Source organism: Musca domestica, unplaced genomic scaffold (genome assembly GCF_030504385.1).
Source record: "Musca domestica strain aabys unplaced genomic scaffold, Musca_domestica.polishedcontigs.V.1.1 8, whole genome shotgun sequence".
NCBI lineage: Eukaryota > Metazoa > Arthropoda > Insecta > Diptera > Muscidae > Musca > Musca domestica.
The window spans coordinates 7153440-8236071 of NW_026712409.1; the positions used below are offsets into that span (position 1 = coordinate 7153440).

The 1082632-nt window shown below is 36.2% G+C and overlaps 28 protein-coding genes and 1 long non-coding RNA gene across 52 annotated transcripts; 19 read left to right on the plus strand and 10 right to left on the minus strand.

Moving 5' to 3' along the window:
* Positions 1 to 2163: 2163 nt before the first annotated feature.
* LOC101891915 (multidrug resistance protein 2) lies at positions 2164 to 9614 on the plus strand. The gene is made up of 9 exons (XM_005178951.4): positions 2164 to 2538; positions 2621 to 2730; positions 2813 to 2963; positions 4813 to 4996; positions 5706 to 6184; positions 6307 to 6443; positions 8816 to 9005; positions 9090 to 9246; positions 9424 to 9614. The coding sequence occupies exons 1-9, from the start codon at positions 2289 to 2291 to the stop codon at positions 9479 to 9481; spliced, it is 1716 nt and encodes a 571-aa protein (XP_005179008.1). The 5' UTR covers positions 2164 to 2288; the 3' UTR covers positions 9482 to 9614.
* Positions 9615 to 15559: 5945 nt separating this feature from the next.
* Positions 15560 to 30697, plus strand: LOC101892211 (uncharacterized). 2 transcript variants are annotated; one of them, XM_059130824.1, is made up of 9 exons: positions 15560 to 15663; positions 18587 to 19337; positions 26099 to 26208; positions 26310 to 26460; positions 28912 to 29095; positions 29164 to 29887; positions 29950 to 30139; positions 30332 to 30488; positions 30552 to 30697. In XM_059130824.1, exons 2-9 carry the CDS (start codon positions 19214 to 19216, stop codon positions 30607 to 30609), a joined length of 1698 nt encoding a protein of 565 aa, XP_058986807.1. In that variant the 5' UTR covers positions 15560 to 15663; positions 18587 to 19213; the 3' UTR covers positions 30610 to 30697. The 2 variants fall into 2 exon arrangements, with proteins under 2 accessions (XP_058986807.1, XP_005179010.1); XM_005178953.4 differs by having other exon boundaries at positions 15613 to 15738.
* A 1837-nt stretch (positions 30698 to 32534) lies between these two features.
* Positions 32535 to 37619, minus strand: LOC101892378 (proton-coupled folate transporter). Of its 2 annotated transcripts, XM_020035209.2 has the most exons (10): positions 37455 to 37619; positions 36814 to 37189; positions 36628 to 36740; positions 34252 to 34402; positions 34005 to 34188; positions 33652 to 33838; positions 33318 to 33590; positions 33069 to 33258; positions 32853 to 33009; positions 32535 to 32793 (listed from the first exon to the last, which is right to left on the minus strand). In XM_020035209.2, the coding sequence occupies exons 2-10, from the start codon at positions 37064 to 37066 to the stop codon at positions 32730 to 32732; spliced, it is 1572 nt and encodes a 523-aa protein (XP_019890768.1). In that variant the 5' UTR covers positions 37067 to 37189; positions 37455 to 37619; the 3' UTR covers positions 32535 to 32729. The 2 variants fall into 2 exon arrangements, with proteins under 2 accessions (XP_019890768.1, XP_058986808.1); XM_059130825.1 differs by having other exon boundaries at positions 36814 to 37618.
* Positions 37620 to 39362: 1743 nt separating this feature from the next.
* On the plus strand, positions 39363 to 44108 carry LOC101892836 (lysM and putative peptidoglycan-binding domain-containing protein 3). The gene is made up of 3 exons (XM_005178957.4): positions 39363 to 39604; positions 39666 to 40270; positions 43280 to 44108. The coding sequence occupies exons 1-3, from the start codon at positions 39591 to 39593 to the stop codon at positions 43555 to 43557; spliced, it is 897 nt and encodes a 298-aa protein (XP_005179014.1). The 5' UTR covers positions 39363 to 39590; the 3' UTR covers positions 43558 to 44108.
* LOC101892659 (26S proteasome regulatory subunit 7) lies at positions 41401 to 42964 on the plus strand. The gene has a single exon (XM_005178956.4). The coding sequence runs from the start codon at positions 41500 to 41502 to the stop codon at positions 42799 to 42801; it is 1302 nt and encodes a 433-aa protein (XP_005179013.1). The 5' UTR covers positions 41401 to 41499; the 3' UTR covers positions 42802 to 42964.
* Positions 44109 to 47134: 3026 nt separating the features above from the next.
* LOC101896744 (mucin-17) lies at positions 47135 to 85929 on the minus strand. Its single transcript, XM_020035212.2, has 7 exons — positions 65855 to 85929; positions 61078 to 61300; positions 58824 to 58917; positions 50703 to 51227; positions 50495 to 50641; positions 50294 to 50424; positions 47135 to 48190 (listed from the first exon to the last, which is right to left on the minus strand). The coding sequence occupies exons 1-7, from the start codon at positions 85587 to 85589 to the stop codon at positions 47995 to 47997; spliced, it is 21051 nt and encodes a 7016-aa protein (XP_019890771.2). The 5' UTR covers positions 85590 to 85929; the 3' UTR covers positions 47135 to 47994.
* LOC131806565 (metabotropic glutamate receptor-like protein P) lies at positions 85861 to 100656 on the minus strand. The gene is made up of 6 exons (XM_059130797.1): positions 100566 to 100656; positions 96251 to 96624; positions 90544 to 90762; positions 87429 to 87561; positions 85994 to 86557; positions 85861 to 85898 (listed from the first exon to the last, which is right to left on the minus strand). The coding sequence occupies exons 1-6, from the start codon at positions 100654 to 100656 to the stop codon at positions 85861 to 85863; spliced, it is 1419 nt and encodes a 472-aa protein (XP_058986780.1).
* Positions 100657 to 211302: 110646 nt separating this feature from the next.
* LOC131806566 (uncharacterized) lies at positions 211303 to 213297 on the plus strand. Its single transcript, XM_059130798.1, has one exon. It carries the CDS (start codon positions 211303 to 211305, stop codon positions 213295 to 213297), a length of 1995 nt encoding a protein of 664 aa, XP_058986781.1.
* Positions 213298 to 298873: 85576 nt separating this feature from the next.
* LOC101893006 (heme transporter FLVCR2) lies at positions 298874 to 445638 on the plus strand. Of its 4 annotated transcripts, none has more exons than XM_059130838.1 (12): positions 298874 to 298937; positions 299613 to 299747; positions 364781 to 365631; positions 372693 to 372804; positions 379192 to 379294; positions 379447 to 379575; positions 379872 to 379967; positions 435713 to 435854; positions 435937 to 436133; positions 439329 to 439453; positions 444714 to 444824; positions 444919 to 445638. In XM_059130838.1, exons 3-12 carry the CDS (start codon positions 365502 to 365504, stop codon positions 445199 to 445201), a joined length of 1428 nt encoding a protein of 475 aa, XP_058986821.1. In that variant the 5' UTR covers positions 298874 to 298937; positions 299613 to 299747; positions 364781 to 365501; the 3' UTR covers positions 445202 to 445638. The 4 variants fall into 4 exon arrangements, with proteins under 4 accessions (XP_058986821.1, XP_005179015.1, XP_005179017.1 ...); XM_005178958.4 differs by having other exon boundaries at positions 298899 to 299053; XM_005178960.4 differs by having other exon boundaries at positions 298903 to 299151.
* Positions 445639 to 457872: 12234 nt separating this feature from the next.
* LOC101893632 (anillin) lies at positions 457873 to 467351 on the minus strand. Its single transcript, XM_005178963.4, has 10 exons — positions 467116 to 467351; positions 466595 to 467011; positions 465142 to 466285; positions 464372 to 464779; positions 462799 to 463030; positions 462257 to 462368; positions 462000 to 462188; positions 461669 to 461932; positions 459609 to 459936; positions 457873 to 459543 (listed from the first exon to the last, which is right to left on the minus strand). The coding sequence occupies exons 1-10, from the start codon at positions 467131 to 467133 to the stop codon at positions 458525 to 458527; spliced, it is 4131 nt and encodes a 1376-aa protein (XP_005179020.1). The 5' UTR covers positions 467134 to 467351; the 3' UTR covers positions 457873 to 458524.
* A 1312-nt stretch (positions 467352 to 468663) lies between these two features.
* LOC101893795 (uncharacterized) lies at positions 468664 to 499962 on the plus strand. The gene is made up of 3 exons (XM_005178964.4): positions 468664 to 468939; positions 469006 to 469851; positions 499824 to 499962. Exons 1-2 carry the CDS (start codon positions 468839 to 468841, stop codon positions 469811 to 469813), a joined length of 909 nt encoding a protein of 302 aa, XP_005179021.1. The 5' UTR covers positions 468664 to 468838; the 3' UTR covers positions 469814 to 469851; positions 499824 to 499962.
* A 446-nt stretch (positions 499963 to 500408) lies between these two features.
* LOC101893969 (uncharacterized) lies at positions 500409 to 517644 on the plus strand. The gene is made up of 3 exons (XM_005178965.4): positions 500409 to 500545; positions 510862 to 511332; positions 513455 to 517644. The coding sequence occupies exons 1-3, from the start codon at positions 500488 to 500490 to the stop codon at positions 515305 to 515307; spliced, it is 2382 nt and encodes a 793-aa protein (XP_005179022.1). The 5' UTR covers positions 500409 to 500487; the 3' UTR covers positions 515308 to 517644.
* Positions 517645 to 517846: 202 nt separating this feature from the next.
* Positions 517847 to 562608, minus strand: LOC101894143 (intermembrane lipid transfer protein Vps13). The gene is made up of 25 exons (XM_059130901.1): positions 562203 to 562608; positions 537253 to 537537; positions 536835 to 537191; positions 535393 to 535614; positions 534685 to 535333; positions 533357 to 534616; positions 531164 to 533295; positions 530957 to 531102; positions 530523 to 530895; positions 529517 to 530463; positions 529293 to 529448; positions 528744 to 529229; positions 528553 to 528680; positions 528131 to 528422; positions 527926 to 528063; positions 527727 to 527867; positions 522719 to 522990; positions 522431 to 522651; positions 522221 to 522372; positions 521336 to 522160; positions 521178 to 521278; positions 519192 to 519330; positions 518839 to 519122; positions 518634 to 518772; positions 517847 to 518574 (listed from the first exon to the last, which is right to left on the minus strand). The coding sequence occupies exons 1-25, from the start codon at positions 562300 to 562302 to the stop codon at positions 518371 to 518373; spliced, it is 10149 nt and encodes a 3382-aa protein (XP_058986884.1). The 5' UTR covers positions 562303 to 562608; the 3' UTR covers positions 517847 to 518370.
* Positions 562609 to 564857: 2249 nt separating this feature from the next.
* LOC101894536 (LDLR chaperone boca) lies at positions 564858 to 565684 on the plus strand. Its single transcript, XM_005178969.3, has 2 exons — positions 564858 to 565088; positions 565157 to 565684. Exons 1-2 carry the CDS (start codon positions 564945 to 564947, stop codon positions 565547 to 565549), a joined length of 537 nt encoding a protein of 178 aa, XP_005179026.1. The 5' UTR covers positions 564858 to 564944; the 3' UTR covers positions 565550 to 565684.
* Positions 565685 to 565771: 87 nt separating this feature from the next.
* LOC101894695 (ribulose-phosphate 3-epimerase) lies at positions 565772 to 568518 on the plus strand. Its single transcript, XM_005178970.4, has 3 exons — positions 565772 to 566441; positions 566503 to 566651; positions 568362 to 568518. Exons 1-2 carry the CDS (start codon positions 565878 to 565880, stop codon positions 566605 to 566607), a joined length of 669 nt encoding a protein of 222 aa, XP_005179027.1. The 5' UTR covers positions 565772 to 565877; the 3' UTR covers positions 566608 to 566651; positions 568362 to 568518.
* Positions 568519 to 579084: 10566 nt separating this feature from the next.
* Positions 579085 to 764844, minus strand: LOC101894853 (uncharacterized). Of its 3 annotated transcripts, XM_059131014.1 has the most exons (15): positions 764414 to 764844; positions 715410 to 715457; positions 667576 to 667626; positions 607210 to 607329; positions 606422 to 606836; positions 589851 to 591798; positions 585857 to 586026; positions 585466 to 585789; positions 584886 to 585384; positions 584494 to 584820; positions 584245 to 584428; positions 582195 to 582354; positions 581998 to 582124; positions 581737 to 581882; positions 579086 to 580681 (listed from the first exon to the last, which is right to left on the minus strand). In XM_059131014.1, the coding sequence occupies exons 4-15, from the start codon at positions 607311 to 607313 to the stop codon at positions 580349 to 580351; spliced, it is 4737 nt and encodes a 1578-aa protein (XP_058986997.1). In that variant the 5' UTR covers positions 607314 to 607329; positions 667576 to 667626; positions 715410 to 715457; positions 764414 to 764844; the 3' UTR covers positions 579086 to 580348. The 3 variants fall into 3 exon arrangements, with proteins under 3 accessions (XP_058986998.1, XP_058986997.1, XP_058986996.1); XM_059131015.1 differs by lacking the exons at positions 715410 to 715457; positions 764414 to 764844 and adding an exon at positions 709557 to 712865 and having other exon boundaries at positions 579085 to 580681; positions 585469 to 585789; XM_059131013.1 differs by lacking the exons at positions 715410 to 715457; positions 764414 to 764844 and adding an exon at positions 709557 to 712864.
* Positions 753187 to 754800, minus strand: LOC101895020 (adenylyltransferase and sulfurtransferase MOCS3). The gene has a single exon (XM_005178972.4). The coding sequence runs from the start codon at positions 754634 to 754636 to the stop codon at positions 753275 to 753277; it is 1362 nt and encodes a 453-aa protein (XP_005179029.1). The 5' UTR covers positions 754637 to 754800; the 3' UTR covers positions 753187 to 753274.
* Positions 754919 to 755681, plus strand: LOC109614090 (uncharacterized). The gene is made up of 2 exons (XR_002195361.2): positions 754919 to 755342; positions 755398 to 755681. It is a non-coding gene; the product is annotated as an uncharacterized LOC109614090 (long non-coding RNA).
* Positions 758020 to 761370, plus strand: LOC101895186 (mitotic spindle assembly checkpoint protein MAD1). The gene is made up of 7 exons (XM_005178973.4): positions 758020 to 758236; positions 758299 to 758456; positions 758518 to 758865; positions 758921 to 759115; positions 759440 to 760402; positions 760457 to 760710; positions 760798 to 761370. Exons 1-7 carry the CDS (start codon positions 758113 to 758115, stop codon positions 761003 to 761005), a joined length of 2250 nt encoding a protein of 749 aa, XP_005179030.1. The 5' UTR covers positions 758020 to 758112; the 3' UTR covers positions 761006 to 761370.
* Positions 764845 to 767818: 2974 nt separating the features above from the next.
* Positions 767819 to 770022, minus strand: LOC101895358 (conserved oligomeric Golgi complex subunit 6). Its single transcript, XM_005178974.4, has 3 exons — positions 769827 to 770022; positions 769136 to 769767; positions 767819 to 769076 (listed from the first exon to the last, which is right to left on the minus strand). Exons 1-3 carry the CDS (start codon positions 769920 to 769922, stop codon positions 767918 to 767920), a joined length of 1887 nt encoding a protein of 628 aa, XP_005179031.2. The 5' UTR covers positions 769923 to 770022; the 3' UTR covers positions 767819 to 767917.
* Positions 770023 to 770569: 547 nt separating this feature from the next.
* Positions 770570 to 771793, plus strand: LOC101896916 (SAP30-binding protein). Its single transcript, XM_005178983.4, has 3 exons — positions 770570 to 770762; positions 770828 to 771531; positions 771593 to 771793. Exons 1-3 carry the CDS (start codon positions 770661 to 770663, stop codon positions 771720 to 771722), a joined length of 936 nt encoding a protein of 311 aa, XP_005179040.1. The 5' UTR covers positions 770570 to 770660; the 3' UTR covers positions 771723 to 771793.
* A 1069-nt stretch (positions 771794 to 772862) lies between these two features.
* On the plus strand, positions 772863 to 974184 carry LOC101900440 (serine/threonine-protein kinase N). 12 transcript variants are annotated; one of them, XM_059130989.1, is made up of 14 exons: positions 772863 to 773136; positions 776986 to 777283; positions 899955 to 900258; positions 912316 to 912869; positions 941907 to 943193; positions 946271 to 946522; positions 946934 to 947203; positions 964264 to 964713; positions 968042 to 968680; positions 968751 to 968940; positions 969305 to 969486; positions 969554 to 969661; positions 972040 to 972180; positions 972258 to 974184. In XM_059130989.1, exons 2-14 carry the CDS (start codon positions 777263 to 777265, stop codon positions 972399 to 972401), a joined length of 4542 nt encoding a protein of 1513 aa, XP_058986972.1. In that variant the 5' UTR covers positions 772863 to 773136; positions 776986 to 777262; the 3' UTR covers positions 972402 to 974184. The 12 variants fall into 12 exon arrangements, with proteins under 12 accessions (XP_058986972.1, XP_058986974.1, XP_058986969.1 ...); XM_059130991.1 differs by having other exon boundaries at positions 772863 to 773085; XM_059130986.1 differs by lacking the exons at positions 772863 to 773136; positions 776986 to 777283 and adding exons at positions 825021 to 825306; positions 848892 to 849269.
* LOC105262075 (uncharacterized) lies at positions 930687 to 938837 on the plus strand. Of its 2 annotated transcripts, none has more exons than XM_020038177.2 (4): positions 930687 to 931878; positions 933564 to 933908; positions 934795 to 935058; positions 936895 to 938837. In XM_020038177.2, the coding sequence occupies exons 1-4, from the start codon at positions 931471 to 931473 to the stop codon at positions 938632 to 938634; spliced, it is 2757 nt and encodes a 918-aa protein (XP_019893736.1). In that variant the 5' UTR covers positions 930687 to 931470; the 3' UTR covers positions 938635 to 938837. The 2 variants fall into 2 exon arrangements, with proteins under 2 accessions (XP_019893736.1, XP_019893735.1); XM_020038176.2 differs by having other exon boundaries at positions 930688 to 931878; positions 933531 to 933908.
* An 11941-nt stretch (positions 974185 to 986125) lies between the features above and the next one.
* LOC101900276 (uncharacterized) lies at positions 986126 to 989719 on the plus strand. 2 transcript variants are annotated; one of them, XM_020038171.2, is made up of 3 exons: positions 986126 to 986403; positions 988985 to 989206; positions 989315 to 989719. In XM_020038171.2, the coding sequence occupies exons 1-3, from the start codon at positions 986274 to 986276 to the stop codon at positions 989401 to 989403; spliced, it is 441 nt and encodes a 146-aa protein (XP_019893730.1). In that variant the 5' UTR covers positions 986126 to 986273; the 3' UTR covers positions 989404 to 989719. The 2 variants fall into 2 exon arrangements, with proteins under 2 accessions (XP_019893730.1, XP_005187510.1); XM_005187453.4 differs by having other exon boundaries at positions 986127 to 986403; positions 989318 to 989719.
* Positions 989720 to 992300: 2581 nt separating this feature from the next.
* Positions 992301 to 1054794, minus strand: LOC101900102 (leucine-rich repeat neuronal protein 1). Its single transcript, XM_005187452.4, has 7 exons — positions 1053758 to 1054794; positions 1001741 to 1002229; positions 1001203 to 1001684; positions 996004 to 996724; positions 995791 to 995937; positions 995641 to 995726; positions 992301 to 993471 (listed from the first exon to the last, which is right to left on the minus strand). Exons 2-7 carry the CDS (start codon positions 1002176 to 1002178, stop codon positions 992865 to 992867), a joined length of 2481 nt encoding a protein of 826 aa, XP_005187509.1. The 5' UTR covers positions 1002179 to 1002229; positions 1053758 to 1054794; the 3' UTR covers positions 992301 to 992864.
* On the plus strand, positions 1005489 to 1010042 carry LOC101900617 (lysozyme). The gene is made up of 4 exons (XM_005187455.3): positions 1005489 to 1005899; positions 1005981 to 1006069; positions 1009018 to 1009081; positions 1009460 to 1010042. Exons 1-4 carry the CDS (start codon positions 1005740 to 1005742, stop codon positions 1009591 to 1009593), a joined length of 447 nt encoding a protein of 148 aa, XP_005187512.3. The 5' UTR covers positions 1005489 to 1005739; the 3' UTR covers positions 1009594 to 1010042.
* Positions 1016930 to 1024709, plus strand: LOC101899548 (lysozyme c-1). Of its 4 annotated transcripts, none has more exons than XM_011295843.3 (4): positions 1016930 to 1017041; positions 1021043 to 1021245; positions 1024221 to 1024394; positions 1024460 to 1024709. In XM_011295843.3, the coding sequence occupies exons 2-4, from the start codon at positions 1021080 to 1021082 to the stop codon at positions 1024651 to 1024653; spliced, it is 534 nt and encodes a 177-aa protein (XP_011294145.1). In that variant the 5' UTR covers positions 1016930 to 1017041; positions 1021043 to 1021079; the 3' UTR covers positions 1024654 to 1024709. The 4 variants fall into 4 exon arrangements, with proteins under 4 accessions (XP_011294145.1, XP_005187505.1, XP_058986864.1 ...); XM_005187448.4 differs by lacking the exon at positions 1016930 to 1017041 and adding an exon at positions 1017050 to 1017204; XM_059130881.1 differs by lacking the exon at positions 1016930 to 1017041 and adding an exon at positions 1017350 to 1017471.
* Positions 1033093 to 1035764, plus strand: LOC101899931 (lysozyme-like). The gene is made up of 3 exons (XM_005187451.4): positions 1033093 to 1033380; positions 1035099 to 1035275; positions 1035509 to 1035764. The coding sequence occupies exons 1-3, from the start codon at positions 1033215 to 1033217 to the stop codon at positions 1035655 to 1035657; spliced, it is 492 nt and encodes a 163-aa protein (XP_005187508.1). The 5' UTR covers positions 1033093 to 1033214; the 3' UTR covers positions 1035658 to 1035764.
* A 23850-nt stretch (positions 1054795 to 1078644) lies between the features above and the next one.
* Positions 1078645 to 1080572, minus strand: LOC101896906 (DNA methyltransferase 1-associated protein 1). Its single transcript, XM_005174760.4, has 5 exons — positions 1080389 to 1080572; positions 1079938 to 1080333; positions 1079268 to 1079878; positions 1079050 to 1079204; positions 1078645 to 1078984 (listed from the first exon to the last, which is right to left on the minus strand). The coding sequence occupies exons 1-5, from the start codon at positions 1080487 to 1080489 to the stop codon at positions 1078892 to 1078894; spliced, it is 1356 nt and encodes a 451-aa protein (XP_005174817.2). The 5' UTR covers positions 1080490 to 1080572; the 3' UTR covers positions 1078645 to 1078891.
* Between the last annotated feature and the right edge of the window lie 2060 nt (positions 1080573 to 1082632).

The following is a 1082632-nucleotide window of genomic DNA, read 5'->3' on the forward strand; positions in this document are numbered from 1 at the left end:
TGGAAATCCCTCTAGATTTCGAAACGAAGTAGTTTGATAAAATTATACTCAAAAGTATATTATGTCTGCAGGACTTTTGTTATTGAAAATGGGTCATATAGGTCTATGTTTTGGATAGCCCCCATAAAATGATACCTCTAATTTTCGGTATTTTGATGATTTAAGCGACATTATCCACCGGAAAAGTTCCAAATTTGGTATTTCAAATTCATAATGGATACTACAGCTTATGACAGAAAATTGTCCGTGTTAGTCCACGCCTTCGTATAGCCACCATATAACGGCTCCTCCCGATATTCGGTATTTTGATGAATTTTAGCGTCTTCAATAGAATAGAATAGAAATAGAATTATTTCAAATTTGGTATTTGAGTTCGTAATGGATACTACAGAAAATTGATTGTGCATGTTCACTTTTTGGTATATCCCCCATATAATGGTACCTCCCTATGTTCGGTGTTTTGATGATTTTAGCTTCATTATCACCGATTTTTTTTTTTAAATTTCGTAAAAATTGAATATTATAATGGCTTATGGCAAAAGTTACATATGCATGTCCACGGCGTCGTATAGACCCTAATATAACGGCTACATTCGGAATTTTTAAGATTGAACAGCATTTTTAACGGATTTAATTTTTTTTAAATTACCAAATTTCTTTCCAAGTGGTGGAGAGTATTACAGCTTTTTTACATGTTCTTAGTTTTTTTAAACATCCAAACAATCAATTTTAATGAATCGAGAGAGAAAAATGGAGAATTTGAAAATTTTTGCCGGACAAAAATTTTTAAACGTTTTTGCAATGGCCACAAAGCAGCTGTTTTTAATCAGCTGATAATTCTTACTTACAGTAACTCAACCTTAACTCGCTCTCATTTACTGGACTTGTGGGTTAAAAAAAAAAAATAATCATTTTTTTGATAAATCAGGCATTCCGTCATTTTAGACTAGGCGAGTTTTATTGCTAATTTAGTTTCGTTTTCGTTTCCTTACCTCTTGCATTTATACAAGGCTATTTCATTACAGAAATTTTATTTTTTATCATTGCTTTTACTGTCATTTTTATTTTTATTAAAAAAAAAAACTAACAAAAACACAGAAGGAACTGACAGAAATTAACAGGTTTGCCACATCTGCTTGACTGCTTTTTTCTCTCAGACAGAAGTTGCTGGGCAATTCCCGAATTTCCTAAAGGTGATGATACAAAAGGCGCTTGGCATCATGGCTTGGCATATTAATGTTAAATTATAAGGGAAAACGAGGCAAACGACGGTATATGTCATTAATATGTCAATAAACATGCCAAGCTGCTTATGTATTTTCGGGTCCAAATCACGGTTTAAGGTCTGATCTGTTTTAGCCCTATGTGTAGTTATGACATTGTTTCCAATAGGTTTAAATTTATAAATTTATATCTTAAATATATATCGAAATTTCCCTTCCGATTTACCTTAACCAGCCTAAAATATTAGTTCGACTTCCATTACTATGGCATTTTTCGTACCCGGACACCTGTTGTACGCATGGCGTAGAATATAACATGGTCGGTCGGGGCGACTTTTATCCTATTCTTACTTGTATTTTTATATTAATATTTTTAGATATCTATTGTGCCGCCCAACATTTTATTAAGCCGACAAAACAATAATCTATTGAAGAGTTTATTTGCAAATAACAAAAGTAATTTACGTATAATATTGCCTTGTTTTCGATCGAACAAAACAATTGTCCGAATGGTGTTTGATACGCCTTGCTGCAAGGGTTGTTTGAGGCTAATTATTTTTACAATGGTAATCAAGTCATTGAGTTCGTTCTGCATATCAGACAGTTTGTGGGATAGTAGGCATATGACATCTGCCTGAATAATACATATACATGTGCACATGAATGTGTGTACTTCCTACGCAATTTTTCGGAAGTTATGCCATCATTTTGGACCATTAGTGTTTGCCGACAAGTGTTTGAAGATACTCGAATTTTGTAAGGATATTGAAAAATTAAAAAAAAAAATTCCCATAAAATCTCCCGACTACCAGCATTGACATCCCCGTTACAAATATTCGCCCTGTGACTCAATCCCCAAGTAGAACCAACTGATTAAAAAGTGTATTAAAGAAATAATAATAAAAAAATAAACAAAAATCCAAATACAAAGTGAATACACATGTATGTAGATATATATACATATGTATAAAGCCTATATTTGGATTGTGTGTTGTTTGGTTTTTGAGCGGCTTGCGGTGATCTAGGAACATATTGAGAGTGTTAGTTATTCGCTGACCACAAATCATGAATGACCGCAAGCAACTTAAAATGGATAATTTTGAGGATGATCGCAGTGCTCTGATTGAAGAGAGCCGCACAAAAACCAGTAGCCATGATTTAAGGTTGGACGCAACAACTTCTTCAAACGCAAATCACAACGCCAATGAAGAAGACACAACGTCGTCTATGATGGGACTGTCACTGTGGCAAAAATCTCGTTACTATTTGGTAGAGCCGACGGTTTTAATTTTGGTTTTTGCCTATAATTTATCGGGTAGGTGCAAATGAAAATTGTTTTGAAAATTGTTGCCTAAAATTGAAAAATAAATTAGTTTGGCTATAATTTGTCGTTTTAGCAACCGTTTGGAAAAACCAAATAATTCTTCAAACATGTACGACGATATTCCATCACAATGCAACGGATTGTAAAAAATTGTCAACAAAAAACGCCAGCGATTATATTAAGGTAATGCCTTGAAGTGTTGTTTAATAATTTTATGGGACTTTCAATTTCAATTTTTTTCATTTATTTCGACGTTTCTTATCAGTCAATCGAAACGGAAGTTCAATCGTATACGGTGGTCTTCTTTATGACAAACTCCCTGATACAAAGTATTGTACCTGCTCTTTGTGGCACTTTTGTTGGAGCTTGGTCGGATCGCTTTGGACGCAAACCTCTGCTGAGAGCTTCATTTACGGGTATGTATGCACAAATACGATAACATTTGAATTGAACACACATACGAACTTCATAAGAAACATGGAAAAATGCTATTCATTTATTGAAGACTAAATAAAAAACAAGCTAAGCGTATCCATAATATGGAAGAAAATTATGTCGCATGCAAGTCACTGACGAGCTTTTGGTGAAACAAAAAATTAATATCATCTGCTTAAGGAAAACATTTAAACAATAATACATATAAACATAAAAATATATAAAAAAAACAAAAATAGTACGAAATGGCGCCCAATATCTCCTCACATCTCACATTATAAACACCTCTGGAGTTCAATTTATATTCCAGGAAAATAAGAAATGAGAATTTTTAAAATGTATACTTTTATATTGTGTACAAGCGTACAAAAGCATTTTGGTGAGAATTTTCTACAAAAAAGTTATTCGTGATGGAATTCTAGCCTGAAGATGTGATTTCTTTATATTTGGCTGGAAAACCACAAGTGGCTATCGTTAGGAACTCCACCATTTAAAAGTGAACAAATCTTTTGTGTCTCGTCCCATCACTCATTACCGTTATACTGGTTACGTAGTCCATCAGCAGAAATGATTCGAAAAGTAAAGAAGCGACTTGATCGAAACCCCCATCGCAGTGGCTGAAAAATGGCTTGTGACCTGAACATATCGCAATATTCCGTTCGGCAAATATTGAAAATGAGCTCGGGGTAAAGCCATTAAAATTCCAAAAAGTGCAAGAACCGCACCGCAACAGAAAGAAAATAGACACAAAGAGCTAAAAAGTTGCTTCGATTGGCCGAAAGTGGTAAACTGCCGAATTTGGTTTTCCCGATGAGAAAACATTCGTTGTTCAGCAGTTTGTAAACAAAATGATCGTGTTAACTTGCCAAAGAGGTCAGCTTAAAGTGTGCACTTCGGTTGGCCAGCAGAATCCAAGCGTAGGCCATGGTGATGGTGTGGGCCGTCATAACATCCGATGGTCGCTCCCCTCTCGTATTTATCGACGGTGGCATAAGAATAAATGCCGAATATTATCGCGAAAATATTCTGGAGGGTGCATTGAAGCCTTGGGCACACAAACGTTGTGGCCGCAAACTTTTGACATTCCAACAGGACTCAGCACCATCGCACTCAGCACGTACCTACCAAGAATGGTTTCAAACAAAATGAGGTTCCTCGCTTCATTTCCAGCGCACAATGGCTACCAAAATCACCGGATACCAATCCGTTGGACTATTGTTTCTGGAGTATTTTGGAAAGCAAGGGTGGCACAAAAAAATACCAAAGTGTCGATCACCTCAAGCAAGCGCTTCGCCGGGAATGGGCCAAAATACCGCAGAGCAACATTCGGGCAGCGTGTGACAGTTTCAATGGCCGTTTGAAGGCCATAATTTGAACGAATCTACACTTATTCTGAAATTTGATGTTATTTCCGACATTTTTTTTGTTTTCAGTCAGTAAAATTTATATGATATTTTTTTTTAAAAAGTGAAGACAATAATATTACAAGAGTTCAAAATGGCACCCAATAACTTTTTATTTCTTAACATTAATAAAAACCTATGTGGCTCAATTTATGTTCTACAAAAATAAATAACAATTTTTACAAAGTCTCTTGCGTTCAAATGAAAAAAATATATATTTCTCAGTTCCTTTTATTAAGTTTTGATATCCGTAACATATGACATGGTCGGTAGTGTATCGTTTCAAAAATTATTTTAATGTAAATGTTGCTAAAATGTTGTGGTTCTCAAAAAAATATATAATAATAACAATAATAATAATAATAATTAATCCATTGTTCATGTCTTATCTATTGCGAATCACATTTACTTTTCTATTTATTTTTAGGTTACTTTCTGTTCTATGCCTTAACCTGTCTTATCAGTCATTTATCGGATTTATACGAAGTTGATCCATGGTTTTATATCCTGCCTTCAATACCGCTATCTTTATTGGGAGATGGCGTTACATATTCAGTAGCTACCTATTGCTACATATCGGATGTTTCTTCACCCAAAGAGAGACCGTATAGGTAAATATTGAAACAAACAACGTACATTTAAAATCTGACAATATAAATTCCTGGACATAACGACTGACGGTAGGGGTAGTTTATGATGCAGAAGTAAGAAATATGCAAGAAAATTGGTGAGGGCAAAATTATAGTTGTGAGAAAAAATTAATATAATAATACAATAACATATTTTAAACTGGCCATAACTCCTTGAATATTGACATTTCGGGGTTTTTAGCATGTTTTTTCATTCAGTTTTTTAGAGAAGAAAAATATCATATTTTTAAATGGCCATAACTCCTTAAACATTGACATTTCGGGGTTTTTAGCATGATCTAGAGGAAAAATAGCATATTTTAAAATGACCATAACTCCTTCAATATTGACATTTTTAAAGAGGCAAAAAGCATATTTTAAAATGGCCATAACTTCTTAAATATTGACTTTTCGGAGTTTTTAGCATATTTTTTCATTCAGTTTTTTAAAGAGGAAAATGGCCATAACTCCTTAAATATTGACATTTTGAGGTTTTTTTTATTGACATTGCAGGGGTTTAGCATGTTTTTTCATTAAAATGGGAAAATAGCATAAAAGGAAAAATAGCATATTTTAAAATGGCCATAACTCCTTAAATTTTGACATTTCTGGGTTTTTTGCATGTTTTTTTTCGTTCAGTTTTTAAAGAAATTATATTTTTTGAAACTTCTGTTTTTTCTTTATTTTCTAGAATGAACTTATACGAAGCAGTCATTTACATTGGCCTTATGATGGGTTCATTTACATCGGGTTACATTTACAACGCATACGAATCATCAACACTGATATTTTTCATATCATCAATGTGTATTCTGGCGGCAACCTTAGTTGTTATATTTATAATACCTGAAAGCTTGAATATACGCCAAACATCGCCAGCAGATGTGGTCCATGAATTTGAAAATCCTCAAACCTCGACAAACATTATCAACACCACAGACAACAATACGGAAGTTGTGGATGACAAAAAGGACACAACACTTCACGCAGAAGAAGAACAACCAAAAGTAGAGGAAAATAACCAACGTTCCACAAATCGTCTGCGAAAATTATTCGATATTGATCACCTCAAGGCAATGTATTCAACCTGTTTCAAGTTGAGAGATTTTGAAACACGTTCGGTCATCTTGCTGATTGTGGCATGTTTATTGACGTGTGCCTTTGTCGTGGGTAAGTGAGTGCGAGCCACCGCTTGATTGAACTGTGTAATTGACATTCGAAATTATGTTAATTTTCTGTGATTTGTGTTTTTTCTTTTCGTTTCGTTTTTTTCGTTACAAAATTATCATCAGAGGGATCGACGACCGTATTTTATTTATTTGTGCGTGAGAAATTCCAGTGGACCGTTAAAGATTTTACCACATACGAAACGATAAGTATTCTGATACCGATATTGGGTAATATTTTCGGTGTGTGGCTGCTAAGGAGGGTAAGTGTTAAACGTTACATGAATACTAATTGAATTCTTGGTAAGTGGCATAAGTGGACACATCATTGAGAGAGTAGATTTTTTCCCTTTGCCTTTTAATGGTACAATGAGTAGAAAGGCCATGTGTAAAATTTCGCTCGGAGAGAACATATTTACTTTAATTAAATGCTAGTCTCATGCAAAAAAAAAAAAAACTCATTACAAATCGGTTTAGTAACTCATTATTTTAAAAGGATCATAGCACAATATATAAGCAGTTATTCCTTGGCAACAGGTAAAACGACAGATGAGCAGTTATTTAATAGCCTGAGAATTACAACTTATTTATTGACTAATTTGGAGCCAAGGACTAAATATTTACTTCGTGTAACATGACCTTGTTAAAATAATGAGCTCCATTCCGGTAATCCGGTTCGTGATGAGCAAACAAACGATTTTTTCCACTGGCATTCATTCTCACTCAATTTTGAGTATTTGGACTCCCACTCTCCTTTTTTCAAACGGGAGTAACTCTGAGCGCTCCCAAGTAAAAAAGCAGTAAGTTCGGCCGGGCCGAACTTTGAATAAACTCCACCAAATGGAACGAATTTGGAAATTTCAAAAAAAAAAAAAAAAAAAAAAATCCGATAGCAATTATGTTAAATTCTTAAGAATGCAGAATGTTGAGAGATACCTTTATATTGGGGTTTATATGGAAACGTGGATGTGCAAAGGCATTTTTTTGTTTGTTATAGCCATTCAAATTCAAATGAATAATGTCAAAATACCGAATAAAGGGAGGTGCTGTCATATAGGGGCTATACGAAGACATAGACCCGCATACGCAATTTTCCGTCATAACTTGTACTTCCCATTACGGTCTTCAAATACGAAATTTGGAACAATTCCGGTGAATAATGTCTCTAAAATCATCAAAATACCGAATATGGGGAGATACCGATATATGGGGCTATACGAATACGGGGACTTTCATAGGCAATTTTCTGTCACAGATTGTAGTACCTATTAGGAACTTCAAATACGAAATTAAAAACCACTCGGGTGAATAACGACGCAAATATCAAAAAAACCGAATATCGGGAGGTATCGTTATATGGTGGCTATACAAAGACCTGCACCTGCACAGGCAATTTTCTCTCACAGGCTGTAGTACCTATTAGGAACTAAATGTGAAGCAATTCTGGTTAATAATGTTGCTAAAATCATCAAAATACCAAATATCGTGAGGTACCTCTATATGGGGGCTATACGAAGACGTGGACCAGCATACGCAATTTTCCGTCATAAACTGTACTACCCATTAGGAATTTCAAATACGAAATTTGAAACAATTCTGGTGAATAATGTCGCTAATATCATCAAAATACCGAATATCGTGTGGTATCGTTATATGGGGGCTATACGTAGACATGAACCTGCACAGGCAATTTTCTGTCACATATTGTAGTACCAATTAGGAACTCTAAATACGAAATTTGAAATAATTCCGGTGAATTATGTCGCTAATATCAACAAAATACCGAAAATAGGGAGGTACCTATATATGGGGCTATACGAAAACCTAGACCTGCACGGGCAATTTTCTGTCACAGATTGTAGTACCCATTACGAAGTTCAACCACGAAATTTGAAACAACTTCGGTGAATAATGTAGCTAAAATAACGAAAAAACAAATATAGGGAGGTACCGATATATGGGGGCTATGTAAAGACCTGAACCTCTCACAGGCTGTAGTACTCATAAAGAACTTCAAATACAAAATTTGAAACAATTCTGGTGAATAATGTAGCTAAAATCGTCAAAATACGGAATATATGGAAATACAGTGATATGGGGGCTATACGTTACGTGGACCTATATAGTTTATTTTCAATACCAAACACCATACATACCAAACACACATTTGAGTGAAATTTTATCAACCTACCTAGTAAATTTTTTTCGAAAGAAAGAGTGATTTCCACAGACGGACGGACATCCCTAAATCGGCATAGAATTTTATGCTGATCAAGAATAAATAGTTTGTGGGGTCTAAAATTTATATTTCGAGGTGTTACAAACGGAATGACAAACTTAATATACCCTCCATACTACGGTGAGGGTATAAAAAGTGTGGGATCTAAACTTCATGATAAACTCCTACTCTTCGACCACATCCGCTCACGATTATGTTTGACTCGCGAGTAAAAACGAGCACATCTAGGCTCTGGTTTTTTGGCGCTACATGGCGCTATAGATTCTTGCATATAAGGGAACAAACCTAACACATTTATTTACGCTAGTGTTTGTGAACGTGACAAATTCAATGAAAAAGAGGCGAATTTTTTAATTCTAAACGATGGAGAATGCAATATTTTTTTTTCCCTTCCAGGTCTTCAAAATGAAAATCCTCACAGTGGCCATTTACGCTTTGCTCTCACAAACGTTTAGCAGTTTAATGAAAGGCTTTGCTGCCGTTAATTGGCAATTGTATTTAGCCATTGCATTGGGCGTTCTCAAGTCTGTTGTCAATCCAATGCTGAGAACGGTCTTGACAAATCTCCTGCCTGCCAATGAATTGGGTAAGTTACTTGTAAGTGCAATATACTTTTGATATTTTTATTTATTTTTTTTTAATTTTATTGTTTCGTTTCGAATCGTTTTAGGAAAAATCTTTTCATTTATTAGTGCCATTCAAGCCTTTTTGCCATTTGTGGCATCACCATTGTATACTGTGATCTATCGTTCAACACTTGTCACATTTCCGGGACTGTTTAATATTATCAATGCAAATCTATTTATGATGGCCATTGGTTTTATATTGTAAGTAAATATTTAAATGATTAATGATCAAGACTATTTTTAAAAGTTAAAAAAAAACTGAACTTTATTTCTGTGACGACAAGTCCAATCTATCAATTTATTTTAATTTTAATCATTAACTAACTATTCTAATTAATTTTAATTGACTTTTGACTTTTTTAAACTATTTCATTGCAGAGTAATTTTACGTAAACAGCAAAAATATCCCGAACATTATACAGCGATTTTAAACTGATCTGATTCGTGCCTTGCTCCAGAGAGGAAATTTTTGTCCAAAAATGCCATTTGTTTGAAATTGAAATACATTTATTTAATTTGTAATAAAAGTAATTAATAAAAAAAACAAGGTAATTTTATATACATTCAATAAAAATAAACAATAAAAAACAACTATTAACTTAATTCAATTAACCATTAAATTGTCAGCACTTTTTTATGTACTCTAAATTAAATTTCTTCAATATCGGGTGGGTATAATGCCAGTGCATCTCCATTGGTATTCTATGGCTTGCATTAGCCTTTAAACCAAAATACGCCAGCCCTCAGATATCAGCGTACTTCTATTAGAATATAGTCGGTACTCCAAGTCTATATTCTAACATAATGTGAGGGCTGGCGTATTTGGTTTTAAATGGCTGATTCCGATGTGGCACAATTGCCATATGCCATCATATACATGTTCTAGAGAGAGAGAGAGGGAGAGAGAGAGTGGTCAATCAATGTATTAAAGATAGTTTCTGAGTCAGTAGGTTACATAATTTGCAGCAGAGGAACCATCCCCGCCTCGACAATCCAGAATAGATACTAAGATGCTGAAGTTTGCCTTAATTCCGGTCGAAAGTTGAGAACCTGATTCAAACATTGCAGAGTAAACTAGTAGGCACCATTTAGCATAATTGTCAGCCCACGCCGTCTTAATAAGAACCAAAGGTGCTATCTGTTTTCGCATGCCAGTTTAACTGTACCAAGGACATAAAACTATAAAGATTGGACAGAGTGCATATGACCATTTCTGTTTTCTACCAGTTAGCAGATGGCAGACGACATAATAAAAATGCATGAGAAGAAATATGTTATTCAGAAATCGCTAAAAAATGGGGTAAAAACGCAAATCATGAAAAATTACTTATGTGGGCTCAAAAATATATTCCAGAGCATTTCCGCGAACATTTAATCAATAAAACCACCGAAACCCTATAAAAACATCAGGTCTGTTAAATTGATATGGTGACATAACATATTTTCCCACCACCAATCTTATCTATTTAATGAAATTAACAATGAAATGTCCCATTTTATTATATTATATGTCTTTGACTGTACTCATCATTATGTTGGGCGCCATTTTTTATATCTTCAGTCAAATGGCTACAAACGGTATATACGATTTGATGCGGCAAAAACATGTCTCATCGAAACACGGGGTAAGGCTGTTGGTCTCTATGGAATATTTGGAGTCGATCTAGGGGTGTTCGTCCCTCCGTCTGATGTCATCGATAACTTTCGACAGGAGTATCAGATTTGGAACAAACTTGATACATCGTAATATTATTATCAAACCTGAATCGAATTCGGAGGTATGCCATTTTGGTCCACTCCACTCCTACCTACTTTAAAATGTTCACAGAAAATAACTTACTCTTCAGAACAAGAATATGTTCTTTAAACTTTTCAGAACCTAATATTTATATAAGTGCTAGGTCAGGTGCTACACGTTATCGCTTCACTGAAATAAGTATCCAGTTGCCTTAGCATTATGCACACGTCAATATTTTTATCAGCACAAGATCTGGTGGAGAAATGAGACATAGCGGATAGCTCTTTTAGAAGATTTGGTAGATGACAATCCTTAAAGTATAAAATTGTCTATAGAGGTTTTTCGTTTTGGTATGACCCCCATATATCGGTCTCAAACACTTTATGGTTTTTTGAAACACCATTATATAGCGGATAACTCCTTCAGGTAGCGGATTATTCCTTCAGGTACCAGCCCCAAAAAAACATAAATTATATCTAGTGTGAGTATGGAATTTATTGGACCATTCCTTCTCGTATTTAGCGCACAAAGGGTCAACTCTCATAGTATGCGAAACAAGTCAGCGAAATTTAGTGTTTCTCAGTATTTCAACCATAGATCAAATGGTAATATGAGATATGTGGGTCCACTCTGGGGGACCAGAACGCCACAAAAACTCAACATTTTCCAAAAAAATATATACACAAATCTCATATAAAGTGGAGGTCATAGTCGATTTAGTCCAAACTTGGTACGTCGCAATATTTATATCAGAATTGTAGATGGACATAGGCAGAAAGTATAAATCTGTCGACAAAACCGACCGATATTTTTGTACCCTCCCCCATTCTACATTAGCTTTATTATCCGTTTTGTAACTCTCCGAAATACTCAAAATACAAAGTATATATATTCTGGATCAGCGATGTCTATCTGTCAGTTTTAAACAAGCTATCTTTCGAACGAAGTGAGGTAGAAGGCTAAAATTTTGCACACATGTGTATTTTTCAGTCGACAGGTTCACGTTTTCGTATAGCCCCCATATAACGGTACCCCCTGATATTCGGTATTTTGATGATTTTAGCGACATTGTTCACCGGAATTGTTTCAAATTTTGTTATGATAGTTCGTAATGGGTACCACTGACTGTGACAGAAAATTGCCTATGCAAGCCCAGGTCTTCGTATAGCCCCCATATCTCCTTATATTCGGTATTTTGCTGATTTTAGCGACATTATTCACCGGAATTGTTTCATATTTCGTATTCACCTGAATTGTTAAAATTTCCTATTTGCACTTCGTAATGGTTACTACAGCCTGTAAATGGAAATTGTAGGTCCACGTCTTCGTATAGACCACAAAATAACGGTAACTCCCTATATACGGTATTGTTAAGATTTTAACAGAATTTATAATGATTTATTTATTTATTTTTAAATTTCCATATTGTTTTTCCAAATGGTGGAGGGTATTCAAAGTTCGAACTTACTGCCTATTCACTTGATACTTGTTTAACTTGGCACTAATTCCTGTCAGTCTAAACAAAAATAAGACGAATTCAATACCATAGCCTTGAAACGGGAGAAAAACGAAAGGTCCACCCTGACGCTATTCAAAAGAGAGTTGTAGCCAGTTTTTGTTTTAATTTTCTCATAATCAGAATTGGGCCCCTCGAATACAGCTATTTTCTTTTTCCAAATTGAAACGTCTCTACTACTAGTCATTTATCGAGACACCACTGTTGTACGTATCGCATTTGAGGAAAAACTCCCCCAAACAAAAGCTGCGATTTTATATCAATTTTATTATTTTGTTTTCAATAAAGGAATTTTTTCCGCATTGTCACCTGATTTAAATTGAAAAAAATATAAACAAATTATAACAGCAGTAATTTGTTAGGAAAAGTGTTGCGTTCTCAGTCGAATAAAATTGCAAAAAAAAATGCAATTTAAACTAGTTTTAATTATTTACTTAATTACCTACATATTCGTTCATTATTATGTCATACTTGCTCAATGTAAATACGTATCTATGCTTCTTTGAAAATGCCTAGATTTGAGGTGGATAAACGGAGATGGTACAAATATTATTTTAAATAATAAACATTTTATTGTAATATATGGTGGGAAATGGCTTAGAATTGCCATTCCTTAATACTACAAAATTCTGGAAGAAAATTTTTCTCACTCAAAGTATGTTTACATACTAAATCTGCCATCGGGTTAACTATGATAATTGTCCAATCACAAATAATTGTTGGTCTGTTCCAGAATGCAAAAGTTTTTACAACGATAACCGATTTTCCTTTTATGATATCGAAGAAAAGTGCCAAAATAGTGAGATAAAAAATCTGCAACAAAGTCAAACGTCATAAATTTTACTTTTTTTTAAATTTCATTGAATGAAAGCAAAAAATGTCGGAAATAGTATCAAATTTTAGAATAAGTTTAGATTTGTTCAAATTGGTCACCCTTGGCACGAATTATGGCCTTCAAACGGCCAATGAAACCGTCACACGCTACCCGAATGTTGCTCTGCGGTATTTTGGCCCATTCCCGGCGAAACGCTTGTTTAAGGTGATCGACACTTTGGTATTTTTTAGTGCCAACCTTGTTTTCCAAAATTCTCGAGACACAATAATCCAACGGATTGGTATCCGGAGATTTTGGTGGCCATTGTACGCTATAAATGAAGCGAGGAACCTCATTGGAATGTCCAAGGTCTGCGTCCAAAATGTTTGCGTGCCCGAGGCTTTAATACACCCTCCAGAATATTTTCGCGATTATATTCGGCGTTTATTCTGATGCCATGGTCGGAGAGCGACCATCACCAGTTATGGCGGCCCACTCCATCACCATGGCCGGCGCTTGAGTTCTGGTGGCCAACCGAAGTTGCACATTTTCAGCTGACCTCTTTGGCAAGTAAACCCGATCATTTTGTTTGTTTACCATCTGCTGGGCAACGATGTTTTCTAATCGGAGAAAACCAAATTCGACAGTTCACCACTTTCGGCCAAGCGAAGCAAATCTTTAGCTCTTTTGAGTCTATTTTTTTCTGGTGTGGTGTAAGTTCTTGCACTATTTGGAATTTCAATGGTTTTACCCCGAGCTCATTTTTCAATATTTACCGAATGGAATATTGCGATATGTTCAGCTCACGAGCCATTTTTCGGCAACTGCGACGCCGGTTTCGATTAAGTCGCTTCTTTACTTTTTGAACCATGTCTGCTGATATTGCTGTTTTCTTTCGTTCACTTCCTTGACGTCGGGCTACGCTACCAGTATTACGGTAACGAGCGATGGTACGAGACACAATACATTTATTCACATTTAAATGCTGGAGTCCTCTAACGATAGCCACTTGTGTTTTCCAGCCAAATATAAAGAAATCACACTATCACGCTAAAATTTCATCGCGAATAACTTGTTCTTTCTCACCAAAATGCTTTTTTACGCTTATAAACAACAGTGGCTTAGAAATGCCAACAGTCGGAAGTTGGTTGCAGTTTTTTCATCACAACCTGTTTAAATCTTCCTAGAAGAACACGAGTAGATGCATCAAGGCCTAGGAACATTGATATGTCAAAAATTCTAAAATGTTGTTTTTTTCGTTCAGGTATAAGTATATTTGTATATGTTATCTTATGGGACGCTAATCGTTTTCGTTATTAAACAATATTTCCAAATTTGAATAATTTTTCATTCAAAATTTCAAATCCAAAATTATTAAAAGTCATTTTGATTGGCCATTTAAATGGTAGAAGAATATAGGTAGTCGCATCGATACAGCTGCTGGGACAATGAACTGTCAAACTGATTTTGGAATTGAAAATGTTGAATGAAAAATTATTGAAATTTGTAAAAGTTCTTGAAAAATGCATATCACAACAACCTCCAAATGGCGTCGTGTAGGAAAACATATACAAATCTACTTAATTTTGAAGAAACATTTAAAAAAATTGACATATCAATGTTCCCAAGTGTTGATGCATCTACCTATATTATTCTACCATGGGCCATTTATCTGGGTTAACCCCAGTACACATTCTATATATGTAAACGTACTTTCAGTTCCCTAGAAAATATGTCTTTATTTGAATTCATATTAATTTCCCCTGTAACCTTAAAACTCAGTCTAACTCGTGAGGAATATCCCCATGTAGTATTAACTTAATATTCAAGTTCCGTATTTAATTGTAAACACCTTAAAAAATTAATATGCCAGCTGTTTTTTTTTTTTTTTTCAATAATAGTATCTTCGAACAAGAATTTTATTGCCGCAGAATCGTGTATGGCAAGGTCACGATATATATTTTTTTCTTGTTATTTAATATTTGGACTCTCCATAAAAAATGACTGCTTTCCGGGATCGAAATCCCTTTCTCACAAAGTTGCTAAATTTAGCAAATGCCTTTTTACACGTGACGCATAACACCTCATACATACATACATACATACATACATATTTAAGACCAAACCCTCATTTGCATATCAAAATGCCCCAGAGACGCTGCGTGACTTATTTGCCAACCAAGTTAATAAACAATTATCATAAAAAAGGCCACCCAGCGAAACAGCAGCGTCATTGTTTGTTGTGTACAAAACGAAATCTTCGATCCGAAATAGAAAAATCAATGTGTGAAATACGATTTATGTGTTTTTCTTCTTATGTACTTTAGGCATTCGGACCTGGTTTTTGTAGTTCCCCAAAACCGAATTGCCAATAAGCCGGCTTTGATAACAAACAAACAAACCACGATTTGATGACAAGAAAAAATAAAAACTTGTGAATTTTTCAAATAAAGATATTTACAGAGTATCTTTACTTGACTTTGAGACGGGTTTAAGGCAACAAGCTGAACGCGTGTTCGGCAGTTAGTTTGTTGGAAGAAAAAAGTCTATGTAAATCTTGTTTGTGTGTGTTTGGATTGCTTTTTTGTGTGAAAAAATAAATATGTTTTGAAAACTTTCTAATTGGTACAGAAATATGAAAAAAAATAATTTTTTCGAAACAAATAATATAATCAATTAAATCCATTACCACAAGATTGGCGTTGAAAATTACACTGTGCTACAAAAATTGAGTAAAAAATCGAAAAAAGAACACAATGGTCTTCCGATGGTTTGAAGTGGCGGAAGGCTGTCAAATGAATTTCTGGTGAAACATATTAACTATATTAAAGGTTTTAAAAATCTGAATTTGATTTCAATCTGAGATACTAGCAGCACTACTAGCACTTCTGCAAATGGTTGGATGTCACGAAAGGCTGCCTAATGAATTTCTGAATTAGACGATCCCGTAGAGAACACAAATATATCAACTATATTTAAGGTGTCAAAGATCTGCAGTCAATTACAATCCGAGATACTAGCGGACACTACTAACACTAAAATCTCAAATCGTCCCAAAGACTGGGATTATAAAAAGTTTAATGATGACATTTGCTGAGATGGACATCTGGCAAGAGTAGTTCTCTCTTGGATCCCAGCCATATATGTCTTCGGGGCTGGGAAAATTTACGAACTCGAACCACATTTGGATCTTTTTCTAAAAGAATACAAATTAAATAGCATTAGTTGGTTTTGCGGACAGATGTATACCCCCAGCCTATTCTCTTTTTGTGAAGTAAAATATTTTTTTGAAAATGTCGACTTTTTGTGGGGTTGGTACCAGAAGGAGTGAGTCGATATTGCCCAGCTCCGAACTCGAGCTAAGTTTGATAAAAATATTCCGATGTACCAACTTTGGACCAAATCGGATACTCCCTTCGAGAGTTATCGTATGCACCAGTCAGCCAGACAGACGGGCGGACGGACATCCCTAGACCGACACCAAATTTCGTGAAACGGATTTGGTCCAAAGAGACCTAGGGTCTAAAACCGTTATTTCGATAAGGCACTTTTTGGCCATATCAAATGATATGAACACTCTCTAGCCATATGGTTGAGTGAATAAAATCTCGAGAAGAAATCAGTCACAACGTCACAGGATTTTCACAGTTCGAACGGGCTAACTATAAACATAGTGGAAGCTAAGTAAAATGTCAAAACTCTCCTGCAATGGTTATGTCGTAATTGGAGAAAGGAAAATTTGGAGGAGTGGTTGAACACGTCCTCCATGGAAGAGTCTTCTCCCAACCACTGGAAGTCTTACAGAAATTCGAAGGCTAATTTCACACCTGGTATACATTTTCAGCATTGTGGTATCAACAAGTATAAAGAAGGACTTTGAACAGAGTTATTTAAATGCAGTACCAAAATAAATAGGTATTGGTGTTTTTGGCGTCCAACAGTGGCCGTCATGTAATGGTAAAACTCAATGTTCAAATCTATAATATCATCTTCCTATGTCTACAAATATTCGTGTATACTTTTGAAACATCTGTAGGTGTTATGGGAAAAAATCTGTCCTGAAAAAAAAATTACACAGACACTATAGGTATAAAACAAACCTTATACTTTAGTAATGAGGATTATATAATCCCAACTCTTTGCCCATTTTAAACATCCTTCGTACGTCTCAACTATCTGTGGCGCCCAAATGTAAGCCTCGTGTAGTTTGAAGTAGAGCTTGTGCAATGTATTTCAGGAGCAGTATGTTCTATCCGGAAGTTACTTTTTAGTATCATTTAGTGAATTTATCCAAGTATTGTTTTTGGCGCCCAATAGCGACTCTCCTCCAAAATGCTATTTAATCACAATTCTATATCCATTTTAAACATCCCTCATACGTGTTGTGAACATCCTGTGGCGCCAAAATGTAAGCCTCGAGTAGTTTCATTAAATTTGAAGTAGAACTTGTTCAATGTCCATCAGGACCAGTATGCTCCATCGGGGAGTTACTTTTTAATAGCATTTAGTGAATACATCCAAATATTGTTTTTGGCGCCCAAGAGTGACTCTCCCTCCAAAATGCTATTTAATCCAAACTCTATGTCCATTTTAAACATCCTTCATATGTGTTTTGAATATCCTGTGGCGCCCAAATGCAAGCTTTGTGTAGTTTCATTAAATTTGAAGTAGATCTTGCACAATGTCAATCAGGACCAGTTCTATCGGGAAGTTACTTTTTTAAAGCATTTAGTGAATCTATCCAAATATTGTTTTTGGCGCCCAAGAGTGACTTTCCCCCAAAATGATATTTAATCCAAATCTATGTCAATTTTGAAAATCCCTCATACGCTATTAGAACTTGCTGTGGTGCCCAAATGCAAGCCTCGTGTAGTTTCATAAAATTTTAAGTAGAACTTGTTTAAGGTCCATCAGGACATGTATGATACATCGGGAAGTTACTTTTTAATATAATTTTGTTAATCTATCGAAATATTGTTTTGGCGCCCAAGAGTGACTCTTCCGCAAAATGCTATTTAATTGCAACTCGATATCCATTTTAAACATACTTCTTTCGTGTTTGGAACATCTTGTAGCGCCCAAATGTAAACCTCTTGCAATTTCATTTAATTTGAAGAAGAACTTGTTCAATGTCCATCAGGATGTATGTAACTTTCTAATAGCATTTATTGAATCTATGTAAATATTGCTTTTGGCGCCCAAGGTTGACTCTCCCGCAAAATGCTATTTAATCCCAAATCGATGTTAATTTCTTACATCCTTCGGTCGTGTCATCTAAGTATTACCTGTGGCGCCCAAAAGTAGGCCTTGTGCATGTTTTTTTACTCTCTCTCAAGTTTTATGTAGCACAGTGTAAGTTTTTCTCTATCTCCCACTCAATATAATCAATTTAAAATAAAAGAAAAAAATCACCAAACGGTAATAATAATAATAATATTTTGTTGTTATGTCAACGAAATTCTATAAATCACAGATTCATCTTCATTCCAACGGAATTCATGCATACATACATATGCATATATTGCAAAACAAAAACTTACACCGAAATCCCATTTAAATGCACGATTCAACAACATTGGCCCACTACTATTTCAACTCTAGCTCAGAGTCAACGGCAACTGGGAACCCAGTGGTACAAAATATTTATACATGCGATCATTTATAATTATTGATAACTACAAAGAAGCGCAAAAAATGATACAAAATTAACAAAAAAAAAAAAAAAAAGACGGTGACAACAACAACATAACGTTGGAAGCAGACAACAGAATCGTGTGTGGATTTAAAGTAGAAGGGAGTTAACCGCTACCTCACAACCCAACCGATCAACAGTTTAAGCGTGGACTCTCACCGGATAACTTGTCAAGACGAAAGTTTGGCCTGAAATGAAATTATAAAAATACGTATTTTGCAATTCGAAAAAAAAAAAAACAAAATTAAAAAAAAATATATATATATATTGTGACAATGTTTTAATAAAAACGAATTAATTGCTTTAGACAAAAAAGCCTTAAGAAAAAATAAAAAAGCAAAACAAAAGAAAAGTGTAATCACCTGTAACAAATAACAACAAAACTGTATATAAAAATATTCCATCAAAATGGTCGAATCATCCATTACATCGACATTGTCTCGTCTCAAACAATTGGATTGGCAGAAATGTTTCTACATGTTTCACGTGGAGCCGATTGTTTTCCTGTTGGTCTTCTCCCACAGTCTGTCAGGTAAGATTATCTATTTTAAGTATTACGTTTCAGTATTGCATTTTGGGAAAAAACCAAAAATCTCAAAATACGTTGTAGACGGTATCATTTATTTAGGTAGTTTTAAGAATTGAAAATTTTGAATATTCATGAAATGAGATTTTGTTATTAAAGCTAGAAAATGCTTTTGGAGAAAAAAGGGGAAGGTAATTTAAATTGTTTATTAATAAAAATATTTCAGGGATCTACATTCCTCGGTTTGGTCGATTAATGTATCTACACGTGTTGATGGGTATCTTAGAAGTTGCTGTATGATGCCGAATCATAAAGGCCCGATAAAAATTGGGCTAACTGATTCCGTCCTATAAAGTAACTCAATTTTGAGGAGCATTCTTAACTTTTTTAATTTTATATTTTGATATTTTCCATCCATATTTACGAAGCTATATTCCAGCAATCCATTCAAAGTTACTCAAAATTACTTCAAGTTCGAGGAGTTTATAGTTTTGTTTTTGATATTTTTCTATCCATATTTAGAAAGCAACAAACCGCAAATTAAATCGAGCAGTTGAGTGGACTGGTTTTAATAATATATGTGATCTTAGTAATTTATTATATAGTTATTGGATTAAATGATATTAGTAAAACCAGTAATAAAGTAGCTCAAGCCAGACCACACAGTGTACAAAGTGAGATGAAAAAAAACTTCAACAAACTTCAGACTGCTGTTATTTCTAAGCCACTCGTCCGACAGCTGTTAAAATCATTCCAGTGACAGTTTATTATATTTTTTAGAAGCGTACAAAAGCATTTTGATGAGATTTTTCCCGGAAAAAAGGTTGTCGTGATGGAATTCAAGCGTGATAGTATGATTTCTTTATATTTGACTGGAAAACCACAAGTGGCTATCGCTAGAGCACTCCAGCATTTAATTGTGAATAAATCTTTTGTGTCTCGTACTATCGCTCGTTACTGTGATAATGGTAGCGTAGCCCGACGTCAAGGAAGTGGACGGAATAGCATATAACAGCAACATCAGCAGAGATGGTTCGAAAAGTGAAGAAGCGTCTTGATCGAAACTCGCGTCGCAGTGGCCGAATAATGGCTCGTGAGCTGAACATATCGCAATATTTCATTCGGCAAATATTGAAAAATGATCTCGGAGTAAAACCATTGAAATTCCAAAAAGTGCAAGAACTAAAACCACAACCGAAAAAAATAGACTCAAAAGAGCTAAAGAGTTGCTTCGCTTGGCCGAAAGTGGTGAACTGCCAAATTTGGTTTTCTCCGATGAGACAACATTCGTTGTCCAGCAGTTTGTTAAAAAAAAAAAATAATCTTGTGTACTTGTCAAATAGGTCAGCTGAAAATGTGCACCTTCGGTTGTCCACCAGAACTCAAGCGCCGGCCATGGTGATGGTGTCTGCCGCCTTAACAGCCGATGATCGCTCTTCGCTCATATTAATCGACCGTGGCAGCACAATAAATGCCGAATATTATCGGGAAAATATTCTGGAGGGCGTATTAAATCCTTGGGCACGCAAACATTTTGGCCGCAGACCTTGGACATTCTAACAGAACTCAGCACCATCGCCCTCACCAAGCGCCACCCAAGAATGGTTACAAAATGAAGTTCCTCGCTTCATCTCCAGAACACAATGGCCACCAAAATCTCTGGATATCAATCCGTTGTGTCTGGAGTATTTTGGAAAGCAAGGTTGGCATTAAAAAATACCAAAGTGTCGATCACCTCAGGCTAGCGCTTCACCGGGAATGGGACAAAATACCACAGAGCAAACTCGGGCAGCGTGTGATGGTTTCACTGGCCGTTTGAGGGCCATAATTCATGCCAATGGTGACCAATTATAACAAATCTAAACTTATTCTAAAATTTGATGCTATTACCGACATTTTTTGCTTTCATTCAAAAAAAAATTTAAAAAAATCGAAAAAATTATGGCGCTTTACTCTGTTGCAGTTTTTTTTATCCCACCCTGTACATAGAAATACTGCAACGGTATAACAAAAACTAAAAGAGTGCTCAACAAGAGTAGAATCTGTTCGATTTTGAACGAAATGTGATCCCATTCAAAAATGAGAAAAATATGCTCATTCGTATTCGGTAGAGATCGAAATATTGAGTTTGCTCTATTTTTTTCTGCTCCCAGTAGCCACACTCTCGAATTCGAGTGAGTTTCGTTCTTTGTACAAATTCAATCAATTTTTTTCAATTTTTCGGAGGTCTATGCATTGGCAATAAACACCTTTATAGTCTTAATTAATACCGTCTATATCAGGGCCAAAATGTTTTCGTTTTGTTCCCTTTTTTGCCCTCCACCATTCTATGGAGGGTATATTAACTTTGTCATTCCGTTTGTAACTCCTCGAAATATTTATGTCAGACCCAACAAAGTATATATATTCTTGATAAGCGTAAAAATCGTCCATCCTTCGAACGAAATGATTTAGAACGCTAAAATGTGTGTTTTTTTCCAAGTTTTCGTATAGCCCCATATAACAGTGCCTCTCAATATTCGGTATTTTGATGATTTTGATGACATTATCGACCGGAATTGTTTCAAATTTCGTATTTAAGGATCTTAATGGTTACTACAGTCTATGATAAATATTGTGTATGCAGATCTACCTACGTTTTAGTACAGCCACCACATAAAGGTACTTTCCGATATTCGATATCCGATCGGGGTTTTATCATTACACTGCATATTTTTCTTTTCCTGAATTTTAGTTAAAAAATACGCAAGACGAAATTGAAATTAATTTCGTGAAATAAATCTTCATTTCAGTTCTTCAATATAAAATAAACGATTTGCGTTCTATTTTTATTTGAATAAATTTTGCTGTTATTGCCATATTACAAATACGAAATAGACTGAAAGATAAATGGAAGATGATCTGACCTTTTGCTTATCGGACAGTTCGTATTTTAATGAGATTTGTAATAACGAAAAACGGTGTATTCAAGATTGTTCAAGTCTACATTGTTTATAATTGTTTCCTGGATTCGGATCTATAGATACAAAAATATACCTAATATTTTAATAAACAACTTCTTGAAGATTAAAATATCAAAAGAAAAACTTGAAAAATGTGTCGCAATCGTGAAATCGGACATCGGTATCGTGAAATGATAATGAGTTTTTTCTTGCCTATGACTGAAGAAATGAAAAAAAAAAGACGGCACCACAAGTCATACAGCCAGAGCCAATTCTATTGTGCCAGCAGTCATTTCCCTGTCGTGTTATTCACGACCAGGATTGGGCAACTAAACATTAAGTTTTATTGATTTTATGTATTTAATTTTTTTACCTATTTGAAAATAGCTATTACTTTGACTTACAGAGCTAAGAAATTGGACATCAAAGAAGCAAACGGGATAGGGAAAACGGTGAGACACATCCCCTCTAATTTTTGATATTCTACTATGTTGTGATGTCAGAATATGGTCAATAATTTTCATGAACGCTAAATTTTTAAGTAAAAATTAATCGCGAGTAAATTTTGCAAAAAGTTTCGAACAACATTCAGTAAAAACTAGCAAGAAAACAGCTGTTTCGCAAAATACATTCCTTAAGGATACAGTAAGATTTGCGAACTCTCTGTAATTCAAATTGCTCTTTTTACTTGTTCTCATTTACTGGACTTTTGGGTTTTCGAACAACACTTTTTTTTAGAAAATTGGGTAACGCCGAAGGTTCTTTTATACTTGAAATTGCTTGAAATTGCTTTTTAATTTTTATACCCTACACCACAAGGTGGTCAGGGTATCGTCTTTCTGCTTTTGTTTGTAACTGGCAAAAGGAAAAGGACCCAAAGTTCCTTTCGATCATATGCATGATTTATTGCCCGATCCAGATGAAATGTTGCACAAATCATTTTTGATCCAAGGACAAATCCTATCAAAATTTGAGATAATCGGTCAAAATTTAGATATAGGTAAGATGAAAAAACAAAGTCAAAAGCCATATTTTTTACATTTTTTTACGATGTTATTGAATGAAAGCAAATGTCGGAAATAGCATTAACTTTTAGAATAATTTGTAGATTTGTTCGAATTGGTCACCTTTGGCACGAATTATGGTCTTCAAACGGCCAATAAAACCGTCATACGCTGCCCGAATGTTGCTCTGCGATATTTTGGCCCATTTCGCGGCGAAGCGCTTGCTTGAGAAGATCGACAACCTTGCTTTCCAAAATACTCCACTCACAATAGTCCAAGGGATTGGTATCCGGAGATTTTGTAACCATTGTGCGCTGGAAATGAAGCGAGGAACCTCATTTTGTAACCATTCTTGGGTGGCGCGTGCTGAGTGCGATGGTGCTAAGTTCTGTTGGAATGTTCAAGGTCTGCGGCCAAAATGTTTGCGTGCAAAGTCTTTAATACGCCCCCCAGAATATTTTCCCGATAATATTCGGTATTTATTCTGATGCCACGTCGATTAATACGAGCGGAGAGCGACCATCGGCTGTAATGGCGGCCCACACCATCACCACGGCCGGCGATTGAGTTCTGGTGGCCAAATAGGGTGCACATTTTCAGCTGACCTCTTTGGCAAGTAATCACGATAATTTTGTTTGTTTACAAACTGTTGGACAACGAATGTTTTCTCATCGGAGAAAACCAAATTCGGCAGTTCACCACTTTCGGCCAAGCGAGTCTATTTTATTTATGTTGCGATGTAAGTTCTTGCTCTTTTTGGCATTTCAATGGCTTTACCCCGAGCTCATTCTTCAATATTTGCCGAAAGGAATATTGGGATATGTTCAGCTCACGAGCCATTTTTCGGCCACTGTGAAGAGGGTTTCGATCAAGTCGCTTCCTTACGTTTCGAACCATTTCCGCCGATGTTGCGGTTTTCTTCCGTCCACTTCCTTGACGTCAGGCTACGCTACCAGTATGACGGTAACGAGCGATGGTAAGAGACAAAAAATTTATTCACATTTAAATGCTGGAGTCCTCCAAAGAAAGTCACTTTTGGTTTTCCAGCCAAATATAAATAAATCACACTATCTTGCTTGAATTCCATACCGAATAACTTTTTTTCTGGAAAATTCTCACCAAAATGCTTTTGTACACTTGTAAACAATATAATGTGCTGGCACTGGAATAATTTTAACAGCTTTCGGACGAGTGGCTTAGAAATGACAGCAGTCTGAAGATGGTTGCATTTTTTAAACTCACCCTGTATATATACTTTGTAGTGTCTATCATGAATATTTCGAGGATTTACAAACGAAATGACAAATCTAATATACCCTTTATGGAATAGTGGAGGATATAAAAACTGGGTAATACTGAATTCTCTTTTTATTGGTAAACATAAAATTGTTCACTGTTTTTTTAATTGTATTCACACGTCAGTTTATTTTTTCGGGAGCATTCCTTATTCAAATTGTGACATTCGCTAGTTAAAATCTTACTTCCCCCTATAGCCATGGCATTTTAAAAAATATTTTTAGCCAAAAACTAACCATACTAAATTTTATTTAATTCGGTTCGGATTTATATAATTCCTTTCAACATATTTGTTTACACATGGGAGCTTAACTTCAATGGAATTTCGCCGAAAATCAAATATTTATTTGAATTTGTTACGTTTGATACATCGTATCATCTACCCTCGCGACTATCTTGCCTCCCTCCTTCGCCACATTAAACTACAATTTGTATGGTGAATTTTGAAATGTAAATCACACTACAATTGGGAATTTTTTTCTATTAATATAGCATTCATTCATTCACACATACATGTTAATATTCTCTTTAAAATAATGATTTGAAGTGTAACACGTACGGTAAATTAAAATTTGTTTGCTTAAATTTCACTTAAGTTTTTACAACGTCATCAGAGATAATATCAAGTTGACCTACTAAATTGGATAACAAAACTAGTTGTGCACCGCGATAAGTATATGAGATGTGAAAACTTAAGAATCTTATCTAAAAGCTAAATGAAGTTTAGCCTTATTTACTCCGAAAGTGGTTTCATAAAACGTTTTATTTGGATTGTCAATTCTTTTGATTGTACGTCAAAATAAAAGACGGATCTTGGTAAAAAGGGGTAATTTAGGTGTCAGCAGGTTTCAGCAAATTTAATTTATTTCAGGATTTTAATAATCCGAATAGAATGCAACCAAGAAAAGTCATTACTGTTAGTTATACAAAAAAAACTGCTGGTGGATTAGAAGCAACAATCATTCGGAATCATTTAAATTCGCTTTTATTGTTCTTCTCCAATAATATTTCCCTTTACATTGTTGTTTAATTTGAACAATTCAATTAACATTTAAGAAGCCATCTCAATTTATTAAGCATTTAATTTGCCTGTAAAGTTCAAACGACCAGAAGCTATTTTTTAATTTATTTTATTTTCATTTTGAATATTCCACACTTTTCAAACAAATGCTTGTAATTATTTCGAGTGATTTATATCACAATTAAAGTTATCATACACATGTATCATAATATTTATATCACATTACATTCCGTGAGCATTCTCTTTTTTTGCACAATCTCACATCAGCGTTGTGTAAGAAACGAAAGCAGACATTAGGGTGAAATGGGACCGGTATTCAATTAACTTTTGTTCTGTGAAGTGCACTTTTACAAAACACATGTTGAAATGCCCATCTGGCTAAAATACCATTTCATCTTAATGTCAAATAAAATCTTAAGGTATAAAGATAATAATTTGTTATTAAGTTTTTTATTTATTTCTAATCTTGATCTCATATTCTCTCTTTAAAAAAAACAACAACAGGTACCATTATGCGAAATGAAATTATTTATCAGGCTTGTACAGCTGTATTCGAATACAACGATACCGATTGTCAACAGCTGGGCACAAAAAATGTTACCGACTATTTACAGGTAAATACAACTACAACAATGACAGCAACATTTGAACATCTGTAATTACATGAATTAGCAGCCCCTATTAATAAACATTTTTTTGTTTATTTTCATTTTAGGAAATTGAAACGGAGGTCCAACCGTACGTGGCAAATTTGTTTATGATCCGAACACTGTTGGAGAGTATTGTACCGGCATTTTGCGGTGTCTTCATTGGCTCATGGTCAGATCATTATGGTCGTAAACCATTGTTGTTAATATCAATGATCGGTAGGTTTACTGTTGCCAAGTGGAGGGAGATTTTTTTTGCTCAGTTTTATACCCTCACCCATGTGGCTAGAGAGGGTACATATCATTTGATATGGCCAAAACGTGCCTCATCGAAAATCGGTTTTAAACCCTAAATCGGTTTGGACCAAATCCGTTTCAGGACATTTGGAGTAGATATAGCGATGTCCGTCCGTCCGTCTGTCTGCCATTTTATATGGCCAAAACTTGCCTCATAGAAAAAAGGTTTTAAACCCTAGGTCTCTTTGGACCAAATCCGTTTCAGAACATTTGGAGTCGATTTAGCTATGCCCGTCCGTTATTCTGGCTGGCGGTACGCACGATAACTCTCGAAGGCGGTATCCGATTTAATCCAAACTTGGTACATCGCAATATTATTGTCAAACATAGATCGAGTTCGGAGATGGGGAATATCGGTTCGGAGATGTCAATATTTTCAAAGAAAATAATTTACTGCACGAAAATAGAAAGGATAATCCGATTTTGCTCCAACTTTGGGCAAAAACGGACAATATCGGTAAACTCCATCCAGTACCTCCCCCACAAAGGTTCAAAATTTTGAATAATTATAACTCTTATAAAATGTGATGTAGGTGTCCCATTGTCTTCAAATTACACACATCGCAATATTCTTATTAACCCAAGGTCGGGTGTGAAGATGGGATATATCGGTCCATCCCTTCTGGTACCTCCTCCACAAAGGGTCAAAATTTTGAATATTCATGAAGCTTATAAACTTGGTACATTTCGATATTTCCATCAACACAAGATCTGTTATAAATATGGTGGAGATCGGACCATTTCTTCTGGTACCTCCACCACAAAGGGTCAAAGTTTTGAATAACACAAACGATCATAATATCCGAAATAAGCATTCGGTTCTCTTCAAAATACAAACATCACAATATTTTTACTAACCCAAGGTCTGGTGTGAAGATGGGATATATCGGTCCACTCCTTCTGATACCTCAACCCCCTCCAAAAAAAAGGTCTACATTTTGAATATTTATGAAGCTTATAAAACACAATTTTAACATCCGATTTCATTCAGACTTGGAATATCTCAATATCAACACAAGATCTATTATAAATATGGTAGAGATCGGACTATTACTTCAGGTACCTCCCCCACAATGGCTCAAAGTTTTGAATAAAAAAAAACTTTCATAAAATCCGAAATAAGCATCCGGTTCTCTTCAAAACACACACATTACAACATTTTTATTAATTCAAGGACTGGTGTGGAGATGGGATATATCGGTCCATTCTTTCAGGTACCTTCCCCACAAAGGGTCGAAATTTTGAGTAACCATGAATCTCATAAAACGGGAAATTAGCATCCGATCCCATTCAGACTTGATACATCTCAATATTTCCATCAACACAAGATCTGTTATAAATGTGGTAAAGATCGGACCTTTTCTTCTGGTACCGCCCCCACATATGGTTCAAGATTTTGAAAAACAAAACGCTCAAAGAAAGCTAAATAAGCATCCAACTCTCTTCAAAATTCACACAAACTTTTTTTCTTACACAAGATCTATTGTGAATATGATATGCATCTGTGAACCCCTTCTTGTACCTCACCCACAAAGAGTCATAATTTTCAATACTTTTATCTGTCATAACTTGTGAAAAAAGTCGTCAATTTTTTACAACTTGCTCTATCTAAATATGTCTCCCAACCGGAAACCTGAGATGAATATGAAATTTATCGGAATTTGTGATTTCCCATAAAATTGGATATAAATGTTCGATTTCCTTCAAATTTTACACGTACCGATATTTTTATCTGTATTAGATGAAGTATGAAAATGGTCCGCTATATCTTTACCGCACTCATATTTCCCTATTTTCCAAAAATTTGCACATATCTCATTTAGAGTATAGAAAGTCGTCGATATAGTCGATATTTATATCAGTCTTAGTTCAGATACGAATTGGTCAATATTGCCCAACTGCTTCGGAACCTACCCCATAAAGGGTCAACAGTTTGAATAATCATAACTCAAGGCTGGGGGCATACATCTGTCGGCAAACGTTTTAACTTGTTATATTGAGCTAAAGTACCCGTGTCGGCCTTATCCTAAACAAGTCTCCCAATAGATAAAACTCTTATTTAAAATTGGTTTTGATATTTCATTAGGGCTTAAATTTAGCTCAGTATCAGTAGAATTGAGAAGGGGGAACAAAAAAGGGAAAAATGGGGTCGAGTTCACCTGATCTAATTAATATTTTCAGAACTTGATTATGAGGAACAATTATAATTTGGAAATTGAAAAATAAAACCGCGATGATGTTTCCGAATTTATTTATTATCAGTTGTCTCAGTGTTTTTTTTTTTTCGATTTATGATTCACTTTAATAATAACCCACTATTTAAATATTTCAATATTATGTAAATAAAGAATAATCAAAAAATTCCCTTTACAGGATTTTCGGGCACCTACATTATTGCGGCCATTATACGTGAGCTGTCTCTACACTATATCGTCAATCCATGGTATTATGTCTTGGCTGTTGTACCCCACTCCATACTGGGTGGTAATTGTGTATTTTCTGTGGCCGCTTTCTGTTACATATCCGATGTTACCGATACCAAGACAAGACCCTATAGGTAATAGTTCTCAATAATTAGTTGTTAACAACAAAAACATTTATTATTCCCTCTCATTTTTTTTTCAGAATGATAATACTGGAAGCATTTCTATCAATTGGTCTAATGGTGGGTTCCCTGCTCTCCAGTCACATTTACGAGGCTACAAATGCAACATTTACATTCTCCATATCTGCCATACTGATGTGTCTAACCACAGCGTATATTGCAATTTATGTACCTGAAAGTTTAAATAGTGAGGCTATTAAATCTAAACCTGCATCAGAAGATGTCACAAAAGATGTGGCGGTCAAATGTAATGAAATGCCCATGAATTGCAGTATCATAACTGAAAGCTTGGGCAAAACAGAAACAAAATCACCGGAGAAGCCGGCTAAAATTGAGGATACTTTCCATGATGTTGATTTAAATGGCAATGATGAGAAGCAGGACAAATCCAAGGAAAATGAAGAAAATAACAAAAATGATTTGAATAAAAAGATAAGCAAAGAAGAGGAGCAACAAAATGATTACAATAAAGCCAAGTCGGCGGGTCTCTTCAGTTACATTCACATCAAGGAGATGTGGACAACGTGTTTCAGGGAACGACCATTTTATGATCGTTGTATCATCTTGTTGGTAACCGGTGCCATGTTTTTGGCAATCTTCGTTTTAGATGGTGCCATGACAGTATTTTATTTGTTTGTTCGGGAGAAATTCCAATGGACCGTCAGAGATTTTACCTACTATGAGACAATAAGTCATGTGACATCAATGTTTGGTGCCTTGGTGGGATTTTTAATTTTAAGAAAGGTAATAAAAAGGAATACTAATTGATTTTTTTTATAAAATAATTCGGTATTGTGTTGTTTCAGGTTTTCCGGATGTCTGTTGTAACATTGGCTCTCTTGGCATTTCTGAGTGATACTTTCCGCAGTGTCATACAAGGTATGGCATATGCTCCTTGGCATTTATATTTGGCTATTGCAGCGGGTTCCTTGAAAGCGGTCGGAGGCCCCATGTGTCGTACAATTGTTTCGAATATTGTTCCCGCCACAGATTTGGGTAAGCAGAAAATAGAGATGCATTGGCGCAAAGTGAAAAATTTTGCTCGAATGTTTCATTCATACGAAAATTTAAAATTATAAATTGATTTATATTCAAAAACAAAGTGACTTTCGATCTTATACTACTTTTGCGTCAACACCTAAAATCCGCACCCAGTATTGTTTCCTAATTTTTATATTTTCTTCATAGGTAAAATATTCTCTATCAAGAACATCCTTCAGTCCCTGGCTCCCTTCGTTGCTGCTCCCCTGTATACTGTGATCTATAAGGCTTCGTTAACCACATTCCCTGGTCTGTTTAATGTTGTCAGTGCGGCTTTATACTTTATAGCATTTATATTTATATTGTAAGTGTATGATTCTCAAACATTTTAAGGTGAATAAATTATATATATTTTCATTTTTTTCAGAGTGGTTTTCCGTTTTAAGGTTACCTATAAGGATCACTATGGCAAAATGTTAAAATAAATGCAGTTTGTAAATAATGAATTTGTTGTAAATATTATTGTAATATTTATTTTATATCAGTTGTTATAATTTTAATGTATATATAATATAGACAATATAATAAATATTGGGCTTTTTATTGCTTAGAGATATTCCCTTCAGATTAGGGTGGTACAATTATAAAAGGAATCTACAGGCTGAGATGAAAAAACTGCAATCAATTTCAGACTGCTGTCATTTTTAGGCAACTCGTCCGACAGCTGTTAAAATTATTCCAGTAACAGCTCATTATATTGCTCACAAGCGTACAAAAGCATTTTGGTGCCAATTTTCTAGAAAAAAAAGTTATGGAATTCAAGCGTGATAGTGTGATTTCTTTATATTTGGCTGGAAAATCACAAGTGGCTATCGTTGAAGCACTCCAGCATTTAAATGTTAATAAATCTTTTACCGTGATACTGGTAGCGTAGCCCGACGTCAAGGAAGTCAACGGAAGAAAACAGCAACATCAGCAGAAATGGTTCGAAAAGTAAAGAAGCGACTTGATCGAAACGCGTGTCGCAGTGGCCGAAAAATGGCTCGTGAGCTGAACATATCGCAATATTCCATTCGCCAAATATTGAAAAATGAGCTCGGGGTAAAGGCATTTAAATTCCAAAAAGCGGCAGAAAGAAAATAGACTCAAAAGAGTTGCTTCGCTTGGCCGAAAGTGATGAACAGCCGAATTTGATTTTCTCTGATGAGAAAACACAAACAAAATGATCGTGTTTACTTGCCAAAGTCGTCATCTGAAAATGTGCACCTTCGGTTGGCCATCAGAACTCAAGCGCCGGAGTGCCATGGTGATGGTGTGGGCCGCCATAACAGCCTATGGTCGCTCTCCGGTCATATTAGTCGACCGAGACATCAGAATAAATGCCAAATATAAAGCCTTGAACACGCAAACATTTTGGCCGTAGAACTTGAAAATCCCAACAGGACTCAGCACGCGCCACCCAAGAATGCTTACAAAATGAGGTTCCTCGCTTCATTTCCAGCGCACAAGGGCCACAAAAATCTCTGGATACCAATCCGTTGGACTATTGTATCTGGAGTATTTTGGAAAGCAAGGTTGGCAATAAAAAAAACCAAAGTGTCGATCACCTCAAGCAAGCGCTTCGGCGGGAATGGGCCAAAATAGCGCAGAGCAACATTCGGGCAGCGTTTGACGGTTTTATTGGCCCTGTGAAGGTCATAAATCGTGCCAAAGGTGACCAATTCGAATAAATCTAAACTTATTCTAAAATTTGATGCTATTTCAGACATTTTTTGCTTTCATTCAATAAAATTAAACAAAATGTAAAAATGATGGCGTTTGACTTTGTTGCTGTTTTTTTATCTCAACCTGTATACCGAAAAAATAATCGATTTTTGATATTTGTAACATGTTACAACAATTACAAATTTTTCCTTATGATATTGAAAAGACAAAACAGCAAAACAAATAAATTCTTGTAGGTTCTGGAACAAATCTAAGCGTTGCTGACATTCGTAGAGTAGGTTAAAATATTACCCCGAAATTACCCCGAAGCTTAATCAAATCGTAGACTTCTCTCTAGTTGCATTGTAGTTATGGTTATTTAAAAAAGATTTCAGGGTCCACAATTTTACATAAATTGAATACTGCAATTAATGTACTTAAATTGGTTTTATTTTTCCCAATTTTGAAAATAATTACACATTTTATGTGTATATTAACATTAAATGTACATTACACATATTGCTATTTTATATAAATCAATATATTTACTTAAAATATTCGGAAGACTCAAATGTTATGATCACATACGAGACAAATTTGTGTGTTTTGATTTTTTATTACAAAAGCATAACATTGTAATAATATATTAACTATTAAAACCTCCGAAAAATTGTACATAAATAATTATAAAATTGAATTGTATGCATACATGGATATGTAAGAGGTATTTCATAACATTTGGTTTATATACAGAAAAAAACACAAAAAGGTACTAATTATAATAAAATGTCTCCGCCTTGTCCTTTTTTAAATACAAACTTTTGCTAACTATAATTAAAAAAATGTTCCTTTTTTTTCGTGAGATATATAAAAATAAAAGAAAATGTTAGGTACTTCTTCCTTAGCTACTTATAGCCTGATAGGTAGCTGTGTGACCCAAGGATTTTTGTATGCCAAATATGATTCTAAAGAAAAAAAAAACAAAAATTAAATTATGCATAAAAAACGATATCAAAAGACTTACGATATGAATGTGAAGCATAACAAATACAAGCCGGCACTTATAAAGTTGAACAACCCTGGATGATAAGCCAAAGTGGCATTATACACAATTGTGTAAAGGGGAGCGGCAATGAGGGGCGACAATGATTCCAAAGAAGTGGTTAAAGCAAAAATTTTACCTAAAAGAAAAAAATATTAATAATCTTTTTAAAAATTGGTTGAAATATGCAATACTTACCAACTTCTGTGGCTGGGGCAACATGTGAAAGTATGGCCCTAGACATTGGTCCCATAATGCCACGCATAAAACCCAAGGTGAGGCCAACATACAATTCCCACCAATAAATGGCAGTGGCTCGTACAGTACTTTCCAGAACACAACTTGCAATGGCAATCATGTTCATTGAAGTTATCGAAAACTTCAATAGCTGTAATAAGAAATAAGTTTCAATTAATATCTATTTTGGAGGAAAATAAGCTAACTTACTCTTCTCAATACAAACATGCCCACAACACTACCAATTATTTGCACAACAATACGAGCAGCATTGAACATACTGAAATCCTTAAGAGTCCATTCAAATTGCTTTCGCACAAACAGATAGGTTACATTCGAGTCGCCTTCCATTGTAAAGATGGCTATTGTTAATGCCATCATTGTTAACCAAATAATGGAACGATCGTAGTTTGGTCTTCTTTTCAGGCAAGTTCGAACCAAATCTTTAACCAAATCGAAGCGGAAGAATTCTCTTATTTTGGACTGCAATCGGGGAGTTATAAAATTATGATGTATATTGATGATTATATATGTAGTTACTTACTCCCGAGTGTATTTGATCTGGCCGCAGACTTTCAATTACAAATATAACAACATAAATCAAAGCCAATAACATTAGACCCGAGGATATGGCAAATACAGTTACTGTATTTGTGGCAGCATATAAATAACCACTAACAACATTACCGATCATCATGCCCGTGCACAGAGAGGCTTCATTCAATACCATTCTACAATAGAAAAATAAAGTTAAAATCATATACCCATAAATGATCTGTTCCAGAACTGCAAGAATGCATAAAAATTTACTACGATAACCGATTTTCCCTAACTAATAGATTCTTGCAGGTTCTGTAACAAAGCTTATTTTCTCAATAATAATTTATCACCACTCACCGCAAAGCTCTTGCTTTTTCCTTTGCCACATCCGATATATAACAATAAATTCCAGTAATTAAGGCACATGTTCCACCACTGAGAACTGAGGGTACTGAACTTAACAGAAATATCCATGGACTAACAACAGTTTTGGTGGCAATGAAACTTAAGAATGTTAATATAATGGAACCGGTAAGATAACCTAATTTGGAAAGAGATATGCATATTTATATAAGTCATATATTTTTATAATATTTTTTCATACCTGTAAAAGTAGTTAAAACAATTGGTCGCCGACCAAACTTGTCCGACCAGGGACCAATAAATAAACTGACAATGGCTGGTATTATACTTTCCAGTAATGAACGAGCCATTAATATTCTTGCAACATATGGTTGAACTTGGGTTTCTATGAGCTTTAAAGAAATAAAAAAATTATAATTAATATATAATATATTTTGAGTCATCATTATTGTTTTGTATTAATTAACAATTAGCGTTAGATAACAAGTGGAGAAGATAAACAAATCAATATTGCAGTTTTTGTTTAAATAGTTGACTGATAAAATTTGCTCAACTCTGGGTGATTCACACATTCAAAATTTCCCATAAGTATACGCCATTATATATTTAGCATAAAAAGTAAAAAAACATAAGTATCACATTGAACCTAACACAATTGTGAAGATAATTGATACATTGAAATTGTTTACAATTTAATTGCTGACATTGTCACAAAAGTGTGTTATAAAGCTAAGCTCTTCATTCCTATTGCATATATTTAAAAAAAAGAGATAAGCATGTAGAACTAACTGTGATAACAACAGTAGTAAATATGAATATTAGAAAACATCAACTGAATCAAGTGTACGCCCCAGATTTTCCATGCGTACTTTATGTGTAAATAAAGACTAAAGAATGCAACTTTAAACAATGGAAACAATAATAGAATCAATTAATGCATATTTTATTGCACTACTAAAGAAAGAAAGAACAAAGAAATCTAATTAATTATAGCTAAAGAAAAAATAGTAAAAAGAACGAAGAGCCAATAGGAAATGCTAATAAAGATCACAGTGTTTCATAGCCATAGGTTCATTCGAAATGTTTTCTGAAATAAATTACAGACATGTATGACTCTACTTGAAACATTTCCATACAACACTCAGTGAATGTAGCGCCATAAAACATCATCAATTGATTTTTTTCTCGTTGTTTTTATTTTATGTTTATTTTAATTTGACTTCACAACTTTAACAAAAAAACGATTTGAATTTTAAAAACAAAGTAATTTTAAACTAATTTAGCGCTATGTTTAATCGCCATGAAAATAAAAAACACGTTTGGAATGACTTCGAAAATTGGTCACATTTTACTTTTTGCAAATAAAAACTATGCAGCCAAATTTCAGTTAAATGTAAAAAATTGGATGGTAATTTTCCTCAAAATTCAATTCCATTTTTAGTAGACGGCCCTACATAATGCGTGGTATATGGTTTGTTTTGGCAATATGGCGATTTGCCAACATTTTATTAAAAACAACTATTACACAGGCCAAATGTCTAAATAATTACAATATTCCTTGCATAAAAATGCGTTACCTTCTGTGCCTAGGGTATATAATCGGTAGCTATAGCCTGATTTACTTGAGAATAATGGAGTGTCCAAAGTGCTGACTCCGCCATTGTCTCAGTTCATTGAGACGCAGGGCACACCTAGAAGCGTGTTTCTCTACAAATAAACCTAACCGTTTCAAATTGAGTTGGGTGTCTTGTTCGGATTGGGGTGTGCTCCTAAACGCGCCTGTAATTAGTAGCCATTCAGCTCTTTGGGCTTTATCAAAGCTTATACTGAAGGTGGTTTTCCCTATGGAGTGCCACCAAACAAGCCCTTCATAGGTTAGTATTGGTCGGACGACTGACTAATATAACTATTTGATTATGTGCGGCTTAAGTCCCAGTTGTTTCTTATGGAGTTTTTGCAGGAATAAATTGCAATTAAGCCCTTCTTCGCTCGCTCCTCGATGTTCCTTGCCAGCTTAGTTTCTGGTCTAGGATGGTACTGAGATATTTGGCATCCGAAGAAAGGCTTAGCATAACACCATCAAGTATTTGTAGCGAAAAGTCTGGGATTTTCCGCTTTCTTGTAAAGAGTACGAGCTCAGTTTTTTATGGGTTCACGCGTGCCCATCTGGAGAGTTTAACTAGATCTCCCTGCATAAGATTGCTTTAGCATAAAGAATAATATATGTCAACCGAAATGTTTTTACTATAGACATTAGAAATCCATATCGCCAAAAATTTTTGGGTGAACCTGTGGCCCTTTTCCTTGAATATTTCTTTAAAATGCAGAGGATGAAACGTTCAGTACCGGCTAGCAGCATTTAAGATAACAAATTCCACTGAGTTTTATTTTCCTGTTGCTAACACGCTTGTTTCTTTTTTGGGAGAGCACATTTTTGTTTGTAACTTACGAGAATTGCATAATGAAGATAAAATAAGTCGCAGCTATACTTCTTATCTTTAAAATGCGGTTGCACTCGGTAATGGTACGATAACCCCCCTTAAATTATTAAAACTTAATATATGTATAAAAATACAATAATTTCAAATTCCAAAATATGTTGTTAGATGTAACTTACTTTGACCTCTTCTGTTTCGCGTTCAACGCCCAACAGTGGTGCACATTGGGTCTCATTGTACTCAAAAACGTAAATGCAGGTTTGATACAGCAATTGATTTTGATAGACAGTACCTAAATTGTAAATTAAAAAATTGTTGTAGTTGTAATGAAATAAAACAATCTTTAACAAGTATTCTTATCTCACCAGATAAATACATTGCTAGAAATACTAAAAATACTGCTGGTTCCAATATAAAAAATCGATGCTTTATCACCTGTTGACCCTCAACAGAAGGCAGTGTTGAATCGGAATTACTGGAGGAGTGACTATCATCATGACCATTTGGTGTTGTCTGTGGAGTTTCGGTTGTAGTAGATGTCGCATCTATGTTCTGGGCAACTCCATTCTCAAAATCTTCATCATTGGGATCGTATAGCCTTTCTTCGTCGTTGTGCATTTTGTGGGATAATAGATGACACCGCTCTTTTGTTTCTAATACACTTGCACTGGCATTTGTTTTATCATTGAACAAAGAACTTGTTTTGTTAATAATAATTTACGTGTTTTCGTAATTCGTCATCTGTGAATGTGTAAAACTTTAATTGTGAACATGCAATTGAAGCATACAAAAGTATTGTAATTAAAACAGAGCCTCAATTATTTTAAGTTTTGTTAAATTCAGTTTCCATAAAACAATAAAATTTAACAAAATTTGGTTGGATTTGGTTCACGATGACTTGTTTAAAATTGAGGGACGACGATCTTCTTCTATGGACGAAGAGTTAGAAAACAATAACTTTCTCCTCTTTGAAATTAGGCGCTCATAACTATTAAAAACAAATTACACTTATTTGTTATTAACACTTTAATTTTAGCATATTATTGAATCACTGCGCACTACTTCAACTGTTGTGACCGTTGTGCATGTCTCGTTCAGCTTGTTCAGATGTGATTGTGATGTGAGTTGGTTGGTGTGGAAATTATTTTTTGTTAATTTTTTATAAACAAAATGAAGGGAAGCTAAGGTGTGTGTGTGTTTTGTTGACAAAGCAAACGTCACAAACAAATTAAATAGGTCGTCCGATTAGCCCAGCTGATTTCACCCATTCTGTCAAAATACATTTGTTTATATTGGGAATTCGCCGAAAAAATGACAAGCTGCCATTATCTGTCTGGTTATTTTCCTGAAGTAACTGTCTAGTAGTTTCTTTCTGAGAGTTTTTTTCTCTTTTATTCTCAGCTCATTTATGAATAACGATGGAATAAAAAGAAATGAAGTACACACAAATTTAAAATAAGCCGTAAGACTATACAATTAGGCTTTTGATTACTAAAATAATTATGTTTTAAATGTGCATCGGATTAAATGTGCATAACAAATGATTGCAAGAAGAAATTTTCCCAGGAAGAATTTGCAAGCACTCAGTGAATGAATTCCTCTCTCGAGTGAGTAATTCTCTTTTGCAGAACTTTTGTGTTAAAAGTAACAGTTGTTAAAAATGGGTAACCAGACACGCCTAATTCTATTTTGACTGCTTGACTGCAAATGCGATTTTTTCTGTTTGGCCAACCTGCTTTTAATAGCAAGTGGGGAATATCGAACATACAATGTAAAGTATCTTTCTGAATTTGGAGGAAAGCACAGACGATTTGGTCCAAGGTAGCCGCGATATTGCTGGAAGAATTGGACATATACAGAATGTCTATCGCAAATTAGTGAAACTATTTTCAATTATAGTCCATTTAGGCCAACGAGTACTTCTCGAAGTACACCTTCCAGTATCGAAATGCTATATTCCCGTGTTAGTAAAAATCCTAATAGTATCCTCCACTCATTACATAACCCACTAAGCTGCAGTTCTAAAGAATATGTAACGACATTACTGTCCGAGTCAGTAACTTTTAATGAATAAATTGGATTGCACACGTACGTTCCTGTTCAGTCATCCCTTCAATAATAGTGCGCAAATGTTCCTTAACATCATCGCCAAATCCCACGAGAGTTGGTTTCGTTTGCCAACTTAGAACACTTTCGGTACTGGGGAGAGCAAATTTAAACTTATCTATCATGTATTCATAATTTTCTTTTGATAGAAGTTGAAGGTGTTGTACTACATTTAATGCTGATGACGCGAGCAAATGCATTACTGGCTTTACTTGCCTCCTTCCCTGGGAAAATTCCACTTGCTAGGAGAAACTCAACAATGCAGTACAGCTTTTATACCATGATAGAAGAATTTAGGTAGATGCATCAACGTTTGGGAACATTGATATGTCAAAATTGTTAAAATGTTGTTTCAAAGAGGCAACACCATTGTTTCACACATCAAAACAACACGAAATTCAATCAAATGTGTGATTTCAATGAAAATATAAAAAAATAAAAATATATATGAAACGGAATTTCAAAAAATTAATATCAAGTACATTAATCTTATCTTAAATCTTAACTCAAATGAACTTTTCGAAAAGTGAAGTTGTTCAAAGAGATTGTACCATGGATTGTACACAAAGTTGTATCGTTTGTGGCCGAAGCATACAACTTGACAACCCTCCAGGTTGTACCAACGGTTGTATCGTGTGTGGCTTGCATTATACATTCACAAAAAATTGACAGCAAACGTATTCTTCTGTCAAGGCAAAAATATTTATTTTCGCCTCAAGCATTAATTTTGACATTTCATCTAGTAAAATAACAGCTGTTTTTAGATTAATTCGCTCGAAGGAAGAGCTTATAATTGGGCCATGAATACGTCATTACTCAGGAGTTGGTGTTTTTTTTTAGTTTACTCTGCAAACCACGTATAATTATCACAAAAATACAAAATAGGAAGTTGTAAAAATCAAGAATTGACCCACAATTAGAAGATTCTAAGTGATATCATATAAAAAGCAAACACAGAGAGACAAAAGTTGGTCAACCGACACGATCAGAAAGAGCAAGCAACAAGTAAACGTAGCTTGATTTCACTCCAAGTACAATGCGAAGAAATGCGTAAGTTAAACGTCTGTGTGTAAGGAAACAATCACAAATTAAATGAATTCCAATTTTTCAGACGGTCAATTAATCATGAATACGATGAGTATCACAGCTCGCCAACACTGCTATTCACCGAGCCCCCAGCGGCAGCTGCGGAAGATTTTCTAATGGAAAGACTGTCAACGCGCCAAAATACACAACATCGCTTCGAAAACACCATAGAGGCCAAAGTGGAGCCAGGCGACACACTACAAGCCATAGCTTTACGATTTCACTGTACGGTGGCAGATATCAAGAGGCTGAATAAAATCGATAAGGACAATGAGATTCATGCTCGCAAAGTAGTGAAGATACCAGTGACAGTGCACAATGTGTTATTGGACAATCTACCCATAGTTCATAAAAGTGGCAATAGTAGTCCTAAATTGAATCAAAAATCTAGTGGTAATGATAGCCGTGATAGCGATAGTGGTCTGAGCAGTATTGTACGCAATCCATTGGATGATGCACAGGCTATGTTGAGCGAGAAATTAATGGTGGCCTCGGTAAATTCTTCGAGCCGAGATGGGCCATCGACTAGTAGGGGTTTTACCGGAAGAGATGAGCATGTCAACAACATCATTATGAATTCGAAACTGAAAACAGCGACGACGGGTGCAATGAATATTTACACAGATGAAGGTAAGTGATGTATACCACATTTTGTCAATACGTACATCAATTCGAATGTACATGATAATTTATTGGATTGAGTGTGTTTTGTGTAAGTGTGGTGTTAAATAAGAATACAATTTTGGAGTTGGTGTATATATTTATACGAATTGGTACACATGCACCAACGGCTATAAAGAAGTAAATACATGATAATTAGCTTTCAAAAACATCAGCTATTATCAACTATGATTCAGTTTATCGCCATTAATCATCTGATTGAAACCAAAGAACTCAAAGAACTAATAGATATACTTGATTGCAAAAACAAAACGATAAGACACCGCATATGAGGAATACAAGGCATACCAACAATGGCTAAAATTTGGCTTAAAAATGTTAAAAGTTTTGCAAGTTTTTTTGCACGTTTTTGATCCAAAGAGGAAACGAATTCGTAAAGATATGGTTTTAAAAGAAAAAATACATTTAAACAGCTTTTCCTTCAAATGCTTTTTCCATTCACTTCAGCTGTAACGGTTATAAGCATTAATATTTGTTTAAGTTAGTTTAAATTGCCCAATAGTTTAAAATTTTTGGTATCTTTTGATTGCTTTTGGATATCTAATTTTTTGTAATATTAATTTCGTTGCATGCCAACCCGACTGTCTCGTTATGTTACGATTTATCTCCGCCTCCAAATATCTGCAATAAAGGAAATTTAAAACTTTTTCACATTAACCCAACTTTTAGAATCTGTAGTAGGATTTTGTAGTAGAAAAATTTCGTTAATTACCGAAATTATAATACCATTACCACTTTGTTATACAATGCATTTATTATACCTTCGTTTTCATAAAAATTGGATTTATAGCCTTTTTATCATTTGATTATTTAAAAGATTAAATTAAGAATACATTAGTAAATGAGGAACGTATCTGCATGAACATCTACGAAAAAGGCGTCAATTTAATTTATGACAGATAATAACGGTAAGTATAGCGACCACTCTTTTCATTGTCATTCTCTTTACAAAGAAAAAATCTTTCTCTGAAACACCCTGTTGTGTGAACAACGATGTTGGCTATCATTTCCCGTTACGTGTCAAACAAGAAGAAGCATTTTGACAATCAGTCAAGCACTAAAGAAATTGCCAATTTGTATAGTCATTCTTCTAAAGCTTCTAAAGCCGAAATAAGCAAAATACATTTTGTTTAATCATTTTTTATTGAAAAACTTTAACGAAATTAAATTGTAAAACCATGCCTGACTACTTGGGAGACGATCAACGCAAAGTTAAACACGAAGAAAAGGAAGAGAAAGAAATAAAATCTCTGGATGAAGGCGATATTGAATTGTTGAAAACCTATGGACAAAGCCAATATCACAAAGCCATCAAAATCATCGAAGAAGACATACAGAAGGCTGTAAAGCAAGTCAATGAGTTGACGGGAATAAAGGAAAGCGACACAGGTTTGGCACCGCCAGCCCTATGGGATTTGGCTGCCGATAAGCAAATTCTCCAAAATGAACAACCCCTTCAAGTTGCCAGATGTACCAAGATTATCAATGCCGATTCGGATGATCCCAAATATATTATCAATGTTAAGCAGTTTGCCAAGTTTGTCGTAGATTTAGCCGATTCAGTAGCTCCAACTGACATTGAAGAGGGTATGCGTGTCGGTGTCGATCGTAATAAGTATCAAATCCACATCCCTTTACCACCTAAAATTGATCCCACTGTCACCATGATGCAGGTTGAAGATAAACCCGATGTCACATACAGTGATGTGGGTGGTTGCAAGGAACAGATTGAAAAGTTACGTGAAGTGGTAGAGACACCTTTATTGCATCCCGAAAAATTTGTTAATTTGGGTATTGAACCACCAAAGGGTGTGTTGTTGTTCGGCCCTCCTGGTACAGGTAAAACTCTGTGTGCCCGAGCTGTGGCCAATCGCACAGATGCCTGCTTTATTCGTGTCATTGGTTCAGAATTGGTACAAAAATATGTGGGTGAAGGTGCTCGTATGGTTCGTGAACTCTTCGAAATGGCCCGTTCCAAGAAAGCCTGTCTTATTTTCTTCGACGAAATTGATGCCATTGGTGGTGCACGTTTTGATGATGGTGCTGGTGGTGACAATGAGGTACAACGTACTATGTTGGAACTTATCAATCAGTTGGATGGTTTCGATCCCAGAGGTAACATCAAAGTTTTGATGGCCACCAACAGACCAGACACCTTGGATCCTGCCCTCATGCGTCCAGGTCGCTTGGATCGTAAAGTTGAATTTGGTTTACCCGATTTGGAGGGTCGTTCTCACATCTTTAAGATTCATGCCCGTTCTATGTCCGTTGAGCGTGACATACGTTTCGAATTGTTGGCCCGTCTATGTCCCAATTCCACCGGTGCTGAAATTCGCTCGGTTTGCACAGAAGCTGGTATGTTTGCCATACGTGCTCGTCGTAAGGTTGCTACCGAGAAAGACTTTTTGGAGGCTGTCAATAAGGTCATCAAGAGCTATGCCAAGTTTAGTGCAACACCTCGTTACATGACCTACAATTAAACTATCGCTATAACCTGGAGAGAAATTATTCTGTCTTTATTTTCAACATAAAATTTAGTTTTAATCACATAAAGAGCAACCACATGGAAAACGAATTGCGCTCGGAAATATTTATGTAAGAAGTATTCAATAAAAATTTCCTAATAAAATATAAAAAACATGAGATGATCTTTTGTGTTCTCTTGGATTGGAATTGATTTTATTGAAGTTGGAACGCCAATTGGAGGTAAATAAGATGTGCTGGCGGAAATATTGATATAATTTGCAAAACCGAAAGTGGGATGGAATGTTCCAAATATTGTCAAAATAACAAAAAGCCTCGATTAAACTTAAGATATTAAAATGGATTTGGTCTTTCTGAATTGTGACAATTTGGTTCGCTGGGTAGCTTTAAGAATTAAAATGTAATGTATTATTCATCAAATCTTAATGTGTCTTAAACTTATTTTTATATATTATTTTTTCAATATTTTTTTAGAATTGGCTGCCACAGATATAAATGATGCCTCGGCCCCTCTAATCACAGACATTTTGGATGATTCCACAAATGTGCCTCAAATACATCGAATCAAAGGCCCCTCATTGCGTGCCATTGATTGGTCGGGCTCAGACTGTGATATGTCGTGGATATGTTTATTTGTTGTGATCTTGGCTTTGTGTTTTGTCATACCCCTCGTTTATGTAGTCTATATTGCCGAACATGCCCATCACAATATTACGGGATCATCCACAACTGTCGCCTCAGCACATCATTGACATATTTTGTAAGCATATTTTTTTACAAAACACAGTACTCAGTACATAATTATGACCATACATGTCGTCTTGGTACAAAAATTGTATCACGATGAGTTTTAAATACTATCATTTTATCATTCCTCGCGAACTAAAAAAATACAGGACACTAAACACGTGTTTTGGGATACAGGATTTTCTTTAAGAAATACATAAATAAATTTAAAATAAAATAAAATTCAAAGGAAAATATGTCAGCTCTTCTCAAAGTGAAGACATTTTAGAACGATTTTAACTACCTTTTGTATACAAAGCAAAAAAAAAAATATTGTTTTTAAACAACAACATCAAGATTTTTAAGTAAATTTTAATTTTATTTGATAATAATAAATATTAATTTATTTAAAATAATAGAAACTACTCGAAACATTTAATTCTAGTTTCTAATTCTATGGCATTCTATAGGTTTTAAAATAAGAACTAAGAAATAAACTTCCAAAATAAATGTTTTCAAAACATAAATCATAAGAATTATGGCAAATAAACGAAGCTGTATTTTTATACACTATAAATTAAGTGTGTTAAAAATTTTTATTATTATGAATTTATTCATTTTATTTTACATTGTTCAATATTATTTTAATTGTTAATTTTTTGTGTTTTCTTTTTTTATGATTATTTTTAAGAATTTAATTCAATATAATATCAAGACTCATCGTTTAAATATTTTAATTACCGCATCAAATAACTCAATTTCAACATTCATTCATGGTGATTTCAAGAACAAGAACAATCAAGAAAATAAAGAACATATTTTTGCGAATATTCAAGATTTCCCAAAAGCATCAGGTAAGTTGTAACTCCTTATACATTTGATTTACGAATTGGATCTGTAAAGACATTTGTATTATCTACTTGATATGAACTTCATTGTCATTATATATAACACATAAAATTGACAAATAATCGATCTTCATTATCTTGACTTTAAAAATCACATTAAATATTTCAAATTATTTGATGGGTGATCAAAAAATTGTTTTTAGTTGAGAAAAGCGTGTTCAGAAATTTTGCTAAAGAATACTTTTAGGACTTGTTTTATTTGAGTATTAACCATCAGCGTTGTGATATTTTCATGTATATTTATAGCATAGTTTTAGGAGAAAAAAAAATATATATATCTTGGCACTTACCGTAGTTGAAAGAAATTGAACAACTCCTGACAACAAACGCAACTAGCATCCTTAGTTCATAGGTTTTCAGAGTTTTATTTATTGCGTGGAAATCAAAATCGGCATATGTTTGAGCCCATCCGCTATGCTAGAAGAAATACACTATCCAATCCCACGGCAGCGGGTTCTACGATGCCGGATTGAACCGAAACAAAAATATCCCTGTTACGACCAGCGGCTGTCCCCTCAGTGTATACATTTGATGTTCGTGTTTTTTATGTTCCTGCTTTGGGAGAGGGATATCCGAATTATTTTTGAGGAGAGTGTCACAGTTTGCCAGACTTATCTCTTAACCACATGGTCTGCGGAGATGAGAATACAGTTGAATGTGCAGGTCGAGGGAACTTTCTTAAAATTCAACAGCATGTTCAAGTGGTCCGCGCAAGCCACAACTATCTATAATTAAATGAAAATTAGGAACAAGGTCCTCTAGACGTTAGCCGACAACACTTGGGGTGCGGACAATGAGATTTTGTTGACCTCTTGTAACGCGATTTTGGTCGGTATGTGGCCATTTTCCAGACCTGCCAAAAATCTGCTCTGAGAAATGCAATCTACATGCATTGAGTGCAGTACCCTATTGGATGCTATCGTTGGAGCAAGCAATAAGGCATGCCAGAAAAGGTCTGCACGATCTAGGTTGGGAGGTCCAACACTATAAGAGGGTCTCTGAATCAAGAAGTCTATCAGGCAGATCTGAGTAGCATTTATACTGACATCAGATGCATCACAGATGCAATCAAAAACCATAAAATGAATGTTGTCCCCGGAGTCCACCTCCCCTATATTGCAGCTAAAGAACTAGAAAATTCGGGGTAGTTTTGGCGCAATTGCGTTTAGGATGGTGCGTCGTTTACCCGGCGTGTGATACAGTCTCACACAATTCATTGCATCTCTTTAATTTCCCTGCCAAACGCACCTAACTCACTCCAGAAGATCTTTGGTTATAGACCGCAAGAACGTAATTAACAGAAATCAGAAATAATTTTATCAAGTCATTATACCCTCAGACATATGGCTAGAGAGGGTATATATCATTTGCGTGCCTAGTCGAAATAACGGTTTTAGACCCAAGGTCTCTTTGGGGTAAATGAATCCGTCTGTCTGTCTAGCTGTTGCGCACAATAACTCTCAAAGAGAGTACCCGATTTGGGCCAAACTTGGTACATCGTAATATATCGGTACACTCCTTTTGGTACCTCCCCCACAAAAGGTCGAAATTTTAAAAAAATTATTTTTGCGCAGATAGGTAAGCGATAATCCGATCTTGCAAATCATAATATTTGTATCAGTTCTAGATCAGGTGCAAAAATGGATAACATCGGTTCACCCCATCAAGTACCTCCCTCGCCCCAATAGGGTTCAAATTTTGAATATCCATGATGCTCATTAAACGCGAAATGAACATCCGATTCCATTTAAACTTTTTACATCTGAATATTTCTATCAACACAGGATCTGTTATAAAGACGGTAGACATTGGACCATTTCTTCTGGTACCTCCTCCACAAAGGGTCAAAGTTTTGAATAACCAAAACTTTAATAAAATCCAAAATAATCATTATGCTCTCTTTATATTTCACACATCCCATTATCTCTAGTAAGACGAGATATGTTTTAGTACCTCTCCCACAAAGGGTCAACAGTTTGAATATCCATGACGCTCATAAAACGCGAAATTAACATCCGATTCCATAAAGACTTGGTACATCTCAATATTTCCATCAACGCAAGATCTGTTATAAAGATGATAGAGATCGGATCATTTCTTGTGGTACCTCCCCAACATTGGGTTTAGGATTTTGAAAAACAAATCGTTCAAAGAATGCGAAATAATCATCCAACCCTCTTCAAATCATATATCTGCGAACGTCTTCAGATATTTCGCCCACAAAGGTCACAATTTTCAATACAAGCGAAACAAATTCTTTAAACTTGCAACAACTTTATCTCAATATTTTTCTTCGCATTAAATTGTATAAAAATGTTCGATTTTCTTGTAATTTTCCCATATCAATATTTGTATCTGTATTTCAACAACAATTTCTAAAAAATATTACATATCTCATATAAAGTGAAGAAAGTAGTCATTAGTCCAAACCTGGCACCTCGCAATATTTATATCATATTTATTTAGGTCCTATACGAAATAGATCCTGGACGAAATGGCCCATTCTTTTGGAACCCACTCCATAGAGGGCCAACAGTAATAGAAGTCAAAATATTTTTAAATAATCGAACATCGGCTATGGGTATACATCTGTCGGAAAACCGACTGACACATTTTAACTTTTTTAATAATCAACTCCTCTTCTTTTGCTTACCAACTTTGCCAATTAAGTAAAAAAGAAAACATTTTATTTGCATTTTAACTTTTTTTCTTTTAGTTTATTTTGGTTATATCTTTGACTTTTACTTAGGTATTGTTGTTCATGAAAGCGTTATTAGTTTTTAATTGCTTTATTTTCGATATTATCGATTATTATGTTTTTGAAACCTTTTTTTATAATTGTATATATGGGTAGCTTCTACTAGATATACATATGTAATGTAATGAAAAATTATTACATAAATAAGACAACAAAAAAAACAATAATATGAAAAAGTTCGATGAGGAAAAATAATGATTTAATGATAAAGAGGAGGAAGAGGAAAGAATGTTAATGGCATTACAAGATAGCTAGCATGTATAGATAGAACTCTTTCATTTGGACTTACACAACTAAATAGATATTTGTTTTAACAAAACTATTTAATAATACCATAAATACTTATTTATAAATTAACAAAACGTTTAACTTTCTTCTGGTTGTTATTTTTTCCTCTGGAAACTTACAACTTATGTATGCGGGCTGAGGGGGGAGCGTTTTTGATGTATGAATAATGTGTGACAACGAACAACCTATTTCTCCTTTTTTTTCTTTAAAATAAGAATAATTGATTTAAATAAGTTTTTTTTTCTATAACAAACAAATATGGGTTAAATTTGTTTAATATAAATTACAAAATCAAAAAAAAAAAAAAATATGTGTATAAAAAATAATTAAAGCGTACAATGGCACCTTTTTTCGAAACTCATTCTCTCTAGTTTAGTTTCCCTTCACCTTTCGAATTGTTAATTAGTATTTTCTTTAAAAATGAAAATAGTATCCAATTCTGTAGAATTTCTTAACCTCTTAATTATGATTTTTGTTGTTTTTTTTTTAAATTTCCTTTCCAAAAATATTTACTTAAACTTTAAATTCTCAAAGAAAGCAATATTACTTTTAAGGACGCCTTGTCGCACTGGAGATGGTGTGGTGGTGGGGGTCGTCGTTGTCGTTGACGCTGTGTCGGCTGTGGTGGGAGTATTTGCAGGTGTGGTTGTTGTTGATTTTTGATCTTTGGCATCATCTGGTGTTTTTCCAGCCGATGATGGATCGCTGTAATGGAAGAAAATTAATAAAATTATAATGGAACTTTAGGGGTTTCATTTGAGTACACATAGTTGACAGGTCCGCACTAAAGATACCCCATTGTTGTAGGCGATTGTATTGTTTAATTTATATATGTAGGATACACATGAAAGAAACTAGCAGCTTGGATGAAGGCTTGGAGATGAAAAAGAAGAGCAAGAACTAAGCAAGATTGAGCAACTTATTGCCAGTGCCTCATATCTGAACTTCACTCAACTAGATATCCCGATATCAGACAGGGGCGCCTGGACCCAAAACGATTCTTCTCTAAATTGTATAGATGTCCATACCAATGGTGGAACGAGGGGTCTTCTGTGAAAGCCTGAATATCTGAAACTCCTTCAAACTTAACAACAACTGAATCGTATTGCTTCGGAATTCTTCGCTATCAAAAAAGCCATAGATCTGTCGGCAAACAGAAACAGTGAACTGAACGTAAGGTGACGTACACAGTCACCCTGTGTGTGTGTCCTGAATTGACCTCACCTGGGCGCCGGTTTGAGCGTTCCCTGCAGCTTAATGGATTGATTCATCTTTCTGAGATCATTCCCAAAGCCAAATGGAACGCTCTCCTGGCTGATCCTCAGAATTCTGGACTTTTCAAGGAGGATGGACAGCGGTTCACTCTGTCTTTGTATGTTCTCACATACAACGTCTCGTTAAGTTAACAGGGTCAAGTACCCACCAGCATTTGTATACATGTCCGTGGTCGTTTCCTAGGTCGGTGCCTCCAATGAGACAGTTGAAATTGGGTCAGAGTTTGGTTTTGTTGTTGTCGTTCTTTGTTTGTTTTTCTCCATAAAAAATGTTGGACTGTGGAGGTGACGATGTCCACCATGACATAGCCTCCTTATCATGGTAAGGACTTGGCAACTAAGCCTGTTACTCGTCGAGGCGCCCAGGTATCGACGAGGCAACCGTTCGAATACAGTCGCTACCCTGACTTCAAACCTTGGAACGCCAATGGGCGCGATTTACGTAATACACCAGTGTTAGGGTGGACCAGTCTGGAAAATTAGGAGGCGCCGGTAGCTTCGAGACTAGGAATCACTGGTACTCGGGTATTTAGTCCGAGACTCCCCCCGGAAACTTTTTTAAAATTCTCAGCTACCCGATATATCTGTGAACGCATCCGGTAGCTTTCAGTTATGCTTCCGCGAACGGCCGGACAAAAACATTGCTCTGGGAGTTGTTAAAATGAAAGGAAAGTGGGGTGGCGACGACACCGATTACTGAAGGCCCTAGATTGGGAGGATGGAAACGGTCGAGAATTTACTCTGCCACTGTCCAACTCTCTTTGGATTATGAGAGAGCAAATTATGTACAATCTGTTTTCATTCTCCGACACAGAACCAACAGTCATTCATTAGTTTGCCAGAAGACTGAAGTGACTAAAGACAATACGATAACTTCTTCGTGGATAAGAGAGCTGCCGCCTAGCGCCTTGAGGACCTTGTTTCTACTTTTCATTTTGTAGTAGATAGCTGTGGTTTCCGCGGACGACTGGAACTTGCTGTCGAATGTGATCCCTAGGATTTGGGGTAGTTTGTCGTCGGAATCAAATTTCCCTCGACCTGCACATTCAGCTGTGTTCTTATCTCCGCAGACCATGTGGTAAATATGGGGCCGTTAATTTAGTGGCAGATATTTTCATATTCCTCGCGTAGTAGGAAGTAGGCGACAAGTTCTTTGCTACTGGCGACAATAGCGAAGTTGGCCTGTATGATTCGCCTTTGCTTGTCAGGCTCAAGGAAGGATTTCGGACGATGTAAGTGGCTAGCTTCAGATTAAGAACTTTTGTCAGGTACTAAATTCCAAGCTTATCCAGTTGTTAGTTTTTTTTCGTGGGATTCCCTGTTTCGAAAAGGATATTAAAATTCTATTTAACAGTCCCTCTCAATAACAGTCCCAGATTTGTCACGTTTAAATTTAAACTTCTGAAAATTTTTAGTTCAATACTCTGCCAAATTCTAGACCTATTTCTCTTTTAGACATTAGTACGCCCAATTAACTTTTTGTTAATTCCAGTCCTACAACACGTTTTTAAATTTAAAAAAAATCAAGGCTTACGTTTCCAGAGACGATAAATCAGATGCTATTGTGGCATCTTCCTCGGATTTGTCTACATCGGCTTTGGGACTTTCAATGGGTTTTACAACAGATTTGGTAGGTGTTTTCAATTGTCCTGGTATGGTTTTGGCCTAAAAATACAAAACCAAGGAAAAAATATTAACATTTAAGTCAATAATAATTTGTAACCCCCTTCTTTACCTTTCTTGGCCATATTCTTTCCGCTGAATGCTGTGACAATGACGATGTCATTAGGAAGGCTCTGGCCAAGGCTTTTACCGAAGGCAGGGCATGGACTACTTCCTTTTCGATGACGGGTTTCTCTGGCACCTGACTACATGACGGTTGCTACAAGGAAATTAAATTTGTTATTAATTGTCACATTTTTGTTTTCCAGAAATGCTATTACCTCCTCATCAACATCCTGTGACAAAACCTGACTTGGATTCAATAATTTCCGTTTGGGTTGTAAAAATTTAAAAGCTGGCGGTGTAGAACCTCTGGTGGGTGTGTTGCCCGTACTTAGGGGTGTTGTACTTTCTTGTCGGCTGATATTTAGCATCGTTGGTCGTTCTTTGGCTGGCGCATCACTTGTCGTCTCCTCCTTCTTCGTAGCTCCACTGATGGCAGGAGTTTCTTCCTTAGCTCCATCTCGACTGAGTGTCGTTGTTTCCTGTTTCTTAAAATTATATATTTTTATTGTATCTGAATCATCGCTGGTAGTTGCGCCTCCGGCTCCGGCTACCGATTGCAATGATTGTTGTGACATGGTATCAAGGGATGATGACGATGTTGTAGTATCCTCCACCACCACTGCCTGGGCCGGTATGGCTTTGTATACATCTGAAACTGCCTGTGGTTGTGTGGTACATATTGTAGCTTCGGGCACCGTCAAGGTTGCTGCGGATTGTTGTTCAGATTTGCTTGGTTTAACCTAGAAAATGTGGTAGATATATTTTCGAATGTGTGTTGTGTTTTTGTTTGTTGATGAAGGAAAAAAAAAAGGAAGAGCATAAAAACCAAATAGAATATAAATTTGTTAGTTAATAAAGAAAAGAGAGTAGGATATGTATGCAGACAGATGAACAGAATAGGATAAAATGAAGGACATAACTAAATTTTTCGCTCTATATATATGTAAATAAAACCGCTTATAACTTCCTCTTCTAAATTACTATATAATTCTACTTAAAAAACATATCATTCACCGTTTATGATAATTCAAGCTTCTACCTTTTAATGAAGCTTTACATGATCAAATACCTAGTTATAAATAATGCGTGGATTCATACAAATCTATTTTCGAATTTGATACTGTATAGTCCTCCAAATAATTTATAAAGGGTTATTTTTATGAAATGTAGTATTCAAGTAAATATTAATTTTAGATTTGTAAATTTGTGTAATGAACCTCAAAAACGTTTCAATGCGAGATCGATTGCTTTAAGATGTCCAAGTCTTTAAATGTAGGCAAAAGACTAAAATTTCCATGACCTAGCTTTGGATGTCCTTAAACTTGGTAACCTTTTGCGGAAGTAAAATATTTTCATTATTTTCTTGGTGTGTGTGTGTGTGTGCAAGTCAGAATGTCCGCTTCATTTGAGGCTGGAAATTCAGTTAAACCAGGAAGTACTTGGATGTTGGTAGAATTTTCGGTATTGTTTAACCACTGCCGTCAAGGACATTTACTAAGATTTGGACTCATTATTTTCCTCGTAGGGAACATCAATCTCTTTCCAAAAAAAAAAAATAAATAAATAAATAAATAAACAAAGGCCACAAACAAGGTAGCGAGAACGTGACGGGCTGTGATGGCCAAAACATCAGGAGCGTTACATCACTGAGACCTATAGGACTACATGAGGTCTACGACAATAAACGATAAGACTTTTGCCATTTTAAACGTAGCAACGGTGGTCGATCCGGAGAGGCGAGCCGTTTATTTGGAACATCAGTTTGCCTAGCATGCCAAGTGACAAGAGTGGATGGAATAGTGCAATGTTTTATTACATTTCTTTTTTACAGATGAGAAATTCCATCACAATTTCCGGTGGCTGATGTTGCTAACATCATTCGTGGCATTCAGCCTGTTAAAGTAGTCCGGGTATGTATCAGGCTAGTAAAAACATTGTTCTCAAATAATAAGGAGACCTGTTAAAACCTGTGGATAATTTACGTAAGGTCTTACCCTTGCGTCAGCAAAATATTTGCTTAGGATTTCTAAAAAAAGCCACTCTAATCACCATCTGGGGGATAAGCAACCTTCGCCCAGGCAAGTAAGAAAAGACCTTCTGATTTACAAAGAAAAGTTCGGAGATATAAGACAGATATTCTAGATCAATAGGCCTGTTAAGTAGAACTGACTAGTATACTCTGATGTGATCATAGAAACAATGGAACAGTAAAAAGTGAATACGATTCTCGGAGGTCATCCGCCACACAACGCAGAACGAGATGAACGAGAACTGCTTCGAAAAATCAGTTTAGTTTGCAGCCGCTCCATTTCGTTTAACGCCCATCTTGATAAGAGAGATCATGTTCAAGAGAACAGATGTTCACTGCATATCTTTAGCCAGCCAATTCTACTCCGCAAAACTCAGCATCGCTATGAACTCAGCATAACACCTCATTAATTTTCTACCCAAAACTACTACACAAACCACAGCATTGCTATGGACTCTGCCTAAACAGGTCGCCCCCCTTTTTTCAACTTAGAACATAGACAACTGTTAATAAAAATGGCGAATCGTCTGTCACTCTTGGGACATGAATGAAAATTCTGAGGTACTTAAATAAATCAACAATTTCGCAATATTTGTCAGATCAAAATCTATTCCATAATAAAATTTAGGTGTTGATCTGAATAATGCCAGGCTGTTGGTGGCTCCTTACTTATTAAAGGCTTTTTATGTGAACAGTCAGTTTGAGGATAAATTTCAAATTTTGATTGTCAATTATATTTTCGTATGTGAAAACCTAGAGTCTCTCTCCATGCCGTAAATTCGATCAAGGCGTTCCCCTACTCTCCTGGCTTTCCCGAATTGAGTGGAGATAAGGCAATGAAGTTCTTTTAATGCGATAGGCAGTTATATGCCGCGAAAAGGAGCAGCATTGGGAATTTTTTTGAACTCCGCACAAAAACAGGTTGTCGTCTCTTCACCCCAAACGACTATTTAAATGATTCATGCTACTAGGATGCTTTCGTGAGAGTAATCCAAAAGATTACTGGATGATTGGAGCTTCTCAGCCCAAGCAGGTCAAGAAGAATCATTCACCATTCCCGATTTTTAATCCATGGTAAAAGTGGCGAATAATGAGAAATAAATGAGAACAACTTGTTCCATCTAATTTTGAATAATTCTGACAGGAAGTAGGCTTAGATTTAGGGCTGTATTTCAGTGGCTTTACGAACCTGCTGTACCTGCTAATTGTACCATGGGTCTAAGTAGTACTCATATTATGACCCCAAGACATAAATCATTTCATCATACAAAGTATAAACACGTATTGATGATGCCTCTTGTTATTGCTCAAAAGCTGCTCCCAGATTAGGATGAGACTACTCCAATATTAATCGAGGAATAGAATTATAAATGCCTAGAGTTTATTAGTTATACCCTCAGCCATATGGCTAGAGAGGGTATGTATCAGGGGAAAAATGTCGAATATCAATGAAGCTCATAAAACACGAAATGAATATTCGATTCCATTCAGATTTGGTATATCTCAATATTTCCATCAACACAAGATCTGTTATAAAGATGGTAGAGATTGGAACATTTTTTCTGGTACCTCCCCCACAATGGGTCGAAGTTTTGAATAACCAAAATGATAATAAAATCTGAAATAAACATTCGGTTCTCTTCGAATTACACACATCACAATATTTTTATTAACCCACGGTCTGGTGTGTTACCTATATCTGTTACCTTACGCATATTTCCACCTTTTCCAAAAATTTACACATATCTCATATAATGTATAGGAAGTAGTCGATACAGTCCAAATCTGGCACGTTGATATATTTTTTATCAATATTAGGTCAGATACGAATTGGTCAATATTGTCTAACTGCTTCGAAACCTCAAGGCTTGGGGGTATACATCTGTCGGCAAAACCGACTGATACTATTTTTTTATTTTGCACAGACACAACGACACGCCATATGTGGATAAATTATGACCATTATAAATGATTTTGGTTAAACATCCAGAAAAAGACTGAATTAGTTAGTACACAAATCTTCAATATTATACGTTACTGTCATGTAGTCCTTTGAGTTTATTCCACTGTTCTTCCAATACTTCATTTTTATAATTTGGTCTTGTAAATTTTTGTAACCAAATTGTTTCAATTAAATATTAGAAGGTAGGACCGGTTTATATATGTCGAAAAAAATCAAAATTTTTGAATTTCTGAATTTTGAATTTTCTTCTGGTACATATAATCAGGCCCCAACAGTCGAATAAAGTTTTGAGAATATTAAAATTGTTAACAAATACCCAATAACAAGAACAAACTAATATGTTATACTATATACAACAAACAAACCATGCACAAAATTGAAATTGGTTAGAGTATTAATTACGAAAGAGTTATTTTACTTAAGACTTATCGAGAGTATATGGGTTAATTTACAACAATAACACTATACAATTACACTCCAAAGTTTATACTGGTTAATTTACAACAACAACACTACAGTACTATTAATATTTTTTATATGGCAACATATTAAACTTATACATACATACTACAAATTACAACAAATAGCAGCATACACAGTATTAACATAAACAATTGGAATTTATCTTCAATTGAAACAAATGTTGTTAGTAAAATTTTGTTATAATAGAAATGTAGACAGCCAGCCAGCCAAGCTAACCCAATAAAGTTAACAATATATCACACAATATATAAAACAAATGGGTTATTAACAGTTTGATTAAAAACCATTGCACACAACATTGAGGTTATGTTTATTCACTCTCTTCCAGAAGCTGCAAGAATCTACTAGTTTTGCAAGTTTTTTCGATATCATAAAGGAAAAATCGTTTATCTTAGTATCAACATTGCATTCTTGCTGGTTCTGGAAAAGAGTAGTTGTTTATTCTTGTACTTACCAATTAGTTAACATTTATTTTTAATTTAGTCAGGTTTTTTGTTTTGTTTTTAGTTTTGTCAATAGCTTTTGTTTTTGAAAAAAGAAAAATTTTACTAAAACATTTGTTTCTGTTTTTGTTTGTTTTTTTTTTCTTCTTTAAAAGAATTGTTCTGGTTTATTTCATAATTGTTTTGGATAAAGGGGATAATTCAAAGCAAATTATTTATCAAATTCAAAATAAACAATGTTAAAAAAAGTTAGATTACAAAAATATATTAATAATAAGTAATTTTTAACTAATAACGAATTTCTGCATTATAAATAATTAATTGGGTGCATTCAAATTCAATAACAAATGTTTATATTTTTTTAAGGCTTAAAACTAAAAATAATTATTGTTACTATAACTAAATAATTATTAACTAAATATTTTTCTTCATCAATTTGTAAGCAGTTTTTTAAATTGCCAATTTTTTATTATTTCAAAATTAATTTCGTTAAATATTTTTTTTTTTTTTTGATAAGTTCATTTAAGTCATATTTTGGGTTGTTTGGTTGCTTGGTTAGTTGGGGTGTGTGAGGGGGGGGGGGGGGGGAGAATTTGTTTTTCAAACAAAAAAAGCAAACATTATGCTGGAAAATTTATATCATGGCACTATCAAAAAGAGTTTCAAACAAAATTGGCTAAGGATTTATATTTTCTGTAAAGGTGGTGGGGGAGAGGGATATAATATTTTGTTTAAATGTTCAATTTTATTGAAAAAATTACCCTACACGAATATACAATTAACCTATTTTATTTATATGTAAGTTCTGTTAATGTATTCTCTCTAAACGTTGTGTAGCGTGACTAGTAACTAGTTGAATTCTAAGGGCCTGTCTCTGGATGTCAAATTGAAAAATCAATCAAAACTAAGTAATTCAAAATAAAAAGAAATGGTCATATATGCCTGCCTTCGTCTGTGCCATTTGTGTTCGAGGATCAAAAGGAAGGTAACCGATATAGCCCATTTTCGAACTAGATTTCAGTTTAGAATGTGAAACCTATTCGGAGACAATATTCAATCTCTAAATGCCGTAAAACGGAATACACCTGAAAAATGTATATCGGCTGTAAAATATTTAGTTTTGGAACATTGTTGAAAGGGACTATAAAGTTCACTCACGGCTTTTGTGCCATGGGTATCCCTCCGAAATGCAAAATTGTAAGATTTGCTTTAAAATCTCATCATTTGTGTTCGAGCATCAAAAGGGAGGTAACCGATATAGTCCATTTTCGAACTAGATTTCAGTTTAGAATGGGAAACCTATTCGGAGACAATCTTCAACCTTTAAATGTCCTAAAACGGAATATACCTGAAATATGTATATCGGCTGTAAATCCATGGGCATCCCTCCGAAATGAAAAATTGTAAAATTTCCTTTAAAATCTCATTATTTGTCGTTCGGACAACCCCGAAATGGGTTCGAATGCATTTTTAGCTTTGTCGGTGGCTTAGGGTATATAAAAGGACAATATTTTTATAACCCTATAAAGTTCAAGTTTTGATCTTTCCCAATGGACAACATTATTTCTCGGTTCGACAACCTCGAAATAGTTTCGAAATGTAATTCTGGCTTCGTCGGTGGCTTAGGGCGTATAAAAGAACTATATTTGTATGATCCCATAAAGTTCACGCTTTGACCTTTCTCATTGGACACTATTATTTGCCGGTTCGACAACCTCGAAATGGTGTCGAAATGCATTTTTTTCGGTGGCTTGGGTTATCTGAAAGCATTATATTTTTTGATTTTTTTTTTTTTCAATTTCTCCTTGGACATCCTGAGCCAGGTTTTAAAATTTATTAAGGCTTTGCCTATAGTGGAATATCAAATCGAATCAAGTTTTCCTCAAATTATTTATTCCTAAAACTAGAACCAGTAACCTATTCTCTACTTTATTCTACAACCTTAAATTAAAGGGTATTTTGACTTAATCCTTTCCTAAATCTTATAAACCTTGCGGTGGACATTATTGTCTGCTTTTTTAATAATTTTTTACTCAACGCTAGACCAAAACTAAAGCTAAACCCCTAGGGGAAAGGTTATAATACCTATGCCAAATAAAATAATAATTTAAATATTTCTATTTCAGCAACACACGGTGGCACAATCAGGACGGAGATTCCAAAGAACGAAGAATATCAATTATGTACTAAAAACGAAATATTAAAATGTTTTACATGGAAGTAGATGGAGTCCCATTCGAGGCAATGGAGGTCCAGTGAAGGTAATTGCATGGAATTATATTTCTCATTATTCATTACCCTCGTAAGCCCATTCCTGCTTTTTCAAATGCATTACATCTCCTATTTCAGAGTTTCACAAATTTGATGTATACTTTTAGGCACATTATTTTAGTTTGGATATTTTAACTCGTAAATGCCTTCATCTGTTTTGTTTCTTCCAAATTCCTTTGAAAACTTCTCGCATGTCCTTGAATTGATTTTAGTATCCTTAAATATTACATCAATGTATCCATTTTTGTTGTTGCCATTCCTTTTAAAATATAAAACCATCATCGACAATTTTCAATTTACCCTCATCCCTAGCCTTTTCACTAAAACCATTGAGGCAACTATCTACCCCCGAATCACCACCTTGATCATCACCTTGTTGCCGTGTAAATTCCTCATCTCGACGACGATCATTATAATCCTCCACCTGATTCTTTTTCGGCTTAGCTATAGATAATTTGAGGCCACCCTCACCGTTAAAGAATTCTTGCTGTTGCTTTTCAAACAAGGGATTCATAACGAAATCTTTGGTTGTTGCCGAAACGGCACGAAAACTGTTACGTTTCAAATCTTTGTGCAGTAATTGTTTTTCAAATTGGGTCAGAACATTTGAGTCCGGTTGCTGGCTACGTGAACGACTGCTAACAACACTACCACATCTACTGCTATTGCCACTGAATACACTTAACATACTGAGCGTTCTACGTTTGGTGGTGGCATTAAGGGCTGAACTACTTTTCCATGAACGTTGTGATATCAAATCCAACTGGGGATCATCAACACCCTCGTCGTCATCATCATCGTCGCCAATATTGTAATAATCTTCTGGATTGTTATACCTGTAATTTCTATTGGAATATCGATGATGATGTTGACGAAGATATTGATCATCATTGCTAGGATAATTTGAGGCCGATGTTGCTGGCCTGCTACCTATGGACAATCTTTGATATGGCATTGTTGGTGTGGGTGATGTTAGACTATGATTCAAATATTTAAGGGAACTAGCACGACGCACTGGAGTCGATAGCGTCCAATGGCAATCGTTAGTGTTCGTTTTACGTTTGCTGTTACTGTTACTATTTGTATGATTCTCAAATGTATTCTTGTTCATGTTGTTGCTTGGGTTGTGATTGTTTGGCTTGTTTACCTCTGTTACATCCTTGTTGGTCATGTCACGCACCGGTGATGATACTTGTGATGATTTTGCAGAGCCATCATTGATGTAATAATCACGACTGTATCTGTAAGTAGAATGAGAAAAAGGGTAATTCAGTTATTTTGGGTTTTGTTAGGAACGAAGTGTGAAGGGGACTAGGTTCCGAAATCGATTATTAAGAATAATATTACAAGGGTTGAAATTAAAAACTTTTAATATTGAAAGAAAAAGATCGAAAAATGTTAATAAAAATATAGGTCTCTAACGGAAATGTTGTGGACCCCCAGTCATACGTTTTCAGAGGTTATTTTTGGATTAATGAACTCCTGTAAGAATTTTCAATCCCTTCAATAAAATCAGTTTTTAAAAGGTCCAAATCCCAAACCTTCAATAAAATTGGCCAAGATTTTAAAGGCGTCGCAAAAAGTTGAGTCTCCCTATCTTTCTTTTTCAATAAAAATATCAGCTTAGATTAAGCTCGTCTCAAAAATGGACAATTTATTTAATTTTTTTATTTCCGATTGAAGTTCCTAAGTGAAATTGAGTTGCGCTATAAGGGAGATTTGGTGTGTCACCTATTTTAGATTCCATTTGTTTTGATTTGGCGTTCAATTTGGAATCTGAGGTGTCAATCAGACGTTCAACGTCTTTTCGAATCGAAGAAACATGAAAATTCGGGGTTCCAGTCCATCAGCTTAGCCCAGTTTGGAATAACTGTGTGATTAGGAACTGTGCTATTAGGAATGAGATTCGAGGAAAGACACAAAAGAAATTTTCAAGACGTAATTGAATCACAGAGCCTCTAGTTACCACTCTGTCAAATAGTTCAAAGAGCACATATCCAATGGGGAGCAGTTACTCGAAGTTGTTTAAGGATTCTTGTATTTAAGAAGGCAATTGAAATGATAGAAGAACTTTGTTAAAGCATAACAGGACCAGTGACTGTTGGGTCCCAGGACATAGCAACATAATGGGAAATGAAATGGCTCACGACATAGCAAGAGGTAATCTACTGGTTGATGAGACTGTCAAAACATTGGTAAGCCTGTTGCTTCAAAACGACGAGAAGCTGACAGAAGTTGGTACTTGGAAACCATCTGGCCGGCAGTCTCGATAATAGAAAGAATTGACTGGCCTGCAATATCATATATCTGATATAGCACATCTGACATCTAACATCTATCTATACTCTGTGAAGAAAGAAAGATCTTCGTAGAATCACTTTCTGAGTCGATTTATACATGCCAGTCCGCCTATGTATTCTTGTGAACAAATTGCAGGTCGCATTTATTATCCAATTGAGATGAAATTTTCAAAACAATTTTTGCTCGACCCAATAACGAACCCTATTGATATTGCTGATAATCGGATCATTTTAGACCCATAGTTACTCTTGAGGATCATCATAGAATCACTTTTTGAGTCGATATATAGCTCCCATATATCTTCAACCGATTTCGTGCAATTTATGCACCAAATGGCGAAATGATACTGAGTTTGGTGTTGGGTAACGAAATAAGGCTGGAATCCCGAAATTTGTTATTTAGGTAGAGATATGCAGGTGGTTTTGGAAATGCGTCCTATATTTGTACAAAAATATTAAATGATACTAAATTTGGTATTGGTTGAAGGAATAAGGCTGGAATCCCGAAATTTGTTATTTAGGTCTGTGTTGGTATCTGGGGTTGAGATATGAAGGTGGTTTTGGAATTGCGTCCTTTATTTGTACAAAAATATTAAATTATGCTAAATTTGGTATTGGGTGAAGGAATAAGGCTGGAATCCCAAAATATGTTATTTAGGTCTGTGTTGGTATCTGGGGTTGAGATATGAAGGTGGTTTTTGGAAATGCGTCCTATTTTTGTACAAAAACTAATAAATGATACTAAATTTGATATTTGGTAAAGGAATATGGCTGGAATCCCGAAATTTGTTATTTAGGTCTCTGTTGGTATCTGCGGTTGAGATATGCAGGTGGTTTTGGAAAAGCGTCCCATATTTGTACAAAAAATACTAAATGATACTAAATTTGTATTGCGTGAAGTAATAAGGCTGGAATCCGGAAATCTTTTATTTAGGTTATTTGGTGTCTGTGGTTAAGATATGGAGGTGGTTTTGGAAATGGGACCAATATTTGTACATGTTCCCACTTCTACTGAAAATTTAGTCATTAGTTTTTTCACAATCTTTAGTCATTTCAAATGGTCCATGTGATTTTCAACTTCCTACCCCCCTCACAGCTTACCTTCTATATTCATTTTCCCGTTGATTGGCTTCATCAGCTTCCACTTTTTCTTTGGTTAACATCTCTAAAGGACTTAGATCGGTTGATGCATTTATATTGGGCAAGTCAATGAAACGTTCCTGACTGCCACTTATGCGACGTTTGAGGGCTTCCGGCGCATATGGATTATTGGGCATTTCCACAGCATTATACCATTTCTTGTATTCACGTTCTGCTATAGAACCTGGAATAGAAAAAGGAAAAAAACAGATTCTTGAATGAAAATGTATGGGAGAGGGTGAAACAGACTATCCAAACTCCTGGAACTAACATTTAATTAGCCTAAAAAGAAAACCCCTCTAAAAAGCTGAAATAAAAAGAAATACAATGAGTTATTAAGTTAAGACATGGTTACAAGGAGCTATTTGACAGCGGAAAATATTTGTTGAAGAAGACAAAAGCTTCCTGGGTTGTCATTCCAAAAAGCCCTTATAACCATGTTTTGTTGTTTTAACTATTACACACACAAGGAAAACGCACAAACAACAGACACATGAATTTTTACATAGAACAACACAAACACAACAATGATGAGAAGAAGGAGCCAACATCCAACAAATACAACAACAACGAGGCGATTTGAAGTTATCGAGCGCTATAACACCACACCGAGTTTATGAAAATGGCCTTTGTTTTTTTTGGTTTTGGTTGATGTTGAGGATTCAGTTTATGATTGAATTAGTAGTAGTAGTGGTAATACCTGGCAGGAATTTTCTCAGTGTGGTTATTTGATCATTTTCATCATCGTCATCGTCCAGGGATTTATTTAAATCCTGAGCCATCTTTTCGTTAGAAGATCCATTTGAATTGCTTGGTTTTGTTATTTGGGTTAGTTGGTGTGTTAATTGTTCTTCGGGGTTAATAATATCAGAGTTGTTGTTAATGGTGATGGGGGTACTTAAGTGAGTGGGCGTGGCAGTATTGCCTGTTGGTGGCATACTGCCAGTATTAGTAGTATTCGTTTGGGATGCGAGTTTATTGTCGTCGTCGTCGTTATCATTATTGGTGATGGTTTCATTGGCTGTGATATTAGTAGAGTTTATATTAGTAGTGGTGTTGGTGGTGGTAGTTAAATCTATGGTTCTAGTAGTAGTAGTAGTATCTCTATTGCTTTCTTGTTCTATAGTATTTGTCTCCTCTAACTTATCAACTATGGTATCCCCTGCCTGATTTCTCTTTTCCTCATTCTCATCTGTACTCAATGTTAGATCTTCCATATCCTCTGTGCTGGTCACTAGACTTTTACCACAATCTTCTTCATCATCATCATCATCTGTCTGACTCGTGGTATTATTAATGCTTAATTGATCTGAGAAAAGAATTGCATTAATAAAATTATAGGAAATTTTAAAATTATTCGACACAGTTACAATGAACGTATCACTACTACAATCCTCATCATAGTCATTGCATGACAATGATGGCATTTGATGGAGAGATTTTGCTCTATCTACTATTGCAGGTGCAAGAGGAGGTGTTGCAGGTGTTTGTGGTTGTGGTATTGGTATTGGTGGTGGTGAAGTTGCAATAGAACGATAACACTTAGAAGTGGAACATATATCAGAAGTAGTGGTAGTAGAAGTAGTAGAGGAAGCACTAGTAGGAACTACATTCGTTTGTGGGGTACATTCATTTGTGTTTTTGGTTTTGGGTGTTTGAAATACCTCATGGTCTTTGGATAGGGGAGTCGCAGTGTGATACTCCTCCTCATTATCCTCCCTACTTGAATGATATGAATCGATGGTACTTAGAAATCTATGCATGAGTAGGGTGCAACGTCGTCGACTTTCTAGGGCGGCCACAAGATGTTTGTCCTGTATGTGTTTGTGGCAAATTGTGGCCAAGGACTTGGTGTTACATTTTTGTTGCTGTATTGGTATTGGTGGAGGCGGTGATGTTGGCGGTGTAATTGTTGTTTGATAACCATCTTCTAAACTCGGAGTGGTGTATTCCATTCCGTATTGTCGTTGTAATTTCAGAATTTTCATCTTTGTTCGTTGATTTTCGTTGGGGTATAGTGGTTCGTTAGGTGGTATTGTTTCGTTTTCAGTTTCGCTTTCGGATACAGATTCGCTATCCGTAGATTGTCGTGTTTGCAAGGGGGAATCTATTTCTTCTATAGACATACTTGGGGACTTTTCGTTTGGGGGGACCTTTTGAAGTTTGGAACAGATTTGAGAAGCTTTGTATTCTTCGTTTTCTTCAAGCTTGGAACATGTCTGAAAAGCTTCGTATTCTTCATTTTCTTCAATAGATTGTAGAGTTGAACCGGCTGGTGACTTTAAGGGAATTTTAGTGGTATTCGATTTTGCATCAGAATATTTGTTTGATGACCCGTTGGTTTCCATGGCAGGTTGTGTTTGGATTGTTTCGTCTTTAGGGGAAATGTTGGGTTCAATGTATTCTGGCTCTATTAAAGAGCTGTCAGTTTTTTCGCACTCCATATTTTCAGTCTTTGCTTTAATAATATTGTCTGTTATCATTTCAGGTTTTCCTTCATTTGTTTCAATAGGTGATTTTGCTTGCGACTCTAAAATTGATGCTAAAGTCTGTATTATTTCACAATCCGGATGCTTGGCCCCAGTAGAGTCTGATTGTGGCATTTTCAATTTTTCTTCAATGGAAAGCTGGCGTTGCAAAACCGATTTTGAAGTCTCAATTTTTTCTGGTATTGTCTCTTTTGTATCTGAATTTGAATTCTCTTTTAACTCTACTTTTTCTTTTTTATTTTCAGATTCAGGTTCAACCTTGAACTCCATGGAGCTTAAGATTTGAGTTGATTGATGGGAAACCCCACACATCTTTCTCTGCCAAGATTTCAGATCAGATTCAGTTTGAATACCCTCTTCCTCCTCGGGTTTTGAGTTGCTCATATATTTTTCATCAAGTGCACACCTTGAGGCCTCTGGCGGTACCGACAAGTCAACGGTAAGAACAAAGATTTCTTTAAAACGTTTGTGTGAGTCTGAACTTTCACTTCTTTTCATATCCATAGATAAATCATCTGAAGACATTTCCGATGATGGCATATCCTTTGCCCCGCGAATATTTTCATTTACCGTGGCCACCGATGCATTCGAACATGTTGACAACGATATGGCATCACATCGTGTGAGGATTTGTAGTTTTCTGCCATCTCCTTGCTGTGGCAAATTTGGTAAGTACTCATCTGATTCGGAAGAGGTGCTGGAATCTTGACTCATTTCAGAATCGAATGAATTTAATGAAATTTCTTCCAAGGAGATATTTTCGTTAAGATTTGCTCGAGATTTTGTAATTTTCGATTTGTGAATAATTTTCTCTATTTCGGGTGGATTTATTTCGGATTCAGTTATCTGTAGTTTGCAAGTTTTAATTGGCAGATCGGAATGAGTTCTACCCTCACCAGAGGCAATAACCTTTACAAGTTCATTGGGTATGTCGGAGATGTTTTTTGGGGGATTTTCCTCACTTAGCAAGTTAGTGAGATTTTCTTTTGTCAAGCCAGGCTGGATTGTTAAATGAAAGTCTTCCTCATTGGTTATAGCCAAAGAGCCAGGGGTGTTCTTACTCTGTATATTTGCCGAAATGTTCTGAATATCAATCTCTGAGCTTTTGTTACATTTCTCTTTTCTAGATCCTTCTAAGACATTTTTCGAAGTACATGCATATTCCGAGGCAAGAGACTCAATTATTTGGTTGGCAGATATGTCATATTCAATGGAAGTTGTTTTGGGTTCCAAATTTATTGAATATTTAATACCTTCCTTGGTGGGAATTTGTGAGGGTGGCTCAACATTTAATTTCATTTCGTCTTCTGAAAAAACTCTTAAGCTTTTCTCAAAGATCTTTTTATGTTCGGAGGTCTTCTCCTTTTCGTATTTGTTGTTGGGAGATATTTCAATGCTTGTTTGTGCGACACATGTGGGAGTTTGAATGGGGGTTAATTCGATGGTACCTTCTGAGATCGGTTCTTCCATAGCCGTGGCATCAGATTGCCCAATGTCTTCTTCAATATTCATACTTTTCTCTTCTATTCTTGGCTCTTCGGTTTCTAATTTGGTCTCCAAGGACCCCTTCTTGTCTTCTGCTTTCTTTTGACTTGATGCAGCAGGTGGCCTCACAGAAGTGCTTGAACTTTTCGATTTATATGCCGGCATCATGGGCATGCCAGTCATTAGCAATAGAGATATACGTGAGCTTACACTGGGTGGTGTCCGCATTGTCATCATAAGTGGCCCGTCTAGTGGCATGAACTCTTCGCACACAGAGTCATTTGTGGTACCTGTAGATTCTAAAGAAGAAATTTGAACCTCCAACGATTCTGATATATTTTCTGTACTTGGCAAGAGATCTTTTGAATCAACACAAAATGGTGGGATATCTATTGGTTCTGAAGGCTGGCTTGTCAAGTTGGTGGGGGTTACAGGAGTATCAGACTCCTCATTCTCATTAGGCCTTTGTTTGGGTGTTTCTTTGGGAATTATTTCAACTGGAATTTCGATACGATTTTGGTTTGAGGTTTCGTGGGAACAAAATTGTTCTACTAAGTCTAAGGTAGATTTGTTAGGTTGGGTTATTTCAGTAATGGGAAATTCATTTAAAAACATGTCCATGGAATCCTGCTCGGCATTCAGATCAATTGAAAATGTTTCCAAAAATTTTTGTTGTATTTGTTGTTGATTTGGCATTGGTTCTGAAACTTCTATTCTAGATGAGATTTCTGATTGATTAATTGGACTTTTAACTTGTGTGATACCTGGCGGGAAGTCAGTTGGATCATCTTTCGACGCAACATTGTCTAGAGCTGTGGAAGTCGCAGAGGAATCTGTAGCAAGAGTTTCGATTGTAGTTTCGAATTTTTCTTCGATATTTGAAACATCTAAACTTTGAATAGGAGAACGAAGTTCGGTCTTTGGATAAACTTTCTCTGGGCATAGGTTTGCGACGGGATCTTCTGCCACAATATTCTTGGAAGCTTCAATGTTAGAAGATGTCTCTGCTGATGCTTTAGTAATCGGCGAAATGGAAATATCTTGGTTTTTGGTAGAATCTAAGCTAACATTACTTGCTTTAATTTCATCGACAGAATTCTTAACGGCCTCTTTTTCATCACTTGGATCCTTATGTTCTGGACTCTCAATTTTCAAAGCGTTTGTGGTATCTTTAATTTTGGCAAGTTCCTCAATTTCTTGTTTTTCGACCGGTTCTAATGATACTTTTCCAACTGTATCTTTCGCTAGATCAGTTTGTGAAATATTCGGAGGTTTTTCTGGAGAAGGTTTCTGCGAAGAAACCGCTGTCGGCGATAGTTCCAGAGTAGCTTCTTCAGTACTGATACTTTCTTTTTTTGAGGTTACTAGAATTGAAATATTATTTTTTGAAGAATCTGATTCGGACGTAGGGATATCGACAGTAGTAATCGCAGGTTCCACTTCGGATACGATCGTGGTAGAGACTTTCTCACTTGATGGGAATTGTGCTTTTCCACCCATTTCTTGATCCATTTCAATTAACATATCAACAGTACGTTTCTCAGGCGGAGAAATCACAGATTCCGTAACGATTGCCGTTGGTTGTTCCATAGTGGATTCGTCGACTTTGGCGATATTTTTTTCAGAAGCTATAGGAATCGTAAGTTCTTTTTCTGAAAGATCAGTTTCGGAATTTGTAGCATGGGCAGTAGGATTCATATCATCATCTTTCGTCGTCTCAACAGAAGCTGATGAGATTGAAATTTCCTCTGCCGCAGATATTGGCATTTCAGCAGGGGGAGGTAGGACAGATTCTGAAACAATTGCTGGTGAAACTTCTTCTGTTGAAGCATTAGCTTCCGATTTACTAATATCCACAATAGGTTTCTCAGGTTCCGAATTAGTTATTGTAGAATGCTCTTTAGTTGGTTCATTTTCCTCGGCAGATGGAGTGGAAATCTCTTGTTCTCTGATCAAATCTAAAGGAGTTTCTTTTTCAACGTTAGATGTTGAGGAAGATTCTTCCTTTGGAGGTATCACAGATTCCGGAACGATTAAAGGAGATTCTTGTGTAGATGGCTCATCAACATTTGTAGTTATTTCTTCAGAAGGCGAGGGAAGGGAACCCTCTACTTTTTTCGAAGAATCAGCTTCAGGTTTATGAACATCTGCAACAGCATTCTCAGTTGGCTGGATGACAGATTCTGAATCGTTTGAGGACTCTTCTTCCGGAGCTTCATTGCTCTTTGGAACTGCTTCCACGGAAATTTCCTGCTTTTCTGAAGCTTCAAGAGCAATTGAATCAGGTACATTCTCAGCCTTCGATTCCAATTTTGCAACATTGGAAGTAAGACTCTCAACATTGGAAGTAAGACTTGACTCATCTTTTACTGCCGAAATCTCTCCAGTTTTTATTTCAAGAAGCTTTGTGATTCCTTCTTTTTCGACGCCCGATGGAAGCTCTTGTTTTTCGGAAGTTACTGGAGTAGATTCACTCGGAGCAACTGCGTTCTCAACAATTGTTGTCTTTTCAATTTCAGATGAAGGAATACCAACTGTGGAGTTCTCACTGGGTGAATTTTCTGACCCTTCTGCAACGGTTGAGGATTGTGAACTTGTTGCCTCATTTGTCGTTACGTTTTCTTTATCCGGAGAAGGTGAACCCCCTTGTTTTTCTAGGGAATCCCCATCAGGGCTTGGAGTTTCAACAGTGGATTCATTAGGTGGCGGAAGATTTTCTGTTGTTTGATCTTCAGTTTTTGGGACCTCTTCAGCAATTTTTGCAGGGAAACACTCCCCGGTTATTCCCGAAGAATCTTTATCAGGTTCTGCAACGTTTTGACTCTCCCCATGCTTTTTAAAGACATTTACCTCTACTTCTTCCATTTCACTAGTCTCAATTTTCTTTAGAGCCTCAACTAATTCCTCAGCGGAAATATCTTCCTTGGAGGCTCCCAAAGCGGCTGCCAATTCATCAGCCAAAGATACAGTGCGAGGTAATTCACCTGATGACATATCGCAAGGATCTGCAACATCTATTTTCAGCTCATCAATAGGATCTTCTGTTTCTAGAGCTTCTGCTTCACTTACTGCTGGAATTGGTTCTACCGAAATAGGTTCCGCCACATCTGCATTGATTTCAATTGATTCTAATTTCGACAATGAAATGTGTTCGCCTGATTGAGATGCACAAGCAATTACTGATGCAGTAGCATTATCTACTTTTGAATCTTGTAATGATTTGGAATCTTCTGTTGGGATATCCGCAAGCGGACATACTTCTGATTCAGGAGTTTGTTTATTTTCTATGGCATTGGGTGCTTCCCAAGTAGCTGGATTTGAATCTTTCTGCTCCACGGGAACAGTTTCAATATTAGCCGAGGAAGTCGTTATTACATCCGATACTCCTGGTCCAGAAGATTCCTTTCCGATTGTGATGGTGGTTTCTTTTTCAATTTGTGGCACATCAGTTGATTCTTGTGTGGGCACTGCTTCGGCAGACATGGCGGAACATACTTCTAGTTCGGAAGATTTGGTTTCAATGGAAGTTTTACTTGATTCGTTTGGAACCTCTGTAATAGATTCAGGAATGACCTTTTCAGAAGATTTTATGGTGTCTGTAGCACCAGCACTTGGATGAGGGGCAATATCTATAGACTTTTCGCCTAAAGTTTGATTTTTATCAGCTCCAGAATTCTCAGAGCCAATTTGTGTTGTGACAGATGATTGAACTGATTTTAGTATTGTGGTAATGGATGTTTCATTCGTAGTTGCTGGTGCAACTAAAGGTGCTTCATCCGAAAGCGCTGTTGTTGGTTTAGGAACTAAATTTTCTGGCACTGAAGAATTTGTTGGAATATTTTCCCCAGAAGACGAATCCAAAGTACTTTGACTTTCACTTGGCAATGGGGTTTCCTCAGTTAATGTTAGAGAAGATTCTACACCTTTTGCTGGTAGATCTGCAGGTATTGAAGCAAAATCTGTCTGTTTATCAACTTGTGATGTACTGGAAGGTATCTCTGTTGAAACTGAACCACATTCTGCAGCTGGTGGTTGGGATACGTTTTCAGTGTTAATAGTTTTTTCCTGATGTATGGATGGACTCTCTTGAGCAACAGAAGACACTTCAGAACCTAAAATAGGAGTTGATTTATCCAAAATTAGTTCTCCGGATTTTTTCGCTGTTTGTTCTTCTTCTAATTGAATTTCATGTTCCAAACCAGACGATTCTCCAGTAGTTTCCTTATCAGATTCAGATTTTTTACTTTCATCCGATACTTTCTCAGCATTAATTATAACTACATTTGAGATTTCCTGGACATCGTCAGAAGATTTAGTAGAGTTACATTGCTCTTGATTTGTGACTGATTTTTCTTGGAGAATTTCAGATTTTTCCGAATTTTCAGTTGAAGTTCCTTTGCCAAAAGCTGATTGCACCTTACCTTCGTCTTCTGATTTTTCTGGTATCACATTTTCTGTTAATTTATTCGGAGCTTCATGAATGGTAACAGGAGACTCGCTAGCGTTGCATTCCTCTTGTACCATAACTGATACTTCTTGAGGATCTGGGGAATCCCCAGACATTTCAGAAACCACGGTATCTGGTTTTGCAGTTTCCGTGATATTAGCTTCTTGTGGAACCTGAACTGAACTCTCTTCTGGCACAGCTGAACTTTCAGAAATTTTTGAATCCGAAGGAAGTTCAGAATTCTGTGAACCTGAAACTTCCGCTTGCTCTACCTGCAAAGAGCCTTCATTTTGAGTGGATTCCACAGTAGCTTTGGCTTCTGTTTTGATTTTTGCAGCCAAAACTTCTTGTACTGCAACATCTGAAGTTTGTAGTTCCGTTGCTGACGCTGTGGATGCTATATTATCCGATTCCTTAGCTTCAGAACCATTTATTGTTTGAGCTTCCGTTTTAGTAGGTTCGGATTTTAAAGCTTCTGGTGTTTGAGCTTCTAATTTTGGAGGTTCTTTCGCTTCTACATCTTTAGGTTCTAATGGTTTAACTTCCGCAGCTGGAGTTTCTGATGACACCATATCTGTTTCATTAGCTTTCAAAACATCTACTACTGAAGTCTCAGCTGAAGGAACTTCTGAACTTTGTGTTTTTGATACTGGAAATTCGGCAGCCGTTGGATCCTCCGATGCGACAACTTCCGCAGCTGGGGCTTCTGACGACACATTATCTGACTCGTTACCCTTTGAAATGTCTGATGTAGCAGTCTCTGTTAAAGCAATTTCTGAACTTTGTGTTTCTGGTACTTGACATTCTGTTGCCCCACCCTTTGTTACTGCAGTATCTGAATATTGAACTATTGGCGCTGCATCCTGCGTTGCTTCAACTTTCCCTGTTAAGGTATCTAATGCTGCATTTTCAGATTCTATAGATGTCGAAGCAATTGTTACTGAAGTTCCTATTACTGCAGCTACATCAGCTTGAACTTCTGGTACTTGAGCACCTAGTGCTGAGGATTCAGATGCAGTTGCTTTCGAATCATTTGCATTAGGTGGTGGAGCTTCTAATACTGCATCATCTGTCTCTTTAGCTTGCGAAGCTTTAGGTGGTAATTCCGATTCTGGAACTTCTGATGATTGAGCTTCGGTTGTCGGAGCTTCCGATATTAGTCTATCTGATTCCGCTGTTACTGCTTCCGATACTACGTTATCAATTTCTTTAGCTCGCGAAGCATCTGCTTCCAAAGCTTCCATTTGAGCATCAGGTCTTGGAACTTCCGACGCTTCAGCATCAGAAGATTTAGGTTCTGCAATTTCTGAATTTTGAGCTTCTGATATTGAAACTTGAGCGTCCGATCCCACAATATCTGATTCTTTAGCTTCCAAAGATGGTAATACCTTTACTACAGAATCTATGGGAACTTCTGACTCTAGAGCTTCTGTGGCTGAAACTTCAGATGTTTGCGTTTCCGGCTCTGGAATTTCCGGTTGTTGAGCTTCCTTTGTTGCAGTCTCCGGCGAAATATTATCTGATTCTTTAGCTTCGGAAAAGTGTGTTGCAGAAGCTTCAATTTCAGATGCGTCTGTTCTTTGAGCTTCTGCTACTACAGCATCCGCTAATAGAGATTCAGATACAGAAGCTATTGGGTCTTGGGATTTCGCTGGTGGAACTTCTGATACATTATCCACTTCTTTAGCTTCCGCAAGGTTTGCAGCTGGGGCTCCTGCAGTAAGAGCTTCTGAAGCTTGAGATCCTTCCACTGGAACTTGTGCCGCTACATTATCGGTGGTATTTGTTTTTAATTCATCCGACTCTGATGTAGGATGTTCTGAAGCAGAAGGTTCTGCAATAGAAGTTTTGAGTACCGGAATTGGAGCATCCACTGTTGGAGATTCTGTTGCTGCCTTATCTGATTGGTCAGCCTCTAAAGCTTTCGTTGCTGGAACCTCTTTTTCACAAACTATTGGGACTTGAGTATCTGGTACTGGAACTTGTGATGCTGGAGATTTATCTATAGAATCTTCTAAATCTTGAGGTTCTGGCATTAAAACTTCTGATGGCTGAGGTTCTGGGGCAACATGATTTGGAGCTTCTGAGCCAACATTATCTTGAGCTTCCAAAGATTTTGTTCCTGGTACTTGTGTTTCCGGAGGAACAGATTCCTGATTTTCTGTCACTGATGATTGAGTTACTACTTCTGGAGCTTCTGAGGTCAGATGATCGGATTCTTTAGCTTTCAAAGCATTTGTTTCTGGTACTTCTGTCACAAGATGTCCAACCGCTTGAGTGTCCGATACTGGAGCTTCTGGCGGCTGAGTTTCGGATATTGAATTTTTTGATGCTTCAGTTTCCACTGCGGGATTTTCTGTTGCAGGTACTGCTGGGTTTTGAGCTTCTGGTGCTTCAACTTCCGACGCTACAACTTCTGGCGCTAACGATTTCGCAACAGAAACTTCTGAATCTTGGCTTTCTACTACTTGACTTTCGGCTGTTTTAGATTTTGTTTCTGAAATGTCTATTGGCAAAGCCTTTAATGTTCCAGCTTCTGGTGTTGCTTCAGCTTCTGGTGTTGCTTCAGCTTCTGGTTTTAGATCTTCTGCCGCTGCTGCTTCTGATGCCGAAGATTCAGCTGAAGCTTCCGATGGTACTTCTTGAACTTCCAAAGTGTCTTTTGGTAAAGATTTTGATGTGCCAATTTCCGATGCTGAAGATTCAGATACAGTAATATCGGACTCTTGAGATTGTGTTGCTGGAATTTCTGGTCCTGGAGCTTCATTTGTTGCAACGTTTGCCACAATATTACCTAATACTTTAGTTTCCTGAACTTGTGTGGTTGAAGCTTCGGACGTAGGAACTTCTGAGACTTGAGTTTCTGTTGCAACTATTTCTTGAGCTTCTGTCATAGGAACTTTTGAATCATCAATTTCTGCAACTGAAGCTGGAACATCTTCAACTGAGGAACCTTCTGCTGCTACAATATCAGTTACTGGAGTCTCCGATACTGCAACTTCTGATATTGGTTTTGATTGTGGCGTTTCCGGTGAAGGATGTTCTGATTCTGAACTTGTCGCTGCTTGAACTTCTTTAACCGAAGCTTCTAAGGCAACGTTATCAGATTTGTTATCTTCTGAAACATTTGTAGATTGAGTTTCCGAGCCAGTCTGAGCTTTTGGCACTGGAACTCCTAAGGTTTCAGCTTCCTGTGCTGGGGATTCAGAATCTTTAACCTCTGTTATCTGAAATTCTGATGTAGGAGCTTCTGAAGCACCCAATGCCGAAGGCTCTGATTTTGGACTTGGATCTACCTGAGCTTCTTTGTTCAAAGCTTCTAACACAGCGTTGTCAGATTTGTTATCTTCTGAAATTTCCGTAGCTTGAATTTCTGATCCAGTCTGAGTTTCTGGCACTGGAACTCTTAATGCTTCAGCTTCATGTGCTGGGGTTTCAGAATCTTTAACTTCTGTTATCCGAACTTCTGATGCAGGAGCTTCTGATGCATCCAATGCTGTAGGCTGTGATTCTGGACTTGGATCCACCTGAGCTTCTTTTTCCGAAGCTTCTAACGAAGCGTTATCAGAGTTATTATCTACTGAAACTTCCGTAGCTTGAGTTTCTGGCACTGGAACTTCTAAGGTTTTAGCTTCCTGTGCTGTGGATTCAGAATCTTTGACTTCTGTTATCTCAACTATTGAGGCAGGAGCTTCTGAAGCATCAGGTGCAGGAGGTTTTGATTCGGAACTTGTCACTACTTGATCTTCCGTAGCTTGAGTTTCCGATCCTGTTCGTGCTTCTGGCTCTGGAACTCCTGATGCCCTTAATTCCTGTGCTGGGGATTCAGAATCTTTAACTTCTGTTATCTGAGTTTCTGGAACTTCAGATTCTTGCAATGGAGCTTTTGATTCTTCAGGTTTTGGGGACGGTGATTCATTTGCGGCTTCAGATTCTGTAGATAGAACTTGAACTATTTCTTTTGAAGAGGCAGGTGTTGTATCATTGGAATCCGGCTTTTCTTTTTGTGAGGTTGTATCAGGATTGCTACTTTTCACATTTTCTGTATCCATTGGTTCCCCTGCCGAGAGCTTAGAGAACTCTGAAAAATCTTCCTTTGAAGAAGATTCTAACTCACATTTAGCAACTGAAGGAAGGGTTTCATTGACACTTGTCGATGTTTCAGTTTTTAACATTTGTTCCTGAAGGTGTTCTTCAGGTGGATTATTGACATTATTTTCTAGAGGTGTGGGTGTTTCTTCTACGGGGCAAGTTTCTGTTATTACTTCTTGAGGTGTTACAGAGAGATTTGGAAGTGTAGGGTCTACAATTTCTTTCGACTCCACAACGTTTGTTTGAGGTTCAGAATTTGGGATGTTGTTATCTGGATATTGAACTACTTGGGAGATTTCTTCCGTTAGATTATTGGTAATTTGCTGAGGGCTAATGCTGGGAACAGTCTCCACTATTGGAGCGGAATTTGTTGTTGATATTTCAGATATTTCACAAGGTTTTGATTCGGTGGCACTGGATGCAGTTTCTTTTTCGATTGCATCGGAGGAAACTGCGAGAGGTTGAGAGTTGTCATTGGAATTTTCTACTTGGCTGGTGGAAGTTTGACTTTCAGAGGGGGCAATGTCATCTGTAGTTTTGGCTGAGGAGACTATTTGATTTGCCTCATCTGCGCTACATTCTGTGGTTGGTTGTGTACTACCAGGGGCATCAGTGGCTTCGGATGTGGATGTTGGTTGGGAAACATCTGTCTCAGAAGTTACAGTGGTATCTTCGAGGGTTGTAGAAGGGGGAGGAGGTGATTCACCTGATTTGATATCGGAAGGTTCAGCAATTTTTACTACCACAATTTCGAGACCTTCTGGAACTTCTGCTGATGTAGTTTCAGCGGTAAGTGCGGTATGAGGAGAACTTTCTTCTGGAGCAGAATCTGATTTTTTTGCTTCACTTGATTCCACTTTTGAGCACTCTACAGCTTCTTTTGGACACGTGGACGTTTCAGAATCTACTTGAGTTTCTAATTGAGGTGCAGTCATTTCTGGCAACGCTTCTAACACTGAAACTTGTGATGTTGGAACTTCAGATTCTGGAGCTGAAATTTCTGATGCTTGACACTCTGCTGTCTCCGTTTCTGGAGCAATTGATGCAGGTTCTTCAGATTTAGCAGATTCTGTCGTTTCTATTTCATGTTTTGGAACATCTGGTGTTGAAATTGATTCCTGTACTGAAACTACTGATTCCGCAGCTTCTGAAATTTGTGGCTCTTTTGGCAAATCCACTGTTGTTTCTTCAGTCGCTGCCGTTTCAGACGCTTGAGCATCTAATGACGGAGCTTTGGCCCCTAAAGCTATAGATTCAGATTCTGAAATATCTGGTTTTGTCGCCGATTCTTCTGATAGAATATTTGATATTGAATCTTCAGGCACTGAAACTTCGGTAGCTGGTGGTGGGGTTTCAGTAGCCGGTGCTTCAGAGACTGCCGATTCTGGTGGAGAAAAGTTTGCTGATGTAGGTGATTCTTGCTCCGGATCACTTGATGTTGGAGCTTGTGATGCTGTAGCTTCAGTCGTTGGAACATCTGATATTGGTTCTCCTGTCGGCGGGACTTCTAATGCCGTAGCATTCGATTCTTGAGTTCCAGACTCCAAAGTAACCTGTGCCGACGTTTTTGATTCTATCTTATTAGATTCCTGATTTTGTGAAGCCAAAATTTCCGATTTTGTAATTTCAGCTGCTGGTGTTTCTGGCGTAGAATCTATCGATGCTGGTGCTTCTTCGATTTCTGGAGCTTTGGGTTCCTGGACCGAAATTGTATATGCTTTAACTTCTGATGCCTCATTTATTGAAGCCTGGACCTGCGGTTCTGTAGTCTCAGTTCCAGGAGATTCTGACGGCAAATCGGTAGATGCTGGTACTTCATTTATAGGAGCTTCCGACGAGCAACTCTCTAATGTTGGAGCTTGTGGTGTTGTCGCTTTTGCTGCACCTTGAGTTTCTGCTGCAGAATCTGTTGTTTGAACTTCTGGTGCTTCAGACCCTAAGGGTTTCTTGTCCGAAGTTTCAGATACTTTAACTTCCAATGTCACATTGTCTGAATTTGGAACCTGCGGTTCTGTAATTTCAGATCCTGGTGATTCTGATGTTAAATTTGTTGATGCTGGTGCTTCAGTTACTGGAGCTTCCGACGAGCAACTCTCTAATGTTGGAGCTTGTGGGGATGTCGTTTCGGCATCTTGAGATTCTAATTTTGGTTCCGCAGACTCATTTGTTGCTGAGGCTTCTGATTCTTCTAAAACGGCTGGTTTTGATTCTGGAGCTTCAGGTGTTGGGACATCTGGCATTGTTGAAATATCCGGAGTCGGAACAATTGATTCTGAGACTTCTGACATTGGAGCTTTTGCTACTTCAGAAACGGAAGCTACTGAAAGGGACGCTTCACATACTTCAGTATTTCGCACAGAGCCTAGAACTTCTTCAATTACTGGAGCTTCCGACGCGCAGCTCTCTACATCTTCAGTCGGTTCTGGATTTTCCGTTTCTGGGATTGGTAACATAGATGGTTCAGCATTCTTTAGTATGGCTTCTGATTCCTCTGTAGCTGAAGGTTTTAATTCTGTAGCTTCCGGTGCTGCGGTTTCTGTTGCTTGTACTTCCGGCGTTGCTGAAATATCTGCCACTGGTGCTTTTGAATCTTTTACTTCAGAAACAGGAACATCTAAAGATGATGCTTCATCTGCTGTAGATTTTTCTACAGAGTCTAAAACTTCTGATTTGTCTGCAGCTGATGCAGAATCTTTTGATTCTTGAACTTCGGATTCTGCATTTGTCTGATCATCCAGTTGTGGCGATTCTACTGATGCTTTCAATTCTGGAGCGTCGGGCTCCATATTTGTCTGTGCTGAAACATTTGACATTTCCAAAGCCTGATCTTCAGAAGATGGGGCTTCTAATGTCGGAGATTCTGCTGATGATTGCGATACTGGAACTGATTGTTGGTTTGAAATTTCTGATAATTTTTCATTTTCAGTATCTAATACTAAAGATTTTGATGCAGATTCTGTTGCTAAATCTTTCGATTCTGTCTCTTCCGATTTAGGGGCTTCTGGAGATGGCACATTGATTGTAGCTGTTTCAGATGTTCGGATTTCTGTCATTGATGCTTCTTGTTCCGAGCATTTTGACAAGGAAGCTTCTAAATCTGAAGCAGAACCTTTCGATCCAGGAGCTTCTGGTTCAGAAGGTTCTATTGATGGAGCATCTGTTGCAGTAGCTTCTAAATCCACACCAGATACTTTCGATTCTGCATTTTCTAATGTGGGAACTTCTGATTCAGGCGCTTCTGTTGTTGGAGCAACTGAAGGTAGGGGTTCTGTTATTGGAACCTCAGGCACTGAACTCGTTGATTCCAAGGGCTCAGAGGTTGAAACTTCTGGAGCTGCAATTTCTGTTTCTGGAACTTTTGAATCAGGATCTTCTGTTGATGGAGATTCCGACACTTCAGTTAAAGTTTCTACAGGCGCTTTATCGGTTATTGGAACTTCCAATGATGAACCTTCTGCTACTGGATCACCTGATTTTGCAACTTGTGACATTGATTCTCCTTCCGAGACTACAGATTCGGACGCTGAAATTTCCGGTTTCAAAACTTCTTCAATTTTTGTAGCATTCGTATCCGGAGCATCTGAAATTGGCACTTCAGACCCTTCAGTTTCCGCTGCTGAAGCTTCTAATTTCAAATCATCTGAAAGTTGAACTTCTGACACTGGAACATCTGTTGCAGATTCTTTTGTGTCATTTCCAGTTGATGTTTGATTTTCAGAAACTCCTGCTTCCTTTGAGGTTCCCTCCGCATTTTCTTCATTACAATTTTCTTTTGCAATCCCTGAAGGTTCAGCTGCTATCGCTTCCATCTGCTTTACCTCAGGTTGTGGCTCAGGAACTTTAGAAGAAGATTCTTCAATATTCGTGTCTATAGGGGTTTCTACTTTCACTTCATCTCCCGATGTCTCTGAAGGGAGTGGCGTGACCACTTCACATGAGCGAGACGATTTTTGTTCATCTACAACAGGTACCTCTGCTAGGTTGTCCGCTGAGGATCTTACAATTTTATCTTCTAAGGATGGTTCTTCTATTTTTGCCTCCTCAGCCGACGTGTCATGTTTTTCCACTTCGGAAGTATCAATGGCGGAATCAGTAGCTTGAGTTACCTCTTCTGGTGAGGCTTGATTTTCAGCAACCGGAAGTTCCACGATATCGTTATTATTAATTTCTCCTGGGGGATTTATAACATCTTCTCCACCATCATCTGCTGTCTCCGGAACGGCTTCTTGAGGTTCCACATTACCTAAGCTTATATTAGCAATTTCTGCACTTAGCTCGGATTCTACATTTAAAGATTCAGAAACTATATTGTTCTCGGATGAAACTTGTGTTAGGTCAACATTTGATTTCTTATTACCGGGCGATTCCAGTGGTGTTTGATAATCTGTTTGTGGTTCTGAAGGTGGTGTTCGGAACGCATCGGAATCAGAATCCATGGAGGGTGATTTACATATTTGAAGAGAATCTGGCGTTATCACCTCCTGCGGTACCTCTAATGTAGGTAGAGCGGGCGAGTTCGGTGTTGTTTCTTCTGAAACCGGGGTTGAGATCGTATCTAATGTTGTGGGAACTTTTGCAACTCCTTCGTCAGCTTTTGCTGCGGCAGTTGACTCCGACGGGGTACTTAGCTCAGGTTCCCCATTTGGGGTTGTTTCAGTGTTGGAAACTATATCTGGTGTTGGATTTTCATCTGCCTCTACTCCCGATATCGAATTTGAAGCTTGTTCTGTTGATACTATTTCAACATTGGAAGTTGGCGAGCCTTCGAGGATAGTAGGATTTACTTCTTCAGTTTCCTTGGAATCTGCAATAGAAGTTGCATCTTCTGAAGGTTTTGATTCGACCACTGTTTCATCTGAGACTTCTGTCGTAGGTGTTGATTCGGATGCTGGGGTTTCCTCGACCGCTTTCTCCGATTTTGCTTCCGAATTCTGGTCGGCTATTGTTCGGATTTCTCCTTGTGCCTTTTCAGGCTCAACGGCTGGTGATTGCGATACCGACTCAGTTTTAGTTTTCTCAGGTTTCTGTTCTGAAGTTTCCTCGACAGACTTTTCCACAGAGGTTGGTTCTATTTCAACAGATTTTGTTTCCGGCCCCTCTTCTGATTCTTTTTGGAGTTTCTCTTGTTCCGCGACTAATTCTTTGGTATCTTTTTCTATCACTTGTGTGCTAACAGTTTGTGCTGCTGGAGTGGGAGTAGTTTCTGCCACACTTGGATTTTCCACCGTTAGTTCTTCAGTTTTTTCTCCCGGAGCTCCTTCTGGTAAAGGTTCTGCTACAAAAGCTTCCGATGCTGGAGCTTCCGATATTGACTGTTTTAATGTTACTACTTCGGTTTCCGGAATATTTTGCAATACTGGTGTTTTTACTTCTAGAGATTCTACCACCGGAGTGGTAGCTGGAGCATCAGTAGTTGGAACCAATTCTTGTGCTGTGTCGTCTAAGATTAGAGGTTTGCCGAGCTCTGACACAGAATCTTGTATCTCCGACGTTGGTCCTTGTGATGTTGCATTTTCAGCTTCTAATACTTGAAGCGTTGACGTTTCGGGTTCTGATTTAGGCACTTCAGGTGCTGCGGCTTCCGGTGCCGAAGCTTCTGACACTACCACTGCTGCTGTTAATTCTGGACTATTATATATCGCTGATTTTGGTATTGGAACTTCAGGTGCCAAAGCTGATTCCTGTTCTGGAGCATCAGAGATTGGAGGTTCTGTTACTGAAACTTTCTCAGATAATTCTGAAGCCAGAGGATCTGTGTCCTTTGCTAATGTTGACACTTCAACAGAATCTTCCTTTGGCTCTGATGTTCCACAAATAGACAACGACGTGGGTGAACTTTTCTCGCTAATTTCCTGAGATTTAGGTTCAGCACCAACATTTTCTACAATTGGAGTGGGCCTCACTTCGATCGCTTTCTCATGAATGGGTGGAGTAGCTGACTCTTCACTTGGAGTTGGATTAACGTCGGGAACAACCTTTTCAGTTACTGCTGTTGTTTCCAAGGGAACGCTTTCAGTAGAAGTTGGACCTGCAATTTCATCTGAAGTGGGTTCCTTCGAACTGCCTTCTGCTGTCACTTGAATTTTCTCACATGACACTTCCGTTGATGGCACAAGCTCTTTTGAAGTCTCCACTTTTTCAGCGGTGATTTCTTCGGCTGGCTGTTTAGAAGGAGATTGCTCAACTAGAGTGGATTCCGACTCAGTTGGAATTTCCTGAGCGGATTCTTTAGGATCTGCCACTGAAGCTTTCTCGACTGTTTCCCTAGTTACTTCTGTTGAAGATGGATCGGTAGGGTTCTCGGTTTCAGACTGCACCACATCAGCTGTTGATTCCTTTACTGATGTTGGAGTGTCTTCAGCTACTGCTCCGGTAGTTGATTCTGTAATCATTATTTTTGATTCAGAAGCTGGAATGGAATCGGGTTCTGTTGAAGTGTTCTCCATTGTCTCTTGAGACGTTGAAGTCAATTCTGAAGTTATAGTTTCGGAAGAAATATTGATTTCTTGAATTACTTTAGTAGGTGGTACTGCATCGGAAGCTGTCACATTTGTTTTTATTTTAATGTCCTCTGGTGTAAGAGGGTCTGCGATCTTTGATTCTGTAGTAGGCTCCATAGGAGTTTTTATTATTTCTTCGGCTGGTTCCTCCGAAATTGATTCGGCTGATGGTTGTGTTTCAGGGTTTTCACCCACAACAGCTTCAACAGCTGTTTTTTCAATGGTTTCCTTAGAAGCAGTCGTTGATTCAGTCGCTGTTTCTGCTGATGCAGGTTGAACATCATTTTCAGTTATCTCAGAAATGGTTGAAGAGGCTTGTTGGCCCGGTGTTTCAATTACATCTTGGGATTGATTTGTTTCCACTTCCGAAGTTTCCTTCTTCTCTTCAATTGCAGTGTCTTCTGCATTTTCCACATTTTGACTGATTGCTTGAAGTTCCTCCCCACTAGGAATGTTTGCAATGGAATCCTCCTTTGATGTTGTCACATTGTCTTTTACATCCGCTTCTGTTCCAGTAGGAGTTTTGTTCTCCTCCGAAGGCTGATCTTCGGTATTTGTAGATTTATCAAGAGAAGCTTGCGCTGAAAGTGGTTGCGAAACTTTTTTGGATGGTGATAAAGCTGATGCGTCTTCGGAATCTTTCATATAATCTGCCTCGGTTTGAGATGCGACAGAATTCTCTGGGCTTATATCGTCTTTAGACTCCATATTTTTCGAATCAACTTCCGATGGATCATTTGATTGATCCGTTTTAGTATCGGCTTGCGGAAGATTATCTTGGACATTTTCGCTTGTAATTTCACGTTTAGGTTTAGTTTCTTCTTGTGTAGCTTCAGTTTCATCGGCTTTTGATTGTACAGCTGGTATTCCAGAATCTGCGGGTATAATCGGCTTCAATGCCTCTTCCTGCTTTTTTGGTGCTTCCGCTACAGAATTTGAAGCCTCGTCAGGTGCCGGGTTATCAATGGACTTTTCCTCTGAAACAGTGCTAGCGATAGCTGCTGTGGAAACTTTTTGTGGTGAAGAAATGTCTTCCTCGTCTTTGGAAGCTTCAGTCTTTTCTTTATCAGCGGATTCTTGTGGATTCTCAGATTCCTTAGTAACTTCAGAGCTAGATTCCAAATTAATGGAAGTTTCTTTAGTTGCTGTAGCTTCTACATTTGATGTGTCTTCAGACACCGGTAATGTGGAATCTGATTCAGTTGCTGGTTCAGTTTCACAGGTGGAATCTTCAGTTTTGACATTATGTTCGTCGGATATTCCCGATTGTTCTGGGCCTTTAGACGATTCCACTTCAGAAACTCTTACATCTTCCACAATTTTTTCAGCGGATTTCGATTCGCTTTCAGAGCCTTCGGCCACTAAATCATTTGGCTTTTCGTCAGTTTTAGATTCAGATACTTTAGGCTCTGCTGAGACATCCAAACTTTCCACAATTTCAGATACTTTTGTATTTGTTTCCACATTCAATTCGCACACTTTTTCTTCGGTTTTAGATATTTGTGAATCCTCCGCTATCGTACCGGATTCTTCGCTTACTTTCGGAGACTCCGTTACTTGTTCTGACACCTCTTCAGTAGCATGTTTTGGAGGTTCCCCTTCTGCCGTAGGTAATATATTATCTATAATTCCAACTTCAGGAACATTTTCCTTCTCCGCAGATTCCAAAGGTGTTTCATCAATTGTCGGGTTCAATTTTTGGGTTTCAACATCAGCTGAGCCAGCTTGTTGATCTTTAGTTTCAGGCTCTGTGATTTGCATTGGTTTGTCATCCAGAATCTGGGAACTATCACCTGCGACTTCCTTTGAAGATTCGTCTGTTTTCATTGAAACCTCTCCCGTTGTTTCTTTTTCAGTTACACATGGAGCTGCAGCTGACAGTTCGACTGACTCTATAGATTGAGTTTCAGTCTTGGCAATATCCGCTGTTGTAGCATCCTGTGACCCTCCCGTTATTTCTTTTCCAGCTTCACATGGAGCAGGATCTTCGACCTCTTCTTTTTTGGGTTCAATTTCGGTTGACACTGACTCTGCAGTTTGATGTTCAGTTTCAGTCTGGACAATGTCTGTTGTAGCTTCTTGTGGCCCCGCCACATCTGTTGATACTTCAGCCTCTGGTTTAGGAGTAAAATCTTCTGATTCTACTTGAACTGCGGGTTCTGTTGTTACTTCTTCCGAAGATTTAACAGCATCATCTGCAGCAGCTTCCTCCACTGCAGCTTTAATAGGTTCAACCTCTGCTGCATTTGAAGTTTCTTCTGATTTCTTTTCGGGTTCTACATTGCTTTCTTTTACCTCTGTCTTTTCGTCTTCAAGTGCAGCGGACGCAGTTTGAGGCTTAATTTCAGCAGTTGGAGCTTCCTCAGCTGCATGAACTTTTTCTACACCTGATGATGTAACAGATTCTGCTAAAACCTTTCCCTCCACAGCACCTATTTCAAGTACTCCATCTGCGGTTGCACTTTCTGTGGACTCATTTAGTGGGTCTGATTCTCCTTGAGACACTTTTTCGTCTGTGGCTTCCGGCGAAGACACTACATTTTCAGCTGCAGTTTGAGGTTCAACCTCAGCTGCGACCCCATCTACTTTTTCTACCGAAACTTCTTGAGGTTCACATTTAGTTGCAGATGCATTTACTTCTTTTTCTTTAGCGGGTTCCTCTTCTTCGTGCGATGCTCCTTCTGTGCTTTCTGTTTGAGATTCAGTTTTAGTAGTTTCGGATTCTCCAGTTGGAGGTATTGTATCCTTCAATTCTTTGTCAGATTCAGCTACGGGTAAATTTTCTGCTACGGGACTTTGGGTTTCCATTTCGGATGATATAGCTTCTTCATTTGTTTTATTTACATCAGTCGAAGATGATTCCACTGTAGTTGGGGGTCTTTCGTGATCGCCATCTTCAACATCTATCTCAGATTCTTTCTGCTCTTGTTGAGGTTTCGCAGTGGCTTGAGTTACTGCTTCTGTGGTGTCTTTTTGAGTTTGGATTTCTTCTGAAGGTTTCGATTCTACAATGTATACTTCTTTTTCCGCTACAGTTTCAGATTCAACACCAGTTTCTGCTATCGATTCCTCTGCTGCCGTTTGGGATTCTTCTTTAACTTCGCTTTCTTGTTTAGATTCGCTTTCTTCTTTAACTTCGTCTCCTTTAGCTTCGCTTTCTTCTTTTGCTATTTCAGCTTGGGCTTCAGTAGTCAAAACTTCTTCTGCATTTGCTTTTTGAGAGTCTGAGTTCGTTTTTTCTACCTCAGCAGATTCTGAAGATTGCACCAGGCTGTGAGATTCAGCTTCAGCTGATTTTTGAGATTCAACTTCATTTTTGGATACGTCCTTTACATTTTGAGACTCAACCTCATTTTGTTTGCTGTCCATTTGAGATTCCACTTCAGTCACAGCAACATGTTCCACGGCAGATTTTTGAGATTCTTCTTTCTCCTCAGAATCCTTATCTGCAGTCGGTTTCTGAGGTTCGATCTCGCTTGAGAATTCAGATTCAGCTTCGGTCTTAGTTGCATCCGAAACAGTATCAGGTTCGACTTTAGAAACGGATACTTTTTCCTCAACGCCAGTATCCGAAACGTTTTCTTCAGTGGTCTTTTGGGTTTCCGTTTCGTCTCTTGCCTTTTCTTCTATACCGGCGATTTGAGGTTCTAGTTCAGCTGGTTTTTCAGTTTCAGTTTGGGTCGTTGTCGACACTTCTTTTGGCCTTAGCGGTTCAGCAACTTCTGTTAATGATTTTTCTTCTACAACTGCAGTCTCGACCTCGGTCTTCACAGGGTCTTTTTCGATCACAACCTCAGCTGAAACTTCCTCAATTTTTTGAGGATCGTTTTCCTCTTGGGTAGGTATTTCACTCTCTTCAGCTACCTCCATTTTCGAAGGTTCATTAGCTGTCTTAACTTCATTTTCCTTGCTATCTTTTTCCGAAGGTTTAGGAACTTCTGATTCAGGAGTTACTATTTCCGATTCAGGTGATATTGTAGCTGCTACTTCGATTGTTTCTTCATTTTTATTTTCACACACCACAATCTCAACCTTATTTTCTTTTTTCTTTGTTGTCAACGGCATAGTTTGAATGTGGAACTCAATGGTGGGTAGATCTGAGAAGGTTTCCACATCTGCATCCTGTAATTTTTCTGTGGATGCCAATGCCTCACTGGGATTTGGATTTTCTTCCACTTTTTCAGAACTCTCGGAAGTTTCAGATGCCAATTTGGCTAATGTTTCCAAAGTTGGAACATTTGAGGACAAAGTGTCATCAGCTTTTACCGGGGGATTCAGTTCAGCTCCCTTATCTTCTGGTTTGCCAATTTCTTCCAAACGTTTACTTTCCTTTTCAGATGATTTTGCTTCTGAATCTACATTATCCTTAGGAGAAACGACGACACTCTCTGTGGCTTGTCCTTCAGATGGCACAGAAGTATTAATCGGAGGCTGTACTGTCTTCTCATCAATTTTACTCTCTTCCTTTTCGGATCTCTCTACATTTGCAATTTGTTCTGCGACGGGTTCTTCTTTCTCAGATTTTGCAACACTTTCGGATTTATCTTCTTGTGAACTTTGTTGCTCCGACGATACTTCAACTTTAATAACAGCAGAAGGTTCAGTTGCATCTTGAACCGTTGTGGAAAATTCCTTAGTTTCAAGCTGTGCTTCTGATACCTCTTTAGTTTCTATATCAGTTTTTCCCTGTTCCATTTCTTTTGTTTCCAAGGTACTTTCCGTAGCTTCTTCTACCTGTTCCTTTGTTTTTGTGTCCGAAATACCTTCCTTTGTATCTTGGGATTCGGTTGCATTATCAGGTTCTGCGGAGGTCTTGACTGGTTCTACTTCCTTATTTTCCACAATGGTTTCAGAGGATGCTTCTTCCGGCCCTGCTGATTTTGTTTCAGAATCATCCACAAGTTTTTCATGTTCTTGAGAATCGGATACAGTAGCAGTTTCAGTTCCAGGTTCGTTTTGTTCTTCCTCTGCTGATACCACAACACTTTCCACTTTTTCTGTAACAACTTTAGGCACCTCCTCCTCGGTTTTCAATGTATTTTCCGTTGACTCATCCCCGGAAATCGATCCACCAGCAATATCTTCAATTTTCTCCGACAAATCGGAAGTTTCATCAATCGTTTCCAATATTACCACCTTATCTCCACTTTGTTCAGCCAATTGTTTTTGACCATCCTCCTCTTCCTTCTTCTGTAACTCTTCGGGAGTTGGGAAATTTTTCAAATCAAATTCCGTCATTTCTTCCGGTATCACACCCAAACTATGTGGGTACATTTCATGAGATCGTGCCTTGATTTCGGCCAATGCCAAATTTTTCAATTCATTCATTGTAATTAATTCGGCGGCGGTTAAGGCGGCCGGTTCATCTGCAGCTGGGACAGCCAACATTGGGCCCAAGGCCATGGCTGCTAGAATTTCAACCACCGAAGGTGTACGTTCTTCTTCTGGTGGTTCTACCATCTCTACCGTGCTAAAACCGGTACAACCTTCTGTATCAGAAATATCTTCACCTGTTCGAAAAATGGCGTAAAATGACGAGGGTCGAAACGAAAAGAGACGAAATTGTCAGCCCAAAACTCATGCATAGATTTCATATTTTTTTTTGGGAAGGATGTTCTTTTCAAAGCGGAAAAAGGGGAAAGCAATATTTTACCTTACAAAAAAAAAAACGAAAACTCAGGACAAATCTAACAACAATGGAGCAGAAACGTGGTTGAGACTAGCACTTCATCTATAAAAAGTTGGGAGCATTTGAATCCAATGATGTGGCTTATGGGTTTGGTGATTGGTAAAAAAAATTATAAGAATAGGTATAACTAAAGCTAGGGGAACTTGGAAATGAGTTTAAAAAATTTGCCACCTACCTGCCAAGGGATTGCTGCTGCTGTGATCCCCAAAGCCCAAGGGTGGATTTAGAACCTCCAAATTCTTTTGATCTTCCTGGTTATTGTTGTCGCTATTATTGTTGTTATTGTTTTGCTGGCTGACATTTGTGTTTATGGCTTCATTTTTACTGGGAACATCAACATCAACATTGCGTGTCTCGGCATAGGCCTCCTCCTGATCCAAATGTAAGGTATTCGATATCATACTGCTGCGTTCAATCAATTCATCCAAAACCATTTTACTATTTTGTCCCCCGATCAGATGTTTGTTAAACAAACGATTATTGACCGGATCCATGTTGGCACGTAACAAATCCATGGACGAATCATCGGTATCGGAACCCAGTTCCGATAGATCACTTATTTCATCGGCCGTCTTATCGCCGATTTGGGCACGCACATCTTCTTTGGGATCAGGTACCAACATGCCGACGCTTGATGTTGAAATCGAACCACCGGCCAAAGAAGGTTTCTTCTTTTTGAACAGCCAATTGTTCTCCCAGGCACTGTCGCCCACAGCGCTTGAAGTCACCGACATATAATCTGAGAAGGGGGTTAAATGAAATAAAAAGAAAAAATACATATTTGGGTGATGAAGAAGCGGAAAAAGTTTACAAAAAAGGTGAGGGTAAACTTAAATAAAAAGGAAATTTTGGGATATTGGGTAGTACCAAACAATAGGTCAAAAGAAAAAAACCGAGGTATTAAGATAACAAATATTGAGGAGATTAATAGATCATACATAGAAACTCTGGAGATCTCCCGTGGACATGGTAGAATTAAGAAGGTAATTTCATTTCAATTAAAGATATAAAACTCTGCATATTTGTAATTTTTCCTTTCCAATATTGAACGGATAGAAAACAGCTTCCGATCTCTGTTTTTTGTATATATATATATATATACTTTTCGACAATAAGACGTTTTGAAATGTATATTTTTGAAATAAGTTTAAACATAGAATTGCAGGAGGTAGCCTTCTTAATTCGACCATGTCCGGGGAAAAACCGGAGATAGAAGAAGAAATATTCTAGATATAATAGACGAAGGAGTTCCAAAAAATATTTCTTTGAGATTTAGGTCTGGGTTTTTTCCCTTATTAAAATCCGATATTTCGCAATGGGTTACATTGTATATTTATATATTTTATATAGAGCATAACTTTTTAGACCAATCGACTTTTAAAAGGACTTCTATGGATAGAATTCCCATAGGTTTTATTAAAATATAAGACCTAGAGGTCTTCTTCAGACAAGGGTAAAATGATAAGATATCTCTAAATAGTGAATAAAATTTAGAAGCAAACAGGTTAAAATGAAATAAAAAAACTCATTTTCCGGTCATGGGGTTTGTAATAGGCTCCACAAATATAGAATCAAAATTGCAGGTTTATTTTATATTGAATAATACTCACCATATTCCATTTCCGATTCCGTTGCCACAACAGATAGATCTGGTAATGGTACCATATGAGTTGCCAAATAATCACTCATTACAGATTCACGGCCAGCATTCAACAACAATTCCGAAGATTTTTCTTCATTGGTCTGAAATAAAGAGAAGGATTTAATTAGTCAAAATTCTCAATGAGAAGTTATGGGTTATCATACAAATAGGTAAAGGCCCGTTTGCACGTTATGTTAAAGTCATATGTAATATAATGTGATATTTTACATTTTTATGGCATACTTTGAGGAGTTTGACAATTTTAATCTTTAAAATAACGTTATACGATATAAAAATTACTATAAATACACTTTTTTCTGTAATTGTAGTATAACTATATAAAAATTTCCACTATACTGTGTAGCGTTTCTGTTTAGATTAAAATTTCTGGAGAGCGACTAGAAGTAGTAGTAATTCTTAAGGTTTCCACGCAATACTATAAAGAATTTCCTTTCAGATAAGAAATTTTGTGAAGTTCCTTAAAGTATGTTATAAAAATGCTTAGCATAAATGTAGAAAATTGAGAATTACATATGGCTCTAACATTATGTCTATATTAGCCATTAGTTCTAAAAACTGTTTAAAATCCGTAGAATTTCTTTTAATAGTGAAGTTATGGGGTATTGTGATGGAAATGATTTCTACTCGTTTTGCTATAGATCAATTTATTATCTCTGAAATTTGACCAATCCTTTTACTTAAATTGTAATTGAATTTCTTAAATATAGTTTAATAAGAGCGTTCTAAAATATAACCTCCTCCGCCTCCGATCCATAAATCGAATCTGCTTCCATCACATACCTGTATATGAGATTTTTCTATTAGTTTTTCTCGACGAGGGATCTGTGACCAAAAAATTAGGAAATACCATCTATTCTGTCTTATAAGAGGCTACTTTTCCGTTTCACAATTCTCTAAGACCAATACTCGACTTAAGTTATTGTGTTTATCGGAGATAAAAGTCCTTGCTCAATTTAGTGCAGGCATTATCCAAATAAATACATGATTCTCCAAATCGTGTAGTCCTTTGGTGTATACATGGTTGACGTTTAAAGTAAGGTCGACTGTTAATTTGATGTTTTCTTTTTTATTGTCCAATTTTATGAAGAACCATCTATCTTTCATGATAAATGAGGCTCGATTTACATAGCGCCCTGGTAGATGTTTCTGGCAATTAAAATTATTAAGTTTTCTCTAAAAGGTTAGATCTTTAATATTTCAAGACCTTAGTGGATGATTTAAAGGTTTCGTGCAACTTTTTGATTGTGCAATTTTAAGTCCAATTTTAAGTGTTCAACTTTTTGAAGTGCCATCTATCTTTCATGTAAATGAGGGCCCAATTTCATACCCTATTTGGTAGATGTCTTTGCTTATTAAAATTATTCTGCTTTCTCCAAAAAGGTCAAATCTTCAGTATTATAAGCCTTTAGTTGATGATTTAAAGATTCCGTGTAACATGGATATGATTTTGCCTTGTTTTATAGTCCAATATTGTGAAGCGCCATCTATCTTTCATGATAAACTGGGTCACAATTACATTGTTCAATGGTAGATGTCTTTGTTAATTAAGAACTATGTTACTGATTTAAAGATGTCGTATTAATTGTATTCCATTTTTGATTTCGATTTTATAATGTCTCCCAAATATAACACTATTATTCTCCGAATCGGTTTTAGTTATTTCTGTTTGCATACATATAAAATCCAATCCCATTTAATATATAAAGCGGAAATTATTCTAATTCTCTTGAGCATTCTCGATTTTAGGAGAGCTTGCTTTTTGCTTTTTCACAAAAATAAATGCCTGAAAAGGCAGTCATTGTAGCTACCAGCAAATATTCGAAAGCTAACAGATTATTTTTGAAAAGCAGTGATATCTAATAATAATATTAACTTAATCCAATTGGGATGGATTGGGCGCCATCTATATTATCCTGGAAGTTATGTTGTGGAGAAGTGGTAGTTAATTAGGTGCTGAAATTTCTCTAAGGCTGGCGCCTCTTAATGTCCATAGTACTGGGTTTTGGGATGGTGTAGTGTGAAGTATTTCTTTTAGATCAGATGCCAGTGAACGAAGTTATTATCCAAAATTTTGAGCTAATTTCCTTAAATTGGGTCTAGGAATGGTTGCTGTCTTAGATAATCCTTGTTATGAAATTTTCTCGTATTGATGGAGTTTTGACTTAAGCATTTTGGAAGCCAATTTTTTCAGATCCTATGCCATTGAATCCTGTTATTATCCGAAATTTTGAGCTAATTTCCTTCCATTGGTTGTAGGAATGGTTGCTGTCTTAAATAATCCTAGTTATGAAATTTTCTGGTATAGATGGAGTTTCGAAGATTTGATTTAAGCATTTTGAAAGCCGAATTTTTCAGATCCTATGCCATTGAACCCAGTTATTATCCAAACTTTTGAGCTAATTTCCTTCCTTTGGGTCTAGCAATGGTTGCTGTCTTAGATCACGCTAGTTATGACATTTTCTCGTATAGATGGAGTTTTGAAGATTTGATCTAAGCATTTTAGAAGCTGAATTGTTCAGATCCTATGCCAGTGAACCCAGTAATTATCCAAAATTTTGAGCTAATTTTCTTCCATTGGGTCTAGGAACGGTTGCTGTCTTAGATCATCCTAGTTATGAAATTTTCTCGTATAGATGGAGTTTTGAAGATTTGATCTAAGCATTTTAGAAGCCGAATTGTTCAGATCCTATGCCAATGAACCCAATAATTATCCAAATTTTTGAGCTAATTTTCTTCCATTGGGTCTAGGAACGGTTGCTGTCTTAGATCATCCTAGTTATGAAATTTTCTCGTATAGATGGAGCTTTGAAGATTTGATTTAAGCATTTTGGAAGCCGAATTGTTGTTCCCAGACTTTTGTGGCATTGTTTGATTTGACCAGAGTGGCTTAGAATAAATTATACCACCATTTCTATAATCAGGTTTTAGGCATAGTTTCGCATTCCTCATTCAAGACTAACCTCTGCTTCTTATCCGCTTCATTTTAAGACCTCGAAAACGCTCCTCCTTCCGAATTCCTGAAAACAACATTAAATCATTTTTAACAGTAAAAAAACACTTACCGTAACATTAGGTTCCGTATCCGTGTAGCTTAAATCACTTCGTGGCTCCACCGAACTACCCGAAGTTATCGATTGATTTTCCATGTTATAGTTTTGATCCATATCGCCAGCACCCTCAACGATACCGCCTACATCTTCGGCGCCATCAGCCATTACGCGTGTCAAATTAGGTGAACTTTCGGTCATGTTGCGATTGTTATTCGATTGCTTGTCGACAATCTACAAAAAAAGTGGGGAAAAAAGAAGAGAAGAAAAACAAACGAAACGAAAATCAATTTACGACCTTGACTTTGAAAAGTAGACCGGGTCCAGACAACCAATTGCACCCGCACACACACACACACACACTGCTTAACGACTTATTGTGCGCTAAGCTGATTGCAAGCAAAAGTGCGATGGTGATGATGAAGGCACGGTGGTTGTTTTTGAGCCAGGTCAGGGAACTTAACGAAACATTAGGAGCTAAGTTTCGTTAGGTTTTGTTGTACAACAATTGCAAAGTAAAAGAAAGACCCGACAACAATAAAAAATTGTGCGTAAGCGTCAAACTGTCGCCCAAGCTATTGATTTTTGTTGTGGTTTCTTTAAGCGGCTGTCATCGATAGGGATTCCTTGGTTGTTGCATTGTCCAGTTTTAGAGGTTCTTGGTTATTTACCAAGAAGAAGAAGGTCCACACAATGTCGAAGATGGCTCATAATGATTTTTTTAACACAAAATATGAATTTCATATGCATTTCAAATCCATTAATTATGATTTTTTTAAAATTTCCGAATTTGTGGTGATTTAAATATTTTGATTTTTTTTAGAATCCAATTTTGAAATTTACATTTTGATTAGCCTCTTGATCCATTACTTGAGTTTGGAATAACACTTTGATTTATTTTCACTAAATTCAACTTTGCAACATGTAATCCTTTTTTTTCGTTGGGTTTAAAACTTCGTAATCCTTGTCTGGGTTGGTTAAATCTCCGTTTACTGGAGCGGGAATTTTCACCCAGCTAATAAGAAGCCTTATCCAATTAGCTGGTGTAATTTATTTCACTATTTTTTTCCTATGATTCGCGAAATTTATTTTCAAAACAACGACGTCTTTACGCTTTAGTAGCTGTTGGACAACTGGACAAAATGCGTTTTCTATTTTGCATTCTATGGGATTTTCAAAGGGGTAAAACTCAATTCCATGTCCGGTAGGAAACCCCAAAAGTGCTCAATGAAAAACCTAACGAAATGCATGCAACCCTTACGAAACCATGTTTCTCGTGGTGGAAACCCCGAAAGACAACAAACAAACCGACGCCAAGAGGCTTTTTCCAAATATCACTTTGTTCAGGCCTTCTTTTGCGTGTGTGACCACCATCACCACCACCCCGGCCAGACATGGCGTCAAAACGCCACACATTTTCCAGCTCAAAGTGATGCCGGTTGTACAGCGACATGTTTGAAATCAACAGGTTTTGTTTAAATTCTCAATGCAATGCAGGACAGGTCAAAAAAAAAAAAAAAAAAAAACCCAAACTAAAAATAGAACTTGTTTGTGGGGGGATAGACGGTGGAAACCAATATAATACATAGTTCAGACTACAATCGTAAACCTTAGAAATACAAAATTGTTGTATTATGAAACAGGCAATTATAATTTTTTTCTTTGATGTGTGAGAGGTTTCGATAATAAAATTATTAGGGCCTCATAAGTGTTATGAAATATTCGTGAGTCAGATTTTCAAAAAAAAAAAAAAAAAAGAAAGGAAAGGTAAAATGCGGAATAATAGATTAAAGCAGTTATACTTCCTTTGGAATAAACACTTCCGTTTTTCACGCTCTGCTCAAAGTTAGGGGAGAGAATTGGGCTACAACGAAATCTTTCTTCCAGGCGAAAATCCAAACAATCGCAGAGGTTCTGAACTGGTTTAGTATTCTAGATTCTATTACCTGCGGGGAAGAAATTTCTTAGAACATTTGATTTGCCACTGCTCAGCTTTTACGAACTTTAGGAAATAATTTTTAGGAATAGACAACATTTGGGGATTGGTTATAAATATGGGACCCACACATAGAATAAACATTCTTGAGGAAGGGTGAATGGTTAAAATCTTGAATAGTAGATTAACTAAATTATACTTCTTTTGGAATAAACAATTCAGCTTTTTCACGGTTTCAAGTACTAATCAAAGTTAGCTAAGAGAATGGGCTACCCCTCTTTATAGCAGATCTGAAGTCCAAAATATATTCTCCAGGCGGATATCCAAGCAATCACCGAGGCTATGAACTGGTTTAATATTCTAGGCTCTAGTACCTGAGGGGAAGAAAATCCCTAGAACATTTGCTTTGCCACTGCCCAGCTTTTACGAACTTTAGGAAATAGTTTTTAGGAATAGGCAACATTTGGGGGTCGGTAATAAATATGGAATTCCTCACCCCTGGGACCCCACATAGAATAAACATTCTTGAGGAATGAGGAGTGGTTAAAATGTTGAATAGTAGATTAACTAAATTATACTTCCTTTGGAGTAAACAATTCAGCGTTTTCAATTCAACGTTTTCAGTGTTTTCCATGTTAGGGGAGAGAACGGGGCTACATCTCTTTATAGAAGATCTGAAGACCGAAATCTATTCCCGAGGCGGAAATCCAAACAATCACAGAGGCTTTGAACTGGTTTAATACTCTATGCTCTAGCACCTGTGGGAAAGAAAGATCTTAGAACCCTTTCTTTGCCACTGTCCAGCTTTTAAAAACTTCGGAAAATAGTTCTTAGGGAGAAGTAACCTTCCAGGTCTGGGCATGTCAGGGGAATATATATTATTTGGGGGTTCGTTAAAAATAAAATATTCTTGATCTGCATAAAATTCTAAGTCGATTTAGCTGCCTGTTCAAATCAAGAGGAAGGAGGAAAAGTAAAAATGCTGAAGACTAGCTTAACGGAGTTATACTTATTTCGGAGTGAATAATTTAGCTTTTTTCACTGACGGCTCAAAGTTAGGGGAGAGAATGAGGCTACCCCTCTTGGTAGGAGATTTGAGGACCGAAATTTCTATACTCCAGGCGAAAATCCAAGCAATCACATTAGAACATTTTCAGGGTTTACAAATTCAAGGCAACAGTTCTTAGGAAGAGATGACCTTTGAGGTCTGGGAACGTCAGGGGAATAGAAAATATTTGGGGTTCGTTGAAAATATGGAATGTCCTCATCCCTGGAACCCCACAGAGAATAAAAATGTTTAATCTACATAAAATTCTAAGTCGATTTAGCTGTCTTTTCAAATCAAGAGGAAGGAGGAAAAGTGAAAATACTGAAGACTAGCTTAACGGAGTTATACTTCTTTTGGAGTAAAGAATTCAGCTTTTTTTCACGGCTTCACGAATTGCCCCAAAATTAGGGCAGATAATGAAGTATGAGAAGGAGGTGGGAGACGGAAATCAATACAATCACAGAGGCCCTGAACCTCTTGGTAGGAGATTTGAAGACAGAAATCTCTCTTATCCAGGTGGAAATTTAAACAGTCACAGAGGCTCTGAACTGGTTTGATATTTTACGCTCTAGTACCTGCGGGGAAGAAAAACCTTAGAACCATATCTTTGCCACAAACTTTTGGAAATTGTCCTTAGGGAGAGATACCCTTCAGATCTAGCCACATAAGGGAAATAAACAAAATTTGGGGTCTCGTTAAATATATACAATTCATCATCTCTGAGATCTATATAGAATAAAGAATCTTGATCGCCATAAAATTCTAACTCGATTTAGCTGTCTTTTCAAATTAAGAGGAAGAAAATATTGAATGGTAGATCAACTGAATAATACTTCTTTGGAGTAAACAAATCAGTTTTTTTGACAGTTTCACGGCCGGTTCAAAGTTAGAGGAGAGAAAACCTGGAGACTGAAATCTCCCATCCACAGGCGAAATCCAGACAATTACAGATGCTTTGAACTTGTTTAGTATTCTAGCCTTTAGGAGTTGCGAGGGGGGGGTGGTGTGTCAGACCGAAATCTCCCATCTACAGGCGAAAATCCAGACAATTACAGATGCTTTGAACTTGTTTAGCATTCTAGCCTTTAATATTTGCGGGGAAGAAAAACCTTAGAACATTTTCCGGGCTTACAAAGTCAAGGAAACAGTTCTTAGGGAGAGGTACCCTTTCAGATCTGGGTACGTCAGGGAAATAGATAATATTTCGGGGTTTATTAAAAATATGGAATTTCTCATGCCTGAGACCCACAAAAATATTCTTGATCCGCATAAAATTCTAAGTCGATTTAGCTGTCTGTTCAAATCAACAGGAAGGATGAAAACTGAAAATGCTGAATACTAGCTTAACGGAGTTATACTTCTTTTGGAGTAAAGAATTCTTTTTACGGCTTCACGTACGGATCAAAGTTAGGGGAGAGAATGAGGCTACCCCTCTTGGTAGGAAATTTGAAGACCTAAATCTATCTTTTCCAGACGGAAATCAAAGCAATCACAGAGACTCTGAACAGGTTTATAAAACCTAAGAACAAATTCAAGGAAACAGTTCTTAGGGAGAGGTATCCTTCCAGGTCCGGCTACGTCAGGGAAATAGATAATATTTTGGGGTTTATTAAAAATATGGAATTCCTCATGCCTGAGACCCCACAAAAATATTCTTGATCCGCATAAAATTCGAAGTCAATTTAGCTCTCTGTTCAAATCAAGAATGCCAAACTATTTTAAATAGTTCTTGAAATTTCTTGAAGAAAAAATTGGCATCTAGAGGTACCCGATTTTTTAAGTCAAAATTTTAAAATCACCATCGCCAGGTCATAAAAAAGATTTTTATGCTAGGGCCATCGAATTAGGTTACGTTTGAATGAAATCCATGGTTAGTCCTTATTGTCTTATTTAACAGATTAATGAAAACGTCCCTTATACTTACATATAGATGGCGCTAAAATAACAACTTCTTTTGACATTTAGAGGTAACCGATTTCAAATGTTTTGCAAGCCAAATATTTAAAATTATCATAATTTAGGCCATGATAAGGTGCATTAGATTAGGACCATCGAATTAGGGTTTGTTTGAGTAAAATCCGCGTTTAGTCCTCATTCCCTTAATTAACAAGTTAATGAAAAAGTTCCTTATACGGACATATAGATGGCGTTAATAGTAATACATTCTTATTCTTATGACGATGGAAATAACGGTTTTAATACCAAAACGCGCGAATAGTCGTATTTAAATCTGAATTAGGTCTGGAGCGAAAATTGACAATATTGGCCCACTCCCCTATTCCGTCAAAACATTGAATAATTAAACCCCCTATAAAAGTGCGAAATAATTTTAATTTCTCCTTATATTAGATTTAGGTGTAACATGTTAGTCCAGTCCTTCTGGTCCTCCCCTTTAAATGGTCGACATTTTTAAGAATATATTCAAAAAATGTGTTTTTTATTTAAATTCTTGTGGAGTATCTCCCATAAAAGTTCAACATTTTCAAAACAATCGTCTACCTTATATGAAGCGAAGATTATCTGATCGTAAGATTTGTATGGAGTCAGTTGTGAAAATGGACAATATAGGTAAGTCCATTTCTTCTCGAATCTTTTCAATATTTTCTTAACCATGGAAATTTTTAGGCAGCCTCTTTAATGAGAAATTTTTAGCCAAATATCATGCGGTTTCGGAGGACCGCTATTTCGATGAAACTATTTCTTAAATATCAAATATTCCCCAAACTTCATTAACCTACCTTATTCAGCACAGCTGTTGCCAACAGATCCTGATAGATCGTCGGCTCAAAATAATGTTCTGTACGATGGCGACGAAGACCCACACCATTGGTCAAATTCATATCGGCCATTTTGCTGGGACGATCCAGAGCAATCTCAGAGACAGCATATGTTTTCGATAGCGGAGGCATATCAATAGTTTCCGATATGATTTTTTGTATCATATTGCGCAATCGGGCCTCCGACAAATCGGTAAAATCTGGCCCCGGTGTGGATTCACGTGATCCCAAACCATCGCCATGTGATATTGAGCCATTCGTATAGATGTGTGGATGATTGTGGGGGTGGTGATTGTGCTGGACATGACCATTGGTTTTGGGTGGCGCAGGCAAATCTGAAAACAAAGCGAAGAGAAGCAAAAAACAAAAGTTAATAACACAAATAATTAATGGATTGGTTAAACGAAGTGTAAACATTCCGTTTTTAGGTTAGGTTTACTTGGTAAAAAACGAAGCGAAAAAACGAAACGAAATAAAAAATGCAATAATATACGTTAATGACATGCAAATTAAATAATCTGATAATTATGCAGTGTGTGAGTTGCAATGTACGGTCCAACACTAATGGCATATTAAAGTTTTGTGGGTCTGTTTGTTAGATCAATACGAGGGAGGAGAGATAAGTAATGGGAATATTGAAAACAAGATAATACGGACAATATTACTATTTTTTGGGTATATTTTGTTTGGAATGTAAGATTTTACCGGATGTTGAGCATATAAGAGCTCAAGTGGAGAAAATCCGAGCCGGAAAACTACTAGGCTGTTAAACATGCATAGGAAAAATAGTATAGACCCCTGTGAGGCAACATAGACCTCTGGAAGGTATTTCATTCATAGAAATTCTTCAAAAGGGTTTCTTTGTTTAATGGATAAAATAACTGCAGAAGAACCTCCGTGTTAAAAAAGATCTCCGGAGAGACTTCTATGTAGAAAACCATACGAAGGCCTAATTAGAAGAACCTCCAGAAGGGTCTTCATGATGAGAAATCTTTGACAAGGTGTAATTTTTATAGGAGACCTTTAGAAGGTTTTCCTACAAAGAGGCTCTGAGGGTTTTATTTTAGATCACCAAAAGTTCTTCCTAGCAGTGAAAAATTTAAGTAGTATTTCAATTTTAGGTTTTATCGGATATTGAAAAATAAAATATTTTAAAAGAGGTCTTCTAGAAAAAAAACCGTGTAACTACTAGACTGTTAAAAAGTCATAGGAGTTATAGTATAGACTTCTATGTGGCAGTATAGACCTTTCTTTGTATTTTATGGGTAAAATAGCTGCAGAAGGACCTACATGTAAAAAAGACCTCCAAAGTGTCTTCTATGTAGAAAAATCATTAAGAAGAGCTTATATTATAGGAGCATAAAATCCTTTGGCGGAAGACCTTCAGAAGAGTCTCTGAGAGTTTTTTAGGTGAGAAGACCTCAAATAAGATCTAAATTTTAGGCTTCATAGGATTTTGAGGGTGGATTTTGTTTATAGGCAGTCAAAATAAGATAAGACCTCGTAGAGTAGAGAACTAAAGTAAATAAGACCTCCGAAGAGTCTTCTATGTAGAAAAATCATTAGGAAGGGCTGATATTTTAGGAGCATAAAAGTCCTTGTCGGAAGACCTCCAGAAGGCTCCCTGAGAGTTTTTAGCAGATAAGACCTCAAATAAGATATAAATTTTAGGTTACACAGTATATGGAGGGGCTTTTAGACCTCGAAAAGATAGAGTTTTTATAAAAGACTTACAAAATCGATTTCAGTGTAGGGCCTCGTCGAGTAGATAATTATAGTAGTGTCCTAATTTTATAGGATCTAAACAAGATTTATATGCATAGAATACCCTCAGAATATTACAAACGTGCAAAAGATCTCAAGAAGACCTTCTAATTAAGGTCACCTATATAAAGTTATTTCTTTAGAGAACACCGTCTGACGGGTTTCTTTATGTAGAGGACTTCCAGAAGGACTTGAGTGTGGAATGATTCAAGAAGGTCTTTCAGTTATAGAAGAGCTCGTAGAGTAGAGAACTAGAGTAGGGTCTTAATTTCGGAGGACCTAAACAAGAATTTCTATGCATAGAAGGCCATAGAAGGCCAGAAGGAAAAGATCTCAAGAAGGCCTTCTAATCAAGATGACCTGTAGAAAGTTATTTCTGTAGAGAAGGCCTCCTGATGGCGATCTTTATGTACAGGACTTCCAGAAGGACCTGAGTGTGGGAAAGACACAAAATGGTATTTTAGTTAGAGAATATGGTCATTAGACCTTTGCGTAGAGGACTTTCTGAAGGATTTGAGTGCGGAAAAAACTTAAGAAGGTATTTTAGCTAAGGAAGAGAAGTTAGAGAAGATGGTCATTAGTTATGAAGACCTTTGCGTAGAGGACTTTCAGAAGGATTTGAGTGGGAAAAAAACTTAAGAAGATATTTTAGCTATATATTTGTAGAGGATTTTGGAATATAAATATGACTTTAGAGGGAGACGTCATGGATGCTATTAAATAAGTCCTTCAGAAGAGCTTCCATGTACGGAAGACCTCAAGAAGCATTTCAATTTGGGAGGTTTCCATATAAACAAGTAGCCAATCCTGTAAAAGGGGTCTAATACGTAGAGAACAAATTCAAGAGGAATTCTAGGCACAAAAATCCTTCAAACGGGTGTCTACATACCGAAGGTTTTTAAATAGTCTCAAAATATTCTTCGGACCTTCAAGAGTTCTTCCACGTATAGAAGACTTTGAAAAGGTCTTCTGAATGTAGGAGACCTTGAATAGGCCTTCTAAATGTAGACGGTCTTCAAAGGCTTTTTTGGTGCAGAATACTCCTATGCGTATGGAACGTTTGTCTTATGCGTACAGGAGACCTTCGAGAAGCTTATACGTGTACCAAGCCTTTAAAATGTCTACTTTTTATAGAAAAGCGTCAAGAGGTCTTCTAGGCGTATAAGACTATGAAAGGGTTTCAAGAAGTAGTTAGCTTTTCTAGTTTCTAAGAGTAGAAGATAATGTTTTCAGGAGTAGAAGGATTTCAAAAGTTTTTCTCGTGCAGTAAAGCCATAAAAGGCATCCTGGGTGTAGAATACCTTCAACAGGTCTTTGAGGTGTAGAAGGCTCTTCAAAGGCCTAGATTTGGGAGAGCTTCAAAAGATCATCTACAAATAGAAGTCCTTTAAAATGTCTTTGAGGCAAACTTAAAAAATCTTTTAGGGGTAGAAGACCCTTAAGGGAACTTTTAGGTTTGGAGGATCATTATAAAGACTTGCCCATAGAATACCTTTCTTAAGAGGTCTTCCAGTTGGCCTTTAAAAGGTCTTTTAGGCTTAGAAGACCATGAAAGGATCTTCTAAGTGTAGGAGAAGACCTAGAAAGGATTTTTAGGTTTTTTAGTTTGGACCAGGTTTTTATGGACCATAAGTTTTTATTTGGACCAGGATCCATGAAAAAAAATGAGGGTACATACATTTTTCCATTAGGTTTGCAGTACCTCGATATAAAACTACTTCCTCAGTTAATTTTAGAACCATGTAGATCCAATTCCGATAACATAATTCGTATTAAAAATTCACCGTTAGCCTTTGTACTTTGAAGGTCTAGATTAAAATTTGCCCCAGATGCCGTAAAAAAAGGTGGCGCCCAACCGAAAATTTTTCAAATTATTTTTTTTTTTTTAATTTGACCATTAATTTTGGTTTGGTCCAGGATGCAATACCGTGAAATATATTTTTCGAAGACCTCATAAGAATTATGATCAAATTATAGATATACTGAAAAGTTGGCCTTCAAAAGGTCTTGTAGGCATAGAAGACCATTAAAGGATTTTCTAGGTATAGAAGAAGATCTAGAAAGGATTTTTTGATAAGATAAGAGATTTCCAAAATGTCTTCTAGATAAAGAATATCTTCCGAAAATGCTCTTTAACACTGAAGGCCTTCCATTTAAACCTCCAACAACTTCAAAAGTTTTTAGTGGTAAAAAAAAAGTTTTTCTAAATTTTCCAGACTTCGAATGGGCTTCTATTTCGTAGTAGACTGGTTATGCGTTGCTAGATTTATATAACATATCGTTCTATATTCCCTTATCATAACACCCTCGTATCAGCCATCCCTTCATTCATTCATTCATAGATTTAACATAAATTTTTTGCCACCACATTAATATATTTGTTATTTTCAAAAGTTCGACAGACAGTTCGTCGTCGTCCACGACATCATCAATGGCTTGCGAAGTCACAACACAAATAAATAACGAAAAAAAATAATAAATGAGAAAAATACAAGTTAAATACTGAATTTACCTAAATTTACTTTCAAGACATGGACTACAAACAATGCTAATGCTACCACAATTCCAAATATGCCCGTTACCAGGCCAAACATAAAGTCCATGATGGACTGACTGACTGACTGACTGACTGGTCACAACACCTGCTGGTCGGAGTGGTGATGGTGCATAAAAGTGGCAAAAGTAGTTTCAGCAGCAAAATCAGTGGCAGCAACAGTAATGTTGACGCCACCACCATGCAATGATGACGCCACCACCATGCAATTCGTTGTTTTATTTAATTTTTGTTTAAAGGAATTTTGTTTAATTTCTAATTTTCATGTTTTGCTTTGGTACACAATATGGCAAGTTTTGGGTTTTTTGGTATCTTATTTGGTGCTGGAAAAATATTTAAAATATTTCATGTCGATTATTTTCATTCATGGAAACAATCTCCATATTTCATGTTCACAACTTAAGGAAGCTATTTTATTTTTTTTTGTTATTTTTGGACGCATGCATTTTCACGTGTTTTCAAACATTTTTTTTTTATTTTTTTGGGAAATTGTTTATTGTTTTATCTTGATTGTTGTCTTGTGGAATTGTTGCATAAAACGGAGTTTTTTTCTATTTTTGGCCATAATTATGATTTCAAGTTTGTTTGTTTTTTTTTTTTTTTTTTTTTTTTTGTGGAATGGTGGGGCGTTGTACGAATATTGTTGTATTTTGACTTTCTTTGCTTTTTTTCACTTTTTTTTTCAATTTTTCATTAACTCATTTTACAAACACTTAATTTACATTAACCGTAATGACGTTCACCACTCTAACATTTGTGAGCGGATTTTTTCTCCTTAGACGTTTGGGTGTTGGGGTTGCATTACGCGTTTGTTTCAATGACGTCAATTCGATTTAGTTGCTAATTTCTTTATTGATTTTTATTAAAAAAACCGGGAACAGGTTTTTCTCTAATGACAGCCCGTCCATATTTCATGAAATATTTAATTATATATTTCTTTGCATTATTTGATTTAGAGTTCATAAATTTTGCAGCAATTTATTATTAAAATGAATTGCAATCACATTTTAAAATTAAATAGGAAATTTGAAATAAGTATAAAGGTAGAATCGGAAACAGGGTTTCTTAATAAAAAATATAAATTCGAAATTGGCTGCCGTCCAAAATTGATTTGATTTAATAAGGTCTTCTTTATAGTTGTTTGGCTGCGAGAGGGCAGCATGAAGCTCTCCAAAAAAAAAAAAAAAATAAATAAATAAAAAATAAAAAATTTCAGAGGATATTGAAAAAATATAAAAAAATATGTTATAAGGGGGAATGATCGTATAACAGTATTTCTATGTTATTGAAAATTCGCAGGATACGTGTAAAGACCTCTGGGTAGGTATAAATTCTGAAAAAGAGGTTCTTTGTTAAGAAAGCTTCCAAAAGGGAAGGATGCTAAAGTGTCAACTTCAAGAACAGCTTCAATGGGCTTCAGAATATCTTTTTCCCATAGAAGCCCTCTAGAATCTCTTCTGCGAAAGACCTTCAGATGGTCTTTGATGTGGAAAAGACTCCAAAAAAGTTTTTTTTCTGTGAAAAAGACCTCATGAAGGGCAATAAAAAAGAACATAATATTTGAAATCGGTAACAAAAAACTATTACTCCAGTTAATTTTAGAAATGGATCGAATTTCAAATTTAATTCGTATTAGCATTACCCTGTTTACCTTTGTACTTTGGAAACAAATGGAAAATTTTATTGAATATTGAAAAATATAAAATATTTTTTAAACTATTTTGTAGACAATCTGCGGGAGATGTGGTACAGTCCTTAACTTGGGGTGATTTAAAATGTTTTCCAAAAGGGGATTCTTTTGCGTAGAAGGCTTCCAAAAGAGAAAATCTTTACCTCAAGAACGTCCCCAATGTAAGAGAATATTCAAGTTCCTAAGAATAGAAGGGCTTCAGAAGATATTCTTCGCATAAAAGCTCTTTAGAATCTCTTCCATGGAAGATTTTCAGATGTTCTTTGATGTGTAAAAGGCTTAGAGAGAGTTTTTTATTTACGTGGAGGAGGGCAATTTAAAATAAAAGAATATTAGAAATCAGTAAGGAGGACTTCAAACTATTACTTCAGTTAATTTTAGAACTGAATTCAATTTCGAATATATAATTCGAATTAGAAATACCCCGGTTACCTTTGTTCTATGGAGGTCTTCGAATAAATAGAGCTATAAATTAAGATTTGCCTTAAAACAAGGTGGCGCCCAACCAAAAATTTTTAAAATGAAAAGGTTTTCCAATAAGAGAATCTTGGAGTTCTTGAGAATATGAGGGATTCAGAAGATATTCTTTATATGGAAGCCCTTTTGGACCTCTTCTATCACATGAAGGACAATTTAAATCAGCTAAAGCTATACAAATATTACTCCAGTTAATATTCGAACTGAATCCATGGATGTCACCAAATAAATGGAGCTATAGATTAAAATTTGTCCCATTGCCGCATAACTTTTCTTGTGGCGCCCAATCGATTTTTTCTTTTAAATAAAAAAAGTTTTTTTTTTCAATATGATTTTTTACCACTAATTTTTATCTGGTGCATGATCCAGAATAATATAGGGGGTACATAAATTTTGCCATTGGGGTATTGCAACCTCGAAATATTCGTCGAAGACCCCATATGTCTCAGATCAAAATTTTAAAAGAGTAAAAAGGCCATTAAACTATAACTCTAGTTAATTTTAGAACTGGACTCAATTTCAAATGTATCATTACTATAAGAAATAGCTCATTAACCTGTGTACTTTGAAAGTCTCCAGAGCGAAAAATTAAAATTTGCCCCAAAACCGTAAAAAAGGTGGCGCTCTACCGAAAATTTTTAAATTAGTTTTTTTTTTTTTTGATAAAATTGCTGACAATAAGAACCCAAAGGATTTATTATCAAATTTTAGATATGTTGAAAAGCGCCAGTCTATTTTATGTAGTTTAGAAATTTGACATAAAAGTAGCCTCCATTCAGCCAAGACATCAAACCAAATCTCCTGCAATTTGTAATTTCGATATCTCAATAGTTAAAATCACTACTCGCGGAAAAAGTCCATTGCGTAGGGGAGCTATGGCCTGGTGACACCTGATTTCAATAAGTCGAAAGCATAAGTTTCATTTCCCTACAAAGAGAATCGATTCTTGTTCTCAGGACATATAAACCTCCCTGCGAGAACTATTTACTATTGGTACACTATTCGGTATAACACCATATTTAGGGTTAAAATGTAAATTAATGACTTCAGCCACAATTCCTTAAATCATTGGCTGGAATTTGTCTTTTTGGATCTTTGTTATATTTGCCAATGGATCTATTGGCCTTAAAGGTGGCCCGGACCGTTGGGAGGAAACCTTCCTAACCTGACGATTTTCTCTACAACTCTCCTTGGATCCTACATTCCCACAGCTCGTAGGCAGCTTTTCCAAGTAATTTCTCTACAACTCTCTCTTTGGATTCTCTCTCAGTCTGTGTTGCTTTTAGAGATTTCCTGGAAGAATCGGTGATTCCAGCCAACTCGGAACATTGCGACATTGTTTGCATATTGAAACTTCTTTGCTAGCTACAGAGGTGTAATCTTTCATATCGGGTTGACAACTCAAACATATTTAAAAGTAATCCTTCTAGTTTTTATTTATTTCTCTATTTCTTGCATCACGTTTTGTATTAAGCATTTGTTCCTGTTGAGCAGAATCAATCTTAATGGATGAAAATTTTTCAATATAAGTCCAGGTTCTCACATAGCAAAAGTGGCTCTAATTGCGACGTTTCGAACAAATCAAATATTCTTATAAGAATTATAGATTTTTAAAAAAAAATGTTGAACATTTATATTTATGTCACCAAAAGAGAGAGGCCCATCTTGCTCTAGACAGGCAGACATGGATTGAAAGACTCCAAATATCCTAACATAGATTTCGTTCAATCATATGCACCCGCAGAGTTCTCAACAAAGAGTGATTATCGTCCGAACTCAAATTTTCTCGTTTTTACTCGTGAGTGAAACTTGCTCACGACTAGGAGTTCTCGAAGAGTGCGAATTTTACCCCCCACTCAAAATCGAGCAAAACATTTTGTTTTGAGTAAAAAACTCTTATTCGAGTAACATCTATACCCTACACCACAAGGGTATTATGTTTTTGTGCATTTATTTGTAACATGGAGAAGGAAGACCATAGTTACTTTTGAGTATTTTCATAGAATCACTTTCTGAGTCGATTTATGCATTCCAGTCCATCTCTCTGTCCATGTATTTCTGTGAACAAAATGCAGGTCACATTTATTATCCGAATGAGATGAAAATTTACAAACAATATTTATTTGATCCACGGACGAACCCAATTGAAATTAATGAGAATCGGTTCAAATTTAGATATAGCTTCCATATATATATATATCTTCAACCGATTTCGGGTTAATTGTCCATTAAATGTCCAATATCTGTCGAAATGACTTGAATTTTGACACATCCGACCAAATTAAATCCAGAAGCTAGTACATCAAATTTGCTGAAAATCGGTTCAAATAAAGCTTAGCTACCATATATGTTTTATCCGATATGGTGTTGAAATCCCTCACATTCGTAAAATACACTCCACAAGAATGATATTTTGTACCAGATATCAGATAAAGCCCAGCAATACCTTTTTCAATTTTTAGCGAGATCGGTACACTTTATATGACGAGTCCCCTCATTCATTTCAAAATCAGTCTATTAAAAATAAGCCTTTAAATAACTTGCTACTTAAAAAAATATTAGGTCGTCGACTGAATGTGGCATTGCATGCAATTCAAGACACCAATTCAATTTGAAAATCCGCACAAGCAAACGCTCTTATCTCACATGAGATTTGCCAGCAAACAACTGGTTGCACTTGATGCGTTAACTGTCTTCTTGATTTTATTTCTCCAAAGAAAAAAAATATAACATTCATTTTTGGGCCTTATTATGTTAATTGGCCACATAATAGCGGCTGGTTTTCTTTTGACAAGAAAACGTTCGATCAAAAGAAAATTTCAAATTTGACCATTCAGGAAAGTTGCCTGTGTGTGTGACAATGACATTGGTGAGGTAGAGAAGAGGAGGGGAGGTGACCACATCATAACTGGACGGCTTTTCATTCATTGCACTCATATATGGCAGAAGATGTAACCATAAAATATTTATGTGGTTATGTCTTTGGTTTCCATCAAAAGCAGCGCAGTGGCCGCCACGATTACAAAAATACCCAATAATGCGGTTCAAATGAAAATGAAAGTATTTATGTCAAATACCGTTGACATTTGGGCGGAGATAGCCACATAATAATAATAAGACAATTCAGAAATACCCTCCACACAAATGAAGTGTTTTGAATGGATGTCATGGTATTTTTACTTTACAATTGAATATTAAAGTTTGGAGTTTGTTTTCTTTTTCATAAAATTTTTCTTGTCTGATTTAAAACTCTAAATGAAGCAATCATTTTTGATTTTCGATTTCCGTTCAACTCAGTGGAGTTATACCGGGTGAGATAAAAAAAAAAACTGCAACAAAGTCAAACGCCATAATTTTTACATTTTTTTTTAAATTTTATTGAATGAAAGCAAAAAATGTCGGAAATAGCTCAAATGTTACAATAAGTTTAGATTTGTTCGAATTGGTCACATTTGGCACGAATTATGCCCTTGCTCTGCGCTCTGCTCTACGGTATTTTGGCCCATACCCGGCGAAGCGCTTGCTTGAGGTGATCGACACTTTGGTATTTTTTCCAAAATACTCCAGACACAATTGTCCAACGGATTGGTATGCGGAGATTTTGGTGGCCATTGGTCGCTGGAAATGAAGCGAAGAAACTCATTTTGTAACCATTCTTTGGTGGCGCGTGCGGAGTGCGATGGTGTTGAGTCCTGTTGGAATGTCCAAGATCTGCGGGCAATTTGTTTGCGTGCCCAAGGCTTTAATCAGAGATGGGCATAATGCACTGTATTTTTAGTGCACTAATAATTTCACTATCACTGTTCATTTAGTGGTAGTGCATTTTTTAATTCCACTACCACTAAAGGGTTAGTGGTAGTGAAAAATAAATTGCACTACCACTAACCCTTTAGTGATATTTAAAAAAAAATTGCACTACCACTAAATTTTAGTGGTAGTGAAATTTCAATAAAAAATTTAGTGGTATTTAAAAAAACTTGCACTAAATTAGTGGTATTTCATAAAAAATAGCACTAAATTAGTGCTATTTAGAAAAGTAATCAAATTTTATGAATATGTACTATATATTCTGGATTGTTGTTGCCTACTCACTTCGATAAACTTCATTATAGCTGGTATAATACTTATATACATAGTGCTTTTTTTGGCTTCGCTAAAATTTAGTGGTAGTGCAAATTTTTTTTGAAAAATCACTAAATTTAGTGGTAGTGCTATTAAAATTTCACTACCACTAAAATTTAGTGGTAGTGCAATTTTTTTTTTAAATATCACTAAAGGGTTAGTGGTAGTGCAATTTATTTTTCACTACCACTAACCCTTTAGTGGTAGTGGAATTAAAAATTGCACTACCACTAATTATTTAATTCTTAGTGCACTAAAAATTTAGTGCAATATGCCCAACCCTGGCTTTAATACACCCTCCAGAATATTTTCGCGACAATATTCGGCATTTATTCTCATATTTTTCAATTTTAAATGGATTTCCAATTACCACCCAATCATTGTTGGAGAACACAAGGTAGTCTAGATTTTCCTCTCTCTCTCTCCCTTTCTTATTCAGTTACTTAGATGTTTGCATTAATCCAACATCGTCTCAAGCTATTGAATAAATATGTAAGTGTATGTACATAAATTTCAGTTTCATTCATAAAAAAGAATTATGTGCATTTTATTAAAACGGCAACTGAAAAAATGTAGGTAGCACTGTTTCAAATACTCAGCGCGCTCTAATGGCAAATAAAACTAAAAAAAAAAACGACACAAAACCCAAATCCAAACAGCTGTAGTTTTATAGGGGTCATTGAATTTTATGGCATTGCATGTTTTGTTGATTAACACTTTTTGACGTTTTTCTTTCGTTTTTTTTTTTATCAACTATTTGATCGCATTGCAATTAAATGCCATAATAAATTGTTAACAGCGCAAGTGCGATTGTTAATAACAAAATACTTTGTTTTGTAACCGAGAAATATTTTGCCAATAGCAAAAGTAGGAACAATTAAATGGATCGAGTAACAAAGATCCGTTGAGATTTGGAAGGGATTTTTTATATTGAAGACATACTGGGAGCTTTGGTCCCATAGATTGTTCTGTCTAAAAACAAAACAAAACTCATAAATTTTTCGTATTAAAAGGTTTTTCAATAATATAATTGACCATTATTTTTTGCCGTAAAACAAAATGGCGCCCAACCGAAAAATTTTCAAATTAAAAGGCTTTTTTCGATTGTTTTTTGTTTGGTCCAGGATCCGGGATAAAATATAGGTTATATACATTTTGCCATTGTCTTAGCAATATGTCGAAATATTCGAAAAAAATGCCTTAAAACAATGTGGCGCCAAACCGAAAAATTTTCAAATTAAAAGTTTTTTTTTTGAACACGATTTTGATCAATTATTTTTTGTTTGGTCCAGGTTTCGGGATAAAATAGAGGGTATATAAATTTTGCCATTGCGTTTGTAGTTCCTCGAAATATTCTAAAATATTGCTGTAAAACAAAGTGGCGCCCAACCGATTTTTTTCCAAATTGAAAGGTTTTTTCAATAACATTTTCGTCAGTGATTTTTGTTTTGTTTAGGATCCAGGATAAAATAGGGGATATATAAATTTTGCCATTGCGTTTGCAATATCTCGAAATGTTCGAAAAAAATGCTTAAAACAATGTGGCGCCCAATCGATTTTTTTTTTTTGAAAATGAAAAGGTCGTAATGAAGTCTTCCGGTTCTATTCTCTAAAAAAAACACTTTAAAGTTTTTCTATAGAATACCTAGCGAGTCTCATCTTTGTTAGATACTACTTCCTGAGGGTCTTTTTGGTGTAGACAATCTTCTGAAGATCTTATATGTATAGAGGTGCATCTGATGGTCTTGTATTTAAAGAAGACCTTCTGAGGATTTTAGCCTTTCTGACAGTATTTAATATATGGAAGGGAGTCTATGTATAGAATAGCCCCCCAGTGCCTTTTACATAAAGAAACTCTGTAAATTGTCATATTCTACGAATAGGGTCTCTCTTGAGGGTCTTGTATATATGGCAAACCTTATGAAGGTCTTCCATATTTTCTAGATCTTCCGAGGGTTTTCTATGTGTAAAAGATATCCTAGCGGTGTTCTCGATATAGGAATATCCTGAGTCTTCGGTGTTCCGAAACCGTCATGAGGGTGTTCTGTCCACATAAACCCTATTGCTGGTTTTCTGGTAAAAAAATTCCTTTAGAATCCCCCCAAGAGTCGTCTATGGTTGGAAGACTCTACGGATCTTCTATGTTTGGTAATCCCTTACGGATCGTTGAGAAGCCTTCTGTGTGCAAAATACATCTTGAGGGTCTTATATGCATAGAAGACCTCCTGAGAGGTTTCTGAGACCTTATAACTTAAAAAAAATCTGCTCAGGGCTTTCTATGTGCAGAAAATTTTGAAATAGTAGAAGACTTCCTGAAGATCTTTTGTGGATATGAAACTTCCTGAGTGTTTTTGAAGAGAAGACCTCCGAGTGTCCTCCGTGAAGACATGATCTTCTGAGGGTCCCCTTTGAAGGGAACACATTCTGATGGTCTACATTGTTGTGGGAGGCCTTGTAGACGTCCTCCCAAGGACCTTCTATGTCATTCTGTTGGTAGAACGGCTCATGAAGTTATCCTATATGGTCAAGTACTTTTAAGGTCCTCGGGATGGTCTTCCGTGAATAGGCTTCTTTTTGAGGGCATAGAAATGTCCTCATCTGTGCATAGAAGGCCCGATGACGGTGTCCATTGTAAGAAGGCTTCCGAAATTCTCCTATGTACCTTCTACTGGTTTCCGAAATTCAACGAGCTCGCTCCATTTTTCAATGGCTCTCGAATAAGAGCAAGGCGGCTGTGCTCGTTTCGAATGGGAGTAAAATTAGTTCAAAATCCCGGAAGTATGAAAAAACGAACATGCTCTATTTTCGATGTCACTCCAATAAGATCGTTTTCGAAAGGGAATGGAATTCTTCTCTCACCAAAAAATTTTTTAGTTTTTGTCATACTGTTGTGGATTTGGTACGAATGTGTATTTTCTCCACCCATAGCTGCAAACGAAACAAAACCAAAGAACTTGAAGTGCATAGGCTCCAATCTTGCCAAGAAGGTATATGATAGTGATGTTGTTTTTTGAATAATAAATCCATCGGACCCTTGCTACGGCTGGCTTTTGTACATGACCTAAACCCTCAGCCCCCAGCAATCAGCAAAACAATGTATTTTATACACTTAATTTCACTCTTAGGGTAAATTCTCACTCTATTTCGAGCAATCCCACTCCCATATGAATTTTTGAAATAGAAGTAAAAAGCGAGCGCTGCCACGTGAAATGAGTGAGAAGAGTGGAGAGTAATATTCAGATCAAACTCGAGAAACTCTGAGTAAAAACTTGTGAGTAAAAACGAGCAAAACTGAGAAATTCTCAAGAGATTTAATATAATTTACTTATTTAGTAATTTTCAAACAAAAACCTAATCAAAATTAGCCCAAATCTTTCTTAGAGGAAAAATCGTGGAAAATCGTCCTCAGATGTGAGTTTGTTTATGTTTTATCATGACAGAGAATAAGAGGCGCTAGCGGTCACGAATGTAGAATGGTAGAGAGGACCTCCTATGAAATTTTATCTATATACATAGAAGAATCCTTAGGTTTCTGCCAGGGATCTTCTAGATGACCTCGTTACGGACCACTTTGTATGAAATACACGCTTTACTTCCTAACTTCCTTTTAAATAAATATTTTCGGAGGAGGCGAAGGAATAATAATTTAATTATGTTCCTCCCTTTGATATTAAAAAGCTTTAATGATCTGTCGTTCTGTACATTGTACTTTAATCGTATGCGATGATAAACTGCCCTATCATCGCTAAAATGCTAATATTCCAAGCTTTAGCTCTCAATTTAGACTTTGCTCCACGCTAATAAGGCAATTACAATTGAAACCTGTTTTTTGTTGGGGGAATTTTGTAAGGGCTTGTTAATGTCTCTGTCCGATTATTTGAACTTTTCAAATGTTTAAAAAACAAATTATTATTTCCACACTAATTGTTTTAAATCAAGTGTAAATTTATTATATAAAGCAAAACTATTAAAAATCGTTAAAAAGAATATGATTTATTGAGCTAAAGTTTCTATTTCAAATCTTCGGCAAGTGTTCCGCAATGTGATTGAATGTCAGTCTCAGCTCATCATCATCATCATGGTTGACATCTTCCATCTCCCATGGCATGAAATTTGAAATTTAGATTTTTTTGTTTTAGAATTTCCGCGCCTTGAGCGATCCCCCTCTGTCATTCATTCATTCATTCAATACCAATATTTATGGCTTCTATTCGCTTCGTTTTTTTGTTTTATGAAATGGTTATGAATTTTTGTAGTGAAACCAGATTCCCAAATGGAATTAGCATAACTTTGCAATTATTTTCAAATGATAAATTGTTGCTGTTTTGAAACAACAATGGCGGTGGAGTGGGGTGGAGTGGAGGAAAGGAGGGGAGTATTATCTAGAATCACCACTAAGCCATGTTGACATCATTGTTCTGTTTTGTTTTTAAATACAGATTAATTAACAATGGCCTTTATGTTTTTTTTATGCTCAAAAACATTCGAAAATAATTGAATGAATTTTGAGTTTAGAAATTTTTCACAATGGCGCCCAATGTTGTAAATGGCAAACACAAAAATTTTAAAACTAAACAAATAAAAAACAGCGATTAGTTTGTCTGGCCAAAATTTTTATGTTCGTAAAAAACGTTAAAATCGTGGCGAGCTCGTTGAAAAGTAACTTGTACGTCCCATGCTAATACCTACGTCATGGAATGTCATGTCAATTACCACAAAATCCCTTAAAAAAATCGACTAATATATATGAGCGTATAAGGACAACTGAAAATTGTAGATCCATAAAACAATGGGATTCCAAAACGTAAACCTACGTTTGACCTATAAATATGATCAAACCTGGAACACAGACCGAACTTTTTGCATGAGATTAGGTCAAGGTCTCGGCAAACTTTAACTAAATCAGGTTCCCATTCATTCTAATTTTAGAAATGATGCACCTCATTCCCTCTTACTTTTACTTCTGTTTCGCATTTTTCATTCAACCTGTTTCAAGAAGAAGCATGTTTCATCAAACATGTCTGCCTCTTTGTAGACATTTAGAACTTGTTTGAAATAATTCCAGTTCAGCTTCATTAGAGAACTAATTTGTTGTCATTATGAATAATTTCAAAGTCTAAAAGGCAGGAGGCACACTTTCTTAAGTGAGCTGATAATTTTGTTATGGATACAGTGGGGCATAAATAGAAGATACACTGATAAAATACACAGTAGGCCAATTGTGTTAGGTCAATCGAATTTAAATTTCTGAAGACCATAGCAAAATGAACAAAAAAAAAAAAAAAAAAAAAAAAACATGGGCCTATCGATACTGAACCTCTATCTAGGGTTTTTATACGCCATATGGCTAGAGAGGGATATATATTATTTGATACGGCCAAAACGTGCCTCACCGAAATAACGGATCTAGCGATGTCCGTCCGTCTGTCTGTCTGGCTGGCGCGCACGTTAACTCTCGAAGGTAGTATCCGATTTGATCCAAACTTGCCACATCGTAATATTATTATCAAACTTAGATCGAGTTGGGAGATGAACAACATCAGTCCATTCCTTCTGGTACCTCCCCCACAAAAGTTCGAAATTTTAAAAAAAAGTATTTTACTGCCCAGAAAGAGAAAGGATAATCCGGTTCTGCTACAACTTTGTAAATCTTAATATTTGCATAAGTGCTAGGACATGTGCGAAAATGGACAATATCGGCCCATTTCATCAAGTAACTCCCCCACAAAGGGTTCGGATTTTTTAACAATTATAATTCTTATAAAAAGATGATGTACCTTTCCGATTTTTTTCAAATTACACACATGACAATATTTTTATCAACCCATGGTCTGGTGCGAAGATAGAATATATCGGTCCACTCCTTCTGATACCTCCCCCACAAAGGGTCAAATTTTTTAATATCCATGAAGCTCATAAAACGCGAAATTAACATCCGATTCCATTCAGACATGGTGCATCTCAATATTTCCATCAACACAAGTTCTGTTATGAACATAGAAGAGATCGGACCATTCCTTCTGGTACCTCCCCCACAAAGGGCCAAGGTGTTGAATAACCAAAACGATCTAAAAATCCGAAATAAGCATCCGGTTCTCTTCATATTACACATATCTCAATATTTTTATCAACCCAATGTCTGGTGTGAAGATGGGATATATCTGCCCACTCCTTGTGGTACCTCCCCCACAAAAGGTCAACATTTTGAATATCCATAAGGCTCATAAAACGCGAAATTAATATCCAATTCCATTCAGACTTGGTACATCTCAATATTTCCATCAAAAGAAGTTCTGTTATAAAAATAATAGCAATCGGACCATTTCTTCTGGTACCTCCCCCACATAGGGAGGAATAAATCGGAATTTTTGATTTTGCATAAAATTGGATATAAACGTTCGATTTTCTTTCAAATTTTCCACAAACCAATATTTTTATCTTTATTAGATGATTTATGAAAATGGAATACTTCAGTCCGCTATATCTGGTATCGCACGCATATTTCCACATTTTCCAAAAATTTGCAGATATCTCATAAAAAGTATAGGAAGTAGTCGATATGGTCCAAATCTGGCACGTTCTAATATTTATATCAGTCTTAAGTCAGAAACGAATTGATCAATATTGGCCAACTGCTTCGGAACCTCCCCCATAAAGGCTCAAAAGTTTGAATAATCATAACTCAAGGCTGGGGATAAACTTTTGTCGGAAAACCCGACGGATACTATTTTACTTTTTATTTTATCAATAATATTTAACGTGGAAGATGACTCAACGAGTTCATTCTGCTATGACCTTAAATAGTTGAGACTCAAAATCGTCTGTTCGTCATCGATTTTCGATAAAAGATTTTTAATGAAGGGACTTCATTGCATGAAAATTTTTGCATAGAATTCTGTATTTTAAAATACAGCACTTCTCTGATACGTTTTCCTATGTGTCAAACCTGTTGTTCTTATGAAAATATTTCTGATTATTAATTAACAAAAAAAAAAAAAAAAACTACTACTGCTAAAACAAATTGTTTACGGTGTATCTTCTTCATTAACACTTCATAATTTTTGTAGTTGTTTTTTTTGTTCTCTTTTTTTTGGACAAACTTATTAACCTTTTTTGGGGGCATTTTTGTTTTAGAAGTGATTAGTTGTTGTTATCATTTTCGTGTTTTATTTTTCTCTCTCCAAATTTAGTTTTCACCTATGGCTGCTAAATACAGCAGCAACAACAACAACTATATACTGAAGTTGTTTTTGTATTCAAATATTTGCTTTAGCATTTAACATTTTGACAAAAACTAAAATTGAGGTCAAGGTTAATTATGAGGAATGTATTTCCTTTAGTATCGGTGCTAATATCAACACCCCTATACACCTACAGATATAAATTATAGAAATAGTATTATAATACGAGTAGTATTTTAAATAGCAATGGAATATAGGAAATAATTGCAAAAAAAAAGCTAGACAGAAGAATTATCATTTTCAGGTTAACTTCTCTGGACTTTGGGATTTTAGGGTTGTTTTAATATGGTCAAAGTATTTTATATACACATTTTTACACTTATACAAAGTACAAAAACCGATTTATTGGACAATGATATTAGCTCGGAAACAAAATTCTGAAATGGTTTGCTGTTCTCCATACAAGTTTTTCCCTTATATATATTTATATGTGTATTTCGATTTCAAGTAGGCAGACATTTTTCTTTATACTATAACAATACAGCACAGTTTCAAAATATTTTAGTTTTGAAGGATTTAATGTTTCTTTTTGAAGGATTTAATATTTCTACTTTAATATAATTCGTATTGAAAATGAGTGACATTCCATGCTATGGAACGAAATATCGGTGCGTAACATATGTTCACGTTTTGATGCCATACAATTTGTTGAAAGAATATTTGATTTACGAATAGGAAGGACCTTCACGAAAATACTCAATATTCATATTTTGAAACATTAATCCTTATGACTAACCAAAAATATCCAAAAAAATTTTTTTGACAAATGCAAGAGCTTGACTTATATGACATTTTTGTTCACAAAAATTGAAGAGAAGAATGTTGGCATATGTTTCGTTTCAAGAGGACGTGGCACTCAACTGAATCCACGAAACATATTCAAATAAAAAATATATATATATTCGTTAAAATAAAAAAGAGTTGAATAACTAAAAATATCAATAGAATATACTTTTTAGGGTCTCCGACGAAATTAGACATGTAATATACCCTCTATTGTATGGTGGAGGGTATACAAATTATTTTGCGGCCTATACATAAACTGTGCCAAACAATGCCGACAAGTCATAATTTGGGAATGCTACCCTCATTTTAGGTATTTTGCAAGTCCCAGCCACAGTTTAGTTCTTAAATCTATTTGTCCCTCAAAGTCCTTGAAATATCCCAAAATTATGGCCCGTAGAAGATTCAAGGTAATACGACATTAATATAATTACTTAAAATCTTATTATTACAGTTCCGGCAGTCTTAATATCGTATTTAGTTCTTAAACGATTCACGATTACATCTCTTCTTTAAGAGTAAAGCCTTAAGGACATAGTATAAACTTCCGCACAAAATTAAGTAGGTTAATATAATTTTACTAAGATGGGTCCCTCTTGTTTAGTATAGCCCCATATAGTTTTACCAGCATTTTTAAGTTTTTTTTTTTGGGTGTTTTAGTCACAATTTTCAAACCGATTTGGCAGTATGTGTTTCTAGTATGTAGGAAATATCCTTGCATAAAACTGTCCATATGGGTCCTAGTTTTGGTAAAATCCCCTAAAATCTCCTGATATTCGGTATTTTTACGTTTCAGCCACATTTTTCACCGGAATTGTTCCAAATGTGGCAGTTAGTGATAGGAATTACCTCCTATGACAGAAAATTCCCAATACAGATACACATCTTCGTATATCCGCCATATAACGGTACATCTCAACATTCAGTATTTTGATAATTTTAGCTATAGTTTTCAACGAAAAATTTATGTTTGCAGTTTGTAACAGAAACCTCCTTCTCTTGGTTATAGAGGTTTACTTACATCTGATGTTCGATTTTCTTCTAAGTGGTTGAGAGATTTACAAGCCAGAAACAGTCGAACTTAGCTACTTTTTTCATACCCTCCATCTTGAAAGGGAGGGTATATTTACTTTGTCATTCCGTTTGCAAAATCCCTAAATATTCGTCGTAGACCCCATAAAGTATATATATTCATGATGAGCATAAAATTTTGAATCGATTTAAGTATATCCGTCCCCTGTCTATCTGTCTGTTGAAATCACGATACAGCTCACATTATTTGACGTAGAGCTTCGAAATTTGGCAAAACAATTTGTATTGTGTCTAGGATGGTTGGTATTGAAAATGAGATATATCAGAACACGTTTTGATATATCCGCCATATAACGGTATCTCCCAATTTTTAGTATTTTGATGATTTTTGCCACATTTTTTTCACGGATTTGTATAAAAATTGGTATCTGTTGGTTATAATTGGTCCTAGTTTGTGTGGCGAAATATTGTATGTATGGGTCCACGCTTTGGTATAGTCCCATATAATGGTACCTCCCGATATTCGGTATTCTGATGGTTCTTGTCACATTTTTTCCCACGAATATGTCTAAAAATTGATATTTGTAGGTCATAATGGGCTCTCGCTACGGGGACGAAACATTATATGTATAGGTCCACGTTTGGGTATAGCTCCCATATAACGGTACCTCCCGATATTCGGTATTTTGATGATTTTTGCCACATTTTTTCACCGATTTGTCTATAAATTGGTATTTGTAGGTCATAATGGGCTCAAGCTCCAGTGGAAAAACCAGGTATGTATAGGTCCACGTTTTTGCAGCATTATCCAAACGGTCCTACTGTAGTTTAATGTGGAACACTTTTGAATTCAGATATTTTTATAAAAAATGTTTTTCTTTACCCAATGGTGGAGGGTGTTAAAAATTCGGCCCGGCGAACTTAATATTTTTTATAAATATATAATAGAATATATAAATATATATAATATTGTATATATTATATATATATATTTTTACTTTTTGAGCCCTTAGCTAATCGTACCAATCGATTTAAAACGTATTTAATTTTTTTTTTAATTTTTCTCATAGTAGGGGGTATAAAAAGATCGATTTGACCGAATTAAACATCATTTTATTTTTTTCGCCTCTATTTACGATTATCCAAAGCATGGCGTATGCGATGAACGCCAGTTATTATTACGTCAAAATCAACCTCTTTTCACATACCAAACTATTAAAAAGAAATATTTGTTAAAATGCCACACACAATTTTCAACAATTCTCTGGCCAACCCGCACCCCCTTCCAACACACGGAATGCATGTACTCCACAAGACAACAAAGTAAATAGCTGGTAGTGCTGCATCTTTCTTAGCCACTGCATGATTTAGTGGAGCTGATTTTTGTTTTTGTTTTGCTGTTTGTTTGCCTTGTTGTAGATCGTGTTAGTGCCGGCTAAATGTAAAGGTCAAGTTTAGTTTGTATTTTTTCCTTCTTCAATAATTATAAAATTATTATTTAAATTTCAAACACAAGTTAATTATTTTGTTTTTTTTTGTGGATTTTTTCATCAAGTTAATATTTATATTTCTCTTTTTCTATTTAATTTTATTTATTTTTGTTTTTTTTTTTTTTTTAATTTGTATGCATATTCTTGAAATTGTTTTGAATATATTTTGAATAAGACGGAAGTTTTAAGCGTTGTGTGTTTTCATTGCTGTTTGTTTGACTTGTCACTTCTATTTTTGTTGGCTGCAAATTTTTTGTTGACTTCGTGGCGGGCGGCATTAATTTAATTCATGACTTGCATGTGTGTGTGTGTGTGCGTCTGTGTGATTATTTTTTCGGGGGCATTTTTGCAGATTAATTTTTTTTTTTCTGAGAACTTCTTGATTTTTCACGCTTATCAGTTGTGCTATTATGTTTTAGACACTTGTTTTATTGTGGCACACACTCATTGCTGTTCCGCAGCACAACACAACACAACAAAGCTAAACAAAACCCCCCAAAAAGTGGCACACAGAACAGCGACACACAAGAAAATATCTTCAAAGAGATAACAATATTTACGCACTGATATCACCCGTCGCAGAAATTGGCCAAGAAAGGCAGTATCAATTATTGTTGTTGTTCAATTTCTTTGCCAACAAAACTTTTTCCCTTTTTTCGAATTATTTTTTAGAAATTTTTTATTTCTTAAATTTTTTTTTTTTTATTACAATTTTTTTAATTAAAATTTTAGGCTTTGGAATTTTTATCTCTCTCTGGGGTTTTTTTTTTGATTATTTTTTATTATAAAAAATATTTTGTTTTTATTTTTCTTAAAATTGATAATAATTTATAATTTTGTTGTTATTTTGTTATCTCCACATTGGCGCGCGTTTCAAGACTGATTTTTGTGTTGCTAAAAATTCAATTTCAATGTCTAACGTCGTCCGTCGGATGTATGTGGATGGAGAGAGGTGGTGATGATGGTGCTGGTGTTGTGGGGCTCCAACTTTGTTGAGTTTGCCAGAGAGGTTTGCTGTGCAGGTATTTTACCAATGAATGAATGAATTGAGTGAGCAACAAGTGCGTTCTCCTCATGTGTGTGTGTATGAGTTATTGATAGCAAACGAACAAACGAACGACTATTAACAACATTGGGTTGTCTGTCATCGATGGCTTGCTCCCCACCATACCACTCTCCCAAGCAATGTTTTTTTTTTTTGTTTTGTTAACAACAACGGTTTTGTTAATAAATGTTGTTATTAATTTTTCGTTGTCGTTGTTATTCTCTTGGGTTTTTGTTTTATTTTTGAAATGATAATATTTGACAATTTGACCCTCTGGTATTATGTCTCTCTCTAGACATAGCTGTCTCTCTCTCTCTCTCTCTTTTTGCTAATATTCTCAACAGTTTATTATCATTTTCAATTTACCGGTACAATAGAATTTTACAGGGATTGTTTTTTTTTTCTTTGTAGAGAGTGAGAGGAGATGGGAGGTGGATTGCTTCACTTATATTCTGAAGTGTAAACATTGTTGGCCGCAATGAATCAATATTTATAATGTAGCTCATGGCTATTATCTCATATCGGTATAAAATGAGGTGGGATTGAAAATATTTATCATCTAGTGATATATGATATACATATATATGGAGTATTAAGGCATGCTAAATGTAGGGGACTTTTACAACTTCCTTATTTCTTTTGGATCAGGATTTTTCATGAGAGTTTGAGTTTAAAGAGAGTTGAATGCCAAGACATTTTGGCTTTGGAAACATTCTTGGTCCAAAGATAATTATTTTTATTATATTTTTAAAATTTATTAAAAAAAAATACATTTCATAAAAAATTAATAGACCAAGGGCCTCGTGTCCTTGTTGAATATAAAGTTTTCAGGAAAAATTACAGTTATTTAATTTATATCTTCAAGAGGCGAGCGTTCTCCATAATTCTCAGACGAACTTTGTATACCCTCCACCCTTTGGAAGAAAATTAAAAAATTTCAAAAAAAAAAAAAAAAAAAAAATCCGTCGGAAACCATGCTCAAATGAAAACGTTATATGGGGGCTATACGATATCTTGGACCGATATAGCCCAACTTCGAACTTGACCTGTCAGCAGACAAAAGACAGATCTGTGCAAAATTTTAGCTTTCTATCTTAATTTGTTTTGTCTGTAGCGTGATTACAACTGGGTCTAAATTTATTATTTCGATGAGTTACAAACGGAATTACGAACTTAATATACCCTCCATACTATGTATGGTGGAGGGTATAAAAATTGGTATGGACAAAACGACATTTATATTCAATTTCATGCGAAATCATAGATTCCATATTCATGTCATTTTACTGGTTGAGATACTGACTTGTTTCGCATGCTATGACAAATAAAAGTATTGAAAATTGTGACCATTTGTTGGTGCGGTACAAGAAGGGGTTCGCAGATATATATCACCCTCATAACAGGACTTAGCAAAAATGCAAAAATGTATTTGTGAAATTTGAAGGGAGTTGGATTCTCATTTCGCTTTCTTTGAGCGTTTTGTTTTTCAAATCTTGAACCCTATGTGGGGGAGGTACCAGAAGAAATGGTCCGATCTCTGACGTCTTTATAACATATCTTGTGTTGATGAAACTATTGAGATTTACCAAGTCTGAATGGAATTTCGCGTTTTATGAGCTTCAAGGATATTCAAAATTTTGACTCTTTATGTGGGAGGTACCAGAAGGAGTGGGCCGTAATGTACAATCTTCACAGCAGATCTTTTGTTATTAGAAATAATGGTGTGTGTGAAGTATGAAGAGATCCGGATGGTCATTTTGGATTTTACGATCGTTTTGGTTATTCAAAACGTTGACCCTTTATGGGGGAGGTACCAGAAGGAATGGCCCGATATCTACCATCTTTATATCAGATCTTGTGTTGATCGAAATATTGAGATGTGCCAAGTCTGAATGGAATCGGACGTTAATTTCGCGTTTGATGAGCTTCAGTGTTATTCAAAATGTTGACCCTTTGTGGGGGAGGTACCAGAAGGTTATATTCCATCTTCACACTAGACCTTTGGTTGATAAAAAATATTGTGATGTCTGTAATTTCCAGACAATCGGACTCTTACTTCACATCTTATAAATTTTGACCCTTTGTGGGGGAGGTACTTGATGACGTGGACCGATATTTTCCTTTTTCTCATCCGACCTAGCACTGATTAAAATATTAGGATTTGCAAAGTTGGAGCGAAATCGGATTATCCCTTCTCTTTCTGTGCAGTAAAATATTTTCTTTGAAACTTTCAACCTTTTTTGTAGGGTAGGTACCAGAAGGGGTGGGCTGACATTGTCCATCTCGGAACTCAATCTAAGTTTTGATAATAATATTACGATGTAACATGTTTGGTCCAAATAGGATACTCCCTTCGAGATTTATCGTGCGCACTAGCCAGCTAGACAGACAGACGGATGGACATCTTTAGATCAACTCCATATGTCATGAAACGGATTTGGCCCAAAGAGACATTGGGTCTAAAATCGTTTTTTTTTTCCATGAGGCACGTTGTGGAAGTATCATAGCCATATGGCTGGGGGTATAACATGAAAACAAGAAAAACATTTTCCGGCCAAAATATTACAAAAGAACTGTTAAAACTTCACTCTTCTGCAAATACTTTTACAGATTTTTGAGAAACCAGACAAATCTTTTATTGACACCAGGGTCACGCAAAAGCAGGCTTGCGTTCCTTCAATGAGCATAATTATCTCCACTCTCAAAATCCCAACTAAAGAGAACAAAAAAATCAAGAGAGAAAATTACTGTCCGGCCTTGTTTTAAACCCTATCTCTTATGGTGGAAATCTGTTTTGGAGACAATTGAACTCAATCTTGATAGTTTGTCAAATTGTTTATTTGGCTGGGGAGCATGAAAACTCTCGGAGGGAGTATCCTATTTAGTACCAGGTTTGAATCCTAATATTTTTTATTATCAAACTTAAGTCGAGTTTGCAGATGGGTTCACCCATTATGATCCCCCTTCCTCACAAACGATGAAAAATATAAATTTTATTGCTGTGTAACTCTTTTGCTAATCTTTCCTAACTCAAAACGCAATCGTCAAACAAATTTTGAAGTCTCAATTGAAATATGTTTTTTTATTATTATTTTTCTATTTGCTTTAAAATCGAAATTAATTAAAAAATGTATTGTTTCGAAATCTATTTATAAAATATAATGCAGGTGATCCACTTGAGTCTATGATAAGGAGTTCTTATCGCATTGCTATATATATACATATATGTATATATAATTTTATGATAGCAAAATCTTTACCGAAGAATAGTTGTATTATCGGTAATGGACATGTTTGAAGTGCAAATGACCTCAAGAAAGCGGATTTAAGAATAATGAATAGTATAAATGGGTTTCTATTTTGTTGTAAACAAGAATATGTACTTAACATTGGAAAATTATCAAAATACCAAAAATCGGGATGAACCGTTACATGGGGCGTTATAGGAAAACGGTGACCGATCGAAGTGAATCGAAGTCAAAAATAAAACATTTATTTATTTTCATAACTTTCGTATTGACATGTGAGTGTTCTTCGATCGCGTCTGCAGAGCATTTTGGGTCCATTTGAACTTATATTATCGTATCTTCCTTAAATATGGCAACACCATTATGTTTTCTTTTGTAGTAATTGTTATATAACAGATCTTCGAAAATGCATATAGTACTACCCTGAAATTGGAGCATAACTGAGGAGTTCAGCAGAGTTCAGGGTTCAGGGAGCAAATTCTGGCATTCGATATCGAAAAAATGTCGATCGAATGTGGATTTGAATATGTACATGTTAGAGGGACTTATTTGAAAATAAATGACTAAATATAAAATATTAGAGTTAGACCAAGATTATTATATCCAAAATTAGATTTTTATCAATCAGAAATGCGATTAAATAAATTTATTCTAATTCGAAAATATTGAATTCGAGAATTTCACCCTGAACTATACATATAAACAATTTCAAAATATTTAGATAAGCGGAAGCATATTGTTATTAACTATTATTTCATATATTTATTATAACACGATTAATTACGTTTATTATTTTTTGTTCAGTTTTCAGTTCAATATTATCATCAAAAAGATTCCACAGGTAATATTGGATTAAGAAACACTGTCTAATTCCTATCAAATTACTGAACGGTTAAAAGGTCATGCAGTACTTTATAAATTATTAGCAGATACCACTACAACAATACAACTAGCAGCAGTTAGAACAACAAAAACAAGTTAATATATATCTCAACAATAAATGGCATCAACCAAACAAATCTTGGGAGGAGTAGGATCGGGTAAGTTCCATATTCATTCATATTAGCAAAATTACATTGAACTATTATTTCGAAGATATTACTTGGTTCATTTACAATACAACACGCAACAATAATGCAATTATGGGGGTTAGCATTGTTAGAGGAGGGGGGAATATATTGATGATAATTTGCATCATCATCATCTTCAAAACTCAACTCACCGCCTTTATTGTTGGCACGGAAAATTAAGCCATTTTCCAGATTTTTTAAAATATTACTCAGTCTGGAGTGGTATTTATGAAATAATAACAAATCTACGTGTGTAAATAAAATTAAACCCCACCACGGTAGTGTCAATGTGTGAGTGCGCATAAAAACAGGGGAAAAGAGGAGAAAAAACGTTTATAAAATAAATTAATTTTTAACGGTATTATTTTGATTATATTCAAAAATAAGGCAAAAAATTGTATAAAGCTTTGGGTTATTATCACATCAGTGATGCCTGAAAGTATGCTTTGATTTTTATGGAATGTTAACATAACACACAACAGAGAAGACATACACTTACTGTGTGTAAGGAGAAACATAACAGAGCATGTTATGTATTCTCATAACAGAGAGTGCCATGTATTCTCTGTTACTGAATAGCTTTTTAAATAAAGGGGAATGTTAAAGTATTTATTTCATCACTAGATGACGCTATCTCTGTGTATGTTATATTAACATTATTCAGAAGGTTGTTCTTTATTTGGCTTTAATATTTGATGATGCTTTTTTGCTACTTACAATTTTCACTTCTGGACAACTGATTAACCGCAATTGTATCCAAATTACCGCCCAACATTTTGGCAACCAGCTCTTCAACATATTCACGTATCTTAAGCTTTTGTTCGGGCGTTATAACAGCTGATGTGGCACCAATTTGACTAACACTTTCAAAGTCTAAAATTGAAATTATATTTTTTGATTTAGTATTTTAGAATTTTATTTTGAAATCCCTTTACTTACGCATTGAACCATCATTCCGCTCGGTGATGGGTATAAATATTTCACTTCTTGCCCTCATGGGATAGACCAGTTTCTGTTGATTAAACGATTGCTGATCGGCAACCCATGACGAGGTTTGAGCCATTGAATGTTTCGATGATTGACATAGTTCGCACTCCCATTGGGCGGTTTTGGGCAGCCAGTCGGCACATTTGATACTCCGGCAAATGTGTTTCTGGCAGATGTAGCATTTAACAAAACTGTGAAAAAACAACAAAGAAAATTATGAAATAGGAGATATTTAATATAGATTTTGCTCTATTCCAGAACTGATAGAACTTTTAACTACGATAACCGATTTTTTTTCTTTTGATATCGAAAAAAATTGCAAAAGTTTTAGATTCTGATAGGTTCTGGAACAGAGCATTTGTGAGTCATAATATGATTATATAGATTCTCTTGGTATATGTAATCATGTTTGTATGTAGAACTATACAGGGTGATATGAAAAAACTGCAACCAACTACAGACTGCTGTCATTTGAAAGCCACTCGTCCGACAGCTGTTAAAATTATTCCAGTGACAGCTCAAAAAAAGTTATTCGTGATGAAATTCAAGCGTGATTGTGTGATTTCATTGTACTTGTCTGGATGGTTCGAAAAGTAAAGAAGCGACTTGATCGAAACCCGCGTTGCATTGGCCGAAAAATGGCTCGTGAGCTGAACATGTCGCAATATTCCATTCGCCAAATATTGAAAAATGAGCTCAGGGTAAAACCATTGAAATTCCAAAAAGTACAAGAACTTACACCGCAACAGGAAGAAAATAGACTCAAAAGAGCTAAAGAGTTGCTTCGCTTGGCCGAAAGTGGTGAACTGCCGAATTTGGTTTTCTCCGATGAGAAAACATTCGTTGTCTAGGAGTTTGTGAACAAAGAAAATGATCATGTTTACTTGCCAAAGCGGTCACCAGATTTCAAGCGCCGGCCATGGTGATGGTGTGGGCCGCCATAACAGCCGCCGGTTGCTCTCCGCTCGTATTAATCGACCGTGGCATCAGAATACCAATCCGTTCCACTATTGGGTCTGGAGTATTTTGGAAAGCAAGGTTGGCACTAAAAAATACCAAAGTGTCGATCACCTTGAGGAAGCGCTTCGCTTCCAAAATACCGCAGAGCAACATTCGGGCTGCGTGTTACGGTTTCATTGACCGTTTGAAGGCCATAACTCGTGCCAAAGGTGACCAATACGAAGAAATCTAAACTTATTCTAAAATTTGATGCGATTTTCGACATTTTTTGTTTTCATTCAATAAAATTTCATTAAATAAAAAAAAGTAAAAATTATGGAGTTTGACTTTCTACGAACAATTTCCATTTCCGTTTCAAATAACTTCGAATCAATTTATTTCGGCCCAAGCTATGACGACTATTTTTTAGAGAATATTTTGTCGAATTTATTTTTATCTGAAATGAATAATTTTGCATTTCCTTCGATTGGGAGCAGTCAACCCATGAAGTCAATGGATCTGCATCAATCTACGTATTTAAATATTTGGATTCATATCATATATCATGCATCCAGACATAATATATCCACGTCAATGAATTTATTTAATTTAAAATAAACAATTAAACAAAATATTATATTTCATATAAATGACATGATTTCATTGGGGCAGTGTCTTATCGGTCATTAAATTTCTCGAAATTGGTTCGATGACCCATATTCAAAAAATTATGTATAATCATTTATTTAAATTTTCATTCATAAAATATGAAACGAAGATAAATAGAGGAATTCAGAATTCCAGGATAAATGTCTGAATTTTTCGATTTTTGAAATGTTGAGCCATCGAAATAGTTCTTTTCACGAGGTAAGAATTGTGTCGTTCCGAAATGAACTAGTTCCAATGAACTACTCCGAGAAAGGAACTATTGAAACGAGTAGAGCTACATGGAACAACTGAGCTGAAAAAACTACTGAAACAAAAGGAACTAGAGGAAGGAGCCAGTTCCTTTTGAAGAAGGAGCATTTTTTGAGCATTGATTTTTATTAAATTCGATCCATTTAATTTTTATTTAGGAATGGTTCCCCTCAACCGTTTTAATTTCTTAAAAACAAACGTTGTTTTTATAAAAACAACAATAATGGGATTTTGCCTGACGATTTTGCAACAACAAAATATGAAATTTAGAAAAAAATTAAACGAAATCTTTATTTCAATTGGTAGCTCGGTCCATATAATTTAATGTTTGAAGATCGTTTAATACAAATGCTGATAACGACTACACCTCAAATGGTCCACTCATTAGCATACTCTTTCCAAACTTCCAGTCGGTATCTCCACGAATAAATGCGTCAATATGGTTCTCCACTGCGTCAACTAAAGCGGGTTTGTCTGTAAAGACATGACCTTTAACATAACCCCAAAAAAATAGTCTAAAAGTGTTAAATTGCTTCATTGAGGGGCCTTCTGACCGATACTGGACGTGAAATAAAATATTCACCGAATCGCCTCCCAATGAGTCAATTGTTACTCGTGCCGTATGGCATGTGGCACCGTCTTGTTGAAACCGCATGCCATGCAAGTAAAGCTCTTTCATTTCCGGCCCAAAAAGTTCTATATCATCTCACGGCAGCGCTCACCAATTCTCAGTCACATTACGATTCGCAGCATCTTAGAAGAAGTATGGTCCAATGATGCCACCAGGCCAAAAATTGCATCAAACTGCGACTTTCTGGATGCATTGGTAGCTTCGGCAATTCTTTTGGCTAGTATTTATTCCAAAATGGACAATTCTACTATTTACATATCCTTTGATCAAAAAATGAGCTGACCATAAAATGGAAGAAGAATCCCATAATTTTTCTTAACAGAGCACGGATTTTGATACAAAAAAAATCAATTCAATTTGCAATCGTTGTTCCTTTCTAAGACGATTCATGGTTAAATTGTAGACCAAACTAAAGATGTTTGACAGTGAAACAAAATACAAATCATGCGCGATTTGTTTAAACCAGTGTTGCCAAAAAGACAAAAAATCACTCTTTTTTAAAAAAAGGCATACAATTTTTGAAGACCTACCGGAAATTTCTATTGTTTAAAAATCGAAGTCAAATCGCAAAGTTGTAATCGATTACAAAATCATGGATTTTTGGTACACTTTTCATAGGAGTCCAAAAGTAGGCAACGAGTCTGATATTTTACTCTATCCTTTAAAAACCATAAAATCGTTTCTTTCAATTTTTTTATAAAATTGCGTGTCAACAACTTTAAAATCATAATCGATTTTAGTTGCCTATATTATGAAAAGTAAAAGTCGATTTTGAGCAATAGTTCATTGGAAAAATTAATAGGCCGATAACTCGACTTGTTTTTGAAAGTAAAATCGTACATCCCTTGCGAAGATATGCTTGAGGCATTCAATAATAAACGTTACTTACGTTTTAGCATCCTCTGGATCAATGTCTGCACAGCAGACATTGCATAAAAATTCCGCCCCATCGAGAGCCTTCTTTTTTCTATCAGAGATTTTACTGAAAATAAAAGAAATAAGAAATACAAATTAGATTTGATAACTGAGAAAAAAACAACTGAGAACTGATAAAAATAACTGAGAAAAAATTTTTTCGATTTGCTTCAAAGAGAAGACGACATAAATTTGATATTTTCGGCAGTAAAGGGATACGTAAGTCTTTCGATAAATCGATTTTCGGCATTGAAAAATCTAAAATTGTATAATTGAACTTATTTTAGTGGAAAAATGGTAAAGTTGACTTTTCGAAATCGATTTTAAATTTTAAGTTAATCTCAAAAAAAAAAAAAAAAAATAATAATAATAATTTTAATAACCTCCAACATTTTTAAGTGACTTGAAAATTAAAAAAATCGGCAGAAAAATACCTCTCAAATGAAACAACGTATATGGGGCTATATGAAGACGTGTTCCTTCATAAGTAATTTTCTGTCATAGGCTGTAGTAACTATTACGAACTTAAAATACAAAATTTGAATCAATTCTGTTAAACAAACATCGCTACAATCATCAATATTCCGAATACATAGAGGTACTGTTATATGGGGGCTATATGAAAATGTGGACCTACATAACAAAATTATAACTCTATCTCAATTCGTTCCAAAGATAACGTGATTACAACAGACGGTGGTAGACAATCGACTACGCTGATCAAGAATATATATACTTTGTTGGGTCGGATATGAGTATTTTGAGGAGTCACAAACGGAATACTAAAGTTAATATTATTTGAGTGTTTCGAGGCATTTGTTTTTGTTTCGTTTGCAGCTATGGGTTGAGAAAATACCTTCACTTGGAAAAAAAAGAGTACTCGACAAGAATACATAATCGATTTCGAGACTATTTTACTCCAAATTTGTAAACGAGCGAAACATACTCGCTTTTATTCGTGTAGCATTAAAAAATAGAGCATACTCGATTTATATTTTTTATTTGAAGGAATGCTCTCGTTAAAATTCTCGAATTTAAGCAAGTATTTCGAAAACTTTTTTTGCTATTTGCAGGAATACACTTGGTTGACAAAATACGTTTACTTAGAAAAAATGAACTAAAAGAATACTGGAGAAGAGTAGATAATCGACTTCGAGACTATTTTACTCCAACTCGAAAGTGAGCCAAACATACTCTCTCTTAAAAACGAATAACGATATGAATCTAAAATTGTGCACAGATTAGTCTTCTGTCTGCAGGCAGGTCAAGTTCGAAGATGGACTATATCGGTCCACGATATCCATACTAGAAGTTCTTTCTAAGCCCTTTACCCCCTGGACGAGAATTGTCTGTATAAGTCCACGATATCGTATATCCCATATAACGGTACTTCCCGGTATTTTCATGATTTTATCCACATTTTTAAATGAAATTGTCTAAAAACCCACACAAGGGGTTTCTTCTGAGTACTATCGTATATCCCCACGATATTCGGTATTTTAATGATTTTAGCCACACTTTTCAATGAAATTGTCTGAAAATCCACACAAGAAGTTACTTCTGAGTACTTTACCCGCTGGAAGAGAATTGTCTATATAGGTCCACCATATCGTATAACCCCCATGTAACGGTACCCCCGATATTTGGTATTTCCATGATTTTTGACCTGAATTGTTTCAAATTCCGTATTTATAGTTAGGAGTTCGCACTGAGTACCACAACCACGTTTTCGTGTAGCCCACATATAACGGTACCTTCTTTTATCCGGTATTACATTTGCAACATAATTCACTTTAATTTTTTCAAATTTGAATTTCGTATTTGAAGTTCGAAATCGATACTACAGCCTATGACAAAAAAAAAATACTTATGGAGGTCCACGTCTTCGTATATCCCCCATGTATCGGTTTTCAATTAAGTGGTATTTTTCGACGGGTTTTTTCGAATTATTCAAGATCCTCCGACCTTGAAGGAGTACTTTGGTTGAAATTCTCTAATTCAAGCGAGTATTTCGAAACTTGTTTTTTTTTCTATTCAAAGGTCTAAACTCGATCATTTCGGAGATTTGTATAAAACAAACTTAAAAACCTCCCCATGGACTTCAAACAATTTTACAACAAAACATCTTTGCAAAGAAGCTAGTCAAACGTGCTCTCATGTTTCGGATATTAATAGACCAATAAAATTTCAGTTTTTCTTCTTCCAAAGAAAAAACTTGAAATGAAATTGAAAGTTAAATGGAATTAATTTACATCACAAATTTGAGAATTTGAGACGTCGTTTGGACACGTTTAAAGTTCTACGACTGACTAATACCGAATTGCGAATTTTTTTCTTTGTTTCCAATTCAGAATGTTTGGAATTCTAAAATCATAGCAAAAACAAAAAAAGAACAAAACAAAATTAGGAAATACCACAACGAACACAATGACCGACCATATGGTGGCGATGATACTGGTGGTGGAGGTGACCGGTCAAAGAGCATAGCCAACAGCATAAATCATCATAGCTAAGCAGTGTTGAAGCGTAGAAAGCCTGAGACGCCTCTTTGTACAAAATTGAAAAAAATGTTAATGAACTCTGGCAAGGTTAATTTTTCTTTTGGGGGTACAAAAAAAAAAAACAAAAAAAAAACCCACAAAGCTAATGACTAACTAAAGCAACAATTAAAATCCAATTGATTAAATTTAAATGCAATGACTAAGGTGTCAAATGTTTTTTTTTTTTCATTTTAAATATGCCAATGAACTAATTTAGAACGAAATTTAAGCTGGTATTGAAATTTAAGTAGCTATTCTCTTTTTATCGAAGTGTGAGTAATCATCCAGAATTCTAGTTTTATGGTTTAATTCGAATGCTAATTTCATCAGAAAGCGAATTAGTGCTAATAAGTTGAAAGAAAATTTTAATTTTAGCATCACCTTTATTTCGGCGATTATGCAGTTGCTGCAAAAAATTGAAAAACTTGTTTTTTTCAAAAGAAAGTGCCAGACAGTTTCGATTTAGCCAAACAAAAAAGTTGTCATTGTTGTTTAGAAACAAAGACCAATTAGAACTAGAAATCGAAAACTACTGGTTTGATTGAGATTTTTTTTGTTCGATTAGTTGGCTATCCAAATTCGTCGACGATGAAATCAACAAAAAGAGTGGGGCTATATTTTTTTGGCGCCGATGTTTGTTTTTAAGTCCAATGAGCAAAAAATACTACTTTAATACCCTCCACCATTCATGGTATGGAGAGTATATTAAGTTCATCATTCCGTTTGAAATTTCTGAGTAGGTCCACGATATCGTATAGCCCTTATACAGCGGAGGGCACCCCCCGACATTCGGTATTTTGATAATTTTAGTCACTTTTTTTCAATGGCATTGTCTGAAATTCTACACAAGGAGTTCATTCTGTGTATTTTACCCCCTGAAAGAGAATTATCTATATAGGTCCACGATATCGTATAGCCCCCGTACAATGATGACAGCCCCCCACGACATTGGTTATTTTGATGATTTTAGCCACATTTTTTAATGGAAGTGTCTCCTCACAAGGAGTTCCGCCTAAGTACTCTACCCCCTGGAATTGTTTCAAATTTAGTATTTGAAATTCGTAATGGATACTACAGCCTATGACAGAAAATTATCTGTGCTGGACCACGTCTTCGTATAGCCCCCATATAATGGTACCTCCCAATATTCGGTATTTTGATGATTTAAGCGTCATTATTCACCGGAGTAGTTTCAAATTACGTATCTAGAGTTCGTAATGGGAACTACAGTCTGTGACAGAAAATTTTCTATGCATGTTCAGGTCTTTGTATAGCCCCCATATAGCGATACCTCCCTATGTTCGGAATTTTGACGATTTTAGGTACAATACTCACTGAAATTGTGGATGCTACAGACTGTGACACAAGATTGTCTATACAGGTCTAGGTCTTCGAACAGCTCCGATATAAAGGTACCTCCCTATATAGTACCTCAAGTTTCGAATTTGAATATGGTAATGGCTTATAACAAACAATGCCAATGTAGGTCCACATCCATCTATATTCGGAATTTTTAAGATTTTAACAGAATTTTTAACGGATTTTATTTTTTTAAAATTTTCAAATGGTGAAGGGTATTCAAAGTTCTGCCCGAAATAAGTGCTGGCAGATATCCATATTGTTGAACGGAACTAGTTCACCCAAGCGAAATTAAAAATAATTCTCTTTAAAATAAATTTAAATATCCACGGCTATTGAACATTGGATTATGGTTTTTATACCCTCAGCCATATGGGTAGTTATACCCTCATCCACATGACTAGAGAGGGTAAATATCATTGGATACGTGACTCATAGAAATAACGGTTTTAAAACGTAGGTCTCTTTGGACCAAATCCGTTTCAGGACATTTGGATTCAATCTAGCGATGTCCGTCCGTCCGTCTGTCTGTCTAGCTGGTGCGCACGATAACTCTCGTAGGGAGTATCCGATTTGAACCAAACTTGGTACATCGTAATATTATTATCAAACTTAGATCGATTTCGGAGATGGGCAATATCGGCCCACTCCTTCTGGTACCTCCTCCACAAAATGCCAATATTTCAAAGAAAATAATTTACTGCACAGAAAAGAAACAATAATCCGATTTTGCTCCAACTTTGCATACCCTAATATTTGCATCAGTGCTAGGTCATGTGCGAAAATGTATAATATCGGCCCACTCCATCCTGTACCTTCCCCACAAAGGTTTAACATTTTGAATAATTTTAACTCTTGTAAAAAATGATGTTAGAGTCCGATTGTTTTCAAATTACACCCACACTATATTTTTATTAACACAAGCACGGACGTGAAGACGGGATATATCGGACCACTCCCTCTCGTACCTCCCCCACAAAAGAGCCAACATTTTCAATATCCATGAAGTTCATAAAAAGCGAAATTAACATCAGATTCCATTCAGACTTAGCATATCTCAATATTTCCACCAACACAAAATCTGTTATAGAGATGGTAGAGATCGGACCATTTCTTCTGGTGCCTCTCCCTCAAAGGGTCAAAGTTTAGAATAACCAAAACGATAAAAAAATCCGAAATAAGCATTCCGTTCTCTTCATATTTCACACATCCCATTATTTATACTAGCACAAGATCTGCTGCGAAGATGGGATATATCGGTCCACTCCATCAAGTACCTCCCCCACAAAGGGTCAACATTTTGAATAATCATAACTCTCATAAAATGTGATGTCAGAGCCCGATTGTTTTCAAATTACAACCATCGCTATATTTTTATTAAACCAAGGTCGGTTGTGAGAATGGAATATATCGGTCCACTCCTTCCGGCATCACCCCCACAAAGGGTAAAAATGTGGATTTCCATGAAGCTCATACAACGTAAAATCAATATACGATTCCATTCTTGACTTGGTACATCTCAATATTTCCATCAACACAAGATTTGTTATATAGATGATAGAGATCGGACCATTTCTTCTGGTACCTTCCCCACATAGGGTTCAAGAATTGGAAAAACAAAACGCCCAAAGGAAAACGAATAAGCTTTCAACTCTTTTCATATTTCTCAAATTTTTTGCTAATACAAGATCTGTTTTGAAGATGATATATATCTGTGAACCCCTTCTGGTACCACAACCTCAAAGGGTCACAATTTCTAATACTTATACCTGTCATAACTTGCGAAACATGTCGTCGATTCTATGCAACTTACTATATCTAAATATTTCTCTCAACCAGGAATCTGACATGAATATGCGATTTATCGATATTTATGATTTTGCTTAAAATTGGATATAAATGTTCGATTTCCCTTAAACTTTGCACATACCAATATTTTTATCTGTATTAGATGACGTATGAATATGGAAAATTTCGATCCGTTCTCACAAATATTTCCACATTTTCTAACAATTTGCACATATCTCATTTAAGCTATAGAAAGTCGAAATCTGGCACGTCCTAATATTTATATCATACTTAGATCAGATACGAATTGGTCAATAACTGTTTCGGAGCCTCCCCCATAAAGGGTCCACAGTTTGAATAATCATAACTCAAGGTTGGGGGTATACATTTGTCGGAAAAACCGACTGATACTATTTTACTTGTTGTATATAACATTTACCTGCACTTTCTTTGAGGCGAAACTAATATCATATTGATGTTAATCATGAAGGCTAGTATGTAGTAGAAATGTGACATGTAGATGGCGCCTGAGAAATCAACATAACATAACATGGGACTGAAATATGTCTGTCCACAAAGTTTTACGTAAGAATACTTGGTGCGAAGTTGCGAGAAATCAGAAAGAGATTTCTACAGCCACCTACTTCTATTCCAATAATAATTTTTGTAGAACAATTTTTGCATATAAGACCTATTTTTAGACTTTTCGAGTCGAAAAGAATTGATGTTAAACCAGAAAGCCTGTATTGTCTTCGTTAAAATTGAACATTGAAATTTAGAGACATGTGATATGTATATGGAGCTTGAACAATTGTTATAACATTATATGAATCTGAGATATGTCTGTCTACGAAGAAGAGTGTACTTAGTGCGAAGTTGTGAGAGATAATTTTAAAAGGGTCATTCATTGTGATATACAACGAGCGCCATCTACATTTCATTTTTATTATAGTTTTTGTTGAGGTATTTTAATATTTAAGTCATATATGAACAATTTTCGAAGGAAGAAGGATATTATATTCAGATTTATATAGAAGGCCAGAATTATCTTCGGTATGATTGGACAATATTGAAATTTATGAATATGAGACATGTAGATGGCGCTTGAACAATCGATAGTACAATCTGAGGCTTTTGCATTTATTTATGGAAAAGCTGTTCTAGGTTTTAAGGAGGGCAATGCGACTAAACCCTCCTTAATACCGTGCATATTAGTGTGGTCGATACCCCTAAGTTGGACGTATTCACACTGATCTGGACACCATATAGCATTTCATACTCTTCATTTTATTAATACTCTCCGAATTGTCTCTTGCCACCTATTCGCCATATTCTCTTTTGGAACTCGATTGACTTGATTCACCCCAAATTCTTCTCAAAAGTGCATTCATAAATCATTTTTATTATCTTTCATTATTTTATTTGATCCACCCCCCGCTTCAACTGGCCTTGAACCCATGTAGCTAAAGATTTATTATCCATGTAATTAAATAGTTTCAAACTCTGGTTAAATTAGTCATTCATTACCGTCGAACAGAGCTAGGCTGTCTTGTCGCAATTTGTAGATGTCATTCATTGGAAAAGTGTGACCACCAACACCAATGGCCAGTGACGCCCGCATTAAACCAAAAATGGCAAAAAAAAAACCCTTCACCAAACATTTTCCAGCAGCACCAGCTAAAGACCGCAACCGAAAAGTAACCAACATCTGTCGAATGGCAAAAAAAAAAACACAATGTTCGCATAATAGCCCCCCCCCCAAATGAACCGAAAAAAAACTGCTGCCAAATTCCACTCTGGAAAACCAGCTGCTCAGCATAAAAAAGTTTTGCTTGCGTGTCGGAGCAGTTAGTTTTTTGTTTCTCCTCCGAACGCGCTTACTCGCCGCCCATTCTCTTTACATGAAAACTTGAAACTTTTCCTACTTGACCACTTTACACTAATGTCGGTAATGTATGTATGATGTTGTGGTAGGATTGTGCGGATTGGGGAGGCGATGGGATCGGTGCTGTGGCAGATTAGTTGAATGGAGTGTTTTTTGTTTACGTTTTCGGTCGTTTCTTTTTCTTTTTTTATTTCTTTAATGCAGTGATTATGACACATACCCGTTTTTTTCGCTTTTTTGGAAAAATGCGGAAGTTTTTCGCATGACAGAGCACTGTGATTTGAAATGTAAACATAACGAAACCTAACGTAACAAACTCACATACATGTCGACGTACATTTTGAATGTTGTATTTTAGGGTTTGAATTTTTAGCACCTTTGCGGTAAAGAATTTAGATGTTTTTGAGCAAATGTTGTGTTTGATCAATCCATAAGGAAGAGAATTTCATTTTTGTTTTGAAAAATGAGATGAAATTTCGGGGACCAGTTTGTGCTATAAAATATTTGGTTCTAAAGAAGTGTGGGATGGATTACAAAAGAACTCAAAAGGCCTTAATCTAGAAGACCGTGGAGCACAAGGTTTTATAGAGATTGTATAGAAAAGACCTGGAAGGCTTATAGAGACCACCAGGTCTTCTAAAAGACAAAGGGGTCTTACAAAAATTGAGTTCTTTAGGAAACCCCGGGGTCTTATAGACCACCAGGAGGTCTTCTAGAGATCATGAGGTCTTATGGAAGACCCCGAGGTCTTATAGAAGACCAAGAGGTCTTCTAGAGACCACGAGGTCTTATGGAAGACCCCGAGGTTTTATAGAAGACCACGAGGTCCTATAAATCACGAGATCTTATAAAGAATCACGAAGTATTTAAGAAGACCAATAGGTCTTATAGAACCTTTAAAAGACCACGAGGTCTTGTAGAAGACCACGAGGTGTTATAGAAGACAACGAGGTCTTATAGAACCTTTAGAAGACCACGAGGTGTTATAGAAGATAACGAGGTCTTATAGAAGACCACCAGGTCTTATAGAAGAGCACGAGGTATTATAGGAGAACACGAAGTCTTATAGAAGGCCAAGAGGTCTTGTAGAAGTCCACGTGGTCTTACAGTAAACCACGAAGTCATATGGAGTCCCTGAGGTCTTTTAGAAGATCACAAGGTCTTTTAAAAGACCACAAGGTCTCATAGAAGACCACCAGGTCTTATAGAAGAGCACGAGGTATTATAGGAGAACACGAAGTCTTATAGAAGGCCAAGAGGTCTTGTAGAAGTCCACGTGGTCTTACAGTAAACCACGAAGTCATATGGAGTCCCTGAGGTCTTTTAGAAGGCCACAAGGTCTCATAGAAGACACAGTAGTCTTATAGAGACCACTTTAGGTTTTATAGGAGACCCCGAGGTCTTATATAAGACCCTGAGGTCTTATAGTTTTTTAGAAATAGCCAGGAGGTCTGAGGGACCACGAGATCTTATAGAGGACCCCGAGTTCTTATAGAAGACCTTGTGGTCTATAGAAGACCACGAAGTCTTATGAAAGACCACTAGGTCTATAGAAGACCCTGACCCTGTGGTCTATAGAAGACTACGAAGTCATATGGAAGACCACTAGTTCTTATTGAGACCACAAGGTGGTATAGAAGACCACGAGGTTTTATAGAAGACCACGAGGTTTTATAGAAGACCACGAAGTCTTATAGAAAACCTCGAAGCCATAAACATACCAAGAGGTCTTTTAGAACACCGCCAAGACTTTTGGAGATCACGAGGTCTTACAGAAGACTACGAGATATTGTAGATATTGTTTTATAGAAGACCACGAGCTTTAAAAAAGACCCCGAGATCTTATTCAAGACCAGAAGCTTTTAGAAAAAGACAAGATAATTGCGAGACATTAAGATTTTCCACATGTTTTCATGCGCCGATCTGTAGATTCTGCAGACTGGCGATCTTCTAAAGCCAGAAGGTCTTCTAGAAACGGAATACATTTTACAGTTTTTCTATAGATCAGAGACCTTTTCAAAAAGAAAAAGACCTTCTACAGGTGCTCTAAGCGCCAGATGGCAATCTACAAGTCTTCTAGAAGTTCTTCTTCTTATACAAATTTTGTAGATATATAAAACCTTATTTTGGTTATCTAGATATGGAGGTCCTTGCATATGCCCAGAATACCTCATACCGGTCTTCTAGAGGTAAAATCCCTTCTTCAGGATTTCTAGATTTAGAAGACATTCACACATCCGCTAGAATTGAAAGATCTTCTGCAGGTCTTTTATAATTTGAAGATCTTCTTTTTTTTTGAGATTGGAGTCCTCCATCCGGAGATATAATACCTTCTTTTGGTTATCTAGATATAGAGGTCCTTGTATATGCCCAGAATACCTCATACCGGTCTTCTAGAGGTAAAAAGCCCTCCTTCAAGACTTCTAGATTTAGAAGAACATGCCACGTCTGCTAGAAATGGAAGATCTTCTGCAGGTCTTTTATAATTTGAACCACAATATTTTTTGAGATTGGAGTCCTCCATCCGGTCTTCTAGAGTTAACAATTTTTTCTACAGGTCATCAAGAAATAGAAGACATTATACGGGGCTCCTAGAGAAAGAAGTCAGTTTATAGGACTTCAGGTCATAAAAGACTTTCTACAAGTCTGCAAAAGATATTAGACCTTCTTTATGTCTTCTAGAGTTAAAAGACCTTCTAAGATTCTTCACATAGAAGTCCTTTTACAGGGTTTTCTGGAGAAAAAAGACTTTCTTCAGGTTTTTAAGACAAAATACTTTGCACAAGTCTGTTACAGATAACGATTTCCTAAAGTGACCACCTACTACAGGTCTTCTAGAGATTGAAGATATAGATATACTGGAGATATGTAGAGGCTCTTCTACAGGCCTTATAAAGATAATAATACCTTATACAAGTCTTCTAGAGGTGGAAGACCTCCTTTCGGGTTTCTAGATTGAGAAGACCATGACACGTCTGTTAGAAATGGAAAATCTTCTGCAGGTCTTGTAGGGATGAAATACATCCTCCAGGACTTCTAGAGTTATAAACGTTTTATACGGGTCTTCAGGAAATAGAAGATGTTTTTCGGGTCTTCGGGACAAAGAAGACCTTCATATCTTCTTGATTTAGAAGACCTTCTAAATTCTTGACATAAAAGTCTTTTTACAGGGTTTCTGGAAGCGACTTTCTGTTCAGAATACTTTCCCAAAAAGTCTATTAGAAATTTTCTAACCCCAGACAAAGTCTTACAAGTATAGGACAAGTCGGAGTCAAAATATTTACACCTGGTGGATTTAACCCTGTTGTTATGATATCAGCTGTCTGAGAATCTACAGGTCTTCTAGATATTGGTGATGTAGGTATGCTAGAGATAGGTGACCTTCTATAGGTCTTCTGGGGATAGAAGACCTACAGATCTTCTATAAATTGAAGTCCTGCATCAATTTTATAAACAGAAGACCAATACAATTTGTTTGTGGGTAGTTGAACTTCTACAGATCACTTTTTTTCCAAAAATCTTTGACTTTTCCTTAAAAGAAACTTAACCACTTTTACTTTTTTTCTAAATTTTGCATTTTTACAAGTTTATGAACCTCTCTGATTAATTCAGTTCATTGAATAATTTCAAATGCCATTAATGTTTGCACAAAATAAATAAATAAAACATTGCACTTTTAAGTAATGATATGCGAAATGAAAATAAATTTGTATTTCGAAATGTTTGGGAAGAATACTAATTGATTCAAATAATTTTTTTTTGAAAATGTTTTTTTTTTTTGATTAAATTTTATTTTTAAATTTGGAAGCCCCTTTTAGAGATTTTTTTTAATTAAAACAAATAGAAAATATTTTTTTTCGAGAATATTAATTAATTCAAATATTTTTTTAAATGTTTTTTTTTTTAATTAAATTTTATTTTTAATTTTGGCACCTCTTGTTGAGAATTTTTTTAATTAAAATATAGAGAAAAATATTTTTTTTTCGAATTTTTTAATTTAATTTTTATTTCAAATATATTTTTACAATTTATTGTCTTTCGTTTTTTTTTTTTCTTAACAATTTAAAAATTTCGTTTTTTTTTTTTGTTTTACAAAAATATATCACAAATTTGAAAGGAGATTTTTCGGAATTTTTATTTTTTTTTGCTTAAATTCTAATTTTTCTTTTTTTTTTCTTAAATTCTAATTAGTTGCTATAGTAATTAGCTGTTGATAATAGTAGGAGATACAGATACACGCTTAAACTAGATTTCTATCTTAACTTTAGCATAAATTTTAGAGTCTTGATTTTGATCAGTCAGACAGTCTATCAGTTTGTTGAACTTCAAAACACTTTAATGATCGGCATAGAGCTAAAACAATTAAAAACTAAATTTAGGTATATATGTATGGGTGTGTGTGGAAATATATGCGAATTAAAGTGCAAAGTACAATTTTGGCAAAGATTGTTAAAAAAATTTAAGAGAAAACAGGGTAAAAGATATTTTCAAAAAAAAAAAAAAAATTAAAAAAAAAATAAAAGAAAATATCTAGAAATATTTGAAAAAAACATAAATTTAGCAGAAAAGTGGGGAGAGGCATATTTTTTCAAAAAAAAAAAAATAGAATTATTAAAAAATTATAAATTTAAGAGAAAACTGAAGAGAGGCATATTTTTTCAAAAAAAAAAAAAAAAACAAATTAAATAGAAAATAAATAAAAAATAAAAGAAAATATCTAGAGATATTAAAAAAACATACATTTAGGGGAAAACTGGGGAGAGGCATATTTAAAAAAAATAAAATTATTAAAAAGTTATAAATTTAAGAAAAAACTGGGAAGAGGCATTTATTTAAAAAAAAAAAAAAAAACAAATTAAAAAACGTTTAGTTCGACCGGGCCAAACTTTTAATACCCTCCACCTTAGGGTAAAGGACACATTAGAGCCCATTATGACCCACATACACCAATTTTTAGACATATTCATGGGAAAATGTGCCAAAAATCATCAAAATACCGAATATCGGGAAATACGGCTATATGGGGCTATACAAAAACGTGGACCTATACATACAATGTTTCGCCGAAAGAGCTAGAACCCATTAAGACTAACAAATACCAATTTTCAGGCAAATCCGTGAAAAATGTGGCAAAAATCGTCAAAATGCCGAATATCGGGAGGTACCGTTATATGGGGACTATACCAAAACGTGGACCTATACATGCAATGTTTCGCCAAAGGAGCTAGAACCCATTATGACCTACAGCTACCAATTTTCAGAGAAATCCGTGACAAAATGTGTCAAAAATCATCAAAATACCGAAAATCGGGAGGTACGGTTATATGGGGGCTATACCAAATCGTAGACCCATACATGCAATGTTTCGCCACATGAACTAAGACCCATTATGACCTACAGCTACCAATTTTCAGAGAAATTCGTGACAAAATGTGTCAAAAATCATCAAAACATCGAATATCGGGAGGTACGGTTATATGGGGGCTATACAAAAACGTGCACTATAATTACAATGATTCGCCACACGAACTGGGACCCATTATGACCTACAGCTACCAATTTTCAGAGAAATTCGAGAAAAATGTGTCAAAAATCATCAAATTACCGAATATCGGGAGGTACCGTTATATGGGGATTATACCAAAACGTGGACCGATATATCTCATATTCAATACCAACCATCCTAGACACAATACAAATTGTTAGGCTAAATTTTGGCGCTCTACGTCAAATAATGTGGGCTGTATCGTGATTTCAACAGACAGACGGACAGGCAGACGAATAGACAGACAGAAGGACAGACAGACAGAAGGACAGACAGACGGACATCGTTAAATCGACTTAGAATTTTATGCTGATTATGAATATATATACTTTATGGGGTCTACGACGAATATTTAAGGATGTTACAAACGGAATGACAAAGTTAATATACCATCCTTTTCAAGGTGGAGGATATAATGAAAATTTTTAATAGGTTTTAAAGGCCGATGCAAATTGGACTTTAGTGTATCTTTTGCCCATAATCATCAGGCCTAAGAAAAGCAAACTTCCACCTTCGAAAAATTTTTAAGGAAGACCCAAGGTGGAGGGTATAAAAAATAAGGATTATTAAAAAAATACAAATTTAAGGGAAAAGTGGAAAGAGACATATTTTTTTTTTTCAAAAAAAAAAAAAAAAAAAAAATATTTATTTTCTATAATTCCTTTTTTTAGTAATCTTTTTTTTTCAAAAATTATTTTTTTTAATTATATTTTCCCAATGACTTCATATTTTTAAGTAAGGGCAAAACATCCAACTCAATGACTATGTGCAAGAATGCCCAAATATTATTTATAAAAAAATATATATTTAAATTGCGTTATAATTATTATTGTTGTTATTATTGCCAGCATAAAGAAGAGAGGTCATTGTAATGAAATTATTTTTATTTGTTTGTTTGTTTATTTTTTATTTCGGCATCGCCAAATTCGGTGTTGTTTGGCAATTGCTTTTACCATTGATGTTGTTGTTTTTTTTTTCATCCTATCGGTTTCTTCTTGATTTATTTCACTTGACAGTCCGACGACCGATGGACAGACAGACAGCCATTTGAGAAAGGCTTTTGTTTTCAGTCGAACATCGTTTGCATATAAAACGCCTAATTAAATCTATTGCTTGCCGGTCCCTAGCCAATCGCATGTGTTTTTTACATTTGCATACCCAATAAAGATACATAGGGTGATATAAACTCGATAGCAATAAACAATACATGTTAGGTGGCTGTGAGTGTGTCTGTGCGAAATAAGTAGGTCTATTAACTTTTTTAATTGCCAATGAAGCAATAAAAACTGAAACGTGCGAGCCAGATTTGAGTGCTTTATTACAAATGTTGGATATAGGGTAGGGCTTGACATTACCGAATTTATGTCGGTGAGACTTTTATAATCCCCAATTTTTATCCGCCCTTATCTTGGATCCAGGGTGGGAAATCAAAACCACAAACCAAATAAAAAATGAGCTTTTTACGGGAATTGCCTAAGGTGATGGTACTTAATACGAACTTCAAATGCCGAATTTCAAGAAATTCCTTCGAAAAATGTGACAAAAATCATCCAAATCTCAAATATAGTGAGGAACCATTATATGGTGGCTATATAAAAATGAGGACCTACATCGACATTTTTATATTCAATTATGAACTTCAAATGCAAAATTTTAAACAAGTCGGTTGAAAACATGTCGCTCAGTAGGGGGTTCTCTTACTCAATTTTAGAGTTACCGGCAAAAATATTGCACCCATTTTTCAAATGCTTACAATTTAGGTAGTTAACGAAATTTGTCGGTTAGTTAGCGACGACATCAGAGTAGTCGCTAAGGTCTACCGATATATACTGTCTGACTTAATTTTCTGTGTTACTGACTTAATTTTCTGAGTTACCCACAAAAATGGGTACAATTCAAATGCTTATAATTTCGGCAATTAACTAAATTTGCCGGTAAGTTTGCGACGAAATCAAAATAGCCGCTAAGTCCTATCCATAGATACCAATGTTGTTGCTGTTATTTTTTTATATCAAAATTTTGCGTTTAAAAATTACTGATTTTTGTCGGAAACTTAAAAAAAGAGGTAGAGAATTCCACTTCCGGTCATCAACATAACGATAATCGGGAGCTATCATTATATGGAAGCTAAGTGAAAAACTGGGCCGAAACACCAATCCAAACAAAGGCAATGAGTACTGCCCTCGCAATTTGTTCGGAGAGAATAAAGATCCATTAATGGAAGCTATATGAAAAACAAAGACAATAAGTGCTGCCCTCGCAATTTGTTCGGAGAGAGTAAAGATATATATATAGAGAGAGACCTAAAATGAATTTTCCGAGTAGTTACAAACAAAATGATGACATTAATATACCCTCCTATGGATGAAAAGCACAACGTAGTAGGTACTTTCAACCCGTAGGATTTGAGGACCTTTTATATATATTTAATTTTATCTTAAGATTGCGGAATGGTGGATATAAGACCCTGGATACGACTTCAAGCCATAGAAGATCACCTACACGTTCTCTGTTCAAAAGCCGTTCTACAAATTACGGTCCACGATATTGTATAGCCCCCATATAACGGTACCTCCCTACATTCGGCATTTTGATGAATTCAGCTATATTATTTACCGTATTTTTTTTTTTTTTCATATTTGAATATTCTAATGGTTTACGACAAAAGTTGCCTATGTAGGTCCACGTCTTTGTATAGAACCCAATTTAACGGCTGCATTCCGTATTTTTAATACTTTAACAGAATTTTTAACGGATTTTATATATATTTTTTTAAAGTTTCCAAATTCTTTCCAAATGCTGGAGGGCATTCAAAGTTCCGAGCCGGCCGAACTTATTGGTTTTTTACTTGTTCTAAAAACAAAATGTATCGGAATTTAATTTATTATGGCGAATATTCAAAACCAATAAAAAAAATGCAAATTTTTAATAGGATTTTAAAGGCCGGTGCAATTTGGTGCTTCAGTGTATCGTTTGGCCATAATATTTCAGGCCTAATTAGAATAAACTTTCACCTTCGAAAAATTTTTGAGGAAACTCTTAACCTGTTTCCTCTGCTTTCGATAGTGGCTTAATAATTTTGCAACTATTTTATTTATGCATGGCTATAGCCAGATGTTGTGTTGCTGATCTGCTGGAATATATTAATGTAGCATCCATGACCATTTTCTACTGTTACCAACTGAGCGAACATTATTAATTTCATTTCAATTTCTCTTAAACTTCCCAGTTTTCCATTTCGCTGTTAGTTTTTATAAAACATTTTAAATTATTTCTTCAAATAATTGATTTAAATAATTACTTTATTATTATTTTTTTTTTTTTGCAAAATTGCCCCGCGCGCTCCTTTTCATTCAAATTTTTTTCGTTATTTGTTTATAATATAAACTGGCGTGAGAAGGTTTCTGTCATGACGAATTGAATAGAAATACGCGAAAATTTCTCTACAAAAAAAACTAGTTTTCTAATTAAGGTGTTGATGATAAAAAAAAAAACAAAAAAAAAAATAAATAAAAAAACAGACAAAATAAAAAAAGTTAATTTACAATTTCTTCTGCACTTTAAAGAAGAAGAAGAATTGACGATTGTTTTGAACACATCATTTCGATAATTCATTTGTCTGTCGCATTGTTTCTATTGTTCACTGCACATTTTTATGGTGAAGACATGGGAAAAAATTCCATAACTTAAAAAGACACATCACGGTATTTTTTTTTTCACACACACACATACATACATACTCATACATATATAGATGTCCATTAAAATTATTATACTTTAAAAATAATTAAAACTAAATAGTTATTAATTACACTATATACAAGAATAATCTACAACGAAACTTGTCACAAGGGGACAGTACGGAGCTGGAGGAGATTAAATCCCTTCCATGGAAAGGAGATACCTCTCTCTTTTCTAGGTCTCTCATACGAAAACTTTCACAAAAAATCCTCATTTTCTAATTTTCACTTTCTTTTCGGCAAAAATACCCATTTCTCAATTTCAATTCTCAATTAAAGAACCGAAACAATCCATTTGCAGCCGAAGAATGGCCGGGATAAAATCGCCTTCTTCTGCCACTCCTTAAACTCCGAGAACTTTCAGCATCATCCAGATCACCATCTTCGTAAAAGCGACGTCTTCTCTCCTCAAGCAGACGTTGTTGTTGTCGTTGCATGCGATAAATCAGACGATCGTAATTGTTCGTTAAGTGCTCATAGTAGATATTGTCATCTTCCGTTTCATCGGAACCCGTGTAGTCGGTATCTTGTTCGACGAAATTATTTGAACGTAAAAACAGGGAATTTGTCATGTTCCAGACAATCACCTCCACGGAGCACACCATGAACAGGAGACTCAGCAACAAGGCCGGGGTATGATCCCACAGCTCAAGTTTTTCCCAACCACCGATTAGGGATGGCGTTATAATCATTTTGAACGACAAACGGTACGTTACGTTACGGTACGGTACTCGTTGTGAACGATACGAAACGGAATTGGAACGAGAGTTTGGTAATTGATTTTTAACCGTTATTTTGTGGCGAGCGTTAAATGTGGCCTTAATTGCGGCGAGTTGTAAATAATTTCACACCGTTGTTGTTTTTTTTTCTCTTTTTCTTTTTCTTTCGTTTTTGTTTTTGGCTTCTTTAAAACACGCTTTTCATATTTTTTGATTTTTCGACTTCTTTTTTATGTTTTCAAAATTGTTTCAATTTTTTTCTTTTCTTTTTTATTTCTTTCTTTCAATTAATTCGCTCATTCTTGGTTTGATGCTTTTCCGAAACTCAAAAACAGACACAACTTTCTCGACCGACTGTTACTTTTGTATTGATGAAATGTTTTCAAAACAACGCTCGCCACTCACTCACTAACTTAGTCAGCGTCAGCGTTTGCGTCCGCACTCTCTCTCTGAATATGGCAATGTTTTGTTGTCTGATACGCTGTTACGCTTGCCAAATAGCTGTGCTGCGGTTGGCTGTTGTTGTTTCAATGATCTGACCAGCTGACCAGTGTTGCGTCAACTTTCGGTTTTTTAGTAACCGGTTTTGTGAAAAATATTTTTTACCCTACACCACATAGTGGTAAGGGTATTATGTTATTGTGCATTTGCTTGTAATATGGGGGAAGGAAGCGACATAGACACATGGTTACTTTTGAGGATCGTCATAGAATCACTCTCTGAGTCCATTTATGCAGGTCAATCCGTCTGTCCATGTATTCTTGTGAACAAAATGCAGGTCACATTTATTATCCGATTAACATGAAATTTTCCAAACAACATTTGTTTCGGCCCAAAGACGAACTCTATTAAAATTGGTGAGAATTGGTTCAAATTTAGATATAGCTCCCATATATATCTTCAACCGATTTCGGGTTAATTGTGCACCAATATTTGTCCAAATGACCAGAATTTTGGCAAATTCAACCGAATTCAGTCTAGAAGCAAGTACATCAAATTCGGAAAAAAAATCGGTTCAGATATAGCTATAACTCCCATATATATGTTTCATCCGATTTGGGGTTTTAAGTCCCGCACATGCGTAATATGCACTTGACAAGAATGATATTTGGTACCATAAAACTTATGGAGCTCAAAAATGCCTCTGTCAAATCTTATCGAGATCGGATCAGATTAGAATATAGCTCCCACATATATCTGTTTCCGATATCAGGTTTATTGTACTCCAAATGGTTAATAGCAGCCTAAATGTAGTGATGAATTGTGGCACACCCGACCGAATTCAGTCTAGAAGTAAGTACATAAAATTTGGTAAAAATCTATTCAGAAATGGCTTTAGCTGTCATATATATGTTTCATCCGATTTGGGGTTTTAAGTCCCTCACATGCGGAAAAAGCACTCCACTCGAATGACATTTTGTACCAGTTATCAGATACAGATCCCAATCAAGTGTTTACAATTTTATCAAAATCGGTTCAGATTTAGATGTAGCTCTTTATTTAAATCTTTATGCGATTTCAGGTTTTTGGCGCACCAAATAGCTAATATCAGCCCAATCATATAGTCGGCACGCCCGACTTTTGACCTTTCCTTACTTTTTTTGTAACAAGTTAAATAGTATCAGCCGGTTTTGCTGACAGATTTATACCACCAGCCTTGAGTTATGATTATTCTAACTTTTAACCCTCTATGAGGGGAGAGGTTTTCCGAGCAGTTGGACAATATTGTGTAATTCTTATCTGATCTCAGTCAGATATAAACACCATATGTGGACTATATCGTCTACTTCCTATAATTTATATGAGATATATGCAAATTTTTGGAAAATGTGGAAATATGTGTGAGGTACCAGATATAGCTGATATATTCATATCAGATTTCTGGCTAAGGGAAATATTTAGATGTAGCAAATTGTATAGAATCGCTGACTTCTTTACCAAGTTATGACAGATATACGTATTGGAAATTGTGACCCTTCGTGGGTGAGGTACCCATCTTCCCATCCTCACAAACAGATCTTGCGTTAGCAAAAATATTTGGATGTGTAAAATTTGAAGAAATTTGGATGCTTAATTAGCGTTTTATGAGCGTTTTGTTTTTCAAAAATTTGAACCCTTTGTGAAGGAGGTACCAGAAGGAGCGGACCAATATATGCCATCTTTACAACAGATCTTGTAGATCAAGCGGATGCTTATTTTGGTTATTCAATACGTTGACCCTTTGTGGGGAAGGTACCAGAAAGAATTGTCCGAATTTAAAGACAATCGGACTCTTACATCATATTTTATAAGAGTTATAATTATTCAAAATGTTGACCCTTTGTGGGGGAGGAGTGGACTGATATTTTCCATTTTTATGAGTCTGACCTTATGCAAATATTAGAATTTGCAAAGTTGAAGCAAAATCAGATTATCCTTTCCCTTTTTGTGCAATAAAATATTTTTATGATAATTGCCAACTTTTGTGGATAATTTCTTTTCTTGTGGAAATTTAATCTTCGAATTCGATCTAAGTTTGATAATAATATTACGATGTACCAAGTTTGGACCAAATCGGATACTTATTTATTTATTTAGATTTATCATGCGCACCAGCCAGACTGACAGAAGGTCGATAATGTGCCTTCGGTCCCTAGAAGACCTACTATAAGGCTTTTTATAAATATAATACCTTTCAGTGAACTTCTATTAGCAAAATTTAGATCTTCTATGGAATAAATATTTCCCACAGGGCTTCACACACAAAAAGGTCTTCCAATTGGCAAAAAAAAAAATCCTGCAGATATGACACCTGATTATGTTGCCGAATCTGAAGAACACACACAATAGTGTAGCTCGGATTGAAAAATATAAATTAAATCCACAATTAAACAAGTAAAAAATGCAGTAAGTTCGGACTTTGAATATCCTCCACAATTTGGAAGAAATTTGGAAATTTTAGAAAAAGCCAGTAATAGAGCGGTAAGTTCGGCCAGCCGAACTTGAAATACCCTCCACCATTTGGAACGAATTTAGCAATTTTCAAAAAAATAAAATCCTTAAAAAATTCCTTAAAAAATATATTATTAAAATGCGAAACTGGGAAAAAATACCGAATATCGGGAGGTACTGTTATATGGGGCTATACGAAGACATGGACCTGCACAGACGAGTTTCTGTCATAGGCTGTAGTATCTATCCAATACCAAATTTAAAACAACTACTGTTAATAATGTAGCTAAAATCAGAAAAATACCGAAAATAAGGAGGTACCATTATATGGGGGCTATACCAGCACGTGGATCTACATGGCCCATTTTCAATACCAAAAGTCCTGCAGATCAAATACACATCCGAATAAAATTTTATCAATCTACTTCAATTCGTTCGGAAGCTAGAGTGATTTATACAGATGGAGATGTCCGTGGTGTCAATCCACATCCGTGATTGAGTGGACTTATATAATCCCTCCTATAAAAAACTGACTTGCACGTGTATATGTATATGGGACCGTTGACTTATTACATTCGATTAACATTTTAAATTCAACATCACTACCGCTCGTACACTACAACACTCACTACATCTATTACTAACTTCGTTTTTCCATTATTGTTGTTTTTTTTTGTTTTGAGTTTGGAATCCAGTTTTAGTTTTGCATATCAGAGTTCATTATTTATACCGACAACTTGTAGATTTACATGGATATGCAAAAAACACAACAAAAAATAAATAAAATAAAACAAAACAAAAAAATAAAATAAATAAATAAATATTTAAACATGTACAAATATTTAAATATGGTAATGTAAATAATCCCCACCAATCTCTAGAGGTGATGTGTGATTTGGCAAAGTAAACATTGTAAGTTGTAGCGGAGATTGCCGTTTTAAAGCTACCGAAGACGAGAGTAGGCGCCGGGCCTTTTTTTTTTTTTTTTTTTTTTTTTTTTTTTGTTCGAGAAACTCGATTACAGTTTTCTTTTAGAATTGAAACACATCAAATGATTTATCGATACCGGTAAAACTATCAACAATTTCTTGTTGGTTCTCTAATCTATTTTGTTGTTAGATAAAAATAAAATCCGGTTTGATTGCCAATAATTACGTCACAAAGTTCTTTTTACGATTTTTTTGCGTTATTTGCTCTCATTGAGTTATTCAAGAACCACTACTCCACTTAAAAGTCGCATTGAAATGAGGAACAAATTGTTTTAGTTGTTTCAGGTTTTAATTTTTGCGACCTAAACACAACAAAAACTCAATTTTGATTGTCAAGGTATAAATATTTGGAATTCTTGAAACTGGTAATGAAAATTGTAGGTTTTGCGGGGTAATTATTGAATTTTTATATTGTGATTAGAAAACTAATAATGAAGTTGACATTTGATATATTTTTTTAAATATGTTTTAATTTTTCTTTAGTTTGTTACTCAAGGTCACATTGGCCTGTCCCATTTAGTTGTTGAGCAGTGGAAAGTAGTTTATTATAATATGCATATAATTCTCGTTTAATTGGTGATTGGTGTCCCACATATGGCGAGTAGTGCACAAAGAGAACAAGTATTTTATTTTTGGGATAGCAACCGAAATGCCACCATTTGAAAGTTTGAAATTAATGAAATATATAAACTAGTATTTTAAAGATTATAGTTTTCTAGTTTTAGAATTTCATATATTTTTGAAATACAAATTTCCAGCAAATTTTCAAAAAGTCGAAGGAGGTATCTTCTACTTCTATCATTTCAACTTTTTTTATTTGTCCATTTTCGATAGTTATTTTTTGTTTCCGAGTTGCAATTGATGTTTCCCAAATTGAAAATTGATTCAAATACTTTTTATACCCTCAGCCATATGGCTAGAGAGGTTATACATCATTTGATGCGATCCGATTCTCTTCAAATTTCACACATCCCATTAATTCTGCGAAGATGGGATATATCGGACCACTCCTTCGGATACCTCCCCCACCAAGGGTAAAAATTTCGAATATTCAAGAAGCTGATAAAACGCAAAATTAACATCCGATTCCATTCAGACTTGGCAAATCTCAATATTTTTATCAACACAAGATCTGTTACAAAGATGGGAGAGATCGGACCATTCCTTCTAGTATCTCACCCGTCAAGGATCAAAGTTTTGAATAACCAAAACGATAATAAAATCCGAAATAAGCATCCGGGTCTATTCATATTTCACACGTCCCGTTATTTCTTTTAGCAGAAGATCTGCTGTGAAGATGGGATATATTGAACCACTCCTTCTGATACCTCCCCCACAAAGAGTCAAAATTTTGAATATCCGTGAAGCTCATAAGACGTGAAATTAACATCCGATTCCATTCAGACTTGGCAAATCTCAATATTTCTAACAACACAAGATCTGTTATAAAGATGGTAGAGATAGGACTCTCCAGGACTCTAGGCAGCTCTCCCACAAAGGATCGAAGTTTTGAATAACCAAAACGATCATAAAATCCGATATAAGTATCCGATTCTCTTCAAATTTCACACATACATTTATATCTACTCACACAAGATCTGCTGTGAAGATGGGGTATATCGGACAACTTCTTCTGATACCTCCCCCACAAAGGGTTCAAAATTTTGAATTTCCAAGAAACTGATAAAATGCAAAATTAACATCCGAGTCCATTCAACTACGATTCGGACAATTTTGGCCAACAACTTCGGAACCTCCCCCATAAAAAAGTCAACAGCTAAAATAATCATAACTCAAGGCTGGGGGTATACAGGGTGAGATGAAAAAAAACTGCAACCAACTTCAGGTTGCTGTCATTTCTAAGCCACTCGTCCGACACTTTACTTGCCAAAGAGATCAGCTGAAAATGTGAACCTTCGGTTGGCCACCAGAACTCTAGCGCCGGCCATAGTGATGGTGTGGACCGCCATAACAGCCGCTCGTATTAATCGATCGTGGCATCGGAATAAATGCCGAATATCGCGAAAATATTCTGGAGGGTGTATTAAAGCCTCCGCTCGTATTAATCGACCGTGGCATCAGAATAAATGCCGAATACAAGAATGGTTACAAAATGAGAGTCCTCGCTTGATTTCCAGCGCACAATGGCCACCAAAATCTCCGGATACCAGTCCGTTGGACTATTGTGTCTGGAGTATTTTGGAAAGCAAGGTTGGCACTAAAAATACCAAAGTGTCGATCACCTCAAGCAAGCGCTTCGCAGGGATTGGGCCAAAATAACGCAGAGCAACATTCGGGCAGCGTGTGACGGTTTCATTGGCCGTTTGAAGGCCATAATTCGTGCCAAAGGTGACCAATTCGAATAAATCTAAACTTATTCTACAATTTGATGCTATTTCCGACATTTTTGCTTTCATTCAATAAAATTAAAAAAAAAAAAATGTAAAAATTATGGCATTTAACTTTGTTGCAGTTTTTTTTTATCTCACCCTGTACATCTGTCGGCAATGCCGACTGATACTACCGACTAATTTGTTGTTTGCCAATTTTCAATATTTATTTTTTAATTTCACAGTGCAATTGATGTTTCCTAAATTGAAAATTGTTTCAAATACTTTTTTTTTCTAAAAATACAACATTTATATGCAAACTATTTAATGTTGCGAGGACAACGATTATCATTGACATATCAGAGTGGAAATAAAATACAAATGTTTATGGCCTGAATTAATTAACAAGCCTAATTAATTTTTTTCCAATGATGATTTAATTCATTTGATATTAATTACGGTAATAAAATATATTTCTTGTAATATATAATTGTTATTGTTTTTGTATCATAAAAAAGTATAAGACAACTCGATAAGGCACAAAACACATACCGATTTGTAAGTCGCATACACTCTTCCCAGTTGGTATTTACAAAAAAATTCCATTCTTCGACATACCTTTCGAAAATTAGCATTTTTATCCAAAACACATCTATTTGTTTTGAAGAAAATAAAAATATATCCACAATAGATACGACTCTTTCACAAACAACACGTAAATGGACTTTTCCAGAAATCAAAACAACCGAATCATATATTTTTTGTTTTGTTAAAATATGTTTTATTTATTTTATTTGTTTTTTCGTTACACCTTCGTCACAGGTGGAGTGAAATTCGAATTTTGTTGTGTTTTGTTTTCGGGGGATTTTGCCGGTATGTACATTGACCTCTGCTATGGCCAGCTTCCGCAGTGGGTATCTTAAGCCAATTAAGAACACACACACGGCTTAGCTTTATTTGTTAATTACGAGACAAATTGCTGCTGGTCATCAATGGTTGTTGATTTGGCGCCCAATTAAAAGCATGTGTGTGTAAAAGAGGTGTAAATTTCTGAAATATTTTCGGTTTGTTAGTTTACAAAATTGTTGGACAATGAATCTGTTTATATTTTCTAGAGAGAAATGATCATTTATGCAGAAGGTGCTTTGAAGCTTTTTGCTTAAAAAAACATTTTTAAAATTATTTGAAAATTTTTATTATAAAATTTTATGGATTCTTAAGTTTGAAATATTCTTCCATTGGCTTAATTTTATATTTATTACCTTCTATTATAGAGAAATTTTTTAATTTTTTTTTTAAATAAAAAATTTCGTCGAAAAAAATCTGTATTTGAACAGAACGCAGGAATAAGGCACAAGTTTCATTCATACCAAAGAAAAGAGCTTTTATTGGTGTCCTTTCAAAATAAAAACTTTTAAATTTTTTGTATTGAGTGAAGATTTTTCTTGTCGAGAGTACGCCAATTCAAGTTTTCTATGAATGCAAGAGCTTTTACAGGTGAGAAAATAGCTTTAAGAAGCATTCCATGGAGCTCAACAATTTTTAGGTGTTCTGCAAATAGAATGTTTTGGAGAAAATATGTTTTCTGTCGAAAGTAAGCCAATGTAGGTTTTTTACACATAGAAGAGCTTTTTGCGGCTACAAGGGAGAAAATTGCTTTAATAGGGATTCCATAGATAAAAAACTTTTGTGGATAGAATCCCTGCTTGATGCTACTATGGAAAAAAGTGCTCCTGACAATAAATAGACTTAAAAATAGAAAATAGCTGTAAGAAGTTTTCCATGGAGAGGAAACGTTAAGCTTTCTAACGATAGAAGAATTTTTTAAGGAAGAGCTTTTACAAACTTTCCTTATATAAAAAAGACCATTTGCGGATAAACCTCTTTTACTTCTATAGAGGAAGAAGCCTATATATACCTGAAATGGGGAAAAACTCCCAAATCTTCTAGTGACCTTTAACAGTTCTTCTTAGAAGACAAGAGCTTTTAAAAGGTATGAAGATAACATTTTTGTTGACATATCTATCTATGGAAAGGAGTTCTTGCTTGTTGGTAAAACCTCTTTTCAAATATTCAAGTGGAAGAGCTTTTTATGGAGAACATAGCTTTAAGAGCAAAATAGCTTTTCCTTGTGAAGATATGACTTTTTAGATAAGAGTTATTTTGAAATACTTCTCTTTTTGGAAATAAGAGCTTTTTACCGAAAGAGCTTTTCCGATAGAACCCTTTACAGGTCTACTATAAAATAAGAGCTTATGCATGTCTTCCATGGAAATATTGCCTTTTAAAACTTTTCTAGATACCTTTCACAGTTTATCAATTGAGAGAAGAGCTTTTGCGAACAGATGAGCTTTTTGATTGTATTAAGAGGACATATTTTGCCGATCTTCAATTAAAAGATGATCATTCTTGTTGAGAATACCACTTTTAAAAACTACGTACAGAAAAGCATCTTCAGGAGAAAAAAGCTTCAGGAAAAATTAGATAACAGAAGTCCCATATGGAGAAAAGGCCTTCTAAAGTCTTCTGTAAGAGGGCTATTTTTTTAACAAGGAGATCGTACATACATTTAGACCCATTTATATTTTATGAAGAAAATAGCCTTAAGAGCAAAAACGAAGAAGACTTTTTAAGCCTTTTTAGATAGGATGCCTTGCGAAAACCTTCTTTGGAAAGGAGAGCTCCTTACAGAAGAAGAAAAGAGCTTTTACATGTCTTCTATGTGAGAATGCTGATCTTCTATTTATAGATGATTATTTATGTTGAGAGCTTTTTCAAGTTCTCTAAGCAGAAAAAAGGTTTAGGAGAAAATAGCTTTCAGAAGTGCCATATGAAGAGAAAAGTTTTTAAGCCTTTTTTGGAGCGAAGAGCTTTCAAATGCATTCAATAATTAGAAGAAGCTTTGACAGAACTTTTGTAGATATAACACTTTTGTAGGGCTACGAAGGGGGAAAATGTTCACATAGGTCTTATAAGGATTAAAAATACATTCCCAAATACTCTGTTGACTTTTCACAGGTCTTCCATTGAAATAAAAGCTTTTATGAACATAAGAGCTTTTACAATGTTTCAAGAGAACATCTTCCCCAGTCCTTCTATGGAAACATTGTCTTTCTTGCCAAAAATATCTCTTCAATTGATATCAAAGCTTATACAGCTTCTTAACAGAGCAAAAGGCTTTAAAAGAGAGGGAGGTTTCCCAGGAAGAGAATAATTTTTAGTAATGAACGGCCTTTTGGAGAAAAAAATTGAATCGATAAAGCTTTTAAAAAACTTTTTACAGTTCATCTATGGAGAAAAGCGTTTTTATAGGCCTTCTTTTGGAGAACGCCTCTCTCAAATCTGCTACAAACCTATCAAAGGTATTCTAAGTAGAGAAGCGATTTTATGGCCGGAAGACTTTTAATTGGTCAGAACACCTTTACCAGGTTTTCTTTCGAAATATACTTTTAACAGGTCTTCCATAGTGAGAGTACCTTATTCACGTGTTCTTTGGAGAGATGAACTTTAGCAGGGGTTTCACGGTGAGAAAAAAATCAATATAATCCCTTTTTTAAAGAGAAGGACAATTTCATATTTTCTATGGAGAGGGAAATCTTTTCCACATCTTCTATAGAGAGAAAACCTATACAAGTCTCCTATGGATAGAAGAGAGAAGATTTTGTATACGCCTTTTAGGCGACCTGTAGAGGTCTTCGATGAATATAATCACTTTTGCATGTCTTCTATAAAGCGCAATTTAAAGAAGGAAATAGCGTTTATCCTTGTTCTAAGGAGAGAAGTCCTTATCCATGTCATTTGAATGCATTCCATGGATAGAAGGTATTTTAAGGTCTCCTAAGAAACTATATAATTAATTAATCTAATAATTAATTAGTCTACAGAAGACTAATTCAACATTTTTTTATGGAGAGAGAATTTTTTTCCAAGCCTTCTATCGAGGGAGAAAATCTACACATGTCTTCTATGGATAGACATTTTTTTACATGTCATGTGTGGAGAGAAGATTTTGTATAAGCATTTTTAAAGAGTGGATCCTGTAGAGGTCTTCAATTAATAGAATAACTTTTTCATATTTCTAAGAAAAGAGAAGAGCGTGAGAAGTCCTTATACGGCTATTTACATGTCTTTCATTGATATGAATGATGAACGACCTGTATAGGTCTTCTGTGTTGGATAGACCCTTCACAGCCTTTTACAGATCGTCTGTGTAGAGAAGATTTTTAGTTATTTTATTGATAGTCGATCGCTTAAGGTTTTTATAGATGGTCGGTTTTTATAAGTATTCCATGTAAGAAAACCCTACTATATGTATTCTTGGGATAGAAAATCTCTTCAAGGTTTTGTAGGTAATATAGACTTTTATTGAAGGAAGACCTATTCCAGATATTTTATAAGGAAGAGAGACATGGAAGGTCTTCTATGAAGATAATACTTATTTCAACCATTTTTCAAGCTCTCATTGGAGAGAAGTTCTGTAATAGTGCTATAGATAGGAGACACCTTATCGGTCTGCTATGGATATAAGACCTTTTTAATGGCTTCTATGTGCGGATTTGATTTAATATGTCTTTAAAAGTCATTCGTAATGACTTCTATGAGCGGAATTGGTTTAAGAGGTCTTTAGTGGACATAATTTCGTTTATAACTCTTTCAGAATATAACGCCCTTCCTTGGCCTCTTGTGGGAGGTTCCACTGTATATTAATTTTAACTATCAATTTATATTATAGCTATAAAATGCCATTCCTGTTCAATTTGCGATTTTTATAATTATCACATTAATTACCCTTCGAAAAAAAACTATCGATTTTTTTATAGTTGCTGTATTTAATTCTTTCAAAATTCCCCAGAACCTGAATAATTGTCGTTGTTAGTTTCTGCATATAATTATACATTAATTTATTGTGTTCACATTAGCTATGCATGTGGTAATTATGATAAAACCTGACTTTCTTCTCATTAAATTCTTGACAATTGACATTTTGGCATTTAAACCCTCCCCCCTCCACGGCAAATAAATGGCGCAATATCTTAAAAGAGACGTCGTGATTTGTTCTTTAGCATTTAATTTTTGAACAGCTTTCTGTTCTATTCTTTAAAATACCTGATTTGGCCTTGATCTACAATGCACTTTCGATTTGGAAATCATTTGCTTTTGATTAACACACTAAATTGGATAATCTGCTATTCTGGTGTGGGTTAAGCAGGGTTTGGAAATTATCAAATAGTTTGAAGGTAAAATATATTACGTTGTTGCTTGAAGTGGGCGAATTGGATAAAAGTGGATGCAAATAATAATCAGTTAAATGTCAATTTTCAGGATTTTTTAAGATCCAGGGATTTTTGGACTGTAAAAGGTACATTTATGACCAAAGGAGCAATTCTGGGCTTAACTCCAGTTTAGTAAAAATTCTTAAATTTTTTTTTGAAATTATTTTCAGTGGTAGGTATTTTTACCCTGACTTCGGAAATTTATTTATTTTTTTGGGGGCGGACCCAGGACCCCAGATTTTTGAACCGAAAGTTCGTGTTCAAGACCTGAGTTACACCCGGATTATAAAGACACCAATATAAATAATATAGGTACGAAAGCTTATGAAAATACCTATCCAACAAGTGGTAATATGGTGGGGTTATTTAAAGCGATTCAGATGTTATGGTCGAATCATCGATTTTTAGGCCCCCAAACCCCCAAAAAGTCAAAAAAGGGTCCATTATGGGGGTCAACAAAATTGATGTGTGTTGTCATTTCTAAGCCACTCGTCCGACAGCTATTAAAATCATTCTAGTGACAGCTCATTCTATTGTTTACAACCATACAAAAGCATTTTGGTGAGAATTTCCCCGAAGGAACGTTATTCGTGATGGAATTTAAGCGTTATGGTGTGATTTCTTTATATGTGGCTGGAAACCGACAAGTGGCTATCGTTAGAGCACTCCAGCATTTAAATGTGAATAAATCTTTTGTGTCTCGTACCATCGCTCGTTACCGTGATACTGGTAGCGTAGCCCGACGTCGAGGAAGTTGACGGAAGAAACCAGCAACATCAGCAGAAATGATGCGAAAAGCAAAGATGCGACTTGATCGAAACCCCCGTCGCAGTGGCCGAAAAATGGCTCGTGAGCTGAACATATCGCAATATTCCATTCGGCAAATATTGAAAAATGAGCTCGGGGTAAAGCCATTGAAATTCAAAAAAGTGCAAGAACTTACACCGCAACAGAAAGAAAATAGACCCAAACGGGCTAAAGAGTTGCTTCGGCTTGGCCAAAAGTGGTGTACTGCCGAATTTGGTTTTCTCCGATGAGAAAACATTCGTTGTCCAGCAGTTTGTAGACAAACAAATTGATCGTGTTTACTTGCCAAAGAGGTCTGATGGAAATGAGCACCTTCGGTGGGCCACCACAACTCAAACGACAGCCATGATGATGGTGTGGGCCGCCATAACAGCCAATGGTCGCTCTCCGCTCGTATTAATCGACCATGGCATCAGAATCAATGCCGAATATTATTGCGAAAATATTCTGGAGGGTATATTAAGGCCTTGGCCACGCAAATATTTTGGCCTCAGACCTTGGACATTTCCATAGGACTCCGTTGGACTATTGTGCCCGGAGTATTTTGGAAAGCAAGATTGGCACTAAAAAATACCAAAGCGTCGATCACCTCAAGCAAGCGCTTCGCCGCGAGTGAGCCAAAATACCGCAGAGCAACATTCGGGCAGCGTGTGATGGTTTTATTGGCCGTTTGAAGGCCATAGTTCGTGCCGAAGGTGACCAATTCGAACAAATCTAAACTTATTCTGAAAATTTGATGCTATTTCCGACATTTTTTGCTTTCATTCAAAATGCAACATTCATTGGCCGTTTGAAGGCCAACATTCGTGCCAAAGGTGACCAATTCGAACAATTCTTAAGATATTCTAAAATTTGATGATATTCCCGACATTTTTTGCTTTCATCCAATGACCACCAAAATCTCCGGATGCCAATCCGTTGGACTATTGTGTCTGGAATATTTTGGAAAGCAAGGTTGGCACTAAAAAATACCAAAATGTCGATCACCTTAAGCAAACGCTTCGCCGCGAATGGGCCAAAATACCGCAGCGTGTGATGGTTTCATTGGCCGTTTGAAGACCATAATTCGTGTCAAAGGTGACCAATTCGAACAAATCTAAAGTTATTCTAAAAGTTGATGCTACAGGGTTGCCCATATTCGACGGACCCATCTGGCAACGCCATAACTTTTGACAGAGATGTCACATCGCTTAATGACATACCGCGTTTGAAGCGTCAGTCCAAGCAGACTTTTACCATGAACCAATACACGCGCTCTGAAATGGTTGAAATTTACATTCAACAGAAGAAGTCAATTGTGAAAACTCAACGTGCTTTTAAAACATTAAAAAATGTGAGAAGTGCGCCTTCTACGAAGGCGTTTATACGAAAAACTTTCGATTGGTAAGGCTCTTTCTAATCCGAAGAGGCCATATAAAAGTCGACCAAGGCGATCGGCCGAGAATATCGCTGCCGTACGAGCCAGTGTTGAGAGGTCCCCAAGAACATTCCAAAAACGCCGTTCTCAGCAGTTGGGCATGGCTCGGTCCACTTTACAACGGATTATTCGCATTGATTTGCATTTGTTCCCGTACAAAATTCAATTGACGCAAAGAATGTTGCCTGCGGACAAGCCTCGTCGATTGGAATGGGCCCATGGGTCCGTCGAATATGGGCAACCCTATATTTCCGACATTTTCATTAAAATTTTAAAAAAATGTAAACATTATGTCGTTTGATTTTGTTGCAGTTTTTTCTCACCCAAAATTCTACAATTTGTGCAAATACTTTTTCTGGGTCCAGAGATATTCTCTTCTGGATATTTTCAACCGGCTGGAAAAAAAAATTGATTCAATTTCTCTTTGGATGTCGGTGTTTGATTTATTTGCACTTGCCAGTTTCACGTTGTCTACCACAATTTCAAATTCCAGAATTGAAGAACTTACCTGAAAAAAAAAAAAAAACAAAAAAAAACAAAAGAATACAATTAAATATAAATTGGGATTATAAGACAATGTTATTAAACATCTACATTTATTTTTTTATTGCTGAGATTGTTTTCTTTTTTTGGAGAATTTTTTTCGGACAATATAAAGTGTATAATTCATTAATAAATACTTAACGAAATAGCCACTTATAAAAGTCTTAGAGATTTAACTTTCATTACCAAACCGGTTGGTCTTCTTTGCAACACACCCCCTTGCAATGATTAGTAATTCAAAATCTTCCGTAGATTCTTAGGTCTACTCTGGAGCAATTTTATCACCTCTAAATAAATACCCATGCAATACGAAACTCGTCGTAAAAATCACAAGACTAAATTTAATATTCAATTGCCATTGTTTTCAGAATGTTAGTTGAACAATTTATTGATTCCACAATTCTAAAAAAACAACAACAGCAACAACACGAGAATATGATTTTATTGCATTTAAAATTTCCAACTGCTAAACTGTGATGCCACCTTTCTGTTCTCATCAGATTGTTCCCTTTCCCTTCTGCTCTTATCTGCCACAATCGAAATTACCTCTACGTGCTGAGAACGAGGTTTAGGTTTTAAGATTTCAAATTGCCACAGATTAGAATACAATAAAAACTGTTTAGATCTAATAAAGATTTAACTGTAGAAAGCATGAAGCGGAGAAGAAGACACAAATCTACAGCTTGTATTGTGATTCAATTTAATAGCGTGCTGATTTCGCGGATAACTCATTGCTATGCGAATTGTGGAGGAGAATAATTTAATTTGTTGTAGTACAACAACTATACGTTGATATCCTCAAGTCAATCAAAGAACATTTTATGGGACACTGTGAGAAATTTAGTCGGTCGCCTACGAAACCGATCTGGCCACCATGGCAATTTGGCCACTTCTTGGTCTGTGAAGACAATCTGGCCACACAGCTTTTCTATGAAAACAATCTGGCCACAAGCTCATCTATGAAGACAATCTGGCCACACAGCTCGTCTATGAAGGCGATCTGGGCCACCAGCTCGTCCATGAAGTCGATCTGGGCCACCAGCTCGTCCATGAAGTCGATCTGGGCTACCAGCTCGTCCATGAAGTCGATCTGGGCCACCAGCTCGTCCATGAAGGCGATCTGGGCCACCAGCTCGTCCATGAAGGCGATCTGGGCCACCAGTTCGTCCATGAAGGCGATCTGGGCCACCAGTTCGTCCATGAAGGCGATCTGGGCCACCAGCTCGTCTATGAAGGCGATCTGGGCCACCAGCTTGTCTATGAAGACAATCTGACCACCCGCCGATCTATGAAGACAATCTGGCCACACTGCTCGTCTATAAAGACAATCTGTCGACCATTTTGTCTATGAAAACAAACTGGCCACCAGTTCGTCGATGAAGACAATCTGACCACCAGTTGGTCTATAAAGACAATTTGGCCACCAGCTGCTCCAGGTCGACAATCTGGCAACCAGTTGGTCTATTAAAACAATCTGGCCACCAGCTCGTCTATGAAGACAATCTGGCCCACCAGCTCGTCTATGAAGACAATCTGGCCCACCAGCTCGTCTATGAAGACAATCTGGCCACACAGCTCGTCTATGAAGGCGATCTGGGCCACCAGCTCGTCCATGAAGTCGATCTGGGCCACCAGCTCGTCCATGAAGTCGATCTGGGCTACCAGCTCGTCCATGAAGTCGATCTGGGCCACCAGCTCGTCCATGAAGGCGATCTGGGCCACCAGCTCGTCCATGAAGGCGATCTGGGCCACCAGTTCGTCCATGAAGGCGATCTGGGCCACCAGTTCGTCCATGAAGGCGATCTGGGCCACCAGCTCGTCTATGAAGGCGATCTGGGCCACCAGCTTGTCTATGAAGACAATCTGACCACCCGCCGATCTATGAAGACAATCTGGCCACACTGCTCGTCTATAAAGACAATCTGTCGACCATTTTGTCTATGAAAACAAACTGGCCACCAGTTCGTCGATGAAGACAATCTGACCACCAGTTGGTCTATAAAGACAATTTGGCCACCAGCTGCTCCAGGTCGACAATCTGGCAACCAGTTGGTCTATTAAAACAATCTGGCCACCAGCTCGTCTATGAAGACAATCTGGCCCACCAGCTCGTCTATGAAGACAATCTGGCCCACCAGCTCGTCTATGAAGACAATCTGGCCCACCAGCTCGTCTATGAAGACAATCTGGCCCACCAGCTCGTCTATGAAGACAATCTGGCCCACCAGCTCGTCTATGAAGACAATCTGGCCCACCAGCTCGTCTATGAAGACAATCTGGCCCACCAGCTCGTCTATGAAGACAATCTGGCCCACCAGCTCGTCTATGAAGACAATCTGGCCCACCAGCTCGTCTATGAAGACAATCTGGCCCACCAGCTCGTCTATGAAGACAATCTGGCCCACCAGCTCGTCTATGAAGACAATCTGGCCCACCAGCTCGTCTATGAAGACAATCTGGCCACCAGCTCGTCTATGAAGACAATCTGGCCCACCAGCTCGTCTATGAAGACAATCTGGCCCACCAGCTCGTCTATGAAGACAATCTGGCCCACCAGCTCGTCTATGAAGACAATCTGGCCCACCAGCTCGTCTATGAAGACAATCTGGCCCACCAGCTCGTCTATGAAGACAATCTGGCCCACCAGCTCGTCTATGAAGACAATCTGGCCCACCAGCTCGTCTATGAAGACAATCTGGCCCACCAGCTCGTCTATGAAGACAATCTGGCCCACCAGCTCGTCTATGAAGACAATCTGGCCCACCAGCTCGTCTATGAAAACAATCTGGCCACCAGCTCGTCTATGAAGACAATCTGGCCCACCAGCTCGTCTATGAAGACAATCTGGCCCACCAGCTCGTCTATGAAGACAATCTGGCCACACAGCTCGTCTATGAAGGCGATCTGGGCCACCAGCTCGTCCATGAAGTCGATCTGGGCCACCAGCTCGTCCATGAAGTCGATCTGGGCTACCAGCTCGTCCATGAAGTCGATCTGGGCCACCAGCTCGTCCATGAAGGCGATCTGGGCCACCAGCTCGTCCATGAAGGCGATCTGGGCCACCAGTTCGTCCATGAAGGCGATCTGGGCCACCAGTTCGTCCATGAAGGCGATCTGGGCCACCAGCTCGTCTATGAAGGCGATCTGGGCCACCAGCTTGTCTATGAAGACAATCTGACCACCCGCCGATCTATGAAGACAATCTGGCCACACTGCTCGTCTATAAAGACAATCTGTCGACCATTTTGTCTATGAAAACAAACTGGCCACCAGTTCGTCGATGAAGACAATCTGACCACCAGTTGGTCTATAAAGACAATTTGGCCACCAGCTGCTCCAGGTCGACAATCTGGCAACCAGTTGGTCTATTAAAACAATCTGGCCCACCAGCTCGTCTATGAAGACAATTTGGCCCACCAGCTCGTCTATGAAGACAATCTGGCCCACCAGCTCGTCTATGAAGACAATCTGGCCCACCAGCTCGTCTATGAAGACAATCTGGCCCACCAGCTCGTCTATGAAGACAATCTGGCCCACCAGCTCGTCTATGAAGACAATCTGGCCCACCAGCTCGTCTATGAAGACAATCTGGCCCACCAGCTCGTCTATGAAGACAATCTGGCCCACCAGCTCGTCTATGAAGACAATCTGGCCCACCAGCTCGTCTATGAAGACAATCTGGCCCACCAGCTCGTCTATGAAGACAATCTGGCCCACCAGCTCGTCTATGAAGACAATCTGGCCCACCAGCTCGTCTATGAAGACAATCTGGCCCACCAGCTCGTCTATGAAGACAATCTGGCCCACCAGCTCGTCTATGAAGACAATCTGGCCCACCAGCTCGTCTATGAAGACAATCTGGGCCACCAGCTCGTCTATGAAGACAATCTGGGCCACCAGCTCGCCTATGAAGACAATATGGCGCACCAGCTCGTCTGTGAAGACCTTTGGCCCACCAGCTCGTCTATGAAGACAATCTGGCCCACCAGCTCGTCTATGAAGACAATCTGGGCCACCAGCTCGTCTATGAAGACAATCTGGGCCACCAGCTCGTCTATGAAGACAATCTGGGCCACCAGCTCGTCTATGAAGACAATCTGGGCCACCAGCTCGTCTATGAAGACAATCTGGGCCACCAGCTCGTCTATGAAGACAATCTGGGCCACCAGCTCGTCTATGAAGACAATCTGGGCCACCAGCTCGTCTATGAAGACAATCGGGCCCACCAGCTCGTCTATGAAGCCAATCGGGCCCACCAGCTCGACTATGAAGACATTCGGGCCCACCAGCTCGTCTATTGAGACTCCCCGAGCTTCAGCTCGTCTATTGAGACTCCCCGAGCTTCAGCTCGTCTATTGAGACTCCCCGAGATTCAGCTCGTCTATTGAGACTCCCCGAGCTTCAGCTCGTCTATTGAGACTCCCCGAGCTTCAGCTCGTCTATTGAGACTCCCCGAGCTTCAGCTCGTCTATTGAGACTCCCCGAGATTCAGCTCGTCTAGTGAGACTCCCCGAGCTTCAGCTCGTCTATTGAGACTCCCCGAGCTTCAGCTCGTCTATTGAGACTCCCCGAGCTTCAGCTCGTCTATTGAGACTCCCCGAGCTTCAGCTCGTCTATTGAGACTCCCCGAGCTTCAGCTCGTCTATTGAGACTCCCCGAGCTTCAGCTCGTCTATAGAGACTCCCCGAGCTTCAGCTCGTTTCTCCCCGAGCTTCAGCTCGTCTATATCGACACCCTGAGTGTCAGCTCATCTATAACGACTCCCTGAGCTTCAGCTCGTCTATAACGACTCCCTGAGCGATTTTTCACAGTGTATTTTTTTTTCTTAATTAGATTTTCATCTTAACGCCATTCGGCACGTTTTTATCTCTATCTCCCTTCATTGTTGTGTTTAATTGAAGGCAATAACCTTAGTGTTATAAAAATCCAAATGATATAGCTTCTCGCCAACTATTTACAGGTTGTTTTCTCCAAACGTTTCCATTTTAATATTCAAAAACGCTAGCTCTCAGCTACAACTTTCTTCCGTAGTTTGATTGAAAATGCCAACAGTGATTCAGCATTTCAATAAAAATCAAAATGTCAATATCAACTTTTTTCGTTTCATTGATGCCGTTGTTGTTGCCTTTCTACTGACACCCAACTTAGAATGTTATTAACCGGTTTTTTCTGCCAGTCATTCTGTAAAATGTATAAATTTCCATATTATTTCAAAGTCAAAATATGCTACACCTAATTTCTAATTTTTTTTGAGCTACGTTTGGCGCATTTTTATGCGATTTTGCCGATCTGCTTGTGCGTGTTTTTAGGTAGACAGAGGTGCGCCGTCGCCACCGCCTTGTGTGTCGTAAACAACATATGTTGGCCTAAATTCAAAAAATCGATCCATATCGCTCGTTTTCTGTCCGTCCGTCTATCGTATAATGGGTTAATTAATTGTTTTCTACAGTTCGCTGGAGACAATGCAAATGACAGCAACGCGTCATAAAATTTTGCCCATTTCTATTCTGTTCGCAAACGCATAACACAGTGTTTTGACAGTGTTGTTGCTTTTTGCAGAATATTCTGGATTAATATACATATCATGCCTGAGATGGGAAAGAAAGTGTAAAATGGTGTTTTTTTTTTGTTTTGATTGAAGCAAACCTTTATGGTCATTTGGTATTTTTCCCCAAATGAGTCATTGAAAAGAATAATAAATATTTTTTAAAGAATTTAGAAACCTTAGGAGCAAAAATCGCCTGAAATCAGACCTCCAAAAAACACTATCCCGAAGCACTCCTGAGAGTAGAAAAATCATAATTAGCAGAGCTCAATTTTTTCGTTTTTTTCTGGAATAATATAAAATTATATATCTCAAAATATATTAGGTCCCGTTTTTATTTGGTACTTTCAGCCTTTAACTCGAAAAAAGTCAGGAGAAAAATTCAATAAAAAAATTGGGAAATATTTAGATAGTTAGTTAATGAACATTGATGTAAATATTTTTTTGATATTCAATGGAAATAGAGATTCCTTCTCTGTGGAGACTTATAGTGAAATTTTATCTAGAACACTTCCTCCTTTCACACGTTCCTCAAAAAATGAAGTATAAAGGAAGATTTCGACTCGGATTGGAAATGTGTTAAATTACCAGTAAAAGAAGCAAACACATAATTTTCACTTTTTGTAGACACATTTCGAATGCAATTTCCATAATAACTATTGTACCTAGATGTGTGGTTTATTCTAAGATTTATGGTGTAATTTTGTGTAGAATATTTCTTCTTCTGACACCTCCCACGTAAAACGTGATTTTAAGTTACTTTCAGTAGCCAAGTCGAAAAAAGTCCGAGCAAAACATAATCAAAAGAATTAGGGAATATTTTAGATTTTTTTGGGAACATTGACGCAAATATTTTTTTGATACACAATGAAAATAGAGAATTTTTCTCTTTGGTGACTTATAGTGAAATTTTATCTTGAATATTTCTTCCTTTGAAACTTTCCTCAACAAATCAAGTGAAAAGCTAGATTTTAACTTGGATTGAAAACGTGTCAAATTACCAAGTAAAAAATGCAAACCCCATTATTTTCACTTTTAGAACACACATTTCGAATGTAATTTTCATAACAAATATTGTTCCTAGATATATGGTTTATTTTGGGATTTAAAGTGAAATTTTGTGTAGAATATTTCTTCCTCTGACACCTCCCACCTAAAACGAAATTTTATGTTACTTTCAGCCTTTAACTCGAAAAAAGTCAGGAGAAAAAATCTACAAAATAATAAGGTATATTGTTGGGATTTTTTTGGGAATATTGACGCAAATATTTTTGTGAGATACCATGAAAATGGAGATTTCCTCCCTTTGGTGACTTATAGTGAAATGTTGTCTACAATATTTCTTCCTTTGTCGTTTTCCCCAAAAAATGAAGTAAAATTGGGATATTGACTCGGATTGAAAACCTGTCAAATTACCCATAATTTTCACTTTTAGTATAGAATTTTCGAATGTAATTTCCATAAAAACTATTATACTGAGATATATGGTTTATTCTGAGATTAATAGTGAAAATTTGTGTATAATATTCCTTCTTTTAACAACTTTGACCTAAAACGAAATTTTGTGTTACTTTCTGGCGACAACTCGAAAAAAGTTCAAAGAAAAAATGTATCAAAACAATTAGGAAATATTTTCGGTTTTTTTTTGGGAACATTGATGCAAATTTATTTTTCATATACCATGAAAATAGAGAATTCCTTTCTTCAGTAACATATAGTAAAATTTGATAAAGAATATTTTTTCCCTTGACATTTTGCCCAAAAAATGAAGTATAAAGGGAGATTTCGACTCAGATTGAAAAAGTGTTAATCTACCAGCAAAAAAGAGCAAACCCACAGATTGTACCGTTAGTACATATATTTCGAATGTAATTTCCATAAAAACTATTGTTCCTAGATATATGATTTATTCTGAGATTCATAGTGAAATTATGCGTAGAATATTTCTTCTTTTATTATCTTCCCCCTAAAACGAAATTTTATGTTACTTTCAGCCTTTAACTAAGAAAAAGTCAGGAGAAAAATTCAACAAAAATTTAAGGTATATTTTTGGGTTTTTTTTGGGGGGCATTGATGCAAACATTTTTGTGATGAAAATAGAGGTTTCCTCTCTTTGATGACCTATAGTGAAATTTTATCTTGAATATTTCTTCCTTTGAAACTTTCCTCAAAAAATCAAGTGAAAAGCTAGATTTTAACTTGGATTGAAAACGTGCAAATTACCAAGTAAAAAATGCAAACCCCATTATTTTCACTTTTAGTACACACATTTCGAATGTAATTTTCATAACAAATATTGTACCTAGATATATGGTTTATTTTGAGATTTATAGTGAAATTTTGTGTAGAATATTTCTTCTTTTGATAGCTTCCAACTAAAATGAGATTTTATGTTACTTTCAGACTTTAATTCGAAAAAAGTCAGAAGAAACAATTCAACAAAAAATTAGGGTATATTGTTGGGGTTTCGGGAACATTTGATGCAAATATTTTTGTGAATACCATTAAAATAGAGATTTCCTCTCTTTGGTGACTTATAGTGACATTTTATCTAGAACACTTCTTCCTTTTACACATTCCCCAAAAAATCAAATATTAGGGGAGATTTCGACTCGTATTGGAAATGTGTCAAATTACCAAGTAAAAAAATGCAAACCCCATTATTTTCACTTTAAGTACAGAAATTTCGAATGTAATTTCCATAAAAACTATTATACCTAGATGTATTCTTTATTCTGAGATTTGGGGTGAAATTGTGTGTAGAATATTTCTTCATTTGATAGCTTCTACCAAAAATGAGATTTTATGTAACTTCCAGGTGTCAACTCGAAAAAAGTCCGAAGAAAAAATTTATCAAAACAATTAGGAAATATTTTCGGTTTTTTTGGGAACATTGATGCAAATTTCCTTTCTTCGGTAGAAGAGATTAATGGTGAAAATATGTGTAAAATATTTGTTCTTTTCGAAATTTCATGTTACTTTCGAAATTTTATGATATATTCAGGTTTCAACTGTCAAAACAGATCGAGGAAAAACTGATCAAAAGAATTAGTAAATATATATATTTTATTTGGAACATTGATGCCCATATTTTTCTGATATACAGTGAAAATACAGCTTTCGTTTCTTTGGTGGCATGTGGTGAAATTTTGTGTAGAATATTTCATCTTTTGATACCTCCTACCTAAAATGAAGTTTAATGTTACTTTCATGTGTCAACTCGAAAAAAGCCCGAGGGGAAATTGATCAAAATAATTATAGAAAATGTTTGAGTTTTTTTTTTGGGAACATTGATGCAAATGTTTTTTTGATATTCAATGGAAATAGAGTTTTCCTTTCTGTGGTGACTTGTGGTAAAATTTGATGAAGAAAATTTGTGTCTTTGACGTCATGCTTCTAAAACGCTGCTTTGTTGAAGATTTTTGCACAAATTCACACAAAGTACGACTATACTCCATAAATGTATTTATTTAATGTTTATGTATTCCTGGCGTTTAGGTAAGATTTAGGCTTTTGTCGTCCTCTACGACCTATAGTAGAATTTTGCGGTGAATAATTTTGTAGAATCTTTTTACTTGCTACGACCACGATTAAAGGGAGTTTTTAATCATATTTTCAGAAATGGATCAAAAAGACCTGGCTGAATTTGGGGTCAAAATAGATTACCAACATATTCCACGTATTTTTATCTGCAATATTGCCGAAGAAACTATATACCTAAAATGCATGGACTCCGAGGAATTTTATATTTGAAAATTTCCGAAAGTGTGAATGAGGGTGTTTTTAACCATATTTTAAAAAATGGACCAAAACGACCCCTTTGTGGGATCATTTTAGGGTTAAAATAGTCGACCAAAAAATTCAACTAATTTTTATTTGCAGTATTGCCAATGGCACTATATACCTACAATGTACGGATTCCGAGGAATCTTTATTCGAAATTTTCCAAAAGTATGAAAGAGGGGGGATTCCCCCCACCCTCTATTTAGATTACCTTTAAAAAACATTTTGACAACAGCGGCTCGCGTGTCTTCTTTGTTTAGCTCTACATTCATAATCTGCTGTATTTTTCCCATAATTTTTAAAAAACTTGAAATTTGTCGCACAGTGTTGTTAATATATTTATTTATATTTCTTATTCCGTTATTTATCAACTTTTATTAATTTATTATGGACTTTTTTATTTATTTGTTTTTGTGTATATTTTCCTATTTTTTATTCATTCTCTCATTTATTTGTTTATTTATTTAATTGTTAATTTATTTAGTTATTTATTTAATTATTTATTTAATTATTTATTTCAATTGAACCAAGCCCATACACATATTGCTATGGGTTTGCCAAGTATAAGCTTAGCTTTGGTTGGCAACGCACTCTCTTCTCTGTCATCCTAAAAGTATGCAATGCCACAACATATATACATTAGTAATAGCAGAGCATTGAACCACCTTAGATAGTTGGTGTTACTTAAGTGTTGACGGACAGTTTGCAAGCAAAGATGTTGACGATGTTGAGAAGATATTTCAATGAGATAAACATTTTAAAGACAGCGTGTTTCATTGGCCCTTTGAAGGCCATAATTCATGCCAAAGGTGGCCAATTCGAACAAATCTAAACTTATTCTAAAATTTGATGGTATTTACGACATTTTTTGCTTTCATTGAATAAAATTAAAAAAAAAATGTGAAAATTATGGCGCTTGACTTTGTTTCAGTTTTTATACCCTCCACCATACTTTGAAGGGTATATTGCCAGACTGTCTGTCTGTCCGCCTGTCTGTCTGTTGTAATCACGCTCATCTTTCGAACGAATTGAGATAGAAGGCTAACATTTTGCACACACTTTTATTTTGCCAGTAGTCAGGTTAAGTTCGTAAATAGGCCACGTAGGTCGACGTTTTTATATAGCCCTCATATAGCGGTACCTTCCGATATTTGGTATTTTGATGACTTAAGCCTCATTATTCACCGGTATTGTTTCAAATTTGGTATTTAAAGTTCGTAATGGTTACTACAGCCTATGGTAGAAAATTGTCTGTGCAGGTCCACGTCTTCATATAACCTCCATATAACGGTACCTCCCGATATTCGGTATTTTGATAATTTTAGCGACATTATTCACCGGAATTATTTCAAATTTGGTATTTGAAGTTTTTAATGGCTACTACAGATTATGGCAGAATTTTGTCTGTGCAGGTCCACGACTTTATGTAGCCCCCCATATAACGGTACCTTCCGATATTTGGTATTTTGATGATTTTAGAGTCATTATTCCCCAGAGTAGTTTCAAATTACGTATTTAGATTTCGTAATGGGAACTACAGTCTGTGACAGAAAATTGTTAATGCAGGTGGAGGTCTTCATATAGGCCCCATATAACGGTACCTCCAGATATTTGGTATTTTGATGATTTTAGCAACATTATTCACCGGAATTGTTTCAAATTTGGTATTTGAAGTTCTTAATGGGAACTACAGTCTGTGACAGAAAATTGTCAATGCAGATGGAGGTCTTCATATAGGCCCCACATACCAGTACCTCCCTATATTCGGTATTTTGATAATTTTAGCGACATTATTCACCGGAGTAGTTTGAAATTACGTATCTAGAGTTCGGAATGGGAACTAAAGTCTGTGACAGAAAATTGTCAATGCAGGTTCATATTGGCCCCATATATCAGTACCTCCCTATAATCGGTATTTTGACGATTTTAGGTGGAATACTCACTGAAATTGTTTGAGATGTCGTATTTGAAGTTCGTAATGGATGCTACAGCCTGTGACAAAAAATTGTCTATGCAGGTCCAGGTCTTCGCATAGCTCCGATATAACGGTACCTCCCGATATTTGGTATTTTGATGATTTTAGCGACATACTTCACCGGAATTGTTTCAAATTCCGTATTTAGAGTTCGTAATGGGATTTACAGTGTGTGACAGAAAACTGTCAATGCAGATGGAGGTCTTCATATAGGCCCCACATACCAGTACCTCCCTATATTCGGTATTTTGATAATTTTAGCGACATTATTCACCGGAATTGTTTCAAATTTGGTATTTAAAGTTCGTAATGGATGCTACAGCCTGTGTCAGAAAATTGTCTATGCAGGTCCAGGTCTTCGTATAGCTCCGATATAACGGTGTATACGGTATTTTGATGATTTTAGCTACATTATTCTCCGCTTATTTCAAGTTTCGAATTTGAATATGGTAATGTCTTATGACAAACAAAGTCTATGTAGGTCCGCGTCGTATCGATCGAAATATAACGGCTTTATTCGGTATTTTAAAGATTTTAACAAAATTTTTAACGGATTTTATTTTTTGAAAATTTCCAAATGGTTGAGGGTATTCAACCGGCCGAACTTAATGCTTTTAAACTTGTTTTTATTTCACCCTGTATATTTAAATAATCGAACATTGGCTGGGGGTATACATCTGTCGCCAACACTGACTGATACTTTTTAACGTGTTTTTTTTTTTTTTTTTTTTTTTTTTTTTAAGGGGGTTCAATGGCTCAATCTTACTTCCCCCACCATTGATGATATATCCTTATCGTTCTCATTTATTTATTTAATTTTGAAATATGGGGCCTAGTATAATTTTTTTCGTTACAAACATTTGTGTCGAAGTCAATCTATTCCTCCCCAGATGCTGATAGAGGGCGTAAAAGACCCTAGAATTTCTCTATCGATAAAGCCAAGACATTTATAAGGTATTTTCGCAATCAAAACCCCCAAACGAAAATGCATCTATTTATGTTTGCCATGTAATTTTGCGAAATTTATTGTATACCCCCAAAGAAAATCCGAGTAAAACATTGTTTGCAAAAAATTAGATTACGAAGATAAAAAGCAATTTATTAAAGCACTGCTTTAATTACTAAGCGTTGTTTTACTCTCGTAGCTTAATAAACTTATAACGACGAGACAATCATCAACTTGACAACTTAATAGAGCCGCTGACAGTCGAAACTTTCATCGCTGATGGAGCAAACCATAATTAAGGAAACAAAAATCCCAGCAATCGATGAAGTAAATCTCCCATCAATGGCAAAGCAATTACAAATTGTTGCAAAAAATATGCAGCAACTCTCAAAAAAAAAAGATGATGATGAGGGGATATTCCATAACCCAAAATATCCTCAATTAAACTGGCGGTCATTTTCCACTTATAGCTTTGGAAATATTAGAAAGTGTGTGTGCCAAATATTATTCCATCAAAAAAGTAAAATGAAGACATTTTCTTTGAACGAAGATGAGGAGGATTAATTAGAGACTGTTTTATTTCCTACTCCGAAGTGTGGTAAAAAAAAAAAAAACACAAAAAAAAACGCTAATGGAAATGATGACTTTGCTCCACAAAGTGGCGGGCTTTAATGACATTTTCATTATGGGTGAAAGATGGAAGAAGAAAACAACAACAACAACGACAACATACAAAATAAAGCCCAGCTTAACAGCAAACAACAAAATTATGAAACAAATATCTCAATTAAGTTCACTACTCTTTGCAGTGATTTTTGGTTTTGGTCAACAGGTGTTTACAGCGAGAGAGATCGAAAGAGAGAGGGAGAGAGAGAGCCCACTCACCCCCATCCATGACTCCAGTCATTGACCATGAAAACATAGAAATAAAAAACAAAACGATCTTCTCATAAAAAAGCAACGGGGGTCATCATCATCGTCATCAACCCGCACTCAGAGCTCGTTGGGTGTGCGGCACGTTTTGTTTCTAACTTTTTTTTGTTTTTTTGGTTCCAACTGATTCTCATTTCCCAAAATAAAAATCCAAAAACAAACAAAAGGTTTTAATTTTGTTTTTCATAGTTCGTTGAAAAACCATTAAAATATCAGCATCAGCAACATTTGTGAATATGGAAATGTTGTTGTTGTTGTTGTGGTTTTTCTATTTTATTCACAATCGGGCTGACTGACTGACATTTTGCTGAAGGTCGCTGAATGCTGGTCATTATGTTGCCTACCATATAAGCCATAGGGCGGATGAGCTTGGAATTGATTTGTCCACCTGGAGCAGAATTTCTGATTTCAATACATCAGGTGGATAAAAACGAGGCTGGAAATCTATTAGACCTGTGGAGAATATTCTAGGAAACTGAACAATTTTCTACAAAGACCCCCCAACCGGTTTTCCGTGGATAGAAAAGCTTAAACCAAGAACTAGAACTCAATTTACATGTCTTCTATGGATAGAAGGTCCTTATCAGGTATTTTATGGCTAGAAGACCTTTAACAGCTCTTCTATGAATAGAAGACCCTCAGAAATTGTTCTATGGCTAAAATTCCTCAAAAAGATCTTCTATGGATAGAATACCTTCAATAGGTATTACATGGAGAGAATACTTTTAACAGGTCTTCTGTAAAGAGAATATCCTGAAGAGCTTTTCTGTGAAGAGACGACTTCGAACAGGTCTTTTATGGATAGCAGACCCTGAACAGGTCTCCTGTGTATAAAGGACCCTGAAAAGTTCTTCTAGAAGAAACTCAACAGGCTTTCAAATAAGTCTTCTATGGATAGACAATAATGAAAAGGTCTTCTTTGGATAAAAGGCCTCAAATAGGTCTTCTATGGATAGAAGATCCTCAACGGGTTTTTATGCGTACAAGACCCTCAAACAGGTCGTATATGGATATAAGACCTTCAACAGACTCTGAACAAGTCTTCTGTGGAGAGAAGACCCTCAACAGATCATTTACGGATAAAAGATCTCCAACAGGATTTTTGGGGAGAGAAGACCATCAACAGATCATTTACGGATAGAATACACCCAATAGGGGCTCTATGAATAAAAAAACCCTAAACAGCTCATCTCTGGATAGAGGACAGGTTTTCTATAGATAGAAGAACCTAAACAGGTCGTGTATGAATAGAGGACCCTTTCCAGACTTATATGAAAAAAAGGTATCAAATAGGTCTTCTATAGAGAGAAGACCCCGGAAAGGTCATAATTCCCTCAACATTCCTTCAAAGGCCCCGAAAGGTTCATCTATAGATAGAATTCCCTCAACAGGTCTTAAAGGTCTCAAATAGGTCTTCTATGGATAGAAGACACCGAATAGGCCTTTTAGGGATAGCAGACCCTCAACAGGTCTTCTATGGATAATAGACCTTCAATAGGTCGTCTATGGATAACAGATCGTATATGGATAGAGGATCTCATATAGGTCTTCTATGGATAAAAGACCTCAAATAGGTCTTCTATAGGTAGAAAACCTCGAAAGGTCTTCCATGGAATGGAAGACTCTAAACTGGTCCTATATGGATAGAAGACCCTCAACAGGTTTCTAAGATCCTCAAATAGTTCTTCTATGGGTAGAAGATAGTTCTATGAATACAAGAAAGTTCTTCTATGGATATAAGAGCCTGCGGAGGTTTTCTGTCGATAGAGAACCCTGAACAGGTCTTTTATGGATAGAGGATTCTGAGTAGACCTTTTGTTGAAATCAGACCCCGAACATGTCTTCTGTAGATAAAGGACCTTGAACGGGTTTTCTATGGATAGAATACCCTGAAGAGGTCTTATTGGGGTAGAAGACCCTCAACAGGTCTTTTATGAATAGAAGACTTTCAACAAGTATTCTATGGTTAGAAGATCTTTAACAAGTCTTCTATGCAGAGAAGACCCTTAACAAGTCTTCTGTAGGGAGAAGAACTTCAGCAGCTCTTCTATGTATAGAAGGCCTTCAACATGTTTTCCATGGATGGGAGATCTTCCAGGGCTTCTATGGATAGAAGACCTTTAATAAATATTTTATGAATAAAAGACCCTGAACAGGTCTTCTATGAAGAGAAGACTCTTTTCAGGTCTTCTATTGTGAGAAAACCCTCAACAGATCTTCCATGGGTAGAAGGTCCTATACAGGTCTTCTATGGAGAGAATGCCTTCAACAGCTTTTCTATGGATATAAGACGCTTCTTCCCATCTTCTATGAATCTTCTTCAAATAGGCCTTCTATAGACATTCAACAGGGTTTCTACGCAAAAAAAAAAACCCAATAAGTCTTCTGTAGAAAAACGAACTTAAACAGGTCTTCTTCAATAGGTCTTTTATGAGATAAATACTTAACAGGGTTTGTGGGTTAAAGACCCAGATCTTCTGTGGAAGAATAACTTCAACTTTTATCCATAGAAGTCCTGCTTTGGCTCATAAGAGACCTGTTGAGGATCTTTAGCCCATAAACAGGTCTTATGCGGGTTAAAAACCTTCGGTAAGTCTTCATTGGATAGAAAACTTTTAATAATTCTGTTGTCGATAAAAGACCCTCGACATGCCTTTTGTGGGTTAAAAAGCCTGGAAAGGTCTTCTGTGGAGAGAAGCCCCTCAATAGATCATTCATTGATCTGACAGTATTGAACAGATATTTTATGGATGAAACGCAATCAGCAGGCCTTTTACGAGATTGGAGACCCTCAACTGGGTCTTTTATGGATAAAAGACCATCAATAGACCTTTTATTGGTTTAAGACAGTCAATAGACCCTCAACAGCTGTTCTTTCGGTTAAAAACTATCAACTCGGGTTGTATGGGTTAAATATCCTTTGATCTTTGGATAAATACCCCTAACTTGGACCTCCTATGGATGGAAAAACTTCTAAAGGGGTTCACAAAAATATGTTTTTTTTTTTTTTTGTAGAAAAGAGGTTTCTAGAAGCTACTGACTTCTTTTTTACCAATTTTTAATTGGACCCACTGTCATTTTTCTTGCGATTTTTTCACATGTCAATCATACAGCGCTCTCATATTTTTGAGAAAATTTTATTATTTTTCAAAAAAGTTGTTTAAATTCCTTTCACTGATATTTTTTAATTGATTTTAGATAAACAAAAGACTTAAAATATGCACTTTTCCTTTCACTGGCTACATTTTGAATTTGGGACGCCCCTCTTTTTTCCTTCCATTCCGTGGCCACTTTCAACAGAGAAGCGGCGAGAAAAAATGGAAAACATGTGAAAATGGCTGTCCATAAAAATTTGCAACGTTTCACAAAAATTAATTAACACAAATGATATTCGTTGTTCATAGCTATTGGCCAGGTCTCCATTGCGGTTGTTGTTGTTGGAAGGAAATGCTTTATTAAAAAACAACACCAATAGACTAAACTTTAACACTCCGAAAAAACACAATCACCCAGACAGGTGTTTAATGCGAAAAAATAGGTTTTTTTTCGAACAAAATATTGCATTTTCATGGAAAATTACTTAACAAACAGCAAAGCTTTGGAAAAACTCAGACACACACACTCACATGCACATATGCTTGTTCGCAAAACAATTTCAAAACCTACCGGATGGTGGCATAAAACTCAATGATGGTCGTCATTGCAACATCACTTGTTGGCTGGCGGAGCTCTCTGGTATAAATCACATACAAATTGGTTCGATTTTTAATATTATTTTGAGTTTTGTTTGTTGTTATTGTTTTAAATTTAGAATTCTTTTTTTCAACTTCTTTTTCCGATATCGAAAGAATTTAAACACAAAATTCTGACCGCCAGCTCTCAATTCGTTACGCATAGCAATTCAACTGAAAGTCAAATACAAATTTTCACTCTGCAGGTGAAATGGAGGAATTCCGTGCCTCCGCTGCCGGTGCATGGTGAGGAGTTTAGTTCTATTAAAACAACAACAAATAAGCATTGACTTGGCAGAGGGCATTCGTTCGAATGTGTGTGCCTTGGCTTTTCAGCGCTCATGAGGGTGCGCGCATGCGCAGCTGTCGATTCATCATCCATCATTTGATCGATTCTTTGGTCGGAACTAACAACCGTACAAACATACACACATATGTGGACAGGCACATACATGTGTTTGTGTGTGTGTGTGAGTTGTTAATGCGCCATGCCCGCTTATTGCTATTTCCAGCAGGAAATTACAATAAATATAAACAGCTATGCCACCAAGCGGGTTAAAAACATAATACGACGGGTGGAAATGCAAACAAGCTTACCTCCAAATTTAAAATTTTGAAATAATAGATTGTAACTGATATAGAAGACCAGTGGAAGATCTTCTGCTGAATAAGTCGAATGACCTATTAAAATGTAATGTAAACAAACTACATTCTACATTACCAGTAGGCTTAAAATAATGGGTTTAGAACTTAATTTCCTGATTACCAAGTAATGGGTAACGTCGGCACAGGTTGTAGACTTCCGAATAGATGGTTGTGAGTTCGAAACTCGTCGTCGGCAAACTGATAAAAAATATTAAAAATCATATCATTAGCACCTAGTATAGTGTATTTAACTATAAATTAAGTGTCCGTAGGTCCTCACCAGCTTAATGGCTTTTATAGCTAGAAGGCCATCTAGAGGTATCATACAGCTAGATAACATTTCACAGGTCATTCACATCTGAACACATTTAAAAAGTTGAGCATCCACAAGTCACTGCAGTTCGGGAAAGCTTTTACAGGTCCTCTACAACTTGAAAACCTTCTAGAAATCTTCTGTAGCTAGAAGACCATTAACGGGTCCCTTAACATGTATTCAACATTTGAAAGTCTTTCCGTAATTCGTCTACAGCTAAAAGCCGTTCCACAGGCCTTTTATAGCTAGGAGGCCATCTAGAGGTATCATACAGCTAGATAACATTTCACAGGTCATTCACATCTGAACACCTTCAACAATTCGAGCTTCCACAAGCTGCTGCAGTTAGGAAAAGCTTTTACAGGTCCTTTACAACTTGAAAACCTTTCACAGGTATTCTACTGCTGCCAGATGATCCCTAGTTTTTTTAAGGCCAGAAGATATTCCGAAAGCCCCTAACAGCTACCTAGAAAAACTTACATTACCAAATAATGAATTTCCTAATCAATTTTTATTGGGAATCTCATTATTTGAATATGAAAGTTTTCCAGGAAAGCTGTTGGGGACTTTCGGAATATCGTCTAACCATAAAATAACTATGGACCATCTTGTAGCTATAGAAGTCCTATGAGAGATTTTATAGTTGTAAATGACCTGTGAAAGGTTTACCTAACTGCAACGACTTGTGAAAGCTCAACTCATTATTTGATAATGGGTTTTTTTCCTGGGTAGCTGATAGGAATATGTTCTAATTATGGATCGTCTTGTAGCTGTAGAAAACCTGTAAAAGTTTTTCAAGGTTTAGAGGACCTGTAAAAGCTTTTCCTTAGTGCAACGGCTTGTGGAAGCTCGACTCATTATTTGGTAATGAGAGTTTTTCCTGGGCAACTGTTAAGGTCTTTCGGAATATATTCTAATCATAAAAGTCCTATGGACCGTCTTGTAGGAGAAAAGTCCTGTGAGAGATTTTCAATATGTAGAGGATCTTTAAAAGCTTTCCAAACTGCAGCGGCTTGTGAAAGCTCGACTCATATTTGGTAATGGGAGTTTTTCCTGGGTAGCTGTTAGGGACTATCGGAATATCTTCTAACCATAAACCAACTATGGATCGTCTTGAAGCTGTAGAAGACCTGTAAAAGTTTTTCAAGGTGTAGAGGACCTGTAAAATATTTTCCTAACTGGCTTCCGGAATATGTTCGAATAATAAAAGAACTATGGATCGTCTTGTAGCTGTAGAAGATCTGCAAAAGTTTTTCAACGTGTAGAGGACCTCGAAAAGCTTTTCCTAACTGCAGCAGCTTGTGGAAGCTCGACTTGTTAAAGGTGTTCCGATACGAAGGACCTGTGAAATGTTATCTTGCTGTAGGATACCTCTAGAAGGCCTCCTAGCTACAAAATACATGTAGAAGGTTACGAAGGACTTCTGTTAAAATCTTACAAATACCGAATGTAGCTGTTATATTAGGGTCTATACGACGACGTGGACCTGCATAGGCAACTTTTTTTATAAGCCATTACAATATTCAAGTGCGAAACTTGAAAATCATCAAAATACCGAATGTAGATAGGTACCATTATATGTGGGCTATACCAAAACGTGGACCTGCACAGACAATTTTCTGTCGTAGGCTGTAGTATCCATTGCGAACTTCAAATACCAAATTTGACGAATCATCAAGGCTTTCAAAAGTTGAACACATGTTAAGGATCCTCTTATAGGTATTCTAGCTACAGATGATTTCTGAAAGGTTTTCTAGTTATGGAAGATCTGTAATTTATCTGACAAGTATAGAAAAGCTGTAAAATACCTTCTAACTTTTGAAGAAGGTATTCTATATGCCAAAGATTTCAGGAGATTTTTCCAGCAGCAGACCTGTGGAAGGTATTGTCGCTGTAGAAGACACCTGGAGGGTCTTTTAGATGTAGAAAGGGTGGGAAATGCCTTATAGGTCTAATAAATATCTTCTAGCTATAGAAAAATATATTATAATTTGCAATAGAAGAATATATTGTATCCCTAGAAATGTTCAGGGATCGGTGAACCTGTGGTAGGGCTCTTAGGTGCAGAAGACCTTAGAAGTTATTGCAGCAGCAGACCTTTATAATCTATCCTGTGAAAGATATTCTACATACCAAAGATTTCAGGAGATTTTTCCAGCAGAGGTAGCTGTAGAAGTCCTCTACAAAATCTTTTAGATGGAGGAGAGCTGGGGAAAGCCTTCTAGGTCTAATAAATATCTCTAGCTATAGAAAAATATATTATAATTTGGAATAGAAGAATATATTGTATCGCTAGAAGTTTTCAGGGATCGCTGAACCTGTGGTAGGACTCCTAGGTGCAGAAGACCTTAGTAGTTATTGCAGCAGCAGACTTTTACAAGGTATCATGTGGGAGTTACTCTATCTGTGAAAGATTTCAAGAGGGCTCTGCAAACCTGTGGAAGGTATTCTAGCTGTAGAATATCCCGGCAAGGCCTTTTTTAATTTGGAAGAGCTGGTGAAGGACCCTGCAATTTCTTCTATAGAAATTTATACAGGGTGAGATATAAAACTGCAACAAAGTCAAGCGCCATAATTCTTACATTTTTTTAATTTTTTTTTTAAATGAAAGCAAAAAATGTCGGAAATAGCATCAAATTTTAGAAAAAGGTTAGATTTGTTCGAATTGTTCAACTTTGGTACGAATTATGGCCTTCAAACGGCCAATGAAACCGTCACACGCTGTCCGAATGTTGATCTGCGGTATTTTGGCGAAGCGCTTGCTTGAGATGATCGAAACATTGGTGCCAACCTCTTTCCAAAATACTCCAGACACAATAGTCCAACAGATTGGTATCCGTAGATTTTGGTGGCCGTTGTGCGCTGGAAATGGAGCGAGGAACCTCATTTTGTAACCATTCTTGGGAGGCGCGTGCTGAGTCTTGGGATGTCCAAGCTCTGCGCACAAGGCTTTAATACACCCTCCAAAATATTTTCACGATAATATTCGGCAATTTCTGATGCCATAGTCGATTAATACGATTAATACGAACGGCCAACACCATCACCATGGCCAGTGCTTGAGTTCTGGTGGCTGGTAGTTGTAACAGACTTGTTCAAGGCCTTTAACTACGTTCCAGCGGCATATGTCTAGTAGAAAATCTCATGGAAACCCTATAAAATATCTTCTACCAATAGAATATATGTCAAAGTTTTTTTTTTTACCAATTGTGACTTAAGTCATTTTGGCTTTCCCATCCACCCAACCCCAGTTCTACGGCAATAATTTAAAATTGAACTTAAATTGTTGATTGGTATTTGTATTCTAATTGGTATTTTGTTTGGCCTAATCACATGGGCCAAAAATAACTGGTATCTACCACCACAACAACAACATGCTATCACCTCGACCCATTGATGTGTGAGAGTGTGCGTGTGTGTATGTCCATGTGTGTTTTCGGTTTGGGAGGGAAAGTGCCAATAGAAAATAAATTTCATTCATGCCTAAATTTGGTAAATAACATTTGTTCCGTGGGTAATGTTTTAAGGTTTAGAATTTAATGCATGTTTAAATTAATAAGCGTTTAACACAAATTGAAGGAAAAATTTATGGGAGAGAAAGAGGCAATTTTTAATGCCAAAGAGAGTAACTGTTAGTGTGGGCAATAAGAAGGGGTTTATCTATTGAGGGGGGGTGTGACTTTGCCTTTGTGTTCATAAAAACTTAAGCTTAAAGACAATTTGTTAATCACAATGGGTATTAAAAATTCATTACGGCTAATGGTTTGGGTCTTTGCTGGCCAAATGCAAGACTGATAATTGATAACGACTGTTAGAAAATTTCAAAAAATGGAAATATGAATATGAGTGGTAATGTTATCGGCAATTTTACTGGCAGGCTTCAAATCGAAAAAATTCCGAAGAAAATTAATAAAAAAAAATAGAGAATATTTTTGTTTTGATGTAAATATTTTTATACCCTCCACCATAGTATGGAGGGTATATTAAGTTTGTCATTCCGCTTGTAAAACATCGAAATATACATTTTAGACCCCACAAAGTATATATATTCTTGATCGGCACAAAATTCTAAGTCGACCTAGCTTCTGAACGAAATGAAGTAGATTGATAAAATTTGACTCAAATGTATATTATGTCTGCAGGACTTTTGGTGTTGAAAATGGTAGGTCTATCTAGGTCCACTTTTTGGTATAGGCCCCATATAATGGTACCTCCCTATTTTCGGTATTTTGGTGATTTTAGCGACATTATTCGCGGGAATTGTTTCAAATTTGGTATTTGAAGTTTGCAAAGGATACTACAGCCTATGACAGAAAATTGTCTGTGCAGGTCCAAGTCTTCGTATAGCCCCCAGATAATGGTACCATGTTCGATATTTTGATGATTTTAGCCACATTATTCACTGGAAATGTTTCAAACATCGTATTTAAAGTTCGTAATGGATATTACAGCTTATGACAGAAAATTGTCTGAGGAGATCCAGGTCTTCGTATACCCCCTATATAACACCAATTCCCGGTATTCGGCATTTTTATGATTTTAGCGACATTATTCACCTGAATTGTTTCAAATTTGATGTTTGAAGTTCGTAATGGATGCTACAGCCTAAGACAGAAAATTGGCTTTTGAGGTCCACGTCTTCATATAGCCCCGATATAACTGTACCTCCCGATATTCGGTATTTTGATGATTTAAGCGACATTATTCACCGGAAATATTTCAAATTTGGCATTTGAAGTTCGTAATGGATACTGCAGCCTATGACAGGAAGTTGTCTGTGCAGATCCACGTTTTGGTACCATATAATGGTACTTCCCTATTTTCGGGTTTTGGTGATTTAAGCGACATTATTAACCGAAAATGTTTCATATTTGGCATTTGATGTTCGTAATGCATACTACAGCCTAAGACGGAAAATTGTCCGTGCAGGTCTACGTCTTCGTATAGCCCCGATATAACCGTACCCCCCGATATTCGGTATTTTGATGATTCTAGCGACATTATTCACCTGAATTGTTTCAAATTTTGTATTTGAAGTTCGTAATGGATACTACAGCTTATGGTAGAAAATTGTCTGTGCAGGTCTAAGTCTTCGTATAGTCCTCATATATCGGTACCTCCCTATATTCGGTATTTTGATGACTTTAGCAACATTTTTCACCGGAAATGTTTCAAATTTGGTATTTGAAGTTCGTAATGGATACTACAGCCTGTGACAGAAAATTGCCCATGCAGGTCAACTTCTTAGTATAGCCCGTATATAACGGTACCTCCCTATTTTCGGTAATTTGGTGATTTAAGCGACATTATTCACTGAAATTATTTCAAATTTGGTATTTGAAGTTCGTAATGGATACTACAGCCTAAGACAAAAAGTTGTCTGTGAAGGTCCACGTCTTCTTATAGCTCCCATATAACGGTACCTCCCGATATTCGGTATTTTTATGGTTTTAGCGACATTTGGTATTTATTTGGTATTTTACACCGAATTTTTTTCAAGTTTCACATTTGCCTATGCAGGTCCACGTCGTCGTATAGACCCTAATATAAGGGCTGCATTCGGTATTTTTAAGATTTTAACAGAATTTTTAACGGATTTATTTTTTTTTTTTTTTTGATAATTCTTTCTAAATGGTTGGAGGGTATTCAAAGTTCGGCCAGGCCGAACTTACAGCTTTTTTACTCGTTTTGATATCCAATGGACACAGAGATTTATTTTCTTTTGTGACTTATAGCGAAATTTGCTGAATAATACTTTTGTCTTTGGCGCCATCATGAAAGTGTGCACCTTCGTTGGCCACCAGAACTCAAGCGCCGGCCATGGTGATGGTGTGGGCTGCCATTACAGCGGATGATAGCTCCCCGCTCATATTAATTGACCATGGTGACTTCAGAATTAATGCCGAATATTATCGCAAAAATATTCTGGAGGGTGTATTAAAGCCATGGGCACGCAAACATTTTGGCCGCAGATCTTGGACATTCCAACAGGATTCAGCACCAGCACCATCGCACTCAGCACGCGCCACCCAAGAATGCTCATAAAATGAGGTTCCTCGGTTCATTTCCAGCACGCAATGGCCACCAAAATCCCCGGATACCAATCCGTTGGACTATTGCGCTTGGAGTATTTTGGAAAGCAAGGTTGGCACTAAAAAATACCAAAGCGTTGATCACCTCAAGCAAGCGCTTCCCCGGAAATGGGCCAAAATACCGCAGAGCAACATTCGGGCAGCGTGTGACGGTTTCCATGGCCGTTTGAAGGCCATAATTCGTGCCAAAGGCCATAATTCGTGCCAAAGGTGACCAATTCGAACAAATCTAAACTTATTCTAAAATTTGAACCTATTTCCGACAGTCTTTGCTTTCATTCAAAAAAATAAAATAAATAAATAAAATTAAAAAAGTAAAAATTATGGAGTTTATCTTTGTTGTAGTTTTTTTTTTATCTCACCCTGTATACCCGAAAAGCATGAGTTCCGAGGAATCTTAATCCGAAATTTTAAAAAATTGTGTAAAAGGAAGAACTTATCCCCTCTATTTGGGTAACGTTGCGATGTAATCTTTCGAAACGCCTATACATGTGTCTTCTTCTTTAGCTCTACTTTCATAATCTGCTGGATTTTTCCCTCAATTATTGAAAAAAATAAATTTTACAAACAGTGTTATTTGCAAAAAAATCAGCCGATATCAGTGCTAAATTTTTGGGCAAGATCGAACATGGTTTGAAGAATAAATATCTTGCCTTTTTCTCGGTAAAAAAGGTAAATATTTATGTCTCCCTCCCCCCTTAACTTCCTCTATTCCACATCTAATACCAATTAATGTACATTTAATTGTTAACACCATTAAGACCATGTCATATTCAAACAGAAATTAAATTTGTTTTCTTATCTCCCCCAAATCCATGGGAAATCAAAAAAAAAAAAAAAAACTTCCAAAGAAAGGAAATGTAGACTTACAACCGGAAATCCACAATCAAAACGAGGCAAGACAACCAGCCAGCCAGCCAGCCAATAACAATAAATTGTCACTTATTTAGCCACTATTTCATATCTAACACCAAATGGAACAACAAAACAGAAAAACCAAAAAAGTAACAAAACAACCAAAGACCTCCAAAAATAGCTGCTGTCTGTTTTTGACATGTGTTTCGAGGGCCTCTTTCTTCCTGTCTTAACCTTTTTTTTGGGTTGAAATGCACTGCAAACTGCATTTGCAGTTAGTCAATCAGCGATGAATTATCATTTCTTTTTGTTTCCCCTGCATTCATTCATTTTGTGTGTCTGTCTCTCTGTCAGACTGCCTACTAAACTGCCTGCCTAATGAACAAACCGGCATTTTGCCAATAAAAATATTGGCAAATATGGTCACCAATTGCCGGTCGTTTGCTTGGGGTGTTTGTTGACATGGGTCGTGTCGTTTTTGGTGGGGGTGTTGAAGTGTTTCAAATTTCCAGACACGTCTTGGCAACGTTTGTTGTTTTTTTTTGTTGTTTATAAATCACGGAAGGAAGCCAAATACAGATACGGTGGTATTTATTTGTCCACCCACCCAAAAATGGTGAGGGGACATAGGTGTTATACATACCCCATAGAAAATCAATAAGTCAAAGAACTTTGGGTTTTTGATTTAACGCTGTTTTTAAAGATAGGTCTAATGGTCTTCAATAAAATAAAAGGGTCTTATGTGAAATCGAATCTTTAAATATGAGACCAGGTAGAAGAAGAAATGGTTCGATCTCGACCATCTTTATAACAGATCTTGGTTTGATTGAAATATTGAGATGTGCACAGTCTGAATAGAATCGGATGTCAATTTCACGTTTTATGAGCCACATGAATATTCAAAATGTTGACCCTTTGTGGGGCAGGTACCACAAGGAGTGGACGGATATATCCCATTATCACAGCAAATCTTGCGATAGTAGAAATATTGGGATGTGTGAAATATGAAGAGAACCGGAAGCTTATTTCGGATTTTATGATCGTTTTTGTTATTCAAAACTTTGACCCTTTGTGTGGGAGGTACCAGAAGGAGTGGATCGATATTGCCCATCTACATTTGGAACGTATTTGGCAATTTTCAAAAAAAAAAAAAATAATAATAATAATAATAGTAAATAAATAACATCCGTTAAATATGTTTTAAAAAAGTTAAAAATACGAATGCAGCCGTAATATTATGGTCTATACGACGACGTGGACCTGTATTGGCAACTTTTGTCATAAGACATTACAATATTTAAATGCGAAACTTGAAAAAACTCAGTGAATAATGTAGCTAAAATCATACCGAATATAAGGAGGAACTATTGTATGGGGGCTACATCAAAAAGGTGGACCTGCACAGGCAGGCTGTAATATCCATTACGAACTTGAAATAACAAATTTAAAACAATTCCGATGAATAATGTCGCTTAAATCACCAAAATACCGGATTTGTGGAGGCATATGGGTTCTATACGAAGGCATGAACCTGCATTGAAAATTTTCTGTCACAGGCTATAGCAACTATTAGGAACTTCAAATACGAAATATTAAACAATTTCGGTGAATAATGTCGCTTAAATCACCAAAATACCGAAAATAGGCAAAATAGGGGTTATACGAAGGCGTGGACCTGCAGAGACAATTTTCTATCATAGGCTGTACTATCCATTACGAATTTCAAATACCAAATTTGAACATCTCCGGTGAACAATGTCGCTTAAATCACCAAAATACCGAATATCGGCCCCCGTTATATGGGGGCTATATGAAAACGTGGACCTACATAGCCCATCTACGAAATTAACCTGTCTACTGGAAAAAAACATGTGTGCAAAATTTAAGCCTCCTATCTCAATTCGTTCGATAGATAGCGTGATTACGATAGACAGACGGACATCGCGGACTTTGTGGTGTCTGATATGAGTATTTCGAGGAGTTACAAACGGAATGACATAGTTAATATACCCTCCATAGTATGGTGGAGGGTATAATAATGGGAAATCACTCAAGCTTCCGAACGAATTGAAGTAGATTGATAAAATTTTTCTCTAATGTATGTTATGTCTGCAGGACTTTTGGTATTGAAAATGGGCCCTGTAGGTCCACGTTTTGGTATAGCCCCCATATAACGGTACCCCCCGATATTCGGTATTTTGATGATTTTAGCAACATTATTTACCGGAATTTTTTCAAAATTGGTATTTGAAGTTCGTAATGGATCGCATAGGACAGAAAAAGGACCATGTAGATCCACGACATCGTAGAGCACCCATATAACGGTACCTCCCGATATTCGGTTTTTTATTGATTTTATGGACATTTTTTCACCAGAATTGTTTCAAATTTGGTATTTGAAGTTCGCAATGGATACTACAGCCTATGCAAGAAAATTATCTGTTTCAAATTTGGTATTTGAAGTTCGCAATGGATACTACAGCCTATGACAGAAAATTGTCTGTGCAGGTCCACGTCTTTGTATAGCCCCCATATAACGGTACCTCCCAATATTCGGTAATTAGATGATTTTAGCGGCATTATGTACCGGAATTATTTCAAAGTGTGCATTTGAAGTTCGTAATGGATACTACAGCCTATGACAGAAAATTGTCTGCGCAGGTCCACGTCTTCGTATAGCCCCCCATATAACGGTACCTCCCCATTTTCGGTATTTTGATGATTAGAGCGAATTTATTCGCCGGAATTGTTTCAAATTTGGTATTTAAGGTTCGTAATGGATACTACAGCCTAAGACAGAAAATTGTCTGTTCCCAGATCCACCTCTTCGTAAAGCCCCCCACATAACGGTACCTCCCGATATTCGGTATTTTGATTTTATCGACATTATAACCGATTTTTTTTTAAGTTTCGCATTTGAATATTGTAATGGCTCATGACAAATGTTACCTACGCAGGTTCATGTCGTCGTATAGACCCTAATATAATAGCTACGGTATTCGGTATTTTTTAAATTTTAACAGAATTTTTAACGGATTTTGTTTTGTTTTTGAGAATTGCCAAATTCGTTCCAAATGGTGGAGGGTATTCAAAGTTCGGCCCGGCCGAACTTACAGCTTTTTTATTAGGTGTATACTTTTGTAGAGTTATTAAAAAATGCATTTCTTCTTCCCCTCTCTCTCTCCCACCTCTTCCCAGTTATGTCTTCAAGGAAGAGTTTAACAACTTTTTGCCTGCAAAACATAAACAACCATGCAATTCATGTGTGGCGGAAGTCTTCAATTTGTCTTCAAATGGCAAATATTGACACTTGGTTGGTTGAGGTTTTTTTTTTTTTGCTTTTGGTTTTCTATTGTTGTTTTTGTTGTTTTTGTTGTTGCTGTTGTGGTTGTTGCATTACACCGTCATTATAATGTTATTTACGTTTATGCCAATGATGGGCTGGCTTGGCTTGGCTGTCTGCATGGGGGTAGCCAGGTTGTTATTCCATTGATGATGGCTTTGGCGACAGTCTATCGCCATTTCGCTGGATAAGACGCGCGCTTTATTTTATTTTGTTGGGTCTTTCTGGTGGCATAATTAATTGTGGCAAAAAAAAGAGGAGGAGAAAGAAAGAAAGAAATGAAATAAAGACATTCTGTGCAAATGACACTTTTAAGAGGTGCTGGCTGGCTGACTGACTGGCTGCGACATGCAAAGTTTAGCTAAAAACCTAACACGGGTTTCGATTAAAAGCCGTCATTAACGCCATGTACGCAATGCTTTACCGGCCATTATGGCTGTCCATCTATCAGCTCACGGAGATTTTGCTTTGAGGTCTTTCTTTCTTTCTGTTTTTAAATTGTTTTAATTATTTCTACTTGTTTTTGCGTACTGCCTGACTGCCTGCCTGCCGGCCTGTAAAAGAAAAACGTCGCCAGCATTTAAATGGAGACATTAGGTAATATGAGTCGATCCATTCATACGCTTGATTTTTTTAAATAAAAAAAGAGTTTGCCTCCAGTTTTTATTAGCCAAACCACTAATGGCCGAGTTATGCTTGATTTTTTTATGGGCTTTCAAGTGTTTTTTTTTTTTTCTGTTTCAAATGTTGCTTTTCCTGTCGGACTACCATTCCCATAAATGGGGAGTCTTTTGTTTATGTAATATTTTTTGTAATTTTTTTATTCCATGATTTGATGAAAGTACGAGAGAGAGCTGCGAAAGTTGGTCAGATGTGTGAGGCAATATTTGCATTGAAATTTAATAAAATTCACTTGTTGTGCCTTCAGTCATATGGCTAAAGAGGGCACGTTTTGGCCGTATCGTCGAAATAACAGGTTTAGACCCTAGGTGTCTTTGGACCAAATCTGTTTCAAGATATTTGAAGTCATGTGCCAGTTTGTCGGACGATAGTTCTCAAAGGGAGTATCCTATTTGGTCCAAACTTGGACTTACGATGCATATTATTATCGAACTTAGATCGAGTTCGGGCAATTGCGGTCCTCTCTTTCTAGTACCACAAAAACAAAAAAAAAAAAAAAAAAAAAAAAAACAAGTAAAAAGATAGCTAAGTTCGACCGGGTCGAACTTTTAATACCCTACACCATTTTGAAAAAACTAGAAAATTTTCAAAAAAAAAAAAAAAAAAGAATCCTCTCAAATGAAACCCCTTATTTGGGGGCAATACGAAGACGTGCTCCTTCATAAGAAATTTTTCGGTAAAGGCTGTAGTACCCATTACGAACTTCAATTACGAAATTTGAAACAATTCTGGTGAATAATACCGCTAAAATCATCAAAATACCTAATACAGGGAGGTATCGCTATATGAGGGCTATAAGAAGGCGGGGATCTGCATATGCGATTTTTTGTATAGGTTGTAAGACCTATTGCGAAATTAAAATACAAAATTTGAGACAATTCTTGTAAAAAAAAAAAAAAATGTCGCTAAAATTATCAGAATATTAAATATTGGGAGGTGCTTTTATATGGAGGAACTTAAACTGCGTACCGGCAAAATACACATGTGTGCAAAATTTAAGCCTTCTATCTCAATTCGTTCTAAAAATAGTGTGATTAGAACAGGCGCGTCTTATCCAGACAGACAGATACATAGACAGACGGACATAGCTAAATCGACTTATATACTTTGTAGGGTCAGACATGAGTATTTCGAGGAGTCACAAACGGATGTATGCCCTCCCATAATATTGTGGAGGGTATAAAAAAATACTTTACTGCACAGAAAAAGAGAGCATAATCCGATGCTTGGCAGTTGGGAAAATGGGCAATATCGGTCCACTCCATCAAGTACCTCCACCACAAAGGATCAACATTTTGAATAATTAAAGCTCTTATAAAATGTCCTGGAAGGGTACGATTGTCTTCGAATTACACACGTCACAATATTTTTATTAACCCAAGGTTTGGTCTGAAGATGGAATATATCGGTCTGGTACCTCCCCAACAAAGGATCAAAATTTTAAATATCCATGAACGCGAAATTAACATCTTATTCTACTCTGACTTGGAACATCTTAAAATTTCTATCAGCACAAGATCTGTTATAAAGATGGTAGAGATCGGACCATTTCTTCTGGTACCTCCCCCACAAAAGGTCAAAGTTGTAAACAACCAAAACGATTATGAAATCCGAAAAAGGCATCCACTTCTCTTCATATTTCACACATCCCATTATTTCTACTAACAAAAGATCTGCTCTAAAGATGGAAAATATCGGTCCACTCCTCCTGATAACCCCCCCCCCCCCCCAAAAGGGTCAACATTTTGAATACACATGAAGCTCATAAAACGTGAAATTAGCATCCAATTGCATTCAGACTTGGTATATCTCAATATTTCCATCAACACAAAATATGTTATAAAGATGGTAGAGATCGTACCATGTCTTCCGGTACCTCCCCCCATAGGGTTTAGGGTTCTGAAATTAAAACGCTCAATGAAATCGAAATAAGCATCCACCTATCTTCAAATTGCACACATACAAACCTTTTTTTCTAACACAAGATCTGTGATGACATACATCTTCGAACACCTTCAGGTACCTCACCCACAAAGGTTCACAGTATCCTCCTGAGGACTTCTATTTAAAGATCTTATTGCTGTCTCTCTTTTCCACATAAAAAAAACCACATGAAGAATTCTTCACAAAAAATCTTATACCGATCTTCAGTTCATGGAAAATCTTCTCGGAGGTCTTTCACCCAGAGAAGCTCTTTCAAGGTCTTTGATACATTGGAATTTATATAAAAAATCATGCAGTCTCTAATTATTATTTTTTGTTTGTTTTTTTTTTTTTTTTTCTTGAGAATTCCAATCTAATTTTAGCTTTTTGTTCTAAAATTTAACACGTTTGTTTATTTTCCTATGACAGCCTAAGATAAGTAAAAATATTGTCTAATCTTTTGCGTCATTTCCAAATATTCCTACTATCTGATTGTATGTCATATAACATATTAGATAAAATATGTTGTGAGAATAAATAATAATATTAGTTTTTTAATATTTAACCTTCTATTGGCAATAGAGCTTAATTATGTTTTATGGCCTACGACAGGGTCCATATTTGTACAACATTTGTCGGCAGTCCGCATACCCAGCAAATGGGTTTATCAATTACGTTTTGCAACTAATAACCACTTACAACACATCCTATCTCTTTATTTGAAACTGGGCATGTCATAGGAAGTAAGTTCTTACCAAACTGCCATGAAGAGACAATAGATTCGACCGAAAAAATTAGAAAAAATTAAAAAAATTATTTTTCGTTATATTTTATAACACTTCATTTGTTTGTTTTCCCGAGGGAGGATTTGAACTTGCGATCATCTAAATTTATTTGGCCACACCAAAATGTACGCAGCTACTGTTACAATACCGTATAGCATTTCATATTTTTGTTTTTTTTTTTTTTTTCTGGGACGAAAATTTGAAACAACTAGATCTAAGCCAGTTATTTTAAATTTTCGTCCCAGAAAAAAACGTGTTCACTCTGTGTCGCCATTATTAATTACTTGGTAAGTAGTAGGTAAGGGTAGTGAAATAACTGACTGACTCAGGACCAAAGCCCAGAGCAAAGCCCAAATTTGGAATAAGTGTCACTGATGGCAGGATAGATGTACAATGGGTTTTTGGAAATTCGAATTTTATGTTTACGAAATGTTCTAAAATGGCACTAAACTTCTATAATAGTACCATTTGGTACTATGTAAACTGATTTGGTACTATGAACTGAGGAACAAGGCCCAGACGAAAAGTCTGAACCCAAAATCTTAAATCGTTCTATTTCTGTATTTTTTCGAAATTCGTACCAAAAGTTTACGAAAATTACTAAAATGTACAAAAAATTCAATACTTTGTATTGGACAAACGGAAATAGCTAGAATTCTGAAATTTGGAATGAGAGTCAGTGATGGAGTGCAGGGTAAGCGTACCAATAGGTTTTTGGAAATTTGAACTTTTAGGTTACGAAATGTTCTAAAATGGTACTAAACTTCTATAAGTGTACCATTTGGTACTATGTAAAATGATAGAGGTTTGAAGTTTGACAGGAGAATCAAGTTTGGAAAGTAAGTTTGCTATATGAAAGTGGTTTTGGAAATGCGTACTAAGTGTGCGAACTGTACTAAATAGTATTAAATTTGGAACAGTTTGGTTGGTTTGGGGTGAACGGATGCAGCTGAAATTTTGTATTGGTGGTAGATTTGTAAAAAAATGTGGTTTTGGAAATATGTATTACAGCAAGTGCACGAAAAGTACTAAATAGTACTATATTTGGTACCATTTGGTATTGGGTAAACAGAATGTGTTTGAAATCTGATTTTTTATTAGGGTCGCTGTTCATATGTAGCCTGAACATATGAAAGTGGTTTCGGAAATTTGTACGATAATTGTACGAAAAGTACCAAATGGTACTTAATTTGGTATTGGCTGAGGAGATAAGGCTGAAATCCTAAATTTTGATGTTGGGGCCTCTTTTGGTATCTAGGATTGAAATATTGAGGTGTTTTTGATAATTGTACGAAAAGTACTAAATAGTACTATATTTGGTATTGGGTGGAGGAACAGACCTGAAACCCTAAATTTTGATATTTAGGTCTCTGTTTGAATCTGAGATTGAGATATGGTGGTGATTTTGGAATTGTGTTCTAAAAACTGTACGAAAAGTACCAAATAGTACAAAATTTGGTATTGCGTGAGGAAATAGAACTGATATTGAGGTCTCTGTTTGTATCTGGGATTGAAGTATGTAGGTGTTTTTGGAAATGTGTTCTATAAATTCTACGAAAAGTACTAAATTTGGCTTTGGGTGAAGAAATAAACTGGCATTTTGATATTAAGGTATCTGAAATTTATATATGGCGGTGTTTTTAGAAATGTGTCTATAATTGTTCGAAAATTACTAAATAGATCTAAATTTGGTATTGGGTGCAGATATAGGTCTGGAATCCTCAAATTTGATATTGGGGTCTCTGTTGGTATCTGGAATTGAGATATGGTGATGGTTTTGGAAACGTGTACTGATATTGTTCGAAAAGTACTAAGTGGTACTAAATTGGGCATTGAAGGGTGAAGGAATCGAGCTGATTTCCTGAAATTTGATATGGATATCACTGTCGGTGTCTGTGGCTGTCAAACTAAAAAAAAATTAATTTTGAGTATTAACATCATTTGTAACGAATTTGCAAACTTTCTCAAAAAAAAAAAGAATCGAATTCGTTAAAAATTCTGTTAAATTCTTAAAAATGCCGATTAGAGGAAGTTACCGTTATTTTGGGATCTATACGAAGACGAGGCACTGTAGTACCCGTTACGAACTGCAAATACGAAATTTGAAACAATTCCGGTGAACAATGTCGTCAAAAATCATCAAAATACCGAATATAGGGAGGCACCGTTATATGAGGGCTATACGAAGGCCTTGACCTGCAATTTTCTGTCACAGTAACATTTTATCAACCTACTTCAATTCGTTCAGAAGCTAAATTATTTCCACAGACGGACATCGCTAAATCGACATAGAATGTTATACTGATCTAGTGTATATTCACTTTGTGTCTAAAATGTCTAACAAACGAAATGCAAACTTAATATGCCCTCCATACTATGATGGAGGTTGTAAAAAGGGCTAACACGAACTACTTTTGTAATGAATCTGAAATGTTAGGATGGATTTCTCGCGGGACGGGTCTTTTGATGCCAAAAATCTGTGATCTCAAAATCGATTTTTAATCCAGACATTTGCCGGCTTCGACTTTGACTTTGATAAAGTCAACTCACGTATTCCTCATCGAATTTTCAATCTATTAACTTTATCCAATTAGTTTAAAATCGTTCGATTTTTCGTTTTCGATTTTTGCCTTCCTAACTTCGACTTTGCAAAGTGGTTTTTGATTTTGGATTTTTTCGACTGATATACACACATATTATTAATATTTTTTCAAGTTTATTTTCCAGAGCACAGATTTACTTATTTTCACTCTGGAGGGAAACTTGCTCGCGAGCAGAATTGCTCGACGAGTGGAAGTATCTTACGGAGCCTACTCTTCACTCTTGTAGAGAACAATACACATACATAGAAATACATCTATGATACAAATCGAGAGAGTGCTCGACAAGGGCAGAGTCTGCTCGATTTTAAATGAATTTCGCTCCCACACAAAAACGAGAAAAGAATGCTCTCTCCTTTTCGAGCGACATCGAAAAACTGAGTTTGCTTGATTTATTCTGCTCGCAGTAGTGCACTCCTCTCTCTCAAATTCGAGTGAATTTCACTATTTTTACAAATTCGAGTGAGATTTTTTGGAGGTCTGGTATTTTCCCATGTCATAATTTATTTTCTCACTGCATCCTCGTAACTAAGCAATTTTCTGCAAAACCAGCGAAAAAAAATACAAAAAAATAATAACACATTTTAAGTTATCCAATTAATTGTAACACATATGGACGTGTGTACATGTGTGTAACTGGTAGTGTGTTGTAACATATGTATTTGTTATAGTTTTCAAGCTTGTTTGGCTGTCGGTCCGTGCGTCCGTCCATCTGTGCGTCGCTTTGCCTGCTTACCTCAAATAGTTTTTCGTTGTTTGCGTTATGAGTAGGACACCGCCAATGATGCCGACAACGGCGGTTATGCCGGCCACCAGATTGTTGCAGCGGATCGGTGGAAATTCCACAATATGCATTTGATTACGCATTTCGTTGGTGTAGTTGTAGTATCTTTTTTTCTCTTGTTGTTGTTGTAGTTATGCTGTAATAATTTCTTAATTTGGTGTGAGGTTTTTCTTCTATTGCTTCACTTCACTTTTTTGCACTTTTTCTTTCACTTGTCGTGGTTTTGCAAAATATTTGTTTTCTATTTTTTCTTTCTTTTTTTATTTTCTAACTTAAAACTGTTACACTTATTATTTGCTATAACTATTCAACTTTGTTGTTTATTTTTGCTATGTGGAGAGAGAAAAAAAACGTATTTTTTTATTTATTTGTCAATCACATGTTTCGCTTTTTTCTCCATTCAAAGATGTTATTGACAATTGCTTGCTTTATTTATTTTTTTTCTCCATTGTGTTAATTATTTTACAATATCATTTTAGCCACGATCCGCTGGCCCCGTGTGTTTTCCACTCCCTTTTAAATTTTTTTTCTGAAATATTTCTCTTGACGAAAACCCGTCAACGCCTCCAACTTGATCGTAAGCGGTTATCTCAGTATCTGGTTTAAAATTTGTTTTCCCTTCGTTTAACTTCTTTAGTACTTTTTTTTTGTTTTTGGATTTTGGAATTTTCGCTGAAGGTTGCCCTGACTCGGTTAAATGGGCGTTCGGACTGGTAGTGGTTATCTGGGCTTTGCATCAGCGTTCAAAAAATTTTGCTGTTTGGCATACATACTTAGCCGAGATAATAATCACATATAATTTGCCGTTTTGTTATCGTTGTTATGTTTTATTTATTTTGATAAGTCTTAACACGGGTGGTGGTGTAATGGGGTGGATCGACAAAAAATAAGATAGAAATTCATGCGATACCTAGACTCTTTCCAAAAAGGAGGATACTTGAAAATATTGGAATTCTGAATCCTTGATATTTAAGCCTCAGCCTTCATAACTTAAATTATTGAATTTTATTCCGACTTGTTCCGAGGGTCAGTCTTGGTGCGCAGGCATAGGATAAGGTAGGGTTTTTGAAAATTCGTACTAAATGGTTATGAAAAGAACTAAACACCGAATACATTGTATTGGACAAAAGAAATGAGCTAGAATTTAGAATTAGAGTCACTAATGGTATGCAGGATAGATGTACCAAAAGGTTTTTGGAAATTAGAACTTAAAGAGCTAAAAACTTGACATTTGGTGTGAGAATTCAGACTAGAAAATACTAATTTTTCGAAAAGTACTAAATTTTGTATCGGGTAAAGGGATAGGGCTGGAGTCCTCAAATTTGATATTAAGGTCTCTGTTGATATCTGGAATTGAGATATGGAGGTGGTTTCAGAAATAGGTACCATACATGGTGAGACAAAAAAAAAACTGCAACCAACTTCTGACTGCTGTCATTTCTAAGCCACTCCAACAGCTGTTAAAATTATTCCAGTGACAGCTCATTTTATTTTTTATAAGGGACGTCAATGAAGTGGACGGAAGAAAACAGCAACATCAGCAGAAGTGGTTCGAAATGTAAAGAAGCGACTGGATCGAATCCCGTGTCGCAGTGGCCGAAAAATGGCTCGTGAGCTGAACATATCGCAATATTTCATTCGGCAAATATTGAAAAATGAGGTAAAGCCATTGAAATTCCAAAAAGTGCAAGAAATTACACCGCAACAGAAAGAAAATAGACTCAAAAGTGCTAAAGAGGTGCTTCGCTTGGCCGAAAATGAACTGCCGAATTTGGTTTTCTCCAATCAGAAAACATTCGTTGTCCAGCAGTTTGTAAACAATCAAAATTCGCCGGTAATGGGCCAAAATACCGCAGAGCAACATTTGGGCAGCGTGTGACGGTTTCATTGGTCGTTTAAAGGACATAATTCGTGCCAAAGGTGACCAATTCGAACAAATCTGAACCCATTCTAAAATTTGATGCTATTTCCGACATTTTTGGTATCATTCAATAAAATTAAAAAAAAAATGTTAAAATTATGGCGTTTGACTTTGTTGCAGTTTTTCTATCTCACCCTGTAATTGTTCGAAAGGTACTAAGTGGTTCAAAACTGGGTATTGGGTGAAGGGATAGAGCTGAAATCCCAAAATTTGATATCAGACTCTCTGTTGGTATCTGGGATTGAAATACGGCGATTCTTTTAGAAAAGTGTTTTATAATCGTACGGAAAGTACTGAATCGTCTGAAATTACTGATGGTGTGCTGGATAGATAAACCAAAGGGTTTTTGGAAATTCGAACTTTGAGGTTACGAAAAGTTCTAAAATGGTATTAAACTTCTAAAATTGTACCTTTTGGCATTATGCGAACCGATAGAGCTAAAAATTTGAAATTTTGTATGAAAATCAAGTTTCGAAAGTAAGTTTGATATGTGAAGGTGGTTTTGGAAAGTGTGCGAACTGTACTAAATGGTACTAAATTTGGTACAGTTTGCTTAAGGGTGAACGGATGAAGATGGAATTTTGCATTTGTGTCCCTGTTGATAGTAGGTTTTTGATAAATATGTGCTTTTGGAACTGTGTACAATAATTGTTCGAAAAGTACTAAATAGTACTATGTTTGGTACAATTTGGTATTGGATTAAAATATAGTTTTAATCTGAAATTTTCTATAATGGTGGCTGTTCATTTGTAGCCTTAACAAAAGGAGGAGGTTTCAGAAATGTGCACTGTAATTGTACGAAAAGTACTAGATGGCACTAAATTTTGGGACAGTTTGAATTAGGGTGAACAGAGGATGAATTTTGAAAATTTGCATTTAGGTCCCTATCGATAGTAGGTTTTTGATAAATATGTGATTTTGGAAATGTGTACAATAATTGCACGAAAAGTACTAAATAGTACCATGTTAGGTACAATTTGGTATTGGGTGAACAGATGGTGCTCGAAATCTGAAATGTTGTTATTGGATCGCTGTCTATGTGTGGTCTTGACAAATGAAGGTGGTTTCGGAAATGTGTACTTTATTTGTACGAAAAGTAATAAAGGGTACTAAATTTTGTTTTCGATTAAGGAACTGGGTTTGAATCCTAAAAATTGATATTGAGGTCTCTGGGGGTATTTGGCATTGAGATATGCTGGTGGTTTTGGAAATGTGTACTATAACTGTTCGAAAAGTACTAAGTAGTACTAAATTGGGTATTGGGTGAGCGGATAGAGCTAAAGTCCGAAAATTTGATATTGAATTCCATGTTGGTATTTGGAACTGTGATATGGAGGCGGATTTGGAAATGTGTACTATAATTGTGCAAAAATACCGAATGTTACCATATTTGGTGCTGGGTATCAGGGATTGAGATATGGCGCTGTTTTTTGGAAATTTGTTATATAATTGTACAAAAAATACTATATTCGGCGAAGGATTGGAGCTAAAATCCTGATATTTGATATGGATGTCACTGTCAGTGTCTGTGGTTGACAGAAGAAGCTGGTTTTCGATTTTCCTACTATAATTGTACTAAATGGAGCTGAAATCCTGAAATTTCATATATAGATTACAGCGCTTGAGATTTGGCGATAGTTTGGAAATGTGTTCTATATTTGTACAAAAAGTACTGATTGGTACTGGGTGAAGGGGTAGGTCTGGAATCCTCGAATTTGATAGTGAGGTTTCTGTTGGTATCTGGATTTAAGATATGGGGATGATTTTCGAAAATATGTACTATAATTGTACGAAAGGTACTAAATCCTGAACTTTGATATTTCGGTGTCTGTGGTTGCGGGTTTTACCATTTAGCACAATTTTAAAAGAGTTGAAATCCTCACATTTCATTTCATGGAGACGTTAAAGTAGTTGTGGATGGAAAAATTGGATGTGGGTCCATTGTGCAACAGTTTTACTGCTATCGTCCTCGGTAAGCTTAAAAATGAAAGATTTTGAAGACTTTTTTTTTGTACAAAAAGTAAATATTTTACTACTATTTTCTCCGAAAAACGAAAAATGTGAATTATATATGTGCAATTTGGGTTCTAAAAAGACCTAACACGAACTGTTGGAACTCATCTAAAATTTTAAGGTGGACTTTTCGATGACGAAGTAGCGACCACTTGCTAGTATACCACATAGAAAAGGACCGCAATATTCAGAGATATGTTGATGATATAGTCTGTAACAGTGGCTGAGCGTATGTTGTTCCCGAAAGATCGCAATTTCAAACCATCCCCCAACAGACAAAAAAAAGAAGATCGCATGCTCAAACCCTCAAACAGCCAAAAAAAAGACGAAAAAATTAAGAATGGTAAAATTCAAAACAAATGCATTCCCATGACTTGCCCATGGTAAAATAAGGGTTTAGTATACAGTTCAGTAAGTAGTTACAGCTGCCAAAATTTACTTAAAAAACTCATAAGATTTTTGGTCGTCTTTGGTGGATTTTGAATATTTTGTTGTTGTTTCGTTTATTTTTTTCCTCCTCCCTATTAAATATTTTCTCACAATTTGTTTAAACTAATTAATGGTTCATAGTTTTAAATTTTGGGTAATTTTGACATCAAATCGGACTAGCAGAAAACACGTGCACTGTTTAACGTCTATTAAGATTTGGAATATGATTTATGTGTGATACTTATTCAGGTATTTATATTAGGTTGGCACGAAATAGTAAATCACAGTTGGTAGAGAGATCGGGAGAGAGGAGGGAGATTAAGAGAAAATAAGAGAAGAAAAAGGTCATTAGAACTCCATAGAAAAATAACATTGGGTATTGTTTTGAAAAGGGCTTTTTGGGTTCAAATGGGGGTCTCTTTTAAGATTCTCCTATGCGAAAAAGACTATTAGATCTCCCTAAAGTGTAAACTAATATCTCTCTTTGCCACATGGTGATACCAGACCTCCGAAATACTCGATCGAATTTAAGTAGAGAGCGAAACTTCCTCGAATCCGTACAGGCAGCCCTCTGGGAGTAGAAAACAAAGTAAGAAAACTCTGTTTTTCGATTTTAGTCGATAAGAGCGAACATGCTTTGCTTGTTTTCGAGTGAGAGTAAAATTAGCTCAAAATCGAGTTGATTTTACTCATTCGATTTTATACTAAGAGTAAAATCTTACTCTATTTTAAGCATTCGGACTCCCAATCTTATTTTTCAATCAGGAATAGCTCGTGAGGGCTCCCAGAAAAAAAAAAACAAACAAAAGAACAGGGAGTAATCTTCGCATAAACTCGCACTCTCTGAGTTCTTCCGCTGCCGAAAAAAATTTCACTGGCGAGAAATCTGAGCTCTGCTGCTAAGTGTAAATTATATTCAAAAATTTGCTAATATTTAAAAACGTGGCTATTTTTTTGCTTGACTTTCCAGGGATTTAAACTTTTCTGTGCAATGTTCTTGCTGTCATCCGATTGTGGGCATATTTAGGGTTTAAACCTAGTTTTTATACTCCCCCCCCCCCCCCTAAAAAAAAATAAATAAAACTATTTGTCATTCCGTTTGTAACTCCTCGAAATACTCATGTCAGACCCAACAAAGTATATATTTTCTTGATCAGCGTAAAATTATAAGCCGATTTAGAGTTATCTGTCTGTTCACACTATCTTTCGAACGAGTTGAAATAGAAAGTTTATATTTCGCACACGTGTATATTTTGCCAGTAGGTAGCTTGGGTCGGTCCACGTTTTCATATATCCCCAATATAACGCTACCTCCCGATATTGGGTATTTTAATGATTTTTAGCGACATTTTAGACCGGCATTTTTAAAAAATTTCGTATTTGAAGATATGATTAGGTGCTACAACGTATGATAAAAATGGCATATGCAGGCTCACGTCTTCGTATAGCCCCCATACAACGGTACCTTCCGACATTCGGTATTTTTATGATTTTAGCTCTAATTTATACCGGATTTGCTTGAAATTTCGTCTTTAAAGGTTGCACTAGGTACTACAACCTATAACAACCATATAAAGGTACCTCGTGGTATTTATATGACAGAAAGAAAAAATTGCGAATGCAGGACCACGTCTTCGTATAGCCCCCTTATAATGATACTTCCCAATATTCGGTATTTTTATGGTATTAGAGACATTATAGAACGGAATTGAGTCAAATAGTGAATTTAAAGTTCGTAATGTGTACTACAGCCTCTGACAAAAAAATTGCGTATGCAGGTCTTCGCATACCCCACATATAACGGTACCTCCCTTTTTTCGATATTTTGACGATATTACAGACATTATTCAAGGGAATTGCTTTAAATTTCGCATTTTCGGTTCTAATGCGTACTGCAGCCTATAACAAAAATTGCGTAAGCAGATCCTCGTTTCCGTATAGCCTCCATGTAACGGTTTTCATTTAAACGGTATTTAAACGGTATTTTTCGACCATTTTTTTAAGTTTTTCCAGTTCCTTCCAAATGGTGCAGGGTATAAAAAGTTCGCCCCGGTCGAACTAAAGTGCGTTTTTACTTGTCAATGTATGGAATCGTTTTCTTGAGCATATCCCCCTTTCAAATACCATTACAAAGGTTTTGATCTATCAAATCTGTAAATGGTATATATTGGCTTTTTGACTACATTCTCACCGAAGGTTATGTTTATTTTGGGCCGTTTGATGACATTTTATAGCCGTACGTATAGGATTTATATTTGCGCTAATAAAGATTAATTTGATTAGAAAAGTAGAAAATTATTGAGTTCGATTCTATTTAGTGGAGGAGTAGGAACAATATGTATGCAGGCGATAAGAGGAAATCTAACCTTAAAGAATATAATTTCTATTATTTTTCCGTTTATCGCTATTCCATACAATCTTAACCGAATAAAAATATTGTTTTGATTTATTGCAAATAAGTTCGGATAGGTTAACATGAGAGTGAACTATCGAAATTAGTCAAAAATGCTAAAATAAACTTTGCACATTTTTAAATTTAAAACTTCACCCCTATTGTGCCTCAGAATAAAAGTTAAATTCCCAATTGGCCACCTAGATATAAAACTTCATTTAAAATTTGGTTTTATACAAAAATAACTAAGGAAATTCCTAATTTTTGACTGGATAGAAACCACAAAACCCCGCAAGCTTATTTAAATGCCTCTATATATTTCACAATATTTAGCATTTTTCTCTTGCCCAGTGTAATATTCATTAAAGAGATTTTCAGTCTTGTGTATGGGAAGCTATTTCTTTCAAACACCCTCTGACTCAAATTCCTCCCACCCTTGTTAACAAAACAAATAAGGTGTTAATTATTTTTTAATATTTCACAAAAAAAGCAAAGCTTTGTTATTTGTTTTTATTGTCTGTCACTTGTTATCTGTCACATTTTTGCTCATTATTTCTTCAGCTGATATTGAATGGACAGTGGCGAAAATAATTCGAAAACAAATCTTTGAAAATATTTTCAACAATAGCCAACCGCCATAATCATAGTTTCAGTTCGAAATTATCCACCAACAAAAAATTTCAATCAGCAAAGCAAACGACAAAAGCCGCCCAAAGATAATTGATGGGAATTGATTGATTGCAAGTAATTGGCCGAAAAACAGCAACAACAAACAAACAAAAAACCTCAAAGCATAGGCAATAATAACCAAGACGCCGATAAATGCAAGGTGTTGGCGCTTATGTGGCCGGTCACAAAGTGTGAAAATTACAAAAGAAGAAAAAGAAGAAGACGGGAAATATTTTTTTGGGAAATGAAAATAAAGAAGACCTTTGAAATTGGCTTTCGCAAAGGATTGCATAACTTGTGTGTATATTTCAGACATCGGATGTGGCTAATTAATAGCACATAAATTTCGAAAAATTCCCATTCAAACAAATTTGACATTGTTTATTGTTTGTTTTAGGGCCTGTTTTTCAAAGACGTTCCTTTCCAAACCATGTTAATTTTTTTGTTATTTTTATAATAAGCTATAAAAACTGAAATATATTAGGCGAATTTCGCTACATTCAGAATTTTCAAGGACACACTCGAGGTGGAGAAAATATCTACCCAATTGTGATGTGCCACAAAAAGTATACTTCTTGATAGCATTTTTGAAAGGGCAGAATACCTTCTGAGGTTATCGATAAAAAATTGACCTTCCATAGGTATTTTATGTATGGAAAACCTAACTTAAGGGGTTTCTTCACAGAAATCATGCCGAAAATCCATGTAAAAACTATTCTGTAAACATTTTTTTAATTCCATCCATAAATTGGTTTTCATAACCCGTAACCCGGCGCTTATACAGGTAGACTCAATTTTTTAATTTTTTTAAAGCTTTACATAGAACATCTACTATGCATAGTGGGCTCTCTGAAGACCTTGTATGAATAATAGATCTGCCGAAAACAATGTCAATATCTTATATAAATGAGGCCCTCCGTAAGATTTTCTATTAGCAGGAAGAAGCCGACAAAATGTGTCTTCGGGATAAAAGACCCCCGATGCTATTTTGAAAATGAGAATCCTTATAAAGACCTGTTATAGATTCAAAACCTTCTCAATTTCTTGAAAAACAGACTTCCTGGAAGGCTGCTTTAGATATAAGGCCTGCTGAAGGGTCTTCTTTAGGAAAAGAACGAGATGAGAACTGTTCTACAGTCGAAAGACCTCTTAAAGCTCCCCTATAACTAAGAGGCACCCTGAAGCCCATGTATAGGTAGGATTCCTCCTAAAGCTTTTCAATACATATAAAATCCCCTAAAGCTCTGTGATAGATAGAAAACCTCTTGAAGCTCTACTATAGACAGAAACCCTCCTGCACATTTCCATAAATATAAGAGTTCCTGAAATTCTCTTATTTATAAAAGACCTACTCAAGCTATTTTGTAGACTGCTTCTAAGTCCTCCTGAAGCTCTTTTATATATAGAAGGCCTCCTAAAGCTCTTCTGTAGATAGAAGACCCTCGGAAGCTATTCTGCAGATTGAAGATATCCTGAAGTTTTTTTATTTCGTTTGCTATGCTGAGTGGGAGAAGCCCTCCTAAAATTAGAACAGTTCGTAAACTTTTTCTATAGATAGACATCCTATAAAGACCACTTACACCTCTTCCCTGGAAGTTCTTTTTACATAGACGACATCCTAATGCACTTCTATTGATAGAAGAACATCGAAAGCTTTTTCATAGATGGGAGACGCCATGAAGGTTTTCTAAGACCATAGACACCTGCAGTTCTTCTATATATATATATTTATATATATATATATATATATATATATATATATATATATATATATATATATATATATATATATATATATATATATATATATATATATACATATATATATCTTCTATATATATATATATATGGATAGAAGACCTCCAGCAGCTCTTCTATGGATACAATACCTCCAGCAGCTCTTCTATGGATAGAAGACCTCCAGCAGCTCTTCTATAGATAGAAGACCTTCTGCCGCTCTTCTGTGGATAGACCCTTCCTAAAGACCTTCTACGTTCTTCTATTGACAGAATACCTACGAAAGCACTTTTATTGGAGATATTCAATGGAAAGAAAAAAAGACGACCCCCTAGAACTCGCCTTTAATTGAAGGTCACAGAAGCTCTGTTTTCAAAATAGGCCTTATAAATCTCTTTTATAATTTAAAAACTCTCAAAGAACCTCTAAATGATTGTCTTCATTTGGAGACGTCCTGGAGCTCTTCTATGGCCAGAAAGCATCCTCAAAATAAGATCTCATCGTGAAAGTATCATGTAGCTTCGGAAGCTTTTCTCTATGTAGAAAATATTGAAGAAAAAAGGTGAAACTTTTCTATAGATAGGAGCCTCCACAATTTCTTCTATGCATAATAGACCCCATTAAGGTCTTTTAAAGAACGAGGGTTTCCTGAGACGTTTTTATAGAAATAACAAAATAGAAAAGAAATAGAAAGGAAACTTTTTCTTTAGATCGAAGTTTTCTTGAATGTCGGCAAATACCTTTGTTCTACCCTTAAAGGTCTGGAATAGAAAAGAGATCTTTTGAGGGCCTTTTTAGATAAAACAAATTCTAAAGGTCCCATATATAGAAGACCACCTATATGAAAAAATTTTTTGATAGAAGATCTGCTAAAGGCCTTTTAAAAATTGTAGCCTTCGATAAAAGAAATAGTATTTTCTTAGGAAGACCAATAGAAATCGAGCTGTAGGTGTACATGGAGTACATTCTATTGATAATAATGGGTATATAAGGCCTCCAGCAAAATGTTTATTCATGGGAAACCTTTAGTGTGTGGAAGAACTCCCTAGACTTTCTTGCTTCTTTAGAAATTCTTCCTTATCAAGAAGACGATCTGATGTTCTTGTGTATTAAAATGGCTTTTGAAATTTGGAACCTCCTCGAGAAGGTCTTCATCCATCCTATTGTTCATATTTTTTCTCTATGTCAACGGTACTGTTTTATATGCTTTGTATTAAATCTGCAATTGCCACAAGACATTAGAGAACAAAATAAAATATATGGTTATCTAATTATTGAGTGCCTTGTTTGTCGCAGTCGCTGTTCATGAGGAAAAACATGCGTTTTAATATGGCTTTTTTCTGTTACAGACTGTGTAAACAAGCCGGCATTACATACACAATTTATGGGTCTTAAAATTATGAACATTTGTGATTGAATATTGGAAGGATTAGATTCGGTTAGGGATGTATGTGGCACAGGGTTCAGCCCCACCCAAAATTACAACATTTCTGTTTTTTTTTTGCATAAAAAAATTAATTTTGTGCTCGTTGGGCTTCCAAAGATTTAGAAATATATTTCTGTGTACGTCCCTAGTTCCGGTATATGGAAACTAGTCACAACTTTTTATAGAATTTTCTGTCTAATTTTTAGCCGAAATACCGTACAAGAGATTATCTGATTACAAAAATATAGCTGACTTTTCGACAATCAAAGGACAAAAGTTATTGGAGATATACAGGGAGAGATGAAAAAAAATGCAACCAACTTCAGACTGCTGTCATTACTAAGCCACTCGTCCGACAGCTGTTAAAATTATTCCAGTGACAGCTCATTATATTGTTTACAAGCGTACAAAAGCATTTTGGTGAGAATTTTCAGAAAAAATTGTTATTCGTGATGGAATTCAAGCGTGATAGTGTGATTTCTTTTTATTTGGCTGGAAAACCACAAGTGGCTATCGTTAGAGCACTCCAACATTTAAATGTGAATAAATCTTTTGTGTCTCGTAACAACACTCATTACCGTGATACTGGCAGCGTAGCCCGACGTCAAGGAAGTGGGTGGAAGAAAACAGCAACATCAGCAGAAATGTTTCGAAAAGTAAAGAAGCGACTTGATCGAAACCCGCTTCGCAGTCGCCGAAAAATGGCTCGTGAGCTGAACATATCGCAATGTTCCATTCGGCAAATATTGAAAAATTAGCTCGGACTAAAGCCATTGAAATTGCAAAAGGTGCAAGAACTTACACCGCAACAGAAAGACACCGCAATAGACTCAAATGAGCTAAAGAGTTGCTTCGCTTGGCCGAAAGTGGTGAACTGTCGAAATTGGTTTTCTCCGCTCCGATGAGAAAACATTCGTTGTCCAGCAGTTTGTTAACAAACAAAATGATCGTGTTTACTTGCCAAAGAGGTCAGCTGAAAATGTGCACCTTCGGTTGACCACCAGAACTCAAGCGCCGGCCTTGGTGATGTTGTGGCCGCCAAAGCAGCCGATGTTCGCTCTCCGCTCGTATTAATTGACCGTGGCATCAGAATAAATGCCGAATATTATGGCGAAAATATTCTGGAGGGTGTATTAAAGCCTTGGGCAGGCAAACATTTTGGCCGCAGACCTTGGACATTCCAACAGGACTCAGCACCAGCACCATCGCACTCAGCACGCCCCACCCAAAAATGATTACAAAATGAGGTTCCTCGCTTCATTTCCAGCGCACAATGGCCACTAAAATCTCCGGATACCAATCCGTTGGACTATTGTGTCTGAAGTATTTTGGCAAGGCAAGGTTGGCACTAAAAAATAACAAAATGTCGATCACCTCAAGCAAGCGCTTCGCCGGGAATGGGCCAAAATACCGCAGAGCAACCTTTGGGCAGCGTGTGTCTGTTTCATTGGCCGTTTGAAGGCCATAATTCGAAGAAATCTAAATTTATCCCAAAATTTGATGCTATACGGCGAACGCAACCATCGACTTATTGAAATCAAAAGTTGGCGATAAGTTGATTTCGAGAAGTGGACCTGTCAATTGGCCTCCAAGGTCGTGCGATTTGACACCTCTCAATTATTTCCTATGGGGCTACGTGAAGTCACTGGTTTATTCTGATAAACCAGCAACAATTGACGCCTTGGAGGCCAGTATTGTTCGTGTTATTCGTGACATACGGCCAGCAGTGCTCGAAAAAGTGGCCAAAAATTGGATGTCCAGAATGGACTTCGTCAAGAACAGCCGCTGTGCCCATATTCCCGAAATTATTTTCAAATGGTAACGTGACGTATTGACCTTTCGAATGAACAAATTTTGATTAAAATTTAATTTTTTGTGTTATTTTTTACAATTTTAAGTTCTATCGGGCTTAAAAAAACACCCTTTAGTAACAAAGCTCTATTTCACTTTTTTCTTGGAATCACCCCAAAATATTTCAATTAACACAACTTTTTTCTGAGCGCTAATTTCTTTGCCCTGCGTTTTTTTTTGCTACGCACTAGTTTTTTTTCTTAATTTATTCGCCTTGAGATTAGTACGCTCATTTTCAGTTCCCTTAGCTATGATATAATATCTAAATAATCTTTGGAGCGAGTATGTAGATTGAATTGAATGAACGTGATTTTGTTGTTAGACAGATAGAATTCAAGATTTCAATACCCGTTGTCACAGTTTCGTATCGTCGCGATCTACGAGAGACGTAATGTTACGTCAACTGATATTTCGCGTTGCAGACTAAACTTCTAAAAGCATTAACCTCGGCGTTGTACCTTTTTCAACTTTTTAGTAGTTCAACTTTAATGGGTGTCGGTTGGTTGGTTGGTTTGTTTGAGTCCATATTCCTCTCGTCATTTATTTTTTTTTTCTGATATTTTTCATTTTGTGATAAGCGTCTGTGCGTCGCTGTCTGCTGTCGTTAATATCGCTGCTGCTGCCATTGGCTCTCTCAGCTCATTTATTAACAAATTTGATAAACAAACAAAAATGCAAAATTAACACGGACACGCACACACATATGCACTGCTATAAAATCGTCCAGATAAGTGTGAAGTTCTTGCAACGAAATGACACTTAGCTTTTGCGATACGAAGCTTTTTTTGTTCTGCTTAAGGGTTCCAAACTTAATTAAATGTTTTTTTTTTCTTCTACGGTTACACAGTCTTTTTTTATTCTTCTTATTGTTATTAAATTATTTAATTTAAAAAATAATTCAGCAATTTTTTTTTTTTTTGGGAATTTTAAGGGATATAATTTTTTTTTGCTTGAGATTTTTTTCGAATTTTTTTTTCACACGACTTAAAAAAAAAACAAAAAAAAATCTGTGCGTTTCGTGTTCAGTACTAATACGGAACTAAACAATTGAGGGATATTGTTGGATTCTCCATGTTCCGGTATTGCATGTTTTAGCAGATTTTTTTTCGTTCATTTCTTTTGTTGTTTTTTGCTGCCAAACCCTTGCAACCACAAATCAGGGAAAGAGACAGAGAGAAAGAAAAACAGATTTACATTTAAAAGACAAGACATCCATTTAACATGAAATATTAGACATTAATGCTATACAACAAATGGCAAAGTGGCATAGCCGCATTTGCCGATTGTGAAGAGGCCACGCAAGGTTTCCTTAGAATATTTCAGAGGTTGGGGGAAAAGGGGTTAGCTGGAAACACCCCTGCCTTAGAATATGTAAAAATGGGACTTAATTGGAATAAATCGAACTTTTTGTGCCCTACAGCAGAAGGAAATATGTTTCTAGTTGAGGTGTACACAAAAATGCAGGATTTCGGTCCTCTATTGCGATTCTTAAGATACAGATTAAATACTTTTCTTACAAACTAAATAGATACTTTGTTTCTCCCAAGAACAGAAATCCCCCTCTCTTAGTATTCTACAGATAGCATACCGTCTAGTGGTCTTCTACAATTGGAAGATTTTCCATTGGAGTTTTATAAACAAAGGATATTCTGTAGGTCTTTAAAGCACAGAAGCCTCTATGAGAGTTCTTCTTAAGATGGTAGATATTTTAAGGTTCTTTTGGAAATTAAAGGCCTTTTATGAGTCTTCTACAGCCTTTCTACACATAGAAGGGTTTTTGCAGAGCTTCTTCAGTTGAAAAGTCTTTTGTAAGTCTTCCACACAGAGAATCTTTTTAAAAAGACGCAGTCTTCTGGCCTTCTATGGAACAAACTATTCGGCTGGTCTTCTAGAGATAATAGACATTTTGTTTCCTTCCTTCAAGACCCCCCATAGGCCGTTCAGAGGTTAAAGGTCTTCTGTGGGAGTTTTACAGATAGAGCACATCCAGGAGGAGAGGTTTTCTTGTAGACCTTCTCCTTATCTTCTATAGGCAGAAAACCTAAAAGATCCTCTGAGGTCTTCTACAGAAAGAAACTGTTTTTCTCTATGTCTTCTTAGGTTACACAATATTTCCTTCCCATACGCCTCCATAGAGAACATAGAGGACCGTGTGTAATTTTTCTAAATATTAAAGACCTTCTATAGGGCGGGATAATAAAACAGTAACAAAGTCAAGCGTCATAATTTTCTTCTGTGGGCGTTTTTTTTTGTCCGGGACCTCCAGGAGGAGATGTTTACATCTATCCTTATTCTTGTCCTCTATAGGCGGAAGACTTTGAAGATCCTCTGAGGTCTTCTACAGAAAAAAGCTTTGGTTCTCTGTGTTTTCTTAGGTTACACAACATAGAAGACCTTCTGTGAATTTTCTAAAGATTAAAAACCTTTTATAGGTGTTATACACACAAACCCCTCTCAGATTCTTCTACAGACCTTTACAGGACTTTTAAAGATCCATTTAGAAAAATACGATTTTTTTGTATTCCACAATTTAAAGATCTCATTTGAGTATTTAAAACGTGGAAGGTGTTCTACAAAAAGAAAATCTTCTATGGATTTTAAGAGTTCAATGGGTATTCCAAGGATGGAACTTCTTTTGCAGGTCTTCTAGCAAAAGAAGACTTTTTTAGGGTTGTTTGTAGAAAAACTATTATCTTGGCAATGAAGAAGGCCTTTGGAGAATCTTTTGCAGAAAGATAAACTATTATTGGTTTTCGCAGTTTAAAGACCCTTAAATAACCTTCTGCAGGCCGAGGACTTTCTTTTGGTCTTCTAAAGAAATATGAAATTCTGTTCGTATTTTCAAGAAGTCTGTTAAATCACTCAAATGATTTTTTAATATTATTTAAATTTGATTTGTTGCTCAAAGAGCATTTTTGAAAACATAACATTATTTAAATTAATTATTTTCAGTACTTAATATTTTAACGCTACAAGAGCCACCTTAATGTCATTTTTTCTGTTTTCCCTTTTCTATTATTTACTTTGAATTCGCCCTAAAGAGAATCCATCATAACTAGCATTGTTATTGTAAATATGGATGAGCAGTCAGACGATCAAGTGATAGGCAGAGAACGCACATACGTACAAACATACATACATACGTTGAGTGCATCATATCTGTTTATGTTATTGCTCTGCCTCTGCTGATCGCTCTGCTGCTATTCAATGCAAAAAATATTGTCCCGCTATTCCTTTGGTTGTTAAACCAGAATAGAAAAGAAATAAAACATTCTTATTTGAAACAATTGAAGAGTGAAGAAGTGTTTTAATTTGGTGACGGGCTAGAGGCAAACAAAAAAGTAAAAAATAACCCAACACAGTGGTTGAGTAAAAATTGCAAATTAATTTTGGAGAAAATTGCATAAAAATTAAGCTAAAAGTGGAACAAAAGGAAGGCGAGAATTTTTGGCGTGTCTCAACAGAGAAACAACATATTTGGACAAATTGCTCTTCCAGGAGAAAGAACTACGCTTGCTCAGGGAATTCTACTTGCTGTTGGATAACCGTGGTCAGATTAAAGGTGGAGAGGTGTATTAAAACACTTTTGTCGTAAGTGGCCCTATAGACAACACAATTGCCCAGAGTAAGTCAATTTACATACTCAAGTCGAACCCTTGAGTTAGGAGTGTGTTTAATTACATATGAAACATATTCCGGGGTTGTCAAAATAGGCAATCCTCAAACATTGGCGACCGTGACAGGACACTTGTGTCTTTTTAACCTACAATTTTTGCTCCATTTTACCCAAGTGCATTTGGATTTTGTTTGCCCGCCTTTTTACTGTCAGCCATTACTCCGTCATTTTGCGAAAGAATCGAAGCCATTTTTATAAGCGATAAGGAATATTGCTGAATTGAAAATTTAGAGTGAGACAGCATTCTCGCCTACTTTTCATCTAATTTTTTGGTGCCATTTTTAAAACAATTGTTGCTCAAGTGGCTGAACTTGAAAATTAGACTGAGACGGCATTCTCATATACCGGCTTCTCTTTCTTGCGCAACATAATCCTATCATCGGTAAACAACGGAAAACATTTTTACACAAATTTATAATAAATTATAATTCCAAATGACTGATGAACAAGTCCAGGGTTCCCAAAGGGACACAACCCTTGAGGAATTGAAACAACAACGTGGCTCGTCAAAGGGGAGTATGACCCGAATTAAAAATATAATTGAATCCAACACTTCATTGTCTCATACAGAACTTGAGTGTCGGTTGGGAATTGTAGAATCCCACTACAAGCAAGCTTCTTACTACCAAAGTCAGATAGAAAGATTGTCCCCCAGAGATAATGGAAGAGCCGAAATTGAGGAACTGTATGTTTCAATTAAAACTAAAATTCTTACTCAAATTGGGCAAGGTAGACGTCCTAGTATAGCTGATCAATCTTTTGTGTTGCCTCATGTCCCATCTAATAGATTACCCAGCTTAAAATTACCCAAGTTTGATGGGAAATATCTGGAATATAAGAACTTTATAAATACGTTTAACAATTTGGTCCACAATGACCCAAATATTTCTACTTCGGAAAAATTCAACCACTTACTCTCGTGTCTTAGTGGGGAAGCGCTTGCAACCATAAAGGCATTCCAAGTCACTGATGAAAATTACTCTAGTGCCCTTAAAAGATTGAAGGAACGGCACGATAATGACACACTAATCTTTCTTGAAAATGTGACATCAATGTTTGAACTTCCGAAGTCCAATAAACCTGTTCCAAAGCAATTGAGAAATATTGTGGATACAATTTCTGCTCTCTATAGCTCTTTGAAATCCCTTGGCTCCTTTGAACAAATTTGTGATGCCTTCATAATTCATCTCGCAATGAGCAAGGTTGATTCTGAAACCAAACAACGATGGGATGAATACATCGAATACTCTAAATTACCCTCTTGGACTGAATGTTGCTCCATGTTGGACAAGCGTTGTCAGCAATTGGACGCACAGTGCCGACGGTCTTCAAAACAGCATAACCCTACCATAACAACAAATTACTCACATAGTAATAATCAAAAACAACATTCATTCGTAACAAAAAATGTGGCTCAAGATTTTGTGTGCAGTCATTGCTCCAAATCGGGTCATATGATATCAACTTGTCAGCGGTTTATCGTTCTTACTCCTAATCAACGAATTGAACAAGCTAAGCAACAAAAACTTTGCCTCAACTGTTTATCAAAAGGGCATGGTTACATACAATGCCCCTCAAAATATTCATGTAGATTTTGTAAACAACGTCATCACTCGCTTCTTCATAAGCAATTAGAACCAACCTGTCCCCAGAAAGAAGAAGAACCGTCATCATCATCTGCTGCTACACATAGCACCTTTCAAAACAAACCCAGTCCCCAAGTGAGTGCTGTTATTCTTGCTACTGCATTAGTATTGGTTCGTGACTCAGAGGGAAAATATCAACTGGGCCGTGCTCTGCTTGACTCTTGCTCTCAAGTTAACTTCATAAGTGAGACATTATGCAAATCTCTTAATCTCAAGAAATGCACAAATTCAACAGATGTCTCTGGAGTTGGCTCTTCGAAGTTGAGAGTTACTCATAAAACACAAACGACAATAAGATCTCGTCTTAATAACTTCAATATGTCATTAGAGTTCCTGGTTTCTCGCAATATAACTGGTTATCATCCTGATGAGAATCTTTCCGTTAATGATTTCAATTTGCCCTCCAACATAGAGCTAGCTGATCCAGAATTTCATCGTCGACGAGGAATCGATATTTTACTCGGAGCAGAATCATTCTTTTCGCTCTTATCCGTTGGTCAAATTAAACTTGGAGAAAATTTGCCCACTTTACAAAAAACTCTCTTGGGATGGATTGTCTCTGGAAAGTATACAAGTCAAACGGCAATATCATCACAAAGGTCTACTTACTCCATTGTACAACACAAAGATATTTTCCAAGAGATAAATAAAAATATTGAAATGCTATGGAAAATTGACGTCGTTGAAAGCAAATGCCAAAATATGTCCCGAGAACAAAAAGTATGTGAAGACCATTTTGTGAAAAATGTATCAGTTCAATTGGATGGACGCTTAATGGTGAGATTACCCTTTAAAGGTGATCCAAATTTGCTTGGCGATTCACGAGACATTGCCCTGCGTCGTTTCTTTTCCATAGAGAGAAAATTGAACAAAAACCCTGAATTAAAAGAGGATTACTCACAATTTCTAAAAGAATATGAGGAATTGGGCCATATGTCTCAGGTGGACGACACTAATATTTCAGTTCCCAACTATTACATACCACATCACTGTGTTCTTCGCCCCAGCAGTGTGTCGACCAAGTTGCGTGTTGTTTTCGACGCATCATGTCGAACCTCTTCACAAACATCCCTGAATGAAATTATGATGGTGGGTCCAACAATCCAGAACAATTTATTAATTACTCTGCTTCGTTTCAGGTGTCATCGTTACGAAATGACAGCTGATATCGTCAAAATGTATCGTCAGGTTTTGGTTCACCCTGAGGATAGACAACTTCAGCTTATACTGTGGAGAGATGACTTCACCAAACCGATAAAAACATTTGCCCTCAACACCGTTACATACGGGACAGCTTCGGCACCATATCTCGCAATTCGAAGCCTACATTATGCCGCAGAACGTTTTCCCAACCCATACGAAGTAGGAAAAGGCATAATCATGAATGATTTTTATGTCGACGATATGGTTACTGGAGCGGATGACCTTGTATCTTTAAAACGCATTAAGAACGAAGTCACCGAAATTTTATCTTACTCGAAATTTTCATCTCGAAATGGCATAGCAATTACCCAGGTTATGTCTCAAGTGAAGATGAAGTAAAAGAAATGAAGCTAAATGATGACGTCACAAGTACTTTGGGTATGACATGGCACTCAGATAATGACACATTCCATTTTGAGTTTCGCCCATCCAAAACGTATGCACATAATACGAAAAGAAACATTCTTTCCCTGACGTCGACGCTCTTTGACCCAATGGGTTTAATAAGCCCTCTCATCATCAGGTCAAAAATATTGCTCCAACATCTTTGGATCATAAAATGTGATTGGGATGAATCAGTTCCTCAAGAAATTGAATCAGCGTGGGAATCCATCATGGCTGATTACAATAATTTGTCTCAAGTAAAGATTCCTCGATACATTCGACTGCCAAATTCAACTAACATAGAGGTCCATGGATTTGGAGATGCTTCAATAAAGGCATATGGTTGCTGTTTATATCTTCGATGTGAAGATTCTTTGGGAAACATATCAGTAAATTTAATAGCATCAAAGTCAAGAGTTGCACCTTTGAAAACGAGAACATTGCCTCGATTAGAGTTGTGTGCTGCTCATTTACTCGCAACCTTCTGGAGCCAATTAAAGCAATATTTTAACTTCCCGATTTCTCAAATCTACTTCTGGTCGGATTCTCAGATTACTCTTCATTGGATTAATTCCCACTCTTCAACCTTGTCTACTTTTGTGGGTAACAGAGTAGCTGAGATTCAAGAAACTTGCCCTGATGTCCTATGGCAATATGTTCCTACTGAACTCAATCCCGCTGATTTAGTATCCAGAGGTTGTTCTGTTTCCGATATACTGGTTTCGCCTTGGTTCGTAGGCCCTTCCTTCCTTATGGGTCCATCTTTCAATTGGCCAAATTATTCTGGCCCAAGTCTAAGCGAAGCGGACATGCATATTGAAAGACGAAAAATTACATTGGTAACAAAAAAGGAGGACTTACCCTATATCCTAAAAGCAGTCCATAAATTCAGTAACTATTTAAAATGTCTCAGAATATTCTCATATATATTTCGAATTCGTTCAAGGAAATCGCTCCACTTGCCCTCTATATCTCCAGATGAGTTGACACATTCTCTCCATAGGATAGTCTGGTGCATTCAACAACATTATTTTTCGGAGGAATTCCTTGAAATATCAAAGCATGGATTTGTCTCTGGTCGGCTGTCATCATTGGCTCCATTTATAGAAGATGTCTCTGGAGTGCAATTAATAAGAGTTGGAGGCCGATTATTAAATGCCGAGCTTACACCAGAGATGAAGTTTCCTTTGCTCCTGCCCAAAACCGATCCCTTCGTAAAAATCATGGTGATCTACATTCATCGCTCTAATTACCATGCTGGTCCACGAGCCTTAGTATCTTTGGTTCAGCAGCAATTTTGGATTGTCAATTGTCGGTCTTTGGCCCGAAAGGTGGTTTATCAGTGCATACATTGCACAAGATACAAACCGAAATTACTCACTCAGGTAATGGGCAACTTACCCAAGGATCGAGTTACCGGTTTCCGCCCATTTGATGTTGTTGGAGTTGATTTTGCTGGTCCCATACCAACGTATCTCAGGATTCGAGGGAAAGCTCCATCAAAATCCTACATTGCTGTCTTCGTTTGTTTCGCATCAAAGGCAGTACACCTAGAAGCGGTATCCGACTTGTCCAGCGAGGCCTTCATAGCAGCATTAAAACGGTTTACTGGCCGCAGAGGTGTACCGTCAAGAATTTATTGCGATAACGCTACCAATTTTGTTGGAGCAGAGAGGAAATTGAGTGATTTTCATAAATTTTTCCACCTCGACAAAAATAAGGAAGCAATTGCTCATTATTCATCTGCGAAGTTCATAGAATTTTCCTTCATTCCTCCCAGAGCTCCTCATTTTGGTGGACTATGGGAAGCTGCTGTGAAATCAGCTAAAGGCCACTTGCTCAGAACGCTCCCTAGTGCTCGTCTTACATTTGAAGAGCTATGCACAGCCCTTGTTGAAATAGAGGCAATTTTAAATTCCCGTCCTATCTGCCAGATATCCACAGATCCCAACGACTTAGAAGCGCTTACTCCAGGGCATTTACTCATTGGTTGCCCGTTGCAGTGTATTCCAGAGAAGATAAAATATGACTCTGACATTTCTCATCTACAACAGTGGCAACGAATCTCAGCCATAAAGTCTCATTTCTGGAGCAGGTGGCACACAGAATACTTGGCTCAGTTACAAAATCGTTATCGCTGGAAAAACCCACAACAAAATCTTCAAGTCAACGATATGGTGCTCATACACGAAGACAATGTTCCCCCCATGAAATGGGCCATCGGTCGTGTTACCAAACTTATTCCAGGAGCAGACGGTTTTGTTCGAGTGGCAGAAGTCAAGACATCACAAACTACATTAAAGCGTCCCGTGGCAAACTTAGCCGTACTTCCTAAAGAATAAAGTTTGATTGAAACCAGGGTTTCAATGGGGCCCGGGATGTTAAATCACTCAAATGATTTTTTAATATTATTTAAATTTGATTTGTTGCTCAAAGAGCATTTTTGAAAACATAACATTATTTAAATTAATTATTTTCAGTACTTAATATTTTAACGCTACAAGAGCCACCTTAATGTCATTTTTTCTGTTTTCCCTTTTCTATTATTTACTTTGAATTCGCCCTAAAGAGAATCCATCATAACTAGCATTGTTATTGTAAATATGGATGAGCAGTCAGACGATCAAGTGATAGGCAGAGAACGCACATACGTACAAACATACATACATACGTTGAGTGCATCATATCTGTTTATGTTATTGCTCTGCCTCTGCTGATCGCTCTGCTGCTATTCAATGCAAAAAATATTGTCCCGCTATTCCTTTGGTTGTTAAACCAGAATAGAAAAGAAATAAAACATTCTTATTTGAAACAATTGAAGAGTGAAGAAGTGTTTTAATTTGGTGACGGGCTAGAGGCAAACAAAAAAGTAAAAAATAACCCAACACAGTGGTTGAGTAAAAATTGCAAATTAATTTTGGAGAAAATTGCATAAAAATTAAGCTAAAAGTGGAACAAAAGGAAGGCGAGAATTTTTGGCGTGTCTCAACAGAGAAACAACATATTTGGACAAATTGCTCTTCCAGGAGAAAGAACTACGCTTGCTCAGGGAATTCTACTTGCTGTTGGATAACCGTGGTCAGATTAAAGGTGGAGAGGTGTATTAAAACACTTTTGTCGTAAGTGGCCCTATAGACAACACAATTGCCCAGAGTAAGTCAATTTACATACTCAAGTCGAACCCTTGAGTTAGGAGTGTGTTTAATTACATATGAAACATATTCCGGGGTTGTCAAAATAGGCAATCCTCAAACAAAGTCTTTTTATAGGTCTTCTACAAATGCACAACTTTAAAGGTATTCTAAAGACAGGATATCTCCAGCAGGTCTTCTAAAGTTAGAAGACTTTCAATAGATCCTCCTCTGGAAGGAGGACCCTCTATGATTCTCCTTTAAGTAGATGACCTTATATTGGTAGGTATTTTAAATTTTATAGACCATCTAGGGGCTTCAGACCTTTCTTCAATATTTCTTCTACAAACAGGCCCACCATAGGCCTTCCACCTTCTTTTGGTCTTTCGAAGTCTTTTTATAGACCTTCTGCAACTTTGAAGGTCTTATAAAGATATCTCCTGCAGGTCTTCTAAAACTAGATGACTTTCAATAGATCCTCCTCTGGAAGGAGCACTTTATATGAATCTCTTTTAAGTAGAGAACCTTATATTGGTAGGTCTATTAAAATTCATAGGCCTTCTATAGGTTTCCCACACGTAGAAGATCTTCAATATTTCTTCTACAAACAGAAAGCCTTCCAAGAAGGTCCACCATAGGCCTTCCACCTTTCTTTGGTCTTTCGAAGGGTAACGATTTTATATAGGTTTTCCGTAGGTCCTAAGTCCCTCACATTCGTAATATGCACTCAACAAGAATTATATCTGGGACCAGAAATCTTATGGAGCTCAAAAGTACTCCTTCCCAATTTTATCGAGATCGGATCAGATTTGGATATAGCTCCCATATATATCTTTATCCGATTTCGGGTTTTTTTGTGCACCAAATGGCTAATGTCAGCCCAAATGGACTGAATTTTGGCACTTCCGATGGAATTCATCCTAGAAACAATTACTTCAAATTTGGTGAAAATCGGTTCAGATACAGCTAAAGCTCCCTTATACTATATGTTTTATACGATTTGATGTTAAAGTCCCTCACATGCGTAATATGCACTCCACAATTATAATATTTGGAACAAGATATTAGATATAGCTCAGAAATAGAGTTTCAAATGTTGTCAAGATCGGTTCAGATTTGGATATAGCTCCAATATATATCTTTATCCGATTTCGGGTTTTTTGAGCATCAACTGGCTAATATCAGATCAATTGAACTGAATTTAGGCAATTTCGACTGAAATCATCCCAGAAACAAGTACTTTCAAATTTGGTGAAAATCGGTTCAGATATAGCTATAGCTCCCATATACTATATGTTTTATCCGATTTGGTGTTAAAATCCCTCACATGCGTAATATGCACTCCACAACAATATTCTTTGGCACCAGGTATAAGATACAAATAAGAGTTTTAAATTTTGTCAAGATCGGTTCAGATTTGGATATAGCTCCCATATATAACTTTATCCGATTTCGGTTTTTTTTTGAGCACCAAGTGGCTAATATAAGCCCAAATGGACTGAATTTTGGTACTGCCGACGGAGTGCAGACTAAAAGCAAATGCTTAAAATTTTGGTGAAAACCGGTTCAGATACAATAATAGCTCTTATATTTACATACAGGGTTGCCCATATTCGACGGACCCATCTGGCAACGCCATAACTTTTGACAGAGATGTCACATCGCTTAATGACATGCCGCGTTTGAAGCGTCAGTCCAAGCAGATTTTTACCATGAACCAATACACGCCACGCGAGCGCTCTGAAATAGTTGAAATTTACATTCAACAGAAGAAGTCAATTGTGAAAAAAAAAAAATGTGAGAAGTGCGCCTTCTAAGAACACCATTAAGCGCTTATACGAAAAATTTTCGACTGGTAAGGCTCTTTCTAATCCGAAGAGGCCATATGAAAGTCGACCAAGGCGATCGGCCGAGAATATCGCTGCCGTACGAGCCAGTGTTAAGAGGTCCCCAAGAACATCCCAAAAACGCCGTTCTCAGCAGTTGGGCATGGCTCGGTCCACTTTACAATGGATTCACATTGATTTGCATTTGTTCCCGTACAAAATTCAATTGACGCAAAGAATGTTGCCTGCGGACAAGCCTCGTCGATTGGAATGGGCCCAAAGGGACCAAAGGTCCGTCGAATATGGGCAACCCTGTATGTTTTTTCCGATATGGTATTAAAGTCCCTCTCATTTGTAATAGGCACTCGACAACATTGATATTTGATACCGGGCATCATATATTCCTGGAAAATACCTCTGTCAAATTTTATTGAGATCGGTTCATATTTTTATATAACTTCGATATACATCTCCATCCGATTTTATGGTTATTGCTCACCATGTATGTAATATTAGCCCAAATTGAATAGATTTGGTGAAACTCGGTCCGGTATATCTACTTCTCCAATACATTTTTTTAAATATAATCCTTATCGAAGTCATATACTGTACTATACAGCAATCTAAATTCTACTCTTACGGGAGTTGGCCCCACCCGAAATTTTGACCTTTCCTTACTGGTATATTTATTTGAAAGGTTTGAGAGTCAATTTAGGGCCTTTCACCTAAACAGTTTTAGGTAACCCTAACTACTTAAAAATCTACCTGAAACCCATATTCCTGCTGCTTGGTAATAATTTATGGCATAACCCCTTATTTTCATCCCACTGGTAATGCAGAAAGTAGTTCGTTTACATTATCTATTAATGGATTATTTGGTTCACATAGCTCCCCAGCTTTTACTGCGATAATATCCGTAAAATCCAATATACCACCACTCCTTGAGCAGGGTGCCCACAAATCCAACAAAGGTGAAACGCTGTTTGATGAATGGCATGTAAATGACAACAGCAAAAAATCGCATGAATGACCCATTATTATAATTTTCTGGCTCTCCTTCTATCTCTTCCTTTCGATGTATTTCAATCTGTTTGTTCGCCATTATTGTCATTGTCTCCTCTTTTTTTTGCGAAATGATTTGTTTGTTGTGAAGAAGAATTCTTTGTGTTTTTTTCCCCAAATGGAAAACAAAAAGAAGAAAATGCAAAGAAAAACAATAGCAATGCGATTAGCTGCTAGTCAAATGTCAGGAGTGTAAATAATCCGAATACATAACGAAGACCAAGACGACAACGACGACAACGAAAACAATTGAAATGTGATACCATTTTGTCCGGTCAATAATAGCCAATTTCATAAAAAAATATGTCTTCTTCTACTACTTTTCTTCCAGGTCTGTCAGGTACTTGCTCTGTCACTTGTCGGGTGCGTTTCTGTGTCTTCGTCAATTCCAACTGCTCTTATTTACGTGCAGAAAGAAAGTTTTATGGCCAGAAAGGCAACCAGTAAATGTCTGTCTGTCTGTGTAGACAAGTGGATCATGTCAATGAGCGTTGCATACAAATTGACGAACCTACCTCCCTCCCTCCCCAGGCCATTGGAAGTGTTATGCGGAATAATAAATACCATGCCACAGCTGAAATGAAAGAACTTAGAAAGGTAATGATCGCTTTTGAGGTTACAGCCATTATGCCATAATCATAGGAATTTACATACGTAGCACCACATACATATGGAAATTGTTCTCTTCAATTTATATTCAAAACATTGAGAATTTTTAGAAATTTTTGAGCCAAAATTTTCTATTTGAAATTAAGCTACAAATTTGGAGGGTGGGAAATTTAGATTCCACATGCAGCGAATTCTTAAAAATTTCTAAATTTTTTAGAATTAGACAAAGTTTTTCAATAACAAAACTGAATTGAACTATTGTACCTAGGCATATGGTTTATTCTGAGATTTATGGTGAAATTGTGTGTAGAACATTTCTTCTTTTAACACCTTTAGCCAAAAACTTAGTTTTATGTGAGTAGCAGGCTTCAACTCAAAAAAACTTCGAAGAAAAATGCATCCAAAAAAATTTTGAGATTATTTCCTTTTTTTCGGATCATTGATCCAAATATTTTCTCGAGATCTAATGGAAATAGGGTTTTCTTTTCTTAGGCGACTTATAGTGAAATTTGATGAGGAAAATGTTCGTCTTTGACGTCATCCTTCTAAAATAATGCTTTGTTGGAGATCTTTGCACAAAATAACTTAAAGTACGGATTTAACCCTAAAACGTCTTTTTTTAATATATATGAATTGCTGACAGGGTTGCCCATATTCGACGGACCTTTGGTCCCTTTGGGCCCATTCCAATCGACGAGGCTTGTCCGCAGGCAACATTCTTTGCGTCAATTGAATTTTGTACGGGAACAAATGCAAATCAATGCGAATAATCCGTTTTAAAGTGGACCGAGCCATGCCCAACTGCTGAGAACGGCGTTTTTGGGATGTTCTTGGGGACCTCTCAACACTGGCTTGTACGGCAGCGATATTCTCGGCCGATTGCCTTGGTCGACTTTTATATGGCCTCTTCGGATTAGAAAGAGCCTTACCAATCGAAAGTTTTTCGTATAAACGCTTAATGGTGTTCTTAGAAGGCGCACTTCTCACATTTTTTAATGTTTTAAAAGCACGTTGAGTTTTCACAATTGACTTCTTCTGTTGAATGTAAATTTCAACTACTTCGCGTGGCGTGTATTGGTTCATGGTAAAAATCTGCTTGGACTAACGCTTCAAATGCGGTATGTCATTAACCGATATGACATCTCTGTCAAAAGTTATGGTGTTGCCAGATGAGTCCGTCGAATATGGGCAACCCTGTATGAATTGCTGATGTTAAGGTCAGATTTAGACATTTAATGTTTTCTAGGAATTTTTACAGATTTTTATGACAAATAATTTTGTAGAATATTTCAAAAGGAGCCGACCACGTTTAAAGGGAGTTTTTAACCATAAATTAAAGACAGGACTAAAAAGACACCTTTGTTGACTGGTTTGAGGTTTAACATTTCTGACCAAAATAATCCTCGTATTTTTATCTGCAATATTGTCGAACATACAATATACCTATTATGCCCGGATTCCAAGGGATCATAAAGTGAAAATTTCCGAAAGTGTGGAAGAGGGGGGAACTTGCACCCTTCATTTAGGTTACATGTCGATGTAAACTTTCAGAATGCCGAGACACGTGTCTTCGTTTTTAGCTCTACTTTTATTATCAACTTGTATTTTTATATAAAATATATTCGGAAGACACTATACAGGGTGAGATGAAAAAACTGCAACCAACTTCAGAAAACTTCAGACTGCTGTCATTTCTAAGCCACTCGTCCGACAGCTGTTAAAATTATTCCAATGACAGCTCATTATATTTTTTACAAGCGTACAAAAGCATTTTGTTGAGAATTTTCCAGGAAAAAAGTTATTCGTTATGGAATTCAAGCGTGATAGTGTGATTTCTTTACATTTGGCTGGAAAATAACAAGGGGCTATCGTTAGAGCACTCCAGCATTTAAATGTGAATAAATCTTTTGTGTCTCGTACCGTGATCGCTCGTTACCGTGATACTGATAGCGTAGCCCGACCTCAAGGAAGTGCAGGTAAGAAAACAGCAACATCAGCAGAAATGGTTCAAAAAGTAAAGAAGCGACTTGATCGAAACCCGCGTCCCAGTGGCCGAAAAATGGCTAGTGAACTGAACATAACGCAATATTTCATTCGGCAAATATTGAAAAATGAGCTTCGGGTAAAGCCATTGAAATTCCAAAAAGTCCAAGAACTTACACCGCAACAGAAAGACCCCGCAATGGACTCAAAAGAGCTAAAGAGTTGCTTCGCTTAGCCGAAAGTGGTGAACTGCCGAATTTGGTTTTATCCGCTCCGATGAGAAAACATTCGTTGTCCACCAGTTTGTGAACAAACCAAATGTTCGTTTCTACTTGCCAAAGAGATCAGCCGAAAATGTGCACCTTGGGTTGACCACCTGAAGGGTGTATTAAAGCCTTGGGCCCGCAAACATTTTGGCCGCAGACCTTGGACATTTCAACAGGACTCAGCACCATCGCACTCAGCACGCGCCACTCAAGTATGGTTACAAAATGAGGTTCCTCGCTTCATTTCCAGCGCACAATGGCCACCCAAAATCTCCGGATACCAATCCGTTGACTATTGTGTCTGGATGTATTTTGGAAATCAAGGTTGGCACTAAAAAATACCAAAGAGTCGATCACCTCAAGCATGCGCTTCGCCGGGAATGGACCAAAATACCGCAGAGCAACCTTCGGGCAGCGTGTGACGGATTCATTGGCCGTTTGAAGGTCATAATTCATGCCACAGGTGACCAATTCGAACAAATCTAAATGTATTCTAAAATTTGATGCTATTTCCGACATTTTTGCTTTCATTCAATAAAATTTAAAAAAAAAAATGTAAAAATTATGGCGTTTGACTCTGTTGCAGTTTTTTTCCCACCCTGTATACCTTATATGCACGCATTCCAAAGTATCTTAATTTGAAAATTCTCGAAAGTGTGCCGATGCAATAAAAAAGGCCGATACGCGGGTCTTATTTTTAGGCTTTATTTTCAAAATCCTTTGAGGATTTTTTCATGGCTACAGATAAGGCCAAAAGCTGACTCATCAAACTAAGAGGTTTGTATTCCAAATCTCTTAAGCAAAATCCGTTTCAGAACTTTTGAAGTCAATCTAGACCTATAGGATTGTCTAGACGACTGTTTGACATAATTACTCTTGAATTGAGTATCCGTTTGGTCCAAACTTGGCATATGGCTTATTATTGTAGATATTTCATGGAGTTTGAAGACGGGTCATAGCTACCATTCCTTCTGGACTTTTCCCACAAAAATCCAAAGTTTTAAAAAATAAAAACCGGGACACAGGAGGGGGTGTGTACACCGAGGCCCAGCCTGCCTCCGAAATGGTTACTTTTGTTGTTATTTTGGTCAGGTGAAGGGAAATTTAATAATTTCTTTAACAATTGCGGCACACCCGAAATTGTTTCGAAAGGGTTTCCGGCGTACGTCCCTGTCACGGAATATCAAATTTGTTAGAAATTTTGCGTGTCGTATTCATTTGTGTTAGACTTAGATACGAAATTTAGTATCTACCAAAACTTTTAATTTGATCGAAATAATTCCCCAATTTCCACCTAGCTACTCACATTGTTATATTTGTTGGCCTTTTTCGGGGAAGGTGCCAGTCCACTTCTCCTGGTATCACAAAAAGAACAAAATTTCGTATAGAAAAAATTCTGAAAAATTTGGAATTATTTTTCGACTTTCTTATATTTAGATATTTCTATCAATACAGTGAAATATCGGTCCAATCCTTCTGGTACCTCATTCAATATAGATCAAAACTTGCCACATTGTAGTATTTGCAACAACATCAGGTAGGAGCGAAAATTGTCAATATGGGACCACTGAACCCCATGTGGGGGAAGTACCAGAAGAACTGGTCCGATCTCTACCATCTTTATAACAGACCTTGTGTTGATGCAAATATTGAGACGTGTCAAGTCGGAATGGAATCGAATGGTAATTTAACGTTTTGTAAGCTTCGTGGATATTAAACCCGGTTTTGATACCAGAAAGAGGGGACCGATATATCCCATCTTCACATCAGATCTTGTGTTAGTAGAAATAATAGAATGTATGAAATATGAAGAGAACCTGTATGCTTATTTTGGATTTTATGATCGTTTTGGTTATTCAAAATATTGACCCTTTGTGTGGGAGGTGCCAGCAGAAATGGTCCGATCTCTACCATCTAGATAACAGATCTTGTTTTGATAGAAATATTGAGATGTGTCAATGAATAGAATCGGATGATAATTTCGCATTTTATAATCTTCATGAATATTCAAAATTTTGACCCTTTGTGGGGGAGCTACCAGAAGGAGTGGACCGATGTATCCCATCTTCACAACACATCTTGTGTTAGTAGAAATAATGGGATGTGTGAAATATGAAGATAACCGGATGCTTATTTTGCATTTTATGATCGTTTTGGTTATCCAAAATGTTGACCCTTTTTGGAGGAGGTACCAGAAGAAATGGTTCGATCTCTACCATCTTTGTAACAGATCCTGTTTTGATAGAAATATTGAGATGTGTTAAATTTTAATGGAACTGGTTGCTAATTTTAGGTTTTATGAGCTTTGTGGATATTCAAAATTTTGACCCTTTGTGGGGGAGGTATTCGATGGAGTGGGCCGATATTTTCCATCTTCACACCAAATCTTGTGTTAATAAATATATTGTGATGTGTGTAATTTGAAGATAATCGGCAAATTTTCAAATTCTGACCCTTTGTGGGGGAGGTACTTGATGAAGGGGACCGATATTGTCCATTTTCGCACCTGACCTAGAGCTGATGCAAATATTAGAATTTGCAAAGCAGGAGCAAAATCGGATTATCCTTTCTCTTTCTGTGCAGTAAAATATTTTCTTTGAAAATTTTGATATTTTGTGTGGGAGGTACTAGAAGGAGTGGACCAATACTGCAGATCTCCGAACTCGATCTAAGTTTGATAATAATATTACGATGTATCAAGTTTGGATCAAATCAAATACACCCTTCGAGAGTTATTGTTAGCACCAGCCACACAGACGGACGGACGGACCCCTCCCTAGATCGACTCCAAATGGGTCTAAAACTGTAATTGACCTATGAAATGCAAGTTTTAACCTATGAAATGCTACATACCCTCTTTGTCCAAATAATTGAGGGTATAAATATGGCAGAAAAAAAGTAGCCATTTCGGCGAATGCAGTCCCTAAGTGTCCCCACCATGCGAACCTTCCTAATGCAAGCTAATAACTTGGAGTTTGCTTTTATGACACATAGTCCCTTGACATTGTCAGAATCTTATTTTCTAAACATTTCCCTTGAATCATTATCTTAGTCATCCCTTGTTTCTAAAAATCAGACACAATTTCCTCCATCTCTATGTTATCTCAACGATTTCTTGCTAATCTTATCGGAAATGATGAAATATCTCGCAGCAAGGTCAATAATAATCTCAGCAACAGCATCATTAGTTACAAAACCAAAGCATGTGGTAGGTACACCACATCAACTGGAACAAAAAAGAGTCATTCGAAAGGATGTAATTAAAAAAACGCCAGAGTTAGTTGGCGGTCACGAAACTTTCAAAGTTCATTTATCCAAAAAAAAAAAAAAAATGAAACTGAACTTAAAACTAAAGTATTTTGAACGGTTGTGACTCCAAGACTTGTAATTAATACTGAACAACCAAACCAAGAAAAAACACAGACTTAATTACTAGTCTTTTTCTTTAAGGCTTCGCCAAAAAAAAAAAAACAGTCAAAACTATTGCAACAATTCAGGCATGAAATTTGCAAAATTTGTCGTAACATTCGTGTTGGAGGAAAAATCTTATGGATTTTTGTCTCTGCATAAAATTCATATGAATGCCAGGCTGTTACGATTTTGCAATGCAAAATTTGACATTAATTTTTATGTTTGGAAATTATAATTGAGAAATTAAAAAAAAAAAAGAAAAAAATCCGCAACTAAAACGCATCATTGAATGGGAAAATATGTGTGTTTATGATATGTTGTTATGTTTCGCAAAAATATAAAAATGACATTGTCATCGTCATTGTCGTGTGACTGACAAAATGTTGCCGCATTAGATATTGCCTTGGCAGATTGAAATTTTCCAACAGAATTTTCCATAGAATTCGACCAAAACGGAATTAGACAGACACATAGCTTGATATTTACCTCTGAAAATAGTTATCAATGGACAAAGTCCCTAGGGCCTAACCTCAGAGATATGTGATAGAGAGACCTCGGTGATACGTGATAACAAAAGTTACTCCAATATTTTTCTGCAGGAATTCTGGACTTGTTGGGGTTGGGTTGGGGAAGAAATTAAAAACTTTTTTGTTCTCTTTCGAAAATGGTATACATATCATACAGGGTGAGATAAAAAAACTGCAACAAAGTCAAACGCCATATTTTTTACATTTTTTTTTAATTTTATTGAATGAAAGTCAAAAAATATCGGAAATAGCATAAAATTTTAAAATAACTTTAGATTTGCTCGAATTGGTCACCTTTGGCACGAATTAAACAAACAACATTAACTAAACAAAAACCAATCAGAATTGTTTGCGACCCGCACAGTCGGCTGTCTATTTGTCTGTCGCTCTTTGGTTCTGGGAACAGCGAACATGTGTGACAAAATCGATGTTGCTGTCCGCCTATAAAGGAGCCTTTATAGGCTCCGTCAAATGAGTCTTTATAGGCTCCTTCGAAGGAGTCTTTATAGGCCAACGAAACCATCACACGCTGCCCGAATGTTGTTCTGCGGTATTTTGGGCCATTCTCGGCGAAGCGCTAGCTTGAGGTGATCGACACTTTGGTATCTTTTAGTGCCAAAGATTGGTATCCGGAGGTTTTGGTGGCCATTGTAACCATCATTTTGTAACCATTCTTGGGTGGCGCGCGCTCAGTACGATGGTGCTGAGTCCTTTCGGAATGTCCAAGGTCTGCGGCCCAAGGCTTTAATACATCCTCCAGAATATTTTCGCAATAATATTCGGCATTTATTCTGATGCCACGGTTGATTAATACGAACGGAGAGCGACCATCGGCTGTTATGGCAGCCCACACCATCACCATGGCCGGCGCTTGAGTTCTGGTGGCCAAATTTGAGAATAACTTTAGATTTGTTCGAATTGGTCACCTTTGGCACGAATTATGGCCTACAAACGGCCAATAAAGCAGCGAAGCGCTTCCTTGAGGTGATCGACACTTTGGTAATTTTTAGTGCCAAAGATTGGTATCCGGAGGTTTTGGTGGCCATTGTAACCATCATTTTGTAACCATTCTTGGGTGGCGCGCGCTCAGTACGATGGTGCTGAGTCCTTTCGGAATGTCCAAGGTCTGCGGCAAAAATGTTTGCGTGCCCAAGGCTTTAATACACCCTCCGGAATATTTTCGTAATAATATTCGGCATATATTCTGTTATGTTATGGCGGCCCACACCATCACCATGGCCGGTATAAGAGAGAGCCTCTAGATCAACAGGCCTACCAAGCGGGACTGAAAAGTATTCACTATAATGCGGTCTCAGAAGCCATTGAAGGATATAGAGTGAATACTGTGCTAGGAGACCACCCCCCCTCCCGTCGCACCAGAAAAACGAGAGCTGTTCCGACAAACCCGATTAGTTTTGGCTCAATTACGATCCCGATGCTGCAGCCGTCTAAATCCCTACTGCGCCCGAATTAACAGCGATGTGCAGAACATCTGCCCAGTTCGTGGCACAGGCCCACATGACACGCTGCACCTATTTCACTGTCCAGCCAAGTCTACTCACCTAACTTCAGTCTCATTATGGATACAACCAATCATCATTTTTGAGACTGGACTTAGAGGCAGAACCAGATTGAATGGAGTCAGAAAATGGAAACCGAACGAACACAGATGTATGAGCTGCTACAACAACAACAACCATGGCCGGCGCTTGAGTTCTAGTGGCCAACCGAAGGTGCACATTTTCAGCTGATCTCTTTGGCAAGTAAACACGATCTTTACGAGTTTTCAAGCTGCTGAACAACGCATGTTTTCTCATCGGAGCGGAGAAAACCAAATTTGGCAGTTCACCACTTTCGGCCAAGCGAAGCAACTCCTTAGCCCTTTTGAGTCTATTTTCCTTCTGTTGCTGTGTAAGTTCTTGAACATTTTGGAATTTCAATGGCATTACCCCGAGTTCATTTTCAATATTTTCCTAATGAAATATTGCGATATGTTCAGCTCACAAGCCATTTTTCGGCCACTGCGACGCGGGTTTCGATCAAGTCGCTTCTTTACTTTTCGAACCATTTCTGCTGATGTTGCTTTTTACTACCTCCCACTTCCTTGACGTCAGGTTACACTACCAGTGTCACTGTAACTTAAATGCTGGAGTGCTCTAACGATAGCCACTTGTCGGTTTCCAGCCAACTATAAAGTAATCACGTTTGAATTCCACCACGAATAACTTTTTTTCTGGAAAATTCTCACCAAAATGCTTTTGTACCCTTGTAAACAATATAATCAGCTGTCACTGGAATAATTTTGACAGCTGTCGGACGAGTGGCTTAGAAATGACAACAGTCTGAAGTTGGTTGCAGTTTTTTGCACCTAACCCTGTACTTTGATATACATTAGGAACTTGAAGCAGTCCTTAGAGTCCAAACAGAAACCCCCACCAACATTGATCTCTGTTATTCAAACCTATCAAATTTTCAACCCAAAATTCCCAAATTGGCATACCTATTAACATTGTTGCATGCCTGCCTGCCAGCCAGACAGTCAGCCTGCTTGCATCTTATAGATGATATAGAAGTACGCTTTTGTTGTTGTTATTTTTGGCATGACATGGCTATGACCCAACCTAGCTGCTGCTGCTGCCATACATATCTGTTTTGGGTGACGCAGATTGCCAACGATAATGATGATGACAGTGAGTCGGAGTTTCGTTTTTCTTTGTTGATCGTTACATTTATTGTATTCTGATGCGATTATTTTTTTCTTCGTTACTTTGATTTGTTGTCGGTCTCTTTTGGTGTTGTTGTTATCCAAAATATAGTCATTGTTTTGTGGGTTACATTGCCTGAACTCAAGCTCAGGTTTTCCCCCATCCCCTAACCACCATAGGCTGCAAATGAAATGCCAAAAGGTAGACAGTTGTAAAGTAAACTAAGGCTTGGCTGCTGTCATGCCATAGCATGGCATCGTTTACATGCATATTTATGTGTGCCTCTCCCCCACCAACCCCGCCAGATGGCATGTGAGTTTTGTCTGGCGGATTTTTTTTCCCAAATTAGATCAGATTTTTAAAGGCGGTGGCGCATGATTGGTAACTTTGATGGCAGGCAGGGTGACTACTAAGATATACATGGAAGTAGGAAATTGCAGCTCATTAAGTTTGGGATTTTTTGAATTTCAAATTTAGATTGATTCATTGAAAATGTGCGAAAAAAGAGGCGACAGAACCGGATGGATGTGAAAAGTAGGAAAAAAAAACTTAAAAAAATCTAACTGACCTGAGAGTCGCCGTAGAGAAAGGAAAGAATCAGATGATTTTACTATTGGATATATGTCCCCAGTCCATGACTATTGAGTGCCATAACGGAGGTGCCATAATAGCAGAGAGGAGGTGTCAATAGTATTGAACAAAAATGACCCTAAGTCCATAGCCATTGACCCTAAGTCAATAGCCATTGACCCTATGTCAATAGTATTGATTCTAGCTCACTAGCATTGACGCTAGGTTAATAGCATTGACCCTATGTCAATAGCATTGACCCTAGGTCAGTAGTCATTGACCCTAGGTCAATACCATTGACTCTAGGTCAAAAGCATTTACTCTAGATCAATAGCACTGTCTCTAGGTCAATAGTCAATGACCCTAGGTCAATAGTTATTGACCCTAGGTCAATAGTCATTGACCCTAGGTCTTTAGTATTGATCCTATGTCAATAGTCATTGACCCTATGTCAGTAGACATTGACCCTAGTTCAATAGTATTGACCCTAGTTCAATAGTATTGACCCTAGGTCAATAGTCATTGACCCTAGGTCAATAGTCAGTGACCCTAGGTCAATAGTCACTGACCCTAGGTCAATAGTCATTGATCCTAGGTCAATAGTCATTGGCCCTATGTCAATAGTCATTAACTCTAAGTCAATAGTCATTAACCCTAAGTCAATAGTCATTGACCCTAGATCAATAGTCATTGACCCTAGGTCAATAGTCATTGACCCTAAGTCAATAGTCATTGACCCTAGGTCAATAGTCATTAACCCTAAGTCAATAGTCATTAACCCTAAGTCAATAGTCATTGACCCTAAGCCAATAGTCATTGACCCAAGGTAAATAGTCATTGACCATAGGTCAATAGTCATTGACCCTAGGTCAATAGTCATTGACCCTATATCAATAGTCATTGACCCTATGTCAAAAGTAATGACACTAGGCCAATAGTATTGACCCTAGGTCAATAGTATTGACCCTAGGTCAATTGTATTGACTCTAGGTCAATAGTCATTGACCCTAGGTCAATAGTAATGACACTAGGTCAATAGTCATTGACCCTAGGTCAATAGTCAGTGACCCTAAGTCAATAGTCATTGACCCTAGGTCAATAGTCATTGACCCTAGGTCAGTAGTCATTGACCCTAGGTCAATAGTCATTGACCCTAGGTCAATAGTCATTGACCCTAGGTCTATGGTCATTGACCCTATGTCAATAGTCATTGACCCTATGTCAATAGTCATTGACCCTATGTCAATAGTATTAACCCTAGGTCAATAGTCATTGACCCTAGGTCAATAGTCATTGACCCTATGTCAATAGTAATGACACTAGGTCATTAGTATTGACCCTAGGTCAATAGCCATTGACCCTAGATCAATTGTATTGACCCCAGGTCAATAGCCAATGACCCTAGATCAATAGTCATTGACCCTAGGTCAATAGTCATTGACCGTAGGTCAATAGTCATTGACCCTAGATGAATAGTATTGACCCTAGATCAATAGTATTGACCCTAGGTCAATACTCACTGACCCTAGGTCAATACTCACTGACCCTAGGTCAATACTCATTGACCCTATGTCAATAGTACTGACCCCAGGTCAATAGTATTGACCCTAGGTCAATAGAATTGACTCTAGGCCAATAGAATTGAACCTAGGTCAATAGTCATTGACCCTAGGTCAATAGTCATTGACGCAAGGTCAATAGTCATTGACCCTAGGTCAATAGTCATTGACCCTAGGTCAATAGTCATTGACCCTAGGTCAATAGTCATTGACCCTAGGTTAATAGTCATTGACCACGAATTTTGGACTAAATTTTTATGATAATCGAATAGATTTTGAAGATTCTGTAAGTCAATTTTTCGATATTAAAATTCAAAAAAACTTACCTCAAACGACTCCTCAAACTGGAGAAATGTTCACGCTCCCTCTCCAGTGCCAGCAGTATGCGCTGATACTGTTGTATGCGTTTGTGTAGCTGCATATCACCGGTGTCGATGAGCACCCCAGCTATGCCGCTGTCAAAACTGCAATCGAGCAGAGTGGGACTGCAGCTGCTACTCTTGCCACTGTCCGAATTGCGTGAAGTATCCTGAAGATCCTTGGCAGAGGACAGGGTTGAGATACCGGTGGTGGTATCGGTGATGGTTGGTGATGATGATGCCGCCGTTTCCTCAGAGGTTTGGCTACCCTCCTCGGGCGTTGCAATTTGTGTCACTATCAAGGGGGGTAGTTTGTTGTTGTTGCTGCTACTGCTGTTGGTGTTTTTTAATACTGATGACAGTTTCTTAGTGGTAATGGGTGTGGCGGAGGAGGACTTGATGGTTTTTAGGCTTAGATTTGGTAGAGACATTTTTTGAGTTTTTTTTTTACTATTATTTCTATTCAAATTTTTAAATTCACTTAAAGGCACATTTTTTTGAAATACTTTTTTTTCAATCACTTGTGGAAGACCTTTGAATTATTTAATCACTTTTTGATTTGTTTTTTATTATTTCTCAATTTTACAAAACCCGTAAACAGCTCCGGCTGCCTTCTTCTTTGAGTTTAGTGTGTCCGCTTTGTTATTTGATTTTGTTTATTTTTTTTTCGTTCACTCCCTTGCCGTTGTTTTTTTTTTCGCCTAAACTAAAATGCGGCGAATTTTGATAATTTTCTTCTTCATGCTAATTATTTAAGGAAGGTTTTGTTGTTGTCGTTGCTCTGGTCTCATTTGTTTGTATTTGATTTGCCGTTTATCTGCTATTTTATCGCGTTCAACAATGGCAACAACACAAATAACAAAATATTTTTATTTATTTTTTGATGACGAATTTTTTTTTGGAGAAGCAGTAGTACTGAGCCTCTTCAATTGGACCGGTCTCGGCTATCTCTGTGCTCCAGTGCGCCAATGAAATCCGACTGAAATTGAAATGCAAAGAAAATCTGGAAATTAATAAAAATGTGACTGACTGGCTGAGTTAATTGTTTAGCTATTTTTCGGTCTGATTTAATTGCATTGTTTAAATTTCTTTGAGGGAAAAAAATAATAATAACAACAACAACAGTATCGATAACAAAATATAAACAAATGTCACGTTTTAAATTGAAATTGTTTTGAAATTGAAAAAAAAAAAAAAAACAAAAAATCATTCGAAATTGTGCCTTTGTTTACTTAACTCCACGGAAGTTTCCGTGAAAATGAAAATGAATGAAATCTGGTGTCTTCTTCAAATCTTAAAACAAAAATGTCTCCAGCCATGGCATTTTATGGCATTTTCCAGTCTGGAGACATCAATAAATTATGCGGAGACATCCGAACACGGGAGACATCAATGAATTGTGGGGTGATGTCTGCCTCTTTACACCGATAAATTATTCAATGGCCTGTGACAGAACACACACGGGCATTTTCGGAGTTGAATTCACTGCTCACCTCTTTCTAAGGGAGTTCCACAGTTTGGATATTGAAAATAATTCTATTATTAGAAGTAATGACGCCGGAAAATTTTTTCATGTGAAGGTCATAAAACATTTGGAATGGCATGGCATCTGCACTGCCTCATCGGAAGGGGAGTAGATTTTGAATTTTAATTCTGTTTTCAGAAAATATTGGTCGAAATATTAACAAGTTAAAAAGCAGTAAGTTCGGCCGGGCCAAACTTTGAATACTCTCCACCATTTGGAACGAATTTGGAAATTTTCAAAAAATAAAGTCCCTAAAAAATTCTGTTAAAATTTTAAAAATACCGAATATAGCCGTTATATTTGGCTCTTTACGTCGTGGACCTACATAGACATTGTTTGTCATAAGCCATTACCATATTCAAATTCGAAACTTGAAATAAAGGGTGAATAATGACGCTAAAATCGTCAAAATACCGAATTTTGGGAGGTACCGCTGTATGGGGGCTATACGAAGACGTGGACCTGCACAGACAATTTTCTGTCTCAGGCTGTAGTATCCATTTCGAATCTCAAATACCAAATTTGAAACAATTCCGGTTAAATAATGTCGCTAAAATAATCAAAATACCGAATATAGGGAGATACCGTTATATGGGGGCTATACGAAGACGTGGACCTGCACCGACAAATTTTTTCCTTATGCTATAGTATTCATTACGAACTTCAAATACCAAATTTAAAACAATTCCGGTGAATAATGTCGCAAAAATCATCACAATACCGAATATCGGGAGGTACTTATATATGGGGGCTATATGAAAACGTGAACCTACATGGCCCATTTACGAACTTAAACTGCCTACTGGAAAAATAAACACGTGTGCAAAATTTTAGTCATCTATAGCGTGATTAGTCAAAGATAGCGTGATTATAACAGACAGACGGACAGACAGACGCACAGACAGACAGACGGACATGGCTAAATCGACTTAGAATTTTACGCCGATCAAGAATATATATACTTTGGTGGGTCTGACATGAGTATTTCGAGGAGTTACAATCGGAATGACAAAGTTAATATACCCTCCATAGTATGGTGGAGGGTATAAAAAAACGTTGGAGACTTCCTGGTCATACAAAAGTTTCTGCAAAATCTGGGTCTTAGGATTACAAAAAAGATTCTGTAAAATCGTATGGCCCTAGACACATAGAACTTTTTAGGTCTCTAAATGCCTAACTTTCTATTGAAGGTGTAGGTCGTGGAGGCCTAGTAAAGGAGTCTTTTATAGGAGAGTTCTATAAAAATGTCAAAGGCCCTCATTTTATTTTTTTTTTTTTTTTTGTAAAAAAAAATTCTGCAAAACCTTAAAGCAACTATAAAACAGTTTCTAACAAATCTAAGGCCCCTACATAAGCATCCGAGGATTATAAAATTCAACATACATTTTTATACCCTCCACGATGGTATAAAGGGTATATTAAGTTTTTCATTCCGCTTATAACACCTCGAAATATACATTTTGGACCCCACAAAGTGTATATATAGTCTTGATCAGGGTAAAATTCTAAGACGATTTAGCAATGTCCCTCCATCTGAACGTCCTCCTGTTGTAATCACGCTAGCGTCAAACCAATGTAGATATGAAGCTAAAATTTGGCAGCAATCAGTATTTTGCCTGCAGGCAGGTCAACTTCGAAGATGGGCTATATCGGTCCACGATATCGTATAGCCCCCATATAACGATACCTCCCGATATTGGGTATTTTAATGATTTTAGCCACATTTTCAATGGAATTGTTTGAAATTCTACACAAGGAGTTCCCGGTAAGTACTTTACCCATGAAAGAGAATTGTCTATAGAGGTTCACGTTATTGTATAGCCCCCCATACAATGGTGCCCCCACCTAATTTTCGGTATTTTGATGATATTAGCCATATTTTACAATGGAATAGTCCGAAAATCCACACAAGGAGTTCCCTCTGAGGTTTTTATCCCTTCAAAGAAAATTTTCTATATACAGGGTGATATAAAAAACTGCAACAAAGTAAAACGCCATAATTTTTACATTTTTTTTTTTAATTTTATTGAATGAAAGCAAAAAATGTCGGAAATATCATCACATTTTAGAATAAGTTTTGATTTGTTCGAATTGGCCACCTTTGGCACGAGTTATGTCCTTCAAACGGCAAATGAAACCGTCACACGCTGCACGAATGTTGCTCTGCGGTATTTTGGCCTATTCCCGGCGAAGCGCTTGCTTGAGGTAATCACCGCTTTGGTATTTTTTAGTGCCAACCTTGCCTTCCAAAATACTCCAACCACAATAGTCCAATGGATTGGTATCCGGAGATTTTGGTGGCCATTTTTCGCTGGAAATGAAGCGAGGAACCTCATTTTGTAACCATTCTACGGGTGGCGCATGCTGAGTGCAATGGTGCTGAGTCCCGTTGGAATGTCCAAGGTCTGCGGCCAAAATGTTTGCGTGCCCAAGACTTTAATACACCCTCTAGAATATTTTCGCGATAATATTCGGCATTTAATCCAATTAATACGAGCGTAGAGCGACCATCAGCTGTTATGTCGACCCACACAATCGCCATGACCGGCGTTTAAATTCTGCTGGCCAACCGAAGGTGCACATTTTCAGCTGACCTCTTTGGCAAGTAGACACACGATCACAATAGTCCAACGGATTGGTATCAGCAGATTTTGTTGGCCATTGTGCGCTGGAAAAGAGGCGAGGAACCTCATTTTGTAACCATTCTTGGGTGGCACGTGCTGGGTGCGATGGTGATGAGTCCTGTTTGAATGTCCAAGGTCTGCTGCCAAAATATTTGCATGCCCTAGGCTTTAATACACCCTCCAGATTATTTTCGCGATAATATTCGGAATTTATTCTGATGCCACGGTCGATTAATACGAGCGGAGAGCGACTATCGGTTGTTATGGCGGCCCACAACATCACCATGGCCGGCGCTTGAGTTCTGGTGGCCAACCGAAGGTGCACATTTTGAGCTGACCTCTTTGGCAAGTAGACACGATCATTTTGTTTGTTTACAAACTGCTGGACAACGAATGTTTTCTCATCGGAGACGGAGAAATCCAAATTCGGCAGTTCACCACTTTCGGCCAAGCGAAGCAACTCTTTAGCTTTTTTGAGTCTATTTTTTTTCTGTTGCGGTCGTGTAAGTTCTTGCACTTTTTGGAAATTCAATGGCTTTACCCCGAGCTCATTTTTCAGTATTTGCCGAATGGAATATTACGATATGTTCATTCGGCCATTTTTCGGCCACTGCGAAACGGCGGGTATCTGTCAAGTCGCTTCTTAACTTTTCGAACAATTTCTGCTGATGTTGCTGTTTTCTTCCGTCCACTTCCTTGACATCAGGCTATGCAACGAGAATCACGCTAACGAGCGATCTCGGTACGAGACACAAACGATAGCCACTTGTGGTTTTCCAGCCAAATATAAAGAAATCACACTATCACGCTCGAATTGCATCACGAATAACTTTTTTTCTGGAAAATTCTCAAAAAAAAATGCTTTTGTACGCTTGTCAACAAAATAATGGGCTGTCACTGGAATAATTTTTACAGCTGTCGGACAAGTGGCTTAGAAATGACAGCAGCCTGAAGTCGGTTGCAGTTTTTTCATCTCACCCCGTATATATATATAAGAATTTCTGTCGTTTAGGTAAGATTTAGACATTCAATGTCTTCTGGGACCTATATTAGAATTTTGTGTCGAGTAATTTTGTAGAATATATTGACTTGCTATGATCCCGATTTTTGGCCATATTTAATTAAGGAAAATAACCAAAGAGACCCTTTTGTCCCTTCGCTTGAGGGTAACATTTTTGATCAAAATATTTCTTGTATTTTTATCTGCAATATACCTAAAATACTCGGATTCCAAGAAATCTGGAGGGTGTATTAAAGCTTTCGACCAACATATTTCTTGTATTTTTATCCGCAATATACCTAAAATACACAGATTCCAAGAAATCTTAATCTGAAAATTTGCAAAAAAAATGTGGAATAGACGGGAGATTGTCACCCTCTATCTATGTTACTTGACAATGTAAACTTTCAAAACCTCCATACACTTGTCTTCTATTCTTAAGTCTACTTTCATAATTTACTGAATTTTTCCCGTAATTATTTTTATGCAATTTCCCCCAATGTTCTGCCACTGGATGCCCGAAAAGGTGTTATCTACAGTATTTTCGAGATGACTACTCTCATCCATTCACAAGTATTCTTATCACATTGGTGACATTGTATGGCTCCTATTTACCTTTCCGAGGCGTCATTGTTTTTCTTTTGGGTGTTTCTTTTCTATTTTTTTGATGAACTGCTTCTGTTGTCATCCGTTTTATCGTTTTGTATTTTCGCAAATGTATTGTTTTTGGTTTATTTTTTCTTTTTAAAATAATTTCATTTATCATCCAAAAATTCGAAAATAAACTTCATTCATAAATTTATTTGTAATGAAGCGTAGAACAGAATAGAAAGGGAGTGGTGTTTTTTTGTGACTGCCGGCAAATTGAAGTGACAGCAAGACATTTGTCATGTTTGGGAGAGAGAGAGAGTTGTTTTTTTGGGAGTCAAAATTACACATATTATCGTGTATACATGTGTGTAGGCATATGGGATGGGCCTTGCCCTATGGCAATGGGTGGTGGTACCATGTCGGCTTTTTTAGTTATTATGTTGGGGAAATTTTTACGATCAAAGGTGATCATAAAAATATCTTCAAATTGGAATTTATGGAGAAATTGAAGGGAATTTTAAAGGTTTGTTTCAACATTTTCTTCTTCTTACTTGGCCCTTTGAACTCATGGCAGATTTTAAAATAAATTGGTAGATTTAAAATAAAAATCACACATTTTCATACCCTACACCACGTTGTGTGTGTGAATAAATCTTTTGTGTCTCGTACCATCGCTCGTTACCGTGATACTGGTGGCGTAGCGTAGCCCGACACCCAGGAAGGAGACAGAAGAAAACAGCAACATAAGCAGAAATGGTTCGAAAAGTTAAGAAGTGATCGAAACCCGCGTCGCAATGGCCGAAAAACTTTAAAAATTGAGTTCGGGGTAAAGTCATTGAAATTCCAAAAAGTGCAAGAACTTACACCGCAACAGTAAGAAAATAGACTGAAAAGAGCTAAAGAGTTGCTTCGCCTGGCCGAAAGAGGTGAACTGCCGAATTTCGTTTTTTCCGCTCTGATGAAAAAACATTCGTTGTCCAGCAGTTTGTAAACAAACAAAATTATCGTATTTACTTGCCAAAGAGGTCAGCTGAAAATGTGCACTCTTGGTTGGACACCAGAACTCAAGTGCCGGCCATAGTGATGGTGTGGGTCGCCATAACAGCCGATGGTCGCTCTCCGCTCGTATTAATCGACCATGGCATCAGAAAATGTGCCGAAAATATTCTGGAGGATGTATTAAAGCCTTGGGCCGCAGACCTTGGACATTCCAACAGGACTCAGCACCAGCGCCACCCAAGAATGATTACGAAATTATGTTCCTCGCTTCATTTCCAGCGCACAATGGTCCCCAAAATTACCGGATACCAATCCGTTGGACTATTATGTCTGGAGTATTTTGGAAAGCAAGGTTGGCACTAAAAAATACTAAAGTGTCGATCACCTTAAGCAAGGCTTCGGCGGGAATGGGCCAAAATACCGCAGAGCAACATTCGGGAAGCATGTGACGTTTTCATTGGCCGTTTGAAGGCCATAGTTCACCTATTCGAACAAATCTAAACTTATTCTTAAATTTGATGCTATCTCCGATATTTTTTGCTTTCATTAAAAAAATGTAAAAATTATGGCGTTTGACTTTGTTGCTGTTTTTTTATCTCACCCTGTATATTTTCAAGCGATTTCGGGTTAATTATGCATCAAATGCCCAATATCAGTCCAAATGACCTGAATTTTGGCATATCCGACGATGATATTTGATACCGGGCATCAGATAGTGCTCGGAAATACCTCTGGCAAATGTTATCAAGATCGTTTCAGATTCGGATATAGCTCCCATATATATCTTCAACCGATTTCGGGTTAATTGTTCACCAAATGGCCAGTATCAGTCTAAATGACCTGATATTTGGCACTTCCGGCGGAATTAGTCCGAAAAGTAAGTGTTTCGAATTTTGGTGAAAATCGGTTCAAATATAGCTATAGCTCCCATATATATGTTTCATCCGATTTGGTGTTTAAGACCCTCACATTGATACCAGACGTCAGATACAGCCCAGAAATACTTCTGCCAAATTTTGTCGAGATCGGTTCAGTTTTGGATATAGCTTCCATATATATCTTCAACCGATTTCGGGTTAATTTTTCATCAAATGGCTAATATTGGGCCAAATGGAGTGAATTTTTCAAGAATGTTTATAGTTGGTATTTGTCTCGAGCTGGAGGTGCACTGAGTCTCCATATACGAGCTGGAGGGCCCAGTGAGTCTCCATAGACGAGCTGGAGGGCCCAGTTAATCCCCAAATGACTAATATTAGGCCAAATGGAGTGAATTTTTCAAGAATGTTTATAGTTGGTATTTGAATCGAGCTGGAGGTGCACTGAGTCTCCATAGACTAGCTGGAGGGCCCAGTGGGTCTCCATAGACTAGCTGGAGGGCCCAGTGGGTCTCCATAGACTAGCTGGAGGGCCCAGTGGGTCTCCATAGACTAGCTGGAGGGCCCAGTTAGTCTCCATAGACCAGCTGGAGGGCCCAGTTAGTCTCCATAGACCAGCTGGAGGGCCCAGTGAGTCTCCATAGACCAGCTGGAGGGCCCAGTGAGTCTCCATAGACCAGCTGGAGGGCCCAGTGAGTCTCCATAGACGAGCTGGAGGGCCCAGTGGGTCTCCATAGACGAGCTGGAGGGCCCAGTGAGTCTCCATAGACGAGCTGGAGAACCAGTGAGTCTCCATAAATGAGATGGAGAACCAGTGAGTCTCCATAAATAAGCTGGAAGGCCAGTGAGTCTCCATAAATGAGCTGGAAGGCCAGTCAGTTTCCATAGACGAGCTGGAGGGCCCAGAGCTCCCAGGAGCTCAACTATATACGCATGGTGCTGAAGAGCATCATATAGTCGGCCCTGCCCGACTTTTGGCCTTTTCTTACTTTTCTTCTAATATTGAAAATCTCAATTTCCAACCCTCTCTTCCTTGTCTAACCATTTTTTGGGCCGAACATAGCCTATCTTTAATTTTGTTTTTTTTTTGTTTTTGCATTTTCCTCACAATTTGTTTACAAGAAATATTTAAAATTCATAGGAAATGATTATTGTATGATAATTATGTAATTATTTGCATTTATTGCCAAAATTCATTGTCTATGAATAATCGACATAAATATACGGCAAATAACTGCCATAAAAATAAGCATGATTATACGTGTTGTTTTCCAACTTTATGGTGTGGCAAAAAATGCAAAAAAACTGAAAACTACAAAACAATTAAATGTGCATGCCGTTTCATGTGATATGGAGGAAAAATGCTCTGCTGCATTTTTGAAATTCATTCATTATTATTATTTCATTTCTATACTCCGACAACAGTCACATTCACTTCCACACATACACCGGCTGGAATACATGGCTGCCAAGACAAAATGCTTCCCATTCATTGCCGTCGCCAACGCCACTGTGACCGTTCATTGTCGATTGAGGAATAAATCATTGTTTAAATTGAAATTAACAAATTATATTAAAAGACAAATACATTAATCGTGTGATACCTCAACAAACATTTTTAAGATTATAAAAAAGCTCCTCCTCCCCATGCTTAGTTAATTTTTGAATTAAAATCAAACAAACAAAAAAGAGACTATCATCACCACCTGTAAAACTGTCGAATAATAAATTATTGCTTTTAATGAACAACTTGTTTACTTATTTTTTTTTTAAACTGACAGTAGAACTTCACGATCCCTTGCACACACACATTCACACTCACAGTTTTTTAACAAACACTTCACCTGCCATTAAAAAAATAACTCCCCGGTAATTGATCAGTTCTACCAAATTAATTATCTTTTTAAATTAAAAATAACTATGACAAGATTAATGATTGCTCATCAAGTGAAGGGAAAAATATTCAAGAATGAAGGAATTTTTAAAGTCCTCTTCCGTATTGAGAATAAAAAAGTAAAAAAGCGCCTAAGTTCTAAGTTAGACGACCTTTTAATACCCTCCACCATTTGGAGGAACTTTAAAATTTAAAAAAGATTCGTAGAAAAAATTCCTCTCAAAATTAAACGCTATATATGTATGGGGGCTATACGAAGACCTGGTCATTCATAAGTAATTTTTTGTTATAGGCTGTAGTACCGAATCCGAACTTCAACTATGAAATTTAAAACAATTCCAGTGAATGACGTCACTAATAACATCAAAATACCGAATATCGGAAGGTATCGTTATACAATATTCAAATGCGAAACTTCAAAAAAATCGGTGAATAATGTAGCTAAAATCATCAAAATGCCGAATATAGAGAAGTACCATTATATGGGGGACCTGCACAGACAATTTTCTGTTATGGGCTGTAGTATACTTTAAGAACCTCAAATACCAAGGTTGAAACAATTCCGGAGAATAATGGTCGCTTAAATCGCCAAATTACCGAAAATACGGTGGTACCATTATATGAGGACTATACGAAGACGTGGACCTGCACAGAAAATTTTCTGTCTTAGGCTGTAATATCCATTACGAATTTCAGATACCAAATTTGAAACAATTCCGGTTAATAATGTCTCTAAAATCATCAAAATACCGAATATCGGGAGGTACTGTTATATGTGGGCTATACGAATACGTGGACCTGCTCAGACAATTTTTTGTCTTAGGCTGTTGTATTCATTACGAACTTCAAATACCAAATTTGAAACAATTTCGGTGCATAATGTTGCCAAAATCAACAAAATACCGAATATCGGGAGGTACCAGTATATGGGGGCTATACCAAAAGACCTACACTGCCCATTTTCAATACCAAAAGTCCTGCAGACATGTTATATATGAAAGTAAAATTTTTCAACCTACCTCCACAGACGGACGGACATCGGTAAATTGGCATAGAATTTTATGCCGATCAAGAATATATATATACTTTGTGGGGACTAAAATGTATATTTCGAGGTGTTACAAATGGAATGACAAACTTAACTCCACACTATTGTGGAGGGTATAAAAGAAAACAAATAAAATAGTATCAGTCGATTTTGCCGACAGATGCATACTCCCATTCTGAGTTACGATTATTCAAAGTGTTGACCTTTTATGGAAGGGGTTCCGAAGTAATGCGCCAATATTGACCAATTCGTATATGACCTAAGACTGATATAAATATTACATAGTATCAGATTTGGAATATATCGACTACTTCTTATGCTATATATAATATATATTTTTATGACAGATAAAAATGTTGAAAATTGTGACCTTTTGCGGCTGCGGTAGTAGAAGGGCTCGCAGATATATATCATCTTAACAATAGATCTTTACAAAAATATTTGTCTGTGTGAAATTTGAAGAGAGTTGGATGCTTATTTCGGTTTTTATTATCGTTTTGGTTGTTCAAAACTTTGACCCTTTCGGGGGGAGGTACCAGAAGGAATGGTCCGATCTCTACCATCTTTATAACAGATCTTGCCTTGGTGGAAATATTGAGATGTACCAAGTCTTGAATGGAATCGGATGTTAACTTCGCGTTTTATGAGCTTCATAGATTTTCAAAATTTTGACCTTTTGTGTGGGAGGTACCAGAACAAGTCGACCGGTATATCCCATCTTCACAGCAGATCTATTTATAAATATATTGGGATGTGTGAAATTTTATGACAATCGGATTCTTACATCACATTTTATAAGAGCTATAATTATTCAAAATTTTGATCATTTGAGGGGGAGGTACTTCATGGGCTGGACCGATATTATCCATTTTTGCACCTGATCCAGAACTGGCGGAAATATTAGGATTTGCAAAGTTGGAGCAAAATCGTATTATCGTTTTTCTTTCTGAACAGAAAATATTTATTTGTTTTGAAAATTTCGACCTTAAGTGGGGAGGTACCAGAAGGAGTGGACCGATATATCCCGTCTTCACACCAGACCTTGGATTAATAAAAATTTTGGGAAATTTGAAGACAATCGGACACTTATATCACATTTTATAAGAGTTATAATTATTCAAAATTTTGACCCTTTGTGGGGGCGGTACTTGATGGAGTGGACCGATATTGTTCATTTTCCCATCTGACATAGCACTTATGCAAATATTAGAATTTGCCGAGTTGGAGCAAAATTGGATCACCCTTTCTATTTCTGTGCAGCAAATTATTTATTTATTTATTTTTTTGAAAATATTGACTTTTTGCGGTTGAGGTGCCAGAAGGAGTGGATCGTTATTGCCCATCTCTGAACTCGATCTAAGTTCGACAATAATATTACGATGTACCAAATTTGGATCAAATCGGATATTCCCTTCGACAGTTATCGTACACACCAGCAAGCCAGTCAGACAGAAGGACGGGCGGACAGCGCTAAATCGACTCCAAATGTCCTGAAACGGATTTGGTCCAAAAAGACCAGCCTACATTATTTGATGTAGAGCGTCAAAATTTTAGATGAACAATTTGTATTGTGTCTAGGATGGTTGGTATTGAAAACGAGATATATCGGTCCACGCTTTGGTATAGCCCCCGTATAATGGTGCTTCCCGATATTCGGTATTTTGATGATTTTTGCCAATTTTTTTCAGGAATTTGTCTAAAAATTGATATTTATGTGTCCTAATGGGTTCTAGCTCCGGTGGCGAAATATTCTATGTATACACGTTTCGGTGTAGCCCCCATATAACGGTACCTCCCGATTTGTGGTGTTTTGATGATTTTTGCCATATTTTTTCACGGATTTGTCTAAAAATTGGTATATATTGTTGTTCTGGCTCCGTTGGCGAAACATTGTATCTATAGGTCCGCGTTTTGTTCCTTGTTCCTATTTGAATATAATATATTTTCCAATGACCCGCCCGTATTTCTCTGTATTTCATATATCTCAAATTTATTTCTAAACAGTAGCTTCATGTTGACCTCATTAGCAATGTCGGCTCAAAGTTGAAATACATATTTTACTACCTGGGGAAACGTTTGACGCCCTAGAAGGCCACCGATTATGGAGGTCATACCTTATATAAACATTTTACGACAGCAATGACAATGGCACACGACATATAAAGCTATCTTTTTAAGTTTCAAAACAAATCTATAAAACTTTTTTTTAATAGTTTTTGAAAACATAACTAGTTACATCATTAAAAACCAATTAATACAAAAGCTGCAAAAAACAGAACAAGGTACGAAATAATTCATAATTAAAAAAAAAAATCCCCCCATCCCAAGTTACACACTTGACTAATCCGATGGCCACCTTAAGGAATTATTTATTATTGAAAATCACACCAAAGTCCATTGAATTCCAATGGATTTTTAATTATATTTATGTCAAAGTATCCCCTCAGGGGGGCCTTAAAACAAACCAACAGATTTGAGGAGTGTGTGTGTTTAAGACCGGCCGATCAGTTAAGCGTTAAAATTGTTTTTCTAAAATCTTTTTTGTGTTTTTTCTTCTGAAATTTAATAGCGTTTGTGTCATGTGAGAAGTATTTGGTGTCGATCGCACAATACTCCTCCTCAAACAAAACTGGCAAATCTTCACCGGCAAAGTCGGGCGGGCGAGGTGGAGTCATTTGGCATAACATCTTTAAACATTCATTCATTCAGCATTTTAGTTCCTCATATTTTTTGTCGTTTTTTTTGCCCAAAGGGGAACATTGCTTTTTCCACCTTTCTTCTGCTTCTCCATACCTCAGCTGGGTGTAATCCGAAGCTTGTAAGGCGTTGTTTTCTTTCTTGGCTGTGACGATGGTGGAGACGCTGTAACTCAAGCAAGTGTAACGACCAACTGACTGACTGACTCGCTCGCTGGCACCGGGTCTAAGCCGCAGATTTTCTGCCTGGTGTACATGAGCCGAAGGGGAAGAAGTTGTGGAAAAAAACCTGACGAAGCATTAAATAAGTCATAAATGTTGTTTTAACTACAGCCAAACATGCCGGCGCAAATGGACAGACGAAAATATAAAAAGACAATAATTTACAATTTATTTTTCACCAAATGCCTGTTTTATTTTCTAATATTTTATGGTTGTTATTGCATTTTATTTATGAAAAAAAAAAAATTTGGGTAGAGTTTTGAGGTTGTTGTAGAAATGAGCTGGAGAAATTTTATGGAAAATTTTGGACTTTTTTTAATAAACTCAGCCATGTGGCTAGAGAGGGTATATAACATTTGATACTGCCAAAACGTGTCTCATCGAAATAACGGTTTTAAACCCTAGGTCTCTTTGGACCAAATCCGTTTCAGGTCATTTGGATTCGATCTAGCGATGTCCGTCCATCCGTCTGTCTGGCTGGCTGGTGCGCACGGTAACTCTAGGTATATAAACTTGGTAAAACTTGGTATATCGTAATATTATTACCAGACATAAATTGAGTTTGGAGATGGGCAATACCGGTCCACTCCTTCTGGTACCTCCCACACAAAAGTTCGATATTTTCAAAAGAAATATTTAAGAGAAAGGATAATCCGATTTTTCTCCAAATTTGCCAATCCAAATTTTGGAATCAGTGCTAGGTCAGGTGCGAAAATGGACAATAGCGGTCCACTCCATCAAGTACCTCCCCCACAAAAAGTCAACACGTTGAATACACACACATCACAATATTTTTATTAACCCAAGGTCTGGTGTGAAGTCGGGATATAACTGCCCACTACTTCTCGCACCTCCCCCACAAAAGAGACAACATTTCCAATATCCATGAAGCTCATAAAACGCGTAATTAACATCCGATTCCATTCCAGACTTGGTACATCTCAATATTTCCATCAACACAAGATCTGTTATAAAGATGATAGAGATCGAACCATTTCTTGTGGTACCTCTCGTACAAAGGCTCAAAGTTTTGAAAAACAAAAATGATCATAAAATTCTCTTCATATTTTACGCATCCCCTTATTTCTACTAACACAAGTTCTGCTGTCAAGATGGGATATATCGGTCCACTCCTTCTGGTACCTCTCCCACTAAGGGTCAAAATATTGAAAAAGCATGAAGCTCATAATAACCATGAAATTATCATCCGATTCCATTCAGATTTGGTGCATCTCAATATTTCCATCAACACAAGTTCTGTTCAAGATTTTGAAAAACAAAATGCTCAAAGAAGGCGAAATAAGCATCCAACCCTTTTTAAACTTCACACATGTAGACATCTTTGCTAACAGAAAATCTGTTCTGACGATGATATATATCTGTGAACCCCTTCTGGTACCTTACCCACAAAGGGTCACAATTTTCATTACCTTTATCCGTCATAACTTGCGAAACAGACAGCGATTCTTTGCAAGCCCCTATATCCCAATATTTCTCTCAGTCAGAAACCTGGAATGAATATGGAATTTGGATATAACTGTTCGATTTTCTTGTAATTTTGCCCATACCAATATTTTAATCTGTATTAGATGAAGTATGAAAATTGAATCTGGAATCTGGTACTTCACGCATATTCTAACATTTTTTAAAAATTACCAAATATCTCATATAAAGTGAAGAAAGTAGTCGATATAGTCCAAACCTGGCCCGTCGCAATATTTATATTATATTTTTTAGATCCGATACCAAATGGACCATATTGGCCTATTCTTTCGGGACCTACTCCATAAGGGTCAACAATTTGAATAATCAGAAAATGCGGTAAGCGGTATTATTCGACGGATTTTTTTTATTTTTTAAAGTTCCTTCCAAATGGTGGAATTTATCAAAAGATCAGCCCGTCCGAACATAGCTGCTTTTTTACTTGTTATCACTAGAGGAGTACCCGCTGTCGATTTAGAGTAGAGAGTGAATCTCGCTCACACGCTTTCCAAAGCGATGACATATTCATCCATACATACAACCACATGAATATTCTCTATTTCTGATACACATTCATTATACCCTACACCACATAGTGGTAAGGGTATTATGTCTTTGTGCATTTGTTTGTAACATGGAGAAGGAAACGAGATAGACCCATAGTTACTTTTGAGAACCTTCATAGAATCACTTTCTGAGTCGATTTATGCATGTCAGTCCGTCTGTCCGTCCGTCCGTCTGTCCATGTATTCTTGTGAACAAAATGCAGGTCGCATTTATTATCCGATTGAGATGAAATTTTCCAAACAACATTTTTTTGGCCCAAGGACGAACCCTATTGAAATTGGTGTGAATCGGATCAAATTTAGATATAGCTCCCATATATATCTTCATCCGATTTCGGGTTAAATGTACACCAAATATCCACTATCAGTCCAAATTACCTGAATTTTGGCACACCCAACCGAGTTCGGCCTAGAAGCAAGTATATCAAATTTGGAGAAAATCGGTTCAGATATAGCTATAGCTCCCATATATATCTTTCATCCGATTTGGTGTTTAAGCCTCTCACATTCGTAATATGCACTCCACAACCGTGATATTTGGTACCAGGTATTAGATGGAGCACAGAAATAGCTGTTTTAAATTTTATCGAAATAGGTTCAGATTTGGATATAGCTCCCATATATATCTTCATCCGATTTCGGGTTAATTGACCACCAAATGACCAATATCAGCCCAAATGGCCCGAATTTTGGCACATGTGACCGAGATTAGCCTTAAAGCAAATACAACAAATTTGGAGAAAATCGGTTCAGAAACAGCTATAGCTCCCATATATATCTTTCATCCGATTTGGTGTTTAAGCATCTCACATTCGTAATATGCACTCCACAAGAATGATATTTGGTACCAGATATAAGATACAACCCAGAAACAGCTGTTTGTAATTTTATCGAAATCGGTTCAGATTTGGATATAGCTCCCATATATATCTTCATCCGATTTCGGGTTAATTGTGCACCAAATGGCCGATATAAGTCCAAATGGACTGAATTTTAGTTCATCGGACCAAATTCAGCCTAGAAGCAAGTATATCAAATTTAGTGAAAATCGGTTCAGATATAGCAACCATATATATGTTTCATCCGATTTAGAGTTTTAGTCCCATACATTCGTAATATTCACTCCACAACCGTGATATTTGGTACCAGGTATTAGATGGAGCACAGGAATAGCATTTTAAATTTTATCGAAATCGGTTCAGATTTGGATATAGCTCTCATATATATCTTCATCCGATTTCGGGTTAAATGTGCACTAAATGGTCAATATCAGCCCAAATCACCAGTCTAGAAGCTAATACGTAAAATTTGGAGAAACCCGGTTCAGAGATAGCTATAGTTCGTAAAATGCACGATAGAATTAGATAGATTTTGATTTTGTACCAAATATCTCATAGAGCTCTGAAATGGCCTGTATAAACCTTTTTACGAGAGCTCTACTAAATATGCATAGTGGTGTAGGGTATCATATAGTCGGCCCCGCCCGACTTTTGAGCTTTCCTTACTGGTTTTTATCTGGCCTCGTCATAACCTTTTTGAATTTTGTAAGGAAGGAAGGAAGGTTTCAATAAATATTGTATGGCTCCGTTAATATCTCTATGGTCCATACCTGCCCAAATTAAGGATTTCCATAGCCTAATTACAAATATTTCCCATGTCCACAAAATACCTGATTAAACAACTGTATGCATTACCGGAAATAGTAATAAAATTTCTCTAAAATGTCTTTAATCCACTTGCAATCTTATCTTTATGATGATAATGATGATGATTATGACAACAAAACTCCGCTTATCGTATTGATCTTGTGTCGTTTAAGGTAATAATGTTGTTTTGTTCAATTTGCCCAGCTGATCAAAGCAACGAAATCTCCGCTCAATTCAGCCACGGCTAAGAAGTACAAAAATGGTCATTGGTATGTGAGTGTGTGTAAGGCTTTTGAACCCCCCAAATAATTGGTGATTTATTAACTGACCGAAAAAATCTCCAACAAACAACTTCTATCCAAGAAAAAATAACTTTCTAACAAATATGGTCTTGTAGGTTAAATCAAAACAAGATTCCACGCAACTTATCTTGCAATTCGCATCTTGGCAAATACACACATATGTCTGCTGGACCACAGGCCACATAAGCACAGAGAAGGGGACTGGGGAGGTGGTAAGAAATCAAATCTTAAAGTACGCAAAAAAGACAATACCATAAAATTTGTGGTCTTTTGGTTGAGGGAAAAAAAAGACAATAAAAATTCTTAACAACCTCAAATGTTTGCGATATTTGTTTTTGGAGGTTTTCGCTTTTCGGTTTTTGGCTACAAAAAATGAAAGAGAAATTTGATCATCTCCATAAGAATCTTAAAAGCCAACACTCTCTTTTGTTTTCTTCTTAGAAATCGAAAATTGTGTTGCGGTGACCTTAGGGCAAAATTATAAATTTCATATCGGTTTTTTGATCGAAAGATAGATTTTGCATTTGTTACTAATTTCTATAGAGACTAGGTGTTAATTTGTTTAAACAAAAGAGAGCGAGCGAATTGTGTAAGTCGTTAAAATGCAAAACAGTTTTAACGGTAAATCAAATATTAATGATGCAAAATTTTATAGATTCGGACAATAGATATGAAGTGGTCATTTATATGTCATTAGCAATAGTAGATTGAGTGGATCAATGATTTACGTCATACAATATCAAGTCAAACCTGGTGGATTTTACTCCTGCAACTCATAATCTCAAGAAATACAGAAATACTGTGTTGGGATGATTTGTTACGCAGTTATTGTTCTGAAATTTTCATTCAAAAAGATCACAATATTTGTTTGAATTTTCTTACCTTGGGATAATTTGATCATTTCGAGTACGATATTCGATTTTCTGCACTTAAAGTAACAAAAATATTTTCTTATCCTTTCTAAAGTCCATTCGTCCTGAGAGAGTGAAAAAACTGCAACCAACTTTAGACTGCTGTCATTTCTAAGCCACACGTCCGGCAGCTGTTAAAATAATTCCAGTGACAGCTCATTATATTGTTTACAAGAGTACCAAAGGTATTTTGGTGAGAATTTTCCAGGAAAAAAGTTATTCGTGATGAAATTCAAGCGTGATAGTGGGATTTCTTTATTTTTGGCTGGAAAACCACAAGTGGCTATCATTAGAGCACTCCAGCATTTAAATGTGAATAAATCTTTTGTGTCTCGTACCATCGCTCGTTACCGTGATACTAGTAGCGTAGCCCGACGTCAAGGAAGTGGACGGAAGAAAATAGCAACATCAGCAGAAATGGTTCGAAATATAAAGAAGCGATCGAAAACCGCATCGCAGTGGCCGAAAAATGGCTCGTGAGCTGAAGATATCGCAATATTCCATTCGGCAAATATTGAAAAAAGGGGCTCGGGGTAAAGCCATTGAAATTATAAAAAGTGCAAGAACTTACATCGCAACAGAAAGAAAATAGACTCAAAAGAGCTAAAGAGTTGCTTCGTTTGGCCAAAAGTGGTGAACTGCCGAATTCGTTTTTCTTCGATGGGAAAACATTCGTTGCCCAGCAGTTTATAAACAGAAAAATTTATCGTGTTTACTTTCCAAAGAGGTCAGCTGAAAATGTGCGCTTTCGGTAGGCCACCAGAACTCAAGCGCCGGCCATGGTGATGGTGTGGGCCGCCATAACAGCTGATGGTCGCTCTCCACTCGTATTAATCGACCGTGTTATCAGAATAAATTCCGAATATTTTCGCGAAAATATTCTGGAGGGTGTATTAAAGCCTTGGGCATTCAAAAATTTTGGCCGCAGACCTTGGACATTCCAACAGGACTTAGCACCATCGCACTCAGCACGCGCCTCTCAAGAATGGTTACAAAATGAGATTCCTCGCTTCATTTCCAGCGCACAATGGCCACCAAAATCTCCGGATACCAATCCGTTGGACTATTGTGTCTGAAGTATTTTGGAGAGCAAGGTTGGCACTAAAAAATACCAAAGTGTCGATCGATCACCTCAAGCAAGCGCTTCGCCGGGAATGGGCCGAAATACCGCAGAGCAACATTCGGGCAGCGTGTGAGGGTTTCATTGGCCGTTTGAAGGCCATAATTCGTGCCAAAAATTACCAATTTGAACAAATCTAAATTTATTCTAAAATTTAATGCTATTTCCGACTTTTTTGCTGCTTTCATTCAATAAAATTTAAAAAAAAATGTAAAAATTATGGGGTTTGACTTTGTTGCAGTTTTTATATCTCACCCTCTATAAAATCTTCACAAGAAATCTTGTGATAGCAAAAATGTTTGTGTGTGTGAAATTTGAAGGGAGTTTCCCTTTGAGCGTTTTGTTTTTCAAAATCTTGAACCATTTGTGGGGGATGTACCAGAAGAAATGGTCCGATCTCTACCATTTTTATAACAGATATTGTGTTCATAGAAATATTGAAATGTGCCAAGTTTGAATGGAGTGGAATTCTATTTTCGCGTTTTATGAGGGGAAGTACGAGAAGGAGTAGACCGATATATCCCATCATCATAGCATTTCTTGAGATAGTAGAAATGATGGGATATGTGAAATATAAAAAGAACCGGATGCTTATTTCGGATTTTATAATCGCTTTGGTTATTAAAAATTTCGACCCTTTGTAGGGGGAATACCAGAAGAAATGGTCCGATCTCTACCATCTTTATAACAGATCTTGTGTTGATGAAAATATTGAGATGCACCAAATCTGAAGGGAATCGGATGACAATTTCGTGTTTTATGGGCTTCATGGATATTGCAAGCTTTACCCTTCGTGGTAGAGGTACCTGAAGTAGTGGACCAATATATCCCATTTTCATATCAGATATTGTGTTAGTGGAAATAATGGCATGTATTAAATATGAAGAGAACCGGTTGCTTATTTCGGATTTTATAATCGTTTTGGTTACTCAAAACTTTGACCCTTTATTGGGGAAGTACGAGAATGAATGGTCTGATCTCTACCATCTTTATCACAGATCTTGTGTTAATGAGAATAATAACATGTGCCAAGTGTGAATAGAATCTGATGTTAATTTCGCGTTTAATGAGCTTTATGGATATTCAAAATGTTGGACCCATTGTGGAGGAGGTACCAGAAGGAGTAGACCTTGGGTTAATAAAAATTTTTGGATATGTGAAATTTGAAAACGATCGGACTCTTACATCACATTTTATAAGTGTTCTAATTATTCAAAATGTTGACCCTTTGTGGGGAAAATACCTAATGGAGTGAACCGATATTGTCCATTTTCTCACTAGGCGTAGCATTGATGCAAATACTGGGATTTGCAAAGTTGGAGCATAAACGGATTATCCTTTCTTTTTCTGTGTAGTAAAATTGTTTTTTTAAAAAGTTGAAAATTTGTGTTAGAGGTGCCAAAAGGTTGTCCAATGTTGCTTATCTCCGAAGACGATCTATGTTTTGTAATAATATTACGATGTACCACGTTTGGTCCAAATCGTATACTCCCCTCGAGAGTTATCGTGCGCACCATCCAGCCAGACCAACGGATGGTCGGACAGACATTGCTAGATCGACTCCATATTTCCTTCAACTGAAAAATTTGGTCCGAAGAGACCTAGGGTCTAAAACCTTGATTCCGATGAGACACATTTTGGCCGTATCAAATGGTGTATACCCTCTCTAGCCATATGGCTGAGGGTATAATTATAAATCTATCATCTCTTTATGGCCATGTACATGTGTAGCTAATTTCATGCCCTCAATGAGATTTTCATTCTTTCTATTTTTTTTTTTCTTCTTATACCTCTTTCTAGGTTACTTAACAAAATGATTTTGCAAAATCTTTGAATACCGGTTAAGTTAAAATTATCATCAGAAAGTCTGGAATTTAATCAAACCTCATCGTCATTATCATCATTGCAACATCATTGCCGCTGGTCATAAGAATTCTTCTTTAATTAAGGGACAACTTTTTTGGTCATAATCATTCCAGTTTTGTGAGTAAATCCCAAGTTAACTTGTCTTTTAACGATCATCTTGATTCCAGGTTGATTTCCACGGAAAATATCTCAATATCGTGGCACATTTTTTTGTTTTTTTGTTCAAATGACCGAATTTGGTATGTGAGCGCCATAAAAGTTATTCATCACGAATTCAAGTGGCGGTCGTCTTAAAAGAACTTGTTTTCGTTTGGCTTAATTGTTCATATTTAAGGTTAATTACTCAGAAAACATATTTTCGTTCGCTTCGTCGTTTGTTCTTCTTCCAAATAGTTCTTAATAATTCAAATGCTGTAAAAACGAGAGCAGCTTTTGAATATGGGTTAAATGTTTTGTATTTTGAAATCTTTAGAGACTAATGAAGAGAGAGGGGGAGAGGGAGGTAATGGAATTGAGAGAATTTTTTCAAATATCGAATCCAAGGAAGAAATTCACACAAATTTTCGAAAAATTTTTGTTGAAATATTCCACGCCTTAATGGATTAATTTAAGAAGTCAGAACATTTTTCTGATATAAACGTCATAAAATCTCATCTTCTAAAAATGTTTTTTTTTTTTAATTCAAATATTTGTTAAAATAACTTCATTCTAAATTACCTTTCTAATGCAATTGAAACTGATTTCGAAATTCAAAAAGCAAACCTCCAAATGAACTTGACACGGTTTACACATTAAAATGAACTCATGATCTGTTGTTATTTTTTACAGCCATAGAAAAATGTGCATTTGTTGCAGTCCAAGTAATTAAACATTCAAATTAAGTAATAAATTTTATTTTTTTTTTTGTTTAATTACCGGACGAGCTATATTCCTGCAACGAGGCAGGTTTTAAATCAAAACGAAACAGCCTCATAAAATGGGCAAAAATATAATGGAGACAATTCTATAAAACAGAGGAGATCAAGGTCGGATGATAATACAGAATCTATAGAGCGGACGAAAAAAGCGGACAAGGTGATTGAATTAAAGTAGAGCGGGTTAAAAATCTATTAGAAGACTTATCTATACATAACCGCTAACAGACCATATATTCAAGGAGAACTTCTATTAGCTCATCTATCCACGCAGGACTTCTAAGAGATGATCTGACCATAAAGGACCTCTCAGAGGTCATCTAACCAAAAGAAAACCTATTAGAGGTCATCTTAGATCTCTTAGAAGTCGGAGGACCTTTTAGAGGCCCTCCATAGATGAGAGGTCATCTATCCATAAAGGACCTTTTAAAGGTCATCTATACAAAGAGGACCTCTTAGAGATCACTTATCAATAGAGGACCTTTTAGAGGTCATCCATACATAGAGGACCTCTCAGAGGTCTCTTATTCATAGAGGACCTCTCAGAAATCTCTTATTCATAGAGGACCTCTTAGAGGTCATATATGCACAGAGGACCTTTCACAGGTCATCTATAAGTAGAGAACCTCTTAGAGGTCATCTATCCATAGAGGACTTCTTAGAGGTAATCTATTCATAGAGGATCTCTTAGATGTCATCTATCCATAGAGGACGTCTTAGAGGTCATCTATCCATAGAGGACCTCTCGGATGTCATCTATCCATAGAGGACCTCTCGGAGGTCATCTATCCATAGAGGACCTCTCGGAGTTCATCTATCCATAGAGAACCTCTCGGAGGTCATCTATCCATAGAGGACCTCTCGGAGGTCAACTATCCATAGAGGACCTCTTAGAGGTCATCTACCCATAGAGGACCTCTTAGAGGTCTCATATCCATAGTGGACCTCTTAGATATCATCTATCATCTATTTATAGTGGACCTCTTAGAGGTCATCTATCCTTAGAGGACCTCATAGAGGTCATCTATTCATAGAGGACCTCTCAGAGGTCAACTATCCATAGAGGACCTCTTAGAGGTCATCTATCCTTAGAGGACCTCTTAGAGTTAATCTATCCATAGAGGACCTCTCTTAAGTCATCTGTCTATAGAGAACCTCTCTGAGGTCATCTATCTATAGAGGAACATCTATCCATAGAGGACCTCTTAAGGTCATCTATCCATAGAGGACCTCTTAAGGTCATCTATCCATAGAGGACCTCATAGAGGTCATGTATCCAAAGAGGACCTCCTAGAGATCATCTACCTATAGATTACCTATTAGGTCATATAGATATTCCTTATCTCAGAGGTCATATAGATTATCTTAGAGGTCATCTATTAATAGAGGACATCTTAGAAGTCATATACTCATAGAGAATGGTATCGCTATTCTTCAATGGCGTTAATATTTCCCCCATTAGCGTGGCTTACATGGCCAAGTCATTAGCTTTCATTGGCTTCGAATGATATCTGTTGTAGTTAAGGCTAAATAAGGCAATGGGCTTGGGGTGAAACAAATCATTTCAGATTAATGTTTTTTTTTTTTGCCTTACAACCCCATTTAACCACCCAAAATACAATTGCAAATTATTGGTGGCAAGCCTGGCCTCTTGATCTCCGAAATCGAACTAGACAACAACAACAAAGAAAAACATGACAACGACGTGACACAACATTTTCACGATTTTCCGATTTGCAGAGGCCTGAGAGAAAATCTAATTTTGAAGGTAATTGATTGAAATCAAATCAAGGCATATTTTGTTTTTACCTCCCCCACCCTCCTGACTCTACTTCATATCTCCGCGTCTTGTTTCATATTCGGCCCTGTGTAATTGCCAACGAGTCGCTCTAATCCATAATTCAAACTCCGCAATTGCCATAATCACCAAATAATAAATTATGGATAAATTGTAAAATTTTCACACAATTGTCACGACCTGCTGGGTGTTCAGCTGTCAGGCAGGCAGTCAGTCTGTCACTCAAGCCGGCCCAGGGCTTGTAATTTAGCAATGGCAGTGTTGATGATTTCGAAAACAAAAAAAAAAAACAGAAAAACAAAAAATGTTGCTGACTAACCTAACGACAGCTATACAACAACAGTCAGCCGCCATTAAAAAAAACTGCAACTCGAAACAAAACTAGAGATCATAATCTTGTCATAATTTCAATATTTACAGATTCCATACAACAAAATACTGACTAACAGAAATTATTGTGAATCGGGGATTAGAAACCAGTGGGGTAGTTGGAAAAAATAGAGGGTGAATGAAACGAACAAAGAGACATTTATTAGAAAATGTCCAAATGCGATCCTCAATATAAAATTAGGCTTTATCGACTTATTTTGATATCCACAAATGAGGATAACTTATTCACAAATATTATTACATACAACAATTTATAACAGCAGAGAGGAAGTCCAAAGAAAGTTCTCGAAATAGAAGTTAACATGTAAGAGCAAGTTCCAAGATGATTTTGCGTTCTTAGACCAATGAGTGCCTCAATATTTTGCAATATGTAACAGAGCTTTGTATTTTTTTAGAGATATGTTTAGAGTGCTTCTACAATCGCAAAAAGGGTTCAAAAATTTTTCCTAAAAAAGTTTGAAATTTGACTTTTTTTTAGGAATTCGTACTAAAATGGTAGTTAAATGTACTGAATTTATAAGTACTGTTAAAACAAACAAAGTGTATAGATATTTGTACGAAATAGGCACCAAAAAGTACTAAATCATAAAAATATTGAAAATGTATTTTTAAAGATAAATTTTCTAATGTCACATTGGAAACAATGTGTGAGATTAGGGGAAAAGTTTTGAAAATTCGTGCAAAAACAGAAAATTTGCCATATAGAAGAGGCCGAGCGTCAGAGCTCCCACGTTTCTGTACAGTGGTGCTAGATTTAGAATTTAGTAGTTCTGTAGCCAGTTTTGCCCGACCAAGTTGAAATCTTATAAGACATTTGATTAAAACAAGTTAAAAAGTTTCAGTCATTTTTTTTCGACAAATAAAAGAGTAGTGAAATAACTGACTGACCGATAATCAACACCCAGACGAAACGACTGAAGCTAGAATCTTGAAATTTTGCACGGGGGTCAGTCTTGGTGCGTAGGCGTGTGATAGGCCTGGGTTTTTGGAAATTCGTACTAAAAGGTTAGGAAAAATACTAAAATGTACTCAACATTTAATTCTTTGTTTTGGACAAACGGAATAATCTAGAATTTGTAATGAGTCATGATGGAGAGCAGGATAAATGTACCAAAGATTTTATGAAAATTCGAATTGTAAGGTTTCGAAAAGTTCTAAAATAGTACTTTGTCTTAAACAATACCATTTGGTATTATGTGAACGAATAGAGCTAAAAAATTGAAATATGGTATGTGGGAACTGTACTAAATGGTACTTTTTTGTACAGTCTGATATTAGATAAACAGATTGTGCTTGAAATCTCAAATATGGTATAAGGATCGCTGTTCATGTGTAGTATTAAGGGGGTTTCAGAAATGTGTTCTATAATTGTAAAAATAGTATTGAATGCTACTTTATTAGGTATTGGGTGAAGGAATAGGCCACAAATTTTGAAATTTGATATTTAGATTACTATTTTGAACCAAATGGCACAAAATTTGGTGTTGGGTGAAGGGGTATCGCTGGAATTCTCAAATTTGATATTGAGACCTCTGTTGGTATCTGAAATTGAGATTTGTACGTGATTTCGGAAATGTGTACTATAATTGTACGAAAAGTACTTCACATATGTGTTTTGTCTGATTTTATATTTAAAGTCATACCCTGCACCTTATAGCACTAATAGTAAGACCTTTCCAGCTCTAGAACAAATAACAGCTGTCTTGAGCCGTTTGTAAGAATTTAAAAAAAACATCATTTTCTGTTTATTTGTTGACTTTTAGTGATCAAAGGAAAACTTCTTATTTCGGATGACATGTCCTAGCAAAAATAATGGGTTAGTAAGTTGATTTGTAAGTAGTTGCGATTGGCAAAATTTGGGTTTGGAAGGATTCCCACTACAGTTACTGCGGAAATAAAATAATATTTCTAAGTTTTATACACTCCGCCATGGAGAGCATGTTAACTTTGTCATTCCGTTTGTAACTCCTCGAAATACTAATTTCAGACCCAACAAAGTATATATGCATATTCTTGATCAGCATAAAATTCTAAGTCGATTTAGCGATATCCGTCTATCTATGATGTGGGTGAAGTGATAGGGCTGGAATCCTCAAGTTTGATATTGGAATTGAGATGTGGAGGTGATTTTGGAAATGTGTGCCATAACTGTACGAAAAGTACTAAATCGTACTAAATTTGGTAATTGGTGAAGGAATAGGGTTTAAATTCTGCCTGTTGTAATCACGCTATCTTTGGAACGTATTAAGATAGATGGCTTAAGTTTTGCAAATATGTGTATTTTGTGGGTAGGTTAAGTTCGTAAAAGGGCCATGTCGGCCCATGTTTTAATATAGCCACCATTTTAGCGGAATTATTCACCATTATCGTGTTAAATTTCGTATTTGAAGTTCGTAATGGGTATTAAAGCTTAAGACAGAAAATTACTTATCCAGGTCCACGTCTTTGTCTTAGCCCCCATATAACGATATCTCCCGATATTCGGTATTTTGATGTTTTTAGCGGCATTACTCACCGGAATTGTTTTAAATTTCGTATTTGAAGTTCGGAATCGGTTTTGACAAAATTACTATGACAAAAAAGTACTTATGGAGGAACACGTCTTCATGTAGCCCCCATATAAAGGGTTTTATTTGAGTGGTATTTTTCTACGGATTTTTTTTTCGTCCAGTTCGTCCATGCTGAATTTAGCTCCTTTTGTACTTGTTTACTTTCTGTTCCACAATCCTTCTCCATTATATTCACTGATGTCTTCTCCTTCTATCACACTTCCCTTGTTCCTTAGAGCTCATTAAATAACGATAATCCCCATAAATTTCATATTTTCTTAAAATTTTTTTCCTAATTTCAAATAAAACTTCTGCCGAAACCAATCGCCAATATGACCCCAAAGAATGAAAGGGGGAATTAGTTACGTCTCTGCATATCAATCGGCAACCAAACAGTGATTGATGATAATTTTCATGGAAATAAAGAATTCATCGACATGGAAACCCCCAACACTTTGCCTGGGTTAACTATCTAGCCAGCGATCCAACCTCCGCTCGGTGACTGAGTGACTGACTGACAGATAGAAACACCAGATTATAAATTTTAAAACAATTGGAGTTATTCACCTGTAAATGGGTCAATAATATTGGCGTTCCACGCAAAAGATAACAGCAAGCGTAGAGCTTTCTGCTTGGTTGGAATGCTTGCTTGCTTGCTCGTCCGCCACCAGCAGTTTATTCTCAAGATAAGCATTTAGAAAATGATGACTCTATTAGCATTTGCCAGTCGAAGGGAGAGAACAATGAATAGCAAAAAAAAAAAACATATTCCTGGGAAAAAAAACATGCCAAGGAATTTTGGTAATTTATCTTGGATTTTCCCATCGCCCATCTTCCATCTCCGGAGGAGGAGCTCAATGGGAAATTAATTAATCTTAATCACGTTACTTGAATGTTACGGGTTTTTTATGTAGCTTTTGGTTCTCTCCCAAGAAAATCAATTAGGGGTTAGTTGCTTTAATGTGTAGTTCGTTCAAGGACATGGTATTGTAGTTATCCTTTGTTAAAGAGCTGGTTCCACCTTTACATTTCCTTTATGAGTTTTGCATGTGAGCTAAGCTTTGTGTGTGTGAGTGTGTTCTCTGTTCTACAACACCAAATTGAAAATGCAAACTTCAGCTCCTGAGAAAAGCAATAACATTTGTATCCCAATTCACTTACTACTGACTACTGCGACAACGACACGGCGTTAAGGTTACACGCTCACCTCATCGCAGTCTTCAGCAGCCATCCAGAACAAACAGAACAGCCAAACAATAAAAATGATTAGTCGTTGCATTTTTGTGGCAAACGCCACTAAATTACGCGGAACCTTGAAGTCTGTGCCACACGACAGGAGCAGGATCTCTCCTTGCTGCTCTGGCAAATGCCGCTTGCATATGTTGCTCCCAGTGCCTCGTTACCTCGTTTCGGCAGTCATGCAGAGAAATTAGCCAACAACAACGAAAAACACAAGCCAGTCAGCAGGGAGAGACAGACAGATATTCATTCGCCTGCTTCTCTATTTTTTTGCGTTTGCATTTTATTCAAGGATAACTTGGTAATGGGATCCTTAGCAAATTTGCTGCCGCACAGATGCAATCGATGGGGAAAATTTAAATTGTAATTTAAGTGAAAACACACACACAGACAACATTTGACTAAGAAAACGTGAGGGAGGAGAGCTTACACAATGAGTCATTTAATTATGGAGGACTTATGGAAGGGAAAAATGTTTGGTAGTTTTTCTCTTTCAAGGAGGACAGTTAAAAATAAATTTGTAGATTTCTGCTGAAAAAAAAAAAAACTAAAAAATAAGGAAATTTTATGGCTGAATTCAGATGACCTGAAACAGTCTTAAATTACACTGGGCAACATAAAAATTAATTGCACGAAAATCTAGCAAATTTGGAAAGTTGTGCTAAAAATAGAATACACGTGTATCGGCGTTTTGAATGCCTACATTGGCAAGTAACTCAAAACGATGGGACAAGTTTCCAAGTTTTTTTATGATTTTTGGAATATTTCGGATTTAGTTTTTTTGGAATCCTTGAATTTTAGATTTATAGTGTCTTTGACAATATTGCAGAGAACAGATAACGAAAAATATTTTGGTAGAAAATGTTAACCCTCAAGCGAGTCATCAAAGGGGTATTTTTAGTTCCTCTTTCAAAATATTGCTAAAAAAATCCCTTTAAACACGGGGGTCGTGGAAAGTCAGAATAATCTACAAATTTATTATGGAGAGGCTGAGGCTAGAGAGGTTATGTATCATTCGATGCGGACAAAACGTGCCTCATCGAAATATCGGCTTTAGATCCTAGGTCTCTTTGAACCAATTGAAAAAAATTATTATCAAACATATATCGAGTTCGGTGATGGGCAATATCGGTCCACTCCTTCTAGTACCTCTACAAAAAAAGGTCAAAATATTTAAAAAAAAAGTTAAAATGTATCAGTCGGGTTTGCTGACAACTGCCTATCCTACAGAAGGAGTGGACCAATATATATCCCATCTTCACAGCAGATCTTATGCTAGTATAAATAATAGGATGTGTAAAATATGAAGAGAGCTGGATGCTTATTTCGGATTTTATGATCGTTTTGGTTATTCCAAACTTTAACCCTTTGTAGGGGAGGTATCAGAAGTAATCATCCGATCTCTATCATCATTTATAACATATCTTGTGTTGATGGAAATAATGAGCTGTGCCAAGTCTGAATGGAATCACCTTTTAATTTCACGTTTTGTGAGCTTCATGGTTATTCAAAATTTTGACTTGTGGGAGTGGAACGATCTATCCCATCTTCACATCAGATCTTGTGTTAGTAAAAATATTGAGATGTGTGAAATATGGAGGGAGCCCCATGCTTATTTCGGATTTTATAATCGTTTTGGTTATTCCAAACTTCGACCCCATGTGGGGGAGTTACCAGAAGTAATTTCGGATGTGCAATTTGGGATGTGCAAAGTTTGCACAAAATCGAATGGTCCTTCCTCTATCTATGAGGCTAATTATTTTCTTTGAAAATCTTGCCCTTCTGAGGGCTAGGTACCAGAAGGAGTGGGCCGATATTGCCCATTTCTGAACTTTTGGTCGTAGCAAATGATATATACCCTCTGTAGCCACATGACTGAGGTTATGAGGAAATGTTATGACTTAATTCAGATGGCCTAAGCCGATCATCAGTTACACTGTACAACACAATAATTAATTACAGAATAAATCAAGCGGATTTGGAGAGTAGAGATACAAATATATAACACTTATATCGGCATTTTGATAGTCTACATCACAAAGTAACTTTTAGAGAGGGGTCAAGGTCCCCACTTTTCCTTTTTGTATACCCTCCACCATAGTATGGGGGTATATTAAGTTTGTCATTCCGTTTGTAATACCTCGAAACATACATTTTAGAACCCACAAAGTTATATGGAGGATATACGAAGACGTGGACCTGCACAGACAATTTTCTGTCATAGGCTGTAGTATTCATTATGAACTTCAAATACCAACTTTGAAACATTTTCGGTGAATAATATCGCTTGAATCGCCAAAATACCGAAAAAATGGAAGTGCCATTATATGGGCCTATACCAAAACGTGGACCAACATGTCTCATTTTCAATACCAAAAGTCCTGCAGACATAATATACATTTGAGTAAAATTTTATCAACCTACTTCATTTCGTTCGGAAGCTAGAGTGATTTGCACAGACGGATGGACATCGTTAAATCGACTTAGAATTTTATGCTGATTATGAATATACATACTTTATGGGGTCTACGACGAATATTTAGAGGTGTTACAAACGGAATGACAAAGTTAATATACCCTCCTTTCCAAGGTGGAGGGTATAATAAACCGGTGAGTGGGTCCCTCAGTATCAATAGAAAAGGAATATAAATTCATGCAATGTTTGCCTTGGTTGTAAAAGAAATTGGTAAAAACTAACAACTTCTCCTTTTGAGAACTGTTGCGCTAAATGTACCCTTCTCGTTATGACTTCTGTATCCACGGGATTTGCTTTTTTGTTTTTTTTTTCATGCCAACCCTCTGCATCAACCCTTCTTGTTACTATAGTAACTTATGAAGTATGCACCTGTGCAAATGATCGTGTGAAACACATACACACACACACACAAAATAAAAGGTTATGCCCTTGACTTCCAAACAAACAAGCATGAGTCAATACTTAAGAAAAAAGTTTATTACGTGACAGCCTAGCGGCGACGTTTTCCCTTCAGAATATTGTATTCTGGTCGTTTAAAACATTTCTTATACCTTTAACGGCCCGCTTTAAAACCCACCCCACATTTATACGTCTATAGAATATGTTCTGCAACTGTCAATATTCCTCTCTATAGCTAACATTGGCTGGTCATTGTCGTGCATTTACTTGACTTTATTGCACGTACTTGAGAAATAATTCTCAGTTACATCGCCAAAGTAGTCGAATGGCGAATCCAATGAAGTTTGTGCTAAGTAGACTCAAAATTCTCAGTAACTTCACTTTATATGTGATAATTTTTGGAAAATATTGAAATGTGCGTGAGGTACAAGATACCTGATAAGATATCTTATTTTACCTTATACTGATAAAAAATATATTGGGATGTGCAAAATTAAAAAACAAATCGAACCTTCCTTTTCGATTCTATACGAATAATTGCTAATCAAAGTTTTAGCCATTTGTGAAGGGGGTGCCAGAAGGAGTGGCGCGATAAATTTCATATTCGCATCAAATCTTTCGTTGAGAGAAATATTTAGAAATACCAGAATTGAAAACAATCGCTGACATGTTTTGCAAGTAATGAGAGACATAAATACTTGAAAATTGCGACTTTTTGTGGAGGAGGTACCAGAAGGGATAGACCGATATGTACCCTATTCACACCAGATCTTGTGTTAATTTGAATATTTGAATGTGTTTGAAATTTGAGGAGAGAATCCGATGCTTATTTCGTATTCTATAATCGTTTTTGTTATTCAAACTTTTGATCCTTTTGTGGAGGAGGTATCAAAAGAAGTGAACCAGTATCTTCCATCTTCACAATAGATCTTGTGGTATCGGAAATATTGGAATGTTGAAGTTTAGAAAGAATTGAATACTTATTACGCAATTTAAGAGCATTTTGGTTATGCAAAATTTTAACCTTTTAGTGTGGGAGGTACCAGAAGGGGTAAACTGATATATCCCATCTTCACCCAGATCTTGTGTCCTTTCTTATTCTATGAGGTAAATTGTTTTCTGTGAAATGTTGACCTTTTATAGAGGAGGTACAGGAAGAATATTGCCTATATCCGAACTCGATTTTACAATGTGCCAAGTTTGGAATAAAATCGGACATTTTCGAGAGTTATGCAGACAGACGGACGGACAAGCACCCTAGATCGAAGTCCTGAACCGGATTTGTTCTAAAGAGGCTGGGATTTAAAACCGTTATTTTGATAAGGCACGTTTTGACTGTATCGGGGGCCATATGGTATAAAAACTGGGCTGTTATTCGAGTAATTAAAAATTTAGGTTTTTAAATATACGCCTTCTGACAATTATTCAAAAACATCCTTAAAAAATTTACGCCTTCCCGGAAGTACTTGAAAATATTTTTAAAAAATCTACATCTTGCTGGAAATTTTTAGAAATGTTCGTAAAGTATGTATGCCTTGCTAGAGTCATTTGAGTCTACGAATTTTGTATATCACCATATTTGTATTAAACTAAGATCAGGAGCGAAAATAGCCACTACCTCACGTATAGAGAGCCAACATTTTGAGTCATCAGCCAGTGTTTAGGTGTAACCAGCCGTTTCCAATAAAATCACAAATGTTGGGTAGTTTAACTACTCACAAAAAAATATATATTTAAGGTGGGTCTGTTTTAATCTCTATTCAACGGCATCTCCAGATTTTCGTTATTTTGAAGATTTGGTCCCAATTTCCAACCAAATTTCTGAAATGTAGAATTTCGTGTTCTGAGTCCTTACAAAAATAATCGATATAGATCCACTATTGGTATGGCCTCCATACAATATTCCCTCCCGATTTCCGATTAATTTTGTTTCAAATTTCTTATCAAATCATCTGAAATTTTATATTTTGACACTCAGAACCTAAAACTTCAAAGCAATCGAACTCCCCGAAGATATAACGAAAGAATCGACCTAGATGACTTAAACATCTATGGATTAAAAATGGGTATGTGAGGGTATAAATCCCTCTATTCTTTATTTTTATGATTGTCAAGTTTTGGTATTTGAAGTTCTTTGTTTATACCAAACTTTCAGAAGGTGGATAGGTCCATTTCGTATTAGTTTTTAATTCACACTACATGGGACCATGCTTTGCTAAAGCTCTCTCTCGATATTCCTTATTTTTGTAATTTTAGAAATATTTTTCAACCGAATTGATAAAATTTGATTTTTTTGGACTTCCTATGACAGAAATTTGGCTAAACAGAACTACGTTTTGGTATGAGGCTCATGTAACGGAAACTCCAGATATTTGGTAATTTAATGACTTCAGCTACATTTTTCAATATATCAGTTTGGTATTTTAAGTTCGCAATAGATATTGTCCCCTCTGATAGTAAATTTGCCTCATCAGTTATAGACATTTTTTTCATAAGAGTTACTTTCCAAATGGTCGAGGGTACTCACAAATCGACCTTTCCGAACATATTTGTTTTTTACTAGTTTCTCAGAATAAAAATTCCAGTTCAAATTCTTACCTTTTTTCCTCACAAAAAATGCGCCTGCTGTGGCCAGTGTAGATTATCCAAAAACTCTCCAATATTGCAGTGATGACAACAAAGTTCTTGCTGTCAACAAAAAACACAAAACGTAACGTCTTTCTCAAATTATCCCGAAATAGAAAACTTTACAGAAACTCGTTCTTACGAATTTATAATTATTATTGTTGTTTTTTATTATTATTTTCTTCTTGTTAATGAAATGAAATAAAAAAACAGTTGGTAATTTATTTATGGTACATTTAAACTTTATTATTTAAATTCTTGCTGTTGTTGTTGTTTTAATTTTCTTAATGACCAACTAAAAAAGTTGTTCTTTTTTCTGGTTTTTTATTTTCTTTTTTTCTTTGAATCAAAGAAGACACAACACTCACAGAGAGACACACGTGACAACAATGGAACACTTTTCTACTTTTTTTGGGGGGACAAAACACCGACAAATAATTTAATTTAATGCTGCCACCTCCTTAACGAGATGTGGGACTGACTGACTGGCTAACTGGCTGTCTGTCAGACGATATTAATGTTACCGCTGACAACCTTAACACATCGCACGCTCCACTGACCCAGTAGGAATTTAGTTTGTTTTTGTAATTTTTATTTTCACTGAACAGGTTTCCCGCTTAGGCTTTGGAAAATTTCGAATTAAAAAAATAAAACACCACGAACGCACAACAACACCTTTGATAAGTGACGAAAAACAGAGACAAAGACACAATAAAACAAAATTAAAATTCACTCGTGTTTTAATTCTCACGTTTCATTTACATGGCGTAATTTCTCAATGAAACAAAAAAAAAATAACTGAAGCACTCTCTGAGATCCCTCTCACTCCTCTTCTCCCGTTTTATTTTGGCATAGAGCAATTCTTAATCCACTCTTTTTTTTAAATTAGGTTGGGAAATATTTTTTGGTAGGCTTTTTCTCTCTCACACCCAGAGAACATTAAGGGCACATTTGTTGTTGTTGATATTTTCTTGTTATTGTTGTAGTAAAATTTGAGGCCTAAACACACGATAATTTAATTCAAATGTGCTCTGTTTTGTTTGTTTAAAATTTCCGCTTCAACGGTTTTTTGCCTCTTTTTTTCTAATTTTGTTGCTGTAATCACAAAGTCTGACGTCCGATGTTGTTATGTTTTGCAGATGGTGATAGACAATAACAACAAAGCATATCCTCGTAACAATAACAACAATACTGGTTATCTTGCTCTTAGTCAGCCACTCAAGAGGCAACAGCTGGGCTTTTGTTGTCTCCCCTTTTTCTCTCAAATGTGGCCGTGAGGTCGTAGAGCAAGAATTGCGCCTTTTTTCCTTTTTTTTTGCCTTAAGTTGTCATCCAGAGTCACAGCGTCCTTCCCTTCTTCCCCCTGCTTCACAGATTTCCTTGTTTTTATTTCACAAATTGTGTTTTACTTTTCTTATCACTATTTTTTGTTTTTTTTTTAATTTTTTGTATTTTTTTCTTTTCCTTATTCCTTTATTTCTTTGTTTCCTTTGCTAAAACATGCCAGGCCATTACATTACATGTTGTAAATTGTACAATTGTACTTCCATAGCAAACGCATTCGTACATGTTTTGTGGTTGGACATGCAAACAACACCTCTTTTTGTTTTTTTTTTTGTCACTTTTTTATTTTTTTGGATTTTATTCCTATTTTAGCTAAGCCCCTAAGCCGTGTGTTTTATTCGTTTAATTTCTTTCTCGCACGTTTCAAATTCACTGACGGACGTTACGGTTTCGATTGCGCGCCGTTGGCTCGGTTTGCTTCTTCGTTCGTTTGGTTCGTTCGTCCATTCATTCATGCACTCATTTACTCCGCTGTAGAGACTTTGATTGCGACGAAGGTAGGAACGCGAATGAATGTCGAAACAAATGTTGGTTGTTTGTCGGCCTGGCTGCCTATCAGCCTGACTCTGTTGCTTCTCTGTTTGGTCTCGGGGTCTCTTTGTTGTGTCCGTTGGGGGTTTTGGGTATTGTTTTTGGTTTTTTGAGACAAGCTTTGTTGCTCTGCTGTTGGGCTATTGTTGTTGTTGTCGTTGTGGCTGTTTGTTTTTAGGCAAAACGACAACAGCAAACAGATGGATGGACGGATAGATGGATGTCAGGTCTTAAATCAAAATTGACAGTGGCTCAAAGGTGGAAATAAATGTTGTGAAAGGAAATCACAATTGCTGTTTAAAACGGAATCTCATATCCCAGTCATAAAACCTATTAAGAGTTCTGATGATTGAATTTTAACAAAAGCGGCGTTTTGAAAACCTGATACCTCAAACCATGAGAAAAACTTCAATTAATTAATCAAAAAACTACAACCAACTTCAGCCTGCTGTCATTTCGGCTTATGTTGAGTTTAGGGGCCATGCTTGGATTGACCTGAAATTTTTACCACGTGTAGATCTTTTTAACCTAATTACGGCAATCTAATTTTTTGTGGGGTATATATTCGGTTACCCGGTTATTTGACCCGGATACAAAATCCGGGTTTTATCCTGTTGTATAAAACCGGAAACAAATGTGTATCATATGAAAGCTTACGGAAATACCTTTCTAAAAAGTGGTTATATGACGGGACGGTTCCGGTTCCAAAAGTTATAAAGTTTAGAGAACCTATGGATCGCGTAGCCGGTGTTGGACATACCCCCAGAGGAGAAAATCTCACGCCCCGGGCAAAAATAACGAATCGGATGAACAATATATATGGGAGCTATAGCTATATCTGAACCGATTTCCGTGTTTAATTTGGGCTAATATTACACATTTGCTGCACAATGAAAGCAAATCGGACTAAGATATATATGGGAGCTATATCTAAATTTTGACCGATTATCTCCAATTTTAATAGGGTTCATCCTTGGACCAAACCAATACTGAAAAATAAGCTCGAGGTAAAGCCATTGAAATACCAAAAAATGCAAGACCTTGCACCGCAACGGAAGGAAAATAGGCTTAAAATAGCTAAAGAGTTGCTTCGCTTGGCCGAAAGTGGTGAACTGCCGAATTGGGTTTTCTCCGATGAAAAAACATTCGTTGTCCAGCAGTTCCCCAGCAGTGTAAACCAACAAAATGATCGTGTTTGCTTGCCGAAGATGTCAGCTGAAAATGTGCACCTTCGGGCTCCGGCCATGGTGTGGTGTGATGTGGTCCGCCATAACTGCCAATGGTCGCTCTCCGCTCGTATTAATCGACCGTGGCATCGAAATAAATGCCGAATATCATCGCGAAAATATTCTGGAGGGTGTATTAAAGCCTTGGGCACGCAAACATTTTGACCGCAGACCATGGACATTCCAACAGGACTCAGCAGCATCGCATTCAGCACGCGCCACCCAAGAATGATTACAAAATAAGGTTCCACGCATCATTTCCAGCGCACAAAGGCCACCAAAATTTCCCGAAACCAATCCGTTGGCACTAAAAAAAACCAAAATTTGGATCACAAGCACTTCGCCGGGAATACCCTAAAATACCGCAGAACAACATTCCGGCAGCGTGTGACGGTTTCATTGGACGTTTGAAGGCCATAATTCGTGCCAAAGGTGACCAATTCGAGAAAATCTACTTATTCTAAAATTTGATGCTATTTCCGACGTTTTGCTTTCATTCAATAAATTTTGAAAAAAAAAATGTAAAAATTATGGCGTTTGACTTTTTTGCTGTATTTTTTTATCTCACCCTGTATGTTTCTCTCTAGAACCTATTTTTGGAGACCACATCTAAAGCTTGCCGCTCATGCACAAAAAAAAAATTCCCTTATAAGCGCACTCTAGAGTTCAATTTTATTTTCAAAAATACAAGGACAGACGGACGGAAATGCATAAACCGAATCAGAATGTGATTCTATGCAGATCATCAAAAGGAATTATGTGTATAAAGAATACCTCTAGAGGCATAATCTTGCATTTTATTCTCGCCTAAAAGACTCCATGTCGAATTTAATTATAAACAAATAATATCCTCCACCATTTGGATGAAACTTGAAAAATTTCAAAAAAATTCTGTCGAAAAATACCGCTTAAATGAAAATCGTGATAGGGGGCTATACGAGGACGCGGTCCTGTATGAGTAATTTGCGCCATAGGCTGTATTAACGGTTCCGTACTTTAAAAATTGTAAAAGAATTCCGGTCAATAATGTCGCAAAAATCATGAAAACACCGAATATCGGGAGGGGCAATGTTATATGGGACTATACCATATCGTGGACCTATATAGGCATTTTTTTTTTTTTTTTTTTTTTTTGGGGGGGGGAGGTAAAGTACTCAGAAAAAACTTCTTGGGTATAATATCAGACAATTCCATTGAAATGTGTGGCTAAAATCATCAAAATACCGAATGTTCGGGGGTGCCGTTATGTGGAAGCTATACGATATCGTTAACCGATATAGCCCATCTTTGAACTTGACCTGCCTGCAGACACAAGACAGATTTGTGCAAAATTTTGGCTTTCTATCTTAATGACTAACTTAATATATCCTTCATACTATGTATGGTGGAGGGTATAAAAAAACATTCAGAGCTATAAAGGTACACTAGAGATTCTGGGCGAGTTCACTTTTTAATGACCGAGTGTGTCTCGATTTTTCGTAAAAGTCTCCATCTAGATTTTATCTATTCGTATAACTTCTTTTGGGGCTTGACCACAAGAATTTAGTTCTTTCACAAAAATTAAAGCTTGATTTTTTAACATTTTCTTGAGTTCTGCATTAAAAAGAACTCTCTCTAGGGTTTCCTCACTATGTCTTTACACACCGCATCAACAATTCCTCTATCAATGCTCATTTATAAAAACTGCCCTAGACCTCGTCCAGAACGATATTTATATTATTTTAAAATAGATTTTTCAATTTAATTATAATTTTCCATGTCCTTTTTTCACTTAATACTTCTAAAATATTTCTTTTTGGTAATTTTTCGTTTCCTTAATCATATTTTTCCACATGAAAATAAAAAAGTCTGATTCTCACATCTACGCTATTTTTTTTTTTTTTCATTTATTTAACACTTTCAGAATTTTGAGCCACTGTTCACTTATGGTCTCTTCCCAGTTGTTGCTGTTTGGTTATTGTCGCTGCTACTGTCAAATACCTACCACTGTTGTTGTTAGCAACATAACAAAGTCTAATAACAATAAAAACAACAAAACACATTGGCAGTAACATAAATGAGCATTCAGAGACAAACCTTCCAATTGGAAGTTGGGGAGAGTATCACCACCACCACGATGAGAGTTCAACAACTGACTCCAGTTTCGTTTGTTGTGATCCAGCCATCCAACAAAACAATCAAACAAAACCCCATCGGTAACAATAACAACAACGACAAAATGTAAAACACACGCAAATAATGGGGAGTAATTCTCCAACAGCCAAACAAACAGAATGACGTCTCTCTTATAATCGTTGGATGGACAGATGACGGCCGGACAGCTGTTTGTTTTGTTTCGTGCACTGACTGTGGAGATACTGTCAGCTGATATTTTGAGGAGTTTCTGTTTTTTTTTTGTTCTTTTTTTTGGAAAATAATAATATTTGTTCTTATTGAAAGATTGTTGGAGGGGTTTTTACCGTTATGGGGAATTGGTTCTAAATGTATTTTTTAATACATTCTGTAATGAGACTAAGAGAGTATATAGAACAAAAAGAATGATCACACAGACGAAGTAAAGAGAGAGTCTCAATAGAAATGTTTATATACGAACACTAGGGGGATTGATTATGAACTATCTGCAGAGGTAGTACTTGGAGGTAGCTCCAAAGAGGGAGTCTCCTTATGTCTGAGAGAAATCCGTAAAGGTGAACTCCAGAGAGAGCTTTTATAAGCGTGCTTCAGGCAGTTGTTGAATACGAACTCTAGAGGGAGCATTTGTAGGAAAGCTCATGATGGACATTTTATAGATTCGTTCTTGAGGAAGACTTTTAAGACGATCTCTAAAAGGAGCTACAGAAGACGTCTCTACAACCTCTAACGGAGTATATATAGTTGAAATCTGGAGGCAGTCTTTACAGACGAACTTTAAAGCGAGCTTACATTCAGGAACCCTATGATGAGTATTTAAAGACGACATCAAGAGGGGGTCTTTAGAAATTCGAGATGCAGTTTTCCGGAATCCGAGAGGTAACATTATTGAAGAGCTCTAGACAAGTTTTTAGCCGCCTATTGACGAGTTTTATAATGAGCTTTTATAGGAAAATTCTGGAAGTACTGTTTATATACATGTGCTGAAGAGAGCTTTCATTATTTAAACGTAGTCTGAATAGGAATACTTACTCCCCAGAAATTCTTTATAGATGAAATATAGAAGGGGTCTATATACCCGAGATTTACAGGGAGAAGTTACAGACGAACACTGGAGATTTTACAGACGGCCTCCAGAATGAAACTTGAATAATTCTAGAAAAGTGTTTTATGTTCCATCTCTAGAAAGTCTTTAGAGATTTGATCGGTAAAAATTGAACTTTAGAGGGCGCGTATGAGGGAGTTTTTATGCATGAGCGGTAGACTTAAGATGTAGTCTTTAGAAATAGATTTCAGAGAGAAACATACGGGGACATAAAAAACTGCAACAAAGTCAAACTCCATAATTTTTACATTTTTTTTTCAAATTTTATTGAATGATAGCAAAAATATCGGAAATAGCATCAAATTTTAGAATAAGTTTAGATTTGTTCGAATTGGTCACCTTTGGCACGAATGATGGCCTTCAAACGGCCAATGAAACCGTCACACGCTGCCCGAAGGTTGCTCTGCGGTACTTTGACCCATTCTCGACGAAGCGCTTGCTTGAGGTGATCGACACTTTGGTATTTTTGAGTGTCAACCTTTCTTTCCCAAATACTCCAGACACAATAGTCCAACGGATTGGTATCCGGAGATTTTGGTGGCCATTGTGCGCTGAAAATGAAGCGAGGAACTTCATTTTGTAACCAAAATGTGTGTTGAGTGCGATGGTGCTGAGTCCTGTTAGAATGTCCAAGGTATGCGGCCAAAATGTTTGCGTGCCCAAGGCTTTAATACGCCCTCCAGAATATTTTCGTGATAATATTCGGCATCTGTTCTGATGCCACGGTCGATTAATACGAGCGGAGAGCGACCATCATCTGTTATGGCGACCCACACCATCATCATGGCCAGCGCATGAGTTCTGGTGGCCAACCGAACGTGCACATTTTGTTTGTTTGAATATTTACAACTCTTATTAAATATGATGTAAAAAGCGGATTGTCTTAAATTACACACATCAAAATATTTTTATTAACCCAAAGTCTGGTGTGAATATGGAAGGATTAAAGCTTTTTTTTAAATCCAAAATAAACATCAAATTCTCTTCATATTTCAAACTTCTCATTATTACTACTAACACAGGATCTGTTGTTTGTTTACAAACTACTGGACAGCAAATGTTTTCTCATCGGAGCGGAGAAACCCAAATTCGGCAGTTCACCACTTTCGGCCGAGCGAAGCAACTCTTTAGCTCTTTTGAGTCTATTTTCTTTCTGTTGCGGTGCGGCTTTACTCCGAGCCCATTTTTCAATATTTGTTCAGCTCACGAGACATTTTTCGGCCACTGCGACGCGTGGTTCGATCAAGTCGCTTCTTTATTTTTCGAACCATTTCTGCTGATGTTGCTGGTTTCTTCCGCCCAATTCCTTGACGTCGGGCTACGCTACCAGTATCACGGTAACGAGTAATGGTACGAGACGCAAAAGATTTATTCACATTTAAATGCTGGAGTGCTCTAACGATAGCCACTTGTGGTTTTCCAGCCAAATATAAAGAAATCACATTATAACGCTTGAATTCCATCACGAGTATTCTTTTTCTGGGAAATTCTCACCAAATTGCTTCTGTACGCTTGTAAGCAATATAATGAGCTGTCACTGGAATAATTTTAAGAGCTGTCGGACGAATGGCTTAGAAATGACAGCAGTCTGAAATTGGTTGTAGTTTTTTCATATCACCCTTGATACAAAGTATTTTGAACACTCGAACTCAAGAGGGAGCTTTGAAAGCGAAATCTAGGTGGTGTTCTCTATGAAAAGTCTCAAAAGGTCTTTTATAAGATAGATCTAGAGGCACCCTTAATTCTGCACTGCTATAACCATGTGTGTGGCAATCCTCCTTTAATGCTTGCACAAATAAGTACAATTTGTGCAAGTTTTTTTTCCATTTATTTACTTTTGGCTTTCCCTTTGCGCGTTTTTCACATATTTAACTATTGTAACTTGGGACTAACAGGGAACGACTTTGGAGTACCACCACCAGAGAAGCAAAAACAAATATAAAATTTTTAAACAAAAAACAAACAGTTAATTTGGCTGTGAAATTTTCTCACTTTTGTTGCAACTTGGTCGTCGTCGTCGTCGTCATTGTGTTCGGTCGTCGTGGTGGTCGTAAACTATTGCATTACGAATTTTGCAATTTGAATCGAGTCATGCTGGCGGGCAGGCAGTCGTAGTCAAAGTTGAACACATGAACATGTTGTAAGTGGCTATGCAACTCATAAGTCTATGAGACCTCATGTCCGCCCTCTCGTCTGCCTCTTCATTCGTTTGTTTGTCTTCAGACATAGTCTTAATTATGTCTTGGGCTTAACTTTGTTCGAGTTTTAATGGATAACAGCCAACTGGCAATACAACAACAGCAGCAACAACAAATTTCCAAACAAACAATGAATGAAACATAAAATGCTCCCAGGCTGTGGTGGGTGGTTGGCTTGATGAGGTATGCCTGCATATGCGAATATCATGTTATTGTTGTAAATGTTTTGCATTTTGCTCGCCTGATTCCAGCTAAACAGTTATCCATGTTTTCCCAGCTTTTAAGCAATTTGTTTAAACATTTGTTGTTGTTGTTGTTGCTGGCCCCTCCAATTCCTCCATAATCGACATATTTATGGCTGGCATAGGAAAAACTCATAAATTTCCCAAAAAAATATAATTAAATGCCGCTATTACGGCAAGGTTAGGGAATGTGAATGTCTGTCTATGTGAGTAAGAGTATGACATTGTTAGATTAGTAGTCCCGCTCATGACTGACTCCAGCAACGACGAGTGATGTGTCGGTCAATAACTTGAAGTCTGAATTGAATACCTCACCTAACGTACGAACATGCAGCAAACAGTCAATCGGTCAGTTTGTGACTGGCCAGACATGCTGGACAAATGACCACCAGCACTGAGCTTTAGCATGCCACATACAAAGTGCATGGTGCACTTTAGACACTGCTGAGTATTTGAATATGGAACGGAGATACTAAGTCAAAGAAGAAGACGACGTAAAATCGGGAAACGAAAAAAACAAGTACCTTTTGACGAAAAGAACCGAAAGATTGGAATATCAAATTTGGAAACTGATGAATAATGAAAGAGGTTACAGAATAGCTTTTCGAGCTAACAGAATTTGATTTTTTAAACGAGTACGGACGAACTCTGGAAGCTTTAATTACCGTAGATGCGGAAGAGAGAGAACCCATTAAACCACAGGATCACTTAGGAGAAAAAATGTAACAACTTTTTACATTGTACGAAAACCGGAGCGAACGCTTTTAAAAAATATCGTGTTAAAGAAGGTTAAGCAACAGAAACTTATGCTGATGTCGAAAATGTTGTTACGGAAGGCAACTATTATAGCCCCTTTCAGGTTGACACTTTTGGGGGTGGTAGGGTTATTGGTGGGGTCACCTGCAGCTCCTACATCGATAGTGTCCCGCCTGTAGGACTGTATTTTCGACACCAACTGGAGCGTGACCTCACACGAGTCTCGGGAGAGTTTTATCTACGTCTTTGTGGGTGGTAGGGTTATTGGTGGAGTCACCCGTAGCTCCTACATCGATGGTGTCCCGCCTGTAGGACGGTATCTACGGCACTAGCTGGAGCGTGACCTTACATGAGTCTCGGCAGAGTTTTATCTACGTTTTTGTGGATCGTCTCAACTCTCATTTATGGGGAGAATGACAGCGATACCAAGTTCCTCATCAGATAGAAGTGAGTCGTTGCCAAAACCACTCTCCTGGATTAGTCTCAATGTTTTGGTTTTCCCTATAAGGGGAGTTCGCGTCGTCCAGACCAAGGATCATGGGCACTCAGCACTATTTGCGTGCGAGACCCCCCTCCTGGAAAACGCAGAGCTGTTCGCAACTACTTATTTAATTCGCATGTACCCAATACATTTTGTGCTTCCACGAATGGCCGAAGAAGCATTATGTTTTCGCCAGATTCTCATGCACTAAAGTAGTATCCATGGCTAGCATGGCAGTTAGAGACGGACTTGATGTATTTCAACATCATTTTGCAGATGGCTTGAGAAGGGTGGAAATTTGTAGTTACAGTCGTACCAGCAATACCCATTGAATTTTTACTTCTAATCAAACCGATAGTTTTCGAAAATCATAAGCACATTCCGAACCAGGGAAAATGTTCTCAACAAAAAAACTTTACCTTCTTTCAACATCCAATGAAGAACGTCCAAATGGGATAATTTTAACATCGAATACTGCCGACTGCTCAATGATGAGGATGAGACTGAAACGATTACCAACAACAGCTGATAGGGTCCAACAACAGCTGGACTGTTTCGACAACAGTTGATCAGGTCCAACAAAAGATTATGAGCTCCAACTACAGCAGATCAGGTACGACAAGAGATAATGTGATAACCCTTTCGTCGAATACTTCAGGCTCTGCGATGATGAGGATGAGACTGAAACGATTAAAGACAATAGCTGATCAGGTCCAACAACAGCTGATCAGGTCCAATAACAGATGTTCAGGTTTGAGAAGAGCAGATTCGACAAGAGCTGATCAGGTTCGAAAAGAGATAAGGTGAAAACTCTTTCGTCGAATACTTCAGGCTTCGCGTTATGAGGATGAGACTAAAACGATTGCAGACAGCAGCTGATAGGGTCCAACGACAGCTGATAGGGTACGACAATAGCAGATAATGTCCAACAACAGCTGATTAGGTTCGACAAGAGTTGATAAGGCGCAACAACAGCTGACCAGGTTCGAAAAGAGCTGATAATGTGCGACTATAGCTGAACTAACAACAACTTATGAAGCTAAAAGGCAATAAGTCCAACAACAGTTGATCAGGTCCAAAAACAGCAGATCAGGCCCGACAAAGCTGATCAGGTGCAACAACAGGTGATAAGATGCGACCATAGCTGATCTACCAAAAAACTGATGAACAGCGCAGTCAGTTGCAATAGTTAGTCCAACAACAGCTGATAAGGTCTAAAAGCAGATGATCAGGTTTGGGAAGAGCAGATTCGACAAGAGCTGATCAGGTTCAAAAAGAGAATACTTCAGGCTCTGCGATAATGAGGATAGGGTCCAACAACAGCTGATAGCGTACGACAATAGCTGACCATGTCCAACAACAGCTGATTAGGTTCGACAAGAGCTGATCAAGTGCAAAAACAGCTGGCCAGGTACGACAAGAGCTGATCAAGTGTGGCCATAGTTGATCTAACAACAACTTATCAACAGAGCGATGATGAAGATCATACTGCAAAGATTAAAGACAAGAGATAATCTAGAGCTGATCCAACAACTACTGATCAACAACGCAACGAATCAATCAGAGACAACAGCTAATCAGATGCAATTGATTTGATCCAACAACAAGTATTCAGTTTCAATAGTTAGCCAGCTGACCTGCAGATCAGTATTTTTTCTCTGATTAATTTAAAATTAAATCCCGGCCTTGTACTCCCTTTTCTCTTCTCTTACAGAGACAAATCTCTCCCCTCCCCATTTGGCTTAAAAATAACGTTCAGAGCTGCCAAGTTTCCTTCCCTGCTTCTAACTCCCCTCTGATTATTATACCCTCCTCAATTTTATGGAAGGTATATTAACTTTGTCATTCCGTTTGTAACTCCTCGAAATATTCATAATAGACCCTACAAAGTATATATTCTGGATCAGAGCATACAATTTTAAGACGATCTAGTGTTGCTCGTCTGTCTATCTGTCTGTCCGTCTGTTGTATTCACGCAATCCAACATCCTATGGTAAAAAATAGGTCTACGTCTTCGTATATCCCCCATATAACGGTACCTCCCAATATTCGGTATTTTGGTGATTTTAGCGTCATTATTAACCGGAATTGTTTAAAAGTTGGCATTTGAAGTTCACAACAGGTACTACAGCCTAAGACAGAAAATCGTCTGTGCAGGTCCACTTTTTCGTATAGCCCCCATATAACGGTACCTCCCTATATTCGGTATTTTGGTGATTTTAGCGACTACAGTCTGTGACAAAAAAATTCGGTATACAGGTCCACGTCTTCTTGTAGCCCCCTCCCGATATTCAATATTTTAATGATTTTAGCGACATCGTTCACTGGAACTGCTTAAAATTTAATATTTGAAGTTAATAATGGGTACTACAACCTATGAAAAAAAAATTCGTAAGCAGGTCCACGCCTTCGTATAGCCCCCATATGACGTTTCCTCCCGATATTCGATATTTTAATGATTTTAACGACATCGATAACTGGAACTGTTTCAAATTTCTTATTTGAAGTTCGTAATGGGTACTACAGCCTATGACGAAAAATTCGGTATGCAGGTCCATATCTTCGTATAGTCCCCATATAACGGCTTTGCATTTAAGTGGAAGTTTTCGGGTTTTTTTTTGAAATTTTTCTATTTCTTTCGAAATTTTTCTATTTCTTTTTTACTTGTTTTTTTTTTTTTTTTTTTGTTTGAAAATTTGTAAGCTCCTTCTAAATGGTATTAAAAGTTCGGCCCGTTTTTTTGCCTTTTTTCATTCCTATACCTATCCAAATTACCACCACTGTTTGACAATTTAACGGCAATGCATATTTATGAATGACTCTTGTTTTACACTCCGCTTGGTATTTCCACAGCTATCCCGCAAAATATTACATGCACCTGACAAATCGTTGAAGACGAGTTGGGGGTCTTTTGTTATCCCCTCTGAGTTGATATTTTTTTTTTTTTATATATTTCATTGCTACTGTTGTTGCTTGGTTTTCGTTAATTTTTTGATTGGAAACGACTTTTACTACGACGTAGTGGTCCATTAGGCTTCCTCACTTTCAAAGACAAATTTCTTTGTTTTGGGGAGAGCAATGGCTGATTTGTTGTTGGCACTTCTTCTTCTTCTGCTGTCATTCATACGAACCCAATGTTTACCCATCTGTTGTTGGCCATATCTAGATATGGACACCAAACAACCATGGCAAGGCATCTCTTGGCAAATGTGCAGTAGCAAACAATTACAACAAACAAACCCAACAAACAACAACACGACACGAAAACAGAAGAGAAGAGTTAAAATACAATTTTTGTAGCATCATTTATTATTTTTATTATTTGTGGACAAGGGAGTGGAAGAGTGTGGCCCAAAAAAAGAAAAAAGAAATGAAACGTCCAAGTCACCAAAGTCACAAAATATCTGTGATTTATGTAGTGCTGCTAATAACGGTGTAAATTGGTAATAGATATTGACCATATTGACCCAAGGCAGTCATAAAAGATAGTTAGCAGACATTGAGGATGAGTTGCATGAGGATGGATGGATAGATGGATGGATGGCTGAATATGAGGATGATGACACTGATGGAATTTCTTCTTCTTGTTGTCCAAGCCAAACAATGGAGCATGGCTATTTTTATAATGGCCTTGTGTCGTCTTCGTTGCAGTTTTTTTTTTTTTTTTCGGTGGCAACTTTCATGATGTCCTTTGGTGATATTGCCATTTTGTTAATGTGACATCCCTTGTCGACAATTATGGATTTATTGTCTTGGCGAACAGCATACCATGTGGCCATACTTGGCCATGTTTGAGGTAATTATCTTCGTTTGCCTTGATTATAATTTCATTTCTCACACATTTTTTTTTCGATTTCTTGCCAAAAAAAAAAAAAATCATGGCAAAAGACGGGCACCTTGCCATTGCTGGAGTCTTCTTTGCCGGTTGAAACGTCATAATGCGATTACTCCCCAACACATTGGGGTTTTTTGTGGGTTTCTACCCCTCTTCTTACTCTTCTCTCTCTCTGTCTGACGATCATCATCCTGCCATGCCATGTTCGCCATAAAGACATGTTGTATATGAGTGACGACCGTCATCGGTCTTATCACCTCGACTGCCAGCCAACCAGCCAATCCAGGTTGTTGACTTTTGCTATCATTTGTTAAATATTTTGTTCGGCCCGAGAGGCAGCAACCGAAACATCAACAGACACAACAAATTAATTTCAGATGATTCGTTATTAATGATTTTTCGGTTAGCGTTGGTGTTCTTGTTGTTGTTATTGTTGTCGTATGTGAGCTACGCTAACAAGCCAAGGCATTGTGGGTTATTTTTAAAACGAATTCAACACAGAATTCTCTTGAGGAGGAAGAAGATTTTGGTCAATCGTTGGTTCAGAATTGTGCCAATCACATAGAGGACAACGACGCAAATGTGAAATGACATTTCGTAATTAAAAGAATGCACAACGCATTGGATGATAATGAGAAAAATCAACCTAAAGTTGGCACATGAAGCATGTATGGGAAGCTTTGTAGATTTAAAGCTTGAGGTAACAATATAGAAGAGGATATAGTGGACAAAAATCTGGCATCAGTAGGAAATAATTTTTGACCACAACACCATTCGCCTGCACTGCTCCATACTTGATTCTGTTCTAAAATACATCAATCTGTCCTAATTTTTTTTTCCAAAATGACAGGAAAATCTGAAGAGATTGTAAAATATGAGGGACCCTTATCAGAGCATTAAATGTTTAAATCGGGAGGTAACGAAATTAGGCGGCAAAGTTACGCCAATTTTTATATTTTTCAAAATATTCGAGTTACGATTCCACGGAATCCATGGTAAGTATATAGTGACTTCGGCAATATTAATGGGAAAAAATCCAGGTAATTTTTTTCAAAACAAATTAGCCCTCGTGCAACTCATTAAAGTTTACCCCTGTAATTTTCTTCAAAACGTTTAAAAATCATATTTAGAAAAATTCTAAGAATTTTCACAAAATTTTGCTATGGGTCTCAGAATGCATCAAAACTCCCTCAAGACTTACCTTAAATCGAGAAATCGGTTTAAAATAGCACTTCATCGGAGTAAATGCAAAACAGTTCCTCAATACATCATTTAACGTAAATGTCTTTAAAGGGCAAAATATTCTACGTAAAATTTCACCATAAGTCGCCAAAGAAATGAAATCCATATTATATATCCACAAAATATCTGTTTCCATTTTGATAAAAAACCCTTAATTTTTTTTAAATGTGTTACATTTTTTCATTAGTGAAAGTGATATGAAACTAAACAAACAATTTTGTAGAATATTTTAATCTGATACTATAACATCCTAATACGGTTTTCAATGTTTTTGAAGAAAAAAGCCTAAGGACCCCTTCAATGACTCGATTAAGGGTTAATATTTAAAAAAATGTTCCCTGGATTTTTGGCTGAACTTTTAATACCCTCCACCATTTGGAAGGAACTTGAAAAATTTCAAAACAAAAAAAAAAAAAAAAAAAACGAAAACTACCCCTACTACTTGCCATAGGCAGTAGTATCCATTACGAAATTTAAATACGAATGTTGTTACAATTCCGGTGAATAATATCTCAAAAAAAAAAAAAAGAAAAAAAAAATGAAAATACCCAGTATTGGGAGGTACCGATATATGGGGGCTATACGAAGACGTGGACTTGCATACAAAAATTTTTGTCATAGGCTGTAGTACCCATTACGAACTTCAAATATGAAATTTGAAATAATTCGGTAAATAATGTCGCTTAAATCATGAAAGTACCGAATATCGGGAAGTACCGTTTTATGAGGGCTATACGAAAACGTGGACCGACATGGCCCATTTACGAACATAATTTGCCTATTTGCAAACTATGCATGTATGCAAAATTTTAGCCTTCTTTCTCGATTTGTTCGAAAGATAGCGTGATTACAAGAGGCAGACAGACATCGCTAAATCGTCTAATTTTACGCTAATGCAGAATATATATACTTTGTAGGGTCTATTATGAATATTTCGAGGAGTTACAAACGGAATGACAAAGCTAATATACCCTCCATAGAATGGTGGAGAGTATATTGAGTCCCCTTCTGATTTCCATAGTTCTTTCCTCTGATTCGTTAGCGAAGACTCTCAAGAGCTCATCTACCAAGGATACCTTTATAGCTCAATCAGTCTCTCGGCATATTTCTCTATTCTCTCTATTATTGTCTCTCTATTATTGTCTCAAAGACTCCATCTGCATCTCACTCACACTATACATCCAACACATATACTTCCTCTAAAGTTCATATATAGAGGCCGTTAGTAAAACATTTCTCCTTAAGGTAATTAAAAAAATCCCTACTTTTCTTTAAACGCTCTACAGCTTGCCGTTTTTTTTCTTTATACCTCAAATTTCCTCCTTAAAGACTCTAAAACTCGGTTAAAAATGCTACTTCCTCTACATGTTGGTTATGCGAACTTCCCTTATAGTGTGTCTACCGCTAATTAGAGACTTCATTAAGAGCTTATATACCAAGTCGTCCTCAAAACCTCATCACTAACAAATGTCATCTATAATGATTTTCTCAAAATAGTTTAAAACAATTCTCTAGGCCTTTTTCTTCTCAACGTCTCATCAAGACATCAGTCGTGGTGTATATTAAAATTCTGCCGGAGCTCATATTCAAGTCACTCTCTCATAGGTCCATTGTTTTGTCTGTTCTATTCTAGTCCCTCTAGTGCTCGGTTATGGAGACTCCCTCTAGAGACTCTATATGAAAACCTTGCCCATAAAACTATCCGCTGAGCAAGTTTATAATGACTTCATATAGAACTTGTGCATAGACAAATGAAAATATAGACAACGAAATGCTCTCACCGTTTATCTTCGAAAAAAATCGAATCAGCAGATGTCGTCTATATCGTTTCAGGGGTTTGTGTGGGAATTTTGAAGTCACTCAATTCAAAAATGTTAAAAATAACAAAAACAGTAGGATATTTGTCAGTTGCAAATTATTCCATAATAAAAGAAATGTGAAAAGTACGTAATGACATCGAAAAATATGGGAATATTCCAGTGAAATTCTTGAAAAACGATAAAATGTGTTTTCGAAGTCGAGTGGCTTGAACGCGTAAATCAGCATGTTGACTATGCAAAACATGATGAGAGACACCTGGATAAAAAGACAAAACTAGCTTTTCGTTGTCTATATCTTCATTTGTCTATGACTTGTGTATAGAGTCTTAATATAAAGCTCTCTCTGGAACTCGTGTACTGAGGCTCCCTCTCTAGGTCGTTTATAGAGGCAACTTCAAAAGTTTGCCCATAACGCCCTCCCTAAGTACGCTTCCAGAACTTTCAATACTGACTTCTCTTTAGAGTACTAGGTTAAATTTTTCCACCTTAACTTGCCAACATTTGCTCTCAATTAGTCGTGCTTTCAATAGACTCCCTCTGGATTTCATTTTTAAATTTCCCTCTAGAATCATTACGAAACCTCTATTTAATTTTTTCTGCAGAAACCTCTTTCTGTCGAGCTTTTTATCGACCCAACAAGCAAAAGAGTTCTAAAGGGAGAATTTTTAACGATTATAAAGGTAATCTTTGAAATGAAGTCCAGAGGGAGGCTATTTAAAAATGCCTATGTGAGAGCCTTTACCGCCGAGCGAGACTCTACTTTAATTTCGGCATTACACTCCATTTTTAAATTGTTAATAAATACTCCTTCATTGGCTTGTATATAAAACATTCTCTAGCTCGAGCTCGTTCATAACAGACATCCTTTTGAGTTTCCTTTTGAGTTGAGTATAATAGTCTCTTTCTAATTCGCTGAAGGAAAATGTGTTATAAAAAGTCTATAAATACTTGGAACTTTTTCTCCATCAACATCTCCATGAGGACTCCCCCTACATTTCGTTTATGAAAACTACATCGGCTGTGAAATCGCTACTTTTTTGGAACTCCACTTTCAGAACTGGTCCTAGTGGTCTCCAAAGGCGTGCTCTTCCTCTTGAAAACAAATCCTTCACCGGCTTACCTCTATGAGGTAATACATTTCATTTATGAACTGGTCTAAACATATTTTCCTATGATCAATATATAATATAGTCCTTAGAAGAGATTTGAAAATCAACATTTGTCTCCCCAAAACCCCAAAAATAGTATATTTAGAATCTAAACTCTAAATCTAAACTATTTCTAGAGTACTTCTATTTAGACTCGAAATAGGGTTTCCAGTAAAAGCAGTCCCATCTACAGCTCATCAAAAAGAATCTTTATCTCCGTCTAGATTTTATCTATAAATACTCCTTCGTATTGGAAAAAGTCCTCTTGAGGTCATCTTAAAAACTCTCTCCTGAAATCGCTCATTAATTATCCCTCCAGTCTTTCTGTAGAAATTTTTTAGAGCTCATATAGACTTCATCTTCAAGGAATCCCTCTACATTTCATTAATAAAAACGCCATCGCCATTAAAAATGCCGTCTTGAACTCTCAAAAAAACAAAATCTTCCAAATCTGGTATTTAAGAAAGATTTGAAAATCATGATTCCTTCCCCAAATCGACTATAAAATATTCCCCCAAACCTTAAAAATAGTGTTTTTAGAACTCGTGTATAGAGACTGACCCTCTATTGGACTCTAGAGCACTTCTGTTCACAATCGCCTCGGGCTGCCATCAAAAACAACTCCATCTGCAGCTCATCTGTATCTATTATGGCTCACTCTACATATCATTTGACATATACCATATTTTCTAAAAACACTATTTTTATAAGTCGTCTACAGAAAATTTCTCTTAAAGTGGAATATTAAAACTTGCTTTTAGAGTCTCCTTAAAGCGACTCTATCTACAGCTCACCTAAAAGGACTCCCTCTATATTTCATCTCAAAATTTTCTATCTCCAGATTCACCCCCTTAAAACTACATTTTTTAAGACTCTCTTTCATCCATAAAAAACTAATGTTCCTCACGTAGCGATCTTGTCCCCTCCTTTAATTGTCACTAATTCTCACTGAATCAAAACTTCTCAAAACCCTACCCCAACAAAAACAAAACTTAACAACAATTTAACAAACTTTACATAGGTAAAACAATCAATACAACATGTAAAACAAAAGAGAACAACAACAACATAAGTGGAGTCCCATAATACCCCACAATTCATAGGCTTATCGGAGGTCTACCCCAACTCCCCACAACATTTGTTTACATGGCACACACACATGGGTACACAGGCAGGCAGCACTTAACTGACGCCGAAACTTCAGAGCCATGTTTTGCAAGCGTTAACAAAATGTAAACAAATAACTGTTGGTTAGACAATTGGTGGCGGAATGACTGAGTGGTTAACTGGCTGGTTGGCTGGCTGACTAGCCGTCTATGTGGAGAACGGTCACATCAGTGAGTCCACAGTTAGGTAAAGTTGTTATTTAGGTTGTTACATGACTTGGAGTACTTTGAGATCGTTGCGTGCCCGTGTGTGTGTGTGAAGTAGAGGTTTTTAAGTATGTGTGGCGTCACAAATGGAGAATATAATGTCAGCAATGAAATTAGGCAAGAGTTTTGAACAACTGCTTACAGTTATCAGTTATTTTAAGGTTTATCCCTTTTTTGCATATTAAAAAAGTTATATGGTAATGGAGATTTTTCTACGGCTGATATAAACATAACCATAATATAAACATAACCATACATACATCCATGTGTACATATACAGGGTGAGATGGAAAAACTGCAACCAACTTCACACTGCTGTCATTTCTAAGCCACTTGTCCGACAGCTGTTAAAATTATTCCAGTGACAGCTCATTATATGGTCTACAAGCGTACATAAGCATTTTGGTGAGAATTATCCGGAATAAAAGTTATTGGTAATGGAATTCAAACGTGATAGCGTGATTTCTTTATTTTTGGCTGGAAAACCACAAGTGGCTATCGTTAGAGCACTCCAGCATTTAAATGTGAATAAATCTTTTGTGTCTCGTACCATCGCTCGTTACCGCGTTACTGGTAGAGTAGCCCGACGTCAAGGAAGTGAACGGAAGAAAACAACAACATCAGCAGAAATTGTTCGAAAAGTAAAGAAACGACTTGATCGAAACCCGCGACGCAGTGGCCGAAAAATGGCTCGTGAGCTGAACATATCGCAATATTCCATTCGGCAAATATTGAAAAATGAGCTCGGGGTAAAGCCATTGAAATTCCAAAAAAGGCAAGAACTTACACCGCAGCAGAAAGAAAATAGACTCAAAAGAGCTAAAGAGTTGCTTCGCTTGGGCGAAAGTGATGAACTGCCGAATTTGGTTTTCTCCGATGAGAAAACATTCGTTGTCCAGCAGTTTGTAAACAAACAAAATTATCGTGTTTACTCGTCAAAGAGGTCAGCTGAAAATATGCACCTTCGGTTGACCACTAGAACTCAAGAGCCGGCTATGGTGATGGTGTGAGCCGCCATAACAACCGATGGTCGCTCTTCCCACATATTAATCGACCGTGGCATCAAAATAAATGCCGAATATTGTCACGAAAATATTCTGGAGGGTGTATTAAAGCCTTGGGCTCGCAAATATTTTGGCCATAGACCTTCGACATTCCAACAGGACTCAGCACCTGTTGCCGGTTATGGCGATGGTGTGGGCCGCCATAAAAGAAAATATTCTGGAGGGTGTATTAAAGGCTTGGGCACGCAAACATTTTGGCCGCAGATCCTGGACGTTCCAACAGGACTCAGCATCATTGCACTCAGCACACGCCACCCAGGAATGGTTACAAAATAGGGTTACGCGCTTCATTTCCAGCGCACCTTCATTTCCATGGCCACCAAAATCCCCGGATACCAATCCGTTGGACTATTGTGTCCGTTGTATTTGGGGAAAGCAAGGCACTAAAAAATACCAAAGTGTCGATCACCTCAAGCAAACGCTTCGCCGGGAATGGGCCAAAATACCGCAGAGCAACATTCGGGCAGAGTGTGACGGTTCCATTGGCCACTTGAAGGCCATAATTCGTGTCAAAGATGACAAATTCGAACAAATCTAAATGTAAACCGGGACCAATTAAAAGACGCAAAGTCTTTTCCGTTTGAGCGTTTGTAAGACACTAAATTTATTTATTAAAAATATTACTTAAGAAGTAGTTGTGATAATATGACTTAACCTAAATTATAATTAAGTGTAAATAAGAGAGAGAGATAGATACCAACCGTACACATGCATATGCACCATGCCACCATAAACCCTTGGGGGAGGTCACATGTGGCAAGCAAACATGCTGCACTTGCTTATCAGTCTGAGTAAAGATTACATCCCATAATCTAACTCCACCATAACACTTGCAGCAATTGAAAATTCTGTATTATTTATTTCTAACTCGAAGGTCTGCTCACCACATGTTCTTATTTAATGTGGACTGTATTAAGAAGATCCCAGTTTAACAAATCCCTCTCATCTACACTAGGTAGCCCCGCTATTCTTTTATTATAAAAACATGTTCACTTATCCGTGAACACTAAACTTGTTCTAAAATTTAATGCTATTTCCGACATTTTTTTGCTTTTATTCAATAAAGTTCAAAAAAAAAAATATATAAAAACTATGACGTTTGACTATGTTGCAGTTTTTTTTCATCTCACCCTGTATATGTATCCATTATTCTGCAAAAAAACTCCATTCGTAGAAAATGTAATGTCCAGAGTCAAACTTGTATCTGGCACATTATTTGACGTTTGTTAACCGGCTCATTCGTTTGGTTTGATTCTCGACAATTGGCCAAACTTTGTTCTGTTGTTTATTTTTTCTCTTTGATTTTTTGTTTTTTTGTTCTTTTTCTGAGAAATTATTGCGCTTTTGAACTTTTAACTCATAAATCATGATAATTGCAAATAATTTGTCGTTTTCGGTTTTTGTCTTCTTTCACATGGCAATGCCGCAGAGTTTACATTTTTTGTTCTGGTTTTGTTGTTGACGCTGGTGGTTTTGTTTTCAAACAATCCGGCTGGCTTTTTGCCCGTCATTTAAAAATGCTCGACTAATTGGTGTTCAGCAGAGAACAAAATACAGAGTTTGGATTTTTTTTTTTTTGAAAAAAGAAATATTTTTTAATAATAGTTTAAAGGTTGAAATGTGAGTAACAAGAACCATAGCATTATCTAGAATAAAAAAATATTACTAAAATTTCTACTTTGATTTTTCATGCCACATGCTTTCATTCATATGAAATTCTTTCACGTTCAACAAACTTTCATAATCGCCAGAAATAAGACAACAACAACGAGATTTTATGAAAAGCAAAGAAAAATCGAAATCTCATCATAGAGGCTTACCAAAGAAGAAAAGAGGCTTAAACACACACACACTCACACAAATAATGTAAACAAATACAAATCAATAGCTTGTCAGTCACAAAATGAGTTGTAATCCCGCAATGCCATAGTCGATGTTGAAAAATAGAAAAACAAAAACTGCAAATAAATTCCCATATCCAACACCCATACACCCTTAGCCAGATTTTTAGTTCATCAACTTATCTCAGGAGAAAAATTGTGGTTACTTGGTGATTGATATGTATATGTGTCAACGAGCAAACCTGTCAATTCCCAAAGAAATTATGCAATCCATGGATGCATCATTAATGGCTTTCGATTAGGGTTAGGAGACTCAGGCAATCAGCGAAAACTGGAAAGATTCAAAATCAGTGATCAACATTCGTCGATTTCTCACTCATCAATATTCGTCGATCGGAATTAATAATCAATGATCGGAAATCAATAATCATTGATCGGCGATCAGAGTCATTGAGTAATAGCCAATAGTCATTGATCACTAATCAGGAGTCAGTGATCAAAAATCATTGATCGGGGATAAACAGTAATCGATGATCAAAAGCCATTCATTCAGTCAACAGTCAGTGATAAGAAGTCACTGATCAGTGATTAAAACTCATTGATCAGAGATCAATAGTAATTGATCAGTGATCAAAGATCACTGAGCAAGATCACTGATCGTGAGTCATTGCTCAATCATCATTGATCGGTGGTCAATAATCATTGATCGGTGGTCAAGAGTCATTGATGAGAGACCAACAGTAATTGATCAGTGATCAATAGTCATTGCTCAGTGATCAATAGTCATTGATCAGTGATCAATAATCATTGATCAGTGATCAATAATCATTGATTAGAGATCAATAGTCATTGATTAGAGATCAATAGTCATTGATTAGAGATCAATAGTCATTGATCAGTGATCAATAGTCATTGATCGGAGATCAAAATTCGTTGATCAGTGATCAATAGTCATTGATCAGAGATCAAAATTCATTGATCAGTGATCAATAGTCATTGGTCGGCGATCAATAGTCATTGATCAGTGATCAATAGCCATTGATCAGTGATCAATAGTCATTGATCAGTGAGTAATAGTCATTGATCAGTGATCAATAGCCATTGATCAGTGATCAATAGTCATTGATCAGTGAGTAATAGTCATAGATCAGTGATCAATAGTCATAGATCAGTGATCATTAGTCATTAATCAGTGATCAATGGTCATTTATCAGTGATCATTAGTCATTGATCAGTGATCAATAGTCATTTATCAGTGATCAATAGTCATTGATCAGAGAACAAAATTCATTGATCAGTGATCAATAGTCTTTGATCAGTGATCAATAGTCATTGATCAGTGATCAATAGTCATTTATCAGTGATCAATAGTCATTGATCAGAGAACAAAATTCATTGATCAGTGATCAATAGTCTTTGATCAGTGATCATTAGTCATTGATCAGTGATCAATAGTCATTGACCAGTGATCAATAATCATTGATCGGTGATCAATAGTCATTGACCAGTGATCAATAGTCATTGATCGGTGATCAGTAGTCATTGATCAGTGATCAATAGTCATTGATCCGTGATCAATAGTCATTGATCTGTGATCAATAGTCATTGATCGGTGATCAATAGTCATTGACCAGTGATCAATAGTCATTGATCGGCGATCAATAGTCATTGACCAGTGATCAATAGTCATTGATCGGTGATCAATAGTCATTGATCAGTGATCTATTGTCATAGATCAATGATCATTGATCAATAGTCATTGGTCAGTGATCAATAATCATTGGTCAGTGATCAATAATCATTGGTCAGTGATCAATAATCATTGATCAGTAATCAATAATCATTGATCAGTAACCAATATTCATTGATCATCAGTGGCCAATAGTCATTGATCAAAAATTACAGATCGGTGACCACTGATCACCGATCGGTGATCAAGTTATTGGGCGGTGATAAAACTTCATTGAGCAGTGATCAAAGGCCATTGATCGCCGATGATCCACGAATTTTTCTCACCGAACAATGATAGATGGCTGATCAAAGTCATTGATCGATGATAAATAGTCTTTGTCATGAGTCATTGGACACTGATCATCGGTTATCAGGCAATGGAATTTATTGTATTTTAATACCTATCACTTAATTTTGCAGAACAAAATATTTGAAATCCGCATTTTATTCCTAAATTGGATAAACCTCTTCTTTCTTTTCATCTCACACCTCTTCAACAAAACTCAACCAACAAATAGAAGGAAATGGAAATAGAAAGAGTTTGTTTTTTATGCAAATGTTCAGTCGTCGTGTTAACACCCAAAATAGTTTTCTTTCACTCATCATAACTCATTTTTCCAAGTTTGTGGTGTTGCCATAATCATGGCATGAATTACGCGACGGCACCCACAAACCAAAAACAAAAAAAAACACCAACCTCTCCACACCAGACCAGACGTCATTCATTCCAAGAGCTCAAACCACCAAACAATGATTCCCATAACATGGTAATGGGCAGTCATTCCGCAAACGCTGCCGCTTCACGCATACTACAGTTTGGCTTAGGAGCTTGGAGGTACGTGATTTTGTTGCAATCGGTCAAAGAGGCAAACAAACATTCAAATGTTTCTGCTTTTGACACAGGAACAGTTTCCGAATGCAGTGTGGCTGAGAAATAAGCTGAGAGTTATTCGTAAGACAAAGTCTTGTTATTTTGCAATGCCTGCTCGCTTACAAATTGAGTTAGTTGTTGGCCGTGTTTATTGTTGTTGGTCTAACATTGGTGTCTTTAAAAGAACTTGACCATTTGTAACAACTCAATTTTTCTTATGGCCAATTAGTTGCCATGGAAAGGGGGAAAATTATTATTATTTTTATTCTTAAATTACAGGTATGAATAACTGAAACTGATTACAGGTTTGCCGTGCACTCAATTTGCAAGTCAGTTGAGAATTGGTTCCAAATTCCAAGGGTGTAATTTTAATTCAAAATATTTTTAAGTAGAGCGAATATTGGTTTAGTGCAAAAAAAAAAATAATTAAAAAAATATTTTCTTTCTAGTTGTTTGTTTTTAGGAAAAAATTTTGTATTAAATGAAATATTTGAAATATATTAAAAATTAATAAAAAAATTATATATTGATGCTAAAATTCTCGTGAATACTCCTAGCTGTTTCATCAACTTAGTTAGACTCTAAGGAAGAACATTTCCATACCTCTCTATCAATACTACTTCTGTGCTCTTGCCATAAATGGATGTTTTAATCATATCCACACACGATATCTGTATGAGTCGATTTGTGTAGAAAGCGCTTAGATTCATAGTTTCCTCAGTTGGTTTAAGTCATCAGAGTAAAAAAGTAAAGCATATTTTAGGGGTTAGAAAAAATATAACTACGATTTCTTCACACAAATCATACAACAGATCTTGAATGCTTTAACAACCGGAAATAAAAAAGCAAGTAACGTTGAGTGTGTGTGTGCTTCACTGTTTCTTCGCTGTGTTTTGGACAATAGTCAAGTTATCAACTATTTTAGAGGTAATTGGTTTAGGAATTGACTAAATATAAATACAACAAAAGAAGTAAATCAGTATCTGTCGGTTTTGCCGGCAGATGTATGAGTTATGATTATTCAAATTATTCAAACTGTTGACCCTTTATAGGAAAGGTTCCGAAGCAGTTGGCCAATATTGATCAATTCGTATCTGACCTAAGACAAAATATTACAACGTGACAGATTTGGACTATATCGTCTACTTCCTATACTTTATTTGAGATATGTGCAAATTTTTAGTAAATGTGGAAATATGCTTGAGATAACAGATATAGCGGACTGAGATATTCCATTTTCATACTTCATCTAATACAGATAAAAATATTGGTGTGTGCAAAATGTGAAGGAAATTGAAAATTTATATCCAATTTTTGCGAAATCATAAATTCCGATAAATTACATATTCATATCAGATTCCTGGTTAAGAGAAATATTAAGATATAGCAAGTTGTAATGAATCGACGAATTGTTTCACAATTTATGGCAGATATAAGTATTGGAAATTATTATAATTAGTGGGTGAGGTACCAGAAGGGGTTGGCAGATGAATATTATCTTGTGTTTGCAGAAATGTTTAGATGTGTGAAATTTGAAGAGAGTTGGATGCCTCTTTCGCTTTCTTTCAGGGTCTTGTTTTATGACGGTAAAGGAGAAACCGATATATCGCATCTCCACACCAGGCCTTGGGTCAATAAAAAAATTTTGTGATGTGTGTAATTTGAAGAAAATCAGATGCTTATTTCGGATTTTATGGTCGTTTTAGTTATTCAAAATTTTGAGCCTTTGTGCGGGAGGTATTAGAAAGAATGGACCGATATATCCCATCTTCACACCAGACCTTGTGTTAATAAAAATATTGTGATGTGTATAATTTGAAGAGAACCGGATGCTCATTTCGGATTTTATGATCGTTTTTGTTATTCAAAATTTTGAGCCTTTGTGGGGGAGGTACCAGAAGGAGTGGACCGATATATTCCATCTTTACACCAGACCTTGGGTTAAAACAAGTATTGTAAAGTGTGTAATTTGAAGAGAGCCGGATGCTTATTTCGGATTTTATGATCGTTTTTGATATTCAAAACTTCGACCCTATGTGGGTGAGGTACCAAAAGGAATGGGCCGATCTCTACTATATTTATAAAAGATCTTGTGTTTATGGAAGTATTGAGGTGTGGTAAGTCTGAATGGAATCGGATGTTAATTTCGTGAGATTCATAAATATTCATAAATTTGACCCTTTGTGTGGGAGGCACCAGAAGAAGTGGACCGATATATTCCATCTTCACATCAGACCTTGGCTTAATAAAAATATTGTGATGTGTGTAGTTTGAAGACAATCAGACTCTTACATCATTTTTTATAAGAGTTACATTTTTTTCTAATTTTGATCCGATATTGTCCATTTTCGCACCTCACCTAGCACTGATGCAAATATTAGGATTTTCAAAGTTGGAGCAAAATCGGATAATCTTTTCTCTTTCTGTGCATGAAATTATTTTCTTGAAAATATTGAAATTTTGTGAAGGACGTACCAGAAGGAGTGAACCAATATTGCTCATCTCCGAACTCGATCTATAATATTACGATGCCAAGTTTGGATCAAATGGGATACTCTCTTCGAGAGTTATCGTGCGCTCCAGCCAGCCAGATAGACGGACGGATGGACATTCCTAGATCGACTCCAAATGTCCTGAAACGGATTTGGTCCAAAGAGACCTAGGATCCAAATGATATATACCCTCTGTAGCCATATGGCTAAGGATATAAAAACTGAATTTAAAACGATACTAACATCCAAGAATTGTCAATGTTTAAGGAGTTGTGAAAAACAATGCTAAAACCCCCGAAATGTCAATATTTAAGGAGTTATGGTTTATTCAAAATGTGCTATTTTTCGCCCTTAAAAACGAAATTGGAAATCATACTAAGTGTGATGTATAATTCCGAGTGGTATATCACCCTCATCTTCTGTGTTATTCTATGGGTATACGAACTGACTTAGCCTTACATTTTAAAATAATTTTGAAATTTCGAAGACAAATATGTTAATATTTAATTTTGCGTATGAGAAATGCGTAATATATTTCATAATGTTGATCATACGCGTTAGCTAGTAAGCAAGAACCTAAAAGCATTTCAAAACTGAAATTTTTGAATATTGATTTCTTAAACTAAAAAAAAACGTTTTTGGGCAATTTACTAACAGACTCTTAAATAAAAAAGTTTTTATTGATTTTATTCCTTTCGAATATTATAACTAATTTATCAAAAAAATTTAATATTTTCTTTTTAAATTGTAACGATACATTTTCATCTGTTTTCAAACAAACTAACGCATTCCAATCTGGCAGCTCTTAACACAAAATCTCTTTATCTCTCTTCCTTTCTTTTGCAGTTCACAAATGAGTGAGGGTAAATATTTACCACAAAATGCCGGCCGGTATTTTGGCATTTCTCTTAAATTGGTAAGTCTATTATTAAAACCCAAGTTGTATCTTTATTTTATATATATTTTTTATTTAGAAATAGTAAACAATTTAATTATTTACTTAATTTATTCATATAAATTATTGTTTTTTAAACAACAATTTAATTACCAGCTTTGTTTGTACTTGCGCACATAACATTTACATTTATTTTCCTCTTTCTCTCTCTCACATATTTACCACCTGATTTTACTCTCATTCAAATGTGTTATGTCTCTCTCGCATAACAGCAAGTGGTTTCTCTCTGTAGATTTTGTTGTTAATTCACATGTGTGCTTAAACGTTTTGAAGCCTAAAGCCCACTAACACCACCATCCACTCACTCGCAAATGAGATTCCAAAGGATAACAAAAATAATAAAGAAAACAATATAAACAGCGGGTGGGCGGATGAGTGAGTGTGTGTGCTTGTTTGTTTGGGGTGGTGGTGTTAATCTCACCACTCTTGTGCCACAGTCGTCGTCGTTGTCGTCGCACTGCAATGTTTATAAAAGTCGTTGGATGCTGCTACTGCTATCGTTGTTGTGCTTGTGTTGTCAGTGGTTCTTGGTGTTGCTGTTGAAATGAAAGAGATGCTGTTTTGTTGGTAAGTGGTTCATTACACAGGCCTACATTTTTTGCATAAAGAGAAGAATAATCAATTTGATATGAAAAACCTATGATTATAAATTAAAACGATTATATCTTTGGCTAGCAAAGGAATTTTTTGGTTGTGTCTTTTAAAATAAATAGAAAAATTTAAAATAAAAAAGAAGATACGTGTAATTTTAAAAAGTAACCAAAATAAGGAGGTAAGTTCTCTCCTCTTCCACACTTTTAAAAATTTTCCGATTAAGATTTCTCGGAATCCGTACATTTTAGGTATATAGTGCCGTCGGCAATATTGCAGATAAAAATACGGGAATATTTATACTTACTAAAATATGCTTAAAAACTCACTTCAAATCGGATCGTAGCAAGTTAAAATATTCTACATAATTATTTGTCATAAAATTCTACCTGTATGCAATTGAGACAATTTTTTGGGAACTAAACCCCGTTTAAGTGCAAAGTTAATATTCGTTTTAGAGATTCACATCTTTCTGATAGAATTTTTGTGGGAAAGATACCAGAAGGAGTAAACTGGCATTGCCAGTAATGGGAGGAAGTGAGCCTATATTATCTATATTATCTCTTTAAAAAAAATTTGGATGCACAAAGTTTGCACCACAAAGTTTGGATATAGAAAACTCCTCAGTATCCTAACAGCATTTTTAAGAATCTATGCATAATATTTTTCTATAAAGCAACTTCCTAAAAGCTGAGGATTAAATTTGTTCCTTTTGAAAAATAGCATCAGAAGCTGAGGCCTGAACTTCTTCCATAGCAAAAATACCCTCAGAAGAAGGGTTTCCTTAGTTTTTTAGCCTAGTGCACAAATTTCTATTTAAAAGTTGAGGCGCATTTTTTTTTTGTGAAAAAAAGCCTCAGATGCTGCTGCCCATATTTTTTTCTATGGAAAAAAAAAAAAAGAATCCGGAATGTTGGGGCCTGAATTTTTGTCTTTAGACACAATAGCGGTGCCCTCAGAAGCAGGGTCCCGAGGTTTTTTCTTTAGGCTCGAGCCCAAATTTCTTTTCAGAAATTAAAAAGCGTTTTTTTAAGCTTCAGAATCTGGGGTCCAATTTTTTTCTATTGAAAAAACTATCCTCCGTACTGTTATGGGTAGAATTTTTGCCTATAGAAAAAATAGCCTCAGAAGTTGAAGACCGATTAATTTTTAAAAATATATCCTGCGGGGGCCCGAATTTCTCCTATAGAAAAAATAGCCCCATAAGCATAGCCCGAAATTTTTTCTTAAGGCTCGAGTCCGAATTCCTTTTCAGAGTTTGAGGAGCTTTTTTTCTAGATAGGAAACAAAAATAGCCTTTGAATCTGAGGAATAGTCTCAGAAATGCATTTCCTTAATTTTTTTCTTTAGACTCGGGTCCGAATTTCTTTTCTGAAATTGAGAAGCGGTTTTTTTTTAATGGCTCAGAATCTGAGGTAAATTTTTTTTAATTGAAAAAAAAAAACTATCTTCCGGACTGTTAAGGCTCGAATTTTTATCTATAGAAAAGAAAGCCTCAGAAGCTGAAGACCGTTTTTTTCTATAAAAAAAACTGATCTCAGAACTGCTCGAATTTTTCCTTTTGAAAAAAATTGCCCCAGAAGAAGGTGCCGGTAGTTTTTCTTTAGGCTTGGGCCCGAATTTCTTTTCAGAAGTTAAAAACTCAAAAATAGCCCCAGAAGATGAGGTGCGAATAGCCTCAGAAATATGTTTTTTTTTTAGTTTTTTTTTCTTTTCAAAACATTAGGCGCTATTTTTCTTTTTGTAAAAAAAAACCCTCAGAAGCTAAAGTCAATTTTTTTTGGAAAATGCAGACTAAATTTTTTTTCTATAAAAAAAAACCTTCTGGACTGCTTAAGACCGAATTTTTGTCTGTAGAAAAAATTTCTTCAGAAGCTGAAGAAAGCAGGTGCCCGTACTTTTTTCTTTAGGTTAGGTCCCAAATTTATTTTCAGATGTTATATTGAAAACAAAAATGGCCTCAGAAGCGATTTTTTTTTCTATAAAATAAACTCCTCAGGACGGCTATATGGAAAAAACTAGCCTCCGAACTGCTGAGAGTTATAGTGCACATCAGCCGAACAGATACACATTTGGGCCTTATCAAAAGATGTGGCTAAACGACTTAGGGTTCTAAAATAGAAAAACTATTCGGAATCAGAGCCGAGTTTTTAATGACTTTGACTCCATCCAAAATTGCTCGATTCAAACCCTTAGACCTCGACTTCGCAACCTTGGTCCCAACGGCAGCAAATTAAATGGTTGAGGATTAAAAAATAAAATTCCAAAAATATGTGCAAAAATATGTATTTTCCGGAAGTTGACATATTCCAAATATACCTTTGCCTAGGATCCCTAAAGGAGACTTTTAAAAATTCACTACAAATTTTGAAATCCTGTACGCCTGTGTTTTTCGAGACAAATGTTGATGCTGTGACTGCTGCAGCAGATGAAATCCTCACTACACTTGTGTGTGTGGCAGGTACACTTTTACACACCCTCCTTCAACACCACTACCACCAACCAATCTTTTTCCGAATGCGGAGCAGCAAAACTAAAGATGGCGCCAAATCTAATGTTACGAGTTATGCACTGTTGGAATTGAATACAACGGCAACAAACCAAACCAATACAATAACAAAAAAAAGCAAAAGCAAAAACGAAACAACACAACACAACATAAGCAGAAACAGAAGAAGCAGTACAGCAGAGGCAGCAGCCGAAAGGATAAAATAGTTATGGCACCGCTGGCAAAAGCTCAGTTATTATTGAACTGTCGTCGGCAACGGAACATCTTCCTTGAGAAGAAGAAGAAGAATGAAGTAGCATTGGCTGATATAAAAATCAAGTGTAAATGTAAGAATGAATTTCAATCCAGTGCTGGAATACAAAAACAAGTGCTGACATTTTAACATTATTTCAAATCTAATTGAAGAACTCAATTAGATTTGAGTGGCAAGAAGAAAAGATGGAAAAATGAAAAAAAGTGAAGTGCCCAACGTTTTCCCGCGCCACGTCAGAAATGCGTGCATTTAAATGTTTCAATGATTAAATGAAAACGTTTTAGTTTTCCATAAATGAAAAATTGCACCGTATAACTGGATTTTAACAAGCTCGGATACAAAACGCGGGTGTTTGTGCGTGTGTGCTTCCGTGTGTGTGTGTTTTGTGTCGGACACATTAATTCACCTTAAGTGCCGCAATTATTTAATTTAATGCGATTTACAAGCCGTTTAGTTTAAATCAAAGCTCATCTCCATTCATCCATCCATCCAAACATCAGCTGAGCCATTATTACCGCCAGCACCGTTTACCGTTACTTTTGTGTCAGTGGTGATAATCATGGGTCGCACATAAACACGTCACAGCCCCACATCGTCACTTCATTCAAAACAAACCACATGCATCACAGCAGATGGACAGACTCATTTCGGTCAGACAGTCAGTCGGTCGGCCGTTCTCAGTAGTCAATGAAACCCCCAAATCATATGGCAAGCCAGCTCTAGCATTTTATACCCTACACCACACGGTGGTCAGGGTATTATGTCTTTGTGCATTTGTTTTTAACAGGCAAAAGGAAACAAGATAGACCCATAGTTCCTTTTGATGATCTGCAGAGAATCACATTCTGAGTCGATTTATGCATGTCCGTCCGTCTGTCCATGTATTTTTGTAAACAAAGTAAAGTTCGCATTTATTGCCCGATCCAGATGAAATTTTGCACAAATAATTTGTTTGACCCAAGGACGAACCCTAATGAAATTGGAGATAATCGGTTAAAATTTAGATGTAGCTCCCATATATATCTTCGTCCGATTAGCCTTTTATTGTGCACCAAACGTGTAATATCAGCCCGAATTGTGTGGAATTTTGCATATACACCCAAATTAGGCCTGAAAATATGTATGCCAAATTTGATCGAAATCGGTTCAGATATAGCTATAGATCCCATATATGTTGTTCATCCGATTTGTAATTTTTATGCTTCGCAGCCGTAATATGCACTCTGTAACAATAATAATTGCAGAAATATGCCAAATACAGCTCAGAAATACATTTGCTAAATTTTATGGAGATCGGTTCAGATTTGGATATAGCTCCCATATATATATAACTTCGTCCGATTTACCTTTTATTGCGCACCAAACGTCTAATATTTGCCCAGATGGGATGGAATTTGGCATTTACGATCGAATTGAGTCTAGAAGCTAATATGTCAAATTTGGTAAAGATCGGTTCAGATATAGCTATAGCTCCCATATATATTGTTCATCCGATTTGTTATTTTTGTCCTCCGCAGCCGTAATATGCTCTCTGTAACAACAATATTTGGGGAAATATATCAAATACAGCTCAGAAATATCTTTGCCAAATTTTATGGAGATCGGTTCCGATTTGGATATAGCTCCCATATATATCTTTATCCGATTTCAAAATAATTGTGCACCAAATGAGCAATACAAGTCCGAATTTAAAAGATACAAATGCTTCGGCAGATTTAGTCCTTTAGTCTTTAAATTAGCGGAGCTGTACTAAATTAGCAAAGTGGTGTAGGGTATCATAAAGTCGGCCCCGCCCGACTTTAAGTTTTTCTTTACTGGTTTTGTTCTCCAATTGTCCGCTTGTTATGGGTCTCAGTGTAAACGAATTAATCCGTGAGTGAGTGGGTGGGTGTGATATTCAAAGCGAACTCCCATCATAGTCATATCTGAACAGATTTCATGTCAGTGTGCAAAACCACTGGCGGCTCAGTCGAGAATTTCTGTTTTTTTTATTTTTTGCAAATGCGTGCCGCCTCTCCAAACATTTTGTCTGGTGTGTATTTTCAAACAGCTGTTTCAGTGTTGTGTAAACAGTCAGTGGGTCAACACATCCGTATGCGGTCGTTCGCTCGTCTAACCATTCAAAACGAAAAGCCTCAAAGTCAAAATATTTGTCATTGTCGTCAGATTCGAATTCAAAACGGCAGAACGTGTTTAAGTGGCTAAAAAGTATTTTGGCTTTTACAAGTTTTTTGTTCTTTACAACTCATACCACGACTAACAACAACAACAGTGCTCTGTGGCTCACACATTCATACAAGTTTTACGTAATTTTAATTCATACCACCACCACCAACAACAAAATAAATCTCGTGATAATAACACAAAATAAAAATCCATAAATTGATTTTTGTTTTCTCCTACTCTGTCTGTCTACCTCTCTTTTGGTTTCGGTTTAACGTTAGGGCTTCCTTTTGGAAAATTCTGCACGTGTGGAATTTTCTTTCATTTTTTATTTATTTTGGACTCACATTTTCTCTTTTGTTTTTAACATCGATTCTATTTTTTTTGTTTTGCAAATAATAATAAAAAACAATAATTTATAGACGTCTATATATGCCTTTAAATAATAATAACCGTGATTTATTTACCGTTAACGTGTTTGATTGCAATTTTCGGTGTTCTCCGCTCTCTCTCTCGACAAACAATTTTTTTGTGACTTTAATTTTTATATTTTTTTTTCGTTTTTTTTTCTCTCTCTTCTCCTTCTTAAATTTCCCAACTCCAGTAAAGTGACTTTATTTACAAAGTGAGACAAAGTACTCGCCGTAAACAGCTGTAGCAGACAAAAGCGGTGCTTTTAGTTTTTGGCATCATCCACATCGCCAGACCAGAGGTTTTTGAACTCCTGCCGGAACAGTGGGTAAGTTGTGAATGAAAATAAAATAAATTACCTACATTAAAAAAAAAAAACAAGTAAGCAAAGGCTAAAGTCATCCCGGGTCGACCATGTGATACAACACTACAATATATTGGAAGCCCCCGTCCAATGTCCAAATCCATTTTTTGAAATAATGTCATAGAGTCAAGCCCACAAATTGAAAAATTAACAAAAATATTCTCTTTTTTAATGGCATATTTTAACACGATTTTCTTAGATTTTATTCTTCTTCGGCTAGTTACCATTCCAAATTGATCAGAAATCTGAAAATAATTCCAGCGGTTCCTGATTCATAAGCCGAATAACTAAGATATATTTTTCTCACATCTATATTGCACCCTTTTTTTGCTATGTACCCCATATCTTTGGTATCAGCATCACAGTAAAGGCCTAAAGTGACCTCTTCGTGTGTTTCTGGTTTTGCCAGGATTAAAGATATTCGGGGTTAATTGAAGATTTTCGTATTTTTTACATAAACTTGTGGTCTATTTTACCCGCTAAATATTATCCGATAACCAACCGCCCTAAGCCCTAGCACCGTGCTAAAATCCTTGTTGATTGGTCTATAATTGCGGCCTGTAGAGCAACTGCAAAATCAGGTAATGTTTTACTATTTTTGGGCCATTTCAACCCATAAATACAATAGGCTTCTATTCTGACCCTAACCCATCCTACATTTTCAATTTCGGGAGAATCCGGCCATAATTGCGACCTGTAGAGTGATTACAAATTAACATGGACAGACGGACATACATAGCTAGATTGAGTCAGCTCGGCGAGATAGGAAGATCCATATACTTTCCTATGTGGGAAACGAATTTTTTTGAGGTGTTACATAATTTTTGGCCCAATCGATCTTACAACACATAGTGCTGTAGGGTATAAATTGATATAAATGTAGTATTTTTTCTTTGAGGCAGAAATTTTTGAGAATTACTTCTCTTAAATCAGTGACAATGGAAATTTGAAATCACACAATTTCTGAAAAATTCAACTTTTGATCAAGAGTTAGAGTTTACAAGTAACTAACCAAAAGCTGACTCCACATCGATCCTATTTTTGCAAATAAAGTATTTCGGGATCAAAGGTCCGCCTAAAATGAAATTTTATATTGATTTTTCGGCATCAACTAGAACAAAGTCCGAGTAAAATTAATCTAAAAAATTAGGAAATATTTTCCAGTTTTTTACCCTACACCACACTGTGGTCAAGGTATTATGTATTTTTGCAGTTGTTTATACCAGAGAGAAGGAAGCGCGTTAGACACATAGTTCGTCTTGATGATATGCAAAGAATCAAATTCTGAGTCGATTTATGCATTTCCATCCAACTGTCAGTCCGCTCGTCTGTCCGTCCGTTGGTCCATGTCCGGTCAAAATGTACATATATATCTTCGTCCGATTTGCCTTTAAATGTCTACCAAAATTGTAATATTTGTAGAAATAGGTTGGAATTTAGCACATGCGACCAAATGGAACATAAAAACAAGTATATCAAATTAGATAGAAATCGGTTCAAATATATCTTATATATATGTTTCATCCGAATTGGTGTTGAAACCTCTCACATTCACCGAATTTAGCCTGAGGGTGAGATAAAAAAACTGCAACAAAGTCAAACGCTTTAATTTTAACCTTTTTTTTTAAATTTTTTTTGAATGAAAGCAAAAATTGTCGGAAATAGCATCAAATTCTAGAATAAGTTTAGATTTGTTCGAATTGGTCACCTTTGTACGAATTTTGGCCTATTATGGCCAATGAAACCGTCACACGCTGCCCGAATGTTGCTCTGCGGTATTTTGACCCAATCCAGGCGAACCTCATTTTGTAACCATTCTTGGGTGGCACGTGCTGAGTGCGATGGTGCTGAGTCCTGTTGGAATGTCCAAGGTCTGCGGTCAAAATGTTTGTTTGCCCTTCCAGAATATTTTTTGAAATAGTATTCGGCATTTATTCTGATGCCGTCGATTAATACGAGCGGAGAGCGACTATCGGCTGTTATGGCGGCTCACACCACCACCATGGCCGGCGCTTGAGTTGTGGTGGCCAACCGAAGGTGTACATTTTCAGCAAACCTTTTTAGCAAATAAACACGATCATTTTATTTGTTTACAAACTCCTGGACAATGAATGTTTTCTCATCGGAGATAACCAAATTCGGCAGTTCGCCACTTTCGGCCAAGTTCTTGCACTTTTGGAATTTCAATGGCTTCACTCCGAGCTCATTTTTCAATATTTGCGAAATGGAATATTCTGATATGTTCAACCCATGAGCCAGTTTTCGGCCACTGCCACGCGGGTTTCGATCAAGTCGCTTCTTTACTTTTCGAACCATTTCTGCTAACGTTGCTGTTTTCTTGCGTCCACTTCGCTGACGTCGGGCTACGCTACGATATATGCCATCTTCACAGCATTTATGTGTTAGTAGAAATAATGGGATGTGTGAAATATGAAGAGAACCGGACGCTTATTACGAATTCGGATTTTATGATGGTTTTAATTATTCAAAATGTTGACCCTTTGTGTTGATGGAAATATTGCGATGTGTCAACCCCGAATGGAACCGGGTGTTAATTCCGCGTTTTATGAGCTTTCGTATATATTCAAAATTTTCACACATTGTGGGGATGTATCAGAGAGATCGGACCGATATATCGCATCTTCACAGCAGATCTTGTGTTAATAGAAATAATTGGATGTGTGAAATATGAAGAGAAGCGGATACTTACTTCGGATTTTATAATAGTTTTAGTTATTCAAAACTTTGACCCTTTGTGGGGGAGGTACCAGAAGCAATGGGCTGATGCCTACCATCATTCTAACATATCTTGTTTTGATGCAACTATTGAGATGTATCAAGTCCGAATGGAATCGGATGTTAATTCCGCGTTTTACGAGCTTTCGTGTATATCCAATATGTTCACCCTTTGTGGGGAGGCACCAGAGGGAAGGGACCGATATATCTCATCTTCACAGCAGATCTTGTGTGATTTTTTATTTTGTGAGAGTCATAATTATTCAAAATTTTGACTCGTTTTGTGGGAGGTGCCAGATGGCGTGGTCCGATATACTCCATCTTCACAGCTGGTTTTGTGTTAGCACTAATGAGGTATTGGGATGTGCTTTGATAATAATGGGATGTACATTTCGGATTTTATGATCGTTTTGGTTTTTTTTTAAATTGACCCATTGTGAGGGAGGTTTAAGAAATTGTGGGTCGATATATTCCATCTTCGCACCAGGTATTGGGTTAATAAAAAATATTGTGATGTGTGAAATTTGAAGACAATCGGCCTCTTACATCACATCTTATACGGTTTCAAATTATTAAAAATGTTTACGCTTTGTGGGAGAGGTACTTGATGGAGTGGACCGATATTGTTCATTTTCGCATCTGACCTGGCACTGATTCAAATATTAGGATTTACAAAGTTGGGGTAAAATCGGATTATCGTTTCCTTTTTGTGCAGAAAATATATAATTTTTTTTGAAAATTTCAACATTTTGTGGAGGATGTACCTGAAGGAGTGGACCGATATATTCCATTTTAACACCAGACCTTGGGTTAAATATTGAGATGTGTGAAATTTGAAGACAATCGGACTCCTACATCACATCTTATAAGGTTTAAAATTATTCAAAGTGTTTACGCTTTGTGGGAGAGGTACTTGATGGAGTACACCGATATTGTCCATTTTCACAACCTGACCTAGCACTAATGTAAATATGAGGATTTGCAAAGTTAGAGCAAAATCGGATTATCCTTTCTGTTTCTGTGCAGAAAATATATTTTTTTAAAAATTTAGACCTTTTGTGGGCGAGGTACCAGAAGGAGTGAACCGATATTGCAGATCTCCGAAATCGATCTGAGTTTGGTAGTAGTATTACTTTGTACAAGTTTGGATCAAATGGGATACTCCTTTCGATAGCTATCATGCGCAAAAACTTGCCGGACAGACAGACAGACGGACGAACATCTCTAGATCGACTCCAAATGTCCTGAAATGGATTTGGTCCATAGAGACCTATGGTCCAAAAACTGTTATTTCGATGAGGACAGTTTTGGCCGTATCAAGTGATATATACCCTCTCTAGCCATATGGCTGAGAGTATAAATATGGGCAAACATTGGAAGTACTTTCGAGGGCGTACATTTAATAACATAAAAAATACCAGAATAATATAAAAAAAATAAAAATTTTGTTGAAAACTAAGCCAGAGCCCGCATTTTTCGATCTTTCCACATGATAAGATTTTTATATCTTCGACTTCAAGGATACACAAAAAATTCTTTTCAACTCTCATGTAAAAGTTCCGATCGAGTTTTTGATATTTTCGATGGTTTTAGGCACGTTCTTCTTCATCTGTAAAGCTCATAACCTCAAAAACGGCCTTCGACTTAATAAAGCTAAATTTTAAATGAAAATTAAATCATTGATTATTTTTTAAGACTTTCTGATTTCTTTAAATATTTAAAATATTTTATTTTTCATTAGATTTTTCATTAATTTGATCCTTTACACCCACTGTTCTAAAATATTCCAATGAAAAAAAGAATTTGGCTTTAAGCCATAAACATAAACTAAAAGTTGAACGATTTGGGAAATGAGAATTAAAGGGAGACAAGAAAACAACTGGTGAACTACAGTTGGTGAAAACATGAAAACACATGACTGACTGACTGACTGACAGACTGATTCTATTTTTATAACAAAAACCCACCATTCACTCACCATTCCCCAACGATAATTCCACCATTTCATTTTCATTTACCGCCAAAAAGCAACTAACAATAGCAACACCAACAACGACGACGACAACGACGAACAATCAAATCATAACCTCCATGTCCGCCATGACAACTGGCTGGCACACACTGGTGTCTGCCATTTGACTCACTTTAATCCAACCAAAAGTAGGTTTTTTTTGTTCTGCCTCCCACTTTTTTTTCATCCTTCCGACAATTGTTTTATTCTTCAACACCCTGCCCCCTCCTATCTTCTCCCCCTCATCCACTCGGTTAATAAATGCCATGTGTTAACAGTTGGCAAGCATGGTGTATAGTTTTTTAGCTACCTTCGTAGCTCAACTGAGCGCCTGTTATGCGAATACCTACTTCCTTCTAACGGCTACTAGAAAACATTTCCGTTTCCGTTGTTTCGCTCTCTCAACTACTTGGGCTGGTAGGATTTTCTCTTTGTTATGGGTCTTAGAGTTGCTGGCACTTTTTGTTCATGGTTTCTCTTTTTTCTTTGCTTAGTTGTTGGCAGGTCCTGGCCCCAGGTGAGGATGCCAGTCTTGCTTTAATGCATATTAATAAAAGGAAAAAAATATAAGTTTCAACATCTAAACGAAATAAGAAGAATGAAAATATAAGAAAAAAATCGACAGAGCAAAACAAACAGGCAGAAAAAAACACCAGGTCAAGCAAATGTCAATGACTTAAATTGTTTGACAGGAAAATTTGTCTAATTCTTCTCGGCAGACTTCAATTATTTCTGTTTTTTTCCAGGAGGCAGAAAAAGAGGCCGAGGAAATTGTCCTTAATTTATTCAATGAGAATTCTACACAAAGTGGTCCAGCCACTTGGTCAACAATGACGTTCTTGTTATTGTGTTTGTTTGCCTTTGTGTGTGTGTGTGTATTAGTGCATGTGTGTCTTTGTGAGCAATTATTGATTTTCTTTTAATTTTTTTTATTGACCTACCGAGATGTTTGCATAGAATAGTGTGTAAACATTGTTATAGGCATTTCAAAGGAGAACAAAAGGATGTAGCTTTGGGAGGGAGGGGATGAAGGCAGAAGAAACGAATGGAATTTTTTAACTCAATATAAGTTTTAAATAAATAAGAAATGTTAGATTTTGTTGCTGCATATAAAGAATAAAATATGAACTTCAGATGACCATTGGCTCCAAAGGCTAAGGTGGGATTTCTCAATTAGTCGAGTTCCTTTGAAAGTCATTGTAAACTATCAAAGCAAGGGTATAATAAGACCGGGGGGCAAAATGCAATTTTTTTATAATTACAGGGAAAACCCAGTATAATCTAAAAACCAGTAAAGAAAGTTTCAATGTCAGGCGGGTTGGGAACTAATATATAAGAGGAATATCCTCCTCTGAATTAATTTCCATAATTTTGACAAATCTGAACCGAGCTCGATCAAATATGGCAAAGGTATTTCTGAGCTGTATTTGATATATTTCCCCGGATATCGTTAGTACGGAGTGCATATTGCGGCAGTGCAGGACAAATTCAAGAAAATGGATGGCCAATATATATGGGAGCTATAGCTATACCTGAACCAAAAATTTGGCAAATAGTCCATCTGTCTGTCTGGCTGGCTGGTGCGCACGATAACTCTCGAATGAGTATCCGATTCGGTCTACTCCTTCTGGTACCTCCCCAACAAACGGTTGAAACTTTCAAAAAACATTTTTTTGCACAAGAAGAGAAATGATAATTTTTTTTGCTCCAACTTTGCAAATCCTAATATTTACGTCTGTGCTAGGTAAGGTGCGAAAATGGGCAGGTCCACTCCATCAAGTACCTCCCCCACAAAGGCACAACATTTTGAATAATTATCACTTATATAAAATGTGATGTAAGAGTCTAATTATCTTCACATTGCACACATCACAATATCTTTATTAACCCAATTTCAGGTGTTAATGTGGAATATATCGGTCCGCTCCTTGTGGTACCACTCCCACAAAAGGTCGAAATTTTCAAAAAAATATTTTTTTCACAGAAAGAGAAACGATAATCCGATTTTGCTCCAACTTTTCAAATCCTAATATTTGCGTCAGTGCTAGATCAGGTGGAAAATGGACAATATCGGTCCACTCCATCAAGTGCCTCCTCAAAAAAGGTAAACAGTTTTAATAAATATAACTCTTAAGAATTGTGACATAAGAATCCTATTGTCTTAATATTTAACACATTCCAATATTTTTATAAACCCACGATCTGGTGTTAAGATGGAATATATCGGTCGACTCCTCCTGGTACCTCCTCCACGAAGGGTCAAAAATTTGAATATCCATGGAGCTCATAAAAAGCGAAATTAAAATCCGATTCCATTCAGACTTGGCAAATCCGTGTTTTCTATCAACACAAGATATATTATAAAGATGATAGAGATCGGATCATTCCTTCTGGTACCTCCCCCACAAAAATTCAAAGTTTTGAATAACCAAAACGATTATGAAATACGAAAAACACATCATCACACATCCCATTATTTATATTAGCACAACATCTGCTGTGAAAATGGGATATATCGGTTCATTCCCTCCCCCATTCCCTCCCCCAGGATCAAAATTATGAATAACCATGGAGCTCATAAAACGATTCTATTCAGACTTGGTACATCAATGCTAGATCTGTTGTAGAGATGGTAGGGATCGGAACTTTTTCTTCTGAGGGATATGTATTGGACCCTAAGAAAAAAGTTGAAAAGACATTTTTCTAATCAGGGAAAACGCCCACTTAAACCAGTCGTAACCACTTACAAATCAACCCATTATTTTTGCAGACCCAAATATCAACATAAAATTCTAAAACGATGTAGCGATGTTCGCCAGTCTGTCTCTCTGTTGTAATGACGCTATCTTTCGAACGAGTTAAGATTGAAGGCTAACATTTTGCACACATGTGTATTTTGTCAATAGGCAGGTTAAGTTCAAAAATGGGTCATGTTGGTACACCTTTTTGTATAGGCTCCATATAACGGTACCTCTAAACATTCGGTATTTTGATGATTTTAGCGACATTATGTACCGGCAATGGGTACTACAACCTATGACAAAAATGTACTTATACAGGTCCACGTCTTCGTATAGCCCCTATATAACGTTATCTACCAGTATTCGGTATTTTTATACTTTTAGCGACATTATTCTCAACGGAATTGTTTTTAATTTCGCAATGGGTACTACAGCCTATGACATAATAAAATGTGTATGCAGGTTCTCGTTTTCGTATAGACCCCATTTTACGGTTTTAATATAAACGGTATTTTTCGATGAAATTTTATTATATTTTGCAAGTTCCTTCCAAACGATGGAGGGTATTAAAAGTTCCAACGGGCCGAACTTAGCTGATTTTTTATACCCTCCACCAAAAAAGGTATGGAGGGTATATTAAGTTCGTCATTCCGTTTGTAACTCATCGAAATAATCATTTTAGACCCAACAAAGTATATATATTCTTGATCAGCGTAAAATTCTAAGACGATTTAGCCCTGTCCGTCCGTCTGTCGGTCTGTTGTAATCACGCTACAGTCTAAACGAATTAAGATAGGAAGCTAAAAATTTGCACAGATCTCTCTTTTGTCTGCAGCCAGGTCAAGTTCGAAGATGGGCTATATCGGTCCACGATATCGTATAGCCCCCATATAACGGTATCCCCGATATTCGGTATTTTGATGATTTTAGCCACATTTTTCAATGGAATTGTCTGAAAATCCACACAAGTAGTTCCTTGTGGGTACTTTATACCTCGGCAGAGAATTATCTATATAGGTCCACAATATCGTATAGCCCCCCTATAACGGTACCCCCACGGTATTCGGTATTTTGATGATTTTAGCCACATTTTTCAATGAAAATGTCTGAAATTCCACAAAAGGAGTCCCTTTTGGACATTTTACCCCTTCAAAAAGAATTGTCTATATAGGTCTACGATATCGTATATCCCCCATATAACTGTACCCCCCGATATTCGGTATTTTGATGATGATAGCCACATTTTTCAATGGAATTGTCTTAAAATCCAAACAAGTAGTTCCTTGTGAGTACTTTACCTCCTGAGAGAGAATTGTCTATACAGGTCCACTATATCTTATATCCCCCATATAACGGTACCCCCGATATTCGGTATTTAGATGATTTTACCCACATTTTTCATCGGAATTGTCACAAGGGGTTCTTTGTGAGTACTTTACACGCAGACATAGATTTGTATTTATAGGTCCACAATATCGTATATCCCCACATATCGGCACCTTCTTATATTAGATATTTTAAAGATTTTAAAAGAATTTTTAAAGGATTTTATTTTTATTGAAAATTTTCTAATTCGTTCCAAATGGTGGAGGGTATTCAAAGTTCGGCCCGGCCGAACTTACTGCTTTTTTACTTGTTTTTTTTTAATCCACTGACTTTTTCCGTTTTTTGTCCACTACTGGTATTGAACTGACAATCTTCTGGTTTTGTAGTTAAACACACTATCCACAGTGCGACGGTTAAGAACGTTAAGAATTGTTTAAAGTCTTACATCTGCATCAACAACTCTTCGTATTTTGTATTTTTCGAACACGCGGCTGTGGTGTCGAAAGCGCACACTGTATGCCGAAATTACTCATTACTTGGGAATGAGAGTGAAGAAAAAAATAAGATCTTTTAGTTTTTTTTTTTTTAAGAATATTTTCAATTAACTGGGTAATTTATTTTATGCAGCCCTCTAGTTTTTCCTGCCTTCCTGACGATATCCTCTACTCTAAATATCCTAAAACTCATTTCTTCCAAAGAGCCATTGTCTAAAATCATTATTTGCCGCATCAATTGAAATATACCCTCTCCAGGCCTAAGTGTGAGATATCAAAAATGCCGTTCTATGTGCCAACTTATAAAATTCCTGATTTTCTATATTTTAAAAGAAAGTAGATAGATTGTTTAAATCATTCGATATCTGCTACCCATTTTTTTACGGTTACATGTAAGTGTTCGTTGATGATTAATATCTAATAATGTTTGGCAAATCACATTCACGCCATAAAAAGAAACAACAACTTTTTTGAATCTTCTTTTGGAGAGCAAAAATAATTTCCAAAAAAAAAAAAAAAAAATATTTGACGTTTGATATGGGCTATGATTGCCACATTTGCATTTATTGTTAATAGGGCTATGTAATTTAGCCACATTTGGTTTTGTAAAAATTTCCGAATGAAGATATGAAAAAGGCCAAAGGCAATTTATTGTGTGATGATCTGACACAAAACAAACAGCAAAGATAGGAAAAAAATATGATATGGGTAAATTAAATAATATTTATTTAGAAACAAAATATGAAGATAATTATGTTGTCGAATAATACAAAATTATATTAAGAATGTATGTGGAATGGAAAATGTCGATGGTCAGATCTAAAGAAAACGGGTTCCCATTAACTATAAATAAGTGTACAGGGTGAGATAAAAAACTGCAACAAAGTCAAAAGCCATAATTTTTATTTTTTTTTTTAATTTCAATGAATGAAAGAGAAAAATGTCGGAAATAGCATCAAATTTGAGAATAAGTTTAGATTTGTTCGAATTGGTCACCTCTGGCACAATAATGGCCCTCAAACGGCCAATGAATACTTTTGTCTTTGGTGAAATCCTTCAAATGTGATCCTTTGTAGGAGAATTGAGCCTAAATTCACATAATCCCTGTCATTAGCTATACAGGGTGAGATAAAAAACTACAACAAAGTCAAACGCCATAATTTTTATTATTTTTTTCTTTTAAATTTTATAAAAGCAAAAAAATGTAGGACATAGATTTGTTCGAATTGGCCACCCTTGGCACGAATTATGGCCTTCAAACAGCCAATGAAACCGTCACACGCTGCCCGAATGTTGCTCTGCGGTATTTTGGCCCATTCCCGGCGAAGCGCTTGCTTGAGCTAATCGACACTTTTGTATTTTTTAGTGTCAACCTTGCTTTCCGACCGTGGCATCAGAATAAATGCCGATTATTATAGCGAAATTATTCTGGAGGGTGTATTAAAGCCTTGGGCACGCAAACATTTTGGCCGCAGACCTTGGACATTCCAACAGGACTCAGCACCAGCACCATCGCACTCAGCACACGCCACCCAAGAATGGTTACAAAATGAGGTTCCTCAGCACATGCCACCCAAGAATGGTTACAACATGAGGTTCCTCGCTTCATATCCAGCACACAATGGCCACCAAAATTTCCGTATACCAATCGGTATCGGTATAACGGATTGGTATCCGAAGATTTTGGTGGCCATTGTGTGCTGAATATGAAGCGAGGAACCTCATTTTGTAACCATTCTTGGGTGGCGTGTGCTGAGTGCGATGAGTCCTGTTGGAATGTCCAAGGTTTGCGGCCAAAATATTTGAGTGCCCAAGGCTTTTATACACCCTCCAGAATAATTTCGCGATAATATTCGGCATTTATTCTGACGCCACGGTCGATTAATACAAACGGAGAGCGACCATGGGCTGTTATGGCCACCCACAACATCACCACGGCCGGCGCTTGAGGTTTGGTGGCCACCCGAAGGTGCACATTTTCAGCTGACCTCTTTGGCAAGTAAACACGATCATTTTGTTTGTTTACAAACTGCTGGACAACGAATGTTTTTTTCATCGGAAAAAACCAAATTCGGCAGTTCACCACTTTCAGTCAAGCGAAGCAACTCCTTAGCTCCTTTGAGCCTATTTTCTTTCTGTTGCGGTGTAAGTTCTTGCACTCTTTGAAATTTCAATGGCTTCACCCCGAGCTCATTTTTCAATATTCGCCGAATGGAATATTGCGATATGTTCAGCTCACGAGCCATTTTTCAGCCACTGCGACGCGGGTTTCGATCAATTGGCTTCTTTACTTTTCGAACCATTTCTGCTGATGTTGCTGTTTTCTTCCCTGCACTTCCTTGACGTCGGGCTACGCTACCAGTATCACGGTAACGAGCGATGGTACGGGACACAAAAGATTTATTCACATTGAAATGCTGGAGTGCTCTTACGATAGCCACTTGTGGTTTTCCAACCAAATATAAAGAAATCACACTATCTCCCTTGAATTCCATCGCGAATAACTTTTGTTCTGGAAAATTCTCACCAAAATGCTTTTGTACGCCTGTAAACAATATAATCAACTGTCACTGGTATAATTTTAACAGCTGTCGGACGAGTGGCTTAGAAATGACAGCAGTCTGAAGTTGGTTGTAATTTTTTCATTGTACCCTGTATGGCTAGCATCCAGGTGAATAGAGGAGAATGTTTGAATTTTTAAATTGTTTATATATTTTCTTACGGAACATGGCATAGCCGAACACCCCACATGTTTTCCCCTTAAGTATTTTCCACGTAGCTTAAAATGTATACCCCTCCAAAAGTTTTTCCCCTCCAATCAATTAAATTAACTACCATAGTTTAACTACCACATTACGCCAACTCTTAATGTTGCTCACGTTTTAATTCTGTTAGCCAAACAACACAGAGAACAAACAAAACACAAACTTTTTATCACCATTTCTCTTTTGGGCAACACTGTTTTTTTGGGAATTCTATCAGCGATAAGAATTCCATTCTTTCCTCTCTTCTTTTTGTAGATTATTGACGATTTTTTTTGGTTACTGCTTTGGGAACCTAGACGTGGGAGATAAACTCTTTATCAGTTTTTTTTTTTTCATCATCTTCTGGCTGTTTTTCGGGTATTTTTTGCAAAACTAATGCGAGAAATGTGAGTGCGGAAGAATGTTTAGAGATTTTTATTCGCAAAATGCGAAAATAATCTAATGTTTAGAAGTTGAAAGAGTGTGTATGTTGATTGCGAATGAGTGTGCAATATATTGCGGAACAGTGAACGGTGAACGAATTTATGGTTATTTTTATACCCTCCACCATAGTATGAATGGTATATTAAGTTTGCCATTCCGTTTGTAACACCTCGAAATATACATTTTAGACCCCACAAAGGGTATATATTCTTGATCAGCTTAAAATTCCTGATCAGCTTAAAATTCGATATCCATCCGACTGTGGAAATCACTCTAGCTTTCGAACGAAATGAAGAAGGTTGGTAAAATTTTACTCAAATGTGTATTATGTCTGCAGGATTTTTGGTATTGAAAATGGGTCATGTAGGTCCACGTTTTGGTATAGCCCCAATATAATTTTCGGTATTTTGATGATTTCAGCGACATTATTTACCGAAATTGTTTCAAATTTGGTATTTGAAGTTCGTAATGGATACTACAGCCTATGACGGAAAATTGTCTGAGCAGGTCCAAGTCTTCGTATAGCCCCCATATAACGATACCTCCCGATATTCGGTATTTTGATGATTTTAGCGACATTATTCACCAGAATTATTTCAAATTTGGTATTTGAAGTTCGTAATGGATACTACAGCCTAAGACAGAAAATTGTCTGTGCAGATCAACGTCTTCGTATAGCACTCATATAACGGTACCTTCCCGATATTCGGTATTTTGATGATGTTAGCTACATTATTCATAATTTTGTTTTCAAGTTTCGCATTGGAATAGACCCTAACGTAAGGGCTGCATTCGGTATTTTTAAGATTTTAACAAAATTTTTAACAGATTTTATTTTTTTGCAAATTGCCAACTTCGTTGGAAATGGTGGAGGGTATTCAAAGTTCGGCCGGGACAACTTTATTACTTGCTTCAAATAATTTATGTTGCTGTTCAAAGGTACGCGAATATGGGTTCGGTTTATCGGAATCCTATCACAGACCATGTGACGCCTTACTCAGACGTTATCTGCTAATATTATCAACTACAGCAAATGGGAAATATTTAAAGTCCAAACGAGTGGAAATAAGTCAATCGAAAAATATAGCTACGACAGGGGTTATGTGAATTTATGCTCGATTCTCCTGCAAAACATCATATTAGAAGGCTATCATCAAAGACAAAAGTATTCCGCATTAAATTCCACCATTAGTCACCAATATTAGGAAATCTCTATTTCCACTAAAGGTGAGAAAAAAAGTCAAACGCCATAATTTTTTCATTTTTTTTTTAAATTTTATTGATTGAAAGGAAAAAATGTCGGAAATAGTATCAAATTTTAGAATAAGTTTAGATTTGTTCGAATTGGTCACCTTTGGCACGAATTATGGCCTTCAAACGGCCAATGAAACCGTCACACACTGCCCGAATGTTGCTCTGCGGTATTTTAGTCCATTCCCGGCGAAGCGCTTGCTTGAGGTGATCGACACTTTGGTATTTTTAGTGCCAACCTTGTTTTCCAAAATACTCCAGACGCAATAGTCCAACGGATTGGTATCCGAAAATTTTGGTGGCCATTGAGCGCTAGAAATAAAGCGAGGAACATCATTTTGTAACTATTCTTGGGTGGCGCGTGTTGAGTGCGATGGTCGATGCATGGAATGTGAAAGGTTTGCGGCAAAAATGTTTGCGTGCCCAAGGCTTTAATACACCCTCCAGAATATTTTCGCTATAATATTCGGCATTTATTCTGATGCCACTGTTGATTAATACGAGCGGAGAGCAACCATTGGATGTTATGGCGGCCTACTTCATCACCATGGCCGGCTTGAGGCTTGAGTTCCGGTGGCCAACCGAAGGTGCACATTTTTAGCTGAGTGCAATGGTGCTGAGTCCTGTTGAAATGTCCAAGGTCTGCGGCCAAAATGTTTGCGTGCCCAAGGCTTTTAAAACACCCTCCAGAATATTTTTGCGATAATATTCGGCATTTATTCTGACGCGATTGAGGTCGAGCGGAGAGCGACCATCAGCTGTTATGGCGGCCCACACCATCACCATGGCAGGCGCTTGAGTTCTGGTGGCCAACCGAAGGTGTACACTTTTAGCTGAGTGCAATGGTGCTGAGTCCTGATGGAGTGTCCAAGTTCTGAGGCCAAAATGTTTGCGTGCCCAAGACTTTAATACACCCTCTAGAATATTTTCGCGATAATTTTTATTCTGATGCCACGGTCGATTTATACAAGCAGAGAGCGACCATAGGCTGTTATGGCGGCCAACACCATCACCATGGCCGGCGCTTCAGTTCTGGTGTCCAACCGAAGGTGCACATTTTCAGCTGACCACATTTTATTTGTTTACAAACCGCTGGACAATGAATGTTTTCTCATCGGGGAAAATCAAATTCGGCAGTTCACCACTTTCGGCCAAGCGAAGCAACTCTTTAGCTCTTTTGAGTCTATTTTCTTTATGTTGCGGTGTAAATTCTTGCACTTTTTAGAATTTCAATGGCTTTACCCCGAGCTCATTTTTCAGTATTTGCGAATGAAATATTGCGATATGTTCAGCTCACCAGCCATTTTTCGTCCACTGCGACGCGAATTTCGATCAAGTCGCTTCTTTACTTTTCGAACCATTTCTGCTGATGTAGCTTTTTTCTTCCGTCCACTTCCTTGGCGTCGGCCTACGCTACTAGTATCACACGGTAACGAGCGATGGTACGAGACACAAAAGATTTATTCACATTTAAATGCTGAAGTGCTCTAGCGATAGCCACTTGTGGTTTTGCAGCCAAATATAAAGGAATCACACTATTCCGCTTGAATTCCATTACGAATAACTTTTATTCTGGAAAATTATCACCAAAATGCTTTTGTACGCTTGTAAACAATATAATGAGCTGTCACTGGAATAATTTTAACAGCTGTCGGACGAGTGGCTTATAAATGACGGCAGTCTGAAGTTGGTTGCAGTTTTTTCATCTCACTTTGTAGTACACATTTCCAAAACCACCACCGGATGCCAACAGAGACCACAATATCTGATTTCGGCATTTCAGCCCTATCCCTTCTCCCAATACCGAATTTAGTAACATTTGGTATTTTTCGTAAAATTTGAGAACGAAATAAAACCACCTTCATATCTTCATTTGCAAAAACACCACCATATCTCGACCTCAGATACCAACGGTGACCAAGGCAATCCGTCGTACATACTCTATATATTTTTTTTTGACAAATTTATACAAATATTTTCTTGATATAATATTTGTATAAATTTGTAAAAAAAAATATAGAGTATGTAATGATGTTATTATAACGACGGATTGCCTTGGCCATAAAAACGCAACATTTTAACATTCCCCTTTCAATTACTTGTCTTTTATAAATATCCTCTTTTGAGAAAGTCACATCCATTTAATTTCCAATTCAAATGTGCAATATTACTCACTCAATTACCTGCCGATAATCCTCAGCTGCGGGCTATATCAGTCTCAAGTAAATAAATTTAGCACATCGACAATACTAAACGTTTTGTATGAATTAAAAATATTTAAAACGTCACTTTTGTTCTCTTGCAAAGGCATTTGTGGGAATATTTAAAAATGCAGGTATTTACAAATACATGTAAATATTACTGTGCCGCACAAAAAATTTTTACAGGAAAACATTTTGTAGATTACACTGTGCTACAAAATTTAATTTTTTGAGTAATTAATTTTTTTCAATAATTACGGGGAAAATCCAGCAGTTATAAAAGTAGAGTTATAACGAGAAGACACGTGTATCGGCGTTTTGAAAGTTTACATCGCAAAGTTACCTAAATAGAGGGGGCATGTTCTCCCCTCTTTTTCTGAAATGTTCAGATTAAGATTCCTTGAAAATCTAACGTTTAAGCATAAAAATGTCTTCTGCAATTTTGCAGATATCAATACGAGGATTATATTGGTCGACAATTTTAAACCTCGAGTGAGTCTCCAAGTCCTTTTTTTCAAAATAGGCTTAAAAACTCCCTTTAAACGGGGTCATAGCAAGCTAAAGTATCCTACAAAATTATTTATCATAAAATTCTACTATAGGTCCCAGAAGACATCCAAAGTCCAGATCTTACCGCAACATCAGAAATTGATAAATAAACATCAGGAATTAATTAAAAAAAACACATTTTAGGGTTAAGACCGTACTTTATGTGAGTTTATGCAAAATTCTCCCACAAAGCATAATTTTAGAATGATGACGCCAAAGACAAAAATATTCTTCATCGAATTTCACTATAAGTCACCAAAGGAAAGAAATCTCAATTTCCATTAAAAATCGAGAAAACCATTGCATCAATGTTACCAAAACAAACGCGAAAATATTTAATAATTTTTTTTAATCAATTTTTTTTGCACGGACCTTTTTCGAGTTGACGCATGTAACTAACATAAAATTTCGTTTTAGGCAAAAAGTGTCAAAAAAAGAAATATTCTACACAAAATTTCACTATAAATCTTGGAATAAATCCTATATCCAGGTCTTATAGTTTTTAAGAAAATTACATTCTAAATTTAGGTTACAAAAGTGAAAATTATGTATTAATGTTTTTACAGCTAATTTAACACGTTTCGATTCTAAATCAAAATTCAGCATAAAATTCCATTTTTTGCTTAAACTGTCAAAGAAAGAAATATTGTAGATCAAATTTCGTTGTGAGTCTCTTAACGAAAGAAATTTGTATATTCAATATGTACGACAAAAAATAGAATATCAATTTTGGTTTACAAAAAAAAAACTTTATAGTTTTCAACAAATTTAGTACTTCTTGTGAATTTGCTTCAATTTTTTTTTAAATTTTAATTTTAGAAAATCCTAAAAAAATTCATAAGGCACAAAAAATAAGAACTTTCCATTATATATCAAGAAAATATTAGCATTAATGTGGCCACAAAACTGGAAAATATTACCTCAACTTTTTTATCAATTTTCCCTGGGCTTTGTATACCCTCATCCATATGGCTAGAGAGGGTATATATCATTTGATACGGCCAAAACGTGCCTCACCGAAAAAAAAAACGTTTTAGACCAAATCGGTTTCAAGACATTTGGAGTCGATCTAGCGATGTCCGTCCGCCTATCTGACTGGTGCACATAATAACTATCGTAGGGAGTATCCGATTTGGTCCAAACTTAAAAACATTGAATATTTTCGTTAAACTTAGATCGAGTTCGGAGATGGGCAATATCGGTCCACTCCTTCTGTTACATCCCCCACAAAAGGTTGACATTTTCCAAAAAATAAAAAAATATTTTACTGCACAGAAAGGGAAAGAATACTCCGTTTTTACTCCAACTTTGTAAATCCTAATATTTCAATCAGTTCTAGATCAGGGGGGAAAATGGACAATGTCGGTCCACTCCATCAAGTACCTCCCCCACAAAAGGGTGAAATTTTTGAATAATTATAGCTCTTATAAAATGTGATGTAACAGTCCGATTATCTTCAAATCACATATATCACAATATTATTATTAACCCAAGGTCTAGTGTAAAGATGGAATATATCGGTCAACTCCTTCTGGTAACTCCCCCACAAAGGGTCAACATTTTGAATATCTCTGAAGCTCATAAAACGCGAAATCAACATACGATTCCATTCAGACTTGGCACATCTCAATATTTCTATCAACAGAAGATCTGTAGTAAAGATACCATCTTTCGGATCAGAGATCGGACCCTTTTTTTGCTACTTCCCCCACAAAGGGTCAACGTTTCGAGTGACCAAAACTATCATAATATCCGCAATAAGCATCCGGTTTTCTTCATATTTCACACATCCCATTATTCCAATTAAGACAAGATCTGCTGTTAAGATGGGACATATCGGTCCACTCCTCCCAACAATGGGTCAAAATTTTGAATATCTCTGAAGCTCATAAGATGCGAAATTAACATACGATTCCATTCGGACCTGGCAAATCCTAATATTTCTATCTACACAAGATCTGTTATTAAGATGATACTAATCGGGCCCTTTCTTTTATTACCTCCCCCACAAAGGATAATAGTTTCGAATAACCAAAACGATCATAAAGGCCGAAGTAAGCTTCCGGTTCTCTTCAAATTTCACACATGCCAATATTTTCACTAACACAAGATCTGATATAAAAATGGGATGGGAACTATATCTGCCGTTTGATTCCAATGTGAAATATTACTTGCTTATAAATCAAAAACCTATATTTTATGCTCCCATGCTCTAGGGAAAGCCTCAAAAAACTTCTAGATATAAAGAAGACCCCAAAGAGATTCTAGATTTTTACAAGACCTCTAGGTCTTCTAGGTCCATACAAGATATCGAAGGTCTAAATCGATCGCCAAAGACCTTCAAAGTCTGTTAAATTTCATATAGCTCTCCTAAGTCTATAAATGGCCTCAAATGTCTTCTAGGTTCAAATAAGACCTCAAAGATATTTTAGTTTCTTTGGCTTTATAGAAGATATCCAAGGTCTGATAGGTCCATAGAAAAGTATTAAAGCACTATAGATTAAAAAAAAATTGGTCCAGGACCAAAAGGTCGTTTAGGTCTAAAGAAGACGTTCATAGAGAACCTCTTAGAACTTCTAGGCTTACATAATACCTCAGAAGGCTTCTAAATCTGTAGGAGACTTGAAAAATCTGTTGAGGCTATAGAAAACTATAAAGTTCTTTCAGGTCTACAAAAGAGATTTTAAGGTCTTCTATGTCTACAGTATTCAGTAAGGACTTCTAGGTTTAAGAAGACTTCAGAGTCCCAGATGTCTTAAAGGCCTGTATGAAGGTAGGTATAAAGAAGACCCCAAAGGTTTTCTAGATTTTAACAAGACCTCTAGGTCTTTTAGGTCCATACAAAATATCGAAGGTCTAAATCGACCGCCAAATACCTTCGAAGTCTTTTAAATTTCATATATCTCTTCTAAGTCTATAAATGACCTCAAATGTCTTCTATGTCTAAATAAGACCTCAAGGATCTTTTAGTTTCTTTGACTTTACAGATGATAACAAAGGTCTGATGGGCCTATAGGTAACAACCATTTTATCAAACTGATTCCAATATTAAATTTTATTTCGTCATAAGTCAAAACACAAACATCCAATGCTTGCATCCATACATCACTTAACATGTGTTGCAAATTGTTGCTCTGCATTTCCTTATCGCCTTCTCTCTCTCCTCTCTCTTGTTATTGCAGCATAATCCATTCGCCACAACAACATTTTCATAATTCATGGGAAATTTTCAAAAATTGTATTCTCCAAAGCAATTTAATTTATGAAAATCCCCAAGGCACTTTGATATTCAAGAAAAATTAAAAATTTTTACCACAAAATATAAAACATTTTAAAAGTTGCATGCAACCCCAAAGAACAACCTCAACCGTAGGCTGAGGATAAGAAGTGTTTGTTTTGGTGCAAGTGTGTGTATGTGTGCATGTGTGTGGGTGTTTACAATATTTATAAAAGGATTAAAAGTTTATAAAAATGTTTAGAGGTCCAACAAAATGCATTTGATATTAGCAGGCTGTTTTGCCAAAAATCCACACACACACAAACTTGGGATAATTTTAAATTAGTACCCTGGCCAGAACAAATGCAGGTGGCAAAGCATATTTCTTGCAAAATTTTGGAATTAGAGAGTGCGTGTGTGTGAGTAATTGTGTCCATGAGAATACAATTAATAATGGCTAAATTAATTATTATCACATTTAAAAGGCTTTTGATGCATGGGCTATGTATATCGATGTGGTTGTAGAAGGGGGAAAGTAGGGGAAACACTTTGAAATTTTGAATTATCAACAAACAATGTTGAAGTTTATTAAATTCATTAATTTTATAATTTGATTATTTGAAATTGATTTTTCTGGTTTCCTCCATGCAAAGCAAATTGACAGAGTGTTGCTGAATGTTTGCCGACTAAAAGAAGTTGAAGAAAGAAAGCCATAACAGCAAATAATTGCCCCCTGGCTACAATTATTCATTTACATTTGCATTCATATTTTGAAATGGAGTGATGAAGGAAGTAAGGGGCACGCTGGAACATTGGCGTAACATGGTTGTTTGTCATAGCTGTGTTTTCCTCTCTTAATTCTGTAATTCATTCGGAGTATGTAAAATAAAAGGGTGGATCGCAAAAAAATGTGCTTTCAATTTACGTAGAAGGTTTTCCGCATATGTTGGAGACCCCCAAGGGTTTCAACGAATTCAAAGTACCTCTTATGTCTTTTATCTACATATATGTGCTCTAACTTATCTCTAGCTACATCCAATGTCTGAGCTTTCTACTGATAGAAACTATTGCTTGAATTGAAACTCTTCTTTCGACGGTCGACCTCCTAAAAGTCTTCTATTGACGAAAGACTCCTAAACTGTTTCCATAGATGGAAAACCTCAAAGTCTAAATGAGGTTTCAAAAGCAATAAAACTCTATAGATGACATTAACGCTCTTCCAGGACCAAACGGTCTTTTAGGTCCAAAAAAGATCTCAAATGTGGAAGGGGTATGTGGAATCGAGATCTTGAGGTTTTGTAGGTTTAAGGAAATCACAGAGATCTTTTACATTTATAGAATACCTAAAAGGCATTCTGGCTTAGATAACATGTCAATGTTTCTAGAAAATTTTTATAAAGGCTATAAAAGTCTGTAAAGATATTTTTTGGTCCACATGAGACTTTTAAGGTTTTCTAGGTCCGCAGTAACCTCCAAAGGACTCCTAGGTTTACAGAACTTATAAAAGACCTCCAACATCTTCTATAGAAGACCTTAAAGGACTTCTAGGTCTCTAAAAGACCTCAGAGGTATTCTAGATCTAAAGAACTCCTGCAGAAGACTTCAGAAATCTTCTTCTCGAAAGCCTCAATGATCTACTAGATTTTTAGAAGACTCCAAAGGTTTCTAAGTCTACATAGGTTCAAAGGTCTCAAAAATCTTCTAGGTTTATAGAAGGCCTCAAAGTCCACAAAGGACTTATTGGCCTATAAATGCCCTATAAGTCTTTTAGGTATTTTGTAGAACTGAAAGGTATTTTAGATCTATAGAAGGCCTCGCATAACTTCTAGGTCTTTAGAAGACCTCTGAGATATTCTAAATCTAAAAAACTACCCAAAGGTCTTTTAGGTCTGCAGAAGACCTCAGAAATCCTTAGGGTCTATAGAAAATATTTTATGTTCTAAAGCACCTCATATGTCTTTTAAGTAAGAGACTTCTAGGTCTTCTATGTTCATACAAGATATCGAAGGTCTAAATCGACCTCAAAATGTCTTCGAAGTCTGTTAAATTCCATAAAGGTCTTCTAAGGCTATAAAGGACTTCAAATATATTCTGAGTCCAAATAAGATCTTAAAAGTCTTTTAGGTTTTTGGGTTTGTAGAAGACCTCAAAAGTCTGAAAAGCTTATAAAAGTCCTCAAAGGTGTACTAGGCCGATAAATACCTTAAACATTTTCCAGATTTATAAGACCTGAAAGGTCTCTAGAAGACCTCAAAAATATTCTAGAATTAAATAAGACCTTTAAATTCCTTAATGGTCTTCTAAGCCTACAGTAAATCCCAACGAAGTTCTGTTTTTACAGAAAACTTCAGAAAATCTCTATGGTCGTTCGGTTCCAAAAAATAACTCAAAGGTCTTATACATCTAAGGAAGAGATCTTCCAGGTCTATAACTCATAGCTAGATTTTACAGGCTCTAAAAAGACCTCAAAGTCCTTCTAGACCTCACAAGATATTGAAGCTCTATGGAGACTTTAAAAGATCTTCGAAGCCTATTGAGGACCTAATGGGTCTTTTAGGCCTATAGAAGACATCGAAGACCTACTAGGCCTTTAGAAGTCCTCAAAGGTCTATAATGACTTTAACTGCATTAAAAGTCTTCCAGGTCTAAAAGACTGAAAGGTCTTTTAGATCAAATAAGATCTCAGAGGACTTCTGGGACTCTAAAAGACATCAAAGGACTCCTAAATCAAAGAAATCCTCAAAGACCTCCTATTTTTCTACGAGGCCACAGAGCCTTATAAAAGACTAAAAAGGCCTTCAGATGACCCCGAAGGTCTCTAAAAGCCATCAAAGGTCTCCTAAATCGAAAGAAATCCTCAAAGTCTCTAGAAGACCACAGAGACTTATAAATATACTAAAAAGGCCTTCAGATGACCCGAAAGGTCTTTAAAAGCCATTATAGGTCCCTAAATCGAAAAAAAAAAATTCTTCAAGACCTCCAAAGTCTCTAAAAAGAGTAAAAACGCCTTCAGAAGACCCCAAAGGTCCCTAAAAGCCATCAAAGGTCTCCTAAGTCGAAATAAATCCTCAAAGGCTTGCTATGTCCCTAGAAGACCACAGAGACTTATAAAACGACTAAAAAACCTTCAGATGATACCAAAAGTCTCTAAAAGCCATCAAAGTTCTCCTAAATCGAAAGAAATAATAAAGGCCTGCTTTGTCTCTAAAAGACTTTCTACGCTTATGAAAAGTCTAAAAAGTCTTACAGGGCTTCAGAAGAACCCGAAGGTCTTCTGGGTCTATTAAAGATCTCAAAGTTCATTATCCTCTATTGAATACCTCAAAAGCCTTCTAAAAAGGCTTACGCTTATAAAAAGTCAAAAGAGTCTTACAGGGCTTCAGAAGAACCCAAAGGTTTTCTGGGTCTATTATAGATCTCAAAGTTAATCCTCGTCTATTTTAAAATCCCTTTTTATCTAAGGAAAATCTCAAAAGTCCTTCAGGTCTATTGAAGGCCCAAAAAGTCTTCTAGATCTATTAAAGACCTCAAAGGCCTCCTAGGTGTCTAAAGAAAATTCAAGGTATTTACAGTCGCAGAGCTTTCTATGCCTTTAAAAAGCCTGCAAAGTCTTAAAGGTCTTTAGAAGACCCCAAAGTTCTTCTGTTTCTATTGAAAAACTCAAAAGCCGCCTTAAGTTTTGAGAATCAACTGAAAAAAATAAAAATATTTTTTATCTACAGAAGACCTCAAAGGTTTGCTAGATTTTTAAAATACCCAAAAGTTATTTCTTTAAAATCTTTAATAGACCCCAAAGTTCTTATTTTTCTATTGAAAACCTCAATTGACTTCTTAGATTTTCAGCATCAACTGAAGAAAATAAAAGCAGATTTTATCTAAATAATAGCTAAACATTTTCCTAGATTTTTTAAAAGACCCAAAAATCACTCTGGCTCCATGGAAGACCCGAATGGTCTTCTGGGATTACATTTCAACTCAAAGTTCTCCATTTGTATTAAGGATCTTAGAGGTTAGGTATGATTCTTCCGAGAAAATCCAAATAGCCTTCTAGGACTATATTTCACCTCAAAGTTCTCCCTTTGTATTAAGGATCTCAGAGATTAGGTTTGACACTTTTATCAGCTTATAAAGTCACGAAGGACTTCTATGGGCATAGCAAATCTGAATCGCCTTCCATTTGTGCAGAAGACATTAAAGGTCTTCTATTAGAAGACTTCTCTCCTTGTAGAAGACTCGATTTTTTTCCTTTACACAAAAAACCCGCAAACCCGACCCACTTCAATATTTTTGCAGTGAACCACTTGCAAACAAACATTCATTGACAACAGCAAATCATGCCGTGCCGTACTACCATCAGCAATTCATCAATACCTCAATGCCGTTACACCATTTCCGTTTCCGTTTTGAGATTTTAATTGATTTTGATTTAAAAAAAAAACAAAAAAAAAAGAAAAAAAACACAGAGAGGAAAAACTCTCACAGGCAAGTTGTACTTTTGCTGATATCGATAAAAATTTATACAATTTTATTACAAGTCAATACCATGGGGGAGGGGAACAAAAACGAAAAAGGGAATAAAAAGAGAACAACAACGATGAACACATGCAAGAAACACCAAGTGGACAGAAAAGTTTCCCCGCTTTCCAATTCAATGCAATTCGCTCACATTTTTTTCTTTCCTTTTTTATTTTTTGTTTTGAAAACTGTAGCAAGGAATGAAATTCGCAAAAGTTTTTTTTTTCAACCTTTTTTCATTTTTCTTTTTTATTTGAAAAAATTTTTTATTTCATTGTTTCAAATGCATTTGGATTCTGGAAAGAGAGAAAAAAAACTTCTACCAGACAATTACTTTGTCCATTCAGCCAAGTTGGTATTGCCAATGGGGAGGGCAATGTGAGAATGTGTTGTTACGCCGTTAGTTGTTGCCCTGTTGTTTTTGTTGTCTGTGTGGTATTTTCCTGTAATTGTGCATTTCCTTTTCAAAATGATAAATTATTTTAGAATTTGCCACTGCCACCTCAAAGCTGCAGCCAAAGAACAGAAAAAAAACAACAGCCAGCGAGAGATAATAATTGACATATAGCAATTTAATGATAATTGAAATGCGATTTTATTTATTTCAATCAATTTATTTTTTTAAAATTATCCAGATCGAATTTTGGTCCATTATCTGTATCATTTTTTATTCAAGAATAAATAACCAACAAATACAGGGTGAGATAAAAAAACTGCAACAAAGTCAAAGGCCATAATTTTTACATTTTTTTTAAATGAAAGCAAAAATGTCGGAAATAGCAAAAAATTTTAGAATAAATTTAGATTTCTTCGAATTGGTCACGTTTGGTACGAGTTATGGCCTTCATACGGCCAATGAAGCCGTCACACGCTGCCCTAATGTTGCTCTGCGTTATTTTGGCCCATTCCCGGCGAAGCGGTTGCTTGAGGTGGTCGACACGTTGGTATTTTTTAGTGCCACCCTTTGCTTTGATCCGGATATTTTGGTGGCCATTGGTATCCGGATATTTTGGTGGCCATAGTGCGCTGGAATGTTGGAATGTCCAAGGTCTGCGGCCAAAATGTTTACGTGCCCAAGGCCAGGGCACCCTCCAGAATATTTTTGCGATTTTATTCGGCATTTATTCTGATGTCACGATCATTTAATACGAGCGGAGAGCGACCATCGGCTGTTATGGCGGCCCACGCCATCATCTTGGCCGGCGCATGAGTTCTGGTGGCCAACCGAAGATGCACATTTTCAGCTGAGTGCGATGGTGCTGAGTCCTGTTGGAATGTCCAAGGTCTGCGGCCAAAATGTTAGCATACCCAAGGCTTTAATACATCCTCCAGAATGTTTTCGCGATAATATTCAACATTTATTCTGATGTTACGGTCGATTAATGCGAGCGGAGAGGGACCATCGGCTGTTATGGCGGCCCACACCATCATCATGACCGGCGCTTGAGTTCTGGTGGCCAACCGAAGATGCACATTTTCAGCTGAGTGCGATGGTGCTGAGTACTGTTGGAATGTCCAAGGTCTGCGGCCAAAATGTTAGCATACCCAAGGTTTTTATACACCTTCCAGAATATTTTCGCTATAATATTCGGCATTTATTCTGATGTCACGGTCGATTAATATAAGCGGAGAGCGACCATCGGCTGCTACGGCAGCCCACAACATCACCATGGTCAGCGCTTGAGTTCTGGTGGCCAACCGAAGGTTCATATTTTTAGCTGAGTGCGTGGTGCTGAGTCCTGTTGAAATGTCCAAGGTCTGCGGCCAAAATGTTTGCGTGCCCAAGGCTTTTATACACCCTCCAGAATATTTTCGCCACAATATTCGTCATTTATTCTGATGCCACAGTCGATTAATACGAGCGGAGAGCGACGAACGGCTGTTATGGCGACCCACACCATCACAATGACCGGTGCTTGAGTTCTGGTGACCAACCGAAGCTGCACATTTTCAGCTGAGTGCAATGGTGCTGAGTCCTGTTGTAATGTCAACGGTCTGCGGTCAAACTGTTTGAGTGCTCAAGGCTTTAATAAACCCTCCAGAATATTTTCGGGATAATATTCGGCATTTATTCTGATGCCACGGTAGATTAATACGAGCGGAGAGCGACCATAGGCTGTTATGACGGCCCACACCATCACCATGGCTGGCGCTTGAGTTCTGGTGGCCAAACGAAGGTGCACATTTTCAGCTGACCTCTTTGGCAGGTAAACACGATCATTTTGTTTGTTTACAAATTGTTGGACAACGAATGTTTTCTCATCGGAGAAAACCAAATTCGGCAGTTCACCACTTTCGGCCAAGCGAAGCAACCCTAAAGCTCTTTTGAGTCTATTTTCTTTCTGATGCGATGTAAGTTCTTGCACTTTTTGGAATTTCAATAGTCTTACCCCGGGCTCGTTTTTCAATATTTGCCGAATGGAATATTGCGATATATTCTGCTCACGAGCCATTTTTCGGCCACTGCGAGGCGGGTTTCGAACAAGTCGTTTCTTTACTTTTCGAACCATTTCTGCTGATGTTGCTGTTTTCTTCCTCCACTTCCTTGACGTCAGGCTACGCTACCAATACCAATACAAATGATTAATTCACATTTAAATTCTGGAGTGCTCTAACGATAGCCACTTGCGGTTTTCCAGCCAAATATAAAGAAATCACACTATTACGCTTGAATTCCATCACGAATAACTCTTTTTCTGGAAAATTCTCACCATAATGCTTTTGTACTCGCTTGTAAACAATATAATGAGCTGTCACTGGAATAGTTTTAACAGCTGTCGGACGAGTGGCTTAGAAATGACAGCCGTCTGAAATTGGCTGCAGTTTTTTCATCTCACCCTGTAGTTGGCTAGACCAGCCACAATGAATGAATTAATTGAAATATATGCTTGCCTCTGTATTAACCATAATCATTTCCAAATGGATTGTTAATTGTATTGTTCTTCAAAGAATAATTAAATTAAATAACAACAATTAAATATGATAATTTTAATAGTAGAAAAAAAAACAAACTACCATTCATTTAAGTGTTGGTTTTGGCGGCATAATTTATTTATTTATTTGTTTTAACTCATGAAATAAAAACAATCTGACACTCTCTCTCTTCGTCGCTCTCGCGCTCTCACTCAATGCTTTTTGTTTGCGGCTCATTAAACGAGTGGCCAAACATTGGCCTTATACCAAATATAATTAATGTAATTTTTGTTTTTAATTAATTTCAAACATAAATAAATTTTTGCAGTCCTATGAATATTTATTCGCATGCCGATAATGAACAATAACAAAAAAGCGATAAAGAAAAACCATTGTATGATTGAAAAACATGAGAATTATTTAACACTTGTCCATTATTAAAGAGTTTACATTGGGAAATTTGTAATTTCGGTTTAATGGGGAAAATTGGTATAACTGAATTTAGTTTTGAGTTACATTACAAATATTATAGGGCATCACTAATCACTTCTCTTTGACTTGAAAATATTACATTTATATTTTCAACAATGATAAACTCTCCGATTTCAAAACCTTTGTTAATATATCGTCAGCTACACAAACAAAACTATCGTTCTGAAGTACCCTCTCATTTCGAAACCAAAATCTTAAATTTGGACTTTTTTTGGTAAATAATTACATGCTCGGCGGTCACATTTTAAAATGTCCCACTTCTTCACTATTTTCCTTCTGATATGGAAACTATTTTCATTTTATAATTCACACAGATTTAAGTGTACAATTATAATTAGAACATGCCAACACTATTGCGTCTAGGCGTGACTTATTTTGACTATGTCAATATTTGAACAACTGCTTATTTCTAAATAGGGTAAATGGTTATTAACATAAAAATAAAGCAAGTTAAGGAAGTCATAAATAAATCGGAATCTATAAAATACATATTTAGGCTTCCTTAATACTGATATTACCCCAAAGCTTCCAAAGCTTTTCCTTCTCATAAACGACCATTCAAAGGTATTACTCCGAAGATCGTATATATTTTTAACATAGCTTTAGAATACGGAAAGCTTCAGAAAGATACTGAATGTATTTTCCCACAGAAGAGCTTCAGAAGATATTCTATCCACAGACGAGCTTTATAAAATTCTTTATATGTATAGAAGAGCTTTGTATGGTTTTTTTGAATATAAAAGAGCTTCACATGGTCTATAGAAGAGCTTCCATATTTAAATTATTTATAGAGGAACCTCCAAGTGTGTCCTGTTTATAGAAGTGCTTCCTATTATTCATAGAAGAGCTTTCGAATGCCTTCTGTTCATTGAAGAGATATTGATGATTCACAGAAGAGCCTCTTAAGCTCCAAAGAAAAGCTTATGACGTTTATAGTCTAGAAAAGATTCCAACAGTTATGTCTCGGTAGGAGATATTAAGAAGGTCATGACAGCATTTTCATGAAAGATCTACGAAATGCCTCCTGTCCATCGAAGAACTCTTCTTCTTTTATAGAAGATTTTATACGGTATTTTGAATATGGAAAGGCTTCAGAAGGTCTCATGCCTATAGAAAAATATCTTCTGCGCACACAGGCTTTAAGAAATCTTACTTCCCTAGAAAAGCTTGCTAATGCCTTCATGTTTTTTTTTTTTCTACAACGTAGAACTTCAGAAACACGTCAATCAAAAAACAACTTCAAAATGTTTTCTCTCCATTGAAGGAGGAGCTTCCAAAAGTAATATCTTCATAGAAGATATTTCGATTGGCACGAGAAATTTTTTCCATAGAAGAGTAACTAAAACAACATTATTAGGCATTCTGCATTATTAGGCATCTTTATACGATTTTCTGAATGTATAGAGCTTTATAAGGCTGCTCTCTATAAAAAATCCAAAGTGCTTTTGAAGGCCTTCTATTACAAAACCTTCAAGGGTATTCTATCTATAAGGAGCTGTTTACAAAAGAGCATCGAAAGGTTTTCGGTTCATTGAACAACTTAAATGTTGGGAAACTTATAAACCACTTGGCCTACAGCAGATTCCATGGCTTTAATGCACTTTTCAAAGACCTTCTGCATATAAGAAATCTTTTACAGGCCATCTAACTGTGAAATTTTTAAATATATTATATATATAATCTTCATAGACCCACTTTCTACTATTATGTTTATGCCCTCAGCCATATGGGTATATATTATTTGATACGACCAAAACGGGCCTTATAGAAATAACGGTGTTAGACCAAATCCGCTTCAGGAAATTTGGAATCGATCAAGCGATGTCCGTCCATCTCTCTGTCTCGCTGGTGCGCACGATAACTCTCGAAGGGAATACTCGATTGCTACATCGCAATATTTCAATAATAATTTTCAAAAAAAAAAATTTCCAGTACATAAAGTAAAAGCATAACCCGATTTTTCTCGAAATTTGCAATTCCTAATATATTTGCATCAGTGCAAGGTCAGGTGCGAAAATGGACAATATCGGTCCACTCCATCAAGTACCTCCCCCACGAAGTTTGAAAATTTTGAATAATTACAACTCTTATGCAATGTGATATACGTGTCCGATTGTCTTCAAATTGCACACATCACAATATTTTTATCGGGTCGGGTGTGAATATGGTATATGTCGGTCCACTCTTTCTGCTACCTCCCCCAGCTCTTAAAATGCGAAATTAACATCTGTTTCCATTCAGACTCGGCACATCCCAATATTTCCATCAACAGAAGATCTGTTATGAAGATGGTAGAGATCGGACCATTCCTTCTTGTACCTCCCCCACAAAGGGTCAAAGTTTTGATAAACCAAAACAATCCGAAATAAGCATCCGGTTCTCTTCATGTTTCACACATCGCTTTATTTCTATTAAAACAATATCTGCTGTGAAGATGGGATATATCGGTCCACTTCTTCTGGTACATCCTCGACAAAGGCTCAACATTTTGAATAACCACGAAGCTCATAAAACGCTAAGGGAACATCCGATTCCATTCAGACTAGGCCTATCTCTCAATATTTCTATTAACACAAGATCCGTTATAAATATGCTACAGATCGGACCAAAACGATCGTAAAATCCGAATAAGCATACCAATATTTTTATTTTTATTAGATGAAATATGAAAATTGAATACTTCGGTTCGATATATATGGTACCTCAGACATATTTCCACATTTTCCAAAACTTTGCACATATCTCATATAAAGTGTAGGAAGTAGTCGATATAGTCAAACGTTGTAATATTTTTTATCATTCTTATGTCAGATACGAATTAGTCAATATTGCTTCAGAACCTCCCCTATAAAGGGAATATACATCTGTCGACAAAACCGACTGATACTTGTTTATTTATATTTTAACCTTTTTTTTTGATTTTTTTTGATTTTTTTTTTTTTTTGTGACGGTAGACTTTTAAAAATTCTTCTATTTATAGAAGACCTCTAAATATATACTTTCTTACTTACTTTTCCTTGTTTAGAAAACCTTCAATACGTATTCTGTATGTATAATACCTTAAAATCTTCCTTGTGTAGAAAATACCTTAAAAATGTAAAAATCCTTGCAATGTTCTGCTGTTTGCAGAAGATTCCCAAAATGTCTATAAAAATACATTTTAAATACTTCTTTCAATAGAAGAGACCTGCAGATTCTCTAAATTTTCCGTCTTTCGATCTTCTGTTTATAGAACAACTTAAAATATATTCTATCTACAGAAGACTTTTCAGAGGAATTCTGCTTAGTGAAGATCTTAAATATCTTTATACGTCCTTCTAAAATACCTTCTGTTTATAGAACGCCATTAGAAGGTATAGGGTCTAAATATGACATTAAAAGGTTTCCGTCCGTAGAAAATCTTCCAAAAGCCTTCTGCATATAGAAGACGTTTCAGAAGTTTGAAGTCAACAGAAAACCTTTAAAAAGGCTTCTCTTCTAAAAAGACCTTATGTGTGCGGAATGCCACCAAAAAGGTCTTCAGCCTTTATTTTACTATTATTTTATTTTTATTTATTTATTTTATTTTTTTTTTATTTATTTAATTTTTTTTTTTTTTTTTTTTTTTTTTTTTTTTTTTTGTAAAATGTACCCTCTCTAATATTTAATGTAAATAATTGTACATTTAATTAATAATGCATCACTTATTAACAGCTTGAGTTTAAGTTTACAGAAAACAACAGCAACAATGACAACAAAATTACTAAAGCATTTCCATAATCAGTCATTCGTGTAAAATAAGAAACGAAACAAAAAAAAAAAAAACGAACAATTATTTGATGATAAAGTGCTGCCCCCAGACACCAGGGAAACCCCCTTTGATTTTCTACCCCACTTCCCCACTTCGAACGACAATCGACAACAAAGAACAATTAAAATGCTAATGAGCTGAACGAAAAGAAATGTTTTGCGGTTAAAGAAAATCCCGGCACAGGTCAATGTAAAATTTAACTAAACAAAAAGAAATAAAAATATAAATACAAAACGTTTAGCAGAATGGGATACCAAATAAAATTGGTTTTTTATTTCTAAAATTGAAAAACAATTGCCACAAGAGTGACATGGCAAATTGAGCAAATAGTTGAACAAAATTGAGAAACTTAAATCAAAAAAATGTATTCTTTTTTTTTTTTTTTGACCCTTAGAAATCGAAAATGGATGAAAAACCGAATGCCGGAATGGAGTTCTTCCTTTTCAAAAAATTGTAAATAAACACAACTCCAAGCCATATGTAGTGGCCATCTATCGTTGTCCACTTTCACTTTGTTTTTGTTTAAGAGGATTTCCGTCTCAACTTTAATTACATGGCTGTGTAAAAGTTCCGGCATATTTGTGTGTCTTCCAGCCAAAACAATGGTGTGTCTCTATTTCTCTAACTCTCTCTTCCTCTTTGTTTGATACCAACCAGCCACAAAAGGATTAAATCTCTGTTTTTTTTTTCTCTGCAGCAGATAAATAATTTAATTGAAAATCCCTCGGCTCCCACCCAGACACAGACATGGCAGACAGGAAGACTTTGAGTCTGTGAACATTTTCCAATGCATGCATATGTCTCGAGGTGTATTTGAGTGGGTATGTACATATGTACTCCCTCCACTAACCAGGAAATGTTAAAGGTGATCTGCATTTGTTTTATTTTCTTTTTGTTGCTGTTGTTGCTTTCCTTCACAACGTTGAATGGTAATGCGAGCATAAACAAATATTGGTTACACATCGCCGCTTTCTGATGGACAACTTCAATTATAATATTGAAACTTTTGGACGCAAATGGAAAAAGGGAGAGAGGGGGAGGACGAGAGGTAGTAATGTATAAAGGAACATTACTGTGGAAAAATATTTATATGGTAATCAAATCTGAATAAATAATTTTTAAAGAAAAAAGAATATTGACTTTCCACTAGCAGAATATCTTGTAATTTTTTTAGAGAAATATGTAAAGGTATTCCACAGATCATTTACAGACAGAAGACTTCACGAAGACCTTCAATAGACAGAAAGGGGTTTGAGAAACTTTTCAAAAAAACACAGACTGGTCTGTGTCTGGTCTTCTACAGACAGTGGCTTTATAAATCCCCCAAAAACAGATGACCTCTATTAGATATGAAGGCCCTACAGACCTTTTAGAGGGGTTCAATACACGGAAGACATTTTAATAACCTTCTATGAACAGCAGACCTTTGGAAGACCTCCTATAGGTTTTCTTCTCGAATGTAGTCTTTAGGGGAAAGTCCCTAATAAATATATGAAATATATGTAAAGGTATTCCACAGGTTATAATCTACAGACAAAAGACTTCGTAAAGGGCTTCAATGACCAAAAAAAGGGTTTGAGAATCTTCCCAGGACAGAAAAAATTTCCAAACGACTTCTTCAGACAGAACTCAGGCTTTCTATAGACGCACGCCTTTTCCAAATCCTTGATAGAAATAAGACCTTATCAGGGTCTATAAAAAAGAGAAGACCCTTTACAGGGCTCCAATAGAGAAAAATCCTTTTATAGGTGTACTATAGACAGAATACATTTGCAACCTTTTTCAATAGAGAGAATACATTCTGCAGGTTTTTTATTGGCATAAGATCTTTAGCTGATATTTTATGGAAATACCTAAATTGACAGGATTTCTGCGTAGAGAATATCTTTTTTTGCAGGTATTAAATATCGGGAAGGCTTTTTACAGGTTTTTAAACAGGGTAAACATCTTTTTCAGGTCTTTTACAGGGACTATAACCTTTCAAAACCCATAGAGAGAATGCCTTTTACGAAAGACCTTGTCGCAGTTCTCTACAGAACGAAGTCCTTTTAGAGATAATCTATAGACAAAAGACCTTCTACAGCTGAACTTTTATAGGTCATCCACAGAGAGAAGCCCTTTTCAGGTCCTATGCGGAGGGGGGAACTTTCCACAAGTCTTCTATTGAAAAGTGACATTTACAATCTTTCTACAGAGGGAAGAACTTTAATATGTCTTCTACAGACAAAAGACTTTTTACAGGGTTTTTTTAAAGGGTAAAGATATTTTTCAGGTCTTCTGCAGGAACAATACCTTTTTTAGTTTTCTATAGAGAGGATGCCGTTTACAGAAGATCTTCTCATGGTTTTCAAGAGAAAAAAGACCTTTTACAGATCTTCCGTAGAAAAAACACATTTTGTACGTCTCCAACAGAGAGCAGAACTTTTAAATATATTTTGTAGAAAATACCTTTGCAAGGTCTTCTGCAGAGAGAAGGCTTTTTACAGCTTCTCTAAAGAGGAAGGCGTATAATTGATATTCTACAGAGAAAAGACTTTTTACAGGTGTCCTATGGTGTCCAGGATTTCTACAGAGAGAAGATTCTATAGAAAATTATTTTCTATAGAAAATTTTCTTACACAGGTCTTCTACGGAGAAAATACCTTTTACAAGTCTTTAGCAATCTCTCTACAGAGCAAAGACATCTAATTGATACTCTACGGGAAAAAAGACTTTTTACAGGTGTCCTATAGAAAAACCTTTCTAGGTTTTCTAAAGCGAGAAGGTGTATTATAGGTCTTCTATAGAAAAAGAACTGGCACAGGCCGTCTACAGAGGAAAGACATTTTACAGGTTTTCTGTAGAAAAAAGATAGTTTGCATGTCTTCTTCAGAGAGTTGACCTTTAACAGAAGGCCTTCCTACAGAGAAAAGACTATTAACTGATACTCTACAGTGAAAACACTTTTTAGGTGTCCTATAGAAAAAACGTTTCCCAGATTTTCGACAGAAAGAAGACCTATTTTAGGTCTTCTATACAACAAATTCTTACAAAGGTCTTCTACAGAGAGTAGACCTCTTACAGATTATCTATACAAAAACACCTCTTACAGATCTCTTAAAGAATACCTTTTCAAGGCCTTCTACAGAAAGAAGACTTTTAACAAGTTATCTACAGTAGAAAGACCTTTGATTAATGGTCTAAAGACTTTGACAGGTGTCCTATAGGGAAAAAAACCTTTTCCAGGTTTTCTACATTAAGATCTTCTATAGAAAAAGATCTTACACAGGTCTTCTTCAAAGGAAAAAGTTATTCCATGTTTTTATAGAAAGACCTTTCCTACAGAGAAAAGGCATTTAATGATCTTTTACAAGTGTCCTATGAAAACGTTTTTTAGGTTTTTTACAGAGAGAAAACCTATTATAGGCCTACTTTTGCATGCCTTCTACTTTTTACAGGGTTTTGTATAGAAAAATACCCTTTCAAGGTCTTCTGCAGAAAGAAGACTTTTTACATGTTCTCTACAGAGAAAAGGCTTTTAATTGAGACTTTACAGAGAAAGGTGTCCTTTAGAAGACCTATTTTTAACAGTTCTTGGAAGGTCTTCTTCAATTAAAAGGCAATTAAAAGGCTCTCCTTCTGCGGAGTAAAGAACTTTGATAGATCGTCTAAAGAAAAAAGTCTTCTATAGTAAAAAACGTGTTTTAGTTTTGGTCTTCAATACAAAAAGACCGTTTGCATTGACCTTTGACTCTCTAGATAGAAAATACTTTTTACAGGTTTCCTGTAGAAAAGACCATCTACAGAGAGAAAAACTTTTAACAGGTCTTCTACAAAACAAACTTTTGAAGGTCTTCTTCAAGGAGAACGATTTTTACAGGTATTCTGATGAGAGAAGGACTTCAATAGATCGTCTAAAGAGAGGACCTTCACGTATTATATAGTAAAAACACATGTTCTGGCCTTCTATAGAAAAATAACTTTTACATGCCTTCTATAAGAAAATATCTTCTACAGGGAACCTTTTTTTGGTATCTTAAATACTGAAAAATATTTTCAAGTCTTCTATAGGTAGAATAAATTTTTCAGGTCCTCTATAAACAGACGATTAAGTAAAGATCTCCAATACAAAGATGGCGATTCACAAATTCTCTATTGACTGAATACTTTGCACTAGACTCCTTAGACAGAAAACCATTTTTAAATCTCCTATGTACAGGAAACCTTTTAATGTCCTTTTATAGCCTAAAGACTTTGTATCGGGTTCCATTATACAGAGAACCTTGGACTTGTCTTCTGTGGACAGGTGAAAGTTAAAAGGGTTCTATGGACAGAATAGCTCTTACAGGTATCCAACAATCGAAAGACTTTTTCAAGCTTAAAAAGTCTTATGTCCATAGAACCGTCTCTCTTTGGAAGACCTGCCAAAAATTGAAATTGTCATTGAAGGCATTTAACGGGTCTTTATACCTAATAAAGGTCTTCTGTCTTTGGAAATTTGTAAAACTGCTCTCTAAAGAAAATCTAGAAAAATGTAGGCAGTTACTTAGTTTAGATTTTCTCTGGACAGCGGTTTTATAAATTTCCCAAAGACATAAGACCTCAATTAGATATGAAGATCTTTTAAATGTCTTCACTAAGCACATTTTTAAATTTTTATTGGCAGTTGTCCTATAGGGGGCGGTTCTATAGACAGAAGAATTTTTTGAGGGGTTCCATATACAGAAGACATTTTACAGGCCTTCTTTGAAGGCAGGCCTTTGGAAGTCCTGCTATGGACAGGAAGCCATTAAATGGTTTTTTTAAAGGTTTTCTTCTTGAAAATAGTCCTCTGGGAACAAGTCCTTAATGTAGTGAAAATACCTCTATGTACGGAATAATATTTGGATGATTTTTTAAAAACTCTGGGTATATTGAATAGCTTTCTTCTACAACTGGGAATATTAAACGATTTTTTCATTTCAAATTTTAATTTAAAATATTTCAATCTTAAGTATTATCCTTTTTTTTTAAATATTTCATTTGAAGTACTCTCCAAAATTTAATAAAATCTCAATATCACATTTCACCAAAACATATTTTGAATATTAACTCTTCACATTACAGAATAGTCACGCTCTTCACATTTCATTAGCTGTATGGCTACCCCTCCTCTCTCAACATTACTCTCCACCTCATTTAGGTAAATAGCTCTCACATGAACGCCTTCATAATGAGCGCTTCTAGTGTGATAATTATCATAATTAATAATTCCATGTAACAGCATTTGTTCTCACACGCATACAAACACACTCAATCACACACGCTCACGTCCACACCCACCCCTTCATCATTTGATCACTGCAATTGTTGTAATGACAGGCTTCCGTGGAAATTAATCCATTCACTTCAAGTCCGAGCAAATTTGATTTCGTGGGCTGCAAATATTTAAATGAATAAAAATGCATTGTTCCACACTTGCTTGTCCGAAAAAATTGGGAGAGAGATAGAGAGAGAGAAGCGGGACCGAAACTAAAACATTATGAATTGATTAGACGTGATTTGGTGCGGCAGTGGCAGATTTGTCGGGTGTTTTACATTTTTTTTCATATTTCAGCTTAAGTGAAATTTTGATTGACGAGTTGGAAAAATGTTCCAAGGGTTAAGTGAAAATGGCGAATATATGTCGGGAGACTCATGCAAATGACATGATGATTGTTTTTTGTTCCCACCCATCTTTTTTCTCTATTGGATGGGATGGTTTATTTTATGACAGCTGTGCGCTGATTTGGGGTTTTATTTTATCAATTTGGACTAAATATTTTTACCAGATATTGCAATTTTGGATAGCAATAGCGATGATGATGATGATGACTAAATTACACATATGTACATATGAGTATGTATGCGGTTTGTCTATGTTGAGAGCTCGCTAATGCTTAGGTGAGAAGTGATTGTAAAGGGCAATATTAAATCCAGGAAGTAATTTGTCGCACATGTTTAGAAAAATAGTCAGTAATTGGGAGGCTAAAAAATGCAAGGGAGATAGTCGTATGGTCTTTTAAGTCCCCAATCCTTTTGCGGAATTACAGCTGACAGCAGTTCCAACTTGAAAGTCTGCGCGGAAAATAAATTGAAATGCATATCAAAACCAATTCGAGTGAAAAATGAAGGATGCTAAACCTTTCCATATAAAATGTACAAAAAATCTCCCATTTCGTTGGGCCTCGAACCCAATGGATCAGTAGATTAAAAGATATCTCTTTTTTAGAGGGCAGATAGGGGAAGATAGCCCTTAATCTGCTTCCTAAAGGAAAATATAATTCATGTAGCCAAGAAAATAATCTTATACCCAAAAATGATTTTTAGAATGGTCATATAGTCTAAAGACCCTCAAAATGCATTACAGATTTTTCAAAGGCCATTTATCTAATACGGTCTGGTAAAAAGTTCTAAAAACAAGTTTTCTCAAGGTGAACGATCTACATAATGCCTCCCATAGATTAAAATCCTTCTGTGGACAGAAGGTGTTGTATCTACCGCATAAATGTTTTTAGTGTAACTAAGCCTTTGGAATATGTTCTACATATGTAGATCTTTGATTTTTCATCTGAAGCAGTCCTTTGAAGAACATCTACGATCGGATTACTTTTTAAATCTTCCATTCCCTCACGACTTTTTAATGATTTCTCATCCAGAGCTCAAATTTGTTAGCTTTTAATCGTCAGTGAAAAATACTCGCGAGCGGAAATGCTCGAAGTCTACGAGTTTTACATGAAGTCTACTCTCAACTCTTAAGTTGTTTGTAGGAGTGTTCGCTATTTACTGTTGTTTGAAAATATCAGTGAATGACAAAATGTTAAGAATAAAGTAAAAATTTACTCTAAGAGTAAAATCGAGTCGAAAATATTTTGGCCGATTTATGCGTTTGTGTGTGTGTGAGCAATAGCGAACTGTTTTGATGTTGCTGTGAATAGGAAAGGAGGAAATCGTGTATTTTTTTAATTTATTCTCATTTCGTTTCAGCTGTGAGCAGAGAAAACACACACACTTACAGATAATTCAACGATATTACAAAACTAAGAGAGTACTTGTCAAGAGTAGAATCTGTTCCATTTCAAGCGGTTTATACTCTGACTCCTAAACGAGCAAAGCCTACTCGCTCTAATTTGAGTGACATAAAATTTAGAGTATGCTCGATTTATTTTTTGCTCACAGGAGCACTTTTGCTCGAAGAGCGAATCGGTGCTCTGCTTCTTTTTAAAAATTCTTCTTTACAAGAAAAACGAAAAAAGAAAAAAAATACATTAAGTTGGTCCTCTTATAGAATTCCGTCTACCTACTCATGACTTTCTGACCTTTTCAAGGTAAGGTCTTTGGAAAACAGAAGAACATTTGTAGAGAGACTAGATCTTGTGATATTTTATTTATACATAATATTTGGAATGGCTACATGGTAATATATATCATTTTATAGGGCCAAAAGTGCCTAGACGAAATAACGGTTTTAGACCTAGGTCTCTTTGGACCAAATCCGTTTCAGGACATTTGGAGTCGATCTAGCGATGTCCGTCCATACGTCTATCTAACTGTCTGGCTTGCGCACACGATAACTCTCGAAGGAAGTATCCGATTTGATCCAAACTTGGTACATCGTAATATTTTTGTCAAACTTAGATCGAGTTCGGAAATGGGCAATATCGGTCCAGTCCTTCTGGTACCTCTCCCACGAAGGATCGAAATTTTCAAAAAATATATTTTCTGCACAGAAAGAGAACGGATAATCCGATTTTGCTCCAACTTTTCGAATCCTAATATTTGTGTCAGTTCTAGGTCAGGTGCGAAAATGGGCAATATCGGTCAACTCCATCAAGTACCTCCCCCACAAAGGGTTAAATTTTTGAAAAATGACAATACTCATAAAATGTGATGTAAGAGTCCGATTGTCTTCAAATTTCACACATCCCAATATTTTTATTAAGCCAAGGTCTGGTGCCGAGATGGAATACATCGGTCCACTCCTTCTGGTACCTCTACCACAAAGGGTCAAATTTTCAAAAACAAATATTTTACTGCACAGAAAAGAGAATAATCCGATTTTTCTCCAATTTTGCAAATCCTAATATTTGCGTCGGTGCTAGGTCAGGTGCGAAAATGGAAAGTATCGTTCCACTCCATCAAGTACCTCCCCCACAAAGGGTCAACATTTTCAATATTTACAACTCTTATAAAATGTTATATATACCCCAATATTTTTATGAACCCAAGTTCTGGTGTAAGGATGAAATACATCGGTTCACTCCTTCTGGTGCCTCCCTCACAAAAAGTCGAAATTTTCGAAAAAAAAAATATTTTTTTGCACAGAAAGAGTAGCAATAACGTAAAATGTGAAGTAAGAATCCGATTATCTTAAAATTTCACACATCCCAATATTTTTAGAAACCTAAGATTTGGTGTTAAGACGGAATACATCGGTCTACTCCTTCTGTTACCTCCCCCACAAAAGTTCGAAATTTTGAATAACCTTCAAACTCATAAAAAGGCAAAATTAACATCCAATTCCATTTAGACTTGGCACATCTGAATATTTCTATCAACACCGGATCTGTTATAAAAACGGTAGAGATCGGACCATTCCTTCTGGTACCTCCCCCACAAAGGGTCAAATTTTTGAATAACTATAAATTTTATAAAATGTGATGCAAGTATCCGATTATCTTCAAATTACACACATCACAATATTTTTGATAACCCAAGGCCTGGTGTGAAAATTGAATATATCGGTCAACGCATTCTTACACCTACCTACAAAGGTCAAAATTTTGTATATCCATGAAGGTCATAAGACGCGAAATTATTATCCGATTCCGTTCAAACTTGGTACATCTCAATATTTCAATCAACACAAGATCTGCTGTAAAGATGATAGAGATCGCAAAATTTCTTCTGGTACCTCCCCCACAAAGGGTCAAAGTTTTGAATAACCAAAACTTTCGAAATAAGTCGGCGATTCTTTTCAACTGGCTATATCTAAATAGTTCTCTAAACAAGAAATCTGATAAGAATATGTAATTTATCGGAATTTATGATTTCGCAAAAAATTGGATATAAATGTTCAATTTTCTTTAAATTTGGCACGTACCAATATTTTTATCTTTATTAGATGAAGTATGAAAATGGAACACTTCGGACCTCTATATCTGTTACCTCACGCATATTTCCACATTTTCCAAAAATTTGCACATATCTCATATAAAGTATAGGAAGAAGTCCATATAGTCCAAATCTGACACGTTGTAATATTTATATCACTCTTAGGTCAGATGCGAATTGGTCGATATTGTCCAACTGCTTCGGAACTTCGGATAAAGTGTCAACAGTTTACATAATCATAACGCAAGACGCGGTGTATACATTTGTAGGCAAAACTGACTGATACTCCTTTACTTGTTTTTTACCCCAAGTCAATTTCTTCATATGTGTCGAATATCTTATATTTAAATTTTGTTTTAATGTAGTTAATAAAACTGTGAGATAGCTAAACTACACACTGGGTCACTTCGAAAATTGATTTTATAACGGTAAATATAGAGAAAATCGGAATTTCTTGGATTTTCAAATTTAAACCTGGATAACTTATATTCTGAACAAAGGATTTCTATTATTTTTTTCTTTGAAAGGGTCGAGTGTTACCTTTCCATCGATTGACAAATAGCAAAGTTGCAGTGGTTAAAGTGTGAATAAAATTCATCAACAACGTGCTCTACACTGCAAAGCTGATACCGAACAGTGGTATTATTTATTCTTTCTATAAAGAAAAATTGATAAGCTTTCAATTACGGCATTAAAATCGGTAGAGAAAAAGAAGAGTTATATTTTTTTAATAGAAATCCGTTGTTAAAAATAAAAGTTATGCAGGTTTAAAATTTAAAATCCAAAAAATCGGATTTTCTCTATATTTACCGTTATAAAATCAATTTTTGAAGTGACCAGAGGCACATTCGTCATCTGTGGGCACACGCAAACCAGAATTGGAACATTAGAAAAAATGTGTATTTTTTTATTTATTTATTTATTATTATTATTATTATTATTATTATTATTATTATTATTATTATTATTATTATTATTATTATTATTATTATTATTATTATTATTTTTTTTTTTTTTTTTTTTTTTTTGTTTTGAAAATTTGTAGCACATTGTAATTTTGCAATAACTAGTCAGCCAACACTAGTCAGTGGCTAACAAAAAAAAAATTACCACAACGCGATTAATGAACTCAAGCAACCCACCAGCCAAGTTCTGAGAGAGCTTAACCAAGTTATTGGCAATCGACTTACGATTTCATTCCATATCCACTTGACCGCAATTTTTCAACCTGTCAATACAACAATGTTAAATAAATGTCATGGCATTGGTAAGGGCTTTCCCATTTTGACATATTTGTGGATAACGGCATTAAGTTTAGAGATAAAAATTAAAAATTACATTAAATAATTTCATTTCAAGAGCTTAAGAGGCCCTGGGAAAATTTTATCTTTCATACCTCCCTTCCTCCCTCTCTCATTACACATGTATATCAACTCGTGGGCAAACAAAAATTTATTGTATTACCTTTATCGCATATTAACTATCAAAACCTGATGATTGTGACAATATGGAGTGAAAAATTGGAGGGTAACATCTGTTCGATAGTTCGTTTGTCTGATTAAATGAATGCCGATAAAATCTAGGTTTCTTATCTCCCAGTGGACATTGAGTGCCCGTGTCCCATGAAAGAGCCCTTCCATACACATACAGGGTTAGATAAAAAAAACTGCAATCAACTTCAGACTGCTGTCATTTCTAAGCCACTCATCCGACATCTGTTAAAATTATTTCAGTGGTAGCTCTTATATTGTTTACAAGCGTACAACAGCATTTTGGTGAGGATTTTCCAGAAAAAAAAAACTTATTCGTGATGGAATTCAAGCGTGATAGTGTGATTTCTTTATATTTGGCTGGAAACCGACAAGTGGCTATCGTTAGAGCACTCCAGCATTTAAATGTAAATAAATCTTTTGTGTCTCGTACCATCGCTCCATACCGTGATACTGGTAGCTTAGCCCGACGTCAAGGAAGTGGATGGAAGAAAACAGCAACATCAGCAGAAATGATTCGAAAAGTAAAGAAGCGATTTGATTGCAACCCGCGTCGCAGTGGCCGATAAATGGCTCTTGAGCTGAACATTGTGCAATATTCCATTCGGCAAATATTGAAAAATGAGTTCGGGGTAAAGTCATTGAAATTCCAAAAAGCGCAAGAACTTACACCGCAAGAGAAAGAAAATAGTTTCAAAAGAGCTAAAGAGTTGCTGCTTAGCTTGGCCGAAAGTGGTGAACTGCCGAATTTGGTTTTCTCCCTCTCCGTTAAGAAAACATTCGTTGTCCAGCAGTTTGTAAACAATCAAAATGATCGTCGTTACTTGTGCACCTTCGGTGGGCCACCAGAACTCAGGCGCCGGCCATGGTGATGATGTGGGCCGCCATATTAATCGACCGTGGCATCAGAATAAATGCCGAATATTATCGCGAAAACATTCTGAAGGGTGTATTAAAGCCTTGGGCCCGCAAACATTTGCCCCCAGACCTTGGACGTTCCAACTGGACTCAGCACGCGTCAACCAAGAATGGTTACAAAATGAGGTTCCTCCACCAAAATCTCCGGATACCAATCCGTTGGACTATTGTGTCTGGAGTATTTTGAAAAGCAAGGTTGGCACTAAAAAATGCCAAAGTGTCGATCACCTCAAGCATCAGAATAAATGCCGAATATTATCCCGAAAATATTCTGGAGGGTGTATTAAAGCCTTGGGCACACAAACATTTGGCCCCAGACCTTGGACATTCCAATAGGACTCAGCACGCGTAATACAGGAATGGTTACAAAAGGAGGTTTCTCCACCAAAATCTCCCACCACAATTTTCGGATACAAATCCATTAGCCTATTGTGCCTGCAGTATTTTGGAAAGCAAGGTTGGCACTAAAAAATACCAAAGTGTCGATCACCTTAAGCAAGCGCTTCGCCGGGAATGGGCCAAAATACCGCAGAGCAACATTCGGGCATCGTGTGAGGGTTTCATTAGCCGTTTGAAGGCCATAATTCGTGCTAAAGGTGACCAATTCGAACAAATCTAAACTTATTCTAAAATTGGCTGCTATTTCCGACATTTTTTGCTTTCATTCAATAAAATTGAAAAAAAAAAATGTTAAAATTAGGACGTTTGACTTTGTTGCAGTTTTTTTGTCTCACCTTGTACATACATAAATTTTCGTTAATGATGTAACGTTTTTCAATTACATATGATCTTCTCAGTCCAAGTCAAGTTTGTTTGATGTTCACTGGGGAATTGTTGTTGGCATTCTTTGTTTAAGAGGTTGTATGATTGAGATAAATATACAGATCAGTTGCCATTTAACACTGTATTATCAACTAATTATAGATTTCATCTAATAATACACACCTTTTCCGATATCATATCAAAAACAAAATTGTACTAATAATAAATATCTGGTGATACTTTCTACCTTAGGCTTATCGCTGGGAAACCGCTATCAGCTTCTCTAATATTATCGCCAATCATTCATGGTAGAGGTCAGTTAAGAACAATTTAGCATTTTTTTTTGTTTTTTGTACAAAAACTATGAACTCAATTGAACTTGCAAAAAAAGTCCCTCTCCAATACCGGATTTTTTTTCAGGAAATTCATTTGGTGTTTAAAATACGAATTTTTTTTTCTAAAGCATATTGTGGTCAATTTTAATATAATTAAATAAAATACAAAGGCTGCTTTGGTCAGGGCGGCATTCTCTTCGTGGAACGCATATCAAAATTCTCTTTACTTCCAGTCATTGTTTTTGCATTGAACTGCATTGTTTTTGCAGAGACTGATAATCGCTTTCTTTAAAGTTTTGTTTTATTTTGGACACCCTACCCTGTATTATTGAGTAAGTTCGATTTTTCTATTGGCTGAGAGACAGTAATTATTATTAATTTTTTTCTTTGTTTATTATTTAATTTTTAACTTGATATGAATTGAGATTTATAAAAAAGGTCCGCAATATTAACTTATATTTATAAATGACAATAAAATTACGAATTAATCAATTCCATTTGGAATTTGTCAAACACCACACAAAATCTTTTCGGAACGTGAATTTGAGGTGTTCACTTTGAAATAGTAGCTATTCCGAAATATATAAATTAACCTGCTACTTCATCAGCGAAAAATCCACCCTAAAATTTTAGATTCGTTTTTTGTCTCAAAATGCATAATTTGTTCAGTTTGGCAAAATTTCTTAATCAAAACTTCATATATTGTACTAAATTTTCAGATTTTTAAAAATTTTATATGTTTTTCGAAATATTCGAATATAGGAAAAAACCAAAAATCTTTAATTTTGAAGTCTGCCGAAGAGGATATTGGTAAAACCAATGCAGAATGGACCCACATCCAATTATTCTGGCCAAAAGTATTCCGACCTCTCCCTATGTAAACCCTAGAAACCAAGAGACCTTAATATCAAATTTCAAAATTTCACCTTTATCCCTTCCCACCGACGTTGATGTCAATATAAAATTTCAGAATTTCAGCCAATACCAAATTTAGTAAAATTTAGTAGGCATATCCAAAACAATCAACATTTTTAAATGGTACACACCAACAGTGATCCGAAATTATTACCATTTAGTACTTCTCGAACAATTATAGTATGAATTTGCAAAACCACCACTAGACCTCAACACGAGCTATCAACACAGACTTCAATATCAAATTTCGAAATTCCAGCTCTTTCCACTCACTCAATGCCAAATTTAGTACCACTTAGTACTTTTCGTAAAATTTTTGTACTCATTTGTAAAACCGTTCCATATCTCTATCCCAGACACCAACAGTTATCGTAATATAAAATTTTGCGGTTTCAGCTTTATGCCTTCACCCAATGCTAAATTTACTACCATTTAGTACTTTTTGTACAATTATAGTGTAAGTTTCCAAAACCACTTTCGTATCTCAATATCAGGAACCAACAGAGACCTCAATATGAAATTTTAGAATTTTAACTCTATCTACCTTCACTCAATACGAAATATAGTACCATTCAGTACTTTTCTAAAAATTATAGTAGTCTTTTCCAAAATCACCTCCATATCTTAACCACTAACACCAATACTGAAATCATTATCAAATTTCAGGATTATCAAATTTTTTATACATTTATACTACATATGTCCAAAACCCATACCAAATTTTAGATTCAAAGTTAATAGTACTAAACAAGTACGCATATCTAAAACCACCGTTTACACTCAACCGCAGACCTCAACAGTGACGTCCGTATGAAATTTCAGAATTTCAGCTCTATTCATCCACCTAATACTCAGTTTAGTAACACTAAATAATTTTCAGGCAATTACAGTAGACATTTCCACAACTACCTCCATATTTTAACAACAGCAACAGAGACCTCAATATCAAACTTGAGTATTTCAGCCCTATCCCTTCACCCAAAATTCAGAATTTTACCTCTGTCCCTTTAACCAAGACCAAAATTAATACCATTTTGTACTTTTCGTACATTTCCAAAACTAGCTTCATATATCCAGGCTACACATGAAAAGCGACACTAATACCAAATTTCACATTTTAATTACTATCTGTTCACCCAACACCAAATTGTACCTAATATTGTACTATTTAGTACTTTTCCAAAACCACCTTTTTACCACAAACATACCTTATAAAATGGGACCCCCATATTAAATATTAAAATTCCAGCTTAATCCGTTCACCTTAAACCAAACTATTCCAAATTTAATAAATGGTACTAACTGGTACAGTTCCAGACTAAGTACACATTTCCCAAACCATCTTCATATATCAAACGTTCTTTTCAACCTTGATTTGCATACCAAATTTCAAGAGTTGAGTTCTCTCCGTTCACATTCTGGTGGCCAACCGAAGGTGCACATTTTCGGCTGACCTCTTTGCTGACCTCATTTTGTTTGTTTACAAACTGCTGGACGACGAATGTTTTCTCATCAGAGAAAACCAAATTCGGCGGTTCTGCACTTTCGGCCAAGCGACGCAACTCTTTAGCTCTTTGGAGTCTATTTTCTTTCTGTTGCGGTCTAAGTTCTTGCATTTTTTTGGAATTTCAATGGCTTTACCCCGAGCTCATTTTTCAATGTTTGCCGAATGAAATATGGCGATATGTTCAGCTCACGAGCCATTTTTCGGCCACTGCGACGGGTTTCGTTCAAGTCGCTTTTTTACTTTTCGAACCATTTCTGCTGATGTTGCTATTTTCTTCCGTACACTTCCTTGACGTCGGGCTACGCTACCAATATCAAGGTAACGAGCGATGGTAAGAGACCCAAAAGATTTATTCACATTTAAATACTGGAGTGCTCCAACGATAGCCACTTGTGGTTTTCCAGCCAAATATAAAGAAATCACCCTATCACGCTTGAATTCCATCACGAATAACTTTTTTTCTGGAAAAATTCTCACCAAAATGCTTTTGTACACTTGTGAAATACTGAAGTCCTTCAACATGAGACGAAAATGTGGTCAACTCATTCCAAAAGTAAAATCGGAACTACGATATTTCAAGTTCTTATAAGAATCACCAAAAAGTTGTCCTGCTTCATATTCAGTTATCTCATGATTGTTAAAGAGTAAAAATATGAAAGTAGGAATCACAAATTCCGAAACTTAACTCTTACTTACTTAGCTGGTTCGATACAGAACATTTGTTCCATAAGACGAGTTTAGAAAAGATTTCCAGGTGCGTCGGTCTGTGCGCATTTTTTCCAATTTGAAAGACCATGTTTCGATATATTGTCTTCGACTTGATCTTTCCATTTAATTCTTGGCCTTCGCCTTCTGCGTGAACCATCAGTAAGCTCGCTTTTATATGCCTTATGAGCTGGGGCATCCCCATCCATTCGCACTACATGGCCTAGCCACAGTAGTCGCTGCAGCTCAATACGTCTGACTATGTCGATATCCGTGTATAGATGGTATAGCTCGTGGTTCATTCGACGTCAATGCAGATCGGCCCGTAGATCTTTCGGAGAATTTTTCTCTCAAACGCTCCAAGCGCTGCCTCATCCGCTTGCGCAAATACCCATGCTTCAGATCCATACGACAGCACGGGTAGTATCAGTGCCTTGTAGAGTGTGAGTTTGTTCTGGCGAGATGTGGCCTTGTTTCCGAACTACTTACATAGTCCATAGTAGCATCTGCTGGCCAAACACTATCCTTCTCCGAATCTCAAAACTGATGTCATTTGTTTTGTTTATGGCGATACAGAGGTAGATAAAATCACTGACTACCTCAAAGCTGTAGTTTTCAAATTCCACAGTTGGTCCGAGTCTACTGGACGTCTTGGACGCGTTGATACCATCAGCTTGGTCTTCTCGCCATTTACTGCCAGACCCATTTTGGCAGACTCCTTCTCAATTTGTTCAAAGGTGGCTGTTACCGCTCTCAATGTTCGACCCATTATTCTGTCGAAACTTAACACTGAACTATAACAGAGAGGATATAAAGTATAGTTCTGCCAAATAACTCAATTTTACCCAAAACATCTAAACTTTAATTGTAGGGCACTACTCGAGTCGACCACGCCTCCCCTTATTTGCTTCACACCATACCGCTGTTATTCGCTTTTTTTTTTTTTTTTTTTTTGTTTTTATTCTGGTATTCCGGTCTGCCGTTGGGAAAATCATTCAATGTTGTGTTGACTGGTTCTCAGTAACGTGCCAGACGTCTAACTTAAAATATGGACGTACAATAATAAACAATAAAACAATATTTTAACTTTTTGTTAACGATTTTTAATTACACCAACAAAACGCGAGTTAATCAGCCGTCAGTCGTTGCGGGCGAAAATCAGGCAATAACAAAACGGCGAATCGAATGAGCGAATAAATTACAATATTTTTGGTGGTGATTTTTTCAAATTAAATAAAATACATTTTATTAACAAATCGAATGTGAGTCAACTTAAAAAAAAAAAAAAAAAAACAATAAAACAAAGTAAATTTAAAATCGAATATCAAACAAATCATAAAAAGCCCCCCCATATCAAAACGTGGAGAAGTGAAAAAACTCTCAACGCTTATCTCTGGCATTTGCCAATACTTTGTTGCATTTTTCAGTTTTTTTTGTTTTTATTTCAAGATTTACAAAAACAAAACAGCCAACCACAACATGTTTGACTTACACTTCAACGTTTAGTCATTCAGTGGGTCATAAAATCTCATTACTTGGCGAGACAGCCATCTGGAGTAGCGTCGATTTTAATCTGAGATTTGATAATTTCGAAAATGCTTTAAATTGAATATTTGCCGCATTCTGACTGACTAGATTTGTGCGTAAAGTCGGAACTGTAACATGTTAAACCGCTGCTGCTTAAATTTGTATTCGTTTTGTGTTTGTTTTTCGTAACATTTGCCCCCTACCTTCTGTGTCACACTCAACAACATTTTGATAAGACCACCTGTTTGAACAAATCTAATGCGAGTGTTGTCTGGCAAATTTTTTTGATGGACTGATAAACATTCTGCTGACAAGAAAAAAGGTGTGTGCGTTTTTTGCCTAATCTCAAATAAAGAGAGTGAAGAATAAAAATAAATTAAGGCTAGTAGCTGTTTTGAAAGAAGAAATAATCATCATTTTGTTTGAAATAAAAAAGTGAGAGCAATTTAATCTATGTTAATGCTTGAGACTGCGGGAAGAAAGTGATAAACATGATTACACTGGGCAACACAAAAATACACAATTTCAGGAAACAAGTAAAAAAGATTAAGTTCGGCCGAACTTTTAATACCCTTCACCTTAGGGTCATGGGAAACATTGGAACCAATTATGACCCACAAATACCAATTCTATGACATATTCGAGGGAAAATGTCATCATCAAAATACCGAATATCGGGAAGCATGGGGCTATACAAAAACGTGGACCTATACAAACAATGTTGCGCCACACGAACTAGAACTCATTATGGCCTACAAATACCAATTCTCAGACAAATCCGTGAAAAAATGTGGTAAAAATAATTAAAATACCAAATATCGGGAGGTACTGTTATATGGGGGCAATACCAAAACGTAGACCTATACGTGCAATGCTTCTCCACCGGAGCTAGAACCCATTACGACCAACAAATACCAATTCTTAGACAAATCCATGAAAAAAATGTGGAAAAATCATCAAAATCCCGAATATCGGGAGGTACCGTTATATGGGGTCGCCAAAGAAATGAAATCTCTATTTCCATTATATATAAAAAAAACATTTCCATCAATGTTGTTAAAAACGATTTCTACTATGGGCCTCAGAAGACATGCAAAGTCGAAATCTTACCTAACTGCCATGAATTTATAAATATTCAAAACTCATTATAGGGTTAATGCCGAACTTCATGTTAGTTTATGCAAAAGACTCCTACAAAGCTCCATTTTAGAAGGATGACGTCAAAGACCAAAATATTCTTCAACAAATTTCATTATAAGTCACCAAAGAAAAGAGGGGAGAATTTATTGGATTGCTTACGTTTTAGATATATGGGGTATCCGGCAATGTTAATAATAACAATGCGAGGATTATTTTGATTTAAAAATGTAATACTCATGTAAGCCCCCAAAGGGCCCTTTTTCCAAAATATGGTTAAAAACTCGTTTTAAACAGTATAATAGAAAGTCAAAATATTCTACAAAATTATTTGCCATAAAATTCTACTATAGGTCCCAAAATATTTGCATCAATGTTGCCGAAAACGCCAAAAAATTAACCCTCATTATATCCTCAGACATGTGGCTAGATAGGGTATATAAGGTGAGATAAAAAAATCTGCAACAAAGTCAAACGACATTTTTTTTAAATTTTATTGAATGAACGCAAAAATGTCGGAAATAGCATCAAATTTTAGAATAAGTTTAGATTTGTTCGAATTGGTCACCTTTGGCACGAATCATGGCCTTCAAACGGCCAATGACACCGTCACACGCTACCCGAATGTTGCTCTGAGGTATTTTGACCATTCCCGGCGAATCGCTTGCTTGAGGTGAGCTTTCCAAAATTCTCCAGACACAATAGTCCAACGGATTGGTATTCGGAGATTTTGGTGACCATTTCGCGCTGGAAACGAAGCGAGGAACCTCGTTTTGTAACCATTCTTGGGTGGCGCGTGCTGAGTGCAATGGTGTTGAGTTCTGTTGGAATGTCCAAGGTCTGCGGCCAAAATGTGCCCAAGGCTTTAATACACCCTTCAGAATATTTTCGCGATAATATTCGGCATTTATACTGATGCCACGGTCGATTAATACGAGCGGAGAGCGGCCATCGGCCCACACCATCACCATAGCCGGCGATTGAGTTCTGGTGGCGAACCGAAGGTGCAGATTTTAAGCTGACCTCTTTAGCAAGTAAACACGATAATTTTGTTTGCTGGACAACGAACTAACTGCTGAACAACGAATGTTTTATCATCGGAGAAAACCAAATTCGGCAGTTCACCACTTTCGGCCAAGCGAAGCAACTCTTTAACTCTTTTGAGTCTATTTTTTTCTGTCGCGGTGTAAGTTCTTGCACTTTTTGGAATGGACTTTCAATGGCTTTACCCCGAGCTCATTTTTCAATATTTGCCGAATGGAATATTGCGATATTTTCAGCTCACAAGCCATTTTACGGACAATGCGACGCTGGTAGATCAAGTCGCTTCTTTACTTTTCGAACCATTTCTTCCGTCCACTCCCTTGATGTTGGGCTACGTTACCAGTATCAGTATCACGGTAACGAGCGATGGTAAGCTGTCATTGGAATAATTTTAACAGCTGTCGGACTAGTGGTTTAGAAATGACAGCAGTCTGAAGTTAATTGCAGTTTTTTTATCTCACCCTGTATTTATATCATATTTATTTAGGTCCGATAAAAAGTGGACAATATTGGACCATTCCTTAGGCATCTACTCCATAGAGTGTCAACAATTTGAATAATCATAACAGAAATCAAAATATTTATATAATCGAACATTGGCTGAGATTACATCTGACAATACTGACTGGTACTTTATAACTTGTTATGTTATAAAATTCAATCATTTTCAATCGTTGTTCGTTTGTGAGACGATTCACGGTTAAATTATAGACCAACCCGAAGATGTTTGACAGTGATACAAAACATAAAAACCGGCGTGAGCGTTTTTGCCAGGGTTGCCGGTAATATTATATCTAAATAATCATCCTTTATTTCTGAAAGATCATTTGGCGTTGTTTTTTTATTAGAACTTCCATCAATAAAACTGATTTCTTTAGATAAAGGATCTTCCACAGCTTTTCTAAAGTTAGTAGAAGTTTTGGAGATCATCAGTGGATAGAAGGTCTTTATGAAGACATCTAAATATAGATGATTTTTTGAAGAGATTTTATAAGAAATATTATTATACAGAAGGCCTATTACAAGATTTCCTGGAATATAAGGCTTTATACTGTCATAGTATCTATAATTTCAATATCCCAAATATTCCTCAGTGTAAACAAAATACACGCAAAGATTTGCATTATTTGTTGATTACCTTTTGTGGGTTTTTACGCAAGTCGACCCTTTAGGGTATAGAATGGTAATTAACATCCATCATTGAAACCGATTTCTATAGATAAAAGCATCTTCCATAACTCTTCCCTAGTTAGGAGAAGTTGTGGAGATTATCTGTTGATAAAAGGTCTTTGAGAAATATTTTAAATACCTTTTGCTAGAACACTATAGGTCCATTTTTAGCAGAATACCTATTAGAAGTTCTCTTTGAATCTATATCCTAACGCAGGTAAATTGTCTCCAACTTTAATGTCCCTATGCAAACATTGCACAGTGTAAGTAAAACTCACAAAAATATGTTTACATTATTTTGTTGATATGTTATATGCATGTGTGTATGATTATTACAACGTTGAGAATATGTCTCGCTCTCACTCTCTCACACTCTCCAGAGCATTAATATAAATATACGAATGCTTAATATTTTCATATCCACATATCTAGCCACATTCATATGTTTCTACATATGTAAATTCATATTACTACTACATCATATGTATGTTTATCAAACAAAATAGTGTATTTGTAAACAACACACCACTTGCTCCAGTTATTCTCGGCTTGGCTCGGCTCTTTGCCACTCACTCAGTCACTCAGTGTCTCACTGTTATTCCCCAGTGACCTTTTCGAGCTATGAATTTCAATAGGGTCGGTAATGTCTTCATTATAATAAAGCTACAAACGTGCGAAGACGTTTCATATTACTCACGGAGAGAAAGAGAGAGAAGGCGAGGGCGGAGAGTACGTGAGAGAGAAGTCAGTGGGTTTTTGAAGAAATCAATGGCAATGTTATGATTTGTGGTTTCATTTATTTTATTCCGTAGGTCAAATGGATAGAGAGAGGGGGTGGGGAGAATGGAAGGAGGCATAATATGTGATTCAATTATATGAGTAGTTTAGTCAATGAGAGGAGAGGCGAGGCGAGGGAGGGTGGAACAAATATCATAAATTAAACTTGACTTAGATTTGGCTAAACATAATTATGTTTAAATGCCTGCCATTGAGCAACCACAGTTTAACTACTAAATATATGACAATTAAATCAAATCTAATGCAGAAGATATGTAGTGGCCATATGATATGTTCGTTTGTCCGTTCATATGTCCGTTTTTATGTCAATAATCCCAGATGAAATTGAAAACGGCAAAAAATTGAAAATATTTATTATTTAAAGATTTTGAACTAAATGTGTCGTCCACTTAATTAAATGTCATATTAGTTTAAATCAACCATAAATAAATAATTTGCTGTGAAATGTGATAATGCCTCGGGCCATGGCTGAATGCATCCATAAACCAATGGATAAACTTTTAATTTTAGTTATTCAAATAAAGTGCAAAGCAATTATGGAAAAAATATGAAATACATATGTAGGTGACATGTGAGTTGGAGCAGTATTCAATACGTTGTATCATAAAGTGTCGAGGGGGCGGTGTGAAAATATAAAAAAGAAGATTTCTCTGAACCACAAAAAAACTATAGGAAGAATTTTTTCGTAGATTACACTGTGCAACAATTTTTTTTCAATTTTAACAGTGAAGTGAAAATAGAGCCAAAAATAAAAAATACGCGTATGGGCGTTTTGGAAGTTTAGCTCAAAAAGTGATCTAAATATAGGGGATAGGTTCCCTCCTCTATCACATTTTTGAATTATTATACCTCCACCATTCTATGGAGGGTATATTAACATTGTCATTTCGTTTGTAACTCCTCGAAATATTCATAATAGACCCCACAAAGTATATATATTTTGGATTAGCGTAAAATTCTAAGACGATCTAGAGATGCCCGTCCGTCTGTCTTTTGTAATCACGCTATCTTTCGAACGAATTGAGATAGAAGGCTAAAATTTTGCATACATCCATAGTTTACCAGTAGGCAGGTTAAGTTCGTAAATGGACCATGTCGGTCCACGTTTTCGTATAACCCCCATATAACAATACCTCCCGATAGTCGGCATTTTGATGATTTTAGCGACATTATTTACCGGAATTATTTCGAATTTTGTATTTGAAGTTCGTAGGTAAGTTTGATAGGTACTACAGCCTATGACAAAAATTTTCGTATGCAGGTCCACGCCTTGGTATAGCCCCCATATAACGGTACCTTCCGATATTCGGTATTTTCATGATTTTAGCAAATTATTTGCCGGAATTATTTCGAATTTCGTATTAGAAGTTCGTAATGGTTACTACAGCCTATGACAAAAATTTTTGTATGCAGGTCTACGTCTTCGTATAGCCCTCTTACAACGGTACCTCCCGATAGTCGGTATTTTGATTATTTCCGCAATTTTTTCACCTGATTCGTTTCAAAGTTCGTTCTGGAAAATCGTAATGGGTACTACAACCTATGGCAAAAAATTTCGTATGCAGGTCCACGTCTTCGTATAGCCACCATATGACGATATTCGGTATTTTGATGATTTCAGCAACTTTATTCACCGGAATCGTTTCAAATTTCGTACTGGAAGATTCTAATGGGTACTACAACCTATGAAAAAAATTTCGTATGCAGGTCCACATCTTCGTTTAGCCCCCATATAACGGTACCTCTAGATATTCAGTATTTTCATGATTTTAGCAACATTATTTACTGGAATTATTTCGAATTTCGTATTTGAAGTTCGTAATGGTTACTACAGTCTATGACAAAAATATTTGTATGCAGGTCTACGTCTTCGTATAACCCCCATATAACGGTTTTCATTTAAGTGGTAGTTTTCGGAATTTTTGGAAACTTTTCAAGTTCCTTCGAAATGCCGGCCAAACTTAGCTGCTTTTTTACTTGTTTTTTTAGTTATATTGAGGTATTCGCTAATATTGCAGATAGCAATACGAGAAATATCTTGGTAGAAAATTGTAACCTTAGGCGAATCACTAATGGAGACTTTTTGGTCATTATACCCTCAGTCATATGATACGGCCAAAACGTGCCTCATCGAAATAACAGTTTTAGACCCTAGGTCTCTTTGGACCAAATCCGTTTCAAGGCATTTGGAATTCGCTTGTCTGTCTGGCTGGCTGGCTGACTGGTACGCACGATAACTCTCGAAGGGAGTATCCGATTTGATCCAAACTTGATACATCGTAATATTATTATCAAACTTAGATCGACTTCGGAAATGAGCAATATCGGTCCACTCCTTCTGGTACCTCCACCACAAAAGGTCGAAATTTTCAAAAAATATATTTTCTGCACAGAAAGAGAAAGGATTATCCGATTTTGCTCCAACTTTACAAATCCAAATATTTGTGTCTTAGCTAGGTCAGGTGCGAAAATGGATAATATTGGTCCACTCTATCAAGTACCTCCCCCACAAAGGGTGAAAATTTTGAATAACAAAGACGACCTTAAAATCCGAAATAGGCATCCGATTCTCTTCAAATTTCACTCACGCCATTATTTTACTAATAAAAGATAATGGGATATATCGGCGCACCCCTTCTGGTACTTCCCCCACAAAGGGTTCAAAAATAAAAAAAATAGCGAAACAACTATCCAACTTTTTTTCAAATCTCACATCTAAACCTTTTTGCTACCGCAAAATCTGTTGATATTTTCTCTTCTCCTTTTGGTACCTCACCCAAAAGGGTCACAATCTCTAATTTCGCCCACAAAGGGTCACAATTTTCTATATCTGCCATAACTTGCCAAACGATCGGCGATCCTATACAAGTTGCTATATCTTAATATTTCTCTTAAGCCAAAATCTGATATGAGTATGTAATTTAACGGATTATGTAATTTCGTATAAAATTGGATATAAATATTTGATTTCCTTAAAATTTTTGCACGTACGAATATTTTTATCTGTATTAGATGAAGTGGAATATTTCGGTTATATCTGGTACCTTACGCATATTTCCACATTTTCCAAAAATTTGCACATATTTCATATAAAGTATAGGAAGTAGATGTAGTCCAAATATGGTACGTTGTAATATTCGTATCAGTCTAAGGTCCGATACGAAATGGACAATATTGGCTAACTGCTTCGGAACCTCCCCCATAAGGGGTCAAAGTTAGAATAAGTATGACTCAAGGCTGGGGGTAAACATCTGTCGGCAAAACCGACTGATTCTATTTTACTCATTTTTCGGAACTTTGATGCAATGAATTTCCTTCATATATAATGGAAAGAGAAATTTCTTTCCTTTGATGACTTATAGTAAAATTTGATAAAGACTATTTTTGCCTTAATGTCTTCCCTCTAAAATTATATTTTTGGGGGGATTTTTGCATAAACTAACATAAAGTACGACGTTAATCCTAAAATGTGTGGTCAATACTTATGAATTTTTGGGATCCATAATAGATTTTAATGGCAAATAATTTTGTAGAATATTTATGCTCCCTCCGAACCCGTTTAAAGGTAGATTTTAACCATATTTGAAAAAAGTGTCTCGTTTTATGATTATTATTTTCAAACATAATAATCCTCGTGTTGTTATCAGTAATATTGCAAAATACACTATATACCAAAAATGCAAGGATTCCAAGAAATCTTGGTAAGAAATTTTCAAAAAAAATGTGGAAGAGGGTAGAACTTGTCCCCTCTATTTAGGTTACTCCGAGATGTAAACGTTCAAAACGCGGATGGACGTGTTTTCTATTGCTGCATTTTTACTATTTCTGTTATTATTGAAAAATTTAATATGTCGTACAGTGTATTAAAAAGGAAGTGTGGGTCCATATGTATAGGTTTAATAATGTCTCCTCTTCAAACAATGGTCCATTGTTTGTTTGCTTAGGTCTATTTCAATTTTTTGCGGTCACTTTTCAATATCCGTCAAGTATGTACACAAATGGGAAACATTCACTTCCATCGAAGATATAATAGAATCTCACAAAATATCTTTTCATTTCTTTATGACCCTTACCATTCCTGGTGTCACAATTTCGCTTTTCTCTCTTGATATTTCTCCCCATTTCATTATGCTCCTGCCCATGTGTTCCGTTTGTAATCACGTTAAGTCCTCTTTAATTTATTATTGTACACACGAACATGACATTTTTAATAAAAATAAGATCATGTGGCAGATTTTTTTTTTATTTTGCTACACATAAATTGTTATTAACTATAACGAATTGTACAAATGGCAGCCAACATAGCCAAGCAGCTGCTTTCCAAAGTAACGTTTATATCTATTGAATGGTTGCAGAGTAAAATAAGTTAATTTAAAGGTTTTAGTTCCTGAATGAATTTTTTGCTAAGATTTTATATGCGCTTTATAAATATTGGATAGTTTCTATATTTCATCTGTAGTTAGATGAGCTCTTAAATACTTCTGTTGCTGAAAGTTGCTCTGAAATAAATCATAGGATCTTTAGGTCTTCAATAAATAATAGTAAATTTGGGTCCGTAACCCTGCCCACAGGTCACCTGTAATCATAAAATATACTCCGCGATGGGTTGTTGTACCTTCTATAGGGGTTTTATATTTAAAATTCGTATAAATAACATACAAACTTAGTGCCTTTACCTGACCGTGATTTAGAATTCGAATTCAGAATTTTTCATCTACTAAAACATCGCTTTCAAAATTTTAGGTCAAATTACCTGCAGGTATGGGCGCTCATTTACTCAAGGAGTGGCATAACTCATAGAATGCGTGTTTTGGGTCAGCAACTTATCTCTATAAAATTTGCATATATCCGTTGAACTCAAGGAGTTACAACCTTTTATACCCTCTGTCATATTACGGGTTTTGTGTGCAGCATTGCTGCTCAATTGATTAGACTAGGCATTGCCGTTATGTTTTGTCTCTGTAATTCATGTGAATGTCTAAATGCTTTGCATATCCGATCCTCACTGAAGTAGGGGTTACAGCCAGTCGAACTCTTTGGATCAAATCCGTTTTAGGGCATTTGGAGTTGATCTAGGGGTATTCGTCTGTCCGTCTAGCTAGTGCACATGATAACTCTCGAAGTGAATATCCGATTTTGTGCAAGATTGGTGCATCATAATAATAATATCAAACTAAGATCGAAGGACAATAACGCTCCACTCCTTCTGATACCTTCTCCACAAAGGGTCAAAATTTACACAGAAAATAATTTTCCGCATAGAAGAAGAAAGAATCATCCAATTTTCTTCAAATTTAACAAATTCCAATATTTGTATCAGTTCGAGGTCAGTTGTGATAATGGACAGTATCAAACCATTCCATCAAGTACCGCCCCACAAAGGGCCAATATTTTGAATAATTATAATTTTTATAAAATACGTAATAAGCATCAGATTCTTTTCAAATTTCACACATCCCAATATTTTTATTAACACAAGATCTGGTGTGACGATGGAATATGTAAGACTACTCCTTCTTGTACCTCCCTCACAACGGGCCAAAAATTTGAAATAATTATATCTGTCATAAAATGCTAAATAAGCATCCGCTTCTCTTTAAATTTCACACATCCCAATATTTCTCCCCCCCCCCCCCAAAAAAAAAAAGGGTCAAAATTTTGAATATCCATGAAGCTCATAAAACACGGAATTAACATCCGATTCCATTCCGACTTGGCACATCTCAATATTTCTATCAACACAAGATCTGTTATAAAGATGGTAGGGATCGAACCATTCCTTGTGGTACCTCACCCACAAAGGGTCGACATTTTGAATAACGAGCATAAAATCCGCAAATCCCATTATTTCTACTAACACAAGATCCGCTGTGAAGATGATATATATCGGTCCACTCCTTCTGGTACCTCCCTCACAAAGGGTCAACATTTTGAATGTCAATGAAGATCATAGAATGCAAAATAAGCATCCGAATATCCTAAACTTTCGCACATCTCAGTATTTCTATTAACACTAACTCTGTTGGGAATATGTTAGATATCGGTCCACTCCTTCTAGTACCTCCCCCACAAAGGGTCAACATTTTGAATAACCATGAAGCTCATAAAACGCGAAACGTGCATCCGATTATTTTAAAACTCAGCACATCCCAATATTGTTATTAACAAAATATTAGGTGTGAAGATGGAATATGTCACACCAATACTTCTGGTACCTTTCCCACAACCAGTCGAACTGATTTCCTTTAAATTTCACACACAACAATATTTCTACTAACGCAAAATCTGGTGTGAAGGTGGAATATATCGGTCGGCTCTTTCTGAAACCTCTCCACAAAAGGTCAACATTTTGAGTAATAAAACCCTCATAAAAGGCGAAATCAGCACCCGATTCATTCTAAACTTAACTTCTTCAAATATTTATACTAACACAAGATCTGCTGAGAATATGATTGTTATGGGCCAACCCCTTCGGTAGCTCCCTCAGAAAGGGTCATAATTTTCAATATTTATATCTCTCATAGCTTGCGAAATAAGTCAGAGATTCTTTTCAAGCGTGGGACATCTTAATATTTCTCTTAACCAGAGATCTGCTATGAAGATGCAATTTATTGGCCTACTCCTTCTGGTACCTCGCCCACAAAATTCTCATAAAAATGTTGCATTTTCTCTGAATTTTTCAATTTCTAATATTTTATTAGTATTAGATGAAGTTGGATACTTCGGTCCACTATTTCAACATTTTTCAAAAATTTTCGTATATCCCATATAAAGTGAAGGAAGTAGTCGATATATATTCAATACTTTTATCGGTCATAACTTACGAATCAAGTCGACGATTCTTGACAACTTGCTAAATCTAAATATTTATCTTAACCAGGCACCTGAGATGAATATGGAATTTATGTAAATTTATGATTTCGCATAAAATTGGATACAAATATTCGATTTCCTTTAAATTTTGCACATACCAATATTTTTATATTTATTAGATGAAGTATGAAAATGGAAAATGGAATACTTCGGTCCGCTATATCTATTACACGCGCATATTTCTACATTTTTCAAAAATTTGCACATGTCATATAAAGTACAGGAAGTAGTCGATATAGTCTAAATCTGGCACGTTGTAATATTTATATCGGTCATAGGTCAGATTCGAATTGGCCAACTGCTTCTGAGCATAACTAAAGGCTAATTTTTACTAATTTTCGTGTATAAGAACGATTTCTAATAAAGAGTTGCCAAATGTTAATTGTATTCGATTTTTGTACGCTCTGGAACAGAAGTGTTTTCATATGTCTTCTGCCCGTAAAATACATTTTTAATAGGTCTTCAACAAATAGATTAAATTGTATTTAATTTGTGATTTTCTGCAATTTTAGAGATATTTCCTCTCTACCTTATATCTCTTTTTTTCTCTATTCCATGTACTCCCTTCCTGGTTAATCTTTGAATATCCATGATCTCTGCGAACTTTGCCTTGAAATCAATCACAATCCAGACAGGCTAATTAATGTATTCGTATATCTCAATTTAACCTTTTTTATGGATTTTTCCATTTCATGTTCAACTTGTCATTCGTTTGACAACTCAATCAAACTGACGTCATCAAATCTCAGTTTCTTTCAGGTCATTATATCAATAATCACTTGGGTGATTATTTCTTGAGATCTTGTTAACGGCTTGCTAACTTAAATACTTCGTACAAAACAAATGAGAATATTCCCAAGGGTTATTCGATTGTCAATCCCATAAATCAAAATTAGCCATTTCCTTAACTGATTAGAAACTCAGAGTTACCACAATTAAAAAAACAGAAGCAATTATACTCCTCGCCTGACTGTGGATATTGCAAAAAAAAATAATAAAAATAATTGATTTACATATGATAAATAAAACGTAAAGTTAGCAGACAGTGGGACTTTATTATAAGGAACAATTTTGAGTTGCAAATTTTGTATACAATTTTTACAGAGCTCATTTATTGTCTTATGAAGTGAAACTTTGGTAAAAACAATTTTATTCAAATAAATTATTTTCCATTTCATATTTTCATAGAAAAACAATCCAGCCGATTTCTTTCCGATTAAAATATTAACAAGTCAAATAGTATCAGTCGATTTTTTTTTTTTTTTCGAACGTTCCCACGCCTCACATTCCCACCCCTGCCGACCGAGGGGGCGACCTCCCTTTTCTTTCGCGTACACATCATGATCCGCATCATAATGGGAATTCAGTAGGAAATTGAAAACCAGCTACAGTATCTAATTCATCAGCTAGTTTGTCAAATAATAAAACATGTATGTTAATTGTTTAAAAATAAAATTATTCTAGATTTAATAACTTCTAAACTCATACAAAAATCTACATTACAATACACAGAATTAAAGTCAACACACATTTTATTAAGAGGTTCGCCCATTGAATAATTCGTGCGGTGAAAATCAGTATATATATTTGATATTTTGAACATAAAATTTCACTATTTAATATAGATGTTTTTAACCAAGTTTCGGAGAAAACCAATACATTATAATTGAAACCAATGCTATCAGTATATAAACTGGTTAATTTTGTATTAAGCCCCCTCACATTCTGATAGCAAATAGAAAATGAGTCATTTAGTTTTTTGGCGCCGAATCTGGTCTAAGAGGCAAATGCGCTAAATTATCGGATCTCTCCACAAATTCTTTAATAAATGCCCTAGCAGGCCAAAATTCTTTTAAAATCAACTGTACAAAAAAACTTTCAGGCACAACGATTTTGAAGGAAGATCTACTTTCAGAAAATGCAGATCGGAGCTTATAGCATCTCAAAAAGTAATCTCCCTCAATTTTTGATTTTATATAATACAGATATATACCACCAGCCCTGAGTTATAATTATTCTAACTATTGGCCTTTATGGTGGAGGTTCCGCAGCAGTTGGCCAATATTAATATTGTCAAATTCCTATCTGACCTAAGACTAATAAAAATATTACAACGTGCCAGATTTGGGCTATATCGACTACTTCCTATGCTTATATAAATAAGATATGTGCGAATTTTTAAAAAATGTGGAAATATGCCTGTCGTACCCGATATAGCGGACCGAAACATTTCCCTTCATCTAATACAGTAAAACAAGTTAAAAAGTATCAGTCGGTTCTGCCGACAGATGTATACCCCCAGCCTTGAATTATGGCTATTTAAACTCTTGACCCTTTAAGGAGAAGGTTCCCAAGCGGTCGACTAATTCGTATCTGACCTAAATTTGATGTAAATATTACAAAGAGCCATATTTGGACTATATCGTCTACTTTCCATACTTTATATGGGATATGTGCAAACATTTTTGAAAAATGTCGAAATAGTCGTGAGGTACCAGATATAGCGAACTGACGTATTCCACATTCATACTTCATCTAATACAGATAAAAATATTGGTACGCGCAAAATTTGAAGGAAATCGAACATTTATATCCAAATTAATGCGCAATGATAAATTCCGATTAATTCCATACCCATTTCAGGTTTCTGGTTAAAAAACAATATTGGGATATATCAAGTTGTATAGAATCGCCGACTTGTTTCGCAAGTTATGACAGATATAATATGTGAAATTGTGACCCCTTGTAGGTGAGGTACCAGAAGGGGTTGGCAGATATCTATCATCTTCACAACAGATGTTGTGTTAGCAAAAATGTTAGGATGTGTGAAATTTGAAGAGAGTTGGATGCTTATTTCGCTTTCTTTGAGCGTTTTGCTTTTCAAAATTTTGACCCTTTGTGGAGGAGGTACCAGAAGGAGTGGGCCGATATATCCAATACTCATACCAGACCTTGGATTAGTAAAAATATTGTGATGTGTGTAATTTAAAGAGAACCGGATACTTATTTCGGATTTTATGATCGTTTTGGTTATTCAAAATTTTGACCCTTTGTGGGGGAGGTACCAGAAGGAATGGTTCGATCTCTACCATGCTTAAAACAGATCTTGTGTTGATGGAAATATTAAGATGTGACAAGTTTGAAGGGCATCGGATATTTATTTCGTGTTTTTTTTTGTGAGCTCTGTGTATATTCAAAATTTTGACCCTTTTTGGGGGAGATACCCGAAGGAATCGACCGATATATCTCATTTTCTAAGCAGACCCTTTGTTTATAATAATATTTTGATCCGTGTAATTTGGACACAATCGGAATCTCACATCATATTTTATAAGAGTTAAAACTATTAAAAATTTAAACCCTCGATTTGTTCTTCATTTTCGCACCTGACTTAGCCCTGATGCAAATACTAGGGTTTGCAAAGTTGGAAACAAAATTAGATTATCTTTTCTGTTTCTCCGCAGCCATTTTTTTTTTTTTTTTTGAAAATATTTAATTTTTTTGGGGGAGGTACCAGAAGGTGTGGACCGATCTTGCCCATCTCTGAAATCGATCTAAGTTTGATAATAATATTGCGATGCACCAAGTTAGGACCAAATCAGATGCTCCCTTCGAAAGTTATCATTCGCACCAGCCAGACAGACGGATAGACGTACGGACATCGCTAGATCGACTCCAAATGTCCTGAAACGGATTTGGTCCAAAGAGATTTCGATAGTGCACAGTTTGCCCATATCAAATGATATATACCCTCTCTAACCATATGATTGAGGGTATAGAAATCTACTACATATATACAGATCAGAGATGGGAACCTGTTTTCAAAGAAGGTAAATTTTTCAAGGTCTGCAGCCAAAATGTTTGCGTGTCCAATGCTTTAATATATCCTCCAGAATATTTTCGCGATAATATTCGTCATTTATTCTGATGCCACGGTCGATTAATAAGAGCGGAGAGCGACCATTGGCTGTTATGGCGGCCCACACCATCACCATGGCCGGCGCTTGAGTTCTGGTGGCCAACCGAAGGTGTACATTTTAAGCTGACCTTTTTGGCAAGTAAACACGATAATTTTGTTTGTTTACAAACTGCTGGACAAGGAATGTTTTCTCATTGGAGATCGCTGAAAACCAAATTCGGCAGTTCACCACTTCCGGCCAAGCGAAACAACTCTTTAGCTCTTTTGAGTCTATTTTCTTTCTGCTGCGGTGTAAGTTCTTGCACTTTTTTAAAATTTCAATGGCTTTACCCCGAGCTCATTTTTTAATATTTACCGAATGGAATATTGCGATATGTTCAGCTCACTAGTCATTTTTCGGCCACTGCGACGCGGGTTTCGATCAAGTCGCTTCTTTACTTTTCGAACCATTTCCGCTGATGTTGCTGCTTTCTTCTGTCCAATTTCTTGACATCCGGCTACTCTACCAGTATCACATTCACGGTAACGAGCGATGGTACGAGACCCAAAAGATTTATTCACATTTAAATGCTGGAGTGCTCTAACGATAGCCACTGGTTTTCCAGGCAAATATTAAGAAATCGGACTATTACGCTTGAATTCCATCACCAATAATTTTTTTTCTGGGAAGTTCTCACCAAAATACTCTTGTACGCTTGTAAACAATATCATGATCTGTCACTGTAATAATTTTAACAGCTGTCGGACGAGTGGTTTAGAAATGACAGCAGTCTGAAGTTGGTTGCAGTTTTTTCATCCCCCCTGTATTATTATTTGAAATGACTTTATCTTGATTTAATTGTACCTAGCTGAGACCCAGAAATTGTTACTTTCTATAAATGCAGATTCTGACGGAATTTATCCATGTTTTTATATATAATAATTCAGTTCAGGGAAATACAATCCTTCAATATCAGGGCCTCAATTTTTGTTCTATAAAAATATGAAAGAAATTTTCGCTGAAGCAAAGAGATATGAAATTGAAATTTTTAAAAAGTTAATATTTTTCCATTTCATGTCTTGATAGAACAGAAATCCAGATAATTAGAAATCCAACAAAACTTAAAATTAATAAAAATTTATCGCTCCCATGAAAGTCGTAATATCCAAGATTGACTGTACAAACAAATGCTTTTCAGTAACAGTGCATTTTTTATTACACAGACCTTTCCCTTCTTCTCTTCTCCTCTCTCTCCCCCCTTCTCTTTCTCCATATGTAATATGAAAATAATTATAATAGTTAATGAAAGAAAAAACAACGATATATAAATTTATTCAATAGATTTCCGGTCTTTTCTTTTTTGTTTTTTTTTTCACTTTCAGATCCACTTATGCTACGCTAGGATAGAAAAGAGAAAACACGAACCCCATCAGTATTAACTTGGCCAGTGATTGTGACAGATGTGCAGCAGCATCCAATATTTGTAATGATTACTTGAAATATTTGCATACAACAATAACAGCAATAACATACAACAACTCGCCAGGGGAGAAAACATCTACAGGACCCACAAGGTGTACCGCCGACGTCAATTAATAATACAGCTGCCCAGGTGAAAACCTCCAATCCCCAGACACACACACATTCTTCAAACGCACATCAGCGACAGCAGCATTCATTCTTCACTACGGCCAGTTGTTGGAGGCCAAGTTCAGCTGCAGCAACTATCCAACTGCCACAGAGAAGCTCAAATAACATTCGCAACGAATGAAATCTTTTTTAAAGAATCCTGGCACAGAGAAAAACACATCCAATTCCATTTTCATGTGGTAACAGTTCTGTTGGCTGGTCCATTACCTGAAGGCGCGCTCACCTACCCACACACAACCATACAAGTGTGAGTTACACCTCTCACATACATTCCTTGGAAGTTGCAGTAAAATAATAATAGCCAAAGTGAAAGGAAATTAAGAAAACAGCGTTTCCCGTCAGCATCATCAGAGACGACGACCGGGACGGGCCAAGCAGCCTTCAAGCCAGCCATCCAGTCAACCCACCCATCCATCCATCAGCCAATAGTCTTGGCGACTTGGCTCCATCATAATGGATTTGAAAACCTCAAGTATAAGTGAAATATCTGATCCATATATACCCTCAAGCAAATCAACGGATCTAATAAAGCCAAAGGATGCACTGGAGAAGGAAGCATCGTCCACAGCACCGAATAATGAAGGTAATAATGGATGATAAGAAGAAGAAAGCTTATGTATAAAGAGAGAAATATGAGTAAATCATGGGAATGATAGGGGCAGGTGGGGAGAGAAATACCAGTTGTACCATATTCTAATTGCCACCTTCATAGGAAAAGGTGAAAGAGTGTAGGAATGAGAAGGAAGGGTAAGGGAGGGGGGTTTCTTAGCATTTTCTGCCTTTACTCCAATGAATAATTTTTTTTAGAGAAAAATCTACATTTTATCCTTTGATAACAAGACCCATGGGGGAGGCTTAAGCATCTGAAAGTCTCACAGTGGAGTTTTTGCAAAACTTTGGCCAAGGAAGCGTCTTAAGGAAGTATCTTTTGGAAGGACTTGAGCTGTAATTACTACGACTTAATTGACTGTAAGGATTGTTTTAATTTTGCATTTTTAAATAGGATACAGCTCTGAAGAGGCTTTGAGTAGGTTCAATTAAGAGTCTTCGAAGGAAGCCATTTCATCGGAAGGGTATTCTAGCCCGGAAGAAATCAAAATAAAAGAGCTCAGGCTCAAATCGATTGGAAAATTTGTCCAAAATCCTGGCAATAACTAAAATCAGGAGGACATTCTTATACAAGGACCCATATTGAAAAATTTTTGCTAGAAGCGTTTCTACATAAGGGCTCAAAAAAAAACAAAATTTTTGGAGAAATTAAATACGACTATACCCCAAAAAATATCGGAAATCGGGATTTTTTCTTATGTGGGGACTATACAAAACTTGGACCGACATGGCTCATTTTTTTAGGCAATGATTCTTAAGGCTCAAAAAAAAACAAAATTTTGGAGAAATTAAATACGACTGTACCCCAAAAAATATCGGAAATCGGAATTTTCCCTTATATAGGGACTATAAAAAAATTGGACCGACATGGCAATGATTCTTAAGTGATTTCTTAAAGTAAACCAAAGTTCTCCATAAGTTTTTAAAGCATTATGTTATTAAATGTTAGGGCCTCTATGACCAAGGCTATATAAAAGCCTTCAAGAGGCTTAGGCCAAACCCAAACCTTTTGGGACAAACGTTTGAAGACTTTTAAATAGCCTTGACCATAGAGACCCAAACCAGAAAATCTTCTGAGGTTTTGATCTAAAAACCAAGTACTATCAAATCGACCTGAAATTTTACACAATCCAAAAAGTAAAATTATAAAAAAAAAATTTAAAAATTATCGGACAGGTTTACCGACAGATGTATATCCTCAGCCAATGATCGTTTATTTTTTAGTCAATGATTCTTGAATGATTTCTAGAAGTAAACTAAAGTTCTCCACAAGTGCTTAAAGCTTTATGTTATTAAAAGTTGGAGCATCTTTGGTCAGGGCTATATAAGAGCCTTCAAAAGGCTTGGGCCAAAGAGACCCCAACATTTAATAACAAACCGTTTGGGCCAAACCTTTTGAAGGCTTTTATATAGCCTTGACCAAAAATGTTCCAACTTTTAATAACATAAGGCTTTAAAAACTTGTGGAGAACTTTAGTTTACTTCTACAAAATCATTCAAGAATCATTGACTAAAAAATGAACGATCATTGGCTGAGGATATACATTTTTGGCGCGTGCTGAGTCCTGTTGGAATGTCCAAGGTCTGCGGCCAAAATGTTTGTGTGTGTCCAAGGGTTCAATACACCCTCCAGAATATTTTCGCGATAATATTTGGCATTTATTCTGATGCCACGCTCGATTAATACGAGCAGAGAGCGACCATCGGCTGTTACGGCGACCTACACCATCACCATGACCGGCGCTTGAGTTCTGGTGTCTGGTGGCCAACCGAAGGTGCACATTTTCAGATGACCTTTTCGGCAAGTAAACGCGATCATTTTGTTTGCTGGACAACGAACAAACTGCTGGACAACGAATGTTTTCTCATCGGAGAAACCAAAATTCGGCAGTTCATCATTTTCGGCCAAAAGAAGCAAGTCTTTAGCTCTTTTGAGTCTATTTTCTCTCAGTTGCGGTGTAAGTTCTTGCACTTTTTGGAATTTCAATGGCTTTACCCCGAGCTCATTTTTCAATATTTGCCGAATGCCAGCTCACGAGCCACTGTGACGCGGGTTTCGATCAACTCGCTTCTTTACTTTTCGAACTATTTCTGCTGATGTTGCTGTTTTCTTCCGTCCACTTCCTTGACGTCGGCCTACGCTACCAGTTTCACGAGCTAGGTAACGAGCGATGGTACGAGACACGAGAAATCACACTATCCCGCTTTAATTCCATCACGAATAACTTTTTTTTCTGGAAAATTCTCACCAAAATCCTTTTGTGCGCTTGTAAACAATATAATGAGCTGTCACTGGAATAATTTTAACAGCTGTCGGACGAGTGGCTTAGAAATGACTTCAGTCTGAAGTTGGTTGCAGTTTTTTCATATCACCTTGTATTTTAGGTATACAGGGTGATAGCCGGATCCCAAAGAATTTTTATCAAAAATTTCAAAATTTTTGGAAAAGGGAGAACTTCTCCTCGCTATTTAGTTTTCTCTGCGATATAAAATTTCAAAACGCTGATACATGTGTCTTCTATTTTTTAGCTCTTATTTGATAATCTGCTGGGGGTTTCCTGTAAATATTGAAAAAATGAATTTTGTCGCACAGTGTAATTACATATTAGAATATTCTTCCCATTGACATTTTAATCCGTATCTCCTGTTTATCTAAAAAATAAAAATCTCCCCTATTTATCTTCTTTGCTCTTGATATTTGCCTAATTTTACATTTCCCAACCACTGTTCTCTCACTCCACCCCTTGAGAAGTGTTATTTTTCCATTTCATAACATTTTCCCTTTTCTGCCGCCGATGTGTTGGTTTCGCTCAATTTGTCCCATTCACCCAGGCCGAGTGTTTTTATGTTTGAACAAAACTTGACCTGAGCAAAGACGGCCAGAAACAAAAACAAAACAAAAAAAGGCAACAAAACGCTCATCACCATCGTTCATGGTGATGATGTCGCAGTCGTTGTCATCAGTGTAGCAGCAGCTATTATCTGGTTGTACCTCAACGCCATGGCATCTTTTGTTCCTTTCGTTTTTTTTTTTTTCTTTCTTTCTTTCTTTACTTTCGGTTTTCCGAGGAAATCAAAAAGCACTTGACCTTACCTTTTTGTGCGAGATGTAATCTTTCTTTTTCCCCATGCAAGCCTAGCAGAGTGAGCCAACTAGCAAGACAACAACACAAACAGCCATAGAAACAAATACAAGCAACTGTGATGTACAACGTCACCTTCACCATGGGCAAAGGTGGTGGTGTGGCAATCTTTTTATGACTGCTGCATACTTTTAGGCTACTACAAAATAAACATTGTGCCAAAAATAGCATCATAACCATATGGTTAGTAGTTGTGGTGCAGTTCTGTAAGAAAAAACAATGATAAAAAACAAAATATTTAGAAAACGAAAAATACGAAAACATTTATAAATTATTGACAATTTTTAAATTTTTTAATTTTTAATTTTTTTTTAAATTTTTAAAATTTTAAAATTTATTGTTTTTATAGAAATTAAATGAACCATTGTTTATTGAAATATTTGTCAAAACGTTAAAAGATTTATCGAGCCCAAAACGAGGTGGATATTTCTCATATTTCAATACAGGTTTGCAGTATATATCAGACTTTAATAAAGGCTACGAAGCTCAAGGACATTTTTAGTCTCAACAGTGAGTTTTTAAGGACTTTCTTTGCTATAACTGTGGAGTATATTTCAATGACTTTCAGATCCGTAAATGTGGAATTTATTAAAACTACGATTTCAAGGACTTTTAAATCATATTCTATGTTTTTTAATGTTTTTCAACACCTCCATTTGTCAAAAAAAAAATTAAAAAAAACCTAGAATATGATTTGAAAGTCCTTGAAAACGTAATTTTAACAAATTCCACGAGGAATTCTAAACCTATTTTCCAGGACTTCATTTACCATGAGTGGGGATTTTTTTAAAACATTTTTCAGGACTTTCTTAGTCTTAAAAGTGAATTTTTAAGGACTTCCTTGATCACAAATGATTTGTTTAAAAAATCTTTTGGATTGTCTTTTAAGGACATTACAACTGGAATTTTTCAAAAATATTTTTTCAAGGACTTCCCTAGAATTTTTAAAGAATATTATTTTTTCAAGAATATCCTTTGCTCCAAATATTTTTTTCAAGGACTTCTTTTGCCATAAATGTGTTTTTTTTTTGTATTTTTCCAAGGACTACCTTAGACTTAAAGAAACGTGGATTTTTACAATTTTTTCAAGAAATTTCAAGAAATTTCTTTGGCCATAAATGAGATTTTTTAAAATATACTATTTATTCAGGAACATCCTTAGCCAGGAATATTTTTTTTCAATTTTTTTTCACGGACTTATTTCCAAGAAACGTGAATTTTAAACATTTGTTCAAGATCTTTGAGGGCTATAAACTTGTATGTTTTTAAGAACTTCCTTGGGCATAAATAAGATTTTTTTAAAAAAGTACTATTTACTCAAGAACATCTTTAGGCAAGAACATTTTTTTTTAATATTGTTTCAAAAAACTTCCTTTGCCATAAATTTGGATTTTCCGATATTTTCCCAAGGACAAGGATTTTTTCAATTATTTTTCAAGAATTTCCGTTATCATTAACATGGATTTTTTAAAATATCTTTCTAGGACATTCAGAGCTATAAATTTGTATTTTTTCAAGAACTTCCTTAGCCATAAATAAGATTTTTTTTTGCAAAAAATATTTTTTAAAAAACATTCCCAGCCATCAATATTTGTCCAACGACTTCCTTTGCTATAAATGTGGATTTTTAAGAAAATATCTTTCTAGGACATTCAGAGCTATAAATTTGTATTTTTTCAAGAACTTCCTTAGCCATAAAAAAGAAATTTTTTTGCAAAAAAATATTGTTTAAAGAACATTCCCAGCCATGAATATTTTTTTCAACTACTTCCTTTCCTATAAATGTGGATTTTTAAGAAAATATCTTTCAAAGACCTACATTAGCCTTAAAATTAATAAATCAAAATCAAAAAAATAAATCTTTTAGATTTTAATTTTTTAAAATATATTTTAAGGATATTTCTTCAAGGACTTCCTTGTCATAATGAGACTTTTTTTAAATATATTTTTTCTATTTTCAAGAGCCTCCTGCGCCATGATTTTTTAAAGGATTTCCTTTGCCGTAAATGTGGATTTTTTTAATGTTTTTTTCTAAGGACAGCCTTAGACTTAAAAGATATTTAGTTTTCAAAGACTTCCTTTCCCGTGGATTTTTTTATTTTTTAAAAGAAATATCTAGGATTTTTCTAATATTTTCATAGACATTTTAGCCTTTTTTTTTTGGATTTTATATAAATAAAATTTTTCACGAAATCTCCTGTTCTTTTTTTTGGATATTTTAATTAACTTTTATAGAAATCATTTTTTTTAAATACTATTCAAAGTCTTTAAAAAAAACAATGTTTTTTCATACCCCCAGCCATATGGCCACAGAGGGTATATAACATTTGATACGTCCAAAACGTACCTCATAAAAATAACGGTTTTCGAGCCTAAGTTTCTTTGTGCCAAATCCGTTTGATAATATTTGGGGTGTCGATCAAGGGGTGCTGGTCCGCCCGTCCATCTGGTCGGTGCGCATAACTCTCGAATGGAGTATTCGATATGGTCCAAACTTGGCACATTGTAATCACATTTGACCCAGAAATGGGTCAAAATGTTGAATAATTATGACTCTCATAAAATACGAAATAAAAATTCGATTCTGTTCAAATTTCACACTTCGCAATATTTTTGCAAAAAAAAAAAAACTATTTTTAAATAATCGTAGATTTTTTAAATATTTTTTTTTTTTTTTTTTGAAAATATATACGATTTTTCAATGATAAATATTTCCAATGACTTTTTTTAAAACAAATCTAGGATTTTCAAGGAATTTTATTTTAATTTGAAATTAAATTTTAAAATTTAACAAAAATATTTTAAAATATAAATTTTTTATAATTTTTTTTTTTAACTTTTTAAATAATAAATAAATAATAAAGTCTAAAAGACTATTTTAAAATAAGATATCTTTTAGTCGCTTTTCTACATTTTTCACCTTCCACATAGTTATATAATAAAATGCTCACTAGTCATGCTACTCCAAAAAAATATAACAAAAAACTGCAATTTTATTCAAAATCACTTTCTCACTTTTTCCCTCTAACCAGCAATAAAATAAGTATTTTAACTTAGAAAACTTTGGCTGAACTTTCCTTCACCTAAAAAAAAAAGAAAAACTATTTCCCAAACCAGTTGACCCGTGATTAAATGTTCTCTTCCTAGAATTTAATCACTTGTTAAACAGCTGTTCAGCCAAAACTAATCATTGTTAAATCAATTTTCACAAATTAGAAGCCATTTATCCGCATCTTTTGCTAAAATTAATTTTTCTTTTCAAAATTTTTTCCTACTTTCATATCCATCGGATTCTGTGTGTGGTTAATATTAAAAAACGCTGATGCTGAGAAGGATAAGGAAAAAACGGCTTTCATAGTTCCTCGTAGATGCCTGGTTAGCCATAACTTTTAGTTGGCTTTTGTGTTATTTTACATTAGTTTTGCTTTTTTTTGGTAAAAAAGTGCAATTACTTGACTATCTGCTGGAGCAATGCTTCTCTGGTGGTGGTGGAGGCAATGCTTCAATGAAAATTTTCTGTTCCTCTTGTATTTCAAGAACAGAGAGGCAGTTAGACAGAAAGACTCTGGCGGCATCCAGCAGCCATAAAAGTTTCCCCCGTTTATTTTAAGGCAAAACCAAAGAGGAAATAGGCGAATTGTGAGCCATTCTTTGGCTAAACATGTGGTGAGGACGAATGGTGGGGGTAGGGGGTATTTGCTCGCGTATGTGTGTGTGTGTGCGAGTTTGGAATAACAAAGTTTTCTGCTTATTGTTCTTCACAAAATTATATAAAAATTTGTTCTTTTAATTTTTATTACCAACAAACCATGAATAAACTTTATTTCTTGCCTTGTTTGGTTTTTCATCTCTTCTCCTCTCTCTCTTCCTCTCTCACTCTCTCTCTTTGCAGAATTCAAAGTGTACAAACGCCGCTGGGCCGTTTTAATATTGTTTGCATTTTACTCAGCCTCAAATTCCATGCAATGGATCCAATACAGTATTATCAACAATATTGTCAGTCGGTAAGTTCCAGCATTTCAATGTTTTATTTTCATTTCATTTCTTTTCTCTGGGTTTGGGTTTGCTGTTGAAACGGCTGTTATCTAACCGCATTTAAAAGTCTAAGCGTGTAAAAATAAACAACACCTGTTTGGGAACCAAAAAAAAAAGGTATTCATGAGTTCCTTGAAGTGTTTTTTTTACTTGGATATTTTAAAACTGATGCCGGAACATGACCCCTAATAAATTACATAAACACCATGAGTCGTTTGGTAAACAATCCAGACATAATAACGACTTGGCCTTAACGCAGTCTGTCATTGAGCTTAAAAGTGAAAGTTTGAGTGATTGTTGAAAATGGCTTTTATACTTTAAGGATCTCTCTCGCTCTCTTGTTCTCATGAATGTCAACAATGTTAATGAGGCGTAGGAAGTTAATTATGTGGCTGTTGTATTGAGATGCACATTGGTTTTATAGGTAAAAAAAGATCAAGAGTTTTGAAAAATAATAATTTTATAAAGAATTTTAGAAAAATATATTTTAATATTTTATATTTAGACTACCAGATTCATAGTCGTGAATTTTTCGAAGATTGATTCTAGAGTTATCAGAGTTCAATCATTGATATATTAAGAAGATTTTTTCCAGAAGCCACGAGATCTAAAATTTTGAAATTTTTAAAAATATTTTTTAAGGACTAAAATCTAAAAGGCAAAATTTTAAATGTTTTTTTAAGGATTATCAGAGCTGCAGTCTAGGACTTTCAGAAGCATAGACGTGAATTTTTTAGATTTTTTTAGACTTCCAGGTATTGGCTCGCATTTTTAAAAATAATTTTTGAGATTTTAAAGTGAAAATGCGTTTTTATTTTTGGAATATTTATGAGGACTCTTAGAGGTATAGGCTTGGATTTGTAAGACGAAATTATCTTGAACTTTGTTTTAAATATTTTTTTAAGGAGTATCAGAGGGAAAATCCTTAATTTTATTACTTAAATTTTTTAATGATATTTTCAACAATTCTGATTTTTTTTTTCAAGAAATATAAGGCTTATAACCATCAATTTCCGATTTGGATTTTTTTAATCAGGGATTTATTTTAAAAAAATATCATAGGTTTTTGAAATTTATTTGAAAATGTTAAAAAATTCACGACGATTGGTCGATTATATGTACGAAAAAATTCCAAAAAAAATTCTCATAGACTTGAATTTTTTGAAAGAGTTGTTTTTAGGACTATCAGAGCCATATGGTAGATTTTTAAATATTTTTTTCATTTACGCTTAAAACTCAATTCAAAATCATCGTTAGTCATTTGGCGCCCAACGTATTGGAGAAACATGAATAACAGATAATATTCCTAAAAAATAAATAAATGTTAAATTTCAGGGTTCTTACCTATTTTTATAGGTTTCCGTGTAAAACTTATGATTAAGAAAATTATTTTTTTCTCAGGACTTGGGTATGATTTAAATTTTTTTCAGAACCTATTTTACAAACAAACTTTAGGCAGATTGTTTTTAAAACTATCAAGCCCATAATCTAATATTTTTAAAAGTTTTTTTTTCGAGGACTAAATATTTGTTAAAGGACTGATTTTGATGTTTAAAAAAAATTAAGGACTCAATGGTGTTAACCTAATTCTTGAATACTGTTTTCAATGAATGTCCAAGCTATTTTTAATCATAGTTTTTTTAAGAAAGATTTCTTGCAAGGCTATCACAGCATTAATCATGGATTTGTTTGAAAGATTTTAGTAAAGCTTTTGAGCTGCAAGCGTAAATTTTTGGAGGAATTTTTTCAGGACTCTGAAGCATATAGGCGTGGATTATTAGGAAAAAAATTTACCAGGACTCTCAAGGTTAAAGGAGGGGATTTTTAATTAAAATGGAGTATGGGCGTGGATTTTAAGAAGATTTTTCCAAGAACTTCCTGGTATACAGGCGTGACATTTTTGAAGATTTATTCAAGGACTTTCGAGGATACAGGCATGGACCTTTAAAACAGATTTTTTTATTTTCATGTTTATAGACGTGGATTTTTTAAAACATTTTTTATGAAATTCCTATTTTTTTAAAACGGATTCTCAAGGGTATAGGCATGGGTTTCCAAGTGTTTGAGGTGGATATTTATAAAGAAATTTTCAAGGACTCTTAGAGGTATAGACGCGCATTTTTAAAATAATTTTTCAGGGATCTTCAAGAGAAAAACTGTGGATTTTAGGATACATTTTTCAATGTCTCTCAAGGTCAAAGACGTGATTGTGAAGAAGAATTTTTTGAGGACTCTCAATAGCAAAGTCACGAATATTTAAGAATGATTTTTGAGTGTTCTGAAGTATATAGAGATGGATAATATATTAAAGCGCTTTGAAGGACTTCCAAGTGTATGGGCGTGGATTTTTAATAAAAATGTTTCACAGACTTTCAATTTTAAGAATTTCCAAGGCTATAGGCTTGGGTTTTTAAAAATAATTCGTTAAGAACTTCCAAGGGTTTAGGAGTGGATATTAAGGAAGATTTTTTAAGGACTCTGAAGGGTCCTTAGATTAGAAGATTCTAGGGTATAGGCGTGGATTTTAAAAATTATTCTTCAAGGACTTTCAAGGGTATAGGGTGGATATTTAAGAAGAAATTTTCAAGGACTCTGAAGGGTGTTTTTTTAAGACTTCTAGTGGTATAGGCGTGAATTTTAAAAATTGTTCTTCAAGGACTTTCAAGGGTATTTAAGAAGAAATTTTCAAGGACTCTTATGGGTATAGGTATGCATTATTAAAAAGACTCTTTCATTGATTTCAATGGAAAAGGCGTGTATTTTAAGAAGAAGTTTTCGAGGACCCTCAAACGTATAGTCACGAATATTAACAATAATTATTGGGACTCTCAATTATATAGGCCTGGGTTTTGAAAAAGAATTCTTCGCAGACTTCCAATGTTATAGGTGTGGGTATTTGAGAAGAATTTTTTCAAGAACTGATATAGTATAGGAGTGGATTTTAGGAAGATTTTTTAAGGTCTTCCAGGTATTGGCTCGCATTTTTTAAAAGATTTTTTAGAGATTTTAAAGTGAAAATACGTGCATTTTTTTGGAATATTTATGAGGACTCTTAGAGGTATAGGCTTGGATTTGTAAGACAAATTTTTCTTGGACTTCTTTTAAATAATTTTTTTTCAAGCACTATCAGAGGGAAAATCCTTAATTTTATTACTTAAACATTTTTTACGATATTTTCAACAATTCTCAGATTTTTTTCAAGAAATATAAGGCTTATAACCTTCAATTACAGATTTGGATTTTTTAAGCATAGATTTATTTTAAAGAGATAGGAATAATAGGCATTCAAATTACAAAAAAAAAAAAAAACAAATATAGGTTTTTGAAATTTATTTGAAAATCTTAAAAAATTCACCACGATTGGTCGATTATATGTACGAAAAAATTCCAAAAAAATCTCCGATTATTTTTTTGAGATTTTTTGAATTTTTTTTTTCCTACATACAATCGACCAATCGTCGTGAACTTATTTTTTAAGATTTTTAAATTGATTTCAAATCTATGGTATTGTTTTTTTTTTGTCATTTATTTTAAGGTCTTTCACACCACTGTGTTGTAAAAAAAGTCCATAATTGATATTAAAATACTTCCAATGTCATTGCAAAGAAAAACCAACAACCTTCCCTCTCCAAACTCCCACACTCACAAATCCTCCTTTAAGAAGCTTTCTCCTCCACTTTTCATTGTCAATTTGAAATGAAAGACATTAATTATTTCCTTGGTATTTATCCGCGATAGTCATTTCGTATTTGACTTTCATTTTCGAATTTTTGTTTTTGTTCTCACCTGAGTACCGATGCTGCTGATAAATATTTACGCTGAGAATTTTCTCATTAAGGATGTTATTAAAATAATTAACAATTATTTGGGAATAACAAGGTGGGAGTTTTTTTTCGGCAACATTTTGTGGCAGTGATTGTGTCGGAATGCCGATGATGGATTCCAGTTTTCATTTGTGTGTGTGGTTTCCTTGTGGTGGTGTTGTTATTATTCGGTTGTTGGATTTCGGAGAATATTTGATACTCCATGTCTGTCTGTGTGGCAGTTTGTCAATACGTCTGTCTGTCAGTCTCTCGGTTTGTATCAGCATTTCAATAACACCATCATTACGTTAATGAAAAATAAATACACCACCAGCAGCACCACCTGATGTTGAAACTGACGGTGATAAAGATGCTGACGACAATGTCGAAAATGAATCGGATAATACTTATTAAGAATAATAATGTCTCCGAGCATTGCCAGGCGAAAGTGCGGCGGAGTCTGGGAGTCTTTGTGGAAAAGACAATGATGATGTGATTAATATTGACTTGATGAGTTATAACTTGGGCAGAATCAAGCCATTTAATTTACTTAGAATAAAAATATCGGAATATGAAATATTTTTGGAGGATTTATTTTTAAGCATTTTCAGTAAAATACAGGGTGAGATAAAAAAATGCAAAAAAGTCAAAAGCCATAACTTTTACATTTTTTTTAAATTTTGTTGAGCAAAAAATGTCGGAAATAGCATCAAATTTTAGAATAAGTTTAGATTTGTTCGAATTGATCAAAGGACCCTTTATAGGCTCCATCAAAGGAGCCTTTATAGGCTTCGTCAAAGAAGCATTTATATCAAAATTGTTTGCGACCCGCACAGCCGGGTGTCTATTTGTCTGTCGCTCTTTGGCTCTGGGAACAGCGAACATGTGTGACAAAATCAATGTTGCTGTCTGTCTATAAAGGAGCCTTTATAGGCTCCTTCAAATGAGTCTTTATAGGCTCCGTCAAAGGAGCCTTTATAGGCTCCGTCAAAGGAGCCTTTATAGGCTCCGTCAAAGGAGCCTTTATAGGCTCCGTCAAAGGAGCCTTTATAGGCTCCGTCGAAGGAGCCTTTATAGGCTCCGTCGAAGGAGCCTTTATAGGCTCCGTCAAAGCAGCCTTTATAGGCTCCGTCAAAGGAGCCTTTATAGGCTCCGTCTAAGGAGCCTTTATAGGCTCCGTCAAAGGAGCCTTTATAGGCTCCGTCAAAGGAGCCTTTATAGGCTCCGTCAAACGATCCTTTATAGGGTCCGTCAAAGGAGCCTTTATAGGCTTCGTCAAAGGAGCCTTTATAGGCTCCGTCGAAGGAGTTTTTATAGGCTCCGTCAAATGATATAGGCCAACGAAACCATCCACGCTGCCCGAATGTTGCTCTGCGGTATTTTGACCCATTCCGGCGAAGCGTTTGTTTGAGGTGATCGACCCTTTGGTATTTTTTAGTGCTTTCCAAAATACTCCAGACACAATAGTCCAACGGATTGGTATCCGGAGATTTTGGTGGCCAGTGTGCGCTGGAAATGAAGCGAGGAACCTCATTTTGTAACCATTTTTGGGTGGCGAGTGCAGAGTGAGATGGTGCTGAGTCCTGCTGGAATGTCCAAGGTCTGCGGCCAAAATGTTTGCGTGCCAAAGGCTTTAATACACCCTCCAGAATATTTTCGCGATAATATTCGGCATTTATTCTGATGCCATGGTCGATTAACACGAGCGGAAAACGAGCATCGGCTGTTATGGCGGCCCACACCATCACCATGGCCGGCGCTTGAGTTCTGGTGGCCAACCGAAGGTGCACATTTTCAGCTGACCTCTTTGGTAGGTGTTTGTTTACAAACTGCTGGACAACGAATGTTTCCTCATCGGAGAAAACCAAATTCGGCAGTTCATCACTTTCAGCCAAGCGAAGCAACCCTTTAGCCCTTTTGAGTCTTTTTTATGTCCGTTGCGATGTAAGTCCTTGCAATTTTTGGAATTTCAATGGCTTTACCCCGAGCTCATTTTTCAATATTTGCCGAATGGAGTTTTGCGATATTTTCAGCTCGATCAAGTCGCTTCTTTACTTTTCGAACTATTTCTGCTGATGCTGCTGCTTTCTTCCGTCCACTTCCTTGAGGTCGGGCTATGCTACCAGTATCACGGACGAGCGATGTTCCGAGACACAAAAGATTTATTCACATTTAAATGGTGGAGTGCTCTAACGATAGCCATTTGTGGTTTTCCAGCCAAATATAAAGAAGTCGCTCTATCACGCTTGAGTTCCATCACAAATAACTTTTGTTCCGGAAAATTCTCACCAAAATGCTTTTGTACACTTGTAAACAATATAATGAGCTGTCACTGGAATAATTTTAACAGCTGTCGGACAAGTGGCTTTGAAATGACAGCAGTCTGAAGTTGGCTGCAGTTTTTGCATCTCACCCATCAATTTTTTCAATTTTTATTCTTTTGTATTTTTTATTTAAATTTTTAGAACAGATTCCGTGGTTATTTCACTGTGGCAACATAATTACGCCATTATTGTTGATTTTAAAATTTTTGTTTTTTTTTTATTTTTCCAGATACTATGGCGTCAGCGACAAATGGATCGATTGGACATCCATGATATACATGATATTATATATACCACTGATATTTCCCGGCAGTTGGTTTTTAGATAAAATGGTAAGTTAGCCTCGCATCCACGTTAATTTTTAATAAATATTTCAAAAATTTTCATTTAAATTCCCCAAAAATGTGTGATTTAAAATTGATTTCTCTATCTCTCTCTCTCTCACACACACACCCTCTCATTCGACATTCTTTTGCAATTTCAGGGATTACGTATCACAGCACTGGTGGGGGCATTTGGCACCTGCATAGGTGCCTGGGTAAAAGTGTTTTCGGTTAAACCGGATTTATTTATGGTTGGCTTTGCTGGTCAAAGCATAGTGGCGTTATCCCAGGTGAGTTGACTATCATTCATAGCCAAGTTCCATCTATTGCCGGCGGCACATGAATTTCAATTTTTCAAAAAATCAACATGAAAACCTCATTTAAGTCAAGTGGCAGGTTCACTCTCGACAACCGATTTGAAAAACACTTTTCAATTCTATGTCAAATGACAACCATTATTTGCCGTTTGTCAAACGAATGGAATTAATTCCTTTGCCATTGTCCTCCACTCGCAATTGTCTGGCGATGTGATGACGTGATATTTTATAACCCGCCCTACATCCCTTCTATTTCTCATCTACCGTAGGTGTGCATTCTGTCGTTACCTGCCCGTTTAGCTGCCGTTTGGTTTGGTCCCGATCAGGTCTCTTCGGCCTGCAGTGTTGGTGTTTTTGGTAATCAGGTGAGTTTTCCCCCAAAATTTAACAACAACAACAAAGAATTTTTTATTCTCTCGAAAATACGCCACCCACAGAGCCAAACAATTATTCCTTATTTTATTTGTATGTGTTTGAGTGTGGATAAGTAAATACTGGCTGACAACGATTCGTACTATTAATTGAAAATTTAACTTGAAATTGAAAGTGAAAAACCACAAGACTACCCAAGAGGATATAGTTGAAAGAAGGAGGATGTGATAGGACGGAATAACCTTTCACACATATTCTATGAATTGAGGACCCATAAAGGGTTATTTTATAAACAGAGGAGCTTCTTTAACACTTTTGAAGATATAACTCGTTTTTATAGGTATTCTAAAGACAAAGGACCTTATACAGGACCTTATTCCAATGAAAAAATAGCTCATATGGGAATATGGGTGTTTTATAAACAGAAAATATTTTATGGATCCTTAATATTGCAAAATTGTATTGACTTTTTGTAATTCGTTATGGGGTAGAAGACTCGTTAAATGTCTTCTGTGGACTTATGACCTGCCCGAGTCGTCTATAAATAGAAGGTCTTCTTTCAGAATCTTGGAATTTCTAAAAATTGGTATTTTTCACAATATTAGAGAGTTGCAGTTGGCTTCTTTTGAGATTTTTGATTTTTTCTAGTGATTTTAGTCCCATAATCTTTAAGTTTGTAAGGCATTTTTTTAAAAGTAAAATCACATATAGAAATGTGATTTTTTATAGAGTTTGAATTTTTTTTTAATATTTTTTTTTAAGTATTTAAGGATTTTTGACTACTGTGGCTTGTTTTTTATTTATTTTTTTTTAAATTTTTATGTCCTCTAACATACTATCAAGGGTATATTAAATGTTTAGCAATGTCTTCCTACCTTTGGGAAGACGAAATTGTAGCACATATTTATGTGTATTTTGTCAGTAGGCAGATTATGTTCATAAATGGGTCATGTTGGTCCACGTTTTCGTATGGACCGGTATCTCCCAATATTTTTTTTATTTTAGTCATCTTTTCCAACCAAATTGTGTCAAATTCGGTACTTAGGGGTTCGTAATGAATTCCTCCTACTGTGACTGAACATTTTTATAACCTCCATATGCCGATACCTACCGATATTCGGTACTCCGATGATTTTAGAAACATTTTTCAGCGGAATCGTTAAAAATTCGGTATGTAAAGTTTGTAATGGTTTCTGTTTTCTGTGGCAAAACCTATTTCTGCTGGGATAGGACTATGATTTCCTGGGTATTTTGGTGATTTTAGCCACATTTTTTCGAACATATTTTTTTCAAATTTGATATTCAAAACATCGACAATAGCAGGAAATCATCACCATCGACTTTTCGTCTCATCTCCAAATGTATGATCCTAATACCTGCCGTAAAATCTTGGATTTTCAAGGACTTCGTGTCCTGCATGGATTGCAGAAAAATTTTCAAGGATTTGCCGACTGATTAATTTTTAATATTTCCATGATCGTCGGGTTGTTTTCTAAACTTCTGTACCAAGAATCATGGATATCTTCAAAAAATGTCAAGAAAATCCCGTTTATTTAATCAATGATTTTTTTAAATATTTTTAAGCGTCCCCTGTCTATTTAATTAAAGGATTTTTAATACATATTTCAAATTTCTTCAATTGTTGATTTTTATACCCTCCACCATAGTATGGAGGGTATATTAAGTTTGTCATTCCGTTTATAACACCTCGAAATATAAATTTTAGACCCCACAAATATATTCTTGACCAGAATAAAGTTATATGTAGTCTGCGGAAATCTCTCTAGCTTCCGAACTAAATGAAATAGGTTGATAAATGTATATTATGTTTGCAGGACTGAAGATGGGCCACGTAAATCCACGTTTTGGTATAGCCCCCATATAATGGTACCTCCCTACTTTCAGTATTATGATGATTTTAGCGACATTATTTGCCGGAATTGTTTCAACTTTAGTATTTAAAGTTCGTAATGGATTCTACAGCCTAAGACAGAAAATTGTCTATGCAGGTCAACGTTTTCGTATAGCGCCCATATAACGGTACCTTCCGATATTCGGTATTTTGATGATTTTAGCTACATTATTCACTGTTTTTTTTTTTTGTTTCGCATCTGAATATTGTAATGGCTTATGACAAAAGTTGCCTATGCAGGTCCACGTCGTCATATAGACAATAATATAACTGCTACATTCGGTATTTTTGTAAAATTTTAACAGAATTTGTAAGGGATTTTATTTTTTTGGAAATTGCCAAATTCGTTCCAAATGCTGTAGGATATTCAAATTTCGGCACGGCCGAACTTACAGCTTTTTTAGATGTTTTTAAATATTTTTCTCCCGACTAAATAAACCGCGAAATTTTAAAATATTTCTAATTCGTGGATTAATTTATTGGTAAGGACAAATCGTGAATTTTTGACGATTATTTTAAACAGATATTTCGCGAGGGCCTTCTAGACAAAAATCGTGCATATTTCAAGAATATTTTTAAGGTTTTTTAAGGTTTTCCTGGTTTTCCTATTTTCAAGATTTCGTAACCCAAAATAATATATTTTCAAAAACTTTCGGGCAGAAAAACGTAGATCTTTTAAAAAGTTTTTCTGAGCGGACCTCCTTTCCAAAAAAACGTGTTTTTAAAAACATGTTTTCAGGAACTTCCTGGCTATAAATCGTGGAAGACAAAACAGAAATTTTGTCACAAACATCTGGACGAAAATCGGGGTTTTTAACAACCTATTCCCAATGACTTCTTACCAACATTTTTTACCAAAAATTTAAACGAACTATTATTTGATTTAACAGCTTCATATCTTTGATATTTATAGATGAAATAATTCTTAGAGGTAGTTAGGAGAAAGAAGTCTTCTTAAGGACTTCTAATTATAATGAAGGGTTTTTAAATAGCTGATCTGCAATAGCCCATCTTTAAATACAAGACCTTCTATAGGTTTTTTGCCTTCTATATATTGTTTTCCAAATCCATTTCCGTTGTCAGTGATCAATTTTAATGTTAACTTAATCGTATTAACTTATTTGCATATGTTCTAAATACAAACTTCTTGAACTTGCTTACAATTGACTACTTTAACCGAACCAATAAAACCCATTGCAGACACCCTACTTGTTATCACAGCATCTGGTGGGTGTATTGCCCAAAACTAACAACATGTTTAACTATTACTTTATGACAAGTTCATTAGATGGCATCCTCAACCATTTACTAAATTTAGTCGCATCAACAGTAACATATTCGGCATGATGACGATACTTATACTGTATGCGACTTGTAATTGAAACCTCACAATAGTTGTGATTTCATGTTGTTGCTGTCGTTTGGGGAACTCTGCGGGGCATCCTGCCCCCAATACCTAGTTCCACAAATATCGCTTAAATATCTCATCCATAACGCAACATGACTCCCCAACAAAAATGGAATCTGCAGCAATATGAGCAGTGGTAACGGTACCTCACACACAGATTTTTCCTTGCATTTGATATATATGTGCGTGTGTGTGTTTGTGTTTGACTTGATTTTGACAGTTCAACTTGAATGCCATGCTGATGTTTTGACAGAATGGTTAGTTGTTTGGCTGATGGGTGGGCGAACTTGATATCAGTAAGGTTTCGAGGTTATTGTTCATTAAAAATCTGACAATTAAAATTGATATTTTTTAAAAATATTGAAGATATGAAGGCAGATGACCGGTAGAAGTATAATATGCCCTGCAATCATATAAAGGGCTTGATTTCAGATTTCTATCCGCGGAAGACTTGTGGAAAACGTTTGTGTATCAAAATAGACATTTGAAGAGACTTTAATCTAATATGAGTCATAGAAGACCTTTATAAGGACTTCTACCCATAAAGAGTATCCAAAAAAATTTCTAGCTGCTGGAGACCTATCTTTGGAAAACCACGCAAATATTCCCTGTGTCTTTGACACCGGTCAAAGGTCGTTATTCCAAAAAAAAAAAAAAGAATTCAAACTTTTCAAAATTCACTATTTGTTCAGTTTGACAAACATTTCTAATGTAATTTTTATACCCTACAACACTATGTGTTGGGGGTATTATAAGTTTGATTGGGCCAGAATTTATGTAACACCTCGAAATATTGGTTTCCCATATAGGAAAGTATATATGGATCTTCCTAGTCGATCTAGCTATATATGTCCGTCCGTCCGTCTGTCCGTCTGTCCGTCTGTCCATGTTAATTTGTAATCACTCTACAGGTCGCAATTATGGCCCGATCTTCACGAAATTTAGAATGGAGGTGGGGTTAGGGTCAGAATAGAAGCCTATTTCTTTTGGAGATTATCGCCAAATGTTTAGGTGTTGAAATGGACCAAATACTGAAAAAATGTCGGATTTTGCAGTAGCTATACAGGTCGCAATTATAGACCGATCGACGCGGAATTTCGCATGTAGCTAGAGTTTAGGGCGGGGAAGAAGCCTACCAAATTGGGTGGTCATCGGATAATATTTAGCGGGTAAAATAGACCATATCTTTTTTGTTCAAAAAATTCAAAATTTTTCATTAAACCGCGAGTATTTTAAATCCCGGTGAAATCACAAAGCCATGATAAGGTTACTTCTGATCTTTACATTGATGTTAAGATCCAACAAATAAGATATATAGCAAAATATGTGCGATATATATGTCTATCAAAGAAGATATGTTTGAAAGATTTCATATATGTCGAGAACGGCTGAACTGATTTCGACAGTTCTCATTAATTCAGAATGGCCTCTTGGCAGGAAAGAAAAAACGTCTAAAAAATCGCATAAAAATATCTCTCTAAAGATGAAAATATTGATTTTGTAAAATTTTCTCATATCTTTTTCAATTTTGTCATATTTTTGGCATATTTTCATTTTGAATTAAACATTTGGTAATATTTCTACAGCTAACAAAACTAAGTAGTTGGGATATCAGGATATCATATACAGATCGCATTTATGGCCCGATCCTTACGAAATTTTGCATGGGGATAAGATGAGGGTCAGAATAGAAGCCTACTCTTTTTGGAGATGATCGCCATATATTTAGGGGGTTGAAATGGACCAAAAACTGCAAAATTGTCATCATCGCCCGGTCCTCACGGGCGATAATTACGACCGGGGTTACCGGGCATTGCAAAAGCCAAGCAGTTTTGGACGGCCATCCAAAAATATTCAATGTGTGAAGGAGTTTGCCAACTTTTGTAGACAAAATACGAAAATGTCCATTCTAGTGACTTTTTGGAGAATTCACAAATACAGGAAAGACGCACTTCTGACTATTTCATTAACGCTGATTTCGTTGAAGAATATAGTCAAATGTCTGTATCTCATATAGATGCATTTCAGTCAAAAACCAATAATAAATGTTAATCTTTTGCCACTTCTACCAATAAATTGGAAATGAGCAAATTTGTTAAAGTTGCTATTATTCGAAAATTAGAGAACGAAACCTGATGGTTTTCTTTTATTATTTGTCATAATATCTTGTGGAATTCTTTCGAGTATCTCGCCTATATAAACTGTATCGTTTATTATAGTGTTGTAGGGTATTCAACGGTCGGCCCGCTCGACTGTAGCCTTTGCTAACTTGTTATTAGTCAAAATGTTCAGACTTTACGTTTTTTACGTTATTTTCTTTTTCGGAAATAATGGACCCACATCCAATATTTCTGTGCAAAATTATTTCAACGTCTCCCTATGTAAACCCCAAAAACCAACACTGCCCTCAATATCAAATTTAAAAATGTCAGCTTTATCCCTTTACCCAATATCATCTTTAGTAACATTTAGTACCCATATCCTTAACAATGTACATCTCTCCATCCTAGACACCAATGGTGATCCAAAGCTAGTATAATTTATTAATTTCGAACAATTATAGTGCGCATTTTCAAAACCACTACTAGATACCAACAAAGACCTCAATATCAAACTTCGGAATTCTAGCTCTATACATTTACACAATACCAAATTTGGCAACATTTAGTACATTTCGTATAATTTTGGCGCTCATTTGCAAAACCGTTTCATATCTCAATCCTAGACACCAACCGTGACATCTATATCAAATTTGTGGATTCCAGCTCTATCCCTTAACTCAATACCAAATTTAGTACCACTTAGTACTTTTCGAACAATTATAGTATCAAATTTCAAGATTTCAGCTCTATTACTTCACCCGATACCAAATTTAGTACTATTTTGCACTTTTCGTACAGTTATACTACACATTTCCGAAACCGACTCCATATCTCAATTCCGGATACAAACAGAGACCTCAATATCAAATTAGAGGATTCCAGCCCTATCCCTTCACCCAATACCAAATATAGTACCATTCAATACTTTTCGTACAATTATAGTACTCATTTCCAAAATCACCTCCATGTATCGAGGCTAAACATGAACAACGTCCATAATACCAAATTTCAGATTTCAAACACTATCTCTGCACCAAATACCAAATTGTACCAAATATAGTACTATTTAGTACTTTTCTTGCACTTGCAGTACACATTTCCAAAATTACCTCCTTTTTACAATCCTACCGCCAACAGTAATTCTAATACAAAATTTCAAAATTCCAGCTTTATCCGTTCACCTTTAAACAAACTCTTCCGAATTCCGTACCATTTGGTACAGTTCGCACACTTAGTTCACATTTCGAAAACCACCTTCATATATCAAACTTACATTCCAACCAGAATTCTCATACCAAATTTCAAGTTTTTAGCTTTGTCCATTCAAACAATACCAAATGGTACCATTCTATAGTACCATTTTACAGCTTTTCGTAACTTTGGACTTCGAATTTGTTCCCAAAACCCTTTGATACATCTATCCTGCACTCCATCAGCGACTTTCGTTCCAAATTTCTGGATTATAGCTCTATCTGTCTGCATAATACCAAATGAAATCATTTTAAAAGTTTAGTACCATTTTAGAACTTTTCGTAAACTTAAAGTTCCAATTTCCAAAAACCCTTTAGTACACCTATCCTACACACCATCAGTGACTCTCATTCCAAATTTCAGCTCATTCTTGCTTTTTCCGTTTGCCCAAGACAAAGTATTTATTTGTTAGTACGTTTTAGTACTTATTGTAACCTTTTTGTACGAATTTTCAAAACCCCAGCCTTATCATGTACCTAAGTAACAAGACTGACCCTTGTACAAAATTTTTAGATTCCAGCTTCAGCCGTTCGTCAGGGCGTTAATTCTTGGTCAGCCAATCTGTCAGTTATTTCACTACTCTTTTATATAGAGTTTATAACTTTTGATTTCAGAATAACGAAATTTCATACGATATATTTTTTTGCAATTCCTTTAATATTTGAAAGTCCCTTTATTTTCAAATATAAATATTTGATTTGCCAAATTGTGATCCTTATAATTTTTTTATGATAATTTTGTATCCTTTTTTCCTTCGATGGTCATTGTCTATTCCGAGTAGATAATGAATTTTTGCTGTTGAATGCCTTTATCAATAATTCATGCCAGGAAATTTTGCACTTATTAGGACCTGCATTGTTTTTCATAGAATTGCAAAGGAATGAAGGAAGAAGGATAAACGATAAGGATAACACAGCTGTTAACAATCGTCAACAGCCTCAACTGGAAAGGGCTGGCAGATGCAATGGCGGCAACTCTTGAAATAATGACCTCTTTATGGGTCATTACTTATGCTAGGTGGAGAAGTTTAGTTGTTGGCTTAGGGAATGCAATGGAGAAATATTGAATTTTTTAATCTGAGATTTAAAAGAAATTGGGAATTTTTTCGGAAGTGCATAGATACATTTGTTGAAATTGAATTTTCAATATTTTTCATTTGAACAAAAAAATCAAGTTTTTATTCAACAATTTTTTATTTATTTATTTCCTTTTTATTTTATTTATTTAATTATTATTTTTTTTTTTTTTTTTTGAAAATATTCAAATTTTCATTCAGTTGGATGCGAGGATAAATTTTAAAAAAGCAATTCAAAATTTATAAATTTTTAAAAAGGAATTTAAGGGGTTAATTTCTCCTTTTTGGCAACACAAGACTCCTGTACTAGACTCTAACAATTTTTTTTTGAGATACCGACAAATATCGGTAATATTAAAACGAAAAATTATGAATGAAAAGTCTAAATTTTTGAGTTGACAACACTGTTGCCATCTGTAGGACTATATACAGGGTGAGATTAAAAAAAAACTGCAACAAAGTCAAACGCCATCATTTTTACATATTTTTTTTAAATTATTATTGAATGAAAGCTAAAAAGTTTAGATTTGTTCGAATTGGTCACCCTTGGCACGAATTATGGCCTTCACACGGCCACTGAAACCGCCGTCACACGCTGCCCGAACGTTGTTGTTCTGCGGTATTTTGGCCCATTCCCGCCGAAGCGCTTGCCTGAGGTGATCGATACTTTGGTATTTTTTAGTGCCAACCTTGCTTTCCAAAATACTCCAGACACAACAGTCCAATGGATTGGTATCCGGAGATTTTGGCGGCCATTGTGCGCGGGAAATGAAGAGAGGAACCTCATCTTGTAACCATTCTTCAGGGGGCGCATGCTGAGTGCGTTGGTGCTGATGCTGAGTCCTGTTGGAATGTCCAAAGTCTGCGGCCAAAATGTTTGCGTGCCCAAGGCTTTAATACACCCTCCAGAATATTTTCGATAATATTCGGCATTTATTCTGATGCCACGGACGATTAATATGAGCGGAGATCGACCATCGGCTGTTATGGCGGCCCACACCATCACCATGATCGGCGCTTGAGTTCTGGTGGCCAACAAAAGGTGCACATTTTCAGCTGATCTCTTTAGCAAGTAAACACGATCATTTTGTTTGTTTACAAACTGCTGGACTATGAATGTTTTCTCATCGGAGAAACGCAAATTCGGCAGTTCACCACTTTCGGCCAAGCGAAGCAACTCTTTAGCTCTTTTGAGTCTATTTTCTCTCAGTTGCGGTGTAAGTTCTTGCCTTTTTTGGAATTTCAATGACTTTAGCCCGAGCTCATTTTTCAATATTTGCCGAACGGAATATTGCGATATGTTCAGCTCACGACCCAAGTCGCTTGTTTACTTTTCGAACCATTTCTGCTGATATTGCTGTTTTCTTCCGTCCTCTTCCTTGACGCTACGTTCTACGTAAGTTCTTGCCGATCTCATTTTTCAATATTTGCCGAATGGAATATTGCGATGTGTTCAGCATATGAGCCATTTTTCGGCCACTGCGACGCGGGTTTCTATCAAGTCGCCCTTATTACTTTTCGAACCATTTCTGCTGATGTTGCTGTTTTCTTCCGTCCACTTCCTTGATGTCGAGCTACGCTACCAGTATCACGGTAACGAGCGATGGTACGAGACACTAAAGATTTATTCACATTTAAATGCTGGCTGGTTTTCCAGCCAAATATAAAGAAATCACCCTATCACGCTTGAATTCCATCACGAATAATTTTTTTTCTGGAAAATTCTCACCAAAATGCTTTTGTACGCTTGTAAACAATATAATGAGCTGTCACTGGAGTAATTTTAACGGCTGTCGGACTAGTGGCTTAGAAATGACAGCAGTCTGAAGTAGGATGCAGTTTTTTTTCATCTCATCCTGTAAATATTTTTTATTTTTTTTTATTGTTTTTTTTTTTTTTTTTTTGGTTGTTAATTTCCCGAAAAAGATCGTTAATAACTGAAATAATAACCGTTTTAATTTTACCACTTTTTGGCAACTCAAAAAATCTGTCAGAGAATCCCATTACTAGAGTCTGTATTCCCAAAAATGTGAAAATACCCCAAAATTCCCTCTTAAAAATCTATAAATTTTGAATTTATTTTTAAATATTCTCCCTTGCATCCATTGTCCATTGAAAAAATAGTTTAACACTTTCCAATGCCAAAGAAACCAAACCCACCTCCTTCCCTCAAAACCCCTTTTCTTTTTAACACAACAAACCCAAATCAGACACAAATGATGTGGAAATAGTTTTCGCCGTTCGCTTTGCGGCCGTTATATTTCCCAAAAGACAAAAAAGAGGGAAAACTGAAACTAAAAGGACAAAGTGCCACGATTTTATGGCCAAAAGACGTGAGCGTTTACATTATTAATTCATATTGTCCTCTTTGGGGTATAAAATCATGGCTCTCTCCTTTGTCCCCATTTTGTATTACTTTTTGCTATTTTTTTCTTTTGTTTACAAAGCAAGGGAATGCTTTCAAAGATACCTCTCTGGGATTTTACCGAAAATTGTAATCATATTTAAAATGTTTAACATTTTTCCAAAATGGGGAGAGGGGAAGGGAATGGGATTTTTTTTTTGTAATTGAGGTTATCTCCATACATTTTTTGCCTCGTGTCACATAATCGAAAGTATTTTCTTTTCTATTAAATATTACTGATCTCGCATTATGGCAACATCATCCTGAAAGCAAAACCAACCGAAAAAAGAGAAATGGCTTGGAAAGATACGTGTCCCACACACGTTCATGTGTGTGTGTTTTGTGGTAGTTAAACCACAATTTCCATGAAAATAATGATGCTGCTGATAAAGTGTCATGTCGTGTACGTGTGTGTGTGTTTGAATGCATGGTGAACACATATAACAATTGGTTTACTCAATTGGAAATTTACAATGCAGTAATGTGTCATTTTAAGGGAAAGGCTAAAGAGAAAAGAGAGAGAGGGGGGAAATAGAAAAGACCAATGAGATGCCCTTCTATAGAAAAACTGAGACATGAAAAATGTTATCTATTTAACGAAGTACCCGACAAATAAATAAGGGGGCCAAAATCGCGCCTCTTCAACATTTTTTGACATTTTCGCATCAAAATTTTGGAATCCATTCATTGTAGGCATATAGTGTATTCGGCAATATTGCAGAGAAATATACGAGGATTATTCTGCTAGAAAATATGTAACCCTCAATCGAGCCCAAAAAGGCGGACTTTTTGTAATTTTTGTTGGAAATATGGTCGGAAAACCCCTTCAAACGGGATCGAATCAAGACAAAATAGTCTACAAAATTTTTTGTTATAAAATTCTTCTCAATACCTCAATCCCAGATACCAACAGAGACTTAGTTTAGGTTAGGTTGAAAAGAGGGGCGAAGCAATTTACCGCATGACTTGAACTTAAGCCGCATGCTTGAACTTAAGCCAGTATAGACCTGTTGAGACTTAATATCTAATTTGAGAATTCAATCGCTGCCCCTTCAAACGATACCCAATTTAGTACCACTTAGTACTTTTCGAACAATTATAGTACACATTTCCAAAATTATCTCGATATCTTAAACACAGACACCAACGAATTTCAGGATTTCAGCAATATTCCTTCACCCAATACCAAATTTAGTAGTTTTCGTACAATTATAGCACACATTTTCAAAACCACTTCCATATCTCAATTACAGATACCAACAGAGATGTCAATATCAAATTTTAGGGTTCCAGCACTATCCCTTAATTTAAAGAAAAAACAGGGTAAAATGAAAAAACTGCAACCAAGTTCAGACCGCAGTCGCTTCTAAGACACTTGTCCGACAGCTGTTAAAATTATTCTAGTGACAGCTCATTATATTGTTTACAAGCGTAGAAAAGCATTTTGGTAAGAATTTTCCAGAAAAAAAGTTATTCGTGATGGAATTCAAGCGTGATAGTGTGATTTTTTTATATTTGGCCGGAAACCCACAAGTGGCTATCGTTAGAGCACTCCAGCATTTAAATGTGAATAAATCTGTTGTGTCTCATACCATCGCTCGTTTCCGGGATACTGGTAGTGGTAGCATAGTCCGCCGTCAAGGAAGTGGACGGAAGAAAACAGCATCATCAGCAGAAATGGTTCGAAAAGTAAAGAAGCGACTTGATCGAAACCCGCGTCGCAGTGGCCGGAAAATGGCTAGTGAGCTGAACATATCGCAATAATCTATTCGGCAAATATTGAAAAATGAGCAAGCCATTAATATTCCAAAAAGTTCAAGAACTTACACCGCAAAAGAAAGGAAATAGACTCAAAAGAGCTAAAGAGTTGCTTTGCGTGGCCGAAAGTGATGAACTGCCGAATTTGGTTTTCTCCGATGAGAAAATTTTCGTTGTAAACAAACAAAATGATCGTGTTTACTTGCCAAAGAGGTCAGCTGAAAATGTGCATCTTCGGTTGGCCACTAGAACTCATGCCTCAAGCCGGCCATGGTGATGGTGTGGGCCGTCATAACAGCCGATGGTCGCTCTTCGCTCATATTAATCGACCGTGGCATCAGAATAAATGCCGAATATTATCGCGAAAATATTCTGGAGCCTTGGGCACGCAAACATTTTGGCCGCAGACCTTGGACATTCCAACAGGATTCAGCAGCATCGCTCTCAGCACGTGCCGCCCAAGAATGGCTACAAAATGAGACTCCTCGCTTCATTTCCACCAAAATCTTCGGATACCAATCCGTTGGACTATCGTGTCTGGAGTATTTTGGAAAGCGAGGTCGGGACTAAAAAATACCGAAGTGTCTATCACCTTAAGCAAGCGCTTCGCCGGTAATGGGCCAAAATATCGCAGAGGAACATTCGGGCAGCGTGTGACGGTTTAATTGGCCGTTTGAAGGCCATAATTCGTGCCAAAGGTAACCAATTCTAACAAATCTAAACTTATTCTAAAATTTTATGCTATTTCCGACATTTTCTGCTTTCATTCAATAAAATTTAAAAAAAATCTCACCCTGTGTGGAACACACTATATACCTATAACGCACGGATTCCGAGTAATCTTAATCCGAAAATTTAAAAAAAAATGGAAATAGGGGATACTTCCACCCTCCATTAAGATAACTTGGCAAAGTCATATTTCAAAATGCCAATACACATGTCTTCTATTTTTAGCTCTACTTGCATAATCTGCGGAATTTTCCCCGTCATTATTATTATAATCAAAACAAAGTGAATGAGAATTATACCCCGTTGAACCTTCGTAAAACGTGAATCCCCTGTAAGGACTGTTGGTAACAATGTTGTTGGGTTGTTGCCGATACTTTTTTTTTTCTTATCTTGTTTGGTGTTGCTGATCGTAGTTGACCCATATCTATAGAACACCAGAATATTCTTTAAAATGCCTGTGATATACCTCCTATCTTCTATCTCTATCTCGTTACTTCCATTGAATATCACTCCCTTTTTTTCGAAACCCATTGCCATCAGCAAGGATTTTTCTCCTTGCTTTACATTTTCAATTTATCCCACATAGTCCGTGATATGATCCGTTTACCCAGCTATCTACACACACTCGCATGTATATTTGTCTATTTTTGTAAGGACATTCCAAATGTCTTACTATTTTTCCTCCCATTCGTCTGCACACAAAATACTTTGACTGAATGGCAGACTGGTAGATGGGTGTGTAACCCAAGCAATTGCATGCCAACATTTACATATTCCGCCCACATGCAATCCGATATTCCGTTTCTTCACATACAACAGCCAGCCATCTTTTACCGGGAACCGACTGAGAATTTCTTCGGTTATGTTGTGATAGATCCTCCATTTAAGTAAGTAAAGCGCATAAAAATGGAAATTAAAAAACGACAGCAACAACGAGAATAAATTTCCTAACAATTTTCCTCGTATCACCAGCATCGATGGCATGGATGACAAATGAACGAAAACCTCCTCATCTGGCGGCATTGCATTCCCTCAGATCTCATGTGTGTGTGCCAACATGTGACTACCTGACTGACTGACTTGCAAACAGGTGAGATTTAAAATTCCACCTGAATAGAGATTACCGGAATTTTGTTAAGTTTGAGAGTTCCTTTTTTTTTGAAAAAGAAAATCTTATTTTTCTCTCTCTTAAACGCCTGAGATACCAACAAACACATCTATTAGATACATTTGTATCTTCATCACGCACCATTTGTTGAGCCACAGACAGTTTTGGCTTTGATACCGCTTTCTTCTTCTTCTTCTTTCATCTCATTAAAAACCCACTTCAATATTATGAAAGCGAATTGGAAAATATTTTCAATAATATTTTTGCGCCATAATTTATCTGTTGGATATCCAGAAATGTGTATTTGTTTTGCGGAACTTTGTTGGCATTTATTTGCCTTTGAATGCACAGAAGGTGAAGAGTTCTTAAAGCTATGCAGAAATTATAAGATTTTATGAGAATAAAATAATTATTGGTGAGAAAGAGATGAAGCTATGAAAAGAGAGAGGCGAAAGGAGAGGAGTTTAAGAAATTTGAAAAATTACACAGAGCAACATAAAAAATAAGTGCAGGAAAAACCCAGCAGATTATGACAGTAGAGCTAAAAAAAGGAAACACGTATATCGGCGTTTTGAAAGTTTACATCACAAAGTTACCTAAATAGAGGGGACAAGTTACCACCGCTTCCACATTTTTGGACAATTTTTTAATTAAGATGCCTCGGAATACCTTAATTTAAGGTATACCGTGTCTTCGGTAACATTGTAGATAAAAATACGAGAAATATTTTGGTCGAAAAATGTAACCATAGAGGGGCCAACAAAGGAGGATTTTAAGTCCCTTTTCAAAAATATGGTTAAAGTCAAAATATTTTACAAAATTATCCGCCGTAAAATTCTAAAATAGGTTCTAGAATACGTCAAAAGTAAAAATTTTAGCTGAACGCCTGAAATACATATATAACAGATTTAGGGTTAGGGGCAAGTTCCCCCCTCGTCCACACTTTTGAAAATTTTCCGATTAAGATGCCTCGGATTCCGTGCCTTTTAGGCATATAGTATCTTCGGCAAAATTGCAGGTGGAAATACGAGGAATATTTTGATAGAAAAATATAAACCTCATGCAAAACAACAAAGCGGGCTTTTAGGTCCATTTTCAAAAATATGGTTAAAAACTCCCTTTAAACGGGATCATATCAAGTCAAAATATTCAACAAAATTATCCGCCATAAAATTCTAAAATAGGTCCTAGAATACGTCAAAAGTATAAATTTTAGCTAAACGCCTAAAATGCATATATATGCATTGATTGACAGATTTAGGGCTAGGGGCAAGTTTCCCCCTCCTCACACTTTTGGACATTTTTGGATTAAGATTTCTCGGAATCCCCTCATTTTAGGTATATATCGTCTTCAGCAATGTTGCAGATAAAAACATGAGGATTGGTTGAACAATTATACCCTTATGCGAGTCAACAAAGGGTACTTGTTGGTGCTTTTTTAAAAATATGGTAAAAAACTCGTCTTAAACGGAATCGTAGCACGAAAAAATTTTCTACAAAATTATTTTCCATAAAATTCTACTATAGGCCCTAGATGACGTGAAACGTCTAGAAATTACCTATACGTCAAAAATCCATAAATATTAAAGATTCGTGTTAGGGTTAAAGCAGCACAAGCCCACATGTGCATAAACCTCCAACAATGCATTACTTTGGAGAGATGACGAAAAAGTCAAAAATATTTTTAATCAAATTTCACTATAAGTCACCAAAGAAAAGAAATCTCTAGGTATGCCAGAAATATAATTACATCAATGTTCCCAAAAAACCTCAAAAATACGGGTGAGATAAAAAAACTGCAACAAAGTCAAAGGCCATGATTTTAACACTTTTTTTTTAAATTTTATTGAATAAAAACAACAATTGTCGGAAATAGCATCAAATTTTAGAATAAGTTTAGATTTGTTCGAATTGGTCACCTTTGGCACGAATTATGGCCTTCAAACGGCCAATGAAATCGTCACACGCTGCCCAAATGTTGCTCTGCGGTATTTTGGCCCATTTCCGGCGAAGCGCTTGCTTGAGGTGATCGACACTTTGGTATTTTTTAGTGCAAACCCTGTTTTCCAAAATACTCCAGAAACAATAGTCCAACGGTTTGGTATCCGGAGATTTTGGTGGCTATTGTGCGCTGGAAGTGAAGCGAGGAACTTCATTTTGTAACCATTCTTGGGTGGCGCGTGCTGAGTGCAATGGTGCTGAGTCCTGTTGGAATGTCCAAGGTCTGCGGCCAAAATATTCACCCTCCAGAATATTTTCGCGATAATATTCGGGATTTACTCTGAGGCCACGGTCGATTAATACTAGCGAAGAGCGACCATCGGCTGTTATGGCGGCCCACACCATCACCATGAACGGCGCTTGAGTTCTGGTGGCCAACCGAAGGTGCACGTTTTCAGCTGAGCTCTTTGGCAAGTAAACACGATCATTTTGTTTGCAGGACATCGAACAAACTGGCAGTTCACCACTTTCGGCCAAGTGAAGCAACTGTTTAGCTCTTTTGAGTCTATTTTCTTTCTGTTGCGGTGTAAGTTCTTGCACTTTTTGGAATGGAATTTCAATGGCTTTACCCCGAGCTCGTTTTTCAATATTTGCCGAATGGAATATTGCAATATGTTTAGCTCACGAGCAATTTTTTGGCTACTGCGACGCGGGTTTCGATCAAGTCGCTTCTTGGCTTTTCGAACCATCTCTGCTGATGTTGCTGTTATCTTCCGTCCTTGACCTCTGGCTACGCTACCAGTATCACGGTAACGAGCGATGGTATGAGACACAAAAGATTTATTCACATTTAAATGCTGGAGTGCTCTAAACATAGCCACTTGTGGTTCTCCAACCAAATATAAAGAAATCACACTTGAATTCCAGTGGTTTAGAAATGACAGCAGTCTGAAGTTGGTTGCAGTTTTTTCATCTCACCCTGTAGTTTTTCTATAAATTGGGGACGATTTACAGTGATAGGAATCCCATCAACCGATTGTTGAATTTGTATGTGGAAATGTACTCAGAATTGCCATTCGCACATTACAAGACGCATTTCAAAATTTGTTCCCAATTGTTACTCAAAATGTTAATAATAGCCTAAATATTAAAAAAAAAAAACTAGAACTTAAATTGCCATTGATTGAAGCAGCTAACCTAAACAAACAGACTCACACATTCTCACCCCAAACACACACACGACCCTTCATTTGCCAAACAAAAAGGACTCGGTAAAAGGACTTTTCTATCCAGTTGATTAAGCTAAGCCATTGAATTTTTTTTTTTTATTTCAAGTAATTTTGGCATTTGATGTTCTCTCCCCCTCCAACCTCCCTCCCTACCACTCACTTTCAAATGCCAACAATCAACATCATTACATTGACCATAAAATCAGCTTACATGATTATTGTTTTTTTGGCCCCTATTCTCAAATTGGTTGGTATTCAGTTTGGACAAAAGAAATGCTTCGCCTGTAAGTACCGAAAACGTAATGCAAGAAAAAAAAAAGAAAAAGAGCGCAGAGAAAGAACAAAAAAGGGTTAAGAGAAAAATAAAAAAAGGACATAAAAAAGAGTGGAGGCAAGACAGACACAGATTGTAATTTTATGCTTCAATCAACACTATTGCCGGTTTTTGGTTTCATTTGGCTGGACTTGACTTGGCTTGGGGTGTAGGTGGCGTATTATTTATGGAAATCAATCAGCTTTGTTTTCTTGCTGTTCTTTTTTTTTGTTTGGCATTTGTTTTCTTGAACAATTCAATGAGCTGCAAGGGTGCCTCTATGTATATATCCTCAGATAATCAGTATTCATAAAGAATTGAATACAAAAAAGGATTTGAAATTATGATAATGTTGGGTATTCGCATTTCCATTCAGGGATAACTGTCATAATGGTCGGTAATACATGTTTGCAGTGATTTATGCCTTTCAAGAATTACTGGAATTAAATGTGGAGATGCAAAAAAAAAATAAGTAAAAAAGCTGTAAGTTCGGCCAGGTCGAACTTTGAATACCCTCCACCATTTGCAACAAATTTGGCAATTTTTCAAAAAAATAAAATCCGTTAAAAATTCTGTAAAAATCTAAAAAACACCAAATGTAGCCGTCGTATTAGAGTCTAAACGACGACGTGTACCTGCATAGGCATCTTTTGTCATAAGCCATTACCGTATTCAAATGCAAAACTTAGAAAAAAATTGGTACATAATATGGGGGCTCTACCAAAATGTGGACCTGCACAGACAATTTCTGCCTTAGGCTGCAGTATCCATTACAAACTTCAAATAACAAATTTGAAACAATTCCGGTGAATAATGTCGCTAAAATCATCAAAATATCAAATATGGGGAGGTACCGTTTTTTGGGGGCTATACGAAGACGTGAACCTGCACAGACAATTTTCTGTAATAGGCTGTAGTATTCATTTTGAATTTCAAATACCAACTTTGAAACAATTTCGGTGAATGATGCGCTAAAATCATCAAAAAATCGAATATCGGGAGGTGCCGTTATATGGCGGCTATACCGAAACATGGACCTACATGGCGCATTTTCAATACCAAAAGTCCTGCAGAGTAAAATTTTATCAATCTACTTCTTTCGTTCGGAAGCTAGAGGGATTTCCACAGGCGGACGGATGGACGGATAGACGGACGGACATCGCTAAATCGACATAGAATTTTATGCTGATCAAGAATATATATATACTTTGTGGGATCTAAAATTTGGATTTCGAGGTGTTACAAACAGAATGACAAACTTAATATACCCTCTATACTATGGTGGAGGGTATAAAAAGAGTGGGTGCCAAATATGAAATGGTAAGAATGTATCCAATTGAAAAACTTCTTGGTTATCTGCCAGTCCGGCATTCTTGAGATTTTGTTTTGTTAAGGAAATTCTGGGAAATCTATTTTCGCTACTCAAAGACAGCCCAAGGCATATGGAAGCATAAAATAAAAGTTTTACAAAACAGCGCCAAATGGCACTACATTGGAGACATTTTTTATTCTCCTCAACCCCTTTTTACTCTCCCCTCATACTCTCTTCCATTTCCTTGAAAAGCGAGAATTAAGTTACATCTGTTACAGGTAATCGCCCATCCCCCCACCAATTTTCATTTCGTCACACTTCATCTATTTGAGATCAAATTGCCCGGCAATAAAACACCCAACGAGCCAACGAGATTTTTCACATTTCTGTTTACATTGTCAACTGGCCACAAAAATCGTGTAAAGTCATTAGTCACAGCTGGCGAGATATTCGATGCTGGCCACTATGGCCTCCTTTTGATCTCCGCTTGATTGCAATCCAAAAAAACAATAAAAGAGTCGAAAACAAATCGAATCGAATTGAAAATAGATTGAAGAATAACTAACAAATAAATTGCCGGGAAAATGAATGAAATTTATCATCCGTGTGACGTATGATTGACGGGGAATGCAATTGCATATTAACACCTCTGATGTAACAAGCGCATAGGTATGTGTAAAGCAAGATGTAAGAGAAGCATATGTTCGTACATATGCATTTTCAGGTTCATAAAGTGTGAACTTTTTAATAAGAACTTAATTTTTTAGAAAAAATATTTAAGGATGGCTGTGGAATTTTAAAAGGACCATCAAAGAAATAATAATAATAATGATGATTCAGCTTCTTAAAAGTATGTAAGTAAGTGTTGAAATTACTTGCCTCACCCTCAATTTTCACTGATGATCCAATTTAAGGGAGGAACACAACAGTTATCATTTTTTCATATCAGTTACATATGCTTTTTCAACAAAATTTATTGTTATGGTTTTGGACTAATTCAGATATTGCAGACCAATTCTTTTTACATTTTTTAAAAGTATAAAAAAATATGTAATATTTTTGTCTTCAACTTTAAGAAGGTTTTCCAAAGAAAAAATTTTTTTTTCTGGATTAATACAGATTTTGTATTTTACTGATTTATGGAAAAATAAAACAAGTAAAAAGTATCAGTCGGTTTTGCCGACACATGTATACCCTCAGCCAATGTTCGATTATTTGAAAATATTTTGACCTCTATTATGATTATTCAAATTGTTGACCCTCTATGGAGTAGGTTCCTAAGAAATGCTCCAACATCGTCCATTTCGTATCGGACCTAAATAAATATAATATAAATGTTACGACGTGCCAGGTTTGGAGGGTATTGGCTGACCCTTTGTGGTTGAAATACCGGATGGGGTTCGTCGATATATATCATCTTTACAACAGACCTTGTCTTAGCAAAAATATTTGTGTGTGTGAAATTTGAAGAGAGTTGAATGCTTACTTCGCTTTTTTTAAAACCGTTATTTCCATTAGGTTCGTTTTGGCAGTGTCAAGTGTAACTAAATGCTAAGGGTATATAAAAGGCTATCCCAAAAATGTTTATTCACACTATCCCAGATTTTGAAAGTAGAGCTATAAAAAAGACCCATTGGCGTATTGGCATTCTGTAAGTTTACATTTCAAAGTAGCCTAAATATACGGGAAAAGATCCCCCTCTTCCACACTTTTGGAAACAAGATTCCTCGGGATCCGTGCATTTTAGGTATAAAGAGTCTTCGGCAATGTTGCAGATAAAATTACGTTTTTGATACTTACAGTCGAAGCATTTCTATTGTCCAAACTGAATACCAACCAATTTGAGAATAGGGGCCAGAAAAACAATAATCATGTAAGCTGATTTTATGGTCAATGTAATGATGTTGATTGTTGGTATTTGAAAAAGAGAGGTAGTGAGGGAGCAGGAGGAGGAGGGGAGGACATCAAATGCCAAAATTACTTGAAATAAAAAAAAAGTTCCAATGGCTTAGCTTAATCAACTGGATAGAAAAGTCCTTTTCTGTCTTGGCATATCATTTTGCAGAGTCCTTTTTTATTGGCAAATTAAGGGTCGTGTGTGTGGGTTGAAAATGTATGTGTCTGTGTGTTAAGGTTAGTGGGTTTCAATCAATGGCAATTCAAGCCATATCGTTTTTTTTCTTTTTTTTTTTTTGTAAATTTAGGCTGCTATTAACATTTTGGGTAACAATTGGGAAATTTTTTGAAATGCGTTTTGTAATGTGTGAATGGCAATTCTGAGTAAATTGCCATATTCAAATCCAACAATGGGTTGATGGGATTCCTATCACTGTAAATCGTCCCCTATTTCTAGAAGAACTACAGGGTGAGATGAATAAACTGCAACCAACTTCAGACTGCTGTCATTTCTAAGCCACTCCGACAGATATTCCGGTGACAGATCATTATATTGTTTACAAGCGTACAAAAGCATTTTGGTTAGAATTTTCCAGAAAAAAAGTTATTCGGGATGAAATTCAAGCGCGATAGTGTGATTTCTTTATATTCGGCTGGAAAACCATAAATGGCTATCGTTAGAGCACTCCAGCATATAAATGTGAATAAAACTTTTGTGTCTCGTACCATCGCTCGTTAGGAAGTGGACGGAAGAAAACAGCAAAATCATCAGAAATGGTTCGAAAAGTAAGGAAGCGACTTGATCGAAACCCACGTCGCAGTGCCCGAAAAATGGCTCGTGAACTGAACATATTGCAATATTCCATTCGGAAAATATTGAAAAATGAGCTCGGGGTTAAGCCATTGAAATTCCAAAAAGTGCAAGAACTTACACCGCAACTGAGAGAAATTAGGCTCAAAATAGCTAAAGAGTTGCTTCGCTTGGACGAAAGTGGTGAACTGCCGAATAGAGTTTTCTCTGCCTCCGGTGAGAAAACATTCGTTGTCCAGCAGTTTGTTCGTTGTCCAGCAAAAAAAAATGATCGTTTTTACTTCACAAAAAGATCAGCTGAAAATGTCCACCTTCGGTCGGCCACCAGAACTAAAGCCATGGTGATGGTGTGGGCCGCCATAACAGCCGATGATCGCTCTCCGCTCTTATTAATCGACCGTGGCAGCAGAATAAATGCCGGATATTATCGCGAAAATATTCTGGAGGGTGTATTAAAGCCTTGGACACCCAAACATTTTGGCCTCAGACCTTGGACATTCCAACAGGACTCAGCATCGGCACCATCGCACTCAGCACGCGCCACCCAAGAAAGGTTACAAAATGATGTTCCTCGCTTCATTTCCAGCGCACAATAGCCACCAAAATCTCCGGATACCAATCCGTCGGACTATTGTATTTTGAATTTTCCTCCCTCTTCTATGGATAGAAGAGATTTTGTGAAGAGAAGAGCATGTATTCTATGGAGTTTTGGTAGGTTCCATTATCGGAAGACCTTCTGCAGATAGAAACCACATTCTGCTCTTCGAAAAACGGAAGGCATCTCCGCATCTATAGTCGAAGTTCTCTTGCAGGTCTTATATTTCCCGAAATTCCCATACAGAATTCTATTGTCTTTAAGCCGTTTTAAGGTCTTCTTCAGTAAGCAGAGATTTTACCGATTTCCTATATATGAAAGGCTTTTTCGGTCTTCCTTATATAAAATACTGCTAGATTTTCAAAAGATATAATAATTGATACAAACAGGTATTCCACACATCTACCTCTTATTGCTCTTCCATAGATACAAGATTTCTTCAGCAGGTAAGATCAGGTAATAATCTTTCTTTAGAAGAGCTACTAGTCTTTTATAGCTAGGAAAGCCATAAAAGCATTTTGCATATAAGAGACCAGTCAAAACCCTCCTTAGAGAAGAAGACCTTAAACATTAATTAAAACCATAGAATATCTCTGTGTGGGTTTTTTCCGTCAATTTAAGACCGCTAAGGGAACTTCGCTAAGGTAAAATACCTATTTTAGGTCTCCGAGCAATATAATACTTCCTCTCATTCTTCTGAAAAATAATATACCTCGAAAGATCAACCCAAAGAGACCTATCATAAAATGTATTCTTTAGAAACGAGGCTTCTCCGAGGATTTATTCAAACCCTTACTACATATTTTTGAACCTTTGGATGTTCGTACAGGTTCCCTCAAAGAATAATAACATTTAAATAGTGTCCGCAAGTCTCAAACCCTCAAAACCCTCCTTGGAGAAGAAGACCTTAAAAATTAATAAAAACCCTACAATATCTCTGTGTGGGATTTTTCCGGCAATTTAAGACCACTAAGGGAACTTCGTTAAGGTAAAAGAACCGAGGATTTTTTCAAATACATGATATATATTTTTGAACCTTCGGATGTTCGTACAGATTCCCTCAAAGAATAATAAAATTTAAATAGTTTCCAAAGAATAATAAAATTTAAATAGTTTCCGCAAGTGTCATCTACATTTTTATTAACTTGAATAACCCTTCACTGTCCGCCCATTTAAAATATTTCTCAATGGTAATTCATTTTTATTGACTCTATTATCAATGCAGATAAAGTTTTTCTATGCAAGTTTTTTTGTAAGAATATAACACCTACTTTTCCTCCCCTCCCAGTCTCCCCTTTCCCCCTTCCCTAATACTCTCGAAAACCAACAAGAATTTATGAAAAACTTGCATAGAATGAATACCTGTTGAGAATCATCTTCAAACCACAAGTGGTTTCTGTTTTACATAATTCATTGAGGTGGGTTTTTTTTTTTTGGTCGGAAAATCTCCTACTTATTCTCCGTTCGGCATTATCCTTCTCACTTGGGCCAAAGGAATGGAGAATACAAAAAACCACAATCAGCAAAATGCAATTTTACTCAATTTCTCTCATAGTTACGGACTTTTGTGGGTTTCTAAAAATAGAAGTGAGAGAGAAAACCTGGTCGGAACAAAAAAAAATCAAAAAGAAAATAGGACAAAATGTTACCTTAATGAGAAAAGTTATTCCTGTGTGTTGTTTGGCTTTCAGTTTTTTTTTTTTTTGCTCTCTCTCTCCCTCCCTCTCACACTCACTTAGCCATAATGTGTGTGTGGAAGGAAGTAGCTATAATTAAATATGTGTGCATATGTGTAAGTGCATTTTGTTGTTGTTTCTGTTAAAAGCTAAATGTTACCAAGTTAGTGTTAAGTTTTTCCTCGTTTGTAAAGGTAAAAGTATTTGAGTTGTTATTCATTGGAATAGTTTCTCTCTGGCGTATCATCCATATGCCTGCCGAAATTCCAACACTGTGTTTTGAAGTTTTAGTTTGAGTGTGTTCGTAACATGTATTCACTTACGTTAAGGTTACACGTGTGTGTGTGTGTGTGCGTGAGAGCAGAGTCAATGTGTTGTAATAACTTTTGCAAATTAAGTGATAATTTTTATCATTTACCAACATTCTGTGTAGACGTCTAGTTTGCCAAGATATGTTGTTGAAAGGAACTCAGGAGAAAAATTACAGGTAGGTGTCTAATAATACGGAAGGCATGGAAATTTTCTATTTATTCGTGGGATTGATAGAGAAGACATTTTTCTTTTTTTTTTTTTTTTGGAAGAGGATTTCTTAAATTAAAACGAGAAAATTGAAATATTAAAAAGACCTTTCAAAGACAATGGCATTTTTCGAAATATAAACACAACATCTGTTCTACTGTTCAATTCAACTTGTTAACTATTATTTTTTTCTGATTCTTTTTGATACCCTCAGCCATATGGCTATATATTATTTGATTCGTGCCTGCCAAATGGTTTTACACCCTAGGTCTCTTTGCACCAAATCTGTTTCAGGACATTTGCAGTCGATCTAGCGATGCCCGTCCGTCTGTCTGTCTGCCTGGTGCGCACCATAACTCTCGAAGGGAGTATCCGATTTGCTTCAAACTTTGTACATCGTAATATTATTGTCAAACTTAAATCAAGTTCGAAGGTGGACAATATCGGTCCACTCCTTCTGGTACCTCCCCCACAAAATGTCAACATTTTTAAAGAAAATATTTTTCTGCACAGCAAGAGAAAGGACAATCCGATTTTGCTACAACTTTGCAAATCCTAATATTTGCATCAATGCTGGTCAGGTGCGAAAATGGGCAATATCGGTCCACTTCATCAAGTACCTCCCCCACAAAGGTTCAAAATTTTGAATAATTATAACTCCTATAAAATGTGATGTAAGTGTCCGATTGTCTTCAAATTACACATATCACAATATTTTTATGAAACCAAGGTCTGGTGTGAAGATGGGATATATCGATCCACTCCTTGGGGTACCTCTCCCACAAAGGGTCAACATTTTGAATATTCATGTATCTCATAAAACGCGAAATTAACATCCGATTCCATTCAGACTTGGCACATCTCAATATTTCTATTTGCAGAAGATCTCTTGAAAAGATGGAAAAGATCGGACCATTCCTTCTGGTACCTCCCCACAAAGGCTCAAAGTTTTGAATAACCAAAACAGTCATAAAATTCTTCATTAAATTCATTAAATTATCTTCATATTACACACGTCCAATTATTTCCACTAATTCAAGGCCTGATCTGTAGATGGGATATATCAGTCCACTCCTTCTGGCACCTCTCCCTCAAAGGATCAAAATTTTGAATATTCATGAAGCTCATTAAACGCGAAATTCCGATTCCAGTCAGACTTGGCACACCTCAATATTTCTATCAACAGAAGATCTGTTATAAAGGACGTAGAGATCGGATCATTCCTTCTGGTACCTCCCCCGTAAAGGGTCAAAATTGTGAATCACCAAAACGATCATAAAATCCGAAATAATCATCGGGTTCTCTTCATATTATACACGTCCCATTATTTCCATTAACTCAAGGTTTGGTCTGAAGATGGAATATATCGGTCCACCCCTTCTGGTACCTCCCCCACAAAGGGTCAAAATGTTGAATATTCATGAAACTCATAAAACGTCAGAATAAAATTCGATTGCATTCAGACTTGACACATCTCAATATTTCTATCAGCACAAGATCTGTTATAAAGATGGTAGAGTTCGGACTATTTCTTCTGATACCTGGCCCACAAAGGGTCAAAGTTGTGAATAACCAAAACAGTCATAAAATTCGAAATAGTCATCTAGTTCTCTTCATATTACGCACGTCCCATTATTTCCACTAACTCAAGTTCTGGTCGGAAGATGGGGTATATTGGTCCACTCCTTCTGGTACTTCCGCCACAAAGGGTCAAAATTTTGAATATTCATAAAACTCATTAAACACGGAATTAACATCCGATTTCATTCAGACTTGCCACATCTCAATATTTTTATCAACAGAAGATCTGTTATAAAGATGGTAGACCTCGGACCATTCCTTCTGGTACCTCCCCAACAAAGGGTCAAATTTTTGAATAACCAAAACGGTCATAAAATGCGAAATAAGCCTCCGATTCTCTTCATATTTCGCACATCCTATTATTTCCACTAAATCAAGGTCTGGTGTGAAGTTGCTGTAGATCGGTCCACTCCTTCTGGTACCTCCCTCACAAAGTGTAAAAATTTTGAATATGAATGAAGATCATAAAATTTTAAATTAACATCCGATTCCATTCAGACTTGGCACATCTCAATATTTCTACCAGCACAAGATCTGTTATAAAGATGGTAGAGATTGCAACATTCTTTCTGTTACCTGGCCCACAAAGGGTCAAAGTTGTGAATAACCAAAACGAACACAAAATCCGAAATAAGCATCCGGCTCTCTTTCTATTTCACACATTATTTCTACTTACACAATATCTGCTGTAAAGATGGGACCATATGGGACCACTCCTTCAGGTACCTCCCCCACAAATGGTCAAAATGTTGAGTATTCCTGAGGTCGTAAAACCCGAAATTATCATCCGAGACCATTCAATATTTCCATCGACACAAGATCTGTTATAAAGATGGTAGAAATCGGACCATTTCTTCTGGTACCTGGCCCACAAAGTGTCAAAGTTGTGAATAACCAAAACCAGCATAAAATGCTAAATAAGTATCCAGTTCTATTTCATAAGCATCCAAATCTCTTCGAATTTCAAACACACAAACATTTTTGCTAACACAAGATCTATTGTGAAGATGATATATATCTGCCAACCCCATTCTGGTATCTCACCCACAAAGGGTCACAATTTTCAATACATATATCTGTCATAGCTTGCAAAACAAATCAGCGATTCTTTGCAACTGGCTATATCAAAATATTTCTCTTAACCAGAAATCTGATATGAATATATATTTTGTCGAAGTTTATGACTCCGCATAAAATTGGATATAAATGTTCAATTTCCTTCAAATTTTTTACACACCAAAATTTTCGTCTGTATTAAATAGAAATAGAAATACTTCGGTCCACTATATCTGTTACCGCAAGCATATTTGCAATATAGGAAGTAGTCTTTATTGTCCAAATCTGGCACATTGTAACAGATACGAATTGGTCAATATATGGAATATTGGAATATTGCTCGGAACCTACCTACAAACAGTTTGAATAATCATAATTCAGGGCTGTGTGTATACATCTGTGGGAAAAACTGACTGTTACTATTTTACTTATTCGAAATGTAAACACTATAACTGTTCTACTACTCATTTATATAGAACTCCTGAACAATTCCTGACCAACTACTCATTTTTTTCCAATTCTTTTTCAACCTCTCATTTATGTACCTAGTACATGTGGTCGTATACTTACCATCGCTAGGTATACGCCCCAGTGACCATAAATATAAATTTGAATTTTTTGCCGCATTTTTCGAGCTATAACTGTAAGAAATTCCATTAAACAAGTTATTTCACTTGTTTGCTCTTCCAAACCCAAAGCAAATGTATCACTTTTTCCCCAAAAAAAAAAAAAAAAAAAAAAAAACAGAGAAACTTTCAAATAATTTTTTTTCGTGCAAAAATGCCATTTCAAGTCACTCATCTGTGCGACACAAACAGGCAGTTATATTTTATTTTTAATGTTTGCTTATATGTTGTTCTTCGTAAACTTTTGCATTTAGATAAAAGAAAAGCAAAAACAAAAACAAAAACAAAAACATAATATCGTCTGCCCTGGATAATCAGTCATTCTAATAAGAACTTAACATAAATAAGATTGTGTTCGGATTTTAAATCGCTTGAAAAAATGTGAATATGGATGATGAGCTTTTACGGTAATTTTGAAAATTTTGTTTATCCAGAAAAGGAAACACTAGATAGATGTTTCATAGAAAGATCCTCAGAAAACCATCAGCAGGAATTCTTAAAAAAATTTGCAACGCTACTAAAATCCAAGGAAAATATGGCTGTTGTTGTGCAAAAAAAAGAGAGTACGTACAAGTAAAAAAACAGCTAAACTCAGCAGGCCCGAACCTTTAAAACCCTCCACCACTTTGAAGAAACTTAAAAAATGACCAAAAAATGTGCGTCAAAAATACAGCTCAAAGGAAGACCGTTATATGGGAGCTATCGAAGATGTGTTTCTGCATAAGTAATTGACTGTAGTATGTATACCAACATTAAATTCGAAATTTGAAAAAATTCCGGTGAAAAATGTCGCTAATATCATAAAAATATCATAAAAAAAGGGAGGTGCCGTTATATGTGCCATATGAGGACGCTGACCTACATAGACAATTTTCCCTCATAGATTGTAGTATCCAGTATAAGCTTTAAATACAAAATTTGAAGCAATACCGGTGGATAATATCCCTAAAAATACAGAATATCGGGAGATATCATTATATGGGGGCTATACGAAGACGTAGACCTGCATGCGCAATTTTTGGTCATAGACTGTGTAGATCCTCCATAAACAGAAGTCATTTCAAAAGTTATTTCTTAAATAGGAGGCTTTACACGGGCTCAGGCCTATCAAATATCATCAAAAGACATCAGTTTTTTTGACGGTGTTCCCAGAGATGGAGTGTCTTTAACATATAAAACCCTTTAAATGTGTCTTCGCAAGCAAAATTCCGGCTTTGGTACATCTGAAAAAAAATAGTAGAAATTATTAAGGACCTCTGTTTATAAACATTGCTAGTGAAACACGGCAACGCAGTATTTGCATTACTGATAGATCGAAGTTATTTGGGCTGCTATTGGCTTACAAATAAACTCGTGGTATGCAATCGTATCAGACATATTCGGGTTGTTATTTGCTCGAGAGCATTCGAGTTGTTGTCGAGATGGAGTGTGGATGGTCGGAAATGGTATGCCCAAAATGTCGACATACTGGTAATTAGCAGCTCGAAAGTATTCGGGTTGTTGTCGACATTATAGATTGCTATCGGGCTATAATTTCTTTCTTCTCTCGGTTGGGAAGTATCCGATTTGTTGTCGGGATAGAGCTCTCTGGTGTGTGAGGACAGAGCACAAGGCGCAGTATCGATGACTAGGATAAATAGTACGAGTCACGGAGATTTCAGACGAGTCATTCTTCTCTTTCATTCGTACTCTTTCGGTATTCGAGGACTTCTCTCAGCAAAACTACAACAAACATTGGTGTGGTACCCAGAAGTGTATGAGAATTAGTTCTTCAATAAATGCATTTTGACTTATCGCTTGAATATCCATGTTTCATGCTGAGGCCAATTTTAGGAACAATTTTTAAATTAACTTTTAACTTTGCACACATGTTTATTTTTTTCAGTACGCAGGTTAAGTTCGTAAATGGCCCACGCACGTCGACGTTTTCATATAGCCCCCATATAACAGTACGCCCGATATTCGGTATTTTGATTTTTTTTATGATTTTAGCGACATTATTCACTGGAATTGTTTCAAATTTGGTATTTGAAGATCGAAATGGATACTACAGCCTAAGACAGAAAACTGTCTGTGCATGTCAACGTCTTCATATAGCCCCCATATAACGTATAGCCCACTATATTCGGTATTTTGATGATTTTATTTGAAGATCGTAATGGGAACTACAGTCTGTGACAGAAAATTGTCTAAGCAGGTCCCATATATCAGTACCTCCGTTTGTTTGAGATGTCTTATTTGCAGTTCGTAATGGATGCTACAGCCTATGACAGAAAGTTATCTTCGCACAGCTCCGGTATAACGGCACCTCCCTATATACGATATTTTGATGATTTTAGCTACATTATTTACCGTTTATTTCATATTTCGAATTTGAATGAGGTCCATATTGTATAGGCCTCAATATATCGGCTATATTCGGTATTTTTAAAATTTTAACAGCATTTTTTAAGGATTTTATTTTTGGAAAATTTCCAAATTCGTTCCAAAGTTCGGCCCGGCCGAACTTACTGCTATTTAACTTGTTTTGTTAATAAAATATCTTGTGTAAAGATGAGATATATCGGCATACAACTTCTGGTACCTCCCCCAAAAACGGTCAACATTTTGAATAATTATAACGTTAATAAAATTTGAACTAAGAGTCCGATTACCTTCAAATTTCGCACATTTCAATATTTTCACTAACACAAGATCTGGTATGAGGAACGGATTGAACGGACCACTTCTTCTAGTACTTCCCCAACAAAGGGTCAACATTTGGAATAACCATTAAGCACATAAAACGCGAAATGGACATCCGATTACCCATTACTTTTACCAACACAAGATGTATTGTGAAGATGGACAATATCGGACTACTTCTTCTGGTACCTCCCGCACAACGGGTCAACATTTTTAATAATTATAACTCTCATAAATCGCGAACTTTTCGAAATATTATCAAATATCTCATATAAAGTAAAGCAAGTAGTCGATAAAAAATCCAAATGTAATCCGCTTAAATATTTTTATCAGACTTATGTCAGATACGAAATGGAAAATATTGGCCTACTCCTTTGGAACCCCTCCTAGGAAGGGTCAGCTGTTAGAATTATTACAACGCAAGTTAAAATATATTTAAATAACCGAATAATGCAGCTGTCGGCAATACCGACAGATTCCATTTCATTACATTTTGGGAGAAAAAATAACTTTTCCACGGCAAATGTGCCAAAAATGTCTGAAAATTACTGATTTAGTAGGATGTCCCGACTATGCCTCCTGCTTGCCTCCTATTCCTGAAAATATATTTTGAAAAGGATTTAGGGCAAAAAAATTGGTTTTCCAAGCTAAATGCACAAAAATGTTCAGAAAAGTACCAATTAGGTAGCGTCCTCATACTGGACCTTACGTGCGTCCATTTTCCTAATAATGTTATGGAAAGAATTCTTATTCACCTCATGAGACTTTTTTCTCTTGTAAGATAAAAATATTTGTAAATAAAATACAAAATGTAAACATAATTTAAGTCCTAGGGCCTCTTTTTTCAACTTTTGAAGTACAGTCTTTGTTCCGCAAGTAAACCCCTCTAATAATATACAATCTAATAAATGACAATTTTTCTATTTTCAATCGCATTCGCTTTGCAACGCTTTGTTACCACACTTACTTATCATCATTTCGCATTCATTGTTTTCGGGATTATCCTTATTAAGGGAAATGAGATTGGCTGTTTCCAAATCATTGTGTCAACACACGTCGATGTTAGCGTCAACATCGTCATCATCAGCGTCATCATCACGGGGATTAATGTTTAATCTCAGCCACCATAAGTATGTGTATCGTCCTCATCACGATTTTGTGTTTTTTTTTTTTTTTTTTTCTATTCATTTTCCTCCTCACTTTACATGTTCGCATAAACTGTCACCAGAGAGATCTATGTCGTGATGTCGTCACTTTATGTTTCCCCTTGGAAATGATTCTCCTATAATACGTATGTATTTTAACTTTAAAGGTTAAATAGGAGGATCCATGGTGAGGAGAGGGGGGGAAATTCCATAAGAAAACCACACAATAAGATTATCCTTGTCACGTGCAGACATGGAAAAAAGAAAAGAAAACAATCCTGAGGAAAATAAAACTATTCACAAAACTAACAGACACACATAAGGACAGACAAGAAAATCTTATAGTTAGCATTGGCAAGAATAATATGTCGGAATCATCATCTATTGTATTTACAATTATTCATGTTTTTTTGCAGGCCAATGAGCAATGGGGTGGAGTGATGATACGCAATTGACTCCAAATGAATAATTTTTAAAAGAAAAATGAAAAATCATTGACTTATCCGAGATCTTTGAATCTTGAAGAGAAATACTTGTATATACCAAGTTGTAAAGAATCGCGGACTTTTTTTCACAAATTATGGCAGATAAAAGTATTGAAATTTGTGATCCTTTGTGGGAGAGGTACCAGAAGCGGTTCGCAGATATATATCATCTTCCCCACAGACCTTGTGTTAGCAAAAATATTTGTATGTGTGACACTTGAAGAGAGTTGGATACTTATTTCGCTTTCTTTAAGCGTCTTGTTTTTCAAAATCGTTAAACCTATGTGGGGACGGTACCATGAAATGGTCCGATCTCTACCATCTTTATAACAGATGTTGTGTTGATGGAAATATTGAGATGTGCCAAGTCTGAATGGAGTCGGATTTTAATTTCGCGTTTTATGAGCTTCGATGGATATTCAAAATTTTGACCCTTTGTTTGGGAGGTGCCAGAAGATCTATATATTACTTCTTCACAGTAAATCTTGTGTTCGCAGAAATAATGGGATGTGTTATATATGAAAAGAACCCGATGCGTTTTTCGGATTTTGTGGGGGTTGTACCAAAAGGAATGGTCCGATCTCTATCACCTTTATAACAGCTCATTTGTTGATAGAAATATTGAGATGTGCCAAGTCTGAATGGAATCAGATATTAATTTCGGGTTTTATGAGCTTCATGAATATTCAAAATTTTGGATCTTTGTGAAAATTTTGGACCAGAAGGAGTGGACCGATATATTCCATCTTCACAGCAGATCTTGTATGAGTAGAAATAATGGGATGTGTGAAATATTAAGAGAATCGGATGCTTATTTCAGATTTTATAATCATTTTGGTTAGTCAAAACTTTGACCCTTTGTGGGGGAAGTACCAGAAGAAATGTTCCGATCTCTATCATATTTTTAATAGATCTTTCGTTGATCGAAATATTGAGATGTGCCAAGTCTGAATGGAATCGGATGTTAATTACGCGTTTTATGAGCTTCGATGTATATTCAAAATTTTGACCCTTTGTGGATGAGGTACCAGAAGGAGAGGACCAACGTATTTCATCTGTACCAGACCTTGGGTTAATAAACATAAACCCCTTGTGGGGAAGGTACCTGATGGAGTGGACCGATATTGTCCATTTTCGCACCTGACCTAGCACTGATGCAAATATTAGGATTTGCAAAGTTGGAGCAAAATTGGATTATTGCTTCTCTTTCTGTGCAAAAAATATTTTCTATGACAATATTGACGTTTTGTGTGGGAGGTACCAGAAGGAGTGGACCGATATTGCCCATCTCCGAACTTGATCTAAGTTTGACAATAATATAACGATGTACCAAATTTGGATCAAATCGGATACTCCCTTCGAGAGTTATCGTGCGCACAAGCCAGCCAGAGAGATAGACAGACAGACGGACGGGCGGACATCGCTAGTTCGACTCAAAATGTCCTTAAACGGATTTGGCCCAAGAAGACCTAAGGTCTCCTTTCGATGAGGCACGTTTTGGCCGTATTAAATGATATATAACCTCTCTAGCCACATGGCTGAGGATATGAAAAGGAATGAGTCAGGAAAGACAAAACGGTAGCCCCCCGAAATTTTTCGGTACTTCCCAACATTCGTTATTCTGATAATTTTAGCGACATTTTTCAGGGGAATCGTTTAATATTCGGTACGTAGACTTTGTAATCGGTTCTATTTTCTGTGGCAGAAGACTTTTGGAGTAGGCTCATTTGGCCTTATACCACTCATAAAGCAGTACCTATGAATATTTAGCCTTATTTTTTTTATTTTATTTATTTATTTATTTTTTTTTTTTTTTGAAACTCCCAATAGATAGCAACCACTATAGCTGGAAACCGGTACCATAGACTTTAATACATTTTTAAGACCTCTTAAGTACATCCCCATTGGCTAAAAAAGTCGAATAATAGATGCTGTTATTTATATCTTATAAAATCTAATACCTTCCCTCAAAAATCCCAAAAGAAGACGCTATTTGCAATAGAATAAAAATTGGGTTTTTACAAACATAACAAATTTGTCCCTGTAAATTTGGACTTTTAATATAAATATACGAAACTGTAATCATGATATTTAAAATCGGACAAGTTAGTGCTACGTATTATGCCATAAGAGTTTCTTGAACTAAGGCTATGGAATCACATATGCCCATTATATTTCGATACAATGATTTTTAAATGGACCCTTTTGTAAGGAAATAAACTTCTTTATATTCCTTTCAATAGGTTTTCATTTTACCCTCCTCAATATTCAATAAATCTTACATTTTTATTTTAAGGTTCTCTTCTAGTTCACTCTCATTCAATGTTTCTTAACCACCATTATTGTTATTCTATGTTGCACATCACAGTGCATATGTGTGTGTGTGTGGATTGGCATTGCAAGTCTTACATTTTTACACTTAAACGTTTTATGTAAACAAACAAATCTCTTAACCAGCTGAGAGAAAACGGAGAAGAGATATTTATGACTAAGCACAAGAAGAAGAAGAGTAATTACACCAACACAAACAAGCAAATCATAAATATATTTTGTGCACGACAAAAAAAAACAAATACTCCGAGTCAGTAACACCAGTCAACATTGGTATTCATTGCAAATCTTTAAATGTATGGCACAATGTGTGTGTAGGTATATGTGTGTGTACTTTCATGGTAACAACTGCTGTTACCCTAAGAAGTTGAGTTATGTTGTTTAGAAAGGGATTGCTGCATCAACACACATATATGAGAGCATGTTTGTTTATGCCACCCATCTATGCTCATGATATAATGCATCTCTCTATTGTCCACCTCCTCTCCTCTCATTCATACTCCGTTTTTTTTTTTTGCTCTCAAGAGCCATATAAATAAATAATTTCATAGTTGTGAATGGCTTGGCTCCACATGCCATACGGTGACAAAACAATGACATCCAGGACAATAGAATTCCATACAGATGTCAAATGTTGACGATTATTCGTCTCTCTTGGCATATATGTATAATTTCAAACACACACACACACACTGATATACATACATTTGTATGCTCTTTCTTTTTTGTGTAACTTTGCACACAATGTGTAGAAGCCATTGTTTTATGCCATTCGCCATGGTTGAGTTATTCGAAGGTATTTTCATTTCCTCAAAAGACTTGCAACATTTGTGATGGAGTTTTGAAAAACTTTTTTTTTGCTGGAAAGAGGAAATGAATTGCTTATTTTTAATATTTTTATGGAAAAGGATTAAGTGAACTTTATCTGCAGATTTATCTGTCTTTTATATATTTATATAAAATTGAAGTGAAATAATTGAAGTGAATCATCGCCCAGAAAAACGGCTGAAGGTAGAATCTTGAAATTTCGCCCGAGGGTAGGTCTTGGTGCGTAGTCTGGATTTTTGGAAATTTGTACTTAATGGTTACAAAAAGTACTAAAATGTACTAAAAATTGAAACATTTGTATTGAACAAACGGAATGAGTTAAAATTCTGAAATTCGCAATGAGAGTCACTGATGGTGTAACGGATAGATGTAACAAAGGGTTTTTGAAAATTCGAACTTTAAAGTTACGAAGAATTCGAAACTGGTACTAAATTTGTAAAATTGTACCATTTGGTATTATGTGAACCGATGGAGCTGAAAACTTGAAATTTGAATCAAAGTTAGAAAATAAGTTAGATATATGAAGATGGTTTTGGAAATGTGTACAAATTTGCGAACAGTACTAAATGGTACTAAATTTGAAACAATTTGGTTTAGAGTAAATGGATTAAGCTAGAATTGTAGTGGATTCTCTGTTGGTGGAATATGTACTCCAAGTGCACGAAAAGCACTAAATAGTCCGATTTTGTTACAATTTGGTATTGGGTGAACTGAAGTGCTTGAAATCTGAAATTTAGTATTAGGGTTGCTGTTCATGTGTAGCCTGAACATATGGAGGTGGTTTAGGAACTATGTCCCATTTTTTTTGCGTAAAGTGTCAAATGGTCCTATATTTGGTATTGGGTGAAGTGAAAGGGATGGAATTCTCAAATTTGATATTGAGGTCTTTGTTGGTATCTGAAATTGAGATATTGGGGTGGTTTTAGAAATTTACACTATAATTATACGAAATGTACTAAATAGTACTAAATTTGGTATTCGGTGAACAAATAGTGTTTTAAATCTATCCATGTGTATCCTGGACATATGGAGGTTATTTCAGAAATGTGTACTATAATTGTGCGAAAAGTACTAAATGGTATTATATTTGCTATGAGGTGAAGCGATAGAGATAAAATTCTGAAATTTGATATTTAGTTTACTGATGGTATCTGTGTTTGAGATTTGGCGATTGTTAGGGAATGTGTCCCATATTTGTATGAAAAGTACTAAATGGTACTAAATTTGGTATTTGGTGAAGGAATATGGCTGGAATCCTCAAATTTGATATAGAGGTCACTATTGGTGTATGTGTTTAAGATATGGGTGAGGTTTTGGAAATATGTACTATAATTTTGGAAAAGTACTAAATAGTACTATATTTGGACATGTTTTCCGAATGGTGTACTATACATAATTGTGGGAAAAGTACTGAATGGTACTATATTTGGTATTTTGTGAAGGGATAAAGATAAATTTCTAAAATTTGATATGGATATCACTGGTGATGTCTGCGGTTGAGAGAAGGAGCTAGTTTGGAAATGTGTCCCAAATTTGTACGAAAAGTACAAAATGGAACTGAAGGGATAAGGCTGGAATTTTCAAACTTGATGTAAAAGTCACTGGAAGTGAGATATTGACATAGTATTGACATAGTATTGTACTATTGGAATATGTACTAAATAGTACTAAATTTGGTATTAGGTGTAGGAATAGGGTTGAAATCCTCAAATTTGATATTGAGGTCTTTGTTGATATCAGGAAATGAGATATAGAGTCGGTTTTGGAAATGTGTTCTATAATTGTACGAAAAATGATAAATGGTCCTAAAATTGGTATTGGAGGAAGGAAAGGAGCTGGAATCCTCAAATTTGATATTGAGGACTCTGTTGATATTTGGTATTGAAAAATGGGCGAGGTTTTGCAAACGTGTACGAAAAGTACTAAATAGTACAAAATTTGGTATTGGATGAAGAAATAGAGCTGAAATTCTCAAATTTCATATTGAGCTCTATGTTGGTCTGTAGGTGTCCGTGGTTGAGAAAAGGAGTTGGTTTGGAGTATGTCCAATATTTGTACGAAAGGTACTAGATGGTACAAAATTTGGTATTGTGTGAAGGGAAAGGCCTGATTTGATATTCAGCTCTCTGTTGGTATCTGGAAATGAAATATGAAGGTGGTTTTGGAAGTGTGTACTAAATGGTCCTATTTTTGGTATTAGGCGAAGCGATAGAAATATAATTCTGATATTTAATATTTAGATGTGTTTGAGATTTGGATTTGATTTGGAAATGCGTTTTATATTTGTACGAAAAGTACTGAAAGGAACTAAACTTTGTATTGGTTGAAGGAATAGCGCTGAAATCCTCAAATTTGATATTGAGTTCTCTGTTGATAACTGGTATTGAGATATGGAGAAGGTTTTGGAAACATGTACGAAAAGTACTAAATAGTACTAAATTTGGTAATGGGGGAAATTAAAGAGCTAAAATCCTGAAAATTGATATTAAGGTATCTCTTGAAGTTGAGATATGGAGTCTTTTTTGAAAATTCAAACTATAATTATGTACTAAATGTTACAAAATTTAGTATTGGGTGCAGGGATAGATCTGAAATTCTGAAATTTGATATTGAGGTCACTGCTGGTTTCTACGTTTTACATATGAAAACGTTAAAATCGTTTTGCCCAGAAAAATTTGATATGGGTCCATTGTGCAATGGTTCTACTGATATCCTCCTCGGTAAACTTTAAAATGAAAGATTTTGAAGAGTTGTTGGTGTAAAAGGTAGATATTTTTCTGTTTTTCTTTTCGAAAAAGGAAAAACTTGAACAATCTATAAAATCTCGAAGTTCTGAAAATTTAGTACGATTTATGAAGTTTTGATCGCAAAATTGTGTCAAACTGAAAAAAATGTGAATTTTGAGTACTGAACACGAACTGTTAGAACGAATCTAAAAAAGTGGACTTTTTGCTAATGAAGTAGCCGACACTTTCCAGTTGTTTTATAAAATATGTGCAACTATTGAAACGGTGTCATGATCGGCTTGTCCTCCTATCTATAGGAGACCTTAAAAAGTTCTTATGAAAAATGGTAACTTATATTTCGCTTTTTTGCCTTTCAATTTTCCATTCAATTTCCTTAAATGCCCCTTTCATTGCCTTTCCCCTTTCATTGCCTTGATCGATTGACTTCATCAATTAAGCCACCCGTACGATTGCTGGCTTGGGTTAGTAGTAGATTGAGCTGAATATAAATGAAGTTTCAGTGACAACGTCTTTTTGTGCAGTTGCAATTGGCCATAGAATCAGGGTAATTGCTGGATGATATTGTTAGGTTTACAGGAGAAGAAAATTGAATTTTAAGTCATTACGAAAATCTACGGGAGATTTACAAGGCATGACTCGGTTTAAGAGGAGGAGAATATTAATTTTTGAAAAGTATATTACTAAACGAACCTATTCGGTAGTTGGCCTTAATTTGACTATAACTTTTTCAGAGCTTTGTTGTGACTGGCAACTAGAGCCCTTTCAATCCATCCAATTCGTACACCAGTTCCTAAACGTATGAGTGATTTCATATATTTTATATCACTCATACGCACAGTTTTCATACAAACGACCTGAGTCCACGGAGCTAAATGAGGGACTAGTTCGTTCGATCTAGTGGCAGCTCCAGTAGTATAACTGATTTTTCTGTCCTAAAATTTCTCATTTTTAGATTCATTGTTACAAACCTCTTGAGAAAATCCAAACTACCTCCATAGAGGAACTTCATCTCTTAACAAATATTGCAGACATAAAATAAAAAAAGCTATTGGCTTAGTTCTGCTTGCCAAAAGCTCAGATCTCAACAAAAAAACAGCACCGAATACAGGACAGCACGTTTAAGTGTTTGTTAGTCATTAGACAAAGTATATAAAAGCCAAATGCTCCGCTCCGCCGTCGAAAGGTGTAGCATTTAAATTTGAAAAAAAAAAACGAAAAAAACTCAGAATTAGCCTTAACACGATTCGTGACTTAAATGAGTTGTTTAACAATTGGCTATTAGTAAAGTAAACTCTTACAAATGGGGGCTAAGTAGTTGCGTGTTTGACCGGGTAACTATGGCTATGACATATTTTGGAAAACATACACAGGGCCTCAGATTGGAAAACTAATTTGAAATACAAGTATTGGTGGTAACACGCAATGAAGGGAATTTAGTAAATTGGGGATCTAAATAACCTATTAAATAAGTCAATAAGTGGCGGAAGTAAAATTGTGGTCCATCAATCACTTTTCTGTCGATGGGAACACTATTAAGCACTTCTGTATGCACTATATACAGGGTAAGATAAAAAAAACTGCAACAAAGTCAAACGCCATAATTTTTACATTTTTTTTTAAATTTTATTGAATGAAAGCAAAAATGTCGGAAATAACATCAAATTTTAGAATAAGTTTAGATTTGTTCGAATTGGTCACCTTTGGCACAAATTATGGCCTTCAAAAGGCCAATGAAACCGTCACACGCTGCCCCAATGTTGCTCTGCGGTATTTTGGTCCCTTCCCGGATAAGCGCTTGCTTGAGGTGATCGGTATCTTTGGTATTTTTTACTGCCAATCTTGCTTTCCCAAATACTCCAGACACAATAGTCCAACGGATTGGTATCCGGAGATTTTGATGGTCATTGTGCTCTGGAAATGAAGCGAGGAACCTCATTTTGTAAATATTCTAGGGTGACGATGGTGCTGAGTCCTTTTGGAATCTCCAAGGTCTGCGGCCATCTCTGGCGGAGAGCGACCATCGGCTGTTATGGCGGCCCACACCTTAACCATAGCCGGTGCTTGAGTTCTGGTAGCCATCCGAAGGTGTACATCTTCAGCTGACCCCTTTGACAAGAAAACACGATCATTTTGTTTGCTTACAAACTGTTCGACAACGAATGTTTTCTCATCGGAGAAAACCATATTCGGCAGTTCACCAAGCGAAGCAACTCTTTAGTTCTTTTGAGTCTATTTTCTTTCTGTTGCGGTGTAAGTTCTTGCACTTTTTGGGCTTTCAATGACTTTACCCCGAGCCCTTTTTTTCAATATTTTACGAATGGAATATTACGATATGTTCAGCTCACGAGACATTTTTCGGCCACTGCGATGCGGGTATCGATCAAGTCGGTTCTTTATTTTCGAACCATTTCTGCTTATGTTGCTGTTTTTTTCCGTCCACTTCCTTGACGTCGGGCTACACTACCAGTATCGCGGTAACGGTAACGAGCGATGGTACGAGACACAAAAGATTTATTCACATTTAAGTGCAGGAGTGCTCCAACGATAGCCACTTGTGGTTTTCCAGCCAAATATAAGAAAACACACTATCACGCTTGAATTCCATCACGAATAACTTTTTTTCTGGAAAACTCTCACCAAAATGCTTTTGTATGCTTGTAACCAATATAATGAGCTGTCACTAGAATAATTCTGACAACTGTCGGACGAGTGGCTAAGAAATTACAGCAGTCTGAAGTTTGTTGCAGTTTTTTCATTTCACCCTGTATATATATATATTAATTTATAACTAACTGCACCGCGTTTGTTTTTAGCTTAAAAATTGAATTATGCGCCTAAAAGTATGCTCTAGAAATGTGATGTAAAAACATACATATTAACATATGACACTAACATTGTGTGTAAAAAATGTTTTTTTTTTAACAAAAAATAAACCGAAATACATAAATTCTCTTAGAAAGCATCTTGCATTAACAATTACAACCTTTGTTTGTGTTTCCGATGACCATCATATATCAAATTTTGCTGATTTATTAGCGCTTTCTTCGGATTCAATGTCCGGTTTATCCGGTTTAATTCGATTATAATGGCGCATCATTGTCATTGTCGTGGCATTCATTGCAAAAGTGTGTGGCACAAAGTAATGCATTTCAATGGCTTAGATTTCAATTTAGATGGGACACACATTCACACAGACCCTGCACACACAGACACACACACACCTGCTTGACATTGCTCAGACAGTAATGTTCGCTACAAAGTTGCAAAATTGCATTGCTTTGGATGTCTGTGGATGATGTAGCCTAGCCAGTCAGTCATGCATAAACACACCTACACACATATGGCTACATGCATGATAACTGCCAGTTGTGACACACAAATGCATTGCATGCGAGACATTTGCAGGAACAAAAACGACCAGGCAACCCAAGCAGAGATGTTGGATTCGCAATGTTGCCTCTACCACGTTGTGTGTGACATCACAACTTTCAAGTGTTGTTCTTTGACTTTTTACAAGAATGTGTGTTAGTATGTTGTGTGTCCAAGTATGTGTGTGTATGCATGAGTCTGGGTATTCAAATAAGTGTTTGTGGCACAACGATTTCTTCAGCGTTGAGTTGTATTAACACTGATGCCCTTATGTGACCTTGTGTGTTTTTCAATGTTTTTTCGGGTGGTTGTTGGAATCCTTTCTTTTTTTTTTGAGCTTTTCACAAGATATTCACATTTGCACACATTCTGTGTTAGGAAGAGAGGAATCAGCACAACAATGACCGGGGTACATTCACAAAATCCCCCCTCTCTCTCTTTATCTCTTTTGGTCTTTGTTATTACAAATTTTTCTATTAATAAAATGCAATGCATTGAACAAAACAAAAACGAAAAGAACAAAATCGTAAATCTTTGCTACTTTGTGTGTTACCATTTGCATTACATCTAAGCCAGCAGACTGGGAGAGAGGACGGACATTCGTTTTGTTCTCTTCTTTTTTCGATATGTAAATGTCGAGCGGGTTTTTAATATCAAAGTCAACATTAACACATCAATTTATTGTAGCATCTGTGAGCTGCATACATCCCCTCTCTAATTTGTTGAGAGAATGTTGGGGAAAAAAGCTGTGCCAAATGTCACACACACTCACCATGGGATTTATAATGCACACACACTCACACACATTTACACTCGCTAAACCACTCTTGTCTCTTTATTGGTATTTCCTTTCTACTTGACCTTGCTGTCGCAGATGTTTCTCAACATTCGTTTCTTTTTTTTCGACGTTGTCAACATTTGTGTTTGTAGGTTTGTGTGGGTGTGTTTGCTGTATAAATATTTCCGTTAACCTTCAAATTTGCCACCATGTCAGGATAATGACTAGACAAATAATTTACTTTTCCTAATAGAATTGTTGTCAGAAAATGTTTGTAACAATTATTGTCGAATAAAATGGGACGGGGAAATTATCGATGCAGCAAGGATTAGAACAGTATTCGGCCATAATATTAAGATGAAGCCATAATAAGGATATATTTTGGCTGTGAAGATTGAAAAATCATGGAGGAATATAGGAAGAATATTTTAAGTCATGATTTGGGGCATGAGAATTGGGACCAAGAAAATATAAGCTGATGTTTACAGCATGAATTAAAAAAGAAAAAAAAACCGAAAATGCATAATAAAACCAGTAAAGAAAGTCTTAAAGTCGGACGGGACCGATTTTATGATACCCTACACCACTTTGCTAATTTAGTACAGCTCCACATAACAATTAAAAGTTTTAATGGGAGAATCATACACGCTATGATTATAATTATAATTTAAAGTTCAAAGGACTAAATATGCCGAAGCATTTGTATCTTTTAAATTCGGACTTGTATTGCCCATTTGGTGCAAAATTAATTTGAAATCAGATAAAGATATATATGGGAGCTATATCTAAATCGGAACCGAGCTCGATAAAATTTGGCAAAGATATTTGTGAGCTGTATTTGATATATTTCCCTGAATATCGTTGTTACGGAGTGCATATTACGGCTGTGGGTAACAAATACAAAAAATCGGATGAACAATATATATGGGAGCTATAGCTATATTTGAACCGATCTTCACCAAATTTGACATACTAGCTTCTAGACTTAATTCGATCGTAAGTGCCAAATTCCATCCGATTTGGAAAAATATTAGACGTTTGGTGCACAATATAAAGTAAATCGGACGAAGTTATATATGGGAGCCATATCCAAATCTGAACCGATCTCAATAAAATTTGGCAAAGATTTTTCTGAGCTGTATTTGATTTATTTCCCGGAATATCGTTGTTACGGAGTGCATATTACGGTTGTGGGTAACAAATATAACAAATCGGATGAACAATATATATGGGAGCTATAGCTATATCTGAACCGATCTTCACTAAATTTGAAATACTAACTTCTAGACTCAATTCGGTCGTAAGTGCCAAATTCCATCCGATTTGGACAAATATTAGACGTTTAGTGCACAATAAAAGGTAAATCGGACGAAGTTATATATAGGAGCTATATCCAAATCTGAACCGATCTCGATAAAATTTAGCAAATGTATTTCTGAGCTGTATTTTATATATTTCCCCAAATATTGTTGTTGCAGAGTGCATATTACGGCTGTGGAGGACAAAAATAACTCATCGGATGAATAATATATATGGGAGCTATAGCTATATCTGAACCGATTTCGATCAAATTTGGCATACTTATTTTCAGGTCTGATCGTACGTGCAAAATTCCATACTATTCGGACTGATATTACACGTTTGGTGCACAATAAAAGGCAAATCGGACGAAGATATATATGGGAGCTATAACTAAATGTTGACCAATTATCTCTAATAGGTTTGATTTGTGCAAAATTTCATCTGGATAGGGCAATAAATGCGAACTGTACTTTGTTTACATTAATACATGGACAGACAGATGGACGGACGGACATGCATAAATCGACTTAGAACGTGATTCTATGCAGATCATCAAATGGAACTATGGGTCTATCTCGTTTCCTTTTGGCTGTTACAAACAAATGCAAAAATACATAATAATAGGGTATAACAAAACAATATACCATGAACTTAAATTATGTAATTTGTTCAGATTTATCAGATCCGTTAATTTTTTGCCTGGCTACTTCCTATGTAACCCATTAAAATCGAATTTTCAATTAATCCTCAAGTGACAAGAAATAAAAACTCATCGAAAAAACACATACGTAGACAAATATGGGGAAACTTAAAAAACTTAAAATCTAAAGCATACTTTCAGGAGCTTACTTATTTGGATTGTAGATGGTATGCCAACACTTTTTCGTTATATTTCTGATCTATTTTGGCAGAAAATACTAATTATGATAATCAACGATTGTATGTCATAGAAAGGGCTTATTTATTTGGTAATTCCATTTTAACTAATAAAATCAGGCGATAGAAAATTATGGTGCCTTAGAAAATTTTTTGTGCTAAGAATAGAAATTAAAAAAGCATCTGAGTTCGGCCGGGCCGAACTTTTAATAGGAACTTAAAAATTTAAAAAAACGTGGACCTGCATACGAAATTTTTTGTCATAGGCTGTAGTACAAATTACGAATTTCAAATACGAAATTTGAAACATATCCAGTGAATAATGTCGGCAAAATCAAGAAAATACCGAATATCGGCAGGTACCGTTACATGGACGTGGACCTGCATTCGAAAATTGTTGTCATAGGCCATTACTTCCTACTTCAAGTAGGAAATTTGAAATAATTCCGGCAAATAATGTCGCTAAAATCGTAAAATACAGAATATCGGTTGGTACCGTTATATGGGGGCTATACGAAAAAGTGGAGCGGCATTGCCCATTTACGAACTTGACCTGCTGAAAAAATTTGCATGTATTAAAAATCGTAGCCTTCTATCTCGATTTGTTCGAAAGAAAGCGGATACAGAGTATATATACTTTGTAGAGAAAATCATGAATATTTCGAGGGGTTACAAACGGAATGACAAAGCTAATATGCCCTTCATAGAATGGTGGAGGGTATGAAAACATGATACTTGAAGGTGTGTTAATTCCCAAATTATACAATTTTTCTTTGGATTGTTTGAAGTCATTGAACAATATACACATGACATATGAAATGTAGATGGCGTTCAGGACATCAAAGACATCAATATCGCTATTAGTTTTGTCTAAGTAGACATTTTCGTCGATACGAATACGAATAATCAACAGCTATGGTCGAACGTAATCGAACCTAGAAATAACGAATTCCTTAAAATACGGAATTGCATAAGTAGGTAGGAAATGGCGAAGCAGAATAAATGCGACTGAAATTACCATATTACACTTTCAGAGCTGCCAAGTTTAAGTGTTGGTTAAGTGTAGATACAAACCCCCAATGCTTTCAGCATTAGTGATGCATATTTTTAGGTGTTACATTTTTTAAACAATATTTTTGAAGACTGCCAATAATATTAGCTAGGATTATTTGTGACATTTTTGCAAAGACTACACAGGCTATTGGAGTGAGTTTCCTAAGAATATTTTTGTCAACGACTATGAAGGATATTAACATGGATTTTTAGCAAAATATTTTGAAGGACTATAAATGATATTAAATGATTATATTACGAATAACACTTTTTCTAGGAAAGTCGTGAAAAATATAGAATCCACTAAAATTCACGATTATACGCCTGAAAAATATTCTGTAGAAACTTCGAGTTAAAAACCTTGAAAGTCTTTAAAACCTTTTTCTTCAAAAATTCCACGATTATATACTTGAAAGTACATTAAAAATATTTTTTGGAAATTTTGCTAATGAGTTTTTGGGAAAAAAAATGCTACACAAATCTCAAGTGTAGTCTTGAATGTCCTTCATAAATCTTTCTAAAAAAATATTTATTAAAAATTCCACAAAAAAATAACAATCTAAAATTCCTAAAAAATCCATTTTTGTGAAGACTTTGAAAAAATTATTTTTGTTTTTAAGAAATCCACGTTTTTGGAAACCGTAAAAAAATATTTAAAAATCTAATTTTTAGAGTCTTTCAAAATACGTTTCCTTAAAAAATCCACGTTTTTGGAGTCCGTGAAACCAAAAAAAAAAAAACAAACAAAGACATAAAACCATAAAATTAGGACAAAATTTATAACCGTTTAATTTTTCTATCAGGCAATAGATGGCCGGTCACAGGACAAAAATGTATTCGAAATATATTATTCCGGAATTACCAAAAAAGGTGGAAAACTGCTAAGAAAAGCTTCAGAAATGATAGATATGAGCTCAAAAACCTATTCCTGAGAATCTCCTTGTACATTGAATCGATAAAAATAAGCGAAACTTTTATACAAACGTCATGTCTTTTATATTACAACATAATGCTGTGTCGTGATATGGTGACATAACATATTTTCGTACTACCAACGTAATCTACCGAATCAAATAAAAATGTATGTCTGATCTTATTTGATTATATGTCTGTGAAGAAACGCAATGGGTTTGTGTCTTTACTGCGAAATTGATATCGGATGTCTGTCCAAACTTTGGCAGCACTGATGGTTTCACTGTCACATTTGGCAGCACTGCCCTTCTGCTTCGCCATTTTCTACCTACTTTTATGAATGTTGGTATTTGTCGCATAAAAATTGTGGTAAAAAGTCCACAATTTTAGATAAGGATGAGATAATATTTTGCGGGTGAATTGGATCACAAAAGTCTGACGTGTTTTTCTCACAAAATTTCAACGTCTATGTATGAACATATGTAGATTTTTGGTAAGCCGATTTAATATACACAAACATTGATTCCTCTTACGATTTTTTGTCTTATTTTGCAACGTTTCATTAATATCCAAAAACAATCGAACGTTGGACTTTTGACTATAATGTCTTTAACAGTAACTGGTTCAATTTTTATAATGTATAAATTGAACTAAATCGAAAATTATGAATATATTTTTGGCAAAAGTTGCAAATTGATTATAAAACACTGTTATGTACTACTAAGACTTTAAGTTTGGATTAGATAATGAATTTTTAAGATTACACAAGGTATTGCAATAAATAAGTAGTTGGGAAATGGTGAAGCAGAGCAAAAGCGTTTAAAAGTATCATATAACTCATTCAGTGCTGCCAAGATTCAGTATTGGTTGAGTGCACCTATCTACTTTAAGCGATTCAGTGAAGTATATTCTTAGGCATTACATTTTAAATAATATTTTTATGGACTATCAAGCTGTGATTATTTAAGAAAAATTTCAAAGTGTACACAGGATATCAGTGTAAGTTTCCTAAGAATATTTTTTTCAAGGACTATAAAGAATATATGTATTTCTTTAAGGATTATATAGGATGTAAGCGAAGATTTTTAAAATAACCATTTTTCAAGAAAAATACTTGAAACTATTCTGTAAAAAATCCACGAATATGGCCCTGAAAATAAAGCATTGTGGTTTTTAGGAAAAATTCCATAAAAAACCACAAGTGTAGCCTAGAATGTCCTTCAAAAATATTGTATATAAAATTAAAGATTTGCAGCCAAGGAAGGCCCGGAAATGCATATTTATTAAAAATTCCTCAAGTGTAGTTCAGAACGCCATTCAGGAATATCAAAACGATCAAAACCTAAGTTTGTGGAGCTCTTGAATAAATGTTCTATAATAAAAACCATGTTTATTAGATCCATTTTTTTAATGAATCCAAGTTTATGCGGTCCTTAAAACAACATTATTTTGGCCTATCAAAAAGAACTTTAAATAATGCACACTTATTTGCTCCTTGAAAAATATTCTTAAAAACTCCTCCTATATCCCTTGAAAAATATTTTTTAGAAAATAACTTTTAATAAAATAAGGAGTTTCCAACATTTTAGGTTAACCCAACAATTTTTTTCCAACGCAACGCCACCTATTGGCAACAAAACTCATCATAATTAAATCACTACTGCATTACTCAAATTTTAAATTCGAAGTATTCTCATACTTAACTCCATCTGTAATTTATGTTTCATTATCAAGATTAACACAACTGAGAAAAACAAGTAAATTTACATGGGTTCGTGTCTACGCTTATAGACAAATATCGGCTACATGCCTACACATTACTAACATTGAAAATTTGCAACTCTTAAAGTATAATATGACACTTTTAATGACTATTGCTCAGCTCCGCCATTTACTACCTACTGCATATGGTATTGGTTTTTTTGATATAAGATATGACGTCCATTTCACCCGTAAAATATTATTGCATCCTTATCAAAAATTGTGGACTTTTATCCTGCCCTAAAGACTAACCTCTTGGAAAAGTCAATCGTCAATAATCCTGACTTTATGTATCTCATAGCGACATATGAAAATATCTTTATCAGCTCAAAAGTTACAGAATTTTGACCTGCAAAATCAATTCTGAAATACTGTTTTTAATTTTACTCATCGGCAAATACAGCTTAAAAATTTGTTACAACTACTTTGTTTTCTTAGGAATTTAAAAGCTATCCTGAATTTTTCATATCACTCATGAAACCCAAACCTCAACAACAATTAAATATGCCTTATTTTTCCCCAGTAAATACTTACAATACCTATCGATGTTATACAACAACTTATTCAAATTTTGTCAACATCCTCAAATTGTTACATAAGTAGCATCCATCCCATTCCATTCGATTCCATCCCTCTCTGCCATCAACCGAATATGTGGCATATGAGCAGTGTTTACTTTTGTTTTTGCACAATAGGCGTGTAAGCAGTATTTGCCAAAGAGCCTTGAGCGGGAAAACTTTGGCGTTTAGGTATTATTGTTGTTTTTGCACTACAGGATGTTGTTGTGTGTCAGTGGAGGATGCCAAAACAGGATAAGTGCTGAGGGAAAATGGGAAATGAGGTTGTATAAGTGGCAGGCATAAGTGCTTGTCGACAATTATTATTTTGTAATCAGCGGTATTTTTCCTGCGGAATATTCGCCTGCTTGGCATAAATTTAAGAAATTCGTCAAGATGTTATTTTATTTTACAGCCAGGCAATAAGTAATAAACAAAACTCTTGAGGAATTGAGGAAAGGATCAATTGAGGCATTATTTTATAGGTGGTTTGTGATGATGAAATGAAAATGCGTTTTGTAAATATTTGTTATGCCATTGACACATTTTATGTCACAATTCTCAAAGTTAGGTCAGAGTATTCATTTATCTTCTTTTCAATGATTGTCACAATATTTATCGGCAATTTTGCCCTTTCTTTGCTGAGTTATGATTGATGACTGTTTCCTATTGGCCATTAATCAAAACAACCTTGAGTCCTATTCTTATTTCCAGAGATATACTAGGAACTGTATTAAATTAATGATATACAGGGTGAGATAAAAAAAAACTGCCACAAAGTCAAACGCCATAATTTTTACATTTTTTTAAAAATTTTTTGAATGAAAGCAAAAATGTCGGAAATAACATCAAATTTTAGAATAAGTTTAGATTTGTCCGAATTGGTCAGCTTTGGCACGAATTATGGCCTTCAAACGGCCAATGAGACCGTCACACGAATGTTGCTCTGCGGTATTTTGGCCCATTTCCGGCGAAGCGCTTGCTTGAGGTGATCGACACTTTGGTATTTTTTAGTGCCAACCTTGCTTTCCAAAATACTCCAGACACAATTGTCCAGCGGATTGGAGATTTTGGATCCGGAGATTTTGGTGGCCATTGAGCGCTGGAAATGAAGCGAGGTACCTCATTTTGTAACCATTCTTGGGTGGCGCGTGCTGAGTGCGATGGTGCTGAGTCCTGTTGGAATGTCAAAGGTCAGCGGGCAAAATATTTGCCTGCCCAAGGCTTTAATACACCCTCCAGAATATTTTCACGATAATATTCGGTATTTATTCTGATGCCACAATCGATTAATACGAGCAGAGAGCTACCATCGGCTGTTATGGCGGCCCACACCACCACCATGGCCAGCGATTAAGTTCTAGTGGCCAAATTTTAGAATAACTTTAGATTTGTTCGAATTGGTCACCTTTGGCACGAATTATGGCCATCAAACGGCCAAAGAAACTGCGAAGGGGTTGCTTGAGGTGATCGACACTTTGGTATTTTTTAGTGCCAACCTTGCTTTCCAAAATACTCCAGACACAATAGTCCAACGGTTTGGTATCCGGAGATGTTGGTGGCCATTGTGCGCTGGAAATTAAGCGAGGAACCTCATTTTGTAACCATTCTTGGGTGGCGCGTGCTGAGTGCAATGGTCGATGGATGGAATGTCCAAGGTCTGCGGCCAAAATGTTCGCATGCCCAAGGCTTTAATACACCCTTCAGAATATTTTCGCGATAATATTCGGCATTTATTCTGATGCCACGGACGATTAATACAAGCGGAGAGCGACCATGGGCTGTTATGGCGGCCCACACCATGGCCGGCGTTTGACTTTTGGTGGCCAACCGAAGGTGCACATTTTCAGCTGACCTCTTTGGCAAGTAAACACGATCATTTTGTTTGCTGGATACCGAACAAACTGCTGGACAACGAATGTTTTCTCATCAGAGAAAACCAAATTCGTCTGTTCACCACTTTTGGCCAAGCGAAGCAACTCTTTAGCTCTTTTGAGTCTATTTTCTTCCTGTTGCGGTGTAAGTTCTTCCACTTTTTGGAATTTCAATGGCTTTACCCCGAGCTCATTTTTCAATATTTGCCGAATGGAATATTGCGATATGTTCAGCTCACGAGCCATTTTTCGGCAACTGCGACGCAGGTTTCGATCAAGAAGCTTCTTTACTTTTCAAACCATTTCTGCTGATGTTGCTGTTTTCTTCCGTCCACTTCCTTGACGTCGGGCTACGCTACCAGTATCACGGTAACGAGCGATGGTACGAGTCACAAAATATTTATTCAAATTAAAATGTTGGAGTACCCTAAGGATAGCCACTTGTGGTTTTCCGGCCAAATATAAAGAAATGATACTATCACGCTTGAATTCCATCGCGAATAACTTTTTGTCTGAAAAATTCTCACCAAAATGCTTTTGTACGCTTGTAAACAATATAATGAGCTATCACTGGAATAATTTTAACAGCTGTCGGACGAGTGGCTTAGAAATGATAGCAGTCTGAAGTTGGTTGCAGTTTTTTTCATCTCACCCTGTATCCTATTAATATGACAATTGTGAGTTAATTAAGGCCCACATAGAAGATAATGACCTTGTCTAAAATTTCTTATGCCACAGAAACTTATGTTTGTGTTTGAAATTTAAATAAATTGAGCGACTCCACCGAACAAACATTCAAGTATGTGCTGCCTGCCTCCTTTCCACATGTCGTCGTATAGAACAATTCAAGGTTTTATTCCAACATTTGCCTACCACCCTTCATCGTCTACTCCTCCTCCTCCTCATACATTTTGTCATCCATTGGAGAAAGACAATTTCTAATTAACTCAAACACTTAAAACAATGGCGGATAATTTATGTTTATTCCCATTTATGTTCATTACATGTGTGTGGACGTGCTCAGCGAGTCTCGGTGCCGTTATTATTCCCTGCACAGGATATTTGTTGTCATTAGTCTGTTCATTGGCATTTTGTTTTGTTCGCCGTTCTTTTTTTTTTTTTTTTTGTGTTAAGTCTCTAAATGTCGTTTAAAAAACTGTGAAAAATATAGAATAGAACAATTTCAGATCCTCCCACGAACACACACAACATTTGTTGGCATTTAATCCTGCAGAATATTAACGAAAATGTGGGAGAAGGATTTTTTTCGGAATCAGTTTTAAGCCATTCAAATCATCAACAAACAAAAGTGCCACCCATTGAGATAAACGTACATATGTTTGTAGTTATGTACATACATGGCGGGACATATATGCCTAGATATGTGGAGAAAAAAATTATTCATGGAAGTGGGTAAAAGATTACTCCATGGCAATGGATACAAGATTAAGACAAGAATGAAAAAATTGTATCCAGATAAGTGGCTAGAAGATTTGCCCGCGATGGTGGATAAGGGATTGATCGGCCTAAGTGGAAAAAAAATTAAAAAAATCCCAAAATTTAGAGATGAAAAAATATTCGAAAAACCCCCAACTCTTCAGATTGTCCAAAAACTTCCTTTTCCGGCCAGTGTCCATTTTGACCGGTTTAACTATTTATATTTGCTAGCCTGTCGAACTACTCACCTAAACTGTCTGAGGAAAACACAACCTCTCCTAGTTCTCTTCTTGCCGATATTATAGACGATATAAATTCCCTGGAGAGGATTATTTTAGCTCGTCAAAAAACGGTTGCTCGTCTGTGAGAGACTCTCCCTCCGATAGATCCACTATGAGAAACTCTCCCTGTGACAGCTCGATTATGAAAGAGACTCCCTGTGGCAGATCGGCTGTAAGAGCCTCTCCCTGTGACATCTCTACTATGAGAGACTTTCCTTGTGACAGCTCCACTATGAGAAACTCTCACTGTGAATGCTCGACTATGAGAGACTCGACTATGACAGACTCTCCCTATGACAGCTCGACTATGAGAGACTCTCCCTATGACAGCTCGACTATGAGTGACTCTCCCTATGACAGCTCGACTATGAGTGACTCTCCTCGCAACAGCTTGACTATAAGGTACTCTCCCTGTGACAGCTCGACTATAAAAAACTCCCACTCGTTTTCCAAGGCTTCTGCATCTCTCCTGCCTTGTCTTAACTTTTAAGGCTCTCATAGCCTCGTTTGTAAGGACTACCTTTGTCTTGACTACAGATACGACCATCAGCTCGTCTCTGAAAGACGACCATCAACTCGTCTCTGAAAGACGACCATCAGCTCATATCTAAAAGACGACAGCTCGTCTCTAGAAGACTCCCTGGCCACCAGCTCGTCTCTATAAAGACTCCCTGGCCACCAGCTCGTCTCTATAAAGACTCCCTGGCCACCAGCTCGTCTCTATAAAGACTCCCTGGCCACCAGCTCGTCTCTATAAAGACTCCCTGGCCACCAGCTCGTCTCTATAAAGACTCCCTGGCCACCAGCTCGTCTCTATAAAGACTCCCTGGCCACCAGCTCGTCTCTATAAAGACTCCCTGGCCACCAGCTCGTCTCTATAAAGACTCCCTGGCCACCAGCTCGTCTCTATAAAGACTCCCTGGCCTCCAACTCGTCGATATAAAGTCTCCCTGGCCTGCAACTCGTCTATTTAAAGACTCCCTGGCCTCCAGCTCGTCTATTTAAAGACTCCCTGGCCTCCAGCTCGTCTATTTAAAGACTCCCTGGCCTCCAGCTCGTCTATTTAAAGACTCCCTGGCCTCCAGCTCGTCTATAAGGACTCCCTGGCCACCAGCTCGTCTGTAAAGACTCCCTGGCCTTCAGCTCGCCTATAAAGACTCCCTGGCCTTCAGCTCGCCTATAAAGACTCCCTGGCCTCCAGCTCGTCTATAAGGACTCCCTGGCCTCCAGCTCGTCTATAAGGACTCCCTGGCCTCCAGCTCGTCTATAAGGACTCCCTGGCCTCCAGCTCGTCTATAAAGACTCCCTGGCCTCCAGCTCGTCTATAAAGACTCCCTGGGCACCAGCTCGTCTATAAAGACTCCCTGGCCTTCAGCTGGTATTTAAAGACTTGCTGGCCACCAGTTCGTCTTTAAAGACTCCCCGGGCCACCAGCTCGTCTATAAAGATTTTCTGGCCACCATCTCGTCTATAAAGATCTGTAAAATCACTTTATTTTTTAAAACTTCCTCATATGCAGGGTCTCCCCCTTTGGTTCGTTTTTCATTTTTTTCCGAATCTTAACTCCCCAAAAATCTTTATAAATTTTTCAAATGAAAATTGCCCTCTGCTTGTGGTGCTAATAAATAAATTTATAGGTTCCTTATCTCGTCAGGGCAGCAAATGATGCTGCCTCTGGCCTGCATTACTTCTAAGAATTTCCCATAGAAAAAAAGTAGTTTTTGTTCACTTTCACCGCATCACAGGCAACTGACCACCAGTACATCAGTGTCAAATGGAATCCTTTGGCCAGTTTACTATTTTCTTTTTATCAGTTTCTTTTTTTCTTCTTTGCCACCAACTTAGCTCATTTTTTACGAGAGTATTTCCAGTCGGACTAGCACTTTGGGCCATTATTCTTTATGAACTGTGACTATCGGGAAATGTGTCACTCATGTGCCCCCAACAATTTGCCAAACTATAAAACTGTCATTTTTTACAATGCACTATGGGTAAAAAGCATGATTTTTTGGCATAAAGTCATTTTTTTTTGGTTTCATATTTTGAAATTTAACTGATTTCCTAAATGTAGATACCCATATTAGAAAAAAAAATGTTTAATATCAATACAGGTGGCAACCCTTTTTTGCTGGCGAGCTTTTAAAGTCAGCTGTTTGAAAGTCACTTTGTTTTGGTACAACTGGCGGTAAAGATCAGCTAAGTTCAAGTGCTTCTGATTTGACAAAATTGAAAAAAAATAAAATGTGTAATTATGGAAAACGTTAGTGCAGGTATGTAAAATTAAGACGAGGTGCCCTTTTTGTCATAATTGTCTGTTGTTGTAATACTGTGAAATGTTTCGTTTATGTATAGCTTTATATAAAATCTATAAATTGTAGTTGTGTTCCGTGGAGTGTAACTTGTGAATGGCAAAGCATTGCAAAAAGGTATAAATGCCAAGTTATTAACAAAAGTGTGTTAATTAATGAGTAACTAGCCTTTTTTGTTCTATTTTGTGCCAACACGTGTTTTGCAGATAAACACGTGTTTGCCCACGCAGCGCTTATTGAAATTTGGAGCAGCAACAATCGCTCAGAAGATGCACTAGTAAAATATGTGGTACAGAATATCAACAATATCACTTTAAATGAAGACCAAATGCGTTTGATATCAAAACAAGTTAAAAATTTTGTAAATTATATAAAAAAGCATTTGCCAAAGTGTAACCGTAAACTAGAGCGATTTAAAACTAAACATTCAAAATGGTTTAGCAAAAGTATAATTATAGTAATGAATGAGCAATATGTTTCCCCATATATGTTTCATCTTGGGAGAATAAAAAATGTATACAAAACAAATTTCACTTCAATAGCTTCATAAACAAAAAATCGGCTATATAGCAGCTATATGAAATAGTGCCCCAAATCATATGAAAATTGGTAGGTCATCTTGGGGGCATAAAAAATGAATACAAACCAAATTTCAATTCAATAGCTTCATAAACAAAAAAGTTGGGTCAAATCGGCCAGATCGGCTATATAGCAGCTATATGAAATAGTGCCCCAAATCATATGAAAATTCGTAGGGCATCTTGGGGGGCGTAAAAAATGAATACAAACCAAATTTCAATTCAATAGCTTCATAAACAAAAAAGTTGGGTGAAATCGGCCAGATCGGCTATATAGCAGCTATATGAAGTAGTGCCCCAAATCATATGAAAATTGGTAGGTCATCTTGGGGGCATAAAAAATGAATACAAACCAAATTTCAATTCAATAGCTTTATAAACAAAAAAAATTGAGTGAAATCGGCCAGATCGGCTATATAGCAGCTATATGAAATAGTGCCCCAAATCATATGAAAATTCGTAAGTCATCTTTGGGGTATAAAAAATTAATACAAACCAAATTTCACTTCAATAGCTTCATAAACAAAAAAGTTGGGTCAAATCGGCCAGATCGGCTATATAGCAGCTATATGAAATAGTGCCCCAAATCATATGAAAATTGGTAGGTCATCTTGGAAGCATAAAAAATGCATACAAACCAAATTTCAATTCCATAGCTTTGAAATTAGAGTTTATGCCAAAATAAACGTAAAAAAACCCATAGTGCAATGGCTCAATGAACATTAGAGCGAGAACATGTTCGCAAAAAAAAAAAAGAAATGGATAACAGGACAAAAAGTAAAAGTACGAAACACGGAAGTCTGTAACAGCACTGGGTGGAATGCGTTTTAAGGGAGATGGAGGAGAGGGGGTGGGGAACTATAACGCATTTTGTAGCGTAAAAGGGAGGAGGGAAAAAATAGCATGCCATGAAACTGCAGCCAAGCCATAAAACAGTCAACAGTTTTTAATCCACACTCACATCACTGGTTTTGAGTGGGAGAGTAGGAGAAAGAGCCAGCAGCCTTTGGCATTTTGTTTGTTGTTATTTTTGGTGCCAAAATTATGGCTTTTATGGCCACATTTATCCAAAACGAAGGACAATTTTTAATTATTCCCTATTTGTATTTTCTCTTTGTATCTCTCCAGCTGGGCGTTGCTTTGGGTTTTGTGCTGCCTCCTATGCTGGTGGCAAACAATGAAGATCAAGATATGGTTGGTCACGATTTGCAATGGATGTTCAATTATGTGGCTGGCGTAACAACCGTTCTGGCCATTTTAATGGTGCTGTGTAAGTGTGGATGTGGAAATTTCCAACCAAATGTTTAAACATTGTCTAACCACCAAATTGTTTTTATTTGTGTTTTTTGCAGTTTTCCAAGATAAACCACCCACCCCGCCCTCAGCTGCCCAAAAGGTGGCCTTGCCTGGCTCTATTGAAGCACAAAATCAAGTCTCCTTTAAGACTTCGTTAAAGAATTTAATGCTGAACCGCAACTATATTCTGCTGCTCATCTCATATGGCATGAATGTGGGAGTGTTCTATGCCATATCAACGCTATTGAATCCGGTGAGTTTCTTCGGTTTTATACCCTCCACCATGGTATGGAGGATATATTAAGTTTGTCATTCCGTTTGTAACTCCTCGAAATATACATTTTAGACCCCCACAAAATATATATATTCTTGATCAGCATAAAATTCTATGTCGATTTAGCGATGTCCGTCCGCCTGTCCGTCTATCCGTCTTTGGAATCACTCTAGCTTCCGAACAAAATGACGTAGGTTGATAAAATTTTACTCAAATGTGTATTATGTCTGCAGGACTTTTGGTATTGAAAATGGGTCATGTAGGTCCACGTCTTCGTATAGCCCCCATATAACAGTACCTCCCGATATTCGCTATTTTGGTGATTTAAGCGACATTATTTACCGGAATTGTTTCAAATTTGGTATTTGAAGTTCGTAATGGATACTACCTCCTACGACAGAAAATGAGCCATGCAGGTTCACGTCTTCGTATAGCCCCCATATAACGGTACCTCCCGATATTCGGTATTCTGATGATTTTAGCGACATTATTTGCCGAAATTGTTTCAAATTTCCCATTTGAAATTCGTAATGGATACTACCGCCTATGACAGAAAATTGTCCTGGCCTTCAGCTCGCCTATAAAAAGTCTCACTGGCCTTCAGCCCGTCTATATATAGACTCCCTGGCTTTCAGCTCTTCTATATAAAGACTCCCTGGGCACCAGCTCGTCTATATAAAGACTCCCCGGGCCACAAGCTGGTCTATAAAGACTCCCTGGCCTTCAGCTCGTCTATATAAAGAATCCCTGGCCTTCAACTCGTCTATAAAGACTCCCTGGCCTTCAGTTCGTCTATATAAAGACTTCAACTGAGTCTATAAAGTCTAACCGGCCTTCAGCTCTTCTAAAAAAAACTCACTGGCCCCTCAGATCGTCTATAAAGACTCCCTGGCTTTCAGCTCGTCTATAAAGACTCCCTGGCCCCCAGCTCGTCTATAAAGACTCCCTGGCCCCCAGCTCGTCTAAATAAAGACTCCCTGGCCACCAGCTGGTCTATAAAGACTCCCTGGCCACCAGCTGGTCTATAAAGATTCCCTGGCCACCAGCTGGTCTATAAAGACTTCCTGGCCACCAGCTCGTCTATAAAGACTCCCTGGCCTTCAGCTCGTCTATAAAGACTCCCTGAACTTCAGGTCGTCTATATAAAGACTACCTGGCCACCAGCTGGTCTATAGAGACTCCCTGGCTACCAGCTGGTCTTTAAAGACTTCCTGGCCACCAGCTCGTCTATAAAGACTCCCTGGCATTCAGCTCTTCTATATAAAGACTTCAACTGAGTCTATAAAATCTACCTGGCCTTCAGCTCTTCTAAAAAAACTCCCCGGCCCCTCAGATCGTCTATAAAGACTCCCTGGCCTTCAGCTCGTCTATAAAGACTCCCTGGCCCCCAGCTCGTCTAAATAAAGACTCCCTGGCCACCAGCTGGTCTATAAAGACTCCCTGGCCACCAGCTGGTCTATAAAGATTCCCTGGCCACCAGCTGGTCTATAAAGACTTCCTGGCCACCAGCTCGTCTATAAAGACTCCCTGGCCTTCAGCTCGTCTATAAAGACTCCCTGGCTTTCAGCTCTTCTATATAAAGACTCCCTGGGCACCAGCTCGTCTATATAAAGACTCCCCGGGCCACAAGCTGGTCTATAAAGACTCCCTGGCCTTCAGCTCGTCTATATAAAGAATCCCTGGCCTTCAACTCGTCTATAAAGACTCCCTGGCCTTCAGTTCGTCTATATAAAGACTTCAACTGAGTCTATAAAGTCTAACCGGCCTTCAGCTCTTCTAAAAAAAACTCACTGGCCCCTCAGATCGTCTATAAAGACTCCCTGGCTTTCAGCTCGTCTATAAAGACTCCCTGGCCCCCAGCTCGTCTAAATAAAGACTCCCTGGCCACCAGCTGGTCTATAAAGACTCCCTGGCCACCAGCTGGTCTATAAAGATTCCCTGGCCACCAGCTGGTCTATAAAGACTTCCTGGCCACCAGCTCGTCTATAAAGACTCCCTGGCCTTCAGCTCGTCTATAAAGACTCCCTGAACTTCAGGTCGTCTATATAAAGACTACCTGGCCACCAGCTGGTCTATAGAGACTCCCTGGCTACCAGCTGGTCTTTAAAGACTTCCTGGCCACCAGCTCGTCTATAAAGACTCCCTGGCATTCAGCTCTTCTATATAAAGACTTCAACTGAGTCTATAAAATCTACCTGGCCTTCAGCTCTTCTAAAAAAACTCCCCGGCCCCTCAGATCGTCTATAAAGACTCCCTGGCCTTCAGCTCGTCTATAAAGACTCCATGGCCTTCAGCTCGTCTATAAAGACTCCCTAGCCTTCAACTCGTCTATATAAAGACTCCCTTGGCACCAGTTCGTCTACATAAAGACTCCCTTGGCACCAGTTCGTCTATATAAAGACTCCCCGGGCCACAAGCTGGTCTATAAAGTCTCCCTGGTCGTCTATAAAAGTCTCCCTGACCGCCAGCTCGTCTATATAAAGACTCCCTGGCCTTCAGCTCGTCTGTAAAGAGACGTCCTGACCCGCAGAGACTCCCTGGCCACCAGCTCGTCTATAAAGATCTGTAAAATCTCGTTATTTTTTAAAACTTCCTCTTAGGCAGGGTCTTCCTGTTGTTTCATTTTTAAAAGTTTCCATCGTTAAAACGTCAAAATACTCCCTCTGTTTTAAACTCCGCATTTGAAGTTCGCAATGGATGCTACAGCCTATGCCAGAAAATTGTCTGTGCAGGTCAACGTTTTATAACCCCCATAGTACCTCCCTATATTCGGTATTTCGATGATTTTAGGTACATTATAAACAGGTTTTTTTCAAGTTTCGCATTTGAATATTGTAATAACTTGTAACAAAAGTTGCCTATGCAGGTCCACGTCGTATAGTACCTAATATACGACTACATTCGGTATTTTTAGAATTTTAACAGAATTTTCCATGGATTTTATTTTTTTAAAATTGCCTAATCTGTACCAAATGGGGGAGTGTATTCAAAGTTCGGCCCGGCCGAACTTACAGCTTTTTTACTTGTTTTTTTTTTTTTTTGGAATCTCAAGGACAAATCCTAAGGTTTACTTGAAGAATAACACTTTTTCTTGAACAAACTTCTTACTGATGACCACATTTTCTTTTCTATGTTTTACCTCTATTTTGGTGTTGCTGTTGTTGTTGGCTGTAGGTGGTGCTCAAATATTATCCCGGCCATGAAGTGGATACTGGCCGCATTGGCCTGGCCATTGTCTTATCCGGCATGTTGGGTTCAGTTGTTTCGGGCATTGTTTTGGATAAATCTCATAAATTCAAGTAAGTACTAAAATGTTTTTAATGTTCTTTGGGTTTTTTTTGGGGAAAGGAAGGAAATCGAAAAGAAAATGCAAACCTCTAAAAAGGAATAATATTCATGTTTCTAGCCACAATAAATAACCATTAAATGTTGGAGAGGTTGCTTCCCGCCATGTTGTAATGTTTACACCCACTGATCTGACATTAAATGATATATTTAAATAACCTGGACGTATAATTTATTTTGTTTATTTTTCACTCATAATATTAATCATACGCTCCACAAACCCATCCTAAGAATAATAAATTGTGGGAAATAGTTTTTCTAAACCGTTTTTTTTTTTCATATTTTTTTTAAATGTCCTCCGCCATTGGCAATGAATTTCCTGACAGAAAAAAATGGAAAGAAAATAAAAATAATTCCCATTAATAATACAAATCAAATGCTGCAACAGCATTTTTGCACCGACCATCCAACCGACCTGTCATCGACCAGATGCTAACCATGTTTATTGCAATAACCCGTCTGTTTGCATTATAACATCGAAGAAGAAGAGAAAAAAAATTGAATTATTGTTTATTATTTTATGGACAATATTTTTTTTTTACATTGCAATAGGTTATGGTGTTGCCTGCGAGGGTGGTTGCATAAAGGATGGGTGTAATTGTTTTCAACATCAATAATATTATTCCTCCTTAAAATTATAGGCTTCAGGATTGAACCTTCTTAAGGTCGTGTTGCGGACTTCTAGCCAAGATCAGGAGTGGTATTTCTATAAAAACTATGTCGACTCATATATGTCCAACAGATGGCCTTTAGAAGTTAATGAAGTTATGAGGGGGAAAAGAAAAAAACTTATTTGGAAGGTCTTCAATATTTGATAGAAGGTCTTCAATATTTCTATAGACATTGGCCCACCGTAGATAAACACGGTTTATACAAAAATGCCTGGCTCTCTGTGACACGTCTGTAAATGAAAAATCTTTTTCCGACTTGTATATTAAGAAAATAGCATATTTTTGACGTCTTTAAGGCTTCAGAGATAGTGTCCTTTTTCATAGAAGACTTTTAAGCTTTAACAAATACATGACAAAATCGTATTTGTCTTCAGCAAACGTTGCTCATACCAAGGAACCTTTTGAGAAATTCTTCGGTCCATAGAAGGCTACTGCAACGCCTTTTATCATTTTAAGATATTTGGAGGTGTCATATCCAGAGACAGCCTTCAGAAGGCTTTTTAAATACAGACTGGCCATAAAAAGTTTGTTTCCTTAGTCTATCTATAATGACTCCCTGCTTCCTTGTTCCGTAAGATCCACCTTTAAAAGTATCGGCTATGTGAGACATCTTGTCTAATCTCTTCTATGAATGATTCGCTACTTCCTCCTTTCAAAAACTCCTTGCTTTAATTTCTAACTAAACTATGAAAAATGGGCTTCTGCAGATCTTCAACTCTTTTCTGAGAGAAGGCCTTTAGAAGAGCTTCAGCTCGTCACCGAAAGAAGACCTCCAGCACTGCTTCAGAACGACGACCTCCAGCAGAGCTTCAGTTGTACACTGAAAGACGTCTTCCATCAGAGCTTTAGCTAGTCTCTGCAAGAGGACCTTTAGCAGAGCTTCAGTTCGTCCCTGAATGCTGGCCTTCAAGAGATCTTCAGCACGTCTCTGAAAGACTTCCTTCATTAGAGCTTCAGCTCGTCTCAGGAAGACTTCCTTCAGCAGAGCTGCAGCTCGTCCCTGCTCGTCAGCAAAGCTTTAGGTTGTCTTTAAGAGACGGCCTTCAGTAGAGTTTCAGCTCGTCTCTGAAAGACGGCCTTCAGTTGAGCTTCAGCTCTTCTCTGAGAGACGGCCTTCAGTTGAGCTTCAGCTCTTCTCTGAGAGACGGCCTTCAACAGAGCTTCAGCTCGTCTCTGAGAGACGGCCTTCAACAGAGCTTCAGCTCGTCTCTGAGAGACGGCCTTCAGCAGAGCTTCAGCTCGTCTCTGAGAGATGGCCTTCGGCGGAGCTTCAGCTCGTCTCTGAGAGACGGCCTTCAGCAGAACTTCAGCTCGTCTCTGAGAGGCGGCCTTCAGCAGAGCTTCAGCTCGTCTCTGAAAGACGGCCTTCAGTTGAGCTTCAGCTCTTCTCTGAGAGACGGCCTTCAGTTGAGCTTCAGCTCTTCTCTGAGAGACGGCCTTCACCAGAGCTTCAGCTCGTCTCTGAGAGATGGCCTTCGGCAGAGCTTCAGCTCGTCTCTGAGAGACGGCCTTCAGCAGAACTTCAGCTCGTCTCTGAGAGGCGGCCTTCAGCAGAGCTTCAGCTCGTCTCTGAGAGACAGCCTTCAACAGAGCATCAGATCGTTACTGAAAGACGGTTTTCAGTAGAGCTTAAGCTCATCTCTGAAAGACAGTATTCAGCCGAGCTTTAACTCGTGTTTGAAAGGCGATCTTCAGCAGAGCTTCAACTTGTCTCTGTTAGACGGCCTTAAGTCGAGCTTCACCTCTTATCGAAAAGAAAAACGACCTTCAGCCGGCTTTAGTTTCGTCTATGAATGGGACGACTTTCTGTCTATCTGCTCGTCTATGAATGAGACTGTCTTCAGCCAAACGGACTTCAGCTCGCCTATCAAAGAAATGTCCTTCAGCTCCTCCTTAACTCGTCTATAAGCACTCCCTACAGCCTTACATAAGTTTTTATAAAAGCATTTATTTAACTCGCAAATAAGTTTTCTCTGCAGTCTTGTAGCTCGTCTACAAACAATGTCTTCAGTCTCGCTTCAACTCGGCAGATTCTTAAAGGACGCCTTCAGTTCGTCTATGGTGGGATTTCTTCGGCCCCTATTTAGTACGGCAATAAAGACTTCCTTCAGCCCCTTTAAGCTTGAACACTCCCTTCATTCCTTCTTCAATTCAGGACTTGGCTACAGGGGTTCTTCACCTCGTATATGAGCGGTCTTCTTCAGATTGACTTAGGCTCGTATATAAGCACTCCCATAAACCCCACTCCACTTCGTCTACCCCACAATACTCGTCTAAAAGTGGCTCTCACTTGATAAGTTACCGAGTTTGGCCTTCAGGTTCTTGGGAGTATCAGTGATCGAACTACATATTTAATGGTATATATTTTCATAGCCCGATTACATTTGTTTACCGTTAATTTAGTGGATGTTATTTTAATAAACTTCGCATAGAAGGCAGAAGGATTTACAGAATGGGAACTTAAAATACTTGGTCGAGTTGAAAATTCGACATTTATTAGTCCGTTTTCTAGTAATCTCCTAAAATAGTTTTTTGATTTTAACCACTTTATGAGGAGGCCGACCAAATCGATTTCAAATATTTATCCTAAAAATATTTCCTTAAAATCGTCTCAATAGACTTCCTTTTACTCGTCTCAAAAGACTCCCTTCACCTCGTCTATAAAAACTAAAAAGACTCGCTTCAACTTGTCTATGAATACTCATCCAAAAAACTCCCTTCAACTCGCCTAAATAGACTTCCTTCACCTCGTCTAAAAATAATCTATAAAAACTACTTTCAACTCGACTAATTAACTCATCTCAATTCGCCTAAAAAGACTCGCTTCAACTTGTCTATGAATACTCATCCAAAAAACTTCCTCCAACCCGTCCCATCAGCTTGTAAAAAAGATTTCCCTAGAACTCGTCTAAAAAACTTTCTTTAACCCATCTAAAGAGACTTACTTCATCCAGCACCTCAACCTCTCTCTTCAACTTGTCTATAAATACTCTCCTCTTCTCGTATATAAACACTTTTAAACTCGTCTATAAACTTCATTTAACTCGCCTAAAGAAACTCCCTTCAAATCGTCTAAAGAGGCTCTGCGCAACTCTATGAATAATTCCTTTAAATGCCCTTAAAATGCTACTTCCAACTCGTCTGAAAAGACTCCCTTCAACTCGTCCAAAGTCTCCCGTTCGAAAGCCTCTTAAAAGACTCTCTTCAACTCGTCTAAAGGCACTTCTTTCTACTCATCAAAAAACACCACCTTCGAGTTGCCTAGGAAGATTTTCTTAAATTCGTCTAAATTGACTTCCTTTTACTCATCTAAAAAGGCTCGTCTAAAAAATCATCCAAAAGACGACTTGCATTGATTCGTCTAAAAAAATTCATCCAGCCCGTCTATTAGCATTCCTTTTGGTTAATCTATTAAAATTCCCTTCGACTCGTCCATAAAGGCTCCCTTCGACTCGTCCATGAAGATTCAATTTAACTCATCTTAAAATACTCTCATAAACTTGTCGAAAAAGAGACTTCCTTAAACTCGCATAAAAAAACTCAATTCAACCCTCGCAAAAAAAATCCCTTCATTCCAGCAATAAAGGCACTTCAGCTCGTCTTTAAATACTCTCCTCAATTCGTCTATAAAGACTTTTTTTTAACTCGTCTATAAATGTTTCCTTCGCCTCCTCTGTAAAAGACTCCCTTCAACTTGTCTCTGAATAATTCATCATCCAAAAATTCTCTTCAAATCGCCTAAAAATATTCCCATCAACTTGTCTAAAAAAATCTCTAACCCAATTAAAAAGACTCATTCCGACTTCAGCGTGGCTATAAATGTTATCCACAACTCGCCTAAAAATACTCTCCTCAACTCATATATAAATAATTTCTTAACAAAGACTTCATTTAACTCTAAAAAATACCCCCTACCTTCCCTAAAATGCTTCTGTTAGTGATCTTCTAAAGATTCCCTTCGGCTCCTCAGACTCCTATCGGATCCATAAATTTCTCTCGTCGAAGAGTCCCCCTTCATTCTTTATGAAAAGAGTCTCCCTTTTTTGTTTCTCTTCTAAAATGTTATCTATTCCCGAAAGTATAGAATGCAATGATAATTTAATTTGATAATCAACTATAAAATATGACTGGCCAAAAAGTAAAAGCTTTCAAAAAATTAAATTTCTGTTGTTAATTAAGAACCAAAAATGTGGAACAGATATGGCCAGACAGACAGACAGGCTAGGATAACTGAAAATTGTATTCTTTTTCAAAATTCGAGTCTAATGCGAAACATATTTTGTACCATGCCTCGGGCATTGGCCGTTACATTGTTGAAGCTTTAAAAGGGAACTTTAACTAAAAACTCGACCAGACTTTTGTGGTCTAGCCATGCTCTGTTTGAGTGTTGATGTTGCTGGCTTGGTGTATTTGTGGAATCATGCAATATTTTCTTTGTGATACCATCTCTCTGTGTGTATTTGTGTTTGATAATATTATTGTTGTTGCGATTTTTCCTGGTAATGGTATTTCTAACAAATTTTCCGTTTTTCTTTCTTTGCAGGGAAACTACACTGGCTGTGTATGCCTTTTCCATGGTGGGAATGTGGGTGTTTGCCTTTACTTTAGATACCGGAAGTATTGCTGTCGTTTATGTTACGGCATCCTTGTTGGGGTAAGTATCATCATCCTAGTCAGCTGGAGCAGACACGGAAATCCAAGTGTCCAGACGGTTGTTATATTTTATGTTTCTCTTTTTTTCTCCTCAGCTTCTTTATGACTGGCTATTTGCCGGTTGGCTTTGAATTCGGTGCTGAGCTGACCTATCCCGAACCGGAAGGCACATCATCGGGCCTCTTGAATGCTGCCTCTCAAGTCTTTGGCATTATCTTTACATCGTTGTATTCATGGCTGTTGGGTGACTATGGCGATATTACGGCCAATGTCACCATGGCGGTGATGTTGATAGGCGGCACCATCATAACAGCGCTGATCGGTTCCGATTTGCGACGTCAAAACGCTCAGGCGTCGGGCAATACAGGAAATCCATAGGATCGTATAGATTTTGTTTAAGTAACACAAATTTTGTTCTTCCTTTTGGGAGCGTCCATGCGACGACCGCCAACAAAAAAAAAGGAACAACTAAAACAAAGGCAAAAAATTTCATTTCGACGATTGTGTGAAGCTGCGCTGCTGCTAATTGGCATGGGAAATTAAGGGTAATTTTTTCAAAAAAAAAAAAAAAGCCGGAACTGGGAATGCATTGAAATTTTTTACTTATTGTGTTACTTAAACAAAATCGTAAATTCGTTAATTATTTATATGTAATGTGACTACAAAAAACAAAAACAAATTTATGTTATTTTTTCTTCAAAATGTAGTTCGATTTGTATTTTATTTTACATTCCTATGTTGTTGTTTTTAATTTAATGTTAATTTGTATATATGTGTAAAGAAATTATATAAGTTTTAAAAACAATTTGATTTGATTTTTTTTTTTTTTTTGTTTTATTTATTTATCTAATTTTTTTATTTTTTTTTTAAATTTTATTATTTATTTATTTTTTTTTTGTGATTTAAATTTTTTTTATTTATAGGTAAACACAAACTACACCAAATTCATAAAAAAATTTCTAACTAGGACATATTAAATGGTAGCAAAATGTTCCCCTTAAGAGTCTTATGTAAAGTGGCTTTTTCTGAACTATAGAAAAACTTCCAAGATGGATTTTTCTAATCTCTAAATATTTTCTTTCATCGAATTTTTTGTTCATGAATTTGGTGTAGTTTAGGATCTAAAGCTTCGATCACACATATAGTGCACATATTGCACGCTTGAACTTTAACACTTGCACAATATTTTGAATCCATAAGGGGATTGTTTTCTTAAAATTCCATCTTATATCGCCTTTAAAGTCTCATTTATTGAAGTGTGTTCTTATTCACGTTCAACTTTAGCTTCAGCTCATCTACAAGGTCCTACTTGAATACGGTTTTGAAAACTATCTCTATCTCCTTCATATCATATACTATGTGTTGGGGGTATTATATGTTTGTTATTATTACATTTGAATGTCGGAAAGAGCTTATATCGGGCCAATAACTTTGGCTCTCACTTGACAGGTTCTCAAATGTGAAGTCTGGGTCATATATATCCTGAGTACACGTTAGCTAAGTGGACGATATTTTTAAAAATCATCGAATAGGAGAAGGAAGAAGCACCTATATGATGATAGCTACTTTGTTGAGTTCAAAAGTCTGCCTTTAGTAGTCGTTTTTTATACACTCAGCCATATGGCAGTGGGTATATATCATTTGATACGACCAAAACGTGCCTCATCAAAATAACGGACATTTAGAGCCGATCTAGCGATGTCCGTCCGACTATCTGTTCAATTATCGAAAGGAGTATCCGAATTGGTCCAAACTTGGTACATCGTAATATTCGATCGAGATCGAGTTCGGAGATAGGCAATATCGGTCAACTCCTTCTGGTACCTCCCCCACAAAATGTCAACAATTTCAAAGAAAATATTTGACTGCGCAGAAAGAGTAAAGATGATCCAACTTTCCAAATCCTGTCCACGAAAATGGACAATATCGTTCACTCCATCAAGTACCTCCCCCACGGAGGGTCAAAATGTAAAATAATCATAACTCTAATAAAATGTGGAATAAACATCCGATTGTCTTTAAATTACACACATGCCAATATATCTATTAATCCAAGATCTGACGTGAAGATGGAATATATCGATCCACTCCTTCTGGTACCTCTCCCACAATAGGTCAAAATTGTGAATATCTATGAAGCTCATAAAACGCGAAATTAACATCCGATTCCTTTCAAACTTGCCACATTTCAATATTTCTTTCAACATATGATATGCTATTACCTGTGGCACCTCCCCCACAAAGAGTCAAAGTTCTGAATAACCAAAACGATTATAAAATCCGAAATAAGAATACGGTTCTATTGGTTCGGTTGGAGCGAATTGAGATAGGAGGTTAAAATTATGTGAATTTTGCCAGTAGGCAGATTAAGTTCGTAAATTGGCAATGTCGGTCCACGTTTGCACATAGCCCCCATATAACGATACCATCCGATATTCGATATTTTTATGATTTTAGCGACATTATTCACCATAATTGTTTCAAATTTCGTATTTGATGTTCGTAATGGGTACTATAGCCCATGAATGAAAATCGCCTTTCAGGTTCACGTTTTCGTATAGCCACCATATTACGACACCTCCCGATATTTGGTATTTTTATGATTTTAGCGATATTATTCACCGGTTTTTCAAATGTCGTAGTTGAAATGTATAATGAGTACTGCAACCTGTTACAGAAAATAGTTTATGCAGGTCCTCGTCTTCGTATAGCCCCCATATAACGATACCTCCCGATATTAGGTATTTTTATGATTTTAGCGACATTATTCACCGGAATTGCGTCAAATTTCGTAGTTGAAGTTCGTAATGGGTTCTACAGCCTATGAATGAAAATCGCCTACACAGGCCCACGTCTTCCTATAGCCTCCATGTAACGACACCTCCCGATTTTCGGTATTTTTATGATATTAGTGACATTTATCACCGGAATTGCGTCACATTTCGTAGTTGAAGTTCGTAATGAATTCTACAGCCTATGAATGAAAATCGCCTAGGCTGGCCCACGTCTTCGTATAGGCCCCATATAACAATACCTTCCGATATTAGGTATTTTGATGATTTCAAATCAAATGTCGTATTTTGAAATATGGGATCGGTTCGGACCGTTTTCGTATAGCCCAATATAAAGGGTTTAATTTAAGAAGTAATTTTCTAGGGATGTTATTGTTTTTTTTTTTTGTTTTTTTTTTTTTTTTTTTTTTTTTTTTTGAAATTCTTCAAGTTCTTTTAAAATGGTGAAGGTTATTAAAAGATCGTTGTTGTTTTCCAGGATAAAACCAAGAACATGTAATTTTTTTCCATTCCCAATACCTCTCTTATAGCAAAAGAGACCTTTCGCAATTAAACTTTCCCAATGTAATTTGGGCAAATGAAAAAGAAATGGAATTCTTACCATTACAACAGAAATCTAATGAATTACAGAAAACAAGTGATTTGAATTTAAAAAAAAAATTTCGATAACTTTCCGCTTGGAAAATCAAACCCTCAAACAAAAATTATTGACACCTGTTGGACCATATTTTCTAAATGGTCATTTCAACATCAAACTTTTACAAATTGTTTTTTTTTTAAATAACTGTTTCAATACTGCAAAAGTTGAGTTCCAAAAAAATACCTCCCAAAAAATGGATTCAAAATATTCACAAAGTTCAGTGCACCATAGCTAAACCTCTTAAAAATTATGAAAAAATTAAAAAATATATATATTTATAAAATTTTACAAAAATATCAATTTCATCTATTTGTTTCCTCAAGGATTTCAAATCTTTGGCAAAACAAAACGAGGAGAAATATTGATAATAAAACAGCTTTAATTATCTATTAATTTAGTTCATTCTCTTTAGTTAGTCAATGAAAATGGTTGTAAAAAAACACAAAATGTTTTGTAAATATGAGTTTCTATTAGATTGATTTCACTTTATATAATTCTGTATTGAGAAAAGTTTCAAAGGCACCACCAAACAATGCAAATTAAAAAAAATGCACTTGATTTCCTAAACCAAGTAGCGGCACAAGTTTACACAGCAACAACAACAACAGCAATGAAAACAACAAAAAGAAATATCATTGTTTTTATAAAGTTTTTTTAGAGACATTTTTTTGTATGCAACACTTGCACACAGAGCCACACTCACACTAACACACCCACCCACTCTCACTAAACATCTGCAAATCCCTGTGTTGCCAAATGAGAAAAAATACAAAAATTTAGGTTTACACACTGCCAAATGAAGATACAAGAAAAAGAAAAAACAACAAAAGAAAACAGCTACAACAAACACTAGAACATTTTAAAGGCACAACAGTTGTATAGGGAAATTGTCATCAACACATTGTCACTGTGAGTGTATGATGCTTTTATTCCTGGAAATTAGGGGAAGCAGAAACAAAATTACAAAAAAAATAAATATATTCTAAGAAGAAAACAAACTTGTTTTTATTATTGTTAAAAATGAAAAAAACTATAAATTAAATATTAAATTAAAGAAAAAAAATCTGAAACCTAAAGGTCACATACCCCCTTTCCTTACTCCTCTCCTAACTATGGAAACATGAAGGACTATTCTATCTAACTTTATAAGGGGATGTAACACAAAATATCCTTTGAAGGTTTAAAACTTATCTCCAAATCTCTAGAGAAAAAACTATAAACTTTTAGGTAAACAAAAGAAGAAGAATAACAACAACAACAAATGAAATGTGATGTATCGACAGTTTTGTGACAATTATATAAGTATAGAAAGTAACAAGAATAAAAGAAAAAAAAGAAACAGACAAAAAATGTTAACATTCCACAGAAATGAAAGGAAACAAAAAAAAACAATTATAGCTTAAAAAATATTATAAATAAGCCATTAATAATAATGCTATATTAATAAAAAAAACAACAACTATAACATACAGTAGGAAAATATACATACATATATAAATTAAAAAAAAACACATATAAATATTTAATTCATAAATATACATATATATAAAAATGTATTTGATTTTCAGCAGAAAAGTAAGAGGTGAGGGTTTTTAATTTTGAATTTTTTATATAAAAAAATTAAAACTTTGTTAACTGTTCCCAAAAACTAGGGGAGAAACTTCTACTCATCGAGTTTTCAAAATGAGAGTGAGTATAAAATTCAAATCAAATAATTTTAATAGCAATACACAGAGAAGGTCTTGGGCTGTAGGTTTGATGAAAATAATCGACAATGAATTTCGAAACTACTTGAGGTGGCTTAAGGGTCAAAATTGACAAAAAAATTAACAAAATGCTAAAAATTCCAACTAATTTTAGGGGTTATAGAACTAAATTTACGATGACGATGTTTTAAAATCAAATAATTTTAAGACCAGACATAACCGAGAATAAGTTTTGAAACAATTGGAGATGGCTTAAGGGTCGAAAAAAAATTGAGCAAAGAATTCCAACAATTTTTAGGGGTTATAGAACAAAACTTACAATTTTCTAGAAGTCGATTTTAACCATTGAGGATGTTTTCTCTTAATTAATTTCATTCCAAAACCAATTCCATCGCAAATCTCTGGTCATAAACTTCAGTTCAACTTAAAAACTTCTCATATATTTATACGACATTTTATAGATTTTATAAAACTAAAGGGCCTTCTGCAAACCTTCTATAGTTCGTTTATAGAAAGAAGCCATTTCAGAGATGTTTTACATAAATCGTCAATAAATGGAAGACATTCTACAGGTGAAATATGGGTAAAATACCTTCCAGAACTTTGCATTGCATAGGAGATTTTATAAAGATTTTCTAACGTAAGGACACCTACTAAGATATCCTCTAGACCAGTTTTTGGTTGAAATACGTTCATTTTTTTTTTTTTTTGGATGAATGTATTTTATCCAAAAACTGGTCTTCCGTAAGTAGAAGAATTTTTGCAAGTTCCATATAGAAAAAAGAGACCTTTGCAGAGGACTTATTTCAGATCATCCATAAATAAAACTTCTTCGAGTAAAATACTTTCAAGCGGTGATTTGATAATCTCAGACATATGCCTAGAGTGGCCAAAACATCGAGGCCTCATCGAAATAACGGTTTTAGACCCTACGTCTCTTTGGACCAATTCCGTTTCAGGATATTTGGAGTCAATCTGGAGATGTCCGTCTGTCCGTGTATCTATCAGCGGGTGCGCACGTTAACTCTCGAAGGGAGTATCCGAATTGGTCCAAACTTGGTACATCGTAATATTATTAACAAACTTAGTTCGAGTTTGGAGATGAGCAATATCTGTCCACTCCTTCTGGTACATCCCCCACAAAAGGTCGAAATTTAAAAAAAATATTTTACTGCCCAGAGAGAGAAAGGATAATCCGATTTTGCTCCAACTTTGCAAATCCTAATATTTGCATCAGTGCTAGGTCAGGTGAGAAAGTTGACATATCTGTCCTCTCCATCAAGCACATCCCCCACAAAGGGTCAACATTTGGAATAATTATAACTGTTATAAAATGTTATGTAAAAGACCGATTGTCTTCTAATTCCACACATATTTTTATTAACCCAAGGACTGGTGTGAAGATGAAATATATCGGTCCACTCCTTATAGTATTTTCCCACAAAGGGTCAATATTTTGAATATTTTTGAAGGACAATATTGGCCCATTCGAATATAGGAAGACCCTTGCAGTTCTTCCACAGATAGATATTTTTAAGATATTTTAAAATTCTTCCATTGATAGAGCCCCTTTTCCAAATGTTATTTTTATCGGTAGAACATTTGTTATACATGTCTTCTATAGGGCTCTTAAGAGGCATACTGATATTCTTTAAGGATACACAGATGTGGCGGCAAACGTGGGTCCGTATTTGGCGTATTATGGGGTACACAAAAATATGGCGCCCAACGTGGGGCTTGTTTTCACGAACCTGAAATTGATAGCCTCATGCTCTGCAGACGGAGTTTACTAATATGGCTGAATATTATCATAAAAAGTTGGCACATTAGAGGGTACCCAACAAAATGGCGCCCAACGCCTGGAGATTGATAGTCTCATGTCCTACAAGATGGAACTGATTATTATCATATGGCTGAATATTATGCTCAATAATTGACGCATTATGGGGTAAGAAACAATATGGCGCCCAACGTGAGCCCGATCCATACATTGACAATTTCATGCTCTACAAACCGGTCTGAATATCATCATATGCCTGAATTATCTCCTAAATAATTGATAAGGGGGTTCAAAACAGTGTGGCGCCCAACGTGGACACATTGGCACATTATGGGGTACACGACAGTATGCCAATCAACGTGGGACCGTTCTCACGATCCAGAGTTTGAGAGTCTAATGCTCTACAGACAAACCTGAATATTATCATATGAATGAATATTCTCCTAAATAATTGGTACATTATTTGCCCCGATTCATAATTCATATATTGACAGTCTCATGCTCTACAGACGAAGCCAAATAATCTGTCTCAATATTATCATAAATAGTTGGGCCCTTACATAAGATAATGACGCCCAACGTGGAGCCATTCCCACAAACCAGATATTAGGAATCTCAAGCTCTTTTCACGTTTCGCTCTTTCGTACCTCTGATATGGCGCCCAACGTTGAACTCGTTCCCACGAATGTGATACTGGGAGTCTTAGACAGAGCTGAATATGTTCATAAATAGTTGGCGCGTAGGTACAACAGTATGGCGCCCAATGTCTTGCCCGTTCCCACAATCATTTATCGGATTGGCTGGCTGTTGAAACTATTCCTTCTATCCAGACTTTTTCGCCGATTCAAAGGGCTCAGTTTTATTTCTAACTCAGCTATAGATGCCTACGACTATTTACGTAGTATTATTTTTTCAGATAAATATAAGTATAAATTTCATAAAATCTGATCTACACCTCTTTATGGAAATCAAATACGAAAGTTTAGGGAGTTTTTTTTTAAATGTAAACGCATTGATATTGAATGAAAAATATAAACCATATCAATTTAGTATAGCATAGAACAGGCATACATATATACAACAAAAACACACATGTATAACACATACACATACATATTTAAAAGGAAAATATATATACACTTACTATATATGTAACTAAAAAATGAAAAACGCAAGAAATTGCCAAATTTTTAAAGGAGATATCTCACAAAAAAGAAAAACATTGCTTAAATCCTAGATGGATATAAAAATCTCCAGACCCTCCCCCTCCTATACCACATTTTACATGCAAACATGAATACCTACCTTAAAAGAAAAGCAATTACATTTCAAATTACAAAGCAACACATGACAATAAAAAACGCCGAAACACAGAAATTAAAACAAGGTTTATTGTTTTGCATAAAACAAGGAAACGACAACAACAACACCAAAACGAACCTCATTACAACAAGCCAGCCACGGTACATTTAACAATTCCCACACCAGCCTAAATCGAAATTACAAAAAAAAACAACTTAAAACATGCAAATTATACCCGAACACACACACACGTATTTTACCCACACAAAGGATTGTTACTTAATTTGTTTAAAAAAAGTGCAAATTCTTTAAAAATGGCAAAATAAATGAGTTCATATCAAACAAAAAACACCATAAAACATTCAGTGGCTTTATATAATGAAATATGTTAATACCATTAAAATAACCCCACTATGATCCTATTCTATGTGGACACCGAGACACATGTCCACACAGACACTTGAAAAAAAAAACACAAAATCTATTCAAAAACTGTTAATGCTTTAAATGTGTGCTTGCCGAAAAATCAACATAAACAATTAAAAAAAGAAATAAACAAAACAATGGATATAAAAGAATTTTGCTCAAGAATAAATAACAAATGAAAAAAAAATGTTGTTAAAAAAAAAACCAAAATTTATATATGGATATATATTAAAAAAAAGGAACAAGAAAACACATCCATAATGTTCAATATTTCAAGTTGTTAATACTAAATGTCTATGTATTATAACTATTAATATACTATACAAGAAAAAAATAAACAATGAAAAATTAAAAGAACAGAAAAAAAATAATTATTTTGTTTTATTTTATTTCTCACACACAAAAAGCAAATTTTAGGCAATGAAAGTCAAATTTTAAATCTCTTTTTTATATTCCGCATAACAAACTGTAGAATTGTTCTTAAAAATAAAAAGGAATCTGCAATTCAGGCTAGACCGACATATTCTGTTTTTATATCACATCCTAGAAACAATGCACAGATTTAAAAGCTCTATATTAACCCAATCATAGTGGACACATTTGCTTGCAATTTTTATACCGTCCGCCATATGGCTACAGATGGTATATATCAAGCGATACGACCAAAAAGTGCCTCATGGTAATAACGATTTTGGACCCCAGGTCCCCTTAGACTAAATCCATCTCTGCACACATGGAGTCTAGAAAATGGACAATATCAGTACTTCCAATATGGCGCCCAACGTGGGACTCGTTCCCACGAATGTGATATTGGGAGAATCTTATATTACAGACGGATCTGAATATTATCATTAATAGTTGGCTATTTTGGCGTACACAACAGTATGGCGCCCAACATGGTACCCGTTCCCACTATCCAGAGATAGACTATCAATCTCGTGCCGTACAGACGCAGCTGAATATTATCATATGGCTGAATGTTATCATAGATAGTTGGAGCACTGTGGGATACACAACAATATGGCGCCCAATGCGGGATTTATTCCCACAAACGTGAGGTTGAATATTATCATAAATAGTTGGCGTATTGTATATTGCGCCCAACGTGGTGACCGTTTCCCCGATTCTGAGATTGATAATATTTACCTACGTGGTATAGTATCATATATAGTACATGCATTATGGGGTACACAACAATATGGCGCCCAACGTGAACGAATGTGAGATTGATTGAGAGTCTCATACTCTTTATACTGAGCTGAATATTATAAATAGTCGGCACATTGTGGCGTACACAACAGTATGGCGCTCAACGTGGTGTGCGTTTCCACTTTCCTGAAATTGACAGTCTCTTGCCCTACAGACAGAGCTGAACACCATCATATGGCACGTATTATTATAGTACGTGCATTATAGGGTACTCAACAGTGTGGCACCCAACGTAGGGTTATGATCCTCTGAGCTGCACTTTATCATATGTCTTAATATCATATATCATATTATAAATCAAATCTCTGAATATTATCATAAATAGTTGGCGCAATATGGGATATACAACAAAATGGCGCCCAACATGAACGAACCTGAGATTGAGAGTATCACACTCTACACACGGAGCTGAATCTTACCATAAATAGTTGGCGCATCGTATACCACGATGCGTATGCGTAGTATGGCGTCCAACGTGATGCCTGTTGAACATTATTATATGTCTGGATATTATCATAAATAGTTGTCGCATTATGGTATACACAACAGTATGGCGCCCAACGTGATGCCTGTTCCCACGATCGGGGGATTGACAGTCTCATACTCTACAGACATAGCTAAACATCATCATATGGCTGATTATTATCATAAATAGTGGGCGTATTATGGGGTACACAACAATATGGCACCCAACGTAGGGCTCGTTCTCACGAACGTGGGATTGACAGTCTCATACTCTACAGACAGAGCTGAACATCACCATATGTGAATGTTATATGAATGTTATCATAAATAGTAGGCGCATTATGGGGTACACAACACTGCGGCGCCCAACATAGGGCCACGATCATGAGATTGAGTCTCTTGTTCTCAGACGGAGCTGAATTATCATGTGACTGAATATTATGTTGGCGCATTGTTAGGTCTCTTCGGACGAAATCCGTTTCAAGACATTTGGAGTCGATCTAGGGGAGGGAGAAGGGAGTTTGCGATTTGGTCAAAACTTGGTAGATGATAATATTCTTATCGAACATAGATTGAGTTCAAATTTTGTGCAAACTTTGCAAATCCTAATATTTTTATCAGTGCTAAGTCATGTGGGACAATGGAAAATATCGGTCCACTCCTTTAAGTACCATTCCCATAAAGGGTCAAAATTTTGAATATTTAGAACTCTTATAAAATGTAAAATAAATGTCCGATTGTCTTCAAATTTCGCATATCTCAATATTTCTGTTAACAAAATATTAGGTGTGAACCTTATGGTACCTCCTCCACATGGTACGCCCTTCTTTTGATAGCTCCTCCAAAATGGGTCAACATTTTAGACCCCACAAAAATTTTATGCCAATTTAGCCTTGTTCGTCTGTAAAAATCACTCTAGCTTCCGAACGAATTGAAGTAGGTTGTTAAAATTTTACTCAAATGTATATTATGTCTGCAGAACTTTTGTTATTGTCAATGGGCCAAGTAGGTCCACGTTTTGGTTTAGTCCCACATATTGGTACCTCCCTATTTTCGGTATTTTGGCGATTTAAGCGACATTATTCATCGGAAATGTTTCAAATTTGGTATTTTAAGTTCGTAACGGATACTACAGCCTACGACAGAAAATTGTCTGTGCAGGTCCACGCCTTCGTATAGCCCCCATATAACGACTCCTCCGGATATTCGGTATTTTGATGATTTTAGCGACATTATTCACCGGGATTGTTTCAAATTTGGTATTTGAAGTTCGTAATGGATACTACAGCCGTTGACAGAAAATTGTCTGTGCAGGTCCACGTTTTGGTATATCCCCCATATAATAGTACCTCCGCCCTATATTCGGTATTTTGATGATTTTAGCGACATTATTCACCGGGATTGTTTCAAATTTGGTATTTGAAGTTCGTAATGGATACTACAGCCGTTGACAGAAAATTGTCTGTGCAGGTCCACGTTTTGGTATATCCCCCATATAATAGTACCTCCGCCCTATATTCGGTGTTTTAATGATGTTAGCGACATTATTCACCGGAATTGTTTCAAATTTGATATTTGAAGTTCCAAAGGGATAGTAAAGCCTAAGATAGAAAATTTACTGTGCAGGTCCACGTCTTCGTATAGCTCCCATATAACAGTACCTCCCTATATTCGGTATTTTGATGATTTTAGCGACATTACCAGGAATTGTTTCAAATTTGGTATTTGAAGTTCGTAATAAATACTACAGTCGTTGACAGAAAATTGTCTGTGCAGGTCCACGTCTTCGTATAGCCCCCATATTACGGTACCTCCCAATATTCGGTATTTTGATGATTTTATCGTTGTTCCACGGAATTGTTTAAAATTAGGTATTTAGAATTCATAATGGGATCTTCTTCCAGGTCTTCAGTACCTCCATATATTCGATATTTTGACGAGTTTATGTACAATACCCACCGAAAAAGTTTGAGATGTCGTATTTCAAGTTCGTAATGGATGCTACAGCCTGTGATAGAAAATTGTCTATGCTGGACCCGGTCTTCGCACAGCTCCGATATAATGATACCTCCCTATATACGACATTTTGATGATTTTTTTAAGTTTTCGAATTGGAATATGGTAATGGCTTATGGAAAACAATGCCACGTCGTATAGACTCCAATAAAACGGCTATATTCGGTATTTTTAAAATTTTAACAGAATTTTTCAAGGATTTTATTTTTTTGAAAATTTCGAAACTCGTTCCAAATGGTGGAGGGTATTCAAAGTTCGGCCCGGCCGGAATTACTGCTTTTTAACTTGTTATATTTATATCAGACTTAGGTCAGATGGCAAATGGACAATATTGACCCACCCCCTCGGAACCTTTCCCAGATAGGGTCAACAGTTTGAATAATCCTGACGCAAGTTAAAATATATTTCAATAAGAGGACAATAGGCAAATTGGGTTAATCCACACTCAAAGCATGATTTTACTGAAAATACCTAGGTCTGAAAGTGGTGCTTCCGTAGGAATAGTGCGAACTCCATCGTGGTTTCATAAAATGGACAGACGCTCAGACATAGCTATATATACTTTTTGGAGCATCGGACAACAATTTCGAGGTGTTGCAAACAGAATGATAAATTTATACATTCTCCATTTTTATGATGAAGGGAATAAAACATAAACATTTCACATTCATTTCCAATCATTAGGAAAATATTTTTCTGCAAAGAATTCCAAATTTTGAGTTTTTTTACATAAGTACATAAATATTTTATTGTATTTACTTTTTTTAAAAATATAATGCGCATGTATCTGGATAATACAAAAAAGAGATACGACTTAGCTAATTATGTTATACAAATATTAAACAATGCATAGAAATTTTATGAATTACCATACCATTGAATTGCATTAAATTTACGACTATAAAATATATAAACTGGGCTTCTTGATAAAACGAATGCGTCAAAAAATACCGGTGAGGTTATGTTATTAACGCTGGTTTTTTTTTATTCTGTCCCTCATTTTTGAGGTTACGATACTATAAATGGTTAATTTCTGAAACCAATTTTGGCAAGCAAAACAAAAATAAAACACAATACACATAAACTTATAAATAAGCTCAATTTATGTATGTACTGAGATGTGATACGACAAATTTATGATATTTAGAATATCATGGCAAAAATAAGTTGTGAAACGATGCCGTTTCGAATACTTGTTCCATAAAAAATAATATTATTAATACTAAACATATAAACAACATGTAGTTTGTGTTGAGAAACAACGATAACTTGGTTACAAATAGAACGAACTCATGTTAACATTGACAAGGTTTGTGACATTGCGTTATGATGTGGAGACAACTGGTATGCATGGATTTTTATGATTTACTGTGGGGGACCCCATGCTCTTAACAGTGTCAGGGCTTTATTGAAATAGGCACACCACTCCTCACGTTCTTCCTTGGTATCGGCCGACAACAAATATCTCACTGTGGTTGTACGACCATTTGGCACAATCACCAAAGACTCTTGATCTGTGTCTCGTGCCGGCCTTTGACACTCCAGCAACATGGTGTTGAGGCGAGCACAAATATCCCGCGGCGCTGTATTGACTTTTTGCGATGAACATGTATACAAATCAATTGAGCCCATGGGAGCCTTTTTCTTTTCATCATCAGGATATTTCCAATAATTCAACATGGTACCATTCAAATGACACCAGCGCCGGTGCCAAGCACCAAAACCGGAAATATCTTCAAACATGGTGAGGAAACCTTTATATTCCACGGATACTGAAAGCTCACAGTTGACCTTCATGTGAACCACACCCTCCAGCGGACTTACACCCAAGACTTGTGTCAATGTCCACGAGGTCCTTTGTATCTCTCGCAATGAGAATATCGCAAAACCGTATTGTACCAAGGCAGGAGTACGTACTGCATGGGGACCAGCTGGACTCTGGACTGGTGGCATAACCAAACGATTATCGGATCCTTTCTTTTTGGGTGTTTTTGCTCCAGATTTTTTATTCAAATTTATGTGGTATTTTACTTCATGCGGTAGAACTTCACGCTGGGCAGTCATACCATAAATTTCCAGGGTTACTCTAAAATCAGCATAGACATTATTCAATTGCAAGACGTCGGGGAATTTAACGGCCAAAAGCCCGGGTAACGTGGGCACTGTCTTGGTGGCCAGAACATGTTCATTGTATTTGAGCAAGCAGACAAGATGATGGCCAGATATGGTATCAGCTGCCAGTTTGCGTATGTAATCTTGTCTCAGGGGAATAGTGATTTCTTTGACTGTGAGACGGCCCTTTTCACGAGGTGCTCCCAAGGGGCGTAAAGTCTTTTCAACACGCAAACGTTGTACCTCATCCAAACAAGCCTGGCGACGATGGGCTGGAAAAATATGGAAGTGGGAAGTTAATAAAAATTAGATTTTAAATATTTAATTGGTTACTCACTTGCCACCAAGAGATGTCGTTCACCTTCCACTGATTCTGTGGATCCGGAGAACTCAATTGTGGCTGCACACAAATTCAAAGCCTGGCTTGTCTGCGCGATAACCTGCTGCTGTTTACAAACTTCTTCCAAAAGTTTCTTGATTTTTTCCTGCACCAAATGAGAGTCATCTTGCTCGGCCTCAGATTGACTTTCTTCATCACTTTCTTCGGTCGGTTCATGTACAAAATGCACTTGTTCTCCAACACCTTTAGTTTCTAGCTTTTCCATGGCGGAACGCAAAACTTGTTGTTCGCGGCATATTTTTCGTATCGGTGTTGAATTAGCACTCTGTAAAAGAAAAGGAGAATATGTTGGGTTGTTAAAAAGACTAGTTTGGAGTGGTTGAAAGGTGAAGTTATTTTGGGAAGCCAAGACGCAAACCATTAATTAAGTAAAGGTGGGAACAGTGTTGGATAAACTGAATGGTGAAATTACAACAAAACTATTCACAAAAGTGATGAGAACAGTGTTGTAAGAATGTGTGGTGAACCTAGCAATGTACTGGTCGTTTGGAGGTGAGGGTGAATTGTTTTTTGAATCGTTAATATTTTGTGGCGAATATTATGTTAGAGTGGCTATGTTCGAGGCACATGAAACATTTTTACAACAATTTTACAGCGAGATTTGAAAATATTACCACAAAGGACTGGAACAGAAAGAAAATAGGGTCAGAAGACCTAAAGAGTTGCTTCGCTTGGCCGAAAGTGTTGAATGCCGAGAGGTCGGCTGAAAATGTACATCTTCGGTTGGCCACCAGAACTCAAGCGCCGGCCATGGTGATGGTGTGAACCGTCATAACAGCGCTCTCCGCTCGTATTAATCGACCGTGGCATCAGAATAAATGCCGAATATTATCGCGAAAATATTCTGGAGGGTGTATTAAAGCCTTGGGCACGCAAAAAATTTGGCCGCAGACCTGGGACATTCCAACAGGACTAAGCACCATCGCACTCAGCACGCGCCACCCTAGAATGGTTACAAAATGGGGTTCCTCGCTTCATTTCCAGCGCACAATGGCCACCAAAATCTCCGGATTTTGGAAAACAAGGTTGGCACTAAAAAATACCAAAGTGTCGATTACCTCAAGCAATCGCTTCGCCGGAAATGGTCCAAAATACCGCAGAGCAATATTCGGGCAGCGTGTGACATGTTTTAATTGGCCGTTTGAAGCCCATAATTCGTGCCAAAGGCGATCAATTCAAAAATTCTAAAATTGAATGCTATTTCCGACATTTTTTGCTTTCATTCAATAAAATTAAAAAATGTAAAAATTTTGGCTTTTAACTTGGTTGCAGATTTTTATCTCACCCTATATGGGAGCTATATCTACGAAATTTCATCTGGATCGGACAATAAATGTGACCTGTACTTTGTTTACAAAAATACATGAACAGAAGAATGGACGGACGGACATGCATGAATCGACTCAGAATGTGATTCTATGGAGATCATCAACAGAATCTATGGGTCTATCTCGTCTCATTTTGCCTGTTACAAACAAATGCACAAAGACATAATATCCTGAACACCTTGTGGTGTAGGGTATAAAAACGATTGATAAGTGTTAACACACCCCCTCAAAGTCACTAATTTGTATCCATATATCCGATCAATTCCAATAAAATGAAAATTCAACTTGGGGAATATAAATGTGCTTAGATTAATTCCTTCGATCGTTTTGTCCTGTCAATTTGCAATTCAGGATCTGAGTTAACATTAATCTGGGTGTTAGTACAGCGCCCGTAAAAAAAGAATTGTTACTCATGGCACTTTTATTCCAAACTAAGGATTTCAGGCACAGAATGCACTTGACCGGATCACATTCTGGTAAAAATTAATTGTCTTTTACAAATCGTTTTAAATTTAATTTTTGCCTAGTCTGTTAAGGCGGAGATCATTTTTTTTTTTTTTTGGTAGATTTTCCAAATTCTAAATATTCCACCAAAAGGGGAGGTTTGTGTCTTTACCTTCAACCTGAAGAAATTCTTGGGAACTGTCTGACAAAAATTCGAAAACTTACATTTGCACTTTGTTGGCGACGATAAAAGCTGACCGTATGCACCAGTGTTACAACATTTTCATTTTCCTTATTTATGCTTAATTCCGATTTCACTGGATGCATATAGGATGCACCACCATCAGGGCCTCCATTGTCATTTTCCACATTCATGGCATTATGTTGGTCATCAGAATGCTCCTCATGTATTGTTTGATATGTACCCTGTCTGTTGGGTGTATTTGCCTTGCGGAAACTAAAACTGTTTGAGGCAGTTGTTCCTTTGCTCTAAAAAAAAATCAAATATAAATTAAAATCATATTTCAATTTAATTTAAAAAATCCATGAAACTTACCCCTCTTGACAGGCGGCTATTATTTTCATCATCTTCTTCGTCTTGTGTTATATCATCATCACCATCTTCATTATCTTCCAAGGCTTCATCCAAATAATCATCCATACCCATTGATGCTGCCGAGGAATTTAACGATGAATCACGGGTATTATCTTCAAAGTATTCATCCTTATCGGCATATCTAACTTCCTGTAAGATAAAAACACACACACAAGGATGAGCATAACAATAAGGGTTGTTTCCATTTAATTACTTACCTTGACATGGGTCGTTTGTTTATCATTCTTTTGCACAACTTGCATTATTTCACGTCCTAAACTACCATTGCAAATACCAACACTGCTATCTTCATTTTCAGTTTCCATATAACTAATGGGGTGCCAAACGGTAGGGAGAGATAACATAAAAAGCCATTGCAGTTTGGATTAATGGGAAATGGGGGGAAACAAAAAAAACAAATAAAAACCAATCAATTAAAAACAAAAATTCACACAAAAAAAAAATCAATTCAATTTGACGACCACAAAAAATGGACAATATAACAAACATTTATTTCAAAATGGTTTATAAATATTTAAAGCTATCAATAAATAGTTTAAATAAATATGTATGTGTGCATAAATAAATAAATAAATAACTGTTGTACTTATAAACTAATTTGGTAAATTGGTGAGCAAAAGCCTATATTCTTTGTATTCATAACATAATCAAATACTTGCGCGCATTTTGTTACGTTTTTGTCACTGACTAATCGAGACATAAACAGAATAATAAAAATGAATAGAATTTTTCTTCGCACCTGTCTTCGTTGTCTTCATCGTGACGAGCAGCGGCGTCTTGGCCACGCAATGGTTCCAGCGAGGCCCTCATTTCATCGGCCGTGCTGAGAGCCGAGGCCGTAGCAGCAGTACAATAATTATTTTCATTATCCGAAAGAGATTCGTTGGACTCAAGATCAGATAAGGCGGGATATAGACGATTTGTGCGTACCCGTTTGCTGTCTTCTCCCACGCCATCAATAGCATCACCGGCTGAAAGAGAAGAAAATGTAATTGTATGTGTGAAAGTTAAAGGGAGTTGGATGTTTATTTCGCTTTCTTCTAGCCTTTATTTTTTTAAACATTGAACCCTATGTGGGTGAGTTGTTATCAAAATAAATGGTCAGATCTCTGCAATTTTTATGACAAATCTTGTGTTGATGGAAATATTGAGATATGCCAACACTGAATGTAATCGAAAGTTAATTTCTTATGTTATGAGCTTCATTGATATTCAAAATTTTAAGCCTTTGTGGCGGATGTACCAGAAGGAGTGGATCGATATATCCCATCTTCACACCAGACTTTGGGCTAATAAAAATATTGTGATGTGTGTGATTTGATGTCAATCGGACTCTTACATCACATTTTATAAGAGTTATAATTATTCAAAATTTCAACCCTTTGTGGGGGAGGTACCAGAAGGAATGGTCCGATCTCTACCATCTTTATAACAGATATTGTCTTGATAGAAATATTGAGGTGTGCCAAATCTGAATGGAATCGGACATTATTTTAGATTTTTAAAAGTTTCAAGGATAGACAAATTTTTGAAACTTTGTGGGGGATGTACCAGAAGTAGTGGACCGATATATTAAATCTTCACACCAGACCTTGGTTTACTTGAAATAAAGGGATGTGCTAGATATTAAGAGAACCAGATGCTTATTTCGGATATTATAATCGTTTTGGTTACTCAAAACTTTGATCCTTTGTGGGGGAGGTACCAGAAGGAATGGTCCGATCTCCACAATCTTTATAACAGATATTGTGCTCATAGAAATATTGAGAAGGGCAAGTCTGAATGGAATCGGTTGTTAATTTCGCGTTTTATAAGTTTCATAGATATTCAAAATTTTGACCCCTTGTGGAGGTTGTACCAGAAGGAGTGGACCGATATTGCCAATCTCCCAACACGATCTAATTTTGATAATAATATTACGATGTTCAAAGTTTTGATTAAATCGGATACTCCCTTCGAGAGTTATCGTTCACACCAGCCAACCAGACAGACGGACGGACTGACATCGCTAGATCAACTCCAAATGTAGTGAAATAGATTTGGTTCAAAGAGACCTAGGGTCTAAAAACATTATTTCACACATTTGAGGCACTTTTTGGGCCTATTAAATGATATATAACCTCTGTAGCCATAGAGCTGAGCGTATAATTATAAAAGATTGGACCAAGAGTTACAAAATAAAATCTTAAACATCATTATCGGTTGCTGGGGTTTCTTGGAGTTTGAGAAGTCATTACCTTCAATTAATTTTCTTTTAATGTCAATAAAGTATTGCAAATCTTTCATTTTAAAATTTAGGATTTTCAACTTACGTGATCTTCTTTTCGTGGTTTGCTGATTGCCACCCGTTGGCATTGGAGGTGGTGGTGGCGGAGCATGTGGCCTGGATGATGATGATGTGATTAGGGAAGCTGCAGCTGCCTTAACTTGGGCCTGACGAGCCAATTCCTTGAGTTCCTGATCCTTTGACGATGTCTGTTGTTGCTGCTGCTGTTGTTGTGAGAAAATTTCCTTTTGTTTATTGAAACGATTGGCTAGCAATTGCATTTCTTCTTCACGTTGTTTACGTATGTCTTCTTTAATCTTATTCTCCGATTGAGTAGAGCCAAAAATGGCAGCTACTTTGTCACGTAATTTACTTTCAGGTTTAGTTTTCACTAAGACGGGAGGATTAGTTGTTGCTGCTGTTGTACTACTTGCAGCTGTCGCGGAGGTTGTAACTAAATGAAGAGTGAGGTAAAGATTATGATTAGTGTGTGTGCATTTCAGGTAAGAAATTCTAAGAAACGTCAATAAAATCGCGGATTAGTGTCTTTAGCTTAAATCCCAGAATTGTTTCAAAAATCCTTAAGTTTTACAACATTTCCAGAAAATTTGAGAATGTTTTGTTTTCGCGTTTTCAACAATTTCTAGGAAATATTCCTTTATGAGTAGGTATTTAGGCATGGATTTACAACTTATTTTTACAAAAAGCCTGGATGGTTGATTTCCCTCCCTTCCCTTACAATAACTTTAGACAATATAACATCCTACTCTAGATAATTTAAAACATATTTGAATTTCGTTTAAAAAAAGTACTTACCTTTGGAATGTTGTTCCTCCTTTTTATTGTGGGAATCCTGTAAAATTTTACTAATGGGAGGTGCCATACCAAAAGCAGCCTTTGGCACCAAGGCTTCTCCCTTATTCTTTTCGAAAAGTTTCATACGCTCTTTGAGCGACAACTCAGTGGGATCTTTTTGAGGTTTCTGTTGTTGTTGCTGCTGATTGGCCTGGGCCTCGAAAATTGCTGCTCTTCCCGACACTAAGCCCGCCTTAACGGTGGGCACTTTTTTCTCTGCAACTGGAGGTTTATTTTCTGCCTTATTGCTGGTCAGAGCATTAAATTTAGTTGTGTCCAATTTTCCCACATTACGTCGTTCTTCGGTTGCCTTTGGAACAGCAGTGCTTTGTAGTTCCTCGTCCATCATCATTTCTTCATCTTGTTTAAAATCATACGATACCTTGACGGTCGATGACTCACGTCTCTGGAAACCTTGGGCCTCTAATGAATTCAAAACCTTAGGATCCCATTTCAGTTGTTTGGTTTTCTGTTCCTTATCTTTGGGAGATTTTGGAGCAAGATTTTTGGGAGATTTGGGGGCAGGGTTTTTAGGTGATTTTGGTGCTGGCTGGGCTTTGGGAGATTTTGGTGCCTGCAGAGCCTTGGGAGATTTTGGTGGCTGTTGGGCCTTTGGAGACTTGGGCGCCTGGTCTTTGGGTGGTTGTGGTGCTTGTCCTTTAACATGATGACCCTCTGGCCTCAAGCGGCCTCTACTTGGCAAATCGGGTTTTGGTGGTGGTACTTTTGTCACCTCTGTTGTGGGAGTCACTACATGATGTGAGGTGTCATCTTCCCATTGATTGATGGTGCTGGCCAAGGCAGCCAATTTGCCAAATCGTTGCTTGGGTTTGTGCAATTGATTGTTCATATCGATTTCGTCTTTATTGTCGGCATGGAAATTGGCCTCGGTACGATGTATGGGAGATGATAAATCATCCTTGTCAGAATATAGAGCACCGAGGCGTTGCAGGCGATTACGTGAGGTATCACGAATTTTAACAGCTGGCTCATTGACGACTGTCCTTTGGGTGCCTTCGGAAGTTCCAATGTTGCCCAACTTCGCCATATGTTTGCTGTAATCTTCATCGTCGGTTATTTCTTGTTCCTCTACTTGGACTTGGACCTGAAAGAATATGAAAAAAAAAATAGTTTTACAGAACGTTTTTACAAAAATTTCCCTAAAAACCCTCATTGGGGGATAGAAGTTTGACAAAAAGCTTTGGAAATTTGAAAATGGTTATTTTGGAATTTTCTTAGGAATAGAACTCAAAATTAATAATGGAACTGACAGATATCATATCCCAATAACATCAACATATTTAAGAAGTTTACGGAACGGAATCGTTGATCAATTCCTCAGACGTTGTTTTCTGCATTTTTCTTTGCATTTCGTTTTTCATAACCTCAAGTCTAGCTTCATCACTTTACTTACCTCAACATTTTTGTCGGTCATAATGTTAATTTCTATGCCCAAATCCATATTTTCTTTATCGACAGCAGAAAATTGTCTCAAAACCTTACGTGGCGATACATTTGAAGATTTATTTTGGGAATTTGATGCCATTGTTTCCACAGATTTCTCCACGACATGCAATTTATTTACAGTGCCTTCACCACCACTAGCAGTCGACGACGATGTGTTTGCTGAAGAATGCAAGGGCAGCTGTTGTTTTTGTTGCGAAGCCAACGCCATTGTTGTTGTACAAGCGGCGCCGACGCCGCTGCCTGTACTAATTGTTGAAGCCATTGACGAAGACGAGGTGTTTGCATCACCACAAGGAAATTTACTGGCATCTGTGCTGCAAATGCCCAAGGCACGGCTGCGTTGTTCTGCCTTTTCAAGCATGCGCTGTGGGAAAATGGAAAAGCATACAATTATTTATATCCTTCCAAATATTCCTATCACAAATTATTCCGTGGAATCTTAGTATGAAATCCTCTGCTTCTTCTTACCTGCGTAAAAGGATCCATTTTTCATTTGTTTGCTTTGATTATTTTCTTGAAAATATTCACTTTGTCAAGTTTGTTTTCACTTTTACTATATCCTTTTTTTTAATTTGTAACTAAATTGAAGTTCTGGAATTCTTTGAATCCGTCAGAATAATAATTTTCACAATTTCAGATGCCTTATTCTCCAGGAGATCCTTTTTCCTTTGTAGATTTGTAGACAATGACAATTGGTCAAGCGCCAGCGACTAGTAAACAGTTGAAGAAAATTTCAAAATGTTGTTGTGCAAGAAAGCCGCTTGGGCGCCTTTGATATTTGTGTTTATTTGCCGCTTGGTGTCTACATGCAGGGTTGTATTTCGTTGACTACTTCATATGATATGTTGTACAACTGAAAAACAATGAGGGGAAAGCTATCATTTCATAGTGATAAGCAAACTTTATATTTCTCCGTATTGTTCACCCATTAAGAAGTGTCAGGAGACGCATTGAATAATTGATTTATTTGCCGTTGGGTAGCTTCACGTTGGATTGTATTTGGTTTTCTCTTTCATAAGATATGCTGTACAATTTGACAAACGTTAAGCAAGAGCTATCATTTCATTGTGATTGGTAACTTTTTACCGCAATGTATCAAATACAGCTCAGAAATATCTTTGCCAAATTTTATCAAGATCGGTTCAGATTTGGATATAGCTCCCTTATATATCAAATGGGCAATACAAGTCCGAATTTAAAAGATACAAATGCTTCGACATATTTAGTCTTTTCAACTTTAAATTTTAATTATAATCATATAATCATGTATGATTGAATTCTCCCTACAAACTTTTAATTGCTATGTGGAGCTCTAACAAATTAGCAAAGTGGTGTAGGGTATCATAAATTATTTGACATTTCGTATTCAGAGACATTAAATCAATACCAAATATCCCCAATATCTAGTTGGTGGAATTTGTGGTCCAAGGTCCAATTGGACCTACCAATACCACTAATTGAAGTGGAAGTGTAATACTAAGAAAGTATATTAAGTTAAGTGTTAACAAAAGAAATATATTCAATACAGTGCATTATCTTCATCTGAGTTAATGTATAATCCGTATTGAATCCGTGCCGTGTATACCCGGATCTGCAAGCACAGAAACTTCACCGATTCCCCGTATTCCCAAACTCTTATTTTTTGTGTACTAAGAGACTTTTGTGGGTTTGTTCTACTACCTTTGACACCTTGATACAAATCGATTTGTAAATGTGTTAAATCTATATTTTCCAAAATTAAAATTTTATTAGGTTCTTATATAAATTATCGCTTGTTTTGTTTTTCCATTTTAGATTGTTCCATTATGTCTAGATTTCGACAATGCTGCATCCCTGGGTGCGAGAACTCTCTCATTAGATTAAATTTTGCCCCCAGGAAATAATTTTCAAGCATCCACTCCCTGGACACTGTGTGGATTCAGAATTAATAACCAACATACATGCTTCTTCTTTTTCTAGACGTTCCCAACATACGTACTTGTTTGACGTTTGCTTTGTCAACAAAACAAAACAAACACACACCAACCAATTCACATCACAATCACATCTGAACGAGCTGAACGAGACATGCACATATAAGGTGATGTTTTGGAGGAAAATGTGCAACTTTATATCTTAAATCAATGAATTGTAGAAAATCCGGGAAAATATTTGCATTCAATAGAAAACATTTACAGCTTTTGACATCACGATGGAGGAGCAGCGCGAAAGTAAAGCAAGCCTGTTTTGGAATTGCTCGACAGCTCTAAAGCCAGAAACCCATGTTCATAAACTATTGAAATCCTATTATATGTAAGAATTTAAAGTACTTCTACCTAATTCTAAGTGTTAATTTTTATTAAATCCTTTTCCAAATAGGAATATGTGCCGTAAACTTGTTAGAAACACCATACAAATACCAAAGGAAAAGTTTGCCAGCACGCAAATGTGTTCCCACTGCGGCCTGTTTTGGAGCGAAAGTGAATTTCGCATGAAACTGAAGTCTCAGCATGTAACAGTGAAAGGAAAGACAAAACGGCTTATTGAGAAGCTGCAAAAGTCAAAGGAACCCGACCAAAAGGATTTACTTACCGGGAAACAAAGAAAACGCGCCAAATGGTTGCAGAAGAGAGCTACCCAACATATAGAAATTAAATGTGATCAATGTCAACATAAATCCATTGTCAAATTGGATAAACCCAAAAAGAAAGCAAAGAAAGTGGACGATGTTGCAGATGTCCAACAAGAAGCCATTGCCTTGGATGAAAATGGGCCAAAATCCAAGCCAAAGAAGAAAAAGAAAAACAAAGATAAGGTGGCTGGCTTGAAAATACCTCTAGACAAACAACAAGAAAAGCCATTGCAACAACAAAATACCAATAAACCAAAAACACCCCAAAAGGAAAAACCACCAACAATGACATCGCCATGTCCAGCACCGACTGCACAAACTCCAAAGGTAGCCCAACAGCTGACACAAACGAATAAAACAAAGAAAAAGAAGAAACCCTCAAATGCAACCACCACCCCGAAGGCCAGTAATAACAACAGCAACAAAGTCCAGAAAGTTGTATCAAAAACACAGCAACAGAATTCCCTACTGCAATTGGCTGCATTGCTCAAAAATAATTCCTCTAACTCGGGCAAAAATTCAACACAAAATAGATTGGAAGCACTGCTGAAATAAGTTCGTTCTTCGTCCATTATTTGTTCACTTGGAAAAGGGTAAGTTCTTTTGTAGTGAAATCTATGTGTTAATGTTGTAGTTACTCAAATGATATGATGATACCTATAATAGATATTATGCATGTTTATATTTCCATGTATATATTATGTTCTGAAATGTTTGCTTGGAAATTTGAAGTTCAAGGAAATTTCTAATAGTAAATTTAAATACCATTTGATAAATCACATTCGAATCGTCGTCCAAGAACACTTCATTTATAAAAATCTTGGTCCTTTACCCATACAAAACATTATTCATTATTTGCTAACATAGTTAAAAAGGCATGTATGCGTATCAATACAGTGTAACTCGTAGAATCTCTAAATCTTCAAAATGGTACTTCTGTAAAAAAATCAAAGGAATTTTAAAATGTTCTACCTTTTTGGCCTTTTAATTTCATTTTTTTGTGTTTTCTCGGATTTCATCGCATTCAGGTGCATTCCCATCTCGGCAGTTCATGTGGTAGGGAGTGTGGCCGATATTTTTATATTTCTTTCCTTGGCAGAGATCGGTAAGTTCTGTGAGATAGAATAAATCGTATGCTGTCAATGATGGGATAGCATGATCTTTAAATAATCCGCAGATATTATAATTTCAATACCGTCTGAAGGCAGTGGAATTTCGGAAAGCTACACCTTTGAGAACTCTCTGTTTCACACAATGGCGTTTGCAATTTTTGTTTCGGAATTCGGAGTACGATTATCGTCGACACAAAACGTTGACTTATATTAGTCCTCTCGACATCTTAAACAGTGTGGCAAAGCTGGCCGTACCAATACCTTTTGATTAGTCTGGAGACACCAACACTGTTGTATGGCACGGTCTGTTTTGACTTAACCAAAATGTTGACGAATGTTCTTTAAATTACTCTGGTCTTGTGTGAATCATAATAGTCGGATATTTTCCCCATTCTTGCCCCGAAAAAGGAATTAATAAATGAAAACCTGTGAAAAAGACAGAAGTATAAAGATGCGACAAGACGGAGTCAAAATATTTTTACCAGGTGTATTCACTTCTGTTATTGGGATATTATAAAAACATGGCTGCTAATGTAAGGGATTTTAACCGCTAAGGCAAATGCAACTATGGAATGAAATTTGAAGCCAAATGTTTGTTTTATTCACACTTTTATTTGTCTTCTGGTTCCATAACTGTATTTATACCCTACGCCACATAGTGGTAAGGGTATTATGTCTTTGTGCATCTGTTTGTTACTTTTGAGGATATTCATAGAATCACTTTCTAAATCGATTTATGAATGTCACTCCGTCGGTCCATGTATTCTTGTGAACAAAATGTCAATCGCATTTATTATCGGATTGAGATGAAATTTTGCAAACATTATTTGTTTGGCCCAAGGACGAACCCAATAGCTCCCATATATACCCAATAGCTCCCATATATAAATATAGCTCCCATATATACCTTCAACCAATTTCGGGTTAATTGTGCACTAAATGGCCAGTATAAGTCCAAATGACCTGAATTCGGGCACATCCGACTGAATTCAGACTAGAAGCAAGTAAATCAATTTCAGGTTCAGATATAGCTATAGCTCCCATATATAGGTTTCATCCGATTTGGTGTTTAAGTCCCCCACATTCGTAATATGCACTCCACAAGAACGAATTTTGGTACCAGATATCATATAGAGCTCGGAAATACCATTGCTAAATGTTATCGAGATCGGCTAAAATTTGGATATAGGTTCCATATATGTATATCTTCAACCGATTTCGGGTTAGTTGTGCACCTAATGACCAAAATCAGTCCAAATGACCTGAATTTTAGTACATCCGACCGAATTCAGTCTAGAAGCAAGTACATCAAATTTGGTGAATATCGGTTCAGATATAGCTATAGATCCCATATGTTTTATCCGATTTGGTGTTTAAGTCCCTCACATTCGTAATGTACACCCCACAAGAATGATATTTGATACCAGATATCAGATACAGTCCAGAAATAGCTTAGCCAAATTTTATCGAGATCGGCTAAGATTTGGTTATAGCTCTCATATATATTTTTCACCGATTTCCGGTTAATTGAGCACAAAATTGCTAATATTTGTCCAAATGACCTGAATTTTGGCACGACCTACCGAATCCAGTTTAGATGTAAGTTCTTCAAATTTGGTGAAAATTGGTTCAGTTACAGCTATAGCTCCCATATATATGTTTCATCCGCTTTGGTGTTTAAGTCCCTCACATTCGTAATATGCATTCGACAGCAATGATATTTGGTACCCGATATCTTATAGTGCTCGGAAATATCTTTGCCAAATTTTATCTGGAACGGATATAGCTCCCATATACATATATCCTTAATCTGATGTCAGATTTTTTTGCAAATAATGGCTAATATCAGCTCAAATGGAGTTAATCTAGGAATGTACGTTTCCATTTTGGTGAACTCGGCTCCGTTATATATTTTTTTAATATAATCTTTCTCGAAATGATATAATGCAGTCTATAGCAATGTTATTTGGTATAAAAGATTAAAATGTCTCTGTCAAATTAAGTGAAAATCGATTCAGAATTGAATATGCTTCCTCAATACTAGTTCCGTCTGAAACCAAATTATAACTGCTCTAAATCCGAATGATCTACTTCAAATAACTTTTTTTTTTGTTAAATAAGCATAGTGTTGTAGGGTATCATATAGTCGGCCCTGTCCAACTTTTGACTTTTCCTTACTGGTTTTACTATTAACATACCCTTGTTAAGAGCTGTTCTACAAACCATTTTCTCAGAATCATTTATATCAAACCTTTACTATTTTATGTCTTTGCCAGTGAGCTTAATTTTAAGGTTGTAATGAAATATGCCATTAAGTTCGAAGCCCTCAACTAATTTTTAAACCATTAATTATTATCAGAATTATTTCTTAAAGTCCCAAAGTAGTATATGCCATCAATGAAGACTTTGAAGGTTTTCTAGAAAGAAGTCCATGGTCAAACAAATAAAACTGATCCAAGAAGTCCTTGTAAAAATGAGAAGAGGAAGGTAAATGTAGTTGTTCTGGTATTCAATTTGCAACTGCATTATCCCAATTTCATTTGACGACACTCCAAATAAGCTTAATGAGCCTTTTCTATGGAATTAAGGAGCGTTCCAAGTAAAACTACATTTATTCTGATCTCAGACATTACCCTTCAATAAAGTTAGGGACATTTTTTTTCTAATTTTCCGACTTTTCTTTGAATTTTTAAAGATATTTCATTAAATAACCTCTAGTAAATTACATTGCCCATAGATGATTCTATTGTCAGATAGTTCCAAAGGTAATGTTTTTTTGATATTCAATCTGCAGATTTTAAAAATAACATTTTCTATTTGACCCTTTTACCGAATACATATTTCAATTCATTATTAATGAAAAATTTTAATATACTTCTTCATATCTAGAATCCTCACAGATCAATTAAGCTATTCAAGCTATTAAAAATACAGTTATAATCGCTTATTCCTCTGGAGAGTTATCCTTCATTTATGGCTATAATAAAACCTATGATCAAGAAAATCAAAAACAACAACAAAAACACTGAGTGGTGATGATGTTGCTTTTAAGCGGCTATTTGTTATTTTGTGTCGGCAAATGTTCATTGGACCATATGTTTTTTTTATTGTACCTATTTCTCTTTTTGCAACACACAATACAGTGCCCATCTTTAGATGCCATTAAAGAAACCAGTTTCAATGAAATCGCATCTACAGTCATTTTTTTTGTGATTCTGTGGCACGCACATGCATTTTATATGCTTCACCATCCCCAGAGAATGTGCGTGCGTGTGTTAAGGAGGTTTGGACTTTCCTTCCTCTATGGGAAAACAACATCCCAAAGAAAGACTTGGTGGAAACCGAACAACCAGCCAACTTTAATTATAAACGTGTTCACTTTAGAGGACAAAGTCAAGGCTATATGGCAATGTACATGTCCATGCATTTTCCACATGAAGAAACATTCGCTGCTTCGGTCTATCTGTCGTCCTGCATATGTGTGCGGTGTCTAATGGCCAACAAGATTTCAATGTGGAGTACAATTTTTTTTTTTGCTCGTGTTGAAGTCACAAAAGGAAATACAACAGCGAAGAAAAAAAATACAAAACAAGTTGCAAATCTATGGCTAATGTTGTTTGCTTCATTTATTTTTCGCTTCATTGACCATTGGCTATGGTCTTGGATTTTGTTTGAAGGGGTCCCAAAAGACGACCATGTTATTATTATTTGCAGCTGTACCACTTTCGTTGTAGGAAGAAGATATTCTTGTTAGTTGTTTTCTGTCTTTATTCTGCTTCTTCTCCGCTTGGGTCAAGTTTCAAATTTCAAGTAACGATTTTGTTGTTCTTTGATTTCAGCCAATTTTTACGCATTTCTTTGTTGGTTGTTTTTTTTTTTTGCAGAGTGGCCAACATATTGCCTATAGACTGAATGATGTGTGTGTATGTGTATGATTAACTTAATTTTTTTGTTTTGTATTTCAGAGTCGTTTCCAGGGATGTGAAGTAATGTTGTTTTGGAACTGTAGCAAAAGTTTTGAATTTAATTCGAGTTAAGCGATAGTATTCTAGGTCGAAACTGATATAATTTGAGGATCGTTGCTAATATAACCACTTTTAGGGATTTTAGGTTTGTAGTTTGGATAAGGTTCAGTGTAGGCCCATTATTTGAAATTTCACACATATTACGATATTTCTGTAAATCGTTTTTTTTTTGTTGGAGCACCTCATACTGCTGTGTTCGTTCTGACTCCTCTCAATCGGGTTCTGAGTCTGTCCAGTCTCAAAAAGGTTGAAACCTGTACGGGTTGGGTCCAAAACGGCACTGGATTTAGGTAAGTAGGTTTGGCTGGGCAGCGAAATAGGTGCAGCGTGTCATGTGGACCTGTGTCATAATCTGGACAAATGTTCTGCACATCGCTGTCAATCCAGGCCCAATAGGTATCGAAGCCGCTGCACCATCCGGATCTTAACTGAGCCAAAACTACTCGGGTTTGTCGAGCAGCTCTCGCTCTTCAGCTGCGATGGGAGGTCTCCTAGTATAGTATGCACTCTATATCCTTTCATGACTTCAGTCCAGCTTGATAGGCCTGTTAATCTAGAGGCTCTGTCTTATATCTCATTAAATCTCTCTCTAGATCATAAAGGTTTTTCTTTACTTACCCGGCGGAGGTTGCCTATCCACCAGATGGTGATTCGGATGGCTCTGTCTGTAACACCCAAGCACGTATTGCATTGACAGCATTTTATTGTGTCGTAGCGCTAAGACCTTCGCCTCCTCAGGTAGGTGGTCGACAGGTGTCATGAGGAGGCACCCTGCACCCTAAGGTTGACATTCTGGCAGGTCTGAATATGTTGCCACTGCGTAGCACTAAAGTTGGCGGACCCCACCGGAGCCATATAGTTTTGTGTCTTGAGATAACCACATTTTCCAACCGAAATGGCCCAAATGTCATGTTCTGGAAGGTAAACGATTAAAGATATTCTTATGTTGTTGGTATTTTGGGAAGTAATTAAATATTGTTAAAGATTTTGGCATATCTTTCATGTTTTTTTTTCAGTTCCTTAGCCACAATTGTCAGTCGATTTTGGTTATTTTTTTCTCTTCGCTACGGCTTTGTTCCACTTGAAAAGTAAAGAAAATATCGTCTATAGTCGTCCCTGATTTACACAGCAATATAACTTATTTCTATCAAATGCTAGTAGTGTCTGTACCATTCGAATTCGTCGACACCTTCTGTGTCAATCAGAATACAATTATTGTAAACAACCTCTGCAACAGTTGTTGTCGGCTTTTTGGTAGGACACACTGTCGCAGTAGACTAAAGCTGCATTTTCGATTTTTGTTTTTCTCTTTGGTTTGCAACAGCCCACATCTGCAAAACGCCTTAACAAAGATCGACAGATATCAACCTACCTAAAAGACTTCAAACCAAAAAACACATTTTCGAAAGGAAAAGTATGCTTTTAAAAGATCACATCACTGCAAATTTCAACAGCTACTGGATTTTATGTTTCAACTCGAAATAAAACTCATTGCCTGTCTACGGCATACAATGTTTAATTCTCCCAAAAATTGTGTGCCTTATTTTTTTTCGCTTGTTGGTTTTGTGCTACTTAATCTGATAGTAGGCTCCCTTTATTGTTTTGGACCGTTTGCCGTCATTGTCTTCGATTCTTTGCGCATTTTGTCCTTTTTTGTTTTCGACTCAATACCCCTTATTATATTAAGAGGGCCTCTATTATGTTATGGAAATGACTGTTGACTTGTGTGTGTTTACGTCTCTTGTTGTTGCCGTTTCTTGCTGTTCGGTGTCACTACAACACCATAAGTCGTCAACAAGAATAATACGCGTATTCTCAGTCGGATCATTATTTATTCAAAATTGTGCCTTATTGTATTTCGTGTAAAGCCGGCGGCCCGTATGCCGATGACGACGACGTCGGCTGTCTACATAAAGTGTCATTTTATATGTAACCACATCCATCCATCCATTCATCTATCTTCCATACGTATCTTTGTGTGCATTTACGTACTTACATTTATGAGTAATATGGGTCCTAAGAGCTTTTGATGATGACGATGAGCTGCAGAACAATATTTTATTGTACTTGTGTTTTGAATGTATGAACTATAATGAAAACCGCAAAAATATTTTATTGAGTCGTGATAGATGTCTAATTGTCAGAGTCGTGGCAGCTTGTTTTTTTTTTAAATGAAAGTGATATCCCTCTCATATAGTATGTAAACATTTAATCAATTGTTAATCAAACGTTACAAAAATTCCGATCTATAACAAATGTGCCATATATATCCAATAGCAATCTACATAAAAAGGAGAAAGTGGATAGGGCACACTCCGACTATGCTGTCAAGCCATAGATAGTAATCCTCAAGAATGCAAAAACAGAACTCTTCTAAAATAATCATTATGTATGAAGAAGTTAGAATCCATTGGAGAATCGTGGAGCGAAATATAAACAATAGCAAATGTCAGATAAACCTTGGAGGTGTTTGTAGAGACCCTATGAGTTGAGCGGAAAAGAAGAATGATTTATCCCTGTTGAGAAAATATGTGCTTCAAATGGAGATACATTTCTGGATCGAAAATCACCGAGGAAATTAAAGGATCGGTTGAGAGCCTTTTTGGCATATACTTCGCTCGAAGACCGGTGGACCCTTGTGTTCATCCAAAGTTAAAGAGCAGATCGGTAATTGTATAGGGTAGTTATAATTTTTATGCATTTGTTTGTAACATGGAGAAGGAAGCGAGATAGAAGATAGAATAGTTACTTTAGAAGATAGAATCCCATTCTGGTCGCATCAGGTCAGGTCGCATTTATTATCCGATTGAGATGAAATTTTTACGAATAATATTTGTTTGGCCCAAGGACGAACCCTATTGAAATTGGTGATAATCGGATCAGATTTAGATATAGCTCCCATATATCTTTAATTGACTTCAGGTTAATGGCCAATATAAGTCCAAATGACCTGAATTTTGGCACATCCAACCGAATTTATTCTAGAAGCAAGTACATCGAATTTGGTGAAAATCGGTTCAGATATAGCTATAGCTTCCATATATATGTTTCATCCAATTTGGAGTGTAAGTCCCTTACATTCGAAATATGTATTCGACAACAGTGATATTTGGTACTAGATATCAGATACAGCCCAGAAATTCTTCTGCCGAATGTAATTAAGATCGTTTCAGATTTATAGCTCCCATATATATCTTCAACCGATTTCGGGTTAATTGTGCACCAAATGGTCAATATAAGTCCAAATGACCTGAGTTTTGGCACATCCGACCGAATTCAGTGTTGAAGCAAGTACATCGAATTTGGTAAAAATCGGTTCAGATATAGCTATAACTCCCATATATAGGTTTCATCCGATTTGTTGTTTAAGTTCCTCACATTCGTAATATTCATTCGACAACAATGATATTTGGTACCAGATATCTTATAGAGCTCGGAAATACTTCTGCCAAATTGTATCAAGATCGGTTCAGATTTGGATAAAGCTTCCTTATATATCTTCAACCGATTTCGTGTTAATTGTGCAAATAATGGCTAATATCAGTCTAAATGACCCAAATTTTGGCACATCCGACCGAATTCAGTCTAGAAGCATGTACATCGAATTTGGTGAAAATCGGATCAGATATAGCAATATCTCCAATATATAGGTTTCATCCGATTTGGTGTTTAAGTTCCCCACATTCGTAATAAGCGAGTTCTCAGTGGGTATTTTAACTTTTCGCCAAAAAATATGCAATATAGATATAGCCCCAATATAAGGGACACAATTGGGACATTGAGGATAGCCGATTTGGCCACAAGTTATGTTTTCAAATGGCGGAGGGTATAAAAGGTTCGACCTAGTCGAAATAAAATTCGATTTTACTTATTTTTGTTTAATGCAAGTTGTCTCTTCGTCATGGAGTCACCCATATATATCAGTAGCCCAGTTGAGGAACGCCACTGTGTTTTTATTTTCTTTTATTACATACATTTTTTTTACATTATTCGTCGTTTATCGTCGTCGTCGTCATTGTGCATAAAATGACAAACAAGCAGTGGAAATGCCCCTCTATACGATGGCGGTGACGACAACGACGACAAACGGACGGATGAGAGTACATTAGTCGACTTACACCACAATACAAAGATAATCGACAAGCACGCCAACAGACAGACCGACTGACTGAAAAACGAATGATTCTACAACGTGTACTCCAGTGGCAAGATCCATTCGTACATTATTTCCTCTCCACTGCATGGGGCCACTTGTAGCGAAAGTGTGTGTGTGCATATACGAGAATGTATGGGTTCGAGCCTTTTTTGATTCCACCAAACACTGTGGTCGTCATGTTGTTGTTGCCGCTGCTACTGCCATCGGATGTTGTTGTTGCTGGTTTCGGCATGCGGTACGATTTTTGCTAGCTTTAGTCTCATCGCAAACGTTGGCGTAAACGCACGAAAACAAAACTCTCAATAAGAAGTAAAAACGGACTGGAGTTCTTACAAAACAAAAGAGTAAAAGTATAAATTTTAGTAAAAAAAATAATAAACTCTTGTGTCGTGATATATTAACAAATACAGGTTTAAAACCAAGACTTCGTTCTCTCCCCACCAAAGAAATAGAAGTTAGCCACCGCCACCACCAAACAACAATTAAAAAACAAAACGAAGTGCTATGATTCATGCGCTTGCGCGTGCCGCTTAAACAAAATGCAAGAAAAAAATAAAACAATAACAACAAAAAAATAATAACAATGGCCAATAAATAAAAACAATGCCGATTATTGTGAATTTCATTAAACAAAAGGAAATAGGCATACGAGAAGGGGAAAAAAGAGAAAAACGTGAGCAGTGCAAAAAAGCAAAAATTGATTTTTAATTGGAAATAAAAATAAAATATTGAAAAAAATCAACAATTTTGTAAATTAAAAGATCATTTGTGGCCTAAGGAAAAATAGCAGATTGTTGGAACTACTTAAGAATAAGGTTTGTAAACAATTAATGGGAAGTAATGTATAATTGCATCACTCTTCTAATCCGGGAAAAGAACTAAAAAATAACATTAATTTTGAAAATGCAAAAACCACAAAAAGCGGACAAATTACAATATTAAATTCACATGTTATGTGCTTCACCACCATGGCCTGAACATAAGACTATTTTGAACACGGTGTAATTTGGGAAAAGTTTGTGGGATATTTTTCCCAAATTACACCAAAATTTTAAAAGTGAAATTATTTTCTACAGAGAATTTAAGGTATTTAATGACAAAGTAATACCTGCATGTTTTGGATATTCCAGATTATTTTTAAGTATTTTTTTAGTTTCAATAATTAAACTCGAAATTAAAAATTTTTTTAAAGAAGGAAAATAATTTAGGACTCTGACATTAAACGTCATATGTTATTGACACTGGAATTCCCAATATTTTTTTCAATTAAAGGCTAGTTATACCCTCAGCCACATGGTAAGGTATATATCATTTCATATGGCCAAAACTTGCCTCACCGAAGTAACTGCTTTAGACTCTAAGTATCTTTGAACCAAATCCGTTTCAGGACATTTGGAGTCGATCCGTCTGGCTGGTGCGCACGACAACTCTCGAAGGGAGTATCCGATTTGATCCAAACTTGGAACATCGTAATATTATTGTCAAACTTAGATCGAGTTCGGAGATGGGCAATATCGGTCCACTCCTTCTGGTACCTCCCCCACAAAATTTCAACATTTGCAAAGAAAATAATTTACTGCACAGAAAGAGGACGGATAATCCGATTTTACTCCAACTTTGCAAATCCTAATATTTGCATTAGTACTAGGTCAGGTGCGAAAATGGGCAATATCGGTCCACTTCATCAGGTACCTCCTCCACAAAGGGTTAAAATTTTGAATAATTACAACTTTCATAAAATGTTATGTGAGAGTCCGGATTGTCTTCAAATTACACACATCACAATATTTTTATTAACTCAATGTCTGGTGTAAGGATGGAATACATCGGTCCACTCCATCCAGAACCTCCCCCACAAAGGGTCAACATTTCAAAAAAACTATAACTCTTATAAAATGGTGTCAGATTGTCTGCAAATTACATAAATCAAAATATCGTTAATAACTCAAGTTCTGGTGTGAAGATGATATCGGTCCACTGCTTCTGGTACCTCCACTGAGGGTCCATACGGGAATATCCATGAAGCTAAAAAAACGCGAAATTAACATTCGATTCCAATCAGACATGATATATCCCAATATTTCCCTCAACACAATATCTGTTATAAAGATGGTACAGATCACACCATTCCTTCTGGTACCTTCCCCACAAAGGCTTGAAGTTTTGAATGACCCAAAATTATCATAAAATCCGAAATATTAACCCAAGTTCTGGTGTGAAGATGGGATATATCGGTCCACTCCTTCTGGTACCTCCCCACTGAGGGTCAAAATTTTGAATATCTATGAAGCTAAAAAACGCGAAATTAACATTCGATTCCATTTAGACTTGATACATCTCAATATTTCAGTCAACACAATATCTGTTATAAAGACGGTACAGATCGCACCATTCCTTCTGGTACCTCCCCCACAAAGGGTCAAAGTTTTGATTAACCAAAACCATCATAAAATCCGAAATAAGTATCCAGTTCTCTTCATATTTCCCATATCCTATTATTTCTACCAGAAAAAGTTCAGCTGTGAAGATGGCATATATCGGTCCACTCATTCTGGCATCTCCCCCACAAAGGGTCAAAGTTTTGAATAACCAAAACCATCATAAAATCCGAAATAAGCATCCGGTTCTCTTCATATTTCACACATCACAATATTTTTATTAACCCAAGATCTGGTGTAAAGATGGGATTTATCGGTTTACTCCTTCCGGTACCTCTCCCACTGAGGGTAAAATTTTTGAATATCCTTGAAGCTAATATAACGCGAAATTAACATTCGATTCCATTCAGACTTAGTACATTTCAATCTTTCCGTCAACACAAGATCTGTGAGAAAGTTGGTAGAGATCGGACCATTTCTTCTGGTACCTCCCCCACAAAGGGTCAAAGTTTTGAATAACAAAAACGATCATAAAATCCGAAATAAGCATACGGTTATCTTCATATTTCACACATCACAATATTTTTATTAATCCAAGGTCTGGTGTGAAGATGGAATATATCGGTCCACTCCTTCTGGTACCTCCCCGACAAAGCGTCAACATTTTGAATATCCATGAAGCTTATAAAACGCGAAATTATCATCCGATTCCATTCAGACTTGGTACATTTCAATATTTCTATCAACATAAGATCTTTTATAGAGATCGGACCATTTCTTCTGGTACGTCCCCATATAGAGCTCAAGATTTCGAAAAACAAAATGCTCAAAGAAAGCAAAATAAGCATCCAACTCTCTTCAAAATTCACACATCCGAGTATTTTTGCTAATGATATATATCTGTCAACCCCTCCTGTACCTTACCCACAAAGGATCACAATTTCCAATACTTATATCTGTCATAGCTTACGAAACAAGTCGGCTATTCATTACAACTCGCTATATCTTTATATTTCTCTTAAACAGAAATCTGATATAGATATGTAATTTATTAGAATTTATGATTTCGCATAAAATTGGACATGTTTGATTTCCTTCATCTTTTGGACATACCAATATTTTTATCTGTATTAGATGAAGTATGAAAATGGAATACTTCGGTCCGCTATATCTGTTACCTCACGCATATTTCTACATTTTCCAAAAATTTGCACAAAACTCATATAAAGTATAGGAAGATGTCGATATAGTCCAAATCTGGCACGTTGTAATATATATTAGGTCAGATACGAATTGGTAAATATTGGCCAACTGCTTCGGAACCTCCCCCATAAAGGGTCAACAGTTTAAATAATCATAACTCGAGGCTGGGGGTCTGGGGATCTGTCGCCAAAACCGACTGATACTATTTTACTTTTTTTAGTACACTTAAGGAATAAATAGTACCTCCTAAAAAATTTTTAGCCATATCGGTAAAACCGTTCTCGAGTTATGCAGGGTGAGGAAAAAACTGCAATAAAGTCAAACGCCATAATTTTTTTAAAATTTTATTGAATGAAAGCAAAAAATGTCGGAAATAGCATCAAATTTTAGAATAAGTTTAGATTTGTTCGAATTGGTTACCTTTGGCACGAATTATGGCCTTCAAACGCCCAATGAAACCGTCACACGCTGCCCGAATGTTGCTTCCCGGTATTTTGACCCATTTCCGGCGAAGCGCTTGCTTGAGGTGATCGACACTTTGGTACTTTTTTAGTGCCAACCTTGCTTTCCAAAATACTCCAGACACAATAGTTTAATGGATTGGTATTGGAGATTTTGGTGGCCATAGCGCGCTGGAAATGAAGCGAGGAACCTCATTTACCCCGAGCTCATTTTTCAATATTTGCAAAATGGAATATTGCGATACGTTCAGCTCACGAGTCATTTTTCGGCCACTGCGACGCGAGTTTCGATCAAGTCGCTTCTTTACTTTTCAAAACATTTCTGCTGATGTTGCTGTTTTCTTCCGTTCACTTCCTTGACGTCGGGCTACGCTACCAGTACCATTATCACGGTAACGTGCGATGGTACGGGACACAAAAGATTTATTCACATTTAAATGCTTGTCGGTTTCCAGCCAAATATAAAAAAATCAAAGTTGGTTGCAGGTTTTTCATCTCACCCTGTAAATTCTGTAACTAACACGGCTTCCTTTTATATATAGATTTTGAAATCGAATAAGGATTTTTTCAAGAACATTTTTTCAAGATTCTAGCTATAGCCGTTCCATCTGGGTGTTGATTCTTGGCCAGTCAGTCTCTTTTATATATAAATGGGGTTCTAAGCCACATTTCCACCATCTATATATGTGAGAATTTATTCCAGATTTTTTTTAGAGAAGATCAATGTGTCAATATTAATGTAGGGTATCTGCAATTCCACGACATTTACAATTCATGGAAAAACTTACCATTCAATATTTTACGTCCGATGAGTTTCTTTTATTACAAAAAAATTATTCTAAAAATGGACACATTTGCACTTGGCCATGGTAATGGTTTGCCGATGGTGGTAGTTGTTTGGCGTTGTTGTTGTTGCCTTGTGACCAACAGCGAATATGAAATATTACAGGAAATGCAATTGGCCCTGTGCAATGCTAAACTTCTGGATACTTTATATTAGCTTGTGGTTAGTTGGATGGATGGCCCAAGCCCATATTACAAAAAAAAAAAAAAAACAAAAAAAAAAAAAAAAAAAATATATATAACGAGTGAAAACACAACCGGAAGTATAAAGTTGTAATTTTTTGTCTTTAATGTTGTGTCTTTTTTTAATTTCTCTTCCCATAAAGAAGTACATGTGCTACTGCTAAGCTAAGAAAAAAACACCAATCTGTCTATTGCAGTGCCATAATTATTTGGCCTTAGGTAAGCTACATTCATTCTTCCCGCCACATTTCAGGTGAAGTTGTCGTCTTCAAATCAAGCCTAGCAAATGGCCAAGAGAAGAGGAAAACAACAACAGCAACAAGAATGTCAAGCGGAGTTAACGCCAGAAGTAGAAGAAGAAATATTGTTGTGCAGAATGAATGTCATCCATCGTAAGTCTTTCAAGTTGTCTTGGCTTCCATGGGCTGGTTGGATAGTTGGCTGGTCTGGCCTGGCTTGGAAAGTGTGTCAAATACAGTTTCTTCTTCCGCGAGTAGTTAGTCACTAGATAGTTGTCTTATTCAAATCATACGTACAATGATACTTTTTTTTGCTTCCATTCTCCCCTCTCTCTCTCTCTTCTGTTTAGGTGTTAATGAACTGCTAAAACTTATCCGCAACGCAGCTTTAGTTCCAAGCAAAAAATACGTTGTTTGGAAAATGTAAAATAACGTCATATTGCGGTTTATTTGGTATTCGTAACGAGTTGTTTTGTTTTATCTATCTCCCCACACTTCTTCCAACTTGCAATTACTGGGCAACCAAAGCTCCCCCCTAACATAGGAGAACGAATTGCTCCACTCTTTCTCACAAAGAATTAACGCTTAAACCTGAAATTTTTAATTTTGTTCTAACCATTTTTATTACTGCTGGTCCACAGAATATCAATGCCAAAAGATGAATTGGCGACCGACCGACCCACCAACCGACTGATGACTTCATTGCCAATGTTTTGTTGTTATTGTTGGTTGATCTCATTGTTCCAGTTTTATTTCTGAACTCTAAATGACCAAAAATAGCTCAAATCGTGCAATGTTCTGCGGTTTAATTTCATTTGTAATTGTTGGAATTTTTATTAAGCTGCTATTCATCCCAAAAAGCTCAACTATCCAGCTGTTTAAGCTATTATTTGATTTTTTTTCACATAAATTATTCAATTCATGTTTTAATCTTTAATGGCTATTAGACGAGATTAAATGGTTTAATATTTAAAAAAAATGTTTTCAAGAGATTTTACGCTTAGATTTTTAATTGAACAAGGCAGAGGTTTTTATACCCTGCACCATGCTATGGAGGGTATATTAACTTTGTCATTCGGTTTGAAACTCCTCGAGATACTCATGTCAGACCCAACAAAGTACATATGTTCTTGATCAGCGTAAAATTCTGCATTATTTAGCGATGTCCCTCTGTCTGTTTTCATCACGCTATCTTTCGAACGAATTGAGATAGAATGCTAAAATTTTGCACACATGTGTATTTTGTCAGGGGTCATCGTTATCCTATAGACCCCCATATAACGATACCTCCCTATATTCGGTATTTTTATTTTTTTAGCCACACTTTTTTTACCGGAATTGTTTCAAATTTCGTATTTAAGGTTCATAATGGGTACTACAGCCTATGAAAAAATCACATATGCAGGTCAACGTCTTCGTATAGCCCCAAATATAACGATACCTCCCTATATTCGGTATTTTTATTTTTTTAGCCACACTTTTTTTACCGGAATTGTTTCAAATTTCGTATTTAAAGTTCGTAATAAGTACTTCAACCCATGGTACAATGATATCAAGGTAGGGCTATGATACCATATGATTTTAATTTTTTTATTGTCTTTGCTTAATATGTCATATTTATTGGTTTATGTATGTGTTTTCTTTTCAAAAACAAAAAAATTGTTCAGAAAAGATTCAAATTCGGGTGTTCAAAATGTTTATTTCAACGTATGCATCGACCAAATCTAAAGTTTTTGTAGCGAAATAATCCTTTAGAGATATATAGTACATGATTTTGAAAAGAAGTGTTGACCTTTCATTCAGTTATCGCGGTTTTCAATTATTTATTCAATATAAATGCAACAAGTTGTTTGATTTTTTATTGTTTTGATACTAATTCTGACATTACAAGCCAAACAGGTAGACCTCTATACTTGCAATTTTTTCAAAGTTGGCCTACCTTCTCTACAACCTATAAAGAAAATCGCATATGTAGGTCCACCTCTTCCTATAGACCCCCATATAATGATACCTACCTATATTCGGTATTTTGATGATTTTAGCTACACTTTTTTACTGGAATTGTTTCAAATTTCGTAGTTTAAGTTCGTAATGGATACTACAGCATATGACAGAAAATTACTTGTGCTGGTTCACGTCTTCGTATAGCCCCCATATAACGATGCCTCCCTATACAGGATGATATAAAAAAACTGCAAAAAAGTCAAACACCATAATTTTTACATTTTTTAAATTTTATTGAATGAAAACAAAAAATGTCGGAAATAACATCAAATTTTAGAATAAATTGAGATTTGTTCGAATTGGTCACCTTTGGCACGAATTATGGCCTTCAAACGGCCAATGAAACCGTCACACGCTGCCCGAATGTTGCTCTGCGGTATTTTGGCCCATTCCCGGCGAAGCGTTTGCTTGAGGTGATTGATACTTTGGTATTTTTTAGTGCCAACCTTGCTTTCCAAAATACTCCAGACACAATAGTCCAACGGATTGGTATTCGGGGATTTTGGAGGCCATTGTGCGCTGGAAATGAAGCGAGGAACCTCATTTTGTAACTACCATTCTTGGGTGGCGCGTGCTGAGTGCGATGGTGCTGAGTCCTGTCGGAATGTCCAAGGTCTGCGGCCAAAACGTTTGCATGCCCAAGGCTTTAATACACCCTTCAAAATATTTTGCGCGATAATATTCGGCATTTATTCTGATGCCAAATCGATTAAACGAGCGGAGAGCGACCATCAGCCGTTATGGCGGTCCACACCATCACCATGGCCGGCGCTTGAGTTCTGGTGGCCAACCGAAGGTGCACATTCTCAGCTGACTACTTGGGCAAGTAAACGAGATAATTTTGTTTGTTTACAAACTGCTGGACTACGAATGTTTTCTCATCGGAGAAAACCAAATTCGGCAGTTCACCACTTTCGGCCAAGCGAAGCAACTCTTTAGCTCTTTTGAGTCTATTTTCTTTCCGTTGCGGTGTAAATTCTTGCACTTTTTGGAATTTCAATGGCTTTACCCTGAGCTCATTTTTCAATATTTGACAAATGGAATATTGCGATATGTTCAGCTGACAAGCCATTTTTTCTGCCACAGCGACGCGGGTTTCGATCGAGTAGCTTCTTTATTTTTTCGAACCATTTCTGCTGATGTTGCTGTTTTCTTCCGTCCACTTCATTGATGTCAGGCTACTCTACCAGTACCAGTATCACTGTAACGAGCGATGGTACGAGACACAAAAGATTTATTGACATTTAAATGCTGGAGAGCTCTAACGATTACCACTTGTGGTTTTCTAGCCAAATATAAAGAAATCGCAATATCACGCCAGAATTCCATCACGAATAATTTTTTTTCTGGAAAATTCAAACCAAAATGCTTTGGTACGCTTGTAAACAATGTAATGAGCTGTCACTAGAATAATTCTAACAGATGTCGGACAAGTGGCTTAAAAATTACAGCAGTCTGAAGTTGGTTAAAGTTTTTCATCTCACCCTGTATACAAAGACGTGGACCTGCATAAACATCTTTTGTCATAGGTCATTAGAATATTCAAAGGCGAAACTTGAAAAGATCGGTGAATAATGAACCTGAAACCTGAACCTGCATATACAATTTTCTGTCGCAGGCTGTAGTATCTATTAGGAACTTTATATACGAAATATTAAATTCTGTGAATATTGTTCCTAAAATCGTCAAAATAACTAATACAGGGAGGTACTGATATATGGGGCCTATACGAAGACCTGGACCTACATAGACGATTTTCTGCAATAGACTGTAGTTCCCATTACGAACTCTAATTACGAAATTTGAAACAACTCCGGTGAATAATGTCGCTAAAATAATCAAAATTCTGAATATTGGGAGGTACCGTTTTGTGGGGGCTATACGAAGACGTGGGCCTGCATACACAATTTTTTCTTAAAGGCTGTAGTACAAATTCTAAATACCAAATTTAAAGCAACTCCAGTGAATAATATCCCTAAAATCACCAAAATATCGAATATCGGGGGTTAAAGTACTCACAGGGGATGAAAGTACGCACAAAGAATTCCATGTGTAGAATTTCAGACAATCCCATTTAAAAATGTGGCTAAAATCATCTAAATACCGAATATCGGGAGGTACAGTTATATGGGGGATATACGATATCGTCGACCTATGCAGACAATTCTCTTCCAGGGGGTAATGTACTCATAAGGAACTCCTTTTGTGGATTTTAAGATAATTCCATTGGAAAATGTAGATAAAATCATCAAAATACCCAATATGACGGGGGACACCATTGTATGGGGGCTATACGATATCGTGCACCGATATAGCCCATTTTCGAACTTGACCTGCATGTAGACAAAAGACAGATCGGTGCAAAATTTTAGCTTCCTATCTTTATTCGTTTTAACTCTAGCATGATTACAACAGACGGACGGACAGGGCTAAATCGTCTTAGATTTTTAAGCTGTTCAAGACTATTTATACTTTTTTTGGGTCTAAAATTATTATTTCGATGAGTTACAAACGGAATAACGAACTTAATATACCCTCCATACTATGTATAGTGGAGGGTGTAAAAACGAATCACCCGGTGTATCGAATGGGGTGAACATCTAAATTTTTCGAGTTCTAATTATTGTTGCGTACTCATACATTTATGGGTTTGGCCATTCGACTTTTTGATCAACGTCCTTCTAAGATTAACAAAAAAAAAAACATTTAAATTTCTCGACATTTTCTTAAATGTTGAAATATTATTCAAGTAATAAATTGCATGGCCCAACCTCAGCTAGGGTGTGGTACCATTTAGTAGTTGCTCAACTAAAGAACCCTAAGTTTCAAATATGTTTGAAACTTCACGCTCAGCATCACAAACTGCAATTTTATGACCGTATCCGAAGTCAAATTTTATTACCCCAATTGGTATTTTCTTCTGTTATATGTTTAACTTATATAATCTCTCATGTATATTATCAGATTTTATAACACCCTTTAAGAAGCGATTAGAAATCTTTATGATTATTATCCAAAATTAGCTTTCGATTTCATGGCTAAACTCCTTGCATCATAAAATTCCATTCCTTTTCACCTGATCTCTTCATCTTCTTCTGATGGTGTTGATTTTATGTCCGAGATAAACCCGGCTCGCCTGCTAGCCAACATAATTATGTGCTTTACTCAAAGCGCTTTGTGCAATACACCAATACCAATAAAGCCATTAACACATTTTGTGGATATCATCATGTGGAGTAGCAAAAAACGAATCGCATGGCATCGCCATGTCCAAAATTCTTGAGCCAAGGAACGAATCAAGTAGTAACGCCCAAGGAATCATTTACCCGCAAGCCTTTGTAATTTATGGCAATAACACGCAACAAGTTTAGGAATTTTGTAAACCTGCATTTAACTAAAAGAACCTGATGCGCGCATCAGCAGGTTTGTGAGTGTGTGGGAATATTGGGCGTTAATTAAAAATCGAATCACAGGTACGCAGACATAAGCGAGTAAATAAAAAAAAAACTACGTTTGTCCTTGTGGAGCTAATTTTTCATAGCAGAAGATGTTGGAAATCAATGAGACCAGGCTTAAGGGGCTATACCAATGCCAAACTTGAAATAGAAATATAAGGAGTTGAATTGATACCTTTTTGGGAGAAGTCAAACCGATCCAAATAAAATTGATTAAGATATGAACGTTTATGGATAAGACTCGCTTATGGAACAGAAAATTTAAGCGCTTTTCTTCGAAATGAAATTTCTGCAGTCGACTACCAAGATGTCCCGAACTCTAATGGTCCGATCTTCTTGGAGTATTACAGGCTTATCTTATAAAATACAAATCTTATGTAAGATATTTCAAGACATTCGAACTCTTTCTTGACATTTTTTTAAGAGCTATAATTATTCAAAATGTTGACTCTTTGTGTGGGAGGTACTAGAAGGAGTGGTCCGACATTTTCCGTCTTCCCACCTGGTCTTGTGTTCATAGAAAATTTTGAAAAGAATCGGATTCTCATCTAGCCTTTTATGAGCTTCATGGTTTTTTAAAATGTTGACCCCTTTGTGTGGAGAGGTTTCAGATCGAGTGAATCGACATCTGCCATCTTCGCAATAGGTCTTGTGCTGCTAGTTGAAATATTGGGATGTGCGAAATTTTAAGAGAATCGGATAATTATTTCACATTTTATAAGAGTTGAGAGTTGCGAAATTTTAAGAGAATTGGATAATTATTCCGCATTTTATAAGAGTTACAAGTATTCAAAGTTTTGACCCAGAAGGTGTAGACCGATATATCCCATCTTCTCAGCAGATTTTGTGTTAGTAAAATTAAAGGCATGTGTGAAATATGAAAAGAGTCGGATACCTTTTTCGGATTTCATAATCGTTTTGGTTATTCAAATGTTTCACTCTTTGTGGGGGAGGCTCCAGAAGAAATGGTCCGATCTGTACCATCTTTATAACAGATTTTGTATTGATGGAAACATTGAGATCTACCAAGTCTGAGTGGAAATTTTCGCAATTTCGCGTTTTATGAGCTTCATGAATATTCAAAATTTTGACCTTTTGTGGGGGAGGTACCAGAAGGAGTTGACCGATATATTATATCTTCATGCCATACCTTGGGTTAATAAAAAAATTGTGATGTGCGTAATTTGAAGAGACCCGAATGCTTATTTTAGATTTTATGATCGTCAAAAATTTGACTCTTTGTGGGAGAGGTACCAGAAAGAATTTACTGATCTCTAACATCTTTAAAACAGATCTTGGGTTTATGGAAATATTGCGATGTGCCAAGTCTGAGAGGAATCGGATGGATGTTTATTTCATGTTTTATGAGCTTCATGCATATTCAAAATGTAGTACCTTTGTGGGGGAGGCACCAGAAGGATTGGACCGATATATTCCATATTCACACCAGATCTTGGGCTAGTAAAAAATTTGCGATGTGTGTAATTTGAAGACAATCCGATCACATTTATAAGAATTTTAATTATTCAAAATTTTGACTCTTTGTGGGGGAGGAACTTGATGGAGTGGACCACCGATATCGTCCATTTTTGCACCTGACCTAGCACTGATGCAAATATTAGGATTCGCAAAGTAGGAGAAAAATCGAATTATCCTTTCTCTGCATTAAAATATTTTTTTGAAAATGTTTGTGGGGAGGTACCAGAAGGGTTGGACCCATTTCCGAACTCGATCTAACTTTGACAGGAAAATTACGATGTACCAAGTTTGGACCAAATCGAATACTCCCCTCGAGAGTTATCGTGCGCACCAGCCTAGTCAGACAGACGGACGGACAGACATTGCTAGATCGACTCAAAATGCCCTGAAATGGATTTTGTCCAAAGAGACCTAGGATGTAAAACCGTTATTTCGATAAGGTACGTTTTGGCCGTATCAAATGATATATACCCTCTGAAGCCATATATAGCTGAGTGTATAATTAAACGGTATTCATTTAGTAGAAGTCGAGTTTCCGAGGATATTAGAAATTTTCAAGTAGTATCCGCTTTTGTTGGTAGATGTGGCTAAAACCTTTTACGTTTGAAACTTTCGTAACGCTATACCGTCATAATCTGAACCGACCTTCGAATTTTACTCAGCGAGAACACCAATTGCCCGACCCTGTTGAAAATTCGAGTTGAAGCGTTAAAAATACCGAACATCAGGAGTTATCACCGGCGTTGCCAGGAAGAGACCCACTAATTGCACTTTTCCAAAACGCAGAATATTACTCATTTAAAATACAATTCTCCGGTTTTTACAGGCTGTAGTACCTATTAGGAACTTCAAATACGAAATTTTAAACAATTTTGGTGAATATTGTACCTAAAATCGTCAATATGCCGAGCATAGGAAGGTAATGATACATGGGGCCTATATGAAGATCTATACCTGCATAGACAATTTTGTGTCATAGGCTGTAGTTTCCATTACGAACTCTAAATACGAAATTTGAAAAAAGTCCGGCGAATTATGTAGCTAAAATCATGAAAATACCTAATATAGGGAGGTACCGTTATATCGGGGTTATGCGAAGACCTGGACCTGCATAGACAATTTTTTGTCATAAACTGCAGTACCCATTATGAATTTTAAATACGAAATTTGAAATAATTCCGGTAAATAATGTTGCTAAAATCATCAAAATACCGAATATTGGGAGGTACCGTTATATGGAGGTTATACGAAGACGAGGGCCTCTATACGCAATTTTTTGTCATAAACTGCAGTACCCATTACGAATTTTAAATACGAAATTTGAAAGAACTCCGGTGAATAGTGTCCCTAAAATCTCTAAAACATGGAATATCGAGGAGTGCCGTTGTATGTGGGATAAACAATATCGTGGACCTATATAGACATTTCTCTTCCAGGGTGTAAAGTACTCAGAAGGAACTCCTTTTGTGGATTTTAAGATATTTTAATTGAACATTTTGGCTACAATCATCAACATAACAAATATGGGGGGTGGGGGAGGGTGAATATTGTACCTATAGTCGTCAATATGCCGAGTATAGGAAGGTAATGATACATGGGGCGAAGATCTAGACCTGCATAGACAATTTTCCGTCATAGGCTGTAGTTTCCATTACGAACTCTAAATACGAAATTTGAAAAAAATTTGGTGAATAATGTAGCTAAAATCATCAAAATACCGCTTATAGGGAGGTACCGTTATATCGGGGCTATGCGAAGACCTGGACCTGCATAGACAATTTTTTGTCATAAACTGCAGTACCCATTATGAATTTTAAATACGAAATTTAAAACAACTCCGGTGAATAGTGTACCTAAAATCGTTAAAATACCGAATATAAGGATATATAAGGATGTAATGATACATGGAGCCTATACGAAGACCTGGACCTGCATAGACAATTTTCTGTCATAGGTTGTAGTTCCCATTACGAACTCTAAAAAGCGAAATTTAAAACACTCCGGTGAATAGTGTCCCTAAAATCTCCAAAATATCAAATATCGGGGAGTGCCGTTGTATGTGGGATATACGATATCGTGGACCCCTCTTCCAGGGGGTAAGGTATTCAGATGGAACACCTTTTGTAGATTTTCAAATAATTTCGTTCAAAATTTTGGCTACAATCATCAAAATACAAAATAAGGGGGGGGGGGGTTATTTGGAGGCTATACGATATCGTTGACCGATATAGCCCATCTTCGAACTTGACCTACCTCCAGACAAAAGATTGATCTGTGCAAAATTTTAGCTTCCTATCTTTATTCATTTTTACTGTAGCGTGATTAAAACGGACAGACGAACAGCTCGTCTTATAATTTTACGCTGATCAAGAATTATGTCTAAAATTATTATTTCGATGAGTTACAAACGGAATGACGAACTTAATATACCCTCCATACTCTGGAGGGTATAAAAATATCTGACCATTGTAATACTACTATCGCCGCAACCACATATTGGCCAAGCAGATATTAGCCATAAAACGACGTTTATTGTTGTTTGGAAATGGAAAATGAGTGGAAACAATGCCAAAAGGAAATGCAATTCAACGGCCAACAATAAAGACATAAATTTAATAATCCAAACAACAAAACCAAAAAACAAAAACAACAAAACGATGCAACAAACAATAAATGCATCATCCAAATGAAGTCATGCAACATGCAGTGGGCGCTTGCCGCCAGCTCACTCGCTCACCACCAACAGCAGCAAAGAACATTCACCGAAAAAAAAGTTAAAAAAATAAAAACAAAACTCCAACATTGCCCCCATGGATATTGGATCCCATAATGACGATGATGATGACAATGAACCTGAACAGCAAACCGAACATCGAATTGTATTGTTTGTGATTCCAACAATATTTAGTGTTTCAAATACGAACCTGAGTACTACAAAAAAAAAAAAAAACCAAAAAAATAAATGGAAAACCACAAGCCAAGTACATTTTATGAGGTGGCGTTTAACATTGCCTGGTTGTAGAATGAGGTACAACAGCATGGGCTGGAGGAGAGGAGAGGAGCTGCAACGTCAGCTGAAGGAAAAGGTGGTATGATAGAGGAACGACCGACCACCACCATTACCACACTCCAATGAACTACTAAAATGTTAACCAACAACATTTCATGTGTTGTTGTTGTTTATTTTGGTTAGTGATCGTGTATGTTGTGCCACTAGCAACTACCAGCCTGCCAGCCAGCCAGGAGGACAGATAGACAGACCGAGAATACACAAAACTCACTAGTGGGGTGTTCAATATTATTATTACAACACAATGCCTTTTAAAATGCAATAAAACACAACGAACAACAACCAACAACAATAACATGAAATCAAATTTAACAGAGAACACCAGATCATCTCCACCACCACCCGCAATGTTTTCAAGCAAAACATTCATGTTTTCTCGACACACAAGCACATATGCACACGCACATTTACATGCAATCTTCAATAGGAATTTTACACTAGCTTGTTAAGGATATTGGAATTTGTGGATGATTTCTGAAGAATTTTGAAAAGGTTCCCAAAACGGACTATAGAAATTTCCGAAAAAAAATCGGTATAAATGGGACATGTGTTACTTCCTTTGCGGTTTTAAGAAAGAAATATTTGAGTATAAAAAGGGACATAAAGTGTAACTTTAAGTTCGGAAGGGATGAACTTTATGTACCCTCCAACATTTAAAATAAATTCGACAATTTTCAAAAAAAGACCCCTTAAATATTCTGTTAATAATTTAAAAATACCGAATGTCGTTAGAGTCTATACGACGGCTTGGACCTGCCACAGCGAATTAAAAAAAATCGGTGAAAAATGTGGCTAAAATTATCAACTTACTGAATATAGGGAGGATCAGTTAAATGGGGACTATACGAAGACGTGGTCCTACACAGACAATTTTTTGTCTTAGGCTGTAGTATCCATTTCGAACTCCAAATACCAAATTTTGAAACAATTCCGGCGAATAATGCCGTTAAAATCATCAAAATACCGAATATTGGGATGTACCGTTATATACGAAGATGTGGATCTGCACAGACAATTTTCTGTTAATACACTGTGCGATAAAAAAAATGCAACAAAGTCAAATGCCATATTTTTTAATTTTTTTTAAATTTTATTGAATGAAAGCAAAAATGTCGGAAATAGCATCAAATTTTAGAATAAGTTTAGATTGGTTCGAATTGGTCACCTTTGGCGCGAATTATGGCTTTCACCAATGGCCAACGGCCAATGAAACCATCACACGCTGTCCGAATGTTGCCCTGTGGTATTTTGACCTATTCCGGCGAAGCGCTTGCTTGAGGTGATCGACACTTTGGTATTTTTTAGTGCCAACCTTGCTTTCCAAAATACTCCAGACACAATATTCCAAAGGATTGGTATCCGGAGATTTTGTGGCCATTGTGAGCTGGAAGTGAAGCGAGGAACCTCATTTTGTAACCATTCTTGGGTGGCGCGTGCTGAGTGCGATGGAGGTGAGTCCTGTTGAAATGTCAAAGGTCTGCGGCCAAAATGTTTGCGTGCCCCAGGCTTTACGCACCCTTCAGAATATTTTCGTGATAATATTCGGCATTTATTCTGATGCCTTGGTCGATTAATACGAGCGGAGAGTGGCCATCGGCTGTTATGGTGGCCCACACCATCAACATGGCCGGCGCTTGATTTCTGGTGGCCATTTTTCGGCCACTGCGACGCGGGCTTCGTTCAATTCGCTTCTTTTCGAGCCATTTCTGTTGATGTTGCTGTTTTCTTCCGTCCTGTAGCTGTAGTTTCCATTACGAACTTCAAAATCCAGATTTGAAACAATGCCGTGAATAATGTCGCTTAAATCACCAAAATACCGAAAATAGGAAGGTACCATTTTCACACCTGACCTAGCACTGATGCAAATATTGGGATATGCAAAGTTGGAGCAAAATCGGATTATCCTTTCTCTTACTGTGCAATAAATTATTATTTTTGAAAATTTCGACATTTTGTGGGGGAGGTACCAGAGGGCATCGGTCCACTCCCCGATCTCCGAACTCGATCTAAGTTTGATTATAATATTACGATGTACCAAATTTGGACCAAATCGAATACTCCGTTCGAGAGTTATCTTGCCAGCCAGACGGACAGACATCGCTAGGTCGACTCCAAATGTCCTGAAACGGATTTGGTCCAAAAAGACCTAGGGTCTCAAAAAAGTTATTTCGATGAGGCACGTTTTGGTCGTATCAAGTAATATATATCCTCTCTATCCATATGACTGAGGGTTTAAAAATGCTACAGATAATTGTGGAAACATTCACTGTACATATGACGCTAACCTCATGTGTAATCTAGCCTTCATATAACTATTTTAAACCAAGACGTCCAGAGCCCGCTTTCCATGGCCAATCCGGTTTGCTTAGACCAAGAAACAAGCATAGAAAGGGTGTGTTTTCATGTCTTTCTGAATTTTTTCCGTAATTTATTTTTGTTAATCGGTCACTCCCAGACTGTAACATAAATCTCAGAATCGACAGACTTGGGTTATTTACCTCCGTAAACCATTTGCTGGAAGAAAAAACAAAAACCACATAATTTGAAAAGTATTTTCTTCAACGGCAGACAACAAATTAGTTAAAGCCAAATAGTTTGCCCTCTTTGACTCAGTCTTAATTAAAAACAATTGAAATAATATTCGTCTGTGTTCCAACTCTTGACGTGGAGCATAGCACGTCGGAGACAAGTATTTAATAAGAACTGAACTAATAGAAAACATACAATGCGGACTTACAATTCTCATATAGTCGTTAATGTTCTGGCTTTCCTTAGACCGAGACGGAGCTCTGATGATGATGATGACAATGACTCACTCGACCAAGACGTGGTGCTCGAATAATGACTTCATGGTTTTTGTTTTTGGGGAGGATTGGTTGTCTGACTTGCCTAGCGCAGCAATGCTTAAAGATTTAAATACCACAACGAGCAATTAAATCAATTATTTGCTGCCATAATTTTATAGTTTGTCTTTTTGGGTTTTGCTCTCTGATGTATATGATTATGTAGTACGGTATTCCAAGAATTCGAAAAAAGGATGGAAGCAATGTTATTTGGCGTATGGAAATGTAATTAATGGTTGGAAATTTTATGGTGCTAATGAAGAAGTGCTCAAATATTAAAATATACTATAACAGGGTGCACCGGCCAGGAAGGATCATCAATCGTGCATTTTTAAGAATCTTTTAAAGGACCATCGAAACCATAATTGTAGATTTCTTAAATAATATTTTAAAGGTCCTTCAAATTCATAAACGTTGATGTTTTATAAAGTTTTTGGAGGACCATCATAGCCATTGTCTTTGATTTTTTTTAAGAATTTTTTGAAAAACCATCTGAGCCAAAATAATGGATTTTTAATAGACCATCAGGGATACAATCCTGGATTTTTCAAAGAATTTTGGGCATCAGAGTTATAATCGTGAATTTTATAAAGATTTTTTTTTTGAAGGTCTATCAGAGCTATAATCCTGAATTTTTTAACGAACTATCATTTTTTAAGAAAGGATCGTCAGATCCTAAACCGTGAATTTTTAAACAAAGTTTAAAAGTAAAATTGATAGGGCGATCGGAGCCTTAAACGTGGATTTCAAAAAAATGTTTTGAGGGATCGTGAGAGCCTTAAACGTGGATTTTTAAAGATTTTTTTGGAAGGATAATCGTGTGTTTTTAAAGGATTCTTTGCAAGGATCTACAGAGCCTTAAACGTGGATTTTTAAAGATTTTTTGGAAGGATATTCGTGTGTTTTTAAAGTATTCTTTGAAAGGATCATTAGAGCCTTAAACGTGGAGTTTTAAAGATTTTTTGGAAGCATTTTCAGAGCCTTAAACGTGGATTTTTTAAAGATTTTTTTGGAAGCATTTTCAGAGCCTTAAACGTGGATTTTTTAAAGATTTTTTGGAAGCATTTTCAGAGTCTTAAACGTGGATTTTTTAAAGATTTTTTTTGGAAGCATTTTCAGAGCCTTAAACGTGGATTTTTTAAAGATTTCTTTGGAAGCATTTTCAGAGCCTTAAACGCGGATTTTTTAAAGATTTTTTTGGAAGCATTTTCAGAGCCTTAAACGTGGATTTTTTGGAAGCATTGTCAGAGCCTTAAACGTGGATTTAAAAAAAAACTTGGATTTTCAAAGATTTTTTTTTTTTTGAAAGGATTGTCGGAGCCTTAAACTTCGATTTTCAACGATTTTTTTGGAAGGATTGTCAGAGTCATAATCGTGGATTGTTTGAAGAATTTTTCGGAAGGATCGTTAGAGCCTTAAACTAGGATTTTTAATTTTTTTGTAAATTTTTTAAATAATTTTTTAAGGACTATCGGGGCCATAATCGCGCATTTTTTAAATATTATTTTTTAAGGACTATCGGAGCTATAATCGTGTATGTTTTAAATAATTTTTGAAAGACTATCGAAGCCATAATCGTGTATGTTTTAAATAATTTTTGAAGGACTATCGGAGTCATAATCGTGCAAATCCTGGATTTTTAAATATTATTTTGAATGACTATCGGAGCCATAATCGTGCATGTTTTAAAGAATTTTTAAAAATGATCGTCAAAGTCCAAATCGTGGATTTTTTAAATAATTTTTTGAAGGACTATTGGAGAAATAATCGCGCATTTTTAAAATATTTCTTAAGGACTATCGGAGCTATAATCGTAAATTTTTTAAAGAATTTTTTAAGGACTATCGGAGCTATAATCGTGATTTTTTTAAATAATGTTTGAAGGGCTATCAGAGCCATAATCGTTGATTTTTTAAATAAATTTTTAAAGGACTATCGGATCCATAATCGTGGATTTTTTAAATAATTTTTGAAGGACTATCGGAGTTATAATCGTGGATTTTTTAAATAATTTTTGAAGGACTATCGGAGTTATAATCGTGCATTTTTTAATTAATTTTTCGTAACAAATATCTTAGCCATAATCGTGGATTTTTTAAATAATTTTTGAAGGACTACCGGAGCCATAATCGTGTATTTTTTAAATAATTTTTTGAAAGGGCTATTGGAGCCATAATCGTGGATTTTTTAAATAATTTTTCGGAAGGACTATCGGAGCCATAATCGTGTATTTTTTAAATAATTTTTTTGAAAGGGCTATTGGAGCCATAATCGTGGATTTTTTAAATATTTTTTAAAGGACTATCGGAGCCATAATCGTGGATATTTTAAATAAATTTTTGAAAGACTATCGGAGCCATAATCATGAATTTTTTAAATAATTTTTTTGAAGGACTATCGGAGCCATAATCGTGCATTTTTTAAATATTTTTTCGGAACAAATATCGGAACCATAATCGTGGATTTTTTAAATAATTTTTTAAGGACTACCGGAGCCATAATCGTGTATGTTTAAAGAATTTTTGGAACGGATCATAAAAGTCCAAATAGTAGATTTTTAAACAAAAATGTTGAAGGATTATCAGAGTCCAAATCGTGGATTTTTAACAAAAATTTTGAAGGAAATCTAGAATTTTGTGAGGGCCATCATAATCTTTGATTTTTTAAAGAATCGTGTTTTTTGTGGATTTTTTTGAAGGACCATCAGAGCCGTAATTCTAGATTTTCAAGGTATTGTTTGAAAGGTTCATCAGAATCATAATCGTATATTTTTCAGAATTTTTTGAAGGACCATCTTACTTCTGGATTTTTTTTAAAACATTTTCCAAGGCTTTTCAATAGGTCTCCTATCCAAAAGCGACCTTCGATTGGTCTCTACATTAAAACTTTTCCATACGTCGTTTTTATTGCTATTGTTTAGAGCAACTCTAATTAATTTATTTTATTTTATTGATTACCTCTTCCATTTCGGGCTATTCCACAATTAACACAATATCCTAAAAAAGTCTAAACATTTTTAGAATCCCCCTTTTTAATCTTTCTCCCAATTCTAAATATACTAAACGAAAAAAACGCATTTCCAAATGACATCACTCCATCTCTTTCTCGTTACAGATTCCAGATTGCCATTGAAGTGATGACATCCCACAAATAAACGCTGTAGGAGGCCACAGAGAAATGAAGGCAGTCGCAGCAGTAGCATCATAAACACAACGCCTATCAATGAGACAACATCTCTAATCTACAAATCCGAAGTACAATATATTAAGCGTATTTTTTCCATTTAAGAAAAAAATAAATAAATATTTGTGATAAAAAAAAATAAATGGAATAAAAATAAAATACACACAAAATAAAAAAAAATAAATTGAAATTTCTTTAAAATTGCAAATCAAAATATTTACTTGGCAAATTATATAAATGTGTGAAAATAATATTCATATTCAAAAAATTAAAAAAAAAGAAATTCCACTCTCAACGGTTTCCATGATTTCATATATGGCTGCTGCTACTACCACCAACAGCCCAAAATATTGATCATCAACATCATCTTTCTCTGTTAACAACTCAGTGCTAATTGTGTCAATAAGTGTCATGCATTGAAATCGACAACAAATTTAAATATATATACACATATGTTTGTATGTATATAGCATACTACAAAAAATAACAGAAACGAATTGAAAACAATCCATTCGAAGCTCCAGTTATTAAATATAATAATCATCAACAACAAAAACAACAGCAGCAGCAACAACAACAGCGACCGCCAACAAAAATGGATTTGGATATTATACAATCTACCAAAGAAGGCGAAATCACCCAGTTTCTTTGTGGTAAGTGTACAGTGTATAGCTGCTACTTGAAGTGATTTCAATATTGGATTATTCCCTCACACGCACACACACAGACACCCACATTCTTGAATGTATGTAAACATACATAATTTTAGGGGGCAACATGTTGGTCTTTCAGACGTTTTAGTTTTTAAACAAACTATTTTTATAAACCGCCCCATTAGCACCTCGTTTTAATCCATTTAATTCACACCATTAAAACTACTCAAATAAACATTACAAAAAAGAAAAGATTCAATGTTTATAGTTAAAATAAATATTTAAATAAATTACAAATCTGCATGGTTATTAACCCTTGAATTTGAAAAAAAAATCACAGAAGGTCATCACTTATATTTAGTTCTAAATAACATGACCGGAAATTATTGTTCAAATTAAGATTACATATCGAGTTTAAAAATGAATTATAAATTTATTGATTTCAATTTTTCAAGTCTGAGAGAAAAAATGAAAACACTACAGTCGTAAATTTTTAAAAATTGTTAAGGGTGATTGGAACGTTATTTTTTTGTTGGGTACCTGAGAGGATTTTCAGATTTTCAATCGTGGATTTCTTAAGAAGTTTTTGAAGGATGGTTAGAGAAATATAGGTGGATTTTTTAAAGAACCTTTTGGAAAAATCATCAGAGCTTTAAGAGCTTTAATCGTGGATTTTATATAGAGTTTTTTGAAGGACTATCAGAGTTATAGTCGTGGGTTTTTTGAAGTATTATCAGAGCTATAATCGTAGACTTTTTGAAGGAGTATTAGAGCCATAGTCATGGATTTTTTGAATAATTTTTTTTAAAGAATCTTCAGAGCCTAAATCGTGAATTTTTAAACAAAATTTTGAAAGACCAACAAAACCGTAATCGTCGATTTAAATAAAAATGAAGGAGCCGTCAGAGCCGTAAACGTGGATTTAAAAAAAAGTTTAATGGGATCGTCAGACCCTTAAATGAGGATTTTTTTGGAAAAATTTTCAGAGGCATTATCGTAAATTTTTTAAAGAATTCTTTAGAAGGATCGTCAGAGCCTTAAACGTGGGTTTTTAAAGATTTTTTTGTAAGAATTGTCGGAGCCTAAAACATGAAGTTTTTAAAGAATTTTTTGAAATGATTGTGAGAGCGTTAATCGTGGATTTTTAAAGAATTTCTTGTAAGAATCGTCAGAGCCTTTAACGTGGGTTTTTAAAGAATTTTTTTGAAAGGATTGTCGGAGCCTTTAAAGAACTTGGACTTTTTAAAGAATTTTTTGGAAGGATTGTGAGATTCTTAATCGTGGATTTTTAAAGATTTTTTTTTTTTTGGATGGATCATCGGAGCAATAATCGTAGATTTCTTGAGAATTTTTTGAAAGACCGTCAGAACCAGAATCGTGGATTTTTAAAAGAATTTTTTGAAACACCGCCAGAGCCATAATCGTGGATGTTTTATAATTTCTGGAAGGATCTTCAAAGCCTTAATCGTGGATGTCATAATCGTGGATGTTGTAAATAATTTTTGGAAGTATCATCAGAGCCATAATCGTGGACTTTTTAAAGAATTTATCGTGGACTTTTATAAGCATTTTTGAAGTATCAACAGAGCCATAATCGTGGGTAGTTTAAAGAATTTTTTTTAGAGGATCTTCAAAGCCATAATCCATTTGGAAGGATCTTCAAAGATTTTTTGGAAGGATTTTCAGAGACATAATCGTGGATTTTTAGAAGATTTTTTTGAAAGACCGTCAAGGCCATTATCGCGAATTTTTAAGACATGTTTGTAAGGATCATAAAGGTCATAATCGTGGAGTTTGTAAAGATTATTGGAAGGATCATCAGAGCCTTCATCGAGGATTTTTAAAGGATAATCAGAAGCATTTTGTGTAGGACCATTAGAGCTATAATCCGGATTTTTTAAGGATTTTTTTCGGAAGGATCATCGGAGCAATAATCCTAGATTTTTTGAGAATTTTTAGAAGGATAATCAGAGCCACAATCGTAAATTGTTTAAATAATTTTTTGAAAGACCGTCAGAATCAAAGAATTTTTGAAAGTCCGTCAAAGCCATAACCTTGCTTGTTTTTAAAGACATTTTTAAAGGAGAATTTTAGGGCTCATCAGAAACATATTCATGGATTTTGTTTAAGATTTATTTTTTGGGTGAAGAACCATCAGTGTTATATTTATAGATTTTTATGATCTCCATCATAGTATGGATGGCATATTAGGTTTGTCATTCCGTTTGTAACACCTCGAGGTATATACTTTTAACCCCACAAAGTATATATATTCTTGATCAGCATAAAATTCTATGACGGCTTAGCGATGCCCGTCCGTCTGTTTGAAATGAAAAAAGTTGATTAAATTTTACTCAGATGTATTTTAGGTCTGTAGAACATTTGGTATTGAAAATGGGTCTACGATTTGGGAGTATGTGTTCCCAGTAAGTAGGAAACATCAATGTAGAGAAGTATGTAAGTCCAGGTTTTGGTATAGGCCTATATAACTGTACCTCCAGATATATAAAATTTTTTGATTATTAGTGGCAGTTTTCACCGAAATTGTAAAAAGTTTGGTATTTAGAGGTCGTAATAGGTACTAAAATCTATGACAGAAAATGTTTCTGTACAGGTCTACCAATTAGCCTTATATAAACGTTAAACCTAATATTCGGAGTTTTTACCAGATTTTTTTTACATTTTGTTCCTTCCAAATGGAGGAGGGTATTATACTTACATTTGACTTGTTAAGATTTTTTTATATAAAAACTTTGTTGGAATCTTCATATGTCTTCATATATAAGTAATTTTACCGACTACTTCAGATTTTTTATTTATTGAAGATTTTGGACATATTTTTCTAACAATTTATCAATAGTTTAAATATTTCCCCTTACATTCTTAATATAAAAAATTTTCTATAATTATTTATTTCATTAGATGGGCATTTATATAATTTTTAAAGAATTCCTTCATCACATCTTTCCATTGCGAAAAAAACAAGAGAATCCAATTTGTCGGCTTTCTTCTTAAACACAAGAATCTGGTCATTTCTTAATAATAATTCACAGTCCAATTATGGTGAGTGAGTGGACATTTGGCCACAAAGCAAACCAAAACAAGCCCTACAACTATGGCTGGAGTAGTAGTGTTGTGGTTTATGATGATGGCGACGAACGACGACGATGATGATCACTTTTGATAATTACATGTTTCGGTTTATTATTCGACTACATGTATCACATCATTAACTTGGCTAGCTAGGAAAAAAAAAGCGGGTAGCTACTAAGTAAGTAAGCGGGCGACGAGTAAGCGACTTAGTGGGAAACAAAGAAATAGTTAAAAAGAAAACTTAAAAAGAATGAGGAAGACAACGACCACCATCCACCGCCAGCCATCATCATCATCATCAGCGCCAACATCATCGCGTTATGGTTTACTGAGTTTTATAGCGGTTTAAGTTGCTTTTAATTTGTTGCCACTCTATGTCGTTTCAAGTCAAACGTTTTTTTCTCTTCTTTCAAATGAATCTCCACTTTAGAAAAGTCTAAGTCTGTCCCTTGCCCTGCCCGCGTGTGGACATTGTCATTAGGAGGGTATTCCTCTAACACAATAAATGTTTGCCAAGCATTGCTTTTTTTTTGTTTTGGTAAAAGCGGCAGTTCTTTAATTGTTGCTGAGGTTCCTAAAGCCAGACTTTCTTGGAGGGGATTTGTTGTTGTTGCTGTTGTTTAAAAAGAAATCATCACTTCATTTTGAACTTTGCCATGATGTTGGTGGCCCCCCCAATCTAAAGAAAGAAATTTATGTTGGTTTTAATTTTTGCAGCCACTTAAAAGCGATGTACTAGACAATTTAATGTGGGGGGTTATAAAAGATAGTGGTGTAATCGTGGTAACATGAAAGAGGTGGGCACAAATTCGAAATTTTAAGAAAACATGGCGAGGCCTATTAATTTGAGAACTTGAGACGCCCAACTAAATATCATCCAACAAACAGCCCTAAGAAGTTAAACCCACATGGCTTGGGTCAGTTTAAAAAAATTGATATTTTTTAGTTTTAAATTTTGTAATTCGTTCCAACAGTTTGTGTTAGGCCTCTATAGCTCTCTTTTCTTTATAGAAAAGAATAACAAGAAATTGTTTTTCTTTTACCCAAAATGTCTTCAAAATCTTTCATTTTGAAGTTTACCGAGGAAGATATTATCAAAACCATTGAACAATTAACCCACATCCAATTTTCTTTCCAAAACTATTTCAAGGCCTCCATATCAAAAGCCTAAAAACCGTGAAATTTCAGGATTTCAGATCTGTAATTTCCTTCATTCCCAAATTTAGTACAATTAGAGTACGCATATCCACAATAATCTCCATATCTCCACCTCAGGGACCAACCGTGACCTAAATATCAAATTTCAGGATTCCAGCCCTATCGCTGTACCTCGTATCACATTTAGTACCATTTGGGACTTTTCGTACAAATATAAGACGCATTTCCAAACCCACATCAAACCCCAAACTCAGGTACCTCAAACATTTAAATATAAAATTTCAGGATTTCAACTCTATTCCTTCACCCAATACCATTCCCAAATTTAGTACTGTTTAATACAAGTATAGTACGCATATCCAAAAGAATCTCCACCTCAGATATCAACAAAGACTTCAACATCAAATTTCGGGATTCTAGACCTATCCCTTCACCCAATATCACATTTAGTACTTTTCGTACAAATACAGAACGCATTTCCACACCACCATCAAACCTCAAATTGAGATACCATCAGTAATCTAAATATCAAATTTCAGGATTTCACCTCTATTACATCACCTAATACCAATTATAGTACCATTCAGTACTTTTCGTACAATTATAGTACGACTTTTCGAAACCCCCTCCAAATCCCTAACACACACATTCATTAATCTAAATATCAATTTTAAGAATTTTGTCTCTATTCCTTCACTCAATACCAAGTACCATTCAGTACTTTTCGTACAATTATCGTACGAATTTCCGAAACCCCTCCAAATTTCTTAACACAAACACAATCAGTAATCTAAATATCAATTTTTAGAATTTTATCTCTATCCCAAATTTGGCCCTTCACCCAATACTAAATTTAGTACCACTCAGTACTTTTCGTATAATTATAGTACATATTTCCGAAGCAACGTCCATATGTCGGGGCTACACATGAACAGCGACCCTATTAACAATTTTAAGATATCAAGCACTGTCTATTCACCCAATAACAAATTGTATAATTTAGTACTTTTCGTACACTAGTAGTAGATATTTCTAAAACGACCTCTAAAAAAATTCAAAATGTAAACCCCCCCCATTTTAACAACTACACTTAAACCCAACCTGCACTTCTATAGTCATCCCAATTCCAAATTTCAGCATTCCAGCTCTATCGGTTCACCCAAATCGAAAACGTACCAAATTTAGTACCATTAAGTACATATAAGTATGAGTTTCCAAAACCTCTAATCCCAAAGTAATCAGGATTCTAACGCTGTCGGTTCTCCCAAAACTTAAATTGTACCAAATTTAGTACTATACATATAAGAATGCAATAGTAACCTTATTTCGAAATTTCTGCATATCAACTCTTTCGGTACACCAAAATCGAAGTTTTACGAAATTTAGTACCATTTAGAACTTTTCGGGGACATAAGTACAAATTTCCGCAACCGCCTCCATATCTCAATCCTACTCTCCGCCAGAAATATTAATTTCAAATTTCAGTACACACTTGCAGAACTAACTCCTCAACCTTGATTCCCATTCCAAATTTCAAACTCTAACGGTTCACATACTGGTTGGTACTGTTTTAGTACGAATTTACAAAAACCCAACCTTATTTTACACCTTCGGACGAAGAGGTATCCTCACCCAAAAATTCCAGTTTTTAGCTTCAGCCGTTTCGTCTGGGCGTTGATGAATGGATACTACAGCATATAACAGAAAATTGTCTGTGCAGGTCCACGTCTTCGTATTGCCCCCATATTCGGTATTTTGATGATTTTAGCGACATTATTCACCGGAATTGTTTAAAATTTTGTACTTGAAGTTCGTAATGGATACTGGAGCCTATGACAGAAAATTGTCTGTACATGTCCACGTCTTCGTATAACCCCCATACAACGGCATCTCCCGATATTCGGTATTTTGATGATTTTAGCGACATTATTTACCGAAATTATTTCAAATTTGGTATTTGAACTTCGTAATGAATTTTACAGCCTGTGGCAGAAAATTGTCTATGCAGGTCCACGTCTTCGTATAGCCCCCATATAACGGTACGTCCCCATTTTCGGTATTTTGATGATTTGATTTATTCACCGGAATTGTTTCAAATTTTGGTACTTGAAGTTCGTAATGGATACTGGCGCTTATAACAGAAAATTGTCTGTGCAGGTCCACGTCTTCGTATAGCCCCCATATAACGGCACCTCCCGATATTTGGTAATTTGATGATTTAAGCGACATTATTCACCGGAATTAAATTTTGGTATTTGATTTTCGTAATGAATACTACAGCCTAAGGCAGAAAATTGTCTGTGCAGGTTCACGTCTTCGTATAGCCCTCATGTAACGGTAGCTCCCGATATTCGGTATTTGGATGATTTTAACGACATTATTTACCGGAACTCTTTAAAATTTGATATTTGAAGTTCGTAATGGATACTACAGGCTAAGATAGAAAATTGTCTGTGCAGGTGCACGTCTTCGTATAGCCCCCATATAACGGCACCTCCCCATATTCGGTATTCTGATGATTTTAGCGACATTATTCACCGAATTTGTTTTTCAAGTTTCGCATTTGAATATTGTAGTGGCTTATGGCAAAAGTTGCCTGTAGGTCCATGTCATCGTATAGACTCTAATATAATTGCTACATTCAGTTTTTTTTTAAGATTTTAACAGAATTTTTTAACGATTTTTTTCTTGAAAATTGCCAAATTCGTTCCATATGGTGGAGGGTATTCATAGTTCGGGCCGGACGAACTTACAACTTTTTTACTTGATGACATCTAAAAGTTTATTACATTGTCCCATTTCTTGTTCACTTATTTTATCCAAATTAAAACCAATACTGCAAACATTTTATAGACCTCGCAAAAAAACTTTCCGTTTCCGGCTTTCTCACACCTTTCTAACGCCTTGCTCCATTACGTTTAGTAGCCATCACCTTTTTTAATAACATTTTTATGGTGGGGATATGTGTTAAAAAAAAGAAAAAGGTAATTTCTCAAAGCCCTTCGTCACCGCATAGCTGTCATCTATCAGCACCACAAAACTATTGTAAAACTGACGCAGCTACACTATCTTCCAGCTATCTTCTTTCTTATTCCACAATCGATTCAGCGGAAGAAGAAGAAATTAAAATGTGGCAAAGAAATTGCCACATATTTCTCTTCACAAAAAAAAAGATAGGCAGTCAGTCATTATGTCAGTTCGCCAGCCTGTCACTCCGACTAACAACAATACTTGTTAAAAATTGCAAAACTTTCCCGGTTCGCATTTATGTAAATTTTGTTATTTTCCATTCAGATGGTTAGATAAATGATGGTGGTTTTAATTTTAATTAAGTGTAATGGTGGAAGGAGTGATGACACGATGATGAAGATGGACGAAGACAGTGTCTATAATAACAAATGTGGCATTGGCGACCAAGTGCTACACACATATGTATGCATGTATTCCCCATGGAGGAGAGATGAGCTCATCCAATGTTGAAACAGTTCCCAGTCAACAGACAAAGTATTCTCATGGCACTGAACCACTGAGACAGTTTTTTTTATTCATTATTTACGACATTTTATTTGTAAAACGAATTTTAATTGTTACAAAACAAAAAAAAAAGTAACAGAAACTGAAGAACATTTTTGGTTTTAATTAATTAAAGTCTGCTGTTGAAAATGTGGGAATAAAAAACTTTTGTTTTAAGGTTATGTCTGGGTCACACAGTTAGACAATGTAAGTTGGTATGCCGACAGATATATTTTCTCAAAACATGACAATTTACATATGTATATATATGGACCATATGCGACCCAAAGGTATGGTTTGTCCTTGCTTATATTGCGATGGGCAAAGACTAAATCCTGAAAGTTTTTAATATATGTTTCTCAATTTTTGAACTTGGAGACACTTAAAGGATTGGGCAGATATATTCCATCACCCTAGATATGATAAATAAGAGCTTTAAAAATCTGCGAAGTTTGAAAAAAATTAAGCAATAATTTTATATTTTGTAAGTGCTATAGTTATCCAAAATATTTGGAGAGGTACGAGAAGGAGGGAGTCTTTGATAACAGAAACAGTGTCGAATTTCAAACCCCCCTTGTGGACCCTTTGTGGGATTGATTCTTATTTATTTTTTTTGTAAGAAATTTTTAAGTGCTATATTCTCTCTAAATCTGTTGGTGACCGAAATATTTGATCGTGCAAAGTTCGAAAGAAATCGGGGAGCGCTTTGCGTATTTCACGAGAGCAATGATTATTTAATTTTTTTATCCTTGATGGAAAAAGTACCAGAAGGATAATTCAGAATAATGTCCCTCTTTGGTAAAGATACCAGAAGATATTGTAACCCGATCTAAGGCTGATATAAATATTACGAAATTTGGTTGAAGTTTCAGAAAAAGGAGACCGATATGGCCCTTATCTTCGAACTCGATATAACCTGAGTTTGAACTAAATCCGATACTCCCTTCAAGGTTTATCATGCGTATCAGCCAAGTCGCGATGTAGAATATCTGACCTCAGAGAGAGTTGCTGACCACAGAGGGCCCTTTAGTAGAGTAGCTACCCTAAGGAACCCATGCTGTTCAGTATCTGGCGGTAGAGTAGCTGGCCTCAGAGGCCACTGTTGTAGAGTAGCTGGCCGCAGAGGTCGCTGCTGTAGAGTAGCTGGCCTCAGAGGCCACTGCTGTAGAGTAGCTGGTCTCATAGGAGTTGCTTACCACAGAGGGCACTTTAATAGAGTACCTGCCCTAAGGAACCCATGCTGTTCAGTATCTGGCAGTAGAGTAGCTGGCATCAGGGGCCACTTCTGTAGAGAAGCTGGCCTCAGAGGCCACCGCTGAAGAGTAGCTGGCCTCAGATGCCCCTACTGTAGAGTAGCTGGCCTCAGAGGCCCCTACTGTAGAGTAGCTGGCCTCAGAGGCCCCTACTGTAGAGTAGCTGGCCTCAGAGGCCCCTACTGTAGAGTAGCAGGCCTCAGAGGCCCCTACTGTAGAGTAGCTGGCGTCAGAGGCCCCTACTGTAGAGTAGCTGGCGTCAGAGGCCCCTACTGTAGAGTGGCTGGCCTCAGAGGACACTGCTGAAGAGTAGCTGTCTATTTTGTTATGCCAATAAGGCATATTAAATGGCTGAGTGTAAAAAAGGTGAATCCAAAATATGTTTTTATGGGTCAATATTTTGTACAGCCAAGGATTTGGAAACAAATCCCCGTATTATTCAGAAATTTTGAGGTCGATTTAAATTTTCTATTCGAGCCCTACGTCGGGCGCCATTTGTTACACGATCTTGTATGCTGTCTCTGGGACAAGTTATAAACCGTCAACCACTTAGTTCAAAGCGGAAACACGAAATTTTAAACCCCTCACAGATTAAAAAAAACCAACAACAAAGATTGGTCTTTCAAAAGTTCTCTAATTTCCTCTGTAAATAATTTCGTAAAGTAGTAGCACCCTGATATTAAAAGTCGCATGCTCTACTGTCTGAACTAGCTGACCGGGCCATATTTAGCGGCACCTAACAGGCTCGTTTAACGGATGGCACCCAACGTGGGGATCGAGGAGAAAATTGTCAGCAGAGCCCTATGAAAGGGCAGGCAAATTTGAGAGTAACTCCATCAGTAATCTCTTGTATAAATCTGTGCTAGTTTTTAGTGTTTTTGTGTTAGTATTCTTGCAAATTCCGTGTTTCATCAATGAGCTAAGTGAGGCTAAGAATCTGATTCAGAGCCAGCAAAGCAAGCTGAAACGTCCCACTTAAAGTCGTCTTCAGGAACTTTTTTTTCCATGTTTAATATCAAAGTTGTTATAAAGGCTCGGTTACACCTTCGTTAGACTCGTATGTAAAGTGACTTATATATTATTTTTTTAAAGCATATTTTATGGAGCTACCAAGAATTTTAAAACTTTAAAGTAACGCTATACTAAAGTTGCTGGAACACCACTAAAACCTCCAATATATAAATTAAATTGCTGCAGATAATTGTGAAAAAGGTCATTCACAGTATAGTCTAGCCTTAAAATTTTAACTATTAAATATATTTACTTATTTATACATTTTTTGTTTTTCCGCTTTTTCAGATGTTCGTGATTACTTCCGAGCCTCGTTGGCCACATCGGAATATGAAAACACCTCGAATATGTTTTTTGTAACCGAGTCGGATTCAACGGAACAGTTGCTGCAACGTTGCGAGCAATTATTAAATCGTTTGACCAATAATAAATGCCAAAATCAACAGCAACAACAGCCACAACAACATCTTATTACATATACCATACCAAAACCTGTGCCACCGCCATCGTCGTCTACAACACCGACTACGACGGTGACTAATGGTCTACAAAATCAGTGGCAATCCGGTAAAGATAAAATCAAATTGCAGCAGCAGCAACAACAACAGCAACCAAACTCAATGTCGAATAATAGCGGCTGTGCTGCTGCAACACCACAACCTGATCTACAACAATCTGCACCAACACATCTCCACCACCAGCGACAACAGCAGGATGATGTCTCATATCTGGACATGTCGGCTGCCAACAATAAGACAAGTAAGAGTTTCATTCTTTGTTCCGTTTGGGTGTGACTTTAATTTAGTTGTTGTTTTTTTGCTTCTTCTTGATAATCAAGTCCTACGAGTTTGAAAGAAAAAAAAATGAAATTAATCGAAAACCTGATTATGAGCATTCATAGTTGTAAGTCAGAAAAAAATGAAGAATTATTGGACAAGACTATAACGGGTGGACTGGAAGATTTTTTAGCCTACAAGGGCATACTTCAAACTCAAAATACACCACTCACATTTCTTGAGTGAAATTAAAAATTTCCTCACATAAGGATCGAAATAGGTCGTGTCGGTCCACTTTTTGATAAAGTCCTTAAAGTCCTATAATAGTAAATACCAATTTAACAATACCCTCAGCCAAATGGTTAGAGAGGTTATATACCATTTGATACGGCCAAAACGTACCTCAACGAAATAATGGTTTTACATCATAGGTCTCTTTGGACAAAATCCAAAGGACATTTGGAGTCGGTCAATCGATATCCGTCTGTCCATCTGTCTGCCTGGCTGGCGCGCACGGCAACTCTTGAAGGAGGTATCTGATTTGGTCCATACTAAGTACATCGTAATATTATTGTCAAACTCAAGTTCGGAGATGGGCAATATCGGTCCACTCCTTCTGGTACCTCCCCCACAAAATGTCAACCATTTGAAAGAAAATAATTTACTGCATAGAAAGAGAAAGGATTATACGATTTTGCTCTAAATTTGCGAATTCTAAAATTGCGGTTCACTCCTTCAAGTACCTCCCCCAAAAGGGTCAACAATTTTAATAACTTTAATTTCTATAAAATGTGATGTAAGTATCCGATTGTCTTCATATTACACAAATCACAATATTTTTCTTAACCCAAGGTCTGAAGTGAAAATGGAAAATATTTGTCCACTCCTTCTAGTTCCTCCCCCACAAAGGGTCAAAATTTTGAATATTCGTGGGACTCATAAAACCCGAAATTAACATCCGATTCCATTCAGACTTGGCACATCTGAATATTTCTATCAACACAAAATCTGTTATAAAGAATGGTGAGATCTGACCATACCTACTGGTACCTCCCCCACTAAGGGTTAAAATTTTAAATAACCAAAGCGATCATAAAATCCGATATAAGCATCCAATCCTCTTCATATTTCACTCATCCCATTATTTTTACTACCACAAGATCTGGTGTGAAATTGAGACATATTGGCCCACTCCTTCTGGTACCTCCCCCACAAAGGGTCAATATTTTGAATATCCATGAAGCTCATAAAACGCGAAATTACCATCCGATTCCATTCAGACTTGGTATATCTCAATAGTTCCATCAACGCAAAATGTGTTATAAAGATGGTAGAGATCGGACCATTTGTTCTGGTACCTCCCCCACATACGGTTCAAGAAACAAAACGCTCAAAGAAAGCAAGATAAGCATCCAATACCTCAGAAGTCAAAATATACGTCATCCTTCTAAAATAATGCTTTGTAGGAGAATTTTGCATAAACGTCTTTAACCCTAAAATGTGTTTTTAATCTATAGATGCATTTCTGGCGTTTAGGTAAGATTTAGACTTCTGGGACCTATAGTAGAATGTTATGACCAATAAATTTGTAGAATATTTTGAATTACTACAAATATTTTTAAGGGGAATTTTCAGACCTGTATAATTATAAGGACCGAAAAGACCCCTTTTTTGACTCAATTGAGGGTTAAAATTGCTTACCAAAATATTCCTCTTATTGTTATCTATTATATTGCCAAAGACTCCATACGTCTAAAATGCAAGGTTTCTAAGGAATCTTAATCCGAAAATTTCCAAAAGAGCGGAAGAGGGGGGAAATTATCACCTCTATTTGGGATATTTTGCGATATAAAAGTTTCAAGACCCCGTTACAGTTGTCGTCTTTTTTGGCTTTACTTTGATTATCTGCTAAATTTTTCCAGTAATTATTAAAAAAAATGATTTTTGTCGCACAGTGTTAACTACAAATTACAGATCCCACATTGACGTCAAACCATGAAAAACTTGATAATATTTATTCAAAACACTCTGTATTCGTCTTCTTCTTCTTCTTGAGAAAATAACAATAACAACCGCATATCTTCTTTCTTTATTTTTTCCTACAGAATCCTCACCCTCTCCACGGGAATCCAGCAACGACTTGAACAGTTCCGCAGACAGTGATAAAACTTTTCGTTGCTCCACCATGATTGTAAAACAAAACAAAAGTTTTCTGCATCGCCTGCACGACACCATGACAACGACAACCGATGAAGAAGCCGAAACCGATAGTGTCGATGGCCAGCTGGATGATGATGAATTCGAAGATGATCCACAAATTTATGACATCTGTCAGGTGACTACCCAGGGTTCGGATGGCGAGGAGGATAATTTGGAGGAGACGCAAAAAGCCATAACCCCGGAAACACATTTTTCTTTGCCACATTTAGACTGTCCATACATGGATTTGCCGGCCGGCCACCTGGCCATACACAAATCCACAAAGTACGGACAACTGCAGAGGATAGAGAAACGTTTGTTTTTCGATCAAAGCAAAAAATGCTACTGTGGCATACTCAACGATTGGTTGCTCTGCTATGCCGATGGACCCACATCGAATAAACCCAGCATAACGCTGTATTTGAAAATGCCCGGCATTGAAATTGAACATTTCGGCGAGGGTAAACGTCGTGATGTATGCTTTCAAATCTCCACACCGGATCCAACCAAACGTTTCGTTTTCCAAGCCATCAATGAAATCGATGCCAAAGAATGGATACATGCCATAGAGGCAGCCATACGCAGTGATATTGGAACGGTGATTGGCAATAACAGTGTGGCCAGGACATCATCATCGGGACGCAAACTGCCAACACCGCCGGTAATGAAGAAAATGACATTTCTAAGTACCTTCCAAAAAGCGGCGGAACTGAAACAACATCAACAGCACTCCCAGTCTAATGTCATGAATACAAGTCAAACGGCCAGCGACTGCATATATGAGGAACCATCTCCCGTCTACAATGTCCATCAAAAGCAAGCAAATGGCTCCACTTTGCCCGACTTACCACAAAAACAAAACAGTCCCTCAGCATTGGCTGAACGTTTCGAATACGATGTGCCCAAATGTCCACCACAACCCCTAAAGGGTCAGGGTCATAATGATGAAATGCAACTGATAAATCCCTATGACAATGAACCGGAAAGCCCCATACAAACTCCGCCAAAATCATCACCTCCTCCCCAGGTAATGGGTAATTTTATAACACCGCCAAAAATCAATTTAAAAATGGAAGAAAAACTAACGTTCCAAGCCAAGGTTAAGGATGTCCATAGTAAATTATCTAGTCAGTTATCGAATGGCCCGGCCAAGAAACCCCTTAAGAAAACCTATTCGTCGGGTTCCTCCCAACTCAATGATGGTGAGTCGTTGATAATGAGTACCTCACCCCCAACAGGCAACTCATCACCGGTTGCAGCCGATTTGAAGAAACAAAAGAAATCCTCCACACCCCAAAACAGTCCACAAAAATCCACGGAAAAAACATCGGCCACTAAAAATTGGTTTTTAAATCGCCTCAACAAGACCACATCCTCGACGCGTAGCAACAGTTCCTCGATTTCCACAAATTGCTCCAGTGCTCCATCCAAATGCAAACAAAGTGAAAAGGAAAATCTATTGAATTCATCGGAAAATGGTGATGCCTATGATAACAGCGATTCGAATTTGAGTAGCAATCCCGCTTCGCCAATTCTCAAATCATCTGGTGCTGCCAGTAGTCCAACACCCATTGCTGCCAATGGCAAGGGTAAAGTGAATATGCTTATCAATCAATTGGAAGCCAGTGGTCATTTGGCAAGTATGTTTAGTGTGGATGCGGTGGCCTCGTTTAGTTCGTTTTGCGATAATGATTGTAATAACTATGAACCGATAATGACGGTATCATCACCGCCCAGTAGTTTCTTGAAAAAGGTTTAGCCGATAGCTGTAAGGGCGAGACAACTGGAGATAAATAACAATTGCACAGCCTTGGACGGAAAAGTTTGAGAAATTGATCAAGATTTTGGTTTGGAAAGCACAAAAGGCTTTGGAATCTAAAAGAAAACGTTTCCCGTGAGAACTTTTAAAGTTTATTTTGAGTTTTCCACTTGGATTTAATTTCATATTAAAAAAAATCCCAAAATTTTATTTAAAAATAATTGGAATTTTATCTCTCACAACCAATGGAAATTTATGTTATTTGTCAGGGCTGTGTTAGTGATTCAATAGTAGCTTTAAAAATCCTTAACCTATGCGTAAACAAAATTTACAATATTCTGAAGAAAACCCATAAAGCCTAAAAATGATAAAAACAAGTCACTCTAATTTTAGGCCATGTTTATGTCAGTCGAAAGGAAACCACAATTTTATCTCAATTTTTAAAATTTTTGATTTTTTATTTAAATATCAAAAAATTGCGGATCACGTAAGAAAAACATCAAATCTAGGTGTTTTTTAAAAAAAATTGAATTTTTTATATTTGAATAAAAATTATACATTTGAAAACATACATAGAGAAGCTTTGTTCCAGAACTGTAAGAATTTAAAAGCCTTCACTAAGATAACCAATTGTTATACCCTCATCCATATAGCTAGAGAGGTTATACAGGTTGAGATAAAAAAAACTGTAACAAAGTCAAACGCCATATTTTTTACATTTTTTTTTTAATTTTATTGAATGAAAACAAAAAATGTCGGAAATAGCATTAAATTTTAGAATACGTTTAGATTTGTTCGAATTGGTCACCTTTGGCACGAATTATGGCCTTTAAACGGCCAATGAAACCGTTACACGCTGCCCGAATGTTGCTCTGCGGCATTTTGGCCCATTCCAGGCGAAGCGCATGCTTGAGGTGATCGACACTTTGGTAGTTTTTAGTGCCAACCAAACGGCCAATGAAACCGTCGCACGCTGCCCGAATGTTGCTCTGCGGTATTTTGGCCCATTCCCGGCGAAGCACTTGCTTGAGATGATCGACACTTTAGTATTTTTTAGTGTCAACCTTGCTTTCCAAAATACTCCAGACACAATAGTCCAACGAATTGGTATCCGGAGATTTTGGTGACCATTGTGCGCTGGAAATAAAGCGATGAACCTCATTTGGTAACCATTCTTGGGTGCGCGTTCCGAGTGCGATGGTGCTGAGTCCTGTTGGAATGTCCCAGGTCTTTGGCCAAAATGTCTGCGTGCCCAAGGCTTTAATACGCCCTCCAGAATATTTTCGCGATAATATTCGGCATTTATTCTGATGCCACGGTCGATTAATACAAGCGGAGAGCTACCATCGGCTGTTATAACGGCCCACACAATCACCATGGCCTGCGCTTGAGTTCTGGTGTCTGGTGGCCAACCGAAGGTACACATTTTCAGCTGATCTCTTTGGCAAGTAAACACGATCATTTTGTTTGCTGGGCAACGAACAAACTGCTGGACACTTCCTTTTCGGGCTACGCTACCACCATCTCGGTAACGAGCGATGGCTGGACGACGTATTTTTCTCATCGGAGAAAAACGAATTCAGCAGTTCGCCACTTTCGGCCAAGCGAAGCAACTCTTTAGCTCTTTTGAGTCTATTTTCTTTCTGTTGTGGTGTTCTTGCACTTTTTGGAATTTCAATAGCTTTACCCCCAGCTCATTTTTCAATATTTGCCGAAAGGAATATTGCGATATGTTCAACTCACGAGCCATTTTTCGGCCACTGCGACGCGGGTTTCGACCAAGTCGCCTCCTTTACTTTTCGAACCATTTCTGCTGATGTTGCTGTTTTCTTCCGTCCACTTCCTTGTAAACAATATAATGAGCTGTCACTGGAATAATTTTAACAGGTGTCGGACGTGTGGCTTAGAAGTGACAGCAGTCTGAAGTTGGTTGCAGTTTTCCATCTTACCCTGTGTTGTTCTACTCTATCTGTAGCCCTCCTATAGAGGGTCAACATTTTGTATAATAATAAAACACGTCAAAATATATTTGAATAAGTGGATAAAGGCTGAGGATATCAATTTGTCGGCAAAACCGACTGATACTCTTTAACTTATTCTCTTAATGATATTGAAAAAATTGCAAAACTAGTATATTCTTGCAGGTTCTGGAACAGAGCAAGAATTGATGTTTTTCTATCGCATACCTTTTCTTTTCGATATACATAAACAGGTCCTTACATCGATATTAAATATAAAAACAAATGTTTCGGAATTGTGTTTAAGATACTTTCAACATTTATATATTTATTTATTCATTTGCTTCGTCGATTTTTGGTTTCTATTCGTTTGTTACTTTTGCTGCTTTTTTTCTTGTAATAAATATCTCAACTGTGTAAAATTGTTTATAAAATGTTGTTTCTTTTGCATACTTTTGCTTTGTGTTTATTTTTTTTAGAAAAATATAATCGAAAATCAAAAAACAACAATTCAAATATTTTTTTCGCTGCATAAACGTATCATTTTTGTAGCAACTTTCATTTTTAATAAAAAAAATCTGTTCTCTATAATTATTATTAATATTATTAAAAATTATTGTTTAGATGTATGTGTTTTAGTTTATAGTTTTATGTTCGTATAAGTTTAAGCCTGTATCTGTGTGTTATTGTGGTAAGTGTGTTATGCAACAATAACAACAATGTAAAACATTTAGAAAAAGTAGTTATATAAATGAGCGTAAAAAAGCTTAATGCAAATTAAAAAAAAAAAAAAACAAAAATAAAAGAAATTTGTGAAAACAAAAAACAAGAGTGGATTTCATTTCAATATTTTTTGCGGATTTTTATATAAAAAAAATTATTAGTAACTTCATTCAGTATACGATAATGCAGGGGATCGTAAGTAAAGTGGAAAATAATAAAACTGAATATAGGGGGGAAATGTAGCTTATATTAGGATTAGTGGTTCGTGTAAAAAAAAAATACATAGAACATCAAGTCTAATGAATGTTTTAAGGTAAGTCCTTCGAAATTCAGTTGGTTGGTTGTTTGTGTGCGCTGCAGGCGGCATATGCATTCGTCCTCTCTACGAAACCACACGATGAGATTCAATTGCTTCAAGCAGTTTTTCGCGACGTTTTGGTGATGACATTAATATCAGCTTATGTTGTTGTTCGCCGGAACTAAATAGGCCCAAAACCTTTTTGCCTTCTTTTTTCAATAAAATTTCAATGCCACGATCTGTGTTGGTGACATTTTGGATTTCCGACCATAAATATGTCCATTGAACCTTCAAAAAGAGATATGTTAAAAATGGAATCGCATCTAAAAAAACATGTTTATACTTACACCCCATGTACCAAACATATCATTGCGTGTGGCATAAATAATACGATGATTGGAGACCACCACGAATTCCTGTTTCGCCACAATCTCTTCGCAGTGAACAAAGCTATCAGTACTGGCATATTTGCCCTTTTCAATTTCCCTACAAAAGACAACAAGAAAATCCAACATTAATGGAGGTTTCCTTCGATTTCTTTGCCAGACTTACTTCAACAATTGATTGCCCTTGGCCTCATCCAAACAATATGATCTCAGCAGTTTATCCTCATGGAACAGACGTGGTGGCCGTAAACGTGTCGTCTCATCCTGTACTTCGGTGGCCCGTTTCACGGAATCAAAGGTGCCATGCGCAAAGTCGACAATACCGGCTGTGGGACGTGTAACCAGACCAATTGTACCCTTACCCAAGCCTTTGAAGAAGCCTTCAACACCTTCTTCTTTGGCTCCGGTAATTGGTTTTGTAACACAGCCAGTAACGCCATCAACAAAGCCCTGGAAGTTTAAGAAAATTGTATTTTATTAGTCTCTTCTTGGGGAGAATCAAAATGTTGTTTTACTTACCATAACTAAACCTTTGCCACTGCGTGCCATGCCTTCCTGGAAAGTCTTGGGTTTAGCATTCATTGCCTGGCGTCGTTTCTTTTGGTATTCATCGTCAAAGGTAAGGGCAGCCAGGCCTTTACCCATGGCGCCAGTTATTCTGTAAAAGTAAGGGGGAAATAGGCATGAAAATAAATACAGAGATGTAGGAGGAAATAATCCAGCCCATATGGATCGACCTTAATTTCATAACTTCCATAAAGCTTTAAAGGTATGAGATGGAAACCATTTACTATATCTAAAATCCTTTTTATACCCTAAACCACATGTGTTAAGGGTATTATGTCTTTGTTCATTTGTTTGTAACATGGAGAAGGAAGCAAGATAGATCCATAGTTACTTTTGAGGATCTTGATAGAATCACTTTCTGAGTCCATTTATGCATGTCAGTTTGTCTGTCCGCCCGTCTCTCCCTATACTCTTGTGGACAAAATGCAGGTCGCAGGTCGATTTCGATGAAATTTTTCAAAAAATGTTTACTTGGCCCAAGGACGAACCCTGTTGAAAATGGAGATTTTGATATAGCTCCCATATATCACAACCTATTTCGTGTTAATTCTGCACCAAATGGCCAATATCTGTCCTGAATTTCGGCACATTCGACCGAATTTGGTCTAGAAGCAAGTTCATGCGATATAGTGTTTAAGTCCCTCACATTCGTTATATGCATTCGACAGCAATGATATTTGGTACCAGAAATTTAAAAGAGCTCGGAAATACTTCAGCCAAATTTTATCAAGATCGGTTTAGAATTTGTTATAGCTCCCATTATATCTTCAACCGATTTTGGGTTAATTGCGCACCAAATGACCTGATTTTTGGCACATCCGACTGAATTTAGTCCAGAAGCAAGTATATCAAATTTGGAGAAAATCGGTTAAGATATAGCTATAGCTCCGATGTATATCCTTCATCCTATTTTGTGTTTAAGTCCCTCACATTCGTAATATGCCTTCGACAACAATGATATTGGGTACCAGATATCTTATAGATCTCGGAAATACCTTTGCCAATTTTTTTCGAGATCGGCTAAGATTTGGATATAGCTCCCATATATATCCTTAATCTGATTTAATATAAGCCTAAATGGAGTGAATTTCGGAATGAATTTCGTACGTTTCCATTTTGTGGAACTCGGCTCCGATATATATTTTATTAATTTAATCCTTCTCGACGTGATATCATGCACTCTATAGCAATGTTCTTTGGTATAAAAGATTAAAATGTCTCCGTCAAATTTAGTAAAAATCGATTCAGAATTGGATATGCCTTCCATATATATTAGTTCTCTCTGAAACCAAACTATAACTGTTCTAAAGCCAAATGTTGATAGGCGGTATGATCTACTTCAAATAAATTATTTTGGTTACGGGAGCTCTACTAAATATGCATAGTGGTGTAGGGTATCATATAGTCAACCCGCCCACCTTTTGATTTTTCCTCACTGGATTATAATTACTTATGAGTTTTAAGCAGAGAAATATTTTTTCATCATCAAATACTACTAGATCCCCACGCGATAACACAAATCGAATTGAATCGGTTTCCATCATGTAAGGTATCTTTTCCAATATGGTCTCTTCGAGTTGTAAATAAGTACTCACTTTGATACTGCACCAGCAGCACCGCCCACAGTATGACCAAACAATGAGCGTACACCCAAAACCAAACCATAGGCGGTATGATCTACTTCAAATAAATTATTTTGGTTACGGGAGCTCTACTAAATATGCATAGTGGCGTAGGGTATCATATAGTCAACCCGCCCACCTTTTGATTTTTCCTCACTGGATTATAATTACTTATGAGTTTTAAGCAGAGAAATATTTTTTCATCATCAAATACTACTAGATCCCCACGCGATAACACAAATCGAATTGAATCGGTTTCCATCATGTAAGGTATCTTTTCCAATATGGTCTCTTCGAGTTGTAAATAAGTACTCACTTTGATACTGCACCAGCAGCACCGCCCACAGTATGACCAAACAATGAGCGTACACCCAAAACCAAACCTTCGGCAAATTCTCCTGGACCTTGAATGGCTCCCTTTGAAATAAAGCAAAATTTTATAAAAGTTAAATACAATTAGAAACAAAAACCTACCTGGAATGGTTCATAGAACAAATCTTCAACACCCTTCTTAATGCCGACGACCAAACCATATGGATTACCCAAAACATCCAAACCCAATACCAAAACATAAATCTGTTTCAAGGCTTGACCCGTATAATGTGATACGATTTCCGATTTCAGTTGGTCTTGGGTAAAGAATTGATACTCGCGCTCAAAGAAAGCCAAACGAATGACAACATCATTGACATCGGTGAGAGTGACACCAACACCTTGCAGCAGATTCGATAGGAAACCCGGCAAGGCAGATGTATCAACACCCGCCATAGAGAAACTAACATGGACTTTCATGGGACCCAAATGTAAATTATCATAGAAATTCTTTTGTTGTTGCTGCGAATGGATTTGTACCAAATCAGATAATGGCTTTTCAATCGATTCCACATCATCCTTGAAGAGTTTCGCCTCACGTTCATCATCAACACTGGCCGAAAATAGTTCAGCAATAGCCATAAGAAAGACCAAGTCAACTTTGAAGTGGAACTCTTGCATAAGTACGCGGGCATATTTGTACTGTTTAACGGTGGAGTGGGGTACAACCCTCTCAACAATACTGACTTCCACAAAAGGTTTGAATTGTATTGATTTGGCCAGTGTCTTAGGCGGAGGTATGGGTGCCAATACCACGGGGAATATACAATCGGTTAGTTGATTGTCCAGCTGTATGCGATTGATTTTGGCATGCACCTGCGACTGGAAGGGCGATGAGTCTAGGCCAATCCAAACGCCGGGTTGGAAGTAACGTTTAATCTCGCGTAGAGTGTTATTCTTCAGCATGGTGTTGTTTTCGAAATCAATCTGAAAATGACAAAAATTATGTTATTTTTACATAAGACCATTTTTTTTTTTCAAACATACCTCATATTTTCCATCCAAAGAATAGCTCTTTTTGGAGTTCCTTACTTTGTCCAATAAATATTCCTGATACATGGCTTCCAGGCGTTCTGTTTCATGTAAACTAAATTGCTTGTAGCGTTTCTTGGCATGTTTCCGAGTTTCCCACACAATGCCTAAAGAGTGGTTGACATTAGTTTGATGAGAAATACCATTAAAATAGAATATACCAACCTGAGCTCGTAATTCCTAGATATAGGATATCAACACCTGTTTCATTGTTCACCAACGACAAGCCAATACCATGTATTTTGATTTCAATGGATTGGGTAATGCTTGTTAGAGCATTTGTGGTCTCCGATTTCTTGGCAATGGCTTCGTATTCGGTGAACAACAAAACACGTTGTAGACCATTCAAAAACGATACCCAGTAGGGAGCGCTGTCACCTTCCAAGCTAAAAGGAATTGGAAACCGTTCATTATCTTCAAAGAAAGAAGTAATTTATGATTTATAATCCTTACGTGATTTTGCCAAAACCATCACGCCTCAAGTCATTTTCAACATTGTTTTCACCACAAACTAAAGCCTTTTCACCTGCTGGATTACACCAGGTATAGAGGACCTTTTGCTGAGGCTGCAACACCATTTTGTTGCCCACACCCTTTTCATAGTAATAAACTGGATAGCGAGTATGATTGATTAATAAACCTGGGGCATCTCCTGGATTATATTCTGTGAATGTTATATAGACGCCACCCTCAGTGGTTTGGACATCAACATTTACACCGCCATTCTGTGGAAATTTTGAAAAGTTAGAAGTACACGAAAAACATTTACAGGGTGAGATAAAAAAAACTACAACCAACTTCAGACTGCTGTCATTTCTCAGTAACTCGTCCGACAGCTGTTAAAATTATTCCAGTGACAGCTCATTATATTGTTTACAAGCGTACAAAAGCATTTTAGTGAGTATTTTCCAGAAAAAAAAAGTTATTCATGATGGAATTCAAGCGTGATAGTGTGATTCCTTTATATTTGGCTGGAAAACCACAAGTGGCTACTCCAGCATTTTAATGTGAATAAATCTTTTGTTTCTCGTACCATCGCTCGTTACCGTGGCACTGAAAGCGTAGGACGTCAAGGAAGTGGATGGAAGAAAACAGCAACAACAGCAGAAATGGTTTGAAATGTAGAAAAGCGACTTGATCGAAACCCGCGTCGCAGTGGCCGGAAAATGGCTCGTGAGCTGAACATATCGCAATATTCCATTCGGCAAATATTGGCGAGCTCGGGGTAAAGCCATTGAAATTGTAAAAATGCAAGAAAATTGACTCAAAAGAGCTAAAGAGTTGCTTCGCTTGGCCGAAAGTGGTGAACTGCCGAATTTGGTTGTATCCCATTAGAAAACATTCGTTTTCCAGCAGTTTGTAAACAAACAAAATGATCGTGGTTACTTGCCAAAGAGGTTAACTGAAAATGTGCAACTTCGGTTGGCCAGGAGAACTCAAGCGCAGGCCATGGTGATGGTGTGGGCCGCCATAACAGCCGATGGTCGCTCTCCGCTCGTATTAATCGACCGTGACATCAGAATAAATGCCGAATATTATCGCGAAAATATTCTGGAGGGTGTATTAGAGCTTTGGGCACACAAACATTTTGGCAGCAGTCCTTGAACACGTACCACCCAAGAATGGTGGTTACAAAATGAGGTTCCTTGCTTCATTTCCTGCACACAAAGGTCACCTAAATCTCCTGATTCCAATCCGTTGGACTATTGTGTCTGGAGTATTTTGAAAAGCAAAGTGGGCACTAAAAAATACCAAAGCGCTTCGCCGGGAATGGGCCAAAATACCACAGAGCAACATTCAGGCAGCGTGTGACGGTTTCATTGGCCTTTTGAAGGCCATAATTCGTGTCAAAGGTGACCAATTAGAAAAAATCTAAACTTATTCTTAAATTTGATCCTATTTCCGACATTTTTTGCTTTCATTCAATAAAATTTAAAAAAAATTTAAAATTATGACGTTTGACTTTGTTGCAGTTTTTCTATCTCACTGTTGGGGCAACCCACATTAACAATATGGCATCTCATGTTGCAACATCCTATACGGCAACGCCCATATAATAGGACGCCGTGCTACCGCCATTTTAGCTTGCTCAGTCTTGTTTTGTCTGTCACTCGAGTCTGACTCACTACATTGTAACTTCTTCATTCCTTTCAAATTAGTAGCTGTGAACGCTCATCATCCAATAAATCTTTACACCTTTAGTATTAACAAACATTGGCTTTTATTTCAAACTATAAAAGCACAACAAAAGTGGCGACGAGGATAGTGGAAATTGATCAATAATTGCACACACAACAATCCGCAAAAATGTCTCAAGACATAATTCTACAATTGTTAACAGAGCAACAAAAAGCAATGTCGCAACAAACGCAACTGCTAAAGCATATGGCTGATCTTCTTCAAGCACAAGGAGCACCAAATTCACCACACTCACCACAAACATCAAATTCATCCAAAGCAGCACTAATGGAATCACTAGCACAGTCAATGACAGCATTCGTATACGAGCCAGAGAGCGGTCTGATATTTCAAGCGTGGTACAACAGGTTTGTGCATGTTTTCGAAAAAGAAGCAAGCTCACTCGAAGAACATGACAAAGTGGCCTTGTTATGGAGAAAAATGTCGAACCAAGTACATGAAAGATTTGCCAACTACGTATTACCAGCAAAACCTGAAGACATGACTCTAAAGGATACAGTAGAGAAACTCAAGAAACTCTTTGGTAAAACAGAAACACAAGTCTCACAAAGATACAAATGCCTTCAGCTAGCAAAAGGCGACAGCGAAGATTTCAGAGAATACGCAAGCAGAGTAAACCTACAATGCGAACTATTCAAAATGAAAGAACTGAAAATCGACCAATTCAAATGTCTCATTTTCGTCTTAGGACTCAAGTCAGCAAAGGACAACGACATAAGACTTCGCTTACTAAAGGTACTGGATGATGAAAACACTACAATGAACCTAGATCAACTAGTAGACGAAACACAACGAATTCTAGATCTCAAATCGGACAACATTCTCATTGAACATCAATCAAAAATCGTCTGTTCACTCAACAAGCACGCAAAAGACTTTAAGAAGCACAAAACACCCAATTCACCCTGTTGGTATTGCGGAGACCTTCACTACGTCAAATTTTGTCCTTTCCAGAAACATAAATGCACAACATGCAATCAAGTGGGTCATAAAAATAACTTTTGCAACATCGCTAAGACTGGTAAGAATTTCAAATCATCGTCTGAAAACAACCAGAACGAATTCAAGAAATACAGCAATTCAAGGAAATCATCCAAAACTAAGGCAGTTTTCAAAACACACAACATTAATTTCCGCGACTTAAGGAAATACACAACTGTCCTAATTAACAACAATCCTGTAAAACTTCAAATTGATACTGCATCAGACATATCAATTGTATCTATCAACACATGGAAAGCTATAGGTAAGCCTGAAGCCTACGAAACTTTTGACAACGCTAGCGACGCAAACGCAAACTCAATCAAGCTCCTAGCAGAATTTCAATGTGACGTCACAATCGACAAAACATCAAAAACATTAAAATGTTATATAACAGATATAGAAAAACTCAATATCATGGGAATCGATTGGATTCAAGCATTCAATCTATGGCAGAAACCAATAACCTCATGGTGTCATCAAATAAACTTCGTTGATGAAATAGCAGAATTGAAAACGAATTATCAATCAGTTTTTGATAACAGTACCCCATGTCTGTGCAAAACAAAAGTCAACAATCACGAAAAACCAGCAGATGACTTTATAGTGGCTTCAATATCATTCGAAGAAGACATACGTAACGAGATAAATGAAATTATGTCAGTTCTCCCAGTATCATTTAAAATGATCGTCGATGCAACAACTAAAGACACGGATTTACAAATGGTCCTCAAATACATTCAAACAGAATGGCCAGAAAGCAAGAAAAATATTAACCCATCAATTATTCAATTTTTCAACCGCAAGGAAAATCTTTCAACCTTCGATGGTTGTATTCTCTTCAATAATCGTATAGTAATCCCTAAATCATATCAGAGACAAATCTTACAACAACTTCACAGAGGACACTTATCAGCAGAACGCAGCAAAGCCATCGCCAGAAGTTATGTTTATTGGCCAAACATCGACAAACAAATTGAAGACTTTGTTCGGAAATGCAAAAATTGTCAACATGCGGCAAAAAGTCCAGTAAAAACAAATCTTTGCCCATGGCCATTAACTTCACACCCTCTTGAAAGGATACATATAGACTATGCTGGTCCAGAAAAAGGTAAATATTATCTTCTTATCATCGACTCGTATTCAAAATACCCTGTTATATACGAGACAACAACGACAACCACATATGCAACATTAAAAATGTTAAACGAATATTGTGCACTCTTCGGAAATCCTGAACAATTGGTCTCGGACAACGGAACACAGTTCTGTTCAGAACAATTTGAGAAGTGGTGCAGCAAAAAAGGCATTAAACACACAAGGACTGTTCGTTTTCATCCAAGTTCAAATGGACAAGCCGAGCGTTTCGTTGATACACTTAAACGTGCATTAAAAAAACTAGAAGGGGAAGAAACGCCTACGGAATCTCTCCAAACCTTCCTAGAAGTCTACAGATCCACACCAAATCCAAATGCACCAGAAGGTAAGTCTCCAGCAGAATCCTTCATCGGAAGAAAAATGAGAACGGTCTTCGACGTTCTAAGGAAGCAACAATCGCCTGAGTATAACGTCAATCAGAAAATGGAACAGCAGTACAATACCAAACACGGTACCAAAAACAGAGAGTTTAGCAACGGAGAATTGGTCTATGCCAGAAACTTCAAAGGAAACAAAAGTTACTGGACAACAGGCGAAATAGTCGAGCGTAAAGGGAAAGTCATTTACAACACTCTAATCGACGTTGGGGACAGGAAAATTCTAGTACGAGCTCATACTGATCAACTTCGACATAGAGAATCGGTAGAGTCAAGCAGACAAGAACGACAAAAACTACCATTGGACGTACTACTTGAAGAATTCGAAATCGCTTTGCCTAACCATCAAGAACATTTTGCAACTCCAACAGGTTCACCAAACTGGACACCTCAAAGAATAACAAGTCGCAGACAACCAGTCGATCCTATTTCAAGATCACCTTCTCATCTTAAGGAGGGAGATGTTGGGGCAACCCACATTAACAATATGGCATCTCATGTTGCAACATCCTATACGGCAACGCCCATATAATAGGACGCCGTGCTACCGCCATTTTAGCTTGCTCAGTCTTGTTTTGTCTGTCACTCGAGTCTGACTCACTACATTGTAACTTCTTCATTCCTTTCAAATTAGTAGCTGTGAACGCTCATCATCCAATAAATCTTTACACCTTTAGTATTAACAAACATTGGCTTTTATTTCAAACTATAAAAGCACAACACTCACCCTCTATATAATTTCTCACCTTGTGTGTATTTAATTGCAGCAAATTGTTACATGGTTCTGAGTACTTAAATGGTACCGTACGTTGGCCATCGACCTTGACAACCAACATGTGATCTGAGTCGTTGCGAGGCCACAAGGGGAAGCAGCTATTGGGTTCAAGCTATACAATTGAAAAATGTTAAAGAGGCATATCAAAATATAACTTGGGAATAACTTACCTTATTCCAGGGATCTGCGGGACGTGAATTTTCCTGGACTTCAATAACATAACTACATTTATTCATAATTGTATAATAGGGTATAAAGGTGATTTGTTTGGTCAGGGAATTTTGAGTTAAGTGATTATGAACACCAATCTGGAAAGGAAAAACAAAATTTAAAAAATTCATGGATGGATTTGAAATATCAAAGGCTTTTACTCACCTGGTATGTTTGATCATTAGTCTTACAGCCGATGGAGCCAACAGAACCAGCCACATCAAGTGGTATCTTATTACTCCATTCACCATTGTCCACACGGATGGTACATGTTTTCTTATCAAACAAATATTTATCACGCATCGAAAACAGAATTGGTCCAGTATATTCGGGTGGATGATATAGAACTTCAACATTTTCACTGTCCGTTTTATAGCTCAGCATTTGGCCAGTTTTATTGATGAGCCAGAATGGTGAGAAGAGGGTTATCAATAAACTTCCATAGCGGTCTTCAAATCTGCCAAAAACAAAGCAAAGCAATTTAATATTAGAAACCATTGCATTTTGGAAGTACAGTCGAGCAGGATGTCCAGAATTCTTTGTTAACTCCTTCCATGCCCGACTAAAAATTAGAATAAGAATCTTACTTAACACACAAATCCATGCTCATTTTTACATCCGAATCATATGAACTAAAACGCCAATTGACAACACCGATTTGGTTTTCACAAATTTCCGTGGTACAAGACCAATCACGTTCTAAATACTGAATCATCTGTGGTGATAGAACCATAAATTAATATTTTCCACATCGTGGTATTTCCAACGCCCTACTTACCCTTACAACCAAATAACTCTTGGACACCTTACTACGTCCAGCCAATGTTACTGTGGGCAAATGTAAAACACTACCAGCCTCAATATCTTTCTCACCATAGTCCAGCAGGTCCTCTTTGACAAATGTATCAACTTGTGATTGAGATTTGGTTTTATCTGTTTCCGATCCGGATGAAATTGATTCCTCAGTTTGTACCGCCTCATTGGCAGAGTTTGCCTGGCGTACCGAACAACCGGCCACCGAAACTGTAACATTAATGGGCAATGAATTGCGCAAATAAACTGGAGGTCTCAAGTGCAAGGTATAGAAAGCACTAAGCAATTTAAATTTATTCGTATGCTCATGATAGATTTCGGTTTTCTCTCGGCTCACATTGATGAAGAAGGGTTCAAAAGTTTCAATTGGATCACATTGTAGATGACGCATGTAGTTCATGTCTGTGGGGAAGTCATCCCATTTTATGCCTTGTACCGAAACATGATAGTCCTTTGGTTGGGGAGTATTTATTTAAATTAAAAAGATATGTTATTTGAATCAAACAAAACCTACCTCTATTCCAAAGAACAGACATTTATTTTCAGAATATATGGCATGTAAGGGTACATGGTAGATGCTACCCGGCTCTACTACTCCCACCTGAATCATTTCCCCATTCTTGGCCAATTTACGGAATATTTTCACCGGTGTGGTAAAGTGATTGTTAACCTAATATGCCAAGTAGAAAATATAATTAGATAAATAATATTAAAATAAATTATTTGAATTCAACTCACATTCAAAACACTGTGTATATTTATGACCGTAACACCAAATTCCATTTTCACTTCGGACACAATACCCCAAGGATCCTGATTTGTGTCACGATACAATGGGAAGTAACGCTTGTCTGACTTGCAGACAGGCAAAACCAATTGTTTATTTATACTTCCTATTGTGGCATAAATATTCTGCTCATAAGCATCCGGTCCTTCGGGTACCGATTTCGATTGTAAATATGCCTTGCATCCCGGTGATATGGTACAATGTTGCACAGTGTCTGGCACAACTTCTTTGCCCTGTTCACTTTGGAATACCAACGATTTGTTGCCACTCACACTACCGTGTGGCATGTGGCATTCGTGCAGAGTAAAAGCACCGCGAGTAAAGGATAAATTCAAATCAAAGCCGGTGTCATTGATTACCACATGACCAGCCTCAACATCGGGTTTAATTAAACCACTTGGATCCATAGCTTTACTGAAGGCCTCTCCCAATTGTGTAACAATATCCAGGAAGGTTTTACTAACCGTCATCTCTAGATTTTCTTCAGAATGTATTTTAATGGAGGTTTTCGATTCCTCTTTGTCTTCCTCAATTTCTGAGACGGTTTTCTCAATTTCCAAATTGAAATTCAATTCCCACGGCGATGTAACACGTTCGCCGTCTTTCTTTATACGTTCGTTTCTTTCAATTACAGGTTCCCAATCGGCCAATGCCTGATTGTAGTAATTCATTGTCAAACTAAGGCGACCACTGGCACTTAGATTTGAACTCCAGTTATTGGCCATTGCCTCCAATGTGGTATCAATGGATAACAAGGGTGTCGTAAAGCAGCCAGTACCCGACTCCAATATCAAGGCGAAGTTTTCAACTTCAATAATACAGCATTCACGTTTGGTAGAGGTGACGGCTTGTGGTGATGCTTGTGGCTCCAAAACAAAGACAGCATCTTCAGCTTGGTCTGCAGAGGAAATAGGATTAAAACTCTTCCAAAAAATTTCAAAGTCACTCCTCACTTACCTGGTTTCAAGAACCAGAAATCATTATCTTTGAATTTCTTTGGTGTCCAAATATCGCTGTAGTTAGCCTGTTCCAAATTTTTACTTTCATCAGCACTATTGGAGGTAATGGATTTCATGGCCTTGTTGAAAAGTTCCAAGGCGGCTGGAGATATATTGATGAAAATAGCACTGGTTTTTAAGCTCACATTCATGCCCTCTTCACCGGGTGGCGTTGAGCTATGCAAATTTATGTAGCAAGGATGTAAAATATAATGTTGGGTCGATTGGCGTTTTTCCGGAGCAAAGGAGCACATGTACATCTTCAGATTATCAATTTTACCATCGATTTTCTCGGTTTTGCCCACTACACGATAATTGATGTTGGTAGCCATCTAAAAACACAAAAGGATTATAGATCTGATACTTCGAGGTAACATATTTATGTTGCCATACATTAAAGACAATGGCACTTGTGTTCATATCACTCAAGGTTTCCACCAGAATTATATCGGGTTCCTCAATTATCAAAGTCAAATTCATTTTTTTCACATCCTTATCTTCTTCGGCAACCTCAACCTGAGTATTTTGGCGAACAGCAGCTATGGAAGGAAATAAAATTTTTAGTCAAATATAAACTTCTAAACTCGAATCAATGCTTACCTGCTGCACTTGCCATGGTTTTAATCTGACCCGGCTGTTGCTGTTGTGGCGCAATAGCCATGGCTTGTTCTTCTTCCTCTTTCACCTCAGGCTTCTCTTCACTTTCTGGTACCTTAATGAACTCTGTCAATTTCAACATGAAATCTACACACAAAATCAAATCAAAACTGGAAATGCGCACTTTCGCCATGGTGTCATTTTGTTTGATCACCGCGGTGACATCCAACATGTATTGGCTGTCACGTGTTGACCTATTGTCCACTTGATTTGATGGGGAACCTAAATGCTCCTCCAGTTCTACATCAAACCAATCCTTACGACAGAGATACTTTTTAATTTCACTGGTGTTACTCGGACGGGTATCTTCCAGCTGCATATTACACAAAACGATGTTTGTGGTCAGGGTTTCGTCCATAAGTTTGGTACCCTTTAGGGAAATAACGTAAAGGCCAAATCGAGCCAGACCCTCATTGACATCGGTCATTAGATTAATGACCACGCCATCCAATTGGAAATTGAATTTAAATTGTTCGCAAACACGTTCTTGTTCAATGCTTTTGAGGCGCATTTTCTCCTTGAATTGGTCCACAGCCTTCTTTGCTGGACTGTCGACAGGGGTTTTGGGTATAGATGATGTGGGACTTTTAGGTGGTGCCGCAAGAGGTGTAGGCGGCGGAGCTGCAGCGGCAACATTGGGGAATTCGTTTGCCCCCTCACTCATATTTCGATTTAATATCGACATTATTAGCCCATAATCATCCGTGAACAGATTCAATTCAATTGATCGCAAACGTCCAGAAATATCAATTTCAGGTTGTTTTTTGTACCAAGAGAACGACAGGTTACGTTTGACCACCAAAGTAAAGCTTGTTGGATCCAAAATATTTAATTTTGATTTGAAACCAAAATTGGAGTCCACAACATCCAGCGGTGCATTTAAGTCCGAGGAATGGCTCTGATATTGTTGAGTTTCCTCCAAAATATTTACACGTACCAAACGCATATCCTTGAGTACCAGTTTAATTTCATCCAGAACAGCGGGTCCTTTCTCATTATCCGGAGTACTAATGTCAGTAATGACATTGCTCAAAATCAACTGACCCAAATCGAGTACAATGGCATCCAAACTCTTTGAGTCTATGGGCACAATAATAACTGGGGCCTTGACTTTAACATTCAGTTTCATGCGTGTGGCCTTCTCATAGACAGCTACAGCATTTTGTTTGGCAGCATCCGCAGCAGCGGCACTGGCATTTGCAATCGCTTGCTGGGCAGCTTGGAAATTGTTCATGAAACTAAGCACAGAGGTAACAAACCAATTGACGAATACAATTTTCATACAACCAATCTCAACATTGATTTTCATGTCATCCGAATTGTAATTGCTGGTCTCATCCAGATTATACTGGACCACATCACATCTCAAGGCATCTTTACCCACAATAGACAAAATATTGGAATGTATATTTGCCGGATTCATATCACGTATGAGAATGTCCTTCAGACCCAACTGGATTTCCGTATAGGATGTCTTGAGAACAACACCTGCATACAAATGATTTACTTTCAAAGTAGCCAATGAACGTTTGCGACATGTCAACTCAAGGCCAACCTGTTCCAGATTGGCTTCAATTTTCATTTTAATGCTCTCGACAACATTTTGTTTTGTGCTGCGACGAGATTTACGGGCCACTGTTGCGGTAGGTGAGGGCGTAGTTCCGGTCAAATTCGAAAACTCATTTTCCTCCGCAATACGTGTCAGTTTGAATATAACGCCCTCATCAGCGGCAGCTGATGCAACACGATCCTTTGGCTTAAGTTGGGGTTGGGGCTTGGCCACAGAGCTCATAATTTTGTCCACTTTACGTTGTAATTGATCCGCAATTTCCATTATATGCAAAATATTCTCTTGATGCAGTATAACATTCAGGGTGGCAAAATTGATCTTCGCCAATTGTTCAATGGATTTGTATTTGGTTATAAAATCGGGTGTTGTCTTATCCACCGAGGTAAAGGAAACATTTAACAAGGCCTTGCCATCCTGGGTAAAGCCTGGAGTTTCGATTACCACAAGTTCTTGATCCTGTTTCGCTTGATTTTGCTCATAAGACATTAAACTTATGGCACCAAGTCTAAAAACAAACAATTAAATTAATTGTGGTTTGGCATATTTTAAAACTCTAAAATACTCACTTGGCTTGGGCTACTAATTCAAAGGTACGTTGAGCCACCGATACTTCCAATTGGAGGACCTGGAAAGCCAGCAATTTATGGGAGTCTGGCACAGAGACACTTGCTGTGCTTTGGGAGTCCAAAAATTCTATATCTGCCTCAGAATCCTGCGACTGTGGCGACGGTGTATTAAATTCCAACGAGGAACCATCGCTTAAGGGCGATACTAAATCAACGGCCGAAGTCCTTATCAGCGTTACACTGAATTCTTTCAAAGCAAAACTCAACTCCAAACTAGTGTATTGAACCACATCAACATCTGTTGCCAGATTGGTGGAGGCCAAGGCCTTACGTCTGACATCCTGATTTAGGAATTGTGGTATAGAACGCATAATCGAGGCACTGCTTAAAGCCTTAACCATATTGGTTTTAGGTGGTTCCACAGGCTGATCTTTTTCCGGCAAGGGTATACTCAGTCCCACAGTCAATGCCTCGAACACACGATCTTCGGATAGATTCAATTTAATGGAAGGCAACAAGATACCAATTTTGGTTTTGGGCAATCGGGGATCATCATCCACCACACATATCTCACAGTCCACAATCACAGAGGTGGGTCGCAGCAGGTGCATGTCAGTGTCCAACATTTTATTCATAACCAATTCCCAATTTTCATGGGGTTTTACGACCATAACCTGTATATTTTCAATGGAGACCTTGTAGCGATCATAGGCCTTATCCATAACCATTTGTAGAATTTCATCCTGTTCCTTGCCGCTGTGATATAAAGAGGTAACGTCCTTTGATGTATCTTTGCGTGGTGCCGAGGAAACACGAAGTTCGCCCAGGCCTACTACGACCAAAGACTGCTTGCCGGCTTCGTATTTTCCGCCTTGTGGCAATATCAATATATTTGGCATGAGTCGAATGTCCAATTGCACAATGGCATGACTCTCAATCATGTACTGCATGCCGGTGGCGGAACGTTCTTTGAAATTGGATATTTTCAATGTGGCCGCCCCTTCCAATTCTGAGAGATTCACTGACTGTTTGGGTACAAAAACTTTCATTAGCTTCAAAATTGTCTCGGCATCGTAGACTATTTGCAGCGGACGTGCCGTCACTTGGACACGTTGATCACATTCTTTGTCCAGCGGATTTGTTTCAAAGAATATATCCAAGAGATTATTTTCATGGGATATTTTCGATTTGATAATTGTGGGAGCAATATTGTCCTTTTCAAAGCCGGTCAATATCAATTCGTTCATGCCCACCGAGACACTGAAATAAACCAAAAAATGGTGTTGATTTTGAAATGGAATGCTTTGAAATATTTTTGTTAACCTTACCTTATGGCATTTGCACCTGGCCTTTGCTTAACCGTGCATGTGGTGGTATTCAGTTTTAATAACATTATTGTCTGCAGCGAGTGATAATCCACAGCCCCTGGACCCTCGGAATCATCGTATAGGCCAATTTCAAAGGCACCCAAAGTAAATTTCATGTGGACCGCTTCATAATGTTCCGGCAGCTGGAGCGGTGCCATATTGTCCTCATAACCAATGGCCTTGTGGAGCTTTTTCTTCTCCTCTGGGGTCATGGCAGCCTGAATACTCGACACCAAATCCACTTGTTCATCGTCATCATTCTTTTTACCACCACCAAACCAACCACCGAACCAGCCGGCTTTTTTGGTGTTCTCCTTCTTGGTTTCCTCACTTTGACGCACACGATCCACCTCCAGTTGGATGCGTTTTCGTATCAACATTAAATTGAAGAGATCCAGCTTCTGTTCGGCCAAAGCACAGGTCTCTTCCAGAGTTGCTGAGGGCTTTTTGGTTAGGCAACGTTCCTTGTGCGACTCGGCATAGGTGCGACACAGTTGACGATGTTCCTTGATGTGCTCCCAGGTGTAGGAACGATTCTTTTTCTTGATTTGTTCCTCGAGAACGGCAGTAATGGCAAATTTCCACCAAGTCTTGGCATTGCCTTTGTAAGCTAAAACACGGAATCAATCAATTGAAACATTAGAATTGGTATTTGTATTTAAGACTTACGTGTATTGAAGGGCCTGTATTTGCGATAGGGAACACCCAAAGAAAAGTGATTCATATCATCCAATAAGCCCATTATAAGCTGAAACTGGGTTGAGGTAAGACCAATATTCAGTTTTTCCATTTGCAAAGACAAATCGGTTTTTGGTATACTAAAGGGTGGTTCATCACGATTGGGGTCGGAGTTCAGCAACAGTTTGGCCACAGAGGATATGGGACCCAATACTGAAAAAGAGAATTATAAATTAGTAAAACTTCTGTTGTTATACCCTCCACCTTGAAAAGGAGGGTGTATTAACTTTGTCATTCCGTTTGTAATGTCCCTAAATATTCGCCGTAGACAACATAAAGTATATATATTCATAATCAGCATAAAATTCTATATCGATTTAACAAGATCCGTCTGTCTGTCTTTTGAAATTAGGATTATTTGACATAGAGCTTCAAAATTTGACAGAAAAATTTGTATTGTGTCTAGGATGGTTGGTATTGAAAATGAGATACATCGGTTCACGTTTTAACAGTACCTCCCAATATTCGATTTCATTATGATTTTTGCCTCATTTTTTCACGGATTTGTCTAAAAATTTGTATTTTTAATTCACAATGGGTTCTAGCTCGGGTGGCGGAACATAGTGTATATATAGGTCCAAGTTTTGGTATAGCCCCCATATAACGGTATCTCCCGATATTCGGTTTTTTTATGAGTTTCGCCACATTTCTTCACGGATTTGTCCAAAAATTGGTATTTGTAGTTCTCAATGGGTTCTAGCTCCGGCGGCAGAACATTGTATGTATAAGTCCATGTTTTCGTATAGCGCCATATAAAGGGTACCTCTCAAATATTCAGTATTTTGATGATTTTCACCAACATTTTTCCACAGATTTGTCTAAAAATTCGTATTTATAGTTCGCAATGGGTTCTAGCTCCGGGGGCGGAACATAGTATATATAGGTCCAGGTTTTGATATAGCCCTCATACAACAGTACCTCCCACATTTCTTCATGGATTTGTCTAAAAATTAGTATTTGTAGGTCATAGTGGATTCTAGTTCCGGTGGCAGAACATTGAATATTTAGGTCTACATGTTCCTATAGGGCACATGTAACGATACCCACCGATATTCGGTATTTTAATAATCCAAATAACATTTACCCACGAAATTGTTTCAAATTTGGTATTTAAGAAGATTTGGTAGATGACAATCCTTGAAGTATAAAATGAACAATCGAGGTTCCCGTTTTGGTATGGCCCCCATATAACGGCCTCACCCACTTTATCTAAACGGTCGTACTGGTATTTGTAGTTTAAAGTGGAACACGTTTGAATTCAGATATTTTATATATTTTTTTTTTACCCAAAGTTGGAGGGTATTAAAAGTTCGTCCCGGCCGCATTTAATGTTTTTTTTTTTTTACTTGTTTTCAAATGCCATTATAACTTACCGAATGAATAGCCCTTTGGAACATTTGATTTATTCGCTATGTGATTTCTAAATAGCTGCACAATTTCATGACCCGGCCTTGTGCTATAGGTATCGGCATTACAATTCATGTAGACTGACAAACAGTCCAGACTAGCCAACTTGAAGACATGGCGAATAACACCATCCACAAAGCATTTCTGCCAATTCTCATCGGTGGTAAATATTTCGAAATCGTGTAGAGTAACACCAAAAGCATAAGGGCTTTCGGGTTTTGTATTGTCCTCATACCTTATGTGGACATTGGCAATTTTAACCTGAATATTATTGATGGTGCGGGCCACTAATTTTTCCACATAACCAGGATCGGCTTTGTTATCTGCAAGTTGAAGATTTGGAAATAAGTATCTCTTTAGTGAAATGTATGTTTTTTTACTTACCCTTCTCCAATTCCTGTTGGTGGGCCTCATCCAAAGCCTTTAGGGCCGCCTGTTTGCTTTCGAGCTGACTCTTCAGCTCCTTTTCTTCGTTGTAAGGTACACTTTGTTTGGGTGCCACCAATAGAAATAAATCTTCGATTTGGGCAACAACGGGTTGGCTGTATATCGACTTCCATGGTATTTTCAAAACAAATTTTCCCAAGTGTCCATATACCAGCTGTACTGGCAGATCTAAATCGTCTAAGGCATTTTCTCGTATTTTTAAATTGTTTAGAACAATATCACCTGGAAATGGAAACAAAATAGGAAATATTTAATTTATGTTTAATTTAAGAAATAAATTTCAAAAATAATGTGAAGTAGTTAACATGACATGAAAGATGACAAATTCCGGTTCACGTATTAAGGTTTCATTCCATAATTTAGTTTGCTTCTAAAACACACATTTTTTTCACATTCATCCCATTTTAAAATAAATTGAATTAGAATTCCAAAGTTTCATGCAAACGTTGTGATGATGATGATACCCAAAAAACAAAACCCTAAACCGCTTTAAAAAAGACACCCAGGGTCGTGTGTTTCATTTATTCATTATTTTTTTTAACACACAGCAATAAATCTCACCATTAGATGGAAGATGGCAGACATGGAAGTAAACTTGTCTAAAATATTTTCACCTCTTTTGTATTCTTTAACTTAAAATTGTGTGCGCGACATGTGTGTGTGTGTTTCTGCTTTGAACTGCCTTTTCAGATGACCCTGAACTCTTTTACTACCAAAACTATATTCTGCTGCTTTTAGTTTGCGGAAATACATTACATTTACATGTGAATAGGTGTGCGTGATTTGGAGTATTCAGTTTTTAAACTTAGATATTTTATTACAAAACATTACTGAAACACACTCAAAATATTATAATATAAGTAAGTACATGTGTAGATGATGTATTATTCTAGTTTTGCAAGTTTGTCAAATGTTTGCGTCATTTTCGTTACTTTATCGAAAACCTCCACATAGTCTTAGTTGAAGATGGATTTTTATAAAATGGGAAAAATAACGCTTTTCGAGAAAAAGGATTTTTTGGACTTAAAAAGAAAGGAAGCCTTTACAGATGAGCCATAAAGAGTCCCATTCTGGCTGAAGGTATTCAGGTTATGAAAAACGAACATTGATTAATGGAACGTTGAGAGTTGAACGAATTAGAACCTTTTAAACCAGGGAAAGATAATCATTAAGAGCCTAGCTGATAAGCCAATTATAGTTGTTATACGTAAAGCCTAAAGAAATCTTTTATAGAACAGCTGAAGAGAGTCAATTTAAACGAACTGAAAAGAGGTTTTAGGTACGAGTTGTGAATTAGATTTGAAGGCTAACTAAAGGAAGACTGACGGGAAAATTTACTGCGAGCTAATGAACGAGAATAACGAAACCTTTGAGAACAGCTGAAGGAGGTCTTCATAGGCAAGCTAAAGAAAATCTATAATAAGAAGCATAAAAAACCAGTAAAGGAAGTCTTAAAGTCTGGCGGGCCGACTTTATGATACCCTACACCACTTTGCTAATTTAGTATAGCTCCACATAACAATTAAAAGTTTTTATGGGAGAATTGAATCATACACGCTGGGATTATAATTATAATTTAAAGTTCAAAGGACTAAATATGCCGAAACATTTGTATCTTTTAAATTCGGACTTGTATTACCCATTTGGTGCACAATTTATTTGAAATCGGATAAAGATATAAATGGGAGCTATATCGAAATCTGAACCGATCTCGATAAAATTTGGCAGAGATATTTCTGAGCTGTATTTGATATATTTCTGTGAATATCGTTGTTACGGAGTGCATATTACGGCTGTGGGTAAAAAATATAACAAATCGGATGAACAGTATATATGGGAGCTATAGCTATATCTGAACCGATCTTCACCAAATTTGACATACTAGCTTCTAGACTCAGTTCGGTTATAAGTGCCGAATTCCATCTCATTTGGACGAATATTAGACGTTTGGTGCCCAATAAAAAGGTAAATCGGACGAAGTTATATATGGGAGGTATATCCAAATCTGAACCGATCTCGATAAAGTTTAGCAAATGTATTTCAGAGCTGTATTTTATATATTTCCCCAAATATTGTTGTTACAGAGTGCATATTACGGCTGCGGAAGACAAAAATAACAAATCGGATGTACAATATATATGGAAGCTATAGCTATATCTGAACCGATATCGATCAAATATGGCATACTCATTTGAAGGCCTAATTTGGTTGTATGTGCAAAATTACATACTATTCGGGCGGATATTACAAGTTTGGTGCACAATAAAAGGCATATCGGACGAAGATATATATGGAAGCTATATCTAATTTTTTGCCGATTATCTCCAATTTCAATAGAGTTCGTCCTTGGGTCAAACAATTGATTTGTGCAAAATTTCATCTGGATCGGGCAGACAGACGGACAGACGCACGGACGGACATGCATAAATCGACTCAGAATCTTTATCAATTCTCTGAGTCTTTTTTTATACGAACTAAAATAAGCCTTTAAAGGACGAAAGGAGTAAAAATTTATTGACTGGGTATAAAAGACCCATATAGAGCCTTTTAAGCGGAACACAAATTTGTCCGCTCTTTTGCCCGCGGTTGTGCAACTTTCCCCTTTCAAAATTATTTATTTTGAATTTAGCCGAGTAGGATATTAGTAGAACCATCCCAAAATCACATAAATATATTAACCACAGACACCAACAGTCACATCTATAGTAAATTTCAGAATTTCAGGTCTATTCCTTTACTACATTTCGTACAAATATAACACGCATTTCCAAACCGCGGCCAAATCTCAAACACAGGTCTCTCAATATTAAATTTTAGAAATTTATCTTTACTCTTATCAATACCAAATATAGTACCATTCAGAACTTTTCGTACAATTATCGTACACATTTCCGAAACCATGTACATAGGTCCAGGGAACAACGACCCCAATAAAAAATTTCAGCTTCATCCATTCACCCTAAACCAAACTGTTCTAAATTTAGTACTGTTCGCACTCTTAGTACACATTTCCAAAGCCATCTTTATATGTCAATGTCAAGTTTGTAGCTCTATCCGCTCATATAACACTAAATAGTACCATCTTAGAAGTTTAGTAAAGTTTTGAAATATTTCGTAACCCTAAATTCCGTAAATTCATTCCAAATTCTTGCTCATTCCGTTTGTCCAATACAAAGTTTTAAATTTTTAGTACATTTTAGTACAAATTTCCTATCATTTTAGTGAAAATTTCCAAACACCCAGCCTTATCACATGCCAACGCACCAAGACTGACCCTCGTGCAAAATTTCAAGATTCTACCAGCTTCGTTCGTTTCGTCTAGAATTTATCTATTCCCCCATAGAATGCCTCATATGCAATTATTTTTTGTTTTCAAAGTGTATGGTCAATATATTTTTAATTAAATAAATTAAAATAAGAAATATTAACTCAAAAACAACGTCGGAACTTCGGTTCGTTGAATACCTATCATTGGGATGAAGTAATAGATAGCGTTTCATTGCACCAGATAGCTGTATGACACCCGCGAAAAAAATGCAGCTTAATAATAACTTTCAATTTAAAGGTTGGAGAACATTTTTATAAATTAAATTAAATCATTTATAAATTAAATTAGAATAGATAGAAAAATAGAAATAGATTTGAAAAATAAAATTTATATTTTACACATTAAAGATTTTTTTCTGGGTTCGTCGCTATCAAAAAAACCTTAATCATTTTAGTACTTCGATTTATAGGCCTCTTTAAAAATCAATATATCGCCCCTCAATTAAATTAAAATGCTCTCATAACTTAATAATGTACAACATGTGTACACATTTATCGAAATCTAAACGAACTTCCTTTTTTGTTAGCTCGAATATCAACAAGTAGCCGGGGCAATAAACGTTGTGATAATTTGTACCTGCCCCCAAGGTGTGCTAACTTTTTTATTGTTTTTAATCAATTATTGTATTTGTATTACCCATGCCCGCTTAGTTCGATAATAAATAACACTTGTCTGCGACGAGGAATCCATTGATATTTGTCCATAGTTTATCACTTCCCCAAATATGTGACCGCGAGCCTTCTTATTACTCATTAAATTTTTATCATAAGGCGGGTGAATGTTTTTGTTCGAACACGAGTAACGATTGTAAGAAATTAATTGTTTGTGGTGTTGGTGTGGGGAGAGTTCATAAATTATTATTAGAACCACCACAATTACTGTGGGGAAGCACACATCAGTTTAGAATTGAATTATATTGTAATGCTTTGAATGAGTTTTCTAAAAATACATATGTATGTATTTATTTAGAATTCTCGACATGCACATAATGTGATCAATGACGCGGAATTTTTAGAAGAATATTTTATCAAGGATTATTTTGTTGGAATTTTCTAAAATAATTTTTTAAGGACCAAACCTTTACTTCGTGGCGGTCACTTTCCTGGACCTTCAGGTTTTCTATGTAGAATATCTGGACCCTCATATCATTTTTTAGAGCAGACCTCTGAAAAATTCGCTCGAATTCGAGTGTTCACTCTCGCTCTAAATCGAGTGGGAGCACTCCCGGGTGTAGTCTACAGTGTTTTATACCCTACACCACATAGTGGTAAGAGTATTATGTCTTTGTGCATTTGTTTGTTACAGGGAAAAGGAAGCGGGATGGACCCATAGTTACTTTTGAGGATCTTCATAGAATCCTTTCTAAGTCGATTTATGCATGTCAGTCCGCCCGTCCATGTATTCTTGTGAACAAAATATAAAAGCCCGAAGCCCGAAATTTTGGTACATCCGACCGAATTCAGTCTAGAAGCAAGTACATCGAAATTGGAGAAAATCGGTTCATACATAGCTATAGCTCCCATATATAGGTTTCATCCGATTTGGCGTTTAAGTCCCTCACATTCGAAATACGCACCCACAAGAATGATTTGCTCGTTTTCACTCCCGAGTGAAAACGAGCAAATCACTGAGCCGAAGAATCCATGGGTTTTCGTGTCGTCTTCTCTGATTTAACTGCATTTCGCGTTTTGAAACAAAAAAAAAAAAAACTTCTACAACCCAAGTATAGACTCCTTGAACCTTTAGCTAGTCTACGAGACTCATCGGGTATTTATCTCGCCTATTAAGACCTCCTGACATTTCAGCTCTTTTACATTGATTTCTCGGCCTTTTAGATCTCTTATCCCATTAGCTTGTCAGATCGTCTTTATAGACTCCTTAGTACTTAAGATCGTCAGTGTAGACTTTATGATCATTCATCTAATCAGTTGTATTCCTAAATCTGCATTTACCATAAATATTTTTATTTTAATTCTGTTATTCTTCTAAATAGAGTATTTAACTTTAGAAATTTTATGAAATTAATATCTAAAAATAGGACCCCATGGAGTATTTATAGGCTAGCTGGAGGGAGTCTACAAATGAGATTGGTTGTTGTCGCAGTCCATACTGCTGTGTTCGTTCTGAATCTCCTCAATCGGGTTCTGCCTCTAAGCAATGCAACCTGTACATGTGCGTGAAGATAAAAACGTTTTTAATTTTCGAACACTTTCAGTTGTATAACAGTGTATAACAGTTCAAAAACGTTTTTGTATATGAGCGGAAAATAAAAACGATTTTCTAGGTTATAATAAAAACGTTTTTCAACATGTTAGACTTTTAATCTAAGTCATTTGTTTGATATACGAAAAACGATTTTTATTATCCCCTAGTAAATAAAATACTAATACAGAAATAAACACATGAAATGAAAATACATAATTTAAATTGTCAATGTGTAAGAATTATGATTATAAACATTTTTGCATTACATTTATTGCAAAAAAGAATTTGTTGAGAAAATCGTTCCGAATATGAATTGACCTAAACATTTCATTGTAGAAATTTTAAGAAAAAAATTTATCATCGAAAAATACGATTTTAAAGGACGAAATATGTTTTGGCCTATATCTCAGGATCAAAAAAGGATACGCGTATATGGAAGGTATCGTTAGAAAGGTGATTCCTTCTACTTTCCGAATATGTATTGATCTAAGCATTTCATTGCAGAAATTTTGAGAAAAAATTTATCATCGAAAAATACGATTTTAAAGGACAAAATATGTTTTGGCCTATATCTCAGGATCAAAAAAGGATACGCGTATATGGAAGGTATCGTTAGAAAGGTGATTCCTTCTACTTTCCGAATATGTGCTGATCTAAGCATTTCATTGTAGAAATTTTGAGAAAAAAATTTATCATCGAAAAATACGATTTTAAAGGACAAAATCTGTTTTGGCCTATATCTCAGGATCAAAAAAAGATACGCGTATATGGAAGGTATCGTTAGAAAGGTGATTCCTTCTACTTTCCGAATATGTGCTGATCTAAGCATTTCATTGTAGAAATTTTAAGAAAAAAATTTATCATCGAAAAATACGATTTTAAAGGACAAAATATGTTTTGGCCTATATCTCAGGATCAAAAAAGGATACGCGTATATGGAAGGTATCGTTAGAAAGGTGATTCCTTCCACTTTCCGAATATGTGCTGATCTAAGCATTTCATTGTAGAAATTTTAAGAAAAAAATTTATCATCGAAAAATACGATTTTAAAGGACAAAATATGTTTTGGCCTATATCTCAGGATCAAGAAAGGATACGCGTATATGGAAAGTATCGTTAGAAAGGTGATTCCTTCTACTTTCCGAATATGTGCTGATCTAAGCATTTCATTGTAGAAATTTTAAGAAAAAAATTTATCATCGAAAAATACGATTTTAAAGGACAAAATATGTTTTGGCCTATATCTCAGGATCAAAAAAGGATACGCGTATATGGAAGGTATCGTTAGAAAGGTGATTCCTTCTACTTTCCGAATATGTATTGATCTAAGCATTTCATTGTAGAAATTTTGAGAAAAAAAATGTTAAGAAAAAAACCGTCACTTTTATACGAAGAATCGTAAATTTTTGGACTTTTTCGTCTTGGGAAAATTTTCAAAACAGTTCCCAAATAATGACACCATATTGTGTTGGTTTCATTTTCGAAATGAAACAAGTATATATGAAAGTTTTTGGTAATATAAAAAAATAAAGCTTACTACAATTTTATAACAGCGTCCATGTCGGGATTTGAACCCACGACACAGTAAATGTCAACAGAACTACTTAGCCGACTCGACCACAGCTTCGATGTGGACGGGTGGTATACTGTTGTTAATACTACTGAACGTAGGATAATACGTAGATCTCTTTTTGCTGTTGTCAACTTTGAAAATCAACACAAAATCGGTTACGTTAATCTCATTGATTTAACCCCTTAGACAGAGTGTTACAGGTCAACGTATGTAGGCATGTTTAAGAAACTACATATTCGCAACTATTTTGGTATTTATACTAACAATTGTACTTTTATTTTTAATTTGTATATATTTAAATTCTATAAATTATCCTATAAATTTATTGATTTATGTTAATATTTGTATAATTCCGTATTTATTTATTTTTATTCCGTATTTGTGAATTAAATTTTTTGTACTGATAATTATGTTTATATTTCATTTAATTATTATATACATTTTACTGGTAATTTTATTTTATTTAAATATTTTTATTTATTTTTATCATTACAGTTTTACGCTTGCATATCTATATTTTTACGTTAATTTATATTCGTGTTTTCATATTTTTATTTACGGTTTTATGTACAGTTATAATATTTTTTATATTTTTGTACTTATATTTATATTTTCATTTTATTTATTTTTATACTTAAACTAATACCTTTTTACATTTTTAGTTATTTTGTTGTTAAATTTAATAATTTTTTGTATTGTAATACCAACACTAGGTTATTTTACACATGCTGGTATCACTTCATATTTTTTATCCATTTGCATTTATGCGGCAAGTTCTATCTAAAAAGCAAAAATGCAAAGAATGTGTGAACCGTTACTTTTCGCACGCACCATTGTTGTTGTGTGTGTTTCAAGTTGATCGTTTGGCAACAACCCTTGTTTATGTTTCCACGAAAAAAATGTTTATGCTACTTTTACAATTCTGGTTTACCGTCGCTGCGAGCAAGTGATAGCTCAAGTGGTAGAGCGGTTATGTTTTCTTGTCCTGTGTCGCGGGTTCGAGCCCCAGTCAAGGTTTAGTTTTTTTTAAATATAGTTTTTTTTAATATATTTTTTATTAAAAAAATATTTTTCAAAGCAAGTACAGAATACAACTACTGTAGTACTCTTATATGTATGTATGTAAGGTCTATTATTGAAGTTTATATGTTGGTTGTATGTACTTATATGTATGACGTTTGAACGGTATGCAAGTTATTTGTAACTGTTACAGTAACCTTATGTTGTATAACTTATTCTGCAAAACATTTTCGTTTATAAAAAAAAAAATAAAAAAAATTATATTTTAAAAAAAGATGAGTAAACACACCATGACCGGGGCTCGAACCCGCGACACAGTTCCCGAAAAGTAACCGCTCTACCACTTGAGCTATCACTAGCTCGCAGCGATGGTGAACCAGAATTGTAAAAGTAGCATAAACACTTTTTTCGTGGAAACATAAACAAGGGTTGCTGTCAAACGATCAACTTGAAACACACACAACAACAATGGTGCGTGCGAAAAGTAACGGTTCACACATTCTTTGCATTTTTGCTTTTTAGATAGAACATGCCGCATAAATGCAAATGGATAAAAAATATGAAGTGATACCAGCATGTGTAAAATAACCTAGTGTTGGTATTACAATACAAAAAATTATTAAATTTAACAACAAAATAACTAAAAATGTAAAAAGGTATTAGTTTAAGTATAAAAATAAATAAAATGAAAATATAAATATAAGTACAAAAATATAAAAAATATTATAACTGTACATAAAACCGTAAATAAAAATATGAAAACACGAATATAAATTAACGTAAAAATATAGATATGCAAGCGTAAAACTGTAATGATAAAAATAAATAAAAATATTTAAATAAAATAAAATTACCAGTAAAAATGTATATAATAATTAAATGAAATATAAACATAATTATCAGTACAAAAAATTTAATTCACAAATACGGAATAAAAATAAATAAATACGGAATTATACAAATATTAACATAAATCAATAAATTTATAGGATAATTTATAGAATTTAAATATATACAAATTAAAAATAAAAGTACAATTGTTAGTATAAATACCAAAATAGTTGCGAATATGTAGTTTCTTAAACATGCCTACATACGTTGACCTGTAACACTCTGTCTAAGGGGTTAAATCAATGTGATTAACGTAACCGATTTTGTGTTGATTTTCAAAGTTGACAACAGCAAAAAGAGATCTACGTATTATCCTACGTTCAGTAGTATTAACAACAGTATACCACCCGTCCACATCGAAGCTGTGGTCGAGTCGGCTAAGTAGTTCTGTTGACATTTACTGTGTCGTGGGTTCAAATCCCGACATGGACGCTGTTATAAAATTGTAGTAAGCTTTATTTTTTTATATTACCAAAAACTTTCATATATACTTGTTTCATTTCGAAAATGAAACCAACACAATATGGTGTCATTATTTGGGAACTGTTTTGAAAATTTTCCCAAGACGAAAAAGTCCAAAAATTTACGATTCTTCGTATAAAAGTGACGGTTTTTTTCTTAACATTTTTTTTCTCAAAATTTCTACAATGAAATGCTTAGATCAATACATATTCGGAAAGTAGAAGGAATCACCTTTCTAACGATACCTTCCATATACGCGTATCCTTTTTTGATCCTGAGATATAGGCCAAAACATATTTTGTCCTTTAAAATCGTATTTTTCGATGATAAATTTTTTTCTTAAAATTTCTACAATGAAATGCTTAGATCAGCACATATTCGGAAAGTAGAAGGAATCACCTTTCTAACGATACTTTCCATATACGCGTATCCTTTCTTGATCCTGAGATATAGGCCAAAACATATTTTGTCCTTTAAAATCGTATTTTTCGATGATAAATTTTTTTCTTAAAATTTCTACAACGAAATGCTTAGATCAGCACATATTCGGAAAGTAGAAGGAATCACCTTTCTAACGATACCTTCCATATACGCGTATCCTTTTTTGATCCTGAGATATAGGCCAAAACATATTTTGTCCTTTAAAATCGTATTTTTCGATGATAAATTTTTTTCTTGAAATTTCTACAATGAAATGCTTAGATCAATACATATTCGGAAAGTAGAAGGAATCACCTTTCTAACGATACCTTCCATATACGCGTATCCTTTTTTGATCCTGAGATATAGGCCAAAACATATTTTGTCCTTTAAAATCGTATTTTTCGATGATAAATTTTTTTCTTAAAATTTCTACAATGAAATGCTTAGATCAGCACATATTCGGAAAGTAGAAGGAATCACCTTTCTAGCGATACTTTCCATATACGCGTATCCTTTTTTGATCCTGAGATATAGGCCTAAACATATTTTGTCCTTTAAAATCGTATTTTTCGATGATAAATTTTTTTCTTAAAATTTCTACAATGAAATGCTTAGATCAGCACATATTCGGAAAGTAGAAGGAATCACCTTTCTAACGATACCTTCCATATACGCGTATCCTTTTTTGATCCTGAGATATAGGCCAAAACATATTTTGTCCTTTAAAATCGTATTTTTCGATGATAAATTTTTTTCTTAAAATTTCTACAATGAAATGCTTAGATCAGCACATATTCGGAAAGTAGAAGGAATCACCTTTCTAACGATACCTTCCATATACGCGTATCCTTTTTTGATCCTGAGATATAGGCCAAAACATATTTTGTCCTTTAAAATCGTATTTTTCGATGATAAATTTTTTTCTTAAAATTTCTACAATGAAATGCTTAGATCAGCACATATTCGGAAAGTAGAAGGAATCACCTTTCTAACGATACTTTCCATATACGCGTATCCTTTCTTGATCCTGAGATATAGGCCAAAACATATTTTGTCCTTTAAAATCGTATTTTTCGATGATAAATTTCTGCAATCTATTCTAAAATAATACTATATTTATTGTATTATAAACAACACTGACAAATTAACTGATTAAGTATGAAGCGATTCCCTAAATTTTCCTAACGATAAAATTCATTTAATTATAACTTCAATAGTCCCTCAAAATCATTGAATTTTCTGGTTGGTGACACGGAGCTAAAGAAGTAAAACATCATACCACAAAATCACTTTACACACTGATATCCATTTTAATCAAAATAAATCTATTTTATTTTCCAATTCTGATTTAATGTCGCTATATTTTAAAAGTATTCACATCTAATTCAGTTTTGTAAAACAAAACTTCACATCGCAGAATAGAATAAATAACTTACTTCCTAAATCAAAAAAAATCATAATAATGTGTAACCCTACCTTTATTAATATAGGCCAAAACATATTTTGTCCTTTAAAATCGTATTTTTCGATGATAAATTTTTTTCTTAAAATTTCTACAATGAAATGCTTAGATCAGCACATATTCGGAAAGTAGAAGGAATCACCTTTCTAACGATACCTTCCATATACGCGTATCCTTTTTTGATCCTGAGATATAGGCCAAAACATATTTTGTCCTTTAAAATCGTATTTTTCGATGATAAATTTTTTTCTTAAAATTTCTACAATGAAATGCTTAGATCAGCACATATTCGGAAAGTAGAAGGAATCACCTTTCTAACGATACCTTCCATATACGCGTATCCTTTTTTGATCCTGAGATATAGGCCAAAACATATTTTGTCCTTTAAAATCGTATTTTTCGATGATAAATTTTTTTCTCAAAATTTCTGCAATGAAATGTTTAGGTCAATACATATTCGGAAAGTAGAAGGAATCACCTTTCTAACGATACCTTCCATATACGCGTATCCTTTTTTGATCCTGAGATATAGGCCAAAACATATTTTGTCCTTTAAAATCGTATTTTTCGATGATAAATTTTTTTCTCAAAATTTCTGCAATGAAATGTTTAGGTCAATACATATTCGGAAAGTAGAAGGAATCACCTTTCTAACGATACCTTCCATATGCGCGTATCCTTTTTTGATCCTGAGATATAGGCCAAAACATATTTTGTCCTTTAAAATCGTATTTTTCGATGATAAATTTTTTTCTTAAAATTTCTACAATGAAATGCTTAGATCAGCACATATTCGGAAAGTAGAAGGAATCACCTTTCTAACGATACCTTCCATATACGCGTATCCTTTTTTGATCCTGAGATATAGGCCAAAACATATTTCGTCCTTTAAAATCGTATTTTTCGATGATAAATTTTTTTCTTAAAATTTCTACAATGAAATGTTTAGGTCAATTCATATTCGGAACGATTTTCTCAACAAATTCTTTTTTGCAATAAATGTAATGCAAAAATGTTTATAATCATAATTCTTACACATTGACAATTTAAATTATGTATTTTCCCAACATACCAAAAATACAATACAGCTTGAGAACAATATTATAAAAGTATAATTTTTCAACAATGCTTGAGAAACACTTATGTTCCACAAACATTTCTCAAACCTGTCCCTTGCTGACAAATTAGTTTCGATTTTTTGTGAAAATTGTCAGCAAGAAATTATTTTCTTTGGCAAAAAACAAAATCACGCGAATTTAGGACCCATTTCTGGACCGAACCCTTAAGGTATGGATGAATAATAAATCCGGGAATCTTTCACATAAATTATTCCAATCCCATTTCAGATTGGAATCATCAAAAAAGTTGAAGGAATTCAATACATGTGTAGTCTTAGTGGAAGAGATGCAGAAGTTCAAATAAGGGAGAAGAAAGCGTCTGGGTATCAATGCAACATGAGGCAGTGACTACTGGGATGTCCATCAAGAAAAAAAATGTGAAAAATGATTAAAAACAAGTAAGCAAAGGCTACAGTCGAGCGGGGCCGACCGTTGAATACCCTACAACACTATAATAAACGATACAGTTTATATAGGCGAGATACTCGAAAGAATTCCACAAGATATTGTGACAAATAATAAAAGAAAACCATCAGGTTCCGTTCTCTAATTTTCGAATGCTAGCAACTTAAACTAATTTGCTCATTTCCAATTTTTTGGTAGATGTTGCACGTAAATGGTCTTCCTAGATCTGGAACCAATATTTCCCAAAGACCTATAATCTCTTAGAAGTGGAAAAAGATTAACATTTATTATTTGTTTTTGACTGAATCGCATCTATATGAGATACAGACACTTTACTATATTCTTCAACGAAATCAGCGTTAACGAAATAGTCAGAAGTGCGTCTTTCCTGTATTTGTGAATTCTCCAAAAAGTCACTGGAATGGACATTTTCGTATTTTGTCTACAAAAGTTGGCAAACTATTTCACACATTGAATATTTTTGGATGGCCATCCAAAACTTCTTGGCTTTTGTAATGTCCGGTAACCCCCATTCAAATGTGCGTGAGGATCGGGCGATAATTACGACCTGCAGACAATTTTGCAGTTTTTGGTCCATTTCAACCCCTAAATATATGGCGATCATCTCCAAAAAGAGTAGGCTTCTATTCTGACCCTCATCTGATCCCCATGCAAAATTTCGTAAGGATCGGGCCATAAATGCGATCTGTATATGATATCCTGATATCCTCACTACTTAGTTTTGTTAGCTGTAGAAATATTACCAAAAATATGACAAAATTGAAAAAATATGAGAAAATTTTAAAAAATCAATATTTTCATCTTTAGAGAGATATTTTTATGAGATTTTTTTAGACGTTTTTTCTTTCCTGCCAAGAGGCCATTCTGAATTAATGAGAACTGTCGAAATCAGTTCAGCCGTTCTCGACATATAAGAGATTTTTCAAGCATATCTTCTTTGATAAACATATATATCGCACATATTTTGCTATATATCCGATTTGTTGGATGTTAACATCAATGTAAAGATCAGAAGTAACCTTGTCATGGCTTTGTGATTTCGCCGGGATTTAAAATATTCGCGGTTTAATGAAAAATTTTGAATTTTTTCAACACAAAAGATTTGGTCTATTTTACCCGCTAAATATTATCCGATGACCACCCAAATTGGAAGGCTTCTTCCCCGCCATAAACTCTAGCTACATGCGAAATTCCGCGTCGATTGGTCTATAATTGCGACCTGTATAGCTACTGCAAAATCCGAAATTTTTTCAGTATTTGGTCCATTTCAACCCCTAAACATTTGATGATCATCTCCAAAAGAAATAGGGTTCTATTCTGACCCCAGTCCCACCTCCATTCTAAATTTCGTGAAGATCGGGCCATAATTGCGACCTGTAGAGTGATTACAAATTAACATGGACAGACGGACAGACGGACAGACGGACAGACGGACGGACGGACATACATAGCTAGATCGACTCAGCTCGGCGAGCTAGGAAGATCCATATATACTTTCCTATGTGGGAAACCAATATTTCGAGGTGTTACATAATTTTTGGGCCAATCAAACTTATAATACCCTCAACACATAGTGTTGTAGGGTATAATTAAAAAAAAAAATAATATTATATACTATTACAAAAATAAGCTTATTATAATATTATTTTTGTAAGCTTATTCTACAATTTCAAGTATAAGCTTATAAATAAGGGTTCCGTTTCGATTATTCTACACTTTTTACACAAACATTTTTCAATGTTTTCTCAAGATTTTCTCAAGCTTAAGGTTTATGTTCATAAGCTTATTGTAATATTATTCTCAAGTCATTTTGGTATGTTGGGTTCATTTCATGTGTTTATTTCTGTATTAGTATTTTATTTACTAGGGGATAATAAAAATCGTTTTTCGTATATCAAACAAATGACTTAGATTAAAAGTCTAACATGTTGAAAAACGTTTTTATTATAACCTAGAAAATCGTTTTTATTTTCCGCTCATATACAAAAACGTTTTTGAACTGTTATACACTGTTATACAACTGAAAGTGTTCGAAAATTAAAAACGTTTTTATCTTCACGCACATAACCTGTACCTAAGTCCAAAAACGATGCAACTTGTGCGGGTTGAGTCCACAACAAGACTGGAGTTAGGTAAAAAGGTTTGGCTGGACAGAGAAATAGGTGCAGCGTGTCATGTGGATCCGTGCCACAAGCACATCGTTGTCAATCAGGGCCCAATAAGAATTGAGTGGCTGTACCATCCGGATCTTAACTGAGCCAAAACTACTCGGGTTTGTCGGGGCAGCTTTCGCTCTTCAGCTGCAATGGGAGGGGATGTACTCCTAGTACAGTATTCACTCTATATCTTTCTATGACTTCTGATACCGCGATAGAGTGAATACTATTTAGTCCCGCTTAATATGCCTAGAGACTCTCCCTTATACCTCTCTCTCTAGATCAGGACGGTCTTTCCTTACGTGCCTGGGCGGGGGTTGCCTATCCACCAGATGGTGATTTGGATGACTCGGTCTGTAACACCCAAGCAGATATTGTGTTACCAGCATTTTATTTTGCTGTCGCACCGTAAAGACTTTCGTCTCCTCATATAGTTGGTCGACAGGTGTCATGAGGAGGCCCCCTTTCGCGGTTCTAAGGGCTGCATTAAGGCAGTACTGAATATTTTTCGACTGCGTAGCACTAACGTTGGCGGACCACACCGGAGCCGCATAGTTTACCACAGACCGGCCTATCGCGTTGTACGAAGTCAACAAGGTTTTACTTATCAGTTCCCCAGTGTTGCTTGGTCCTACTTCTGATCTTACCGCAGATAGCTGTGGTATGCGCGGACGACTTGAAGAAGCTATCGAATTTGGAACCTAAGACCCTGGGGTTGTTGGTGGTTAGAAATGCAACACCGTCGATCTGTACATTAAAATATAGCTTCATCTCCGCAGTTCATGTGGTGGAAAGTGTGGCCGTCGATTTAGTGGCGGATATCTTAATATTCCCTGCAGTGAAAATGGTGGTTAGATCAGCAAATACTAAAAAGGAGATTGGTGGCGGTGGACTTCGAAATGAAGGGAATCTTGATGGACCGAGCTGGATGGAGTCTTTATAGACCAGGGGCCGGGACAACCAATACGAAGTCTTTATAGACAATCTGGAGGTAGTCTGTATACGAGTATATTTATAGGCGAACCGAACCCTACTACCTTAGACAACAAAGAAATAAAATATCCAACCAATTGTATATATTTTTTGCTTGTTTTTTTTATAAATTTATACTTTTGGCTGCCATGTTTAATTGAAAAAATTCTCATGGTTTGCAAAACTTTTCAAACATGTAAGCATCCAATCACATTACTCATGACTTCATACATTATATATGTAAGATCCGATCCATTCGAAATAAAAATATCTCAAATAAAAATTTATTATGCAGCATTAAATTTTATTTATTTAATAGTTTGTGAATTGACCACAAAGCAAAAGAATGATTCCATCTGGGAAAATATGGAAAAAATAAACAAAACATTCGAATTGTTTAAAAAATAAAAATGGATAAAGTGGCATGGCGTCGGAACGAAACAAAACGATTTTCAATTGAATTTCTATTTTCCACAAAGAATAAAAACATTTATTCCTGAAATGTTCGATTTCCCTTGATGGTATATTTAAATATATATATAGAAACACCATGTCAGCATAAAAAAACAACTACCAGTCACAATAAAATATGGAAATTACTTTTAGAGAAATATGTATATCGTATTTCTGTGAGGAAAAAAAATACTACGCAGGAAAAGCTAGAAGAAAATCTACATTGGCTACCACCAGTGATGCGCGGAGCCGACAATGAAACCTACAAAGTGTTGGGAAACTGCAGTCAGTCAATCCACCCCAACAACAACTAGTACAAGTTAACAACAACAACATCAACGTCATTAAGAGTTTTCACTTAAAAATAACATGACCTCATACCGTGCATGCACGCAGTGCCACTTTCGAATGAAAGGCCAAAGCAAATGCAGGAGAAGGAAACAATTCAAAGAATCAAAGAAGAGCAACAAGTGGTGGTAAATAGCAAGCAATCTTGGTGACGGTGATGGGGGCCTTTACAGTTGGTGGCATTTCAATTGTGTGTCGATGCCTCAGACGTATATTTGTCATTTTTTTGTTTGTAGTTAGTATTTGCTTATTGGGTAGAGAATTTCACGTGTTACTCTCAAGGAAAAACATCTAACAGAGATGTATACTCTTTGGATATGAGTCATAAGGATGGGGAGTCAAAAGTTTTTACAGACGACAGACTATGAAAGGTCTAAAAAAATTAATAAATTGTTTTTATTGATCAATCTAAATGTGGGGCCCTAAAAACCAGTGGAAGGACTGAAAGAGACTTTCTATATCCAGGCTAACGATTAAGTCTTTGTAAACGACCTGAAGACATTGATGTATTATGGACGAGCTAAAGGCAAGTAATCAAATCCGTTAAGTCGAGAATTCACGAGATGACTCCCTTCATCTCGTTTGCGAGACTTGTATCGAGTCCAGGTTGCTCATGTCGAAATTAATCATCATTCGAAGATCCGCTTCCTTATCCGTCCGCGTTTAAGATGATGCTATGCATCCAGCCATTGGATCGAATGGCTCAGTTTCATGCAGTGTGACTACGGAAATGAAATGACGGCAATTTTCGCATTTTAATCATGCACGGATATATACATAAAAGTGTGAATATTTTGCGTGAAGGTGATCGCTTTTTTTAAATCTTCTTCTTTATTGATGCAACTATACCCGATATAGATAGATACGTGGGCTGCTGGTGTACCTCCTTTCGGCGGTCTGGTCATATACACAGACAGTTACAAGATGGAACAAGTAAAAAACATTAAGTTCGTCCGGGCCGAACCAAAACGGCAACCTATATATGCAATTTTATGCTTCAAGGATTGTCATCTACCGAGTCTTCTTAAATACTGCATTGGAAACAATTTCGTGGATAAATGTGACTAGGATAATCAAAATATCGGATATCGGTGGGTATCGTTATATGTGCGCTTTAGGAAAACGTGGACCTACTATATATAGAAAGTCTCGCCACCGAAGCTAGAACCCATTATGGACTACAATTACCAATTTTTAGACAAATTCGTGGAAAAATGTGGCAAAAATTATTAAAATACCATATATCGGGAGGTACCGTTATATGACGGCTATACCAAAGCGGGACCTATATATACAATGTTTCGCCATCGGAGCTAGAATCCATTATGACATACTAATACCAATCTTTAAACAAATCCGTGAGAAAATGTGGCAAAAATCATCAAAATACCGATTATCGGAAGGTACCGTTATATGGGAGCTATACAAAAACGTGGATGTATACATACAATGTTTTGCCACTGGAGCTAGAACTCATTATGACCCACAAATACAAATTTTTAGATAAATTTGTGGGAAAATTTGGCAAAAATCATAAAAACAGCGAATATCAGGAGGTATCGTTATATGGCGGCTATACCAAAACGTGGACCGATATATCTCATTTTCAGTACCAACCATCCTAGATGCAATACAAATTTTTCTGCGAAATTTTGAAGCTCTACGTCAAACAATGTTGGCTGTATCGTGATTTCAACAGACAGACGGACGGACAGGCAGACGGAAGACGTTAAATCGAAATAGAATTTTATGCTGATCATGAATATATATACTTATGTTTAGGGATATTACAAACGGAATGACAAAATTAATATACCCTCCTTTTCAAGGTGAAGGGTATAAAAATGGCTGATGGTGCTGGCGTATTCAATGTCAAAATACAATCACTAAACGTTCATAAAAGCTTAATAAATACTGCAGCCTTTTTAAGGCTGATATCATTACAAGTAAGAAGGCAGCCGAAATGGTAGTGGTCCCCAGTTGATTGATCTACCGATTAAGGAAACTGTCAATTTACCTATTAGCTATTATGTTAGCCGATTCAAAAAGGCTCTCATTTAACAAGCTGGCGGAAAACGGCGTCTGGTAACCGGTTGCAAGGTAAGCACAATTAGTAGGTCTCATCTAAGAATGATGGTAGGTATATTGATTGGGCACTACAGTATCAGATATCTAACCTCTAGATGGGATAAGGGTAGTCCCGACTACTGCCGACTATGTGAGGAAGAAGAAGAGGTAGAGAGGATTAAACATCTACTATGCAGTTGTCTAACGCTGTCAAGCAAAAAAATAGGTTGTTTGGTAAATGGGAAATACAAACTCCAAGGATTTTCTCAGACATAGATCCCATTATCATCCATACGTTCGCTAAAAGCATATCATGGCTAGGCACGCATTCGTAAAACTAGATATGTCTATCTCTTCTTTCTTTCCCAATTCAAATTTTTCCTATAATACTTTTTAGGATGAACACAATGGCCAATGGTCTTCGAGTAGCTGCGCATTATGAAACCTAACCTCGTTCTCCGAGTTCTCGTAAGAAAGTTGAAGATTTGAAAAAAGTCCATAGAATACCAAAATCGACTCTTTTTCTAAAACCCATACCAAAGATTCTTTTTAGAGACATTAGTCGTGTGTCGATGTTGTTTTCTGCAATAATTTTTGAGTGAATCTGCTGCCACTTCAATTTGTCTCCACATGTTCCCTGATTCAGCTGCACGGCTGGTATGCATGCAAGGATGCACAACAATTCTTATTGAAAAATTGTTATTTGTTGTTGTTCTTGTGACTTCATTAAAGAAAGCTCTTCTGTTGATGGCAAATGTAAATACATCCTCAATTGAAATGATATGGCAAAGAATGCCAGTAAGTACTTTATCAGTAAGCATTTCAAGTATGAACTTCGATGGGTGCCTTATTAAAGTAATGAGGGTATTCACTACGTGATATTGTGCAAGTAGCATGAATTCAATATTTCATCCGAAACACAATTTAGAAAATAAAACTTTTTTATGAGTGAAAATAAATAATTGAAAAGATAAATATCTTTTTCGTTTTATACATCATTTATCCCAGATAGAGAGGCGGGCAAGGAAGGTGGAATTTAGGGTTGGAGGTTTAATAGGTGCCGACCTAAAAAATATTGAATGGTCGCATTAACATAAACCTAGAAATTTACACAATTATTCCTGTTAAACGATTTTGCCGACAGATGTATATCCCCAGCCTTGAGTTATGATTATTCACACGTTTGACCCTTTATTGGGGAGATTCCGAAGCAGTTGGACAATATTGACCAATTCGTACCTGAGCTAAGAATAATAAAAATATTACAATGTGACAGATTTAGAATATATCTACTACTTCCTATTTTTATATAAGATATGTGGAAATATGCGTGAGGTAACAAATATAGCGGCCAAGAAAAATATTCAGATATAGCAAGTTGTTAAGAATCGCTGACTTGTTTCGCAAGTTATGACAGATATAAGTCTTGGAAATTGTGACCCTTTGTGGATGGGGTACCAAAAGGGGTTGGCAAATATATATCATCTTCACAACAGATCCTGCGTTAACAAAAATATTTGAAGAGAGTTGGATGCTTATTTCGCTTTCTTTGAGGTTATGATTTTTCAAAATCTTGGTGGGGGAAGTACCAGAAGGAGTGGACCGATATATCTTCGTCCAGACCTTGGGTTAATAAAAATATTGTGATGTATGTAATTTGAAGACAATCGGATACTTACATCACATTTTCTAAGAGTTATAATTATTCAAAATGTTGACCATTTGTGGGGGAGGTACTTGATGGAGTGGACCGATATTGTCCATTTTCGCACTGATGTAAACATTAGGATTAGGATAGGAAAGTAGGAGCATAATCGGATTATCCTTTCCCGTTCTGTGCAAAAAATATTTTTTGAAAATTTCGACCTTTTGTGGGGGAGGTACCAGAAGGGGCGGACCGATACATTTAATTTTCACACCATGGCTTGGATTAATAAAATTATTGGGATGTGTGAAATTTGAAGGCAATCGGACACATACATCACATTTTATAAGAGTTATAATTATTCAAAATTTTGAGCCGTTGAGGGGAAGGTACTTAATGGAGTAGATCGATACTGTCCATTTTCGCACCTAACCTAGCACTAATGCAAATATTAGGATTCGCAAAGCGTTAGCAAAATCGAATTATCCTTTCTCCTTCTGTGCAATAAATTATTTTTTTAAAATGAGAGTTATCGTGCGCATCCGCCAGCCAGGCAGACAGACGGTCGGTCAACTCCAAATGTCCTAAAACGGATTTGGAGACCTACGGTCTAAAACCCTTATTTCGATGAGGCACGTTTTGTCGTATCATATGATATATACTCTCTCTAGCCACAAGGCTTAGGGTATAAAAGGGTGTCAACATTTCAGGTTGGTTCTCGCACCCATTAAAACTTTAAAGCATATCGCTGTCTATTTTTGGCTTTTTTAAAACATTGCGTGACAAACTCCACATCTTATAAAAATATTCTCATAATAATATTGAAAATACAGGTCCAAAACCAATTCCAAAGAATCACACATTTTTATTGAATAATTTCATAATCGCTTGCCCTTTTGGCATTCATTCATTGATAATTAATTTAGAATGAATGCAATTTTAAAACAGGTATTATTGCCTGCGCCTTTTCAACAAACAGTTAATTAAGATTGTTGTATACAAATATATGACTGGCCAATAAATAACGAAGAAGCAACTGGCTGTTATATCCAATTGGTTAATTGAATGATTGCCATGCTACTGGCAGCTATTCTTAACTCATTAGCTTTCGCATGCAATGACTCAATTTCACATCTACACAAGGTTTTTTTTTTGTTCATATTGCCGTTGTTGTTGTTTTTATTTATTGTTTTTCTTTTTTTATTTTACTTATTGCAAAAAATGTGATTTTGCTTTCTTCGGAATGTAAACAAGTGATTCGTTATCAACTTAAACAAATTTGTATATGTTCTCCTTCACATTGTACATAGCATAGTTGGTTGATAAAAACGTTGCCCATTTGCCCGATTTAAAGGGTATAACGCCAATGCGTATGGAGGTATTTAGGTTTATTCGCACTTAAAAGTTATTTAAAGCTCCGTGAGGATGGCGAAGGTGATAAAAAATAGTGATCACATGTCCATCTAATTTTTACAAATTGATGAGAGAGGATATCGAATATATCAAGTAATTAAATCGAGATTCATTTTTTGAACGCAAGAAACCCCTTTGCTAATCACGTGAACTCGTTAAGCTTTGTTGGGTGCCAGGACAAATCAATATAGTAGGGAATGAAATGGTTTGAAGAATTAGCTCGAGGTGTTTCCGATTGAAGAGATTATCAATCCACCCATAAGCTATTATTGCAGCAGATTCTAAAAGGCTCTCATCGAAGCAGCTGGCAAAAGATGTAATCTGGAAACCGGTTGCAAGTTATCTAGGGTCATCTGCCGTCCAACTCTAGACGAAAAACTTGCTTCCTTCTAACAATAAATAGGCTTGATCTAAGAATAGTGCTGGGCATTTCGACTGGTCTCTGCAGTATCAGATTTTTGTCCTCAAAAAGGGAAAACGGCGGTCCTGACTACTATAGGCTGTATGAGGAAGAAAAAGAGGTAGAGATGATTGAACATATACAATTCAGATGTCTTCTCAGATGTAGATTCCATCATCGTCCAGATGATTGTCAACAAGTTAAATAGAATCAGTCGATATTGCCGCCAACTGCATACCCTCAGCCAAAGTTCGGCTGGGTGAGATAAAAAAAATTGCAACAAAGTCAAACGCCATAATTTTTACATTTTTTTTTAATTCTTTTAAATGAAAGTAAAAATGGTCGGAAATAGCATCAAATTTTAGAATAAGTTTAGATTTGGTCGAATTGGTCACCGTTGGCACGGTTTATGGCCTTCAAAAGGCCAGTGAAACCGTCACACGCTGCCCGAATGTTGCTCTGCGGTATTTTAGACCATTTCCGGCGAAGCACTGGCTTGAGGTGATCGACACTTTGGTATTTTTCAGTGCCATCCTTGCTTTCCAAAATACTCTCCAGACACAATAGTCCAACGGTTTGGTATCCGGAGATTTTGGTGGCCATTGTGCGCTGGAAATGAAGCGAGGAACCTCATTTTGTAACCATTCTTTAGTGGCGCGTGCTAAGTGCTTAGTCATGTTGGAATGTTCAAGGTCTGAGGCCAAAATGTTTGCGTTCCCAAGGCTTTAATACACCCTCCAGAATATTTTCGCGATAATATTCGGCATTTATTCTGATGCCACGATCGATTCATACGAGCGGAGAGCGACCATCGGCTCTTATGGCGGCCAACACCATCACCATGGTCGACGCTTGAGTTCTGGTGGCCAGTCAAAGGTGCACATTTTCAGCTGACCTCTTTGGCAAGTAAACACGATCATTTTGTTTGTTAACAAACTGCTGGACAACGAATATTTTCTCATCGGAGAAAAACAAATTCGGCAGTTCCACTTTCGGCCAAGCGAAGCAACTCTTTAGCCCTTTGAGTCTGTTATCCTTCTGTTGCGGTGTAAGTTCTTGCACTTTTTGGAATTTCAATGGCTTTACCCCAAGCTCATTTTTCAATATTTACCGAATAGAATATTGCGATATGTTCAGCTCACGAGCCATTTTTCGGCCACTGCGACGCGGTTTTTGATCAAGTCGCTTCTTTACTTTTCGAACCATTTCTGCGGATGTTGGTGTTTTCTTCCGTCCACTTCCTTGACGTCGGGCTACGCTACCCAGTATCACGGTAACGAGCGATGGTACGAGACACAAAAGATTTATTCACATTTAAATGCTGGAGTTCTCTAACGATAGCCACTTGTGGTTTTCCAGCCAAATATAAAGAAATCACACTACCACGCTTGAATTCCATCACGAATAACTTTTTTTTTCTGGAAAATTCTCACCAAAATGCTTTTGTACGCTAGAAAACAATATCAACAGCTGTCGGGCGAGTGGCTTAGAAATAACAGCATTATGAAGTTGGTTGCAGTTTTTTCATCTCACCCTGTATACCCCCTGTAGCCACATGCCTGTGGGTATTAGAACATATCATAGCTAGACATGATATGAAAATTTTGGAGTTTGTTTTTGTTTTGGACGTACGAGAAAGAATATACCTATACGGGTCATTTTTGAACTCGATCTACGTTTTACGATATTCTGATAGTTCTACTGCGCATCAGTCGGCAATACCGACAGATGAACATGGTTAGATGCTCTAAAAAGGATTACACCCAAATAGGTATGAGATCTAACTCCGTAATTATGATGAGACACATTTGGGCTGCAGGATATCTATTAGATCTATGTGGCCATAAGGTTTTCTATATTATAGTCAGCATTCCCAGACTTTAATATGGCAAAATCCTTTTAAAGACACGCGAAAAAATGGTTACTTTTTCCCAGTCACGTTCCATATGTTTGAAATAAGCACAACCATCTTCATTCACCCTACCCTACCCTAATTTGTTTTAGAACGCATTCACACTTTTGTTTTGTTTTGCTTCTTCTCAATTTTTTTGCACGTTTATGCGAAAACGAACAAACAAGAAAACAAAATTCAACAAAAAATCCTCTGTAAAAACAAAACAAATCATGAAATATTGTAAATGTATTGTACTATACGGCGCTAAGGCCCCAAGGCATACACTGACTGATACCAGATGACGTAGACCGACTAACCTAGAGACATCAACCAACAGTGGGTGGTGGCTCTGTCTCCCCGAACCATAAATCATTAGCAACACGAAATTTGTGTAGAAACAATGTCAAATTGGGGGGGGGGGGGGGGGGGGAATAATAAAAGTAAATAGCCAAGCTATGAAGCCAAAAGTGGAGGAAGACACACAATTAATTGAGTTATAAGAATATATGTGTATACACGTCCAAGAGGTCAATTAATAATAAACATGAAAATGACAAAAATAGTATTTTATGTGGCTATGACAGCCACATTGTTGTTAATAAATAGAAAACAAAAAATATGGTTAACTTACCACCCCATACGCTGATTTTGAGTTGATTGCCATCAAGATTCTCCACATAGTTGAAGAGGTACTTGTTGAGGTAATGGGCTACCACCGATTCCAAAACCATGATGACGCCGCCTTTCGCTCAGGGCGGGGATGTAAATTATTTTGTTATTTGTTTCGTCGCAATAAGACGGCGACTGATAAGTAAATACGTTTACAATTGCAAGGTCTACATATGGAGGACACACGGTTTCTGGCACTTTTTGTCTCCTTAAGAACACTCTTGCCCCGCTCTCTGCTCCTCCACACTCACACACAGTAGTTTACTTTGTTGGTTTCTAAAGAAACTCAAATTGTTATTGATTTTTTTTTTGCAGATAACTTGGCCTTCACTGAACTTCAATTCGTATCGATTATTTGCGCTTTTTTCCTAAGGAACATCAAAAAAAATGATGAAATAAAACAATAAAATCACTTAAATGGAAAAACTAAACAATGGCTGGCCACACAAAAAACGATATATTTATTTATATTTTACGACAGCTTGGAGTTTTCAATAAAAGATTTGTTGCCACAGAGGTCCCCAAACCAACTGGGGTTTATGGTAGACGACGTTACGCGTTGTGTACATCATTAATTATGCATAATTTGTTGGTAACACCAAAAAAAATTGATTAAAACAACAGTAAAAATTAACAAAATATGGAAAACAAAAGCTAAAAAACGGCACAACACACGCACGTATTTCCATTTCTATTCGAAAATCATCAAATAGATTTGTATTATATTTTTACGATGACATCATCAGAAATTTGTTTTCGTTTCAATCACTCTACTCTTTTTTTTTTGGGAGGAACGCATAGCACAACGACGACGTCAGAGTGTTGTGGCTCTTCCCGCACTAGACAAATTCACAAATTGTTTCACGTTTAAGTTGTAATTTCCATAATATTATTCAGAAATATGTTCAAACCGGAATAAAATATGGGTTAGTTCTTCCGACGAGATCGATATTAATATATATTTTGGGACACTCCGCTACCTACAACCAATCGAATCCAATAAGAAAAAAATACTAAATGAAAATGTGAAGGAATGTCAAATTCCAATGCTGCAAAAACATGAGAAATGTCAAAATTTTGTTTATTTGTGTTTATATTTTTATGGTGAATTCAATCACAATAATACTTGTTGACATTTCAAAAGGTGACTATTGTGACTTTTCAATCAAAATGCTAAAGTGAACTGTTAAGCCTCAACAAACGCGCAAATTTGGCGCAAAAATAAAAAGGATTGTTAAACAAAACCAACGAATTTAAAAAACGTCTAATTCAGAGCTTGACTTGACATGGAAAATAATGAATTAACAGTCTTTATAACTAAATTAATGACAACAAATTGTTACATGGCATTATAATTTTTAATAATATTGACAAAAAGTAGACATAATTTTTGGTAATTTTTACAAACCCATTTTACCATCAGTTGCGTTTTTCAAAAATCTTCAACCTCATGTGGGGGAGGTACCAAAAACAATGGTCCCATCTGTAACATCTTTATAACAGATCTTGTGTTGATAGAAATATTGAGATTCCCGTTTTATTAGCTTCATGGATTCTCGAAATGCTGACCCTTTGTGGAGGAGGTACCAAAAGAAGTGGACCGATATCTCCCATTTTCACACCAGAGCTTGGGTTAATAAAATTATTGTGATGTGAGTAATTTGCAGAGAACCTCATTCTTATTTCAGATTTTATGATCGGTTTGGTTATTCAAAATTTTGACCCTTTGTGGGGGAGGTACCAGAAGGAATGACTCGATCTCTACCATCTTTATAAGAGATCTTATGTTTATAGAAATACTGAGATGACCCAAGTCTGAATGGAATCGGATGTTAATTTCGTGTTTCATGAACTTCATGGATATTAAAGAATTTGAACCTTTGTGGTGGAGGTCCAGAAGGAGGGACGATGTATCCCAATTTCACACCAGACCTTGGGTTAATAAAAATATTGCGATGTGTGTAATTTGAAGACAATCGGATACCTACATCACATTTTATAAGAGTTATAGTAATTCAAAATGTGAACCGTTGTGGGAAGTACTTGATGGATACTTGATTTCTTTGCAAATGTTTTCTTTTTGTTGGGGAGGTACCAGAAAGAGTGGACGGATATTGCCCATCTCCGAACTCGATCCAATTTTGACAATAATGTAACGATGTACCAAGTTTTGATAAAATCAGGTACTCCCTTCGAAGGTTATCGTGAGCAGCAGCCACACATACATCGCTAGATCGACTCCAAATGTCATAAAACGGATTTGGTCCAAAAAGACGTTGAGTCTAAAAGCGTTATTTCGATGAGGCACATTTTGGCCGTCTCAAATGATATATACCCTCTCTAGCCATATGGCTGAGGGTATAATAATTCATACAGCTGAATGATTAACGCCGTAAAAATTCCATGATTGGATAAAAGGTAATCTCTATTTAAATACGAAAGAATAACAAGCTTTTTATGTATTTGCAGCCTTAAGAAGGTAACCTCGTGCAATAACATAACAAAAAATGGAATAGAACTTTAGCGTTACGCGTCCGTCGCAGTACGTCGTACACTAATTTTACAATTATATTGGGCATACATGATTTATTGTGAATGATTGGTTGCGATTATTATGAATGACTAGTGTGACGTGTTGTTTATATGCATTAGAACTTTCCAACTGCAAAATAACAAAAAATAATTAAACAAAAACTTTACAACTATGAAGTTTTATTACCTAGTGATATTAATGGCGCTTTTGCCATTGGCGATGGCCAAGAAATCTAAGGAGAAACCTGACTGGGCTAAGAAGGATATACGTGATTTTACAGATGCCGATATGGAGCGGCTTCTAGATCAATGGGAGGTAAGTTCCAATACCAACTCCGCAAAAGGAAAGTAGAACTCAATATGTTCAATATGCTAATTTTACAGGAAGATGAAGAACCATTGGAACCCGATGAGTTACCTGAACATTTGCGACCACAACCACAGTTGGACCTATCCAAATTGAACACAGCCAATCCTGAGGAATTGTTGAAAGTCTCGAAAAAGGGCCGGACCCTTATGACTTTTGTCTCCGTCGATGGCAATCCGACACGCGAAGAAGCTGAGACCTTAACAAAATTATGGCAAACCAGTCTGTGGAATAATCACATACAAGCCGAACGATACATGGTCGATGATGATAGAGCCATATTCCTGTTTAAAGATGGTTCACAGGCCTGGGAGGCAAAGGACTATTTGGTGCAACAGGAACGTTGTAAGGGCGTGACAATTGAAAATAAAGAATATCCCGGAGAGTACTCCAAGAAAGACGAATTATAGAGGGGATAAGCAGCTAAGAAATACCTCAAGACATTTGTAAATTTTTTTCCAATCTCATGCATTTTTCGCCAATAGTATTTAGTTATTTTGTAAAAAAGAAAGTAGTATTTTATGTGAATAAAACATATGAACAAATTTTTTTTGGTAGAATAATAAAGTTCTTGTTATTATGCGGGTCGGGTGTTATCAATCTATTGTGAATGATTGTGATTTATTCACGCTGAATGTTGTTAATTCATTGTTTTATTATTGCACGTGTTGCTACCATTCACTTGTCTCGTTATCACGTTTTCATTTGACTAGTCTTCCTTCGCCCACAAGTTGAACCATGCCTGTTCAAGCTAAAATTGGTCCATCCATCCTAAATGCCGATCTCGCCGACTTGGCTGCCCAGTCTCAACGTCTACTGGACAATGGTGCGGACTATTTACATTTGGATGTTATGGATGGTCATTTTGTTCCGAATTTGACTTTCGGTCATTCCGTGGTCAAGTGTTTGCGCAACAAAATTAAAGATGCCTTCTTCGAAACCCATATGATGGTGTCGAAACCCCAACAATGGATTGAGCCAATGGCCGATGCTGGTGTCAATCTTTATACATTCCATGTTGAACCAGTACAAGATGATATCGAATCAGTTTGCCGTAAAATCCAAGAAGCTGGTATGAAAGTGGGTTTGGCCATTAAACCTGGTACAGGAGTCGAGGCTATATCGAAATATTTGGATTTGGCTGATGTGGCCTTGGTGATGACAGTGGAGCCTGGTTTTGGTGGTCAGGCCTTTATGGCCGACATGATGCCTAAGGTGGAATGGCTAAGGCAGAATTATCCCAATTTGGATATTGAAGTTGATGGTGGCGTTGGACCCAAGACCATTGACTGTTGTGCCAAGGTACGACATTTTTTTATGGAAAGTTGATTTCGACTATTGATTGTTGTTGTTTTAATTTTAGGCTGGTGCAAACATGATTGTCTCGGGCACAGCTGTTATACAAGCCCCAGACCAGAAAGAAGTTATAACTCTGCTCAAATCGACAGTACAAAGTTATAATAAGTGATATCTTTCATTTAAGAGACATTAACACATTCTATAGAATCTTTGGTAAGTTGAAAGTAAAGGAGAATACGTGGAAGCATTGATAATGGGTCCAAAGTTCAAGAAACTGTAGCATGAGTCTTGATTTAGAAATTACTAACTCGAAGGCCAACTTTAAGAATTAAAGATTTTATATTAATAGTTATGGCTTAGCCAGCCGTAAGTTATTGATCAGATAAGAATTATTTTAGTTAGAGAACCTGATTGAGGTACATTTGGAGTAGAGTTTTTATGACAACAGAAAGATTTTCGTTTTAAATTACCAATTGATTAAGGCGATTATGAGGTTATATTTTAGACTACAAAAATGAAATGAAAACGACAAAATGTGTAAATTTTTGATGAGAGGCAGAATATGGTCTTATTGAGAGAAAAACGTTTTAATATTAATAATATTCATTTTTAGATTGATAAATAAGACTTATATGATTAAATTTATAAGTAATTAAGGAGAAGAGAGTCCTCTGCGGCAACCAATAAGAATTGTATTTCTTTATGAGCGAGAAAAGTTGCTGTAGCGACAAAATAATATGAGAATAGATAAAAGCCTTTATAGAATGTGAGTTTTCATAGATTTGAAAATAGTCTGTATAGAGGGAGGAGGGAAATATTAACAGACCTGTAAAGGAAATTAATAGTTGCTTGGAAAAAAGCATAGAGGGCTGGAAGGTAGTCTTTATAGAGGACTGTTAATGAGCCTTTTTAATCGGAGTCTTTATAAGCAGCTGGAAGAATTTTGGTAAATTACTGGAAAAGTCTTTGTGGAGATTCTTTGTAGAACTGGAAGGAGATAAGATTTCTTGGAAAAAAATTTCCGACTAAAGTTTAATGTTAACAAGTAAAAAAGTTGTAATTTCGGCCGGGTGGAACTTTGAATATCCACCGTTTTGAACGAATTTGGCAATTTAAACAATAATAAAATCCGTTAAAAATTCAAATATTCAAATAATTTTCTGCCATACGCTGCAATATCCACTACGAACTTCAAATACAAAATTTGAAACAATTCCGGTGAATAATGTCGCTAAAATCGTCAAAATACCGAGTATAGGGAGGTGCCGTCATATGGGGGCTATACGAAGACGTGGACCTACATGGCCCATTTTCAATACCACAAGTCCTGCAGACATAATACATATTTGGGTAAAATTTTATCAACCTACTTCATTTCGTTCGGAAGCTAGAGTGATTTCCACAGACGGACGGACGGACGGAAATCGAATGACATTCTGAGTCGATTTGTGCATGATCATCCGCGTGTCCAGGTATTTCAAGGACGAACCCAATTGAAATTGGTGATAATCGACCTAAATTTAGATATAGCTTTCCAATTTATATTTTATTGTGCACCAAATGGTTAATATCAGGCCAAATAAGGTGGATTTTGGCACTTGCGACCGAATGCTGCCTCGAAGAAAGTACTTCAAATTTGATGATAATTCTCAAATATATATTTTTCATCCGATTTGGTCGCTTACATTCGAAATATACCCTCCACGACAGTGATATTTGGTATCGCATAACAGATACAGTCAAGAAATGCCTCTTTCGGATTGGATGGATTCTTGAAAATTCAAACGAATTTACATTTGGTGAAACTTGGGATATATGGGAATATCGATAGCTTCTCGAAGTCATATCATACACTCTATCATTTTTAAATTAACTTTAGCCAGATTTTTATTAATTTTGTATTTTTTTATTTTTTTTTTTCAGATATAATGGTACTTCACAGTTATTCACATTGTTGTGGCATTTATTTTTATACAGCTGACATTAATTGGTTTCCTATAGATTTTTAATAAAAAAAACACTTAAAATTAAGAAACAAAAATCTGTTAATAAATATAACAAATGTTAAAAACAGGAAAAAGTTTTTATGATATTAAATATACTGGAATATAAATGGGTGAGTAAAATTCTTGGTATTCTTTAAATGGATGAGGAGCTATGCTATGAAGCAGAAGAATTGACGCAAAATTGATAATAATTAGAAAATAAGGGGAAGTATATATTATAATATGTGAATAATATACAAGTATCAACGATGTATAATAATAATGTATAAAAATATAAATTATAATATAGTAGATGTAAAAATACCTGAAAATGTGTGCTTGAAAGATAGCAAAGGGCACTGAAATGGGCGTTTGAAATCATGAGTTTATTTTCCTTTTTTGGGTTAATTTTGAACTTACCTTTTAATTGTAACCACTATAAAAATAAGAAGAAAACTCGGTTTGCTCATTTTTTTTTGTTTTTATCCTTTGTTTATTCATTTTTCTTTTGCTCAACATTTATGTATATGATATTTATTTTATTTGATATATATTTTTTGGTTTGTTTGTTTGACTGTGTATACTTCCTTTTTTTGTTGTTATTAGCATTAAATACATATATGTATGTAATGTTTGCATGTTTGTATAGCATTTCAATTGAAGTTTGTTCTTTAGTGTGTGTGTGTATATAATATACCTTTTATTATGTTTTTTTTTTTTTTTGTATAAATTAAATATGATGATATTTGTTGCACTCTGTTTTCGAAAAGAAAAAATGGGTGTAAATAAAAAAATAGCAAACAAAATGTTATTTTTTGGAAAATTATTGTCATTTCATTAGAGTAGAGTCCATTTTAATACGCTCTGAAAAGTGTATTATGTATTCCAGTGTGATTTTTATAAAAAATTGAAGATAACATGTTTTGAGAATCGAAGAATGTGCTGCAGTTTCAACAAGTGCTGTATCTAATCAACTCAAGAGTAATTAAAATTGTAGCATATCTATTTGTTTTTTTGTAAATATGTTTGCATGTATTTTTCTCATATTTTTCTAAAATTTAGTTCAGCTGTTTTGTAGTCATTATTGTTTTTGAATAATCTGCATTTTTTCATTAGGCTTTTGTTTGGGGTTAATATAAATCTTTGCCTTGTTGGATTTTGTTTTTTCTCTTTGTATTTAAACATTTAGTTTCCTAGTTTGTGTTTTTTTTTTTGGTATAAATAGTTTTCGTATTTCAACATTTACTACGGTTTTTTGTTTGTTGTTTTAATTTCTCTTTAACAAAAGATGTTGATTTTTGTATAAAAAATATCATATTATGTTTTGTGGAAATTAAGACATTTTAGTGCATCATTCTTTCTTTTTATTAATTAAAAAAGATTTGAATTGAAATTAAAATATATATTTTTTGATAATTTTTGTAGAAATTGCCTTAAAATAACTAAAAATTCCTGATGACCATATTATATCAAATCTAAACCAATTTGAACGTGAAATGAAATTTATTTTTAACATTTTTCTTCTCTTTAAGATTTCAGAATTTTGAATAAGTAATAATGGATATAACTTACAAGAAAAATTTGAGGAAGTGATCCTGTATCGATTAACTAAGGAGAAATAGAGGATTCAGATTCAACATATGATTATCTATGAAAATGAGAAAACGAAAAGTAGACAAACTTTTGCTGCCAAGTGTGCTGAATGGTGTGCCACTGAAACTATCTTCGAATCTCATTGTCCTCTATGCATGTCGGAACGCCATAGGAAAGAGCTGTGGTACTTGGATTACGTGTCGTATATTGGATGTACATCACAGTGCCATGAGATCGAGTCCAGGTCGATCATGTATACATAGACGTTGCCAATAGGGGAGAAGGCACCAGTGCTGGCGTATTCCGTCAAAATTTAATCATTAACAAGAAATGGAACATTTATATCCAAATTAAAACGAAATCATAAATTTCAGATTTCAGGTTAAGAGAAATATTTAGATATAGCAAGTTGTAAAGAATCGCCGACTTGTTTCCTAATTTATGACAGATATATGTATAGAAAATTGTGATCCTTTGTGGATGAGGTAGCAGAAGGGATTTGCAGGTATAAATCATCTTCACAACAGATTTTGCGTTAGCAAATGTATTTGCATGTGTGAAATTTGAAGAGAATTGGAGGCTTATTTCGCATTTTTGAGCGTTTTGTATCTTAAACTCTGTATGGGTGAGGTACCAGAAAGAATGGTTCGTTGATGGAAATATTGAGATGTACCAAGTCTGAATGGAATCGGATGTTAATTTTGCGTTTTATGAGCTTCTCTCAAACTCAAAATGTTGACCCTCTATGGGGGAGGTACCACAAGGAGTGGACCGATATATCCCATTTGCACATCAGACCTTGGATTAATAAAAATATCATGATGTGTGTACTTTAGGGAGAACCATATGATTATTTCGAATTTTATAATCGTTTTGGTTATTCAAAACTTTGACCCTTTGTGGGGGAGGTACCAGAAGGAATGTTTCTATCTCTTCTATCTTTATAACAGATCTTGTGTTGCTGGAAATAAAGAGATGTACCTAGTCCGAATGAAATCGAATGTTAATTTCGTATTTTATGAGCTTCATGAATATTCAAAATTTTTACTCTTTGTGGGGGAGGTACCACAAGGAGTGGACCGATAAATTCCATCTTCACACCAGACCTTGGGTTAATAAAAATATTGTGATATGTGTAATTTGAAGACAATTTGACTTTTACATCATATGCCATAAGAGTTATAATTATTCAAAAATTTGACCCTTTCTGGGTAAGGTACTTGATGGAGTGGACCGATATTGTCCATTTTCGCACCTGACCTAGCACTTTGCGTCAGCGTTAGGATATGAAAAGTTGGGGCAAAATCTGATTATCCTTTCCCCTTTTGTGCAGTAATTTTTTTTTTTTTTTTTTGAAAAAAAATTGACGTTTTGTAGGGTAGGTACCAGAAGGAGTAGACCGATATTGCCCATCTACGAATTCGATCTAAGTTTGACAATAATATTACGATGTACCAAGTTTGGATCAAGTCGGATACTATCTTTGAGAGTTATCGTGTGCACCAGCCAGACAGACGGACGGACGGACATCACTAGATCGACTCAAAATGTCCTGAAACGGATTTGGTCCAAAGAGACCTAGGGTCTAAAACCGTTATTTCGATGAAAGAGGTTTTGGCCGTATCAAATGATATATACCCTCTGTAGCCATATGGCTGAGGGTATTAAAATTAATGACAATTGCAGCGAGTTTTAGGCAGAAATTCTCGCAATCAAGAAGGCAGTCAGGACCAGTGACTATATATGACGATAGGCAGGCGGCATCAAAGCCATAAAATGGAGAGCCAATCTTGACTACTAATAAGCCCTTCCTGAAATATGTGAAATACTAACATAATAGAAAACTAAGAACATAGCATTTAGATTTGGTATAAATATGGACAATATATTAAAATAAATTAAATAAAATATGTATTTTTAAAATTTTATTATAATTTTTCACCCTCTTGAAAATGTATATTCATTTAATCCAAACTTATTTACTTATTGTCTGTGTATAAATAAATTAATAACTCTCTCTCCATCTTCGGTTTTTCTTTTTGGTTTGTAATTTTCCTAATAAATTTTATTTCTTTTATTATTCAATAGTTTGGTTTTTGTCTTTGTATATGTCACATATAAAACAGCAACTATTTTCTAAATATACATTTAAGTTGTTTTCATTTTTTGTTTTAGTTTTAGGTTTTCTTATTTCACGAGTTTACGTTTACATACTTGTTGTTGTTATGTAGCTGTGTGTGTTTTGTTTATATTTTTATTTAATTATCCTTAGGAGTTAGGAGTACGTGTAGCAGAACCATGTGCGTTTTCAGTTACCATTAAGTTTTAGTTAATTTCTCTGTTTTGTATATGTGTATGTACTTTGCGATATTAACGTATGTATTTATGTAGTTATTTGCCTTGTTTATTTAGTTTTGCTTATGTTTTGCTGCTGGTGGTGGTTGTAATGAACCCTTTTAACATAGAATTGACTTGGTTTTTTCACTTTTATTTGAATATGTAGCATTTTTGTTGTTTTTGTTTTTTCTTGGTAAAAATGGAAGGGTTTATCGGTGTATATAATTAGTAAGTTATGCCCATGGAGTTTAAAATAAGTAATCTAAAATCTCATTAATAGAAAACAGATTAATATTTGAAATGTAATCAGAAAATGGAACAAAAAACTGTGGGATATAACTAAACAAATATTTTTAAATAGAAAACAATTTTTTTTATAGTTAAATAAATTCTTTGGAACTTTCGATCTCTCAGTATAAAATATACCTTTTGCTGAGGCTTCAAATTTTAAACATATAAAGATCGAACAGTCTTTTGATGTTGCAAAATAGTCAAGCTTATTGTTATTGGTGGAGAAAGATGGTAATGTTTACCAGGGGTGAGGCAGGAAATACCATAAACGCTGTTTGTATAAAAACAACAAAAATGGGAGGAAGCCTGACTATTTTGCAACAACAATGTTAAAATATAACAAGTAAAAAAGCTGTAATTTCGAACCGAACTTTGGCCTTCACCATTTAGAATGAATTTGGCAATTTTCAAAAAAATAAGATCCGTTAAAAATTCTGTTAAAATCTTAAAAAATACCGAATGTAGCCACTATATTAGGGTAGGTACCATGGGGCTATACCAAAACGTGGATCTACACAGACAATTTTCTGTCTTAGGCTGTAGTAACCATTACGAATTTTAGGTACGAAATTTGAAACTACTGCGGTGAATAATGTCGCTAAAATCATCAAAATACCGAATACCGGGAGGTGCTGTCTTATGGGGGCTATACGAAGACGTGGACTTGCGCAGATATTTTTCTTCTTAGTCTGTAGTATCCATAACGAACTTCAAATACCAAGTTTGGAACGATTCCGCTGAAAAATGTTGCTTAAATCACCAAAATATCGAAAATAGGAAGATACCATTTTATGGCTGCTATACGAAAGCGAGGACCGGCACCGACAATTTTTTGTCTTGGGCTGTAGCATTCATTACCAACTTCAAATACCAAGTTTGAATTCCGGTGAATAATGTCGCTTAAATCACTAAAATACCGAAAGTAGGGACGTACCACTATATGGAGGCAATACGAAGACGTTAATATGCACAGACAATTTTCTATTGTAGGCTATTTATATCCATTATGAACTTTAAATACCAAATTTGAAATAAATCCGGTCAATAATGTCGCTAAAATTATCAATATCGGGAGGTGCCGTTATATGGGGGATATACCAAACCGTGGACCTACATGACCCAGTAAGAGACAGTAACATGAAGCTGATCTGCTGCGGGAACTCTTAACACGAAATCAAATCAACATTCATGTTTTTGGTTAAGTCAGTCAGGTCATTTTCACTTCGGAAGAAGCCATATGAACTTCAGTGATCTTTAGTGAGACTCAAAGTCTCTCTTGCCTAACCTGCTCTTTTAAATTAGTTAGGAAGTGCACAGAAGGTAGGTCAACAAAGACCCACATAACCGGGTCGTTCTGAGAAGCTGTATTTCGTGTTGGTAGGAAAGTTCGAGAAGAACTATTCCCACCGATTCAGAAGGAAACTAAAAAAGTTTCTTTCTTTGGGAGAAACAGAGAGTCCCAAGAATCTGATCTGCTGTGAGAACTGCTAACACGAAATTGACTCAACATTCATGTTTTTGCTTAAGTCCGTCAGGCCATTTTCACTTCGGAAGAAGCTAGCTTAGTCACTCACTGAAGTCCATCAGTGAGACTCGAAGTCTCAAAGGAGAGCTTGCCTAATCTGTCCTTTTAAATTAGTTAGAAAGTGTACAAAAAGTAAGGTGACAAAGAGCCACATAACCGGATCGTTCTGAGAAGCTTCGTGTTGGTAGAAAAGTTCGAGAAGAACTATTCCCACCAATTCAGAAGGAATCTAATCAAGATTCTTACATTGAAAGCAACAGAGAGTCCCAAGAAGCTGATCTGCTGCGGGAACTCCTAACACCAAATCAACTCAACATTCATGTTTTTGGTTAAGTCAGCGAGGTCATTTTTACAATAATAGCTGTGACGAAGTTGAACTACCCTGAATTAGATTTTTTTAATCCAAACCCAGACTACATTCAGAGGATTGATAGAAACTTCGCTTTGAATGGCTTGGATGCTTATAAAGTCCTATATTTGATCATGCATTAAAAAAGTTATTCTGTCATCTTTAATTTGTTTTTTTTACGTCTCCCTTTTGATCGTATAATGGGACTGCCTTCGGCAGTTCCATAAATTCCAAAAGTTACCTTTCGCTGTTTTAGAAGAAAAAAAAACCTAAAAATATTCGTTAAAAGTTATATATTAAAAAAAACATACATTAAAAATTAGATCCACTCTGGGCATAACCTAAATTATTGTTAGATGTTTGGTGGAAATATATTTTTTTTTTTTTGAAATTATAAATATTATTATTAATAGAACATAAAGTTTTATTTTCAAATGAAAATATTAAAAAAATGGGGAACACTAAAGCTGTTTGATTTCTATATTTTCTTTTCTTTTTTTTGTTTCAAATAACAAATCACATGCGTAGCTTTTATCTCGTTTAAGCGTTTTAACTAAAAATGTATTTTTATTTGGGATACTTTTCAACTACAGTAGCTACGGTTGGAGTGGTTTTTATTTTCGGGGATTACTCTGGCATCATTTTATTCATCACACGCACATACAAAATAATAATAATGATAATATATGATTGTACATAACACATTTTTTTATTTATTTCTTTTCCAAAGGGGGGTAGTATTTCAACTTTAAATTTCTTTTGGTTTTTAGAAATTACCTAATTTTTCTTTAAATACTAGCAATTTTTTATTTTATTTCTTCCTTTGTATATATAATTGTGTAAAGCGAACACCTACTAGTTTTGTTTTTTTTTAATTCAGTTTCGTATTAAGTTTTTTGCTTTTTTTGCATTTAATATTTATTGTCGCCTAGTAAATAGGGGGTGTTTTTTGTTATCAGTATATATATATAATACCTATAAATATATGTATATATAATATGTATATATATGTATAATATATATGATTATGTTATGTGTATATAGTTTCATTTTTTTAGTTTAAGTTTTAATTATTGTTTTTTTATTTCAGTTTAAGTTTTGAGTTTTTTATATCATTATGTTTTTTATATATTATAATATTATATATGTAAATATAAATTCATGTATACAACACTTCATTTTCGAAATTATAAAGCTACAATAGTTTTTTTGAGTTGAATACGACGAGACCAACAACAGCGATATTATAGGGATGAACAGTTCACCCATGGTAGAAGAATATAGGTAGACGCATCGACACAGCTGCTGGGACAATGAACTTTAAAACCCAATTTTGGAATTGAAAATGTTGAATGAAAAACTATTTCAAAAACTAGAAAAAAATTGAAAAACGCGTATTATAATAACCTCCGAATGAAGTCGTATAAGAAAAAAATATAAAAATCTGCTTAGATTTGAAAAGACATTTACAATTTTTTGACATATCAATGTTGCCAAGCGTTGATGCATCTACCTGTATTCTTCTACCATAAGATCACCCCTATCCTATAAGTATTGTTGTTTTGTGCATGATTAGCGAAATATGTGAACGTAAATAGAACATAAATGCCAAGAAATGGAAATTAACTAAATGACAATTTCAATAAGGAATGTTGATGTTTTTAACTACGATAGGTGGTATCCTTTTGTGGCAATACATTTGAAGAAGGGATATAAGTTTTTTTTTGTAATAGAAAAAATGTACAAAATTAGGACAATTTTAATTTTTTGGTTTTCTCAAGAATGTTGGAGGCTTCTCCCCATGTATTGCCACATGGAATTTATAGGCCTTTATGAAAGTTTTATTCTAAATCTAGATTTGGTTTTGTATAAGCTCAGCTCACATAGTTTTAATAGCAATCTAAACACGTTTTTTGTATTTATCCTAATTAGTGATGTTATGCGTGATGTTTTGGCAAAAAAAAATACTTAAAAACTTGACAGCTGTTGTCGAGGTCTTTTATAAACTAGAAATCGCCAAAATTTAGGATATATAACAATAAATTTAACAAAGGAATAATGAAAAACCCGTAAAGAAAGACTAAAAGTCGGGCAGGGCCGACTAAATGCAAAATAAAATGATGTTTAAAGTAAACTTAAAAAAAAAAAAAAAACAGATCGATTTAAGAACGATTTGTAATATAATGTAGAATGTATCATCAAAATGATGTCTTAAAAATTAGTACCATTTTTCTTTGTTCATAATTTTTTTTAAACATATAATAGTTTCACTACATTCTTTTTTTTTTCTTTTTTAATTATAACAGAGCGTTTTTGTTTAATGTTAAGTGATGTATGTATGTAGATAGATGTATACAAATCACTCATCTTATTTTTGTTTTCTTTATTGATTTTGTGTGTTAATTGTTTATTTAAAGCTGAAACCCACGCATTTTTATTGTTTTCTTATTGTATTCTTTAATCATAATTTTTATATGTAAAACATATTATGTAATTACTATTAATCATTATAATCATTTTGTTTTTTAATATTTTAATATTTAATTAATTTCTTTTTTATTTCAGGTGTCATGTTTAAATTGGCTACCAGCGGTTTTATAACTTTTCACAATTTTGATTTAAAAACTCAAGTTATAATTCTTTTATTTTTCAATGTTACTATTAAATTTTGCAACATTTTAAGCCTATCGAATGAAAACAATAGAGGATCCCAAAATGTCCTAACAATAACAAAAATGTTGTTGTTTTTTTTATTGTTGACCTGTTTTATATGAATTCTTAATAACTTTATTTTGGCTTGAGGTCTATTGAAACATTAGTGTTTTATTTATATAATTTTGATTTTAATCAGTCGAAATACTGGAAAAGAAAAATAAAAATTATGTAAATAAAACACTGATGTTTCAATTGACCTGAAGCCAAAAAAGAATGTTATTAAGAATTCAATAACAGAAAATGTGTTCTTCAAAGAAAGAAACTGAGATAAAAAATTAAACAGGTATTTGGGCTTCAAAAAACCACAGTCCTAGTAATCTAAGAAAGTTTCTCGAATTTCATGAACCATTAAAAACAGTAAATTTGACGCATTATTTCAGACCTCCGGAACAACAATTTCCAATAGGAAAACATTTATAAAAAACGTCAAGTAAGTCCACATTTTTTTATGGTCTACAATTAAATACTCTTATCTAAGATTTTTTTGATAATCTCAGATTGGATGGGTAAATCGTATGCTGCAGTGAATTTCATAATCAAATCAATATATTAGTTTAGGACAAGATGGTTAGACCTTGTTCAAGAAAAACAATAGTCTTTCTAGGGGGACGATTATAAAAAATCTGTGGAGTTTCTTATACAAAATCAGCAGATTTTTTCGGGAGTGTGTAGACCTTGTAAAAACCAATCGTAATATATATTTTGAGAAAACTTATTTTATTGAAAACAAGTTAAAAAGTAGCAGTCGTTTTTGCCGACTGATGCATACCCTTAGCCAGTTGTAAAGAATCGCTGACTTGTTTCGCAAGTTATGACAGATAAAATTATTGGAAATTGTGGCCCTTTGTGGGTGAGGTACCAGAAGGGGTTTGGCAGATGTATATCATCTTCACAACATATCTCTTAAGATGGAACAAAGTAAATTATTTTCTTCGAAAAATGTTGATATTTTGTGGGGGAAGTATCAGAGGGAGTGCTCATCTCCGAATTCGATCTAAGTTTGACGATAACATTACGATGTACCAAGTTTGGAGCAAATCGGATACTCCCTTCAAAAGTTATCATGCACACCAGCCAGCTAGAAACGGCTGAAACGGATTTGGTCCAAAGAGACCCAGGGTTTTTAACCATTATTTCCATGAGGTACGTTTTGGCCGCATCAAATGATGTATACCCTCTCTAGCCATGTGACTGAGGGTATAATCTTTTATAATATTTTGAAAATGAACATTCCTATAAAATATTCCAATAACGACGGTTTGTAAACTAAACAAATTTAAGTAAGGTCCATCGTGGATTATCAATTACAGAACAGGTTCCTCTGAATAAACTAAAATACCAAAAAAGTCCCAAAGATCTTTTCATGAAATGTATAAATAGTTATTCTTAATCAGTTAATTGCAGCAGTTCTTTAAGAGAAGAGAGAGGAATTAACCTTACGCAGCTAAGAGGGAACTTCTTTGCAATTAATGGTTGCCTACGGGAAAAAACAAAAAAAAAAAAAAAAAAAATACAAAATGGCCAGAAACTACCATAAAATTGTCTATTTTTGGGCGTTACCCTTACAACTTCGGTGTCCAAAGGTTGGAATGTAAATATTTCTCAATTTGAGTAATAAGTCGATTTTTCAAAACTTATAATTATTTATACCAGGCGAAAACCTGAACTTGCCGACCTGAAATTGTTTTTTCTCCATGACCCTAAAAATGTTACAAAATATAATAATTGCTATAAAAAATATATATAAAAAATATTTTAAAATGTTCTAAACATATACATAACACTTTCTTTCAATCAAATTCTGTGGGAATTATGCATATTCAATTTAACCTTATATTACCAATTTTGTTCTAAGTTATAAAACCGTGTCTCCAATTTAAACAAGCCTCTGTATAAATATTGTCTAATTTCCTTAAATTTAATTCCATTTGTGGTTAATTTACCTGACAAATTATACAAAAAAGGATATTCCTGTCAAAAAAGTAAAGCAATAACATTGACATTTATTTTTGCAGTTTTGTTATTTTAATAATTTGTATTACTACTTTTAATTCTATTATATATTTATATATTTATGTTACCATGTATGGTATATTTTTTGGTAATATATTTAGGGAACTTGTCCTTACACCTTTTTAGCTAATATGTTTTATTTTATAGACATTATTAAACAATTATTTCTTTTCTTTCTTTGAGTTAATTTTCCATATTGTCATCAAGTTTTATCTTTTTTTTTTAATATTTAATATTATTCATATATATTATTGTCTTATTTTTTCACAATTTCATCTATGCATGTAAATAGTATTGTCATATAGTTCCTTATATTTTATTACATTCTTTTTCACATCATTTTTTATTTTTATAATATATATTTTAGAGCTTATCTTAGAGACTTTTGTTTCGTTACTTCTTTTTTTTTAACTTATAAAAATAGTATTCATATGTATTTATTGTCTAGCACATTTTGAGTGTATGTGTGTATATGTCGTCATAATAAATATTGAGTATATGTATATTATATCTAAATTTAATAAGCTTTTATTGTAGGATAGCACATTTATCATATTTAGTAGTTGGCTTATTTTTTTTTTCTTTCTTTTTGTCATCTTAACATTTTTTCTTAGAACTCTTTGGAGTCTATGCTCTATAACATAAATCATTTCATATATATTTTTGGTTTTATTTTAAACTATAATTTCGTATATAATACATTTATTGTCTTCTTACTTCGTTAGTATTATTTTTTCATATTACAAAATTGTTTGTTTTTTTTTTTATATATATATGTCTGCAAAGGATATGCTGTGTTTTAGGTTTGTAGTGTGAATATGCCAAGTGTGTTTTTTTTTTGTTTTATTTTTAAATAATTTAATAGTTCTTCAGGAATTTAGTTTCGTAAAAAATTGACCCAAAATATGTTTGTTTTGTTTGTTGTAAAAAAATTGACAATATCGTGTTTCTCTTGCGGTTTCTATATAATTATTGAAAAAAACAAAATATTTTTCTATTTATTTCCATTAACCAGTAGCAAAAATATATTAGTTTTTAATATTTTTAATTTTTAGTTATTTTTTTAAGTATTTGTTGCCTTCACTTCTCGGATTTTAACCCCTTATCCCCATTGACTTCTCTCTTGACTATCATAATAATCAATATCCATGGGACTGCGATGCACCTTGGGTGTTTGTCGACTTTTCAGCGACACCGTTGCCAAATTCGACAAAATATCTGGACCACCAGGATGTGCATCATATTTTGAAAAGGGTTCATCACGTGAATATTTCAATATCTGTTCATTTATCCAGGGTACGTATTTTATGACATTTGCATAGACTCCGGGTAATTTGGGATGGGCACACATAATGCCCCACGACACAATGCCACCAACAAACCAACGATCCTTTTCACCGGGATATGGACAGAGCAGGGGACCACCAGAATCGCCCTTAAAATAAATAAAAATATAATAACAATAAAAAAATTAATAACAAAATAATCAAATATAGATATTATATTATTAAAAATAAATAATATGTAAAAATAAATAATATAATATATTAAGTTTGTCATTCCGTTTGTAACACCTCGTAACATACATTTTAGACTAGACAGTGTATATATATTCTTTATCCGTCCGTCTGTGGAAATCACTCTAGCTTCCGGACGAAATGAAGTAGGTTGATAAAATTGTACTCAAATGTATATTATATCTGCAGGACTTTTGGTATTGAAAATGGATCATGTAGGTCCACGTTTTGGTATAGCCCCCATATAATGTTACCTCCGTATTTTCGGTATTTTGGCGATTTTAACGACATTTTTCACCGGAAATGTTTCAAATTTAGTATTTGAAGTTCGTAATAGATACTACAACCTAGGACAGAAAAATGTATGTGCAGGTCCACGTCTTCGTATAGCCCTCATATAACGGTACCTCCTGATATTCGGAATTTTGATAATTTTAGCGACATTATTCACCGGAATTGTTTCAAATTTGGCATTTGAACTTCGTAATGAATCTTACAGCCTATAAAAGAAAATTGTCCGTGCTGGTCCACGTCCTCGTATAGACCTCACATAACGGTACTCCCCGATATTCGATATTTTAATGATTTAAGTGACATTATTCACCGGAATTGTTTCAAATTTGGTGTTTGAAGTTCGTAATAGATACTACAGTCTATGATAGAAAATTGTCTATGCTGGTCCACGTCTCCGTATTGACCTCATATAGCGGTACATCCCGATATTCGGAACTTTGATGATTTTAGCGACATTATTAACCGGAATTGTTTTAAATTTGGCACTTGAAGTTCTTTATGGATACTACAGCTTAGGACAAAAAATTGTCTGTGCATGTCAACGTCTTCGTATAGCCCCAAATATCAGTACCTCCCGATATTCGGTATTTTGATAATTTTAGCGATATAAATTAGTATATTTGGTATATTTGGTAGGAGGAGGTACTTTAACCACAAATGGTTGTCATTTACAGCTTACCTGACATGCATCCTTGCCACCCTCCTCATAGCCAGCACAAATCATGCCATCGGACACAGTTAAATTATCCAGCCATTCGTCACACTGGGTTCTACGGATAATGGGAACTTGGACTTCATTGACAATGGGTTCATATGTTGCAGAAGCTGAAATAAATAAATAATAAATTATACAAATATATTCAGGACCCACAGCTCAATTAAATTAAAAGGGTTTTGAACGATTGAAAAAATTTGGAAATTTTCTCGGAAAAATACTTACGATCTTTATCACGTCTCTTGCCCCAACCAATAACCGTGCACATTGAGTCGGGTTTCAATTGCTTCATATTGGGCGGAGGTAAACAAACTGGCAGTAGATGCTCGTGAAAAGATACACGTTTGGCAAGCTAGAAAGTGTTTGAGAACAGAACAAGGATTAACTTCCCTGATGGATATCGTAATATATTTGTCATTTACCTGGAACAATGCAATATCGTTGTCATGTGTTATCGCTGTATTATATAGGGGATGGGGTATAACTGTCTTCACTTTAACCTCTTGACTCGAATAGGTATAGGAATTGCGTCGTGTAACTCCCAGCTGTATTGTCCAATCTTCCAGGTCGATAACCGTGTGACTGAAAAGAGAAGTAAAGGGGGAAATTTTGTTATATCTTTAGTATAGTGTCCATGTACATATGTAATTGCCAAAATTGATTTTTGAGGTTATGATCGACCAGAGAATGAAAATAAACCCCAATTTTTTATGCTCCATATGACCGAGGTCTAGGCGATCATAATGTCTAAATAAATTAACAAAAAAGTAAACCCCTGATAAATAGATTTTGGGCTCTAGACAGATAACTATCTATCGAGTACCTTTGGAAGACCTTTCCACTTATCGAAGACATTATGGAAGTCGCAATATATTTTAAAGACATTATTTTCTAAAAGTTTTCTACAGATTGAAGACCTTAAATAGATCTTTTGTAGATAGAAGTAATTCTATATAAAATAACCTTCGGGGAGCATAACTGATTGATGGACGCGTTCAGGGGGGAGAGTCTCGTCTTAAAACCCCCAGGTTCAGTGATCCTTATACTAACGAGACGATGTTTCGGCGCCCCTAAAATTGCCAAACCTCTGTGCTGGTCCCCACGTAAAGAGAATCCCCTAATTCTGTTATGCGACCACGAGCCCATCATTGTTGCAGATTGACAGTCAGGGTACCGACTGCATTCTTACGGAGGTTTGTTGATACCTGCGTGCCTCAACGAATATCAGTTTTAGCTACCGAGTCCTTGCCATGGTATGAAGACCATGTCATGGTAGAGATCAGTCCCTTCACGACGACAAAGAAAAATTTGTTAAATCAAGACCACAATACTCTGACAGTGGACCTAATAAACGATAGTGTAGTCAGACAGCAATTCGCAATCCGACAAATTTTTGCAGATATGGGACCGTTAAGGATGAAAGTCTTTATTGATGAAATGGAAGTGCCACTGAGCTCTCCCGACACCAAGAACGTCAAATCTAAGGAAACGAGGTATAAAAAAGTACATTGGCGAGTAGTAAACTACTGTAGTCGATATGCCGATGGGGATACCCCCAGCTCACCGAAAAGGAGCTGCAGCTTATCACGACTAACCTGAAGCTTGTTAAGAAGTTTTAGAGAACGTATGCTAGCAACACTATGAGAGTTTTCGATAAGGCTCATTTAAATCCTTTCCTAAACACATTCCGCAGGTCTTCATCAGTAGAGTTTTTAGATAATATTTTGTCTTTAAAAGGAATTTGGAATCTCTCTCAGAAGTTAAGAATATTTTGCTACTGATTTCCAACTTTGGAAATATGTCTTTGGTAGACATTAACGAGGTTTTCAAACTATAAGCATTCTAAAATAATGCGTTTCTAGAGGCTTTATTTTTGAAATACCTTTAGAACGACTCGATTTATAAAAAGCCTTTGGAATCGTTGAAATCCCCTCGGGAGGTCTTTTAAACATTCAACCAATGCAGATATTCTATATATAACATTTAAGAAAGTTTTCTATTTATAGTTTGCCATTCTTCCATGAACGCGCAGTAGCCTTTAAAAGGTCTACGGAAGACCGCGTTAGTCTATATTCCGAAGATTTTCTGTTTACATTAACCTTTTAATATTAAGATACCAACCTTGATTAGGCAGGAATAATTCGAATCATATATCATAAACACTTTTCAATCCATTGCCCAAAATTGATTTATTCAAAACTTTTGATAAGAACTCCTTCGAACTTTCTTGTCAATATAATGAGAATCCGTTAGGTCCTACAGAACCTAACTTTTTAGGAAATTTTCTATATATACTTAGCCATTCTAAAGAGCCTTTTATTTATGGAAACTATTCTGAAGAGAGAATATTTATATTCTGGACGTATTAATATTTGATGCCAATATTATTTAGGCAGTACAAATTTGAATCAGATAATCGATAAAAACTTTATAAAATTGTCCCCCCTTTGCTAAATTCCCCTTTCAACTTACTTGCCAATACAATGGGAAGCTGTTAGAACCCACTGATCGGATATCAGCACCCCAGCACAATAGAATATTTTCTCGGGACCACCCAAAATGGCTGCCAGAAAAGGCCAGGAACCAGGATGAGCTTTAGCACCACCAATTATGCGTCGTGACAGCTTACGCCTTGTTCTCTTAACTTTGCCGCATTCTGAAAGACATTCATATTTTTATTATTTTTTCTTTTTTTTCGCAAAAACTCATTGCAGCCCTTACCGAAGTTAGAACAGGTCAACTCAGCAATGGGATAATCTTCGGAACGTGTACAGTTCGAAAACTCCTTAATTAAATTGGATTTCTTTTTGGCGTACATTTTCCAAATGTCTGTAGAGACATTTACCGAGGTCAGCAGTGGACGATGGGTTTTTTGGGTAATGACACTGGTGGCATTCACTGCACTATAGCCCAGCATGGAACAAACGGCCGAGGGTGAGACAGCACGATCCCAATTCTTGACACAGGCCGGGGTCCATTCTTTGCTGTTCATGCGGTAGACCTCTAGGACACCTTTGCCCAAATCACCATTGCGTTCACTGAGGCGGACTGAAATGGTAACAAAAACAAATCAGGTCTAAAAATACCAATAAATCTCCGCATGAAATACTCACTGCAATTCTTTTCATCCTGCCCATAGGGACAGTCCATGACCCCATTGCATATATGATCCAAGGTTATACACTTCCCATTGCCACAAAACACCTCATCTTTGTCACACACTTTGCAGTTCTTCTCATCCGCATGGTCCATGCAATCCAAGTTGCCATCGCACACATACTCCTTGGGCAGACAACGGGTGTTGTCACACTTAAAGCCATCACACTTGGGATTCGCCGAGGCCAACATGACATTTTGCACCTCCTGATAGCCCACACATTCCTCGGGACTTTCGAAATCTTTGAACAGCTTACAGTTCAGGTACTCCGGCAGACTTAGGCCAAACACATCAAAGAAGAAACCACAGCGACGCATTGTTTCCGTGCACAACGACTGACAGGGTGGCACAGTGGCACCCGAAGCACCACATTTCGGTACAAATAAGGTACATAAAAACAACGACACCAGCTCATAGCAACGCACATCCACTAAGGCCTCATAGGCATCCATATCCTAGAATAAGAGAAGTGACGCGACCGGAAAAAGAAGACAAAATCATCAAAATTCTAGATTCGAACAGATGACAACAATTACCACTTGAGTTTCCAGCTGGCCGAAATGGCCAATGTAATTGGGGAACACGGTAAAATTATAGGGTATTTGGGGGCCTTGACAAAATTTCACAATAATCGGTAGACATGTGCCGGGAGCGGGATTTTTACTCTGGGGATCCTCCACATGTACGGTATTGATGATGGTCTTGTTCACAAACTTAATGGTGGGATAGGCCTTGAAATATGCCGCCAAACCTCCAGCAATGGCCAATAGAGCCAAGGCATTTATCAAAATTTGAAATAGGCGGAATTTCAAGCGACCATTGGTTATGTAGGGATTTGAACTCTTACGGCGATTTATGATCTGTGGGGATGGGAAAAAAAAAAAGATTAGAAATTTAGAAATGAGAAAGTCTCAGTATTTCACAAACCTGATGTGGCAAGGACATTGTATTCGGAGCACCATTTTGAAAACGTACTATGGTCTGTAGACTGGCAGGTGTGGAAACACATTTCGTAATCGGTGACATGGGTACATTGTTCTCCATTTCATCGATGGTTTCATTTTGGAATTTCTGCTTAATATTAATGGGTGTAGGTACTGAAAATATGGAGTAAAAAAAGGAAAATGTTTAAATCGTTAGAAATCGTATATTTGGCCTGGAACTGTATTCCCCAGTTCGGCAAGAAATTGCTTATCCAAATGGGGAGTTCAAAAAACAATATCTCTGTATATATTCCTCCACAAAAACCTACATATAGATGGCGTTCCTTACTTCTATGTTAGTGAAGTTTAAAGTTAACGATACATAAACTGCTTTGAATTATGGCGTGGCATAATAATTGATAGGTTATAAAGGTATGTCGGAGTAGTACTCAAATCCTGCCATTGTTTTCCTTTATAATTTTAACATTAATCTGTCATTCTATGATGCCAAGTAGCGTATGTATTGTAATCTTGAATAATCTATATCCCACTTCTAATTGTATTTTTGTGTGTTGCATACCATTAGGCGCTAAAGGATAGATATATGACACTAAAAGATTCAAATTTTACTATGACCCTAAATTCTTAAGAAACAATCCGGGAATAGGGACCCAAAAATCCTACAAGAAAAAAAAATCCACAATAGGGATCAACTTATATTGTAAGGAATGCCCGAATATATCTACTAATTTTGACAAAACCCCTACTAAACTCTACTAATTATAGGAAAAAAATCTAACGCCGACATGTCAATATTAAGGGAGTTATGGCCATTTTAATGTTTTCATTAATTCATGCCTAAAAAAGTGATCACAAATAATAGCTAAAAAACCGAAATGTCATTATTTACGGAGTTATGGCCATTGAAAAGTTTTCATTAATTCATGCCTAAAAAAGTGATCACAAATAATAGCTAAAAACGCCGAAATGTCATTATTTACGGAGTTATGGCCATTTTAAAATTTTCATTAATTCATGCCTTGAATCTACGAATAGGGAAAATTTAATCCTGCAAATAAAGGATTTAATAATTTAGGGAATTCCAATAATAGGGACCTAATGATAGCGACCAAATTCATAAATAATGATCGTAGAAAAAATTCAAGAATAGAGAACTAAAAACCCTAGAAGTTTCCTCGAATAGGGATATTCAGTCTGGATAATCCGAATAAAAAAGAAGTAAAAATCTACAAAAGAAACTTATTTTTGACATATCTAAGAATGGGGAAAATTCAGGTTCAATGGAAAAAATTGAAAAAAAAAACAGGTGAGGGAGAGATGAAAAAACTGCAACCAACTTCAGACTGCTGTCATTTCTAAGCCACTCATCCGATATCAGTTAAAATTATTCCAGTGACAGCTCATTATATTGTTTACAAGCGCACAAAAGCATTTTGGTGTGCATTTTCCAGAAAAAAAGTTATTCGTGATGGAATTCAAGCGTGATAGTGTGATTTCTTTATATTTGGCTGGAAAACCCAAAGTGGCTATCGTTAGAGCACTCCAGCATTTAAATGTGAATAAATCTTTTGGTGTCTCGTACCATCGCTCGTTACCGTGATGCTGGTAGCATAGCCCGACGTCAAGGAAGTGGACGGAATAAAAAAGAGACACATTAGCAGAAATGGTTCGAAAAGTAAAGAAGCGACTTGATCGAAACCCGCGTCGCAGTGGCCGAAAAATGGCTCATGAGCTGAAAATATCGCAATATTCCATTCGACAAATATTGAAAAATGAGCTCGGGGTAAAGCCATTGAAATTCTAAAAAGTGCAAGAACTTACACCGCAACAGAAAGAAAATAGACTCAAAAGAGCTAAAGAGTTGTTTCGCTTGGCCGAAAGTGGTGAACTGCCGAATTTGGTTTTCTCCGATGAGAAAACATTCGATGTCCAGCAGTTTGTAAACAAAGAAACTGATCCTGTTTACTTGCCAAAGAGGTCAGCTGAAAATGGGCACCCTCGATTGGCCACCAGAACTCAAGCGCCGGCCATGGTGATGGTGAGGGCCGCCATAACAGCTGATGCCGCTCTCCGCTCGTATTAATCGACCGTGGCATCAGAATAAATGTTGAATATTATTGCGAAAATATTCTTGAGGGTGTATTAAAGCCTTTGGCACGCAAACATTTTGGCCGCAGACCTTGGAGACCATTTGGCCGCAGACCAAGAGGACTCGGCACCATTGCACTCAGCACGCGCCACCACAAATATGGTGGTTACAAAATGAGGTTCCTCGCTTCATTTCCAGCGCACAATTGCCACCAAAATCTCCAGATACTAATCCTTTGGACTATTGTGTCTGGAGTATTTTGGAAAGCAAGGTTGGCACTAAAAAATACCAAAGTGTCGATCACCTTAAGCAAGCGCTTCGCCGGGAATGGGCCAAAATACTGCGGAGCAACAATCGGGCAGCGTGTGACGGCGGTTTCATTGGCCGTTTAAAGGCCATAATTCGTGCCAAAGGAAGGCAAGGTTGGCACTAAAAAATACCAAAGTGTTGATCACCTCCAGCAAGCGCTTCACCGGGAATAGGCCAAAATACCGCAGAGCAACATTCGGGCAGCGTGTGACGGTTTCATTGGCCGTTAAAGGCCATAATTCGTTGCCAAAGATGACCAATTCGAGCAAATCTAAACTTATTCTAACATTTGATGCTATTTCCGACATTTTTTGTTTTCATTCAATAAAATTAAAAAAAAAGTAAAAATTATGGCTGCAGTTTTTTTTATCTCACCCTGAATATGCACCCTCACCTTAATACTCCTGGAAAAAATATATTTGTTAAAAATCCTTGAATCAGAACCAAACACTTCTCGAAACATATTCTTCCAGATCCCAAAAAAAGGATCTAATTCTCCTCAAAAAAAATATTCTTAAAGATCCACCAAAAGGATCCTCGATTTGTAAAAAAAAACAACGAACAAATCTCTATAACTCCTGAAAAATATTCTAAAAATATTATCCTCAAAAAAATATTCTTAAAGATCTTTTGGTGGACCTCAAAAAAATGTTTGTAAAAAAAAAACACAAACAAATCTCTATAACTCCATGAAAAATATTCTAAAAAAAATTTATGAAATCTTGTTTTTATACCTCTTCAAAAATATTCGTCAAAATCCACAGATTGAAGCCTAATACTTCCCGAAAAATACATTCGTAAGAAAATACTTAAATGAGGACAAAAGTCCCAAAATGTGGAATGAATGAAATCTACTCTTAAAATTTCCAAAAGGCTCAAACACGTCTCGAAAAAATACTCTTTAAAAATCACAAATCCACTTATCGAAAAAAACCCTTGAAGATCGATGAATAGAGACCCCTTTAATATCTAAAGATAGAAACCAGATACCTCTCGAATAAACACACTGACAAATCAATGAATAGGAACCCACTTCACCTGGAAAAATAAACGTCTTGGGACGTAATTCTTAAAAAATATAGCTAAGGGAAATGTGGGCTTATAATCCAAAAAATATTACTGAACTGGGGCCAATAATCCTAAAAAAATCCACAAACCAAATAATTCTTAAAAAAAATATTTTCTAAAAAAATTCTAACAATCCTAGAAAATACTCCAAGAAAGAATATTCCAGAGAAATCCAATCATAGTAACCCTATGTCCCAGATAAAATCTGCTAATGGGAACCTAAAATTCCGAAAAAATTATGTAAACAAATGTAGGGAAAATCCTCATAAAAAGCTATGGATAATCCTTGAATATTTTCATTAACAGATATTTTTGAAAAATCCAGGAATAGAGCCTAATAATCCGGACAAAATATTGCCTTACAAATACCCGAACATATCTCATGACGATCCTGGAAAAAAATATTCTTAAACCAATTGCACGAATTTATCCCAAATTATTTTTCCAAAAAATTTAAATCGATCGAGAGGAGTATAGCAAAAAATATTCCTCTCTTTCTCGGAAAACTTACCATTGCACAACCTTTTCACCGACAGCGATGGCAGCAGTGGCGCTTCCATGATTTTCGTATTATAACCAGGGCTGGAAGTTTGACTGAAGCTATCACTGGATATATTGGAGTCTTGGCGGAAATTGAATTTGTGGCGTGGCGGTACAACGGGACCATTGCTGCCGAAACGTGATGTCGTCATCATGCCAAAGGCATCACTGCTATCCTGATGACGGAGGGCCGCTGCCGCCCCACCACTCTTATTGATGCGCGATGCATTCTGCAGCAGTGGGGCATCCATTAGATTTTTCGAATTATAACCCGGACTGGAGGTTACCGAGAAGCTATCGCTGGACAAATTCGAATCCTGGCGTTGATGCAGTTTTGGGTACTGGATGGGAGGTGGACGTTTGCTGCGATTCAATTGGTTACGTATGTTCATGGGTGGTTGTTGCTGGTGTTGTTGTTGTTTCATTGGGGCCGAGGAATCGTGCATTTCAAAGTTTTGTACTCTGGCTGGTGGTATGGGTGGACGTTTCTGTTGTTGAGCTGTATTGTGTTGCGGCGGTTGTGACTGCAGTTGCTGTTGGGTTGCAGGAGGTGCCAAGGGTGAGTTGCCTGAACCAGAGGCCGAAATAGACATCGACGAGCCCGTTGAAATACTGGAACCTGCCGATGCTGTGGACGATGTTGAGGTTGAATTGGGCACCGTGGAGCCACCCTTGTTGCTGGAGTCGATACTATTGTTAAGCGATTGCTGGGACTGACTTTGGTTGCCCAGCTTTTGCTGCCCACCACTCTGCTGCTGCTGTTGCTTGGCAGGTGACACCGATTGTGATTGTGGCATCTGGCCAGTTTTACGCTGAGCACGTACCGGTACTATGGGCAACTTATTGTTGCTGTTGTGGCTCATCTGCTGGATATTGTTGTTGTTTGCTGCCATATTCGCTGCTGCTGTGGCTGTGACTGTTGTCTGTTGGCCATAGGTGACGGCATTCATTTCATTGTTATTCAAATTTAGCATCACCTCGTTTAAATTCATCGAACGTTCCATTTTAAATGACTCCTTGGCCAGCGGTGAATCAGCGGAGGTTTTCTCCGTTAGACAACTGTCGAGCGATGACTGAGTATCAACACTGGAGAAGCGACTACGAAAATCAGCTGTGGTCGAGGTGGATGCCAGACGTTCGCTGTGCGAACCATAGCCAGACGATGAGGTAATGCTCGAGTCGACGGTGCTGCTGGACGAGCGATTAGAACGTTTGAGTGCCGTGCAAACGTCTCCGGTCAGGGCTGCCAGGGTTTTGGCAGCCAAGGTGCCGTTGAATAGTTTACTCGAGGAGTTATGTGATAGCTTGACGGGCGTGGAGTTCAATGACTCTTCGAACACTGAATTCTCCAGACTCATGCGGTCATCGTCGGATAGACCACCGGTGTCGTAACCTGTAACACTGCCACCATCCGAGTATGCGGAGCGTGCATTCAAGTCAACAAACAGATGGCCGCCAGACGTATTTGTCAACGGATTATTGGCTTCGATGTTTGTATTGGCATAATAACCTGCAGCCGATCCACCACCTGTCGCCCGTCCCGTGGAGGGCAAATTTTGCAATGGAATTTGGGGATAGACGAATGCAGTGCCACTAGTTGTGGTTTGCTGTTTGCCCTGTTTGTTGGGTGTCTGGTTGAGGGATGCAGCCGATGAGGGTGGTGTGGGTTCACCACAGGAATCGACTCCACCGTTCGATGAAGCAATGCTGCCACAGCTATTCACCGAATTCCAGGTAAATTTTGAGTGGAATGTTCGTTTGGGTATGGGAGGGGGTGTAGCTGTAGAATTTGATGCTGACGAGGTCTGCTGCTGAAGTTGGGGTTGTGTTTGTTGTTTGTGTTGTTGTTGTCTGTTATTTAGGCTGGGTACAAAATCGGAATTTTGTCTGCTCTTGACTGGCGTAGCTGTTGTATTCACCTGGATTTTCGTAAAACACAAATATCGTCAAGAGGTGGAGAAAAGGGGGAGAAAGAGAGAATGCATAAATATTATTATTTACACAAGAATATAATGCGAATAGTAGTGACATAACAACAACAGCAAAGAAATATTTTGAGTGTAATCATGCTTACAGTGCAGGCAATTTGTATAGGTACAGCATGCTTATATATAAGTAGATATTTAAATATAAAGGTTGAAATCAAAATAAATTATGAGTACAATTTTTTATGAGGAACTGCATAATTTATCGTAATATATAAAATAATTTTCACGAAAAAATAATTTATTAAGAAATTATAATAAATTAAAAATAATTGTCATGAAAAAAGGTAATCGATAATTGGATTAGTAAAAAATATTTTATAATACATTCGATTTTTGTAGAATGAACATATGAAAAATGAAACTTTTCTAGTTACAACCAATACTCAACCGGGAAGCTTAAAGTAGTAGGTGAATGACTCCAAAAGAGAGGGGAGGTAACAGCTGGTAAAAAAAAAAATTAAAGCATACCCTGAGGCGTTGTATGTGTATTTAAAGGCATTAATTTACGAAATGGTACAAAAAGTAGCAAAATGTACAAAGAAGCAAGTTAAAAAGTATCTGTCGGTTTTGCCGACAGATGTATACCCTCACATGTATAGCCTCAGACAAAATTACAAGAAAATCGAACATTTATATCCAATTTTATGCGAAATCATAAATTCCATATTCATCTCAGGTTTTTGGTTGAGGGAAATATTTAGATATGGCAAGTTGTTAAGCATCGCTAACTTGTTTCGCAAGTTATGACAGATAAAAGTATTGAAAATTGTGACCCTGTTAATTTCGTTTTTTTATGACTTTAATGGATATTCAAAATTTTGAGCCTTTGTGGGAGAGGTACCAGAAGGAGAGGGCCGATATATTCCATCTTCATAGCAGATCTTGTGTTAGTAGAAATAATGGGATGTGTGAAATATGAAGAGAAACGAATGCTTATTTCGGATTTTATGATCGTTTTGGTTATTCAAAACTTTGAACCTTTGTGGCGGAGGTACCAGAAGGAATGATCTGATCTCAACTAACCTTATAACATGTCTTGTGTTGATAGGAATATTGATATGTACCAAGTCTAGAATGAATTCGGATGTTAATTTCACTTTTAAGGAGCTTCATGGATATTCAAAAGTTTGATCCTTTGTGGGAGAGGTACCGCAAGGAGTGGACTGATATATTCCATCTTCACAGCAGATCTTGTGTTAGTAGAAATAATGGGATGTGTGAAATATGAAGAGAACCGAATGCTTATTTCGGATTTTATGATCGTTTTGGTTATTCAAAACTTTGACCCTTTGTGGGGGAGGTACCAGAAGGAATGATCCGATCTCCACCAACTTTCTAACACATTTTCAGATGTGTCAAGTCTGAATGAAATCGGGTGGTAATTTCGCTTTTTATGAGCTTCATGGATATTCAAAATTTTGACTCTTTGTGGGGAAAATACCAGAAGGAGTGGACCGATATATCCTATAATTTTACCAGACTTTGGGTTAATAAAAATATTGTGATTTGTGTAATTTGAAGACAATCGGGTTGTTACATCACAATTTAAGAGAGTTATAATTATTAAAAATTTTGGCTCTTTGATCGATATTGTTCATTTTCGCACCTGACCTAGCTCTGATGTGAACAGTAGGATTTGCAAAGTTGGAGCAAAATTTGATTATTCTTTCTCTTTCTGCGCTGTAAAATATTTTTTTTAAAACTTCGACATTTAGTGGGGGAGGTACCAGAAAGAGTGAACCGACATTGCCCATCTCCTAACTCGTTCTAAGTTTGATACTTGTATTACGATGCACCAAGTTTGAATCGAATCAGATACTGTCTTCTAGAGTTTATGTGTAGCCTGGACACATGGAGGTGGTTTCGGAAATTTGTTCTATATTTGTACGAAAAGTACCCAATGGTACTAAATTAGGTTTTGGTTGAAGGGATAGAGAAAAAAATCCGAAATTTGATATTTGGATTACTGATGGTATCTGCGTTTGATATATGGAGGCGGTTTTGGAAATGTGTACTATAATTGTACGAAAAGTATTGTATTTGGTACAATTTTTTATTAGGTAAACCTACATATAGCGCTTAAAATCTGTACATTGGTATTATGGTCGCTTTTCATGTGTAGCCTGGACATATGGAGGCGGTTTTGGGATAGAGATAAAATTCTGAAATGTTGTATTTAGATTACTGATGGTGTCTGTGTTTTAGATTTGGAGTCGGTTTTGGTAATTTAATTGTACAAAAAGCACAAAATAATACAATTTGGTATTGGGTGAATATATAGAGCTTGAAATCTGAAATTTGGCTTTAGGATCGCCTGAACATATGGAGGTGGTTTCAGAAAAGTGCACTATAATTGTACGAAAAGTACTAAATGATAATACATTTGGTTTGAATTGAAGGGATAGAGATAAAATTATAAAATATGATTTTAGATTACCAAAGGTATTTTTGTTTGAAATTTGGCGGTGGTTTGGAAACGTGTCATATATTTGTACGAAAAGTACTAAATGGTACTACATTTGATATTTTGTAATATAATTTGATATTGGGGTATCTGTTGGTATCTGTGATTGAGATATAAAGGTGGTTTTGGAAACTGGTTCTATGATTGTACGAAAAGTACTGAAAGGTACTAAATTTGGTATTAGGTAAAGGGATAGAGAAAAAATTCTGAAATTTGATATTTTGATTACTGATGGTATCTGTGTTTGAGATATGAAGGTGGTTTTAAAAATGTGTACCAAAAGTGCATGAAAAGCATTAAATAGTACTGTATTTGGTACTTTTTTGGTATTGGGTGAACATATAGTACTTGAAATCTGAGATTTTTTATTATCGACGGAAACATGAACTATAATTTTACGAAAAGTACCAAATGTGACTAAGGGATAGAGAAAGAATCTGAAATTTGATATTTAGATTACTTATGGTATCTGCGTTTGAGATTTGGCGGTGGTTTGGAAATTCGTCCTATATTTGTATGAAATATACTAAATGGTACTAAAGGGTTCTGTTGGTATAGCGAATTGAGATATGGACGCGATTTTGGAATTGTTTCCTATATTTGTACGAAAAGTACTAAATGGTACAAAATTTGCCATTGGATAAAGGGATAGAGCTGCAATCCTGAAATTTAATGTGGATACCACTCTTGGTGTTCGTGGTTAAGATATTAAGGTGGTTTTTGGAAATGTGTTCTATAAATGTTCGAAAAGTACTCCGTGGTACTAAATGGGGTATTCTGTAAAGGGATGGAGCTGGAATCCTGAAATTTGATATGGATGTTACTGTTGGTGTCTCTGGTTGAGAGAAGGCGGGTATGAGTATGATAATTGTATTAAATGGTACTAAATATGGTAATGGGGGAAACTAAGAAGCTAAAATCTGAAACTTGATATTAAGATCAGATGTCACTGTTGGTGTCGGTTGTTAAGGTTTTGGAAATGTATGCTATAAATGTTCGAAAAGTACTAACTGGTACTAAATTGGGTATTGGATAAATGGATAGACCTGGAATCCTGAAATTTGAAATGGGCATCACTGTCACACTTTTCGATATACTTACTATAATTGCACTAAATGACACTAAATTTGGTAATGGGGGAAAATTAAGGAGCTGAAATCCTGAAATTTAATATTAAGGTCACTGTTAGTATCTGAGGTTGAAATATAGAGCTGGTTTTGGATGGGCGTACTATGATTGTATAAGGTACTAAATTTGGTAATGGGGGAAATTACAGATCTGGAATCCTAAAATTTGATATGGATGTCACTGATAGTATCCAGGATGGTACTAAATTTACCGTTGAGTGAATGGAAAGAGCTTGAATCCTGAATTTTGAGGTTAAAATTGAGGTTACTGTTGGTTTCTAGCATTAAGATATGGTGGTGGCCAATTTTTATTATTGAAATACGTTGGTCCATTAAATAGGTCCATTTCGTGATGGTTTTATTTATATTCTCCTCGGTAAACTTCAAAATAAACAATTTTGAATATTTTTGTGGATCAGAACGTAATCAGTTTTTTTTTGATTAGGCTTTTCGATAAAGAAAAAAAATTAACAGGAATAAATTGTTATCGAACTGGAGCAGCTGAAAAATTAAATAGATGTATGAAGTTTTATTGGGAATTTTGTCCAAGTCATTATTTCTTGGAAAATTGTGCATTTTTAGTACTAAAATGAACTGGTGATGAAATCTTAAATTTTTCGTCAAAGATATAGTGGGAACTTGATAGTCCTTTTATATGAATATAGAGATATTTATATATAATATACTAAAGAGTATTTTCCTTTTTTGGTTTAAAAAATGTGGAGAACGCCAGCAAGTATGCTGTAAAAGTACTAAAAAAATAAAGGTGGAGAAAGTCAGTATTCATATAATTCTAATGCGATGTGTAAACTGGCTTTTAGGAATTACGTAGTTATTTCACCCGAGCCCATTTTTTCCATGATGGAAGGTCTAAAATGCTATTGTTCTCAATAATATTTTCGTAACATCCTATTATATTGATAAGAAATGTCTGGTCACTTCAGTGTTGTGACCTTGCGTTCCTATTTCAATTTCGTACAGTTTATGAAAAAAAAAATGAAACAACACCCAAAACATGAAATATGAAAGAGCAGAGAGAGAAATTCCATTACATTCTGCTGACTAAGTTCCAACAAAATATTATTATTTACGTTGCACAGAAGCTATTTGCAGTGGCTGTGCTGGGCTAGGCTGGCTAGGCGAAGCACTTTGGCAATGGCTGCCTGGATTAAAGGCTGCAAACTTGGTGACTTGTCTCAAAATTAAATATGAATGTTATCACAAGGTTTAGGATTTGTGTAATGTCAGCAAATAAAACGAAAAAAATACCCAGCAAACAATTTTAGAAGAAAGGTTTTGGAAAAAATTGAAGTATTTTTTTCCAGGTGTTAATGATAAAATATTAAAGTATTAATTATTTTTTCACATTTTTATGAGAGTTCGAATTTTTGAAATTAATTTCAAAATTTATCAATACTGAATTTTTATGTAAAAAGAAAAAAATCAATCAAAACTTCGTCTTAATTATTAGAAAGTACCTAGAGCTCATATTATTCAAATCTTTGCTATCTGTATCATTTTGGGAAATAAATGGACAATTTGGAATTAATTTTACCATATTTTTTAATTTGATTCAGACGAACTTCCCTGACATCACCCTGAATTCAAATACCAATGGACCATAAAAATGTCCTTTAAAATTAAATTAAACCTCCAAAACAACTTTTGCCTTAAATCTACCACCAATTTCGAGGTAGTGTCCAAAATTTCCCAAGAAATCATTACTTGGTACAGCCTTTTCTGTATGTGTGAGTGTCTGTGCGATTAAATGATTAATGACTTCTATCCCCCCTCCCTGCCATCCCCACCCAATTTATGGAGGAAGAAAAACAATTTCACTCTCATTCAACTGATTTGATGACATTCTTTTGAAAATCGATTTGTTGTTGTCGTCGTCGTCCATCCCTCCATCGTTGTTGAGCAGTGATTTCGATTTGTTGATTTGTTATTAACGACGCGAATTCTTTTTGTCGTTGCTGTCGTTGTTGTTATTGCTGCTGTCAACATGTATTGCTCTTTCTCTCTTTCATTGTTTATTTAGAACTTTAATGCCATGCAACGATGTTGGCTTTCGAGTGGGGGATTTAACGCAAGCGAGCAAGTGGAGAGGGTAGAGAAATGGTCAAATAGACAAAGGATTAGTACGGGTGCGTCCACAACCGGACATAACTGATTTAAGTTTTTTTTTGAAAAAAAAAAAAAAAAACAACAACAACAAAATGAGAAACAAACAGCTGGCATAAATAATTGCTAATAATCCTTTTGGCAAAGTAACATTTGATGACAATGACGTTGATGGTGGAGAAGTAGCTGGAGAATCATGATTATGATATTTCTGTTGTTGTTATTGTTTTTTTCCTGCAGGATAACAAAGTAAACAACATCTGTTGTAGTTTACGAATTAAATGGACGCATAACGTCAAGAATGATTGTGAAACGCATTGCGAATTGTTATATAAATCGATGGAAGGAACTCAAAAAGTTATTATAAGCTGTTGTTGTTGTTGTTGTTGCTACTGCTGTGGATGATTGGATGTTATGTGGGAGCTGAAATAATTGCAAAGCTATACTGAAATTATGTCAATAATTGTTGAATAGTTGGTGGAGGCATTCGGGAGAAATGTTGGAGGGACGTTGTAGAGAAAATGTCAAATCATATATTTCCTTTGGAAGAAGAAGAGAATGGAAAAACTATTTTTCTACAGATTAGCTATAAATCTGCTTTTATGTTTTGGAAAAGTGGGTTTAAAAGAGGTCTTCTTCCCTAGGAGACTTGAAGAAGGTATTCATATAGGAAAGATATATCAAAAGTCTTTTATTTGTAGAAAAACTTATAAAGATATGTAGAGCGTCTGCTAGCTAGTGGAAGGTTTTCTACGTATAGAAGACCTGTGGAAAGTATTCTGTTTAAAAAAAGCCTTTGGAACTTTTTTTATCTATTGAAGACCAGTGAAAGATAGCCAAGTAAAGACCTTTGGAATATTTTCGATTTCTATCTATAGAAGGTCTGTGGATAGTCTTTTACATTATGGAAGACCTGTGAAAGGCATTACATCTGTAGAACTCCTGTGGAAGGTATTTAATATTAAGAAGATCTGTTGAAGCTATTCTATGGAAGACTTGTGAAAGGTATTCAATCTGAGGAAGATCTGTGGAAGACACTCAATGTATAGAAGATCTGTGGAAGGCCTTCTATGTATATAGAAGAACTGTGGAAGCTATTGGAACTATAGGGGAACTGTGGAAGTTCTTCTAGACATGGAAGACCTGTGGCAGGCATTAAATTTATATAAGATCTGAGGAAGATTTTCAATCTATAAAAGACCTTTGGAAGATATTCAAGCTGTAGAAGACCTCTGGAAAGTATTCAATCTGTAGAAGACATGTGGAAGGACTTCTACATATAGATAGCATGTGAAAGGCATTGAAACTATAGAAGACCTGTGAAGGGTCTTCCATCTACAGGGTGAGATAAAAAACTGCAACCAACTTCAGACTGCTGTCATTTCTAAGCTACTGCAACATCAGCAGTAATGGTTCGAAAAGTAAAGAAGAGACTTGATCGAAACTTGCGTCGTAGTGGCTGAAAAATGGCTCGTGAGCTGCTATGTTCCATTCGGCAAATTTTGAATAATGAGCTCGGGGCAAAGCCATTGAAATTCCAATAAGTGCATGAACTTACACCTCAACAGAAAAAATAGACTCAAAAGAGCTAAAGAGTTGCTTCGATTGGCAGAAAGTGGTGAACTGCCGAATTTGGTTTTCTCCGATGAGAAAACATTCGTTGTCCAGCAGTCTGTTCGTTGTCCAGCAAACAAAATGATCGCGTCTACATGCCAAAGAAGTCAGCTGGAAATGTGCACATTCGGTTGGCCACCAGAACTCAAGCGCCGGCTATGGTGATGGCGTTGGCGCCATAATCGACCGTGGCATCAGAATAAATCCCGAATATTATCACGAAAATGTTCTGGAGGGTGTATTAAAGCCTTAGGCACGCAAGCATTTTGGCCGCAGACATTGGACATTCAGCACCATCGCACTCAGCACGAGCCACCCAAGAATGGTGGAAGGTCATGATTCGTGCAAAGTTGACCAATTCAAACAAATCAGAACATATTCTAAAATTTGATGCTATTTTCCAAATTTTTTGTTTTCATTCAACAAAATTAAAAAAAAAAAAATATAAAAATTATGGCGTTTGACTTTGTGCAGTTTTTTATCTCACCCTGTATAGAAGATGTATGGAAGAGCTGTGGAATGTATTTAATCTATAGTAGACTTGTGAAAGGTATTCAATATATGAAAGATCTGTGGAAGGTATTCAATTTATAGAAGACCTGTGGAAGGTATTCGTGGTATAGAAGGCGTGTGGAAGATCTTCTATGCACAGAAGATGTGGGGAAGGTTTTCTATTTATAAAAGACCTGTGGAAGGCATTTTATTTATAGAAGACCTGTTAAAGGTATTTAATCTATAGAAGATCCACGCAAGGTCTTTAATCTAAAGAAGACTTTTAGCAGACCTGTGAAAGGTAATCTATCCATAGAAGACTTGTGGAAGATGTTCTTAGAAGACCCGTGGAAGGTATTCTGTCATAGGCTAAAGTATCCATTACGAACTTCAAATACCAAATTTGAAACTATTCAGGTCAATAATGTCGCTAATATCATCAAAATATCGAATATCGGGATGTACCGTTATATGAGGGCTATACGAAGACGTGGACTTGCACATTGGCTGGACTGTCATAGGCTGTAGTATCCATTTCGAACTTCAAATACTAAATTTGAAACAATTCCTGTGAATAATGTCGCTTAAATCACCAAAATACCGTAAATAGGGAGGTACCATTCATTATATGGACTATACCAAAACGTGGACCTGCATGGCTCATTTTCAATACCAAAAGTCCTGCAGACATAATATACGTTTCAGTAAAATTTTATCAACCTACTTCATTTCTTTCGGGAGCTAGAGTGATTTCCCCGGCGACGGAAGATTTGTGAAAGATGTTTATGTTGAGAAGACCTACGGAAGGTTTTTTATCTTCACATAACCTAAGGAAGGCATCGGTCTATATTCTGTAGAGGTCTATGGAATTGGCTGAATTTATAGAAGACAGAAGAGCTGTGAATTCTAAAGAAATACTGTGGAAGATCTTCTATTTGAAGGAAATTTATAAAAGGCCTTTCCTTTATGGCAGATCTATCTCTTTGTCTCTAAATGTTAAATGTCCTTGGCGAGAATAAGACCTGCCATAATTCTTTTTCTAAGAAAATCCATTTTTCAATCTTTCACACATCTTTATTTATTACGCATTTTTCTTTAAATTCATTAATTTGTAATACCCGTTGGCGGGGTGAAGGGAGACATCGTTTTTTTTTCTTTTTTTCTGTTGCATTAAGTCGTTGTCATTACATTTGCTGTCTTCCATTGCGAGGCGGCAGCAGCAATCATTCGTTGACGTTCAAAAAGGATAATGCAAAAAGTAAATAAACGAAGAAGAATCTGGTCAATTTCATAAGGATTACCATTGTTGGCGGGGATGTATCAACATTGAACTCGTCATGTTGCCATCTGGCTTGGGAATGAACTGGGTGCGAGCGGAGCGAATGATGATGGGTGATTACTTTCAGCTCAGGCTGAATGAATGAATGATTGAAGAAAAATAATTAAAAAATAATAAAAAAATGAACAACGAATTGTAAAACAAAAGCGAAAGCCAATGGAAATAAATGCGTTGTGGCAATGACCATTGGTTTGGTTGGGCGCCATCCGTCAATGTCGAGAATTAATAAAATTAAAAAAGGATGAAATTCTTGTGGGCAGAAATTGTGAACTTTCTTTAAAAAAAAGAGAATGAAGGAGATTGAGTTTTTTTGCCATGGAATATGAAATATAAACACAAGATTTTGCAGAGAGCAGAGAGAAAGGGATTAAACAGCCCGGAGGGAATATGTTGGTGTATTAAATTTTTCGAAAATTGTCATAATTTTATGTATTTGTTATAACCCCAGAGGAAAACAAAATGAACATTGTTTTTAGAACGAGTTGTGTTTTGTTGTTTTTATGCCTTTTAATTGTGTGTTTATAAATCAGAGAAAACAAGAGCATGAGACAGAGAGAGAGAGAGAGAGAGAGAGAGAAAAGTGCCATGCAACAGTATTTATTTCTTTTTATACCCTACACCACATTGTGGTAAGGGTATGATGTCTTTGTGCATTTGTTTGTAACATGGTGAAGGAAGCGGGATAGACTCATAGTTTTTTGAGGATCTTCACAGAATCACTTTCTGAGTCCGTCTGTCAATGTATTCTTGTGAAAAAATGCAGGTCGCATTTATTATCCGACCGAGACAAAATTTCCCAAACAATTGGACGAACTTTGTTGAAACTGGTGAGAATCGGTTCAAATTTATGTATGGCTCCCATATATATCTTCAACTGATTTCGGGTTAATTGTGCGTCAAATTACCAATATCTGTCTAAATGACCTAAATTTTGTCACATCCGACCGAATTCAGTCTAGAATAAAGTACATCAAATTTTGAGAAAATCGGTTCCGATTTGGTGTTTAAGTGCCTCACATGTACTCCCCAGAAGAATGATATTTACTACCAGATATCAGATACAGTCCAGAACTACCTATGCCAAATTTCATCAATATCGGCTAAGATTTGGATATAGCTCTAATAAATATCTTCAACCGATTCCGGATTATTTGTGCACCAAATGGCCATTATCAGTCCAAATGACCTGAATTTTGGTACATCCAACCGAGTTGAGTCTAGAAGCATTTACATCAAATTTCGTGAAAATTGGTTCAGATATAGCTTTAGCTACCATATATGTGTTTCATTCCGATTCGGTGTTTAAGTCCCTCACATTCGTAATGTGCACTCCACAGGAATCATATATCATGGTACCATATATCAGATACATCCCAGAAATACCTCTGCCAAATTTTATAAATATCGGTTCAGATTTAGATATAGCTCATATATCTTTAACATACTTCGGGCTAATTGTGCACCAATTGGCCATTATCAGTCCAAATGACCAGAATTGTGGCACATCCGACCGAATTCAGTCTAGAAGCAAGTACATCAAATTTGGTGAAAATCGGTTCAGATACAGCTTTAGCTACCATATATATTTCATTCCTATTTGGTGTTTAAGTCCCTCTCATTCGTAATGTGCACTCCACAAGAATCATATATAATGGTACCATATATCAGATACATCCCAGAAATACATCTGCCAATTTTTATCGATATCGGATAAGATTTGGATATAGCTCTAATAAATATCTTTAACCGATTTCGGGTTAATTATGCACCAAATGGCCAATATGAGTCCAAATGACCTGAATTTTGGCACAGTCTCGAAGCAAGTATAAGAAATTTGGTGAAAATCGGTTTAAATATAGCTATAGCTCTCATATACATGTTTCATCCGATTTGGTATTTAAGTCCCTCACATTCGTAATGTGCACTCCACAAGAATGATATTTGGTACCAGATTTCAGATACAGCCCAGAAATAACTTTGCCAAATTTTATCGATATCGGCTAAGATTTGGATATAGCTCCCACATATATCCTTAATCCGATTTCAGGTTTATTGTACAAATAATAAGCTTAACCAGAGTGAATTTTAGGACGTACGCTTCCATTTGGCGGAACTCGGGTACGATACATATTTTTATTCCCTGAGCCATATGGCTAGTTATACCCTCAGTAATATGGCTACAGAGGGTACATATCATTAGATACGGCCAAAACTTGACTCATCGAAATAACGGTTTTAGACCCTAGGTCTCTTTGGACCAAATCCGTTTTAGGACATATGGAGTTAATATAGCTGTTGCGCACGATAACTTTCGAAAGGAGTATCCGATTTAATCCAAACTTGGTACATCGTAATATTATTGTCTAACTTAGATCGAGTTCGGAAATGGGCAGCATCAGTCCATTCCTTCTGGTACCTCCCCCACAAAATGTCAACATTTTCAAAGAAAATAATTAACTGCACAGAAAGAGAAAGGATAATCCGATTTTGCTCGAACTTTGCAAATCCTCATATTTTTATCAGTGCTAGGTCATGTGCGAAAATGGACAATATCGGTCCACTCCATCAGGGACCTCCCCCACAAAGTGTCAAAATTTTGAATAATTAAAGCTCTTATAAAATGTGATGTAAGAGTCCGATAGTCTTCAAATTCCACACATCCCAATAATTTTATTAGCCCAAGGTCTGGTGCGAGAACGGAATGTATCGGTCCACTCCTTCTGGTATCTCCCCCACAAAAGGTCGAAATTTTCAAAAAATTATTATTTGCACAAAAAGATAAACCATAATCCGATTTTGCTCGAACTTTGCAAATCCTCATATTTTCATCAATGCTAGGTCATGTGCGAAAATGGGCAATATCGGTCCACTCCATCTAGTACCTCCCCCACAAAGGGTCAAAATTTTGAATAATCACAACTCTTATAAAATGTGATGAAAGAGACCGATTGTCTTCAAATTTCACACATCCCAATATTTTTATTAACACAAGGTCTGGTGTTAAGAGGCAATACATCGGTCCACTTCTTTTGGTACCTCCCCCACAAAAGGTCAAAATTTTCAAAAAAATATATATATATAAAATTTATTTTTTGCACAGAAAGAGAAACGATTGGCCGATTTTGTTCTGTCTTTGCAAATCTTAATATTTGCGTCAGTGCTAGCTCGGGTGCGAAAATGGACAGTATCGGTCCTCTCTATCCAGTACATCTCACAAAAAGAGTCAACATTTTGAATAATTATAACTCTTATAAAATGTGATCTAATCGTCTTCAAATTACGCACATCAAAATATTTGTATTTACCCAAGGTCTGGTGTGAAGATGGAATATATCGGTCCACTACTTCTGGTACCTCCCCCACAGAGGGTCTGTATTTTGAATATCCATGAAGCTGATAAAACACGAAATTAACATCCGATACTATTGAGACTTGACACATTTCACTACTTCCATTCTCTTCAAATTACACACATCACAATTTTTTTAACCCAAGGTTTAGTGTGATGATGGGATATTTCGGTCCACTTCTTCTGTTACCTCCCCCACAAAGGGTCTGAATTTTGAATATTCATGAAGCTCATAAAACACGACATTTACATCCGATTCTATTGAGACTTGGCACATTTCACTACTTCCATCAAGAGAAGATCTGTTATAAAGATGGTAAAGATCGGACCATTCCTTCGGGTACCTGCCCCACAAAGGGGTCAAAGTTTTAAATAACAAAAACGATCATAAAATCCGAAATAAGCATCCGGTTCTCTTCAAATTACACACATCACAATTTTTTACTAACCCAAGGTCTGGTGTGAAGATGGGATATATCGGTCCATTGAAATTCCAAAAAGTGCAAGAACTTACACCGCAACAGAAAGAAAATAGACTCAAAAGAGCTAAAGAGTTGCTTCGCTTGGCCGAAGGTAGAGAACTGCCGAATTTGGTTTTCTCTGATGAGAAAACATTCATTGTCCAGCAGTTTGTAAACAAACAAAATGATCGTGTTTACTTGCCAAAGAGGTCAGCTGAAAATGTGAACCTTCGGTTGGCCACCAGACCTCAAGCGCCGGCCATGGTGATGGTGTGGGCCGCCATTATAGCCGATGGTCGCTCTCCGCTCGTATTAATCGACCGTGGCATCAGCATAAATGCCGAATATTATCGCGAAAATATTCTGGAGGGTGTATTAAAGCCTTGTGCACGCAAACATTTTGGCCGCAGAACTTGGACATTCCAAGAGGACTCAGCACCCGCCACCCAAGAATTGTTACAAAATGAGGTTCCTTGTTTCATTTCCAGCGCACAATGGCCCCAAAATCTCATGATACCAATCTGTTGGACTATTGTGTCTGGAGTATTTTGGAAAGCAAGGTTGGCACTAAAAAATACCAAAGTGTCGATCACCTCAAGCAAGCGCTTCGTCGGGAATGGGCCAAAATATCGCAGGGCCATAATACGTGATAAGGTGACCAATTCAAACAAATTTAAACTTATTCTAAAATTTGATGCTATTTCCGACATTATTTGCTTTCATTCAATAAAATTTAAAAAAAAGTAAAAATTATGGCGTTTGACTTTGTGGCAGTTTTTTTTATCCCACCCTCAATTCGATTTCAGGTTTATTGTGAAAATAATGGCTAATAAAAGCCCAAATGGAGTGAATTTCAGGACGTACGTTACCGTTTAGCGAAACTCGGCTCCGATACATATTTTTTAATATAATACTTCTCGAAGTGATATCATGCACTCTATAGTTAGTGAAAATCGATTCAGAATTGGATATGCCTCCCATATATTTTAGTTCCCTCTGAAACCAAACAATAACTTCTCTAAAGCCAAATGTTGATAGGTGGTATGATCTACTTCCAAATAAATTATTTTGTTACGGGAATTCTACTAAATATGCATAGTGGTGTAGGGTATCATATAGTCGGCCCTGCTCGACTTTTGACTTTTTCTTATTGGTTCTTTCTGAGCAATCCCCAGAGATTTGGGATAATAATGTTGTTATTCAGATTGTATATGTTTAAATGAGAATGAGAGGATAAGTGAGAAATAGAGAGAGAGACTTTGTGTTGTCTGCACGATAATGTTTTAAGTGTTCTGATCCCCAGTGTATCGCATGCAATGTATCTCCGACATGTTGGCAATTGTATCATTTATGTGAAATTATAATACGAAACTCTCCGAGGATGGGTATTGTGAGAAATCAAGAAAGCAAAAGGAAAGAATAACAAACAAAAAAACCAACAACAAAACGGTATATATGTTAATAGGATTTTAAGTTAAGTGTCAGAATGCAAAAGCACACACACACACACACACAGAGACAAACAACTTAACACTTTAAGCCTTTCGTATCGACTTTTGTATCCTCTTTCAATACCAAACTTGCCTTTTGTTGCAAATGATGAGAAGGATGCTGCAGCTGTTGTTGTTGTGGTGGCGCCTGTAGCTGTTGTTGTTTCCCTGCCCCCGGCAGCGGTGATGTGGAGGCCGGAAGTCCGGGTGAGTGTTTAATATTCTGTGCCATGACTGTTTTATTGCAACCAAATGGCGATGCTGCATTTAAGCCAACATTCATGGATGACATTAAACTTTTCACACTGTCCATATCGTTGACGGCGGACGAGTCGGGTTGCTTGTCGCCACCAGCCTCCAGCATGGGATAGTAGTGGGAGGAGTGTCGTCGCACAACTACATTTGCATTGACCGGCAATAGAGCCACTGAGTTACACTGTTCCTGTTGTTTGTCATAGAAATCCAAGAGGGAGCTGTGCGGCAAGGCCAAACTGGAGGCACGTTCCGAACTGATGGTCGATTTTGTTGTCCACATCGTCGTCGTTTTTATTATTAAGTTAGTAAGTGATTAAAACAATAACAAAAGTTAGACACAAAATGAATACCAGAAACAAAAAGAACCAGACACAGAGAGGGAGAGAGAGAGGGAGAGAGGGAGGAAGAGAATAACAACACAATTTGTTAGATGATTGAGAGCTTAACTTTTGCTCGTTTACCGCTTAGTTAGTTGGTGCAATATGTTGCTGTGATTAATTATGGCCAAGTGCGTGTTCGTTAATCGTTGCGATTGGTGGTCAATCGTTGGAACAACTCTGACAACTGACTCGCTTACAAAACTAATCAATCAATTGTCGAACTATTATAGTGTGGAGCGTAACTTACCGCTGTTTTTGTTTATCGCCCAGAAACTGTTGATGATGCTGTTCGTTAACGCTTAAACGCTGTTTGTCCATTGCTAGCGTTGCCATATTATTGTAAATCGTCATTGAAAATCGAACTTAACTGGAATGAGATGTAGAAGGAGGAGGGGTGATGGGTTAGTAATTTGTTATTAAAGGATACAAGGAATCCAGAATAAATTAATTTAACGGAACTAACGTTCTATGGGACTTTAATAAACTTCGAATAGAAAATATGTAGACATCAAGATTTCGGTAACTTTTATTCGAGATATGTTAAAGTACTCTGGTAGATAATTTTTCATGTCTTGTAAGGGTCTGTAGGATATATTCAACTTTGCCTTAATAAGACTTGTTGTTTTGTATGGAAAGTTTTTTTTTTGTGAAGAAGACCTCCAGAAATCGGATATTTATAGAAAATCTCTACAAAGTGTTTATAGAAAACTTAGGGAAGATAATCTATGTATAAGATACCTGTAAAAGATGTTCTATGTATTGGAGACTTATGGGAGGCTATATATGTATAAAAGACCTCTTGAGCCCTTCTGTATGTGCAAAATATTTGGGAGGTCTCCAGCCATTACAAGTCCTTCGGTCTGTTTTAGACTTGTAAAGGGTCTTCTCTTATAAAAGGGCAAGTAAATGAGCCTTTAAAAGTCTTCTTTTTCGGAAACCCGGTTTTCCGAACTCTTATCAATCAAAGAGATGGGGTAGGCCTTTGGTTTATGTAAAACTTGTGGAAGGTCATCTATAGAAGTCATGGGAAAATACATCTATCAATAGAAGAGCAGTGGGAGGAATTATGTTTTTGAACCCCTGTCAAATGTCGTCTATTCCAAACAGAACTGTGAAAGGCCTTCTAAACACAGAGGCCTGTGGAAGAACTTCTATCCGCAGACGACCTGTAAATCGTCGTCTATCCATAGAAGGACTGTGGTGGGTCTTTTGTCCACAGAAAATCTGTGAAAGTTCTTCTATCCATAGAAGATTTTTAGAAGACGTGTAGAAACGTTTCTATTTACAGAAGACCTGTGGAAAGTACTCTATTCACAGAAGACCCGGGCAGGGTATTTTATCCATAGAAGACCTGTGGAAGGTCCAATATCAAAAGAAGAAATGCGCAAGCTCTTTTATTCAAATAAGACCTGTTGAAGGTCTATGGAGGGTCTTCAAACCACTAAAAGCCTGTGGAAGGTCTTTTATCTGCACATGACCACAGAAGACATGGTCTTCTATCTACAGATGACCGATGGAAGATATTCCATCCCATGAAGACCTAAAGACCTTTTATTGAAGAATCCACAGAAGACCTGTTGAAGGTCTTCCATCCATAGGAGGCCTGTGGGGGGTCTTGTGGAAGGTCTTCTATTAATAGAAGACCTGTGGGAGAACCTCCATCCACAGACGAGCTGTGCAAGCTCTTCCAGATGTAGAAGACCTTTAGAAGGTCACAACAAAAAGTTTCACAAAAAACATGTGGAAGATCTTCTATCTATAGAAAATCTCTGGAAGGTCTTTAATCTATCTACAGCAGATCTGTACACAGAAGACCTGTGGAACGTGTTCCATCCACAGATGACCTGTGAAATGTCTGCTATCAATAGACTTCTTAAAGGTAGACCCAAAAGGGTAATCCTCCGGGTCAAGGAAGATTCTCCTAGCCCATAACCTTCGGCTCATAGGGGAAATTCCCTGGACCATGGGCGGATTTCCGGCCTGTGGAAGATATTTTATTCCACAAAAGATTTGTTTATCAAGGTTGTGTGTAAAAGGCATGGGGAAGTTATACGGGCTATAGAAAACTTCATTCCTTAGATGGAACATCTGTGATAGGTCTCCTGCTTTCAGAAGCCCCGTAAAATATCTACATTCTGTACCAGACATGTGGAAAGACTTCTGTTTGTGAGAGATCGGAAAAATCGTGGTAATATTGATGTGAACTGGAAAATAGTTTTCAATTGAATTGACCCTTTCGAATTAGTCCTTTGTGGCGAAGGAGCCGATCAGCCTCATACTCACACTAGAGTTAGTATTGGTGGTGGTAAGCATCGAATTAGTTCGCGTTTCATGAAAGAAAATAATTATTTAAGATTTAGACCGTGTGTGGGAAAGGTACCAGAAGCAGTGGAACGATATACCTCATATCCACATCATATCTTGGGTTGGTAGAAATATTGAGATATACGAAGTTTGAAGATAATCGCTAACTTGATTCGCATGTTTTGAATTGACCACTAAAGTGTTTTTCCTTTACTGAATGAACCTGCTCTTCTATACGGACCTGCTCTTCTAAACGGACCTGCTCTTCTAAACGGACCTGCTCTTCTATACGGACCTTCTCTACTACACGGACCTTCTCTACTACACGGACCTTCTCTACTACACGGACCTCCTCTTCTGTACGGACCTCCTCGTCTATACGAACCCCCCGTCTATACGGACCTCCTCATCTATACGGACCTCCTCATCTATACGGACCTCCTCGTCTATACGGACCTCCTCATCTATACGGACCTCCTCCTCTTTTATACTGACCTCGAGCGAGGCTCCTCCTCTTCTATAGGAGATGGACCGATATTGCCCATATCTGAACTCCAAATCGACTCCAAATGGGGCCGCATCAAGTGATATATACCCTAAAGGTATAAAAAAATCAAAAGTCTTTACCTAGAGGTAAAAGTCTTTAACCTAAATTTCCTAACAACCACTCGACCGAATTTTGTAAAGTATTGCCAGAACGATGCAGCTCCCCGAAGTCTTTTTATATTAAATTTTGGCCGGGGAACTTAGCCTCTGAAAATAAAGTAAGCTTGATAGCGCCTAACGTTTGTAGAAAAAATGACAAGATTTACACCTAGTCAAAATTGTATGTGTCCTCTAGATAGCCTATCAAAAACTCCATGAATTTGTTCTGAATTTTGAATTTCCACTGTTTATGACAACCTTAATAAATGCAAATTCGAAATATCTGAGTATGTCATAAATCACTATTAGCCACAGAAGTTTTGAGATTACTCCGCCTTGTGGTGTGCTCTTTGGGACAAAAGTTCCATTGTACCAAGATGGAGACAACATCATGCTTTGTATGAGTTTTGTACATAGGTTTTCATATAGACTGCGGATCTTCTTTATTGATCTTTCTTTTAAATAAGAGATAATCCTGAATAATTGTGGATCCTGAAAATATTGCACCTATGTTTGGCTTAACCCTGTTTCTTTTCACAATGTTAAAAAATAAGAACCCACTCCCCTCGATAAACATATGCATGTTTGTTGATATGTAAACCAATTATGATATGTGGTAAAATTTAATTAGAAAACAATTTCTGTTTACCTAGCCATCCACCACTGAATATTGATTTCGTCAATTAAATATTTGCAGGCCATGCATTCCCGAACTAATTTGTTTATTTATTTACAACAAAGCGTAGGTACATCAGTAAATATTACAAATATTTCCCAAAGGCATTTAATCAGAAGTGATATTAAATTATTGAATTTACTTTTTAAAGTAGACATACTCTAACTTCCTCTCATTTTTATCTCCCTCCCCTTGTCTGTGGAAAAACCTCCCACATTAAATGTTTACATTTCTAAACATTTCAAATCCACAGCTAATTTGCCATGGTGACAAGCGAGCAAATATTTACACGTGTATAATTATCATTATAATAAATACACATTATGTTTACTTTGTAATTTTATATTGTTTGTGTTTGTTTGTTGCAGATTTACAGATTTTGTTTGAATAGGGGGATTTGGGAGTGGTATGATCAAACTGGCCGTGGGTATATTACATATGCACAGAGAATGTTTAGTTCACTGGGATACAAGGTTATTATCTGAGAGGGCGAGAACATCCAAGGGAGAGATTAGGAAAGTAAAATTATATGGTATCTCCAATTCGAAAGACATTTGTAATTCATTTCGAAATTATCAACCAAATTTTTCAAATTAAATGAAAATTAATTAATTAATTAATTAAAATAAATTTTCAAAAAAATAATAATAAATAAATAAAAAAATAAAATCCTTTAAAAATTCTATTACAATCTTAAATATACAGAATATAGCCGTTATACTGGGGTCTATACGAAGACGTGGACCTGCATAGGCAACTTTTGTCATAAGCCATTACAATATTCAAGCATGAAACTTAAAAAAATCTGGCGAATAATGTAGCTAAAATCATCAAAATACTGAATATAGGAACGAACCGTTATATCGGGGCTATACGAAGACCTGGACCCGCACTGACAATTTTCTGTCACAGGCTGTAGTACCTATTAGTAACTTAATGGACCTATACAGACATTTCTCTTCCAGGGAGTAAAATGCTTAGAAAGAACTTCTAGTATGGATTTTTAGACAATGTCATTGAAAATGTAGCTAGAATCATCAAAATACCGGCAGATATCGTTATATGGGGAATATACGATATCGTGGACCTATATATCTTCCAGGTGGTAAAGTACTCAGAAGGAATTCCTTTTGTAGATTTGCAGAGAATTTCATTCAAAAATTTGGCTACAATCATCAAAATACGTATAGCGGGAGTAACTTATATATGGGGGTTATACGTTATCGTGGACCTTTATAGCCCATATTCGATCTCGACCTGCCTGCAGACGAAAGACTGATTTGTGCAAAATTTTAGTTTCCTATCTTTATTCGTTTTGACTCTAATATTTTTTTTTGGATATAAATATACAACGGTGGCGCCCAATTGACAATATCAGCCGATTTCATGTTTTTTATACCTTCAACCATATGGCCAGAGAGGGTATATATCATTTGATACGGTCAAAAGGTGCCTAGTCGAAATAACGGCTTTAGACTCTAGGTGTCTTTGGACCAAATCCGTTTCAGGACATTTGGAGTCGATCTAGCGATGTTCGTACGTCTGTCTGTTTGGCAGGATTTGCGCACGATAACTCTCGAAAGTGAGTATCCGATTTGGTCCAAACTTGGTACATCGTAATATTATTATCAAACTTAGATCGAGTTTGGAGATGGCCAATATTGGACCACTCCTTCTGGTACCTCTCCCCAAAAAAGGTCAACATTTTCACAGAAAATTATTTTCCTTATAGAAGAAGAAAGGATAATCAGATTTTACTCAAACTATGCAAATCAAAATATTTTCACCCGTGTGAAAATGGACAATATCGGTTCTCTAAGATATGGATAGAAGACCTAAAGCTCTTCTATAAATAGAAGACCTAAAGCTCTTCTATGGATAAAAGACCTAAAGCTCTTCTTTGGATAGAAGACCTAAAGCTTTTCTATGGATAGAAGACCTAAAGCTCTTCTATAGATAGAAGACCTAAAGCTCGTCTATACATATGAGACCTTCTAAAGCTCTATTCTATGGATAGAAGACCTAAAGCTCCATCGGTTCACTACAACATGTGTTAAATAACTTGTAAAGGTCTTCTATAGGCATAAGACCTTCTAAAGTTCTTGTATAGATAGAAAAACTTCTAAATATCTTCTATATATAGAAGACCTAAAGCTCTTCTATGGACAGAAGACCCAAAGCTCTATCGGTTCACTCCAACATGTACCTCCCACACAAAAGGTCGAAATTATCTTCGATTTTTGCACATCACAGTATTTCTATTAAAAGAAGATCTTTTGTGAAGATGGAATATGTCAGTCCACACCTTCTGGTACCTCCCCCACAAAGGACCCACAAGATTGCATAATTATATCTCTAATAACTTGCGAAATAAGCATCCGATTATCTTCAAATTTCACACATCACAATATTTCTATTAACACATAATCTGGTGTGAAGATGCGGTATTTCAGACCACTCCTTCTGGTACCTCCTCCGTAACGGGTCAAAATTTTGATTAACTTTGAAGCTGATAAAACGCGAAATGAGCATCCGATTATCATCAAACCTAGTACATCGCAATATTTCTACTAACACAAGACCTGGTGTGAAGATGGAATATATCGGTACACTCCTTCTGATACCTTCCCCACAAAGGGTCAAAACGCTTAAAAACGCGTAGAAAGCATCCGATTCCCTTCAAATTTCAGTGTAACGGCGGTAATCCTTCCAGTCATTTTTGCCTACACAAATTACAAAAATACTCATTGCAGGTGAATCGTTATCACAACAACATATCAGTATCCGCTCATCAACAACACGTACTTGAAGGATCCTGTGGGAGTTCCTAAACATACTTTGTGAGTCCTTTTATCATCCTTGTAGTGCTTCAGTACTTATTAAGGTTTCTTGCACCCGTATCCTAGATCCTTGCAGTGCTTAAGTTCTTATTAAGGTATCTTGCAACCGTATCCTTGAATATCCTGTAGCGTTTCAGTACTCATTAAGGTCTATTGAAACCGTATCCGTGATCCTTGTAGTCTGCTTGAATACTTATTAAGGTCTCTTGCAACCGTATCCTTGAATATCTCGTAGTTTGTGAGTATTTATTAAGATCTCTTGCAACTGTATCCCTGAATATCCTGTAGTGCGTGAGTACTTATTAAGGTCTCCTGCAACCGTATCCTTGACTATACTGTAGTACTACAGTACTTGTTAAGGTCTCTCGCAACCGTATCCTAGATCCTTGTAGTGCTTGAGTTCTTATTAAGGTATCTTGCAACCGTATCCTAGAATATCCTGTAATTCGTGAGTACTTATTAAGGTCTCTTGCAATCGTATCCTTGAATATCCTGTAGTGCTTGAATACTCATTAATGTCTCTTGCGACCGTACCTTTACATATCCTGTAGTGCTTGAGTACTTATTAAGGTCTGCTGCTACCGTATCCTCGAATATCCTGTAGTGCTTGAGTACTCATTAAGGTCTCTTGCAACAGTATCCTTGAATATCCTGTAGTGCGTGAGTACTTATTAAGGTCTCCTGCAACCGTATCCTTGACTATACTGTAGTACTACAGTACTTGTTAAGGTCTCTCGCAACCGTATCCTAGATCCTTGTAGTGCTTGAGTTTTTATTAAGGTATCTTGCAACCGTATCCTTGAATATCCTGCAATGCTTAAGTACTCATTAAGGTCTCTTGCAACCGTATCCTAGATCCTTGTAGTCTGTTTGAGTACTTATTAAGGTCTCTTGCAACCGTATCCTTGAATATCATGTAGTTCGTGAGTATTGATTAAGGTCTCTCGCAACTGTATCCGTATTTCAGACCACTTGTAGCTCTTGAGTACTTATTAAGGTCTTTTGCACCCGTATCCTAGATCCTTGTAGGGCTTGAGTAGTTATTAAGGTGTCTTGCAACCGTACCCTTGATTATCCTGTACTGTTTCAGTACTTATTAAGGTCTCCTGCAACTGTATCCTAGATCCTTGTAGTCTGTTTGAGTACTTATTAAGGTCTCTCGCAACCGTATCCTCGAATATCCTGTAGTGCTTCAATACTTGTTAAGGTCTCTTGCAACCGTATGCAAGATCCTTGTAGTGCTTGAGTAGTTATTAAGGTCTCTTCCAACCGTATTCTTGAATATCCTGTAGTACTTGAGTACTCATTGAGGTCTCTTTCAACCGTATCCTTGAATATCCTGCAGTGCTTGAATACTTATTAAGGTCTCTTGCAACCGTTTCCTTGAATATCCTGTAGTGCTTCAGTACTTGTTAGGGTCTCTCGCAACCGTATCCTAGATCCTTGTAGCTCTAGAGTACGTATTAAGTTTTCTTGCACCCGTATCCTAGATCCTTGTGCTTGAGTTCTTATTAAGGTCTGTTTTGCTACCGTATCCTTGAATATCCTGTAGAGCTTGAGTACTTATTAAGGTCTCTCGCAACCGTATCCTAGAATATCCTGCAGTGTGCGTGTACTTATTAAGGTCTCTCGCAACCGTATCCTAGAACCTTGTAGTGCTTCAGTACTTGTTAAGGTCTCTTGCAACCGTATCCTTGAATATCCTGTAGTGCTTCAGTACTTGTTAAGGTCTCTCGCAACCGTATCCTAGGTCCTTGTAGTCTATTTGAGTACTTATTAAGATCTCTTGCAACCGTATCCTTGAATATCCTGGAGCCTGCTTGAGTACTTATCCAGGTCTCTCGCTCTGAATCCATCCCATCATCCTGAGCACCCAAATCCTATGTCCTTGTCCCGTTTCTCGGATAATTTATAACGCAAGTCAAAATATAATTAAATAAACGAACAGTGGCTTAGGGTATTCATCTGTCGGCAAAATCGATTGATACTTTTTTAATTGTTTTTTTTTTACACATTTTAAACAATTCGAATATAATTCGGCAGTGAGTTATGTTGGACAGTTGGGAAAACAAAGAAGGTACCTCCTAATAGTTCTCCATCAAATGGTTTTCACAGAGGAAGCGAAAACAATTCTCAATTCCCATTACCTAATTAACAATAGTTCCATTGTTCACTTTTCCGTAAAAGTGCTCTCAAACATTGAATGCCATGTTTGTGTGAAGCCCTGTGGGTGTGTGTGCGTGTGTTTGCAAATATGTTAGTGTTAGACATTTTAGCTAGAATTGATTTTTCTGTTTATTTCTTTTGTTTCGGCATGAATGGCAGACGTCTAACACTGAAATGCATGGAAACAACTTCTAAATGCCGCCACAATGCCGCAATACAAAGGAATTTACATGTGTGTGTGTGTGGGGGGGGGGAGCTAGGGAGAATATGGTGATGGTTCGGAATAAACAAGGTAAATGGTACCAGTCACAACCAGGCCTCCCAACTGCTGCTGGCCGAGTGGCTGAATGGATATTTTAAAACTTCAAACAATGAGGAAACAAGCAGGCGACCAGTCAGCCAGCCACCCAGACGTTGAGCAAACAAAAAACGTCTCAATTTGGTCGTCTATTTTGTCCATTATTAAAGGCCATGACAATGATTATCAGCCATTCATTCATGTATGTATGTGTGTACGAAAGAATATTACACAGATATATTACGAGCCATCTCTCCCCTCACACACACACATGTATACCCCAAAATACCCTGTCGGCCGGTCAATCGTTCGGTCACATACATTTTGTAACATGATATGAAAACGGTTTTACAAAATGTCTCTTTTGTGACACAAACAATGGTAATTGTCGTAGTACATCAATGTGCATCTGTATGGGTGAGTGCGTGTGTGTGTGTGATTGTCTGTAATACCATAAAAGTTATAAACTGTTTGCTCAGGCCACATTATTAAGCAGGGCCACTGACTGGCTAGCCATTCGGCCAAATTGACATGAATTTATTGATACATTTGTGTGTCTGGTTTGAGGGAGGTAGGGAAGGGGTACAGAGTTTGGGTCAGTCGAGCCAATATCTCGGTGTCATCATAAAGGCTGTTGTAACGTCCAAACAATGTCCATGTTTATGGGTGTTAATTATTACTGCTGTCCCTTAACTCATCTCGGCGGTATTCATTAGCTGTGACACGATTTGTAATGTGACAGTTACATGTGTAACGGAGAATGGAAGAATGGAATGGAAGCGCGACAGACATGGTAATGTTAAAATTTCAAAAAGAAAAAAAGTACGGAATTATTAAAGAGTTAAAGTAAATTTAAAAAAAAGTACGGAATTTAAGAATTAAATATAGCCTTAACTTTCTTAATTTCTTTAACTAAGTAGAGAGCTTTCAAAGTTCTATATGCTGAAGCGCTTTTAATGCTATTTTATATGGAAGTCATTTTAAAGCTTTTATAGAGAAAGACGACCTTCTTAAGCTCTTTTATCGACAATAGATCCCTTTAAGCTTTCCTATAAAGCGGAGAACTTCTCAACATTTTGGCTTAAAGCTCTTCCATCGACAATAGATCCCTTTAAGCTTTCCTATAAAGAGGATACCTTCTCAACATTTTTATAGGAAAAAACCTTGTGATGTTTTTTTATAGATATATGAGCTTCTAATGTTCTTTGTTGGTATAAAAGCTTCTAAAACTTGTAACAGGCAGAAGAGCTTCATAAGCTCCTCTATAAATAGAAGACGATTTTAGACTCTTCAATAAATAGGAGACATTCAAAAGCTTTTCAATAGATAAAAGACCTTTAAAAGCTCATCTCATGCTCTTCTATGGATAGGAGATCTTCTGAAGCTCTTCTATAGATAGAGGACCTAAAGTTCTTCTATAGATAGAGGACCTAAAGCTCTTCTATAGATAGAAGACCTAAAGCTCTTCTACAGATAGAAGACCTAAAGCTCTTCTATGGATAGAAGACCTAAAGCTCTTCTATGGATAGAAGACCTAAAGCTCTTCTATGGATAGAAGACCTAAAGCTCTTCTATGGATAGAAGACCTAAAGCTCTTCTATGGATAGAAGACCTAAAGCTCTTCTATGGATAGAAGACCTAAAGCTCTTCTATGGATAAAAGACCTAAAGCTCTTCTTTGGATAGAAGACCTAAAGCCCTTCTATAGATAGACGACCTTAAGCTCTTCTATGGATAGAAGACCTAAAGCCCTTCTATAGATAGACGACCTAAAGCTCTTCCTTGGATGGAATACCTAAAGGTTTTCTATGGATAGAAGACCTAAAGCTCTTTAATGGATAGGAGACCTAAAGCTCTTCAATGGATAGAAGACCTAAGGCTCTTCTATGGATAGAAGACCTTCCGAAGCTCTTCTTTATATATAAGACCTTCTAAAGCTCTTCAATGAATAGAAGACCTCAAGCTCTTCAATGAATAGAAGACCTCAAGCTCTTCAATGGAAAGAAACCTAAAGCTTTTCTATAGATAGAAGATCTAAAGCTCTTTAATGGATAGAAGACCTAAAGCTTTTCTATGGATAGAAGACCTTAAGCTCTTCTATAGATAGAAGACTTTTTGAAGCTTTTCTATAGATAGAAGACCCTCTATAGATAGAAGACCTTCTGAAGACCTTCTGAAGACCTTCTATAGATAGAAGACCTTCTGAAGCTCTTCTATGGATAGAAGACCTTCTAAAGCTCTTCTATGGATAGAAGACCTTCTGAAGCTTTTCTATGGATAGAAGACCTTCTGAAGCTCTTCTATGGATAGAAGACCTTCTGAAGCTCTTCTATGGATAGAAGACCTAAAGCTCTTCTATGGATAGAAGACCTAAAGCTCTTCTATGGATAGAAGACCCAAAGCTCTTCTATGGGTGGAAGACCTAAAGCTCTTCTATAGATAGAATAGCTAAAGCTCTTTCACACATAGAAGACCTTCTGAAGCTCTTCTATAGATAGAGGACCTTCTAAAGCTCTTCCATAGATAGAAGATCCTCTAAAGCTCTTGTGTAGATAGAAGACCTTGTAAAGCTCCTTTATACTTAGAAGACCTTATAAATCTCTTCTATAGATATAATGCTTTCTCAAAGTCTTCTATGGATAGATATGAACAGACGATCTTCTATAGGTCCTACAGGAATAGAAGGTCTTATAAAGGTTTTTTAAGGATTTTCTAGGAAATCAAAATATTTTTAGTCTTTTTATTTATAAGGTAGAACTTCTGCAGCTCTTTTTTTGGATAAAATGTTTTCTAAAGCACGTCATTCTGAAGCTTTCCTAAAACATTTAAAAGCTATTTTGATTGAACTTTTATTTATAAAGCTTTTCTTTGAGAAAAGTACCTTCAGTTGTACCTCTGTGGACAGAAGGCCATTGGAAGCTCTTCATTGGATAGGAGATACTCCCTAACTATTGTATATATTAAAAGTCTTCTGAAGCTCTTCCATGTGCGTCGTAAATCTTATGCCACTTAGAAACTTTTCTTCATTAAAAAATAAAAATTAAATTGAGAAAGAAAATGACTACATCTTTCAAAATGAGAGTGATTAGCAAGAGAGCAGGACAAACTTCACTTCAAACATTTTTCACTTAATTTCCATGTAGATGCCTCGCTATAGTGGTTATATACAAAATGAATGTCTGTATATATGCATGTTTGTTTGTATGTATGTATGAGTGATTGCTCTCCAGTGTTGCTTCCTCTAACTGATATTCCACTTTATGAACATTTATCCCATTTGGGTATTTGTCTTTGAGGAAAACACTTTTTCCTTTCAAGTTAGGCAAAAAAAAAACAACAACTGCCACTTTAAGAACAATGGCAAGTGACAAGGACAACGACAACAACAACAACAATACAAATATGAACATGAAAGTACACTCGTATCGCCATTATACTCATCTCCTCGTCCGTTTTGTCAGAGCTCTCGTTCTGTCTGTCTGTTCGTTCGTCTGTCTGTCTGTCGTTTGGTTGGTCCTATAGCCTCTACTATGCTTTGTTCGTCGTTTTGTTCTTCTAAACTAGAAACTACTTAATGTCACATCTTTCAAGTGAACAAAACATTCTCTACAATTTACTGATTGTCTTCTGCTCAATGTGTATGCAGCACAACGACGACGGATGCGTGTCCCAGCTTTTGTTTTTCACTGTGTGTGTGTGTGCGTGTGTTTGTGTCTGTATTTGTATCTGCATGTTTGAGTTGTGCACAACAAACAGGAACTCTGTAGTTCCATCCAGCCTTAAGTAATGGCATAAAACAAGACAACAACAGTTGAACTAAAGACATGATTTACATTGAAGAGGACTTAGCAGTGCCACACATGTCTGTAGTTGTGTCACACATGCATGTGTCTGTATGTGTGTATGTGTGTGAATATTTAAATCATCCATCTAACTGGGGTATTTTGTGGTTAAAATCGGTTAGGAAATATGGAATTTTAAACAGGAAAAAAAGAGAACGTAGTTCGTAGAATAGAAATCCTTCAAAAAATATTCTTTAGGAATCTAAGAATCCTGTGAGACTCTGATGTTCTCATAAAAATATCTTGAAAACATTTGTCTTTATTTCGATAAAAATATTATTTTGAAATAATGCATATAAAAGCTTTTCTATAGAGAGAAGACTTTTAAAAGTCTTTCCGAGGCTCTTCTAGAGAGATAGAGAGAGAGGAAGAGAGAGAGAGAGAGCAGTTCATCTGAAGGTCTTCTGTTTGAAGGCGACCCTTAAAGTTATTGTATTTATAGACGACATTAAGAAGACGTTCTACTTTTAAAAGAATGCTTTCTGAAGCTGATTTATGGATAGAAGATCTTCCTAAGGATTTTTCGAATAAAAATTTACAGGATATCGACCACAGTTAGAAGATCTTCTACATTAAAAAGCCCTTCTGTATGGAGATGATAGATGCTATTGTTAGAAGAAATCTTGGAGATCTTCTCTAGAGTAGTGACCTTCAGAAAGCACTCTGGAGCTTGTCTACAAAACTCACGTACAGCTAGAACCCTCCCGAAGCTCTTTTGTGGATACAAGAGCTTTTGAAGTTCATCGATATATAGAACATATTCTGAAGATATTTAGAAATTAAATATTGTAGGTAAAAAGTTCTGGAACAAATATTCTTTAAACATCCGCTATTGCAGTCCTTGTGTCCTAAAAAAATACAAAAATTCCACAATTTCAGGCCTAGAGGTCCACAAATATTTTTATAAATGGACGATTTTTGATATCTCAAAACTGTTGATAAAATATTGGTAAAAATCTGATGTTGTGGGTCTAGAGGCTCTGTAACCCCTTTTCTTTAAATTATACTATTGTAGATTTCAAAGTCCAAGAGTTGTTTAAAAATCCTCTATTGATGGTCTATAAATCAAACAATTTACCCCTCCAGGTGCTAAAAAATAGTATTTAAACATCCGCATGTGTTCATGTCCAAGGAAAATAGTTTTTAAAAAATGCAAATTGGGACTTGAGGTTCGGAAAAAATTGCTCTCAAAATTGACGTCTTTGACACTTGAGGTCCCGAAAAAAGACTTTAAAAATCCATGATTGAGATAATGAGTGCCGGAATTTTTTGCAAAAACAGTCTCTTAAATTCAACTTTTGTGGCACTTAAGGTCCTGGAAAAATAGTCTCTAAAATACACGTATTTGCGAGGTCCTGAGATCTTGGAAAAATAGTCTCTAAAGCAAAAATAGTCTTTAAAGATCCACGTTTTTGGGACTTAACATCCTGGAAAAATAGTATCTAAAATCCACATTTGTGCGATTTGAGATCCCTGAAAAAATCCACTTTTGTGTGATTCTACTTTTGTGGGTCCTGCAAAAATAGTCTTTAACGATCCACGTTTGTGGGACTTGAGATCCTGGAAAAATGGATCCACTTTTGTGCGACTTGAGGTTCTGCTAAAATAAAAGATTCACGTGTGTGGGACGTGAGGTCTTGGAAAATAGTCTCTAAAATCTATGTTCGCGCGACTTGAGATCCTGGAAAAATGTATCCACTTTTGTGCGAATTGAGGTCCCGGAAAAATAGTCTCTAAAATCCACAATTGCACGAGATCCTGGAGAAAGGGTCTTTAAAAATCCGTTTTTGTAGAATTCGAGGTCCTGGAAAATAGTCGATAAAAATACACGTTTGTGCGACTTGAGGACTTGGAACAATAGACTTTGAAATCGACGAGGCGAAAAAAATGTTTAAGAAATAGTAAATGTCCACGTTTTGTAAGCCTTGAGGTTCATGAATCCTTTAAAAAACAAAGATTTTTGGATTTGAGTTCCCGAAAAAATATTCTCTAAATACCTACAATTAATTGACTTGAGGTCTTGGAAAATGTATTCTTTAAACTCTATATTTTAAGGTCTTGGAAATTAGTGTTAAAAATTTATGATAGTTGTGCTAGAAGTCCTGGAATATATTCTTTAGGAATCCACTATTGAGGGCATGGAGTCCAGAAAAAGTAATCTTCAAAATCCAAATTTTCAGGACATGAGGTCCTTTGAAAATCCATTTTTGGAAAAAAACATGATTGTAAGTCCAGGAAAAAAATCTAAAGATATTGGGAGATACATATTTTTTTAAACCACAAATTTAAGTCCTTACGTCTTAGAAAAACGTATATCTAAAATAACCGAACTTAAGTCCTTAGAAATTCCGTGATAATATTTTAAAAATATCCACAAACATGTATCTTGTCCTAAAAAATGAACTCCATCAACATTGTTGAGAAGTTAGGCCCAGAGGTCCTGAAAAAATCTTTAAATCCGCCATTTTATATCAAGAAGTCCTGGAAAAATACTCTTAAAAAATCCATAGACTGTTAATTTGGAAGTTGCGAAAATAAAAAAAAATCCCACTATTACTGGCCTAGAAGTTCTAGGAAAATATTATTTGCAAATCGACATTTCTAGTCCTGAAATCATGAAAACTTACTCCTTAAATATCTACGATTTTATGTGGAGATATCCTAGAAAAATACCCCTTAAAAACCTTACTAAAAATTTCGATGTACAGGAAACCCCCATGATTGACTAATAGTCCTAAAAAATATTCTTTGGAAATCGTAGTTCTAAAAATCATAGAAATGTCTCCTTAATAATCTACGATTGTAGATTCCTAAGTCCTGAAAGGTATATTTGATAAAATTCTAAATGTTCTTCAAAACCTAAGTTTGAAGTCTTGCAGGTCTTGGAAAAAATCACTTTTAAAGTCCTCGATTGCAGTGATGCAGGTATTGGATAATAGTCCCTAAAAAGTCCTTCAAAAATCCACGATTACAGTTTTGCAAAAAATACTCCTTGGACTCAGAAGTCCTCGAAAAAATATTTTTTTCATATTCTGGATTTTAAATCCCCGAAGTCCTGAAAATAATAGATCTAGAGGTCCTCAAAAATGGAAAAATAGTTTTTAAAAATCCACGTTTGTGGGACATTAGGTTCTTGAAAAACTAGTCTTTAAAAACTCACGCTTATAGGCCTTGAGGACCTGAAAAAATTGTCTTTAAAACCCCACGTTTATAGGCCTTAAGATTCTTGGAAAAGTTTCATAAAATTCTAAATGGTCTTCAAAATCCAAGTTTGAAGTCTTTAAAAGTCCTCGATTGGATAATAGTCCTTTAAAAGTCCTTCAAAAATCCACGATTACAGTCCTGCAAAAAATACTCCTTGGACTCAGAAGTCCTGGAAAATATATATTTATATCCTGGATCGTAAATCCTCGAAGTCCTGAAAATAATTGATCTAGGAAAAACCTTAAAAATTCTCCTGAAAAGTCCTTTAAAATCCACGTTTAATGTCCTGCCGGTCCTTGAACGAAAAATTGTTTACATTTTTTTAACATTAGTGTGTCCTGCAGATCCTGGAAAATTATTCCTCTTAAAAACACAAGCAAGCAGGTCTTGGAAAAAATCACTTTTAAAGTCCTCGATTGCAGTGCTGTGGGTATTGGATAATATTCGTTCAGTCCTTTTAAAAATTACGTGTTGCAGTTCTTCTAAAAATACTCCTTGGAAAAATATTCATTAATATCCTAGTCCTGAAATTAAATAGATCTAGAGGTCCTTAAATATTCTCCTTAGAAAAATCCTTTAAAATCCACGTTTGATGTCCTGCAGGTCATTGAATGAAAAAAATGTTTATAATTTTTTTAACATTTTTGTGTCCGGAAGATCCTGAAAAATATTCCACTTAAATCCACTATTTTGTTTAAGAAACCCATGAAAAATATATCCTATAAAAATCTTTCACTGTAGCTCTTAATGTCCTAGAAAAATTATCTTTTAATCCTGCAGGTCCTTAAACGGAAAATTGTTTATAATCCTTTATTTGTGTGTCCAGCAGATCCTGGGAAAATATTACACTTAAATCCACAAAAAACCGATGAAAAAAATATCCTATAAAAGTCCTTCATAGTAGCTCCTATTGTCCTGAAAAAAATACATCCTTTAATATATTCTAAATTTTCTTAAAAAAAGTCAGAATTATCTGAAAGTTTTAATTTCGCAAAACTTTGACCAAAAATAACCTCTTAAAATACTCTTTCTTCCTTTATCGTAGAGAATAAATAATTAATTCCTTTGTCCCCTCACAAAAATCCGACTTACATAAAAGATAATTTTTCGCTCAATAACTCCATTGTTTCGACGATGCCTCTCCTCTCAGAAAAATTCAATTTTCGCCAGAAAACTTATTGAAAAACTAACTATCTGCAATTGAAAATGTCTCGATTTCGAATTTGTTCAGTGTCGAAGAAAATTTCCTTTGCTTAGAATTCCATAGAAGTTTACAAAATACTCGTACGTTCGATTGTATCCTTGACCGCAGAACAATTTCTGGCATTGGCTTTCGGTGCTCGATGCTCGGGCAGTAGTCAATTTTCCCCCACCCCAAATAGTTTGAATGTAAATTGAAATTGAATTGAATTCCCAGAAAATAATCTGGCATAATTGAAAAGTGTAAATGATTCGAATGTGTTCCGGTGGTGGTGATGATGATGATGATACTGGAGATGATTGAATAGAGTTGTTCATGCTCATGTCAATGATGCTGCTGATGAGGAGACGATGATGGCTCCCTTTGGTCAAGTGATGACATTTCATCATTTGATTTCCTCGGAATGCCGTTGTGTGTGTGTGGGTATTTTGGTATTTGATTGTATAAACATTTTTACCACATGCCAACTCACACACACACATATACACATATGGTCATCAGTTTATGCATTGGTATTGGTGTTTGTACTTCTAATCAACCTCGAGGCCATTCATTTGTGAATGTTAAGAGGAAAATGATTTTCCTGCTCTTATGAAGACTATTTCCATTTTAAGGATACCAGGACACACAGACACACACTCACACACACACATTCTTACATTATTTCTACTCTATTCGTAGATTTGGATCTCTTCTCCAGCGGAAATTAATGGAAAATCTTTTGAAAATAATCACAACCATTATCGTTGGGCTATACTCTCTTCCATTTGGACGGACAGTGGTTTTGGTCCTTTAGCATCTTTGCCATTCGATTTTTGCTGTTGGCATTCAATTTCAATGATTGGCTATCGGTTTGGGTCACAACAACAAAAGAAAAGGCCAACCAGAAAAAAAAAAACAATTCTCAACAACAATAAGAACTACAACAGTAAGAGCATCTAATAATGCATTGACTTACTCGGTCGAATATTTTCGGTACATTTTTTTTGTGGTCATTTCTTGTAATTGGAAAATCGAAACGGAAAAAAGAACAACATCCTGACGGCACATTTAGTTTCCTTGAAGCCAAAACCATGGTAATTTGCACAAAATATGAGAAAATGTTGATTTTTTCCCCAAAGGTCACACTTTTTGTGGTATAAACGAAATATATTAATGGAGTAAACTGATTTAAAATATGTTAACATTATCCTTTCAATTAGGGATATATATATATATATTTTTTATTTCACAATAAAAAATAATAAAAACGACAAATAGAAGAAACAAATAGAAACTCTAATAATTTACCCATGTTTCATATATCTTCCTAAGAGTACAATTTTTGGCCTATGACTCTGCGACTACAATTGTAGAATTTTTGGAGAATGTTTTCAAGGTTATCCCATCCTACAATGATAGAATTGGCCTCTATGCCCACAATCGTGGGCTATTATAGAAAATGTTGTTAGGATCTCAAGGCTATGTTTGTGGATTTGTAAAGATTATATTTTTCAAAGATCCCTTCGCCTACATTCCTATTCCTAAAAAAAAATCAATACCTCGAGAGGATTTTAATGAATTTTATTTTCCAGAAATTCCGACTACAATAGTGGAATTAAAATAAAAAATATTTTCTATGGGATTTAAAGAGCTCTATTTTATCCATAACCGTGAATTTTAAGGATTACTTTTTCCAAAGCCTAAAAAAACCTAAGATTTTCAGTCTTATAATTAAGTATTGTTAAGGATTTCTTTCAGGACTTTAAAACATAGAACCTTAAAACATTTTAAAAAATATTTTTTCCAGTACCTCTAGGTCCACAATCGTAGATTTTTAAAGGTTATTTTTTCCAAATCCTCTGACCTACAATTCTAGATTATGGTCTAAATCAGGAATTTTTAAGGAATATTTTCCGAATCTCTAGGCCTACAAAAATATATTTTTTTTTTCCAGGACCTCAAGGTCTGCATTCGTGGATATTTCAAGATTTTTTTAGGACATCAAGGTCCACAATTATGGAAAATCATAGATTTTTAAAAATTATACTTCCAGGACCTCCTGCTCCAGCTATACGAAGACTTGGACCTGCACAGACAATTTTCTGTCCTAGACTGTAGTATCCATTACGAACTCCAAATACAAAATTTACAACAATTCCGGTGAATAATGTCGATAAAATCATCAAAATACCGTTATATGGGGGCTACACGAAGACCTAGACCTGCATAGACAATTTTCTGTCACAGACTGTAGTTCCCATTACGAACTCTAAATACATAATTTGAAAGTACTCCGGTAAATAGTGACCCTAAAATCGTGAAAATACCGAATATCGGGGGGTACTGATATATGGGGGCTATACGAAGACGTTCACCTGCACAGACAATTTTCTGTCTTAGGCTCTAGCATCCATAACGAACTTCAAATGCCAAATTTGAAACAATTCCGGTGAATATTGTCGTTAAAACCATCAAAATACCGAATATCGGGAGGTACTGTTATATGGGGGCTATACGAAGACCTAGACCTGCATAGACAATTTTCTCTCACAGACTGTAGTTCCCATTACGAACTCTAAATACGTAATTTGGAACTACTCCGGTAAATAGTGACCCAAAAATCGTTAAAATACCGAATATCGGAAGGTACCGTTATATGGGAGCTATGTGAAGACGTGAACCTGCACAGAAAATTTTCTGTCATAGGCTGTAGTATCCATTACGTACTCTAAATACCAAATTTGAAACAATTCCGGTGAATAATGTCACTAAAATCGTTAAAATACCGAACATCGGGAGCTATACGAAGACGTGGACCTGCGCAGACAATTTTCTGTCTTAGGCTGTAGCATCCGTTACGTACATCAAATACCAAATTTGAAACTATTCCGGGGAATAATGTCACTAAAATCATCAAAATACCGAATTTTGGGAGGTAACGTTATATGGGAGCCATACCAAAATGTGGACCTACATGACCCATTTTCAAAACCAAAAGTCCTGCAGACCTAAAATACATTTGAGTAAAATTTTATCAGTCTACTTCAATTCATTCGGAAGCTAGAGTGATTTCCGCAGACGGATAGAGGGACGGACATTGCTAACACGACATAGAATTTTATGCTGATCAGGAATATCTATACTTTGTAGGGTCTAAGATGAATATTTCGAGTTGCTACAAACGGAATGACAAACTTAATATACCCTCCATACTATGGTGGAGGGTATAGAAGGGGTTTTACTTTTCGCCATTTTTTTTTTGAAATTTGTTATACTCTTTTTTCGGAATTTTCTTCTAATTACCTAATTCTGCCGTCCAAAAACCTGTTGACAAATGTTATTTTAATTTTTTTCCAGAATTCTGTCTGGACAGCCGACCAAATTTGCAATTTGTTTGCATTTGTAATTGATTTCCAGGCAATGGGACAATGATGCTGTGTGACCCAGGTCGGGCATTACTTTCCGTGAACAAAGTAAACAAGAAAAAATAACTAAAAATATTTGAAATTCCTTTTTGCACTGGATCTCCATTTATTTACACACACACACACATCTGCAAGAAGAAAATAATGTAAATAACAAAATGTGACAACTGCAACGAAAGCTTGTTTAGCGGAAAAAAAAATGTTGAGTCCTAATTCCTGAAATCAAGTGATATTTTCAGGATTTTCAACATTCCCCAAGACCAGTGATTCTTGTCATTCAAAAAATTTATTTCAGAGCGAGAAAAAATGGAAAAAGCATGGAATTGCAAGAAATGCCAACCATGGCCACCAAACAAAGTCCACTCCAGCAATAAATAGCGAATAGTTATTTTTTTCTTCCTTCCTTCCATTTGCCATTCCCATTTTTCATTCATTTTTCATCTATGGCCCATTCTGGCATTCGTTTTTCAATACCAAGAAGTGCGGAAGATAACACGCCATGCAAATTCTATTGGACTAGAAAATGTCAGTTCTGTTCAGTTCAATTCTCCACTCCTTGACGAGGGGGGGGAGGGGGTTATTCAAATGCCAGGAATTCCAGAGCAGGACTGGCATACAATTCCTTAAGCCAAGGCATTTGCACAAACACAGATTCTCTTCTCTCTCTCTCTTTGTCTCGTTCCCCAATATTTCATCTTTTCAGGCATTTTGTGGCCTGGATTAGTTTTTGTTGTTGTTGCTGTTGTTTTTTTTTTCTTCGTATTGTTGTGTTTGTGCAAAGGTTAAATAATCAACAATCAGTGGAACTTCATAAAGATTCCTAGTTCCACATTTACTCATGCTAAGAGGGGGAGGGGGTGTGCTAGGAGCGAGAAGCGAGAAGCGACCATGAACTGTCCAACTGCCCGGCTAAGTAGCTGGATTGTGGAAAAAGTAAATCTAATGAAAATTCCTGCTAAATCAAATATAAATGAAATGTAACTGGAATTGGCATTGGGTTTTGTGTTGGGAAATATTCTCCTGTCCCAGGGGAATGTTCAAAGAGAGCGAGAGAAAGAGTGTGGGAGAGGGGAAGAGTGCTGAGCATTAAAATGAAAATATTATTTCTTCGACTTTTTCAGTTGTTTGCCAAGGTTCAGGTTTGCATATTAAGGATGCTACCGATGATGACGATGATGATGAAGAGCAAACCACAATAAAAGCAACAACAACAACCAACAACCAACAACCAACTTCAACACAAAACGGAATAAATATTTGTTTGCAAATTATTGTTACAAAGAAAACCTGACACTCTCCCATGTTTCGTCGACGACTTCAAATTGTTGTTGTTCTGTTGTACCCAAATCAATTCAATGAATTAATTTTGTGGTCTAACCAAGAAAAGGAACAGAACAGGCAAGAATTTCCTTTTTTCTGAAAACGAAAGAATAAACAATTTTGATTTACCCTTTTGGAAGTTTTCTTTGAGGAGGGCAGGGGTTGGTGGGCGATTTTTTTGGACAGGTGAATAAAACAAAACGAGAAGGATTTCCGGAGGAAAGTGTTAAAGACATGGAAAGTGGCATGCCATGGGCATTATGTGTCACTTAATAATGAGGAAAGCTAATTAGCTGCTTAAGAAAATATTTTATTTTGGAAAAAAGTTTCCGGTCCTTAGGCCATGAAGAATTCATTTTTTAATAATTATAATAATTTTTTGAAGAATATTTTTCTAGGACCTTAAGGCCACATATTCGCAATTTTTTTAATTCTTTTAAGAAGCTCCAAATCGAGAGTCAGGGTTTTCGAAGAATATTTCCTCAAGGACTCTTGAAGTGGATTTTTTTGTATAACAAGGAATCTAGGATTTTTGCAGGATATATTAAAAAAATATTTTCTAGGACATTTGATCCCACAAACGTTGATTTTTAAGTGAAATTTTTATAAAACTTTTAAAAATAAATATCGTACATTTGGACTGAAATAGTGGATTCGTTGGATTTGAATTATAATCAAGAATTTTTGAAGAATATTTTTTCCAGGACCTCTTTTAGGCCAATAGGTTTGGATTTTTAAAAATAATTTTTGCAGGACCTATCGTCTTCCATATTTTTCCAAGACATCTAAGGCAACAATCGTGGATTTTTGAGAACGTTTTCCGAGGACTTCTTGTGCACTGTCAAAGGAGGGCTTATTTTTGAGACTATTTTTCCAGGATCTCCAATCTAAATTTGAGGATTTTCCAAGAATTTTTTTGGCAGGACCTCTAGATCTTTAAATAACAATTTTTAAAAAAATATTTTTTTTTTCCAAATCTTGTACGGTAAGAAGTTTTGAATTCTGAGACTAATTTTGTTCAGGACCTCTAGATCTTCAATTGAGGATTTTTTAACCTCTAGGCCTACAATTTTTAAATAAAGTTATTTTTTCAGGATTTTTTTGAGGAATTTTTTCCAGGATCTCAAGGCCAGCTATCGTGGATTTTTTAAAGAATATGTTCCAGGACCTTACAACCTGCAGACATAACATTTTTAAATAATACTCTCTCCAAGACCTTTGGATATACAAGCTTGGATTTTTAAGATTTTTTTGCAGGACCTTAAGGTTAAAAATTTCTTCCAGGATGCCAAAGCCAATAATCGTGGATTTTCAAAGAATATTTTCCAGGACTTCTAATCTTAAATTGTGCATTTTCAAAGAACGGCTTATTTTTGAAACTATATTTCCGGGACCTCAAATGATTTTCAAAAGACGACAAGAAACGTGGATTTCTGAGCCTAATTTTAGTAGGAACTCTAGATCTTAAATTGAGGATTTTTAGAGAATTATTTAATCAGGATCTTTTAAAAGATACTTTTTCGCAACCTATAATACAAGAAGCATCGATTTTTGGAACTATTTTTTTTTACCAGGATTAAGAATTTTTAAGATAATGTTTTCTTGAAACTTCTTTGCCAAGAAACGTGGATTTTTTAAACTATTTTTTCCGGACCTCTAATCTAATTTTAATTTTTCTAGAGCTTTTAAATCTTAAATTAAGGATTTGTTACGCGACCTACAAGCCAAGAAACATGAATTTTTGAGACTATTTTTGCCAGGATTAAGGATTTTTTAAAAGAATAGTTTTTCTGGAAATTCTTGGCCAAGAAACGTGGATTTTTGAGACTATTTCCCCAGGACCTCTAATCTCAAAATTAAGGATTTTCAATGAATATTATTTTAGAGCCTCTAAATCTTTAAATAAAGATTTTCAAAATAATATTTTTTTAATTTTACCAGGAACTTTAAATCTTAAGTTAGGAATATGTGGGGAAATTTTTATCGAAGTTATCGGGATCTTAAATTGAGGATTTTAAAAATAATATTTTTTCGGGATCTATAAGCCAAGAAGATTTTTGAGACTATTTTTACCTTTAAAACCTTCGATCTGAAGGATTTTAAAAAGAATATTTTTTCAATGACTTCTGGACAAACAATCGCGTATTTTAAGAGTTTTTTTTTTTCTCAGGGATTTACAAACGTGGATATTGAAATTACATGTTTCCTGAATCTTTAGGCCCACAATGTTTAAATAAAGTACCTTCAGAAACACCTCCAAAGCCACCACGCGCCACCCAAGAATGGTTACAAAATGAGGTTTCTCGCTTCATCTTCGGATACCAATCCGTTGGACTATTGTGTCTGGAGTATTTTGGAAAGCAAGGTTTGGCACTAAAAATGTGTCGATCTCCTCAAGCAAGCGCTTCGCAGAAAATGGCCCAAAATACCGCAGATCAACATTCGGGCATCGAGTGACGGTTTCATTAGCCGTTTGAAGGCCATTATTCGTGCCAAAGGTGACCAATTCGAACAAATCTAAACGTATTCCGAAATTTGATGCTATTTCCGTCATTTTTTGTTTCATTCAAAAAAATTAGAAAAAAAAAAAATAAATAAATAAAATAATAAATAAAAATTATGGCGTTTGACTTTGTTGCAGTTTTTTTATCTCACCCTGTATTTCAGGATCTCCAGGCCTACAATAATAGAATTCTGAGCCTACAAACCTACAAATTTAGACTTTTATATCAAATTTTTTGCAGGACCTATAGGCATTCAATATAAATTTTGAGGAATATATTTGTTCAGGGACCTAACATCGTAAACCTTTCAAAAATATTTTCCAGGGCCTCAAGGCCAACAAGCCTTGTCTTTCAGAGAATATATTTCCAGGATCTATGGAACTACAAACGGGTTTTTAAGGTATATTTCCTCGAAGACTTTAAGTATATCACCCACTGTTTTTTAAAACAATGTATTATTCAGAACCTCTAGACCCGTATTAGTGGATTTTTATTGAATATTTCATCCAGGATATTTGAATATTAGGTCATTATCTAAAAAATTCTTCCGGGAAATGGGACAGACTTTATAACTATATTATGGGATGCCATACCTATTACCTCATGACCTTATATTCCTGTTCAAACATGCACTCCTTGCCATAATCACCCTTCCCTGTAATCCTGACACTTCATTCCACATAATTCGATTGTCGCTTATTATCCACAAATTATTATCCTTTTCAGGATAAATCAACCGAATGAGCTCAATTATGTGGGAATCACCATCAAATTATACATTTCCTTGTAAAAAGCTGTGAGCATCTTTGTCATCAAGTCACTTCAGTTCGAATTCCATTCAATTCGAATTCCAAGAAAATAAATAATACCTGGAAATGCGAAGCAGAACTAGTCAAAGGGCAATTCAGATGTCATTACAAGTGATGCTAAATAGGATGTGGACGATAAGGATGACCCAATCAAAGTTGATTTGGCGTTCATGTCACACGACACCTTCACTTTCGCTTTCCACTTCCCTTCGCTTCGGGGTCCAGTTCATTGAATTTGAGTTTTTTCCCTCTTTTTCTCGCATTTTTTTCAATATTTATTTGGGTTTCTTCTCACGTGTCATTTGCGGTGCGAGTTTTATTAATTACACCGAAAGACCTCAAGGATCAACGTAACGGTGGGTAAGGGTCAGACACCTTTTCAGCAACAACAAAATTTATTGGAAATTGGACTCAAAACGTAATACAGAGAAATAACAATAAAATTGTTTATTTATTTTTCTATTGATTTCCAAAATATAGGAGGGAGGAAAGAGAGTGAGAGCGAGTGGGTGGGAAAGTAAAAGCCGCTGGCCTGAGATTAGTGTGTTTTTATTCCAAAGTGGAAAATGGCAGAATCGAAAGCCAGACACAATTTTGTGCATCAATTGAATTCTAATGAGTTCGGGATTTGGGTAAAAAATGCAACAACAAAACATTTCAATTTCAATCAAATTTTTATGATTTTCAAGTGGTGTTGTTGCGGCTGTTGTTGTTCATAAACACCCAATATCATAGCAAAATAAAATATTTAAATCTGATTACAATTCTTTTTTTTACTATTGTTGTTCCGTCTGTCTGCCGGTCTGCCTGTCTATCTCTCTGTCTAACAACCAATGTAATCGGATTCATTGTAACAACCACAAAGCATAGATTTTTGCACAGAGTTCAATGAAACCTGAAATTTGTTTTTGAAAAACTGAAATAAAAAATTTTGGGGAAATACATATATATTTACTATGTTTATATGTATGTATGCATATGTTATAATAGTGAGATATATATTTAGGTTAAGGTTGTATACTAAATTGGAGCTCATATCCATAAATATAAATCCTAGATTTTTATACCCTCCACCAGAGTATGGAGGGTATATCAAGTTTGTCATTCCGTTTGTAACACCTCGAAATACACATTTTAGACCCCACAAAGTCGATTTAACGATGTCCGTCCGTCTGTCCGTCTGTGGAAATCACTCTAGCTTCCGAACGAATTGAAGTAGATTAATAAAATTTTACTCCAATGTATGTTATGTCTGCAAGACTTTTGGTATTGAAAATGGGCCAAGTAGGTCCACGTCTTCGTATAGCCCCCATATAACGGCACCTCCCGATATTGGGTGTTTTGATGATTTTATAGACATTATTTACCGGAACTATTTTAAATTTAGTATTTAAAGTTCGTAATGAATACTACAGCCTATAACAGAAAATTGTCTGTGTAGGTCCGCATTTTCGTATAGCTCCCATATAACGGTACCCCCCATAATTCGGTATTTTGATAATTTTAGCGGCATTATTCACCGGAATTGTTTCGCATTTGGTATTTGAAGTTCGTAATGAATACTACAGCTTATAACAGAAAATTGCCTCTGTAGGTTCACGTCTTTGTATGGCCCCCATATAACGGTACCTCCCGATATTTGGTATTTTCATGATTTCAGCGACCTTATTTACCGGAATTATTTCAAATTTCGTATTTTAAGTTCGTAATGGGTACGGCAGCCTATGACAAAAAAATTCGTATGCAGGTCCACGTCTTCGTATAGCCCCCATATTACGATACCTCCCAATACTCGGTATTTTGATGATTTTAGCGATATTATTCGCCGGAGTAGTTTCAAATTACGTATGAAGAGTTCGTAGTGGGAACTATAGTCTGTGACACAAAATTGTCTATGCAGGTTCGGCACTTCGTATAGGCCCCATATATCAGTATCTCCCTATATTCGGCATTTTGATAATATTAGGTACATTATTTACCGTTTATTTCACGTTTCGAATTTGAATATAGTAATGGCTTATTACAAACAATGCTTATGTGGGTCCACGTCGTATAGATCCTAATATACGGCTACTTTCGGTATTTTTAAGATTTTAACAGAATTTTTAAAATTGCCAAATTTGTACCGAATGGTGGAGGGTATTCAAAGTTCGGTACGGCCGAACTTACAGCTTTTTTTACTTGTTTAAATTTGAAGTTCACCATGATTTGAAATGGTTTTGCAATGCCTTCCAAGATTAAAATCGGTCCGTAACGTACGTAGAAATACACTTCATACCCCGTTGAGAGTTCTCAACTAGTAAACAATTATATCTTCCTTCTCAAATGTACAAATTATGTCAGAGATTTAACAGGAGGCGTCCCAGACCCATTGGGCTACAACCTGCGAATGTTCCTGAAGTAGGCCAGATTTTATAAATATTGAAGGCGTAGTTCCATTGTCGTCTAGGATATGCCAATTTAGATCCCTAGGTAGAGTTGTAGCAGTCCAGTTCCGTCGTCTCCGGTCGCTTGTATTTAGTTTATAGTTCAGTACACCAGTTCCTAAGAGTATGCGTGATTTAATAAATTTCATATATTTCATATTACTCATACGGGAAATTTTCATACAAACGATCGGAGTCTGCGGAATAAGATAAGGAACTAGTTCGTTCCATCTATAAAGACTCTTTGCTTCATCTTTGAGTTTATAAAGACAGCAACTTATCTTAAGAAGGTTCCTTTCTTCAGATCTGAAGGAGCTACTTTTAAATATGCCATTCTTTCTAAATCCTCGCCTAAAGATACTACCATTTCAATCTCCTGTATTTTAACGCTGAATGGAAGCCAATTAGCATCCCTTATTTAAACTTTTAGTCTATCTTTCCTCAAATAATTTTATGGAGATTCTCTTATTTATCTTGTGTTTAAAAAAAGACTCCCTCGATCACTTTTCCATTTTATAGAAGACCTTTGGTTCAACAATATTGCCTTTCCAAGCGAGAACTTTTCCTTCAGTCCCTCGTCTAAAAACCCTCTGATTCAGCTTTTGGTCCAATCATACTACACGTCCAGCTTCTGTTTAGAAAATTTCATTCTCCAGCTTTTTGTTTATGAAAACTTCGTTTTATATAAGTCTTCCAAAAACTCTTCCGCAGCGGAGAATCATTAATTATCCACTTTTTGAGCTTTTATCTCATTTTTTTTTCATGTAGTGCTAGTGTAGACTAGGAAATTAGTGACTTTAATTTCCTAGTCTTTGGCTTACTCTATAGAGACTTACTGCAACAATATTTGAATGTCTTCATATTGATCCCACTTTCCTTCATCATCTACATCTTCACTTTTATAAAAATACTTTTTGCTTTAGCCTCTGTCTGTAAAGAATTTCTTAGGAATCGTTCTTCAGCTTCTCCTCTGCTTCAGCTTTAATATGTAAAAAATTTCCTTCTTTCGAACGAAGTCTACCTTCATCTGCTCTTTCTCAATTAATGCGTTCCTCTTTATTTCCTCGCATACGGAAACTTCCATCCTCATATCTTTTCCTTGAAGGAAACTCTTCTTCAACTACTCCTCATCTTAAGGACTTAATTCTCACTCTCTCTCTCTAAAATATTTTTGGGATGACTCTTATTTTCATCTTCTCTTTTCTAAGATATTCTTTGTTTAATATTTTGCTCCAAAGAGACTGCCTTGTCAAGGGAGTGTTTTTTAAGTGTCTTGTCGATCAATAACCTCTGATTTAGCTTTTGTCTCGTACCTTCTTCATCTACTCCTCAGGAGGCTCCCTTCTTTGTTTTGATGTCTTTAGTTGGCTACACATAAAAAATCTTCAGCTTCTTCTTAACAGTTATGCCCTTTTTTAGCTCTTGTATTGTATTGGCTAAAGAGAAACCTCTTCTTAAAGTCTCCATTCTTAGTCTGTGAAACTTGTTCCTACACTACTGTGATGTCGAGTCACTCTTTCATCTCTAGTTTTATATCATACTCTTCCCTTTTAATCAAAAATTTTTGGTACATAAAAACTGTTTTTTAGGTCTTTTTTCATCTCGTCTATGAAGACTCCTTACTTTGGCTTGTGGTCCACAAGAGCTACCATCTTCCGTTTCACCCCTGAAAAAATTACCTAAACTTCTATGAAAAATATCATCTATAGCTTTTCCTAAATAAAAATAATTTTCTTTCTTGATCTCTTGTATTTATTCGTTAAAGAGACTTTCCTCTTCAGCTTTTCCTTCAAAAGGGTCTAGAGTACATAGGAATTGACTCTCACCGCCAATATGTTGGGGGCGGTTCTCTTCTTAATCTTCTCTTTTATTAAGATTTTATTAAGATTCCGATAGTTGTCATTACTTCTATGATGACTTCCTTATTGTGTCTCTCGTCCAGTAAGACTTCTTCAACCGCTTGTCTATTAATAACAAATACTTTAAATACTCGACTAAAACATGTATTGCTTTGCTCCTTGTCTATAAGGGACCCTTACTGCATTTTAAAGATGAACAGTATTTTTATAGCCGATCCCAGTTTTTAGCTTCTCGTAAATAAACATTTTCTTTTTCAGCCAACTTAACTTAACCAACTCCCTATTTCCTCTATGTATTCCCTATTTTGGGGTATCGTAGACTCCATCCGGTAACTCCTCTTCTATAGACTTTCTTTTTTCGTTTATAAATAAAGATATTTTAATTTTTCCTAGCAAAATTCTCTTTCGGGCTGGGTAGACCCCATTTTATTTATCTGTCTAGCAAGAGTCCCTTTTTGGCTCCTTGAGTAAAATTCTATTACCAGTGGCCAAAAAATAATGACAGCAACATATCAGTTACTTAAGCAAACGAGTTAAATACTTAAACGTTTGTAAGGAAAAATTAATTACTCTTCGACTACCAGGTAATGAGTAATATAGACACAAAAAGTATTTACTCTATTCGATAATTGTAATTTTTACCTGGAATTGGTTGCGGTTGGCGAGCCCTTATTTATATTTCTGTAGAATTAATATTTAAAATTAAAAATAAAAATAAAAAAAAAACTATAAAGCAAATATTTCATATAAATACCCATACACACATATGCGTACAACCCAACCTCTTTCACCCTCCCCGACAACAAACATATGCTTTACTTGCTGTTTTCCAACATAATCCACAACATAATACCGTTTTCCCGGAATGGCTGGGTTGGTTCTCTTCATAAAAAAAAATTGAAAAAAACAAACAAACACACACACACACACCCACCCACCCATACACACATATTCGTACTACCATCACCTCAGTGTCTGTGATGAGGATAATAATGACCATCACCACCATTTCTTGCCAACCCAATGATTATCATTGCATTCCATTACCCCCTAAATGGAAACAAAAACGATTCCCATTATTACGAATTTCCATATATGGCCGGATGAGATTTTCCACCGAGATTTTCTTCCCATTGTTCGCCGTTTGTTATTTACGGCAACGACAAACAATTTTAATTAAAATAAAACACCAACCTCTCATAGCTAAAGACATCGAATTATGTGGTCGTTATGATTTAGATAATGCAACAGCCTTTGTTCGAAGATTTTCACTTTTCCATATTGTCCGAGGAAAATTTATGATGATGTGTTTGCTGGTTTCTTCCATTGGACAGGCAGGCCATTAATTTTTGCAATAAATTTTAAATTTATGAAAAAAAATTGTCTAATATTTATTTTTTAATAGAAAGGACATTTTTCCAAATGGAAAGGACATTTGGAAAATGTCGGAAGATGGGGAAGGGAAGTTTGATAGAAAAATCTATATGAGGAGGGTTCAGAGAACTTTTTCTCTCTTTTTATGGATAAGTTAAGTAAGGTTTCGTCTTTAATCGGTGAGTTTAGTGGGGCCACATTAGATATCTCAAATAGACGCCAATAAAGACGTCCTATACATTTCCTGAATAGAGTCTTTATCGACGTCCTAAAGATAGTCTCCGTAGACGATCTGATGAGAGTGTCCAAAGACGATCGGAGAGGGGTCTCCATAGAACATCAAAAAAAAAAGTCTTCATAGACTAGCTGAAGGAAGTCTCTCTACGCGTACTGATGGAAGTATCTGTAGACGAGCTGAAAAGAGTTCCTAAAGGAAGTTTTCACAGAAGATCTAAGAGAAGGTTTCATAAAATATTTAAGGAAATCTCCATAGACGAAGACAAGGGGTCTTTTATAGACGAGCTGCAGGGAGTCTTTATAGACGAGCTGCAGGGAGTCTTTATAGACGAGCTGCAGGGAGTCTTTATAGACGAGCTGCAGGTAGTCTTTATAGACGAGCTGCAGGGAGTCTTCATAGACGAGCTGCAGGGAGTCTCAAGAGAAAAGTCGAAAAGTGAGTTTCTTTAGACAAGTCGAAGCGAGTTTCTTTAGGCGAGTCGAAGATAGTCTCCGAAGACTAGTCGGAGGAAGTCTCATAAGAGGAGTCGAAAGGAGTCCCTGAAACGAGTCGAAGGGAGTCCCCTTAGAGAAGTCGAAGAGAGTCTCCTTAGACCACCCGAACTACGTCTTTACAGATAGGATGAAGTTCGTCTTTGAAGAGAACCTGAAGGGCGACCAAAAGGACGTCTCTATAGACGGCCAGAAGGTCTCTATAGACGCCCAAGAGGAAGTCTCTATAGAAGGCCAGACCCAAGTCTCTATAGAAGGCCAGAAGGACGTTTCTATAGACGGTCAGAAGGACCTTCAGGGAGAGCTCAAGTTCGTCTCTATAGACGGCCAGAAGGACGCCTTTACAGACGGCTAGAAAGGCGTCTCTATAGACGACCAGATGGACGTCTCCATAGACGTCCAGAAGGACGTCTTTATAGACACCAAAAGAACGCCTCTATAGGCGTGCATAAGTATGTCTCTATAGACGGCCAGAAGGATGTCTCAATAGACGGTCTGAAGGACGTCTTTACAAATGACCAGAAAGGGAGTCTCTATAAAATACTTGAAGGGTGTCTCTATAGACTCAAAGTGGGTCTCGAGATTCTTTATAGACAAGCTGAAAAGGAGTCTTCATAGAAGAGCTGAGGAAGGGCGTTTCTACATATGACCCAAGCGATACCTCTATAAAACACTGGAGGCCTCTCTAACGAGACCCTTTTCCCACTTCTCGTTTAGGCAAATAGATGCTGGGTTAGTAAAGAATAAAATACCCAGTAGAAAAGGGTAATTAATACAAGAGGATACACGTTTTGGAATACAGCATCTGTAGATTCCAGTTATAACTTCAAATAGTTTTAGGAGTTTAAATGGCGCCCAATTGAATTTTTTTTTAAGTTCAAAGAATACGTTTCTTGTTGCTTAGTATTAAAAATACCCCCAACTGCCATATTTTAAGCATCTCTTTATTTATTTTAAATAATATTCAAAAGTATAAAAAATATTTTTCATTAGCTACCCCTGTCACGACGACAGCTCAGCAATTTTTTCTTCGATTATATTTTTATTGGAAAACTGTCCGCCTATCTTTTGAGGCATAAAATTGCTTATTTTTCGTTCTAATTTTCGTGGCTAATACCTTCAAAATTACTTGGTGTTGTTGTCCTGCTGCATTGGTGGAATTCTGTTAATCTTTTGAAACAAAAATAAGAAAAAAACGAAGGGCAGTTTGAAAGAAAAATTAAGAATTTCATTTCATTGGTATCACATTTGTTATTTTTTTCTCGTTTCGTTCGTTTGTTCGTTTGTTCTTTTTTGACACGTATTTGTTTTTTGCTTATTTTCCCCCTTCCTCTCGGAATTGCTTCCTTCCTACCACCCCCCACCCACCATTAATGCCATGTGGACTAACACATATTTTATTGTTCTAGGCCGTAAATGTGTGTCGTTGGCATGGCCTGGCATTTGATGAAGTTGTGGGGAAAATGTGCGTTCGTGCGTGCCGGACCATTTCCAGGCTTTCGACAACGACGAACCATTATTTTTACATGTTTTGTCACTTGCTAATGCCATCATGATTAACTGTCCTTAGGAGAATAGTAAACACAATTTATTTATTTCTTTTTTGCTTTCAATTCAGTCAGTCAGTCGTTCAGTCAGTCATCCATCTATACATCTGTCCATGCAGGGTCTACTACATTACCCAGCTCAGGATGTTATGTTGGTTTTTTTTTTTTTTTTTGATTGAAAATAATGTCCACCTCTCATTTCCAAAAAACATGGCTGTTGTTTTTAATTTTCCTATGGAGTCTGTGGTAAATTCGCGAGATTGATTGGATGTCAGGAAAATTTTAAAGCAATTTTATAGACTACGTATGTGAGTCGATCCTTGTGGATATTTCTTTCTTGAAAAGTTGAAGCTTTGATAGCGTGACGGAGAAGAAGCTTCTAGTCGAGAGGAGAAGAGAGAGTATCTAAAGAAGAGCCGGAGGGAGCCTCTAAAGATGATCCAGAGAGAGTCTATATAGAAGAGGCAGAGAGAGGGTATTTATAGAAGAGCAAGATAGAGTCTCTATAGACGGGAGTTTCTATAGAAGGGCCAGAAGGATTCTTTATAGATGAGACGGAGATAGATGGAGGTAGTCTCTATAGACGAGCTGGAGGTAGTCTCTATAGACGAGCTGGAGGTAGTCTCTATAGACGAGCTGGAGGGAGTCTCTATAGACGAGCTGGAGGGAGTCTCTATAGACGAGCTGGAGGGAGTCTCTATAGAAGAGCTGGAGGCAGTCTCTATAGACGAGCTGGAGGCAGTCTCTATAGACGAGCTGGAGGCAGTCTCTATAGACGAGCTGGAGGCAGTCTCTATAGACGAGCTGGAGGCAGTCTCTATAGACGAGCTGGAGGCAGTCTCTGTAGACGAGCTGGAGGGAGTCTCTATAGACGAGCTGGAGGGAGTCTCTATAGACGAGCTGGAGGGAGTCTCTATAGACGAGCTGGAGGGAGTCTCTATAGACGAGCTGGAGGGAGTCTCTATAGATGAGCTGGAGGGAGTCTCTATAGATGAGCTGGAGGGAGTCTCTATAGACGAGCTGGAGGGAGTCTCTATAGATGAGCTGGAGGGAGTCTCTATAGACGAGCCGGAGGGAGTCTCTATAGACGAGCCGGAGGGAGTCTCTATAGACGAGCCGGAGGGAGTCTCTATAGACGAGCTGGAGGGAGTCTCTATAGATGAGCTGGAGGGAGTCTCTATAGATGAGCTGGAGGGAGTCTCTATAGACGAGCTGGAGGGAGTCTCTATAGACGAGCTGGAGGGAGTCTCTATAGACGAGCTGGAGGGAGTCTCTATAGACGAGCTGGAGGGAGTCTCTATAGACGAGCTGGAGGGAGTCTCTATAGATGAGCCGGAGGGAGTCTCTATAGATGAGCCGGAGGGAGTCTCTATAGACGAGCTGGAGGCAGTCTCTATAGACGAGCTGGAGGCAGTCTCTATAGACGAGCTGGAGGCAGTCTCTATAGACGAGCTGGAGGCAGTCTCTATAGACGAGCTGGAGGCAGTCTCTATAGACGAGCTGGAGGCAGTCTCTATAGACGAGCTGGAGGGAGTCTCTATAGACGAGCTGGAGGGAGTCTCTATAGACGAGCTGGATGGAGTCTCTATAGACGAGCTGGAGGGAGTCTCTATAGACGAGCTGGAGGGAGTCTCTATAGACGAGCTGGAGGGAGTCTCTATAGACGAACTCTGAAGGGAGTCTCTATAGACGAGCTCTGAAGGGAGTCTCTATAGACAAGCTCTGAAGGGAGTCTCCATAGACGAGCTCTGAAGGCCGTCTCTATAGACGAGCTCTGAAGGCCGTCTCTATAGACGAGCTCTGAAGGCCGTCTCTATAGACGAGCTCTGAAGGCCGTCTCTATAGACGAGCTCTGAAGGCCGTCTCTATAGACGAGCTCTGAAGGCCGTCTCCATAGACGAGCTCTAAAGGCCGTCTCCATAGACGAGCTCTGAAGGCCGTCTCTATAGACGAACTCTGAAGGCCGTCTCTCTATAGACGAGCTGAAGGCCGTCTCGCAATACACGAGCCAGAGAGAGTCTCTATAGACGAGAAGGGAATCTCTACAAACGAGCCAAAAGAAGTCTCTATAGACGAGACGAAGGGAGAGGAAGTGGCGATTTGATGGAGATTTTATACGGTTCTTAAATTGAGTCCCTATAGTCATCCTAAAAGGAAATTCTTTAGACAACCGAAAGACAATTTGATGGGAGGTTCTGTAGACAATCTGAAGGGCGTCCCTGAATAAAAGGGAATACCAATGGACCTGCAGGTAGTATTTTCCATTATTTTCATTTCTTTATTGAAAAGTTTAAATTTTGGACTTGTCTACTTGTTTTAATATTCGAGACTCATCCTTCCTTCATTTCATGAAAGGGTCCTCATCAGCCATTATTCCAGAATTCTAGAGCATCATAATTCCAATTTAAATGCTGCAGACCATTTCCATATCCCAACCCATCACCCATAACCTCCGATCTAGTAACGAAGTTCATTAAATTCCGTAATACATTGCTGTCTTCTTTTGCAATGAAATAAATTGAATATTCATTTATTACCCCCCAAAATAGATTTTAATGAAGATAATGTCGTAACATATGTACATACATATGTCCACACAAACACACACACATACACACACCCTCACATATTGACATAATATCACATAAACCAATTAAATTGTCATCAATGTCATTTATTATATTCACATTATTATCGTGACCCGAGAATACAACAATTGCCAGCTCCATTCATTTGCCGACCATATAATTGTTAGTCAAGCCAATAGAAAGGAGGGCCTGAATAGATGGAACCGATGGAGGAAAGCAACCAGGGCCAGGACCAGCCAGCCAGCCAGTCTACAAAACTGTGTAACTGTAAAATACAAAAGAGCCAAGAGAATGGCACCCCGAACTAAATATCGACTGGCAATTGGGATTGTGTAAAACTTTCAGATACAAAAATACTAATGGCGATGGTTTTCCACTGCCATTGTCTGGCTGGATGGCGGGCTGGCTGATTGTTGTTGGGGTTAACAAAAAAAGAAAAAGATTCATAATTTTCTCCCCTTTTCCCAGTTTTGGTTCCGTAATGGCATGAATCCTTTTATTAAACAACGGTGTGGATAAAAGGAAGATATTGAACGTTAAAGGAAGGTTAGTAATTGTTGTGTTTTTTTTTTTTCATAATTCTAAGTAACAAAAGATGAGGCAAACATGTAATCGAACCAAGTTATGACAATTGTGACAATGAACTAGAAATACCTATTTATAAAGGTAATACATTAATTGGGTAGCTGTTGAAAAAAAAAAGAAGAAGGAGAGAGGGGGAGAGAATATAAGAAATTACGGCTTTCCAAATATTATTATTTTTGTTATAAGATTCAGGAGCCTCCCATATAAAATATGATGTGAATGGAGTCTCTATATGTAATCAGAAGAGTGTCTCTGAAGCGACCTGAAATGAGTTTCTCCTTTCGACCAGAAAATAGTATCTATAGCCTATCTGAGAGAGCCTTCTCAGACAAGCTGAAAGACATATTTATAGACAACCTGGAGAGAGTCTTTATAGACCATCTTGAAATAGCCATTACAGCCGGCCTACAGGTTTTTTTTATATAGACGACCCAAAGGCAGAATAAACTTCAAGGAACTTTCTTAGATGACCTGGTGGAATTTCTTTATGACCCTCATGAAACGGACTCTATAGGCCAGTTGAAGAAAAGAATATCTCTCTCTAGACCAGCTGAAACAGAGATTCTCTCGTTAAACAAATTAAAAAAAAATTCTCTCTCCACAAATGAGCTCAATGGGTAGTCTCTCTCTATCCACGATATAGAAGAGGAATTTCTCTCAAAACCAGCTTAAGGGAGTTTCGAGAAATGAGCTGAAGAAGGGAGGAACGAAAAGGGCGTAGCTATTGATTGTCTTTTTGAAGTATTTAAGAATGATTTAAAGGGAGTATCTAAAGACGATGTGAAAGATAATCGTCTGGCGTCAATATAGGTGACCGGAAAATGAGTATCTTAGACGACATAAAAGAAGTAGCTACAGGCAACGAAAAAGGAGACTCTGTAGAAAAACCGAAGAAAGTATTTATGGGCGTTTCAAGTCTCCATATACGTCTCAGTCCCCATAGACGAACTAGAGAGAGTCTCTTTAGACGAGTTGGAGAAAGTCTCCATAAAGGAGGACGTCCTAGCCGCTACAGAAGGATGCCCTATAGCCGCGCTGGAGTCTGTCTCCACAGGAGCGTTTTTCAATAGACGAGTTGGAGGAAGTTTCTACAGAAGGTCCAAAGGACATCTCTAAAGTCGACCCCAAGAAAGTCTCTATAGACGAGCTGAAATTCGCTTCTATAGACGGCCAGAAGGGCGTCTCAATAGATGGCCGGAAGGGCGACTGCATAGACGGCCAGAAATTCTACTCCGTATACGGCCAGAAGGATATCCCCATTACGACAAGAAGAGCTTCTCGATAGAAGACCAGAAAGACGTCTCTATAGACGGCCAGAAGGACGTCTCCAAGAAGGACATCTTTATAGACAGCGAGAAGGATGTCTCTATAGACGTCCAGAAGGATGTCTCTATAGGCGGCCAGAAGAATGTCTCCATAGACAGCCAGAAAGACGTCTCCATAGACGGCCATCAGGACGTCTCTATAGACGGCCATCAGGACGTCGGCCTGAGGGACGTCTCTATAGACGCCCGAAATACGTCTCCATAGACGGCCAGAAGGAAGTCTTTTTTGACGGCCGGAAGGACGTCACTATAACGTCGGCCCGAAATACGTCTCTATAGAAGGCCTGAAGGACGTCTCTATAGACGGCCAGAAGGACGTCTCTATAGAGAGCCAGAGGGACGTTTCTAAGACGGCCCGAAATACGTCTCCATAGACGGCCAGAAGGAAGTCTTTTTTGACGGCCGGAAGGACGTTTCTATAGACGGCCAGAAGGATGTCTCTATAGACGCGCTGAAGGACGTCTCTATAGACGGCCAGAAGGACGTCTCTATAGAGAGCCAGAGGGACGTTTCTATAGACAGTCTCTATCCGTCTCTATAGACGGCCAGAAGATTGTCTCCATAGACAGCCAGAGGAACGTCACTTTAGACGGACAGAAGGACGTCTCAATAGACGCGCTGAAGGACGTATCTATAGATTGCCAGAAGGACGTCTCTGTAGAGAGCCAGAGGGACGTTTCTAAGACGGCCCGAAGGATGTCTCCGTAGAGAGCCAGATGGACGTTTCTATAGACAGCCAGAGGGACGTCTCCTTAGACGACCGGAATGACGTCTCTATAGACGGACAGGAGGACATCTCTATAGACGCCCAGAAGAAGTCTCCATAAACAGCCAGCAGGACGTTTCCATAGACGGCCAGAAGGACGTCTCCAAAGACGGCCAGAAGGACGACTCTATAGACGGCCAGAAAGACGCCTCTATAGACGTCGCTATAAATGGCCAGGAAGACGTCTCCGGATGGTCAGAAGGGCGTCTCCATAGATATCCAGAAGGACGTCTCTATAGACGTCCCCATAGATGGCCAGAAAGACGTCTCTGCAGACGTCCAAAAGGAAGTCTCGACAGATGCCCAGAAGGGCGTCTACCTAGATGGCCAAGAGGACGTCTCTATTTACGGCCTAAAGTATGCATCTATAAACAAGCTGGAGGGCGTGTTTAAAAAAGAGCCAGAGGACGTGTCCACTGGACACAGGGGGGCGTCTCTTCAAACTAGTTGAAAGGCGACTTTACAATAGAAGTGGATGTACATATATTTAGACGATTTGAAGGGCTTGTCATAACCAACCTGATTGGCTTCTCAATGGACGACCTGAAGGGTTTTCTCTGTAGACCACCAGAATTCCTCCCTGTGGGCGACCTGCAGATTCTTTATAAACACTGGATGGAGCCTCTATTGACGAGATGTTAGGGGTCCATAAAGACGAGATTGAGGGAGATTCTATGTCAACCTTGAAGGGTGTATCTTTTAGCGATCCGAAGGACGGCTTATACGACTTGAAGGTAATCCGTATATTAATTATTATTCTTATATTAATTATTAAGACGATCGCTGGGACAACTATATAGACGATTTGAAGAGAATACCTTATATAAGTCATAGGGAGATCAAAATACATAGATGGCCAGGAGGACGTCTCTTTTTACGGCCTAAAGAATTCGTCTATAAACAACCTGAAGGACGTGTCCATTGACGGATTGGAGGGCGTCTCTTCAGACTATTTGGAGGGCGACTTTACAACAGAGGTGGAGATATATATATATATTTGAAGGAAAGGACGGCTTAAAAGGGACTCTGAGGGTGACACTAACGACGTCTTAAAAGAAGCCTCTCTATACATTCTACTTGAAGGAAATCCGTATGTTAATTATTATTCTTATATTAATTATTAATACGATCGGTAGGGCGTTTATATAGACGACTTGAAGACCTCGCCAAAATCTTGTTATTGAACTGGCATCTGAATTTTGGATTTGGAATCTTGGTATTTGCTCCCTAGGGGAGTATAGATAGCTGCTCGACTCAATTTCCGCAAATTTCCAACTTCATCTCCAAAATACGTAACAACACATCATGACATGATGACCTTTGAACGCAGCAATAACTCTTCTAAAAATTCGTCTTAAAGACAACTTTAGAGCACTTCCTTCGCTAAATTTTCATTTTTGAGTTCGGTCCTAAGTTTTACGAGGAGGAATATGTCCAAGCAGCAAACACTAATTTCACCCTTCTCTCAAGGAAATATTTCAAATGGAAATTTTCCCTTTAGTTTTTCAAATCTCTTTATTTCGCCTGATAGGCAATTTAAATTGTTTTTCCCGATTTTTGAGTGTTTTGTAATGGTGATAATAATAGGCTTTGCCATTGACTTTGAAATTCTGCGCAATTTAACTGTAATATTGTTATTATTTCCATCATATTTTCCCCCCTCTTCCATCGACCAACGGCTCTTCAAATGAAAAATAAAAATTGTTTTTGTAGATAAATAAATTTCATTATTGTTTTCTTTTTTGTTGTTGTTGTTTATTAACAAAAGATAATATTTACCTCCTGAATAAATTCGCATGACCTTGTTCAAATTTGAACTTGTTGTGAACCTGGACAATGGACGTCGGATGGATGGCTGAATGGCTGCCATGGATGTTTTGCTCGGAAGATGTCAATGGGAGATGGGAAAGGTAAATTATTTTCATTTCTTTAATTTTCTATATGAATTGACAATAAATGACCGACAGACCCCCACTCCCCCCAAAAAACAAAGGCTCTCCCAACCCAGAAGGGGGGTCAATACTTAACCTAGCCAATTTGCTGATGGCGAAAAAAATCTCTGCAGACAAACAATGGCACTTGTTAATGGGGAATTTCCTTTAGTATTCTGTGAGTTTGTTATCGCAAGCGGGGCACGTATGTTGTCGCCTGGACAGCAGTGTCATGATGACCCTGATTCCCACTCATCAAAACATTTTCTTAGTTTGTTTGACATTGTTCCTACCTCCCTCCTCCCTATTGTCTGTTGTTGTACATCTCTCTATCTGCCTGTGACCCATAATAAAATTTGTATACTTTTATAAATATTTAATAAGGACTTTTGCCCAAAAGAAAAAAAAACGAAAACTTTCCAACAGCAGAATTCCATTCCGTTCCATGTCCTTTTGACAAAGTGAAATTGAATATTTTGCCAGCACTTTGGCTCAGCGTGGAACATGACATGAATTCTAAATGACAGCTTAGAAGTTAACAACCAAAAATATGCTGAAACTCGAAGCAGCAAAGAGATAGAGCAGGGTAGCAGCAGCAACAACAACAGCAAAAACAAAAACATTAGAAAAAGAAGAAGACTGGGAGAGTAGAGTGGCATGAAATACAAGGCAGCAACAAAACTTTAAAAAAATGGCCAAACACCATTTGGGAGAGGCTGTATCTGTATGTGTGTGAGTGTGTTTTTTTAACGCTAACTAAAGAATGTTGGATGCCACACAAGCACTCATACCCCCATTTCATTTTATCTACTCTCCTTACCACTCAAATGCGGAATCTGAATTCTACTGCCATTTGAAGAATAAACAAAAGTGTCTGTGAAAAATGTTCCACAAATATTTTTGCATTCATGGCATCAATGGTAATTGGCTAAAAAAATGAAAGTAAAAAAATATGAGAGAAGAAAACTAAACAAGAGAAATGGAGAGAGAGAGAGAGAAATCAACAAATGCTAAATTGTCTTGAGTATTGGTATTTGGTTGATGTTTCTTAAGAAATATACGCACACATTTGCCTGCGAGTGTCAAAGAAGCAAATGTTTTGCCTGAGTTGTTGCCAGAGAAGACAGTTTTTCTAACCGATTAGCAATTGGAATGTGAGAGCTAAGCAAGTGATAGTCTTTTGAGGTATCTCATTGTGAATGGCTGCACATAAATATCTCTCTTTCGCATAGAGGATTATACTATGAAAAGGATATATTTTTGAAAAACTTATTATTTTCAAAATTCCATTATTAATTTGTATACCCTGCAACACTAAGAGGTAAGGGTATCATGTCTTTGTGCACTTCTCTAAAGACGGCCAGATCGACCTCTCTATAGGCGACCAGAAGGACATCTCTATAGACGACCACAAGGACATCTCTATAAACGGCCAGAAGATCGTCTCTATAGACGGTCAGAAGAACGTCTCTATAGACGGCCAGAAGGACTTTTCCATAGATGTCCAGAAGAACGTCGGCCAGAAGGACGTCTCTATAGACGGCCAGAAGGATGTCTCTATAGACGTCCAGAAGGACCTCTTATAGACGGCCAGAAGAACGTCTCTATAGACGGCCAGAAGGACGTCTCTGTAGACGGCCAGAAGGACGTCTCTGTAGGCGGACAGAAGAACGTCTCTGTAGACGGCCAGAAGGACGTCTCTGTAGACAGTCAGAAACACGTCTCTGTAGACGGCCAGAAGGACGTCTCTGTAGACAGTCAGAAAGACGTCTCTATAGACGGCCAGAAAGACGTCTCTATAGACTATAGGCGACATTTGTAGGTAACGTGGAGAAGGAAGCGAGATAGACCCATAGCTACTTTTGAGGATCTTCATAGAATCACTTTTTGAGTCGATTTATTTATGTCAGTCCGCCTGTCCATGTATTCTCGTGAAAAAATTCAGGTCGCATTTATTATCGGATTGAGATTAAACATTCCAAACAATATTTGTTTGGCCCAAGGACGAACCCTATTGAAATTGGTGAGAATCGATTCAAATTTAGATATAGCTCCCATATATATCTTCAACCGATTTCGGCTTAACTGAGCACGAAATGGCCAATATCAGTCCAAATGACCTGAATTTTGGTATATCCCACCGAATTTAGTCTAGAAGCAATTACTTCAAATTTGGGGAAAACGGTTCAGCTTTATCTATAGATCCCATATATATGTTTCATCCGATTTGGTGTTTAAGTCCCTCACATACGTAATATGCACTCCACAAGAATGATATTTGGTACCAGATATAACATACAGCCCAGAAATACCTCTGCCAAATATTATCAAGATCGGTTCAGATTTGGATATAGCTCCCATATATATCTTCAATCGAGTTCGGGTTAATTGTGCACCAAATGGCCGATATCAGTCCAAATGCCCTGAAATTTGACACATCCGACCGAATTCAGTTTAGAAGCAAGTACATGTGATTAAAATCGGGTCAGATATAGCTCCCATGTATAGGATTAATACGATTTGGTGTTTCAGTCCCCCACATTGGTAAAATGCGCCCCACAAGAATGATGTTTGATATCAGATATCTTATAGAGCTCGGACATATCTTTGCCAAGTTTTATCGAGATCGGCTAAGATTTGGATATAGCTCCCAACGAGTATAGCCTTAATTCGATTTCAGGTTTACAGGGTGAAATGAAAAAAACTGCAACCAACTTCAGACTGCTGTCATTTCTAAGCCACTCGTCCGACAGCTGCTAAAATATTTCCAGTGACAGCTCATTATATTGTTTACTAGTGTACAAAAGTAATTTGGTGCGAATTTTCCAGAAAAAAAGTTATTCGTGATGGAACGTAAGCGTGATAGGGTGATTTCTTTATATTTGGCTGGAAAACCACAAGTGGCTATCGTTAGAGCACTCCGGCATTTAAATGTGAATAAATCTTTTGTGTCTCTACCATCGATCGTTACCGTGATACTGGTACTGGTAGCGTAGCCCGACGTCAAGGAAGTGGACGAAAGAAAACAGCAACATCAGCAGAAATGGTTCGAAAAGTAAAGAAGCGACTTCATCGAAACCCGCGTCGCAGTGGCCGAAAAATGGCTCGTGTCCTGAACATACTGAACATATTCCATTTGGAAAATATTGATAAATGAGCTCGGGGTAAAGACATTGAAATTCCAAAAAGTGCAAGAACTTACACCGCAACTGAAAGAAAATAGACTCAAAAGAGCTAAAGAGTGGCTTCGCTTGGCCGAAAGTGGTGAACTGCCGAATTTGGTTTTCTCCGCTCCGATGAGAAAACATTTGTTGTCCTGCAGTTTACTTGCCAAAGAGGTCAGCTGAAAATATGCACCTTCGATTGGCCACCAGGCAACAGAACTCAAGCGCCGGCCATGGTGATGGTGTGGGCCGCCATAACAGCCGATAGTCGCTCTCCGCTCGTATTAATCGACGGTGGCATCAGAATAAATGCCCAATATTATCGCGAAAATATTCTGGAGGGTGTATTAAAGCCTTAGACATGCAAACATTTTGGCCGCCGACCTTGGACATTCCAAAAGGACTAAGCACGCGCCACTCAAGAATGGTTACAAAATGAGGTTTCTCGCTTCATTTCCAGCGCACAATTGCCACCAAATCTCCGGATACATATGCGTTGGACTATTGTGTCTGGAGTATTTTGGAAAGCAAGATTGGCATTAAAAAATACCAAAGTGTCGATCACCTCAAGCAAGTGCTTCGCCGGGAATGGCCCAAAATACCACAGAGCAACATTCGGGCAGCGTGTGACGGTTTCATTGGCCATTTGGAGGCCATAATTCGTGCCAAAGGTGACCAATTCGAATAAATCTAAATTTATTCTAACATTTAATACTATTTCCGATTTTTTTGCTTTCATTCAATAAAATTTAAAAAAAGTAAAAATTATGGCGTTTGACATTGTTGCAGTTTTTTTATCTCACCCTGTATAGCCCCCATATAACGTATCTCCCGATATTCGGTATTCTGATGATTTCAGCAATATTATTCACCGGAATAGTTTCAATTTTGGTATTGGAAGATCTTAATGGGTACTACAACCTATGGCAAAAAATTTCGTATGCTGGTCCACGTCTTCGTATAGCCCTCATACAACGGTTCCTCCCGATATTGGTATTTTGATGATTTTAGAGACATTATTTACCGGAATTGTTTCCAATTTGGTATTTAAAGTTCGTAATGGATGCTACAGCCTATGACAGAAATTTGTTGCGCAGGACCTCGTCTTCGCATAGCCCCAATATAACGGTACCTCCCGATATTCGGCATTTTTATGATTTTAACGACAATATTTACCGGAATTGTTTCAAATTTTCTATTTGAAGTTCGTAATGGATACTACAGGCTTTGACAGAAAATTATCTGTGCAAGTCCACGTTTTGGTATAACTCCCATGGTGCCTCCCTATATTCCGTTGCCTAGCAGGTCCACGTCGTCGTATAGACCCTAATATAACGGCTACTTTCGGCATTTTTAAGATTTTAACAGAATTTTTAACGGATTTTATTTATTTATTTATTTTTTTTTTTTTTTTGAAAGTTCGGCCCGGCCAAACCTATAGATTTTTACTTGTTTTTGTTTATCAAATTCATGTTATGTTTAACATGAAAAATTTCTATAAAACAAAGATTGTGTAAAATTTAATAAAATTAGAAATTTCATAAAAATTGCAAAGAAAATTATCCAAATCACCAAGTGTTGAATTAAATCGGATGTCAATTTCGCTTTTTATGAGCTTCATGGATGTTCAAAATTTTGAGCCTTTGTGGAGAGTTCTCAGAAGCAGTAGACCGATATATCCCATCTTCATAACGGATCTCTTAAAAGTGGAAATAATGAGATGTGTGAAATATAAAGAGAACCTGATGCTTATTTCGGATTTCATAAACTTTTTGGTTATTCAAAAATGTGACCCTTTGTGGCGGAGGTACCAGAAGGAATGGTCCGATCTCTATCGTTTTTGTTTTAACACATCCTGTGTGGATAGAACTATTCAGATGTACCAAGTCTAAAAGTAATCCGATGTTAATTTCGCGTTTTATGAGCTTAATGGATATTTAAAATTTCGACCTTTTCTGGGGGAGGTACCAGAAGGACAGGAGCGATATTATCCATCTTAACACCAGACTTTGGGTTAATATGAATATTGGGATGTGTGAATTTGAAGACAATCGGACTCTTACTTCACATTTTATGAGATTTGTAATTATTCAAAATTTTGACCATTTGTGGGGGAGGTACTTGATGTAGTGGACCGATATTGTCCATTTTCACACCTGACCTAGCACTGACACAAATATTAGGATTTGCAAAGTTGGAGCAAAATAGGATTATCCTTTCTCTTTCTGTGCAAGAAATATATTTTTTTGCAAATTTAGACCTTTTGTGGGGGAGGTACCAGAAGGAGTGGACCGTTATTGCCCATCTCCGAATTAGATCTAAGTTTGACAAAAATATTACGATGTACCAAGTTTGGACCAAATCGGATACTCCCTTCGAGAGTTATCGTGCGCACCTGCCAGCCAGACAGACGGACGTACGGACATCGCTAGATCGACTCCAAATGTTCTGAAACGTTTAGACCGTATCAAATGATATATACCCTCTGTAGCCATATGGCTGAGGGTATAAAAAACTCCTTTGTTTGGTAAAGTATTTATTGACCTTAACGCCATAGCGGATAACTCAGAAGAGCATACTTTTCCAAAAATCTTAAAATAAGCTGATGTTAGGGTCTGGTTTTCTTCTAACCGGGCTAGGTTATGCACTGGCTCTAAATAATTTCATAAAAATTACATAATTCGTACAAGGCATATTTCTCGTGATCATAACATGTTTCTATAAACAGAATATGTTCTTATGCTTATCCACATTCATATTCATAGCTGTAGATTCGTGTTCTTCCATAGCAAATGGACAACAAAAAAACGGAGAATATATTTTTGTTGTTTTTGGCTTTCTTTAAACTTTAAAAATAGAAAGTAAGTAAGCATAACCAGCATATGACAAGAGAAGATTGAAAAAAAATCTGTCTGCCTGTGTATCCTACTGCCCTCCCATTGTCATATGCGTTATGCATTAAAATCATTTTTAACACGCTTTCCTTATTTTTTCCCTGGAAACATCCAAACAGAAAAAAAGAAAAAGTTACGAACAAATTGCGTTTCCATTGTTAATTCCAGTGAAATGTAAAATAAATACGAAACGAACATTTTGAAAGGAAAATGCGTGTTTTTCTAGCTCTCGCACTCACACACATTGATGCTGTCACAAACACAGCCAGAGATAAATAGGCCGATAAAGAGATACTTTTTTTTATGAAGAAGGGAATGTAATTCATTGCCGTGAGAGGAGAGAGTTCTTTTGATGGACAGATATAAACGCAATTTATGTTATTTACTTAGGTCTCACGGCTAACCACATAGGCACTTACATATGTATGTGCACACATACACGCATACAAATGTAGTATTTAAAGATTTCTATTTGTTCAAGTGGATGATGCTCTAACCCATTTTGTAGGCCAAATCTGATTTATTTCTATATATGTGCATATGTATGTGTATGTGTTTTCCTGTAGGTGTATTTCTTTTTCGGAACTGCCAGACTGACTAATGCAACATTTATTTGCAAAGCCTTGAGGAAGAAAATAAAATGAAATTTCACCATAAAAATAATAAATAAATAGAACTAAAATTAAATTTCATGAGGTGTTGTGCCATGACCTGTTTTTTTCCAAATAGCTGTTGCCTTTGGGGGGCAACGTGTAAGGACTTATTTGTGTGCGTTTGGCTGTAGGGATGAAACACGTGCGTTCGACTTTTTCTTAGCACATCCTATACCCTTTACTACAAAATGGAGCAAATCGAAATATTCGTCGGAAATACATACAGAGAGAGATAAAAAACTGCAACAAAGTCAAACGCCATTTATTGAATGAAAGCTAATAATTTTGGAAATAGCATCAAATTTTAGAATAAGTTTACATTTGTTCGAATTGGTCACCTTTGGCACAAATTATGGCTTTCAAATATCCAATGAAACCGTCACACGCCGCCCGAATGTTGCTCTACAGTATTTTGGCCCATTCCCGGCAAAGCGCTTGCTAGAGGTGATCGAAACTTTGGTATTTTTTAGTGCCAACCTTGCTTTCCGAAATACTCCAGACACAATGGTGCAACGGATTGGTATCCGGAAATTTTGGTGGTCATTGTGCGCTGGAAATGAAGCGCGGAACCATTCTTGGGTGGCGCGTGATGGGTGCAAAGGTGCTGAGCCCTGTTGGAATGTCCAAGGGTCTGCGGCCAAAATGTTTGCGTGCTCAAGGCTTTAATACATCCTCCAGAATATTTTCGCGATAATATTCGGCATTTATTCTGATGCCACGGTCGATTAATACGAGCAGAGAGCGACCATCGGCTGTTATGGCGGCCGGCGCCACACCGTCATCATGGCCGGCGCTTGAGTTCTGATGGCCTACCAAAGGTGCACATTTTCAGCTGACCTCTTTGGCAAGTAAACACGATCATTTTGTTTTCTGGACAACGAACAAACTGCTGGACAACGAATGTTTTCTCATCGGAGAAAACCAAATTCGGCAGTTCACCACTTTCGGCCATGCGAAGCAACTCTTTAGCTCTTTTGAGTCTATTTTCTTTCTGTTGCGGTGTAAGTTCTTGCACTTTTTGGAATTTCTATGGCTTTATCCCGCGCTTACTTTTCAATATTTGCCGAATGGGATATTGCGATAAGTTCAGCTCACGAGCCATTTTTCGGCCACTGCGACGCGGGTTTCGAATTGAAATAGACGACTAAAAATTTGCACGCATGTTCATTTTGCCAGTAGGCAGGTTGAGTTCGTAAAAGGGCCATGTAGGTCCACGTTTTCATATAGTCTCCATACAACGGTACCTCTCGATATTCGGTATTTTGATGATTTTAGCGACATTATTCAAAGGAAACGTTTCAAATTTGGTATTTGAAGTTCGTAATGGATACTACAGCCTATGGCAGAAAATTGACTGTGCAGGTTCACGTCTTTGTATAGCCCACATATAATGGTACCTCCCGATATTCGGTATTTGGATGATTTTAGCGACATTATTCACCGGAGTAGTTTCAAATTACGTATTTAGAGTTCGTAATGGGAACTACAGTCTGTGACAGAAAATTGCCTATGCAGGTCCAGGTCTTCGTATAGCCCCCATATATTAGTACCTCCCTGTATTCGGTATTTTGACGATTCTAGGTATAATACTGACCGAAGTTGTTTGAGATGTCGTATTTGAAGTTCGTAATGGATGCAATAGCCTGTGACAGAAAATTTTCCACGTCTTCGCATAGCTCCGATATATACCTCCCTATATACGGTATTTTGATGATTTTAACTAAATTTAATTTTGGTAATGGCTTATGACAAACAAAGCCTATGCAGGTTCACGTCATATAGACCTAAATATAGCGGCTATATTCGGTATTTTTAAGATTTTAACCGAATTTTAAACGAATTAAATTTTTTAAAATTTCCAAATGCATTACAAATGGTGGAGGGTATTCAAAGTTCGGCCGAACTTACTGCTTTTTTACTTGTTTCTTCTGATGCCTCCCCAACAACGGATCAATATATTGAATAAACAAACATTAGGCAACTTGAAACAATCTAATACTACACAGGATCTACTGTGGAGATATAATATATCGGTCCTCTCTTTCTGGTACCTCCCCCACAAAGGGTCACATTTTTGAATAATTATAACTTTTCGACTAACTATTTTCTTAAAATCTTGTATATTACGAGATCTGAATATGAACAACAAGTGATCTGATCTGAATATGAAATTTAAGGGCCCACTCCCGTTGGTACCTTCCCCACTTTTTAACATTATGAATAATTATAACCCTTAATCGGCCGTCGTTCCACAGGAGCTCGATGTTCCACAGGAACTTCGGTTCGCTGTTCCACAAGAGTTTCGGCTCGCTGTTCCACAGGAGTTTCGGCTCGCTGTTCCACAGAAGTTTCGTCTCGCTGTTCCACAGGAACTTCGGTTCGCTGTTCCACAGGAGCTTCGGCACGCTGTTCCACAGGAACTTCGGTTCGCTGTTCCACAGGAGTTTCGGCTCGCTGTTCCGTATTATAGTCAAACGTTGGTAGTGGAGTAGACGTAGTTAGAGAATCGTAGCTAGGCTATTCACCTCGCCCCTGTAGCCGACCCGAATAAAAAGAACCCGAGCTCCCGAACGAGCCACGACCCATCTACACAGCGTAACGCACCGGTTGCCGAATCTACCCTCAACGAGCTGCCCAACCAGTTGCCGAACGCATCGTCTACAGAATCTACCCTCGACGAGCTACCCAACCAGTACGAATGTCAATCCGCTCACGAAGACCTGGACAGCTGCTCCCGATTACCTTCTATTCGTCAACAACCCTCATCACCCGAACACCAACATCGTAATTCCTGATCGTCGACAACCGACGAACACAAGTTCCCGATTACCTTCAAATCGTCAACGTAAGCGTCACCCGAACGCAACACCGTAATTCCCGATCTTCCCCACAATCAACCTCCTACGGTCATCCCCGAGTATCCGATCGCCTTCAAGTCGTCGACTAATCACACCTCACATCAACCACCCGAGTATTCATTGTGTGCACCCGACGTCATCGTTCTCGATTGTCCACGAGTCGTACACCCTCCTGCATACGATACGAGTTAGCATTGAATCCCCGATCATCAACTAAGCACCAGTACCTTGAAATCACGAACATCCCCGAAGTCCATTTGCCATCCTATATTCCATATTTATCTTATCGTATTTCAACCCGAGTAGATTGTAATTTGGAACTAAAGATCAATAAAACATCCGATTTTTACCCCCAGGAAAGGGGGAAATCTACTCTTATTATTTCATAAGGTTTAGTGGGTCCTTATGGAGACCCTGGATACAGCTGAGCTTACCTCAGCCGACGAGAAAACCACGTTACAACATGTCAAATTATATTCGAATAAACGGATAAAGGCAGAGGGTATCAATCTGTAGGCAAAATCGACTGATATTCTTTAACTTGTTTTGTATCGATTTTTATAAATGAAATACGAAATTGGAAAATAATTTTCGGTTTTTATCTCATTTAAGGCGAATAAAGACCTCAGTAACATCATAAATCTATAGGATTTCTATTGTCTATTGATCAGTCTAGCATTGAAATTAATTATCATCGGATCAAGGCTGTCATAAGAAACCCTGCTATTTATTTTTTAACAGACCACATGAATTTCTAATCATTTTCATTTCATTTTTTTTTTTCTATTTCCACAGAAGCTCATCAACGAACTCCCTCGCATACATATTTGATTGTCATACCCTGCCAGGACTTGTTCCTTTTTTTTATTAGTTGTCAGTTTTGAAAGAAGACAGAAAGAAACGCAAAAAAAAACGCACTCAGCATCTATCGCTGTCAATCCTTTTTCACTTGTCAAAAGTTTTTCAAAGTTTTTTTTTCTCTTCGTTGTCTTCTTCATCATGTTCTTTTCTTTGTCTTCTGTTTTTATGGACTATCATTCTTCTATGTCATCTTTAAAAGTTTTATCTGCCCGCCTGCTACCATGTCCTCGGTCTTTGTGTGTGTGTGTGTGTGTGCGGATGATTTGAAGTTCCAGCTAAATTATGTTAGTAGGTATTTTGAGAGTGATGGGTTGTCTTGGGGTATGGTTGCTTTTCTTCAGTGTCACTTGACATGTTTACTTTGTGATATATGGCGCAGATAAAGAACAGGTATGCCGGGGAGGATGTGAAAACTATCACAAAGTTGTGATGAGCTATTGAATTTAATAAAGACCTCAAGATTTTCTTTTTAATACAAAATGTGTTTTTCTTAAAAATTTATATTCGAGGAAAGCATACAACTATCGAGAGATCAACAAAAAAACATGGACGTTTTTCCGTAAATAGAAGACACACGAAAAGTTTTCTCTCTACAAAAAATCGAAAAACGGGATATAATTACAAAACAACCCATACAAGGACTTCGAAAGTAGAGCTTAAAATATGAGGCACAGGTATCGGCGTTTTGAAAGTTGACATCGGAAGGTAAACAAAAAAGGGCGAGGAAATTACATCCATTTGGAAAATATTCGAGTTAAGATTCCATGGAAGCCATAAATTTAAGGTATATAGTGTCCTCCGGAATTATAATGGCAAAAATTCAGGGAATATTTTTTTAAAACAAATTAACCCTCATTGGAAACATAAAGGCGTCTTTTAAGTCTTTTTTTTCTAAAATGTTCAAAGTTCCCCATTAAAAACGGGATCGTATCAGATCGAAATATTTTTTAAAATTGTCCGCTTTAAAATTTATATTAAAGATCTCAAAATACTCGAAAATTTACCTAAAAGTCGGACATCGTTAAAAAATATTTTAGGATTAATGTGGCACTCCATTTGAGTTTATGCAAAATAGTTCCATAAAACATCCCTTTAGGGGGATGGCAGATTTAGATTAGAGTAATATTTCCTATTTTACTTATTTCCCGATGTGAACTTTTAAACCGCAGACATACGTGTCTCATATTTTTAACTGTCTCTTATAATCTTTTCGGGTTGTTCTGTTACTTTGAAGACATTTGATTTTTATCGCACAGTATAATCGGCCTCTTCTCTATGGAAGGTGTTTTTGGATATAGATGATCTTGAAAGGGGGTGTAAGAAGATTCGCTGGTTTTTTTTTTTTTTAAAGTCTATTTAAATCTCATCAAATCGAATGAAGGTGCACAACGGTATTCTATCCCTAGAAAAACTAAAGGGAGTGTTTTAGGGTACCGATATTTTTAATATAAGACACATAGATGTGCTCCTATCTCAGACAACTGATAAAATGTATTTTATCAGTAGAAGATCCATGGACGATTTCCTGTCGATGGAAGGTCCATGGGGGTCTATATTTAACAAAAACTAACAATAGGAGTTTTTTTTCTAAAAAAGACCCATGGAAGAACCTCCGCTATGTAGGATCTATAAAAAAATCTAGCCAAAGAAAGGTCATACAGCATGATTTTTTTATAGAAGACCTGTGGAGGGCCTGCTATCCATGGAGGATTTTATGTCTTTAGAAGGCCAATGATGGTCTTCAAAAGGATTTTCTGTGTATAAAAGTCCCATGTATAGTGATATTTCTACATAGGGGACATGGATGAAGTTCTGTAGAAGTTCGTCTATCTATAGGAGGATAAATCAATGGAGGAATCTTCTGTTTGAAGAAGACCATTTCAGAGGGATCTTCTGAAGCCTTCTCTGTCTATAAAAGTCTATAGAAGAAAGAACGCTTATGGAAGACCCATTGAGGAACTTTTGTTCATAGAATACCGTTCATCTGTAGAAGGCTTCTGTTTATCGAAGTCTTATATAGAATTTTCTGTTTATAGAATACTCAAGAAGGGTCTTCCACCCATAGAAGATCATAAATGGTCTTCAGGCCTATTTGTATAAAAAAACACATGAAAGATCTTCTGTTTATAAAAGAGCTATGGGCTAATGGATGTAGAAGACCCATGAATAGTCAGCTGTGTATAGAACACCCATGGACGAATTTTTGTGTATACAGGGTGAGATAAAAAACTGCAACAAAGTCAAACGCCATAATTTTTAAATTTTTTTTTAAATTTTTTTTTATTGATTGACAGCAAAAAATCGGAAATAGCATCAAATTTTACTATATGTGGAAGGCCAATAGCCGCTCTTTTGTCTATACCAATAAAAAATAGTCTGTCTATAAAAATACTCAGGGACGTTCATGTTTCCTTTGGAGACTATACAGACCCTCTCTCTAAGAAAAAGCTAAAGAAATTCTGTTTATAGAAGACCCAATAGAAAATTCTCTGTCTACAGAATATCCATGAAAGCTCTTCTATTCTCAAAAGATCTATTGCAGGTCTTTAATCTATAGAAGGCCTAGCTTTAGAAAAGCCATGAACGGTCTTCTCCCTATATAAATCCACAGAAATTATTCTGTCTGTGAAATGCCTTGTGTTGGCCTTCTGTCCATGGAAAAACTATGGAAGAAATCTATGAAACACCCCTGGGTGGTTTTCAATTTATTGAAAAATGCTGTTTTGTCTAGAGAATATCCTTGGAAGTTTTTCTATAAGATACTCATTGATTGTCAGAAGTTTACTGAAGGTTTTAAGGGTTATTTAGTCAGTCTAATCTACTATGACCTGATGCAGTGCCTATTCAATTTATGTGCTTTTTCTTTGACATATGTTTCTCTGTATAGAGTTTCTCAGGGCGTATGAAATAAGAACTCATACGCCAACTTGGATACTAATTCAGGAGAAGTTAATATCACCTTACAATGTCATCCGAACGACTTTTAAATCACTCAAACCCAAGGTCATCCCTATGGAGAATTAAAGGTATTTTCTTTACAGAAGAAGATCTTAGATTCATAAAATAAATTTTTCATTTAATTTTTGAATATGGGTTTTTGAATGTTTTGTGATTTTCAGGGTTAATACCCGTGTTCCATGAACGGTCTTTTACCTAGATAGAAAATCTACAGAAATTATTCTATCTGTGAAATACCTTGTGTTGGCCTTCTGTCCATGGAAAAACTATGAAAGATCATCATACCATGAAATATCCATAAATGGTTTTCAATTTATTTAATATCCTTAGAAGTTTTTCTATAAGACACCCATTGATGGTCAGCTGTCTACTGAAGGTTTTAAGAGATTTTTGGTCAGACTTATCTAATAAGACCCGAAATAGTGTCTATTCAATTTATATGCCTCTTCATTGGAATATAGTTCCTTATATAGCGTTTCTCAGGGCGTATGACGTAACTCATACGCCAACTTGGATATTAATTCAGGAAAAGTGCATAAAATAGGTATTTAATCTACAGCGTCATCCGAACTACTTTTAAATCACTCTAACCCAAGGTCCTTCCCAGGGAGAAGACCTTCTATCCTCGAGTTGTCCATGGAATGTATTCTTTTTACAGAAGAAGGTATATTATATGACCTAATTTAAAATACCTATATAGTAGAGAAGGAGGTCTTATATTCATAGAATAATTTGTTCATTTCATTTTTGAATATGGATTTTTAATGCTTAAAAGCTTCCCGGTTGTCGTGATTTTCAGGGTAAATACCTACTTTCTCTATATTGCTTTGGAATCAAATATCCAAGGTGGCGTATGAGTTATTTCATATGCCCTGATATACCCTCCACAAAGATACCTCAACAATTTATTTGCCTTTTTTGTGGTTTGTGTTTAAAAATCGACCTCTCTGCACAAATTCAGGATTTACGAAACAGAGAAATGAAAATCAAATATTATGTGAAAGTAATTATTTATCCAAAGCTATGAAATGTTCTCTGCTGCTCTTCTTCGAGTATTTATTAATATTCTCCCTCAGATAAGTACCCAAATATACTTTTAGTAATCCCACTAGAAAAATTAATTGTCAGCAAAACAAACAAAGAACAGAACAGAACAGAACAGTAGTTGAGATTGTTTCAATACAATTTTCAACATTTTGTTCAGGCAAACGGTTGGCAACATGGGCGTAGCTTGAATGGGGGAATATTTTATAGAGAGAAAAATCGAAAAATTTTAATGAAATCAAAAGAAATGTTCCTGTGCCCCCATACGCCTATGGTACCCTCCGAGAGAAAAAAACTTACAAAACAAATTGCAAAGAAGAAGAGGACGAAAAAAACAGCACACAAAACGTGTGCAGAACTGACAAAAATGGTGTGTTGACTTAAAGCTTTTGTATCTGTCTAGCTGCCTGTCAGTTGGTGTTTCTTTTACCCCTTTACCCGCCATGCCCTTTAGTGCCTTCTTTAGCCATGCTGAGCATTCACATGGAAACACGATAAAGAAAAAAAAACAACCGGAAAAGTACCCCGAACATAACATTTGCCCCAGATAAAGGAAATGGAGGTAAAGTGCAATAGAACAAGAATCAGGGGATTTTGTTGGCATTCTCGTTGTTGTTGTTATTATTCTAACTGTTGACATCCATGCATGCCTGAGTATGTATTTGCTGATGAGTGTGTGTTTGTGTGTGTTTTCATTCTACTCTTGTTAGCAATCATTTGCACACAGTTTAAACCGGAAACTTAAAAGCTAAGCTCCACTGCCTCTTTGCAAAAAGATATTGTCTTCTGTCGCAGCGCATCGAAACAACAACAGCGACCAATGCCAAAAGCCGGATAACAATAAAATCCATTTTCAGTTTGAAGTTTCTTTTGGCATCATTGAGTCGTTCCATGGGTGGAATAATGTTCGTTTCGATGTCGCTTGGAAATGCTTTCGTGTTAATCATTTAATGATGCTGATCACACACAATGACAAGGCATCCTGGGAAAAATTAATTAATTTTTTTCTTCTTCTTCATACTCAAGGTCATTCCTGGAATGTGGTTGCAGAAAACTGGACATAGTGGGGGAGGGAATTGAAAACGAAAATTTGATTTAAAAGGCTGAAGATCACAGGGAAGTTTGAGGCCAACACTTGGCTTGGTGTAGCGCAATACTGCAACAAATCTGAGACCAATAAGCCCGAAAAATGTTATCAATACGAAATTTTCGTGAAGACAGTATACAGGGTGAGATAAAAAACTTGCAATCAATTTTAGACTGCTGTAATTTTTAAGCCACTCGTCCGACAGCTGTTAAAATTATTCCAGTGACAGCTCATTATATTGTTTACAAGCGTACAAAAGCATTTTGCTGAGAATTTTCGAGAAAAGAAGTTATTCGTGATGGAATTCAAGCGTGATAGGATGATTTCTTTATATTTGGCTGGAAAACCGCAAGTGGCTATCGTTAGATCACTCCTGCATTTAAATGTGGATAAATCTTTTGTGTCTCGTACCATCGCTCGTGGCCGTGATACTGGTAGCGTAGCCCGACGTCAAGGAAGTGGACGGAAGAAAACAGCAAGATCTTCAGAATTGGTTTGAAAAGTAAAGATGCGACTTGATCGAAAACCGCTTCGCAGTGGCCGAAAAATGGCTCGTAAGCTAAACATATCGCAATATTCCATTCGGCAAATATTGAAAAATGAGCTCGGGGTAAAGCCATTGAAATTCCAAAAAGGCCAAGAACTTACATCGCAACTGAAAGAAAATAGACTCGAAAAGAGCTAAAGAGTTGCTTCGCTTGGCCGAAAGTGATGAACTGCCCAACATCGCACTCAGCACTCGCCACCCAAGAATGGTTACACAATGAGGTTCCTCGCCTTATTCCAGAGCAAAATTGCCACCAAAAACCTCCGGATATCAATCCGTTGGACTATTGTGTCTAGAGTATTTTGGAAAGCAAGGTTGGTACTAAAAAATACCAAAGTGTCGATCACCTCAAACAAGCGCTTCGCCGGGAATGGGCCATAATACCGCAGAGCAACAAAGGCCAAAATACCTCAACAAAATGAGGTTGCTCGCTCCGTTTCCAGCGCACAATGGCCACCAAAATCTCCGGATACCAATCCGTTGGACTATTGTGTCTGGAGTATTTTGGAAAGCAAGGTTGGCACTGAAAAGTACCAAAGTGTCGATCACCTCAAGCAAGCACTTCGCCCGGAATGGACCAAAATACCGTAGAGCAACATATGTGCAGCGTGTGACGGTTTCATTGCACGTTTGAAGGCCATAATTCGTGCCAAAGGTAACCAATTCGAACAAATCTAAACTTATTCTAAAATTTGATGCTATTTCCGACATTTTTCTCTTTCATTCATTGAAATTAAAAAAAAAAAAATAAAAATTATGGCTTTTGACTTTGTTGCATTTTTTTTTATTTCACCCTGTATATTCATGCTTTCCTCTCGGGTTGTTTTAAAACAATCGTAGATGACCTTTCAAAAGTTCTCATAGATAAAACAACTACCGTAGATTTTGACTGTAATTTTAATATGGAAGATAGAATACCCTTCCATGGGTATCTCATAGAATGAAGGCCTGGTATTTTATATAAGATTTCTTACAAATCCATAAGTCTTCTATAAAGTAGACCAAAAGCAAGTTTTATCTGAGCCTTTCATAGATAGAAGACATTAGACATACGACACTCCATAGGTATTCTATAAACAGAAGTCTATGGGGCTTTCATAAGTCTTTAATAGTATCCTATTAGGTAAGGTGCTGTTTAGAGCTTTATATAAATTTTTGATAGCTCCTTGTGTATAGTTTATCAGGGCGTATGAAATAACTCATACGTCGACATGGACACTAGACAGAAGCAATTCAAAAGTAAGAAATGTACCCTACAACGTTCCCCCACGAGAGATTTTTAAGGCAATCAAAAGTCACGGGTCTTCCCTATGGAGAACAACTTCTAGTCCCATACAGCACTGAAAGAGCTTTTATTTTATTTCTAAGAGAAAAGTTTTTATTTGGTCTTTCAGCATAAGCTTTAAATCTGACCGGATGACGTATTGATTTTCAGAGTCCATGTTAGAACATTGAAAATAGATATTCTGAAGTGTTCTACAGACAGACAACATTCCATGGGCCTTTTATGAGTAGAAATAGGCATTCGATAGACCTTCCATAAGTCTAGGGTGCATTTTACACCTTAGGATACTTTTTTTAAAGTAGAACTTTCCTAAGTATTCTATAGTCAAAACAACTTACAGACATCTTCCATAAATATGAAAACTTGTATGGGCCCACTCTAAACCGAACTTCTTTCATAGGCCTTGCGTGGACAGAGGACTCTTTACAGGTGTTAAATACGCATGCTACCTTCCAAGTAATTTCTATATGCAATTAACCTTCCAAAAATCTTCTCTGAACAGTATTAAAAATATTTCGGATTGAAGAACGATATAGGGCCTACTTTTAATGGAAGTCTAAGCATAGGATTTGTTTCTGTAAAAATCCCATGGAAGCTTCACTATTGTATAAGATTTACAAAAGATTGATCTACAGAAGAAAATATAGCCCAGCTTCTATAGTATCAATAGCAGAACCACAGAAGGTTTTCAACGTAGCGAAGAGCAATGAAGTGTTATTTGTACAGAAGAATAATTGAGGTCTCTATATTTTATAAGTCCATTGGGGGTCTTCCGTCTGTAGAAGTTCGTGTGTCTATTAAAGACCTTTGTATGATTTTCTATTTACATAAGAGCTATGGAAGGTCGTCTGTCTATCGTGGACCCATTTGTCTGTAGAAGAGGAATGAGGGGTTTATGTCTATGATAAAAATGAAGAAGACCCTGTTCTACTATCTGTTCTATCTGTCTACTGAAGATCCGTGGATGATATTCTGTCTACAAGAGATCCATGGCTGGTCTCCGGTATTCAGAGGATCCATGGAGGGTAATCTGTCTTCATAAGATCAATGGTGATTTCTATATACCTTACATAGACGACCTCCTGTAGGATTTCTATAAACAAAATAGTCTCCATGGGCTTATATAAATAAAAGGACTTCTGACGCTATTCTATAGACAAGCTACCTTTCATAAGTCTTCTTTATTTAGAATCACCTTCCAATCGTCTTCCCTAAAAAAGGATGATTTTCCATGATTCTTCTGTAGACAAAACCAGCAAAGAAAGGTCAAAAGTCGGTCGTAGCCGACTTTATGATACCCTTCACCAATATGGATATTTAGTAGAGCTACCCGTAACAAATAAACGTTTGTATTGAGAATTTATTACTTCGAGAAGGAATTATAAAGGAATAAATATATATCGGAGCAATAGATGTTTGGGAACCGAGTCTCAACAAATGTTATATTTGCTTCCAGGATAAATTCAGTTGAATGTTCAAAAATCTACTCAATTTGAGCTGGTATTATATATTTGCTGCACAATAACCGTCAAATCGGATAAAGATATGTATGAAAGCTATATCCAAATCTGAACCGATCTCGATGAAATTTGCCAGGGGTATCTCTGTAGTATCTGGACCAACTATAATTGTTTGCGGTGTGCATATTACGAATGTGAGGAATTTAAACACCAAATCGGATGAAACATGTATATAAGAACTATAGCTATATCTGAACCAATTTGCACCAAAATGCTGGACTGACCTGGTCGTGTGAGTTAAAATATATTGCAATCGGATTGGTATTACGCAATACTTATAAAATCGGCAGACACTATATGTGGGAACTGTATTAACATTTGATTCGATTATCATCAATTCCTATAGGTTTCGTCCATTGGCCCAAGGAAATGATTTGTGGGAAATTTTATCTCAAGCAGATTATAAATGCGACCTGTACTTTGTTTACAAAAATACATGGACAGACAGACGGACAGAATGTGATACTAAGAAGATCATCAAAAAGAATTATGGGTCTATTTAGTTTCCTCCTGCATGCTACAAACAAGGACATAATACCCTGTACCACAGTGTGGCCTAGGGTATAAAAATCTGCCCCTGGAAGGTAATTCCCTCCGATATAAGCCCTGCTATTGATCTTCCTTACACAGATTTTTTTTCATGTGCCCAAATCCTTGGTCGCATCCATCCTAGAAATTCTGATCACAAAGCAAAGGAACACTAGCAAGGATCACTTACTTATTAAAGGAGAATAAATATATAAACAGGAATAATAATAGATGCCACCGGCGGCGTTATCGCTGAGTCCTATATTGAAATGCTAGGGTCTGCATTTTTTATACGCTCCACAAAGTGTATATATCTTTTATGCGACCAAAATATGGCGGTTCATACCTAGGTCACTTTTGACCAATGACATACCTAGGGTAAGAGTCCTGGGCCTCATATATTTAGATTTCTGCATAAGGCCCAGTTTAAAAAAAATACTTGTCAGGACATTCGAAGTCGATCTAGGCATGTCTGTCTATCTAGTCCGCTGGTGCGCACGATAACTCTGGAGTTCGATTTGCTTTAAATATGGTATGTTGTGAAATGTTTGCCAACCCTTTTTAAGCGTTTGTAGAAGCGATTCTTAATGTAAAATGGACCTGCCGTAGGTTGTGACTTGAATAGGAGCTTTCCTTGATACATGCCGTAAAAGAGGGACTGGCTACCTAATTTGTAGTGGTTCAAAGTATAAATTCACATTTTGAGGCATCGTTTCACAATATTGAATAACTGGTGTAGTTCTGATATAAGAACCTAGCACTTATTAACTTATGATCTATTGCATTCAAGTTCTAATAATTTAGGCTTGAACAATTCTCCTATCAAGAAATTTAATAATACAAACATATGAAATGGATATGGTACTTACATTAAAAATTCAAACCTTGAATTTAGTATATTTTGTTGCTGTTGTTGTTACCTGAAAAAGCAAAAAAAAAAAATTAAAATTAATCAAATATTGCAATTTTTCCGAAAACCGGAATTTGAGAAAACCTTACAAAAAAAAATAATTTATATGATTATTAGCAGAAAATCTTGAAAATGTATTATTAAAAATTTTGAAACATTGTAGGTAGGACCTGATAGTGACTCATGTACCAATTTTAGTTATAAAATTGATAGGTTCTGAAGCACTAAAGATCTATTAATTAATCACATCAAACTACATTTTTAATAAAAATTAGGAATTTTTAAATATCTTGTCATATAAATATTAAATATATGATAGATAATTTTCCAATTCAAATTTTGTATTTGAAAAAATTTTATATTGAAAATATTCTAAATTTTCATTAAAAATTTTGTTTGGTTTAATTAACTCAAGTTCACCAAAGCAAGATATCTACCGCACTGCTGTAATTCATCATTTCATCCCCTCTGTTCCTTTCCCAATTGAAACTTTCTCCATTATAAAATCCCCTCCTTCACCTGTCCTCCTCTACCCACTTTTAAAAACAAATAATAATCGAATCCAATTTGAAAATAAAAATTGCCATTTTTCCAATTCAATAGTTCCAGAAAAAAACCTAAAAAACCTCTCCGAAACGATTTCACAAAACCCATTGGAAAATGTAATAATTGCTGCAGACTTAAGAGGTTATCTGTGCTCAGTTCTTCCTCTTTGCAAGCCAGCTATTCATAACATGTTAGCACACTCACACAAACACACACACACACATCATTTGCAATAGTATTATGGACAAACATTTTGAACTGAACCAGACCAGACCACATAGGTTTTTATTTTTTCCCCTTTTTTTTGGGGTGTAAAGTTTGATGATTGTTGTCGAGAACCACAGAATTTCAAATTTCCTAGTTGAACACCAACAAAAGAAAAAAATCAGAAGAGGTACAACAACTGACAAGCTTCTCGAACTCAAGGATGCAATAGCAATTAAAAAAAAAAAGTACGGCCCTAACCAACCAGCCATAACATCAATGACACACAGTGGGAGAAGTGAAGGAAAAAAGCTTGAATTTTCAAAAGAAAATTTGCATATGAACTATAGGGATTTAAGAAAGATTCGGACAAAAGATATAATCTTTTAGGTTTCCCAAAACTAGATAACATTCTTCACAGGGTCAGCAGAAAATCTTCTCTCTATAGAATACCTCTCGAAGACTTTTTTCTATAGAAAGTCTTCTATCTTTAGGAGACCTTTAGAAAATCCTCCAACTATAGAAGACGTATGGGTTATCTTTCTAAAGAATACCAGTCAATGGAAGACCTGTAGAAGATCTTCTATCCATATAAGAAGTTCTTCTATCTATTGACGGCCTATAGAAGGTCTTCTATACATTATGGTCTACAATGGCCCTATAAAGACCTACACAAGCTCTTATATCCATAGAAGACCTATAGAAGGTCTTCTAACCATAGAAGACCTGTAGAAGACCTTTAGAAGTTCTTCGATCAATTGAAGACCAGTAGAAGGCCTTCAATCCACAGAAGACCTGTAGAAGGTTTTCTCTGCATAGAAACCAGTGTAAGGTCTTCCGTCTATAGAACACCTGTAGAAGGACCTCTGACTATAGAAGACCTGTAGAAGGTGTTCTGAATACAGAAGACCTGTAAAAGGTCTTCCGACTACAGAATACCTACAGAAAGTCTTCTGACTACAGAAGACCTGTAGAAGTTTCTGTCTATAGAAGACCTTTGGAAGGTCTTCTAACTACAGAAGACCTGTAGAAGTTCATCTGTCTATAGAAGACCTGTAGAAGTTCATCTATCCATAGAAGACTTGTAGAAGGCCTTCTATCCACAGAAGACCTGTAGAAGGTTTTCTCTGCATAGAAACCAGTGGAAGGTCTTCTGTCTATAGAACACCTGTAAAAGGACCTCTGACTATAGAAGACCTGTAGAAGGTGTTCTGAATACAGAAGACCTGTGGAAGTTTCTGTCTATAGAAGACCTTTTGAAAGGCCTTCTAACTACAGAAGACCTGTAGAAGTTCATCTGTCTATAGAAGAACTTTAGAAGTTCGTCTATCCACAGAAGTCCTGTCTACAGAAGACCTGTAAAAGGTCTTCTGTCTACAGAAGTCCTGTAGAAGTTCATCTATCCATAGAAGACCTGTAGAAGGCCTTCTATCCATAGAAGACCTGTAAAAGGTCTTCTGTCTATAGAAGACCTGTAAAAGGTCTTCTGTCTATAGAAGACCTGTAAAAGGTCTTCTGTCTATAGACAACCTGTGGAAGGTCTTCTTTCTCTAGAAGAGCTATAAATGGTCTTCTGTCCATAAATGACCTGCAGAAGGTCTTCCGTCTACAAAAGACCTGTAGAGGGTCTTCTGTCTATAGAAGACCTGCAAAAGATCTTCCGTCTATAAAAGACATGTAAAAGGTCTTCCGTGTACGGAAGACCTGTCTTACGTTTACAAAAGACCTTCTATCTATGGAATATCTGTAGAAGATGTTCTGGCTATAGATGACCTGTAGAATATCTTCTGTCCATACAAGACCTGTGGCAAGTCTTCTATCTACAGAAGACTTGTAGAAGGTCTTCTGACAATGGAAGACTTGTAGAAGGTCTTCTGCCAATAAACGACCTGGGGATGGTCTTCTTTCACAGAAGGCCTGTAGAAGGTCTTCTGACTATGGAAGATCTGTAGAAGGTCTCCTTTTTCTAGAAGACATGCAGATGGTAGTCTCTTTACAGAAGACCTGTATATGGTCTTCTGTCTCTAGAAGATCTGTAAAAGAAGTAGAAGGTCTTTTATTTTCAGAAGACCTCTAGAAGGACTTTTGTCTATAGAATATCTGTAGAAGGTCTTCCATCTACAGAAGACCAGTGCAAGGTCTTCTGTTTACAGGAGACCTTTAGAAGGACTTCTGTCTGCAAAAGACCTGTAGACTGTCTCCCCACTGTCTCTGTCGAAAATATTGGCATTGTTGTTTCCTCTTCAACTCGAGTATGTGTGTGTGTGTGCTAGAGAAGAACAAGCATGTTGCACCAAGAGGTACAACGACGGTGATGACAGCAAACATGCTGCCAACACCACGGCAACCATAACTAAGTTTTGGTTGAATTGTAGTAACAATTTCCTACCTCCTCCTCTCCGCCCTTCTCCTCTCCCCCTTTCCCCCACTTCCACCACAGTGCTAAGCTACCACTTCACCTCGTCTACTGCGACCGCAGAGAATATGAAAACGTAAACTCAGCTATAATTTCCGTTCGATAGTTTGTGAAGCTTATATCCGATTTTTTATTGTTCGCAAAAGATTGTTGGTTTTATTGCAGTTTGTTACCTAAGAAGAGAGAGAGAGAGAGAGATGAGGGGTGGATTCTCTTACAGCCGGTAAGTGGCAACTATGGCAATAAGTTTTTGCGGGCAGGAAGAGGGAAGGGCGGTTTTCTATCTTTTGTTTTGGTAATTTTTGCATATTAACCGGCTTTTCGGAAATGCAATTTTTTTGACAGGATAAAAAAAGAGTTTGCTTTTTGATTGTTTCTTCTTAAGCGTTTTCTTTGTTGCTCCTTACTTTGATAATAAGAAATTAATAATAAAAAATTTAGAAAAAAGCCAAAGAACAAATATTTGCATATTTTCCACATCCGGCCAAGTTCTATTGCCTTGGCTTTGACAGAAAATTCCACGAAAAATAAACGTCAGGCGAAAGAAAGATAATAAACGTGGAATTTATGAATAACTTAAGACAAAGCAGAAGGGGAGAGAGAATAACTTAAGACAAAGCATGATGAGAGAGAACAGCTGAAGGAAATATTGATGCCGTTGCTTTTGAGAGAACATTTTAAAAAGGCAACTATTTTCCTTCCTTTTTTTTGAAAAAAAAAAAAAAAAAAAAAAAAAAAACATTGAAGTGTGAAATTCCTGAGATTTTCCTTCAGAGGATTATCAAGAAGTTTTCTTCATCTTTTTTGGAAGCAATAATATTTTTTTGTAATAATTCTCTTTTAAGTCAATAAAAATATTTGGAGATTATCAAACAAATAAAAGGAAGAATTAGGGGATTTATTTAAGTCCATTGAAGCGGAAGTTCGTTTCAAAGAATAAAAATTTAGTTTTTTTAAGGAGTGGTGATGAAAAAAAGTTTCTGAGTTTCTAAGGAGGTTATGGGAAAATGACAACAATGAAACACCTGGTAGGCAGATTAAGGCTCAAGAGATTGTATATGTTCCGAGAAACTGAAATAAAGGTAAAAAAATACTAGTCACACCATGAGAGATTTTAAGAGGAGGTTTTACCAGAAAGTTACGCATTTATAACCCAAATTTTAAAAATTTACCCTAATTCCAACGATTAAAAAAATCCCATAAAATTTCTCGAAAATACCAATTCCTAAGAATATATTTCAGAACCGGTCTCCCCACCTAAGGACACATTTAAAAATTCTTCCCCACTTTTCAACATTGGACTTTATAATCTCCAATCATCAATATTTTTCCCCCATCCCACAATTTTGCTTCAAACCACTCACATTTCTGATGCGCTGTGATTCCTGGTGGAAAGAGATGAGAAAAAAAAACAAACCAACAACAACAGCAACTGCCACAAAAGTGCAAGTGTGCCACATTCAAGTGAAATCGTGTGTGAAAAAAGACTATTCCATGCAATAAATTTTCATGTGTATGCCGCCCTCCGTTTCCCCTCTCCCCTGGGGCGATGATATGTGTTAGTATGTGAGACAATTTCTGTGACAATGACAGATTTTTTTTTTTTTTGAAGCAAAATGTTTTTCATGCCAATAACATACAGACACAAAAATACATATTTTCATAGCAAAAACAAAACCTGGGAAAAAAAACTATCAGCATCCATCAAGAACTGCGCCATAGACAGGTTGTTAATGGACTGATTCGACTGGTTGCATTCAACAACATGCAATATGTGTGAGAGCAAGGGCCAACGAGAGAGAGAGAGAGGGAGAGAGAGAGAAAGGGAAGTTAAAGAGAGAGAAATCCCATTTGAAGAGTCTTCATTAAGAGACGGAAGGGGCCTATCTGAAAAGGCATCATGAAGGATCATTTGCTAAATGAGCAGATGACGCCCGTTGTCATCAACATACCTCAAAGGTGATATACTGTGGTGTAGATGATCTCAAGGGTCATTTACAGAAGAGTAGATGACCTCAACGGGCATCTACTGTAGAGTAGATGACCTTATTTGTCCTCTAATGCAGAGTAGATGACATCACCTGTTATCTATTGCAGAGTAGATGACCTCAACGGGCATCTACTGTAGAGTAGATGACCTCAACGGTCGTATACTGTAGAGTAGATGACCTCAACGGGCATCTACTGTAGAGTAGATGACCTCAACGGGCATCTACTGTAGAGTAGATGACCTCAACGGGCATCTACTGTAGAGTAGATGACCTCAACGGTCGTCTACTGTAGAGTAGATGACCTCAACGGGTATCTACTGTAGAGTAGATGACCTCAACGGGCATCTACTGTAGAGTAGATGACCTCAACGGGCATCTACTGTAGAGTAGATGACCTCAACGGGCATCTACTGTAGAGTAGATGACCTCAACGGGCATCTACTGTAGAGTAGATGACCTCAACGGGCATCTACTGTAGAGTAGATGACCTCAACGGCATCTACTGTAGAGTAGATGACCTCAACGGGCATCTACTGTAGAGTAGATGACCTCAACGGGCATCTACTGTAGAGTAGATGACCTCAACGGGCATCTACTGTAGAGTAGATGACCTCAACGGGCATCTACTGTAGAGTAGATGACCTCAACGGGCATCTACTGTAGAGTAGATGACCTCAACGGGCATCTACTGTAGAGTAGATGACCTCAACGGGCATCTACTGTAGAGTAGATGACCTCAACGGGTATCTACTGTAGAGTAGATGACCTCAACGGGCATCTACTGTAGAGTAGATGACCTCAACGGGCATCTACTGTAGAGTAGATGACCTCAACGGGCATCTACTGTAGAGTAGATGACCTCAACGGGCATCTACTGTAGAGTAGATGACCTCAACGGGCATCTACTGTAGAGTAGATGACCTCAACGGTCATCTACTGTGGAGTAGCTGCCCTCAGCGGGCCTCTACTGTGGAGTAGCTGACCTCAACGGTCATCTACTGTGGAGTAGCTGACCTCAGCGGGCCTCTACAGTACAGTATATGACCTCTACGGTCATCTAATGTAGAGTAGATTACCTCAAGTGGCATCTATTGTACAGTAGATAACACCAACGGTCATGACGCCAGGGGTCATCTACAGGGTGAGATGAAAGAACTGCAACCAACTTCAGACTGCTGTCATTTCTAAGCCACTTGTCCGACAGCTCTTAAAATTATTCCAGTGATAGCTCATTATATTGTCTACAAGCGTACAAAGCATTTTGGTGAGAATTTTCCAGAAAAAAAGTTATTCGTGATGAAATCCGAGCGTGATTTCTTTATATTTGGCTGGAAAACCACAAGTGGCTATTATTAGACCTCTCCAGCATTTAAATGTGAATAAATCTTTTGTGTCTCATACCATTGCTCGTTGCCGTAATACCGGTAGGAAGTGGACGGAAGAAACAGCAACATCAGCAGAAATGGTTCGAAAAGTAAAGAAACGACTTGATCGAAACTCACGTCGCAGTGGCCGAAAAATGGCTCGTCATCTAAACATATCGCAATATTCCATTCGGCCAATATTCAAAGAAAAAAGCTCGGGGTAAAGCCATCAAAATTCCAAAAAGTGCAGGAACTTACACCGCAACAGAAAGAAAATAGGCTCAAAAGAGATGAAGAGTCGCTTGGCCAAAAGTGGTGAACTACCGAATTTGGTTTTCTCTGCCTCCGATGAGAAAACATTCGTTGTTCAGCGGTTTGTAAACAAACAAAATGATCGTGTTTACTTGCCAAAGAGTTCAGCTGAAAATGTGCACCTTCGGTTGGCCACCAGAACTCAAGCGCCGGCCATGGTGATGGTGTGGGCCACCATAGCAGCCGATGATCGCTCTCCGCTCGTATTAATCGACCGTGGCATCAGAATAAATTCCGAATATTACCCGCGCCATAACAGCCGATGGTCGCTCTCCGCTCGTATTAATCGACCGTGGCATCAGAATAAATGCCGAATATTATCGCGAGAATATTCTGGAGGGTGTATTAAAGCCTTGGGCTCGCAAACATTCTGGCTACAGACCTTGGACATTCCAACAGGACTCAGCACGCGCCACCCAAGAATGGTTACAAAATGAGGTTCCTTGCTTCATTTCCAGCGCACAATGTCCACCAAAATCTCCGGATACCAATCCGTTGGACTATTGTGTCTAGAGTATTCGGAAAACAAGGTTGGCACTAAAAAATACCAAAGTGTCGATCACCTCAAACAAGCGCTGCGCGGGAATGAGCCAAAATACCGCAGAGCAACATTCGGGCAGCGTGTGACAGTTTGCTTGGCCGTTTGAACGCCATACTTCGTGCCAAAGGTGACCAATTCGAACATATCTAAACTTATTCTAAAATGTTATGTTATTTCCGACACTTTTTGCTTTCCTTCAACAAATTTAAGAAAATAAATTAAATATATGGCGATTGATTTTGTTGCAGTTTTTGTAGAGTACATACTGTACCTCAATATGAACCCCATGGTTATCTACTGTAGAGTAGATGTCGCCTATGGTCATCTACTGTGGGGTAAGTGCCTCTCATGGTCATCTGCTGCAGGGTAGATGCCTCTCATGGTCATTTACTGTAAAGTAGCTGACTTCAGCGTTCACCTTCTGTAGAGTAGATAATGCCAATGGCCATCTTTTTTAGAATAGATGACGCTGGTGATGTAGGTTTAGACAATAACTCCATTTCACATTCTTGCCTTAAAATTCCGCTCTTGGTCTTCCCTAGAACCACACAAGACTGAGCGAGAAAAACCTCTTTCACAATGAGACCGTGTCATTACCAAGAAGAATCTCAGTACTTGCCGGGAAACACTTATTTAAATATCTAACAAAATTCTCAAAACTCTGCACTTCCCCTAACTGCCCTTTAACGATGAAAGGACTTCAGCTGAAACCATTTTTTAGTTTAAATGTTAAATTTCCATGAAAAACTTTATTGCCACACTTGTCGATTTTTCAATTCACCCCATGAAATGGGAAAAAATGAGCAAAAAAAAGTGTGCAATAAATGCCAATAGAGATGTATCAAAAAATGTGGCCGATAAAAACCGTTAATAGAAATATTTAATTAAAAACCTGTCAAAATGTATTTCATCGGTTTTTTTTTTTGCTATTTTCGATTGAGCACACTTTCAGTTTTCCACAGAAAATACAAAAACAGAAAAAAAAAAAAAAAACAAAATAACAACAGCTACAGAAACAGAAACAGAAACGTAAAAGTGAAAGTCCGAAATAAACGTTGTCCTGACCATAACGTTAGCTGTCATATTTTTGATGGACATCATCACGCTATTATCGAATGGTAGCAGTGTTTTCCACACCATCACTAATTGATGCCCAAAGCAGAAAAATAAAATTGGAAGCCATTGGAAGGGGGGTGGTATTTGTGAGACTGGGTATATGTGAGTGTTGAAATTATCTATAATTCTAGGGGCCTGTTTACGTTTGAGGATTAAAAAAAATATTTCTTGGGTAATTTTCAGATTTTAGATTATTTTTTAATTTTTATATCCTCCACCATACTATGGAGGGTATATTAACTTTGTCATTCCGTTTGTAACTCCTCGAAATACTCATGTCAGACCCAACAAAGGATATATATTCTTGATCAACGTAAAATTCTAAGTCGATTTAGCCATGTCCGTCTGTCCGTCTATCTGTCCGTCTCTCTATCCGTCTGTCTGTCTGTTGTAATCATCTTTCGAACGAATTGAGATAAAATTTTGCACACGTGTTTATTTTCCCAGTAGGCAGGTTAAGTTCGTAAATGGGCCATGTAGGTCCACGTTTTCATATAGCCCCCATATAACGGTACCTCCCGATATTCGGTATTTTGATGATTTTAGCGACATAATTCACCGGAATTATTTTAACTTTGGTATTTGAAGTTCGAAATGGATACTACAGCCTATGATAGAAATTTATCTGTGCAGGTCCACGTCTTCGTATAGCGCCCATATAACGGTACCTGCCGAAATTCGGTATTTTGATTCTTTTAGCGACATTATTCACCGGAATTGTTTCAAAATTGGTATTTGAAGTTCGTAATAGATACTACAGCCTAGGACAGAAAATTGTCTGTGCAGGTCCTAGTCTTCGTATATCCCCCATATAACGGTACCTCCCGAAATTCGGTATTTTGATTATTTAGCGTCATTATTCACCGGAATTGTTTCAAATTATATTAGAGTTCGTAATGGGAACTACAGTCTGTGACGGAAAATTGTCTATACAGGTCCAGGTCTTCGTATAGGCCACATATACCAGTACCTCCCTATGTTCGGTATTTTGACGAGTTTAGATACAATACCCAGCGAAATTGTTTGAGATGTCGTATTTTAAGTTCGTAATGGATCCTACAGCCTATGACAGAATATTGTCTATGCTGGTCCAGGTCTTCGCACAGCTCCGCTATAACGCACAGCTCCGGTATATACGAGATTTTGATGATTTTAGCTACATTATTCACCGTATATTTCAAGTTTCGAATTTGAATATGTTAATGACTTATGACAAGCAATACCTATGTAGGTCCACGTCGTATAGACCTCAATATGACGGCAATATTCGTATTTTTTTTTTTTTGTTTTTTTTAATTTTAACAAAATTTTTTAAGAATTTTATTTTTTGAAAATTTCTAAATTCGTTCCATTCAAAAGTTCATTCTCAAAGTTCGGCCCGGCCGAACTTACTGCTTTTTAACTGGTTTGTTTTAATTTAATCTAGCTTGAGCTAATTTTTTGTTTATTTTTATTTAATTTGAAAAACGCAATTCCTTTCGAATTCACTCTCCTAACTTCATGCTGAGATGAAGTCTGAGTTTTTTGTCTGTTGTATTTGACATTTGTATTTGAAATATGTCGAAAACGTTATATAGATGTAAAAATTACAAATATCGTAATAAGGTACAAAAAGGCTTTCTATATAACCCCATGTAATTTTGATAAAAAAAAAATTAATCTAAATATTTCTCCGTCTCTATTTGAAATTAGCTTTAGGTATACCTCATCCTGCATAACATGCATCGAACATAAGTCAACTACTACGTCGTACCATCTCTCTGTCATCCTTTTCCAAAAGTCATTTAACAGATAAGCGTATGGAATGCCGAGAATGAGAGAATAACGAGAGCGAAAAAAATCAATTAAAATTAAATGCAAACGGCAGACGATAAAATGCACACCGAGTCACTCTATCTTTCTCTCCCTCTCTTGTACGTCCCTCTCACAACGGTTACGGTCATTTTTCTCATAATAACCGCACTGAGAGTGCCATAAAGTTGAATGCATCCAACGTAAATTTTAATGATAGAAATGGTTAAAGAAATATGAGGGAGGAATAGGAATTTATGGAAAATTTCTTGAAGAGTAAAAAAATAATAGTGAAAAGGAAAATTACAAAAATAAATTATTTTTCAGCAAAAGTTTTTATTTATTGAGAATTCTAAATAAATGCAAAAACGACAAATTTGAAAAATATTGGAAGATTTTTTAAGATTCTATATAAAAAATTTAAATTTTATTAAAAAGTATAAGCAAAATCCGTTTTAGGACATTTGGAGCCGATCTAGCGATGTTCGTCCGTCTGCCTGCAGCCTGGGGCGCACAATAACTCTAGAAGGGAGTATCCGATTTGGCCCAAACTTGGTACATCGTAATATTATTGTCAAACTTAGATCGAGTTCGGAGATGGGCAATATCGACCCACATCTTCTGGTACTTCCCACACAAAAGGTCGAAATTTTGAAAAAAAAAAAATGCATTGAAAGAGAAATCATAATCCGATTTTGCACCAACTTTGCACATACTGATATTTGCATCAGTGCTAGGTCAGATGCGAAAATTGTCCATTTATCGGTCTATTCCATCAAGTAGTTCCCCCTCAAAGGGTCAAAACCTTTAATAATTTTAGCTCTTATAAAATGTGATGTAAGAGTCCGATTGTCATCAAATTACACACATCACAATGGAAATAACCCAAGATTAGGTGTAAAAATGAGATTTATAGGACCACTGCACATCCCTCCCCCAAAGGGGTCAAATTTGGAATAACTACATATTTAATAAATTACAAAATAAGCATCCTATTGGCTTCAGTATTCACACATCCCAATATGTAAATTAACAAAAGATAAACTGTGAAGATGGAATACATCGGACCACGCCTTCTCCCCAACAAAGGGTCAAAATTTTGAATAATTATAACTGTTATAAATGGCGATGTTAGAGTCCGATTGTCTTCAAATTACACATATCACAATATTTTTATTAACCCAAAGTCTGGTGTGAAGAAAGAATATAACAGTCCATTCCTTCTGGTACCTCCCCCACAAAAGGTCGAAATTTTGAATATTCATGAAGCTCATGAAACATGCGATTCCATTCAGACTGGGTACATCTCAATATTTCCATCAACACAAGATCTGTTATAAATATGGTTAAGATCGGAGCATTTCTTCGGGAGGTACCAGGGTCAACGTTTTGAATAAGCAAAACGATTATAAAATCCGAAATAAGCATCCGGTTCTCTTCATATTTCTTACATCCCATTATTTGTACTAACACAAAATCTGCTGTAAAGATTGAGCATAACGCTCCTCTCCTTCTGATACCTTCAACACAAAGGGTCCAAATTCTGAATATCCATGAAGCTCATAAAACGCGAAATTAACATCCGACCCCATTCAAACCTGGCACATCTTAATAGTCCCATCAACACAAAATCTGTTATAAATGTGGTAGAGTTCGCATTATTCCTGCCTACCTCCACCACATAGGATTCAAGAGAGGAAAAGGAAATGACCTCCCAACTCTCTTCAAATTTCACACATGCAAACATTATAGCTAACGCAAGATCTGGTGTGAATGTGATATATATCTGTGAACCCCTTCTGGTACCTTAGCTACAAACATAATTTCCAATACTTTTATGTGTCATAACTTGCGAAACAAGTTAGCGATTCTTTACAACTTTCTATATCTAAATATGACTTTCAACCAAAGACTGAATATGGAATTTATGATTTCGCATAAAATTGGATATAAATGTTCGATTTTCTTGTAAATTTGTCCATACCAATATTTTTATTTGTATTAGATGAAGCATGAAAATGGAATACTCTGGCCGAGTATATCCGGTATTTCAGGCAAATTTTAACATTTTCTCAAAATTATCATATATCTCATATAAAGTGAGGGAAGTAGTCGATATAGTCCAAAACTGGCATGTCACAATATTTATATCATATTTATTTAGGACCGATATGAAATGCACAATATTGGCCCATTCCTTTGAAACCTACACCATAGAGGGTCAACAATTTGAATAATCATAACAGAAGTCAACATATTTTTAAATCATCGAACCTTGGCTGATGGTGTACATCTGTCGGAAAACTCGACTGACATTTTTTAACTTGTTTTATTCTTAAATGATCACGTTTTCAATCCAAATCAAAATCTCATTTTATATTTCATTTTTTTGGGAAAAGTCTCAAAGGAAGAAATATTCCTGGCCAAATTTCATTGTAAGTATCCGAACAAAATAAATTTATACACTTAATATGATATTAATTTGTTACTTTGTAGATGTTCTGGGAAGAAATCAAACTCTTAATGGACATATCTGCGTATGAATAATATTCAAAGGAATTTTTAACACTCATACGCAATATTGAACCATAACAAAAATACTTCAATAAAATAGAGCTCTAATTTTATACCCTCCACAATAGTATGGAGGGTATACTAAGTTTGTCATTCCGTCTGCAACACCTCGAAATATACATTTTAGACCCCACAAAGTAAATATATTCTTGATCAGCATAAAATTCTATGTCGATTTAGCGATGTCCGTCCGTTCGTCTGTCCAACTGTGGAAATCACTCCAGCTTCCGGACGAATTGAAGTAGGTTGATAAAATTTTACTCAAATGTATATTATGTCTGCAGGACTTTTGGTATTGAAAATGGGCCATGTAGGCCCACGTTTTGGTATAGCCCCCGCATAATGGTACCTCCCGATATTCGGTATTTTGATGATTTTAGCGACATTATTCACCGGAATTGTTTCAAGTTTGATATATGAGGTTCGTAATGAATACCACAGCCTATGACAGAAAATTGTCTGTGGGCCTGCACAGTCTAGTCCCCATATAACGTCACCTCCTGATATTCGGTATTTTTATGATTTTTGCGACATTATTCATTGGAATTGTTTAAAATTTGGTATTTAGAGTTCGTAATGGATACTACAGCCTATGAGAGAAAATTGTCTGTGCAGGTCCAGGTCTTCGTATAGCCCCCATACAACGGTGCTCCCGATATTCGGTATTTTGACGATTTTATCGACATTATTCACCGGAATTGTTTCAAGTTTAATATATGAGGTTCGTAATGGATACCACAGCCTATGACAGAAAATTGTCTGTGCAGATCCACGTCTTCGTATAGCCCCCATATAATGGTACCTCCCGATTTTCGGTATTTTGATTATTTTAGCGACATTATTCACCGAATTTTTTGTCAAGTTTCGCATTTGAATATTGTAATGGCTTATGACAAAAATTGTCTATGTAGGTCCTGGTCTTCGTATAGGTCCCATATATCAGTATCTGCCTATATTCCACATTCTGACAATTTTAGATGCAAAATCAACGAAATTGTTTGAAAATACGTTCCTAATCGGTACTACAGCCTATGTCAGAAAATTGTCTATGCTGGTCCAGGTCTTCGTATAGCTCCGAAATAATGGTTCCTCTCTATATTCGGTATTTTGATGATTTTAGCTACTTTATTATCCGATTTTTTTCTGAAGTTTCGGATTTGAATATAGCAAAATTGCCTATGCAGGTCCACGTCGTCGTATAGACCCTAATATAATGGCTATATTGGATCTTTTTTAAGATTTTAACAGAATTTTTTAAAGGTTTTTATTTTATTTATTTATTTATTTATTTTTTTTTTTTTTTGAAAATTGCCAAATCCGTTCCAAATGGTGGAGGGTATTCAAAGTTCGGTCCGGTCGAACATACAGCTTTTTTACTTGTTTTCTCTACTTTCATAATCTGCTGGATTTTCACTGTAGTTTTTTTTTTTTTTGTGTTGCACAGTGTAATAATTTTGTAATGTGAATTTTAACAACTATTTCGAAAAAAATTCTGTCCAGAAAATTCTCTGACTTCCCATCCAAATGTATTGGCACCTGTGTATCTCTCATTTACCACATGCAGACACACACACACACACTCTCTCATTCACAATATTTCACATACGCTGTGTGCGATACGATTATATCGTCATAAAAATAAGAGACACCATGTCATTGTATTCACTTGAAGCATTGCGGATGACAATGATGCTCCATTTCCCAGGCTTACAACAAATCGGGCATAGAAAAGTGTTTGGCGAAACGAGAGGGGAGGGGGAAGCACGGGCATTGGAAGGGGAGAGAAACTCACGGAAGCTGCAGTGTCCTGTCCATAACGAGTTCTGCAACAAAATACAAGTGATGGTGATGATGACAATACCAGCAGTGATAATGATAATGTATAATCGTATGCTCCGTACTTTCACACACTCTCACTTTCCCCGCCCCTCTTTGGCTTCCTCTTCCGCTCGCTCGCTCGCCATCCTGGTATCTGTCAACATTTCAATCATCAAGAATGGCATAACATTTATAACTTGATGTTCACAATGTTGACATAGATTCTGTAACTAGTTGTTGTTGGTATTGTTGCTGTTTTCTATTTCCTCCCCATATTACACAACTATCCCTGGCAAACAATTCAAAGCTGGAATAGAAAAGTGTGTTTCTTTTTCTATTTTTTCTTTTGTGGGGTTCCTGCAATAAAACTTGTTGCTCATTACACCCTCCTCGTTATAAATTCAGCCATTACCGACCAAAGAAAAAAAACGGCAACATATAAGAAAAAACTGTGGCTCGTGCCATCATTATTATTTGCTTACACGCTGAGCAGCACATGCTTTCATGCTTTCGCATTACAGCCAGGGGGAGGACGGACACAAGTTTCCCGTTTTGTTACATTTACATCCTACAAATGTATGGTGGGCACAAGAAAAAGGAAAACTAAAATGTAATAGAAAAATATAACTTAGTGGGTCAGTGTGTTGGAGCCCAGTGCCAAAGTAACTCCCGCAAAGAGCAGGGTATTTGGTGTCCTTAAAAAAAGAAACTAGTGTTGATACTCTTCTCTTGTTGGTTTAAAACGAACATTACTACCCGGCTTTTTTTTTTTTTTCATTTTTCTCTCTATATATTCTTGTATTTTTTTCACATATATATTTCATGGTATTCTGTCCTGTCTTGCCTCGTTTTTTTGCAAACACCCTGGCACGTGTTGTGCAACAAGGATTTATTCTATTTGTTGATGTGCCCGAGCATAATTTTGAAATTATACCAGAAAATACCATTGAGGTTTGTGCATGTTTCTCGAAGAGTTCTTTTTTTCTCAATTCCACTTGCTTTCCTCTTCTCGGGTAAAGTGTTTGCCAAAGCCTTTTGTTTCTGAGTAAACGAAGTGCTAGGCTATTAAATAGTTTTCATTTTAAAGATGTTATGGGATTGAAACATGTTCCAAGTAAACATAGGTTTCTTTTCAATATTGAAAGTTGATTTTTTTTATTGAAACTCAAGATTTTTTATGAATTTTTACATCTTTCAAAATTTAAAATAGAGCGTCTATTTTATTGAAATATTTTTTACTGTTCAATATTGCGTATGAGTGTTACAAATTATTATGAACATTACTCATACGCAACATTGGGTATTAAGGTTTGTTTTCTTCCCAGAACATCTACAAAGTAATATCATAATAAGTAAAAAGGCTGTAAGTTCGCCCGGGACAAACTTGGAATACCCCTCCACCATTTAAAACGAATTTTTCAAAAAAAAAAAAAAAAAAAAATCTGTCAAAATTTTAAAAATACCGAATGTAGCCGTTATGTGAGGGTCTATAAGACGACGAGGAGCTGCATAGGCCACTTTGGTCATAAGCCATTACAATATTCAAATTCAGCTAAAATCATAAAAATACCGAATATCGGGAGGGGCCGTTATATGGGGGGTATACGAAAACGTGGACCTGCATAAACACTTTTCTGTCTTAGGCTGTAGCATCCATTACAAACTTCAAATGTCAATTCCAATTCCGGTATATAATGTCGCTGAAATCATCATAATACCGAATATTGGGAGGTTCATTATATGAGGGCTATGCGAACACGTGGACCTGCACAGACGATTTTCTGTCATAGGTTGTAGCATCCATTACGAACTTCAAATGTTAAATTTGAAACAATTCCGGTAAATAATCTAGTTAAATCATAAAAATACCAAATATCGGGAGGTGCTGTTGTATGGGGGCTATACGGAGACGTGGACCTGCACAGACAATTTTATGTCATAGGCGGTAATATCCATTACGAACTTCAAATACCAAATTTGAAACAATTCCGGTAAATAATGTAGCTAAAATCAACAAAGTACGGAATATCTGGAGGTACCGTTATATGAGAGCTATACGAAGTCTTGGACCTGCACAGAAAATTTTCTGTCATAGGTTGTAGGATCCATTACGAACTTCAAATATCAAATTTGAAACAATTCCGGTAAATAATGTCGCTAAAATCATTAAAATACCGAATATCGGGAGGTACTGTTATATGAGGGCTATAAGAAGACGTGGACCTACCCAGACAATTTTTTGTCATAGCCTGTAATATCCATTACTAACTTCAAATATCAAATTTGAAACAATTCCAATGAATAATGTCGCTAAAATCATCATAACACCGAATATTGGGAGGTGCCCTTATATAGGGGCTATATGAAGGCGTGGACCTGCACAGAAAATTTTCTGTCTTAGGCTGTAGCATCCATTACGAACTTCAAATACCAAATTTGAAATAATTCCGGTGAATAATTTCGCTAAAATCATCAAAATTCCGAATATAGGGAGGTACCTTTATACGGGGGCTATATCAAAACGTGGACCTACATGACCCATTTTCAATACCTAAAGTCCTGCAGACATAATTTACATTTGTGTAAAATTTTATCAACCTACTTAATTTTGTTCGGAAGCTAGAGCGATTTCCACAGAGGGACAGACGGACCGTCATCGCTAAATCGACATAGAATTTTATGCTGATCAAGAATATCTATACTTTATGGGTTCTTAAGGTGTTACAAGCGGAATGACAAACTTAATATACCCTCCATACTATGGTGGAGGGTATAACAATAGATCGTCTATTTTATTGAAATATTTTTGTTATGCTTCCATATTGCGTATGAGTGTTACAAATTCTTATGAATATTACTCATACGCACCACTGGTCATAAAGAGTTTGATTTCTTCCCAGAAAATCTACAAAGTAACACAACAGTGTAGATTAATTTCATATTAAGTGTATAAATTTCTTTTGTTCGGATACTCACAATGAAATTTGTTCTGGAATATTTCCTCCTTTGAGACTTCCCCCAAAAATTGAAGTATAAAAGGATATTTTGACTTGGATTGAAAACGTGTTCATTTAAGAGTAAAACAAGTTAAAAAGGGTCAGTCGGTTTTGCGACAGATGTATAACCTCAGACAATGTTCGATTGTTTAAACATATTTTGACTTATGTTATGATTATTCAATAACTCTGGTTTAGAGTTATATTAAATTAAATAAGAGTTTTATAATTTGGAGCCTTTGTGGATGAGGTACCAGAAGGGGTTGACAGATATATAACGTCTTCACGACAGATCTTGTGTTGGCGAAAATATCTGTGTGTAAATTTGAAGAGAGTTGGATGATTATTTCGCTTTCTTTGAGCGTTTTGTTTTTTATAATCTTAAACTCAATGTGGCGGAGGAATTAGAAAGAATGGTGCGATCTCTATCATCTTTATAACAGATCTTGTGTTGATATTGATATATTGAGGTACCAAAAGAAGTGAACCGCTATATCCTATTTTCAACAGATCTTGTGTTAGTAGACATAATGAGATGTGTGTAGTATAAAGAGAACCTGATGCTTATTTCGCGTTTTATGACCTTCATGGATATTCAAAATTTTGACCCTTTGTAGAGGAGCTATCAGAAGGAATGGTCTGATCGCTGTCCGTTTTTATAACATATCCTGTGTTGATGTAAATATTCAGATGTGCCAAGTCTAAATGGAATCTGATATTAATTTCGAATTTTATGGGCTTAATGGTTATTCAAAATTTTGACGTTTTGTGGGGAGGTAGCAGAAGGAGTGGACTGATATATTCCATTTTAACACCGGATCTTGAGTTTCTAAAAATATTGGGATATGTGAAATTTGAAGACAATCGGACTCTTACATAACATTTTATAAGAGTTGTAATTATTCAAAATTTTTACCCTTTGTGGGGTAGGAACTTGATGTAGTGGACCGATATTGTGCATTTTCGCACCTGACTTAGCACTGATGCAAATATTAGGATTTGCAAGGTTGGAGCAAAATCAAATTATCTCTTCTCTTTTTGTGCAGTAAATTATTTTCTTTGAAAATGTAGACATTTTGTGGGGAAGGTACCAGAAGTAGTGGATCGATATTGCCCATTTCTGAACTCGATTTAAGTTTGACAAAAATATTACGATGTACCAAGTTCGGATTAAATCGGATATTCCCTTCAAGGGTTATCGTGTGCACCAGCCAGACAGACGGGTAGAAAGACGGACGGACATCGATAAATCGCCTCGAAATGTTCTGAAACGGATTTGGTTCAAAGATACCTACGGTTTAAACCCGTTATTTCGATGAGACACGTTTTGACCGTATTAAATGATATATACCATCTCTAGCCATATGGCTGTTGGCAAACACTTTTTAATTTCGATAAATTAGCATTTAAGGTTAAATTCGTACCTCATGTGAATTTATGCCAAATTCTTCCACAAACCATCCGTTTAGAAGAAGGACTAAAAAGGTAATAATGTTTTTCATCGAGTTTCACTAGAGGTCACCAAAGAAAAGAAATCCCTATTTCCATTACGAAGCATGAAAATTTATTTTTCCATTTTGCCCAAACACTCGAAAATATTTCTTAATTTTCTTGTTCGATTTTTCTTTGGCTTTTTTCGAGTTTATGCCTCAGTGTTGAATAAAATTTCGTTTTAGACAAAAAATCTCAAAAGAAGAAATATTTTGCACAAAATTTCACAATAAATCTCGGAATAAACTATATAGCTAGTTATGATAGTTTTCAAGAAAATTGAACTCGAAATTAATATATATTGCAATTAATATTTTTGGTTGTATATGATCCCAGACCTAAAAATTCTGATTTATCAACCTGCGATCAGCGCCAGTCAGCCGTTTAAGTGGGTAATCTAAGTTCCTGATTAAAAACCAATCACATGTGCACATTTGTCATCTTAAAATGCCGATCGTCTAAAGATCGAGTCCCAATAACTTAGACGCAAATCTCGATGGTCTTATCACATACAACACAAGTCAATCTGTTATACATGAGGACCCACTGAACCCACTTCGGCCAAGGTTAGACATCAAACATACTTTAATATATTGGCAACCAATATTTTGGTCCATTTTCTGTGGAAAGTGTCTTCCAGGCTCCATTTGAATGCCTTCTCCTTATGTGAAACCTCCTATGTACACTGATCTCTAAAATACCTCTGGGCACTCTATTACATCTCTGTCTAAAAAAAATACCCAAATTGCCATAAATAAAAATAAACAAAAAAATATTTATTTTTTTAATTATTTCTTAAAATAGCTGCGAAAATGAAATCTGACACCACTTCGAAAAGAATCTGCAGGACGAAAAAAAAATGATTTTTGCCAAAAAAGGTAATATACAAATTACAGGGTTTTTAGCTACCAGAAACAAGCCTGAGGGGTTGAAGGAAGAAGTGAACAGTGTTTGCTATCCCAGTTACCTTGTCTTGTCCTGTGCTGTCCTGGCTAAATTGTTATTTTTGTCCTGTCCTTTTTTTTGGGTAATTTTCCATGTCCTAGTTTTGCGTTTTGAGTTTTTTGTCTGACCCAACAAAATTGGTAATGTTCGGTAGCCGGGAGCATTAAAACCCCAAGAATGTTTCTGGGTATGTTTTTACGTAGTTGATGTTGTGGTTATTGCAAGGTTTTAGTTTACAATTGAAAATTGTTTTCAGAGTTTGTTTTTTTTTAGCAGCCAACTTAGGTTGTTTTAAGAATTTTTTCCTTTCGTTTCGTTTTTGGCTTTGCCAAGTTTTTACCACCGTCTGAGGTTAGGGTTGGCAATGTGTGTGTGCATGAGTGTGTGGGAATGTGTGACTTCCTGTTTCTGGGTTTTTTTTGTTGTTGCAATGTTTTTCTTTCCTGTTTCCTGTTTAGTTGTGTGTGTGTTTTTTTGTTCTCTCTGAGTCTTTAGTTTTTTGTTTGGCTGGGGAAAATTGTTGCAGAATGTGTTTTGGGACTCCTGTAACGTTTCTTTTTTTTTGTTTTCTTCCGTTATGGTTGTTGCTCTGGCAACTCTTAGCGGATATTGTGATAAAAATGACGGCGTGACAAAAGAGGATGTAACTGGAGAGACTTGGCATAAAAGCATCGCACATTTGAAACTGTCTTTTGGAGTGGATTTGTGTTTTTTTTCTCATTCTTGGAATTTTGTGCCGGAAATTCCATTTGTTGTCCTCGTTTCTATGTGTGTGTGTGTGTATGTGTGCCAAATGTTGGTGTATGTGCTTTTTTTGCTTCTTCTTCATTTTTAAAGTTAATTTAGGCTTAACAACAAAATATTTTCTTCTTTGCTGGAAGGCCCAATTTTTTATGCCTAAAAGTGTTAAGCCCAAATGTGGAGGTGAGGAAGGTAGGAGATTCAATCCTACGTATGTGTATATGTACATATATATGTATATTTGTGTTATGAATATTTATTTACATGTATTTTTTATTTATTTATTTTTTTTTTTTTTTTTTGGCCACCCTTCTAGTGCTTGCTCTCATTTGGACCAGTTTCCTGATGTTGCTTTTTTCTCTACATTCCCTCAGTCGATAGACAGCCTGTGTTTTTTTTTTACAACACCCTGGAGAAAATATCGACACTGAAAGGTTTAAAGGATTTCCATTTGACAGTTTGAATAAAAATGTCGGAATTTTTTTTTCAACGAGTATTCGTTGTTGTTGCAGCACAAAAGTAGCAAAAAAATATGCCAATATTGGCAACGAGTTCTTTTTAAGGGAATTTCGTGCTTTTTCTACCCCCTTTGGCTTATAGGTAGCCAAACAAATTGGAATTCATGGAATTCCTCGCTGATGGTCATAGACCACTTTAGGCATTACCATGCTGCTGCTGAGGATGATGATAATGATCATCATCATCATCAACATCGCCATATTATCATCATAAATATTGGAATAAGCTTAACATAAATTGTTATTGATACACATTTTATGGGAGCTGTGGTTTTGTTGCCAGGCTATTAACAGATTAATGACCCAGTGATGATGGGAGCAAAATCACTGTTGTTTTATTTCATATACCAACCACCCACAATATGATGGGAGGGAGGTGAAGCAATTAGATCGGATTATGTTGCAACAACGAATAATTATATACTTTAGAAATCGGATTACCTTTGGATCCATACACACCTACAAGTAACGTATAGAGAAATGCAATCCGAAGCCATTTTGATTCGGAAGTCTAACTGGAGAAAATGAACTCTACATTTTAAAATGTGCAAAGAATGAGAGAAAAGTAACCTTTAGTAGAACTATGACGTGTAGAAAAAAAACTCAGCCTTCAAATGGTCTATATAGTAAATGAAGCAAGTAAAAAAGCTGTAAGATCGGCCGGGCCGAACTTGGAATAACCTCCAGGAATTTGACAATTTTAAAAAAATAAACAAAAAATGAATCCATTAAAAATTCTGTTAAAATCTTAAAAATACCGAATGTAGCCGTTATATTAGGATCTATACGACGATGTGGACCTTCACGGACAATTTTCTGTCATAGGCTGTAGTATTTATTACGAACTTCAAACATCAAATTTGAAACAATTCCGGTGAATAATGTCGCTAAAATCATCAAAATACCAAATTTCGGGAGGTACCGTTATATGGGGGCTATACCAAAACGTGGACCTACACAGACGATTTTCTGTCTTAGCCTGTAGTACAAATTCCGAACTTCAAATACCAAATTTGCAGCAATTCCGATGAATAATGTAGCTAATATCATCAAAATACCAAATATCGGGAGGTACCGCTATATGGGGGCAATACGAAGACGTGGAGCTACACTTACAATTTTCTGTCTTAGCCTGTAGTACCCATTACGAATTTCAAATATCGAATTTGAAATAATTCCAGTGAATAATGTCGCTAAAATCATCAAAATACCGAATTTCGGGAGGTACCGTTATATGGGGGCTTGACGAAGACGTGGAGCTACACTTACAATTTTCTGTCTTAGCATGTAGTACCCATTACGAATTTCAAATACCAAAGTTGAAACAATTCCTGTGAATAATGTCTCTAAAATCATTAAAATACCGAATATCGGGAGGTACCGTTGTAGGGGGGCTATACGAAGACGTGAACCTTCACGGACAATTTTCTGTCACAGACTGTAGTATCCATTTCGAACTTCGAATACCAAAGTTGAAACAATTCCGGTGAATAATGTCGCTAAAATCATCAAAATACCGAATATCGGTAGGTACTTATATATGGGGGCTATATGAAAACGTGGACCTACACAGACGATTTTCTGTCTTAGCCTGTAGTTCAAATTACGAACTTCAAATACTAAATTTGAAACATTTCCGGTGAATAATGTCGCTTAAATCACCTTAAACTATACACTTGAGTACAATTTTATTAACCCACTTTTTTCGTTCGGAAGCTAGAGTAATTTCCACAGACGGACGGGCATTGCTAAATCGACATTGAATTACATGCTGATCAAGAATATGCATACTTTATGAGGTCTAAAATGTATATTTCGAGCTGTTACAAGCGGAATGAGTAACTTAATATACCCTCCATACTATGCATTGATATGGAGGGTATAAAAATTCCAAAGTAGACCTTTTTTTATTAATAAAACCAATACGAAAAGGACAAACGTCAAGCAGAACCGACTATATCATAACCTACGTTACTACGCATATTTAAAAAAAAAAAATTAAAAAAAAAATATCCAAGTAAAGCTAATTTCTATGGAAATCTCCATACCTCCTCCATATGTCATACCACCTCCTCGGTGATGTCTCCATAGATAGTACTGCGCCCAGCGGCTTTATAACAGGTTAAAAAGTAGCAGTCGGTTTTGCCGACAGTTGAGATGTGCCAAGTCTAAATGGAATCGGATGTTCATGCACGTTTTATGAGCTTCCCGGATATTTAAAATGTTGACCCTTTGTGCGGGAGGTACCAGAAAGAGTGGACCGATACATCCCATATTCACACCGGGCATTGGGTTAATAAAAATATTGTGATGTGTGTAATTTGAAGGCAATCGGACTCTTACAAGACATTCTATAAGAATTATAATTATTCAAAATGTTCACGCTTTGTGGTGAGGGGGAGATTCTTGATGGAGTGGACCGACAGTGTCCATTTTCGCACCTGACCTAGCACTGATTTAAATATTAGGATTTGCAAAATTGGGGCAAAATTATCTTATTATCGGATTACCTTTTATCTTTCTTTGAAGTTAAGTATTTTTTTTTTTTTGAAAATTTCGACCTTTTTTGGGGGAGGTACCAGCAGGAGTAGACCAATTTTGCCCAACTCCGAACTCGATCTAAGTTTGATAATAATATTGCGATGTACCAAGTCGGATACTCCCTTCAAAAGGTATCGTGTGGACTGGCCAGAAAGACAGGCAGACGGATGGGCACCTCTAAATCGACTTTAAATGTTCTGTAAAAGATTCGGTCCAGAAAACCTCGGGTTTAAAACCATTATTTCGATTGGACTGTATCAAATGATTTATACCCTCTCTAGTCATACTTGGGAATTTTTTTTATAGTTTTTAGCTTCGAACCCTTCAAAACGAAACTCGGCAGATGTTGCTGGTGGCATCATCTGCTTTGTCAAAAGCTAAACTAAATAAAATATGTCTTATATACGAAATTTCCTACAACAACTGTTGGTATTTTTTGTCAAATGACACATACATACACAGAAAGTGGACCAATTATACAAACACAAATGAAACAGCGCCAGCTGTGTTGAAAGAAAATCCCTGAATTTCGTCAGCCTTGCGCTATGGAGTTGAGATTTCTTTTTGGCAGAGAAATTATTTTATTCAACCTTTCGTTACGTTGTTGTTGCTGTTATTGTGGTTATGAAGAAAGAAGTTACAAGGGAGTTGAAAGAGAAATGAACATCTGGCCTTGTGCAGGCAGCTGCTTCAAAATTGTGAGGATTATGACATTTGAAAATATGTTTGGCGTTTTTGTAAAGGGGTTTTTAAAAAGGCACTGCCAGACATCTAATTAAAAATAGATAAAATAAAAACTTCAATGCATGTATAGCCTGCGGATAATTTAGCCTTACGTACTGCCACTTAAATCAGGGAAACTAAATTTTGTTTGTTTCTGAAATAATTCCGCTTCGAGCATTAAATTCCCTAGTTACAGACGATAATAAGATACTTTTGTAAAAGGAAGATTGTTCCTGCAACCTTCCTTTGAGTCTACTTTCGCCAAACGCACATTGGTTCGGAATCGCTTTTTCTTTACTTTTAGAGGAGTAGAAATAGTTAAAAAATAATTTTTGGACTAGTTCGAAGTTTGTCATTTCTCTGAATGACGCTTTTGTAACAGGAAGATTTTTCCTGCGACATTCCTTTGCGTCTACTTTCGCCAAAAGCACATTGGTTCGGAATCGCTTTTTCTTTACTTTTAGAGGAGTGGAAATATTTAAATAATAATTTTTGGACCAGTTTGTAGGTTTCGAAACTATTTTCGTCCTAATAGGTTGTCATTTTTTAGGGCTCTGAATGGATAGAATTTATATTTGTAAGGTCCTAACCACATTTACCAATCAAAAAGAATCTGCAGTAATTTTATAATTTGGGTTCATATGCTACAATAATCAGCACTTTTTGCTTTTTTATTTCAGATATATAGAGAGGAAGTTCCGAAAGGGTTGATATGTTAAAAATTTTAGAAGGTGCCAGATTTAGGCTACATCGACTATTTCTGTACTTTATATGCGATAATATTTGGAAAATGTTCAAATGTGCGTAATTTACTAGATATAGTGGACCCATATATCCTACTTCATCTAACGCTGATAATCGAACACTTATTTGCAATTCTTCAGGAATAATTGTAAAATTAAAATTTTAACGAGAAGGGGTGGAGCGAAATATCTATTAGATATATGGTTATAAGATATATTGAAATACACGAAGTTAGATGAAAATCGCTGACTTTTTTCTGGTGTTATAAGGGCTATAATTATTAAAAATGTCGACTCTGTGAGAGGGAGGTAATAGAAGGATTATGTCGATACATCCCATTTTCACATCAGATCTTGTGTTAGTAGAAGTATTGGGATGTGCCGAGATTAAAAGGGATTGACCCCTTGTGGGGGAGGTACCAGAAAGAGTGGATCGATACATCCTATTGGAATATGTGAAATTTGAAAACTATCGGAATTTTATTTCACATTTTATGAGAGTTATAACTATTCCAAATGTTGACCCTTTTTGGGGGAGGTACCCGAAGGAGTGGTCCTTTATTTTCCAACTTCTCACCAGGTCCTGTTTTAGTAGAAAATATTGAATTGTGTGAAATTTTAAGATAATTGGATCATGATTTTATGAGCGTTTTGGTAATTCAAAATGTTTACCCTTTGTGGAGGAGGTGCCCGAAGGAGTGGGTTGATATCGACCATGTAAGCAAGAGATCTTGTGTTTATAGAAACAATGAAATGTGCGAAGTCTGAATGGAATCGGATATTCATTTCGAATTTTTGAGCGTTATGGATATTCGAAAATGTGACCCTTTGTGGGGGAGGGGTGTTTACCAGAAGAGACAAATATATCCCATCTTCACACCATATCTTCGGTTCATAAAAATATTGGGATGTGTGAAATTTTAAGACAATCGGGCTCCTATTTCACATTTTATATATAATTACTTCAAATTTTGACCCTGGAGTGGCCCGTTATTATCCACTTTCACACCCGACATTTGAAAAAAATCCTTTCTTGTTCTATGAGATAAATTATTGTCTGTGAAAATGTTGGCCTTTTATGGCAGAGGTATCAGAAAGAGTGGACCAATGTTGCCAATATCCGAACTCGATCTAAGCTTTGTGATAATATTACTATGCACCAAGTTTGAACCAGATCAAATACTCCCTTCGAGCCTCATCGATAACGCTTTTAGACCCTAGGTCTCTTTTCAACAAATCCGTTTCAGGACATTTGGAGTCGATCTAGCTATGTCCGTCCGTCGGTCTGGCTTTTGCGCACGATAGCTCTCGATGGGAGTATTCGATTTGGGCCAAACTTGGTGCATCTTAATATTATCTTTATAGATCGCGTACGGAGATGGGCAATATCGGTCCACTCCTTCAGGTACATCCCCCTTAAAGGGTCAAAATTTTGAATATCCATTACGGCCATAAAACGCGAAATTAATATCCGATTCAATTCAGACTTGGTACATCAACACAAGATCTGTTGTAAAGATGGTATAAGTCGAATCATTTCTACTGGTACCTCCCACACATAGGATTCAAGATTTTGAAAAAAGGCACAAAAAAATTGAAAAAGCATCTAACTCTCTTCAAATTTATCGAAATTTATGATTTCGCATAAAATTGGATAAGCAGGGTGAGATGAAAAAACCGCAACCAACTTCTGACTGCTGTCATTTTTAAGCCACTCGTCCGACAGTGGTTAAAATTATTCCAGTGACAGCTCATTATATTGTTTACAAGCGTACAAAAGCATTTTGGTGAGAATTTTCCAGAAAAAAAGTTATTCGTGATGGAATTCAAGCGTGATAGTGTGATTTCTTGATATTTGGCTGGAAAACCACAAGTGGCTATCGTTAGAGCACTCCAGCATTTAAATGCTGTGAATAAATCTTTTGTGTCTCGTACCATCGCTCGTACTGGTAGCGTAGCATACCCCGACGTTAAGGAAGTGGATGGAAGAAAATAGCAATATCAGCAAAAATGGTTCGAAAATTAAAGAAGCGACTTGATCGAAACCCGCGTCGCAGTGACCGAAAAATGTCTCGTGAGCTAAACAAAACGCATTATTCCATTAGGCAAATGTTAAAAAATGAGCTCGGGCTAAAGCCATTGAAATTTCAAAAAGTGCAATAACTTACACCGCAACGGAAAAAATAGACTCAAAAAAGCTAAAGAGTAGCTTCGCTTGGCCGAAGTGGTGAAATGCCGAATTTGGTTTTCTCCGATGAGAAAATATTCGTTGCCCAGCAGTTTGTAAACAAACAAAATGATTGGGTTTACTTGCCAAAGAGGTCAGCTGAAAATATGCACCTTCGGTTGGCCACCAGAACTCAAGCGCCGGCCATAGTGGTGGTGTGGACCGCCATAACAGCCGATGGTCGCTCTCCGCTCGTATTAATCGACCGTGGCATCATAAATGCCGAATATTATGCCGAAAATATTCTGGAGGGTGTATTAAAGCCTTGGGCACGCAAACATTTTGGCCACAGACCTTGTACATTCCAACAGGACTCAGCACCAGCACCATAGCACTCAGCACGCGTCACCCAATAATGGTTACAAAATGAGGTTCCTCACTTCATTTCCAGCGCACAATGGCCACCAAAATCTCCGGCTACCAATTCGTTGGACTATTGTGTCGGGAGTATTTTGGAAAGCAAGGTTGGCACTAAAAATACCTAAGTGTCGATCACCTCAAGCAAGCGCTTCGCCGGGAATGGACCAAAATACGGCGGAGCAACATTCGGGCAGCGCGTGACGGTTCCATTGGCCGTTTGAAGGCCATAATTCGTACCACAGGTGACCAATTCGAACAATTCTAAACTTATTCTAAAATTTGATGCTATTTCCCATGGTACAATAAGGAGGTAGAGCAGCTTCGTAAAACTACAGAAATACAGCTCTGAGGCTATGCCTGTTTCCTGTCAAATTTATTATTTTTCAAAACAATAAATACATACACAAAATTGGCTGAAGTCGGGTACACTTAGAGAAAATTGTAATCAGCTGGTAGCTCCTTACCTTTTTATTGTACCATGCTATTTCCGAAATTTTTTGCTTTCATTCAAAAAAAAATTTAAAAAAATATAAAAATTATGGCTTTTGACTTTGTTGCAGTTTTTTTACCTCACCCTGTAATTTTAGTAGTGTACTACTGGTACTAAAACTACTAATTTTAATACAAATAGTATATTTATTACTTGAATTTCCAAAAAAAACTTTGTTACATCAGTTCTACATCCAATCAGGGACCCTCATTCAAAATCCTAGCTTTCTCCGTTTACCCGATACAATGAATTCAATTTTTAGTACCTTTTTGTACTTTTAGTATATTTATAGTTCGAATTTCCACAAAAAATCAGACTTATATTTCCAGGTGTTGCAATCGAAATAATGAATTCTATATAACCTTCTTTTAATAATAGACAACATAAAAACTATCGGAACTGTATCTACATCTATCGACCAAATTTAAACATTTTTTTATATCTAATTTTTTATCCCATCCATATAGCCCAACTCATTTTTTTGTCGCCATTACAACCTCTTCTTCCTTCCCATTTTCTTTTTCACACACACACACACATGCACACTTCCTAATATTTATTCCTAAATAACTGATGATTGTTGTGGGATTGCAATTGACGTTCGTTAGGGATTTTCAGTTTATCAACATTATTCACATTATGGCATCTATTACTTTGGCCCATGCCACAGGACGGCCAGCCATTGACGTAGTAATCGGATATCATCAGAGCCTAGCTAGCTACCTACCAATAACAAAAACAACAACAGCAACAATACAGCAGCAGCAGTAGCAAATGCCTACATCAACATTTGTCCATTTTCATTTGTGTCTTGAGTTCCAGCATTCCCCCAAAGACAACATTATTGTTATTGGTGTTGTTGTTGTCTCGGTGTGTGTGTGTGTGTGTGTTAGGAGACAAATAAGAGAGTCTCTTTGATTTCTCTTAACAAGAATTTTACTCAAAGGCCTAGAACACGCACACGCCACGGGCAGACTTACTTGGTACATCAATACAACAACAGCACTTTTGTGAAAATATGGAAAACCTACTTCTTTGCCATTGTGGCAGTCAGGCAGGCAGTCAGTTGGCCTAACTATACCACCATGTTACTGTGTCACTGATAACGAAGGCAAGGCACGAACGAGGGAACAAAGAAAGGACCAAACGAAAGACTTCCATGGCCCAGAGACTTTGGCTGTCTGCCTGGCTACAAAACGAACGAAAGAAAACATTTGTTTACTTTAATGCGTTTAGAGATGTAAACGATTGGTGGCGTAGGCAGGAGCAAGAAAACAATGCCACATATGTATGTGTGTGTGTGTGTGCAACTGCCATTTGTGTATTATTTCATTTTTTTTTTACTCTGTTTTTCCTTTTTCATCCATTCTTCTTAGTTTATTTCTAATTGTCTGTGTTGGCATTTCTCACAAATTTCGTGTGTCTCTAATGCGAATGTAAATGCCATGGCATTGCTGTAAATACATGAGTGTGTGTGTGTGGGTGTTTGTTGTAATGATGTCTGTGTATTTGTTGATGCTCTGGCTGTAACTGCTTCAATTTGTGTGAGCATGTGTGTGTGTATGCTTGCTTCGAATGTTTGTTTTAGATAACAATTTACCAACACATTAAAGCAGCAATTTTACTTCTTACCAGAGTGTGTAGTGTGTGTGGGTGTGTGTGCGTGAACATGTCTGCTAATGTATGCATGTGTGTGAACTTCTCGTTTTCATAATTGAATTCAATTTGAATCCTTAATTTTTTTGACAGCATTTACTTTTCTTGCTTCGAAGAGTCTATTTACTTAGAGCAAGGTAATGTTTTGGTGCTGTTGTTTTTTCGGCTATGGGGAAATTTTTAGATTTCCTTCGATAGGTGTGTGATATTTGATTAAAAAATTAGAAAACATCAGGTCTTTAAAAAAAAACACATTTAAGAAAAAAATAGGCGTAGGATATTTACTTAAATAAGGGGAGAATTCAATTTATATCAGAGAGTATGATTTCTGGCACAAATCATACGACAGGAAGACCTGTACGGCAGTGAAGACATTTATTTATTAAAATTAACAAATGTGGGTCCATGGAAAAGGAATATCTCCTAGAGTCGATGAACGATGGAAACACAAAAAGAAGGTATTCTACATGAAATACCTTGGTCTCGCCTTCTTGGTCTTCTATGAGAAGACCTTCTTGGTCTTCTGTGAGAAGACCTATAGGACTTCTGTGAGAAGAAGACCTATAGGACTCCTGAGAGAAGACCTATAGGACTCCTGAGAGAAGACCTGTAGGACTTCTGGGAGAAGACCTATAGGACTTCTGAGAGAAGACCTATGGAACTTCTGAGAGAAGACAGAGGACTTCTAAGAGAAGACCTATGGGAATTCTGAGAGAAGACCTATGGGAATTCTGAGAGAAGACCTACAGGACTTCTGAGAAAAGACCTATAAGACTTCTGAGAGAAGACCTTCTGGCATTCTATGAGAAGACCACGTGCTCTTCCCTGAGAATACCTTCTGGCCTTCTATAAGAAGACCTTTTGGCCTTCTATGAGAAGACCTTTTGGCCTTCTATGAGAAGACCTTTTGGCCTTCTATGAGAAGACCTTTTGGCCTTCCATGAGAAGACCTTTTGGCCTTCTGTGAGAAGACCTTCTATGAGAAGACCTTACGGCCTTCTACGAGAAGACCTTCTGGCATTCTATGAGGAAGAGCTTTTTTCAATAAGAAGAGCTTTTGGCCTTCTATGAACAGACCTTCTGTAGGAAGACCTTCGGGTCCTCCATGAGAAGACCTCCCGGCCTTTTATGGGGAGACCTTCTGGTCTTCTGTGAGAAGACCTTCTGATCATCTTTGAGAAAACCTTCTGATCTGCTTTAAGAAGAATTTCTGTTCTTCTATGATAAGACTTTAGGTCTTCTCTGAGATGACCTTCTGGCCTTCTCTGTGAGGACCTTCTGGCCTTCTCTGAGAGGACCTTCCGGCCTTCTCTGAGAGGACCTTCTGGCCTCCTCTGAGATGACCTTCTGGCCTCCTCTGAGAGGACCTTCTGTCCTTCTCTGAGAGGACCTTCTGGCCTTGAGAAAGACCTTCTTGTCTTCTACCAGATGTCTTCTACACGAAGACTTTTTGTATTCTACACGAAGACCTTCTTGTCTTCTACAAGAAGACCTTCTTGTCTTCTACAAGAAGACCTTCTTGTCTTCTACAAGAAGACCTTCTTGTCTTCTACGAGAAGAACTTCTTGTCTTCTACGAGAAGACCTTCTTGTCTTCTACGAGAAGACCTTCTTCTCTTCTACGAGAAGGCCTTCTTGTCTTCAACGATAAGACCTTCTTATCTTCCATGAGAAGACCTATTGCTCTTATCTAAGAAGGCCTTCCGGCCTTCTATGAGGAGACCTTCTGGCCTTCTATGAGAAGACCTACTGCTATTCCTTGAGAAGATCTACTGGCCTTCTATGAGAAGGCCTTCCGCTCTTCTCGGAGAAGACCTTTCTTTTCCTCTATGAGAAGAAGACCTTCTGACCTTCAAAGAGAAGACATTCTGGCATTTTTGCCTTCTATGAGAAGACCTTCTGACCTTCTATGAGAAGACCTTCTAGTTTTCTGTAAGAAGACCTTCTTGGTTTCTTCTGTGAGAAAACCTTCTGGTCTTCTGAGAGCAGAGCTTTGGTATTCAATAGCGTCTTTGCATAGAAAATATTTTTGGAGAAATAGCGCTTCTGGGAATTTTTGTCTTTTTCTGGGAGTGCATCAGATACAACGTTCTTCTGGTCTTCTTTGAAGAAGAAGGTTTTTTTGGGTCTTCTATTGAAATATTTTCCATCGATAACAGACCTTCCTCAAATATTCTATGGCTTTTAGACCTTCTTCATGTCTTTTATGGCAAGAAGACCTTCTGCAGGTCTTCCAAGCCTAAACCATTCTTCAGGTATTCTATTGCCAGGACCCTTTCTTCAGCTCCTTTATGACTAGAAGCCGTCCTTCAGGGCTTTTATTACCAAAAGATCTTTTGCAGGTCTTCTGTGGCTAGAGAATCTTTTTCAAATCTACTTTGGTCTGCTATTTCTAGACAGCGTTATTTAGGTCTTTCATGGATAGAAGACATTTTTCTGGCATGCTGTGACAAAGGTCCTTCTATGGCTATGATACCTTCTTCGGGTCTTCTATGGCTAGAAGACCTTCTTCAGGTCTTCTGTGGCTGGATGACTTTCTAAAACTTTTTAATGACTAGAAATTCTTATTTAGTTCTTCCATGGAGAGGAGATTCTCTTCAGGTCTTCTAGTATTAGAAGGCCTGTTTTAATTCATCCATTGTTAATTTTTAGCTGATCTTCTACAGGTCCTTTTTAAGGCCTTGTGTAAATGAAATACCTTCTGGAGGTCTTCTAGAGACCTCCTTTTGGCTTTTTGAATCAGAAACGACTCTTGTACATATACGGCATTCTGAAGTCTTCTTTAGAAGATGTCTTTTAGGGACATCCCTTTAATTAAAGACCTTTTGTTGTTGGTTTTAAAGTCATTTTAAAGTCAAAAAAACCTTTCGAAGTTACAGCTATCAAACAAAAAAGCGGAAATGTCAAAGCAATAAATTTGCATAGCCTCCCGCTCCACTTTCATTATTACAAAAGGGGTTTCCTTGGTTTTATGACCCCCTTGAAAATTCATTTTAAAAAAGTCATATTTTTCTCAACACGAGAAGCGCACTTCTTGCACCGTTTTTCGTCATCCCCTCGACGTGATGGATCACTAACCTTTAATGACAATGTAGCTTCGACCACTTTAAGTGATTGATAAGCGCAGCTTCATCTCGGCTGCCGGTCTTATTATTATTATTATTTTTTTTTTTTTTTTTTGGGTGGGCCACTACAAAAGACTCGATAGGACATTGGGGTCATAAAGTTTGACCAGTCAACGGAAAACGTGCTGCGATTTAATGTGCCAATAAAAAAATGGCATGGCGATTTTTTCATGTTATTCTGCACGTCATCGGAGGATGCTGGGAGGGAATTTTTTTATTGTTCAAAAACAATTTTAAGTCTTTTGGAAAGGGGGGGGATATTAAAAAAATAAACACACAAAAAATCAATAAGGAAGTCTCCTTCGGGGGATGATTAAATTATTATTAAAAGAAGGATAGATATCTGGCCCTCATTTGTCTAGATTGACATGAGACAACAGCCATGAACAATTTTCGAGCTTTTTTATTTTAAAATTGCCTCCCTAAAGGATTCTCTTTGTTAGGATATCAGTTTGTCCTTTCCTGAGAAAAGTATTGCATGAATTTAGTTTTCAGAAATAGTTGGAATTTTAAAAATAAATTGTTATTTTGTTGATATTTTGACTACGAAAAATGTTTGAAAACTTAAATTTAATTTCCTGAAAATAATTCTGCAAATTGCTAAATTTCACACATTTGATTGGTTCGTTTTCAAATTAAGGGAATTATCCTGTTACCAGGAAACAATTGTATTTCGTTACAAAGCGTTTGTTTTTCAGTTGAAATTTCGGATTACATGGAAATTGAATCGAAATCTCCTATAATCGGTTAAAACAAGGGAGAAGCATGTCACGTTTTGAGATCAAATTGAAATAAAAAAATACAAATAAATTGATAACAGGATAACGGTTGTACCGAACGATGCATACCCTCAGCCAATGTTCGAATGTTTAAATATATTTTGACTTCGGTTATGATTATTCAAATTGTTCACCTTCTATGGGGTGGGTTCCAAAGGAATGGGTCAATTTTGTCCATTTCGTATTGGACCCAACCACATATGATATTAATATTGCGACGTGCCAGGTTTGGACCATATCGACTACTTCCTTCACCTTATAAGAGATATGTGAGGGTGAGATAAAAAAAACTGCAGCCAACTTCAGACTGCTGTCATTTGTAAGCCACTCGTCCGACATCTGTTAAAATTATTCCAGTGACAGCTCATTATATTGTTTACAAGCGTACAAAAGCATTTTGGTGAGAATTTTCCAGAAAAAATGTTATTCGAGATGGAATCCGAGCGTGATAGTGTGATTTCTTTATATTTGGCTGGAAACCACAACTGGCTATCGTTAGAGCGCTCCAGCATTTAAATGTGAATAAATCTTTTGTGTCTCGTACCATCGCTCGTTACCATGATACTGGTACTGGTAGCGTAGCCCGAATTCCAGGAAGTGGACGGAAGAAAACAACAACATCAGCAGAAATGGTTCGAAAAGTAAAGAAGCGACTTGATCGAAACCTGTGTCGCAGTGGCCGAAAAATGGCTCGTGAGCTGAACGCATCGAAATATTCCATTCGGCAAATATTGAAAAATGAGCCCGGGGTAGAGCCATTGAAATTCCAAAAAGTACAAAAACTTACACCGCAACAGGAAAAAAAGTAGACTCATAAGAGCTAAAGAATTGCTTCGCCTGGCCGAAAGTGGTGAACTGCCAAATTTGGTTTTCTCCGATGAGAAAACATTCGTTGTCCAGCAGTTTGTAAACAGTTTGTATTTGCCAAAGAGGTCAGCTGGAATTGTCCACCTTCGGTTGGCCACCAAAACTCAAGTGCCGGCCATGGTGATGGTGTGGCCCTCCATAACAGCCGATGGTAGCTCTTCGCTAGTATTAATCGACCGTGGCATCAGAATAAATGCCGAATATTATCGCGAAAATATTCTGGAGGCTGTATTAAAGCCTTGGGCACACAAACATTTTTGCCGCAGACCATGGACATTCCAACAGGACTCAGCACCAGCACCATCGCACTCAGCACGCGCCACCCAAGAATGGTTACAAAATGAGGTTCCTCGCTTCATTTACAATGGCCACCAGAATCTCCGGATACCAATCCGTTGGACTATTGTACCAATTACCCCAAGCAAGCGCTTCGCCGGGAATGGGCCAAAATACCGCAGAGCAACATTCGGGCAGCGTGTAACGGTTTCATTGGTCGTTTGAAGGACATTGAATGAAAGCAAAAAATGTCGGAAATATCATCAAATTTTAGAATAAGTTTAGATTTGTTCGAATTGGTCGCTATAGACACGAATTTTGCCCTTCAAACGTCCAATGAAACCGTCACTTGCTTGAGGTGATCGACACTTTGGTATTTTTTAGTGCCAACCTTGCCTTCCAAAATACTCCAGACACAATTGGTCCAACGGATTGGTATCCAGAAATGAAGCGAGGAACCTCATTTTGTAACCATTCTTGGGTGGCGCTTGCTTAGTGCGATGGTGCTGAGTACTGTTGGAGTGTCTAAGATCTGCGGCCAAAATGTTTGCGTGCCCAAGGCTTTAATACACCCTGCAGAACATTTTAGCGATAATATTCGGCATTTATTCTGATGCCACGGTCGATTAATACGAGCGGAGCTACCATCGGTTGTTATGGCGGCCCACACCATCACCATGGCCGGCCCTTGAGTTCTGGTGGTCAACCGAAGGTGCACATTTTCAGCTGACCTCTTTGGCAAGTAAACACGATCATTTTGTTTGTTTACAAACTGCTGGACAACGAATGTTTTCTCATCGGAGTGGAGAAAACCAAAATCGGCAGTTCACCACTTTCGGCCAAGCGAAGAAACTCTTCAGCTCTTTTGAGTTTATTTTCTGTCTGTTGCGGTGCGCTGTAAGTTCTTGCAGTTTTTGGAATTTCAATAACTTTATCTCGAACTCATTTTTCAATATTTGCCGAATGACATATTGCGATATGTTCAGCTCACGAACCATTTTTCGGCCCCTGCGACGCGTGTTTCGATCAAATCGCTTCTTTACATTTTGAAGCATTTCTGCTGATGTTGCTGTTTTGTTTCGTCCCATTCGATGGTACAAGACACAAAAGATTTGTTCACATTTAAATGCTGGAGTGCTCTAACGATAGCCGCTTGTGGTTTTCCAGCCAAATATAAAGAAATCACACTATCCCGCTTGAACACTATTTCTTGAAATTCTCACCAAAATACTTTTGTACGCTTGTAAACAATATAATGAGCTGTCACTGGAATAATTGTAACAGCTGTCGGACGAGTGACTTAGAAATGACAGCAGTCTGAAGTTGGTTGCAGTTTTTTTCATCTCACCCTGTATATGGTTTATCCTGTATATGGTTTAGTAAAAATTTGTGTAGAATATTTCTTCTTCCGACACCTACCGCTTAAACCAAATTTTGTGCTACTTTTAGGCGTGAACTCGAAAAAAGTCCGGGGAAAAATTGATAAAAAGAGGGTAATATTTTTTTTTTTTTTTTTGGAAACATTGATTCAATTTTTATTGATAAACATTGAATATATAGAATTATTTTCTTTAAAATTTTATGACGAATATTTTGATATTTGATTTCATCTTCGGAAATGATGAATTTTGGAGATTTTTGCACAAACTTACACAAAGTATGGTTTTAACCCTAAAATGGGTTTTTAATACATCTGAATTCCTGGCGTTTCAAGATAGACTCTTGATCGAAACCTGCGTCGCAGTGGCCGGAAAATGTCTCGTGAACTGAACATATCTCCATATTCCATTCGGCAAATATTGAAAAATGAGCCCGGGTAAAGCTATTGAAATTCCAAACAGTGCAAGAACTTACACCGCAACAGAACGGAAATAGACTCAAAAGAGCTAAAGAGTTGCTTCGCTTGGCCGAAAGTGGTGAACGGCCGAATTTGATTTTCTCCGCTCCGATGAGAAAACATTCATTGTCCGGCAGTTTGTTCGTTGTCCAGCAAAAAAATGGCATTCTAGAACCTATAGTAAAATTTTATGAAAAATAATTTTGTGGAATATTTTGACTTGCAAAGGTCCCATTAAAAGCAAATTTTTAACCTAATCTTAAAAAGGGCCATAAAGACCCCTTTCTTGACTCGCTCAAGGGTTAACATTTTCAACCAGAATTTTCTTCGTATTTTTTTCTGCAATATTGCCGACGACACTGTATACCTAGAATGCATGGTTTATAAGGAATCTTAATCCGAAAAGCCTATGATGGCGTATACGTTATGCCAGTATTTATACGTTACGGTATTTCTCCTTATCGTTTCTCACTCATCTCTCAGAACGTTGTTTTTAAAAAAAATATGTATATTCCATAATTAAAACGATTTGTTTTCGATGAATTTTCACGCCTTAATGGCTTATTTTCCATGGCATTTGCAATGTCTCGTAAAAGTAACAAATTAATAACAAATGGATGTTAATCAATAAAATTGTTGAAAAATGTCACAATTAGTCTTATCTTTTTTTTATTCAATATAATTGTGTGCTTGTTGCTGTTGTTGTAGCTGCTTTCAGCAGCAATTGTGTCAGATTTGTTTTCAATTTAAGCTGGTGGAACATCAACAGTCTCGTCAACAGAAGACAAAAAATAAATGATTTCCGTCCATGCCATTCCCCCTGCCATGCCATGTCATGGCAATCGCTGCTGCCGAGGATATAAAAACCACGACACGCGCTCTCATAAATAAATTTGCTCATAATGCAGCTATTATTTGGCGTGTTTGTTTTTGTTATTGATTGGCCATGTGGAATGTGTAAATATTTCATTTCAATCCATTCAATGCGTTTAACATAGTTTTAAGGCGAAAAAACACAGATTTTTGTTTAAAATTTAATATTAAAATGTTGGAAGGGAAAAAAACGACATGCCATCAAAATTATTATTTTTTAATTCCATTATTTACTTTATATTTTTTTATTGGTATTTGAATATTGTCCAGGTCACAAGCCAATCTGTGGAGCAATTTTTATATTCTCAGTCATATGGCTAGTTATACCCTCAGCCATATGGCTAGTGTGGGTATATACCATTTGATACTGCCAAAATTTGCCTCATCGAAATTTCGGTTTTAAACCCAGGGTCTCTTTGGACCAAATCTGTTTCAGGACATTTGGAGTCGAAGTAGCAATGTTTGTCCGTCCATCTGTGCGTCTGGCTGGTTGGCTGGCTGAAGAGTACGACAACTCTTGAAGGGAGTATCGGATTTAATCCAAACTTTGTACATCGTAATCTGATTGTCAAACTTAGATCGAATTCGGAAATGGGCAATATCGGGTACCTCCCCCACAAAATGTCAAAAATTTCAAAGAAAACAATTTACTAAACAAAAAGAGAAAGAATAATCCAATTTTGCTCCAATTTAGCTAATCCTAATATTTGCATCAGTGCTAGGTTAGGTACGAAAATGGACAATATCGGTCCACACCATCAAGTATCTCTCCACAAAGGCACAAATTTTTTTTAAATAATTATAACTCTTATAAAATGTGATGGACGAGTCCGATTGTCTTCAAATGACAGACATCACAACATTTTTATTAACCTAAGGTCTGGTGTGAAGATGGAATATATCGGTTCACTCCTTCAATGAGTGAATCAAAAAAATGAATATCCATGAAGCTCACAAAATGCGAAATTAGCATCCAATTACATTCAGAATTGGAACATCTCAGTATTTCTATTAACAGAAGATCTCTTATGAAAATGGTAAAGATCCGACCATTTCTTCTGATACCTCCAAGGTCAAGGTTTTGAATAATCAAAACGATCATAAAATCCGAAATAAGCATGCGGTTCTCTTCATATTTCACACATCCCATTATTTCTACTGACTCAAGATCTGCTGTGAAGATGGGATACACAGGGTGAAGTGAAAAAGTCAAGTTCAGACTGCTGTCATTTAAAAGCCACTCGTCCGACAGCTGTTAAAATTATTCCAGTGACAGCTCATTATATTATTTACAAGCGTACAAAAGCATTTTGGTGAGAATTTTTTAGAAAAAAAGTTATTCGTGATGGAATCCGAGCGTAATAGTGTGATTTCTTTATATTTGGCTGGAGAACCACAAGTGGCTATCGTTAGAGCACTCCAGCATTTTAATGTGAATAATTCTTTTGTGTCTCGTGATATCGCTCGTTATCGTGATACGTTACGACGTCAAGGAAGTGGACGGAAGAAAACAGCAACATCAGCAGATATGGTTTGAAAAGTAAAGAAGCGACTTGATCGAAACGCGCATCGCAGTGGCCGAAAAATGGCTAGTGAGCTGAACATATCGCAATATTCCATTCGGCAAATATTGAAAAATGAGCTCGGGGTAAAGCCACAGAAATTGCAAAAACTGCAAGAACTTACACCGCAACAGAAAGAAAATAGACTCAAAAGAGCTAAAGAGTTGCTTCGCTTGGCCGAAAGTGATGAACTGCCAAATTTGGTTTCCTCCGATGAGAAAACATTCGTTATCCAGCAAACAAAATGATCGGGTTTACTTGCCAAAGAGGTCAGCTTAAAACGTGCACCTTCGGTTGGCCACTAGAACTCAAGCGCCGGCCATGGTGATGGTGTGGGCCGCTATAACAGCCGATGGTCGCTCTCCGCTCGTATTAATCGACCATGGCATCAGAATAAATGCCGAATATTATCGCGAAAATATTCTGGAGGGTGTATCAAAGCCTTGGGCACGCATACATTTTGGCCGCAGACCTTGGACATTCCAACAGTATTCAGCACAATCGCACTAAGCTCGCGCCACCCAAGAATGGCTACAAAATGAGGTTCTTCTCTTCATTTCCAGCGCACAATGGGCACCAAAATCTCCGGATACCAATCCGTTGGACTATTGTGTATGGAGTATTTTGGAAAGCAAGATTGGCACTAAAAAATACCAAAGTGTCGATCACTTCAAGCAAGCGCTTCGCCCGGAATGGGCCAAAATACCACAGAGCAACATTCAGGCAACGTGTGATGCTCGCCCGAATTATAACTTTAATAAAATGTTATTTAAGGTCCGATTGTCTCCGAATTACACACTTTACAACATTTTTATTAACCCAAGGACTGGTGTGAAGATGGAATAAATCGATCCACTCCCACTGGTACCTCCACCACAACAGTTCAACATTTTAAACCATCATGATGCTCATGAAACACAATATTAACATCCCATTCCATTCAAACACTTGGCACATCTCAAAATTTCTATAAACAAACGATCTGTTATAAAGATGGTAGAGATCGCACCATTCCTTCTGGTGCCTTCCACACAAAGGGTCAAAGTTTTGAATAACCGAAACGATCATAAAATCCGAAATAAGCATCCGGCTCTCTTCCAATTACACAAATCTCAATATTTTTATAAACCCAAGATCTGGTTATAAGATGGAATATATTGCTTCACTCCTTCTGGTACGTCCCCCAAAAAGAGTCTAAATTTTGAATATTCATGAAGCACGAAATTAACACCCGATTCCATTCCAGATTTGGTACATCTCAATATTTCCATCAACACAAGATCGGTTATAAAGATGGTAGATATCGGAAAATTTCTTTGGTACCTCTCCCACATAGAATAAAGATTTTGAAAAACAAAACGCTCACAGAAATCGAAATAAGCATCTTCACATTTCACACATCCATACATTTTTGCTAACACAAGATCTGTTGTGAAGATGATATATATATCTGCGAACCCCTACTGGTACCTAACCCACAAATAGTCAGAATTGTCAATACTTTTAACTGTCATGACTTGTGATTCTTTACAAATTGCTATATCTAAATATTTCTCTCTACCAGATACCGGAGATGAATATGGAATTTATGATTTCGCACAAAATTGGAAATAAATGTTCGATTTTCTTGTAATTTTGCCCATACCAATATTTTTATCTGCATTGGCTGAAGCATGAAAATGGAATACCTCGGCCGATTATATCTGGTAAATCACGCATATTTCCACATTTTCCAAAAATGTCCACATATCTCATATAAATTATAGGAAGTAAACGATATATTCCAAATATGGCACGTTGTAATATTTAAATCAGACTTAGGAACCTCCCTCATAAAGGGTAATATTTAAATCAGACTTAGGAACCTCCTTCATAAAGGGTCAACAGTTAAAATAATCATAACTCAAGGCTGGGGGTATACATCTGTCGGTCAAACCGACTTATACAATTTAACTTGTTTCCCAATGATAGATCAAAAACAATGTGTTAGCTTTGAATATCCAATGGTACTCTTCATGTCATCGTTTCATGTCAAAGACTACAAAATCCCCCTTGCGGAGTATACGTTTCGCCATAAAGTATACGCCACTGTGTTCTATCTAATCAAAGCATTTCCCTCACTGTTGACTAATTTAAAATTATTAACAATTTGTCCCACGATATTTCCCAGAATAGATTATCCATTTTAGTGCCGTCAGAAATCGCTTAACAGGTGGTTTATTAAATAACAGCCCGCAACGAAGACAATGTCAAAGGACATTACCTTTGGCAGATACTTGTGAAGTTTTTTTGATTTTATTGCCTAACCGCAGAATTGCTGACATCAAATATTAAAACTACAAAACGGCAAAAATGGCGGAAACCACAAAGTATTAAGTTTATGGTTATTGAGGATTTTTTTTAGTTTAGTTTTCAGAGATTTTTCCTTTTTGGTTATCATATTTTTTCATATTTCCCTGCTGTGAATGATGTGTGGTCTCTCTTTTGAGAAAGAGAGAGAGCGAGAACTGTTACTTACTTTGATTTGTGGTGCTTTGTCAACATTGGCGGTTGTCTTCTACTGTGGCTCGTGGCTGTATTTGTCATCATCATCATCATCATGATGGTGTTTGTACTGTATGTATGTACTCGTGAGTGTGCCGTGTTGTTGTAAGAAGTACGTTTTTGGTTTTCGTAAAGAGATTTACTCTCTCTCTCCTTCTCGTACCAAGAATTTTATGGCATTCTAAAAATAACTTTTCTGCTGCTGCTTCTTCTCGTTTTATGGTACTGCTGCTGCTGTTGTTGTTGTTGATGACGAGAATGTGGCCGGAGAGGAGAGTTAAATGTAAAGTTGTTGCTGTGTTTAGAGCCTCGTTCGTTCGTTTGTTTCTTTCGTTTTTTTTTGAGTATTTTATTTTTGTTGTTGTTGTTGTGCTGTTATTGAATTTGTTAGGTTTTTGCCTTCGTTTCGCCTTTGTTGTACGAATACGAATTTGTTGGCGTATTTCTTGTTGTCGAGTTTTTTGCTTTAGGGGATGCAAGCCAAAATTGTGCGGCAAATGTCTGAGCAATGTTTTTTTTGTGTGTTGGCTCACAAACACACGCACTCATATACGTAGAGAGGCTTGTTTTAGGCCTCTTCTTTTAAGACTGTGTGTTAAGTAGAATATTTCAACGTAATGAAAATTCAATTCAATTTGTTTGTTTGTATTTTTTTTTCTGTTTTTTGTTATGGCTGGATGGTTGGATACTGCCAGTGTTTTAATGTTGGTTATTTTTATTTTGGCTTGAATTTTGAGAGGAGTTTGGAGGTTGGTTTTTTAACGATTTTCCTCAGATTTTTTTTCTTTTTGGTATTTTTTCGGGGTATTCCTTTCTAAGTTTTGGTTTAGTTATGTTGTGGCAAATATTTGTTGGGAGTTTTTTTTTCTGTTTCGGGAAACACTTTTTTGTTTGGATGTTTGGGAAAAAATTTCGGCTTATATTTGTTTGAATATTTTCAATTATTATTTGGCGATTTTTTAGTTCATTTTAGGTGTTTTTTTTTCCAAATTTGGGAAATTATTAATTTCTTCACTTTTTGGCCAGAAAAGGTTTAAAAGCTTTTTGACCTTTTTAGATTTTTATTAGTTTCTATCGAACTACGTTTATGTTTGGAATCTATTTTTTCGATGATTTCCAATATTGTAAATTTATTATTCCTTCATTTCTGTTGGATATTTGTAGTTTGAGCAGAATAGATGGCGGAATTATTCTCAAAATATGGATTTTAATTTGAGTGTATTTTGAAATGAGGCCTTTCGTATTCGTTTCTGACAGAATTTCAGCCCTTACGGAGGATTTTAGGATATACTTTCAATGTTTTTTTTCTGTAATTTTTTTTATAAAATTTCTATTTTTTCCGGAAATTTCAATACAAATTTGAATTCGGTTTGGGAGATTTTATCCTGTGTGTTGCAAGTTTGGGTATCGAGTTCTTTGTCAAGGGAGGATTTATGGAATGTTTTTTTTTCAGTTAAATCGCATTTTCTTTCCCAACCTTCAGGCAGGTTGGGATATTCGTATTTTCGTATTCTAACTGAATAGATGTTTGGTGCTCGATTTGAGGAAGGTTTTTGTTGAAATTTGACTCAATCTAATCGGTTTTATTTCTCAATCTCGCCAAGTCAGTCAGGATATTCGTATTTTAAACAGAATGTATGGTGCAATCAGATCACTTTGTGTTTATTTTCTGATTTTGAAGATTTGCAGGTTTGCAAGCAACAGGTCTTTTTTAAGGGGCAATTTTGTGTAATTTTTATTCAGTTTTTTTTTTTCGATTTTAAATATTTTCCAATTTTTTTTTATAAATTTCACTGTTTTTTGTCTTTATGAATAGCTAATGGATTTCAAAACAAAAAGTCGTCGCTTTTTTTAAGTAATTTTTCCCCGTTTAAAATATTTCTTATATTGTTGTGATTTTTTGGGTTTTGAAATGGTTTTGGTATTTTTTTTTACAAAAAATTTATCTTTTAAAGTCTGAATTTCTCGCCGCCAAATATTTCAACAGTCCAATTATTCGATTTGAGAATTATCTTTATTTTTTTTTTCGGAAAAAAACTCATTTTTTCATGACAACTTGAGCTATTATTTTATATCCTTTGTTCATCGACAGTCCAAATGTGGGATTTTGAGGATTCTTGTCTATATTTTCTTTGCAGATTTTGGTTGATCTTTTTATATTTTCAAAGATAATTTTTGTTTTTGTTATTGGTATTGGTATTTTATTTTAAATCGTTTATCCATTGACAGTTCAATTGTCGGATTTGAGGATTCTTGTCCAGTTTTTCGTTGAGAATTTTGTTTCAATTTTTAGTTTTTTCTTTAAATTATTTTTCTTTCGGATTTTTATCCTTTGTCCAATTTTCGAATTTGGGGATTTTTTTAATTTTTTTTTTTTTTTTTTGGATTTTGTTCGAATTTTAATTGTTTTTCGAAAATTATTTCTGTTTTGGAAAAAAACTTCAATCTTTTATAAACAATTGAGTTGTTATGTCAACAATTTGACAATTTATGTCAATTTGGAAATTAGGAATTACTATTTTTGGCTTTGAGAATTTTAAAAATTCGTCCTTTAACACAAACTATTAAAATTTTCCGTTGAATCAAAAACTTGCCTTTTTGGAAAAGAATTTTAACCTTTGTCCAAATTTAGTGCGAAGTCCAAGCAGGGTTTAAAATTAACTTGAATTTTTAAAGAATTTTTCAAGAGTAATGAATTGAATCCTTTGATAATTTTACTCCTGATTAGCTGGAATTCTCGAATGTGATTGCTGGGTTTTAAGTCCAAATTTTGTGCGAAGTTCAATCCGGGTTTAAAATAAACTTGATTTTTGTTAAGGAATTTCAAGAGTAGTTATTTGAATCCTTTTACAATTTTACTCCTGGTTGGCTGGTGTTCTCGGAAATGGATGCTGAGTTTTTAAGTCCTTCGGGAATAAACCTTTGGTTTCACAATATAGGCTTTATGAAACTCTAGTTTTAAAGATATTGTTTGGCTGGTATTCTCGAATTTGGCTGCTGGTTTTAAAGTCCTTCGGGAAAAATTCTTTGGTTCCACAGTATTGGTTTTATGGAGCTCTTGCTCTGAAGATATTGATTATAATGTTTGGAGGTTTTGCCAGTTCAATTATTGTCGTAGTTTTGAAATACACAAATATTCTTCAGAGTTCATAAATTTAATTTTAAAGATCCTTTTATAATATTTTTTTAATAAATTTTGTTATTTTTTTTAATTATCGTTCAATTGATTTTATTTTGATTTTTTAATCAAATATTTTTGAAGAATTTCAATTTCTTCGAGTATTTTTTTTTTTGTTATTTTTTTTTTTTTAACAAAAGAAGTCCATGTTGAGTTTATTTTTTAATATTTAATTATTTTGTATAAATAATTGTTTAATATATAATATTTTTTTTTTTGTTATTATATTATATATTATTTTTTATTATTGATATTTTTCTATTAGTTCAATATTGTATATATTTTTTTCAATACAATTTTGTTCTTAAATTTGCCTTAGCACATTTTATTGTCACTGTTTTAACGAATTTTATTCGCGTTTAAAACGGTTATTGTCAAAGTTTTTTTTTTTAATTTTATTTACTTTAAATTTTTGATTTTATATTTATGATTTTTATATAAATAAACTCTTATATAAAAATGTCATGTTTTCAACTGTTATTGTCAAAGTCCTTAAGATTTTATTTTTTTTTTTATTTTATTTTTTTTTTTTTTAATAATTTATTCTATAATTTTCAGTTTTTTTATTACAAAAAATCCATGTGCAAATAACAAAGTGCAGTTATAAATTAAATCCAAACTCAAAATTTTGTTAAAGGCTTAGAATGTCACATTGTCAACAAATGTGGCACTAAATAATCCAAATACATACACATGTATGTAGCTATAAATATTTCAATATTTATATTATCATCAGAACACAAATTTATATTTTTGTTTTACAAATTAAATATTTTCACATTTTTGTTGAATTATTAATTTTTCTTGATTTCTTTTTTTTTCGTTTTTTATTTTCACCCTGCAGCTGGAATCATTATCCTTTTAAGTGGCTCTTTTATTTTTCATTTGCTTTTGCCCAAAATTATACATTATTACAATGGGGCGAAAAAAAACAAGGACCCCGTCACCAGAGAGAAAAAAAAACACTGACACACCGAACAGCCTTAGGACGCACGCACGTTTGACGGTAGAATTTTCGCTGGGCTTGCGGCCGCACAAAGAACAGAACATCAACTGAGCCAGGATGCGAGGAGTTAAAAAACAAACGCAAAACACACAAAATATTCAATAGCAGCAGCAGCAGCAAACACTGGCCATAGCCAAACGTAACATAATATAGCTTAACAATGTTCTGGGTGTGCAGCAGCACCGCACACACACATACACTCCGAAATCTATAGGCATGTAAAAACAGATTTTCCGGGGGAGAGAGACGCACGGGGAATCACAAAAAAATCACCATACAATGCAAACAGTTTTACTACTACAACAATTTTTGTTTTATGTTTTGCCAAAAACAACACAACAACTGTTTCGATGGTTGTCTGCTTCTTGGTCTTCCTCTTCTCTTTTTCGTTATGTTTGGATGCTGGGCCACATAGTATAATACTAGTAGTAGTACACACACACTCACTTAACAACAAGACAATATTATATATCTGTATACGTTTTGAATAGTAGCAATTCTGCACGTGGTTCGCTAGTCAATAAAAAAGTAGCTACAACGTCTACGACAACCGCCTACGCACTGCAACTGATTTTACATTGTCATTGCTTTTTAGCCAAAAAATCTGGAGGCATGCCATAGCAGACATCAGACACACATGCACACACTCTCATATACTCGCAGATGTGGAATATAAACACAGAGAGAGAGAGAGAGTAAAAGTAGGGAACTCTGTTAAGTTTCTCTTTTATCACAACATCACAATTTGTTTGTTGGTGCAATACATACAGTCTGGCTTTCTCTCCTCTCTCTTTGGGTTTGAGTTGGACGCTTAAATTCTCTTATGATGTTTTGTCCTCTCAAAAATTACACTCACACATTGACACTTTACCAGGCCAACAGTGTTGCTAATGGTTGTGTTAAATCAGGGGTGCTCAAAAAGAAATATCTCTTTTCAGTCAAATTTCTCTTTGCTTATTTACATCAAGAACAAAACAGTGTTAAGTCATTATTTATACAAATATTTTTTATCCATTTGCTTTATAAATTATTTTGGCAAAAATTCGTATTTAAAAACAATTAAATAGAACCGTAAAATATAAAGAAAAACAAAATTTTAATTTTCTCTTAAATTATCTCTTTTTTCTCTTCATGTTCTAGAACACGGTTTTGAGCACCTCTGGTTAAATACAGCGGTGCTCAAGAAGAAATATCTCTTTTCAGTCGAATTTCTCTTTGCTTATTTAAATCAAGAACAAAACAGTGTTAAGTCATTATTTATACAAATATTTTTTATCCATTTGCTTTATAAATTATTTTGGCAAACATTCGTGTCTAAAAACAATTAAAAAGAACAGTAAAATATAAAGAAAACCAGAATTTTAATTTTCTCTTAAATTATCTCTTTTTTTCTCTTCATGTTCTAGAACACGGTTTTGAGCACCGCTGGTTAAATATTAAAATGTAAACAAAAAGGGGGAAAAGAAACTCTCTCTCTCTCTCTCTCTCTCTTAAATTCTAAGAATATTTAAGAGCACATTTATGTAACAATCTCTTTGGTATTAGATGTTCAAGACAATAAGTCTTGAATATGTACTATTGATCAAACTGTTATAAAATCGTGATAAAGGCAATTATTTTATCAAATTAGACAATTTACTTACCAATGGTTTATATAAAAAGAGTTGCGAAAATTGTATAGACGTTGAAATCTGAAAAGAATTAGAAGAGGTTTTAATATTTTAATATTTATATATAAACAAGTAAATTAGTATCAGTCGCTTTTGCCGACAGATGTATACCCCTAGCCTTGAGGTATTATTATTCAAACTGTTGACCCTTTATGGGGGAGGTTTCGAAGCAGTTGGCTAATATTGAGTAATTCGTATCTGACCTAAGATTGATATAAATATTAAAACGTGACAGATTTGGACTATATGGACTACTTTCTGTAATTTATATGAGACATGTGCAAATTTTTGGAAAATGTGAAAATATACGTGAGGTAACAGACATAGCATACCGATTCCATATTCCATTTTTATACTTCATCTAATACAGATAAAAATATTGGTATGAGCAAAATTTAAAGGAAATCAAACATTTATATCCAATTTTATGCGGAATCATAAATTTCGATAAATTACATATTCATATCATATACATATCTGGTTAAGAGAAATATGTAGATATAGCTAGTTGTAAAGAATCGCCGACTTGTTTCGCAAGTTATGACATATATGACATATAAGTATTGGAAATTGTGACCCTTTGTGGGTGAGATGCCAGAAGGGTTTGGCAGATATATATCATCTTCACAACAGATCTTAGTTTAGTAAAAATATTTGGATGTGTCAAATTTGAAGAGAGTTGTATGCTTATTACGCGTTATTTGAGCGTTTTGTTTTTCAAAAACCTTAAACTCTATGTGGGGGGGTACCAGAAGAAATTGTCCTATATGTGCCATTTTTATAACTGATCTTGTGTTGATGGTAATATTGAGATGTACCAAGTCTGAATGAAATCGGATGTTAATTTCGTGTTTTATGAGCTTCATGGGTACTCAAAATGTTGACCCCTTGTGGGGGAGATACCAGAGGGAGTGGACTGATATATCCCATCTTCACACCAGACTTTGAATTAATAAAAATATTATGATGTGTGTAATTTGGAGAGAAATGGATGCTTATTTCGGATTTTATGATCGTTTTTGTTACTCAAAACTTTGACCATTTGTGGGGGAGGTACCAGAAGGATTGGTCTGATCTCTACCATCTTCGTAACAGAACTTGTGTTGCTAGAAATAGTGAGATGTGCCAAGTCTGAATGGAATCGAATGTTAATTTCGCGCTTTATGAGCTTTATGTGGGGGAAGTACCAGAAGGAGTGAACCGATATATGCCATCTTCATACCAGACCTTGGGTTAATAAAAATATTATGATGTGTGTAAATTGAAGAGAGCCGAAGGCTTATTTCGGTTTTTATGATCGTTTTAGTTATTCAAAATTTTGAACCTTTGTGGGGGAGGTACCAGAAGGAGTGAACCGATACATCCCATCTTCACACCAGACCTTGGGTTAATAAAAATATTGTAATGTGGGTAATTTGAAGACAATCGGACATTTACATCACATTTTATAAGAGTTATAATTATTCAAAATGTTGACCCTTTGTGGGGGAGGTACTGGATGGAGTGAACCAATAATGTCCATTTTCGCACCTGCTGTAACACTCATTGGAATATTAGGATTTGCAAAGTTGGAGCAAATTTGGATTATCCTTTCTGTACAGTAAGTTATTTTCTTGGAAATTTTTGATATTTTGTGGGGGAGTTATTAGAAAGAGTGTATCGATATTGCCATCTCCGAACTCGATTTAAGTTTGACAATAATTTTACGATGTACAAAGTTTAGATCAAATCTGCTACTCCCTTCGAGAGTTGGTGTGCGCACCAGTCAGAGAGACAGACGGACGGACGGACATCGCTAGATCGACTCCAAATGTCCTGAAACGGATTTGGTTCACAGAGAACTAGGGTCTAAACCCGTTATATCGATGAGTCACTTTTTGGCCGTATCTAAATTATTCAATTAATATCTGGGAATGCAAACGGTGTATATATCTAAAAAACTATTACAGTTATCGGAAAACTGACAGGGAATTCTTGAAGGGCATACAAGAAAGCCTCAAAAATTATTTTTATCTCAAAAAATGAAAATTTGTGTATGGAACACTTGAACATGACACCGTCGCCAAAGTCGACTGATACCGTATGACTTGTTTCATAAATGGATCAATCCAATTCCTATAAAGGAGAGCAAAAATATACACCTCTCTTTTAACATTATGAAATTCGTTAAGAGACCAGCAATCACTTTATGACAGTTCCATGCTCTTGTATTAATATTTCTCTTTTTCCATAGAGATACACACACACTGTTACCGACAAATCAGAACAAACTCCTTTTTTCGCCCAGTGAAAGTAAAAGTTTAATCGCATTTCTTCGAAAAAAAAATACAAAAAAGAAAATATGGCAGTTATTGATTGCTTCATTACAAATACAGGCACAAAACTGTTACAAACCCTTTGCTGTAACGAAAAAACTGTTAATTAACAGAATTTCTAACAGAAACGTTAGAACAGAGAAGAGTTGCACACAAGTACTCCCCCTCTCATCTCATGCAATGATTTCAACAAACCCGTTTTTGTGGTAGTCTCAGTTTATGAAACTCTATGTGAGTGTGTGTTTGAGAGAGCAAATGGTATTCTCTCAAATACTATGAGCTAACAAGTAGTAATTGTTAGGTGTTCATAAGCATTTGCCTTTCTTTGTGCTGAAGATGGTGAAGATGCTGCTGCTGCTTTGACTGCTCCTGCTGTTGGCTGTGGCAATGCCCAGTGAATTTTAGCCGGGAATTTTTTTTCACTGGCTTTGTTGTTTGAATTTGATTTGTTGTCGTTTTTTTGTACCCTCCACCTTGAAAATGAGGGTATATTGACTTTGTCATTTCGTTTGTAACATTCCTATATATTCGTCGTAGACCCCATAAAGTATTTATATATATTCATGATCAGCATAAAATTCTATGTCGATTTAACGTCGATTTAAATGCCCGTCTGTTGAACTCACGATACAGCCCAGATTATTTGACGTAGAGCACAACAACTTGTATTGTGTCTAGGATTCAATACCAACGAAAATGATCGGTCCACTTTTTTGTGTAGTCCCCATGTCACGGAACCTTCGGATATTCGATGGTTTGATGATTTTTGCCACATTTTTTCACGGATTTGTCTAAAAATTGGTATCATAATGGCTTCTAGCTCCGATGGCGGAACAATGTATGTATAGGTCCACATTTTCGTATAGCCCCCATATAACGGGGCCCCTCCCCCATACTCGGTATTTTAAAGATGTTTTCCACACTTTTCCACGGATTTGCCCAGAAATTGGAATTTGTAGTTCATAGTGGGTCCTCGCTCTGGTGGCAGAACATTGAATATCTAGGTCCATGCTTTCCTATGCCGCACATATAAATTATAATTTTTTTCTTTACCCAATAGTGGAGGGTATAATATGCCATATGGCTACAGAGCGTATATATCATTTGACACGGCCAAAACGTGCCTCATCGAAATAACGGTTTTAGAACATAGGTATCTTTGGATCAAATCCGTTTCAGGACATTTGGAGTCGATCTAGCGATGTCCGCCCGTCTGTCTGGCTAGCTGCTGCGCACGATAACTCTCGAAGGGAGCATCCGATTTGATCCAAACTTAGTACATCGCAATATTTTTGCCAAACTTAAATCGAGTTCGGAGATGGGCAATATCGGTCCACTACTTCTGCTACCTCCCCAACAAAAAGTCATGATTTTCAAAGAAAAGAATTTACTGCACAGTAAGAGAAAGGATAATCCGATTTTGCTCCAACTTTGCAAATCCTAATATTTGCCTCAGTGCTAGGTCAGGTGCGAAAATGGACAATATCCGTCCACCGTCGGTCCACTCCTTGTGGTATCTCCCCCACAAAGGGTCAAAACTTTGAATATTCATGAAGCTCATACGAATCACGAAATTAACATCCGATTCCATTCAGACTGGGCACATCTCAATACTTCTATCAGCCCAAGATATGTTATAAATATGGTAGAGATCCTAACATCCCTTCTCGTACCTCCCCCACAAAGGGTCAAAGTTTTTGGTAACTAAAACCAACTAAAACCAACTAAAAACCAAAACGATTATAAAATCCAAAATATGTATCCGGTTCTCTTCATATTTTACACAACCAATTATTTCTACTAACACAAGCTCTCGTATGAAGATGGAATATATCGGTCCGCTCCTAGTGGTATCTCCCCCACAAAGGGTCAAAATGTGGAATACCCCTGAAGCTCATAAAACACGAAATAAACATCCGATTCCGTTCAGACTTGGCACATCTCAATATTTCTATCAGCACAAGATCTGTTATAAAGATGGTAGAGATTGGACCATTCCTACTGCCACCTACCCCAAAAAGGCTCAAGGTTCTGAATATCCAAAACGATCATAAAATCCAAAATAAGCACCCGGTTCTCTTCATATTTCACACCGCTCATTATTTTTACTAACACAAGATATGCTGTGAAAATGGGATACATCGGTCCACTCCTTCTGGTACCTGACCCACAAAGTGTCAAAATTTTGAATATCCATGACGTTTATAAAACGCGAAATTAACATTCGATTCCACTCAGACTTGGAACGTCTCAATATTTCCATCAGCACAGGATTTGTTATAAAGATGGTGGAGATCGGACCATTTCTTCTGGTACCCCACATAGGTTTCAAGATTTTGAAGAACTAAACGCTCAAAGAAAGCGAATTATGCATGCAACTCTCTTCAAATTTCTGGTACCTCACCCACAGAGGGCCACAATTTCCAATTCTTATATCTGTCATAAATTGTGAAAAAAGTCGGCGGTTCTTTACAACTTGCCATATCAAAATATGTCTAATAATCTGATATAAATATGTATTTTATCGGAATTGATGATTTCGCGTAACCTTTTTGAAAAATAAAACGCTTAAAGAAAGGGAAATATACATCCAACTCTTTTCTAATTTCCCACATCAAAATATTTTTCTAACGCAACCCCTTCTGGTACCTCACCCACAAAGGGTCACAATTTCCAATTCTTATATCTGTCATAACTTGCTCTGTCTAAATATTTCTCTTAGCCAGAAATCTGATATGAATACGGAATTTATCGAAATTTATGATTTCGCATAAAATTGGATATAAATATTCGTGTTCCTTAAATTTCTGGAATACTTCGGTCCGCTCTATCTGTTGCCTCACGCGTATTTCCATATTTTTCAAAAATTGCACATATCTCATATAAAGTACAGGAAATAGTCCAAATCTGGCACGCTGCAATATTTATATCAGTCTTAGGTCAGATACGAATTGGTCACTATTGACCAACTGCTTCAGAACCTTCCACATAAAGGGTTAACAGTTTCAATAATCATAATTCAAGGCTGAGGGTATAAATCTGTCGCCAAAACCCACCGATACTATTTTCCTTGTTTTTACTTCTCTCAATGTTATTTGGATTTGCATTTGTTGTTGTTTTTTTTTTCTTGGCATGTCCTTTTGGAACTCTTCGTTTTTTATGCGGGTTTGTTATGTTTGGTGTCTTTGTCCATCTTGCTTCCAGTTTCTTCTTCCTCTGTTGTTTTTCTTCTGTCTGCCTGCCTGCCTTTCTTTCTGTATGGCTGGTCATTGTTTTGGTTTAGTTTCAATTTTCCATCCACAGACAGTTAGTATTTACTGTTACTTTAGATTTTATGAAGTGAAAATACCACTGCCAAAAAATGGCTAGCACCCCGAGGAGAGAGGTGGATAGGAGAAGAAGAAGAAAAATTGATGTTTTCTTTTAGTCTACGGAAAGTAATGTCCAGTGGTCTGCAGTAACAAATGTGGTTATGGTTCAAAATGTGGCTTGTTTTGGGTTGTTGTTCGTGTTCTCCTCCTTGAAGAGCATAAGGTCCAATAACGAAGAGTACTTGAGAATTTTGTATAAAAAACCTCAAGTGTCCCTTAGGTATGATGTTATTGTTTGTTGTCAAGAATCCGAGGTAAGTAGGAGGTGAATATTTATGTGTGTGTGTGTGTGTTTTTGGGGTTATTTAGTTGTTAAGGACTTGACAAGGGAATGAATTTTAAGGTGTAATATGGACTGGGAAATATTTTGGAATTCATTGCATATTTCTTGCAGGAATATAAGTACCCGCTGGGATTTCCAAAAACGAGGTTACAGGGACCACGATGTTAAAATTTTTGAAAAACTTAAATTAGAGACAAAATCTTGAACCCTATGTGGGGGAGGGATCAGAGGAAATGGTCCGATCTCTATCATCTTTATAACAGATCTTGTGTTGATGGAAATATTGAGATGTACCAATGCTGAAGGGTACCGCATGTTAATTTCGTGTTTATGAGCTTCGTGGATATTCAAAATATTGAACCTTTGTGGAGGAGATACGACAAGGAGTGGACCGATATATTCCATCTTCACAGGAGATCTTGCGCTTGTTTTAATAGTGGGAAGTGTGAAACATGAAAAGAACCGGATGCTTATTTCGGATTTTACGATCGTTTTAATTATTCAAAATTTTGACCCTTTTGTGGGGGAGGTACCAGAAGGAATGGACCATTCTCCTCCATCTTTATAAGAGATCGTGTGTTGATGGAAATATTGATATGTGCCAAGTCTGAATGGAATCAGATCTCAATTTCGCGTTTTATGTGTCCCAAGGGTATTAAAAATGTTGGCCGATTATTGTGGGGGAGGTACCGGAAGGTGTGGACCGATATATCCCATCTTCACACCAGACCTAGGGTTAATAAAAATATTGTGATGTGTGAAATTTAAAGACAATCGGACACTGGCATCACATTTTACATTCAAAATTTTGGGGGAGGTACTTGATGGAGTGGACCGATATTTCCGAAAATTTCGACCTTTTGTGGAGGAGGTCTCAGAAGTAGTGAATCAATATTACCCATCTTCGAACTCGATCTAAGTTTGACAATAATATTACGATGTACTAAGTTTGGATCAAATCGGATACACCCGGACGGATGGAACATCCTTAGGACGACTTGTCCTGAAACGGATTTGATCCAAAGAGTCCTAGGGACTAAAATCGTTATTTCGATGAGGCACGTTGTGGCCGTATCAATTCATATATACCCTCTGGAGCCATATGGTTGAGGGTACACAAATTCGGATAGAAATTGATCCTTTTTAGATCCTGAGATATTGACCAAACATATTTTGTTCTTTAAAACCGATTTTTTTCAAAATTGGATTTTTTCTCAAAATTTCTACAATGAAATGCTTAGGTCAATGCATAAAGTAGAAGGAATTTTCTTTCCAACGATGCCTTCCATATATGCGTATTCTTTTTTAGATCCTGGGATATGGCCAAAAATATAGGCAGAAACCGAAATTTTCTGCTAGAAAAGTGTATGGCCTTTAAGACTTTATGCTCGAACTAGAGTGAATTAAGTTTGGAATACATCTGAATCCTGACAAAAATTTTACATCAGGAGGTACCGTAATTTAAGCCAAACATTGACTCGTTTTAGGGTGCCTCGGCTTTTCAATGTTTTTGGCTTTTCAAGCGACAATTTAGCTTGTTGCGACAATTTAGCTTGTTTACATACGGAGCTGACGGTGCTTCTCTTATTCCAAGACCCACACACAATTTTCGCAGACATTCAGCAACATTGCCATGATTTTTAAAATAATGTCGCAGTACGGGGTGAGATAAAAAAACTGCAACAAAGTCAAACGCCATGATTTTTACATTTTTTTCTAAATTTTATTGAATGAAAGCTAAAAATGTCGGAAATAGAATCAAAATTTAGAATAAGTTTAGATTTGTTCGAATTGGTCACCTTTGGCACGAAATATGGCCTTCAAACGGCCAATGAAACCGTCACACGCTACCCAAATGTTGCTCTGCGGCATTTTGGCCCATCCCCGGCGAAGCGCTTGCTTGAGGTGATCTACACTTTGGTATTTCTAGTGCCAAGCTTGCTTTTCAAAATACTCCAGACACAATAGTCCAACGGTTTGGTATCCGGATATTTTGGTGGCCATTGTGGGCTGGAAATATAGCGAGGAACATCATTCTGTGACCATTCTTGAGTGGTGCGTGCTGCTGTGTGCTGAGTCCTATTGGAATGTCCAAGGTCTGTGGCCAAAATGTTTGCGTGCCCAAGGCTTTAATACATCCTCCAGAATATTTTCGCGATAATATTCGGCATTTATTCTGATGCCATGCGACCATTAATACGAGCGGGGATCAACCATCGGCTGTTATGGCGGCTCACAACATCACCATGGCCAGCGCTTAAGTTCTGGTGGCTAACACATTTGCAGCTGACCTCTTTGGCAAGTAAACACGATAATTTTGTTTGCTGGACAACGAACAAACTGCCGGACAACAAATGTTTTCTCATCGGAGAAAACCAAATTCGGCAGTTCACCAAGTCAAGCGGCCAGGCGAAGCAACTCTTTAGCTCTTTTGAGTCTATTTTCTCTCTGTTGCGGTGTAAGTTCTTGCACTTTTTAGAATTTCAATGGCCTTACCCCGAGCTCATTTTTCAATATTTGCTGAATGGAATATTGCAATATGTTGAGCTCACGAGCCATTTTTCGGCCACGCGGCGACGCGGGTTTCGATCAAGTCGCTTCTTTACTTTTCGAACCATTTTTGCTGATGTTGCTGTTTTCTTCCGCCCACTTTCTTCACGTCGGGCTACGCTATCAGTATCACGGTATCGAGCGATGGTACGAGACACAAGAGATTTATTCACATTTAAATGCTGGAGTGCTTTAACGATAGCCACTTGCGGGTTTCCAGCCAAATATAAAAAAAAACTCACTCTACCACGCTTGAATTCCTACACGAATAACTTTTTTTCTGGAAAATTCTCACCAAAATGCTTTGGTACGCTTGTAAACAATATAATGAGCTGTCACTAGAAGAATTTTAACAGCTGTCGGACGAGTGGCTTTGATATGACAGCAGTCTGAAGTTGGTTGCAGTTTTTTCATTTCACCCTGTATTTCCCAGCGTGGTTCTGGTGTTTCTACAACCAGATTCGTTCAGCGGTGTACCCTTTAAGAGCACCCTCTAAAAGTCTCCTGTCGACCAGAGAACTTTCCTATAAAATTGGAGACCTCCTAAGTGCTTCTAATGAAGAAAGAGACGTCCTTCTCTTAAGAATAGGAGGTCTTATCATCATAGGAGCATGTATTGAAATGCCTTGCATAGCAGTGCAAGACGTGAAGATCTCGAATTGAGGCCCTTATATAGGAATTTCCTGGAATAGAACATCTTCTAATGGGATTTGTAGAATACAAATCCATGGGCCTTCTTATATATGAAGGTTTAATTCAAAATAGGGGATCACAGAACAGGAGTACCCCTCGCAATATTCAATTCGATATGCGGCAAATTCAATTCGGCAAATATTAAAAAATGAGCTATGGGTAAAGCCATTGAAATTCCAAAAAGTGCAAGAACTCACACCGCAACAGAAAGAAAATAGACTCAAAAGAGCTAAAGTGTTGCTTCGATTGGCCAAAAGTGGTGAACTGCCGAATTTGGTTTTCTCCGACGAGAAAACATTCGTTGTCCAGCAGTTTGTTCGTTGTCCAGCATACAAAATGATCGTGTTTACTTGCCAAAGGGGTCAGCTAAAAATATGCACCTTCGGTTGGCCACCAGAACTGAAGCGCCTGCCATTGCGATGGTCTGGGCCACTATAACAGCCGATGGTCGCTCTCCGCTCGTATTAATCGGCCGTGGCATCAGAATAAATGCCGAATATTATCGCGAAAATATTCTGGAGGGTGTATAAAAGCCTTGGGCACGCAAACATTTTGGCCGCAGATCTGGGATATTCCAACAGGACTCAGCACCATCGCTCTTTTTTTAGAAAAAGACCCCACATACGGGCTATCTATAAACAGAATTTTTTATTTTCCAAATTTTCTCCCTTTTATGATTGGGTACTATACCTCGCTTGGATGGACATTGAGAATTTAAAAAAAAATCTGTTTCTCGGGATTTGTGATGAAAGGACACAGGTCCGCTCTTCCTTCTGACACCTAAATTGAGAACCATTTTTTTTTTTTTTGAAATTCTCAATTTTTATATAAACCGAGAGAAGAAATTTTTCATGTTTTTCAGAAGAAGAAATTTTTCATGTGGTAAACTTTTTTCAAAACCTGAATAAAGTTCGCAAACTATATATGGCCCCCTCTTCTTCTAGTAACCAATCATAAAAGAGAACTTGGAACTGGATTTTATGCTTAAATTTATTTCGTTCGTTCGCTTTCAAAAGCTATGGCCAATTCGACAAATATCTAAAACCCCTTAAAATCGCAATTTCTTCAAAATACACTTACAATTCTTTACCACAAATCTTCCTAACATCATTGCCCTGCACTCCAATAATTCACCTTAAAAGAAACCCGCAAACTCTCAAGCCAGCAGACAGAAGATTTAAACAACCGCAAATGGAATTTTGTCGTTTTTTTTCTCCTTCCGCCCATTTCGATTAACACTTTCAGTTTGCAATTATCAGTGAAATGCAGGTGGCAGGTGGTTGGTCGACTTCTACTCTGCCACAACAACAACAAGAACAACAGCATAGCTGGTGTAAATAAACATAGAAAATGTGCCATTTCGCAGCAGGCATTTTCACACAGACGCATACCGACACACTCACACAGACACCATGTTATGGATCGACAAACAAACAATATTAAATATCGATTTTTATGTTAAGCGCATACCATGGCCAACAACAACAACAACAGCAGCAGCAACAAAAACAAACACCACAATTTTCCATTACCAATCTATGCCACAACAGTAGCAGCCACAGACATTGTGGCCTACTGATGCAACTATCCTGGTTCACCAAACCCCCTCTCCACACAACCCCACTTTGCGCAACCCCTTCACCAATTTGCCTGTCGTCGTTGGAGTTCCATAGCTGCTGTTGTCGGTGTAGTAGTTGTTGTTGTTGCTGTATTTGCATTAATAGTGTTCAACTAATTGCATTAAAGAAACGACAGACAACCAACAGAGCGGAGGAACCCAAACACCAGGCAACCACACACAGACACACACACATGCACACAATTATATATTTTATACCAGCAACAACAAAATGAACAGCAATGCAACAGCTGAGCCTGGTTGGTTGTTTGTAAAGCCTTTTGCAACTCTCCGCCCTCTCTCTCTCTTTTGCTCTTCACTTCTCTAACCCTTTTAATGTTGCTGTTGCGTTTGGTAGATTTTACATACACAACAAAACTTGGTTATGGAGGCCTATACCCAAATGTGGGGAAACCTCGAAATGTCTATAGGGCAAAATTATATCAGAGACACAATGGGAGAGAGGAGATTGCGTTTCTAAATGATCTCATTAAAAAATTAGATACAATATGAGAGACATTTAAGGTCTTAGGAGAAGACCTCCTCAGAGAGGTCTGCTCTTCTATAGAATGGGAGAAGAAGACCTCCTCCCGGAGGTCTCTGCTCTCCTATAGAATGGGAGAAGAAGACCTCCTCCCGGAGGTCTTCTACTCTCCCTTAGGATAGGAGAAGAAGACCTCCTGTAGGTCTCTGCTCTCCTATAGAATGGGAGAAGAAGACCTCCTCCCGGAGGTCTCTGCTCTCCTATAGAATAGGAGAAGAAGACCAGCTCCTGGAAGTCTCCACTCTCCTAAAGAATAGGAGAAGACATCCTCCTGTAGGTCTCTGCTCTCCTATAGAATAGGAGAGGAAGACCTCCCACTGGAGGTCTCCGCTCTCCTATAGAATAGGAGAAGAAGACCTCCTCCTGGAGGTCTCCGCTCTCCTAATGAATAGGAGAAGAAGACCAGCTCCTGGAAGTCTCCACTCTCCTAAAGAATAGGAGAAGACATCCTCCTGGAGGTCTCCGCTCTCCTAAAGAATAGGAGAAGAAGACCTCCTCCCGGAGGTCTCTGCTCTCCTATAGAATAGGTGAAGAAGACCTCCTCCCGGAGGTCTCTGCTCTCCTATAGAATAGGTGAAGAACACCTCCTCCCGGAGGTCTCTGCTCTCATATGGAATAGGTGAAGAAGACCTCCTCCTGAAGGTCTCTGCTCTCCTATAGAATAGGAGAAGAAGACCTCCTCCTGAAGGTCTCTGCTCTCCTATAGAATAGGAGAAGAAGACCTCCTGGAGGTCTCTCTTCTCCTATAGAATAGGAGAAAAAGACCTCCTCCTGGAGGTCTCTGTTCTCCTATAGAATAGGAGAAAAAGACCTCCTCCTGGAGGTCTCTGTTCTCCTATAGAATAGGAGAAAAAGACCTCCTGGAGGTCTCTCTTCTCCTATTGAATAGGGGAAAAAGACCTCCTGGAGGTCTCTCTTCTCCTATTGAATAGGGGAAAAAGACCTCCTGGAGGTCTCTCTTCTCCTATTGAATAGGGGAAAAAGACCTCCTGGAGGTCTCTCTTCTCCTATAGAATAGGGGAAGAAGACCTCCTCCCGGAGGTCTCTGCCCTCCTATAGAATAGGGGAAGAAGACCTCCTCCCGGAGGTCTCTGCTCTCCTATAGAATAGGAGAAGAAGACCTCCTCCCGGAGGTCTCTGCTCTCCTATAGAATAGGAGAAGAAGACCTCCTCCCGGAGGTCTCTGCTCTCCTATAGAATAGGAGAAGACGACCTCCTCCTAGAGGTCTCTGCTCTCCTATAGAATAGAAGAAGACGACCTCCTCCTAGAGGTCTCTGTTCTTCTATAGAATAAAAGAAGACGACCTCCTCCTAGAGGTCTCTGCTCTTCTATAGAATAGAAGAAGACGACCTCATCCTAGAGGTCTCTGCTCTTCTATAGAATAGAAGAAGACGACCTCCTCCTAGAGGTCTCTGCTCTTCTATAGAATAGAAGAAGACGACCTCCTCCTAGAGGTCTCTGCTCTTCTATAGAATAGAAGAAGACGACCTCCTCCTAGAGGTCTCTGCTCTTCTATAGAATAGAAGAAGACGACCTCCTCCTAGAGGTCTCCGCTCTCCTATAGAATAGGAGAAGAAGACCTCCTACTGGAGGTCTCCGCTCTCCTATAGAATAGGAGAAGAAGACCTCTTGGAGAATAAGAGAGGACTCCAAGAGGTTTTTTGTCCCCCATTATGCCAACTGTAAATCCTAGAATAACGAAGTGAAATAGAATAGGAGAAGACGACCTCCTCCTAGAGGTCTCTGCTCTCCTATAGAATAGAAGAAGACGACCTCCTCCTAGAGGTCTCTGTTCTTCTATAGAATAAAAGAAGACGACCTCCTCCTAGAGGTCTCTGCTCTTCTATAGAATAGAAGAAGACGACCTCCTCCTAGAGGTCTCTGCTCTTCTATAGAATAGAAGAAGACGACCTCCTCCTAGAGGTCTCTGCTCTTCTATAGAATAGAAGAAGACGACCTCCTCCTAGAGGTCTCTGCTCTTCTATAGAATAGAAGAAGACGACCTCCTCCTAGAGGTCTCTGCTCTTCTATAGAATAGAAGAAGACGACCTCCTCCTAGAGGTCTCCGCTCTCCTATAGAATAGGAGAAGAAGACCTCCTACTGGAGGTCTCCGCTCTCCTATAGAATAGGAGAAGAAGACCTCTTGGAGAATAAGAGAGGACTCCAAGAGGTCTTTTGTCCCCCATTATGCCAACTGTAAATCCTAGAATAACGAAGTGAAATCCGCTTACTTTCCCCGGCATAAGAAAAAGGAATGGCAACGGCGACGACGTTGAGCATAGCTTGCAGACAATTGCATAAATGCTGAACGAACTTTACCCGGGCACCAACCTAGTTGTTGTTGGCAAAGCAATTTTTCAATTGCACCTGTTAACTGTTTGGGTTTTAATTGTTGTTGTTGGTGTTCTGGTTAGTGCTAGTTGTGATGCTGTTGGTGTTGCTGCCATTATCGCCTTTCTCTTTTTTGGAATTTATGACTTCCTTGTGTATTGAAATTACAAAACAAAGGCAGGAATACCCAACTGTCGTCGGCAATAAAATAAGACAAACATCGAAGCACATGCACAGACATACTCTCACACACACATACATAAACAAAACAAAAGCCTACAAAGGATGTAGAACAGCAGCAGCAACAACGCCAACGACAGCCAATAAATATTAATTCACTGAACGGTTGCATAACTTTCTCTTGTGTAAGAGTGTGTGTGTGTGTGTGAGCCTGTGTCGAGCTACATAATAGCTCTGCACATGTATGTGTGCATGTGAAAAGAGAGCTTGTTAATAAAAGTTTTTTTTTTTTTTTGTTTGAAACACTATGCCAAAGTCAACAAAATTTTATAAACAAAAAAAGTTCAGAATTTTTTTCCAGTTTTCAAACAAAACTTGGAGAAAAAAACTTTATTTCGAACACTACGGGGATGTGACACACAGAGACGATTTCGAGTTTTTAAAACTTTACAAAAACGGGAGGAGGGAATTCATGGAAATCAAAAATTATGGGCAAGATATACAAGATCTCTAGATTTGAAAAAAAGGCCGGACCTTGGATAAAATCATGAGTCGTCTATCTATAAAATATTTAAAGAAGTTCCCACTCTTAAAATTACAGGGTGAGATAAAAAACTGCAACAAAATCGCACGCCATAATTTTTATATATTCGTCCACTTTTTTTGACATCGGGCTACGCTACCAGTGTCACGGTAACGAGCGATGGTATGAGACACAAAAGATTTATTCATATTTAATTTCTGGAGTGCTCTAACGATAGCCACTTGTGGTTCTCCAGCCAAATATAAAGAAATCACACTATCACGCTTGAATTCCATCACGAATAACTTTTTTTTTCTGGAAAATTCTCACCAAAATGTTTTCTTACGCTTGTAATCAATATATTGAGCTGTCACTGGAATAATTATAACAGCCGTCGGACGAGTGGCTTAGAAATGACAGCAGTCTGAAGTTGGTTGCAATTTTTTTCATCTCACCCATAGAATACCTGTAGAAGAATTTCGGCGTGTGGGAGACCTGTAAAAGGTCTTCTATAGATGGGATACATAGAGGTTTACTATTCATATAACAGCTCTTATATATAAAAACTCTTCTGCATATTTTATATGCATGACGGACTTGTAACAACCCGTTTAGGAATTGTTCTTACATTGCTTCACTTCCAACATCCACCCTAATAAACATTTACTAGAACCCTTGAGCTTAGCTGTGATATCAGTACCCATTTGCAAAGTCGCAAAGTCATGCCGTTATTTGTTTTTTTTTTTTTTTTTTTGTTTTTTGAAAAGAACCTTGGCAATGACAATTGCAATTGTTTGAGAGAAATCCCTACTTAAGTACCAGCAACAACAACACAAACGCAACAAAACAAGTTCATACCAAACTATTCAACGTGAATACAATGTCATCACAACTGCCAGTCTATAATATTGCGCCGCACACAAACTAATACATACCTCCATATGTATTTGTTTGTTTGCGAACATCTCTGACGCTATTGTCTCTCGACGGATGTTATGTTTGTGAGATGATATTATTGTTGTTGCTGTTGGCGGAAGGCTAGTAATTTTCTAAAAGAAGGAAGGTTAGTAAATAAAGCAAATTAAAAACAAAAGGAAACGAAATGACACTGAAAGCCGTCAGATAGTCATTTTCCCGGGGAGAATTTGTAGGTGCGTGAGCATGATAATGTTGAAAAAGTAATCGGAAGAATATTGAAATTATATGGGATATCAGGAGAACCCCTGTTGGAGGTCTTCCTCTCTTCTATAGAATAGAAGAAGAAGACCTCCCCCCGAGGTCTTCCTCTCTTCTATAGAATAGAAGAAGAAGACCTCCCCCCGAGGTCTTAATCTCTTCTATAGAATAGAAGAAGAAGACCTCCCCCCGAGGTCTTATAGGTGCGTGAGCATGATAATGTTGAAAAAGTAATCGGAAGAATATTGAAATTATATGGGATATCAGGAGAACCCCTGTTGGAGGTCTTCTAGGAATGGAATAACCCAATAGGCATTCATTTCTATAGACCTCCCCCCGAGGTCTTCCTCTCTTCTATAGAATAGAAGAAGAAGACCTCCCCCCGAGGTCTTCCTCTCTTCTATAGAATAGAAGAAGAAGACCTCCCCCCGAGGTCTTCCTCTCTTCTATAGAATAGAAGAAGAAGACCTCCCCCCGAGGTCTTCCTCTCTTCTATAGAATAGAAGAAGAAGACCTCCCCCCGAGGTCTTCCTCTCTTCTATAGAATAGAAGAAGAATACCTCCCCCCGAGGTCTTCCTCTCTTCTATAGAATAGAAGAAGAAGACCTCCCCCCGAGGTCTTCCTCTCTTCTATAGAATAGAAGAAGAAGACCTCCCCCCGAGGTCTTCCTCTCTTCTATAGAATAGAAGAAGAAGACCTCCCCCCGAGGTCTTCCTCTCTTCTATAGAATAGAAGAAGAAGACCTCCCCCCGAGGTCTTCCTCTCTTCTATAGAATAGAAGAAAAAGACCTCCCCCCGAGGTCTTCCTCTCTTCTATAGAATAGAAGAAGAAGACCTCCCCCCGAGGTCTTCCTCTCTTCTATAGAATAGAAGAAGAAGACCTCCCCCCGAGGTCTTCGTCTCTTCTATAGAATAGAAGAAGAAGACCTCCCCCCGAGGTCTTCCTCTCTTCTATAGAATAGAAGAAGAAGACCTCCCCCCGAGGTCTTCGTCTCTTCTATAGAATAGAAGAAGAAGACCTCCCCCCGAGGTCTTCCTCTCTTCTATAGAATAGAAGAAGAAGACCTCCCCCCGAGGTCTTCGTCTCTTCTATAGAATAGAAGAAGAAGACCTCCCCCCGAGGTCTTCCTCTCTTCTATAGAATAGAAGAAGAAGACCTCCCCCCGAGGTCTTCCTCTCTTCTATAGAATAGAAGAAGAGGTCTTCTTCTCTGCCATAGAATAGGAAGAGAAGACCTCCCTGAGGTCTTCTTCTCTGCTATAGAATAGGAAGAGAAGACCTCCTTGAGGTCTTCTTCTCTGCTATAGAATAGGAAGAGAAGACCTCCCTGAGGTCTTCTTCTCTCCTATAGACTAGGAAGAGAAGACCTCCCAGAGGTCTTCTTCTCTCCTACAGAATAGAAAGAGAAGACCTCCCAGAGGTCTTCTTCTCTCCTACAGAATAGAAAGAGAAGACCTCCCAGAGGTCTTCTTCTCTCCTACAGAATAGAAAGAGAAGACCTCCCAGAGGTCTTCTTCTCTCCTATGGAATAGGGAGACAGAAGACCTCCCTGAGGTCTTCTTCTCTCCTAAGACCTCCCTGAGGTTTTCTTCTCTCCTATAAAATAGGGAAAGAAGGCCTCCCGGAGGTCTTCTTCTCACCTTTAGAATAGGGAGAGAAGACCTCCCTGATCTTTTATAAAATAAAAAGAACCTACTAAAGAGAAAGGGCGTATAAGTACTGATGCCAAAACTCATACGCCCCTTTGACCCACGAAATTACTTAGAAGTTTAACTTTTTTAAATTTCAATTTTTTTTGTCTTAAAAAAGAATCAGGGAAATAAATCAATAAATAAATCGAAGAACTCCTCGTTAATTATAACATCTGTAAAATGTTTGGTTTAAGCCACAAAATCCTTAACACCTGCTCCTTGAATTTTCCAGTGCCAGGAAGATAACAAAACATGAGAAGCGACTTGCTCAAATCTGAAGTTAATTGACATTTTGTTTGATGAAAAGGCTAGACTTGAATATTTTATGGTCGCCAAGGATACGGGGGGGCAGCATGACAAACACCGCCACAGTCAGCACCTGCCCCTTTGAAGGTTTATGTTTGGAAAAACTGTCACTAATTAACTGCTAAATCTCAAACACACTTACCCGGCAGCCAGAGTCTGTCTGTCTGTCCGGCCGTCTGTCCGTCTTTGTCTTTGTCGTCTACATACCCTTGTTGTCTCGGATATCCTTCATTTGAAGCACAACAATAATATGGGGAAAATAAATTTTCAGGAAAATTACTTTCACTTGACGTTGAGCCAAGCGTCATTGTGGAAGCTGTTCCATGTTTTTTTCTTCTGCTTCTTTTTATTTTTCTCTCTTCCGAACAAAAAAAATATAATCCTTTAAAGTGAAACTTGTGTCAATTAATGTATGTATGATGTCGAGGCTGCTGATGCTGCTGTCATTATGTTTAGTCTGTTTTACCTCAACACTTGTCCTTCGCCTGTCATTGTGTCAGGGTATCAGAGATGAAGACCAGGGTGAGGGAAGCGGGGTCTATTACCTTTTTAATGAACTTTTCACCATAAAACGTTTTGCACCGAGATCGCTTCTGATGAATGGATGGATGAATGTATGAAATCTAATTATCCAGAATGCTGATGAGGAAAACCACACACAGACACACATGCACAACACCACTTTACGTTGAGCACAAAACTCTCATTAGCTGTTCGCTTGTCAAATATAATTTTTAATTAGTTTTTGTTTTTACAAAACTTTTATTTCCCATTTATGCAAGGGTTTCGTTTTTTTTTTTATTAAAATATTTTTGAATTTAAATAACTTTTACACTGCACTTTGCTAGAACTCTAACCGTTAATGTTGCCGCTGAAATTAAAACTGATTTTTTGATTCCTCACTGCAGCCATGCTGAGGCGAATGAAGGAATTTGTTTGTTTTCTTTTTTCATTTCATTCGAAAAATAACAAACATTGAACAGTCATTCGTTCGTTGGCTCGTTCATTCATTCAATTATTTCGCCATGAGTGGCTGGCAGGCCACTTGAGGAATGTCCTTAACAGGAAAACTAAGAGGTTTTCCCCATACACGCAGACACACCTTGCGATTCATGTGAAAAACCCAATTGTAAAATAACAAAAAAAAAAAAACTATTGAAGGCAACAGGCTACACTGTTTCCAAATGTGAGCAAATTGGTTTAATTGAATGATGGCAAGCATGGCGTATGAGTGTTGCCAGAAATCATACGCCCATTGGACAAACTGAAAACATTTTCAGATAAAAAGGGAGAAGGAAGTTTACATTTTTAGAAATTTAAAAATTAAAGGATTCGAAAAAGCTTCCTTTTAAATCTGAGATTATTTTCCGAAAGAAAGAGGTTGACATAGTCATTTTTCAAACGGAAGAGCCAGTATCTTTATACAAGTCTAGACATATTTCTATTGGTAGACAATACAAGAGACGAAAATCCTTCTATTATTTACAGAAAAATCTTTAAAAATCAGACCAACCCTGTGTTTTTAAAACGTCACCGTTAATCAGAAAGATATCACACCAACATGGATGGCGTATGAGTATTGTCAGAAATCATACGCCCACTGGCACCTTTGAATATTTATTCAAGAGCCAGTAAGGAAAAGTCAAAAGTCGGGGGGGCCGACTATATGAAACCCTACAGCATTATGCGTATTTAGTAAAACTCTCCTAACAAGAATTTATTTGAAGTAAATAATACCACCTAACAACATTTGGCTTTAGACAGTAATAATTTTTACATTTTTTTAAATTTTATTGAATGAAAGCAAAAAATATCGGAAATAGCATCAAATTTTAGAATAAGTTTAGATTTGTTCGAATTGGTCACCTTTGGCACGAATTATGGCCTTCAAACGGCCAATGAAAACGAAGCGCTTGCTTGAGGTGATCTTCACTTTGGTATTTTTTTTAGGGCCAACCTTGCTTTCCGGAATACTCCAAACACAATAGTCCAACGGATTGGTATCCTGGGAGACGTGTGCTGAGTCCTAAGTGCGATGGTGCTGAGTCCTGTTGGAATGTCCAAGGTCTGATATACCCTCCAGAATATTTTCGCGATAATATTCGGCATTTATTCTGAAGCCACGGTCAATTAATACGAGTGGAGAGCGACCATCGGCTGGCGGCCCACACCATCACCATGGCCAGGCGAAGGTGCACATTTTCAGCTGACCTCTTTTTTCAGGTAAACACGATCATTTTGTTTGCTGGACAACGAACAAACTGCTGGACAACAAATGATTTCTCATTGGAGAAACCCAAATTCAACCGTTCACCACTTTCGGCCAAGCGAAGCAACTCTTTAGTTCTTTTTAGTCTACTTTCTTTCTGTTGCGGTATAAGTTCTTGGACTTTTTGGATTTTCAATGGCTTTACCTCGAGCTCATTCTTCAATATTTGCCGAATGGAATATTGCGATATGTTCAGTTCAAGAGCCATTTTTCGGCCACTTCGGCGCGGGTTTCGATCAAGTCGCTTCTTTACTTTTCTAACCATTTCCGCTGATGTTGCTTTTTTCTTCCGTTCACTTCCTTGACGTCGGGCTACGGTACCAGTAGCAGTATCACGGTACGACACACGGTACGCGGTACGCGATGGTACGACACACAAAATATTTATTCATATTTAAATGCTGGAGTGCTCTAACGATAGCCACATGTGGTTCTCCAGCCAAATATAAAGAAATCACACTATCACGCTCGGATTCCATCACGAATAACTTTTTTTCTGGAAAATTCTCACCAAAATGCTTTCGTACGCTTGTAAACAATATAATGAGCTGTCACTGGAATAATTTTAACAACTGTCGGACGAGTGGCTTAGATGTGACACCAGTCCCAAGTTGGTTGCAGTTTTTTTTTCATCTCACTCTGTATGGTTCTCGTTTTTGGAGACCGGTGGACCGGTATTTCTTTACACAATGCCAGACAGGACTTATTTGCTCCAGCAGCTCATTTTCATGTTAAGACGAAAAGAGCATCCTCTAGTAAGGCGGAAGTAGGGTTGTGCAAATCTCGTTCGACCGAACGAACTAGATCCTTATCTAGGTCAATGGACTCCGGTTGTTTATATAAAAACAATGCGTATGAGTGATATAAAATATATGAAATCACTCATACGTTCAGGAACTGGTGTACTGAACTATGATCTAAATTGACACAACTTAAGCCGGAAGAACAGAATTATAAGGGAGACTCAAATCTATAGTTTCCGAAAGCCAGAAGGTATTTTAGAATACCGAAGAAATAAGGTCTTATTGATAATCCAGAGAAGCTCGCCATGTTATAGAAATTTAGAATTGTTGTCGTAGTAGGTATAAAGTCGTAGTACCGTAACTTCAGAACAAATTGAGAAAAAAACACTTTTAAAGAAGACCGGCAGGTGTTTCATTAAAATGCCAGAAGTTTATAAGTATGCAAAAAGGATAGCAGATGATCTTCTTTTAAGGACCATTAGGTTTTTTGGTTAGAAATCCGTAGATCAGAGGTTCTTTATGTTATAGAAATCCAGAACGTTTATTATACCCTACACCACAGAGTGGTAAGGGTATTATGTCTTTGTGCATTTGTTTGTAACATGGAGAAGAAAGCGAGATAGACCCATTGTTACTTTTAAGAATCTCCATAGAATCACTTTCTGAGTCGATTTATGCATGTCAGTCCGTCTGACCGTCCGTCCGGCCGTCTGTCCATGTATTCTTGTGAACAAAATGCAGGTCGCATTTATTATCCGATCCAGATGAAATTTTGCAAACAACATTTGTTTGGCCCAAGGACGAACCCTATTGAAATTGGAGATAATCGGTAAAAATTTAGATATAGCTCCCATACATATCTTCGTCCGATTTGCCTTTTATTGAGCACCAAATGTGTAATATCAGCCCGAATAGAATGAAATTTTGCACATACAACCAAATTAGGCCTGAAAATAAGTATGCCAAATTTGATCGATATCGGTTCAGATATAGCTATAGCTCCCATATATATTGTTCATCCGATTTGTTATTTTTGTCCTCCGTAGCCGTAATATGCACTCTGTAACAACAATATTTGGGGAAATATATCAAATGCTGCTCAGAAACACCTTTGCTAAATTTTGTCGAGATTGGTTCAGATTTGGATATAGCTCCCATATATAACTTCGTCCGATTTACCTTTTATTGTGCACCAAACGTCTAATATTTGCCCAAATGGGATGAAATTTGGCACTTACGACCGTCAAATTTGGTGAAGATCGATTCAGATATAGCTATAGCTCCCATATATGTTGTTATATGTTGTTTTTACCCTCAGCCGTAACAACGATATATCAAATACAGATCAGAAATATATTTGCTAAATTTTATCGAGATCGGTTCAGATTTGGATATAGCTCCCATATATATTTTTATCTGATTTCAAATTAATTTTGCACCAAATGGGCAATACAAGTCCGAATTTAAAAAATACAAATGCTTCGGCATATTTAGTCCTTTGAACTTTAAAATTATAATTATAATCATATCAACCCTTAATTGTTATGTGGAGCTCTACTAAATTTGCAAAGTGGTGTAGGGTATCATAAATTCGGCCCCACCCGACTTTAGGACTTTTTTTACTGTTTTTTTTTTGTTTTTGTTTTTCTCTGAAGGTCAATATTTTGAATTTTAAAAGGCTCTTTGTAAAAAACGAGCATGCAGAGTTTAAAGATCCTTTATTGAGAAGCTCAAAAGAAAAGCTTCAAGAATGTCTCTCTAAAAACAAACACGAAAAAATCGCCACATAGACCACCTGTAGAAAATCTTCTGGGAAAAATCTGGGATATAACATAGACATAAAGGAAATATTCTTTAGGAAGCTCAGAAGATGGAATTCTCGCATATTTAAGCCAGAAGAAGATTTTTCTATTAATGTAAAAATCATTGAAGCAGGAAAAATAAAGAAAGAGATTGAGTTCCTTCCTCCGTCTTGTGGAAGACATGCAGGTTATTCTCCTACTTTAAAAAAAAAATTGTAAGTACTTCTTAAAAAGTAGTACTTCTAAAAAAAGTAATATGTATTCTTAAAGAAAATTTGGAACAGTACTCTTCTTAGAATATCATAGGGTGGCTCTTGTACATATCAAAGACCGAAAGACGATTTTTATAGAACATTCATGCAACAGAATCACAAATCACAACCAGATCTGCGTTTGGAAAATTTATTGCATATCTTTTATGAATTTTCAAATTTTGCCTATTTTGAGAATAAAATTTCGTTTTCCCTTCGGAAATGGTGTAACCGCAACCACTTCAGTATCATGTCAAAGTAATAAAACGGCAAACCTTGCATAGCACCTTAATAGGCATTTGACACTCTGGCATTCTTCATTCAACAATACCAATAACAAGAACAACAATTACACCACTTCACAGCACTACCACTCACACTCGCACACACACACACCTGCACATAAATGTGAGAATTGGTAATAAATGCTGGCCTTTTGCACTCCCATGGCAAAAATAAAAAAAAGAGTTACACCATCAACGGTGGCGGCTACATTCGGTTGACATCAGTCCATGGAAATACAGCTGACATGGCATTCCAGAATGCCGCTAAGTAATAATTTTACTCGGCGAAAATTATAATATGGAAAATCCACACAACAATCAAATAAGCCAAAGCAAATAGACCAACAGACCGCAACGGAGGGAAGTCAAGGCGGCGAAAGAGGGAGAGCCAGCAACCAAACAGTCATACTGCCACTCAGTCAATCAGTCATTCATACAAAGCCAAACAACCTGCTAAAACAGAAACAAGCTCGAGAAAAAAATTACATTTGTACGTGCCCCATTTCCGGGAATTCTCATTTGACTGAAAGCGCCACAAAAATTGTGCAAAATAAATGCTAATGGAATTTCAGGAACGGCATAAATGCATGCATATGAGTGTGAGAGGGTGTGAGTATGTGTGTGTTGGTTTATACGTCGGTGTGTGTTAAGCCCTCCAGTCATAAATGTGTGAAAACGCAACAACCAAATTAAGTCATATTTCGTGGAATTGGAAACCAGGGAGAACACGCATTCGTATGCGTGTGTCGCTGTTTTGTTTACTTTTCTTTCTCGTCCTTACCTGCCGAGGGTTTACTCTCCATTTTTTATTAGGAAATTTTTCCTGGAAAAATGCGTGCGAAACGTCAAAGCTAATATATTTTATTTGTTTATATTTCGGATATTGCCTGATTAGTCTGGGCAAAGTGTTATTCATTATTTTTGGGCAAATGAGCCAAAGGATCTAAATTGTTGCAAATAAAATTGGAATCGTTTATTCTTTCATTTTGGGTAATTTGATAAACATTCTGAATAAGATTGGAATAAATAGGCTGCGTCATATACGTAGTGAAGAAATATTTATCATACGCACCATATTTTTGTATCCTCAACCATATGGGTATATATCATTTGATACGGCCAAAACGTGTCTCATCGAAATTTTATTTTAGACCCTAGATCTCTCCAAATCCGTTTCAGGACATTTGGAGCTGAACTAGCGATGTTCGTCCGTCTGTCTGACTGGCTGGTTGGTCGCACGATAACTCTCGAAGGGAGTATCCAATTTGATCCAAATTTAATCGTAATATTATTGTCAAACTTAGATCGAGTTCGGAGATGGGCAATATCAGTCCACTTCTTCTGGTACCTCCTCCACAAAATATCAAGATTTCCAAAGAAAATAATTTACTGCACAGCCAGAGAAAGGATAATCCGATATTGCTCAAACTTTGCAAATCCTAATATTTGCATCAGTGCTAGGACGTGGGTGAAAATGAACAATATCGGTTCACTCCATCAAGTGCCTCCCCCACAAAGGGTCAAAGTTTTAAATAATTACAACTCTTATAATATGAGAATTACGGGTCTGATTGTCTTCAAATTACACACATCACAATATTTTTATTAACCCAAGGTCTGGTGTGAAGATGGAATATATCGGTGCACTCCTTCTGGTACCTCCCCTACAAAGGGTCAAAATTTTGAATATTCATGAAGCTCATAAAACACGAAATTAATATCCGATTCCCTTCCGACTTGGCACATTTTAATATTTCCATCAATAAAAGATCTGTTATGGAGATGGTAGAGATCGGACCATTCCTTCTGGTACCTCCCCCACAAAGGGTCAACGTTTTGAGTAACCAAAACGATCATAAAATCCGAAATAAGCATCTGGTTCTCCTCAAATTACACACATCACACTTTTTTATTAATCCAAGGTCTGGTGTGAAGATGGGATATATCGGTCCACTCCTTATGGTACCTCCCCCAAAGGGTCAAACATTTGAGTAGCCATGAAGCTCATAAAACGCGGAAATAACGTCCGATTCCATTCAGACTTGGTACATCTCAATATTTCCATTAACACAATATATGTTATACAGCTAGTAGAGATCGCACCATTTCTTCTAGTACCTCCCCAGATAGGGTTCAAGATTTTGAAAAACAAAAGCAGGTCTTCCCTAAAAGGTCAGAAGGTCTTATCTTAGAAGACCAGACTAGAAGGCCAAATGGTCTTCTCATAGAAGGACAAATGGTCGTTTCATAGAAGGCCAGAAGGACTTTTCATAGAAGGCCGGAAGGTCTTCTCATAGAGACTAGAAAGCCCTCTATCATAAGACCAGGTCTTATCATAGATGACCAGAAGATTGAAGGCCAGAAGGTCTTCTTACAGAAGGCCAGCAGGTCTTCTCATAGAAGGCCAGAAGGTCTTCTAATAGAAGACCAGAACGTCTTCTCATAGAAGGCCAGAAGATCTTCGCATAGAAGGCCAGAAGATATTCGCATAGAAGGCCAGAAATACCTCTCTTAAAAGAACAGAAGAACTTCTCTTCTCCTCAGACGGTCTGCTCATAGAAGGTCGGAAGGTTTTCTCATAGAAGGCAGGAAGGTTTTCTCATAAAAGGTCTGCTCATAGAAGTCCAAAAGATCTTCTCGTAGAATGCCGGAAGGTCTTCTCATAGAAGAAGAGAAGTACGTCTCATGGAAGCCTAGGGCATTCCCTCGTTATGTAACAGAAAGTTCCACTTGACCAGCACGATAGCAGAAAGGACAACAAGTAGGTCTTGTTTTAACAAAAATTAATTCATTTCCCCACATTTCCACTGAACGAACAAACGGTCATGATGACCTGCTGTCAAATCAAGGCATCCGCAACGACTCCTGTTGACATCTCTTTCCCTCATTTTGGCGGGATTTAATTTCTAGAAAACTAACGCCGTTGTTGATGTTGATAACCTGCTGACAGTTACGAAAAATGTCTCTGAGCAGTTTAATTACAATTGTTATTATTATTATTGTTTATTCTTGGAGAGGAGAAATTATATCCAAGAAAATGCCAAAGGGAGAGAGAGCTTCGGAAAGGAGAGAGAGAGGAAGAGAATTGTCGCTGAAGTGAGTAATTTCACAATTTTAAATTAAATGAGTCAACGAACATTTTAATCAGCAGCATAACACCCCCCTCTTTCACAGAAGTCGCACTGCTCACCTAGCCCTCGGCTGGGGTAGGGGCCCTTGGTGTCACAGGAATAACAACAATAACAAATTGTATTTAATTGTGATTAATGAAGCAACCAGCAGCAGCAACCATAACCCCACACAGTTTGAAAAGTAAAACACAGTAATAGATTATTTATTCTGGCTGCCATCGAGAGGTTAAAGTAATGAAAGTGTGACCCCCACCCTCGTTTGTTATCGCATAGACGAATGGGTGGATGGCTGGCAGGACAACAACGAATTGCTGTTGGGTATTGTTTGCTCTCCTTCACACCTTCGGCCATGAAACAAATCCCAACAGATTTTTTGTTGTTTCCGATTTTCGTCGATGATGGTTTCAGAGAAAGCTGATTTCAAATTTTCCATTGGCCGGCCAGGCCAGGTCGGACCAGGCCAGAGGCGCTGTGAAAAGGTTAATGACTGATTACATGAAATTTGTAATCGGAACGATTAGAAAACTCAAATGTCATCGCATTGAAGATTTTTGTTATTGTTTGGCAAAGGACTGACGGATCGATGGATGAATGGGAGGGTGCAGCAGCTGGATGTTGGGTAATAATAAATTAATCTTTGACAGGAAAGAGTCAATAAGGTGTTATAATATTGTGACATAATATTTGCGAAAAGAGTTAACAATTAAGGATTCATCGAGGTGGTTGTGATGTAGTGATATTGATGATTCGGGTAGGTGGCAGTGATTGTCACAAAAAGGCGGTGTTGTTAATTAAAGTTTTTAATTAAATTAATATAATTTAAGTTGTATTGAAAATCGAGTAAAATGAGAAGAGAACTGCTCTATACATTAAGGGAGAGAAAACCATTAAGGAGAACAAAAGGAAAGAAGTTTTTTTTATTAGAAGTCAGGAAGGTATGTGTATAGAAGATTGAAAGACCGGAAGCCTTTGATTCATACCGCTTTAACGAATATCTTCTCACAGAAGGCCATAAAGTCATTTCTTAGAAGCTCAAAAGGTCTTCTCATAGATGAGCAGAAAGTCTTCTCAGAGAAGATCTGCTCATAGAAGATCAAAAGGTCTTCCCATAGAAGCCCAGAAAGTCTGCTCATAGAAGGCCACAAGGTCTTCTCATAGCATGCCAGAAGGTCTGCTCATAGATGGCCACAAGATCTGCTCATAGAAGACCAGAAGATCTTCTCATAGAAGGCTCGAAGGTCTTCTCAGAGAAGGCCAGAAGGTCCTCTCATAGAAGGCTAGAAAGGTCTTCTCATAGAAGGCCAGAAGGTCTTCTCATAGAAGGCCAGAAGGTCTGGTCGAAGAAGACCAGAATTTCTGCTCATAGAAGACCAGAAGGTCTGCTGATAGAAGACCAAAAGGTCTGCTCATAGAAGACCTGAAGGTCTGCTCATAGAAGACCAGAAGGTCTGCTCATAGAAGACCGGAAGGTCTGCTCATGGAAGACCAGAAGGTCTGCTCATGGAAGACCAGAAGGTCTGCTCATAGAAGACCAGAAGGTCTTCTCATAGAAGGCCAGAAGGTCTTCTCATAGAAGACCAGAAGGTCTTCTCATAGAAGGCCAGGAGGTCCTCTCGTGGAAGGCCAGGAAGTCCTCTCGTAGAAGGTCAGAAGGTATTCTTGTAGAAGGCTAGAAGGTCTTCTCATACAAGGCCGGAAGGTCTGCTCATAGAAGGCCAGATAGAAGACCTTCTTGAGGTCTTCTAAAGATAGAAGACCTTCTTGAGGTCTTCTAAAAATAGAAGACCTTCTTCAGGTCTTCTAAAGATAGAAGACCTACCTCAGGTCTTCTAAAGATAGAATACCTACCTCAGGTCTTCTAAAGATAGAAGACCTACCTCAGGTCTTCTAAAGATAGAAGACCTACCTCAGGTCTTCTAAAGATAGAAGACCTTCTACAGGTCTTCTAAAGATAGAAGACCTTCTACAGGTCTTCTAAAGATAGAAGGCCTTATTCAGGTCTTCTAAAGATAGAAGACCTTCTACAGGTCTTCTAAAGATAGAAGGCCTTATTCAGGTCTTCTAAGGATAGAAGACCTTACTCAGGTCTTCTAAAGATAGAAGACCTTAAGTCAGGTTTTCTAAAGATAAAATACCTTCTTCAGACCTTCTAAAGATAGAAGACCTCCTACAGATCTTCCATGAATGGAGAAACTTTTGTGAGTCCTTTACGGATAGAATACCTTCTCCAGGCCTTCTGTGGACAGAAAACAACCTAAAGGTCTTCTATGCATGGAGGACCGCCTACAGGTCTCCTTGGATATAAGACCTTCTCCGGGCCTTCGTTGCATAAAAACCTTTTTTCATATCTCCTAGTACAAAAATGCACATTCCCACATCGTGGCAAGAGCGGTTTACACCTACCCTCCAGATTTATGTTATGACTCACACCTCCAATCGAATACCAGCCATCTTCATAATAAATTACATTTTAAAAATTCCGCATAACTCAAATTTCATGGAAAATGAAACAATAAAACGAATAAAAAACAGATTTATCATTTTTGGTGGCCCTTCAGGGTGGGGGGAGAAACCATAGAAACTCTTCAAGAAATACTTCAAACAAAAAAAAACAAAAAAATCACTCCAGTCATGGTGATTCTCATCAAGAGATTATCGAAATACAAATAACAGTTGTTTTTTTCCTTTGTCATTATTTCTTTCGCCAGAGAAGAATATGCCCACAAAAGGCAGTCTAAACAAACCACTGAAAACACACACACACACACTAACACATGTATGTCTGCATGTCGCCCCCAGTGAAGAAAAGGAAAACTCACAATCTGCAACACCATGGAAGCCCAACGAAATGTCAACAGAGACCAAAAATCCCTGGAATTATAACAGTTATAACACTTGTTGCTGCTGCTTGCTGGCAATGTTGTTACAATGCATGTTTGCCACGCACGCACGCACACCAACACACACATACACTCACACACTTTGTAACGGACTTACATTACATTGAGTATTCCCTTGAAGTGTTTTGTTTTGTGCGTAATTTGATATGAGAAAGTTCTTTGCTCTCGCTCTCTTCTCTTGCTCTCTTGTCATGTAAACAGTTAAACTTACACACTTACATGTGATATTTGATAAACTCCACTAAAAACGAACAACGGCACGGCAACACCAATAATTATGTTAGCAAATGTCTAGCGGTGTTGAGGTCTTCTTCTTCAGAAGTGGAAGAACTCTCCTCTAATGGCACTCAAGTGTCCTTCAGCAGCATTCAGAGGTAAACAAGATTTCCAATTTGATTGAAGCTCTAAAATCCCACACAATATACAAATATGTATGCTCATACACAAATACACTTGTATGTATGACTCTTTGTTTGTGTGTGTGCTTTGTTTAACGTGTGAAAAATCACACACACACACAAACACACACGGGGGCACGCAAATAACAAATATCTGCCTGTTCATGCTTACTTAGCTTGTTTTGCCAGGGAAAACACTTTATGGCAATTTCATGGAATTTCCTGACAGCGTTTTTTCCCCAAATGGGTATTTGCCAGCGCGAAGAGGTTCATATTGTTCCTATGAGCAGAACATTTAAATAAAACCTGGAGCTCTTAGTTTTTGGGGGAAAATTGGAAAACAGGTCATGGTAATTCGAAAAACAATCAGCCATTGTTAAGATAAAAATTTTTAAATTCGTAGAAAAGAGTAGAGGAATATGAAGAAATTGTCGCCTATAAATGAAAAAATATATAGAGGTATTTTAGGTATAAAAGAACTTCTAGAGGTCTTTTAGCGATGCAAGATTATGTATAGCTCTTTATGAATGAAATACCATTTCCAGATCTCCTAGAGTTAATGTCAATGTCTACTGCGTGCAGAAGGACTTTCATAAGCCTTCTACTGATGCATGGCCTTCTATAGGACTTTTGAGGATAGAAATCTTTTGGTGGACCATTATAAGTATAGACGGTTTCGAAGTCTTTTATAAATGAAGGCCCCCTTCGAAGTGTCCTACGGTTAGATGGCCTTTTCAGAGACATCTAGAAAGCTTCTATCAATAATTGATTAAACGAATTTAAGAACAGAATAACGATTTCAGGAAAGAGAAAAATCCTGGATATAATTTTATTATGAAATTAGAGAAGTAGGAACGCGTGTCTTCACTAAGTGTAATTTTCTCCACAAACAGATCCATTTAAAAACAATGTAATCAGAGAGTAAACAAGTTGGGAGAATATAAACTAGCGACTCTCTACCCGATCCGATTAAATGAACGGGGATAATAATTGGTTACAATACAATATGACAAGGCAGGGCAAAATTTTATTGACAGAAATCGTTTATGAGGTCTTCTATGTATTAAAGACATTGCAGAGCTCTTCAATTCAATTAAAAGCTTTTTTGAACTTAGGTGTCTTTTTAGGACTTGTATAAATTGAATGCCATTTTCAAGTGTTCTATGGATAGGAAATCTTCTATGGGTTTTCAATCAACTGAAAATTCTTACAAGGACTTCTTTGAATGGAAGAAATGTTTGACGTCATTTATTCCTTGAAGACTTTTCAAAAATTAGAATGATTTGAAGGTCTTTGAGGGTTTTTATATTATCTAAAGTCCGTTTCGAGGTCTACAATGGATAAATGGCTTTTAAAAAAATCTTCAGTGGAAAGAAGTTCTTCTATTAGGGTTTTTATATTATACAATTGGAAGTCCCATAAATGACTTTCTTCTAGGTATAGAGAACATTTCCGGGGTTTTACAAAAATTAAAGACTTTATGGAGATATTCTACAAAATAAAAATCTTTAAGAAGTTTGAAGGCCTGTTACAGGTCCACTATGGATAAAGGACCTCATACAAGACTTCTTTGAATGATGTTACTCTATGAATGAAAATGCATTTTAGAGGCCTTTCTGGACTGAAAATAGTTTACAGACTTTCTGTAATATGAAGACTTTTCTGGAAGAACCTTTCGAGATGTTCTATAAATGGAAGAACTTTCAGGAGTCTTCTATGTATGAAGGATCATGTAGAAGCCTTCAATTGATGAAAACCCCTCTATAGTCTTCTTAGAATTGAAAGACTTTTTTAGATTAATGTGTGGTGTGTTTTAAAGGTGTTGCATGGGTTTAATATCCTTTAAAAAAAACCTTTTAAAAGCCAGTTATGAAAAGAAGACACTTTCACAGTTTTCTGTTCATAGAAACCCTTCTAAAGGATTTCCCTGAAAGGTAGAGATTTTAGAAGTTTTTTATGTAAGAAAATGTCTTTCTATTAAAAGACCTTTCAGAAGTCCTCTGTAGAAAAAAAGTTATTTTCGAATTATTTTATGTACGAGAACTTTTAGGAACGGCTACCTATTTCTAGGTCCTCAATAGATAAGAAACTTTAAGGGGACTTTTGGAATAGAAGACGTTTTCAATGTCTTCTTTTTAAGGTCTTCTATGGATGGACTTCTTAGAGGAAAAATGGGGAGGACAAAAGCTATATATATTCTTGATCAGGATGTCAGTCTGTCTGCCCGTCTGTGAAAATCACTCTAGCTTCCGAACGAAATAAAGTAGATTGATAAAATTTTACTCAGATGTTTTTATGTCTGCAGTACTTTTGGTATTGAAAATGGTCAACGCCTTCGTATAGCCCCCATGTAACACCTCCCAATATTCGATATTTTGATGATTTTACCGACAATATTCACCGGAATCGTTTCAAATTTCGTATTGAAAGATCTTAATAGGTACTAAAATCTATGGCAAACAATTTCGTATGCAGGTCCACTTTTTGGTATATCCCCCCTATATCCCTCTATATTCTGTATTTTAATGATTTTAGCGACATTATTCACCAGAATTGTTTCAAATTTGATATTTGAAGTTCGTAATGGATATTACGACCTATGAAAATTGTCTGTGCAGGTCCACATTTTGGTATAGCCCCCATATAATAGTACCTCCCTATATTCGGTATTTTGATAATTTTAGCTACATTATTCACTATTTTCTTTTTTTTTCAAGTTTCGCATTTAAATATTTTAATGGCTTATGACAAAAGTTTCCTATGCAGGTCTACGTCGTCGTATAGACCCTAATATGACGGCTACAGTCGGTATTTTTAAGATTTTAACAGAATTTTTAACGGATTTTATTTTTTTTTTTTTTTTGAAAATTGCCAACTTAAATCTTTTTTACTTGCTATGAATAATTTTTTAGGTTCCTGGGCAAAAGTCGCTAATTTGGAGAAAAACATTAAAACATCTTTCCTACAAAAACTGCATATTTTTTAGGCTATTTTAAAGATTACTCGGCAAAACAAATTGTGAATTTTGTACGAATATTTCTCGAAGATTTCATGCACAAAATCGGGAGTTTTGTTAGAGGCTTTCCAGAAACCTCTACAGACCCTAGGCCTGGAAAGGGCAAAAAGGGCACAACGAAACAACAATCCTGGATCCAAAGCACCAGAAAAACAAAGTTCTCTTAGATCACCCGAACCAAGACAACTTCTGCGTAAATATGTAAAATAGTTACAATTTTTCAATATAAAAAAATAGGGCAGGAAAAAATAGGAACGTTGAAACAAAAGTGAAATGGCCTCGATCTGCATTTTATGCTTCTAATAATATCTTAATAATTTGTAATCGGGAGATTTATACATCTATATATAAAATATGGAATTTGTGTTTATGGTTTACAATAAAATTCAAAAGTAACCTTATACTTTGAAAGACTCCTTTTTTGGACGTCAGATAAATATACAACTCTTTTTGGGGCGTATTTTTTTAAATAATCCCACTAAAAGGTTTTAATTCCAGGATACCATAAAAAAATTATCCCTTAAAAAATCGTTACCTTCACACCTTGTTGGGATTCCAATAACATCACTCATTTCTCCTTCCTTTCAATTTATCGATTTACATTTTCTCTCTTTTAACCGGCCAAACCACTCGATCATCAAATTCAATTTAATAAATTCGCTTTAAATCATTTTAAATTTATTAAACAACATTAAATCCATATCTAGGTCAAATATGACAAACGACATTTAGCACTTCTCCGAATTGTTCTCATTTCTTATTTCGCAAAATACAATTTACACAAAACTTTTACATTTCATTAAACTTTCTCATTTGATTATTTCCTGATGAATTATTCATCAATGCAAAGAGAAGCAATACTTTATATGCCACCTTACTCTCTCCCCCCAAATCACGCTCTCTCTCTCTCTCTCTCATTCTTTGTGCATTCAAATGATTAAATAGAAATATCACTCACCCAAACACTCAATGGATGTCATTTATTTGAAAACCATTTGCCGTTATGCTGCTACGCTCACTTGCCATTGGTGTTTATCTCTCTCTCTCTCTCAGTGGTCATGGGTAGCCGTCCGTCTCGCTTATCTCTGATTGAGTAACAATGGTTGTTAATGTTGCCTTTATGCCCAGGCCATTGTTCCACAATTGAGGACCAAAACAACGTCGTCAAAGCAACAAATCCTTTGGTGGCAGTTGATAACCCTTTTAAGCGTTACAAGAAATTGTCGTATCTTTTTGTGTTTCATTGTTGTTGTTAGAAATTTTGAAAAAAAAAATGAGTATGATTATGTGTGTGCTGATTTAAGGTAGAAATGTTTTCCCAATACACCTTTTTTGATGTTGTAAAAGGAGATTTATAAAATTTGGTAAAGGTGACCAGATATGTTGGCAATTTTTATACCCTCCACTATGGTACGGAGGGCATATTAAGTTTGTCATTCCGTTTGTAACACCTCGAAATATACATTTTAGACCCCACAAAGTATTTATATTTTTGATCAGCATAGAATTCTATGTCGATTTAACAATGTCCGTCCGTCTGTCCGTCTGTGGAAATCACTCTAGCTTCCGAACGAAATAAAGTAGGTGATACAATTTTACTCGAATGTGTATTATGTCTGCAGGACTTTTGGTATTGAAAATGGGCCATGTAGGCCCTCCCGATATGCGGTATTTTTATGATTTTAGCGACATTATTTACCGCAATTGTTTCAAAATTGGTATTTGAAGTTCGAAATGGATATTACAGCCTAAGACAGAAAATGGGCCATGTAGGTCCACGTCTTCGTATAGCCTCCATATAACGGTACCTCCCGCTATTGGGTATTTTGATAATTTTAGAGACATTATTTACCGGAACTATTTCAAATTTGGCATTTGAAGTTCGTAATGGATACTACAGCCTAAGACAGAAAATGGGCCATGTAGGTCCACGTCCTCGTATATCCCCCATATAACGGTACCCCCCGATATTCGGTATTTTGATGATTTTAGAGACATTATTTACCTGAACTATTTCAAATTTGGTATTTGAAGTTCGTAATGGATACCACAGCCTATGCCAGATAATTGTCTGTGCGGATCCCCGTTTTATGGGGGGTACCTCCCTATATTCCGTATTTTTATGATTTCAGCTACATTATAAACAGATTTTTTTTCAAGTTTCGCATTTGAATACTGTAATAGCTTATGACAAAAGTTGCGTATGCAGGTCCACGTCGTCGTATAGACCCTAATATACGGCTATATTCGGTATTTTTAAGATTTTAACAGAACTTTTAACGGATTTTAATTTTTGCCAAATTTGAAAATTGCCAAATTTGTACCAAATGGCGGAGGGAATTCAAAGTTCGGGCCGGCCGAACTTACAGCTTTTTTACTTGTTTCTTTGACGAAAATAAATTACAAAAATTACAATTTTAATATTTACTTCATTCTCCCTTTACCTTGCGGATGGCGTATACATAACGGCCTCATATGATTTTACAACACCCATACGCCACCATAATCTTTGGCCACATACGGCCAACCCAAGTGTGCACAAGCCTTTGCCATGTCATATTTCCTGCCACCTTTAATTCCTTTTAACCTGCAGTCATTTCGCCAAATTACCCCAGGGACTGATGATTGAGTGAGTTGGAAACTGTTGGCTGTGGCAATGCCAACAGACACTAATAACGCATCCTAAGAAAACAATTTAATTTTGATTTCATTTTTCTTCGTTTTTCGCCTCTTTTTTTTCTTTTGGTAACCAAAGGAATTTTCTGCCCATACGGCCGTGTGTAACTTGTGATGGCTTTATGTATGTTTGCGGTTTATGTGGCAGACAACCAGACCACAAACATACTCTAATACAGATGTGTGTATATATTAGTGTTTGTTCGTCTGAGTGTGTGTCCCTTCCCGCCTTGTTGTTGATATTTCAAATCAAGTCATAAAAAAGGCGCTTAATGACACTTATTACTCTTCTCTTGTTTTCTCAACACTACTCCACCTCTCTCTCTCTCTCTTGGTCTCCCACTCTCTTCGTGAAACATCATCTAAATTGCGAGTGTAAACGAAGTTCAAGTGATTGGTGGCATTGTTGTCTTTTTTTTTTTGATAATAAAGTAAACAATTTTTAATGTTGGCCCATAATTCATGCTGGCTTAGAAACGAAAAATTGAAGACGAAAAGATTCAATTTATTTTACTTGTTTGCTTCGCTACCACAAGCGAACAAACCAAAAAAAAAAAAAAAAAAAATACCGAGAAAACAAAATAAAAAATGAATTAAATTGTTTTTAAAATTGATGGAGCTTTTAAATTTTTGAAGTGCTGGAGGAAGAAGGTTGTTTTTGGGATGAAGGGAAGGCAGTGGAAGAGGCATGTGGTCACATTTGCTACGAAAAAAGATTTGAATGCATGGAAAAATCTATGATTTTGATTGACTAATTGAAACGGAGTTATAGTTCAAACAAGGACTGCCACATCAACAATTCGATATTTACGAATGCCTCCTCGCGTTGGAATAAAGAGCGAGACCCCGCATCATGATGCAGCATAGTTTACCAGAAAGGCACATACAGGTCAGCTTCTGAGAGTTATAACGGATGAAGGGGTTGAGAGTATATTTTCAGGACAGTTGCAGACTGAACCAGCTTTGCCACTACTTCCATAGGACTTATGGTACAGCCTACTGCTTACATCTACCATTTGGGTCTTCAACTTCCTTCATATCCAACGAATGGGGAATATAAAACTAAGGCCCATTATGTTGCCATTCAACGTCCGGAAAATGCTACATTCCAAGGGATCAACGGCTATGTTCATTGCAACAGGAACGGTTAAATTGTAGACTTTCAGAATATATCATTTTGGTTTGGTTTGAGGATTCAGTGCTACACGGGAGTCAACAACTGCTTCACTCGGAGACCTTTGATCCGAGAAAGAGAGGAAATGGTTTATAGAGAGAAAATAGCAGAGTGGTCTGCTTAGCCTGGGAATTCTTTGAAAAAAATCCTTGATGATGGGATCTTTGCCTGAGCAGACCAGTAGTGTTTCCAGCTCCCACCTGCCAAATAGCCTATATCAACTGTGATTCCAGATACAAAACTGCGTGATATACTTTTATATCACAGCTCTCAGTCCAAACCAGGCAAAGTTCGTCGAAGCAAAGTCCCACATGTAGGGCCTCAGTACCTAACTTATATATGTCAACTATGCATAGCCCTATACCGCTTAATACCTCGAACAGTAACACTTTTGTGCAAGGAAATAAACGGCAGACAATGACCAAAGGGGTATTCATAGTTCCACATTTCGAATGGTGTTTTAAAAAGAAGTAGAAGAGACATCACCTCGGTGTCATCAGGATATATAACATTTCCTGGTAATCCGTGTTAATACACCGAACCCTAAAGGGTTCAAATACCTCGCTTGATTACTTGCATAGGCTCCCAGGCAATGACCAATGGGCTATTCATAGTTCCATATTTCGAATGGTGTTTTAAAAAGTATTGCAAGAGAATACCATAGCTCGGTGCCATCAGGATATATGACAATTCCTGGCAATCCGTTTTTTTCTCAGACCATTTTCTAATCATCAATTCGGCCTGACTTCATAACCTCATACCGCTCTACTTTTTTGTCCCATCAGGATATATGAAATTTCATGGCGATTCGTTTTTTTGATCCTTGGTAATAAGACGATTAGTCAAATATCAAATTTAATGACGAGGATGTGGCAGATCCGATGAGATGCGAGCAATTAATGAAGCCCATATAGAAGCCCTCTGGACGGATGGATTCAATTATATAATTCCCAAACACAACATTATCCATATATTTGAGTTTACTTGGAATTTCAACGGCATATGGGCAACTGGTTATGCCGGAGTCTAGTAGTCCAAAGATGTCGTTTTGTCGCTAGTAATCAACATAGAAACTAGGAAGGTTGGTCCCACTACTGATAGGGATGCCAGTGAACCTCACAAACCTATGTCGTCACAAACCTCAATATTCTGACTCCACAACCTCAAACCGCTCTGCTCTTTTGTGCCATTGAAAAACTGATTAGCATTTATTTATAGTTATAAATAGTGTCCATCAGATCACCTCTGGGAACATCATTGCAGCAATGACTCGCTTTTTACTTGCAAGTTGAATATCCGAAGCAGGATCAATTTCCCATTAGAGGCCCGTTGCTACAAATAAGAGTTATGAGCAAATTCCCAATTCATAAGACCCAGGCAATAATTGAATCCGAAGACTTTTCATGTTTGGGCATAATGTTATAACCTCTTCACTGAAAAGGTACGATTCCAAGTAGTTTAGTCGTGAAATAACTATGGATTGTATTTTCTTCCGAAAAAGCAACCTATAAAACAAAGCAAATTCAATTAATAACATTCCTTATTGTTTATTAGCACTCACGATTACTTAAAAACTATTTCAAAATTTAAAGAAAAACCCCAATTTCTTACTAATAAATAGGAAAGCTATTATCAATCTTAAAATGCCAAGCATGTAGGCCACCTTTAATGTCGAACACAGCACGCTGGGGAAATCTCTGCAAAATGTGTTGGGCAGCCAACTGCGAGTCGTTGCCACGACGACAGAGTAAAATAATACCCCGCTCTTCATCTTTTAACTCCTCTTCGAAACGCTGCAAATATGAATCATTTAAAATTGTCTTCAAAGGGACATTTTCGGAATTTGGCAGACGACATATTTCAAACTCGGCCGGTTGGCGTACATCCATTAATATATGCTTCCTCTGCAAAACTTCATTTTTATACTCTTCCACGGTTAAGCGATTTTCCAATGGTAAAATATTTAAAGCCATATCCTTATCCGATGCATGCATGCCGCAGAATTGTTCATAGTCAATCAGTTGGGTAATCATTGGCTTGGGGGAGCAAACATCACAATCGGCACGTTTGGAACGTAGACGAATATTACGGAATTGACAACGACCACCATCGAATATCAGCAGGCGACCAGCTAGAACTTCACCACCCAAACCTCCCAAGGCCACTTTGATGGCTTCCAAGGCCTGCAGTGAACCAATGACGCCAGTTATTGCACCCAAAACCCCACCATCACCACAATTGGTAACAGTATCCGGAGGTGGTGGTACCGGATACAAGCAACGATAACAAGGACAATTTTCTCCATAATTATACACCGTCAACTGGCCATCCATTTGTAGGGCACTGCCAGAAATCAATGGCTTATTCAACATGACACAGGCATCGTTCAACAAGTACCGGGTCGCCACATTATCCGTACAATCCAATACAACATCGTATTGTCGTAAAATCTCCAAGGCATTTTCACTGTTCAACAACAACCTGTGGCATTCAATTTGACAATGGGGATTGATTTGTTGCAATGCTTGTTTGGCCGATTCCACTTTTGCCATGCCAATGGACATTTCCGTATGCAATGTTTGGCGATGGAAATTGCTACGCTCCACTTCATCGTAGTCCACCAGACCCAAACGACCACAGCCGGCAGCCAAGAGATATTGAGATGAGGGACAACCCAAACCACCCATGCCGACAATGAGAAAGGCGGTCTGTTTCAATTTCAATTGGCCTTTTACCCCAAAGTTTGGTAAAATCAATTGGCGACTGTAACGGGCAATATCGTCATTGTTTAGCATTTGATCAGAAGAAGCAGAAGTTTGCTGTTGTTGTGCATTTGCCTGTTCATTTTGTTTTTGTTGTTGAGCCTCCAATTCCGATAAGCGTTTCTCCTTAGCGGCACAATTCCTCCGTAGTTCTTGTATTTCTTGTCGCAATTTCTCAATTTCATCGTCAATCTTTGTTTCGGCAGCCATGTTGGGTGTAGCTTTGTCGGGGGTTTGTAGTTATTTATCAAGTGTTTTTATATTTTCCTAATGAAAATTAATTTTAATTAACAAAATTGTGAAATTACAGCGACAACACTGGTCAACTAATCAGAAACAAAGAGTTGTGGAATGTGGGAAGAGGCAAATGCCGATGAGAAATGCCTTAACAGCTGATGTGTTTTATGGTTATATTAGGGATCTGAAGACTGAAATGAGACTGTCGTCGTTGCCAATATAGTGTTGCCATATTTTTATGGAACATCTATACTAACAGCCTGTTCCACGATCTCGAAAGAAAATTTGTGCGAACGAAGGCTACTCACTCACTTTCGTATAAGAATGCGTTCCACTAACTTTCGTTCTTTCTTTCGCATAGCCTTACGTGATTCAGTGTTGCTAAATATTTTTTTGGAAAAATTAATCGCGAAATAAAGCAAAAAAAGCGTCAAATGTCTAATTTAAACGCGAAAAAGCAGCAGTGGCTCTGTCTCAACTGACATTTCAGTTGTAAACAAACAAATTGTAAATAAACAAACAAAATAAAATTTCTAGTGATTGTGTTCAAACTATTTGTGCTCTTAGAAAATAAAAAAAAGAATATTTCCGTAGCCCTATTTTTTATGGAGGAGGTTCGAAATGTGCCACGGAGGAATTTAAGAGATGCTTCGAATTTATTTGAAGTACCTAACAACCAGTAAGTATGATTGTATTTTTACATTTTTGAAATAATAAAAAATGATTTTTTCTAGGTTTGTGGCCAACTTTCGTGTGTCGAAGGAAGTTTTCGGGTTCTTTTGGATATTATGGAAGAGAAGTGGGTGCCCGGTTGCAGAACTACCCAAATCCGCCCCGATTTAAAACTTCTTCTGCTGCTTCCAAAAATTGGCATTCCTCTGGCGAACACAGGATTCTCCTCCATTTACTCAACTAGTGCCCGCAGCTGTGTAGTTGATGATTTTTTCGTGCTGGAATTGAGAAAATAAAAAATATATATATTTGTTGTTCACATATTAAATTGCATTTATTATTTTTACTTACATTTTTGTTTCCATTTTCAATCAAGCAATGTTTATGTTAAAACAATTTTCCTTAATTGTTATTATACGATAGCAAACACACAAGTGACTGATTTTGACATTTGTGTTCGCATGCGTACGAAAGAAAAAAGATAGTGGAACGCAAAATTACACTGAAATGCTTACGTTTTCGTTCGCTTTGATTTTCGTGCAAATTTTCGTTCTGATAGATTTTAGTGGAACGGAAATCAGCTGTTTGTCGTGTAAAAGTTGTGCGAACGTGTTCTTGCGATATCGTGGAACAGGCTGTAAGTATACTAAGTTGTAATTAACCTGTTTATCTTAAAATAAAACAAAATCAAATTTCACAAGTAGGCCGATTCTGTAATTCCACCGATAAAAAAAAATTGATAAATTTTCTCTGGTTATAGTAAGGTAAACAAGACAAAGGCAATTTTGAATAAAAAAAGCAATGATTTAAAATGTTCCTGAGAAAAGGGACCAAATCAAAGGTGCAAAAATAATCCACTGATTAAAAATATATAATAATAAATATTTTTAAATTTATACACATAAAATTAAACATAAAAAGGTGAGGATTCCCCTATAAAAATTACTATGGTAAAATCACGCTATTATGCACGTTTTTCATGTACATACCAATTAAGACAAAAATGAGCATCGTTATAAAATTGAAGAGGCGGGCGAGGAACTTTCTTAACAGTGCACGAAATTTTATAATAAACAATGATTTTCAAGCGTTGTTCGTTTTTAAGACGATTTGTGTATTAACTATGAAAATGAAAGAAACTACGAAACTTGGGTTAGCTGTTTTAAATTAAAGTTGCTAAAAGATAGTAGCTAAGACATCACACTTTAGAGCAAATAATTGAAAAATCCTTGTAAAATCCGAAAGTGTAAATCAGCCATATGGCTACAGAGGGTATATATCATTTGATACGGCCTAGGTCTCTTTGGACCAAATCCGTTTTAGGACATTTGGAGTCGATCTAGCGATGTCCGTCCGTCTGTCTGGCTGGTGCGAACGATAAGAGAGTATGCGATTTGATTCAAACTTGATACATCGTAATATTATTATCAAACATAGATCGAGTTCAGAGATGGACAATATTGGTCTATTCTTCCGGTACCTCCCCCACAAAATGTCAACATTTTCAAAGAAAAAAATTTACTGCACAGAAAGAGAAAGAATAATCCGATTTTCCTTTAACTTTGCAAATACTAATATGCAAATGGACAACATCGGTACACTCCATCAAGTTCCTTCCCCACAAAGGGTCAAAATTCTGAATAATTATAACTTTTATAAAATTTGAAGTATTTGTCCGATTATCTACAAATTACACACATCAGAATATTTTTATTAAACCAAGGTCCGGTGTGAAGTTGGGAAATATCGGTCCACTCCTTCTGGTACCTCCCCCACAAAGGGTCAAAATTTTGAATATTCATGAAAATCATTAAACACGAAATTAACATCCGATTCCATTCAGACTTGGCACATCTCAATATTTCCATAAACACAACAAAGGTTTATAACAACTTTCAATTTTTGAAAGAATTTCCTAAAAGAATTTAGTTTTAGATTTAATTCTATATTAAATCCCAGCCCCGGCCAAAGGACTACTACTTTAAAAACTTTGGGGTCGCGAGGCCGATTTTGGGCATATCTTAAGCTTAAGCCTCGGCCGAAGGCCTTCCACTTAAAATGAAATATTGCTCGCGAAACCGGTGTTAAACATATCCCAGAGGAGAACATTTCAAGGGCCGACTGAAGGTCGGCTATTTAAAAAAAGGTTAAATCTAAAAACAACTTCTTTTTTGGAAACACTTTAAAAATTTGAGGGTTTTTACTAAATTTTGGAATCCTATATTTCGCGAAATATGGTTCCACCTTCCAGAAATGTTCTTCTGTTGTAATTAGTTTTCACAAAATCCATCTTAAGTGGCATTTCAAAGCTTTCATTTCGATTACCAATTTGGAAATAGGGGTATTTTTAGAATTTGAAACCCTAAATCGCGGGAAGTATTAATTTGCCCTCAAAAACAAGATCTACCTTTGGTGGGTATTTCAGAATTTCCCTTAGCCTTTATCTCTACCAACCTTTTAATTATTCTTAAATGTTCGAGGAACTCGCAATAGTGAGCAAAATAAATATTTAAAATGATATATTTAATTTAAACAATTTTGATGTAAACATTAACCTAATTAGTTGTTTACTTGCTTTACTTCTCACTGGGATGGCAATTTGTTTGTGTGTATTGCCCCATATGTTGGCATTTCACATACAACTCTGCGTTCTACGCAATACCGGCATTGAAATCTGGCAACTCTATAGTTTTGCAAACAAAAAATTTTCTCGGTGGCGTGTGTATGTTTATAAAGCAAATTCAACAATTTCTAAGTAAATTTAATTATTTTATAAAATGGAAGATATTAAAACAAGTTTAGATAAGATATTGGCAAAATTCAATGATTCCGTTAGTCATTCAGCACCGAAGAAATTAACATTCGAGCATTTGAGTGATTCTTTCAATGACTCGGGGACAAGTAAGTTGCGGTTTATCGTCCGTCTTGTTTGTGTGTGTATAATTGATTGTTTTCCCTCTTAGTTCCCAAAAAGAGACGTTTGTCACAAAGTTTTGAAGACAATGGCTTGAACATTAGTCTTAACACCAGCAATGTGTCCTTGAATAGCAGCGCTGCTCCGCCACCCAGTCCGTGGGAAACACGGCGGATGAAGGCAGATTTGATAGAGGCCCGGACAAGAGTAAGTCTTCGGTTTTGCAGAGATATGAAAATATGTATATTAATGTAATACTGCTTTATAGATATCCAAACTTAAACAAGAAGTGGAACGTTTGCACAAATTGCGCCAGGAATCTGAGACTTTATATGAAAGCCGTGTCTCGGAACTAAAGAAACAATGTGAGTTTTCCTCTAACAAAATTCAGGATTTGGAGAAGCATATGCAGTTGTTGAGAAAAAGGGAACATGCCGCCAAACAAGATTTGATCAAGGCCCAGAGTGATTTGCAGCAACAGAAACATGGTTACGAGGAAGTGATTATCAAGCTACAAAGGGCCAAACATGAGGTGGAAGAAAATGCCCGTTTGGTCCAGAATAGCATGGCCAATGAATTGGGTGAATATAAACGGCATGCCGAAAAGATTGAGCTGGTAAACAAGGATAGTAGTAGACTCCGAGTGGTCATTAATCCATTTATTCTTTTAGGAGCTGGAATTAAGCTGCGATGAATTGGAGTCCCTTAGAAGCCAAATGGATGACTTGAAATCCAAGGCTTGTTGTTATGATGATCTTAAATTGGATAACGAAAAAGTAAATCAGGAATTGGAAAATGCCAATCAGCGGATCAAGGAATTGGAATTTGAAATTGCTTCCTACAATGATTGGAAAGAGATTACCAAGGTAAGATATCCCCTGGGACAACAGAGGCGTGGTTAAGAATTTAGGATAAAAATCCGGTAGTTAGAAACACACAACTAAACTCATAATCGGATTCTATTAAAAAAAACTCAATTGCAACATGTCGGCCATTTCCTTCATAAATTATCGATATTCCAATGAATTTCGGAAAATGTGGGAAAAATGGGAAGCAAACTCTTTAGACAACTGGGATGATGTATCACAGTTTCATGTTCCAAAGTAACTGTTAGCAAGTTCTTAACATTCCATTCTAGAATATTACTTTTTAGCACAAAATCCTAATCTATCTCCTAATTTATTTTTTAGAATTCCCAAGATCGTTTGCTTAGCATCCCAAACATGGATAAGGAGCTGGAACGTTTACGCTCCAACAACAAACACTTGCAGGAATTGTTGGGCAATAAATTGCTTTTGGAAGAACAGGTATACGATTTACGTTCTCGCCTCGAACGCGAAGAAGGTGCCCGCTCCGAAGTTGTGGCCTTGCAAGTACAACTGAAACATGCTCAAGAAGAAGTTAAGGAATGGGTTAAAGTGGCCCAAGATCATTGTTCGCCAAATATGTTAGTTAGCCCATTGGCTTTAAGGGCCCGTATTGAGGAACTCCTACAACATGATGTCCTTATGGCCAGCGAAAAGAATACCAAGGCCTCTGAATCCAAAACCATGGAATCGGAGTTATTAGATTACAAGCAAAAATGTGAAATCTATTCGAAAAATATGGAAGAACTTAATGTGGCCCTCAAGCGCCACAAGGCCTTTAAGGATCGTGTGCAAAAGAAATTGCTGTTGGTTTCCAAGGAGCGTGATTGTTACAAACAGCTATTGGAGAACTTTGAAAAAGATCTCACCATCTCTAATCCCATTGCACCCGATCTATCTTCCACCGAGAATCAACTGAAAACACGTATTGAAATGTTGGAAAAAACGTTGGTGGGCTATAAGGATATGTGTGCCAGTTTGGAAAAGGAATTGAATACGGCCAAGTCACTGCCAAATTCGGATCCAACCGGTGATCAAAGCAGTGTTAATATGAGTGTTGATGCCAATGCAACGGGCTATGAACATTTCAAGAAGGAGCTGGATACCTTGCGCATGGAAAATGAACGTTTGCGTAGACGTAAAGAGGAATTGGAGTTGGAATTGGAACATCGTTGTCTTAAAGGTGACTTTAACATGGAGAAATACAAGGTGGTACACATGCGGTTGAATCCAGCAAATGAGGCATATGAAAATGCCGATAATTTGATTGAAAAGTTGCAAGCAGAGGTAAGGGGAATTAGTTAAATTAAAAAGAAAATTTAATATTTTAGTTGTTTTCAGATTGAACGTTTGAAACGTAAAAACAAAAAACTGGAAGAAGACAATGAAGTCACGCAGGCACGTCTCAATGAAACCACCAACATTACTATGAATTTCAAGGAAATAAATCAGCTGCGTGGCGAGCTGGAGTCAATGAATTCCAAGATGAAGAAAATGAAAGAATGCTACAAATCTGCCAGCATGGAGTTTCGTGAAGTTGTTTACATGTTATTTGGCTATCGCATCGATAGGGTGGGCTCCAATACAAATTACAAGTAAGTACCATCCCAGTATCATGCTGTTACAACTCCTTCCCATTTCGCAGAAATATAAATAATCTCTTTCTTTGTTGCCGTTTGCAGAATTTCCAGCATGTATGCCGAAGATCCAGATCATTATCTAAATTTCCGTTTGAATGAATCCAATATGTTGGATATGCTGGAGACACCATACTCGGCCACACTCAAGTCACTGATTGAAACACAGCTGGTGGGCAATAAGTCGTTACCGGCCTTTCTTAGTGCTTTAACATTGGATCTGTTTCAAAAAGCAACAATAACACTGTCTTAGTATAGAGCAGAAGAACGCACAGAAATCGCCAAGAATGAGTTAGGTGGGCTGTGTGCTAAGCAGTCGTAGTTTCTTGTATTTTATAAGTAAAGCTCAAAGATAAGTATTTTTTTTTTTTTTTAATCATTTCACAAAAACAAAAAAGCCAACAAATAACAAAGCATTCTTCTTGATTTTCCTCTACTTTTTTGTGAGAGCAAGAAATAAATCAAAACTTTGTGGAGTTCCCAAAAAACCATAAAAAATGTCACAACAACAACTGTGAAACGATAATACATATATCCATACTATGTTTAGTAATACATACTGTATATTGTGCATATTATTATTAGCGGTAAACTACAATATATTCATACACATACAAATTGAAATGTTTTTCGTTCCCAAAGTTTTGGGGTTTAAAAAAAGAAATTGTAATGCAAAAATCCGAAAACAACATTAAACCGATAAAGATCGGTCGTTAAACAATCCGTCATGGACAAAAATCAAACTTTAAATATTGGCGAAACCCACTGTAAAGGGTGAGATAAAAAAACTGCAACAAAGTCAAACGCCATAATTTTTACATTTTTTTTTAATTTATTGAATTAAAGCAAACAATTTCGGAAATCAAATTTTAGAATAAGTTTAGATTTGTTCGAATTGGTAACCATTGGTACGAATTATGGCCTTCAAATGGCCAAAGAAATCATCACACGCTGCCGGAACGTTGCTCTGCCGTATTTTGGCCCATTCCCGGCGAAGCACTTGCTTGAGGTGATCGACACTTTTTTTTTTTAGTGCCAACCTTGTTTTCCAAAATACTCCAGATACAATAGTCCAACGGATAGGTATCCGGAGATTTTGATGGCCATTGTGCGCTAGAAATGAAGCGAGGAACCTCATTTTGTCACCATTCTTGGGTGGCGCGTGCTGAGTGCGATAATGCTGAGTCCTTTTGGAATGTCCAAGGTCTGCGGCCAAAATGTTTGCGTACCCAAGGCTTTAATACACTCTCCAGAATATTATCGCGATAAAATATTCGGCATTTATTCTGATGCCACGGTCGATTAATACAGGCGGAGAGCGACCATCGGCTGTTATGGCGGCTCACACCATCACCATGGCCGGCGCTTGAGTTCTGGTGACCAACCGAAGGTGCACATTTTTAGCTGACCTCTTTGGCAAGTAAACACGATCATTTTGTTGGTTTACAAACTGCTGGACAACGAATGTTTTCTCATCGGAGCGGAGAAAACCAAATTCGGCAATTCACCACTTTCGGCCAAGCGAAGCAACTCTTTAGCTCTTTTGAGTCTATTTTCTTTCTGTTGCGGTGTAAGGACTTGCACTTTTTGGAATTTCAATGGCTTTAACCAGAGCCCGAGCTCATTTAAATATTTGCCGAATTAAATATTGCGATATGTTTAGCTCACGAGCCACTTTCGGCCACTGCGACGCGGGCTTCGATCAAGTCGCTTCTGTACTTTTCGAACCATTTCTGCTGATGTTGCTGTCCGCTTCCTTGAAGTCGAGCTACGCCACCAGTATCACTGTAAGGAGTGATGGTACGGGACACAAAAGATTTATTTACATTTAAATGCTGAAGTGCTCTAACGATAGCCACTTGTGGTTTTTCAGCCAAATATAAAGAAATCACACTATCACGCTCGGATTCCGTCACGAATAACTATTTTTTTTCTGGAAAATTCTCACCAAAATGCTTTCGTACGCTTGTAAACAAAATAATGAGATGTTACTAGAATAATTTATTTTAACAGCTGTCGGAGGAGTGGCTTTGAAATGACTGCAGTCTGAAGTTGGTGGCAGTTTTGCATCTCACCCTGTATATCTGTCGGCAAAACCGAATGATACCTTTTTACTTGTTTTTATACCCTCCACCATAGTATGGGGGATAAATTAAGTTTGTCATTCCGTTTGCAACACTTCGAAATATACATTTTAGACCCCACAAAGTGTTTATATTCTTGATCAGCATAAAATTCTATGTCTATCCGTCTGAGGAAATCACTCTAGCTTCCGAAAGTAGGTTGATAATATTTTACTGAAATGTATATTATGTCTGCAGGACTTTTGGTATTGAAAATGGTCCATGTAGGTCCACGTTTTGGTATAGCCCCCATATTACGGTACCTCCCCATTTTCGGTATTTTAGTGATTTAAGCACATTATTCATCGGAATTGTTTTAAAGTAGGTATTTGAAGTTCGTAATGGATACTACAGCCTATGACAGAAAATTGTATGTGCAGGTCCACATCTTCGTATAGCCCCCTTATAACGGCACCTTCCGATATTTGGTATTTTGATGATTTTAGCGACATTATTCACCGGAATTGTTTCAAATTTGGTATTTGAAGTTCGCAATGGATACTACAGCCTAAGACAGAAAATTGTCTTTGCAGGTCCACGTCTTCATATAGCCCCCAAATAATTGCATCTCCACATATACTCTATTTTGATGATTTTAGCGACATTACTCGCCGGAATTGTTTCAAATTGGGTATTTGAAGTTCGTAATGGATACTACAGCCTAAGACAGAAAATTGTCTGTACAGTTACACGTCTTCATATAGCCCCCATATAATGGTACCCCCCATTATTCGGTAATTTGGTGATTTAAGCGATACTTTTCACCGGAATTGTTTTAAATTTAGTATTTGAAGTTCGTAATGGATACTACAATCGTAGACTGAAAATTGTCTGTGCAGGTCCCCGTCTTCGTATAGCCCCCGTATAACGGCACCTCCCGATATTCGGTATTTTGATGATTTTAGCGACATTATTTACCGGAATTGTTTCAAATTTGGTATTTGAAGTTCGTAATGGATACTACAGTCTATGACAGAAAATTGTCTGTACAGGTCCACGTTTTGGTATAGCCCTCATAACGGTACTCCCCGATATTCGGTATTTTGATGATTTTAGCTACATTATTCACGATTTTTTTTTTTTGAAGTTTCGCATTTGAATATTGTAATAGCTTATGAAAAAAAACTGCCTATGCATGTCCGGTTCGTCGTAATATACGACTACTTTCGGTATTTTTAAGATTTTATTTTTTTGAAAATTGCCAAATTTGTACCAAATGATGGAGAGTATTCAAAGTCCGGCCCGGCCGAAATTACAGCTTTTTTACTTGTTTTTTTATTTTTATTTTTTATTTTTTTTCTTTAAAGATCAAAAGTTCAAATATATGCAATAGTATCACAAAGTTCACCCCACAACCCAACACATTTACATATCATTTTTATTTTTTTTAACGTCATCGAAGGGTACAAACAATTCGGCAATGTTTAGCCGGGACGGTGGATGTCACGTTTGTTTGCATTTTTATAAATATTTCAAATTAAGCCGTCTACTTTTTTCTGACGTTGAGAAACAGCGAATTTATAAATGTAAACACTTACCCCAACATATATCAATTAATTTTGTTGAAAGAAATTCAAACAAATTGTTTGTTTACTTTTCGGAGGGGGCTTTATGAATTTAAATCCTCCGCCTCTTTTGATAAATGGTTGCTATTTTCACCACTTGTAAGTAATAATTGAGTGGTGTTCTGTTACTATTTTTGGATTTTTCCGTTTTTAATGTTGTTTATTTTTCGCTTTCTTTAGGAACACCTTTGTGTTGAGCACTAAATCAAACAATCGCCTTCTAATTGTATTTCAATTGATAAATTTGCAAGTATTTTTTTGGATGAATGAACGAACATCTGAAGATATACCGTGCACAAGCAAGGCGTGTTTTCTTTTTTTCTTCGTTGGGTATTTTTTTATTTGATTTGCAATGCCATTATTATTTTATTTTTGTGGCGTCATTTATTGTATTATGTTACTTTGCTGTTTTGTTTTGTTTTTTTTTTTTTGTGTCAATCTTATTATTCATTCACAAGATTGGGGTATAATTTACGTCCACACTATTTCTTTGAATTTCGAAAACAAACTCTGTTTTTAATCATGCCTGCTATAACTAAACTACACCAGTGGCATTACTGGAAGACTACTACTGACTGCTAAGCCATCAGCAACAAGTACTAGCAGCCGCATTGTTTACCGTCTTCATTCTTATCAACAGAAAAAAAAAAAAAAACAAATTCTCTACTAAAACAAAAAAATAAAATTAATATCCAAATACGACACTTTTCGTTTGTTTTCCGCTCCCAAACACAATTTTGTTGTATTTCGTATATCTGACAAAAAGTCAACAACTACACTGGGCCTAAGTAGCAACAGGCAGCCGATCTTCCTCCCTATCCACACACATGAAAGTCGTTTCAATGCATGTGATTTCTTCTTTAGTTTTTCTTTTTTGTCAATGAGTTGTTGCCGCAAAGCAAACGTATTTGTTGGTTTTCTTTTGTGGAGGATAGATGCTGTGTGTGATTTTGAATTGTATTTAGAAAAAAATATAGAATTACAACAATAGATAAATGTAATGCAAAGTTTTGATTTGTGATCTATATTCCTATGCAGATAGTTGAGGGGTGGGGGAAAAGCATTCAGAGTGCATTATTAATTCCTAAGCCAATTCCATCAGTCTTTAAGGGGTCTGGTCTAGTTATTTTAGTACCGTTGGGTGCATTCTGATATCTTCTCTACTCTGACTCTGCTTCTAATGGAAGCAACCTGTATTAATTGGATCCATGGCGATACGGGCGTTAGGTGAGTAGTTTTGACTGGGCAGTTGAAAGGAGCAGAGGGTGATGTGGGACTCTACCACATGCTGGGCAGGTGTTCTGCGGCTGCACCATCCATATTTTAGTTGTATCAAAACTACTCTGGTTTGTCGCTGCAGCTCTCGTTCTTCATGTGCAATGGAAAGGGAATAATCTGATATTCACTCTGTATTCTGCTATAATTGCTGTGACCGCGTCAGAGGGTATACAATTCAGTCCTGTTAGATAGGCATGTTGATCTAGAGGCTTTCTCTTCTAACTCTGTACTTCTCTCTATGTCTCTCTCTCTCTCTATGTGGATCATGAAGGCCTTCCCTTACCAAAACTACTCTGGTTTGTCGCTGCAGCTCTGGTTCCTCAGCTGCAGTGGAAGGGGATGAGCTTCAAGTGTGCTATTCACTCGGTGTTCTGCTATAAGTGCTGTGACTACGTCAAAGTGAATACAATTCAATCCTAGGCCTGCTGATCTAGAGGCTTTCTCTTGTATCGCTGTACTTGTATCCGTAGGTCATGGAGCCCTTTCCTCATTTGCCTGGGTAGAGGTTGCCTATACATCACATGGTGATTATGATGGTTCTGTTTATAACACCCAATTAAAAATTGCATTGACAACACTTTATTGTGCTACCACACCGGTAAGACCTTTGCCTCCTCATGTAGATGGTCAACGGGTCATAAGGTGGCACCCTATTTCGGTTCTTAAGGCGACTGAATGCGATTCCATTGTGTAGCACTTACGTTGGCGGACAACACTATAGCCGCATAGTTTACCACAGACCGGCCTAACGCGTTGTAAACGGTCAACACGGTTTCCTTATCTGCTCCCCAAGCGCTGTGCCAAGTACCAGCAAATACATGTTCATGTTCGGGCTAGGCCTGTTGATCTAGAGGCTTTTTCTTGTATCGTTGTACTTTTATCTATAAATTATGAGGGTCTTTCCTTGCTTGCCCGGGCAGAAGTTGCCTATCCACAAGATGGTGGGATGGTTGGACAGCGTTTTATTATGCTACCGCATCGGTAAGACCTCCGCCTCCACGTGTAGATAGTCAACGGGTATCATAAGGAGGCACCCCTTTGCGGTTCTCAGGCCGATGGTCTGGCAGGACTGAATGCGATTCCATTTCGGAGCACTTACGTTAGCGGACCACGCCAGAACCGCATAGTTTTCCACATGGGTCTAACAATTTACTCGGTGTAAAGGTTCCAATATATCTGGCATTGAAAGGTCTAGTTAAATAACCTGGTGTAAATATCTAATTTTGAATAGTTTCCGGATGAAACTCTTTAAATTGTAACTGGAACATTTTATAGGCCGAAAAAAGAGGACAACTTTGTAAGGGGCCTCTAAAAAAACTGTAAATAATTTAAAGACGTTCTGGCAAGACAAAATTTGATTTCATTACATAGTATTTGCATTGGCGGACCACTCCGGAGACTCATTGTTTGTCACAGGGATCTGACGGGTCTAGTTAAAGTACTTGGTGTAAAGGTCTTAGGATTTCTAACTTTGAGGGGTCTAGTTAAAGCAGCTGGTGTAAAGGTGCTAAGATATCTGACTTTGACATGTTTCCCAATGAACGACTTTTGTTCAGGGTGAAAACTGTTACTGAAACATTTTATAGTTCGAGAAAAAGAGGACACCAATAAAAACTGGAAATTTGTTGACGGAGCTTTTTTCCGCCGTATGTCAACTACATTTTCAAAGCCTTTAAATTACTTATTCGGGACTACTGATATGGAGCCAAATATAAAAGTTATGCTTAAAAAAGTCTGGACTCTTCCACGATATCAGCAGATATATGAACATCACCAATATTCATTTACATATACCACGAGTTATATGTAAATGAATATTGGCCCCTAATCCATATTATCCACAGGATTGTGCAACGTTGTCCAAAGGTACACTACGAGATACGATTTAAAAAATAACTATTTAATTAGTTTAGATTTACAAGTAGAGAATATTTGTATCATTTAATAGCGTTTAGAGGAAAAAATGTGTCTTGTGATTCGTCGAGCCCTAGAATTTTATTTTTACATTAATTTTGTCATGGTGCATCCAAGTAACTTTAAATGCAAATATGTTAATTTTTTCATTCATTCTTTCTTAAGGAAGATAAATCCCGCTATGAATTAGATATTAAAATATATTTTTATCCATTTGGAAATATTGGAAATAGGCAATCAATTACCACTCAACTAAACTACAACAAAACTACATAAATACCTTCTTTACAGAGCCAATATTTTGGAGACCTGTTCGGGTGTCTTTGAAAATATAGCCTCGGGATGTTCAAAACCATTGGCCGGATCATGTACACGTTCATAGATTTGCTTGTAAATGGCAACGATAACATTAAAGGAACGTTTCTGCACAGCATTACGGTGAGAACTTGACATAATCAATTGGATTTGGGGCAGCAACAATACATCGGGCATTTGTAAAAATGCATCCATTTTGTTCATAAATATTTTCAAAAGATTTGATTCAATTTTTGACTGATTTGTTTGCAATATTGTGTAAATTGGACCTAGCTGAAGATTTGCCACCAATGAGGAAGCTTGTTCAGAGGTCAAAGTGTCGATTTGGGCCTCCGACTGAGCCTGTAGTCTTTCGACTCTTTCATCCATATACTCATAGACAGCCAAAGAATTTTGCATGTGATAAATGCAATTCAACAAATATACGGACATATCAATTGTGGGCAAATGTGAAGCCGACTCCTGTACAGATTGCAGCAGAGGGTCAATAATACAGGACACAATTTTTGTAATATCCGATTGACGACCATCCACCATTGTGGCCACCGAAAGTATCTCTTTTAGGAGATTTAATAAACGTCCCAAACTGGCCGGTGGCACCAAGTCTCTTTGTGGTGGCTCTGCTGCAGATCCAGCAGGTTTTTGTAAAATGTGTTTCACCTGAGCAGCCAGGGCATTCAAATAGATCTCTTCACTTGACTTTTGTAAATCAATTAAACATTGTTCCAATGATCCTCCCGGTACCACTTGTCTCATAATTTGTTGATAGAAGCGCAAGAGATTGGAAATTGCAAAAAGCACAATTGGATATTTTTCCGAAGTCAAAATGGTATCAACACGAACTTTCAATGGGTGGCAAACACCCTCCACAATGTATGCCAAAGCATTGCGTTTTTGCTCGGATATATCGTTTTTATCGCATTCCTTTAGGAGTAGGTTCAAATTGTCTTTTTCTGTGGGAATGGATTGATGCAGCCAGGCAAACATGTCACCAATGTAACGTTTGGGGTCATGGGCATGCATTTCAATGGGTTTTGGATTGCCTCCTGGGCCACCTTCTGTCAGGGCTTCAATAAACTGGCGTACAAGGACTGCTCTGCGAGCGATGGCATACTCGTCTATCACATATCTAAAACCAGGACATATTTTATTAATGTCATTCTATTGTTATGGATTGATATTACTTACTTGAACAACACAGGCCTATCCTGTAACCTACCCATAGCCCGACAAACCAACTGGCCAATTTCATTGTTTTCCAAATTTCTGCAATGATTCTGCGTCCATCTGTAGAGTCTTTCCAAGGCTCCCTCTTGATGCAAAGTCATCTCTTCCATAATATCTGATGCCGCAGTTTGATAACCACATTGCATTAGTACCCTACATTCTGAATGTATAGCCTGCACCCGATCCAAAACATCGAAAAATTCCGGAACAATAGGGGTATCCTTTGAAGTACCATACAACATTTGATGTTCCGGCACACTCAGCTGGAAACGTCCCAGGAATGCCTCTGCAATTTGCTTATGTACCTGCAAGCGGTCACGTTCTTCTTGCAGCGAATTAGTTTGCTTAATTAGGTCATGTGTTAAGGCTTTCGATGATTCCAAATCATTTTTCATAGCTTGCACGGAATCTGCCAACGTATCCAAATCGGTAATTACCAAATCGAGGCTGGACTTGACTTCACGAAAAGCCTTCAGAAATTCATCATTAATAAAAACAGAACGTTTTTCGATGCGGGAACGTAAATTTCGTCTATTTTGTAGGGTGTTTTCCGTGAAGAAGCTTGACAAATCTTGCAAAGCCTCCAAGGTATCCTGCAAGTGGAAAATTAGTTTTTAATAAAATGTCAAAAGTTGATGAACATATTACAAACTTTCTCGGCATCCAAACGGGTTTCCAGAATTTTATTGACCCTTTTCTGGATCCGATCTTCTTCTACTTCAACTCCGGATGCAGTAACCGGCGTCATTATCCTTTAATTACTCCAAATAATCCAGGAAATAAAGAGATGCTTCGTTGGACAAGTACCGTTCAAAATAACTGTTCACCGAACTGAACAATGTGAACTTGTGTCTTCTACGTCAACGAATTTGGCTGTAAACAAAGACAGCTGAAAGTGAGTATACACATATACAAAAGCTTAACTCTGTGAAAATGTTATTTCAATAGAATAGGTATTTTAAAACAAAAAATTGAACTTTTCGAAGAGGGATCGAAGAAAAAGTGGTATTTAACTACAGTTGGGGAATAATAGTGAAAATAACACAAGTTTGTAAGTAGGAAACATAGCTACTACTTTTAACTATCAAATTGGACTATATTTATAAAAAAAGGAAAGTTATTTTTGTTTGTCTTCCCCTCAATTTGCTTTGCAGTTTTACGATTTTTTGGATTTTTTGTAGGATCTTGTACCAGGAAACAAAAGAGAGTTTCAAGAATGAAATAGTAGTAGATTAAAGCAAGTACTGGACTTTAAAGGACTATGATGAGGGTAGCAAGCAAAGAAAGATGAGAATGATATGAAACCAAAGAACTAGGTGAACTGAAGGAACTAGAAAAGCGCATGCTGTTCCTTTCAAAGAATAGCTTCTTTGAACCAATTCGGTTTAGAAAGACAAAACTGTCAAAATTGTATAGAAACAACGAGTTTACTATTAAATTAAATTAGAAATTAATTTTTAAATAACTTAAATTAAACTCGCTTAAAATGAGCAACTCCGCTTTGGCAAGCTTGACGGCTCAATATACTGATTCGGAAAATGAAGATCAGGAGCAATCACCAGACTCGCAAAATTCCCAAACATCAATTGTAAGTACCCCAAACTCATTGTAAACGTTTGTTGTCATTTCATGAAAACCCCTTAATATTTCCAGGTTATTATACCACCTCCAAGACACACTCCACAACAAACTCCGGAGAAACGCAAGGCAGCTTCACCGCCCAAAAAGAAAAAGAAGAAATCCCGAGATGTTAAACGTTTGGTAAGCTATCAAGATGACACGATTATCTCTGATGATGAAAGGAATGACAACGACGAGGATGATAGCCCTGAGACTTTGTCCAGTGAAGATTCAGAAGATGAAAATGTCATTAAAATAGAAGATGGACAGACACCACAACGCAACGGTGGTACACCCATAGAAATAGATGACGATTCTACCGAGAAGCCGGGCAAGGTTAAAGATAAATATGCCCGCTTTTCTCATTACGGCTTTACATTGCCACCCGAGCCGAAAGGCAAACCTTTGCCCGAGCTGACTGAGAAAATCAATCAACTCTATGAAAAAATGGAAAGCAACAACATGGATATGAATCGCATCATCCAGCAACGTAAGGAATTCCGTAATCCCAGTATTTATGAGAAACTCATTCAGTTTTGTGACATCAACGAATTTGGTACAAATTACCCGCCCGAGATATACGATCCATTGCAATGGGGCCCAGAAAGTTACTATGAAGAGTTGGCCGTAGTACAAAAGAATGAAATGTTGAAACGCCAGAAGGAAAAGAAAGACTCGGGAAAAATTGAACAGGTTTCGGCCTTGGCTCGTAAAGTTGAGGAGGAAGCCAAAAAGAGGTAGGCAATTTTTTGTTCATAACATAATCATAGTTTTTAAAATTATTGTTTTTTCTTGCAGAAAATCTAAATGGGATCAACCTGCAACTGTCAACAAACCCACTGTGCCGCCCTTGACCACAACTGTAACCGGTACTAAAGGAACTGTTATCTCTGCATTTGGTTCGTTACCTAAGAAACCAACCGCTTAGGCGTTTCTTTGTAATATTAAGTTTGTGTAGTCTGTAAGTTAGTTCAATAAAACATTCAATTCAAATGTCAACAGGGATTTTCAAAAAATTCCGAGAACCATGAGGTCAACATCATTCTTTCATAGATAAAGTATATTCCTTCCAATCAAATACTGTACAGAGGTGGCCGATCATTTATCGCGTACAAACATGTTTGAAAAGCGGTCTTATTAATTCCCCCGATTATTTGAAATATGAAGTTCCAAATATAGAGAAGTTAACCAATTGGGACCCTACTACGTCTAGACAAGAAAAAATGACGTTTTTGGATTAAAAATGCATTTCTATCATAAAGTTCAGGGGCAATAATACATCTGCTACCAGATGCTCTGCTCCAAAATTCTTGTAGGAATTTGCTATTTTGCCATTTCTCCGATATTATAAAGCGAAAATCGCTTTTTATAGTATTGATTTAATAACTTTCTAAAATCCTTCCCACGAGACATCTTCCCTTTCATTTCTTTATGAAATGTCGAATTTCGAATAGAATTTCAAAAGACAAAGGCTACGGATTTTGAGCAGTGTAGACAGTGTTTAGCTCTGTACCAGAACCTGCAAGAATCTACTAGTTTTGCAATTTTCTTCGATATCATAAGGAGGAAATCGGTTATCATATTAAAAACTTTTAAATTCTTGCAGTTCTGGAACAGACCATTTATCAAGAATAATAGTCGTTTATTAATCAAATAGATATATAGATTTCATGCCGAGTTAATTAGGTTCTTACCCACTGGATCTAATAAAGCCTGTGGTTTAATCATGTATGTTTTGATTCATCCTTGGTCTGTTCCAGAACATGCAAGAATCTAATATTTTTGCAATATTTTTCGATATCATAAAGGAAAAATCGGTTATCGTAGTAAAAAATGTACATTCTTACAGCTCTAGAACAGACCAATCCTTATAATGTCTAAACGTTTTTTTTTTCATCCCCACACTTCTTTTTTCTTTCATAATTTTTTTTTAAAATAACCAAAAAGTCTACAACGTTTCTGATGTTAAAAATTAACTACACATGATCGATCGTCGAAGACCGGCAACATGTCCGCTATCGATATTCAAAGTCAAATGTCGATTAATCGATTAGTTCAGTGTCGGCCTACGCATCCCTACAAACAACGAAGCAGACGAGTTTGGTCGGTCATATTCTTTTTCGCGTGAATATCGAAAACCCTCTAAAATAATATGAATAAAAACTCATAATTAGTGAAAAACATTAACAAATTATTAACTTAGTCAACGAAATTAACAAGTGCGGGTAAAAATTGGCTACGTGGCCACGGCGTTTTTCGTTCTTCGAATGGTGGACGTAGATCTTTAAAAGGTTGTTGGATTGGGGATTGGTATTTTTCTTGCCTTCTTTTTGTTTTGTCTTGTAAGTGTGTGTGTGTGTGAGTGAGTGTATGCAAAAATAAAAAAGCAACAATTGAAATATGATGGTTGGGATAAGAAAGAAATAAAACATAGGAGGCGAAATAAAAAAGAATCACGAAAATAAAAAAGCAAGCAAAACAGTCCAATAACGAATGAAAGTTTTTCCCCCTTCAACTTGAGATATCAAATGTTCGTTATTTTTGTTGTAAAAAAAATCGTCGGAAAATATAGCGCAAAGAACATAAAGTGAAATAAGTGCAATTGAATTGGATAATTACAAAAGAAATAAAAACAAAATTGAAAATAAGTGTTGGTGTTTTTATTGTCATTCCTTTGTGTCCACTTAAAGTTCATTATCCATCCATCTAAAAACGAGCCAGAAACGCAACAAAACCATCAACTAAGCATCCGTGCCAGTGCTGTAGTGTTGCCAGCCTGTTTGTTTTATGTAAATGATTTTGTTTTTTTTTTTTGCCAATGACATTTCAACGACAGTCGCCGCCATACAACACAAACAAGCTAAATTACATTCTTGGCTTGTATCTCTTCTTTTGTTGGAATTTTTGTATTTTATAATTACACAAAAGTGTGCAAGACAACAAATTAGTTGTTCTCAAGAAGTAAAACAAACAAATATTTGTTGTAATCTTTTGCATTGTAATGTTGTGTGTCGGAATGTTGTGGATGATGATTATTGCCGTTAATATGCAGCAGCAGCAGCAGCATCAGCAGCTCCCAGTATAGACAATGAGAGATAAAACCAACAGCCAGCCACAACCCAAAACCAAATCCAGTGTAATTATTTTCAATTTAAAATTCAGATTTTTTCTTCAATAACAACAGCAGCAACAACATTGTTTGCTTTGCCACAGCCAGCAGAGAATTGCAAAATTTCCGTTGAATGAATAATTTATGACAGAAAGAGATCTGATGCGGTTTTCATTGATTCTAATAAATGAACGAACGAACGAATCAACGAGAATAAGATAATTTTATGAACAGCAATATTTCGAGATAAAAATTAAAGGCAAAACGTAAACAAATCTGTTTTGATAGGGCAGCCAACTAAAATGTACAAAACAAACCAACGTCTCCAGAGTAGCTGAGGGGTAAATAAACATAAATAACATGGAAAGGGCATTATACTGCTGTGTGGAGCAGCAATGGTTAATGTTTGACTTTTCGCAATTCTACACTTGAGAAAAACCAGCAACAACAATTAGGAAATCTAATGTTGTGAATTTTCTTAATAGAAATCTAACAGCTGATTTTTTTTTGTTTATGACTCGTTGGAAGTTCTGTTGTTTGCTCTTATAAGATTGTTGTTTAAAATTTCTTATCAGAATTTGCTCCATTAGCCGCCAGATTGGTTTGTTTACATTTACATTACACTGAAAGAAATCGGTCAGTCGTAGAAATCGAGAAATTTCGTAGCTTTGAAACATCGCCCTATGTGGGGCGATGATAATAATAATTTAAGAAATTTGGAGTCGATCAAGCGATGTCTGTCTGTCTGGCTGGCGCACGATAACTCTCGAAGGGAGTATCCGATTTGATCCAAACATGGTACATCGTAAGATTATTTTTAATCTTAGATCGAGTTCGGAGATGGGCAATATCGGACCACTCCTTCTGGTACCTCCCCCACAAAATGTCAACATTTTCAAAGAAAATAATTTACTGCATAGAAAGTGAAAGGATAATCCGAATCCTAATATTTTCATCAGTGCTAGGTTAGGTGCTAAAACGGACAATATCGGTTCACTCCATCAAGTACCTCACCCACAAAGGGTCCGAATTTTGAATAATTATAACTCTTATAAAATGTGATGTCTTTGTCCGATTGTTTTTAATTTACACACATCGCAATATTTTTATTAACCCAAAGTCTGGCGTGAAGATGGGATATATCGGTCCACTCCTTTTGGTATCTCCCCTACAAAGGATCAAAACTTTGAATATCCATGAAGCTCATAAAACCCGAAATTAACATCCGATTCCATTCAGACTTGATACATCTCAATATTTCCATCAACTTAAGATCTGTTATAAAGATTGTAGGGATCGGACTATTCCTTCTGGGAACCCCAGATAAGGTTCAAGATTTTTGGAAAACAAAACGCTCAAAGAAAGCGAAATAAGCATATAACTTTCTTTTCAAATTTCACACATCCAAATATTTTTGCTAACGCAAGATCTGTCAACCCCTCTTGGTACCTCACCAACAAAGGGACACAATTTCCAATACCTACAGGGTGAGATAAAAACTGCAACAAAGTCAAACGCCATAATATTTATTTTTTTTTTAATTTTATTGAAAGAAAACAAAAAATGTCGGAAATAGAATCAAATTTTAGAATAAGTTTAGATTTGTTCGAATTGGTCACTTTTAGCTCGAATTATGTCCTTCAAATGGCCAATGAAACCGTCACACGCTGCCCGAATGTTGCTCTGCGGTATTTTGGCCCATTCCCGGCGAAGTGCTTGCTTGAGGTGATCGACACTTTGGCATTTTTTGGTGCCAACTTTGCTTTTCAAAATACTCCAGACACAATAGTTGGACTATTCTTATCCGGAGATTTTGTTGGTGATTGTGCACTGGAAATTAAGCGAGGAACCTCATTTTGTAACCATTCTTGGGTGGCGCATGCTGAGTGCGATGGTGCTGAGTACTGGTGGAATGTCTTCTTATTTACCGGACTTTTAATTCAACCATCAATACCCCGGATCAATTTTTACAGATTATTACAAATTATCAAAAAAGGACTTAAAAAGCTAAATTTTCTTACTCAAATAACATTTTATGAAAAATCAACAGGGAATAATGTATTTTTCACATTTGCATCCGTAATTTTTCTCTAATAAATTCAGTTTTCCTTTAGTAAAAATCCCTTGTGTGACCACCGAAAAAGCATCAACATTTAATGTTTTCATAGTTTTCAGCTTTTAATTACCTCCACCATTTATATCCTTTTTTATAACGAAACAAAGTGATGGCAACTCTATTCATAAAACACATGTTTTTATTATTGTGTTATCCCCCCTCCCCTTTGTTGCTTTCATAAAAAAACGATCATTTGTTTATGTAACAAATGCCAGTAATTGTGATAACACTGATTGATAATTGTTGGAGAGGCCCCATAGCCTAAGAAAACCACCACGGCAATGATAGAAAACAAGAAACGTTTTAGGAATTATTTGCAAATTTTCTTTTAAATCTCATTCTAGATAAATTCGCAAACACACACATTATACATTATATGTACGTTTTATACCTATTTCGGATTGTGGGTGGTGATGGTGGTTGGCATATATGTAGTTGCTGGTGCCATTGGATTTGGTTGTTGTTGTTGTTCCTACTGCATTTGTAACCAACCAGCTGATGTCACAGTGTCATCTTTGTGATGCGAGTTGTGTTTCTCTCCTTCTTTGTCGTTTTACTTAAATTCTGATTCCACTGCACAATCAGCCACAACCCTACTCTGCAGTTCATCCATATCCATCCATCCATTTATCTGTTCGGATTCGGGCATTCATTCGAGCATTCGACGTTAAATAAGTGACAATGTGCTGCTGTTGACCATTTCGCCGCCGCATTGGTCGTTTGTTGTCGTCGTCGTCCGTCGCCTTAGTTACTACTGCTGCAAAGAGAATGTTTATTTGAAGCTGCTGCTGTTGTTGTTGTGGGGTCGTGCATTCTTTCATTCATTATTGGATATCAAGCAGATGAACAATAAAATAAAAAACAATGCCTCACCTTTGGGGTTATAAAAATAATTAACCAATCTAAAAATAACCAAGTGTCATTTAATTAATAATTGAATTTTTTTGTAATTTCTTCCAAAAAAAGGTTAAAAAGTGTATTTTTTTTTTAAAAATTAACAATATATTGTGCCTAAACATACATTAATTAAGAAAAAAGAAAACAACATATACATTAATGTGCGTGTTCATTGTTTTTAAACGGAGAAAACATTTTCAATAAAACATTAAGAAAAAAATAACGAATCGTTGAAAAAAGCAGCAAATTTCTTTGGATTTCTGGCCGACTACAGACAGAATCATCAAAGCAACATCCACATCACCATCGTCTTCGTCGTCGTTGTCATCGTCATCATAATCCAATCATGGCGGATTCTTATTATCAGGTGAGTAATTTATACTAAGTAAATGTGTGGCCAGCTTCTTCCTCCCATCCGTCCATTCACATTTGGCTGGGTGGGTGGTTGGCTGGCTGGCTAGTAACCTTAATCTTGTTTGTCTTTTCATTCCATCCCACATTGATAACCTTGAAAATAAGTAGATTGCGTTTTTGTCTTTGTGAGCTGAGCATTGCTTCCGCTGTCCATTGTCGTTTTGATCCAATCACAAGTGATTGCCTGAGTTACTGGCATCAAGTGACAACTAATGCATAAGAAAAGCGCTCATGCACACATTCAAACGACATTTCCATTTCTTTCCCTCCACTGGATGTAGTCGGTGAAACAATGATGGGTTACATGATTGTTTTTGTCACCCTAATGTGGAAGGGGAATCGAAGTGCTCACTAATTATACAATGAGAATAGACTGTAAACTAATACAAACGACGAAGGGTTCTGAACACCAAGAAGACAAGAGAAATTCTCAACGAAGATCGCTAGGTCTTCCCATAGAATATGCTGAGAAGAAGGTTTAACAATTTTTTGATAGAAGGACTAGATTTCTGGCGACAGATCTAAGAATCTTCTGAGAATTGTCTGTATATTTTCAAGAGGATGGTATGGAAATAGAAAATGTTCTAAAAATAAACTTTAAACAAACTAAGCGAAAACCAAGAGATCTTATCAATGATGTTCTTGAGATCTTCGGACAGCAGGATGGTTCAAAAATCTGAGGATCTTCTTGATAGACGATTTGAAGATCTTTTGATAGAACATATAGATATCTTTTGGAGATCGAAAATGTGGAGATCTACTGAGGTATAATGTAAAGATTTTCTAAGAGAATATCTGGAGATATGTTGAGTGAAGATCTGGATGTCATGCTGTCTTTCGATTTCAGATTAGTAGCAGAGCTTTTTATTGATATTTCGGATATATTTTGATGGGTGGTCCTGAGATTTGCTGAAGACTGAAGACATAAACACCCCTGTCTAAAGATTTTGTTTTTAAATCTTGAGGTCGTATATACGAGCCAATTTAAAAAGTAGGAATCGTCTTCAATATTAGCGACTAAATCCTTCGTGCTCCTAGAGGATCTAGGCGCCTTAAAGCTTTCTCAATGGGGTATTGATAAACTATCTATCTATCGTTCGGGATACCATAATATCTGTGGTTTCGGAATATTGGCCCTCTCGATCTCAGAGTAAATTCCTTCATGAATTCCCAGGCTCCGATTTAACTTTAAATTTTAGGTCGTCTTTTTTGAAGAAAAGTTTAAAAAATGGACTGGTGGTCTGGGGCAATCCTCATAACTGACTGACATCGATCAAAATTGCTCTATTCCAGAATCAAATTTCCCTTTATGACATGGAATATAATTGCAGAACTTGTAGATTCTTATAGTTTCTGGAACAGAGCAAATGTGTATTCTCTTCGTAAAGCTTTCTCTCATTTTTTTTATTATTTACCTTTCAATAGAAATACACATTCCAACCAATCCAACATTAATTGATGGCTAATTAACCGTTAACAAAAATTGCTTTCATTCTCAAAAACAAAATTCGCTAAACGATTTTGAAAGCTATTTGATTTGATCATTAAATTGACCTCCTTTGGAAATTATCTATGTCAAAACACAGAACTGTCAATGGTAATAAAAGTTCTATTGAAGAGATTCGCGGTATTCCTAGCAAAAAAAAAACAAAAATAATGACTGCAAATTCTTTTCGACAGTTGTGCGCTGCAGAAGATGTAATGATGCCAAGCTCCTCTCTCTCTAATCCTGTTGTGTGCTCTTGGCCAAGAGGGAGGTGGCATACACACTCACACATGCCGGCCACATACAAATGATGCCAAGCACGCCACACGTTTTACAAGTCATTTGTAAATTTAACGTTTTGTGCTGCTGCTGTTGTCTTTGAAAGCAGCAGAACAAACAAAAATTGACTAACACAACTGGTTTTCGGTTTCGGCTGGCCGGTTGGTTGGTTGGTTGGTCGTTCAATTATTGGCACTTTTTCTTTTTGGCTGACTTTTTTGCTGCTGCAAACGAAATTTGGAACAGGGTCAACAAAAGTAGAATAATTCTGTGTGTTCTGTTTCGGTGCTTGCTGCCGGCCTGTTTCTTTGTTTTGTTCTTACCAGTTCTTTTTTTGTGAGAATTGCAAACGAAAGAGCGGAGTTTTTGGTTGAATTTTTAGGCAGTTTTTGGTTAACTTTTTAGGATATGTTCCTTATGAGTTGGAGTTGACTTTTGACTGATTCAGAGCCCGCAATATGGCACTAATTTGTACAATTTTTGTCCATATTATGGGAAGAACGGTTAAAGTTTTAAAAACGTTTGATTAATTAGTTCTGGAACCGAGCATCTATTTTGATTTTTAATGAGGGAGTTTTTGGACTTTTTTATATCCTCCACCATAGTATGGAGGATGTATTAAGTTCGTCATTCCGTTTGTAACACCTCGAAATATACATTTTAGACCCCACAAATTTTGATCAGCATAAAATTTTATGTCGAATTAGCGATGAGCGTCGGTCTGTCTGTTCGAATTGAAGTAGTAGTAGTGAAGTAGCTTGATAACATTTTACTCAAATGTGTGTTTCGTCTGCAGGACTTTTGGCATTGAAAATGGGCTGTATAGGTCCACGTTTAGTTATAGCCCCAATATAACTGCACCTCCCTATTTCCGGTATTTCAATGATTTGAGCGACATTGTTCACCGGAAATGTTTCAAATTTGGTAATTGAAGTTCGTAATGGATATTACAGTCTATGACAGAAAAAAGTCTATGCAGATCCACGCCTTCGTATAGCCCCCCATATAACGGTACCTCCCGATATTCAGTACTTTAAGGATTTTAGCAACATTATTCAACGGAATTGTTTCAAATTTAATATTTGAAGTTCGTAATGGATACTACAACCTCTGACAGAAAATTGTCGTTGCAGGTCCACGCCTTCGTATAGCCCCCATATAACCGCACCTCCCTAAATTCGGTGTTTTGATGGTTTTAGCGACATTATTCACCGGAATTTTTTCAAATTTGGTATTTGAAGTTCGTAATGGATACTACAGCCAATGACAAAAAATTGTCTGTGCACGTCGAAGCTTTTGTATAGCCCCCCCATAACCGCACCTCCCGATATTCGGTATTTTGATGGTTTTAGCCACATTTTTCCACGAATTTATCTAAAAACTGGGATTAGTTGTTCGTTTTGGGTTCTAGCTCCAGTGGTGGAACATTGTTTATTTAGTTGAACGTTTTCGTATAGCCCTCATATAAGGGTACCTCCCGATATTCGTTATTTTGATGGTTTTAGCCATATTTTTCCACGGATTTATTTAAAAACTGGTATTTGTCCTTTATGGATTCTATTTGTCCTTTATGGATTCTAGCGCCAGTGTCGGAAAATTGGTTATATAGGTCTATGTTTTCGTATAGCCCCCATATTCAGTATTTTGATAATTTTTACCACTTTTTTCCGGATTTGTATAAGAATTGGTATTTAAAGTTTGTAATGAGTTCTAGCTTCGGTGACAGAACATTGAATATTTTAACGATTTAAGCCACATTTTCTAATAGATTTGTGTCGAATTTGGTATTTATACTTCATACTAGACTCGACAACTGGTGTCAAAACATTGTCACCATTGGCCAACGCTTTCCATACAACGGTTCGATATTAGATATTACATATATTACCCCATATTCCGTAATTTGATAATCCTAGTCACATTTACCCACGAAATTATGACAAATTTGGTTCTTAAGACTCGCAATAGGTTACCATCCCTGTAGTATAAAATTGTCTATATATGCTCCCGTTTTGGTATGGTCCCCATGTAACGGATCCAGACCCTATTTTGTTTTTTGAAAAACCTAATTGCATTCTCCTGCCGATCGTATTGAAATTTTTGGTTTAAACTGGAACACGTTTGAATACAGATGCGCTCTGTATAAAAATGTTTTCTTTACCTAATAGTGGAGGGTGTTAGAAGTTCCGGCCCGGTCGAACTTAATGTCTTTTTACCTGTTTTTTTGTAAAATCAAACGTAGAGTCTTGAATTACCCAATCGATGCGGCAATTCAATAAGGTACCACTTTTTGTCACATGTGTATTTATTGAAGGATTCAGCAGTTCGTGAAACGTTAAATAAAAAATATGAAGCAAATGTCGAATGGGTTAACAAGCCACTATCATCCTTTATGTTTTATATTTTTGCATTTGTACCTCCTCGTTCTTGCATATTTTTCTGTCATCCTTTTTAGATAGCATTTCAAATACAAAATTTTGCATTTTCCTTTCAATACGTTCGATCTGTTTTTATTTATTTTATTTTCTTTCTTTTTCATATTTTTCTTGTTCATTTAATTGCAAACGAGGGTTGGATGACGTTTTTTATTCTGAATATGACTCACATCTGTTGGTTGTGGTGGCTGGTCACTGTGTCTAACCAAACGACCATTCTTCGGTATCTGAGAAAAGGAAAAAAACTGAAAATAGTTAATATAGCCAGAAATACAATTTGCATTTGAAAGTAAAAGGGAGAGATAGAGGGACTGCTTAGTTGTCCGATTTGCAGCTATTTAAAAACCTATCTTTTTTATGACCATTCGAATTGATTGTTCGGAAATGACTCTTGGTAGCACATTGTTGTGCTGCTGCTTAAAATAGACATTCTTTTCTATTTTTATAACCTCAGCCATTTGGCTACAGAGGGTATATACAATTTGATACGGTCAAAACGTGCCTAGTCGAAATAACGGTTTTAGACCCTAGGTCTCTTTGGACCAAATCCGTTTCAGGACATTTGGAGTCAATCTAGCGATGTCCGTCCGTCCGTCTGTCTGGCTGGCTTGTGTGCACGATAACCCTCAAAGGGAATATCCGATTTGATCCAAACTTGGTACATAGTAATATTATTGTCAAACTTAGATCGTGTTCGGAAATGGGAAATATCGGTCCACTCCATCTGGTACCTCCCCCACAAAATGTTGAAATTTTCAATGAAAATATTTTATTGCACAAAAAGAGAAAGGATGACTCGATTTTGCTCCAACTTTGCAAAACCTAATATTTGCATCAGCAATAGGTCAAGTGTGAAAATGGACAATATCGATATACTCCTTCGGGTACCTCCCCCACAAAGGGCCAAAATTTTGAATAATTAAAACTCTCTTAAAATTTGATGTAAGAGTCCGATTGCCTTCAAATTTCACACATCCCAATAATTACATTAACCCAAGGTCTGGTGTTAAGATGGACAATATCGGTCCTCTCCTTCTGGTACCTCCCCCACAAAAGGTCAAAATTTTGAATAATTAAAACTCTCATAAAATGTGATGTAAGTGTCCGATTGCCTTCAAATTACAATCATCACAACATTTTTATTAACCCAAGGTCTGGTGTGAAGATGGAACATATCGGAAAACTCCTTCTGGTAGCTGCTCCACAAAAGGTCGAAATTTTCAAAATATATTTTTTGCACAGAAAGAGAAACGATAATCCGACTTGTCTCCAACTTTGCATATCCAGATATTTCCGTTAGTGCTAGGTCAGGTGTGATATCGGTCCACACCATCCAGTACTTCCCCCACAAAGGGTCACAATTTTGAATAATTATAACTATTATAAAATGTGATGTAAGTTTCCGATTACATTCAAATTACACGCATAAAAACATTTTAATTAAGCCAAGGTCTGGTGTGAAGATGGAACATACCGGTCCGCACCTTCTGGTAACTCCCCCACAAAGGGTCAAAATTTTAAATATTTATGAAGCTCATAAAACGCGAAATTAACATCCGATTCCATTCAGACTTGGTATAACTCAATATTTATATCAACACAAGATCTGTTATAAAGATGGTAGAGTTCGGACCATTTCTTCTGGTACCTCCCCACAAAGGGTCAAAGTTTAGAATGACAAAAAATGATCATAAAATCCGAGATATGAATACGGTTCTCTTTAAATTACACACATCACAATATTTTTATTAATCCAATAGCTGGTGTGAAGATGGGATATATCGGTTCACTCCTTCTAGTACCTCCCCCACAAAGGGTAAAAATTTCGAGTATCCATAAATCTCATAAAACGGAAACATATTGGTCCTCTCCTTCTGGTACCTCCCCCACAAGGGGTCAAAATTTTGAATATTTATGAAGCTCATAAAACGCGAAATTAACATCCGATTCTATTCAGACTTGGTACATTTCAATATTTCCATCAACACTAGATCTGTTATAATGTTGGTAGAAATCGGACTTTTTTTCTTGTACCTCCCCAAAGGGTCAAAGTTTAGAATAACAAAAAACGAACATAAAATCCGAAATAAGAATACGGTTCTCTTCAAATTACACACATCACAATATTTTTATTAACCCAATGTCTGTTGTGAAGATGGGATATATCGGTTCACTACTTCTAGTACCTCGCCCACAAAGGGTAAAAATTTGAGCTTGGGTCCACTAATAATACGTTTTCTTTTCATTTTTGGATTACTAGCATCAATCAAATAAATTTCTTCGGAAAATAAAATAAAATTCTTCCTATATTTTTCCTCCGAATTCCCACCATGCATCATTTTTCATTCGAATAACTGCAAATGACATACGAGTACGAATGCTAAACGCACAATTGTCTTGCAATAAAATTCGGAATTAATGCAATTTTTGTTTTTATAGCAGCAACAGATGCCTGATGTTGTCATTTATAACTGTGCTATGTGGCCAGCCAACAACGACTTACTGACACTTATTCCTCTAGCTGGGGGAGTGGTTGGAAAATAAGAAATATTACGGTTCCCGCTAAAACGCTGTGGGAAATATTTCACTATTTTATGAGGTTTTCTTTTAAAGAAAGATGTCAATTAGTTGGCCAGAGAATGTTCTTCTTAAGAAATGCTTTGCCAGAATGATTTTTATGTTTATGTGATAAATTTTCTATTGCAATTTGATATGGGGTTTGTAAGGAAAAGAAAGCATAGGAATTGATGATTACGGCCTTATGCAGTAAAAATATACATTGTATATTGTTTGCATTGGGAAATCTGTAGCCAAAAATTTTACAGGGCGACGATAATGATTTCGGAGAAAAAATCATCAGAAAACGACATCTACATATCAAAAGATCAAACAGATTAGTCAGGTCTTAAATCTTTATTAATTAGTAACATTTATATTGAAATAGTTCTTTAATTTTTAATGGAAAATATAGCAGGGAAAAATATACATGATACTCACCTAAAAATTTAATTAAAAATTTTTAAGGAACAAAAATAATGATATCAGGGACAGATTATCAGGAAACGACATCTAAGTCTCAAACCTTTATTTATAAATAAAATTTGTACAGGAATATATATGAATCTTTTTTATGGAATACAGAGGATGGAAATGGAATCTGCAGTAAATATATACAGCGCTCATAGTTTTTAATGGATAATCTACCATAAAAAGTCACTGAGCGACAATAATATCAGAAAAAACTCCATTAGGAAACGACATCTACCTATTAATATGTCAAACACAGATATTAGCAAATATTCTCACCTTAAATGAAGAAGTTCTGAAGCATAGATGGCGTTGCGTTTACCTGCACCTGAGATTGATTTATTATTGAGATTGTTGAGAAATTCTTATATTTTCCCATGTAGATATTTCTCCCCTTCTTATAAGGGAACAAGTAAAAAAGCTAAAAAGCAGTTCGGAGGGTATTCAAAGTTCGAACTTTGAATAGCCTACACCATTTGAAACAAATTTAGAAATTTTGGAAAAAAATAAAATCCGTCAAAAATTTTGTTAAAATCAAAAAAAAAAATACCGAATATAGCCGTAATATTGTGGTCTATATGAATACGCGGACCTGCACACTTAACTTTTGTCATAAGCCGTTACAATATTCAAATACGTAACTTATAAAAAAATCCGGTGAATAATGTAGCTAAAATCATCAAAATACCGAATATTGGGAGGTTCCGTTATATCGGGGCTATACGCAGACCGGGACCTTTATAGACAATTTTCTGTCACAGGCTGTAGTACCTATTAGGAACTTTAAAGACGAAATTTCAGACAATTTCGGTTAACTTTGTACCTAAAATCGTCAAAATACCGAATATAGGGATGTACTGATATATGGGGTCTATACGAAGACCTGGACCTACATACACTGTAGTTCCCATTGCGAACCCTAAAATACGAAATTTGAAACAACTCCGATGTATAATGTCGCTAAAATCATCGAAATATTGAATATCGGGAGGTACCGTTATATGGGGGCTATACAAAGGTATGAACCTGCATAAACAATTTTCTGTCACAGGCTGTAGTACCTATTAGGAACTTTAAAGACAATTCGGCGAACATTGTACCTAAAATCGTCAAAATACCGAATATTGTACCTAAATTCTTAAAAATACCGAATATATGGAGGTACTGATGTATGAGGCCTATACGAAGACCTGTACCTGTATAGACAATTTTTTATCATAGGCTGCAGTACTCATTACGAACTCTAAATATGAAATTTGAAATCACTCCGGTGAATAATGTTGCTAAAATCGTCCAAATATCAGGTGGTTCCCGTAGTATGTGGTGGTATGTGGGCTATACAGGGTGGGATGAAAAAACTGCAACAAAGTCAAACGAAATAATTTTTTTTTTAAAGTTTATTGAATGAAACAAAAAATGTCGGAAATACCATCAGATTTTAGAATAAGTTAAGATTTATTCGAATTGGTCAACTTTGGCACGATTTATGGCCTTCGGACGGCCAATGAAACCGTCACACGCTGCCCGAATGTTGCTCTGCGGTATTTTGGCCCATTCCCGGCGAAGCGTTTGCTTGAGGTGATCGACACTTTGGTATTTTTTAGTGCCAACCTTGTTTTCCAAAATACTCCAAATACACGAGTCCAACGGATTGGTATCCGGAGATTTTGGTGGCCATTGTGCGCTGGAAATGAAGCGAGGAACCTCATTTTGTAACCATTCTTGTGTGGCGCGAGCTGAGTGCGATGGTTCTGAGTCCTGTTGGAATGTCCAAGGTCTGTGGCCAAAATGTTTGCGTGCCCAAGGCTTTAATACACCCTCCAGAATATTTTCGCGATAATATTCGGCATTTATTCTGAAGCCACGGACGATTAAAACGAGCGGAGAGCAACCATCGGCTGTTATGGCGGTCCACACCATCACTGCGGCCGGCGCGTGATTTCTGATGGCCAACTGAAGGTTCACATTTTCAGCTGACCTCTTTGGCAAGTAAACACGATCATTTTATTTGCTGGACGACGAACAAACTGCTGGACAACGAATGTTTTCTCATCGGAGAAAACCAAATTCGGTTGTTCTCCACTTTTGGCCAAGCGAAGCAACTCTTTAGCTCTTTTGAGTCTATTTTCAATGGCTTTACCCCGAGCTCATTTTTCTATATTTGCCGAATGGAATATTACGATATGTTCAGCTCACGAGCCAATTTTCGGCCACTGTGACGCGGGTTTCGATCAAGTCGCTTCTTTACTTTTCGAACGATTTCTGCTGATGTTGCTGTTTTCTTCCGTCCACGACAGCAGGCTGAATTTGGTTGCAGTTTTTCATCTCATATATGAATATAGGAATTTTGTATGGAAAACAAAGGATGGGAATGGAATCTGCAGTAAAAATATACGGCACTCATAGTTTTTAATGGATAATCTACCATCAAAAAAGTCACTAAGCGAAAATAACGATATCAGAAAAGAGGCCATTAGGAAACGCCATCTACTTATCAATATGACAAACACTGAAATTATCAAAGTTTCTCAAATTTAATGAAGAATTTCTGAATTATAGATGGCGCTGTGTTTTCATGCATTCAGAGATTCATTTATTATTCCGCTATTGAGAAATTCTTAGCTCTTTGCAAGTAAATTTACCTCTCCTTCCTATAAGAGAAAAGCAACTTGATTTTAATTTCGAAAATTCTCCGAATATATCTCTGATTTCCTCTATGACCACCAACATCCTTATCTGCAACGCCATCTGTTGCCCAAAAAATTAGCAAAATTGTTCACAGTGACAATATTTACCAAACATTTCATTAAATTGTCCATGTCATGGTGTGGATGACTGTTATGACAGAGGTTGTGCTTCCAAAAATACTAGCTCCACATTTGTTTGGCTGTGTTAAATTTCCCAACTAATGGTTCGTTGTTCCGTAAATTGGATTGTGGTGACTGGGTACCATAGAAAAATACTCCTCCCCATTTATTTTCTTTTTTTTTTTTGCTGTTGTTGCATTAATTTAGAGTTTTGGAAAATGTATGCAAATATTTATTTATTAATTTGCTCTAGTTTTGTGGATCGGTCGGTCGGTCGGTCATACAGACAGACACGGATAGCAAATGTTAGCGGGGCCATAGAAAAACTGTCATAGCTGTACGTTATTGTGACAATTTTGCCTGTCATTCTTAATTGACTAAGAAATTTGTATGGCGCACTCACTGGACACCACAAAAAACGAAGAAAACTAGCAGCAGCATCGGTTGTAATTGCTTGTGTTCGCTGCAATCTGCTGGAGGGAATGAAGAAGGCTTTTCATTTAAATGAATCTGTTTTATGATGATTACAATAGCCCCTACTCTTCCTAGTTTTTTTTTTTACTTGAGGGTTATGTTAATAATTTCTAGCTCCCTTTCTCCCATCAGAGGGCCATCTGGTTATGTCCGCTTGTAACTAGTGTTAATCGAAATTGAAGAAAATCGCTTGGTAAGAATCTGGTTATTTCTGCTTAAATCTGATTCCCATCGAAACCAAAAGAATAGGCCCTATTTTTGTGGCCATTAAAATTCTAGCAAATAAATGATCGATGGATATATTGCGTGACTCTGAAGCCCACCAATAATTGCATATCATAATCTTCGAACCCCAAAGCAAAACTGAAATATTGAATTCAGCAAGAGTTTGTGGCATTCAATCCATGGATAAAATAGCAAAATAAGTTCGACATATACGATAATTATCAAGTACCAAAAATAGGAAACGATTAACAAATTTTAAGCTCTGATCTTCGACTCTGTAAAAAATACCCTGCAAAAAAGCCAAGAATCAGTTATATAATCGACATCAAAAAAACGATATCAGCTGTTTTGATGCAAAAATCTTTGTTGGAGGCAAAAATCGGAGGTAGAATTTTTCTCTTGACTTCATTTTCCTAATGTTACTGATAATAATTTCTTGAAAAGATGAAGATGTCGTCCTACTTGAAATGGCAAAAACTGCTAGAATACTCGCAAAGGATAAAATCTTCTCGATTTCGAGCGAAATTTTCTCTCACTCGAAAAGCATTTTCTCTGTTGTTCAAAAGACATCTTAACGCTAGTTTAGAAAAAACTCTCGGTTTATTTTTTTGTAATTTTTTAAGGAGGGTTGGGTGGACCCCTTTGCTGGATATTTGAATCCGGATCCAAGACCCGGGATAGACCCGGTCCTACTAAAGCGATACGGACAAGAAGGCCTTCAAGGAGAAGGTCTTCTAGCCACAGAAGATCTGAAAAGGTCTTCTATACCTTAAAACACCTGAAGAAGATGTTCTAGCCATAGAAGAGCTGAAGCAGGTCTTCTAGCCATAGCATAGCTGCAGCAGGTCTTCTAGCCATAGAAGAGCTGAAGCAGGTCTTCTAGCCATAGAAGACCTGAAGAAGCAGATCTTTTAGCCATAGAAGAGCTGAAGCAGTTCTTCTAGCCATAGAAGAGCTGAAGCAGGTCTTCTAGCCATAGAAGACCACGTCTTCCAGTCAGATAAGACTTTCTAGCCAATGGAGACCTCGTCCTGTAGCCGTAAAAGACCTCGTCTTTTGGCCATAGATGAACTCGCCTTCTGGCCATAGAGGACCTCGTTTTCTGGCCATAGACCTCGTCTTCTAGTTGTAAAAGACCTCGTCTTCTAGTTGTAAAAGACCTCGTCTTCTAGTCATATATGACCTCGTTTTCTAGCCATAAAAGACCTCGTATTTTAGCCATAGAAGGCTTCGTCCTCGTCTTCTAGCGATAGACCTCGTCTTCTAGCGATAGAAGACCACGTCTTCTAGCCATAGAAGACCACGTCTTCTAGCGATAGAAGACCACGTCTTCTAGCCATAGAAGACCACGTCTTCTAGCCATAGAAGTGCTGTCTTCTATCCAAAGAAGACCTCGTATTCTAGCCATGGAAGACCTCGTCTTCTAGCCATAGAAGTGCTGTCTTCTATCCAAAGAAGACCTCGTCTTCTAGGCATAGAAGACCTCGTATTCTAGCCATGGAAGACCTCGTCTTCTAGCCATAGAAGACCACGTCTTCTAAGCATAGAAGACCACGTCTTCTAACCATAGAATATCACGTCTTCTAACCATAGAAGACCACGTCTTCTAACCATAAAAGACCTCGTCTTCTGGCCATTGAAGACCTCGACTTCTAGCCATAGAAGACCACGTCTTCTAGCCATAGAAGACCTCGTCTTCTAACCATAGAAAACCGTATCTTTTAGTCATAGAAGAACTCGTCTTCTATCTATAGAAGAACTCGTCTTCTAGCCATAAAAGAACTCGTCTTCTGGCCATAGAAGACCTCGTCTTCTGGCCATAGAAGACCTCGTCTTCTGGCCATAGAAGACCTCGTCTTCTGGCCATAGAAGACCTTCTCTTCTAGCCATAGAAGACCTCGTCTTCTTGCCATAGAAGACCTCGTCTTCTAGCTATAGAAGACCTCCTCTTCTAGCCATAGAAGACCTCGTCTTCTAGCCATAGAAAATCTCGCCTTCTAGCCATAGAAAATCTCGTTAAATGATATTTTTCATATCGGCTTTGTAGTTTCATAAAATTTCAAAATTTCTTAGAAATGAAATAAAATATATATTTGTTTGTAAAATTTCCAGTTTAATATTGATTTTTACCTCCTCGACTTCCTGGATTATTATTTTGTGGAGATTATCTCCAAATGCAAATAAATACTTAATATGAAATAATTTTCTTTCATTTTCCATCGATTTTCTCCTAAATTAGCATTACAAAGACCAGGAAACTATGAACATATATTTGTGCAAGAGAAAAGGAAAAAGTCATGGTGAAACAATTGGGTTTAAGACAATATTGCAATAACTTAAATGGAGGGAGGGACGGACGAACTTTCGGACGACGGGTCAGGCTGACAATGAAAATTGCCGGAGTTATTAACGGCATTTGATAATGTGCCTCACAATTGTATTTTGTGATTAAAAATTTTCAATGGAGATTTGTTGGCCCCGGCATACGGTCGTACCGAAAACCAGCAACATCAGCCGTTGACGTAAACAACAGCAGCTTGTTACCAAGCTGTTACCACAAAGCGAGTGGCCTCCTGCTGCCGTACATTGTGAATATCAACAGCAACCAACAACAATTTAATTTCTCAAAAATAATCAAGTTTATGTACTATTATGGTCAAACGATGAATGACGGTAATACTGGCCAACAAAACTCCAATCGAATCCAGGAACAGCAACCAAAAAAAAAAAACTAAACACTAAATCGACAATCGAACAGCTGGGTGATCAGCGGACAACATCGCTACTGGATGAACAACTCCAACCAAAAAAACACGGCAGGTTAAGCAGCAAGCCAGTCAGAGTCTCAGCAACGAGTTAATTCCAATGATTTATAACAACAGCAGTAAACAAAAAAAATAATTTTTACAATTGACCCATGTCTGTCGGTTCGTCGTTTATGCAGCCAGTAAAGCTAAAATTATAAAAAAATCGCCAACTACAAAATATTCATTTTCAAAGACGTCTTTTTTTACTCTGCTGCCACAACACATTGTTCACATGTTTCAAAATCCAAGCCAACAACAACAACAGCGAAATAAAACCAGGAAAATGCCAAAAATAAAACACAATTGGATTGCTGACAATCCACAGCAACAAAAACACAACAAGCGGCATTACAACTCCAACATGAAAACAGGTAAAAGTTGGGTGTTGTTTGGTTGCAAGTTCACTGCCATTTGGAAAACGCAAACATTCAGGTTCAATCTTTTCTGAGGTGTTCAAAAAAGTGGCCAAGCCGAAATGCTCAAAGAGAATGGCGCGAAAAAATTGACAAACTCCTTTGCAAAAAACCACAAAACCTCCACACAGAACTCATGCTGCGCCTTGAATCGCTGACCACAAATGGCCGACAGAACACAGGCGATTTTGTGTTATAATTCTGGTTGGTTTGTTGGTTTACTTGGGTGTTATTCAATACATCAGGTGTGGCACATAGGTGAAAATTTATGATTGAATCTGGAGTTCATTAACTTTTCGGCGAAAGTTTGTGAAGCACTAAAGAGCGCCTAAAAAATGTGTTCTATTTCTGTTGACTTGCCTTAAAAATATGCCAAGATAAATCATGCAACTTAATTTTATTTAAACGTAATTTATTCGAACCAAACATAGGCTATTTTTAATAGAGCCTAAAACTATGCATCAGTTTTTAGTTGATGCCAAAATTTTTCACTTCTAGATTAGGCATCATTTGACAATGAATTTAGACATTACGTTAGGGTCATATGTAATGTGACTTTTTTTACATTTATATTTGGGATTTTTATAGCATAGTTTTAGGCGTTACAATAAAATATTAAAAAATCTGTATGTTAATATATCATTCCAAATTATAAAGCACCTAGAACTATGCTATAAAAATGCTGTGGAAGTCCCGAAGAATGTCTAGAAGACCTCTCCAAAGAAGACCTGTTGATGGTCTTCTATCCACAGATGATCTGAAGAATATCTCCTACCCATAGAAGGCCATAAGAACATCTTACATCTTATATCGTCTAGCCCTAAAAGACATGAAGAAGGAGTTCTAGCCATAGAAGAGCTTCACAAGGTCTTCTGGCTATAGAAGAGCTTCACAAGGTCTTCTGGCTATAGAAGAGCTTCACAAGGTCTTCTGGCTATAGAAGAGCTTCACAAGGTCTTCTGGCTATAAAAGAGCTTCAGAAGGTCTTCTAGCTATAGAAGAGCTTCAGAAGGTATTCTAGCTATAGATGCGCTTCAGAAGGTCTTCTAGATATAGAAGAGCTTCAGAAGGACTTCAAGCTATAGAATGGCTTCAGAAGGTCTTCTAGCTATAGAAGACCGGAAAAAAGTCTTCTAGCCAAAAGAATTAAAGAAGGTCTTCTGACCATAGAATACCAGAAAAAGGTCCTCTAGTCATATAAGACCAGAAGAAGGTCTGGAGGTCCTGGAGAAGACCATCTATCCATAGAAGACCAGAAGAATGTATTCTACCCAGAGGAGATCTAAATAAGGTCTTCTACCCATAGAAAACCTGGAGAAGGTGTACTAACCATAAAAGACTGGAGAAGGTTTTCTAGTCATAGAAGGCCTCAAAAAGGTTTTCTAGTCATAGAATATCTGAAGAAGGTCTTCTAGTCATAGAATACTTGAAGAAGGTCTTTAAGACATATAAGACCTGAACAAGGTTTTCCAGCCAGGGAAGACCTAAAGAAAGGCATAGAAGACTTGAAGAAAGTCTTCTAGCCATAAAAGATCTAAAAAATGTCTTCTAGCCATAGAAGCCCTAAAGAAGGTCTTGTTGCCACAGAAGACCTGAAGAAGGTCTCTTAGCCACAGAAAATCCGAAGAAGGCCCTCTAGCCGTAGAAGACGTGAAAAAGATCGCCATTCCAAAGAAGACCTGAAGAAGAAGATCATTTAGTCATTGAAGACCTAAAGAATGCCTTCTAGCCATAGAAGACCTGAAGAAGTTCCCCTAGCCATAGAAGACCTAATTTAATTTAGGTATTCTAGTCATAACAGACCTAAGGAAGGTCTTCTAGTCATAGAAGACCTGAAGAAGGATCCCTTCTTCTAGCCATAGAACACCTCGTCTTCTAGCCATAGAAAAACTCTTCTTCTAGCCAGAGAAGACCTCTTCTTCTAGCCACAGAAGACCTCTTCTTCTAGCCAGAGAATACCTCTTCTTCTAGCCATAGAAGACCTCTTCTTCTAGCCATAGAAGACCTCTTCTTCTAGCCATAGAACCCCTCTTCTTCTAGCCATAGAAGACCCCTTCTTCTAGTCATAGAAGACCTCTTCTTCTAGCCATAAAAGACATCTTCTTCTGGCCATAGAAGACCTCTTCTTCTAGCCATAGAAGACCTCTTCTTTTAGCCATAGAAGACCTCTTCTTCTAGCCTTCGAAGACCTCGTCTTTTAGCCGTAGAACACCTCGTCTTTTAGCCATAGAAGACCTCGTCTTCTAGCCAAGATCTCTTCTTCTATTCATAGCAGACCACGCCTTCTATACATAGAAGGCCTCGTCTTCTATCCATAGAATACCTCTTCTTCTAGTTATAGAAAACTTGCTCTTCTAGCCATAGAAGACCTCGTCTTCTATCTATAGAAGTCCTTGTCTTCCAGCCATAGCAGACCTCGTCTTCTATCTATAGAAGTCCTTGTCTTCCAGCCATAGCAGACCTCGTCTTCTATCCACTGAAGACCTGTCTCCTGCCCTAGAAAAACTGTCGCTTTTTGTAGAAGCTTTTCGAGCCATTGATATAATATATCTATTTCCCCTCATCTTTTCCCTTCGTCATCAAACTTTTGAGCGTTTAGATGTCATTGCTCCCAAAGTTCCCCTAACTTTAAATTATTTCAAAACAATTTCTATTTCAGCTAATTAATAACAACTAATTTAGTAAAGTTTTGACATAAATTGCATTAGCATTAGGCATTTGTTACAGAAAGCGGACAAAAACAACAACAAATACAATATAACAAAAGCAACTCACAAATCTAAGAAATAAAACACAATGCTACAATGAAACATCATGATTATTAGGATTGAAGTCATGCATCACGAATGAAAAAACGCGTCACCAACAGCAGCAGCAGCAGCAGCCAACTCCACCAGAGCAGATACCTGAAGAAATCGTCTTACAACTTGTCGTCATTGTCGTCGTGATTTGGCTACTCCATGGCAATGGCGATGGCTTAACACCAACCAGCGAAAAAGACATCATCAAATTGTCGTTTGTTGTTGGCTCTTAGTTGGCTCCTGGTGTCAGCCTGTCTGTCTGTCCGCCTGTTTCTGTGACTTTTGAGCACGCGTGCCCATTTTCTTAACACCGCTGCGAGTGAAAGTGAAAATTGCTAAATTATTAAATAAAGCAAACGAATTGAAAAAAAGCTTCGCTTGTTCGCCCGTAATGGCATTAACAGCAAATCTTCTATCGTGGACTCTAGGAAAACAAGCTCTCCCAGCATTGCAAATGGATTACCCAGACTCCACGACCAAATGTTGCAAACGGCTGTTGTGAATAGTTTTTGTTTTATTTGTTACTTTTTTGTTTTTTTTTTGCATTTTGTCAAAGAAAATCAAAGACAGGTTCCATTAAAAAAAATCGGAAAAAAATGACTCGAGAATAATTGTATGGTATATGGATTGACCATAAGTTATCTGCAATTTACCTACTAAGCTTTGGCAGATCCCGCCACTTAAAATTGAAGTCATGTGTGTTTTCGTGTCATGTTCATAACTTATCCTCTCCTGCATTTGGTCGTTAGTAAATCCTGTTTTCTTTTTTTTCGGGATCCTCTCTTGCGAAATTTTCTGGCGTTCTGTTCTTACTTCTTTTGCATATAATTTCGAACAGCCGTACCATTAGCCCGATTTGCTTGCCTAGTCATTCATCCACTTGACTTGTTTTGTTGTGTGCCACTTTTCATCCCCACACATACACAGACACACACGAAGTGAGGGAGAATTCGAGAAGAAGCCAAAATGACTTCTTACAAAAATCCTGTTTTTCGATAATCGCATTGTGCTCTCCTACCTCTCTGCCCCGTTTTTATCCCCAAAAGATTTAATTCTGGTTACTGGATTACCTGTCACAGGAAACGTTAACCTGGTTTACATGTCCATGTCCATATGGCTGGCATTAACCTGCTTTGGTTTCTTCTGGTTCTTGTCCGTTTTGGTTTTTATTTTTTATTTTTTTGTTGGCCTAATATTTGGAAATACAATTTTTTGTTGTAAGATATTCTTTTTATTTTCATGGAATAGAATTTTTTCTATTGCCAGAATAGGCGACCTCAGGTCACTGATTAATGGCTCTTTTATAGAAACCCTCAGTCAATGTTCGATTATTTAAATATATTTTGACTTTGGTTAAGATTTGTCAAATTGTTGACCCTCTATGGAGTAGGTTCCGATGGAATGGGCCAATATTGTCCATTACGTATCGGACCTCAATATGATATAAATATTGCGACGTGCCTGGTTGGACTATACGGATAAAAGTATTGAAAAGTGTGATCCTGATTGAGGTACCAGATGGTTTTGGCAGATTTCGCTGTCATTGAGCGTTTAGTTTTTCAAAATCTTGAACCCTGTGTGGGAGAAGTACCAGAAGATATGGTTCGATCCCTAACATCTTTATAACAGATCTTGTGTTGGTGGAAATATTGAGATGTGCCAAGTCTGAATCGGATTTGGGGGAGTTATTAGAAGGAGTGGTGCGATATATCCCTTCTTCACCGCAGATTTTGTGTTTGTTGAAATAATGATATGTGTGAAATAAGAAGAGAACCGGATGCTTATTTCGGATTTTATATTCGTTTTGATTATTACCAGAAGGAATGGTCCGATCTCTACCATCTTTATTACAGATATTGCCTTGATGGAAATATTGAGATGTGTCAAGTTTGAATGGAATCGGATGCCAATTTGGCGTTTTATGAGCTTCATGGTTATTCAAAATTTTGAACCTTTGTGGGGGAGGTACCAGGCTATATTCCATCTTCACACCAGCTCTTGGGTTAATACAAATATTGTGCGGTGTGTAATTTTATGGCAATCTGACACTTGCGTCTCATTTTATGAGTGTTATAATAATTCAAAATGTTGACCCTTTTGTGGGGTTGGTACTTGATGGAGTGGACCGATATTGTCCATTTTCGCACCTGACCTAGATGATGCAAATATTGGAATTCGCAAAGTTGGGGAAAAATCCTTTGTCTTTTTAAGCCTTAAAATATTTTTTTTTCGAAAATGTCAACCTTTTGAGGGAGAGGTACCAGAAAGGGTGTATCAATACTACCCATCTCCGAAGCCGATCTAAGTTTGATAATAATATTACGATGTACCGAGTTTTGACCAAAACGGATACTCCTATACTCTTGTTATCGTGTCCACCAGACAGTCGGACGGTCATCGCTAGTTCGACTCCAAATGTCCTGAAACGGATTTGGTCCAAAGAGACCTAGGTTGTAAAACCATTACTTCGATGAGGCACTTTTTGGCCATATCAAATTATATATACCCTCTGTAGCCATGTGGCTGAGGGTATAATAATGATGCTATCTATCTCCAAAAATAAATTCTCACCGACTCTCCCTCTCTTTCTCTGCAAACATCATATGCCTTAAAAACACTCTAAAATTTAAAAGAATGCGACAGAACCATAATTATAGACATTTGAAGCTTTATCAAGAAAAACAGCAAGTTCGGTTATGAGAATACAGAAGTAAAACCTCCATAATGTACATACAGAATTGTGATGATCCGATTGCAGTCTCACCATGTGCTCTCTTTTAAAGATTTCTTACAAGCCAAAATGTATGCAACGGTTAATTTTCCAGCAAAAACTAAATGATAGCCGTATGTGCCAATAAGGGTGAGAACTGTGTTTCAATAAATATTAGAGGTGTATACAGGAGTTATATACATTTAAGGTAAATAAAGGTAAATATATACATTTAATATATATTTTGTCGAAAGAGTAATTTTCTGCCCAAGTAAATCCGAGCTAGTCAATCCATACGCTTACAAATTAAAGCACGTAAAGAGAACTGTAAATTCTTTTTTTCTTTGCATTTTTTGCAACCTTCTTTTGATTGCATTTCAAAAAAACTATTAAGAAACCCGTTGCTGCTTATCTGAGTTTAAAGTCTTTGGCGTTTCTGGCGGTAACATCGTTTTGGTGTAGCATGTGAAAACGGTGTTTTGTTCAAGCGTCGTCTTCTTTCCATGTGTGTTTTATTTGCATTGCACTGCGATCCGATGCCATGCCGTTGGTCATTTTCATGGAGTAGATTCTGTAACAGGTTCATTTTGTGTTTTTCTTTTTTTTTGCAATTATCTTTGCTACCCATTTTCAATATTTAATCCCGTTTTTTTGTTTTTCTTCTGGATTTGAGTTATTTTGTTCCTCTAAGCACACGTTCGATTTATTCTAGTTAAAAAAATGTTTTTTCTAATTTTGCGGTTATTACGTGATTTGTTAGTAAGTTGAATGATATCTAACAATTCGAGGAAAAAAATCCAATGGTTGACCAAAAAAATTTTCAGAATTACTTATTCCTGGTACTCAGAATTTGATATCATACTCAGTTATAACTTCCATATATTCTGAAAGTAATTTTTAGAAATCTCGAAAAATATTTAAGGTTCAAATTCCTTTTGTTTAGAAGTTTCGCGTTTCAGTATAGTTTTTATATTTTCTCATCCTTGTTGAATTTAAATTCTGCTCAGTTGGATTTAGATATTGAGCTTAGTTATTACGATTGGCAGGATGTTTGTGTATTTTTTAATAAATTTGGCTAAATTAATTTGTTTGAATTTACATTTTATAGAGAAAAGTTTTTTCCCCATGATTGAAAGGAATGGACCGATGTGGACCATCTTTAAATTCGGTCTAATTTTACAAAAATAGTAACTAATTCCCGCTACCTGATTAGCGAAAATGGAAAATATTTATGCCTTCATAAGAAAAACCTATCCCAATGGGCCATCCGCCCGTTGGTCTGTCTATCTACTTGGTGCGCACAATAACTCTCGAAGGGAGTATCCGATTTGATACAAACTTGGTACATCGTAATATTATTGTCAAACTTAGATTGAGTTCGGAAATTTCCACGCCTTCTGGTACCTCCCCCACTAAAGGTCGACATTTTCAAAGAAAATATTTTGCTGCACTGGGTGATTCGAGAGTAAGGGTCATCCGATTTTGCTACAACTTTGCGAATCCTAATATTTGCGTCAGGTGTGAAAATGGACAATATCGGTTCACTCTATCAAGTACCTCCCCCACAAAGGGTCAAAATTTTGAATAATTACAACTCCCATAAAATGTAATGTAAGAGTCCGATTGTCTTCAAATTTCACACATCCTAATAATTTTATGAACTCAAGGTCTGGCATTAAGTTGGAATATATCGGTCCACTCCTTCTGCTACCTCCCCCACAAAAGGTCAACATTTTCAAAAAGGGAAGCAAAAATCCCATTTTGCTCTTACTTTGCAAATCCTAATATTGCGTCAGTACTAGGTAAGGTGCGAAAATGGATAATATAGGTCCACTCCATCAAGTACCTCCCCCACATAGGGTCAAAATTTTGAAAAATTCAACGCCTTTAAAATGTGATGTAAGAGCCCGATTGTGTTCAAATTTCACACATCCCAATATTTATATTAAACCAAGTCTGGTATTGAGACGGAATATATCGGTCCAATCCTTCTCATGCCTCTCCCCCAAAGGGTCAAAATTTTGAATATGCACGAAACTCACAAAACGCGAAATTAACATCCGATTCCATTTACACTTGGCACACATCAATATTTCTATGGACACAAAATCTGTTATAGAGATGGTAGAGATCGGACCATTCCTTTTGGTAGGTCAAAGTTTTGAATAACCAAAACGATTATAAATTTCGAAATAAGCATCCGATTCTCTCTTATTTTACACATCCTACTAACATAAGATCTGCTGTGAAGATGGGATGTATTGGTCCATTCCTTCTAGTACCTCCCCCACAACGGGTCAAAATTTTCAATATTCATGAAGCTCATAATACACGAAATTAACATCCGATTCCATTCAGACTTGGAACATGTCAATATTTCCATCAACACAAGATCTGTTACAAGGATGGTACAGATTGGACCATTCCGTCTGGTACCTCCCCCACAAAGGGTCAAAGTTGTGAATAACCAAAGCGATTATAAAAGCCGAAATAAGCATGCGGATCTCATCATATTTCACAGATTCAATTATTTCTACTAACACAAGATATGCTGTGAAGGCGGAATATATCGGCCCACTCCTTCCGGTACCTCCGCCACAAAGAGTCAAAATTTCGAATATCCTTGAAGCTCATAAAACGCGAAACTAGCATCCGATTCCATTCAGACTTGGTACATTTCAATATATCTATCAGCACAAAACCTGTTGTAAAGATGATAGAGATCGGTACCTTCTGGTACCTCCCGCACAAAGGTAAAAATTTTGAATACCCATTAGGCTCATACATTGCGAAATTATCATCCGATTCCATTCAGACTTGGAACATTTCAATATTTCCAACAGCTCAAGATCTGCTATAAAGATGGTAGATATCGGACCACACCTTCTAGTACCTCCCCCACAATGGGTCAGAATTTTAAATAATTGTAACTCTCATAAAAAGTGAAATAAGCATCCGGTTCTCTTTAAATTTCACACACCCCAATATTTCTGTTAACTCAAGATCTGGTGTAAAGATGATAGATATCGGCCTACCCCTTGTTGAACCTCACCGTCCGTCCGTCTGTCTGTTGTAATCACCCTATCTTTCGAACGAATTGATATAGAAGGCCAAAATTTTGCACACGTGTTTATTTTTCCAGTAGGCAGGTTAAGTTCGTATATGTGCCATGAAGGTTCACGTTTTCATATAGCCCCTATATAACGGTACCTCCCAATATTCGGTATTTTGATGATTTTAGCCACATTATTCACCGGAATTGTTCTAACTTTGGTATTTGAAGTTCGAAATGGATACTACAGCCTATGACAGAAAATTGTTTGTGCAGGTTCACGTCTTCGTATAGCCCCCATATAACGGTACCTCCCAATATTCGGTATTTTGATGATTTTAGCGTTATTATTCACCAGAATTGTTTCAAATTACGTATTTAGAGTTCGTTATGGGAACTATAGTCTGTGACAGAAAATTGTCTATGCAGGTCCAGGTTTTCGTATAGGCCCCATATATCAGTACCTCCTTATATTCGGTATTTTGACGAGTTTAGGTACAATACCCACTGAAATTGTTGGAGATGTGGTATTTGAAGTTCGTATTGGATGCTACAGCCTGTGACAGAAAATTGTCTATGCAGGTCCTGGTCTTCGCACAGCTCTGATATAACGGTACCTCCCTCTATACGATATTTTGATGATTTCAGCTACATTATTCACCGTTTATTTCAAGTTTCGAATTTGAATACGACAATGGCTTATGACAAACAATGCCTATGTAGGTCCACGTCATATAGACCCCAAAATAACGGCGATATTCGGTATTTTTAAAAATTAACAGAGTTTTTAAAGGATTTTATTTTTTTTTTAAATTTCCAAATTCGTTCCAAATGGTGGAGGGTATTCAAAGTTACATCTTTTTAACTTGTTATTAGTATTAGATGAAGTGGACTACTTCGATCCACTATATCGGGCACCTCACGCAGATTTCAAAATTTTCCAAAAATTATCACATATCTCAGATCCAAATTTGGCACGTTGTAATTTTTATGTCAGATATATATATCAAAGAGGGGTTGGACAATATTGGCCAAATACTTCGGAACCTCCCGCATAAATAAACGGACAATAGCTCAAGGTCTACATCAGTCGGCAAATCTTATCAATATTTTTTAAATTCTTTTCTTTTGTTAGTCATTAAAAATTGATTTTGAAAACGGATTTTGATTTTTTTTCCTTGAAGGCTACGTTGGAAAATTCGCCCACCCTCAGCTCTCGACTACCTCTTCCAAATTGACAACTCAATTCATTAGAGTTGGAGTGAAATGTTCACGCTGCCGTTGTCGGCATCATAAAACAACCAATTAAAAGCGATATTAAAGAAATACTTGACTTATCCATTTGATGTGGAACACAAATGTCGTTCCACCTTCCGTAGGGGAGGTGGGGGGTGAGGTGAGAATAAAATATAACAAGAAAAGACCTAAATAAAATTTAACCACAGAAAGAATAACTCTTTGACTTGGGGCGAAGATGGGGCAACCAGGGCAATGTGACAAAGCCAAACTGGTGTGACTGACGGATGGATGGGTGGATGGACGGACAGGCAAATGATGTAATTTTATATAGTCAGTTATTGTTTACTGCAACAACAACAACAACAATAACTAAATACAAAAGTAACCGAATACCTGTTTGTATGTAAATGATTTAAACTCCCCTCGAGTGAAAGGGAAAAAATTGCAATAAATTAGCATTGCAGCGGCGGCAAAATGTTGTAAATTAAATCCAAACAACAAAGCCAGCAACAACAATGATGAGGAGATGGCAACAATATCAGTTTTATTATCTCAACTTCACCCCAAAGAGCCAAACGATGTGGCAAGTGTTTGGAGATTTGAAATGGTGAAATAGGTGGATGGTTGGTTGAGTGAAGTAAGTGGATGAATGATTAACAACTAGCCCTCTTGGCTATCATCGTCATTACTATGACTCAGGTTTCATTTGACAATGATGGTGCAGGAGTTTGCCATGGATAAACATGCCCTCAAAGCGAAATCTCGGGCCAAAACAAACATTGGCTAAAACTCCAAAGATTATTTCATAGCCTCAAAGCAAGCAATGGATTGAAGTGGAACATTTATTATGTATGCAACTGGAACTGGAACTCATCTATGGGAGGAAGAAGTAATGCATGAAAAAGGTTGGCTGAAAATGAAAGAATGGAAGAGGGACGTGGCTGCAGAGTTGCGGATGACACCTTTTTTTGTAACTTTGACATGACTCTTGTGAACAGGAGCCGTATTTGCAGCAATCTACATTTATGGCTTTCCCTATACTCTTATCTCTACTCTTTTCTCTCTCTCCCCCCCATTTTTTCACCATTTCCCCTCTCCCTGCTTACAGAACATAATGATAAATATATCATCCATCCACCGAAGAAGAAAAAAAGAAGTTTGCTTCCCGTGAAAAACTGTTTTCATTAATTATTAAACAGTTTTCTTTTATTAGAGTTGCCTCGATTTTTCTTTGGATGGGCTGAGCTAGGGGAAGGGGGAGTGGGATCTGCATTGTTCTCTCTTCACTTCTCAACTGTGTTAATAGTGGGAATTTTATGACGTTTTGAGACTTTTTTTCTTCTGTGAATTTATGATTGAAACATGTAAATGAACCTCATAAAACTGGGCCGTTGTAATAAATTCCCAATGTAGGGTAGATGGAATGAATTATGATATTGTAATCATGTTTTTGTTCTGGGTCTTTTTATTGTATTACACTGGGCAACAGAAGTTGGAGTGCGGAAAAGAGTATAAATACAAAGAAATTTTCTAAATTCGAATTTCATCTTTTGTGATTGCAGGAAAAGTAATATAAGTCAATTTGGAAAATATGAAGATTCCAAAATAACAAAACGGCGTCATTTGGAGAACCGAAATTCTACAATATATAATTTTTAGCTACCTTAGTCTTAATATGTTTACTATCGATTATCGTTAAAATTTAAGGTATCGGTAATGGGAAAATGGTGTTTTGTCCTGTATCGTATTTGTTAACCCGTATGCAAAAATTGAAGATTCTTCTATATTCTTGCGAAAAATCAGAAAGTTGAATTTGGATATTTTTCATATAGGGCGGAATTTTCCAAGCTTAGAGCCAGTTTTGAATGATGAATGCGAAAGTTAAACACCATTTCAAATATTTTTTTTTTCAAAAATTCAATTATCTTAAAAAAAATGTAAAAAAGTCATCGGGATAAGTGTCTTTTGTTCACGTATCCTTATACAGAAACTCGTTCTAAAACTACACAATTTTTGTCTTCGCCGATACTTTCAGAGTTTATAACGTTCGATGAAAAACATATAAAGGTAGCTAAGAAATAATAATTTAAGGGGGCAGGGGGGGGGGGGGTGGTCTAGTATCGCTCTCAAAACGTTTTATTTTGTGGCTATTCATAAGAAATTTAATTTTTGTCAATTTCTGCAAATTCAAAATTTGGTAGCCTTGGATATTTAATGTATGGGAAGGCATTGGATAATTGTTCACAAAATTGTAACCAAAATCTTTCAGTCTTCCTCCCCTCAAAACAATATGGCAACAGTGGCCTCCATATCAATTTTTTGCACTTTTTGTACGCGTTTCCGAAACCACCCCCTTCTCTCAACTATCGACAGCAAAAGTGGTATTCATTATCCAAAAAAAATTAATAAATAAATAAAAATAAATAAATGAAAATAATAAAAAACAAGTTAAAAAGTATCAGTCGGTTTTGCCGACAGATGTATAACCTCTCTAAATACAAGGTGAGATGAAAAAACTGCAACGAACTGCAGATTGCTGTCATTTATAATCCACTCGTCCGACAGCTATTAAAATTTTCCAGTGGTTATTATTATTGGTGCAGTGGTATCTCATTATATTGTTTATAAGCGTACAAAAGCATTTTCGTTAGAATTTTTCAGAAAAAAGTCATTCGTGGTGGAATTCAAGCGTGATAATGTGATATTTTTTATTTGGCTGGAAAACCACAAGTGGCTATGGTTAGAGCACTCCAGCATTTAAAGGTGAATAAATCTTTTGTGTCTCGTGATACCAGTATCACGGTAACGAGCGAGAAAGTGGACGGAAGAAAACAGCAACATCAGTAGAAATGGTTCGAAAAGTAAATAAGCGACTTGATCGAAACCCGCATCGCAGTGGCCGAAAAATGACTCGTGAGTTGAACATATCGCAATATTCCATTCGGCAAATATTGAAAAATGAGCTCGGGGTAAAGCCATTGATATTCCAAATAGTGCAAGAGCTTGCACCGCAACAGAAAGAAAATAGACTCAAAAGAGCTAGAGAGTTTCTTCGCTTGGCCGAAAGTGGTGAACTGCCGAATTTGGTTTTCTCCATCTCCGAAGAGAATACATTCGTTGTCCAGCAGTTTGTAAACAAACAAAATGATTGTGTTTACTTGCCAAAGAGGTCAGCTGAAAATGTGCACCTCAGGTTGGCCACCAGAACTCATCACCAACTCACACCATGGTGATGGTGCGGGCCGCCATAACAGCCCATGATCGCCCTCCGCTCATATTAATCGACCGTGGCATCAGAATAAATGCTGAATATTATCGCGAAAATATTCTAGAGGGTGTATTAAAGCCTTGGGCAGACCTTGGACATTCCAACATGACTCAGCACCATCGCACTCAGCACGTGCCACACAAGAGTGGTTACAAAATGAGGTTCCTCGCTTCATTTCCAGCGCACAATGGCCACCAAAATCTCCGAATAGCAATCCGTTGGACTATTGTGTCTGGAGTATTTTGGAAAGCAAGGTTGGCACTAAAAAATACCAACGTGTCGATCACTTCAAGCAAGCGCTGCGCCAGGAATGGTCCAAAATACCGCAGAGTAACATTCGGGCAGCGTGTGACGGTTTCATTGGCCGTTTGAATAATTCGTGCCAATTTATTTATATTCGAACAAATCTTAACTTATTCTATAATTTGATACTATTTCCGACATTTTTTGTGTCATGCAATAAAATTAAAAAAAAGTTTAAAAATTATGGCGTTTGACTTTGTTGTAGTTGTTTTTATCTCACCTCTAGGAAGCATTTCCAAACCAGCGCCATATCTTATACCCAGATACCATCGGTAATATAAATATTAAATTTCAGATATTTTCACTTCACCCAATACCAAATACAGTAGCATTCGGTGCTTTTTATACAATTACGAGTATAGTATATATTTCCGAAACCACCGCCATATGTCCAGGCAGCCTACCCCTGAAAAGCGACCCTTATACCGAACCTTATTCCTTGAGATTTCAAGCTTTATCTGTTCACCCAATAACAAATTGAACCAAAAATATACTACTATTTAGCACTCATTTCCAAAATCACCTCAGCACAAACATACCACAAACGGATTTCTCAATATCAAAACTTTGAAATTTCTGCTTCATTTGTTCGCCCTAAACAAAACTGTTCCAAATTAAGTACCATTTAGTCCAGTTCTTACACTCAGTACACATTTCCAAAATCAAGTTTTCAGTTTTATCCGTTCACATAATACCAAATGGTAGAAGTTTAGTACCATTTTAGAACTCTTCGTAACCTTAAAATTCCTATAAACCTTTCGTACATCTATACTCCACTCCATCAGTGGCTCTTATTTCAAATTGCAGAATTCTAGGTCATTTCGTTTGTCCAATGCCAAGTATTAAATTTTTAGTACATTTTAGTACTTTTCGTATTTTTTTTAATTGGTGAAAAAAAACTGTTGCACAGTGTTTGAAAATTTTCCTGCATAAAAGAGATGTAATGTATTTATTCACAGTTTTTCTTATTAGATTTTCTTTTCGGAAATGCAGTTTTTTTGTAATTGGAAAAATTAAAGAAACTCACTTGCTGGCATCATGAAATGTGTGTCTTTGTACGTTTTTTTTCTGAGGGGTTGTATAATTATGCACATAAATCTTAGTGTAGCCAACAGAATGCGAGAAGACTTCCCAGTGGGTGAGGCATACCAAGAAGTATTTTCTTTTTTTATCAAGAATTCCAAGTCATTTGTTATGCATTTTTTGGGAAAATTAATACGGAAAACAATGCATTTTTTAAATGACAATATTTCATGAAAATATGTCTCATCTCAGAGGCAGAGAGCAGTGACCCTTAGAAAATATAAATTTTTTGATGTTTAACGGAAGAATATATTTTTAAAATCAATAAAATTGATATAATAGCATATCAATTTTAAACATCTCTGCCTGCCATTTTTTTTAATTTATTACTTAAATATTAATAATTTCTTTTATAATTATGTCTACGAAAATCTATACTTTCATGTCCAGCTAATAATCTGCTTAAATACAGTTATTTAATTCTAAAACGCAATCAGAAAATGTCTAAAACGCTATATTTTATTTTTTTTCACAATTTTCAAATTCTAAAATAGCAAACAAAACCATTTCGACAGTTTTTTTCCAACATTCCCACTCATCGACCGCATCAGAATGCCATAATTTCCATTTCCACAAAAGAAGACACACAAGAAGAATAGTTCTCCTCGCATTGATTGAGCTGCCAGACGACCTCCGACATGCTGTGCGAGAATAGAAAACAACTCCAAATACATATAATTTACATAATTTGTATGCCAACGGCGAGCAGAAGAATGTTGAACGAACGAGTCTGGCAGAAAAAATTCATTTCCAAAGAAACAGCAACAAAGTTTTTAAATTGAATTTAGAAAGTAGCAACCGAATTTAATTGGAAGTAGAACGGGGTGAGGGGCGATATTTATGCATAATATTGACATGTTTGACAAACATCTTGCTTATAGACTGGGTCTTATTTGCAGAAGACAAATTGTCTTCTCATAGAAAATCAAAAGATTTCTATAAAGATTGAAGGGTGCAAAATCCCAAAGAAGACCACAATTCCCCTCAGAAAAAGGAAAAATAGAAATTGAAGACCAACAGAGACTTCTTCACTGACCAATTGGAAGGTCTTTCAATGAAATAACAAAAATTATCCTCATAAAAGAGCAGAAAATCTTCCTATTAAACAGAAAACCTTCTCAAAGAGGACCAGAAGTCCATCTGTAGACGATCTGAAAAAAAATCCCATAGAAGACTAGTATGTCATCCTATAAAATCTTCTCATAGAGTTATGGCCTCATAGAAGACTTAAAGGCATTTTAGTAAAAATGCAGATGATCTTATCAAAGAAGACCAAAAAGTCTCATAGAAGAGTGGAGGGCTGTCTCAAAAAAAAAAAGTGGAAGGAAACTGAGACGAGAAAGGAAGAAGGCGAGAGTCTTTTCTTAAAAACAAAAAGGTCTTTCCTTAGAAGAAAAAAATGTCTTCTCATGGAAGACGAGGAGCTCTTCTCACAGAAAAGGGAAAGTCTATTCATAGAAGTCTGGAATGTCTTTTCATATATGTGAAGGACCAGGAGGTATTTCCAGAGAACACCAGGGGTCTCAAGAGATCTCCAAGAAACCTAGTAGGCCTTTTTAGAAAATTCCAGGAGACCTTCTCAGATGTGGCCAAAGGGATTGCTCGGAGGAAGACCAGGAAGTCTATTTTTCCTCAGAAAATCATTGGGTCTTCTCTCAGATATCTGAAGGTCTTCTTTCAGATATCTGAAGATTTTCTCTCAGATACCTGAAGGCCTTCTCTCAGAAGTCCAGAAAAAAGAAAGCCAGGAGTCTTTTCAGAGAGGCCTACGAAAACTTCCCAGGAAGGTCAGAAAGTCTTCTCGGAAAAAGGCACAGGTTCTTCGGTTTTCGAAAAATCATTGGGTCTTCCCTCAGATATCTGATTGTCTTCTTTCAAAAGCCCAGAAGATCTTCTCAGAGAAGGCTACGAGATCTTCTAAGGAAGGCCAAGTCTTCTCGAAGAAGGCCACAGGTTATTTTCTCAACAACTCATTGAAACTTTTCTCGGAAGGTCTTCTCTTAGATGGCCAGAATGTCTTTTTTTTAGAAGGCAACTAGGCCTTCTCGAAGAAGCCAGGGGGTTTCTCATAGAAGGCCACATGATCTTACCCTTTAAAATAATTGATTCCTCTCTCAGGTCTTCCCTTATAAGACTTTTCAGAAGGTCAGAAGAAACCGGGGGGTCTTCTCGGAGAAGGCCACCAGCTATTTTCTCTGGAAATCATTGAGTCTTTTCTCGGAAGTTCTTTTCTCAGATGTCAGAATGCATTTATTCAGAGGCCGGGAGCCCTCTTCAGATGAAGCCAGGAGTCATCTCAGAGAGGTCAGAAAGTCTTTTCTGGGAAGGCCACATGATCTTATCTCAGGAAATCATTGGTTTCTTTCTCGGGTCTTCTCTTATAAGGCCAAAAAGTCTTTTTTTTAGAAGGCCAGAAGGTCTTCTCAAAAGAAGCCAGCGTCTTCTCAGAGAGGACAGAAAGTCTTCTCGGAGAAGGACAGGTTATTTTCTCAGGAAATCATTGAGCCTTTTATCGGAAGGTCCTCTCTCTCAGGAGACCTTCACAGAAGAAGCCAGGGTCGGATATGATGTTTTTTTCAGGAAATCACTGGCTCCTTTCTCAAGTCTCATAGGGCCGAAAGGCGTTCTCAGAAGAATCAAGGGGTTTTCTTAGAAAGACGAGGAAGTTTTCTTAGAGAACGCCACATGATCTTCTTTCATCATTTTTTCTCAGAAGGTCCGAAGACCTTGCCCCAAAATATTTGAAGATTTTCTCTTAAAAAGCCAAAAGGTCTTCTCTCAAAAGGTCTGCAGATTTTCCCGAAGAAGGTCTGAAGATTTTCTCTAAGGAAGCTAAAAGGTCTTTCCATAAAAGGCCAGATGGTTTTTTCATAGAAGGTCTGATGATACTCTAATGGAAGGCCGGAAGGTCTTCCCATAGAAGGCCTGATGATCTTCCGATAGAAGGCCAGATGTCTTCTGTCAAATGGCCGGAAGGTTTCTCCCTGAAGGTTTTTTTCAGGAGGCCTGAATATCGTCTCCCAGAAGGTATTCATAGAGAAGGCCAGAAAGCATCTTCGGAAAAGACCAGAAGTGTTTTTCAAAGAAGTCCCGAATGTCTTCCATCAGAAGGCCTAAAAGTCCATCTGAAGGCCAGAAGGTCCTCTCTCAAAAAACCATAGTCCTTTCTAATAGAAGGCTAGAAGGTCTTTCCTCAGAGAGCCTAAGGGTCTTCTCTCAGGAAATACTTTGCTATTCTCCCAAAAGGCTTGGAAGTGAGAAAGTCCTTTCAAAGAAGGTCAAAAGGTCTTTTCTTAGAAGGTATTCTCTTAGAAGGGCCAGAATCTCTTCAGAATTTTAGGTATTTTCCGAGAAAGTCTTCTCAGAAAAGTGCATTAAATTTTCTCATAGAAGCCCTGGAGGCAAAGGTGGGCTAAGGTAACAGACTAAGTGGTCTTCTGGAAGAAGACATGGTGTTTTCTCGGAAAATCTGAGATATCTGCTCGGAGAAGGCCACACGGTTTTCTCTCAGGAAATCATTGGTCATCTCAGAAGATCAGAAGCATTTCATCGTAAAAAAAAAACGAAGGTCTCAATGAAAAGATAATGTATTTTTTCTGAGAGAAGAGCGGAAGGTCTTTCCAGAAAAGAACAGAAGACCTTCTCAAAGCAGCCAGAGGGTCCTCCCAGAGATGAGCAGGTGATTTTCTCAGAGTAGGCTAGATTATGTCTCTCAAAAGGGACCAGAAGGATTTCTCACAAATACTCGGAAAACCCCTAGACGAAAGACCAGAAGGTCTTCGCGCAGAAGGCTATGTTATTGATTTTTTTTAATCTATGGTGTTGAGAGTACCCCGGAAAGAGTTGTACTCCTTGTCTTTATAAAACTTTGACTACTTTAATTTTAGTTAAAGAAATTATTATTTATAAAATATTTAACCATTTATTTCTTTCTCCCTTCCAGGTACATAATTTTCCCATCAATGTTAATGGACTCGGTTCGTATAATCTCAATAGATTTCCCTTTAAAATAATTGAAAATAGAAAGATTATTTCTTATCTCCCACATGTGTCAATAACCCTAACTTTTCCTCCAAATATTTCAAGCATTCGAAGCAATTAAAATATCTAAGACAACCTCAAAAAATTGACATAGGAACAGACCGTGACTTCTTTCCTTATCCGCATCCTCATCCTCAACAACTTTCAATTTTCATTTCCATGCAACACTTATGGTAATAACTTTGGCCGGTTATCTTCGCTTCGTAACTGCCTTGAAGTGGAGTAGTTACATCTTTTCCATCTTTTCATTTCCATTACCCATTCGGAGATTTCATTTTCATTTTTTCGTTTTTCAATCAAATAACAGAGACACACCCTCCTCAACGACTTGGGCTTCTTAGCGAAATGGAGAGAAATGAAGAAAATTATCCAAAGACAGCCATGCCACACCACACATGTGGAATTCACATAACTTTCATCCTTAGATGTGACTCCACGGCAACTGTCACACGGGCAAAGAGACAACGATCTGTATCCTCCCTCCCTACCCAGCTCCTTCCCACCAGCTGTACAGCCAACCATAATTTTTTTTTCTCCTCATGTCGATGGTTGACATAACTTTTAAGCATTTCATAGAAGATAACTGCCCTGCCGTCGGATAAAGACAAGAAAACAGAAATAGGTTTGGATAAAATGGAACGCTGCGAGTGAGTGAATCACCTCCATGCCGCATACAGGGGGAAGGAGTAATGAAAGAGTTAACCACAAAAATTATTTTCTTGGTTTACAGAAGACGACGCCAACGGCAGTGTCGCCTCTATAATGGCCTCTGGGTTGTCTGCCCTGCCCTCATTCCACAATCCACTGTCACTTTCTATGCGAGACAATTAATAAAACTCCTCAGATATAGAAAACAAAAGTAAAAACTATTTTCGAAAAAAAAAAGAAATATAGGAACGTAATGAACAAAAATAATTTCATATTGCTATGACTTGGCATCGGGGTGGTATGCACAGTGGGACAAAAGGGGTAACAGAGGGGAAATTAAAGTTTAATTGGAAAGATCTTAAAAAGGCCTTGTGTAGATCTTCTTTTATAGGAAGAACACATACGTTCCTCTAGAATATATTTACTTTCAGGAGACGTCTAAGCGATTATTTCGGTTTGGAGAACACTTCTAGAAGGCCTCCTATTCTAAAAAGATCTCCAGGGCTACATATATAAAGCGACGACTTTTAGACAGAAAAGAAAAGACATCTAAAAAACATTTTGAACGTTCTTCATTCACAGAATATATAGAAGTCTAGAAAAGACTTAGGACTGCGAAAATGCTGTTCTGTTTATTCCCATCCTGGATAAACCTTTCAAAATGGCTCATATCTAGAGAAGAACTTACGCTCTTCCCAAGTAATTTCTTCTTTTAAGACCTTCTCGTCTTTCATGAAACGAAAGACCTTCTGCTCTTTTAAGAGAAGGCGTTCCGCTGTTCTACGAAAATACCTTCTATGAGAAGAGTGACTGTTATTCTATGAGAACGAGTTTCTGTTCTTCTACTGCTCTTTTATCAGAACGAGTATTTGTTCTTCTGTGAGAACACCTTCTACTCTTTACTGAGAACATCATTAGCTCTTCTCCGATAACACCTTCTACTCTTCTCTGAGAACATCATTGGCTCTTCTCCGAGAAGACCTTCTGCTCTTCCCCGAGAAGAACTTCTGCTCTCCTCCAAGAAGACCACCTGCTCTTATACGAGAAGACCTTCGGCTCTTCTATAGAGAAGACCTTCGGCTCTTCTATAGAGAAGACCTTCTGCTCTTCGATCTTCTTCTTCGAGAAGACCTTTATTTCATCTCCGAGAAGACTTCTTTTCCAAGAAAACGTTCAGCTCTTCTCCGAGAAGACCTTCAGCTCTTCTCCGAGCAGATCTTCAGCTCTTTTCCTAGAAAACCTTCCTCCGAGCAGATCTTCAGACCTGAGAAAACCTTCGGCTTTTCTCTGAGAAGACTTTCGTCTATTCTATGAGAAGACCTTCTGCTCTTCTCGGAAAATATCTTCAGCTCTTCTTGGAGAAAACCTTCAGCTCTTCTCGGAGAAAACCTTCTGCTCTTCTCTGATAAGATCTTCTTTTCTTCTGTGGGAAGACCTACTGTTTAAAAAAAAGACCTTTTGTTCTTCTATATTTCTCATCTTTCATGACACGACCTATCTTCTCGTCTTTAATGAAATATCTTCTATTCTCATATAAGAAGACCTTCTGCTCCTTCAAGTGAAGAGTTTGTGATATTTTTTGAGAAATGTTTCAGTTCTTCTCTACGGCTCCTCTATCAGAAGTCCTTCTTCTCTTCTACGAGAAGACCTTCTTGTCTTCTACGAGAAGTCCTTCTTGTCTTCTACGAAAGCACCTTGTCTTCTACGAAAACACCTTCAGGTCTTCTGCGAGAATGACTTCTCGCTTTCTTTGAGAATGCCTTCTCGCCCTCTATGAAAAGACCTTCTTGTCTTCTTCGAGGAGGCCTTCTGTTTTTTTTTTGTTTTTCTGTATTTGTAAATTGTTTCCGCTCATTGTGCATTGGCAATACCAAAATTGTCTGCCCACAATGATTTTCCTCTCATGAAGATCAATAGATAAAAGAAAAGTGTCTCTTTTCTTTTCATGGTGGAATGGCATCTTGTCATCATCGGTGGTAGTGGGTAATTAAAAGTCTCTCGGCTTGTAGTTCCAACGTATAAGACAATTAATGAAAGAAGGGGTGAGAGAGAGAGAGAAAGGGAGAGAGAGTATTAGATAGTGAATAAATGAAAACGATAACTTAATTAGAAAACCAAGCATGTAATGACACAATGCCCGCACACACACACACACTCACAAACACAGAGGGAATTGCGGCACAGTGCGACCAAAAATAAGTGTTTTTGATTTCATGTCCAGATCTTAAACTGTATGGCTCTTGAAAAATTTTTGGGGTATGTCAAAAAGAATTTTGAAAAATTCTCTCTAAATTTGAGAATTTCGAAAAAGAAAATTTGGCAGTTGTATATTGTGGAAGAAAGTCTTGGGCACGCAAAGATTTTGGCCGCAGACCTTGGATATTCCAACAGGACTCAGCACCAGCCCCATCGCACTCATCACATGCCACCCAAGAATGGTTACAAAACTAGGTTCCTCGCCTCATTTCCAGCGTTCAAGGGCCACCAAAATCTCCGGATACCAATCCGTTGGACTATTGTGTCTGGAGTTTTTTGGAAAGCAAGCTTGTCACTAAAAAATAAAAAAAAAGTGTCGATCACCTAAAGCAAGAGCTTCGCCGGGAATGGACCAAAATACCGCAGAACAACATTCGGACAGCGTGTGATGGTTTCATTGTCTGTTTGAAGGCTATAATTCGCGCCAAAGTTGACCAATTCCAACAAATCTAAACTTATTCTAAAATTTGACGATATTGCCGACATTTTTTGCTTTCAATCGATCAAATTAAAAAAACATATAAAAATTATGGCGTTTGACTTTGTTGCAGTTTTTTTATCTCACCCTGTATTTCCTCTCTAGCCATATAGCTCAGGGTCAAAAATACCCGGTGTTCAATTGAGGTCCCTAGGATACATAGCGAAAGGATCTATTAAGGAACAATGTAGGGTCTTTAATTGATCACATCTCACAGAACATATTCCTTTGGTTTGACTTCTGTGAGGGTTAGAGGAAGATGTTTCTGACTCTTAGAATTGATCCACTTCTTTCTCTGGTCTCTTAAATGTTCCAGAAAATCCTTGTTAGTATTTTTCCCAAGACCACTGTGCCATGTAAACTATGTATTTCATATTTTTTTTGTTATTATTGTTGTTGTATCTTCACTGGAATCGCATAATGGCATTTTATGAAAATGGGAGATACAGAAATAAAAAAAAACGGCAAAGAGCTTTAAGGGGAAGAAGATTCTACATAAACGTAACTAGAAATCTTCCAACTGTAAATGGAAGATCTTTCAGAGTTCTCTAGAAATAAACGTCTCTGGGAGAACAAGAAGGTCTTCTCATAGAAGGTCAGAGGGTCTTCTCATGGAAGACCAGAAGGTTTTATCATGGAACTCCAGGAGGTCTTCTCAAAGAACACCAGAAAGTCTTCTGTGAGAAGACTTGGTCTTCTCATAGAAGAACAGAAGATCTTCTTCTTCATAGAAGAGCTGATGGTCTTCTTCGCCATAGAAGAGCTAAAGGTCTTCGCCACAGAAGAGCTAAAGGTCTTCGCCAATCTTCGTCAGTGTTTGTCCCACAAGACCACTGTGCCATGTAAACTATGTATTTCATATTTTTTTGTTATTATTGTTGTTGTATCTTCACTGGGCTAAAATAAGAAATTATACAAAAACAAACAAAAAACAACAACAACATAATTGACATATTCGTTACAATTAAACGAAGTGTGTAAACATCGCCATCAACAAATAATGGAAATTAAGAAAGCATCTCAACAACATATGACAACAACAACTACAACAAATTAGATATTTATTTCACTTTAAATTGTGTGTTGAATTTACAACAAAAACAACAAGCAACAACCAACTGCCGTTTAACGCATCTCAGGGGAGTAACAAATCTCCCTGCCATCCCCCAACCAAACATTCATTCATATCCATTAGGTGATAATGTTTTGGGAGGGGGAGGGGAGGTTGTTTGTGTATGTATCGAAATCATGTTAATGATCATTGAATTGAATTTGTTAAAAAAATTGTTAAACAGTTTCTTTTATTAAAAAACAACAACAAGTCGATCATCTACCAGCAGCACCAGCAGTCACAACAGCAACAACTACAATGACAATAACATATTTAAACAAAATTATATTAGAAAATGTTATTAACCCCCAATAATAATTTCTGGTATTTGCCATGATTTGCTGGGCTCCAATGGCTCGGCCGGGCAGGAGCCGAAGATGGGGAAAGAGAAGCAGAAGAGGCTTTGCCACTTCAATTGATGATGGCTTTGAGATATTGGATGGGCATTAGTTGTTGGCAAAACGTAAAGTGTTGGCGTTTGGTATCGACAGCTTAAGCCAGTAATTATTGCTGTTGTTGCTGCTGCTGGTAGTGGAGGTGTAAATGGTATTGCCGATCAAAAAAAAAAAAAAAAAAACACATGCCCACAAATATAGGGTGAGATAAAAAAAACTGCAACAAAGTCAAATGGCATAATTTTTACATTTTTTTTTTAAATTTCATTGAATGAAAGCAAAAAATGTAGGAGGAAATAGCGTCAAATTTAAGAAAAAATTTAGATTTTTTCGAATTGGTCACCTTTGGCAAGAATTAAGGCCTTCAAACAGCCAATGAAACCGTCACATGCTGCCCAAATGTTGCTCTGCAGTATTTTGGCCCATTCCCGACGAAGCTCTTGCTTGAGGTGATCGATACTTTGGTATTTTTTAGTGACAATCTTGCTTTCCAAAAGACTCCCACAAACTGCAACAAAGTCAAACGCCATAATTTTTACTTTTTTTTAATCTTTATTGAATATCGGAAATAGCATCAAATTTTAGAATGAGTTTAGATTTGTTCGAATTGGTCACCTTTGGCACGAATTATGGCCTTCAAAAGGCCAATGAAATTGTCACTTGCTGCCTGAATGTTGCTCTGCGGTATTTTTGGCCAATTCCCGACGAAGCTCTTGCTTGAGGTGATCGATACTTTGGTATTTTTTAGTGCCAACTTTGCTTTCCAAAATACTTCAGACCCAGACCAGTCCAACGGATTGGTATCCGGAGATTTTGGTGGTTTGATGACCATTGTACGCTGGAAATGAAGCGAGAAACCTCATTTTGTAACCATTCTTGGGTGGCGCGTGCTGAGTGCGATGGTACTGACTTCTGTTGGAACCTTGCTTTCCAAAATACTCCTGAGACAATAGTCCAACGGTTTGGTGGATTGCTATCCGGAGATTTTAATGGCCATTGTGCGCTGGAAATGTAGCGAGGAACCTCATTTTGTAACTATTCTTGGGTGGCGTGTGCTGAGTCCTGTTGGAATGTCCAAGATCTGCAGCCGAAATATTTGCGTGCCCAAGGCTTTAATACACCCTCCAGAATATTTTTGCGATAATATTCGGCATTTATTCTGATGCCATGGTCGATTAATACGAGCGGAGGACCACCATCGGCTGTTATGGCGGCCATACCACACCATCACCATGGCCAGCGCTTGAGTTCTGGTGGCCAACCGAAGGTGCACATTTTCAGCTGACCTCTTTGGTAAGTAAACACGATCATTTTGTTTGCAGGACATCGAACAAACTGCTGGACAATGAATATTTTCTCATCGGAAAAAAAACAAATTCCGCAGCTCACCACTTTCGGCCAAGCGAAGCAACTCTTTAGCTCTTTTGGGTCCATTTTCTTAAGCTCTTGCACTTTTTGGAATTTCAATGGCTTTACCCCGAGCTCAGTTTTCGAATGGAATTTGCCGAATGGAATATTGCTATATGTTCAGCTCACCAGCCATTTTTCGGCCACTGCGGCGCGGGCTTAAATCAAGTCTTTTTTTACGTTTCGAACCATTTCTGTTAATGTTGCTGTTTTCTTCCGTCCACTTCCTTGACGTCGGGTTACGCTACCAGTATCACGGTAACGAGCAATGGTACGAGACACAAAAGATTTATTCACATTTAAATTCTGGAGTGCTCTAACGATAGCCACTTGCAGGTTTCCAGCCAAATATAAGGAAATCACACTATCCCGCTTGAATTTCGTCACGAATAACTTTCTCTCTGGAAAATTCTTCCGAAAATGCTTTTGTACGCTTCTAAACAATATACAGAGCTGTCACTGGAATAAGTTTAACAGCTGTCGGACGAGTGGCTTAGCAGTTTTGGTTGCAGTTTTTTTTTTCATCCCACCCTGTACCTAGCCAAGTTGGTGTGTTTTCGATTTCAAATCTCATGATTGATTGTTGGCGTTTATTTTCCGTCATGTTCAACACCAGCAACAAACAGCACAACATTAGGCTTTAACAAATTTAGCCATAAAAGAAACTGAAAAAAAATTCAACACAAATCAAGGAAAAACAATGACATGCAGAGCCTAGGCAGACAGCCAACCAACCTAGCCAGCCAGCCAACCACTACTCATCCACAGCCATTACTACAACTTTGCTGGTTCTATGGCTTCTTTAATGTTTAATTAGACTCGATTTGACTTGTTTTGTACATTTGGTTTTTGCAGGAGGTCACTTTCTTGGCCATTACATGGACGGGCCATCTTCTTGTCCACTTCATGTTGTTTTTTTTCGTGCTTCCTCTATTTCCATTTCTTTTATTTATTTTTGTTTTTCGTTTTCTGTTGTTGCTACTTATTTGGTCAATGGGTCTGTAGTCGAAAGGGCTAAGCTGATTTCATGTTCTGTTTTTTAATCAGCCTAATATAGAAGGGAAACCTAAACCTGAAATTAGAACAGGAACCTTACTTGACCAGCCAGACAGACAGACAGACGAACATCCATACAGGCGTAGACGAGAACGAAACAGAAAAATATGTAATTACTTAAATGGCCTGGCATTTACTTGGAATGGCATAATGGCATTTTATGGAAGTGGGAGATACAGAAATGAAACAAAAAAAAAAAAAAAAAACGGCAAAGAGCTTTAAGTAAATAAATGAAGGGGAAGAAGATTTTACATAAACTTAATATGGAATATTCCATCTGTGAATGGAAGATCTTTCAGAGTTCTCTAGAAATAAACGTCTCTGGGAGTACAAGAAGGTCTTCTTATAGAAGACTAAAAGGTGTTTTCGTAGGAGGCCAGAGAGTCTGAAGGTCTTCTCATAGAAGACCTAAAGGCCTTCTTCTCATAGAAGACCTAAAGGTCTTCTTCGCCATAGAAGACCGGAAGGTCTTCTCATAGAAGAGCTACCTTCAGCTAGAAGAGCTGAAGGTATTCTCATAGAAGACCAGAAGGTTTTTTTCATAGAAGACCAGAAGGTCTTCTTCTCATAGAAGACCAGAAGGTCTTCTTCTCATAGAAGACCAGAAGGTCTTCTTCTCATAGAAGACCAGAAGGTCTTCTCCTCATAGAAGACCAGAAGGTCTTCTTCTCATAGAAGACCAGAAGGTCTTCTTCGCCATAGAAGACGCTGAAGGTCTTATTCGCCATAGAAGACGCTGAAGGTCTTCTTCGCCATAGAAGACGCTGAAGGTCTTCTTCGCCATAGAAGACGCTGAAGGTCTTCTTCGCCATAGAAGACGCTGAAGGTCTTCTTCGCCATAGAAGACGCTGAAGTTCTTCTTCGCCATAGAAGACGCTGAAGGTCTTCTTCGCCATAGAAGACCGGAAGGTCTGCCATAGAAGACCGGAAGGTCTTTGCCATAGAAGACCGAAAAGTCTTTGTCATAGAAGACCGGAAGGTCTTCGCCATAGAAGACTAGAAAGCCTTCTCCTAGGAGACCAGATGGTCATCTCATAGAAGTGTGAATTGCGGTATGAATTGTTCTCATTAAAGATTAGTGGGTCTTCTTCTAATAGAAGAACAGAGGTTCTCTTTGTCATAGAAGACTAGAGAGTAAACCAGACGTTATTTTTCATGAGATCCTCTTAAAGAAAACCAGGACATTTTACAAAAACTTAAATTGTCACTAAACACAAATTCTGATGTAAAAGCAACAATGTTGCTGCTCATTACAAAACAAAAAATCAGAAGACACAGCAAAACTGAACCACAAACATGTTTTTGACCGGCTGGCGGTTAAGTTCTAAGTCTTTCCAGCCGCCACAGATTAACATTTAAATGAAAATGATTTTGTTTCCTAGCAAGAACAGTAACATAGCCACCTTTTTTCTAGGTGAGGAGAACAGTTGTCTAAATCTAAAAACAACAACATCAACAACAACGGAAAAACTTGTTGGCTTACTGAAAAACTTCTTTACAGTTTGCTTCGAAAAAGTAGAGAAAAACAAAAAGACATGAATTCATAAATTTTTTGTGAGACATCTCTCAACTCTTCTGTTTTTCAAATGCCGGTTATTATTTTGTGTGTTGAAACTAGATTCCGAAACGATAGGCAGGCACTCTTTTCCGATTTTTTTATTGGTTTTTATTCTATTCATCAAGTATGTGTGGAGGGGGGGGGTTAGGAAAATAAGTAATGGCTTGGAAAGAATGTCAGTTGTTGCTTTAGATTTATGCTGTTGCATAGATGGCTGGCGTTGCATTTACTTAATAGGGCACGCGACGCACGGTGTTCGGAAACGGAACAAATTAATTAAAAATGAAAAAAAAATCGCAAAACCTAAAATCTATCCATGAATTTCTCAAACTCCGCAAATCCTTATATTTCTACTAAAATTATATAAAGTTCGATACTGGGATGAATAGATTTAATCCATTTGGACATTCCCACACAAAGGTCTAACATGTTGAGGAAGAAATCTGAACTGCGAATTTTATACTATTTCTAAAAATTTTAGATTTAATTTTTTGTAAGGTCTTATCGGCAAAAGTTGTGTTTTTTTCTGGGAAAAATCCTGAATTAATTTTTAAAGAATATTATTATTGTTGTTGTTGTATATTGTTGACCTGTTATACTTATTTTACTTATTTGGTTAATTGCTTGGCTTAAGGTCATTAAAAAACTATGTTTTTATTTTTGAATTTTTCCTTTTTTATTCATCCAATATTTCGATTTCCTCCGGAAATCATCTTCAGGGATCTGTTTTACAAAAAACACAAATTACAAACTGATTTTAACAATATATAACACAATAAATAACATACATTTTTAAAGTAAAAAGCTCGTCTATTGAGTTTAAATGTCACTATCAAACTAAGTTTTCTTTCATCGGTGTTTATGAACTAGGCTTCTGTAAATGTGAGCACAATGGTCTGTATCGGTTTTATAATTAATTCGTTTGTCATTTGGTAAACTTATAATATGTAACATTTCCAATGTAAATCGTCTTTTGTAATTATTTTCTTGTGCTAATATGTCGACGGTTTTAAGGTCGGGTTTATGTCCTGTCAATGTGCAATGGGCAGCTAAAGCAGTCTTCTGTTCGAGAGGCTTGTCACTTTTTTGATCCGATTTATGTCCGGAAAGTCTAGTTTTTAATTTCGTCTTTGTCGTGCCGACATATGACTTTTGGCATACGTCAGCGTCATCCCCATTACATGTTATCCTATAAACTACATTGCACTTGTCCTCATTCTTAATTTTAGATTTTGTTTTACTAAACAGACTGTCGACATTATTACGAGATTTAAACGCTAATTGATAGTGGTCCTTATTGTAGATGTTTGATTTACCAAGTCTTTCTGAGAATCCCGGGATGTAAGTAACAGCTTTATATATCTTTTCTTGTCTTGCCTCCTTTATTTGGTCCGTTTTTGCGTGTATAATTAGGTCGTCAATGGTGCTTTTTGGAAAATCATTTTGGCTTAATATGTGGCGTATTTTTCTTTCGTTCTCTGAGTGGAATTGTTCGTCACTTATATTGAAAATCCTTTTGATAAAATTAGTCGCTGTGTTTATTTTTATTCGTCGGGGGTGTTTAGAATAAAAGTTAATCAATCGTCCTGACGCCGTTGGTTTTTGGTACCAATCTAATATAAGTTTTCTTCCTCTTCTGATTATTATTGAGTCCAAATAGGGTAGTCTGTCATTTTTCTCCAGTTCGTGTGTAAATTGTATGCTCGGGTTGAATGTATTTAGGATATTTAATGTGGTGTTGATATCCGATTTCTTCATTATACAAAAAATGTCGTCTACGTATTTAGTTACTGCTCTCGGCTTTGTCATCAGTTTTTCTAAAGAAGCGTCCAATAATTCCTCCATTACGATGTCAGCAATGATCGGTGACGCTGGTGATCCCATAGGAAGTCCTTTTCGTTGTTCGTACACCTTGTCCGAGTATATGAAATATCTACAGTCCTTTATACAAAAGGTCAGTATTTCTTTAAAAACTTCTTTAGGTATTTTCGTGTATTTTTGTAACATGTTCCACTTTTCATCTATTGTTCTTAAAGCTAGGTTAATCGGTATGCTGGGAAACAACGAAACTACATCAAATGATATTAATACCTCGTCTTCTTCAATCTCCAAATTCATTATCTTTGTTTTAAAATCAATTGCGTCCTTAATGTTATATGGTGAATCCCCTGTCAAGTGTTTTAAAATATTTACAATATACTTGGAAAGTCCGTGAGCTGGTGAATTTATTGAAGAACATATTGGTCTTAGAGGTGTGCTTTCTTTATGTATTTTTGGAAGCCCGTAGATTCTTGGCGCATTTGCAGTATTGATTGTCAATTTATTTTTCTCCATCATATCAATTACTCCCATTTTATATAATTTATCTATTAATTTGTTGTTTTTATTCTGCAATGTCGTAGTTGGGTCCCGCTTTAACCTTTTGTAGGTGCAAATATCATTTAAAATGGTTTTCATTTTCATATCATAGTCCATCTTGTGCATTGCAACCGTCTTTCCCCCTTTATTTATTATTATTTATTTTCGTGCCAAAACTTGGGAGTCTGACGTTATTCCTGCCCAAAAAATCTTTTAATTTTTATTTAAAAACGCCTTTGAAGAACATCCTGGGTTTGGTATTTACTGTGTATATACACCTATAATTTCATATCTGTCGACGAAGAGACTTAAACTTCGTACTCAATTTCCATAAATTTTCCTTAACAAATTCCAATAAATGTCTTTTCTTTTCTTGTACTCCGAAGCACTGTATTTTAGGTTTTATCTCTTTTGGGTTCGTATCTTTTTGATATTCATTGAGGTATCTGAAAGAACTCTCTCTTTGCATAAGAATGTCATGCCGTCAACATAGCCTTTGTATTGCAACGAAGAGCCACACAATGCAACGCCAAAGACAATCATCCAACCATCCATCCATCCATGCATTCGTTTGTCTGCCTTGTCTCGGCCCCTTCATTCATCCAACCAACCAACGAACCAGCAGACCATTGGCATTTGCATTGCATTTTAAAACAAAACACAAATTCTTTATGACTATTCTTGTTCTCCTCTCTGGAGTTTACTATGTTTTTCTCCACTTCTCATCTGAATCCGGACACTTGATTGTTCTGGCGAGAGAGAGAGAGAGAGAGAAAGGGAGATCTCGTGGCAGCACAACAAAAGAACCCCCTGTCATACCAATTACGAACAATAAACAAACGACCAGAAATGATGATGGCCACATAATTTCTGAACAAGAATATCCGTACAGCATTAACATAAAATAAACAGCTGATAAAATAACTCTTTTTGCTCTCTGAAAAACTAAAATTCATTGTGTTGGAGAAAAGGCAGTGAGTGAGTTTCTCCTCTTGAATATAAAGAGGGTTATTGCTCATTTCTTTTGTTTTTAATTGGAGCCCTCTCGGTTGTTTGTTGTAGTTGTGTGTTTCTGGTATTTCTTGAAAATTAATTGAAAGAGAATACTCTTTTTAAGCCTCTCTTTTTTAATGTTGATTGGAGTAATGCTAACATGGCGTTTTTTTAAGATTTAGGAAATTAAAATAAAAATGATTTCTTTGAAAAAATAATACTTTTGTGAATATCAGTCAAAGACGTAAAATGACAAAGGTTAGACAAAATTAATTTTGAAAAAAAAAGTTTATTTGAAAAATTCTAGTCCAGAGTGACATAATTTAGAAGTAGCGTTTTCCCCATTTTTTTCGAATCTTACTTTATCTTTCTATCAACTTTTGTATCTAGAAGCACTTAATTACATAAAACGATGACTTATATGGCACATTATTTTGGGAACTCAAACTTTAATCGACAAATTTAAATGAAGTTTTCGCGAAAATGATTTTTTGTAGATGCGAAAAGTACACATTCATATTTTATTTGTTCGGTTTGATAAATTTTTGTAATTAATACTTCATACATCGTACTAAACGTTCAGACTATCCAGTTTTTATATATTATTCAAGTTTTTCCTTTTTTCCGAAAGAATAATGGGAAAATACCTACCTTTTACACCAAAAAGTATTCAAAACCTATCATGTTGAAGTGTACCGATATTAGTAAACCATTACACAATGCACCCACATCCAATTTTCTGTCCAAAATTATTTCAACATCTCCATATGTAAACCCTAGAAACCGATACCAAATTTCAAAATTCCGTCGCTATCCCAACACCCAACACCTAATGACACATTTTGTGTCATTTTGCACTATTCTTACGTTTACAGCGCGCATTTTCAAAACCTTTAGCCAGTGACATTTTTATCGAATTTCAGGATTCCAACTCTATCCCTTCAGCCAATACCAAATTCAATAGCATTTAGTACTTATCGAACAATTATAGTACGCATTTTTAAAACAATCTAAATTTCTCAACCGAATATATTATAAATTTCAATATATAAATTTCAGTGCCACAAATATTCAAAACCACTTTCTACTCTCATCTACAGACACCAACAGTGACATTCATATCAAATGTGAGGACTTCAGCTCTATTTTTTCACCCAGTAGCTAATTTAATACTAGTTAGTACTTTTCTCGTAACTGTAGTACACATTTTCAAAAACACCTCCATATCTCAATCTCAGATTCCAACATTGTCCTTAATATCAAATTTCAGGATTCCAGCTCGATCCCTTCATCCAATACCAAATTTAGTACCACTAAGTGATTTTCGACCAATTATAGTACCCATTTCCAAAACCACCTCCATATCTTAATCACATACACCAACAGTGATATCCATGTTAAATTTCAGGATTTCAGCTTTCAATTCATCCAATATCAAATCAAGTACTATTAAGTACTTTTCGTACAATTATTGTACACATTTCGAAAACCACCTCTTTATCACAAACCTACCACAGACAGGGACGTTAATATCACTTTCGGGATTCCAGCTCTATTCCTTTACCCAATTCCCAATTTAGTATTTTTCTTACACATATAGGACAGATTTCCAATCCACCGAAAAATCTCATACACAAATGCCAGTAGTAATGTAAATATCAAATTTCAGAATTTTGTACACACCAACACTTATCACCAAAAAGGGGCCCCAATAGAAAATTTTAAAATTCCAGCTTCATCCGTTCGCCCAAACATTTCCAAAACCACATTCATTTATCAAACCATACTTTCTAATCTGTGTTCTCATACCAAATTTCAAGTCTTTTACTCTATTCGCTCACATAATATCAAATTGTACCATTTTAGTAGTTTAGTACCATTTTTGAATTTTTTGCAACCTTAAAGTTCGAAATCACAAACCCCAATACGAAATTTTAAAAAATCCCGTTCACCCTAAACCAAACTGTTCCCAATTTAGTATCATTTAGTACAGTTCGCATATTTAGTACACATTTCCGAAACCACCTTTATATATTAAAACTTAATTTCCAATTTTGGATCTCATACCGAATTTCAAGTTTTTAGCCCTATCCGTTCACATAATACCAAATGGTATAATTTTAGCAGTTTAGTATCAATTTAGAACTTTTCGTAAGTGACTCTCATTCCAATTTTTTTCTATTCTTGTATTAAATTATTAGTACATTTTAGTACTTTTCGTGCCCTTTTAGCACAAATTTCCAAAAACATAGCTTAACACATGCCTACACACCAAAACTGACCCTCCTGCGAATGTATAAGATTCCAGCTTCAGCCGTTTTGTCTGAGTGTTGAAATTGAAGTAAAAGATCGTAAATTAAGTAAATAATAATTTTTCTTTTTTTCTCTACGATTTCCGAAACGAAAATCACATTGATATTTCTACATTCTAGACCATGATTTTTTAATTTTTTTATTGTGATAGTTTTTACATTACATAGATATTTACGTTGTCGATTTCCGATAAGAAGCAAGGAAATTTGCTTCAATAGCCTTGATTTTAAATTTTATTTCGAAAAACGTTTCTCATTTCGAAATGTATAAATAATCATTCTATTTCTATTGAGTTTCTATTAAATTTAGTCACAATTTGAAATAAAAAATATTTTTGCGATTTTTTAAACGCATCACTGACAACACTCTTTGATTAGTTTTACCTATTGGAGTATGATGCCTTTCAATGGCTGTGTGTGCATGATTGCAGCATTACTTCTTCTTCTTTCATGCACTCATTACGGTTTTGGGGGGTTTTGCACAACATCTCTCCCAATTCAATGGGAGAAGACAAAACAAAAACCCAATTGGAATTTCTTTATTTTATTCTCTCACTCTCTCTCTATTGGGGGGAACTCATCATCAACCTCAAATGCAGAGATACCAACAACACGACGGTATTTGTTGGCCTATCTCTGTCTGTACGTGTGCGTGCGTGTGTGTGTGTGTTGATGTTATTTTGTTGTTTGGCCAATCCAGCCAAGAAGAGCTGAGTTTTCAGTTGTGTTCAAACTTTACTTGAAGCCGGTCGTCGGTCTGCGGTTAGAAAGCATACAAACGTTGCTAGCTATTTGAATTGGTTTTGTTGTATTTTTTCGATGATTTTTTTTTGTTCGTTTGTGATTTTTACGCCAAGTGAGACGTTTCATTTCTTGTCGGTAAAAGAAGCATAGCTTTAAAATAATAAAAAAAAAACGAAAATAGAAAAATATCCATCCTTTATGAAATGAAAAGTAAGCTGATCAGCATTTCAAGCGTTTTACTTAATTGCCCGCCCGAGTGTGTGTAAAAAAAAGTGAGCTCCCCCCTTTTTTTTGGTGGGTCTTTTGGAATGTAGAAGTGTTTTTTGTTGTTGAATGAAGAAGAAGATCGTCGTCTGAGGAGGAGAAGAAGAAGGTGTTTTTTTTTTTTTTTGTTGTTGGAATAACTCGTGAAAGTTGCGTTGTTGTGTTTACAGCTTACAAATTAACGCTTCATTTTGTTGCATTCAAAACGAAAAAAAATTTGAAAAAAAAAAAAAAACAAAAATATTAACATCATTAAGAGCCAAAGAAAAAATAAAAATGATTTACAACAATGCATACAAAAAGAAAATATGAAAAAAAAATAAATAAGAAAAATTAATTACAAAAAGAAACGAGAGAAAGAAAAAGAATGGAAATAAAGGAAGTGCTGAATTACCAATTAAAACTCATTTATATTCCACAATATTGGCGGATTATTCATCTTATCTAGACATCGCGGCTGAGTGACTTGACTGCCTGCCTGCCTGCTGGCAACTCCCACACAACGCCAACTTGGGTTACAAACTTTTGCCGGTCTTTTTTGTTGGCTTTGTTACAATCACTCCCAACTCGCCTGTAACGAAAGAAAACAATCCTTTTTTCTTGTGTGGCGGCCAGGCAGCCAGCCCTTGCCAAGCAACCATCCATCCAACGCTTATATTTTTCTCTTTTGTGTTAAACTTTTTCTTCGCCTTGAAGTGTTTCGCATTTTTTCTCGTTTTTTTTGTTAACCAAAGATGCAAAGAATTACCTTTCATTGTTTTTCATTTCATTTTATTGCCAAAACGTGTTCATAAAATTATTCACAAAATTGCCACTAAATATCCTTTTTTTTGGAGATGGAATACGTGTGTGTGCTTTTTTTTGGAGAAATTTCAATTTATGAAAATAAAAACAAAAACAACACCAACATCATTTACTTTAATAGCCTGTGTAATTTGAGGATATAAAAATAATTTCATAAACTGCAAATGTAAGTCATAAAAAATTATTTTTTTTTTTGAAAATTTATTTAATTTCACAAATTTAGATAAACTTAATTTTGAGAAAGTTGGATATTGAAAATATTATTTAATTTAGGAAATTTATTTTTATACTCTCAGCCATATGGCTACAGAGGGTATATATCATTTGATACGGCCAAAAAGTGCCTCATCGAAGTAACGGTCTTAGAGCCTAGGTCTCTTTGGACCAAATCCGTTTCAGGATATTTGGAGTCGATCTAACGATGTCTGTCCATCCGTCTGTCGGCCTGTTTGTCTGGCTGGTGCGCACCATAACTCTTGAAGGGAGTATCCGATTATTTGATCCAAACTTGGTATATCGCAATATTTTTGTCAAACTTAAATCGAGCTGGGAGATGGGCAATATCGGTCCACTCCTTCTGGTGCCTCTCCCACAAAAGGTCAAAATTTTCAAAGAAATTAATTTACTGCATAGGAAGAGAAGGGATAATCTCATTTCGTTCAAACTTTGCAAATGGTGACATTTGCATTACCGATATATCGGGTGCGAGAACCCACCCAAACAAACGGTCCAAATTCGAAATATCTAAAACCCTCATAAAATGCCAAATATACTGCAGATTCTCTTAAAATTTTACACACACCAATAATTTAACCATTACAAAATCTGGTGCAAAAATGGAGTATAGCGGACCACTCCATCTAGTATCTCCCCCACAAAGGGTTAAAATTTGGAATAACCAAAACGCTAATAAAAGGCGAAATAAGCATTCGATTATTTTTAAACTTTACACATACCAATATTTCTACCAAAACAAGATCTGACGTGAAGATGGGATATATCGGATCACTTCTTTGAATACCTTCCCCACAAAGGGCCAAAATTTGGAATATCTAAAAACTCTAACGAATTGTGAAATATGCATTAGATTCTTTTTAAATTTTGCACATCACAATATTTCAACCATTACAAGATGGGGTGTGAAAATGGGATATACCGGCTCACACTTTCTGGTACCTCCTCCACAAAGGTCAGAATTTTGAATATGATGGGATTTATCGGCCCACTCCTTCCAATACCTCCCCAAAACGACTCAACATTTTCAATAATAATAACTATTATAAAATATGAAATAAGACTCCCATTGCCTTCAAATTTCGCACATCCCAATATTTCTACCAAGACAAGATCAGGCATGACTTACGGATAAAACGAACTCTTCCTTCTGAACCTTCCCCACAACGGATTCATATTTTGAATAAACAAACATGAGACAACTTGAAACAACCTAATACTACAATCAAATCTACTACAGAGATATAATATACCGGTCCTCCCTTTCTTGTACCTCCTCCACAAAGGTTCAAATTTTTGAATTATTATAAACCTTGTATAGTACTAGCATTTTTACCAACAAGAGATCTGATCAGAATATGAAATTTATGGGCCCACTCCCACTGGACCTTGCTCACTTTTTAACATTGTGAATATTTATAACCCTTATACAGGGTGAGATAAAAAATTGCAACAAAGTCAAACGCCATAATTTTTACATTTTTTTTTAATTTTATTTAATGAAGGCAACAACTGTCGGAAATAGCATCAAATTTAAAAATACATTTAGATTTTGTTCGAATTGGCCACCTTTGGTACGAATTATAGCCCGCAAACGGCCAATGAAACCGTCACACGCTGCCTGAATGTTGTTCTGCGGTATTTTGGCCCATTCCCGGCAAAGCGCTTACTTGAGGTCATCTACACTTTGGTATTTTTTAGTGCCAACCTTGCTTTCCAAAATACACCAGACACAATAGTTCAACGGATTAGTATCCGGAGATTTTGGTGGTCATTGTGCGCTAGAAATGAAGCGAGGAATCTCATTTTGTAACCATTCTTGGGTGACGTGTGATGAGAGCGTGGGTGCTGAGTCCTGTTGTAATGTTCAAGGTCTGCGGCCAAAATGTTTGCATGCCCAAGGCTTTAATACACCCTCCAGAATATTTTCGCTATAATATTCGGAATTTATTCTGATGCCAAGGCCGATTAATACAAACGGAGAGCAATCATCGGCTGTTATGGCGGCCCACACCATCACCGTGGCCGGCTTGAGTTCTGGTGGCCAACCGAAGGTGCACATTTTCGGTACGGCAGTTTGGCGAAACAACTCTTTAGCTCTTTTGAGTCTATTTTCTTTCTGTTGCGGTATAAGTTCTTGCAATTTTTGGAATTTCAATATTTGCTGAATGGAATATGGCGATATGTTCAGCTCACGAGCAATTTTTCGGTCACTGCGATGCGGGTTTCGATCAAGTCGCTTCTTTACTTTTCGAAACATTTCTGCTGATGTTGCTGTTTCTTCCGTCCACTTCCTTGACGTCGGGCTACGCTACCAGTATCACGGTAACGAGCGAGAAATAAAAGATTTATTCACATTTAAATGCTGGAGTGCTCTAACGATAACTACTTGTGGTTTTCCAGCCAAATATAAAGAAATCACAATATCACGCTTGAATTCCGTCACGAATAATTTTCTTCTGGAAAATTCTCACCAAAGTGCTTTTGTAAGCTTGTAAACAATATAATGAGCTGTCACTGGAATAATTTTAACAGCTGTCCGACGAATGGCTTAAGTATGACAGCAGTCTGAAGTTGGATTGCAGTTTTTTTTTATCTCACCCTGTACTTATATGTACTTCCAAAACCTCCTTCAAGTGCACGAAAATTACTAAATAGTACTATATTTTTGGTAAAATTTGGTATTGGATGAACAGTTAATGCTTGAAATCTGAAATTTGGTATAAGGGTCGTTATTTATGTTTACCTTGGACATATGGAGATGGTTTCGAAAATGTGTACTATAATTTTACGAAAAGTATTGATTGTTACTATATTTAGTATTGGGTGAAGGAATAGAGATAAAGCGTTGCAATTTTTTATTTATCTCGGTTTGAGATTTGGAGGCGGTCTTGAAAGCGTCCTATATTTGTATGAAAAGTAGTAAATGGTACTTAATTGGGATTATTCCGAAAGGATAGGAGTGGAAGCCCGAACTTTGATATTGATTAACCTGTTGGTGTATGTGGTTAGGATATGAAGCTGGTTTTGGAAAATTTGTACTATAATTTTACGATAAGTACTAAATAGTACTAAATTGGGTGAAGGAGTAGAGCTGGAATCCTAAAATGTGAAATTGATGTTACTGTTGGCGTCTGTGTTTTTAGAAATCTGAAGTAAATGGTTCTAAATTAGGTATTGGGTGTAGGGATACGGCTGAAATCCTCAAATTTCATTTTTAGGTCTCCATTGGTATTTGGAATTAAGATATGGAGGAGGTTCTGGGAAATGTGTATTATAATTGTACGAAAAGAAGTACTAAATGACACTATACCTGGTATTGGGCGAAGGAATAGAGCTGAAATCCCGGAATTTGATATTGCGATCTCTGTATCTTGGGTTAAAATATGGAGATGGTTTTAGAAAATGTGTTCTATAATTGTACAAAAAGTACTAAATATTATAAAATTGGGTATTGGGCGAAGGAATAGGATTGGAATCCTCAAATTTGATAATGAAATTCCTGTTGGTATCTGGTGTTGAGATTTGGTTGTGGTTTTACAAATGAGCACTATATTTGTACGAAAAGTACTAAATGGTACTAAATTGAGTATTGTGTGAATTGATAGCTGAAATCCTGAAAATTGATATGGACAAGGAAATAAAGACGGATTTCATAGAAAAGCTCAAAATGTAAACAAAGCGAAATTAAAATCGATAGGTTCAACGGAATAAAAATTCTCCAGACAAATAGAGACTCTATGAACGAACCTTGAAAGGTTATACAGATAGAAGACTATTGCCGAGATAAACTTCGGAGACCAAATGACTTTCTGATTCGTCTTTTAGTCTCCCAAGTTTATCTCGGCAATAGTCTTCTATATGTAGAATCTGGGCGAGCTTTATATATGCTGATAGGAGTCTCAATTGCCAGAGATTTAAAGGGGACATTTTATAGTCTACTTAAAGTTGCAAACACTTCGAAAACGAGGGGACGCTGAAATTTTATTGACGACTGGAACCAGTAGCTTTTTCATAGACAAATCAGAAACTGAATCTTATTATATTTGGAATTGGGTGAAGGGATAGAAATGAAATTCTGAAATTTAATATTGAGAGACTGTTTGTTTGGATGTGGATCCATTGTGCAATGGTTTTGCTAATATCCTCCTCTGTAAATTTCAAAATGAAAGATTTTAAAGACTTTTTGGTGTGAAGGATTAACATTTTCCTTTTATTCGTTAATACCTTAAAAGTTAGAAAAATTAGGAGGGTGTGTAATTTTGTTTAATATATATTTAAACTGGGCAAATTGGGCATTTCGAGTACTAAAAAGGTCTAAGGCGAACTGTTGAAAAAATCTAAAATTTAAATTTTGGTATTTTATAGCTATTTAAGGCCTTGAAAAAGCCTTATCTAGGCCTTGAAAAATATTTTTATTTTTTTTTGAAAAATTAAAAATGCCTACGATTTTAGAGCCGATACATAAATGTCTTTAAAACTTGAGCAAGAAAAAATCGGAAAACCTTTGGACTCTGCTATATCTAAAAAGGCTCGAAATATTGTTTGGACCACTTAAGCATGACCTTGAGAATACATGTGTGTCAGACTCACATACAATTACAAATCTGCATGTGTATTTCAATATAAGTTAACGATTTCAAACAAAACTTGATTGATTCCGACCTGGTTAAATCGAACGCCTTTTCTATTTGTTTTTATTTTTAACTTCAAATTGTTTTGGGATTTCCCCACCAAAAAAAAGACTCTAGTATTTCATTTTAGTAACATATTTGGAGATCACTCACTTAACCATGTTTGGATGTCTGTCGGTCTCTTTGTTTGCCTATCTGCACGTCTGTCTGTCCGTCGATATGTAATATTGCTACATATGGGTGGTTGTTCCAGTGATGGTGGGAAGCTGTTATGCCATAAATAATTGCCAATGGATTTCCGAAGTGGCCTCTTAAAAAAGTGATCCATAAATAAAGAAAAGAAAAACAAAATTTCTTATATTTTGGCATAAATGTTGGCAACAATTAACCAAAAACAACAACAAAAATAGGGTCATAAATGGGGGAATTGGATTAATACCCCCACCAAAATCAGCCATGGCTGATGATGGTCAGTCGTCGAAACAATTCAATAAACATTTCTCAGAGTACTTAATTGATGGGATTTGGGATTTTTTCTTTGGAATTTTTGTTGTTGTTGTTGTTACTAATGATGTTGTTGGATTTTATTATAATTTATGGAAAACAAATAAACAAAGTTATTTATATATTTTTCTGTTTTTTTTTTGTAGCCAAATTAAATTGTATTTAAATAACTGTAAACAAAATCAGCGACTATGGCTTAATTAATTTAAATCGATTATTTTTTTTAGCGAGTGCAAACAATAATTTTGAAAACATATAAATTGGGAATTTTAATTATTATTTAATAGATGGATTTTAGATTTTAGTTGTTTTTAAAATTTTTGATTTTGAATCATAAAAAAATCAGAAAAATAGGCCTAGATAATAAATTAAAAAAAAAAAACATTCCTCACACATCACGCACTTGCCATAGAAAGCTAAAAGGTGTTGATAACCAGAACAAGTAACAACAACAACATTCCAAAAAGTAGTTTTCTGCTTCACAATTTGACATCACGCTGTGAAAAAAATTAAAATCAAATTAAATTCCAAAGCATAACAAATGTAGCGCAAGCAAGTGGCCAGAGGGAAAAAAATACTTATTTACCACTTGATATGACGCCTAACGGAGAAAGTATTGAAGAACAGAAAAGAAATTCCAAAAACTTAAATTAGTTCAAATCGATAGTGTTTCCAATTCGATTTTTTTGGAAAATGTAAACAATGGCAAATATTGCTTCAAAAAAAAAAAAATAAATAAATAAATAAATAAATAATAAATAAATAAATAAAAAATAAATAAATAAAAAATAAATAAAAGAAAATATATAAATAAATAAATAAAAAAATAAATAAAATAAAAAAATTAATAAATAATAAAATTAATTAAAACGAATTGAAGAGAAGAAAGCTTTTTTTAGATGAGAAACTTGAAAAGTTAGGTTTTCAAGAACAAGGAGCTGAAGAGGGAATTTTATAGACAACAAAGTGGAAACAAAGTAAAATGAAAATGGATGGGACCAATGGGAAAATAATGCTCCAGAAATATAAAGAGTAAAGCCAAAAGTGGTGGTCTTTGAAGAAGAGGGTTTCCACAGACGATACTAGAAGGGGAGTCCTTAATTCATGAACCAAGACCTGGAAGTCGGACATAAAGGAGACAGAAAATGATAGTGTTTGGTAGATGAACTCGAAGCTGGAAGGCTTCCTTAATAGAAAGTATTTGGTGGAAGTACGAAGTAGGGAGGGTCTTTTATAAAAAAGGTTGACATAGTAAGTTATTCATAAAAGAGCTGCAGGCATCCTCCATAGACAAGCCTGAATTAGGGAGTCTTTCTCTAGACTAACCTGAAGTACAGAACTGTTCTCTTTTTCATAGACTAGCCCGGTGCGGGAAGTCTCTTAGAGGCGAGTCTAAGGTCTCTACCTCAAATATGGGTAAGATGCAAGGGGTCTTCCAAAAACGAAGGCATCGAGCAAAATCCTAAAGAACGGAGTCCTTCATAGACGCGATTTAGGCAGGTTTTCTTAGAAAGCCTAAAGACGTCTTTCAACTTGTGAAACTGAAGGAGAAAATTTTTCGTTGGTGATACAGATTTTATTGGAGAACCTGAAACTGTTTTTTTTCATAGACACAGTTTTTTAAAAAGTCTAAACCAGTACGTCTTCCAACTTCGAGAGAAAACATGAACATTTTTCGGGGGTGACTCAAAAGCTAGGATTATTTGATTGTAGAGCCTGAAACGGCGTTTTTCGTAGATAAATGCTTCTTTTGCAGACGGGTCTTATTTCATGGGTCCTAAATAAGAGATTCCTTTAGAAAGCAGTATTCTATAGCAAAAAATGTGAAAATTCTGGTATTTCATAGACGGGAGAGAAGCAAACACTGCCAAGACATGCAAGCCTGAAACAGGAAGAATTCCATGGAAGGGCCTATAGTAGGGGATTAATTTGGGGTCTAAGGATAAAGAACTTTTTAGAGGGGAGGTCTTCAATTGCATAAAACTTAAAATGCTACTCCTAGATAGATGGGAGTGAAGCAACCAAAGCTTCCAAGACAAAACAGAATCACGAATCCGAAGAATAACACGTCGAAAACAGGGATACATCCACAGAAGAGTCTGTAGCAGCGGATAAAAACCCGCTCAAGGAGGGGGTTTTCATTGTGAAGAATGAAAAAGGAAGTTTTCCATAGACCATCCTACAGCAGAGAATTTTCGCACCTTAGCCTGATGCAGGAAGTTTTAAATGGAATAGCCAGAATTAGGAAGTCTCAGATAAAAATCTGAAGCAGGTAGTCTTTAATAGACAGCCAGGGAGTCTTTTTGTAGACGACCTAAAGCTGGAGGGGTTATTGGAGGGGTTATTTTACTGTCGAGTCGGAAGAATGTAGAATAATATATAGAGTCGGATGAATTGTATATACAAACTGAATGGGGGAGTCAAGTCTATCATATTGGGGTCTGAATCAGGGAGATTTTCAAAGACTCTCTTGCCAACACTGACCTGAAGCAGACAGTCTTAAAATGGTTAGGCGGAAATAGGAAGCCACAAAGCCACATAATGTAGGATAAATTAGGATGACTTAAATGCGGAGGATTATAAGGAAGGAGCATTTTATTTTAAATTGGATGATTCCGTAGATGCAATTCTAATGCCAAGACTTATATAGTCTTGTTTGGAAAAGGAGTATTTTGCTCGACGAACTGAAGCGGGAGCAAGTCTGAAGTAGGGAGTATTTCATAGCTGTATTCAAAGCCAGGATCTGAATTCTGGTTTTATGAAAACATTTCATTCCGGATTTCTTTTCTTAATAAAAATGTGTTAATTTATTCTTTTTTTTTATAAAACAAAAATCGAGTATCTGCTGTCCTTCATAGGAGAGTCCGAGGCAGAGATTTTCTTAGAAGAGCCTAAAGTGGAATATCTTTCAAATATCTTTCATAGACTTGCAATTATTTGAAGTTCTTCATAGATTGGCAGATAAGATCTTCAAGACGATTTCCAAATAATGCACTTTTCTATTGGCAATCCCTGCTAAAGATCCGTTGCCATTTATTCTCATAAAATTGAATTTTATTCCCCAAAAAAAAAAAACTGCCACCGCTCAGCTCATGTGTGCTTACATGCATTCCCCCCTCCTCTCTTCCTGCCTCTGTCAATATTTGTTTTGCAGTGACAGCTTACACTTTTCGTTTGTTTTGACAGCAGACTTAGCCTCCTTTTTCATGTGAGTGAAACGTGCTTTTTTGTTGCTATTTTTCTTCTTCTTCTTCTCCGTTGAGCTTTTATTTTTTGACATAGTTCAGCGTTTTCATTTCAGCTTAGGCTGGAACACTTTTCTTTTAGCGTTTATTTTTTTTTTTTTTATTTTCAATTTTTGCTTATTCAGCTCAGGTGAAGAGCACAGCAACAAAAGCAACTTTTTTCTTATTGAACAAAAACAAATGACAAAAAAAATTGAAAACGTATTTGGGTTACAATTTCATTTCAGTTTTTTTTCTTTTCTTAAAAAAAAAATTGAAAATCTCAAGCTGTCTTAAGCGAAAAAAATATTCAGAACATGGCTTTAAAGAAATGCCTATTTGTTCAATTAATATGTGCGAGTGTGTCGGTCTGGGTGTGCAGTGGTGGTCCCTCCAATTACCCCTACCCTTCTCTGGTATTTATGTTCTGTTGGCACTACTTGGCTGGCCTGGCTGGCTACCGCCTGCCTTCCCACCTGTCTTGGCAGCCAAGTGTCCCCTCGTGTGCGTTTAATTTGCTGTTTTTGGCCTCGTCTTGTGGGGATTTTGTTGTTGTTATTGGCGTTAAGGTTATGAACAAAATGTGTTTAGAATTTAAAAAAAAAACTGTATGTTTGTCTGTCTGCCAGCCAAATAGTGTCAAGTGTTTGTTGTTTTGTTATTTATTGCGGTGATTTTAATACCTCCCCCTCTCCAGGGACGCGAGAGGTTAATATTTTTTTCATGGCAAAGGTTTTTGGTTTTAACTATTTTTTTTTTATTTTTTGTGAAAGAGAAATTAAATTGAAATGCATTCGGAATAAATAATTTCAAGAAGTTTCTTTCGAATTTTGTTTCTAGTAATTTATGTCGACCTAAATAACAATAAAAATAATAATTAAATGTAGTAAAGGCGGCATGGTTTATTGGGAAATTAAGAAGAACTACTTTCCATTTTTGTCATTATTTTAAGGTATGTCCAGGAAAAATATGGGTGTTCTATGAGTCTCTGGAAGGAGATCGATGTACGATAGCTATGTAAAAGAGTTCCCGATTTGGATCATGTACATCGGAACATTTCTTACCAAACTTAGATTGAGTTGGAGGGGAGTCAATATCGGCCCATTTCTCTTTCGAGCTGAAAATCTTTAAAAAAAATACAGGGCGACATATAAAAAACTGCAACAAAGTCAAACGCCATAATTTTTAAATTTTTTTTAAATTTTATTGAATCAAAGCAAAAAATGTCGGAAATAGCATCAAATTTTAGAATAAGTTTAGATTTGTTCGAATTGGTCACCTTTGGCACGAATTATGGCCTTCGAACGGCCAATGAAACTGTCACACGCTGCCCAAATGTTGCTCTGCGGTATTTTGGCCATTTCCCGGCGAAGCGCTTGCTTGAGGTGATCGGCAGTTTGGTATCGGATTGGTATCCGGAGATTTTGGTGGCCATTGTGCGCTGGAAATGAAACGAGGAATCTCATTTTGTAACCATTCTTGGGTGGCGTGAGCTGAGTGCGATGGTGCTGGTGCTGAGTCCTGTTGGAATGCACAAGGTGTGCGGCCAAAATGTTTGTGTGCCCAAGGCTTTAATACACCCTCCAGAATATTTTCGCGATAATATTCGGCATTTATTCTGATGCCACGGTTGATTAATACGAGTGGAGAGCGAATGTCGGGTGTTATGGCGGCCCACACCATCACCATGGCCGGCGCTTGAGTTCTGGTGTTTGGTGGCCAACCGAAGGTGCATATTTTCAGCTGACCTCTTTGGCAAGTGAACACGATTATTTTGTTTGCTGGACAACGAACAAACTGCTGGACAACGAATGTTTTCTCATCGGAGAAAACCAAATTCGGCAGTTCAGCACTTTCGGCCAAGCGAAGCAACTCTTTGAGCTCTTTTGAGTCTATTTTCTTTCTGTAGCGGTTTAAGTTCTTGCACTTTTTGGAATTTCAATGGCTTTACTCCGAGCTCATTTTTCAATATTTGCCGAATGGAATATTGCGATATGTTCAGCTCACGAACCATTTTGCGGCCACTGCGACACGGATTTCGATCAAGTCGCTTCTTTACTTTTTGAACCATTTCTGCCGATGTTGCTGTTTTCTTTCGTCCACTTCCTTGACGTCGGGCTACGCTACCAGTATCACGGTAACGAGCGATGATGGTACGAGATACAAAAGATTTATTCACATTTAAATGTTGGAGTGCTCTAACAATAGCCACTTGTGGCTTCCCAGAATTCAATCACGAATAACTTTTTTTCTGGAAAATGCTCACCAAAATGCTTTTGTACGCTTGTAAACAATATAATGAGCTGTCACTGGAAGAATTCTAACAGCTGTCGGACGATTGACTTAGAAATGACGGCAGTCTGAAGTTGGTTGCTGTTTTTTCATCTCAATTCATCCAAATCAGGTTTGAAGGGAATCACTGGATTGTTTCGCAAGTTATGAGAGATTTAAGTATTGAAAATTGTGATCGTTTGTGGGAGAGGTACCGCAAGGTGCGGGCCGATATCTATCATCTTCACACAGTATCTTCTGTTCGTAGAAATATTCACAGTTGTAAAGTTTGAAAAGAATCGGACGACTATTTCCCATTTTTAGGCCATTTTGTTATTGAAAATCTGAGCCCTCTGTGGGGGACGTACCAGAAAGAGTAGATCAATAAATCTCATCTTCACGCCAGATCTTGTGTTAATAGAAATATTGGGATGTGTAAAAATTTAAGAGAGTCGGATGCTTATTTCAGCTTTTATGAGAGATATAATTATTCAAAATTTTGACCCGTTGTGAGGGAGGGAGGTACCAGTAGGTGTGGCCCGATCTCTACCATATTTTTAACAGATACTGTGTTAATGGAAATATTAAGATATTCCAATTCGGATAGAAATCGAATGCTAATTTCGCGTTATATGAGCTTCATGGATATTCAAAATTATGACCCATTGTGGGGAAGGTACCAGAAGTAGTGGACCGATATATCCCATCTTCACAGTAGATCTTGTGTAAGTAGAAATAATTGGATGTGTGACATATGAAGAGAACCGGATGCTTATTTCGAATTTTATAATCGTTTTGGTTCTTCAAAACTTTGAGCCCTTGTGGGAGAGGTACCACAAGGAGACGACCGATATATTCCATATTCACACCAGACCTTGGGTTAATACAAATATTGTGATGTGTGTAATTTGAAGACAATCGGACACTTATATCACATTTTATAGAAGCTATAATTATTCCAAATTTTGACCAAATTTGTGGGGGAGGTACAGGGTTGCCCATATTCGACGACATGGAGCCGTCGTTTTTTGGGCCCATTCCAATCGACGAGGCTTGTCCGCAGGCAACATTCTTTGCGTCAATTGAATTTTGTACGGGAACAAATGCAAATCAATGCGAATAATCCGTTGTAAAGTTGACCGAGCCATGCCCAACTGCTGAGAACGGCGTTTTTGGGATGTTCTTGGGGACCTCTCAACACTGGCTCGTACGGCAGCGATATTCTCGGCCGATCGCCTTGGTCGACTTTTATATGGCCTCTTCGGATTAGAAAGAGCCTTACCAGTCGAAAATTTTTCGTATAAACGCTTAATGGTGTTCTTAGAAGGCGCACTTCTCACATTTTTTTTTCACAATTGACTTCTTCTGTTGAATGTAAATTTCAACTATTTCAGAGCGCTCGCGTGGCGTGTATTGGTTCATGGTAAAAATCTGCTTGGACTGACGCTTCAAACGCGGTATGTCATTAAGCGATGTGACATCTCTGTCAAAAGTTATGGCGTTGCCAGATGGGTCCGTCGAATATGGGTACTTGATGGAGTGTACCGATATTATCCATGTTCACTCCTGACCTATCACTGATGCAAATATTAGGATAGACAAAGTTGGAGCAATCATTGTCAGATTTTCCTTTCTCTTTCTGTTCAGTACATTTTTTTCTTTGAAAATGTTGACATTTTATGGGGGAGGTACCAGAAGGATTGTAACGATATTGCCCATCTCCGAACTCGATCTAAGTTTGACAATAATGTTGTGATGTACAAAGTTTGGATCAAATCGGATATTCCCTTCGAGAGTTATTGTGCGCACCAGCCAGCCTGACAGACAGATATACGGAGGGACGGAGGACAGACATCGCTAGATCTACTGCAAATGTCCTGAAACGGATTTGGCCCAAAGAAGCCTATGGTTTAAAACTGTTATTTCCATGAGGCACGTTTTGGCCGTATCAAAAGATATATACCCTCTTTAGGCATATGGCTGAGCGTATAAAAATGTTGATTGTCTAAAATTTGGCTTCTGAAATTTATAGGGTTCCGATGCCCTGTCTTTTTTTTAAACCTTCAAAAATTTTCAATACTACGTTTTATTGTTAAAAACTATGACCTGACAAAAAAAAGACAAAAATCCGACGCATGACAGCTGCATAGAATTCCAAATGCTTCGGGGAGGAAGGCAAAACTTTCTAATTGGACAAACGGTAATAAATGGCATTGTTAACAACCAGTGTTTAACAACGAAAAATAAATCAACGGTTCAACTCAAAAAGAACCAATTTCTTTTATTAATTCATTAAAGAAATATTTCATTTTTTGTCATTAAATATATTTCATCTAAATAAGCCACATCTGACAACTGTCAAAAAAAAACAATAAAAGCAATGTGTGTTAAAATCTTTATTGACTTGGCCCTTTTGTTTGGTAACAATGAAACAAAACCAAAACGAAGAAAAAAACATTGGTTATGCCAATCATAAATTAGTTATTATTGTCGATGGCCCCCCTCCAAATAATGGAGCCGGAGAGTGGTTGTTTTGTTCTCTCGCTATTTTTTAATGACTTCTTGATAGATATTAATGGGGAAATTTGTCGCCGCCGCTGATATAACCAAACAGCCACGAGATAACTCATTTTTTTCTTCTTCTTTTGTTGTCTTCTCTTTTCATCTTCTTCATCGCTCACTATGAAGTAATTAAAATTTCCCAGATAATTTTCCGTTATTTCTTTTTTTTTCGAAATTTTACTGATTTCGATTAAAATTTTGAGATTTGAATTCAAGCCATAATTAAAATGACAAAAGACGAGATACCAAATTATGAGATGGCTTTTCTTGTTGTTATTATTTTATAATACAGCCACTACTGTTCGACGAGATGATGTGTGGTAAATATTTGCTGCGATTTCTATTTCTTGTCTCCGACCATCTGAAAAAAAGGGAAAACAATAGATCTTGGGTTTTATTTCTCATAGAAAAATTAGTTTTTTTTCCTCTAAGAATACATTTGTAAAGCTACTCGTAAGAAGTGCTTTAATGTTTTCATTAATTACTCAAGATGTTACAACAATTTTAGCAATGATATTACGGTGGTGGTGTTGTTGTTTTGCAAGACAACTATGTTTGGAAAAGAAAAAATAAATCGACACTTGGAGAAATAAGTCAAAAGTGTCTCCAGGTCTTCTAATGAAAATTAGACCACCTAAATTAAAAGCAAAATGCCACTGGCACTTGATTTCAAAGACCGAAAAACGGTTACCATCACAAACCTCTTTGGACTTTTACCGGTCTTATATATTTAGTAATTTTTGTTAATTTTTTTTTTTTTTTTTTTTGTAAATAGAGAGCCTCCTATATGTTTTTCATAAATAGCAGCCTCTAAGACCCACAGAAAAGATCAGAGGATCTCTTCTGACAGCAGATCCACAGATTTTCTCAAAGAAAATAAGAGAAACGGTTCAAAGAAGATTAAAGAACCTTTTCACAGAAGATCGGAAACTCTTCTCATAGAAAGTAATAGAATTTTGTCACAGAAGCTCAGATCTCATAAAAGATCAGAACATTTTTTAACAAAGAAAATCCTTAGAACATCTTCTAAGTGAAAATTTTGTCACAGAGGATCCGAGGTTCTTCTCATACAAGATCGGAACAAGAAGGGATACTTTTAAAGAAAATCGGAGTAAATTCTCATAGAATATCAGAGTATCTTCCCTCAGAATATCAAAGTATCTTCTCGTAAAAAATCACAAGATCTTCTGACAGAAGCTGAGAGGATCTTCTCACAGAAGATCACGGGATCTCCTCTTAAAAATCATAGGATCTTCTCTCAAAAGGTCAAAGAATCTTTTCATAGAAGATTAGAAAATCTTTTCATAAAGATCAGTAGGTCTTCTGATTGAAGATCAGAGGATCTACTCATAGAATATTTAAGGATCTTGAATATCAAAAGATCTTCTCACAGAAGATCAGTGGTTTTTTTTACATAAATAGCTTATCAATGTCGGTCAGAGGATCTTCTAATAGAAGATCAGAGGATCTTTGCACATAAAATCGGAGGATCGGAAGATTAAAGGATTTTTTCACAGAAGATCAATGGATCTTCCCCTATAAGGTCAAAGAATCTTCTCCTAGAAGATCAGAGAATTTTGTCAGAGAAGATCACAAGTTTTTTTCATAGAAGATCACATGGCCTGATAGAAAAGATCAGAAGATTTTGTCTTAAAACAATAAAGGATCATTTCAGGGTAGATTCTCATAGAAGATCGGAGGATCTACTCTCAGAATGTCAAAGGATCTTCTCATAAAAGATCACAAGATCTTCTGACAGGATATTTTAACAGAATATCGCAGAATCTTCTCTTAAAAGATCATAGGATCTGCTCTCAAAAGGTCAGAGAATCTTTTCATAAGAGATTAGAAAAGATTATCACAAAGATCAGTAGATCTTCTCATATAAGATCAAAGCATCTACTCATAGAAGATCAAAGGATCTTCTCTCAGAAGATCACAGTATCTTATCTTAGAAGATCATTGGATATTCTCAGATGAAATCTAAGGATATTTCCTTAGTACATCAGAGGATCTTTTATTAGAAGATCAGAGGATCTCCCATAGAAGATCAACAGATTTTCTCTTAAAATATCAAAAGATCTACTCTTAGGAGATCAAAGGATCTCCTCATAGAAGATCAAAGGATCTTCTCTTTAAAGATCACAGGATCTTATCCAAAGAAATTTAGGGATATTGTCTTAGTACATCAGAGGATCTTCTAACCGAAGATCAGAGGACCTTCTAATGGAAGGATCTTCTCTCTGAGGATCAGTGGAACTTCTCACAGAAGCTCTGAGGAACTTCTAACAGAATATCAAAGGGTCTTCTCTTATAAAATCAGAGGATCTTCTCTCAAAAGATCAGAAAATCTTCTCACGAAGATTGGAGGATCTTGTCACTGAGATCTGAGGATCTACTCGTAGAAAATCAACGGATTTTCTCTTAGAAGATCAAAGGATCTTCTCTTAGTATATCAGAGGATAGAAGGTCAGAGGATCTTCTGATAGTAGGATCTTCTCTCTGAAGATCTGTGGATGTTCTCACGGGATGTCCAAGGTTCTTCTCACAGAAGATCAGAGGATCTTCTTATGGAGGATCAGTGGATCTTTTCACAGAAGATTAAAGGAATGATATGGGGATCTTTCTCCAGATGATCAGAGGACTTTTCACAGAAGATCAAACATCTCCAGATCGGAGGATCTTTCCATAGAAGATCAGAAAATCTCTTCATACAGGATTTGCTCGCAGAAGATCTCTTGGAATATAGGAAGATCTTTTCATAGAATATTAGACGATCATCTCCAATAAAATTAGATTATCTTCCCGCAGAAGATCAGGGAATGTGTCACAAAAGATTAGGAAATATTATCACAGAAGATCAGAAGATCTTTCCCCAGAAGAAGGAGACGAAGAGGAACTTCTCAGAAGATCAGAGGAACTTCTAACAGAATATGAGGGTATAGCATATGAAATCTGTAAATCTTTTCACAGAAGATCGTATGGTCTTCTCATAGAGAATCAGAGGATATTTTCATAGAATATCAGATGATTTTCTCATAGAAAAGATCGGATTATCTCACATAGAAGATCTGATGAGGTCAGAGGATCTTCTCATAGAAGATCCTTTCCTGATAGATCAGAGCATTTTCTCACAGAAGATCAGAGGATCTTCTCACAGAAGATCAGAGGATCTTCTCATCCTTTTCTGGATGATCAGAGAACTTTTTTATAGAAGATCAGAATATTTTGTCACAGAAGATCGGACTATCTTCTTATAGAAAATCTTTTCCTGGGAGATCAAAGGCCTTTCTCATAGAAGGAGTTTTATCAAAAAATAGGGCTGTATTTTAAATGGGAATTGTGAGAAGTATCAGAAGATCGTTCCATCGAGAACAGACCTTCAGATTTCCTAGCGATGATCCTTTGATCTTCTGCAACAAATCTTCTGATCTTCCTCTATGCGAAGATTTGTTGCAGAAGATCAAAGGATCATCGCTAGGAAATCTGAAGATCTGTTATCGATAGCATAGAAGATTTTCTGATTGAAATCTGAAGTTCTTCTCCCTTTTTCCTTTAATAAAGTGTCCAAAGTCCTGTTTTGACAATTTACGTTCCAAAGAACCTTCTGCAGAAGTTGCCTCCTTCTCTTCCCATCTTTGCAGTGTAGCTAGAAAATATTACAAATTCAAATTCTCATTGAACGTCGAGATTGCAATTCAAAAAAAAAAAAAAGAAAAAACCCTACAACAACAATAATTCCCAAACGACAAGAACAACAAGAATTACAATAATGGCATTAATGACAAAAAAATAACTACTCAAGAATTTTTGTGGGACAAGAAAAAAAAAAAACAAAAACAAGAACAGAAATTACCAACTGAAGAAGGGGAGGTATTTCTCGACAATGTTAATGGTCTCTGAGAGTACTTGGCCATGTGGTTTGTAGTTGCCATTGTTGTTGGGTCGCATCACGATGACGATGACAACAATGGCACGATGGGGCTGTAGAGCAGCAGCAACAAAAACTGGAAAAAGCCAACAACATAACCTTAGTGGTGGTGTGTCTCCAAGCCAAACTAAAAACCTGGACTGCAACATCCGAGCAGAGTTGTCGTCGTCATCATCATCATTTGAGATACGACTAAAGGTACTTCTCCTCCTCTGTTGCATTGGATTGCTGGTATTTACACTATGCCAAAAAAACACAATAATAACAACAACAATGCTTAGGTGTATTTTTGCTGTAAAGCTGCCTGCCTAGATGCAGGCCAAGTACTTTTGTTTATGATGGGAATTTAGCCAGCATTTCCCATCCGCAGTCAACTATTTTTGTTTTTGTAGTTTTTCTTATCCATGGGTCCATTGTCTGCTACCGAGCTGAAATCTGCCTCCCTGCTGTTGTTGTTGGCTTGGTTGTCGTCTAGCTCGCACAACGGCCTGGCTTGCTTGGTATGACAAGCTTTTGGCTTTCAAACAGGTGCCGAGAATCTTTGTCCAGATAAACGATAAAAGAAGAAAAAAAAAACCTTCAAAATGCAGCGGAAAAAAAACCAACAAAGTTTAACTTTTCCCATCCCCACTCTTTCGCTCGTGAAGAGATAACGTTTTTCGTTTAAAAATATTGGCCAAAGGGGAATTTCTTCTTCTGTTGCTTATTTTCAGTTTTTTGTTGGAATTTCTAGCATTTGTTACTGGCTGCCTGCCTTCCCCACCACCGACAACACCACCTGTATCTTCTCTTTCCCATCGCAACAGAAACTTCCGCTTTTTGTTCCGCAGCCATTTTTCGTTGTGTGATTTCTGTTGTTGTTGTTGTTGTTGCTTTTTTCTTTTGTTTTGATAACAAATTGCATTTACAGCTACAAAACACTTTCTTTTTCCTCTGACTTTTGGTTATGACTTTGTTTGGATGCCTGTTCGTCCGTCCGTCTGTCTGTGTTTTTTTGTAACTTATTTCTTCGGCCATTTCGTTTGGCCTTTGTAAAGCAAAGTTTAATTGATTTTCCATTTTTGTTTTTTTTTTGAAGTTCCTCACTTTTTAGTTGGTCTTAGCTGCATTGGGAAATAATTTATTTTTTGTGGCAATACTTTCATTTACTAACTGAGGCCTGGGGTGGGGAAAATTCATTGAAAGTCATTAATATTTAATGTGGAGTAGCGATGTAAAAACTAATGATTTGGAGAGCGTTTCAAAGAAGTTCTGATGAAAATGTCTTCTGAAAAATTTCAATATTGTACGAAAGGCCCTTTTCATAAGGGTCAGAAGGTCTTTCCATAGAAAATTTGAGGACTTGGCAACGAAAGGTCCCTAGATCCTAACAGAAAAATAGTGGGTCTTCTCTTAGAAAATCTGCGAATTCAGATGTGGAATATCAGTGGATATTCTAATAGAAGATCTGTGGAACTTCTCATGGACAATCAATAGATGCTCTAGAGGATTTCATATTTTCAAAGCATAAATTATGGATTTTCTTCTACAGGATTTTTAGATCTTCTTAAGATATGCGGATATTTTCATTGAAAATCAGGGACTCTTCATAGAAGAGACACCTCTAATTAAAGCTCATATTAGAGAAGATGATGAGAATTTCTAGAAAATCTAGGTGAATTCTTGCAAAAGAACTGTAAATCTTCTCATATAAGTTCTATTTCAAAATAATCTTTAAATCTTCTTACATTAGATCTGCGTATCTCTTAATAGATGATCCTTAGATCCTTTTCCTAGAAAATCTTAAAGTTAATCTGCTAGAAGCATGGCAGATATTTTTAAGGCGGTATATTCTCATATAGAACGATCGTGTGGAGCTTCTAGAAGATCTCAGAATCTGTCTATGTTTCGAAAATGGTGTGAGGATAATCAGCCTCAAGCTCTGATTATCCTCTAAAGATTTTCAAATCTTCTCAATCTTTCTCAAGATCACAGAAATGTCCCTCATGTCTTTTAAAAAAATTACGACCATTTTTTTCTAAAAAAAATCAGATGTCTATTATAACACTTTTCTACAAATACTCTTTGAGAGGATCAGCAGAACATCTCACAGATTAACTTCAAATTTTAAGGGATCTATTTGATCTCTGATTCAGAAATATTCTTGAAGATCTGAGGAACATTACTTAGAAAATCGTCTGAAATAATATATTAGGATCATCTGCTTAGATACATTCTCATGGAAGTTGTGATGATCTTCTCCTTAAAGTTCTCAAGTTCTTCTATATAAATATCCAAGCATCTTCTCCTTAAGTTTAGAGAATCTCCTCCCACAAGATCTGAAGAGATTCCCGCAGAGGGTCTTCTCGATCTGTTATCATATCTTTGAAAAATTCCATACAAAATCTTCTCTGGAAGATCTGAGAATTTTATTTTGAAGATCTAAGGATTTTCTCCTGAAGATTAGGGGATATTCTCTGGAAGATCTGAGCATCTTTTACATGAGTATCTGAGGACCTTCTTCTTGAAATCTTAAGAATCCTCTCCTCGATGTTCTGAGTACTACCTCATAGAAGATGCGAGAAGCTTCTCGCAGAGATTCAAACAGGATCTTCACAAAGAATATCTTCAAGTATATCGGAGGCATAGACAGTTTGGGGATTTTCTCAGTTAAACTCTGTGGATATTCTCATTGTAGATCAGAGATCTTCCAGTGGATCTTCCTCTACGAGATCCGAGAAGAGATCAGATAGGATCGTCATATAATATATGTGAGTTTCGTTCCATAAGAGGATATTCTCTAAGAATAAAATTTGAAGATCTTCTCATAAAGGATCAAATTATCTTTCCAGACAAGAGCTGAGGACAGATCTGAAAAGGAACTTCATTTCTCATATAAGATTTAAGGAACTTTACAGAATATTCTCCTGAAGATATTTTCGTAGGAGATCTTGGAAGAACTTCCATTAAGGACCTGAGGATTTTCCCCTGCAAGATCTGAGAAGAGTTTAGAGAGTATCGTCACATAGGTAAATTTGAGGATCTTCTCTCAGAATGTCAGAAAAGAAGATCTTAAAATCTACCTATGTATTTTTCTAGAAGTTTGATGGAGGATATTCTCTAAATATTAGATTTAAAGATCTTCTCATAAAGGATCAAAGGATCCCTTCACACAAAATCTGAGAACGGATCTGAAAAGAATCTTCACATTGATTCTGAGGATCTTCCCCAGAACATTTGAGCATCTTCTCCTAAAGGATCTTCTCCTAGAAGTTATAAGGTTCTTTTTCTGGAGTATGTTCTCCCAGAATGTCGTAGAAGAAGATCTTAAAATCTCTCCATGTATTTTCCTAAAAGTTGGAAAGATTTTCCCGAATAAGACCTGAAGATTTTCCAATAGAAGACATGAGGATTTTCTTATGGAATGCGTTTGGGTGTTTTTCCAGAAGATATGATCCTAGGACACTCAACAATCTTCTCAAAGCAGGTTTGGGGATTATTTATTACAAGATTGACGGATCTTCATTTAGAATATCCCAAGATCTACACTCAGGTGATTTATGGTTCTTCACATGGAAGACATGAACGTCATATCATAGTGGATTCAGGGATATCTATTCTATATCTAAATTCTAAGGACTTGTAAGAAAGTCTGTGGATCTTCTTTTGCAAGATCGAGGGACCTTCATTCAGAATATCCAAGGATCTACACCCAGATGATATAAGGATCTTCACATAGATGAACTGAGTGTCATCTCACAGAGATTCCAAGGATATGAAAGTTCTAAGATGATCAAAAAGATCTGACCATCTGCTCCTAGAAAATTGGAAGTGTTTTTTCAAAAAATTAGAGGAACTTCCTAGAAAATTCAAAAATGGTTCCTACAGAATATGTATTTGCAGACATTTTAGCAACTTTTTCTAGGAGTTTTCCTAAACGGTCGTTGGATCTGAAAATCTTCTTATATCTTTTCCTAAAAGATCGAAATACCTTCTGGTAGAAAGCCTGAAGATTCCACCAAGGAACTGGATAAATTTTCATAGAAGGTGTTCATATCCTCCTAGAATATTAGATTTTAAGGCTTTTCCCTGAGGCTCTTCTGAGGATTCTCCCAAGCAAACTGCAAAATTTTTCATAGAAGCATTGGCCTTCTCTTAGAAGATCTTTTCTTTAGGAGATTTTAGGGGTTTCTCTAACAAGCCCCGAGGATCTTTTATTTCGAAATCGAATGATCTTCAACTAAAATATCCAATATATCCACACGATAAGCGGATAATCTCCTAAAAGATTTGAAAATTGCATTATAGAAGATTTGAGATTTTGCACTTAACATCTTCCCACATTCGATCTAAGGGTCATCTGTCTAGAGATCCGAGGGTCATTCCATGAAATATTTAAACCTAGAAGTTCTGCCCATCTTTTCCTTAGAGATCAACAAAATATTCTCCCGGAAAATCCGATAAATTTTTTAAAGACAAGATTCTTCTCGATTTTTGAGTATTTTTTTTTTTTTTTTGAGATCTGAAGATTTTTTTCTGGATGAGATCTGAGGACTCTTTCTGAAAATGTTTGAGAAAATCTTCCCTTAGAATATTTCGGAATTCTTCCATATTATTTCTTAATATTGAATGAATCCGCCTAACTTTTATTTCCCATATTTAATAAACAAATTTTATGGAAAATTTTCCCGCCCCAATTAATTAATGAATTGAATACAAGAAATCTTTTAATGTTTATTTATTTATTTATATTTCCACGTTTTATTTCTACGAAAATTGAACTAATAAAATTTTTCTGTTTATTTTCTTTGCAGGTTTGTGTGTTTTTTCTGTCTTCTTACTCATCAGCCAGCATCCGCTGCGTTTTTGTTGGCAAACAGTAACATAATTATTGACGAGAAGAAAAAAACTTGTGATTCCATTACAATTTTCCCTCCGGGCATGGCAATTGGGATTTGGCGAATAATTTTTTTTTGGCAATAAAAATTAAATTGTAAATGAAATGGTAATAGTTTGGGATTAGCTGCTAGTTTAGAGACAGCAACGGGCACTGGTGGGCCTCCATAAAATTAAGGCCGGCAAAAAAATTTTGCACACATCTTCTGTAGTCTGTTTTTTTTTCAAACCACAAACATCGTCTTCTTTCTTCTTCTCCTCCTCCTTCTTAATTTTTTCTGATTTCTCACAACGTCAACTCACAGTAGAGTGAAATAAAAATAAATTTGTCAACGCCACTGAAATTGCGTTGTATTTCCATTCCCATTTGGTCTTGAAATACAAAGTAGATTTTATTTAGAAGTCTGTCCGAGTGTGTGTTTGAGATTTATTTTTTATAAAAAAAATAGAAAAAAAAAATAATAAAACAAACATTGTGTGTTTTTTCTTTAGCATTGTTTTATTATCATACAAATATATACGTCATCGGAAAAAATGTGTCCCGTTCTGTTTTTCTCCAACGAAGAAAGTTGAGATAAAATGAAATGAAATAAAAAAAAATATTTAAGAATGTGCATGAATTGAAAAAAAAAAGATAAAATAAATGTTCGAATAGCGTTACCATATTTTCGTTGTAACTGACAAGTGTGGTTTTCTTGGTTTCGAATTCCCTTGAAATTGACATTAGACAATGCTGTTGGAGTTAATTTCGACAACAGCATTAGCAGTTCCAGTAGCAGCAGCATCATCATCATCGTCAACATGACTTCCTTGGCAATAAATATGGTCTTCCTAAAGGATCTGAGGACACGTATTAAAGGATATATACATGTAGGTATTTGTTGAAATAGAATTTTGATTTTTGTAAAAATTAAAAAAAAAAAAATAAAAACAAGAAAAAAATAAGAACTGTTGAAAACCGCACACAGTTCCTCCTGGCCGAGCTTGTTATAACCTTCACCCGTGACATATGGCCAAATCGGCTAATCTCAAAAACCCTAAAAAAATAAAAATCTTGTTATATCCCCCACCCTTGACTAATGACCAAATCTGCTATTCTCAAAAATCCTAAAATTTTGAGGTTCCGATTTATGGGGCTTTACTTATATTGCATATTTTTGGAGAGCTCTTAACCCACTAACCAAAAAACCTAAAATATCAACCTACTCGTCGATTTTATAGAAAATGGGAATCAAAACCTTTAAAATATTGAAAATCAGGAGGTTCAAGTATATAGGGCCCGATTACAGAGTGAACCTGCATTGAGTATGTTTTTTCCAGGAGTTGAACTATCTACTGAGATCTTCAGTTAAACCACCAACTGGAATTCTCAGTTAAAATACCAACTGAAATCCTGTTAAATTCTAGCTTCCTTGCTTGAAAATTAGTTGATGCCAGATGTTGATTAAATTGACAAAGCATTTTAAGCTGAAAATGAATATATACATCAGGGGTAGGAGAACCATAGCAAGCATTCTAACTAATACGAAATCTGGAGGGTAGGTCTCATGACTGATTTTTAGAAAGAGAGCATGAATATCTTCTGTATTTTCGGATTATTTCGGTAAAAATCGTAGCATTCTTTGTGAGAAAATCGATGGAACTTCTTACAAAAGGCCAAAGAATATTTTTATTTCCAGATTAAAACAGTGACCTAATAGAACGTATGCCTCTTTTCTGCTTAGGATCTTCTCTTAGAGGATCATGGAATCTTCTCATGGAAGATTGGAGGTTTTTTTCACAGAATAACAGTCGATGCTTTCACAAAATATCAGAGGTCGAAGGACCTTCTTATAGAAAACCAGGAGAATTCGCCACAAAAAATCATAGAAGATCAGAGAATTTTAACACAGTCATATGTCAGAGGATATTCTTATAGAAGATCGGATGGTCTCACAAAAAAAAAAAAAAAAAAATAAATAAATAAATAACATAAAAAAAACAGAGAATTTTGTCACAGTAGATCAGTAAGATAGGAAATCTGAAGAAAATCTGAAACTTCTCATATTAGATTCTAAGTTCATCAGAGATCAGAGGATCTTCTCACCGGAGATTAGGATATTCTCTCGGAGAAAATCAGAGAATCTTCTCACAGAAGATTAGCATATTCTCTCAGAGAAAAGGATCTCCTTATAGATCAGAAGATCTTCTCCAAAAAAATCAGAGGATTTTCTCATAGAAGGTTAGATGATTTTCGTCTAGAACAGTAGATCTTAGAATATCAAAGGCTCCTCCCATAGAAGATCAGAGGTTCTTCTCACAGAATATTAGAGGATCTGCTCATAAGAGATCAGAGGATCGTTTTACAAAAGATCTGAAAATCTTCTCACAGAAGGTCATAGAAGACTTATCATAGCAGAACAGAAAATCTTCTGATTGAATTTATGCGAAATTTTTCATAGAAGATCAGAAGATCTTTTCACAGAAGATCAGAGAAGCTTTTCACAGAAGATCGGTAGATCCTCTCATAGAAGATTAAAGGATCTTCTCAAAGAAGGTCAGAGGATATTCTTACAAAAGATGAGAAAATCTTCTTTTAGGAGATCTTTGGATATATTCTATCAAATAGAAGTTCAAAGGATATATTCAGACGTTCAGAAGGTCTTTTTAGAGAAGATCGGAACATCTTCTCCAATAAAATTAGATTATCTCTTAGAATCACAGAAAATCCTAATATCTTGTAGGAGATTCATATCATGGATGATGACATGATCTTTTCGAAAAGCAGATGATCTTCTCTTAGATCAAAGATTCCTCCCATAGAAAATCGGAGGATCAGAGGAGCTGTTCATTGAATATCACGACCTTCACCCAGAAAATCGGAGGATCTTCAGTGGATTTTCGCACTGAAGATAAGAGGATATTCCGACAGTAGTTCAAAGATGAGAGGATTTTAATATGAGATCATAGGGAATTTTTCATAGAAGAGCAGAGGATCTCCTCATAGAAGATCAGATAATCCTTTTAAAGAAGATTAGATGATCTTTTCACAGAAGATCATAGGAAAATTTCTCATAGAAGAACAGAATATCTTCTTGTAGTATATCAGAGGATCTCTTCATAGAAGATCGGAAGATTTTCTCATGTGAGATCAGAGGAATTTGCCACAGTTGATCAGAAGATCTGATTATCTTCTCACAGAAGATCACATAAATAAACTTGGATCTTGCTCTGTTTATAGGAACCTATCAAAAGTTATTCCATATATATAAGGTCCTGAGAAGCTATTCTGGAAAAACCATAATAGGAAACATCAAAAGTTCTTCCATATATATATATATATATATATATATATATATATATATATATATATATATATATATATATATATATATATATATATATATATATATATATATAAGGTCCTGAGACCCATGGAAGATCTAGGTTATTTCTCCTAAAAGATATGCAGAACTTCTATAAGATTTGAGGTTGCTCTCCCAGAATACCTGAGGATCTGCTTTGAATGTCATGTCGTAAAAGTTCTGAGAATTTTTTTTTGTAGAACAGCTGCGCACATTTTCCTAGAAGGCTTGGAGACCACCAAAATGGCATAAAAAATCGGAGAATCATTTCAAAGGAAATAGATATTCCTATCAAAGATTGTCGTAGGATCTCTACTAGAACATCGTAATATGAGATATCATAAAATGTTTTTTTTTGTATCTAGGAGCAATCATTTTGAAAATACTTTCGGTATGAGGCTATCAGAAGCTCCTCCAGACCTTCAAAGTTAAGACCTTAACCTATATTCATAGGTTGTCTTCAGAAGGTTTTTTATCTACAGTGGTTCTTCTCTCTATGGGAGATATTTATAGATTTGTATTAATTGGAGACTTCTAGCTATAGGAGACATTCAGAATACCTTCGAAGGGCTTCTAAATCTCTTTTACCTATTGGAGATCATCAAAAAGTCTTTTACCACACCTCAATAAATTTTTGAATTGACAAAAAAATTATTTACATTTTTCAAAAAAAAAAAAATAAATAAATAAATAAATAAAATAAAAAAAAGATGTAAGTTTGGCCGGCCCAAACATTGAATACAAATTTGGCAATTTTTAAAAAATAAAATCCGTTAAAAATTCTGTTAACAATTTAAAAATACCGAATGTAATCGTATATTAGCGTCTATACGACGACATGGACTTGCATAGGTAAATTTTGTCAGAATCCATTACAATATTCAAATGGAAAACTTAAAAAAATCGATGAAAAATGTAGCTAAAATCATCAAAATTCCGAATATTGGGTGGTACCGTTATATGGGGGCTATGCGAAGAAGTGGACCTACATGGCATAAAAATAGAAAATATATATTTGAATATTATTGACACAGTTGTAGGTTTTCCTTCCCATAAATTTCCAATTGTCAAAACCAAATAAAGAAGTCAAATAAACAAATTTCCAATAATTTTAAACCTCAAGCCAACAACCAATCGACAAGTGTTTTAAAACTTCAAACGATAACAACAAGTAACCACCCTCACAACAAATAGCCGACAAACAAAACAACAACTCTATATTTTTCTAAAATAAACTTCCGTTTTGTTGTTGTTGTTGCTGTTGAGGCAAATGAACGGACTTGAAAGATTTGCTGGGGGACTGGCTCGATTGTTGACGGCTGATAGCAAAAGCGCTCGGCGCACTCACCAATTAATGATTGACACTGAAGTCTGATAGAGCAGGTCTTAAGTCAATGATTTGCTGTTGTTGCTATTTTTATTATTATGGTTATTGTTGTTGTTGTGGCTGTTGAAATCTTTGTTTATGGCTTATATCCGTTACAAAGGTTAGGCCAATGCGTGGGTTGTGTATTTTTTTTTTTTAATTTTTCGTTTTTATTTTAATTTTATTAAATTTTGTCAAAGTCATTTTTTGGATGTTGTAATTTGAGCTGTGGTTTTTTTTTTGTTGTTTGAGGCGTTTTGTTTATTTCTATTGTTGTTGTTGTTTTTTTTTTTTTTTTTTTTTTTTTTTTTTTTTTTTTTTTTTTTTTTTTTGTCAGACCACGCAAATGAATAAACGATGGATGTATTTATTCTCGCAATGTTTCATTGACATTCATTGAGAAACTGACCTAGGCGAGAGGTGGCTGGCTGGCTGACTGCCCGCCCGGTTGACTTCTTGATTATTTTATTCAAAATAATGGGGGAGTTGTGTTTCTTGAATGGTGGGGGCACTTGGTCGCTCCGTGTGTTTTTGATGAAACACAAGCCAATAAAATTTCCATCAAACAATTAACTTTTTGTTCGGCCCGTTCCAATAACCTTGAAATTAATTTAATAGATCTCCGACATGATTGAAGGTTTGTTTACAACATTTTACAACACCAGACATCTTTAAACGATAACAACAATGGAAACGAGAATCGCTAGACTTTATGTGGCCGTTTTATTGAAATAATTTCAAAAAATAGTCTTTGGAATATAAAACAGACACCATCATCAATGTCTGGCAAAGATTCAAGTCAATACCTCCAAGAAAAAAATTGATAACCCCCAGGGGTTTTTTGTTTACAACCCTAATGATTTATCTTTGATATTTTTATAACAAATTTAACATGTTAATTTGATTTATTAGGCTTGAGATTTTTATTAGAATTTTGGGAGAGGAAGGTGTACAGGAGGTCTTCTATTCAAGGATAGAAGAAGACAGTTTATTTGTGTCTATAGAATATTTTAAGAAGTTATTTTCCTATAGATGACATAAGGTGCAATTAAAAACGATCCAAGATCTGGAGGTCCTATATTACACACAATGAAAAATACAGGAAAACCCCAAGAGACCCCTGGAAGATGGGACCCTATAATATTGGATTTCAGAATTTTCAAAAGAATATGTATGGGTCTTTTTAGAGATGTTGCTGTTTTCTTCCGTCCACTTCATGGACGTCAGGCTACGCTACGCTACCAGTATCACGGTAACGAGCGATGGTACGAGACACAAAAGATTTATTCACATTTAAATGGTGGAGTACTCTTGTGGTTTTCCAGCCAAATATAAAGAAATCACAATATCACGCCTGAATTCCATCACGAATATTTTTTTTTCTGGAAAATTCTCACCAAAAATGCTTTTGTACGCTTGTAGACAATATAATGAGCTGTCACTGGAATAATTTTAACAGCTGTCGGACGAGTGCCTTAGAAATGATAGCAGTCTGAAGTTGGACGCAGTTTTTTCATCTCATCCTGTATTTATTGAAAAACTATCTTCGATTATTTTTAATTTTTGAGAATGTACTGAGATTTCTATAATTCCGAGAAAGTCACCGATTTATAAAAATTACTTACTAATTACTAATGATTTTTTCGACACTGAGGGAGTTTTTAGTTTTTATTTATTAATTTTTATACCCTACACCACAAGGTGGTCAGGGTATTATGTCTTTGTGCATTTCTTTGTAACAGGCAGAAGGAAACGAGATAGACCCATAGTTCCTTTTGATGATCTGCATAGAATCACATTCTAAGTCGATTTATGCATGTCCGTCCGTCCGTCTGTCCGTCCGTCCGTCCGTCCGTCCGTCTGTCCATGTATTTTTGTAAACAAAGTACAGGTCGCATTTATTGCCCGATCCAGATGAAATTTTGCAAAGATCTTTTGTTTGGCCCAAGGACGAACCCTATTGAAATTGGAGATAATCGGTCAAAATTTAGATATAGCTCCCATATATATCTTCGTCCGATTTGCCTTTTATTGTGCACCAAACGTGTAATATCAGCCCGAATTGTATGGAATTTTGCATATACAACCAAATTAGGCCTGAAAATATGTATGCCAAATTTGATCGAAATCTGTTCACATATAGCTATAGCTCCCATATATATTGTTCATCCGATTTGTTATTTTTGTCCACCGCCGCCGTAATATGCACTATGCAACAACAATATTTGGGGAAATATATCAAATACAGCTCAGAAATACCTTTGCTAAATTTTATCGAGATCGGTTCAGATTTGGATATAGCTCCCATATATAACTTCGTCCGATTTGCCTTTTATTGTGCACCAAACGTCTAATATTTGTCCAAATGGGATGGAATTTGGCACTTACGACCGAATTGAGTCTAGAAGCTAGTATGTCAAATTTGGTGAAGATCGGTTCAGACATAGCTATAGCTTCCATATATATTATTCATCCGATTTGTTATATTTGTTACCCACAGCCGTAATATGCACTTCGTAACAACGATATTCAGGGAAATGTATCAAATACAGCTCAGAAATATCTTTGCAAAATTTTATCGAGATCGGTTCAGATTTGGATATAGCACCCATATATATATATATATATATATATATCTTTAACCGATTTCAAATTAATTGTGCACCAAATAGGCAATACAATCCCGAATTTAAAAGATACAAATGCTTCGGCATATTTAGTCCTTTGAACTTTAAATTATAATCATAATCATAGCGTGTATGATTGAATTCTCCCATAAAAACTTTTAATTGTTATGTGGAGCTCTACTTAATTAGCAAAGTGGTGTATGGTATCATAAAGTCGGCCCCGCCCGACTTGAAGACTTTCTTTACTGGTTTGTTTTGAATTTATTGACTATTTATGCTTTTTTTTGATACTTTCGAAAACAAATTTTTATTCCTTCAGCCATGTCCGTCCGGCTGGTGCACGCAATAACTCTCGAAATTCGATTTGATCCAAACTTGGTACATCGTAATATTATTATCATACTTAGATCGGGTTGTGAGATGGGCAATATTAATCCACTCCTTTCGGTACCTCACACATAAAAGGTCAGCATTTTCAAAAAAAAAAAAAAATAAATAAAATAAAATAAATAAATAAATAATAATAATTTACTGCAGAAAGATAAAGGATATGGACCCTCCGACTGATACATTTTTTTTGACCCACGGATATTTAAAACAAAATAGTTTTTCGAATTTTAAAACTTGAATGCGAGGACATTTATGTTTTCTTTGAATAATTTCTTCCGAAAAGTGTATATTTCCTACAAATTTTTCTATGAGCTCCCCCCGAGTATCACCCAAATGTCATTAGCGCCAAATGACATAAAAAAAACGATTGAAAAAGTAGGAGACGAAGAAAATTTGTTAAAAAATGTCATTCATATGCAATAAGGAAATAATTAATAACTGCACATTCAGGGGGTCTCAGAAGTGAAATGCAATCGACTCCGTCCGTCCGTCCCTCTCTCTCTGCCTGTCGTTGCACATAATATAGTGTGTCTCAGACGGAATATGTCTTCATCGCCGTTAATTTCAATTCAATTTGAGTTTTTCATTGTTGTTGCTGTGTGCTGTTTCGCTTTTTTGCTTTGTTTTCACACCAGCTACAACCACCGAAGAAGAAGAAGAAGCAGAAGAATGCAATGACAGCAAAATGTAATTAACAAAATATTTGTGTTAATTAGGAAACGTATGGGAAGAAATGACAATAACAACAAAAACACGAAGTCAATGGAATGCAATGCAGCAATGCAGTGGAAAAAATATTTGATAACAATTTTATTGTTTGGCGAAGTAATGGAAAATATTTTTTAGCTTTGAATACAGAAAATGTGAAAAATTTCGTAGAACCTACCCATTGAAAGAAGTCTTTATGTCTTCTGCAACCATAAGGCCTTCCCTATGCCAAAACCCATGCCAAGATCAGGTGGTTACTTAATAAAAAAAAAATTAAAGGAGTCTGTAAAACGGACTTTAAAGGCCTTCAATAGACTTTTGAAAGGATTCTTTAAAGGATAACTGGTAGGACTCTTTCAAGGACGAAGGCTAAGGGATTCTTGATGTGTGATTGGAAGATTATTAAAAGCCCATTCAAAAACCGACATTAAAGAGCCTTCATAAAACGACTGGAGAGGGACCTTTGTAATGGCCGAAAGGACATTTTTTGAGAAATCAATATGTCACAGTAGGGATTTTTAAAGAACCGATTGGTAGGGCTATTGGACTGATTTTGTGAAATTATTGAAATTCCCACAAAAATTAAGTTTTAGGAAGGCCTTAAAGGAATCTTTATTAAAATACTGAAAAAGAACTGGAATGAGTCTTTCAAGGACGAATGCGAAGGTATCCTTGATGTGTGATTGAAAAATTATTTAAGGGCGATTTAATGAAAGACTTTAAGGAGCCTTCATAAGACGACTGGAGGGGTCGAGTGGAAAGAGTAATTAATAAACAACTTGAAGGAGCTTTCATAAGACGTCTAAAGATGGACCTTTACAGGGTGAGATGAAAAAACTGCAAACAACTTCAGACTGCTGTCATTTCTAAGCCATTCGTCCGACAGCTGTTAAAATTATTCCAGTGACAGCTCATTATATTGTTTACAAGCGTAAAAAAGCATTTTTGGTGAGAATTTTTTTTCGGAAAAAAGTTATTCGCGATGGAATTCAAGCGTGATAGTGTGACTTCTTTATATTTGGCTGGAAAACCACAAGTGGCTATCGTTAGAGCACTCCAGCATTTAAATGTGAATAAATCTTTTGTGTCTCGCACCATCGCTCGTTATCGCGATACTGGTACTGGTAGCGTAGCCCGACGTCAAGGAAGTGGACGGAAGAAAACAGCAACATCAGCAGAAATGGTTCGAAAAGTAAAGGAGCGACTTGATCGAAACCCGCGTCGCATTGACCGAAAAATGACTCGTGAGCTGAACATATCGCAATATTCCATTCGGCAAATGATGAAAAATGAGCTCGGGGTAAAGCCATTGAAATTCCAAAAAGTGCAAGAACTTACACCGCCACAGAAAGAAAATAAACTCAGACTCAAAAGAGCTAAAGAGTTGCTTCGCTTGGCCGAAAGTGGTGAACTGCCGAATTTGGTTTTCTCTCTCTCCGATGAGAAAACATTCGTTGTTTAGCAGTTTGTTTATTATCCAGCAAACTTGCCAAAGAGGTCATCTAAATATGTGCACCTTCAGTTGGCCACCAGAACTTCGGTTGGCCGGCCATGGTGCTGGTGTGGACCGCCATAACAGCCAAGAGTCACTCTCCGCTCGTATTAATCGACCGTGGCATCAGAATAAATGCCGAATATTATCGCGAAAATATTCTGGAGGGTGTATTAAAGCCTTGGGCACACAAACATTTTGGCCGCGGACCTTGGACATTCCAACAAGACTCAGCACCATCGCACTCAGTTCGTGCCGCCCAAGAATGGTTACAAAATGAGGTTCCTCGCTTCATTTCCAGCTCACAATGGCCATCAAAATCTCCAGATACCAAGCCGTTGGACTATTGTGTCTGGAGTATTTCGGAAAGCAAGGTTGGCACTAAAAAATAAAAATAAGTGTCGATCACCTCAAGCAAGCGCTTCGCCAGGAATGGGCGAAAATATCGTAGAGCAACATTCGGGCAGCGTGTGACGTTTTCATTGGCCGTTTGAAGGCCATAATTCGTGCCAAAGGTGACCAATTCGAACAAATCTAAACTTTTACTAAAAGTTGATACTATTTCCGACATTTTTTGATTTCATTCAATGAAATTTAAAAGAAATGTTCAAAACTTATGGCGCTTGACTTTGTTGCAGTTTTTTTTTATCTCACCCTGTAGGGGTAATTTTTATTCCCCTGGCCCTTCAAGAAGATGATTTCGCCATTTTATGTCTCAACATATCCACGAACGCTCTCCAATCATAAAAGACACCATCAACAAGTTGAATTTCAACAAAAGGGCCCCCTCTCTTGTTGTAGGGACCTGAGAAAGGTCTGACCTAACTGAGTCAACTGCCACTGTTCCGGCACGTTTTATAAAGATTTCCTTTCCGCTACCCCAAAAAAATAATGGAAACGTGGTGATGATGGCTTTGAATTGCAAAAAAAAAAATAAATAAACAAATATTTTGTTTAAAAAAAATAAATAAATAAATAAATAAACAAAGAAATATATAAATAAATAAAATAAAATAAATAAAAAAGAAACCAGAATAACAACAACAATAAACAGTGAAATGAAATGCCAACATTTTGTCTTTATTTTATTTCATTTCCGAGTCTTCGTTATGATGACGGCCGACAACTACGACGGGATGACACTATACCACACAACCAATCGACAGTAATAATAATGTCGATTGTGGTATAGTGTCATCCCGCCGTAATTGTCGGCCATCGTCATCATTATCGCCTCTATCGCCACAGTTCGATATTGGCGTCATCGTCATTATCTGCAATGGCTGGCTAGCTGTGGCAACAAATGATTTTGTTGCTGCCTTAATTCGGTTGTCGTCTAATTACGCTCTATTGTCAGCTGCTAATGTAGGCAGGGTGGTGAATTGGCGTTATTTTGTGACACTTTATTTCGTGTTGCATTGATGTTTTTATTTTTTTTTTTTTTGGCTGGATAGTTGGTGTGAATTGTGTTGTAATATCAGCGATTGAAAGTTTAATTAGTTGAGAGTTTCATATCTGAGAAATATTATGAAAATAGGTATGAAAAAAGAAAAATATTTTTTTAAAAATCTCTCGACGCTAGCTCTCTCGTAAGAGGATCCATAAATAAATCATAAAAAAAACAGCAGACCTTAAAAATTACACGATTATCCTTCTCTAATATGTCTCTAAAACTCCACGATATTAATTTCTTGAATCTTCAAGAATAACAAAAAAAAAAAAAAAAAAATACATCGGAGGCATGCGCATGGGTATTTTAAACAAATACCAACCAAATCACGCACAGGTGACTGGGATGTTTTAGGTGTGGATGTTTCTTCGACTTACAGAACTCGATGAGCTCTTTCTTGAAAATGAGCTGGTAGTCTTTAAATATTTTGTCGTTATGATTTTTTTTGGGGAAAGGCAAGAATGGAGTTTGATTCTCATTCACTTTAGAATTCTCGACACTGATAGAGCTTGCTTTTTTCCGCCAAGTAATTCTTAAACATCTCCAGTCTTATAACCCCAGCCATAGGGCTAGAGAGAGTATATATCATTTGATGCGGTCAAAACGTGCCTCTTTGAAATAGCGTTTTAAACCCTAGGTCTCTTTGGGCCAAATCCGTTTTAGGACATTTGGAGTGGATCTAGCGATGACCGTCCGTTTGTCTATCTGGCTGGCACGATAACTCTCGAAGGGAGTATCCGATTTGTTCAAAACTTGGTACATCGTAACATTATTGTCAAACTTAGATCAAGTTCGGAGATGGGCAATATAGGTCCACTCCTTCTGGTACCTCCCCCACGAAAAATGTCAACATTTTCAAAGAAAATATTTTACTGCACTGAAAAAGAAAGGATAATCCAACTTTGCGAATCCAAATATTTAAAATCAGTGCTAGGTCAGGTGCGAATATGGACAATATCCGTTCACTCCATCAAGTACCTCCTCCACAGAGGGTCAAAATTTTAAATAACTATAACTCTTTTAAAATGCAATGTATGAGTCCGATTGTCTTCAAATTTCACACATCATAATATTTTTATTAACCCAAGGTCTGGTGTGAATATGGAATATATCGGTCCACTCCTTGTGGTACCTACCCCACAAAGGTTCACAATTTTTGAATATTCATGAAGCTCATAAAACAGGAAATTAGCATCCGATTCCATTCAGACTTCGCGCATCTCAATATTTCCATGAACAGAAGATCTGGTATAAAGATGGGAGAGCTCGGGCCATTCCTTCTGGTACCTCCCACACAAAGGGTCAACCTTTTAAATAACCAAAACGATCATAAAATCCGATATAAGCATCCGGTTCTCTTCAAACTACACACTTCACAATAATTTTATTAAGCAAAGGTCTGGTGTGAATATGGCGTATATCGGTCCACTCCTTGTGGTACCTCCCCCACAAGGGGTCAACATTTTGAATATCTATGAAGCTCATAAAACGCGAAATTAACCACCGATTCCATTCAGACTTGGCACATTTCAATATTTCCATGAACAGAAGATCTGGTATAAAGATGGTAGAGATCGGGGCATTTCTTCTGGTACCTCCCCCACAAAGGGTCCAAGTTATGAATAACCAAAACAATCATAAAATCCGAAATAAGCACCTGGTTCTCTTCAAACTACACACTTCACAATATTTTTATTAAGCAGAGGCCTGGTGTGAATATGGAATATATCGGTCCACTCCTTGTGGTATCTACCCCACAAAGGGGTCAAGATTTTGAATATTCATGAAGCTCATAAAACGCGAAATTAACATCCGATTCCATTCAGACTTGGCACATCTCAATATTTTCATCACTACAAGATCTGGTATAAATATGGTAGAGCTCGGACCATTCCTTCTGGTACCTTCCCCACAAGGGATAAAAGTTATGATTAACTGAACCGATCATAAAATCCGATATAAGCATCCGGTTCTCTTCAAACTACACACTTTACAATATTTGTTTTTACCCATGCTTTGGTGTGAAGATGGGATAAATCGGTCCACTCCTTCAAAATTTTAAATATCCATGGAGTTCATAAAACGCGAAATTAACACCCGATTCCATTCAGACTTTGTATATTTGAATATTTACATTAACACAATTTCTGTTTTAAAGTTGGTAGAGGTCGGACCATTCCTTTTGGTACCTATCTGGTATGAATGTGTTCCACATTTTCCAAAAATTTGCACATCTCTCATATAAAGTATAGGAATTAGTCGATATAGTCCAAATCTGGCATGTTGTAATATTTATATCAGTGTTAGGTCAGATTAGGTCAATATTGGCCAACTGCTTCGGAACTTCCTCCATAAACGGTCAACAGTTTGAATAATCATAACACAGGGCTGGGGGTTTACATCTGTAGGCAAAACCGACTGATACTATTTCACCTGTTATGCATCTTCCTTTGACTTCCGAACACTGTGCCCCATGCGATATTAATTCCCTGTATCACTTGAATTTTGTTTGTTAATGGTCGTGAATATTTGTTCTTATTGTTGTTGCTGTTATTGCAATAATTCTACACCAGCCTTTGTATTATTTTCGATTTCGTGTTTGAATGAATGTTTCCCCCTCCTCTACCCCTCACCCTTAACACTTGCCGCCGCTTGTGCCATCCACTTCGCCGTGTCACTTGATGAACATTACGAGCGAAAACGTGCTCATTTCGATATTGCCATTTGTTGATGATGATGCCTCCCTTCCGAGTCTCCCCCCTTCCCCAGATGTGAGATGGGGCGAGCTATAATTATCACGACGATTTTTTTTTATAAACATTTTTTTATTTGTATTAAATTTTTGTAGCACAAAACAACAAAAACAACGATGACGTTACGCGTGTGTTGTTGTTATTGTTTTTGTTATCTAGTCTGGATGGACACTGACTGCATGGCATGGCATGGAAGCGGCATTGACTCTATGAAGCCGCATGCCGTATGTCTGTAGGTCCTTCCGTTTTGTTGTCTTTTGTCTCTTGAATTTTTTTTATTGTTGTTGTTGTTCTTCTGCTGTTATTCTTCTTCTTCTTCTTTTTTTGATGATTCCAATGCACGCATTTTCCTTTAGCTTGGCCCAATGCTGGACTGGAGTGCACGCCAAAGTGTTTGCCACTTCATATTTTCGCATGTCTGCTTTTGTTTAGCTATCTGTCTGACACGACGGCGACGACAACAATGGTTGTATATCTTTCTTTCTCTCTCTCTCCCGATTTCCTTTTATGGTCTAAATATGGAACCTGTTGATTATTTGTGGCTATTTTGATGATATCAATTATTTGATGATGGTGCCAAAAGAACAACAACAACGAAAACAACAACATTGCTGAGGTACTACTCTGTCTGTCTGCCTGTTTGTCGTTCTGATATAAGAGGACAATGTGGCTGTATTGTTTCGTAATTATCTACGGTGTCAAATTACCCTTTCCAGTTAAAACGATTACAAAAGCTATTTCGTAGTTTTGCCAATTGGAAATATGTATTTTTTTAATGTCCATAAAAAAATGGAATTTTGAGAATTTTTTAATGGATTTCAAAGCTCATTAAGAAATTTTTGAGACCGAAATTGAATAAATCTAGAAAATTTTTTGAAGAATATCGAACATAGTCTTTTCAGCTACATTACTTATAATCCATGTTTGGAAATTCAACAGGGAATTAAAAATATTCGTTTTATATCCAGAATCTCATCTCATCCTACTCTCCAAATACCTTAAAAAATATTTAATTTTATTAGCTTAATATAATAATCCATTCACATGAATACCAAAAAAATTGGAGCAATATGACCAATTTTCTTACACAATGATTGGGGATGTAAGCCATATCCAAAATTTTGAGAAAAATTATCGCAGACTATATGGGCACCTCATGTATATGGTTAAAACTTTATAGAGGCCTTCCATGTGGAATTTTCCACAAAATTTGCTTCAAATTGGGAATAAAGTGTCAAAAATTTCAAAAACAAGTAAAATAGTATCAGTCGCTTTTGCCGGCAGATGTATACCCCCAGACTTAAGTTATGATTATTCTAATTGACCTTTTAAGCAGTTGGCCAATATTGACCTATTCGTATCTGTCTGTTATAAATATTACAAAGTGACAGATTTGGACCATATCGACTACTACCTGTACTTTATATGATATATCTGCAAATTTTTGGAAAATTTGGAGATATTCGTGAGGTAACATATATAGCGGGCCGAAGCATTCCATTTTCATACTCCATCTAATACAGATAAAAATATTGGTATGGGCAAAATTACAAGAAAATCGAATATTTATATCCAATCTTATGGGAAATCATAAATTCCGATCAATTTCATATATTCATATCAGATTTCTAGTTAAGAGAACTATTTAGATTTAGCAAATTTGTAAAACATCGCCGACTTGTTATGACAGATATAAGTAATGGAAATTGTGACCCTTTGTGGTGAGGTAACAGAAGGAGTGGACAATGTATTCCATCCTCACACCAGACCTTGGGTTAATAAAAATATTGTGAAGTGTGTAGTTTGAAGAGAACCGGATGCCTATTTCGGATTTCAAGATCGTTTTGGCTATTTAAAGTGTTAAACCTTTGCGGGGGAGGTACCAGAAGGAATGGTGCGATCTCTACCATCTCTATAACAGATCTTGTGTTAATGGAGATATTGAGACGTGCCCTTTGTGGGGGAGGAACCAGAAGGAGTGGATCGATGTACCCCATCTCACACCAGACCTTGAGCTAATAAAAATATTGTGAAGGATGTTTATTTCGGATTCTATTAACGTGTTGGTTTTTTAAAATTTTGACCCTTTGTGGGGGACGTATCTGAAGGATTTGTCTGATCTCTACCATCTTTATAACAGACCTTGAGTTGATAGAAATATTGAGATTTTCGAAGTCTGAATGAAATCGAATATGATTTGACGTTTTATGAGCTTGATGAATATTCAAAATTTTATCCTTTGCGGGGGAGGTACCAGAAGGAGTGGACCAATATATTCCATCTTTACACCAGACCTTGGGTTAATAAAAATATTGTGTGTATGTAATTTGAAGACAATCGGACTCTTACATCACACTTTATAAGAGTTGTAATTATTCAAAATGTTGACCCTTTGTGGGGGAGGTGCTTGATGGAGTAGACCGATTTTATCTATTTTTGCACCTGACCTAGAACTGACGTAAATATTAGGATTTTCAAAGTTGGAGCAAAATCGTACTATCGTTTATCTTTCTGTGCAGAATTTATTATTTTTTTTTTTTTTTTGTTGAAAATTTCGAACTTTTGTGGGGGTTGCCAAAAAGAGTGGACCGATGTAGCCCATCTCGGAACTCAATCTAAGTTTCACAAAAAATTTACGATATACCAAGTTTCGACCAAATCAACAGTTATCGTGCGCACTATCCAGATAGACGGACGGACGGACATCGCTAGATCGACTCCAAATGCCTTGAAACGAATTTGGTCCAAAGAGACTTAGGGTTTAAAAGCATTATTTCGACTAGGCATGTTTTGACCGTATCAAATGATAGCCATAGGCTGAGGGTATAATACAAAGTCAAAGTCTAAGGGCCAGAAAGTCGAAAAAAAATCTTTGAAAATCCAAGTGTGGAGCTCAGATAGTTGGAAAATATTTTTGCTAAATCCATGTTTAAATGTCAGATAGTCCTTCAATTTCGTTTAATTCACATTTGATGAACATGTAGTCTTTCGAAAAAAAAAAAAAATAAAAATAAAAAAACCGCAATTTTCAGATCTCAGACGCCTCTTAAAATTTTGTTAAAACTACGTTTGGAGTTCAGATCGTCCTTTAGAGAAAATAAGAGCTAGTCCTTGGAAAAAAAATTCGAAAATTATCTTTCACATTCCTTTTTAGGATATAGTCCTTTGAAAGCAATCTTCAACAATCTTGGAACGCACATAATCCTTCATTTATCAATTCCTTCCCAGCAAATCTCTGAAAATTCGCATATGAAGTGTATATAGTCTTTCGAGAATTTGTCAAAATTGCCACGTTTGGAGCTCAGAAAATATTCTTTTGATTTCTTATTTTTTAAACTTTTTTTTAAATCGTAAAAGGTGTTTAGAATTCAAAATGTATAGTTCAGTTAGTCCTTTAAAAGAAAAAAAATCCATGTTTCATTTTTAATTCTTAGAAATTATATTTATTTCATAATTCTAATATATTAACAGTTGCTAAAAAATTCAATTCAATTTTTTTTTTTTTTTAAAAAAAGACCTCTGATAGCCCTTTAAGTTCTCCTTTATGAATTCCTTGATCCTTCAAGAAAATTATTTTTTTTTTCAAGATATACATAATTATGGCTCTGAAATAGTTTGCATTTCAATAAAATTCTGGATTATAGCTCTGGAGAAGAAGTAGTTCATTAAGAAAGTAATTTTTGCATAGATCTCCTTTTATCTGTCACTACATTCTTCCGTTGTTTTAAACTACATATTTTTCTTCAAAACTGTTTGTTTTTATTTTATGTTTGTAGCTTAAATTATCCTTCAAAAATACTATTTTATTTGGTCCAAAAAATGCAAATTTTGAAGTACCTTTAGAATTTTAATTACCCCATTTAAATTGAAGATGCATTGCATTCTTTGTAACCACCCTAATAAATTATTATTCACCTAACCTCCGTTAACATGGAGTTAACATGCCCAAGCGGCCTTACGTTTTTTATTATTATTTTGTTTTTGCAAAAGCAAGCAACCACCTCTTCAAATCAATAACATGAATGTTGTTAACAAAAGACAAGTATCAATGTAGTGGTGGCGGTGGTAGTTGATAGTGTATTCAGCTCCCTGTAATGTTTGATGAGCACTTAAATTGAGAAATGTTGGCTTGGTTTCATTTTTATTGTTTTTTTTTTTTTTTTTTGCATATCACTCATACGCCTACAACAGCAACAAAAGCACAAGACCAAATACCAAAATAAAAAAACAAAACAACTTCGTTTCTTGTTGTCCACTTGAGAGCGGTGTATGTGTGTGTGTGTGGTAGTAGTGGTTACTGGTAACAATAATGTTCGTGTTTCATGAGTGATTCATCATCACCATCGGCACCATCATCGTAATCATCAACCTGTTTTTATTAGGAGTCAATAACACGTTAAGGAGCCACACAGAGAGCAGCAGAGCGCCATAGCCTATAATACTCATTTAATTCGTGAGCATTGCAATAATAATGCTCTCACTCACTCGTAATGTATGACGAAGGTATTAAACAAGGGATTTTAGCCGATGTATAAAGGGATATGTTATTGAGAAGCCCATTGATTGGCAAATCAATACTCTTCTCTTTTAAAGGCACTCACTTATATGTTGGTTTGTGCTCTTCACCCACTCTGCCTTGCATTAATGTTACATGTCCCTGTTGCCATTGTCATTATATATAGGGTTGATTTTGAGTTGGGTTTTAATAGGCCCATATCCATTTTGTGTGGCTTTCTTCCCTTTGTTGTTGCCATTGTATCTTGTTAATCTATTTATATGAAGTGGGATTTGTTCCTTGTCAACATTGACTGGTAGAATGGTGACATGTTTGTCCTTCAACTTCGACAGAACAAACTGCCAAGGGAAGGCTATAAAAGACTTAGACAAAAGCCAACAATAAAGGGTACAGTGGTTTGAAAATAATATTCAAATTTAAGGATATATTCAAGAAAAAAAAAATAAAAAAAATAAAACAAGGGATAATTTTCACATCCATTATAGATTCATGCGAACTTTTTCTTGGTTTAATATATAGCCTTATTTTCCGTATATCCATATATTTTTTTAATTTAATTTTGTATTATTTATTTGTAAACCAAATGCTCCTTGTTCCACTGTAAATTCTAATACACATCGTCGTTTTAATGAAAACATGTTACTTTAAGGCTTCCCTTTTGTTTTGAAGGACTTTTCTTTTATTATCAAGGCTTGTTTCATTGTCTGCATCGGTCTTATGTCAACAAATTTACATGCTAATGTTGTGACAATGCAAACATTTCATTCGTGTGGTAGATGATGAGAATGGGTTGGAAGAATAGGAAGTAATATTGAAAGAAGGAATATTGTACCCTACCGTATGCAATAGTAGATACATTTGAATTACATAACTTAAAACCAAAACACGTTAAAAAGTATCATTCGGTTTTACCGGCAGATGTATAACCTCAGTCAATGTTCAATGATTTAAATTTATTTCGACTTCTGAAGAAATGTTTAGATATATCCAGTTGCAATGAACCGCTGACTTGTTTCGCAAGTTATGAGAGATAAAAGTGTTGAAAATTGTAACCCTTTGTGGGTTAGGTACCAGAAGGGGTTCGCAAATATATATCATCTTCACAACAGATCTTGTGTTAGCAGAAATGTTTTTGTGTGTGAAATTTGAAGAGAGATGGATGTTTATCTGGCTTTCTTTAAGCGTATTGTTGTTCAAAATCTTGACCATATGTGGGGGAGGTACCAGAAGAAATGGTCCGATCTCTATTATCTTTGTAACAGATCTTGTACTGGTGGGAATATTGAAACGTAGCAAGTCTGAACGAAATTGGATGTTAATTTTGCGTTATATGAGCTACAAAGATATTCAAAATTTTGACCGTTTGTGGGGAGGTACCAGAACGAATGGTCCGATCTCTACCGTTTTTGTAACAGGTCCTGTATTGATAGAAATATTCAGATGTGTCAAGTCTGAATGGAATCGGATGTTAATTTCGAGTTATATGAGCTTCATGAATATTCAAAATTTTGACCGTTTGTGGGGGAGGTACCAGAAGGAGTGGACCGACATATCCCATCTTCACGCCAGACCTTGGGCTAATAAAAATATTGTGACGTGAGTAAATTGAAGAGAACCTGATGCTTATTTCGGATTTTAAAAACGTTGACCCTTTGTGGGGGAGGTACCCGAAGGAGTAAACCGATATTTTCTACCTTTACACCTTGGCCTTATAAAAATATTGTAATGCGTGTAATTTGAAGGCAATCAGACTCTTACATCACATTTTATGACAGTTATAAGTATTCAAAATTCTGATCCTTTGTGGGGGAGGCACTTGATGGAGTGGACCGATATTTTCCATTTTCGTAACTGATGCATGCATTGGGATATGAAAAGTTGGAGCAAAAACGGATAATCCTCTCTCTTTCTTTGCAGATTTTTTTTTTTATTTTGAAAATGTTGTCCACTCCAGAAGGAGTGGAAAGACCCTCTCCGAACTCGATCCAAGTTTGATAATAACACAACGATGTACCAAGATTTGAATCGGATACTCCCTTCGAGAGTTATCGTGCGCACCTGCCAGGCCTAGATCGATTCCAAATGTCCTGAAACGGATTTGGTCCAAAGAGACCTATTGTCTAAATCCGTTTTAACGACGAGGCACGTTTTGGCCATATCAAACGATGTATACCCTCTGTAGCGATAGGGTCGAGGGTATAAAAAAAGGAGATGAAAGTTTAAATCGCAAATAACCTGAAAAGAGGGGAAAGGTTCCTCTCTTTTACACACTTTTAAAATTTTTCGGATTAATATTCCTTGAAATCTACGCCTTTTAGGTAGATAGTGTCGACGGCAATTCTGTAGACAAAAAATAAGAGAATTAGTTGGTTAAAAATGCTAAACCTCAAGCGAGTCACCTGAAGGGTCTTTTTGGTTCTTTTTTTTTTTTTTTCAAAATATGATTAAAAACCCCTTTTAAATGGCATCCTAGCAAGTCAAAATATTCTACAAAATTATTTATTATAAACTTCTACTATAGGTCCTAGAAGACATCAGGAGTCTTAATCCTACCTAAACGCCAAAAATTCACAAAAATTAAAATCACATTTTTGGGCTAAGGCCATACTTTATGTGAATTTGTACCAAAATCTCCAACTAAGCATCATTTTAGAAAGATAACCTTAAATACAAAAATATTCTACATCAAATTTCACTATAAGTCACCAAAGAAAATTTGGAACTATTTTGGCAATTAAAAAAATTCCGTTAAACATTCTGTTAAAATCTTAAAAATACGGAATGTACCCGTCACTTGAATAAAAAAAATCGGTGAATAATATATAATCATCCAAATACCGAATATATGGAGGAATCGTTATATGAGGGATATACGATCACGTGGACCTGCACAGATAATTTTCTGTCGTAGGCTGTAGTACCCATTACGAACTTCAAATATCAAATTTGAAACATTTCCGGTGAATAATGTCGCTTAAATCACCAAAAAACCGAAAAAAGGGATATACCATTATATGGGTGCTATACCAAAACGTAGACCTACATGGTCCATTTTCAATACCAAAAGTCCTGCGGACATAATACACATTTGGTGAAAACAAAGACCTCGAGCTCAATTTTATTGAACCTACTTTTGAAATAAATCAAAGAATTATTGTCTAAGGTATCACAAAGTCGTTCACAACCATCCAACAACCCTTAGAGGTCTTTGTGTTTATTCTCCTTACTTTGAAATCCCTTAGAGAACGACCCACCAAGTTTACATTGAGTGCTGCTAGGGCTTACATGCATTTTACAACACTCTCTTACCAACTCTCCCATACTCTTTCCCACCCACGTAGTCCTTCCGTAACGTATGCGTATGAGTAACGTCAGTATATCTCTTCCTTATGCAGTCAGCTATTAGTTACATTAACATTAATTACCGCACAAAATGTAAGGCACAGTTAGTAGTAGCAGCAAACAGTCATTTACGAAAAGACAAATGCATTGCAATTCTCTCTCTTACTCTATTCCTTTTTTTTTTCTCGTTCTCATTTGTCAACAATACTCTGAGCTCTGTCTGATGAGACACCAAAACAAATGTTCTTGATTTCATTGCTTATTTACACTCCGGTCTTCGTGGTGCAGCCACGAGTGCAGTGGCCGTGGCGTGACGTGTGTGCGTGCGTGCATTCGTGTTACCCTAACAAAAAACTGTAGAGTGTAGTGAGAGAGTGTGTGCGTTCGTCTGTGTGTGATGGATACTTAACCATGTTTCTTGAATGGTGGTAGAACAAAAAAACCGATAAGGCCTTAAGTCATTACGACGTCATAAAATATTGTAAACATAAAAAAATAATAAAAATATTTTTATTGTTGATTAAACAAGGAAAGGGAGAGAGAACGTTATGTGTGAGAGAGAGAAATCTTTGCCATAAAGAGAGTACACAATTTTGCAAATAACTCACAAAGGGAGGCCAGTTATTTTCTTTTTATTATGAATTTATTTTATTTGTTGTAGTTTCATTTTGCCCTCGCCGTAAAAACGTTATCGGGTTTTGGCGCGTCACAACTTTTTGAATTTGAATCTCGCCGACGAAAATAAAACGAAAAGCTCTCTTCACAGAATAATACCACCTGTTTAACGAGCTTTTCTGTGTCGTTGGTTATTATCGTCGTTTGTGTTTCGATTTTTCCTCCCTTCGGCTGTGGTGGTTAAACGATGAAGAGGGTATTAAATTTTCCAAGCACCGTTGAGTCAGTAGTGATTACCGAAAACTTGAAACGTTAGCAGCTAACCAACCAACCAATCCGCCAGTTATGATGAGACATTGAAAAAGTGCCGGTTAATCAGTTCGTTTTCGAGTCGTTTTCTTTGTTAAAATATTAAATTAAAATATTGGTTGGATTGGCTAATGCCATAATTCGTCATTTAATAATGGAAATGTAAATTTTAAGGAATTTTTTTTATTTGTGTGTTCCTCTCACTGAGAGTGTATGTGTGTGTGTGCATGTAAAAATAGTCACCGCCATAGCTTAAGTGTTTTTAAAGTGCTCTATTAAAACAAATGTTTAAAAATAAATAGGAAATCACAAAAGAGCCAACAGCAACAACAACTACAACGTATAAAACAAAAATAAATTCAAGTAAATGTGTCTTGGCCTAAAAATAAAATCGATTTTACATCGATCGATTTGTTGTCGCGCCGAAATGGTCGTTCTACGTTTGGTCGTAAACTAAATCAATGGTTGACAATACCAAAAAATAAAAATTAAAGAGAGAGAAAGAAATAATGAGTCTTTTATACCTAATGGAAAGGAAATTAAAATAAACCAAGTGACAAAGGTTTTGAAATAAAAAAATAATAAAATTATAAGGAAAATATATGAAAGAAGATATAAAATATTATTTTTTTTTTAAACTCATATGGTTATTAAAAAAAATAAATAAAATTAATAATTAAAGTCCGAGACATAAGAAAAATGAATTGAAAAATAATAATAATTAAAAAAAGTTTATCGAAATAATAATTAAAAAAAGTTAATGTGCTTGCTGAAAATTCAAAAAGATAATATAAATAATAATAATAATAATAATAATAATAATAATAATAATAATAATAATAATAATAATAAATAGATAAAATAAATAAATAAAATACATTTAATTTAAATAAAAAAAAAAATAAAAAAATTAAAACAATAAAATATTAAATAAAAAAATATATTTAAATAAAATAAAATTTAAATAAAATTAAAAATAGAATAAAATAAATAAATAAAATAAAAAAATTAATAAATACAATAAAATAAAATAAATGAAAACAATTTAAAAAGTATCAATCGATTTTACCGACAGATGTACATCCTCAGCAAATGTCCGGCTATTTAAATATATTTTGCCTTCCGTTATAATTATTTTAACTGTTGACCCGTTATGGGCGAGGTACTAGAAGGTGTGGGCCTATATCTATTACCTTCATATCAGAGTCTGTGTTGGAAGAAATATTGGCATGTTGTTCGGTTATTTAAAATTTAAACATTTTGTGGGGGAGGTACCAGAAGGGTTGGATCTACATATCTCATTTTCACAGCAGATCTTGTGTTGGAAGAAATATTGGAAAGTCTAACGTTTAGAATGGAATCGGTTATTTAATATATTAACTGTTTGTGGGGGAGGTACCAGAAGGAGTGGTCCGATATCTACCGTATTCACACCTGATTTTGTTTTGATAGAAATGTTGACATGTGTAGTGTTTGAAAGTGATCGGATGCTCATTTCGCATTTTATGAGCGTTTTGGTTGGAAAAAATATTGAGATGTGCCAAAATCGAAGAGAATCGGAATCGGAGAGTCGGTGTGAAGTACCAGAAGGATTGGCCGAAATATCGACGACCTACACCACAAATCTTGTGTTAGTAGAAATATTAAATAGTCTCACATTTGGAATGAATCGGGAGTTTATTTCATATTTTATGAGAGTTATAATTATTTAAAAATTTGGACTCGTTCAGGGGTAGGTACCAGAAGGAGTGGTCCGAAACATCTCATCTTCACACCAGATCTTTCGTTATTAAGAACATTGGGATTGTTGAAATTTAAGGGGAATTTAATTCATTTTTCGTATTTTACGAGACATATAATTCTGCAAAATTTTTGTCCCCTTGTGGGAGAGGTACAAAAAGAGTGGTATCTTCACACCAGACCTTGGGTTAATAAAAATATTGTGATGTGTGTAATTTGAAGACAATCGGACTCTTACATCACATTTTATAAGAGTTATAATTATTCCAAATGTCGACCTTTTGTGTGGGAGGTACCTGATGGGATGGACAAATGTTGTCAATTTTCGTATCTGACTTCGCTCTGATAAAAATATTAGGATTTTTAAAGTTAGCACAAATTTGGACGGTTTTTTATTTTCTGTGAGGTAAATTTGAAAATTTGAAAATCTCGGGGAGGTACCAGAAGGAGGGACATATATTGCCCATCTCCAAACCTATTACGATGACGGACGAACTGACATCCCGAGATCGACTGCAAATGTCCTAAAAAGGTTTTGTTCCAAACAGATCTTGTGTCTAAAATCGTTATTTCGATTAGGCACGTTTTGGCCGTATCAAATGATTCCCTCTCTAGGCATATGGCTGGGGGGTATAAATGGCGTTTTTAAAGTTTTCATGACAATGTAACCTAAATTTTCTGAATAAGATCCCCTGGAATCCTTACATTTTGGGTATATAGTGTCTTCGCCAAAATTTTATATAAAAACACGTGGATTACTTTGGTCGGCAATTTTAAAACAAGCGAGTCAACAAAAGGGTGTTTTTGATGCCTCTTTTGAAAATACAGTCAATCTTAGTTGTGGGATATACCAAGGGGACTTGTGGATTTCCAATATATATATCCTTACCTATTCACAAAGGAACCTAAATATTTTTTTCAAATTTTATATGGAGCTTTGAATTACCTTAGGATTTTTGAATATTTTTTTATGTCTTATTTAATTATTTTAAATTAAATAAATGCCTTTCCCCCCTTATTACTCATGTGCAAATTATTTGTTTCGGCAATTAATGTACGGAAGAGAGTGCTATACACATGCATGTGTGTGTGTGTGCATGTGTTTCATTAACCGACAAGTGTTTATTAGTGCGTCTCTGTGTCTGCCTCTCCCTCTCGGCTCGTGGTGATAACAAAAATAAAATATTTGTTTAAAATTTAATGCGACCCATTATAAAATGAAGAGTTTGTTTGCACTTTTTCCATTCCTTTTTTTTTGCAAAATTAGTTTCGTTTTTTGTTTTTCTGTTATCTCTCGGCAAGAATCTTATCGCAATTAAAACAAGCTGGGAGCATAAGAAATGGAGGAAAGAGAGGAAATTGTTGAAATAAAAAACATAAGTGGAGAACATGTTAACAAAAAATAATAGAACTTCTTTAATAAAATCGAAGCACTGCAAATCATTGTGGATTGGATTTTGAATGAATTTTCAATGGGGATACGAATTTTGAAAGAAAATTAAAAAAAGGCAAAAAAAAATGAAAATAACAAAATTTTAAATTGAAGAAATTTTCTAAATTTAAAACTGAAGATTAAATTTAATCTATACCAAAATAAGGCGATATCAAAATTTCATTCAATTTTCGGTATTGATATCTTAAAACATATCTAAAATTTAAAAATACAAAATTAGAAAAATTGAAATTGTGATTATGAGTCACACCACCACCACCACCCTCCCTCACATAGATTTCTTATCAATCAAATGATGACCCCAAAATTGTGGTGGCAATGAATCTCATGACTCATTATGTCGAAGAAAATGTAATTGATCCGAATGTGTCAGAATTATTTCAATTATTTGCTGGTAGATATGTGGTTTCAAAATTTACAACAACAACAAATTCTTTTTTAAAGACACAAAAAATTTTAAATTTTTTGCCACTCAAATATTTTGGAAGCTAAGGTTATTAAAAGTCGAAATTGGAAAAAAATCAGAAAATCCAAAAAAAAAAGTTTAAAAAAGTTCCAAAATCAGGTCCTTCCCAAATGTTTTATAATTTACCGCTCTTCTAGGAAAATATGTATAGATCTTCTAAGACAAGATTTTCAGTTCTTCTATGAGAGATCTACAGATCTTCAATGAGAAGATCTACAGATCTTCGGAAGGAAGAGTGAGAAGATATACAGATCTTCTTAGAGAAGATCTCAGAAGATCTGTGGATCTTCTCTAAGAAGATCTACAGATCTTCTAGAAGAAGATCTACAGATCTTCTAGGAGAAGATCTACAGATCTTCTAGAAGAAGATCTACAGATCTTCTAGGAGAAGATCTACAGATCTTCTAGGAGAAGATCTACAGATCTTCTATGAGAAGATCTACAGATCTTCTATGAGAAGATCTACAGATCTTCTATGAGAAGATCTACAGATCTACAGATCTTCTATGAGAAGATCTACAGATCTTCTATGAGAAGATCTACAGATCTTCTATGAGAAGATCTACAGATCTTCTATGAGAAGATCTACAGATCTTCTATGAGAAGATCTACAGATCTTATATGAGAAGATCTACAGATCTTCTATGAGAAGATCTACAGATCTTCTATGAGAAGATCTACAGATCTTATATGAGAAGATCTACAGATCTTCTTAGAAAAGATCTGCAGATCTTTTAAGGGAAGAACTACAGATCTTCTATGAGAAGATCTACAGATCTTCTATGAGAAGATCTACAGATCTTCTATGAGAAGATCTACAGGTCTTCTAAGAGAATATCTGCTGATCTTCTAGGAGAAGATCTACAGATATTCTAAGAGAAGATCTGCAGATATTCTAAGAGAAGATCTACAGATCTTCTAAGAGAATATCTGCTGATCTTCTAGGAGAAGATCTACAGATATTCTAAGAGAAGATCTATAGATCTTCTAGAAGAAGATCTACAGATCTTCTAGGGGAAGATCTACATATCTTCTAGGAGATCTACAGATCTTCTAGGAGAAGATCTACAGATCTTCTAGGAGAAGATCTACAGATCTTCTAGGAGAAGATCTACAGATCTTCTAGGAGAAGATCTACAGATCTTCTAGGAGAAGATCTACAGATCTTCTAGGAGAAGATCTACAGATCTTCTAGGAGAAGATCTACAGATCTTCTAGGAGAAGATCTACAGATTTTCTAGGAGAAGATCTACAGATCTTCTAGGAGAAGATCTACATATCTTCTATGAGAAGATCTACAGATCTTCTAAGAGAAGATCTGCGGATCTTCTATGAGAAAATCTACGGTTCTTCTATGAGAAAATCTACAGATCTTCTGTGAGAAAATCTACAGATCTTCTGTGAGAAGATCTACAGATCTTCTATGAGAAGAACTTCTATGGGAAGATCTGCAAATATTCTAAGAGAAGATCTACAGATCTTCTATGAGACGATCTACAGATCTTCTAAGAGACTATCTGCAGACATTCTATGGGAAGATCTACAGATCTTCTATGAGAAAATCTTAGGATCTTCTATGAGAAGATCTACAAATCTTCTTCGAGAAGATCTTCTAAGAGAATATCTGCAGATCTTCTATGAGAAGATCTATTGATCTTATCATAGAAGATCTGTAGATCTTCTAATATAAGATCTACAAATATTCTGAGAGAAGATCTACAGTTGTTTAGAGATAGCCTATTATTTTGCAAAAAAAAAAAAACCTTTTTTGATTTTTTCGATTTCCTTCTCTAAAGTCCCTGATGATGAGCAGACAGGCAAATAATTGAAAATCAATACATGGCAGCATTTAATTACTTTTAATTGACTTCTGCTGGCACTTTTGACAATTCCAGTTCATTAATCAAACCAATCAGCCGCAAGCAATTGAAATCAGAAACAACAACAACAAAAATACAGCAGTTGTTTTTGTTGTGGTTAAAATGAACGAATCGATGCTATTTTGAATACGAAACTAGGTATAAATTCTACACCCCACAGACTAGGAAGGAGAGAGGGGAGCGGAATCTGGAGAGGAGAATAAAGCAGAAAAAAAATTTGCAAACGGAATTTGCATGAAAGTGAAATTGTTTGTCCAACAAACAAACCAAATGAAATTTCAATTCCAAAAAAGAGAAATTTTATCAACAAATTTTGGAGAAAGAATAAATGACCTGATTTGCAAAAAACAAAAAAAAAAGAACATTCTTTTGGTATTTCAAATAAAAAAAAAATCGAAATTAATTCGCGAAAGACAATCCCAAAATTTATGCAAATTCCAAAATAAATAAATGTAAATATTTCAACACCATCACCGTAGCCAAACTAATCTCTTGGTAACCGCCATTAATTTGTTATCCTTATTCTCCCATCTCTTCGAAGAGATATAAATTCCATTCGATTATCACCCAAAATAGGTCATTGGATTGATTAGCCAATATTTCTTTTTTCGTTTTTTTTTGGCCGATCATGAAAATAACTTCATTAATAATTCATTAACAACGGCAGTCGGTTATTAGTAGCCGGTATTTTGTTTTGGAAACCTCCAAAACACCTCTCGCAGCTCATAGCCCGGTGTATCAGAATATTTTATTTTTTTGGTTAGAACACATAAATCATTTTGGAAGCCGGCAACAAAAACAACGAATTTTCTCCCGCCTAGCTGTTTTGTGGTCTAGATGAGTTAACCAAGCATTTCATTTTTTTAATTCGATTCTGCCTCATAATTAATGTGCGGTCTTCTAATTTTAGAATTTCTATCGATTTGATTATTAATTTGGGAAAATAATAATTGGTGGCCATATTGACCGGTTATATTTTGGAGTCTTGAAATTCTAAATTTGGGATAGAGGGCGATGATTTTTTATACCCTCCTCCTGGTACATATGTACTCCCATCTTTACGATTTATATAATTTGGATATTGAAAGCATGACGTTATACAGGGTGAGATAAAAAAAACTGGAACAAAGTCAAACGCCAAAATTTGAATTTTTATACCCTCCACCATACTATGGAGGGTATATTAACTTTGTCATTCCGTTTGTAACTCCTCGAAATACCCATGTCAGACCCAACAAAGGATAAATATTCTTGATCAGCGTAAAATTCTAAGTCGATTTAGCGCTGTTCGTCTGCCTGGCCATCTGCCTGTCCGTCTGTCTGTTGTAATCACGCTATCTTTCGAACGAATTGAGATAGAAGGCTAAAATTTTGCACACATGTTTATTTTTCCAGTAGGCAGGTTAAGTTCGTAAATGGGCCATGTAGGTCCATGTTTTCATATAGCTCCCATATAACAGTACCTACCGATATTCCGTATTTTTATGATTTTAGCGACATTATTCACCGGAATTGCCTCAAATTTGGTATTTGAAGTTCGAAATGGATACTAGAGCCTAAGACAGAAAATTATCTCTGCAGGTCCCCGTCTTCGTATAGCTCCCATTTAACGGTACCTATCGATATTCGGTATTTTTATGATTTTAGCGGCATTATTCACCGGAATTGTTTCAAATTTGGTTTGTGAAGTTCGAAATGGATACTACAGCCTAAGACAGAAAATTGTCTGTGCAGGTCCACGTCTTCGTATAGCCCTCATATAGCGGTACCTCCCTATATTCGGTATTTTGATGATTTTAGCGTGATTATTCGCCGGAATTGTTTCAAATTTCGTATTTAGAGCTCGTAACGAGAACTACAGTCTTTTACAGAAAATTGTCTATGCAGGTCCAGGTCTTCGTATAGGCGCACATACCAGTACCTCTCTACATTCGGTATTTTGACGAATTTTGGTACAATACCCGCCGAAATTGTTTAAGATGTTGTATTTGAAGTTCGTAATGGATGCTACAGCCTGTGACAGAAAATTGTCTATGCTGGTTCAGGTCTTCGCACAGCTCCGATATAACAGAACCTCCCTCTATACGATATTTTGAAGATTTTAGCTACATTATTAACCGTTTATTTCGAGTTTCGAATTTGAATGTGGTATGGTAGGGTATGGCTTATGACAAACAATGCCTATGTAGGTCCACGTCGTATAGACCCCAATATAAGGGCTATATTCGGTATTTTTAAAATTTTAACAGAATTTTTTTGAGGATTTTATTTTTTGAAGATTTTGAAATTCGTTCCAAATTGTGGAGGGTATTCAAAGTTCGGCCTGGCCAAACTTACTGCTCTTTAAGTTGTTTTTTTTTAATTTTATTGAATGAAAGCAAAAAATGTCGGAAATAGCATTAAATTTTAGAATAAGTTTAGATTTGTTCGAATTGGTCACCTATGGCACGAATTATGGCCTTCAAACGGCCAATGAAACCATCCACACGCTGCCCGAATGTTGCTCTGCGGTATTTTGACCCATTTCCGGCGAAGCGCTTGCTTGAGGTGATCGACACTTTGGTATTTTTTAGTGCCAACCTTGCTTTTCAAAATACTCCAGACACAGACCAGTCCAACGGATTGGTATTCGGAGATTTTGATGACCATTGTGCGCTGGAAATGAAGCGAGAAACCTCATTTTGTAACCAATATTGGGTGGTGGGCGTGCTTAGCGCGATGGTGCTGAATCCTTTTGGAATATCCAAGGTCTGCTGCCAAAATGTTTTGCGTGCCCAAGGCTTTAATACACCCTCGAGAATATTTTCGCGATAATATTCGGCATTTATTCTGATGCCACAGTCGATTTGTACGAGCGAAAAACGACCAACGGCTGTTATGGCGGCCCACACCATCACCATGGCCGGCACTTGAGTTCTGGTGGCCAACCGAAGGTCCACATTTTCAGCTGTCCTCTTTGGCAAGTAAACACGATCATTTTGTTTGCTGGACAACGAATGTTTTCTCAACGGAGAAAACCAAATTCGGCAGTTCACCACTTTCGGCCAAGCGAACAACTCTTTAGCTCTTTTGAGTCTATTTTCTTTCAGCTGCGGGGTGTAAGTTCTTGCATTTTTTGGAATTTCAATGGCTTTACCCCGAGCGCATTTTTCAATATTTGCCGAATGAAAGATTGCGATTCAGCTCACGAGCCATTTTTTCGGCCACTGCGAGGTTTCGATCAAGTCGCTTCTTTACTTTTCGAACCATTTCTGCTGATGTTGCTGTTTTCTTCCGTCCACTTCCTTGACGTCGGGCTACACTACCAGTATCACGGTAACGGTAACGAGCGATGGTACGAGACACAAAAGATTTATTTACATTTAAATGCTGGAGTGCTCTAAGGATAGCCAATTGAGGTTTTCCAACCAAATATAAAGAAATCACGCTCGGATTCCATCACGAATAACTTTTTTTCTGGAAAATTCTCACCAAAATGCTTTTGTATGCTTGTAAAAAATATAATGAACTGTCACTGGAATAATTTTAACAGCTGTCGGATGAGTGACCTAGAAATGATAGCAGTCTAAAGTTGGTTGCAGTTTTTTCATGTCACCCTGTATATTTGAATCATTTTTCGACCGCAGACAATCGAATCACATCCATTGTGACATTTCTGTCACTAAAAAAATATGTCTCTTTGACACTTGCGGATAGGTGACTTACATCCATAAGTCACACCAGAATGTGGCCATGAAATGTTATCTATCAACCAACCAAAAATATGTCTCGTCGGTCTCAGTTTTTTTTCAATAAACCACCCAAAGCAAATGTAAACACCGCAAGCGATTAATTCGATCCATGGTCAAAGATAAGATAAATTTTAATGACGTTTTTCTTATCTAAATACCAAAAAAATGAAAAGAATTTTATTTAGAAAAAAATAAAGCTTTCTAAAAAAAAATTTAAAATTAAAAAATTTAGCAAAAAAAAAATATTAAAAAAAGAAATAAAATATCTCTCTTAAAAAGAGAAAATAAATAAATTTAAATTCTCAAAAAAAAAAAAATTAAATAAATAAAAATAAATAAATAAATTACAAAAAAACATCAAAATCTCCACAAAATTTTTTTCCTAATTCTAAACCCCCCCCCATGACCTTTACTTTCTCGAAATAAATAAAAAGTAAAGTTTATAGACAATCCATAGACAGGTATTTTTATGACAAAGAAAAAAGTTAATTAAAATTAAGCTCCAGAATATTAAACACGCAGGCAGGGCAGGCACCCAACAAACTTTTACTTTTTCTCCTTCAAATGGCCAGCGTCGTAGTCGTCATCATCGTCGTCGTACGTTTTTAAAATTCCCAACGTTTTTCAACAACAAAAATTATTCTACGTGACTTTTTTACATAATTTTGTTTTATAAAATTGTCTCATTGTTTTATTACGAATAGGAATTCGGAAAACAAAGAATGGGGGAAAAATTAGAGCAGCACCTATGAAAAACGAAAAAAAAAACTCGAGACATTTCAAGTGTCGTTGAGCTCCTCATTGGAGCATTTGCTGCGTTACGAAGGTGGTTTTTTATATTAAATCTGGCTTTAAATAAATGGAGTAGTCAAGGACTACGGACGCTGGAATGGTCAAGGTTTATTAACTAGAGCAGTCAGCGACTATTGACTTGGGTAATCACATTGACTCTAGTGGAGTCAATGATCATTGACTCCATTGAAGTCAATCATCATGGACTCTAGAGAATTCAATTTCCATTGACTCCAAAGGAGTCAATCACCATTGACTCTATAGGAGTCAATAATCATAGATATAGAGGAGTCAATGAACATTGACTCTATAGGAGTCAATAATCATAGATATGGAGGATTCAATGAACATTGACTCTATAGGAGTCAATGAATATTGATTCTATAGGAGTCAATGAATATTGACTCTATAGGGGTCAATGAATATTGACTCTATAGGAGTCAATGAACATTGACTCTATAGGAGTCAATGAACATTGACTCTATAGGAGTCTATGACTCTATAAGAGTCAATGAACATTGACTCTATACGAGTCAAGGAATATTGACTCTATAGGAGTCAAGGAACATTGACTCTATAGGAGTCAATGAACATTGACTATAGGAGTCAATGAATATTGACTCTATAGAAGTCAGTAAATATTGACTCTATAGAAGTCAATGAACATTGACTCTATAGTAGTCAATGAATATTGACTCTTTAGGAGTCAATGAATATTGACTCTATTTGAGTCATTGAATATTGACTCTATAGGAGTCAATGAACATTGACTCTTTAGGAGTCAATGAATATTGACTCTATAGGAGTCAATGAATATTGACTCTATAGGAGTCAATGAATATTGACTCTATAGGAGTCAATGAACATTGACTCTATACGAGTCAAGGAATATTGACTCTATAGGAGTCAAGGAACATTGACTCTATAGGAGTCAATGAACATTGACTATAGGAGTCAATGAATATTGACTCTATAGAAGTCAGTAAATATTGACTCTATAGAAGTCAATGAACATTGACTCTATAGTAGTCAATGAATATTGACTCTTTAGGAGTCAATGAATATTGACTCTATTTGAGTCATTGAATATTGACTCTATAGGAGTCAATGAATATTGACTCTTTAGGAGTCAATGAATATTGACTCTATAGGAGTCAATGAATATTGACTCTATAGGAGTCAATGAATATTGACTCTATAGGAGTCAATGAACATTGACTCTATAGGAGTCAATAAATATTGACTCTATAGGAGTCAATAAATATTGACTCTATAGGAGTCAGTAAATATTGACTCTATAGGGTTCAATGAATATTGGCTCTATAGGAGTCAATGAATATTGACTATAAGAGTCAATCATTATTGACTCCAGAGGAGTCAATTATCATTGACTCCAGAGGAGTCAATTATCATTGACTCCAGAGGAGTCAATTATCATTGACTCCAGAGGAGTCAATTATCATTGACTGTCAATGAACATTGACTCTATAGGAGTCAGTAAATATTGACTCTATAGAAGTCAATGAACATTGACTCTATTTGAGTCATTGAATATTGACTCTATTTGAGTCATTGAATATTGACTCTGTAGGAGTCAATGAATATTGACTCTATAGGTGTCAATGAATATTGACTATAAGAGTCAATCATTATTGACTCCAGAGTAGTCAATTATCATTGACTGTGGGAGTCAATTTCCATTGACTCTTTAGGAACCGATTTCCATTGACTCTATAGGAGCCAATAAATATTGACTATAGGAGTCAGTAAATATTGACTCTGTAGAAGTCAATGAACATTGACTCTATTTGAGTCATTGAATATTGACTCTGTAGGAGTCAATGAATATTGACTCTATAGGTGTCAATAAATATTGACTATAAGAGTCAATCATTATTGACTCCAGAGCAGTCAATTATCATTGACTGTGGGAGTCAATTATCATTGACTGTGGGAGTCAATTTCCATTGACTCTTTAGGAACCGATTTCCATTGACTCTATAGGAGCCAATTTCCATTGACTCCATAGAAGTCAATCATCATTGACTCTATAGGAGTCAATCATCATTGACTCTATAGGAGTCAATGAATATTGACTCTGTAGGAGTCAATGAACATGGTCTCTATAGGAGTCAATGAACATTGACTCGATAGGAGTCAATGACCATTGACTCTATAAAAGTCAATGACCATTGACTCTATAAAAGTCAATGACCATTGACTCAATAGGAGTCAGTAGTTTTTTTCCTATTTGCGAAACCTCCTCCCCGTATATATTTAAATGCCTTCCTGTGCATGACCCTGGAATCTGCTTTCCTTTCTGCCAGTTTCCGTTTTTACCCCATTCCCGTTTTTTTGCCACATTAAAATCCCCAATAATTTATGGCTAATAAAAACAAACACAAAACAAGCTTTGTCCAGATGCATTATGACATCTCCCGTCCATTTGTCTCTTGGCGGCTACTGTGTAAAAATTGCCTCAAGACAACTAATCCACCAACCAAGTTATCTGCCCCCAGACATTGCTTCACTCTCTCAATGTCATAAATTATGCCAAGATGTGAATTTCAAGTCAAGTGTCCATTCTCCAGTTGCTGTTGTTGTTGTGGCATCTTCTTCGGCTAACTCTCTGAAGGTTGTTGTCGTCTTTGTAATGTTGGGGGGAAATAGCTTAACTTGAAACATTAATATGCCCAGCTGTTTAGCTATTCCAGTCTGTCTTTCCTCTAAGGAAATGGATGTTTGTTTTGCTTTTTTCATTGTCGCATTTTTCTTGGGTAAATTAACTGAATGAGGTTCATTGTTTTAATACGTCTTGTAACTTAATTTGCGAATTCCCTCCACCTCCTCTCCTCACATTTCGAATAAGTATGTGAATGTTAAGGAAAATCCCTGTGGTAAAATTTAAACAACTCCGCAGAAATAAAATCTTATGGAAGATGGTAGGGAGAGCTTCAATATGGCTTTATTTTCATGCTGTTGGACTTTCCAGGGAATGATGTAAGAAATACTATTTCGAAATGCCTATTTTTTCAGACACCTGTATCTGTATATTTTTGTCGTAAATGTTGATTATACCCTCTTCCATATGGCTAGAGAGGTTATATATCATTTGATACGGCCAAAACGTGGACTAAATCCGTTTCAAAACATTCGGAGACGATCTAGCGATGTCCGTCCGTCTGTCTGTCAGACTGGCTGGTGCGCACGATAGCTCTCGAAGGCAGTATTCGATTTGATCCAAACTTGGTACATGGCAATATTATTGTCAAACTTAGATCGAATTCGGAGATGGGCAATATCGGACCACTTCTTCTGGCACCTGCCACACAAAATGTCAACATTTTCAAGGAAAATAATTTACTGCATAGAAAGAGAACAAGTAACCCAATTTTGCTCCAACTTTGCAAATCCTAATATTTTCATCAGTGCTACGTCAGGTGCGAAAATGGTCAATATTGGTCAATTCCATCTAGTACCTTCCCCACAAAGGGTCAAAATTTTGAATAATTATAACTCTTATAAAATGTGATCCGATTGTGCTTAAATAATACCTATCAAAATATTTTTATTAGCCAAAGGTCTGGTGTAATGATGGAATATATCGGCCTACTCCTTCTGGTACCTCCCCCATAAAGGGTAACAATTTTGAATATTCATGAACCTCATAAAACACGAAATTAACATCCGATTCCATTCAGACTTGGTACTTCTCAATATTTCCATCAGAACAAGATCTGCTATAAAGATGGTAGAGATCGGACCATTCCTTCCGGTACCTCCCCCACAAAGGGTCGAAGTTTTGAATAACCAAAACGATCATAAAATCCGAAATTAGCATCAAACTCTCTTCAAATTACACACATCACAATATTTTTATTAGCCCAAGGTCTGGTGTGAAGAAGGGATATATCGGCCCACCCCTTCTGGTACCCCTCCCCCATAAAGGGTCAACATTTTGAATATTCATGAATCTCTTAAAACGCGAAATTAATATTCCGATTCCTTTCAGACTTGGTACATCTCAATATTTCCATCAACACAAGATCTGTTATAAAAATGGTAGAGATCGGAACATTTCTTATGGTACCTCCCCCACATAGGGATCAGGATTTTTGAAAAACAAAACGCTTCAAGAAGGGGAAACAAGCATCCAACCCTCCTCGAATTTCAACACCCAAATATTTTTGCTAACACAATATCTGTTTTGAAAATAATATATATCTGCCAACCCCTTCTGGTACCTCACCCACAAAGGGTCACAATTTCCAATACTTATATCTATCATAATTTGCTAAACAAGGCGGCGATTCTTTACAAATTGCTATATCTAAATATTTCGCTTGACCGAGGAACCTGAGATAAATGTGAAATTTTATCGAAATTTATGATTTCGCATAAAGTTGGATATAAAATTTCGATTTCCTCCAAATTTTGCCAATACCAATATTTTTACTGTATTAGATATAGTAAAAAACTGGCAAGTTGTAATAATTGTATCAGTCTTAGGTCAGATACGAATTGGTCAATATTGGCCAATATGCTTCGAAAGCTCCGCTATAAAGGGTCAACAGTTTGAATAATTATATCTCAGGACTGGGGGCATAAATCTGTCAGAAAAACCCACTGAAACTGTTTCACTTATTTTTTGTTTTACTTGGTCCTCCCAAAATCGTTACAAAATCCAATTCTGCAAATTTTCAAATTTCCCTTGAAATCAGATGGCGTAGAGTATGACAGAGTCGATTCCTTCCGACTTTCGTATTTTCCCAGGGGCTAGATATGTCCCCCTCCAATAATGATAAACGGCTACGCCCCTACTTTGTTTACCTTCTCCTTGAAAACACGAAAGGGGAGTTTAAACCAAACAGACCTGACAATGTTGTCTTATTTGAAAACAGTCACACACAAACAACAACAAATACAAATACTCTGTTCAAATGTTGTTGTTTTCTGTTTCTCCCCGTTGTGCTACTGTTTTGGCTACACTAGCCGAACAAAAAAACAAAATTTTTTTTTGGGAGGGAGAAAAGAGAACTGGTTTTGGGGGTCTCTGATGGACGCATTTTACCACTGGTTTCCCCAAAACATTTGAATGTAAATAAAAGAGTTGTTGTTGCTGGTGTTTGGTGACTTTGATGGGGTTTGGGGGAGAAATGTAAATTCAGTTGTGTTTGTTGTTTGTTGTTTGTTTTTCTGCTTCTTCTTCGCCATGGTGTTGTTGGTGGGGGATTTTCTCCTCAATTTCTGCGGAAGATGTCATCTATTTACATGTCTTTTTTTTAACTGGCGGTTTTTTATTGTTTGCTGCTGCCGGTTTGTTGCTTGTAAACATTGTAAGTTATCGCTTCCTTAATAACAACGGCAACAACAGCGACAGCATTGACACAAAGAGAGGGAAAAACATCATCAACAACAACAACAACATTATTTGGTTTACCACTGTTGCCAACAATGGTTATAACAACTCTTTTTTCTCGTTTAATATTTGTTGTTTAATTTGAAGAAAAAGAACTTGTTTGAAATTTAAATGGGGCATTTGTGGAGTTAAATGGCATTTAATAGCCGATTAAGAACTTGAGGTAAAAAAAAACTATTTTTTTACAAAAATTCTTGAATTAACCCAGATGGATACCTGAGGAAAAATAGGTGTAAAAATAGTTTTTAGTTGAAAAAAAAAAAAAAAATAAAAAATCCGAATAAATTCTCAATTAACATGTTCAAAAGTATCAGTCAATTTTTTCGACAGATGTATACCGTCAGCCAATATTCATTTATTTTAATTTTTTTTTTGGCTTCACTTATGATTTTACAAACTGTTGACCCTTTATGGGGAGGTTTCGAAGGAATGGTCCAATATTGGCAATTTCATATTTGACGTATGCCTTATATATATATTACAACCTACCAGATTTGGACTATATCGACTACTTCCCTTCACTTCATATGAGATCTGTGATAATTTTTGGAAAATATTTTTCATGTGTCTGAGGTTCCAGGTATACAGTTCATCTAATGGAAATAAAAAATATTGCGATGTGGAAAACTTGAAGAAAATCGAATATTTTTTTCCAATTTTATGGGAATAATTTTTATTAATATATTTAATTTTTTGTGGATGCGGTACCAGAAAATATTAGCCGATAAGGTCAGATCTCTGCCTGAGAGAAATATTTAAAAAAAAATACCAAGTTTGAATAGAATCGCTGACCTGTTTCGCTAGATATGAGATATATAAATATTGAAAATTGTGACCCTTTCTGGGGGAGGTACCAGAAGGTGTGGCTCGATATCGATAATTTTCAGATCAAATCTTGTTTTGGAAGAAATATTGAGATGTGTAACATTTGAAGAGAATTGCATGTTTATTTCACCTTTTATGGGCATTTTGGTTTTTCAACATATTGACCCTTCGTGGGGAAATTACCAAAAGGAGTGGCTCGATGTATCTCATCTTCGCACCAGATATTTGTTGATATAAATATTGAAGCACGTGAAATTTGAGGAGAATCGGATATTTATTTTCGGATATTTTGGGGAGGTCCTAAAAGGAGTGGGCCAATATATTCCATCTACATTCAGGATGAAATATTAGGATGTGCCGAGTTTGAATACAATGGAATACTTATTTCGCATTTTATGGGCGTTTTGATTATTCAAATTTTTTACCCCTTTGTGGGGATGTACAAGTAGGGGAAGATCGTTGTATTTTAATTTAACACTAGATCTAGTTTTGATAGAAATATAAGAATGTGCCGAGTTTGAAAGCAATCGAATGCTTATTTTGTATTTTGTGAGCGTTTTGATTATTCAAAATTTAGACCCCTTTGTGGGGCAGGGGAAGCCCAATGTATTTCATTTCTACACCAGGTCTAGTTTTTATAGAAATATTAGAATGTTACGAGTTTGAAAGTAATCGAATGCTTCTTTCACATTTTATGATCTTTTTGATTATTCAAAATTACGACCCCTTTTTGGGGAGGTACCAGAAGAAGTAGGGCCAATATATTCCATCTTCCCACCGAGTTTGAAAGTAATTGGATGCGTATTTCAAAATTTAATGAACATTTTGGTTATTCAAGACAGCTTTGTGGGGGAGGTACCAAAAGAAGTGGTCCGTTCTTTTCCGGTTGGTAGAAATACCAGGATACGCCGAGTTTCAATGTAATCGAATGCTTTTTTTGCATTTTATGAGGGTTTTGGTTATTCAATTTATTTCCTCTTTGTTATGAAGGTATCAGAAGGAATGGTCCGATATATTCCATCTTCATACCAGATCTTGAGTTGGTGGATATATCGAGATGTGCGACATTTTTGATCCTTTTTGGGCGGAACTTGTTTGAAATTTAAATTACCCGAAATTGTCCATTTTCGCACCTGACCTAGTGCTGATCCACATATTAGGATTTGCAAAGTTGGAGCAAAATCGGATTATCCTTTCTCTTTCTGTGCAGTAAAACATTTTTTTTTTGAAAATTTCGAGCTTTTGTGGGGGCGATACCGGAAGGAGTGGCCCGATATTCCCCATCTCCAATCTCGATCTAAGTTTGACAATAATCTTACGATGTACCAAGTTTGGACCAGATCGGATATTCATTTCAAGAGTTTTCGTGCGCATCAGCCAGATGGGCAGACGACGCCAAAAGCCCTGAAACGGATTTGGTCCAAATCCGTTTTTTTTTCGATGAGGCACGTTTTAGCCATAATAAATTATGTTTATACCCTCTGTTGCCATATGGCTGAGGGGTATCAAAATTTAAGGTGTATGAGAAAAATACTCCCAATTTTTGGGATATCTAATAAAATTTACGATATTTGTTTTTGAAAAAATAGTTACTTAAAACCTGACTATTTTGAAAGTCTAATGTTCTCTAGTCCCCAATAATAAGTAAACAATCCGTGATTTTATCGCTCAGAGTTCCTCCCAAATTTATAGGTTTTAGACCTATGAAAAATCTTGGTTAAAAAGCACGGTTTCATAGGTCTAGGAGCTTTTTTAAAAACGGTGGTTAAACTCGAGGTGTACAGGTCCCCTGAGAGTAACCGAAGATTACTTTATTAAAATTCTGTGGACTCTTAAATATTTTTTTATCAAATACACTTAGGTAGCTGCAGGTCTTTTTAATTTTTATTCTAAGTTAAAGTTTTCTGTTCTAAAAGACCCTGAGCATAGAACGTGCATAGTACTTGGAAAATATTCGTCGTAGACCCCATGAAGTATATATATATTCATAATCAGCATAAAATTCTAAGTCGATTTGACGATGTCCGTCTGTCTATCTGTCCGTCCGTCTGTCCGTCTGTCTGTCTGTTGAATCACGATACAGCCCACATTATTTGACGTAGAGCGCTAAAATTTAGCAGAGCAATTTGTATTGTGTCTAGGATGGTTGGTATTGAAAATGAGATATATCGGTCCACGTTTTGGTTTAGTCCCCATATTACGGTACCTCCCGATATTCGGTATTTTGATGATTTTTGCCACATTTTTTCACGGATTTGAATGGAAATTGGTATTTGTAGGTCTTTACGGGTCCCTGAGCGTGTGGCGAGTCATTGTATGTATATATCCATGCTTTGGTATAGCCCCCATATAACGGTACCTTCCGATATTCGGTATTTTGATTATTTTTACCACATTTTTTCGCGGATTTGGCTAAAAATTGGTATTTGTAGGTCAAATTGGGTTCTAGCTCCGGTGGCAAAAGTTGCATCCACGTTTTTGTATAGCCCCATAGTATTTCCCGATATTCGGTATTTTGATGATTTCTGCCACATTTACCACGAATATGTCTAAAAATTGGTGTTTGTGGGTCATAATGAGCTCTAATGTTTCCTATACCCTTAGTTGGAGGTTTTTAAAAGTTTGGCCCGGCCGAACTTAATGTTTTTTTACTTGTTTTCCTTTGATTTTTTTTACTTGTTTTCCCTTTGTTTTTTTTTTTTTTTTTTTTTTTTTTTTTTTTTTTTTTTTTTGTATTTTCATTATTTATTTTAATCGCGATTTTCCTAGTGACCCTTTCTCAAAGCTATAAATCATTTGAATACAATATGTGTATTTATTTATAACATTTATTAAAGTACAATAAACTCGTCAACGGTGCATAGCGCGCCGTTCTAAAAATAATTGTATTCCGTAACGTCGTCCGGCAATAGGGACGCAACTTAAAGTTTAAAATTTATAAAAAAAAAATAAAACTAAAAACAGAAAAAATAAAACCATAAAAAAAATAAACCACTAGGCGACCAAATAAACGACCACCATTGGAACATCAGCAAAGCAACAACAACAACAACTTTATATTAAACGAAAATAAAAAACATAAAACACTTTAAGTTAATACAACAACCGCGATTAATGGGCACAACAAGTTTAACGACAAGCTATGGTGGCCCATATTTAAAAAAAAATAAGAAAAAATGAAATAGAAATAAAACTTCGTCAGGCCTAACTGAGGAAGTAGTTGTTGAGTAGTTGTTACGTTGTGTGTAATCTCTAATATAACAGTAAAAATAATAACAACAATATTAAAATGAAAAAAATTCTCAGAATTATTACCAAACACGTTTAAGTTTACAAATGTTTTTACTCTTCTCAACTTTCCTTAGAATTCGAATGACTAAGAAAAGTACAAAAATACCAAAATGATAAATTTGTGATGAGTATTAAAAAACATAAACCAAAAAAGGTTAAAAAAAAACAAAAACAAAAACAACAAAAAGTGCCATAACAACGTTGTTGCCTTAAAACTTGCCACCACGAAAAAAAACGCTGAATTTCATGTAATTGAATACCAAAATACCGCCGGGTTATTCTCAACTCTACACACATGCATAACTTATACTTGCGCATTAAAACCCACCTAAGCGTCTTAACCTCCCAAAATTCCTCCAATACCTCACCCCTCAAAAAACCCCCCTCCGGAACACCCAGTGTCGTGACGACACCTGCATCGGCCACAACAACACCACGTCATCGCCATAACTCGGCACCGGATATGGAATTGCAACGTTCGCGTTCGCTGAAATCGATACGTGTTCGAAAAATCTCAAAGGGTTCACTGAAATCCTTGCGACGTGGCACTGTCTGTGTCACCGTCAGTACACATGCATCGTCGGTGTTCTATGACACCGATACAGAGGTAATTTTTTGGCAAAAGTTTTTTTTTGTTGTTGGGTAAAAAATTTGGTTTTAAATTAGATTCTTCAGAATAAAGAAGATGAAATGTGATTCAGTTGGGAAAGTACACAAAATGCTCCCAAACTGATTTTGACACCCCTTGCAGACATAAGTCGATTATTGTTTCAAACCTGTACTCGCCCAAGGGGGAACTGTTCCTATCAATGTTGGGCGCCAAATTTAGGTCACGCTCATATGAATTTTTTTTATTGATAGTCAAACCCCCTAAAGTGAAATTTTAAGTTGAAAAAGGAATTCCTGCTAGTGTCCCATCTGGGGCGCCACGTGCACATACAGGGTGAGATGAAAAAACTACAACCAACTTAAGACTGCTGTCATTTCTAAGCCACTCGTCCGACAGCTGTTAAAATTATTCCAGTGACAGCTCATTATATTGTTTACAGGCGTACAAAAGCATTATGGTAAGAATTTTCCAGAAAAAAGTTATTCTTGATGGCCACCAGAATTCAAGGGTGATAGTATGATTTCTTTATATTTGACTGGAAAACCACAAGTGGCTATCGTTAGAGCACTCCAGCATTTAAATGTGAATAAATCTTTTGTGTCTCGTACCATCGCTTGTTTCCGTGATACTGGTACTGGTAGCGTAGCCCACATCAAGGAAGTGGACGGAAGAAACCGGCAACATCAGTAGAAATGGTTCCAAAAGTAAAGAAGCGACTTGATCGATCCGCAACCCGCGTCACAGTGGCCGAAAATTGGCTCGTGAGCTGAACATATCGCAATATTCCATTCGGCAAATATAGAAAAATGAGCTCGGGGTAAAGCCATTGAAATTCCAAAAAGTGCAAGAACTTACACCGCTATAGAAAGAAAATAGACTCAAAAAAGCTAAAGTGTTGCTTCGCTTGGCCGAAAGTGGTGAACTGCCGAATTTGGTTTTCTCCGCTCCGATGAGAAAACATTCGATGTCTAGCAGTTTGAAAACAAACAAAATGATCGTGTTTACTTGCCAAAGAGGTCAGCTGAAAATGTGGACCTCCGGTTGGCCACCTGAACTCAAGCGCCGGCCTTGGTGATGGACATTCCAACAGGACTCAGCACCATCGCACTCAGCACGCGCCACCCAAGAATGGTTACAAAATGAGGTGCCTCGCTTCATTTCCAGCGCTCAATGGCCACCAAAATCTCCGGATACCAATCCGTTGGACTATTGTGACTGGATTATTTTGGAAAACAAGGTTGGCACTAAAAAATACCAAAGTGTCGATCACCTCAAGCAAGCGCGTCGCCGGGAATGGGCCAAAATATCGCAGAGCAACATTCGGGCAGCGTGTGACGGTTTCATTGGCCGTTTTGAAGGCCATAATTCGTGCCAAAGGTGACCAATTCGGACAAATCTTAACTTATTCTAAAATTTGATGCTATTTCCGATATTTTTTGCTTTTATTCAATAAAAAAAAAAATAAAAACCCTCCATAAACAAATGTTTCCCAAATGGCGCCCAACGTGTGACACAGCCCGTTATATCAAACTATCATACATTTAAGGAACTTTCGATGACACACAGAAAAAGTGGAGCAAATGCCTCCTAATTTGGAGCATAATTGTAATTTTTACTCAACTTTAGATAGATATGAGGAAATATCAAACCATATTAGATTATCCATATTACCCAAATTGGGGCCTACTTCAAGTCAAGAGTAATTTTAAACGATTATTCCTAGCAGACTCTCTACATCTCCCAGAAATTCATAATAAAAAGAGAAAACAAACACATAAAAATCATAATAATGTGCAGGGAAAAATTGGAAAATCGGCAACCTCATAGGCTAGTTGACCTAATTAGAGTGTTTTAAAGAAACATTTTTTTTAAAAGGGAAACACTCAGAATAATCGATCATGATAGATATGTGCTTTACAAAACTTTTTCTCCATTTTCTGGAAGGAAATATTTTCGAAATGGCGCCCAACCTGGGGCACATGAAAATTGCTGTTAATGACGGGAAAAATCCAATCCGTAGTGTATTTGAGAACATTTATAGGCTAGATTTAAATCTATAGAAATATAATTTATTTCTTCCTTAATGACACCCATCGTGTGGGGTACACTCACAATCATCGAGCATGGCAAACATTTTTGTGTCCCAACATAGGACATATCAAATTTGTAGTTAATGACATGAAAAATGCAATCTATACTTCTTTTCAGAAAATTTATCGGCCCATTCAAATCTTTCTTATAATTTGTTAAAAAAAAATATTTTTCCCATAAATGGCGACCAACGTGGGGTTCACTCATAAAAAATTGATCATGGTAAACAAGTTTTTATTCCATCCGTTCCTACAAATTTGTGGAAAGAAAATTCGTACAAATTGCGCCGTTTTCATTTTTTATTTAAAAAAAAAACATTTGAAAAATGCATCCTCCGCCAACTTTCAGTGAGTTACTTCGTTAAAACTTTATAATCATCCATTTTTTCCTAAATGGCGCCCAACGTGGGGAACGCAATCGATCATGTTAAACAAGTTATCAACAACTCTTCCACAACATTTCATGAGCATAATTTCCCCCACCTTTTGTAAATCCTTGGTATGTCAAAAAAATGTTTTTTCTTCGCCCCCCCTTTGGGTCGAGGCAAAAATGAGGAAAATAACAACAAAGCGAATGCAAAAATAGAGAAAGAAAAATATTACATGTCATTTTTATATGGACAACATTTTCCGTCATCACCTCAACATTCGGGCAACGTGTGACGGTTTCATTGGCCGTTTGAAGGTCAAAATTCGTACCAAAGGTGACCAATTCGAACAAATCTAAACTTATTCTAAAATTTGATGCTATTTATAGCCTATGACAGAAAATTGTCTGTGCAGGTCCATGTCTTCGTATAGCCTCCATATAACTGCACCTCCCGATATTCGCTATTTTCATGATTTTTGAGATATTATTCACCGGATTGATTTCAAATTTCATATTTAGAGTTCGTAATAGGTACTACAGTCTATGACAGAAAATTGTCTATGCAGGTCCACGTCTTCGTATAGCCCCTCTATCACGGTACCTCCCGATATTCGGTATTTTGGTGATTTAAGCGACATTATTCACCGGATATGTTTCAAATTTGGTATTTGAAATTCGTAATGGATACTACAGCCTACGACAGAAAATTGTCTGTGCAGGTCCACGCCTTCGTATACCCTCCTTATTACGTTATCTCCCGATACTCAGTATTTTGATGGTTTCAGCAACATTCTTAACCGGAATTGTTTCAAATTTTGTATTTGAAGTTCATAATTGATACTACAACCTATGGCAAAAAATTTCCTATGCAGGTCCACGACTTCGTATGGCCCCCATATAACGGTACCTCCCGATATTCGGCATTTTGGTGATTTTAGCGACATTATTCTCCGGAATTGTCTCAAATTTGGTATTTGAAGTTCGTGACCGATACTACAGCCTATAACTGAAAATTGTCCATGTAGGTCTACGTCTTCGTATAGCCTCCATATAACGGTACCTCCCGATATTCGGTATTTTCATGATTTTTAGCGACATAATTTACCGGATTTTTTTAAAATTTTGTATTTGAAGTTCGTAATGCATACTACAGACTATGACAGAAAATTGTCCGTGTAGGTCCACGTTTTCGTATAGCCCCATTATAACGGTACCTCCCGATATTCGGTATTTTGATGATTTTAGCGACATTATTCTCCGGAAATGTTTCAAATTTGGTATTTGAAGTCCGTAATAGATACTTTAGCCTGTGACAGAAAATTGTCTGTGTAGGTCCACGTTTTCGTATAGCCCCCACATAACAGCACCTCCCCATTTTCGGTGTTTTGGTGATTTAAGCAACATTATTTACCGGAAAGGTTTCAAATTTGGTATTTGAAGTTCGTAATGGATAATACAGCCTATAGCAGAAAATTGCCCATGCAGCTCCATGTCTTCGTATAGCCCCCTTATAACGGAACCTCCCTGTTTTCGGTATTTTGGTGATTTAGGCGACATCATTCATCAAAAATGTTTCAAATTTGGTATTTGAAGTTCGTAAGGGATACTACAGGCTATGGCAAAAAAATTCGTATGTAGGCCCACGTCTTCATATAGCCCCCATATAACGGTAACTCCCGATATTCGGTATTTTGATGATTTTAGCGACATTATTCTCGGGAAATTTTTCAAATTTGGTATTTGAACTTCGTAATGAATACTGCAGCCTACGACAGAAAATTGTCTTTGCAGGTCCATGTCTTCGTATAGCCCCCATATAATGGTACCTCCCTATTTTCGGTATTTTGGTAATTTAAGCGACTTTATTCACCGGAATTGTTTCAAATCTGGTATTTAGAGTTCGTAATGAATACTACAGCTTATAAAAAAAGAATTGTCCGTGCAGATCCACGTTTTGGTATAGCCCCTTATAATGGTATTCAAGTTTCGTATTTGAATGTTGTAATGGCTAATGACAAAAGTTGCCTATGCAGGTCCACGTCGTCGTTTAGACCCTAATATAACGGCGGCTCTTTATTTTTAAGATTTTAACAGAATTTTTAACCGATTTTATTTTTAATCGCCAAATTCGTTCTTAATTGTGGAGGGTATTCAGTGTTCGGCCCGGCCGATCTTGCAGATTTTTTTTTTTTTTTTTTTTTTTTTTTTTTTTTTTTTTTTGAGGTAGTCCATTCTTTCTTCAGGTTTTTTTTATCACATAGTATGCTAACGGTAATTTTAGCTAGCTGGCTGGCTACTCTTCTTCTTATGTTGTAATAGTTGTGCTCTTTTTTTCATGTTATTGCAATCCAATGAAATTGTTGTTGGTTTTTTTTTTGTGGCCAAGAAATTATATAAACTGTTGTTAAACTGAACTGTTGTTCATCATACCATAATTACAGTGGCCAACCAATCATCTAACCAAATAACCAACCAGCCAGCCAGCTAGCCACATGGAATATGAGGTGTTCTGTTTTGCTTTTTGTTCCTTTTCAACGTCGCCATAGAAGCCCAGCTAAGCTTGAGTGTGTGTAAACTTTTGCCATAACTGTCCATACTGGTTTTCAGTTCTATTCTATTATACATTGGGTTCTATAGTTTTTTTGTTCCCTATTTTCTTTCTATTATATATGAAAATCTATTCTTCTTCTTCTTCAAAAAAAAAAAAAAAGTTTTTCCTTCACTTGCATCCAAGTTCTCTCCACCGCCATCGTCTAATCAATATCTCATCACTTGTTATTTTCTCCATTGTTGTTGCTGGTGGGGTTTTTTTCAATTTTATTTTCTATTATTTTTTCGTGGAAGTGACCATGAAAATTAATTCAATTACAGTTGTGTTTGGTGGCTATGCAAGTGGAAAAAAATTATCCCCTTTAAGTGCAGATAGGAGGCTAACATGTGTGCTTTGCAATATGCCTGGCAAAATGGAATGCAGTTGAAGATTTTAGGTGCAGGGGAATTGCTGGGAAGTCCCCATATTGGGATTACGAAAACATTTCAGAGGATAAGACAGCTTTAATTAATTTTTCCATGTAAAATTTCCACCAAAATAAGCCTCTTGGCGGGACCCGGGCCTCAGGACTCTCTCTGGCAAACGTTCCATGGAAATTGTAGCAATACTAAATACCTTTCTCAAAATTCCAATGCTCGCCCAATATACTGATGATATCGTTTATTAAAATTGATATTTTAATAACTTTTCCCTTGAGCCACACGTTGGGCGCCATACACACAAGTGTATTTTTCTACCCTCCACCATAAAATGATGGCTAAACTAAATTTAAAACTGTAAGCAACACTAAATACCTTTTTCAAAATCCCAATGATCGCCTTGATATTTTTATATGTTTCAAGCTTGCCCCACGTTGGGAGCCATACTAAAAAGTACATTTATCTATAATCCACCATAAAATGGTGGGTAATTTGAATTCCTCATTCTACGACTCGAAATAATTCTCGGAGACGCCAATGTAAAATTCTTTGTCATTGCAACCAAGGTCCCTCTGTCTGACCAAAAGTTCCTGGGAAATTGTTAGCAACCCAATGATCGCCCAATACACTGATGATATCGTTTATTAAAATTGATATTTTTATATGTTTCCCCGCTAGCCACACGTTGGGCGCCATACACACAAGTGTATTTTTCTACCCTCCACCATAAAATGGTTGGGTAAATTCAAGTTAAAACTATAAGCAAAATAAAATACCTTTCACCAATTCCCAATGATCGCCTTGATATTTTTATATGTTTCATGCTAGTCCCAGAAAATGGTTCGTAATTTAAATTCCCCACTCCATTTTCCGCTACTCGAAATAGTTCTCGGAGACGCCAATGTAAAATTCTTTGTCGATGCAGCCAAGGTCCCTCTCACTGACCAAAAGTCCGTTAATACGTTTCTCGAAAGCCATTTTTATATTTTTTCCGCCAGCCACACGTTGGGCGCCACACACGTGTATTTTTGTATCCTCCACCACAAAACGATGGGTAAATTCAAAATAAAACTAAAATCAATCACTACATATCTTTCTCCAAATCCCAATGTTCGGCTTATATATTAATATTGATTTTTTATATGTTTAAAGCTAGCCCCACGTTGGGCGCCATGCAAAAAAGTGTTTTTTTCCTCCGGCAGAAAATGGTGGGTAATTTAAATTCCTCATTCTACGACTCGAAATAGTTCTCGGAGACGCCAATGTAAAATTCTTTGTCAATGCAGCCAAGTTCCCACTGTCTGACCGAACGTTCCTGGGAAATTGTTACCAATATCTTTCTCGAAATCTCAATAATCGCCAAATATACTGATATTTTTTTTAGCGACATTATTCACCGGAATTGTTTCAAATTTGGTATTTGAAGTTCGTAATGGATACTACAGCCTAAGACAGAAAATTGTGTGTGCAGGTCCTCGCCTTCGTATAGCCCCCATATAACAGCAGATCCTGATATTCGGTATTTTTATGATTTTAGCGACATTACTCACCGGAATTGTTTTAAAGTTGGTGTTTGAAGTTCGTAATAGATACTACAGCCTAAGACAGTAAATTGTCTGTGCAGGTCCACGTCTTCGTATAGCCCCCATATAACGATACCTCCCGATATTCGGTATTTTGATTATTTTAGCGACAGTATTCACCGGAATGGTTTCAAATTGGGTATTTTGAAGTTCGTAATGGATACTACAGTCTAAGACAGAAAATTGTCCGTGCAGGACCATGTCTTCGTATAGCCTCCATATAACAACACCTCTCGATATTCGGTATGATTTTAGCAAAATTTTTCAACGGAATTGTCTGAAATTCTACACAAGGAGTTCGTAGTGAGTACTTTATCCCCTAGAAGAGAATTCTCTATATAGGTCCACGATATCGTATAGCCCCCATATAAAGGTACCCGCCGATATTCGGTATTTTGATGATTTTAGCCACATTATTCAATGGAATTATCTAAAAAAATTCTACACAAGGAGTTCGTTGTGAGTACTTTACCCCCTGAAGGAGAACTGTCTATATAGGTCCCAAATATAGTATATCCCCCATATAACAGTACCCCCAATATTCGGTATTTTGATGATTTCAGCCTAATTTTTTTGATGGAGCTGTCTTAAAATCCTCCAAAGGAGTTCCTTATGAGAACATTACCCCCTGGAAGAGAGTTGCCTAAATAGGTCAACGATATCATGTCTCCCCTACATAACTGTTCCTCCCCGTAATCGCTATTTTGATGACTTTTGCGACGTTATTCACCGGAATTATTTGAAATTTCGCATATAAGTTTCGGAACAGTTACTACAGCCTATGACACAAATTACCTATGCAGGACCACGTCTTTGTATAGCCCCCATATAACGATTTTCGTTTGAGAGGTATTTTCCGACGGATTTTTTTTAAATTTTTAAATTTTTTCCAAATGGTGGAGGGTATAAAAAGTTCGGTCCGGCCGAACTTAGCTGCTTTTTTACTTGTTGATTTTAATATGGTTATATTTGACATTGAAGCCCCCACGTTGGGCGCCATCTCTATGTAAACACACAATAAATCATTATTGTGTCCATATTTTTTGATTCCGATAGGTTTATCTAGAAATATTACAAATCAATTTCTGTTACCTTGCCCTGTTTTCCTAGGCCTAATGATAACCATGAAAAAAACAAATTCCGACGAAATTTGTCATTGACATTAATACCAATTCTTATCGAGAAAAAATAACAAGCATTTTGTTATACCAAAATTATCTAAGCTTTTTTTTTAAACAACCCTGATTATTATGTGAACTTAGAGAGGAGGAAAAAAAACTTATCAGCGACATAAACAAAATGAAAATACTGATAAAAAACGAAAAAATAGTTAATCTGTTTTAAAAGTATTTTTTGAGGGAATATTTGAGGAGAATTCGAAAGAAATGTTTTTTTACTAATTTTCTTTTCTTTCCCATTCCAGGGCGATTACATAAAACATCCTGTCCTCTACGAGCTAAGCTACAAATATGGTTTCACAGACAATTTGCCCGAAAGTGGCCTGCCCAGCCGCCTGGAGGATATCAAAGAAGCAATACGACGAGAAATACGAAAAGAGTTGAAAATCAAAGAGGGCGCAGAGAAGCTGCGCGAAGTTGCCAAAGATCGTCGTTCGCTGAACGATGTTGCTGCCATTGTCAAGAAGAGCAATAATAAAATTGCCGAGCTAAAATCGGAACTGCAGGAGCTGGAGTCACAGATTCTCCTGACGCAGGGCAATGATCGAGGTAAGTGAGACGTAGTAGCAATATTTTCCAAAAAAGAATCCGTCAAATTAAACCACTCCAAATGACAAATTGATTTGTCTAAAAAAAAATCCGCAATTGGAGGTGATGAAGAAATATTGTTGCCACTTTGGGACGCCTAAAAATTCCCTCCCCAGAGAATATGACCGTTGTTGATTTTCAACAACAGACAAGCACCCATGTTTTTTTTTTTGTTGTTCCGACCATATTTGTTGTATCTGACAACAACAACAAACATATTATGAAAGCCTAAAAATATTTCTACTTTTGTTATCCGATGTTTCTTAACACTTTTGTTGAAGTTTTTTTTCTCTTCTTTTTTTGGATAAAATTTCTAGAACTGGTTTAGCCAATCATTTTGTTATGCTGTTGTGTCGTTTCATCGATTCTTTCCAAAACTAGCCAAAATCAATCAAATCATTTTTTATCACCCGATTTGTAGCGATTAAATTGTTATTGTGGTTGTTGTTGTCGTTACGGGCCCCACTAATGGGGTGTTAAATTACAAATGACGAAAGTGTTAATTTCACAAATTTTTATAAAATTAACAATAAAAAACAACAACAACACATTGCTGTAAAAGCATTACCTCCGCTTCTCCTCTTAAGATTGGGGCATATATTTATCTAAAAATATTATTTTTTTTTTTGCGTCAAACAAATAAAATTATTGACCTTCAGGTTTTTATCTTTTGCTCGGCGATGATGATGTTGTTGTTGGTGTTTTTGTTTTTCCTCTTTCACACATTATTTTTCACAACTTTAAATATATGTATACGATTTTTATTTGTTTTGGAACAACGAAAAAAATATGTTTTGATATTTTTGGCATGTCTGCCTTAAAGTCTATGGCGAATTATTTTTTTCCTCCGATAAAAGTGCAAATATTAAATGGATTAAATTGAAAAAATATGTGTGTGGATAATCCACATGTTTTTGCATTTTTATATAAAATATAATGGAAATAATATAATATTAAATCAATATTGAAAATGTTAATGGGGAGACTGGAGAATATATTCGTGGAATGTATTCCAAGGAATTTTTTTTTATAGAAGTCTTAAAGTCAGATGACTTTTTTCATAGAAAAACACAATAAAGAACAGATCTTCTCACAGAAGGATGGAAGATCTTCCTCTAGAAGGTCATATAAAGAGGTATAGGAGTACGTCTTGCCATAAAAGGCCTAAAGGTCTTCTCATAGAAGATTAAAAGATAGAGAGCCAGAAGGTATTCTTAAAGAAGACTACCCAGTCTTCTTCTAGAACGTCTCATAAAAAAGTACCCGAGGTTTCCTTCTGAGCTGAAAATCTTTTTCTAAAACAGATGAAGTTCTTCTCAAGCTCCTCACCTGGAAGAGCGTAAAGTTTTCTCCTAAGAGGGCTAAAATTGCTCTCCTAGAAAGATTGTCTGAGCTTAAGAAGCGCGGAAGGCTTTCTCACACAAGATCTTCTCATAATAAATCGGAGGCTCTTCCCATAATAACCCAAAGGCCTTCTCTTAGAAGACAGAAATGTTTTCTCTGAGAGAAGGTCTTCCATGAGAGGGGCAGAAGTTATTCTCTGAGAAGAGCAAAAGGTCTTCTATGAGAAAAACAGAAGGTCTTCTCTGAGAAGAGCAGAAGATCTTCTCTGAGAAGAGCAGAAGATCTTCCTGAAAATAGCAGTCAGTATTCTCTGAGAAGAACAAATAGTTTTCTCAGAGAACAGCAGAAGGTCGTCTCTGAGAAGACCGAGAGGCCTTGTCCATCGAAGACCGGAAGGTATTCTCCATAGAAGGCCAGAAGGTCGTCTCTGAGAAGACCGAGAGGCCTTGTCCATCGAAGACCGGAAGGTATTCTCCATAGAAGGCCAGAAGGTCTTCTCCATAGAAGAAGACCAGAAGGTCTTCTCCATAGAACAAGACCTGAAGGTCTTCTCCATAGAAGAAGACCAGAAGGTCTTCTCCATAGAAGAAGACTAGAAGGTCTTCTCCATAGAAGAAGACTAGAAGGTCTTCTCCATAGAAGGCCAGAAGGTCTTCTCCATAGAAGACCAGGAGGTCTTCTCCATAGAAGGGCAGAAGATCTTCTCCATAGAAGGCCAGAAGGTCTTCTCCATAGAAGGCCAGAAGGTCTTCTCCATAAAAGACCGGAAGGACTTCTCCATAGAAGACCGGAAGGTCTTCTCCATAGAAGAAGACCAGAAGGTCTTCTCCATAGAAGAAGACCAGAAGGTCTTCTCCATAGAAGAAGACCAGAAGGTCTTCTCCATAGAAGAAGACCAGAAGGTCTTCTCCATAGAAGAAGACCAGAAGGTCTCCTCCATAGAAGAGGACCAGAAGGTCTTCTCCATAGAAGAGGACCAGAAGGTCTTCTCCATAGAAGAGGATTAGAAGGTCTTCTCCATAGAAGAAGACCAGAAGGTCTTCTCCATAGAAGAAGACCAGAAGGTCTTCTCCATAGAAGAAGATCAGAAGGTCTTCTCCATAGAAGAAGATCAGAAGGTCTTCTCCATAGAAGAAGACCAGAAGGTCTTCTCCATAGAAGAAGACCAGAAGGTCTTCTCCATAAAAGAAGACCAGAACGTCTCCTCCATAGAAGAAGACCAGAACGTCTCCTCCATAGAAGAAGACCAGAAGGTCTCCTCCATAGAAGAAGACCAGAAGGTCTCCTCCATAGAAGAAGACCAGAAGGTCTCCTCCATAGAAGAAGACCGGAAGGTCTCCTCCATAGAAGAAGACCGAAGGTCTCCTCCATAGAAGAAGACCAGAAGGTCTTCTCCGTAGAAGACCAGAAGGTTTTCTGCATAGAACACCAGAAGAACACCAAAGAGCCTTCTCATAAAAGACCAAAGTGTCTTCTCACAGAATACCAAAGGGTCTGTGTGTCGAAGGGTCTTCTCTTTGAAGGCCGAAGGATCTTCTCTTAGAAGACCGAAAGGTCTTTTTCTAAAAGAACGAAGGGTCTTCTCATGATCTTTTCCGTAGAAAAGAAGACCGCGGGCTTTGTCATAGAAGACTAAAAGTTGTTCTCCATAGAAGACCAAAAGGCCTCCTCCATTAAAGCCCAGAATGTCTTTTGCATAGAAGAGCAGAAGGTCTTCTCCACAAAAGACCGTAGAAAATCTGAATGTCTTATAGAAGAGAGTAGGTGCTTTTCATAGAGGGCCGGAGTTTTTTTTTAACGGAAGACCGAGGTGTCCTCTCTTGAAGATTAAAGAGTCTTCGGAGAGAAGACCGAAAGGGTTTCTCTTCATAGAAGTCCATATGGTCTTTTTCATAAAAACTGGAGGGTCTTCTCATAGAAGGCCTAAGGGGCTTCAGGATTTTCTTCCAGAAGATCAAAGGCTCTTCTCATAGATACCTTATGAAATTCTTAGAATGCCGTAGGATATTCACATAGAAAACGGCAGGATCTTCTCGAGAAGTCTAGACAGTTTTCCCGTAGAAGACCGAAGGTAGAAGTTCTAAGGGTCTTCTCTTGAAAGGCTTCATTATCTCTTGATATTTGCCGGCAAAAGCCTTTCGCATAGAGTCCATCTTCTCTTAGAATACATTATAAAACTACAGGATCTTCCATCTCATAGAAGAGCGGAAGGTATTTTCCTAGAAAAGATAAAATTGTTCTCTGAGAAATTTGAAGGTCTTCTCCTAGAAGATCCAGAAGATTAGACGGATGTATTTTTATATGCGAAGCATATTCTCACATAGGCCTAAAAGACATTTCCTTGGTGTGCTGAGAGTCCACTCCCAGGAGAGCTAAAGAATTTCTTTGAGAATATCTAAGAAAATTTCCTGAGAAGAGCTAAAAGACTTCTTTGCGAAGAGGCCGTTTTTTGAGAAGAGTTAAAGTTTTTCTCATAAAATTTGGGGAAGAATTCTTTGGGAAGAGCTAGCGAGGACAGAAGGCGTTTTCCTAAAAGGCCAGAAGTTCTATTCCTATAAAGCTAGAAGGCCTTTTCTTAAAAGAAGATAGAATTCCATAAGTATACTAGAAGTGATTTTAATAAGTTTAGGTCAAATTTTGAAGGCCTTCTCTTATAAAAAATTATATTGGTAAAATATAAGGGAAACCTCTTATCATATTATTTAGTAAGACCCATTAAAATTTTTTCCTGATTACGAAAATATTCTTCATAATTCAACAAGAGTTCTCAAATCTCTCCCAGAAGCAATTCAAAAAGACATCTCATGTCCCATAAATTTCCAAAATAATGAGGCATTCCGAATGACTAATGGCTTCCCCGCACTTCATGACTGGCGAAATTTATTACAGCGGCCGACTCTTGATTTTAATTTCATTAGAATTTCCAAGAAAAAGTTTGGGACATATTCAACACTTTTTTACGCTTGAATAAATCTTAATTGTCTCTCTATCGTTCCCAGAGGAGCAGAGATTGGCAACAACAGCAAGAACCACAAACGAAAAAACGAACACGAAGATGGTCCAATTTAGTTGGCGCCATTTGTTGATATTTAGACGAAAAAATGTTTTTATTTGCTTTACATGAGACAAATGTTTCATGTAATGAACTCAGCTGAACATTCCGAACCAACTTATAAACACACACATACGCAGAGCCATTTTGTTAGAAACATGAAAAATTGGAGGTGGTGGTGGGTGGCATTTGCTTCTTGTGTCTTTTTCGAACATTTGGCAAGGTCAAATGGCTGGCTGGCCATTCATAAAAATTAAATTAAAAACATTGAAATTTACACAGAACCAGACAAAACACAACATGATGAATGGAGGTTCGTGTGTAGGTAATGACCATGTTTTTGTTCTCAGAATTAACGAAAATTGGATTTTCATAAAACATCCACACACAAACGTGCCCTTGGCTGGCGAGTGCCCAGGAACAACATAAATCATTTATTTATGAACCGAACTGATCCGATCTGATCTGAACTAATGGAGTAAATAGACAAGAACTGATTCATTCGCCAGCCAGCCAGCCCCATCCGCTGCCCCATCTGCCAAATGGTGGCGAATCGATTTGTCGACTCAAGGCATTTGAATTGGACTCGACACTAAACGATTTCCCACCGACTGCCTGCCTGCCTGTCGGCCAACTCATTTACATTTCCCATTATTCCATCGATATTGAGTTAATTTAAAAATAAATGAACTTCAACATATTCTGCGAATTGAAGCGAAGGGCTGTCTGAATAACTAACTGGCTGACCGTTTATTACAGAAAATCAAATGAAAAACCTGATAATCCCTACAGCAGCAATAAGAGGTTGGTAAGATAAGGTGGGAAATGACTATTTTGATTTTTTTTTAATAAAAAACTAACAACATAACTCAATTGGCGAATTCTTGGAGAAGAACTGCTGAGAATTCCAAGAGAAGAACTCCTGGATCTTCTGTGAGAATACCCTCTGGTTTTCTGTGAAAAGTTATTTTCTGGTATTCTCTGAAAAGGCATTCAGAACTAGAAGATTTTCCGAATTTTTATGAGAACATTTTATTTTCTTCAATGGAAACTCTGAGTTGACCTTCTGCGGAGAAGTTATTTAGATCTTCTGCTGAGAAGTGTTTCAGGTCGTTTTCTCTGAGAAGTGTTTCAGGATGTCTCCTCTGAGAAGTGTTTCAGGCCGTCTTCTTTGAGAAGTGTTTAAGGACGTCTTCTCTGAAAAGTGTTTCAGGTCATCTTCTCTGAGTAGTGTTTCAGGACGTCTTCTCTGAGAAGTGTTTCAGTCCGTCTTCTCTGAGAAGTGCTTCAGGTCATCTACTCTGAGAATACCTTCTTCTCGCCTCTGAGAAGTCATTCTGCTCGCGTCTGAGAAGACTCTCTGTTCGACTCTGAGAAGACTCTCTGTTCGCCTCTGAGAAGACTCTCTGCTCGCCTCTGAGAAGACCTTCTGCTCCTCTCTGAGAAGACCTTCTGCTCCTCTCTGAGAAGACCTTCCGTTCTTCTCTGAGAAAACTTTCTATTCTTTTCCGGGAAGACCTTCTGCACTTCTACAGAGAAGAGACCTTCAGCTCTTCTACAGAGAAGAGACCTTCAGCTCTTCTACAGAGAAGAGACCTTCAGCTCTTCTACAGAGAAGAGACCTTCAGCTCTTCTACAGAGAAGGGACCTTCAGCTCTTCTACAGAGAAGGGACCTTCAGCTCTTCTACAGAGAAGAGACCTTCAGCTCTTCTACAGAGAAGGGACCTTCAGCTCTTCTACAGAGAAAAAGACCTTCTGCTCTTCTACAGAGAAAAAGACCTTCTGCTCTTCTCCGAGAAGAAGACCTTCTGCTCTTCTACAGAGAAAAAGACCTTCTACTATTCTCTGAGAAGAAGACCTTCTGCTATTCTCCGAGAAGAAGACCTTCTGCTCTTCTCCGAGAAGAAGACCTTCTGCTCTTCTACTGAGAAGAAGACCTTCTGCTCTTCTACTGAGAAGAAGACCTTCTGCTTGCCTCTGATAAGACTTTCTAGTTTTCTTTCTATCAGAAGATTTTCCAATCCCCTTTCGGAAACCCTCCAGATTTCATTGAGCAGACTTATCGTCTTGGGAAGATCTTCCAGTTTTCTTGAGAAGATCTACCAATTTTCTATTAGAAGACCATCTACTCTTTATGAAGAAAACCTATTGGTCTTCAAGGAAAAGCTCTTCAGATCTTTTACGGGAAATTTTTTATTTTTTTTGGTAGAAATATTTTAGATCTTTCGGAAAGCCTTCCAGATTTTTTTTGAGCAGACTTCTCGTCTTGAGAAAATCTTCCAGTTTTCTATTAGAGGACCATGTGCTCTTCAAAACCTCTTAGTTTTTTAGGAGAATTCTCTATGGCCTTTTACGAGAAGATTTTGAGATTTTTTATGTGAAAACTGCCGGGTCTTCTATGTTCTCTGAACGAATGTTCTCTTCTATTAGCAGAGCTTATTATCTTCTATAAGAAAATTTTCTGGTCTACTTCTTCTCTAGGGCGACCTTCCGATCTTCTTCTCGGAAGAAACCTGTGCCCTTCTCTTAGTACATCGTTTGCTCTTCTATGAGAAGACCTTTTTAACTTTTCTGAAGAAGCTTTCGGTATTCCTAGTACTGTAAAAAGAGTTTTTTCTGTTTTTGTGATGAGAGAGACAAGAGAGAGAGTGTTGCAAAGATAATTTCTGAGAAGTTATTTTTCTCTTCTCTAAAAAATAACTTTTCTTTAGTCTTTGAGAAGATTTTCCAGGTTGCTATGAGAGAGAGAGAGAGAGTCTGGAGACTGCACTGCCTTCCTTGGGAAAGAAATTATTATCTTATATTTTAAGACCTTCTGTACTTCGACTTCTCTTATAAGAAAGCCGTGGTCTTATATCAGAAGAATTTTGCTCCATAAGAGAAGATATTCTTGAGTTCTCTTAGAAGAATTTCCTATCTTCTCTGAGAAGTCTGCACAATCTTTTACGAGAAGACTTTTCAATTCTCTATGGTTTTTCCGATTTATTTTTCTTCTTTCCCAATGAAATCCACCGTCGTATCACAGCTCTAATAACGTTGTTACTCTGTCCGCATGTGTACGGAAAGAAAAATCAAACGAGAAAGAAGAGAAACAAAAAAAAAAAAACTTGGTCGATTGCCAACAATTGGTTCAATTCATTAGAGATGAGATAAGATGAGCTGATGATGTCGGATGTTGTTGCTGCTGTTGTTCGGAGGCTCCTACAATTCGCAACCATATTGTTTGATATTCATTTATTGTTCGAGTTGTTGTTGTTGTCAGTGACATCCAATTGAAGAAGAGTTGGGTGGGAAAAAGTATCTCTGATGGCACCTCACAAAACCCAGTAGTGGCATCAAATACTTGTGGAGATAAAGAAAATTGCCTTCCTTGTTTGGGTTGTTTGTGTTTTTCCTTTTTTGAGGTGCACACCAGAGATTATTGGGCACAGATATAAGCTGCGATGGAACGCTTAATGAATTCGATACAATGACATGCAAAAGCAAGATAAACCACATGCGAAAATTATGACACAAACCCCCGGCAGTACTTCAAAGACCTGCCACAATCCACCTATGGAGGAGGGGCGTTTGTGAAGAAATTGATGTCTTTAGCTTTTGATTTTCATGAGATCTGGGGGTGGGGGAGGCTGGCATTTCAATTCATTGATGATGTGGATGATGGAATACAGCCTTGGGTTTTCAATTGTTGTCTGTGGACGAAATTAAAAACGAATTGAATTGCATCATTGCCATCTGCCTGGTGGCAGGCTGTTGTGTGCCATCAATTGTTGTCGACTTCGTCACCCTCTCAATTTAACATTTGTTGTCTCTTGAATATCAGCACCTTCTGCATATTCATGTGATTCCATCCGTTCCTCGATCCTTGGTTTTTTTTGTGACTGGGACCCCCTCAGACCCTCTGCTTGTCACTGATAAACTTTGACTGATAAAGAGGTTGTCAGCAAAATATCATTTTTTGTTATTTATTCCGTTCGTCAGTCTCTTTTTCTGTCAGCCAGGCAATCATATTACAATGAGGAATATGCCAATGGCTCTGATCATGATCACCAACCATCATCAGCAGCGGAGGCGCATTCATGCTCATGTTCATGATGGTGTTGTATCAAACGCCACACCGGAAATTAAAAAAGTCTGTTCGGGGCACACACATGGCTGGCTGGCTGGCTGCCTAAGTAGCTGCAGAAGTCAGGCAGGCAGCCAGGCACCTATAACTGGATGTTATGTTTCCTCCTTTTGATTGAATTGAATTAATGGGGCCACTAGAGGCTTCCGTCAGCTTTTCCCTATTTCTTTTCAACCCCCCCCCCCCCCCCTCCTCCTCCCTCTCTTTCTCTCCCCTCTACAAAAAACACTTTGGAACACAATTGGTGTTTTCTTTGTCAAGAGGAAGCTAAAGCAGGTTAACCGTTCCTCTGTTTACTTTCACATTGAATGGCAGGGTCACACCACCGACGACCAAATTCATTCAAACGCTACAAGGTTTCTTCAAAGTCTTTGTCATTGGTGTCAGCAAAGGACGATGATTTTGAAAAAAGGGTTGGCCACACATTTTAATATTGCTATTGATGTTTATCTAAATAATGGAATTACATTATCAATGTCATTGCGGCGTAATAAGAAAAATCATAACGGAAATTGAAAGAGCGGAATGAGGCGAAATAGACTTCAAAATAAATTACTTTGTAAATATATAATATTAAGGATGCAAATATCCTTCACATTGACAATGTGAATGTTCAAAAGTTAATATTCGTAATTCATTGATTAGATTTGGTTTTCACTAAGAGATGGTCCCACATTTTAAAAAAAGATGTTTTACTACTATCTGCCATTCGATTGAATTCCGATATTATAAAAAATCCTATCAGCCATGAAGCGATATCTCGTCTTTAACAGAAGTATATTCTAGACATTTGAAGGAGGTAAATATTTTCATTAACTTCAGAACAAAAAAACTAACAGTAGTTTTGCCTACAGATATATAACCTCAGGATAGGGTTTGACCTAAGTTTTTTGGAAATCCTGGAACTTTTGTTGGAGAGGTAAAAAAATGTTGACCCCATATTCCATTTTGACTTCAGAAGAAGAAAATCGAGCACTGATTTTACATAGATATTTATCTGCTTATTTTATCTCCTTTAAAATTAGGAATATTTTTGGGGATCGTACCAGAGAGAATTTTCAAATTTTCGACCTTGGAATAAATGAATATTTTAGTATACAAAGTTTGAAGAGGATATGTGAAGCATTAGCAGGTTTTTAGTAGATATGATTATTCCAAATTGTTGATTTTTGCACCTTTGGAGCCAAGTTTGATGTAAATATAACGATGTGCGAAGTTTCATCTCTATCGGAAACAACTTGCGATTTATTTGAGATTTATAATTTTTTCAAGGAGCTGACCAGAAATGATAGAAATGATGGAATATCAGTCATTATCTTCATTCGAAAATCTGATCATATTTTTGCCTGAGCTACTAGAATAAGTCAAGCCGTTACTTTTTTTTAGGATGGACCAAGTTAAAGGCTCATTTGGTTTTCTAGATACCAAATTTTTATAATTTTCCCTATTTGAAGGGGCACAAGAACGGGAGGGTGTGGGTCGACACTGCCTATATTCGGACTCTATATAAGTTTGACTAAAAATATTAGCATTTGACGAAATTTTTACCAAATTGGATACTTTCTTCATTATCTACCGTGCGCCTCCCCAACTAGGCAGGCAAGCAGGCAGACAGCCAATTTAGACGTTTAAAATGTTTTAAACCCACGGCTGAGGAGATAAAAACCGTATAAACAGAAGGTCATCCAGTTATACCCCCATATGGCTATATCATTTGATACGGGCAAAACGTGCCTCATCGAAATAACGGTTTTTAGACCTTAGGTCTCTTTGGACCAAATTCGTTTCAGAGCATTTGGAGTCGATGTCCATCCGCCCGTCTATCTCTCTGTCTATCTGGCTGGCTGGTGCGCACGATAAATCTCGAAAGGAGTATCCGATTTGGTGCAAACTTGGTACATCGTAATATTATGATCAAAATTATATCAAGTTCGGAGATGAGCAATATCTGTTCACTCCTTTTGGTACCACAGAGAGAAAATGGATGATTTTCTCCAACTTTGCAAATCCTAATATTTGCCTCAGTTCTAGGTCAGGTGCGAAAATGGACAATATCGGTTCACTCCGTCAAGTACCTCCCCCACAAAGGGTCAAAATTCTGAATAATTATAACTCTTATAAAGTGTGATGTAAGAATTACACATATCACATAACTTTTAAAAACCCGAGGTCTGGTGGGAAGACGGAGTATATGGGTCCACTCCTTCTGGTAACTCCCCCACAAGGGGTTAAAATTTTGAATATCAATGAAGCTCATAAAACACGAAATTAACCTTCGATTACATTTAGACTTGGCACATCTCAATATTTCTATCAACACATGAACTGTTATAAAGTGGTCGAGATCGGATCATTTCTTCTGGTACCTCACCCACATAGGGTTCAAGATTTTTGAAAAACAAAATACTTAAGAAACGGAAACAATCATACAACTCTCTTCAAATTTCCCACATCCAAATATTTTCGATCCAACCCCTTCCGATACCTCACACACTAAGGGTCAACATTTTCAATACCTCCAAAAATCTACTAGTTTTGAAATTTTCTTCAAAATCATAATAGGGTTTCCCTTTATCGTAGTTAAATCTTTTGCATTCTTGCAATTCTGGAGCAGAACAAGTATTATAGCCACCAACTTTACCGATAGTATCAATATTTTTGGTGGCAGGCATTGAAAACATCGATACAATAGTGGCTTTTCAAATCTTAGTAATCATTGACCCTTTGACAACTCAAATTTGTTCCCATTTCTACAAAAGAGTTTTTCGTTTTATAATCCCTTAGGAAATTAACATTTTAACTATTTCGCCCTTAGCTGTACTCGTTTGCAACGGATTTATATATCTTATGTTTTTCTTTAATTCTTTTTTCTTAATAAAATCTCCTCCGTGCAGCCTTTACGAAAAATCATCAGATTTATATGCCCTATAAAATATTAAAAGTTATTTTTTTAAAACCTCGTCTCCTTAGAAATACTCATCCAAAAATTGTCCCAGGTTCTGCGAACTTTCAAGCCTTTTTTCAGAGCATTATTTTTCTTATAGAACCTAAAACCTAAACACCGATATTTAAATACAGCTTCTGGTATCACAAACATTTAAAAGATATATTATTTATGTATATCTCTTTGTTATGCTTTGGCCTTTTGATGGACACGGAGAATTTTGATTTATGCGGATGGATGGTTCATTTCATGTCATCTTTTTAATTCTTCTCGCTTTCGTATCTACGCCGATGTCCGCTTGTTTATATAGATTTTGACATGGATGTTCAAGCAAACGTCACTCGAAGTGAAATGACGTTGAAACTGGCGAGGAAAAAAAATATCATATAACGGATATAAAAAATACTCCCACCTAAAGAAAGGTCTTCGAATGACGTCAAAGGGGGAATTGTTTTATTTTAATTTAAAAAAATAATAAAAAATATTTTATTATTATTGAATCCTTTTTTAAACAATAAATTAATTAAATATTTGTTTTATTGCCTTTCCAGACATCCTCTCACCCACCACACCCAATGCCAGCCTGGGTGGCAATTCCAGTGACGGCAACACCGGCGAGGGTAACGGTCTCATATCCGGTGGCCACGAACAGCTCAGCGCCAACGACAAGCTACTGCTTTCGCTCGAAAAACAACTCAACATTGAAATGAAAGTGAAAAACGGAGCCGAAAATATGATCCAATCACTGCAGAGTGGCCACTATGGGCGTGACAAAAAGCTGCTGGGCGAGGCCCAACAAATGCTGACAGATTCTAAGGCGAAAATCGAATTCCTACGTTTGCGTATACTGAAAGTCAAGCAGAACAAGGAGCATGCCTACAAACTGTCGCAGCAGGTGGCCATGGATGCGGCCGACAATGGCGGCAGCAGTGGACCCGGCAGTGCGGGTGGTCTGCTGCCGCAACGTTTGGAGACCTCGCTGGAGGAGAGAATCGAAGAGTTGCGGCATCGTTTGCGCATCGAGGCCGCCGTTGTCGATGGAGCGAAAAATGTGATACGCATTTTACGAAATAGTAAAGTGCCAGATAAAAAGGCTTTGCAAGAGGTAAGTGGCGGGAATTTCCCTCAAGACATGATTTATTTATGATGTCATGGTTATTATACTCTTGGTTTCGCGCTACTTGATATATATCTATATTTGTATTTTTTTTAATGATTCATGTAACCCAATGAGTTGGTGGCCAGAATGATGACCCACCACCGCCATCATCGTTTTTTTGTGTTTCTGTGGCATCTTTTTTTTTCAAATGGTGTGCCAACAGAACTTCTAAATATATTTGACCTATTTTATCCATTTGTTAATGCTAATTACTTTAATGTTTAAAACACCATGCACATATGCGCGGATTTTTTTTCTTTTTTTGCATTATGGGAACATCTTCTTTGTTCATTTACTCTGTGATGTTATTTGATTTAAACAGTGGATACCACAATGGATACCATTCACGATGTAACTAATGTTTAAAGCAGATTTCCATAATATAAAAATCACATTTCGATAGAGCGGATAAAGCTATAATATGACGAGTATAATTATTGAACCACATTTATATAAGGTGGATAATATATAAACCGCTTCGGATAACGTGGATAATGTTAAAACCCTAATTTTTCAAAAATGGATAATGTATAGATCTTTTGGATAAACTGGATAATATAGAAAATATTTCTATTAAAGTGTACAGTTCTTAAATCGCATTTGGATAAAGTGGATAATTTTTAAAATACATTTGGATAACGTGGATAATGTTTAAATCATATTTGGAAGACGTGGATAATGTATAAATCTCATTTGGATAATGTGGATAACGGCATATGATTAACGTGGATAATGTCCTACGGCATTTAGATAACTTGGATAATGTCACACGACATTTGGATAATGCAGAAATCACATTTGGATAACGTGGATAATGTTTAACTCACATTTGGATAAAGTGGTTAATGCAGAAATCACATTTGGATAACGTGGATAATGTTTAACTCACATTTAAATAAAGTGGATAATGCCGAAATCACATTTGGATAAAGTGGATAATGCAGAAATCACAGTTGGATAACGTGGATAATGAATAAATCACATTTGGATAATAATGGATAACTGCATTTGGATAATGGATAATGTGGATAACTGTATTTGGATAACGTGGATAATGTCACACGACATTTGGATAACGTGGATAATGCTAAACGTCATTTGGATAAGGTTGGTAACGTTAAACCACATTTGGATAAAGTGGATAATTTTTAAAATTGTCCATATAATTTAGATAATGTTCAGACCACATGTGGATAAGGTGGATAATGCGTAAATGGCATAGGGATAATGTGGATAACCGTATTTGGATAACATGGATAATGTCACACGACAATGTAGATAACGTGGATAATGTTTTATTCCTATTTGGATAACGTGGATAACATTTTACCAATATTTGTATAAAGGGGATAAGATTTTATCCACATTTTAGTGAGGCGAAAAATAAAATAATTTTATCCGCGTGGATAATAATTTACTCCCATTTTTAAGACGTGGATAATATTTTATCCACGTGAATGCTAATTTATTATCATTTGGGTAATGCGGATAAAATTTTATCCACGTTGATAATAATTTTTCCCCACGTGGATAATATTTTTTCCTCCTTTTAATGGCGCGGATAAGATTTTATCTACGTGGATAATAATTTTTTCTCATTTTATTGACGTGAATAACAGTTTAATCTCATTTTTAAGACGTGGATAATATTTTATCCACGTGAATGCTAATTTATTATCATTTGGATAAGGCGGATAATATTTTATCCGCTTTAATAATAATTTGTCCCCATATTGGGAATGTGGATAAGATTTTATCCACGTGGATAATATTTTTTTCTCCTTTTGATGGCGTAAATAGGATTTAATCCATGTGGATAATAATTTTTCTACATTTGAACGACGTGGATAATATTTTATCCACGCGTGGATAACAATTTGCTCTCATTTTAAAGACGTGGATAATATTTTTTTCCACGTGGATGCTAATTTATTGTCATTTGGATAATGCGGATAATATTTTATCCACTTTGATAATAATTTGTCCCCATATTAGGAATGTGTACGATTTTATCCTCGTGGATAATCATTTTTCCTCCTTTTAATGACGTGGATAAGATTTTGTTCACGTGGGTAATAATTTTTCCTCCTTTGAAATGGCGTGGATAAGATTTTATCTACGTGGATAATAATTTTTCGTCATTTTAATGACGTGGATAATATTTTATCCGCGTGAATAATAATTAACTCTCATTTTTAAGACGCGGATAATATTCTATCCGCGTGGATAATAATGTATCCTCATTTTAATGACGTGGATAGTATTTTTTTTCTTTTGATAACATGGGTAATATATTATCCATGTGGATAATAATTCATCCGTATTTTAATAACGTGGATAATATTTTATACGCGTGATCAATAATTTATCCACATTTTATTAGCGTGGATAATATTTTTTCTCATTTTGATAACATGGATAATATTTTATCCATGTGGATAATAATTTTTACGCATATTGACAAAATGTATAATATTTTATCCATGTGGATAATAATTTGTCAGCATTTTAATAAAGTGGATAATATTTTATCTTCGTGGATAATAATTTATCCACATTTCAATAACGTGGATGACATTTTATGCGTGGATAATAATTTTGTCTCATTTTGATAACATGGGTAATATTTTATCCATGTGGATAAAAATCTATACCGATTTTAATAACGTGGATAATATTTTATCGACGTGGATAAGAATTCATCCACATTTTAATAACGTGGATAATATTTTATGCGTGGATAATAATTTTGTCTCATTTTGATAACATGGGTAATGTTTTATCCATGTGGATAAAAATCTTTACCGATTTTAATAACGTGGATAATATTTTATCGACGTGGATAAGAATTCATCCACATTTTAATAACGTGGATAATATTTTATGCGCGTGGATAATATTTTTTTCTCATTTTGATAATATGGATAATATTTTATCCATGTGGATAATAATTTTTTCGCATATTGACAACATGTATAATATTTTATCCACGTGGATAATAATTTGTCCGCATTTTAATAAAGTGGATAATATTTTATCTTCGTGGATAATAATTTATCCACATTTCAATAACGTGGATGACATTTTATGCGTGGATAATAATTTTGTCTCATTTTGATAACATGGGTAATATTTTATCCATGTGGATAAAAATCTATACCGATTTTAATATCATGGATAATATTTTATCAACGTGGATAATACTTTATCCACACTTGGATAATGAGGATAATATTTTATCCATGTGGATAATAATTTATCCGCATTTTAATAATGTGGATAATATTTTATCTTCGTGGATATTAATTTATCCACTTTTTTATAAAATTGGGGATACAATTTTGATTTGATAATATTTTATCCATATGGATAATATTTTATCCTCATTTATAACGTGGATAATATTTTATCGGCGTGGATAATAAATTTTTCTCACTTTTATAACATGGATAATATTTTATCCATATGGATAGATAATATTTCATCCACGTGTATAATAATTTGTCATAATTTTGATAAAGTGGATAATATTTTGTCCACGTGGGTAAAATTTTTTTCCGTGTGGGAAATATTTTATCATCATTTTATTGACGTGGATAATATTTTATCCTCATGGATGATAATTTATCCCAATTTTAATATCTTATATTTTATCCACTTGGATAACAATTTTTCCCCATTTGGATATTGCGGATAATACTTTATCCACTTGGATAATTGTTAATTCTCATTTAGATAATGTTGAAAATTTTTTATCCTCTTGGATGAACCTCATTTTAAGGACGAGGATATTTTTTTTAATCCACATTCGGATAATATAAGCACATTATTTCTCCTTTTGATCTCGATTCTGACTTTCCTGATCTTTTTCCATTTATTTTTTTTTCTTAACTCACTTTGCCACATCTGTCAAACTATGCCATGTTCTGACTTCTCATAATTTGCACATTTTTCCCTCTAAATAAAATTTCCCATTTAATGACTCTCCCAAAACCCTATACACGTGTTTAGGTACTTAAAAATCTGTTCCTTATGCCATGCACACACACATACAGTTCCGAATACTTTGTATGCAACATAATTACGTCAACTCAGTACAATCTGGCACCGACCCACCGCTGCCTGGTGTCTGGTAATCACTCATGGCCGACAGATCGTCTGCTTTCATTTCGATGCAGATCACAGTGACTTTTTATGAATTTTTATTGCCTGAAAGGCAACAGGGTGCCGCCATGTCTGTTTATAATTTGCCTTTATTTTCGAAATTTATTTTTTTTTTGTTTTTTAGAGGAGAGTGATCCCTTCATTGAAATGATGCATCCATCCAAACAAATCTGGCATAGATGACCCATATTTGCGGTGCATCTTTTAGTTTTGTGCCTCCGACCACATTAAAGAGATCCGAGTTTTTTTTATTTGTTTATTTTTGAATTGAAATCCCCTTTGGGGGTAGTGATGGTGGTTGTTGCCTGTTTTATGGCGTCTTCTCGTTAAGTTGGATCCCAAATTTAGTTTACGAAATCCCTCCGCCCAGTAATTATGAGTGAGTGTTGTTAACAGCAAAAACAAAAAAAAGCTTTGAAAAAATAAATACAATTTTTTATTGGCTGCAAATGAGTTATGCACCCAGAACAATTTAATCGAACTATTGTTGCAGCCAAGTATATATCTTCAAAGATGAATGTTCTAGAAACTTTAAGTGTGCGGCAGAACTTGAAGAGATCGACATTTTTGTTATTACCTGTTAATGGCTGTGAGAAAATTTCCCCAAGTCTTTGAGGAGGTGTGGGAAATTTACATAATTTTTATAGTTGCGGCATCTCAAGTACCAAATTCAGACATGTTTGCTGGTCATGTAGCTAAAATTTACCTTAAGATCGTATTTTGTCTGAGAATTCATATTTCAGTTTTAAAACAATGAGACACTACTCAAAATATTATATCAAGACTAACCCCTGGTAAGCAATCTGTGCCATAATCCTCGATTTCTAACCATCCCCCTTTAAAGTCTAATTGCTACCCAAAAGTGTTTTAGGTGTTTTCTCAGGTGGAGCTCCCATTCGCTCAACGCTTAATCCATTAATGCATAAAACAGTCGTTCTCTTCGATCGCTATTGGAATATCGATAAATGAAAAATTAGTCGTTTTTTATTCTATTTTTTAAATAATTATTACTTTTTACTCTATTTTATTTAATTTGTGTTCACTAATCATCGAAAAAAAGTAGAAAATCATATCCAACACCTTCTTTGAAATATTCAAAGAAATTGGCTTTTTAACTCCCCGTTCATCAACGATTTAATCGTAAGCTCTCAGTAGTTTACTCCTTTAATTCTCTCTTCATATTTTCGCTGCTAATATTTTTGAATTCATTTCTAGGTGTTTGCTTTCCTCCAATAAGAACATTGATCAATTACCTCTCTCTCTCTCTCTCTCTCTCTCTATGATATTATTCTCGTGAATGGTTAAGGAAGGTGGGCCTCCTTAATTTCTATTTCTTGTACTCCCAATACTTTCTCTCTCCCATCACTTCAACTCTTTTTACTGCTAGTTACTCATTGCCTCATATCTCACCTGTTCTCCCTCCCATTAATTTCCCCACCAATAATTTGAAACACCTTTATTGTTGTTTTTATTCATCTCATTTCTTCTCAAGGTACTGTTACTGTTTCTTTCTCTTAGCAACAAACTCTCTTCCGCGTTCCCTTAAATCTCTGAATTCATTGAAATTCACCACCAACGAACAGCAAATGGTCGTGGATCGAGCTGGTGGGACATACGAAAAAAGACAACAATTTTCCGGTTGGAAAATAAATAAGCAAACAGCCATAGGCACCATTAATGACACTAATTGACAGGGTTGCCAAGTGGGGACATTAAATTTCAAAAGATCTAAATATAAAGACCTAATATATTTTCAAAATGAAAAATATTAAAAAAATCTTAAGATTCTAGCGATTTTGTTTATATAGGGCGAAAAAAAAATAAATTCAAGATAAGAATTGAAAAAAAAATAAATAAATAAATAAATAAATAAAGTATAAAAAACAAACAAATAAAAAATTTGTCAAATTTTTACGAATTACAGCTTCATTATCGTTGTTGAATCACCCTGATGAGAATAGCGGGTTTAAAAATATGAATGAATTAATATAAAATGCAAGTAAAGTATGAATATATTTCAAAAGAACCTAAATCGGTTATTTTGAAATACCTAAAATTTAAGGTTTCCATTACAAATGTTAATAATAGGACTGACGTCATGAGGTAGTATTTTGCTTTTTGCAGATCCAAAACTGTAACCCATATCCAGTTACAAAATCGGAGAGAGGACATTCCTTTGAATGAAATCACTTTCTATTGTTAACCGAAAGAATTGTACTTTCAAATAAAAAAAAAGGTTATCCTGGCGGACTCTTTATAGTGGGCCGATATTGAATTTTTGTGTTGAAAAATCTTGATTTTCGGCATTTGGAGCCTGTTAATTACACCCAAACTGTCTGAAATTATATTTTTCGTCATATTTTACTTTTGTATCTCGTTCTGTAAATCTAACATTTGCGATTTCCCGATTTTTAGTATTTGTATTTGATTGATTTGGTTAATATTTGATTTTTATAGCTTCCACCATACATAGTATGGAGGATATGTTAGGTTCATCTTTCCGTTTGTAAGTCATCGAAATAATAATTTTAGACCTAACAAGTATATAAGTATATCAGAGTAAAATTCTAAGACGATTTATCCGTCGGTGTATTCACGCTAGAGTCAAAACGAATAAAGATAGGAAGCTAAAATATTGCACAGATTAGTCTTTTGTCTGCAGGCAGGTCAAGGTGGAAGATAAGCCATATCGGTGCACAATATCGTACAGCCCCCATATAACCATACCCCCCATATTCGGTATTTTGATGATATAATTGTGCGAAATTCTACACAAGGAGTTCTTTGTGAATTCGTTACCGAGAATTGTCTATGTAGGTATATCGTATAGCCCCCATATAACGTACCTCTCGATATTCGGTATTTTAAATGTTTTAGCGACATTGTTCATCGGAATTGTATCAAATTTCGTATTTGAAATTCGTAATAGGTACTTCAACCTATGACGGAAAATTTTTAATGCAGGACCACGTCTTCGCTCCCACATAACGATAACTCCCGATATTCGGTATTTTGATGATTTTATCGACATTATTCTCCGAAATTGTTTAAAATTTCGTATTTGAAATTCTGAATCGATATTACAGCCTATGCTAAAAATTTACTTATGCAGCACCACGTCTTCGTTTAGCTATCATTTAACAGTTTTCATTTGAGCGGTAATTTAGACGGATGTTTTTTCTTTTTTTTTTTTTTTTTTTTTTTTTTTTTTTGAAAAATTTCAAGTTTCTTTCAATTGGTGGCGAGCATAAGAATTTCGGCTCATTTAAACTTAGCTGCCTTTTTACTTGCTGCTTTTCGCATAGGATACGAAGCCATCCAAACAACCATTTTTTATATAGTCCCCAGATAAAGGGTTCGGTATTTTGAAGTCTTAAGTCTGCTCGAATTCGATCGGGAGCACTCATACGAGAATACTCCATTTATTTTTTCCCCTCGAATAAGATAGGGTAGGTTGTGATAGTTTTTGAGTGTAAGAGTAACATTTGCTCGAATTCCAGCAGGCACATTGCTTTGGTCGAGTACTCTTCTCTTAAATATTGGCAGATATTGATTGTTTCTGTTGCTTTTCTCTTTTCCTTCCTTTCAGCGGAAAACAACTTCAAAACCTGTATCCTACGAACCACATGCAAATAAGCAAACACAATTATTTTTTCAACTCGATTTCACTCTTAGACTAAACTCTTCCTCTTTTTTTTAGCGTAAACTCTCGAGCGCTCTTACATAAAACAAGAGAGAGCGGGAAAGAGATTTAACTTCGTAAATAGCTCACATTCTTTGATCCACTTTATCGAGTTTTGAAAGGATGAAAATAAATCAATGAATAAAGACATGATAAATTAATAAGATTTAATATTAGAAATATTTATTATTATAAAAAAAATCGTAAAAAAATTGGAACCACTTTACACCTCATTTTAGACCCACTGTACCGAAACTAATAATAATGCTGAGTTGAGATCTCAAATTTCAAATAATTCCAAAAATTACCTAAGCCGTGAATTTTTACCTATAAGGTTGGAAAATATGCCCCGAAATATTTTAACCCCATTAATTGTTCATTTGAGTACAGTGGGCCCTCTTAGCTGTATTTCACTAATGTCGGGTAATCATTTTTTCGGAAACTCAAAAAATCTCATAGTTCGAAATTATTTTTCCACTGTACAACGAAGCGTGGCTCAAACGAAGGGCCTTGGGCAGTATTTTCCGAATTAATTTTTTTTATAAGGAAATTACTCTCCAAGACCATTCGTTTGAGCCACGCTTCGTTTGTGTCTAATGGGCATTAAACGAGGAATTAATTGATTGTTGAGTGATTTTAATTTATTTTAAAATGCCTTGAATTTCTCACCCGTTTAATCTCTCTCTTTCTCTGTGTCTCTCTATCTCTCTTTATTAACCCTTTCTGAACTTGAGAAAAATTCGCTTGTTTTGTGTCTTTGCTATTTTAATTTATTTTAAAATGCCTTGAATTTCCCACCCGTTTACTCTCACCTTCACTCTCTCTCGCTCTCTTTCTTTCTAATCATGAACAAAATTCGCTTGTTTTGTGTCTTTGCTACTTAAATCTCATATTATTATCCAATTACCTTTGTGGGTTGTTCTGATTTCTTACTTGGTAGACCCCAAGAATGTTTTCGGTAAAAACTAAATTTTCCTCCAATTTTTATGGGAAAGTTACCAAGACGACAACCCTGCCTGCTTTCATACATATCCACACATGTTGCAAAACATTTCATTGGGAAATTATAGTTTCTTTTTTCTCTAAAAATCTCAAAATTGTGTAAACAACAGCCATTGTGATCTGCTTGCACACACACCCTAACACAAATATGGTGTCGATCGTAGGAAAAACATTTCATCCGAATTTTCCTCTTTGATTTTGGGAGTACAGAACAACAGAATTCAACACCATCTCCACCACCCATTGCCGCCGCCTGTGAGTGGCAGAGATGCTAAAGAGGCTCCGTGTCCGGCTAAATCTTTGGCGGACATTCGGAACAAAGATTGTTTTTTCTTAAATTTGTTTGCTCAGTTGAACGAGAGACGTGGTATTGTTCAAATCGTTCAAGAACAAGAGACATATTTTGGCCAAAAAAATTTTAAATACATATAGACGTGGCGTTCAAAAAAAATTTTTGGCCAACAATAAAAATTCCGATTTTCTTTTGAAAATTTTCACCTTTAAGTTTTGTGGAACACCTTTAAGCGAGAGAGTGGTGATTCCATTTTGCAACACAAAACGACGAAAAAAAGAAACAACTAACAATAATTAATTAAAGAGGCTAATTTCACCAAAAAAGTTATTAAATGAAATTAAACGAAAAAATAATTATAAAAAATTAAAATTAATTAAGTATAACAAAAAAGTACCTGTTAATGTATGTGTGTATGTGAGTGTCTAAATATCATTGTATTGGAGTTAGTGTGTGACCATAAAATTTATTACTTGAAAACAACGGGAGAGAAAAAATAAATTAAGTGCAATAGATGTTTTCTTAATAATTCCGAAAAGCAGAAAACATATGGCCAAGTTACTGTGGAAAAGTCAAATGAATTTCCATTGCTGAAACGAAAATCTTAAATATATTGCATAATTTAAAAATACATATTTTGAACAAAAAATTTAAAATAAAATAATCAAAATCATACTTCTCATGTAAATGACCAACATCCATGAAATTTCAATTTAATTTTGTGCACCAGTGTTAAATTTAGAAAAATATTAAAAATAACCAACAAAAGAAAACGAAGAACAAAAAAAAAAATATTTGCCTAACGTTGACCCCAAAAACATTTCAATTTTTTTTGCTAAAAACCGAAAGTATTACACAAAAAATAGCCACAACGTATGTTTATAAATATATATATAAAATAATGTCTTTCTATATATAGTGCGAAGCATTAACATGTGAAGAGAATATATCTATAAGTTTTTTATTGTTTTTTTTGCTAGTCTTTTCAATATTTAAGAACTGTCCCCATAGCCATAAAAATAATGAAACATAAAATATGATTTTTTTTGAAAAGTTTCCAAAATAAAAGGACTAATCTTTGGATTTTCGAAATAGAGAAAGAGTGAGAGATGAGAGAGAAAAACGGATAAGGAATAAAATACGTTATTATGACATCGATCTCTTTAAGCATAACGCTTTATTTAAACATAGTCTCTTCTATGATAGAATATTTATAGAACGAATTGAGGGGAAAAAATTGAAAATTCGTAGTCAGAAGGAGAACAGATCCTTAAAATCATAGACAAATCTGTATGGTATTCTAGGCAAACTTTCGGCTGCGTGTGGGGGTTTCATTGGCCGTTTGAAGGCAAAAATTCATGCCAAAGGTGACCAATTCGAACAAATCTAAACTTTTTTATCAAGATCGGTTCAGATTTGGATATAGCTCCCATATATATCTTTATCCGATTTCAGATCTTTTGTGCGCCAAATGACCAGAATTTTGGCACACCTGACCCATTTCAGTCTAGAAGCAATTTATATTTGAAATGTTGTGAAAATCGGTTCAGATATAGCTATAGCTCCCATATATATGGAATATTTTGAATAATAAATTGAAACGGCAGGAATTACAAAAATAATAGCCGAAGGACAAATAAAATCTTTCGAATGACACGTAAAAGCATTGCAAGAAATAATAATTCATTGCAGCAGCAGAATATTTTCAAAAATAGTCTTCATAAATAGCCATTTTTTGTACCCTACACCACATAGTGGTAAGGGTGTTGGTGCATTTGTTTGTAACATGGGGAAGGAAGTGAGAATCACTTTCTGAGACGATTTTTCAGTAGATTTGCATGTCAGCCCGTCCGTCCATGTGTTCTTCAAAATGCAGTTGGCACTTATTATCCGTTTAAGATGAAATTTTCCAAACAATATTTTTTGGCCCTACCCTATTGATATTGGCGATAAACGGATCAGATTAAGATATAGCTCCCATATATAATCAACCAAATTCGGCTTAATTGTGCACCAAATGGCCAATATCCAAATGACCTGAATCATCCGACCAAATTCAGTCTAGAAGCAAGTATATAAAATTTGGTGAAAATCGGTTCAGATATAGCTGTAGCTCCCATTTATATGTTTCATCCGATTTGGTGTTATAGTCCCTCACATTCGTAATATGCACTCTACAAGAATGAAATTATTTGCTGTATTTGATATCTGGTACATCAGATACAGTCCAGAAATACATCAGCCAAATTCTATCGAGATCAGTTCAGATTTGGATACAGCCCACTTATATATCTTCAACCGATTTTGGGTTAATTGTGCACCAAATGGCCAATATCAGTCCAAATGACATGAATTTTGGTACATCCGACCGAATTAAGACTAGAAGCAAGTACATCGTATTCGGAGAAAATCTGTCAAATTTAAAAAAACTGCAACAAAGTCCAACTCCATAATTTTTACATTTTTTTATTTAATTTTATTAAATGAAAGCCAAAAGTGTCGAAAATACCATCAAATTTTAGAATAAGTTTAGATTTGTTCGAATTTGTAGCCTTTGGCACGAATTAGGGCCTTCAAACGGCCAATGAGACAGTCACACGCTGCCCGAATGTTGCACTGCGGTATTTTGACCCATTCCCGGAGAAACGCTTGCTTGAGGTGATCGATATTTTGTTATTTTTTAGTGCCAACCGTGCTTTCCAAAATACTCCAGATACAATGGTCCAACGAATTGGTATCCGAAGATTTTGGTGGCCATTTTGCGCTGGAAATGAAGTGAGGAACCTAATTTTGTAATAATTCTTGGGTGGCGCGTGCTGAGTGCGATGGTGTTGAGTCTTGTTGGAATGTCCAATGTTTTGCGTGCCCAAGGCTTTAATACACCCTCCAGAATATTTTCGCGATAATATTCGGCACTTATTCTGATGCCACGGTCGATTAATACGAGCAGAGAGCGTCCATCGGCTGTTATGGCGGCCCACACCATCAGCATGGCCGGCACTTGAGTTCTGGTGGCCAACCGAAGGTGCCCATTTTCAGCTGACCTCCTTGGCAAGTAAACACGACCATTTTGTTTGCTGGACAACGAACAAACTGCTGTACAACGAATGTTTTCTCATCGGAAAATAACAAATTCGGCAGTTCACCACTTTCAGCCAAGCGAAGCAACTGGTTAGCTCTTTTGAGTCTATTTTCTTTCCGTTGCTGTGTAAGTTCTTGCACTTTTTGGATTTTTAATGGCTCATTTTTTCATATTTGCCGAATGGAATATTGGGATATGTTCAGCTCACGAGCCATTTTTCGGCCACTACAACGCGGTTTTTGATCAAGTCACTTCTTTACTTTTCGAACCATTTCTGCTGATGTTGCTGTTTTCTTCTGTCCACTTCCTTGAAGTCGGGCTACGCTGCCAATATCACGGTAACTAGCGATATTTAAATGCTGGAGTGCTCTAACGATAGCCACTTGTGGTTTTCCAGCCAAATATAAAGAAATCACACTATCACGCTTAAATTCCATCACGAATAACTTTTTTTCGGGAAAATTCTCACCAAAATGCTTTTGTACGCCTGTAAACAATATAATGAGCTGTCACTGGAATAATTTTAACAGCTGTCGGACGAGTAGCTTAGAAATGACATCAGCATGAAGTTGGTTGCAGCTTTTTCATCTCACCCTGTACATGTTTTGGCAAGTTTAGTTTAAATTGTGGGAACCACTTTTTTAAGTTTTTCCCTACTGTTCATACCTTTCGTGCATTTCTGTGGAAGTTAAGCAATAGCTTAATTAGGCAAAGTTTCGAAGATCATTTTGTGTACCATATTCCGAAATTTGTTATAATTGAATATATAGGCTTTTATATCCCAGCAGGTAATATCTGCTTATTTTTCGATAAGATTTTGAATATGGAACTTCCTTCCTTCCTTCAGGTTTAACACCCTGTTTTCGTATGACGATACGACAGAGAACCACAATTCCAAATGAATTATTATTATTATATTTTTACTTCTATTATTACTTTTTTGATGGGATTTATTTGATTTTAAGTCTAGTCCAAGTTTTTCAATATTCTACTGGAAGAATTTTGAAACTTCTATGAGAAGACCTTAAGTTTTTCTATGAAAACCATATTGTCTTACTAGGAAGATGTTTTTCATCAATGAAAAATATACATTCTTTGTCAAAGGTCTCCAAAACACTTAAAAATTCTAAGTAACCCGCAATAGTCCTTATCGCCGCATCATAAATACATATTTCGCACATTATTTCCACTACTTGTGTTGCTGTGGTCATGTGAAAATGTTTTATTTTATTTTCTTTTCGACGACATTGTTTTGTTGTTGTAACATTTTCATCATCGTCGTCGTCGTCGTCGTCTTCTTCTGCTTTTTTGTTGTTGTTTATTATGTGCGAATAAATTTTCACTTTTATTTCAATTTTCTCAAACTCAAGCAACACGGTATTAACTTGGTGACGACGATCGCTGTATACATGTAGACTATATCTTCGACGTCTTCAATTTGTGTTGTATATATTGTTTTTGAAAATTAAAATTTCCGATTTTGCCTTTGATGAAATTAGAAAACACCTTGGGTTTTTATAGCTGAAATATTTCTACGTTATTCTGACACAATGTCCTCTGACTATACGTCAGTTGGCTGTACTCACTAATTTTGCTTGAGTGAATAGTTGTTGTAGTTATGAAATATTAAATAGTTGTTTCTTTCATAATTTGGCATTTAATTGGATTTTTTTTAGGTGTAGAAAGAATAATAAAATATGCAAAGGAAAAATGAAAGAGACCAAAAATACGTCAAACGTTTTATTTTTTTTTATAGAAAAAGTAACAAATTCATATATGTTTTGTGGGAGCAAAGTCTACTCTTTGAATAGAGAAGCAAATATCCGCGCTTTATGAGCCATGTTTAAGGGGATATGATCAAGAATGTTCTGACTTTGTCAATCATAAAAAATTATGGTCACAAAAAATATGTCCATAGTCAATCGTTGCAATATTTCACCTAAAATTTTCAGCTGACCTCTTTGGCAAGTAAACACGATCATTTTGTTCGCTGGACAACGTGTCCTTCCGTTCTCTTGTAGTTATGAAATATTAAATAGTTGTTTCTTTCATAATTTGGCATTTAATTGGATTTTTTACGTGTCGAAAGAATAATAAAATATGCAAAGGAAAGATGAAAGAAAATAAAAATCCATCAAAAGTTTTATTTTTTTTATAGAGAAAACAACAAATACTTATATTTTTTCTCGGAGCAAAGTCTGCTCTTTGAGTAGTGAAGCAAATACCCGCGCTTTATGAGCGATTTTTAAAGGAATATGAAGAAGTATGTTCTGACTTTGTCAATAATAAAGGAATTATAGTCACAAAAATATGTCGATAGTCAATTGTTGCAATATTTCACCTGAAATTATTGAACTGGAAATAATAAAAAATTAGAGAAAATCACTTTTTTAGTTCTGCTCTTTGTCTCTCTTTCTCTCTCTCTCTCTCTCTCTCTCTCGCATTCAAAAACTTAGTAATTACTCATAACGTTTCTTTAACTGAAATCCAATTTCCACCCTTGGCGTATGATTAACACATGAGTTATCCGTTATTATTATAATTGATCATACGCCATGTGTACAGATGTTTGTTTGACAAAATAAAAAATCACTTGGAAATGTTGGTCTCTTAAAAAACCCTTATGACGTGCTAAAATTTTAAAGAATATTTCGGAGCATATCCAAGGCCCAACGCCGTAAATTGTTCAAGTTTTTTTTTTTTTGATTTGATTTTTTCTGAAGACCAGAATTCTCTTTATTCAAACAATTCCTTTAGCTTTTTCAAAGAACGAGGTCGTGGCCTTTTTTACATTTTTAGACTCTTATAGGACCCAACTGGAAAATTGCATTTGGTGCTTTTCTCAAGAAGTAGGCACCATTTTTAAGGCTCCTCAAGGCCACAAATCATGGCATTTAAAAAAGCCCGAAGGTGTGGATTTTTCTAGGATCTTCCAAGGCCTGAAGCTGTAATATTGTTGATTTTTTCTGAAGTTCAGAATTCTCTTTATTCAAACAATTCCCTTCGCTTTTCCAAAAAACGAAGTCGTGGCCTTTTTTACTATTTTAGACTTTTCTAGAACCCAAATGAGCGATTTTTTTGGATAAATTTTCTACGCTCCCACAGCAGCAAAGATCAAGACCCTCTCATGTAAAAGGCAATTCTGTTAGGCCTTCTTTGGAAAATGGCATTGAGTTTTTCTCAAGACGTAGGTACCACATTTAAAGGCTATTCCAAGACCACAAGTTGTGGCATTATAAATAAATAAATTTTTGAAATAATTTTCCTAGGTTCTTCGAAGGCCCAAAACAATTAGCATTTTCTAAGGGCCAGAACGATGATTTTTTGGACTCTTCTAAGAGCCTAACAATTTTTTTCTTAAACATTTCCCTTTGGTCTCTCCAAAAGAAAAATGTGTGGTTTTAATTTTTTTTAGGCTGCCTAAGCTCGCAAGTGAGTAAATTTTTAGAAAATCTTTCGAGGCTTCTTGAATGCCCAAGGCATGGACTTTTTTGATCGTTTTCTCAATTCTTCTGAAGACCAATGTCATCGATTTTAAATTTTTTCGAATTCTCTCAATTATTTTAAAGAATTTTTCAATTTTAATTTCTCCTTGGCTCTTCGGCAGGAATTTTATACCCTCAGCGAAATGCCTCATCATAATACCGGCTTTAACCCTAGGTTTTTTTTGGACCAAATCCATTTCAAGATATTTGTAATCGATCTAGCGATGGCCGTCCGTCCGTCTGACTGTCTGACTGGCTTGTGCGCACGATAACTCTCGAAGGGAGTATTCAAGTTGGTCCAAACTTCGTACATCGTAATATTATTATAAAACTTAGATCGAGTTCGGAGATGGGCAATATCGGTCCACTCCTTCTGGTACCAGCCCCACAAAAGTTCGAAATATTCACAAAAAAAACAAAAAAAAAAAAAAAAATAGAAAGGGAAAGGTTAATCCGATTTTGCTCCAACTTTGGAAATAATAATATTTGCATCAGTGCTAGGTCAAGTGCGAAAATGAACAATATCGGTCCACTCAATCAAATGGTCAAAATTTTAAATAATTACAACTCTCATAAAATGTGATGTAAGAATCCGATTGTCTTCAAATTAACAAACAAATGGGATATATCGGTGCACTCCTTCTGGTACCTCCCCCACAAAGGGTCAACATTTGGAACATTCATGAGGCTTCTTAAACGCGAAATGAGCATATGTTTGTTTTCATATTTGGTACATCTCAATATTTCCATCAATATAAGATCTTTAAAAAGATGGTTGAGATCGGAGCATTCCTATTGGTACCTCCCCCACAAAGTGTCAAAGTTTTGAATAACCAAAACGATTATAAAATACGAAATAAGCTGCCAGTTCTCTTCATATTTCACATATCCCATTATTTCTACTAACACAAGATAGGTCCACTCCTTCATATTCATGAAGCTCATAAAACGCGAAATTAAAATCCGATTCTATCAACACAAAATCTGTTATAAACATGGTAGAGATCGCACCATTTATTCTGGTACCTCCCCCACAAAGTGTCAAAGTTTTCAATAACGAAAACGGTTATAAAATCCGAAATAAGCTTCCGGTTCTCTTCAAATTTCACACATCCCATTATTTCTACTAACACAAGATCTTCTAGTACCTCCCCCAAAAAGAGTACACTTTTTTAATATTCATGAAGCTTATAACACTCGATATGAACATCCGATTCCATTCAAACTTGACACATCTCAATATTTCTGTCAACACAACTTCACACAACATGGTAGAGATCGGGAGGCAAAATAGTAAAACCGATCAAACCGACAGATAATTTTTAACTTGTTCTTCATAATTTTACTACGATAACCCAAATGTTTTAGAGCATCTTTCTGGGCCGGGTTTAAGGTCCAAGGTATGGATTTTCTGAAGCCTAATAATTCAAAACATTTAAGATTTTTTTCGACGCTTTCTGGATTCTTTTTAAGAAGCATTTCAATTTTTTTTTGCAAGAATTTTCGGTGGTCTTCTTGGGAGGACTACCATAGATTCTTGATATGATCATGTTGTTCTGATTTCCTGAAGACGAAGTTTATCTAAGTTTTCTACTGAACTCCATGAAATCTTCAGTAGAAAACATCTAGAAGCTTCCCATCTATAGCAGAAAGCATTTTAGTCTACTTTACGGAAAAATACTTTAGATATTGATATAAATTCTGTTGTTTCCTTGAGAAAATTCTTCTGATCCTCTTTCAAAGATCTCCTTGTCTTCTCGTGGAAAATACATTTTACACGATATTCAGATGTAATTCGAAACATTTTAATGGCATATTTAAAAATTTCAATTATATATCATTTGTTATTCTTTATATAGACTTTATAGAGTAACCTTCAGGAATATTAAAACTCTTCTCTCCATTCAAATAATTCGTGAATTATTTGTTCTTTAAAATTTGTATTTTCGTTATATAAATTAGCCATCAAATAAAATTCATAAAAAACTCCCTTTTATCCTTCCCAAATCCTCCGAAACCCGTCGTGCCAAATAAGTTCCCATTGGCGTATGAGTAATCCATTAGTTATACGTTTCTTTTATTTATATTACTCATACACCGCACTCCAGATAATTGGAATACCAAGCAATTAACAGGCAAACTATAAAACAAAACAAAATTCTTCGTAATTCTTATTAAATTAAAATATCTGCAAATATTTCTCAAGCAAACATTCATTACTCACTCCTGCCAACGAATAATTTAACCTCATTTTTTTCATTTTCTCAATTAAAATTCAAAAGTCAGCACTTTCTTCTGAATGAAACGTTCTCGCAGCAGCGTTCATACCTGAAAGCAACACCTGCATTGCTTTTGTTCATCCGTGTTCGCTTTGTTTATTTTTTTTTTTTCGTTCTTCTGTTAACTTTTGGCGTCAAACGAAAATTAAACAATGCGCCGAGGCCTCGACGAAATACATATTTTTCTAAATTTAACATAATTAAAAGAAAATTGGAATTATAATTATTTCAAGTGCTCTAAGAAACAAAAATACGAACTAAAATAAATAAATAACAATAACAATAACAACAAGAAGAGAAGTGTTGAATTAATACAACTGTGTGTGTGTGTGTGATAAAAATGTGTGGGAAGTAAAGAAAGCAAAAGCAAAGTAAAATAAATACGAATCGCAAACAAAAATGTAAGAAAGTGAAAAATAAATATTGTCCGCACCCCAAGAAGCCGAACAAATCAATAATGCCGCCGGTGACCCTGAAAGCAAAGAACTAATCCCCATTACCCTCCTCACCTTCGAATTTGAATTATTAAAAAAAAACACAAAAAGTGCCTCACAAAAAAATATGGATGATAAACCTCCACCCAATCCAACGAACTCCAAATCTCAATACAATGCCGACAAACAAACCGAAGCCGGGGCCGGTGCTGCCGGCATTACAAATCAAGAATTTCGTCAAAATCATCCCCAACCTCAGGCAACACGACCACCTCCTATGCCCCACGAGCTAACGGCCGAATGGACGGTGAGAGCTCAACTGCGTTTTGCCCGGGCTGGCGAAACGGTGCGCAAAGATTTTAGCACAAATGATCCCATAAATCCCGTACGAGTTGTATACAAATGGACCACACTGGATGCAGATGGCGCGGAGGTGCCGCAACATTCTCAACACCAGGATGATGATGAAAAGCACTCAAATGTTTTTAAACGCAATTCATCACGTTCATCGGGCTACTCTCATGATCCGGCTAAGGTAAGTTTGGTTGCGATTTCTTCGCGTGGGGAGAAATTTTCAAAGAAAATATTGGACTGCAAAATAGGGGCATAAACTTTTGGAGCCTTTAGGAACATTTCAGAAGCTCTTCATCAGAAAATGATTTTCTAGGATAAGAAAAAATAAGCTCTTATCCTATAGCTCTTCTCAGAGAAGACCTATAGCTCTTCTCGAGAAGAGCTGAAGGTCTTCTTTAGCTCTTCTCTGAGAAGACCTTTAGCTGTTCTCTGAGAAGACCTTTATCTCTTTTCGGAGAAAAACTTCTGCTCTTCTCTGAGAAAAACTTCTGCTCTTCTCTAAGAAAAGCTTCAGCTCTTCTCTGAGAAAAGCTTCAGCTCTTCTCTGAGAAAAGCTTCAGCTCTTCTATGAAGAAGAAGACCTCTTCAGCTCTTCTATGAAGAAGAAGACCTCTTCAGCTCTTCTATGAAGAAGAAGACCTCTTCAGCTCTTCTATGAAGAAGAAGACCTCTTCAGCTCTTCTATGAAGAAGAAGACCTCTTCAGCTCTTCTATGAAGAAGAAGACCTCTTCAGCTCTTCTATGAAGAAGAAGACCTCTTCAGCTCTTCTATGAAGAAGAAGACCTCTTCAGCTCTTCTATGAAGAAGAAGACCTCTTCAGCTCTTCTATGAAGAAGAAGACCTCTTCAGCTCTTCTATGAAGAAGAAGACCTCTTCAGCTCTTCTATGAAGAAGAAGACCTCTTCAGCTCTTCTATGAAGAAGAAGACCTCTTCAGCTCTTCTATGAAGAAGAAGACCTCTTCAGCTCTTCTATGAAGAAGAAGACCTCTTCAGCTCTTCTATGAAGAAGAAGACCTCTTCAGCTCTTCTATGAAGAAGAAGACCTCTTCAGCTCTTCTATGAAGAAGAAGACCTCTTCAGCTCTTCTATGAAGAAGAAGACCTCTTCAGCTCTTCTATGAAGAAGAAGACCTCTTCAGCTCTTCTATGAAGAAGAAGACCTCTTCAGCTCTTCTATGAAGAAGAAGACCTCTTCAGCTCTTCTATGAAGAAGAAGACCTCTTCAGCTCTTCTATGAAGAAGAAGACCTCTTCAGCTCTTCTATGAAGAAGAAGACCTCTTCAGCTCTTCTATGAAGAAGAAGACCTCTTCAGCTCTTCTATGAAGAAGAAGACCTCTTCAGCTCTTCTATGAAGAAGAAGACCTCTTCAGCTCTTCTATGAAGAAGAAGACCTCTTCAGCTCTTCTATGAAGAAGAAGACCTCTTCAGCTCTTCTATGAAGAAGAAGACCTCTTCAGCTCTTCTATGGAGAAGACCTCTTCAGCTCTTCTATGAAGAGGAAGACCTCTTCGGCTCTTCTATGAAGAGGAAGACCTCTTCGGCTCATCTATGAAGAGGAAGACCTCTTCGGCTCTTCTATGAAGAGGAAGACCTCTTCGGCTCTTCTATGAAGAAGAAGACCTCTTCGGCTCTAATATTTTTATTAGAAGGCTAAAGAAAAAATCCATAAAAAGGGCTCCTTAAAGCCGTGCTTAGACATTTTGAAAGAAAATAATTTTTCCCGCTGCATTCCAATATTTTATTTTTGTGAAAATTTCCCCCCTACCTTGAACAGCTGAGTGTTGTCTGTATGCGTTCCGCTTGATTGAGGAATCTCCCCCAAATATTTCAGACTACTAAACCTTCAAAAATACCTCAAAAACAGGAAAGTTTTCGTTCGACAACATCATCGACAACGGGTTTTGGGGGTGGAGATTCGGCCTTTAGTGGTTCGAATACCTCACATCACAGGGCCAGAGCTGAGGGGAATTCGACGGAGTCCAACAAACCCTATTATGGTACCCGGTGTCGCAGTACTTGCAATATTATTGTATCGGCTGTGGCAGACTTTTTGCCGCCCCCCGGCAGTAATGGAGACGGCGCTGATGTTGATGGGGGTGCTGGAGGAGAAGAAGGCCAGCATCATATGCGGCGGCAGTTTGTACGTGAAGAGGAACCCGATCCATTTGTGTTTAATACCACGGCCTGTTATACCGTTTTGCCCGAAAAGGTAGGTCATTTTGTTGTTGGTGTGAAGAGAAAGAGAGAGAGAGAGAGAGAGAGAGATGAAGAGAGGGGTGTAACGAGGAAACACTTTTCTCGTGCGATATTTTGTGAATTGATGGCCACTTAATTGTCAGCATTTTCTGGTTGATTTATGATTTCTTAAATATGAATTTAGTTAAAACAATTTTCCTTTGATTTGGTGCCGCTCCGTTGAGTCACGCACGCCAATTTTTCCTCTCAAAGCAGCATCGCCATTTTAATAATCACTAAATTATGTGACATGTTTTAAACTATTCCAACACGCCGACGAGAGGCCAATTAATTCTGTCACTTTCAGTTTGGTGGTCGTAAGCAAATTAACGCCACGAGATTTAAGTAATTTGTGGTGTGATGCCTCCCGACCCCTGAGTTTTGGGATCGACACTTGTTTGTCCCAAAGACCAAATTTTCTTTTCCTCCTTCTCCTCCCTCCTGTTGCTTTGGCTTGGCGGGGTTTGGGTGGGTTCAGTGATGATAATGCTCCAATAAATCATGCTGCCCAGTCCGGCACTCGATGTCCATTCTCACTTCCCAAAAAAAAGAAAAAAAAAACAATGGTGGCCCATGTATGTCTTGTTTATTTGTTGGCCAATTTCGTTTTGTTCGCAGCTATTTTTAAATATTTGCGAATCACGCCGATGAACGTCGTGTGCACAAAATACTCACTGCCAATCGTCATGATGCGGCTAATGCCATTTATAGGTCATTCACATGGGATAGAAAAATAAATGGCTTGGAAGCGAAAAGTGTTTCTTGGCAGCGCTGCACACCCTCCCCCTCTCTCTCTCTCTCCATTTAAGGTTTTATTATAATCGTCTCTATTAACCATAATTTCTCTTTTTTTGGGCCAGTCCTTTGATGAGGACTCATGTCCCCAGACTCCAGTATCAAAGACAGGGAAAATCCTAAACCTAAAGGATGCCGTCTGCCAGACCAGTGACACCGAAACGAAATATTTCGAGGAATATGAACACAAACGTTTCAAGCAATCACACAGCCCCCTGGAGCGAAGGGACTCCCGGCGTTCCTATGATCACCGAAGGGCCACCGCCGAGGCATTACTGCAAGCACCCAATCGATATGGAAGTGGCGCCCACGAGGGAAACACATTTATGGTAGGTTGACAACATTGGTAGCAAAAAAAAACGCATTTTCTATTTCAGAGCAGCTAAAAAATGTTCAGGGAAATTGGAAAAAAATCGGATTTTTTTTTTTGGCGATATATAATTCAACCCCTTTTATACCCTCATCCAGGTGGCTAGAGAGGGTATATTTAGTTTGATACGGCCAAAATGAGACTCATCGTAATAACGGTTTTTAGATCCTAGGTCTCGTCTCTTTGTAACAAAACCGTTTCAGGATATTTGGAGTTGATCTAGCGATGTCCGTCCGTCCGGCTGTCTGGCTCGTGGGCACGATAACTCTCGTAGGGAGTATCCGATTTCGTCCAAACTTGGTAAATCGTAATATTTTTACAAAACTTACTTCGAGTTTGGAGATGGGCAAAATCGGGGCACTCCTTCTGGTACCTCCCACACAAAAGTTCGAAATCTTAATAAATATTCTACTGCACACGAAGAAAATGGATAATCCGATTCTGGCTCAACTTTGCAAATCTCAATATTTGCATCAGTGCCAGATCAGTTGGGAAAATGGAAAAAATCTGCCCACTCCATCAAGTACCTCCCCCACAAAGGGTCAAAATTTTGAATAATTATACCTCTTATAAAATGTGATGTATGAGTCCGATTGTCTTCAAATTCCACACATCCCAATATTTTTATTAACCCAAGTTCTGGTGTGAAGATGGAATACATTGGTCCACTCCTTCTGGTACCTCCCCCACATAGGGGTCAAAATTTGGAATATTCATGAAGGTTATAAAACGCGAATTTAAGATCCGATTCCATTCCGACTTGGTGTATCTCAATAATTCCTTCAACACAAGATCTGTTATAAAAATGGTAGAGATCGGACCATTCCTTCCGGTACCTCCCCCACAAAGGGTCAAAGTTTTGAATAACCAAAATGATCATAAAATCCGAAATAAGCATTCGGTTCTCTTTGTATTTTACACATCTCATTATTTCCACCCACGCAAGATCTAGTGTGAAGATGGCATATATCGGTCCACTCCTTCTGGTGCCTCCCCCTCGAAGGGGTCAAATATTTGAATATCCGTGAAGCTCATAAAACGCGAAATTGACCTCCGATCGCATTCAGACTTGGCACATCTCAATATTTCTATCTATAACAAGGTCTGTTATGAAGATGCCAGAGATAGGACCATTTCTTCTGGTACCTCCCCCACAAGGGTTATAGTTTTGTATAACCAGAAAAACAATCATAAAATCCGAAATAAGTATCCGGTTCTCTTTATATTTCACACATCTTATTATTTTCACTAATACACGACCTGCTGCGAAGTTGGAAAATATCGGTCCACTCCTTCTGGTACCTTCCCCACAAGGGGTCAAAATTTGGAATATCCATGATGCTCATAAAAAGCCTAATTACCATCCGATTCCATTCAGACACATCTAAATATTTCTATCAACACAAGATATGTTATAAATATGGTAGAGATCGAACCATTCCTTCTGGTACCTCCCCTACAAAGGGTTAAAGTTTTGAATTAACAGAACGATTGTAGAATCCGAAATAAGCATCCGGTTCTCTTCATATTTCACACATCACAATATTTTTACTAAAACAGGATCTGCTGTGCAGATGGAAATTATCGGTCCACTCCTTCTAGTATCTCCCCCACAATGGGTCAAAATTTTGAATACCCAAGGAGCTCATAAGAGGGGAAATTAATATCGAATTCCATTCAGGCTTGGCACATCTTTTATGAACTCCTAAATACCGTTTTCTTAGCTGCCCTGAAAAAGGAAAAAATCTTTGTTATCTACTGTAAATTAATCGAATTCTTTCCCACCCACATTTAGCCTTCGTATTTATCCTCGCCCACCAATCCACAGGCATTTAAATCGGCATCTATGCCACGCATACCCTCCACCGAAGGCGAAGATGTGTCCATGGGTGCTAATTTTGGGCCCCTGGGGTCTCTGCCGGCATTCATGGCCTCCAACAAGACAATGCAATCCGGCACCGATGGTCAAAAAAAACCTCGCACCGTACACATAGATGTCTACTGTACCGGTTCCGAGGATGAAGATCATGCCGATGCTGAATCAAGTTCCGAATCAGATGATAATCGACGACATGATCAGGAATCCAATTCGACATTTCAAACTGTGCTGGATAATGAGCAAATGCGTTTGAGGCATCAGCGAATGAGCGGTGGAGCCTTGCCACGAAGACTGGCCACCAATCAGCAGCAGCCGCATCAACAACACCACCCTCATCAACAACATCCGAAATTTTCTTCTGAACAAAACTCCTCTTCGCGTCCCAGTGACCCTGCAAGTCCTCTCATATCTGGCGACTTGCAATTGGGCCATGGCATTACGAAATCCAGCACCACGGAAGAGGTCAATGAATCCAAGCACATTCTCTTCCGCAAACACATTGGTGACCAAAGGGCTATTAAATTGGCCAATTTAAGGCAAAAATATTTGCGGCAATCCTCCGAGGATGTGGCCAGTTTGGGTTATCCCAGTTCCACAAGGTCCACAGTGCTTGACAATACCTGCAGCAGCATGTCCAGCGTTTTAGCGGGGCATGATGTTACCGATTCCCACTGGAGGGAGACGGCGGAGGATAATGAAGATTATTCTCTAACCAAATCGGAAAGCTTTGAATATGAAAATGCCTTGGATCGTTTGAGAATCCGGCAAATGGAACGCCTGTGGTCCAGGAGTCATTCAAAGGAGGAAGAAGCTACTCAGCAAAATCAACAAATGTCCCATCAAACTCATCATCAACATCCGCATGCGGGGCCACATTTGCAGACAATTGCCGAAAACAATAACAACAATCATAGAAGTCTACAGCGGGATGATACTTTGCCCTCCGAATCGGATTTCAATTCTGAAACTGACCACTTCTATAGCTATCCTCTACAAACAATGCAACATCAACCCCAACCGCGCACCAATTCGCCTGCATTTCAGCAAACCCAGCATTTTGCCAAAAATCGTCCCGGATTTTTACATTTCTTTGGGCCCCAAAATGAAAACCAGCTACATCCGCCGCCACCACCACCGGACCAACCAATGTCAGCACCCATAGAGGGCTCACTGCTCTATCCCAACTATCAGCCCAGTTTGCAGAGATGGAAAAGTGAGACACGTGAAAATCTCTCCACCTCTGGCACTCCGGCCCTAACACCAACCGAACTGAGTCGTCACACCTCACCACAACCTCCAAGTTTTCAACGCAGCGGCAGTGAGGCTCCACCCTCAACCACCAGTGCCAGCACCTTTCCCACAGCCACTCCCACACCGGCCAGACGTTTAGATTTATATCAAACCTATCGACAAAGTCCGGCCATGAGTGAGGCCTCCACTGGGCTGCCACCACCCGGTTACTCCTCGGAATATTTGGATAAGGCCAGTAAATTTGGCAAAGTTGTGGCTGCCCGCAAGCCAGGACATCATGTTGGACCCACGAAAAATCCCAATTGTTCCTGTGAAAGTTGTCAACGTTGGTTGGCCGAACGTTTTCAGGTTCGAGGTCGTGCCTTTTCGCTGGGCGAATCACCGGTGCTGAGGAAAACCAAATGAGAGGCGGCTACCCTTAGCTAACATCCAACGATACCGCCACTGCCATAAGGAATACAAAATTGAATTTCTAAGTCCTATTAACCACATTTTGTGCATTTACCAGCATCCGTCTTTATTTAAATGTTTGAAAATTAAAATAAAAATATATTTTTCAAAAAATATAAACAAATCCAAAAAAATTAAAGGTTAATTAAACGCCTAGCTTAGAGTCTTAATATAATTATTTAAAAATGTAATAAATAAAAAAAATAAATATAAAAAATGTGAAATAAAAATTTTCATTATTTAATTTAAAAAAAAATGTGTGTAAATTGATCCCTGGGCAATACGAAAAACCACCTGTATTTCGTCCGTATCCTGACAAAAACAAGTATCATACCTTATTACTCCAAGGGCGATTTTTAGCTTTTTAGCATATAAGCTTTTATATTTTGCGACGAACGCAAAAGTATTTATTTTTTTATTTATGGGTTTTGGATAGTTCGGATAACGTTAGAGCTAAAACGCTTGGATAAAGGAATAATGCTTACAAACCCTTTTTCTGGGGCTGGATATAGATTTTTTTATTACTCGGATGCAACAAAGTCAAACGCCATAATTTTTACATTTTTTCAATTTTATTGAATAAAAGCAAAAAACGTCGGAAATAGCATGAAATTTTAGAATAAGTTTAGATTTGTTCGAACTGGTCACCTTTGGCACGAATTGTGGCCTTCAAACGACCAATGAAACCGTCACACTCTGCCCGAATGTTGCTCTGCGGTATTTTGGCCCATTTCCATTTTTTTTTAATTTTATTGAATGAAAGCAAAAAATATCGGAAATATCATCAAATTTTAGAATAAGTTTAGATTTGTTCGAATTGGTCACCTTTGGCACGAATTATGGCCTTCAAACGACCAATGAAGCCGTCTCACGCTGCCCGAATGTTGCTCTGCGGTATTTTGACCCATTCCCGGCGAAGCGCTTGCTTGAGGTGATCTACACTTTGGTACTTTTTAGTGCCAACCTTGCTTTCCAAAAACTCCAGAGACAACAGCACAACGGTTTGGTATTCGGAGATTTTGGTGGCCCATGTGCGCTGGAAATGAAGCGAGGAACCTCTAATTTGTAACCATTCTTGGGTGGCGTGTGCGATGGTGCTGAGTCCTGTTGGAATGTCCAAGGTCTGCGGCCCAAATGTTTGCGTGCCCAAGGCTTTAATACACCCTCCAGAATATTTTCGTGATAATATTCGGAATTTATTCTGATGCCACGGTCGATTAATACGAGTGGTCGATTAATACGAATGGATTGGTATTCGGAGATTTTGGTGGCCATTGTCCGCTGGGAATGAGGCGAGGAACCTCATTTTGTAACCATTCGAGGGTGGCGCGTGCTGCTTTATGCGATGTTGCTGAGTCTTGTTGGAATGTCCAAGGTCTGCGGCCAAAGTATTTGCGTGCCCAAGGCCTTAATACACCCTACAGAATATTTTCGCAATAATATTGGGCATTTATTCTGATTCCACGGTCGATTAATACGAACGGATTGGTATCCAGAGATTTTGGTGGACATTGTGCGTTGGAAATGAAGCGAGGAACCTCATTTTGTAACCATTCTTGGGTGGCGCGTGCTGCTGTGTGCGATTGTGCTGGTGCTGAGTCCTGTTGGAATGTCCAAGGTCTGCGGCCAAAGTATTTGCGTGCCCAAGGCCTTAATACACCCTCCAGAATATTTTCGTGATAATATTCGGCATTTATTCTGATGCCACGGTCGATAAATACGAGCGGGGAGCGACCATCGGCTGTTATGGCGGCCCACACCATCCCCATGGCCGGCGCTTGAGTTCTGGTGGCCAACCGAAGGTGCACATTTGCAGCTGACCTCTTTGGCAAGTAAACACGACCATTTTCTTTGCTGGACAATGAATGTTTTCTCATCGGAGAACCAAATCAAACCAAATTTGGCAGTTCACCACTTTCGGTCAAGCGAAGCAACTCTTTAGCTCTTTTGAGTCTAAGTTCTTGCACTTTTTGGAATTTCAATGACTTTACTCCGAGCTCATTTTTCAATATTCGCCGAATGCAATATTGCGATATTTTCAGTTCACGAGCCATTTTTCGGCTACTACGACGCGGGTTTCGATCAAGTCGCTTCTTTACTTTTCGAACAATTTCTGCTGATGTTGCTGTTTTCTTCCGTCCACTTCCTTGAAGTCGGGCTACGCTACGCTAAGTATCACGGTAACGAGCGATGGTGCGAGACACAAAAGATTTATTCACATTTGAAGGCTGCAGTGCTTTAACGATAGCCACTTGATTTTGATGCCATGGTCGAATAATACGAACGGAAAGCGACCATCGGCTGTTGTGGCGGCCCAAACCATCACCATGGCCGTCGCTTGAGTTCTGGTGGCCAAACGAGAGTGCACATTTTCAGTGGACCTCTTTGGCAAGTAAACACGTTTGTTTCGGAGAAGCCAAATTCGGCAGTTCACCTCTTTCGGCCAAGCTAAGCAACTCTTTAGCCCTTTTGAGTCTACCTTCTTTCTGTTGCGGTGTAAGTTCCTGCACTTTTTGGAATTTCAATGGCTTTACCCCGAGCTAATTTGTCAATATTTGCCGAATGGAATATTGCGATATATTCAGCTCACGAGCTATTTTGCGGCCACTGCGATGCGGAGTTCGATCAAGTCGCTTCTTTACTTTTCGAACCATTTCTGCTGATGTTGCTGTTTTCTTCCGTCCAATTCCTTGACGTCGGGCTACGCTACGCTATCAGTATCACGGTAACGAGCGATGGTGCGAGACACAAAATTTATTTATTCACATTTAAATGCTGGAGTGATCTAACGATAGCCACTTGGGGTTTTCCAGCCAAATATAAAGAAATCACGCTTGAATTCCATCACGAATATCTTTTTTCTGGAAAATTCTTACCAAAATACTTTTGTACGCTTGTCAATAATATAATGAGCTGTCACTGGAATAATTTTAACAGTTGTCGGACGATTGGCTTAGAAATGACAGCAGTCTGAAGTTGGTTGCAGTTCTTATTCAAAATTTTTAGCTGCTATTGAAAATTTCAACATTCTAGGTACTTACAAGGTAAGTTATGGAAACCCACATAAGTATTTCAGGTAAGTTTGTAGGACATAATAAAGTATTCAAATATTTAAAAAAAAAAAACATTTTTGTACGCCAAGAAATCAAGAGTATATCCCTAAAAACTTCTCAACAACACTTTTTGAAACCCATTTTTTTAATAAACAATTTTTTTTTCTCATTCAGGCCCATGCCCGTCTATCGGAATCATCCCGCAAACTTGATCTCTTGTGTCATTCATTGGACTTGCGACGTCTTGAATTACCAGCCGAATCGGTGGCCGCTCAACAGCTGAAAAGTGAACTGCAATCGGTGCAGCAGGCCTCGTCGCCGGTGCCCTTCAACTACACCTCACTGCAGCCCTTCCATGCTGGTCTCTTGGGAGGTAAACCGTACCAACAGGTCTCCACACTGGGCCGATGTGCCAGTGTGACGGGCAAACTTGAAGTCCGCCTAATGGGTTGCCAAGGTCTGCTGGAGGATGTGCCCGGTCGTTCGCGCCGTGATAAAGACAACAACTCTAGTCCGGGTGATTTGCGTAGTTTCGTCAAGGGTGTCACCTCACGCAGCAGTTCGAAAAGCTACTCCGTCAAGGATGAGACCTCATCAGAAATAATGGCCGTCATCAAACTGGACAACATGACAGTGGCCCAAACCTCATGGAAGCCCTGTTCGCAACAAGCCTGGGATCAGCGATTCTCCATTGATCTAGACCGTTCCCGTGAATTGGAAATCGGCGTTTACTGGCGCGACTGGCGTTCATTGTGTGCTGTCAAATTCTTGCGTCTCGAAGAGTTCATTGACGATGTGCGACATGGCATGGCCCTGCAGCTGGAGCCACAGGGTCTGCTCTTTGCAGAGATTAAATTCTTGAATCCCATGATTTCACAGAAACCCAAACTAAGACGCCAGCAAATGATTTTCAACAAACAGCAGGTCAAGAACATACCACGTGCCAAGCAGATGAACATCAATGTGGCCACCTGGGGCAGATTGCTGAAGCGCAATGCACCCTCCAATACCATTTTGGCTGGGGGCAAAATGCCCGCCACCAACCGGGACAGTGAGTCGCCCATTTCACGTACCCCTTCGTCGGGCACCATCGATCAAGAACCCGAACCCTATTCACCTGGCATATTGGCTCAAAACATGCAATACGATGCCGAGGCAGGTAGTACCGAACACATTGAGACACCCGGTGAGTGTCCAGATCCTTCGGTATCTGGCCTAAGTGGTAAACGTCCATTGTCTATGCAAGGCATTGCCGCCCTGCCACCCGAGGTAACATCACCACCGCAACAAAAGAACACAGCTGCTGCCAATAATAATCTACACCTGACCATACCCGGGAAATTGACGCAGCTCAATCCCATACCTAAACCACCAACCAGTGCTGGTTCGAAACAAACAACACCCACAGATGTGGTGCCACCACCGGTGCCAGCCACATCACCACCTAAATTGGATCAAGAGGTAAGTCCACGAAGTGATTTTTATGTTTATTTGTATTCCATCAAAACTGTCATCTCTCGCTCCTCTCTCTGTCTCTCTTCACGCCGTCATAAGCATAAAAATTAAGCATGAGCTTGTTACAGCATACACCATTACTCTCTCGCTCTCTCTCTCCTGTCGTCTGTTGCTTTCTCGATCTCTGTACACTCATCCATTTCCGTTGCTTACATACACACTATCTCTCGCTCGCTTTCTCTTGCTCTTGTTCTATGGTTTCATCAAGTGCTCTCTATACTCTCTGCTGCTATCCTATACTTGCTCTCTTTCTATTCTATTTTTTTGTAAATATAAAAGGATTTGGGCGAAGTTGTTTTCTTTTTGTATAAAGTTGTAAATCCTGGTTGAGGGGAAAATACAGTGATTTCGTTTATTTGGAAAATAATTGAAAACTATTTTCCTTTTCGAAAATTGGACTTCGGCAACTCAACAAACTCTAAAGAGGGGAAGAGGTCTGAAACATTAAAAAAAAGTTTCTCAAATGGAGAAAACATTCTATCCCTAGGTGAGATTTTCCCTTCCAGTCTTCCATGGGAAGGCCTTCCGGTCATCTACGAAAAGACCTTCTGGTCATCAACGAAAAAATATTCTGGTCTGGTCCTCTATGAGAAACGGTTCCAGTCTTCTACGAGAAGATCTATAAGAAGATCTTCTGAAAGAAATCCTTCTGGTCTTCTACGAGAAGACCTCTCTGATCTTCTATGAGAAGACCTCTCTGGTCTTCTATGAGAAGACCTTCCCGTCTTCTATGAGAAGACCTTCCCGTCTTCTATGAGAAGACCTTCCAGCTCTTCTATGAGAAGACCTTCCAGCTCTTCTATGAGAAGACCTTCCAGCTCTTCTATGAGAAGACCTTCCAGCTCTTCTATGAGAAGACCTTCCAGCTCTTCTATGAGAGGACCTTCCAGCTCTTCTATGAGAAGACCTTCGGGTCTTCTGTGAGAAGAACTTCGGGTCTTCTATGAGCAGACCTTCGGGTCTTCTATTAGCAGACCTTCGGGTCTTCTATGAGCAGTCCTTCGGGTCTTCTATGAGAAGACCTTCGGCTCTTCTATGAGAAGGTCTCTCTGGTGTTTTTAGAAGACCTTCGGCTATTCTATGAGAAGACCTCTGGTCTTCTATGAGAAGACCTTCTCTGGTCTTCTATGAGAAGACCTTCTCTGGTCTTCTATGAGAAGACCTTCTCTGGTCTTCTATGAGAAGACCTTCTCTGGTCTTCTATGGGAAGACCTTCTCTGGTCTTCTATGGGAAGACCTTCGGGTCTTCTATGAGAAGACCTTCTGATCCTCTACGAGATGACCCTCTGGACTCCTATCAGAATACCTTCGGGTCTTCCGGGCCGACCTTCGTCTTCTACGAGAAGACTTTTATGGTCTTCCATGAAAAAACCTTCTCTCGTCTTTTATGGAAGACCTTCGGGTCTTCTGTGAGAGCACATTCTCGTCTTCTATGAGAAGTCCTTGCGGTCTTCTATGAAGAAGACCTTCTCTGGCCTTCTATAAGAAAACTTTCTCTGGCCTTCTATTTGAAGACCTTCTGGTCATATATGAGAAGACCTTCTCTGGCCATCTATGAGAAGACCTTCTCTGGCCTTCTATGAGAATACCTTCCCGTCTTCTATGAGAAGACCTTCCCGTCTTCTATGAGAAGACCTTCGGGTCTTCTATGAGAAGACTTTCGGGTCTTCTATGAGAAGACCTTCGGCTCTGCTATGAGCAGACCTTCTGCTCTTCTCTGAGCAGACCTTCTGCTCTTCTCTGAGCAGACCTTCTGCTCTTCTCTGAGCAGACCTTCTGCTCTTCTCTGAGCAGACCTTCTGCTCTTCTATGAGCAGACCTTATGCTCTTCTATGAGCAGACCTTCTGTTCATCTTTTAGAAGACCTTCTGCTCTTCTCTGAGCAGACCTTCTGCTCTTCTATGAGCAGACCTTATGCTCTTCTATGAGCAGACCTTCTGGTCATCTTTTAGAAGACCTTTTGATAATCTTTTAGAAGACCTTCTGGTCATCTATTAGAAGATCTTCTGGTCATCTATTAGGAGACCTTCAGGCCTTCTATTAGAAGAAAATCACTGCGTTTTTTCCTCCCTCATTTTATTGTAGCATATCTCTCTCCCATCTACTTCCATTTGGTGTTTTGATGTTCCGTAGAAAAAATTATTTAATCCAAACGTAAATTTTTATTTTTTTTTTTTTAATATTATGGTGGCTGGCTATTTAAATGTGATTTTAAAATCTGTTGTCAAATCAATGTTCATTCATTAAAATACAAAAAAAAAACATCTTATTCATATTCTGGTTGAGTTGTAGATGTTGCTATTATTATCATCCTTAAGCCAGCGTATTTTTGGCAATGGCCAAGAAAAATGCCTATTTGAAATTGAAATGCCTTATTGAGAAAACATTTAGGGTTTGGTTGGTAGCTCATACATGGAAATCATGCGAAATTTTCGAAAAAAACCAAAACTCTAGAGTGTCGAGTGTGTTTCATGGAAGTGGTAGTGCGAGGGGCTTTGTTGTTTCGCGCGCCAAAACATCATTGCAGGTCTTTTGGTGAGGATTTATTGTGGCGTATTTCTATTTATTATTTCTTCCTGCTTCCTTCTTTTTATTTTTTGTTTCTTCATTTTATGTTAAGTGTCATTGCGTTTTGTTTTGCGTTTTTCTTTCTTTTCCTTTTTTTTTCTATTTGTCTAATGTAATTTTTGTGTGATTTTTATTTTTTATTTTTTTTTTGCTATATTTTTATGAACTCTCTCTCCTCCATACATTATATCGTGCATTTTTATTTCTTCGGCGATTTTCTGCGATTTCGTTATCTACTCTACGCAAAATAAAATGTTTTTAAATTTCCAACGACTTGTCATGTTTTGCCTAATTTTCCCCCTTCTATTATTTTGAAACTATCCTCCCTTACCCTTTTCCATGTCATGATGAATCTTGTGTTTGTCTACCTAATTTTTCGCCACTATTTTTGTGTTAAATAAACGAATTTGTAATACCTAAATGAAAAAATCGAAAAATACATGGCCTAAAACCAGTTACAGAGCGCGTTGAGTGAGTTTGACTTTCTAAATCAATTGGATTCGCAACCCAATACTTTACAGCGTCCCCATCATCACAACCACAACCAACAGCAGCAGCAACAACAGCAAATGCGCTCTCCATTGCCAGCGCAACAACAGGCGCCTCCACAGCAGCAGCAGGCACAGCCGCCGCAACAACAACAACAACCACCGAAACCTCAGCAACAAATGTTGCAACATTACATTGCCTCAACCAAACATCAAGCGGTACAATATCAAAATGTTTTATTACCCACCCAAGCACAGATTCCCATGTTTGCATTTCAAGGCAGCGCAGGAACGGTGGCGGGAACTTCCTTGCCTACATCTTTGTCCCCTTCAACAACACCTGACACACCAACACCCACAACACTTTCATCAGCATCATCGTCATCTGTGTTTAATTCAGTTCCTTCATTGCAACACTCCTCATTACAACACCATTCGACCCACCCCAATGTTGTGCCGTCTTCCCAACATCATCATGAACACCAACAACAACAACAGACAATGGCAACATCCAACAACAACACCGCAATCGGCAATGCTAATAACAACAGCAACACCACCACCACCCCAACTACCTATTATGTTACCCGAACTGTTTCTCAAAATAAACCAACATTTAATATTCAACAGTCACAACCGCAACAACAACAGCAGTCACAACAACAAAACTCCCAGGAGCCTCCATCACCCGGCTCTGGCCTATATCACCGTCCAGTACTGACCATGCCGCCCGTTGTCATAATGGGTGGCGACGGTGGTGGCGGCGGCCATGACTTGGGCAGCCCCATCATTGAAATGCCCCCCTCCCCGGCACCCATTGTTGAATATCCAGATGACGAGGATTACAGCAATTATCATCGCCATTATAGCATAGGCGCTGCCGATGGTTTCCATGTTGAGGTTAGGAGTTTATAAACCAATTATTTTTTTATTTAGTTTTGTTTATTTTTTTAATTTATTTTACAACTTTTCTTTTTGGGTTTTGTTTTGGCTTCTTTACTTTATTCTTTCGCTAACAAAAATGCAAGAAAAAAGAGAAAACTTAAAGCAAATATTTTTTTAATTTTATTTATTTAATTTAAAAACTGCATAAATATAAAATTTTTGTCAAATGGACTTAGTCTTTTTTGCATTCCAACCATGTACGTAAAATATAATTCTCCCCTGTAGAGATTAAGTTGCAGAGAAAAGTAATTTGTTATACTGATATATTCCTCTCTCAAAAATACTCTCCTGAAAACAAAAATAACTGAGTTTTGCTTTTTCAAATTATTGATCTCTTAATCGAACCCCAGTCATAAGAGCATAGACATGACAGAGAATAAGAGACAGCAACGCCAACTAGCATACGTGCCAGCGCTGCTCAAAAAAAATATCTCTTTCCAGTCAAATTTCTCTTTGCTTATTTAAGTCAAGAACAAAACAGTATTAAGTCATTATTTTTACAAATATTTTTAATCCATTTGTTTTATAAATTATTTTAGCAAACATTCATGTTGGAATCCTAAAATATAAAGAAAAACAGAATTTCAATTTTCTCTTAAATTATCTCTTTTTTTCGGCTCATGTTTTAGAACACGGTTTTAAGCAGGGCTGATACGTGCCCATCTATGGATAAAAGAGATTTTTTTCTATTTCATATATAGCAATAGTGCTCATAATATATACATTTGAAGCAGTAAGAGAATCTCTGGCCATTCCTTATCGAGAAAGAATACGTGTGATTTTTTGTCATGGCAGCGTAAAAAGTAGATCAGCTATGGTCTATAGCAGGGCAGAAAGTCGCCCTTTTACATTCTCCTAATATTGTTACTCTCTGATTACATTGTTTTTTTAGGGATGTGTGTGGAGCAAATTAAGCTCACTAAAAGCACGAAATTGCCTGACTCTGATTCTGATCTATAATACGGTCGAGCAGAGAATCGAATTACTGTGTCCTCTTAATTTCGTTACTCGCTGATTACATTGTTTTTCAGTGGCAGTGGCACACGCTCAATTGACGTTCGGTGAAATCACGGGGGCTGCACTTACTTGGTTCTGATATATAATCATGACATGATATAGGTCTCCCCATTTTTTTTTTTAATTAACTTGGCATATTTTTGAATTGAGCAATACATGGTCCTTATGTGTACCACAATATAAGTTAGACAACAATAACTTGAATTTTTTCTCCCTTTCCAAATCTCTCTCTCTCTCTCTTGAGGCACAGTCGAACGAAAGTTGGGTTTCCCAATTCGGTTACTCTCCCAACTTTAACATTCACATAATATTATATCTTGCAATCGTTCTTTTTCCTGTCACATTGAGAAGTATTTTTTTTTTTCATTTTTTTTTGCCAAAAATAACAGTATTGCACACTATGCGTTTTTTGCACTTTTGGCGATTTTATCGTTAAAATCGATTTTAACGAATTGAAGGCAAGGAAATTATTTATGAAGGCAAATGCTTGTAATATGACTAAAAAAAAATTCCAAAGAACGGCCCTTGTAAGCCATCATCTACACCAAATATGCCTGATGAGCCGCTTAAACAACGGAGAAACGCGTCGCATAGTGGTAAGTGTGTGATAGTGTCTATCTGGCTTTCCTTTTCACTGCAAATCTCCGATCGTCTCGAAAACGAATTAAACATAAAAAAATGTTGCCCATTCTGCATGTCTCTCCTGAAACTCTCGGATAGAACGAGGCTTCCTTAACATAAAGAGAATTTTCATTTGAACTATTTCAAACATTCTTTTTCTTCTTCCCGTTCGAAAAATATTTGTTTTGCCAAAAAATTGGCAGTGATGCATACTATGCGTTTTTATGTATTTTTAGCGTTTTTTGACTAAAATATATTATAAAGTGAAGAATGTAAATAAACATTTCAGGAGTACAAGAACTTATAAGAAAACTATAAACTGGAATATTCTGTCTTCGAAAATATCTCCCTGAGAATCCGGAAAAGTCTCTCAACTGAGCTCTTCCAAGAAAAATATTTTTTTTTATGTTTTTCTGATACAATCGCTTTTTCTCTGTGTTATTTTCGTTGGGAAAATATTTTTTTGCCAAAAATCTGCAGTGTTGCGTTTTATGAGTTTTTTGCAATTCTGGCGTTTTTCATTACAGTCGATTTGAAAGCAAAAAATTCAATAAAACATTAGGTTATACAGGAACTCGTAATGTTAAAATAAACTGTCATTTTATCCGTTTTAAAATAGCTCTCATGACACTCATAGAAAGAGAGAGCCCTCGAGTTCGGCTACGAAATCCTTTTAAAATACAAAAAAAATGTATTTTATCTATTCCAATTGATTTTTAACCACTTCATTTGTTAGGAAAAATATGTTTTATGCCAAATGATGCATATTATGCGTTTTTACACCTTTGGCGTTTTTTTTTCCGAAATTGATTTTATGGCATCAAATGACAAAAATACCGTACAAGAATAATAAACGTAATAAACGGACTTTTTCTTTCAAAATATCACCTAAGACTTTGTTAAACTGAGATTTAGTTATCAAATCCGGGTGTAAAACGCAAAAAAAAGCATCACTGAGTGATTTGTTTATATTGAAATATAACCTATCCAACAATGAGATTTTTGGGATTTTTTTAGATTTAGCGATTTAGGTCGGAGCAATAACTTCGTACAAGGACTTGTCGGTTATTAATAAACTGACATTTTCTTTATTTTAGATAGATTTAGGTCTCTTATGCGGTTGACATCTCAACACCAAAAAGGCGAAAATTTAGCATTTTATCTTTTTTTATTTTTATTTGTTTAATCTCTGGGTTTAATTTCGTTTCTAAAATATTTTTTTGTAAAAAAAACGCAGTGATGCTTATTATGCGTTTTTTGAACTTTTGGCGTTTTTCCCAAAATTAATGTTACAGCATCAAATGCAAGGCAAGAAATTCGTAAAATAACTTTTAAGGTTTTAATTAAAAAAAAATCTCCCTTCTTAGACCTAGTTAAACTGAGATTTTTTTTGATTGTAAAAAACGCAAAATATGCATCACTGAGTGACTAATTGATATTGAAATAAAACCTATACAACGTATGGCATTGTCAATTACTTCCTACAAAAAAACCTATGAGAGAGACATCGTTTTTAGGATAAATCTCTATTTTGGATTCTCGAAACTTGAGAGAAAGATGGCGCTTGTATATTGTCAATACGAATACGCAAAAATCTCAACACCGTAGGAGAAATAAATAATGGCTTTATTCTTTTTTTTAATTTATATTAAAAATAAGTTATAAACTTTTATATATATTTTTTTTTAATTCTTTAGTTACATTTTTTATATATTTGCTTTAAGTTTTCTCCCCTTGGCTTTTTGTTGAACACTTCCTAACACCAATTAACCCCCCTGGACCTTAGAGTATCTACTACCTACCTATGTTACAAACAAAATTTAACCACTCAACGTTTGATGTGTTCTGTTCTAAAATCAAATATTCTCGTTTTGATGTTTTAAATTTAATGCTTTACTTGTGCCACAAGAGCTTTAGCCATTAATTGTTTATTTTATTTTAAACATAAAATTTAGGTGTTTAAATAAATTTGTTATTTTTTTACAATATAAAATGTATTTGTTAAGCTGGTTTAATCCATGTTTTTTTTTTACGCCTTCCCTACCCAATGTTATCGACCTTTTTTAGTTCAAACATTTATCCATCCATCCGATTCGATCCACTCAAAACCATCGAATAAAAACATTTTTGTATAAAACCAATATTTACAGCTAAATATTTTATGTTTTTTTTGTGTCGTTTCTGTCGTTCTTTTTGTTTGTTTGTTTATATACCCTACTTGTTGTGTTTTTCTTTCCTTTATTTTGTTCTAATTTTAAACGAAAATATTCTGTTTTTTTCTTTATTTTTTGTTTTTTTATTTTTTTGTTTTTGTAAGGTTTCCATGGTAAATATATATATTGTGTATGTAAATGTGTTGTATACCACCTCCCACCACCCCCATAATGCATATTACAATATTACCCAAGCACTTTTTTCTTTTCTGGTTAATAATCCACGTACCTCTACAACAATTACTACAACATATCTATACACACACACTGAAATGTATACTACTATTATTTTCATTTATTCATTATACACTACAACAACACATTTTGTAACTTCATTTACTGTAATAACGAAATGTTTTTTTATTTGTTTTAAATTATTTCTGTTGAAAAGGGAGATTATGGGGTTGTTCATCTTTAGGAAGATACGAAAGTGGTTACAAATACCTTTTTCAAATTTTCGATTTAAAAAATCAAAATTTGAAAAAACAGTTTGGGCATGTGTTTTTTCGTATTTACTTTTAATTTTTTCCTACAGAAACAGCTTCCAAATTGTTCAGTAAATAATAGAACTTAATATGATTATTATATCTCTATATTTTAATTTTTTTTAAACATTAACAGTTGGCATCACTGGTATCTCTAATTTCATATTATTTTGCTTCATAATCGATAAGTAGGCTAGGAAATTTTCATATAATTTTTGAAAGAGAGGAGAGGAATCTGAAGTATTTCTCTCTCTCTTTGTGCTATAATTTCTCAAATGAAACCTGTGTGGCGTATAAGTGATTGCATTGCACATATTTGCTGGCTACTAGGGCGTATGAGTATGGACGTCTATTATACGTCTTTGACAAGGATTAAAATCAGTTACACATAAATTTCAGAAGAGTTATTATTCAAAAATCGACTTTTCGGCGGAGGGTACGAGAAATTGTGGCCAAATATAAAAATAAGGAATGGATGTATAAATTCCATATTCTCATCAGATCTCTGGCTGTGAGAAATAATTAGATGTAACAAGTTTGAAAAGAATCGCTGACTTGTTTCAAAAGTAATTAGACATATAAGTATTGAAGGATTGTGATCCTTTGTGGGGGAGGTACCAGAGGGTGTGGGCTAGATATCGGCATCTTCACAGCAGATCTAGACTTGGTAGAAATATGTGTGAAATATGAGGATTGCATATTTATTTCGCATTTTATTAGCGTTTTGGATATTATTTTATGGGGGAGGTACCAAAGGGAGTGGAGCGATGTATTCCATATTCACCGCAGACCTTGTGTTAATAGAAATATTGGCATGTGCCGAGTTTGAAAAGCATCGGATGCTAATTTCGTCAATTTTTATGAGCATTATGGTTATTTAAAATTTTGACCTGTAATGGGGAAGGTACTAGAAGGAATGGTCCGATGCATTCCATATTCACAGTAGGTCTTGTTTTAATAGAAATATTGGCCTGTGTCGAGTTTGAAAAGCATCGGATGCTCATTTCGTCAATTTTTATGAGCATTATGGTTATTTAACATTTTGACCTGTAATGGGGGAGGTACTAGAAGGAGTGGTCCGATCTATGCCATCTTCATACATGATCTATAGTAGGTTGTAATATTAGGATGTGCCCAGTTTGAAGAAAAACGATTACGAATTTCGTCATTTTTATGAGCGTCATGGTTATTCCCTTTGTGAGGGAGGGACCCTTTGTGAGGGAGGTACCAAAAGGAGTAGTCCGATCTATCCCATCTTCGTACAAGATCTACAGTCGGTATTAATATTACGATGTGCCATGTTTGAAAATAATCGGATGCTCAGTTTGTGTTCTATGGGGGTTATGGTTATTCAAAATTTTGACCCGTAGTGGGGGAGGTACCAGAAAGAGTGGCTTCTTCTATTTCATGTTCATACCAGACTCAGAGTTGGTAAAAATATTGGGATGTACCGCGGAATCGGAGGGTCATTTGGCGTTTTATCAGTTCCATGATTATTTAAAAATGTTCTCCTTTGTGGGAGTGGTACTAGAAGGAGTGGTCCGATCTATCCCATCTTCATACAAGATTAAGAGTTGGTAAAAATATTCGGTTATGAGAAATATAAAGATAACCGGACTCTTGTTTCAGCATTATGATCATTCAAAATATTGATCCCTTTTAAGGGAGAGAGGAGAGGTACTAGAAGTAATGATACTAGAGTAATTGATACAAACATTCAGATCTGCAGATTTGTACAGAGAGGAGCAATATCGATCAAATCCTTCTGGCCCCTCCTGGTAGTTTACCTTTTAGAATAAGAAAGGATCATCCGATCTGCAGAGGTTAAACAAAATCGGATCATCCTTTCTACCAGGAGATATCAGAAGGATTCGACCGATATTGTCCATCTCCGAACTTGATCTGAGTTTTATAATAATATTACGATGTAGCAAGTTCGGAAGGAATCGGATACTCCGTTCGAAAGTTGTCGTGCGCTCCATCCAGACAGATGTAAAGACTGACGGACACCACTAGATCGACTTCGGTTGCCCTGAAACGAATTTCGTCCAAAAAAACCTAGGGGCAAAACCCATTATTTGTATGAGGCAAAACTACAGCCTATGACTGAAATGCTTGTATGCAGGTCCACGTCTTCGTATAGCCCTCATATAAAGGTACCTCCCTATATTCGGTATTTTGATGCTTTAAACGACATTATTTACCGGAATTGTTTCAAATTTCGTATTTTGCAGTTCGTAATAGGTTCAATAGTCTATGACAGAAAATTGTCTTTGCAGATCTATGTCTTCGTATAGCCCCCATATATCGGTACTTCCCCATATTCGGTATTTTGACGATTTTAGGTACAATATTCACCAGAATTGTTTCAAATTTCGTATTTGCAGTTCGTAACAAGTATTACAGCCTGTGACAGAAAATTTCCTATGCAGGACCAGGTCTTCGTATAGCCCCCATACAACGGCACTTTCCTATATTCGGTATTTCGATGATTTCAGCGACATTATTCACCAAAATTGTTTCAAATTTTGTATTTGCAGTTCGTAAAGGGTATTACAGCCTGTGATAGAATATAGACCCTAAAATAATTATTTTTAAGAAATTAAACAGAATTTTTAACGGATTCTATTTTTTATCTTATTTTTTTAATTTCCAAATTTGTTGCAAATGTTGGAGGGTATTCAAAGTTCGGCCCTGACTATTTTAAACTTATTTTGTTATGGCATATCATTTGACATTTATTTCATAGGCTTCTTATTATTACTTGAGCCTCGTAATAGTTCGTAATAGGTTCAATAGTCTATGACAGAAAATTTGTCTTTGCAGATCCACGTTTTCGGTATTTTGATGATTTCAGCGACATTATTCACCGGAATAGTTTTAAATTTCGTATTTTGCAGTTCGTAACGGGTATTACAGCCTGTGGCAGAATATAGACCCCAAAATAATTATTTTTTAGAAATTTAACAGAATTTTTAACGGATTCTATTTTTTATTCTATTTTTTTAATTTCCAAATTTGTTGCAAATGTTGGAGGGTATTCAAAGTTCGGCCCTGACTATTTTAAACTTTTAAACTTATTTTGTTATGGCATATCATTTGACATTTATTTCATAGACTTCTTATTATTACTTGAGCCTCGGACTATCTGACGTATACGTACGTGCATTAATCATACGCCATCTAGAAGTAAACTTACATTCCGCAGCGAATTGATGAGTCAATGAATATTTTTTGGATATTAAATTTTTAATTTCAATTGTTTTCCCTTTCAATTTTCGATAATTGTTCGCGGAAATTTACCTAAAATATTTTAAACAATATTGTTTATCAATTTTACATTCCAAATAAATGAATGTTTATAGATTTCTCCAATTTTCAAAGTGATTTCCATGAATTTTCTTTCTCGATACATTATTTATTATTTACTGTCTTAGTTTATTTTTCTTTTATTTTTATTTCTTTAAACTCTTCAAAATTACGCTGCATTCAAAATGCCATTTCAATACACTAAATGATATTTATTGCAATAACGCATTAAGAAAAAACAAAAACAATTCTCATGGATTATTTTTTCGACACCCTCGTAAAGGTGAAAGGAAAACAAACATTTGACGTTAAATAAAATATAAAATAAAAATAGAAAAAAAATAAAGCGTGTTTGCATTGCTGCCTTTGGCACTTTTGCAAAAAAAAAAGAAGAAAAAATAGCTGTTTTACGTTCTATCGAAAAAAAATATGCCAACAACAACAGCAAGACAAATATGTTAATATGAAATAAAAGATGGGAAAAAATAATTGACAAAACTACGTAACAAGAATAAACAAACACAAATACTACTATTTTGTTGTCTTCTGTTATGACCATTTTTTTCTTGCCATTGCCAAAACAGAAAGCTGGGCTGCGATTCCCTACCTAGCCGACCTATCTTGTTCGGCCTACCTAAGTGGATGGCTGGTTGGTTGGTTGATTGTCATTTCATTCGTTCGCATCCATTCTACGCTGCTTGTTTTTCTAGTTGTTGTTGTATAATTTGGCTTTTCTTATATTTAATATAAATCAAGGTATATTAAACAAGGTATATGTTAAATAGATTATTTTTTTTTTCATATAATTGAATTTTTTTCGAATTTGAACAATTTTGAACATTTTTATAATATCATATAGGTTAAAAACCTTAGTTCATTTAGTTGACTTCTAATTGACTCAGCGAAGTCATAAACCATACATAGTTTGTGTAGTGGTTATCAGGGTCACAAACATATTAAAAAAAAATAATTTTTACTCCAATTTAAAAAAAAAATTGAAGAAAAAATATGGGTTTGAAATGTAAAAAAAATTTAAGTAAAAATAGATAATTTTTATACCCTCAGCCATATGGCCAGAGAGGATATATGTCATTTGTCATTTGATACGGCCAAGACGTCCCTCATCAAAAAAAAAAAAAAAAAAAAAAAAAAAAAAAAAAACGGTTTTAGACCCCAGGTCTCTTTGGACCAATTCCGTTTCAGAATATTTGGAGTCGATCTAGCGATGTCCGTCCATCCGTCTGCCTGTCTGGCTGATGCCCACGATAACTCTCGAAGGAAGTATCCGATTTGATCCAAACTTGGCCCCACAAAATGTTTAATTTTTAAAAGAATTAATTAAATTAATTTAATTTTTAAAAAAAAATAATTTTCTGCACAGAACGAGAAAGGATAATCCGATATTGCTCCAAGTTTGCAAATCTTAATATTTGCGTCAGTGCTAGGTCAGATGCGAAAATGGACAATATCGGTCCAGTCCATCAGGTACCTCCCCCACAAAAGATCGAAAATCCTAAAAATATATTTTTTGCACAGAAAGAGGGAAGATAATCCGATTTTGCTCCAACTTTGCAAATCCTCATATATGCGTCAGTTCTAGGTCAGGAGTGAAAATGGACAATATCGGTCCACTCCATCAAGTACCTCCCACACAAAGGGTCAAAATTTTGAATAATTATAACTCCTATAATTATAACTCCTATAAGTATCCAATTGTCTTAAAATTACACAAATCAAAAAATTTTTATTAACCCCAGGTCTGGTGTTAAGATGGAATATATCGGTCCACTCCTTCTGGTACCTACCTCACAAAGGGTCAAAATTTTGAATATTCATGAAGCTCCTAAAACACGAAATAAACTTCCGAATCCATTCAGACTTGGCACAACTGAATATTTTCATCAACGCAAGATCTGATATAAATATGGTAGAGATCGAACCTTTCCTTCTGGTACCTCCCCCACAAAGGTCAAAGTTTTTGAATAACAAAAACCATCATAAAATCCGAAATTAGCATCCGGTTCTCTTCAAATTAAACACATCACAATACTTTTATTATACCAAAGTCTTGTGTGAAGATGGAATATATCGGTCCACTCCTTGTGGTACCTCCCCCAAAAAGGGTAAAAATTTTGAATATCCTTGAAGCTCATAAAACGTGAAATTAACGTCCGTTTCCATTCGGACTTAGTACTTCTCAATTTTTCTATAAACACAAGATGTGTTATAAATATGGTAGAGATCGGACCATTCCTTCTAGTACCTCCCCCACAAAGGGTTAAGGTTTTGTTTAACCAAAACGTTTATAAAATCCGAAATAAGCATCTGGTTCCCTTCAAATTACACACATCACAATATTTTCATTATACCAAGGTCTGCTGTGAAGATGGGATATATCGGCCCACTCCTTCTGGTACCTCCCCCCCCAAGGTGTCAAAAATTGGAAATATCCATAAAGCTTATAAAACGCGAAATTAGGTATCGGATACCATTCAGACTTGGTACACCTCAATATTTCCATCAACACAAGATCTGTTATAAATATGGCGGAGATCGAACCATTAATTCTGGTACCTCCCCCACAAAGGGCTAACATTTTTAATAACCAAAACGATCATAAAATCCGATATAAGCATTCGGTTCTTTTCAAATTAGACACATCACAATATTTTTATTAGCCCAAGGTTTGGTGTGAGGATGAGATATATCGACCCACTCCTTCTAATACCTCCCCCACAAAGGGTCAACATTTTTGAATGTCCGTGAAGCTCATAAAACGAGAAATTAACATCCGATTCCGTCCAGAATTGGCACATCTAAATATTTCTATTAACACAAGAACTGTTGTAAAGATGGTAGAGATTGGACCATTTCTTCTGGTACCTCCCCCACAAAGGGTTCAAGATTTTGAAAAACAAAACGCTCATAGAAAACAAAATAAGCATCCGAATCTCTTTAAATTTCACACATACAAACATTTTTGCTAATACAACATATGTTTTGCAGATGATAAATATCTGTGAAACCCTTCTGATACCTCACCCACACAGGGTGACAATTTCCAATACCTATATCTGTCATAACTTGCGAAACAGTTCGGTGATTCTTTACAACTCGCTACATCTAACTATTTCTCTCAACCGAAACTTGGGATGAATATGGAATTTATCGGAATTTATAATTTAGCATTAAATTCGATATAAATGTTCGGGTTAACGTAAATTTTGCTCATACCTATATTTTAGATGAAATATGAAAATTTAATACTTCGGTCAGCTATATTTGTTACCTCTGGCATATTTCCACATTTTCCAAAAATTTGCTCATATCTCATATAAAGTATTGGAAGTGGTCGGTGAAGTCCAAACCTGGCGTTGTAATATTTATATCAGTCTTAGATGAGATACGAATTGGTCAATATTGGCCAACTGCATTGGAACCTCAAGGCTGGGGGTATACATCTGTCGGCACAACCGACTTATATTATTTTACTTGTTTTATCTGATTTAGATAGATGAAGTATGAAAATGTAATACTTCGGTCAACTGTATCTGCTACCTCACATTTTAACATTTTCTAAAAAATATCGCATATCCCATATAAAGTGAAGTCCAAACCTGGCACGTCGCAATATTTATATCATATTTATTTACGTCCGATACGAAAAGAACAATATTGGCCCAATCCTTCGGATCGTACTCCATAGAGGGTCAACAATTTGAATAATCCTAGCAGAAATCAAAATATATTTAAAAAAGCGAACATTGGCTGAGGGTATACATCTGTCGGCAAATCCAACTGATACTCTCTAAATGGTTTTTTTTTTTCCAATTCACACACCTACCCTGCTTATTATACCGCAATATGAATGAAACGAAAAATAAATATAAATATTTCACAGGACAACAAACATCACATTTTGCCAATTTGTGCTCTGTTCAGTTTTCCTCAAAAACTCATTCAAAGAGCATTGCAAAACATATCGGCGTGTTGCTTGTTTTGCCATATTTCGCGATTTGTTCTATTTTGTTCTTGAACTGCTTTCTTGCCACTGTTTGTATTTTCTTTAAATAATTTCCCATTTCCCAAAACATGAATTATTAAGTGAAGAGATCAAAAAAAAAAAAAAATAAATAAATAAAATAAAATAAAATGATTTTGCCAACATTTCAATTGGTGGCCAATGTCGTCAAACAGATGTGTGCCTTGCAAAGAGAGCGGCAGCTAAAGGCTAATGGTGGGCCCTCATCATCGAATCGTTTAACGAAATATAATGCCCGCATCACATCTGCCATAGAGTTGTTGTGTTCCAACAATAATCTCCTGCAGCCATTGGCAATATTGCCAACGACAAACAAAACGACAACAACAACGACCACAAACCAACAACAACAACCGTCACCAAAATCATCGACTTTAAAAAGAAATGCCGCAGTAGCCTCGCTACAGCCACCCACCAAAAGAAATGTAGGTGTTTTATTAATTTTTATTTAATTGTGAGAGAGTTTTCCTTTAAAAAAAAAAAGAGAGAAAGAGAGAAAGAGAGCCAGCCAGCCAACCAGCCAATGTGTGTTAATTTGTTAAAGACTTCTCCGTTACTCAGAACGTTCCTGATCATAAATCAATTCCATTTGTTGTCACCACAAAGTGACATTTGTGTGTGTGAGCGTGTGTACCTGTGTATTTGTCTGTGTGTGTGTGTTATCCATTTATTTACCACGTTTATACACTTGTGGTTTGTCTCTATTATTCTCGTGTTTTGTTTCTCATTCATTTGTTAATTCATAATTCAATTTCACTTAGGTTTTCGTAATTTGCTACTCGTGTGTCTCAATTGTGTGGGGAAAGACAACGATTTTCATAATTAACTTAGTTTTGTAGTGCTAAAGAGTATAAACAATTACCACAACTACAACAAAAGTAATTAGAAATTTTAGTTTGTTTAATAACAGAGAAAGCTTAAAAACTTAGCAGAGCATTATCCATTCACTCACCAGCCGCTCCTCTCAGTCACATTGCTCATCTTGTTGTCCTCTCCCTTCGATGGTATTCAACGTCTAGTTTTTGAACTGATTTGAGTGTTGTGGAAAATAATAAAAAATCTGAAATAAGGACTATCGAAGGTATAAAAAAGATATATTGAGGACTTTTAGGGCATACACCCATTTTACACATTTTCAGCTGACCTCTTTGGCAAGTAAACACGATCATTTTGTTCGCTGAACAACGAACAAACTGCTGGACAACGAATGTTTTCTCATCGGAGAAAACCAAATTCGGCAGTTCACCACTTTCGGCCAAGCGAAGCAACTCTTTAGCTCTTTTGAGTCTATTTTCTTTCTGTTGCGGTGTAAGTTCTTGCACTTTTTGGAATTGCAATGGCCTTACCCAGAGGACTTTTAGGGCATATTGAGGTTGCTTTATTGGTAAAAGTCCTTAAGAGGACTTCCGATTTAAGAATACAAATGGAGGTCATTAAAAAATGTTTTGTGCACAGAAGATCGGGTAATATAGCTTAGGCTTCAGAAAACCCATTTTACCTTTAAAAAATCTTTTGAAGATCACATGTTCGCTAAGTACGATCTGAGAACGACCATCGGCTGTTATGGCGGCCCACACCATCACCATGAGCGGCGCTTGAGTTCTGGTGTCTGTTGCACATTTTCAGCTGACCTCTTTGGCAAGTAAACACGATCATTTTGTTCGCTGGACAACGAACGGAACGGAGAAAACCAAATTCGGCAGTTCACCACTTTCGGCCAAGCGAAACAACTCTTTAGCTCTTTTGAGTCCATTTTCTTTCTGTTGCGGTGTAAGTTCTTGCACTTTTTGGAATTTCAATGGCTTTACCCCGAGGACTTTTAGGGCATATTGAGGTTGCTTTATTGGTAAAGGTCCTTAAGAGGACTTCTGATTTAAGGATACAAATGGAGGTCATTCAAAAATGTTTTGTACACAGAAGATCGTATAAAGTAGCTTAGGCTTCAGAAAACCCATTTTACCTTTAAAAAATCTTTTGAAGATCATATATTCGCTTATTATCTGTGGCCTAGTGATCCTATGAAAACACTTATTAAGAACCCCAATAAAAGTCCTTCTATCCTTCTAGTTACTCTTAACATGTAGAAGGTATCAATAGTCTTTAAAATATTTGATGATCTCTACTAAGCCGTAAATCCTTCCGTCCACAACAGGTATTTTAGGGAAAAACGCCCTGAAAATGACTTCTTCTTTTAAGTGGTCCTCTTAAGATAAAATGCCTTGAACCGGGTTTCTAAGCGTAGATGGTCCTTCAAGGGTCTTCCACTGACAGGAGATTTACAAAAACGCTTCCTTCCGCCCATGGCGAAACACCCTTAAAATGACTTCTACAAATAAAGGACGTTTAAGTGGACCTCTAAAGATAAAATATCTCTTTAACAGGGTTTCTAAGCATCCTTCAAGAGCCTTCCACAGGCAGGAGATTTTCAAAAACGCTTCTATTCATAGATGAACTTGTAGAGGCCTTCTAAGGATTTCAGAACCTTAGTGGATCTTCTATAGACAGCAAATCTTTAACATGTCCTTAAAAATATAATATTTTCCTGGGACCTCCCTAACTAGCCTTAATAACTATCCTGGAGTTAGAGAACGATTTCCCCAATTTAAATATGTTTAAATATGTTTTTCACAGTATTTCTATGAGTCTCCAACTGATAAAATACCCTTCACAGGTCACCTTAATATAAAAAAAAACTTTCACAGACCTTCTTTAGATACATGACCTTTAAATGATCTTCCATAGATGCATGTGACTTCAGACTAAAACGTATTTTCCAAAAGTCAAATAACATGTCTTCTATATTTTCTACACGTTCCATCTGTCTCATAACCTGTTCTCCTAAAAAAACCGTCTTATTTCTCTTCAATGGACCTTCTATGTATTTTTGTAGGCAAAAGTCGTTGAAAAGGGCCTCTTCTGAAAATGGACCTCTAAAATAGTTTTAAAATATGAACAACTTCGAAAATAGAAAGGTGTTCTATGAATGGGAGAGCTTTCATGATTTTTACAGATTGGAAAGATTTTACAGATCTACAAAAATAGATGGACTTCCAAGGGTCTCTTATTGATAAGTTTTACTAGATATGAATAAACTTCGACAGATGTCTTATCTTCCCTTAAACATATGGATCCTATGGGTTTCGCAAGTCTTTAAAATATGAAGGGACCTCCAAAGGTCTCCTATTGACAACATCCCCACAGTATGAAAGACCTTCAATAGGTAACCTTTGAAAGATATACCACGAAAAATATGGGTATTCTGTAGACAAAACCACTTTAAGCAATCTTCTGTGGACAGAACATTCATTAACAGATCTTTTGTATATGGAGGACATTAATCGGTAAAAAGTGGGTCTTCCGTAGATTAAGCTGCTTTAAGCGATTTTCTGCGGTTTGAAAGTCATTAACAAATCTTCTATAGATGAAGAACCTTTATATGTCTCGTTAACAACTAAGGACCTTCAATATTCTGTTTTCAAAACATAAAACACCTTCGAAAAAAAGAAAATCGTCGAGAAGTGTTTCACAAAAATAGACCACCATTGATACTTTCCCCATTTATGAAAAAATTGCAAAAATCTTGCACGGACTTTCATTGGAGTCAATACTTAGTGTTTTCGCGGATCCGACAGTTCCATTTGTTCCACGATTTTTAATGGACAGCTGATCTTGTAAAAATTTTCAAAGGAAAAATAAAATGACTTTGTAGACTAAGAAGCTTTGAACGATCTTCCATAGACAGAAAATCAATAATAGACCCCCATATATATCGGAGAGCTCTATATATTTCCCTATATTAGAAAATCTTCTGAATTCTTTCTAAAAATAAAAGATCTTGAACACATCTTTTGTGGATCTTAAAATCTTTTTTTTTTCGCAGAGGTGTGTATAAAAAAGACCTCTATAGGTTAATAACCTCCAAACTATTTTCAAAAGATAAAACTCTTTCAAAGATAATGGGTCTTCAAAAGTAATTTCAGAAATAGAAGACCATGAATACTTCCTCCTTTTTGTACAAATCATCTAGGGATAGAATGACTTTTGTTGGTCCTTATTAAATGGTTTCACAGAATTGCTAATTCCAGCAGTTCCAAAAATCTTTACTGGACAAATATTGTTTTAAAATCTTTTATAGATAAAGATGAGTCTTTTGTAGAATAAACGGCTTCAAGACAATCCTTTAAGCGTCTTCTATAGATGGAGGGCCGATATTTGGGCCCTTAAGTTAGAAATCCTTCTGAAGACCTTCTACCGATAAAGTACCTTGTCTTTTATAGATCATAAAAACGAGTTTTGTAGACAGAAGACCCTAACTATTTTCTTTAGACAAAATGCCTTTTATGGTTCTTGACTATATAGATGACCTCCAGAAGATCTTTGAAAGTCCTTTTATCGATTATAAAGATAATATCTTCCATATATGTTCGAGTCAAAGAAGTCCTTCAAAAGGTCCTATATAGGTAGAAATCCTTCTTCTACTGTGCTATAAATTAAAGTCCTTATACAGGGAATCGTTTGTTCTAATATTGGTTAAAAGATGCTGATACTAACCCCTTAAAGCCAGAAGAAATTTAACAGGTCTTCTTCAGAAATAATACCTTCAACAGTACTTCTACTATCAGTGATTTCACATGGGTCGTATTATCAAAAATATATCCGCAGGTCTTCTTGAAATACCCTCATAAATAAAAAATGTTTCTGAGTGCTTGTCCTGGAAAGTCTACTTCCAAAGACAATTATAAAAAAAATTCTGGGCAGAGTTACTTTAGATCGATTGAAGACCTAACGCAGACGCTCTTATATTCATCTTTTATAAATATAAGTATTTTACTAATAGAAGAAAATCACCTCTATAAATAATAGCAAACCCAAAGAATACCGTCTTCTATAGAACAAAACTATGGACTTTGTTGTTAAAAGTAAAAAAATCGAATTTTGCCCCTTTGGTTGCCAACCTAAAGTCGCCTGAAATCGATCAGACTTTAATCAGTTCCTTCAAGGCTATACTTTTTAATGTAGAATCATTATCCCTCCAATTTAGAGAAAATCACAATCAAAAACTTTAGATTTTTTTTGTTACCTCCGAACTCACATAAAAACAACCCACATGACGGTCCAATTCATTGTCCTTGTCCCCATAAAGACCCCCACCCCGCCCAAGTGTCGTTTGTAACTGACATTCTTCATAATAAAAGTCACCAATGATTGTCCGTCCTATCATCACCCCAGCAGATCTCAAAGCACTGAATATTTTATGTGTATTTTCTTTTCGAATTAACCAAATTAAAAAAAAAAAACTTCAAACCAACAACAACAACATTCTTACAGGCCCACATAAATCTTGTTCACATAACAATTGAACCGACCATTCCCCTAAGTTTAACAACAACAACGACATCTCTGAACAAAGCTTGCTCCTCATCATCGTCATTGTCCTTGGCAAATGTTTCATCTGAATGTGTGGCTTCTTCGCTGCCTCCTCCTCCTCCGTCAAGGCCAATATCATCAGCATGCAATGAAGTTAAAACTAAGCCACAGCATGAAGAACAGCAACACCAAGAAAAACAACAACCACAAACAATATTACATACTAGCAATGGTACAACAACACCACCACCACCTCTGCCTCCTCCATCAAATAGAAATTCGGCAAATGTACCATTGTCTTTCCCTCCCATTGATATTGCGGCCGGAACTTCTCCAACTAAAACTTATATCACCACTGTTGAACATTTCATTACCGCTAACGAAGATGAAAAATATAACCCAGAAATTAAGGTAAACGAAAAGTCCACCAGATATAAACCATCAGAGTCCGTCAAATTAAAAATCGACCCTTTGCACGGATTTCCAAGAGAATTATTGGCAGCTGCACAATCCATTCTGCACTTGTTTATGTACTCCTTTTTGTTTGTTTGGGAAAAATTAAGGGATAGGATTTCATAAAATATTTGGATTTGATTGTCATAAAATACCACAAGTCTCTAATAGCACCATCGCGATTCGATAAGTGGATTTCGGATGTCCTTTGTCTGAAAACTTTTATATTTCTAGGCATACAAGATATCTTATAGGTAGAAGCCTTCCTGTAGTCTTTTAGATGTTTATTCGCATATATTTGTAGGATACCTTTCACAGACCTTAATAAAAAAACTGCCTAATACCTCTTCTATATGGAGTATCTCCAGAGGTCTTTAAAATTTCCACAAGTTTTCTACACAAAAAAATGTTTTCTATGGATAGATGAGCTTCTTATGTCTAAAATAGACCAAGGACCTTTACCTTGTCTTCTTTAGAAAAATGTCCCCCACAAGACATCTATAGATAGTAAACATTTCTAATGGGTCTTCTATTGGTAGATGACCTGTAAAGGTCTTATATAAATAAGGGACTTAGATCTTCTGTAGACAGAAAAGGCCTTTGTTGGACCAGGCTTTGACGTTATCTGCTGGGAAGATGCCTTTTATAGGTTTTCCGTATTTTGATGTTCTTCCTCAAGCCTTCTTCCCATAGCATTCCCAGGTCCATTATTGATAAAAACATGATTTGGAGTGTTTCGAAAGTCCAAAATCTTCCACATTTTGAAATTTTTATAACAAGCCTTCTTTTGCCAGACCACCGCAAAAAAACTTCTCAACAAGCCGTTTTCTTGCCACACCACGGGTCGTCTATCGTTAAAATGCATAGTGAAAGCGAAAATCGATTTCAGACTTTTTATTTTGTATCCTTTACAAAACACTCGACTTTTATTTTCGAACGTAAAGTCGATCAAAATCGATTTATTTTGAGCGCAATTTGTGAAAAGCTTATTGCTGCATATTTTTGGGCTCATATGATGATCCTCCAAAAATTTTATGGTTGATTTAAGAACCCCGATTTTTAAAACAATAAATATTTCTTTTCAACAAATTCCGAAAATACCGTTTAAATGATGACCTACGGGGGCTATACGAAGACGTAGACTTGCATAAGTAATTTTTTGTCATAGGAATTCGTACTACAGAATTCCGAGCTTCAAATACGAAATTTGACGCAATTCCGGTGAATAATGTCTCGAAAATCCTGGAAATACCGAATATCTCGGGGTAGCGTTATATGGGTGCTATATTAAAACGTGGACCTATACAGACAATTCTCTTCCAGGGCGTAAAGTACTCAGAGCGAACTTCTTGTGTTGATGTTCAGACTATTCCATTAAAAAATGTTGCTAAAATCATCAAAATACCGAATATTGGGAGGTAAAGTTATATGGGGGATATACGATATCGTGTACCTATATAGACAATTCTTTTTCAGGGGGTAAAGTAGTCACGAAGAACTTCTTGTATAGAATATCAGACAATTTCATTGAAAAATGTGGCTAAAATCATCAAAATACCGAATATCGGGGGTTCCGTTATATGGGGACTATACGATATCGTGGACCGATATAGCCCATCTTCAAACTAGACGTGCCTGCAGACAAAAGACAGATCTGTGTAAAATTTTAGCTTCCTATCTTTATTCGTTTTGACTCCAGCGTGATTAAAACAAACGGATAGACGGACGGACAGGGCTAAATCGTCTTAGAATTGTACACTTATCAAGAATAAATTTACTTCGTTGGATCCAAAGTTATTATTTCGATGAGTTACTAACGGATTGATGAACTTAATATACCCTCCATACTATTTATGGTAGAGGGTACAAAAATTGACTTTTCGATGTTACCCAATCATCTAAAAATCTTTTTTCGACTTTTATTTCTGATCTAAGGTCGATTTCGATCTTGGCAACTGATGATACGAAAAAATAGTCGACTTTTGGTTTTATCGTTTTTAGTATTCAACGGAAAACCTGACTTTTCCATCTTTCAATAATCGATCTTCGACTTTTACCGCCCCCTGAAATCTGATTTCAATTTTATTTTATTATTATTTATTTATTTAATTTTTTTTGCTTGTAATTTTACCACCGATTTCTAGACATTTTAGCGGCTTCTTATTTTGTTTTAAAGAATACAAATTATGAAACGTAAATCGTTGCATATTTTTCGGCTTGTATGAAAAAATCGAATCAATTTTGCAAATTTTCACAAAATACGAAAGTTTTCTTCATCTTTCAAAATTTCCAATTCAAAGTCTATTTCCAAAAGTCGATTAATCAAAACTCGTCTTACATATCCCTAGTCAGAAGGCAAGAGAAGACTCTACTTTTATTCTTTTATAGGCAGAAAATCGACCCGAAAAAGTCCTTTCACAGACCTTCTACAAATAAAAATGATTTTAGGTATTATTATCTGATGTGATATCTTTAAATAGGTTGCCAAAAATTCGTTGAATGGAGATAAAGAAGTCTCCTGTAGACTTCGTTATGTCTTTTATAGACCGCCCACAATGTCTGCATGCATGGAATACAGTTTGCAGGTCTGGCAGTATATAATATCTTCCAAAAAAATTCTTAGATAGTACACTGATCAAAGTATTGAAATCAATTTGAAGGATTTTTTTTATTTTACTATTTTTTATATGAAATACTACTTTCGATTTTAGTTTTTTTTTTGTTTTCTTTGAAGTCTTGAAATAACATAATTTTCAAATTTCTTAATATTAATTTAGTTAAAATTTGGTTTTTATGATTTTGGAATATTATTCTCAACTAGAAATGTGAAATTTTTAGCAATATTGCATTATAGGGTTGGTCTGTAGAGGCTTTATGTACATTCCCTTTAAAACAAAAATTTACAAAAATCTATTCTAACCTCACTTAAAATTATCTTCCTCAAATAGAAAAATCTCAATAATTAGCAAATGACAAACACTATTTTAAGTTCGTTTTGAGTTTTAATTTGAAACTGCAAACATTTTTGTATATTTTTTTAATACAGCACACTTTTCAGACCTTTTTACACAGCAACCAAAAACATACACCTGTAATGTCTTTTGAGTTTTGCAATTGGATGGATGAATGTTTGACAATTGTAGAATAACAAGCACACCCTTGAAATAAAACAACAACAACACTAAACCCTTTCTTTTCTAATCCAAAAAAAATATTTTCTCATTCACTTTATTATTCAAACAATTAATAACTCTTTTTTTTTTAAAAAAAACTTCCTACCTTTTAGGTTATACCCCAGTTTAGTAATGTTTCGATTAGCAACAACAACAATAATATACAACAACAGCAACAACATTCTTCAGAACCATCACCAATAATACAAGAGCCTCAAACACCCATTGTTTATGGTGGCCATTTGTCGGCCAGCGAGGCCAATGCACCACATTTCCCACAACCTGCTCAACGTCAACAAAACTATCAGCCGCCTTCGCAGCAGCAACAGCCCCAATCTTCGGCCGTTGGCCAGCAGCAGCCGATTTATCAAAATCAATTTGAACTACAAAATGCTGCAGCCGCCGCTGCAGCTCAAGCCAATTCAAGGCGTAATGTGGCCCGTGGCCTCCAATATCGTGACTCGGCCTATGAATCACGCCGTCAATCACAAAATATCACTGCACCACCTGGCATTTTGTCAATGGACAACTTCCGCATGTTGAGCGTCCTGGGTCGTGGCCACTTCGGCAAAGTCATACTCTGTCAGTTGCGTACCAATAACCAGTACTATGCTATCAAAGCTTTAAAGAAGGGCGATATCATTGCCCGCGACGAGGTGGAATCATTGCTCAGTGAGAAACGCATCTTTGAGGTGGCCAATGCTATGCGTCATCCGTTTTTGGTTAATCTATATGCCTGTTTCCAAACGGAGGTAAGTTGAGGATGATTGTTACATTTTAAAATATTTACTAATTGATTTTGTTTTCTTTTTCATCCTGCAGCAACATGTTTGTTTTGTCATGGAATATGCCGCTGGTGGCGATCTAATGATGCACATCCACACCGATGTTTTCTCCGAACCTCGTGCCGTTTTCTATGCGGCCTGTGTGGTATTGGGTCTACAGTATTTGCATGAAAATAAAATCATATATCGTGATTTGAAATTGGATAATTTACTATTGGATACGGAGGGTAAGTGATGTATTTATGCACCGAGTTATCCTTAAATACTCGGATCAAAAACGGAAGAAATTTATTTATTTATGAAATTCCGAAGACAGAATTGGTTAATTTTTTATTTAATCATTTGGTCATGTTTTCAAGGACTGCAAGAAATATAAATCCAAAAATATCAAAAAATTTGGAAGAGGGAAACATTTGGCCCTCTTTATTTGAATAACTTTGAGATATAAGCATTCAAAATTCCGTCTTCTTTTAAAGCTCTGCTTTCATAACCAATTCTTTTAATTTTTTTCTGTGTTACACAGTGCAATTTGCTGCAGATTTTGATTTAAACTTTTTTCTAATACTCTCCCCATCTCTCTTCCCTATTTAGGTTATGTAAAAATTGCCGATTTCGGTTTGTGCAAAGAAGGCATGGGCTTTGGCGATCGCACTGGCACATTCTGTGGTACACCCGAATTCTTGGCACCTGAAGTATTAACCGAGACGTCATACACACGTGCCGTCGACTGGTGGGGCTTGGGTGTATTGATATTTGAAATGTTGGTGGGAGAGGTAAGTTGGAATAGTTTTGTTTTTAAATTTTATTTTTTCTTTAATATTTAATTTTTTTTTACTTCAGTCACCCTTCCCTGGCGACGATGAGGAGGAAGTTTTCGATTCAATTGTCAATGATGAAGTGCGCTATCCACGATTCTTATCATTGGAAGCCATTGCTATTATGCGAAGGGTAAGTTTAGAGCAAAGTTTGAGAATTCCCCTTTATGAATTGAGCGAATTCAAAAATTAACGAATTACAAAAACCTTACGAAACTTATCTGGGACATGGGGATGAAATTTATTGATTAATCGCATAAAAACCCCGATCTCTTCACAGTATGCAAAGATAGAATTACTAGGGGCGAAACACATCAATAATCCTTGTTTGGAATTGCACAAACAATCTTTGTCGTAGGCCATTACAACATTCAAATACGAAATTTGAAACAATTCCGGTGAATAGTGTCGCACAATAATAAAAATAGCGAATATAGCTTGTAGTTGCTATGCGAAGAAATGGACTTGCATAAATAATTTTCTGTCACAGGTTGTACTACCCATTAAGATCTCCACATTCGAAATTTGAAACAATTCCGGTGAATACCGAATATAGGGAGGTACCATTATATGGGACCTATAGGAAGACGTGGACCCGCAAAAGGCAATTTTCAATGACAGGCTGTAGTATCCATTAGGAACTTTAAATACGAAATTTGAAACAATTCCGAAGGATAATGTCGCCAAAATCATTAAAATAGCGAATATAGGGAGGTACCGTTATAGGAGACCAATACGAATACGTAGACCTGCATAGCCAATTTTCTGTCACAGGTTGTAGTACCCGTTAGCAACTTCAACTGCGAAATTTGAAACAATTCCTTTGGATAATGTCGCCAAAACCATCAAAATAGCGAATATGGGGAGGTATCGTTATATGGGGGCTAAACGAAGACCTCGACCTGCTTAGCCAATTTTCTGTCTCAGGTTGTAGTACCCGTTAGCAACTTCAACTGCGAAATTTGAAACAATTCCTTTGGATAATGTCGCCAATATCATCAAAATAGCTAATATGGGAAGGAACCGTTACATTGGGTTATACGAAGACCTGCATAGGCAATTTTCTGTCACAGGCTTTAGTATACATTACGAACTTTTATTATGAAATTTGAAACAATTTCGGTGAACAATGTCCCGCATCAAAATACCGAATATAGGGAGGTACAGTCATATGGGGGCTATACGATATCGTGGACTTATATTGCCAATTTTCAATACCAAAAGTCCTGCAGACCAAACATACATTTAAGTAAAATTTTATCAACCTACTCCAATTCGTTAGGGGGCTAGAGTGATTTCCACAGACGAACGGACATCTCTAAGTCCCCATCAAATTTTATGATGATCAAGAATATATATACTTTGTGGGTTTAAAATTTATATTTCGCGGTGCTACAAACGGAATGACAAACTTAATATATCCTTTATACTATGGTGGAGGGTATAACAAAAGTACGCTTTACTTTTCAGTCAATTTGACTGGAAATTTCTTTTTAAAGAACGGGGCAATTTTAGATTTTTACCTTTGGTAACATTTCCTTTGATAGCATTTATCATTAAATGAACCAAGTCCTGACAGGAAATCTTCCTAAAAATTGTTTGATTTTTCAAGATCTTATTCGGAACACTTAATATTTGTCCCCAAATTCAAATTTATTTTTACCAAAAATGCAACCCCTTGACATGGTGGTTTCAACAAGACGATGGTACCACATGCCACAGGGCAAGCGTAACAATGGACACATTGACAGGCGATTTCTATGAACGTTTTTCTTCGTGTTCGTTGCCAGCAAGATCAGACGCCTTTGGACTATTGAAGCATTTGAAGAAAACATTGTAGCATTTATACCTGAGATACCGGACGAAATGTTGAAAATAGTTGACCAAAATTGGACAAAATTTCCCTGAAAATTCCCTGAAATTATCTTCAAACATTAAATTATACCGTGCGTCCTAGTAATTCAAATTAATACTTCGTGCATTTTTTTTTTAATTTTTATGTTATTTTTAAACACGACAACAATCCTAGTTTTCGAATTCAATGCCACGTACTTCTATTTGCTCTGTTATTCCACCAGAATATGAAACAAAATTAAGTTACCCTATCCTTTCCAGTCAATTTGACACCAAATTTACATTTCAAATTTTCGTTGAGTAAAGAAACTCGTTAAAGAACGAAACAATATTCGGTCCAAGTTTAGACTTTTAACTTTGGTAAAATTTCCTTTTATAAATTTGAGCATTAAATGGGCTATGGGTTCACAGGAAATCTTCCTTTTTTTTTAAAATTCAGAATATAAGTAGGCTATGTAGCTCCTAAAATTACCATATTTTAGGTATTTGTAGGTACAATTTAAAATAGATTTGACTTAAATATTAAAGAGTTTCTATTCCAAAATGATTTTTTTTATTTTTTTTTTTTTTTGCCAATCATTTAAATTACAACATTAAAACTTTATATTTTATATTTAAAATTTACTAATATTTATATTTTGTATTAATTTTTTATAGCTCCTACGTAAAAATCCTGAACGACGTTTGGGTTCATCGGAACGTGATGCTGAAGATGTGAAACGGCAGGCATTCTTCCGTTCAATAGTTTGGGATGATTTGTTATTACGCCGAGTCAGGCCACCATTTGTGCCTACAATTGTAAGTTATTGTCCCATCCTTTCTCCCCATTGAACCAAATTAAATAACTTTTAATTTTCTTTTTTTCTCTTTTACAGACCCACTTGGAAGATGTATCCAATTTCGACGAAGAATTCACTTCGGAAAGACCACAATTGACACCACCAAAGGAACCACGTGTTTTGACTGATGAAGAGCAAATGTTCTTCCAAGATTTCACATACACTGCAGATTGGTCTTAATAAAGTTAACATGAAATGGAAAAAAAGGACCAACCAACCAACCACTAACACCAAGGACATTACCACCAGAACCATCATTAACAGAACATCAATAATAACAACAATTATTAAAAAAAGGAAACATTTCTTTACGAAAAGTTTTCTTTGGGTTATATGCTATTAAGCCACCCTCCGTTCAATTACGGCGGTTGTACATTTCTTTTATTTTATTTTTTTTTCGTATAATTTATAAAGTTGTTAATTACTAAAAGACCTTCAAAGTTCGGAGTTTATCCTTATTATCCACACAAAATTGTAAGTGTTTCATTTCTTTATTAGTTTTTTAACCAATCTTGGCGATAATCATGTATTCTTTTTTATAATTTTTTAGCATCCTTTCTTTTAAATTTTATTATTTTTTTGCTTCTTTTGAGCATAAAAAACTTGTTTTTTAGTTAGAAAAGAAAACAAATTAAAGAAAAAAAACCTCTAAACTTAGTAACAAAAGAGAAAAACAAAAGCATGTTGCCTTTTAAAATTATTCGGATTAAAGTAAAAACAAATAAGTTAAAACTACAATAACTTTGAATGATAAAATTGAAAATATAAATTAAAATACATAACAAGCTCTCACATTATAACAAATTGAAGAAGAGTATAAATTATTTATATAATATATAGTTAAAACTAAACTAAAAAAGATAACAATTTATTATTTGTGAAAAGAAGATGAAGAAGAAAGAACCTTAAATAAGAGGGGGAACGTTAACGAATTCAAAAAAATATTAAAAAAAATGAATTCATGAAACTTGAAAAAAAGCCCATTTGAAATACATTATGCGTTAAAAAAAATAAATAAAAACTAAACAATAACAATTTTAAATTAAAATAAGCATTTAAAGATTATAGTAACTAGAGTATAACTAAACCCAACAACCACAACAACAATTATATACATTTATAGAAACCCTGAAAATGGAAAACAATTCTATGCGTTTGCAAGCAAAACAAACATATTTGTAAAAAAACAACATAATTTTAAAGATATATCTTACATAAGTCATAATTCTACTAACTCTGCTGTAAATCATCATCAACTAACCTCAACTGCTCCTACCTTCCCCCTCCCCCAGGATATGATGCCCCATTCATTTCATCAACTTAGTCACTTTCACTCGCACCTCTGTAGATAATAACAAAAAGTGATCCCTCCGCCCCCCAAAACAGAAAAAAACATCAAGTTGGCAGCCATGTCCAACCTGCCCTCTCCATCCATCCATCCATTTTGTCTGTTTGCCTCCCACCCCAAAACGTTAACTATTTGCTCATCAGTTTCTCAAACATAGTCCTATTTTGTTTTCATACCCTTATTTATATATACATATTATAACTATATTCTACATTATTTTTATTAGAAAATTTCATTTTGTTTTTAACGCAAAAAAAAGTCAAAACTTTTAATTCAATTTATATTTTTTGTATCATTATTATTTTTCTGAATATGTGTCTAAACACATTTAAAAAAACACATTCGGTTTCTTTATTTTCCCTTAATTTTATTCTTTATTTAGTTATTTACTTTATCTATTTTTTTTTTGCTTTGTTCCCTTCAGCATTAATTATTATTTTTAATTTAATTTTATTATTATCATTATTATTAAAATTATTATTTTTTGTGTATTAAGAGAAAAAACAAAAAACAGAACAGAAAACAACAATGTGTTAAGGTTTTTATTTTTATTTAATCATTTACACATGTAATAAGTAATGTTGACACTATAAATAAAATAATCATTATTTAAAATTTGTCGGGTGTTTTTTTTTTACATTTTGATCTTATAAACGATTTACCTTCAATTTGGCAATTTGTGTAGAAGTCATCTGTAAAGAAAATTTACCATATTGAGTCCATCTTTACCCAGAAATAAAAAAATATATAATTTCTGGGGACCAACAGAGAAAATATGAAATTTCCGATATATATTATGCTAAATATGACAATTAGGTTCCTGCCGTTTAGCTACGGCGGTTTTTTTTATTATTTAATCTATAACACGCATTTCAGACAATTTATTCACATCCAATAACTAATTATGGATTTTCAAAGATGTACAGAGATGGATGTTAAGTATATTTTCCAAATTCTTAAGGGAGCTATGATTTTAAATTTAATTCAAAAATAATTGTTAAAGCTCTATCACTGCAAATACTAAAAGAGTGTTCGGCAATAGTAAAATTTGATCGTTTTCGAACTAATTTTAGCCCCATTCTACAACGAGCTCAAAAATAGAATTTTGCTGCATTTGTTTTTCTTTTTTCACTACCACAGGTGCTCTCGCTCGACTTTGAGCGAATTTCACTCGAATATGTGTGAGAGAGGTCTAATCAAAAATGGCAATTTCGAAAATTTGTGTGGCAATAGCCAGAAAGTCTTTCAAATATTTTTCAAAAATCCATCATTAGAAATCATAGAGTCCTCTAGAGATGTTTCTAAAAGTCCACATTTAGAGGTCTTAGAGTACTTTTTTTAAATCCACAATTTTTTTAAATTAAACTGATGATCCAAAAAAATTAAAATCCACGCTTAGTGTTCGGGGCCCTAAAACTTTTCTTATACAATCCACTATGTCCTGAAAGAGCTCTAAAATATTAAAAAAAATCATAAAGACCCTTCAAAATATTTAAAAATATCCGTATTACGAGTCATGAAAGTCCTTGAACAGCATTTTTTCAATCATGGTTTGGACTCATGAAAATCCTTAAAAATATTTAAATAATGATCATATTTCTTTTTTAATCCACTTTGAATATTCTGAAAAACTATGTTCCTGAAGGACCTTGGAAATATTTTAAAAAATATCCAAGAACGACCTTAACAAAATATCTCAAATACCACTTTTAAAGTCTTTAAAAAAAACATGAGAGTCTCCAGGCGCTTGGAAATATTTTTAAAAAATCCAGTTAAAAAGGGCAAAAAAAACTAAAAAAAATATATAATTTAAATAACAAGTTCTTAAATGCCTTAAAAAATCAAATAATTTTTGTTTAGACCTTCAAAATATGTTTTTGAAAAATCCAGGTTTAGAGATCCATAAAATATTCAGAAAATACTCTAATGTGACGAGAACTAAGAGATTAGTTGCTGAGACAGTATTGGATGTATACATGTTATAGAACACTAAATTCACATTGAATAAGATTCTATCCTTGCTAAAATGAAAAAGAAGATTTAAAATAATATTCTAAAAAATGTCTTTTTTTTCTTTTACTTTGATTTTTTATCGGTGATAATTTTAGAATTTTAATTTTACAATTGATTTACTATTATTTTTTATTTTATTTATTTTTTTTTTTTTAATTTTTATTTCTCAAATTTCATACATATTCTTAGTTTCAGTGCCTTGATCCCTTAACTCCCAAAACATGAAAAAACCTTAAAAAATTGACCCAAACGAAAACTATATGACACCAACAAACATTTTTATGAAACCAATAAAAGGACCCCTCAACGAAAACAGACAATGTGCCTCAACCAAGTTATAAATGAAATGAAGAAAAATAGTATTCACCCCAAACTGAAAAAAAACTAATAAATACTAAAAATTCCAAATTAAATTTGAATTTAAATATGTATACGAAAAAAAAAATGGACATTAACAAAACAACCAAAAGTATTTTGCCAAATTTAAAATTTGTAGTATGTATTAAAGGAAATTAATTGAAAAAAAAAAAACACGTGTATTCAACTCAGTATACAATTATATATATATATATATATATATATATATTAATTCATATTCTAAATATTATTGAAAAAAAAAAACAAATATTTAAATAATAAAGAATTTTTTGAAAATGTATAAAAGAAGGAATTTTTATTAAATTCGAAACAAAATATTAAATTTCCTTAAAATAAAAAACTAGCAAAAGGAGTCAGCCACTCCCAATACCTTATAAAAAATTAAAAAAAAAAAACAAGTACAATAGTATCAGTCGGTTTTTCCGATAGATTTATACCCCCAGCCTTGAGTTTTGATTATTTAAACTATTGAGCATTTATGGGGGAGGTTCCGAAGCAGTTAGCCAATATTGATCAATTCGTATGTGACCTAAGACTGATTAAAATATAACAAAGTGCCAGATTTGAACTATACCGACTACTTTCTATACTTTATATGAGATATGTGCAAATTTTTGAAAATATGGAAATATGCGTGAGGTACCACATATAGCGGACCAAAGTATTCCAGTTTCATACTTCATCTAATGCATACAAAAAATATTGCTAAGTGCAAAATTTAAAAGAAATCGACCATTTATATCCAATTTTATGCCATATTCCATATTCATATCAGATTTCTGGCTAAGAGAAATATTTAGATGTAGCAAGTTGTAAAGAATCGCTAACTTGTTTCGCAAGTTATGACAGATATAAGTATTGGAAATTGTGACCCTTTGTGGGAGAGGTATCAGAAGTTGTTGGCAGATATATATGATCTTCACAACAGAACTTGGATGTGTGAAGTTTGAAGTTGGATAATTATAACGGTTTCTTTGAGCGTTTTGTTTTTCAAAAATTTTGAACCCTATGTGGGAGAGATACCAGAAGAAATATTCCGATCTCTACCATCTTTATAACAGATCTTGTGTTGATGAAAATATGAAGATGTACCAAGGCTGAATGGCATCGAATGTTAATTTCGCGTTTTATGAAATTCATGGATACTCAAAATTTTGACACTTTGTGGGGGAGGTACCAGAAGAAGTGAACTGATATATCCCATCTTCACATCCGACCTTGGGTTAGTAATAATATTGTGATGTGTGTAATTTGAAGAGATCCGGATGCTTATTTCGGATTTTATGAACGTTTTGGTTATTCAAAACTTTGGCAGTTTGTGGTGGAGGTACCAGAAGAAATGGTCCGATATCTACCATCTTTAAAACAGATCTGGTGTTGACAGAAAGATTGAGATGTACCAAGTCTGAATGGAATCGGATGTTAATTTCGTGGTTTTCGAGCTTCATGCATATTCAAAATTTTGACCCCTTATGGAGGAGGTACCAGAAGGGGTGGACCGATACATTCCATCTTTATACTTGACCTTGGGTTAATAAAAGAATTGTGATATATGTAATTTGAAGTAAACCGGATGCTTATTTCGGATTTTATGATCGTTTTGGTTAATCAAAACTTTGACCCTTTGTGGGGTAGGTACCAGAAGGAGTTGATCGATATATTCCATATTCACAGCAAATCTTATGTTAGCAGTAATAATGGTATGTTTGAAATATGAAAAGAGCCGGATGCTTATATCGGATTTTATAATCGTTTTGGTTAATCAAAACTTTGACCCATTTTAGGGGAGCTACCAGAAGAAATTGTGCGATCTCTACTATGTTTGTAGCAGATCTTGTGTCGATGGAAATATTGAGATGTGCCAAGTCGGAATGGAATCGGATGCTGATTTCGTGTTTTATGGGCCAAATTTTGACCCCTTTGTGTGGGAGGTAACAGAAGGAGTGGACCGATGTATTCTATCTTCACACCCAACCTTGGGTTAGTAAAAATATTGTGATGTGTGTAATTTGAAGATAATTGGATACTTATATCACATTTTATGAGTTACATATATTCTAAATTTGTGGGGGAGATACTTGATGGAGTGGACCGATATTGTCCATTTTCGTACCTGACGTAGAACTAATGGAAATATTAGGATTCGCAAGGTTGGATTATCCTTTTTCTTTCAGTAAATTATTTTCTTTGAAAATGTTGACATTTTGTGTGGGAGGTAGCAGGAGTGGTCCGATATTTCCCATCTCCGAACTCGATCTAAGTTTGTTAATAATATTAAGATGTACCAAGTTTGAATCAAATCAGATACTACCTTCGAGAGTTATCGTGCTCACCAGCCAGCCAGAGAGACAGTCAGACGGATGGACGGCCATCGCTAAATTGACTCCAAATGTCCTGAAACGGATGTGGTCCAAAGAGACCTAGGGTCTAAAATCGTTATTTCCATGAGGCATGTTTTGGCCGTATCAAATATTATATCTCTCTAGCCATATGGCTGTACCCTCAGCATTAAATTGCTTACACATAGAATACATATGTAAAGTGAATTTTCAATGCTAATTTTATGTTGTACATTTTTATAGCATACTTTGAGGAGTTCCTAAGAACACTGCGCAATCTAAGCTTTTAATATATATAATATTAATTTATGTTTTTTATAAATCGTTCCTTTTTAGATATAAAATTTCGGAAGAGCATCTAAAAGTATGCCATAACATTTTTTGAAATAAAATCACTTTACATATGATTCTAACATCATGTGTAATATAGCCTTTAAAAACAACTTTGAAAAGTGCTCTAAAATCTGGGGTTTGATGGCAACTCCCTCCATTTTGCACATTTCGAATTATGCCCCAATGTCTATGAATTTCCCTACATACGTAATAATTTATTTATTTATTTTCTTTGTTTTTTTGTTTTGTTTATATAACACAGTCACCACATGTTCAGCTAATGTCAAAAATAACCAAATATTGTTAAGTAAATTCCTGCTATTTTTATAACAACAAACCACTTTGGTGGGGGGTAATCATCAATTTGTTGTTATGTTTAATATCAGCTAACACCCCCCACAGCCACCCACTGACTCACTAATTCCAAACATGACATTTTTTGTGTTTTTTTTTTTTTTTAACTAAATTTACTTTGCACCAAGTTAATTATTTATGACGCCGATGACGCGTCGTTATGTGCCTGCATGTACTTTGCATCGAACAGTGTTAACAATTAACCAAAAAAAAGTAAGTATTGAACATTTGTTAGACTCCCCACCACAAAGCACAACAAAATTCTGTTTTTAGTCCATATTACCCGTATTGAAAATTTCCGTTAGCTTCTTTGGTGTTTCCTTTTCTTCTTTTGTACGATAGTAATGTCCGGTGGTTGGTGGCAAGGTGGAAAAATTCCAAAAAGGTTAGAAATTAGTTGTAAGTCGCATTCATTTCAACATTTCGTTGGAATTATTGCATGGAATAGGAAAATAGGAGGCGTTAATAACATGCATTGCACACAAGTGGTTGCTGTTCGTTGGCCACCACTGGACAAACGGACATACTTGTCCTGGTGCAAACAAAAAAGAAACAAACAAACAAGCGCACAACAGAAAAATTTGTTTTGTTTGTTAAGTAGCCTTCTTAAGAAATCTACTTCTATTTCACTCTATTTGTTGTTAGGATATTAGGGTGTTTGGAATTATATGTCAGGGGAGAAATTGTTATAATTCATGGGGTATAAGGATTCAATTTTTTCTTTTTATTTTAAGAATAAATTGTCAATGATGGTAAAGTGGGTTCTTGAAGAGGCAGTACCAAAGACATATATATGAGTTTGTCGATCTTCGGATTCGTAACGGTGGATTTTTAAGAGGTCCCTAAGCCATTAGTTCCCAAGAACTACAAGAGCCATAATCTGTGATTTTTAGACGATATTTCAAGGAGCAGATCCTTGAGCGTAAATTGTTTTAATATTTCCGTGTTTAAGATATTATGTCAAGGATTATCAGAGCTATAACATTGAAATTTTAAAGGAATATTTAATTTGTTTATAAAATATATTTATGGACTGTCAGAGAAAGACTTCAGGATTTTGAAAAATAAGGCAGAGACTATAATAGAAAGAATGCTGGAAGAAAAGCTGTTATTCAAGAAAAACAATCAAAGCTACAATTTAGGACTTTTGTAGAATATTTTTCAAGGGTTTTATTTAATGTATGTTTATATGTTTTTATAACCTGCACTATACTATGGAGGGTGTATTAACTTTGTCATTCCGTTTATAACTCCTCGAAATACTCATGTCAGACCCAACAAAGGATAAATATTCTTGATCAGCGTAAAATTCTACTTCGATTTAGCGATTTCCGTCTGTCTATCTGTTGTAATCATGGTATCTTTAGAACGAATTGCGATTTAAGACTTAATTTCTGCACACATGTGTATTTTGCCAAAAGGCAGGTTAAGTTCGTAAATGGGCAACGTAGATCCACGTTTTCATATAACCCCCATATAATGGTACCCCAATATTCGGTATTCTGATGATTTTAGCGATAGTTTTACCGGAATTATTTTAAATTTCGTATTCAGAGTTCGTAATGGGTACTACAACCTGTAGCAAAAAAGATTGTCTGTGCAGGTCCGCGTTTTCGTATAGCCCCCGTATAACGATACCTCCCTATATTCGATATTTTGATGACTCTAGCGGTATTATTCACTAGAATTGTTTAAAATTTCGTAATGGGTACTACAGCCTATGCCGAAAAATTACTTATGAAGGAACACGTCTTCGTAAAGACCCCATAGAAATTATTTAAATTAAATTTGAGAGGTATTTTCTACGGATTTTTATTTATTTTTTTTTTTTTAATTTTTCAATTTCCTTCAAAATGGTGGAGGGTATTAAAAGTTCGGCACGGCCTAAATTAACTGCTTTTTTACTCATAACACCCTCAGCCATTTGGCTAGAGAGGGTATAGATCATTTGATAGGTCAAAACGTGCCTAGTCGAAATAACGGTTTAAGACCTTAGGTGTCTTTGGACCAAATTCGTTTCAGAACATTTGGAGTCGATCTAGCGATGTCCATCCGTTTGTCTGTCAGCCTGGCTGGTGGATAACTCTCTAAGGCAGTATTCGATTTGGTCCAAACTTGGTACATCGTAATAGTTTTGTCAAACTTAGATTGAGTTCGGAGATGGGTAATATCGGTCCCACAAAAGGTCAAAATTTTCAAAGTGTACCATCAAGTACCTCCCTCACAAAGGGTCACAATTTTAAATAATTATGACTCTTACTAAATTTTATATAAGAATCCGATTGTCTTCAAATTTCACACATCACAATATTTTCATTAACCCCATATCCGGTGTGAATATGTCGGTCCACTCCTTTTGATACTTCACCCACAAAGGGTCAAAATTGTGAATATCCGTGAAGCTCATAAAACGCAAAATTAACATCGGATTCCATCCAGACTTGCCACATCTCAATATTTCTATCAACACAAGATCTGTTATAAAGATGGTAGAGATCGAATCATTCCTTCTGGTACCTCCCCCACAAAGGGTTAACATTTTGAATAACCAAAATGATCATAAAATCCGAAATAAGCATCCGGTTCTCTTCAAATTACACACATCATAACATTTTTATTTGATCAAGATCTGCTGTGAAGATGGAACATATCGGTCCACACCTTCTGGTACCTTCCCTACAAAGGGTCAACATTATGAATGCTCATGAAGCTCATAGAAAGCAAGATTAACATTCGATTCCATTCAGACTTGGTACATCTCTATATTTCCATTAACACAAGATCTTTTATAAACATGGTAACATTTCTTCTGGCACCTTCCCCAGGGTTCAAGATTTTGAAAAAAAAAAAAAAACGCTCAGAGAAAGCGAAATAAGCATCTCACTCTCTTCAAATTTCACACATCCGAACATTTTTTCTAACGCAAACTCTGTTGTGAAAATTATATATATCTGCCAACCTTTTCTGTTACCTCACCCACAAAGGGTCACAATTTCGAATACTTTTATCTGTCATAACTTGCGAGACAAGTCGCCGATTCTTTACAATTTGCTATATCTAAATATTACTCTCAACCTGAAACCTGAGATAAATATGGAATTTATCGAAATTTATGATTTCACATAAAATTGAATACAAATGTTCGATTTCCAATGGGGTACAAAATCTCGATATATTCAAAATCTGGCACGTTATAATATTTTTATCAGTCAGATCAGATACGAATTGGTGAATATTGGCAAACTGCTTCGGAAGGTTAAAAGTTTGAATAGTCAAAACTCAAGGCTGGGGGTCGGCAAAACCGACTGATACTATTTTCCTTGTTTCAATGAATTTCGTTATTAGACTAAGATCCTTTGGCGTAGATTTTTATAAAAAATTAGGATCTTCAGCAGTGGGGTATTTTTTTTTAAATCTTTAAGCGCAATTTTTTTCAAGGACTATGATCCTCAGGTTTTTCTTTTTTTAATGGAATCGGGTTGTTTTTTTTTTTCAGTTTTTTTTTTGTGCAAAGACTAAAATCGTTAATTATAGGTCTATTTTTAAGGATTAAGATCCTTGGACGTGGATTTTTGATTATTTTTATTTTTTTTCCATTAAAGGGGTTTTTCTGATTTGTTTCATAAACATAAGTTAAAATGTATGAAACATAAGTTTGGATTATTTAAAGATTTTTTTCGCGTACTATCGGGGATACAATCCTGCATTCTATTACAGATTCCTCTTCTTTTTTATGTTTTCTCTTGCGTTTTAATTCATATTTTATGTGTTTTCTTAACTTTCGTAAAAATAATTAAAAAACAAAGTGGGATGTCGTTTTTTCACTAGGCCCGCGACTTTTCAGTCTTGGCTTGCTCATTTGAATCATGCGTTTCAATAGATGGCGTTATAATCATGTATTTGCCAGTGTTGTCAATTTATTCAATAATCTCTCATTGCTGCACACTTTCAAATATTGAAGCATGCTTTGAGGCGCAAATAAACTAACCGCACATTTCAACGTTGAAGACAAAAATAAGTCATTAATTCGTTTGCGCCACGAAGCATGCTTCAAATTTTGAAAATTTACAGCAACATGAATTTATTGAATAAAATGACTACACTGGCAATGGCATGATTATAACGCCATCTATTGAAACGCATGATTCAAATGAGCAAGGCAAGACTGAAAAGTCTCGGGCCAGATGAAAAAACGACATGCCACTTTCATTTTTTAAATTTTATTAGAAAAATGAAAAATGCTGATTTTTTTAATAATATATTATTGTTTATTAATTTATAAAATATTTATTTGATGTTTATACCCTACACCACAAGGTGGTCAGGGTATTATGTCTTTGTGCATTTGTTTGTAACAGGCAGAAGGAAACGAGATAGACCCATAGTTCCTTTTGATGATCTGCATAGAATCACATTCTGAGTCGATTTATGCATGTCCGTCCGTCCGTCTGTCCGTCCGTCCGTCTGTCCGTCCGTCCGTCCGTCTGTCCGTCTGTCCATGTATTTTTGTAAACAAAGTACAGGTCGCATTTATTGCCCGATCCAGATGAAATTTTGCACAGATCATTTGTTTGGCCCAAGGACGAACCCTATTGAAATTGGAGATAATCGGTCAAAATTTAGATATAGCTCCCATATATATCTTCGTCCGATTTGCCTTTTATTGTGCACCAAACATGTAATATCAGCCCGAATTGTATGGAATTTTGCATATACACCCAAATTAGGCCTGAAAATATGTATGCTAAATTTGATCGAAATCGGTTCAGATATAGCTATAGCACCCATATATATTGTTCATCCGATTTGTTAATTTTGTCCACCGCCGCCGTAATATGCACTCTGCAACAACAATATTTGGGGAAATATGTCAAATGCAGCTCAGAAATACATTTGCTAAATTTTATCGAGATCGGCTCAGATTTGGATATAGCTCCCATATATAACTTCGTCCGATTTACCTTTTATTGTGCACCAAACGTCTAATATTTGTCCAAATGGGATGGAATTTGGCACTTGCGACCGAATTGAGTCTAGAAGCTAGTGTGTCAAATTTGGTGAAGATCGGTTCAGATATAGCAATAGCTTCCATATATATTATTCATCCGATTTGTTATATTTGTTACCCACAACCGTAATATGCACTCCGTAACAACGATATTCAGAGAAATATATCAAATGCAGCTCAGAAATATCTTTGCCAATTTTTATCGAGATCGGTTCAGATTTGGATATAGCTCCCATATATACCTTTATCTGATTTCAAATTAATTGTGCACCAAATGGGCAATACAAGTCCGAATTTAAAAGATACAAATGCTTCGGCATATTTAATAATTTGGACTTGAAATTAAAATTATAATCATAGCGTGTATGATTGAATTCTCCCATAAAAACTTTTAATTGTTATGTGGAGCTGTATTAAATTGGCAAAGTGGTGTAGGGTATCATAAAGTCGGCCCCGCCCGACTTTAAGACTTTCTTTACTGGTTTGTAATATATTATGGATATTTTATATGAAATATTATTCAAAATATGTGTTATTATGAATTGTCATATTTCTTACAAAATGTTGTCGAAAATAAACATTTTAGACCCCACAAAGTATAAATATTCTTGATCAGCATAAAATTCTATGTCGATTTAGCTATGTCCGTCCGTCTATCCGGAAATCACTCTAGCTTCCGAACGAAATGAAATAGATTGATAAAATTTTACTCAAATATATATAATGTCTGCAGAACTTTTGGTATTGAAAATGGGTCGTGTAGTTCCACGTTTTGGTATAGCCCCCATATAACTGTACCTCCCGATATTCGGTATTTTGATGATTTTAGCGATATTATTCACCGAAATTGTTTCAAATTTGGTATTTGAAGTTCGTAGTGAATACTACAGCCTAAGACAAAAAAATTGTCTGTGCAGGTCCACGTCTTCGTATATCCCCTTATATAACGGTACCTCCCGATATTCATAATTTTAATGATTTTAGCTACATTATTCACCAAATTTTTTATTCAAGTTTCGCATTTGAATATTGTAATGGTGTTTGACAAAAGTTGCCAATGCAGGTCCACATCGTCGTAAAGACCCTAATATAACGGCTACATTCGGTATTTTAAACATTTTAACAAAATTTTTAACGGATTTTATTTTTTTGAAAATTGCCGAAACCGTTCGAAATGATGGAGGGTATTCAAAGATCAACCCGGCCGAACTTACAGCTTAAATACTTGTTAATTGTGACTTCATCCGTTCCACTCGAATACTCCAAACCAAATAGATATGGCTTTGGCTAGGATATAAATGCGATTTAAAAATTGGTCAACGCCATTGACAAGTTCGCAAAGTGTAAGTCATTGTAGCTTTCCATTTCATGTGAGGGGGGGTGGTCGCCGGCGAGCCTTCTCCAGTCGCTGTAGATGGGTAGGACTTAATCACATTTCCATGGTAGACACTTTTTTTTTGCTGTCGCCGTAACGAAAGGAAACCAAGGAAACCTAGGCTTGTATACTTGTACAAAAATAGTGTTACACACAACGAACGATATATGGAGGAAAGTATGAGGACAAACACACACACACACACACACACACACAGCTACACATGAAAGTGGACATTATGACGTATGAATATTTGGTTCAGGCTTTTAAAGTTCATGTGGGAGTTGGGGGGAGGGTGTGTGTGTCAATGAATGTGTGTATCGGCTGCTATGCTCCCCAAAGGTAAATCACCCCTTGAAGAATTCAAGAGTATGGGTATTTTGTAGTTGTTGTTGTTGCGACTAGAAACAGAAACAACTCTAACCACAGCGATTAAGCGGCCATAATGACTGTATCCTTTGGCTAATAGTTAGTTTGTTTGTTAGCTAGTCCTAGCACTGAACTGGCTGACTGGTCAAGTCTGTTGGCCAACAATCGTGGCCACGGCAGTATTAGTTTTAACGCCAACATGTCCTGAACTCGTACTAACGCTGCGTGTGTTCGTTACATTTGAAACAAAATGTCATTTTATCGATTTTCATATTTGTTAATTTAAAAGTGGCAAATTAAAACAACAGAGAACGGCACGCGGTGGATTTTTTGTTCATATTTGGAAAAAGAAAAATATTTTTTTTAAATATTTAAAAACATATCAACAGTTAAATTGTTGTAAAGTGTTATATTTTAAGGGAAAACGACAGGACAGGTGTCCTTTGATTTCCAACACCTGCTAGATATCAAATCTTCTTCTGCAAGAATTCAGAAGAAGAACCCCCCCCACCATCATCGACCAACAGCCATCTACATGAGTATGCTGGGATTTGTGTATTTGGTCCTGATACTGGGTTGGATATTGATTGTCCTGTTTCTAAAGTGCAAAAAATCTATAACGCCCCACATTGGATTAAGCGACAACTACACAGACGCCACCATTGGTATGTCCCCACCGCTGTTACTATCGTCCGCCGACAATATGAATAATTAATGACCTGTGTATCGAATGACATGCCGAGTGGCCCGATCATTATTGTGATTATTGCTACGGTGGCATTTAACCCAGTTTACTTTGAATTGCTTCCATTTTTTTTTTGTTTTTTTTTTTTTGCAATTTACATTTTAAATAACGCACTTTTCTCCAGAGAAAAATGCGATTTAATATAGAAAAATAAAATCCGATATTTTATGTGTAATATTTTGAAGTAGGGGGATAATTTATGATAATGTGGAATATTTAAATACCAATGTCGTAAAAAAAGACTTATTATTCTCCCTACAACACAACGAAGGGTATATTAAATTTGTCACTCAATTTTCAATACCTTGAAATATTCGTCGGAGTGCCCATAAAGTATATATATTCACAATCAGAGTAAAATTCTATATCGATGTAGCTTTGTCCGCTGGTCGGACTGTCCGTCTGGTGCAATTACAACAATGATAATAATACTGGGGATGTTTTATCCACCACAATGATTAATTTATTCTCCACCATTGATAAATTATCCACCACTATGGACAATTTATACGCTGAGGATAATTTATCACCGTGGATAACTTTTCGACCACAGTGGATAATTTATCCACCACTATGGATAATTTTTTCACCACTATGGATAATTTATACACCACTGTTAATAAAATTTTTCACCACTGTGGATAATTTATCCACCACTGTTGATAAATTTTTTTACGACTGTGGATAATTTATCCATCACTGAGGATATTTTATCCACCACTGTGGATAATTTATCCACCACTGTGGCTAATTTATTCACCACTGTGGATAATTTATCAACCACTGTGGATAACTTATCCACCACTGTAGATAATTTACCCACCACTTTAAATAATTTATCCACCACAGTGGATAATTTGTCCACCACAGTTGATAGTTTATCCACCACTGTGGATATTTTATCAACCACTGTGGATAATTTATCCACCACAGTCGATAATTTATCCACCACAGATGATAATTTATCCACCACTGTGGATAATTTATCCACCACTGTGGATAATTCATCCACCACTGTGGATAATTTATCCACCACTGTGGATAATTCATCCACCACTGTGGATAATTTATCCACCACTGTGGATAATTTGTCCACCACAGTTGATAGTTTATCCACAACAGTGGATAATTTTCCACCACAGTGGATAATATCCACCACTGTGGATAATTTATCCACCACTCTGGATAATTTATCCAGGAGTTTGGATAATTTATCCACCACTGTGGATAATTTATCCGCCAATATGTGTAATTTATCCACCACTTTGGATAATTTATCCACCACTTTGGATAATTTATCCACCACTGTGGATAACTTATCCGCCACTGTGGATAATTTATCCACCACTATGGGTAAAATATCCACCACTGTGTATAATTTATCGACCAATGTGGATACTTTATCCACCACTGTGGATAATTTACCCACCACCGTGGATAATTTATCCACCAATATGTGTAATTTATTCACCACTGTGGATAATTTATCCACCACTATGGATAATTTTTTCACCACTATGGATAATTTATACACCACTGTTAATAAAATTTTTCACCACTGTGGATAATTTATCCACCACTGTTGATAAAATTTTTTACGACTGTGGATAATTTATCCATCACTGAGGATATTTTATCCACCACTGTGGATAATTTGTCCACCACAGTTGATAGTTTATCCACAACAGTGGATAATTTTCCACCACAGTGGATAATATCCACCACTGTGGATAATTTATCCACCACAGTTGATAGTTTATCCACAACAGTGGATAATTTTCCACCACAGTGGATAATATCCACCACTGTGGATAATTTATCCACCACAGTGGATAATTTATCTATCACGGTAGATAATTTATCCACCACAGTGGATAATTTATCTATCACGGTAGATAATTTATCCACCACAGTGGATAATTTATCCACCACTGCGGATAATTTATCCAACATTGTGGATATTTTATCTATCACTGTAGATAATTTATCCACCGCTTGATAATTTATCCACCACAGTGGAAAATTTATATTATAATTGATAATAATTTATACACCACTGTGGATAATTTATCCAACACTGTGGATAATTTTTCCAACATTGTGGATATTTTATCCGCCACTGTGAATAATTTATCCACCACTGTAGATAATTTATCCACCACTGTGATTAATTTATCCACCACTATGGATAATATATCCACCACTGCGGATAATTTATCCACTACTATAGGAAATATTTCCACCACTGTGGATAATTTTTCCACTACTGTAAATAATTTATCCACCACTTGGAATAATCTAACCACCACAATGGGTCATTTACCCACCACTGTGGATAATTTATCCAAAATTGCGGATAAATTCAAATTCACCACTTTAGATAATTTATCCACCACCGTGGTTAACTTATCCATCACTTTTCCCCATTTGGAATTTTTTTTCTCGATGTAGAGAATTTATAACCAATCTGGATAATTTGCACATTTGATAATTAATTTCAGATCATCGCAATCCCTCGGTTCATGTCATACAATTGCAACGGGATGATTTGGAGCAGGAGGATCAGTTAATGGAATCTTATCATCAGCGTAGCAATAGTCTGAGAAGGCATTCACAGCGTATACCTCTGTCAGCGGTGGATGAGCGAAATATTGTGACCACCTATCCAACCGATGCCATAATTAATCCCGCCTATACCCACGATGAGGATTATGTGATTAATGGTGAGTTTCGAATTAATGTCACAGCTTGAGGACATTTTGTAAAGAGAAAATGAAACTTTCTGATTATGAATTTTTATGAATAAATGTTTGTTTTTGTTTTGGTTCCAGTAGCACCACCACCCTCCTACGATGAGGTCATGCGTCAACCGAATGTTTATCCCAAAGTTCATAGCAAAAGTAGCGAGGCAAATATTTAATGAGAATACAAAGGGAATATCAAAAACTAACAGCAACAACGAAAATGACAACAAAATTTAACTGTGATTCAACCTAGCCTTGGACGTGAAAATTTAATGAAAACGGAATTGTAATTCCCAACATCAAACTAAAGAGGATACACTTTTTGGCAAGGGAAGCGACAAGAAATCTCAAATAATGTTTGTATGTATGTAGAAGTAAATAATTTGGGTTCGTTTTTCTAATATTAATAATAACATTTTGTATATATAAAAAAGTTTCAATGTAGATGATTTATATTTTTTAATAAAACTACAACACGGAAAATATTTTTCTTAAAAACATAAACTTTTTAAACTTTAAAATTATATATGAGAATATTTGAATAAAATTGTACTCTCAGATTAAACTAAAAAATTGACGTGAGTTCCACACAAAATTGGGTATTATGACAACTCTAAAAATTCTTCCAATTCTTTCTTCTAAGGAACTTCTCTTTGCGAACTTGGTTCTAAGTCTATTTTTCATCCATGGGTGCTGAAAGTCTTTACAGGGTGAGATGAAAAAACTGCAACTAACTTCAGACTGCTGTCATTTCTAAGCCACTCGTCCGAAAGACAGACAGAAGAAAACAGCAACATCAGCAGATATGGTTCGAAAAGTAAAGAGGCTCGTGAGCTGAACATATCACAAAATTCCATTCGGCAAATATTTAAAAATGAGCTCGGGGTAAAGCCATTTGATGCTATTTCCGACATTTTTTTCTTTCATTCAATAAAATTAAAAAAAAAATGTAAAAATTATGGCGTTTGACTTTGTTGCAGTTTTTTTTTTTATCTCACCCTGCATCTATATTATTTTTCAAAACATCAAACAAATATTTTATAAAATAATAAACAATAATATATTATTAAAAAAAATCTGTATTTTCCGTTTTCTTAATAAAATTTAAAACTGAGAGTGGCATGTCGTTTTTTTATCTGGCCCGAGACTTTTCAGTCTTGGCTGGCTCATTTGAATCATGTGTTTCAATAGATGGCGTTATAATCATGCCATTGCCAGTGTTGTCAGTGTGTTCAATAAATTCATGTTGCTGTAAATTTTTAAAATTTGAAGCATGCTTTGAGGCGCAAACGAATTAATGGTTTATTTTTGTCTTCAACGTTGAAATGTGACAACACTGGCACATACATGTTTATAACGCCATCTATTGAAACACATGATTCAAATTTGCCATCCAGGACTGATAACTCTCGGGCCAAGTGAAAAAACTACATGCCACTATCGTTTTTAAATTTAAGGCTATCGTTGGAGCACTCCAGCATTTAAATGTGAATAGATCTTTTGTGTTTTTCGTACTATTTTGGATAGCAAGGCTGACACTAAAAAATACCAAAGTATCGATCACCTCAAGCAAGCGCTTCGCCGGAAATGAGCCAAAATACCGCAGAGCGAAATTTGGGCAGCGTGTGACGGCCGTTTGAAGTTCGTAATTCGTGTCAAAGGTGACCAATTCGAAGAAATCTAAACTTTTTCTAAAATTTGATGCTATTTCTGACATGTTTTGCTTTCATTTAAGAAATTAAAAAAATAAACAAGCAGAAAGTTCGACCGGGCCAAACTTTGAATACCCTCTACCATTTGGAACAAATTTGGCAATTTTCAAAAAAAAAAAAAATCCTTAAAAAATTCTTTTAAAAATTTAAAAATACCGAATTTAGCCTTTATATTGGGGTCTATACGAAGTGGATTTACATAGGCATTTATTTAATAATATTTAAATTCGAAACTTGAAATAAACGGTGAATAATGTAGCTAAAATCATCAAAACATGGTATATAGGGAGGTACTGTTATGTCGGAGCTATGCGAAGACCTGGACCAGCATAGACAATTTTCTGTCACAGGCTGTAGCATCCATTACGAACTTCAAATACGACATCTCATCGTTGGGTATTGTAAATCAAATCGTCAAAATACCGAATATTGGGAGGTACTGATGTATGGGGCCTATACGAAGACCTGGACCTCCATATACAATTTTTTGTCACTGACTGTAGTTCCCATTACGAACTCTAAATACGTAATTTGAAACAATTCCGTTAAATAATGTAGCTAAAATCATCAAAATACCGAATATCGGGAGCTGCCGTTATATGAGGGCAACACCAAAACGTGGACCTGCACAGACAATTTTCTGCCATAGGCTGTAATATCCACTACGAGCTTCAAATACACAAATTTGAAACAATTCCGGTTAATAATGTCACTAAAATCATCAAAATATCGAATATACCGTGATTACAAGAGACAGACGGACAGACAGACAGGTGGACATTTGCTAAATCGACTTAGAATTTTACGCTATTCAAGAATATATATATATATATATATATATATATATATATATATATATATATATATATATATATATATATATATATATATATATATATATATATATATATATATATATATATATATATATATATATATATATGTATGTATATATAGTAATATATACTTTGTTGGGTCTGACATAAGTATTTCGAGGAGTTACAAACGGAATGACAAAGTTAATATACCCTTTTGTTGACTTTGTTGCAGTTCCTTTTATCTCACCCTGTATTTTTTATTTATTTTCAATATAAACTAGTTCATGACAACTCTAAAAATTCTTTCAATTCTTTCTCTCTGTGGATCATTTTATAACTCTTTGAGAACTTGGTTCTGAATCAATTTTTTCATACACAAACATATAACTTTTTTATATTTTTTTTTACATCCATGGATTCTGAAAATCTCTATATATTTTTTACATAATGTCTCTTATTTCCTCATTGTTTTCCATTAGCCCCTTGGAACCCTGTGAAGAAATTTTCTTTACGTTATCAATTTATTGTTTAAGTCATCAATGTTGATATTTATTTTCATAACTAAAAAGTGAATAAGTGTGTGAGTGAGTTGGTGTAAGTGTGTTAATGAGTTATCGGTTTAATTGATTAGTGTGTGTGTCAGTGTAGAAAAAATGTGTGTTACTATTTAAAAAAATTACAAAAAATTATTAAATCACTAAACAAATAAATTACAAAATATTTCTTAGCATATGGCACAGGACCGATTTAAGGTGATTTTGAATTATACAAAAAACAAAAATTAAAAAAAAAAACAATCTTATATACTACATTCCTAAAAGTATTCAGTAGATTTCTTTCAACTATTATTAAAATAATACAAATTACAACAATTATTTGGCTTAAGACCTAATGTTAAAATCTTTGTTAAATAATTTGAATTTCAAAAAATTAATAATAATAATATTTGTTAATTTTAAAACTAAACATAATTTAAGTATCTGGTTTTAGTATTAATTGTTAAGGGGTACCTCAAATCAATGAAAGTACTATCACATAAAGGACAAAGGCCCATGTTAATGGGGCCTTTCCACAAGTAACTGCCGAAAATTTTTCACATCTATTTCTTTATAGACTAGTGGTGGCCTGGAGCTTTAAATATCTAGTTCCACCATTTTCCGTATCCGCCAGACGAGCCAAATGTTCTGAGGCCGCATAACATGTTGTGGCCGTGGGTGAACTTGAGCGCCTATCACCATGCATGATGTTGTTGTTATTGTTATTATTGTGATTAACATTTTGTCGTAGCCGTGATGCAGCCCATATCAAGACCATAATCGATGTTACCAAAATTCCCAAACCCAAACCGGGTAGGAAACTTTTATTCAAAGAATTAAGAAATTCATAAGGATTTTCGGCATGTGTCGTATGGGGACCATCATCCAGTCCCCCCTCCCCGGTACGCTGTTGACTGGAAGTCAGGGTATTGAATTTTCGTGAATTAATACTGTAATCAACATTTAGGCCATTGGTGCTACTTTGTTCCAAAACCAAATCTGGTGTTGCTGATCGATCGAATTTCGAGAGATCGGCATAGGGTCGCCGTGCTACAAATTGGCGATTTTGTGGCAACATCCCACTGTTACTCACTTGCAATTGGGTAATGTTTGAACAACCCACCGTGAGATCGGATTGTTCGTTATGTTCCTGCACCATCACCAAACAGAAGCGATAGCTGTAATGAAAAATTGAGAGGGAAAACAGATTAGTTTTTTTTTCGAAAAAAAGATGAGAATAGCTTTTTAATTTCGATTTCTTATTTCAATTTTTATATGTATGTATTTGAATTTTTATATAATTGAAATTTCTGAAAAAGTACCTCTTTTAATCTCAAATTCCTAACAAAAGTACTAAAATGCACTACATTTGTTACCATTTGGAATTATGTGATCGAAGAGTGCTAGCATTTTGAAATTTGGTATAACAATCGATTTTTGAAAATATGGTTGGTTCTGTTTTAGGTGAATGCAAGAAACTGATAATTTGAAATGTTGTTATTGGAGTTCCTGTTGCTGGGAGGTTTGTGATAAAGAGGGGGTTTTTGAAATATGAACTACAAGTGCCCAAAAATTACTAAATAGAACAGATATGGATTGAAATCTGAAATATGATTTCGGGTCGCTATTCATGTGTGGCCTAGACACCTAAGAGGTGCTTTCGGAAATATATACTATATTTGGTAATGATACTAAATTTGGTAATGGGTGAAGGGATAGAGTGTTACAGATTTGTTGGGGGTTTAGAAATGCGTCTTATATTTGTACAAAAAGTACTAAATGGTACTGAATTTGGTATTGGCTCAAGGGATAGGGCTGGAATCCTCAAATTTGATATCAATGTTTCTGTTGCCATGTGGAATTGAAATATGGAGGTGGCTTTGAAAATTTTTATTACAATTGAACGAAAAGTACTGCCTTTTCAAATCGTCCGCACATACAGGTATCTGCGACAAGATTAGCAGCGAGGAAAAGGTTCTCAAGTCTCTGGTCGGCAGCTGATAAGGATACCTTGATGACCTCTTACAACGCGATACGCCGGTCTGTGGTAAACTATGCGGCTCCGGTGTGGTCCGCCAATGTTAGTGCTACGCAGTGGAAAAATATTCAGTCCTGCCAGAATGCCGCCCTTAGAAATGCAACAGGGTACCTCCTTATGACTCCTGTCGACCAACTACATGAGGAGGCGAAGGTCTTACCGGTGCGACAGCATAATAAAATTGTGTCAATGCAATACCTGCTTGGGGTGACAGACATCCATCCGAAAAACCATATGGGGATAGGCAAGCTCCGCCCAAGCACGTAAGAAAGACCTTCATGATCTATAGAGAGAGGTACAAACCTACTCACCTAACTCCAGTGTCGTTGTAGACCCAACCCGCATAGATTGCATTCTTTTTGAGACTGGACATAGAAATAAAATCCGATTGAGATAAGTCAGAACGAACACAGCAGTATGAGCTGCTACAACAACAATAACAACAATTGGGCCTCTGTTACTCAAAAACATGGGAACTTTTGCGGAAGGATGTGATGCCTTTTAAAATTCAGCTGTAGCAACCCAGCATTTTGATTGAAAGAAAGCCGAAAATCCACTTCGAAAAATTGTGTTCGCCATAAATATCATTTTTGACTCAACGAGTAGAATTGTCTCTTTTGGGTACGTAAATAAGCAAAGCGATTTAGAATAATTTGTAATAAATAATGAGCGCAATCGTGAGATGATATCATTTCTTGTCCAAAATGCAAAAACTTCAATCGCAGGACTTGCCTCCCAGCACTCGATACTGTGATCTTATTGAGAGGCGAATTCGATGAACATGTTTGCTCTGTTCCAGAACCTGCATAAATTTCTATTTTTGCATTTTTTCGATATCATACAGGAAAAATCGGTTATGGTAGTAAAAACTTTTATATTCCAACAGTTCTGAAACAGACCATATAATTCATGTTCGGGACCAGTCAATTACCCGCCTAGATCTTGCGATTTAACGGATTTAGTCTATTTTTTGTGGGGCTATCCTTTCTATACAGACGAGCCCGCTTAAGTTGACGTATTGGAAGACAACATTGAATCATTTATTCCTGAGAAACCAAAGCAAAAAGGCGGAAAAAAGTATGCCAAAATTGGACTAAGAGGATGGACCATTTGAGATGATCGCCATCAAAACTTGCATGAAATAATCTTCAAATATAAAATAATATGGATCGTACTTGCAATTCGAATAAAGATTTCATACATATTTCAGAATTGTAGGTGTTTTTTTTTTTAATTTTTTTTAACTCTTAAAAAATCACCCACTAGTTGACTACTTTGTTATAATTTTTTTTTATATTACTTCACTTACCTCTCTCCCACATCCAATGATGAGCTATCTGGGACAATAACGCTAACCGTATTTTGGCCATTAATCATTTTACTTTCACAGTGGATCTAAAATGAGAAAAAGAAATAAATTTCCGACCCTGTTAATTTCAAATACCCCCTTCAAACTCACCGGTGAATTATCGATTAAAATCTCATTGATATTTTCTTCCTTATAGACAAATATTGCATCGCACATGTAATCATTTTTACTCAAATTGATTATCCATGTCAAAATCAGGCCATAATCAGCGGAGAAATGCAATTCATGGAGGATGATCTGTAACAAAAAACAGAAAAACTATTTGATTTTCTTACAACAAAATATTTAAAAATGTCTACATACCTCTTCGGACAAATCCTTGATGTGATGATTTGTGGAATGATTCTGTTTGGCCATTGCCTCCAATTGTTCAATGATATTGGCATTATCCTCTTCAAGATTTTCCATATCACCACAACTCAACATTTCCATGGGCACCTGAATCAATGGGGCTCCCTCCAGTTTGGGTGGTGTAACACAAGTGATTTTCAGCAAATCCTGAGAAACCAGTTTAGCCGCCTGTAACCATTCGGCAAATTCCCGTATGGTGCAATCACACGACAAAGGATTTTCTTCCATTACCAAAGTTTTCAATTCTCGTGCACCATCCAGCGCATGTTTGGCCACAATTGAGATATCATTGCCGGATAGCCGTAGCTCAACCAGGGATGGCAGAGGTTTAATAAGATCCGAGGTTAGGGCTCGCAAAAAATTATGTGTCAAATCCAATGTCTTGAGTCGTGTCAAATGCTGTAGCGATGCACTGGATATGGCCACAATGCCATTGTAACTCAAGTCCAAAGTTTCCAACGAACCCAACCCATAGAAGGCATGATCTTGCAGAACATCGATTTGATTGTGCTGCAGCGACAGGGTTGTCAATCGTGAGAAATTCATGAGGGCTTTGTTTTGTATACTCTTGATGAGATTGCGATTCAAATTCAAACTGGCTAGGTTTTTGAGGACCGGTATAGAGCTGGCTGAGAGATTGCCGCTAAGGTTATTAGCACTTAGATCCAGATCTCTGCAAAGAAAAAGAAAATAAAGCGAATAAAAAGGGGAACTAAAATAATTCTACATCATGATGAGCACTGATTAAGCACTCAAGTTTAATGTCAATGTCTCAGAAGGATTATAGAAGGTTTGATAAAACCATCTTCAACCCAAATACTCAAAATCTATACAAATCTGGTAACTAATATCATTCTGGCGGGTTAAGGGACTTAATACCCTAAATCGGATGAAACATATATATGGGAGCTAAAGCTATATCTAAACCGATTTACACCGAATTTGATGTACTTCCTTCTACACTAAATTCGGTGGAATATGCCAAAATACAGGTCATTTGGACTGATATTGGATATTTAGTGCACAATAGATGGGGTCTATATCTAAATGTTAACCGATTCTCACTTATTTCAACAGGGTTCATTCTTTAGCCAAACAAATGTTGTTTGGAAAATTTCATCTCAAGCGGATGATAAATGCGACCTGCATTTTGTTCACAAAAATACATTGACGGACAGACGAACTGACATGCATAAATCGACTTAGAAAGTGATTCTATGAAGGACCAGAAAGGACTTGTCAATATCAGAAAATCTTTAATAATCTCTCAACACCTTTTGAAGATATGAAAAGAATTGAGAAAACCAAATCTTTTTTTTTTTTTGAAATTTGAACTTGAAATATGATGTATATCAGGCCACTACCTCTGGAATGTTCCAGAGCCTGCAAAAATCTACTAGTTTTGCAATTTTTTTCCGATATCATAGAGGGAAAATCAGTTATAGTAGTAAAAAGTCTTACATTCTTACAGTTCTGGATCAGATTATTAATTTTTACGTGTTAGAAGTGATGAAAAACTGAGGGTAAACCATTGGTGAGGTCCGTTCAAACTTAAAGGGGAAATTTCAATTCATAATTTTGGTTTTCTACAATTTTTGGGGGATTTGATATGTCCTGGCATAGAAATATTAAGAGGAGCAAAGGTTTGAGGGATCCTCGTATTCGACTTAATTTTGACATCAATATTGAGATTTTCGAAGTTTGAAGGAAATCAGAGACACAGAAGTGGGTCAATTTTGTTGAGGTACAAACGACCCTTTTTTGGGACGTTCTTATATTTTCTATCTTCGAAATGGATTTAAATTTGGTAGAATCGAATATCTTTTAATTAATTTACTTTTGGTCGAGGTCGCCCTTTGCTTGTCAATAATTTTTCTTCGACTTTTGCCATCACAGATTTTTGTTCGGTTTTATATTTCATGCTAGCCTAAAAGTATGCAACGATTAATGTGCTTCTAGCTTTATCTTTCTACTCTTATAAATGAAGGGCTCACAGCTATACCGAACTAAGTCATAAAAACATAATTCGAAGATATTTAGAGGTAAAGTAAATGCACTGCTATTAATTTCTGGAAGGAATATTTTAGTCTACCAAAAGAAAATATAAAAGTCTATATTCAAAATTAACTAATGATATCAATTTAAAATAAAAATTATTTAAATATATTACTAAAAAAATCTTCAAAAACAAAAAAATCTACTTTGGTTCATTATTGCTCTAAATAAAATTTCAAGGTTTCACAGCTAAAGCGAACCAAGTCAAAAAAATAAAATAAAATGTTCGTTATATGACTAAATATAGTTGATTTTAGCGATAATTTTCCCACTAGTTTCGGAGTTTTATTTTAAGTCATGTCTTGGTTTAGCGGCTGGCAGCTGCGAGTGCTTCTGTTGTAATTGAGAACCATTGTGATTTTTAGGAAAATAAAAATAATATAATTTTTTCTTCATTTTGTTACCAGAATTTCAAATAAATAAGCTCTTGAAAATGTTGGAAAAAAGCAAAAAATGAAATAAAATCTTATTTTAATTTTAAAATAATCCGACCAAAAAAGCCCGATAAAAAACAGAATTAACCAAAATTAATTTTTTTAAAAAAAATAAATTAATGTTAAAATTTAATGTTTATACTATGGTAGAAATAAGAATGTAAAGTCATGCAATTATATGTTTACATGTTTATACCCTCCACTAAAGTATGGAGAGTAAGTTTGTCATTCTGTTTGTATCACCTCGAAATATTCTTAATCAGTATAACATTCTATGTCGATTTAACAATATCAATCCGTCTGTCCGTCTGTGGAAATCACTCTAGCTTCCGAACGAAATGGAGTAAGTTGATAAAAATTTACTCAAATGTGTATTATGTCTGCAGGACTTTTGGTATTCAAACGGGGTCACGTCCTCGTATAGCCTCCATATAACGGTACCTTCGATATTCGGTGTTTTTAGTGATGTTACTTATCGGAACTACTTCAAATTTAGTATTTGAAGTTCATATTGAATATTATGTGCAGGTCCACGTCTTCGTATAGACCCTAATATGCGGCTACATTCGGTATTTTTAAGATTTTAACTGAATTTTTAATGGATTTTAATTTTTTGATAATTGCCAAATTTGTACCAAATGGTGGAGGGTATTCAAAGTTCGGCCCGAACTTACAGCTTTTTTACTTGTTTTTTTTTTTCAAAGTTATGCATTTGACAACATCTCGTTGTCAAAATGTATACTTATAAATCCATTGTACATACAAATCAGAGATAAGAACCTGCTATCTATGCAGGGAATTTGACAGAGTAAATTACACAAAATGCAGAGATGGATATGCTTATTTGAAATTACTTTACCTTCTTAATTTTACCATGGTTTCAACAAATATTTACACATAAAAAATTCGTTATTTCCGTCTTCATCATTTTTGGGGCTGGCAAATATTCCTCATTTTCATAACAGGAAAAATCACTAGTACTGCTATAATTACTATCCATTTATAGAAAACACTGATGTTTTTTTTAATATTGCTGTAAACTGAAACACTAATAGTACTGATTCAAAGTGAAACACGCTGACTTGGTTCATTTTTGATTTGAAAAAAGTCGAAAATGACAGTCGTTGACTTAGGTTTTTTACCGTTATCTTTGGAAAGAAACACTTTTTGACATTGTGGTTTACAGAGTAAACAGAGTTTCCATATACGGGGACATTGGCACTAATTTCGGCATTTTTTATTTTTCATGACTTGGTTCGGTATAGCAGTGAGCCCTCCAAATAAGCCTAGCAAAGGCTATGGGAAACCTAAAACTATCGAATTCAATTTTAGTAGAAGCTTTGTCGGGAATTTTGGTTCTTTGGTCTATGTCCAAAAAAAATAGAATGGAGGCTCAATATTTCTAGTAAAAAAAACAGCTAAATTCGGCCGGGGCGAACTTTTCATATCCTTTACTCAAATGAAAATCTATATATGCTGCTTATACGAATATGTGGTCCTGCATATTTTTGTCATAGGCTGTAGTACCGATTCCGAACTTCAAATACGAAATTCGAAACAATTGCGGTTAAAAATGTCGCGAAAACCATCAAAATGCCGAATATCGGGAGCTATCGAAGACTTGAGCCCTCATAAACATTTTTCCGCCATAGGCTTTAGTACCGATTCCGAACTTCAAATGTGAAATTTGAAACAATTCCGGTTAATAATGTCGCTAAAATCATGAAAATACCGAATATTTGGGAGATATCGTTATATGGTGGCTATGCGAAGACATGAACCCTCATAGACAATTTTTCGTCATTGGCTCTAAGATTCCGAACAATTCCGGTGAATAATTTCGAGAAAAACATGAAAATATTGAATATCGGGAGGTATAGTTACATGGGGGCTATACGAAGACTTTTACCCTCATATACAATTTTCAGACATAGGTTGAAGCCCTCATTGCGAACTTCAAATACGAAATTTGAAACAATTCCGGTTAATAATGTCGCTAAAATCATAAAAATACTGAATATCTGGGGGTACCTTTATATGGTTGCTATACTTAAATATAGACCTATGTAGACTTTTATCTTCCAGGGGTTAAAATATTCACAAAGAAGTCCTTGTATGGAATTTTAGACAATTTAATTGAAAATATGGCTAAAACCATCAAAATACCAAATTTCAGAGGTTACCATTATATGAGGGTTATACAATATCGTGGACTGATATAGCCATCTTCGAACTTGATCAGCCTGCAGACAAAAGACTGATCTGAACAAAATTTTAGATTCCTATCTCAATTCGTTTTGACTCTAGCGTGATTACTACAGACGGACGGACGGGCATGGCTAAATAGTCTAATTTTACGCTGATCAAGAAAAAATATATTTTGTTGGTCTAAATTTATTATTTCGATAAGTTACAAACGGATTGACGAACTTAATGTACCTTCCATACTATGTATGATGGAGGGTATAAAGGGACCTTTTTGAAAAAAAAAAAAACGGAATTGTAGTTGTTGCTGGGCTGGGTTACTGTACAAATTGAAAATAATTAAAAAAATAAATAAGTATTTACTCTCGACTAAATATGCCTCGGAACCCCGGAATCTTCTGTTATATTATTTTACGGTCATTAATATAAAACAGTTCATAAAATCCACAATACTCACCTCAAATTGTGACACTGCATGAGGGCTTTTAGACTCGAGGCATAGTCACCCAAACGATTGCCACCCAATTTCAAGACTTCCAGCCTGCGCAGATTGGCAAATGTCCTCTGTGAAATTGACGACAACTGATTGTTGCTCATGTCCAAATATTCCAAATTAACCAAGGCAGCCAAATCCGAGGTGCCTAATGCTTTAATTTTATTATTTGATAAATCCAAACGTTCTAAATCCACTAAAGTTGACAAAGAACTCCAGGGTACTGCCAGTAGAGCATTTCCCGGCAAGCCAAGGGCCAGCAGGGGACCTTCAATACCCAAAAAGGCGGATTTATGTACTCGTTTTATTTCACCAGATGATATGATGAGGCAACGCAGCGAAACATGGTCAAAGATGCGGGCATCACTCAAGAAGGTGACATTTCGCAAGGAAACATCCAGCAGGGCCACCGAATAGGGTGAGGAGCGTAAATTGTCCGATAAAACCTGAGAATATATTTTTAAATATTTAAATTCATTTTTAGACAGAATTCTAAACTTACCGTTAATCCATGTAGGTCACCATTACATCTCAAAGTGTGCGGCAAATCACAGCCACATTCCAGGCTGCGTGATGCTGTCACATTAGGGCAACGCCACTCCGTGGTATCATCTCCAATGGGTATGGATGAAACATCAACGGCTTTCCTTCTCTTCGTGGATGAAGGCTTTTTAAAGAATTTGGCATTTTTGCGATTCGTGGGCAATGGTGAGGGAGATGACACCCCATAAACAGCGGTGGAGGAGGAGACAATATCAAATCCAGCTGAAAAGGCCTTGGGACTCACCACTTTGGCTGAGGTTGTTGGAGTTGTGGCAGGATATGTGAGATTACTCGTTTCACTTCTCACCAAGACTGATGCATCCAGTGTCTGACCCAGAACAATGGCCAGGAAACTGCTGGCAACCAACACCAAAGGAGCCATAACAAATTGACACATTTTGTGTTCTGGAACGTAGCCGTGACAGACAGCAAGAGACGAATGCGGTATCTTGAAAGAGAAACAAAAAAAGAAAAACAAAACAATTACTTGGAGGAAATCAACCTTGATGCATTGAGTGGTTGTTGTTGTCGTCCACATTTGTTGTTGTTGTTGTTGTCGATGCAATGCGAAATGCATTGCCCATTGTCTATGGTCAGTTTTACTCTCAAGCCATGTAAACAATAGTGACAACAAACTGTCAGGCGATGGAAAATTTACTTCAATTTATTTTAGAAAAGCGATGAGGGAACTGCTGAGGGGGAGGGGTTAATAGAAAGCAAAAGTGATGCCATTTATTTTTATATTTTCAAGAAAGAAAAAAATCACTCTGGACTTCAAGCTATGCTGCTGACACTTTGACATATTGAATTCCATTAGACTATTTGTCCGGCAATGGCATGTAATGACCCAATTTGCCAAAACCAATGTTAGCTTAGAAGACATCATAACCCATTTTTGCTAAGAAAAAAAAAAAACAAACAAGTGATGATAAAATTTTCCTAGATATACATTTTTAGTTTTCGATACAGTCGAGGTGAAACAAATAGCAACATTTTAAAATACTAAAAAAAAACAGAAAAACAAGAATTGGTTGATTTTGTCCTTCGCTTGTCTGCTTGGACATATTTTGGGCCAAATGGGTCATCATAGGACAGTACCTTCCGATTTCAATACTATATTTTTAAAATTCCAATCAAATTGTAATGTGGTGTTTCGTCTAATGCAATTCAAGCTACAACATTTTTAAGGGTGTTTTGAAGGTCCTGGCCAGATTTTCCAACCAAACCAGCCATAATTTAATAGTTTGAAATCTCAGTGAAGTGAACGGTCCTGAACCTTTGCGGGAGAATGATTAGAACAATTGAGAGACACAATCTATATTCAAACTCGATCTGAGTTTTGTAGAAATATAATTCCGTCTTCTACGGAATTTCTATTGTTTTTTAATTCAAGTTTAAACCAAACTAAGATGTTGCCCAACGTTGGGCGCCAAAACTCGATTTGAGTTTTATAGACATATAATTCAGTCTTCTATCGAATTTCTATTGCTTTTTAATTAAAGTTTGCACTAATCTTGGATGTTGCCCCCACGTTGGGCGCCAAAAGTGTATTTTTCTACCCACGACCATAATATTGTGGGTAAATTTATTTTATCATTCGGTTTGCAATACCTCGAAATATTAGTCGAATTTCATAGTCTAAAGTTCTATGTCGATTTTCCAATGTCCGCTGTCGGTCCGTTTGTTGAAATTACACTATATATCTCGCAATATCAAAGATAAAGCTTTGAAATGTTATTGATAATATTCCCACCACATCGTTCACTCAATTATTTCGTCACTCGGCTCGAATAGAATTACCAGAGTAAAGTTTAGACCAAAATTTAATGTTGTCTCACATTGGGCGCCAAAAGTGTATTTGTTCTACTTAATTGTCATTTCGTTTGCAATTTCTCGAAATATTCCTCGTATATCTCAGCGTAAAATTTTATGTCGATTTTGCACATGACGGAGATCTGGATGTCTGCCCGTAAAAAAAATTGTACAGACATTGATATTTTTTCTACCACGTCGAAACTCGAATATTTCGACACTTTGCTTGACGGAGAGCCACAATCATAATGTTGTTGAATTGTCGCCTAGCCTGAAGCGCAGTGCAAATTTGTGTGAAAAATAGAAGGTACGATTTATTCTTCCTTTTTAACTCTGCTTTTCCGCTTTTTATACTCTGGAATCTTTATAGGCAAATGTTTTGCATGTGGCGCCCAACGTGTGGCACAACTCATAATATCAAACATACGGGTCATACCCACACAACTTCCAGAAAACATAAGAGGACACGAAACGACTTGCCCATTATTTTATGCCTCCTGGCATAGTGGCGCCCAACGTAATATAGGCAAGTTTTTCAAAATAGATTACACGAAACGTCCGGCCCATTAATTTATTAATTTATGCGCTCGGGATTTAAACACCAAACGGGATGAAAGAGTTTTTCAAAAAAAAAAAAAAAAAAAAAAAACACAAAACATTAGAAAAATTCATGAAATCTTTATTTAAATCTCCACCGGAAAATATCTTGCATTTGGCGCCCACCGTGTGGCTCAACTCATTATATCAAACTATGAAGGACCATAAGATAACACAGATATTACAGTAAAATAAAGATGGAACAAAACGTACAAACCATACATTATCCTGGATAATGGCGCTCAACGAGATGTAGGATAGTTTAAAAAAAATTAATAAAAAAAAGAAAAACAAAAATTTCAGAAAAAATCATGAAATCTTTTTTTGAATCTCCATAGGCAAATGTTTTGCATAAAGCAAACTATCATACATATTAAGGACCATATCATATAACACATATTCCAGAATATAAAGAAACGTCTGTCCCGTAATTTCATCCTCCCTGGGATAATGACGCTCATCGAAATGTAGGAAAGTTTAACAAAAATATTAAAATTCAGAAAATTTCATAAAATCTTTATTTGATTCTCTATGGGCAAATATTTTGCATATGGCGCCCAACGTATGTCACAACTGATTATATCAAACTATCATAAATTTTTAAGAACCATACGACACGAAACGTTCGGCCCATTACTAAATCCTCCCTGACATAAAAGCGCCCAACATAAAATTCAGAAAAATGAATGAAATCTTTATTTGAATCTTCATAGGCAAACGTTTTGCATATGGCGCCCAACGCGTGGCACAACTCATGATATCAAACTATTATAAATTTGAAGGATCATACGATAGCACACATATTACTGGAAACATAAGATGACAGGAAACGTATGGTTTATTAATTTATGTTCCCTTGGATAATGGCGCCCAACGTAATGTAGGAAAGTTTTCACAGTTTTGCAATATTTTTTTGACATTTTAGCTAGATTTCCGTTCCCGTACATTTATGCGTCCTGTAATATGTTTAGCATTGGTAAAATTAAAAAAGTTAGCAGTGTCATCCTTAGGAACTTCCAAATATAAATAGCTATTTTGCTAAAATTTCCCCCACATCTATAAGCAAATGAAGATGAATGCACACATAAATCTCGGTGTGTAAATAGGTTGTGGGCGACCAAGTTGAATTAAAATTATCACACACATAATCTTACACTTAATTTGATTTTTACAATTCAGATCAAATTCTTGACTATGAATGGCGAACGAGTGAATGAATGAATGAAATGGATGATGAATGTCCATCTAATGTCACACAGAGAGTGCGTTATTGTCATTTGCAATCCGCCAAAACGTCACGTCGTCCCCAATTTGCAGCATCAAGCCACCACCGACCGAGTCTTTAAAAGACCATTTTCAAATGAAATCGAAACTAGTTAGTGAGGAAATTTGTAACGTGTTGCTTTAATTCGTTGTCGCCGAAAGAATTCAAAGAAATCACATCCTTAAATTTGAAAGACCAAATTTCAATTTATTTACAAAACTTAAAAAAATAAATGTTAATTTTCGAATCAAGAGTTTTGTTGAGAAAATAATTCCGAGTGTTAAAATGAGTTTGAAAATGTTTAATTTTAAAAATTCGGCAGCCCTTTGGGCATTGATATATTTTACTCTCTTGCCGCCGGAGTGTACGAGCAAAATGTTTACCCGCTGCCAATTGGCCAAGGAGCTGTTGCGTCACGATTTCCCAAGGAGTTATTTGTCGAATTGTATGTTGGCCTCGAGGAAATTAATATATATTTTCAATATCCACTAAATGTGTATATCAAAATTTCGAATATTTTTGTTAGGGGTGTGCCTGGTGGAGAATGAGAGCGGCCGTAGTACTTCAAAAGTTATGCAATTGTCAAATCAAAGTGTGGGTTATGGACTATTTCAGGTAAATATATAAAAGAACATAGGGAAGGAACATTAGATGTTAGGTCCTTTAGAAGAGATTTTACAAATATCAAAGGAAAAATCGGGAAAAATAAAATTTTGAGCATAAAATTTTCAGTTTTCCTTCATATCAATACAAATAAATAAAAGCATAACATCAAATTTATATTTCAAAATAAACACAAATTTAGATTCGATGTGTTATTGTGTCTAAAGGCTCTAAGGACATTTAAAGGATTGAATTTTAATATATCTTTATGAATTGCGTTCGTCATATTTGAAGTCTGCAGAATTTAAGGATCTGAAATAATTTTGCAAAACATGTCTTCCAAGAATATTGAGGATAAACATAAGGCACAATATAATAGGAATGGTGGCGCCCAAAGTGATGTAGGAACGTTTAAAAACACATAAAATTAAAAAAATGATTGTAATCTTCATTGGAATCTCCATAGGCAAATGTTTTGCATATGGCGCCCAACGTGTGGCGCATGGCATTATATCAAACTATCATAAATTTTAAGGACAATACGATTATACACATATTACAGGAAACATAAGATGAAACGAAACGTAAGGCTCATTATTTTATCCTTCCTGTCATAGTGGCGCCCAACGTAATGTAGTAGAAATTTTCAAAAAAAAAAAAAAAAAAATTAATGAAATCTTTTTTTGAATCTCCATAGGCAAATGCATTGCATATGGCGCCCAACGTGTTGTACAAATCATTTAATCTAACTATCATAAATTTTAATGACCCTACGATAACACACATATTACAGGAAACCCAAAATGACACCAAACTTCCGACCGATAGCGCTCAATGTGATGTAGGAAAGCTTAAAAAAACATACAATTCAGAAAAAATGAGAGAAATTTTTATTTGAATCTCCATAGGCAAACGTTTTGCACATAGCGCCCAACGTGTGGCACAACTCCTTATATAAAAATTTCATAAATTTTGAAGGACCACACGATTACACACATATTAAAGGAAAAGCAAGATGGTGCCAGAAGCCCTGGCCCATTACATTATCTTCCCTGGGCTAATGGTGCCCAACGCGATTTAGGAGAGTTTTTCAAAAAAAAACGCATAAATTTCAAAAAAATCATGAAATCGCGACTGCGTCTCAAATGACCAACCTGCTAAAGAAGCGCACAATAAACTTTTTCAGTAGAACCCTAATTTTGATAACAAAAAAATCAATGATTTACAAGCGTTGTTCGTTTGTAAGACAATTCATTCGGTAAATAATGTCGCTAAAATCGTCAAAATATTAAATATCGGTGGGACCGTGGTATGTGGGCTACAGGGTGAGATAAAAAACTGCTACAAAGTCAAAAGCGACAATTTTTACATTTTTTTAATTTTATTCAATGAAAGCAAAAAATGTCGGAAAAAGTATCAAATTTTAGAATAAATTTAGTTTGAATTGGTCACCTTTGGCACGAATTATGGCCAATGAACCCGTCACACGCTGCCCGAATGTTGCTCTGTGGTATTTGTTTTAGGTGATCGACACTTTGGTATTTTTTTGGTGCCAACCTTGCTTTCCAAAATATTCCAGACACAATAGTCCAACGCATTGGTATCCGGAGATTTCGGAGGCTATTGTACGCTGAAAATGAAGCGAGTATCCTCATTTTGTAACCATTCTTGGGTGGCGCGTGCTGAGTGCCGTTGGAATGTCCGAGGTCTGCGGACAAAAGGCTTTAATACACTCTCCAGAATATTTTCGCGATAATATTCGGCATTTATTCTGACGCCACGGTCGATTAATACCAGCGTAGAGCGACCATCGGCTGTTATGGCGGCCCACACCATCACCATGGCCGGCGCTTGAGTTCTGGTGTCCAACCGAAGGCGCACATTTTCAGCTGACCTCTTTGGCAAGTAAACACGATCACATTGTTTGCTGGACAACGAACAAAATGGTGAATTTTTCTCATCGGAGCGAAGAAAACCAAATTCGGCATTTCACCACTTTCGTCCAAGCAAAGCAACTCTTTAGTTCTTTTGACCCTATTTTCTTTCTGTTGCGGTGCAATTTTTTGCACTTTTTGGAATTGCAATGGCTTTACCCCGAGCTCATTTTTCAATATTTGCCGAATGGAATATTGTGATATGTTCAGCTCACGAGCCATTTTTCGGCCACTGCGACGCAGGTTTCGATCAAGTCGCTTCTTTACTTTTCGAATCATTTCTGCTGATATTGCTGTTTTCTTCGGTCCAATTCCTTGACGTCGGGCTACGCTGTCAATATCGCGGTAACGTGCGATGTTACAGACACAAACGATTTATTAACATTTAAATGCTGGTGTTCTCTAACGATAGCCACTTGGCGTTTTCCTGCCAAATATAAAGAAATTACACAATCACGCTTGAACTCCATCACGAATAACGTTTTTCTGGAAAATTCTCACCAAAATGTATATGGGGGATATACGATATCGTAATCCTATACAGACAATACTCTTCCAGGGATTAAAGTACTCAGAAGGAACTCCTTTTGTGTATATTCAGACATTTACTTTAAAAAATTTGGCTAGAACCATCAAAATACCGAATATGGGGGGTACCGTTATATGGGGGTTTTATGAAATGGTGGGCCGATATCTTCTTCCATCTTTGAACTTGACATCCCTGCAGCCAAAGGACTGATCTGTGCAAAATTTTAGCTTCCTATCTTTATTCGTTTTGACTCTAGCGAGATTCCATAGACGGACGGACTTACGGGCAGGGCAAAATCGTCTTAGAATTTAAGGCTGATCAAGAATATTTATACTTAGTTATGTCTAAAATTGTTATTTCGATTAGTTACAAATGACGAACTTAATATACCCTTCATACTATGTTTGATGGAGGGTTTAAAAAGATTGACGACTGTGCGTAGTTATTGACATGACTGAACTCCACGTTTTATTGACGAAATATTTTCTGTATTTCAGATAAACAGCAAAAACTGGTGCCGAAAAGGACGAAAGGGTGGCATTTGCAACATTAAATGTGAAGGTAACTAATTCAAATGTAATTACATTCCCATACGAGAAGACCTCCTCCATTTTTTTGAAATTATTTAAAAAAAACGGAACATTCCTCCTTTTGCTCCTACCTCAAGAACTTTCTTAATTTCCATTCCCTGATTGCTAACAATATTGTTAAGCGGCCCACTCACAAAAGTCATTGGCTGGCTGGCTGGCTGACAACAAATATGCCCAGCATGCCACATATCACAACAAACAAGACCAAAAAAAAAAAAAAACAACAAAACAAAAACTGAAATGAAATGCTGCCCTACCACACACACACCCATTTGTGTGGTGGGACTCTACTTAGAATTGAAATAAGTTGAAAACACATTTTTTTGTTTTGCTTTGTCTTCTTTGGTAGATTTCCTAAATGATGAAATTTCGGATGATTCGCGCTGTGCCATGCAGATTTTTAATCGTCACGGGTTTCAGGCTTGGCCTGGCTGGATGAATAAATGTCGTGGGCGATCATTACCAGATGTATCTCGCTGCTGAGTTGAAATGGAATGACGATCGGAGGTTGGTTGGTTGGTTGGCTGGCTGACTGTCTGGTGCCAGGTCCACAGTCGTAGTTGCTTGTAATGTGGGTAGTTTCTGTGAGTTTAAACCGAAAAAAATAACAAAATGAAAAAAATCGGAGCGAATGGAGTGTGGTTTGAAAGAATGATATCCAAGCCCCACCGGGAGTTGGAGTGTTGGTGTAACCCAAGTTTTTTTGTTTTTATTTTTTATTCTGTAAGACTAAGTAAATTCATTGTAGTTGTTGTTGTTTTTCACAATGACAACAATAACAACATTAAGTATTTGTCGCTGCCATTGCCTTATTCTTGTTACGAAAATATCCTAAAAAAAACACAAACAAAAACTGCCGCTAAAAAATTGGTATTTTATTTAAAAAAATTAATTTTAGTATAAAATATGTAATTTTTTGTAATGTATGTCTGTATGTAAGTCTAAGTTAGTTATTTAAGCTGACAACTATTTATGATATCGTATGTATTTGTTTTTATTGCCATTCTGCTTATTTTAATAAAGGATATAAAAATTGTTGTGTCTCAACTTTGTGGGGGTATGGGAGAGAGGAAGGCAGTGTAGATATCTGTCTGTGAGAATTGTTTTTTAACGGTAAAACTATCAAAAGAGAGTATTAATGCATTCGCTCTGAGAGAACTTTTTTACCCAAGTACATGAATGGTAGATTTCAGAATGTAAAAGGTGAACACTGTGACGATGGTGGACTGGCATGTAGAAAATGGATAACAATGGCCTTTTGTTTAAAAATCAGGTCTAAGTTAAATATAAAATAAAAGAGTAACATATAGAAGTTAAGATCCTATAAAGACAGGAAGTCTTTTTCTTTGACGATCTAAAGTCTATAGCTGGAAAAAGTTGTCATTGGGCAAGAAAAAAATTATTTTTTATAAAAGGTTTTTTTTGAAAAGGGGATATTTTTCATAGATCAATCGTGGATTTTTCTGATTTTTTTTTTTCTAAAAATTACATTACATTAGCCTCCCTGGGATAATGGCGCTCAACGTGATGTAGGAACGTTTTTCAAAAAAAAAGCATAAATTTCAGAAAAAGTCTGAAATCTTTATTTGAGTCTGCATAAGCAAACGTTTTGCATTTGGCGCCCAACGTGTGGCACAACTCATAAATCAAATTATCATAAATTTTGAAGGACCATACAATAACACACCTATTATAGGAAACGCAAGGAGATACCAAACGTCCAGCCCATTACATTATCCTCCCTGAGAAACACAGAAATTTTAGAAAACTTCATGAAATCCTTACCAGACCAATCATCGACATTTTATCAAGGATCAAGAAACGAACAATCGTGGATATTTAAGGATTTTTTTATATTTAAAGATTAAGACTCCTGGAAGTTCTAAGGACATTTCCTAGGATCAAAAGACCAATAACTTTTAGGGACATGTTTTAAGGATCAATAAATTTCATAGACGGAATAAATATCATAGACAGAATAAATATCGTGGATTTTTAACGAAATTTTTCAAGGATTTTTGCAAAAATCAATAATTTTCGATTTTAATAAACAATCATGAGGCAACTTGAAATAACCTAATACTACACAAGATTGACTATGGAGATATGGTCCTCTCTTTCTGGTACCTCACCCACAAAGGGTCAAATTTTTGAATAATTATAACTCTCCTAGCTTGCGACGTCAAGGAGGTGGACAGAAGAAAACAGCAACATCAGCAGAAATGATTCGAAAATTAAAGAAGCGACTTGATCGAAACCCGCTCCACAGTGGCTGAAAAATAACTCTGGAGCTGAACATATCGCAATATTCCATTCGGTCAATATTGAAAAATGAGCTCGGGGTAAAGCCATTGAAATTCCAAAAAGTGCATGAACTTTCACCGCAACAGAAAGAAAATAGACTTAAAAGAGCTAAAGAGTTGCTTCGCTTGGCCGAAAGTGGTGAACTGCCGCGACATCAGACATCAGAATAAATACCAAATATTATCGCGAAAATATTTTGGAGGGTATATTAAAGCCTTGGACACGCAAACATTTTGGCCGCAGACCTTGGTTATTCCAACAGCACTCAGCACGCGCCACCCAAGAATGGTTACAAAATGAGGTTCCTTGCTTCATTTCCACCGCACAATGGCCACAAAAAACCTCCGGATACCAATCAGTTGGACTAATGTGTCTGAAGTATTTTGGAAAGCAAGGTTGCACTAAAGAATACAAAAGTGTTGATCACCGATTGAAGGCCATAAATCGTGGCAAAGGTGACAAATTCGAAAAAAATCTAAACTTATTCCAAAATTTGATGCTATTTCTGAAATTTTTGGCTTTCATTCAATAAAATTTTAAAAAAATGTTAAAAGTATGCCTTTGACTTTGTTGCAGTTTTCTTATCTCACCCTGTTAACGTTAACTAAGTTTATTTAATCAAATGCCCTGCAATAACCCATTATCATTTTATAGTTTAAATACTATGTACAATGTTACGTTTTTTTTTTTCAGAACAATGGGGAATTCCAAGAAATCCATAATTAGCCGATAAGACCCGCCGTCAACGTTCATTGCCTAATTGCATGCAAAATTTCAAACAGATAAGAGTTTGCAATGATCTTTACACCGAGAGTGAGAAAGAGGGAGAGAGAGAGAGCAAGAACAAAACAATATTGTGCAAACACAAGCTCTTACACCCACTACACGTAGGCATCATTTTCAACAACAGATATTTCTCTGATTTACAGTCTCTTTCTCCCGCAGAGAGAGAGAGAGAGAGATAGAGAAAGAGTAAATAAAATATAAAAAGCTTAAAACATATGATTTGTTGAAAAATATAATTTAAATAAATACGATTAACAAAACGCAAACATTTGCTTGCAGGTAGTAAAAACAATTCAACACAAACACACATGCACGTGTATTAAGCCATACACACACATCATACTGTGTGTATTTCATTAAACCCTATACATGGCCATATAAGTTATTTTGGGGATTGGGAAGTGCTACAGTTCCGTTTTTTTTTTTGAATTCCATTAAAAGTACAGAAATTGAAATCAGCGGAATTAAATTACGCATTCTGCGTGGCAAGTGCTTCGCAAGTGGTTTCAAATAGTTTCAATGAAGATTTCAAAATAAATGGTAATCAGAATCGATTCATCCAGTCGTTGGTGACTTGTATATAAAAGCCAGTGTAAATGTACTTTCAATAACCCTTTTAGATACGAAAAGGGAGTTTATCTCAAAGTTAAGAATTCCCAATTTAAAGATCAAATTAGCTTCTAAATAAGTCAAAAGTAGAAAATATTTTCACCGAGGACTGAAGATAGAATCTCATAATTATGTACAAAGTTCTCCTATTCCTATTCGTGCTATCAGGTTTCGAAAAGAAGTCAATCTTGAGACACCAAGTCGTTTTAGGAAGTTTACTTATACGACCAAGAATTGGAATTCTAAAAAGTGGTACTCGGTTATACCTCTAAAAAAATATTTGAAAACCTCCTTGACATATATTCTACCAATAATAAGGTTCAGTAAAGGATTTTAAGGATATTTTTTCAAGGATGCAATGAATAATCATAGTTAATTTTTTTAAGGATCAACATTATAATAATCATGCAATTTTAAGGATATCAAGGATCGACAGACCATTAGACTGATTTTTAGGATTTTTTTTGTCGAGTGTAGTTTAAGGACTGTTTTCAAGGATCAATAAAGACATTTTTGCGAGGATCAGCCACTAATTTAGGGACTTTTTGTTAGGATACGATTTTTAAGGAAAAAAATTCAAGAATCTACACTGGGTTTTTATGATATTTATTTCTGGTGAATTTTATTTATTTCTATGTGAAATAAAGTCTTGCTTTTTTAAGGATCAATGAAGACATTTTTGTAAGGATCAGCCTGCTAATAATTATGTGTTTTAAGGAATCTTTTTAAGATCCGCATAACAATTTTTAAGGAAAATAATTCAAGGTTTAATATTTTGCCAGTAGGCAAAGTTCGTAAATGAACCATGTGGTAAATTAAGTTCGTAAATGAACCATGTGGGTCCACGCTTTCGTATAGCCCCCATATATAATGATACGTCCCGATATTCTGTATTTTAATGATTTTAGCGACATTATTAACCGGAATTGTTTTCAATTTCGTAGTTGAAGTTCGTAATGGGTACTGCCGCCTATGACAAAAAATTTCGTAATCAGGTCCACATCTTCGTATAGCCCCCATAAAACGATTCCTCCTGACATTATTAACCGACATTTTTTTAAATTTCGTAGTTGAAGTCTATGACAAAAAAATTCGTATGCAGGTCCACATATTCGGATAGCCCTCATATAACGGTCATTTTTTCGGAATTTTGATGACATTAGCGACATTTTCACCGGAATTGTTTCAAATTTCGTAGTTTAAATTCGTAATTGGCTACCACATCCTATAACAAAAAATTACACATGCAGGAACACGTCTTCGTATAGCCTCCATATTTTGGAGAAATTAAATGGAAAACAAGGCGCAAACGTAGAATATACTTAAAATCGGAATTATCCTTATATGAGTACTATACCAAATAAATGAACCGGCATGATTCATTTTCTACATTGATCACTTTTTAAGAGTGAGTTAATAAAACTTTAAAATGGCAACAACTCATTATTATTTGTGATCACTTTTTTAAAAGTGAGTTAATAAAAATGAATGTAGAAAATGAATCATGTCTGGATGTAGTCCACAAATCTCTAATAAATTTCAAAACTCTATCCTAAATTTTGGCAAATATATCTCAAACTAAAGGGGTTCCTTAGTATATGGTCAAAATTATATAAACCACTTAACAAAGTTTGGCCCAAGAAACCGAAACTCTTTTAAGGTTTTGTTCTACAAACGAGTGCTATTGACTCCACTTGGCATTTTCAACATTAAAAACAGGTTATCGAAGAGTGAAATTATAAGAAAATTGGAAAGAATTTGGAAAAAGGGTTAATTTTTTTCAAAAATGAACTAGGTATTTTTTTTATTAACAAAAATGTATGATATTTTTATGGTACATATTGAATATACAAGCTACTTTTGTTCGGAGACTCATAATGAAATTTGATTTAGAATAATTCTTACGTTGACATTTTCCTTAAAAAATCAAGTATAAAGGGAGATTTTGACTCAGAACGGAAGCGTATTAAATTAACAGTAAAAAATTAAATACATCATTTTCTCTTGTAGTACATAAATTTCGAATGTACTTCTCTTAAAAACCATTGTACCTAGATATATCATTTATTCGGAGATTGATAGTAAAATTTCGTGTAGAATATTTCTTCTTTTGACATTTTTTGCCTAAAATGAAATTTTATGTTACTTTCAGATGTCAACTCGAAAAAAGGTCGAGAAAAAATTTATCAAAAAAATTAGGGAATATCTTCCGATTTTTTTTGGAGCATTTTTGGAAATATTTTTCTAATATACAATGAAAATACAGATTTTTCTTCTTTAGTGACTTATAGTGAAATTTGATGAAGAGTATTTATGTCTTAATGATTGTTCTTCTAAAACGATGTTTTGTAGGTGATTTTCGGATAAACTCACATAAAGTATGGCATTAACCCTAAAAAGTATTTTATATATTTATAAATTCCTGGCATTTAGCTAAGATTTAGACTTTTGATATCTTCTGGGACCTGTAGTAGAATTGTATGACAAATAATTTTGTAGAATATTTATATTGGCTACGATGTCGTTAAGGGGGAGATTTAGGCCTTATTTTCAAAAGAGTACCAAAAAGACCCCTTTCTTGACTCATTTGAGGGTTAAAATTATCTGCCGAAATAATCCTCGTATTATCTAATCCTCGTATTATCTGCAATATTGCCAAAGACGCTATATACCTAAAATCAACAGATTCCAAGGAATCTTAATCCGAAATTTTCACAAAATTTGGAAGAGGGGAGAACTGGACCACTCTATTTAGGTTACCTGGCGATGTAAGCTTTCAAAACGCCGATAAACGTTTCTTCATTTTTATACCCTCCACCATACTATGAAGGGTATATTAACTTTGTCATTCCGTTGTCAGATCCAACAAAATACATATATATATTTTTGATCAGCGTAAAATTCTAATTCGATTTAGCGATGTCCGTCTGTTTGTATGTTGTGATCACGCTATCATTCGAACGAATTGAGATAGAAGGCTAACATTTTTCACACATGTTTATTTTTTCAGTAGGCAGGTTAAGTTCGTAAATGGGCCATGTAAGTCCACGTCTTCGTATAGCCCCCATATAACGGTACCTCCCGATATTCGGTATTTTAATACTTTTAGCGACATTATTCACCGGAATTGTTTCAAATTTCGTATTTGAAGTTCGTAATGGTTACTACAGCCTATGACAGAAAATTGTCAGTGCAGGTCCACGTCTTCGTATAGCCCCCATATAACGGTACCTCCCAATATTCTGTATTTTGATGATTTTATCGTCATTGTTCCTCGGAATTGTTTCAAATTTCGTATTTAGAATTCGTAATGGGATCTACAGTCTGTGACAGAAAATTGTCTATGCAGGTCCAGGTATTCGTATAGGCCCCATATATCAGTACCTCCCCACATTCGGTATTTTGACGATTTTAGGTACAATACTCACCGAAATTGTTTGAGATGCCTTATGTGAAGTTCGTAATGGATGCTAAAGTCTGCGACAGAAAATTGTCTATGCAGGTCCAGGTCTTCGTATAGCTCCGATATAACGGTGCCTCCCTATATACGGTATTTTGATGATTTTTAGGTACATTATTCACCGTTTATTTCAAGTTTCGAATTTGAATATAACGGCTATATTCGACCTTTTTAAGATTTTAAAAGACTTTTTAACGAATTTATTTTATTTTTTTTTTTTTTTTGAAAAAAAAAGTTCGGCCCGGAAATTACTGCTTGTTAGCTCTACATTCATAATTTGCTGGATTTGAAAAAGAGCTTATTATTTCATGCGACATTTTCTTTTAAAATAATGGGTTGGTAATCCGTGAAACCCGGATATTAGGGTACATCAAGTTCGTTTCGATCCTCTATGAGGTTTTTTTATTATTTACTTATGATAGTTGGTTGCTGTGGTTGTTGTTGTTGTCATACTCAATAGAAATCACTAAACAGAAAATTTAATTGTACAAAACCGTGACAACAATAACGAGAGAGAAATGTGCAGAACTGAAAAAAAATATAAATAAAATAAAATACGAAAAGAAAAAAACAAAAAACATTAAAAATACTACAATATTCATATGGCACAACCACCACCATCACAACAACAACAACAAATTTAAACAATGTTTTTATTGTGTTTTGCTATCGTCGTCGTTGTCATCGTCACAAACAACAACTGTCTGTCGTGCTGTCCCCGTGCGCTGGTATTCCGCATAGCCACCAGCTGGAGGTCTTCAGTATTTAAAACGTACTTATTGAAACAACAAGTGTTTTAATTTTGAATCGAATCGATTTTGGTTTAATTTTTTCGGGGGGGAGTTGTCTTCTTGGTGGCGAGTTAAAATAAATTTTTGCAAAAACAAGAAGAAGAAGAAGAATTACGGAACGAAAAACGCGCCCAAAGCAAAAAGGTTTACAAATGTCATGTTTTTGTTTTCAAAATCTCTTTTTTTGTGTTGTGCTCTTTTTTTCAATGGTTTAAATGGTCCAATTGAAATGTTGTACTGGTGAAATCTATCGGATCCTAAGTATCCAGTTCAAAATTGTGGATGGCCGGAGAAAAACAAAACAAAACAAAAAAACGCCAACTAACAACTAGAACATCTTCTTCACCTGTTTTGCAACTGATGTGGCATTGATGTTGTTGCAAAAAAAAACCCCAGAAACAACACAAAAAGGTTGCCATCACCTTTTATGGTTCGAATAGAAAGAAGATTCTTCCTTATCAGTTCAGTGTGTGCCCCGTTGATGTTGCTGCGCTTGTTGTTGTAGCAATTGTTTTTTTTTTGTTCTTTTTTTGTTTTCATCTATATTCACATGTTGTTATTATTATGGTTGTTTGTTTGTTTGTTTGTATGTCAGTCAAACGGTTCGACTGCCTGTCTGTTTGCCCAAGTGGCCGTCATCGACCACGACCAACATTCAACCGGTTATTTCTTACCAATTGCGGGTTCTCTTTGAATGAATGATGATCGTTCATAGAAGTGATGGGAGAATATTTTACAGTGGAACGTGAGTATTTTTAATGAAAGTTAGAAAATTAAATCCATAAGACCTTGGGCTGAAGATACTTGCTTGGTCCATTCCCAAATTATAGTGACGGTGGGTGGGTTGTAATAAGAGCCCATATTTATATTTTCAAACAAATTAATTAGAAAATGTGGGAAAAATTAGGTACGATCTTCAAAACGTGGTCCAAAATTTATATTTTTCTTCCTAGTAGTGATTCTATATAACAAGGACTCAAAATACCAACAATTGGAGAAATTAAAGAGAAAATATGGCGAAAACGTTAAAAATACCTGAAATCGAAGTTTTTCTTATATGGAGGCTATAAAAAATTGCGGACCGATATAACCCATTTTATGTACCAATAATTCTGCATGCAATTTAAAAATTTCTATGAAATTCAAAAACTCTATCCTAAATGTGAAACATGTGAAATATATCTTAAAGTGTGGAGAGCCTTTGTATAGGGTCGAGACTATATAAAAGCCTTATAAAAGTTTGGCCTAACAACCCGAGTCTTTTTTTTCTGAATTTTGATCTACAAACCGAGTACTATTAAATCCGCGTTTTTTTCAAGCCTAGAATGGCTCTAAGACAGTAAAGTTATACAAGTAAAGAGCCCCCCTCCTTTTTAACGGGTATATTCGGTGTTTTGAAAATTTTAACAGAATTTTTAACGGATTTTTTTTTTTTTTTTTTTTGAAAATTTCCACATTCTGTTGAAATGGTGGAGGGTTTTCAAATTTCGGCCCACCATTTGAAACGAATTTGGAGATTTTCAAAAAAAAAAAAAAATAAATAAATAAATAAATAAAATCCGTTAAAAATTCTGTTCAAATTTTAAAAACACCGGCTGTAGTACAAATACGACGGGAACTACAAATACGACATTTCAAATAATTTCTGTGAATATTGTACCTAAAATAATCAAAATACTGAACATTGGAAGGTACCGACATATTTGGCCTATACGAAGACCTAGACCTACCTAGACAATTTTCTGTCACAAGCTGTAGTACCTATTAGAAACTTCAAATACGACATTTCAAATAATTTCGATGATTTTTGAACCTAAAATCGTCAAAATACCGAATATAGGGAGGTACCGTTATATGGGGGCTATACGAAGACGTGGACCTGCATAGACAATTTTCTGTCGAAGACTGTAGTTCCATATATGAACTCTAAATACAAAATTTGAAACAACTCCGCTGAATAATGTCGCTAAATTCAACCAAATACCGAAAATGGGGAGGTACCGATATATGGGGCATATACGAAGACGTGGACCTGCATACTAAAATGTTCTGTCACAGGCTATAGTACCTATTAGGAACTTCAAATACGACATTTCAAATAATTTCGAGGATTATTGTACTTAAAATCGTCCAAATACCGAATATGGGGAGGTACCGATATATGGGGCCTATATGAAGTGTTGGACCTGCCTAGACAATTTTTTGTAACAGGCTGTAGAACCCATTACAAACTTCAAATACGAAATTTGAAACAATTCCGGTGAATAATGTAGCTAATATCATCTAAATACCGAATATGGGGAGGTACCGATATATGGGGCCTATACGAAGACCTGGACCTGCATAGACAATTTTCTGTGACAGGCTGTAGTAGCCATTAATATCTTCAAATACGAAGATTCAAAAAATTCGGGCGTTAAAATCATCAAAATACCGAATATGGTGAGGTACCGTGATATGGGGCTTATACGAAGACCTGGGCCTGTCTGGACAATTTTCTGTAACAGGCTGTAGAAACCATTACAAACTTCGAATACGAAATTTGAAACAATTCAGGTGAAAGATGTCGCTAAAATCATCAAAATACCGAATATCGGGAGGTACCGACAAATGGGGCCTATACGAAAACTTTGAACTACATACGAAATTTCTTGTCATAGTCTGTAGTACCCATTACGAACTCTAAATACAAAATTTGAAACAAACAATTCCGGTGAACAATGTCGGTAAAATCATCAAAATACCGAATATCGGGAGGTACCGATGTATGGGGCCTACACGAAGACGTGGACCTGCCTAGACAATTTTCTGTCACAGGCTGTAGTACCCATTACGAACTCTAAATACAAAATTTGAAACAATTCCGGTGAATTATGTAGCTTAAATCATCAAAAAAACGAATATTGGGAGGTACTGATATATGGGGCCTATACGAAGATCTGGATCTGCATACGATTTTTTTTTTCATAGTCTGTAGTACCCATTACAAATTTCGAATACGAAATTTGAAACAATTTGGGTGAATGATGTCGCTAAAATCCTCAAAATACCGAATATCGGGAGGTACCGTTATATGGGGGCTATACGAAGACGTGGACCTGCATACGATATTTTTAGGCATAGTCTGTACGAACTCTTAATACAAAATTTGAAACAATTCGGGTGAATAATGCCCCTAAAATCATCAAAATTCCGAATATAGGGGGGGCGGCGTTGTATGGGAGCTATACGATATCGTGGACCTATATAGACAATTCTCTTCCAGGGGGTAAAGTACTCACAAAGAACTCCTTTTGTAGATTTTCAAAAAATTTCTTGGAAAAAATTGGTTACAATCATCAAAATGCCGAATATTGGGGGGTACCGTTACATGGGGCTATACGATATCGTAGTCCGATATAGCCCATCTTTGAACTTGACCTGCCTGCAGACAAAAGGCTGATCTGTGCAAAATTTTAGCTTACTATCTTTATTTGTTTTGACTTTAGCATGATTACAACAGGTGGACAAACGGATGAACGTATAAGGCTAAATCGTCTTAGAATTTTACGCTGATCAATAAAATATATACTTTGTTATTGTCTTCTATTTTTAGCTCTATTTTCATAATCTGCCTTCACCCCACCCCTAAGTACGAATACCCGAAATATGTGTCTTTGTTCGTATATTAAAACCCCTAGCAATTATTTTTCATAAAATCATATTTAGTAACCAATGTCCATTTTAGCCATGTTCCACTGTAATAATTTTGAAATTTTGTTTGTTTACGAATGGTACCCAACTAAACTATTTGAAAAATAAACACTCTTATCTTTCGGTTATCTTTAGGTGAAATATTCTTACAAGACATTGTCAATGTGAGAAAATTTCAATTTTTGTATTTTCAAGATCACTGTCATTCCTGGCAGAGATCTTTCTCCTAAGAGAGGTGGTACGCAGAGAGAGTAATAATAATTTTTAATTATTTATTTATTTTTTTTAGATTTTTGTTTGAAGTACAATTGTAATCATTCAATAATATGCAAAGTCAAAAAGTCAAATTAAAATTGATTGCCTCAATCACGATTGTCTTGCTGTTGCTGCTGCATTGCACCTCCCCCGCCTATGGCAAGAAATATCTACGCTGTGAATTATCCCGCGAACTGGTGGAGAGATATAAAGTGAATAAAACGTTTTTATCGAATTGTAAGTATTTTCTTTTTTTATTTGGAGAAATTTCAGTCTTGGGGGAGGGAAGGGATGAAGTTTACTATTTAAAGAAATTATAGAAATCTATTTTATAAAAAATGTCTATTTTATTTATTTTTTATTTTTCAAATAAGTTTTTAATGAAATTTTCGTAACAACTATTGTACCTAGCTATATGATTTATTCTGAGATTTAAAATAAAATTTTGTATAGAATATTTTTTCTTTTGACACCTTCGGCCTAAAATGAAATTTGATGTTACTTTCAGCCGTTAACTCGAAAAAAGTCCGAGAAAAAATTATCAAAAAAAAAAAAAAAAGAAAAAAAATTTCTGAAATTTTTTCGGAACATTGATACCTATATTTATTTAATATACAATGAAAATAGAGATTTCTTATCTTCGGTGACTTATAGTAACATTTTATACAGAATATTTTTGTCTTTAATGACATACTTCTAAAATGATGGAGATTTTTGCACAAATTCACACAAAGTAACGATTTTAAGCCCTGCCCGTCTCATGCTGCAGTCAAACCGAATAAAGATAGGATGCTACAATTTTACACATATCAATCTTTTGTCTACAGGCAGGTGAAGATCGAAGAAGGGGCTATATCGGTCCGCGATATCGTATAGCTCCCATATAAGAGTAACCCCCCCCCCCCTGATATTTGGTATTTTGATGATTGTAGCCAAATTTTTCAATGAAATTGCAGTCAAACCGAATAAAGATAGGATGCTACAATTTTACACATATCAATCTTTTGTCTACAGGCAGGTGAAGATCGAAGAAGGGGCTATATCGGTCCGCGATATCGTATAGCTCCCATATAAGAGTAACCCCCCCCCCCCCCCTGATATTTGGTATTTTGATGATTGTAGCCAAATTTTTCAATGAAATTGTCTGAAAATCCACAAAAAAAATTTGTTTTGAGTACTCTACCCCCTGAGAGAGTATTGTCTATATACGTCGATGATATCTCATAGCCCCCATATAAGGGCATCTCCCGATAGAAGGTATTTTAATGATTTTAGCTACATTTTTCAATGGAGTTTTCTGAAAATCCACATTAGAAGTTCTTTCTAAGCACTTTACCCCCTGAAAAAGAATTATCTATAAAGGTCCACGGTATCGTATAGCCCCCATATAACCGTACCCCCCTGTTATTCGGTATTTTGATGATTGTAGCCAAATTTTTCAATAAAATTGTCTGAAAATCCAAAAAAGGAGTTCCATCTAAGTACTTTACCGCTTGGAAGAGTGTTGTCTATATAGGTCCACGATATCGTATATCCCCCATTTAACGACACCTCCCGATCTTCGGAGATCACCGGAGATGTTTAAAATTTTGTATTTGAATATCTCAATGAATACTACTGTCTATGCAAGAAGATTGTCTTTGCAGGTCCAGGTCTTCGTATAGGCCCCATACATCAGTACCTCTCTATATTCGGTATTTTGTCGATTTTAGGTACAATATTCACCGAAATTGTTTAAAATTTCACACTTGAAGTTCCTAATAGGTACTACAGTATGTGACACAAAATTAAATTTAAAGGTTCAGGTCCTATATATCTGTACCTCCCTATATTCTGTATTTTGACGATTTTAGGTACAATATTCACCGAAGTTATTGAAATATCGTATTTTGAGTTCCTAATAGGTACTACAGACTGTGATAGAAAATTGTCTATGCTTGTCCAGGTCTTCGTATAGGCCCCATATATCAGTACCTCTCTATATTTGGTATTTTGCTGATTTTAGATGCAATATTCACAGGAATTGTTTCAAATTTTTTATTCGAAGTTTGTAATAGGTACTCCAGCCTATGACACAAAATTTCGTTAGTAGACCCAGGTCTTCGTATAGGTCCACATAACAGTACCTCCCAATATTCGGTATTTTTAATGATTTTAGCGACGTTATTCACCAGAATAGTTTCAAATTTCGTATTTGAAGTTGTTTATGGGTACTTACAGTCTATTTCAGAAAATTGTCGATGCAGGTCCAGGTCCTCGTATAGGCCCTATATATCGGTACCTCCCAATCTTCGGTATTTTGATGATTTCAGCGAAATGACTCGACGGAGTTGTTTCAAATTTAGTATTTAGAGTTCGCAATGGAAACTACAGCCTATGCAAGAAAATTGTCTATGCAGGTCCAAGTCTTCGTATAGCCCCCCTATTTCGGTATCCCTTATATTCGGTATTTTAATGATTTTAGCTACATTATTCACCAGTTTTCAAGTTTCGTATTTGGATATTGTAATGGCCTATGACAAAAGTTGGCTATACAGGTCCACGTCTTCGTATAGACCCCAATATAACGGTTATATTCGGTATTTTTAAGATTTTAACAGAATTATTAACGGATTTTATTTTTTGGAAAATTTTCAAATTTGTTCCAGGTGAGAGTATTCAAAGTTCGGCCTGGTCGAACTTACTGCTGTTTTACTTGTTAATATATATGAATTCCTGGCGTTTAGGTAAGATTTAGACTTTTAATGCCTTCTTTGACCTATAGTAGAATTTTGTGACAAATAATTTTGTACAATAGAAAATAATGTAGGAAAGTTTTCACCATATTAAAAAAAGGACCAAAGAGACCCCTTTGTTGACTCGCTTTAGGGTTAATATTTTCGAACAAAATATTCCTAGTATTTTTATCTGCAATATTGCCAATGCAGGGATTCCGAAGAATATTAATATGAAAATTTCCAGAAGTGTGGAAGAGGGGTGGGGGAGGGCTTGCCCCCTGTATTTAGGTTACTTTGTGATATAATCTTTCAAAACGCCTACACAAGTGTCTTCTTTTGTTAGCTCTACTTTTATAATCTGCTGGACCTTCCCTATAATTATTTTTTGTGTTGTACAGTATTATTATCTTAATGACCTTCTCTATCTCTATCTGAAATCTATGCTTACAATTTCATTAAAACCTTACAATACCTTCCTTTGTCTCTATTTTCCAGGGATATGTCTAATTGAACACGAAAGTGATCGCGACACAAAGAAGGTCACCCGCCTTGGGAATGGTGTAAACAAATTCGGCATTTTCCAGATAAGCAGCAAAGAATGCAACGATGGCAGCAAGGTGACATCTTGTGACACACAAAAATATCCCTGCTGTAAAGTGAAATGTGAAAGTGAGTGAACCCCAGAAAAAAAGTCCCACTTTCTCTTATGTCTCCTTCTGTTTCTTGCTTTCTAGATTTCCTCAACGACGACATATCCGATGATGTGGCCTGTGCCCAAAGAATATTCGATTTGAAAGGCTTCCAAAATTGGAATGGTTGGAGTTCGTTCTGTCGTAATCCTCAAAACTTGCCAAATTTAAGTGTTGCCTGTAATATCAATACAGTTACGCCGCTATCGCGACTTTTTGCATCGGCGTATAGGCATTAAGAATTCTTAAAATAAATCTAAAACAAAGGACTTGGAAAATATATAAAGTATAAATTTTCAAAAAAAAAAATTAAGGTATTACTAAGAATCCGAAACTCCTTTGGGGGTCTGATCTGCAAACGAGTACTAACAAATTCATTTGGAATTGTATCTAGGCTGACTAGTGTAGGGGTATTATAAGAAAATTTACAGCGAATTGGAAAAATAATTAAATTTTTTAAGGTTTTTTATAAACAAAAATTTATGATATTTTCTCATGGTCCACATTGAATATACAAATTTCTTTTGTTCAGAAACTCACAATGAAATTTGATCTAGAATAATTCTTCCTTTGACATTTTTCTCAAAAAATCAAGTATAAAGGGAGATTTTGACTTTGAATGGAAACGCGTTAAATGTACAGCAAAAAAAGAACACATAAATTTCACTTGTAATCCATAACTTTCGGATGTAATTTTTAAAAAACTATTGTACCTAGATATTTAGTCTAATCTGAAATTTATAGTGAAATTTTGTGTAGAATATTTCTTCTTTTGACACCTTCGGCCTAAAATGAAATTTTATGTTACTTTCAGGTGTCAACTCGAAAAAAGCCCGAGAAAAAATTGATAAAAAATTAAGAAATGTTTTCGGCTTTTTTTTTTTTTTTTGGAACATTGATGGAAATATTTTTGGGATATGCAATAAAAAATATTGAGTTTTCTTCTCGAGTGACTCATAGTGAAATTTGATGAAGAATATATTTGTCTTTAATGCAATTCTTCTAAAATGATATTTTGTAGGAGATTTTTCCATAAACTCACATAAGGTACGGGTTTAACCATTAAAAAGCAAATTTTCACTTATAAATCATAAATTTCGAACGTAATTTTCTTAAAAACTATTGTATTTAGATTTATAGTCTATTCTGAAATTTGTTGTGAAATTTTGTGTAGAATATTTCTGCTTTTGATCATTTCTGCCTAAAACGAAATTTTATGTTACTTTTAGGGGTACAATCAAAAAAAGGCCAAGAAAAAATTGATCAAAAATTGGATTTTTTTATTTTATTTTATTTTTTTATTTTTTTTTTTTTTGAAAATTGATAGACCTATTTTTCTGATATACAAAGAAAATATTATTTTTTTTTTTTTCTTGAGTGACTTATAGTGAAATTTGATGAAGAATATTTTTGTCTTTAATGTTATTCTTCTAAAATGATGTTTTGTAGGAGATTTTTCCATAAACTCACATAAAGTAATGTTTTAACCCCAAAATGTGTTTTTGATAGATATGAACTCCTGTCCTTTAGGTAAGGTTTAGACTTTTTGCATATTCTAGACCCTATAGCAGAATTTTATGACAAATAATTTTGTAAAGTATTTTGACTTGCTATGATCCCATTTAACGGGCGTTTTTAACCATATTTTGAAAAAAGGACCAAAAGACCCCTTTGATAACTAGCTTGAGGGTTAAAAATGTCTACCGAAATAATCTTCGTATTTTTACCTGCAATATTGCCAAAGACCCTATGTACCGAACATCAATGGATTCCAAAAAATCTGAATCCGAACATGTGAAAAAAAATGCAAGAAGTGGGAAATTGCACCCTCTATTCAGGTTACTTCGCGTTGCAACTTTCAAAACGTCAATGCAGTTGCAACTACAAAATTTGAAACAATTCCGATGAATAATGTCGCTAAAATCATCAAAATACCGAATATCGGGAGATACCGTTATATACGAAGGCGTGGACCTGCACAGACAATTTTCTTTCTTAGGCTGTAGCATCTATTTCGAACTTCAAATACCAAATTTGAAACAATTCCGGTGAATAATGTCGCTAAAATCATCAAAATACCGAATATCAGGAGGAATCGTTATATGGGGGCTATACGAAGGCGTGGACCTGCACAGACAATTTTCTGTCTTAGGCTGTAGTATCCATTACGAACTTCAAATACCAAATTTGAAACAATTCGGGTGAATAATGTCGCTAAAATCATCAAAATACCGAATATCGGCAGATACCGTTATACTAAGACGTGGACCTGCACAGACAATTTTCTGTCTTAGGCTGTATTGCCCATTACGAACTTCAAATACCAAATTTGAAACAATTCTGGTGAATAATGTCGCTAAAATCATCAAAATACCGAATATCAGGAGGTACCGTTGGGGGCTATACGAAGGCATGGGCCTGCACAGACAATTTTCTGTCTTAGGCTATAATATCCATTACGAACTTCAAATACCAAATTTGAAACAATTCGGGTGAATAATGTAGCTAAAATCATCAAAATACCGAATATCTGGAGGTATCGTTATATGGGGGCTATACGAAGACGTGAACCTACATAGTCCATTTTCAATACCAAAAGTCCTGCAAACATAATAAACATTTGAGTAAAATTTTATCAATCTACATCATTTCGTTCGGAAGCTAGAGTAATTTCCACAGAGGGACAGACGGGTGGACATCGCTAAATCAACATTGAATTTTGTGGGGTCTAAAATGTATATTTCGAGGTGTTCCAAACAGAATGACAAACTTAATATACCCTCCATACTATGGTGGAGGGTATAAAAATTTATTATGAGGGACCACGTCTTGGTATAGCCCTCATATAAGGGAGGTATTTTTCTACGGATTTTTTTTCTTTTTTTGAAAATTTTCCAAATCCTTCAACATGGCGGAGGGTTTTAAAAATTTCGGCCCTGCCGAACTTAGCTGCTTTTTTAGTTGTTACCACTGCTTTTATAATCTGCTGGATTTTCCCTATAATTATTGGAAAAGTTGAATTTTTCGCCCCGTGTTATAGAAATATTGAAACTGAACATATAGCCCTTGCAAAGCAATGCCATTTTAATAGATTAACCCATTAAATGCCTGGAAAAATCTCATGCAATTTCAAATATTATTTATATCTCTTTTAAACAACTGCAATAATCTATCTATTCGCCGAGATCAGTTTTTTTTTCTTTGTGTATCCAGCTACTAATTACTTGTGTCTGACTACTTGTGAAATGTCAGTCAGCCAGTCAGCCAACTAGTCATTAGCAGAACATCAGTGAGAAAACAACATAACATAAAGTGCGGCCAAATAATCTCCACAATTAATATTCACATCTTGTTCTCGGCGATTTTGTATTCTTCCAACATAATTCGTAGCAAAACGATTCGAACAAAGAACAACATGTTATCGAACCATATTCAATAAGTGTTTCGAAAAAGATTACATCAAATGGATTTGTTTTATTGTCAAATAACACTACGAATTCTGCTATCCGCCCTTCCCAAATCGAGACCCCCTGCCAAAATACGAATTAGTGTGCGCCGCTAAAACCGCAAACAAAACGCCTCACTTTACTTTGCTGTGACAGTTTTGTCAAATACACGATCTGTGTTTTTTGTCTCTGTGGTTAGGAGGCTAATGAGAGCTTTTTTTCAATAATTTATTTTTAAATAAGTATTATTGTGTAAAAATATTAATTTTTTTTTGTTTCTTCTAAGTCATAATCATGTAAATTATGGCAGAGGCTGTTTTAATGGGGAATTCTAGAAGTACAATAGGCTGTACTGAGCGGGATGTTCTGTTATGGAATGACTTCGAAAGATTTTCTACATAAAAAAACATCTTTATTTGAGGCAGGCTTCACAATTGCCTCCTGCTGCGCTGAGATGGATTTTATTTTATTGAATATCTTCAAAATACTTGCTACAAAAATACATCTCTGTTTTACGGCAGACATCTTAATTGCCTCCTTCATTTGAAAAAAAAATCTCCTAAAGGTCTTTTAACTAAAAATGGCCTTCGAAGATGATTTCCAAGAGGATAAGAGATACCCTAGGGACTTCTATTAAAAAAAAAAAAAAAAAAAAAAAACAAGTAAAAAATAAGTTCGGCCGGGCCTTCACCATTTGGATAGAACTTGAAAATGTCAAGAAATTCCGAAAAATTCCGTTTAAATGATGACCTTTATACGGGAGCTATACGAAGACGCAGACCTGCCTGCATAAGTAATTCATTATCATAGGCTGTACTACCCGTTACGAACTTCGAATATAAAATTTGAAACAATTCCGTCGAATAATGTCGCTATAATCATCAAAATACCGAATATCGGGAGGTACCGTTATATGGGGGCTATACGAAGACGTAGACCTGCATAGAAAATTGTTTGGCATTGGCTGCAGTACTTATTACAAACTTCGAATATGAAATTTGAAACAATTCGGGTGAATGATGTTGCTAAAATCATCAAATACCGAATATCGGGAGGTACCGTTATATGGGGGCTATACGAAGACATAGACCTGCATACGAGTTTTTCAGGCATAGGCTGACGTACCCATCACATACTTCGAATACGAAATTTGAATCAATTCGGGCGAATAATGTCTCTAAAACCATCAAAATACCGAATAAAGACAGGAACCGTTATACGGGGTCTATACGAAGACGTGTCATTTTCGAACTTAACCTTAACAGACAGACAGACGGACATCGCAAAATCGTCTTAGAACTTTACGCTGATCCAGAATATATATATATTTTGTAGGGTGTTTCGAGGAGTTACAAACGGAATGACAAAGCTAATATACCCTCCATCGAATGGTGGAGGTTATACAAAAAAAAAAAACTCTGTGGTGACATATATCTCAAGAATACATCTAAAAAATCTTCTATTCCATGAGAATCATAAGCAGTGCTTTCTAGGTTTATAAACGACCTTTAAAAGATATTCTGCCCCATCGAATTTCGAAATTAAGAAAAACCACAAACCCTTTTAAAAAATTTTAAAGGTCTTCTAAAGGAGTTCTCCTGTCTTCTTCAAAATATATTGTATGTGTGTTACGTATATTTTTACCGGAGACCTTCAAAAATGCATGTAGAATATGTAAGATCTTTAAAAATCCCCGATTTATTGATGCGATTCTATCGATAATACAACATCTTAAAGTTTTCCACCTACTAAAATCTATCAAAGATCTTCGTCTACATGGCTCATATCTCTGAGAAACCCCTTAATGGCGTTCTGGGATATTTTAGAGGTTTCTTGAGCTTTGATGTAATTCTATCGATAATATACCCTCCTGAAGTTCTTCCGCCTATTAAAATCTCTCAAAGGTCTTCTAAAGTCCGAAGAGGTCCTTACATGGCTCATATCTCCGGAAAATTCCTTAATGGCGTTCTAGTATATTTTAGAGGTATCTTGAGCTTAGAAATGATCCTATCGATAACATACCCTTTTGAAGTTCTTCCACCTATTAAAATCTCTCAAAGGTCTTCTAAAGTTCGAAGAGGTTCTCTTACATGGCACATATCTCTGGAGAAACCCTTTAATGGCGTTCTAGGATATTTTAGAGGTCTCTTGAGCTTAGATGTAATTCTATCGATAATATACCCTCTTGAAGTTCTTCAACCTCCTTCAAATCTCTTAAAGGTCTTTAATATTTTTAAGCGGCCCCTAATTGGTTTATATCTTTGGGAAACCCCTTAATGGCGTTCTGGGATATTTTAGTAGTCTCTTGAGCTTAGATGTAATTCTATCGATAATATACCCTCTTGAAGTTCTCCAACCTCCTTCAAATTTCTCAAACGTCTTTAAAAGTCTTAAGCGGCCCCTAAATGGTTCATATCTCTGGAAACCCCCTTAATGGCGTTCTAGGATATTTTAGAGGTATGTTGAGCTTAAAAGACCACTAAAAACGTCTAACGGAGACATTTGAATGTTCACCTTGAAGTTTTTCCACCTATTGAAGATCTTTCAAAGGTTTTCGATTTGCGGAGGGCGTTCATTATATAAAGGATATAAACGATCTATGTGAGAAGTTCATCTCTTAAAGGTCCTCAATTTGCAGAGGGCTCTTGCATGGCTCATATCTCTCTGACACTCCTTTATATATTAATATATTAAGAACATTTTAGAGATCTCATGAGCTTACACATCTAACAGGTCTACCAGACTACAGAACTACCTCAAAAGGTCTCTTCGAAGCCTCTCTCTATAGAACAGGATCGGGCGGAGAGACATGCTTTTATGTTCACCCAATTTGCGTGGAGAGAATTTCGCTCAATATTATTACTCTCTGATTACATTGTTTTTCATTGGTTCTGATTGTGAGTGTGGAGAGAATTGCTCTCATTTAAGGCCCGGGTGCCTGTTTTTGCACTATAGAAGAACTCCAAAAGATGTTTATGAGCTTCACGGATATTCAAAATTTGAATTTAGGAGTGGATCGATATATCCAATTTTCACAGCAGATTTTGTGTTAGTAGAAATTATGATATATGTGAAATATGAAGAGAACATGAAGCTTATTTCGGATATTATGATCGTGTTGGTTATTTAAAACTTTGACCCTTTTAGGGGAAGTACCAGAAGGAATGGCCCGATCTCTACAATCTTTATAACCCAAAAAAGGTCAATAATTTGAATAATCATAACTCAAGGCTGGGGGTATAAATCTGTAGTCAAAACCGACTGATACTATTTTACTGGTTCTTTTATCTCTTGAAGAACCCTGACAATTCTTCTATCTAGAGAAGAGATCTAAAAGATTTCTTACTCCCGTAATATAATAAAAAGTCGTCACTAATTAAATTCAAAATTCAAGTTTGAGGTAATGTGTGGTACCTCAACATAAAAAATATTAGGCCTTTCAGGGACCTAGAAAGAAAAATTCCTTGAAAAATTCACAAGTTTTGACATTAAACCGGCCTTAAGAGGTTAGTGGACAATTTCTTAGTTCTCAACCGGATCTTAAAAATTTATGTAGAAAGCCTGGGTGAACCTTATGTCCCTTAGTGGTGCTTAGAAATTTCACGTTCCAAAGACAAGAAAGACTCAAAAACTGTTTTTGAAAATTTACGTGTAAGGACTTGATTCGAGATTTCGGGCCTTAAAGATTTCTTTACAAATCTGTCTTTTTAGAGAATGTTGACCTGCAATATATATAATATATTTTAAGAGCTCTTAAATGACATTTGGCAAAACCCAAAAAAAAAATCAAAATTTCTTTATTTTTACTTAAGAGGGTTTTTAAAATTGTTGCTTAAAAATTAAGGCCAGAATCGCAAACAAGTTCCTTCCAAAATCTAAGTTTTCTTAGCTTCAAATTTTCTAAAAAAAATTTTTTAACTTTTGTAAAAATTCCCCTTAAAAAATTCCTTAAAATTTTCCCTGAAATTTCCCCTGAAAATTTATGATTTTAACTTCAGCGGGTCATACATTTTTCCTTTAAAATCTAGGTTTTTTACCTTCAAATTTTGTATAAAAAAGAAACAAGTTTTAACCTTCGATAAAAATTTCCTTTAAAAAATCCTTAACATTTTCCCAGAAATTTCCCCTAAAAAATTAAGATTTTAACTTCAGCGAGACATAGGTTTTCTCGTTTTTACCTTCAAATTTTCAATAAAAAAACAAGCTTTAACTTTTTATAAAAATTCCCTTAAAAAAAATCCTTAAAATTTTCCTAGAAATTTCCCCTAAAAATTGATGATTTTAACTCTAGCGGCTCATACATTTTTCCTTTAAAATCTACGTTTTTTCCCTTCCAATTTTCAAAAAAAAAATAAAAAACAAGTTTTAACCTTTTATAAAAATTTCCTTAAAAAATACTTAACATTTTCCCAGAAATTTCCCCTAAAAAATTTTGATTTTAAATTTAGCGAAACATACATTTTTCTTTTAAAATCTACGTTTTTACCTTCAAATTTTCTAAAAAAAAAACAACTTTTTAAACCTTTTATAAAAATTTTAAAACTCTTATAAAAATCTACGTTTTTCTATAAAAAAAAACAAGTTCAACCCTTTTATAGAAATTCTCTTTAAAAAATTCCTTAATATTTTCCCAGAAATTTCCCCTAAAAATTTTTGATTTTAAATTTAGCAAAACATACATTTTTCCTTTAAAATTTCATTAAAAAATCCTCGATTTTACTCTAAAAAATTCTTTTTTAAAAGTCATTAAAAATTTTCTCAAAAAAAAAAAAAATCCACTTTTTTCACACTTGAAAAAAATTGTCTTCTTATAGATGATTTCTAAACATTCATCTTTAAAAAAGATGAAGAGCAGACCTCTAAAGCAGACCTCTAAAGCCCAAATATTCTTAAAACCCGAAAAACGCTCTAAGCTTAATCATCTCTCCCGGGGAACAAATAATCTTTGGCCTTGTCAATAGAACAACCGGTAAAAATCTCAGCAATCCCCCATTTCCTTATCTCCCAAAAAAAGCGACAAAAATGCGATTATTTAGTGATGCCTGTGGCAGAATATTTTATTCTTATCGCAAATTGCAAAAATACCCTCCTCTCTTACTCCGCACAACAGCCACAATGCAATATTTGCGAGTGACACTACAACCACACAGAGAATTCTGCGGAATAATCAAGATCAATGTTATTTTGAAAAAAAAAAAAAGCATTTCTAAATAAATCAATTTACGTTTTCAGTTCGTACACAGCGTTTGGATTTGTTGGAAGGTTTTTCGGAGGATTTTTGTTTCTTTCTTCAACGGGAGGAAAAAAAATAATTCCAAATTGTTTGTAGATTAGAAGTTAATGTCAGAGCAATTATGTATCAGCGTAAAAATAACAAATTGTTGCTAATATTTTTAATTACAACAACGATTCTGCTGCTACACTCGACTTCGAGGGTCCAGGGCAAGAAATATTTACGCTGTGAATTGGCACGCGAGTTGCTGGACAAATATCGGGTGAATAAGACATTCCTATCGAATTGTGAGTACAACTAAGTGATTTACAGTGGAGCCTCCCTAAAGTAGGCATAACAAATTTAATGATTAGTTTTTTCAAGTAATTTCTAAGTCATGAAAATATAAGCATACAGGGTGAGATGAAAAAAACTGCGACCAACTTCAGACTGCTGTCATTTCTAAGCCACTCGTCCGACAGCTGTTAAAATTATTCCAGTGACAGCTCATTATATCGTTTACAAGCGTACGCTAAGCATTTCGGTGAGAATTTTCCAGAAAAAAAGTTATTCGCGATGGAATTCAAGCGTGATGGTGTGGTTTCTTTATATTTGGCTGGAAAACCACAAGTGGCTATTGTAAGAGCACTCCAGCATTTAAATTTGAATAAATCTTTTGTGTCTCGTACCATCGCTTGGCGTCAAGGAAGTGGACGAAAGAAAATAACAACATCAGCAGAAGTGAATCGAAAATTAAAGAAGCGACTTGATCGAAACCCGCTTCGCAGTGGCCGAAAAATGGCTCGTGAGCTGAACATATTGCAATATCATTCAGCAAATATTGAAAAATGAGCTCGGGGTAAAGCCATTGAAATTCCAAAAAGTGCAAGAACTTACACCTCAACAGAAAGAAAATAGACTCAAAAGAGCTAAAGAGTTGCTTCGCTTGGGCGAAAGTGGTGAACTGGCCAAAAGTGGTGAACTGCCGAATTTGGTTTTCTCCGATGAGAAAACATTCGTTGTCCAGCAGTTTTTTCGTTGTCCAGCAAACAAAATGATCGTGTTTACTTGCCAAAGAGATCAGCTGAAAGTGTGCACCTACGGTTGGCCAACAGAACTCAAGCGCCGGCCATGGTGATGGTGTGGGCCGCCATAACAGCCGATGATCGCTCTCCGCTCATATTAATAGACCGTAGCATCGGAATAAATGCCGAATATTATCGCGAAAATATTCTGGAGGGTGTATTAAAGCCTTGGACACGCAAACATTTTGGCCGCAGACCTTGGACATTCCAACAGGACTCAGCACCATCGCTCTCTCAGCACGCGCCACCCAAGAATGGTTACAAATTAGAGGTTCCTCGCTTCATTTCCAGCGCACAATGGTGACCAAAATCTCCGGATGCCAATCCGTTAGACCATTGTGTCTGGAGTATTTTGGAAAGGAAGGTTGGCACCAAATTCCAAGCGCCGTGAATGGACCAAAATACCGCAGAGCACCCAAGAATGGTTACAAAATGAGGTTCCTCGCGCACAATTGCCACCAAAAACTTCGGTTGCCAATTCGTTGGACCATTGTGTCTGGAGTACTTTGGAAAGCAAGGTTGGCACTAAAAAATACCAAAGTCTCGATCACCTGAAACAAACGCTTCGCCGAGAATGGGCCAAAATACCGCACAACAACATTCGGGCAGCGTGTAACGGTTTCATTGGCCGTTTAAAGGCCATAATTCGTGCCAAAGGTGACAAATTCGAACAAATCTAAACTTATTCTAAAATTTGATGCTATTTCCGACATTTTTTGTTTTCATTAAAAAAAATTAAAAAAAAACGTAAAAATTATGGCGTTTGACTTTGTTGCAGTTTTTTTATCTCACCCTGTATTTATGTTTCTTTTTTAAGTAATGTTGTAGCCATGTGTATATATCCGTATATGAGAGTGTCTATTGGAAGATCCACTGTAATTTTTTTTATTTTTTTTATTATTTTTTTTACTTGACTTGACATTTTTTTCTTTATTTAATAGGGATCTGTTTGATAGAACATGAAAGTGATCGTGACACGAAAAAAGTAACCCCTCTGGGCAATGGTGAGAGAAAACTTGGCATCTTTCAAATTAGCAGCAAAGAATGCAATTCCGTGGATAACAAAGTGACGGCCTGTGATGTCCAGAAATATCCCTGCTGTAAAATTAAGTGTGAAAGTAAGGATTGCAGAATTTTTTATAAGGGCATGGTTATTTAAAAAGAAGTAAATTTAGATTCAGTGACAATTTTTTCAGTCACAAAATGTCGAATTTAGCTTTCTTTTAAAAAGAAACATTTGAAAAAATATCAAAAGTTCCTATATATTTTTTTTTACCTTAACCCATGTTCTCTTACAGTTATTTTTTTTTTTCATTTTTCTAAAATATATATATTTCATTATTCTCTACAGATTTCCTCACCGATGACATCAGCCAAGATGTGGAATGTGCTGTGAAAATCTTCGAAGCAAAAGGTTTCCAATATTGGAGCGGTTGGAGTACGTACTGTCGTAATCCCCAGAATCTACCCAATTTGGGTGTGGCTTGTGGGATTTATTAAAAAATAGTCCGTTACAAATATAAGTTCGATATAACCAGATCTTACCTAACTATTTATCAATATCACTTACCTGAAATAAAAAGAAAAAATATATTTTTAATAATAAAGTAACATTGAATAAAAAACAGAATAATTTAACATGAAACTACGAATGAAATCCAAGATCAAAAGTTCTACGGTTACAGAATAATAAAGGTGTGATCTAGAGAGTGAAAAGTGTACTGCAATATCAGAATGGGGTAACAGTGGTTCCGACTACTGTAGCCTATATGAGGATGAAGTAAAGTTATTATTTTTTCTGGGATGAGAGATCTCCAAGTGAAACAGCAGCCGTTTCCTGTGCAGATGCGTATCCCTCAACCAAACTACAAGAATGTCAAACAGTGTTCTCATTGAGCACTTAAAAATGTTTCTCTTAGAAAATCAAAAGCCATTCTTTTGCCATTCTCTTGCAGTACGATGTCTTATCAAAAGAATCAAATATCGCAGAGAAGACAAGCGACAGGTTTGCTCTCAAAAAAAAAAAAAAAAAAAAAAAACAAAGTTCTCATATCACACAAGTCGTCATCTCATAGCTAATGTCACAGAAGACAAACCAAACCCAGAGCTACGAAATGCTAGAGTGATGTTCACTATCCAAGCATATTCGAACGAGAGTGCTTCCGAGAATAGAAAAAGGGAATTGAATGAAATCTATCTTTGTCACACAAATAAGAGCGAGTACGCATTTCTTGTTTTCGAGTAGGATGAAAATATGACCGAAATTTGACACTCTTGCCGAGCCACCTTGTGGCGCATCTAAAAGAATATTTTTCAACTCGATTTTAGCATTGAAATAAAAGAAAAAGAGCAAAAGAGTCAAAGTAAAAAAAAAGAGAGAGTAAAATTTTTGTAAAACTCATACTCTTCAGTACTCCCGGGTATTTTTCACTCGCGAAGAAATTCGAGCTTGCCCAGAAGATTTTCTCACAGATGACCAAAAAGTGTTCCCATACAAGACATGAATGCTTTCTCATAGAAGACTAACAGGACTCTTCAGAAGTGACTTCTCAGAGAAGTTTTTTGATTTTTTTTCTTAGAATGCATGAAAAAGTTCGTCTCACACAGAATATCAACCTATCAGGGCAGGACATTTTTTGTGACCAAAAAAACTATTTCTTCTCACAGAAGTCTAGAAGATCAATATTTTTACTCACAGAAGGCGCAAAAGTGTTTTCAAAAGATCTCTTCTCATAGAATACTCTGAAGACTCAGTAATTAAAAGCCAATAGAGTTTTACTACTAGGCAGATTAAATTCATAAATGAGCCATGTCGGTCCACGTTTTCGTATAGCCCCGATATAACGGTACCCCGAGATATATTCGGCATTACCCAGAGAACTTTTTGTGTAACATTTCAGACAATTCCATTTAAAAATGTAACTAAAATCATCAAAATACGGAATGTTGGGATACCGAATGGAGGATATACGACATCGTCGGCCTATATAGACAATTCTCTTTCAGGGAGTTAAGTTCTCAGAATGAACTCCTTGTGTGGATTTTAAGCCAATTCCATTGACAAAAATACCCAATATCGGGCGGCACAATTGTGTGGGACCTACATCATATCATGGACCGATATAACCCATCTTTGAACTTGACTTGCCTGCAGACAAAAGACAGATCGGTGCAAAATTTTAGCTTCCTATCTTTATTCGTTTTGACTCTAGCGTGATTACAACAGACGGACGGAAAGACAAGGCTAAATCGCATTAGAATTTTTATACCCTCCACCATACCATGGAGGGTATATTAACATTGTCATTCCGTTTGTAACTCCTCGAAATATATTCTTGATCAGCATAAAATTGTAAGTCGATTTAGCGATGTCTGTCTGTCTGTTGAAATCACGCTATCTTTCGAATTTAGATAGAAGGCTAAAAATTTGCACACATGTTTATTTTTCCAGTAGGCAGGTTAGGTTCGTAAATGGGTCATATAGCCCCATATAACGGTACCTCCCGATATTCGGAATTTTAATGATTTTAGCAACATTATTCACCGGAAATGTTTCAAATTTCATATTTGAAATTCGAAATGGATACTATAGCCTAAGACAGAAATTTGTTTGTGAAGGTCCACGTCTTCGTATAGCCCTCATATAACGGTACCTCCCTATATTCGGTTTTTTAATGATTTTAGCGACATTATTAACCGGAATTGTTTCAAATTTGGTATTTGAAGTTCGTAATGGATTCTACAGCCTATGATAGAAAATTGTCTGTGCAGGTCCACGTCTTCGTATAGCCCACATATAACGATACCTCCCAATATTCGGTATTTTGACGAGTTAAGATACAATACCCGCCGAAATTGTTTGAGATGTCGTATTTGAAGTTCGTAATGGATGCTACAGCCTATGACAGAAAATTGTCTATGCTGGCCCAGGTCTTCGCACATCTCCGATATAACGGTACCTCCCTATATACGATCTTTTGATGATTTTAGCTACATTACTCACGGCTAATTTCAAGTTTCGAATTTGAATATGGTAATGACTTATAACGAACAATGCCTATGTAGGTCCACGTCGTATGTACCCCAATATAACGGCTATATTCAGTATTTTTAAAATTTTAACAGAATTTCTTAAGGATTTTTTTTTTTTTTTGAAAATTTCCAAATTCGTTCTAAATGGTGGAGGGTATTCAAAGTTCGGTCCGGCCGAACTTACTGCTTTTTAACTTGTTTTTTTTTTTTTGAGAATAAGTTACAAACGGAGCGACGAACTTAATATACCATCCATACTATGTATGGTGGAGGATATAAAATTAATATATGCAGGCCCACAGCTTCGTTTAGCCCCCATATTACGGTTTTCATTTAAGTGGTATTTTTTCGGAATTTGTTGAAAATGTTCAAGATCCTTTCAAATTCTGGAGGGTATTAAGCTGGTTTTTTCTTGTGTTCTTTTTTGACAACATACGTTTATACAGCGACGCACCTATTATTTTCTTTTCTTTCGAATATCTTTAGTTTGGTCTGTAATTTAACCATGAATCGTCTTAAAAACGTCCACCCAGCTTTTTACTTGTATCTTCTAACGTTAGATTTAGCGTTATGATAGAGTGTCCTCCATTTTTCCCTATTATCTGTTGTTGTTGTTGCTCTAACGTGTTTATCAAAAATTGTTTATGATTCGTACTGAATTTCTTTCCACCAAGTCTTTTCCTCAAGTTTCGAAATAGGAAATAATAACTGGGTTCCGCATCTGGACAAATTGTCGTATGAACCACAAATTTGGGACCCTCACCGACTCTTTTACTAATATAGGCCCTTCTGTAGACTTCTATTTTTTAATTCAATATTTTCATTTTCTTTTTTCTTAATGTTGTCATTTTCAAGCTTAGTTGCTTTGTTTCGCGAAGAGTGTGACATGAAATCTGATACTGCAACACTGTTGCCATTGAAAGAAGCCACCTCATCTTCGCCCCTATTCAAAAACAGCCTCCCAAGTTTCAAGACACATTAGTATTCTATCTAAATTTCCATCTAATGGACCATTTAAGTGGGCAGATTGAAATCGAAACTAATAATTAAGACAAACTATTGATACCTCTCTCTCTCTCTCTCTCTCTCTCTCTCTCCCTCTCTCTCTCTCTTCCATTCTCATCATCATGGGGTTTTATTATTTGTTTTATGGTTTATTAATTTGTTGACTTCGTATTTATGGCCTTAACTCGTTGCTGTTTTGATTTGGATTATTTGTTGTTGTTTTTTTTTGTTTTTGTTGTCAGTCAGTCATTCAGTCGCTCATATGTGGTCTTGCCATATTGGGTTGGTTAGATGAATGGAATGGATAATGCGATAGAGATCAATGTGGGATTATTGTGTAGGAGTTTCGTGTGGTTTTGCAGATGAAGAAAAAACAAGGCTGGCATGAAGACGAAGACGAAGAAAAAGAAAAAGACCGACATTGATTCTTCATCCCACTAATGACACAGAAAATCCAAAATCAAGCAGCATTTCGAAATACTCCGTATTTTAATTAACATGTTTCTGGGCGTTTATCGGATAACAAAGTTGTCGCCAATGATTTCCTGTTGCCATAAAAAAAAATGGAAATGTTGGAATCCATGGTAATTCCAAACCCAACTTTTAAATACTCGAAAAACTTTGTTTAGATTGTCGCTAGAAAGTTGGCTATTTCAGATTTACAAAATAATTTAGAGCATGCAAAGTATTTTATGCTAGAACTATTTTGAACAATTGTTGCCATGAATGGGCAAAGCGAAGACAAAAGGCTCTCCGTAACTAGACCCGCCAACCAAAACAATAATCTAACCTCACTTTACATATGTATGTATGTAACAACATAGAGACGAGTTGAAAGTCACCTGAGCGACTGGAGTGTGAGTCCGTGAGGTTACCACCAAACACTTCACAAAAAAAACGCTAACATCTCCACTCAAAAAAAAAAAAAATACGAGACCTCCGATGTTACGGTTTCGTATTTCTACCTGTCGCCCTATGCCACAACATCGTCGGTCTTTTGTGTGCCACAACTCATGCGCCGCCATTAGCATTGTCGTTTGGTGTTATGCAGCCATGTATGTCTGTCTGTCTGTTTGTTGCGATAGATATCTCTCTTTTTGAAATCATCAAACCATGTTTCCATAATCCGTTGTTGCTGTTGCCTCGTTTTGATGACTTGGCTACGAAGCCAAAACGCCGTGTGTCTGTTTTCCCAATTTCCATTTCCATTTATTACAAATATTATTATTTTTCTTTTGTTGAACTATTGAATTTTCAACTTCCGGTAGCTGCTTGTTTTGTTTAAACCAACAACGTCATCATCGATCGCTGATCATCATTAGTCAGCCCCAAATGAATGCACCCACCTCACTAACCAGCCAAGCAAACAAGTGAACCCAAACAGCCACCACAAAAAAACAAGCAAAGGGGGAAGAAAATAGACATGTGGCCAACTGGCATCGAGGTGTATCACAAAGTTGTAACTTGGCGTAACAGGTAACACCTACAAATGAACTTCCTATTAGAGGTTACACATACGAGGTTCAATCACATGGGGTAGACTTTAGAAAGTCAGGGGGAGTTCGAAACAGTTTCTCTCGATGGGAGAGATTTTAGAGGTTGTCTTCTAAGAGAAGACCTATAGCTCTCTTTTAAGAGAAGACCTATAGCTCTTCTATGAGAAGACGACCTATAGCTCTCTTCTAAGAGAAGAAGACCCAGAGCTCTTCTATGAGAAGAAGACCCAGAGCTCTTCTATGAGAAGAAGACCCAGAGCTCTTCTATGAGAAGAAGACCCAGAGCTCTTCTATGAGAAGAAGACCCAGAGCTCTTCTATGAGAAGAAGACCCAGAGCTCTTCTATGAGAAGAAGACCCAGAGCTCTTCTATGAGAAGAAGACCCAGAGCTCTTCTATGAGAAGAAGACCCAGAGCTCTTCTATGAGAAGAAGACCCAGAGCTCTTCTATGAGAAGAAGACCTATAGCTCTTCTATGAGAAGAAGACCTATAGCTCTTCTATGAGAAGAAGACCTATAGCTCTTCTATGAGAAGAAGACCTATAGCTCTTCTATGAGAAGAAGACCTATAGCTCTTCTATGAGAAGAAGACCAATAGCTCTTCTAAGAGAAGACCTATAGCTCTTCTAAGAGAAGACCTATAGCTCTCTTCTAAGAGAAGACCTATAGCTCTTCTAAGAGAAGACCTATAGCTCTTCTAAGAAAAGACCTGTAGCTCTTCTAAGAGAAAACCTATAGCTCTTCGAAGAGAAGACCTATAGCTCTTCTATGAGAAGACCTATAGCTCTTTTAAGAGAAGAAGATCTATAGCTCTTCTAAGAGAAGACCTATAGCTCTTGTAAGAGAAGACCTATAGCTCTTCTATGAGAAGACCTATAGCTCTTCTAAGAGAAGAAGATCTATAGCTCTTCTAAGAGAAGAAGACCTATAGCTCTTCTAAGAGAAGAAGACCTATAGCTCTTCTAAGAGAAGACCTTTATTCCGTGTCGTTCTCCAAATCTTTCTTCCCCATTCCCAATCACACCTCGTTAGCGGCTACATAATTCATACACGAACTACCATCGCCATTTGTATGACCACTCTTTCACACGCACCCGAGAAAAAGAACACTCATTGTTTAACAATTCTGTATTTTTAATAATTATTATTTATTTGTTATTTTATCTCTCTCAGGAAATTTGTAATGAATAAAGAAAACACCGTAATTTTTTGAGAATTATAGGAAACTCCAGCACCGGAAAATGCATTTTTTATTTTTATTATTTATGTTTGGTGTTATTATTATGCCTGCAACAACAACAAAAAGTACCCCATGTTTGGTGCATGTGTGGACGCGGATGTCCATATTGGTAGAAAAACGAAATGAGGATGGGGGGTGGGGGTCACAGTACTTGCATCCGATTTAAATCCATTTACATATTAAAAAATAAAAAACATACGAACATGCTGGGTTACAATGTGTCTGGGATGGATGTCCGTGTAACCGTCCATGAAGCACGTGCATTGGCATTTTAATGAGGCATTGTTTCATTCGTTGGAGGTTATTTTGGAGGGCATAGAAGGTATGGGATATGATGCGTTGTATTTTATACAAATTATTTAATTACATACGTTGATTTCCATTTTTATTATTCCTGAATATTAGTTGAGCCACAAACTTCGTTCTGTTTTCCAATTCTAATCAAAATTCTGGAGATTTGAAACTGTGGCATTTTCTCCTGAAGACCAGATTAAAATTATGCCCTCAAAACATGATTCAGCAAAACAAAAATTTCAATTTTTTAATTTAAAATTCAATCTGTTGCCACATCCACACACGAAAATAAAACAGAACATTTCTTAATGAAACTGCCTGACTGATGGCTACAAGGATGTGTTTTCATACCCACACGTACGCACGCATGCATGTAGACCCTCTCTGAATCGGTGTCTGAAAGGATGATGGGCAAAAATGACTCACATTGTGATTAACCGCCTATCTTCTACAAAAGCAGTGGTGGGGTTTTTGGAGGGAGATTTTTTTGAAAAAAAAAAAAAATGAAATTTGTTAAACTTCCTTGAAAAAAAAAAAAAAAAATACAAAAGACTTAAGGCACGAACCTGCAATAAAAATGAGAAAGAGAGAGAGAGAGGAAGAGAGAGAGAGACTATTTTGAGGGAAGTCATTTTCTAAAAAATTATAATTTGGCAAATTTCAATGAAAAAAGCTTCAGCTCCTCTGAGAGAAGACCTCCAGCTCCTCTGAGAGATGGCCTCCAGCTCCTCTCAGCGAAGACCTCTAGCTCTTTCAACTTTCGCTCTATGTGCTGACTCCCTTTTCTTCTATGATAAGATTTTCTAGTCTTCTTTAGGGCTTCCATGACAAGAACTTTCTATGAGAACAGATTCTGATCTTCTGTGAGTAGATCTCCACTTCTTGTAACAGAACACCCTCAAGCGTTCTCATCTTCTATAGGAAGACTTTCATGCCCTCTCTGATAAGACATGAGAACAGATTCTGATCTTCTATGAATAGATCTCCACTTCTTGTAACAGAACACCCTCAAGCGTTCTCATCTTCTTTCATGCCCTCTCTGATAAGACATGTTCGTCTTCATTGCATATGCATTTCCTATAGAATATGGGAAGTCCTTCTCTTCTTCTATGAGAAGACTATTGAGTGTGCTATTGAAAGAACTTCGGAACTTAGAAGGAAATTGGTTGAAATGAAATATTATCAAAATAACGAACAAAAGATTTAAGACACGAACCGACAATAAATCTGGGAGAGAGAGACTATTTTTAGGGAAACTTTTAGCACCTCTGAGGGAAGACTTCCAGAATTCCAAGATAAGACTTCTAGATCTTCTACTTATGTGCAGATTTCCTTCCTTTCTGTTAGAAGAACTGCTGGTCTCCTTTGGGAATGCGTTTGTCATCTAAAAAATACTTCATCTGAGCTCCTATGAGGAGATCTTTTGGTCTTCTATGAGAAGAGATTCTGGTCTCCTGTGAGTATATTTCCAGTTCTTCTAAGAGAACACCCTCAGACGTTCTCGACTTCGATGAGAAGACGTTTTCTGCTTAGGAGCTTAGAAGGCATTTGGTTAAAAAAGGGAGGACATGAAATATTATCAAAACAACGAATCAAAGACTTAAGACACCAACCTGCAATAAAACAGACAAGAGAGAGAGAGAAAGAGAGGAAGGGACATAATTTAAGGTTACATTAAGAGAACAGGATGCTTATTCCGAATTTCATGATCGTTTTGGTTATTCAAAATTTTGATTTTTTGTGGGGGAGGAACCAGAAGAAATGGTCCGATCTCTAGCATCTTTATAACAGATCTTGTGTTGATGAAGATATTGAGATGTGTCAAGTCTGAATGGAATCGGATTTTAATTTCGCGTTTTATGAGCTTCATGGTTATTCAAAATGTTGGCTCTTTTGAGGGGGAGGTACCACAAGGTTTGGACCAAAATATCCCATTTTCACAGCATATCTTGTATTAGTAGAAATTATGGGATGTGTAAAATATGAATAGAATCAGATGCTTATTTCGGATTTAATAAACGTTTTGGTTATTCGTAACTTTGATCCTTAGTGGGAGGAGGTACCAAAAGGAATGGTCCCATCTCCAGCATCTTTATAACAGATATTGTGTCAATAGAAATATTGAGATATGCCAAGTCTGAACGGAATTAGATGTCAATTTCGCTCTAGTCTTCATGGATATTCAATGTTTTGACCTTTGTGGGCGAGGTACCAGAAGAAGAGGAACAATATATTCCATCTTCATACCAGAACTTGAGTTAATAAAAGTGTTGTTATGTGTGTAATTTGAAGACAGTCGAACCCTTACATCACATTTTATAAGAGTTGAAATTATTAAAAATGTTGACCCTTTGTGGGGAAGGTACCAGAAGGAGTGGACCGATATTGTCCATTTTCGCGCCTGACCTAGCACTAATGCAAATACTAGGATTTGCAAAGTTGGAGCAAAATCGAATTATCCTTTCTCTCTTTGTGCAGTAAAATATTTTCATTGAAAATTTCGACCTTTTGTGGGGGAGGTACCAGAAGGATTGGACCGATATTTCCCATCTCCGAACTCGATTTAAGTTTGATAATAATATTACGATGTACCCAGTTTGGATCAAATCGAATGCTCCCCTTGAGAGTTATAGTGAGCACCAGCCAGCCAAGAATACGCATTAGGATTGGTAAGGACTCTTTTGCCGTTTGTTATAAATTGCAATTGAAAATTGAGAGAGATTATAAGGAGACGAGCATGTATGAAATCTGGACCTTGGAAATCCCAGCCGTATGTCTGAGGGTATAAAGAGACTACGTGCCGTTTGTTTTCCCAGCAGCATAAGGATACGACCATGCATGACATACAGTGCACGCCATCCAATCTGGCCCTTGAAAATTCTCTTTAAGAATGGAGCTAACTTTCCTGCATGTAGTTCCAAACAAAAGACTTAAGACACAAACCTATTAAATTTGACAAAGGTGGAATCTGTCCCTGTTTAATTTAATATTAATTTTCCTTTTAGTTAGAATTGATGGGTCAAAATTTCTTCCTAAAACATATTTGTACTCCCTCCAAAATTTGTCCTAAAGAATATTATTTTCTCCCCCTCAAAATCGTAACTTAACTCAGCCTATGGCAAACCACACTGGCAAATGATTCAATTATTTGTGAATGTCTGAATTTACGAATTCTGTTTAAAAACCCACCACACAATCCCAGAGACATGTGTCTATATTCACAATAAAGAATTGGAATTGTCTTGAGATTATGGAGTACAGCAACAACAAAGATCAGAAAATAAAAAAAAAACAACACACAAGACAAAGCAAAGCGAAGAGTCTGCATAGAGACCCCAAAAGACCCACTGACAAAGCAATAAAATAAAAATCTACATGAAATGGCACAACATCTCAAATCGAACGACAACCAGACGAACAAACATAATTCTACTTCACGCACAACAAAAATTGCTTGCAGATCAGCAAAACCAAAAACAAAACAGAACAACAAAAAATCCAATGCAATTGTCGCCTACAAACCAAATAAGCAACCGAACCGAAGTTACCAAAAGCAAACTGAATGGCTGCGGGCATTTGGTCACAGCTGCTTTAAATTATCCAAAAAAAAAAAAAAAGAAAAAAAAAACACGAGAAAAATAAAACATTTCACAGTTGTCTGCAGTTGGGACGGACAGACGCCGAGACGTATGGACTGATGAACAATCATCAGTGTATCTGTTTCAAGTAAATACCGGCCAAACACAACGAACCAAATGATGGAGGCATGAATGGACAGACGGCCATGCGGAGCAAACAATGAATGAATGAATGGATGGCTAAAGGAATGAATGAAACAGTCAGCCAACCAAGCAGCCTGCCACAATGGCAGCAACAATGCATTGGACCTAAACGAATTGTAAAGAATTTACATTTGAGGGTTTCTTTTTCTGCTTCCCTACAACATCCCATGCTTCTGTTGTTGTGTTCTCAGTTTCCAATTGAGTTCTTGTGTGAGTGTGTCTCTATGTGCTTTTCTGGGGCCCTACATATTGTTTTAAGACGGAAGCGGATGTTTTAAGAACGAGAACAATACAAAACAAATTCAATTCAATTCGATGCCATTTAAATGAAATAACAACCACAAATTGTAAAGGGAATAAAAAGGAAACTACTCAGAAGCTTGCCAAAAAAAAAAAAACACCAAAGAGAGGGATTAGAGAGAAGCAGAGAGATTTAAGTCATAACAAACCATGGCTCTATTGTCCACCAACAACTCACACACAGAGAGAGAGAGACAAATAATAATCATGTCAATGGAGAGCTAAGCCGATTTATTTGGCAAAACAAACAATTAAATTCATGTTGATATGTCTAGAATTACCCAAAAAAAAACACACACTCACACGCAAAGAGAGGGACGCACAAAAACAAAAGACTTAAGCCACAAACCTTATTTAGAAGCGCCAAACAAATTTACTCAACTGATTATCTCATTTGGAGATGAAAAATAATTAAAATCGACAACAAATTTATAATTAGAAAATACAATTATTTTGCCACCAACATAAAATATCAACTATAACAACAAAAACATAAGAAACAAACAGCAGCTGTCTTATTAACTCGCATTAATATTCTCCAAAGAGAGACAACTTTTCAACATTACAAGATTATGTTTTGCGACCAAACAGAAAAGTTTCTAGGTTTTCTTGTATACCTCTACTGGAAAATTGATAACAAAAACAAGAACAACAACATTTAACACCCACATCTTTCCTCGTGTCTTTTCTTAACACACCTAGAAAAAAGCAACAATCTAAAATTTGTTGCTTTGCAAATCAACTTTATAGACTCTCTAGCCTCCAGCTCGGCTTTGTAGACTCCCTGGCCTTCAGCTTGGCTTTATAAACTCCCTGGCCTTCAGCTCGTCTTTACAGACTCCCTGGCCGCCAGCTCGGCTTTATAGACTCCCTGGCCTTCAGCTTGGCTTTATAGACTCCCTGGCCTCCAGTTCGTTTTTACAGACTCCCTGGCCTTCAGCTTGGCTTTATAGACTCCCTGGCCTTCAGCTCGTCTTTACAGTCTCCCTGGCCTTCAGCTTGGCTTTATAGACTCTCTGGCCTCCAGCTCGGCTTTATAGACTCCCTAGCCTTCAGCTTGGTTTTATAGACTCCCTGGACTCCAGCTCGTCTTTACAGACTCCCTGACCTTCAGCTTGACTTTATAGACTCCCTGGCCTCCAGCTCGTCTTTACAGACTCCCTGGCCTTCAGCTTGGCTTTATAGACTCTCTAGCCTCCAGTTCGTTTTTACAGACTCACTGGCCTTCAGCTTGGCTTTATAGACTCTCTAGCCTCCAGCTCGGCTTTGTAGACTGCCTGGCCTCCAGCTCGTCTTTACAGACTCCCTGGCCTTCAGCTTGGCTTTATAGACTATCTGGCCTCCAGCTCGGCTTTATAGACTCCCCGGCCTTCAGCTTGGCTTTATAGACTCCCTGGCCTCCAGCTCGTCTTTACAGACTCCCTGGCCTTCAGCTTGACTTTATAAACTCCCTGGCCTTCAGCTCGTCTTTACAGACTCCCTGGCCTTCAGCTTGGCTTTATAGACTCTCTAGCCTCCAGTTCGTTTTTACAGACTCACTGGCCTTCAGCTTGGCTTTATAGACTCTCTAGCCTCCAGCTCGGCTTTGTAGACTGCCTGGCCTCCAGCTCGTCTTTACAGACTCCCTGGCCTTCAGCTTGGCTTTATAGACTATCTGGCCTCCAGCTCGGCTTTATAGACTCCCCGGCCTTCAGCTTGGCTTTATAGACTCCCTGGCATCCAGCTCGTCTTTACAGACTCCCTGGCCTTCAGCTCGGCTTTTTAGACTCCCCGACCTTCAGCTTGGCTTTAAAGACTCCCTGGCCCCCAAATCAACTTTATAGACTCTCTAGCCTCCAGCTCGGCTTTATAGACTCACTGGCCTTCAGCTTGGCTTTATAGACTCCCTGGCCTTCAGCTTGTCTTTATAAACTCTCTGGCCTCCAGCTCGGCTTTACAGACTCTCTGGCCTCCAGCTTGTCTATATATACTGCCAACTTGTTTATATGGACTCCATGACCCTCAGCTCGTATAAATGAAGCCTTAGCATCCAGCTCGTCTATAGCAAGTCCCAGGCATCCTACTCGTCAATTTGAGCTCTGTGACCAAATTGGACTTCAGCTAGAATATACATTACATGTGGACACCCTGGTAACCAACTCGTCTATATAGACTTTCTGACTTCCATTAACTATCAACTACTCAATTTTTTTATTAAAAACAGTTCATATTTGGAAAAAAATTGAACATCATTTGAATCCCAATGTTGCTGTATGCAAATTTATAATTGATGGGATGGAGATTGATTTGATATTCAAATAATATTCGTAAATTTGAAAGATTTTTGCTTTACAAATTTATTTGAAGTGTTTACAATTGCCCAACTTCAAAACTTTGTGTTGCATTTCAATTTATGCCATTTTCTGCTGTAAATCTTAAACAGATTTATCTTTAGGTGTGTCCTTGGGCCGCTTGATTCTAAGCCAAAAAGAATCACCGGCGAATTGCAACATCAACATTTTGCAACGTTACTTTTTTGCAAATTAATCTACTTCATCTTAACTATGACTCAATGTCATCAGCATCATCATCGCCACCGTCGTCGTTGTCGTCTCGATCATCTGCAACAGCATTGGGCAGAGAGTCAGTCGTGTGACATATTATTTGGGGAATGCACGACAGGGACCACCTACATATCTACAATTTTGATTTTTTTTTCAACCGACTTCAATTTAGCGAAAGTAGCATTCGTTTAGGCAACTTAAAGACTGAAGAGCAGAACAAAGATTTCATTGCTGAACAGATTTTGTTGTTGCTCGCATAGTTCTCTCTATCTCTCTTGGTTGGCAGTCATCATTGGTGCTGTCGTTGTTTGTTTTTTTTTTTTTTTTTTTTTTTTTTTTTTGGAAGGGGCTTTCGATTTAAGTCAACTGTTGCACGCCTACGTTAACATTTTGCTGGGATTTGTTGTACTAGTTATGTTGTTGTATTTAGATTTGTTGTTGTTGTTTTTTTCGTTTAATACACAAATCCTATGTGTGTTTGTGTGCAACCCCATAAGTTTCACAATTAACCAAGAGCCCCATGGACGACGACTACAACAACGCTCCGTCTTTAACATCAACAACCTGTGTGGGTTTTGAACTTGGAATGACTTGAAACGACGTCTTGGCATTTAATGTTGTAAAACCGAAAACAGCCAAAACCAAACCAAAAACAAAAGCAACAAAAAATAAAGAATTTCTTTTTTAATTTATTTGAAGTTACACAAAGTCGAGTGCTCATGGTAAGCTTGTCTTACTTAGGCCTACATCATCATCGTGAGTGATGCTTGAATCGAAGTTGAATTTATTGAGAAATCATTTTTTGAAAAAAAATTTAAATATTTTGAAAAATTAAATGAATGAAAATTTTGAGAATTATTTATTCTTTTCAGAAACTCCTCTTGAGGCCTTGCATGAAAATTGTCATCCTCGGCTTGAATTCTATATTGAAATGAAGTTTGTGTCCTAAGTCTTTTGATTTAAAAGCTTGGGTTATTCGAAAGAAATTGACGAACCGAAGAAGATTTCTAGAAATAATAAAGGTGGTATTCTAGACACAGAAGAGGAGCAGGATATGTTCTATTCTCAAAGATCTATCAAACGACAAAGGCATAGAGAAAACCGGTTTTTTTTCGTGGACCACCTTCTAGAGATATTTTGAAAATCTCTCATCTGTAGATGACTTTTTGGAACAATTATGTTTCTAGAAGAAGGAAAGGTCTGACTGAATTGTCAATGACCAGGGAATACCTAGACCAAGAATCTTTAGGGTTTCTGATGGTGTGAAGCAGGGACGTCCGCAGGTGGGGGTCTGGTACCCGGGCCTTTTCACTTTGAGTACCGCGTTGGTGTGAAGAGATGAGATAAAATATAAATTTTAGAGATTGGTACTTTAAAATTACAAAGAAGTAGTGCCGATTTTTTATTTTTTTATTTATTTATATTTTATTTATTTGTTTATTTATTTTGAGCGAATGCTAGAATTTACGACTTTGAATGTGTTTTTCCGGAAAACACTAAGGAAGAGTCCTAGAAAATTCGTACTCCAGGGTATGAAAAGTAACAAAACGTACAAAATGCTGAGGCACCGTTACTAAGTGATCGGTAAGAGCTACTCGTAGCAATAACGGAGAAATACAATAACGAAGCATTCCTTTGAAATTCGTACTTCAAGGTATGAAAAGTACCAAATGGTACGGTACCGATACTAAGTGATTGATAAGAGGTAGAACATTGATTGTCTGCATGGCTGCCAACGTCCGAGCGGAGGAAATCCACAAGGAATATTTCTTGGAAATTCGTACGTCAAAGTTACGAAAAGTACTAATATGAACAAAATGGTACTGCACACAAAAAACACATTGTGGGTTGAATCCATCAGATTACGAAAGTAGAGATAAAACAAGAAAACACGTGTATCGGCGTTTTTTAACGCCTACAATTGTAGATAGAGTTTTGAAATTTGAATTATATCCAGAATCATTGGTACAGAAATATCGGTCCACTATTATCCCTTGTAGGGATAATTCCGATCTCAAAAATGTTTTACGTTTTGGTCAAGTTTTCCATTAAATGTTGGAATTTTTATACCCTCAGCCATATGGCTAGACAGGGTATATATCATTGGATACGACCAAAATGTGCTTAGTCCTTAGGTCTCTTTGGACCAAATCCGTTTCAGGACATTTGGAGTCGATGTGATGTCCGTACATCTGTCTGGAAGTATCCGAATTGATCCAAAATTGGTATATCGTAATATTATTGTCAAACTTAGATCGAGTTCGGAGATGGGCTATATCGGTTCACTCCTTCTGGTACCTCCCCCACAAAATGTCAATATTTTCAAAGAAAATAATTTACTGCACTGAAGGGGAAAGGATAATCCGATTTTGCTCCAACATTGTAAATCCTAATATTTCCTTCACTGCTAGGTCAGGTGCGAAAATGGACAATATCGGCCCACTCCATCAAGTACCTCCCTCACAAAGGGTCAAAATTTGGAATAATTATAACTCTTATAAAATGTGATGTAAGAGTCCGATTATCTTGAAATAACACACATCACAATATTTTCATTACCACAAGGTCTGGTATGAAGATGGAATATATCGGTCAACTCCTTCTGGTACCTCCCCCACAAAGGGTCAAAATTTGAATATCCATGAAGCTCATAAAACGCCAAATTAATATCCGATTCCATTCAGACTTGGCACATCTCAATATTTCTATCAACACAAGATCTGTTATAACGATGGTAGAGATCGAACCATTTCTTCTGGTAGCTCCCCCACAAAGGGTCAACGTTTTGAATAACCAAAACGTTCATAAAATCCGAAATAGGCGTCTGGTTCTCTTTAAATTACACACATCAAAATATTTTTATTAACCCAAGATCTGGTGTTAAAGTGGGATATATCGGTCCACTCTTTCTGGTACCTCCCTCACGTAGGGTCAGCATTTGAAGCTCATAAAGCACGAAATTAACATCATATTCCACTCAGACTTGGCACATCTCAATATTTCTATCAACAAAAGATTTGTTATAAAGATGGTAGAGATCGAACCATTCCCTCTGGTACCTCCCCCACAAAGGGTCAATAAAATCCGAAATAAGCATCCGGTTCTCTTTAAATTACACACTTGACAATATTTTGATCAACTTAAGGTCTGGTGTGATATTGGGATATATCCGTCCATTCCTTCTGGTACCTCCCCCACAAAGGGTCAAAATTTTGAATATCAATGAAGCTCATTAAATGCGAAATTAACATCCGATTCTATCCAGACTCGGGACATCTCAATATTTACATCAACACAAGATCTTTTATAAATATGGTAGAGATCGGACCATTTCTTCTGGTACCTCCCCCACAATGGGTCAATGTTTTGAATAACCAAAACGATTATAAAATCCGAAATAAGCATTCGATTCTCTTAAAATTACACACATGACAATATTTTTATTAACCCAAGGTCTGGTGTGAAATTGGGATATATTCGTCCACTCCTTCTGGTACCTCCCCCACAAAGGGTCAAAATTTTGAGTACCCATGAAGGCCATTAAACGCCAAATTAACGTCCGATTCTATTCAGACTTGGTACATCTCAACCATTTCTTTTGGTACATCCTCCACATAGGTTTCAAGATTTTTAAAAAACAAAACGCTCAAAGAAATCGAAATAAGCATCCAACTCTCTTCAAATTTCGAAATTCATGATTTCACATAAAAATAGATATAAATTTTCGATTTCTTTTGAATTTCGAACATATCTATGTTTTTTCTGTATTAGCAGAAGTATGAAAATGGAAAACTTCGGTCCGCCACATCTGTTACCTCACGCATATTTCCACATTTTCCAAAAATTTTGCACATATCTCTTATAAAGAATAGAAATTAGACGATATAGTCCAAATCTGGCATGTTGTAATATTTATATCACTCTTAGGTCAGATACAAATTGGTCAATATTTGGAACCTACCCCATAAAGGCTCACCAGTTGGAATAATCATAACTCAAGACTGGGGGTATACATCTTTCGGCAAAACCGACTGATACTATTTGACTTGTTTTTTTTTTTTTTTAAATAGCGTTTCCTCCCAGAAAAACAACAACATTTCACCAAAAAAAAATCAAGTGGGTTTGAAAGTGCGTGGTATAATTTTGGAATATTTATTCATGCATTCCTTGTAATTTATGCCAAGCCACCAAAGGTAAGGAAATATAACTCAATTTTGGGTTTGATTCATAAAAAAATTTATGAGAATTGGTAGGTACGTACGTACGTGCGCGTGTGTGTGGGGGACATAATTTAATGCATGTTATGCAAATAACTCTTCCAGATTTTCGTCTATGTGAGGTTGTCACCAAAATGTGGTATAGTAGAAACCTCCACGATGATCATGATAATGTAGGCTGGCTTACAGATCACAGCTAGAGGACGATTTGAGTTTAAAGTCTTAAAATTTATTTTTTTTTTATTTTTTTTTTTTTTTTAATTTAAAAATATTTTTGAGAGTTTCCGCTTAACATAGATAGCAAAATGAGGTATATATGTATAGAGTAGTGCCATTATAAAAGTAGTTTCAATTAACACCAAGTGAACGTGGGAGGTTGGAGTTTCTTGTTTTCTTTTCAATTCTGTTTTTTCAACAACAACCTACCAAAAAGAGTAGGTTGTATTTGAACAAAAAACAACAACAAGAACACAACACCAACAATGTTTTGTAAAAGCCAGATAGAAATATTTTATTTGTGAGTAAATGACAACAACACAAACAAACTATGCTGGCAAAAAGGCATAAACAAAACGGAACAAAAAACCCCAAGCAAGTTCGCCTATTTAAAAAAAATCTGTTGAAGTATTTTATCAGAAAATAACTCTATGACTCAGAAAGAGTAAAACAAATATTTAAAAAATTGTACTTACGTTTTTATGAAAAATTATTTAAATCCCAATTTCTGTTGCTTTCGCAAAAAGCAGCAATGGGTTTGCCCTTCTCTTTAGTTGTTCTATCCGAAAAACGTGGGTTGAACAATAGATTTTTTTACACACTCTTGCAGCTGATCTCACTAAAATCCCCTGCAGCTGCCTATTGACATTTTATACGTAACACGGTAAATGTGTGTGACAGCACACAGATCGCACATTCAACAACAAAACGAAACGAAATAAAACAAAACTACTGCAGGTCTTCTAAAGCACGTTTAATGCCAAATTACAGCATTTTATCATGTTTTCTGTGGTTGTTGTTTTTGTTGTCGTTGTTTCTCAGTTTTTATTTATTTTCTTATTTGTATTTTTCTTTTCGTTTTTGCAATTTCGCAAAGCACAACCGCCACAGATGCGTAGATGTTTTCGTTTAAGCAGAACAAAAGACTTAAGACACAAACTCATTGAGTTACAAACGAACAATGTACACACGCGAGAGAACCAGCAACGGCAACAGCAACAACAACAAATGACTGAATAACTGAATGAATGAAACTGAATGACGAATGACTACAACTCACTCTCGGCCTCTTTACCTCTTGCACTCTCGCTCTCTCTCACTCACGGTTAATCACTCTGTTGCAATTGAGCTGCACTTCTCATTTGTGAATTTACCATTTAAATTGAATTGCAATTGAAAAAAATGATTTTTTTTCACTTGTTCTATTTTTATTGTTGTTTCTATTTATTTTAGCTTTTCACAATGAACTCGCATTGATTTTTTTTTTTGGAGAAACACATGCTCTGATAGTTGCATTTATTGTTGTTTTCTTTTTCAATTCAATTGCATTATTTTTTGACAAATAATTTTTCTATTGCATTTTTATTAATTTGTATTTTTTTTTTTTGGTTTTTTTGCTTAAATTCCCACTCGTTTTGTTCACCAAGATCTCACACGACCAACACACCACCGACCATTCGCTTTGAAGTGAATTTCATAACTTAACCAATGAAATGTTTTCCAACTGCATTGAGGCAATCGTGTGTTCTGTTGAACGAACGAACCAACAAACGAACATCAAAGAAGTTGTAAAGCACCATTGATGTCACAACATGTTGGATGTTTGATCACTCTATAGAAGGTCTAGCAATAAGAAAGCTCAATGAATCTACGATAACATACAAAACACTTCTACATAATTCAGACCCCTATTTTAGAAATTAATACAAAATGTTGGGTTATTCAAAATTTCCATAAATAAGAGCGAGCGAAGAGAGCAGTTTTGCCTCTCGACTTACTGGGAAATTGTTGTCAGTTTAAAAGGTTCTTTTTTTGGTTCTTTTTTAAAATATGCTTAGAAATTCATCTGTAAACGGATCGTAGCAAGTCAAAATATTATACAAAATTATTTGTCATAAAATTCTACAATTGGTCCTAGAAGATGTCAAGAGCCTTCATCTGACATAAGCCCCAGGAATTTATATACATTAAAAAACATTTTAGGGTTCAAGCCTAATTATACCTTCATCCATATGGCTAGAGAGGGTATTTGATACGGCCAAAACGTATCTCATCGAAATAACGGTTTTAGACCCTAGGTCACTTTGGACCAAATCCGTTTCAGGACATTTGGAGCCGATCTAGCGAGGTCCGTCTTTCCATCTGTCTAGCTGGCTGGTGCGCACGATAACTCTCGAAGGTAGTATTTGTTTTGATCCAAACTTGGTATATCGTAATATTATTGTCAAACTTAGATTGACTTCGAAGATGATTCACTCCTTCTGGCACCTCCTCCACAAAATGTCAACATTTTCAAAGAAAATAATTTACTGCACAGAAAGAGAAAGGATAATCCGATTTTGGTCCAAGTTTGCGAATCCTAATATTTGCATTAGTTCCAAGTCAGGTGAAAAAGTGGGCAATATCGGTCCACTCCATCTAGTACCTCCGCCACAAAGGGTAAAAATTTCGAATATTCATGAAGCTCATAAAACACGAGAGTAAAATCCGATTCAATTCTGATTTGGCAAATGTAAATATTTCTACCAACACAAGATCTATTATAAAGATGGTAGAGGTCGGTCTACATCTTCTGGTACCTCCCCTACAAAGGGTCAACATTTCGAATATTCATGAAGCTCATAAAACACGAAATTAACATCCGATTCCATTCAGACTTAGCACATCTCAATATTTCCATCAACACAAGATCTTTTATAAAGATTGTAGAGATCGGACCATTTCTTATGGTACCTCCCCCATAAAAGGGCCAAAATTTTGAATAACAACGATCAGAAAATCTGAAATAAGCATCCGGATCTCTTCAAATTACACACATCAAAATATTTTTATTAACCCAAGGTCTGGTGTGAAAATGGGATATATCGATCCACTCCTTCTGGTACCTCCCCTACATAGAAGCCAAAATTTTGAATATCCGAGAAGCTCATAAAACGAGAAATTGACATCGGCTTCCATTCAAACTTGGTACATCTCAATATTTCTACCAACACAAGATCTGTTATAAAAATGGTAGAGATCGAGCCATTTCTTCTGGTACCTCCCCCACAAAGGGTCAAAATTTTGAATAACAGAAACGATCATAAAATCCGAAATAAGCATCCAACTCTTTTTAAATTTCACACATCCCATTATTTTTACTAACACAAGATCTCCTTGAATTCCTGACGTTTAGATAAGGTTTAGACTCTTAAAGTCTTCTAGGACCTATAATAGAATTTTATCACAAACAATTTTGTGGAATATTTTGACTTGATACGATCCCATTTAAAGGGGGTCTTTAACCATATTTTCAAAAAAGGCCCAAAAGACCCCTTTGTTCACTCGCGTGAGAGTTAAGATTTCCGATGAAATTACACCTCGTGTTTTTATCTACAGTATTGCTGAAAACACTCTATATCTAAAAAAAACATGATTCCAAGGAATCTTAATCCAAAAATTTTCAAAAGTGTGGAAGAGGGAGGAATTTGCCCCCTCCATTTAGGTTACTTTGCGAAGTAAACTTTCAAAATGCCAATACATGGATCTTCTTTTTAGCTCTACTTTCATAATCTGTTGAAATTTTCCCGCAATTATTAAAAAAATTAATTTTGTCGCTCAGAATAATCAACGATTTTTGGAAAACTTGGATTCGTCCGAACTTAAGGTCGTTTTTATTTGGTAAAATCGAAGCGGAAATCAGAATTACATGAGCAGCACCAAAACAACTATATATCACTGCTAGAACCAACAGATTGATTATTCAACCCCAATTTTTTTCCCTCCGCCATAATATGTAGGGTATATTAAGTTTGTCATTCCGTTTGAAACACCTCGACACATACATTTTAGACCCCACAAATTCTTGATCAGCATAAAATTCTATGTCGATGCTCATTTACCCGCCGTCCGTCTGTGGAAATCACTCTAGCTTCCGAAGGAAATGAAGTAGGTTAATAAAATTTTACTAAAATGTATATTATGTCTGCAGGACTTTTGGTATTGAAAATGGGCCTTGTAGGCCCACGTTTTGGTATAGCCCCCATATAATGGTACATCCCCATTTTCGCTATTGTGGTGATTTAAGCGACATTATTCACCAGAATTATTTCAAATTTGATATTTGAAGTTCGTAATAGATACTACAGCCTATGACAGAAAATTGTCTTTGCAGGTCCACGTTTTGGTATAGCTACTATATTCGGTATTTTTATGATTTTAGCTACATTTTTCACCGATTTTTTTTTTCAAGTTTCGCATTTGAATATTGTAATGGCTTATGACAAAAGTTGCCTATGAAGGTCCACGAACTTACATCTTTTTACTTGTTTTTATTCAATAATGAATGAATATTCTACATCCAATAAAATCCCCTTTCATCCTGGCGCTACTAAGGGTAAGGGTTTTCGAAAGTCGACTTTAGTTTAATTTTTCTTCGCTTCAAACATGTTCGTTTGGACCTAAAACATGGACGATCAACGAAGAACGAACTTGTACGCTCTGCTCAACTCAAACATGTTCGTTTCTGTGTGTGTGTGCGTTTTATTTGTTTTGGATGAATAATTTCATTCATAATTTCATTTCATTCCATTGACGAAGAATATGGGCTATTTCTCCTCTTCAAATATCTGCAATCAAAACGATGCTAAAAACCCCGAAATGTTGATATTTAAAGAGTTATGAGCATTTTAAAATAAGCTATTTTTCCTCTTTAAATATCTGCAATCAAAACGATGCTAAAAACCCCGAAATGTTGATATTTAAGGAGTTATGAGCATTTTAAAATAAGCTATTTTTCCTCTTTAAATATCTGCAATCAAAACGATGCTAAAAACCCCGAAATGTTGATATTTAAGGAGTTATGAGCATTTTAAAGAATGCTATTTTTCCTCTTTAAATATCTGCAATCAAAACGATGCTAAAAACCCCGAAATGTTAATATTTAAGGAGTTATGAGCATTTTAAAATAAGCTATTTTTCCTCTTTAAATATCTGCAATCAAAACGATGCTAAAAACCCCGAAATGTTAATATTTAAGGAGTTATGAGCATTTTAAAATAAGCTATTTTTCCTCTTTAAATATCTGCAATCAAAACGATGCTAAAAACCCCGAAATGTTGATATTTAAGGAGTTATGAGCATTTTAAAGTTGGCTATTTTTCCTCTTTAAATATCTGCAATCAAAACGATGCTAAAAACCCCGAAATGTTGATATTTAAGGAGTTATGAGCATTTTAAAGTTGGCTATTTTTCCTCTTTAAATATCTGCAATCAAAACGATGCTAAAAACCCCGAAATGTTGATATTTAAGGAGTTATGAGCATTTTAAAGAAGGCTATTTTTCCTCTTTAAATATCTGCAATCAAAACGATGCTAAAAACCCCGAAATGTTGATATTTAAGGAGTTATGAGCATTTTAAAATAAGCTATTTTTCCTCTTTAAATATCTGCAATCAAAACGATGCTAAAAACCCCGAAATGTTGATATTTAAGGAGTTATGAGCATTTTAAAATAAGCTATTTATCCTCTTTAAATATCTGCAATCAAAACGATGCTAAAAACCCCGAAATGTTGATATTTAAGGAGTTATGAGCGTTTTAAAATAAGCTATTTATCCTCTTTAAATATCTGCAATCAAAACGATGCTAAAAACCCCGAAATGTTGATATTTAAGGAGTTATGAGCGTTTTAAAATAAGCTATTTATCCTCTTTAAATATCTGCAATCAAAACGATGCTAAAAACCCCGAAATGTTGATATTTAAGGAGTTATGAGCATTTTAAAGTTGGCTATTTTTCCTCTTTAAATATCTGCAATCAAAACGATGCTAAAAACCCCGAAATGTTGATATTTAAGGAGTTATGAGCATTTTAAAATAAGCTATTTTTCCTCTTTAAATATCTGCAATCAAAACGATGCTAAAAACCCCGAAATGTTAATATTTAAGGAGTTATGAGCATTTTAAAATAAGCTATTTTTCCTCTTTAAATATCTGCAATCAAAACGATGCTAAAAACCCCGAAATGTTGATATTTAAGGAGTTATGAGCATTTTAAAGTTGGCTATTTTTCCTCTTTAAATATCTGCAATCAAAACGATGCTAAAAACCCCGAAATGTTGATATTTAAGGAGTTATGAGCATTTTAAAGTTGGCTATTTTTCCTCTTTAAATATCTGCAATCAAAACGATGCTAAAAACCCCGAAATGTTGATATTTAAGGAGTTATGAGCGTTTTAAAATAAGCTATTTATCCTCTTTAAATATCTGCAATCAAAACGATGCTAAAAACCCCGAAATGTTGATATTTAAGGAGTTATGAGCATTTTAAAGTTGGCTATTTTTCCTCTTTAAATATCTGCAATCAAAACGATGCTAAAAACCCCGAAATGTTGATATTTAAGGAGTTATGAGCATTTTAAAATAAGCTATTTTTCCTCTTTAAATATCTGCAATCAAAACGATGCTAAAAACCCCGAAATGTTAATATTTAAGGAGTTATGAGCATTTTAAAATAAGCTATTTTTCCTCTTTAAATATCTGCAATCAAAACGATGCTAAAAACCCCGAAATGTTGATATTTAAGGAGTTATGAGCATTTTAAAGTTGGCTATTTTTCCTCTTTAAATATCTGCAATCAAAACGATGCTAAAAACCCCGAAATGTTGATATTTAAGGAGTTATGAGCATTTTAAAGTTGGCTATTTTTCCTCTTTAAATATCTGCAATCAAAACGATGCTAAAAACCCCGAAATGTTGATATTTAAGGAGTTATGAGCATTTTAAAGTTGGCTATTTTTCCTCTTTAAATATCTGCAATCAAAACGATGCTAAAAACCCCGAAATGTTGATATTTAAGGAGTTATGAGCATTTTAAAATAAGCTATTTTTCCTCTTTAAATATCTGCAATCAAAACGATGCTAAAAACCCCGAAATGTTAATATTTAAGGAGTTATGAGCATTTTAAAATAAGCTATTTTTCCTCTTTAAATATCTGCAATCAAAACGATGCTAAAAACCCCGAAATGTTAATATTTAAGGAGTTATGAGCATTTTAAAGAAGGCTATTTTCCTCTTTAAATATCTGCAATCAAAACGATGCTAAAAACCCCGAAATGTTAATATTTAAGGAGTTATGAGCATTTTAAAATAAGCTATTTTTCCTCTTTAAATATCTGCAATCAAAACGATGCTAAAAACCCCGAAATGTTGATATTTAAGGAGTTATGAGCATTTTAAAATAAGCTATTTTTCCTCTTTAAATATCTGCAATCAAAACGATGCTAAAAACCCCGAAATGTTGATATTTAAGGAGTTATGAGCGTTTTAAAATAAGCTATTTATCCTCTTTAAATATCTGCAATCAAAACGATGCTAAAACCCCGAAATGTTGATATTTAAGGAGTTATGAGCATTTTAAAGAAGGCTATTTTTCCTCTTTAAATATCTGCAATCAAAACGATGCTAAAAACCCCGAAATGTTGATATTTAAGGAGTTATGAGCGTTTTAAAATAAGCTATTTATCCTCTTTAAATATCTGCAATCAAAACGATGCTAAAAACCCCGAAATGTTGATATTTAAGGAGTTATGAGCGTTTTAAAATAAGCTATTTATCCTCTTTAAATATCTGCAATCAAAACGATGCTAAAAACCCCGAAATGTTGATATTTAAGGAGTTATGAGCATTTTAAAATAAGCTATTTTTCCTCTTTAAATATCTGCAATCAAAACGATGCTAAAAACCCCGAAATGTTGATATTTAAGGAGTTATGAGCATTTTAAAATAAGCTATTTTCCTCTTTAAATATCTGCAATCAAAACGATGCTAAAAACCCCGAAATGTTGATATTTAAGGAGTTATGAGCATTTTAAAATAAGCTATTTATCCTCTTTAAATATCTGCAATCAAAACGATGCTAAAAACCCCGAAATGTTGATATTTAAGGAGTTATGAGCGTTTTAAAATAAGCTATTTATCCTCTTTAAATATCTGCAATCAAAACGATGCTAAAAACCCCGAAATGTTGATATTTAAGGAGTTATGAGCGTTTTAAAATAAGCTATTTATCCTCTTTAAATATCTGCAATCAAAACGATGCTAAAAACCCCGAAATGTTGATATTTAAGGAGTTATGAGCATTTTAAAGTTGGCTATTTTTCCTCTTTAAATATCTGCAATCAAAACGATGCTAAAAAACCCCGAAATGTTGATATTTAAGGAGTTATGAGCATTTTAAAATAAGCTATTTTTCCTCTTTAAATATCTGCAATCAAAACGATGCTAAAAACCCCGAAATGTTAATATTTAAGGAGTTATGAGCATTTTAAAATAAGCTATTTTTCCTCTTTAAATATCTGCAATCAAAACGATGCTAAAAACCCCGAAATGTTAATATTTAAGGAGTTATGAGCATTTTAAAGAAGGCTATTTTTCCTCTTTAAATATCTGCAATCAAAACGATGCTAAAAACCCCGAAATGTTAATATTTAAGGAGTTATGAGCATTTTAAAATAAGCTATTTTCCTCTTTAAATATCTGCAATCAAAACGATGCTAAAACCCCGAAATGTTGATATTTAAGGAGTTATGAGCATTTTAAAGTTGGCTATTTTTCCTCTTTAAATATCTGCAATCAAAACGATGCTAAAAACCCCGAAATGTTGATATTTAAGGAGTTATGAGCATTTTAAAATAAGCTATTTTTCCTCTTTAAATATCTGCAATCAAAACGATGCTAAAAACCCCGAAATGTTGATATTTAAGGAGTTATGAGCATTTTAAAGTTGGCTATTTTTCCTCTTTAAATATCTGCAATCAAAACGATGCTAAAAACCCCGAAATGTTGATATTTAAGGAGTTATGAGCATTTTAAAGTTGGCTATTTTTCCTCTTTAAATATCTGCAATCAAAACGATGCTAAAAACCCCGAAATGTTGATATTTAAGGAGTTATGAGCATTTTAAAATAAGCTATTTTTCCTCTTTAAATATCTGCAATCAAAACGATGCTAAAAACCCCGAAATGTTGATATTTAAGGAGTTATGAGCATTTTAAAATAAGCTATTTTTCCTCTTTAAATATCTGCAATCAAAACGATGCTAAAAACCCCGAAATGTTGATATTTAAGGAGTTATGAGCATTTTAAAGTTGGCTATTTTTCCTCTTTAAATATCTGCAATCAAAACGATGCTAAAAACCCCGAAATGTTGATATTTAAGGAGTTATGAGCATTTTAAAATAAGCTATTTTTCCTCTTTAAATATCTGCAATCAAAACGATGCTAAAAACCCCGAAATGTTGATATTTAAGGAGTTATGAGCATTTTAAAGTTGGCTATTTTTCCTCTTTAAATATCTGCAATCAAAACGATGCTAAAAACCCCGAAATGTTGATATTTAAGGAGTTATGAGCATTTTAAAGTTGGCTATTTTTCCTCTTTAAATATCTGCAATCAAAACGATGCTAAAAACCCCGAAATGTTGATATTTAAGGAGTTATGAGCGTTTTAAAATAAGCTATTTATCCTCTTTAAATATCTGCAATCAAAACGATGCTAAAAACCCCGAAATGTTGATATTTAAGGAGTTATGAGCGTTTTAAAATAAGCTATTTATCCTCTTTAAATATCTGCAATCAAAACGATGCTAAAAACCCCGAAATGTTGATATTTAAGGAGTTATGAGCATTTTAAAGTTGCTATTTTTCCTCTTTAAATATCTGCAATCAAAACGATGCTAAAAACCCCGAAATGTTGATATTTAAGGAGTTATGAGCATTTTAAAGTTGGCTATTTTTCCTCTTTAAATATCTGCAATCAAAACGATGCTAAAAACCCCGAAATGTTGATATTTAAGGAGTTATGAGCATTTTAAAATAAGCTATTTTTCCTCTTTAAATATCTGCAATCAAAACGATGCTAAAAACCCCGAAATGTTGATATTTAAGGAGTTATGAGCATTTTAAAGTTGGCTATTTTTCCTCTTTAAATATCTGCAATCAAAACGATGCTAAAAACCCCGAAATGTTGATATTTAAGGAGTTATGAGCATTTTAAAGTTGGCTATTTTTCCTCTTTAAATATCTGCAATCAAAACGATGCTAAAAACCCCGAAATGTTGATATTTAAGGAGTTATGAGCATTTTAAAATAAGCTATTTTTCCTCTTTAAATATCTGCAATCAAAACGATGCTAAAAACCCCGAAATGTTGATATTTAAGGAGTTATGAGCATTTTAAAGTTGGCTATTTTTCCTCTTTAAATATCTGCAATCAAAACGATGCTAAAAACCCCGAAATGTTGATATTTAAGGAGTTATGAGCATTTTAAAGTTGGCTATTTTTCCTCTTTAAATATCTGCAATCAAAACGATGCTAAAAACCCCGAAATGTTGATATTTAAGGAGTTATGAGCATTTTAAAGTTGGCTATTTTTCCTCTTTAAATATCTGCAATCAAAACGATGCTAAAAACCCCGAAATGTTGATATTTAAGGAGTTATGAGCATTTTAAAGTAGGCTATTTTTCCTCTTTAAATATCTGCAATCAAAACGATGCTAAAAACCCCGAAATGTTGATATTTAAGGAGTTATGAGCATTTTAAAATAAGCTATTTTTCCTCTTTAAATATCTGCAATCAAAACGATGCTAAAAACCCCGAAATGTTGATATTTAAGGAGTTATGAGCATTTTAAAATAAGCTATTTTCCTCTTTAAATATCTGCAATCAAAACGATGCTAAAAACCCGAAATGTTGATATTTAAGGAGTTATGAGCATTTTAAAATAAGCTATTTTTCCTCTTTAAATATCTGCAATCAAAACGATGCTAAAAACCCCGAAATGTTGATATTTAAGGAGTTATGAGCATTTTAAAGTTGGCTATTTTCCTCTTTAAATATCTGCAATCAAAACGATGCTAAAAACCCCGAAATGTTGATATTTAAGGAGTTATGAGCATTTTAAAGTTGGCTATTTTTCCTCTTTAAATATCTGCAATCAAAACGATGCTAAAAACCCCGAAATGTTGATATTTAAGGAGTTATGAGCATTTTAAAGTTGGCTATTTTTCCTCTTTAAATATCTGCAATCAAAACGATGCTAAAAACCCCGAAATGTTGATATTTAAGGAGTTATGAGCATTTTAAAGTTGGCTATTTTTCCTCTTTAAATATCTGCAATCAAAACGATGCTAAAAAACCCCGAAATGTTGATATTTAAGGAGTTATGAGCATTTTAAAATAAGCTATTTTTCCTCTTTAAATATCTGCAATCAAAACGATGCTAAAAACCCCGAAATGTTGATATTTAAGGAGTTATGAGCATTTTAAAGTTGGCTATTTTTCCTCTTTAAATATCTGCAATCAAAACGATGCTAAAAACCCCGAAATGTTGATATTTAAGGAGTTATGAGCATTTTAAAGTTGGCTATTTTTCCTCTTTAAATATCTGCAATCAAAACGATGCTAAAAACCCCGAAATGTTGATATTTAAGGAGTTATGAGCATTTTAAAGTTGGCTATTTTTCCTCTTTAAATATCTGCAATCAAAACGATGCTAAAAACCCCGAAATGTTGATATTTAAGGAGTTATGAGCATTTTAAAATAAGCTATTTTTCCTCTTTAAATATCTGCAATCAAAACGATGCTAAAAACCCCGAAATGTTGATATTTAAGGAGTTATGAGCATTTTAAAGTTGGCTATTTTTCCTCTTTAAATATCTGCAATCAAAACGATGCTAAAAACCCCGAAATGTTGATATTTAAGGAGTTATGAGCATTTTAAAATAAGCTATTTTTCCTCTTTAAATATCTGCAATCAAAACGATGCTAAAAACCCCGAAATGTTGATATTTAAGGAGTTATGAGCATTTTAAAGTTGGCTATTTTTCCTCTTTAAATATCTGCAATCAAAACGATGCTAAAAACCCCGAAATGTTGATATTTAAGGAGTTATGAGCATTTTAAAATAAGCTATTTTTCCTCTTTAAATATCTGCAATCAAAACGATGCTAAAAACCCCGAAATGTTGATATTTAAGGAGTTATGAGCATTTTAAAGTTGGCTATTTTTCCTCTTTAAATATCTGCAATCAAAACGATGCTAAAAACCCCGAAATGTTGATATTTAAGGAGTTATGAGCATTTTAAAATAAGCTATTTTTCCTCTTTAAATATCTGCAATCAAAACGATGCTAAAAACCCCGAAATGTTGATATTTAAGGAGTTATGAGCATTTTAAAGTAGGCTATTTTTCCTCTTTAAATATCTGCAATCAAAACGATGCTAAAAACCCCGAAATGTTGATATTTAAGGAGTTATGAGCATTTTAAAGTTGGCTATTTTTCCTCTTTAAATATCTGCAATCAAAACGATGCTAAAAACCCCGAAATGTTGATATTTAAGGAGTTATGAGCATTTTAAAGTTGGCTATTTTTCCTCTTTAAATATCTGCAATCAAAACGATGCTAAAAACCCCGAAATGTTGATATTTAAGGAGTTATGAGCATTTTAAAGTTGGCTATTTTTCCTCTTTAAATATCTGCAATCAAAACGATGCTAAAAACCCCGAAATGTTGATATTTAAGGAGTTATGAGCATTTTAAAATAAGCTATTTTTCCTCTTTAAATATCTGCAATCAAAACGATGCTAAAAACCCCGAAATGTTGATATTTAAGGAGTTATGAGCATTTTAAAGTTGGCTATTTTTCCTCTTTAAATATCTGCAATCAAAACGATGCTAAAAACCCCGAAATGTTGATATTTAAGGAGTTATGAGCATTTTAAAGTTGGCTATTTTTCCTCTTTAAATATCTGCAATCAAAACGATGCTAAAAACCCCGAAATGTTGATATTTAAGGAGTTATGAGCATTTTAAAGTAGGCTATTTTTCCTCTTTAAATATCTGCAATCAAAACGATGCTAAAACCCCGAAATGTTGATATTTAAGGAGTTATGAGCATTTTAAAAGTTAGCTATTTTTCCTCTTTAAATATCTGCAATCAAAACGATGCTAAAAACCCCGAAATGTTGATATTTAAGGAGTTATGAGCATTTTAAAGTTGGCTATTTTTCCTCTTTAAATATCTGCAATCAAAACGATGCTAAAAACCCCGAAATGTTGATATTTAAGGAGTTATGAGCATTTTAAAATAAGCTATTTTTCCTCTTTAAATATCTGCAATCAAAACGATGCTAAAAACCCCGAAATGTTGATATTTAAGGAGTTATGAGCATTTTAAAATAAGCTATTTTTCCTCTTTAAATATCTGCAATCAAAACGATGCTAAAAACCCCGAAATGTTGATATTTAAGGAGTTATGAGCATTTTAAAATAAGCTATTTTTCCTCTTTAAATATCTGCAATCAAAACGATGCTAAAAACCCCGAAATGTTGATATTTAAGGAGTTATGAGCATTTTAAAGTATGGCTATTTTTCCTCTTTAAATATCTGCAATCAAAACGATGCTAAAAACCCCGAAATGTTGATATTTAAGGAGTTATGAGCATTTTAAAATAAGCTATTTTCCTCTTTAAATATCTGCAATCAAAACGATGCTAAAAACCCCGAAATGTTGATATTTAAGGAGTTATGAGCATTTTAAAGTAAGCTATTTTTCCTCTTTAAATATCTGCAATCAAAACGATGCTAAAAACCCCGAAATGTTGATATTTAAGGAGTTATGAGCATTTTAAAGTAGGCTATTTTTCCTCTTTAAATATCTGCAATCAAAACGATGCTAAAAACCCCGAAATGTTGATATTTAAGGAGTTATGAGCATTTTAAAAGTAGCTATTTTTCCTCTTTAAATATCTGCAATCAAAACGATGCTAAAAACCCCGAAATGTTGATATTTAAGGAGTTATGAGCATTTTAAAGTTAGGCTATTTTTCCTCTTTAAATATCTGCAATCAAAACGATGCTAAAAACCCCGAAATGTTGATATTTAAGGAGTTATGAGCATTTTAAAGTAGGCTATTTTTCCTCTTTAAATATCTGCAATCAAAACGATGCTAAAAACCCCGAAATGTTGATATTTAAGGAGTTATGAGCATTTTAAAGTAGGCTATTTTTCCTCTTTAAATATCTGCAATCAAAACGATGCTAAAAACCCCGAAATGTTGATATTTAAGGAGTTATGAGCATTTTAAAGTAGGCTATTTTTCCTCTTTAAATATCTGCAATCAAAACGATGCTAAAAACCCCGAAATGTTGATATTTAAGGAGTTATGAGCATTTTAAAGTAGGCTATTTTTCCTCTTTAAATATCTGCAATCAAAACGATGCTAAAAACCCCGAAATGTTGATATTTAAGGAGTTATGAGCATTTTAAAGTAGGCTATTTTTCCTCTTTAAATATCTGCAATCAAAACGATGCTAAAAACCCCGAAATGTTGATATTTAAGGAGTTATGAGCATTTTAAAGTAGGCTATTTTTCCTCTTTAAATATCTGCAATCAAAACGATGCTAAAAACCCCGAAATGTTGATATTTAAGGAGTTATGAGCATTTTAAAGTTGGCTATTTTTCCTCTTTAAATATCTGCAATCAAAACGATGCTAAAAACCCCGAAATGTTGATATTTAAGGAGTTATGAGCATTTTAAAAGTAGGCTATTTTTCCTCTTTAAATATCTGCAATCAAAACGATGCTAAAAACCCCGAAATGTTGATATTTAAGGAGTTATGAGCATTTTAAAGTAGCTATTTTTCCTCTTTAAATATCTGCAATCAAAACGATGCTAAAAACCCCGAAATGTTGATATTTAAGGAGTTATGAGCATTTTAAAGTAGGCTATTTTTCCTCTTTAAATATCTGCAATCAAAACGATGCTAAAAACCCCGAAATGTTGATATTTAAGGAGTTATGAGCATTTTAAAGTAAGCTATTTTTCCTCTTTAAATATCTGCAATCAAAACGATGCTAAAAACCCCGAAATGTTGATATTTAAGGAGTTATGAGCATTTTAAAAGTAGGCTATTTTTCCTCTTTAAATATCTGCAATCAAAACGATGCTAAAAACCCCGAAATGTTGATATTTAAGGAGTTATGAGCATTTTAAAATAGGCTATTTTTCCTCTTTAAATATCTGCAATCAAAACGATGCTAAAAACCCCGAAATGTTGATATTTAAGGAGTTATGAGCATTTTAAAGTAGGCTATTTTTCCTCTTTAAATATCTGCAATCAAAACGATGCTAAAAACCCCGAAATGTTGATATTTAAGGAGTTATGAGCATTTTAAAGTTGGCTATTTTTCCTCTTTAAATATCTGCAATCAAAACGATGCTAAAAACCCCGAAATGTTGATATTTAAGGAGTTATGAGCATTTTAAAGTTGGCTATTTTCCTCTTTAAATATCTGCAATCAAAACGATGCTAAAAACCCCGAAATGTTGATATTTAAGGAGTTATGAGCATTTTAAAAGTAGGCTATTTTTCCTCTTTAAATATCTGCAATCAAAACGATGCTAAAAACCCCGAAATGTTGATATTTAAGGAGTTATGAGCATTTTAAAGTTGGCTATTTTTCCTCTTTAAATATCTGCAATCAAAACGATGCTAAAAACCCCGAAATGTTGATATTTAAGGAGTTATGAGCATTTTAAAGTAGCTATTTTTCCTCTTTAAATATCTGCAATCAAAACGATGCTAAAAAACCCCGAAATGTTGATATTTAAGGAGTTATGAGCATTTTAAAGTTGGCTATTTTTCCTCTTTAAATATCTGCAATCAAAACGATGCTAAAAACCCCGAAATGTTGATATTTAAGGAGTTATGAGCATTTTAAAGTAGGCTATTTTTCCTCTTTAAATATCTGCAATCAAAACGATGCTAAAAACCCCGAAATGTTGATATTTAAGGAGTTATGAGCATTTTAAAATAAGCTATTTTTCCTCTTTAAATATCTGCAATCAAAACGATGCTAAAAACCCCGAAATGTTGATATTTAAGGAGTTATGAGCATTTTAAAGTTGGCTATTTTTCCTCTTTAAATATCTGCAATCAAAACGATGCTAAAAACCCCGAAATGTTGATATTTAAGGAGTTATGAGCATTTTAAAGTTGGCTATTTTCCTCTTTAAATATCTGCAATCAAAACGATGCTAAAAACCCCGAAATGTTGATATTTAAGGAGTTATGAGCATTTTAAAGTTGGCTATTTTTCCTCTTTAAATATCTGCAATCAAAACGATGCTAAAAACCCCGAAATGTTGATATTTAAGGAGTTATGAGCATTTTAAAGTAGCTATTTTTCCTCTTTAAATATCTGCAATCAAAACGATGCTAAAAACCCCGAAATGTTGATATTTAAGGAGTTATGAGCATTTTAAAAGTAGCTATTTTTCCTCTTTAAATATCTGCAATCAAAACGATGCTAAAAACCCCGAAATGTTGATATTTAAGGAGTTATGAGCATTTTAAAGTTGGCTATTTTTCCTCTTTAAATATCTGCAATCAAAACGATGCTAAAAACCCCGAAATGTTGATATTTAAGGAGTTATGAGCATTTTAAAGTTGGCTATTTTTCCTCTTTAAATATCTGCAATCAAAACGATGCTAAAAACCCCGAAATGTTGATATTTAAGGAGTTATGAGCATTTTAAAGTTGGCTATTTTTCCTCTTTAAATATCTGCAATCAAAACGATGCTAAAAACCCCGAAATGTTGATATTTAAGGAGTTATGAGCATTTTAAAGTAGCTATTTTTCCTCTTTAAATATCTGCAATCAAAACGATGCTAAAACCCCGAAATGTTGATATTTAAGGAGTTATGAGCATTTTAAAAGTTGGCTATTTTTCCTCTTTAAATATCTGCAATCAAAACGATGCTAAAAACCCCGAAATGTTGATATTTAAGGAGTTATGAGCATTTTAAAGTTGGCTATTTTTCCTCTTTAAATATCTGCAATCAAAACGATGCTAAAAACCCCGAAATGTTGATATTTAAGGAGTTATGAGCATTTTAAAGTATGGCTATTTTTCCTCTTTAAATATCTGCAATCAAAACGATGCTAAAAACCCCGAAATGTTGATATTTAAGGAGTTATGAGCATTTTAAAAGTTAGCTATTTTTCCTCTTTAAATATCTGCAATCAAAACGATGCTAAAAACCCCGAAATGTTGATATTTAAGGAGTTATGAGCATTTTAAAGTTGGCTATTTTTCCTCTTTAAATATCTGCAATCAAAACGATGCTAAAAACCCCGAAATGTTGATATTTAAGGAGTTATGAGCATTTTAAAATAAGCTATTTTTCCTCTTTAAATATCTGCAATCAAAACGATGCTAAAAACCCCGAAATGTTGATATTTAAGGAGTTATGAGCATTTTAAAGTGGCTATTTTTCCTCTTTAAATATCTGCAATCAAAACGATGCTAAAAACCCCGAAATGTTGATATTAAGGAGTTATGAGCATTTTAAAGTAGGCTATTTTTCCTCTTTAAATATCTGCAATCAAAACGATGCTAAAAACCCCGAAATGTTGATATTTAAGGAGTTATGAGCATTTTAAAGTAAGGCTATTTTTCCTCTTTAAATATCTGCAATCAAAACGATGCTAAAAACCCCGAAATGTTGATATTTAAGGAGTTATGAGCATTTTAAAGTAGGCTATTTTTCCTCTTTAAATATCTGCAATCAAAACGATGCTAAAAACCCCGAAATGTTGATATTAAGGAGTTATGAGCATTTTAAAGTAGGCTATTTTTCCTCTTTAAATATCTGCAATCAAAACGATGCTAAAAACCCCGAAATGTTGATATTTAAGGAGTTATGAGCATTTTAAAATAAGCTATTTTTCCTCTTTAAATATCTGCAATCAAAACGATGCTAAAACCCCGAAATGTTGATATTTAAGGAGTTATGAGCATTTTAAAGTTGGCTATTTTTCCTCTTTAAATATCTGCAATCAAAACGATGCTAAAAACCCCGAAATGTTGATATTTAAGGAGTTATGAGCATTTTAAAGTAGGCTATTTTTCCTCTTTAAATATCTGCAATCAAAACGATGCTAAAAACCCCGAAATGTTGATATTTAAGGAGTTATGAGCATTTTAAAGTAGGCTATTTTCCTCTTTAAATATCTGCAATCAAAACGATGCTAAAAACCCCGAAATGTTGATATTTAAGGAGTTATGAGCATTTTAAAGTAGGCTATTTTTCCTCTTTAAATATCTGCAATCAAAACGATGCTAAAAACCCCGAAATGTTGATATTTAAGGAGTTATGAGCATTTTAAAGATAGCTATTTTTCCTCTTTAAATATCTGCAATCAAAACGATGCTAAAAACCCCGAAATGTTGATATTTAAGGAGTTATGAGCATTTTAAAGTAAGGCTATTTTCCTCTTTAAATATCTGCAATCAAAACGATGCTAAAAACCCCGAAATGTTGATATTTAAGGAGTTATGAGCATTTTAAAGTAGGCTATTTTTCCTCTTTAAATATCTGCAATCAAAACGATGCTAAAAACCCCGAAATGTTGATATTAAGGAGTTATGAGCATTTTAAAGTTAGGCTATTTTTCCTCTTTAAATATCTGCAATCAAAACGATGCTAAAAACCCCGAAATGTTGATATTTAAGGAGTTATGAGCATTTTAAAAGTAGCTATTTTTCCTCTTTAAATATCTGCAATCAAAACGATGCTAAAAACCCCGAAATGTTGATATTTAAGGAGTTATGAGCATTTTAAAGTAAGCTATTTTTCCTCTTTAAATATCTGCAATCAAAACGATGCTAAAAACCCCGAAATGTTGATATTTAAGGAGTTATGAGCATTTTAAAGTAGGCTATTTTTCCTCTTTAAATATCTGCAATCAAAACGATGCTAAAAACCCCGAAATGTTGATATTTAAGGAGTTATGAGCATTTTAAAGTAGGCTATTTTTCCTCTTTAAATATCTGCAATCAAAACGATGCTAAAAACCCCGAAATGTTGATATTTAAGGAGTTATGAGCATTTTAAAGTAGGCTATTTTTCCTCTTTAAATATCTGCAATCAAAACGATGCTAAAAACCCCGAAATGTTGATATTTAAGGAGTTATGAGCATTTTAAAGTAGGCTATTTTTCCTCTTTAAATATCTGCAATCAAAACGATGCTAAAAACCCCGAAATGTTGATATTTAAGGAGTTATGAGCATTTTAAAGTTGGCTATTTTTCCTCTTTAAATATCTGCAATCAAAACGATGCTAAAAACCCCGAAATGTTGATATTTAAGGAGTTATGAGCATTTTAAAGTTGGCTATTTTTCCTCTTTAAATATCTGCAATCAAAACGATGCTAAAAACCCCGAAATGTTGATATTTAAGGAGTTATGAGCATTTTAAAGTAGGCTATTTTTCCTCTTTAAATATCTGCAATCAAAACGATGCTAAAAACCCCGAAATGTTGATATTTAAGGAGTTATGAGCATTTTAAAGTTGGCTATTTTTCCTCTTTAAATATCTGCAATCAAAACGATGCTAAAAACCCCGAAATGTTGATATTTAAGGAGTTCATGAGCATTTTAAAGTAGGCTATTTTTCCTCTTTAAATATCTGCAATCAAAACGATGCTAAAAACCCCGAAATGTTGATATTTAAGGAGTTATGAGCATTTTAAAGTAGCTATTTTTCCTCTTTAAATATCTGCAATCAAAACGATGCTAAAAACCCCGAAATGTTGATATTTAAGGAGTTATGAGCATTTTAAAGTTGGCTATTTTTCCTCTTTAAATATCTGCAATCAAAACGATGCTAAAAACCCCGAAATGTTGATATTTAAGGAGTTATGAGCATTTTAAAGTTGGCTATTTTTCCTCTTTAAATATCTGCAATCAAAACGATGCTAAAAACCCCGAAATGTTGATATTTAAGGAGTTATGAGCATTTTAAAGTAGGCTATTTTTCCTCTTTAAATATCTGCAATCAAAACGATGCTAAAAACCCCGAAATGTTGATATTTAAGGAGTTATGAGCATTTTAAAGTTGGCTATTTTTCCTCTTTAAATATCTGCAATCAAAACGATGCTAAAAACCCCGAAATGTTGATATTTAAGGAGTTATGAGCATTTTAAAGTAGACTATTTTTCCTCTTTAAATATCTGCAATCAAAACGATGCTAAAAACCCCGAAATGTTGATATTTAAGGAGTTATGAGCATTTTAAAGTTAGCTATTTTTCCTCTTTAAATATCTGCAATCAAAACGATGCTAAAAACCCCGAAATGTTGATATTTAAGGAGTTATGAGCATTTTAAAGTAGACTATTTTTCCTCTTTAAATATCTGCAATCAAAACGATGCTAAAAACCCCGAAATGTTGATATTTAAGGAGTTATGAGCATTTTAAAGTAAGCTATTTTTCCTCTTTAAATATCTGCAATCAAAACGATGCTAAAAACCCCGAAATGTTGATATTTAAGGAGTTATGAGCATTTTAAAGTAGACTGTTTTTCCTCTTTAAATATCTGCAATCAAAACGATGCTAAAAACCCCGAAATGTTGATATTTAAGGAGTTATGAGCATTTTAAAGTTGGCTATTTTTCCTCTTTAAATATCTGCAATCAAAACGATGCTAAAAACCCCGAAATGTTGATATTTAAGGAGTTATGAGCATTTTAAAGTTGGCTATTTTTCCTCTTTAAATATCTGCAATCAAAACGATGCTAAAAACCCCGAAATGTTGATATTTAAGGAGTTATGAGCATTTTAAAAATGCTATTTTTCTCTTTAAAGATCTGCAATCAAAACGATGCTAAAAACCCCGAAATGTTGATATTTAAGGAGTTATGAGCATTTTAAAGTTGACTATTTTTCCTCTTTAAATATCTGCAATCAAAACGATGCTAAAAACCCCGAAATGTTGATATTTAAGGAGTTATGAGCATTTTAAAGTTGGCTATTTTTCCTCTTTAAATATCTGCAATCAAAACGATGCTAAAAACCCCGAAATGTTGATATTTAAGGAGTTATGAGCATTTTAAAGTTGGCTATTTTTGCTTTTAAATATCTGCAATCAAAACGATGCTAAAAACCCCGAAATGTTGATATTTAAGGAGTTATGAGCATTTTAAAGAGGTTATTTTTCCTCTTTAAATATCTGCAATCAAAACGATGCTAAAAACCCCGAAATATTGATATTTAAGGAGTTATGAGCATTTTAAAATAAGCTATTTTTCCTCTTTAAATATCTGCAATAAAAACGATGCTAAAAACCCCGAAATGTTGATATTTAAGGAGTTATGAGCATTTTAAAGTTGGCTATTTTTCCTTTTAAATATCTGCAATCAAAACGATGCTAAAAACCCCGAAATGTTGATATTTAAGGAGTTATGAGCATTTTAAAGTTGGCTATTTTTCCTTTTAAATATCTGCAATCAAAACGATGCTAAAAACCCCGAAATGTTGATATTTAAGGAGTTATGAGCATTTTAAAGAAGGTTATTTTTCCTCTTTAAATATCTGCAATCAAAACGATGCTAAAAACCCCGAAATATTGATATTTAAGGAGTTATGAGCATTTTAAAATAAGCTATTTTTCCTCTTTAAATATCTGCAATAAAAACGATGCTAAAAACCCCGAAATGTTGATATTTAAGGAGTTATGAGCATTTTAAAGTTGGCTATTTTTCCTCTTTAAATATCTGCAATCAAAACGATGCTAAAAACCCCGAAATGTTGATATTTAAGGAGTTATGAGCATTTTAAAATAAGCTATTTTCCTCTTCAAATATCTGCAATCAAAACGATGCTAAAAACCCCGAAATGTTGATATTTAAGGAGTTATGAGCATTTTAAAGTTGGCTATTTTTCCTCTTTAAATATCTGCAATCAAAACGATGCTAAAAACCCCGAAATGTTGATATTTAAGGAGTTATGAGCATTTTAAAATAAGCTATTTTTCCTCTTCAAATATCTGCAATCAAAACGATGCTAAAAACCCCGAAATGTTGATATTTAAGGAGTTATGAGCATTTTAAAGTTGGCTATTTTTCCTTTTAAATATCTGCAATCAAAACGATGCTAAAAACCCCGAAATATTGATATTTAAGGAGTTATGAGCATTTTAAAATAAGCTATTTTTCCTCTTTAAATATCTGCAATAAAAACGATGCTAAAAACCCCGAAATGTTGATATTTAAGGAGTTATGAGCATTTTAAAATAAGCTATTTTTCCTCTTTAAATATCTGCAATAAAAACGATGCTAAAAACCCCGAAATGTTGATATTTAAGGAGTTATGAGCATTTTAAAGTTGGCTATTTTTCCTTTTAAATATCTGCAATCAAAACGATGCTAAAAACCCCGAAATATTGATATTTAAGGAGTTATGAGCATTTTAAAATAAGCTATTTTTCCTCTTTAAATATCTGCAATAAAAACGATGCTAAAAACCCCGAAATGTTGATATTTAAGGAGTTATGAGCATTTTAAAGTTGGCTATTTTTCCTTTTAAATATCTGCAATCAAAACGATGCTAAAAACCCCGAAATATTGATATTTAAGGAGTTATGAGCATTTTAAAATAAGCTATTTTTCCTCTTTAAATATCTGCAATCAAAACGATGCTAAAAACCCCGAAATGTTGATATTTAAGGAGTTATGAGCATTTTAAAATAAGCTATTTTTCCTCTTCAAATATCTGCAATCAAAACGATGCTAAAAACCCCGAAATGTTGATATTTAAGGAGTTATGAGCATTTTAAAGTTGGCTATTTTTCCTTTTAAATATCTGCAATCAAAACGATGCTAAAAACCCCGAAATATTGATATTTAAGGAGTTATGAGCATTTTAAAATAAGCTATTTTTCCTCTTTAAATATCTGCAATAAAAACGATGCTAAAAACCCCGAAATGTTGATATTTAAGGAGTTATGAGCATTTTAAAGTTGGCTATTTTTCCTTTTAAATATCTGCAATCAAAACGATGCTAAAAACCCCGAAATGTTGATATTTAAGGAGTTATGAGCATTTTAAAGTTGGCTATTTTTCCTTTTAAATATCTGCAATCAAAACGATGCTAAAAACCCCGAAATGTTGATATTTAAGGAGTTATGAGCATTTTAAAGTTGGCTATTTTTCCTTTTAAATATCTGCAATCAAAACGATGCTAAAAACCCCGAAATGTTGATATTTAAGGAGTTATGAGCATTTTAAAGAAGGTTATTTTTCCTCTTTAAATATCTGCAATCAAAACGATGCTAAAAACCCCGAAATATTGATATTTAAGGAGTTATGAGCATTTTAAAATAAGCTATTTTTCCTCTTTAAATATCTGCAATAAAAACGATGCTAAAACCCCGAAATGTTGATATTTAAGGAGTTATGAGCATTTTAAAGTTGGCTATTTTTCCTTTTAAATATCTGCAATCAAAACGATGCTAAAAACCCCGAAATGTTGATATTTAAGGATTTATGAGCATTTTAAAGTTGGCTATTTTTCCTCTTCAAATATCTGCAATCAAAACGATGCTAAAAACCCCGAAATGTTGATATTTAAGGAGTTATGAGCATTTTAAAATAAGCTATTTTTCCTCTTCAAATATCTGCAATCAAAACGATGCTAAAAACCCCGAAATGTTGATATTTAAGGAGTTATGAGCATTTTAAAGTTGGCTATTTTTCCTCTTTAAATATCTGCAATCAAAACGATGCTAAAAACCCCGAAATGTTGATATTTAAGGAGTTATGAGCATTTTAAAATAAGCTATTTTTCCTCTTCAAATATCTGCAATCAAAACGATGCTAAAAACCCCGAAATGTTGATATTTAAGGAGTTATGAGCATTTTAAAATAAGCTATTTTTCCTCTTTAAATATCAACCCCGAAATGTTGATATTTAAGGAGTTATGAGCATTTTAAAGTTGGCTATTTTTCCTCTTTAAATATCTGCAATCAAAACGATGCTAAAAACCCCGAAATGTTGATATTTAAGGAGTTATGAGCATTTTAAAGTTGGCTATTTTTCCTCTTTAAATATCTGCAATCAAAACGATGCTAAAAACCCCGAAATGTTGATATTTAAGGAGTTATGAGCATTTTAAAATAAGCTATTTTTCCTCTTCAAATATCTGCAATCAAAACGATGCTAAAAACCCCGAAATGTTGATATTTAAGGAGTTATGAGCATTTTAAAGTTGGCTATTTTTCCTCTTTAAATATCTGCAATCAAAACGATGCTAAAACCCCGAAATGTTGATATTTAAGGAGTTATGAGCATTTTAAAATAAGCTATTTTTCCTCTTCAAATATCTGCAATCAAAACGATGCTAAAAACCCCGAAATGTTGATATTTAAGGAGTTATGAGCATTTTAAAATAAGCTATTTTTCCTCTTTAAATATCAACCCCGAAATGTTGATATTTAAGGAGTTATGAGCATTTTAAAGTTGGCTATTTTTCCTCTTTAAATATCTGCAATCAAAACGATGCTAAAAACCCCGAAATGTTGATATTTAAGGAGTTATGAGCATTTTAAAGTTGGCTATTTTTCCTCTTTAAATATCTGCAATCAAAACGATGCTAAAAACCCCGAAATGTTGATATTTAAGGAGTTATGAGCATTTTAAAGTTGGCTATTTTTCCTCTTTAAATATCTGCAATCAAAACGATGCTAAAAACCCCGAAATGTTGATATTTAAGGAGTTATGAGCATTTTAAAATAAGCTATTTTTCCTCTTCAAATATCTGCAATCAAAACGATGCTAAAAACCCCGAAATGTTGATATTTAAGGAGTTATGAGCATTTTAAAATAAGCTATTTTTCCTCTTTAAATATCAACCCCGAAATGTTGATATTTAAGGAGTTATGAGCATTTTAAAGTTGGCTATTTTTCCTCTTTAAATATCTGCAATCAAAACGATGCTAAAAACCCCGAAATGTTGATATTTAAGGAGTTATGAGCATTTTAAAGTTGGCTATTTTTCCTCTTTAAATATCTGCAATCAAAACGATGCTAAAAATCCCGAAATGTTGATATTTAAGGAGTTATGAGCATTTTAAAATAAGCTATTTTTCCTCTTTAAATATCTGCAATCAAAACGATGCTAAAAACCCCGAAATGTTGATATTTAAGTATCGTTTTTTCGATGACGCACGTTTTGGTCCTGTCAAATGATATATAGCCTCTCTAGCCATATGGCTGAGGGTATAAAAAACGTTAATAGTGTTTTGCTTTCGCCCTACAAAAAATAGACCCAAAGATTTAATGCATATGAAAATTGGACATATTTATAGGTGACATTGGCTTACCTTCTTAAATTTGACTTGAATTTTGATTTTCTAATATCGAAGTTTGCAACGAAATTGCCAAATATTCATCCTATTGTCATACGAAACAAAAAAGAAATTAAAAATAAAGTGAATCTAGTCTCTACAAAGTCAATGGGGTTTACTTACAATTTAAAATTGAGTGGTTCACTTATGTTGGAACGCATATTTATTCTTGGGATTTTCAAAGCTTAACTTTTAATTTTGCATATTTGTTTTCTAATCCTAGGTGAATTATCTTGCCATTGCAATACTTTAGAAAATTCCATTTTAAAAATAAAAGTAATAGTAAGTAACCTAAATGAGTTGCGAAATTTCCTCGGCCACTAGCTAAATATCGTCTTGCAGCAGTTGTTGTTGTGGCCTAAACAGAGTTCTTCATGAATTATTTGTTAGTCCAGCCAAATTATCTGTTGATTCAGATTTTACTTGCAAAGTTGAGGGTATCAAAGAGGCAGGTATGTTAAGGGTCTGTAAAGAAAAACAATTATAAATTGTATAGATTTTATAAAGTTTTTTTTTTTTCATGGAAATACCTTTCCCGGACATGCAGCCTCATATTGATGTTTCAGACTTTCCATTTCATAAATGCAAGTCGATAATGCAGTACGCAATTCACACAACAATACCATGTCTGAACGTAATTCATTAAATGCATTGCAAATATCCTCTGTGGGTGGTGGTGCGGGATCTGTGAAGGGGGAACGGAATAACAATTATCCTTCCAAAATGTTGTTTCTTGCACTTCACTTACCAACTTTAAACTCTTGTATGGCCTGTTCCAACGCCTTTACCTTGCGTTGTCCAATGTTGGCGGGTAATTTCATTTTTTGTGATCGCAGCGATACCCCCGAACCCCGCAGATCGGCAAACTTTATGCCACTGGTGCCCACTTCTATGGCATTAACAACCGAATCCACCTTTGATGGCCTGGGTTGATGATGTATCTTCTTTTTATGCAATTTCTTTTCATATTTACGTGCATTTTGGGCATTTGTGGCAGCATCACCCTGCTGATCGGCCTGCGAAATCAGTTTCTGCAGATCTTGTGTCTTACGCTCCCTTTCCTTTTTACGCGCCTCAATTTTACGCAATTCATTTAGCAGATTTTGTTCCTCCTTCACCTGTTGGCTGGTGCGTTCAAAGAGTTTCTTCAATTGATCTTTGCGTCGTCGCTCGTGTTCTATATCAAAGACGAAGGGTTTCTTGTCGCCAGCACCAGCTCCATTGCTGGCATTTTGTCCCTTGGCCTTTGAAAGGATGCCAATTACTTCGTAGTAGCGTTCCTTGAGGTCTTCGACACTTTTCAGGCCAAACTGCACGCGATCCCAACGATCAGCCATGATTATGAAACGCAAATCGAACCTACAATGTTGGACAAATTAAAAAAAACCGATTGAATGTAAATGCATCTCTTCTCCCACCTCTTGGCCAAATCAAACAAGTGATCGGTCTGCTCCTTTGACCATTTCTGTGTATTGGTCTGTAAATGTTGATTATATTCCGCCATGGTGTACTGGGGTATTTCCAATTGTTTGTTAAACTTGGCAAAGGGATATGGAATATCCTTCTGTTCATCGTTTATCCTACGCCAGTGGTGAAATACAGCACCATCGGTACGTGCTGGATTTGAAAATGGTGCCCATTCCCATTTCCGTACCTTTTTCATACCCAAGCGAGCCTTGACTTGTTTGTACCCCGAGCCAATGCCCAAGGCAGTATCTGTGGGCAACAATGGTGGGGCATCTTTGTTGTCGTTGTATAGCAGGGCAAATACCTCACGATTCATGCCCTCCGGACGTTTGGAGGCACCTTTAGTTCTGTAAAAATGTAATGGTTACAAATTATACACCATTTTCATCCAATCATGCTTACTTTTCAAAGTTCCTCTTTTTGGTGGCCAAAAATGAGTCCCTGGTTATTTCTGGTGTCGCCGGACGTTCAATGTCCAAAATATCCCTTACATCCGTTGTCATTTTGTTAATTTTTTTGTGTTTTTATGCCAAGAAATTAATTAAATAATTAATTAATTAATTTTTTAATTTTTGTCTGACTTTGTCTTAGAACGACGCCACTACGAAAACACACGAACAAAGGTCACTGCACTATGGCAACACTGAAAAGAAAGACAGCACAGAGAGAAAATCGATAATAAAGATGGGAGTTAAAAGGGAAAGGCCGACAACACAAGTGGAATCAAAACAAAACGGCCGACAACACAAGTGGTTTGAACACATTCACCAAAGGGGCGCGGAACCAGTTTCGGTTATGCGAATAACCGACTAGATAATCGCTTGTCAACACTGCACTATGGCAACACTGAAAAGAAAAGAAAGACAACACAGAGAGAAAATCCGAATAAAGATGGGAATCAAAACAAAACGGCCGACAAAATATGTTGTTGAACTCATTCACCAAAAGAGCACGGAACTAGTTTCGAATAGAGATAGGTAAGTAGACTTCCGATTAATCGAATAATCGACTTTCTGAAGCTCTGAAACTCGAATTCGACTATGGACTTGGGTTCCTGTTCAGCTTATGGTCTGTTCCAGAACTTCAAGGATGTAAAATTTTTTAATATGATAGCCAATTTTCCCCTTATGATATCGAAAATTATTGCAAAACTAGGAGATTCTTGCAGGTTCTGGAATAGTCGATTTAATGTGAGATGAGTTGGTTCTTATTGTGGTTGAGTTCTGCTTCTAAAGCGCGGCGCGCAATTCCTGTTCAACTATTGCGTCCTGTTCAGCTTATAGTCTGTTCCAGAACTGCAAGGATGTAAAAGTTTTTACTGTGATAATCGATTTTCCCTTTATGATATCTTGTAAGATGGTTCACAATTTTAAAAAAGACATGCATTTTTAAACAATTGTTCCCTATTTTGATATTTTTCATTCAAATTTTCAATTTCAAAATTGGTTTGACAGCTCATTGTACCAGCAGCTGTGTTGATGCGACTACCATTATCATTTTATCTTGGTACCAATCATGGTAGAAGAATAAGAAGAAGCAGCTGCTGAGACAATGAACTGTCAAACCAATTTTGGAATTGAAAATGTTGAATGAAAAATTATTTAAATTTGTTGAAAAATTCGCATTATAATAACCTCCAAATGACGTCGCATGAGAAAACATATAAAAATCTAACTTATATTTAAAAAACATTTAAAATTTTTTGACATATCAATGCTCCCAAGCGTTGATTCATCTACCTGTATTCTTCTGCCATGGTACCAATGAAAACAAATGCTTGTTCTTGTTCTATGTCTTACACTCATTCACTGAAATTGATGGCCCCATAGTCATGAGCTTTTGCATACATCTCTTTAAGAGTATAATTAGTGGACTGCGTAATGTATATTATATGCGTTTATATTAAAACGCACCTTTTCGTTTTTTTTAAATTAGATAAGAAAAGAACAGTAAAAACCATTAATAATACACTGCATAGTTTATATTCATTTCATTTCCCAGTGATTTTGGTATTAAACATTAAAACATATGTTTTCCCTTTTAAATCTGGGCTACTACTTCAGTTCACTTTTCTCTTTAGATAAGAAGAAGCATTGTTTATTTCGCAGAGGGAGAGAGCCTGCACGTGTTATTTCGGGACTGAGGGTCAACGCATACGTTTTTCATTAAATTTTTAATAAATATTAAATTAAATCGATAGAAGACTGAAAAAATACCTGTTGTGATAAAAAAATAACTAAAATTATAATTGAAAGTAAAAATATATGCAGATATCATGGAATTTAAAGAAAGCAAAGTCAGACAAAACATACAGCACCTCGTGTCGCTGATAGAAAACCAATGTGAACAGAAGAAATACCTTGAGACATTTGTTCAAAAGAAGGTATGTTTTTAATATTTTATAAAATTTACTTAACTATTAATAAACTATTTTTACAGCAATTACAAGAAAACGATGTTGAGAATTTACTCAAGTTTTTAAGTTCCTCATTGTTGGAGGAGAATCTAACAGTTCCTATAGCATTGGCCTTTGAAGACTGTTTGTTGTTGTTGGTAACAAATGCGATAGCTGACAATGATGTTCAAGACGGCATCATTAGCGGTGGTAACGGTGAAAAATTTCTTGAATACCAATGCAAAGCCGTG

Bases quoted from the DNA above. Each gene is read 5' to 3' on its own strand.
- LOC101891915 (XM_005178951.4), top strand. From the start codon at position 2,289: ATGAATGACCGCAAGCAACTTAAAATGGATAATTTTGAGGATGATCGC. The intron at 4,997-5,705 runs GTAAATATTGAA...TTTATTTTCTAG, and splicing joins CCCAAAGAGAGACCGTATAG to AATGAACTTATACGAAGCAG. The intron at 6,444-8,815 runs GTAAGTGTTAAA...TTTCCCTTCCAG, and splicing joins GTGTGTGGCTGCTAAGGAGG to GTCTTCAAAATGAAAATCCT.
- LOC101892211 (XM_059130824.1), top strand. From the start codon at position 19,214: ATGGTCGAATCATCCATTACATCGACATTGTCTCGTCTCAAACAATTG. The intron at 30,140-30,331 runs GTAAGCAGAAAA...TTTTCTTCATAG, and splicing joins TGTTCCCGCCACAGATTTGG to GTAAAATATTCTCTATCAAG. The intron at 30,489-30,551 runs GTAAGTGTATGA...CATTTTTTTCAG, and splicing joins ATAGCATTTATATTTATATT to AGTGGTTTTCCGTTTTAAGG.
- LOC101892378 (XM_020035209.2), bottom strand. From the start codon at position 37,066: ATGCACAACGACGAAGAAAGGCTATACGATCCCAATGATGAAGATTTT. The intron at 33,591-33,651 runs GTAAGTAACTAC...CCCCGATTGCAG, and splicing joins CAGATCAAATACACTCGGGA to TCCAAAATAAGAGAATTCTT. The intron at 32,794-32,852 runs GTAAGTCTTTTG...TTTTTTCTTTAG, and splicing joins TTATGCTTCACATTCATATC to AATCATATTTGGCATACAAA.
- LOC101892836 (XM_005178957.4), top strand. The intron at 40,271-43,279 runs GTAAGTGATGTA...ATATTTTTTTAG, and splicing joins GAATATTTACACAGATGAAG to AATTGGCTGCCACAGATATA.
- LOC101892659 (XM_005178956.4), top strand. From the start codon at position 41,500: ATGCCTGACTACTTGGGAGACGATCAACGCAAAGTTAAACACGAAGAA.
- LOC101896744 (XM_020035212.2), bottom strand. From the start codon at position 85,589: ATGGTAGAACCACCAGAAGAAGAACGTACACCTTCGGTGGTTGAAATT. The intron at 58,918-61,077 runs GTAAGCTGTGAG...TTCTACTTACAG, and splicing joins CGGGAAAATGAATATAGAAG to ATACAGTCGTGATTATTACA. The intron at 50,642-50,702 runs GTAATAGCATTT...ATTTCCTTGTAG, and splicing joins CACAGGATGTTGATGAGGAG to CAACCGTCATGTAGTCAGGT.
- LOC131806565 (XM_059130797.1), bottom strand. From the start codon at position 100,656: ATGGACTTTATGTTTGGCCTGGTAACGGGCATATTTGGAATTGTGGTA. The intron at 90,763-96,250 runs GTAGGTTAATGA...CTTTTTTTGTAG, and splicing joins CAACAGCTGTGCTGAATAAG to ATTGTCGACAAGCAATCGAA. The intron at 85,899-85,993 runs GTAGGTGGCAAA...CAAACCCATAAG, and splicing joins CAGCAGCAATCCCTTGGCAG to CCACATCATTGGATTCAAAT.
- LOC131806566 (XM_059130798.1), top strand. From the start codon at position 211,303: ATGAGCAAGGTTGATTCTGAAACCAAACAACGATGGGATGAATACATC.
- LOC101893006 (XM_059130838.1), top strand. From the start codon at position 365,502: ATGGATTTGAAAACCTCAAGTATAAGTGAAATATCTGATCCATATATA. The intron at 379,295-379,446 runs GTAAGTTAGCCT...TTGCAATTTCAG, and splicing joins GTTGGTTTTTAGATAAAATG to GGATTACGTATCACAGCACT. The intron at 435,855-435,936 runs GTAAGTGTGGAT...TGTTTTTTGCAG, and splicing joins GGCCATTTTAATGGTGCTGT to TTTTCCAAGATAAACCACCC.
- LOC101893632 (XM_005178963.4), bottom strand. The intron at 463,031-464,371 runs GTAAGTTGAAAA...CTTCTCTTTCAG, and splicing joins AACCACGAAAAGAAGATCAC to CCGGTGATGCTATTGATGGC. The intron at 459,937-461,668 runs GTAAGTTTTCGA...TTTCTTTTACAG, and splicing joins GTCGCCAACAAAGTGCAAAT to AGTGCTAATTCAACACCGAT.
- LOC101893795 (XM_005178964.4), top strand. From the start codon at position 468,839: ATGGAGGAGCAGCGCGAAAGTAAAGCAAGCCTGTTTTGGAATTGCTCG. The intron at 468,940-469,005 runs GTAAGAATTTAA...TTTTCCAAATAG, and splicing joins CTATTGAAATCCTATTATAT to GAATATGTGCCGTAAACTTG.
- LOC101893969 (XM_005178965.4), top strand. From the start codon at position 500,488: ATGGATTTGGATATTATACAATCTACCAAAGAAGGCGAAATCACCCAG. The intron at 500,546-510,861 runs GTAAGTGTACAG...CCGCTTTTTCAG, and splicing joins AATCACCCAGTTTCTTTGTG to ATGTTCGTGATTACTTCCGA. The intron at 511,333-513,454 runs GTAAGAGTTTCA...TTTTTCCTACAG, and splicing joins GGCTGCCAACAATAAGACAA to AATCCTCACCCTCTCCACGG.
- LOC101894143 (XM_059130901.1), bottom strand. From the start codon at position 562,302: ATGGTTTTGGAATCGGTGGTAGCCCATTACCTCAACAAGTACCTCTTC. The intron at 519,331-521,177 runs GTGAGTACTTAT...TTACTTTTACAG, and splicing joins GCTGCTGGTGCAGTATCAAA to AATAACTGGCGCCATGGGTA. The intron at 519,123-519,191 runs GTAAGTAAAACA...TTAAACTTCCAG, and splicing joins GTGGCAAAGGTTTAGTTATG to GGCTTTGTTGATGGCGTTAC.
- LOC101894536 (XM_005178969.3), top strand. From the start codon at position 564,945: ATGAAGTTTTATTACCTAGTGATATTAATGGCGCTTTTGCCATTGGCG. The intron at 565,089-565,156 runs GTAAGTTCCAAT...CTAATTTTACAG, and splicing joins GGCTTCTAGATCAATGGGAG to GAAGATGAAGAACCATTGGA.
- LOC101894695 (XM_005178970.4), top strand. From the start codon at position 565,878: ATGCCTGTTCAAGCTAAAATTGGTCCATCCATCCTAAATGCCGATCTC. The intron at 566,442-566,502 runs GTACGACATTTT...TTTTAATTTTAG, and splicing joins CCATTGACTGTTGTGCCAAG to GCTGGTGCAAACATGATTGT.
- LOC101894853 (XM_059131014.1), bottom strand. From the start codon at position 607,313: ATGACGATTTACAATAATATGGCAACGCTAGCAATGGACAAACAGCGT. The intron at 585,790-585,856 runs GTTTGTGAAATA...CCATCCCCACAG, and splicing joins CAATGTCCTTGCCACATCAG to ATCATAAATCGCCGTAAGAG. The intron at 582,355-584,244 runs GTAAGTTGAAAG...TTCTCTTTTCAG, and splicing joins GCTTCCCATTGTATTGGCAA to TCACACGGTTATCGACCTGG.
- LOC101895020 (XM_005178972.4), bottom strand. From the start codon at position 754,636: ATGGCTGCCGAAACAAAGATTGACGATGAAATTGAGAAATTGCGACAA.
- LOC101895186 (XM_005178973.4), top strand. From the start codon at position 758,113: ATGGAAGATATTAAAACAAGTTTAGATAAGATATTGGCAAAATTCAAT. The intron at 760,403-760,456 runs GTAAGGGGAATT...AGTTGTTTTCAG, and splicing joins TTGAAAAGTTGCAAGCAGAG to ATTGAACGTTTGAAACGTAA. The intron at 760,711-760,797 runs GTAAGTACCATC...TGCCGTTTGCAG, and splicing joins GGCTCCAATACAAATTACAA to AATTTCCAGCATGTATGCCG.
- LOC101895358 (XM_005178974.4), bottom strand. From the start codon at position 769,922: ATGACGCCGGTTACTGCATCCGGAGTTGAAGTAGAAGAAGATCGGATC. The intron at 769,768-769,826 runs GTTTGTAATATG...TTCCACTTGCAG, and splicing joins CCCGTTTGGATGCCGAGAAA to GATACCTTGGAGGCTTTGCA. The intron at 769,077-769,135 runs GTAAGTAATATC...TCCTGGTTTTAG, and splicing joins GATAGGCCTGTGTTGTTCAA to ATATGTGATAGACGAGTATG.
- LOC101896916 (XM_005178983.4), top strand. From the start codon at position 770,661: ATGAGCAACTCCGCTTTGGCAAGCTTGACGGCTCAATATACTGATTCG. The intron at 770,763-770,827 runs GTAAGTACCCCA...TAATATTTCCAG, and splicing joins AAAATTCCCAAACATCAATT to GTTATTATACCACCTCCAAG. The intron at 771,532-771,592 runs GTAGGCAATTTT...TTTTTCTTGCAG, and splicing joins GAGGAGGAAGCCAAAAAGAG to AAAATCTAAATGGGATCAAC.
- LOC101900440 (XM_059130983.1), top strand. From the start codon at position 891,204: ATGCATAACTTATACTTGCGCATTAAAACCCACCTAAGCGTCTTAACC. The intron at 891,516-899,954 runs GTAATTTTTTGG...TTCCCATTCCAG, and splicing joins TCTATGACACCGATACAGAG to GGCGATTACATAAAACATCC. The intron at 968,681-968,750 runs GTAAGTTGAGGA...TTCATCCTGCAG, and splicing joins ATGCCTGTTTCCAAACGGAG to CAACATGTTTGTTTTGTCAT.
- LOC105262075 (XM_020038176.2), top strand. From the start codon at position 931,471: ATGGATGATAAACCTCCACCCAATCCAACGAACTCCAAATCTCAATAC. The intron at 931,879-933,530 runs GTAAGTTTGGTT...CAAATATTTCAG, and splicing joins ACTCTCATGATCCGGCTAAG to ACTACTAAACCTTCAAAAAT. The intron at 935,059-936,894 runs GTAGGTTGACAA...ACCCACATTTAG, and splicing joins ACGAGGGAAACACATTTATG to CCTTCGTATTTATCCTCGCC.
- LOC101900276 (XM_020038171.2), top strand. From the start codon at position 986,274: ATGAGTATGCTGGGATTTGTGTATTTGGTCCTGATACTGGGTTGGATA. The intron at 986,404-988,984 runs GTATGTCCCCAC...AATTAATTTCAG, and splicing joins CTACACAGACGCCACCATTG to ATCATCGCAATCCCTCGGTT. The intron at 989,207-989,314 runs GTGAGTTTCGAA...TTTTGGTTCCAG, and splicing joins TGAGGATTATGTGATTAATG to TAGCACCACCACCCTCCTAC.
- LOC101900102 (XM_005187452.4), bottom strand. From the start codon at position 1,002,178: ATGTGTCAATTTGTTATGGCTCCTTTGGTGTTGGTTGCCAGCAGTTTC. The intron at 1,001,685-1,001,740 runs GTAAGTTTAGAA...ATATATTCTCAG, and splicing joins GTGACCTACATGGATTAACG to GTTTTATCGGACAATTTACG. The intron at 995,727-995,790 runs GTGAGTTTGAAG...TTCTCATTTTAG, and splicing joins TTTTAATCGATAATTCACCG to ATCCACTGTGAAAGTAAAAT.
- LOC101900617 (XM_005187455.3), top strand. From the start codon at position 1,005,740: ATGAGTTTGAAAATGTTTAATTTTAAAAATTCGGCAGCCCTTTGGGCA. The intron at 1,005,900-1,005,980 runs GTATGTTGGCCT...TATTTTTGTTAG, and splicing joins AAGGAGTTATTTGTCGAATT to GGGTGTGCCTGGTGGAGAAT. The intron at 1,009,082-1,009,459 runs GTAACTAATTCA...CTTCTTTGGTAG, and splicing joins TTGCAACATTAAATGTGAAG to ATTTCCTAAATGATGAAATT.
- LOC101899548 (XM_011295843.3), top strand. From the start codon at position 1,021,080: ATGCAAAGTCAAAAAGTCAAATTAAAATTGATTGCCTCAATCACGATT. The intron at 1,021,246-1,024,220 runs GTAAGTATTTTC...TCTATTTTCCAG, and splicing joins TAAAACGTTTTTATCGAATT to GGATATGTCTAATTGAACAC. The intron at 1,024,395-1,024,459 runs GTGAGTGAACCC...CTTGCTTTCTAG, and splicing joins CTGTAAAGTGAAATGTGAAA to ATTTCCTCAACGACGACATA.
- LOC101899931 (XM_005187451.4), top strand. From the start codon at position 1,033,215: ATGTATCAGCGTAAAAATAACAAATTGTTGCTAATATTTTTAATTACA. The intron at 1,033,381-1,035,098 runs GTGAGTACAACT...TTTATTTAATAG, and splicing joins TAAGACATTCCTATCGAATT to GGATCTGTTTGATAGAACAT. The intron at 1,035,276-1,035,508 runs GTAAGGATTGCA...TATTCTCTACAG, and splicing joins CTGTAAAATTAAGTGTGAAA to ATTTCCTCACCGATGACATC.
- LOC101896906 (XM_005174760.4), bottom strand. From the start codon at position 1,080,489: ATGACAACGGATGTAAGGGATATTTTGGACATTGAACGTCCGGCGACA. The intron at 1,079,205-1,079,267 runs GTAAGTGAAGTG...CCCCCTTCACAG, and splicing joins CATACAAGAGTTTAAAGTTG to ATCCCGCACCACCACCCACA. The intron at 1,078,985-1,079,049 runs GTATTTCCATGA...TTTTCTTTACAG, and splicing joins AGGCTGCATGTCCGGGAAAG to ACCCTTAACATACCTGCCTC.